General features: G+C 46.9%; 1 protein-coding gene across 2 annotated transcripts; it reads left to right on the forward strand.

The window, feature by feature from the left end:
• Positions 1 to 206,007: 206,007 nt before the first annotated feature.
• OGA (O-GlcNAcase) lies at positions 206,008 to 754,357 on the forward strand. Of its 2 annotated transcripts, XM_086922657.1 has the most exons (16): positions 206,008 to 206,821; positions 278,936 to 278,987; positions 304,548 to 304,645; positions 345,668 to 345,798; positions 346,287 to 346,458; positions 356,704 to 356,802; positions 377,519 to 377,803; positions 430,305 to 430,463; positions 484,359 to 484,969; positions 582,358 to 582,532; positions 585,623 to 585,708; positions 586,545 to 586,649; positions 629,989 to 630,077; positions 698,324 to 698,516; positions 730,513 to 730,672; positions 752,346 to 754,357. In XM_086922657.1, exons 1-16 carry the CDS (start codon positions 206,656 to 206,658, stop codon positions 752,480 to 752,482), a joined length of 2,718 nt encoding a protein of 905 aa, XP_086778783.1. In that variant the 5' UTR covers positions 206,008 to 206,655; the 3' UTR covers positions 752,483 to 754,357. The 2 variants fall into 2 exon arrangements, with proteins under 2 accessions (XP_086778783.1, XP_086778784.1); XM_086922658.1 differs by lacking the exons at positions 730,513 to 730,672; positions 752,346 to 754,357 and adding an exon at positions 729,388 to 729,596.
• The last annotated feature ends 399,076 nt before the right edge of the window (positions 754,358 to 1,153,433 follow it).

Raw genomic sequence — 1,153,433 nt, forward strand, 5'->3', positions numbered from 1 at the left:
TTTAGCACTGCTGGGAGGCGGGGGGCGGCAGCAGGGAGAGCGGACCGGAAGTGGGATAATGGTCTTGCAGGGACTCCTGGGCAATGGAGTCCCCTGCACGCTCGCAGCCCCGCTGTCCGCACTCACCCAGTGGCCTGCTCACAGTCCCTCGCCAGGTGTCCCAAAATCCAGAGAGCGAAGCGGCACCCGCGGAGCGGGTGCGGCGAGTTGTGGTGACAGATGCTGGATAAGCCGCCCTCCGTCGGTAAGGTCAATTTCCAAAGTGCCTCCGTGCGCTGAAGTGCGTCCCGCTGCTAGGGTGGTTTCAAGAGCTTTTAGCACTGCTGGGAGGCGGGGGGCGGCAGCAGGGAGAGCGGACCGGAAGTGGGATAATGGTCTTGCAGGGACTCCTGGGCAATGGAGTCCCCTGCACGCTCGCAGCCCCGCTGTCCGCACTCACCCAGTGGCCTGCTCACAGTCCCTCGCCAGGTGTCCCAAGGTCCAGAGGGGCGAGTTGTGGTGACAGATGCTGGATAAGCCGCCCTCCGTCGGTAAGGTCAATTTCCAAAGTGCCTCCGTGCGCTGAAGTGCGTCCCGCTGCTAGGGTGGTTTCAAGAGCTTTTAGCACTGCTGGGAGGCGGGGGGCGGCAGCAGGGAGAGCGGACCGGAAGTGGGATAATGGTCTTGCAGGGACTCCTGGGCAATGGAGTCCCCTGCACGCTCGCAGCCCCGCTGTCCGCACTCACCCAGTGGCCTGCTCACAGTCCCTCGCCAGGTGTCCCAAGGTCCAGAGGGGCGAGTTGTGGTGACAGATGCTGGATAAGCCGCCCTCCGTCGGTAAGGTCAATTTCCAAAGTGCCTCCGTGCACTGAAGTGCGTCCCGCTGCTAGGGTGGTTTCAAGAGCTTTTAGCACTGCTGGGAGGCGGGGGGCGGCAGCAGGGAGAGCGGACCGGAAGTGGGATAATGGTCTTGCAGGGACTCCTGGGCAATGGAGTCCCCTGCACGCTCGCAGCCCCGCTGTCCGCACTCACCCAGTGGCCTGCTCACAGTCCCTCACCAGGTGTCCCAAGGTCCAGAGGGGCGAGTTGTGGTGACAGATGCTGGATAAGCCGCCCTCCGTCGGTAAGGTCAATTTCCAAAGTGCCTCCGTGCGCTGAAGTGCGTCCCGCTGCTAGGGTGGTTTCAAGAGCTTTTAGCACTGCTGGGAGGCGGGGGCGGCAGCAGGGAGAGCGGACCGGAAGTGGGATAATGGTCTTGCAGGGACTCCTGGGCAATGGAGTCCCCTGCACGCTCGCAGCCCCGCTGTCCGCACTCACCCAGTGGCCTGCTCACAGTCCCTCGCCAGGTGTCCCAAGGTCCAGAGGGGCGAGTTGTGGTGACAGATGCTGGATAAGCCGCCCTCCGTCGGTAAGGTCAATTTCCAAAGTGCCTCCGTGCGCTGAAGTGCGTCCCCAAGCAATTTGAAATAAGGACCCAGCTCATACAGGGGTGCAGATCATCAGACCTGAGAAATCGTATTTTACACCAACCTGGCATCTTGCTGTACGAGATACTGATTTTGGGACGCTCGCATGAGCTAGAGGATGTCAGGGCAAGGGAGATGGAGTTGGCACTAGCACAACGCTGGGTGGAGCCATATCAGTCACATCCCGTAGCAGTCAAGGAGGAACGGTGGACACAGTCAGAAATGGGGAGCATGAGTCAGAGGTTACCCCAGTGCCCGCCAGGGGAGACGTGGTTGCAACAACTGTGGGATGGAGCCTCACCCACAGAGAGGTTGTCCGGCATACCGGATGTCCTATCTGAAGTATGGCATGAATGGCCACTTCGCCAAAACAATTAGGACACGTTTGTAATATCCTTCACCGGCAGGAGCAACAAGAGGAAAAGGCCCCCACCGTTGTGCCATATAACAATTGGCGACAACCAAGTAACTACGCTCATTGACACAGGGGTATCGGTAAACGTCCTGGAAGCGACCGACTACAGCCAACTCAGCCCTTAACCACAGTTGATGCCCACAGGACGAAAATCTTCACATACGGCACGGACACCCCATTCCTCTGCAAGGGGTGATTGAGGTAGAGGTCTGGCATGGCGAGATCAAAGCAAAGACCAAGTTTCAAGTGACCAAGGGACATTACTGGATTTCCATTCGGTGGAGGACCTAGGGTTGGTCATGTTTGTGGGCCAGGTCCACCAGTCTCACGCAGCAGACATCATGGCGGAGTTCCCTACGCTGTTTGAAGGATTGGGGTGCCTCAAAGGAGTGAAGGTAAAGTTGCACATCGACAACACAGTCAAGCTGGTAGCACTGCACCACAGAAGGGTGCCATTCCACCTGCGACTGTTGTTGGAAGCGGAATTGGACAAGCTTGAGAAGTCCGGCATTATCAAAAAGTTGTCGGGACCGATGCCATAGGTTTCTCCTTTGGTCATCGCCCCCAAGCCGAAACAGCCTGGAGCGATCAGGTTATGTGTGGACATGCGCCTCCCAACAAGGCCATCAAGAGGGAGAGACACATCACCCCAACCATCCATGAAATCATAGCGGACATCAACAGGAAGAGGTGGTTCTCGAAGGTGGACCTTAACTCTGGCTACAACCAGTTGGTATTTGAAGAGGCCAGCCGTTACATTACAACGTTTTCTATCCACGTGGTGCTGCACAGATTCAAACGTCTGATCTTTGGAGTGTCATCAGTGGCCGAAGTTTTCCAAGATGGCATTCGCAAGGCCCTCTCAGGGTTGATTGGAGTGATCAATGACCTGTTGATATAATTCCAAACATTGGAAAAGCATCATGAAAGGCTGCGGGCAACACTAAAGAGGATGGCGAACAAGGTTTGACCCTGCATAAAGATAAGTGCAAGTTTTACTCAACAGAAGTGAATTTGTGGGGATATAAAGTTTCGAAAGATGACCTCCATGGAGACCCCGCAAAAGTAGAAGCAATCCGGGCAGCATCCATTCCTCAAAATCCCACAGAAATTAGGAGGTTTCTGGGGATGGCAAACTATTGCTGTAGATTCATCCCACACCTGGCGACCATCGTGGAGCCACTGAGGGCCCTCACAAAGAATGACACAAAATGGGCATGGACAAGTGCGGCAGCCCAAGCTTTTCAAGAGGTAAAAGGAGCTCTTCTGAAAGGAGCAACTGTGGCACATTCCAAACCAGGGAGCCCCACAGAGCTCATTGTGGATGCCAGTCCGGTGGGACTTGGAGCCATACTGCTACAACAAACAGATCAGCAGGAATGGGTACCCATTGCCTATGCCAGCAAGGCACTGACAGCCATCGATACATGATACGCTCAAGTTGAGAGAGAGGCACTGGCGATCAGGTGGGCTTGCCAACATTTTGATATCTATCTATGTGGGCACAAGTTCAGAGTGTTCATGGACCGCAAACGGTTGGTGCCACTGTTCGGAGGAACAGTGAGAAATGGCACCCATGGATTGAACGATGGGCCGTCCAGCTCCAGCAATATGACTTTGAGGTGACGTACCAGTCGGGAGTCAACAATCCGGCTGACTATCTCTCATGGCATCCCGTGGCGGCAGACCCTCAAGGTCAGCGGGAAGAAGACGTAGGAGCTGAGAGCTTCGTAAAACTTATAAAGAAACTGGTGTGTCCTTGGGTGCTGTTGCTGGAGGAACTGGTGGAAGCTACCAGGGAAGAGAGCTGTTTGACAGATGTCAAGGAGGCTCTGTGAGGACACAACTGGAGGAACTTCCTGGACGGGGTAAGAAAAATGACAGATGAAGAAAGAGAGACAAGAACGTATCTATGGAGATGCCGGATGAGCTTAGTGAGAACGAACAAGGCCTGATCTTAAGAGGAACACAGATTGTGGTGCCCCAGAAACTGTGGAGAAGTACAGCGGAGTTAGCACCCCAAGGTCACCTAGGAATAGTGAAGACCAAGGCCAGACTGAGAACCTAGGTGTGGTTCCCGGGGGTCGACAGAATGATTGAGGAAATAGTCAGAGGGTGCCACTTGTGTTTGATAACGGGTGGTGAACCTCCGGTGCATCCGATTATAACCGAAGAAGCCAGCACCTGGCCGTGGATGGCAATCAGCATGGATTTCGGCAAGTTTCTGGATTGGCGCGCCACACTGGTGATGATGGACAACTACTCAAAGTTCCCAATACTGGAAGCGGTGTCATCCGACTCGTCCACAGCTTTTGAGCACATCAAACCAGTCATGGAAAAGACTTTTGCCATGTTAGGATTGCCGGAAGAAGTCTGGACGGACAATGGGCCGCCATTCCAGGGAGAGGAGTTCAGAGAATTCTTGCACCATCGCACCATTAGGCATAGAAAAGTGACCCTGCAATGGCCTCAAGGTAATGGGGAAGTCGAACAGTTTATGCGGACCCTCCATAAGACACTGCTGAGAATTGGGGTAGACCATCAGGTCGAGATGGAAGCCTCATAGCACGACTGAGTGTTCCCCAAGCGAGCTCATGATGAGAAGAGCTGTGAGAGATGTGGTACCGGTGAGCGACCGGTGGACTCCAATAACAATGAACACCGACGTGGCCCGCGCCAAAAGGAGGATGAACAATGAGAGAGCCAGCCGTCGACGGAGAACACAAAAGGGGAGCCTGGAATTGGGAGACCGTGTGGTTATAAAGAACCGTTATCCGGGCTGGAAATTCAGAACACCATTTGAACGAGACATTTGGACTGTCATTGGCGTGGGAGGGACCATGGTCACAGCCAGGCAAGGAAGTCGACAACTATCGAGAAATGTGTAATGGTTCAAGAAAGTATTATCCCCGGAAAGAGAGATGGAAAGTGAAGGTCCAGGAACATTGTGGGTGGAGCCCCGGACAGAAACTGAGAGCAGTCAAGAGAAGAGATGGAGATGGGATCTCCTGAAGCTGAAGAAGAGAGGGAGCAGGGCGGAGAATCAATGATATAGGAAGAGGAAGCGAGGGTGTATCGCAGCGAGAACACCCTTATCGCTAAGAGAAAATCCCCAACCAAGCCAGAGACTCAGATACTATGTCTGCTAAGATATGCAAGCTGTCAAGCAGACTCTTGATTAATTGTTATTGTTTTCATGTTTTTATTTTTGTCTCCTCATTAAAGATTAGGAGGGATATAGTGAGCCATCCAGCCACTGCAGGACAATGAATCCACTTCAGCCTTCCCGCCCGGGCGCGGACCGGAGGCTATAGATAAAAGGGGTGACAACCGCTCATGGTTGTCGTCACCCACCACAGTTACCAAGTGTGTGTGTACCATTATTTCCCTAGAATAGGCCCAGTACTCTGCCCTTCCCCCTTTGCTTGTACCCGACTAACGCGTCCTCTACAATTAGCTGGTTCTTCCAGCGTGTACGTATAACGTTTGTGATATAGCTGGACGATTGTAGTAGCCTAACACTTGTGCGATTAGGCTTATTTTGAGAGACTATAATTTTTTTAATATTTCCAAATTTTTCGCTAACTAAATAGCAGATTGGAGGCAACCATTATTTAGGTACAGAGCAGGAATATCATCGTAAAAATATCGACTAACCTAAATATCGCTGCAAAAATATCTACAGGAAGAAATATCGATGACAAAAATATCGTCTGACCAGAATATCGACAGACAGGTAAGTAATATCGTTAACATTAATATAGTTGTAATAAATATTGTTTACAAAAACATAGTTTACAATAATATCATTTTTTAAATAATTATAAGTAATGTAGTGTTTTCAATGAATATTTGTAGTCAAAGTAGTATTTTTAGTAGTATATTATTATTTAATAATGTATTTTCAGTTGAATTTAGTATTAATAGTTCCGTAGCGGGTTGTGGGTTTATAGGGGAGTAGGGTGGGAAGTAATTTAAATATAATGAAATAATACATTAATTAATGTTTTAAATGAATATAAATAGTGTAATAAATATTAGTTAATTAATTTCAATTAGTTAATTGAATAATGATTATGTAATTAATTATGTTAATTTTTTAATTAATTTTAGATGTGTGTACAGGATTTTTTTAGTGAAAATGTTTTTGGGTAAAGGGGTATTTTTAGGGTTCAGGGTCAGTTTTCAGTTTTTGGGTAAATGGGTATTTTTAGGGTTCAGGGTCTGTTTTCAGTTTTTGGGTAAAGGTGTATTTTTAGGGTTCAGGGTCAGTTTTCAGTTCTTGGGTAAAGGGGTATTTTTTGGGTTCAGGGTCAGTTTTCAGTTTTTGGGTAAAGGGGTATTTTTAGGGTTCAGGGTCAGTTTTGGGTTTTTGGGTAAAGGTTTTTTTTAATTATATGTATGTATTATTGTTGTTATATAAAGTAATGTGTAAAATCAATTTATATGTCCACATTTATTAAGTTTGTAATTAAAAAGTGTAGTAATTTTTTTTGAAATAGTTAAAAAATAAAAGTAATGTAATGTATTTTGTTAATAGTACTTATATTTATTTATTATTTAATGTAATTTTAATTATTTTAAAAAGTCGATATTTTTTACATCTATATTAATTACAACGATATTTTGGAGTCGATATTTATGTACTTACCTGTTTAAGTATAGGGTGTCGATATTTTTGTAAACGATATTTTTACAACGATATTTATGTCAGCTATATTTTTGTAATCGATATTTTAACACCCTACCATTATTTATTTTATCCTTTATAGCACCAAAAAGTGTATTGAGCGTGAGAGGCACTTTATTACTCACACCACATGTCTAGCAAGGATACCAAAATAGTGCTAAACTAGGTGGATTCTGGCAACCAAAATGTAAGCGCCAATTAATATTGTAAATTGCTTTGCATTTCTGTGGGGTTGAGTGAGTTCATACACATGCTGAACAGACCCCACAACATCAAATTAGAGAGGAAGGTAACAGCACAGTTGAAAGTCTATTAAAATGGAAATAACATATTATACATAACATAATATATACCATTATTTCACTGGGAATGCCGTGAATGCTACAAAATATGTCGATTTGTTGGGTCATCTATAATTGTGTCAGTTTCTATTAAAAAAACAAGGTATAAGAAAAGACAATATGAAAAAAAAATCAATATTAAGAGGAAAGATGTCTCACTTAACCTTCTAATTAGTCATACTTTTAAAAATATCTGCATACTTTATAAACTAATGAGTTTTTTAAATAAATATTTGCGTTTTAAGAAACCTTTAAAATTACTGTCTCATTTCGCTCTCACCGCTGCTGGTGCCAATGTGTAATTCGATTCAACACATGTCGCTCTATTCTAAGTTTTAACTATGCACGACAATCAATTTCCAAAGATGTCTTTGTACAAATATCTTGTTAAATGCTGTGTCATGTTCCGGTATTATCTTTAATTTATTTCCATGACATAGGGGGTGCGGGAGCACCCCTAATTCCAGAACCTATGTCCACAAGCAGTGCCTGAAGCACTGAACTGCCCCACACCACATTCAACAGCTCATACTGAATAACAGAATACTGTTTCTCTATGTCAGTTAACACTGTAGAATCAAATGCAGTCTAGAGGCTCATCTTCTTGGGATCGAAGTGCCCCCAAACTATAGCCCCTGGCATGCAGTCACAGTAAACATTTATCTTAAAATCAACTCTACTTTGCCTATGTCTTAAAAGGACTCTGAGCAGTGATGGTGTTGGCGTTCTAATATGTACTGGGATGAGTTCTTTATTTTTAGATATTTGTGTAAGTGGCTGTGCACAACGTTATATGTTGTCCAATATCTACTCAATTAAACCGTGCTCCTTGGGCTCACTCCCCACTCAGGAGTGTGTCTTGAATCAATGGTAGTAGCACCGACACAAATCTGTAGGTGTCCCTTTGGGCACAGGTGATGAAATGCTGCTGTGGCGCAGCTCCTAATTTCTTTCAATAAAGTTCATTCCAAATCCTTCGAATTGTACTTCATAATGGAAATTATTTGAGTATTCACATTGTAGTCAATCATTCCTCATTAGACATAAATGTGTTACTTCCAACTTAATATGTCCAATTCCAAATGCATTTATTAATTAATCCCAATGCATTTCGGCATAAGCCTTCATCAGGGGTAATCTGTCAAAAAATACACAATTTGTATTATTGCCAGTCTACCTGACACTAGAAACATTATCCAATTCACCCAAATATATGTTACTAACAAAAGCGTTATATTAAACTAAATGGCTAAATGGCTATACACTGTATCGTGATACATTACATTCAATTCTATCCATCTTGCATTTAACTGGTGTGTGAACACATAACTACACAATGTAACGAAAGGTTAGTTCCTATTGACTCATTCCGTTTTAATGCTATGGCAACTTTAGAGCAAATAACATTGTTATAATGTAATATACCTTTACGCATCTGTACTGGCACGCTTACTGACGCCTACTCTACGGGTTACCCTTCTGAACTCTCGTCCGTGTGCACTCGTATGCATGTTACTAAAATGTTTAACCCGCTGGAAGCTCCATTTGGATACCTTGTCGTGTTTCCTACGTTCTAAAGTGTTTGAGCAACATGCTGTATCGGCTTCTTGAATCAACAGTAGTCAGCGTTCATAATGCTGTGAGCTTATCGGGTTCCCACGCTTAGTTATGCAAAGCATTTCATTGCGTGCAGGTTTAAAAAGTACCACTTATGGCGGATAATTTTAAACTAAGCCATTCATCATGATCTTACGAGCTCACTCCGTATAATTTTCCGATAACATGTGTGCATAAATTTGCGTAACGCTTACCGGTGCAGGATTGGTCCCGGTTCCTCAGGCTTCCGCCATTATGGTTACCACGAGTGTTTCCACGGCGTGTGAAGTTTATAAAAGTAGGCGTGTGTATCTAATAGCCTCACAGTTAAAGGGATATCGCTAATCACGTGACAAAGTGCCACGCACTACTAATTCTACCTGCTGTTTAAAGGAACTTGGTGCTATGTGTCGCGCGCAGGTATTAATAAAGTTGGATTGAAAACTCGCTCTTTTGTCATGTTCACAATGCATATAGTTAAGTGAAACCTAATCTGGAAAAGCTATACCAACAGCCTAGTATACTGCACATATAAATCATAGCGTTATTCATTAACATCCAAACAATATTTACAAATAACATCCAAATTCTGTGCGGTCATTGAGCCCATGTGGTTTTAAAGTCTGTAAAAAATAAATCCAGTGATTTTCGCGCTGTAAAAGAACCTTCTTATTGTCTCTGTCCTCACTTCTAATGACCATTTCCAAAACACAAGCCTTGATTTGGCTGATTTGATGGTTAGCTTCTATGAAGTGTGCGGCTACTACAGATTACATTGCCTTGGTCCTTATGTTACTTTTATGTTCATTTAGCCTGATTTTCAATTTCCTTTCAGTTTATCCTATATATAACTTGCCACATGGGCATTTAATCATATATATGATATTTGTTGTGTCGCATGTAGCATTCACGTGTAGCTGAATATTGTTCCCCCTCATGGGGTGTGCGATGCTGTTGCCCTGCTGGATGTTGTTACAGTTATTACAGTTCCAACATGGGACTGTACCTTTGAAAATCTCTCCTTGAACATTTTTGATTATTTCTCCAATGTTCTTCGCCCTGCTGAATGCAAATACCGGGATCTCGTGGAAAATGTTATTGAAATCAGGTTCTACTTGTAATAAGGACCAATGTTTCTTTATAATCCCTTTACATTTTTGACTTACTGTAGAGAATTTACTCACACATGTGGGTCTGGAGTCTTTCGGCCACATGCATCATCCCGGCCTTTTGCAAATTCCAAATTGCGAAAAATAGGGAATCGCAATTTGGAATTCGCAAAATGGGATGCATGTATATTTTCGCAAATTATTTGCGATTCGGTAAAAATCGCAATTTTTACCAAATCGCATATATTATGCGAATTCCAAAGTGCGAATTCGCAATTCCCATGGATTCCTATGGGCCAAAAGGCCCGTAGGGATCAATGGGAAGGCTTTAACAAATTGCGATTTTCTTTTTGAAAATCGCAATTTGTTAATGCATTGCAAGGGTGCAGCACCCCAGAAATGTAATTTGAAGTGCATGTTTCACACACACATGTCCTAAAGACATGTGTGTCTGAAACATGAACGTTTAAAAAATGCATTTTTGAGCTTTTTCAAAACTTTTCGCAAATTACCACGAGGTTCAACCTCGTGGTAATTTGCACCTCCTAATTGCTAATTCGCAATTAGAAAAACAATCATGCATTGCTTTAAAGGAATCGCAAATTTGCGATTCCTTAAAAGCAATCGCATTTTTGGAAATCGCTAGAAATAGCGCATTTCACAAAAATGCATGATGCATCCCAAAAACGTATTTAGGAAGTGCAAACGGCCGATTTTACCGATTGGCACCGTTTGCACTTACTAAATAGGTTGATGCATGTGGGGGTTAGTGTCTTTTAGGCGCTTTCAATAAATGTTCCCTTTCTTTTAACTTCACTCGTTCACTGGCTTGTTCTAAGATGTGTGTAGGGTATCCTCTCTGTATGAACCTTTGTTGCATTTTTGTGCTTGGTTCTTGTATTCCTCTGGGTCTGAGACAATCCTTTTAACCTGCAACGATTGCGAATATAGTAGGTGCTGCCTTAGCGTTTGCGGGTGGAAACTCTGGTAGGATAACATGTTATTGCGATCTGTGGGCTTCATAAACAGAGTAGTTTCAAAGTTAGATCCGATTCTCTTGATTGTGACTAAGGTAGACTGGTAATAATGGAAATTGTGTATTATTTTGACAGATTACCCCCTGATGAAGGCTTATGCCGAAATGCATTGGGATTAATTAATAAATTCTTTATTTTTAGGACATTGCTCAAGAAAGTTTGTAGGCTTTAGGCAGAATGAAGTGTTGGGTGTTAAAGCTTCTTAGGTTTCTCGTCTGATCTGTCGTTGTTAGTTTTGAGGTGAGGTTAGCTGGTTTTCCAGGGTGAAGGGCTTTGTGAGTAAGACAAGTAGTTCTGAAGCTGCAGTGAGCTTCAATCAGTGTTGGGGGTCATTTGGTCATATTTTATTATTCCTGTGACCATTCTGGCTGCTGTATTAAGAGTGGTTTTAAGGGCTGCAAGGTGGGATTTAGCTGTGCCTGTGCCACAGAAATTCTGTGAGCGGGTTGAACTCGGCTCATTGCACTGCCTGCGTTGATTGTTAGCACCGAGAGCTTGTTCCACACTATAACATCAGCGCAAACTGTACCACTTGGTGCACCTGAGGGGGCTGCTTCTTTCTGCCACACAGTTATATTTTCTACTTGAGCAGCAGCTTTCTCAACATGAGCGATCGCGACCTGCCGCGAGCACCCAAATTAAAAAATATCACTGGGAGGAATTCTAGAGTCCGAAAATTGGTTCAGTATGTAGTGCTGCACTGTGCATGTATGAACTACATTGTCGCGTTCTAATCTAGGACCCCGATCAATACTGTGACCTTATGCCCCTATACGGCTATAATCCATTTATTCCCCTATAATGGCATAAACGATCAAGAGTGATATTTCAGAAACTCGTCTCTGGCCTAACACGATCAGAGCCACATTTCAGAATCGCTTCCTCTGCAGCTCATTAGAGCAAATGACACAGCAGAAGCCACTATCTAAGATTCCTAAATTACACTCCGAGTTCTTCAGCAAGATAAAACTCAGCAACCTGGGAAAACCCTGCTTGCTATGTTTTGATTAGTAATAGAACTCTAATGAGCACTGAGAGACGATCACTTCCTAGTGACATCTTTATTGACGTCTTATGTCCAAAAACTTACGTCAAACAAGGCACCTTTCAGGTATAAATATTACCAACGTTGCCTTAAGCTAACGCTGCCTCAACGACATCGATGATAGCGATGGTGTGGTGAACACAGGAGCAGATCAGCTGTCCCCTGCAGAGCCCAGCAGATGCAAGCTGCCCACGGACGCTGCCCCACCTCCTCCTTGATGCGCTGAGAGAGACGCTGTCTTTTCTCTTGCCGAGAAAATCCAGCTCCAGCGTTTCCAGCCCACTCTTGCGAGTGACTGGGATATCGAGTCCTGGAAGGAGATACAAGACCTCCAACATTCTATTCCAGAGGTATGGTGTTGACTAAACCCTCAGAGAGAATTCTTGAAGCAAACCTTGGCAATACCAACTTAACTAAAACTGCTACTTACTTACTCCCTCCCAAGTATTAGGCTTAGGTCAGGTACACTGGGGTAGGCGTAGTTAGAAGCACCAGTTGAGTACGTTAGCTAAATGTATATATGAATGTATATATTTTATTCATTTTAACCATTGTATGGCTAAGAAACCATATCAATGCTTTTACAGTATTATTTCGCAATCCTCATTTTACTGTACGCACTTTTTATAATAACTAGTCTTGCAATTGTGGCAATTCATTTCTCTTGCATGAGAAGAAAGACTGTTCAATAAATGATACCTTTTTATTGAAAACGCCCGTCTCGCTATTCTCTGCATCTTGGTGAAAGTAATCTGCACAACTGACTGAGTAAAATAACTGTCTATTGTTTCACACGACTCTAGAGATTGACTCTTATTCTAAGGAGCAAAGTTGTCATGTTTATGCGGTTGTTGGAAAACTGAATCCCTTCTTGTCTGTACCAGGGAAGCTGATCACTTCCTATTCAGTCAAGAAAGTTTCCAGTGACCTCTGAGCTAGTTGGTAACAAACCCAATTAAGTTTAGCATAGTCAGTAGAGACCTGGAAGACCGCACTTCTACGTCCATACTATTGTTTATGTTATTCCAATGCGCAGGGCCTATTGGGAAAATAGGAACTACACTACATGGCGCCCAACGTTTGGCAAGGCGATAAAACTAACGCAAGACGTTAGAGTAACTCAGTCGTGCATTTTTCACACAGACCCCTTTCTCCCGTAAATACTCCAATAGACGTCTGGAGTGGGTGAAAGGTTAAAATCCGCCCGAACTTAGTAGGAAGAGATTCCTATGTAAAGCTCTGGTTTATTCAACGTTGAAGGATACAGTGTTCCAAAATATTGTGCACCTAATCTTTGTCTCCTTGGAGACCTGCTCTGCAAAAACCTTTCTGATAATAAAAATGTCAGACACTGAAAACGGAACCGCTGGACCAGCAGTAAATGCGACTCAGCAGGGTCCCGATGAAATTAATGAACCAGGTGCAATAATCATCCCGGTCAACATAAGAAAATCTATAACGTCAAAACTTATAGAAAATGGACTGACCACACAAGGTGGCACAGTCGTCTTCGTGATAGAGGCACACGAATATCGGCAGACAGAGGTATTCTATTCATGGATAAAATTTCCAGCGGCAAACGCTGCAACACACGAGTTCCACTATTACAAAATAGGGGATCCACCGGAAGAGTACGCTCCTTTCGAGGAGATCGAAATCCCATTAAAATTCCAAGAGCACCTGCTCTGGTTTAAAGGCGCCCTAAAACATAATGATCATATTACCAGGCTCGGTCCACTAGGTAGACCAGGAGCAACGTGGCCGGTTCTAGCCAGCTACACGCCACATCCGGACATTGATAAAATGTCAAGTGAAGAACTCTTAGTTAAAATAAGAGAATTAACAAAGGCATATAGAGAGTTAGTTCAATTGACAATGGAGGATAAAACGATCTGCCAGAAGTTGAAGGAAACAGATATAACAGATCAACCAATTGAGCTTGCCAGAATTATAGAAAAATGTTATGAAGAACTAGGTAGAGACAGCTTGGGTGGAAAACCAGTAAAGCCCAAACTGCTCGAAAATCCTGAACAATTATTTATTAAAAATAATTCAAACACTCCTAAAAAGAGTTGGGATGGAAATAAACAATCCACTCCTAAGGAAAAAGTTTTCCAGTACAGAGGAAGGTCTCCTCGACGGAGGGAAAGAACTCCGACTCGAGAACACCAGTCTCCCCAGAGGGAGCCCTCTGAGAAAAGATACAACCTTAGAAATAGAGATAATTTGAAGAAGCCTGATAGATATCAAAGTATTGATACACGTCCCTCTCGATCTTTTTCGCAGAAATCGGAAAGAAGAGGACAGTCAGACCCAGGAGAGCACACCAAGTCCAAAGACAAGGAACCTGCTCAAAGTAAAAAATCTCAATTTCCAAGAAAGAAGGTAGCCAGTATTAGAGTAATCGAACATGCCGAGAATACTGAGGACACAGTTGAAAAACGGGGAGTGGGCACAGACAATGCTAGACAGTGCAGTAGAAATCACCATAGCTCGCAAGATTCTGATGAGTCATCTGGAGACAGTGGACACGAATGAATACATTCAAGTAGAAACTGCTGACACTAGAGTTAGCGAGCCCCATAAGATATACGAAATAACCCTGCATATAGAGGGTGATAAGACTAGGAAACTAAGGGGTCTATTTTGGGATAAACTCTCAAAAGGCTATGGCATTCTGTTAGCTGAAAAAGATTGGCCCCCAGAGTTTGTCAGGGAGTGCCCTCGTGGCAAAGAAATGATTATGCCTGCCTTCTCGAATCACATTCCGATTCACACTAAATATACATATGCAAGGAAATGGGCAGTGGCCCAGGCACCAGCATTATATAAAAATCATGTAGGATGGGATGAGGACTCTCCTCCTCACAAAATCCAGTTAAAAAGTCAACCGACTGCACAAAGGCAGTATCCCATTAAGCAAGAAGCTAAAAAACAAGTCAGGGAGATTTTAGATCAACTTGAATACCAGGGGGTGATTGAAACATGCACCTCTCAAATGAACAATCCTTTGTTTCCTGTCTCCAAACCAGACAATTCATATCATCTAGTTTTGGATTACAGACACCTTAACGCATGTTGCAAAACATTTGCAGTACAAAATTTGCATAGTGCTGCACTAATGAATAACATAGTTAGGAAAAAATATAAAACAACAGTAGACATATCAAATGGTTTCTTTTGTCAAAATATTGCACCAGAAAGCAGATACTTGAACGCTTTCTCAGTAATGGGGTCACAGAAAAATTTCTGTAGGCTCCCACAGGGATTCAAGAACAGCCCAGGACTATTCTCAGCCAGAGAAACGGAGTTACTACAAATGTATGAGGATGAGGCATTATCTTATGTAGATGATATCTATCTCACAGACTACGACTTGGAGACTCACTTGAAAAGAGTGAACACCATTATACTTGGGTTCGCAGCAGAGGGTTACAAATTCAACTTTAAAAAGTCTCGAATTGCCCATCTGACAGTATTATTTTTAGGATACGAATTATCAAGTGAAGGAAAAAGCCTAGCGGACAACTTCTTAGAGAAGTGCGCTGTACTCCAAGCACCAAAAACGCTCAAGAATTTACAATCGATTCTAGGCTTCCTGAATTTCGGTAGAACTTACATTCTAAATTATGCGGAGAGGGTTAAACCTCTCTACAAACTAATTAAACCTGATTTTAAAACACTCACTTGGACTCAAAAACACACAGACATTTTGAGATCACTGCAAACAGACATGTTAGCAAAAACAAAATTAGATACATGTGATAACACATGCGATCTTGTAATCAAAGTAATCCCAGGAAGATGCGGATTCACGTACCTGACCTCTAATGAGGGAGAAAAGGTACCAATAGCTTACAAATCACACTTGTACACACAAGTAGAAAAAACATTCAGTCCCACAGAAAAAAACGTGAAAGCAGTAGAAACTGCATTAACGAATGAACGAGAACTAGCACATGGTAGAAGGATCAATATCCTCACAGCGGAATCCGCCTTTGAGGCGCCTTTTCAGCACAGTAAACCTGCCTACAGTGTCACTGGATCCGAAATGGATACAGTGTGTAGATTCTCTTGGAGCGGAAGATGTGAAATACTATTTCGCCCCGCAATTCGAAAAACTGAATGATTTGACTTATGAAGAAGAATATCCTCTGCCAATCGAACTTCTGCCTCTCCAACAATACTCCTGTATAATCTATACAGATAGATTTGTACAGCATTTCAATGTAGAGAACAAATCCTACGATGCAGCCTGCGCGATTGTTAAAGGTCGCTGGCTGTGCGGTAAATTCAGACAGAAAATAACAAAAACTGAATCAGTGAGAAACTGTTCGGCTCAGAGAGCTGAAATCAGATCTTTAAAGATGGCGTTTGAAAATGCAGAACGTGAATTCCCGACACTAATCGTGTGCGATTCGCATTTTTGCGTCAACTCTTACAATAATAAGTTGCAGAGCTGGATTCAAAATGATTACAAAGATGACACAGGCGCCACAATCAAGCATAAAATGCTTTGGAAACAGGTAGTTCTTTTACAGAAAGAACTACAAAAGACTCACGTGATACACCCTCTGAGTCATCAACGTGATGGCGTTCACGTTGCAGGGAATTCATTGGCTAATACAGCCAAAGCGGAAGCACCTAAACCGGCTTCCGTAGCCACAAAAAAGCGTTCAGAAAAATACATAGACGGGGAAACCATGCTGGCAGTAAAAACGTCCGTAAAAGGCGACTGTGCAGTACTACCCGTGAACTATCCACTCAATTATGCATACGTAATTGATGCAAACTCCGTTCCTTTTGCTCGAATCCCTGGAGTGGGGGATAGGGTAATTCCAAACACGAACCGGAGAGGTTTCCTCACACAGGAAGCACATATGGGGTTGGGTCTGAGACACCAAACAATCAGGGACTCTCTGAAAGAATTAAAATCAGAGTAATGGTGGCCGGGAATGAGCGTAGATATTCATGATTTTGCAAAAAACTGTGAAGACTGCAACAGAGATCGCAGTGGAGAACCGGCCAGCGTAGTGTCAGGAACCCTAATAGAAAGCATAAGGCGATCTATACGCGCAATCAAGCAAGAGAAACGCGTCCCATTGTATATCATTAAGACAAAATCCACTTAAAAAATGTGGCCCCAGCGCTCGGCTGACACCAGAACGGTTATAAAAGATCTGCGAGTCTTTATCGGCACATACGCAATTGCCATGTTCCATTGTAACCAGGGTCCTGTTTTCAGCTCTCGAGCTTATAAGGAGGCCATGGCCAGCATGGGCGTTGGCTTGCGATACTCTTGTCCATCACACCCCGAAGGGAACAGTGTGGTAGAAAGAAAAAACCGGGACATAAAGCAATTTATAACAGCGAAGGTATTAGGTTCGGGTGATGGGTGGGTCAAACATTTAATAAGTGTCCAGTTAAGTCTGAACAATTTGCCAAGAAATTCTCTAAAAGGTTTCAGCCCATATGAACTATTGTTCGGAACTAGAATGTACATTCAGGACTTAGATAGTCAGGTATCAGTGGTAGAAGATAAGAATAAAGACTTTGACATCAAAGACCGTTTGGCTGTTTTACAGGACTTGAATGAAACAAGAAAATCCTTAAGGAACATAAAGTTAAAGCAACAGCCAGCTACCACTGACGAGGCACCACCAGCCCCAGCAAGGCCTGTCTGGATTCCAAAGATTGGGGATCTAGTCAGAGAAAAAATAGCGGTGAAGAAGGAATTTGGGCCTTCTTACAGAAAAGCAGTACCTGTCTTGGCAATCAACAGAACAAGATCAGTAGTACTACCGCCCCTTGCGGGTAAAAAGGAGAACAGAGTTGTATCAATCAATCTGGTAAAACCACAAGCGTGTGGCCTATAATCAACAGTAGGCCCAGTGGACTCCCGAGAAACAACAGAATACCCAAACTTGCAACAATCCAAGAGGTTCAAACTGAAAGACTAATCACATTTGATAAGCCTGCAGTGCACAGAGAGGGACTATGCAATAATGCCATGGAACTTGTGCCACTTGGAACACAGATTGAAACAGTTCCTCAAGAAACACCAGTCTACAATGACGTGGCACCAGAAAGTGCTACCGAAAGACAAAGCGAGAGAACAATTCCAACAATGGACAGAACTGCCTCTGGCTACTTCATCAACTGCGATAACTTTTCTGAGGATCAAAGCAACCCCGAAGGGATGCCAGAAACAAAGACTTTCAAAGAAAAGGCAATAGAACTCTTTCATCAAATCAAAGAAGTATATCTGGATGCACCATTGATTGAGCATTGGATTATTTCAGGGGTATTTATACTCCTACTATGCCTAATTTTAGTTTTAATTTTAGGAAAGTTTATTACAATTCAATGGACACAGCAAGTCAGAACATCAACTTAGTCCTAAAACCACACAGATCATCCCACGTGAAGAAAAGAGAACTGTCAACAGTAAATGTCACAGCCATTCCAATACCCGGCGGGGTAGTATGGGACAAAACTGACTATGAAATATATGGTCCGGTCGAAATCCTGAAATATCCTCATCAGTTCAAGGTTTCCTAAAGTGACTTTGTAAAACCAAGTACATTTTCTGATGATTGGGATTTTGAAAGTATTAATAATATGATGTCTGATTTAGTGTTGTCAGCAAGATTTACAGATCATGATTATTTACAAGGTTCGTCTAGTTATGAACAGATGTACTGCTTCTCACATTATGGAGATCATTACTTGCATAAATCTGCACAACCTAGAAATGTTTTTAAATATAACCCATGGGAACATTATGCAACTCCACCTAAAAGCAGTTCTAAAACATTCTATGAGAAATTTCAGTACTTCTCAGGGTTTAACACCAGTGATGCAGAAACGTTTTATTATAAACTGTTAGATAAAACAGGATTGAAAACTATGCTGACAAATACTAAATTGATATATTCAGAAGCATTTTATGAAAAAATGATGACATTTGGTTTTGATTATTGGAAAAATAACATTGAAACAAAAACAATCGGGGGTACAAAAGATTGGCAGGTACAAGGCATAGAAACATTATTTCGAGCCTGCATGATCCCAGAACAAATAATGTTCTTAAATGCCACAATTCACCAAACAACCTGTCTTGGCCTAGCTAAGATTAAAGACCTTAACAAACCGTCTATTCCAAAGCCAATACCTGATAATGCAACTACAGATATTGAAATAGACGTATCTAAAATTTTACATCTAAAAAGAACACATCCTGATTGGAAAAAGTGGTTAATCTGACCTATTGACACAAACAACTGTCAAGATAGATTCCTGAATAAAACACAGGGGTTAACAATGACCAGACCAGACCCTATATACTCCCAGAGACAACATCCAGGGATAGTAACAACATACAGTGTAGGGAAACTGTGCCTCGAATGGCTAGAATCATCCACACTGGCAGAAATTAAGCAACACTTATCTTTACTTAAAGATGGTGCTGATTTGCGCGATTTCATTCTGGGACCACGCAAACAGCGTCAAAAACGTTTCATAGCGACCAGTATATATGCGGCTTAAAACGAGGCTTGGAAAGTCGCACAAATTGAAACAGCTGAAAAAATACGAGAAATTGATCGTATTCATTTGGAAAAATCACTTTCTGTAGTGGACAATGGGTTAATGACTCTGTCCTCCAGAATATATTCACTGGACAGTATTGTATCATCTGCCATAGATATAATAGACAAAGACTTGCTAATGTTACAGCATGGCCAGTCACAATTGCGTTCTATTGTACAGTTAGGCTGGACACTGCAAAATCTTCGTTCAGGCTATGTGCCTTGGCGTTTAATCAACACAACGTCATTGTTTTCCATCTTTAACCTTACTGATAAACAAATCAGCTTGGCACAGAAAGGAGCAGACTATACAATCCTGAGCATCGAAAAACTTGAGAGATTACCTTTGACAATGTCAGAAAGTCCTGTCATTGAATGGATAATACACGGGATTATCACTATTCCGATAACAACTTTCCGATTTAAAAAATGCCTTGAATACATACCTACTGGCCAGTATGAACGATTGGGTAAAGGATACATTAAGTCAGCATGGAAATTACCATTCACACACACATGCTATAGTGACAGCAACAAAAATGTATTTCTTAGTGGTGAAAACTGCAAACATTCACTAAGCGGTATACTTTTGTGCCAAGGTATTAATTTACACGGAGCCTGTGAAGGAAATTCTAACAACCTTTCATGCCACCAATATGTCACACCTGCAGCACAGATAGAGCCTTTCTTTAAGCAGCTCTCGAACGGGAGTTACATTCTAATAACGGATCACAGCTGTTGTGGCCTTTTGCCAGGGAAAGCATATCTCGTAAGCGTAACTTCCATGGTCAAATGCTGTATGCAAGCATTGTTTCCAAACGGCCCTGGAGACACTGAGACTCCCATATGGCCTTGTTTGAACGTCTCTTCTATACGAATTGATACTTTAAGCAGAATGAAGTCTGTGCTTTTGCAGACAACAGTGCCCATCACGTCATCAAAAGAGACGTATGATCTCCTAGTTGCAAGGACAACATCAGAGATTCATGACCTTTTATCAATAAATTGCCCCGTGCATTTCACAGAAATGCTTAGCCAAATTCTTAACATGTCTAGTGCCATAGGCATCCCAGGCGTATTTAAGACAATTTTTACGGGACTGTTAACACCATTCAAAGCAATTCTAGGAATCATTCCTAATTTTGTCCATTCAGTCTTTGGCGGCATACCCCTGATTTGGGGACTTGTAGCAGGCATTTTATTTTTGACCCTCCTGCTCCGATATGGCAAGCCAAAACTCAGACATGACTCGGACAAGGATGGAAGAAACGATCCTAGCAATACGCTACCGGGACCGAATAACTAGAGTCCTTGGATTGGCCAGGCTGAGAGATCTGAACATGACCTGGTTTCTTTCATTCAGACCTATATGGCAGACCTGCATCTTACCTGTGTGTATGCTATGCGGAGATGAGTGCGTGTTGGACATCTGTCTTGCACTTCCATCAGCAGTACCAATGGATGTCGATACTTTGCTAAGTCCTATAACGGCTCACGCATTGTGTTGTCCCTAGCGGCTACCTATCCTGATGACGGCATTCGTTGAGACTCTTGTGCTACGACTAGGTGGTGACAGTGGAGCAGGAAATAAAAGCAACATCACCCAGGTACGACCTTCTGTGAGCATTGCTGATCCAGACTTTGATGATAGCAATCATTCTCACACCTGCCAAGTTACAGCACTATCGAACTTGGTCGAACTGTCACCTGATTTTGTAGACCAATTTTTTGAGAGCCTGTCTGATATGATGTTCTCCCCTGAACAGAAACAATAATTTTGAAAAGCATTCCGACACACAGCGTTCCCATGAACTCTGAATTCGGCCTTAAGTTTTGATCAACAAAAACTGCTGAAAAGCGTTGGAACTCTATTCCCCCGTTCACCCAAAAAAATGTTTATTTTTTTAATTGAACACTTTTTAAAAATATTTACCTTTTTCTGGCATGAAATTCTTTGCTTAAAGTAGACCTATTCATAAAGAACAGAACTTCTATTTTTAGGTAATTCTAGAAACATAATAACTTTACACCAGCCTCTAGCACATGTTACAGCAATGCATTTATATGTGATGAAATTATCTCGCCCTTCTTTTCTGTATAAAGAGATATTTCATGTGTAATTTTTTCGCAAAATCGTTCATTGATTACATATGCTATAATTTTGAATGATTTCTATGCTTAAAGACGTACAGTACAAATAATTCCATGTATTTCAAATACGCCATTTCAAATGCAAATATGTATTTTGGGGTGGGTAATGTTACACATGCATCTTTTTGCTATAGTTTTTAGTAATTTGATGGACATAAATTCGTGGAGTGGGAGTCGCGTTCTAATCTAGGACCCCGATCAATACTGTGACCCTATACGGCTATAATCCATTTATTCCCCTATAATGGCATAAACGATCAAGAGTGATATTTCAGAAACTCGTCTCTAGCCTAACACGATCAGAGCCACATTTCAGAATCGCTTCCTCTGCAGCTCATTAGAGCAAATGACACAGCAGAAGCCACTATCTAAGATTCCTAAATTACACTCCAAGTTCTTCAACAAGATAAAACTCAGCAACCTGGGAAAACCCCGCTTGCTATGTTTTGATTAGTAATAGAACTCTAATGAGCACTGAGAGACGATCACTTCCTAGTGACATCTTTATTAACGGCTTATGTCCAAAAACTTACGTCAAACAAGGCACCTTTCAGGTATAAATATTACCAACGTTGCCTTAAGCAAACGCTGCCTCAACGACATCGATGATAGCGATGGTGTGGTAAACACAGGAGCAGATCAGCTGTCCCCTGCAGAGCCCAGCAAATGCAAGCTGCCCACGGACGCTGCCCCTCCTCCTCCTTGACGCGCTGAGAGAGACGCTGTCTTTTCTCTTGCCGAGAAAATCCAGCTCTGGCGTTTCCATCCCACTCTTGCGAGTGACTGGGATATCGAGTCCTGGAAGGAGATACAAGACCTCCAACATTCTATTCCAGAGGTATGGTGTTGACTAAACCCTTAGAGAGAATTCTTGAACCAAACCTTGGCCAAACCAACTTAACTAAAACTGCTACTTACTTACTCCCTCCCAAGTATTAGGCTTAGGTCAGGTACACTGGGGTAGGCGTAGTTAGAAGCACCAGTTGAGTACGTTAGCTAAATGTATATATGAATGTATATATTTTATTCATTTTAACCATTGTATGGCTAAGAAACCATATCAATGCTTTTACAGTATTATTTCGCAATCCTCATTTTACTGTGCACACTTTTTATAATAACTAGTCTTGCAATTGTGGCAATTCATTTCTCTTGCATGAGAAGAAAGACTGTTCAATAAATAATACCTTTTTATTGAAAACGCCCGTCTCTCTATTCTCTGCATCTTGGTGAAAGTAATCTGCACAACTGACTGAGTAAAATAACTGTCTATTGTTTCACACGACTCTAGAGATTGGCTCTTATTCTAAGGAGCAAAGTTGTCATGTTTATGCGGTTGTTGGAAAACTGAATCCCTTCTTGTCTGTACCAGGGAAGCTGATCACTTCCTATTCAGTCAGGAAAGTTTCCAGTGACCTCTGAGCTAGCTGGTAACAAACCCAATTAAGTTTAGCATAGTCAGTAGAGACCTGGAAGACCGCACTTGTACGTCCATACTATTGTTTATGTTATTCCGATGCACAGGGCCTATTGGCAAAATAGGAACTACACTACAACGTGTGCTGGATGCATTTGTGCCTGTGAGTGGTGCAGTGCATAAAGGATTGCATTCTGTGCAGTGTGTGTTTGTTACTTCTATGTGCTGGGTGTAGTAGTGAATGTGAACCATATAATATATGGAAGACTCTGGATTCTATTTTGGGAGACCCAGAGATGCACAGAGAATTATAAGGAGAGTAGGTAGAGGAATCTCCCTAGACAGATTTGTGAATTGCTGCATTCCTGTAAGCTGGGTGGGACAAACTGGAGAAAGGGAGATCCTGGTTCTCAGTGCACTTCAATGTATGCTCTTTCATTTAGAAAGTGGCATAAAGAAGGGGCCTGGGCACATCTTAGAAAGGAGGTGGGACTGAGAAGAGAATCATAAAGAGTAGGGCTGAGGCCTGGGGGTAACATATTGATGCACATATCACTGTGGTTGACACCAAGGTCTGAACCTCCAGTCATGTTCATGGCCTGTGTTGTGGGGCCTTTTGATGTGATTTGTAGTTGCCTCTGCTGTGCCAGACTGCTTTCAGGAGGAAGAGAACAGAGGAGTAGGCACCTCAAAGAGAAGAAGACCCCCAACTTAAACTGCAAAGACTCTGGCTTTAAATCTCATTTGATGTCAGGAACTGGACTATAAGAAGGGTTAATTGAAACCTAAAACATTCTCAACTGTCAAGCAGCCTGTCGGGCTGTGCAAGGAGAAGAAACTTCGCAAGACATCTATCTACCTGTGACCAGGACTGTGGGCTAAAAGCCTGCTAACCTCCCAGCTGGGTGAGGGGACAGGGAACCCAGACCACAAGCCCAGGAGCATGGAGCACAAGTGCCTGTCTGCTCGGCAAGACCAGTGTGCCATGTGAGGAAGAGAAGAGCATTGGAGGGAGAGAGGTCCAGAGGGGAATCCTAGTGAGGGAATCCCTAGAGTGAGGTGTGAGGAGAAGGCTGCTGCACCAATAGGGTTGTTGTCTGTGTGCAGGGGAAGTCGTGACCTTCATATTCCAGAGGAAGCCCACCGTGAAGTGAGTCGTGATGGTTGCTGGATGAACGTGTCACCACCCATGTGCAGTTTATGTCAGTGATTCTGTGGGACCACCGTGAAGAGTTCTGCCATGCTGAACAGGCTGTAGCTTTGTGCAGTGATAATGGGCAGTAGTATGTGAGTGGTGTTAAACCTGCAACCCTGTATGCCAGCCAGGGCCATTGTGAAGAGATCCATTGTGCCAAGTAGACCAGAGCCAGTGTGCAGTGAAGGGATGGTGATCCCATATGCCAGAGGGGGATACTGAGACCAAGCAAGAAGTTTGAGCTTGTCGAGATCGTCATTGGAGATCCCTCCTGAGAACCCTTGGCTTTCTCCACCAGCACAATCACTGAGAGTCAAGTGCTGAAGGGGTACTCGGCCCAGTTGCTCAGGACTCATAGTAGGTTGGGCCTCTGGACAGAAGGAGTTTAAGACCTCAAACCCCATGGTTGGGCCCACTAACCCCTGCTTGCCCTGTAGAATCTAAAAGGAGTTCTGGCAAACCAAATCTTGAAAAAGAATCTGGAGACCCTGAATTTACTGTGCAATTCAGTTCTAGTTCAGTGTTTCGATGATCTGTTGATGGCATCTATGTCACAAGAAGCATGCAAACAGGATAAAATTGCTCTGTTGAGTCATCTGGCTAGGATCAGATATAATGAGGCAGAATTACAAAAAATCTCACGCAATGCAGTGCAGCAGGCATAAATGCTGTGCTGCATTGCAAGAGAAGAAGAGAGCAGGAGAGTGCCATATTTACAGAAATATGGCACTCTCCTCCCCTCTTCCTAGCCCCGGCACCACCTGCCAGATTACGAGTTTTCTCATGTCTGGCAGGTTGTTTTTGTTGGTCCCACAGTGGTGCCTCTGAAAATGGGCACAGCAATGGCAACATCAAAAACAGTTCCTGCATGGCATGGGCTGTAAAGTCCTTGCCATGCAGGAACTGGAGTGCATGCACACAGGTGGCACATGTTGTGCCTCCTGCATGCACCCCCATGCACAGGGGCAGCAGTGGGTCCTGGTCGTGTTTTCCAGTTTTAAACAAGTTTAGCGCTGGAAAGTAAATTAGTAAAAAAAGATTTTCTGCCATTTTGCATCACATGTGACGCAAACATGGCACTAAACTTAGTAAATAGAGCCCAAAATGTTCTCCAGTAAGTTACAAAACTACCAGAAAGAAGTCCTGTATTTAGGACATCATATTGAGAAAGGGGCGAGGAAGGTATCTCAGGAGAGAATATCTGCAATTCTGAAAATGAACCCTCCAGCTACGCCTCCAAATAGGCATGACATCAAAGGCAAACCACTTGCAGAGCCTGATTAGGTACTGTTTGTAGATGGCTCTTATTTAAGAGATGACATAGGGAATCTGAGAGCTGCTTACAGTGTTTGCACCTTAGAGGGTGTAGTAGAAGCCTCCTATTTGCATGATGTGACCTCTGCTCAAGTGGCCACTCCTAAGCTCCTAAGCAGCTTGCTGTGCTTCTGACCAATAGAGAGTTACCGTTTACACAGTTGTTTTTTTAACTTTCTTTATTAATTTGTTCTTTCAATCCGCATATCACGTTCATGTACAGAAACAACTACAAGACACTTCTACCTCAGCCGAGGTAGTGAACCAGCCCAGCATTAAACTCAGGAATTCAGTCCAATGTGCAGTCCTTTGGGCATTGTTCAAGCCTTCACAGATAACTTTATTGCTTGGCATCGCTTCACCTTATCTTTGCTCTAACAAACCTAATCCTCACCCCCCAAGTCTCCCCAACCCCCCCTCTAACTCCTTGAACACCCGATGCGGCAGTTCGAAGAAGGAACCTTGCATCGCGAATAGACATCGAGGCAGGACCACCAAGTTTGAGTGTGATCCAGAAGGCAATACTGCCCTGGGGACCCCGCACTATTCGCCCCATATTGTGTTGGTAAAAGGTGGGCTCATCCCTGCCTATCCATATCCCCATGTAATGTAGCGTATCCGTCACCCACGGAAGTCCCAAGTCCGGGAGCAGGGCTCCGTCCCAGTCGTTCACTAACCCAATCACGTACAATTGCGACTTTGCTCTATTAATATAAAGCCCGGAAGCTCAGCAAATTGAGTCTGCGCCTCCATTAGTGACGGTAACGACCGAGCCGGCCGCTGCAGGTATATCAGGGCATCATCGGCATACAGAGACACAATGTGTTCTATGCCACCCACCCGGATTCCCTGACTTTTAGAGAGCCCCCCAAAGATCACATGCCAGTGGCTCCATTGCCAGGGCGAAGAGCAGGCGGGAAAGCGGGCACCCATGTCTCGTCCATCTCTCGATAGGCAGTGTGTCCGATACGTACTGACCTGTGCGAACCCTCGCCACCGGCCACCCATATAGTAGTTTAACCCAAATAACAAATCCCTCCCCTAGACCCAATTTTAGGAGCACCTGCCACAAATAGTCCCACCGGATCGAGACAAGCGTTTGTTCGATATCAAGAAAAGCTAGTGTGCACTGCTGGGAACTACCCTCCAAGGATTGCATAACATGCTCGAGGCGGCGGATATTCCGTAATGTATTCCTGCCTGGTTACCGTTTACACAGTTAGTATGGCTTTAATGTAGTCCACAACTTTGAGCAGTTGTGGTCACAAAGAGGGTTTATGATGTCTACTGGTTCCCCAAACAGTAATGGGAAGTATGTTATAGGACTCGCAATAGCAGTCGAGAAATGTACAGTATCGGCGAGCAGAAATATTTTGTCACTGTCTGAAATCGGTGTGCTGACGAATTTCCCAGATATTGTGCTCATAGGTCTGTGTCTTAAATGAAGAGTAGTTAAGTAAATCTGAAAGTAAGACTGCCATGAACATGTTGTTGACCATTGCTGATACGTGAGAGGAGGTTAAGAGATTACAGGAAGCAACACCAGACAACGAGCAGCATGGGTGGGTCAAAGCGGGTTGTGTGAATAATGAGGATGAAATTTGAGTTTCTGGAGCTGGAGGGCCTGTCCTGTAAGACAGTTTGTTGTACCCTATGGTAAGACACTTTCATGGTCCCACACACCCAGGGAGGGAAGCGATGGAGTCCTTGTTTAAGCAGGATTGGTTTAACCCGCATTTGATGGTACGAACATTTGCCATCTGTGCATGACTTGCCAATAGTTCAATGTCAGAAAACAGCAGTGACACTGAGTCATATAGGGAGATCCGCGCAATTGCATGTAGTTACATTTCACTGAGAGGCTTTGATATGTTTTAGTTGTGGTGTGCATCTTCTCCCAATGGGTGGAAGCGTACCTGACTAAAAGGAATGACAGTCTCACTGTAGCCAAATTATTGTTGCTTGAATTAATTCCATGTTTGGATTTCTAATTTCTCTTGAGTCAGACTCTTGAAACTCATTTCAACAATAAGGTCCAGAAAATGCTGTGTGTAGTCTTATCAGTCGAGCAGAGTCTGCAATGTAGTTACTGGCCTGAAGTTTTATGGACCTTTGAATAAATTAAAGGCACGCTGAAATCCTGCCTTGACAAAGTTTGTACGTCTGCATCCCTTAAGTGGCTGGATGCTTTACCTCTGGTGTTAGTGAGTCTACAAAATTCCCCTAATCAGAGGAAAGGATTGTCGCCACATGATATTCTGATGGGGAGAGCCATGAGGCGCCTGCTGTGCCTGCTAATGTGATTGTGAATATTTCAGATGATATGATTCTCTACTACTGCAATGGACTGACTGAGATGGTATGTTCTGTTTCTCGCCAGGTCAAAGCAGCAACTACCCTTCCAAACTAGGAGCAATACCATGACATGAGTGCTGGAGACTGCGTCCTGGTGAAGAAGCATGTCAGGAAGTTGGGTCTGGAATATTGTTGCTGTGGCCCCTTCCTGGTCATCCTGGTCACCAACACTGCAGTCAACTGTGGCGGACTGCATGACTGGGTGAATGCCTCCCACACTCAAGGAGTATGCCACAGTAGTGAGGAAGTGGTGTCAAAGGCAACTGGTTTATGGGGTTGAGCTTCTGACTGCCCCAAAGCAGCAGAGGAGGGAGGAAGAGTGAACCCAGGTGTCTCAATTGCCAAAGAATCAAGAAGTGCCTCAAAGTCAAGCCCAAACAAGTGCTGTGCCTGTGGTGAATGAGTCAAGAGAAACCACAGTAAACCAACCCAATGAAGTAGTGAATCGAAGATCCGAACCAGAAGAAGGACAGAGTACTGTGACCAGTAGAAACTATGAAAAAGCAGATTGTGAGCGACTGAGAGTAAATGTATCCGAGGAACGCATTCCATAGACTGGCACTGAAGAAAAAGAGCAACGCAAACAGAGTGACAGGCATTTGACTCATTCCCAGATATACAAGCTGTAAACCTGAGAATGCGTAAAAAGCCTTTGCCTCCCCAGCCGTGGCGTAAGGGTTGTTTTGTGAGGGAAGGTGTCCCTTTCCCCACAAAAACAACCCGATTTCAGCGCCGACACCATTGCACCATGATGCAAGGGAGCCTTCATTGGTGCATGGCACCCATTTTTGTGCCAGCGCTGTGGAAGAGGACAGGAAGGAGCTGTTTCCTTATAGATACAGTGTATCCTTCCCTTTTCTTTTGATGCAGGGCAGCGCAGCAGGAAGGCTTGCAGCACTGCCCTACTCCAAAATAGTTTGCTCTATATAAAACTTTATAAATAAATAAATAAATAGTAAATGAGTCCCTTAGTTTTCATGATGTCTAGTGCTATACGTATGTGACACAGCCTTTTTTGTGAGTTCCTCCATCAGAACCCTTGCTGCCAAAGAAGGATCTTGTACACCCTCCCATTGTAATCTCTGGCAACACAGTTGTGTCGAATAAAAAAGTACCTATATTGCTCAGTGCCAGCAAGCTGAAAATCCTCCCACAGAGCCACCCTGTTATTTATTTTTAATATAGATTTGATATATTCCATGTTACGTAAAACAATATGCATTTCAGAGTAACACGTAAGCACTTATTTTGTGTAGAATTGAAAGTCCCTGGTGTGGTGTCCACATGTTATGTTATGTTATGTAAAAGTATTTGTAAAGCGCAACTTCCACCAAACGGTTTCTTGGCGCTGTGAGCGTGTGGAGACAGATCGGAGGGGGACTTAGTTGTGTACTTTGCGGAACAGATGGATTTTAAGAAGGGACCTAAAGTGGGGGTAGGAAGCAGTAAGCCTAAATTCTAAAGGGAGTGCATTCCAAAAGGAAGGGGCCAGGAAGGAGAATCTGAGCCCACCATGTTTCTTATGCCTGAAAGCAGGGATATTGAGTAGGGCAAGATGAGAAGAATGGAGATTGCGGGAGGGAACATAATGATGAAGAAGAGAAGAGATGAAAAGGGGACCAAGGCCAGCTAGGGCTTTGAAGATAATACAGAGCAATTTGAAATAGCAGCGTTCTGCTACCGGGAGCCAATGGAGGGTCTTCAGGAGGGGGCGTACATGCTGATGTCTGGGCTGATGGAAAATTAGCCGTGCCGCTTGATTCTGAACCAGCTGTAGGCAGTTCAATTGATAGGAGGGAATGCCGGCTTAAAGAGAATTGGCGTAATCAATTCTAGAGATGACCAACGCCAAAAGGGTCAAGGTGAGGGCAGAGGTGGTAAGGAAACGCGCGATTTTTCGAATTTTGCGTAGATGAAAAAAACTAAAGGAAACCACAGCATTGATCTGGGGTTTCATCGAGAGATTGTTGTTGATGATCACCTAAAGACTTTTTGCAGAGTTTGTGGGGAGGGGGGAAGGCCTAAACTTGTTGGCCAAAAATGGGGCCTCCAGGGGTTAGGGGCACCCCCGATAAGAACCAGTTCGGTCTTATCAAGGTTAAGTTTAAGGTGGTTTGCCCCCATCCAGTCACTGATGTGGCATAGGGTAGACTGGAAATCATAAACAGATTGGTCTGAGGGGTTAATGTCATAGATCAGCTGAATGTCATCCGCATAATTGAATGCGGTGACATTGCTGTTTCGTAGGGACTGGATAAGGGGGGTCAGGTATAAATTAAAAAGGAGGGGGGAGAGAGAGGAGCCCTGTGGGACACCACATGTCATCCCAACTTTCTCCGCAGAGAACTGGGAGAGACGAACGGCCTGGTAACGGTTACTCAAAAAGGAGCGAACCCAGTTGAGGGCCGATCCCTGGATGCCGGCCTCCCTGACACGGTCGATCAAGATCTTATGGTCAACCGTGTCAAAGGCGGCCGACAAATCCAGGAGTACCAAGGCCTGACTGATGTTAGAGTCGGCTCCCCTCCGCAGCTCCTCCATCACTGAGAGAATGACCGACTCAGTGGAGTGGGCGGGTCTAAAGCCCGCCTGTTGGGAATCGAGGAACTGTGAGCGCTCAATGAAGAGGCTCAGGGAGTTCGTGACGTGGGACTCAATGATTTTGCTGAGATAGGGGAGTAAAGAAATAGGGCGAAAGTTACTCATGACTGAGGGATCTGCGTTGGCTTTTTTGAGGATAGGTACCACCTCTGCGATTTTAAAAGAGCTGGGAACCAGGCCCCGTTTGAGGGAGTCATTCAACAGTGTCAGGGGAAGAGAAAGGCAGGCGGAGAAGGCCTCGCGTAAAACATGAGGAGGGCAGCAATCGGTGGGGGAACCAGAGGACACTTTATTCAGAAGGATCAAAAACTCATCCTCTGTGATCGGGGGAATCTGAGTGATCACTTGGGGATTGGGGGTACATAGGGTGACGGCGGGAGGGAGGGGGTCGACAGTGGCAGAGGGGTAGATGCTATGTTTAATTTTTGTTATTTTATCAATAAAGAACTGATTTAGGGAGTCGCAGAGCTCCTGGGAGGGGAGGGGTCTAATGGTTACCCTGTCTGGGTGGGATAACTCCTCAACAATAGAGAAGATGTCTTTAGCTTTATAGGCAGAATCAACAATCTTCTTTGAAAAATAGGCAGTTTTTGCTTGCAGGATGGCTAATTTGTACTCTTTGAGCAGGGACATGAATGCCGACTTATTGTCAGCGGCATAATCACGGCGCCAACACCGCTCAGCTTGTCTGAGTCTGAGCTTCTTCTCTTTAAGTTCTTCAGAGAACCATCTTTGTGCGTCGTGGGGATGCTTGAGTCTAACCTGTCTGAAAGGGGCTACGATGTCACAAGCTGAATCAAGCCAGCGATTTAGGCAGGAGGCCTGGGCGTCTAAGGAGTCACAGTCAGGGGGGGGGAGAGGCTTTGATCAAGGATATGAATTTGCTAAGGTCAGCTTTATTCCAATTCCTGGCTGAAAGGTTGGTCTCAGGTGTCCGAGTGATGTTTGACCCAATAGTCAAAGAAAAAGTAATGATGAAATGGTCCGACCAAAGGCAGGGGAGGATACAGGGAGTGGAGATATCTAGGTTGATAGTCCATACCTGGTCCAGTTTATGGCCTTTTACATGGGTGGCCGATTTGATATGTTGGGAGCAGTTAATGCCTGTCAGAAGATCAGTAAAGGCCAGTGAGCACGCACTCTCTTTGTCATCGGAGGGCCAGTAGTTGAAATCTCCCAAAATTAAAACTTTGGAGTTGTTGATGACCAATTGGGAGAGCATTTCACCAAACCTGGATGGGAAGTTGGGCATGTACTGGGGGGGCCGGTAGACCAAAACGAAAATAAGTGGTACCGCTGGAGATTCAAGTTTGAGGATAAGGCAATCAACCGAGCTAATATCATCCGCAGCCAATGAGGAAAAGCGGATGGGGTGCTTGATGATAGCTGCCACCCCACCACCCGGTTTGCCTGAGACCCTGTTAGCCTGGAGAATGTAATAGCCTGGCGGGGTCGCAGCAAGAATATCCGGGGAGGATTCCTCATTGAGCCATGTCTCGGTGATGAATAGTAGGTCGGGTTTGTCAGAGTCCAGAAGTTGAAATATTTCCAGCTGGTGCATGGGTAGGGAGCGAGTATTCAAATAACATACAGTAAGCTCAGAGTTAACAGTCATTTTGGTGGAAGTGGGGGAGGGGGAGGGGACCGGGCACGGCGGGGTATTTGGAAGGGGATCCATGGCCAGGGGAGAAGCGACCTCAGGGAAAACCTGTCTCGGGCAGAGCAGCCCCAATTAGTTGAGTTTGGACTGAATGATGGTACTGAGGGGGCCAGTGAGCCTGCAGAAGGGTCAAATCGTGGGCCGAATACCTGGTAGAGAGGGCAGAGTGGAGTGCCCCTTGCCCCGGTCGGCCGCGGACGGGCGCAGATGGGCTTTCCTTTGACACGCCTTTGGCGCGCCGCCGGCGCGCCCGCTGCGCCTTCGGGGGACAATGATCATTTTATGGGTGGAGAGGAGGGCGGGAGGCAGCCACGATTAGAGCTCTACCCCTGCCTTCTCCCAAAATGGTGTCCGCCCTTGGCTCGACCCAGCACCAGATCTGCCGAGCGAGGGATAAAGTTAAGGTAAGAGCAGGACGATGGACGAAGTTAGGGCAAATACAATGAATGTCCTCGATTTTTAAAATTATAAAGCAATCGTGCACAAGTTACATCAGAGCTAAAAGGCTGCACAGCGCTAGTAAAATCAGCGTTTACACACACACAGCCCACGGCTTCCGCCTCAGGGGTGACACACACGTAATCTGACATGACAATTGGTTGCTCATTTTTACTATTCTTGCAGAATCTGTTTGTTTTCTGGTGCAAGAGAACCATGTCAAAAGTGTCTTGTCCCTTGTCCAGTGCTGTATGTCATTATGGCATGTTGTTTATTGGAACAGTGATAGGCTCTGTTAGGATAAATATTCCCTACGAAGTGCCCCTTGCTCAGGCTAAAACACTACTTTTGGTTGGTGGAAGCCAGTTTTAGCAAGCAGAGACAGGCCTTTTCTCCTCACCCTCATTGGGGGCGGAGGGGGAGGAGGAAGATGTGCCTGCTGGCTCTCCCTGGTAACTTTATATAGTACATCAGCACTGGACCCCCTTCATACCGAGTATATGTTGCATATGCATGTGAGCATGTTGGGATGTGTGAGGATTGACACCCAGCTCGTTGTATCCCCTCTATGTATGAAGCTCCTCTGTATGTAGGCTGCTCCATAAGGTTGGTGATTGGCAGAAGCTGCTGTCTCCCTTTTCCTGCATGTTCCCCCATGCTACTCCTTTTGCTCCCCTTCCCTTTAAAGAAACTGTAAAGCCTAGTCCATTGACTAGCTTTCAAAAGAAATTCCCATTGAAGACCTTTCAGCTCTGGCTGAAACTCCAAACCGGTTTCAATAAGCCAAGAGATGACCTGAGAAATAGCAACTCTAAGACAAACGCTGGTTGACCTGGCCAAATGGTGCATGCTTCTAAGAAAGCAAGGGCTCCGAGGCCCCACCCCTGCATTCTGTGCTTTTTGCTGTGAGAAGAATCTGCCTATCTGGTAGAGACAAGATGCAAGGAGGCTTTTGCATCCCTAAATGATTGCCATGGAGACGTGGCTCTCTGAAAAAGTAATGCGCTGTGTAACCATTGGTGTTCCTAATGGTTTGCGGCGAACTTTAAGTCTCCTTGGACATTTGAAAATGTCAACTTTCCTTAAGACTGGATAAATGCAGGACTATTTAGCTTATCCAAGATTCGCCTTTTGACTCACTGAAGTTCTGCACAACAGTTTAGTGAAAGTATGGGAACAGACACAGAAAGCTTGATATCCTGTGCACATTCTACTGTGAGAAGCTTTGTGTTGCCAAGTGTCAACAAGAGATGATATTCACCTGCTATAAGTTTTGCGCTCTGCACCGCAAAGATGGCATGTAACCCAGCAAGAGGCTCTGTATGAGGTGGTCGGATGCTGTTGCGAGCATAAAATGCAGCAAGCACAAGGCCAGTGTGTGATTCTGCAAGAGGCACCCCAAGAGGTGCCCCTACTTTCCCCTGTTTTCCCCTCTAGATGTGATACCAAGTATGACCGTACAAGTGGCATCCATGTGGTTGCCCTTCACACTGGTAGACCCAGTGCACAGTGGCCAAGAGCTGGACCTGTGAGCAGGCACCCAGGAAAGTGATGGCCTCAAGCTGCAAAGAAGACGTTGTCTCCCCCTATATGCCTGCAATCATCCTCTAGGCCAGCATGGCTCTGATTTTAGATATCTTTGCTGAAGAAATTTTAGCACAGTCCATTCATCAAAAGCGTGTACAGTCACACAGCCACTGGTTGTCTGACACCACTCAGGAGCATTGTCCTAAGCTGAAAAGTTATGTGTTGGTATTAAAGCACCCCACTTCTTCTGACCTGGGATGGCCTGGAACATCACAGAGACCTTGAAACCCATCCAGTATCCCCGTGGCTCTGAACTCACACAAAAGACTTTGGACAGCATGACACCCACTCACCCTGGTGCACCAGTAGAGATGAAGGGAAAGCGCCTGGTTAATCCTGGGATAAGTTTGTATAAATGGAACCCTGATGCCCAACGAATCTAACACCAACCACTCTGCCACCTTAGCACAGAAGGTGGTAGGCTTGTAGTTTCGGAGAATTCTGAAAGTAACTTGAGGCCAGATATGCAACGCAATTTGCAACCTGTATTTTTGCGACCAGTGTAGTATTTTTCAGACCCATCTATGTCATAATCAGTTTGTTCACAAAATATAGATTTTTTGCAATGCACTATGATTTGCAGCTATGATACTGATGGCGGCCTGCTGTGGTCAACAGACCACCATGTCTGTGATTGCTCTAAAATAAAGCAAACTTTTTTTTTTTAAATGCAGCCTGTTGACCTTAAAGGAAAATGGAAGGCATTTTTAAGTAATGAAAAGTTTAAGTCACTTTTTTAATGAGTAGGCAGTGCTCCATGGGGCCACTGTATATTCCTAAATATTGTTTTGTCTCAACATGCACAAAAGGGATGAGGTCCCTTGGGGAACTCCTCCCATTTGCAAATGGGTTACTACTACATTTTGGTATTTGGTAAAATATTAACATTCTGCAACCAGATTTAGGTGGCAAAATATTAATGCATCCCATCTGGAATTGGTATTTGGAAGGGACACCCTAAACACGCCCCTTTCAAATACAGATTCCGCATTTAGACGCAATACCAAACAGCAATTCAGTAACATGTTACCAAATCGCAATTGAGTTTTTTACATGCCAAATGGACTTTTTGCTGTAGCAAACACTCCAATTTTGTGAATCGAAGCTTTTGCGACTGCAGAATGCCTTTATACATATGGCCCTTGACAATAAAAGTTTTATTTATTTTAGAATACAGTATAACTCTAATGGATAATCAATTTATTTTTACATCTACTGCCTGAACTACATATTCTACCCCCTCACAAACCTCCAAGAGTACCCATTGACTTGACTGTTCGAGACCCTCGGAATATGAAAGCCTACAATGGAGGCCTTGGCATTTTCAGAGAACTTGCAGTAAGTAGTGTCTATGTTTTGTAGTTCCCGGGACAACAGCAATACTTACTACACGAATTCCCTAACTGTCCCAAAATTGCGCAGATTGAAGAAATGAACTGGCATAGTGAAAATGGTTTCCTTGTAAAATCTGCCAGAGGGAAGGTGTTTTTCTTTCACTTTATCAGTGATTGAAATGTCGAAGTGCGGAAGCTAGCTGTTTGCAGCTTCAAAAAAAGCTGCCAATGAACAAAGATGTTGGCACAGTAGTCAGATTCCACAATTGTAAATCTGTTTATTTATTTACACACCAGTATACTAATGTAATTTTCCTGGCGACTCACTATGAGAAAACTGATTTATATACGTTTTTTTTAGCAGATTATTTTTGTAAACATGTTGCATTCATCCAAATTTCGAAGTACTATTGTGTTTCTATTGGACTGGATCAGTCCATTCGCTGAATGTTGAACATTCACTGCAGATTTTTTGTTGATTGGCACATGCCGGAGCAGTCATCGCCATGGCAACAGTGGGGGCCGATAAAAAGAGGCAGAGGAATGCATCTCTAAGCAACAGTATGTTGGAGAGAGCAGAGCTGCAGGTTTTTTTCGTCAAATGAAGCACATCGCAGCCGGATTTTCGGGTACTGTGGTAACAGTTATTCATGCTTGCTTTCAAAATACTTGGGTACTGGAGTGGATGTACTGTACTCGGAAAAGACGGTAGCCATGATACACTTGTCATCCTTCTATCTCCTCAAAATCTAAGAGGACGTCTGTTAAATAACTACCACAATACGATGAAGCAAACAACACCATTCAATTAACCACCCATTTGAAAATAAATATTAGTTGAAGGACAGCATTTAACCAAAAAAGAAAGGTACCAATTGGGTGCTCGCTGGCATAGAATTTTGGATAAAACAAAGGTTTTGGTGGAAATTAACAGTTTATACATACATGCCTAAATTGTAAACACCTGCGAGGGAGATTTAGAGAAATGAAATACTGACTGTCCCTCCATTCAAAAAGAATGGAATGGTGGTTCCTACTTTGTTCAGACCTTCAAAAACGGGAACCCAGTGCCAGCTCGAAGATGGAGCAATAAAAATCACTGTCAATTCTAGAAAGCATTGAACACTGGGCCCCGGATTTATCATATATTCACGATAAGCAGCAAAACACTTTCCTGCGCTGTGTGAAATGGAAAGGGCAGTGATGTGCCATATTTAATGGCACATTGCTGTCCTTTCCTTGCACTGGCGCACAATGTGCTGCCATGCGCCAATGCAGGCACCCCTGCACAGTGTTTAATTTGAGCCGGTGGTTTCCAGTGCTTGGCACCTGCACTAAATTGTCAACACCAGCACATGTGACAAATTGCCACATGGTGGCACTGATTGACTAATTTAGAGATGTGCACAAAAACACGTATTTATTAATTCAATATAAAAAATTCCTATTTGTAAAGCGCAAACATATCATCCCTCGGCAACTCTGGGCATTAGCTTGCCTCATCTTCACTAACGGCCCCACAAGACCGCCGGGGATGCCTGGTCTCACCCTGGAGATACCCATTAAGGGACCATCTCTCAGGGAAGCCAGGAAGGGTTTCGCAGCGGTCGAAGCGCCTTGGGACCCTCCGGGTAAGTAGTGCGCTATATAAATGCCTATACATTACATTACATTACATTAAGGGTTTCAAGGTGCTGGGTCTGTTAAGGAGATTAAGTGAGCTATTGCCCAGAGTCACATGATACTGAGCTGCGCTGCCACCGGGGATCAAACCGTGAGCCCTGTGCTCTGGAATCAGCTGCTCTGGCCACTGTGCCACACCTCTCCTCTCAATATACTATAAAAACAGCTAATACCTGCTGCCCAAGCCATCCTTATAGCTTAGGGGACCTGGAATACTCTGAATTGTCATACTTGCAGGAGCATGATGACAAGTAGTTGTGTTGGGACTGTCACTGGCAGCGCTGGCAGGAGCAAACTGTGGTGCAAGTTGTAGAGGCCACCTGACCAGGACCCTAGCACATGTTTTGTTTTACAAATTAAGCACTGCTCTTGTATCATACTGCAAGTGTGCCTGCATTGTTGGCAAGATTGTTTTAATGCAGGAAGGGACTTTTCAGTGGCATTTTCCTCTTTCTATTGTGTGCTGTGGAATACAGTACACGTAGAAAGAAGAGAACATTAGGAGAAATGTCAATATTAGTTCTAATTACGACTCCCATGGGCAGGCGTAGCATTTTGACGCATTCCCAGGTCTACTACTAATGTGAAATCTGGGAATACTGCAAAATCCATGGGTGGATGTGTGGGAACACCCACACTCCACCCATGGAAGGCCACCCTGTGGCAGAGTAACGCAAGGCAGCAATTTGTGCTGCCATGCGTTACTTCAGATTTATAAAAGCCTTGCAGGGCCACGCAGGGTGGACTAGCGTGGCTTGATATATCTGACTTTAATTTGAGCCTGGTGCAAGGGCGAAGCAATACTATGATAAATATGGGTCTTGGCTCTCCTCCCTTTGTAAATAGAAGATGCACACCAGAGCTTCAAGTGGGATTTAAAAAGTTGGGGGTCTCTAAAAGGGGTGTAGTGTATGTAATTAAGGGCATGCTTAAACATATAAGTCTGAGTTTACTGTTAGGGCATCTAGATATATAATACAACAACTGGCATACACCTAAAACCAACCATGACTATTGCCTTTGTCTGTGTTTTTTAGCGGGGTAGATATTTTCGAGAGGGCGGTTTTTGGGGTTGTGACACCCCCAAATAAATGTATTCTTGGCCTGGTAGTTAGTTAAGGGGTCTGGGAGTCGGGTCTGTTATACCTGTGTCAGGGTTCCTCGCCATGCACCAAGAATAAGAGACAGAAGAGTGACCTTTGATGTGAAACAGTAGAGAGAGGTACGGAGATAAATATCTGGTAGCTGGATTTCAAAATGTGAAATCAGATAACCTGGAATCAATATAACTTCTCCGCTTAGCCAACAGGGCTTGTGTGATCCTAGGCAGTTTCTTTCACAGAGCCTCTTTTTTCCTCATCACATATTAGAGCACTTTTAAGTATCTGAATTCAGAATGTGCGCTGTACAAACACCTCTTAAGGGTGTTTCTTTTAGACTATAATGTTCCTTTGTCTATCATAAGAATTTAAGCCACGTTTAGGGTTAGCATGACTTCTGACTTGCATCTTAGTTCACAAATGGCATTCTAAAAGGAGGGTGAGAACTTCATGTTACTAAGTGTATGTTTATAAACTTTTAATAAATGTCTATCTATGCAGTGATATAATCTCAGGACCGATGGCGAAATTCTTCAGCATGTTAAACAAATACACTTTTTTGAATTTTTAAAACACTGTATGATATTTTTACATTTTTTTTGTTGCACAATATACATGGCAAATATTTTAAAAGTTTGGGTCATGCATTGACTATTAGAGCAAGCCAGACCCATGGCTCAGCTCTGGCTGGACTCACCCTATTATTAATTTGCTAGCGTGTCGACCTCTATTTGCAATTAGGACTCAGTACATGGGGTCCGTAAGTCACTTTATAAAATGATTTGTTAAATATGAGGATTGAAAACATTGAGCTCTACATGCACCAATTTGACAGTTCTACCATCAAGGCCTCTAATAGGGGAGACAAAGAAGAGTGTGGGTAGTGAACATACATTTAAAATATGTGATCTCAGGGAAGGGATTCTAGTTTGTTGTATTGTACATGGCTGTGGTCATGGGTTCATAGGGGCAACTACCTGGCCCAAGTGGGAAGGGCAGGGGCATAACTTCAGAAGGGTGTTGGAGGTGTGGCATCCGCCAAAAGAATTCTTCATGGTTTGGTAGTTGGATCTGGGGGTTCGGAATCGGGTTTGCTATGTCTGTGTTGATTTTTCTTGTCGGTCTCATTTTGCTAAGAGCTTTTAACTTCTTTCTTTTTTGGAGCAGAAACTTCTAGTGAGGGGTTTATCAAAAAAATAGTAAATCTGCATCCATAAAAGTGTGTAGTAATGATGGTCAGGTAGCCGATGTGTAGTTGTATCTCATTTATTCAGTCAATTCAATTCATGAAGCTTTATTCGGAACATGTAAAATGACCATAAAAGCACATATTAAAAATACATGAATCAACAATTTATAAGAAGAATGTCATGGAATATGGACCAAGTACATTAAAATATCATGCCTTTTCGCACACTGATAGACTTGTTTAAAAACACAGCAGTATAAAAACAGATATCAGCGGATTTCATATTAAAAATAAGTTATTCAGTCTTAGTTGCAGGTTGGTAATCCATGTTCAGCAGCGCCACAAGGAGCAGCCTGACTGCTACTCAGCCCATAATCCCAATACCACCCCTCACCTCACAGGCACCCAAACATTCTATTCATCATCACCACTCCAACATTCCACGCAGCACATTCACACTGGCTGAGCAGCTAGGGCCACGGCAACAGGGGAGAAGCATAAATACATATAAAAGATACTACATATCCTCCCCCTTTATATACACAAAAAATAAAAATGCAAAATGGAATAAAGTATTAACAAGAAGAAACATGAAAAGAGAAATTACATCAAACTATGCAAATGCCATATTGAATCAAGCATTAACCTGAAGAACCATAATGAAGTATTAAGAAAAATAAAGTTTGAAAATGCATAGATAAATATACAAAATATCACACATCCTCCCCATTTATAAAATTCATAACATATAGCAGAAGAAACAGCACTTTCTTTAATACCAAACATTGCTAGACAGTAGACCAAGGAAGAACCCCATCAGTCCAACTTCAGCATACAAGATAACAACACAATCGCACCTATTATCACCACCAACCACACCAACTGGCCAGACAAGCATGAGAGGTGGCACAACACAGTACAACAAGAGCTAACAGTGGGGACAACTAACACACACAAAAAAACTGTATTAAGAATACTAATTCAACAAAAACACGTCAAAACATAGAAGTAATGGGTGAAGTACACCCGGCCAAACGTACCCAAACAAGGGCAAGTAGAGTTACATGTAACAATAGGTGACATTCACACCCAACGATCATCTTTCAAGTAAGGACATGTGGCGAACACTGTAGTAATGGGCGACTACCACCTATACAGCCACTCATTATGCAAGGGCAGCAAACAAAACGTGCAGTACAGGTTGACTCATACACCATCTAGTCATCCCCCATGTAAGGGGATGAAATGTAAAGCGTAATGATAGGTGACTAGCAACCCATCCAAACATCTCTCCGAAAGGCAATGTAACCAACTGTGTAGACATGGGTGACTTTTAACCATATACATCCCTCGAGTAAGGGCCTGTAACATAACCTGTAGAAATTAAACTTTCACCCAGTTAGAGATCCCTCAATATAAGGGTCTTTAATGTAAACTGTAGAAATGGGACTTGCAACCATTTACACATCCCTCATATAAGGGACATGTAGTAAACAATGTTTAAATGGGTAAATACCACCCATACAATAATCCCTCGAGTAAGGGCAAGAAATATAACATGAGAAAGTGTAGAAATACATCCTACCACAAAGTTGGGACACTCTGGACCTGACAAACCAGAAACAAATTTCCCAGACCAGAAATAGAATATTGCCACAGCATTATAGAAAAGACATCAATGCAGGGGAAACTTGCGCACCATAGGAATAACACCTACAACCTAAAATATGTAACCACAGTACCTCAGAAGCGTCACTAACGCAACAATAATTGCGTACCGGAGAAGCATAAATACATATACAAGATACTACAAAGTGTTCCTTGAATGGGTACAAATGTACAACTTTTTGGAATTTACAAACATTTGCAATAGTGGACTTGGAAAGCTGCGCCAATCTCAGGTTTCCAGGCATTCTATTGGTAACGAAAATCCCAAAAGGTAATGGAGTGAATGCATCCAAATAGGCTAGCCAGTGGCAATCGCCCAGGAAAGCATTCCATTATTAGTTGTTTAAGGTAAATCAGTAACAACAACTTTGTTGTAAATAATTGATATTGAAAATATTTCAATTCTAAAATTGTAAGATGTAGGAAAATGGAGTATTATGTAGTGAGGCTGGCTACGCTTTACTATGCAATACACTCACAATATCTCAAATAGGTTTTTATTGACTAATATATACCTAGCTCAGTCCTGGTAGTAGTGCGGCACAGACCAGTCAGGTTTTACTAGAGGAACATGTGCATTTTGGAGTAACAACATGGACGATAAGTAATTGACATAACTCAAAATAAATCTGACAACAATTTTAAAAAATGAAGCAGATTTTATATAAATGTAGACACCAAAACATAGACAATCAAATGAGTACAACCGAAGCTATGAATTGTAGAAGGAAAAATAAAATGTTTACGTTGCGGTCAATGGAGAATCACAATAGTGAACATGGGGGCATATGTCCAATAAACTGGTGGAGCGTGGGTCGGCTCCAAAATTGCTAACGCCGAACTCCAACAGTTAAAAAAAAAGGGGGATGAGCCATATTAACAATGATATGGGCGGCGCACCCCTGTGTTTCCCCTAGAGCTGTCACTGAATGAAGCTGCCTCACGCCAGCGCCACACATCCTTGCACAATTTTTTTTTTTCAAAAGCTGATAGGGAGTCTTAAAATGCATCTGCATATTTTCAGAATTCAATACATTAAACTTAAAGCAGTTCTCATATATGATATCACGCAATCACAACTCATTATTTAGGTTTTTGTTTAACTCTAAACAATATAAAAAGAACTTCAGAGAGCTCACAAAATACTTAAATACCAATGTTTTTATTTTAATTCTGAACAAATGAAGAAGGTTGGTTTTGTGAACCAATTTGAAGAAATCATTACAAAGGGTGTAGGTATGAGCAGCAAACTCTTAAAGACTTGTCCTCTCCTGAGGTAAGGCATCTGCCATACAGCCTGCTAAAATAAAGGCCCAATATATTTTCCAAAATCCTTTTTCACACTATACTCCCACTAGAAACCGCCAGTCAGCATCATCACTGTTCTTTCAGCTGTCAGATACTGGTAAGTACTAGCAACCAAAGATTTTAGAAAAAAAGAGTCTTTTGAAGCAAAGTCTCCTTCTGATTATTTTTTTTTTTTTTTATGTTTAAGAAATTTTTATTAAGCATTAAAAAGTGATACAAGAAACATGTCATGAAAAATTAGGAAAAAGTACATATGAATATAATAATAATTAAAAGACATCAATCTATAGGAATTTATATAGAGAAAAGAAAGGTATGAAAAGATAGAAAGGAGAAAAGAAGAAAGGAAAGGAGTGTAAAGGAAAAAAGAAAAGGAGGAAAGCAGAAGACAGGGAAAGAGAAGAGGAGAGAGAGAGGGGAAAAAGGAAGTAGAAATAAGGGATCATGAGGGACAAGGAGCACGCGGTAAGGGAGAAGGATTGGAAGAGAGATAGGAAGTAAAGGGAAGCCATAATAAGTCAGATTTAATTTTCAAAGGAATAGAGGTAGAAGAGGCTATAGAAATTCTATGTTCGTCACATATATAATTCCACCATGTGTGGACCGAGAGTTTCGAATTATCTTTCCAACACGATAAAATAACTTTAAATGCAAGTGCAATAAAAAGGTCTAACAACTTAGCAGAAGAGGGTGTATCAATATCAATATCATCAGATAAAGAACCTAAAAATATGTGTATAAAAGACAATTGTGAAGAAAGAGATAACATTTTCATACATATATTCCAAACATCAGTCCAAAAAGATAAAACTGGGGAACAATGGTAAAGTTGGTGATGTAGAGTACCAGGAACTTTGGAACAGGACCAACATAAAGGAGAGGAGGTTGGAGAAAATTTATGTATAGTAACCGGGGTAATAACAACTCTGTGGTAAATAAAAAGTAAGGATTGGGTAATGCGTGCAGCAACAGAAACTTTGAAAAGTCTAGACCATAAACGATCCCACAATGCAGTGTCAAAAGAGACATCAAGATCAGTTTCCCAAGCAGTCGCTACTGTAGACTTAGATCGAGCAGAACAATTAGATAGTAAAAGTGAATATACAAGAGCAGCTTTAGGTTGTTGGGTAGAAAAGAGAGGGTAAAGTGGAGTGACGGGAGTGAAAGAGGAAAAAGAAGCAGAGGAAGAAGATAAAGAGGATAAGTGAGATTGAATAGCAGAGATTATAATAGAATATTCAGCAAGAAAAGAAGAGGGTAAGTTAAATCTAGTTTGTAAATCTACAAAAGAAAGAAGAGTAGAGTCAAGAAAAAATTGATGTACAAACATTATATCCTTTTCTTTCCAGTGTTTAAAGTAGAATGATTTACCTTTATATCTAAGAAATTTGTTGTACCAAACTACAGATGATAAAAAACATTGTAGAGGGGAAAGGGAAGAGGAAAAAATATTTTGTAAGGTAGATTGGCAGTATTTCAGAATAGGATATTTGGATATAAAGGTACAATTTGACATGAAAGGAACATGTTGAAATGAGAAATCTTTTAAAAAAGAGCGTTCCAGGAGCACCCACTTAGGAACAGGAGTATCAAGGAAATCATATGCCAAGGAGAAGGATTGTTTGATAAGGAAGGCAGAATGATAAGAGCCAAAATCAGGGAAACGAACACCACCTTCATTTTTAGGACGAACCAGCTTATGTAACCCAATGCGGGGATGTTTATTATTCCACAAAAATTTTGTGCATATAGAATTGATACGAGAAAAATAGGATTTAGGGATTTTGAAGGGGAGCATAGAGACTGTATATAAAACATGAGGGGTAATCATCATTTTGATGGTGTCTAATCTACCCCACCAAGAAAGAAATAGGGGAGACCAAATCTGCAGAAGGGATTGAATTTTCTTAATTAACGAGTCAAAAGTTATTTTAAGGGTATCTTTTAGGGAGGAAGAAAACCATATGCCGAGGTACTTAATTTTAGAAGGACACCATGCAAAGTCAGTATTATTAAACATATATTGAAAACACAAAGAGTTAAGGGGAAGCACTTCTGTTTTGGATAAATTGAGCTTATAACCTGATATTGAGGAATATAACTGAACTTCATCTAAAAAGGGTGGGAGGGATGATTCGGGATTGGACATGTAGATGAGGACATCATCAGCGTACGCTGAGAGTTTAGTTTCGACAGAGGAGAATTTTAAACCAGTAATATGGGGGTTGGAACGAATACGTTGTAAAAAGGGTTCAAGGCATAAGATAAACAATAAAGGAGAAAGGGACAGCCTTGTCTTGTGCCTCTTGTTAAAGAAAAGAATCTGGAAAATTGATTGTTAACAAAAATGCTGGCACGAGGGGAGGAATAAAGGAGTTTGACTAACGCTATAAAATTTGGACCAAAACCAAACCAAGAAAGGGTTCGAAACATGTACTGCCAATTAATACGATCAAAAGCTTTTTCAGCATCTAGGGATAGGGCTGCTAATGGGGTTTTGACATTTTTACTGTGAGAGAGGACATTGGAAAAAAGACGGGCATTATCTGCAGCAAGTCTGCCCTTAACAAACCCCACCTGGTCTGTGTTGATTAAGCGAGGGATAATGGAATCAAGGCGAGAGGCAAGAATTTTAGCAAAAATTTTACAGTCATAATTAATTAAGGATATGGGGCGGAAATTTTTACATTGGGAATGATCCTTATCGGGTTTCGGGATGATGACAATGAGGGCATCCAAAAATGACCCAGAGGCCTTAGCCTAAAAAATAAAAGAATTAAATAATTGAAGGAGTTTGGGAGCAAAAAAAGAATGAAAGGAGGAGTAAAATTCAATTGGTAGGCCATCAGGACCAGGAGCTTTTGATTTCTTAAGGGAATGAATAGCTGAGGTAATCTCTTGAAGAGTAATTTCACGTTCTAGGTGTGAAAATTCAACAGGAAGGGCTGGGGGGGAGGGAAGGCCTTCAAAAAAAGTTGTTAAGTTAGCGTCAGAAGGATGAGTGTCATCTGTATATAAGGCTTGATAGTAGTTGTGAAAAACTTCAGCAATGTCTTCATCAGAGGTGACCAGCTTGTTGAGTGAGTCATTAAAAATTGGACCGACAGCTTTGCGTTCAGATTTGATTTTCAAGTAATTGGCCAACATTTTACCTGCTTTGTTCTGACCCCCATGATATTTAGATTTTATTTTAAGGAGGGTATGACAAGCTTCATTAGTTATAATTTTATTAAGATCTGTTTTGGCATGAATCAAGTCCTGAAGGGCAGATGGGGATTTGGAAGAGAAATAAGTATGTTCAAGTGTTTTAATATGTTTAAGTTGGTCTTCATATTTTTGCTTGTTAAGCTTCTTTTTGGCAGAAACATAGGAAATCGTAAAAGCACGAAAAGAAGCCTTAAAAGCATCCCAAGTATTAGGAATGGAGGTATCAGCAGGGTCATTTAAGGAAAAATATTCATTAAAAAACTCAGTACATTTTTTCATAAAAGTGGCATCAGATAAAAGAAAAGAGTTAAATTTCCAACGACTAAAATTAGAGGGACTAATGGATAGATCCAGGGTAGTATAAACTGGTGCATGATCAGAAATAAAAATAGAGCCAATAACAGATTTTTGAAGGGAGGGAAGAAGAGACTTACTAATCATAATATAATCAATCCTTGAACGTGTATGGTGGACATTAGAAAAAAAAGTATATTCCAGTAAATCAGGATTACACACTTTCCACGAGTCATGTAGAGGACGAGAGGCAATGGCAGATTGAAAAGCCTTATGGGTTTTATCAGGTTGAAATTTACTCGAAGACAAGCGATCTGAAAAAGGGTCCAACCATTGGTTAAAATCACCAGCAACGATAAAGTTAGGACAGTCAATGGATGCAATAAGCAATTTAATGTCTTTCCAAAATTTGGGGTCTGGACGAACAGGGCCATAAATATTCAATAGGACCATCGTCTTGTTGTGAATAACAACCTTTGCCATTGCCCAACGACCTTCATCATCATTTTGAGAGGAGATAATTTGTGCATTTAAAGCCTTGTGAAATAATATAGCGACCCCTCCTTTTTTGTTGACCGCAGGAGAAAACACAACCTGACCCACCCATTGTCTCTTTAGTTTAAGGGAGTCAATGTCCGAGCAATGAGTTTCCTGAAGAAAGACAACCTGTGAATGAAATTTGGTTAAGTGAGACAATACCTTCTGACGCTTGACAGGATGACCAAGACCACGAACATTCCAAGAGACAAAATTACACATGTCGGAAGGAGGGAAGAATGGGCGAAGAGTTGAGGCAACACACAGCAAGGAGATCACTACATAAGGGAAGACAAAAAATAACAGTTAAACCTTGGAGTAGGAGAACGCTCATTTCAAGAAGGGAAAGAAGAGTCAAGCAGCAAGAAAAGAAGAAACGGAGAAGTAAAGAAAACAGCAGAGGGAGCTTGAGAAGAAGGAAGCGAGGAAAGAGAGAGAAGAGAAAGACAGAGGAAAGATACATAAAGAAGGAGATAGAATTAGAGAACAGGGCAAGGCACAAAGGCTTGACCTGAGAAGAGAGCAGTAACCAAAACATGTGAGACGCGGGTACACCAGAGAGAGGACATGACCCACGAGCAAACCAGATACGGACATATGAGAGAAGATAAGCACAAGGATGTGAGAAAAGAGTCAAAAACAAAATAGAAAAGGGAGATAAGTTAAGAGAAATTAGATGGAGTGGAGTAGTAATTTAGAAAAGGAAAAACATTGAAAGACGAAAAGGCATTAGCTGGCAGTGTCCATGGTGGAAGGTGAGACACTCATCAAAAAGTCTCGAAGTTTCTGGGGGTCATCATAAGACTTGGTACGCCCATTGTGTGTGATCTTGCAGAAGCAGGGATGAAGAATTCCATACTGAATGTTGAGTTGTCTCATCGTGGGACGAAGGTTCAGGAATTCCTTACGTCTAGCATTGGTGGCAGAAGAGAGGTCTTGGGAAATGAAGATGTTGTGACCAGACCACTGGAGACGACGTTTGGCCCTGGCGGCTTTCAGAACAGCCATGAGCTCTGTGAACTCCAAGAATAACATGATGATTCCACGTGGTTTGGTTGCGTTTGAATTGAGACGACCAAGACGATGCGCTCTCTGGATATTGAGAGGATGAGTCGATGGGGAGAGTTCCAAAAGTTCCTGAAGAAGTTTCCTCATAAAAGAGACCATATCGGACCCCTCCAAATTTTCCGGAACACCATAAACGCGTAGGTTGTTGCGTCTATTTCTATTTTCCAAATCTTCGGTGTGTAATTTGAGTTTGTGGATTTCTTGTTCCAAAAGTGGAATTCGAGTTGAGAGATCTTGGACATCGCTGACACGTTGTTCTAAGTTCAAAACCTTATTTTCCATAACCACCCAGCGCTCCTCGATCTGCTGAAGTTTAGCGTTGGTAGCAGTCATAAAGGGTTGGAGACCACGCACCTCCTCAAGGATGGAGTCCAGAACAGGATTAGTTGAAGAGTTAATGGGGGAGGGTGGGTCATTTTTTGGTCTTTTAGGTTTTGTTCCTGTTTGCGATAACTTCGGCGAAGTAGAGACATTTGCCATGATGCAGGATGACAAAAGGGAGCTATGCCCAATAACGCTGTAGAATATGAAGTAGAATGTGGATGCCCAAATGTGATAGGAGCACACCCTGTGGCAAAAAATGGGATACTGAGGAAAAGAAAGGAGTTGTCCAGTGACACACTATTAATCAGTGCGAGGATGAGGTGACAGCCACACGAGGACAAACAAGAGGCATCCACTAAATCAAAGTCTTGACACTATGATAGACCAACAAGGCAGTATGGAATGTCAGATTAGAGGGAAGAAAGCGCCAAAACATTCACAGGTAAGTATAGATAGTGCATTAAGGCAATGGAGGAGACCGATGGTCATTAGAGGTCAGAAGAACAAGAAACTTGAAGTAGCGTTGAGGTATCCATCACATTCCTTGAGCATATCAATAGTAGAAAGCTAGGCATCCAGAGGCACAAAATGGCGGTCGTTCCACCACATAAAAAGAACTGCGCATTTAACTTGAAAGCGGGAACATCCTCAAAAGTGAAAAAAAAAAGAGTCCACAGCAACTCATCAAAGTCGTAGGATCATACGTGGTAACAGAGCCAAGCTAGCGCCAGAGCGAAAGGGGAGAGAGCAGTAACAGCGCTGATAGAACATACGAACCGGCGGCATACAAAATGGCGGCCGTTCGTAGTGCGAAGTGAAGAGATAATTACCATCGAAATTAGTCCTTGAAAATGCACTCTTGTCGGTCGGGAAAGCGCTGCATAATGGAGCCCCCACCTTCCGACACTGAAATCTGGTAAGAAAAACCGTCCGAAAGGCGGTTTGACGATTTCTCACGGCATCCGCGGGTTGTCCGAGACGGAGCTCACGGGAGAGACGTCCTCTATCGCCGGCGCGCAAGCCACGCCCCCTGATTATTTATTTAATGTGATTTTCTATAGCACGAACATTACCCAAAGGTGTCAGAGCACTTTATAAAAGAACCAGTTGCGATACATAAGGACTTAGGATTACATGAGTTACATAAAAGATACAAACAGGAAATTAATTTGCAAATGTACAAGTTGTAAAGTCACACAGGGAAGAGATACAAATAGAAAAAATTGCAAATGTACAAGTTGTAAAGTCACTCAAGGAAGAGATACAAATGGATAAACTCTAAGAATCACATAGGAATGGTAGTGAGTACAAAGGTCTACTACATATACTAGTGGTTAGAGTTAATACTAGGACTTCAGAGGGAGTTCCCAAATGGTTTATTAGACTTGGAAAACAAACCCAGGCAGCATCCTCGCAGCTGCTCCAAACCCCACTCTATTTCAAACCACAACATTTTTAATTGGAAAAGGTACTACCCACCAAATTCCAATGGGAAGGATGATATAATAAATTCCCAGTTACCACACACCTCCCACTTTTACAAAACCCCATAAAAATGCATCACTTAGTCTGCAATACATACATTCCTGATCTTTTCCTTCGCTTTATTCCCTTTGCATTCACTTTGAAAACGATCTTTCTAATCACAGTTTCTACATTCATCTTTCAAAGAGGGATATTCCCTGTAAAAGGCCAAATGGCGCTTACTCTCACATCTAAAGCATTTCTTTTGGACACCTGCTTTCTTCTCCTGAGTACTACATTTCTGGTTGACAACATAATGTCTTGTTAAACATCTTTCCTATAACACCCACACATACTTTTTTTTTAGCTATAATCAAGAACTCTTCCAATGTTGGTTCATCCTTCTGCCCTCACTCGTCTCTAAATTTAGCAATGTTACATCCCAACATGAATTGTTCCCTAATTCTTTCTTCCACCATTCCCAAAAACTTACAGGATGAAGCAAGTTTTCTCAATTCTGTGATGTAGTCCTCTTCTGATTCCCCATTCCTCTGTACTTTTTCCAAATAGCTAATATGGTGCTAAATAATAGCAAATAGTGATTATCAAGTTTTCTAATGCACAGCTCATATTCTTTCAGACTGATAACATCACTATTGGAAACATCAGGAAGATGGTCGAAGACATCTTGCTCTTGGGACTTAAACAACCCAACAACAAACCTTTGCGAATACTTTCTTCCACTTGCTCCACTTTATGTTAGGCTCTCCTGGCAAAGATTTTTTAAAACGATGGCGGCGTGACATTTTGTATTGTACCAGAAATACCACTCAACTCACAAAAACAGCATAAAATAGTCAACCTGCACCGACACTCAACAAATGTGTCTGAGTTTCTGCCTCAAAAAAAAACTCACACACCTAGATGTCACAGATATGGTGTGCCCATCACTCCGTCATTAATGTAAGGACACATCTTTTCTTCTTCCTTCCCTCAATTTTTCCAGTTGTGCCTAATACTGTGATTCAGACAATCCTTGTTCAGCTTATGCTCTCTTCCCACCAGCAGCAATGAACAGTATGCCCCCAAGGTTACACAATGCAAATGTCACACTTCCTTGACATAGTAATGGAAATCCTTGCAAACATCCAAAATGGAGGAAGTAGACATCGCACACCATCACTTTCTATTTACAATAGAGCTTGTTTTTATCTCTGAATGGCATAACTATCCACACGCACGGCGATGCGCACTGCCAAGAATGTAGGCTTGAGAGCTTTTCCACCGGAGGCAGCAGCTGCAGTGCAAGAAAGGCGCACAGTAGGTGACTGTATCCTTCACTTTCGACAGCTGCTGCACAAGGAGAGCGTGTGGTCCAGTGCAGTATTCTTGGCTGCACATGGACTCTTGGCCGCACGTGAACTTTGCAGCATAAGTGGACAAACAGCTAACAGACAACTCCCCCTTAAATATTCAAATAAATAGAGGGATATTTACAATTGTACTTCACTATAACTCTGAACAACATTCACATCCATCACAGCCTCGTTACATACCCCTCCACAGTGGCTGGCCCCTCATGACCATGTTCCATAGTCATTATTTTCAGTCATATTATCCAATCACAACGACCGTCACAGTTACTAACCAGATACACTCAGCTCTTGTGATACTTGCTCAGAGTCCGCATTACATGGTCACTTCTTGCTCTCAGTCACCCTTACTTAAGTTACTTTTCAACGCCTGATTTTGAAGATGCAGGGGCAGCAATGATATATGGAATAAAGTACCTTCTGATGTACCTTCTAATGTTATTGTAAGTCACTCAGGAGTTCCATGACAATATTTCACACAAGGCTAAAGGCTGAGATACTTTATAAGGTTATGGAACTCCAATGAAACTTTCAATATCATTATCTTTTTCCTATATTCCTTAAAATACATGGTCACACCACCACTGTTCCCACAAACCACTTTAATCCTCAGAGCGTAGCTTTTTCCTGTGAAAGAGAGAGCATGTTTGCATGCAAATGTGAAAAATAAAATAGAATCTCCAGTGCAAAATAAAACACATCGAAAAAGCTGTTCAATATAAAAATTTAAGATAATAGAATCAATTTAATTCAAGCCATTAAAAAAAAGCAGCATTAGTTCAGAATGTGTAGAAACATGCATAAAGATTCTAACTTTTCCATAATTACCTAGAGAGTGCAAAAAATTAAGTTTTGCGATATTTATCTCTTTTCTGCTTGTCACTTTACAGCTGGAAAAACATAACAGACAGAAAAAGCAATGTTTTCTTTTCGTTCTTCAAACAGCTGTTTCAGTTATGCTCCATGACCTGACCCGCCTTTTATCTCAGCTGCTGGCTCTATCAGTAGGCATTGTGACACCAGAAGTCAACTGTAAAAGTTATTATAGTTGAGTCTTGACGTAATTTCTTTATTACAGGTGACTGGGTATGTCACAAGTTGCCTATTACAACAAAATTAGAGATGGGTTTTATATAGAGATTGCAGAATTCTGTGTATTTGTTTTTAGTTTAAAATGCTTTATTTGTCATACATATAACAAACAACTACAGCATGTATAAGCATTTAAATATCTGACAGAGCAATTTCAGTTTGAAATACAAAAGGGTAATATGCCATAATCTAGATAACATGATAATTCTTAAGTATATAGATTAAAATAAGGAACTATTTAAGCATAACACCTAAAAAGAAAAAAATGATAAATTGAAAAGATGTATGTAATAAATTGCATTTAATTATTATTATTATTTTTCCAAAAAACAGGTTTCCAACCACATAATATAACAAACCATATAATATAAGGAAATACACTACAATAAGAATTATGGAGATAAAATTAAAAAAATGGAAAAAATGTGTCAAGCAACGTAAAACGAAGCCTATGTATGGAGGCTTAAATACATCACGCTTTATATATATGGTGTTGACAGGAACATTGTTAGATAGGAAGGAAGTCAAAGGTAACCAAAGTAAATTTCTCTTAATAGACAATTGAATGTTTGTATATAAGCAGTTTCCAATCTATAGTTATGACAGATAAAGTTACACCAATGAAGATAAGTGATATTGACATGGTCTTCAAATTAGAAGTAATACCTTGAAACGCACCAGCCAACCGGCGAACCACTAGTCTACCTTTAGAGCCATCTATAGACCAAATATGAGAAAAACTACCAAAGAATATGTTCAGTATGCCAAAAGGTACATCAGTAATATAGATTTGTGTAATATCATGCCATATAGCTTCCAAAATACAGAAATGATATGACAGTAAAAGAATATGCGTATAAAATCTCCACCACCAGAATGGCAAGAACAGAAGAAATCAGCAGTGGAAACCTTGATAAGAATAAAGAACGAGGAGTAAAGAAATAACTTGTTACAAAAAAGAAATGTCTGGGTGGTGATAGCAGAGCGAGACAGAGTAGATTTTGAGCCATACTGTAATCCGTGAGGAGACAGGTATTGGAATCACAAAGATTTTATATAAAAAGAGGCTTTTGTCTCTTTGGAGAAATCACAAATGTGGGCAGGGTCTAGTAAACTAGTCAGAAATTCTTAATGAGGGTCTATGATAGTAAGCCTAAAAATATCTACCAACTAGCCATATTTAGTCTGGAAAGAACTAGGAACATTGAATGTGTTATGAAGCTCGGCAAAAGTCATAAAATGATTATTTGAAAATAAATATGAAACATTAGTGATACCTTTAGATATCGAACTGTACCATTTCAATACTTTTTGATCAATTGTAATATTAGTATTATGCCAGAGAGGGGAAAGTAGTAACAGATGTTGAGGTAAAAATGTGCGAGAGAGAAAGGACTATGTCAACAAACCAGAGGAGATTTAAAGTGAAGAGAAGAGGAGACTTGGGTTTGTGAGCTATTAGTGCATAACCCATAAAAGAAGAAGGACAAATGTAGGAAAGCTTAAGTCTGTGCCAGACAGAGGGAGATAAAGAGGGAAGTGATGCCAAGGATGGTCACATCTGTTTCAGGACAAAGGCTGTGTGATATTGAGCAAAATATGGACACCGCTGTTATCTTTAGGTTCTTTACATTTAAACAGTTTTCTTATTCCAGCATAATTTAGATAATGCGCTATCAATGGATCAAAAAAAGGTTTGTTGGTGTAAGTGTAAATTAGTAATGGGTAAAATCATAATTTTTACGGTATCTGATATGCCCCATCATGATAAATAACATTGGCAGGGCCAATAAGTCGCGGCAATCCGAGAGCTATTGCCTTTAGTAATGTCAATGGAATTTATTCATAGTTTATTTTGTTGATTAAAACATCTTTTATGTGCTCCACGTTGCTAGGAAGAGTGTTGAATCAACCTCATTATAAAACACAAAGTCTGTGAAAATAAATCAATTGGGCAATTAGAACTTTACTAAAGGCTTTGACAGCCCTTTTTGATGATGCTGAACTACATCATAAAACGCCATTCTTTTCTTGGTGCTGTTTAGTGGGGCAAAAAGAAAAGGCTAGATAATGAAGCTGCTGTTGGATGTAACATCATTCTGTAGGCCCATGAATGCACCATTGTGTGTGTGCGCATTAATACAGAATGACAATGGCACCTTTTTTTTTAGTAACCGAGCTAAGATGGTGGGTGCCACTTAGAACAAACATGTTTCCACTAACAACAATTTGCTAGAAAAAAGGGGTGCTTAATTTGTCATTCTCTCACACATCTCACATAATTTAAAAAAAACTTGTCCAAAACATAATGTTCTTTTTATGCAACACTAAAACCGTATAAACGTTTTGTAATAAGAGTGCAACCGTAACGGTTTTTATTAACTTCAGTATGATGAACCGCTGAGTCAGCCCACTTGGGGCTCTAATAAGTCAAAGTCAACAATCTTACTAGGGGTAACATGATAAAAATAGTTATTATTATCCAGGGCAATGGGACTCACTTGAAATCACTTTGGAAAGATGAAAGGTTGATGTAGCCCTGTCAGAAGTTGAACTTGTGACCTAATGGTTAAAAACAAAGACCTTGGCAGTGACCGCTTAAATTACAAAGCTGGACACCCAGCAGAGATAAAGATGTTTCTGTAGCAGTGGCACTCACCCACCATTTCACCAGTTCAGCTCAACAGTGCAATTAAGCACATGGCACAAGAAGATGCATGTTTAGGGCTCGGGCTCTGCGTACACTGGCAGCAGTGTCGCGCAGCCCAGAGTCCTAATCCCGGCGTTTTGAAAATGGACCTTGGATTTCACAACGCTCGTGCGTGTGGATTTCCAAGGTCCAATTTCATTAGCCTTCGGGTGCGTGCTGTTTTTAAACAGAACAAGCAATAGGCCATAGGCGGTCGTGTAGCTCCGCCTATGGCCTATTGGTGTCTGTTACGCGCACCAGAGGCCATATGTTTTGAATTATCGCGGCTTGACAGACGCGATAATTCAAAACATATGCTCACAGTGGTGCGCGCGCACCACTGCGGGCTTTTACTAAAACAAGCTGACGCGTTTCCAGTTGGGTTCCATTGCGAGTCCAGTGTCCACTACATGACAGCTGCTTCTGTCGCCTTAGCGATCCCGGCACAAGTAGCTCATTATCCTATTCTTCATAGTGCTCACAGCCGGCAGCGTCAGGATAGCTCATGGGTCGTGGGATGGGAGAATGAGCGGCTTGCGCAGTAGCCACAGTTTTGATCATGGCGGCTTTAGCGCAGGTGGCGCCCGGTGCGACTATCATTTTTGGCACTCTCCCATGTTACCTCCTTCTAAGATACCCTCACTACCGCCAGACAAAAGTGCCCCTCATCTGCACCGGTCGCACTGCCTTAAAGCGGGCCCTCATTTTAGCGAATTGGGGTACATGGGACTAGAGGCACTATTTTCCCAAATAGAACATCTCTCGCAGACGTTTGATAGAAAACAAAACATTTCAAATAGAGCACTCAAGAAAAGAAATCGTTGGCAATGAAGAGGTCCCAAATGTGTTTATTTTGTTTAGTAACAGTATCCAAATGGCGCGGTCGCTGCCAGATGCAAGCAGTGCTTAATTATTTACAACAAAAGATGTGAAAGATAATTTAAATATTTCTGTCATTACTGGCAGGACGTTGTCGCCCTTCTGTCAGCTTCAGTTACTGCCCCTCCCCAAGGAGGTGCCAGTTCGGAGCAGATGTGTGCGCCTCGGGCCCTTTGTGAACCCCGACCAGCCTGCCGCTTCAAAGCCCCCCGGAGCCCCCGTCGGCTTCACCCTGGAGCCTGTGTCACTTCTCACGGCGACGCCAACACACACTTCGTATCCTTCCGCCACTCTCCGGTGCTGCTGCGGTCTCCAAACTTCACTCCGCGGGGCAGCATGTATTGCCCCCTAGAGGACTGGGGTTACCTGTGAGAAGACTAAAGCATGCAACAGGAATGCGCAGCACAACAAAGAGTATACATAAGGTAAAGAGAGGTCTCTGCAGGGTTTTTGGATCAGAAAGGTATGGGTAAAAGGGGGCTTTTATAAAGCCAATAAGTGAACTTTTGTGCTGGAGGAGAAACAATAGAAGTGACGTATTTATTCGACGTGACCGACAGCAGGGAGTGTAAAACCCGCCTTGTTTGACTTCTTCGCGACCGGCCGCCTTAAGGGCATGGGGCAGTAGGGCGTGGCTGCCGCTGGTGCAGCTGGTGCAGTGGCGCCGGGCCCAGAGGGCAGCGGTATTTACCACCCCAACAGAAGTCAGATGGCACACGCCAGGCCATCCCTCTGGCATCCTTTGTACGCTACGGCCATCTACATATTGTAGGAATCATATTTGATGTATGCAAACTTACTTTGTAGGTGTCCACACGTACCGTGTTCTTAAAGGAACAAAACTGCGCAGTCTACTCCGTCTCTCGCAGTCAGTACTGTAAATCACAGGTGTTACTACAGCCCACTTTAAGGTTGTTGGTTATCGGCCTCGGAAAGATAAAGAGCGCTGAGGGGAGCTTTTGAATTCCTCACTCAGATCACAGGAGATGCCAGTGGCTAGTGTGTAGAGTTTTGAATTACAGATTTTCAGTATAGAAAAAAAGTATTAGCTTCCTAAAATTGCGATTATTACGCAGGGCGTTTTGTGTAGTGCGCATTCACCTTAGGGAACAGCTGTGTGCCTGTTTCTATGCGATTGCACTTTCTGAACACACAGTTAGCTCAGAATTCCTCACCGCAGCACAGCGCGGAAAAAGAAGCCACTGTTTTGGGGGAGGACACAGGTTATCTTGTTGAATCAATGCGCAGCTGCACCGTATAGAAGCACGCAATACGGTCTCTGGTCCCTCCCCTCGTCTTCAGATACTTCTGTGCAACACGAGTAGTCGGAAACAATTTGAATATTGCGTTTTAGTCCAGTTGCTCTTCATTCTGTGTGGTTATTCTAGGTGTAGAAACAATAATACTTTTTAGGGCTCTGACTCTGCGTACACTGCGCAGCAGTATCGCGCAGCCCAGAGTCCTAATCCCATCATTTTGAAATGGACCTTGGATTCCACAACTGCTCTTTGGAAAATGCAGACTGAGAGGCCTATCCTGGCCTTCTTCCACACGCTTCAACCTGCTGCACGCCACACACTTTTACAAGACACACACTGCTACATGCCACACACTGCTGCACTCCACACACTGCTGCATGCCACACACTGCTGCACGCTGCACGCTACACACTGCTGCACGCCACACAATGCTGCACGCCTCACACTGCTGCACGCCTCACACTGCTGCATGCCTCACACTGCTGCACGTCACACACTGCTACACGCCACACACTGCTGCGCGCCACACACTGCTGCGCGCCACACACTGCTGCGCGCCACACACTGCTGCGTGCCACACACTGCTGCACGTCACACACTGCTGCATGCCACACACTGCTGCTCGCCACACACTGCTGCACGCCACACACTGCTGCACGCCATACACTGCTGCACGCTGCATGCCACACACTGCTGCACGCCACACACTGCAGCACTCTGCACGCCACACACTGTTGCACGCCACACACTGCTGCACCCCTCACACTGTTGCACGCCTCACACTGCTGCACGCCACACACTGCTGCAAGCCACACACTGCTGCATGCCACACACTGCTGCACGCCACACACTGCTGCACGCCTCACACTGCTGCACGCCACACACTGCTGCACGCCACACACTGCTGCACGCCATACATGCTGCACTCATGCTGTCACGAAAGTGACAGCATGAGTGACAGCAAAGGGAGAGTGACAGCATGAGTGACAGCAGAGTGACAGTGACAGCAGAGTGAGAGTGATGGCAGAGTGAGAGAGACAGCAGAGTGAGAGTGACAGTATGAGTGACAGCAGAGTGAGAGTGACAGCATGAGGGACAGCAGAGTGAGAGTGACAGCAGAGTGAGAGTGACAGCATGAGTGACAGCAGAGTGAGAGTGACAGCAGAGTGAGAGTGACAGCATGAGTGACAGCAGAGTGAGAGTGACAGCATGAGTGACAGCAGAGTGAGAGTGACAGCAGAGTGACAGCAGTGAGAGTGACAGCATGAGTGACAGCAGAGTGAGAGTGACAGCAGAGTGAGAGTGACAGCAGAATGAGAGTGACAGCAAAGTGAGAGTGACAGCATGAGAGACAGCAGAGTGAGCCATCAGTGCACACATCAATTGTTAAAGCATCCACAATTATTTATTTATTTCACTTATAGAGCACGCTATCACCTCAAGAGGCATCCTGGCGCTGGCAGACTCGAGGAAAAAAGGAGGGCAGCTATTTACAGGCTAAGGATTAGGGAAAGAGGGGAAAAAGTTAGGTTTTTAACTGCCTTCTAAAGGCAAGAAGGCCGGTGACCTGCCTAAGTTCAATGGGCAGAGAGTTCCAGAGCTTGGTCGCAGCCACACTGAATGATCTACCTCCTGCTCTGGATCTCCTAAACCTCGGTACGGTCACCACCCTGGCCGAGGAGGAGCGTAGATTACGGACCGGCACATGCCTAGAAAACTTCCTTTGTAGACAGGCCGGGCCCAACCCGTGGAGGACTTTAAAGGTCAGACAGAGGGACTTGAATATCATCCTCTGCCTCACTGGGAGCTAGTGCAACTGAGCCAGAGCCCCAGAGGAGGAAGATCTCGTTGGCCACCCTAAGGCTAATTTAGCAGCTGCAGACTGGAGTCTCTGGAGTCTATCCATAAGGTAACTAGGGGACTCCAGCAGCAAGGCATTGCAGTAGTCTAACATACTGAGCACGGTGCAACGCACCACCTCTATCCGAGCAGGGGGCGGTAACAGGGGCAAGATTTTTCTCAGGAGGCGAATGATGGTAATGCAGCTAGCTGCCACCTTTGAGACCTGCGCCTCCAGGGAGAGATCACTGTTAAACATCACACCCAGATTCCGAACTACCTTCAAAGGCTGACATTGAAAGTCCACATCAATTGAAGCACTCCACTTATAACAGCTACAAATAGCTCAAATGATTAGTTTGAAGAGAAAAAATATCCAAAATTATCCCAAGATTTGTCTTCTTTTATTCCTTCTTCCAATCCCAAACCAACGCGTTTCGCCGAAGTTATTGAACACCTATCGGCTTCATGAGAGCTGGAAATAATACAAAATGTTTCTGTCTTAGCATTACATACATATTTCCCAAAAATATTTTTTATAAAAATAAAGAAATAGAGCCCCATATGGCCCATGGAAAACCTGTGCTCCTTAGAATTTCAATCATATAGTTACAACATGCACATATCTCTTGGTAATTACATCAGAGCCTGATATTTGCAAGACATCTTAGTCCAAGTGAAATATATATTCCCAATAAAGAAACACAACAGTGACTCGAAATTGATCGCTAGTCAAATCATGCAAAAGAAAAGGTGAACAGCCTCATTGTGAGATTGCTTAGCGATTCTACTTATACCCCAGAACTGAGATTTTTATTTCAATATTGATTTACCTTATCTTCATATAATCCTTGCCTAAAGGGAGAAACATTCCCTTACTTTTAAGTTTCAGCATGAGGCAAAGACTTCCGATCACATTACGTGATATTCCCAAATTTCAGTTCTCAAATAACTGAAGTTTCCTACCTCATATCCTGGGGAGGATGCTTTATAAATTATTTGCTGCTAAACTCAGGTTGGAGTCAATTAGTTCCCTTCTGTCCGTTATTTCTAAAAAATATAATACATAGCTACGTTTAAAAGCATTGTATTTTCCATCCGTTGCAATAGCCTATTCTAAAGAGCCACAATGGAATATCAATCTAACGTGACTATTCTCACCTGAAATTATAGTTTATTTATCTTCTAGGTCACGTTGCCTGTTCCTATTTGAAAATTATTTTCTTATCTTGTTTGGTTGCCTGAAATTAAAAATCACCATTAGGTCACCGTCCCATCCTTAGCCATTATATCTACATACCCGTGGCTCCACCAATACAACCTTTATAATCGTACCTTAATTATCGGCATTACTCCATATCCCCTAGTTTTCACTCCGCTGCCCTCAGATCCTGCACCTCTCCCTGTTAAATATAAACGCGTATTTTATCTCTATTTAATCCGCAGTTTAACGCATCCTATTTGAAAAGCCTCATGCTGCTCCGTTGACTTCGAACACTCACCTCTCACGCTGTGTTGGCGTCCCGTGTACAGGCAACATAACCAACTCTTCCTGGTTCCGTTATATTCCTTAGTTCAATTTGCTTTAGAGATAGAGAGCGGACTCACCACTCACGTGTTGTTTGATCGCCATCTTTGAAAAGGATTTGTTCGTATTCCATATAGATATTGCTACAGACTCTAAATGTTTCAACACTATCCGAGTAATGTCTGTTTATCATAGCTTTCTCTAAAATAACCTCTGGAATAATTGCCACAAGCCCTCTATTACAAACACTTAAAGAGCGAACTTTTCACTCGCATTTACTCGGTCGCCATCTTAGAATGGAGTTAATTCTATCGTATTCAAAACAAATGTTACCTACCTCCAACAATTTAGCGCTTATCAGAACTTTAATTTTAATTTTAATAACTTCCCGTATATTAGCCACCATTTAATAGTTTTTATCCCCCTGATCACCATATTGGGATTGATGTTAACCACTTGACTATCCCATCACATTGACCATGTTTGCGAACATCACTTATATTGGCCTCTTAATCCCCCAGAATGAATTCTAGTTCCCAATCATAATTCAGACCATCTTCTACAGCTAGCAAAACCATGATCCATTTTGCCTCTTGCCGTCTTAATTTCAGTTCTCTGTTTCGCCCTCGAGGATCACTATACACATGATCTATTCCATAGAATTTAAAGCTCTTACTCTGATCCTGCTTATCACATGTATTCAAATGTTCTGCTATTGGATACCGCATATCATTGTTTTTCACAGCTCTCAGGTGTTCACTCATTCTATCCTTTAACATGCGAATGGTGCTGCCAACATAAATCTTGAAACATTTACATTCTATAATATAAATCACATACTTGGTACTACATGTCAAATTCATCCTTATTTCATATCTCTTTCCATTTGGTATCTGAAATTGCTTCGTCTTATCTTTAGCATGTTTACACATGCCACAGTGACCACATTTATAGAACCCTTTCGAGTGTTTATCCAACCAGGTTTCTGTACGATCATTCATTGGATAACTTGGACTCAGTAGGGTGCCTAAAGTCTGGTCCCTCCTGTAAGTTATCTGAGGTCTTCCCCCCACATATTTACTCAGTGTTTTGTCCATTCTTAATACATCCCAATGCTTGAACATAATCTGATGTAATAGCTTACTTATCGGGGTATAATGTGTAATTAGTCTCACTGGTTGCTCTTCTTTCACATCCTTCCTTTTAGGGTTCAATGTCATATTTCTTTCTACATTCATTACCCTTTGTTTTGCTAGACACACATTGCGTTTATCATAACCTCTTCTGATAAATCTCCTTTCCATGTCTTCAATACAGTCATTAAATTGCTGAACTTCACTGCAGTTTTGCCTTGCTCTTAACATTTCACCAAATGGAATAGCCTTAATCTGGTTATGTGGGTGAGAACTCTTCGCATGTAAAATCGTATTACACGAAGTTGGCTTACGATACAACCTACTCTCTATGCAGTCATTTTTTATGTACAATTCCACATCTAAAAATATAATGCTAGTTGTGCTGTCATTGGTGGTGAATCTTATATTCATATTGTTGCTATTGAGGTACTCATAAAATTCGTTTAGAGACTGCTTAGACCCAGTCCATATCATAATGCAGTCATCAATGAACCTTCCCCAAAATAGGATAGATCCAGTCCATTTGCTTGCCCCTGGGCCCCAAACAACCTTTTCCTCCAGCCACCCCATGAAGATGTTTGCATAGGCCGGAGAAAATTTAGAGCCCATGGCCACACCTTGTTTTTGTTTAAACCACTCTTTTTTGAAAAGAAAGTAATTGTTTTCCAAAATCAATTCAGTCATTGCCAGAATCATTTGTGTGTGTTGCCAATGACTGGCCGGTTTCTTAGAGGAAAAGTGGTCCAAAGCTTTCAGTCCTAGTTCATTCTTTATACTCGTATATAACGAGTTTACATCTAGGGTTACTAACGTCATCCCTGATTCCCATTTTATATCCCCCAGAATATTAAGGATATGTCTTGTATCTTTTATGAAAGATGGGAGGTTGATCATAATCGGTTGGAGAAAGACATCCACAAACTGTGAAAGTCTCTCTGTTGGTCCTCCTATGCCAGATACTATTGGCCTCCCTGGTGGAAATGGATATTTGAAGCTGTTATAAGTGGAGTGCTTCAATTGATGTGGACTTTCAATGTATGCCTAATCGTTTGATTATGCAGGGAGAGGTTGGGTGTTTTTTCTCCCCTATTGTGAGCACCCAGAGAAAACTCATAAAGCGGAAATATAATTGTGTATTGCTTCTTGAGCACTTTCATTACTCCTAGAACACCCAAGGTTATAGTTACCTTCACAGGCTGGACCAGTGGAGAAAAGTCCTTTGGCCAGAAGTTGCTAGGTAGAAGAGATTGTATCCTGGGCCTTGGGCAGTATAACACCTCGGTCTTCCCTGTGTTAAATTGCAACGAGTTGGCTTTCAACCATTCCGCAGTGGCTCGCATGCAGTTGTGGAATTCCTCCAAGGAGGTAGAATCATTTCCCTCCAAGGACAGAATCAGCTGAGTGTCATCAGCGTAGTTGACAATTTCGATCTTAAAATGTTTGATGACCGCTATTAAGAGCTTCATATAGATGTTGAAAAGTATTGGGCTAACTGCCGAGCCTTGAGGGACACCTTTCGAGATGGTAGAGAAGGCGGATTGGAAGGGAGGAAGGGACACAGCTTGTTCCCTACCCCGGAGGAAGGACTCAAACCACCCAAGGGCACTCCATGCAACACCTTCCTCTCTCAGCCTGTCCAGCAAAATGTCATGGTTCACCGGATCGAAGGCGGCAGAGGCAAGATGGCGTCCACGCGAGCGGACGTGTAAGCTGACCTCTCCAGCCTTTCCAACCGTCCCGCAGGAAGATTGAGAGAGAAGCTGTGTTTTCTCGGATGGCAGTCAGAGCGGGATGAAAAAAAAAGGGTGGAACTGATGAACTGAGGTTATATCGGCGTTTTATGAAAACTTGAAAATTTAAGACTTTTGAAAGTTGAGGGGAATTTACCGGCAGTGAGCAACCTCGTAACCGACGCGCAAGGAAGGTAACAAGAGAACGCTACACACCTGTATCCCGTATCCTCTGAAACGACTTTGCTTGCTCCAACGAACACAGTGAAGTCCCTGTCGATGCTGGGAATCTTTTTGGCGCTCGTGGCTTACTTTCTCAAGTACCGACGTGCTTGGTGGACAGCCACTCGAACTGTTGGCGGTGGGCTTCGCAGGCTGAGTAACATTGTTACGCAGGAGCTGGATAGAAGGAGCAACAGGCAAAACATGCCTCCGAAGGGAACCCGAGGAAAACAGCGCGTACAAGAAACGACTGGTGTTGGCACTGGCGGTGGAAACGAGCAGGAGGCGGGAGACAAAGTTGCAAAGTAATACCTGTGATATTTGCGGCTGCTGAAGAAAAGCGAAAGGGAAAGAATGTAACTCTGCATGTTTAAATTTCTGCTGATAGTACGGCGAGCACGCTTGAGACTGATTTTTTTGACTGAAGTCTCGAATGAGGGGGTTGAAAAGCAGACAAACACCAAGTTTTTACAGGAGAGTGTTTTAACATTGTTTGTAGCGCAAATAGCAAATGGGATTGAAGCAGTAACTCACCAAAATGAAACTATGCTTACCCCAGCGTCAGTATCAGCGCGAAGACACAGCCTGTTGAATGATAATTTACAGAATGATTTAGGCTTACAGGAGCAACAGCAACATTCAGGTATGCAGTTAGATATGCAACCACAATCTCTATTGCAGCCGCTTTCACAGCCAACCCCACAGACTCAATTAAAACAGCCGATGTCTATTGATGGAGAATCAGCAGATTTCTACTCCCTCTCTGAGGGCTCAGTCTCAGCAGCTTCTTCGTGTGACGATTTAACGGCGCAATATTCGAGGCAAATGTGTATGGCTGAGGAAAGCGATTTTGATCAAGATGAGTCTGGCAATTTCATAGAAGACAGCCCAAAAACAATATGTGAAGGGAGAGAATTAAGCTTAGAGGAAGGGGCTGTAGGTGGCATGATTCATCTAAACAATACCCAGAGTGGAGGTAATTTACCCACTGAGGAAGATATAACCTTGACCACGATTTATTAAACTATTCTATCCCATATGGATAAGACAGAGCAAGAGAGTCAGAGAATACAAAATTCTTGCCGCAAATTACAGACTTCAATACGCCGTCTAGCAAAATCACAGGCAGACTTTGGGGATAGATTTACTGAAGTTGAGACAAGGATTTCTAATATTGAGGATGAACATATTCAACAAAAGGCCGCAACTGAAATATTGAGTGCTGACAAAGAGGATATACAATGGAAAATGGCGGATTATGAGAATCGGGCTCGCCGCAATAATCTGAGACTGTTGCAGATACCAGAAGGGAAAGAGGGACAGGACCCACTGAAATTTATTGTAGAACTGTTTAAATATGCGTTTCCAGAGATTACAAAATGGGACTGGGAGAGAGAAATTGAGCGGGCACATAGATTTCCGTTTAATATTCGAATGCGACCAGGGGCAACGGAATCTAGACCTAGGCCCTTTCTTATTTCGTTTAATAGCTTTCTTGCTAGGGAAGATGTATTTATGAGTACTCGACCAGATAGAAAGAGAAAGGGGGAAGGTTTTGAATTTTTTGCGGCACCTGATTTTTGCAAGTACACAGTGGAGAATCGCTGGCAATTGCGCCAGCTAACTACCCAGTTCCAGAATAAGGGTGCCACAAGCATACATTATCAATCCGGCTAAATTGAAGGTTACATTTAAAGAGAGCACTCGATTCTTTACTAATGTGGCAAAAGCAAAAGAGTATCTACAGGGTATATAGGTCAGACAGCTTAGATAAGCTCAGATAAGATGTACACTTTATTTAGTGCCAATGGCATTTGTGTTTCGACTTCTCTCTCTTTATTGTTTAGTCTTGGACTTAAGTTGTGATTTGTACTCCTGTGGGAGACGGTTGGGGGCTGGGGCAGCTTTTCATCTACAGGACGATGAGTCCCAACGCCTCGGTAAGGGGGGGTGATGGGGTGTCTGGGTAGGGGAGAGGTCCAAGTGAGTGGGAGGAGGGGGGAATGGGGAGAGTTGGGGGGAAAAGGGGGAAGAAACCACGGTCAGGGCAAGATGAAACACAAAAAAAAATGTGTTCGAGAGAAATGATAGAGATATAATATTCGTTCAGATAGTTGTGTTAAGTAACAATGTCCCGTAATATTAAAATGTGTTCTTTGAATGTGTCGGGCCTCAATAATCTGAATAAAAGGAAAAGGTTAGCGCTAGAAAGTCGGTATATACAACCAGATATTATCTGTCTGCAGGAAACTCATCTATCTTTGAAAAATAGGTTGTTAGTAGCGGATTTGGGATACTCACTTATATGTGCCTCACAACAAACTGGTATGACCCGGGGTGTAATGATACTCTCGAAACCACGATTATGTACAACAGTACAGAGTTTAACGGATAAATGGGGGAGATGGGTTATTGCGGAATTAAAGATAAACAATTTTTATTTTACCTTATGTTCAGTGTATGGATCAAACCTGGATGAACCAGAGGTTTTTGAGCAACTGAAAATTGAGCTAGCATCTTGGGGTATGCCATTGATACTCTGTGGCGACATGAACATTAATTTGAATACAGCGGAATTAACTGGAGATCCGGTAAAATATAAAGGCCGTAAACCCCGGGTGTTTAAAGCTTGTTGTAATCTGACAACTGATCATGGTTTAGTCGATGTTTGGAGTAAGCTTAACCCTTCTCTACCCGGGTATACTTACTACTCATTCCCCCATAAAAAAATGGTTCGATTAGATTATTTTTTTATTCCCTCAGCGCTACTCACTGGTACCAATATACAATTATTTCCAAGAGTAACATCTGATCACGCCCCTATTATGATAGAAATACCGGATTTAAAAATGTAGTGTGCATGTAGAACATTTTCTTTTGATAGAAAACCCTGTTTAGATGACCAATTTAAAATTCATATGTCTAATTGGATAACGGAATGTATTTATTTTAATCTGCACTCAACCAGTATTGATATAATATGGGAGTCGTTTAAGGCATGTTTCAGAGGAGAGGTAACGAGCTATGGAAACTATAACCAGAAAAAGTTAAGGGCTGAAATAGCTAATCTTTATAATCTTCTTAAGGGTGTGGAAGAGAATTTAACAAAGGAGATTCAAGAAGGTGTTAATCAAGGGAATATAGCTGTAGCTGAGGATGTAGTAGCACACGCCCGAGCTAGGATCTCTGGGATATGGAGTAAGGAGAACGCAAAAAAATATATAACATATAAGCGACATACCCATGAATATGGAGAGGCAATTGGGCGATCTTTGGCCCTACGTTTAAAGATGAAGGAAACAGCAAGATCTATTGTTAATTTAAAGGATCAGCATGGTAATTTGCATCAAGATCCAGATAAAATTTTGGATATTCTGCATCATTTTTATGGAGCACTATATACACAGCAGAAAACAGTTGGGGCAGATCCAGTAGTAGATTTAGGGGATTTTGCACAGTTATCTGAAAGTGATAAGGAGTGACTGGATAGTCCGATTACTATGGAAGAACTAGAGCAGGCTATTAAAAAACTAGCAAATGGGAAGGCCGCAGGCCCAGATTACGTTCCGGGAGAAATCTATAAACTTTTCTTTGATCAAATAAAGTATATTATGCTCAACACTTTTATATTAGCACAAAGGGGTAAAGCACCAAAGTCATGGGACGAAGCCACCATTGTTGTCTTTAGCAAGAAAGGCAAACCCCTTGAATTACTGGGTTCATACCGTCCGATCTCCCTTCTAAATTGTGATAGTAAGGTGTACTCAAAAATTCTTGCGAATCGGATCTCTAAAGTAAAATCACACCGTTGGTTTCTCTTTATCAACAAGGATTTATTCCAAATAGAGGCACTGTCACACATATAAATAAAGTTATAACTTTATTTGATATTGCCCAAGTAGAAAAGCGAGAATTAGCACTCATCTTGCTAGACGCTGGGAAAGCGTTTGATCGGGTAGAATGGAAATATTTATGGGATATTATGGAGAGAGCAGGTTTTGGTAAGAATTTCTTAACAGCAATACAGGTGCTTTATACTGCTCCAAGTGCAAGAATAGCAGCCATGGGTAGGAAATCAGCATTGATCAAAATTACAAGAGGAACTAGGCAAGGATGCCCGTGTTCTCCGCTGCTCTTTGCCTTATTTATCAATCCTTTTTTAAACAAGCTATCCAATAACCCTCATATTAAACCAATTATTGTTCAAAATATCGCACATACAGTATTCGCTTATGCGGATGATGTAGCGGTGGTGACGGTAAATCCGACAGAGGCACTTGTGGAGATTGAGCAACTAGCCGAGGAATTTGGTTCTGTATCAGGAAACAAATTAAACTCATCGAAAACGCAAATATTGTGCACAGGTAACATTCATCTTAATGATCCTAGAGTGGTTTCGGAAGCAACCTACTTAGGTATTTGTAGAGGGGGCGAGGGTGGAGAAGTAAGGGCACGGAGACTAGACCTCGGTATATAGGGCTTTATTTTTATAAAGGTCTTCTTTTTTCGTTGTGACAGTCTTTCTCTATACAGTATCGCTGGGTTGACTCCTCTGGTGTTGGTTGGGGTCCGCCTACTCTCCTGCTTGGGGTCTGCAATGGTCTGCTCCGCCTCGGTTACGCCACTGTAGGACATGCGAGAGTGAAAAATGGCACCAATTAAAACCTGTCCTTCTTTCACTACTGTTTCCCAGGGGCAGATCCGGGTTGTGAAAAGGAGCACCGTGCAATGTGTAAGCTACAAACTGTATGCGTGGTGGGGAGACAGTGAGGAGAGGGTGTCTGGAAAGGGGAAGTAGGTACAGGATAGGGAGGGGAGCACTTGGCGTTTATACAAAGCGCGATTTCTCTACAGTACTGGTCCACGCGATTTCTTGTCTACTGAGGAGCACCTCCCCTCCTTCCCAGCCAGCTTGTTACGCGCTGCCGTACCTGGGAGAGCCACACTCCCCTGTGAGTGTGGCTGGGCGACTCGTGGTGTCGTTGGCCTCCTGGCTCTGGATCTTCCTCTGCTGGCACCTCGTCTCGACCGTCTTCCACGTCTTCTTCCCGGTACACTTGAACTCCGAATCCTTTGCTCGTCTCTCCCGTTCCTTTCCACTCCAAACTCGCTCGTTCGGTGATGTCACACGCCGGATTCCTGATTTCCGCCTTCTTAACCAATCCCGCAGTGTATACGTCATTTAGAGGTGTGGTTTCTTCCTCGACAGATGCCCAGTTAAAGGAGCCGTACTGAGGTCCGAGCACTTCGTCTTTCCAAAACGACTGGGAGTCCGACCTCCACTCGTCCTGATGTGAAGTAAAAGAGGAAGGGGCATCCAGGTCAGTGACCCACCAGTCTATCATAGGGATCTTCCTCCCACTTGGCCGGTCCTCCCCACTACAGTATTATAATAAAGACAACTATGAAAGATATTGTGGACGTAAATTGGGCTTCTACATTGAGGCATGTTAAACAATTACTAGATAGATGGGGACGGTTACAACTAACAATAATTGGACAAGGGAACATCATTAAAATGAACATTCTATCTAAAATTCTATATTTGTATAGAGCCATACTGTTGGACATTCCTTTAAATTATATACAACAACTACAATCTGTATGTGCGAGATTTCTCTGGGCTCCTGGGAAATCTCGACGGGCTATGAGGTTTATGACACTTCCATTTGAAAGAGGCGGGCTATTCCTGATTTTCTGCTATATTTTTATGTATGCTTTTTGCAAAGAATGGGCCTAATATCAACAGGGGATAAGGTAGTGGATCCAGCTGAAGCACCATCTATATTCTATTTGTTGTTAGGAACACAAGCTACTGGCAGGTTATTTAAAGAACTTGAAGGCAACTATTACAAGAGAACACGTTTTAAAGTTTTAGAAGCAGCTTTCAGAGTATGGAGGGCGGTATCTACAATGATAAAAGTAGACAAGGTGACTTATTATACACCACTTAATGCAGACAAAATATTGCCTTCAGTGTTCTGGGACCGGGTGGCTTGCGATTGGTCGCATCATGGCGTAAGCCTAATGGGGGATTTGTTTGACTCAAACGGATTTATGCTAAATTTTTACGATCTAGTTACAAAATATCAATTGACTAGAGCTTCCTTCTTCAAATATCTTTAAGTGCGGGATTTTATAGTTAGGAAACATATTCAACCTATGCCTATTCCTATAGTTGAAGCCATCAGACTTCGTAAAAGAATTGTTTTTTTTTATACGATCTGTTGATGGACTATCGAACAGATGATCTTCAAAAACACAATGCATATTGGAAGGCTCGATTGGGGGAACCAGGGCTGTGTATAGTGGAGGCGATTTTGATGTCCAAAGAAGCTTTTTTGTCCGCTAATCTAAAGGCTCAGTTTTTTAAGACTGTATTTAGACTGTATTATACTACAGAGCGGATGATGAAATGGGGCCCACAATATGATGGTAAATGTTTTCGATGTGGCAATGACTCTGCTGATAGTACCCACATATTTTTCAGTTGTAATAGATTGTATCACTTTTTGAGTAATATAAAGAAGTTTCTTACTCATGTCACTCATACTACTGTGAAGATTTCCCCCGCACTTATGTTATTGGGTACTGGACAAAATGTGGATAATGGTACTGCTCTATATAAATTTAGATATTTGTTATTTGTGGCTATGACTGCAGCTCACGTATGTATAGCATCAGAATGGCTGCAAAAGGAACCTCCAACTTTTGAATTTTGGCGAGCCAAGTTATATAACTTGTATGAACTGGAATGGAGTCTTTATGCTTTAAAGGGGGCAAAAAAACGGAGATTTGGTCGATTAATTTGGGGGGTAATCAATGAACATTTAGAATCTTGATATAATGAATTTGGTTCTCTCATAAAATGTGCTACTGTGAATTTTTTAGGCTATTTTCTTTATCATGATAATTCTTGTGTTTGTATGTGTCGGTTACTTGTTCTGACTGTGGAATAAAAAAATTTTTTTTTTTTAAAGATTTTGAAAAGTATTGGGTTAACTGCCGAGCCTTGAGGATTGCCATGCGAGATGGTAGAGAAGGCGGATTGGAAAGGAGGAAGGGACACAGCTTGTTCCCTACCCTGGAGGAAGGATTCAAACCACTCAAGGGCACTCCCTGCAACTCCTACCTCTCTTAGCCTGTCCAGCAAAATGTCATGGTTCACCGTATCGAAGGCGGCAGACAGGTCAAGTAGGATCAAAACCCCTGCCTGTCCCCTGTCTGCCTGCCAACGTAGCTCATCCAGCACGGTCACAAGGTCCGTCTCGGTGCCATGAGCTGGACGGAAGCCAAATTGAACATCCTCCAGGAGCTTGTGCTGTTCAAGATGTTTGGAGAGGGTGCCTGCCACCACCCACTCTACAATTTTTGCTGGATAGAGTAGGAGCGAGATAGGCCTAAAGTTCTTAAGGCAGTCTGGGTCAAGGGAGGGCTTTTTCAGCAATGGGGTCACCACCGCTTGTTTCCACTGAGGTGGAACCATTCCCGTAGCAAGTGACTGGTTACACACCAGCCGAAGCGTAGGGAAGAGCTCAAGCTCGTACTCCGTAAAGATTTTTAGTGGGAGCGGGCCAAGCGGAGACCCAGATGTTATACCAAAGGCCACTTCCCTGCACTCTTCTGCAGGCAGCTGTGCAAATTCTGCAAGGGGCTCAACTCCTCCCAATTCATTCACAGCCCCGGGAGTCGACAGGCTGCCCCAGTCAGCTTTTACCAAAGATTGTTGCTGCTCCACCCCCAGGTCATCAATGATCAATTTGATTTTGTCCTGGAAGAACCTAGCTAGGTTCTCACAGAGTTCCTGAGAGGGGGGAATTCATTCTTGGCACACTCTGGACTGGTAAGATTATTCAGGATATTGAAAATGCTGCAAGAGCTGTTCGGGGCATCGAGAATCACCCTCGAGAAGTATTCTACCTTAGCTCCGTGAATCTCCTTCTTGTAGTCCCCCCGCTTAGCTTTCCAAGCCAGCCTGTCTCTGTCCAGGTACGCAAGCCTCCACCTTCTCTCTGCTTGTTTACATTCCAATCTCAATTTTTTGAGGCTGTCTGTAAACCAGGGTGCAGAGGGTCTCCCCCTGCTCGTATGATGTTTGAAAGGAGCAGAGGTGTCCAGCACCGAGATAATCTTCGAGCAGAGGGCAGCGTAATTCACCTCAGCCTGTAAGGCGGGGGCAAAGCAATCCTCAACCATGAACGTGGGTGACGCATCTTTTTTCCGAGCAAGGGACTTCCAGTCCCTGCTGACATACTCCCTTGCTTGTTAACTAATTAAATATTGTAGCAATCGCATTATGGTGCACTTTACTTTTAAACATATTCATCTAAAGCGCAGCATGCCACCATTGCTACAATTCCAATCCAACCCACATAAATCCACTACACACCACATGCATACACTCCATAACACATGGCTAAAAGACATTGCCATTTACAATGCCATTAGCTCTAACTCAAATAAATCCGAGACCTATTGCATTTCCAAAGCTTGTTTTATTCTGTGCCTACCTATCACAGGCTCAACAGTAATTTAGTTGAAGATAAACTTATCTTTTATATTTTTGTTTGCTAATAGGGTCAATCCACAGCTGTCACTACCTATGATAGATTACTCTTATTAAAACACAAGCATTGACAGCACCAATGTCTCCCTTACAGTTTGCCTTGCCTCTTTATCAGCTGCTGAGTTAATCTGTGGACTTGAGGATGGACCAGTGCTGAATGCAAATATGAGTTAATGTTTAGATGAACGGTTTAATGAGTGCTAGTATGAGTGACTGTATGAGTGAGGTGCAGTGGGTGCTTGGACTCAATGAACAGGAAGTAAAACAAAAGCATTTATTAGGGTTACAGCCATGTTACTCTTGGTCGCCCCGCCGCACCTTCCCTTTCTCTCGGGAATTGAGGAATTCCAGAAATGTGAACTCTAGGCTCTAAAATTATATTTGAGAGGAGACCAGTAAATCTTCACCGTGGACGACTCTCAGGGAGCTGAAGCAGGAAGAATGCTAACCAGCGTCTAAATGCTTCAGTGACACTACCTTTGTTACCAGCACTAGACAGCATGCATGAAACATGATTATGCTGGCAGGTGGCGCACACCGTATGGAGTGGTTTCATTCATTTCCACGTGCTATTTACTTTCCGAAGATGAAGGTGGACATACGTGACCCAATCACTTACACTGTGTTTTCACGAACAATGTCACTAAAACAAATAACTTTATTTTTTAAATCTAGCGCTATATACCTTTTTCTGTCCCTACGCACTATAAATAACAGATAATACTATTACCCAATACACAGCTCTCCAGTCACCAAGCTCAGAAGGATGGAAGGCTGAGTCTTCCTTCCAGGGAGTCTAACTCGAAACATTAATATTACCTCATTTTGTATGCAGCGAGCGTTCAAATCGCTGTGCTATTACAGTGCGCAGAAAGCCTACTCATTTTTAAAGAAATGTAAGACCAGGCTACTGATCCCCTGCTACAGATAAAGCCTGCAACGGGGCTCTTCACATTCAGATCCAAGTGCATCAGTTAGCCAAAATCTCCTTGTGAGCCTTGAAAAAACCAGCCCTTTAAACAATAGCTTTCAGGCACCACTGTTTTCTGGCTTTCATTAAAATTCTGAGACCAAGGTCAAATCGAATCAGCAAAAAGTCATTTTCACAGGCGGGTCCCACTAGACTGCTAAGGCTGTGCCTGAACCAGGCCTCATTATTCAGTATTGCTTGCCTCTGCAGAACTCTGAACTACGTTATGAGATGCAGAGACTCAGCGCCGTAGCCTTGGATCGCAGATAACATGTACCCATCTGGCAGGTGGTAGTTCATCCTACTGTGCATCTTTGTTCATGTTCGGCCCAGGCCGGTAATTATCCATTGTTGGCGTGGTTGGAGGCTTCACAGGAGAAATGATGCCTCACTACATACTGTTGGTGGGTCAGGTCAGTCCCTCGGCAGACATCTTGGGATGCAGGTTAGATTGGAATCCTCTGCAGAGTACTGCTAATAAATGTATGTTTGTATTCTTTACTGCCTGACCTACTCTTCATTACTGGGAAGGCATAGCAGGTGATTGAAAGTAAGCCGGGTGGCCCCTAAGGGCCACTTCCTTCAGTTGCCGCCCGAACAGGGACCCAGCAAGGTGACCCCACTCAGCTGAAAAATGGGTTGCAGGGTCGGGGTTGCGTCCAGTTGGTCAGGCAGAACGGTGTACCCCACACGATCGAGCTTGGTTCTCGCAGCTGCCCCGCCCGTCTGATCGGGCGACTCCTCGTCTAGTGGTCACCGGCTTGGTTCCTGAGAAGGCGGAACCTTGGTGTTGACCGTTTGGCCCGAACAGTCGGCAGTGGAGAATAATTTGACTCAACCTGAGTGCACCAGGTGAGTGATTTGATTCTTGGAAAAATGGTGCCATGCTTGAACGGCACGAGCATGCGGGCTGTGACTTGATACAGTTTTCTAACTGTTTGGTGCAGTTCTTAGGCTGCTTTGCTTGAATGGCACAAGCCAATGGGCTGTGTCTTGGTATGTTCTTTTGGGCTGTCTTGGTTTGAACTTTGTGGGTTTGCGGACCCTTTTTTGAAAGACACAGAGGGGCTGATTCTGATGCGGGTTGGAAATGCTTCCCGACTGAATCGGGTTGGAAATGGTTTCCAACCCACTCGGATCGGGACCGTCCGACCGACGGAGTACAATGCATCTGGATGCTTACTGATACGATTTGGTTGGACTTCCATTGACTTCAATGGGAGCATATGTTCCTAACCGCACATTAATTGGGCCCTGGGTTGTTACCGATCCAATTTGGAAGGAGCAAATGCCATTAGGAGGCCTTCCTAACTGCATCAGAATCAGGCCCTATGTGGGAAAGCTTTCCAACCCGCATCAGAATCTGGCCCAGAGTGTTTGTGAACAACCTGCCAGGCCAACTGGTAATTTGGTCTTTTCTTGAAAAGGTCTGGGGCTAGAGCCTGTCTTCTTGAACTTTGTGCCATCTCCGGACTACAGTGGGCAGTTTTTGAACCATTATGGTTTTGTTCTTGAACAATTTTTCTCCCGTCTATTTTTTTCTTTTATTATTTTCGTTGGTGTTATACTTGTCATTTGGGAACAGCATATGTGTCTTATATTAAGATGCCTTGTTTAAATAAGTTAGGATGTTTTGGATGTTGATTTTGTTCTACTGATGCTCAATTGGAAGAGAGCCAGCCTGCGCTTCCGGAGGGTTCTCCAAATTTCTACGTATACATCAAGCATGGTATTGGCCCTATTATGGTTAGCACGTTGTGGCATAACTATACAAGGGACAAGGCTGAGCTGCAATGGCCACTTACTGGTTCGTTTGAGGAACAAAAATTCAATTTCTTGCAGGATAAATTGTTCGCTAAAAAGAGCAGGCAGTCGATGTTTGATTCTCTAAGAGTATGGGAGAAAGAAGCAAAGCAGTGGCGTGTGAGACCAGAGAAAGAGGCCTGGAAGAGACAGAAGCAAACTATAACACAGAAAGCAGTGGCCTATGAAAGGGAAAAGATAGAGAAGGGCATAGAATGTGCAGATAGAAAGTTCGGGTTACAGACTGATAAATGTTATGTTATGCGCTGAGATGCCTAAGGGTGGTCACGCGCTTTATAAATCCCACAAACATAAACATAAACATAAACTAGAGAAGAAGGTGATGATTTTGTTGAAGAGCTATTGGATTCTCGCCCCCCACCTCCTTTTGCCCCTGAATGAATATATCCGACAGTTCCGACATCCCAGTCTTCGGCCCTAGTGCCGCCCTCACTAGTGTTTCTGTTTCTAGCACTATTGCCTGCGCCCGGCCCCACTTGATTCTTCTCTACCCGCGTCAGCCACAGGGGTAGAAGCCATTAGCTCTCCTGTCCTGTGCATTGGTTCCGTCTCAACTGCTACACTCCCTTTCACCCCTACCACATTGTCTCCCTACATTATGGTACCTGTCTCTGCATCTTCTCTTTCCCCTTGGGTGTGACACCTCTAACTTTCGTTATGAACAAGAGACTGAGGGAAGGTGTACGGGAAACACTCTTGGTCCCCCAGGTAAGATAGTATAAACAACAAAAGAGTGTAACTACTTTATAAGAAGAAAGGGAGCATGGAAAAATCTTACTAGATTTTTATCAAAAGTCCCCACTCACCAACCTAGTTGGTGACATGCTTCATCATCGGGCCCCACCGGGAGAGGCCGAGTGCCTCCCCTGTGTGCTTCAATGCCAGAACTACTGTGGAGCTGGTTTTTTGGATGTGATGGTTGATGACGTTGGGAGGAGAAATGCATTCGCAGACCAGACAGCTAAGGAGACTGCTCGATCAAAGATGAAAAAGATGTTTTTGGCAGGTCCCGATAGGGTTGGTCTCAGACAATGGAATGTTCGAGGACACATTGGACAATGTCAGGGAAATTCAGGGTGAGGCGACCTTAGATGAATTTGCAATGTGGGAGGAGAGCACAAGGCGTTTGGAAGAGGATGGGTGCTGGCTGACTTGTCTGGGAAACAGAGATGGTTGCTGCCTAATTCGTATGTCCTCCCTGTTGTTACCATGGCCCATGGCCCAGGGCATATTAGTGCCAAAGGAATATGCAAGCTGCTGGACTAAGTATGGGAGAACGATAATATCTATAAGGTAGCCACACACCTAGTGAAGCATTGTATCATTTGTTTGAAGCATAATCCTGGGAAAGGTACTCCTACACCCGCTGGTAACTTTGCACTGCCTTCCTTCCCTTTCAAGGTTCTCCAGATGGATTTCATCAAAATGGAACAAGTTAACAAATTGAAGTATGTACTAGTAGTGATTTGCGCATTTAGTAAATGGATTGAGGCTTACCCAACTAAAGAGAATACAGCTATGGCGATGGCAAAGGCACTCTTCAAAGAGTTCTTCCCACACTATGGATTGCCACGTGCGATTTGGAGTGACAACGGAGTCATTGAATTGGTGTGCAAAGGCTTGCATTTTTTTTTGTACCACTTTTGGCCGCCAAAAGTGTGGCAGGGTATGCTCAGACGTGAGTCCCTTGCTCACTTTGCCACTGGATTCAAGCAAGCCGGGCTGAAGACGGCTGGAATGCCAGAAACCGGTCCTCGGAAGCTTGTTTCCGGTCCAGGGAAGACATGGCTTGGCAGTTCGGGCTGGACTGTTCCCATGAGGCACAGGGTCAGACTGATTTGCATATAGCCATGTCTGAACTGGGGTGGCAGAGTGGGCTAAAGAATGGTGATGGATTAAACCCAGATCTTTTGACTGGGTGTGAGTGTTTGATTGATTCAGATGCTCCGTCCATCACCACCCCCTTTTGTAAGGCTTGCATATTAAGCAGAAGTTTCATGCAGCGAACCACCCCCAGTCAGCAGGCCTGGTTGAGAAGTACAATGGTACTCTCAGATTGAAGTCAGTGAAGATCCAAGAAAGCACAGGACTGTGATGGCCAGATGCGTTGCCCTTGGCTTTATTATCTACCAGTGGACAGCACATTCTAAAACAGTATTGTCACTGTATGAGGTGGTCTAAGGACACCACGCTAATGTCTGGGGCGTTCCAAGACCCAAGCGCTTTTCCGAGATAACTCTGTTGATTATCTGTATGAATTGTCCAAAGATCTTCGTTCTCTTCACCAACAGATTCCCGCCATGCTGCAACCAGTACCAGAGGGGCCCAGGCATCAGACACAGCCTGGGGATTTTGTTCTTGTCAAGAACTTTCAACTGAAAAACTGCTTGGGGTCGTGGTGGAATGGACCCCTCCTCGTCCTTCTCGCCACCCACACAGCAGTGAAGCTTGAAGGCAGAAAGCACTGGGTTCATGGATTGCATGTCAAACAGATACCTCCACCACTTCCGTATGAAGGCATCGCTGATCATGCTTCGTTCCCTTTTCTGACACCCGATTGAGGTGGGCACAGATGGACGAAGAAAGTGACGCTGCCTTGTTTGAGGTAATCCCACCAGAGATAAGGGCTGCCTCGGATAACCCCATTTCTAATACACCAGAAACTGAGTCTGAGTTTCTGCCCCTGTTAGTTGATGAAACAGTGCATGGAATAAGAAGGTACAACCTGCGGCCCAAAAGAAGGATGGTGCACCAGCCGAACAGTCCAGGAGTTTGGGAAGGACTTGAGCTTAGGGTGAAGGTGCTATGTCTATGGTGCCTGCCTTTGATTAAAGTGAACAGCACTGGTGCACTGCCCTGGACACTGGACAGGATTGTTGAGGCTACTTGCCCAGGAGAGAGGGTGCCCTATCCTGAAAGAACAGGATTTGTTTTCTGCAAGGGCTGCGATCACACAGCTCAACCGTGAGAGTGTTTCATAGCACCGTTGTTGATGAACAATAGGAACCTACCAGCAAGGCTCTAAACGGATTCAGGGTGATTTGTGCCCCTCCCCCTGGTACGGTTGTAGCAATAGTGGCTCCACCCTGTGACTTTTTCCTTGTGACACTTATACGTTGCCCTTGGAATTTTATAAATGTATCCCTTTGGTTGATGAAGAGGAGCAGCCCTTTGCGGCTCCGCGTCCCACTTCAGATGGGCATGTTTGGTCCTCTTGGTCCACTAAGAGTAAAATAGTGTTTATTGCAATAATTTTGCTTTCCCTGATATTTGTATTTGAGGTGCTGTTCCTCCTAGAAGAAAAATATCCTGTACATGCTTGGATAAGTACTACGCCAGCCCCTCCTGAACATATTTTTGGTACCTTAGCACCTCACAAAGAAGAACATCGGAAGTCCTATGAGGACAATGTTTTTATTCAGACGTTGGACCAAACGGATGCTGCTTAAAATACGACTAAATGTTGGCTGTGTGGTTTGTAACCTTCTGTCACACATCGAAAAGTGAGAACTTGCTTCCTATGCCCTTATCCTATGTTAATAGTTGTGAGGGTGGTTCACCTTACTTAGTATGATCCGCTCGTTCTCTCAGGTTGACTCCTTGGAACAAAGAGGAACAAAGAGGCACCAGTCCCTGTTCCATGATAATGAATGTGTATTCTCATATAGGGCCCCACCCGGTGTTTCCCCTGTGGTTTGATCAGGTATACTTGAGTTCTTGCCTCAGAGCAGCAGATCGAGGTAAAAAGACAAACAGAACAGAGATGGACAGAGACAGGTTCTCGCTGTTCAGTGTATCAGAATATTACCAATCCTTTCAAGCCCGCAATGTCACCGAGGATAAGCCATACCCATGGCAGTGGTAGATGTACTGGCTCCTTTTGCATTTAAGGGGCAGGAGACATAGAGTTGGGGGAAAGTAGGTGCAACACCACTTCCATATTGAGGCTGCCCAAAAGTCTGCCCCTTGAACCCGCTACTTAATGTTTATTTTGTTTGTGATGCTCGTGGATATGTGTGGCTCCCTGAGGGATGGTCCGGGCGGTGCTACCTTTCCTACCTCCTTCCCCCAGTTTATATAGCTTCTCCCAACTACCACAAAACTCATCGCCTACAGCGTAGAGGTGTCCTAGCCAACCAATTTAAAAGGATGATTAGTACAGACGATATAGACCAGACTGACACGACCTTGCAACAGTTTACTGATGCAATCAAAGGTATTCTACCCTTCTGGGGCCCTATGGCCAATAGCCTCAATATTAGACGACTCCCCTCGGCAGTGGAGGGGGTTATCAACATGACGGCAGGAATACCAACAAACATTACAGTAGTGCTTCAGGCTACGAGACTCATTGCTCTTCAAAATCGGATGCTTTTGGACATCATTCTCGCAGATAGGGGTGGAGCTTGTCGCGTTATCGGTAGCAGCTGCGGTGTCTAGATTCCTGATCACGCCCACTATGTATATTCTACCATACAGAAGCTCCACAAGCTTGCATCTGCTATTCATCAAGATAAGGGGTCTGTTGACTTCATGGGGTTGGAAGATACTACTGGTCTTAATAGCTATCGCAGGGGTCATCTTCCAGCATGTTGCACCTATTGTGTGAGTAAGCTCACCCCTACCCTAAAATTGTCAGGATGTGCTAATAAGGTCTCTACTATGATGATGCAGAATATCCAGGGTATAATGCTCATCGACAAAGGCATCTTCGAATATTAAGTGGATTTTGATACTCGTGTGCTACTGTAGTCTTCCCTATGACTTGAACGATTATGCAATTCCCCCCTCTCCACTTAGACTTGTAAAGACCCCACCGGATAGCCTAATAAAGCATTTCGCCACCCATGCTAAAAGGAAGGTCTGTTAGGTTTGAAAATTCCATCCCTGCAATGCATTAGTTTTATGTTATATTAGGTTAGCAGTGTGTGGCTAAATGTACGCCATTTGTATTCACGTTATGCAACCCACTGAGTTATTCCCGTAAAGAGAAAAGCTTCAGTTAGTGAGTGTGAGTCCATTTTGTATTTTGTAATCCCTACTAGACTGCTTAGGCTGTGCCCGAACCAGGCCTCATTATTCAGTATTGCTTGCCTCAGCAGAACACTGTACTTCGCTATTATTTTATCTTCTGTTCAAGGCTAACTTATTAATGAATAGGCCATTCTGCCCTCGCATACCTATTTGAGTGTATAGTTCTGCTCCCATGTTAGGAGATGCTGAGACTCAGCTCCGTAGCCTTGGACCGCAGATAACATGTACCTATCTGGCAGGTGGTAGTTCATCCTACTGTGCATCTTTGTTCATGTTCGACCCAGGCCAGTAATTTTCCATTGAGGGCGTGGCTGGAGACTTGAAGGGAGGAATGATGCAGACTGTTGGGGGTTCAGTCCCTTGGCAGACATCTTAGGATGCAGGTCAGATTGCACTCCTCTGTAGAGTACTGCTAATAAATGTATGTTTTGATTCTCTATTGTCTAACTGACTATTTCTGGGGAGGCAAAGCAGGTGGTTGTAAGTAACACGGGTGGCCCCTATGAGCTCCTTCATTCACAAGTAATCTAGATAAAATGTTAGGGTTTGTACACAGCAAAGAGCATGTCCCCTCTCATTGCACTAGTGGTCTCTGTAATAGCTCTCTTTAAACATACTACTGAAAGCCTTTCTTGTTATCTCAGCCCCTCCCTAAGACTTCTGTGTATGTTGCTCAATGTATTCACAAGTTTGGACATTGCTGTCTTGTTTGCACATTGGACCTTGCTTTTACCAAGGCTTATTTAGAAAACATTGGACCTTGCTTTTACCAAGGCTTATTTAGAACACTCCTCCCTAGGCCATGTGTTACTTCAACTCATTAGCATAATAACTGAAGCTCTGCACACCTGCTTGTGAGAACCACACCCAGTTCTTCGAACCACACCCAGCTCTTCGAACCACACCCAGCCCTGTCTATAAAAGGCAGTCCCTGAGCCTCACCCAGTGCTTGTGCTCGTCTACCTCCCACTTACCTGAGAACAGATCCTTCGCGCTGGCACTCCTGCTCTCTCCAGACCTTCATTGACTTCAACAGGCGCGGCTTCTGGCTCTTCCTTCTTCTGGTTTCCGACTGCTTCTTGCCTCAGCCCCTCTTCTGTCCACTGCAATCGACCGGCAAAAGAGAAAGAGGTCAAGGTTAGACTGATCAGTATCCGTTTTCAGCAACAAGTAAGTGCAAAACCTTTTATTACCTGAAAGAACATTATTGGCGATTTCTGGATTCATGTAAAGACAATTTGGAACAAGATATCTCCCACGAACTTTGTGGTTCAAACCCTTTGTTACAAGAATACTTTGTGGAACTTCGTGAAATAAACATTGTTTTACATGGAACTTTTTTAAGAATCGAACAGAGGAAACTATTGACAGCAAGGCAAACAGTAAATCAAGGACTTGCATAAATTACCTGCTGTATTTTGATGTAAAAGTACAGTATTTGTTTTATAAAAAGTCTGGAAATGTGTGAAAAGTGAGTTTGCTATTAAGAATTTAGGCTTTAGTTATATTAAGGTGAATGTTAGACGTTGGTAATTCTGATAATGATATTCGTTTGATTTTACAGAAGTTTTACAGTAATAGAAAGCACATCCCAGAACAGTAACACATGCCAAACCTGGAAGCTTGAGACCAGGATCCAAGAGGTATTTTTAGAAGAGAATTTCTAATAAGATTAAGGTTTAGTCAGGAACACATTTAGGGATAGGTTGCACTTATCTGTTCTTTGTTTAATTAGGCACCAGTTTCTACAGAAGTCAGAGAGGGCCGCAGATTTTAGCAGCTCTTCTACAGTGGAAACGCAAGAACGGTGTCTTCTCTCTTTTTTTATTTTATCCACTTCCCCCCTTCCCTTGAGCTTCTGGTTCTTAGTGCACTGTTTTAAAACTAGTGTGCTGGAACAAGCAGTTTCAGGGTGGGGTTGGACTGTCTTCAACCTCTATCAAAACTGAACAGAAACTCAGGTGAGCTGGGCTTTGACATAAAATTAGGATGATTCCAAATGTTGAAAGTGCTGAGTCTCACTCTAATGCATGGATAATGCCTGCTGATCCCTTGGGCTAAGGAATAATTGCTCTTCCGTTACCTCAGAAATATTCCATTACTGAGCCAAGGGTTTCCAAACTCCCGCCCAGACCTGAGCACGCTGCATTCCACTAGCAAACGCATGCATCCAAAACAAGCAACAAAGCAAGGGGGGGATGGCACATGGAACAGGTGCCCTGAGATAACAGCGGCTGTCATTTGATCTAGGTCTGTGAGTGCTGAGCAAGTGCGATGAGATAAGAACAAGATTTACAGGGCTGTCAGAGCTGGGAGTGACTGAAAACACAGAGCGCTCATGTTAAGTGCTCAAAACCAACAAAAAAAAGTAGTTCCTAAAGCAGATCCTAAAATAAAAGAGATACTAGTAGTCACTGTTCCCTGTCGCACCTCTGTTCTCCCGAGTGCGCGGTGTGTGAAGCACGCACTCACAACACATCCCGGGAGAGCGTTCCTGTGCCGAAAGGCAGAAAATGCTTATGCACCTGCTCCCTTTCTTTTGTAACTACAGAGTGGCTGCGGGGCTCATTGTGGGCCTTTTGAAAGTATTTATGTTAATCACAGCGCCCATCAAGAGCTACATTTAACATAAATACTTTCAAAAGTCAAACAATTAGCCCCACAGATGTGCTCTATTTAGAAAAGAAATGCAGCAAGTCTACAAACACGAAGTGTGCTTTCAAAATCATCTGAAAGCACATGTTCGTGCTTTTAAAATTGATGCATTTCTTTTCAAAATAGAGCGTGGCTGTGGGTCTGATTGTTTGCCTTTTGAGAGTATTTATGTTAAATGCAGCCCTTGATGGGTGCTGTGATTAACATAAATACTTTCAAAGGCACACAATCTGCCCGCAGCTATGCGTTAGTCGTAAAAGAAAGGCAGCAAGTTTAAAAGCACAACGTGTGCTTTCAGGTGATCCTGAAAGAACATGTTGTGCTTTAAAACTTGCTGCAATGCCCATAGGGCTAAAAGCTCTTCAGCCCCACCCCTCCCTTTTTGCGTCTCAGCCCGGGCTGCTGCAGCTCGAGCTGGGCAGTGTCTGGAGTCTTTACTCCGGAACGCCCAAGTTCTTCACAGGTCTTTAAAGACTATTTGCATATTTACATACCTGGTTACAGAGGCTTAGTTTTTTTTCTAGCTCCAGTGCCCCTTGGCCCCCACTCTGCCCATTCCTTACATTTGTATTTAACTTTTAAGGCTGTAGTGTGACAATGCATTTCATGAAAAGGAATATAAAGTAGGATTGTCAAAAGAAAAATACCAGTCATGTGTTGTTTAAAGAACCTGCAAACACCTCGACTTGATCCTAAATAGGGAAATAAATAAAAAAGCACGTATTCATTTGTAATGTGACTTTTCTGTCTTTGTTCCTTTTAATTATCAGTCATGGATCATTCAGGCAGCCACAGAACACAAATAAAAGTGCTTTCTAGTTATATTTGCTGTTCGAAGTATGCACAGATAAGTGATGATAATACTGCTTTAGGTGACTGCTTATTTTTGCACCGCATGGGACATCAAAATAATGAGCTGGCAACCCTAATCATCTGACTGGAATTTTGTTGTAGGATCGGCACATTATTTATTTCCTTCACCCTCAATCCCTGATTACTGCCATATTAGCAATAGTTTAACTTATATATGAAACCTTACGCCGCTGTCAATAACAAGCTGAGTTACTTCAAGTGTCTGGGAATACACCCTGCATTCAGACAACTCCCTCCTCATTCTCGCCCTTCACTTTCCAGCTAACCTGCACTCACAGTGATCACATTGTACTCACACTGATCACCATGCACTCACACCATTCACTCGCTCACCATACACTCACAGTGATCACTCTGCACTCACAATACACTTTTGGTGTTCACGCTGTACCTCACCCTGCAGTCACACAAGCGGAATACTCACCCTGCACTCATAGAATACTTCACTCCCCTGTCACCCTCACTGCTCAATCTGCAATCCCTCTCAAACAAGCCTATCACTAACCATGCATTCAGTTGTCCCAATCTGCACTTACATCTGCACCCAAATTCATATGGTTACCTCCCTCACCCTGCAGTCACTCCTCCTACCCTACCCTCACACTGTTGCATCGCTCACCGTGCACTCACATGGGCACTCCTGCCACCCACAAAGTACAGAGGGTTAATGTGCCAGCTACAAAGAATGTGTACCATACAGATCACAGAACTGAGTGTGAGTAAACTAGGAACAGAGCTATTAAAAAATGTAATGTTTGTCATAAAGGTGCGATAGAGAGATGAGGTACATTGTTAGTGAATGGTAGTGAGGGAATTCATGGTGAAAGAGGAAATGGGGGATGGGGCACTAAAAGCAGACTGATGAACAGTGTGCGACCAGTGTAGGGCCAGCCCTGGCTGGGCGTGTTAACCCCTCCCCCCCGAAGTTCGGATCTAGTTGCTCCGCTGATCACAGCATCGGTCCTGGGCTGCATTTAACATAAATTCTTTCAAAAGATAAACCATCAGCCCGCATTTAGAAAAGAAAAAAGAAAAACAGCAGGTTTTAAATAGTGTGAATTCAACCCAAAAGTATTGGATCAATTTACATGATTTATTTATTTATGTTTTTTATATGCATTGGGAGATTAATTGATTTGCCGAGAGTCACAGGATGTTAATCTGATCCGAGACTCAAAAACCATCTCCTAAATTGGCAGCTCGAGCATTAAGCCACAACCTCTACCATAAGAGCGGAAGCATTTTCTGTATTATAACAAATTTATGTAATAAACAACCATTGACAAAGCCAATAGTCTTGGCTTCTTGTAGGTGTAATGTTACTTGTATTATACACCTGGATGCAATTACAGAAGAAGCAAAATATCAGTCGGGTTGCACACTATGCTAAGCACAGATTTTTAGCTTAATTGCTTTTAAGCCATGCCCTTAATTGCATCGGTCACACCCCTTTGAGAGACCCCCTAGTTCTTTCATCCCACTTAAAGTCCTGGTCTACACATGGGGTCGGGTTCTTGGCGCACATAGCCTTGTTTGCAGCTCACAGAGACCTTTCTCTGCTGCACATAGAGGAAAATTAGAGAGAACATTGCTAGTAGTTGATCCCTGCATTCGGGGAGGGATAAACATAGGAAGAGGCATGACTCATGCATGCCATAAACAAATGGGGAGAAAGACTAGGACAGTAGTGATGGAGCCAGGGAAGCTTGTGGGTTGGTTGACGCCCACAAGGTATATACAACATGTCTCTTTGAGACAGTAGATGCTCTGTCTAGAGCCGAAACCTAAAAAAAGACTAGACCATAAATCTGATAGGAGGGAAGGTCTAGATTTTACATTCTTTAAGTTCTTAAGTATAGGATCTGAATGTTTGGTGGCATAAGTTATACTAAGACATTTAATAGTGCCACATTTCCTTAGAAAACTAGACTCCTTAAACATGTCTTTAAGACAAAATTTTGGAGCAGCAACACCTCTGATGCATCAATATTTAATTTATATCCAGATACTAAGGAACCTAAGATACTAACAGGAAAGTCGTTTTAAAAAAGGCAGGAATGGAGATTTGACGTTTAGAAATATAATAAAATGTCATCAGCGTATTCTGTAAAATTGATTTCCGAGTGTTAAGACTGATATCCAGAAATAGATCAACGAATGGTTTCTAAAAAAGGTACTAAGGACAATATGGAGTGGAGATAAGGGACATCCTTGTTTTGTACCTCTTTTAAGAAGGAAATAGCAAGATTGTAGGCCATTAGCAAAAACCGACGTGGAGGGGGAGTCACATAAAAGCCAAACAAACTATCGGAATGTTGTACCAAAACCATGCCATTTTAATGATTGAGTGGTACAAAAGGGGGTAGTGATGGACGGAGCATCTGAATCAATCAAACACTCACACCCAGACCGATCTCCCTCATTAGCGCGGGGGCAAAGGTCCTGGCTAAACTACTGGCGAATCGCCTCCTTCAGGTGCTTCCCTCCCTAATCCATGACGACCAGTCCGGCTTTCTCCCAGGTCGCAACACGGCATTAAATCTTCGGAGCGAGCATAATGTTATGAGCCGCCGATCCATCATACAACAAGATGCGGCCATCTTATCCCTTGATGCCACAATGGCATTCGACTCAAGCGAATGGCATTACCTCTTTGAGGTCTTGCGCCGATTTGGTTTCGGGCCATTCTTCATTAGCTGGGTGCGGCTCCTGTACACAGACCTATTGGGTCAAGTCTGAGTCAATAACCACACGTCGCGTCAGTTCCGTCTCCACAGGGGTACCAGACAAGGCTGCCCCTTGTCTCTGTTGTTGTTTGCCCTTACCCTCGAACCCCTAGCCCACTGGGTCCGCACAGATGTCTCCATCAGAGGCCTCTGCTGGAATGACGACATAACTGACAAAATGTCTCTGTATGCTGACGACATTCTGATCTACTTGTCTTCCCCCCGATCCTCTATAAACAGTTTATTTCACGTCCTTACCAATTTAGGGAAGTACTCAGGGTATACGATTAACTGAACTAAATCTACACAATACATGTTACAAGGCCCCCAGCCCCGCTTGCCCATGGGTTTCCATTGCGGTGGCTACTGACGGTTTTACGTACCTTGGTATCTTTGTTACGCCAGATCCTAAGTTATTCCATGACCGCAATTTATTGGGCCCCTTGCGCAGACTCCACAGTGATGTCGCCCACTAGCGGTCCCTTCCGCTGTCCCTTACCGGTAGAGCAGCATTGTTCAAAATGTTGGCGCTCCCGCGCTTCCTGTATGTACTCCACAACTGCCCCTTCTTAGTCCCAGACTCCTATTTACGCACTGTAGAGAGTGAGATCCGTCTTTTGCTATGGGACGGTGGGGCTTCCCGTATTGCTCTCTGTAAACTTTTTCACGGTTGGTATGATGGAGGCATTGTTTTACCCAATCTCCGCCTCTATTATTGGGCGTCGCAGTTGGTGGCTGTCAACCACTGGAGTCATGGGTCCCCCCTAAATCTGGCCTTTCTCCTAGACAGATGTCAGACCGGGCGGGAAGGGTATCTGGGGGCCCTCTTCATTAAACCAGCTAGGAATAGATATGTCGGACACATGGCACACACGGTTGCAATATGGCATAGGGCCAACAAAACTTTGGGTTGGAATGATAAGATTACTAACACAACACCCCTGTGGTCATCACAGCGTCTGGGTTCCCTTTGTTTCCTCCAGGGATTCGACAAATGGGACACTATAGGGATCTCAGAGGTGGGGGGCCTAATTCATAAGGGTAAACTACTGACGTTTGGTGAGCTTCAGACCAAATACTCCCTTGCACCTTCAGAAATTTTCCGATACATGCAAATCAAACATGCCATTCTGGCCGCCATCCCGGACCTTACCTCCATACCGGCTACCTCTCCCCTAGAAGACAGGTTATTGTCGGAACCCCTCCCTCAGAAGGCCATCTCCTATACCTATCCCAAGCTTTGTAACAATCTCCCTGATCCGTTCCAGTCACTGCGGACTAAGTGGAAGGTAGACTTAGGTCCCTTAGAGGAAGAGGACTGGCGTTCAGCCCTAATGTCCCCTAGAGAGTCGGCTATCTGCCATAAGTTTAGATTGATCCAATTAAAGGTTCTACATAGGGCATACATGTCCGCTCTTACCCTGGCCAAACTTGGGAGGCGTCCTGATGCATTGTGCCTGCGGGGTGTTGTCTCACTGGCACCTTCTTTCATATCCTTTGGGATTGCCCAACAGTGCAACAGTTCTGGTGTGGGGCAATTCGTAAAATGAGTAGTTCCTTGGGAAAGCCTCTTTTATCAACACCCAGGGAATGTGTCCTTAACATATGGGGGGCTAATGATTTGAACGACCAGGAGTTGCAGTGGGCTGCGCTTGGTTTTCTGCTGGCTAAACGCTCCATTGCAATGAAGTGGGACTCCAGGGACAGACCATTGGTGGTGGGCTGGGTGGCTGAAATGGACCGCTGCATGATTGCTGAGAAGACTGTTTATAAAGTTAGGGGTTGCCCTAAGAAGTGGGGCGCGAAATGGGGGCACTGGAACAGATACCGTGGAGAATTGTGCAAATCGCCTACTTCCGAGCTGGCAATGTCACGCGATGGACCCATTGCTCGAATGTTGCGCTAATGTATAAACTGCCTGCTCTTTGTACTGCTCTGCATGTATGCCCTTGATTGTGATTGACTTTCTGACTCTGCTTTCTTTATTCAATAAAATCTTATGTTAAAAAAAAACTCACACCCAGTCAACAGATCTGGGTTTAATCCATCACCGTTCTTTAGCCGACTCTGCCACCCCAGTTCAGACATGGCCATATGCAAATCAGTCTGACCCTGTGCCTCATGGGAACAGTCCAGCCCGAACTACCAAGCCATGCCTTCCCTGGACCGGAAACAACCTTCCTAGGACCGTTTTCTGGCATTACAGCCGCTTCAGCCAGGCTTGCTTGAATCCAGTGGCAAAGTGAGCAAGGGACTCACGTCTGAGCATACCCTGCCAACGTATGGCGAACAAAGCGGTACAAAAGGGGGTGGTGATGGACGGAGCATCTGAACCAATCAAACACTCACATCCAGTCAACAGATCTGGGTTTAATCCATCACCGTTCTTTAGCCCACTCTGCCACCCCAGTTCAGACATGGCCATATGCAAATCAGTGTGACCCTGTGCCTCATGGGAACAGTCCAGTCCGAACCGCCAAGCCATGCCTTCCCTGGACCGGAAACAAGCCTCCTAGGACCGATTTCTGGCATTACAGTCGTCTTCAGCCAGGCTTGCTTGAATCCAGTGGCAAAGTGAGCAAGGGACTCACGTCTGAGCATACCCTGCCAACTTATGGCGAACAAAGCGGTACAAAAGGGGGTGGTGATGGACGGAGCATCTAAACCAATCAAACACTCACACCCAGTCAACAGATCTGGGTTTAATCTATCACCGTTCTTTAGCCCACTCTGCCACCCCAGTTCAGACATGGCCATATGCAAATCAGTCTGACCCTGTGCCTCATGGGAACAGTCCAGCCCGAACTGCCAAGCCATGCCTTCCCTGGACCGGAAACAAGCTTCCTAGGACCGGTTTCTGGCATTACAGCCATCTTCAGCCAGGCTTGCTTGAATCCAGTGGCAAAGTGAGCAAGGGACTCACGTCTGAGCATACCCTGCCAAATTATGGCGAACAAATCGGTACAAAAGGGGGTGGTGATGGAGGGAGCATCTGAACCAATCAAACACTCACACCCAGTCAACAGATCTGGGTTTAATCCATCACCGTTCTTTAGCCCACTCTGCCACCCCAGTTCAGACATGGCCATGTGGAAATCAGTCTGACCCTGTGCCTCATGGGAACAGTCCAGCCCGAACTGCCAAGCCATGCCTTCACTGGACCAGAAACAAGCTTCCTAGGACCGGTTTCTGGCATTACAGCCGTCTTCAGCCAGGCTTGCTTGAATCCAGTGGCACAGCGAGCAAGGGACTCACGTCTGAGCATACCCTGCCAACTTATGGCGAACAAAGCGGTACAAAAGGGGGTGGTGATGGACGGAGCATCTGAACCAATCAAACACTCAAACTCAGTCAACAGATCTGGGTTTAATCCATCACCGTTCTTTAGCCCACTCTACCACCCCAGTTCAGACATGGCCATATGCAAATCAGTCTGACCCTGTGCCTCATGGGAACAGTACAGCCCGAACTGCCAAGCCATGCCTTCCCTGGACCGGAAACAAGCTTCCTAGGACCAAGCCAAACAAACTATAGGAATGTTGTACCAAAACCATGCCATTTTAATGATTGAAACATAAATTCCGAATTTAGTCTATTAAAGGCTTTCTTCGACATCTAAAGAAACTGCAGTCATTGGGGTTTTACGTTTGGAGGCTCGATGAAGGATATTTAGGAAAGTTCCAGAGTTGTCAGTTATATTACGACTCTTAACAAAACCAGTTTGTTCAGATCCAACAAGATACAAAATAAAATAATTAATACAAAGGGCTAAAATCTTACCACACATTTTGCAATCAGAATTTATAAGGGAAATCGGTCTATAGTTCTTACAATCAGTAAACTTCTTAAACAGATCATGGCTTCTGTACAGAAGCCAACTACACTACTAATTGTGAGAAAGTGCTGGAATAATAATGAGTGCATAGGTAGTAACAGTTTGGAAAATTTGAAATAAAATTCAGCCATGAGGCCATCAGGACCAGGTGCCTTGTCTTTGTGAAGTTTGGGCATTGCATTTAGATGCTCACCATTAGAGCTGTCCTGTTCCACATGGGAGAAGTCTCCTATGGTATATATGGTTATTAAAAAATGTATCCAGTGTAACTTCATTAGAGGATGAGTCGTATACATAGAGTTGAGAATAGAAGTCTATAAAACAAGTCAAAATATTACAATCTTTACATAATGTTTGCAATTCGCATCATGAGTGAGATCTATTTCAAATTTTTGTTTTTTAACTTTTAAATAGTTTGACAGTAGCTTACCTGCTCTATTAGAACCTTCATAATAATGTGAATTAATGCGCAATAAGGTGTTGAACGGAGGTTCTAGTGAACAGTAACTTTGCTTGAGTAAGGCGGTTTACAGTATCTTTACGATTTGTAGAATAATACTCATGTTCCAATTTTTAGGTTTCGCCCTCGGCGTAGCACCTGCGAAGCAGGTGCTCCGCCCAGGGCGAAATCTTATGATCCTACACTATGGGGCTTAGTCCCGCCTCTGTCTTCCATTGGCTAGCTCCATAAATGGAGGCTAGCCATTGGAAGAGATTGGCTGTTAATCACGCTTTCCCAGTGAAAACGCGATTCGGGGGCGTTTCTTGGTCTTTTTTTAAGTCCCGCCCCTTTTGTCGTCATGTCTTTCTGGGCTCCGCCCCACTCCCGCATTTTGTTTAACACTGTAAACGGTTACGGTGTTCCCGCCCCTTTTGTCGTCATGTCTTTCTGGGCTCCGCCCCACTCCCGCATCTTGTTTAACACTGTAAACGGTGACGGTGTTCGGCTGCAGCTCCTGGCTCAGCCATGTGATGGCCTCGGCGATAAGCTGGCTGAGCTCACAGGGTGCAGGTAGTGTCGGTCGGGTGGGGCGGGGCGGGCGGGGGACGGAGGAAGTGTTTCCTGCACCCGAGCACGCACACAGCTTGCAGCCCAGAGTTTACTTTGGGGCCGGTGACCATTGAGTGCAGATGGCATTGCTGGACCCTGCCCGTCGCACCGCAGACTGCACCCACCTCCCCCTTCCAGGACTCAGCAGTTTGAGGCCCATGAGAGCCAGCCAGGCACGGTGCTCCGAGCACGCACCTTGTACTAGTAGAACCTGCTCTCCTGTCAAGCGCACTCCTCTGGCTCCGCCCCTGTGTACTAGCCAGCCGGGCGGCAGCCCTGTGCACAGTCATCAAGGTGCTGCAGCCCGGGAAAGACCTCTGCGCGCGCCTGGCCTCAGCTGCCACGGGAGGACCTCGACACACCTCCGGCCGCCGCTGCCCAGGAAGAGCCCCGTGCGCCCCTGGAGGGACCTGCGCACAGCGCGCGCCTCAGCCACGGGCATCGGAACACCCCTGGCTGCAGTCCACGATACCTGTTACCCCAGAAGACAACGGAGCACCTCCTGTTGCACTGAAGTGCGCTGAAACCATCGTCTGCCGCGAGACTCTTCTAATTCCGACCTCCTGCCAAGCTAGGCTGCTGAGGACACCCTGCAAACCCCCTTTCTCTGGGTACTTCGGACCCCCAGCATGCCTCTGGTCTACCTCGTGGAGGCCCGCCCCTTCCTGCTGCTGTTTTCAATCAGTTCCTGCCCACGATTCCTCCATCTCAGGGGGAACCGAGAGATCCCCCTCGCACGCCTGTCTGGAATTGAAACCACATTCCTCAAGATTTCGGGATTGTTTTCCCACTCCAAATTCCTTTTCTTTTTAGGAGGGAAAACTAAAAGAGGGGAGTGGCTGCCTCGGGATGCTGGGGGCTCTGCTGGGAACACTTGACCCGTAGATCGCTGAGCCCTCGTTGCACCTCTTCTAGGTTATTAAGAAACGCGACAACATACTTTATTGAGCACTGACTAGAAGATTTGCTTGCATCATTGGATTATTTTTGATTTCTGTTTTTTTGTGCCACCCTCGCCGTCGAGTCGCTATAACGAATTAATCGAAGATGTTCCAGTTCGAATCGGGACCGTTGGATGTTCCCCGGACGCCCTCCTGTCTCCTGCCGCCTTCGTCAATGCAGAGCAGTATGCCAACGTCCTAGAGGGCCGCTTCAAGCAGCTGCAAGGTACGGCGTATGTTGATGATGGGTATACCAATAATGTATGATTAAATAAGGCAAGCTCACTTGACATACACTGCACTGAGGGCCAATGCGCCCTAAAGATGCTTTGGGGGCATGAAGCACAGTCTCCTCACTTTAGGGACTAATAATTAGTTATTTCAAGGCGATCCTAGGCGGCCAAGGCGTTTTAACAAAGCTGAAGGGATTTGCATATGTACTGATTTTCAAAGGGTAGACTCACGCCGCCACTGCTAATAGTTGCATACAGTGCTTGCTGTTGAATATTTTCATTTCGTTGTTCTGCAGTTACATTTTAGTGCTGTTAACCAGCTGACTGATTTTATGGATTGTGCGCAAAATGAATTACTTGTGAAAGAATGAAAGTTTGAGTGCACGCCACCCGTATACGCGACATAGATCACGATACCAACTGCATTACTTCACTGATATAACTTGTTGCATTGCTTTTAGAATACATGACTTCATGTTACACACAGACATTTGCAACGGATCCACTAATCCTTTTAGCTAGCTTATCTGCTGCTAACGTTTCCCAGATCTACACATTCCGCCACCTTACTCATTTTGTATATATTGTGTTTGTATTGAGTACTTCCCAAAATCCCTACGTATAAGCAAATAAGCAAAGCATTTGGTTGTGTCTCAGTTTACTGAAGGTAGTTTTCGCTGCACCAGCTTGAACACCGTGTGTAACGTGTTCCTTCTTTCATAGGGTTGACTCCCCAGGAGGGTCTTGCTAAGAGCTCAAAGTGCATCATCCTTTTACTTATAATTGATTATTAGCTCAAGATCACATACTTAAAGGGAAAAGCTGGCATTGAAGGCCAGAGCTGGCAGTAAACATATACGTTGACCATCCCCGCCACTCTTATCCCACAATGCATGCTACTCAATACTATCTGTGTGTTTAACAAACCACGCCCCATTTAGTGCACCGTGATCCCACGAGGTTAAATACAAATTGGATGCAGCTTAGAGACTGGCGACCAGAACAATGCATTATTCAACCAATAATTCCATTGGGAGGCCTAAGAATCTTACCTTCTCTGCACCAGAGAAAAGTCTGTGTGTTGTGGGGGAGAATAGAGAGACCTTCAAATTCAGACGAGAAAACAACAGTTTCTGGATTTTCATTGTATGCAATAAGAGCTGACAGCTATGGGTCATGTTTGAGACTTTGGTGGCATTTTATATATATTTATATTGTATTACAGAAAATATATATTTTATTACAGAAAAGTGAGTGTATGCAGCAGAAGTGAATGAAATGTAAAAAGGCCTGAGCTAAATACAGTGAACTGAATTCATTTGTTTTTTTAGGACGTTTCTAAAGCACGGATATGTCACCTAACCATTGGGAGCAAGATCGTTTTATATTTTTTTTAAATCCGCTTTCACATAATTATCTTTCTGAAGGTTGAACCAGCTTGTCTGAGTGACATTTGAATCTTTGAAATCATTTTGTGAGCTTCTGTTTTTTTGTGGGGGGGGGCACCCTTGGGTAGACCAGATTATAATAGTCCAACCATGGCCATTGGTTTGCATGACTGAGAGATGTAACTTTAGCTTTGAGAATTGTGGGTATCTGCCACTGATTACATTTAATTTACGGAGCAAGCAAAATATGTGTTGCAGCAATGATTCACAGACTTCTTTATTTCTTTTTATTTTGTTGGATGTGGAGGTTGGGATCCCAATATTTTCAGCCATTAAAGAAGCATGCTTGTTGAATACTGCTTTTGATCCATTCAGACAGAGAGCATTTATTTAATTCAACGGAATTTGTGGTATAGGCATTCTCTGGTATTTAACTTTAAGAACTATTGTTTAGTTAGATATGGATTTTGGTCTCCCCTCCGAATCCTTTTGAAAATGCACTTAATTATGCTATAGTATGTGCTCCACTTGGAACATGTCGGTATAGAGCAGTAGGGGGTCAGACTGAGGCTCTGCATGTCACCCTTTGTTTTGATGAATCTTCCAAGGCGATATGCACTTGCTTGCTTTGTGTGAGGAGGAAGTAGGGATTACATTGAATGGGAAATGTCGGAGAGCCTCTTTCATCAGTTGAATATTTTCTAAAGGATTTTGTAGTATAGTGTCATACGTTGTAGAAAGATCAAGGAGTATGAGAACTGCTGGCTTCCCTTTGTGTAGAGAGTGGTATGGAAGCCACATTCTTTAAATCCTTAGTCGGGTCCAGTTCACATGACACAATTTTAAATTGATCGCGGGAAGAAGTTGTTAAAAGGTGCAAAAATGTAATTTCTAATAAAGGGATGTGTCAAGCATTACTCGAGAGGTGTAAATGCACTTCGAGGCGGCGAGAACACTCCCCTGCATGAACACAAACTAATCATGCTAGTTAACACGGAACTTTCGACACTTTAATGTTCAGTTAGCAACAACTGCAAATAATATGATGATCGACACTTGGGAACCCCAATGCACCACTTCGCGTTACTGAAAGCCGTGGAGAGAAACTAGCTCCTCTGCACTGTGCACAAATAATATATACTACTCAAGGGCGTCAGTGTAAACCTGGGCGATGCTGAATGAGAGAAAAACTCATTGCAGTGCTGCTCTCACAGTTTGAAAAGGAGAGATAACACAGACCTGGCTGTTTGACTGAACAGATCCCCACGCAGCAGCTAGCAGCAACTCCAGCGCCTTGAGACCCTCGCGGGTGATTTGACGCGCTTTATGAATGACTGATTGATTGTTAAGTAGCAGGACTGTCTATCAAGCCCTTCTGATTATTAGTGCGGCTGTTGCACGTGTTTCCACGTCTTCCCTCTGTACTCTGTAAGAAAGCATTTAAAATAAAATAAAATACAACAAATCCCTTCAGTTAGCAGGTATTCTGGTGCAAGTATGCCAGAAACAACTTACATACCCACCACCTAGTGTAGACTCCGATGGGGTTAGCAGCTCAATTATAAAGCCACAGGTAAGTGAGACTGCTAACAGGCACCCCTCGAAAAGCACCCAATCCGAATGTTTTAAAATTGTATTTAATGAGTCAGACGAGCAGCTATTGCTTAAATCTGCTAGAAAGCCGACGTCTCATTTCCCTGTTAACAGTGGGTCTGCATGTTGGACCCACCTGTATTCTATTTCTGGTGTCTCCCTAAAATTCCAAAGACGTCCTCCATGCTCCATAAAACCAACTTCTAAAGCATTCGTTCATTGATATGTAATGTTAACTCCGGTATTACAACTCAACTTTCCCTTTTCACCTTTTTAGGTTTCGCCTGTCGAAAGCTGCGCAAGCAGCGTTTCGCGCAGGCAAAATCTTTTGTTTAGAGTATGTGAGTGTAGTCCCGCCCCTCTGTTCTATTGGCTACCTCCATAAATGGAGGCTAGCCATTGGAACAGAGATCTGTCCGTCAAAGCCGGAGCAGATTCGTGGGCAAGGGAGTTCAAGGGAGTGCAGAGTGCTAGGGAGTGCAGAGTGCAAGCAGAGTGCAAGCAGAGTGCTAGGGAGTGCAGAGTGCAAGCAGAGTGCTAGGGAGTGCAGAGTGCAAGCAGAGTGCTAGGGAGTGCAGAGTGCAAGCAGAGTGCTAGGGAGTGCAGAGTGACTAGGGAGTGCAGAGTGACTAGGGAGTGCAGAGTGCTAGGGAGTGCAGAGTGACTAGAGAGGGCTAGGGAGTGCTAGGGAGTACAGAGTGACTAGGGAGTGCTATGGAGTGCTAGGGACTGCAGAGTGACTGCAGAGATGAAGCTAATGACAATGTAAATGACAATGCCATTTATTTATCTGTTTTCAAACCAACACATAAATATAAATTTTGTCATTTACAATGCCAATAGCTCTAACTTTCCAAAGGCGAAACCATTGCATTGTAAATGCTTGTTTTATTTGATATACCATAATAGAGGATTTGTGGGCAGCAGTCTTTTTTTACTACATATTTTATAATATACCCTCTTGCACTAGCTTTAAAAGAATCCCAAACAAAATGAAATTGAGAATTAGGAGTAATGTTGATGTCAAAAAATGTTGTTCATGAAATGTTGAAAAGCTCTAAAATACCATCTATTAGTACAAGTTGGGAGAGTAAATGTATTCAAATCAACTTTGACGAAGGTATGATAAGAAATCAAGCTAGCACCTATCTCTGCATTCAGTAAATTCTGTGTGAGCTTTTTATCTAAAAAAGATATAGTCTATGCAAGATTTAGAATGATGAGATGGGGAATAAACAGAGTATTCCAATAAATAATGGTTATAAATGTGCAAGGCATCCACAAGACCTCAATTAGCAATCGTGTGCTGGAAGGATTTTGCATTTTATTGGGGATCTACTTAAATGAGGACCTTCTGTCTAGAATGGGACCTAGCAATTGATTGCAATCTCCACCTGTAACAATATTAGTGTTTGTCCAAGACATAAATCTGGTTGACATACAAACCCCAAATTGGGTGTCCACCCCAGTTGGCCCATAAATATTAAGAAAGGCATATGAAGTATCAATGATCTTAGTATCTAGATACAACCAACGTCCAATATCATCGCAATCTTGCACTATAATATTAACCGTTAAACAATTGTGGAAGAAAATAATAACACCATTCTTATTTTGCGATGCTGGGGAAGAATAAACAGAGTCCACCCATCCTTTTCTTAAAAAGGCAGCCTCCTTTTTAGAGAGGTCAGTCTTCTGTAGGAAAGCTATGTTACCTTTTAGTTTTTAAGGATGAGTAAGAATTCTCTGTCATTTAACTGGGCTCTTAAGGCCCTTGACATTCCAGGAAACAATTCTATGAGTATTCATAAAAAACAATAAAGATTATATTACAGAATAATACATCCAAGCATAAAAGTGATCCAACAAAAGGAAACAATAAAAGAATAAATGCATTATGATAAAACGGGCAAATGTTATATACAAGAAACAGTTGGAGAAGGGGAAAAAGGAGAAAACATAAGACAATATAATAGGGTATACTAATAAACCCTACCTGATAAAAAAGAAGTACTGTGAGAAGTCTGGAAGATTTAAACCATAGAAATGTAAGAAAGAAGACAAAGTGAATTGAAAATGGGGAGTAGGGAGACACCATGTGGTAGGGCCAATCCAAAAAGAGAAAAGAAAAGGATAGAAAGATGGATTCCGAACCCTAAGAAAAAAATGGGGAGAAAAGATAAGAAACAAAAAGTAAAAACGTTAAGTAACTGAACAATGAAATGGTAGAAGCAAATAAATAAATCAATACTTTACATATTGGGATCCAAAAGGAAGAAAAGTGAGACTAATCTAAATCATAAAAAACATCAAGAGGAAGATGATTTCACATAGGATAGTTTACAACAAATCAGTAGACCACAGCAGTTGTTAAGGAAACACAGGCAGGCAATGCATTTTGACATAACTAACAAATAACATGTGAAATAGAGTAAGGGATACAAGTTAGAACAAAGAAATCGGGATGGTTAAAAAACATATGTAACAGATATAATACTATAGACTATTATTAAGCTATGAGATACTCAGAATAACATGTGTTAGTAACAGAAAACCATTCAAATAGTGTTGATTTCCATTGCATCTCCTTTTTGAAGTTGAACAAAGTTTCTAAGTTGAGCTGGAAAGTCAAAGATGGAAGTCTTGTCTTTATATGTGACCTTAAATAGACACCGAGGTAATCATCCAAATCTAGCATTCATGGCTCATACGGAGGGATGTAGATCCAGAAATTCCTTTCAACAGATGGTAGTAGCTCCTGAGACATCCTGAGTGAAGAAAACCTTTTATCTGGACCACAACATGTGCTTCTGCTGTTTGGCAGCTGAAATGAGCTTTCTAAGATCAGTAAAGTGTGTAAAAAGAATTATAATATCTCTGGACTTAAACTCGAAACCTGAAGATGAAGGTTTGGGGCCAAGACGATATGCTGTCTGAATATTGAGAGGGATACCATCAGATAAACCAATAAGTTACGATATTGCATTATTCAGGAAAAATCATGTCTCCTCCCTCAAAGCATTCTGGTATGCAATTAAATTAAAAAATGATTGCATTTGTTACCGTTTTCTAAGTCTTCTGTTTGAAATGAAATTAAATGTAATAAAATTATGATTTCTAAAGTGCACTACTACCCACAGGTGTCTAGGCACTGACTACCAAAACAGGGTGGGTCCGATTAGAGAATAACTACAGCCAAAGTGAAGCAAGAAAAGTGGAAAAACATAATGAATTAGTGGTTGAATAACCAAGTGTTAAGAGCTTTCCGAAACGTGTATATATTTTTTGAAGTTCTGAGTGTTAGTGGCATTGTATTCCAGATTGGTTTTTGAGATGATTAATTTCCTTAGCTATGCCTGTGACGGTTGTTAAAACAACTTGCTCTTCATTAATTTTAACCTAAAGAACCGAAACCCAAGACTCAAGGGTAGACTATCTATTCTTTTGTCTCTGAAGAGTGGAATTATATCCATGACAAAGGATTTCATTTGTTTAACCTCCTCAATTAAGTCCTCCACAGTAAGCGGCAGAGGAGAGTTGGTAGGTAAGGCAGGGTCTTTTTCCAGTTGGTTGCTGCTGCCCTCCAATCCATCCTTACAGGACTGTTGAGGGTTGGAGGCTTCTTTTGTAGGTTTTGATAAGGAAGACATCATGCCACCACCCTCAGCCACAGTAGAAATTCATTCACTGTTATGGGACAGATATGAGACTCTGGAAACACTTGTTGAGGAAAAAGTATGACTATGAAACCCCCGATCCTTCTCATGAAAGGTAAAAACACTGTAGATAGTGAGGAGGCTGAGCAAAATGTCTCTTTAAAGTTATAAATTATTCACTTCAGGTGCCACATGGGAAAGAACAGTTAAATAGACCAACTATTCTGTTCCAAATTAAATGTTAGGGAAATAATGTTTATAGAGTGGGTGCTGCTTTATTTACAGCCTATTATTTGTCAGACATAAAGTATGACGCAGCGCAATATGCGCAAGTGCCATATATTCTTACAAGGAGGGAGTGACTGGCAAGCACAAAAAATGGCTGGCGGGAGTTCAAAGGAGGGAAATGTGTGGTATTTGCAAAATAGTACCAAAAAGGCTAAAAAAAAAAAATCACCCGGCCAGTATCCGATAGCTTAGCCACCTCTGCCTTTTGTTCAAAGGCTGTAATTTAGCATGACCATTGCAAGAATGGGTTAACCCAATACAGTTCGTGGACCTGGGTGATCGGTAATATCAAAAACAATGGTCCAAACCAAAAAGTTTTGAATCAACAAATGATGTACTCACAGTTAATCATTTTACATTATTAGATGAGCCTTAGAATTAATCCGCTCTATGGAGTCAATTGGTAATGTATTTACCAAGGCAATGCAACTACCTGACACAAAAACCAAAATTATTCAAAAAAGGGGGAGTTTAATTAATTACTCCATCACAAAAGGTTATTTATATACATTTGTACATGTTTTAAATACTAACGGTGAAAAGGGAAGAGCAAACTGCTTCTAAGAAGGTGCAAGAAAAAGTAGTGATTTTTGAGAAAGGGTGCAATTCTCAAAGAAAAAGTGACATAGAAATTAAACAATTACAATTAATTAAATCAAAGCTGTTACAAAATCCAGCTTATTCAGCAAAAGGCCACTGTTGATTTTCACTAATTTATCATTTATACAGTCTTAAATAGCATGTATAATGTAATTCCTGATAAATGGTGGTCCAATTTGCATATAAAGAAGCGTCGACGTTTCGACCCGTCTTTTGGTTCAGGGGTAACTGGGGGCCTCGACCTGTGGGTCTTCCTCAGGACATATATGGCACAACCTTCAAACCGTAGATTTTCAAAAGCATCTACCCACGGGATTCTAATGGGCGGCCTCGGTCCTCCTACTTCAGGATGGACAATATGAATTGTTGACCGTAATTTACCCACCACCCAAAATTAGGAAGTGACCGCGTGTCGCTATCTGTCCTAGATATTCCAATTTAGGCAGTTGTTGATACAGACACAATTCGCAAACAGACACCGTTTGTCGCTTGTATATTCCCAGCGGCCACTGCTCAAGGGGGTATTTCTGACTCGGGCGGTTTTGTAGTGATTCGGGCAATGTTCCCAACAGGACACCAAATATCGCTTTCCAAGTTGCGCGTCCACTGCTTGCCAGGACCACTGTGGAGCCGCAGCCACAGCTGGATCCTACACAGTGGTCCTGGCAAGCAGTGGACGCGCAACTTGGAAAGCGATATTTGGTGTCCTTTGGGAACATTGCCCGAATCACTCCAAAACCGCCCGAGTCAGAAATACCCCCTTGAGCGGTGGCCGCTGGGAATATACAAGCGACAAACGGTGTCTGTTTGTGAATTGTGTCTGTATCAACAACTGCCTAAATTGGAATATCTAGGACAGATAGCGACACACGGTCACTCCCTAATTTTGGGTGGTGGGTAAATTACGGTCAACAATTCATATCGTCCATCCTGAAGTAGGAGAACCGAGGCCACCCATTAGAATCCCGTGGGTAGATGCTTTTGAAAATCTACGGTTTGAAGGTTGTGCCATATATGTCCTGAGGAAGACCCACAGGTCGAGGCCCCCAGTTACCCCTGAACCAAAAGATGGGTCGAAATGTCGACGCTTCTTTATATGCAAATTGGACCACCATTTATCAGGAATTACATTATACATGCTATTTAAGACTGTATAAATGATAAATTAGTGAAAATTAACAGTGGCCTTTTGCTGAATAAGCTGGATTTTGTAACAGCTTTGATTTAATTAATTGTAATTGTTTAATTTCTATGTCACTTTTTCTTTGAGGCTTGCACCCTTTCTCAAAAATCACTACTTTTTCTTCTTTTTCTTGCACCTTCTTAGAAGCAGTTTGCTCTTCCCTTTTTACCGTTAGTATTTAAAACATGTACAAATGTATATAAATAACCTTCACACCGGTGAAACAAATAAATCACTCTTTTGACACCGAGGATCTTAACCCAAACGGTAACAAACCGATAGAAAACATCTCTGAGATATTACTTAGCTCAGTCGATCTGCAAACTGAATCTCACAATCAAAAATCTGATCACAAAATAGACATGGATATATCATTGGACACATTTCTGCCAAATAACATGAACTCTACTAACATGGCGACACCTGTCTCAAAATCTTTACATACCTTACAGGAAATACTCGAATCTGCCCTTTCCTTCTTAGGTAACATCTTAGAAAATTCAGATCAAACCTTGGATGTTCAAATTGGCATTCTGAAATTTCTGGTAGAAGAAAAGAGGAAAAAAGAACATATTGAAATAACACGAAGTATACAGTCTCAAGAGGAAAGAAAAGATCTCTCTGAATTGCTCCTTTCTACAAAAACTCCAACTCCTGAAACTCAAGACAAATGTGATAACAGTACTCAAACCACCGAGCAAAAATCTATACATCTACTTAACACTAGGATCCAGAAAAATTCCAACGGGGATCAAATATACTCTCTGAAGAAACTGTTTAGAGAGGAACCTTCATTGCCAACCAAAGAGTATCCGATCTTCTCGATTAAGAATACCAAAATGATAAAAGATACCGTTGAAGGGAACAAAATAACTACCTTAGTATCTGTATCAGATGAGACTGGAAATGAAAAATCTTATCAAAAGAAAAGTAACAAAAGATCAAAAAGAAAAATGAGCAATAGGAGGCCACTAAGAAGAATCCATAAAAAGAAAAACAAAAAGATCAGATTTGAAAACGCAAACACTGACCAGAATAATGAGGAAGGATCTCTGGAAAAGGTAACAATTAAACAATCTATGGTAGAGGAGGAAAATGAAATCATAAACATATTGCCCACAAAGCATCTGAATCATAAAGCACCTGAATATGTACCCCTTAGAAATAGCATTGATCAAACAAATAGAGAAAGCAAAACTAATAAGTTGCAACCCCACGGCGACGATCAACCATTGACGAAATATCTGCAATTTGAAGAACTCTTTCCCACGGATGATCTATCGTTAAATCGAGAAAGGGTAATCAATTTGTTGCAACAAATTCATACACTACAATCCATCACCAGTAAAGAAATAGATTTAGTCACATTTCCTGAAAAAGAAAATCAAAAAATCGCGAAAGTAGCCTTCTGGTCAACTGTTGTTCCCAGGATCATTGTAAGAGAAAAAGAAACATTGCATAAATATGGATACGATGTTATCGAAATATTTCCATCAAAGAACACCATATTCAAATCAACTGGTCCTCAAAATATTATTATCAACACCCACACAAACAATTGGACTACAAACATCACTGATCACGCTGAACTGGAGCGAACTAGCTCTAGGAAGGATATTCTGAAAATTCAGGTAAATAATGGTCAAAGAAATGTATGGACCCAAAATCTTGAAGCAAAAGAGGCCAGCAAAACAACAGAATCTTGGGCCTGGATATCAGAGACCTTAAACAGCAACAAACAAGTACAACGATTGCAATGCACTGTTTAACAGTAACTTAAAGATTACCTCGTGGAATATGGCCGGAAAGTTACCCAACAAAATGACTATAGCGCTGAAAGATAACCCCGACATTCTAGCCATCCAGGAAACATGGGCAATAAATTCATTCAAACAGAAGGGTTACTTTGTTTACGATATCCCAGCTATAACAACTAGCAGAGGTCACGCCAAGGGAGGCTTGGCTATTCTTTTAAGCGAAGAACATCAATGGTCTCAAGAAATAATCGACTCCAAATCTAACAACTTTCAATGTATCAAGATCATAACAAAAACAAATACTTCTGATAAAAAAAAAGCCCTCTTGTTTTTCAATATGTACAATCCTCCAGGCACATCACAAGATGCATCTTTTATAGAAACCATAGATCTAATATCCAAAATAATCGAAGAACGAGCAAATACTTCGTACTTAATTGTGGGTGATGTGAACGGGAAACTCTCCAATACTGAAATTGGCAAATGGGCAAAAATATATGAAGATGAACTAATTGATTTACCCATTCCAATATTCCCGAAAGGAAAAGTTGCCAATAAAAGAGGGAAAATGTTATTAGCTTCACTCCCAAATATAAACGGTTTAATCCTGAATGGTAACGTAGAAGGCGACAGACCTGCATCTGACACAAGGCGGGGAAATGGATCCTCTTCTATTATCGACTACCTAATATGCAGCATAGAGATATCGGACACATTCCATTGCCTGAAAGTAAATTTTACAGAAGAAAGCGACCATGCGCTCTTATGCCTAAACACTGGTTGGTCGCTAAAAGCAGCTCCGTCTAACCCAATTATGTACCTTAAGGGAAAAATTGAAATTGATAATAAGCAGAGACGAATCTTTTGGAACTCAGGGACACTAGACTATATAAATGGAAAGATTCTACAAAATAACATTTTAACTAAAATACACTCTGAAGATCAAATAATAAACTTCGAATGTATTATGACAATTCTTAAAAGATTTCTTCTTGATGGGGAGAAACCACGCAAAAACAAAGTCTATAATAACTCTAATGAAAATATACACAGGAGGAAATTAAATAAACTTATACGAGGGCAATTTCTAGATTACTCACCTGTTATACAGCAAGAGATAAACAAGTTAAAAAATCAACTCAGAAGGGAGAAAATAAGCAAAAAAAGAATGCAACAAGATAAAAATTGGGTGGACATTCAAGAGGCGGCGAAACAGTACAATCAAAGAAAATACTGGTCTCTGATAGCCAAAATAACTGGAAGTAAAAAGAAATTATCTGCCATACCAGTACCACCCCAAGAATGGAAAGACTATTTAACTGATCTTTATAAAGCGAACCCAACTGAGACCGACAGTAATGTTGCTGAAACTCATCTGGAAAGCAACTTAATAGAAAAAAGTACAGCACATTCTATTGAAATTCATATTAGAAATGCCAGGAACACATCAGCGTCAGGCCCTGACCTGATACCGATTAAAGTTCTGCAGTCTAACCCTAAGGAATGGAGTCTGATGTTAACATCACTTTTTAACCTTATCTTTTGTACTAGGAGAATTCCTAAATCGTGGCAAGGAAGTACAATAATCCCTATATACAAAAAAGGGAATCGAAATGTTGCTAGTAATTATCGCCAGATCGCATTAATGGACGCGACAGGTAAAATATTCGCAGCAGAGGTACTGGACAGATTAAAAGCCTGGTGCTTCTCGAATGGAATAATACCGAAGTTTCAGGCTGGCTTTCGTCCTAATCACTCGGTAACAGACAACATCTCCGTACTTCAGACTATCCTCGATAAATACGTTGGGATTAAATCACAATCAGTGTATGCTGCCTTTATAGATTATTCCACAGCGTTTGATCGCGTGGATAGACCAACGCTGTGGAAAAAACTGAGAAGACTGGGGATCTCTGAAAATTTGTTGCAAATCATAATCCAATTACATACGAATACCTGGTCCCAGGTACAAATGGGAAGTGAAAAAGGTCTGACGAAATCAATGAATACGTCGAATGGTCTTAAACAAGGATGTCTTCTTGCACCAATTCTTTTTTCACTGTATCTAAGTGACCTACCATCATATTTACAAAAATGCTCGAGCCTGCCACCGAAGATTTCCCTTCAGAGCATACACGCGCTACTTTACGCAGACGATATAGTTATGTTAGACCTCACTCCTTTTGGTCTCCAAAATTTATTGGATTCTTTAAATATTTATTCAAAGGATCATTTTTTAATCCCTAATCTAACAAAAACAAAAGTAGTGGCGTTTTCTGGCCGGAAAAAAAGCGCTAAATATCATTGGAACCTTGACGGGAAAAGAGTAGAGGAAGTAGATGAGTACACCTACCTTGGCAGGATCTTCACTAAGAACTTACAAAATTTTAAACACATAAACAATTTAAAGAAAAAATCTGAAATCCATGCCGGGGCACTCTCTAGAATGTATACTGCCACAGGAAGTAGGCACTTCTCCTCACTACTCAAGGTGTATAAAGTAAAAATACCCTCGGTCTTGTCTTATGCAACTGAACATTTACCTACAAAACAATGGTCCTTTATGGACATTACTGAAGGAAAGATCTTGAAAAGATTACTAAAGGTTTCTACATCCACATCTGTACAGGCTCTGAGATTGGAATTTGCTCTGACAAGCTCATATGCAACAGCTATCGCAAACGTTATTCGATGGGCGTACAACATTCTGCACGCAAAGGAAGGAACGCTAAGATTTTTGTTAAAGACTGAGATATTTAAAACAGATTCTCGGCAACTGATCTTCTCTAAGAACATGTCTGAAGCATTTAAAATAGCGAACCTGACCGAAAATATTTTGTCATCATGGACAAAACCCCAGTTAAAACTTTTCTTGAAATGCTCTATTCCAAGATTAAGTTATGATCTTGACCTTATGCATTGTAGTAAGTTATCCACGTACAAAACTTACATAGAGTCGTTGGAATATAAGCAATTACGGCCATACCTGGGGCTTTCCCTTTCACATGGAGCAAGAAGGTCCATAACTATGTTGCGCCTAGGCATTCTCCCAGTCTCCACTGTTACATCTAAATGGTCTCCGGGAGATTCCCCTATCTGTAAACTCTGTTTTGGTGGTGATCAAGATATTGTGCATATTTTATTTGTTTGTCCTCATGCAACTGTAGTTAAAGCACGCGCAAGATACCTTAAGCCGATATACCAGAAATGCAATATTACAACAGTAAAAATTAAATATATAAATAACCTTTTGTGATGGAGTAATTCATTAAACTCCCCCTTTTTTGAATAATTTTGGTTTTTGTGTCAGGTAGTTGCATTGCTTTGGTAAATTCATTACCGATTGACTCCATAGAGCGGATTAATTCTAAGGCTCATATAATAATGTAAAATGATTAACTGTGAGTACATCATTTGTTGATTCAAAACTTTTTGGTTTGGACCATTGTAATTTAGCATGAGTCCGGTTGGAGAATCCATGCACGGCTGGATGAGTCCAGACTACAATTAGAGGGTGGCCATCTTGCCAGTGCCCAAATCGCACTCCCCTGAATCACATATATTATAATTCACAGAGGCTCTTTTATACAGGATTTGCAAAATCCCATGCATTATAATTTTATCCTGTGAAAAGTGAATAACACTAACCTCCTTTGTTCATAGCAGTCTTTATGGAATCTGGAAAGGACACAGCTTTGGTATTATGTGTTCATGTGAAATATGCAGATACAATATCAAAAGAAAATATATCAAAATAAGAGAATATGTGGATCTACTTTCTGAGAAACTGGCTTCTTTGACGATGACCCACAGTTCAGTCGAGAAAGGTGAAAAGATTTTCTGAAGGTTTCTTGGTCCACCTTCCATAATCAGGCTGGAGTAGTGAGGCTATGCCCAGAGAAAATGTATGCAGTGTTTTGTACAGCAGCACAACAAAATAATACAGTTAAGAAATAAAGACCTTAAAGATCCACCCTGAAATTCAGGGCTTCTTTCACAGTAAAGGACCCTTTTCAGCACTAGCTTGGAGCAGGAATCAATGCACCACTCTGGAAGCACACAATCTGCTACTTTTTTACTTTTCACCATCTGCAACCCTCATCTGCATGGAAGCAACAATGTGACCACAGTCACTATCTTTATCCCTTAAGACACCTCTTCTATGACTCAAACCTCAAGGTTGCCTTTCTGACTCTGGGCTCTTCTGGCTCCACCCTTCTTCCCCCTTCATCTGCCTCCTTTGTGCTGTGCTGTGCTCCGCCAGACCAAATATAGGTGCAGGAAATGTATTTCCATTCAATTTAAAATTTCCAGTACAATATTTGAAATATTCCATTGGTATTTAGGCATTGCATGGGTCTTCTTTCAAGATCAGCATGCAAGGACATCTGAAAATGGGGATGCATCTGTCATCTTAAAATGGATGGCTGGTCCAACCTTGTGTTTGCCAGCATAACTATCACCAATGGCAGAGTGGACGATAGCTCTTATGATAGGATATGATATGAAACTTATATTGTGTGCCACTACTCCAGGGAGTGTCCTGCGTAGTGCAAGCTGAAAACCAGAGAGAAAGCATGCTCAGTTTAATGAGAACAAACAGGTTTTCAGTTTCTTTTTAAACAACCATGGATTGCTTGTAGCGTGTAATTCCAGGGGGAGCTGTTTCCACGCCGCCTCCCCCTTCCCCCCCCCAAAAAAGTAAGTGATGTGCCTCCAGATCTCTGTCTGCGGATCCTGGGGGTACTTGCCAGAGGTTTATTGGAAGTTCGAAGTTGTCTTGGTGGGTTGTATATGCTAAATCTGGTACTCAAGCAGATAGGCCCTTTGCCATAAAGGGATGCATGAACCAGAACCAAAGGCTTAAATGTCTCTCTCTTCCTAATGGGCAGCCAATGGTGATCCCGAAGATGCGGCCTGATGCACGTCCTCTTTGGGAGATTGAGCAGGAGTCGTACTGCTGCATTCTGGATCACAGGAAGTTTGTCCTGGAGATATTCTGGTAGTCCTGCCTACAAAGCTTTGCCATAGTCCATGTGGGACGTGATCAATGCTTGAATGACTTATTTTCTTAGCATGGAATGATAAGAGAGGCAGACATTTCTTCAGAGATCTTATGATCCCAAAGCAGGCTCCAACCAACCTATTGATTTTGGGACCAAAATGACAGGATTTTATCAAACCAAATATAGGTGTCTCCAGCCACATACAGAAATCCAGACCCTTATTCCAAGCCCAGACAGTAGGCTTTTCAGGTATACCGGTTGTGAGCCCCATTTCCAAGCCACTGACCTGACCATTGGTCCTTTTACTGTGGATTTGCCCTTATTATTGACATCGAATTGTGGAGAAAAAGTGATGGGTCTGGATTTGTTGAAGAAGTTGCATGCAACTATTTTGTGCTCCCCGGACGGTGTCTCCATGACCATAGGACCTAATGTAGTGAGTGCCAAGCAGTGTTTGTCGAAGGATGAGCCCCTTCCCATTGAGTTTAAGGATGTGCCAACGACATTATGGGCCACAGGTGATACGAGCGTAGGGCTGTTGCGGATACCCCGGCCTCCATCAGAGTTAAGGACAATGCTGTTCTGCCCCGTCCTCCCCAGCACAAAATACTGCAAGCGGGGGACCAGGCGCTATTATGGACTATACAGGATCTGATCATGTCTGGGGTTGTGGAGGAGATAGCTGTGGATGTGTGCAATAGCCCTATTCTTCCCATTCTTAAGAGGGCACCATCGGGTTCCTCGGATGACCACCAGGATGTCTATCGGTTTGTGATTGACCTGCGTGAGGTGAATAAAATAGTGATCCCTCAGTTCCCAGTTGTCCCTGAAATCCCTTCTCTTTTGACTATGATCCCTTCCTCTGCCAAATAATTTGATGTAATTTATTTGAAGAACGCTTTCTTTAGCATTCCAATACACCCAGACAGTAGGTATCTTTTTGGCTTTGCCCTTGCCAGCAGAAGCTTCAGATTCTGTCGGGCTCCTCAGGGCTATACTGAAAGCCCCAGCGTTTACAGCCAAGCTCTAAAAAGTCAATTGGACTCCCTTGTCCTTCCCAAAGGTAACATATTATTGCAGTATGTGGTCGATCTCTTGATCGCTTCCGATACGGAAGATGGTTGCAAAGATGCTACGGTTAAATTGTTGTTACAATTGGTCAACAATGGACATAAGGTGTCCCGTTTGAAATTTCAATTGTGTCGGCAGGAGGTCACCTATTTAGGTCACTACTTTCAAAGGAGGTAAAGAGACTAACACCCAAGCGCATTGGTGCTATTACTAAAATGCACATCCCTAAGACACAACGGGATGTGCTCTCTTTCGTAGGGATTACCTCGTTTTGTCACCACTGGATACCTAACTTTTCCTTAATAACGAAGCTGCTACTACACTGAACAACTAAAGATGTGCCTGAACCCTTGCCTTGGGCGCATGAATGTCAGTATGCTTTTGTACAGCTATATATAGCACTTTGCTCTGCAACTGTGCTTGGCACACCCGACTATCAGAAGCCGATAATGCAGCATGTACACAGGACGGCTGGCTGCACGAACTCTGTCTTCACACAAACCTTTGGATGTAAGCAAAGGCTGTGTACGTATTTTGCTGTTTTGCTTCACCCCATCGCTAGAGCGCTCCCGAGCTGTCTAAGAGCGGTCGTGGCCCTGGCCGTCTCTCTCTCTGACAATCGGCAGGCCTCGTCCTTGATACGGACCTCCAAGTCATAGTACTGCATGCTGTGGACACACTATTGAACAGAACAAAGATGCAGCACCTTACCAGTGCATGTCTGACTTGCTATGAGCTGACCCTATTTGCATCAAACATCACCATCAAAAGATGTGCCACCCTGAACCCAGCCACGTTACTACCCCTCCCTTCGGACAGTGAGGAAATAGACGTACACGATTGTGTTTTCCGTACCGGAGAGTAGATGAAGGACGGTTAGACCTGACTAATGTTCTCCTGCCTGAGCACCAAGGGGAGCTATTTGTCGATGGCTCTTGTTGCAAATTACCGGATGGTACAACAACTGCGGCATATGCCATACCTACCCTACACACAGTAATTAAGACATCACGAGTTCCCTATTAATCAGCCCAGGCTGCAGAGTTAGTGTCTCTTCAAGCATGCGAGTTGAGTGAGGGACTGGCTGTCAATAAATATACTGACAGCCAGTATGCGTTTGGGGTGGCTCATAATTTTGGGCGGCTCTGGGCGGAGAGGGAGTTTTTGACTTCCCATGGAATGAAAATACAGATTGGCCCAATAATACACAGACTTTTGTCAGCCCTGGCACTTCCCAAGAAGTTAGCAATAGTAAAGTGCACTGCCCACAAGGCTATTACTGATGATGTTGGTAGGGGAAATGGGTTTGCAGATCAGACAGCTAAGGAGGCAGCCCGAACTAAGATGAAAAGGATGTTTGTGGCAGGTTCCGATAGGTGGCTACCAGAGTGTGCGATGTTGAGGATACACTGGAATTTTTTTTTCAGAAATCCAAAGTGGGGCAACAATTGAGGAGTTAGCAATATGACAGGAAAGTACAGCTGATTCGGATGAGGATGGGTGTTGGACTGACAAATCAGGGAAGAGGAGATGGTTGCTACCAGACGCATATGTCCTTCCTGTGGCCACTATGGCCCACGGGTCAGCCCACATTAGTGCAAAGCGGATTTGCAAACTGTTAGATCCTGTATGGCGGAACGACAAAATTCCCAAAGTTGCTGTCCGTCTGGTGAAGTACTGTATGGTCTGCCTGATGCACAACCCAGGAAAGGGCACCCCTATCCCTGCAGGATTTGTTTGGGCAATGCTATGTAGCGGCTGCCCCTCAGGGGCGCCAGGGAATCAACCCACTACCTCCTTCTGCCACTACCGCTCGGCATGTTACAGCTTTTACATGAAAACAAACAATCTCACGGATCGTTTGTTTGCATGTAAAATCTGATATATTACCTTGCCAGAGGAAGAGAGCTCCAATAGCTGTACTGCACATATGTGTCAGGTAGACAATCTTACAGTCCAGCCTCAAACAGACACAATACATTTCTGACATGCTGCACTAGCTTCATGCAATACAACATGTCAGATAATGGCGCTTCAGAGCTTGCCAATCATACACCCACTTACCCTATCAGAAGCAGGCATAGAGAAAAAAGGTCTACATCAGTACCTTCAACCATATTCCAGCTTCTGATTGGGTGGAAGCTCATTATTCTGGCTCTGGTATGCTGTAGACGGACAGAAAGTTGGAAATCTTGGGCCTTCCCCGTCTAAGTTTTTGTGTTTAGTGTGTTTGCCTGTGTGCTGGGGAGTGTAAGTGTATATCTGTGTGACTGACTTTGATTATGTGTCAGTGAATGTATGTCTGTTTGTAAGCCTGAGCCACTGTTAAGTATATGCATGTGTGTGTGATCTGAAAGCCTGGCCCAGGGGCTGGCAGGGCCCAAGGCCAAGTGCTGGGTTTCTAGGGGCCTCACCACTTCCATAATTCACCCGCCTCCACCGGCACTGCTGTGCAAGACTAGAATGGCATAAGGGACATTTTCCGAGTACTAACAATGCTGTTTAAGAAAGAGAAAAATCTGGAAAGAAAGGGCCATGATGAGATTATGAAACCCCCCAGCCACATTTGAAAATAAGGATATAAATACAGGGCTGTAGCCAGAGGGGGGCATTTGGGGGCCGGGCCAGCCCATATTAACCTGTGGCCACCCCAAATGACCAAGGCAGCCTGCACAGTATTTATCAAAAACTCACTTTAAACCCAGTTTATCTCAACAGACCGCATTCACATTTGAATGAATATACTAATTGGAAAAAATGCTGCAGTTCAGTAGGTGAACAAGCAATAAAAATGTCCTTTTCTTTTTGTTACATTTGCTGCAAGTTCAAAGACAGAGTTTAAATGTCAGGCTATAGCTTCTGACAAATTGCTTCTTATTCTTTTAAACATGGAGATGTTTACTTCTTTGTCTGACAGTCTCGCTGGGGTACAGGCAGGGCCACTTGAATAATACAGCAAGAGAGAACCAACATATACAATGTTGACTGAATTATGCGGTGAGAAAACACAAATTATGCGACTTATTATAACACATTTTCTGATGGTATTACGTCATTACTTTTTCATTTTTACACGTTAGTACTGTCTTGGCAAAAGTTTCACTTCATTAGTTCCAAGTCCAACTTCCAAATGCAACAGCAATAAGTAACTGAAAGGTGTCAAGACACCCTTTGTGAAAGACCTTCTACTGCACAGCAGCACATGTTGCAGCATTTAAGTAACTTTTGAACTGTTCATCAAAAACACATTTTTGGTTAAAATATGCAGATTATGCAGCAGACATTGGGTTAAGTGGAAAATGCAGTAAATTAATAATTATGCTGAAAACGCGGCTGCAGCAGAATTTCATAATTCCAGTGGACTTGCATACAGGGAGTGTGAAAAGAAAGATTGAAGGATGTCAATTTGTTTCTAATACACAAGAATGTAAATACATGTAAATAAACCGTATGAATATTTGAACATATATCAGCTGTTATGAAAGCACAAATTAAGCACATTTTGTTTTGTAATACTGAAGTGTAACAGAAACAAAGATTTCAATAGGACCAAAACAAATCTTGGTGTTGCACAAATGATAAATATTGTATTGTATTGCAGCTTTTGTAAAGGGCTTACTACCCCTATGTATGGCAATGAAGCGTTTACGTATATGGCAGCAAGGTATGTCATTTAGGCTGGTGTGTGTTTTGAAGGGTATTGTCTTTATTTTGTGAACCATTGTGGGAATTATTCCCATGTGTCTTGACCACTGATGTGCAGTTATCTTATTATGGGACGCAGAGCTTCGTAGTGTGCTGGATGATGCGGTGTGAGAGACAGATGCATAGTTTTTTTTAATAATCTTTATTCGTTTTACACCCAGCACAACATACAGCTTTAAATACATCATAATAAAGTACAAAATATAGTACAGACAGATGCATAGTTTACGAATTTTAAGTACACTGGAAGATTTGAACAGCCCTGCAGGTCCCTTTATGGTATTTCTTGTGATTAATGCCTGCTTAGATAGTTACTGTACTGTGTTGTCCAATCAGACATTTTGTGCATAGTTTGTGCCTGAGCTGGCATGTTTGTAGGGAGAGAGAACTGAAAAGATCTGCTGGGATGTGCACTGTTACTATTATCGCCTATCTTAGTTGCCAAATACTCATCCACCTAGAGTATCAAACTCCCGGATATCCCCAGATGATCCAGGTGATCCAGGTACCACTTTAAACCAAAGACACCAGAGCACGCCACATAGTAGTTACTTTTAACCTACGTGCATTCAGCACTATTCCCATATGTCTCCAACGTTTTCTAATAGAGATTCTGAAAATTATATCACAACAAAAAAAGTCCCAAATTAATGATTTTAGCTGTGGAGTTAATCCAAATTCGAATTTTTATTTCCTTATACAAAACAGCAGCCGATGCGTTTCGCCCTCCTGAGCTCCCTCAAGTCTCGCTATTCTAGTAATGTTAATGTTATGTCTCCAATTTGACCATAACGCTTAAGATATTAACCTCACAAATACAGTATTCAAAGATCATTGACACTAAAATCTCACAGTACTTTCCTGATGTCTTAGATCTCAAAGTAAGGTCCCAAACGTAATACGTGCAATGTATGTCGTCTCTTCCAGTTTTGCTACCTCGAAGAATACTGGAATATTATCACTAGGCCACTGGATCGCAAGCTCTTCCACCAGTTTAGGATCGGTGTGTCAAGAAGTGTACCTGAATTCCTGTGATTCCGTGGGAGCAAGCGACTTGAAGGGTTGGCGTGTTTTCTGGTAGATTATTTCCCAACTCCCATACACCCCTGGACCCAGAGAACTCTAAATCCAGGAATGAGGGGGAAAGGGGAAGTGGACAGAAAAAACAAGAGAGACTGCCACACAGGTTTCTTCTTCAACTCGCCTAGCAGATGAGTTGCACCTAGAATAGTTAGCAGAGGATTAATACAGTTCCCATAGACTTGGTTTGAACATTTACCATCTACCTCCTGCCCTAAAACATACCTGTCTCTGTGTGGAATTTTGCCCCTCTCTTATGGTCAGTGTAATATCCAAACTAGGAATTGACATAGAAGAACTGAATCCTGCGCTGAAGGGAAAGTTCTGCCTTGAGGAGTTTTGATAAGATGGTATCTAGCAGTATTCCACGTATGCATACATTACAATACCCCTACATACATGCCGCTGCCAGTCTCTTGTAAATACTCCTAGACTGCTGATAAAGGCGAACTCAGTTCCTGGATGAACAGCCCTTAACTTGCAGGAGGATGACAGTCTCTACGAACGGTTCACAAAGTCTTATTCACAAGTAAGCTTGCTTCGTTGTTGGCTGAGTTGCAAGCGTGAAAACAACTGGTGAAGCAGAATTCTTACCTGTATATTAAGCACAGCTACGGGTACTGGAAGACGAGCCCAAATGGTGCTGACTAACCCCGGCTCTGGACCTCTTCAAAGGAATGACGCTCTTGCTTCAGAGCGACGCAAGACTTCAAGGAATGAAACCCCCAAAATTATTCAACTGGAGACTGCACACGAACGGAATGATAGTTGCGAGGAAAACAAGAAGATACCTCGAGGGATACTACAACTTAATTATCTCCAAGAGCGCAAAACACGCACTCACTGGAAACACGTCTAAACGCCAGAGAATTACAGTTGAAGTGCGCTGCGTGTAAGCCTTGAGCGCATGAAATGGCGGACTGAATTTAACTAGAGCACTAACCCTAAACTGTAACGGAACAAGCAGGAAGAGTACTGGAGCACCTAACAAGATCGGAATTGAGCCAATCTCTGTCTCCAGCTCCATAAAGAGAGTGGGGTAAAAGGTGTTTTGGAACCCTTATATTTCAGACCAGGGAGGGTAGACCTACCCGAATTGGACCAGCACCTGACAGTACCCCCCACCAAAACCCCCTCTCTAGGCTTCTGAGGGTGTGTCTTATGAAATTCTGATACTAATCTTGGAGCATGTATGTTTCTGCTTGGTTCCCAAGATCGATCCTCTGGGCCATATCCTTTCCAGTCCACCAAATAGTACAGACAGTTCTTTCTCCATCGAGAGTCCAAAATTCTCTTTACCTCGAATTCTTCTGCTGATTGAACTTGAACTGAAACTGGAGGGAGTTCTTGTCTGAAATTAGGTGGATTTCGTTTGATCAAAGAAACATGAAAGTGGGATGGATTCTCATGGATTTAGGTAGCACAATCTTGACTGGATTTACCATTCTCTCTACTGGAAACGGGCCCACAAATCTTGGTTGGAATTTTCTGTTCCCACTCATTCTCATGTGACGAGTGGAAATCCAGACCAAATCCCCAGGCTCAAAAGTCGGACTCTCACTGCGTTTTTTATCAGCCTGTCTCTTATACTCTGATTTGGCCTTAGAGAGGTTGGCAGTGACTGACTGATAGGTCTTTTGCAAATTCTGAATCACTTCTTCGGCAGCTGGAACCTCAACCTCCACCCTTCCCGCTAACATGTTTGGATGACGACCTGTATTTAGGAAGAAAGGAGAGAAACCTGTGGCCGAGTGGATGGAATTGTTATAAGCAAACTCCGCCGTACTCAGATAAGACGGCCATTCCCCTTCCTGAACCATGAGGTACAAACGGAGGTATTGCTCCAAATCCTGATTTACTCTTTCCGTCTGTCCATCTGTTTCTGGATGGAAGCTGGTGGACAGGCGAGAATCAATTCCTAACCCCTTTAAGAAGGCTTTCCAAAATCGTGAAATAAATTGTGGACCTCGATCAGAAATGACCACCCCAGGAATACCATGCAGTCTGACAATGTGTTGAACAAACAGTGTGGCTAGTTGAGGGGCAGTTGGTTGGTTCTTTAGAAGGATGAAATGACTCATTTTAGTAAACTGATCCACCACCACCCAAATCACTGAGTAACCCTGACTAGATGGTAAATCCACAATAAAATCCATGGAAATGGTGTGCCACGGGGATGGGGCTACAGGTAAGGGCATAAGTAGACCTTGTGGGGACTGTCTAACACTTTTGCCCTTAACACACTGTTCACAAGTGGCGACATGCTGCCTCACTTGAGCGTCCATACCCGGCCAGATAAAATTCCTCTTCACCAAATCTAAGGTCTTAAAGGCTCCCTTGTGACCTGCCAACGGATGATCATGAAACTGACGAATAGCCTCCTTCCGTAAGTCTTCACTTGGAACAAACAGCTTTCCTTGAAACTTCTCGATCTGGACCTTCCATTTTCCAATTCACAAATTCTTCTTTATGAAAGTCTATTCGGATTCGGTTCCCCAAATCATCTTCAACTACTGTAGCCAAAATCTTTTCCTGCGGAATGATGTGGCCCTCCGCCTTATCCTCAACTTCACTCCCTAAGCCAAGACGAGATAGAGCATCTGCTTTTCCATTTGCTGGTCCAGGTTTATAAGTCAGAACAAAATCATAATCTGCAAAGAATAGGGACCACCTCAATTGACCTGGAGTGAGGGTTCTGGCAGACTTTAAAAATTGCAAATTGCGATGGTCTGAAAACACTGTGATGACATGTCTTGCTCTAAACAAATAATGCCTCCAAACCTGAAAGGCATCCTTTACTGCCAATAGTTCCTTGTCCGCAATCGAGTAATTGATTTCAGCTGGAGACAACTTGCGAGAGTGATAGGCTACAGGATGAAGTTGCCCAGTATCTTTCTGTCGCTGTGAAAGAATTCCTCCAATAGCCAAATTGGAAGCGTCTGCTTCAATGAAAAAAGGCTCCTTCAAATTTGGATGTTGCAATACTGGGGCTGAGACAAAAGCCTCTTTTAAACATTGAAAGGCCTCTTCAGTTTCTTTTCCCCAGACAAACCGCTCATTCTTCTTCAATAAACGAGTGATGGGACTAACCTTTTCAGAGAAGTTCTGGATGAATCGTCTATAAAAATTGTCGAAACCCAAGAAACTTTGTATCTCTTTAATAGACCTGGGAGCTGGCCAGGATTTTATTGCTTGCAACTTGGTGTCATCCATTGAGACTCCTTCAGGGGAGAGTATGAAATCCAAAAATTCCACTCTAGAAGAATGAAAAACACATTTTTCCAATTTTACATACAGTTGTGTTCCAATAATCGCCTCAAAATGGCTCGAACATGTTTCACATGCTCCTCCAAGCTGTTGGAAAAGATGAGGATGTTGTCGATATAAACAACTGCAAAACGATCAAGGAACTCCCTGAGGACATCATTCACAAAGTGTTGAAACGCGGCGGGAGCGTTGCATAACCCAAAGGGCATCACTTGGTATTCGAACAACCCCAGCCGCGTTCGAAATGCCGTCTTCCACTCCTCTCCTTCGGCCATACGCACCAAATGATAGGCCCCCCTCAAGTCCAATTTGGTATAGAAACTTGCATCCTTAACCTGATCTAGGAGCTCAGAGATGAGGGGTAACGGATAGCGATTTTTCTTGGTCACCTGGTTTAAAGCTCGATAATCGATGCAAGTTCTTAAAGATCCATCCTTCTTTGGAATAAAGAAAAGAGGAGATGACACAGGAGACTGTGAAGGCCGAATAAAATCACAAGCCAGACTTTTCTCAATGTAGTCCTTCAAATGCAGATTCTCAGGTTCAGATAGAGCATATATCCGGCTGCAAGGCAAGGAGGCTCTTGGTTCGTGTTCAATTCTACAATCATACTCCGTATGAGGAGGCAATTTTTTGGCTTCTTTCTCATTAAAAACTTCAATTAAATCTTGATATTCCTCAGGAACTTCTGGGACATCCACCATACAAATCATCTGGATTTGATCGGCAAAACTTGAAGACATAGTTGGCTGCGGAATGCTGGACTGCGTATGAAAGCAATGTTCTTCACAAAACTTAGAATTCATCTCAACTGTTCGTTTTGCCCAATCAATTTGTGGATTGTGCTCCGTTAGCCAGGGTAAGCCCAAGATTAATTGAAACTGGGGCGCATCTATTAAATTGAAATTGATGTTACTTCACTGTTCTCCGGGGCCCAGCACAGTGATAACTTCGGTATCAAAGAGGATAGGACCTGAGGATAAACTGGTGCTGTCCACAGCACGGACAGGTTCCGGTTTCACCTTTCTTTCAAACTGGATGCCCATAGACCTGGCAAACTGAATATCACAGAAATTCCCAGTCGCTCCAGAATCCACCATCACCGAGACATCTTCCAATCTGGCCTCTCCGAATGAAATTTTACAAGATAGAATCAAATGAGGAGCTGCCGATTGTAAAGTATTTGCCAAAGATTGAGGTTTTGGAGTTGTCTCTTGAGCTGCTCCCACCAGTGCAACTCCGTCTACTGGTGGAGCTTGTCTTTTACCCATGGATTGGACTTGGGTCTCTTCGGGCATTCTTTCAAAAAATGACCAGACTGGCCACAATACATACAGAGTTTGCCCAAACGCCGCTTTTCTCTCTCCTCCTTGGAGAGAGGACCTCGAACTGTACCAATCTGCATTGGTTCTTCTGTTAAATTCCCTTCATTGCTCCTGAGTGACTCGGAACGTACTCGATCGAAGCTAGGCGGTAATGGTTTGATTTCCTTACGTCTTTTACTGCGTCTTTCAGATTGTCTCTGATCAATCTGGAGTACAAGGTCAATGAGCTCAGAAACATCCGTTGGTCTCTTCGGAATTTGAGCTAAGCCGTCTTTGAGCTTATCCTTTAGCCCTCTATAAAAAATTGCTGCTCTTTTTTCCGCTGGCCATTTGGTTTCCACGATCAACTTATTGTACTGCGCCAAATAAGCAACCAATTCTTTATTCCCCTGTTTCAAATCCAATAACTCATTGTCCGTAGACTGGGAGATTGTTCGACGATCAAAGATGCGTAAGAATTCAGCCTTAAAATCCTCAAACTTATACAGCACTGGATCATTAGAGGAGACCAGAGGCATGGACCACGCAGCAGCATCGCCACTCAAGTAAGACAGCATGAACGCCACCTTGGATTGATCCTCCTTAAAACAAAATGGGTTTGCAAAGGAAGTGCAACGAGCACTGAGTCAAAAAGATCTGTGCCTTATAGGGATCACCCAGAAACCTTTCCGGAGGAGCAAGAGGGATAGTAGGGGACATAGCATGTACTACTTGAGTTGTCAAAGCCGAAGAGAAAGAGGGTGACGGAGAAAAGGTTGGAGATTTGAGTCCCCCAAAATTAGGACTAGGACTTACGGACAGCTCATCTATTCTCTGTCTCAAATAGCTGGCTTCTTGATTAGATTTCCTAACCTCTTCCTGAGTGTCACTTAATTCTTCTGTAACCCTTCCAAAATGGTAGCCAACGCCTTTACATCAAACCCCTCAGCCATTTTGCCCAGACGGAAGGCAATTGAGGGCACTTCAATCTGTCAAGAAGTGTACCTGAATTCCTGTGATTCCGTGGGAGCAAGCGACTTGAAGGGTTGGCGTGTTTTCTGGTAGATTATTTCCCAACTCCCATACACCCCTGGACCCAGAGAACTCTAAATCCAGGAATGAGGGGGAAAGGGGAAGTGGACAGAAAAAACAAGAGAGACTGCCACACAGGTTTCTTCTTCAACTCGCCTAGCAGATGAGTTGCACCTAAAACAGTTAGCAGAGGATTAATACAGTTCCCATAGACTTGGTTTGAACATTTACCATCTACCTCCTGCCCTTAAACATACCTGTCTCTGTGTGGAATTTTGCCCCTCTCTTATGGTCAGTGTAATATCCAAACTAGGAATTGACATAGAAGAACTGAATCCTGCGCTGAAGGGAAAGTTCTGCCTGAGGAGTTTTGATAAGATGGTATCTAGCAGTATTCAACGTATGCATACATTACAATACCCCTATATACATGCCGCTGCCAGTCTCTTGTAAATACTCCTAGACTGCTGATAAAGGCGAACTCAGTTCCTGGATGAACAGCCCTTAACTTGCAGGAGGATGACAGTCTCTACGAATGGTTTACAAAGTCTTATTCACAAGTAAGCTTGCTTCGTTGTTGGCTGAGTTGCAAGCGTGAAAACAACTGGTAAAGCAGAATTCTTACCCGTATATTAAGCACAACTACGGGTACTGGAAGACAAGCCCAAATGGTGCTGACTAACCCCGGCTCTGGACCTCTTCAAAGGAATGACGCTCTTGCTTCAGAGCGATGCAGGACTTCAAGGAATGAAACCCCCAAAATTATTCAACTGGAGACTGCACACGAACAGAATGATAGTTGCGAGGAAAATAAGAAGATACCTCGAGGGATACTACAACTTAATTATCTCCAAGAGCGCAAAACACGCACTCACTGGAAACACCTCTAAATGCCAGAGAATTACAGTTGAAGTGCCCTGTGTGTAAGACGCGAGCGCATGAAATGGCGGACTGAAATTAACTAGAGCGCTAACCCTAAACTGTAACGGAACAAGCAGGAAGAGTACTGGAGCACCTAACGAGATCGGAATTGAGCCAATCTCTGTCTCCAGCTCCATAAAGAGAGTGGGGTAAAAGGTGTTTTGGAACCCTTATATTTCAGACCAGGGAGGGTAGACCTACCTGAATTGGACCAGGACCTGACACGGTGCGCTTCCACTTCCTGACCTAACGAAGTCTTGGACCAATAATGGCAATGGTCAATGCCCATATTGCAAAGAGTTGACAGAAACAGTAGAACACCTTTTTTTCGTCTGCCCTGTGTACCATGCGCCAAGACAGAAGTGGCTACGCCCAGTTTGCAGGTCTCTGGGTACACGATTGGCGAGAATAGCCAGTAGAATTTTGAAGTCTGACACTTCGTCATTGGTGGTAACTGGGCTTGGATCTTGCGGTCCAGGTTGATTAACTCCCAATTGTCTACTTCCCAACCTACTTGATTTGTTAGTTAGAGTTGTGGGTCTTAAACCAGAGGAAAAAAAATGAAAAATACCTAAAAAAAGTGCTGTCAGTATTTAAGTGACAATGGGCCCGATTCACAGAATGAATTTAATACTCAATCCTAAACTTACTACTGTTTTGGTATTCACAGATTGCACTTACTACTTTTGGTATTCAGAGAATGAACTTACTACTTTTGGCATTCACAGAATGCACTTACTACTTTTGGTATTCACAGAATGAACTTACTCATTTCGGTATTCACAGAAGTTAGGACTCCTAACTTTAGGACTCCTAAATGCCTTCTGTGAATACCGAAAGTCTTAAAATTAGGATTTTTCTCAATTTAGTAGTAGTAAAGTTAGGACTACTAACTTTAGGACTCCTAAATGCCTTCTGTGAATACCGAAAGTCTTAAAATTAGGATTTTTCTCAATTTAGTAGTAGTAAAGTTAGGACCACTAACTTTAGGACTCCAAAATGCCTTCTGTGAATATCGAAAGTCCTAAAATTACGATTTTTCTCAATTTAGTAGTAGTAAAGTTAGGACTCCTAACTTTACTACTACTAAATTGAGAAAAATCGTTTCGAAGGTATCGGATTGTTGAAGCCCACCTGCTGACTGGGAAGAATGTGCACGATGGGGAGGAAGCCTTTCCTCTCAACGAGCCTGATGCACCGTCATATGGGCCCTTGTGTTATAGACTCCCGGAGGCATGGTGTATGCGTTGTGGGGACTTGAGGGGTCCTTTGTTTCAAAATTCATCAGGACAGTGGCAGTGTTCTTTTGTCCCCGAGTGCCCTCCAGCCATTTTGTGTTGGCACCCTATCCAGCTTCGCCTAGGACCAGAAAAGATGCATTCTGGGACTTTTGGTCTACTGCAACTTGGTGGACCAGCTTCATAAGGGCGCACCTATCGATTGTGAGCTCTGGTGTAGGGATGTAACCAATCAGCTGTGAGCAGGACTAATTTGAACGGGGATGGGACACGCCTCCTGAAACACTCACCTGGCACTGAAGAAGGCAATCTCGCCAAAATGCATTTGCCTCATGGTTTTAATAAAGTTGCCTCCGTCACGTTCCCCCGTTGTGGCTTCTACTCTTTTCCTGGAAGGAGATTGTTTCTGCATATATATATATCCTTGTTTCCATAGGAAAATACGTTTTTTGTTTTGCCAATAACATTGGCTCTGTTTGAGGAATCTTCAGGAAATTTTCTAGATTAGTACAACGCTCAGTTCAGCCTCTGTATTGAAAGTTCCTGGGTAATTCGTCAAATCAGGGGCCGCGAAAAGGAGGGGTGGCCAAAACACTTTTTCCCATGCAATTTCCAATAGGGACTTTGAAAAAGACTAAAGTCCGAACCGCTGGACGGAATTACACCACATTTGGCGGAAAGGTAGCTCTTGGTCCAGAAAGGGACCTTTTTGTTTTTTGGTGTAAATATGTTAAGTAATTTTGGTAATATTAAATGAAAAATAAATTTGTATATCTAGATGCACGGACCCTCCATGAATCTTATCGAGCCCAAGCAGAGATCTTATTGGCTGCCAACACTTTAACCAGAAAGTGTTGGCAGCTATCTTGGGACTAGGACTCAGCTGAGTCCCAAACAAAAATGTAACATAAAGAGAAGAGGGCAGGATAGGAATACCCTGACCCCCCCAAGGACTGTCAGTGGGGTCCCAAATTTATTTTCTCCAAATGTTTGCATGGAAAATCGGAAAGATATGTGATATCCAGTGAAACATTAAAACAAAAACCATCACGGTCTCTTGCACTTGTTTAAATATTGGCCCCTGGGATGGCCAGGTCCCGGGGCAAGCGTAAATGAAACGAAAGGGGCACTTGCGGCCCCCCTCCCCAAGGGCACTTTAAGCCCGGGACCACCACCTTCCTAGAGTTTATCTAAAACAATAATGGGAGGGGGGGTGCGCTGCCCCCCTTCTTTGGCCTTTAAAGGCCCTGGAGAGCACCACCTCCCTGGGGCAGGCTAATATAAAAGAAGGGGGCCTTCATGGACCCCCCTTCAAAGTTTAAAATTGCCCCGGGTACCACCACCTCCCTGGGGCATAAGACTGGAAAGTAGGGGGCCCCACCTCCCCAGGGCATCGGTTAAATCATAGTGGTAGAGGGGCCGCACAACCCCCCCCCCCCCCCTCTGGGGCCGTTATCTGCCACAGGAACCACCACTTCCACAGGGCTGGCCCTGTGCAACCTTAAGAAGGAGGGCTGTGTGGTATTCCAATTAAACTTTTGCAGTTGCTTAGTATATATGTTTAACACTATTAAACTCTTAGAAAACACTTAAACTCAGTGGATGATTTCATCAGCAATGTCATTTAAGATGTCATCAGTGAGGTCAGTAACCATGTCATAAGTGATGTAATATGTGAGGTCATAAGGAGTGCGTTGTGGGGGCATACATTATAGTTAGCTCAGGTAACTATAACCGCTGAATTGCTCTGGCTTTATATGAGTGAAATGTGAGCCTAACTATAACTTCTTTGTAACCTTTCGTTTTTTCAGTCAATATATATATGAGGGACCTGCAGTTTTAGACTACATTGGGTCCTACAATTGACGCAAAGTGTGTTACAGATCTCTGCAGTTAATCCATGCCTGTTCATTTAGTGATTGAAGGAAGACAAGGGGAACCCAGTAAATGGCTCGGGACCATGCGATCCTGGCAGATTCAGCTTGTGACCGGCGTATGCAGAGTATCCACACACTTCCCGCGGACCAGTCATCATTCTGGCCGTCCCGCCAACACGGCGCCATCAACCACGCCGGACGAATGCATCCTACCTTAAAAAGAAACTAATCCGAGATTGTTCTTCCTGCAGTTCACGACCCTCACGGCGCATGTACTACGGCTGTAACCGGAACCAAATTCTCACCTGATCCTATCTGGAATCCTAGAAGCCCACAACTACAAAATACAAGTCAGCCTTCCTAAAAGGTGCTTCTCTCACGAGGACGCACATTAACCAGTTAATCACCCGCAATGCAATTAATGCGTGTAGAAAATCGTGGCGCCGGTACATTGTATGCATAACTCCGGTGCACCATTCAGAAACCTGTAAAGTATTCTAAAGTGACGCCATGACTGAATAAGGAACCCCGGTACCTGCACTGAGCCCCCAAGCTTCGCCTCAAATATTGCCCCGTATCTAAGGGACAATTGACAAATGGACAACGCTCGGCGGTCCCATTATTCAGGCCACTCCATTTGAAGAGATTTTTTCCAGACCATAACTTGGCGTTTAAAAAGCTCTATTCAGGCAAATTTATTTTCATGTCCTGAAGATGATCCCTCTATAACAGAGCTTGGGATCGAAACGTTGACTCCTTGTAGAGTAATTCATACATGTGATCCTATTGTATTATTGTTTGTATGAGTAACTCCAGGATACACTGTCAATGTAAATCCATATCAGTGACCTGCAAGCTCACCATGTTTGCCTGATATTTCTTTCACCTACTTTCCCTTCTTCCCCACGTACGGCACAGGACTGTGCCCTGCCATAACCCTACTGTTTTGGGTTATGTGTTGTATTTCTAAAATCCAACAATCTATCAAATCAATAAACATTCCTTGCCCGGCTGGACAAGGAATTGAGAACTATATAGTAGCCCATTGTGGTCTATACAGTATTTTTGTCTTTTCTTATCACTATATGCTAAGGACCACTTGTTACTTTGATAAATGTTCATTTAGTGATGTCTGGATTGTTGGTGGTACAGTACTGGTTATAAACAACCCTCGTAGAAGATATGTCTTAAGTGAACGCAAGAGGTGCAAGTAACAGGTGCCTGTTGACCACTGAGTGTTATGGTATTAGTATTAGTGTGGGCCAGATATGTTATATGTATAATTACATAACTATATAATACACCAGTGAACCATTAACTCCTTAACTTACCTGCCTATCAAAAGTAGTTTCCTGGAGGGGTTGTTTCCAATCTATGGATTGTAAGCTGAAGAGTGAGCTTGAGGCTGTGACAGCCTTTCAGGGTTCTGTTGTCTTAATGTGTGGTGGTAGAGTTGTCTTGGAAATAGCCATGTTTTCAACTGTCTACTGAAGTAAATGATCCTGAATGATTCAAACGCTGACTACTAGTAAGATTCAGAGCTTGGCAGCTTGCATTGAGAAAGCAGTGTCTTCTGTGGATTTCTTATTATAATGTGGTATGTTGATAAGTGGTGCAAGTCTGAAGCGTGATGCCCTGTTTTGTTTGCATTACTTTAATTTAGCTTACAGTTATAGAGGGCCTTTCCCTTGGAGGCTCTGTTGACAACTATATAAGGTAACTTGAACATTGCCCTTATTGCTTTAGGTAGCCAGCGGAGTGATTGCAAGACTGGGTTCTTCATTTATTTATGACGCAAAGGAAGTCATCACCTTTTAAATTATAGAATTCTTCCAGACCATTCATTTTTAAAATAGTTTGGGTGTCATCTTCATAGGTGTAACAGGTGAGGTTGAATGATGTAATCAAGTTTGGTTAGGGGGTTAGGTTGATGCTGAATACCTAAGGGGACATGATGGAACCCTTGAGACTCCACTATGTTATGCATGAGGACCTGATGTAAAAGGTGGTACCAACACCAGATCTAGGTCACAGCTGAGATACAAATAATTCAATGGCCATTAGCTAAACTCCATCTCACCTTTCACATATGGTATGTCAAGAATTTGCTGTATGAAAAGATTGCAGAACCGTTCACAAAATTGAGGCTTCACAGGAAATTGAGACATGTTGTTCTTAAGCTAGCAAGTTTCATGACCATTCCTATTCCTGATACATAAGTGGTTGTCTCTACCTACCAGCCATTAAGAAGCACGTCGGTGAGTTAGAAGCTTCTGTTGTAGTAAGGTTTATAGGTCCATTGTCGACAATTGCTAAATTAGCATGAGCTTCGCTGCCATGAACCTGCTGTTGCGCACAACACTTCGAGCATCTATTTCGCAATACTTATTTATGCCCATTTAACACATGAGAACTGTCTGCTTTGCAGGTTCTTTGCTGTGCTCTAAGGTTTAGTCTGCACATGATGTTCAAGGTTAAACAACAATGCCCCATGTTATTCTGTTCTGATCTGTCCTTTAATGTTGCAAACACAAGCTGTTTTAACACACACGGAGAGAAGACCCGTGTTTGTCCTGCGATGTGAACATTGCATCTAGGCCATGAGGTATGGGGGTCTGCTGACAAAGCCCAGAGGTCTGTTTTGTAATAAACTCTATTTTTTTTCGCGGGGAGGGTGGTTAGGTCGTTTCGTCCTATTCCATTGTTTTCTATAACATGACTTTCCCGTTTGTGTTCTATGGAATTGTAACTGAGTAAAATATGTTTATGCATTCTGCTGCTAGTATTTATACTGCACCATAGGGTTAGTTGAATTAAACATTTTAAACTATACTGCGTCTCTGATTACTTGAATTGCGAACAAGTATGAGTGGCTGAGCGAAAGAGTGTCTGGCTCCCGCGATTCCCAAGATAGGGTTACATGTTCTGAGTTGTCTAATCATTAGTAGCTTTGTTGTAGACGGAGAACGAATGAGACACTATAGCTAGTCGGTAAGGGATTTTGGGTACGGATGTAGTAGTTTGGTACACCACCTATTTACTGAGGTCCTGTTTTCCTGTGCATAGTTCTGTGTATGAGCAGAATCCCAGCAACACTGTCTTTCCTGACTGCTCTGGTGGCTCCTGCGAGCAAATAATTGAAGTTGGAAGCTTCTGACCTTCCAGTCTGATCTGGTGGCTCCTCTGATCCAAAGGCATGCACCTCCTTATCTAGTCTCGTAATGACTCTTCTTGTTTTATTCTACTCGCATGTCTTCTTTCTTCCTTTCTTGCACTGCTCTTTTGTTACAATGCAATTGTAGGGTCCTAATACCTGCCTCTATTATGTCACTATGTACCTGTTGTTATTTGTATATATTGCTGATTTTCTCTCACAATTGTCTACCTTATGTGTTTTGCAACTCATCTGTAAAGCGCTCCGATACCCTCCAGGGTCATGTTCGCACTCTATAAAACTTTTAAAATAAAATGTCCATAGTGCTTTGATTAAGCCATTTTGGCTAGTGACTAGTCACCACAAGTCAGGTACAACTGAAATTTGACTGGCATTACTTCTGCCCACAGTATTTCTTGGGTCACAGACCTGTTGTAAAATATAACCTGGTGAGATATTTATTTTGTTTGCAGAAGCCTGATAGTTTGTTAGGTTAATGTCCAGGCTGCAGAGGGCTGCAAGTACCCTAACTAGCAGTAGTGTGAATCTGAAATCACTCAACCTAGCCTGCCATGTCACAAAGGGCTGCTATAACAGACTATTGTTAGTTAAATGTCTAGATAACCCTGCTGCTAGAGGCAACATGCTGAGGATCCATCTCCTTGAACCAAATATTGTGGAAACTATAATCACAGCCTCCGAGGCTGAAAACATTTGTATTATAATTGACCTCTTTAGACATCCCTACAGAACATTGTCTAACACTTTCTGATTTTTATATATTAGAATTTAAGATACGTGTAGTATTAATCTGTTTTTTTTAAATGCATTGACACATTTGAAATTCTGCTTTACCTTGATGAAATTTATGGTCATAGCAAATAAATTGCTGTTATGAGGTCCTATGTAATTAATATCCTAAATATGGGTGGTAGGAATTTAATGTATCCTCACAGATTCTGGACTTTTCCTTCACAGAAATATGAGGAAGATCTGTTATTGAACCAACGTTTGGTGTTTGCAAGGCATTCTGAGTAAGAAAAGATATAGGGATCCATGCAAGTCAAACCACCCCAGACTACCCTAGTTGTTTTGCTTTCAGACATGTCTGGGCCTGGTAGGTTTCCCTGGGTACCAACCGAACCCTGACCTAAATACTGCAGCTAGTCACATTGCCAGAATGGGTCACTTTGCAAGGCAAAATCTTGATGTTTCCTTCTGTCTTAGGGGGCTTAGGGAGCCTTTCCTTATGAGGGTGATAGACCAGTCACAAAAGTGGGGTATTACTGTTATCGACAGAAGTGTAGGAATGCTGTGTGGTAGGACATGTGTAGATCCGCACAGATTCCATTAGTGTGGTCTGCATGTGCTTTCTTTTTGCAGTGCAATGTCAGAACACACAGCGTGCTGCGCAATACTCCAAAACAAAATATCGAACTCAGGACTTGTGGAAAGCCTTCCCTTCGCGTCCCAACTTTGATTTTGTAAAACAAAATTATTCTGGTGCATTTATCAGAAACATTTTCTTTTCCAGTACTGTGGACTACCAGTTGAAGTCCACCAAACTGTAAAGGTACAATGGGGGACATCAACAGGTTGTCGACTGTCCTAAAACAGTTAAACCCACCAAATCCATGCAGCCTGATGTCCTGCCCAACAAGAAATGACAACAAAGCTGCAGGGATCTGATGGCCTTATTAGGCTAACTTCTTTGTTGTACAGGGCCCCTAAGGGTGGCACAATATGTGCTGCCGCCTTAGGGGTCTTCTCTGGTCAACATGCCCTGAGTACCTAGGGTACCATTTACTAGGGGCTGATAGGTGGCCAGAGATGCCAATTGGGTTTTGTTTCAATACAGCTTTAGGGAAGGAACACAGGCCCTGGGTACCTGGTTGGCAGGAGCCCAGGGCACACTCAGTCAAAGCACATCAGCAGTTCAGCAAAAAGTGGGGGCATTTCAATGCAAGAAAGATGGCACTTTCTCACACTCACCATTAAAAATATTTCTGATTTGAATGAGTATCCTGGATGTAGTTTTAAGGTTCACATTCACTAAATTCACCTATCCTCCCCAACAAACCCACTCTGCTCTAATTAAGCGGGCTGCTCTAGAGATTTGAGGAGCACCAACGCTCTCATTCTCGTACCGCCCATGGCCAACAAGAAATCTACCCACTCACGCTCTTTCTCTGGTAATTCCCCTACCATCTGGAAGGCACTCCCCAAAAATCTGTGTTGCAACCCCATATAATTCAGCTTCAAAAAAGATCTCAGGCGACATCTCCTCCTCAAATACTGGGGTCTTTGATCTCTCCACCTTCTAAGTTTTCACACCCTGCCCATTATGGTGCTATGTTGCTCATCGCATTATACCTGACCTACTAACCCCGTCCCTCTCTCCTACATTTTCCCCCATTCCCCTCCCTCCCGCTCTCCATCCCCCTTCTACCTGCTCTCATAGATTCCCTGCATACTCCTACATACTATCTCCTCGCCCTTCTCCCGCCCCCAATCTACCCTTCCCCCTTACCTCCCCCCACTTCCCCTGGACAACCCTGCTTGTATAGTTTGCTCAATCCCTGGTTTTGGACTATATGCTACTTCTTATCTCCTTGTCTAGATATTTATTGCTCTTCACGTCTTGCTTGTTTATTTTGCTCTTCATTTTTTGTACGATTGTAATGTAGTTATCGCACCTTGTCTATACCGCCATCCCTGTAATGCGCTCCGATACCCTTGGGTCTAGCCAGCGCTATATAAAATTGTTTAAATAAATAAATAAAAATAAACAGCACACCTAGGAGTCACTCCGCCCCTAGGTGGGAACCCGATGGTGAAGCATGCCGCCAACTAGGTTGGTGGGTGAGGGTTCTTTAAAAAACCTAATAGGTTTTCCTTCTGTGAGACTACTCAATACCAACAGGTTTCTAGATAATTAATAAACTTTTGAGGTTGTTCTTTTTGTTTGGTGAAATTTAAAACATATACATTATCCTTTTCAATTCATGCTATAACATGGTCACACAAGTAAATAACTAAATGCAGTTTATAAAATATATACAATATTTCATACACATAAGTCTAAAAACAATATAAAATGGACTTAAACAAAGACTGAACCCCACCAGTAGACAAATGCGCTAAATAATTATGAACTGTTTATGGGCCCTATAACACTTTCATGCATGAAACAGAATCTGAATTGTTGACTTATTACAAATATCTAAAAAGGATAAAAACTTACGGTGTATTGGAGCAGTTATAAAAAAAAAAGGCATAAAAACAGAACATACTTAACAATGCAATTTCTCAGTGCAACCACAGTATATTAAATGATATGGGGCCAGATGTAGGTCGCCAATTACTGGTCGGTAACGGCCGATTTCGGCCGTTGCCGACCGGTAATTGGTTTTTGAGATGTAGGGGGCCCGAATTTTACCGAATCTGTAAATTTACCGATTCGGTAAATTTACAGATTCGGTAAAATACCGACTCAGTATATTTACCGAATCTGTAATTCCAGACGTAGCTGGCACTTCAAAGAGTGCCACAGGCCCTTTAGGAGTCGGTATTTACCACCCAATCCTAATGGGTGGTAAAATACCGAATTCCAGTGTACATGCACATCTGTGCATGTACACCTATGCCATGTGACACACAGACATGCCCTTAGGGCATGTATGTGTGCCACATGGCACACAAGCCTGCAATTGGGGTGCTACAGGGTCTCAAAGTGACACCCCGTTCCCCCTCGTACAGAATCGGTAATTGTGAAAGAAAAATTACCTACATCTGCCTACTTCCAATTTACCTACTCTTAAATACCGAATCGGTATGATTCGGTATTTAAGAGTAGGTAAATCGGAATTACCTACATCGGGCCCATGGTGTGCTAATGGGCTAACGGCGTCCTTGCTGGCTGTTATAATCAGAATTGCAGCTTTGGTTATAGTATATTGCATTATGGGAGTAGGAGTCTTCCTCATATCTGGGGCAGATGTTTGATGGTAGATCATGTGACTAATTAAGCAGCACGTGGGTGGGAATGTTTGGTTAAAAAACAGGACGGTTGAATGAGGGAGGAAACACTTTTTGGAACGAGTAATGGAGATGGACGAGTTAAACAGTTCATGCAGGTATGTTGAGGGTTGTGGATGCAGCGATAGGAAAATGAACATGATTTTACAGTTTGTGTGGGGTGTGCGTTTAAAAACCGGGTGACATGAAGAGGCTATGAGAAGAGGGATGTTTAGCGCGGGTCTCAGAATGGGATTTAGTGAGGTGAGGAGGAAGGGTAAACAAAACCAAGATGAAATGGGGGAGTGTGGGTGATGACAGGATACATGAATGAAGGTGGTGGGAGTTACAGAGAATAATGAATGTTAGATAAGAATGATAGGATGGAGAAGTAAAGAGCGTGAAAGTTTCAGTGTTCCGACCCCACTCACCTGATTACACAGGCACTACGGAAGCGAAGATGGTCCGAATCCTCCCCAATTGTGCCTTAACCCCCACTGGCGATATCCAATAATAATCACCCGAGTGGGCAACGCACATGGGGAAGAACAGGTGTACTGTCAGATATTCAGAGTAATACTGGTATCTCCATACCAGGAACATACTGCAGCAAGCAAAGAAAAAAAGAGATAGCAAATTAGCACAAAGAAAAAGAACCGCCACTAAAGTATGTTATGCAAAATTCTATCACCCGATATACCCCTTCCCCTGTACCTTCCACATACCAGAATAAAAAGTGGAAGTCGTTCTGCACGCAGTCGTGAGGTGCTTAGAGGAATAGAGGCAAAAGGGACGGAAAAAGCATCCACAATCAGATAGTACTATAATACCAGGTTCTTCCAAATTGCGGGACATAAAAGGAACACTTCCACTATATATGTGTCCAAAAAACCCGCTAACAAAATGTCCTACAGAATCCTTTCCCAGTGCACTGGAAAAAAGAACAAAAGGGGTCATGAAGAAAATATCTTGCCTAGAATCCACTAGAGTCCACTGCTTGTTATTAAGTCCTCCTAGATGACTCCTGTTATATCCAATAGATCCAGAGGAGGACAAGATTACTCCATCAAAAGTCTGCACCAGCCGGTAACAGACAAGTCCTTTGTAGTAAAAGAGAGTCCCCACATAAACCAAACAGGAGTCCAAAAAGGAAAGAACAATCCAGCAGGAAGCAGAGTACAAAATCCAATCCAGCAGGATGCCAGGATAACCAACGCCAAAGTGCTTCCTGGTCCGAAAACCGGAAGAGAACCCAAGCAAGGAAGGGAGGGAGCAGAGGCCTTAAATAGCACCCTAGGCCCTGCCCACCCTCCTATCACTAGGCCAAGAACAAAATAAAATGCTTGCCCACCTATCCAGTAGCAGGATATAATTCCCGCCAAAAGAGGTGCCGCCTCCATCTCCCACCGGCAAGGTAAACCCACCCATTGCTGCTCGCATTTGTCCCCGCCCGCAGTGATCCCGCCTATGAGTTCCTACCCGTAATGCTAACCCGCCCGTGAAGTCCCGCCGGCAAAGCTGACGCGCCCACAGTACATCCTGCCCGCCATGTGTCCTGCCCGCCATGTGTCCCTCCCGTAATGAATCCCGCCCGCAATGAATCCCACCCGTAATGTGTCCCGCCCGTAATGTGTCCCGCCCGTAATGTGTCCCGGGGATCCCGCCTACAATACCTGCCCACAGAAGAGGAAACGGGAAAGAGAGAGGAGAAGAGGATCACACAACGCTCAGACCGCAACATTTAGCAACATGAATTGTTAGTTGGTAAAGGGTTTTTAGGCTGGGAACAGGGAAGGTGTGAACTTGGGGTATGTTGCCTAATTTTGCATGCCTTACATTGTTTACATGGCCAGGATCCTTCTTTTTGTAGCCAGGTGGTGGTTGTTGTTGCCTTGAAATGGCTGTACGCACTGCCATTTCAAAGCAACAACAACCACCACCTGGCTACAAAAAGAAGGATTCTGGCCATGTAAACAATGTAAGGCATGCAAAATTGCAACCCACATGAAGAACTATCTATCAGTCAGGGCACCACATGGAAAATTAGGCAACATCTTACATGTAAAAGCAATTACGTCATTTACATGGTGGAATGTCCCTGCAAATTGCGTTATATAGGGAGCACCATCTTTGAGGTCAAGAAACGTATACTTGAACATATCCGAGCCACCACACATAAGGACAGCTCCAACACAATCTCAAAACACATGGAAAAAGAACATGAAAGTTGGTGGGAATGTCTATAATATTGGGCCCTCGAACAAGTACCATCTTCAGAAAGAGGAGGTGACCGAGAAAGAATCATGCGCCAGAAAGAATCGAAACATATAATAACCTTCAGAACATTAGATCCAAGAGGTCTTAACCAGAACAAGGAACTCTATGTACATCTGTGAGAACACGAAATTAGATTAACAACATCTCCGAGGTAAAACATCACTGTATGAAACAACATCAAGAACAGGAACCCCCCAGAACTGGAACATTGTGGACTAATACCAAAAGAAATGTTTTATACAAGTTAAGAATAGGCTCACTAGAGAGCATGAAAATGAATCTGAAATTGACACTCTAAATGTAAAATGATGATAAAACATGCAAATGGAGAAATTTCGCCTCCATCACAGTTAAAGAAATGATTTACTGGTTTTAATACACAACACAGAGATAAGCACTCACAAATCACTATACACTTGTTTATGTATAAACTACACTAACCACAATGAACCTTTCACTAAAAACAGGAAGTAACTGTTTCTTGTAGAAATAAAAGAGAATCTTCTCTGTTTGTAATTATCCCGTGATCAAGGTCAAAGCTGTTGACCGAAAAGCGTAGGGCATGGCATGACAAAAAGAAAATAAAATTGCCTAATTCTTCCTGAAAGAAACGAGAGAGTGTGTCCTTCTTTGTGTCAAACTGACATGTTAATGAAAATAAACAAACCGGCTTGGCTCTGCCGGTAAAGGAACGCACCGCCCTTGATTGAAGTTCGCTGGCGTCAAAACTCTGGGCTGACAAACTTTGGAATTACTTGGACGCAAGGCAGCCGCCACTCGAAAACTGTCCCGAGATACTCGCAAGCCTACCGGAATGAGAGACGACAGATCGACTACCCGGGCAAGCGGGAAACTGATCCTGAAACCGGTGAACACGAAGACTCCAACCGGGAGGGCTGGCGATGACACGGAGCACCGGAATCAGGTAAGGAGCACCGCGCAACCCAGGGTCTTGCCTCTATTGATAGTGCAAAACAAAACGAGTACGGGCAAAAGTGGCAATACTGGGCTTCAGGATTACACGCATCAGCGCATAATCATCTCTCACAAATACGGTAGCAGCAGCCGCTGGTTACAACTTTGAAAAGGATTGCAGGTCTGAAAAACATAAGTAGCTACTGAACGCATTAACATCGGAATAAACGTAGGAAGGGACTCATTTCTTCAAAGGCTCAACAAAAAAAAAGGATACATAGAGAGGATTGCTGCCATGGAACAAAGAGAGGCAAAAAGAAATGCAGAAATGCACGGATTTTTCACTTCTGGCGCTCCAACTTCACAATAACCAGAGAGGGGTCAAATAAATCCTCAAGATAATATTAAAGAGACATTAAGATATTGGGAAAGACTCTCAAAAAGAGAAATAAATAAATGGTAGGAACTGCTAACCTTAAAGAAATATGTAGAGTTGAAAAGGATTCCGAGAGGCCTCCGCCTCATGCTAATGCCTAGCCACCAGGATACAGGCGGAGAACTGTTGCAGGAATGGGGAGAACACTTACTAGACTCTTCCATGGGACTGATTTTAATATTATTAAAACATCTTGAAAAAACGTTAAAGGATATTAGAAAGAAACTCAAGGAAAAGGAAGAGGAGATAGATAAGATGACTTTACAAGAAGATATGGTAAAGTTAAAATTTGATATCCTCAAAACTTGGAGAAACACGAAGACAGAGTCAAACAACGCAAGAAACAGAAATTCCAAGGGGACAAACAAGATTTTGAAGAAGGGCGTATTTTTACCTTTGGAAGACAATATGAAACCCGTAAAAACAAACTAAGATTGGAACTGTCAAGCAAAGAATCTTCAAGCTTTGAGTCTCTAGCAAGTGTGGAAACAAGTGATGGCGAAAACACTCCGGCAGTAGCATCTGAATTGAGAAAAAAGACCGATTTTTTTACAGAAATGCGATTGGCTTTAGAACAACAACAAAAAGCCAGTCAAAGAGGTGGAATCAAGAGAGGCAGGGAGCGTGGAACTCGAGGAAATCAAGAAGAGGCAAGAGGGGCAGGGGAAGCACCCAAACGGACACTTGGACAAAGGACCGACTGAGACAGCTGAAAAAGCAATAACGCTGGGATCAGAAGAACTTAATGTAATCAATCTCTCTTCCAAAACCCTAACTGACATAGAAAAACATGTTCCTAAAAAAAGGTCTGAATTTCTGCCCCACAGCTCACTTGGATATTGCAGAGACCAGAATCGATCTGTATAAATATACTAGAAAAATCAAACTGGCCAAAATATACAAAGATAAAGAAAAAAGACAACAATCAGCAAACAAAACACCAGCCGGCAAAGGCCTACTGACAGAAGATCTTCAAGGCCTGGAAACTCTAATAACGATGGGAGCAGAAACATCCTCGCAGGAAAGTGAGGCCATTCTGGAACTAGAACGGATACGAGTACCTGCTGGTGCTGGAGAAAGTGGATTGAAACCAAAATCACTATTCTATCCAAGCTTACCACCGGGCAATAAAGTGGACATGTTCCACGAGGCTGTGACAGAAGATCTTTACAAAATGAAATTCAACACTCCAAAGCAAAATCTTTCAAAAGCGGAAAGAACAGCACTATTTGATCTCCAACAGGATACCAACATAGAAATTAAACACGCGGACAAAGGCGGTAATATTGTAATCCTGGATAAAAGTGACTACTTAGCAGAAGCTAATAGACAACTAAAGAATATTTGAACAAATGGTCAGAAAAAGGTCTAATCAACTCAGAAGAGAGGAAATATCTGACAGTCAACCATCCAACTGTGGCAACATTTTACTGTCTCCCAAAAATACATAAGAGCAAAGTAAACCCCCCCCCCGGAGACCTATAGTGCCTGCAAATGGATCAATCTTGGAACCCATTTCAAACTATATTGACCAATTCTTGGTACCTCTGGTAAGAGATCTCAGTTCCTATCTCAGAGTCACTACGGATCTATTACAAAAACTGGAGTAAGTGACGTGGCAACCCACCTTCAAATTAGTCACAATGGATGTGATATCTTTGTATTCAAACATTGAACATTCAATTGGACTTCAGGCATGTGAATATTTCCTGGGCAAGAGAAGTATTGAATACTTTGAATACAATTCCATGCTAATGGAAATGATAACATTATGCCTAGAAAGTACTTGTATTCAACAAACAAATGTATAAGCAAAGAAAGGGGTGTGCCATGGGTTTTTCCTTTTTGCCAAATTATGCTAATTTGACCATGGGGTGGTTCGAAAAGAAGGTGGCATGGACCTCGGAGAATGATGACTTCCTGGAGAAAACAGTCCTTTGGCTTCGTTTCATCGACAATCTCCTAATAATCTGGGATGACACTAAAATAGAATTCAAAAACTATTTTTCAAAACTAAATAACAACATAACAAAACTACAATTCACATTTGAGATTAGTGCCAAACAAGTAACTTTCCTCGATACAAATGTGTATATGAAAGATAACAAACTTCATACCACACTGCATCGTAAAAAAACATCAACAAATGCAATACTACATGGGGAAAGTTTCCACCAAGAATCCCTAAAATGGAGTATCCCCTACGGGGAACTGTTACGGGTAAGGAGGAATTGTTCAGCCGATGAGGAATTCGTAAAACATAGTCAACAAATGACTGAACGATTCAAAAAACGAAAATACCCAAGGAAGGTGATTGAAAAAAGTCTCCAAAAAGTCACACATCTAAACAGAAAAGATTTGTTGAAAAAGATCCCCACAAAACTAAAACATTGAAATGGAATTACAACAATTTCACAGACCGACACTGATGTGGCTAGACTAGGGGGAATAGCAACAATAAAAGTGGCGATACTTCACCGACTCTGGCTTCTGTTTCAAGCTCTACCCCTACAGATAGTGCCGAAATATCTCACAAATGTACAGAGCACATGTTCCAATTTTATGGGAGAGGAGATGAGGAGCCTGTTCAAATCTGTAGTAAATCTCTGAAAAACAGGAGGCATGCAGTTTTGAGATAGCACTTTAACACCATTGCATCTGAGAATTTTCCTTCAGTGGTCTAATGCTGACATAGAAAGACACTACTGCTTTGTAGATCATTCTCTAACAGAGAGAACACTGTGGGAAGTGATGTGGCTGAACTGAAACACAGGCAGGAACATGAGCGGAATTTCCGGATCACCCAGGCCTCCCTGGAAATTTGGGACTGGCGAAGCTTGAAGTTGGGGCTGACTAATTTTCTCTCTCCCTACAAGCCACTTTGGAGAAACCTGAGGTTTATTTTATCCAAAGAAACTGGAGACTTATTTACTAAAGGGGAAATAAGGTTGTCAAACCAGGTCAAAGGAGATGATGGGCGATGGAGAAGGACAGATACAGATATAGGCAGGTACGACCACCTCGATGAGGAAAGCAGTGCGTAGCTCTTTACATCATTTCAAAAGCTACTTCGTTATGTATTAGATGTTTGTTATCTTATGTTATGTTATCAGTGTTTTTATAGTGCGCTCGTCACCTGTGAGGTCATCCAGGTGCTCTGTAGCAAGTGTGTGAGACCAGCCCTGGGGGCTTACTCGAAAAGCCAGGTCTTCAGCTTCTTGCAAGAGTCAAGAAGAAAGGAGGAGGCCCTGATGCATTGTGTGAGTTCGTTCCAGGTTTTTTGGGCCATGTATACGAAGGTGCAGACCCTTGCTATGTCACTTCTGTATGTGTGATGTGTCTGATCGTGAGAGACCGGCAGAGCAGAGGTGTCTGGAAGGTTGGTGGAAGTAAATGTGGCTGGTCAGGTGGGCAGAGCCAGTGTTGTGGAAAGCTTTGTAGGTGTGAGTGAGGAGTTCAAAGTTTGCATGCTTGTGTATCAGGAGCCAGTTAAGTACCCTGAGGTGTGGTGTAATGTGGGCTCAGTGTAGGATGTTGAGGACTAGTCTTGCTAACATTTCACATTTACTATCTAGGATCTCTAAAATCCTACTTGTTGGACAATTGTTCCAGAGGGAAACCTATCAAGAGAAGTGGGAAACAGAATTGGGCCAAAAAGATAGTGATGCGCAATGGAAAATAACACACTACAACAATTTAAGGGGAATCACACAATCTCAGAGATGCGGGGAAGCAATTACATTTCTCTTACAATGAAACTGGACCCCACACAGCCTTAATGCATTTAACAGATGCAGGATGGAATACTGGTGGAGGGGCTATAATCAAGTGGGCCTAATTCAATGTTTATTGTCTAAGGTTTTTGAAGCTAGAAAACTGACCACAGGTTTAGATAATCCTAAATTTCTAAATATCATTCTCTTGGGTTAGATGCCCGATGTGAAGTTGAGTTCCAAGAAAGGAACTCATTGCTTATTAAACTATTGGTGTTAGTAGCCAAGGAGGCATTCTTAGCGAAGGGGGAAAAGACTGTAATCACACACATCCAAGAACGGTACCACGAGTTATGGTGTATAGTGCTCTACTTAGAACAGAGGAGGTAGTCACATCTCTGAGGGATTATTTCTTAAAATCTGTTGAGAAGCTATGTACCCAAGAACTTTGAGACTATAAGAAGACTGTGAGTTAGAGCACACTGAAGGTGGATTGAAGAGACAGATGCAGTCTAAATAGCAGGAAACCAAAAGTATTTTTTCATTCATGTGCCAATTGTTAGGAGTAGAGGGGGTGGGAAGAGGAGAGGTCAGTATATTCTTGTGAATAGCGTGCTATTAGACATGGAAAACCAATAAAACATATTGAACCTTAAAAAGTAATATATTTTATACTTTGGGTGTAGAGGAATACGTTATTACGTTCATGAATATCCAACAATGTAATCCATTTTGACCTTTATGGGATCCTGAATATCACAGACATGTATTTAATGGCATACTCTGCAGTCTATAAAAGTACTATGACAGCACCTTTAGTTGGAGAATACTGTCATGCCTTATGAAAATCCAGTCAGAGATCTTTGCTGTGGCGGACTACATTTCCTATGGGTGCTAAAATAAAAACACTTTTTTCTTACTCCCCTCCCTTAACTTTTTTCCCCTGGGTGTTGCTGTTCAAAACTTGGTATGCTAGAACTAAGCTGGATATACTAAGCTAATGTCAAATGTTGCATAGATGCATTAACTGGTGAAAAAGGTATTAGAATAACAATATGGGCCTTTTAATAGAAAGTGATGGGAGGATCAATATTCTGCATAAGAAGGACAGTGGACAAAAACAACCACTTGTTTATTATTCATGGCAAAAATTGAAGAGCATATATTTCTCGTCGCTGTAGAGCCTGACACTGCAATAATCATTGGAGCATTTCCAAAGTAACTTTCGTTATCAGTCCTACTCTGTACTACTGACTGATCTCTCTTCTGTCCTTCTGGGTTCTATAAGGATCTGAAATTTCAGAAACTCGTTAATTGTTTTTAAATTTTTTACAGTCTGGTCTTGTGAAAACATTTGGTTTTATATCAATTATTTTATCAAGACTAAGAATAAAAGCCAATACACTTTTAGAATCCACACATTTGTACAGCAAGGCCTCTAAGTATATCTCTCACCATCAAACTTGTGTAGAAGAATTTTTGACATCACAATGAATAGATCTTATGCCTATAAACTTCAAATAGAACATGTTCTGTTCAAATCAAATCAAATCAGGGATATTTATTGAGCGCACATATCATCCAAAGGTCTCATGGCGCTGATGGACAACTCTGACTTTCTGGCTAGAGAGAAGATCTTGTTGGTTTAATGATCGAACAGCCATGTTTTTAACTACCTATGGAAGCAGTTTTGATCAGCGACAATGCGTAGGGGGGGGGGGGGGAATTGGGGAATTAGTTCCAGAGGGTGGGCGCCAAGAAGGAAAATTATTTTCCGCCATTTTTGGCAGTACGGACTTGGAGAGGGGTGAGGAGAAACTTATTACTGGACCTTAATTGCCTGTGACGCTGGTACCAGCTGAGTCTGTTTGCCAAGTAGCTGGGGCACCTACCGTACATAATCTTGTGTGCCAGGCAGAGAGTTTTAAAACTGGTTCTCTTCCTTACAGGAAGTCAGTGAAGGAGTTTTCAGCTTGGTGCTGGGGGGTGATCTAGACGGGAGATTCAACACCAGCCTGGCCACGGTATTTTGTAGCATCTGTAGCCTGGACAGCAGATCTTCATTTATTGGTGTCAGCAAGGCATTCCCATAATCCATCCGGCTGATGATCAGTCCCTGTACTAGAGGTTTCCTAGCTTCTATCGGGATCCATTTAAAGATTTTGCGCAAGCTGCGCAAGATGCCAAAGCAGGTGCCTATCGTTTGGTTAACCTGGTTCTTCATTGATAGTTGGTCATCAATTAGAATACCAAGATTACGCACTGCCTGCCGAGGAATTGGACAGGGGGCCAGTTTGGGAGGCCAGCAGTCTTTTGACCAGTGCTCAAGTACCTTCCCAAAGATTATCACCTCGGTCTTCTTACCGTTAAGTTGCAGATGGTTAGTGCTCATTCAACTGTCAATGTGCAACATGCAGTTAATAAAACGTGTTTTTGAGTCCCTGGGATCATGACCAAGGGTGATCAGAATATGACACTACATCAAATTCATATGATCTGATCACCCTAGCCAGTGGTGTTACATAGAGATTGAAGAGTGTTGGGCTCAAAATAGAGCCCTGAGGTACTCCCATCCTTACTGGTCGACTGCATGAAACCACATTACCGATCTGGACTGCGGTGGCTCGATCGGTTAAATAACTCTTGAGCCACTTCAAAGCCCTCCCTCTGACGAATCACTGACACAATATCGACGGAAAAAATATCGACCTACAAAAAAATCGTAGACAAGAATATCGACAGCCTATCTACAACATGGTAAGTACAAAAATATTGAAACCAAAATATAGATGTTAAAAATATCGTAATTAAAAATATAGGTTTTTTTAACCCCTTGCATGCGGCCGCGATTCTGCGCCTGTGCGGCAAAATCGCGAGCGGGCGGGTTTATGACGGCCCCCAGCTGTCATCAGCACACGAGCGCCGTAGTGCATGACGGATGGGGGCCGTCATCAGCATGCAAGGGGGTAAATAAAAAAAGTGTAAAATAAAGTAAATAATAGTTATAAACCAAATAAACATAGTTAAAAATATGTAATAATGTTTAAAATTAATACATTTTACATACACAATAATATAACATTAATTAAACATATACATAACAATTATAATATATACTTACTTAATAAGTTTTAATAATTATTTTAATAACTTATAAATTATTTAAAGGATTATAAATTACAAATACATCTACACACATAAAATAATAACATAAATAAAAAGTAAATAATTCTATTTAATTAAATTATAATTTAATTATATTTAATACATTGAAAAAATTAAATATACTTTCAATATTTTTACAATTAATAATATACTACATTATCAACAATAATAATAAAAATATTAAATAGCTAAATAAATAAAACTACAATTCAAAGTCCCAAAAAAACTACAGTAATGATAACATTGGATAGTGTAACACTTAAAATTACTATTCCAACTTCAGAAAATGCAACAGTAGGGAAAATGTTGGATAGCGTGCGGGTAAAAATTACTATTCCAACTCCAGAGGGTGCTACAGTAGGGAAAGCTTTGGATAGCGTAGGGGTTAGAATTACTATTCCAACTCCAGAGAGGGCTACAGTAGGGAAAGCGTTGGATAGCGTAGGGACAAAAAATTAATATTCCAACTCCAGAGAGGGCAACAGTAGGGAAAGCATTGGATAGCGTAGGGGTAAAAATTACTATTCCAACTCCAGAGAGGGCAACAGTAGGGAAAGCATTGGATAGCGTAGGGGTAAAAATTACTATTCCAACTCCAGAGGGTGCAACAGTAGGGAAAGGGTTGGATAGAGTAGGGGTAAAAATTTATATTCCAACTTCAGAGAGGGCAACAGTAGGGAAAGCATTGGATAGCGTAGGGGTAAAAATTACTATTCCAACTCCAGAGGGTGCAACAGTAGGGAAAACGTTGTATAGCGTAGAATTTAAATATAACATACTTATAAATAATTTTTGTATATAAAATAATAAATAATTTAAAAAAATTATAACTACATCATTTACAAATACCCATTAATAATTATTAAAAATATAATTAAAATTGAATAATTAATTAACAATAAATTAACAATACATACCAATAAATATTAATTATTAAATATTAGTCACCAAATAATAAACCTTAAACAATAACATATCTTTCATTAAAAAAATATTAATTATTTAAAATTAATTCACAATTAAAAAATATTAAACAATAAAATTATTTTTCATACCAAATAATACTTTTTATGAAACATTGATTACCAATTAAAATATTTTCCAATTAATACAAATTACAAATTAATTACCAATTAGGAATAGTAATTGCCAATGAACAAAATTAATTACCAATTAAAAAAATAATTACTAATTAAAAATTGTTTGCCAATCAAAAACATTAATTACCAATTAAAAAAAATTATCAATTAAAATAATTGATTGCCAATTAATTAAAAAGAAAGTAATTATCCATACCAATAAATAAACATAAATCATTAATTAATTACAATTAAATTACCTCCCACCCAATTCCCCTATAAACCCACAACCTGCTACAGAAATTAACACAAAAATTATTAAAAATTAATTTATGATTCCTAAAAACTAATAATTAATTTAGTATATTTAAATTACTTCCCACCCTATTCCCCTATAAACCCACAACCTGCACAGGTACTAAAACATAAAATTTACTTAAAAATAACATTATTAATATATAAAAGTAATACACATATAATTTAAAACAAGTAAAATACTTAACAAAAAAAATATTACACATACATAATAAAATACGTAACAATAATACAACTATCGATATTATTAACTTTGATATTACTTACATAGATATAAAAAACCCGATATTACTTACCTTAGGGTCGATATTCTGTCCAACGATATTCTTGACCTCGATATTCTGTACCTTAGATATTTCCAACTCAATATTTTTGTAGGTCGATATTTCAAACTCGATATTTAGACTGTGCCCCCCCTCTGACACCAACCTCCCAGAGCTGTTCCAGAATACTGTGGGAGATGGTGTTGAAGGCAGCCGACAGATCTAGCAGTACATGGATAGATGATTGTCCCTTATCCAGTGCCAGTCTGATATTGTCCACTGCTTCCACCAGCGCTGTTTCAGTGCTTTGCGCAGCCCTAAAACCCGACTGTGATGGATCCAATAGGCCATTACTTTCAAGATGGATTACAAGTTGTCTGTTGATTAAAGACTCAAGCACCTTCTCAAAATAGGGTAGTAGCGAAATTGGCCGATAGTTGGTCAGAATTTTAGGGTCTGCAGAAGTTTTTTTTAGGATTGGCCTGACTCTAGCAGCCTTCCATATCCAGGAACCATTGATTGTAACAGTGATCTATTAAATAGGTCAGTAAGGTTATCAAGAAGCAAAAGGGCAATGGTGGAGAGGAAGCGGGCGGCATCGGGTCCACTGGTGAGCCATATTTGATTTTCGACATGACCATTGCCACATCCTCTGAATTAAACTGGGAAACTGGGAAAAATCTACCAGTAGAGGAAGAGGGCTAGTAGAATTGATAACGTCCTCTTCCAGAGTGTTTAAAGATTTGGATGACGGAAAAGAGGAATGGATTACAGAAATCTTGTCCTCAAAAAAGTCAGAAAGGGAGTCCATCCAGTCCTGTGAGACAGGTGCACCAGTCTGGACAGGGATAGTCGAAAATTGTTTTGGGATTTTATAAAGTTCCTTATTGGAATTGGCTGCCTTTTCAATCTGATGTTTGGTTTGGCTGATATTTGCCATATAGCAACGATGGATACATTTATATTTGTCATGATTCCTCAGCTTTTTATTTTTCCGTCATTTCCGTTCTGTAATCCTGCATAACAGTTTTTCTGTTTTTAGATGTTCATTAAACCAAGGTGCAGATCTAAGTTTGAGTGTAACCTTAGTGAGGGGGCAACCTTGTTTAATGTTGTACTTATTGCATCCTCGGAGGAGGTGGCTGCTTGATCTATAATGACCATGTGGCCTGTGAGAGGAGGCTCTCCCAGAGGAAACTTAAAGTATGCCGAGAAGGAAGAGTGAGTAACTTTCCACCAACACCTTCTCCATAAAGTTTCCTTACAAATCTCATTTTTGATAATGTGCACTGAGATGGTAAATTTCAATAGACCCTGATCTGTCTACAAGAGTGGAAGCGAAGGTTCAACCAAGATGTCTTTGGAGTTGGAAAACAAAAGGTCCAAAGTATGTCCCGCGAAGTGTGTGGAGCCAGTCGCCATTTGGACTAACCCCAGAGTACCCATACTAGTGATCAATTTATTGGTGTCTGGGTCTGATAGAATTTCTGAATGGTGATTAAAATCTCCTATTAAAAGGAAATTCTCTGTAGCAAGGACATGAGGGGCGATTATCTCAAGCAGAATATGTGCAAAATGCTTTCTCGGCCCAGGAAGTCTGTATACTAAGGCTCCTCTCCAGGGGCCCTTGCATAGCCCATCTATTCTAAAAATACAGAGTTCCAGTTCCTGTGAGCTCACAGATTCTAAAGGGGTGATTTCCAGGCCTGCAACTGTGGCTATGGGAATACCTCCACCTCTTCTAGCATTCCTATCTACTCTGGTTATGTTATATTGGGAAGGGAAGGCGTTTACCACATCAAAGGAAGCATGTTCGTGGAGCCAAGATTCCGTTATCAAACAGATGTCCGGCCTTTCCATGTCCAGAATGCTCCATGTTGCAATGGCATGCTTTGGAATAGAGCGGACGTTTAAATAGATACCCTTTAACAGTTTGGAATAGTTGGTATTTTCCAAGTCAGAAATTGCTATAAAATCACATGAAGAAGCAAAGTTTCTTAAACTAAGATTCCCTGATGTACTGGCGTTTCCTATATCACCCGGTATAGTTGGTTTTCCCCTGATTATTGTTTAAGGTTTTGAGCTCTTCACTAGAGTAGTACAATGTTGCCATGGCTTGCCACTCACCGTTTCACCGCGGAAAAGCAGAGCCAGACCGGAAAACGGGCAGGGGTCCTGGTGCTGGCCTTGGTCTGGCGAGGACTGCCGCAGACGGGCTTGCCTTTAGCACGCCTGGCGCGCCGCTGTGCGCCTCCGCTCCCTTCCTCGCCTTATGTAGGCCTGGGGGATATCGTGAAAAGACTAGCACGCTGACCTCAATTCCGGTCATGCGCGGGAAAATTCAGCCAGAGGAAGTTCGCCCTTCCGCACAATCGGCACAAGCCGAGGTGGACCGAGGGCAGCAGGTAGGAGAAAGTAAAGAGAGTGTTGTACACAATATGACACGAGCAGAAATAATAAAAGTAACAATACAATTTTACATAAAAGTTATTTTTAAAACTTTTCAAAAACCGTCCAGAGCGATTAATTATTAGATATAAGGCAAATGTGGCATGAAGATATCTAATGAGCGTACCCTAATGCCGGGGCTCGGCAGAGAGTCCACAGCGCGTCCGCGACCTTCCTCGCCTTATGTAGACCTGGAGGATATTGTGAAAAGACAAGCACGCTGACCTCAATTCCGGACATGCGTGGGAAAATTCAGCCAGAGGAAGTTTGCCCTTCCATGCAACTGGCACAAGCCCTGACGGACCGAGGGCAGCTGGCAGCAGGTAGGAGTAAGTATAGAGAGTGTTGTACACAATACGACACAAGCAGAAATAATAAAAGTAACAATACAATTTTACATAAAACTTAATTTTAAATGTTTTTAAAAACTGTCCAGAGCGATTAATTATTAGACATAAGGCAAATGTGGCATAAAGATATCTAATGAGCGCTCCCTAATTCCGGGGCCCGGCAGAGTTAGGCACTTTGCAAAAAGACCGGTTTCAGGGTATGTCATCCTTTTCAGCCAGGCTAGCTTCTTTAGTACCTATTTATTTTAATATTTGCTACACACCTTTTTATGTTATGTCTTGAACATGATCTGCTTCTATTCCATTACTAGGTGATTCCGCTAATATTCGAACCAGTAACTCAGGTCCAAAACCAGACTTCTGTAGCATCACATCACCTTTATATTCTCTTGAAATCTTCATTTGGGTGTTGATGTTTTATTTCTGTGCTGTTACAAACACAGTGACAACTCCAGTTCAGATTTTTCCATTTCCATCATTTTTCCCTTTCAAGTTCTACTATTTTCATTCATTGCCTTATTCAGACTTTTGTATTTCTTTCATAGAAAGTATGAAATTTGAAAACATGTGGCAATGTTAGAAATATTTGCACCATATGCACCTGCCTTATCATTATGGTAATCAAGTTGACACATTTTGTCATCATGATTGTTTCTCTTATTGCTGGTTTAGTGTCTGCTAGCTCCATTATTGTTCTCAAAACATATGATGATCGATTATCAGATTTCATTGAAACCCAGGTAATGGAACATATTTTAGAGAGGGACTTCGCACCAGGTCTTCCGAGGCAGAGGTCACGCCAATTTGCAGCATCAACTTTAGACAGAAGCGACAGCAAGAAGAAGTGACCTTCAGCAGTTCACTGTTTATGTTCCAGCCTCAAAGAAACTGCAATAGGAAATAGCTAGCTTGCTATTTCATACCAAAAACACAGATATGCTGTGTGAACCATCTCTGAAACAATATTGACGTAATACCAATGGGGCTGATTAGGATGATGGAGCACCCTATCGTAAACGGGCCTGCCCAACAGGATGTATGTGGTCCCGACAGAGGCATTACGGTGGGACCGTCACTACGGCGGTTGCTATGCCTATCTTTTGCATTGCGGCGGGTGTTGCAATGCATAAAGGGGATACATTAGATACGTGTCAGGCACCATGCACCATGCAGTGCCTGCCACATGTTGCAGGGATATGTAGGGGGGGCACCTATTAGGGCAAGGGGGCCCGCTACAAGCCCCCAAAAGACTTGCCTTTTCATGGTGGGATACCCGCTATGAAATGGCGTGCAGAAAGGGACATCATAATCCCTACGGCGGTTGTCTGCCGGTCGGTCTATCCGACCGTCAACCATCCGCCGGCCATGGCAATACGGCAGGCAGATTACATGGTTACAATGGCAGTGGGGCCGCCACAGATTGGCTGTCGGTGGCAGTCCCAACGTCATCGTAATCGTCCCCAATGTTAGAGTTTTTGTTGCTGTTTTCATTGTGTGCGATTACCAATCAAATTGTATCCACTAGTTAGAATTTCATAAAAAACATTTTATTGTATATGATCCATTTATTTGTGCTATATTTGAGCGTGCTATTCATTAACCAAAGAGGTTTTGGAGTTCCAATGTATTTCTGAATTCCTCTTGTGTGACTGACTGTTAACAGGAAACACCTCCTAAGCAGTATTGCTCAGGGTGTTGCGTCTGACTGCAGTCCAACTGGATTTCTACTTCATATTGGCACATTGACTAAGTTCTTGTGCCAGGGGGGTGGGAAATCTAACTCCTGCAACTCAAGGGGGCGGGGAACCCCTAGAGAACATATCAGTGCCAGTCTGCTTAACACTGACCTCCCTTTGCTATATACTCCTCAGTTAAAATGTTAGGACTGTCTGATTGCCCTGAAAATGGGTTGGTTTAAAAAAATATTTGAACTTAGAAGGTCAAGAACTGGTTAACTGCATAACATATGCTGTAGAGCACTTTGGAGCTATGCCCATTTTCTACATAGCCAGTTCGGCTTAGTGGTGACGAGGTCCAACACCATATTTAACAACTCCAGTCAGTCCTGACCTTTTACACAGTATTCTTTGCATTCTAAAATCTGTATGCGTGGTTATAATAACCAAGAAACTTGATGTTGGCTTAAATGTTGGGTCTGACTGAAGGTTCGACACATGACATGCAGTCACTTGACAGCTATGCTCAGTCTTTAGACAACAATGGAAAGAATAGCCTGCAAAGGTTTCAAAGTGGCTAGGCTTTTCATTTCCTACATTGTCCCTGTGACCATATTTCAGATGACTTTCAGCTTGATAGAGAACATACCCAGGTCTACCTCAAGCTGAAAGAGGGATCAGAACCCCACTATTAACTCTCAAATTGCCCAAAGGAGGTCCAGGATTGGATGCAAATTAACATGCCCTATCTTAATGGCCGGAAGAGTTTCAGCTCTTGGTTCCTGTGAGCCCCTCACTTCTTGTTTTCTTATAAACTCACTCTACTAGGAGTCCACCAGGATCAGTGAAAGATAAGATAAGATAAGATAATTTTTATTGCACAATTAATTAAAATCATTGCAATGAGACCGACTATTTTTATAATAAAACAATATGAAATGCAGTCCGGTATTTCATAATGCGTACCGCCAGCTGCACTGATTCGCCTTTTATGCACTCGACTAAGGCAGCTTGACATGTCATTACATTTAAAGAGCACCAAATGGGGCGAAGCCAGTATATTCTCAGTGTGCGGAGTTTCTTGCAGATGCACAAAATATGGATTAAAGATTCCTCTACTGCTCCGCATGCTCGGCACTGAGTGGCAACTGTTTCTTTCTACCCTCGCCCATGTTTGTAAGCCAACAATGGGATCAATCCGAAGTGCAATTTCATTAATTGGTGTTTCAATATTGGTTTTAAAAGGGTGGACAAGTAGTGTGGCAAAGACCCACTATTGTAAAGTTTTGATGCCCAGCTTCCATGACTTTGGTTTTTTGTGGTTTGCATATCATTGTCGGCCGACAGAAGCTTCGCCTGTTTTGTTAAAAGTTACGCTGTCGCTGATATGGGTATGGGAGCTGCCCAAATTTCCCTTGTTTCCAGTGCCTCAACACATTGAGCTAGAAATTCACACCAGGTGGACCCTCTGGTGTTTATCATTGACCAGATGTTTTTCTTTAGTGTATTGCCCCAGGCTTGTTTTGCTTTTAAATAGTAGGTTATGTATCTGGCTTTCAGGATCCATTTTTTGGATAAGAGGTTGAATTCCTTGCGTATTCGCGCATGTGAGGTGGCGGTTGGTAGAAAGAAGACTTTATGGAAGCAGGTTTACTGGGCTCTGTCCAGCCATGTTGTCATCTTATCTTTGAAGGCTATTGCTCAATGGGCTACAGATGGTAAGAATTATGCCCCTATTAATCGGATTAAGGGTGTGAGATCAGGAGATTTTATGGCTTTCCTTACTCTACAAAAAATGCCCTCCAAAGATTGAGCCGTTCCTTGCATTGCTGTAATGTGGACGGAGGGTCGACCTTTGTGATCGTTCCACACAGCAAGGTACTTGTAGGAGGTGACTATCTCAACTGATTTACCTTTAATGTTCCATGCACCTTTCCTTTTTAGTTGTCTTGAGATTATCATTGCCTTTGTTTTTGCCGCTTTTATTTTTAAATTGTTCTCTCTGCAGTATAGAGACAATGCTGTTAATAGCTGCTGTAGTCCAATCAGGGTTTGATCGAGCAATATTGTATCGTCCACATATTAGAGTGATTGAATTGGGGGCGTGGCTTGGGCGCTGATGGAGCAGGCGGCGTGAGCCGATAGCTCCGCGCCCGATCCCGGCTATTATCCTGAAACAGCATCCTGCCGGTACCTCAAGGTAACGGAGCTTGGATCGGAAATCCAGGGGCATACTCTGAGCCCAAAACTGTGGCAGACGGAGGCTCTGCAGAGCTGTATGAGCGCCTTGAAGTGCCGGAGAATCTGAGGAGAGACCCGCAAAATGGCGGCGGCCATCGACTGCTCGGACTAATCAAAGCCGAGAGCCCCGCTGCTGGATTGATGCGGGAACAGAGATTACGGCTGCCGAGAGCGCGGAGGGGAATGCAGTCTGCAGATGTGCTCCTGTAACTGGCGAAAGTGGTGAGGCGGGCTGGAGGAAGCAGACTCGGACCAGCTGAGAAGGGACCTGCTTAGCACGTTAATATGGCGGCCGTTGCGAAGAACATATAGGGAGCGCTGCACATCGGACCCGGTGACCGGAGGGTCGACGGCTGGACTCTGACGCCCGTGAAAGTTGGGCGCCGACGTGCTGCACCTACCCGGCGGTGGCGTTGAGGACTCCAGGACTCGTGCGGATAGGCGTAGCTTGCGGGGTGGATACTGGGAATCACTGATTGGAAACTGTGAGATGGGCCCCGGTGTCCTGCGGGCAGTGGAGGTGCACGGAAAGTAAGGAGGGAGCCCTGAGGACGGAGAACAGCTGGCGGGCGTGTTCCCTTTGTGGCCCTGGTGAGTGTGGGGCTGCGGACCTGCGCTTGGTGCTGCAGAGGCGGGGGCGGGGCAGGCCTGCGGTGCTGCACGGAGAGAGGGCGCGGGGACGCGGCTGCAGGCATAGGGATGGCTGGGTCCGGAACTAAGGGGAACGCTGACCCGAACTGCCAACCTGAGCCTGATCATTGCGGGGAACCCCGGAAGAACGCAGCCACGGGAGTGTTGGGGGAGCTTCTCCTTTTCAAACTGCTAGCGCCCCAGGTCCATTGGGATTGCAAGTACTCTGGCAGCGCAAAAGTAGATTACTGACACGAGGCACTGTGAACGGATTGGCGGCTAGAGTGCTCCCGGTGCGAGACACGATTCTTGTGACCGACAAACACGAAGCAAGGAGCGGGGGCAAATACGTGCTTTTGGGGATCCCTTGCCCCTGAAGGGGGTCTGTGGTGAGGTAGTGCACGGTGCTAATTACTGTGTGGGCGGCCGGAGTGGGGCGGTGGGCCCCTGCTGTGCGCGAACAAATATCCAAGGATATCATCTGAGGAAATATTGCTCCTGCGATAGCCGGGGAAGCACTGAGAGCGGTGATTTGGAGAGGATGGCATTTTTCTGTAGAACAGTAGACGCTCTGTCACTCATAATGAAGCCCAAAGGTGGGGGAGTGGACGCGGTGGGGCAGGCAGACGCCCAGGATCACGGGGATGATGCTGAGAGCACGGTGTCTGAAAGGAGGCTGAACAAACGATTAGATAAAATCCTAGAGGCCATCACAGCGACGAAGGACTCCTTGCACAACGACATCACGCAGGTCGTGACGGGGCTGGGACTCCTGAGGGCTGACCACTCGAAGTTGGTGGACAGGGTAAAAGAAACTGAATTGGTGGTTCAAGACTTGAAGCCGGCGGTAGTGACAATAGAACGTAAGATGGAGGATGCGTTGCAACGACTGGCGATGCTGGAGAAAAAGGCTGAGGATGCTGAAAGTAGAAATCCGCGCAACAATGTAAGAGTGGTCGGCCTGCCGGAAAAAATCAAGGGTACGGACATGATAACTTATCTAGAGAATTGGTTCAGGACGCAGGTTGCCCCGGAGGGTCTCTCCACCTTTTTCACGCTCGAGAGGGCGCACAGAGTCCCGGCCAAGCCGCCCTTGCCGGGCCGCCCACCCCGACCTGTTGTGGCTAGAGTCCTTCACTACAAGGATAGAGATCTCTTGATTCAGAATGCGCGGGCAGTGGGACCTTTTAAAGTGGAGAATGGCACAGTCACGATCTTCCCGGACTACACACAGGAGATACAGAGGCGCAGAGCCTCGTATTTATCAATCAAAAAAGAGCTCAGAGATGAGGGGATCCAGTATTCACTGTTATTTCCTGCCAAGTTACGAATCATCATGGATGGCACGACACAGTTCTTCCTGACGCCTGAGGAAGCTTGGTCCTGGCTTGAATCCTACAGGGCAGGCACAGATCGTAGTGGCAAGGGAGACAGAGGACAGCCTAAACCGCCGAGGATGCACCAGTCGCAACATATCCGTAAGAGGAACAAGAATCAACAGGCCCTACAGCTTGCACAATTGTCCGCGGACAAGCAGGATGCACTAGCGGCAACGGCGCGATAACGGGGTCACAGAAGGAGGACTCGGTCAGGGGGTCAGACTCAGAGGACGACAGAAGACACTCGGGCATTGAATTATCGGATGTCGACAGCGCCAAGGGACCGGATGTAACACAGAGAACGGCGGGCGATCTGTAGACTGTATGGCCTTCTAGGCGAATCTCTGCTCATGGACTGAAATCAGAGGAGCTGGAGTACCTGATAATCTGTATGAACATTATAAATGTACCATGCTACAAAGCGGGATTGTGGGGCGGGACACTGGGGCGGGTGCTGCCGCCTGTCGGGGTCAAGCCAAGCTCCTATTGCCCTTAAGGCGACCTGTAGTGGCTACTGCAGGATAGTCTTGTGTGTATTGTTGTGATAGTTTGGATGGGGACTGATACATTGCTATTAGGTCCTGTTCTGGGGGGGTGGTTCATGGGGGTTCTATGGGGTGTTCAAAGGGTGGGAGTTAGCAGTTATGGTGTGGGCTGGCTGGGTTTGGAGGAGGGGGCGTTGAGGGGAAATGGCAATGGGGACATTACCTGAATTGAAATGTATCACATGGAACGTACGCGGGTTGCATACAATGTCCAGGCGTCATAAGGTGCATGCATATTTGGTGCGACGTGGGATTCAGATTGCACTGCTCCAGGAGACACATCTTAACAAACAAGAATGTATTGCGTTACAAAAGAGATGGCGGGGCAAGGTGTTTGGTACAGCCTATTCGGCATTTGCTAGAGGGGTCTTGATATGGGTAAGAGCGGGGATTCCCTTCCAGGTCACGAGTCAGGCTATTGACCCAGATGGCAGATATGTGGCGGTAGAGGGGAGACTATATGGCAGGGAGGTGGTGCTCTGCAGTGTTTATGCCCGAGCATAGATCAGTCCCGATTCTTCGACACACTATCCAGCACATTAGCGCATTATTTGGCGGGGCCAATAATATTGGGGGGAGTCTTTAATTCGATTACTGATACCACACTAGATAGATCGCACCCACCACTAGTTGAGTCCCCGGTACGCAGAGTAGCCAGACATAGAGTGGACTGGCAGGACAGATGGGGGCTGATCGACATATGGAGAGGACACCACCCTGGGGAAAGGGACTATTCTTTCTTTTCCGCAATCCATGAATTGCACGTTAGAATTGATACGATCTTATGCGACTGCTCGATAGCTCCTTTGTCGACACACTCAGAATACTTGGCTAGGACCATTTCTGATCACAACCCCCAACTGATTTCCATTCAATGGCAGCAGGTGAGGACCGCGATCCCTAATTGGAGATTGAATCCAGAAACGCTAGAAGACCAGGTTTTTAGTTCTAATATTCGGGAGGGGGACGAACACTATTTCACTGTAAATAAAGGGACGGCGTCTACAAGAGGTATAGAATGGGATGCTTTCAAGGTGGTGATGAGGGGGATATGCATTAGCAAGCAATCTGGGGAAAGGACTGTGGTTCTGGCGGAGGTCAAGAAAGCAGAGGAGGCGTTGAGGGACAAAGAGAAGCAGAGGCCAGGACACAAGGAATTGCAGGCGCAGCTCTTAGAAGCTAAGGAATTAGTGGCGACAGAGACGGAAAGGTTGCGGTGCTATGATTACAGGCAATACACGGCGATGGTGCATGCTGAGGGGGACAAGGTAGGCACGGTGCTAGCAAGACTGGCGAACCTGGTTTCAAGGGGATGCCCGGTTCTGAGTGTGCGAATAGAAACGGGAGAGACGGTCTATTCCCAAACAGTGATCCTCTCACGCTTCTTGGATTATTATACAACCCTTTATCGGAGCCACCTGATAGCAGAGGTAGAGGACATAGAGAAATACCTGGCAGGGATTCAGTTCCCACAGCTGGAGGAGGAAGATGCTGAGAGCCTGGGTCACGCTATCACACTGGCTGAGGTTAGGGGAGCAATTACGCAGATGGCGAGAAACAAGACACCGGGTGTGGACGGACTCCCGATAGAATTCCATGTCAAGTATATTAACATTCTGGCGCCCCAACTGCAGGAGGTCTATAACGAGGCGGTGGAGCAGGGCCACCTACCCGGGTCCATGAGGGAGGCGCTGGTCGTCCCCCTGCTGAAACCTGGGAGAGAGAGCACTGATGTGACCTCTTACAGACCGCTGTCCATGCTGACGGTGGACTATAAAATTCTGAGCCGCATATTGGCCACAAGACTGCTGCCACATATGACGGCACTAGTCCATGAGGACCAAAATGGGTTTATTCCCACTAGGAATACATCGGCTAATATCCGCCGCCTCATAAGAGTATTAGGGAGCGATCTGAGCGTGGATGAGATGCCAGCCGTGTTGTCCGTAGACATAGAAAAGGCGTTTGACAGCCTGGAATGGGAGTACTTGGACAGGGTACTGGAGAAGTTTGGCCTAGGTCCTCAGTTTCGAAGATGGACGAAAGTCCTATACTCCTCGGCTACCGCCACGGTGCGTTTGGGTTCAGTAATATCGGCAGAATATCCGGTAAAAAGGGGAACGAGACAGGGATGTTCACTTTCACCTCTATTATTTGCACTGGTAATTGAGCCTTTGGCTATTCTGGCTAGGTCGGGGACGGCATACGGGGGCATCATGTGCGGAGGAGATCAGCAATTTATCTCATTGTATGCAGACGATCTATTGCTGTTCATAGAGGACGCATCTGTGGCGCTGCGGGAGCGGTAGATATGCTTGCAGAATTTGGGACGCTATTAGAGTTAACTGGAACAAAACGTGTATCTTCCCAGTGAGAGCGGAAATGCCCCAAACACTACTGATCGCAGATATGATATGGGAGCGGTCATGCTTCACCTACTTAGGAGTACGGAGCTATCATGGTGCCGATGACATGTTGGAAGGGAATATAGGATGCTGCATTAGAGCCCTGAGGGGCCCGCATGGCGTTTAGGGCCACCCTCCCACTTTCTGTGGTTGGAAGAGTGGCGTTGCTCAAAATGGTAGCCTTACCGCGACTGCTCTATTATTTCCGAACGCTGCCACTGTGGATTCCGCCCAGGTTCTTTAGGGAACTGCTATCGCTCACCATTGACTTTCTATGGGGGCGCGGGAGACGACGGGTGGCGCTGGACAAGCTGCGGAGGCCAAAATCGGAAGGAAGTATGGCGGTTCCTGATTTCGAACTCTACTATCTGGCAGCGCAGCTGCAGGTCCTTACACAGAATGTCGCAAAAGAGTTTAGGGGCCCTAATCAGAATCAGGGGGCAGGGATACCAAGGCATGTCCTGTCATACATCGTCATGCAGCAGCAACTTGATGTGAGGGACTTGACCTTGGAGGAAAAAACTCTGAGGTTATGCTGGAATAAAAGCCAAAAGAGGGCAGGAGTGGCACGCCCATATGCACCTGAGATACCTATGGGCATGCTGACAGCGTTGCCACATAGGGGGGATTGGTCCCCCCTCATGGAATGGGAGGAGATGGGGCTGCAAATGATTGGTGACCTATATGCTGACGGCAAATTGTTGCCATTTTGAGCAGTGCAGGATCAGTTCGGTCTTCCGGATGGAGGTTTCCTTTTGCATATGGCCGTGACATCGGCGATAAGGAAACACTGGAAGAATGGGCAGTTGGAGCCACCGACCACGATGGTCTGCCAATATGTGGTAATGGCGGCGGGAACGGTTAAGGCGGTCACTTGCTTGCATTCTAGAATGCTTCACGAAGGACTAGAACCCCTCACGGCCTTAAAACAAAAATGGGAGGAGAGTGTGGGGAAGCCCATACCGGACACGACATGGGGGCAGATCCTAAGAAGGACGTGGAAGGGGTGCAGGAACGCTCGATTTCAACAGGTGCATTTCTTTGTAGTGCACAGAGCCTACCTTACCCCAGGGAGGATTAGGAGGTATTTCCATGTGGAGGATGCGAAGTGTCCTAGGTGCTTGCTGCCTGAGGTGGAGTTGGATCATATGTTATGGTCCTGCCCGAAACTGGGGTCGTATTGGTCTGAGGTGGGGGCGGTGCTGAACGGAGTAACTGATAGACAGGTGGACTGCGACATGGCGACCTGTCTCTTGCTCTGGTTCCCTCACACGAAGACAACAAAAGTTACTAGTAAATTTATTGATCTAGGTCTTACTTTAGCCCAGAGGGAAATCGACAGATGGGCCATCTAGTAGGCGATGGGCTACCGAATTTCATAAATGGGCCCGTAGTGAAAGTGCTGTAAGAATTAGGCAGGCATCTCGTACGGCTAATGTGAAAAGTTTGGAAATGGCACGGGCATGGGAGGGACTGGTACAAACACTGAGCGACTCCCAGGCTAGCGAGGGGGACTAGGGTATGAGAATCTTGCCCGGTACTCCATGTAATATACTGATAGATGAGCATTGCTCCTTCGGCGCTTGTCCAACCGGAATGGCCCTGCATGCCCACACCAGCAGTAGTTGGGGGGGGGCAGTTAGGGGTCGTCCTGCCGATGATACAGGAGATGACTAACTACTTAGGGGCCCATTAGGATGTCGGGCGGAATGCCTCCGCCATGGTAGCGGTGGCCACCGCCACTCTGGCGGAGGCAATCCGCCCGACATCCTTCCCTGCATTCCCCCCCGCCATATTACGATGGCGGAGGGGACCGCAGCGGTGAGGAAGACCGCCCGCCTATTTTCCGCCCCGGTCGCATAGCGGCCGGGGCGGAAAAGGGAGAACATGGTGGCGGTGTCTATCAGACACCGCCAGCCATATTAGAATAGGCATTTGTCAATGCCTTTCCGTGGCGGCAATGCCGCCACGGAAAGGCATGCGGTGTTCACTCTGGGGGGCCCCTGTGGGCCCCCAGAGTGACGGCTAAAGGGGGGTGGCACACGGGGGATACCTGTGGTACCCCCCTGCATTTGCATAATCGCAGCGGCAGGCACCGCGCGGTGCCTGCCGCTTCGATTATGCAAATTCTTGCATTTGTTTTTAACATTGTGGCGGGCGGTGCAGTGAGCACCGCCGGCCACAATGTTAATTTGAGGAATGCGCCCGCCACTGTGGCGGGCGCATCCTAATGCCAATGTCGGGACCCCCGCCCTTTAGGCGGGCGGTCCCGATCTCCGTTAGGGTGGCGGGCGGACTGTTTCCGCCCGCCATCCTAATGGACCCCTAAGTGCCTAGGGTGAGGACATTTGAATGGAGTGTCTATGTACAGAGTTCCCCTGATTCAGGATCGGCATACTGAGATTGGCATTTAGATGACACACGTGGGAGGATATTCGTTGGTGGGAGAGGGTTACTGCAGTATGATGGCAATGTTATCCACAACTGTCATTTGTGCGATGGGACAAGTTATTTGTTGGGGTTAGGGGTTGAGTAGAAATAGAAAAGCAGATCCTAGACCACCTGCCGAGCAGATGTCATTGTTTCCTTTGTTATATTATTTTTCAATGCCTCCTAGCGATCGCCGCCCAGCCTCCGGGATGTGGGCTAAATGGCTGTGTAATGTTTCCTTTGCGACCTGCGTATGATATCTGTAGGGGGCGGGAGAGTCTGGCCAAACGATTGTATATGCTCTGAATCTGTAATAAAAATACAATTAAAAAATAAATAAAAAATTAGAGTGATTGAATTTTGGCATTGGCTAAATTAGGAGTAAAAACTTGTGCATCCGCCAGCCATTCGGGTGGATCGGAAGTATAGACTAAAAATCATTGGGGCCAATAAGCATCCTTGCTTTAGGCCTTTATTAGTTTGTATTTTTGTTGGTGGTGGACCATGCTGTGGTGACTCTTACCTTGACCCAGGTATCTGAATATAGAGCAATCAGAGCTGTTAAAAGCCTGTTATCAAAGCCCCAATATTTTTATTTTGTCAACAGTCGCTGGTGGGACACGCTGTAGAAGGCCGTTTGGAAATTGATGTATGCAAGATACAAGGCCCTGCCTTTTATTCCAATGTTGTCTCAATCAAGTAGGACATTCAAATCAGGTTGTCTTCGATGTGTGATCCCTTTTGGAACCCCGTTTGCGTGTGATAGAGAAGTATACGCACTTCGGCCCTCTTCTTCGGCACTCCTCTCCTTTGAACAAATGCGATTGCTCTGTGAAATCACTTTTCAGAGTCCATCTACTGTGAAAAAGACACTTTGCTGATATGGAGAATTTCTGAAGACATACTCCATGCCTCACAAGGGATGTCGCTTTGCGAAGGCTTTAGAAAATTTGATACACTGCGCATCAGGACTCTGAAAAGTGATTTCACAGCGCGATCGCATTTGTTCAAAGGAGAAGAGTTTTGGGATTGTTTGACTACAATTTCTCTGTGAGAAGCAACAGTATAAGGTGTCTAGTTACTTTAGAATTTGAGAGCTGTATTTTGTGACTACCTTTTGAGAAGTGGCAGATCCTCAGTCAGTCTATATAATACGACTGTCTGTATCGCAATAGACGATAGTGGAACTGTATTTACAATGGTATCTTTTGTCCCTTGGTGGAGGGGCTCTTGTGAGGGCTCTATATCTGGCAGGTCCTGAGGAAGGTGGCATTCCATCATCTTGCAGCCACCGAAACGCGTCGACCACTGCCTTGATAACATCCTGCTATATGCAGTTGTTGTATTTGGTCATTCCAATTACTTTGTCACTCTGTAGTTGAGTTCCCCAGATATGTTATGGATGTGAAGGTCTGTCTGGGTTTGTGTGAGTATGGTTTGAATGATGGTGTGTGAATTTGGTTTGTATTTCTCTACTTGGGTCTATAGTATCTATTTTGTATTTATAGCCTTTTTTCTTTTGTGATTATTGATGAATTTATAATTGATGTTGATGTAAACAAAAATCTATTTTAAAAAAGTACAATGATGAAAACATTTTTGATAAAAGAAAGGAAATAAAGTTGTATATTTTTGTAATTGTTGGAGTATTTGTTTATTGATTAAATAAGTTGTTTTGGGTGCTCACATTATGTATTTGGATTAATTTGTGTATAATAATTTGAGGTCTAGAGGGAGATCACTTTCTTGTCTTGTTAACTTCAGTGCAAACCAGCCTACTTGATCCTGGTGCTGCCACCCCACTTCCCTTATTCAGTGAGTTGAGTGTCCCGGCGATGGTAGCACCCCACAGGCACATCTGCGTTGATCGCCTTACAAATTATTTCTTTCAGGAGAAAGCTGGCATGTGCCAAGATATTCAAAAAAGTTAGACACCCTATTGAGACAGCCTGATCCTCTGCTACATACAGAGACACAATTCATCTTGGAGCAGTTGTGTTTGCTTGGGTTTAGAAACGGATCTGGATCAAGCTGATTTGGATATAACCAATATCATCAATTTCCTGGCTTTCTTAGCTTCAGAGGGATCATCGAACAGAACCATCAATGCTTACAGATCGGCAATCTCTGCTCACCATATTCCAATAAACAGTCCTGTTGGAGATTATCTACTGATTTCTAAATTATTAAACAGCATTAGGTTTTTAGCTGCTCCTCGACCCAGGTATTCAGCCCTATTGAACGTTTGTGTAGTGTTAAAATTACTCCAGCCTTGGCCTAATAATTCCAGTTTATCCAGAAAACAGTTGTCAGCCAAATTGACTTTACTTCGTTGTATTTCTCCTGCAAATGTGTCTCTTAAATTTGAGCACAAGAGTTAACAGGTAGGTTCTCCATTTCAGAAGACTTTTCCTTTGTGATTTCCAAATGAACAAAATCCGTAACTAAACTAATCTCTTTTTCAGCTTTGCCTGTAAACTAGAAATTATTTGTGGTCCACTGTCTGAAGGAGTACGAAAGAATAACTTCTCCCTTCAGGAATTGTCCATCCGAACAACTTCCTATCTCATTGCTACATCCTTATGCACTGGTTTTGTGCCCTTCTTTGGCCCAGATGGATACTGGCAGGAGCAGGTATTGACACTTCTATTTTGGGCACCCACTCAGTTAGTGGTGCCATGGCATTCAAGTCTTTCTCTATAGGGGCACAACTGGAAGGCCTTATCCGAACAGCAGATTGGCCATCCCGCTCAACGTTCAATGAATTATAACATAAATCAGTAAGTATTCCTTTTTTGTTAGTAGTGAATAAGCTTTCAACGTACATAATCAGAAGTCTCCGGTCCTGACACAGAACTAAAAATTGTATAACATTAGCGACAAAGAATGTTCAGTTCCGTTAAGAACACAGAGGAGAGGATTAACCCATCTGATTTCTTGGTGGACAGTTTCTGTGCCTGTTGTATGCTTGTTTATTATGATTACCAGTTAGGAAATGCTGTAATGTGTAAATAGATATGCTTTTTTTAAATGTATATCAACATATTAAGTCTAACCTTGGTGGAAGGGTTTTCTATTATGAACGTAGTCCTCACTCCATTTTCTCTCTGTTTCAGACCAGTAATCTTCATTACCCTTATTCCATCTTGTCCTCAACACAGTCATTATAAATGAGAAGATGTCACCTCACACAAAGAACGGAGCAGCAGGAACTTGAAAGCTAGCCCCACCCACCCCACCTGGGTGCCATAAAAGGGGTTGGCACACCTGGTTCCTCTGTATAAATATCCAAGCCCCTTTTTCAGTGACTGAAAGAAGGGAGGGTGGGAGGATTGTAATGACTGAGACAGGGATGTGGAATTTCTATAGCCTGACGTCTAGGACATAGTGTTCGGGTTCAAGGGCAAAAAGTTTCCATGTGTATTTTGTCCTTGGGACAAGTAGGCCCAACCCCCTACATCACAACCCTTTGACTGCCAGTTTACAGTACCACATTATGGATCAGGGAAAGGTATTGCCTGCAGTTAAGGTAATATTTGTGTCCATGTGTTAAGGCTGGTCCAACTTGTATTTATAGTTCATTAATGCAAAACCTTTATTATTAGGGTGAGTGATCTAAGAACATACTGTAAGCTCAGGCTGTACTATTGATGGTGGTTCCAGTATAAAAATGTGTTCACATGTTTTCAATGTTTAGCAATAGTATCCTGCTCCCAGAATGCTCTCTGATTAAATGCAAATATATGCAGAAGCTTGAAAGCAAGATTGATTATTCTTTGCTTTCAAAATAAAATGTTCACAAAAAAATGCAAAAACATTTAGCTAAACTACTGTAACATTTTAGCAGCATCATTTCGAAAAATGTGTTGATGTATGCTAGTATTTCCCAAAAATATTTATAATGGAAAATCAGTGTGACCAGTTTTAATAAGATTATGGGAAACATAAAAATAAACGAGCATTGCTAAAGCGAATAGGTTTGAAATTGTTGGTCAGCCTTTTGGTTTTGTCAATGCATGACTTGTTCTGGCATGTTTTTTTGTAAAACCTCATTGGTGTGGGGGCTGCTGGGACCTCATCATTATAACAAACATTTGCAAAAGCAAAACTTGTTTTGGTCTCAAAAAGCACACATTGCCACAGTAGTTCCTGCCACTGAACAAAACGACTGTGTTGATAATGCTCCTTTTGAAAGAACAGAATGCTGTCACTCATAGTGAAGCTAGCCGATAGAAAGAGAATTTTAATAAACACAAAATGTCATGGCTAACGCCAGACCTATTTAGGGGCCCAATTATTAAATAAAATCGCAAAAGTGCACTCATGTCCTTGCAGTAAGTCCAGATATACGACTTTCGTGAATTAACAAGACTTTACAGAAGCAGGCCAAGAAATAGTACTCCTAGAATATATCTGTGAACTGCATTTTATCATGAGCAAATATGCAGGTGTAGATTTGCTCATGCGAAAATCTGAGTGTTTGCAAGTTCACTTTCCCTCCAACCACTTTTTTCCCAACCCTAAAAAAAGTTTTATGTCGGCCATTGTCAGGAGTAAATTTCCAACCTTTCTCAGTATGGGAAAAGATTAGAGAAGAGTTGGTGAAAACCCTTAAACATGCAAGTTAGTAGGATTGCACAGACTCAAGAGGGCATTCCAACCCTGGAACTGTTCTTTACGTTCAGCCCCTAGTATGTAGATCTGCTGAAACGTGGCAACATACAGGATTTGCTAGTATTCAAACCCTACTATGTAAGGAGCCCTGGCATTATTAGAGAGGCAATTTTGGAGCTCCTATATAATGAGATTGCTGACATGTGTCACTGCATTACATGGCACAAAAGGGACCAGTGGATTTTGTTACAGGACAAGTAGATTTAAGGAGCAACCTGCACCATGGACAAGTACATATGTTATTAAATTCCACACCCCTTTTGAGAACAGGATAAGATGGACTAAGAGTAATGAAGATTACTGGTGAGTAAATAGAGCATTACCCCTAAGTCCCTCATCCTTGTCCCAGTCATGACAAGTGAGGTATACCAAAGCTGAAGTCGCTTGGCCACATAATGAACCATAGCAAAACAAAGCACAGATTTGAAAATGCAACACACAAAATTGGAAATAGAGAAAAAACAAATAACCATCAAAGGTGTACAGTTTTAACACTCATAATGCTGAATTCACCACAATAGCACCCAATTGTAACTGCCAGTCTTAAACGGAATTCAGATGATAGTGTCTCCCAAAAGTGTGTTCTGAAGACCAAGTGGCCACTCTACAGATTTCCTGGATTGTTAATCCCTCAAATTCTACCCAGGAAGTAGCTATCCCTGAGTAGATTGTAGATCTCCCTTAGATAAGAAGACCTGAAACAAGTGCAATGCCAAAAGGATAGTAGTAGATATTAGACTTCTGCTTAGAGTGAGAGTGGTTGCCTTCTTACTCCTTTCAGACAGTCTAAAAATCACACACAAGTAATCAGACTTTCTGTAATGCTGTGATGTGCCAATCTAAATCAAAAGAGCTTGTTTAACATCAAGAGTATTCAACAACTGTTCCTCTGAATTAGAATGAGATGACTTTAGGCACAAGAGTTGGATCAGGTCCTCATACAACCCCATCATCCATAAATCAAAGGTAAGGAAGAGTACATCTCCAGGCCCCTAATTCTCCAACTCTATGACCTTAGGTAATGACAACTAATAAAGCAGACTTTAAAGGGAGAATCTTCAAGTCCACACTCTCCACAGGCTCAAATGGGTGAAATGAAAGTGTAAGGCCCTTAATACAGTAGGAACATTGCAGGTTGGAGAGATAGGATTCCTTCCAAAACAAAACTCTTAAATAGTCTAGAAACGTAAGAGTTAATCAAAGATTATAGTTTTGAAAATTACGTAGAGGCTTTAATAGCAAACAACAATATATAATACACCTCCCTCTAGACCTCAATTTTTTTACTATGTGAACTAAATCTTAATGGGTTATACATACATTTTGTGAAACATCATGGATAGAACACCATCTTATTATTCAAAAGTTATGTTTATTCACTTGATATTTGTGCTTATTTTCATTGATAGTATCAAAACGAAAAGAAAAGAATTTAATCTAAAAAGACATACATATTCATATAAATCTTTTTTTTCACACAATCATTCTTTTTTAACATTTTCTACATGAACCAACAATTTCATATAATTATGTACATGTTCAATTTAATGCTCTTCACTGGACCCCTATAATGATACCATACACTCTTATCAGATTTACATTCACACTCAATCAAACCAATCAAACTAACAAACAACCCCAAGGCACATACACATTTTGATCAGAAGGGGACATAGATGTTATGGGTCTCTATGACCGTGTCGTGGGCTGAGCGCATACAACGAGGTTGACGCATGTTTCGGTGTAATAAGCCTGAAGTAGACCACCTTCTTCAGGACCTTCCCAAATCATGTGTTTTACACCTAGTAGTAGGGGTACCTAAAATAATTAAACAATATGTTTCAATAACCCATACAGCCCCAATTCATTTAACATTGATTGGACCAAAATCTCATCTCAAAAAAGAAAGAAAAAGGACAAGTTGTGAACAATGTATTTAAAGGAATATTGAAGAAAATAGAAAAAAATTGAAAAAATTATTAAAAAAACGTAGGGTGCAATACTCTTCCTTTCCTAGTTACTGGAAGATTCATCATAATTTATAGGCTATCTACGCCACCAAGATTTAAAAGAAATGGTGCAAAGAACATAGAAGTGCAAAAAGGTTTAATACCAACCCATTCATTGAGATTCAAGAATTGAAATAGAAAGATCAAGTGTAACACATCCAAATGAAACTGCATGACAGATGAGAATTCACAAGCAGGTGCAGAGAGATTACGAGAGGAGCACCATGTGTCAAAAGAGATCCAGTGTATTGAGTAAGCCTTAATTATGGAAGGCTTCCTAGAACTATGAATAACCTCCACCAGAGAAGAGGAAAGATCTTTTACAAAGATGATGGACTTTTTAACTCCCAAAGCGACAGTGTGAGTTGAGGTTGAACAGGGAACAGAGAAGGTTTGAGTGGAGAAAGGAATCTCGGAAGTACCCAAGGAGGCAGAGCTGCCAGGTATTTGAGGAGAGGAAACCTAGATCTCCAAGGTCAGTATTGAACCACCAGGATGAGGTCTCCTCCCTCCAACAGGACTTGTGGAGAACTTTTTAGATCAATGGAATAGGGCTAGAGCAGACTTCCCGACAATTTGATCACCAAAGTGTCCTCTATTTAGATCCCATCCTCCAGGGGCCTGGAGCAGACTGTGCAAAGACAAACATTGCTCTTTGGTGCAAATAGATCCGTGTTTGCACACCCTAAATGTTTGCAAATTCTTTGAAAGGTCACCCTATATAAAGTCATATTTTTAAATGAAGGAAATGTCTTGCTCAAAGTATCCACTGCAAGATTGTCTATTCCTCTGATATAGACTACTGATAAGTTCAATAAGTTCTTCTCTGCCCACAAACTCAACTGGACTATTAGTTTGAGGATCCTGGAACAAGTGCTTTCTTGATGATGAATGTAGGAAACTGTGACTCTAAAGTCTGTTTTTATTAGAAGATTTCTTTGTACCATACTGTGATTAAAATATTTTACTGCCCTGAAGATTGTCATAAGCTCTCTTCAATACGAAGATCTCTGACTTTTCAGGAGAGACCATTTGAATTGACATGACTTATCTTGAAAGGTTGTTCCCCATTGCAAAGCACCGGACGCACTTGATAGAACAAACCCGGTAACTGACACAGTAAGCTCACTGTTGCTGAATTGGGAGCGCCAGGGAAAGGGCTCCTTGGAAATCCTGATACCTTTACACTGCGCTTGCTTGTCAAAGTACTACCTGTTAAAGTACTGCATTTGAGAACTCTCTCGTTCATTTTTAAGTAATATCGCCAGTTTAATGTGCACAATTGTTTTTAAAGAAGTTACATTTTTAACCTCACAGCACCAATTAACCACTTACCTCTCACTTAGTTGGGCGTCTCCCCGTTCCCCCACAGATTGTTCCGATTGTGCGGAGGGAGACCGGAAGTGACGTGTGGATCACAGCCCTAGGTCAGCAGTCTAGCTGCCTGCTGTATAAAGCACATGGGTAGACCGGCGCGCAGCAGACGCGTGCAGTGGCATGCCCGTCTGTGCCTGGACGTCGCCAGGAGCCAGAACCCCTGCTGGTCCCTCTAGAGACCAGGTAATCAGCCCGGTCAAACACCTTACCTGTACTAGCCGAGACCTACTAAAAATCAGGGACAATCGATACTGGTGTGATTTGCAAGTAATTAGTCACTGCTCCACCTCAATTGTAGCATAACATTTGGCTACCAGAGTAGGCTACCATCTCAACGTAAAAAGCAACACCACAAATCTTCTTACTGTAAATGGCCCTTCGCATCAGCCTAACATTAAACAACCATGTCTAGCTCATGCTACCAAGAAAACTGGCAGCTTCCATGCAAATGTCAGATCGCTTCCCAAGCACGCCATTAATATATGGGACATGCTTTCCTCTTCCCTCCCCGACATCGGGTTTCTGAAGGAAACATGGCTTAAGCCCATTTCAAATCCAGCGATAGCACATATCACATCCAGAAACTCGATAGACCACTAAAACAGGGGGTGAGGTAGCGATCATCTATAAAGATCCAATAAAAGTCACTATTTTAGATCAACTAAGCAGTGACAATATAGAAATTCTTGTTTTTAGAATCGATCTACATGGGCAACTTAGTTGAAAAGGTGCCCTTGTATACCATCCTCCGGGACCACTCCTCGATTCCGTCACCAAGCTCAAGGACCTAATCTCTCCATATGTCATTGCATCTAAAAGCTTCCTGCTCCTCGGAGACCTAATATATACATAGCGAAAACCCCAACGATCGTGACGCTTCCGCTCTCCTGACAGAGCTTGAGACTCTTGAATTGATCAAAATAACAATGAACCAACTCAAACAGCAGGGCACACACTAGATCTAGTCCTCACAAATTCGCCTAACATCCTCTGTGGAACAACGTACCCTCTTACATGGTCAGACCACTCTAAAATTGAATTCTGCATTACTGGACCTAAAGAGCAGAATATTCGGAGGTGTCAAATCCTAAAGAAAAATAGACAGGGGCATAAACTGACCTCCACTCTATTCAAATACACTTTTGTTGCACCACAGTACACCAATTAAGACAATGTTGAATCTCGCCTCGGAAACTTCCAGGAAAATATAATATCCACAATAAATATGCTGATGCCCTTGAAATCACAGTGGGCGACCCCTAAACGACCTCAGACACCTTGGTATACTACTAACCGTAGGACCGAAAAAAGCCAATGCAAGAAATTAGAACGACATTGGCGGCGCACACACGATCACCACGACAGTGAAAGGTTTAAATTTGCCCTCTCTAAATACCACAGCAACTTGAAAAAAGAAAGAAAAATGCATATAGCTAACCTACTTGATCAGGCAGATAACTCCTCCAAAGCGCTATTCCAGATCCTCAACACATTCATCAACCCGAAAGCATGTAATACCAAAGAGGAACCCTCCCAGACACTATGCGACAACATTGCTAGCCACCTCACCTCCAAAATTGACAATATCTACAATAAGGTGACAGGAGCCAAAGGCACCCAATTAAGCGATAATCACAAGCTTCCCTCTACCTTGCCCAGCCTGCATAGATTAGAGGAATTTCCTCTGCTTTCCCCCGAAGAAACTAAAATCCTATTAAAAATTACTAAATCTGGCTCTCCTGCAGACCTGATACCAGCCAAAACGTCCACCCTACTAGCAAACCAACTCGCAGGCCCTATCTGCTCCATCTTAAATAGCTCTCTAAAGGAAGGCAAGCTCCCTGAGGAATGGAAAGCAGCTCAGATCCTACCTATCAGGAAAAAGGCCAGACTCCCCCCTAATGATGTTACTAACTACCGACCCATTTCTCTACTGCTGTTACAAAGTAAATTGCTAGAGAAACATATAAATAAACACTTGACCAGTTTCCTAGAATCCTCCAATAGCCTCGATCCAGCACAGTCAGGATTCCATCCCAGACACAATATGGAATCTGCACTTGTGACAGTTACAGACAACATCAGAATGCTAGCAGACAGAGGTCAGGCCGTACTTCTCATACTGCTTGACCTGTCTGCTGCATTCTATACCATCTCTCACCAGATCTTGCTAGAAAGGCTCAGAGACATAGGCATTGAGGGGATGGCATTAAAATGGATGACAATTTCCTAGCTGAAAGAACGCAAACTGTTAACCTTGGCCCTTTCAGATCACAAACTACCAATGTCACCAAGGGGGTACCCCAGGGCTCTTGTTTGAGCCCAACCCTATTCAATATTTATGTTACACCACTTGCAAACTTAATAAGAAACTTAGGGTTTGTCCCAATCTCATATGCCGATGACACAACTGATTCTCTCATTCGATAAGAACAACACAAGCATTCAGGCCACCTTTTTGGAGGGCATGAGAACCATCACTGACTGGATGAGCAGCAACTTCCTCCAGATGAATGCTGAGAAAACAGAAATCATGCTTTTCAGAGAAGCTGTAACAAGATGGTCTCCCAAGTGGTGGCCAGGAGAATTGGGACCTGCACCCTTCCCCAAACTTGTGGTAAAGAACTTAGGGGTAAAAATCGATCAGAAATTAAACCTCGACAGACTTGATCGCCAAGGCCTGCTTCCATGCACTAGGTCTACTTCGCAGAGTCTTCCCCTTACTTCCGCTATCCACAAGGAAAACTTTGATCCAAGGATTGGTCACGAGCTGTCTGGACAACTGTAATGCTCTGTTGATCTCCGCTAAGTAATCTTACCTAAACAGACTACAAGTAGTGCAGAACACAGCAGCCCGATTGGTGACCAATGCTCTCCCCAGAACACCCTCACTCTCCCAACTCCGCAAATTGCACTGGCTGCCAATTCGGAAAAGGATTAAATTCAAGATCTGCTGTATGGTATACAAAGCCTTGAACAACCTAGGACCTAACTACATCGCAGATAAATTGACCCGATACATCCCATCCAGGACCCTCCGCTCTGGGTCCGAAGATCTTCTTCTTGTGCCTCGCATAAAACAAACCCGGCTGGGAGGCACATCCTTCTCTTATGTCGCTCCATCCCTCTGGAACCAGCTCCCCATCCATATTCAACTCTCCTCCAACTACTTATCCTTCAGAAAGCAATCATAAACCTCACTGTTTCAACACCGGGCTTAGTTGTCTAGGGCCGTCATAGCGCTTTATATACCCCGGTTGGAGTGATTCAAGCGCTTTACAAATGATATAAATAATGAATAAATAAGGATAACATGTCGATCTTGAAAAATACTGATGTCCTTAAAGAGGTTTCCAGTGTTCAACCACCAACTCAGACTGTCCTTGTCTTAATCTCCTGAGTTATTGGAACCAACTTGCCTAGGGGATCCAATACTGAAAACCAGTAGCTGTTGGGATATCAAAGGAGAGGCTGAAGGTGTAACCTCGCCCACCGAACTGTATGCACTGAGGCTGCCATGTGACCCTGAACCTTGAACAACAGACTGGTCAGAGCTTGCTCCCACTACAACAAATCTCATAGAACAGACTGAAGGCGGTTGATTCCCGGGTGAAATAGCTTTGTTAGATTTGTTCGAAATTGAGCTCCTATATATATGAGATCCTCAGTAGAAGTCAGGTGACAGTTAGGAATGTTGACAAGAAGTCCTAGTTGAGTCAAAGTTGATTTGGCCTGCTCCAAAATGTACAGTACCTGAGTTGTTGATGGAGCACGAATCAACCTGTTGTTCAAGTATGGGAAAAGTGGGATCCCCAACAAATGAAGATGTACCGCCACTGAAGCCATCACTCTCGTGAATACAGTTGGTGCTGGTTTCAGCCCAAAAGGAAGGACTTTGAACTGCCAATGATGACACTGTACTGCAAACCTGAAATATTTGTTAAGAAGCTTGCAATTGATATGTGAATATATGCCTCCATGAGGTCCAATGTAATGAGAAAGGTATTTGGAGGCATTAATGGGAATATCCTCTGCAAAGTCTCCATCTTAAACTTGATATTCTTGATGAAAAAGTTGAGCATCTTCTGGGCTATCACAAGACAGTAGCCCCTCATGACATTGGGACTAGGAACACAATAGAGTACATTCCCTGACCCCTTAAGTGTCTGAGGACTGGAATAACTACTTTGTACTCTGAAGATCTAGGACTCTCTTCAGCAAGGCTTCTTTCCTGGTTGCATTTCAAGGCAGAGGAGTATGAGTGGCTTCCGTAGGCATTGGGTTCAAGCAGAAGTATATTTTGTACCCCTTGGAGACCATCTGACAACCCCATCTATCTGACAAAATGTCTTGCCACTGAGAGACGAACTGCAGGATGCATCCTCCAACTTGTAAAGGAGATTCCATTGTCCCTTCATAGTCAGGCCTAGTTTGGCCTTTGACACTAGTGGTGTGCTTCTGCTTTCTGAGAGACTGAAGGAGGACTTTGCATAGAACCTCAGAGTGCTTTTGGTTCGGCTGTCTCCTTGAGGGTTGACACAAGGAATTTCTTGATTTTAATGATCTGAAACTCCTCAAGGGTTGAAATGAGGGTGAATGCTTCCTCTCTTTAGAAATACGATGGAGATTATCCACCTCCGCACCAAATAGTCTAGAACGCTCAACATGCATCTTGAGAGCAGTTGATCTTTGGGCAGCATCAGTTTTCTAATCTTTTAGATGCAGGTTCCTTCTAGCAGCGCACACCCATCTTCTTTGCTGATACTCAATAGTGACGTCGAACAGCCTTGATACAATGAGCTTGACAATGATTGATCTCACCTGATTTCTACTTGTCGTAGCTGACATTGCATTTTGGTTTTGTGGGCATGGCGAGAGTGCTTCTGGAACAATCTCGGGTCAACTTACGTGCTTCTTGCTTTGGTTATTTTTCATAGCCAAGGCTGATTTATTTTGGGCTGTTCCTGCTCCCCTTTCAGCATCTTGTCGATCTGTTCCTTCTTTTTCTCTCAGAGCCATCAGCATTTTCTCAAAGCTGTGGATTTCTCTCAACATGCGCCTTCTAAACACTCTGAATTGCATGGCTTCTTTGTCAGTGAAATCATCTAATTTGCACTGTTTAATGAGTGTATCAAGTCTTTCAACAAATGTGTACATTGTTTCACCAACCGGCTGTTGTGCTTGGTTGAGGATAAACCTTTCATAGTCGACATTGGGTTGAACTTGGCCTCCAATGCTTCTTTAACTTCCGGTATGATTTTGCATTAGTCTGTGAAACTTTCTTTAGCACTTCTTTCACTCCATCGCCTGCAAGGTTTTTCAAGTATTTGATTATCTTCTTTTCATCTTCTTCTAGTGCATCTATGAAGTCACTGAATGTTTTGATCCATGCTGCCCACCTGGCACCAATGTTTTGCTTCTTAGAAGTGTTGAAGGGCAGTGGTAGCTTCAGGAACACAGCTGCATTGCATTTCGTGCTCTCTTTTTATGCCATTGGCAACATGTACAGTTCAGCCAGTTTTTGCTGTACCCGGTGCCTTCTACAACTTCTGCATTCAGAACACTTGTACTTGAACTTGGATTACCACGCCGGATTTGAGGTCGTACAATGCTCCACTTGTTTTTGACTGTGAGTAAATTCTATGTTTCTCATAAGTGGTTGTCAATGCTGTTATCTTTAGGCTTCGTTTGAGTAATTGATCCGTATTCTGGTGTAATGCATTGTTTCCGTCGACTGCTTTGCCAGGTGTTTTGGTGGGCATTTTGAATGTGCTCTTCATCATACTGTTGCAAACTCTCAGGGAGACCAGCCTTGTTTTCTTCAGGGACCATATACCCTACTTGTTGCCAGATGTAGAGTCTTCCCCAGCCCTGCAGCATGTGAATGAAATACACCACAATGTGGCTGGTGTCAGATACGTTTTTATTCCACATCATACACTCACACACTGCGTATTATCTCATACTCAACATTAACCACACCCTAACACCTCCCTGCATGTGACGTTGTTCCTGTTCCACGAGGGTCCTAGTGCTTATAACATCAATATGCTACACCATATCCTCATTCTGATTTTGTAGGCAACAAACAGGTACAGGAAGGCCAGCCCCTTGTATGGCACACAGGTGGTGTGTGTGGGGATGGCTTTCTGGATCCTCCTGCTTTGTTCCTGTTGTGAGGTAACATCACCACACTTGAAAATGACTAGGACAAAGACAATGGAAGTGGGGGTAGTGAGATTTTTTTTGAGGTGTTTACTCAGAAGAAGACCTTGCAGCAAGAAGAGATATTTTACATTTAACAATACTGTTTGTATGACCAACTACATCCTGATTGCTCAAGGATGTTCGTTGTAGTATTGCTATTGTGACTTAGCTGGCACGCTGGACTTGTGGGTAGGAATTAGTGAGCAGGGGGTTTATGGTGCCACCCACTTACTGTGCACTGTAATGGTAAGACCCCGTGGCCACGTGGGTCATCATTAATAAATATTGGGAGTGCCAGGGCATGGTCAGGAGAACCTGCCTATGCTGAATTCCAAGAAAATGCACCACTGCCTCCGAGTGTTTCTTTACAGACCTGATAGCAACGTTAGACTTGCACCGGAGACACATATATCACAGGGTACCTGCACCACACCACCAAGGGGCTCCGGATACAACACTGGTGATGATGGTGTCATGTTTCTGGACCCTGGTGTGCAGTGCCGACTGCGTGCTCTCTCTGTGCGCATGCAATGTACAACTTGTGGGTAAACTCACCGCGCGTTGCACGTTTGCAGTGATCGGAGCACCCCTGATCAGTGTGTGCAGCGGTGCGCGAGTGTCCCAGGTCTCACTGCTACTCCACGTGGGCATGGTGTGTCTCTCTGTATCAATGTGTTTGGCCTGCCATTGACGCCCGGCCGAGAGCAGTAAATCAAGGTGGGAGCAGCCTCTGCTGGCCAGTCCTAATAATCTGCTTTTATTACTGGGGGATGGAGACAAATTTAAATTGCACTATCATTACAAGCCTGCCTATGCCTTGATGAGCCACATGGGAAAAGGCCTCCATCACATGCTTTAACTGCTGCTGATTCTGCTGAAATATACAGTCCCCTCTGCCCCAGGAAAGTTTAACAGGCCATTGGTTATAGCTTCTCAAAGTAGTAACTGCCAACAAATGACGTTCTTCAAGTCTTAGAGCCATGGTTAGCATACCGTCCGTTGAGCCATTCATAATTGAAGGTGCCACGTCGGCACAAGTATCCAGATAGAGGACTAGGTCAAGAGAGTGCTGCTGTTCTTGGAAAATGCACAGAAAGGGGCAATGATTCTACATTTGGGAGACAAGAATATTAATAGAATCTCCAAGACAATCATGGAGGCTACCCCCAATACGCACCTCACCCTCACTACGGCTCTTAATGTCTGTTTCAAGCCGATGGTGAATAAACACAATGAAAGGTTCGTATTTCGCCAAGCCAGGCAGCAGGCAGAAGAATCTATTGACACTTTCCACACGTGGTTGAAGGAGTTGGCCTGAACGTGTAGCTTCATCGATGAAAATGAAGAGATAAAGGGCAAAATAATTCAAGGTGTGCGACAGCAAACGTCCGTGAACACATTCTCGAAGAATCCGGAAAATCTCTATCTGACGCCTTAACGATAAGCTTACCAAAAGAACTCTCTAAGGCCCGCACTTTCCACATGGAAGCTGCTTTGAACAAACCAATAAAAGACAAGCATTGGCAAAGCTAATAGTCTCGCTAATGCGAGATCCATTGGCTTAGTCAATGTCTTTTAGTCATATAATACAGCAGCGCTAGCTTCAGTGCAGCATAACTGAAAATAAAAAAAGCGCTATAATGTGGCTAACTGGCTGTGTCATAAAGTGATTTTACATTACTTTCAGCCATTTGCAACACAGCTAAAAAACATTAGCAAAATCAATAAATCTCGCATAGGCAAGACCTATTAGCTTTGCCAATGCTTGTTTAATTATACCACCTGCCATGGTAGCTTGCTATGCGTCCACAATGTGCTTCGGCGCCTTGCTGGTGGTACAAAACGCTACATAAAATCAACTAAAATAAAATAGTTTTTTGTATGTGTAGCACAAACCCTTTACACAGACATTTACTGCTGTGACACTTTGGGTTTAAAATTGGGAAATACTGGGTCTGGGGCCGGTTGTTTCCTACATTCTCTATCAGTGAAGACTTTTTTCACAATTTCTTGCCAGGCATGGGTGTGCACACATATTAGGCATTGTTTTCTTTCCACTTGTCATGAGAAGGAAGCGTGCCATCAGCAAGCATATATTCCACCCGGCCACCCAGGTGAAGCAATTTATCATGTTTCCTTCACGTCCAAAGTTTGTACAGTTCTGTTATTGTTGCCTGGCCTGCATCCAGGGCCTTAAACAAGACCCCAAACTGCACACCATAATACACCATGAATGGATGAATCTTCTCATTTGTCAGCCTATTGTGTGCCCCGTGCACAGGGCCCGATAGTCTTTAGTCGCAGGGAAAGGGTGCATGAAGCCAGACACATTATTCCCCGCATCTGCTCAAAGAAAAGCTTTCTTACTGAGATTTTTATTACCTTCTCCAAGGCTTTCTAACTGAAGCAAAGCCAGTTGTGCTGTCTATTTTCAGATTGGCGTGCCTGATTTATAAGATTTATAAGAGTACTTTGGGGCAGTGTCAAACGGATTCTGGGAGTTGTAGTTTGGTCTCCACAACGGAACCAAATGGGATAATATTATAATTCACAAAGATTAACGTTTAATATATACATCGAACGGCCGCCTTGAAGGCAGGTTGGGGCTGTGGCAATGAGTTTATGGTGGCTCCTGCAGGCAAAACGCTGTGTGAGTGAACATTACAGATAGGAACGTGACCCACGAGGAATGCAGCTGCCACCCTGCGCGCCACTGCTCGCTCCCGTCCCGTGAGCAAAACACCGTGGGAGTAAACATTACAAAAGAGGTGGGCATACATCCCCCTTTAGCTATTTGCGTGCTTTCAATATTGAAAGACACATGCAAAAGCCAACCCAATGCATGGGGGGAGTCAGACCCACACAGAGCAGTTACAAGAAGCCTCGCAGAGCAGTGCATGCGTGCTGCGCTAGGCTCAACCTAAGAAAACCAGTCAACATTGTTGCACCGACACCCAGCACAAACACATTCAGGAAAGGTGATGCGACCCCCAAAACATGCGCTATTGTGTAGGACCAACCCACCTTCCTACAGATTGCCCAGAGGGAAGAAGTGTGCTGGGTGTGGAAAGCTCAACCATTTCATGTAGGTTTGTCGATCAGGAAAAGGGTGCACCCTGCGCACTACTGTGAATGCTGTCCCTGAAGTACAAGAGCGAGGCAGTGACATGGACAGCGAAGAACACACCATTCACTCCATCTTTACCTTCGGTGCAGCACCCCAAGCAACACGTTGTCTGCCTCTGTGCCAAATACTAGTTGGAACTCAACCAACACTAGCAGTTGTGGACACAGGGGGGTCTATTAACATAATGCCCTCCATGGCTTATTATCCCATGCAGCCAACCAAACGTCTACACCAAGCTGTGATTAAAGTATTCGCCTACGGCCAGGACAAACCACTCGTCATGCGAGGAAAGTTCCAAACGACCATAGCATCTCAGTCAGTGAACATGCAAATCTAAGTTGCAGAAAAAGGCTATGGCATGCTACTAGGGTGCCGAGCTGTGGAAGCTCTTGGGATTGTGGCATTTGCTTTTGGAGTATATCAAGAGGCCATAACCCACATCATGGAAAAATACACAACAGTGTTCGAGGGCATTGGATGCCTGGTGGCCCACTAGCTCCCCACATTGCTTTTCATTTGAGACCCCAATGTGAAAAGGAGCCAGAAAAAAAGTTGAGGCCTCTGGCATAATTGAGAAGGGTGTCTCAAATTGTGGGGGCCAGGAAGCCCAAACAGCCTGGTGAGGTGCGAATATGTGTAGATATACGCCCGTTCAATGTTGCCATCAAGAGGCAGAGACATCAACTCCCCTGATAGATGACCTGATTGGGAAACTAAGCAGGACCTGCTGATTCTCCAAACTGGACTTACATTCTGGCGATCACCAGCTCGCCCTCACGGTAGAATACTGCAACATCACGACCTATTCAACTCTCGTAGGTCTGCGGCGTTACAGGTCGCTGAATCTCTGCATGGAGCACTGCTGAAGTATTCCAAAATGTCATACACGAGCTCCTAGCTGACCTCCCGGGTGTCGTCAATGTCAGCGATTACATCTTAATACATGCCAGGACCATACCAGAACACAACCTGAGGCTAAGGAAACTGCTTCAAAAGATTCTGGATTCTAGCCTCACCCTGCATTGCAGCAAGTGCGAGTTCCTGGAGCAGAAACGTCACTTTTTGGGATATATGTTCTTGTCGGAGGGAGTGGCTTCTGACCCCTAACAAGGTAGGGACATCAAGGAAGCACCCCCCCCCCCCCCGGCAACAGTGACGGATATGCGCAGTTTCTTAGGTATGGTCAGTTACAGTGGTTGATTTATCAAAGACCTCACGACTTTAATGCAACAACTCAGAGATCTTACAGTCCCCTCATCCTTGGAGGAAGAACAGGCTTTTCAAGCAACCACAGATGCCCTATCAGCCAATACGACACTGGTCCATTTTGATCCCTGGAAAGAAAACCACAATAGCAGTAGACACAGGCCAAAAGGCCTGGGTGCTGTGTTGATGCAACGACGAGCAGAAGAAGAATGGACCACAATAACTTTTGCGAGCCGATCTCACATAATTACAGAAGAGTTATTCTCAGATTAAGACGGAGGCAATAGCCTGGGGGTGTTGCCACTTCCATCTACATGTCTATGGCAATCCAGTCACGGTCACTACCAACCACAAGCCCCTTTAACCATTGTTCAACGGAACAGCATTAAAGCTGCCCCCGCGGATTGGGAAACTTCAGGAATATAACTATCAAGTGGAGTACCGTTCTGGATCCCACCACCCGGCAGACTACCTGTCTCTGCACCTTCAATCCGCAATGCCAGATGAAGAGGTGGATGAAATAGAGGAAAACCCGAAGGAAGTAAGTGGCCAACCTGTCTCGTCCTCTTCCGCTCTCCATGGAAGCAATTTGACAGGCCACTACCCAAGACGAGTGCCTCTAGAAAGCACTAGAAGCAGTGAAGAACAATCAGTAGCCTGTGTTACAGAAGCAGTGTGGCCAGCTCACCCCCGAAGCCAGACGCATAATGGAGAGCCTCAATCATGTTTTTCAGGAATTGAGCGCGGACATCCATGGCTGCCTCCTGAGGGGACATTGTCTAATCATCCCCACTAGCCTCACTGATCTGTAATTCAGTTCGCAAATGCAAGAAATCAAGATTTGGTCAAGACCAAGTGTTGATTACAACCAATGTTTGGGTCCCCTTCATGGATGACCAGGTCGAAGCGCTGGTAAGGTTTTGCACCTGTTGCCAAGCTTCAGGTGAAGCCAGGCCTCTACCTCCTGTGGTGATGGAAAAGAGACCACAACAGCCTTGGGTGTTCGCCAGTCTTAATTTTGGGAGCCTCCCTAACAGAAGACACACCATGGCCATGACAGATGATTAGTCTAAATACCCTGAAGTGGAAATCCTCTCCTCTCTAAGTGCAAATGAAGTGATGCCCAAAATTGAGAAGATCCTGGCTACCCCTTGCCTGATAAAAGAACTAAGGACAGATAATGGCCCACCTTTTTAAGGACAAGAAGTAGCATCATATCTGAAATAGCTTGACATTTCTCACGAAAGGATCAGCCCCTGCTGGCCCAAGCTAACAGGGAGGTGGAGAGATTCATGAGAACCTTAAACGAAGTCATTTGGATTGCCTCTGCCAGCCAGCAAGCTCCTGGATTGGCCAACTACTCATTCCTATGCCAAACTCCACACTATACTTCAGAGTGGGCTACTGGACATCTCTCCATAGGTCGAGTAGTCATGGATGCAATCCACCAACACCATATCTGGGTCCCTCGCCCTATTCATGACCATTGGGTGCATGATAAAAGAATGAAGGTCAATGACAGAGCTAGCCAACGCTGGTGTGCAAAAGTGTCCACTCTTAAAGCTGGAGATTTAGTACTCATCAAGGATCGGAATCCAGGAAGCAAGTTCAGACTACTCTTTGAACACCGTCCTTGGACAATTGTCCACTTGCAAGGAACCAAGGTCACTGCTTGTTGTGGGACAGAATAATTCACCCTGAACATATCAGTGTTCAAGAGGTTCTACCCCAGCAACAATCCTTCCATGGATGTGACTGATAACGACTTTCAGATGGACACACTATTAAGTCCGGAAGCATTGCCCCCTCTTTGTTGGGATCAGCTGATGGTGGGCCTGGCCCTGCTTTTTCTGTGGTGGGCAGTAAAGTAAGCCTGAAAGGAAGTACATCTCATGGAGCCATGGTCAGGTAAGAGATGCTTTATTCAGGCCAGTGTCAGCAGCTCCCCGGCAGCAACTGCCCAACTTAGAACACTCATGTGGAAACTCCAATGAACGCTCCAAGATAGAATGGAGCACGATGGAAACACGAGCTGGGAGGACAGTACCCAACACCCCCCCCCCCTTCCTTCATAACAAAAAATAAAGAAAGCAGAATTAAGGGAAGCAAGAAAACCGAGAAAAGAGTAGGTAAGAAGGAGACAAAGAAAGAAACAAGTTCATAACACTCTATCTTAAAATAACAATATTTGCAACAGAATAGTTATGACATTACATATAAATCATAACATTTTATAATAAAGAAGTGAAAACAGCAAAACACAAAATTACCACATCTTGTAATCTTGAAATTTAGCAGGAATAGATCTGACCCTGGAAGAGATTTCCCTCGGAGGAATAGGATCAAAACGAGGAACACTTCTTTTACCAATGCTGGTAGAGGTGGAATCAAGAGAAGTATTGACCCCAAACCGCTTGTTGACACAATCGGTCATGGAACCTGGCACAATAGAAATAGTATTTTTGTTCCAAACCTTCCCATCATCCAACACAACAACACTGTCCTTCACAATAGACACTCTCTTGGGAGATGAAAATCGCGACAACCCCTTACGGAGAAAGCCAGGTTTTTTTATCCTTACCCAATCACCCACCTTCACTTTGGAAGGAGACAAAACAGCTGGTCTAGTATCATACTTTCCCTGAACAGAAGCCCTGACATCAGCTACTACAGATGAACACTTGGCATCCACAACCTTCCTTGACATCCATTCTTTGTTTAATTTGGAACCCGCAACCCTTCCACGCAACAAATTGAAAGGAGCAACACCAGTAGAAACATGTGGAGTAGTCCTCACAGCCGACAACATATCACTAATCGCCCAACGCCAATGCAACCCCTTCACCAAGGCAAGCTGAAGATGTTCCTTAACAACACGGTTGAAACGATCAACCAAACCATTGCTGCGGAGGTGATAGAGTGACGTAAGGATATGTTTAATCCCAGCTTCTTTGAAACACAACATTTCAGCCGAAACCAGCTGCGTACCATTGTCAGACACAATTTCCTCAGGGAAAAAAACCCTCCCTTGAGAAAACATCCTGTAAAACCTTTATGACAACAGATGAGCTAATAGAGTCCACAAACCGAACCTCAGGCCACTTGGTCATGTAATCAATTAACACCAGAACATACTTAGGAGAGGTTCCTATAAGACCAAACGGTCCAGCAATGTCCAACGCTAACTTGGACCAGGGAACGCGCTTCACAACAATAGGTACAACTGGCGAAGGAGGAGTAACCTGAGATTTTTCGCTGATGATGCACTCACAACAATCACGAACAAAATGCTCAACATCCTTGTCGAAAGAAGGCCACCAAAAATCTTGCCTCACTCTGCGTTTCATAGATCGAATACCCGGATGACCTTTGTGAGCCAAGCACAGAATCCTTTTCCAAATAGAAGAAGGGACTACCAATAACCCCCCCTTCTCAATATACCATCCACAAGAGATAACTCATCCATAACCCTCCTATAAGGAACTAGCTCAGGACGACAATCCTTGTCACACCGCCACACTTTACACATGAGGTCGATAACCTTCTTCATATCAGTATCTAAGGTAATGCCTTCCAACCACTCATTTTCGGAGAGAGCACAACCCACAATGTCATTCAAGGAACCCACAGCGCAAACCACCTCTAAATCATCACACAAAAAACTGTCATCATTGTTCGGAAGAGGAAGTCTGGACAAACAATCAGCGACTAGATTCTTCGCCCCAGCCACATCCTCGAGTTGATATTGAAATTCCTGCAACCTAAATTGCCATTTGGAGATGCGTGGGGTAGCCCTGCCCCCAATCTTGGTCATGAATAAATCAACTAAAGGCTTGTGGTCAGTTCTTAAAATGAATTTGTTACCCAGGAGAAAATTCTTGAAATGCAGAACACCCCACCACATTGCCAAAGCTTCTTTCTCTATGGTGGAATACGTCCCTTCAGTACCCCTCAAAGTTCTGGAAGCAAAAGCAATGGTTTCTTCACGACCATCACCCCTTCTCTGCATGAGAACAGCACCCAAGCCCACATTGCTGGCATCTCTGGATAAAATGCATAAATCGTTAATATTAAACAGTTTCAAAGGGAGAGCACAAAAAATGTATTGCTTAATAGTATCAAAATTACTACTACAATCATCGTCCCAAATAAATTTAACATTTTTCTTAAGTAAATTCCGCATGGCAGCAGTCTTAGTAGAAAAGTTCTTGACAAATTTGGAGTAGTACTCCACCAAACCCAGGTATGAACGCAGCTGATCTTTGTTCACAGAAGCAGGAGCACTCTGAATGGCATCAATGATCTTAAATTTGGGCTCAACACCATTGTGGGAAATATGGTGGCCAAGATAGTCTACTCCGTCTTGAAGAAACTTGCACTTATCCTCCCTAAGAGTTAGACCACTGGACCTTAAGATGCTCAGAACCAACTTCACTCATTCATCGTGCTCAAGTTCAGTCTTACCGTGAATCAAGATGTCGTCTTGGAAAAAAAACGACGCCGGAAATATCTTTAAACAAATTGGTTATCAGTCTCTGAAAAACAGCCGATGCTGAAGCCAATCCGAATGGCATACGAACATAACGATATGCACCATCCGGGGTAACAAAAGGCGTGAGATGTCTAGAGTCTTTGCACAACTCAATCTGGTGATAGGCAGATGAAATGTCGAGAGAAGTGAAAAACGTAGCACCTTCAAGAGTAGCCAACATCTTATTAATGTTTGGAAGTGGTTGACGATCGATCCAGATGTTTGCATTGAGATCGCGCAAATCAACACACATTCTCAGGCATTTATCAGATTTGCGTGTCAAAACTATGGGGGCGAGCCACTCAGAACTCTCAATTGGCTCGATTACCCCTGCAGCACATAGTCAAAGTAAACTCAAAGGCACTTTACGTACCTTGTGGGCAACAGGTTTGGCATTCTCTTTTAGAATTATATGATGCTGGACCCCTTTGAGCTTACCCAGATCTCCATTAAATACTTCCAGAAACATCTGTGTCCACTTATTATTAGACACTTGAGAAACAGTCTGAGTTTTAGATGTTGCAGAAGAGGAATTGTAAAATTCACATAAGGCACTGCGGGACACCACCATATCAGGATGATTGGGATTGAGGATGATATTCAAATCACCTTGCTCGTCCCACCCTAACAAATTAGCGCCTTCTTTAACCACAAATACTACACCTGTAGTATGATCAGAATTGAAATTCAATTCAGCAGTACATTTACCAAGCACTTCTACTTTTTTCCCGCCATATGCAAAAATCTTAATATTGCAGGATTCCAAAAGCACACCAGAAATTTTACTAAAGTCTGCGAGGTTTAACAAGGTAAATGGGGACCCAGAATCTGCCAAAAATTTACAACATACCCCATTTACAGTTAAATGGCAAGAAGGAGATTTCCTTTTCCGGAGGCCAGATAAAGAAGACAATTTGACAACACCAGCCTCGTGGGAAGAAGAGGACAACATCAATAAATAATAGCATTCTTCATCAGATTCTTCAGAAATGGTTTTCACAGTTTGAACAGGCCTCTTTGTAGAAGCAGCTTTACACATTCTAGAGTAGTGGCCCTTGTTCCCACATTTGTAACAGGTTTGGTTGACGGTAAAACAGAATTTGGCAGAGCCAAGATGTGACCTACTGCCACATCGAAAACACACAAGTTCGTTTTGCACTGGTCTAGTTTTGGATGGAGCACTAGATATGGTAGAACGAGTAGCAGTACTCATGGGTACATTGGGTTTGGGTTTAGGGGGGGTTTGGAGTTGAAAAGTTTCACTTCCGCAGTTGAAGAAGTTGAACTAATTTCCTTAACACAGAATTGAGAATGCTCAATGCTTTTAGCTAGAGTGAGAGTGGTCTCTAAATCAGGGTCACCAGAAGCAAGTAGTTTTTCTTGAATCTTTTTGTTGCAAGTTGTTTCAATTAGTTCATTGCGTATAATTTTGTCTCTAAATTCCCATTAATTGCAGTTAATGGCAAGTATACGAAGGGCTGCCACAAAATCATCAATAGATTCCCCTGGATTTTGCGCATGTTGCAGAAACTTATGGCGCTCACGTACAACATTCCTTTTCAGAGAAAATCTCTTATCAAGGGTTTTTATCAAAGAGGCTGTCATGCCTGCCGTGTACATGGGAGCGGTGCACTTGCCAAAAGCTAGATTTATAGGTGGTAGCCCGTTCAAACGTTCCGTACTTCGGCCTGTTAAATGACGTGGTTGGCACTGGTTGGCAAATCCAGTGATATGAGTCAGGGCGCATGCGTAGTTACCACGCATGCACGGAGGTATAGCGTTTCAGTTCTTAAACCCGCCCCGGACCTGAAGGAAGTGCTTCGCGTTTAGCCAGTTTGATTTCCCTACTTGTTCCGGGTTCACATCGGCGTCCGAGGAGCTAGTTGTTCGTGCCGGTTGGAGTTCGTCTCTCGAGGCGGTTGTGGGTTCGTCATTGTGCGTGTAAGTTCTGAGGAGCGGCTTGCTTCCAGAATCTTTGTTCTGCTTTAGTTTGTTTTTCGTTTCTTTGTTTTACCGCAGATGATATATGCGGTATGCTGTAGAGTTGGATTTCCGACTTTCCTAGTTTGTGCAGGAGGTTTTACTGTGGTTGGAGTGGTTCTACAGGTTGATAGAATCAACGTTCATGGTAATCGGTTTTGGAGATATTCACAGAGCGCTTACATGGTTTTATTGGTGAGTGCTTCTTCTAAAAGAGATATTCTATGTAGGGCATAGAGCACGCTTTTCATATGGTGTTATTTTATGTTTAGATCACAAATACATGTACAAAGCTTATCCAGTCAAGTTACAGAGTTCCAGACAACTTCCTTGCTTTCTTTCTCATTTTTCCCCGTATTCCACAAGGTAACATAGAGTTCGTGACAATCACTACATTGAGGTTATTTAGGGAAGGAATAGTTTTCACTTACTTTTCTTATGTCTTACTGCAGAGCCATTACAGAAGATAAGAACATCCTCTGAGTGGAAGAAGACTGTGGAGTACCATTCCTTTTCTCCCCTTCCTACCCTTGTTTTGTTCCCCTGTGTTCTCCTTGGTGACTTTTCGGGTGTTAGCGTTCATTCCTGGCACCCGGGAGGTGACGGGTGGGAAGGCAGGGTGTAAAGCTTCGTGACTCCAGGACACTTCTGAGACAAAGAAGGTGCGTGCATGACAGAGGCATAGTCATCGATCAGAAGAGAATCGCCGTTATCACCACCACTAACCACAGTGCTGATGATTTCAAGTGTCAAAGTCTTCAAAATGTTTCTACCTTCGGTGCCAAGATTATAAATCAAAAGAGCTTTTTTCTTCTTAGAAGTGAAAGTGTCACCATCAATAGCTTCTAAGTATGCCTCAAAAGTATCTTACCACTGTTCCCATGGTACAGGTGGTGTGCCAGCTGCTTGCTAAAAGGGAGGAGGTGCCACAACACGATCCATGTGCGTGGGTGAGTTGCTGCCCCAGAAATTCACAAATAAAACACACACAAAAAATGTAAAAGTGTCTATAGTATGACTACTTATGCATGAAGATGTTTCATGAACAGTAATTGCACACTACACATGTAGAGAAAATAAAAATGGACCACGAAATCCAAACTGAGCGCATCAGCAAAGTGAAGGTATATACAGGAACTGTGCGCGTTTAAAGATTAAAGCTGTGCGCATCAGAGATAAAAGACAAAACAGACATGCAAGGAGAGGCTGTGCGCATCAGTGAAATCCAGACTAGCGTTGTGCGCCGGTAAAAATTAAGGCTGTGCGCATCAGCGATGAAGGCAAAGCAGAGCGCATATAGTGAGAAGCTGTGCGCATCAGCGAAATCCGGCCAAGCGTTGCTAAGGCAAACAAAGAAATCAAAATGGCCACACGCAACGTGGAACATTGCGTTTTCGACGTCAGACAAGTCAGGCAGGATCCGCGTAGTGCAATGACGCGAGAGCAGAGCAACGGCTCGATTGTGTGCAGGGGAAAGAAAACAGTACCTTGGGAGAAGCTGTGAGGAATCCAATGAATTTCCAGAAGACAGCAGGCATCCGGAACACAACCAGCAGGTACCGGGAACCACTTCAGTGAAAGAGAGTGGCCACATGTCGAGCAATCACTGAGAGCTGGAAGATGCTGAGAAGACCGGCTGGAGACAGGATTACCACTCACAGGATCATCTTCACGAATGGGGAGGCTGAAAACTGGAACAAATTGTCGCCACTGAAAGGAAGTACATCTCATGGAGCCATGGTCAGGTAAGAGATGCTTTATTCAGTCCAGTGTCCGCAGCTCCAACTTAGAACACTCATGTGGAAACTCCAATGAACGCTCCAAGATAGAATGGAGCATGAGGGAACACACGAGCTGGGAGGACAGGACCCAACATCTCTCCATAGGTCGAGTAGTCATGGATGCAATCCCCCAACACCATATCTGGGTCGCTCACACTATTCACGACCATTGGGTGCATGAGAAAAGAATGAAGGTCAATGACAGAGCTAGCCAACGCTGGTGTGCAAAAGTGTCCACTCTTAAAGCTGGAGATTTAGTACTCATCAAGGATTGGACCCCAGGAAGCAAGTTCAGACTACTCTTTGAACACCTTCCTTGGAACATTGTCCACTTGCAAGGAACCAAGGTAACTGCTTGTCGTGGGACAGAATTCACCCTGAACATATCAGTGTTCAAGAGGTTCTACCCCAGCAACAATCCTTCCATGGATGTGACTGATAACGATTTTCAGATGGACACACTATTAAGTCCGGAAGCATTGCCCTCTCTTTGTTGGGATCAGCTGATGGTGGGCCTGGCCCTGCTTCTTCTGTGGTGGGCAGCAAAGTAAGCCACGAGGCTAGCCATCTCGAACAACATGATACAAAGGGAAGGGGTCCCAGACACAAAGCAAATGATTCAAAAATATTTCATAATATATAATTAATTCAAAGAGCAAAGCTATTGGATGCAAAAAAGTTTAATTCAGATTTGCATGTACATCCTACCAGTGGTTGAAACTCATAATACATTTTTTCAAAGCATGGCAAATTGCATTAAATGTGTGTGCCCACATTCACAACAGGAAGGGGTGAAGTGAGGGGAGTGTCAAGGATAGGAAAGGGTAGGGGATAGTCTGATTCATTCAGTGTCAAGTCTTATTCACAGTTTTAAGACCAAATTCATGTGGTCCCTTTAGCCAAAGGCCACAACATAAAGGCTCACAAAGAGTCCAAAATACAACTAATAAACAAAACCAAACTCCGCTTGCGCCTTTAAGGTCCTGCTTGGGGTAGGAGTTGGTCGTGTAGTCTACATTTCGACCCAATTGGTTAGTAGGAGATTGGTCCTTACGGGGTGGGTCTTCTTCAGGACAAAGAAGTTGTGGGTGGGCAAACCTCCTAAGGGGGTAGTTAGAAGGAAATCAATTAGTACTGACCCATCCTGTTTAAATAATACAAGGAGGGCAGAGTGTTAGGAGAACAGTGTATCAGTTAAAAACGTGTTGTCAACTTGCGTCAAAGGACACAATATTCAAAGTATGATAAAGACTACATAAGTTCTGCTAATAGCTCACCTAGCGCGACAGGTGAAAAGGCGCTGGGTCAAGAGAGTTACACGGATCAAATTGTTGGTTTGGAACTGTGGACATTAAAGAGAAGGCTTATTGGTATACAAAGGAATATATATTGTTTACACTGTGAGTTCTTCTGAAAAAATATTATATAAGGACTAACAAATGCCCTATTAGGTCATTCATTGTTACTTATCAGGAGTAAGAAGTAGTGACTCATTCCCATACCATCTAAGAACCCTGTGGTTGTCATTGATAACAGGAAACACTCAGTAAAATGGCACCTTGTTGGAAATTAGATACACAGTACACAACTAATTACATATGTGTGCTCATTGTCCTAGGTCTCGCCCATGCGGGATAAGGAGTTATGCTAAAATGATCGAGGATAGTCCTGAGACGTGGTTGAGTCCATGCGGGGAAACGATTATAGCTACTAATTCCTGGCCTCAGTAACAAGCATACCTCATATATCTTTAGTTTCCCAGATCATCTGGCCAATTAAGAGAATTATTCTTAGTCGGTTGTCGAGTCCGTCACCTTTTAATGGGGAGAGGGAGATTAGCATTTGTAGCATACTACCTAGTCTCTCAAAAAATAGAGGATAAATAGTTAAAAAAAGGCTTACCGCTAATTTTTCAATTGGCTAGCATATAGGGTGAACTCTATGCATAAAACATCATTGTCCAATAGTCTTGTAATTCAAGACACTTCTAGGTGCTTACGTGGATCGTATTACCAGGTTATAATTAGTTAGGAAAACCTTTGTTTGTGCCTGTGTATCGGAGATACAAAAAGGGAAACATATTTGGTAGTTAATGCCACTAGTCCAAAAAGCCAGTTAGGAAGGAATTATGGTTCGGTTATTTTTACTGACATACCTCTGATAGTCGGAAGGTTCTAAACGCATCTACCATGAAATTGATGGATTACATGGCGTACCTTTGAAAATAAAGAAAAGGGCATTTTTGGGATGTTGGAGTCGTATTTGGATGCCGTTTCGTAGGGGTTACTGCCCTAGAGTTGGGGAAGCTTACCTTCCAAGTCGCCAACTTTACTCGAGGAAGGCTGGATCTGAGGTATATAATACAGCTCCCTGTAAAGTCGTAAAGAGCCCGTTAGTGCGAATAGCTACCCATTTTCTACCGCGCATTACGAGTTAACAGCATGGCTAGAAGGCAGCAACAGATTACCTTATTTCCTAGCGAGTCTATCTGGAATAATATCCTCTGAGTTTGAGATGATTCACGATCAGCGGTAAACCAAGTTACCGCGTTTACTTCCTGGTTGTTTTATTTTATTACATGCGACAATCGGACATTCTGATGGAACGACTTATCGAGAGGGGCTACCCCAAGAGGCTAATTAAAGGCTCCAGGAAGAGGGCTTGGTTTTGCCACCGAGAAACACTCTTAGAACCTTCCCTGCGGATCCGTCAATCAGAAGAACAAATGATCTGCGTTACCACATTCTCAACCAAGAGCAATTCCATAAAAAAGATTATAAACAAACATTGGGGCCTGATTGCAGACGATTTGGGGATTGCCAACCTGCCTATGCATGCCTTTCAAAAGGCAAGGAATGTGAAAGACTATGTAGTCTCATCGTTTTTAGAGTGCCCACCGGAACCAACCTTGGCCACATGCTGGAAACAACCACCTATAGTTGGACATTATAGATGCAGGAATTGTAAGGCTTGCCCTTCTGCCATTCAATCTAAAGACTTTGTTTTCAAAAATCATCGGCACACACACAAGTCACACGAATTGCAACACCAGAAATGTGATCTATGGCATCATTTGCCCATGTGATCTCATTTATGTAGGCCAGACTCAGCAGAGTGTGAAAGCAAGATTCCTCTCACACTGTAGTCGAATTAGATGTAGGGTACCTGGTGCACCTCTTGTCGAACATTGCACCACACAAAACCACATGCCGGAAACATTGAAATGGGTGGTTTTGGAACATGTAACACTGGGCCCTAGAGGTGGAGACTTATCCAGCATTCTTAATGTGAGGGAGTTGAAGTGGATCCATATCTTCAATTCTGTTGTAGATGGTTTAAATGAATCAGAGAGTAGTTTCGCTCAACTGGCGAATCTTTGATTTCCGTCTCCAAGACTACATAATTAGTCAATCCAAGTGTACCTGAATGTATTCTCCAACAATAATCAGATTCCTGACCCATTTTTCCAACCCAGGACGATGTGGTTAACATTTTGTATGATTTATCAGTGAAAATGGTTTCACCTCTGTTTGTACAATGATACTGTGAATATGAGCTGTCGGAGTTTACACTATCCTACGAGACAAGTGCACTCTACTATCGTGATAAGATGAATGCCTAAATGCCGAGATAAGTGCACTCTGCTATCGTGAAATGATGAATGTCTAGTTTTTAACTCCAGAAGAAAAGTTATAATTTTCGCTATTTAATTTAAATTCTTTCCGAATGGTAGGGTTTCTACTATCCTGTGAGATAAGTGCACCCTATGCTGTAGATACGACATGCACTTGCTAATACTGTGATTTGTTTGGTGCGAATTGCTTAGATATTTATTCTGGGTAAAATATTACCTGGTACACTAAATGGGTATAATATTACATTTGTTGCCGTGAACACGCTTATTAGGGTAACCTGGCGCGTAAACTGGATGGTGTAACTATATTTTAATGTTTTTGTTGAAAGTGTAATATGATCGGACTCATCCATTAGTCCAAACCAAGGAATAGGTCTTTAAACGCTTCTGCGTTTAAGATCATGTTTAAATTAATTTATATTTACTAACCCGAAACTATACCAATATTAACAGAGGCATTAACATTATTATTGAACCCTCCCGGAGCAACATGTACGGAATGAGTTGAGTCTTTCTTCCCTTTCCTCTAAAAAGCTGGGTCAGTTGCCCCGCCCCTTTAAAAACAACCAGGAAGTAAACGCGGTAACTTGGTTTACCACTGATCGTGAATCATCTCAAACTCGGAGGATATTATTCCAGATAGACTCGCTAGGAAATAAGGTAATCTGTTGCTGCCTTCTAGCCATGCTGTTAACTCGTAATGCGCGGTAGAAAATGGGTAGCTTCTCGCACTAACGGGCTCTTTACGACTTTACAGGGAGCTGTATTATATACCTCAGATCCAGCCTTCCTCGAGTAAAGTTGGCGACATGGAAGGTAAGCTTCCCCAACTCTAGGGCAGTAACCCCTACGAAACGGCATCCAAATACGACTCCAACATCCCAAAAATGCCCTTTTCTTTATTTTCAAAGGTACGCCATGTAATCCATCAATTTCATGGTAGATGCGTTTAGAACCTTCCGACTATCAGAGGTATGTCAGTAAAAATAACCGAACCATAATTACTTCCTAACTGGCTTTTTGGACTAGTGGCATTAACTACCAAATATGTTTCCCTTTTTGTATCTCCGATACACAGGCACAAACAAAGGTTTTTTCTAACTAATTATAACCTGGTAATACGATCCACGTAAGCACCTAGAAGTGTCTTGAATTACAAGACTATTGGACAATGATGTTTTATGCATAGAGTTCACCCTATATGCTAGCCAATTGAAAAATTAGCGGTAAGCCTTTTTTTAACTATTTATCCTCTATTTTTTGAGAGACTAGGTAGTATGCTACAAATGCTAATCTCCCTCTCCCTATTAAAAGGTGACGGACTCGACAACCGACTAAGAATAATTCTCTTAATTGGCCAGATGATCTGGGAAACTAAAGATATATGAGGTATGCTTGTTACTGAGGCCAGGAATTAGTAGCTATAATCGTTTCCCCGCATGGACTCAACCACGTCTCAGGACTATCCTCGATCATTTTAGCATAACTCCTTATCCCGCATGGGCGAGACCTAGGACAATGAGCACACATATGTAATTAGTTGTGTACTGTGTATCTAATTTCCAACAAGGTGCCATTTTACTGAGTGTTTCCTGTTATCAATGACAACCACAGGGTTCTTAGATGGTATGGGAATGAGTCACTACTTCTTACTCCTGATAAGTAACAATGAATGACCTAATAGGGCATTTGTTAGTCCTTATATATATTATATTTTTTCAGAAGAACTCACAGTGTAAACAATATATATTCCTTTGTATACCAATAAACCTTCTCTTTAATGTCCACAGTTCCAAACCAACAATTTGATCCGTGTAACTCTCTTGACCCAGCGCCTTTTCACCTGTCGCGCTAGGTGAGCTATTAGCAGAACTTATGTAGTCTTTATCATACTATGAATATTGTGTCCTTTGACGCAAGTTGACAACACTTGTTTAACTGATACACTGTTCTCCTAACACTCTGCCCTCCTTGTATTATTTAAACAGGATGGGTCAGTACTAATTGATTTCCTTCTAACTACCCCCTTAGGAGGTTTGCCCACCCACAACTTCTTTGTCCTGAAGAAGACCCACCCCGTAAGGACCAATCTCCTACTAACCAATTGGGTCGAAACGTAGACTACATGACCACGACCAACTCCTACCCCAAGCAGGACCTTAACGGCGCAAGCGGAGTTTGGTTTTGTTTATTAGTTGTATTTTGGACTCTTTGTGAGCCTTTATGTTGTGGCCTTTGGCTAAAGGGACCACATGAATTTGGTCTTAAAACTGTGAATAAGACTTGACACTGAATGAATCAGACTATCCCCTACCCTTTCCTATCCTTGACACTCCCCTCACTTCACCCCTTCCTGTTGTGAATGTGGGCACACACATTTAATGCAATTTGCCATGCTTTGAAAAAATGTATTATGAGTTTCAACCACTGGTAGGATGTACATGCAAATCTGAATTAAACTTTTTTGCATCCAATAGCTTTGCTCTTTGAATTAATTATATATTATGAAATATTTTTGAATCATTTGCTTTGTGTCTGGGACCCCTTCCCTTTGTATCATAAATTACCCAGGTCCCTTTGACTCTAGTGGGTTTAACCCTGTTTTCCACAACATAATCTGTACAGGCGCATGCGTGTGAGGTTACGCTTCCTCCCTTTTTGGAGGCTCATACGTGTTGTCATACAATAATTTTGAATTTCCTATAAACCCTTTATGATTTATCAATATGGTAGATAAGGAAATACTCACATATACAGAAGACTACATAGATCAATTATTGCATGATCCGGCCAATAATTTTCTGTCAGTTGGTACACCCATTATCGACATTACCCTCAATGACAAAATCTCCCAGCTAGAGAGATTAGAGAAAAAACTGATTCGTACAAAATTACATGGTCATTTTCTCGCACAGTGTCTCCAAAACAACATCATACCTTCAGGACTACAAGTCAGAGTTGAACCTGCCATCTTTGTAGACATTCCCAATTTCCGTGAAGGGTTCAGTTTTGTTGCGAATAATTGTTCCCGACACTGGATGGTGTTGGGAATTGAGACCGTGGCGGAACAAGTCCTGGCCTTGAATAAACAGATAGCTGAGTTGAAGGCAAGCATTACAGGTGATAGTACCCTTACCAATTCCAAAGAGGCACTAACGAAACTTGTCGCTACCCTTCAAGACTTTGAAACCACCACCATCAAGAAGAAGCTTGACAAACTAGCCAGAGACCTCAAGTTCTATGATAAAAAGAAAACGTATCCCTACCTCTCAGACGACTATTTCCGACAGGACCAACAGGGACGTTTCACAAATCGGGGCTACAGAGGCGGGAGATCTAGAGGTCGCTTTACAACATTTTCAGATTCCTCCTACAGTTCGGGAGAAGACTCTGAACAACCTAGCACCAGCAACTCTTACGACTACCAGGATACATACCGCCCGCAATACCAATCGAATTCTTTTTTAGAGCAGGGGACATGGCGACCACCCCGGGGACGAGGCAACAACTGGAACCGAGGGACAGGACGGGGACAACAAGGCCCCCCGATGCAGTGGGACAACGATGGCGGCAGAGGTCGCGGAACGAAATAGGTTCGATTTCAACCAGAGGAACACGGGGAACGCTCGACCAGGCGCAAGAACTACAGGTGGTAAAATCAACTGACTCACCAATCATCAATCTGTCATCTCAACAACTCAATGACGATGAGCTCAGGGTTCTGAGCAGAGGTTTGTCATTTGTCCCAACAACTCCTCCAAACTGTTTCAATACACTAATGGAACTTTCCAAATTCTTCTGGAAAATCAGTTTGAGATTTTTCTTCAAGAATAGACCACCACCTAGGAATAGATCTGTGACTGGACTTAGGGTACCATCCACATTTGTACCTGCAACTAACACAATGAGCCATCGAATACTGGCTTATGAAAGCATAATTACAGAAGAAGTCAAGAAGATCCTGAGCGAAAAAAGCTATGTAAAATACAATATTCGAAAGACCGAAAAAACAGCCCTGGAAACTTTAAAATCCAATCATGATGTGGTGGTGAAGCCGGCCGACAAGGGTGGGGCCATCATAATCCAGGATGTATCGAAGTACAAAGAGGAGATCTGGCGCCAACTAAATGATGGCATTAGCTATAAAAGACTGACATCCGACCCTACAAAGGACTTGGCGGCAGAGATTCAGAGGGTGACACAGGATGGAGTCCAACAAGGGTTCCTGACAGATCACGAATACCAGTACCTCAACCAGAGTCATCCCCGCATACCAACTATATATACCTTACCCAAGGTACATAAAGACCTACACAATCCCCCGGGACGACCCATCGTCTCCGGGTGTGGATTCATTCTTGAGCCACTATGCCGGTACGTGGACTTCTTTCTCAAACCTCTAGCAGAGGCCACTTCTACCTATTTGAGAGATACAACGCATACCATCACTTTGGTAGATGGTAAACCATTCAATCCGGATGATGAACTACTAGTAACCAGTGACATTGTGTCGCTCTATACTAGTATCCCACAGGAGGAGGCCCTAATGGTAGCCACTCTAGCCCTTGAAAGTCGAGAAGCTCCGGTACAAGTACCCACCTCATTCATAATTCTCCTGTTGAAGATTGCCATGATGAGGAATTTCTTTATGTTTCAAAATGTATTTTATTTACAAACAAAGGGCGTGACAATGGGGGCAGCTTTTGCCCCAGACCTGGCGATTCTGTTTATGGCTTTCTACGAAAAGACTTTTGTCATGTGCGATCTCAACCCATTCAGGCACCAAATACTACTTTGGGTGCGTTATATTGATGATGTGCTGATGATCTGGAAGGGCAATAACAACGAATTGGAACACTTCCATTCCTGGTTGAACCTACAATCTTCTGACATTAAATTCACGATGCAAGCCAGCAATAAGAAGATTGATTTCCTGGACATCACAATAATAGCAGACGAAGGCACATTGCACACCACCCTATTTAGAAAACCAGCGGAACGTAACTCCTTATTGCAGTATTCAAGCCACTACCCACGGAGTCTTCGTGACAACTTGCCCTATGGTCAGTTTCTTCGCGTTCGAAGGAACTGCAGTAAGAAAGAAGATTACATGCGACAATCGGACATTCTGATGGAACGACTTATCGAGAGGGGCTACCCCAAGAGGCTAATTAAACGCTCCAGGAAGAGGGCTTGGTTTTGCCACCGAGAAACACTCCTAGAACCTTCCCTGCGGATCCGTCAATCAGAAGAACAAATGATCTGCGCTACCACATTCTCAACCAAGAGCAATTCCATAAAAAAGATTATAAACAAACATTGGGGCCTGATTGCAGACGATTTGGGGATTGCCAACCTGCCTATGCATGCCTTTAAAAAGGCAAGGAATGTGAAAGACTATGTAGTCTCATCGTTTTTAGAGTGCCCACCGGAACCAACCTTGGCCACATGCTGGAAACAACCATCTATAGTTGGACATTATAGATGCGGGAACTGTAAGGCTTGCCCTTCTGCCATTCAATCTAAAGACGTTGTTTTCAAAAATCATCGGCACACACACAAAAGTCACACGAATTGCAACACCAGAAATGTGATCTATGGCATCATTTGCCCATGTGATCTCATTTATGTAGGCCAGACTCAGCAGTGTGTGAAAGCAAGATTCCTCTCACAATGTAGTCGAATTAGATGTAGGGTACCTGGTGCACCTCTTGTCGAACATTGCACCACACAAAACCACATGCCGGAAACATTGAAATGGGTGGTTTTGGAACATGTAACACTGGGCCCTAGAGGTGGAGACTTATCCAGCATTCTTAATGTGAGGGAGTTGAAGTGGATCCATATCTTCAATTCTGTTGTAGATGGTTTAAATGAATCAGAGAGTAGTTTCGCTCAACTGGCGAATCTTTGATTTCCGTCTCCAAGACTACATAATTAGTCAATCCAAGTGTACCTGAATGTATTCTCCAACAATAATCAGATTCCTGACCCATTTTTCCAACCCAGGACGATGTGGTTAACATTTTGTATGATTTATCAGTGAAAATGGTTTCACCTCTGTTTGTACAATGATACTGTGAATATAAGCTGTCGGAGTTTACACTATCCTACGAGACAAGTGCACTCTACTATCGTGATAAGATGAATGCCTAAATGCCGAGATAAGTGCACTCTGCTATTGTGAAATGATGAATGTCTAGTTTTTAACTCCAGAAGAAAAGTTATAATTTTGGCTATTTAATTTAAATTCTTTCCGAATGGTAGGGTTTCTACTATCCTGTGAGATAAGTGCACCCTATGCTGTAGATACGACATGCACTTGCTAATACTGTGATTTGTTTGGTGCGAATTGCTTAGATATTTATTCTGGGTAAAATATTACCTGGTACACTAAATGGGTATAATATTACATTTGTTGCAGTGAACATGCTTATTAGGGTAACCTGGCGCGTAAACTTGATGGTGTAACTATATTTTAATGTTTTTGTTGAAAGTGTAATATGATCGGACTCATCCATTAGTCCAAACCAAGGAATAGGTCTTTAAACGCTTCTGCGTTTAAGATCATGTTTAAATTAATTTATATTTACTAACCCGAAACTATACCAATATTAACAGAGGCATTAACATTATTATTGAACCCTCCCGGAGCAACATGTACGGAATGAGTTGAGTCTTTCTTCCCTTTCCTCTAAAAAGCCGGGTCAGTTGCCCCGCCCCTTTAAAAACAACCAGGAAGTAAACGCGGTAACTTGGTTTACCACTGATCGTGAATCATCTCAAACTCAGAGGATATTATTCCAGATAGACTCGCTAGGAAATAAGGTAATCTGTTGCTGCCTTCTAGCCATGCTGTTAACTCGTAATGCGCGGTAGAAAATGGGTAGCTTCTCGCACTAACGGGCTCTTTACGACTTTACAGGGAGCTGTATTATATACCTCAGATCCAGCATTCCTCGAGTAAAGTTGGCGACTTGGAAGGTAAGCTTCCCCAACTCTAGGGCAGTAACCCCTACGAAACGGCATCCAAATACGACTCCAACATCCCAAAAATGCCCTTTTCTTTATTTTCAAAGGTACGCCATGTAATCCATCAATTTCATGGTAGATGCGTTTAGAACCTTCCGACTATCAGAGGTATGTCAGTAAAAATAACCGAACCATAATTCCTTCTTAACTGGCTTTTTGGACTAGTGGCATTAACTACCAAATATGTTTCCCTTTTTGTATCTCCGATACACAGGCACAAACAAAGGTTTTCCTAACTAATTATAACCTGGTAATACGATCCACGTAAGCACCTAGAAGTGTCTTGAATTACAAGACTATTGGACAATGATGTTTTATGCATTGAGTTCACCCTATATGCTAGCCAATTGAAAAATTAGCGGTAAGCCTTTTTTTAACTATTTATCCTCTATTTTTTGAGAGACTAGGTAGTATGCTACAAATGCTAATCTCCCTCTCCCCATTAAAAGGTGACGGACTCGACAACCGACTAAGAATAATTCTCTTAATTGGCCAGATGATCTGGGTTAACTAAAGATATATGAGGTATGCTTGTTACTGAGGCCAGGAATTAGTAGCTATAATCGTTTCCCCGCATGGACTCAACCACGTCTCAGGACTATCCTCGATCATTTTAGCATAACTCCTTATCCCGCATGGGCGAGACCTAGGACAATGAGCACACATATGCAATTAGTTGTGTACTGTGTATCTAATTTCCAACAAGGTGCCATTTTACTGAGTGTTTCCTGTTATCAATGACAACCACAGGGTTCTTAGATGGTATGGGAATGAGTCACTACTTCTTACTCCTGATAAGTAACAATGAATGACCTAATAGGGCATTTGTTAGCCCTTATATATATTATATTTTTTCAGAAGAACTCACAGTGTAAACAATATATATTCCTTTGTATACCAATAAGCCTTCTCTTTAATGTCCACAGTTCCAAACCAACAATTTGATCCGTGTAACTCTCTTGACCCAGCGCCTTTTCACCTGTCGCGCTAGGTGAGCTATTAGCAGAACTTATGTAGTCTTTATCATACTATGAATATTGTGTCCTTTGACGCAAGTTGACAACACGTTTTTTTTTTTGTTGAAAATTCTTTATTGTCAGGAGTTTAGAAGAGATATTCATATCGGCATTTTGTAGCTGCAGCGACATAACAGTATTATGATCCCCCGGTGGGGAAAGGATTTAACACAGATTGTATCAACATTTATCATTTCCATGTAAGGCCCAGTAGTTAAGAAGTGAATAAACAGACATATGTATCACAAGGCCCAATTTCACCCCTTCTCCTTAACGCCCATCCCGCCCATACTTTTTCGATTCAGTAGGCTGACTTCCCCCATACATGGTATTAGCGGGGACATATAAGAATAAAGAAAACAAGTCTAAAAAACCCAACAACGGTCATCATTTTACCAATACTTGTGTACGTTCATATATACTATCCCACAGGCTTACACATTCAGCATTCCGTCTGCAGTAGCGGTGCATGCCCTCCGCCTCCCGGCCCCTCCCCTGTTTATGCTAGCACATCCATAGCCACTAGTCCTCATCTTCCTCCGATTCTGAGTCCTCACCCTCCGGCAATGCCTCACATGGGTCATCCCTATATGCGTTCCATGGCAACCATACTCGATTCCATTTGCGGGGGCAGGCTCTCAATACATACACTGCTCTCTCCTTTACCATGAGAAGGTCCATGTTTCCTATCCACCCTGCCACCGTCGGCAGTTCTGGAGCGCCCCACCTCTGTGCAATGTCTCGTTTGGCCACTGTCACTGCTAGGGTGACCCACAGTTGTCCATACCTGTTTAAGTCCGTAGGGTCCCAAATGTTCAACAGGCATTTACGAGGTTCCGGTAGGACAGAAACATTGATGGCCTGAGAGACTGTGCGCATAATCTGACGCCATAGTTCCCTGATTTGTGGACATTCCCATAACGTGTGTAGGAGAGTTCCCTCCTCCCCGCATCCCCTGAGGCAGTATGGGTGTGGTGCTCTCTGTATTTTGTGGAGTAATGTGCGAGTGTAGTAGGTGCGGTGTAGCACCTTGAGCTGCACCAGGCGGAATCTGGCTGATATGCCCACTTCCCTCGGCGAGGCCAATGCCTCATTCCACTCCGTTTCATCCATGTCGCCCAGTTCGTCCACCCATTTCTCTTTAAGTTTGTGTGTGGGATCTGGCATGTTGTTAATCAATTTTTTGTACGTGAGTGAGGTCGCTTTTTGCTCCATGAATTCAGTGAGCAGCCTATCCTCAAGTGGCGATGATTCTGGGAGTGTGGTGTCTGGTGGGATCGCTTGCAGTAATGCATGCCGGATTTGTACATAGCGGTACGTTTCAGTGGGCCCCAGGCCGTATTGTTGCTGGAGGTGCTGGAAGGGAATAACCGTGCCCTTGTCCCAGAGGTCCCCCACTACCGAGATCCCTATGTCGTCCCACCTCGCAAATCCCTTACAGGTCCGTAGGTTACCCAGTGTTTTAGTGTCCCACAGCGGTGTTAGCCTGGTGATTTTACCCTTCCACCCTAGGCGTGATTGTGCCGTATGCCAGATTGTCGCTGTGTGGAATGTTGGGCCTAGCAGGGTCTTTACCTGCGGGTAGTTGTACAGCACCGAGAGCATGCCATCAGTCCCCAGTTGCGACCAGTCCGCCTTGTATGCGGGGTCGTCCCGTGAAACGTGAATCCAATGATTAATAACTTTAAGCTGTGACGCCCAGTAATATAGTTGGAGATTGGGTAATGCAATACCCCCCTCGTACCAGCTCTTCACCAGTTTTGCCTGCGCTATTCGCGCCGGACCATTACTCCACAACAGGTTGGAGACCAATGCCGCTACCCGTCTAAAATACTGTGGGTTAACCACATAAGGGGAGTTTTCTAGCACATACAGAAATCTCGGGAGAGCCATCATTTTATAGAGCGCAGCGCGCCCTAGGAGGGTCAGCGGCAGCGTCGCCCAGTATTGGACATCAGCACGCAATCTTTGCAGAGGTGGCTGCAGGTTTTCGATATAAAACTGTTTAGAGTCCTTCGTCACATAAATACCTAAGTACTTAAAGGAGGAGGTGGTTACTGTGAGAGGACAGTTAGCCGGCAGCACCGGAGCCGGGCCAGTAAGGACATAGAGTATAGACTTGGACCAGTTCAGGGTATATCCCGAGGCCCTGCCGTGTTCATCGCAGATTGCCAATAGGGCGGGGACCCCCTCAGTTGGGCCGGTCATGTATACTAACATGTCGTTGGCGTACAATGAGACTTTGTCCTCCCACCCGTCGCTCCAAGTGATTCCCCGAAACAACGGCGTCGATCTAAGTAGGATTGCCAGTGGCTCCAGTACTATCGCAAACAACAGGGGCGACAGCGGGCACCCCTGTCTAGTTCCCCTCCCCAGTGGAAAGGTCGAGGATATACGTCCATTTGCAACCACCTGTGCCATCGGTTGGGCGTAGAGCAGTCGCACCCATGCCATATATTGGGGCCCGAAGCCCATGCGGGTTAGGACAGCAAAAAGGTATTCCCACTCTACCAAATCAAATGCCATTTTAGCATCTAGGGAAAGTATCACAGCCTGCTCCGTAAGAAGATGCGCCTTCGCCAGTACCCCATGGACCCTCCGTAGATTTAGCGCTGTGCTTCTGTGTGGCATAAAGCCTGATTGGTCAGGGTGTATTAGGGTACTCAGATGTTTGGTTAGGCGACTGGCCAGGAGCTTCGCCAGGACCTTTGCCTCTGCGTTGAGCAGTGAGATGGGTCGGTACGAGGCACTGTCTGTTGGTGGCTTGGTTGGTTTGGGGATGGCCACAATGGTGGCCGTGCGTTGATCGAGTGGAAGCAGCGCCTTTTTTGCGCTGTCGTTATACATGTCTAAGAGGGGCTTGGCCAGCACAGAGTCCATCGTCCTATACCACTCCACAGGAATTCCGTTTGGGCCTAGGGCTTTGCCTGACTGCAGCGCCTGTATTGCCAACTGGACCTCTCCCTCTGTCAGGTCTGCATCAAGTTCCTGCTGTGCTTCAGGTGTGAGTACGGGGACAGGGATGTGACCAAGTGATTCTGTGGCCTCCCGCTCAGTGACTGGTCGTGTCGGTGTGTAGATCCCCTGGAAGTGGCGAGCTAGAGTCTGGATTATTTGTTCCAGGTGAGTTTGCAGCACGCCGGTCGCATCGTAGAGCCCGTGTATCCCCTTGTTACCGCCACCTCGTTTGTCCAGCCATGCCAGCATCTTCCCCGCCTTATCGCCCACATCATAGATTCTGTGCGCCGTGTTCGCGAGGTGTCCTTTGGTGATCACAGTGAGGTGTGCCTGGTGCTGCTGCTGACGGAGCTGTAGTTCATGAAGCGTCTCAGGGGTGGGGTCTGCCATATGCGCAGTATTCGCCGTGTGTAATGCTAATTCCAAATTGGCCAATGTAGCCCTAGACTCCCTTTTATGCCCAGTAATGGCAGATATGGACGCCCCTCTGAGGACCGTCTTGTAAGCCTCCCACAGAACTGAGGGTGAGGTGACCGACCCTGTGTTCTCAGTGAAATAGTGTGTGGTGGTTAACTTGAGTTTTTTCCTAATGGTAGGGACCTGCAGATAATTGGGATAGATCGGGTACAGCCTAGCCCGTTTACAATCTTTGGTAGAAATGTGAAGGGAGACCGGGGAGTGATCGGAGATTCCTCGTGGTAGGATATCAATACTATCCACAGAGCTCAGTCCAACCCCTAGAAAGAAGAAGTAGTCAATACGTGAGAGGCTGTTGTGGGGTGCAGAGTAGTGTGTGTATTGCTGCGCTGTAGGGTTCAGGTGACGCCAGATGTCTGTGAGGCCCATAGCTGACAAGAATCCCGGAAGTGTGGCAGACCCTCTTTGGCGATCCCGCTGGGGAAAGGTGTCTAGTAGGGGGTCTGTGATGGCATTGAAGTCACCCCCCAGGATCATGTCCCCCTCTGGGAGATCAATAAGGAATCGGCTAAGTGCCGGCAAGGCTGTAGCATGCAGTGCTGGGGGGATGTATACAGATATCACATTCAAGGCCCTCCCCTCCCACTGGCCTGAGAGTGCTGCGAACCGTCCCTGATCATCTGTCTTGTGGCCAGTGACTAAGAAGGGGGAATTGTTTCTGAGGAGTATCCCGGTGCCCCTGGAACCTGAGGTAAACTCGGAGTGTACTGCCATGGTGTACCCACGCCTGTTCAGAGCCTTACAGGTGGTCCCTGCCAGATGTGTTTCTTGCAGCAGCACTAGGTCTGATCGATTAAGTTTAACAGTTTGCAGCACCAGACCCCGTTTAATTTTGTCCCCCAACCCCCTGACATTCCATGTAAGGAGCTTCAGTGGGGGCACCATTGTCGTTACAGGGGTACCCAATGCGGGTGTAGCTCGATCATGTCGTGCCATTTGAGTGTATGAGCCGTGTTCTCTATGTGCAGCAGGATAAGGACGCCAGATCGCGGAGGCGGCGCATGCCGCCCATAGCGAGTAGTGTTCCCGTGCCTTGTAAGATTGCAATGATGATGACCATAAAACTTAACTTTAACTTGAATCTCGTAACTCCCATCCCTCCACCCCCTCCCTGCTCCCCTGCACCACGGACGAAGTCCCGCCCGCATCCCCAACTTGGCAGAGTGCTTTTGTCCCCCCCCTATCTAGTCTTACTTGCTTGTGGGGTTGGTGAGTCCCCTACAGGCTCCGGCCAAAACCCGCCCTACTCAGTGCCATCGGCCCAAGGTCCCAAGGGCTGTGTCCAGATCTTGGTGCTTCCAGTGTAGCCATTCAGCCCCTGCTAGGCTGACCTGAATCAAACGGGTCCCTCTCGAGATCGGATTCCAGGCCCCCGGCCGCGCCCTGCTCAGTGGCCGGGCTGGCCGCACGGTGTTCCGGTGTCTTCTCATTACGGCGGTCCTGGCGGTCTTTATGTGGGCGGTGAGGCTTGCCCGCCGGTCTCCAGCCGTCCAGCCATTCTCGTGCCACCTCAGGATTGTCGAAGAACCATGTCCTCCCCTCGGCCACAATCCGCAGTTTGGCGGGGAAGAGCATTGAATAGGGTAGTTCCCTGTCTCGCAGCGTCTTCTTGACTTCATTGAAGGATTTTCGACGCCTGGCCACCTCGGCCGTGTAGTCTGGGAAGAACGCCAGCGTGGAGTTCAAGATTTTCACCGGCGGCGCCACCCTGGCCGCCTGCAAAATGGCGTCCCTGTCCCTAAAGTTGAAGAGCCTGGCCAGCACCGGTCGCGGCGCGGCCCCTGGTTTGGGCGTACCCCCCGGGACCCGATGAGCCCTCTCGATGGAGAAGAAGGCGGACAGGCCTTTAGGTTGCAGTTTGGTCTTAATGAGGTCTTCGATGTACAGGTCCATGGCCCCCTTCCCCTCCGATTCCGGAAGGCCTAGGATACGGACGTTATTTCTTCTCGAGCGTCCTTCCTGGTCATCCAGTTTTTCTTGTAGTTGTTTAGTGGTCCTTTCTAGTCGCTCCATCGCCACCTGAAGGTCTGAAGTGTCTTCAATGAGGGATTTTGTGACCACCTCCACTTGCGACACCCTCTCCGACATTTTCTTAAAATCCGCTCGTAGCAGGTTCACCTCAGTGGAGATGGTGCCTACCGTCGCCTGGACGTCTGTGAGAGTTCTCATTATGGCTTCCAGTGTGACTTTTCCAGTGCCATTGGCGTCAGAGGAGGCACCGGCGGAGTGCCGTCCAGGTCCCTGTGAGTGGCCGTTCTGGGCATAGGCAAATTTATCAAGCTTTGCCTGCGTCGTTGTCATGCTCCTCGTGTTTTTGCCCGTCATGTTGGCTTGCTTGGGTTGACAGTGTCCGGTCCTTCAATTGTTCCCGGCCCGGCCACCCACCGTGTAGGCCTTCCCCTTGGTGGTCGCCGTCTAAGCAGTCGGTAAAGGAGCGGGAGCCTCAGGGCCCAGGTCGATCCCGGCCTGAAGTGTAGCCTTATTGTGGCTGCCGTTGGAGTCAGCAGAAGGGTTCTCGCGGTGCTGGTGGCGGCGTGTGCATCTCTCGCATACCGTACTGTTTCCCCGCTCCACGTGGGTCGCGCCGCCGCCTTCTAGGGCTGCAATGGGTAGCCGGAGACTGGCGCCACTACGGTGTATTCGGCCCTTCTGCCCCACGGTGGTCCGGAGTAATGTTCAGTGCTGTGGGGGGACTGCGTCGACCCAGGCGTCCTACCTTGCCGTATTTGTCTGGGCGTCCGCCCGGTAGCGCAGATCCAGGACTGCTTCGACGTTGTGCGGGGCCTCGCTCGCCCTTGATATCTTTGAAGTCTTGGCTCAGGGGGACCGGAGGTCGCTCCCAAGTGCAGCGTTATGAGAGCGCTGTGGTGGAACTGGGCGCCAGGCGGGGAGGAGCGGGCGCCGGCCGAGGCTGACTTCTTCCGGCCGGGCAAGGTGCGCTTCCGGTCGGCCTGTCTCCGTACTTTAGGCCGGTGCTGCTGAGTTGTCGTAGGCCTCGTCTCGCTGTCGGCGGATGGAGCACTTCCCGGCGTCGGATTTGCGCCGAGAGCGGCTCGTTGTGCGCCGCTCGGTTCCCGGAGCCGATTTCACCCCTTCAGGCAGGTCAGTATACGGATGTGCATGCGGATTATTGCGCGGGCCGGATTGCCTTGCGGAGCTCCCGAGTTAAGCTGCCGCCATGTTCGGCAGTTGGCCACGCCCCCGACAACACGTTTTTAACTGATACACTGTTCTCCTAACACTCTGCCCTCCTTGTATTATTTAAACAGGATGGGTCAGTACTAATTGATTTCCTTCTAACTACCCCCTTAGGAGGTTTGCCCACCCACAACGTCTTTGTCCTGAAGAAGACCCACCCCGTAAGGACCAATCTCCTACTAACCAATTGGGTCGAAACTTAGACTACACGACCACGACCAACTCCTACCCCAAGCAGGACCTTAACGGCGCAAGCGGAGTTTGGTTTTGTTTATTAGTTGTATTTTGGACTCTTTGTGAGCCTTTATGCTGTGGCCTTTGGCTAAAGGGACCACATGAATTTGGTCTTAAAACTGTGAATAAGACTTGACACTGAATGAATCAGACTATCCTCTACCCTTTCCTATCCTTGACACTCCCCTCACTTCACCCCTTCCTGTTGTGAATGTGGGCACACACATTTAATGCAATTTGCCATGCTTTGAAAAAATTTATTATGAGTTTCAACCACTGGTAGGATGTACATGCAAATCTGAATTAAACTTTTTTGCATCCAATAGCTTTGCTCTTTGAATTAATTATATATTATGAAATATTTTTGAATCATTTGCTTTGTGTCTGGGACCCCTTCCCTTTGTATCATAAATTACCCAGGTCCCTTTGACTCTAGTGGGTTTAACCCTGTTTTCCACAACACATCTCGAACAACATGGCAGTTGCACCACGCACACCAGGTCTGAACGCCAGGGTAACCCAGTGCCATCCTCGAGGCTGAAGGATCACCTGGTGTCCAGGGATGATGAGTTTTGGACCGTAGTTTTATTTCACATGTCAACTAGGTACATGCCTATGCTACTGGTCTGTGTCCCATCATGATATCATCAGACTAGTTGGTACGTTTCTGTTGTTTCAGTGTTTTATTTGGGGGGGGGTGCGTAGTGTCGCTCAAGTGACGTAACTGGAGCGCAGGACTTCTGGGCAAAGATTAGTGAGCAGGGGGTTTATGTTGCCACTCTGTTATGTTGAAATGAAGAGTCAGATGAAGCTTAGATGAAGTTTATTCCAATAAAGAGAAGCACCACCGGTTACAGGACTGGAGGCTCCGGCTGGCACTGCATAACTGTCAGTCTTGATTCCAGGACCGATCATATGTTCTAATGTGGAACATAATGATCGTGCCTGGAATCAACACTCAAACAACAACAATGGCTTGTGCATGCAAGCACGAGGAAATTGTACACAACACAAACATAACACATCATCCCCCTTTACTAAACAATAAAAAACAGTAAACTAGTTAACAAATTTGTTCTTGATGGAAGCAACAAAATCAGACATCCAAGAAGGTTTTTTCCTAATACGTTTCCCGAGTTCACTATTGTTACTAGCAATTTCAGGAACAATTGTATTATCAGTTCTGGCAGTAGAACATTCAGGATTTGTAAAAGGACATTCAACAGTGTGAGTGTGATCAAAAGATGTAACAGAATCACTATCATCCAGACAATTATTAAGTCTAGCCCCTTTTCACACTTAAAATAGACACTTTTGTCACCTTTAAGAACTGCAATTCTGTTTAAATTCCATACTTTATTATTGTCAAGTCTGACAGAATTCTTAAGAACTTCTACAATCTCAAATGGACCCATACATTGGCTTTCAACTTTCCTCACCTTCCAAGGTTTCTTCACTTTGACAAACATGCCAACTTTTACAATGGGATCACAAGCAGATCCCTTCTTTTTATCATATCTATCTTTATTGATGGCATGATTCTGAATCAAATTTTCTTTGACCTTCACAAGATCAATATTAGATAAGGTAGAAGGAGCTAACCACACAGTATTACATTTCGTTCTAGGTATCCTACCTCTCATAATCTCAATAGGAGAAAACCCAGTCATAGCATTAGTCGAAGTCCTATACATCCAAACTGCTTTCTTAATTTGTAATTCCCATTTTTCATTGTTTACTCCTCCAATTTGGACTGCAATCTTGAGGACTCTGTTGAAACGCTCAATAACGCCATTACCACTGGGGTTGTACAAAGAGGTGGTAGCATGAACTATGCCAACTCTCTTAAAATATGCTTTTGCTTTATTGGACAAGAACTGCACCCCATTGTCAGTGATCAGCCGCACTGGTAAACCTTCCTCAGTAAATACTTTATCCAGGAATACCAAAACATTGTCAGTATCTACTTTATCACCAATCTTGACTATAGGCCATTTTGAAAATACATCAATAGCCGCCAAAATGTATTTTGAATTTGGACCAATTGGTCCCATAATATCCATGGCGATGGTGTGCCAAGGATCATCAGGGATAACATGCACACCTAAATTAGTTTTAAGGGTAACTAAAGTTTTGTCAGCATTTGCACAAGTAACGCAGTCCCTGACAAAGCGTTCAATGTAGATGTCCATACCTGGCCACCAAAAGAAAAGTTTAACTTTTTGCTTTGTTCTAACAATGCCAGCATGTCCACCATGAGCATGAGAAACAATTTGGTGTCTAAGTTTACTTGGAGGAATGGCTCTGTCACATCTCTTGAGTATATTATTAACTAACGAAAGTGCATTTCTTATCTCCCAAAAACATCTGAGATCAGAACCAATGTATTTCTTTTGTGGCCACCCTTCAGAGATATATTTAGTAAAGGATCCTTTTTAAGTTCATCACACCAATCCATTTGATTAATGGGTGGAGCATCCTCATCATGAACTAGAGCAACATGAAAGTTATCCCAATCATTGTGTACATTCTCCTTGAGAGGTAACGGCATTCTGGATAGGAAGTCTGCAGTTACATTTTCCTTTCCAGGAACATAAACCACAGAATAAATAAAATCTTGCAGACGCATGGACATACGTGCTATACGAGCTGATGCTTTTAACATACCTTCAGTGGTTAACAACCGTACAAAAGGTTTATGGTCACTTTTGACTAAACACTTCTTACCCCAAACGAATACTCTAAAATGCTTGAGTGCCCACACTACTGCTAAAGTTTCCCTCTCTATAGTAGAATACTTTTCTTTAGCAGGTATAAGCGCTCTTGAAGCATGGGCTATAATACGTTCTTTACCAGAGTCAGTTTTCTGAGCAAGAACTGCTCCTAACCCTTTCGAGCTTGCATCTGTAGTAACAATACATGGAAGTAAAGTGTCAAAACTCGAAAGGGGAGTAGCTGCACAAATGGCATTCTTAACGTCCCCAAACTCATTCTCACATTCTTTAGACCAACAAAATTTGTTCTTATTCTTGATTAATTGTCTGATATGAAACACACGACATTAAAAATGAGATACATATTTTGAATAAAATTCCGTAAGCCCTAAAAAAGATCCCATCCTCGTTGCCAATTTGTTATGTTGAAATGAAGAGTCAGATGAAGTTTAGATGAAGTTTATTCCAATAAAGAGAAGCACCACCGGTTACAGGACTGGAGGCTCCGGCTGGCACTGCATAACTGTCAGTCTTGATTCCAGGACCGATCTAATGTGGAACATAATGATCGTGCCAGGAATCAACACTCAGACAACAACAATGGCTCGTGCATGCAAGCACGAGGAAATTGTTCATAACACAAACATAACACACTCCCTTACTCTGCACCATATTGGTAAGACCATGTGGTCATTGATAATAAATACTGAGAGTGGCAGGGTGTAGTCAGCAGAACCTGCCTGCGTCGAAAACCAAGCAAATGCACCACTGCATCCGAGTGTTTCTTTGCAGCCCTTGCTGCCCGGCAGACACATATATCGCAGGGTCCCTGCACCACAGCATCCCGGAGACCATGACACAAAAGTTCATGATAGGACATGTAGTTTATTCTTATATTCGAATTATGGATGTTGTCGTTTTTCTGCTACTACATCTTGGTAATATGTGTTTTGTTTGCAAGGCTACAACTTTATCAAAAATAATACTAGATTGCATAATCCACACCTTCCCGAAAAGGAAAGTGGTTTAACGGGGCAGGGCGTCCGACTTTGAAGCTAGGGAACCAGGTTCGAGTCTGGCGGTAAGGCTCAAACATCTTGCGATTCTTAGACAAAACACGGGACTAGGCTAACCAGTCACACGTGAAATATGGAAACTATCGCTACCTAAACTCCTTACAATAAATTCCGCAGGCTAAAGATTAACTACACATTCTCTTCTAATATGCAGTCAATAGTTCTTTTTTTATATTCTTTTTTTCTTTTTGAGTTTATAGGGGCATTGGTGGTGTAATGGTGGTTACGATTTGAGAGATGGGACACGTGATGCTGGAACTTTTGCAGCCTGGAACCCACGCCGTAATTACTGGCTGGCACTGCCACGGTCTTCATCCTGCAGGAATCTGCCAATCAGGCCGGACACCTTCTCCGGCTCGTTCAGGTGCACGAAGTGGTTGCCCTGTACCACCTCCAGCTGATATCTCTCTTTCAGACTTGACTTGAACCCCTGCACAGGGTTACTCCATTGGGCTGCCCTAGTGGTTCGCTCTTCTATACTTGCAAACATCCCGTCACTGGCTAGAATAGTTAGGATGCTTGCTTGGAATTCCTTCATTAAACCCAGACATTGATCCAAAGTGAAGTTCGGGATGAGTTGCCTAGAGACGTTAATATCCCGACTGAACATGACCCCTCCTGGCAGCACCATGGTGCCTCGCATATACTAATTCAATACTACAGCACGGTCCCTTTAAGAGTTATTGAGAGCTGTGCCCTTAGTAATAGAACATAAACATCCGATCGCGCACGCGCGCTTGGAACATCCGGGCAGCAGCCCTTTTTGGTGTGGTAAATCTATCGATACGACCCGCCCCAAAGCCCTTAGAAACGGGTGGATTGCGGACACCCAACATGGCCGTTGCGCTAAAACAGTAGAAAGCGCCAAACGCGCATGCGGGTTACGAAGTAAACACTCCACGACATTATGACAACCGAGCCGCGTCCTTCCTATACGTATGTTACAGTTATCCGACTTGTTGAAAACGAAACCAAAAATTATGTCCGAAGCAAAAAAGCAAAACGTATCTATAAGCCTCTGTCTCTTTTCTTTTCTTCGCCGTGGCCCGGATGCTGAGTGCACCGGTTTGATCCGGTTCCTCACGCATGCGCAGGGACAATAAACAGGAAGAGCAGGGAGGCGGCGCAGAGTTTGCAACGGGGAGCGAAAGGGGACTCAATTATAGAGGACGACGCAGCACCGAGCTGTCACCCAAATCAGATCTGTCTGTCAAACAGAGCCCCTCTCAGTACATGTCACCGTAACCGGGGCCTGCACTGCACACAAAGGAAGCACGTCTCCGGGGACAGTCAGCGCCGCCACCTCCTTTCGGCTAAGCGGGGACGAGGTGCGCGCTGTGTCCCTGCCTGAGGCCCCTACGACGCTTTGTATTTCCTCTCCCAATTCCCGTCGCCTCTCTCACCATGGTGCAGAAGGAGAAGCCGCAGTCTGGAGGCGAGGAATCAGAGCTACCAGCCAGCCCGTGTACTGCTGCCCCGCCGGCCATGGTTCATCCCCCGGAGACTGTCGGGGAGGAGACCGAGGCAGAGACTACAGGCTCCCGCAAGTTCCTGTGCGGCGTAGTCGAAGGTGAGCAGATGTACGGGGAGCAACCCCCGTTGTGGGTAGGAGGGAAAAGAGTTGACTGTGATGACCCTTGTTGATATGTCCACCGTCTCAAATGTTTAGCTAAGCCATTGCCATTAAGCCTGTGCAAGCTTTGTCTGTGCAAATTGTTTTTATTATTCAGATTTGTCGTTTTAGACCTTCGGTTACGTAAGGTTTTAGAAGGGCTGATTACTCATTTGGACCTTTTCAATGCCCCGAGGACAAACGATTAGGTTGAAACCATGTTGAAGGAGTGGTAATTGGCGAAGCGCTGTATAAAGCATTGATATTTTGCGAGATCTGCGGCGAAGGGCCTATCTTTAAATATAGTGATTATGATCAGCGCAGTCCAACTACCCTTCTTTACTTTGTTCTGCCACTACCTTTATTATTGCATTCTGGCAATCTTTGAGACTCAAACCCCCTTGTTTGGTCTTTACCGGGGACGTAAGATTGTGCTGCTGAATCGGCATGCTCTTTCGACTGCCACCCAAACCCAGCCACGTAACTGCATTTTTTGCACGCGTCACCACGGTGCCTCGTATACTCTGTTCTAAATTAAACGAGTGTATGGAAACAAATAGACCTTCGCTGGTATCGAGGTAGCTTAAATTCTAGCACGTTCTTTTGACATTTTATGAGATTTGAGATGAAGTAACTTTTCCAATGTAAGTAACCTGCGTCTGATAAATAGATTAACTCAATTGCTAATATATATTAATATAATCTAGTGCAAATTGGAGTGCACATGAACCTCTACCTTCCAAAATACATAATGGTAAACTGTGATCAAGAGTCGCAAAAAGGGAGTGGCGACTCCTGAACGCTGTATATCACCAAGTAGAGCCAGGCAGCTGTTTAAAAAGCTGTGAGTAACAAAACAAAGTTTAGTGCTTGGTGCACATGTATGGTTATGGATTTTGTATATTTGAAACACATCAGAAAACAATTTTGGGCGTTCTAATCCCAGAACTTTTTTGCCAAGAGTTGTTTTAAAATCTTCCTTTGATGTCTAAACAATTTTTACTGAATATGACAACAGTATATTCTCACATGCACAATATTGTTGGCCAAACTGAAACATTCAGAAGAGTGGCCCCAATCTATAATAGAATATTTAGACCGGTACACAACAGATTCTTTTAAGAGCTATTGTGTTTTGTGCTTTTTAGGTTTCGCTGGGGGGCGGAGCCGTCAGGCTCCTCCTCCAGAGAAATCTGTAGTTTCTAGTATGGGTGACTTGAACACGCCTCTCTGCTTCATTGGCTAGCTCCATAAATGGAGGCTAGCCATTGGAACAGAGAGGCGTCCCTCAATGCCGGACCAGACACGGGGGCGTTCCCGAGATTCTTTGGCTTTTGCCGACGTCACCCGACGCCGGGAACGCCCCCGAGTCTGGTCCGGCCGGGCCGTGCTTGCTGCTGTCCTGCCTTGTGTCCCTCCTCCCGCCGTCCCCACGTTTCCCGCCTCCCTCCCGCCGTCCGTTCCTCTCGTGTCCTTTCCCGCCCCCCTCCCGCCCCCTGTGTCCTCTCCCGCCCCCTCCCGCCGTCCGTTCCTCTCCCGCCCCCCCCCCTGTCCTCGTAGGTGCTTGTTACTTTTCTATTGGTTTCATTGTGCGGCCGATCTCCGCCAGAGGAAGTCCAGGTGAGTGCTGGCCGTTCCCGCCCCCCCTCCCGCTGTCCGTGTGCCTCCCCGCCCCCCCTCCTGCTGTCCGTGTGCTTTCCCACCCCCCCTCCCACTGTCAGTGTGCTTTCCCGCCCCCCCTCCCACTGTCTGTGTAGCGCTGTATTGTTGCTGCCTCTGTGTGCCGTAAGAAAGAGCAGCGAACGAGTTTACGTGATAGAGCGGGAGGATTGCTTAGCGCTGCATTGTAGTCCACCAGGCGCTGTAAAAGACAGGAGAGGAGACTGGTCGACCTTACTCTCTCCGTCTGGCAAGAATACGTGCCTTCCTCTTTCCCATCCCTTTTCTGGGTGCCTCTTCTAAACCGGTGTGCAGAGCACTGCTGGCCCCGCTCCCGGCTCCGAGCGCTAGAAACACTATCAATACACAGGCCGTACAAATGTATGTGGGAACAGGACGTGGATCTTCTCAGACACAAAGGTGCTTCTATTAAGCAGCATTTAAAATACATATTTAACACTCCGTGGTTTAGCAGCGCTCTCTGCGTGTACAGACACTAGAGACCCGGAACAGACCCGCCTGGGAAAAATAGCAGCATTTAAAATACATATTTAACACTCCGTGGTTTAGCAGCGCTCTCTGCGTGTACAGACACTAGAGACCCGGAACAGACCCGCCTGGGAAAAATACACGAAGCAAATGGTTCTATAAAATAATCATGCGTTCCCCCCATATGAGCTGCGATTCTGAACACTTTCATCGATTTTATTGGGTTTGGAGGAGGGGCCAAATGGTCTATATGGCTCAGAGTCCATATAGACCACTCGCATCCACTTCCAAGAGACCCGTGATGAGCAGGCGCCTCGCAGCCAACCTCGGAGGCTGCCTCGAGTGCAGGCGCTCGGGGTTCCTCCCGGGAGTTGGCGGGGTGGTGCTGTCGGCCCCTGGCCCTCTGCCTCTATCTAGGCAGCTACTAGATGCTTCTCACATGCCCAAGTGCACAGTGTCCATACGAGGATGCGCTGGCCTGCCTCCCTGAGGGTGCGGGACGCAGGGTGGCAGACGCGGGTGTCTGTCAGTGTCAGCATTTGAACCGTCAGTGACTTTTTTCTGACGTGGTATCGGTGATCAATTTTCAAAACACACTCGCACCCTCCCCTGTGGTTTGGTGGGATTTGAGGCGTGACATACGAATGCTGTGCTCATGCCAACTTCATCGTCTGTAACAAAACGGGGCGGGGTAATGCCCATCCCCCACTTAGTTCACCATTTTTGCTCTGAGCCTCGATGCGTGATGCTACCTCTGGTAGCTGCCACTGCCCATGTTTTCTATATTCCGTATTATTTTAGTATTTCAGAATGTTTACAGTGCTTCGAAGCCATCCGAAAGATGTGACTAGAAGCATGTTGGCGCTAAACCCCACCTAAATAAAACACGAGCACCCTGCTATGGTGCCCCAGATTTCACCTGGTGGCGCTTGATGGCAGAGCAGCTTAGGTACACTTCCGCCAAGGATGCCCGAAGGGGTCTCCAAGGGACATCAGATATCTTGTTTATTCTGACACAGCTACCACTTGCAAGGCGTCCAGGACCCGCGTGACCTAAGCTCCCCTGCCTGTCCCAATTAAGCAACAATTCCAATGCCAAAGGCAACTGTGCCGTTTGCATACAGCGCCCCACCCTTGCGTTCCTGCCTCTTTCTAGGCGCTCCCATATATTTAAATGAATCTACTGAGGCATGCACCAATTAAGTGCCCAGGATGACACAATTAGGCCAAGTGGGAAAGCTGCGACCGCTTTCCCTTGGGTGCTTCATCGCTTGATCTCAGCTCCTAGAAACCTAACACCAATCTTCAAAATGTTTGTGTGCCATTTTCAGACACTTTTCTCCTTTCTGGTGCCACTGCTCAGGGTCAGCTCTTCCTGAAAGAAGGCTAACAGCGACTGGGTCAGGGCAATGTGAAAACCAGTGGTGGTGGGGGCGGGCAAAGACAGTCATTGTAGTAAATGCACGTTTGAGATGTTGCTGCCATTACATTCTGTATTAGGCCCTACATTATAATAAGACACTAAATGAAAGATAACTTTAGGCATTATGAGGTTGCATTATATGTTCCTGTTTTTCTATTTATATTTTTTGTACATGCATTTATTTCCTTAACATGCATGCATACATCAGAGGAACGGACGTACACACTTGAATAATCTAAATGTTACCTTTATGTTACAGAGGGGAGTGCTTCCTAAAAGCTTCCATTGTAGTGACGCCCTACAAAATATATTGTTATTTTCTATAAAACAGAATTAGATGTTCTGGGTGGACCAAATAAACCGCTATACGTCCTTATCTATACCTTATGCATTGTATTGTAAACAAGCGGTGTATTAGATGAACTGATTCCTGTATTACTATCTGGAAAAGTCATCTAGCAACAACACTACATGGAGGCTGGAAGGCATTTCACCATCACACTGTTTATCACTGGCGGGTGAGGGCGGGAAAGCACAACTCGGACGCTGAGCCGCTTTCCAAGGCCGACCTTGTCCTTAACCGTGTCAGTGATTGACTTATTCTTCAGTGTGATTCTGCAAATGCCAGAAGTTGTAAGGCCCCTATTTCATACGCATGACGTCATCCCTGCAAATAGCGGTATTTAAACCCCCAAAAGAACGTTTTATTGTTAATTACTCATAACAATTATTTTCCATTTTTGGGGGGGGTCCTACAATGCCATCTCATAGTCCTATGACAATAAAGAACAAGGCCGCGATTGACCTTGTCTCTAATATCCCATATGCAATTATAGGTCCATAATGCCTGAAATGTTCGCTTCACCCCCTCTTATTTCGTTGTCACTAACTGCGTCTCTTTTTCGGAGTCTGGCTCGCACTTTCGCGCTCTCTCTCCCACTCACTTTATATCTGTATCCACCGTATATATTTCTGACTACCATTCTCCCCAAAACAATGCATTTCCATTTCACAGTACATTTCTTTCCATCTTTTTCTTCCTCACACACACACATATTTTTCCTCTCGCGCTCTTCCTCTCTCTCTCTCTCTCTCTCTCTCTCTCTCTCTCTCTCTCTCTTTCTCTCTCTCATTCTCTGATTCCCTCTCTTACACACGGACATCATTTCTCTCTCTCTCTCTCTCTCTCTATCTATCTCTCTCTCTCTCTCTCTCTCTCTCTCTGATTCCCTCTCTTACACACGGACTTCATTTCTCTCTCTCTCTCTCACTCACACTTTCTGTTTGTTTGAACATCTCACCATACTCGCTCTGACTCGGACTCGGTCACTTTGAAGGTCTCCACTGTCTTCTTCTCAGTTCTCTCTCCCCTCCCCTGTTCTCACTCTATGGTTTTCACTCTCTCTCTTTGTCATGGTCTCCGTACATATGTACTCACATAAACACACGCAGACATTCACATACAAACACCTGTATACATGCATGTATAGTCAACCCTATCAGAGAGTCCTGGGCTCATTTTTAGGTTTCGCCTGGGGCCGGAGCTCCTAGCTCCGCCCAGGAGAAATCTAATGTCCCTACAGTGTGGAGCTTAGTCCCGCCCTCTGTTCCATTGGCTAGCTCCATAAATGGAGGCTAGCCATTGGAACAGAGATCTGTCCGTCATGGCCGGACCAGACTCGTGGGCGTTCCTGCATTTTTTTCCCTCTCCACCCTTTTTGCATCGTCATCAAGGCCGTGGGCGGGGTTTATTTTTTTTTTTAGTCAGTTTCGTTTGGTCATTGTGCGGCCGATCTCCGCCAGAGGAAGTCCCGCTGTCCGTGTGCCTCCCCGCCCCCCCTCCCGCTGTCCGTGTGCCTCCCCGCCCCCCTCCCGCTGTCCGTGTGCTTTCCCGCCCCCCCTCCCGCTGTCCGTGTCTGCATCGACCCCGAGAAGGAGCAGAGAAGCGGCTGGCAAGTGGGATCCCGAGCGGAGGACCGGAGCAGCCAACATGACTGGAAGGTGGGAATCCTCAACCCCCAGCCCTAATATAACTTACGACTTATCCCCTACTTCTCTAGCAAACACATAGCCCACCACATGATCATCTCCTCGTGCACCGTAAGCATCGACTGAGGATTTTTATTGGAAACCGTGCTTGCCCGCCACACCCCGCAGATCATCACCCGGCATCGCTAGGACAATGACTAACTATTTTAAAAGAACTAGCCCCATCCTCTGCCTCGTACCCCCAGGCAAAACCTGCCCACCAGATCCTGTAGAAACAGTGTCCATGCAAACACCAGCAGACATACATTCCCGTAAATTGCCTTAAAACACAATCCTGCGGCCAGATCTTTTAAACAAACACCTCACCAACTTATGATCTAAGAACACCTTGCAAGAAATAAATAGTCCCAGACCAACCGGCATGACTATGAGAAACAATATCTTAAATAGCCCTGGCAGAAACAGTACATTGATCAGCCCCTACCAATGACTCCCATCCTCCCAACACTAAGGCCCACGACTACTAAAGGCAAAAACCTCAGCTGCCAGACCACCTCCATCTCTTCGGAAACAATCCCCCCGAATAACAGACACTATCATACTTCTAGAGCTATACTTACGGCCACTTGTGCCAGTAACAGCGCTCAGATCCAACCTTTACCGTAAACAAATTCCAATCACTATCAACATCATGATAGGGACCTTCTGGATACAGTTCGAATGATATCTGAATGACCGCATTATAAATGAGTGATGAAGTGGATTATGACAACTCCAGTGAGTCTTGACGTTGTAGCCAAACACCCTTTGCACTCTAAGACTTGCACTAATGCATTATCATTTGTATTTCGCAATTACTAGCCCTGCCTATATGGGCAGTATGCTACATCTTCTAAGGTGTGGGGCTGGAAGGGTGTTGTCTTACTTTTGATTCTATGTTTGTAGTGTTTTTATGTAGCATACGATGACCACCAACATGTGGCTATCATGTTATGGGATGCAGCACTTGCTAGTGTGAATGGGGGAAGCAGTGTAGGTAGGCATGCAGTTTATCGTTTCCAGTAAGCTGCCAGCTTTGGTCAGTGCTGCAAGTTTCATTAGAGTACTTCCTATAGTGGTTACTGCATATAGTTGTTGTGAGATGTCAAGTAGCAGCCCTCACAGTATTTTGTTATTTGGGACATGCTGCAGTAGACTAAATTAGTCGTCCGGTGGCATATCTCATTAGTTTTTCCTGTTAAGTTGATGATTGGTTGTTTATTTGTATGTTGCTGTGGACCTGCACATTATTGGGTGCCAAACATGACCTGTAGCAGTACTGTCTTCCGAAAGCGTGAGAGGATCGAGCAGTACTAGTGAATTACTATGAAGCCTGTTTGAGCTGCGTGCCTGCTGGGTGAGAGCAAGAAGAGTTGTTTGTGAATTTATATTCCTGTATAATACCCCAGTTAGACACAAGTCAGCCCTTCATAACTTATCTGGACATAGAACGTTGTTTGCTTGGTAAGGCTGTTCTATATGTATGAACTGTAGATTGTACTTAAAGGAGCGATTACTGTTCCAGGTTCTAGCTCAGAGTCATTGTATAGTGTAGTTATGTTGCAAGCAGCTGTTTCCCCTCCCTCCAAAATGTTAAGGCTCCGAATCTTGGCTGATAGTGAGCTCTAGAGCTTGGCGTTATGAACATTGCTTATCTATCTAGTTGTGAATAACCAGTGGAGAGCTTCCAGGACTGATGTCCTATATTCTCAAGGGTGGAGGGGGAGACGTAGTCTTGCAACACCATTTTGAATTAGTTACATTTACATATGATGTAGCTGGGGAGCAGAGGATGGGCTGTTTTCATAGTTGAGCTTGGAGATTACGAGTGTGAGGATAGATTGTAGTTTAATTACTTTGGGACAGATGCACAACCTTTTTTTTGCGGTCGCAAATGGGAAATTGGCCCGTTTGCGACCGCAAAATAGGAAAATAGGCCTGTGCAATGTACAAACCCTGTTTTGCGAATCTGCAACATTACAGACTCGCAAAATAGGGTTTGCCACTCGCTATTATGAAGGGATATACAAGGCTGAGAGAGCTGTGTGGTCTGAGAGAGCTGTTGGCAATGTAAATAACAATGCCATTTATTTATAAGTCAAAAAAAAAAAGAAATGTCATGAGCAATGCCAATAGCTCTAACTTTTCCAAAGGCGAAACCATTGCATTGTAAATGCTTGTTTTTTATGCAGTGAATCATGAACATGGAAGATACATGTATTCTTTACCAAAGCCAATACAGTTGTTCTTATCCTGCCTCAACCTTGTAGTGGACCATAGTGGCCACTTTTGTTTTGATATGAGTGTTATATCACGTGTAGCCTTCCGTTCTGCACAGGTGAATTATGTAAGTAATCAAGTATCCCTTGCCATATATTGTACAGATATTCGAAGTCACTGAGGAGTTCCATGGCTGTCTAGAGCAAATGTCATCAATCTGTGGGGAGTGACCCCCAGGGGGGCCCCGGAGTCTTGGGAAGGGGGTCGCGCACTTCCAGGCCTAACTTCTGCCTGGAATACAAAACATGCTCTTCATTTTGGAAAAAGTCACCTGCGATCATTAAAATGCTTCAGCTGAAGTTAATTGATTGTCATGTGCTGTAAAACGGAAAAGGCCCGGCAGACAGGTAAAACAATCCTTCCAATAAGCCTTCATGCCAGTGTGCCTTTCTTGCCTGAATGCAATGCCAATGTACATTAGGAGTTAATCTGCAAACGTAAAGGAGTGGTTCTGGCTTTAATTGCTAGAATCACTTCAAGCATTGTGATGGCAAAGATGTATTTTTTGTGTGGTGGTTAGCAATTGGGCTCTGAAGTGTGTGCTTTTAATGATAACTGTATTTATAGAGCGCTTAGTACCCCTGAGGAGATGTTGAAGGGACAGTTATGCAAAAAAACCAAAATGTATTAATTATGGTCTGATATTACACAAATTTACATTTTGGCAGCTCAATTTTATCTAAAACTCTTCGCACATTTTGTAGGAGTCTATCTTGTAGTGTTTGTAATGTAAGTATAAAATAATATCTTAAACATTCACAGTGCTTTCTGTCACAGGCTGTGACCTCATAACACTGAAAATACACAAGTCACTATTTGCCACTGCACCAACCAAATGTAATTCTGTGGCTCTTTGGTTACAGACAGACCTATGCAGTGCATTAAATAGGTTTTATAATGCATTCTATAGTGCGTTTCCCACTGAGTAACAACTTAAAAAAATATTTTTACTTTTAGCTACTTATAATTTTATATGTAGCTACCTGATGGTATAAGTCCTAAAACAAAATATATTGCGGCTGATTTATGAGAGGCTTACCCCGCCTGGAGTGTTAGTTTTTTTTACGCTTAGGCGGCACAAGCATCAGTATCATTTCTGAGGTGAGACAGTCACCCTGTGTGACCTTCTAGATATGGAGTAAGACTAAACAGTGCAAGTCGCTGCGTTGCCTTAATCTATGTCAAGATGGCGTTCCATAGGCGTTGCGGTGGGTGTTCCCACACAACACCCATGGATTTTTGCCTCTGACCCAGATTTACAAAACACTTAAACCTGGGGCAGTGCCAAATCCTTACGCCTCCCCACAGCAGGCGTAACGAGGAGAAATGTTTTAATTTCTCCTCGTTTTTAGGTCGAGCCTGTCAATGCGCTTGCGCATTGAGATGCTCGACATATTGGGGTTTAACCACCAGTGGCGATTTGATGCTGTGCCCGTGATAAAGCGCGTGCACCCATCAAAGCCACCAGCCTCCCTCCCACAGCTTCCCCCTGCGTGCGCTCTGCCTCAGGCATTTCTCCTCCCCTAATTATTCACGGCCGTCCGTCCGTACTTTCACTTTGACGGCCTCTCGTTAATTAACTCCTTTCCTGGGCAACAAGTCTCTTTTGATTAGTTTCATTACTTACTGAGTGCTGTGTGAGGATATAAGAACATGACGTGATTTTCCGTGTTCGATCTTGGTTCGCCGTTGCATTGGCATATAACTAGTTGGCCCAATTTAAACAAGACTTTTTCTTACATATAGTATTTAAAAAAAAAAAAAATCAGTGTCGTTACCAAGTGCAGGCTAAAACTCCAACAACATACTGACTTACAACTAATTCATTTCTAGTGGCAACAAGTTTCGTTCGAATGGTTTCATTGCTCATTAGTCCATGTAACAATATTTTGACCAGAGAAATGTAGCGGTCATGTAATCTAGTCTTGCGTTTTCGACATTACAATATGGCCCTTACTGTTCAGACCATTTCCTTGCCAAGCACTGAATGCGGGTATTAGAACATGATGCGACTTTCCGTGTTCGATTTTTGTTCTTTGTTGTACTGGCATAGAATTAGTTGGCCAAAACAAACCACCCTAAAAAAAGATTTTCCACTACATTTAGCAATTGGAATTTACCAAGCGTTTGTTGAAGTCTGCGTTTGTTAGTTCCTGGTTTGCTTACAGGGCCTCTTTAAACTCAGTTATTTGCTCTCTTAAACATTTTTCCTTAATTCTGTGACTCTGATGCACCCTAGTGGCTATACTCAGATATGTCGCATAGCTCGGAAAATATCTCTGCGCTCTGTTCAAATATACTGATAATCAGAAAGACTACCTCCGCATACTTAGTTATACTCTATGCGGTCAGGATGACATCAAGTTGTTGCAAATTCAGAAAACTGAACCAGAGAACAAATAAAGCGCAAGCAAGTTCTTTTTGTGCAGTCTCCGCCAAAATGTTGTCATCCTAGGAATGGTAATGGAGGCGTCTATTGGCTCTGGCGGAATGTCGGGCCATTTTAAAGAAGTTAAGCAGTTTTTCCGCCTTTCATCTTGTGAATCCCCTCGAGGTACCCCTGCCAATCGTTCTTCATTGGGTTCTTTAATTAATAGTGCTATCGAATAACAAAACATCTTTCTCTGACATAAAACCAAGAACACCTTGAAGTCAAAGACTTTCTCGACAGAGCAAAAGAGACCACTTTTCAGCGGTTTCGGAAACTATTTTTATTATCACTACAGAGGAATATGCCCTTGATATGTTTGTCAACCATCACCCTTATAATGCGAGTAGAAATATTTAGGAAGGCCTCTGCTGAACACGATTGTTGATTCAGTATTTTATTTCGGATCGTTTATTTAATTTCTAAATTGCGTTCACAACAAAATCATGTCATAAAACAATGAAAGTGCAGTGTCTTCTCGTCTCCAGTTTCACCACCATCGACTGGCCCCGAAAAATAATACTGACACATTTCTGAGTATTATATCATCATGCTGTCACCAGCGCTAAAGTAAGTAATATTTTGTGCTGACTGGGAATAGCCAAATGGCCCCACAATAGCGTCAGCCGCCACAAGAATTCAGGAAGGTTGACCCTAACTACCCCCAATACGCCTCCTTCTTATGGCATAGCCACAGTTTAAGTTATAATATTCCATTAACTCTGCAGGCACCGCCCTGATTTCGTGTATCCGACCGCATAGATGTGTTCTAGAGTCCTACATCCTATGTAGGGCTCTGAGCTAAGTCTAAAGCTAGCCTTATTCTCCACATCTTGCGGGCGCATTAATACCTCTTGTTATTATTTGATCCCATTAGTGATGTGCAACTTGGATACGATGGCACAGCGAGCGTTTTATCTCCATGGTCACGAGTCCGATGTCTGCCGCCATCAGGCCTGCTTACAGACAGGATATATATATATATATATATATATATATATTGTACAGAAGAGGCCATTAAAAAAATCTTTTCCAGTATCTTCATTCCTCCGTCTGTATTCCTATCTCGAAAGTTTCTACCTTTCACGCGCTATGCAGGTCACCATTTGGCAGCAGGCGGCCGCTAGGGCTTTCATCCCTATCACTCCCCCCTCTCCTACTTCCCCTCCCACCTCCCAAACAGCAACGAGCTGTGAAGACTTGAAGGGAATCCGCTCCCCGTTATATGCTTCACGCTTGTTTTCGTTGGTTTTCAGCTCAGCCCGACTCCAGCGCATGCTCAGTGACACAAAATGGTTTCACTTGTTTTAACTTTTATATCCAGATAATTTCATAAATCCATGAAAAAATAAATCGCTGTGGCACTCACAAGCTTATCTTTGTGTATTCATTTGCTCTGGACTGAAAGTATTACTGGCCTCACAACTCTATAAAGTTGTTTTTATTTCAGTGAACGTGAAAATGCAGCGAGCAGCAGCCAGGGTTTGGCCGCGTGGGGGCTCGGAGTATCCCAAGCAGCAGTAATTCCAACTAATCTGCCAGAAATAAAAACAACAAACGATACTTTAATCCAGGCTCCTGTTTGCAAATGATTGTGAGAGGTCTCAGGGTTTAGCTGCCTCACCTAATCCTACAGCATGTTACATTCCCAGGTTGGGCATACACGGCCTTCTGTGCAGGGCTGGTTGAAACATGGCTTCCATACCCTGTCTGCCACTGAGCAGAAAGAACTGAAGGGGGGCGTGACAGCACGTGACAGCTACCACTGGTCATAGCAGCAAAAAACAAAGATGGATTCCATACTCCTGCACGTGTCTGCTCTCTTTCTATACCTGCACTAAAAACTGAAGGGGGAATCTTACTGCACGTGCTTGCTCGCACTCTTGATAAACGGGAAATATCTAATCGGGGGAATTTCGCTCAAATATATATGTATGTTAGCAGTCTACACTAGAAGTTAAAAAAAAAATAGACACCCCAGAGCAGCGGTGAACAGCATGAAATAGGACTGCACATGTCTGCTGCCACCTTACAGCATCACTCAGCACCACCACAGCACCACTCAGGGGCACCACAACACCACTCAGGGGCACCACAACATCACTATGCTCTACCACAGCATCACTGAACACCACAGCATCACTCGTCGCCACCACATCACTCCGCGCCATCACAGCATCAATCTGTGCAACCATTCAACAACAACTGGTTCAAATATGTTCTCTCAATGTTTCAAGCTTTATTACAAATGTCACAAAAATATGTCAATATTTCACTTCTGTTCTTAGATTTTCGTCACAATCAAAAACTCTGAACATAATCTTCACAAAAGTTATTTACAAAAGTTTAAACTATTGCCATTACAAATTAAATTATTTAAGTATTAATTATTTAAAAAAAAATTAAAAGCCATTGTTATTTGTAATATCAATACATCTAAGTCACGTAAATACAAAACATGTTGCATTACAAATGCTATAGGTGTCACATTTGCGAAAGTTATAACTATTGGCATTGTAAATGACAAATCTATTAATTTAGCTATTTGGAAAAAACAACACATAAATAAAACAAATGTCATTTATAAGACCAATAGCTCAAACTTTCCTAATGCGAGACCTATTGCATTTCCAATGCTTGTTTCCTTTTTCTATGTGTGCTGCATTCTGCAGCATACATAGAAAGAGGAAAACCCTCTCAGGATTTTTTGTGTGCAGGAAGGTGCCCCTTCCTGCATGTTAGACATAGCATCATTGGCATGAGTCTACCTTCCATTTTGACGGATTGCCTCCTCTGTTTTGATATGTTTTTTGTTGGTTATATGCTTTGGCCACTGTGCCACTGCTATTCAGTGCCACAGTGCAAGTGCTCCCTATGTTAAATTGGTGTACTAATTAGTGACTCCATGATTGGGTTATTTGATTTACTTGTCAGACCCTAGTACAGTGCACTATGTGTGCCCAGGGCTTGTAAATCAAATGCTGCTGGTGGGCTTGCAGCACTGGTTGTACCACCCACAGAAGCAGCTTGTAAAGTGTGTCTCAGGCCTGCCATTGCAAGGCCAGTGTGCAGTTTGTACTGCCATGTCGACTTGACCAAGTGCACCCACTTGCCAGTCCCTAAACCTTCTCTTTGCTTCATATCAAACACCCCTATGGTAGGCCCAAGGGCAGGGTGCAATGTAAGTATAAGGTAGGACATGCTCTGGTGTGTGTAGCATGTCCTAATAGTGAAAACTGCAAGTTTGTTGCAGGATGAGCACAATATTTATTTCCTCCACCCTCAATTCCCCGGACCCTGAATAATGCCATAAAAGCAATAGTTTAACTTGTATCTGAAACCCTATGCCAAGCCTCAGTAACATGCTTAGTAACTTCAACTGTGTCTGGGAATGCACTCTGCATTCAGACAACTCACTCCTCATTCTCACCCTTCACTTTCCCTCACCCTGCACTCACAGGGATCACAATGTACTCACACTGATCACTATGCACTCAACCAACCCGCTCACCCTGCACTCACAGTGACCACACTGCACTTATGCCACTCACCATGAACTTACACCGTTCTCCCACCACTTACCCTGCGGTCACATGTGCATACCGCGCACTCTGCACTCACAATGCTCTTGCGCTGTTCACCCTGCAGTCACACAGGTTCACCCTGTACCTCACCCTGCAGTCACACGAGCACACTACTCGCCCTGCTCATGCAACACTTAACTTCACTTACCTGTCCCTCTCACGTGTTCGATCAGTGTTAGGGCAAGCCCTGGCTGGGAGTCTTAGTCATAACCCCTGCAAAGCTCTGGTCTAGTTGCGCACCATGTTGCTTCCCACATCTGAAGCGCTGCAAGACAACAGTTGTATCCTTCCTGAAGATTCTGTTCGCTGGCGGGTAGGAGTGAAGAGCTTTTGTATTTTTTTTTTTTATTAAAGCCTCTATCATTTCTCCTTCGTCCCACTACTAGTGGTAACGTTGGATGTTTCAAGGAGGTGCGGATTTGACATTAATGCCATTGGCCCTCACTTTGGTTCTGGGGACCCGGGTTCGAGTCCTGGTATCGGCTCAACATCTTGTGATCATGGGCAAAATCACTTAATTTACCAGTGACTTACGAAAAATGAATTTGATTGGATTAAAGTTGCTGGTGCTTGTTTAACATGTTCCAATCCCTGGAGCTGAGTCCACAAGCCTAGTATAACAAATACTGTGAAGTATGCCTACCATCTGTCCTCACTTCTTTCGTAGACCAAATTTAAATGTTTTCTTGTGCAGCTATTTCTGAAGCTTTGGAAGGCGATCTTCTTTATAAGCCAACTATGCAAACAAATTGGCTCTTGATGCTGTTAGAGAATAAAGATGTAAATATTCTCTTAATCACTTATATCACGTGTACGATGTAAGTGTCCCCTTGGCCTTCTTAGAAGACTGTGGCTGGCCTCCTACTGAAATGGCAACACCTGGCCATACTCCACATAAATCATGAATTTTTCAGTTGTGTCAGAAAGCATGTTTTGTGGAACATTCTTTTTCTGATATCTTGTTTAGGGGCAAGGATGTGGCACAACAGCCAGAGCTGATGACTGTAGAGCTGGGAAACGAGGTTCAATTCTTGATGGCTGCTCAACATCCTCTGATTCTGGGAAAGTCACTTAATCTCCCTGTGCTTAGAAAAAATTAATGTGTGCTTGTGTAATGGAAAATATGCTCCTGTAAACGCTCCAATACCTTTGGGTCATGTTTGCGCTATATAAACCTGCAAAAAATATATTAAAACATTTTGTGAGCACTCCCGTTTCCAGGCACCGCTCAAGACTGGTAGTGGATGGAGCACAACCTAAGGAGGGCAGAAGAAAGAATCCATCCACACATTGTCTCTGTGGAGAAAAATATGCACTCCCACACGTGTGTTTTGGGAGTTTTTTTGCTAATCTATCCTAAATGTAGTGTTTTATGTGAAAAATAAAGCACCAATGTAATTTTTTGTGCATTTTTTTTTCTTGGAGACTTTTTTCATTTGAACTTTAGAATAAGTACACGCCTTACTTTATTTAATATTATTTGCCCTATATGACCTGGGCTCTGCAGGGGGTAATGGCCATCAATGATGCGGAGTACCAGCTTCCAGAACAATTTTTTGTCGGGTGATGGTGGTGGCGGTGGGGGGACTCAACATGTAAAAAGGTTTAGATGGAGGGGCTCGGCCGACAAAAGTTTGAAGACCTCTGCGCTAAGGTCAATAGCCCAGTGGCTACTGACCTAGAGTCCCCTAAAACGCCCCCTAAATACTGTATTTTGGGGCAGCCCTGAACCAGGAAGACCGATTCCCGCAACCTATGAAGGACAAAAAAAAGACACCCAGCAGAGGAGACTACAGAGAAGAACTGACTTGGCCCCAGCCCTACCGGCCCGTCTTCAGGATCCAGCCATCCTGCACCAAAAGTCGCCTTGTCCTGCAGCCAGCGACCTCCAGAACCCCTAGGACAGAGCTTTCCAAACTCTGTGTCGCAACACAGTACTGTGTAGCCTGCTAATAGTGGGTGTGTCGCAGGATGACAGCGGTACTGCGATCTTCCTACTCCAGACGTAGGTGGAGAAAGGAGGAGACTGTTAGGCGATCATGTGCGCGCAGCACATGTGCAGTTTCGGGATGAGGAGGAAACAGCGGGTGTTCAATTTTCTGAGGTAGGGCACAGTGCGCGCTTTTCTGCCTGTGTTATCTGTGTTTCAGATAACACAGCTGGCCGCAGCCTCAGCTGATCCGACCAAGGCGGATAATTGCCGCTAAGGTCACTGGCGGCCAGCTGCTTGACTTAGCAGAGCTGCCCGGGCCGACTCGTGAAAAGTCACCGACGCGCCACACCACGCTGTTGCAGCTGGCTAGCACTGACGATCTACGCCTGCCACTTCACTTCAAGTACTTGTCATAACTTCTACTATTTTCGTTATAAATAAAACAAAATAAATGCTAATAATGTTGAGCAAATAAATCTTTTTAATGTTGTGTCGGAGTGCGTTATCTCGTTAAGGCCATTTGGGGAACTTTAATCTCGGCTCCCGGCTCCGGCGCTGCACGGGAGCCTGGATTGGCGGTTCCCCAGTGGCCCGGGGGCTGTTGTCGGCACCCACAGGAATCGGAAGGTGCAGGACACCTGCGGGGCTGCTCCGATCGCCCCTGGTGCCGCGGTAGCTAGATCTGGAGGAGATGCGAGTAGAGGACGGCCGTGGGCAAAATGGCGGCCGGAGCGGAGGACTTCAACTATCTATGAGAGGTACGCTGACGGGCTGACGGGCGCAATCTGAGGAACGCAGGGGCTGCCACTATCTGAAGATAGTATCCGGGGGCCTATCTAGCGGCAAAACACCGGGGGTGGCCACGGCTAGAATCTGCCTTCCCCCGCCTGCCTGACCCTAAAATGGCGGCCCGATGTGACTCCCAGCTAACGTTCGGCGCCTTTGCTTGCTTTGCTGGACTATCTGGCCCCAGCGCTTGCTGCCTCTCCCTGGGGCGACTCCGCAGGCTCTCTCTGTGGCTCTTGCCTGCGGGGGTGAGCCCTCTTCATGGATCCCTTGGCGGTGACCCTCGCCTGCATCTGCCTTTGCGGTCTGCCACCCGACGACAACATCCCGGGAGGTAGGATCGCTGGCTGTTCGCTGTTTCCGCCCGCAACAGACGGGCCTGGGCCCGAGGCCAGAAAAGTGCCCCTCCCCACCCCCCCTCACTGACCACGCTGCTTCGCGCAAACGGTGCCTGACTCCAAGAAGGCGCCCTTGGGGACTCTCTTCCGATGACCGGCGAACACAGGCTCCAGGGACACGAACGCATGCCAGGGGAAACCTTTGCTTCTAACTTTGTTGCCTTCCATCTCTGCCAGGGCGCCGGGGGTCTTTCTCCCCTGACCCTCCTCTGGTCTCCGGATTGAACTCCCCTGCCCAGCTCCTCTTGAACTATGAGGCTGTGACTTTGCTGCGGACTGCCTGTCCCCCCCTGGACCTGCTGGCTACGCCAGCCCTCTTCTGAACCTTCGGACTTGGACCTTCGCGCGCCCCGCCATTATCTCTATATGACGTGCCTCTTCTACTAACGTTTTTCTTCCACCATTTTAGTGACCTCTCACTGTCCTTTTGACTTTCCTACTGTCTCTCTTATTGCCTCTGACCAGTATAGGCCTAGAGTATATCCATTTATATCTCCTCCTCTTGTGATTCTATCTCTTGTACATTTGCAATTTTTTTTCTTTTCTATTTGCACCTTTTGTAACGCGTGTAATCCTAAGTCAGCTGAAATTCCAGGAGCCTAGTCCCGACAGCTCGACGACTTTCGGAGGGCTGGATGAGGTCCCCCGCTACACGGCGGAGGAGGGCACTGGACATCGAATGCTGGCTTATGTAAAGCGCTCTGATAACCTAAACGGTTCAAGATCCTGAAATGTGCAACGTAACTGATTCTATGTAAACTGTTGTGACAACATGTAACGGAACTGGTGCTATGTAAAGCGCTCTGATAACCTTATCGGTTCAAGTTCGCGCTATAGAAAACTCTAAAAAAAAAAAAAAATAAGCTCACACAAACCCCATGAAGGGAATGCCCGACATTAAGTAAACTACAGAATTGGGGTGGATAACACACACAGCGAGTCAGTCGCGGCATCACTGTGCGCTGCAAAGATCCTAATACGCTACGCTGACGACACCCAGTTAGTGTTTAAACTAACTCCAGAGAGTAGAGAACTGGCAACCAATTTCTCGAACTGCATGTCAGCGATAGCTACCTGGATGAATAACAACTGTCTCCGTTTGAATGGAGACAAGACAGAGGTTCTGGGAGTAGGAAGAGATGTCTCTGTATGGTCTCACTCTTGGTGGCCCAGGGAACTAGGTGAGCTCCCTATTCCAGTGGAGTCGGCGAAAAATCTAGGCGTCATGCTGGACTCTGACCTCTCTGGTAAAACCCATGTAAATAAAGTGACAGGCAAATGCTTCGGCATACTAAAAGTGCTTCGCAAGGTACTCGACCTCCTTCCCACTGAAGCCAGGAAAACCATAGTTCACGCTTTAATAACACCTCATCTGGACTATGGGAATGCCCTCCTGTTAGGCCTTAACCAGAAGGGTCTGCACCAACTACAATGTGTACAGAACTCAGAAGCTCGGTTAGTGCTTGGTCTCCCAAGAAAAACTTCCACCAAAGCCGCGCTATCCAAACTCCATTGGCTCCCTGTTAAAGAAAGAATCATATTTAAAACTCTCTGCTATGCCCACCGTATTGCCCAGAACAGAGGCCTGACTACCTGAAAAGTCTTATCACCATCCACCGCCCGATGAGAGATCTAAGATCGTCAGGTACGATGCTATTCAAAACTCCGCGTATCACAAGAGCCAAAATGGGAGGAAGATCTTTCCGTTACTTGGCCACAAAACACTGGAACGCACTCCCGCTCCATTTGCGGATGGAACCTTCCGAAATGAGATTTAGGGCAAAATTAAAAACTCACCTGTTCCCCATAAAGTAAAGCTCTGGTTGACCTCCCCGTCACCTCTCCTCTGGATTGTTTTGTACTAGCAGTTAGCGCGGGGATACACAGTTTTGTGCAGCCAGGCGCTTAATAAATGTCTTATTATTATTGGGAGGTAAACGGAACCTGAACTGCCAAGGTGGCTTGCAGTCTGCTTGCCTTGCAGTCGCTACCTGCAAAAGAATCAATGTAAGTGCCAGTCATGGGAGCGTGTGTGTGTGTGCTTATGTGACCCAGCAAAAATACATGCTGAATATTAGATTAAACCACAAATATGCCAAAATAAGTGATAATGGTGATTTACAAAATGACAAGAACATTGATGCAAACATTAAGAAATGCCATGAGTCTGCCTGAAATTATGAAAATGTCACACGTGGCAATCTGAAAACTTCTTAGCTATGAACACGTTTCCTAGCACTTTCAGGCGCTAAGGCTCTATGCAGCATATGTATAAAGATTAGAACATGTACACGTGAATGCAGCTTGTAATACTGCTTGAAAAAGGATCCACTTGGGCATTATCTACCAGTCCCCCCCCCCCACCCAGCCCCCAACTGCATTAATATGTTCTCTTCATTTTCAAATTAGATTTTTTAAAAGTTTCTTTAGTGCAGCCTATAAGTGTGTCAGACTGCTAAACATGAGACGCCGGTATTAGTTTATACAGAGAGAGCTGTGCTGTGTTTTTCCCAGCTGTCATTTGAGGTGTTCCTCAGAAAGTTTGGTGACAGAAGAAATTACGACTCATCTAAATTCCTAAAATGAGCATCTATTGATTTGGAGCAGTACTTGTCAATACCCTGAAGGAATTTTGCATTCAGTGTATCTGCTTTAGAAAGTGCATTGGATAAATAAAAACAAGCACACACCTGCATGATACAGTACGACGTGGTTATAAAATAGAGTGCAAAATCTTCTAGGTAAAAACAATTAGCTGTCCACGTCCAATCAGCGAAGTTCTAAAAACGATTGTGTAAATTTTTAGAATGGTGCAAAGTTCTATATATAAGAAGCAGTGAAAAAAGGTTTCTGTCAAAAAACAATTCTCTTCCTTGTCATCTTTTTCCACGCTAAGAAATGCAGTCCTGCATTGGAAATTAACCCTGCAATCCCAAAAGCTTTGAAAGGCCCTGGCTGGCAGCAGGACTCTTTCATGCGTTGGGCCAGTTTGTTGTCATCCTCAGCAATGCTCTGTTAGATGGCTTGGCAAGCTACCCAGGCATTGTTGTTCACGACTGAGCGTCGAGTCACAACACATGGGTGCAGAAAAACTACACTAAATTTAGAGGGCAGGACGTGAGAGTTTGGTCTCCAATTAATCTAGCAACAACAAAACATTAGTTTCACCTCGATTGAAAGCACCTGAAAGGATTTTGCTAGAGCGCTTGTGAAACAGCACTTGTCACATATTTCTATAGATTTGTCTTTAAAATGGAACATTCTTACATTAAAAAATAGGTACATTGAAGTTACCTTTACAGTGGTGCGACTAGGGGGGGCGCGGTCTGCCCCAGGCAGCACTCTTTTTGGGGGCAGCCACCTAAATGAAGCCCACAAAACTGTGGTTTACGCCTTGCGCCTACTCTTGCCTTTTAGACATAGGTTGTGCCCTAGAAGTCGATGTTCATGCTTTATTTTTTCATATATTTTATTTTTACTTGTGAAGTTTGCCATTGTCGTATATAAAAGGAGGCAGAAGTTGATGCACAATTTGAGTTTCTGATACAGATATGTGGTACCTCTGGCTATTTTATTGTTTGATAATCAATATTCTCGGCCAGGCAGGCTGCGTTTTGCCACTTCAATTCTGCATGATGTCTGCTACATTTCTCCAAGATTTGTTATTTTTAAGAGGAGGTCTTTCTTCAAATTCATAGTGGTCTTGCCCCAGCTATATCCCTTCTTCCAATGCAGACATTCAGAAAATGCCACTATTATAACTCTTATTCCGTTTCAGACATTTACTGTTGGGATTTGGGAAGTTGATGCACAAACCTTTGTGATCTTTCTGACCCAGACTCATCACTTTCTCCGTATTATTTTGGGTGGAGTTTTATATAGCGCAAACTAGACCTGAAGGTATCGGAGCTCTTTGTTCCACTGCACGTAACTGGTGCTCATGTAGTCAGCTATGCTTAATACAAGTTTCCAGACGTTTCTTCGAATTGAGGCTGCAACAGACCTCTTTGCTTCCTTATATTTAGAAACAAGAAGGATGTAATGTGTCTGGATTACATTATATCCCCAAAGAGAAAATTACATCACAGAATAAGACTTTTTATTGGAAAGAAGCGCTATGACTTATGAAGAATGTGGTATTCAACTGAACATAATGCTCTATAGTAGTGTTCAGTTACTCTGTCACTCACTGGACATTGTTACCGGTTTCCCACAAGAGGCTGGTCCATGGTTAATCAGGAAAATTCATAGCACTTTATCCTGCTTCACTGAGAAATCTCACTACTAGGAACTTGGGGTGAAGTCAGGTTTTCAGGACATTCTTGGTGCAGTGTCTTTCTTTGACTGAAAACATCAGTCAGAATTACAGCAAGTTTGACTCGCCGTTCCGTACTTCCAAAACATTGGTAACTATATTGCCTGTATTTTACAGCACTTATAAACTGCCTTATGCAAAATGTAGTGCTTTATTTAAGGCATAAGTTCTCTTTTTCTCTTCAGTCTGCCCTATTTTTAATTTTTGAATTCTTCTATTTTTGCACAACATTACCTGCAAGGTCATGAACATATTCCACACCACCTGCATTTGCTGTTGGTGGGTTCTTCAGTAGCTTGCACTGCATAATAAAGGCAGAAAGATGGAATTAAAATGTTTGCATTTGCTATTGTTGGCAAAAAGAAGAGTTACATTTACCTGGGTGGGCCTAGTCTCGACGTTTGGGAGAGGGATGTGTGTGAGTAGGTAGGCAGTGGCGGAGGAAGTACGCCTCCGTAAAATGTAGACATGATGATAAAGTGGAAGATGATCTGCAGGTTTGTGGTGTGCTGTCTTTGTTAGAACAGATTCACAATTGCTTTATTAACCTTCCTGCTTTCTCAAATTTGTTTGAAAATGCACCATTTGCCCACTATTTTTTCAAAATATTCTCGAGGGGAGAACACCCCGAACGCTCCTTAGGTGTTTCAAGCTCACTCGCATTACCGTGTCACTAAAGCAGGAATGTCGAAAAAGTGTGTCACCAACATGAAATGTTTGGAAAGCTGTGCCCTAGGAGGATTGACTGCCTTTAACAAAGACCAGATCTCCTGTGAACAGCAGCTCTATTAAAAAAAAAAAAAACCTCCGACCTGGAGAAGAGAACCTGAGGTGCACCTAGTCCACCTACGCCCCGAGCCCTCCAACTTACCTGCTCAGCTGTTTGTTCCTCCTGGAAGTCTTCCTGGACCAAGCCTGCAGCCAAAATTGGCAACTTACATTGAAAACAGGGCACCAACGCCAAAACAGCACCCTGCACCAGCCGCCCCATCGGGTGTACTTTGGGTGCTAACTCGGATCGCCCTTAGCCTAACACCAGGAGCTTTGCTCTCACAACCCTGTGGCCTGCTCGTATGCAGCCACAGACCAGAGCCCCCCTATCCCCCATTGGATAACATTGGGCTTTAGCTCTCTGCACCTGGCTGCTCTAGTCCCTTTGAGGTTTCTTTGAGAGTTCATCCCCGACCCTGGGGGAACCCTAGTTCTAACCCTCCTAATACCAATCCAACAAATAAGTACTTACTTGCAAACAGTTAATTTCATTTTCCTTCATAGGTATACATTGGCTGCTTTTTCTTGAAAATTGTTCTTAGTTTAGAGTTGGTTTGCATGGAAGATTGTAAAACTGCATATGTACAAAAAGTTAACTACTTACTTTTTGTCTAGGAGATGTCTCTGTGATAGCTAGACATATCGCACTTATTAGCGAAAGTTATCTCAAAAGTAATCTCACAAGTAACATACATAGTAATCTGCAAAGTAACTGAAAAGTAAATCTGATTATTGATTTACCTGTAATTCATCTAACTGCATTTGATCCTCCATTCAACTGTATATCATTGCATACGATTTTGCAAAGTATTATTTCACTTACTTGCACCAGGTTTGGCTTGGTTCGTTCAAATAAAGTAATTAAATAATATATATTTTTTTAAATAAACAGATTGTCTGATTACAGTCTTTGAGTGTGTGACAACATTTGCTGCCCGAGTGTGTACAACAAATGTTTAACACTACCCTCTGATAAAGCCTTACTGCTCGCCCATGCTACCACAAATCGAGAGTAAGGTACTATCTACTTTTACCTCTGCCTTCCTTTGGGGTTCCACTGGACTCTGTGCACACTATACCTCATTTTGGTATAGTATATACAGAGCCATCTTAGTATCACACAAATGTAAATGTTTGGGACTTGTAAAGCGCACTATTGCCCGGGAGCGTCCTGGCGCTGAAGACCGCTGGGGAACCCGTCCTGGCTTTCCCTGTGAGATGGTCCCTTCTGGGTATCTCCAAGGTGAAACCAGGCATCCCCGGCGTCTGTGGGGGGCCGTTGTAGAGATGAGGCAAGCTTAATGCCCAGAGTTGCAGAGTGTGATCCCTGGTTAGAGTAGGCACCAAGGCGAGAATTATCGAGTCAGTTGACCCTGTTCCGCAACCCTGCCGCGTCGGGAATTGAACCCTGGTCCCGGGCCGTTCTCTGCTTCCGGGTCTGCCGCCTCTAACCAGTGAGCCACACCACTACACAAGTCTAAGCTCTGTCCCTCGTCCAACATCGGACTGCAAAGGAGCCTGCTAAAAGCTCCTAACAGTTGATGTGTAATGATTGTACTTGAGGAGACCGTGACCCTCCTGTGTAAAAATCGCCACATCGAGCGCCCCAACCGGACCTGCTGGCGCCTGATTCTATGACTAGGTTCGGAACGGAACCGAAGATCGCTCTTCCATTCCATGCCTCCATGTGAGAGCCTATATAACAAAATGAAGGAGTATCACCAAAGATAAGGCTGGACAGCCAATAATGGTGGAATGAGACACTAGTGTAAAAGAAGAAGTCCTCCTTTGTTTTTAAGGAACCCCTCACTCACCGACCTGGTCGGTGACATGCTTCATCATCGGGGCCACCTTGACAGCCGAGTGCCGCCAAGGTGTGCTGCGACACCTGAAATACAGTGGAGCGGGTATGTGGGTGATGGATGTGAAAAAAGAAAAAAGTCAGTGAGTTAAAAATTGTCCTGGTATGACTTATCCAAACATTATTTATTCTAAGACTACTGGACAATATTAAAAACAGTGTATGATACAATAAAGGCTTTAATAGGACCTAGTGTATCTGTGGTATGTGTTGGGTCTACATGTTTCAAACCAAAATGGGAGTTACCGGTTTTTCTTCAGGACCAAAATGATGTAAAAGGAGTTGGGTGGTCAGGGTACACTAACACCCTGCCATACCTGCAACCCTTTCATATCCATGTGAGAGCCACCATGAAACTTATTCTCTCACCTCGTCCGTGAGGTCGACAGTCTAGGAGTACGCGAGGCCCTTTCGGAGAAGGGTCGCATTGAGTCGCTGCAGGGCCCGAAAACTAGAAACCATCTAAAATTCATAGTCCAGTGAGAATGAAGGCGATCCGATCACACTGACAACAGTAGTGACAGCAAGAACTCTTCCACATTCACCATAAGAACATAAAATGGCCAGAACCCACCACATTCACAGCAAACACCAAAAGACGTAAATAAGAATTATGTTATTTACCCTGTAAGCATCTGTTCTTGCCACGTAGTTCTGTAGATTCACACACTCTGTACATCTGTCCATGTGCCCACAAGCGGCCCCTCCCTGAAGAAGTGCCACAAGGCAAAGCGACTCATCCCCTGGCAACAGTACGCATTGGCCTCGACTACACTGCCAGACCGTTTTCCTGCAAGAGAGTGAGAATAGAGAATAAGTGAGTTGAAGTACAGAGATGTCCATGAAACTAAAATATAGATTAGGACTGTAACAGCTATAGATGTCCGGGGAGGAGGGTGGGCTCATGTGAATCTACTGCACTGCATGCCAAGAACAGATGCTTACAGTGTAAGTAATTTCATCTGTTCACGGCAGGTGTGGCTGTAGATGCACATACTTTGCATAGACTGTATAGCAGTGCCCTCGAAAAAGCGGTGGCTAACCAGTGTTATTGCACCTATTGAAGTGAGGTCTACATATACCATTTAATTTACAGGTTCCAATCCTAGTGAAATAGCGTCTCCCACTAGTGGCAGCATAAGCTCAAATTCAGCAGCATTCTGTGGTTAAAAAGTGAAAGCTTGAAAAGCTTAAAGTGAACATTTATTTCTAGAAATGCATCCGTGTCTCACCTAAAACCTCCTCCAACCCCGAACATGTGTGCCCCAAAACCAGATATGAGAATTGTGGCTGTAGGATATGTCCAGGACTAGTGTGAATTCTCAGCTGACCCTAGAATGGAGAATCCCCTCATGTACTGTTCACATATTTTCGAAGTCTTGACTAAGGACTCTACAAGGACTTCAGCTGGAGGGCAAGGCCTCCTTGTGTGTGGTTTTTATGATTACAAGGCCCTCTTGCATTTCTTTTTATGATTGCATTTTGTGGGGTGAGAAATGGTAAAAGAAAGACTGACCTGTTGATTTTTATTTTTTGTTAAATTAAATTTTTTTATAATCACTTATTTAAAACTGCATTGTTTGAATTAGTAAATTATACACAAGATTACATTTAGGGGTGATTTTTTGAAAAAGATGATAGATCTTCTAGATAGATATGGTCACTCTAATAAAGCCAATAGGCCCACTTTTTAGGTTTTGTGCCTAGCGTTGCAGTGCACATCATTGCTCGAGCAGCGAGAGACCTCTAAGAGGGGGTTTGAAAACGGCCCTAGGAATCGCACACGCTCGTGCTTATGCTTTTCATTTTGGGCCAGGCTATTGGCCTTTGCGTGCGTCTTTTTATAAAAGACAGTACACAATTGGCCAAAGGCGAGCGCATTGCTCCGCCCACGGCCTTTTGGTGTCTATTACGCGTACCGGCCTCCATGTGGTTTCAATTATCGTGCCCAGACACGGAAGCGATAATTGAAACCACATGGCTTGCTGTGACGCACGCGCACCGCTCATTATTAGAAAGAATCTGATAGAACAAAATGCTGTTCTAAGAAACAGATGATGTCTGGCAGCTGAGCATCAGACTTTGGAACCAGGTGTCACGGGAAAGTGGGCAAATCTGCAACCTCTCTGTGCCAAAAAATGTAAATATGTGAAATACCTTTGTTTAATATGTGCTCACTAGTACAATCGTGTGAAGCTGTAGATTCACCAGTTGATGCACGCCGTCTCGTTTCTTTTCTCGTAATGTGCAGATAAACTCCATTACTATTTTAACACCCTGGCTGCTGTGGTTATTTTTCCCCTGTGCTGAAAAATTCAGGATGTCATATATTCATGACGAGCTCAGCTCGTCATCAGCACACGACCACCGTGGCTGATGACGAGCTGAGCTCGTCATCAGCATAGAAGGGGTTAAAAAATAACTGTGCCCTTCTTGGAGCATGAACACACAGGTGAATTATTCTCGTCACACATGTTAATGTTTAATCAGAGTGAAGCCGTGCTGTGCTGTGAGGCTGCCAGCCGCTGCGCGGGAAAGCCATGTTCTAGAGTAGCATTGCTGTAGCTATGCGCGTAGATTGACAGCAGAGGGCGACAAGCTACCGCACAGACCAGCAAGGTCACCAGCCTGCCAACCGAGGTAAGCCAGTGTGCACAGCTCACAAGAGGCGGTAAGGATGTCTGCCACACTGCTAACACAGTCTCGAAAGCTGTGCTTTCGTACACCGACGGTGCTGCCCTGCCTCCTTAGCACAGCCTTCCAGACGTTCCGGTGATAAGAACTATTTCTAGAGTGCGTGGAAGAGTGAAGGGAGCTGGTCGTAAGCACTTCTATTGGTGTTGAGTTTTAGTGCTGTGTGAGGGGAAAAGCCATAACTGACGTTGATGTGCACAACACGGTGCACTGAGCTCCTGACATCAATAACAGAGGCACAGGTGTGCACAGCACTGTACACTCTGCTCCCTACATCAATAACAGGGACACAGGTGTGCAAAACACTGAGTACACAGCTCCTGACGTCAATGACCAGGACACAGGTTTGCACAGCACTGTGCACTCTGCTCCCGACCTCAATAACAGGTGCACAGGTGTGCACCGCACCGTGCACACAGCTTCTGACATCAATACCGGGAAGATGTGTGTAAATCAATGTGCACACAACTGCTTACATCAATAAGCGGGACACAGGTGTGCACAGCTCTGTACACACCGCTCCTGTCATCAATAGCAGGGACACAGGTGTGCACAGCACTGTGCACACAAGGTCTGACATCATTGAGCGGGACACCGGTGTGCACAGCATCGTACACACGGCTCCTGTCATCAATAGCAGGGACACAGGTATGCACAGCACTGTGCACACAACGTCTGACACAAATGAGCGGGACACAGGTGTGCACAGCACTGTACACACAGCTCCTGTCATCAATAGCAGGGACACAGGCATGCACAGCACTGTGCACACAACATCTGACATCAATAAACGGGACACAGGTGTGCACAGCTCTGTGCACACACAAGCCCAGTTCTATATATATTTATTTAACTGTGCTTTTAGTTTCATGGCGTCCGTGCGCCTTTGTTTACATGTGGCTAACCAAATTTACTTTAACAAAGTATTTTTTGTTTTGTAAAACGACCCATGCCGCGCTTTCAAATTAATGGCTTTAATAAAAGTTTTGTGAAGAGCTGCTCTTCATGTGAACGCTCGCTCCCTGGGCTGTAACTGCCGCCTCCTCCCCCCTGCTTGTTTCAGTTACAGTCCAACTTTCTGCATCAGGACACTGTTCCCCCTCACTTCCCCATCTGGGCCATTTGTGTTGTGTGCTTTTTTTTTTTTTTTTTTTTTTTTTTTTACCAGGCGCGGTATCCGCTTCATGGCGTTCACATGTTTTTAGGTCGAAGCCTGCGTTGCAGCGCATGCGCTGCTGCAGGGAAGAGTTCTTGTAAACAAGAAGGGGCATGAAACCACGCCCCTTCTGCCATTGGCCGCCTCGCGAAATGGAGGCCTGCCATTGGACAATGCCCCTGTGTGGATGATTTGTCCGCTATACTCCCTCCTTTTCAGTACTCTGTGACCTGACTTCTGGTGTCACAAGCCAATTTCCAGAAACATTGCTATGGCAACCATGAGGCCGGTCACGGAGTCCTGGAGTGGAGGGATTCATTAGCTGTTCCCGTCCCCTTTTTAGGTTTTTGCCTGCAAGTGCGCACGTAGTGCGCATGCGCTAAAAAACCTTATGAGTCTTATGTGGGATCGATGACCCGCCCCCGGCTCCCATTGGCTAGCTCCATAAATGGAGGCTAGCCTTTGGGAGCCGGATCTGTCCGTCAAGGCCGGACCAGATTCGGGGGCGTTTCCGCGTTTTCTTCCCTGTGCGTGGTTCCGTTCGTCTTGGAGGCGGCCTCTCCTCTACCAGGCCGGATTACACTGCTGCAGCCGTCTGAGTTGGTAAATGTGCGGTGGGCGGAGTTTCGTTTGGGTTTGTTTTCGAGTCCATGCCGACCGCCGCCGGAAGAAGTCCAGGTGAGTGTTATTTTATTCATTGCCTTCCCGCCCCCCCTCCCGCTGTCCGTGTGTTCCCGTCCCCCCCCCCTTCCCGCTGTCCGTGTGTGCCCGTTCCCGCCTACCCCCCCTCCCGGTTTCCGTCATTGTACCTCTCCTCGCTTCACTGTGTTTCCATTGCGTGACCTTTAAGTGGCCCTGGGGCACAAGCAGGGGCCTACTAGAGTGCTTTTCTATCGGAATGCACTGTGCGGTCCCCCGGGGGTACAAGCAGGCATCCCCTTCGGCGTGCCTCTCTTGCTGGGAAGCGCGCGTGCCGAGGGGTTTCCCAGAGACCGGAGTGTTTCCCAACTTAAAGCTCGCACTGCACGGATGGTGCGCGCTGAGTCCTCGAGGCCGCCTGCTCACATCACTGGCGCATTGGGCTAAAGGTATATTATGTTTCATTGTATGTGCTTTCAGATTGCGTTGCTCGTTCCCAACTGCCGGTGTCCGGGACACCGCCCTGGTAACTTCCTTTTTTTTGTGCAAGGCATTTACACTGTAAGTATTCCAGATACCCTAATGATTTGGCAAGGAGAAAGAAAAAAACCTCTAGAACATGATGTTTGGATGACTTCAAATGATCTCTTGTGTTCGTTTCTGTGGAATCACCGAGGCTTGATGAACACGAAGTGAATCTGATGCATAAACGCAGCTTCTACCTTGATTCTGATGAGTGCCAGATGTGGGGCGCATGTGATGTGTGTGTCTTTGTGATCAGGCAGAATCCATTGCTGTTTTTAACCTACCGTAGCGCTGTCATGTGGATTGCCCCCACTCAAGGGCTGCTGCTACGTGGTTTGACTGCAAGGGGCTGGATCTTTTCAAAGGTGGGGTGCTTTGGTGGTGCTGGAGGCAGCAATAGGGTGAGAGAAAGGTGGGGGTCGGGCTCATTAAAAGCTGCATCTCAGAATATACACTCAGAAAGAAAAACAGCAAAGCGCACACTGCAAAAATAAAAATCATGCAAAGCACCAAGTGCTTGTTCTCACACTGGAAAAGCACCAAGTGCTTGTTCTCACACTGGAACAAAAGCAGTGATTTAATTCACTTTTAAAATAGATAGGATGTCGGGTGGGCTAGATTTCTTCTTTTATTTCACTGGATGCACAGTTTTTTAGTGGCTGGTGTCTTTCTACGGACTTTGCCTTGCATTCTTAACAAAGTTAGGCAAAATGGATCATTTGCAGGCCTGGCGAATTAACATTATTACGTGTCTGTTGATTCGATCTTGAATGTAGAGCAACATTTATTTGAAAATGTTACTTTAAGAAAAGGTAACTCCTCAGACATCTTTAGGCAGTAGTGCTTCATTCAAATAAGCACACACACTACTATCGAAGTGACAGATTTTGTATGTACATGTCCTCCATTTACACTCACGATTACAAAAAGTTTCTTTGCGTGAATTGCTTCGAATAAGTCAGAAGCGGCCCATGGTCTTCCGGTGAGGTTGTCAGACATCCCAGACTGAGAATGAAGAGAAACGGAAACACAACTTCTCTAATGCACCCCAGGTGTGTGAATGTGTGAGAGCCGCCCATGGTAAATGGACGACCAGAGCTGTAAATACTGATGGGAACCAGGAGATGGTATAACAGAAGCACATTACGAACGTTGGCTTCTAATCCTGGTTACAGAATCAAAACTGGTAGAATGTGATGGTCGTAAAGTGCACTTACGCACCGGCCTCCAAGGCAGAACGGCGGCATTCACACATTCAAGATCAGGGGTGGGTTTCTAGGCGTTCTTTTGTGTGGCAACCTGAAAAAGTATTTTACACCCACAAACTTACTCCTGTCAAAGCAGGGAAAAGTTCATTTTCATAGTGTGGCAGCCTGATTTACACCCACAAACCTACTCCTGTCAAAGGCAGGGACACCCCCATTTTTAGGTCTCGCCTGTCGATGCGCATGCGCATCGAGCAAGCGAGACTATGGGGGCTCATCGACTCTTTATCTAACTTGCAAGGAATCGTGGCGATTCCTTGCAGTGCCCGTGACTTTTAAGCTCAATGCGCATGCGCATTGAGCTTAAAAGCGCGTGCACATGGCCCCAGCCGCCTGCCTTGCCTACTCTCCCGCCCCCTCACTTCTTGATTGCACGGCCGCTAGGCCGTGCCTCCCCTACTCCTCCTACTCTCCTCCCGTCTGTTCCCGCACTCCTCCCACACCCCCGCTCCGCCCCCTCACTCTCTCTGCCCGCCCGCTCTCCACTCTATCAGGCAGCCCTGCTGCTTAACACCCTCTCCCCCGCTCCGCCCCCTCCCCGCCTTCTTTACGCTACCGTGGCTACCAATAAACTGAACTTCACTTCCGGTTTTTCAAACACAATGCTGATTAAGGTATGTGTTGTACATAAATTAAGTAGGCAGCATGCTCATTCAGGTTTCATTTTTTTTATCATCCACGGGTGCATTTCACCCGTCCGCCTACTTTAATCTGCAACATGATGGCGAAAAGCTCTAATGTCCTGTTGTCTTTGCCAATGCTTCTTCAGATTGGCAAGCCTTCTCCCCCATGGGTGTGATGTTTTACTCTCATCATCATAGCCCGTCTGCTTTCGAAGGCTGGTGTCCGGTGTCGTGACGTCACAGCCGCGCATTCACAGACGCTCTCTCACATTTTCCGCTCTCTAATGACTGCTGTGACGCAGCCCGCCCGGGGGTGGATTCATCTCATTAACATGTTCTGTGTTCGCCATTAAACGCATTCTTCGGACGCGCCTGCAGTCTCCAGGGAAGGCGCATTCTTTCTCCGGTGTCAGATTCTCGGAGCCGGCCTGGCCCTTTAAACCAGCAGGAGTCCCGTCACCTGGGCCCGCTGTCCAAAGGCGCCATTGAACGATTCATAATCTATTGGTAATTTGGGGCAGGTCGTGGTGTTTTTACCCTCGCTGATTGCCCAACTTGTTTCTTGGCGGGCAGATTTTAAAGATATCCGTTATTAAGAATGGAGTCGGTGCATTTAATGGACGCACGCCTGCTCTGGGGCCTCGGGGCTTATGTATGTCCCAGCTGGGTGTGGCGGCTGCCTTTAGGCAGAACTGCCCTCCCCACATGCCACATATTGTTATATCAAGTTGGGGGAATAATGATAATTACTATATTTGGGGTAAATTGAAGTCACACTGGCGTAATTCGTCTCATTTCTGGAATTTCGCATTATGCTTGTTTCCCGGATATTCGAAATGACGCCACAGCACCATGTCATGTAGTTACGCTACCTTTGAAGAAAAAGTTATAGGGGGCGGGAACCAAGAAAATCACCAGCACACAAGCGGTTGTTGTCTGTGTCACCCTCACTCACCCTCACCCCCTCACCCCCTCACTCACCCTCACTCACCCTCAACCCCTCACTCACCCTCAACCCCTCACTCACCCTCACTCACCCTCACTCACCCTCACTCACCCTCACTCACCCTCACTCACCCTCACTCACCCTCACTCACCCTCACTCACCCTCACTCACCCTCACTCACCCTCACTCACTCACTCACCCTCACTCACCCTCACTCACCCTCAACCCCTCACTCACCCTCTCACCCTAACTCACACTCACCCTCACTCACCCTCTCACCCTCACTCACCCTCACTCACTCTCACTCACCCTCCCCCTCACTCCCCCTCACTCACCCTCACTCACCCTCAACCCCTCACTCACCCTCACTCACCCTCACTCACCCTCACTCACCCTCACTCACCCTCACTCACCCTCACTCACCCTCACTCACCCTCACTCACCCTCACTCACCCTCACTCACCCTCCCCCTCACTCCCCCTCACTCACCCTCACTCACCCTCAACCCCTCACTCACCCTCACTCACCCTCACTCACCCTCACTCACCCTCACTCACCCTCACTCACCCTCACTCACCCTCACTCACCCTCACTCACCCTCACTCACCCTCACTCACCCTCACTCACCCTCACTCACCCTCACTCACCCTCACTCACCCTCACTCACCCTCACTCACCCTCACTCACCCTCACTCACCCTCACTCACCCTCACTCACCCTCACTCACCCTCACTCACTCACCCTCACTCACTCACCCTCACTCACCCTCACTCACCCTCACTCACCCTCAACCCCTCACCCTCAACCCCTCACCCTCACCTACCCTCAACCCCTCACCCTAACTCACACTCACCCTCACTCACCCTCACCCACCCTCAACCCCTCACCCTAACTCACACTCACTCTCACTCACCCTCAACCCCTCACTCACACTCACTCTCACTCACACTCACTCTCACTCACCCTCACTCACACTCACCCTCACCCTCACTCTCACTCACCCTCACTCACACTCACCCTCACCCTCACTCACACTCACCCTCACCCTCACTCTCACTCACCCTCACTCACCCTCACTCACCCTCACCCTCACTCACCCTCACTCACCCTCACTCACCCTCACTCACCCTCACCCTCACTCACCCTCACTCACCCTCACTCACCCTCACTCACCCTCACTCACCCTCACTCACCCTCACTCACCCTCACTCACCCTCACTCACCCTCACTCACCCTCAACCCCTCACCCTCACTCACCCTCACTCACCCTCACTCACCCTCAACCCCTCACCCTCACACAGTGCAATAGGTCTCGGAGCATTTGAGTTAGAGCTTTTAGAATTGTTTATGGCTTTTTTTATTTGTAATTCTTTAGCATTGGCTACAGGAAACAAAAATGCTAAAGATTTACAAAAAAAAACCATAAACAATTCTAAAAGCACTAACTCTAATGCTGCGAGACCTATTGCATTTCCAATGCTTGTTTTTTTTTGCAGAGTTTTATATAGCGCGAACTAGACCCGAACCGAATCAGGTATCGGAGCGCTTTTCATAGCACCAGTTACGTTACATGAGGACACACATTCATTTTTGTTAGGCACGGGGAGATTAAGTGATTTGCCCAGAATCACAGGATGTTTGGCGTTGTTACCGAAACTCAAACCCAGGTCCGTTGGGAGGGGGCACGCAGATATTTAATAAAGGAAATAGCCCCTGGCCTCACGTGTCTCATCTCCAGATGCAAAGCACAGACCAGAATCAGGCAGCCGGCACTGTACTGACTGAGCCTTTCCAGCACGGTGTGTTAAATAAAATGAACCTACCTACTACACTGTAACTGGGGGTACTGGCAGGGACCGCATGAGCATGTGAGGTGCAATAGGTGTGCGCTGGTAAGACCGTAACTCCATGTCAGTGGAGGCGGGAGCCTGGCACCCCGCCCCCCGCTTTATAGTGCTATCAGCAGTCCGGTCTCTGCGTAAGCAAACCAAGTATTTCACATCACTTTGTGCGCTCAGCAGAGAAGCCAAAGAGATAATGAGCAAATAGTCAGAACCCTTTTACAGTCCGGAATATTTCATACGCTCAGCAACAAGGCCAAAAGGTGTGCTGTTTTAACATTAAGCACCTAATGTTTATTAACTGCGAAACGTTTTAGCCACTCACGATTGTGTGCCTGGTCAGTATTACGCCCTATCACGTTTGTGAATGTGTATATATTTTGCAATGTGACCTATGTACTAATAGATATTTATTACTGTGTTTGGTACTGTGTACAGACAGAAATGAAGCTGAAACTTGAGGACATATAATAACAGTGTTGCATTTCTGGTCTGCTTGTTTTCTGGCTTAATTGTAGCTCCACAAACCCTTTCATATCTCATCTGCTTTTCCCATCCTCTCACTCATTGTGTTTGTGTTTAGAATTTGTATTTGGCATCCTATCCCTGACGAGGCCCTGAAGTGCTTGCAAGTGAGAGGCTCCTCCATTTGTTGAGCATTGTTAGTAGAGTGTAGGTTTACTGTGTAGCTTACATGGGATGCATTCTGTGTTGTGTGTATGGTGATAGAGGCGTGCTGCAATCATATGGCAGCAAAATTGTGGCTCCACTTATGCATGGAGTGAAGCTGAAGTGTGAGGGAGAGATAGTAATGTGATGTCCTCTTGTGTTTTTCACATTGTTCTTAGAGATCTTTTTACTGACGTTTGCAGAAACATTATATTTCAAGTTCCATATTTTCCTAGACCCCTCTCCCTCCACAAAAGATCACAGGGTTGATACAGTGATCAGTTATCCAGTATTTGTTTATGCATAATACAGTCTCATTAGACTTGGTGCATTTGTTTTCCTCCTTACTAGGAATTGTTCATTTGTCTCTCCTGTTCAGTCAATTTCTGCGTCACAAAAATGTAACAAATGTTCATATTTTTATGAGCTGCCCCTGCCCTTATTCATTGGAAGATGAAGAACCCTGCACATATCTAAACTTACCGTACATGTTTCAATTTCTACGGGCGGATACACTTCGCCAGGCCTGTGTGATATGTCACTTTACTAGGACTAATGCTAGTTGGGATTCAACCATTACAACGCGGTCTTTACACCTCGCTACCAGGACGGGCCTGGGGCCCCGCTGGTAGCGAACTGTGGGAGAACCAAGACCCCCGTGATAGCAGTACTTAGCGGATTACGGCGAGCGGGAGGGGCACTCCACACAGCAGTTGTGACTGCTCCCCATAACATTTGTAATATGGGCAATTCAAGTCACCAAGGAGCATTGTGACCTTCTAGGGGAAAGAGTCCGAAAGCGGGTTACTTAAAAAGGTCTTGGAACTACAGGTGTCTTGCAATATCATTTTAATGTATAGTTGGGAAAGAATATATTCTTTATAATGAACAGTTGCAGAATAACTCTCTCCAAAGCTGTATGGAACTCTGAGGGCCTGATGTACATTGCCAGACAGTGTGTGGGGCTTGCAGTGTGTGTGGGGCTTGCAGTGTGTGTGGGGGCTTGCAGTGTGTGTGGGGGCTTGCAGTGTGTGTGGGGGCTTGCAGTGTGTGTGGGGGCTTGCAGTGTGTGTGGGGGCTTGCAGTGTGTGGGGGGGCTTGCAGTGTGTGTGGGGGGCTCTCAGTGTGTGTGGGGGGCTCTCAGTGTGGGGAGGGGCTCTCAGTGTGTGGGGGGGGGCTCTCAGTGTGTGGGGGGGGCTCTCAGTGTGTGGGGGGGGCTCTCAGTGTGTGGGGGGCCTCGCAGTGTGTGGGGGGCTCGCAGTGTGTGGGGCGGCTCACAGTGTGTGGGGGGCTCTGTGTGGGTGGGCTTTGTGTGGGTGTGTGTTTGGGGGGCTCTTTGTGGGTGTGTGTGTGGGGGGCTCTGTGTGTGTGTGTGGGGGGGCCTCTGAGTGTGTGTTGGGGGGGCTCTCTGTGGGTGTTTGTGTGTCATTTGCGAGAGATAAAGCTAGTGGCATTGTAAATGACAATGCCATTTATTTATGTTAAAAAAAACATAAATAAAAATAATGTCAAGTGCAATGCCAATAGCTCAAACTTTAACAAAGGCAAAACCATTGCATTGTAAATGCTTGGTTTTTTTTTTTGAGTGCGTTTTTCGTCATTGTTGCCTCGTTCTCCTGGCTGGAAGGAGGCATTGCAGTGGTTGTATATACATACATCCCTTTAGGAGTTAGAGGATGGACCCTCCTTGTTTATAAAGTACTGATAGCAATGATATCTTAAGATATTGGGTACTGAGAAGAAAATAAATACAAAGTGTGAGGTAATGAATGAGCAATTAAGCAAAGAGACCGACCCTTCGTGCGAGAGTCGATTTGGCTATTGTCCGACTCGCTAGATAGCTGTGTAGTGGGGCAGATACATACAGTCAGCTGCGTGGGGAGGGCTTGAGGACGATAAAGAGTTCAAGGGAGGAGCCTCGGATATCAAATACAAGCCTTCATTAGAACCTATCTGTACATCACATTGATTCGTTACGACCGACGACCGTTTGTAAACAGCAGAAAGAGCAAAGGTAAGGATACCAAATGCGCATGAAGGATTACTCTACCTATGAGGAAAGTTTTTTTCTGCACATGACCTGCCCACAGCTGCTTCATTTTGGATGAAAGATCACGTGATATTGTAACTGTGATTGTGATCCTATGGTGATCGTAAGCGAGCTGAAGGCGGGTAAGAGACAGAGCGAGGGGCGCGCAGGGATGGCGGTAGAACGGGGCTTGTAGAGCAGCCAGAGTTAAAAGTGCTGGAGTTGTAGGGGATAGACATTTGGTTGACGTTCCGCACCAGACGCTAATAGGAGTATCTCCCTTTGCAGTGGAGAGTGTACCTAGTGAGCAACTTTAAAAGCATCTGTGTATCCAGTGTCTCAAACCAGTGCCTGCTGTGGCAGAGTTTAGTTATTTTGTAGTTTACATTCACCAAGTAGAATTGTTTTTTTGGCTTGTTGCAGTATTCAGTAAGCAATCAGCAGAAAATATTGTAATGAAGTTTACAAAAGTAAACGTATTGTTGAAACTGGCATCTGTGTTTTGTTTCATGAATTAATGCGTCAGTTCAGTTGAGCGCTGCAGCCACTGGTATTTTATAGTCCATATCAACGCCCCATCACTTTCTGTGTGTTAACCCCTTCCACACTCATGACGAGCTGGGCTCGTCATGGCGTAGCCTCCTCGCACGCTGATGCCGAGCCCAGCTCGTCATGAATAATGGACTTTCAAAGAATTCAGCACCGGAGGAAATTATCAATAGCAGTGATGGTGTTAATTAAGCTTTGCCAGTGTTCATACCAACATCATCCCTGCCGTTGTGTGGTGGTCTTCTCTGTGCCTAGAGCCCAGCTGCCAGCAGGTCAGGATGCCTTACGTTTCCGGTCTGCACCACACCTGGTGCTCACGCGTCGGCACTGCAGTACTTATGGTGGGCCTGGTTACAGTGCACACAGTGCTACTACGCACAGGTGACCAGTGCTATTGCGGCACACGCGCCTGCACGTGCAGTTCTTGTGGTGAGAGCCTGTGGCCTTTTTACACTGCATTTAGATATCAAAAAGATGTGAATAGGGAGCTACCCTTTCTGACAGGAAAAGGATTGGGTCAACAATCTTATAAAAAAACAAAGCTATGATTCACAAAACTCAGAGTAGGAGCTTTGTTTTTTTATAAGCTTTTTACACTGCACACTTCGTTTCAGCGCACAGGTGACCGGGGCTATTGCATCACAGGCGTCTGAACGTGCAGTACTTGTAATGGGGACTGCAGGTCTGGTTACAGTACATACAGCGCTTCACTCTGTTTAGAGTAGGCGCGGTGCACGCAGCGTGCACAGTGCTTAATTTGTAAAAACCATAAGTGTCATGAGGCCACTGCAGATTTCACCAACTATTGCCCCTGCCAGCGCTGCCAATAAAAGCACTAGCACAACTGTGTGAAGAGCAGCTGCTGTTTGTGTGTTTTTATTGACAACTCCTGTTTCTTCCATTGAGATGAAATACCGCCAGTGCATAGGTCCCTTCATTTTGTGACAAACTATGTCTGCTTTAAGGTGAAGTTGCTGTCCGTTCAGTATTCTGAGGTGCTTTCATCTGTGCCCGTCGGGGTGTTTGCTCTTTGACCTGATATATCTAAAGCGCCCTTTCTGTTGGTATAGATGGCGAGGTTCATTGCATTTTTTAAGCTATTCGTTTTGGCAATAACAATGCCTTGTTTTTATTTTTTAAAACTCAAAACTTAAATAGAAGGCATTGCCAATATCTCAAAATCGTGTGAATCCGAGACCTATTGCTTTGCAAATACTTGTTTTTCCATACTGGGGCAGCCCTCCCCCACCCTTAATCTGTCCTCCGCCTCTGCAGTACACACGCCTCTACCGCTTGCAGCAGTAACGTTTTCCAATCTTGTGCAGCTAGGAACAAAAGGGAGCGGCCTCCAGTTGTCGTAACATCCTGTATTTCATTTACATACTTGTAATTTATTGTCAATGTGTGCATATGATTTAAAGTGCTCCCACACCTTGCATTGAGGCAAGCAGCATTATCAAGTAAAACAAGCATTGGCATAGCCAATAGGTCTTGCCTATGGGACCTTACAAGTATTTAGTTATGCAGCACAGTATCCTTACTGCAACAACATTAACTGTTGCATGGCTAAACACTTATTAGGTCTCAAAGGCAAGACCTTACTGGTGACTTGTGTATATATAGAATGAGCTCCTGAATGATTGATTGCTTCACTTCCCCATAACCTGTAGTTTGTGAAACGGTGTTTGCTGGCAAGTATAGCTTTTGTGATTGGTGGCAGCTATAATAAAAGCAGCAAATTAAAAATTCATGATATTTGCCTCTATATCTTCAGTAAAATTAGGATTTTGCTTCACTTCTCTAGGTCGGAAAACTGCATATTTCTTATGCAACTATTATCTGATGTATCCCTCCATACTGGGCTAAGCGTATCAAACGTAATTTCTGCTTACTGCTGATCATCTAACTATCTCACATGTGAAACCTGATTCAGGAGAAAGAATCTTGCTGCCTTGACCCAAATATGTGGCACTGTTGCATTGACTACACCAGCAACGTTCATTGTGCAACTTACAAAATCTGTACGGATATACATTGGCCAAATGCAAAGGTAGGTAAAATGATCATTTTAACTTGCAAGCTGAAAGTAAAAATGGGGATCTTGGTAGAAAAAAGCATTGAAAACTTCCCAGAATTTAGCTGAAAACTACTCACATATTATGTGAAAAACGCGATTCGCCCAATTATGCGTATTGTATAAAGAAAAGATTATGCCTTTTTGTCTAGCACTGTAAAAAGGAACACCGGAGTGAGAGTGAAGTAGTGTAGAAGCGGAGTTCATGATCATCGCTAGAAAAAGCGGGCAATCAAAAAGCAACATTTCAACATACTTCCTCAGTTCTCTCAGAAAAACTGGGGCATGCATTCAATTAAGAAAAAGTGTGCCCAACACACAAGTTTGTCCTAGCAAATCCTGGAAAGATCGTTACCCTATATAACCGGTGTGACTGTAGCCAGGCAACGGAACTCGTGACCTGCAAATCATTGCATATGTCAGAAGCAAGCATTCAGCTCACTAAGCCAATCTGCCCACATCTATACTTCAAGTGTACACACGTTTGCCCCAACGAACCCCGAAAAGCAATATTTCCTCTGACCAACTTGGTCTATATTACAGTTAAGGCACATTGTCCCTGTTTGCTCCCTACTACTGACAAGGCACTTCCCTAAGGACAACCACAAACTTTGCACTTCCTTGGGGGTAGAATTTTACTGAAAGATGAACAAGCTGTTTGAAGCAGCCATTCCGCCTTTCACAGTACAGGTGACACCCGGCCTGAATTTTCAAGGGCACACATACCCCTACATGAGGATGTCTGGGGTGTCCATGAGTGTACCTCCTAACAGAATCTTTTCTTTTGTGTCTTTGTCCAGAATATAGTGCAGGCACAGACACAAAAAAAGTATTTTCCTCATTTGCTTTGGTCATGACCCCATGAAGATGAATGAGTGCCCTCTTAAAACAGTGTGGGCGCAACACTTGCCCTGTTGCCATCAAGTCAGTGTCACATGTTGGTGTAAAATGGTACTCCACCAGTGGAAAGTTATGAAACCTGCCTCGGGAGTGTTGTATTTCGTCACATGTAATACTTAAATGATAGGTGCAGGGCCGGATAGAGCAGTGGTGGTGCCCAGTGCTATGATCTTGGTTGTGGCCCCTATAGCCTCCTGCTCTTCCCCCACTGCCACCCTCCAATGGTGCCCCTCATCTCTCCATAGCCCCCTTTCATGTTTATTTAATTTCTTTTATGTGGCTACTCCTCCAATTGTGTAGTGTCTGAGTACTTTGCATCCGACACACATACACATACAGAGACAATGAATCATACAAGGGTATAAAGCATTGAATGGAAAATATCATTCTAAGATAATGAGTCACATACCATCCTTACTGGTCTGTATTATATGGTAAGACTGCTTCCTCTGGAGAAACACAAACTCAAGATTTGCAATGCAACAGAATCTATGGTCTTCTGCACTAAAAGAAGATGTGTAAGTCAAAGTCAAAGTCAAAAGAAACTTTATTCGATTGAATTTACAATCATAAAAGTACATATATAAATATTTACAACATTTTGTTTTTGTATAGGAATGTGCATATAAACAAGAATTGGCTGTTAAGTACAATAAAACATCGGCTTAATCGTAAAATGAGTCGGCTTTACGATGGTACCCAAAATGACAACAGTATAAAAATAAATATTTACTGTGCAGAGGCCGCAAGTTGGGTGCGAATTTTCATACAAGCTTTTAAAAAATAAGCGACTGATTTTGCAACAAAAGGGGAGTCTAAGCATTGTAATGCCAGAAGGGCAGGTCTGCATCTTCTCAGTCCTAATAGTCTAAGCAAAGGGACCAACCAACGTTTGCGAGGAATTTCATAAAAAATACAAAATAAAATTACATGTAGTGTAGACTGAGGAGAACAATCGTCACAGGGACATTTGATCAATTCGCGCGACCAGTCAGAGGGCACAGGAAATGAGACAAGACGATAAAAAGAGTCAAACCTAAATCGGGTTAAAACATATCTATCATAATTTGACAAATAAAAAGACAGATAAGGTTGCAGGCCATATGAGGGTTGGATCATCATTAGATGGATAGTCGACTGTTTGCCAATTTCAGAGCACAAGCGCAAATCACTCAAATGCGAGACACATAAGTTCTTTAAAGACTTTCTTGATATGGTCGTGAGTGACGTGGGATTTGTGAAAAACTCTGGACAGTTCAAGTCATTCAGAAAATTAAAAACGTACAATAGCCAAGGAATCTTTTTCCAATGGGTCAGAGTCAGACAGTCTGTTATTAGCGACCGGGTTAGGAGACATTGCTCCTTGGTCCATATACGGTGCCAAAGGAGAATCGGTTGGTACCTAATGTCAGATAGGTAGTCCCAACCGAGCTCTGTATGGCTACCGTAATTAGAGGCACTTCGAAGGAGAGCTAATACGTATTTCAAAAAGTCATTTTCTATTACTTGGAGCTCGTTGGCAGGAGCGTAGCCCCATACACCTGCTCCGTAGGTTGCCACACTCATGCATTTGGCTTGATAGATTTGTAATATTACTGCCGGAGCGGGCTTGCCCAACTTCCTTGAGAATGAGGTCAGTGCTGATGTTGTGCGCTGAAGCTGCAGTTTCCTGCTGGAGATAGCAGGTTTCCATGACATTTGGTGATCAATGAGGATTCCTAAATACGGGTAGTTCCTAGCGCTATCTAACCTGGTGTTCTCAATGTAAATAGGTTTGCATTTCTGGGCTTTCTTGCCAATATGCATGACAAAAGTCTTGGATTTGTTGACTTTAAGACCAAGAGAAAGCATGTAATGGCAATACTTGTCACGTTGCAACTGGAGCTGATTAGGTGTCCTTGCTAAAATTACCGAGTCATCGGCATAAAGCAGTGCTGGAATCGGGCGGGCATTTATGCAGGGGAGGTCCTTGTTCCCTATCAACATCGCTTGTTCCAACCCATTAGTATAAATGTTAAATAAAAATGGAGCAAGGACGCACCCCTGTCTAACTCCTTTTGTAATTCTAAATGAGTCCGTTAGCTCTCCGTTGATGCCATACCTCACACAGGCTTTGGCATCCGAGTAAAGCTCTCGGAGAAACTTCAGGATTGGGGGATCTACTCCCAGTTTACTAAGGATCTCCCATCGCTTGGAGTGGATTACGCAGTCAAATGCGGAACTTAGATCCACATAGACCAGGTAAAGATTGCCACCTTTAGCCCAGGCGTATTTCCCCATAAGTAAAGTGAGATTGAGAGCCTGTTCCACCGTACCCAGTCCCTCTTGGAACCCAAACTGGAGGTCTGTAATGATCTTATTCTCCTTTGCCCAATCCTGGAGGCGTTCCAGGATGAGTCTCCCAGCGACCTTACCCAGCGAGTCCAAGAGGGAAATTGGTCGGTAGCAAGCTGGGTTATCTCGGTCTCCCTTTTTAAATATAGGGAGAAGCACAGAGGTAGACCAGGAATCGATTAAGCCGACCTGAGAGGCTGCGGACATGACTTGGGTGACTATTGGGGACCATAGTTCAAGGTTATTTACAAAGATGTCTAGTGGAACCCCATCAGGGCCGGGAGCTTTCCCGGTCTTGGAGGACGTTAATGCTGTGTTCACGTCTCCAAGGTCGAAGTGAATGTCAATTGGGTAGATGTTATCACTGATGGAGAGGGCCTCCCCAGGTGTAATGTCGTCGGTAGTTGGTGTGGGATCCCCAAATATCTGAGAGAAATGGGTTACCCATTTTTCGGCGGGTACCGCCACGTCTAAATGAGAGGAAGCGGCGTCCTCTGCCAAGAATGGGGATTTGACTGTTCGCCAAAATAGCCTACTGTCCTTGGTTTTTATGCTCTCATGGAGTTGGGCCCAAAGATTGTTTTTTATTTCCCGTTTACGGGCTTTTAGGGCCAATTTATATTGTCTTCTTAGAAGTGAGATTAGGGCTGTATCCCTGTCTTGGCTATGAAGGGCTCGTTTAAGTGCACTATGGGCCCTACGACAAACGGAGTCAAACCACCCCCGACTGTCTTTATCTTTCTTCTTGTTGTGGTGGCGGGTAAGCTCCTGCCGCATAGTTACTAGGATCTTAGCGAAACTAGACAGGATCAGCTGAGGGGATGAGGTCACCTCTAAACAGGTGTATATTTGGGGGAGGGATTGTTGGATGATCCTTTCAGTGACCTCTTTGGGGTTGATCTTAGACCACTTTACTGTATAGCCGTTAGTTTTACCCATTTCCAGGGATTGCTGTGTTAGGAGGCTGGACTTAGTACGAGATGAGGAAGCAGTAGTAAGAGTAATGGTAATACTGTTGGGAAAATGGTCGCTAGAGGGGTCTGTGCCAGTGGAAAAGTTTTTCAATCTGGTTCCTAGAATCTGCGAGCACAAAATAAAGTCGATCGTGGACAACAATCCTCTTCCGTGGAATGTTGGCTTAAAGTCGACAACAGGAGTCACAAGTTCATTCGCAAATTCAAGTTCCAGTGAAAATAAACAGGCATTAAAAGCTGACCCTAGGCTAGAATGGATGAAATGGGTAATGGGGGAGTCATGCTCATCTTGTAGGCCACATAAACCTTTGTTGTAGTTACTACATAGGTAAACATTAAAGTCCCCACCCCACACAAAATAACATTGTGACTGTGCATTTTTAACTTTCTGTTCATGCAGAAATAAAATGATTTCCGTCAATGACTTTACACAGTCAGCAGGTGGCACGTTATTATACATGTTAATGAAATAATAAATAGAACTTTTATCAGTAAGTAACTTAAGGATTTGAAAAATTGGGGACACTGGGGATACTTCGATCATAGCGAATGGTATTTGATTGGAAACGTAGATAGCGAGGCCACCCTTGTGTCTTCCTTGAACAGATGGAATAGCAGACATATGAAAGGTTTTGAAGCCCTGGATATGAATCGGCTCGGTAACCCAGGTTTCCTGGAGGCAGACTATGTTATGCCTATTAACCAGGTCGATCCAAGACTGAAGATGTATTTTAGATCTAAGGCCTGCTACGTTCCAATACATGATTTGAAAGATCCCTGGTTGAAGGTAAAAGGGGGTATGAGGTCGGCGGGTTATCAGGGGGTGTTAGATCACAGGTATGAGGGGACGGGATAAGGGAAGAGGCAGGGTTATTTGAAAGACAAGGAGGTGTAGATGTACTATTTCGTTGTCTTTTGTGTGATTCCTCAGAAGCAATAGAAAGAACGGGGCTGAGAACACAAACCTGTGAAGATGGCAAATGTGAGGATAAATTTGGCTGGGAAGTAAGAGTCTCAATACCAACACCGGGCGGTGTGGACTGATTGGGCGTTGCCACCCAATTTTTTCTGGAAGAGTGAGTAATATGGGTCTGGGTACTAATTATATCTTGGGTATTGTCGGAGGGGACTGATGGTCAGTCAACCATGTGCAAACATTCGTATCTGTTGGATAATGGTGGTCCTCTCCAGTTGGAAAAATGTCCAGAGGCAGAGTTGGAGAAGCCATAGCCTGCCCAGTGACCGTGGTCTCTATTCCCATCCCAATTGCCCACTCTCGTCCAACTCCAGGGAGGACCAGTGTTGTGACGAGGAGCCGGGGGGTAGAAATATGACAGGTTATGGGTGGCTATCCCTTCAACGGAAGTGCGGTCACCCCAGGAGCAGATGTGCTCAACCGTATTAGGGTCGTCAAAGTTCACTATGATGCAGTCACCCTGGATGTTTTTGGGCACAGTGCCGAGCCATGGCACTCTGCGAACGGTGGTAACTCTGTTGTCCAAAAAAGTTGGTAGAGGTCTATTATTGGACAACCAGTATATAACTTTATTTTTTAGTGACCAAATTGGCTCGTCTTGATTGGGGGGGGAGTTCCGGAACACCTGTCATGATTACCACATAGGGGGATGCCTCAGGTGGAAGATGTACGGGACGGCCCCCTCTCTTTCGGTTTCTCGGGACGTTGTTAAATCCAACCGGTTGTTGCTTAGGGAGAGGAGGGGCCGGAGTGGGAAGGGAAGGCAGAGGTAGGGATTTTTGTTGTTTGGGCAGCTGATCATTTGGAATAGTCGAAGGTTGGGTTGGTAGAGGCTTGGGTGGCTTCGGTGGGGCTTGGGGCTTAGGCTGAGCTGATGATGGCTGTTTTTGGATAGGTTTCTGCGGGGCCTTTTGGTTAGTGTTAGTATTGGGTAGAGTCGTTTTTGCCAATCCGGGCTTACTGGTTTTGGTGTTACTTGGAAGGGATTTCCCTTGGGCTAAATTGGGATTTTTTGTACTACCCTTACTTAAATCAAGAGCTGAGGACAATTGGGTTAGTTGGGCTAATTGAGATTGGACCTGGTGCAGTGCCTTTTCGATGGGGTTTAAATCTGACTTGAATAGTTCACCTATTTTGCTGAGCAATAGACTATCATTACCGCAGGTGTTGGTCGTTAAATAACCATTATCGTCCAAACTACTGTCACTGTCGTAGCTACTGGAGCTGCTAAGATTTAGGTTGTCAACAGTAAGAATCGTTGCAGGTGCTAGCGCAGGAGAGAGTGGTTGGTGGGGAGTTAAAACAAGATTTGTGGGTTGGGAGGGGAGATGCGTAGTAAAAGAGGTTATAGGGGTAGTCCTAGATGGAGAAGTAGCGATGTGCTGTAAGTTAGCAGTTTTCCTTCTCTTAGACTTTCTTTTGGGAATGGCACCTTCGCGTATACCCCTATCTTTAGCTGGGGAGGGGACAGGGTCACTGTGAGTAGCAAATATAAGTGGGGATTTTTCAAGTGACAGGTGAGATTCTGACAAATTCAAAGTTGCCGAGAGGTCCACCGTACTAGGGACAGTGTGTACCTCTGCGTGCACTGTCACTGGCAAGGGTAATTCTACTGGACGTTGAGGAGTTACTGCGGTGGCCAGTAAGCCCATAGAAGAACGTCTCGCAATAGCCAGGTCCTGGGATACCCTGCTCGATGGCATCGTTGGCCTTAGTAATAAATTGGTCTATCGGACCGATGACCTCGGCAGCGGCCAGGGCCTGTTTTTTGACAGTGTTTCTAGTATTTCTAGGAGACATGTTGAACGATAACTGATGCCTCGCTACTGTTGGTGGAATTAAGAAAAGCAAGTTCAGGGATATAAAGATGAATACTGTTACAGCAGTAATAACAGGAGAATAGAAAAACCAACCAGAAATAAAGTGGCCCAGTCCAGGCTTGAACGGGCTTAAACGGGCCCGCCCTTGGCCCGGGCTTCGCCCCGCGCTGCGGGAGGGACTGAGCTAGTTCTTATGTCGTGCTGGGGGGGCGTGGCCACCGGGGGAAGAGGCACCAGCTGTGAGGGCTAGAGGCTGCTGGTCCTCGCAGTCCCCCGGTGTAGTCAGCGGTAGTTTTTACTGGGTCAAGCGCACGCTGGGAGCGTGCCGAGTGTCCGCCGAATGCGGAACTGCTCCCACCAGCAGCGCGACTTGCCAAATGTGCCCCTGTAGACTGAAGGGTCCTCCGTGAGCAGCAGAAAACTCTCCTCGGCAAATGTCTCTGGCAACAAGGAGCAAGTGAGCGGCACCACAAGGAGCAAGTTGTATGTAACAGGCACTTTAACCCTCTTTAGTACCTTATGATGTGTCACAACTGCAACTACACAACACTCTGGTCTCTCCAGAAAACACGTTAATCACCAGCATTTCCTTGACATTTGTATTAACTTGTTCATGCATAAAGAACCCAGCAGCAGATTGAAGTCTGTAAGTTATTTTAAAATACAGCATCTCTCGGCTTGGCGCCAGGTGCGGTGGCACAGGGCACACCACCCTAAAGCCGGCACTGGATACGTTATTCACCTCCCTAAAAACATACCGCCAGCTTGAGGCAGAACGCTTTAAGTGAAACTCCTGTTTTCCACCCAATTAAGTCCCCCTCTAGATAAGTGAATGTAATATTCACAGATATGCATTTGTAATCCTATGATCTCCTGTATTATACGGATCGTTATCGTGTCACAGTGCATTTTTTTTAACCTAAAAGTGCCTTTTGTTCGTGTAAAATTGTGACACCATGTCACGTCCTCGGGCGGGTGTCGTCTTCGTTCTTCTGCACAAAGAACGGTGACCGTAAACTTGTCAAGGCCGTCAGTCGTATGTTCCCAATCCGCTGCCATTACCTCACTTGGTCCTTTCATTCCTCATGGCGTCACTCCAAGTGCCTACAGCGAGACACCAGCTCTTGGCGGGGTGATTGGACCCCTGAGTGCTGGGAATGGGACCACCCCCTGCTTGAGGAAAGCACCACACGGCCCTCAGCGTGGAAGCTGTTACTGTTGATTAATGGTCCCGGCCGCTGTCAGTGTACACTTCTTCATGCCCATAGCATTCCAGACATTGAGAATTGTCATGCTCTTTTTCAACATAAACACAAGCATTGGTCGCGCGGCCGTGAAAGTGACACAGCAGCGCGGGTGCGGAAGAGTAAGTGAAAGTGATCGCATTCACATGGTTGCTGCGCGCGTGCACGCAAGCTTAAGGCCACCAAAAGCCTGTGGTGACACTTTCAAAAGCCGCTTGCTAAATGTCTTGCAGATCAGCGCATGCGCTGGCTCAGCGAGACCTAAAAAAACAAATCACTAAGTGCTATTTAAATTGTTGTTTGTGTAATTACTCAAACACAAACGTTAAACTTAGAGCTGTTGGCATTAAAAATGACAATGTTTTTTACTTTTGTTTTTTGATACCAATGGCAATAGCACTATGCAAATATAATTACTGCACTGCAAAAAAAAGTAAAAAACATTGTCATTTTCAACACCAACAGCTCTAACTTTAACATGCGAGACCTATTGCATTGCAAATGCTTGTTGTATTTTGGTGTTTATTACTCTTTGACAAAATCGGTAAGTGTACCTGCTTGCGACAATGTGCTGCGGACATTAGGGCGCTTGCGGGGGGTTGGGCGCAGGTTCTGACCACAGGTGAGGCCCTTCAACCAAATTCTTGCTGTGCATGGGAATGGACAACTTTCTTTGTTTTAAAAAAAAAAAAAAAATTTTTAAACGTATTTAAAAAAGCATAGGTAAAGGGACCTTGTAATATGTTGTTACATTTATAAAAAAAATACCTTAGAAATTCTCTAGAAAAAAAACAAAGGTTAAAGAGCTGTTATAGTTGAAAATGTCAGTAAAAACATACTGTATTAACCACCAGAAGAGTTTAGTCTTATCCATCATAACTATTCACTGACTGCAGTTGTTAGTGTAATGATTTGTCGAGGAGTCTGCCCATGCAAATTAGCTTCAGCTTGCTTTGTGGAAATTGATGGTCAAGTTAATTGCTAATTTGTTAATGAGTCGTTTTTGGGATAGTAATATTTTGACAAACAATTGCCATTCCATGTTACAACAAGCATTGTAAATGCAATAGGTCTCGCATTAGGAAAGTTTGAGCTATTGGTCTTATAAATGACATTTTTTTTATTTATTTGTTGTTGTTAAAATAGCTAAATTAATAGCTTTGTCATTTACAATGCCAATAGTTATAACTTTCCCAAATCTGACATCTATAGCATTTGTAATGCAACATGTTTTGTATTTACATGACTTAGATGTATTGATATTACAAATAACAATGGCTTTTATTTATTTTTTTAATTAATTAAAAAAATTATTTAATTTGTAATGGCAATAGCTTAAACTTCTGTAAATAACTTTTGTGAAGATTATAATCAGTGTTTTTTAATGTGACGAAAATCAAAGAACAGAAGTGAAATATTAACATCTTTTTGTGATTTGTAATAAAGCTTGAAAACAGCTTGAAACATTGAAAGAACATATTTGAACCAGTGATGGTGTGGTGGTGCTGAGTGATGCTGTGGTTGCGCTGAGTGATGCAGTGGTTGCGCTGAGTGATGCAGTGGTTGCGCTGAGTGATGCAGTGGTTGCGCTGAGTGATGCAGTGGTTGCGCTGAGTGATGCAGTGGTTGCGCTGAGTGATGCTGTGGTTGCGCTGAGTGATGCTGTGGTTGCGCTGGGTGATGCTGTGGTTGCGCTGGGTGATGCTGTGGTTGCGCTGGGTGATGCTGGGGTTGCGCTGGGTGATGCTGGGGTGGCGCTGGGTGATGCTGGGGTGGCGCTGGGGTGGCGCTGGGTGATGCTGGGGTGGCGCTGGGTGATGCTGGGGTGGCGCTGGGTGATGTTGGGGTGGCGCTGGGTGATGTTGGGGTGGCGCTGGGTGATGTTGGGGTGGCGCTGGGTGATGCTGGGGTGGCGCTGGGTGATGCTGGGGTGGCGCTGGGTGATGATGTGGTGATGCTGAGTGATGATGTGGTGATGCTGTGGTGGTGTGGTAGAAATGTTTACAAAAGTCTGCCTAAACTACCAGAAGGTGGGGAGGATGGAGTTGAAGCAAATTTAACGATTTTCTTCAGAAGGCCCAAACATAAAGATGAGAAAGAAGATGGCTATATATCCAATACGTGCAAATTTGGAAAATTGTGCCACTTCGTTATCTATGTCCAGTTTGTAAAATTCACAAATCACCCAAGCATTTAGAAATAATTGGCCCACGGTCCTGATTTACAAGTGGCTACGGACCATGCAATGGGGAATTAAGCACACTACTGATTGTGTAAAAGGAGACCTCAACTTCAGACAAGGTGTGTGAAGTCAGAGAGCTTAAGAAATGTGAGGAATGCAGTGTGAGAAGTTGGCCTGGTATATAATGCTCACTAATTCTAGTGATCACTTTGTACCATGCCAAGCAACCCTTATGATGATTGGTTGTAATTCAACCTTGTAGACCAGTTATCCTAGTGGTAACGTGGACAAAGCAGTCTTAGGCTAAACTCTGAAAGGCATGTGAAGCCAGCTGTTATACCATACACAACCCCCTTGAATACCAAATGAAAGGGACACCACACAGATATATATTGAAAATATATATTGATTTATTAACTATAAAATCCCCTGGACTCTTTATGAGCACAGAAGCACAAGCGTTAAATCACAAGACAGTTTAAAATACACAAAGGTTGCACAATATGGATGAGCCCTAGGGGCCACCTAAACCATATACTAAGAAAGTGGTATAAGAGATACCAATAGGAAAGGGAACAGGCCTAGGGCCTTGGGAATCGCTGGAGCTATTCGAGGCTAGCAATGATTAAGTCGGGAAAGGCCCACGGGACTCGGGTGCAGTGTTCAAAGTGCACGCACTTTCCAAAGCAAAGTCTATGATGCGTAAAAGTTACACAAAGTTAGTTTGAGGGCACTTCCGTTGAACCTAGAGGAACAAAACTTAAGACACAGACCCTAGAGGTGTGTACCAGTGTAGGGACACCGGCGTTGCAATGTTACCTCACCCACAGGAAGTGGGTGCACAGGGTCGAAGTGGCGTCGGGTTTTGACACGCAGGTTCTTGGCGCTTGAAGCTGAAGATGCTGCAGGCGATGTGAAGGAGAAGTGTCCGGTGGATCCAAGGGTGGATCTGAAGTGGTGAAGACCTGAAAGCAGAGGGGACAATGTTCAAAGTCACTGACCAGTGACCACCGTGGAACCAGATTGGAACCAGGCAAAGTCGGGTGCAAACAGGTGATGAGGTGTTGCTTCTCTCTGCAGCCACGTGGACACGAAGAGGTCAAGGACGTCCAGGAGTCGATCACGAGCTGTCCCTCGAAGGCTCTAGCTGATGGCGGTGTCGGCAACTCGATTGAAGCAAACAAGCCTTGGCTAATGCAAGCCACGGGGAAAGTGAAAAAGGCTTATTACTCGGACCAGCAAGGTCAGAGCGGGTACTCCTTTCTACAGGAGCGAGGGCAGGTCTGGAGCAACCAGACCCACAGTGTAAATTGTAGGTTTCGTCACCAAGATGGCCGCTGATCACGTGACAAGCGGCCGGGATGGCGAGTCGAGTGGCACAAAGCAAAAGGGCCCCACGCAGATCGTGGAGATGCTGGAGGGCTGATCTTTGGTGCAAATGCTGCTCGGTTGTGGAGCTTCTTAAACCCCAAAGCACAGAGTCGAGGGTGCCTCGGGTGCTGCGCAGTCAGCGTCTCAAGGGTCTTTCAAGATGTCCGCTCCCACGTCTCTCGGTGCCTCCACGGGTCCCTTCTTTGCAGGGATTGTGGATCGGGCTGTGAGAAGTCTGGGAAGCTGGGTCTTGTCAGGCTCTGCACTCTGGCTCCGGCGGGAGGCGGCGGCAAAGCAGACGTCGAGGTGCTGGGTGATGCCTGTGTTCACAGGGTGGCCCCTCCTAGGCCACAAGGGAGATTCTCTTCAGTCTTCTGTGCAGCAGAATGTCGAAGTCCAGTCTTCTTCTTGTTTAAAGTTGATTTCAGGATGATCTGCTGTGCAATGGCACTGCTCCCACTCTTATTCCCAATCTGAGGGGTGGATCACCTACTAGGTCCCTCCTCTGGGTGGGACCAGGAAGGGGAGTGGTTACACCCCCTCTCCTTTGTCCAGCTCCTCGCCAGGACTGGGGCTGGAAAGCCCCAGAACCGGTTTGGGCTGGCTTATGCACAGGGACACCTTGTGTGCCCCAGGCATGTCTCAATCTATTCAGCCCTGTCCTACCCAATACACAAAACCCTGTCTGGGGTGGTGCTCGCACCTCCCCAGGCAGGAAACCCTTTGTCCAGGCCCTCCTCGCTGGAAGGACTCCCAGCAGCAGGAGGTCAGACATGTGTCTGTGGTGGCAGCATCCATTTTGTGATGCTGAGGCTCTGGTTAACTTTAACCGGGGTTAAGGCTACACACATGTCGTATCCCTCTAGAAGGGTGGAATGCTATCCCCGTCGACAGAACTGTCGAGGGGATAGTATTCCAATTCGTATGACACCTTACTCGACATGTTTTGATAAAGCCAAACCAAAGATAGCATATAACCGCGAGGATTATAATGCACTTAAGAGTATATGGTATGGCAATATCCCGGAACAGCTTAGGGAGTGGTTCCCGACAGCTGCAGACAGGCTCAGCTCACGCTAGAGCACCATCTCACATATTTCCAAGCACTCTGCCTCCAGGATTGATGAGGCCTTCCATAGGAGTGGCTGATAGGAACATATGTGTCCAGTTTAGGGTTAGATATAGGGATACTATATCTAAGCAAGAGGTGATTACACCAACTTACCCCAGCTGAGTGATCAGCCAGTTGTGTCAAATATGGAGGCCAGGCCAGGGGTGGCACAATTCATGCTGCAGCCCCTGGTAGGCCTTGGCTACACCTATGCCCTGGGTACCTATGGTACACTGTTACAGGGGCCTATAAGGTGAACCAATTCCAATTGTGTTATGCACCTAAGGTACATGGAGTCCATTTTAAGGAGAGAGCAATCAGCCTGGGGCCCTGAATAGCAGGATCCCAGGCCAACTAAGTCAAAAACCAGCTAAACACCAGGCAAAAAGTTTGGGGGTAACCATAGTCAGATATCCACCTTCCTACATGCAGTATGGTCGAAGAAGTTATAGCTGCTAAATACTAACAAAACCGTGCTACTGATGAGCAGTAGTGGGCATACAGTGAACAATCTCAGCTCTCAAACTAGGAATACCTTCTGCAGCAAACATATTAAAGAGTCATCTTGCCACAGTGAAGGGGGGGGGGGGGGCAATATTGTTAATGCAGTTGAATTTTTAGAAGAGAACACCACATTTAAGAATTCAGATTGGTGACAATGACAATTTAAACTTGCCTAGTTGCAAAATCACATTGGTTTAAGGCCTTTTGTTCACCTCTTCTGCTATTAGTTTGCATAGGTGTCATGTACACTCTCCGTTCATCCATGACTTTTTATAGCGAGGGGCAGCCCACTTCAGCTCCCCAGACAGTGCTAACAAGCCCCTTGCTTGCTGCTCATTTAACTTGAAGTGTGCCGCATCCCTTTGTGGCCATTGGCTCAGAATCAGGTGACCATTATCCTTATTGTGTTGTCCATGGCCTGCTGGAACTTTAACCCCTTCACTGCGGGGCCAATTTCCCCGCGGTGCGGGGGGGAGGGGGGCCGCGCACGGCGCCGCTGTGCTCATGACGAGCCCAGGCTCGTCATGCAGCACGGTGCTCGTGTGCTCATGACGAGCCTGGGCTCGTCATGAACCCGCCCGCGCAATGGAACGCTCAGCACAGCGGGGGAATTAGCCCCGCGTGTGAGCGTTCCACGGCTCATGACGAGCCCAGGCTCGTCATGAGCACACGAGCACCGTGCTGCATGACGAGCCTGGGCTCGTCATGAGCACTGAAGGGGTTAAAACATAGTTGCATTATTTACATTACCATTGCAAAATGGTCACTTGTTATGTTTATTTTTATTTGCTGTTGGTGATTTTTTATTCTTCTATTTATCTTGTATATGTTGTTTGTGTATTTTTTTATTGTGGTTGCGTAAGTGGGTGGATGCAAGAATGAGGCAGTGCACGAACGCATAAGTGACAAACCTATTAATGACGCAAAAGGCACTTTTAATTCATTTGCCAGACATGTTAGCATGCTATTGCATGTTGGAATTTGAGCTAATATGTCCACTAACCACCAATTTCCCCCACACCTTTGTGATCCTCTCGACCTACCAATGGTAATCAGCCGTTTTCCATGACTAGCAGTGCTGTTGTGGTACACAAGATCAAAGCGATCTAGAAATGGAAATAAACTGGCTAAAAAGCATGAACCCATGTCTTGGAGATCGACACACGGTGAAACACTGCTTCTCATAATGGATTGTAAATCATGAGATGTCAGCTACACCTGTCTTAATTGTGTACAGTATTTGAGCTAATTACAGATTACTAGTAGCCTGTTCAGTCTAGGTCTATTACTGATTGAGCAGTGCATTGTTTATGTTGAGTCGTAGAATTCTGTTGTTCGGTCATTGATCTGCTGACTGAAAGTCAATCACTGTCTGAAACAAGCTTCTATGATTATTCTTATCATGCAGGGAGCAGAAACAGTACAATTTATTGATCCCACCAAGGTGGCAAGCAAATAGGAATATGTATCTTAAATAACCTTCTTGACCCCATTTTGAAGTTTCCTCCCTAGGACCAAGGCACAACCTGGAAGCTAGTTGCACACTTTTTTTTTATTACTACAGTTTGAAACGGGCTCAATTGAAGATCTGATGATTCTAGATACACTCCTAGCTTAGATATTCCAAATGAAAAAAGTTGCATTCTGCTATGCTTATTCTGTAGTGAGCATAGCCCACCAACATTTCCCCTTAAGTACAGGTGGCACTGATCGTCTGAGCATTGGGGACTTCTCCAGCTTGTGGCTGTTTCAATGGAGGATCCACTGACCGATCCTAATACCTGGGTCGGCGCTGCTTCCATTCTCCTCTTTTGACCTCCAATGTCTTTCCCACCTTCCTCCCTTTTTTCTCTCTCTCCTATCCCAAAACATTTTCCCAATCCGAACTCCTACTTCTACAATCTGCATTAAATGCTCTGCTCTAAATATGTTGATTGCTCTAACTGTTACCTCTAATAAATATATGTTCGAGGCATATGAGCTGCAGATTACACACTATGCATAGATGGCCACCTAGTGTTGGGCCCGGATGTTTGCAGTTTGTTTTGTTGTAGAAAAGTCTTTGAAAATCACGGGATAGGTGACTCCTCCTTTGGATGATACTGCGCATGGGCATCCGCTCCATCCCCATATTGTTTTTTCCTCCACCAGGCTCGGATGTGTTTCCAGCGCTCCGTGTTTGAACCGATTTCCTTCGGCGCGCAATCCTCACCAACTTACAGAAATTAAGTTTTGAACGCTTTTCCAGTCGACGCTACTCTTCAACACCGAAAACTTCGATTCCGGTCGTCGTCGACAGCCTTCGGGCCTAACTAGTCCTCAACTACAGCTCATGGAAAGGACTCCATTTAAAAAAGTGTCCTCAATGTGGGTCGAAGTTTCCCCACACCGACCTTCATGAAGTGTGTAACCTTTGCCTCTCCCCGGAGAACAAGGCCAAAGACTGTTCCGATTGTGCCTCTTTCTGCTCCAAAAAGACTATCCGGGACCGTAGAGCGAGGAGAACAATGGCTCAATCTTCAGCTTCAAATCTGGACGGCATCTTTAAAGAAGCCGTCAACGTTCCAGAAAAACACAACATCGACAGCAATTCCGAGGCAGAAGACTCCGAAGTCGAGGACCTCGCTCAAGCACAGCGGGTCGTAAGTAAGACAGTCTACCCCGACCCTTCCTCGACACACCCAAAGAAGGCCCTGGTCACACCCTCGCCCTCAGGCTCAGGGGCACACTGGCACACTGACACACTGCTTCTACTGCCCCACCTTCGGGCCCGGCTAAGAAGCTAACTTAGCCTTCAGGTGACTTGGGCTCAAGTTGGTCTTGGCACGGTGCCGGCGCACACGTACCGGCACCGAAAAAGACAACTTAACCAGCTACGCCGACGTCCAAACCATCGGCGCTGAAACATACTACTACTCCTTCGGCACCGAAACCCAGGTCGGAACCAAGCAAACCCGCTTCGGATTCGAAAAAACCACCGGAAGCGAAGAAACCATCGGATCCAAAAAATAATCCGGAGCCGAAAAAATCCTTGGAACCGTAAAAAGCTTCAGAGCCGAAAAAGACTCCTGCTTCTCCGGTTAAAGACATTGCCAGAAAACCAAAACAAACTACTTTGGTGCCGAAACCTTCCTCCGCACCAAAAGATCGGCCTCCTGCAGAGGACTTACTTTATCCAGACCCTGATCAAAAGACTCTAGCTAATGATCCAATCACTGGACAGCTAATTTTGGCTTCAAAAAAGCGACCACTGGACACACCAGCTCCAGCCCTGCATTCAAAGAAGGACATGGCGACCTCTCCCTTAACACCGTCGGTGCGGTGCAGATTTACCCTGTGCGCTGACAATCATTGATTCCCATTGCTCATGACGAGCTCAGCTCGTCATGAGCATCGAAGGGGTTAAGACTGCCTTCCCCTTCTCTTTCACCTGTACCATCTCCACATCCTCCCATACCACACTCCCCAGCATCCTCTATCATACCAGACGATGACAACAGGGATGATAGCTCTGATGATATGGGGGGTCACCTACCTGATCCAGCTACTCCTACAGCATCACCTGACCCGTGGGATGATTATAACACCCCAGATGTCCCAAATGTCCCTCAGGATGACATATACCCCTCAAGGATTTCCCCACCAGAAGACACTATGGGTTTCAATCAATTAATTCACAGGGCTGCACAATATCATGGGGTAGATATGCACACAGACACTGTAGATGAAGACTTCTTAATGGATACCTTCGATAATGCACAAAGGTCCTCATCCATTTTACCAATGCTTAAAGGAGTGATTAAGCATGCTCCTGAAGTCTTCAAGACCCAGTCAGAACTCGGGTCATTAACCCTCGCATAGAGAAAAAATATAAAGCTGCTCCCTCAGACCCAGCATATATTAAAGGTCCAGTTCCACTAGACTCACTTGTAGTTTCCAATGCACGCAAGAGAGCAAACTCACAAACATCAGGTGAGGCTCCACCACCAGATAAAGAGTCTAAGCTACTTGACGCATCAGGGAAAAGTACGGCGCCTCAAGCAGCAAACTTGTGGCGTATTGCCAATACAAAGACATTATTGGCCAGATATGACAGGGCACATTATGACAAATTAGCATCATTAATGTAACACCTCCCTGATAAGTACAAGGATAGAGCAAATTAGCTTATCCAAGAGGGGAAAAACATTACAAACACCTCTATCCGGTGTGCACTGGATGCAGCAGATACTGCCTCTAGGGCAGTTAACACCAGCGTCTTATTACGTAGATATGCCTGGCTACCCATATCAGGGTTCAAACCTGAAGTACAAAGTGCCATTCTTAATCAACCCTTTGATGAGCAACACCTATTCGGACCTAACATAGATGTATCACTTGAAAAAATGAAAAAGGATACAGATACCGCCAAATCTATGGGAGCCCTGTAGTTGCAGGCTCCCAGACATTCATTTCGTCGCTCATCCTATCGAGGTGCCACCAGGGGATACTCTTCAGACACAGCTTCTACCTCATACAAAGCCCCTACACAGTCCACTTACAGCAAGGGCTACCAAAGGGGGGTTACAGGGGTAACAAAAACAAAGGCAGAGGTAAAAATAACAACTCTTGCTCTGCCTCTACCCCTGCCCAATGACTCCCTTCCCATTCCACTCCTGTCGGGGGAAGACTTCAACAATACCTGCCAGCTTATGAAAACATCACATCAGACAGGTGGGTGCTCCAAATAATTCAGCCAGGTTTCTGTCTAGAACTAAAATCCAACCCCCAAACATACCACCCAAGCAGCGTCTAATGCAGGGGTCTTCAATCTGTGGGGCGCAACCCCCAAGGGGGGCGTGGAGTCGTGGAAAGGGGGTCGCGCATTCCCGTCGCACTTCTGCCTGAATCTAGAATACAAAACGTTTACTCTTCGTTTTGGATTCTGAACAGTGCATGTCATGGACTTCTCTGATTGGAGGACGTTGTAAAAGAATACAACGTCATTGACGACTGTCCTCCACTCAGAGAAATTGCAGGATGCACTGCACACCAGGAAATGCCGGGAACTGGGGCCTTACATATGCACCTTTGGAGTGCGGAAGGCTCTGGAGCAGTGGTTCGTAAAGGTGCAAGCTGAAGGGTGCTGATCGGCCTTATTTTAATTTATACTGGGATTCTGTCTGGATGCCTCTGAGCCGGTACTGCACGGCAGTACTTATGTCCCTTCTTGTTTGGGACCAGCCCCAGAGCTTTTTGCTGCCCATGTCCCCTTTTCATTTTTGCCATGGATGATTGAGCTGTGCCTTATTTAGATGCTGAACAGCGTACACAACTATGCCTTGATGACATGCTCATAAGGTAAAAGCCAGCACATTGATTAATAAAAACTCAGCTCTTCGGCCGAGCTGCGGCAGTGAGGCGAGGAGCCAAACTCCCGGGTTGCTGACAGGAGGCTGAGATAGTAATTAGGGACAAGAGCTCGTAGGTTAAATGGACACGCTGAGAATAGAAACTGGAGTACGGAGTTCTGCCGGAGAGAGATGGGAGGGATGGCGGGGAGGCAGGGGCCTGCTGGAAGTGGTAACATAACCTAACGTGGGCTTGAGCCTTGCACTTTCCTAAAACAATAATTAAAGATAATTTGGTCTCTTGGGACGGGCGAATTGTCTGTGTTTGTATATCCTAACTGTCACCATGTATCCTTGTTGCGTTAATGTAGGTAAACTCCTTTAACAGATGTTGGATTCATGCAATAAGTATGATAATGTTTGCGCCTATGCCTTCACAATGAAGTTTTTGGGTGTCTGACGTCCTGTTGCTTTCGACACCAACATGAAATAAAGTACCCTTCTGGAAGTAGGCTTGAGGCCAAATACTTATAGGAGTAACTTTTAATAAACGGAACTTTAAAAAAAATTAAAATGTTTGCAGGGGGCTTACTGACACTGGCTTGATGATTTAGGCGCCATAAATATGGAGTGTTGTCATCAACAGCTGGTGTGGCAACCTCGTGTGAGTGCCTGGGATCTAAAAGGTTAGCCAACGCCGCACTGCTAGATTTTTCGGCACGCCCATGCACAAATTTCTATTAACACTGATGCCCTTTGCCACCCATAAGACTAAGCAGCACCTAGGGAAGTGGGCAGCCTTTGCTTCCCCCATCTACTGAAGGCTTAAAGGGTATGTATTTAAATAGACAGTAGTCTGTTTGCCTTTGTATACATGAACAAGCATTGGCATAGCCAATAGGTCTCGTCTTTGGGACCTTATGTGTTTAGCCAGAGATAGAGAGTGAGTGCGAGAGAGAGAGATAATGAGCGAGAGTGTGTGAGTGCTTGTGTGTGCGTGTGTGTGAGGGAGAGAGAGATTGAAGAAGCGAGAGAGAGGAGGGGTGGAAGAGGGGAACAGATAGTGCGTGATACGAAGAGAATGACCACAGGAGGGATGAAAAGAAATAGAGATGAGTATCTGGATGATGGCTAGGCAGAGAAAGCGAGATGGCAGAAGACTAGATACAGAGATAAAAAAGGAGCACAAAACAGACAAGGGGAAATGGTGATAGAATGAGTGTAAAGAGATAAACAGGCGCAGAGAAAGAAGAAGAAAAAGTGTGACAGAGGAAGTGCTAAAGGGAGATAAATTAATATATATGAAAGGGGAAATTAGTAGAAAAGACATGAAAACGAGCACCCATAATTCGGCTAGAAGCCTGGTGGCCCTTCAGACGCAACACAACCTTCCCATGGGAGCGTCACAATCCCACTGTGCTCCGCAAGTAAATGGATATAGTGTGAGGGAAGCATGATGTGCATTAAATAGGGCATTTGTCCTGAGATGACTCAGTGGCAATTGCATTTTGAGAAGTGTATACTGATTTATAGTTCCAAACCCAATAATGGATTTAAAGTGTAATATCTCGAGAACTGTATGTTGTAGAAACCAACCAGAGACATCATGTGTTGTGTGCACTCAGACTCGAGCTCTCAGAGAGCTAGGGGGGTGCCTTTTACTTTCTTTCCAAGGCAGGGTTGGGGCAGTGCGACTGTCATGCAGGCTCCAGGTGCTCTGCCCCCTTTTGAACTGGCGCTGCCACCAAGCTGGGTCTGGTGGCTTAGTGGACTATTGCATCCACTGTAGGGGCCTGTGTTCGACCTCATGGTCACAGGTTCAAATCCCGGCAAGTCCACTTGGCCTTTCATCCACCTGAGGTCGATAAAATGAGTACCATTGAGTTTGGTAACAATAAACATCTGTTATTCAGCGCCTTGAGACCCTAGCTTGGGTGATAGGTGCGCTTTACAAATACACATGTTATGTTATATTATGCAGCTGACAGAAAGGCAATGTGCTTGGTGGGGGCCTGGGAGAGCGGGGGCTTGGAGGGTGCATAACATTGATGGGATGAAGGGGAAGAGCATGGACAGATAATTCACGTGTGTGATTATTAGGTATTGAGAGACAGGGTCAGGCATACTTTAACTGACAAAGAAGGGAGGGGTGGGAGGAAAGAGGCATGTGTGAACTGTTTAACTCTGCACAAGACCTAAGGGACTTTACAAAGGTTGACTAGACATCTTTCTGTTGTTTATTGCTGTATTTTGTTTATAAACTGTTACTGATGAGGTGAAAATGTTGCCCAGTGTCACTGTGGGTAAAACATTTCAGAATAATGATGCAGTAGTATCCCAAAATATGCGTATCACATAGCATTATTTACATTTTCTTACCACACAATTTTGTCGACCCTGCTGCATAATTTGGTCCTCCCTTGCCTCATAATTTTAGTAGCCCTTCCTATAGGGCAGTCTGTTAGTGCCCACAGGGGTGGCCAGTCAGGTCAGTGTGTGTGCTTTGTTTTGCTGCTTGCTGGCCTGTTTTACAGTCTGTGGACAGTTTTTACTCTTAATTTCTGCGCTATTACCACAAATATTGTCTGCAGGACGCAGAAGTGCATGTAGTCTATCATAGCTTGCAAAATACCTCTAAAGTTCGGCCTTTACAAGTTTAAAACTGTGGCATAATTCGGTCCTCACTTGCCTCATAATTCCAGTAACCCTGCTTTTTTAGAGATTTTTGGTTTGAAATGTGTAGTAAGCCTGTGACTCCAACCTTGAGTCATCCAAAAACCTTTAATATGCTAAACACCGTTTAATAATATTTCCCCACCATAAAAATGATTTACCATGGGAACTGGAGGCGTTTGTGGTTGTCGGTGATGAGAAGTACCAAATTCTAGAATTTTTTTTCAGGAGGGGGTCCTTACGCCTGGGAATTTTGACAGGGGGGTCTCGGGGTCCAAAAGTTTGAAGACCTCTGGTCTAATGTCACAAGAACATTTAACACTGCTAAGACAGGAGGTAATATCCCTCCTGCAGAAAAATGCAATAGAAATAGTTCCAGCGCATCAGAAAAACAAAGGAGTATACTCCCTATTTTTCCTAATACCAAGATGGACAGATGTCTTGAGACCCATCCTAGACCTCAGACCTTTAAACATTTATATACAGTCAGATCATTTTAATTTGGTCACTCTCCAACAAGTCCTTCCACTTCTGGTACTAAACGACTACCTTGTCACTCTAGATCTCAAGGACGCCTACTTCCATATTCCCATCCACACAGCGCACAGAAAATATCTCAGATTTGTGCTAGACGGGCAGCACTACCAGTTCAAAATGCTCCCATTCGGAGTCACAACAGCGCCAAGGGTTTTTACCAAATGCCTAGTAGTAGTAGCGGCACATGTAAGAAGGCCACATATTCATGTCTTCCCATAGCTAGACGACTGTCTCATAAAAGCCAGCTCATATTGCCAGTGTGTACAACACACTCACGCTATTATTCAACTGCTATACGACTTGGGATTCATAGTAAATCGCACCAAATCGCATCTGCAACCCTCCCACATACAACAGTATCTCGGCGCTACAATAAACACCCAACTAACACTAGCTTATCCCTCTCCAGCCAGGATAAAAAGTATACAAAGTCTCCTAACAAAATAAACTGCAACACTCGCTACCAGCCCGAGTGTTCATGCAGCTCATAGGAATGATGGCATCTTGCATATTTGTAGTACCTCACGCAAGACTGCAAATGTGTCCACTTCAAGAGTGCCTAGCACACCAATGGCACCAGGCTCATGGTCCACTAACAGACCTAGTGTTGGTAGACGGTCTGACTCCTCGTTCTCTGCAATGGTGGAATACCAAAACCTTTCCAAAGGGCGACCGTTTCTACAGCCAGTTCCTCAAATAGTCATGACAGCGGACGCACCGCTCTCCGACTGCGGAGCTCACCTACTGCATCACACCATGCGAAGCAGGTGGACACCGCAACAGAAGTTACTCCACATCAATCATCTGGAGTTGCTAGTTGTGTTTCTAGCCCTAAAAGCATTTCAAATTCAAGTGTCTGGCAAAGCTGTTTTAGTCCGAACAGACAACATGACAGCTATGTACTACATAAACAAACAAGGGGGAACACACTCTCTGCAGCTCTCAGCTAGCACAGCAGATATGGAGAAGGGCTATACCACTAAAGATCTTCCTCTTAGCCCAACACGTCCCAGGAGTACAAAACACTATGGCTGATCTGCTAAGCCGACAAACACAGCAGATCCACGAGTGGGAACTTCATCCGCAAGTTCTTCATCCGTTCTTTCAAATGTGGGGACAACCTCAGATAGACCTCTTTGCCACCCACGAAAACGCAAAATGCCCAAACTTTGCCGCCAGATACCCACACCCATTGTTCAAAGGCAATGCGATATGGATGAACTGGTCAAAACTATTTGCGTATGCTTTTCCTCCTCTCCCACTACTACCGTTAGTGGTACGCAAACTAAAACAACATTCCCCGACGCTCATTCTAGTCGCTCCAACTTGGGCCAGACAACCGCGGTACACCACGCTGTTGCAGATGTCTGTAGGACCACTCCAAAAACTAAACCGATCTCCACGCCTAATGACACAGAACCATGGAGAGATTAGACACCCGGACCCAGCTCAGATCAAACTCTATGACCTCAGGAGCCAGATGTGTTGGTTACCTCAACCTTCCTCTAGAATGTATGAACGTTCTCAAAGAAACTAGACGTCTCACTACTAGAGCATGTTCTGCTGCTAAGTGGAAACGGTTTGTCATATACTGCCAAAACAACCAAATAAATCCTTTAGACGTGTCTAATCAACACATAATAGGATATCTATTACACCTTCAAAAGTGTAATTTAGCCTATACATCTATCAGACTACACCTCACTGCCATTGCAGCATACTTACAAAATAGACAACATCTATCTCTTTTTAGAGTACCAGCTATAAAAGCTTTCATGGAAGGACTCAAAAGAATAATTCCTCCCAGAACGGCACCTGCACCAGTGTGAAACTTAAACATTGTTCTCACAAGATTAATGGGACATCCCTTTGAAATATTACATAAATGTGAATTACAATTCCTAACTTGGAAAGTAGCTTTTCTAGTAGCAATTACTTCTCTCAGAAGGGTTAGTGAACTACAAGCATTTACCATTCAAGAACCTTTTCTGCAAATGCATCATTTTTTTTGGGAAAATCTTTTTATTAGCAGTATAAGTAAGAACATATACATTAATTTCATTACAATTATAGTTTCTATATTCTGTGTTCTCTCCATTTCGATGCGTTAATCAAACATTTTCATTTTTTGTGACCCCAACTATTTCAAATATACGCCTCCCATCATTGCCCCCCCGGCACTCAAGATTAGCCTCATTCGTCATTTATGGTACAGTTTAGCATAGCTTTATTCTCTATTATTATCCTAGCACAAACCTGTAGAGGACTATATACAGTGTAATACATATGTGATCTCCATTTTGGCACCTAGAACTGCTCTCTCTCAACGGAGCACGGGATGGCATCAATTATAGGGGGAGCTCCACATACTACCAGCATGTCGCTCTACACCCTATCCATCGGCAGGTGATAAATTAGAGGCAGTGTCACCACCTGCCTCGAAGGCCCCCAGTGTAGCATTCCAATCCAAAGCGCTGCAATGTCGTACCCTCTGCTTTCCCCCCAACGCACTACCTCTGCTCTCCACACCTCTGGATCTGGCGGTCTAGCCGACTTCCATTTCATTGTTATGGTACGTTTGGCAAGCAGTAGGGCTAGCTCAGTAAAACGCGTAGCTACGCTTTTTTCCGCTCTACAGGTCCCAGTCCCAGTATGGTATACTCTAAAGTGGCGTAAGGCTTGGAAGGAGCCAGTTTAAGTAGAGCCTCATGGACCGTCTTCCAATAGTACCCCAGTTTCGGGCAATTCCATAACATATGTATCAGTTGCGCATCGTCGGCGCCGCATCGGGGGCATGTGTCAGTTGTGTTAGGGAACATTGCATGTAAGCGGTGGGGTGTTAGGCACGCCCTGTGCAGAATCATAAGTTAAATGAATTTAAATTTCGGGTTCCTCAACACTTTCTTCGGGAATTTGAGGATTCGTTCCCACTCCTTGTCTCTAACTGTCCTCCCTATATCACCTTCCCATTTGTCTCGCAAAGGCCGTAGCGAGGTTGCCCTCCCCATTCTTATACCATTCGTTATCCATTTCATTAGGTGACTGCCCAACCCCATGAGGTATTGCATTGTGAGCAGCGGGTTTGTGGGTGCTTCTTCTCCGTTTGGTGTCCATGTCTGTGTTGTATAACGACGCACCCCGGCGTGTGAGAGAAATATTCCTCCCGGGGTATGATGTGTTCCGCGAAAGTCCTCAAAAGCCATAATCCGGCCATCCGCAAATAGATCCCCCACCTGAGTCACCCCCGCATCGTGCCATGTACTGAGTATCTGATTGGAAAGCGGTCCCGTCCCCACCGGTATTCCTAATAGTGGGATCGTGGGGGCATAAGAGGACGCAGGGGTCGTGTATTTCACCGCTCTCCTCTAGCAGCTAATCGCGGGTGGAAGTAGGGGAGGCGTCGACTTGGGTATCTCCGCCCTTGGTAGTAACAGGGTGTGAACGTTCCCCCTCGTCCAGTCCACCTCTGACATGCCGATCTCATGCAAGTTGCGTCCCGCTAGCCAGTAGGCAAGCCACTGCAGTTGACAAGCATAGCTGTATGCCTGCAAGTCCGGTACCCCCATACTGCCCGCCGCAGTGGGAAGTTGCAATTTAGTCAAGCTACTTCTGCAAATGCATCATAACAAAGTTGTTCTTCGTACTAATCCAAAATTCCTTCCTAAAGTCATTTCACCATTCCATCTAAATCAATCAGTTGAGCTGCCTGTATTTTTCTCGCAGCCTCAAACAGTCGCAGAAAGAGCTCTACACACCTTAGATGTCAAAAGAGCATTACTGTACTATATCGAAAGGACACAAACTTTTCGTAAAACAAAACAACTTTTTGTGTTCTTTTCACCGCCACACAAAGGCAACCCCATATCAAAATCCGGGATCGCCAGGTGGATTTTTTAAATGTATACAAATATGTTACCACAAAGCCAAACGTACATTAACAATTTCTCCAAAAGCCCATTCTACAAGGAAAATAGGGGCTTCAATGGCATTATTAGGGAACATTCCCCTAGATGGTATATGCAAAGCAGCTACATGGCTCACACCGCACACATTCACAAAGCATTACTGTGTAGATGTGCAAAGTAAACAACAAGCTACTGTGGGCCAGGATGTACTAAAAACACGGTTTCAAACAACTGCAACAGATACTGGTGTGGATACTGCTATACAATCTATGCATAGTGTGTAATCTGCAGCTCATATGCCTCGAGCGGAAAATGCTACTTACCAGTATGTATCTGTTCTTGGTATGTAGAGCTGCAGAGTTACACACGCCCACCCGCCTCCCCGGCTACCCTTGTATGTTCCAGTATTATCTTAATCAGATACAAATCACATGTACATCACTACCTCTTGTACAGCTCCATCACTTCCCTAATGGCGAACTGGGGATGGAGCTGATGCCCATGCGCAGTATCATCCAAAGGAGGAGTCACCTATCCTGTGACTTCCCAAGACTTTTCTACAACAAAACAAACTGCAAACATCCGGGCCCAACACTAGTTGGCCATCTATGCATAGTGTGTAACTCTGCAGCTCTACATTCCAAGAACAGATGCATACTGGTAAGTAGCATTTTCCTTCCATTGTTTGTTCACTAATAATCTAATACACATTAGATGCAGTTCTAGCTCTAGGCACTCTATTTCTTGATAATTTAGAGTTTTTTTTTTTTATTTTACATTTTGGAAAGATACCACCAATGGAATGAGAAATTTAATTTATTTATCAGAGATTTGTGTTACGGCATATTCAATGAATGACATGAAATGTTAATAATGTAGATGGGTCCTTATGACTGCCTAGATGGTCTAGCCGTCTTGGCCCTGAAACAGTTGTACACTGTTTATATTGGAGGGTGAGGATACATTACATCTGTCACAAGACCACTCGAACAGATGTATTGTATATATCGTTTCCCAATTTAGAGTTGCCATACTTCATCTGCAGTTCATGTCTTCATTTCTTACCAATCAACCAATCAAGAGTTTTTTGAAATGTGTATAGATCATGATCTCTTTATGAGTTTGTGAATTAATATGTGGAGATATACGTAGAATAGTTGCACCACTATTAGTCTCTACTTGCTCTGAATAACATTTTTTTGTGATCGAGCTAGTTTTAAGTAGATCATTCTATAGCAGGAAATGATTTCTTAACTACACCCCCTGTGTGGTTGGTGTTTATGTGTGTGTGTGTGTGTGTGTGTGTTCGTGTGTGTTCTCTCTTCCCCAATCATTTAGAAGGCAAACATTTTGAAGTCTTTCATACATGTATTCACTCACTTAGTCATGGCTTGGACTGTACATTTGTTATGTTCCACAGGTCATGGTTTGGCATCCCCTTCATTCCTTTTTAAATCAATTAAGTAAGCTCTGTTAGTAGGGTAACTAAACTGTTGTTTCTCCAAGCCCATTTGGAGGCGAGGGCACCAAGGGATTTTTGGGACGGAGGGGATTCAGCTGGCTTCCCAAAACTTTTAACTGCTTGCCCATCTACCACAGAGCTTTCAGTTACAATGATGGTCACCTCTTCCTGTTTCGAGATGGGCAGGCATACCCTTTTTTGCTCTACCCATGACAGCCATGCAAAACCAGGAGGTGCCAGGAAGGAAAATCAATGGCCCCAAGCATAGGAAGAAAGCTTTCTGTGCTTCAGAGCCATTGTTACTTTGTTTAGCATGAGCAAACACCTGCTTTGGGTGATTGCTCATGAAGAAAAAAAGGCTACGAAATTATTTGGGCAAAGCGAAAAAAATTGCATTAGGCCAGGGGTTATAGGCGTGTCAAAGAGAAAGAAACACACATACACTGACTCTGTTGTTCAATAATTGTATTGAGAATTAATTTGGTAAATGAATACTCAAAATTCACACACATAAGAAAGTATTTACAATTGTGTAAAGTGTCTCAAGTGAAAATATGAACCTTAGCAATATGTGACTTTGTGAGACAATATGTACAAGGTTTCAAAAAACTTTTGTTTCCAAAAGCGACTAAAACTCCATATTTTTCAAATACATAGCCCCTATACAATGATAGAGTGCAATTTCAATGGTTCGCTTTTTTTCAAGTGTCTACGGCGTTTCGACCCTAATATGGGTGTAGGGTCTCTTCAGGACCTACAGTGTTAGGGACATCTAAGGAAAGCAAAAGAATATGTGTTTAGAATCTAAATTGGCCCATGTGCCGGCACAATTGCTGTATTAAAAATTGTACTTCAGGTTACTTGGATTTGGAATTGCTGAGGTATTTGTGGGGTGTGTGAAAACCCGTGTGAAAGTGAAAAGAAAGTACTCACTAGGAAACCCAGCCGGGTTCTGTGCAAGATGATAAATAAAATGCATATTTAGACAAGGTGGGGGGGTTATTAAAAAGGCCGTTTTATAGAGGAAACACGCTTGTAGGATGTTAAAAACCTTTTGTCACCTACCCCTAATGAGGGCGTGGGTCTAGCAATTCTATTTAAGTAAGCTCAATGGCTGCTCTGTGCTTCACGACTTCAATTCCTATGGGAGAGTGAAAAATGTACGAGGGCGCTCAGTGTTGTATTAGGCATGATTTGCATTATAAGGATAGCTCGTTGGCTTAACATCAAATCTTACCAGCAGTGGCTGATATCTTGGATTTGCGGGTGCTCCCTGGTAGTGTATCTCAGCAATTTGAGTCGATTTCTGTGAATTTAAATCCGTATCAGTAATTAAGATCGGTTCCGAGAGAGCGTGTAAAGGTAGAATATCTCAAGTGGTATTAAAATGCCCTCCATCGACCTTTACAATTAAGATGGGGTCCTTCATACCTTCAATTTGGATCAAGATGATAGGACCGCTTCCGTCAGTCCTCCATGATGCAATGACCCCGACCGAGATTACTCGGTCTGTATTTAAGCCGTCTCTCAGTTCCAGTTAAAACTGGAGGCACCGGCAGCATGCACGGTGACAGCCGCGTTGTACTGATGACAGGGGGCGTGTTACGTAATACGCTGTCTTCGAGGTGTTGGGGAAAACAACTGCTATTAGCCAGGTTATTTAGTGAACTAATTATGCATGTGTGAAAAGATAAATAATACATCTTAATGAAAAAAGGGGAGAAAAAAAGTAAGGAAGAAAGACTTCCATAACATTTTGAAGATGCCTACTTTCAATTCGGGTTGCTAGTGTTGTATTCGCGGAATCTACCAGTGTGCAGGCATCTCAACCATCTTATCCTCAAAGACTGCCTAGCTCTGGCGAAAGCAGAGGAAATCCCATGGCTGGCATACGTTAGAGCGGCGTGTGTCAGACTGGGTCGACCTGAATTATATACAGCCCCAGAGGGAATTAAGAAAGAGGACGTGGTTTGGATCAAACACAACTTTAGAACACTGCTGGAGGCAGAGAGGGAGGAAGAGGAGCTTAAAAAAAGGGGTGCAAGAAGTATTTATCTTTTACAGACGTCCACTTTAATAGAACCTTATTTAAAGATTGTTACGAATCCTTTCCACCGTTTTTTGTTGATTAGATTTAGGTTTAATTTAATACACCTTACTTTGGTTTTTTTTCCCCACTGGGCTAAACCCGAAGATTCTGCACCTTGCTCCTGTGATAATTTTTCCACACAAGATACACTTAATTTAATTCTGTTCTGTGAAAAGTTTTCTGTGGCTCGCAAAAAATTTCTACTCTCAATACTACGAGAAACAGGCTTCTTGCAAGTAAGACCAGCCCTCCTATACTTGCAACTTTTGAGTAGTGTGCATACCATTTTCAGTGTAGCAAGTTTCCTGGTGGCTGCAGTGAGGATTAATAGAAAAAGCATGAACACCTGTTTACTTTAAAGCACAGTAGGAGGAGTAGGGGGAATTCAGTGATAAATTATGAAAACAACAGTTGCACTTCCGTTTAAATTGCATTTGTTTTTAATGTGGTGTTACAAAGTTTGACATTTGCACAAATCATGAATTGTAAATATTGTGTATATATATATGAACTTCTGCAAAATCTTGCACAATTTTTATTTGTACATAGTATTGTTTTAAATTGCAGCTCCCTTAGTGGTGCTATAAAGCTCATTATATGCACAAATCATGAATTGTAAATATTGTCTATATGTAGGAACAGCTGTTAAAACTTTGCACACCTATCTATTTGTATACTACATCCTGGATTTTTATTGCAACTTGTATGTATGTTTGCTGCTGCTTTTTTATGATTTTAATTAACCGAAATAAAGACTTTTGACTGACTGACATATCAAGGTCACCTGATGCACAAATAAAAAAACCACAACCAATTGCTAATAGTGATGCACATGTTAGTCTCAATTAAGGAAAAAAAAAACAACCTTCATCCCCTCTTCCTTCCACCCTACACCCCTTCATGTAGCCTATGCTCGTCCCCAACTAGCAGTGTGCCTGTCGCCCCAACTATTATCTACAACTAACTAAAAGTAGAAAATAGAAGGAGGACCCAAACAAACCCGCCAACACCCCCCCTTCCCCCGCACCACCACTGCTACGCTGTTCAGGTACGACTAAAATGGTTTCTTACTAATGCGGCAAATCAGGGGCACAGCCTCCCCACCCCGTCAATAACATGCTATTGTAATGCCCAACAAACACCATGATGTACTGGTCTATTGTTCGTCGGCTTCGCTCCGGTCTCTACTCTCCGCCACCGTCACGTGTTTGCTGTCCATCCAGTCTGCCGCCACCTCGGGGTTGTCGAAGAACCAGGCCTTGCCGTTGAGCTCCACCTGGAGCCGGGTCGGAAACATCATAGCATATTTTAGTCCTTTGTCCCTCAATTTCTTCTTCACCGATAAGAAGCCCTGACGTTGCTTTTGCACCTGCTGGGTAAAATCCGGGAAGAATGAGAGAGTAGCATTCTCGAATTTCAAAGGGGGCCCGGCTCGAGCCGCCTGCAAAATCACGTCTCGGTCACGAAAGTTCAGGACCCTGGCTATCATAGGTCTGGGAGGCGCCCCCGGGCGAGGCCTGCCACCGGGGACACTGTGCGCATATTTGACCGTAAAAAATTACTAAAGCCTTTAGGTTTGAGATGATTGAGGACAATATTTTCAACAAAGAGGTCCGGCGTTTGCCCCTCAGATTTCACGGGCACCCCAAGAATGCGGACGTTGTTGTGCCTGGCCCTGCCCTCATAGTCATCCAGCTTTTGATCTACGAGGACGCTTGAGGCCTTGAGATCACGTACTTCTTATTGTTGCAAGTTCACATCATCAATCAAGCTGGCAGTCTTGAGCTCTAGAGTTTTCACCTCTTCGTTGGCCTTTGTGAGATCCGCTTGCATCAACCCCATCTCGATCGTGACCGTGTCCAACTTATTGTCCAAGGTTTCCATTTTCTGGCCCAAAGTTGCTTGGTCCCCATTAATAGCCACCATTCGATCTGTCAGCGTTGGCTCCGTGAGGATGTGGCTCTGCTGTGATGCAAGTATAAGTTGGAGCCCGTGATTGATTGAAATGGAGGGGGGAGGGAGAGTGGCGGGGTGGAGGAGCAGCGTAAATATATACAAGAATGAAAGCAGAACCAGCGCGGCAGCATGAAAGAGAGCCTTGCTGATAAAAATGCCTCATACAGCAGCACAACCCCCCTCTGACTGAGGGGGAGTGAAAGCAGAGACGGTGGGGTGGAGGAGCGTAGGAATCGCACAACAAAAACTAGCCAGCTGCTCAAAAGTCTCCAATTACAAAGGAATGCTACAGCGTGAAAAACACATGGCACACTGCCCTTCAATTAAAGGAAGTGCGAGCAGAGCGAACTAACTGTAGTTGGGCACCGCTGTATCGGGACTACAAGGAAGTTAGCAAATGACCAACAGCCAAGAGAAAGGGAGATAACAACAACACACAAGTAAGCCAATAGGAAGCGGAAAAACAGATTACATGAAGTTTAAGCCAACATACAGATTACTTTGGGTCTCGCTGAGACAGCACACGCGCTGCCAAGGCGAGACCTCAAAATAGCAGAATAAATGAGCAGCATGAGCTACTTACTGCTCCGCTAAGGATCACCATATAATGCCCTACAAGGGCTTATTGTTTATATTTTTTTAAGCTTGGTTTTGTCCCTAGACTAGAGAGGGTACACTGAGTCCTTTATTTATGTTTTTGGGGACCGCAGGGAGTGCATCAGCCTCCCAGCAACATCAAATCTATGACCACAGTAAGGGCTTACCCATTATTTTTTATAGCACTGCTAGCTGGAACTCATTGCTCATCCGCTGGAGGGCAAGGCCTCCTTGTGGGTCGTTTTATTTATGATTACAAGGCCCTCTTGTGCTTGTTTTTATGATTGCATTTTGTGGGCTGAGAAATGTTAAAAGAAAAACTCTGACATGTTGATTTGATTAAAACTTTTTTGAACATCTTATTTCTTAACACTTTTATTTAACATTGCATTTTGTGAATTATACAGTTGATTACAATTAGTGGTGATTTTTTCAGAAAGATGATAGATCTTCAACAGAGATATATCTATATCAAGATGTGTGTATGTAATTTATACTTTTTTTAATATTTTGGTGTTTTACTCTTTGACAAAATCAGTAAGTCTGTGTGTTTGCGGCTGGGCCCTGCGAGAACAAATGTACACTGCGCATGACTGAAAGCCATGTGCTGCGGACATAAGGGCACCTTCGGTGGGCTTGACGCAGGGTCTAGCCACATGCCAGGCCCTTCTTCCAAATGCAAGCAATGGACATCCTTGTTTAAAAAACCTTTAAATGCATTGAAAAAAAGAAAAGGTAAAGGGACTACGTAGTTAGGAATTGTATAATATGTTAAGATAGATTTTAAAGAAAAAACGTAGAAATTCTCTGGGAAAAAAATACAAATGTTAAAGAGCTGTTGTAGTTAGGTAAAAATGTCAGTAAAAACATACAGTTTTAAATGAACAAAGCCTCTGAAATTCACCAGTTTATCTGAATTAACTTGTTCTCTGAAGTATCTATAACTCATGACTATGCCATGCACTGATAATGATGGTAACTTCTGAAATGATATGATTGATGACAAGGTTGTAGGGGGTGTGTGGCACCAGCTTTTCAAAACTACATCTGCTGGTTTTGCTGAAGGTTATTTTATTCAATAATATGGTCGTTTTTTTTTGCACAGGTCCGTAGTTTGATAGTAACAGCATTTATTTTTTCAGGATTCTATGGAAGACCTTGGATTATGGAGCAGAGGAAGGAGCTTTTCAGAAGGTTTGTGTTTTCTTTTGCTCTTCGATGAGAAGAGAGACTTAATGTTAATTTACTCTGAGAAAAAAGTCTTGTTCACCACCTGGACATCACCAGCCAATGTGATATGCGTTTCTATGTTTTAGAAAAACCGTAGCAGAGCAAAGTCATTAAATTGTGAAATCTAAATAAAACACCTGCAACAAACCATAACTTATTTGTGAGCAAGGACATCACTGTTACAGCAGGAGAGCTGAAAACTGTTTCTAGTATCCCCTGGAATATATCCCAACAAACCATAACTTATTTGTGAGCAAGGACATCACTGTTACAGCAGGAGAGCTGAAAACTGTTTCTAGTATCCCCTGGAATATATCCCTTAATGTCTGTTGTGCTATGTATCGAATTGCTGTAGTCTGATTCGATTAATGGGCACTCTGTGCAGTTTCTACCCCATTTTCCTGAAATAATTCTTCACTAGCCTTGTGAGGTAGTCCTAATTTCTCCACATATGCCACGCGTCTGGTTTGGATCTGGTCAGTTATGGCAAATATTCCTCCTTTTCATTACAGTGCAAAATGTCCATTAATCATCAAATTAGGTTTAGTGGAGCTGCTCTCGTCCACATTACGGTCACACTCCTCTTTTATTACAGTCACACACTGTATCTTTGCATGGAGACCTGCCATTTTAAGTCCAGCCTAGGCAGCGTGCTTGCGATGTCGTCATAATCAAAATTCCTTTGTTTCGTAATCAGTCACTTGCATAAAAAGTACATAATTATAAACCATTTTATCATACACAGATCATGTCATAAAAGTTACTTTCCATCTTAAAAATGGTAAAACCAAGTCTAATTAGAAAATCTGATTCCATATTAAAGATTGTAAAATGTTATCCACTTTGGCTTTTCTCTAATAGACCAGGAGTCAACTGAGTTCTCCTCCGCCTTAAGGCTGACCACAAAAATGACACTGCAATTGCACACAAACTGGTCTTTAAGCATTTGTATAAAGTAAAGTGCTACCCAACATTGTCTATTTCCGTACAAGAGGTAAAATATATTTTTTCCTAGACTCCATAAAATTTACAAAAGAAAACCAGATGCAAATCTGATTGTGGGGATGAACCGACACATGGGCTTATAGATAAGTCTTGTAATGAGTGCCTATTGCCCAGGTGCCAGAACATCAAGGGTATATAATTTAAGCAGAATCTTAATAATATAAAACGGTGTTGTAAGTTGGAAACCTGTACCAAGTAGGAATGATTATCCTGAGGGTTGATTGGTTAAGGTTCCCTGAGGGTTTCAGATGATGGGCGTCCCTTCTGTGCCGAATGGCTTTGAGGCAGAAGTTATTCTTCAGTTTGGCTTTGGAAAGCAGCCTCCAGCTAGTTGGATTTTTATAAAGTTTACAAAGACCCAGTGCCCCTAAGGTGATTTTTACGTAATGCAACCATTTAATTTGATCAACATGATCCAATTTTAGGTAATCACTCTGGATGTTTTGTATTAATTTTAGTCTCTCGCCTCCAAATAGAGTGGCACAATGTAAGTGGTGCTAAACGTATGATGTCACAAATAAATGAGTACCCCAATACACTGTGGCAGCTATAATTTGAGCATGACCGCGGGAGGGAGAGTAATATTTTATATAAACCATCCTCGATACACTGTATGGTATGAACATCTGTCATTGCCCAGATACCTGCTCCATATGTGGCCACTGATACTGCTTTGGCCTTCAAAACCTTCAGGATTTCTGGGATTGGTTTAGACCTCAATTGTTTTAGTAAAGCTGAAGCTGGCCATTATAATCTATTCAAAAGATAAACCTCTATTTGCTACCATGCTGTATGGTGTTAACTTTTCATCAAAACAGATCCCCAGATAAGGGACGGTATGGACAACCGCCAATCTGCGTGCTTCTATATGAAATGATAGATGTTTCTTTAGCCTCTGTCCTGCCACTAGTATTAGTGTTTTTTATTTGCCTCATTGACTTTAAGGTCCATTTGTTTCATTAAATTAGTATAGGCATTGATCAGGGTCTGCAGTGCCTTTTCCTTTATTGCAAATCAAACCACATCATCTGTGTATAGAAGGATGGGAAGAGGGGGCGGCTTTTATGTGTGGGATGTCCGTTGTAGACACCAACGGTGTGGCCCTCACTCCATTAGTATAGAGCGAGAACAGGAAAGGAGAGAGAACGCAACACTGGCTAACCCCCTCGGGATTTTAAATGGCCTCATGCATACCCCTTCCTACCGTACCGGAAAGTAGCCATGTATATCTGACTGATGAAGACTATTATGGGTTCCTCTATGCCCATTGTTTCCATAACAGTCCATAATTCGGGATGTGACATGCAGTCAAAGACTGCTGAGAGGCTCATGAAGGCCAGATAGATGTTTCCCTTCTTAGCTATTGTGCATTTGGCCATGACCAGGCTTAAATTTAGGCACTGATCAATGGTCCCTCTACCTCTTTTGAAACTGTAATGCACTGGAATTCATAGTTTACGGTCCTCCCCCCAATCCTCTAGCCTGTTTAACAATAGTCAGCCCATTAATTTAACTGTCCAATCTAACAGTGAAAGGTGCCTATAATCACAGTGCAAGCTTTTATCTCTCTCTTTATAGATGGGAATTAATATGCTCTTCTTCCAGGATTCTGGGGGACCCACTTTGGCTATGGTGTTAAAAGTATTTGTCAGGAGGGGATACCATATGTCTTGATGGGCCAGAAATACACCTATCGGCACCCCTTTAGGCCATGGGGCCTTAGCAGGGGCGGACTGCGTTAATCCAAGTTTCCCCTATTCTGTGATAAACCAGTGGTAAAATATTAATCATGGATCCCTGATCCGGCATCTGGGGGACCTCTTTGATTAGTTCAAATATTTCACTAAAATGATGCACCCAGGCTTCCTGTCCAACATGGAGTTCTAGCATTAATGCTTGGTCTTCAGCAAGGAAGGGGGCATTAATCTCTTTCAGAAGGTCTGACTATTATTCGTTTCTGCTGCTGCTGTAAGTGCGTCCCATGCATTCTCTCTTAAGGTTTGGATTCTGATGTTACGTGCTTCTTTATTGCTTGCGCAGGTTCTGACTGCTTTCAAGTCTCTTGGGGTAACCCTAAGTGCGGCATGTAAATTTTTAAGGGAGCGAGTTCATGCAGCTTCAAACCAACTTGGGGAAGATACCTGGTTGTGATGTGTGGAGCGCATCAATTTTGTTTTTATACAGTCCAGTATACCGGCGAAAGCCTTCAGTAGCTGTGTTGGCTCAGTATTATTGTTTAAACAGAGAAACATTTCAGTATTAATCTCAGCCAATATCTGCAGGAAGAATTCCTCTTTATCAATTTTCTCTCACTTAAGAGTATAACCATTCATTCTCGCAATTACCTGTTTTGGCGCCTTAGTTGCATGCTTGTTGGGCCCATCCCATTTAATGGAGCCTGTCAGGAATGCATGGTCACTAAAGTTTGCGAAAGTTATATCTCTGTGTATGAACAGATTACTGAATCCCTTGAGGCCGCTATATAATCTAAGGTGGAACCATTAACATGGTCCCCAAAAGTTTTTACCATTCGCCCTGTATCAGGGTTGCTCTTATTTAATATAGGTAAGTTTTGAATTATTAATAATCTATTAAACGTGTTCCTGTGCTGGTTATGAGAAAAGTGGGGAGGGCAATTCCAGTCTTCAAAGTCCTTGTGGAGTAATATATGGAAAAAAAGGGGGAGCATCTAGAAATCTAAGCACTTTAGGAATAAAAGTGTTGGTGACCAAGGTTTATAAGCCACCACTTGCTCTCCCCGCCCATGTGGGCCGCACCATTGTTTAAAAGTAACGGTATCCATCTAAAAATATGGTTTCTGTGGCCCAAGTTTCCTGTAAACGTACTATGTCATGTTTATCCACAGTACCCCCGCAAATCTGTGTTCCCCAATTTCTGCCTTAATCCTGCCATATTCAATGCCCTGAACTTTACCCTCAAGGTATCGAGGGTTTTAATCCCATTCTTCATTTGAGGCAAGAGTCATTTTGGGTCCGTTCCCTCCCAGCTAAGGGGGTACCACACAGTCAATGACACTATTCCAGGTCTCATAAGGGGGCTAAGCGATTATGTGAATTCTGAAAGTTTAAATAGTAACATTGGGCCCTGTTATAATGATTATTTTTACTTTCAGGGATGGTTAGATGCCTCTGCCCTATCTCCATGTCCCATTGTCTTATAGGTCTATAGAAAAAACTTGGGGAGAGCGGTAATCTGTGATCCAATGTGAGTTGTCATAGGTAGCGTTCTCAATAATTCTCCTTATCCAGTATTGGAGTATCTTTCATAGATTCACATGCTTAGAATCATCCCCGCCGACGAGGTGGGAGTCTCGCGGTACAATAAAACATAAACATTATAGTTATAATAACATTACACAATATGCTACTATGGACAGCAAAGTCACTACATTAGCCTATCTTAGTCCTTTTGCAAAAAGAACCAAACCTGGAACACAGCCAATCAGGCTGCAGCACTCTCTTAGAACCTTCCACAGAGAGGCAAATCCTCAGATTTTCTACCACACCTCGTGTGACAGGGAGTCTCCCTGAGCTCTGCTCAGTTTTTTCCTTAACTTTGGCTTCTTTGTGAGAAATTATGTCCGATTCTTCAAAGAAAAGCTTGTTCTTGCCTTCTTCTTCATGTGGATAGAAGAGATTGCACTTTGAGGGTCCACATAAAGAATGTATTTACTGCCTTTACCCAGCTCACAAGGTCAAGGATTGCAGGATCTGTAGAACCTTTCCTGCCAAGACCTTGAAGGACAGAGAAGGAAGACTTTTGGTTTGGTTGGAGAAGTTGAAGGCTTCAACTGACGTGGTATCTGGAGATGAAGGTAGAGTGAGTCCCCAGGCGTCAACCCCTTTGGCCAAGAAGAGGGATAGATCTGGAGATCCACCTGAGAGACAGAGTAAGCCCCTGAAGAAATCTCAATCTGAGACTGGTCATTGTTCCTCAAAAAAAGATACGTCCTCCTTTTTCTAAGTTTCTCTGAAAACTGCCTCAAAATCCCTTTCTGAGCCTCCGTTGACGTTGAAAACTGCTCCGTCGACAATGAAATCTCCTCAGAAGGTGAGTGATTCGTCAGCGGCGACGAAGAGAACTCAGTCGGCGAGTATTTCTTCGCCGTCGGAGATGCCTATCTCGTCGACGCCTACTTCGACGTCGCTCCCATTGACGAAGATTCATCTTTCGTCGACTAGTACACCATCAACGATGTTACAGATTACGTTGACGACTCCACCGTCGACGATACTATCATCAAGGAGCCCACCCGTCGAAGATGATAGTACTCTCGTCAACATATTCGACGATGGTTTTTCCGTCGACGACCTCAATGATTTCAACTTCGTCGGTATCCTAAATAAAGGCGATTTCAACGGATACTGACTCGCCGTCCATGTATATTTCATCAACCCTGATGCGTAAAAGGCCTACATCTCTACAAATTACGCCAGTTTTGACCTCTAAAATGTCATCTTCAAGGCAATTCTATCAGGATGTGTCACACATCTCACCTTTACCTCCTAGTCACTATCTGGAGGATTCAGATGATGAAGGCCCTTTTGGTCGAGCACATGACCCTTCTCGGCTCCGAATAAAATATCAAGAAGATGAAGACTAGGAGGAATACTATAAACCCTGCGAATCTTTAAGAGGCCCTCCGGGATCTTTTCAACAAGAACCTATGGTTCAAATGCCTGCTGCTTTGATGCAAGATCTCACAGCAATGTTTAGAGACTATAATACACGCTTTCCACTGTTATCTGTTCCGGAACAAAGCCCTGCACCTACAGCTTTGCAGGTTCTGACTCCTGCTGCCCCTGCCTCAGTACCTCGGGTAGCTCTGCCTAATCATTTCCTTCAGGATGATGATGATGGTGATACGGTGGCTGAAGAAGGAGAAATACCAAACTCACCCACGACTGCGGATGAATGGGATGAATATTTAATTCCAACGCCAGCCTCGCCAGTCCCCCAAGCTGTTGACGCCCCTCCTGGAGATATAGGAGGTTTTCATGCTATCATGTAAGGGGCAGCTACTAGATTCCATCTGCCAATACCGGTACAGAAAACTGAGTTTTTTTATGATGTTAAGGATCAGAGCAGAAAATAGGTTCGTTCAATTCCGATTATAGGTCACATTTGGGAAGAATGGGCGAAGATAATGAAAACTTACTTCTCAATTCCGGCGATTCTCCCTAAAATTGACAAGAAATATAAGGCGCCAGATGATGCTCCTGCCTGCCTTTCTGGGGACCCTAGACCTGATTCCGTCATCTCACAGGCGGCCCAACGGAAATCTCGAAATCCATCTTTCCCAATAACTGCTCCACCAGACAAGGATGGTAGGTGCCTTGACAACATTGGTTAATGCTTTACCACCATGGCGGGCGCTACAGTTAGTGCCACAAATTCTTTAGCGATTTTTGGCAGATACGACCAACAATTATGGTCAGACATTTTACCTTATCTTTAGTATCTGCCCGAAGATAAAAAGCAGGAAGCGAGGAAAATACTTCTGGAGGGCGAAAGGGCTGCTTCAGAGATTATCGATCTCTCTCTCCAAGGAAATGGCTTCTTTGGGTTTTCGCCAACTTGCTGGAGCAGCGACCCTTTGACGTCAGGGTTTACTGAAGTCTACTAACTTTCGCCCAGAGGTCCAAACAAAGAATCTGGATATGCCCTTTGATGGAGACCTAATATTTGGCAAGCACATAGATTATGCATTGCAGGAAATCAAAAAATATACGGATAAGCTAGGGCATTGGGTACCTTGCAGTATAGAAAACGCAGTTTCGGGGAGAAGAGGCAGAGGCTCATATTTCTTTCGTGAAGGATATAAAAAATACCTACAACAAGGTGGTCACGGTAGATATGGATACCATCAGCAGCAACAACAGCAGCCCTATAGGAATCCCCCAGCGGCTGCTTACAGACAACAAGGCAGAAGACGCCAACCTCAAGGCAGAGACTCTGCTAGAAAACAGTGACAATCTTGTAACACCTGCACCAGATATGCCACAAGTATACAAAATTCCAAATATATCCAAGCGTATCGAAAATTGGGAGAAAATAACCACAGACAAATGGGTTCTGGATATTATCAAATTTGGTCACACCCTGGAGTTTATCAATTCCCCCCTCCTCATCCACCTCTGAAGAAAAACCCACTGCATCTTGCTGTGCTCAGAAAGAAAAAAAACATGCTTTTGAAGGGAGCGATAGAGAAAGTGCCTCGTTCTCAAGTGGGGAAGGGATTTTAGTCTCGCTTTTTTCTCATAAGAAAAAAGTCTGGCAATAGAGACCAATCTTGGATCTAAGAAAACTGAACAAATACCTTCAGAAAGTCATTCCGCATGGTGACACTACAGGAAATCCTTCAGCTTTTGGATCATGCGGACTTCATGACAACGTTGGATCTCCAGGATGCGTACTTCCACATCCCAATCCGTCCCTAACACCGAAAATTCCTAAGATTTACTGTGGCAGGTTTACATTTCAAATTCAAAGTCCTCCAATTTGGCCTATGCTCAGCTCCAAGAGTCTTTACCAAATTCCTCGCTCTAGTAGCAGCTCATCTCAGGCTACTGGGCATCCAATTATCCCCGTATTTGGATGATTGGCTAATAAAGGCTCCTTCTTTTCATCGGGCTTCTCATGCAACAGCAAAATCCCTTCAGGTTTTTCGTTCTCTAGGACTATCTCTGAATGTCCAAAAGTCAGTCCTCTATCCTTCCCAAATGATCCAATTTCTAGGAGCAATGCTGGATTCCATTCGAGACATAGCATTCTTGTCCAAATAAAGGCAATCTCGCCTTATTTCTCTGGCATCAGACCTCCTAAAAAGAAAGTTCGCTTCTGTGTGGATGATCAAGTCGTTTCTGAGAATACTGTCATCAGTGATTCTGCTAGTGCCTCATACCCGACTGAAAATGAGACCAATTCAAGAGGAGCTGGACAGTCAGTGGCTCCAAATCTCAGGGTCTTTCCATGACATAGTTCAAGTAACTCCAGAGAAACTCTTTCCTGGTGGAGGCTTTCCAAAAATGCCTCAGTCGGACTCACCTTTCAAACTGTAGTACCGGATTTCTTCCTCACAACAGATGCCTCCCTAGAGCTGTGGGGTGCACATCTTCAGGATCTCTGCAGCAATGGCAAAGATGCACATCAATTTCCTGGAGCTTCGAGCCATTTTCCTGGCACTTCAGTCTTTTCTTCCAATACTTCAAGGATCAACGGTTCTGATCAGAACCGACAACACCACTTGCATGCATTATCTAAACAAGCAAGGGGGTACCCGGTCTCACATTCTGTCTCTAAAGGCTCAAAGCCTTTGGGAGTGGCTTCTTTCGCACAACATAACGATCAAGGTGGAACATCTTCCAGGAATCCACAACACCCTGGCCGACACTCTAAGCAGGACGTCGAAATCCTGTCACGAATGGGAGCTGGATCAAACCGTTCTAGAGAATGTATTTCAGAAGTGGGGCAAGCCAAATCTGGATCTCTTTTCCTCCAGGAACAATCAGAAGTGCCCATTCTGTGCAAGTTGGAAACCGGAGAAGGGCTCTTGGGGGAACGCCTTCATGCTGAGATGGACGGGGATTTTTGCTTGCGCGTTCCCTCCCTTTCCGCTGATTCCAAGACTTCTACGCAAGATCAAGACAGAACCATGCTGCATGATTCTAATTGCACCGAAATGACCACGTCCGCACTGGTTCACAGAGCTTCTCCTTCTGTCAGAGCGCAAACCATTCCGTCTTCCAACAATACCAAACCTGTTGACAATGAGCAAAGGCCAGATTCTTCATCCTCGTCCAGCTCAGCTGCAACTTCATGCATGGTTTCTGGTTTCACGGAGTTCAAGGAGATGAATCTACCTCGAGACTGCAGAGACATTCTGTCTAGAGTTAGAGCTCCTTTTACGTTGAGGACTTATGAGTTAAAATGGAAAAGATTTTGTGGCTGGTGCAGAAACAGGAATATTCATCCTCTGAAATGTCCTCTGGATAAGATTCTGCCTTATCTATTGTCATTATCTAAATCTGGTCTCATGTTTGCTTCTGTTAAACTGCATCTAGTGGCCATTTCTAACTACAGACGATCCTCAGGGGCGGCATCCCTTTTTTCCAATCGTCTCATTAAGTAGTTTCTGAAGGGGCTTTTCAGAACTTTTCCTCCCAGTAAGGCTCCTCCTCCGGAATGGAGACTGAATCTAGTACTGCAGCAGCTAATGAAGCATCCATTTGAACCCATTCACAAAGCAGAGTTAAAATATTTCTCATGGAAAACAGCTCTCCTATTGGCACTCACCTCTTCTCGAAGAGTAAGTGAAATGCAGGCATTCATTATAAGACAACCGTATTTGAAATTTACCAATGACTATGTCCTTTTAAGAACTAATCTCACGTTCATACCCAAGGTTCCTTTTTTTCCATTTCAACGAGCTTGTTATATTACAATGTTTCTAACCTAATCCGTCTTCCTCAGCGGAAAAATCCTTGCATACCTTGGATGTCAAAAGATGCTTGAAGTTCTACATTTTGCGTACTGTTTCCTTCAGAAAATCCGACCAGTTATTTATTTCTTATGGTGGTCAAAGGCCAGGAAAGCAGTAACGAAGTCCACTATCTCAAGGTGGATTGCATCCACTATCCAATTCTGCAATTGCAAGGCTGGACATCCGTTATCTAACAAACCTAAGGCTCACTCTACTAGGGCAATATCCACATCTACTGCACTTTTTGCCGGTGTGTCACTGGAAAAGATTTGCTGTGCTGGAACCTGTAAAAGTGTGCACACATTTACACTGCATTATACACTGCATTATTGCCTGGATCTAGCAACAGAGGCTGCGTCAGCAGTTGGCCATGCAGTATTCCAAAACCTTTTTAAATAAGGTAAGCCTCTATATTAAGAGGATATGAGATTTGCGATTGATAGGCTCATTATTGCATATAATTTAGTGCATATGTTTATGAATTGCCCTTTATCAGAGTGGAAATATGGCTGTATTATTGTTTTACATGGTATCTATTATGTTTTCTTATGATGCCCACCATCTACTATACATCCAAGTATTGTTTAATGCTAGCTATTCTGATTCTAAGCATGTGAATATATGAAAGATACCCCAATACTGGATGAGAAAATGAGTCGCTTACCTGTAACTCCAGTTATCCAGTATTGGTATCTTTCAGATTCACATGCGACCCACCCTCCTCCCCGGAGAGGCTTATCTTATAATAATGGTATACTTACTGCCACTTGTGCTGCGAAAATCTGAGGGTTTCCCTCTCTAAGAGGGTGCTGAAGCCTGATTGGCTGTGTTCCAAGTTTGGTTCTTTTTGCAAAAGGACTAAGATAGGCTAATGTAGTGACTTTTTTTTATCCATAGTAGCCTATTGTGTAATGTTATTATGACTTTTTAAAAAAATTTTTTTTATTGTATTTAGTGTTTTCTATAGCGCGAACATGACCCTGCAAATGGTATTGCAGCGCTTTACAGAAGTATTTCAATATTAGAACCTCATAAATTGCAAATCACAAACTCTTTACAACAGTACACTTCAGGGAAGCGTATAAACCTATATAACGAACAACTATTGATTGGTATCAAAGTGCATTAAATCACACCACCCCATGTGCTACATATATACCCGCACATGCGTGGGAAGTGGAAGGCTGGCGGATGACTGGAAGCAAACATGGAAAGTTTGTAGCCATAATATACGTTTTATTGTACCACGAGACTCTTACCTCGTCAGCGGTGATTATTCTAAGCCTGTGAATCTATGAAAGATACCAATACTGGATAACTGAAGTTACAGATAAGTAACTCATTTTCTACTGTTGTAGGATCATTAAAGTTCACTGCAATGCAATTCCTGCCTATGGTTTTTGGAGCATGGCCCACCCAGTCAACTCTTCTAGCCATTATGATATTTTTGCTACAGTTCTGAGGTCACTTTGAGTTTTTGTTGAACCAGTGGAGGACTTTAGCCATGAGATGTCATGTAGATTCCCTTTGGGCGTCTTCTGATACGGGTATATTTGCCAGAGTTAAAACATATGGGCAAGCCTCTGTAGGGAGGTGTAATTTACGCCTGTTTTCACCTGCTAATGGCGGTTTGACAGGCCTTACCTCCCTTGGGCCCTGAACAGTCATGCTTATACTTACATCTGGTCTCAGCTGTTCACGGGTGCCTCTTCCTATATTTCTTCATTTGGCTATCCATGGGCAAAGTGGTGGGATAATTGTGTTTGAAACCTCGACTTAGAATCTTGGGTGATAGTATCTCTGGGGTGGGTCGTTATTGCCCCGCCTTCCCCCTTCCTCCTTTTGCTGCTGGGTGCACCTTGGACATATATCCCGGGATGATTTTACTGGGGCCCTGTTCTTGTCCACTGATTACTCACTATTCCTTTCTATTGTGTATTTGGCCATCTAAACTACATCTGATTTTTAAAATTATTTTTTAACAGATCCTCTAGGCCTTTTTCTATTTCAATCAATCTGCATATTATCGGCTGCAAAATGTCAGTAAATATGTGCTCCAACCTTTGGCATATGTCCTAATTAGTGCTGTGAGGTATATCAGTGATGCATGTGTTGATGTTTTGCATCCCTTATCCCCGATTCAGGGATGCTAGGCTTCTTTCCTCTCTGTGCTTTTTTTTATTTCTTACACCTCCCAGTGTTCTTTTTACTGGTGGCTCTGAGGGAGTTGTGTGTCCTGACTCGTGGGTTGGGGTGTATTGTGTGTTCATGCTAATGCAGGGGTTACCCGTTACCCGCCAGGCCTTCGCCTCCCCCAAGTCCCGCAATATCCGTAAGATCAGTCATATAAAGGCCCGTGCTTTCACTGGGGCAAGTTCTTAGCACTAATGGCGAGAGATTTTGTTCCATTTGTTTCGATAGTACATTTTGCGCTTTTGAATGTGGTGACGCTGCCCCAGGGAGTGATGGAAATTGTAGTCCGTTTAAACACCTAGACCCCCCCTGCCCCCCTGTTCCCCCCTAGTGTGGTCCAGTTGGTTTGGGTCACCCCAGCAAAGTGAAGTTCTAGCAGGTGAAAATCTGGTTATGCAGCGTTGTCTTCAAGACCAGATGTATACACTATATGGGCTTTAGCCGTGTCCCCGCTGCCAATTGGTTAAAGTGTGTCATTCCGAAAAGCTTTCTTCTCTAAGGTTTCTTGTAGTTATAAGTCCTACCTTCTTGTGTTTGCTCCTCTCCTACAGTATTGGCCTGTTACATGTCCCCCATCTCTTTTGTTTATTTCTGGTTTGTTGGCTCATTCTCCAGTATTGAATCTTTCATAGATTTACATGCTTGTATCTTTCCCATCGTCATGGTGGGAGTCTCACAGTAACCGAATGATCACAGCAGTATCAGAGTTAGAACTGCATAGAAAATCACATAAGGAACCATAATATTTGGTAGCCAAACCTCATCATTATTTGGTCCAAAACTAAGCCAATCTGCTGCCAGCCCTGACATCACACTCCCCAGCAGAGCCATCATACCTCAGATTTCCAACCGCCTTCATATGAGGAGAGCAACTGAAAGTCTCTTTCTACTGGATTTAAGGTACTGTTACTTATTTTGCCTACTATTGCTGAAAGCTCTAAAAAGAGGCTTTCAGGCCCAGCAGATCCTGTGGAAAACCTAGACTATATTCTGAGGATCCACATAAGGAATGTTTGTATTGCCTCCACCCTAAACATGTGCCAAAGGACTGCAAGCACTGTAGAACCTTTTCGGCAAAAACCTTGAGAGACAGGGAGGCACATTTATTATTATGGCTTCAAAAGAAGAAGGCCACTTCAGATTCAGACTCTGAGGAAGAGGTTAATACTCAATCTTCCAAGAAGATGAAGTCTTTTGCTACTGAGGAAAAAATAGATCCAAAAAAGCAAAAGACCAAAGAAAAAGAAGCCTCTTCATCTTCTCTGCCTCAAACTCCCTTAAAAAATCATCTGTATCAAGGGAGGTGTCTTCTGCTCCTTCTTCTAAAGTAGGAGTGTCACCGACTTTGACTCCTGTGAAAACTACTACCACTTCGTCGACGATTACGATATGAACAACAGCACCATTTGCGTCGATGACTTTGTCAGCAGTAACTTATTTAGTCATCGATGGGAACATCGTCGACGGGAACATCGTCGACGACATCTTTTAAGTCCCTGAAGGCAAAGTCATCAATAACTCTGAAGTCCTTTCCGCCGTTGACAGGCTCGTCGACAGCGAAGAAATCTACACATTTTACAAGCTGGACTAAGATTTCACCGCTGCCACCATCAAATCTGCTGGAGTTGCAGTTAGAGGATGCGGAATTGGGAGTGGCTTATAGTCCTTCCCAGCTTCAGATAAAAGGTCAGGACACTGACGATGACGAGTTCCAGGAAGTTCAAGAGGTGTTTTCTTTCCAGGATCGCCCAGTGACTGAATCAAAGAGACCTGAATTATTTCAGCAGTCATATGCTTATGAGGAGGAGGAAGAAGTACAGCATGAGGTGAGAGAGAGGAGTCTGTCTCCATGCCAATTTCTCTTGTGACAGATCTACGTCATATAATTAACGACTACTATCGTCGTTTTCCCGAAGCTAACACTACTGCCTCAAAGCTTGCAGCAAGTCCAGCTCCAGCTCAAACTCCACCTCCACCTTCAATTCAAAAGATTAGATCTCCTCCAATTATTACGATTAGAGATGATTTGACGGACAGTGACGGAGATCAACTGGAAGAAGGAGAACTATTCAGGAAAGTCCAGTTGGTATAAAATGGGAGGAATATATTATTCCTACTATGCCTTCTCCAGCAAATTCTCCTCCTCAGGATATTGGAGGATTCCATGATATTATGGAAAAGGCCTCAAAGATTTGAACTCCCGCTTCCAGTTCAAGAAGCAGAATGTTTTCTTTCCGATTTCAAAGAGGAGTCAAGAAAATCTATCCAAGAAATCCCAATTATAGAGTTCATTTGGGAAGAAGAATTGAAACTTATGAAAAATCCGGACTCGGTTGCAGCCTAGGTGCCTAGGATAGAGAAAAAGTATCGGGCACCAGAATCCTCTCCAGCATGTTTAATTGGGCATCCACGGCCAGAGTCAGTGGTAATGCAGGCCGCACAACGCAATTCAAAAAATCCAGTCTCAACATCTGCAGCCCCTCCAGACAAGGAGGGAAGACGAATGGATGGTGCGGGGAAGCACTTTGCCGTGATGGCAGCAGCCTCCATTAGAGCTGCAAATGCTTTAGCCCCTCCTCATTAGATACAATGGGCAAATTTGGTCATATATAGCTCCATTGTTGTCCCATCTGCCGGAGGATAAAAAGGAAGAGGCAGGATGGATCCAGAGCGGCATCTGAATCTATAGATATAGCAATGGAAATGTCTTCTATTTCATTTAGTCAAATGACAACGGCGGTAGCACTACGAAGACAGGGATGGCTTAAAGCCACTTCGTTTCGACCAGAAGTCCAACCGAAATAATTGACATGCTATTCGAGGTAGAAAATCTCTTCAGAAAGCACATCGATGAGGCACTTCAAGGCATCAAAGCTGACACTGATACGGCGCGAGCGTTGGGCTCTCTACAACAGGGCAGACTTCAGTCCTTTAAGAAAGACCGGGTCTAGAGGACAGTATAATCAATCAAAGACCCGCATACCAATCTGGCAGATATCAACCTTACAAACAGCAGGGGTTTCACCAGTTTTCAAGTGGCCAGAAATTTCAGTCCTCAAATACCTCTTATCAGCAGGCAAAGGGAAAGACTACGGCGAGAGGTAAATCTCAACAGCCTAATAGAAGACAGTGACTTCAACAAAGCGCCCGCCACTTGTTCAAGCTTCAAAAAGCATTACCTTACTCTATTTTATCAAGAATTGATGTCAATAACAGACAGATGGGAACTGGACATAATTCAACAGGGCCATACCCTGTAATTTATACAGAAGCCTCCAAATCAACCTCCGATTCTCAGAAAGCAACATCACCTGTCCGCACTCAAGGTGGAAATTGTATGTCTCTTGCAAAAAGAGGCAACAGAGGAAGTGCCACTTCATCAACGAGGGAAAAGCTTTTATTCGCATTTCTTTCTAATAAAGAAAAAACACACAGGAAATGGAGACATGTAATGGACCTGAGAAGTTTGAACAAATTCATCAAAAATATCTTTTCGTATGCTATCCCTGCAAGAAATACTCCTTCTTCTCTGCACAGGAGACTACATGGCATCCCTGGACCTCTTAGATGCTTATTTTCACATCCCGATCCATATAAATCACAGAAAATTTCTGAGCTTCATGGTGGCTGGGTGCCACTACCAATTCAAAGTCTTACCATTCGGTCTGAAGTCAGCCCTAAGGGTTTTTACAAAGTGTATGGCGCCAGTGGCAGCTCACTTAAGACTTCAAGGTCACCAAACCTTCCCATATTTAGATGATTGGCTCATAAAAGGCACTTCGTTTCAGGAAACCCAGAACTCTCTACAATGTTGAATGAATATCTTCAGTAGTCTGGGTCTGAGAGTCAATCTAGAAAAGTTATTTCTCATCCCATCTCAGCCTCTTCAATTTCTGGGAGCCATGCTCCGCACAAGGGAAGCGAAAGCTTATCCTTCGGAGGAATGTGTTCAGAAAATAATAAATCTAGCATCAAATCAACAAACAAGAAAGTACACTTTGGTGAGAATCTACAAGTCATTATTGGGGATGATGTCTTCTGGTATCCCCTTACTTCCCAATTGCAGACTGCACATGAGGCCTCTTCAAGAGCTTCTGGACAAACAATGGATTCAATCTCAAGGATCCTTCGAAGATTGAGTGACAATCTCTCCTCTGATAAAAAAGGCCCTGTCATGGTGGAAAATCAGAAAACCTTTAACAAGAGGTCTGCTCTTCGAACCTCAACAGTTATGTTATGATGACAGACGCATCTCTTCAAGATTTGGGAGCACATCTCCAAGACCTCGAAATTCAGGGTCATTGGTCAGAATGTGAAGCTCATCTTCACATCAACCTTTTGGAGCTAAAGGCGGTGTTCTTGGCATTACAGGCATTTCTACCCAGAATCGGAGGTTCCACAGTACTGGTCAGGACAGACAGTACAACGACCATGTTTTACCTACTGAAACAAGGTGGTACAAAGTCAAAACTTCTCTCAAAACAAGCGCAAGAGATTTGGAGGTGGTTACTACTCCACAACATCTCGCTGCAAGTTCAACACATTCCGGGTGTGGACAACATAAGAGCAGATACCCTCAGCAGATCAACAAGTGTTTCTCACGAGTGGGAATTAGATCAAGGTCAACTTCTCTAAGTCTTTCGCCTATGGGGAACCCTATCACTGGATCTGTTCGCGAACGTTCACAACTCAAAATGCAAACATTTCGCAAGCAGATTTAATCAGAAAGGATTGTGGGGCAATGCACTTCAAATGTGCTGGACAGTGATGTTCGCATTTGCATTCCCTCGATTCCCTCTGATATCGAGTGATACGGAAAATGAAATCAGAACTGTGCCACTTAATCCTCATAGCGCCAGCATGGCAGAGACCAGCTTGGTTCTCATATCTCCTCAATCGGTCTGTGACACCCAGGATTCAATTCCCATTGTCACAGAACCCGATCTCCATGAACGAAGGTCAGATTCTTCATCCAAATTTGAAATCGCTCAATTTGTCAGCATGGAACCTCACAAGCATGAATTCCAATCTTGAAATATTTCTCAGGAATGCCGAGATATTCTCTTACGATCCCGGGCAATTTCTACGAACAAGACTTAAACGGCTAAATGGAAGAGATTTTTTCAATGGTGCGCATCTCAAGGTCTTCGTCCCTTAAATATCTCTTCAGAACAAATTCAGCCATATCTTTTGCATTTGGCTAAAGCGGGTCTTTCACATGCATCTATAAAAGTACATTTGGCAGCTATCTCAAGATATAGAAGGGGTCCTAACCATCCATCTCTCTGGTCTCAAAGTGTGATGAAAGAATTTCTCAAAGGACTTTTCAGGGTGTTTCCCCCGGTTCACCGTCCAACAGTCTCTTGGCAGCTTAATACGGTTCTTGCACATCTCATGAAACCACCCTATGAATCAGTACATAAAGCAGATTTACAGTTTTTCATTGAAAACAGCCTTGCTATTAGCTCTCACTTCAGCAAGGAGAGTCAGCGAAATTCAGGCTTTCTCGATTTCAAAACCTTTTCTCCAATTCAGACCAGATAAGGTTATCTTGAGAACAAATCCGAAGTTCATTCCTAAGGTTCCCTCCATATTTCATCTCACCGAGCCTGTGGTATTACCTACATTATTTAGAGATCCTTCATCGTCTGCGGAAAGAGTTCTACATTCCCTGGACATCAAACGGTGTTTGAAGTTCTACATTGACAGAACAAAGTAGTTCAGGAAAACAAACAAACTTTTTGTGGCTTTTTCTAGACCAAGAAAAGTTTTGGCACTGTCCAGATATAGTATTTCTAGATGGATTTCTTCGGCTATCTCTTTGTGTCATGACAAAGCTGGTAAACCTCTACAATCCAGAGTACATGCGCATTCCACCAGAAAGATTGCAACTTCTACGGTCCTATTTGCAGGAGTGTCTGTCAGACATTTGCAGGGCAGCGATGTGGAAAAATGTGCACACTTTTACTTGACATTATTGTCTAGACGCAGCATGGCGAGATGATGCAGCAGTGGGACAAGCAGTTCTACGCCATTTGTTTAATTAAGGTATTAGTAAACAAATATATATTTAATTATATATATATTAATGCTTATGTTCTTGCATTATTTGTTTACTGTCTTGTCATAGGCATGCTGTGTTTCAAATCTTTGCAATCATTCTAATCTTATGGTTGTTAATATAAAAAAAATAGGGGCAGAGCCCACAGAGGATGTGAGGTTCCATCCTGAGCAACGCATCTTGTCACAAGTACTGCTCGCTATTCTGATACAAGCATGTGAATCTATGAAAGATTCAATACTGGAGAAAAAACTTGTTACTTACCTGAACACTATGGTTCTCCAGTATTATCTTTCATAGCTTCACATGCGGCCCGCCCACCTCCCCATTACTCAGGTAGACCTCTTATCTCTAGATATATCCTTGGCTCTCACTTGGGGCTGGAAATCTGAGGTATGATGGCTCTGCTGGGGAGTGTGATGTCAGGGCTGGCAGCTGATTGCCTGAGTTTTGGACCAAATAATGATGAGGTTTGGCTACCAAATATTATGGTTCCTTATGGGATTTTCTATGCAGTTTTTACTCTATGATACTGCTGTGGTCATTTGTTACCGTGAGACTCCCACCATGACGACGGCGAAGATACAAGCATGTGAATCTATGAAAAATAACACTAGAGAACCATAGTGTACAGGTAAGTAACTTGTTTTTTCTGTGTTTTCCTTGTTGACCCGATTCTGTACGCTTTCATGAAGGGATTGGCTGCAGCCGTTTCCCTATAGGACTCTACTTCAGCAGTCACAGGTGCACAGCGATAAACACAACACATTCTGTTAGAGCAGCATCGTATATACTCTACTTCCCCAGCAACCCAGCCCGCCACTTGAACAACCTCGTAACACTCGATGTGTTTGTGGATGTACATGAGGACAAAAAAGGATTTGTTTCCAACTTAAATATGCACCCGTCGATGTAAGCATTTTTTCCTCTCTCAGTATTCAGTAAGAAAAAATGTGCGTGCAATTTCTGTGCTTCTGATTTCTTCACCTCCCACTTCCTCAAAAGAGACCTATACCCTGATCTCCAACTTGATGACTGTTGGAACGTGGTTGACCTGTCTAGTGGAAATGGATGCAATTGCCAGAATCTACATCCCCCCTTCTCGGACCCCCCCCACCGCGTCTCCCCCATCGCTCCAACAGAGGTGCTGAGGATGCCCGGAAAGGGGCACAGCACCTTTAACTGAACATTACTGAAAGTTATCTATAGCGGTAGTTGGTTTACTGGGGCGTTACTTTTGAATTGCAGCTCCTTATGTTCCTAGGTCCATGCGGGAGTGATCATCCAGTCAAATGGTTTTGCTTTGCATATGGGGCTTGTAGTCCTTCCCTTTACTGACATGTGGAACTTGGACAACATATTGGTGAGGTCACATACACATTGTTGCCTCATAAAGTGGCCCAGGCCAACCCCTCAGAAGAAGTGGATGACCTGATTGGAACAGCCGGATCACAGTACTTCTGGTGCGAGGGTTCATTCCAAGGAAATCTGCACTTTTCAAAACATCATGAATAAATAAGTGCTGTCTTGACAGGGCCCGCCCGCACACTGCGGCATTCGGCTGAAATGGCTCTCCACATCCTGCAGGAATAAAGGTGCAGTATTAAGTAGTTTGCCCACAATATAATGCAACACTGGCCTCAATAAGTATCTTAGTATTTCCCACGCTTAGTTGTTAAAAACACTTGAAAGGTCCACAATGGCGACGAGGTTTATTTAATTATTTAATTATTTATGGACCCACTGTGTTGCTGAGCGTCTTTTAACCTACTACGATTTCATTTTAAAACAAGAAACGGACCTACGGTGTGATTCTCTTCTGCTGCAATCAGATGAGAGCTGTTGACGCTGCTTTCTTGTGATCCACAAGGTACAGTCCTTCCCTTAAATTTAAAGGATTTCGAGTCGCTGTCATTGAAGCGTCTCTACGGCAGTTGATCTGCTCGCGCTCCTGTGTGCCTCCAGTGTGATGACGTCTGTGATTTACAACAGACTCCTGGAACGCACTACTCGTCTGAAACGCAGCGCTTGATAGCACGCAACGTCACGGCCATTTTGAGACTGTTTTTCTTTCTTATGAAACGCATTGCTCATCTGGAACGCAGCGTAGCACGCAACATTGCGGCCATTTTCGCAGTGCTTTTCAGACGGTCAGCTGTTTTGTGATCACAACATCGGCAATCTTCGAGCAGCGTAACGGCGCTTTACTCACAACGTCTTTCAAGCGGCAACTTGTGGTTTATCATCATTTTCACGGAGTTTTACTTGCGAATTCAGTGATTCGCTCACTTTTATTTAAAACAAATATTTTCTTAAGTATACATTTTGAGAAGTTGAAGTGTGGTAAGCTGGATATTTTCTTCAATCCTTTGTTTACTTCAGTGATGTGCACACTTGGTTATTTTTAGAAGTGCATGTTGCAGTCCTATTCTACTGTGATTTGCACACAATTTGAAAATCTTTTTCTTCCTTCTCATTCACATTGTTCTGCACACGTTTTAAAAGTATGAGTTTTTTTTATTTTAGTCTTTGCTATGGCTACATCTCAGATTTGCAATCAACCCTCCATCTTTTTGGTAATTCCTGGAAAACCGAAATTAAGGTGGAAGAAATGGATTGAGACTTTTGATAACTATATTGTTGCCATTGATGGTACTGGGTTTTCTGCTGCAAGGAAAAAGGCTATTCTTTTCAGTTATTTAGGCACAGCTGCTATTGAAATTTTCAAAAACCTTATACTCATTGCGCCACCAATTGAGGGTGGTGATGGATGGAATGTTTTTGTTGAAGCTGTTGCTAGACTTGAGAAACGGTTTGAGGAGGAACCTAATGTCATGATTGAAAGGCGTTCTTTTCATAAGAGGAAACAATCCGCGGACGAATCTGTTGAAGATTATGTAGCAGCTTTGAGGGTTTTAGCTGCAAACTGCGATTTTGGTGCCTATGTTGATACAGCATTAAGGGATCAGTTTGTGTTTAATTGTGCAGCTAAAAAAGTACAAGAACGACTCTTAACTTGTCGTAATCCTACCCTGGCAGAAGTAATTGATTTGGCCAAAGGGATTGAAAGATCAATTGAGTCATCTAAGGTCATTGCTGCTAACGAAAACAAGAATACTAATGACACCTCTGTTTGTGCTGTTCAAATGCGTAGTAAGAGTAATTTTCAAACCAGTAGAGTTTTAAGTTGTTTTAGGTGTGGCTCTAAAGCACATTTGGCGAACTGTCCAGATTGTCCTGCACTTAAAAAAAAAAAAGTGTACTAAATGTGGTAAAATTGGCCATCTTACAGCTTCATGTAGGATTCAAAGGAAGGGTGGCAAGTCTAGTTCTGCTCTTAGTAATGTTTTCTTATGTTGATGATGATTTGGAGAATTTAGTCATTACTATTTATGATGATTCCTTTGATAGTCACATAAATAGTATTTCTCTTCCATTTAAAGCTCCTTTAGGGATAGTTCATATTGGTAAGATTGCCTTTGAAGCTATGGCTGACTCTGGTTCGCCTGTGACTATCTTATCTGATGTGTTTTTTTATGAAAAATGGAGAGGTGTCAAACTTGCTAAATCCGATATTAATCCCAAAGCTTTTGGTAATTTTGACATCAAAATGTTAGGTTTCTTTGAAGATTCGTTAAAATTTGAGACCTGTGTCATTTTTACCAAAATCTATGTTGCAACTGATGGAAAAAATATTTTTGGGTGGTATGATCTTGGTAAGCCGGGCATTAATTTATGCCCAGGATCAGATCGTCCAATTCTGTTGAGAGAAATGCCTGTTAATAATGTTTCTTTGGAATATCCTCTTTCTTCCATTCTGAATAAGTACAAGAATGTTTTTGAAGATGTTGTGGGTGAGGTCAAAGGTTTTTCGCACAGGATTAAACTTAAAAAAGGAGCTTTACCCGTACAACATAACGTTTGTATGGTACCTTTGGGTGTAAGGGACAAGCTCAAATCACAGTTGGATGGTCTCTGTTCTCAAGGTATCATAGAACCTACTGATAGCTCAGAATGGGGTTCGGCTATCGTTATTGCTCTTAAGAAGAATCAAGAATTAGACTGTGTGTAGATCTTCGATCTCTCAATAAAAACATTGTAGTGGAAACTTATCCTTTGCCTAGAATACAAGAAATGTTGGCTGCTGTCAATGGAGCGAATTTTTTTTCTCCAATATTGACTTGAAGGCAGACTACCATCAGGTTACTCTGGATCAGGATTCTAAAGATCTGACGGCGTTTATAACTCCGTTTGGGTTATTTAGATTCTTGAGGATGCCTTTTGGCCTGGCATTTGCTGCCAGTGTTTTCCAGAAGTTAATTGAAAGTTTGTTTAGTGGTGTTAAAGGTGTCCAGTCTTTTCAAGACGACATTTTAATCTTTGCTAAGTCTATTGATGAGCATAATGTTACTTTGGAAAAAGTTTTAAAGATCCTAAGCAGCAAGGGCATGACGGTGAGCAAGGAAAAATATAAGTTCCTAGTTAAAGAAATTGACTATTTAGGTCATAAAATTACTCGGGGAAGGGATTTTTCCTAAAAAAGATATCATTAGCAACCTTGAAAATGCCAGCAAGCCTCAGGACAAGGATGCTTTACGCTCTTTTCTTGGGTTAAGTGAATACTATGCGAAATTTGTGAAAGGTTATGCTTTAGTTGTTGAACCTCTCAGACAACTGTTAAAGAAAGGTTCAAGGTTTGTTTGGACTGATGTCCATGATTCAGCTTTTCAGGGTGTCATTAAGCTTATCGCTAGTGCTCCGGGTCTTAAAACTTTTGATCCTGAAGGGAAGTCTTTTGTAACTGTGGATGCAAGCACGGTTGGTTTGGGGGCTGTTTTCACGCAGATGGTTAATGGCAAGGAGAGAGTTATTTTGTTTATCTCAAGAGCGATTATAGGTGCAGAGGTTCATTATAGCACAATCGAGGCTTTAGCCTGTGTGTGGGCTGTGGAGAAGTTGAAGAATTTTTTATGGGGTAGGCCTTTTGTTTTGGTGACTGACCAAAAGCCGTTGGTCTATATGATGGATGGCGTGAGGAGTGGTAGAGCATCTTCCAGGCTGGTTCGGTTAATACGGAGACTGCAGGAGTTTAACTTTGAGATTCAGCATATTCCAGGTGGAAAGAATTTTTCTGCAGACTGTTTATCTAGGTTACCCCCACTGGGTGATTCCTGTGATGAAGTCACTGATCAGCATGAGTGTGTTGTGGCTGCTTTGGATGCTGTTGAGTCAAGCAGTTTTGGCATTGATGAGAATGAATGGAATGATCATGTGCTAAAGATAATTTGTTAGCTAAGGTCAAGTCTTATGTTGTTAATGGATGGCCCTCTGTTAAAAATGTTGAATCATCGTTGAGAAGTTTTGCACAAGTGGCGAATGAGTTATCTATTGAAAATGGAATTTAGTTGAGGAATGATTTGTTTGTTCCACCCGGCAGTCTCCGAGAGAAGATTATCAAATTAGCTCATTCAGGGCATCCTGGTGTTTCAGGTACAAAGAGGTTACTTAAGTGTCATTATTGGTGGCCTGGTTTGGATACCTCTGTTGAGAAGTTTATCAATAACTGTGCGGTGTGCGTTAGGTCTGACAAACACTGGAAGGTGTCTACTGAACCTCTGTCAATTTTTGAAGCTCCTTCAGGTCCGTGGGAAAAGCTCTCTATCGACTTTTCAAGACCTTATGATTGTCTTGGCAGAGAAAATAGATTTTTAATTGTTCTCATTGATGATTTTTCCAAATTGTTACATTATTCTTTTATGGAGCATCCTAGTACTGATGTGGTTATTAGTTTCCTGGACAATGTTTTCACGATTGAAGGGGCACCTGTTTCCATTAGGTCTGACAATGGTGTTCAATTCATTTCAAACAAAATGGAAATGTTTCTTAAAAAGTTTGGTGTGTCTACTAAGAGGGCCCCTCTTTATAGTCCACGTTCCAATGGTCAGGTTGAAAGGGCCAACAGATTTTTTAAAGAGGGGATCCAAGCTGCTTTGGAGAACAATTTGAATGTTTTTGACTTTTTGAAAGACAAAATTTGGAGTTACCATCTGACTCCCAACTCTTGTACTGGGGTTTCTCCTTTTTGTCTTATGAGAGGCAGAGATGCTAGATCTTTATTTTTGCCTCAAATAAGAAACAAAAGCAATTTGACAGAGAGTTTTGAGTCTTCTATTTCTAAAGCTAGAGATAACATCACTTCTGCACGGATGTCTGGAAAGTCCTATCATGATGATTTTCATCATTGTAAGAGCAAGGTTGTAAATATTGGTGATTGGGTTAGGATTGTTAGTCCTTCTCACACACCCAAGGGGTACGTCTAAGTTCAGTAAGCCCTTTTTAGTGGAACAAGTTTCTGATTCCACTGTTTTTGTCAAGGGCAGAGGGTGGCGGAGTAAAAGTTCTGTGGTTGTTCTAAAACCTGGGCAAGAATTTTCTTTTGATAAAAGGGAAGATGGTGAAGATGTCTGGTTTGATGATACCTGTTCTGGTCCTGTACGCAAGGAACAGTTAGATTGTTCTGGTGATGGTCTTGGTTCTACTTTTTGTTCAGAGTCTGATCCTATTTTGGGTCCTCCTGTTTCTGTTTCTGATGGTGATGCTGGTACTAGTTCTTCTGTTCCAGGTTCACATGTTTCTCTTAAAAGATGTTTTAAGTTGCCTATGAGATTTGATGATTATGTTCTGGATTAATCTTTCTTTGTTTTGTTTTGTTGTTTTGTTTTTTATTTTTGTTTTATCTGTGGAAAAGATACATGTGGTAATATCCTTCTGTTCTTTCCCGCATAGTCCTGATGTCACTTTTGGAATTGTAATATGTATTTAAGAATGTTACTCATGTAATGCAGAATGTTGTTGTGGACCTGTGTTCTAGATCAGAGAAGCGGTTGGAGCTGATCTGATCTAGACGCGTTGGCTTGTGCTCCAGTGGGTCCTTGGATTTAACTTAAATAAATCCTAATTTAAACTTATATTGCCTCCTCCGCTCTTCACACACAATTTCTTTTTTAAAAGTCTCTTCCTGTTTGATTTACTTTTGGCCAATCACTCTCCAGGCGAGCACTTTAGCAGTCCGCCCCTGCTGCCCCCTCCCTCACTCCCTCCCTCCTTCCCTCCCTCCTCCCCTCCCTCCTCCTTGGTAGGTAAAAGACATCGGCGTTTACAGTGGCAAAAGCTATAACTTAAAAAGATGCGTGACTTTTTGCATTTCCAGTGCTTGTTTGTTCAAGTGCGTTCACAGATTTATTCCTTTTCATGCTGTTGTCTGGCTATAGTAGCACTATGTGATCACTGTTACACTTTAGACTAAAATGTGAGATGTAATTGCGGTTATATTGCTGCCTCTAGCTGTTTTACGATTATATTTTGATCCTAAACAAATGTGGTTTGAATTGTTTAAAAGCATTCTTTCTAGCACTATCCGATTCTTCTTGCAACCACCCATTTCCAGAACTGAATCTGGCGGGAGAGTACCAAAGTTGATTATTAAAGGCTGCACCTATGTAGGTTCAACATTGGAAGTTTGTTTTACAATTGTTTGTATAATATGCAAACTTTGGTGCCTGGAATAGGATTTAGCTAAGTTTCTATAATGCTCCAGCTTGTATCCCAATTCCCAAGCACTAACTTTACTCTCTGTGCATACAAGCTATCTGCTGTTTGACCATTATATCCTCCCCAATGTCTTTGCCCGATTGTGAATTTCCTGAATTCACTTTTACAATGTTTCTCCTTAAATTCTTACTGTTTACATTTTTATCCGTAGGCTTCAGAAATGGGGACTGAATACTTACCTGTATGCTCCAAAGGATGATTACAAGCACAGGATGTTCTGGAGAGAAATGTACTCCGTGGAAGAAGCTGGTACTTTTTAGTTTTGTTTTTCCACTCGGGTCATTGTATAGATTATTACTGTGCAGATCAGTGATGCTATTTCTTTGAATACAATGCTCCTGTTCACGGACTGAGCTTGTCTGTAAATACATTTTTGTGGATGATATCTACAGCAGTTTAATAGCCCCTCTGTACTAATAATCACTGTAGCTTGATGTTTACCCAATCAACATCTGAAGAGTCATACATATTAATTTAACTCAAATAATCCAACATTGACAAATCTGATATATCTGGATTATTGCTGAAAGTGCTTGGATGCTTTCAATTATGGAGTCACTTATCCATCCATGGACTCATCCATGCTTCCTTACACTCGTGCATCTTTTATCCACCCAATGTACTCCTGCTTCTGTTCACCATTTGGCCAATCACAATGCCATCCAAATCCACCAATCTGTGAAATGGCGCTTTTTAAAATTTCAGTTGGACATTTTAGCTTAGCAGCTAGCGTGAGTGCTACTGATAGTGTTTCACTGAGGGTTGTGAGTGCTGTCAGTAGGATGTGACTGCTAATCCATGAGAAGATGTATTAGTGCTTCTGGTAGTATGCAACTGCTAGTTTGTACGGGAAAAAAGATGGTTACAGTGGTGCGACACTGCTGCTCTCCGATAGGATAATGTGTGTGCAGTAGTCTAAGGGATGCGAGTCTTTCTGGAATATGTTAATGCTTTTTCAATAGGTCTGGGATAATGTGAGGCTAATTCCTGTTGACTTTTCTCTCCGGTTATAGCTAAAGATATGGTGGTTGAGTTATAATCTTGAAGCATTACTTCATAAGTGGTTCATAAGCAGCGTTGTTTTCCTTCTCTTGTGAGCTTCATTGGCTTTTCAACGCTGCAGCTATGTACTTTTGAATACCCTTTCCCAGTGACCACTGCCAGGCTGCCCCACCGATTGTGACCCTAAATTATGTACATGACCTTTGAGGTTTGCTTTCTTTATCAAGCACAAGTTACACAAGTGAATAGTCTTTGTCCCATTAACCCTCGTAGATTGGTATTCACGCTCTAGCCTCACGTAAACAACTTCAAAGTGGTGTCTCGAAACTGACTGAGGCTTGTCCTAGTGCACCATCCCAAACACACTAATGCTACCCTGCATGCGTGCTCAGTGTGCATGTAAAGCAGGGGCCTTCATGTGCAGGGCGCTTGTGTGGAATGTTGAGCATGACTTAGAACCTGGTTTGATGCCATGAAGAATTACATACTGTGCATTTTCTGAAGAACACCTACTTGTGCATGCACCAAAGATCACCTTACTCACTCACTAAGTAAACTGGCGCAGCTTAGATGGGACACATGGTTGTCATCCCATTCTGGATTTGAAGGGCAGCAGGCCTGGGGAAGTGCAGCTGCAGTCAATAGAATACATACCTTAATCTTTAGTGTGGAAGGGGCAGGGAGCTCATTGGAGCTGGAGCATGCACTGCTTTCCAGCCAAGTCAAATGCTGCTGCTTTTTAGGTCGAGCTCGACCTGCATTCAATGCGAAGCATTGATTGCTGTGTCTGCTCGGAACCTATTGTCAGCCGTTTCTAGGAATGAAGACACGAGTCAGACGCGCGCTTTTGCAGTCTCAGTTTTGACCGCGGGAGCGCGCTTCTGAGCCGCGCTTGCGCAGACGAACTCACAGCCCCTGCTTTCGCTTCGCTCGCATGCATTAACGGCGCACACACACAGCCAGCCCCCACCCCTCTGCATGCACACACACACACACACACACGCTACCGCCCCCACCCCCCTGCACACACACACACGTACGCATACACACGCCGCCGCCCTCTGCCCCCCCCTTACCCTCCCCCCACACACACACGGTGGTTGGGTGACACGGGCAGCTGCCCTCTGCCAGGCTCACATTGAGCGAGAGGGAAGGGCTTTGCTTATCCTTACCGGGGCTCTTCAGATTGTAGCAGGCTTCCATGGCTTCGGCTGCTGCTCTCACGGATGCTCGTGGTGTGCCGGGTTCATGTCGGTGTTCCGCCGCCCCAGCTTTAGCCCTGACGTGGCACCAAGTTCGTGGCCCTGCCCCGGTGCTCACACTAACGCTGCAAGCTGCGGCGCCCGGGGAGGTGACGTCAGCTCCAGCCGCTGACTGTGTCCTTCAGTGCAGTGCCGACATAGAAAAGGGACTGGTGCGGCGGAGAAAGTGCAAGCGAAACTGCAGGAAGGGTAGGCGGAGGTCTCGAGTGCGCAGACACTCAGGGCATCTTATGAGTAGGCTTCCTCTTCAAGTACCGTTCATCATTGAATTGAAAAAAGAAAACAGATTTTTATTATGCATCTGGCTTCAGGTAATCGCTTCTGGCTGCGCTGTCATATTTGTAATTGACATTCGAATATGTTTGCCGCTTTAGTAAGTAAGTACCCATAATATTTTTATAATAGGGATATGAAGGGCTTTTTGGTAATGTTTCAAGGTATGTGACGTATACGCAGAGAAATCACATACTTGTTTTTTTATCTGTCTCAGTGTGACTGTGTGTGCGCTAGGGCCTGGCCAGTGATTTATGCCATTGTTAGAGAAATTAAGTTTGTTGGCATTCTGTTGCCCTATTTTCTCCATCCTAGCACAGTAGCAATATTTGTGGCTTGCTGGGGCCAACTATGTAAGCCCCTCCCTGTGCGTGTGGTACCGCAGTAGGGTGAGCAGGTGTCCCGGATTCGCCGGGGCAGTCCCTGTTTTTCAACCGCTGGTTTGGGTCACGTCCCGGTCTTTAGAGAGGGCCAACTCAAAACAGTGAGAGCCGCTTTTTTAGGTGTTCCAAATCGGCGCTAGTTCGTAGCTGTTACTAGTAAGCAATTTAATTAATCGGTATGATGCTGGTTTTGAAAATTACATTTTATTTAATTTCTTAGTGCTTTTTCTGTGTGTTTGTGTTGTTGAGGGTTGTCCTTCTTTGCCACTTCCTTGATGTACAATTCTAGTCCTTCCTCTGTGTTTTTGAAATGTCCCGGTTTTTCAGTCGCATGATCTGGCCACCCTCTGTGGTAGGCATCCCCGACCAGAGGCTTCCTATTGGTTCTGGTCGGGTTCATTGCAGAGGTGGGCGGGGAGTCGTGGGTGTGGTCGGCCCGCAGGAGCAGGGTTGATGCATTCCTACAGGTTAGTAAACATTGATGTGATGTTTGGTGCCACAACAATTTATCTTAAGGGGACCAGGTGCGTACCCATTCATATTAGTGCAACAGGAGCAGTGGCACCGGGGTCTGTCGATACTGGGGACAAGGCACTACACCACAGTTATGGTTGCATTTTACAACTGAACCAAGGCACCCTTGCTACGCCCCGACCCAGCACTGAAAGGAACATTAAACATATAATTAGAATGTAACCAGGTAACCTATAGGTTACACATGCATCTCTGCAGTTGGTTCCTCAACCCATTGAGCGGTCTCCCTTAGAACAGAAAGTGTGAGCTCAGTTGCAGGTTATATTCTGGGATAGCAGCCTGCTAAATAAAGTGATAAGTCGATCATACCTTAAGCTGTGTAGCAAGCACATTACCCCTTGGGCTCCAAGTCATCGTTCCAATAATACATGGAGAGTTCTGTAAACCAGATAAAGCCTCGATATTTCCTGGATATGATCAGATAATGGCTAAGCCAATGTATACACTTTTAAACATATGCTCCACACCTTTTACAAGGACAGTCATTAGCCAGACGCTCCAGTGAGCTATTTACGTAGCACTAGATAATCTACATGAGAGTTAAGAAAGAAACAGATCTCTTTATTAATCAGACATGGAAGAATAGTTGGGACGAGCAACAAACGGAGCAATATCCTTTGAAGCCATGCACAGACTCTCACACTCTTACAGTCTCTCACACTCTCACTGACACACACTAACTCTCACTCACACCACTGACTCACTCGCACCACTGACTCACTCGCACCACCGACTCACTCACACCACCGACTCACTCACACCACCGACTCACTCACACCACCGACTCACTCACACCACCGACTCACTCACACCACCGACTCACTCACACCACCGACTCTCTCTCACTCTCTCACTCTCTCACTCTCTCACTCTCTCACTCTCTCACTCTCTCACTCTCTCACTCTCTCACTCTCTCACTCTCTCACTCTCTCACTCTCAACACATATTGTATTACAAATGTAATACGTGTCACATTTGCGAAAGTTTAAGCTATTGGCATTGTAAATGACAATGCTATTAATGTATCTATTTTCAAAACCAACACATAAATAAAAAAGTGTCATTTACAATGCCAATAGCTCAAACCTTCCTAATGCGAGACCTATTGCATTGCAAATGCTTGTTACATTTGGATGCAGTGCTGCCTTAGTAGTGGGGGATCTTAATGTATCATGATATACTGTACCAGTACTGCTGCTGCTGGCTCAACCGGTGTGATGCACTTTGGCTGGCTTTGCAGCAAGGACTGGCAATTGTGACTCTAGGGTAAATGGACAGTGGAGTTGCCTTAATCTAAGGTACCTTACTGCCCAGGCCGATATAGTTTTAATAGTTAAATCATTATATATGTATATGTTCATATGTATATTTGTATGAAATCGTGTGTGTCTACAATTATTATTTATTTGCAATTAAAGGATTGATAATTACACAATGAACATAATCTTGCACCTTCTGAACTATGCCCAAGGATGCATCTCGAGTCATTGAGGAAAATGTAGGATAAACGTTTTCATAAGGCCTTATTTAAAGAAAAATCAAACTATCACTCTAGTTCTTGAACCAGTTGGCTCCCCATTGACGGTAAGCTCCATCTTGATTGCGATGAGGCATGAATGGCACAAGAAAGTGCACTGCTCTTTTCACCATCGCAAGGAGAGGAGAGCAAAGCAGGACTTAATCTACCTCTCATTAGAACCAGTGCTTCAAACTCCAGGTGAGCTAAACAGTACCAAAAGCCTCTTATGTGCAGGGAGATCCATTAGTTCTTTACTCCATGAGTCCTTTGTCTGCTCTGTAGTAAGTGGTTGTGGCATTTTTGATGTCCAATTATGCATTTGTGACACTTTGGCCTAGCTTCTGTCCCAACTCCCCTTTTTTTGATTTTGACTTGTTCAAAACAGTCTACAAGTCTGTTTTGAAGCCAATTATGGTTGGTTTGTCTAGAAATATGGGGCAGTCTTTTATTTCAGTCTGTCATCTGAGCCACCAGAATGAGAATGGTTTTAATGTGAGGACCTCTTAACAATGAGTATCCTTATGCTCTTAAGGTTTCCAGAAGGCGTGTGTTTAGGAGTATGCTGGATGTTTACAGCTGTGATTTTAAATGATTTAGCTTTTCCTAATACTCCCACCAGGAATGCTTTATCCAGATGAGTAGTAAGAGTTTTTCTCAGTTAAATTCTAATACTAGCACGCTTGAGGCTGTGTAGGACTCTTGGGGATTGGCCACATCACCGGAGCTGAACTGACAACCTCAGTTGGTTCCTTATTTAGCTGTTATTATGAGGGCAGCCGAGGCCTTAGATATACATTTATATGCGTTCTGTTTTTGCAGAAAGTCTTGCTGGGAAGTACTTTATGGTTGCAGTCCCACCTTTTCATGAGGCGCTGATCGATTAAGTAAAAAATCCATTGTCTAACCCACATTCTGTACGACGGAAGCTGCGTATAGAGTAAATAACACCCTGCTTCTTCTGAATAGCTAATGCTTGTTCTTTCATCCACTCCTTGAGTCTGATGCATGCTTCGCCCTCTGGGCCTAGTTCGAATATGATCCTGTTTAATCCGATGAAGAGTTTGAAAAACGTCTAAGCTTTGGAGGGCCAATATTTGTGCCTGGCCCATTGTTAATCTCTCAGCATCTGCCCAAGAGATGCAGGGTAGCAATCATATTGAAATGATCCTTCCCATCTACAGTGATCCAGACCTAGCCAGATTATGGGAAAGATGTGCATTTGACATACAGAGGATGGGCACAGGGATAGTCTGTGTAGAAACCATCTGTGCCTGAATGGTAACAAGACAGCCTTTCTTCTCCACCTCAACAGAGTCACCGCTGGACTCCGCATTGTACACGCGATCCAGGGAGGAGATGGGAATCTGCCCTCGGGCGCAGTTATGGTCCAAAAAGGTCAGATCGTTCAAGTCGATAATAAGGACAGGGCAATTTCTGGAAGACCTTGACCTCTTGGACATATGTAGTCTCCTGCGTCCCCTAACCAAGAAAATTCCTTTTTTTCCGGCTGCCAATGGCACTGTCATGACTAGATTTCACACCCATTTACTGCCATAGCTCAAGTCTAGACTGTAGTATTCTGGAGACGATCATGGCCAGACTGTGTAGGCATTAACAGAAATCTCCGCAAACTAAAAATGAAATCCTGGTGCCTCAATATCTTCAACTATAAAATGCCCTGGGAGAAGGTGCATTGTTACCTATCTGAAGGAAAACAAGGGTTCAGTGAAATCAGCACAAATCTTATGGGTAGCAGCCAAAGCTACTCTCAAAGATCAAGTGATGAAGGTTCTGCATTGCCCAACAAATGAAGGGCTTAACAGTAGACCACTGTAGAGCATGATATTAAATCACTCGCAGGAAAATAACCCCTAACCAAGAATAGAAATAAGTTGGAAGGTGCAAAAATCGATCTGAATGATCTTTTTTTTACCAACAAGGCAGAATGTTTGGTTTAGAAACTTTATAGCGCAGCACTATGAGTAGGGAGACCAGGCGGGCAACTTCTAGCCTCACAACAACTGAGACAAATATAGGCAATGAAGGCTTTTCCAAGGTTAAAAAGCATTGGCAAAGTAAATAGGTTTCGCCAATGCAAGAGCCATGGGCTTTGCGAATGTGTTTTAGCCATGTTGTACACCACCGTGGCTGCTGTTCAGCATGGCTAAAAGTTAGTGGCATGGAGGAGAGTGGAGTGGGGTGTCATAGAGAGAATGACGTAGAGTATTGTAGAGGGGAGTGGCAGAGTATTGTGTATTGGAAGGACATAGCTTGGAGGCACGCAGAGTGGCATACACTGGAGTTGCATGGATTAGAGTGGACTGGTATAGAGTGCATAGGTGTAGAGTGTTGCAGAGTATAGTAACAGATTGTAGTGGCGTGGTGCAGAGTAGAGTACCATTGAGTGCAGCAGCATAGAGTTTTTAATTCCTACATCACGTACTTCCTCTGCTTCTTGAGCAATGCCCATTTAATGCTGAATTTTGGCATATGCTACACAAGCGTTAAATCTTGGTGGCATCTTTAACTGGCGCATTCCTGTTTCAGGGTTATGTTGGCATGAACTTAGTTGCTTTGACACATAAATTCCGCTCCTGCAGTCTAAGCTGGGTAAGTGGTGTTGAAATCTTTGCTCGTATGAAAATATTATTTAATTGTTATATGCGCCCAAACATAGTATTAATTAGGACGGGGTAATTATCTACCTAGGAGTCATTGTTGCTATTCATCCGTATCGTTGCCATTCATCAATATCGTCCAATGTTTCTCATCCATCCACTTCTTACCGTCTTTCCATTTTGTAGGCAAGTACATTACCCATGTCTATATGGTAAACTGCATTAACAATGCGGTCTAAACCACGTATGCCACTACAACGCAAGCGTTCCCACGCTTTACTTTGCCACGCATGTTCCTTTACCACACATGCCTTTACAATGTAAATTATTGTGAAGACATATGTGGTAAAGGCAGTCGCGCTCTAGATTCAGAGCGGATGGGCAGGGGGTGGGAGGTGTTGTACACTTCCTGCTCGGATGATAATGGAAGGAACAGTTTGGTGAGTAGTTGTTTTCTGTTTTCAGGACTGGAGTCCCAGTACTTTTTAGGGCTCGGGCTGTGTTTTAGGGCTCAGGGTAGGGGGCGCTTTTAGAACGGGCAGTTTTAGGGCTCAGGGTGCTGGCTGGGGTGATGTTAGGGCTGGGTAGTTTTTAGGGCTGGTGGCCAGTTTCATGGTGGGATGGCTGGGGTATTTTTAGGGCTGGGGTCGGGGTCGTTTTCAGGGGACTGAAACTCTTTGTAGGTCTCACCTACTGATAGCTATGATATGGAGTACCCATTGTTGACAAAACAGTGGTACGGAGTGAGTTTTGGGTCATCTCTTTTACTCATGACTGGGTTATTGTCCATCTCAGTTGGATGTTCCTGATTTCCCCACCCCTAAAGTATAGCTCATTTACCATAGTTGTGATTGGATGAGTTGTATCCATCTACTGTTGACATGAGGGAACAGTTTTTATCATCTTGTCATTTAGCATTTCTTTCCCGTCTGCTTCACCCCAGCCCACTGCTCATCTCTGGCTCCCAAATTTCACTATTTAAAATAAATAATGTTTTCTTGATAATTGGCGCATAAGGGCCAGCAGCTTTACACTGCTACCATACCATTATTTTCCCTTGTTTCATGTTGCTTTCCACCTGTGCTTCATAAATGACAAAACATTTTAAATGATTACTGGGCACGCACCGCAGCGGCTGGCCACTACCAGCTGCTCACTTATCTTATTTGTGCAGCAGCGACTGCATGAATTTAAAAGAATATTTTTTTTTAATAGTTTTCAATCTGTTATATTGTGACCATGATGGCACATACAAAGCTTTAGAAACATTTTGTTAAAAAGATGCAATAAGACAGATTAAGATGCATATTACGGAATAAAAATTAGACTTGAAAGAAGGTATACTAAAACAGCTGACATTCTAAAAGGCAGAAGCTAGCTTAATCAGTATTTATGTAACTAAGGGGGGGGGGCAAATAACTCTGTAAGACCTCGGGTAATTGCTCTTTACAAACCATACAAAAGGTGACCCACGAGGGAGGGATTGTAGATATTATTGTGTCACCAATAGTATAATATTTACTGTTGGACTGTTACAGTCCCTTTACTTAAATTCTAATGACAAAAGAACTACCCCGGATAACTGCAACTCTGGTTTTTATTCCTATATTTTTTTCTCTACTACAAATATTCAACCAATGCAGAATTTATACACTCTTTCCTCATGTGCTTTTTCAAAGACAAAATGATGGCCCATGTAATCTTTTGTATGCTGAGTCCATCTCCTAGGTCGTCCACATGTGTGTACAATTATCACCCAATCTAATGTCCAAGACCTATATAGCGTTCTCCTCGATTGGGGTTTTTCATAATTATTCTTTTCCATCTCTTGTGGACCCTTTTTTTCGAAAAAGAAGTCTACGCGTTTCGGCCTTATGAGTCTCTGGCCTCCTCTGGACTATACAAGGCGAGTTTTACCTTTCTGTAATCAAGTAAACCACTCCTTGCTGAGCTAGCTTCCAGCAGCGTTTCCCACAGTTAACGTCCTCATTTGATAGGGTCAAGTCCATGAAGCTGAGGTGGATGGTTTCATGCCTAGCAACCTTATACTTGATGATCAAATATATGTTAAAGCATTGGACCGTCGATCTACCCTGCCTGAATCCATATTGTACATCAGAAATGATATTGTGCTCATCTGCCTGGCTCATCAGCCTATCAAGCACCACCATGCCCGTGTCCTTTACCACTGTATTGATCAGAGAAATAGGACGGTCCAGCCCTGGTGCTTTATCACATGATAGGGCCTGAATATCTTTCGTCAGTTCCTCTAGTGGAAAAACAATGTCTCGTCGTCCAGAAAATGATGCATCCAGTGTGACACACCCTCTGACTCGCCATTAAAGATCTCCTCAAAGTTTGCCACCAGCCAAAACAGGGCGCTATCCCCACTTCACAGTCTAGATCCTCTCATGCTCTTTCTTTCAGCCTGGCCCTAAAGGGAGCAAGTTTCATTTTATAGATCTTGCGACCAGCACTAATAGTGCCCTTATCGCTGGAGACCATTTTAAGAACCGCCTTCAATTTAGATTAAGCCTTGATGAAATTACTATCAAACCATTTAATCTCACAGGGCGTTTCTAACCTTGTGGGTGGAGGTGGGGGGGGCTCAGTAATGTGTACACATTCTGTGAGATGCCCTCAAAGGCACTGCTATTTGACTAATTTGGTGCATCGAAGTCCAAACAAGTGAGAAAGTTACATTTACATTCAGAAAAAAGAATTTTTGAACTGGGTGGGTTCAGCTTGAGACCGTTTGACAGGCTTCCTCTGCTCTTCGTGAAAGAACACACCTGGTGTTGTATGTGAGTGTCTGATGCCCCTCCCTATCTCACGCACACCCTGCGAAAGGCGTTTGTGGTCACGAAAGATGAACGTTAAAATTACAAATGAGGGGGAACAGGGAGACTGATACAAAAAAAATCAAGTACAGAGGCGCACCATCCGCCACTAAAGTTGGGTAGAGCCCTAGGATTGGCAGCACTAAGAAGTCGCATTATAGAAATTAATACGACTGACACAAAGCCATGTATTGTTACTTTCAGTCCTTACAGCAGCAGTGACCCCAGCCAAGGTCCTTTATACTACTACACAGGTTCAAAGAAACTTAAGATAATCAGACCACCGCTAGCCCACCTCACCTCAGTTGCCACAGCTGCCACAAACAAGGTTTTACAGCCTTCTAGGAAGAAGTTATTTGATTCTTCCCACGTTTTCTGGAAGCAAATTATCTCGTACTGTCTGACAAACTAAACCAGTTAGGATTATTGAATTTAGCTGACAACCCTGCTCTGTTCCAGGTAACAGGCAAGGCTGATTAGATTTAATGGTCAAGACATCAGGAGGGGCCATGGCAGAGACTGTAGCACCCGGTGAAGCTACGCCAATTTGACCAGATAAGGGCTCGGCAAGTCAGTCACAGGAATCCTTATTGCTTAGTGGGGCGAATCTTTTCACAGTCCTCACGATCTGGGCATCAGGCAAGACGGGTGACTACCTGTCCCAACAAGCTACTGCCTGCCTCGTAGAAAAAGCCTAGAGGGAAGAGAGGGCCAAGAGGTTAGTTAGTTGATTTCGATAATATGCAAGAGTTTATGGTGGTCAAAACATGGGCAGCAATGGAGGGTTTATTAATTTTTTTATCACAAAGTCTCCTGCATATCCCTTCACATCTTGCCCTATCCAACTGGCCCTTCTTACCATAGTGATAGATGTAGAAAGTTGGCTCTATATATACTATACGAAAGTAAGGCACAGTGTGCACAGTCCAGTGGATCCCCAGAGGTATAGCAGTGGCAAAATGAGATAATCGCTAATAGCTCCATTTGTGGTAGTGTGGGTGGGTGAGCAGTTATGTTTGTGTGTTAAGCATTTATTGTATTAACTCTGACAAGAACTGATGGTAAACACTCATAGACTGACTACAGACCAATTATGTAAGTAGTCAAGTCAAGTCAAGGATTCTTTATTCGATGATTAAAAATCACCATAAAAGCACATACATATATACAATGATTAAAAAGATTTCATTAAATCTATATCAGAATCCTAATTATAATAATTTCTTATACATGTAACAAAAAAGGAAAAGGGGAAGGACACTTTAAAAATATAATAACATTTTTGGGAATCATTCCTCGCCTCTGGTTACCCTTAGTCGGACCGCCACTTTAATAAAATTAATTATACAACACAATGTTAAAGGATCAGATGCTTTCTGTAAATAGGTTAAGGCCTCTCGTGCATGTTTCAAATTGGCTTGTTTTAAAATGTTCACTAAAAATCTGCGCCTTGGCATTGAGTAAAAAGGACACAAGCGTACAAAGTGAAGGGAATCCTGCGGAGACCTATTGCGCAGCCGCAGGTTCCTTTCTGCTCGATTGTAGTTAAAAACCCTACTGGTGATGCCAATAAATACGGTAGTAAATTAAGTCTAAAACGGCACATCAGAAATCTGTCCTGAGCATTATGCATGAGGTACAAATATGGCTCCATTCCCTCGGTGCTCTTAACCAGGTTATGAGCCCTCACAGTCTTTTTGGACCCTTCAACCTCAGCTCTCTGTAATGCTTTTTGGGCTAAAAAAGCTTTTTTTACTATAGCTTTGTGCTGGGATACAATTAATACCGGGTCAGTAAATAGGTTCCTGTAACCAAGAGCCTCTAGGGTACTCTTTACATAATTGAGCCATGGGATTCTCATACATTTGTCTCTTCCTAAGCAATCATTTAAAATTTCCCTGCTCAGAGACGCCTCGGGTTTAGCCCAAATCTTTAACCAGGCCACTATTGGTCTAAGTTTTACCAGATCTTCTAAATAAAGCCTCCCTAGTTCCCTATGTGCTATGAAGCCAGCGGTGCTTGGGGGGACTTTCAAGATGGTTCTTAGGTATTTGTTTTCTTCCCGCTGTAATTTCGCAATGTTGGCAAAGCCCCATACCTCTGCCCCATAGATCACTTTGGAGCAGCATATGGAGCTATACAGGTTCATCACCTGTTCTGGACACCATCTACCTACCCTCCTACCATAACTTGCAATGGCACCATTAGTAGCAATCCTTTTGCAACAGCGCTCCTCAACCAGGGAGTTAAATTGTAAGGACCCATCAAAGATTAGACCTAGATAGGAAAATGTTTTGACCTCTTCTATTTTGTGGCTTCCTATCATATACGTGAATTTGGTACATGGTTTATTACCAGCCAACAACACATATGATTTACCCAGATTGACAAAAAGATCTAGAGAGCCCATAAACTTGACAAATCCATCGATCAAAATCTGTAGGCTCCTGGGCGTGCTTGCAAGCAGGACCGCGTCATCTGCGTAGAGTAGAACGGGGATATGACGCGACCCCACCGTTGGACAATCTGTCCCCAAATTTAACAAGAACTGCTCCAAGTTATTTATATAGAGTGAAAATAAAAATGGGGCTAGAATGCAGCCTTGCCGTACCCCACTCTTACAAGGAAATGAATTGGTCAACCCACCCTCCCTTTTGAAACGAACTTTTGCAGAGGTGTCACTGGGGAGTTTCCTTAAAATGTTGATTAGGCCAACCTCAATCCCCATAAGGGACATCATAACCCAGAGTTTCTCCCTATTCACGTGATCGAATGCCGCTGCCAAGTCCATGAACCCCATATAGATGGCTTCATTGCTGGCCATGGTGTATTTGGCAGTCAGCATATAGAGGTTCAAACATTGGTCACAGGTGGACCTCCCCGTCCTGAATCCATACTGAGTGTCCGAAAAGATGTTGTTTTCCTCGGTCCACTCGGACAGTTGGTTGAGGATCCCCCTTCCCAGGAGTTTGGCAGACACATCAATCAAGGAAATCGGGCGATAACACTGGGGATCGTCCCTATTGCCCTTCTTAAAAATAGGGACGATTATGGCCTTTGACCATGACTGCGGCAAATCACAGGTAATGGCAGTATTTATGACTCTAGTCATTATGGGGGCCCACAGTTCTACACAGCTCAGAAACAAATCAGGGGGGATCCCGTCCGGGCCAGGGTCTTTACTTTTCGTCAGGCCCTCTATTCCAACAGTGATCTCCTTAATGGAAAAAACTACTGGTGTACCCTGGTGTGAGCTCCCTGCGTACTCTTCAATTATTCCTGGCTCGTGATTATACAGCCCCTTATAGTTAGAAACCAACTGATCTGGTAGGATATTTGATCCTATCTCCGGGGCATTGCTTTCCTGGAAAGTTGGTTGATTAATGACATGCTTGACTTGTCGGCGGCTTTCGACACCGTTCCTCATGAGGTCCTCCTTGCAAGACTCTGGGAGTGTGGCCTTCGCGGAACGGTGTGGAATTGGCTAAAATCTTTTCTGGCCGACCGCCGACAAACGATCTGGGCGCCTCCCTTTTCCGCTGATATAGCTCCGCTAGAGGTGGGAGTCCCGCAGGGCTCCATTCTCAGCCCTATGCTGTTTAACATCTTTATTTACAACAAGGGGTGGTGAGGGACAGAGTCTCTGAATTAAGCAGAAAGCTCTCACCCAGTCAAGAGATCAGGGCTAGATCCAACACCGTTTTTTAGCTCACTGCACCATCCCAGTTTCAGAACCTGGCTGTATGCAAATTAGTCTGTTCCCGTCCCAGTGCATGATGGGAACAGGGCAAACCAAACTACAAAAGCCAATTCTTACACTGGGAAGGAAACAAGCTCCCCTGATCTTTGGACTGGGTAAGAGTGGTCTGTTTAACTCAGACACTCTGTTCATCACCACCCCCTTTTTAGGTTTCGCTGGGGGACGGAGCCGTTAGGCTCCTCCTCCAGAGAAATCTATTGAGTACAGTAAGCACTCTGGAACACGCCCCCCCGTCCCATTCGCTAGCTCCATAAATGGAGCCTAGCCATTGGACGAGGGGCCTGTCCATCAATGCCGAACCAGACACGGGGGCGTTCCCGAGATTCTTTGGCTTTTGCCGACGTCACGCGACGCCGGGAACGCCCCCGAGTCTCCTCCGGCCGGGCCGTGCTTGCTGCTGTCCTGGGCATCGTGAGTGTTTTTCCCCGGCACGTTTCCCGCCTCCCTCCCGCCGTTCGTGTTCTCTCCCGCCCCCCTCACGCCCCCTGTGTCCTCTCCCGCCCCCTCCCGCCGTCCGTTCCTCTCCCGCCCCCCCCCCCCCCCGTGTCCTCGTAGGTGCTGCCGCCATTTTTAAAAAAAAATTTTTAATCATCTGCCGGGGCTTTAGAGGGACGCTGTTCTCTGCTTCGTCACAGGCATGCTGAAAAGTCACTGCTCAGTGACGGCGTGTGGTGCTGTGGAAAGAATGTACTGCTCGCACGACGAGCACGGCGTTTTTTTTGTTCGAGCTGGGAGCAGTGTGGAATGGATTGTGACTGTTTTCGCCAGCTGTTTTCGAAAGGAGACACGCGGCTCCGGTGTCATTTCATTAATCCATTTTGATTCCGCCGAAGCTACCGGAACAAGTTGAAGATTGCCTTTCAGGACAGCACGGGACCGCTTACGAACACAATTTACCTACAAAATCAGCCTTGCGTACTGCATTTCAGAGCTCGATCTCCCCACCGCGTCCCGAGCCTTGCCCCCTCTGCGTCACAGCACGAGGAAAGGTGACGCTGCCCTTCAGGCCCCTCTCTGCAAACTTGTTGTACTTGGGACTTCATCTGCATTCAGCAGCGTTTTTACTCCACGTGTGCGTCACTCTGCTACTGCATGGCAATGAAGCAGCCACACCGGAGGCTAAAGCTCTTCTTCTGCCGCCTGTGAGGGTGACGAGGCATTCCCACCACACCAAGCGGGAGCCCCTGCCGCCGCCGCTCTGGCTGCCAGAAGCATCATGTTGAGCCTCCAGGATTCTCTGTTTTTTGAGATGAGCATAAAGTCTTTGCTCAAGTCCTGGAGCAAGCCACGAACCCTGTGGGAGGCACTAGGACCCAGGGCCTGCTCGATCCCCGCCCGGGGGTTTCTTCAGCCGGCCGGCCAATCCTAGCGCGGCCGGCCGGAAGTGCTTCTCACTGGTGAGTGGTACGGCCGCCATCCTTTCCTTCCTTACCCACCTCTTCAGGGTGCCTCCTGTAAGCATCTCCCAACAGCATAATGTTCATCACCACGCCTGTGCAAGCTGCACGCTGAGATACCAAGGTCGTGCGCCGGAGAGGGCCATTGTCTCCGAGCTACCGAGAAGGGGCCGGTCTCCCTAAGGGGGTGTACCATCTGCCGATATTTTCCTTTTTTTAGGCTTTCTTTGTTGTCCTTTGTAGCGCCCGAAGCGTGTTCAAGTTCAGTGTTGCTCGCTCGTGCATCCACCTTCTGACACCACTTCATTGTGACCTTGGGCCTCCTCTAGAGTTCCCCAGCGCAAACCACAAGGGCGAAGAGGACGTAAAACAACGAAGGAGGAGTTCAGAAGTTGGTAAAACAAGGAAGAAGTAAGGCGTTCAGAAGTAGTACCATAAACCACAGTCTCTCCTTGGATTATGAAGTGAGTGGATATTTACACCACAGATTTTACATTATGAAAATGCCTACGCAGGCGTAAGAGGGCTCCAGTTAGCCTTGTTGATCTGAGAGACGACACAAAGATTCCTAGCCCTGGGCAGGGAGCCCACACTCCATAGTGCTGTGGTTGTGCACAAAGGGAATGACTTGTGCTTTGGCATGCTTAATTAGGTAGGTTCCTACGTATCGTAGTTTACCTACCTCTACCATGGCCTCCTCACGTGGGGAGGGTGGGAACGGCCGTTGTGTGTTTTCATTCTTTTAAAGGCATCTGCAGATATTAAAAGCGCTGGGGAAATACCAGGGCCGCATAAATAGCCAGGGCCTCGGGCCAGATCTTTCCAGAAGTCCCAGAGGAGCGGGCAAGAGCCAATCGGAAGAGCCGGTTCCAAAGCCTGTTGCTGCACCAAGTAGTGCCTGTGTTTGCTTTTCCGCGTTCTAGGGCGGCTGGAGGGCGCCCCTCCGAGCTCTCGCGATAACAGCACACACATTATAATTGATGAATGTGATGCCGGTTTGGGAGCTTTCTGTAAATTGTGTAGTTTGGATGTAAGCCAGTTTTGTGGTTTTTCAGTAATGTTGGGTAGTGTTGCGGGACTGTGATGTTGTCCAGCACACCGCTTGTACAGTGCTGACACCCAGGCACTGCCCTGCCAAAGCACCGCATCCCTGATCAGCAGCGCCCTCTGCTACCCCGGCAGTGGGCCCTGCATACAGCTCTTCAGATGCACCTCAATGTGGCCCGTGGCAGTGGATGTTGGCCCAGTACCGGTACTCACATGCAGCTCCCCCGCTGGCCAGCACAGCACTCACTCCTGTACTGTGCGAGCCTGGAGCTCTGACAACGCACTCGAATCCGGCCCCCCTGAGCTCCCTGATGTTCCAGTACTGGGACTCCCACGCAGCTCTGCCAGTGCACCTCAGTCCTGACCTTGTCAAAGGAGTAGGACCCGCACATTGCTGTTTCCTTGCACCACCCTTTGCTGGCGAAGTAATGTGTCCCAAACAGCTCTGTTAGTGCCTCTCAGACCAGCCCAAGCGCCGCGACTGCTCCAGTACTGGGACCCACACACTGCTCTGCTGAGATACCCACTCCTGAGCTGCAATGCCTCTGCCTTTCCAGGACTCGGACCCGCACGTTGCTTTGCCAAGGTTTATTTGTGTGGTCGAGAGTTGTCCAATAATAACGCCCACGAAGAGCAGACAGGAGCCTCTCGAAACGCTGCTGTCCTGGCCTATCATCAAGTTGGGATGTCAGATGGACCAACAGCAGCAACCAGGGCAACAGAATCCACATCCAAAAGTAAACATGTAAGAAGACACGTGCACATAAGGAACACCTGCATATGAATAATACAAAGCCCCAATATATCTCCCTTTCTTAACAAAACAAGAGAGTGAGAATACATACACCATAAGATAAGAAATGTTCAAACCAAGCTGTAAAAACAAAAGCGATACAGTGAAAAAGGAGAATACACAGTATCACCTAATACAAATAATAATTGTATTTTACAGGCAACACAGTTATCCTTCTAGTACCATTGCCAGTGGAATCAGAAGTAGAAGAATTAGTTCCATTAGTGTTAAGATCACTGATTCTTCATCCTCATCACTCGCTTCCTGGTAACTTGACTCTGTGTGAGTTTGAGATGAATTCATATAATTTACAGTGACACATTCAGGAATTTGAATATCAGGCTGATACATGGAATGTGTGGTAACACTGCCAGAAGTAAAGTCTTTTACCTCTACACCTACATCCCATGTAATACAACTACTTCTCTCACTATCATAAACAAGCGTCTTTTTCTCTGTTAACTCCTTCTGAATGGTTTGGTACTCACAACCGCTCCTTTTATTCAACATCCACAATTTTTAAGCAAAACAGCAGAACGTGTGACTCTTACAATTTGAGTAGGATGAGATGCTAAAACTTACAAGAGCAGGCGGCACAGATAACTTATCAGCAGTAATAATAAAAACAGCTATTCCCCTTGGAACAACTTGCTCCACCTGCTTTTTCAAACAAATTCTCCTGAAAAGAGCTTCCGAGATTGCTGGAAGGGGCAGTCACTCGAATCTGGGGTACACCTCCTCCACCTCTGGCCAAGTTCGACCCCCCGCCCCACGTATGGAGCTCTCCCTTCATTGTTTACCTCCTCTCTTTCATCACTTCTCCCTTACCCTCCCTCTATTTCATGCTAGAGGCTTCATGCGAGCCTCAGCTGGTGAAACTCTGCTTCTGTGCCACCCCTGACCTCTGTGTGGGGCTCTTTGCGTGTGTGTGGGGCTCTTTGCGTGTGTGTGGGGCTCTTTGTGTGTGTGTGGGGGGGGGGGCTCTTGCGTGTGTGGGGGGGCTCTTGCGTATGTGTGTGGGGGGCTCTTGCGTGTGTGTGTGGGGGGCTCTTGCGTGTGTGTGTGGGGGGCTCTTGCGTGTGTGTGGGGGGCTCTTGCGTGTGTGTGTGGGGGGCTCTGTGTGGTGTGTGTGGGGGGCTCTTGTGTGGTGTGTGTGGGGGGCTCTTGTGTGGTGTGTGTGGGGGGCTCTTGTGTGTGTGTGTGGGGTGCTCTTGTGTGGTGTGTGTGGGGGGCTCTTGTGTGGGTGTGTGTGTGCAAATGCAATACGTCTTGCATTTGCGACAGAGTAAGCTATTGGCATTGTAAATGAGAATGCCATTTATTTATCTGTTTTCAAAACCAACACATAAATAAAAAGTTTGCCATTTACAATGCCAATAGCTCAAACTTTTCCGAAGGCGAAACCGTTGCATTGTAAATGCTTGTTGTAAATCGTTTTTGGCCACTATAGGTGTGGCAGGGTATACTCAGACATGAGTCCCTTTCTCACTGCTCCATCAGGATTCAAGCAAGCCGGGCCGAAGAAGGCTGAAATGCCAGAAACCGGTCCCCGGTAGCTTGTCTCCTTTCTGGTGAAGAATTGGCTTGGTAGTTTAGTCTGCCCTGTTCCCATGATGCACTGGTCCAGGGACAGACTGATTTGCATATAGCCAGGTTCTGAGCTGGGATGGGGCAGTGAGATAAATAACGGTGATGGATCAAGCCCTGATCTTTGGACTGGGTAAGAGTGGTCTGTTTAACTCAGACACTCTGTTCATCACCACCCCCTTTTTGTAAATCGTTTTTGGCCACTATAGGTGTGGCAGGGTATACTCAGACATGAGTCCCTTTCTCACTGCTCCATCAGGATTCAAGCAAGCCGGGCCGAAGAAGGCTGAAATGCCAGAAACCGGTCCCCGGTAGCTTGTCTCCTTTCTGGTGAAGAATTGGCTTGGTAGTTTAGTCTGCCCTGTTCCCATGATGCACTGGGCCAGGGACAGACTGATTTGCATATAGCCAGGTTCTGAGCTGGGATGGGGCAGTGAGATAAATAACGGTGATGGATCAAGCCCTGATCTTTGGACTGGGTAAGAGTGGTCTGTTTAACTCAGACACTCTGTTCATCACCACCCCCTTTTTGTAAATCGTTTAACATCTTTATGGCCCCTCTGGCGGAAGTCGCGGAATCATTTGGCGCCCAGATCGTGTCATATGCTGATGACACCCAACTCCTGTTCACATGTGATAGGGGTGGGTTTTTCAATGGCAGACAGATCAGGGACTGCCTTGGTGCGGTGTTTGAGTGGTTTAGATGTCATGGCTTAAAATGCAACTCAGACAAGTCAGAGCTTCTCTTTTTCGGTTGCGCCCCTGAACCCGATTGGAAATCTTGGTGGCCACAAGATATGTTTCCTCCTGATAAGGTCTCTTTTAAGGCCAAGAATTTGGGAGTGATAGTAGATTGTGAACTATCCTTTAGACCTGACATCCTGTCTCTTGTTGGGAAATGCTTCGGCATTTTACGGATGTTGAGGAAATTTCTTCCTCTACTTTCACTTAACCACAGGAAAACAGTTGTTCAGGCATTGATTGGTTCACGACTGGACTACACAAACGCTCTCTTTTTGGGTCTTCCGAAATATCTTATGACCCGTTTGCAAGTTGTCCAGAATTCGGCAGCCCGTACCATCTTTGGACTCCCGAGGAGAGCTGGTGCCACTGCCTTATTGAACACTCTACATTGGCTACCCATCTCCAAGCGAATTACTTTCAAATGCCTGACTGTGGCCTTTAAGGCCCTTCATGGTATTGGCCCCAAGTATATTGGGAAACGTCTTTCCCGGTATGCACCGAGCAGGACCCTCAGGTCATCTGGTCTGTCTATGATGACTGTTCCTGTAATTCGTCGCGCACGATTGGGAGGTCGGTCTTTCCGCTATTTAACACCTAAAGTTTGGAACAACCTACCACTGTCCTTGAGACAGGCTCCCTGTCTTCTTGCCTTTAGAAAGGACCTGAAAACATGGCTTTTTATGAAATAGACCCTTTTCATTCTCTGCTTTTTTCTGTTGTGTGATTGTCGTTTTTATGCTGTTATTCTTTGCTAAAGCGCCGGGATGCTCCCCGGAGTAGCCGTGTGCTATAAAAGAAATAAAGTAACATAACATAACATTCTCCAGAACCCGGACATATCCCTGTTTTCCCCCCGCTTCTTAGGTCTGCCCACGCTTCCCCCTGTAGAGCTAATTTCCTCCTCTTGGTCTCCCTCCTATATTTGTTCCTGCACATAGCAATTTGTAGGCTATCCCTTGGTTTATTTTTGAGGCTGCTTTTAAGCTCCCTTAAGGCCTTTGAGCAATCTCGATCAAACCATCATGGGTTACAATGGTTCCTTATGGGCGCGCTAGTTTTTAATAGGCCATCTATAAGCTCAGCGATCTGGCCAAATGCTTCAAGCAACCGAGGATCTTGTACACCCATATCTAAACAATCATCCATGGGAGATTTTCCAGAGTCCATCAAGGATTTATAGAAGGTTTCCCCATCTATTTTGGACCACCTCAATCTCCTACCCTGATCCGTTACCTTCTCAATAACTGTGCCTTGGTGTCTCGTTCTTGGACCCCCCAGATACAGCAACCCCAATACAAGGGGATTATGGTCACTAAAAGTGCTCCATTCTATCCCTACGCTGATAATTCTATTTATTAAAAGTCTAGAAACTAGGATGTAGTCCATAAAAGAGGAGCATCCTCTACCCTTAAATGTTGGTGGTAAACTACCATCCCTCTGCTCACCCATCATGTTAATAGTGTTCTCTAGGTCGTAGTTGAGAAGGAGTTTACTAAAAGCCAAACCTTCCGGCGTATGGGAAAAATGCGGCCCTTTCTCTACAGGGCAATGGGACCATTCTGCATCTATTGTAACCAATGCCGAGCATAGGTGGCAATTAAAGTCTCCCATGACCAGTAAAGCAGGTACCTGTGCTGCTTTCCTAGCCATAATTTCCTGACCCAATCTGTCGTCCAGTTCTCCTACAAATGAGGTGTGGTCTCCCCCTACCCGTTATTGTAAATGTTAAAAACTGTTAGTCTTAGCCCCTTCCCCTTAAAGCGTACTGCTTGAATAGCGTGTGAGCTCCAATCCATAGTGGACCAGCTGCCCGGGAGGTTTAAATCTACATATATGGATAGTCCTCCCATGGCTCTCCCCGCTCTCAATTTTTGCGCCGGGACGAAAAAACATTTGTACCCCTGGATGTGAAAGGTACTATTATCAAGGGCCCATGTCTCCTGTAGGCTAATTATATGAAAGTCACTAATATAGTTACGCCACTCTTTATTATTGAATTTGGCTGCCAGACCCGCTATGTTCCAGGAAATGGCTCTTATTACATCATAAGCTTGCCCTGTTCCCCCACTGGGCCCAATTCGTTCCACAGTTTCCACATGACCGGGTTCCAACCCATTTCCTCCTGTTTTAGGATCAGTAACTGTGATCCTAGTCTCAGTTACCTCTGCCCCCCAAGCCCTACTGGGTGAAATTTGCTGTACCAACGGGCTTTGCTGCCCAGGTTCCACTGTTAAACCCCCTATGTTTACAACACCTGGACATGCCTCCCCCCATGTACTGATATTTCCATCCATATGTCAGTCGTTGGCATCCAGTGAGCTCAGCACCCCAAATCTATTGCTTGTCGCAATTAAATCAAAATAGGGAACTGTATCCCAACTGGCCTGACCTTCGGGTGTTAATACCAAGGTTCCGAGGAGGATAGAAAAAACCCAGCGGAAGAACATTTACACAATCGCTATGTATGAATGCTGATCCCGCCTGCCTTAAAATGTCATTGACCAATCTAGGCGATCTAAAACTCACCACAACATAATCTCCCTCCATACTTTTTTTAGACTTGCCCACCCACGGTACCCTTCTCACCATCTTAAAATTGTTATACAAGTGAACACCCAGGGCAGTTTTTACAGAAAGGAAGTGAAGGGCTTTATTTTTTAGTGTAGTCCAATGTTCTTCACGACCTTCCTGGTTTTTTGGGACATTTGCCAGGATGACTGAATATGGGCAAGCCTCCGGTGGAAGATGCAAGGAGAAATTTTTTTTAGTTACTTGTTTTAGTGGGCTTAGTCTCCCTGTAGGCCCCCCGTGGCCCTTGTGTTACCGCCTCCCTGGGACCAGCAGTTAGGGGAATTGTGATAGGTGCCGCAACTTGGGGGATGTCCTGGGGTAAGGAAGTTATCATGGAATCCACCAAGTTATTTACCCTAGTAGTGATAGTATTCAGAGAATCGGCCGCCATTAAGTCTCTCTCCAGTGGTGGACTTTTATGATCTACAAGATGTTTTTCAATGGCATTTAATCTAACATCAATTAGCTCAAGTTTTTTCATTAATGGCGAAATAAGTGACCTGAGCGTTTCATCCATAAATCTCATTAACTCAATGTTACACCCCTGGTTAACTCCTACTTCTTGTCCCAACTGCTCCTTTCTAACCGGGGTTCTGCCTTTAGACGCAGTGACCTTCTTTTGCTGTCCCCCCAACTCCGATGAGGAGTTTAATTTCCTGGGTTGTTTGGCTTGTTGCGGACTACCTTTGGGGGCATTACTCGCCTTTCTTTTGCCTTACTAACAGATGAATGGAGGAGATGGGGCTGAGCCGATAGATAAACTATCGACCAATACTGAACCATTCACAGCTTGTGGGTGACATTCAGGGGTAGCTAAAACAATGGAGCTGTTTATTAACTCTGTAACTACTAGGGGGTACAATGTGACAAGGTGGGTCCAGTGAGCGCCTTCTCTCCACTAATTCAATTTCCTTTGCTACTGCGCTTTCCGCTAACTTGAGGAAGGCGTCCAGAGTACCAACCCTCCCCAAGCCGGAGCCAGAACATGATTTGGGGTTAGATTTATTCATGATGTTACAATGTTATACCTCAGATGAGTGGTAACAGATTTTATGCCAGAATTTAGCTAGTGAAAGGCCCGATTTTAATAGTACCAAACAATGTATGCGACCCGCCTTAATAAAGTCTTACTATAGTCTCTGATTGGAGATCTGCCTTGGATGAAAAGGGCAGGGCCCGTCCCGGCCTCTTCCGGCCCCGGACGGCCACAGACGGCCCGCCCTCTGCCCGGCGACCTCCCGCGCGCGTCGCGAGAAATAGTACGTAATTTTTATGCGCCTCCGGGCACCGCCTGCAGGTGTGCGCCGTCGGCCGCAAAGCCACTTGGGGGTTGTCGACCCCCCCCCTGGCGGCGGAGGGGGACCCAGGCCGATGTCAGGAGCCCGCTTAGGAAGAACAGAGAACCGTCGTTTCATAAGCCAAAAGGTAATGCTGCCAAGTGAATACTGCAAAGTTTTTGAAATGATTCCCCCAATTATGTAAGTATAAAAAAAGTACACTTCTATTATTTCTAGAACCATGCAGGACTTGACACAGGTAGGTAAACTATACTTTCAAGGGCAAGGCTGTGCATAGAAATGCAATTGTAGAATAAATTAGAATCATTATAGGTGTTTATTGGCTTTCAAAACAGTTTTGAATACATTGAGATTACTTTTGTGTTACTTTAACTACTTGATGTGTTATTCCTAGATATCACACTATGGGTCCTACAGTACAAAGGTAAGTAAAAATAAAACTTACTTTGGGTTCAGTACAAAAGTCTAGTCAATACAGAAGATTGTCCTCCGAGTGCATGTCCTCTGAATGCATTTCACATTTAACCCACACTGGTGTCAGTGTGGGTTTAATATGCTGAGAGGGTTGCTACCAAACTTCCCAGATTTCAGTAAAGCCATTATGGAGCTGTGAAGTTTGTAATGACCAACTCCCAGACCTTATACTCTTTAGGGCTTTACTGCACTTACAATGTCTAAGAATGGACTTTGATACTGTAGGGGTACAGTGCTCATGGAACTGTACCCTCACCTGTGGTCTAGTGCACCCTGCTAGAGGGTTGACCTACCTAGTCCACAGTTGGTGTTTGTGGCATGGCACACAGGGATGTGTGCCTTGTCAACTATTAACATTTCTCTACACCAAAACACGCAGTCTGCAATGGCTGTGTGTGGGTTTTAAGGTGCAGGGCCTCTAAGGGTGGCACAGTAGGTGCTGCAGCCCTTCAAGGCCGTCCCTGGTCACAGGGACCTTGGTACCCATTGTACCTTTTACTAGGGGCTTTCCTATGGCCAAGGATGTGCCAATTCTGGTTACAAAGGTACAGTTTGGGGGAAGGAACACAGGTGCTGGGGGCCTGGTGGTTAGCAGGACACACACACACACACACACTCACACATATGCATCCCCGTTTGAGTGATCGTTTGTTTCTCCAGCGCAGCATCTTATTTGTAAGCTCTTCAAAGGATTCCAAGACCAGTTTCAGCAAAGGTGGCACATTCCCCAGGATCACTGGAGTATTAACCGAACCACAGGGGTCGGTGTGTGTAGCGCTGGGTATATTGGGAGAAGGGACCAATCTAATGCTGCTCGTCTACTCTGGTTGAAGAGCCTATTTCTCCTCAAGTGAAAGCCTTTCACAAATTGGGGTCAGGCAATCATTCAAGGACTCGCTAAGCCTTTTCATTGAGGCATCAGGCAAAGTGTACTCTGAGGAAGGGAGTGACTCAGAATACTCCATTTGCGCGCCCACATTTGTGCAACAAAACCCACACTAAGGAGCAGGGCCCCTTTTCCTGACAGGACTGTGGCCTGTTTGCACAGATTCAGCTATCATGTCTGGTGAGGAGCCCACACTTTCAGGGAGACCAGTTGATGCCAGGGGCAGCAAGCAGGGAATCCTCCGTGAGGGTCTACACTTTTGGGTTGTGTGAAACTCTTGGAGTGAGATCTACTGACCAATGTGTAGGATGAACAGGAATAGACTGGAGTCCATCTTCCAATAGAGATGAGCATTGTTCTACAAGTTTGATTTCCTTAGCCACTACCCCCACAACACGTGCTAAATAACCATCAAAGTTGGAGGAGTGTTGGACCACAAGAGGAGACATTGGCTTCAGGGTGGGCACCTCTCTTTTACTAATACTTTTGTTGGATCAAGTTACAAATGGGGCCAGGTGATGCAGTCTCTTCCAAGGCAGTTACCGAAGTATCACCCCCTGTGAGGCTAATGATGACTTCGAAATACACTGGGAGCTGTTAATCCAGGGGTGGCCTTTGACAATCCAGTGCCAGTTCAGGCAAGGGCTTCAGGAGATGGAGAGGCGCTATAACAGGCGCACCAATTGTGGCGTTCACAACAGGGCAGGCTAAAAGTAAAAGATAATTTCTCACTGCACAAGACCACAAATATTATGATGAGCAGTGCTCTCCTGATCCAGAGGGCGGGCCCTTGCGGACTTGAGCCAGCCCTGGGGAAGCATCCTTTGCCACTGTGGCAGTCGTGGGGTCCGCGCTCGCCGAGAATGGGGCAATGGCGGCAGCGCAGATCCTATGATGTGGCATTGGGTGTTGGCTGCGAACGTCATGGCGAGCTGAGGGAGACGAATGGGCAGGGTCGACCTGCTGCACTGACTCAACTGCTCTCAGGAGGACTGACTGCCACTTCATTGTGCTAGGGCCCGGCTGCTAAGCTACCATCCCAACAAGCTTGGAGGACATCACCAGCTCGGGGGTCCCTCGAGGCCCAAGATCACCACCTGTGAGTGCAGCAGCACCCTGAAGGCTGGGCTGAAAGCAAAAATCCCAGTAATGGCGATAAGATTATGCAGTGTAAATATGTAATATATATTTGTCCAACCCCAATCTTTTCAACTTTTCTTAAAATGTAACCTTGAGTGAATATGTAACTCTAATCACTAGTATCTGTAGTAGACGTATGTACTTAGTACCACTCTTATGTGAATTTATAGTTTATCTGTTCGTATCTTTTATGCAATTCATGTACTCTGAAATCCTTATGTAATGTAACAGGTTCCATTGTAAAGCGCTCTGACACCTTCTGGTGAAGTTTGTGCTATATAAAAACTCATAATTTTGCAGCGTGAATCTTTCTGGATTCACTATGCTGTGCATTATTCCGCGATCTGGTGGTTGGGTCCGGATTCGTAGTCCTTTTTTTTTTTCTCTTTTTTTTTTGTAGCCCAGGTGGGCGTCGACGTCCCACCATTTGGTGCACCTTTGTGACGTCGGCACGCTTCCTGCGGAAGCTCCCACCCTTGGGCGCCATCTTCAGATTCTTTTTTCCGCCGTTGGGTCTGGATCGTCTCATGAAGCTCCGGAGAAGTTTCAGGAGAAAAGAAGGAAATACACCAAGTTTTTGAGGAAAAAGGACCGAGGGAAGTCGGAGAAGAAGACCTCCTAGAGCCAGAACGAAGGAAGAGGAAAAATCCTCGTGGTACTCGACGGCCAAGGAGAAAGCGCGCGCAGGGGGCCCCCTGAGCGAGCACATGGACAACACCCCATTCAAGTTCTGCCGTAATTGCCACCACAAGTACGCGCAGAAGGACCAGCATCCGGTCTGCAACCTCTGCCTGCCGATCGACCACTCCAGCGAGGATTGCAACGCCTGTTCAATCTTCACGCCGAAGACTCTGAGAGTTCGAGAGAGACAGAGGGTGGCCCACCACACGATGCAAGGGAAAGGGACCACGCCGAGCCTCTACCAGCTGGGTGCCTCCTCCGACGAAGGGGAGAACATCGCCGAGGGACCAGATGACTTCACGGTCGTAGAGACCGATGTGAGACCTTAAAAAAAGGTAGGAGAGTCTACGACCCCGAAAACCCAGACAGGGCCGAAAAAGCCTGAGGGAGAACCCCGAAAAGCAGAGGCTAAGTCCTCGAAAGGAGAGCCGGCGACGAAAGTTTAGACGTCCGAAGCCGCATCCTCCGAAAGGCCCAGCGGATCCTTCGAAAAGGACTCCCAGATGGCAAAGACCAGCGAAAAGCAAAGGTCGTCGAAGCAGGCCCTCGAGAAGGGACCCTCGAGCGAGAAGACGCTCAGAACGGCCTCGACGTCGAAGGTACCGTCGAAGAGTCCTGCCGAAAAGCTCGACGCCGAGCAAGCGGCAGAGATGGAGAAAAAGAGAAGAAGGCTCGAGGCCGAAATGGAGAGTATGCTCCAGAGGAAGAGAGCCTTTGAGGAAACAATGAAGAACTATACGATTCCCTCGAAGACCTACTCGACTCCCTCGAAGACCGCTGCGACCGCCGAAGAGGTAGAGGTGCAGGAGGACTTCGAAGCCGAGGAGCCGCCGAAAACTCCAAACCCCGCAGATGAGGGAGAAGAGGAGGATTTCTACCGCTCGGAAGGAGAATACCTCCGCGAGAGCTACTACTCAGAATCCTCGGCGTCGCTAGAGGAAGAATGGCAGGATCTCGAGGCCGATAACCCCGAGGAACCTGTGGAGACATACCCTTCGAGGCCTTCGCCCCCAGACGACATCGGGGCTTACTATGAGGTCGTTAAGAAGGCTGCAGCAGTCTACAATGTGAAGTTGGAGGAGGAACAGACAAAAGCTGACTTCCTGCTAGAGACTTTGCCCCCCTCACAGACGAAAAGCAGCTTCCTGCCCATGCTGAAGAGCGTCACGGCCCAAGGGACTGAAGCCTTCAAGGAACCGGCCACATGCAGGTCAGTGACCCCGAGGACGGAGAAGAAATACAAGTTCTCCTCCGAGGACCCCCCTTATATCCAGGGCACCGTGGCAGCTGACTCCATAATCGCGGTAACGGCCAGAAGAAGGGCCAACGTGCCAACCACATCTGGGCCACCACCTGATAAGGAAAGCAGGAGGATGGACCTCACTGGAAGGAAAATTGAAAGAAATGCCGCTATGCATTGGAGGATGGCAAACTCCAATGCACTCCTGAATAGACACCAATATCAGCACTGGGATGAGATGAGCCAGTTGCTGAAACACATGCCTGAGGAGTACAGGCAGAGGGCAGCCCACCTCGTGGAGGGGGGAAAGGACATAGCAAACGCATGCCTGAAGACAGCCCTAGATGGGGCAGAAACATCTAGCAGGCTGATGGCCATAGGCATCACTGAGAGAAGGCAAGCCTGGCTCAGAATATCAGGCTTCAAGGCAGAAGTGCAAAATAACATCCTGAACACCCCCTTCAACGGGGAGACGTTGTTCGGGGCATCAGTAGATGACAAACTGGCTCAGCTGAAGGACAATGAGACAGCCAAATCGATGGGAGCCCTACAATTCAGGGGGATGCGGAGAGGCACCCCCACAAGGAGACCAAATAGTAGAGGGGGAAACCAGCAATCACATTCGCACCACCATGGTCAACAGAGTGACAACCAATGGCACCAGGGTCAACAGAGGCAGAATTGGAACTCCCAGAATAGGGGCCAGTCCTTTAGAGGGAGAGGAAACGGACGGGGCCAGAGACGGAGAGGTGGTGATCAACCCCCCCAAAAGTGACTCCGTGAAGAAGGAGGCGCTCACCCACCCAAAGCCTCAGGGGGAGAGCACCAACAGCTAAGGGGAGGCTCACACGGACACGGCTCAAGAGAACACACAACACCAGTAGGGGGAAGGTTGAGATTTTTTCTACACGAATGGAGAAAAATAACCACAGACAAGTGGATACTAAACATTATACAGCACGGATACTGCATAGAGTTGGAAAAATATCCACCAAGCAGAAAGCCAAAGAGAAGGGGTCACAAGGGCAAAGAACTGCAGTTGCTCCAAGAGGAAGCTCAAGAACTGCTCCTCAAAGAGGCCATAGAACAAGTCCCGCACAGAGAACGGAACAAGGGGGTGTACTCAAACTACTTCCTAGTACCAAAGGCGGACGAAAGCCTAAGACCCATCTTGGACCTACGCTTCCTGAACACCTACGTAAAAACTCAAAAGTTCAAGATGACTTCCCTGCAAGAGGTCATCCCACAAATAAGGCCCGGGGACTACTTGTCCACGATAGACCTAAAAGACGCATACCTGCACATCCCCAGGAACAGGAAACACAAACACATGTTAAGATTCAAGGTGAACAAAGACCACTACCAGTTCACAACCCGGGCTTTCGGGCTCAAGTCAGCGCCAAGGGTCTTTACCAAATGCCTCGCGGCGGTGGCCGCACACCTACTAAGGGAGGGTATACACGTGTACCCCTACCTGGACGACTGGCTCGTGAAAGCAAGCTCTTACACGAGGTGCAAAGCCCACGCAGAACAGGTCACAAGAACGCTCACGAACCTGGGCTTCTCCATTCACTGGAGGAAGTGCTCCATGGACCCAGAACAAGTGAAAATCTTCCTGGGAGCCCTGATCAACACGGTCGAATGCAGAGTGACACCCAGCGAGAAGAGAACACTCAGCCTGCTGAGGGAGAAACGTCACTACCAGAAGGGGCAAGTTCTGACAGTGAGGACGGTGAGCAAGATCTTGGGGATGATGGCGTCATGCATCCACCTGGTCCCCAATGTTCGGCTAAAGATGAGACCACTACAGGAGTGGCTGCAACAGCAATGGTCACAAGCAGAAGGAAGTTGGGAAGATCTAGTAGTTGTTACGCACAATGTGCAGGAGGAGATGAAATGGTGGACGAAGGAGAATATAACGATGGGGAAGCCTCTTAAAGCCACCAGACCCAACTGTGACCATCACCACAGACGCATCCCAGAAAGGATGGGGCGCACATATGAACAGGCTCAGAGTGAGGGGTCTGTGGAACCCAGGAGATGCGGTCAAGCACATCAACTACCTGGAACTGAAAACAGTGTTGCTGGCCCTCAAGGCCTTCCAAAAGCACCTTTACAACAAAAGGGTGATGATACAGACAGACAACACCACAACGATGTTTTACATCAACAAGCAAGGGGGGACTCAGTCATTCCCTCTGTCGAGCTTGGCTCAAGAAATATGGAGATGGGCGATCCCACTCAGGATAGACCTGCTTGCCATACACCTGCCAGGGAAGGACAATGTGGAAGCGGATTGGCTCAGCAGGCAAGCATCGGTGTCCCACGAATGGGAACTGAACAACCAAGAGACAGAGAACCTGTTCAGGAGGTGGGGCACACCAACAATAGACCTGTTTGCAACATGCCAGAATGCAAAATGCCAACACTTTGCATCGAGGGAACAGGAACCAATGTCCCATGGGAATGCCCTATGGATAAGCTGGTCAAAGAAATTTGCCTACGCTTTTCCACCGACGCCACTGATCCCCAGAGTCCTGAACAAGTGCAGGTCGAGCAACATGACTCTCATCCTGGTGGCTCCCCAATGGGCGAGGCAGACTTGGTACTCTCAGGTAATATGGAGATGTCGCAGGGCAGAGCACACAAGTTCCCAAAAAGAAGAGACCTTCTCTCCATGGAAGGGGGACAAGTTCTACACCCAGAACCAGAAAGCCTCTGCCTGTCAGCGTGGCTCCTGAGGACTTAGAGTTCGCACATCTAAAACTACCAGAGAGCACACTTCGGGTGCTGAGAGAAGCAAGGAGACCCAGCACGCGGAAGTGCTATGGGGAGAAATGGAAGAGGTTCACGCAGTGGTGCCATAGGAAAAACCTGGAGAGAAAACTGACTACAGAGTCTACAGTACTCAGATACCTCACGCACCTGATCAAAGCCAAACTAAGGTCGTCCTCGCTGAGGGTTCACCTGGCAGCGATTGTGGCATACACAAGAGGAGAAACAGGGAGAAGTTTCTTCACTTCCAGAGTAGTGAAAAGGTTCTTGGAAGGAGCGAAGAGAATAGCGCCACCCAAGAGGATGCCGCCGCCGGCATGGAACTTGAACGTGGTACTGACGGAACTCATGAAGCCACCGTTTGAACCCATCCATAAAGCGTCACTACAAATGCTGACAATGAAGACAGCCTTTCTAGTAGCAATAATATCGCTACGCAGAGTGAGCGAGCTACAAGCTTTGACGCTGCAAGAGCCGTACATACAAATACACAGTGACAGGGTCGTGATGAGGACAGACCCGCATTTCATGCCCGAGGTAGTATCTAAATTCCACATGAACCAAAGTATCCAGATTCCTAGCTTCTTCCAGAAGCCCACGTCAAACGCGGAAAGGGCGCTCCACACTCTGGATGCAAGGCGGGCAGTAATGCACTATATAGAAAGGACGAAAGAACACAGGAAGACAAAACAATTCTTTGTGTCCTTCGCAAGGAGTCTCCTGGGTAGACCAGTGACTAAGAACACCATAGCAAGATGGATTGCCAAAACAATACAGCTCTGCCACATGCAAGCTGGTGAAGAGCTCACGGAGGGGCCACGAGCCCACTCAACCAGAAAGAAAGGGGCAACGATCGCCTTCCTGGCAAACACGCCCATCCAAGACATATGCCTGGCGGCAACATGGGCTTCAGTGCACACTTTCACTAAACACTATTGCGTAGATGTGCAGATGAACAAGGAAGCACAAGTGGGCCAAAGAGTGCTTCAACATATCTTTAACAACCAACGCTCATCTTCCACCCAGCCGCCACACGAGTGACAAAACCGCTACAAAATCTATGCACAGCATAGTGAATCCAGAAAGATTCACGTTGCAAAACGAATAGTTTCTTACCTGTCGGTGTAGTTTTGCAGCTTGAAGATCTTTCTGGATTCACTAGCGAACCCACCCACCTCCGCCAGAAAGATGAGGCTGGAGAAGGTGGAAGGACATGGAGCAAGATAGGAACGTTTAACAAAGACATATATACGTGAAGAAGTTTACGTTGAAGGAAAGTTTAATACACATAGCCATGGATTCACCACAAAGGAGAAAAGAAAAAAGAATCCGAAGATGGCGCCCAAGGGTGGGAGCTTCCGCAGGAAGCGTGCCGATGTCACGAAGGTGCACCAAATGGTGGGACGTCGACGCCCACCTGGGCTACAAAAAAAAAAAAAAAGAGAGAAAAAAGACTACGAATCCGGACCCAACCACCAGATCGCGGAATAATGCACAGCATAGTGAATCCAGAAAGATCTTCAAGCTGCAAAACTACACCGACAGGTAAGAAACTATTCGATACCAACGCCTACCTGCTGGAAGGTGGGCAGGGGCTGAAGATCCTGTTGCAGAGCTCCGGTGGGTGGCCCTGCCCAGCCTGTTCCGGCCGTAGAGGGGCCTGGTCTTAGCAAGGTGTTCAGCCGGGCGCGATTCAGGACACCGCCGGCGCTTTAAATTAGGCCTGGCTCTTCCTGATTGCAGGAAAGGCTGGGGGATGAAGCCTCACCCCAGCAGGCAGGAGAACCACAGTTACGAGCTCCTGTGATGCTCGACTGCTGTTAATTAGGTCCGACCCCTCATGATTACAGATATTGCTGGGGTACCAAGCCCTAACCCAGCGAGAAGTCTGTGTGGGCAAGGAAACCGCCTTTACAGGCTCCCACATGTATTCCCCCCCCTCTCTAAAATAGATGATTGCCAAGAGGAACAGTAAATTCACTGGTGGCCATCTTGAAATGGTTTTTGGAAAAGAAACGCTTCCAGTATTTACACCCATGCTTGTGTATGCATTGGAATGCTGTGACTGTAATTTCAAAATAGTTTTTCTTTTTTCCAATTGTAATGCAAAAGAAGAATTAGCTAAAGGGCTACCTTGGAAATCACCTTTTAATAGCCGGGCTTATTGGCTTTGCCATTGCTTCTTACAGTTAAGGACATCTGCTTTGATATCTGAATCCTAGACCGAAAAGACAACCCAACCCTCTCACATCCATAAGAATCTACTTAAAATACCTGTGTGTGCCATTATTATCACCTTTAAGCCGCTTGCTTTAAACAATTACTTTTCTCAACATGCTACTTGGTATTGTGATTTTATTATTTGGTTGATAATATCAAGCAGAAATAAACATTTGTTCATTAACTTGTTTTATGCTTGTAAAACGGTGTTTGAGGCATGTGGGCTGCTGAATTCATATCTTGTGCATAGATCGCCGCCAAGTGTTGGGTCCGGATGATTGCACCTTGTTGTCCTGGAAGAGTCTTCGAAGTATCACGAGATAGGTGACTCCTCCCCTGGACTAAAGTGCGCATGGGCATCTTCTCCATCCTCAGATGGTGTTTTTCTGCCATTGGGTTCGGATGTTATTCCTCTACTCCAACTTCGGAACCGAAACTAAACTTCTTTAAAAGGCCAAAAGGCTTTCGACGGTATTGTTCTCGCTCGGTACTTCTTGACTCAAACAAACTTTCCATCTTGATCCTGTCGTCGACGCGGGCCGTTGGGCCTTTCGACGCCACGTGGGCCTGCTGTCGATGGAAAGGAGCCCATTCTAAAGGTGCCCACAATGACACTCCAAATTCCTGCATACTGACAAACATACAGTATGCAACAAGTGCTTATCACTGGAGTACAACGAAGAAAATTGCCCAGCTTGTGCCCAATTCCATTCGAAGAAGACCATCCGGATTCGACAGGCCGCTAGGCAAGAGATGCAGCGACCGGCACGGAACCGGAGAACATCCTCGAGGATGAACACAACCTCCCAGAAGCGGCAGACTCTGATCTAGAGATCATCACCGTCGAGGACCAGTCGGACTCCGATGACCATATCCCGCCGGGGCAAACCGTGAGTACACAGCCCCCAACGCCGCTTATCCCGAAACCGAAGGCTCCGGTCGAAGCATCGCCTAAAGGCCTTAGCCGAGATCGACAAGCTCCTTCAGAAGCCCCGCCTTCCGGTTCGGCTCCAAAGCCAAAAACAAAGCCTTCCGATAGCCCAGGTCCAAATAATGTTCCCTCCAAGAAGGTTGTCGAACCCAAAAGGGTCGTCGAGCCAAAGGTCGTCGAGCCGAAGAAGGTGGTCGAACCAAAGGTCGCCCAACCAAAAAAGGTTATTGAGTCAAAGGCTATCTAGCCGAAGAAAAGCCTCGAACCAAAGCGGGTCGTCGATCCAAAAGGAACACACGACCCAAAGAAGGCCGTCGATCCTTAAGAGTGTGGATCAACAAAAACAGGATCACACCACAAAACCCGTCGAACCGAAAAGTCGAGTCGTCAAAAAACATTGAGCCAAAGAAAGCCGTCAAACATAAAAAGCGTATCGAACCAAAAGCTCCTGTTGATCCGAAACAGGTCGTCGACCCAAACCAAGACGGCGAGCCGAAAAAGACTGCTAAACCAACAAAAGACATCGAAGGTTACCCACCCCAAAGCAACAGTCGACGAAAAAGACTCCACAACCAAATGCCCTTGAGCCAAAAAGTCACAAACCAGTCAGTAAGCCAAAAACATCGGCGCCAAAGACTCGGACAGTGGAAGAAGAACTCTTCCATCCCGATCCGGAATCAGAGGAACAATCTAAACTGTATATAAACCCTGAGACTGGCAAAGTTACAGTTTATTACCAGAAAAAGAGACCATTGGACACACACTCCTTCCCCTGTTCCTCCGAAGAAAAAGGACTTCGGGACTTCGCCCTCTAGGCCTTTTACTCCTCCTCCTTTCTATCCCAATATGCCTTTTGTGCCCTACTCTCCTACACATTCAGACTATAATGATGAGGATAACATGGGGGAAGATCCTCATGATTTTAATGAACCATAGGATCCACATCCACAGGATGACACATGTGGAGAGGTGTGGCTCACTGGTTAGAGGCGGCAGACCCGAGTGCAGAGAACGGCCCGGGACCAGGGTTCGATTCCCGACGCGGCAGGGTCTTGGACCAGGATCAGCGGACTGATAATTCTCGCATCGGTGCCTACTCCGACCAGGGAGCACACTCGGCAACTCTGGGCATTAGCTTGCCTCATCTCCACAACGGCCCCACACAAACGCCGGGGATGCCTGGTTTCACCTTGGAGACCCCCAGGAGGGACTATCTCACAGGGAAAGCCAGGACGGGTTCCCCAGCGGTCTATAGCGCTACGAGGCCTCCGGGTAGCAGTGCGCTTTACAAGACACAACAATTTACAATTTACACATGGGAGGATCAGAATGATCCATATGACACACAACCCATCCCTGACACCTCCCCATACCCTACAAAGCCGTTGCCTACAGACGACACCATTGTGTTTAACCAACTGCTAGATAGGGCAGCAAAATACCACAAGGTTGACATTCACACTGACCCAATAGAAGAAGATATTCTATTTGACACTTTTCCTAACTCTGAGAAAAATGTCAGGACACTTTCTATGCTGAAACAGGTACTAAAACACGCGCCAGATATATTCAAAGATCCAGCCAGAGAACGTGTACTCAATCCCAGGATTAAAAAGAAATATGAGGCGGCCCCTACAGACCGTTCTTACATTAAAGGCCAGTTACCTTTAGACTCACTGGTAGTAGCAAACGCTCGCGAAAGAGCTAACTCGCAAACAGGAGATGCTCCACCTCCTGACAAGGAGTGTAAGATATTGGAAGCCTCAGGCAAAAGCGTGGTCTCACAGGCTTCTAATTCATGGAGGATTGCAAACACACAGGCTCTACTAGCTCGCTACGATAGAGCACACTATGACCAGCTTGAAGGTTTACTGCAACACCTGCCAGAACCTTACAAAGCTCAGGCTAACAACCTCATACAAGAAGGCAAATTTATTACCAATGCTTCCATTAAATGTGCGCTTGACGCAGCCGACACAGCAGCCAGGTCCATTAATACTAGCGTATTACTACGCAGACACGCGTGGCTACGCATCTCTGGTTTTAAGAATGAGGTGCAATCCACCATCCTCAACCAACCAGTTAATCTAGACTTCCTGTTTGGCCCTGCAGTAGATACCATTTTAGATAAAATGAAAAAAGATACCGAAACGGCTAAATCTATGGGCGCACTGCAGTTTCAACAACACAGAAGTTCCTTTCGTCGCTCCTCATACAGAGGCACCGCACGAGGCAACACTTCAGACTTCCTCTACATATAAAAGCAACACCCAAAGTTCCTTTAACAAAGGCTCCCAACAGGGGAGGTTATAGGGGCAATAATAACAAGGGCAGAGGACGTGCCGGCAATAACACCAGAGCCTCCACTGCCGCCAAACAGTGACTTCATCACACTCCCTCCAGACCATCTAACACCAGTCGGAGGCAGAGTCAAACAATTCCTACCAGTCTGGAACGCAATTACCACAGACATGTGGGTGAGACAAATTATCCAGTATGGTTATTGCCTGGAACTCACTTCTACTCCACCCAACATACCACACAAACATCGCCTATGTCCAAAGAACACATCACCCTGTTACAACAAGAGGTGAAATCCATGCTAGAAAAGGGGGCCATAGAGCCAGTCCCTTTTCAACACCAAGGGACAGGAGTATACTCCCTATACTTCCTTATTCCCAAAAAGAACGGGTCCCTCAGACCAATATTGGACCTCATACCGCTGAACCAATACATACTCTCAGAGCACTTCCATATGATCACTCTACAACAAGTACTCCCGTTACTCCAGCAAGGCGACTTCCTAGCAACATTAGACCTGAAGGATGCATATTTTCACATGCCTATACATCCAGCTCATAGGAAAATACCTCAGGTTCACAATAGAAGGTCAACATTATCAGTTCAAGGTTCTCCCCTTCGGGGTAACCACAGCCCCAAGAGTATTCACAAAATGTTTAGCGGTAGTAGCTGCACACCTCATAAGGCAACACATCCACGTGTTTCCATACCTGGACGATTGGCTCATAAAAGCAAACTTTTACGCGCAGTGTGCAAACCATAAGTCTCAGACAAATATATGACGTAATCCCGCATACCATCAGTCCGCATACCATCAGTCCGCAAAAATGATCCCGCATATACTATTAGGCCGCAAAATAAAAGAACGAAAACTTTTAGAACGAATATGCCTTTAGCACGCATGCCTTTACAACGAAAAGGCATGCATGTTAAAGGTATACTCTTTGTAAAGGTAAGTAAAAGTATGTTACACTACCCTACACTCTAATATAATACCCAGCACGACCCCCCAACACTACCATAAAGCACTTTACTTCCCTACACAAACACTACAACAGTACCTTAATACACTACCCCCAGCAGGACCCTGTACAAACACTACAATACTACACTAAACCACTACACCCCGTAAACCCTAAAACACTACCCCCAGCATGACCCTACACTACAACACTATCCAAACCCTAAACCACTACACCCCAGCATGACCCTACACTACAACACTATCCTAAACCCTAAAACACTACCCCTGCATGACCCTACACTACACTACCCAAAACCCTAAAACACTACACCCCAGCATGACCCTACACTACGCAAACACTACAACACTACCCTAAACCCTAAAACACTACCCCCAGCATGACCCTACACTACGCAAACACTACAACACTACCCTAAACCCTAAAACACTACCCCCAGCATGACCCTACACTACGCAAACACTACCCTAAACCCTAAAACACTACCCCCAGCAGGACCCTACACTGCGCAAACACTACAACACTACCCTAAAACACTACCACCAGCATAACCCTTCACTACACAAACACTACAACACTACCCTAAACCCTAAAACACTACCCCCAGCATGACCCTACACTACACAAACACTACAACACTACCCTAAACCCTAAAACACTACCCCCAGCATGACCCTACACTACAACACTACCCTAAACCCTAAAACACTACCCCCAGCATGACCCTACACTACGCAAACACTACAACACAACCCTAAACCCTATAACACTACCCCCAGCATGACCCTACACTAAACAACCACCACAACTCTACACTACACTAACACAACACTACACTACACAATCACTAACCCACGAAAAAATTAACCCAAACCCACTTACCTCTCTTGTCATCGTGGTTTTCACAACGCAAATGCATTTACCATACATGCCTTTAAAACGTAATTCAATGTAAAGGCATGCGTGATAAATGCACATGCGTTTTGAAAAAATGCGGGATAATGGTATGCCAGGTCAATGACCTTGCGGGATAATGGTATGCGGACTGAAAGTCCGCGGGATAAAAAATGCGGGAGAATGGCTGCAAATCGTCTCAGACACTCCAGCTGCTACACAGCCTGGGTTTTTCCATAAACTACCCAAAATCGCATCTACAGCCCTCCCACATACAGCAATATCTGGGAGCTACAATAGATACCTCAGTAGCAAAGGCATCCAAATTCAGCCAGGATAGCCAACATGCAGACTCTCATTCAAAGATTTCAGCCACAACACTCTTTGCCAGCTCGAGTGTTCATGCAGCTCATAGGCATGATGGGCTCCTTCATATTCATTGTCCCTCATGCCCGACTCCAAATGCATCCACTGCAAGAATGCCTAGCACGGCAGTGGAACCAAGCTCAAGGACCGCTGAAGGACCTAATGTTGGTAGACATTCGCGCTTACAACTCTCTGCAGTGGTGGAACCCACAAAACCTTTCCAAGGGGCTACTGTTCCAAGAGCCGGTTCCACAACTAGTACTAACAGCGAACGCATCACTGGCAGGTTGGGGAGCCCACTTACTTCAATACACAGTCCAAGGGCTCTGTACAATCAAAAAAAGAAACTGCACATCAACCAACTAGAGTTGCTAGCAAAATTTCTGGCACTAAAAGCCTTCCAGAAATACTTGTACAACAAGGCTGTGTTGATCCGGACGGACAACATGACAGCATTTATACTACATCCAGAAACAAGGAGGGACACACTCTCCACAGCTGTCCCATTTAGCACAGAGCATATGTAGGTGGACAATTCCAAGAAACATTTTTCTACTAGCAGAACGCCTGCCAGGGAAAGACAATCAAGTAGCGGATCTGCTAAGCAGACCCAGCCAACAGCTACACGAATGGGAGATTCACCCCCAAGTTCTCCAACCATTCTTCCAGAAATTGGGGCACCCAGAGAGAGATCTGTTTGCCACAAACAAACTCAAAATTCCAGTACTTTGCCGACAGGTTCCCACATCCGTTGTCTCAGGGCATTGCGATATGGATGAACTGGTCAGGCAGATTTGCGTATACTTTTCCACCAGCTCCTCTGATTCCGCTGGTGGCACGCAAACTACGTCAGCAGTCACTCACAATGATCCTGGTTGCTCCCACATGGGCAAGACAGCCATGGTACACAACATTCCTGGAACTTTCAGTAGTTCCCCATCAAAGACTGCGCCTCTCGCCCCATCTTTTAACTCCGAACCATGGAGAAATCAAACACCCAGATCCCAATCAGATGAACCTAGCGATCTGGCTCCTGAGGTCTTAGAGTTCGGATACCTTAACTTACCGCCTGATTGCATGAACATTATCAAGGAGGCAAGACGGCCAACTACTGGAGCATGCTATGCAGCTAAATGGAAAAGATTTTGTAATTTATTGCAACAATAACCAAATCCATCCATTAGATGCTTCCATCCAAAACATTATCTGTTACCTCTTGCATCTTCAAAGATGCAATCTAGCATACTCTTCTATAAGGCTACATCTTGCTGCTATAGCAGCATATCTCCAGAACAGGCAACACCTTTCCCTGTTTAGGGTACCACCAATCAAGGCTTTTATGGAGGGTCTTAAAAGGATAATCCCTCCAAAGCACCCACCTTCACCAGTCTGGAACTTAAATTTGGTACTTACCAGACTTATGGGACCTCCTTTCGAACCTTTCCACTCATGTGAATTGCAATTTCTAACGTGGAAGGTGGCATTCCTGATTGCCATTACCTCCCTCAGGCGAGTAAGTGAGCTTCAGGCGCTAACAATTCAAGAACCCTTCATGCAAGTACATGCGAATAGGGTAGTACTTAGGACCAACCCTAAGTTTAAGCCAAAAGTCATATCCACTTTCCATATCAATCAATAAATGAAACTGCCAGTTTTCTTCCAAAACCCACAGTCAGTTGCCGAAAGAGCCCTACACACACTGGATGTAAGGAGAGCTCTGCTATACTATGTTTACCGGACTAAATAATTTCAGAAAACAAAGCAACTGTTTGTTGCTTTTTCACCGCAACATAAAGGTAATCCCATCTCAAAATCAGGAATATCCATATGGATAGTTAAATGCATTCAGATATGCTATCAAAAAGCTAAATACACTCTAACAGTTCCCCCAAGAGCACACTCTACGTGTAAAATGGGCGCATCCATGGCTTTCTTAGGGAATATTCCCCTTGAAGACATATGTAGGGAAGCTACATGGTCTACCATACACACTTTCACTAAACACTATTGTGTAGATGTGCAATCAAAGCAGCAAGCTGCTGTAGGCCAGGCTGTCCTTAAAACTCTTTTTCAGACTGCTTCAGCTGGTGCAGGTGACCACCGCTAGAGGAGATACTGCTATACAGTCTATGCATAAGATATGAATTCAGCAGCCCACATGCCTCGAACGGAATATGCTACATACCAGTATGCATCTGTTCTTGGCATGTAGGGCTGCTGACATTCATATCGCCCACCCTCCACCCCGGTGCCTGTTGCAGCTGCAGTATTCTCTTTTGCATGGCCATCTCTTAATTTGCTATACTCCATCTCTGCCACAATGGCGAAAAACAATCCGAGGATGAAGATGCCCATGCGCACTGTAGTCCAGGGGAGGAGTCCCCTATCTCGTGATACTTCGAAGACTCGTCCAGGACAACAAGGTGCAATCATCCGGACCCAACACTAGACGGCGATCTATGCACAAGATATGAATGTCAGCAGCCCTACATGCCAAGAACAGATGCATACTGGTAAGTAGCATATTCCTTTACTTTTATGGTATGGTGGACAGTGAGTTCTGGTTGAGTTCTGTTGTCTGTTAACGGTGCTGTTTGCAGTTAAATGCTGGCAGTGTAGAACGTTTCCCTCGGCACATGCCTGTTCACGTTGCGGTCAGCCAGGTGTTTATTACATTGTTCAAATAACCCTGTTTAACAAACACTTCAATGCATGTAACTAACAACAAGTTTTTGTGGTTGTTGGTTTTCAGAGCAACTTATAACGTTAATCTCAGCAGCTCATGAATTTGGCATTGAGTTCATATATGCTATCTCACCTGGACTTGACATCACTTTCTCCAATCCAAAAGAAGTATCCACATTAAAGCGCAAACTTGACCAGGTAATTTATGTTTCCCTTTGTGCTACTTGTATGCTTTTCAGCGTTTTACCTTGTAGGATTGCCATTGTTTGGAATTTAAGAATCTGAACGAAATTATTTTCTTGTATCTGCATTTGTGTCTAGATTAATATAATTAATAATAATAATAATAATTGATATTCTCTTGTGCTGATGGATCTTTGCAAATCGGTTTCTGGAAATGTGGTAGATTTGCTGAGCTATACATTTTTTGTTTATTTGAAGCTGGGGCATGGCAAACAGTGTTATTTTCTGGAAGCGCTGGGATGCCTATTGGTAACCAGGCGCTATACAAAACTCAGAATAATAATAATAATAATACATGTGGTACAGATCTTATCATGCCTGTTATCTCTAGAATATTATCCTGTTTAACTTTTTTTGCCATGCGCAGGTTACAGATAAGGTAAGGTGATTGGTATTTTATTAAGTTGGTTACAATTATTTTTGTGTATTTCTCACCACTTCAGGTTACCCAGTTTGGTTGTCGGTCTTTTGCATTGCTGTTTGACGATATTGATCACAACATGTGTCCGGCAGACAAAGAGGTGTTCAGCTCCTTTGCTCATGCTCAGCTCTCAATCACAAATGAAATTTTTCAGTACTTGGGAGAACCAGAAACCTTTCTGTTTTGCCCAACAGGTAAAGTTGCATTATTTGTTCCAAGCTGTTAGTAAAATAAGAGTTTAGGTCTGCTTACAAATGAACATTGTTTTATATGTAACAGAATTGTGCTCTTAATTATCTGTTAGAATTTTTTTTTATTCTCTTTCTGTTACACTATAAATGTCTTGCCCTTTCTCCCTTTCCTTATGTGTGGGTATTGTGCCTACTAGAAACAGATACTGCTTAAAGTACATCACTTTTCCTCTTGGGCTACTCCTGCTGCCGTACAAGGCAATGCAGAGTATTTACCATTTATGGGCGTGCACCTTTGGTAGTTATTTTTTTTTCTACCCATGTCGGTGGAGCAGAATTGCCTTCTCTTGTGAGTCACGATTGCCTCCGTTTTTTTTCTTACAAATGTTGATTTTGTCAGTTTAGCCATCTCTTGGTTGGCTCAGCAATCACCTGCCAACATTTTTAAGCCATGTGCGTTGTGCAACAGACTGTGTTGAGCAACTGACTTGCATTCCATCTAGGTTTCTTTTTCAGCGGACAGTCTTCAAAGACTTACCTGTGTTTTCTGACTGTCAGCAGAAAATCCTTGTGAAATGGTCTAGTTATCTATACTTAAGTAAACCGGTCATTCTTCACCCGGAAGAAGAGTCCAGGACCAGCAAAAGGGCTCAAAAGCTAGACATACTGAGACCGCTAAGCACTGTGTCAAATGACAACCCCCCCCCCATCCCCCATAGTGAGAGAACCTTATTGCAGAGTTATTTTCCCCCATTTACTAATAGCTTGTTATCGCTGGCTCTAGCTGTTAACATCTGTGGGAAAGTGGATTTCTGTTGCAGTAACCTCCCCCCACTTTTTGCCACACTGATGCACTTTTCCTTGGTGTGCTCTGGGTCCCTGCCAGTCTGGTTCCCTGCCAGTCTGGTTCCCTGGGCCTGTGCTCTTCCGCCAAAAACTAACCCAATTGGCATCACTGGCCACTGGTCAGCCCCTGGTAAATGGTACTCCAGGTACCCAGGGCACTGTGACAAGGGAAGACCTCTAACGGCTGCAGCACTAATTGTGCCACCCTTCGAGACCCTGTACCCTGACACTCGCACTCGGACTTGGCAGGCTGCGTCTCTTGGTGCAAAACAAAGTGAAAAGTGGACATGCCACACATCCCTGTGTGCCATACCCTCAAAACACTGCCCTGGCATATACCAGTCACACCTCAAGCTGGATGCCTCATGCCAGTGGTGAGGGTACAGGTGCATGAGCCCTGTACCCCTCCAGTACCCAGGTCCATTCCTGGGCAAGTGCTGTTCTGCCATTAAGAGTATTTGGTGCTGGGAGTTTGTCATTACTAACTCCACAGCACCGTAATGGCTGCACTGAAGACTGGGAAGTTTAGTTTCAAACTTCTCAGCACATTAAACCCACACTGATGCCAGTGTGGAATTTAATGTAAGATGCACAACAGAGGGCATCTTAGAGATGCCCCCTGAAACTCGACCCACTCCTAGTGACTTGACTGAGTGGCTGCCTAGGCTGCCACCAGCAGACATGTTTCTGGACCCCTGGGTCGAGAGCTTGCTGCTCTCGGGGGCCTGAAACAATGCCCATCCTGGGACGAGGTGCCAAGCCTCCTCCCCCAGGATAGGCATGGTTTTCGAAGGAGAAGCTTCAAAGGCATACCGCTTTTGTGAGCCTTTCCAGGCCACTTGCTGTACTCAGCAACTGGCCCCCACTGGTCCTACCTCCCACGGGAAAAACAAAGTGAGGAAGAGAGGTGTGCCCGCCTCTGCCAACTCCACCCCTAAGGGTGGGAGGCGCGAAGTGAAGCTCAACCTTGAGTCCCCGCCATCTTGAGGATGGGGGGGGACCCACCCAACCAGGGACAGGCTCCTGCCCCCTCCCACTGGAGAGTGGCAGAATAGGGGGTGTACCCACCCCAGGAAAGGGACCCATTGGTCCCTGCCCTTTACTTACCTGTACCGCCCCTTAATATTTAGGGGCACCCTGAATCTACCTTCCTCAGATCCAGCCACAGCGAGAAAAGAAGGACGAGAAGCTGTGCAGAGCTAACAAGAGGACGACGCCCACTGACTTGGCCCCAGCCCTACAGGCCTGTCTCCCCTTGAACCTGCTCCTGCAAAATCCCGGCGAGGCCAACAGCCAGCAACCTCAAAAACCCCAGAGGACCTGCCTGCATTTACTCCCCAAGCTGTTTCTCCCGTGAACACCGGACATGTTTGAACTGCAGCTTTTTGTGCCAGCCAGAAACCGTGAATCCAGCACACTGCACCCGCCGTGCCCGGCCTGTGTTTGCGAGGACAAACACCACGAGGAGGTCCCCCTGGCGATCCTGACCTGAGATCCGACGAGCCCTGACCTGCCTCCAGACGACGCCTGGAGCCTCAATCCAGAGGAGCCCCCCCCTACCGCGACCAGAGCAGGTAATAAAATCCGATGTCCAAAGGCACCCCTGCACCTGATTTCCCACGGCCTTGTGTGTCCATCCCAGCGGTGCTTAACCAACCCTCAACATCCCAACTTACCCCTCAAAATGGTGGTCGCACCTTGAAGATCCTCGTCCCCGAGCCTGCAGTGTTTCTTTGTCCCGGAGAATCTCCATTGAAATCAACAGGGCACCCGGCTTCAAAACAGATCCTGCACCCGTCTGCCCTAGCGCCGCTGAGGGTGCCTCTTTGGTGCTAACTTGGTCCCCAACATGCCCTGAGCTTAACCCTAGGAGCTTTGCTCCCACAACCCGCTGGCCTGCTAGCCAGCCGCCACCTACTGGTGTCCTCCTATCCCCCATTGGACAGCATTGGGCCTCAACACTCTGCACCCGGCCGCCCGAGTGCTGCTGAGTGTGCAACAACAGTGCTTCACTGACCCTGGGTGACCCCTGAGTCTAACCCTAGAAACCTAACTCAAAAGACCGATTACTTACCTTGAACCCGATAACTCATTTTTTTTCCTTATAGGATAACATTGACACTTTTTCTCCCAAAACGTTTCTAAGTGTCGACTTTTGAAACTTGCAAATATTCCTTACAAATCAGCTGAATAACCAAAACGCATTTTCTCAACAGTTTTCAGGAAATGTCCCAGTGCTGAATCCAGGATCTAGCATTGAGTTAGAAAAAGTAACGATAACCTAACTTACCTGCTAAGTGAATTACCTCCCATAGGATAACATTGAGGATTCTTTGTGAAAAAGTTTGTGTCAACTTTTGAAATACAATCTTATTCCTTAAAAATTGTACCTTTAACCAAAACACATTTACTCATCTGTTTTCAGGAAATGTCCCAGGACTGAATCAAGAATACAGTCCTGTGTTAGCAAAAGTAATCTGAAAAGAAATTAACTGCATTTTACTTAAAAAGCCCATTCAATTGAATGTCCTATACCTGCATTGTGTTGCAAACTGCTTTCTTAAAACTGTAACCAAAACCAGTATGTTACACTGCTATTTTGAACTGTGTTCATACAAGTAATTTACTACTGAACAGTATTGTTATACTTACCTGCACCAGGCTTGCTTGGTTCTAGAACTAAAACAACAGTATAGTTTTGTATACAAAACAATTGGCCTAGAGTTCAGTTCTTGTGTGTGAGACCATTTGCTGACTGTGTACATCAAATGCTTTACACTGTCCTCCGATACTGCCTTCCTGCTCGACCAAGCTACCACTTTAGAGAGTAAGGTTCTATCTAACTTTAGCCTCTGCCAAACCTTTGGAGACCCTTGGACTCTAAACACACTGTACCTCACTTTGGTGCAGTATATATATTGAGCCACTTTCTTACAACATCCCAGTAAAAGCAGTGTTTATCACTCTGGACACTGGGGCTCTTTCCCAAACCCTCTCATTCTGCAGAGACCCGCTTGGATCCAGTTCCACTTCCTTTGAGGGCACTAGGTTTCTGCACAGCCACCGCATTTCAGGATCAAGTAATTATTTTAGGTGTGAAAGGTTTTTATGTTTTAGTTTTGTAAACTACTTTATTACTATATTTTGGTAACTAGGGTAGCCTTACCACTACCAGTCATTACTGGTCACCATCATAGAAATCAGAAGCAAAGCATAGAATAAAGTCCACTTCCTGGAGTTCATAAGGAGACCGTTCCAACCTACTTATAACAAAGGACCTAGTCCAACATTTTACCACAATTTGCTCCATTTTTTTCATGCTTCTTTGGGCTGCCTCTAGTTTCTTAAAATACTTTCTTATCTTGCTGCAAACACCAATCTACTTCCTTGCGCATGTGAGACAGCGAGGTGGGAGGCTTCCATCTGAAGACTAGGTCCCGGTTTGCAACCATGAGGTCCACCCCAATCAGCACTTTGTCAGCACTCGTGCCTCCCATCCCCTTCAAGATTCCCAGCGAATAATTTTCGGTTAGACCTCCACCTCCTCCCCCACTTTTTCATGGATGTGGACTCCTTAAACATGGGGGAGGGGAGGGGGGTGCCTTATGTGCTTGAGACGGCTGGGGGAGGGGGGTAAGATAAGCATAGTGGAGATGGTATGTTTGTAGTAGTTGCAATATGAAGGAATTTGTAATGATACAAGGGGTAATTTGGGCGTCTTGTCAATAGTCATCCTCCAGTTGTTCCACCCGGTCCTCAAATTGAGTCTGCAGTTGTGTAAATGTATAGGGAGCACTAATGATTAAGGAACAGTACATTTGTGAGATTCCCCCTTTCGATAGTGCACTCATCAGGATTTTGGCTTCCAGTGTACTATATTTGGGGAGCGCCGTGCTTGACAAGATGTGCCATCAATGCATGTCGCATCTGAAGAAAATTATTGACTGCAATTCCTGAAAGGACTGGATGTGGGTGCCAGACCAGATGTCCCCCAGAAAGGAAATACCTATTGTGTCCCATTGAGTAAAGCCTTGCAGGCCAACCAACTCATGCAACCACCTCACCATCCACGAGGAGGTGTGCAGAGCGAGTTTGGAGTCCCAACCTGTGTGCTGCCTGCCAGCTGTGAGAAACCATTCTGTTCACCTCTTGTATATTCTTAGGTATTTGGGTACCATAGAGCTTTTGCAAAACGGCGTCAAAACTCTGCGAGGTCAGTTCCACTCTATATGCTGTGTCCATCCAACATCTGTTGAACCATTTGTTTATGACTGGGATCTGGGATGCTAAATAGTAGAGGTACAGGTTGACCATACCCAAACCTCCATCATATGGCGTCTGCTGGCATTTAGTAAGAGCCAATCTCTGCATGAATTTGTGTCACAAGTGGAGCTCAGGCCTCCTGTGCACGATTCCGCCCATACTTCTCCGGCCACAAGTTATTCTTGTGGCTTCGGATTGGACAAGGAGAGTTTGGCATCCTGAGCTTCTGGATATGAGATCTATTCTCGGTTCAGGCTGCCCCATTGGGACGATTTTCTGTTGCGGCAGCAGGGGAGGATTCTCCACCCAAACCTGTCCACTCTCCGCCTCCTTGTGTGGAGATGAAGTGACTGCAGTTGACAGCTTTTGACCTTCCTACCGAAGTCTGTAAAGTTATTCTGGCAGCCAGTCTTCTCTCCACGAAATCGGTATATGCCTGCCGATCTAACTTGTTTTGTAAATATTGTACAAAATGGTCTATTGACCCTCTTATCTGCTTCTCTGGCAGATATTGTCTTGTTTATTCTGACCTTGGCCCAGCAGGGCTCTGCTTTGGGCACATTGAAGGACCACCTTTCGGTCCGCTCTGCTTTTCTTCGGCTGCTAGATCAGCCGTCTCTTTTTAAGTCCCCTCTGGTGCATAGGTTTTTAAAGGGGTTAACCCATTTGTTTCCTCCTTCTCCTTTTCTTATGCCACAGTGGGACCTTAATTTGTTCCTTACTTGATATGCGCACTTTGAGCTGCTACACTACTTCTCTCTACGGTTCATCACTATCAAAACAGCTTTGTTTGGTGGCAGTCACCTCTGCGAGGAAGGTTAGCGAACTACAGGCACTGTCTTCACCGGCTCCTTACCTCACAGTCTTTCCAGACAAAGTGATACTGAGAACTAGGGCATCCTTTTTGCCGAAGGTTTTACCTCCCTTCCATTTGGGAAAGTTTGTTACTCTACCCACTTTCAATGCACTTCCGCACCTTTCCAAGGAAGAGGAGTGTCTCCACCATCTGGACCCAAATAGATCGTTACCGTTCTACCTTGATCGCACTAAAGAGTTCCTGGTGGATGACCAACTCTTTATAGGGTACATGGGAGCAAAGAACGGGCGTGCTGCTCATAAGAGGACCATTTCTCATTGGGTTATCCTCTGTATAAAAATCTGTTACGCCTTGGCAAAGATGAAGCCTCCTGAAGGCCTTCGTGCCCATTCCACCAAGGTGAAAGCAGCCACCACAGCCCTACAGCCTGGAGTACCTATTTCTGATATCTACTACGTGGGCATCTCTGTACACGTTCGCCAGACTCTATTGCCTGGATTCACAAGATCACCGGGAGGGCCTCTTTGGCTACTCTCTTACAGGATTATCTGATTTAAAGCTTTTCTTCAGTCCCACCTCTGGGTAAGGTTTTTCTTGGATACCTGTTCAAAGGTAAGGAATCTGCGGTTAGATGTCTCTATCAGATGGACAAGTTACTTACCTTCGGTAACGCCTTATTTGGTAAAGACATAGGACAAGATGTACAACACAAAATTGCATGCGCCAACGGGTTTGCGACCCGTTTGCACATGCAAAATGGCCCTGTGCCATTTAACAATTCCTAAATAGCGAGTCGCAATTCATTTGCGACTCGTTCTTTCGGAATTGCGAGTCGCTATTAGGAAGGGTCGTTCCCTTCCTAATAACTTCCGCAATCCAATGTATGAATGTTTTGTGACTGCAATTGCGGTCGCAAAACACTCGCAAATTACCACCCTCTTCAAGAGGGTGGTAATGCAGTCGCAATTTGGAAGGGGTTCCCAGGGGACCCCTTCCACTTTGTGACTGTCTCCGAAAATATTTTTTAAGGGCAGGCAGTGGTCACAGGGACCACAACCTCCCTTTAAAAAAATGAAGCAATGTTTATTATTATTTTTAAACTCATCTAGTTTTCCTTTAAGGAAAACGGGCTGCATTAAAAAAAAAAATTTTTTTTTTTTTAAACTGCTTTTATTTAAAAGCAGTCCCAGACATGGTGGTCTGCTGAGCCCAGCAGGCCACAATACCTGTGAGGGCCTGTCATTCCCAGTGGGCTCGCAAATTGCGAGAGGCTCATTAATATTAATGAGCCTCGCAATTTATGACCCCATTTGCAATCGCAAACAGTGTGTTCCACACTGTTGTACATGGCATATTGAGCCTCGCAAATTGCGAGTCTCAAAAGACTCGAAATTTGCGAGGCGCAATTTTTCATGTTGTACATCTGGCCTTTAATCTTTGCTGCAGATTCCTTACCGACTCACCCATCCTCCCCGCACTGCCGAATTCTCTTTTAGTATCAGGGCTGTTCCCCTTCAGGGCACTAGCTTCTTTTTAACACACCATTGTCAGTCGCTTCATGGCTCTGCGCTTCTGGTGTGGAAAGCCGCAAAAAAATACTCACCTCAGCACGCCAGAGTTGACAACGCGGACGTCACGACATCGATAACATCACACAGTGTCCACTGACAATACCGTTGCGCAGAAGTACTGCTAAGAAATCTTCTGGATCCATCCAGCCTGACACCTGGTAGTTCAAAGGTAAGGAATCAGCGGCTAGGTCAATTCTCTAGCCGCTGACCTTTTTTTGTCTACTTTCATTACGCCATCCACCTTGGAGAGGTACTACTTTGGTGTCTGTTTTAAAGGTGAGGAATCTGAAGTTAGAAGTATGTTTAGAGCAACAGGTTAACTACCTTCAGTAATGCTTTTTCTGATGGATAGTCTGTTTTACACATATTCCTCATTGCCATTCCACCTACCAGTTCTGTGGAGTGAATACATTTTCGTATCAAAAAAAGCCCCAAATTATAGACCTGCAAATTGGAACTGTACTCTTAAGTCTGATTGTGTTGAAAGGGCAGTACAAAAGGGGGTGGTGATGGATGGAGCATCTGAATCAAACACTCACACCCAGTCAAAAGATCTGGGTTTAATCCATCACCGTTCTTTAGCCCACTCCGCCACCCCAGTTCAGACATGGCTATATGCAAATCAGTCTGACCCTATGCCTCATGGGAACAGTCCAGCCCGAACTGCCAAGCCATGTCTTCCCTGGACCGGAAACAAGGTTCCGAGGACTGGTTTCTCGCATTCCAGCCGTCTTCAGCTCGGCTTGCTTGAATCCAGTGGCAAAGTGAGCAAGGGACTCATGTCTGAGCATACCCTGCCAGGGATGGCATTGTGCAGAGGTGGCTCCTATATGCAGCTCTTCATCACTTCCAGGGTTGAGTAAGGTCGCTAGGGAGCTGGGTGATGCCACCTAACCGCACAAAGGAGTGCTGCTATGAGATATTCTGGATCCAGTCTCGCACAAGAGACATTATTTGTTGATTCAAATACTGGCTTTGCGTCTTGGTTTCTTTTAGAGATTCCAGTCTGGCCTACACTGCCTTCCCAAAAACTAGACGTAGTGCAAGTGCTACAGTACCTAAGATTTAAATGCGCACACAAAAAAATTCTGTTTGCTAGCTAATCTCTTTGAAGGTGTGTCAGATAAAAAAAAAAAAAGACGGAAAGAACATGGCCTGCATACCTTCAAGGTGCTGTGGAAAATGAAACTGATATCTAATATGTTGGATTGGTTTAAAATAAATGATTATGGCTTTAAAAGAAAGTTTTTGCTGTCAGTCATCATGACCTATTTCAAAATAGTCCTTCCAACACCGGAAGACAAGCGATGTACAACTATATATAAAAAAAAACTAAACAATCATGGAGCTAAGCAGTTTCATCTTGCTTAGCTATTAGCCTTCCAATAAAGGCCAATGAACCACACACCCTTTTATTTTAGACTCAGTTCTCTGTCATTCTTAATTTTCATGGGTCTTAACGTGAACATGGTGGATTTGAGTAAACTTCAGTTTCACTTCATTTTGGGAGCATCATTTTGTAAAAAACACAATTATCACTTTTCAGCTTTTACAAATGCCTTTTACAGATGAAACGTTGGTCATTGTATGATGCTTTGTCAAAGCAATGCAAACTAAATCAAAGTAAATTTGTATGCTTTTTTGTACCAAACATTACTTAAAGGGGTTAAGTGAATAAATTAAAATTAAAATACAGATCATTTGTCTCTTTTAAAATGCCACATATCTCTCTCAAAGAGAGCAAACTCTTGCAAAAATGGCTGCAAATCTGCCTGTTTACTTTAAAAGGAGAATATCAGAGTACTTCAAGCAAATACCTCATTTTTTCTGCCATGCTGTATAGCATCATGGTTTCCATGCAGCATGGCTAAAAAAGAAGCAATGATGTGGGCACGTGTCCTCTTCTAGGCACTCACATACATCCAGCACGGATGCATGTAGCTACAAAAAGACATTTCCATTAAAAAAAATGTAGTGCAGCAGTGATGCAATATATATATATATTTTTTCCAAAGAGCCGCTTAAGTGGATTGCGGAGTGGCTGGGGGCCAGAATGAGCAACAGCATGAGGGACACAACACAGGCATGGGGATGCAGAAACGTGGATGTGGAAGAATCATCTGAGCAGATAGAGCAAGGGGAAGACAAGAACACTAGGGAGACAGCTGGAAAACACACCATCTCTGATGGATTGCATTCTCTAAGTCGAGTAGAGGAAGCATAGAAGCCAGCCACTCATAGGTGATAAAGAGGTTATACTCTATGGATTTGGTATTACACAAGATGGACAGGCTGAAACGTGGTGAACCATCCAATAGAAATGAAAGCAAGTACAGAAGAGTGATTTTAAAGCCAACTAACGGTAAGCAGTTTGGGCGGGAAAGGGCGGCTGCAAGCCCCTCTATGTACTAGGTAAGCCCACATTGTCAGTCACATTTGACAGCCAAATGGCTTGCGATGTTGGGTAGACTCTACCTGAAAATAAATTGGTAAACAGTAGGATGTTTAGAGGAAATAGGAAGGTATGGAGGGTCGGAGGGCTACCTCAAGTGGCATGGCTTTTTCAGCTGTTTTATTCTTTGGTGGTTCTTGTGTCCATGGGGTGTACGACATGTGTTTATTGGATTTTCTTATTTAATTTGGTAGTTGCCCTTTCAAATTCTTGCAGCACATTTTTGATGTTTCAACTGCTGTCATGTCTTATGACTTATACAATTGTTATATTGAAGCACCATCATTATTTTTCCTCAGAATATTGTGGAACTTTCTGTTTTCCAAATCCTGCTCAGTCTCCCTATCTACGGACTGTAGGTGAAAAGCTGCTTCCTGGTATTCAGGTGTTGTGGACAGGTATGTTTTAATTTTTATAAATATCAAATTGAATTGTGCGATTTGTCATTTTTGCCACTTGACAGCAATGCACTTGTGTGGCACATTGAGCGCAAGTTCGAGATTCCACAAAATGAGTTTTTAGGTCGAGCCTTAGCAGCACATGCGCTGCTCTGCGAGGCTTGCTGTATTAGAGTATGGACTTAAAGCCCCACCCACTCTACGCCCATATTTTTAATTGGCTTGTCATTGTTCTTCGGAAACACTGACTTCTGATTCGTTAATAGGCTTGTTAGTCACTCCTTAGTACTGCCTTGCTTCATTTGTAACGTCCAATGAGGATTGTCCCTTTTAGTTCTGTTACACAGTTTGTCTTATGTAGTTTGCAAGCACCATTTTCTTTAATGCGTTTCTCCTACTGCTAGCACAACATGCTTTTCCTGCAACATTCAGCGCGCCATGCACGCTTTCACTTTCCAAGCAGCCCGGGACAATGGCGGCCGCTACTTTTCAATGAAATAGGTCGCACATTTACAAGAGTTTGAGCTATTGGCATTTTAATTGACAATGCCTTTTATGTATGTGTTAATTATCAAAACATAAATAAAAGGCATTGTCATTTATAATGCCAATATCATAAAATCTCACAAATGTGAAACCTATTGCATTGCAAATGCTTGTTTTTAAAATAAGTATTTCCCTCCAGTCTGCTAGTTTTAATTTGTATCCTAGCATTGTTATTGTTGTTGCTAAGGGTGCCCTAAATCTGTTTTTAAGAAAAAAATCTACTGTGCTAGCTTTTATTTATTTTTTGTTTTTTTTTGTTTTTTGCTACATAGATCTCGATCTGATTCAAATCTTGTCCAAACTTCTGTCCAGTAACTTGTGTGTAAAAGTTCACTTGTTTTTCTCTTGGTTTAAAATTGTGGACATCGGCAGTTGGCATGACGAGACTCCCCAGTGCCCTCAGTTGGTGCTTTACAAAATCCGTTCTTCAGCGCTATCTGGTTTTGTTTTGCTGGAGAGCAGCACAACCTTTTCATTTGAAAGAAAAAAGTACTGTTAGCTTAATTTTCTGGTTCATGGAAAGCGTTCAGGGTTAAATAGGGTAAATTGTACAAAATAAATGGTTTGTGACTTGTGTACCTATAGATGCACATGCTGTGCATACTCCTGCCATCTAGTGTTGGACTCAAATGTGTGCGACTTGTTTTGTAGGTCTCAGATAGCGTTGCAGCGCATGTGCTGCTCGCTCGGCGAGATATATAGTGAGAGAGTAGATTTGAGAAGGGGACTTGAAGCCCCGCCCCCTCATTTTCATTGGCAGACGTCACCGTTTATGCTAAACTGTGGCCTGCCATTGGAAATGAGTGTTCGAGGCATGTGGGCTGCTGAATTCATATCTGTGCATAGATCGCCGCCTAGTGTTGGGTCCGGATGATTGCACATTGTTGTCCTGGAAGAGTCTTCGAAGTATCACGAGATAGGTGGCTCCTCCCCTGGACTACAGTGCGCATGGTCATCGACTCCATCCTCAGATTGTTTTTTTCCGCCATTGGGTTCGGATGTGTTCGGTTCCCTCTTGTCGGAAGCGATAGTTCTTAACTTCACTTTGCTTGAGACCAAAAGGTCTTTAGGACTTGCGTCGGTATTGTCTTTCGTTCGGGTTCGTAACTTCTCGGCTCCGAACTGACATTGTTCTTCCGCGTGCTTTCGGCGCGGAGGGGCCTAGTCGATGCTCCAGACTCTTCATCCATCATGGAACGAAGTCCATTCAAACGATGCCCGGTGTGTGCCTCGAAGTACCCACATATCGATGTACACCCGGTGTGTAACAAGTGCTTGTCACCGGACCATGACGAGGCCAAGTGTATGGCCTGTTCCAGGTTCCGGTCCAAGAAAACGCTCAAGCTCCGTCGAGCTGCGCGCCTGGAGGCCCAGCAATCTGCCCCACCGCCTACGGACATCTTATTTATTTATTTATTTATTTCTAGAGTTTTCTATAGCGCGAACTTGAACCGATTAGGTTATCAGAGCGCTTTACATAGCACAGGTTTCGTTACATGTTAACACAGCAGTTTACATAGAATCAGTTACGTTGCACATGTCAGTAACTTGAACCGAATAGGTTATCAAAGCGCTTTAAATAAGACAGCATTCGATGTCCAGTGCCCTCCTCCGCCGTGTAGCGGGGGACCACTTCAAGCCCTCCGAAGTCGTCGAGCTGTCGGGACTAGGCTCCTGGAATGTCCAGTGCCCTCCTCCACCGTGTAGCGGGGGACCTCTTCCAGCCCTTCGAAATCGTCGACCTGTCGGGACTAGGCTCCTGGAATTTCAGCTGTCCCTTTACAACTACTTTGTTTGAAGTCATGACGGAGGTCTCCGATGCTGGGGATGTCAAGGACGACGATATCCAGGAGATCACGGAATCTAACCCCGAAACGGAGGTCGAGGACGACTACGACGCAGAGGCCGAGGATTTCGATGAAGTCGTCGAGGAGGTAGGGGACGACGACGGGGCCCTTGCCACCGTAGAGGATAGCTCGGACGAGGAGCTTCCTCAGACTGACTCCGAGGCCGTCCAGATTCATATGGCCCAGGTCGAGGGATCGCCTTCGGGCCTTACCCGAGACCTTGATGTACGGTCCACGGCTCCGCCTTCCGGCCCGGCCACGGATACAGAATCACTTCCGGTACCTCCAAAACTGCAAGTGAAACCTACGGTCTCGACGCCAGATATATCGAAACCGAAAGTGCAGATCGCGCTGGTCGGGTCAAACTTCGGAGGCCTCGGCGCCGAAGAAATCGAAAATGGCTGTCGAGCCGAAGAGCCAAGCCAAAATGGCCGACCCAAAGGCTACTACATCGAAGCCGAAGGTTAAGGGGTCCGACGCAGCCGCATCGGCGCCGAAGACGGTCGACGCCGGCAAGGGTCGACTCGATGGCAAAAAAACGGTCGACGACCCCAAAAGGTCCACTCTCGACCCGAAGAAGCGGCAGGACGATCCGAAGTCCCTCTCTGCCTCGCCGAGTGCGTCGACTCCGAAGGGTGCATCGTCGGTCTCCGCTCCAAACCCAGCCGCTAAAGACTCTTGTCGAACCGGCGCGTCCATCCGCCTCGTTCACTAAGAAGGTTACGGAGTCCCTACAACGAATCAGGGAAGGGGCCGCAGCAGTCGAGCCGAAGAACCCTGTGCCGCCCAAGCCTCTGGAGAAACCGGCGAAGGCGCCTACGCCGATCCTTTTCACCTTGCCGCCTAAGACGGCGCCGAAGGCTTTCGCGGCTAAACCGAGGGCCGGCGTGCCCGAGAAGGTGTCTTCGACGCCGAAACAGTCGTTGGTGGTCCCCGGCCCACGGCAACGACCACTTGCAGAGGAGGATGTCAGGAGCATTTCATCGACGCCAACACGGGCAGACTTTCCCTCCTGAAGAGAAAAATCACCCCTGAACCACAATTGGAGTCATACAAGATTCCACTCAAAAGGAAAATGGACTCTGCTGGTACTTCTGCCTTGATAGAGCCCATTTCGCCACAGGCTCACGAACTCTCGCCCACTCATTCCAATGTCGAGGCAGGTGAAGGCGACGACAAGGATGAGTACAGCTATCCCATCTACACAGACCCAGAGGATGTGACTGAACCATGGTCTGCTGGTGGCGATCCTGGGGACCCGCATTCTGGACAGGAGCCTCAGCTTTTCTCAGCCAAAACTTCCCCCACTGAGGACTCTGCGGCCTTTAATGCCCTCATTGAGAGGGCAGCAGCCAATCACAACGTCCAGCTCCATGCTGACCCAGTGGACGTCGACTTCCTCTTTGACACCTTTTCGGTCTCTGAAAAGACTGTAAAGACTCTGCCAATGCTGAAGGGTGTTTTGAAGCACGCGGCTGAGGTGTTCAAGGATCCCACCCGGGCGAGGGTCATCAACCCGAGAATCGACAAGAAGTACAGGGCGGCGCCCACTGATCCAACTTATATTAAGGGACAGTTGCCTCTGGATTCCCTGGTTGTCTCCAATGCCCGCAAAAGAGCCAACTCACGGACTACGGGTGATGCTCCTCCCCCAGACAAGGAATCAAAAGTCTTTGAGGCTTCAGGGAAGAGGGTGGCAGCGCAGGCAGCCAATATGTGGCGCATATCCAACACGCAGGCGCTACTGGCGCGTTATGACAGGGCACACTATGATACTCTAGAGACCCTTTTACAGCATTTGCCCGATCAATATAAGGAAGCAGCAGAAATGTTAATACAGGAGGGGAAGCTTATCTCCAATGCTTCCATAAAGTGCGCACTAGATGTGGCTGACACCGCCGCACGCGCTATTAACACTAGCGTTATGCTTCATAGACATGCATGGCTAAGGATATCTGAGTTCAAGCCGGACATTCAAACTACCATCTTGAACCAACCGGTCAACCCAGATCACCTGTTTGGCCCTGAGGTTGATACCACCCTTGAAAAGATGAAGAAGGACACCGACACCGCAAAATCTATGGGTGCCTTGCAATCCCAGCAGTTTCGGAGTGGGTCCTTCGTCGCTCCAATACTAGGGGCACCTCAAGGGGTCAATTCTCGCAGTCAGCGCAGTTCTACAAAAGCAACACCCAAACTTCTTATACCAACAAGGGTCGAGGTGGTTACCGCGGCAACAACACCAAGGGCAGAGGACGTGGCAACAACAGCTCCAGGTCCTCCACCGCCAACAAACAGTGACGGCTTGTCACTGCCCCCCGACCACGCAACACCGGTCGGGGGGAGACTCCAGCAGTTCCTGCCTGTGTGGAAGTCCATCACCATGGACAGGTGGGTCAGGACACTTGTCCAATTCGGTTATTGTCTGGAGCTCACATCCACTCCACCCAACATACCCCCAAGGCACCGTCCTATGTCCGGCGAGCACTTGCACTTATTGCAGCAGGAGGTCACAGTCATGCTGCAAGAAGGGGCAATAGAGCTCGTGCCCTTGCAGGAAAGGGGTACGGGAGTTTACTCCCTGTACTTTCTTATTCCATAGAAGGACGGATCCCTCAGGCCCATCCTGGATCTCAGGCCCCTCAACTTTTACATCCTATCAGAGCATTTCCACATGCTCACACTGCAGCAGGTTCTCTCACTGCTTCAACAGTGGGACTTCCTGGCAACTCTGGACCTGAAGGATGCGTACTTCCACATTCCACTACATCCTTCACACAGAAAATACCTCAGGTTCACCATACAAGACCAGCACTACCAGTTCAAGGTTTTGCCTTTTGGGGTCACCACAGCACCCAGGGTTTTCACAAAGTGCCTGGCGACGGTGGCGGCACATCTCAGACGTCAAAACATTCACATCTACCCCTATCTGGACGACTGGCTCATTCAGGCGAAGTCGGCCCAGCAGTGTGCCGACCACGTGTCCCACACCATTCACCTTCTGCACGATCTGGGTTTCTCACTGAATTATCCAAAATCCCATCTCCAGCCCGCCCACATACGGCAGTATCTGGGTGCGACTATAAATACTCTGGCGGCCACAGCACAGCCGAATTCAGTGAGAGTCAACAGCATTCAGTCGCTGATCCAAAGATTCAGACCTCAACACTCGCTTCCAGCGAGAGTGTTCATGCAGTTAATAGGCATGATGGCCTCCTGCATCTCCATTGTCCCGCACGCAAGACTACATATGCGTCCGCTTCAGGAGTGCTTGGCATGTCAGTGGACTCAGGCTCACAACCAGTTGAAAGACCTAGTGTTGGTGAGCGGTTGGGCGTACAACTCTCTACATTGGTGGAATCCACTAAACCTTTGCAAGGGCCGACCGTTTCAGGAGCCTGTGCCACAGATTATCCTGACAACGGACGATTCTCTCCAGGGATGGGGAGCGCATGTACTCAAATACACTGTGCAGGCACTATGGACGCAGCAACAGGGGAAGATGCACATCAATGTTCTGGAACTGATGGCAATCTTCATGGCACTAAAGGCCTTCAAAGTGCATCTATGCAACAAGGTCGTGTTGATCCGGACGGACAACATGACGGCGATGTACTACATTCAGAAGCATGGAGGCACACACTCTCCGCAGCTGTCTCATCTGGCTCAGAGCATGTGGAAGTGGGCCATTCAGAGGAACATCTTCCTCATGGCGGAGCATCTCCCAGGCAAAGACAATCAGATGGCGGACCTGCTCAGCAGGCACAGCCACCAAATGCACGAGTGGGAGATACATCCATCAGTACTCCAGCCATACTTCCAAAGGTGGGGTCATTCAGAGATCGACCTGTTCGCCACTCAGGAGAACGCAAAATGCCAAAGCTTCGCCGCCAGATTCCCACACCCACTGTCGCAGGGCAATGCGATATAGATGAACTGGTCAGGCAAATTTGCGTACGCTCTTCCCCCCAGCACCACTGATACCGCTGGTGGCACGCAAACTCAGGCAACACTCGATGACTCTCATCCTGGTTGCTCCAACATGGGCTCGTCAACCATGGTACACCACGTTTCTGGAACTGTCCGTGGTACCACATCAGAGGCTACGTCTCACACCCAGCCTTCTGACGCAGAGCCATGGCGACATTCAGCACCCAGATCCGCAACAGCTCAACCTGGCGATCTGGCTCCTGAAGTCCTAGAGTTTGGCTACCTAAACTTACCTCCCAATTGCATGGACATCATTCGGGAGGCAAGGAAGCCTACTACTAGAGCCTGCTTCGCGGCAAAATGGAAGCGGTTTGCCATTTATTGTGCAAACCACAACATTAACCCGCTTGATGCTTCCATTCAAGACATCATCTGTTACCTGTTCCATCTGTACAAGTGTAATCTTGCCTATACTTCCATTCGCATTCATCTGTCTGCGATGGCCGCGTATCTCCAAAATAGACAACACCTTTCGCTCTTCAAGGTGCCTGCCATCAAAGCTTTTTTGGAAGGCCTCAAACGAGTCATTCCGCCACGGACTCCACCAGCTCCTGAGTGGAACCTCAATGTGGTTCTTACCAGACTGATGGGTCCTCCCTTTGAACCACTGCATTCCTGCGAGATTCAGTTCTTGACGTGGAAAGTGGCTTTCCTCGTAGCAATTACATCGCTACGGAGGGTCAGTGAATTGCAAGCCCTCACAATCCAAGAGCCTTTTATCCAAATTCATTCCAACAGGGTGTAATGTAATGTAATGTATAGGCATTTATATAGCGCACTACTTACCCGGAGGGTCCCAAGGCGCTTCGACCGCTGCGAAACCCTTCCTGGCTTCCCTGAGAGATGGTCCCTTAACCCCTTCGAAGCGGCCGCTTTTTTTCCCGTGTGCGGCCGCCGGCCGGGCCATGACGAACCCCAGCCGTCATCAGCACACGAGCACCGTAGTGCATGATGGCTGGGGTTCGTCACCAGCATGGAAGGGGTTAATGGGTATCTCCAGGGTGAGACCAAGCATCCCCGGCGGTCTGGTGGGGCCGTTAGTGAAGATGAGGCAAGCTAATGCCCAGAGTTGCCGAGTGTGATCGCTGATCAGAGTGGGCACCGAGGCGAGAGAATTATCGAGTCCGCTGACCCTGGTCCAGAAACCTGCCGCGCCAGGAATCGAACCCTGGTCCCGGGCCGTCCTCTGCTCTCGGGTCTGCCGCCTCTAACCAGTGAGCCACACTACTCCGCACTCCGCACTCCGCACTAATCCTAAATTCCTGCCCAAGGTTGTGTCTCAGTTCCACATCAACCAAACAATCGAATTACCTGTTTTCTTTCAAAATCCTGAGTCACTGGCGGAGCGGTTGCTCCACACCCTTGACGTTAAGCGGGCCCTATTGTATTACATTGATAGGACCAAGGATTTTAGAAAGACTAAACAACTCTTTGTCGCCTTTGCGCCACACCACAAAGGTAACCCTATTTCCAAGGCTGGTATTGCTAGGTGGATCGTTAAATGTATCAAGATCTGCTATGCAAAAGCAAAACGCACTCTTACCATTCCAACAAGAGCCCACTCCACCAGGAAGTTGGGGGCCTCTATGGCTTTCCTTGTAAACATTCCCTTAGAGGACATATGTAGAGCAGCAACATGGTCTACCACACACACATTTACTAAACATTACTGTGTTGATGTGCACTCCAAACAGCAGGCAGCTGTAGGGCAGGCTGTTCTCAAGACACTTTTCCAAACTGCTGCAGCTGGCACGGGCGGCCGCCGTTAATGGAGGGACTGCTATGTATTCTATGCACAGATATGAATTCAGCAGCCCACATGCCTCGAACTGAATATGCTACTTACTAGTATGCATCTGTTCTTGGCATGTAGGGCTGCTGACATTCATATCGCCCGCCCTCCTCCCCGGCGCCTGTAGCAGCTGCAGTATTCACATATATACTCATGGCATGGTCATCATTCACTGAGTTTCACTCCATCTTGGCCACAATGGCTAAAAACAATCTGAGGATGGAGTCGATGCCCATGCGCACTGTAGTCCAGGGGAGGAGCCACCTATCTCGTGATACTTCGAAGACTCTTCCAGGACAACAATGTGCAATCATCTGGACCCAACACTAGGCGGCGATCTATGCACAGATATGAATTTCAGCAGCCCTACATGCCAAGAACAGATGCATACTAGTAAGTAGCATATTCATTTTTTTGTTGACGCCCTTTTCGTCCGGCCGTTCCGTACAGGGTCGTCTGCTTTGCGGCTGTCTCAAAGCAATTTCTTATCTTTAGGGGGCGTGTAGTGGCGGATCATGTTTCCGCTTCACAGGGGCCGCGTCACAGCACAGCACAACACAACATCCTCAGAAGGCAGAACCGTAGCAACAAGGTCAGTGAACGTAGGGCTTTCTGTTAAATCTCGTCCGTCTTATCTCGGTGTGTATCTGGATGCCGCCCCCTGCTGCCCGAGAGCCTCCCTCTCTCCAGACGCTCTTCCTCCGCTTCACCCAGGGGTCTCTGGCTCCCCGCTGCCTCCCCTGCTCGAACTGTGGTCTGTGACAGCCGAGCTGCTGTACTCTCAGTGAGCTGTCAGATGCGTGGAAGACTTTTGCTGAGAGCATGGTGGGGAGAGCAGAGGGAGTGGTGAAGGAGGGGCAGACAGACAGCCCTCGCGAGTTTCATGCCGAGCGCGTTTCCCTTAGCTCGGCTCTCCCACGCACCCGTCCAGCACCCCTCCAATAATGACTGGGCGCCGGGTGGAAGATCTCGCGTGTGTCTGATGAAGTGCACGCGCATTCAGGCCATCGCCAACAGCGGTTGTAGAGAGCAGTGATCCTTCCCAGAAGGCAACGACAGGGAATGGCCCTAGCTCGTCACCATAAGTCAGAGGGCTTCTCATTCCCTCCCCCCACACACTTCCTCATCCCATTAGACACTGAGGCTGGAGATCAGCAGTGCCCAGAGATCCTGAAGAGGGCTATTTCACTTATTAAAAACTCAGACTGCTTGCATCGATGGATGAATGGATGGATTGGCGAACGAAAGAAAGGCTGAATGTGTGGGCGAGTGCAACAGCTATATGGATGAATGATTGAACTAGTGAATGGACGAACATGTCAATGGCAATGGGTGGACGACCGAGCGGCAATTAGTGAATCGGTACATGAATGAATGAACAACAATGGGTTAATGCCTGGATGCGTGTAGAAACGCAGCAATGATTTGACGGCTTGATGTAGAAATGAATGCCAAGCGATGGACCATGTTAGCGCTGTAGTTCTTCCTTACATCACATTTCACGTTTACTTAATCATGCATTTTCCCCAGTTTTTTTCCAGGATGATGTTTTTTGTTGTTGTTTGTTTTATGACCAGCATGTACTGTTGTATAGTGCCTACTGAGTTAATGTCGTGCCTTAGTTCAGGTTGTAAGAGCCACGACTGAGAGCAGTGCTTTAAATGGGCCGGTACAGTCTGGTACTGAATACCAGCACGTTTTTATTCTGAGAGGGAGAGGACCGGCACTTCTCAAGAGTGACGTGATACTTTTAATTGTAGAGCATTGGCACTTCTCAGAAAGTTGCTAAGCTATTGGCATTGCAAAAGATAATGCCTTTTATTTACGTTTAAAAAAAAAAAAGCCATGGCTATTTACAATGTCAATAGCTCAAGCTAAAGTAAAATGCGAGACCTATTACTTTGCAAATGCTTGTCTTAGAAGTCTTTTCGGCCATGAGATATAGTGACTACACTTATTGCCGGTAACTGGCATGAGAATCTGCTCCATTGTTAGATTGTTTTTTCGCCGTCGTCTGGTTCAGATGTGTCCCTTGGAATTCCGGTTCGACGCCGTGCGGTGTTCTCTTCAGGTCTGCTCAGATCCCTTTTACTTGTTGGAAGAATTATACGTATATCTCGTGTCGGTTCCAATCATCACATAGCTGCTTGCTTCTAACAGCTGCGCCTCCCAGTACGGTCTTCATCGATTCCTTGACACCAGAGAATGTACCCATAATGGAAAGAACTCCATTACGCTACCGCCTGAAGTGGTGAACAAAGTACCAGAGGACATCAGGTGTGTAACTTAATCTGTCCCCAGACCACTAGGATGCCTCGCCTTCCAGAACAAGAAAACCCTTTGGTACCGTCAGTACTGTCACATCTGCTTTGATGGCTCACCACTGATCGGACGATACTCCGGACATGTTTGGAGATCAGAGAGCGTGAGCGGCAGCCAGAAGCTTCCGGTGCCGAGGCACAAGTGATGGTGATTGAGGAAAGTTCCAGCTCCGAAATCAAAGCAAACAAGCCTCCAGCTGCATAGTGCCCAACCTCAAAGCCGCCAGCAGTGAGTACTACCATAATGCCTTCCTTGACACCACTGAGAAGCTGAGCATCTCCCTCAAGGGGGTCGAGCCTCAAGCCCATAAGTTAGTCATTAGGCCTCCAGTCCGCCCCTGCCGCAAGTCCATGGTTGGCTCCGAATTGTCGATTAAGACCAATGCACACCCAGCTCTCAGCATTGAATCCTGTCTCAAAGCAACGATCTTCAGCTCCAGCCTCAAAGACTCATATTAAGCCATCCTGGAAGTCTAAGTCTTTGAAGCTGAAATCGGGCTCTGTGCTGGCAAGCCAAATGACATCCTCTTCTCTGAGAAAGCAGACGTCCAGGGCAGCATCTTCTATTTCTTCCGAGGATTACATCAACATGCATCCCTAGGCCTTATGGAAGTCCCTTAAACTCCTTGCCATTTGAAGTGCAACTGTCACTCCACCCAGGTCGTGAGAAAAGGTCTGAGGATCGGTCGTTGAGCCCAAAATCATAAATGTTATCAGTCGTTGGGCCATTCGGCTAAGTTGTTCAAGAAAAAGAACAAGAAGATCGAAGAGGTCTTCAGACGAGACAAGGGAGCGTCGTCATTTAAGGCCACGCTCCGTGGTTGTGCCTGGGCTGGCTCCATTCCTCCACAACTTTCTGGGAGCCGCAGTGGCCCTGTTGCACTTCGCGAGTTCTGAGGCCATGCGCCTCCTATTTGAGCTGCCCATCCCACCGGAGCGCGCCTTGAGCCCTGCAGGTTCGGGAGGTGTTCCTACTGGTTCCCTACCGACAGGTGTGCCCCCGGTGCCAGTTGGGCCCCTTTGATCCACAGATGGATCCTGACTGGCACCGGTCGTACCATCTTGCCCTTCCCCTACGTCGATCCTGATGCCAACCCGCCTGGCGCTGTCTTCCCCATTTCGATCACACTCTGACAGACTCTGACATGGAGCCAGTGGGGCATCATCGAGCACTGACTGAAGCCATGCCTTCCTGAGCCTGAGCCCTATTCCTATGGGCACAGACCCACCTACACACAGACCAGACACACACAGCCCCCCCCACACACACACACACACAGACCCCCCCCCACACACACAGACCCCCCCCCCCCACACACACAGACCCCCCCCCACACACACAGACCCCCCACACACACACACCCCACACACACACACACACACACCCCTCCCACACACACCCCTCCCACACACACACAGACCCCTCCCACACACACACACAGACCCCCCACACACAGACCATGAGTTATGGTATGGCACCCCTTGCCAAAGCACTCTCTCTCTCCCCTTTTTGGGGAAGGATCCAATGTGTAGGCCTTGGATCCTCTGAGAGAGTCCACTGCGTAAAGGGAGCCTCTCGCAACAGAGATAGGGAAGTGATACCACTTCCCCAGGGATCACAGCTTACTGGACTTTGGACGTTGCCATGACTCGTCTACCTGTTTGTGTCCCAGTTCACCCTTCCCCTCCTCTTCCCATGCTGTGTCTCTCACCCTCCCCTCCTCTTTCCCGCCTTCATTACCTGTCTACTTCCCCTGCTCCAACCCCCCCTCCCCATAATCTCTCACCTTGCCTGCTATTTCCCTTACGTATTTGTGCTTATTGTTTATCTCTACCTTACAAGTAATTATGTTGCCATGCTCTAAGAACTATGTAACCTTTGTATCGATGTAACCTGTAACTATGATCTGATGTTCATGTAAAGCTCTCTGATGCCTCCGGGTCTAGCCAGCGCTATATACAACTTTAAATAAATGAGTCACCCTGCTACATAATGGATTCCCTAAAACCTATGGTTTTTGGTATCAAACACCTCATATTAATACACCCACACTGATTGCAGTGATGGATTTATTAATCGTGCACTCAGAGGGTACCTTAGAGGTACTCCCTGAACCCACTAGTCCTACCACCACAGACTAGTTTCTGACCCCCTAGGAGGTGCGAGCTCCACTCTCAGAGGACACAAAACCGTGCCTGCTCTGCCCGGATGTGTTTGCGCCTCCTCCAAGCAGGATGACTGGTGATCTGCATATCCCTACAAGAGGCTTCAAAGGCCTCTGCTGCCTGTGACAGCCAACCCAAGGCTTCCCCATATGGGAAATGCCACCCTCTGCCCTGGGCCCATCTGGCACGAGGACATACAGGAAAATTCGATATGCAGGAATTGTGTTGCACTGTCAGGCTGGACAAACTTCTAGGGTGAACATTCTATAGTGAACATGAAGTTAGACATTCCATCATCTTGTGTGTGGTGGAATTAGAAATTTGGGACAGGGTGATGCCCATTTTGCAAAGGGAGTAGTCCTCTAGGGGGTGTAGTAACACCAGGGGTACGTAGCCCATTGGCTACTCACACTCTTTAACACCCCTAAATTTAGTGTTTATGGAACCCCATGATACCAGGACTTCAGATTTGAGGGTCCAAAAGAAGTAGTGAACTGAAGTTTGCTGACCCGAGAAGAAGGGAGCATGACTGACTTGGTCCCAAGCCTTCCTTTTTTACCCGATACTTGTGGAGAAAGAAGGCTTGTCCTGCTGCTGTCCAGGCTCCTAGGAAACCCAAAGGGCTGCCAGTGCTTCACAAATCGTCAGAGAACTCCCTTGGAGTAGAGGAGCTACTCCCCTGCAGCCACATGCACCAAAAGAAGCTAGGTCTGGTTCTCCGTCGTGGTGCTAACTGGGAATACCGATGCAGCCGCTCAGGTCACCATAATCCTACAGGTCCGATTCATCCTTCCTCCAGATGTGGTGACGCCAGAACCAAATGGAGCTGCACAGTACCAAATGGAGCCGCACAGTACCATTACCTGTGGTACCGGACCCCTTGCCTGAGCCAAGGCTTGTTGTGTACAGTTCAGACACCAAAACCAAAGAAAACCGATCTACAGGCCAAGGGACTTCAGGGACATTGAGACCCACATTGTGAGTGGCCCAGCTGGCCTCTTTGCCCCTTTTCAGCAGAAACAAAGACCAAGAGTGAGCCTCTCTGACCGCTGCTACCCGACACTTCAAACTACCACTACACTCACGCACCATAGCCAAGGTCCGAGAGAGGCGACAGTGCCACAGAGCTCCCGAGACCGTAAGGCTGATCCCACCCTTGGGTTTGCCAAGACTGGACTTCTAGTTGTCGCCTGCGGCCTCTTTCTGCAAACCCCGGCCAACTGCAAGTGACTCCAGCACTCATCCAGGTGCCAAAAAACACCACTGCACCAAGTCCCACAGCCCAAGGAGAAGTGGGCTAATGGTGTACCTATGTGTCTGAGCATCACAAGGGTTGAGCCCCCTGTGGGTTCCCCTGCACTGGTCCCCCAGTCCCAGCTTGTGGCCTCTTTCTAACTGGACCGTTCCCACTAAAGTGAAGGGGACACCCGACGCCGTAACAAACATCTGCACCCGAATGCCCCAGAGCCTCTTGAGGTTACATGTTGATGTGGCTTTGGACCTTGCCCCATACTCACTTTAAGTCCAGTAGAACAGTCCTGTAAGTTGCTGTTAAGTGGCCAAATGCAGTACATGTTTTTTCCAAATGGCATAATATTACAGATCCCAAAAATTGCACTGTCACCTTTTAATAACTAAAACTTCATCATTCTAAATTCTGATAGATACATCTGCCGTGTGGATTCCTCACCTTGTGAATATCCCCCTTGCGTCAGCAACGTTCGGAAAATTTTCTTCTTAGCACGCCGTCGTGGGCGACGTCACAGGAGCACGGCATCGCGCGTGACTCCGTCTGACGTCACCGACCCCATATTAGGCCCACGCCGGCGTGATGACGTCAGTTCCCTTTTTTCCGCGTCTCCGACGCTAACGGTTTTCGGGATCTTCAGCGATACCAAGTATCTTTCTGACCTATATTTGTCACTGTTTCTCTCTTGCGACTTTGTTCTTCTCCGGACATGTCGTCGAGGAAAACAGGCTTTAAGCCATGCAGGTCTTGTGCCCGCATGATGTCTATCACTGACCCGCATAAGGATTGTTTGTGGTGTCTTGGATCGGGCCACGACGTCAAGAACTGCGAGTCCTGTTTCAAGATGAATCCGAAGGCGCTTCGGGAGCGTGAAGCAAAGTTGCTCTTGGCGAAGGTGAAAAAGGACTCTGGGCGACTTTCGAGATCTAAGTCACGGAGATCGAAGTCGAAGCAGAGGTCTCGGTCGAGGTCGAGATCGGCGTCGAGGTCCAGAGCGGGTTCGAGGTCTGGAGACGACTCGAGGTCCAAGGCGAAGGCGAAGTCGAAGTCCAGAGAAAGGTCTAGGTCTAGATCTAAGTCGGCTTCCGGGCATGCTTCAAGCTCTTCGAGGAGAAAACATAAGAGGAGGAAGCACAGTTCGAGACATCATTCGGGGAAGGATTCCTCTGACTCGAAGAGAAAGTCTCACAAACACCGTAAGGACTTTGTTTCTCCTTCACCTGCTTTGTCAAGAGTGGGTTCTCCGGCGCCGGAGCCGGAGCCGGAGCCGGGCCCGGAGCCGGTTTCCTCGGAGCATGAAGAAGAGGAGGTGACTCAAGAACCGGCTTCGGCGGAGACTCCTGTGAATCCAGAAGGTCAGGGTGAGGATGTGTCGGGTCGGCCTCCATTGCAACATCCGGTAGGTCCGTACCCTTCCTTCCCTGGTCCTGGGCAGGATCCCTCGCATTTTCTCAATGCGATGTTTGGAGTTTATTCTAGGGCGATGTACCCCGCTGGAGCGCCTGGTGGCCCCATGGGTCCATTATCGTACAACCTGGGTATTCCTCAGTCGTATGCCCCTGCTCCATTTTTGCCTTTCATGCCGGCGCCTGTTTCACCTTGGCTCGGTACGGCTCCACCGAGGTCCTCGACTCCGCATGCGGCTTCGCCGACTCCGGATCGACCTCGCAGTCGAGATCGAGGTGCCACTCCTGTTCTTGACTCTCGTCCTCCTGCTTCGGTTCCTCGAGCGACGTCGGAACCGGCTCCGTCGGAGTCGTTACCGGATCCGTCGACTTCGATTCGAATGGAGTGGTCGAGGCGAAGAGCTCAGCGTCTTCTCGAGCAAAAGGATGATGAGAGTTCAGATGTGGAGGAAGGCGAGCTTCCTGATCATGGTGATGACTTCGAAGAGCTTCGGGATGCTAGTGGTCTGGAACTCTCTCCCGAGTGGGGTCTGCCTTCGACTTCTGATGCACCATCAAGGGACGTGGCTCCTTATCACGTGGTTATTAGGAAGGCTGCTGAGCTTAACTTAAAGCTGCCCACAGTGGAGTACAAGCCCAACATTCTCACGGAAGTCCTGCATTCTCCATCCTCAATTGTGGAGCCTACTTTGCCGTTTACTGATGCCTTGTCAGATCCAATTAAGGAAATTTGGAAGAGGCCGTTGTCTGCTCCTGCAGTTTCAAGGGTTGTTGCAAGGCGCTATAGGGTGGCTCCTGATGACCCTGCATTTCTTTCTACGCATCCGTCTCCGGAAAGTCTTGTGGTTCAGGCGGCTTGTTCTAATAGGGCGGCAGGCTCCTTCCCTCAAGTGCCTGCTGACAAAGAGTCTAAGAAAGTGGATCAGGCTGCTAAGAAGACTTTCTCTTCTGGGAGCATGGCTCTAAAGTCGTCAAATGCCACTTGCCTTTTAGGTAGATATGTGCACGCGCTGATGGACTCAGTGAAGCAGTTGTCTCCAAAACTTCCTGAGGAGGATAGAAAGAACTTTAATGAAGTCATCTCTGACACTCAGGCTGCGGCCCGCATGGTCATCCAAAGCGGCATGGACACTGTGGATTCAGTTGCCAGAATTATGGGCTCATCCATTGCAACTAGGAGAGCCGCATGGTTAAAGTCATCTGATTTCTCAGCGGATGTACAATCTACTTTGTTGGACTTACCCTTTGAAGGATCTGGCCTTTTTGGTAAGAAGGCAGATGTGGCCTTGGAAAGGTTTAAAGACAGCCGTGCCACTGCGAGATCGTTGGGTCTGCAGATGAGAGGGTCTGCAGCTAGAAAATTCAAGGGTTTTGGTAAATCTTCTTTTCGTCCCTTCAAGCAGGGCCAACAACAGCAGCAGCAGCAGAACCCTCTATATAAGTCCTATAGAGGTAGACAGAGGGGTCGTGGTCGTGGACGTCAAGTCTCCTCTTCCTCCACTTCCTCCAATAATGCCCAAACCCCACCCGCATCAGCAAAGCAGCCCTAGATCCACCATTCTGGATCATGTAGGGACAGTAGGGGGTCGGCTTACTCACTTTCTACGAGATTGGGAATCGGTTACATCAGATCTTTGGGTTCTCAATCTCGTAGAGAATGGGTATGCACTTCCTTTTCAGGAGTTCCCTCCCAATTACCCTCCTTGCCAAGGTTATTGCTCGGAGGACCACCTGCTTCTCCTGCAGGAGGAAGTCCTGGCTCTGTTTCGAAAGGGAGCGATAGAGGTGGTTCCAGAGCAGGAGAGGGGTCAAGGGTGCTACTCCCGGTATTTCTTGATTCCCAAGAAGGATGGCAGGCTTCGGCCTATCCTGGATCTCAGGATTTTGAACCTCTATCTCAAACAGGAGAAGTTCAAAATGCTCACCCTTGCTCAGGTTCTTCTGGCGCTGATGGAAGAAGACTGGATGGTGTCGATCGACTTGCAGGATGCGTATTTTCATATCCCAATCCTGAAGTCGCACAGGAAGTATCTCCGTTTTACGGTGGGGTCGCAGCACTATCAGTTTGCGGTCCTCCCGTTTGGACTTACTACTGCGCCTCGAGTTTTCACCAAGGTGATGGCAGTGGTGGCGGCGCATCTCAGGAGGTCAGGGATTCCTGTATTCCCTTATCTAGACGACTGGCTGATCAAAGCAGAGTCGCCGGAGATGGTGCTCCATCATCTGCAGGAGACAACTCAGTTGTTACACAGGTTGGGTTTTTCGATAAACGTACCCAAATCTCACCTGGTGCCCTCCCAGCGCAACCTGTTCATAGGTGCGGTACTGGACACTTCTGTATGTCGTGCATTCCCTCCACCTCAAAGGATTCGCGACATACAGGAAATGATTCCTTTGTTTTACCCTGGAGCGGTCGTTCCAGTCCTGAAGGTCCTTCGTCTGCTCGGTCTGATGGCTTCTTGCATTCTGTTGGTCAGTCATGCACGCTGGCACATGAGGGCGCTCCAGTGGTGCCTCCGCAGGCAGTGGTATCAGCACAACGGGGATCTCAGGGAGTCTGTGAGGATCTCCAGAGAAACTGCAGCGGACCTGTCCTGGTGGGGCGTGGAAGGCAATCTGTCACAGGGAAAGCCTTTTCAGCTACCTCCATCAGTGGCCACAGTGATATCGGATGCATCCACTCTCGGGTGGGGTGCTCATCTGGGAGACCTGGAGGTCAAGGGTCTTTGGTCTCCGGAGGAAAGGTTGTTTCACATCAACCTTCTGGAATTGAGGGCGATACGTTTGGCGCTCAAGGCCTTCCTCCCTTCCCTTCGCGGTCGTTCGGTCCAGGTCCTAACGGACAACACGACCGCGATGTGGTACATCAACAAGCAGGGAGGAGTAGGGTCGCGGTGTCTCTGCAGAGAGGCTCTGCGTCTCTGGTCCTGGGTTCAGGACCATCAGATTTGTCTGGTGGCAAATCATCTGGCCGGGGTTCTGAACGTGCGTGCGGACAGTCTCAGTCGGCAGTTTTCTGCCGACCACGAGTGGAGGCTTCACCCGGAGGTTGTTCGCAACATCTTTCGGATGTGGGGGACTCCTCGGGTGGATCTTTTCGCCACTCGCGAGAATGCTCACTGCCCTTCATTCTGCAGTCTCCAGTATCCGATGCAAGGAGCATTGGGGGACGCGTTTCAGTTGAGTTGGGGAGATCGACTCCTTTACGCGTTTCCCCCCATACCTTTGATTCCTCGGGTTCTGAGGAAGATTCGTCAAGACCGGGCCCAAGTCATTTTGGTCGCCCCGGATTGGCCGAGAAGGGTGTGGTATTCGGACCTACTCCACCTATCCTCTCACCAGCCGCTCCGTCTCCCTCACAGGGCAGACCTCCTCTCTCAGTTGGAGGGGCAGGTTCTACACCCCCACCTCCAGACATTACACCTTCATGCCTGGAGAGTGAACGGGGCAACTTGAGTTCTTTTTCTCTCCCACACGAGGTGGTGGATGTCATTCTCTCTGCCAGGCGTGACACCACTAAGTCCATTTACTCCTATAGGTGGACAAAATTTGTTTCTTGGTGCAGGGAGAGGGATATTGACCCTTTGAGGGCTCATTTGTCTAATATTTTACAGTTTGCCCTTTATCTGGCGCGGCAAGGTTTGGCTGTGTCCACGGTCAAGGGCTATCTTTCGGCCTTATCGGCATTTCTATGTTTGCCGGATCAGCCTTCTCTCTTTAAGTCTCCGGTGGTTGTGAGATTCTTGAGGGGTCTTGTGAATATGTTTCCTCCAACCCCTTTTATTATTCCTCATTGGGATTTGAATCTTGTGCTGACCTTTTTAATGGGTTCTCCCTTCGAACCCTTGCACAAGTGTCCATTGAGGCTTCTCTCTTTTAAAACTATTTTCCTCGTTGCAATCACCTCGGCAAGGAGGGTAAGTGAGCTTCAAGCTCTAAGTTCCAAACCCCCGTTCCTGACCATTCATGCAGAAAGGATGGTTCTTAGGACCAGGGCTGCTTTTCTGCCTAAGGTGGTGACTCCTTTCCATCTTGGGCAGTCCATTACCCTTCCTACCTTCTATCCTCCCCCTCACCCGTCTAAGGAGGAAGAGAGACTGCATCGCCTGGACCCTAAGCGGGCGGTGTCCTTCTATCTGGACAGGACTAAGGACTTCCGGATGGACGACCAGCTGTTTGTTGGCTTTGCTGGCTGCAAGAAGGGCAGAGCGGTGCACAAGCGCACTCTTTCCAGATGGATAATCCTGTGCATCAAGATCTGCTACTCCCTTGCGGGTAAGGACCCTCCTGAGGGTATTAGAGCTCATTCAACTAGAGCAAAGTCTGCAACATCTGCTTTGTCTAGGGGTGTGCCTGTTGAGGATATTTGCAGGGCCGCGACTTGGGCCTCCCTCCACACTTTCGCGAAGCATTACTGCTTAGATACCGAGGTGAGGAGGGATGGCCACTTCGCGCGTTCTGTCCTCCAAGACTTCCTGGTGTAGCAGAGTGGACACCCTCCTCCGGGAGTGGGGACTGCTGTGGGAATCTATTCACAAGGTGAGGAATCCACACGGCAGATGTATCTATCAGAAGAACAAGTTACTTACCTTCGGTAACGCTTTTTCTGGTAGATACTATATCTGCCTGTGGATTCCTCACTGACCCACCCGCCTCCCCGTTTGTCTACTCTGCTATACCTGGTCTTTCTGTATATATGATTATAATACTGTTGTATTGATTTGGTTCTATTTGTACTGTGTACATTGTATATTTGCATATTTGCTATCGTTGGTCCGTCCGTGTGCCTCGAAGGCACGGAAAAAAGGGCGGAACTGACGTCATCACGCCGGCGTGGGCCTAATATGGGGTCGGTGACGTCAGACGGAGACGTGCGCGATGCCGTGCTCCTGTGACGTCGCCCACGACGGCGTGCTACGAAGAAAATTTTCCGAACGTTGCTGACGCAAGGGGGATATTCACAAGGTGAGGAATCCACAGGCAGATATAGTATCTACCAGAAAAAGCGTTACCGAAGGTAAGTAACTTGTTCAGTACGTACTTGATTCCGATCATGGTATCTAAATTCATATAAAAGTATGTGTTATTTTCATAAATTGTCAAATTTCTTTATTGAATGTGTCTCACTTACTGCCTTTGTGTGCAATACATGCTTAGCACTACCCTCTAATATGCTGAACTGCTCGCCCACACTACCAAAAAAGAGAGCATTTGGGATTTCATTTGTGCCTCTGTAAACCAATCAGGTTTTGCCTACACTCTTTACACAGTGTGCTTCATTTTGGATGACAATTTAAAGAGCCAGCTACCTACAGTTGACACTTTTTGACTTATTAGAATTGGGAATGATGCCTTTCAAAATATGCTTGATTTTAAATGTGCTTCACTATTTCCTTCAGGTCCAAAGGTTGTATCTAAAGACATCCCAGTGGAATCAATTGAAGAAGTTTCGAAAATTCTTAAGAGGGCTCCAGTTATCTGGGATAATATTCATGCTAACGATTATGATCAAAAGAGACTTTTTCTTGGACCATACAAAGGACGCTCAACAGAACTCATTCCTAGGCTAATGGGAGTTCTGACAAACCCCAACTGTGAATTTGAAGCAAACTATGTTGCTATTCATACTTTGGCAACCTGGTACAAATCTAACATGAATGGAGTGCGAAAAGATGTGGTAATGGGTAAGCAAATTTGTAAAACATAATACCGGTTTTCTCTGAACAGTATGCATAATTTTTTTTCTCTGTTTAAATAGGGTCAACTTCATACTAAAAGTATAACCTTGTCGCTCTTCCAGCACAGAGGGCACATTAAAACTGAAACTCACATGGGAGCAACATTTTCCAAGAGCATTGCATTAAATATTTTAAACAGCATTACATTAATATATATCAGTGTGACATTAGAATAAAGTAAAAAGGCTATTTCTGTATATATTAAATACATAGACTTAGTACTACAACTGTGGCATAAAATAGCCTGAAGAAATTAACTTCTGTCTAATTTCAAGCAAATAGTGAGTATCCACATGGAACATTTAATTATTAGCTGACATACATAAGAGTGCAGTTGGGTAATTGACAGGAAGATCCATCTTTATCATTTTATGTGCAATTCAGTTTCTCAAATGTTGATAGCTTTATTATTTCCATGATCCAAACATCAATTCACATTGCAGAAGCAGAACTTGTCATTCGTTCAGCAGTCTTTCAGATCTTGAAAGGCATTCATCATTTCTACCAGCACTAGCATGCATATTAAGGGATCTGCTCGGAAAATATCCTTTTTCACAAAAGCTGGGCCTTGAGCTTTATTCAGTTTCTGAATCTCAGGACCTATCCAACCTACTCATCTCTCCTTCTTACATCTATTTCTTGCGTTAGTTCTTTTTTGGTGGTCATCAGGAACAGAATTGCCTCCATTAGAAAGATTTGTAGAATGACCTAGCCACACAGTCTGCTCTGTCTGATTTAAATGTGGCTACCAATTTTTTGGTGCTAAGAACTACTCCTTTCCAAACTATCTTGATATTTTCTGTGTTGTGTACCTTAGATAGATCTTTCCAATAACCCTTTTAAAGGTTATTCTGTATATCAACCGCTTTATCACCTTTCTTCTTTTCTGAATCTCTGAGCTTGTTCAAACCATTCTACTTCTGTTAAGCTAAGAATTTTTTTGTCTTAACTTTAAGGTAATTGCCAAGCCAGTGCTTACTAGTTGCTCTTAATAGAAATCTGTCTAGAACCTACAAGGACCCTAGCGCAGCTTGTTAGAAGAATCTGTGTCAAGGGGTTAATCCACTCCCATCCTACATCAAGAGGGATTACCCTCACTTGCTCTGTCCCTGGAGGGTGCCTGTACTCCCTACAGCTTCATTTTGGCCTGAGGACAGTCTTCCGGTCACACAGTGGGAGCCTGGTAGTCTTCAAGGGAGGAAGTACCCCAATTCCGGGACAGTTGAAATTATCTGTCAAGCCTTGTGGTTCCAGAAATTGTGCCTTACAAACACGTGGTCAGACCAGTTACCAGAAACTACTGTTGCTTTGGGGCCTCATTTAAGCGTATCAGTCTGGTGGATATCTTTTGACAACATTTAAATCTTGGCTGTGACCATGGGGTGCTGGTCCACTGCACCCAAAGAACCTATTGTCCTTACCGTATCAATATTCATCCAGTCCATTTGGACTCTTAACTGGTCTCTCGTCTCCGATAGCTGGACCATGCACCTTCATTCAGGCACTAATGACTGACTAATGTCAAGGAAACAAGAGGTGCAGTCAAAATCATTTGTGGTGGACAGCCTATTGTTTGGTGGTTGGTTAATTGAAACTAGAAATTTCAGGATCTTTAGATGTAACCATTTTATTCCATTTGCACTGACTAATTTGTTCTGTAGTTCCTATAAAACGTATACAGGATCTGCGAGTTTAGACAACATACACTTGGTGGCCAGCCTGATTCCAGACACCCCCACCGGGTATGTTGGCCTTTATACCTGCTAGCTCACAGTGCCACTAGAAACTCCTCTTACCAAGGAGACACGAGTTCTTGGCAACTATCGAACATGACCACCCTGATCCCTCAGGACCGTGGAAACGGTGTACTACTTTTCGCTCAGTCACTCGTGCTCACTAGATCTCAGAGAAAGACACAGAAGAAACTGTAGGGATGTTTTTCCATAAGTATTTGACCAGTCGTCATTCTTGTTTAAAATAAATGTGCTGTAACGATCATCAGACAGTGGCAGATATAAATGACTAAAAGCACTAAGAACGTAAAAGGATGGTAGATTTCTACCATTCTGATATGATCATGAATACAGGCAAGTATATAGAATACAAGACAATAGAATGCGTAAGCCAAGAATCCCTCTAGGATAAAATCAACCCCCATTACCTGAAGTGAGTGGTTGGACACCCCGCAAGGGATGTCAGACCACTGCGAGCTGGAGAATCTGCATGCAGGGTGCTTCAGCGTCTTGCGTCATTGTGTTGGCATGGAAGTCCCGATCCCCTCTGTTTGTTTCAGCAAGATGTGATGTTTTTATACCCAAAGGTCTTCCCGGTGGTTTAACCTTGCTGTGTCAGTGTTGGACCTAGGATAACGTCGGGAATGAAGGTTATACATACTATTTATGGAGGGGATGAGCCCTGCTGAGTTTCCAAGAATCCTCATGCATAATGTATGAGGCTGCTACTAGGGAAAGCCTGCGTTCTGTTTGCAGTGTTGTATCTAGGTAAGAGGTCAGTCCCCAAGAACCGTTGTTGTGTGTAATGTATGGGAGAATATAGGTATTGTTACCTGAGCCTATATAGGGGTACCTATATGGAATTACAGTAGTTTAGTTCTGCACTACTTTTATTTACCAAAGGTGGCTAGATCAAAGTAGAGCCTTGAATTCCATTTTCCTCTGTCCATATCCCATCAAAATGCCCCCTTTATTTCTTCATTGAATTGAAAGCTTTTGGAAAGACCCAAGATGAAGCAAAAGCAACCCTGATAGAATAACGTTGGCTAGGAGACGCCATCTTAAAATGATTTCTCAAGGCTGCACAACCAAGTTAAAATGTTTGCATTTGACTTTGGCCCAGATGGTGCTAGGACCTCCTGGTTCTCTTTGTGACATATATTTGTTTACTAATTTACTTGCCTGCTTAAATAAATGTCTTCTTCTAGGTGAAAGCACGGACAGGACAGTCAAGTTACTATGTGTTATTATATGCTACATTCTTAGTTTCTAAGCTCCTTTTCCTCCTAGAGTAAGCCTTGATTACTGCTCCTTATTCTACTGAGAGAGAGAAATTCAACACACGGTTATTGGCCATTCCAGTTAGAGTATTTTGGGGCGGATTTCCAGTGCATTGTATGATACAGCTATGCAGCCCTTGGTAAAACTGAGCTTTTCACCAGCCCTGAATGCTCTACAGTCATGTACGCCCACTGAAGGTACTGCAGTTATTCTGACATAGTACAAATGCTAGGATCTGATGTTCGATGGACAGTCTTCTTTTATTGTGCCTTTGTAGCTGGGCTATGAAAATGTGAAAGTGAATCAAAGGTCTTTAAATCTACTGTCTGCCTTTGTAAAGGAAGCAAGGCCCGGACGTGAGGTCACTAGTCAAGTGTTTATGGTTTAGCTACAGCCGCTCTCCTTCTTTTTCGTGAAGTCATCCCCTTTGAGATGATCTTGTCTGGGGCCATTTCACTGCATGCACCAGCCAAAATTGGTCACAGGAACGACTGCCAGGATTATCACGCCTTAAAGATGCACCCCAGGGATTGAAGGAACAGAGTATAAACTCAAAGGGAGCAACCTCTGATTGACCAGTTCTGGCTCTTTCAGCCAGTACTTGCTTCATTCTGACTGATAAGGTCCTGTGCACCAACCCTAGGAGCAAAAACACTGATAAGCAGGAGTGTACCCACTGTGAGGTTCACCTCCAGACTGTGCCCAAGACTGGCAAAGAATGTTTGATTGGTAAACTACACGACCTGTGTAGAGAAGAAGTGACTTTCTGCTTCTTACATGAAATACTGAAGGGCCCCTGCCAGGAATTTGAGACCTGATCTACCAATGACAAACAAAGTCCGGCTGACTTGAAGGACCTTCTCAGAGAACATCTTGATGGACTAAGACGGCCACAAATCTAAAGCTCGCTCCAGTAGGCTTCCCAGAAGCCATCAACACCAACTAGGTTGAAGAGCGACTCCATCACATTCATGATTAGCAAAGGGTTTGCTTTCTCTGTCCATTTAGAAGAATCTAGAGTTTTGCAGCATGAATCTTTTCTGGATTCACTATGTTGAGCATTATTCCGCCATCTAGTGGTTGGTTCCGGATTTGTAGTATTTCTTCTCTTCTTTTTTTTTTTCCGTGGCCTGGTGTGCGTCTACATACCACCATTTGGTGTCCTTCTGTGACGTCGACATGCTTTCTCCGGAAGCTCACACCTTTGTTCGCCATCTTCAGATTCTTTTTTTCCACCGTTGGGTCTGGATCGAGACTGAAATCAACGAAAAATATCAGGGAAGGAAAACAACTTTATCAACACACCTGCCTTTGTTATGTTATGTTATGTTATGTTATTTATTCTTTTGTATAGCGCACGGCTACTCAAAAAGAGTGTCCCGGCGCTTTTTGGAAAAGAAAGGCTGCAACACAATAACATAACACCATTAAAAAAGAAGGAGAAAGGCAGAACGAGCAAATACACAAAAGAAACGGGCTACTGGGTAAACAGCCAGGTTTTAAGGCCTTTTCTAAAGGCAAGTAGACTAGTAGCTCCCCGCAAAGTGAGTGGCAGAGAATTCCACAGCTGTGGTGCCAGTAGTCCAAAAGAGCGTCCTCCCAGGCGAGCTCTCTTCACACGTGGGACAGCCGCCAAGAGCAGGGATTCCGACCTCAAAGAGCGCGTCGGATGATAGAAGGCCAGTCACTTTTGAAGGTACTTTGCTCCCACAGCGTGGAGGGCCTTATAGGCCAGAATCGGAGCCTTAAGGGCAATCCGCTTCCGGATTGGGAGCCAATGCAGGGTTTTATACAGGCCCGACGCACTGGCCCGTCTATTTAAACCAAAAATTGCTCTCGCGGCAGCGTTCTGCACCACTTGGAGCCGCTGCAGCAGATATTCTGGCAGGCCCAGGTAAAGAATGTTAGAATAATCTAACCTGGACCCGATGAGAGCCTGCACTGTCAGTTTCCTATGCTCCTCCGATAGCAGGGGCAGGAACCTCCGCAGCATCCTAAGGATGCCGAAACAAGTGCCCGACACCCCAAGGATCTGGGATTTCATCGTTAGTCCCTTATCCATCTTGACCCCCAGGTTCTTAGCAATTAGGGAGGAGCAAGACGGAGGAAACATATTAATGGGCCACCAGGTCTGCCAATCTGGCTCTGTGTCACACCCAAAGAAGAGTACCTCGGATTTGTCGGAATTGCACTTGAGGCTGTTCAGTTGGAACCATTGGAAAACAGCCCCAAGGCAATCCCGGATACTCTCCCCGTCAAAGTCTCCTCCTCTCTTACACGAGAAGAGGAGCTGGGTGTCGTCGGCATAGGATACGATCTGGGCCCCATGCGACTCCGCCAACGCCGCCAACGGGGTCATGAAGATGTTAAAAAGTGTCGGGCTCAGAATCGAGCCCTGTGGGACCCCGACTCCCAAAGGCGGCATAACAGCGGAATCTGGCGCGGCCCAGACCGTTTGCCGGCGGCCGGCTAGAAAGGAAGAAAACCAGTCGAGCACCGTCCCCCGTAGACCTATCTCATAAAGTCTTACGAGAAGACCATCATGGGGGACGGTGTCGAAAGCCGCCGACAAGTCCAGCATCACCAGCATGGCTTTGCCCCCAGAGTCCAGAACCCCTTTAATGGTTTCTGAGACCTCGAGAAGCGCAGTCTCCGTGCTGAGATGAGGACGAAAACCCGACTGGGTGGCATGCAGGATCTCATTGGTCTCAAGAAAATTGGAAAGCACCACTTGAACGTGCTTTTCCACAATCTTTGTGAGAGCCGGCAACAGAGAGATGGGCCTATAGTTGACCGGGGCCTTTGGATCAAGGCCTGGCTTCTTAAGCAATGGTATCACCATCGCCTGCTTCCAGGCTTGCGGGACCACTCCCTGGCTCAGCGAAAGATTCAATAGCGGGTTTGCCAGCGGATTGATCACCTCCGCAACTTTGAGGCTGTGAACAGGGACGCAGAGAGGAGGAAAAACACAAACTTAAACGTCCTATGGAGAATGTGCTTACAGGGGGCTTTCTGGGCGCTGTAATGGACAAGACACCATTCTAGTTATGAGACAATTGCCACCCCAAGAACGCACATAAGGATCAGCATCCGGTCTGTAAAGTTTGCCTGTCGCTCGACCACCGAAGCGAAGATTGCAACGCGTGCTCCACGTTCACCCCGAAGGCTTTTAGGGTGAGCGAGAGGCAGAGAAGAACTAATTATAGCATGCAGGGTCAAGGACCACTACCGTCGCTTCGAGACCTGAGCCCCTCAAGCGAGGAAACTTCGCCGAAGGCGAGGAGGACGCACACATTCAAGACATCAAAGAGAACTCCAAAAGAGGTAAGGGAAACAGCGTCCCCTAGACAGTCAACCGTCCCACGAAAGAGTGACTAAGTCTTCGAAAACAGCCTTTGCGTCGAACATTCGACGGCCGCAAGTGCGTCCTAGGACAAATAGTCCGTCGGTTCCTTTGACAAAGACTCGATAAAACAAAGTCTTCGAAGAGTAGTCAGAAGAAGGACTCCTTGATGTCGAAAAAAGCAGGGGTGAAACAAGCTTCGACTTGGATGTCGACAAGCACTAAGAGAAGGCTTGAAGATCTCGACACCGTAGCACAGGCATCAGAGAAAAAAGAGGCCTCGCTAGGAACCAAACACCCTAGGGCAGAGCCTGACTCTCAGAGGGTAGCGTTGCAGAGCAGTCTGAGGCTTACTCAAGGGAGGTGGTGTGGGCTAGTAATCGCCATTTGCAGGTGCGCAAAAATACCACTCAATAATTGATTGTCCAGTCTGTACTTTGCTTTATAAAAGTAAGAGTGCATTTATTAAACACACACACCACTCAATACTATTCTCCAATTTACAAATATACATAAGCTGATGGAATTACTTAGTGACTTTGCATAACATCTCCTCCCCTCCTGTGGGGGTTGGGGTCTAGTACCACCACTCCCATGTATGCACATCATCTTGCCCCCAATGCAGTGAATTGGTCTTAACCTGGAGCGAGGGCCCTGCGCACTGGCACCATCCCAGTGGCGACCCCCCCCCCCCCCCCCCCGATTACCTCAACAAGCATTAAACGGGCTACACCGGCCTTGGTGACACAGGACCCTGACTGAGCATCTCCTACTGACCATACAGTATGCACCTCTACATCCTAAGGGCTAATAGTTTGGGGTCTTCACCTGAGCCTTTTTTGGGTGTGTCGAGGAAGGGTTGGGGTCGACTGTCTTACTTACGGCCCGTTGAGCTGGAGTAACTTCTTCAACATCTGAATCTTCTGCCTCCAAGATTTTGTCATCAACGCCATGTTGTTCTGAGACGTCAACGCCCTCCTCAAAGATGTCGTCCGGAATTGGAGCTGAAGATCGAGCCATCGTTCTCCTGGCTCTTCGGTCCCGGATCGTCTTTTTGAAGCGGAAAGAGGCACAGGCGGAACAGTCTTTAGCCTCGTGCTCCGGGGAGAGGCAGAGGTTACACACCTCATGAAGGTTCTGTGTGGGGAAACTTCGACCCACAGTGAGGACACTTTTTAAATGGCGTCCTTTCCATGAGCTGGAGTCAAGGTCTAGTTAGGCCCGAAGGCCGTTGTCGACGACCAGAATCGAAATTCTCAATGTGGAGAAGTAGTGTCGACTGGTAAAAGCGTTCAAAACTAGATTGTAAAAGCCGGTGAGGATTGCGCGCTGAAGGAAATCTGTTCTAACACGGAGTGCTGGAAACACATCCGAGCCCGGTGGAGGAAAAAAACAATCTGGGGATGGAGCCGATGCCCATGCGCAGTATCATCCAAAGGAGGAGTCACCTATCCCGTGATTTCCAAAGACTTTTCTACAACAAAACAAACTGCAAACATGGGGGCCCAACACTAGGTGGCCATCTATGCATAGTGTGTAACTCTGCAGCTATACATTCCAAGAGCAGATGCATACTGGTAAATAGCATTTTCCTTTCCTTAAGCACACTTTAGAATGACAGTTCTCAGTACATTTGGATATCATTAAAAATGCATTGCAATTACAGCCCCTAAAGGCATCACAGATAATCACAGTATTAAGTTGTAAATACTGTCAGACACTCTAGCAAGAGTGTATAGCCACTTAAATCTACTGTGCTTATGACATCACCTTACAAACTGTGAAATTCATTCCCTCCAAAAGAAATAACCATTAGTATATGCATTTCAATGTCATTACACCATTTCACCTCCAGGGGATGCCCTTCTCGTGACATCTCCAACTCAGCCCTTTAATCTTTGATGCACTTCTCCATGAACCCCCAGCTGTAGAACAAAAGGTTCGAGGCATGTGGGCTGCTGAATTCATATCTGTGCATAGATCGCCGCCTAGTGTTGGGTCCGGATGATTGCACATTGTTGTCCTGGAAGAGTCTTCGAAGTATCACGAGATAGGTGGCTCCTCCCCTGGACTACAGTGCGCATGGGCATCGACTCCATCCCCAGATTGTTTTTTTCCGCCATTGGGTTCGGATGTGTTTCGGTTCCCTTTGTCGGAATCGATAGTTGTTAAACTTACTTGCTCGAGACCAAAAGGTCTTTAGGACTTGCGTCGGTATTGTCTATCGTTCGGGTTCGTTATTTCCTCGGCTCCGAACCGACACTGCCCTTCCGCGTGCTCGGCGCGGACGGGCCTACTCGACGCTCCAACCTCTTCCATCATGGAACGAAGTCCATTTAAACGTTGCCCGGTGTGTGCCTCGAAGTATCCGCATATCGATGTACACCCGGTGTGCAATAAGTGTTTGTCGCCGGACCACGACAAGGCCAAGTGTATGGCCAGCTCCAAGTTCCGGTCCAAGAAAACACTCAAGCTCCGCCGAGCTGCGCGCCTGGAGGCCCAACGATCGGCACCACCTCCTACAGACATCTTCGACGCGGAGGATGTCGGGGACGACACTATCCAGGAGATCACTGAGTCTAACCCGTCGTCGGAGGTAGAGGACGACTATGACGTGGAAGACTAGGATTTCGATGAAGTCGTCGAGGAGGTAGGGGACGACGACGGGGCCCTTGCCACCGTAGAGGATAGCTCGGATGAAGAGCTTCCTCAGACTGCCTCCGGGGCCAGCCAACATTATAAGGCCCAGGCCGAGGGATCGCCTTCGGGCCTTACCCAAAGCCTTGATGCCCGTCCCACGGCTCCGCCTTCGGGCCCGGCCACGGACATTGATACGGCGCCACTTACGGTACAGCCAAAACCGAAAGTGAAACCAACGGTCTCGACGCCAGACGTATCGAAAACGAAAGCGCAAATCAAGCTGGTCGGGTCAAAGACTTCGGAGGCCTCGGCGCCGAAGAAATCCAAGATGGCCGTCGAGCTCAAGAGCCACGCCAAAATGGCCGACACGAAGGCTACTGTATCGAAGCCGAAGGTTAAAGGGACCGACGCAGCTGCATCGGCACCGAAGACGGTCGACGCACATAAGAGTCGACTCGATCCCAAGAAGGTCGACGACCATAAGAAGTCCACTCTCGACCCGAAGAAGCGGCAGGACGACCCCAGGTCCCTCTCTGCCCCGCTTCCACTCGACAAGGCCAAGGGGGCAACGGCGTCGACTCCGAAGAGCGCGTCATGAGTCGCCACCTCGAAACCAGCTTCAAAAGACTCTCTCGAGACGGTGCGTCCCTCCGCCTCGTTCACTAAGAAGGTTACGGAGTCCCTTCAACGCATTAGAGACGGGCCGCAGCAGTCGAGCCAAAGGACCCTGTGCCGCCCAAGCCTCTAGAAAAACCGACGCCTATTCTGTTCACTTTGTCACCAAAAACGGCGCCGAAAGCTTTCACAGCAAAACCGGGGGCCGGAGTGCCCGTGAAGGTGTCTTCGATGCCGAAGCCATTGTTAGTGGTCCCAAGCCCACGGCAACGACCGCTGGCTGAAGAGGAGCGTCAGGAAGTTATCGACGCCAACACGGGCAAGCTCTCTCTCCTTAAAAGAAAGATCACCCCTGAACCACTTTTGGAGCATTACCAAATTCCACTCAAGAAAAAGATGGACTCTGCTGGTGCCTCTGCCTCTATGGAGCCCGTGTCACCACAAACACAAGAACTTTCACCCTCTCATTCCCATGTAGAGGAGGGCGACGGCGACGACCAGGATGAGTATGGCTATCCCGTCTACTCAGACCCGGAGGATGTGACTGAGCCATGGTCTGCTGGTGGCGATCCTGGGGACCAGCATTCTGGACAAGAGCCTCAGCTTTTTTCAGCCAAGACTTCCCCAACAGAGGACTCTGCAGCTTTCAATGCCCTTATTGAGAGGGCGGCAGCCAATCACAACGTCTATCTCCATTCTGACCCAGTGGACGTCGACTTCCTCTTTGACACCTTTTCAGTCTCTGAAAAAACTGTAAAGACTTTGCCAATGCTAAAAGGGGTGTTGAAACATGCGGCAGAAGTCTTCAAGGAGCCCACCCGGGCAAGAGTCATCAACCCACGTATTGACAAGAAATACAAGGCAGCGCCCACTGATCCTACTTATATCAAGGGACAGTTACCTCTGGATTCCCTTGTTGTCTCCAATGCACGCAAACGAGCCAACTCACAAACGACGGGTGATGCTCCTCCCCCAGACAAGGAATCAAAAGTATTTGAGGCTTCTGGGAAAAGGGTGGCTGCGCAGGCAGCCAACATATGGCGCATATCCAACACACAGGCGCTACTAGCGCGTTATGACGGGGCACACTATGATACTCTAGAGACCCTTTTACAGCACTTGCCCGATCAATATAAGGAAGCAGCAGAGATGTTGATACAGGAGGGGAAGCTTATCACCAATGCTTCAATTAAGTGCGCTCTGGACGTGGCTGACACCGCCTCGCGAGCAATTAACACTAGCGTTCTACTCCGTAGACATGCATGGCTGAGGATATCCGGGTTCAAGCCAGACATTCAAACTACCATCTTGAACCAGACGGTCAACCCAGACCACCTGTTTGGCCCCTAGGTGGATACCACTCTCGAGAAGATGAAAAAGGACACCGACACTGCGAAGTCTATGGGTGCCTTGCAGTTTCGGGGTGGTTCCTTTCGTCGCTCCAATAATAGAGGCACCTCAAGGGGTCAACTTTCACAGTCAACGCAATTCTACAAAAGCAACACCCAAACTTCTTATACCAACAAAGGTCGGGTGGATACCGTGGCAACAACGTCAAAGGCAGAGGACGTGGAAATGATAGCTCCAGGTCCTCCACCGCCAACAAACAGTGACGCCTTGTCACTGCCCCCCGACCACGAAACACCGGTCGGGGGGAGACTCCAGCAGTTCCTGCCCATGTGGAAGTCCATCACCACGGACAGGTGGGTCAGAACTCTTATCCAATATGGTTATTGTCTGGAGCTCACGTGCACTCCACCCAACATACCCCCAAAAAACCGTCCTATGTCCGGCGAGCACTTGCACTTGTTGCAGGAAGAAGTCAACGTCATGCTGCAAAAAGGGGCAATAGAGCTCGTGCCCCTGCAGGAAAAAGGTACGGAAGTTTACTCCCTGTACTTTCTCATTCCAAAGAAGGACGGATCCCTCAGGCCCATCCTAGACCTCCGGCCGCTCAATTTTTACATTCTATCAGAACATTTCCATATGCTCACGCTGCAGCAGGTTCTCCCACTGCTTCAGCAGGGGGACTTCCTAGCAACTCTGGACCTGAAGGATGCGTACTTCCACATTCCACTACATCCTTCACACCGAAAATACCTCAGGTTCACCATCCAAAACCAGCACTACCAATTCAAGGTTTTGCCTTTTGGGGTCACCACGGCGCCCAGGGTTTTCACAAAGTGCCTAGCGACTGTGGCGGCGCATCTAAGACGTCAAAATATCCACGTCTACCCCTATCCGGACAACTGGCTCATTCAAGCGAAGTCGGCCCAGCAATGCGCCAACCACGTGTCCCACACCATTCACCTTCTGCACGATCTGGGTTCTCACTGAATTACCCAAAATCCCATCTCCAGCCCGCCCACATACGGCAGTATCTGGGTGCTACCATAAACACTCTGGCGGCCACAGCACAGCCAAATTCAGTGAGAGTCAACAGCATTCAGTCGCTGATCCAGAAATTCAGACCGCAACACTCGCTTCCAGCAAGAGTGTTCATGCAGTTGATAGGCATGATGGCCTCCTGCATCTCCATCGTCCCGCACGCGAGACTACATATGCGTCCGCTTCAGGAGTGCTTAGCACGTCAGTGGACTCAGGCTCACGGGCAGTTGAAAGACCTAGTGTTGGTGAGCGGTCGGGCATACAACTCTCTGCATTGGTGGAATCCACAAAACCTTTGCAAGGGCCGACCGTTCCAAGAGCCTGTGCCACAGATTATCCTGACAACGGACGCTTCTCTCCAGGGATGGGGAGCGCTTGTACTCAAATACACTGTGCAGGGACTATGGACACAACAGCAAGGGAAGATGCACATCAATGTACTGGAACTGATGGCGATCTTCATGGCCTTAAAGGCATTCAAAGTACATCTGCGCAACAAGGTCGTGTTGATCCGGTCGGACAGCATGACGGCCATGTACTACATTCAGAAGCAGGGAGGAACACACTCTCCACAGCTGTCTCATCTGGCTCAGAGCATGTGGAAGTGGGCCATTCAGAGGAACATTTTCCTCATGGCGGAGCATCTCCCAGGCAAGGACAATCAGATGGCGGACCTGCTCAGCAGGCACAGCCACCAAATGCACGAGTGGGAGATACATCCATCAGTACTCCAACCGTACTTCCAAAGGTGGGGTCATCCATGTGAGAAGGTGGCCTGATATGCAGTGCTCACTATTCTAGTGAACACTATGTATCAGTCCAGCAACCCTTATTGATGATTGGTTGTAAGTCAACCTTATAGACCAGCTATCCTAGTAGCATGGATACGAGCAGTCTAAGGCTAAAGACTCGAGAGGGCGTGTTAAGCCAGCTGTTTACCACACATATACCCCTTGAATACCAAGTGAAAGGACACCACACAAGTGTTATGAAAATAAACAGTTATTTATTTAAAGATCACAACAGCCCTGTACTCTTTATGAGGACAGGGTACTAAGCACAAACCAAAACTCTTACAAAAATACTTAAGTTAGCACAGTATATACAAATGCCCGAGGGGCACGGAAAACCATATACTCTGAAAGTGGAATGCGAAATTCCTAGCAGGTAAGTACAGTACTAATAGCTTTTGGAATCGCTAGGACTTGACTAGGGAATCGTTAGATTACGTCTAAGAGGCCTAGGGGACTCGGGTGCAGTGTGTGCACTCTCACGCGAGATGCGGGACAAAAGTCTATGGTAGCTAGGAAATAGAAAGTTAGTGTTCTCGGGCGAACCCGACCTGGTAGGGAGAAAACGAAAGTAGATTCTGACCCTTGGATAGTGAGGCTATGCTGGGGCACCGAAATGCCGAAGTTACCTAGCCCAGGGGCTGCAGCTGCATAGGTCTGAAAAGACGTCGGGAATCCTCGTAGACGGACCAGGAGCCGGAAGAAAAGATGCTGGCCGGTGACCAGTGAAGAAAGTTCAGTCGGATCCAAGCCTGGATCTTGAAGATAGATGACACCTGAAAGCAGAGGGGACCAAGTTCGAGACTACTAGCCAGTAGTCAGTGGGCACCAGGAGGGCACCGGATGGTAGCCACCTCGACAAGGTGAGTGGGTGACGCTTGACTCGAAGATCTCACGGACCAGGAGGCGTTGTCGGCGACCAGGATGGAGGATCGAGCTGTCCCACGAAGATAGAAGCTGTCGGCGTCGCTGGACCCAGGATTGGGCAACAAAGCCTTGGCAAATTCAAGCCCACGCGGTGGACCTAAAATGGCGTCTGGAGTGGACCAGGAGGGTCCGGGGTGCCTCTCTTGAAGAAGGAAGCAAGGGCCAGCCTGGAGCAACCAGACCAGCAGAAGAGTTGTCGTCGGGCGTCGTTCAGAAGGCCACAAGCCAGCCGGCTAGTAGCCAAACAACGCGGTGCACAGCAAACAGCAGAAGGGCCCCACGCAGATCGTGGAGATGCAGGGAGGCTGACCTTGGGTGCTGGAGCTGCGCAGGGTCGGGGCTTCTCGGACCCCAAAGCACTCACCAGTGGAGGACACGGTGGGCTTGCAGTAAAGATGTCGTGCAGTCTTGGCGATCGTCGGTCCCTCGAGGTCTCGTCGCACTCACGGTTCTCAGCTTGGCTGTAGAGGTGAGTAGAGGTCAGAGGTGCCAGGGAAGCCGGGTCTCGTCGAGCTGGGTCGTCGGATTCGTGATGAAGGACTTGCAGCAGACCGCAGTGTTCTTTAGGATGGTGCCTGCGGATGCAGGGTGACTACTCCTTAGCCACAAGGGAGAATCTTGAAGAAGAAATCGTGAAGTCCTTTCGAAGAAAGTGGTATCTTGATTCCAAAGATGATCTAATTTGAACAGGGGGCCCGCTCCTATCTTTATACTAAAAAAGGGGGCTGACCCGGTGACTAGGTCCTGCCTATGGGTGGGACCAGGAGGGGGGTGGTTACACCCCTCTCCCCTGCCGGACTTCCCCAGGCCAGGGGCTGGTGTGCCCCTGGAACTGGTTCTGACTGGCCTATGCGTAGTGAGCACCGGGGTGCCACTCAGCAGTCACCTTCCTGAAAAGCCCTGCCTACCCAGGATACACAAAACCATGTCTGGGACGGTGCTAGCACCGCCCCGGACAGGAAACCCTTTGTCCAGGCCTCCCTCGCTGGAAGGACTCCCAGCAGCAGGAGGTCAGACTCGTGTCTGTGGTGGCAGCATCCATTTTGTGGAGCTGAGGCTTCAGTTAACTTTAACCGGGGTTCACAGTTACATACATGTCGTGTCCCTCTAGAAGGGTGGAATGCTAACCCCGTCGCCAGAATTGGCGAGGGGTTAGTATTCCAATTCGTATGACACCTTACTCGACATGTTTTGATAAAGCAATACCAAAGTTAGCATTTAACCGCGAGGATTATAATGCACTTAAGAGTATATGGTATGCGATATCATGGAACAGCTATTAGGACTTGGTTCCGCAAGCTGCAGACAGGCTCAGCTCATGCCAGAGCACCATCTCACACGATTCCAAGCACTCTGCCTTCAGGATTGTCAAGGCCTGCCATAGGAGTGACTGATAGGAATCTGTGTGTCCATTTTAGGGTTAGGTATAGGTATACTACACCTACAGCAAAGGGTGATTACACGACTTTGCCCCAGCTGTCATGCAGCCAGTTGTGTCAAATTTAGGAGGCCAGCCAGGGGTGGCATAATACATGCTGCAGCCCCTGGCAGCCCTGGGTACACCTATGCCCTGAGTTACAGGGTCTGATAAGGTGGCCCAGTACCAATTGGAAATGTACCTAGGGTACATGGAATCCATTTTAAAGAGAGAGCAGTAGGCCTGGGGTCCTGATTGGCAGGGTCCCAGGTCGACTATGTCCAAAACCAGCTAAAACACAGGGCAAAAAGTTGGGGGCAACCATAGTCAGGATGTACCTTCCTACACAACCCCCCCCCAAACGAAAGGAGATAAGGCTATCCTTGCCCAGGTAAGCCTCTATTACCTAAGTGGCCATATAAGGAAGGACCAGCTCTGGCTTGGTTTCCCCCTGTGTCATGGTCCACTAGGCAACCCCTCACCCTAAGGGTATCTGAGGGTCTCCACCATAGGGAATCTCTGTTTCTGGTGTGTCTTGGGAAAGAAGAAGGCTGATGCTGGGTTGGAGTACTGAAGTGAGGCTCCTCTACCTTTGGGCTCAACTTCCTCCAATCACCATCCATCATGTGTGCCTTTCTTTCTTTAGCTGAGATGCACTGAGCTCTCAGGGTCAGCCTCTGGCTACCTAAAGCTGGAGGCTGAGTCCCTCTGTTTGGCTTACTGGAGGTACAGGTCAGGTCTGGGGTTTTTAGGCCCCATGTTTGGCTGTGCCCACCAGTGTCCAGCTGTGGGAGTTCCCTAACTACTTTTAAGGGGGATCCCTCAGGAGTCTGTTCTATTTTCACTTGGCTAGGTTTACCAGCTTCAGTGATCCTAATCTGTTGATTAAGGGGTTCTTTTGGACAGGGGGCCCTTTTGGGTCCACCACTGGCCTCCCTGACCTCCACAGCCCTGGGCTGACTGAGGCAGGGTAGAGAGGTGCAGGTTACCTGCTCCAGACTGGGTCCCACCTGGGAAGGGTCCACTGCCATCAGGGGCTCTGCCAGGCTAGGCCTGACTACCTCTGGGGCAGTTCCTTCAACAGGGGTAGAGTCAGTTCCCTGAGGAGGCTGGCTCTCACCTAGTGTCTGGGAGGGGGAAGACTCTTCTTCCTCCTCAATGCTCTCTGTTTGAGTGGAGTGATCCATTGTTTCAGGCTTCACAACCTCACTATCTGTTTGAGTAGAGGCTGAGACCATTTCAACCTTTTCAGGAGGGCACTCAGTCTGTGTTTGGGCTGTGACTGTCACAGCCCTCCTATCCTGTTCTGGAAAGTCTGTCTGAGCCTGGGCAGTGGCTACCACTGCCCTTCCAACCTTTTCAGGGAGGAATGGTGCTTGGACTGGGGCTGTATCTATTACTGCCCCACTAACCTGTCTGGATAGGCCTATCATTCTGGAGTGAGTTTCTTGCTCCACCTCAGCCCATGCTGAGAGTTCCAGGTCATTCCCCAGTAAGCAATCTACAGGTAGGTTATCTGTCACTGCCACTCTCATGGGCCCTGTGACATTACCCCAACTGAGCTTGACTACTGCCATGGGATGCCTTCTCTTCACTCCATGAATGTCTGTCACCTGATAAGTAAAACCAGGGGTCAGTTGAGCAGAGGGGACCAGATGGTCACTCACCATGGTGAGGCTGGCCCCTGTGTCTCTGAATGCCTCAACTTTCTGACCATTCACTAAAACTTCTTGTCTATACTTGCCCAAAATGTGGGGTCCAGTAGTGAAGTTGGCAAACCCCATGCCAGTCTCACAGACAAGAGTGTGGTCAGGGAACCTGGCTAAGCCATAGTCCTCCTGATTGCCCAAAGTAATGCCCACCACATTCTTGGGGGCACTCCCACCACCTGGGGGATTACCACTAGTGGTAACAGGAGGTTTAGGAGTATTACCTGGGGGCATATTTCCCTTATTACCATTTTTAGGGCAACTGGCATCACTTTTGTAATGACCCACCTGTTTACAGGTATGGCAATAAGGTTTCTTCTGTTCTGAAGGAGTGTTCTGGGACCCACCACCCTTGTTGGAATTTTGGGGCCCTTGGGAAGTCTTCTCTGTGGATTTATCCCCACCCTTCTCTTGAGGCTTGGTTGATTCCTTTTTCTGGTCACCACCCTGGTTTTTAGGCCTAACCCTGGTTCTGACCCATTTGTCTGCCCTCTTACCCAATTCCTGTGGAGAGGTCAACTCAGAGTCTACCAGGTGCTGATGTAATAGCTGGTTCTGACAATTACTTAAGATTTGCTCCCTCATAATTAGATTATACAATCCTTTAAAATCAGTAACCTTACTACCCAGTAGCCAGCCTTCAAAAGCCTTAGTGGCACAATCAACAAAGTCAGTCCAATCTTGAGACTGAGTTTTCTGGGTGTCTCTGAACAGCATCCTGTATTGTTCAGTGGTTAAACCAAACCCATCAACCAGTACATTCTTCAAGACTTGGTAATTGTTAGCATCCTCCACCCTTGTGGTGAGGAGCTTATCTCTACCTTTACCATCAAAGGAGAGCCACAAGATAGCTGCCCACTGACTTTGGGGAACACCCTGCACAGTGCAGGCTCTCTCCAAAGCAGTAATCCATTTGTGGATGTCATCCCCTTCCCTAAAGGGGGGCACTATCTTATTCAGGTGCTTTTTATCAAAACTCCTTTCCCTATTGCTAGGTTTATTGCTGCCACCAGTGGGAACTAGCCCACATAATTCTTGCTCTCTAGCAAGGGCAAGTCTCTCTTTGGCCAGGGCAAGTTCTTCCCTTTCAATCCTCAGTTTGACTGCCCTTTCTTCAGCTTCATACACTCTCCTCTTAGGGGAAGACATTCCTCTGTGAGAAGAGTTGAGAGAGCCATTGGTTCGAAAGGATCTGCTAGAGCCTCTGGATAGAGACCTAACTCGTCCATTCCCAATGTTAAGCTGACCTGAGAGTGGGCCCAGGAGTCCCCCAGTACCAAGCTCATGTCTGCTTAAGTTGGACCTGGTTAGTCTATTGACTTCTACCTGTCCCTTATCTGCCTCATCCCCTGATAACTCATCCTCATCCTCAGCAACATCTGCCTCAAGGAGGGGATGGATATCAAAGGGACCCTGTAAGGAGGGCAAACTTCCATCTGGATTAGAAGGGTCTGGGTTACCAGCCCTACTGGCATCATAAGCCTCTAGGAGACCAATCAGAAAGGAAGTGGTGGGGTTAGACCCCTGTTTTAGTTTCCTGAGAGTACACACTTGTCTCATCTCATGGAAGCTAAGAGCAGTATATTTTGAAGGGATGACCTGTGGAGGGTCAACTGACACAAGGGGAGACTCAGTGTTTCCTCCTGTGACCGACATACTGCTTCTAGTGTGGTGTAAGTGATGCACCTACCTACACTATGTGTTACCTACTGGTCCCTTGCTAGAGTTGTAGCCAAGGTGTGCTAAGCCTTGAGGAGCTACAACAGCTGGTTCAGTAGAACTCAGAGTATTCTAAGCTTGATTATATGTACTAACAGTACTTATGTGATCTTTCAACAAGATATTCTTAGGATACGTGTGGTAAAACAACAGCAAGCTCAAATCCCAACCGCTGCTCACCAATGTGAGAAGGTGGCCTGATATGCAGTGCTCACTATTCTAGTGAACACTATGTATCAGTCCAGCAACCCTTATTGATGATTGGTTGTAAGTCAACCTTATAGACCAGCTATCCTAGTAGCATGGATACGAGCAGTCTAAGGCTAAAGACTCGAGAGGGCGTGTTAAGCCAGCTGTTTACCACACATATACCCCTTGAATACCAAGTGAAAGGACACCACACAAGTGTTATGAAAATAAACAGTTATTTATTTAAAGATCACAACAGCCCTGTACTCTTTATGAGGACAGGGTACTAAGCACAAACCAAAACTCTTACAAAAATACTTAAGTTAGCACAGTATATACAAATGCCCGAGGGGCACGGAAAACCATATACTCTGAAAGTGGAATGCGAAATTCCTAGCAGGTAAGTACAGTACTAATAGCTTTTGGAATCGCTAGGACTTGACTAGGGAATCGTTAGATTACGTCTAAGAGGCCTAGGGGACTCGGGTGCAGTGTGTGCACTCTCACGCGAGATGCGGGACAAAAGTCTATGGTAGCTAGGAAATAGAAAGTTAGTGTTCTCGGGCGAACCCGACCTGGTAGGGAGAAAACGAAAGTAGATTCTGACCCTTGGATAGTGAGGCTATGCTGGGGCACCGAAATGCCGAAGTTACCTAGCCCAGGGGCTGCAGCTGCATAGGTCTGAAAAGACGTCGGGAATCCTCGTAGACGGACCAGGAGCCGGAAGAAAAGATGCTGGCCGGTGACCAGTGAAGAAAGTTCAGTCGGATCCAAGCCTGGATCTTGAAGATAGATGACACCTGAAAGCAGAGGGGACCAAGTTCGAGACTACTAGCCAGTAGTCAGTGGGCACCAGGAGGGCACCGGATGGTAGCCACCTCGACAAGGTGAGTGGGTGACGCTTGACTCGAAGATCTCACGGACCAGGAGGCGTTGTCGGCGACCAGGATGGAGGATCGAGCTGTCCCACGAAGATAGAAGCTGTCGGCGTCGCTGGACCCAGGATTGGGCAACAAAGCCTTGGCAAATTCAAGCCCACGCGGTGGACCTAAAATGGCGTCTGGAGTGGACCAGGAGGGTCCGGGGTGCCTCTCTTGAAGAAGGAAGCAAGGGCCAGCCTGGAGCAACCAGACCAGCAGAAGAGTTGTCGTCGGGCGTCGTTCAGAAGGCCACAAGCCAGCCGGCTAGTAGCCAAACAACGCGGTGCACAGCAAACAGCAGAAGGGCCCCACGCAGATCGTGGAGATGCAGGGAGGCTGACCTTGGGTGCTGGAGCTGCGCAGGGTCGGGGCTTCTCGGACCCCAAAGCACTCACCAGTGGAGGACACGGTGGGCTTGCAGTAAAGATGTCGTGCAGTCTTGGCGATCGTCGGTCCCTCGAGGTCTCGTCGCACTCACGGTTCTCAGCTTGGCTGTAGAGGTGAGTAGAGGTCAGAGGTGCCAGGGAAGCCGGGTCTCGTCGAGCTGGGTCGTCGGATTCGTGATGAAGGACTTGCAGCAGACCGCAGTGTTCTTTAGGATGGTGCCTGCGGATGCAGGGTGACTACTCCTTAGCCACAAGGGAGAATCTTGAAGAAGAAATCGTGAAGTCCTTTCGAAGAAAGTGGTATCTTGATTCCAAAGATGATCTAATTTGAACAGGGGGCCCGCTCCTATCTTTATACTAAAAAAGGGGGCTGACCCGGTGACTAGGTCCTGCCTATGGGTGGGACCAGGAGGGGGGTGGTTACACCCCTCTCCCCTGCCGGACTTCCCCAGGCCAGGGGCTGGTGTGCCCCTGGAACTGGTTCTGACTGGCCTATGCGTAGTGAGCACCGGGGTGCCACTCAGCAGTCACCTTCCTGAAAAGCCCTGCCTACCCAGGATACACAAAACCATGTCTGGGACGGTGCTAGCACCGCCCCGGACAGGAAACCCTTTGTCCAGGCCTCCCTCGCTGGAAGGACTCCCAGCAGCAGGAGGTCAGACTCGTGTCTGTGGTGGCAGCATCCATTTTGTGGAGCTGAGGCTTCAGTTAACTTTAACCGGGGTTCACAGTTACATACATGTCGTGTCCCTCTAGAAGGGTGGAATGCTAACCCCGTCGCCAGAATTGGCGAGGGGTTAGTATTCCAATTCGTATGACACCTTACTCGACATGTTTTGATAAAGCAATACCAAAGTTAGCATTTAACCGCGAGGATTATAATGCACTTAAGAGTATATGGTATGCGATATCATGGAACAGCTATTAGGACTTGGTTCCGCAAGCTGCAGACAGGCTCAGCTCATGCCAGAGCACCATCTCACACGATTCCAAGCACTCTGCCTTCAGGATTGTCAAGGCCTGCCATAGGAGTGACTGATAGGAATCTGTGTGTCCATTTTAGGGTTAGGTATAGGTATACTACACCTACAGCAAAGGGTGATTACACGACTTTGCCCCAGCTGTCATGCAGCCAGTTGTGTCAAATTTAGGAGGCCAGCCAGGGGTGGCATAATACATGCTGCAGCCCCTGGCAGCCCTGGGTACACCTATGCCCTGAGTTACAGGGTCTGATAAGGTGGCCCAGTACCAATTGGAAATGTACCTAGGGTACATGGAATCCATTTTAAAGAGAGAGCAGTAGGCCTGGGGTCCTGATTGGCAGGGTCCCAGGTCGACTATGTCCAAAACCAGCTAAAACACAGGGCAAAAAGTTGGGGGCAACCATAGTCAGGATGTACCTTCCTACAATCCAGAGATAGACCTGTTCGCCACAAGGGAGAACGCAAAATGCCAAAGCTTCGCCGCCAGGTTCCCACACCCACAGTCGCAGGGCAATGCGATATGGATGAACTGGTCAGGCAGATTTGCGTACGTTTTTCCCCCAGCACCTCTGATTCCGCTGGTGGCACGCAAACTCAGGCAGCACTCGATGACTCTCATCCTGGTTGCTCCAACTTGGGCTCGCCAACCATGGTACACCACGTTTCTGGAACTGTCCGTGGTACTGCATCAAAGGCTGCATCTCACACCCAGCCTTCTGACGCAGAGCCATGGCGACATTCAGCACCCAGACCCGCAACAGCTCAACCTGGCGATCTGGCTCCTGAAGTCTTAGAGTTTGGCTGCCTCAACCTTCCTCCCAATTGCATGGACATCATTCGGGAGGCTAGGAAGCCCACTACTAGAGCCTGTTATGCGGCGAAATGGAAGTGGTTTGTCATCTATTGCGCAAATCACAACATTGATCCGCTAGATGCTTCTATTCAGAACATCACCTGTTACCTGTTCCATCTATACAAGTGTAATCTGGCATATACTTCCATTCGCATTCACCTGTCTGCGATGGTCGCATACCTCCAAAATAGACAGCACCTTTCACTTTTCAAGGTGCCTGCCATCAAAGCATTTCTAGAAGGCCTCAAAAGAGTCATTCCGCCACGGACTCAACCAGCTCCTGAATGGAACCTCAATGTGGTTCTTACAAGACTGATGGGTCCTCCCTTTGAGCCACTACATTCCTGCGAAGTTCAATTCTTAACATGGAAAGTGGCTTTCCTTGTAGCAATTACATCGCTATGGAGGGTTAGTGAACTGCAGGCCCTCACAATCCAAGAGCCTTTCTTCCAAGTTCATGCCAACAGGGTAGTGCTCCGCACTAACCCAAAATTTCTACCCAAGGTTGTGTCTCAGTTCCACATCAACCAAACCATTGAGTTGCCGGTTTTCTTTCAAAATCCAGAGTCACTGGCGGAGCGGATGCTCCACACCCTTGACGTTAAACGGGCCCTACTGTATTACATTGATAGGACCAAGGATTTTAGGAAAACTAACCAGCTTTTTGTTGCCTTTGCACCACATCACAAAGGTAACCCTATGTCCAAGGCTAATATTGCTAGGTGGATCGTGAAATGTATTCAAATCTGCTATGCAAAGGCAAAACGCACTCTTAGCATTCTACCAAGAGCCCACTCCACCAGAAAGTTGGGGCCTCTATGGCTTTCCTTGGAAACATTCCCTTAGAGGACATATGTAGAGCAGCCACATGGTCTACCACACACACATTTACCAAGCATTACTGTGTAGACGTGCACTCCAAACAGCAGGCAGCTGTAGGACTGGCTGTTCTCAAGACACTTTTCCAAACTGCTGCAGCTGGCACGGGCGGCCGCCGCTAATGGGGGGACTGCTATGTATTCTATGCACAGAAATTCAGCAGCCCACATGCCTCGAACTGCAAATGCTACTTACCAGTATGCATCTGTTCTTGGCATGTAGGGCTGCTGACATTCATATCGCCCGCCCTCCTCCCCGGCGCCTGTAGCAGCTGCAGTATTTACATATATACTCATGGCATGGTCATCATTCACTGAGTTTCACTCCATCTTGGCCACAATGGCTAAAAACAATCTGGGGATGGAGTCGATGCCCATGCGCACTGTAGTCCAGGGGAGGAGCCACCTATCTCGTGATACTTCGAAGACTCTTCCAGGACAACAATGTGCAATCATCCGGACCCAACACTAGGCGGCGATCTTTGCACAGATATGAATGTCAGCAGCCCTACATGCCAAGAACAGATGCATACTGGTAAGTAGCATTTGCATTCCAGCCTAGGCGGTGATGCAATCTTCGCCGAGCGTTGAGGGGTTATTCTTTTGAAAGCCTCAAGAAACTTAGGGTGGGACTTAGCTTTGTGCTGGGGGAGAGACTGCGCTTGTCCAGCTGCTCCCCCCAGCACATATTCACACTCCAGGGTGACCCCTCTCCTCTGGGGGCCACCAAAACACCAAAAACGATCCATTTCCCCATGCCTTGCAGGGCATTATGGGGCGCTTCAGCTCCTGCTGCTGCATAATCGATGAGCGGCTCTCCCGCTGTGCCGGGGAGAGCTCCGCTGCCGCTTCGCCGCTTTCAATGCCTCGGTGGGGGGCTCGGTCCCACCCGGAACCCCAGGTGAGCACATGCGGTTCGGAAAGCCCACCCCCGGCCGCTCCTCCTCTTTTCTGGGGCCCGGTCCCATCCGGGCCCCTCGCACCACTGACGGTCTTCCCTTGGGGCCTCGTCCACCTGGGATCCCCACTTTCCTACTTCGTTGGAGGCCAGCCTGGGGAGCCCACCCCCAGCTGCCCCGGCAGGCTCCCCGCGTGGCCAGCACTCTTCCGTGCTGCCGCGGGAGCCGGCTGATCCCTTCTGGTCCGCCCGCTCGGGCGGGCAGACGCGAGGACTCCAGCAGTTCCTCGCGGTACTCTGGGGAGTGTGGCGGCACTCCCCTGGCCTCCTCTTCTTCACTGGGGCCCGGTGATGTGGTCCCGGGACCCTCTCCCGTCTTCTTTGCAGGGGGCGCGACGGCGTCTCCCGCCCCCGCCTTCTCGTTGGGGCTTGGAGTTGGGGTCCCGGGCCCCGCCTCCTTTTCACCGGGGGCCAGGGTGGGCTCCTGGCCCCCGTAGGGTGAACCTTCCAAGGGGAGCGCAACGGCGCTCCCCGGCTTTGCTTCGGGCCCCTTGACCCATTTTCGCACGGGGGAGGGGGGGGAGGTCGCGACGACGCTCCCCCGCGTCCCTCCGCATCTCTTCACGGGGAGCGCAACGGCGCTCCCTAGCCTCAGGTTCAGTGGGGGCCAGGGTGGGCTCCTGGCACCCCGTGGGGGCATCTTCACAGGGTGCTCGACGGCGCACCCCGGCTTTACTTCTTTTAGGGGCAGCACCCGGGACCTGACCCACCCTGGGGGCATCTCTGAGCCCAGTGGCGGAGCCCCACGTGCTTCGTCGTCTGTCTTCTTAGGGGTCAAAGGTCGCCTACCTTCTGGGGGCCATATCAGCCCCTGGGGGTCCGATCTGCCCCATTTTCGTGTCTTCTCGCTCCTGATTGCACCCCCCAGCCACTGGGAGAACTCTCATTCGTCCTCCACGTCTCCAAGAGGGTGCATTCTGCAGGGAGAGGTCTTCACTGGCTCCTTGTGCCTCTCTTCTCCCTGCGCAGAGGCCTCTTCTTCTGCGCCCCGGTACTGGGTGCTTCTTCTGGCGCTGTTAGGGGCCTGGGGGGCAGTCAGGCTCTCTCTCCTTCCAACTGCCCATTGCACCAGGCTCCAGTACCTTTCACCTCAGCAGATCATACCCCAGAGAGAGCTATTATTCCTGTGCTAGTACTTTTAAAAGTTGAGTAGGGGGTTGGCAGGAAGTCTTTGTGTGTCCTATCAAACTGCGACACATCACTTCCCTGCCCCTGCTCCCTCCTTCTTGTCCAGCCTCTGGGTTTGTTCAGAATGGTATTGTCCAGTGTCTCTGGCCACATGGCCTCTGAAACCCAACTCCTTCCCCCCTCACTGCCTTCCCTCCTTGGTGCAAACTGGTGCCTGGCACCCAGTGACAGCAGTTGATGGATTGGCTTTTAGCTCCACCTATCTTTTCTCCTTGGAGGGAAGATCTTGACTCTGGGAAGAAAGGTCATTAATCTAACTTGCCATGGCCAGACCCCAGCCAGGGACTCAGAGAAATATGACATTTCTGGGCGACCCAAAAGCAGTACAAATATGACTTTGGACTCTGCAGAATACTCATTTTCACATCTGCTACACTGGACATTAGTGCGTGTCTGGAATCTGTAGGCTTTGTGGATGTCATTTTAGCCATCGACTCCCATAGGTAAATAATGAAGTGAAAACACAGTAAGACACACTGACTTTCCCTGGCATGTTCCTTTCCATGTCACCACCCAATTCTGCATAAGTCCTGCCACACCATTCACTCTGTAGCTGCTCCTGGACTGCGCACGATAGGAATTTCCCCTGCGCTGACCCTACATGTGTGCACATGCATGTACACCCGTGTCTGCATGTAACCAGCACGGTGTCCCATACTCCAGCTGCTGCGCAGCTGCCTAGTCAAAGTTAAAGACAGTGTTCCTAGCCTTAAAAGTCTTTCAGAAGGAGCTTTACGGGAAGGGGGTGTTGATTCAGACAGACCATACAACTATGATGTTTTACATCAACAAACAAGGGGGAACACCATCATTAGCACTATCAACCCTAGCCCAAGAACTATAGAGATGGGCCACTCCAAGGAACTTAGACTTACTAGCAATACATCTGCCAGGAAAGGACAATGTAGAAGCAGACAGGCTGGGCAGACAAGCATCAGCATCCCACGAATGGGAGATGAATCAAATCAGAAATCCTGAAGATATTAAAAAAAATGGGGTCCTCCGCAAATCCACCTATTTGCAACATCCCAAAATGCAAAAAGCCAACACTTCGCATCCAGACGTGCGCACAGTCCCTAGGGAATGCACTATGGATAGACTGATTGATTGATTGATTGATTAATTTATTGTTTGGTTACTCAAAACCATTACATTAAAACCCAAGTACAAAAATGACAAAAGTTAAAAAAAGAACAGATGAATCATCTTCTTTGAAGCAAGTCTATATAATTAAGACCTGGATGCTGGTAAGCTGAAAGGGATAGTCTGGTCAGGGACATTTGCTTAAGCTTTTCCCCCGATACCACTGCTACACAGGGTACTCAACAAGTGTAAGATCAGCCACATGACCCTGATCCTCATAGCACCACAGTTGGCCAGACAAACCTGGTACTCGCAGATAATGGAAATGACACCAGGAGCGATGCACTAGTTCCCCAACAGAAAGGACCTCTTAACAATGCAAAACGAAAAGGCGCAGAACCAGAGAGAATAAGCCTGGCAGCATGGCTCATAAGGACTTTGAATTTTCTCAACTCAAACTACCAGAGAGCACTATGGCAGTACTCGGAGAGGCAAGAAAACCTACAACAAGGAAGTGCTACACAGTAAAATGGAAAAGATTCTCCCATTGGTGTTGTAAAGAAAAGCTTTCAAGGAAGATCACAAGGGAATCAACAGCACCAAAATATTTAACATATTTACTACAAAATAAACTAAGGTACGCATCTATAAGGGTACACTTGACAGCAATTGTAGCGTACACAAGGTGAGAAACAGGGAAGAGTTTCTTCACATCCCATGTGGTCAAAAGATTCCTAGGCGGAGGAAAGAGGATAGCACCTCCAGAGAGAGTGCCGCCACCATCATGGAACCTCAACGTGGTACTAGCGCAAATGATGAAGGCCCCATTCGAACCAATGCACAAGGCAACATTACAAATGCTCACACTAAAAACATTGTTTTTAGTGGCAATTACATCACTACGTAGAGTAAGTGAATTACGGGCTCTAACACTACAAGAGCCCTACTTCCAACTACATAATGACAGAATCGTCATGAGAACAGATCCTCATTTAATGCCAAAGGTGGTATCAAAGTTCCACGTGAACCAGACGAGACAAATACAAAGTTTTTTCCAAAGCCCAAATACACAAGCAGAACATTGCACACCCTGGATCCCAGAAGGGCCGTCATGTACTACATAGAAAGAACCAAGGACTGCAGAAAAACAAAACAGTTCTTTGTTTCATTTGCGAACAGTTTTCTTGGATGACCAGTCACAAAGAATACCATTGCAAGATGGATTGCACAAGCCATACAGTTGTGCCACAAACAGTCTTGTCAAGCTTTACAAGGAACACTGCACTGCCATTCAACAAAGAAGGGAGCAACAGTGGCTTTCCTAGCAAACACACCTATTCAAGATATCTGCTAAGCAGCAACATGGTCTTCAGTGCACACGTTTGCGAAACACTACTGCGTGGATATTCAGATGAATAAGGAAGCACAAATAGGACAAAAGGTCTTACAACATGGGTACTCACAAACTTTCTCTCGGGGCCAAATTTACAGTGTGGTTTGTGGCCGAGGACCGCACCTGCAGGGGCGGGGTCAGCGGGTAGGGGCTAGAGTACAAATAAAAATTGTGACCCTGAGGTCGAACACAGGCCCCTGTAGTGGACCCATTAGACCACTGAGCCACCATACCCAGCATACACGCACGTCTGTCTCTGTGTGTCTTTCTGTGTGTGTGTGTGTCTGTCTCTGTTTGTGTATCTGTCTCTGTGTGTGTGTGTGTCTGTGTGCGTGTCTGTCTCTGTTTGTGTATCTGTCTCTGTTTGTGTATCTGTCTCTGTTTGTGTATCTGTCGCTGTGTGTCTCTGTCGCTGTGTGTGTCTCTGTCGCTGTGTGTGTCTCTGTCGCTGTGTGTGTCTGTGTGTGTCTCTCTGTGTGTGTGTTTGTGTGTCTCTGTGTCTGTGTGTGTTTCTCTGTCTCTGTACTTCTATCTCCGTGGGTGGAGTAGAGGCTTTGGGAGAAGAAGACCTTGTTGGCAACATGAAACAGGATGCTTCCCAAAAGGCCCTTTAAAAGTCAGCAGACTTTTAAAGGGCCTTCTGGTAAGCTTCCGACTGTGCCATGTGTGAGTTCACAGGGGCCTGCAGTAAACACAGAAGATGGTTGCAGGAGCATAGGTAGTGAATACGTATTTAATACGTATTCACTACATATGCTGCTGCGGTCATCTTCTTTGTTTCCCGTCTGCCTGACTAGAAATGAAAAAAAAAAACGGCATGGCAAGGTCCCAATGAAGGCCTGCCGGGTCGCTGGCGGCCCGCGGGCTGTGCTAGGAGTACCACAATCTTACAACATATATTCACAAACCAACGCTCATCTTCCACCCCGCCACCAAAAGACTAGCAAACCGCTATAAAGTTTATGCACAGCATAGTGAATCCAGAAAAGATTCACGCTGCAAAACGTATACTTTCTTTCCTGTCGGTGTAGTTTTGCAGCTTGAAGAATTTTCGGGATTCACTAGCGAACCCACCCACCTCTGCCAAAAAGATGAGGCAGAAATAAAGGAAACTAGAACGAACAAGGGAAAAAACAAAAAAAAGAATCAGAAGAGAGCGACCAAAGGGGGGAGCTTCCAGAGGAAGCATGTCGATGTCACAGAAGGACACCAAATAGTGGTATGTCGACACCCACCAGGCCACGAAAAAAAAGTGATAAAATACTACTATTCCGGACCCAACCACTAGATGGCGGAATAATGCACAGCATAGTGACTCCAGAAAATTCTTCAAGCTGCAAAACTACACCGACAGGTAAGAAAGTATACGTTCAACCATTCACCTAGAGTCCCCTGGGGTCCCATCTTCACTGCTACAGGTGGTCAGGTAACCCTGCTTCCAGAGCATTTTTTGTTCCCTTCCTTGATATAACTTTCGCAGATATGCAGTGTTTATAGCTCCAGTTATTGCCCCTATTTTAGGGCAATAGATACCTGAATGCAGGATGTTCCTTGTCCCTCCTACTGGAAAATGGTAGCTTTAACTAATGGTTCTGATGTACAACATCCCCCCTCCACCCCCCCACCCCCACCCCCTTGTGATAATCTTTTAAAAAGACCTCAAGGGTTAACTGCCGCCACAGCCCGTAGCGATCCCCAAAACAATACTCAGTGGCTATTGGACTTTTTATTTTAGTGACTTGATTATGCAGTCAACATTCATAGGATCCAGGATACTGGGTCACCTCTCTGGACCCCTGAGTGACCACTTATAAACATTGTTGGCACTTTGTACTTTTAGTATTATTCTGGCTTTTCAGGGATCATAGAACATGCTACGGGTGAATTCCTGGTATTCTTTTAACAATTTGTAGTTTTTAGTATTTTGGGCAAAGGGCTGGACAAACCAGTACAGTTTTGTAACCATGTATTTTGCTTGGATACTAGAAACTAGGAGTGGGCGGAACCCAGAATTTTACTCTACGGAATTCCGTGGAGTTACATTAAAAACTGCGAGATTGCGCAGAATGTCAGCACGGCAAGCTGATTTTCTTTTTTTTAATCACCGGGATCTTGTTTCCTGCTGTAAAATAAGAGCAAACGGCACTGCACGCCTCGCCAGAGGGCACTGCTGCTTTCTGCCCATGGAGTGTTTTTTTTTTCTTTCTTCTAGAGTGGCAGCATTGTAGCCACGAACAGTAGCGAACTGCGGTGACCGCCCGCATTGAGAACTGTCAGGGCTTGTACTAATGGCTAATTTTTCTCACTCACCAACTTATCGGTGGTATGCCATACGTGAGAAGAAATCTGCCATGTTGCGGTCGCGGAGTTGTTTTGGAACTCAACTCTGTGAACTCTGCTGGCAGAGCAGTGTTAACCATCAACCCTTCTGGGTTTGTAAGTGACCGAGACGACAGATGGAACATAGTGATGCTCACCACCACAGATCTGTTGGCCATCCTCGTAAAGCCTTTGCTCTGTGCTAGAATATATTATTTACTTATCAATCAACTTTGGCAATTCTAATTTAACTTTCATTACCACTACTGATTTCTTGTGTGAACCTCAACCTTATACAGTTATCAAAACTAGACCTTCTTTCCCTATTTGAGAACTAGACTGTAAAAGAAAGACCATTCTGTAGTTCTGGGTGACATCCAGTTTACCATCCTCTCCAAAGTAAAGTTAATAGGACCCACATAACAATAAAAATGTATATATTTTTTTAACCTTAGTCCGATTCCTCAAATTATCTTGTAAGAATCTAGTTTTTTGCCGCAAAGGGCGAGAATTTTGGAGTTGTTCAAATGCAATACTAAAACGAAAAACTTGGAAGAGCTATCAAACTGTGGAAGGACACATGTTTACAGGCAAAAAGTGGAGCAGGAACTGAAAAGGGCTGAGAGGTGCTGTGTAGGCAGCACACCTGCTCATGTATTGACTCATGAGAGTCTTTCCCAAAGCATGATCAGTCACCATGGCTTACTTTACAATTTAAATGTTGGAGTACTTAATGGCTGTTTCTGGTACCACTTAGCACTTTAGTGAATTGTTTTATTTGTAGTTAAAATGTGTGAGATTTGTAGGTTTATGTGCGTAATGTGTATGCATATCATAGTTCTGGTAACATTTGGAATATATAACCTCTGAAATGTTATGTTTTTTGCAGCAGCTGTTGCCAACCATGAATATTGCACAAATCTTGTGTGTATGTTTAACAGTATGTGTATTATGTTCATGAAAACATTGGTTTACAAAGATCACCTGAACCTGACATGGCAGTTTTTGTTTGGGTGCAGTTATCATGAAAAACATCAATTGCACACAGAAAATTCAATACTAGATTATCTACCATTTCCTTTTAAACCAGTTAATTAGAAACTGTGGTATTAGTGCATACATTTTTGCTTTGTTAAGAAGAACATATTTCTGTACAAGTGATTTTTAGATGCCCAGATTGCCACAGGAACATGTATGGCTTTTTAAAATCTTTATTTGGTGAGAATGTTAATTATTCAGTGGTCTGTTAAGAATCTGGGAGCTACTTGTTGGTGTTCACAATTAATCATCATCATCATCCTCATCATTCTTACAAACTTGCACAGATGGCAATCAAAAAGGCATTTGGTCTCCCCTAAGATGAAAAATTCTATGGTAGGACCTGGAGTCGAGGATTATGCTGTCCTTTCTTCAATTTATTGTCCAGCAGCCATGTTAAGTGAAGAAACTGAATTTCATAAAAAATCAGTCCAATAGCCGAACAGGGGCCGTCATGCAGTATAAGCTGCCTGGTCTGTTGCCCTCTTTCTTCTCTGCTTGCAGCTGTGCCAGTTTAGTGTTGGACTCAGGTCCATTTTGCTTTCTTTGATGATTGTTGTTTGCTTTATTTAGGCTTTTCCTTAGATGGAGGTGCTCCCATCTCGATTTAAAGCAGCTGCGGGAACACCTCGCCCGTCTTTAGTGTTGTTTTGGGTGATCACCCTCGGCAGAGGGTTGCTGGGGCCTCAGTGCATGATGGTCCGCCTGCTGCTAGAGGGCACGCATTGTTCCGCAACGCAACATTCTGTCTCAGACTGCTGTCGTTGAGTGTTCGTCAGTTTCCCATTTCGCCGTGTGCCTCATTCTTTGGCAAGCTTGACAGTTTCATGGCTCCTCCTGCCTGGAGCTTGAATACCCTGCGGGGTATGACCTTCCAGGAGTGGTTACTCCTGTTGTTGTGGCAGGCAGATGGTGACGCTAGTAAAGCCCATTTTGCTTCTTTCTTTGGTCTGCCTAGCCCTCTACTGCGGTGAAGGAAGCTGACTCTGTATATACGATACCAAAGTGAGGTATAGTGTGCACAGAGTCCAGTGGAACCCCAAAGGTAGGCAGAGGTAAAGTTAGAAGGCACCTCGCTCTCTATTTCTGGTAGTGTTGTCAAGCTGTAAGGCAGTATCAGAGGACAGTGTTTAGCATTTGTTGCACACACTACTTCAGTAAATAAATTCTCACTCCAAGACTGAACTTCAGGCCAATTGTTTTTGTATAAAAAATATTCTTTTAGTTATTTATTTCCTACAATCAAACAAGCCTGGCACAGGTAAGTGATGAGTACGTTGCAGTAAATATATTGAGATACAGTATGTATTGAAATGGTATATGCACTTTGTTTTGACTTACAGTATTGTTGCAGAGAAATGCAATGCTTTGTAAATACAATGCATAGACTTGAATGGGCTTTTCCTATTCAGTGTAGTATACCTGGATACTACCCTGGGACATTTCCTCCAAATAGGTAAGTAAAAGCTTTTTTGTTAAACTGTACAAAATCTTAAGAATTTCTTTAGGTTTTCAAACTCTACACTTTTTTTCCAAGAAAAAGAGTCCTTGTTATCCAATTGAGAAAAATATTGTTATCGGTTTTGAGGTAAGTATTTGGTAGTGGGAGTTGAGGTTCTGGGGTGTAGACTCGGGGGTCCCCCAGGGTCAGGGATGCACTCTTGTTACACCCTCCGCAGCACTAGGGCGGCTGGGTGCTGAGTGCTGAGGCCCAATGTTATCCAAATGGGGGCCTCCAGTTGGTGGCTGCTGACGAGGAGGCCAATTGGTTGTGGGAGTAAAGCTCCTAGACTTTAGCTCGGGGTGAATAGGGAAACCAAGTAGCACCAAAGGTGCACCCTCAGTGGGCCTAGGGCGGCCGGGTGCAGGGTGCTGTGTTGACGTTGGACACCCTGTTTGCAATGGGGTACCTCTGGTTTGCTAATGCACTACAGGCTTGGGGACGAAGGTCTTCTGGGTGTGACCACCACTTCGCGAGGTAAGTTGGGATGTTGTGGGTTTGTTAGGCACAGTCAGTTTGGCCACCCAAGGCCATGTGGTGTCTGGTGCATGGGTGCCTTTTAAGGTCGGATCTTCTTACCAGCTCCTGGTAGCGGTTGGGGGGGACCTTCTGGATTTAGGCTGCAGGCGTCGGCTGGAGTTTTGAGGCAGGTCCGGGGTCGCCGGATCTCCGGTCAGGATCTCTGGGAGAACCACCTCATGGTGTTTGCCCACTTGAGCTCAAACCGTGGACGGCAGATGCATAGTGGTGCAGATTCGCGGTTTCTGGCCTGAGCCAGAGGTTGGAGATGAACAAATCCGGTGTTCACGGGAGACAGTCTTTGTGGTTGAAAGCAGTGGGTCCTCCGGAGTTTTCGAGGTTGCTGGCTGCAGGACACACCGGGATTTCGCAGGAGCAGGTTTGAGGTGGAGACAGGCCGTTCATGCTGGGCCAAGTCAGTGGGCGTCTGTCTCTTGTTAGCTTTGGCACGCTGTTCGGTCCTTCTTCTTTTCTTGTAGTTTCTTTTGTTCTGCGGAAGTAAGGTTCAGGGGTGCCCTAAGTACTTGATATAGGGTGTTACAGGTAGGTAAAAAGGTTGGGACCATTGGGTCCCTTCCCTGGGGTGGGTACACCCCCTATTATGCCACCCTCCAGTGGGAGGGGTGCATTAGCCTTCCCCTGGTTGGCTGAGTCCCCCCCCATCTGCAAGATGGCGGGGACTGAGAGTTGTGCTTCACCTCGCCTCCCCCACCTGAGAGATGTAGTTGGCAGAGGTGGACACACCTCTCTTCCTCACTTGTTTTTCCGTCCGGTTCTCCAACCCAAAGTGGGAGTCAGAACCAGTGGAGACCAGTTGCTGAGAGCAGCAAGTGGCCTGGTGAAGCTCACAAAGGCGGCAAGCCTTTGAAGCTTCCCCTCCGTGAGCCCTGCCCATCTTGGGGGAGGAGGCTTGGCACCTCATCCCAGGATATGCATTGTTTCAGGCCCCAGAGACCAGCAGGCTCTCCACCCAGGGGTCCAGAAACATGTCTGGTGGTGTCAGCTGAAAGCAGCCACTCACCCTGACACTAGTGGTAGGTTAGGTTTCAGGGGGCATTTCTAAGATGCCCTCTGTGTGCGTTTTTCATTAAATCCCACACTGGCAAGTTTGATAACAAATTTCTCAGTTTTCAGTGTAGCCATTCTGGGGCTGTGGAGTTTGTAATGACAAACTCCCAGCACCATATATTCTTAATGGCAGCACTGCACCTAAAATGCCCAAGAATGGACTTAGACACTTTAGGGGTACAGGGCTCATGCACCTGTACCCTCACCACTGGTGCACTATACCAGCCCCATAATGGCTACACTGCAAACTGAGAAATTTGTTACCAAACTTGCCAGTGTGGGATGTAACCCAGCTAGAGGGGTGACTGATCTATGCCAGGGCAGTGAGTTGTAGGCATGACACACAGATGTGTCATGTTGACTCTTCACTGTGTTCTGCACCAAAACACGCAGCCTGCCAAGACAGTGTGTGAGTATAATGGTACAGGAACACTCAAAGGGTGGCACAATAAGTGCTGCACTCCTTACAGGCCTTCTCTGGTCACAGTGCTCTGGGTACCTGTGGTACCATTTACCAGGGGCTGACCTGTGGCTAGAGATGCCAATGGGGTTTAGGCTTCAACGCATCTTTAGGGAAAGAACATAGGCCCTGGGTACCTGATTAGCAGGAGCCCAGGGCACACTCCATCAAAGCACATCAGCAATTCAGCAAACACGTGGGGGCAATCATGCAGAAAGAGGGCACTTTCTCACATGTGGGGCCTAGTGAGTGTCACGGCTCCTCATGGAGCCTCTAAAAATCTACTTATATCCCCAATTATAGACTTTCTTAGTCTGGTGCATATTGGTCTCTCTATTAGCATTATTACACCTGACTTTCAGGTTTGACTGCAGGCAGCTACATTGGTCATGGGGTTTCCTCCCCTTTCTATTAATACCCGGTGGGTGGCAACTGCGATTTTCTTCTATCTACCTGTACCTGCCCAGAAGTCTGTTGGAATATGAAGAGTATCATCATGAGGAGGAAGGCGTGGGATACTGTAGGAAGCTGGGATTCTGTTGCAGTAACCCCTCCCCCTCTTTTTCCCAGCCTACTGATGCACGTTGACTTGATGTGCCCTAGGTCCTTGCCAACCAGGTTCCCAGGGCTTGTGTCCTTTACCAAAACTGTACCTTGTACCCCCAATGAGCACTTCTCTGGCCACATGTCAGTCCCTTCTAAAAGGGACCAAGGGCACTGTGGCCAGGGAAGGACTACAAGAGCTGAAGCATCTATTGTTCCAGCCTTAAAGTCCCTGTACAAATGCAGCCTGCAAAAAGTGTGTGTGTATATGTGTGTGTGTGTGTGTGTATGTGTGTATATCTCTATCTCTCTCTCTCTCTATATCTATATATCTATAAATCTATATATCTATATATATTTTTTTTCATCAGATCATTGAACAACAATGATCTGAACCTGAAATTCACCAGTACGATTAGTGAAAGTAGCGTATGTTATCTTGACTTAGAAGTATTTGTGGAAAATAGCAATCTTCACACCAGACTCTATAGGAAACCCACGGCAGGCAATGCCATGTTACATGTGGCTAGCCACCATCCCAGGAGACTAATCAAGAACGTACCTTACGGTGAATATCTGCGCCTCAAAAGGAACTGCTCAGCGGAAACAGATTTTAGAGATGCCCAAAGAGATGCTAGCAAAAGATTCCAGGCTAGGGGCTACTCTAAAGATGTATTAAAACAGGCAACCGTGAAGGCAGAAACCATCAACAGGAGGGATCTCATGTTGGTGAAGGAGGCACAGAATGAGAGTGATCAGGTTAGAATGATCACCACATTTAACATCAAATCAGGTGTTCTTGTCCATGCCTTTAAGAAAAACTGGCATATATTAAAAACAGATAACATCTTGAAAAACCATCTTTCTGATAGACCCATGATTACCTATCGGAGATGCCAGTCCCTATCAGATCATCTGATACATAGTCATTTCTCCCCCCCAACTGAAACCCGACTACTAACAGGATCAAAGGCTTCTTCCCATGCTTGCGCTGCAAAGCCTGCAAGTATAGCAAGAAAGTAAAAGAATACCCAGGAAGATCTGGAGAGGATAAACCTTACAGGGTGATCACAAAACATCTGAACTGCAACTCTGAATTCACAGTATATTGTCTGGAGTGCCCGTGCAAAAAGCGTTACATAGGCAGTACCATCAAACCCACGAAACTGAGAATCCTGGAGCATATGAGCGCTATCGCGAATAATGACAAGACCTATCTGGTAGCCAGTCATTTTGCTGAATTCCATCAAAGCAACAGGGACTTACTCAGTTATTATTGCATAGACCAAATCACACGGTCAGAACGTGGTGGAGACAGGGAAAAAGCACTCCGCATCACAGAGTCTATGTACATTATGGACCTTAAGACAATGATACCGTGGGGCCCAAATAATGACGCAGAAATGTGGGTACACCTATGAGACCTAACTGGGAACAGCCCTGAGTGCACTAACTGTTTAGGTAGAGACTGTCCTTGTTGCTATACTTGCATGACCCCATGGTTAAGCCTTGGAAATATGTAAACATCTGTATCATAGAAACTTTGGATTCAAGCTCATACAGGGCCTCACAACTAAAAGGAACTAGATTTGTGAAGTCTTTGTGTAGATAAACTATGTCTAAAATTAGGGGATACACCCCTACATAACGAACTATATGAATCCTAATGAACACAATCTCAAAATAGATAAATATGAATTGATACAGCACAGTGAAATATATACATAAAATGAGTGTGCACAAATAATGTAATGTTTGTTGTTGTCAACGATTTTAATTTTGCACTTGAGCACTTTAGCTTCGCTGTTTTAACCGCATCGATGCTGCGGCGATTTTCGCGCTGTGCAGCAATTTTTTAATTACCGCGTTACATGACGAGCTCAGCTCGTCATCAGCACACGGCACCCGTGGGTGATGACGAGCTGAGCTCGTCATCAGCATCGAAAGGGTTAACCAATGTAAAATCCTTGTAATACTACACTATAAGATGGCCGCCACTTCCATTGTAATTTACCATCTTCTAAGTTGATGAAATGAAAAAGTGCGGTGGGTTTAAAAATGGCGATCGTATGTTTGCACAAACTGACACTGACTAAGCTCTTTAGCGAAACGCGTCTGTCGGGGGTGAAGGGGGTTTGGAAAAATAAATAGACTTTAAACATCTTTACACCGGAGTGCTTGCCGTTTCTTTCGACCAAATTGGTTGGATCGTGTGGCTGTGTGTGTATATATGTATATGTATGTATATATGTATGTATTTATATATATATATATATATATATATATATCCTACTGGCGGTCGCCAGTATGTAGTTATAATTAGGATTTTTTTCAATGTTAAATCTCAAAATTCTATTTGGAATAACTTTGGCGCCGGTTGACGAATGTGCCTGAAAATGTCCTCAAAATGGCCTCGTCGAGCTCTGGTCCTTCCCTGAAAGTTTGGGGGGGGGATGCGTCAAGCGGGGGCCGAGATAAAATGGGGGTCCCAAAACGCGTTTTTCCCATGTTAATTTCCATAGGGCGGTCGACCTCACTTTTAGCCCGAACGGCTGAATGGATTTCCACCAAACTTGGCAAAATTGTAGGGACTGGTAGCCCGATGTGCCTTTGCTATGTCTCAAGATATGTGTTCCAGTGGATTTTGAGTAATTTAGGTTCAAAAAAATATATATATCTATGGCAGCGCCCCGGTACGCGCTCCGGGCGCGCCACGCGAATTGCGCACAGAAAGCTGATTGGCTCTCGGGTGTCTGTAAACATTCGAAACAGTGCGGAGAGGCCGCCATCTTGTGTCTCGGTAGGATCAAGACACGAGAGGTGGAAAAAAAAGGGGGAAATGACCATAAGGGGGCAGGGATAGACCCCCCTAGGTTTGATGTGGGGGCCATAAAAGGGCCCAGCGGGCCCCCCCCCCCCCAAAAAAAATGTCTTTGATTTGCGTGGGGGGAGCTCCCAGTATGCGCACCGGGAAGCGGACCGGGGAGCGTACCATGTGGAAAAATGAATAATAGTTTTTAAAAAATGTAGCCTTTTTTTGAAATTGGAGGTAGTTCTAAAAACTGTTTTTTTTCTTCTTTTTGTTGTTTTATATTTAATGTTTTTTTAACCATTTTGTACTTTTTTTGGGTTTTCAGAACACTTTTATATTGTTTTTGTATTTTTTGAGGGGAGAAACAAAAAAACAGGGAATTGAAAATGGCTCAACTGGAGCGAAAGAAAATAAATAATTAGGGTTGATTGGGGCATTTGTGGTTGTCCCCAGCAAGGACGATGAGCTTTACGCTCTGTTCTCCGTAGGAGATGGTCTTCCCACAATATTCACATGTGATTCTGAAATCTGCAAATCGGGGCTGAATGCACGGCATCGTCTCACTTTCCTCTGGTGCAGACGCAGTGGGTTGCTTCCTTTTTGAGCTGGTTCTTGTTGATTGGGGAGGGTTACTGGCCAGTTCCCTCATCTCTGCAGCAGAATAGTTTATAGAATGCTTGCGCTGCATGTGGCGGATCATCGTGTGATTTCCGAAGGAATATTTTTTATTAGGGTTCCCCCTAGAAAGTTCCATGTCACAGATCAGGCAAGTCACCATGGCTGCATTTACCTTTTTCTTCCCCTGTGGAACCGAAAAAAACTCCCAAATAATGTGTGGTTTGGGCTGGTATGGGGTATTTTGTTCTTGGAGAAATGTTCTCCTCCCTTCTTCCTCCTCCTCCTCCTCTTCCTCCTATTGTGGACCACCAATGAAATCTTGTGGTGGTCCTTTTGGTTGTTGTGGTGGTGCAGATGCACCAGCTGCTGCTGCTACTGAAGCCATTATAAAGATCAAAATGGTACAGAGAGGTACAAGCAGGTCTTCCTCAGTCAAAGTCAGAAGAAGGAAAAAAGGTGGGGTCTTTCATCAGAAGGAAAAAAAAAATGTTTGCAACCAATGAAAAGTGTTATTTTCAGGTCACATGACCAGTGGCTTCATTATTATGAAACCAAAACTGTTATGAACCAATGAAAAGTGTTATTTTCAGGTCACATGACCCGACGCGCTTACGCTACGCGTCCCGGGGCGCGCCCGGGGGCGCACTCCGGGTCGCGTAGCGTAAGCGCGTCGGAAGTTTACGCTGCACGATCGTATTCGCACGAGTGCTTCCGGGTGCGCTTACGCCGTGCGTTTCATGCAGACGCGGCTATGCGATAAGTCACGATCATGTTTTCGTTCGCGATAATGGCGCTTACGGGATGCTAACCGGTGCGCGCTTCATATAATTACGCTTTCCGGTGCGCGCCCCAAAATTGTAGGGACTGGTAGCCCGTTGTGCCTTTGCTATGTCTCAAGATATATGCTCAAGTGGTTTTAACGAAAGTTAACTATGAAAAAATATATATTGGGCTACATTGGGTTTTATATATGTTAGAGCCCAATGTAGCCAAATGTAGCCCAAAGATGGCCACCATAGACAAAAAAACTAATGTAGCCAAAATATTAGCCAGATGTAGCCCAAATATAGCCCAATGACAGAATGTCCCAGAGTGTTCTAAAGAACAACTAGTACGCTAAAAGTCTTACTTATAAACTGAGATTTATAGTTAGGAATTAGCATTAAAAAAACCTTTGTAATTCACTGAAAAAACCATAGGTTTCACACCAGTTATAGTTAGGAATTTCCATTTAAAAAAACCTAATAAATTCACTGAAAAAACCATAGGTTTCACACCAGTTATAGTTAGCTGGAAATTTTACTTACCTAAAACCATTGAAATTCCCACGTTATAGTTAGTTGGACTCACTATAACTTGCGCGTGCAATGCACTGCTGATGACGTCTCATATTACATCACTCATGACATGGTCATTGACATCGCTCATGACATCACTGATGACACCATCCTTGTGACATAGTGACAGACCTCCTTTCACTGTAATGTAACACTTGAAACACATATTCAAAAATAGAAACTACATTTTTATAAAAAAATGAGATACCCATATCAGTTACAACAACCAATTCAGTAATTCAACTATCTATATACACATCCACTCATTCACCAACAGTTCTATATAGTCAATCATACATATACTCACTCATCATATGTAGTGAGACACCTTTACATCCGTTAACACACCGACAGCCATCCAAAAGTTACTTACACACATACTCACAGATGCAAATAAACTATTGAACATCCATTTATTTGCATATAGAGCAATACACCCACTACCACCTTACTTCTATTGAAAATTACACATTTATTCTCTTAAACAATCACTTTTCGAAACACATACTTATTTAAACAGGAACTCTTACAATCTCTTACTCTCACATATACTCACTTATATGCATCAATATTCACATATTCTAGATTAAAACATATGTAGTTACTGTTTAAAACACTAGTGAGACAGTCATTTACTCACTAACATACACATATACACACTATTCAACCATGCAGTCCTGCACATATGTAGTCTTCAAAATACATACAAAAAAAGAGTCAGTCACTCATGCATCAATGTTGTAAGTAATTCCAACACTAAACCATACACTCATACTGATACTAATAAAACATCTAATTATCCATGTACATACACATGTACCTACTCACCAACCCATGCAGCTACTTATACACAAAGTGAAACAATAATACATATATTTAAAAATGTAAACATTACTCACTAATAATTATTTTTCAGAAAGACACACATTCACTGGATGGTGTCATCAGTGATGTCATGAGTGATGTCACTGACCATGTCATGAGTGATTTAATATGTGACGTCATCCGCAGTGCATTGCACACGCAAGTTATAGTGAGTCCAACTAACTATAACGTGGGAATTTCAATGGTTTTATGTCAGTAAAATTTCCAGCTAACTATAACTGGTGTGAAACCTATGGTTTTTTCAGTGAAAAAATATATATATATATATATCGTGAACTCCGTATCGCTCCAGCACACGCTGCTTCACCAGCCAGCAAACAGGACACCGGACACGGACCTCGAGGTGTTACAAACTTTTATTAGGCAGAAAGTTGTCACAGACGTTTCGGCTCAACGGAGCCTTGTTCACATGACAACGATTGAACTTCCGGGTACACCTTTTAAAGTGCTAGTACGTGATAAAATTAACATCACCTGTGCAAAAACGCGTGTAAACATAGAAGAAACACTTGGCGTAGCACCCAACAATGACACATAATTCTTTAAAATAGATGTAAAATACATTAGAAAAAGCATGTGAAATTCGCTAAAATAATATGTTCATTACAGATTAAAATCCATTAGAAATCATTGTAAAATACATGTTTTAAAATTCATGACTTAAATGAAGAGTCCTAGTGCATGATTGGTTAGGATAAGATAAATGGGACCGCCATTTAGATAATGAACACGGTTTCTAAAACATTTATAAATATTAGAACAGTTCTATAAAAACCTCATTATTATGTTTCTGGCCTTCATGCCAGCTCACTCTGTATGTTTCCAAGTTGAGACTCAGCCCAAGGGACAGCGGATAAGTAACTATAAAGCGCTGCGTGCTTACTCTATAAAGTGCATACCGTGCTAAAGTGCATCATCAATATATGTGCAAATCCAGCATTACTGTGCAATTGTGCATACTAATCAGTCCCTGGGTCCACAATCAATATTTCTAAACCTAACAGATTAAGAATGGATGGTCCAAAGCGGTCCTCTAAATCCTAATTACATCCAAGTTCGACCTAGAATGTTGTTCACTCCCCAAATTTGGGACGGACTCCATATTCATTTAAAAATACAATCACAATTCAAACATATTTTGTAGCGATTCAAGCATAAGGGTGCCACAAATGCCATGTCTTAGTATTTAGTGCAGAAAGTAAATAAATGTGAGGTTGGTCTAAATGACCCTTAACCCAACCCTAAATAATAACCAAAACCACAACTGTTAGGAAATCTGTTGTATACATCTCCTTGTAAATTCCTAACAAGTTAAAACCAGTGCACAGTGAAAATAATAATCAAAAGTTGATGATCCAATCTAAGCAGCTTTACGAGTTATATCAATAAATAATGATGGGTGTGTGTTCGCAGCCCCCTCGAGGTCCACCCAAGCCATCGCCCAGCCGGGCGATTGACGAGGATATTACTCACGGGGGTGAGACCACACACCCCAATCATGTGTTATTAGAGCAAGCAAGTGTGGAGTTCCTCTGTCACGTTAAGTCCATTAGGCACCTTTGTGTTAAGCAGAAGAATATACTTAGTTTCAAGTTTCCTGAGCCTGGCATCCCTATCACCACACCTTCTGTTATTAATGACCGCATCAATAACCCAGTACCTGAGACTGCTATTATTGCTTTGGTGAAAGTCTCTGAAGTGGCGCGCCACTGGGTAAGTACTGTCCACATTGGTTATTGCGCGCAAGTGCTGTAGAATGCGTTTGTGGATAGCATTCTTCGTGCTGCCCACATACTGCAATCCACAAGGGCAACGCAAAACATAAATGGCGTATTCTGTCTTGCATGTTAAAACTTGGGTTATCGCATGGTTTATCCCAGTAAATCCATCCTTAAATGTTTTAGTGTTTTCACCATGTGTGCAAGCTTTGCAAACCTTGCAATTATAAAAACCTTTGTTCTTCTGCCACCATTCTGTTTTGGTGAAGGGATCCGGATTGGTTTTGACAATATGATCCCTTAGGGAGGAGGCCCTGCTAAAGGTTAACGAAACTTGCTTAGGCAGGCCACTGCCTATCACGTTGTCTTTAAGCACTATAGGCCAGTGCTTGTATATATATATATTATACATTTTTTTTGTTGTGTTGCAGGCTGCGTTTTTTGGTGCAGAACAGAATGAAGAGCCGACATGGCACACGTCCCTGTGTGCCATGCCTACAACTCGCTGTCCTGGCATAGCTTAGCCACCCCTCTAGCTAGGTTCACTATACCAGGGGTGAGGACACAGGTACATGAGCCCTGCACCCCTACAGTGTCTGAACCAATTCTTAGACATTGTAAGTGCAGTATTGCCATTAAGAGTATATGGTGATGGGTATCAAACTTCACAGCACATTAAACTCACACTGATGCCAGTGTGGGATTTAATGAAAAATGCACTCTGACAGTATCTTAGAGATGCAGCTTGAAAAACGTCCTGCCTCTGGACCCCTGGGGTGGTGAGCCTTCGCTCCCTGAGCCCAGAACCAAAGCCTTTCCTGGATGCAGATGGTCACACCTCACCCAGGCCAGGAAGAGCCTCTGTCAGGGGAGCTACAAAGGCCTTGCTGCCTTTGTAATGCAACCCCCAGCCTTTCCTGCTAACAGTAGCAGGCCGCCTTCCCATCTCCCCTCCTTTTCGGCGGGAAGTGAGGCAGTAAAAATTAGAGATGCCCAGATTGTGTGCCCACCTCTGCCAACTCCACCCCTCAGGTAGGGGAGGCGAGGTGAAGCACACTTTTCAGTGCCCGCCATGTTGCAGATGGCAGGCACTCTCCAATCAGGATTAGGGATTGTGCCCACGCCCTCACGTGGGGTGAGCACACCAAGGGTGTAGTCACCCTAAGATCAGTAGCCCATTAGCTACTGACCTCGATACACCTAAAACGCCCGCTAAATACAGTATTTAGGGGGAAACTCTGAACCAAGAAGATAGATTCCTGCAACCTACGAAGAAGAAGGACGAAAGAAGAACTCCAGCAGAGGAGACTGCAGAGAAGAACTGACTAGGCCCCAGCCCCACCGGCCCGTATGGAGTATCCAGAGATCCTGCACCAAAAGTCGCCTTACCTTGCAGCCAGCAACCTCCAGAACCACTGAGAGGACTGACTGCCTTCAACATAGACCGGATCTCCTGTGAACAGCAGCTCTGTTCAAAAGAAACTCCCAAGACAGACTCCGAGCCTGCTGAGGACAAAGAAACCCTACGCCTGGTACCACCACTGCATCGAATGCCTAGAGCCCTGTATGCATGTGGACCAACAGTTCCAGCGAGGTCCCCCAGCACTCCACAGTCCGAGTCCACTGTGGGTTGATCCCACCAGGACTCCCCGAAGTCGCCTGCAGCCTCTGCACTGAAACCTTCCCCAACCGTGAGTGACCCTGTAAGGTGAAATCCAATCTCAAAAGACACCCCGGCTTCCAGCCACCCTGTGCACTGGAGAGGAGAACCCGAGGTGCACCTACATCCCGAGCCGTCCAACTTACCTGCCTAGTTGTTGGTTCCTCCCAGAAGTCTTCCTGGACCAAGCCTGCAGCCAAAATCCCAAACAGGCAACTCCCATTGAAAACAGGGCACCTGATGCCAAAACTGCACCCGGCCGCCCCTGTGCTTCTTGGGTGCACCTTTTGTGCTAAACCGGTTCCCCTTTGCCCTGAGTTTAAGTCCAGTAGCTTTGCTCCCACAACCTTGTGTCCTGCTCGTGAGAAGCCACCATTTGGAGGCCCCCTGTCCCCCATTGGATAACAGTGGGTCTCAGCACTCTGCATCCAGCCGCTCTAGAGCCACTGGGGGGATTATGAGAGTGCATCCTCGACCCTGGGTGAACCCTGGTTCTAACCTAAGAATACCAACTCCCATAAATAAGTACTTGCCAGCAAACTGTTAAATTAATTTCCTTCAGTAGGATTGCATTGACTGTTTTTCCTTGAAAATTGTGGAGTTGGTTTGTATGAAACATTGAAAAACTGCAAGTGTACTACAAGTCAGTTACTTACCTTTTGTCAAAGAAATGTCTTGGTGTGATATCTAGGTTTATCACACTGATTAGCAAAAGTAATCTAAAAAGTAACATGCACAGTAATCTGTAAAGTAACTGAAAAGTAATTTTGAACTATTGCCTTACCTGTAATTGAACCAACTGCTTAAGTATTGCAAAGCATTATTTTACTTACCTGCACCAGGCCTGGTTTGGTTCTAGAAATAAATACATAATATTTTTATGCAAACAAATTGGTCTGAGTTCATCCTTTGAGTGTGTTACAATATTTGTTGCTTGAGTTTGTACAACAAATACTTAACGCTACTGTCTGACAAAGCATTACTGCTCGCCTGCACTACCACAAATAGAGAGGAAGGCTCTATCTACTTTGACCAATGCCTACCTTTGGGGCTCCACTGGATTCTGTGCACACTATATCTCATTTTGGTATAGTATATTCAGATCCAGCTTCCTACAAATGCTTCCCGGTCACAGATGATTCCTGCGACGCGGTGGACGCCTCCATAATTCAAGCGGTTCCAGACACAATAGCCCCTCATGAGAAGGGAATCATGGCGATTGCGCAAAGGTGCCTACAACCCCTCACTCTGAGGAAAGAACTTCATGGCCTTTGTCCCCCAGAACCTTCAGAGCAAGCCTCTGCCTCCCACGCTGAGAATCCTTGCAAATGTCAGCAAACTCCCGGACATCACCAGCCCACTTGTTTTGCTGTTCACCCTATGTGGGAAGGGTATGCCCAGACGTTGGTCCCGTGCTCACTACGCAACTGGAGTCAAGCTATCCTGGCTGAAGACGGCCGATAGCCAGAAACCGGTCCTAGGATGCTTGATTCGGGTCCAGGGAAGACCTGGCTTGGCAGTTCGGGCTGGACTGTTCCCATGAGGCACAGGGTCAAGGCTGATTTGCATATGGCCATATGTGAACTGGGGTGGCTTGGTGAGCAAAATAATGATGGATTAAACCCAGATCTGTGACTGGGGTGAATGTTTTGCCATTGTGCAACATTCCGTCCATAATCTTGTTTGTTTTTCTTATCGAGAGATGAGGCAGACCTCCTCTTGTAGGCTTGAATGGATGGCACCATTAAGAGGTACTGTTAAGCCTGGTCTCAATGGATTGGTGTCTGCAAGTGCGTCTGGTCCCATGGGGGCGGACATTGTGCACATTGTGAATTTTTTGGCCTCTTCAGCAGCAGGAGTCATGGCCTACAGATTGGTTAATACATTTAGATCCTTGGTTTCTGCGGTCCCTGTAACTATCGCAGATACCCCAGAGGGTGAACCGCCTCCGGTGTGCAAGGTGCTTCTCGGTATTAGGCTTTCCTTGCCTCCAGAACCCAAATACTTAGTCCTCTGGGATGTGAATAAGGTCTTATCCTCCTGGGCAAGTAACAGATACCTCTTACGGAACAAGTTACGTCACGTTAACCATTCTGCTGTCCTTTTCTCCTGCAGGAGTGTGTCAGATGTTACCTTCTACATAGCCAGAACAACCAAATGTAATTCTTGAGTGATTTCCTACCCACCCTTTTTGGAGGTGCCTAAACTGTACATATTCAGATGTATGAAGGCATATGAGAGTATGACCGCAAAGCTTCATCCTTGCGGGGAGAAGCAACTTTTAATTGTTTTGCAAAAGCCTTTCTGAGCAGTCTCCTCACTGACCGTAGCTAGATGGGTACAGTGGATGATGCTGTAAGTGGGAATTGACACCGATATGTTTAATGCGCACTCCGCTCTGGAAGCAATGTCTTTCAAAGCATTTTTTCTAGGAGCCCACTTGGAGTATATTTTGAATGCGACGGACTAGTCTTCGGATTCGACCTTCAAAACTTTTTATTTCAAACCAGTCTCCTCCATTGCGGCTCTGGTAGTGGAGAAAATTTGAACTATCTTAAGCCGCGCCTCCGGGTCTTGCCAAAGAATGAAAAATGTTCTAGCTATTGTAACAACGTTTCAATTCTATGAAGGCCTCAGAGGCAAGGTTTAACCCACCCTCTCATAAGTGATGGCCCACCCAGGTTCTTGGATTTAGTATGAGCATAATTGGTGGCTAATTTGCAAGCAATCAGGTCAGACACCTGGGTGCTACACACAATACAGGGGTTCCATATAGAGTTCTACGGGTCCCTATTTGAGTCGACCCCTCTCTCTGGGCAGGAGGCCTCGCTGATTCAGCAGGAGGTCCAGGGACTTCTGGCGAGAGAAGCAATTTGTCACTCTTAACTCCATCCCTCAGGTTTTATAAGCATTCTGTTTTTGGTCCAGGAGCAGGATGGCAGTAAGCTCCCCGTGATCAATCTCTGGGAATTCATTGAGTTACTGGTGTGTCCCCACTTCAAGATGGAGGTTATTTACCTCCTCCGAGACCTACTGCGACCCAATGACTGTAAGGCCTGGTTGGACCTAAAAGATGCCTATCTCACAGTGCCCATTTTTCTACTGCACAGGCGCTTCCTCCAATTCCAGTGGCCGGGACAAACTTTCAAGTTCACCTCTCTACCTTTTGGCCTGTCATCAACCAATTGGTGTTTCACTCCGGTCCTGAAACCAGTTATAGAGAGTTTTAGGGCATCCAGTATACCTGGATGATATGCTTTTGATGGACCAATGCCCAAAGGCACTATCTTAACACCTACAGATGGCAGTAAATCTGCTGCAGTCCCTGGGGTTTGTCATAAATCAAGCAAAGTTCTTTCTGGGGTTTAATGGATTCAGGAGCGACTACCCTGAGTCTTCCTTCGAGGAAAAATAGCAAAAATCAAACACGAAGGCAGGAGGACTCTGGTGAAACAAAGGGCCTTTCTCAGCCAGATCGGCAGTGTGGTAGGCTTGGTTTCATAATCAATCCAGGCCATTTTTGAGGGACCTCTCCACTTTCATGCCTTAGAACGTCTAAAAGCGTCTCCTGTTCGCCGCCAGGGTCTCACATGCTCCCAGTTTATTTCCCTGTCTGAGAAGTCCAAGTAAGAGCTTAAGTGGTGGCTATCCCACATGGAGGCCTGGAATAGGCGTGCCATTTTTGACTACCAACTGGATCTGGTCAGCTAATTCAACGCCAGCAGTTCAGGATGGGGGATTTGCTTTGGGTAATTCACCCCAGGCAGAGTATGGTCCGCTGAGGAACAATCCTTTCACATCAACTGCCTGGAATTGATGGCTGGTTCCTTTGCGGTCAAATGTTGGACCAGGGACTGGGTACAGTGTTGCGCATCTTGCTAAAAATGGACAATGTGGCGGCGGTCCGCTACATCAAGCATCTAGCAGGCACTCTGTCGAAGGCTGTCTCCAACCTGGCCAAGGACTTTTGGGAGTATTGCCTCGAACACCATGATTTGGTGATGGCGGAACACCTATAATGCTCTGCTAACCAAGTAGCGAATTGGTGCTCTTGACATCTCCGGGATTACATCCTGTGGCAACTTCTTCCAGCAATGTTTCAGGCTGTTTCTTTCATCTGTGGACCATTCACTATCAACCTCCAGCTTCCCCGGTACTTCAGCTTGAGTCCGGACCCTAGTACAGTGGTGACCAATGCATTTCTTAAGGATCGGTCTCTGGAGCAGAGTAATGGCTTTCCCCCGTTTGCCATGATCATGCGCTTGACTGCCCAAGTGCACAGGCAGAAGGTGGATGTAGTGTTGTTCACCCCGCTGTGGATGTCGCAAGTGTGGTTTCCAGTTCTGATGGAACTTTTTTGGGCTTCTCCACTCAGTCTACACCAGTCTCCTCTTCTTGTCGCCCATCCCTCGGGGAATCCTCAGCATCTGGTGATGAACTTCAAACTTCAACTCATGGCGTAGAGGATTACAGGGCAAGATGGCAAGTCCCCGGCTTATCGAGAGATAAGGCAGACCTCCTCTCGTAGGCTTGAATGGATAGCACCTTTAAGAGGTACTGTTCAGCCTGGTCTCAATGGATTGGTGTCTGCAAATGCCTCTGGTCCCATGGGGCAGACATTGTTCACATCCTGAATTTTTTGGCCTCTTCAGTGGCAGGAGTCATGGCCTACAGATCGGTTAATACGTTTAGATCTTCTGTTTCCACGGGCCCTGTAACGATCGCAGATACCCTCTGCAAGGTGCTTCCCGGTATTAGGCTTTCCTAGCCTCCAGAACCCACATACTTAGTCCTCTGGGACGTGAATAAGGTCTTATCCTCATGGCCAAGTAACAGATGCCTCTTACAGAACCAGTTACCATCACTTTAACCATTCTGCTGTTCCTTTTCTCCTGCAGGAGTGTGTCAGATGTTACTTTCTACATAGCCAGAACAACCAAATGTAATTCTTGAGTGATTTCCTACCCCCCCTTTTTGGAGGTGCCGAAACTGTGCATATTCAGATGTATCAAGGCAAATGAGAGTATGACCGCGAAGCTTCGTCATTGCGGGGAGAAGCAACTTTTAATTGTTTTGCAAAAGCCTTTCTGAGCAGTCTCATCACTGACCTTCGCTAGATAGGTGCAGTGGATGATGCAGTAAGTGAGAATTGACACCAGGATGTTTGGTGCGCACTCTGCTCGGGGAGCAATGGCCGTCAAAAGCTTTTTTTCTAGGAGCCCACTTGGAGTATATTTTGAATGGGGCAGACTGGTCTTCGGATTCGACCTTTGAAACATTTTATTTCAAACCAGTCTCCTCCATTGCAGCTCTGGTAGTGGACAAGATTTTAACTATCATACTCCGCTCCTCCGGGTCTTGCCAAAGAATAAAACATTTTCTAGCTATTGTAACAAAGTTTCAATTCTATTAAGGCCTCAAAGGCAAGGATTAACCCACCCTCTCATAAGTGATGGCCCACCCTGGTTCTTGGATTTAGTATGAGCATAAGTAAGTGTTTTCAGATATCCTTAAGATGATTTCTGCTGTATGGTATAGTTCTCACTTGATTCCTGGTCAAGTGTGCTCAGTTATTGGATTCCTTTCTTACGATCAGCGAGTTGCCACGTTGGTGATGACACCCTTGGACGGTAAGCCTAGGACTCACACCTCTTCATATAGGCCAATTTCCCTGTTGAAAGCCAATCTGAAAATCCTCGCCAAAGTACTGGCAAATCGTTTGATACCAGTAATCTGCAACCTCTTCCACCCTGACAAGTCGGGCTTTCTGCCCCACCACTATACTGCATTAAATCTGCGGCGCGTACATGACGTTCTGGGCAGACTCGACACCATCAGAGGCGGCGGTCGCTGTCTTATTGGACGCCACAATGGCATTCGATACACTTGACGGGTCCTATCTCTTTGCGGTCCATCCAAGTTGGGCTTTGGCCTGGTCTTCATTGGCTGGGTGTGTCTTTTATTTTCGGAACCCCTGACGCAAGTGGTAGTTGACAACAAACAGTCCGGGACCTTTGGCCTCAGCCGGGGACCCGCCAACGGTGCTTTTTGCCCTGTTCCTGGTGCCGCTGGCGGCATGGATCCGCTGCACTCACTCAATTCGAGGGCTCAAATGGACGGAGGACTGGGAGGATCGCATTTCCCTTTGTGCGGATGACATCCTCAGTTTTTTGGCCTCCAAGGTCCTCCATACAGATGGTCCTCGATATCTTTACTGTCTTTGTGAGGTACTCGGGTTACAGAATAAACTGGAGCAAGTCCCTACTATAAGTCCTTAACGAGGATCCTCCACCTTTGCCCAGTGACTGCCCGATGCAGGTGGCGAGCAGGAGATTTTGATACTTGGGCATATTTATCGCTGCTGACCCAACGCTTTGTTATGGGCGTAAACTACTCTCCCCCCCCCCCCCCCCCCCTTGATGAGACTTAAACGTGACATCAAGGTGTGGCGAGAACTCCAGCTCTCGCTCCTGGGAAGGACGGCATTATTCAAAATGATGGCATTGCCCCGTTTCTTGTACACCCTGCAGAGTTCTATTGATCTGGTCCCGACCAGTTATTTTAAAGAAATAGAAGCCCTGCAGAGAAATTTGCTGTGGGAGGGCAGGCCTCGATTAGCACACCAAAAGCTGATCTTGGGTTGGTGTGAAGGAGGTATTGGTTTACTGGACATACGGAGGTACTATTGGGCAGCGCATCTGGCGGCTATCAATCATTGTGCATATAAACCTGTGGATGACCCAGCCAACAGGATGGATAAATGGTTGCTTCCTGGTGGCACATACCATAGAGCGCTATATTCCAGACCTAGCCGATATCGACTTGCGGACCCCACCAAACACTCTGTGGCTGTGTGGCACACGGTGAGCAAAAGCCTTGGGTGGGATGGGAAACTCTCTCTGGAAACCCTCCTATGGGATTTGGAGAAGGTGGGCACACTCTGTACCACCAAGGGATTTGACAAATGGGATCTTATCGGGCTCTCAATCATTGGAGACCTGTCGAAGGGGGGGGGCGAATGTTGTCGTTTGCAGCATATCCACGACCTTGTGGACTCTACAAGTCAGACATGCACTACAATCCAACATTACTGCCGGAAGCCTCGCCGTTAGAGCCCAGACTACTGAATGGCTATTTACCAGATAGGGCCATATCATTGACGTACAAGAAGATAGTCAACAACACACCTGACCCCCTGGCAGTGCTGAAACAGTGATCTGAAAGCGATGGGCTTGGGATAGACTATGAGGAATGGCAGGAGGACCCGGCCTCTCATAAGGAAGTGGCCTTCTCTTCTAGATTGCGTCTTGTGCAGTTAATTATCCTACATCGGATTTATATCTATGGTCCAACACTGGTTAAAATGGGTAGGATGAGGATGAATGAGGGTGGTTGTCGGCGTGATTGTGGACAGATTGGCTCCTTTATGCATATAATCTGGGCGTGTCCCCTCATTCAGTCTTAATGGTACTTGAGTGTATGAGTCAGGGGTAGTCACACTTCCGGAGGCAAAGCGGTGCCTCTTGAATGTATTGGAGCCCACAGACCTCAACAGCAGAGATAAATTGTGGGTTACTTTGGGCCAGATGGTAGTCAAACGAAACATAGCACAGTCATGGAGGGCGAGGGAACCACCCAGGGTGATCTCCTGGAAAAAAGACATGGACTGGTGCCTGTTTAGAGAAAAAACTGTATATACTTCCCATGGCTGCCCCAGGAAATGGTTATCTTTCTTGTACAAATGGAACAACTATCGAGGGGGTATTTGTGCTCACCCCCTGGATCCTGACACTGATGACCAACTTACTCCTGAAATCCTACTGTAATGCTCTGTAATATGTATGGTTTTACCCGTGATCACTACAAGATTCAAAACTGATATATCTGCATTTTTCAATGGTGTGTACTGTCGACATTGTTGGACATTATTAAAAAGATTTACAACAAAAAAATGTGTGCTCAGTTATTGAATCCATGGTATGATCTTTACTGTATTCTATGGTTGTCACATTTGCTTGCTGGAATTTTGGTTATTGACATTGGAAATTGTTTCCGAATTCACCATTGCTCTCTCAATATTACAGGAACAGATTATTTGAAACAAGAATAAGGAACTTCCACTGTCTGCTTGGTCGCATGAAGAAAGAGGGCAACAGACACGTGACAGTCCCAAATTGTATATTGGACTTATTTTTTATGAACTTCAGGTTCTTCCCTGGGGGTAATGGGAAATGAAGTTTTTTGTTTATTGTTGCGGTTACTGGTTAATATGGCTGCTGCTCAATAAAATGAAGAAATAACAGTATAATCTTTGCCTCTGAGTCCTTTATAGAATTAAACATTTCTGTTGCGATAGCTAGGAATTTTTTCATCCATTTCATTGAGATTGTCATGGTCAAGCGTTCACCATAACTAGTCAGTTTCTCTGGTTTTAGTTTTTGAAGCTTAACCATAAAGTCCTTAAACAAATGCATTCCATAGAGTTGATATTTTGTTCCTTTTTGTGGCTTTGGCATCTATTTGACTGTGTTTATTGTAAGTTTTTTGAAGATTGTTATATTTTTTTTTTATTAAGCTGACACAGAAGACTCTACTGTATCGATTCAAATTAAATTGGAAAATGAAGGGAGTGATGAAGATATTGAAACCGATATTTTGTATAGCCCTCAGATGGCCTTGAAGTTGGCACTTACAGACTGGCTCCAAGAGTTTGGGGTATCCCATCAATACAGCAGTAAGATTATTTTTCCTGCAGTGTCCTTTGTTTTCTCAGTCTAGCACTTGTCAGTTCATCTCTTTTTTAGTAAACTGTGCTATTATCAAACACATTTGAATAATTGGTAAATGATTGTTAACTTTTTATAAGAACATTGGTGCATATGCACTAAATTGATTAGTCTATAAGAAATTGTGGCACAACAGATAAGTAGAGTTATGTTATGTTATGTTATATTTATTTTTTTATATAGCGCACGGCTACTCAAAAAGTGTCCCGGCGCTTTTCATAATGAGACCTACAGCAGAATAACACAACACAGTGATAAAAGCATAATGGAAAGCAGAACAGAAAAAGAAAGAAAACAGCCTAGAGGGCAAACAGCCAGGTTTTAAGGCCCTTCCTGAATGCAAGTAAACTAGTAGCTCCGCTAACTAATGTTTCTGAAAGAATCCATCTTTCTTCTCCCAGCCCCTTTCTATGTCTACTAGTTGTAGGAAGCTGGCTCTGTGTTCGAGGCATGTGGGCTGCTGAATTCATATCTGTGCATAGATCGCCGCCTAGTATTGGGTCCGGATGATTGCACATTGTTGTCCTGGAAGAGTCTTCGAAGTATCACGAGATAGGTGGCTCCTCCTCTGGACTACAGTGCGCATGGGCATCCCCTCCATCCTCAGATTGTTTTTTTCCGCCATTGGGTTCGGATGTTTCTATCTTAGCTCAAGTTAGGAAAACTTTCTACAAAGCCAAAAGACTTTCGACAGCGTCGTATCGTTTCGTTCGGTTCCGATAACTTTGCTTCGAGCGGACATCGAGGAATCAGATGGGTTTTTTCTACACTCGACCCGATCTTCGATCTACGATAGAAAGAAGCCCATTCAAGAGGTGTCCACTTTGCAATGCAAAATACCCGCACATCGATGTCCACCCGGTGTGCAACAAGTGCCTGTCCCCGGATCACAACGAAGCCAACTGTATGGCCTGTGCCTGGTTCAGGTCGAAGAAAACTCTTCGGATATGACGTGCGGCTCGATTGGAGTCGCAGAGATCAGCGCCTAATCCAGGCAACATCTTCGGGACCGAAGACGAAGAGGTCATTGATCTGGAGGATCGGGAAGAACACTCGGATCCTGTTTCGGAGCATGACTCAGAGTATGACGCCGAAGATGAAGAGATGTTGGAAGAAGAAAACGTCGTTGATAAGGTAGGAGACGACGCAGAGGCCCTTGGGGCCTTAGAAGATCGCCCAGGCGAAGAGCTAGGCCCAACCGTCGATACGGGGGCCGACGATGAAGCACTCGATAAGGCTCAGGTCGAGGGATCGCCACAAGGCCTTACCCAAGATCTATCGAATCGTTCTACAGCCCCGCATAAAGGCCTGGCTACGAACATATATAAAGAGCCATCGGTATCGGAAAAGCCAGCATTGCTATCAAAAACGAAACCAAAAGTGCAGCTGACTCTGGTCTGTTCCAAGGCCTCAGACCCCTCGGAGCCGAAGAAACAGAAGAAGGCCATCGATGCCAAGAAGTTCCAAAAGGTCATCGACCCGAATGTTGGGGCACCGAAGACGTTGGTCAAGGCTGTCGAACCGACTAAGTCGGCGCCGAAGAGAGTCGACACAGGCAAGAGGCTCAAACTGACAGAGGGGGTCGGTCCTTGGACAAGGCCCGAGACCACGACAAAGACTGGCTCCAAGGACCCTGTCGAGTCGACACAGCCAACCCCATTCGTATCTTAACAGGTGTCGGAGTCACTCCAACGCATCAAAGAAAAGGCTACGACGGTCGGACCAAAGAAGGCCACAACCCCGAAATTGGTCGGAAAAATTCAGACCGCATCGACACCAATCAAATTCGGGTTGCCACCGATGGTGCGACCGAAGATGTTCGAACCAAAAAAGGGTATCGGAGCCATTAAAGGAGTGTTGATGGGACAAAGGGCTACAGAAGAGCCTGAAGAACAGGAGTAGAGGCAGTTAATCAACTCAGACACTGGTAGACTATCCATGTATAAGAGGAAAATTATACCAGAAACACCCATGAAGTCATATAAGATTCCATTAAAGAAGAAGAGGGATTCATCCACATCACCAGTTCTTGTGGAACCTCTGCAATCCAATGGACAAGAACCTCAGTCTTTTTCACCCACATACTCCGATGTGGATGCAGGGGATGACGAAAATGAGTATGCCACTTATCATGTGGACACTGATCCCGACGATCAGGACCAACCATGGGCAGACCCAGCTGAACCAGGGGATCCACAGAATGCCCCTGACACACATACTTACAATGTAAAAACATCTCCTACTGAGGACACTACTGGCTTTAACGCTCTTATTGAAAGAGCGGCAGGTAACCATGATGTGCAACTACATGATGACCCTATTGAGGAAGATTTTCTGGTCGACACCTTTTCCACTTCAGAAAGAAACGTCAAGACTCTACCCATGCTGAGAGGGGTCCTTAAGCATGCTGATGACATTTTTAAGAAGACCACCAGAGCAAGGGTATTAAACCCAAGAATTGAAAAGAAATATAGACCCGCACCTGTGGACCCTACTTATTTAAAAGGACAGTTCCCATTGGACTCATTAGTTGTTTCTAATGCACGTAAAAGAGCAAACTCCCAGACTACAGTTGATGCTCCTCCTCCTGACAAGGAGTCAAAAGTACTGGAAACTTCAGGAAAAAGGGGGGCAGCGCAGGCAGCTAACATCTGGCGCATTGCCAACACTCAGGCACTCTTAGCCAGATATGACAGGGCCCATTATGATACCCTTGAGACACTGTTGCAACACCTACCAGATCAGTACAAGGAGGGAGCAGAGCTGCTAATCCAAGAAGGAAAGCTTATAACCAATGCTTCCATCGAGTGCGCGCTAGACGCAGCTGACTGCAGCCAGAGCCATTAACACTAGCGTTATGTTAAAGAGACATGCCTGGTTAAGAATCTCGGGATTCAAACCAGAAATACAAACTACTATCCTCAATCAGCCAGTTAACCCGGACTACTTATTTTGACCTGAGGTTGACACCACCCTTGAAAAAATTAAAAAAGACACAGACTGCAAAGTCTATGGGGGCTCTGCAGTCACAGCAGTTTCGGGGTGGCTCCTTTCGTCGCTCCAATAATAGAGGACCTTCAAGAGGCCAAAGCACACAGTATAATAAAGGAGGTACACAGACCACCTACAATAAACACAGCAGAGGTGGATATCGTGGAAACAACATCAAGGGCAGGGGAAGAGGAAACAACAATTCCTGATCCTCTGCCAATAACAAACAGTGACGCCCTGTCACTGCCCCCCGACCATATAACACCTGTCGGGGGGAGACTGCAACAGTTCCTGCCGGTCTGGAAATCCATCACCACAGACAGGTCGGTGAGAGACACTGTCTAGAGCTGACATCCACTCCACCCTACATACCACCAAGACACCGTCCTATGTCTGCAGAGCACTTCCACTTATTGCAGCAGGAGGTCGTCAGCATGCTGCAAAAAGGAGCCATAGAGCTCGTGCCTGTAGAAGACCAAGGCTCAGGGGTGTACTCTCTGTATTTCTTAATACCCAAAAAGGACGGGTCTCTCAGACCCATACTGGACCTCAGGCCTCTAAAAGGATACATTCTGTTAGAGCATTTTCATATGCTCACCTTACAGCAGGTTCTACCGTTACTCAGTCTGGGAGACTTCCTCGCAACACTAGATCTGCAAGATGCGTATTTCCATATACCAATACACCCATCACACAAAAAGTATCTCAGGTTCACTATTCAAGATCAACATTATCAGTTCAAAGTCCTCCCTTTCGGAGTAACAACAGCACCCAGGGTGTTCACAAAGTGCCTGGCGACAGTAGCAGCACACCTAAGGAGACAGCACATACATGTCTACCCTTATCTGGACGACTGGCTTTTTCAAGCAAAGACGGCCCAGCAGTGTGCCAGTCACATGTCCCACACCATTCATCTTCTTCACAGTCTGGGATTCTCGCTGAATTATCCAAAGTCACATCTTCAGCCCGCACACGTGCGACAGTACCTGGGCGCGACAATAGACACTCTGGCAGCCAAAGCTCAGACAAATTCAGTGAGGATCAACAGCATGCAATTGCTAATACAAAAATTCAGACCCCAACACTCGCTTCCAGCAAGAGTGTTCATGCAGTTGATAGGCATGATGGCCTCCTGCATCTTCAGAGTCCCGCATGCAAGACAACATATGCGCCCGCTTCAGGAGTGCTTAGCACGTCGGTGGAATCAGGCTCAAGGACAATTGAAAGACCTAGTGTTGGTGAGCGGTCGGGCATACAACTCTCTGCATTGGTGGAACCCACAAAACCTTTGCAAAGGCCGACCGTTCCAAGAGCCTGTACCACAGATAATACGGACGATGGACGCATCTCTCCAAGGATTGGGAGCTCATGTACTCCATTACACAGGACAGGGACTATGGACGACACAGCAGGTGAAAATGCACATCAACCTTCTGGAATTAATGGCGATCTTCATGGCAATGAAAGCTTTCAAAGTACACCTGTGCAACAAGGTCGTGTTGATCCAGACGGACAACATGACTGCCATGTACTACATACAGAAGCAGGGAGGAAGACACTCTCCACAGTTGTCTCATCTGGCTCAGAGCATGTGTAAGTGGGCCATTCAGAGGAACATCTTCCTCATGGCGGAACACCTCACAGGCAAGGACAACTAGATAGCGGATCTGCTCAGCAGACACAGCCACCAGATGCACGAGTGGGAGATACATCCATCAGTACTCCAACCGTACTTCCAGCAGTTGGGTCATCCAGAGATAGACCTATTCGCCACAAAGGAAAACGCAAAATGCCGAAGCTTCGCCGCCAGGTTCCCACATCCGCAGTCACAGGGCAATGCGATATGGATGAACTGGTCAGGCAGATTTGCGTACGCTTTTCCCCCAGCACCACTGATACCGCTGGTGGCACGCAAACTAAGGCAACACTCGATGACACTCATCCTAGTTGCTCCAATGTGGGCACGCCAGCCATGGTACACCACGCTAGTAGAACTTTCCGTGGTCCCGCATCAAAGACTGCGGCTAACACCCAGACTTTTAACGCAGAGCCATGGCGAAATTCAGCACCCAGATCCGCAACAGCTCAACCTGGCGATCTGGCTCCTGAAGTCTTAGAATTTGGCTACCTCAACTTGCCGCTGGAATGTATGAATATCATCAAGGAGGCAAGAAGACCCACGACCAGAGCATGTTATGCGGCTACATGGAAACGGTTTGTCATATATTGTAACAATAATGACATTAACCCACTGGATGCATCGATTCAAAACATTATCTGTTATTTGTTGCACTTATACAGATGTAATCTAGCATTCAGTTCCATTCGTATACATTTATCCGCAATAGCAGCTTATCTTCAGAACAAGCAGCACCTCTCACTCTTCAGAGTGCTTGCCATTAAAGCTTTTCTGGAGGGACTCAAAAGAGTGATACCTCCCAGACACCCACCTTCACCAGTCTTTAACCTGAATGTGGTCCTCACCAGACTGATGGGACCACCTTTTGACCCTCTACACTCTTGTGAGATTCAATTTCTGACCTGGAAAGTTGCTTTCCTAGTAGCCATTGCCTCACTAAGAAGAGTTTGTGAGCTCCAGGCACTAACCATTCAAGAGCCATTCATACAGGTCCACGCAAATAGAGTTGTACTACGCACCAACCCTACATTCATGCCTAAGGTGATTTCGCATTCCACATGAACCAAACCATAGAACTGCCAGTTTTCTATCCTAATCCAGAAAATGTCGCAGAGAGATCTCTACACACATTGGATGTCAAGAGGGCTCTTATGTACTATATAGACAGAACAAAGGATTTCAGGAAAACAAAACAACTGTTTGTTGCCTTTTCTCCACAGCACAAAGGCAACCCCATTTCCAAAGCAGGAATAGCCAGATGGATCGTAAGTGTATACAAATTTGCTATGAAAAGGCTAAACGCACGCTAACGATTCCTCCAAGAGCTCACTCCACACGTAAGTTAGGAGCATCCATGGCTTTCCTGGGGAATATTCCTTTAGAACAGATATGTAGAGCAGCCACATGGTCCACTATACATACATTTACAAAACACTACTGCGTAGGTGTACATTCAAAACAGCAGGCAGCTGTAGGACAGGCTGTTCTCAAAACTCTTTTTCAGACTGCTGCAGCTGGCACGGGCAGCCGCCGCTAACAAGAGGGACTGCTATGTAATCTATGCACAGATATGAATTCACCAGCCCACATGCCTCGAACCGAATATGCTACTTACCAGTATGCATCTGTTCTTGGCATGTAGGGCTGCTGACATTCATATCGCCCACCCTCCTCCCCGGCGCCTGTAGCATTCAGAATTACTATGTAGCATGGACATCACTCACTGTATTACACTCCATCTCTGCCACAATGGCGAAAAACAATCTGAGGATGGAGGGCATGCCCATGCACACTGTAGTCCAGAGGAGGAGCCACCTATCTCGTGATACTTCGAAGACTCTTCCAGGACAACAATGTGCAATCATTCGGACCCAACACTAGGCGGCGATCTATGCACAGATATGAATGTCAGCAGCCCTACATGCCAAGAACAGATGCATACTGGTAAGTAGCATATTCGATATACTATATCAAATTACGGTATAGTGTGTACAGAATGCAGTGGATCCACCAAGGCGTACAGATGTAAAAAGTAGATAATACCTTACTCTCCATTTATGGTAGTGTGGGCGGGCAGTAAGTCTTTATCAGATGGTTGTATTAAGCATTTATTGTACAGTCAGGCAAGAAATTGTCACACTCAAAGACTGAACCCTTGCCAATTGTTTGTACCAAACATATGTATTTGTTGTATTTTATTTATAGCACCAAGCAGGACTTGGTACAATTAAATATGATGGTACTTTTCTAGACAGATTGTTAAAAAGCAAGCTGGATGAATAATGATTTTTCTTATAGGTTTGTAAAAACGTGCAAATACAGTTGTAATTACTTTTGGATTACTTTTCAAGATTACTTTTTCGTTATTACTTTTTGTACTCCTTATGATATGCCTATATATCGCGCTAGGGCATTTCCTGGATAAAAGGTAAGTAAAACCGTTTTTCTCAAAACACAGTTCCTTAGGTTTTCATACAATTTTCAACTCCACACTTGAAACATTTTCCACAGAAAAACAGTCAGTGCAGTCCTATAGAAGAAAATTAGGTTATCATAAAGGTGAGTGAATCGGTCTTAGGAGTTGAGTTTCTGGGGTTAGAACCAGAGTTCCCCCCAGGATCAAAGATGGACTCAAAGAGCACCCTCGCCTGCACTCTGGTTGGTGGCTGCTCACGGGCACGCCACTTGGATGTGAGAGCAAAGCTCCTACGGTTTAGCTCGAGGCAAACGGGGATCCAAGGTAGCATACAAGGTGCACCCTCAACGGCACAGTGGTGGCCAGGTGCAGAGTGCTGATTTGGCGTCTGGTGCCCTGTTTTCAATGGGAGTTGCCGGATTTGGATTTTAGCTTCAGGCTTGGTCCAGGAAGTCTTCCGGGAAAAACCAACAGCTAGACTGGTAAGTTGAAGGGCTCGGGGAAGTAGGTGCACCTCAGGTCCTCCTCTGCAGGCCCCAGGGCAGCTGGATGCAGGGGTGCCTTTCGAGATCGGATTTCACTTTACTGGGCCACTCGAGGTTGGGGGGGGGGGGTGTTATTTCATGATTTGTGGGGATTTGAACTAACTTGAAGGGGGTGGGGAGGGTCAACCCGCCGTGGACATGGACTCTGTAGTGCTGGAGGACCGGTGAGCCCACGTGGGCCATAGGCCACGGGCGCAGTGGTGGTTACAGGCTTTGGGTTTCTTTGTCTTCAGCAGCTCCAGAGTTTTTTTTGGTGATTCTTTAGAGCAGAGCTGCTGTACACAGGAGATCCGGTCTTAGTTCCAGGCAGTCAGTCCTAAATGTCGCTGGCTGCACGACAAGGCGACTCCTGGCGCTGGATCTCTGTAAACTGCATATGGGCAAGTAGGGCTTGGGCCACGTCAGTTCTTCTCTGCAGTCTCCTCTGCTATGCGTCTTCTTTCATCCTTATTCTTTATAGGTTGCGGCAGTCTGCCTTCTGGGTTCAGGGCTGCCCCCTAAATACTGTGTTTATTGGGCATTTTAGGAGTTTCCAGGTATGTAGCTATTGGGCTACTGACCCTAGGGTGACTGCACCCTTGGTGGGCTCACCCCTCCCCCACATGGGGGAGAGGGCACAATCCCTAACACTGATTGGAAGGTGACTGCCATCTGCAAGATGGCGGGCACTGAAAAGTGGGCTTCACCTCACCTCACCTCCCCACCTGAGGGGTGTGGTTGGCAGAGATGGGGACACCTTAAGGCTGTTCTAATTTTTCCCTCCTGTCTTCCCACAGAAAAGGTTGTGAGACAGGAAGTGAGCCTGCTCCTGATAGCAGGAGGGGTTGGGGGACGCGTCACAGAGGCGGCAAGGCCTTTGAAGGTCCCTTCCCACAGATGTCTCTTCTGGGGGAGGTGTGAACCAGTAAAGGCTTTGTTTCTGGTCCCGGGGAGCAAAAGCTCCAACCCCAGGGGCCAAAAGAAGAAAACTTCCGTAACGGTTATACCAGGCGACTGGTAGCACAGTGGCGACTGGACTTCTACTTCTAGCTCGAGAAGAATGTGAGGGGCTAGGACTACCTCACAAAGCCAGTGGACCTCTGAGTAGCCCCAGGAAGACCCCCTCCCATCAACCGCACAGCATCTTCTGCATCCCGTATTGCTTGCATCAGGACCACTCTAATAGGTCAGTGGCTAGGGACCACTGACACTGAAACAGGACTGGAGACTGCTTTTCGAGAGGAGGTAACTGTTTTGGTGGACCTTGATGGTTCCCGGACTGGCTCCCTGCCAGAGTTGGCGCCTCAAGAAACTCTTAAGTAACCGCATTCCTACTTACCCAAGATTTTCTTTGAAAAGGTTTTAAATGTCAAATGTGTTGAATTTGCCAATACTTATAAGTGATTAAGTGAAAAGTTGTGATTGACTGTACATCATAAAATCTGTATCTCTGGGCCCCTCTGGCGGATCTTTTTTGTATTGGTATTTTAAAAAAAAATCATTAAAAAATAATTAAATCTATTTTTATAAATTGGTGTTGAATTTCTTGAGTGTCTTGTTCTTTCCTCTTCAACTGATTTAATACTGTTTCAATGCTTTACACGTGTTCCTGTGTGTAAGCCTGACTACAAAGAGTCACTGCTACCAAAGGTTAAGCTAAGGTTTAAAAAACACGAAACCCAACTGGTCCTAAAGGGGCTGGCAGTGTATCACCCAGTGAGGTCACACAACCATACCATATAATACACCTAATTTCCTCACAGGTTGGAATACATTCTAAATTTTGTGAAGTGTTTTTCTTTTAAAGAGAGACATATCTCCTTTGATCTTGTGGAGTCATGGTCAGTAACCTAGCAACAACTCTGCTCATCTCCTTCTGAACTCAATAGTGAAGGACTGCATTGCTAAACATTGGTTCTAGGAGTACTGGTCCTCAGGAAAAGAAGGAAGCAGAGCAGGAAGAAAAAGAAAGATATTGGTGAAATTGATATGCTTGAGTCATATGAGCTGCAGATTACTCACTGTGCATAGAACGCCACCTAGTGTTGGGCCTGGATGTTTGCACTTGTTTTTGTCCTGAAAAGTTCTTTGGAAGTCACAAGATAGGTGACTCCTACTTTGGATCACATTGCGCATGGGCATCTGCTCCATCCTCAGATTGTTTTTTTCTGCCATCTGGCTTGGATGTGTTTCCTATGCTCAGCCCTTCACTCCTTGATGCACTTCTCCATACACCTTCAGCTGTAGAACAAAAGTTCCAGCCCAGAAGGTGTTAAATGCTGGCTGCGCCCTTGAGGGGTTATTCTTGTCAGTCCCCATGTGACTTAGGGAGGAACTTCTCTACGTGCTGGGGGAGGGGGGGTGAGACTGCGCTTCTCCAGCAGCTCCCCCTGCACCTTTGCACACATATGAGGGTAACCCCCTCCTCTGGGGCCCACTAAGCACTATCAAAAACTATCAATTTCCATTTGCCTGTCAAGGCATTGTGGGGCGCTTCGTGCTCCTCTTCATGAATATTATAGCAGCAGCTCTCCCGCGGCGTCTGGAAGAGCCGCGATGTGGGCCTCTGGCTGTGTCACCCCTCGTTGGAGGGTCTGGTCCCTCTCTGACCCCCAGGTGAGTCCTGCGGCTCGGGGAGCCCACCCCCGGCCGCTCATGTGCATTTTTGGGGGCCCGGTAACACCCGGGCCTCTTGCCGCATCCTCCGCTTTTCCGGGGCCCCGGTCTCACCCCTGCCGGCTCCCTCCTTGGCCAGCACCCTCGCGTGCAACCCTGGAAGCCGGCACTGCAGTTCTGGTCTGCCCGCTCCGGCAGGCAGACACGGAGGCCAGCGCGTGTCCCGCTGGCCTCTGGAGTGCAGCGGCACTCCCCCCTCCTCCTCCTTTACTTCGGGGCCAGGGGATGGGATCCGGGTCCCCCGGACTCCTTCAGGGGGTGGGGGTGCGACGGCGCTCCCGTCCATTAAGCCACTTCAAGGCCCTGAGATGGGGACCTTGGCACCTCCTCCTTGTAACTGCGCTCCCCGGTGGCTTTTTGTCGGCGGGGGCTTGGGTGATCTCTGAGATGGGGTCCCGGGCCCCCTTTGGGCAGATTTTCGCAGGGTGTGCGATGGTGCACTTCGGCAGGGCCCTGGGATGGGATCCCGGTCACCTTTGGTCACCTTCGACTATTCTTTGAGGGCAGCCCCCAGGACCTGACCCACCTAGGGGGCATCTCTGAGACTTTGTACTTCGTCGTCGGTCTTCTTAGGGGGTCAAAGGTCACTTACCTTCTGGGTGCCATATCTCAGCCCCGGGGGAGTCTGATCTTCCCCATTTTGCGTCTTCTTGCTCCTGCTGGCGCCCCAGCCACTGGGAGCACTCCTTCGTCCTCTGGGCCTCGCAGAGGGGATATTCAGCAGGGAGCTGCCTTCACTGGTTTTCTGCGCCAGCCTTTCGGCTGTCTCTCTCCCTGTGTCTCTCTTCTGCTTGTGCAGAGGCCCCTGCTTCTGTGCACTGGTCCTGGACTTTTCTCCTGGCGTCGTTCAGGGCCCTGGGGGTAGTCAGGGGGTTCCTCCTTCCAACTGCCCATTGCCCGGCTCCAGCACCTTCTGCATCAGCAGACCACACTCCAGAGAGAACTTCTCTTCCTGTGCAAGCACTTTTTAAAAGTATAGTATGGGGCTGGCAGGAAGTCTCTCTTTGTCCTATCAAACACCGACACATCACTTCCCTGCCCCCTACTTCTTGTACAGCCTCTGGGTTTGTTCAAAATGGCGTTGTCCAGGGTCTCTGGCCACATGGTCTCTGAAAAAGCCCCTCCCCCCGACCCCTCGCTGCCTTCACTCCTTGGTGCAGCCTGGTGCCTGGCACCCAGTGATAGCTGCTGATGGATGAGCCTGTAGCCCACCCATCTTCTCTTCGTGGAGAGGAAGCCTTAGCTTTTGGAAGACAGGTTATCAATCCATTCTGCCGAGTTACAGACTCCGAGAAATGCGACATATCTGGATGACCCAAAAGCAGTACAAATATTACTTTGGACTCTGCAGAATACTTCCTCTCACATCCGCCACAGTGGACTTTAGTGCGTGTCTGGAATCTGTAGGCCGTATGAAAGTTAATCTAGCCCAGGGCTCCACCTCCTCATAGGGGAATAATGAAGTGAAAAACAGTAAAACACACTGACTTTCCCTGGCATGTTCCTTCCCAGTGCATAAATCCTATTGCATGTCACCAGCCAATTCTGCATAAGTCCTGCCACACCATTCACTCTTTAGCTGCTCCTGGACTGCGCAAGCTAGGAATCTCCCCTGCGCAACCCCTACACATGTGCACACACATGTACACCTGTGTCTGCATGTAACCAGCCCGGTGTCCCTTGGTCAAACCAGGGGGACACCAGTAAAATCCCCATGCAGTCTCTTTCATGCTGAGTTCACTGTGGGTGAGTCCCAACTTATGAGGCTCCCCCACAGTAAAACCTCAACAATTAGGTGCTCAAAAAGCAAAAAATCCTGGCAGCCTTGAGTGTCAGAACCACCTTCTAACACAGGGTGACTTAGCGGCACTCCGGTGACTCTCCCTGGTCCAGCAGACTCCGGTGCAACCTTTGGAGCACTGGGTCTTGATCCTTTAGGCTGCCCAGTGGCGAGGAGCAACGATCCAGAGATTTTGTCTACTAAGTCGCCAGACAGGCTACCTCGAATTTGTTCGCGCTGTGCTGCGGACAGGCCAGCCAACTGAGCCTTGGAGTCTCTTTTCTGTGGCTGTGCTCAAGAGGCGACTCCTACATGAACATGATACCGCATACACAGTCCTTTCCTTTGTTAGCCCCAGTTTGCTGTAGGTGCAGTAAAATTTCCGTGCAGCCTTTTTGCTGGGTCCTTGGTACAGCAGGTTAGTCATTTTTCGGTCCTCTTCTCCAGTCCACAAGATCCGAGCACCGGGGCACACTTTTTATGCCAATAAAATGCCCACAGGGGAAGTCATGGTCAATATTCAATGGGAACACAGGTTCTTGATGACTACTTACTATTAAGTGGGGCATCTAGCTATCCCACAAGACTCCTTTCTGCCCACTTCCAACATGGCAGAATCCCTCTCTCAGCATGCAGAGCTCCTTGTCCCAATCCTGAGGTGTAGCTACCAGGGGGACTACCCTCCCCTGAAAAAAACAGTGTGACAATTGTTAGACTGGCACTTTGGAAAGAGGATGGCTATCTGCCTTAATATTGGAGCAGCCCCTCTCCCATTGCCATTCAAAGGCGGCTTCCTTTCCCAAAGCTCCCCTTTTTCGCAACACCTGTGTGGCTTCCTAGCCAGGAAAGACAACACCGCTCTCCCACTCAGGCTTCCATTGTGTCCTTTCCTGGGAGTCGTTCATGTCTCATCAAGAGGGCAGAAGGCTTTCTATGAGACAGTTCTTGTGAATTATTTTTACATCGCCAGACTGGATATTTCAGGACATTAAAAGAGCAGTATACAGTATAAAAATCTACAACTTACAGTTTATAATGTAAAAAAGCCATAGGCCTGAAACAGTACAGTATGTATAGTAACACATCCACCTCATTTGAAAGAACCCAAACTTCAGCCAATGAGGTAGAATCTTAAGCACTCCTACTTCCCCAAGAGGCCTCCATAGTTAAGATTTCTACCTCACTTTGTGTGGGAGGGAGTCCCCTGCCAGAACTCTGCTTCAACCTTCTAGTGAACCTGAAATTGTTTCCGTTTTGGTTTACGCTGGATTTGAACTAGCCCTTTCTTCAGCTCTTCTGTACTCTGAGTTTTTTTGAGGAAAGATCTTTTTTCAACTTCTCTACCAGGTAGATCTTTTGGTCAGACAAGCGACTGACAAAGAGAATAGATCTCGTTTGAAAACGTCTGTTCAAGGCATATGGGCCGCAGATCACACACTAGTGCATAGATCGCCATCTGGTGGTGGGCCCGGATGAGTACACTTTGTTGTTGTCCTGGAAGAGTCTTTGTATGGTAGATGACTCCTCCTCTGGAGCATAGTGCGCATGGGCATCGACTCCATCTTCAATTTGTTTTTTTCCGCCATCGGGCTCGGCTGTATTTGTCGCTCGGTCTCGTTAACGATCTCCATTCGACGCCCATTCCTTGATTTCTACCACCGGTATCATTTTCGATTGCGCTCTCCTTCATACTCGCTTCGAAAAATCCTGCACTTCTCGATTCCGGTGATCGTCGGGGCTGTTGGGCCCAACTGCACAGTGGGCCTTCGGCTCATGGGAAGAACACCCTTCAAGAAGTGCCCTCGTGTGGACACCTATTTCCCCACACTGATCTACATGAGGTGTGCAATCTGTGCTTGTCCCCAGAGCAAGAGAGTCGAGATTGCCAGGCCTGCGCTTCGTTCCGGTCCAAGAAAAAACTATCAGGGACCGTCGAGCTCGAAGAGTCATTGCGCAGTCCTCTTCATCGACCCCAGATCTCATCATAGACTAAACTCCAGTGAATCTAGAGTCCGAAGAACTATCAGGAAGACGTCGTTTCTGAAGCAGAGTATTCAGCTTCCGGAGCCGAAGAATAAGCAGACGATGACTATCCCATTCCAGCTGGTCAACAGGTCGTGAGTACAGACATCGACCCTGCTCACACCCCCATACTGGGACAGGCTTCGGGTTCCACCTCCACCTTCTGGTCCTGGTGCACACCGACCACAAACATTTGACGCCCGCCTTCGGGTCCGGCAACGAAAAATACCAAAAAGCCTCTAGGCGACTCAGGCTCGAGACAGCCTGTCGGTCCTGAGAAACAAAAAGTCCTTTAACCAAAACTAACTCCGGCACCGAAGCAAACCTCAGTACCCAAATCGGTAGAGCCGAAAACAAGCTCTGTACCAAAACCAATTTCCACACCGAAAACTATCGAACCGAAAAAACCTCCTGTACCGAAACCAATCCAACCAAAAACCACTTTGACACAGAAACACACTTCGGCACCCTAAGTCGCAACCCGAAACACAGTTCAGAACCAATAACTCCGGATCCGAAAACATCCGATACGAAAAAAAACACATGAGCCGACGAAAGCTTCTGACCACAAGTCTTCATAACCAAAATCTGCTCCAAAGACTCTAATAGACGCTGCTAAACCTTCAAAACAACTCGGCGCCAAGCAAGATAAGTTGGTGCTGAAAAAGGATGCTTCTACAGAACAGCTTTTCCATCCAGATCCAAAACAAAAGACTTCTCTTATTCATCCAAAGACTGGACATGTCATTACTGTGCCTGCTAAAAGAAAACAGGACCCCCCCCACACCTCCAGTCCCTCTCAAAAAACATGCTCAAGCTTCTCCTATCATGGTACCTTCACCACAGGTACCAGACTTTGACATTTTCCCTGCACATTCACCATTCATCCCACACAGCCCTGCACCAGCAGATGATGATGAGGAGGATGATTACTCAGGGGGATAGAAGATGAGCAACCCCTAGATGAGCCAGAAAATCATGGACCATCAGATGATCCTTGGGAATATTATAATGCACCAGATGCACCAGATCTACCACAAGATGACGCATACCCTTCTAGGCCATCTCCTCCAGATGACACTATAGGGCTCACACAGCTCATTCATAGGGCAGCAACTTTTCATGGGGTCGATCTACACACTGATCCAGTGGAGGACGACTTGCTTATGGACACATTATTACCATCACATAAAACCACAACTATTTTTCCAATGCTTAAAGGGGTTGTGAAACACGCACCTGAGGTATTTAAAGACCCCGTCAGGGCCAGGGTAATTAATCCCAGGTCAGAGAAAAAGTACAAAGCCACTCCAACTGACCCAGGCTATATCAAAGGCCAGCTACCATTAGACTCATTAGTGGTCTCAAATGCCAGGAAAAGATCTAATTCACAGACATCAGGGGATGCTCCACCCCCCGATAAAGAGTCCAAACTTTTGGATGCTTCAGGCAAAAGCATGACATCTCAGGGGCCAACGTCTGGAAAATTTGCCAACACCCAAGCTCTCTTGGTAAGGTATGATAAGGCTCACAACGATGAGCTTGAAACCCTTATGCAACATTTGCCAGACAAATATAAGACCAGGGCTTCTGACTTAATACAAGAGGGTAAGGTAATCACTAATTCTTCCATCCGTTGCCCTTTGGATGCTGCTGATACAGCCTCAAGGGCAATAAATACTGGCATACTGTTATGTAGGCATGCCTGGCCGCGCATTTCTGGTTTCAAACCAGAGGTAGAAACCAGTGTTCTTAATCTACCTTTTGACCTGCAACATCTTTTTGGTCCTAATTTTATACTTCACTAGAAAAAATGAAGAAAGATACGAACACTTCAAAGTCCATGGGAGCTTTACAAACTCAGACTCCCAGATCGTCCTTTTGTCGCTCCTCTAACAGGGGTGCCTCCAGAAACTTTCCAAAGTATACCGTCTCCTCTTCTTACAAAGGTCCCACCCAATCCTCTCCTAATAGAGGTTATTACAAAGGATGATACAGAGGTAACAACATTAAAGGCAGAGGTAACGACACCCATACTGCCTCCACTCCCAAACAGTGACTTCCCTCCCCTTTCTCCAGACCATTCCACTCCTGTCGGTGGGAGATTACATCAATTCCTACCTGTCTGGAATTCCATCACAACAGACAGGTGGGTGAGACAAATAGTTCAGTCAGTCAGGTTATTGCCTGGAGCTCACTTCCACTCCTCCAGCAATACCACCCAGACAGCGTCCCATGTCACAAGAGCATCTCACACTCCTAAAACAAGAAGTGGCCATTCTATTTCAGAAAAATGCAATAGAGCCAGTTACAGTACACTATCAACACAAAGGAGTGTACTCCCTATATTTCCTTATTCCCAAAAAGGACGGCTCCCTCAGACCTATATTAGACCTGAGACCCGTAAATCTTTACATACAGTCCGACCACTTCCATATGGTCACATTACAGCAGGTCCTTCCTCTGTTAAAACAAGGCAACCTCCTTGCTACCCAAGATCTCAAGTACGCATACTTCCACATTCCCATCCATCAAGCTCACAGAAAATACCTGCGATTTGTAGTAGACGGTCACCATTACCAATTCAAAGTCCTACCTTTCGGAGTAACTACAGCACCTCGAGTTTTCACAAAGTGTCTTGCCGTAGTAGCAGCAAACTTGAGAAGGGAGAACATCCATATCTTCCCATATCTTCCCATATCTTGACGACTGGCTAATAAAAGCCAAGTCATACCACCAGTGCGTGCAGCACACCCACTAGACCATTCACCTGTTACACAAGCTCGGGTTCACTATAAACCAGACAAAGTCACATCTCCAACCATCCCTGTCTCAACAGTATCTAGGTGCCATAATAGATACCTCCAAAGCACTTTCATCCCCAATCCAGCAAGTATACATAGTAGGCAAGCTCTCATACAAAAATTCCAACCGCAACACTCACTACTAGTTTGAGTGTTCATGCAACTAATTGGAATGATGGCGTCTTGCATCTTCGTAGTACCGCACGCAAGACTCCAAATGCGCCCCCTGCAAGAGTGCTTAGCAAGCCAATGGAACCAGGCTCAAGGTCAATTAACAGATCTGGTGGCGGTGGTGGTCGGCCAGACCCATCGCGCTCTGCAGTGGTGGAACACCAAAAACCTTTCCAAAGGACGGCCGTTCATAAAGCCAGTTCCACAAGTAGTGCTAACCACGTATGCATCCCTCACCGGCTGGGGAGCTCATTTGGCACAGTACAGGGCAGGTGGACACTGCAGCAAAAGCTACTCCACATAAACCATCTGGAGTTGCTAGCCATTTTTCTAGCTCTAAAATCTTCCCAACATTACCTATCAAGCAAAGCTGTGTTAGTCCGCAACGACAATATGACAGCCATGTACTATATCCAAAAACAGGGAGGAACACACTCCTTACAGCTCTCCCAGGTGGCGCAGAGCATATGGAGGTGGGCTATTCCTCAAAAACTTTTCCTATTGGCAGAACATCTACCAGGAGTTCACAATCGGGTTGCGGAACAGATTCACAAGTGGGTACTTCATCCGCAAGTTCTTCAACTTTTCAACAGTGAGGACAGCCAGAAATCGATCTGTTCGCCACACACCTCAACTCCAAATGTCCAAGCTTCGCCGCAAGGTATCCACACCCATTGTTCAAAGGCAAAGCAATATGGATTAGTTGGTCAGACAAATTTGCGTACGATTTCCCGCCTCTCCCGCTCATTCCTTTAGTAGTGCGCAAGCTGCAGCAACACTCCCTCACATTGATTCTCATTGCACCAACCTGGGCAAGGCAAGCTTGGTACACCACACTACTGGACTCAGGGGTACCACATCAGAAACTAAAACTCTTTCCACACCTTCTAGCACAGAACCATGGAGAGATCATGCACCCAGATCCCATGCAGCTCAACCTAACGATTTGGCTCCTGAGGTCTTAGAATTTGGATATCTCAATCTCCCACCTGTTTGCATGAATGTTATCAAAGGAGCTAGATGTCCCTCCACTAGGGCATGCTATGCAGCCAAGTGGGAAAGGTTTGTTATATATTGCACCAATAACATTAACCCACTGGATGTTTTCATCCAAAATATCATATGCTACTTGCTACATCTACAAAGATGCAATTTAGCATATTCCTCAATCAGGTTACATCTTACTGCTATAGCAGCTTACCTTCAAAACAGACCGCATCTGCCATTATTCAGAGTTCCTGCCATCAAAGCCTTCATGGAAGGGCTCAAAATAATAATTCCGCCCAGGGTACCGCCCTCCCCTGTATGGAATCTAAACCTTGTTCTCACTAGGCTAATGGGTCCTCCATTTGAACCCTTGCATAAGTGTGACTTGAAATTTCTTTCATGGAAGGTTGCTTTTTTAATTGCTATTACTTCACTCAGAAGAGTAAGTGAGATCCAAGCATTAACAATTCAAGAAGCAGATCAGAGCCCAGGAGAGCCGCCACCGGGACCGTTTCTACGGCAGTTTATCAGCTTCAGACAATCATCCTTTTCTGCTAGAAGTATTGCTGCGCCGTTTTGAATATCTCCAACTAAATTATAAGATATTTTTCACCATTGGCAGCTCCACAAATATTATATAGAAGATTATTACTTTCCGCGTCCTGGCTATCCTTTATCCATTTGAATTCACTAAGTGCTGCTCTCGCTCTGAAGCCGTCCCATCCACACTGGCCTAGCAGCATATTGATCCATCCGAACTTCAACCACCATGATTAAACCTACCAGCATTCTATGTTGTGCTGATTAACTCTACAGATCCCTGCAGACCTAGGAATTCTGTGGCCTACATAAATACTTTCCTGACTAAGGCGTCTTCATACGCCGAAATGCGCGTCGAAGAAATAGACATTAGCTCAGCCAAAACCTTTTTACTGGATTTACTACATTCATATGGTTTTTTTATCTGATGATTATTTTAATGTACTGTATGATTTACATATTATTGTGATTCATGACCGATTTTTATATGTATTTTTTATAAGATATCTATGTCAATAATTAGAATAAAAATATTTTCCTGTACATGTTCCTGTTAGTTTGTAATTTTTCTATTATGCTATTGTTGATCGTTATGTATACTGTCTAGGATGATACCCACATATTAACAATTCAAGAACCATTCTTGCAACTCCATCACAACAAGGTGGTCCTAAAGACAAATTCCAAATTCCTCCCAGAAGCCATTTCACCATTCCATCTCAATCAGTCTATTGAGTTGCCTGTATTCTTTTCCCAACCTCAAACAGTTGCTGAAAGAGCTCTCCATACATTAGATGTCAAAAGAGCTCTACTCTACTATATTGATAGGACAAAGCTATTTTGTAAAACAAAACAGCTTTTTGTGTCCTTTTCTCCTCCACATAAAGGTAATCCCATCTCAAAAACTGGGATTGCAAGGTGGATTGTTAAATGCATTCAAATTTGCTACCAAAAAGCAACACATTCCACCTAGGGCTCATTCCACCTGTAAACTAGGGGCATCTATGGCATTTTTAGGAAACATTCCCTTAGATATCTGCAAAGCAGCCACATGGTCTACACCGCATATATTCACAAAGCACTACTGTGTAGATGTGTAGGCAAAACAACAAGCTGCTGTGGGCCAGGCTGCACTCAAAACACTATTCCAAACCACTGCAACAGATACTGGTACTCGCCGCTAAGGGAAAGAACTGCTATGTAATCAATGCACTAGTGTGTGATCTGCAGCCCATATGCCTCGAACGGAAAATGCTACTTACCATTATGCATCTGTTCTTGGCATGTAGGGCTGCAGATTCACACACACCCACCCGCCTCCCCAGCTGCCTCTATCTGTTCCAGTATTATCTTAATTAGATACACCATACATGGACATCTTCCTGTTCTCAGACAACTCCATCATTTTCCCTAATGGCGAAAAACAATCTGAAGATGGAGTCGATGCCCATGCTTACTATGCTCCAGAGGAGTCATCTACCATACAAAGACTCTTCCAGGACAACAACAAAGTGTGATCATCCGGGCCCACCACCAGATGGCGATCTATGCACTAGTGTGTGAATCTGCAGCCCTACATGCCAAGAACAGATGCATACTGGTAAGTAGCATTTTACTTATCTTAAGGCAGCAAGAAGATTTACATTGATGTCCTACAGTCTTCGTATTTGTCTTTATCCTAAACATAAGTCAGTGGATTGCAAGATCTTTAAGTCTTTCTCCACTAAGGCTCTTAAGGACACAGAAGGGAGGTCGGCATTATTTCTTTAGAATAACGAGAATGTTCCTCCCTCTAAAGGCGATATCCCCTCTTCAGGGGATGATTCTGTGAGAAGTGACTACCCCACAAGCACTTCCATGAGGGCAACACACCAGAGGAGACTTTTACAATTTTGTGAGCATGATCAATTTGGTACAGCGCTTGCAGCCACCTGCTTTGCTGACATACCTAAGTGCTCCAGAGAATTACTTGTGACAAAAAGGAAGCCTTGTTGACAAGACAGTCGATGTCAAAGTCTTTAACCCCATCGTCGACAACAAGACTGTCAACGTCCGGGCACCAACGACCACACGGTCAAGCATACCATTGACGGCGACACTCTTGGTGTTAAGCATGCCGTCAACGGCATCAGCATTGGGAACCAAGGAGTCATTGAAAACAACTGAGAAAATATTTTTTCACCTTTTCAGGGTCACTAATCTCCATTCAATGCAATTATTGTAGTCAGACTAGGAAGAAGAGGCTAGTGATTATGCCTCACTGACGGCTTACAGGCCAACTCAATTGGATGCAAGATATGTCCCAGATTTTGAAGAGGACGCAATGGATGATGAGACCTACAGTGAAAATGTGTGTCAGCAGGAGTACAAGTATGAACGTGCTCAAATGGGTTTAAGAGAGACACCACATCTGGCACTCTAGACATTCTAGAGAGCTAGATGTGGTGCAAGTGCCAATGGCCTTCTTATCAACGTTGCAACAAATTATGGACACTTTTACTAAGTTAATACCATAGCAACCAACTAATAATCCTAGCATGGGCTTGCCTGCTGCTCCCATCCTCCTGCCTCCTTAACCTGCTTATTTACCAGTTACACCTCCTAGGCATCCATCACTGCTACCTCCTCCAAAGAGACTCGGTCCATGGAGAAGACATGGATGATGTTTACTCTAATGGTGCTACCTAATCTGATGTGGGAGGAGAGGAATGTGAACTACAGACAGATGGTGATGGAAGCGATGGTAATGACTGAGATTTTATTGTCCCTAGTGGAAACAGTGAGGAATTCCACAAGTGACTGCAATTTTCATTTGTATCCATAAAATTCAACCGACCAATGGCCACTGTAGATAAGCCGTGTTTTCTTTATGATTTTAAATAGCAACCTTGGAAATAAATTAAATACAAGCACCGGATTCAGCTCCAGCTTGCCTGGTCATACTAAACCGGATTCAGTAATTGCTTCAGTGGCCCAAACAAGAACCAAGGCACCAATAGCTCAGTCATCTAATCTGCCAAACAAGGATAGCAAATGTATTAACAATGAGGACTGGAGATTTTCCTCTATGGCAACAACGTCAATTAAGACAGCCTCTAGGTGATTATGATTGCTAAATGTGGCATGCCATAGCTCCATTACTGGATCTTATTCATGAGGATAAGAGGGAAATGGGGGGAGATATCCTAAGGGAACAAGATCCAATCTTCTTTCAATATTGACGCTGCAATGGACGTTACAAATACAGGTTTTTGGCTAGTTGGCAGGAGGGTTTGAGCTAAGGAGGCAAGGCTGGTTAAAATCCACAGACTTGCGTACTGATGTCCAATTTAAATGTAAAAGTATACATGACTGATGGAATAACTCTTTTTGGTAAACATGTTTTTGAAGCTTTTACAAGGCACTAAAACTGACACTAATACAGCAGAGGCATTGGGGCTGTTGCAGTATCACTGATTTGGGACATCTACTTTCTTGGCTCACGAAGATCACAAAGTTTCAAAGCAGGATTCAACCAGTATGGAGGCCAAGGACGCCATTATTATCCTCCAAGACAGTTTCAATAGGATTATCCATTAATCACAATAAAAGGCAAACGTACGGTCGGTCTGCAGGAACAAATAGGTTCTTCACACGTGTCAACCAATGATAATCAGAAGAGAGCCTGGGTCCCTGCCTGTTTCCTCCTGTTACTGTCTGCTCCTTAGTAGTTTGGGGTGTGGGGCATTAAAGGGGGGGGGCTTTTTTGCTCACCGCATGTAAGAAAATAACATCAGACAAGTGGGTGTAATGTTACTTAAATATAATTTATAAAGCGTAGCTCATGCAGAGGGCGTCTTGGTGCTATAGAAGTCTAATCAAGGGCAACAGAAGGAGCCACTGCGGTTGAGCGGGAGGCAGAGATGCTTTATCCATCCTGAGTAAAAAGCCTAGTCTTAAGGCCTTTCGGAAACTGAGTCGTGAAGGAGCTGTCTTTAAGGTTAATGGCAATTTATTCCAGAGCGTTGCAGTGATCCTGTAAATACTCCATCCCCCCTCACCCCTTTTTGAATGGGGGGGGACCACCATGTTCCTGGCAGAGCCTGAGCGTAATGTTCTTGCTGTCATTTCAGTTTTCTTTTAAACTGGTCTGGCCCTAGTCTGTGTAAAGATTTAAATGCCAGATAGAGGGCTTTGAACTTACATCGTTGTCTAACCGGCAGCCAATGTAGTTGTCTGATGGCTTCTCTCGCTGATTTGTATTTTGGAATTTTACAAATTATCCAGTAAGGCCTTATGTTGGATTTAATTTAGAGACCCCTGTTTTGTCCACCAAAAAAGGGGCATCACCTTCATTTGGAGGAGCTGTAAATGGAAATATTTGAAAGAAACAAGTAGTGATAGATTACTTACCTTAGAATTACCTCCAGGCGTCAGACTGGATCTGAAAAGTTTTCTACAGCAGTACCCCTGCGCATCGGTGGGCGTCGTCGTGCGGCTCCGCGTGGGTCGTTGGCGTCGCCGCCGAAGTGACGCCGCTGGAGCGACTGAGACGCGCCCACGCACGCTGACGTCATTTCTTTATTTTTCTGCGCCAGCAAGCGCAGATCCGGGAAGAGCAAGTAACCCCCAGTCACTTTTTGACTGTGTTTTTCGAGGCCTTTCTATCTCCATTCTTTCTAGGCTATCAACTCCTGGTGTCGTAGGTATGCCCGGCTTCAAGAACTGCGGGGACTGTCACCGCATGATGTCAGTGACGGACCTGCACCGCGCGTGTCTCTACTGCCTGAGGCGTGACCACGACTCTAAGTCGTGCTCCGACTGCCTGGCTATGGTGCTGAAGACTTTGCGGGAGCGGTCCCGAAAGTTGCTAGCAGTCCGGCAGTCTGCTCCGCACCGCTCAAGGTCCCCTTCCCGAGGGAGGACGAGGGACTGGTCACGGAGCTGTCACCATCGTTCGTCTGGATCGAAGTCTTCGCACTCTGGGTCAGGTAGGTCGAAGCATTCCAAAAAGAAGGTGAATAAGCGTTGTCGCTCCTCAACTCCCCCTAGCTGCTGTGGGTGGTGCCACCCCCACGGCTCTGGCACAGCCTGCTACGTCGCCGCCGGCCTACCCGCCCTTCCTGGGTCCATCGTCGACGCCTGCTCAGGTGCAATAGTTTCTTGCTGCCGTGGCCCGACTCTTTGCGTCTTCGGGCCCACTGTGGGTCCTGTCCTTCCATCGCCGCCGACTTTCGCCCCGGTGCCGCCAGGACCCCCTGGGATTTGGGCAAAGACCCCTGTTGACCTCATAACACCTCCACCGCTGTCGCCCGGTGCTACAGCCGACGTCGACCCCCGGTTTCAGCCCGGACACTGCGCTGGAATCGATGCCGATGGGGGCCTTTTTACCCCTTTGTCCGTCCTCCTTATTTTCAGCCTGTTTTGCAGACTTCAGAGGAAGGGGAGGACTGGGAGGGGTCGATGACCCTTTCACACAACAGTGCAGTTATGATCCGGACTGGGCAGAGGATTGGGGGATGCCAGTTATCTTGACACCTCACCTGACCATGGAATGCTGTCTCCTCCTTCCGTGGCTAAGGAGGAGGGAGCAAGTTGCGCAGTGGTGTTGTGTAGGGCGGCCTAAGCCCTTCACCTCAAACTCCCTACAGTGGCCGTCGGGACTAACCTCCTGACAGAAGTGCTTCAGCCGGCGGCTACCTCTGCGGAGCCCCTGCTGCCTTCAAGAGGCACTTTTTGACACTCTTTTGGGCACCTGGTCCCGGCCCAACACAGGGGCTCTTGTGGACAGGAAGTGGCTGACACCATTGCCCGGCTCTGGGTGACTCCCTCTTTCTCTCCCAACACCCCACTCCTGAGAGCCTGGTTGTCCAAGCCCCAGCTTCCCACAGCATGTTCCCTTCCGCCTCTCTGGATAGGGAATCCATGAAGCTGGAGCAGCTTGGCAAGAAGCTGTTTTCATCTGCCAGCTTAGTGCTGCGGTCGGTAAACACCGCATGCCTCTTGGGCCGTTATTCCCACTCTGTGTGGGACACAGTTGTGCAGGTGCTACCTTACTGTCCGGAGGAGGCCCATACAGTATTCTCACAGGCTATTGCAGCTGGGTCGCAGCTAAGTTCACCATCCGTTTTGGGCTTGATACCACCGACACGCTGGGCAGGGCAATTTCCACAGTGGTGGCGCTTCAGCGCCACGCCTGGCTGTGGACAACTGGCATCTCAGGGAATGTCCACAACATGCCCTTTGATGGCATTCCCCTCTTTGGTAATAAGACAGAGATGCGTTGGAGCGCTTTAAGGACTCCTGGGCTACGTCCAAGTCCTTGGGCCTGACAGCCACTCGGCCTGCTCCGCCTTCTGCTTTTCATCCTTTTGTGGCCACTGAAGAGGTGCCCCAACATGTTCCAGATCCACAGGCCTGCGCAGCAACATCATCAGGGCGGCCGCGGACATTGGAACAGTCGAGGCGGTTCTGGGGGCCAGCGGGCGGGTCAGTTCACCTCCACCCGCAGCATCCACTGCAAAGCCTTCCTAGTATGGAATTTCAGGCCCATCAAACGCCAGTGGGCCTCAGAATAATCCATTATCTCCCCCACTGGCGCAACATCACCTCGGACAAGTGGGTGCTGTAAATTGTCCGAAGGGGCTACTCCCCTCCCCTTCAAGACCACCCCTCCAGCCATGCCACCTCAGTACCACTGCATGTCGGGGGACCATCTTGCGATTCTTCAGCAGGAAGTCATGTTCCTCTTGGCCAATGGGGCCAATCGAGCGCGTTACTGGGCAAGAAGTAGGTTGTGGTTGTTATTCCTGCTACTTTCTGGTCCCCAAGAAGGACAAGGGCCTGCGTCCTATATTGGACCTCAGGAATGTCTGCTCTCGACCCTGGAGACTGGATGGTAGCGTTGGACTTGCAGTACGCATATTTCCACATCCCCGTCCAGCCGGCCCACCGGCCTTACCTGCGGTTCACGGTAGGCCACAAGCATTTTTTATTTATTTTGCTCCCCTTCGGCCTTACCAGCGCCCCCGGGTGTTCAGGAAAGTGGTTGCGGTGGTCTTAGCTCATCTGCGCAGATCAGGGGTTCTAGTCTTCCCCTATATCGATGACTGGTTGTTGAACGCGGGCTCGCCCCAGGTAGTCTTCTCCCACCTTCAGACTACGACCGACCGACCTGCTTTTGTTGGGGTTTTCCATCAACGTACCGAAGTCGCACCCGATTCTCTCTCAGCATCTCCACTTCATCGGAGCGGTTCTGGACTCGGCGCAGTTTCGGGTTTATCCTCCCGAACAGCTTCCGATCTTTCAGCCTCTATCCCAGGTTTCAGTGATGACCCTCCGGCTACTGGGCATGATGGCCTCCTGCATCCTACTAGTGGATCATGCCAGATGGCATATGCAGGCTCTGCAGTGGGACCTGAACTTCCAGTGGGCACAGCATCAGGGCAACCTGTCCGATCACGTCCAGATCTCGGAGGGCACTGCACAACAATTGCAGTTGTGGCTCACGAATCGTGATTGGGGCAATGGCAGATCCCTCTCCCTTCCCCAACCAGAACACACAGTTGTGACGGACGTGTCCCTTCTGGGATGGGGTGGCCACCTGGGAGAGGCGGAGATCAGAGGACTCTGGTCTCCGGTAAAGTTCTGGCCCCATATCAACCTCCAGAGCTTTCGGCGATCCGGTTTGCACTGAAGGCATTCCTTCCCTCTGTCAAGGGAAGAGTAGTGCAGGTGTTAACGGACAACACCACCGCCATGTGGTACTGCAACAAACAGGTTGGGGTGGGGTCGTGGACCCTCTGTCAGGAGGCTCTGCGCCTCTGAACATGACTGGAACATCAGGGCATTTTCCTGGTGGTTCAACACCTGGCAGGTTCTCTGAAAGCCAGGACGGACAAACTCAGCCGCCGGAGCATGATGGATCACGAATGGCGCCTGAACTCGGACGTGGCGCAATGTCTCTTTAGGCAGTGGGGAGAGCCTTGGTTAGATCTATTCGCCACCGACTAGAACGCTCAATGTCATCAGTTCTGCGCGTTGGAATTTCCAAGGCTGCACTCGCTAAGCGTCGCTTTTCGCCACGAGTGGAGTTGCAGTCTACTATACGCCTTTCCGCCTATACCACTTCTACCCAGAGTGCTGAAGAAGATCAAGTGCAAACGGGCCCAAGTTATTCTAGTGCTCCAGACTGGGCTCGAAGAGTATGGTATCCCGAGGTACTCAGCATGGACATCGATTCCCCGATCCGACTGCCTCTTCAGGAGGATCTTCTGTCGCAGCAACAGTGGACGGTCTTCCACCCGAACCTGTGCAACCTCCACCCCCTTGCTTGGAGATTGAGCGTCGGCAGTTGACGTCTTATGACCTGCTGTCAGAATATCTAAAACCACAGGTGTCATTCCCTCAGGAACAGATTACCTTACCCTAGCTCCCACCAGCCAAAGCCTGTGACAGGAGATAACGTTACTGTCACAAAATTCAGCCCGGGGGAAAGGGGAAGGGGAAGTGGAAGACATAAACAAGAGAGACTGGCCTCTGGACACTGGCTCCTCTTCTGGAGTTATGAAAAGGATAGCTGTAATTAAAAAGGCACAACAGTTAACTCCTTTAACCTATACTATTCTCTCTAAGGTGATCTTCTTCTAACTATGAGATAATTTACCTGTGTCTTAAATGAGGCTAGCTTCTCTCTATTCTGTTTTAGACTGAAGGGTGTATGTAAAATCTGATTGACAAGCAGAGCCGGCACAATTACAGTTTTGAATTTTTTTGTCACATAAGACCTTTCTTAAACTGAAATCCTTCGTAGTTAGGTGAGTGAATTGGAGGAGCTTCCTATGAGTCTTGCTTGGTATCGCTGTTTGCTAAATAGAGCTCCTGAATATCTTTGTTAATTAATAGTTCAATTCTCTGATGCCTTCACATGAATAGCTCTCCTCAAGGTGAATCGCTAATTCTGTCTCAGTCTCTGAAAGCCTGCACTGACTACATCCAATAGTGAGCTTTCTTGTAAGATTGAACCAATCTTTTCGTAACTCTTGAAATGCCTTGCACTGCAAGTCAAGATATCCACCAAAACGAACACTCTTACTTGAATGTTGGAGTTGTTCTCTTGACAGAAGACACTCCCCAGACGATCTGCTCCTTAACTTCTCTTCAAAAATCTGAGGCTGAAAACACGTAGCTTCCTCCGGCTCTGCTGAGTTAATAATTTTCTGTTGAGGAAAGGTGAGCCGGTTAAGAGACACTTTCTCAAACTCTAAAATGGACAAAAACCTGTTACTTCCCTCTTGGTTTTAAACTGGCAGCAACATTCTTTTTCCACACAAATTCGAAGTCTGACACGAAGCGCTAGCATGAAAAGCTTCTGTCAGTGGTGAAATTTCAGTTGAAGTGTGCTGCGCTATAGTCGCGCATGCGTAATTGCTGTTCACACAGGTCTAGGGAAAACAACTAGACCGCGCACCACAACTAGCAGTGGAAGCGATCCAGTCTTGTCCCAAAATGGCGAAGCGTTTTAGTTCCTGTATTAACAGGCGAAGAGAGGCTCTCCATCCAGGATTCAGTCTCCTCCAACGTGGATATCTCCTGGCAGGTAATTTACGAAAAACTGCAGCACATTTCTTGTTGCAAGCACAAGAGTCATTAGAAGGGTTCCTGACAGTACCCCCCACCAACAAACATCCCCCCAACCTGGATTTCGTTGAGTTGGCTTGATGAAATTCTCGAATGAGTCGTGGAGCATGAACATTATTATGAGGCTCCCACGATCTTTCTTCTGGTCCAAAGTTCTTCCAGTCAATCAGATAATACAACCTACCCTTTCTGAGAGTTGAATCTAAAATCTTATGTATTTCGAATTCTTCTGCAGAGTCAACTAGAAGTGGCTTGGGTACAGAACGAGTTCTTAAATTAGGTGGCCTTTTCTTTAATAGCGAGACATGAAATGTTGGATGAACCTTAAGGTAGCAGGTAAATGAATCTTGACAGTTACAGGATTTAACTTCTTTTCAACCTTGAAGGGGCCAATAAATCGAGGCTGAAATTTGCGATTTTCTTTTAATGTAAGATTTTTTGTAGACAACCATACTTTATCTCCTGGACTTACTCTTCTTTTCTTATCTGCATGAACCTTGTAAGAAGTCTTTGGCTTATCTAGATTTTCTTTAACTCGTGCTATGGAGGTTTGTACTTCTGACACAAATTCTTCTACAGCTGGACAGGACTTTCTTCCTTTTCTAAAATTAAACTTGGGTGCCTACCATAGTTTAACCCCTTGCATGCTGATGACGGCCGTGAGCCGTCATAGCACACCGTGCTCGTGTGCTGATGACGGCTCCCGGCCGCCATGACCGCACCCGCGATCGGAATGTGCCGCACAGGCGCAGAATCGCGACAGCATGCAAGGGGTTTAATAAAAAGAAGTGTTTCCTGTGGAAGAGTGTTTTGAATTGTTATAGGTGAATCATGCTGCCCAAAGTAACTCTGACCACTCTAATTTTTGATCTAGTAGATAGTCTAAGGCACTGTTCTAATTCTTGGTTGACTCTCTGTTTGACTGGCTGTTTCTGATGAAAGCTAGTGGAATAGCGGGCATCTATCCCTAACTTTTTTGTGAAGGCTCTCCAAAAATGTGAAACAAATTGTGTGCCTCGGTCAGAAATTAAAACCTTGGGAACCCCATGTAATTGGACGATGTGCTGGGAAAACAACTGAGCTAATTAAGAAGCATTAGTAATCTTTTTTTAGTGGGACAAAATGTGCCATCTAGGAGAACATCTACCATGACTAAAATGGTATTAAATCCTTGACTTGGGGGAAGATCCATAGAGACTGTGTGCCACGGATGTGGTGGGGTGGGTAAAGGTATTAATTGCCCTTGTAGAGCTTTTCGATCTGACTTTCCTCTAAAACATCTCTCACAAGTGGTCACAAGTTACCGTATCTGGGATCTCATTTCTGGCCACCAAAAAGTTCTGATCTGAAAGAGACACGTTAGTGATAGATTCCTTACCTTAGAATATCCCCAGGCGTCAGACTGGATCCGGAAAATTTTGCGTAGCAGTACCCTTGCACGTTGGTAGGCGTCGTCTGCGGCTCCGCGTCCGTCGTCGGCGTCGTGGGCTCCGTGATGACGTCGTCGGAGTATATAGACGCAGACGCCGCCTCCGCGTGCTGACGTCAGTTCTTCTTTTTTCCGCGCCAGCCAGCGCAGATCTGGAAAAAGCAGTTCCCTAGTCATTTTTTGACTAACTTTTTGGATCTTTTGATCTATTTCAAAGTCTTCACGACTCCGACGGTGCCGTTAGGGATGCCCGGCTTCAAGCACTGCGACGGGTGCGAACGCCTCATGTCGATTACGGATCCGCACCGCCTGTGCCTGACGTGTTTGGGCGTCGACCATGATGACGAGGCCTGTTCCGACTGTCGGGCCCTCTCGAGGAAGGCCAGGCGGGAGCGGTCCCGCAGGCGACTCGAGATCCGCCAGTCGGCCCCGCGCCATGTGAGGTCCCGGTCCCACGGGAGGTCGAGGGACAGGTCGCGGGGGCGGAGCCATCACAGCTCCGGGAGTCGGCGCCACTCCTCCGGGTCCAAGTCGTCAGAAGCATAAGAAGTCGAAGAGACATCATCGCTCTTCCGACTCCCCCCCGACGCTCGCGCGATGCGGCCGGGGGTTCGGGTGACACCGCCCACGCGGCTCCTCGTGAGTCGCGGGCGCCGTGTTCGGCTCCATACCCCCCGGTCCCTGGGCTGAACGCGACGCCGGAGGAGATAGAGCGCTTCCTCATGGCCATGAGGTCCCTTTCTTCTCCGACGGGTTCCGCGGCGCCTACGGGCCCAGCGAACCCGTCAGGGGGCCCTAGTGGGTCGGGGGCTGCGACCCCGACGCCGTCGGGTGCTTCGGCCCCGACGCCACCGGCGTCTTCGGCGCCGCAGGGCTCCACGATCCCGACGCTGCCCTTGGGCTCGGCGCCGCAGGGTTCTGCGGTCCCGGCGTCGTCGGTGCCTTCGGGCCCGACGCCGCAGGGTACCGTTCGGCCCTCGTCGGGCGTTGGATCGTCCCCGGTGGACCTTACGACCCCCCCGGGGTCGGTCCGTGTGGTGTCCCCTCCGGCGTCGACCTCGGCCGACGCCGTCCCCACTGCCTCCTCTGTATGGGTTCCGGCGTCGGGACGGAGCCTGTCGGCGCCGATCTCGACGCCGGTCGGGGAGTTCCATCCCTATGACCCATCCTCATTCGATTACGACCCTGAGTCTCAGGAGATGGGGGAAGAGGAGGATTGGGAGGGGTCTGAGGACCCTCTGACAAGGGAATGTCAGTCTAACATGGACTGGACAGGAGACCTTGGGGAGGCCAGTGGCCTGGACACCTCTCCAGACCCTGGATTCGTCTCTCCTCCTTCCGTGGCTTCGGAGGAGGGCGCGACATATAGTGTGGTGTTGATGAGGGCTGCTAAGGCGTTGGGCCTTGAGCTCCCCGTCGCGGCCGTGAGGACTAACCTCCTCACTGAGGTCCTTAAGCCGCAGTCATGCTCCATGGAGCCTATGCTGCCGTTTAATGAGGCCTTGTCGGACGTTCTTTTGGGCACTTGGTCCAGGCCCGCTACAGGTTCGCCTGTAGATAGGAACGTGGCCAGACGCCACCGCCCGGCCCCGGGCGACCCATGTTTCCTGTCCACCCACCCCACCCCCGAGAGCCTGGTTATCCAGGCCTCTAACTCCCAGACCGCCTTCCCGACGGCTCCCCCTGACCGGGAATCCAAGAGGTACGAGGCCTTTGGCAAAAAGGTGTTCTCGTCCCTTAGCTTGGGACTGCGGTCTTCCAACACCGCATGCCTCTTGGGCCGTTACACCCATTCTATATGGGAAACGGTGGCGGAAGTGCTGCCAGAGTGTCCGTTGGAGGTACGGGCCAAACTCGGCCAAGCCCTAGTGGAGGGCCGGGACGCAGCGAAGTATTCGATCAGGTGCGGACTGGATACAACTGACTCGCTGGGCAGGGCGATGGCTACGACGGTGGCGATTCGACGCCACGCCTGTCTCAGATCCGCCAACTTCTCGGCTGATGTCCAGAATACACTCATGGACATGCCGTTCGATGGCCGTCGCCTCTTTGGCGACAAGGCAGACCACGCGCTTGAGCGCTTTAAGGACTCCAGGGCTACGGCCAAGTCCTTGGGCCTCTCGGCCCCGCGCCAGCAAGTGGGTGCCTTTCGCTCCTTTCGTGGCCAAGGAAGGGGCGTCCCCACACGTGCCACCAGCCACTCGCCGCAAACTGTCGTCCAGCGCGGCGGCGGCCGTGGAAACCGCCGTGGAGGCGGTCGGGGAGGCAAGCGGAGCCAGTCCACACCTGCCCCCGCAGCATCCGCCTCTAAACCCTCCTAGTCCGTGCTTTTCGGCCCATGTGACGCCAGTGGGGGGCAGGGTTCGCCATCACCACTCTCACTGGCGCACAGTCACTTCGGACAGGTGGGTGCTGCAGATCGTCCGAAGGGGCTACTCCCTCCCCTTCGAGACGACCCCTCAAGCCATGCCACCGCAACACCACCGCGTATCGGGGGATCATTTGCGGCTCCTGCAGGAGGAAGTTTCGGCCCTCTTGGCCAAGGGGGCCATCGAGCGCGTTCCTGGGCCAGAAGTAGGACGTGGTTGCTACTCCCACTACTTCCTGGTACCCAACGCGTCCCAGCCGTACAAAACACTATGGCAGACCTGCTAAGTCGACAAACACTGCAGATCCACGAGTGGGAACTTCATCCGTTCTTTTAAATGTGGGGACAACCTCAGATAGACCTCTGTGCCACCCACAAACACAAAATGCCCAAGCTTTGCCGCCAGATACCCACACCCATTGTCCAAAGACAATGCAATATGGATGAACTGGTCAAGACTATTTGCGTACGCTTTTCCTCCTTCCCCACTACTTCCGTTAGTGGTATGCAAACTACAACAACATTCCCTAACGCTCATTCTAGTCGCTCCAACTTGGGCCAGACAACCGTGGTACACCACGCTGTTGCAGACGTCTGTAGTACCACACCAAAAACTAAACCTATCTCCACGCCTATTAACACAGAACCATGGAGAGATCAGACACCCGGACCCAGCTCAGCTCAACCTAGCGATCTGGCTCCTGAGGTCATAGTTTGGTTACCTCAGCCTTCCTCTGGAATGTATGAACATTATCAAAGATTAATGGGACATCCCTTTGAACCAATACATAAATGTGAATTGCAATTCCTAACCTGGAAAGTAGCTTTCCTAGTAGCAATTACTTCTCTCAGAAGGGTTAGTGAACTACAAGCATTTACCATTCAAGAACCTTTTCTGCAAATGCATCATAACAAAGTTGTTCTTCGTACTATTCCAAAATTCCTTCCTAAAGCCATTTCACCATTCCATCTAAATCAATCAGTTGAGCTGCCCGTATTTTTCTCGCAGCCTCAAACAGTCGCAGAAAGAGCTCTACACACCTTAGATGTCAAAAGAGCATTACTGTACTATATAGAAAGGACACAAACTTTTTGTAAAACAAAACAACTTTTTGTGTCCTTTTCACCACAACATAAAGGCAACCCCATATCAAAATCAGGGATTGCTAGGTGGATTGTTAAATGCATACAAATATGCCACCAGAAAGCCAAACGTACGTTAACAATTCCTCCTAAAGCCCATTCAACAAGAAAGATAGGGGCTTCAATGGCATTATTGGGGAACATTCCCCTAGATAATATATGCAGAGCAGCTACATGGCTTACACTGCACACATTCACAAAGCATTACTGTGTAAACAAGCCACTGTGGGCCAGGCTGTACTAAAAACACTGTTTCAAACAACTGCAACAGATACTGGTGGTCGCCGTTAGGTGTGGGTGCTGCTATACAATCTATGGATAGTGTGTTATCTGCAGCTCATATGCCTCGAATGGAAAATGCTACTTACCAGTATGCATCTGTTCTTGTCATGTAGACCTGCAGAGTTACACACGTCCACCCGCCTCCCCGGCTACCTTTATCTGTTCCAGTATTATCTTAATTAGATACAAATCACATGGACATCACTACCTCTTGTACAGCTCCATCACTTCCCTAATGGCGAAAAACAATCTGGGGATGGAGCCGATGCCCAAGCGCAGTATCATCCAAAGGAGTAGTCACCTATCCCATGACTTCCAAAGACTTTTCTACAACAAAACAAACTGCAAACATCCGTGTCCAACACTAGGTGGCCATCTATGCATAGTGTGTAACTCTGTAGCTCTACATGCCAAGAACAGATGCATACTGGTAAGTAGCATTTTCCTTCCTCTAATTCCCCTGTCTTATGAATTCCTTTGTGTCCCGCAAGTAAATTGTCATGACTCAATTTCAGAGCCTTTTCATGCAATTTGGTTGTTGGAAGATATAGACGATTATCCTTGTAATGTAAGTCATCTTTGATTTCTCCACCTTCCTCCTTCTGAACCCATTCAGCCATTTCAACAACCGGCATGGCCTTTTTAATCTCTACTGAAAATTCTGAAGAGTTGATAGTTGATATAATCTTTTCTTCTGGAATGATTGCTTCCTCCTCTCTTCAAGAGCTTTGTGAATCTGAGTTGATTCTAGAGAGTGCATCCGCTTTGACGTTAATTGTTCCTGGCCGGAAAGTGATCACGAAATCGAAACCAGCGAAAAACATAGTCCATCTTAATTGACGAGCAGTCAAAGTAAGGGCTGATTCGAGAAATTGTAAATTCCGATGGTCAGTAAACACTGTGACTTTATGTTTGGCTCCCAACAAATAGTGATGCCACTCTCCGAAAGCACATTTCACCGCCAACAACTCTTTATCGGCTATGGAGTAGTTACATTCAGGGGCAATTAACTTCCTGGAATAGTACGCCACTGGATGCAATTGACCAGTTTGTGGATGATGTTGAGAAAGTATTCCCCCTACGGCTACGTCCGAGGCATCTGCTTCAACATAGAATGAATCTTCAGTTTTTTGATGCAACAAGATTGGGGCCTGAGTAAATGATTTCTTCAGAAATCGAAAGGCTTCTTCACATTCTGCGTCCCAGCTAAACTTGGCTCCTTTTTTCAGCAATTTTGTATTAGGAGCTACTTTGTGGGAGAAGTCGGGAATAAACCTTCTGTAAAAATTTGAAAACCCAATAAAACTTTGCGTCTCTTTTACGTTTCTTGGAGAAGGCCATTCTTGCACCGCTCTGACTTTCGCTGAATCCATGCTAACTCCTTCTGGAGACAATACATAGCCCAAAAGTGTTACCCTTTTTACATGAAATGCGCATTTCTCCAATTTTACATATAGATGATTCTCTGACAGTCTTGTCATAATGGCTCTCACATGCACAGGGTGCTCCTCCTCACTGTCCGAAAAGATCAAAATGTCGTCTATGTATACAACTGCTACTCTGTCCAAAAATTCGCCTAGGACATCATTCACAAAATGCTGAAAGGCTGCAGGCGCATTACACAATCCATATGGCATGACTTGGTATTCTAATAAACCATACCGGGTTCGAAACGCCGTCTTCCATTCATCACCTGGGGCCACTCTGATTAAATGATACGCTCCCCTTATCCAATTTAGTATAAACCTTGGCATTTTTAACTTGGTCCAATAATACAGATATCAATGGAAGCGGGTAGCGATTCTTGACCGTCACTTGGTTCAGGGCCTTATAATCAATGCAAGCGCGAAGATCTCCATCTCGTTTAGGAATGAAAAACAAAGGAGAGGAATCAGGGGACTGGGAAGGGCGTATGAATATGTTAGCTAAATATTTGTCCAAATAATCCTTCAGGAATTGGTTTTCAGTTTCTGTAAGTGCGTAGATGCGACTACAGGGCAGAACTGCTCCTAGTTCAATTTCAATCTTACAATCATAGGGGCGACGTGGTTGTAATTTCTCCACTTCCTGCTTATTAAAAACTGGGGACAAGTCCTCATACTCTGAGGGAATTTCTTTGGTGTCTCCAAAACAAATCTGAGCGGGGTGATGACAAACTAAATTCCGCACTGGTGAGTCTGTAGCTGATCTGGATTGTTCACAAAACAATTTTCCTTACAAAAGTCCATAACCACAGTTCTTTTACTCCAATCGATTCTTGGGTTATGTTCAGTTAACCACGGAAGGCCCAAAATTAACTGAAACTGAGGCGCATCAATTAAATTAAATGTAATCAATTCTGAATGACCTTCTAGACCAGTTAACTGAATCAACTCAGTTTCGTGAGTGATCGGACCAGAAGACAAATTGATTCCATCTACAGCACGAACTGCCTCCATGAGCTGCTTTTCCACAAATTCAATTTCAATCTGTCGAGCATACTTGATGGCACAAAAGTTTCCAGTGGCCCCAGAATCAATCATAACTGAAACCTTCCTAATCTCTTTATCACAAAACTTCACCGTAAAGGAAACCACCAGATGTGGAGCCGCAGATTGCAAGGTGTTTACTAATTGCTGTGGTTTTGGAGTTGACTTCGTTGTTGCTTCCACCTGTGCAACCCCGTTTACAGGTGAAGCCGTCCTTTTCCCTGATGAGAAGTCCTAGGCCTTTTTGGGCACTCTTTTACAAAATGTCCTGCCAGTCCACAATACAAGCAAAGTTGAGCACTTCTGCGACGCTCCTTTTCTTCTTTGGTTAAAGGCCCTCTAACTGAACCAATCTGCATGGGTTCTTCTGTGGAAACCCCTTCTGAACTCTTCTGACCTTTTATCTTCATTCTATCAAAACTAGGAGGTGGGGGACAATAATCTTTTTATCTTCTCACTGCGACGCTCATACTGGCGATGGTCGAGTTGTAAAACTAAATCTATAAGCTTTGAAATTTCAGTGGGTCTTTGTGGAATCTGCGCCAAGACATCTTTGAGCTCAACTCTCAACCCTCTATAAAAAAATGGCACCCCTTTTTTCTTCGGGCCAATTCGTCTCCACTGCTAGCTTGTTGAAATGTGCTATATATCCAACCAAATCACGATTTCCCTGCTTGAGCTCTAGCAATTCATTGTCTGTTGCTTGAGAGGCAGCGCGACAATTGAATATCTGTGAGAACTCCACTTTAAAGGCCTCAAAATTACATAAGATAGGATCATTTTTGGTGACCAGAGACATTGACCAAGCTGCAGCATCACCATTTAGATACAACAAAACAAATGCCACCTTCACCTGGTCTTCTGCAAAGATATTTGGATGGCATAAAAAGTGCAATGAACACTGCGTCATAAAAATTTGAGCCTTGTTCGGGTCTCCGCCATATCTCTCCGGAGGAGCCAAAGGGATAATTGAGGAAATGGCGTGAATAACTTTAGTTGAGATGTCTGATGAGGAGAGGTTACTAGATGAAGACGACGCTCCCTTGAACACCGAGCTAGCTGCTATAAAATCATCTAACCTTTGTTTATTTTGAAGGGACTCTTGACTGAATCTCCTAACCTTCTCTCAAAGATTTGTTTTCTGCTAAAGAGGTATTCAATTGTTCCTGCATACTATTTAAAATATTGGTTAAGGACTTTAAATCTATTCCTTCTGCCATACTGTCCAGGAGGGAATCTGTTATCCTCAGTTAAGAGGCTGGCACTTCAATCTGTTAGAATATCTAAAACCACAGGTGCGATTCCCTCAGGAACAGATGACCTTACCCCTTCTCCCACCAGCCAAAGCCTGCGACAGGAGATAATGCTACTGTCACAAAATTCAGCCCGGGGGAAAGGGGGAAGTGGAAGACAAAAACAAGAGACTGGCCTCTGGACACCGGCTCCTCTTCTGGAATTATGAAAAGGATATATGTAATTAAAAAGGCACAACAGTTAACTCCTCTAACCTATACTATTCTCTCTAAGGATACTTATCTTCGTCTATGACCTCAATTACCTGTTTCTTATAATAGGCTAGCTTCTCTCTAATCTGTTTTGGTCTGAAGGGTTTATGTAAAATCTGATTGACCAGCAGAACCCGCCCCCAAATTATTCTGTCACTTAAGACCTTTCTTAAACTGAAATCCTTTGTAGTTGTTGAGTGAATTAGAGGAGCTTCCTATGAGTCTTGCTTGGTATTTGCTGTTTGCTAAATAGAGCTCCTGAATATCTTTAATTAATAGTTCAATTCTCTGATGCCTTCACATGAATAGCTCTCCTCAAGGTGAAGCGCTAATTCTGTCTCAGTCTCTGAAAGCCTGCACTGACTGTATCCAATAGTGAGCTTTCTTGTAAGATTTAAACAGATTTTTCGCAACTCTGGTAATGCCTGGTAATCAACCAAAAAGAAACACGCTTACTTGAATGTTGGAGTTCTTCTCTTAACAGAAGAACTCCAGACGATCTGCTCCTTAACTTCTCTTCAATAATCTGAGGCTGAAAACACGTAGCTTCCTCTGGCTCTGCCGAGTTAATCGTTTTCTGTTGAGGAAACGTGAGCAGGTTAAGAGACACTTTCTCAAACTATAAAACGGACAAAAACCTGTTACTTCCTTCTTGGTTTTAAACTGGCAGCAACGATCTTTTTCCACACAAATTCTAAGTCTGACACAAAGCGCTAGCACGAAAAGCTTCTGTCAGTGGTGAAATTTCGGTTGAAGTGCGTTGCGCGATAGTCGCGCATGCGCAATTGCGGTTCACACAGTTCTAGGGAAAACAACTAGACCACGCACCACAACTAGCAGTGGAAGCGGTCCAGTCTTGTCCCAAAATGGCGGGGCGTTTTAGTTCCTGTATTAACAGGCGAAGAGAGGCTCTCCATCCAGGATTCAGTCTCCTCCAACATAGATATCTCCTGACAGGTAATTTAAGAAAAACTACACCGCATTTCTGGTGGCAAGCACAAGAGTCATTAAAAGGGTTCCTGACACCTTCCTCCCGAAGTTTGTGATTTGATATTGGCAGTCAGGCGTCCGTCCACTAAGACGGTATAGGCCTGTAGTTGGAATACATTTGTGGCATGGTGAACAGCAAAAGCTGTGAATCCCCTTTCTGCCCCTCTTTTAAGAGGTCCTCCTATTCTTCCTTTCTTTGGCCCAGCAGGGCTCTGCTCTGGGCACGATCAAGGGCTATCTCTCGTCCATTTCTGCCTGTTTACAGCTTCCAGATCACTTAATAATCACAGATGGGAATGGACACTTGTATCTACAATAACCATTGGTTATATGTTGACAACCCTGTGCCACCAAGCAAAAAAATCTAGCAAAAAATTTAAAAACAGTGTTGCACCAAAACCAAATTTATTATAAAGAAGATGCACACTGCAAATTAAAAAGGGGAAAGTGACTTTCCAGGGGCAGAGTCAGCACAAGCAGAAATTGCAACTAACACGAGGCAAACGCCTTGTGTGTGGCGACTCTTGGGCCCGCCTGATGCGGAGAGATATCCTGTAATTTAAGGAATCTGAGTGTGAAATTTTCATACTTCCATTTGAACACTACACTAATAGTGTGAGTATTCAATTTTGTTTGTTTGTTTTGTCCTGACGAAAGCTCTACAGACCCGCTGGGCCCAATAGAGCTGAAACATGTCGACCTATTGATAGTTATATGGTAATCCTGTAACTCGATTACCCAATATATCACTATTTCCCCTTTTTAATTTGCAGTGTGCATCTTCTTTATAATAAATTTGGTTTTGGTTTTGGTGCAACACTGTTTATACATTTTTTGCTAGATTTTTTTGCTTGGTGGCACTGCACTCCAACTCTCATTATCTCTGGACACTTCTACTCTTTCCAGAGGTTGCCTCGGGTGAGGCTGGCATATAGCACGTCATTTGTCAACCCGATGAATATGCCATGACGCCAGAGAAGGGGCGGATAAAAGATAAACCGCACGTTTAACATCTCAGCGTCTATGAGGGTTGTCAACATATAACCAATGGTTATTGTAGATACAAGTGTCCATTCCCATCTGTGATTATTGAGGAACCTATTCAGGGGAACTGAATGGACGCAAATTCCTCTTCCCTTCCATGATCAGAAACTGCTTCCAGATCAGCCTTGCCTTTTCAAGTCCCCTGTTGTAAATAGATTATTAAATGGCATTACTCATCTTTTCCCTCCTGTTCCTTTCATAATGCCTCAGTGGGACTTGAACCTGGTTCTGGCGTATCTGATGTGTGCTCCCTTTGAGCCACTTCACAACTGTCCTCTTAGTCTTCTTACTTTAAAGACAGCTTTTCTGGCGGCTATCACCTCTGCCAGAAGAGTGAGTGAGCTCCAGGCTCTTTCTTCTAAACCTCCTTTTCTCTCTGTCCATCCGTACAAATGTGTTCTAAGGACTCATCCATCTTTTCTGCCAAAGGTTATCACTGCCTTAAACATTGGGCAGACCATAACTTTGCCCACCTTCTTTCCGTATCCTTCAAAAGAGGAAGAGAGGCTGGACCTGCTCCTGAACGGTCGCTCCCTCCCTCCCTCGCTGGTCTCACGCACTGTGGACGCCGCAGATCGAATTTGGGTGACTAGCGCTGTACTTTGTGGTGACGCTGTGTTAACATTGTGCTTTGCGCTGTGCCTGTATGCCTAGACTGCATTATTAGCCCTTAAGCGCCCGTTTTATTTAGCGCTGTGCCTGTGTGCTTACACGCCCGATTTTATTTAGCGCTGTGCCTGTGTGCTTACACGCCCGATTTTAATTAGCGCTGTACTTTGCTGACGCTGTGTTTGTTATCCGACCTGCTGGTCCATTTGCTGCCCCTGCCTCACTTTCACTATCACCCTCCATTTTGCTGGTTGCAGTTTCCTGGCCCGCCCCTCCTCCCCGCTACCGCCTCCCAGCTGCTGCCCCTCCCACCCTCCGCCCCCTCCACCATCCATTTATGGCCAATGTCCCCACGCGCAGCGTCCACGCGCTACGGCCACGCCGAAGGTGCCCCAAAGGTAAGCCCGTCTACGCCCGTCCGCGCCTGGCCCGCGCCCAGCGCCAGACCCCCTGCCCCCCGCGCCGCCCAGCCCTCCCGCATTACCTACGATGCCGCCACCCTCCTAGCCCTTAACCCCGGCCGCGCCCCCAACTGCGTCCAAGCCGCCCCTGGACACACCCATGGACCTTTCTCCTGCTACTCCTGCAAATTCAGCGGCACCGACAACATCTCCGCCACGACTACACCACAGATCCCCGACCCCAACCACCTACAATGCATCCTTCTCAACACCCGATCGGTGCACAGGCACGCCATTGACCTATGGAACCTACTAGACACCTTCTCTCCAGACGTCGCCTTCCTTACGGAAACATGGATGAATGCTTCCTCCGCTCCAGACATCACCATTGCCATCCCTGAAGACTATAAGATCACTCGCAAAGACCGTACCAGCCACACAGGAGGAGGAATCGCTATCGTCCATAAGAAATCAATCCGCATCTCAACCAGCTCTGACGCCAACCTCGCCAACTCCGAACACCTTCACTTCCAGATCCACATCGACCCCAAAACCACACTCAGAGGCACTCTCCTCTACAGACCACCAGGACCCCGCGCAAAATTCAGTGAAGACATCACGGACTTCATCTCTCCACACGCGCTCCCCTCCAAAGACTATATTCTTCTGGGAGACCTCAACTTTCACCTTGAAAAGATAAACGACCACAACACCGCCACCCTCGTGGACAACCTCGCCAACCTCGGACTTCAACAACTAGTCACTTCCCCCACCCACATCGCAGGTCACACACTCGACCCCATCTTCACTTCCAGCAATCATGTCTCCTTCAGCCACACTACGGATCTCCTCTGGACTGACCACAGCTGCGTCCACTTCACCTACAACAAGCCGAAACCCATCAACCACTCCCAACCTACCCTGCAAAGAAACTGGAACAAAATCACCACGGACCAAATCTCCGCATCGCTCCTTCGAAACTCCCCAGCCCTCTCCTCTAACGCCAACGAAGCCGCCGCCAACCTCACCCTATGGCTATCCAACACCGCCGACACCTTAGCACCACTGAAAAAACGTCAAAGCAAACCTGGCAGCAAGAAGGCCTCATGGTTCAACGATGATCTTAAGAAATCCAAGAAACTCTGCCGCTCCCTTGAAAAAGCCTGGAAAAAAGACCCAACCACCAGCACAAAAGCGCCACCCGCACTCACCACCAACTGATCCGAAAAGCCAAGAAAACAGCATTCAAGGATCGACTTGACAACAACGCCCACAACAGCAAGGAACTTTTCAACATCGTCAAGGAATTTTCCAACCCCTCGGCCAACTCCAACGACATCACCCCCTCTCAAACCCTCTGCGACTCCCTAGCCTCTTTTTTCCACAACAAGATTGCAGACATCCACAACAGCTTTGACAACCAACCCGGAAACCAACCCACCCTACCATCTGCTGACCATCTTCCCCCCGTAAACACCCTCGACGCCTGGAACCCAATCTCCACTGAGGACACCATCCGCCTGATGAATTCCATCCACTCTGGATCCCCCACAGACCCATGCCCTCACCACATCTTCAACAAAGCAGACTCCGTCATAGCACCTCACCTCCGAGACGTCATCAACTGCTCCTTCAACTCCGCTACCTTCCCAGAAGACTGGAAACACGCTGAACTCACCGCCCTTCTGAAAAAACCAACAGCGGACCCCACCGAACTAAAAAATTACCGCCCCATCTCGCTTCTTCCATTCACGGCCAAAGTCATCGAGAAAGCCGTCAACAACCAGCTCGCCGCCTTCCTCGAAGCCAACAAATCCCTCGACCCCTCACAATCTGGCTTCCGAGCCAAACACAGCACTGAGACCGCCCTCATCGCAGCAACAGACGACATTCGAACTCTACTGGACAATGGAGACACAGTCGCCCTCATCCTCCTCGACCTCTCTGCAGCATTCGACACAGTCTGCCACAGCACCCTTCTACAACGCCTCAATAACATCGGAATCCAAGGAAAAGCACTCGAATGGATCATCTCGTTCCTCACCGGAAGAACCCAGAGAGTCCGCCTTCCTCCATTCAAGTCCGAGGCCTCTGAAGTCATCTGCGGCGTACCTCAAGGATCCTCACTCAGTCCCACCCTCTTCAACGTATACATGAGCCCCCTCGCGGCCATCGCCCGCCAACACAACCTCAACATCATCTCTTACGCGGATGACACTCAACTGATCCTTTCTCTCACCAATGACCCCGGCACCGCCAAAACTAACCTACACGAAGGAATGAAAAAAGTCGCCGAATGGATGAAACAAAGCCGTCTGAAACTGAACTCAGACAAAACTGAAGTCCTCATCTTAGGTACATCCCCCTCTGCTTGGGACGACTCCTGGTGGCCGGAAGCCCTCGGAAAAGCACCCATCCCGACAGACCACGCACGGAACCTTGGCGTCATCCTGGACTCCTCACTCTCAATGAACAGACAAGTCAGCGCCGTATCCTCTTCCTGCTTCAACATTCTTCGCATGCTCAGAAAAACATTCCGCTGGATCCCCTCCGAAACAAGGAAAACAGTCACCCACGCTCTGGTCACAAGCCGACTGGACTACGGAAACACCCTCTACGCAGGTACCACCGCTAAACTCCAGAAGAAACTCCAACGAATCCAAAACGCCTCAGCCAGGATCATATTAGACATCCCACGCAACGAACACATCTCTGGTCACCTTAAAGACCTCCACTGGCTTCCCGTCAATAAGAGGATCACTTTCCGACTGCTTACCCACGCACACAAATCACTCTACGACATCGGACCAGACTGCCTCAACTCTCGACTGTCCTTCTACACCCCCTCCCGCCAACTACGTTCTTCCAGCCAAGCCCTCGCCACTGTACCTCGCATCAACAAGACCACCATGGGAGGCAGATCCTTTTCATACCTGGCTGCTAAAACATGGAACTCACTCCCCGCTTACCTTCGCCTCACACAGAACCACCTAGCGTTCAGAAAGCAGCTTAAAACGTGGATATTTGACAAATAATCCTCCTCCCCTTCCTAAGCGCCTTGAAACCCTCTGGGTATGTAGTGCGCTATACAAATTATATGACTTGACTTGACCGGCTGGACCCAAAACGTGCACTCTCATTCTACCTCAACTGCACACAACAGTTCCAGGTGGAAGACCAGCTCTTTGTTGGCTACGTGGATGCCAAGAAAGGTTGTGCTGTGCACAAGCGGATCATCTCTTGGTGGGTCGGTCTGCGCATTACGGCTTGTTATTCTTTGGCTAAAAAGGAGCCGCTGGTGGGGCTACGCGCCCATTCTACCAGGGCGACGGCAGCCACTACTGCTTTGGGACTGGCAGTTCACTTGCATGACATCGGTCAGGCAGCTACGTGGACCTCGTTGCACACGTTTACCAAACATTACTACCGGGACAGCCAAGTCCTGAAAGACTGCTTCTTTGGCCGTCCTGTTCTCCAGGACTTCCTGGTGTGATCTTGGTTCGCAGACCCACCACCTGGGTTGGTATTGCTGGGGTATCTATTCTAAGGTAAGGGATCTATCCCTGCATGTTTCTTTCAGATGCACAAGTTACTTACCTTCGGTAACGATATATCTGTAAGAAACATTAGTAGTGATAGATTCCTGACAGCCCCACACATCTGCGAACTGATTTCTAGGGTTAGGGACATCCCTTTCAGGACCCTAGTTTCATGGCACCAGTGGTTAGTTTCTTGCATGGCTCAGCGTTTCTGCGCAGAAGGATTTGTACGGAACTAAAGTCAGTGCGTGTGGGCGCGTCTATGTAGCTCCAGCGACATCATCTCGGCGACTACGCCAATGGCGCACGCGGAGCCGCACGCCGACGCCTAGTGTCGCGCAGGGTTACTGCTGACGAAAACTTTCCGGATCCAGTCTGACTCTTGGGGGTAATTCTAAGGTAAGGAATATATCACTACTAATGTTTCTTACAGATATATTGTTACCGAAGGTAAGTAACTTGTGCTTTTATGCTGCTTTCCAAGGGAGCCATAGAAAGTGTTCCTAAATTCCAAAGGAATCAAAGTTTCTATTCCACGTTCTTCCTAATAAAAAGAAGACCAGTTCATAGAGGCTAAATTGGATATCCGAGAGCTGAACAAGATTCTAAAGAAAGTCATTTCAGATTCTTTCTCTGTAAGAGGTCTTCATGATGATAGAGGAAGGGGATTTTTCGACCTTTGAGATGCTTACTTCATCATACCCATACATCCAAAACACAGGAAGTTCCTTTGATTGTCTTTGATATCTTTCTTATCTTTCCTATTGACTCTTCTCCTCTCTCTTGCTCTAATTTCCAAACCACCATGCTCTCCATCTATGAGTGGATGAACTTCAGCCAGCTGAAGCTCAATCCTAGCAAGACAGAGCTGGTCCTGATCGGCGGGCCCTCACACCCTTGGACTCCCAACTTCTGGCCCCCTTCCCTCGGCCCCCCCCCCTGCCCAGTTGACTCCGTGAAGAGCCTAGGTGTTATCATCTCCAGTGACCTCTCGATGCAGCCGCACATTAATGCTGTTACCTCGGCCTGCTTCTTCCATCTTCGCAGGATCGGGAAGATCCGAAGGTACCTATCTCCAGAGGCTCTTATTCTTGTCATCTTGGCCCTGGTTACCTCACGTTTAGACTATGCCAACTGTCTATACGTGGGGATTCCAGCATACCATCTTCAACGGCTTCAACTGGTGCAAAACCAGGCAGCCAGACTAATTTTCCAGCAACCCAAACATCAACATGTCACCCCGTTGTTAAAAACCCTGCACTGGCTCCCGGTTGCGCAACGATGCATCTTCAAACTTGGTTGCACTATTTTCAAATCTATTTTTGTCTCTGCTCCCGCTTTTATTTCTTGTTGCCTACACCTTTATGTTCCCCCCCGACACCTTAGATCCTCTGCCCACAACCTGTTGGTCATTCCCAGGTTCAGACGCAAGAAGCACGGTGGTGCTGGCTTCTCTTTCCTTGCCCCATCCACTTGGAACTCCCTTCCCCTCCCAATTCGGCTCACTCCTGATTACCCCACTTTCCGTAAATCTCTGAAAACCCACTTGTTCCGTCTTGCTCACGGCTAGTCGCCTACACTCCCTGTGTCCTATTCCATGGTCCTGGGCGCCAAGAAACCAATTGGTGTATGTGCGCGGTATTAAAAAGTTTTAACATAACATTGTCAGAAGTAGGTCAGCACTACCAATTCGAGACGCTCCCTTCTGGCCTCAAATCGGCACCAAGAATATTTACCAAATGTATCACTCCAGTTGCTGATTTTCATAGGAGAGAAGGGCACCAGGTGTTTCCATACCTTGACTACGGAAAAGAACGTGAGAACACGACCCTCTGCCCCAATATAATTTGAAAAGGTGCTGGTAACTCGCCAATAAAAAAAACATGGTAATACAAACTCGGTGTTCTCCCAAATTTACTATAAACACATGAATTAGAAAAATACATATATTTTTCTTAATATTATTTAGTGCGTAGAATGCACGAAGACAGGAAAGTCAATATCAAAAAGTCAATAATGGTAATATACATCATAAGTCACACACCTACTCATTCTATCTATCACGCAGCCACATACTCAAACATCCCAACATAAGACAGTGCATGGTCCATAAGGTCACAACAATTCTTCTCGCATGATATCAAAAAGTAATCCCCAGAAAGTGTACACAAAATGTCCAATATCATAAAGACCGCACAGATGTACAGAAGGAATAATCAATTTTTCACTTTTCATGCAATTTATTTCAATTTGGGATGGAAAATCAAGTACGGACCACAAGCAGCTTCAGTGAGATGAGTGCTTTATTGTTCAGAGGATCTCCACTGCATGACTCGTTTCGACTGGTCACATACTGGTGTTTCTTAAATAGTGCTATACAAATGACCACTCCTCTAATGATAATAGACATGGTAAACATACAATCAGTCGCCACTGAGCATTTAAAAAATATACGCGTAAGTACAATGAAATGCATAAAATGGTGGGCACACATAATACAATTCAGTGTAATTAAAGTCCTTGTCGTAAAGCCAAGGGGCCAATATTAAATAGGACACAATTTGCAGAAGATTCATAACCTCATAGTTATTGCAGAAATTGTAATCCATGCAAGACCAACCATAAGGAGTAGTGGGTGCATGAAAAAAAAGTGCAAATGCAGAGTAAAGTGCTGTGCATGACACATAAGAAATAGCTATTTTAACATCATAGCTTCAATGAGACCGGTTGGGGGCAACTGGTTACTTCTTTACCTGTGAATGTATAGGCTGCAAATCTATATCATATCATAGTTTGCGGAGTATAACTAAACACCAAGTGGGAGATGCTAAGAACGGGCAATCATAATATAATGCTTGTGCAACTAAGCCTAGTTACACCGTTGTTCATATATATGTATGTGTGTGTATATATGTGTATATATATACATATATATATATATATACAAAAACTACTAATAAGGAGTCTAGGGTTAAATCCAGCATCGAGAAGGTGTGCAAATACGCTGATAAAGTGCCAAGTGATGGCAGCATATTTTGTAGGAAGGAGTGCACAGTTAAATCCAGCACTGAGAAGGTGTTCAAATGCGCAGATAAAGTGCCGGGTGGTAGCAGCATATTAAACAGTTGGTGAAGCATGAGTACCATCAATATAAACATGAATAAAATATAAATATGTATATGTATACAACCAATATAGATGATATCCAATAGCCTCCATAACATCCAACTAAAAACCAAGCTTCTAAAATAATGTAAAACCAGTTAAAATCAGAATTATTGGCTAAAACAGGGGTAGATAACAAGGTCGCAATAGTCTGATAAAAGAAGCCCCCTGGATAAAATATATACACGCTTCATTCTTCCATTTCAATACAGTATAGGAGGACTGTGATCACGGCCAATCAAAACAGGTTAATACAACGATCTCTGGGTGAATACTTGCAATAGATAAAGAACCTTTTACAAAAAAATGTGCAAGTCTTCACCCGTATTTAACCCATTGGGTATCTTGGTATCAAGTGTCAAGATGTAATGTGACTAACTGGCGCAGCCTCCTTTCTCTGTTTCCCCCTCTGGGTAGCTTAGGGACAGAATCAATAACAAAATAGGTGAGATCTTTTAAGTTATAGTTGGGTACCAGATTAAAATGTCGGGCAAAAGGGTAGTTGTGGTCCGTGTTGACGATGGCACGCAAATGTTGCAGGATGTGGTTAAATACCTGCAACTTGGTGCTCCCCATGTATTAAAGATGACCGATACATTCGAGTAGGCAAACCGAGAAATCTGTGCGGCATGTGTACCGGCCCTTGATTTTAACAGGTTCTGGATCAAATGCATCAGTATATTCTTGTTTGTTAATACCGAATTTGCAAGCTCTGCAAGTATTGCATTTGTAAAAACCTGTTCTTAGCAATAGCCTGGTGGTGGGTGTCGTCATGACCTCAGGACTAGTTCTCACTAAGGTGTCTCATCGAGGGAGCACTTCTGAATGTGATGGAGGAAGAGTCTGCAAGAATGTGCGCAAGAGTCAAGTCAGTTTTGACAATATGCCAATTGTTAAGTATGATCTTCCTTACTTGATATTCCTGATCACTGAATGTGGTTGAGTCTTACCGTGTTTTGATCAGCTGGATTGGCAGTTATTGTTGCCGACTCAGTTTGACTAGTTATAACTGGTGGCGACTCATTAGTGTTGGCCTTAGATAGAGCTGTAACTAAGTCCTTACTGTTGTATCCTCTCTGTAAGAATCTTTGAAATGCTTCTGCTTGGCATATTTTGCGATCTGCTTTAGTGCTACAGATTCATTTCATTCTGATATATATATATATATATATATATATATATATATATATATATATATATATATATATATATATATATATATATATATATATATTTTCATTCATTCATCCTGACAGGGTAAACAAACAGGCACTGACTGAGATATTTGGCACAGAAAGCAATTTATTCCAACAAAGGTCAGACGCGTTTCGGCGGCAAGACCGCCTTGTTCACTGCATAAAGTGCTCTGCCATTTACAACTTAAATACGTGTTGAAGATTCTCCCATTGTTTCCATGGCAACCAGACCCAACCATAGACCTAGAGGATAATCTACGGCTGTGTACAATGACAATGCAAAATAAATCAGGAATTATATACAAACGTTTTTGTAACCAACGAAAATAACGCACACTAGTTGAGTTCTATACAGCACTCAAAATTATCTCATAAGTGAAAGAATATGAAAACTGTGTAATGTCACTATATCCAGACTTGCAAACTGATTTGATATCGCTTTGTACGGCACAAGGAATCGAGTGCCATGGACGTTTGGGGGAAAATATCTACAATCGCAGAAAGGCAGATGGCTCTGAGGCCAGGTCTGGTCAAATGATGGGAGGTCTGCAAACAAAGGAATACCTTTAACTTTTACCCAAGGATATAAACTGGACAACAGAATAAAAAGACAAGGAAAAAGTCTTTGTGAAGGGTGAGAGGTAAACTAAAAGGAAAGGACCTCAGTGGGGAGGCCCTGAATCAGGGAAGTACTCGTTAACGGATAAATATCCTGATAATCAATGGCGCGGGGAGCACAATTGCAGAAGCAGCGATATATAGGAGTTTAGAGTGGAGAATATGCCTATGAACGGATCAAGCTCTGTAGATGGCCCATAAAATCTAAATATTCCAAAACTGCACGTAGATGCACGTTATAAAGTGACAGAAATAAATCTAGGCAACCTTTATATCCAAAAAGCGATCAAGCAGGATCCCGCTAATCTGTAAAGCCGGAAGTGAAAATATGTTGGATAAAAACCTGGGGTCCCCAAGTCTGCGGTATCACAAAGTGCATCGAAATAACCACAATGTAGTTAGAACAAAACTAGGACATTGTAAACTAAGGTCTCAGATGCTAAAAATGCAGACATTGATTGCGGGCTTACATGTGGCTATTCCCTCATTCTGCTAGCATTCGTCGGGGTCTGGGACGGTGTGTACGTCCTCGCCCCAGTAGAGACTGGTGGTAGAGGGATATTAGAGGTGTGTCCGAGTGGGGATTTAAATACACCAAAAAACGCCTAAGAGCCGGGTCCAGGTGGAGCAGGGAGAAACAAAGAAAGTCCTGCTCCCTGTGTGCGACTCGGAGAGAAGGGTGCTGCTTAATCGGTAAAGGTGAGAAGCAGTGTGTGCCATCTTGGAAGAGGAAAATCCACAACCCAGCATGGCCCGTGGAAAAGAAATTTAATTAAATTTCATGAAAAGTGAAAAATGGTATATTCTGTACATCTGTGCGGTCTTTTATATTGAAAATTTTGTGTACACTTTCTGGGGAAGACTGTTTGATATCATGCGAGAAGCATGTTGTGACCTTATGGACCCTGCACTGTTTTATGTTGGGATGTTTGAGGTTGTGCGAGTATGTGGCTGTGTATTAGATAAATAGTATGAGTGGGTGTGTGACATATGACTTTTTGATATTGGCTTTCATGTAATGCATTCTACATACTAAATAATATTAATAAAAATTGTCTTATTCTAATTCATGTGTATGTATTACATTTGGGAGAACACTGAATTTGTAGGACCATGTTTTTCTTATTGGTGACTTACTAGCACCTGTTAAAGTTATATTGGGGCAGAGGGTCGTGTTCTCTTGTTCTTGTCAGTAGCCTTATTCCCCTGCTCCCTCTGCCAGCTACCAGTCCCAGGGGCCCCCTTCTGTGGGAGTGGTATTTTGTACCCATACCTGGACGACTGGTTAGTCAAAGGACTATCTAGGGGAAAGAAAAACCTTCCACAAATGCTTGCATCAGTCTCTCTGGAGATAAGGTCTCACTTTGAACAGGGAGAAATCATCGTTGGTACACAAACAAAGAACCAATTTCTTGCAGCAATACTCAACACTCAGTTGGGGAAATCCCTTCCATCGGCAGAAAGTGTGAAAGTTTGACGATGTCAGACTATTGCTGGAAAGCAATCAATCAATCAATATGAGGCAATATAATATTGATGGGTATGATTTCATCATGTATAGGTCTCATTCAGTTTTCCAGGATTCGTGGAGAGACCAGTTCACCAAGATTTGCAATGGGAGCAGGTGCAAAGATCACAGGAAGATATGGTCCGTGTCCCAAGGCACTTGAAACAAGCTCTCTTCTGGTGGAGAATTCCAGAAAACTTGAATGCAGGTCTTTCTTTTCTGAAGATAATCGAGAGGTTATTACTCACCACTATGCGTCCATGGAGGAATGAGAAGCTCACCTGTAAAAGCTTTCTCCTAGAGGCCTTTGGTCCGATGCAAAGAAACAGCTTCACATCAAAGTGAATGCGTTCCTCCCCAGATTTGCAAGTCAGTCGGTCCTAATCCCAACAGACAACCCAACATCAATGTTCTACATAGCTAAGCAGGGAGGGACACGGTTCAAGATCTTTTCAGAAGACACTCCGTTGTTGTGGAACTTGGCCATTTCTCACAGAATAGATATTGCTGTGGCACATCTGCCAGGCTAAAAATAACTCGTGAATGGGGAGAGAAGATGAGATTCATTCAGCTTCCATACGTGTTGATAAAGATCAAAAGGGAATTAATCAAATGTCTTACGTTGCCAGTCTATTGAAAGTGTTCAAAGGCCCTCATTCACTCTAACTTGTTAGTAGCTGTATATCTTGGTTCTCTTCTTTAAGTAGTTAGGCGAGTGGTTTCATCAATGGGTCCTTTTCCGCCTGAATTTCCTGTTCTCCAGGCGGTCTGTTTTACTCCACCTGAAGAGAGACCATCTGGTTAGTGACAGCCGTGATTAATACATGAAAATTTGTGGAAAACAAATGAAGGTAAAATCACCTCCATTTCTGTATATAATGTTTTATTGTTAGGAAGGGGTAAGGTTAAAATCTACAGTAGGCGCTAGTGTCTTGGCTGAGTGGCTGCTTGCTAGCTGCCACCACCAAAAAACTTTATGGACACCTGAGTCGAGAGCTAGCCACTCTCTGGGTCCTAAAACAAACATCCTGGGACGAGGGTCCATGAAGGGGAAGCTTCAAAGGCTTGTCGCCTTTGTGAGCTACCCCAGCCATTTGCTGCTCCCAGCAGCTGGCCCCCACTGGTTCTGACCACCAATTTGGGTGGGAGAATCGGCAGGAAAAGCAAGTTAGGAGGAGAGGGATGCCCACCTTTGCCAACCCTACCCCTCAGGTTGGGGAGGCGAGCTGAAGTACAACTCTGTCCCCACCATCTTGAAGATGGGGAGACCCAGCCAACCAGAGTGAGGCTTATGCCCCCCTCCCACTGGAGGGTGGCATAATAGGATATGTACCCACTCCATGGAAGGGACCCATTGGTCCCAACTTGTACCTACCTGTAACGCCCCTAAGTTTAGTATTTTGGGGCAATCCTGGACCTTGCCTCCTCAGACAAGAAGAAACCAGAACAAGAAAGACCGAAGAGCTGTGCTGAAGAAAAGGACACCAACGGACTTGGCCCCATCCCAACCGGCCTGTCCCGACTTTGACCGACCACAGCAAAACCCTGCTGTGTCCTGCATCTAGCAGCCCCCAAAAACCTGGCGGACCTGCCCTGCCTTTCCAAACCAGACTTTGTGTCCCATTGAGCACCGGATTTACTCACCCACAGACTCTGGGTCCAGCCGGATCCATCAGTCTGCACCCGACGCCCATGGCCCGTGTTTGAGTGGCCCAACACCCCGAAGAGGTCTCCTTGACCATCCTTATCTGAGATCCAGCAACCTCTGACCTGCCCCAAGCCTCCAGCCGGCGCTTGCAGCCTCAATCCGCAGGGTCCCCACCGACCGCGACCAGGAGCTGGTAAGAAAACCGATGCCAAAAGACGGCCCTGCACCCGACACCCCACTGCCTTGAGTGGCTCAACCGAGAGTGTCCAGGCAACCCTCCGCATTCCACCTTATCTCTCCAAGTGGTGGTCACCTCCAGAAGGCCTTCGTCCCCGAGACTGCAGTACTTTTGCAAACCAGAGAATCCCTGTTGAAAGTAACAGGGCACCAGACGCCAAACCTGCACCCGGCCGCCCTAGTGTCGCTGTGGGTGCACCTTTGGTCCTAATCCAGATCCCCCTTTGGCCTGAGTTTAAGTCCAGGAGCTTTGCTCCCTCCACCTTGTGTCTTGCTCGTGAGCAGCCACCAACCGGAGGCCCCCTATTCCCCCTTTGGATAACATTGGAGCTCAGCACTCTGAACCCTAGAATACCAACTCCAAAACCTAAGTATTTGCCGATAAACCACTAACACTGCTTTCTCCCATAGTACTGCATTGACTGCTTTTCTGTGAAAAATCCTGGTGTGATATCTAGGCATATCAGACTGATTAGCAAAAGTAACTTAAAAAGTAATCCAAGAAGTAACATACACAGTAATCTACAAAGTGACTGAAAAGTTACTTTGACTGGTGACTTGCCTGTAAATCAACCAACTGTAATTAACCTGCATTCCATTGTAATTCACTACATAAATCTTGCAAAGTATTTTTATACATACCTGTACCAGGCCTTGCTTGGTTTAAGAAAATAAAATGCAACTAAATAATATTTTTATACAAACAAAGTGGTCTGAGATCAGTCTTTGATTGTGTGAAATCATTTCTTGCCCGAATGTATTATCTACTTTTACCTCTGCCTACCTTTGGGGTTCCACTGGACTCTGTACACACTAAACCTTACTTTGGTTATAGTATATACAGATCCACCTTCCTCCAAATACGTTCTTTTCTTTTGCGTAGAAGTACTATTTTTAATATATATTACTGTCATTTTGCGTTTTTCCTTGTCAGTAGGATTTTAATGTTTTTGTATTGTGTATACATAGTGTGCATTTGGTATCCTTTTAATTTTTTTTCATTTGCTTTTGCATTTTCTGTCTAAAAACAGTTTTGCAGACTTACGCTTTTTTGTTTTAATTTTTAACCACAGCTGTGCTTTAGCTGGGAGTTTTAAAATCAATTTCCAAAGTTTTTTTGAACCTGTTAATGTTCTAACCAAGCATTACTTCATTTGAACCTTGTTTTTTTTATGAATCATCTCTTATTGATATGTATATATAATTTGTGTGTATGTATATGTGTGTGTGTGTGTATATATGTATGTATGTATGTATATATGTATATATATATATATACACACACATTCTCTCTCTCTCTCTCTCATGCAAAACATAACGTTTATTCTTGCATAGAGGAGAGTCTGGGCAATCATTCTTGATGGTAAGAGGAAACTTCTTCGATCTCTATCTCTGGTCTTGGTTTACAGCCTTAAACAGTTCACTCAAAAATAGCCACAAGTTCCACTAAGTGGTCTGCAATCTCACTATCTTGAGCCTATTGATTTACTTAACATAATAACTAATAGTTTCTCTTTGTTAAACAGGTAGGCAAGTAGCCCACAGTGGAGCTAAGACTCGTGTTTCCTGTGGCGCAGCCATAGTCTCTCCACCAACCTTAAATGCAGCAACCACTGTGACAACAGTTTATCAGCAGCCAATTATGAGCCAAGGAGCTTCAGGGACAGTGGATCCTCTCTTACCTTCTAAGGAAGAAGAGAAAAAGCAGTTAGATGAAGAACCAATGGACATGGTTGTAGAAAAACAGGAAGATGGGGACAAGACCCTTAATCGTACATTAACTGAGACTCTGGAATCCAAATCATCTGAAGAGTTGAAACCAATGGATACTGATAAAGAGAGCATATCTGAGTCAAAGTCCCCTGAAACATCGATGCAAGATGACTCTGGGAGTGACATTGCACCTATGCAGACTGATGAGCAAATTAACAAAGAAACATTTGTGCCTGGTCCAAACGAGAAGCCTCTCTACAAAGCGGAGATAGTGACTCTGGAGGATCTACAGTTGCTTGCTGACTTGTTTTATCTTCCTTATGAACATGGGCCTAAAGGGGCACAGATGTTGAAAGAATTCCAGTGGCTGCGAGCAAACAGTAGTGTTGTCAGTGTTAATTGTTCTGGAAAAGATTCTGACAAAGTAAGTGTTCTATCATTTTCATTTTATCCAATGGTGAGTCATTAGGTGTACAAACGCTTACTGACTTACTTATGTACCAATATTCAACATTTAATTTGTTTGCAGATTTCCATTCCTTGACTGTTTATGCAGGTTTTTACAATGATTAGAGTATTTAGGTCATGCAGCTCTTTTTTGTTGTTTTGTCTTTTCTACCAGTGTTTTACCCTTCTTTCCTCCCTATCTTCATGCTTCTTCACCGCCTCGCTGCCTGCACTTGCTTTCCCCACCTGCACGTGACTTCCCCTCCTCCCTGTCCCTTTTGGCCACACTGTCTTGCCATTCCTTCCTATATTCACAACTTTTCACCCCTACCCAACTGCCTGTGGCCACCTTTCTACCTAATCTGCTTCTGGCTTCCTTCCCCTTCTTCTCTGGCACCCCATTAGTGCCTAATATACAAAAAAGGGGTCTCAGGGATTGCCTAAAGTCCAATACGGATTCAATCCCCCTAGTTCCAGTAATCACAAAATGTAATATAATTCGTGGACCTGAAAACCGTACCTCGAAAACCAAGTATAGAGGCACTAACAGCCCGAAGTGCTGATATGTAAAAGGTAGAGCAAGGAAAGCAGAGAGAAACAGAGAAAATGTGCTCAAGAACCACCTAAGGGTGGCTGGTGTCCCATCAATACACAATCCTGTTCCCAGTGTCATCATCTGGGATTCCAAACAACTTTCTCCCTTCCTCTTTGTTCACAGAGGGGAACAGGGAGAATAAGTTGTGTCCTTCTGTGCGGTTCTCACAAAAGGAAAGATAAATGCAGAAGAACTATTACTTTTTGTATTTGTAATTAGGATAATTCTAGAATGCAGTGCAAGAACGGTGAAAAAGATGTGATTTAAAAAGGATAAACAGAGATGAGATATTACCCTTTCTAGTACTTTTCCTAACAATCTCTAGTGTATTTTCCTGCTAAAAACAGTGTGAAGGTGAAAAGAGAGGAAACAGTTCACTGTTTCAAGTGTCAATATGTTTCTGCCATTAGGATAATTCTCCCTGGCTTTCTTCAGGACCTAAACAAAACGTTGTCACTGCAAAAACACGAAGAATCATACATACAGTACAGATTCTGTTGTCAGTATTCTTCTCCTCGATAAAAGCATGATGTATTACTGCATCTAGGAAAAATAATAAATGAACATTCAATATCTCTGTATCTCCTAGCTTTCCAACGTCATCAAACCTAGCAAAAATTGGCGAGAAATTCCAAAAAAAAGCTTACCATTGCTTCTCAAGGGATAAGCCTCACCTCTCTCGGCACCAGCTCAAGTTATTTTTAGAGGCCCCGCTCTGTGGGATACAAAAATCCAACAACACCAGTTTGTGGAAAAGACATATATATGTATAATCATAACTGTGTATTATATGCCAGAAAGCAATCCAATTTGAGGTAAAAACCGAGAAACCGAGCAAACTGTTAAAAACTCCTTGTCACAATCAAAGCAGAGTATGTACCTAGCAGCCAAACGTAAAATTGAGCACAAAAAGTCTTGACACTAGGTCGATTTTCTGTTTGAAAATTAATTATTGGTCTTGGTCTGGTGTTATGGTAACCTGTCTTAGATTCGAATAAAGAAAGAGACTACCCCATGTATGAGCCATATGCGACTGATATCTGGGGTCCATCGATCAATGTCTAATTATCATGAGACTGCTACCTAGTGCTTCATGTCATGTACAACAATGCTTATTTTTAAGGTCAACAGACATTATCGTGTTAAAAACACTACTAAACATTGGGGTATTCAGTTAGGTCATGCGAAAGGTAGATGATAACCCGTTTACAGTACCGCTTAATACAAGTTACAACCGCAGGTGTCACAATCAAAGGCAAGAGCCAAGAGGCTTCGTCTTGCAATAAGTACTTCAAAAATGCACACTACTAGAAATGGGATGGCTAACTTGTAAACAGGCGAAAATAATCGTAATCACAAATGTTCGTACATTCACACCCATATCGTGCATGTAAACGGCGTCATTTTAACGAACCACCGAACCGCGGAAGTCCCACCGAGAAATAAGGTGCAGTGTCCAAGAGATTTAAAAATTATCGTTTCAAAAAACGAAAGTCAGTGTGAAATCAAATGACTTCCCCTCGTCGTCTTTGTGATCCTTATTGTAGTCAGAAAGAGGCGATAGTGCGTGTATAAGTGTTGCCCCAGAGTATCATTTTAGGCTAATGTCAAAACATTTGCGAACAAAACTGCACCTAGCAACATTTATATCTAGTATGAAAAGGTGCTAATATGTAGCAGAATTTTGCCTTCTTTCTTACGAGTTTTCACAGTTACCAAAACCCCACCTTATAATTGCCGTTTTTCTCACACATGCAAATGTCAGAACTACAAGCTAAGAACGAACATCTGAAAGAAACAGGTTAGTATAAGATTCCTTACCGTAGAATATCCCCAGGCGTCAGACTGGATCCGGAAACTTTTGCGTAGCAGTACCCTTGCGCGTCGGCAGGCGTCTTCTGCGGGTCCGTTGCCGCCGTGATGACGTCGGAGTACTTAGACGCCGCCCTTGCGCGCTGATGTCAGTTATTCTTTCTTCCGCGCCAGCAAGCGCCGATCTGGAAAAAGTAGTACCCTAGTCAATTTTTGACTAACTATTTCGATCCCTTTTGATAATTTTTCTCGAAGTCTATCGACTCGACGGTGCCGGTAGGGATGCCCGGTTTCAAACCCTGCGTCGACTGCAACCGACTGATGTCGGTTACCGACCCCAATCGCCGGTGCCTTCACTGTCTGGGCCCCGACCACCACGACGACAAGTCCTGCTCCAACGCTAGACGGGAGCGGTCCCGCAAGCGACTCGAGCTCCGGCAGTCGGCCCCGCGCCGCTCGAGGTCCCGGTCTGCGAGGAGGTCGAGGGACCGGTCGCGGGGTCGGAGTCATCATAGCTCCGCGAGTCGTCACCAGTCTTCGGGCTCGAAGTCCTCAGGTAAGAGGCACAAGAAGTCGAAGAGGGCGTCATCGCTCTTCTGACCCCCCCCCCCCCCCCCAACCCCGAACGCTCGCATGACGTGACCGGGGTTTCGGGCGACTCTGCCCCAGCGACTCCGCCGGAGCCACAGGCGTCACGGTCTGCTCCATACCCGCCGGTCCCTGGGCAGGACGCGACGCCGGAGGAAATCGAGGCGTTCCTCTCGCCCATGAGATCACTCACTCCTCCGTCGGGTTCCGCGGTGCCTTCGGGCCAAACGGCCCGACTGGGTCCCCATGCGGGCCGGGTGCTTCTGCCCCGGTGCCGTCGGGTGCTTCGGCCCCTGTGCCGTCTGCGACTTCAGTCCTGACGTCGCAGGGTCCCGCTGGACCGGATCCGGGCTGTCGCCGGTCGACCATGCGACCTCGCCGGCCCCCAGGGTGTCGCCTCCGGTGCCGTCCCAGGACGACGCCGTCTCCAATCGCACCCTTGATTCGGGGCCGACGTCCGAGCGGCGCCGCTCGGCGCTGTATTAGACTCCGCTTGGAGATTTTTATTTCTATGACCCGGCCCCATCCTTTACACCGGAGTACCAAGTGATGGATGACGAGGGGGATTGGGAGGGATCCGAGGACCCTCTGGCACGTGAGTGCCAGTCTACTCAGGACTGGACAGGTGAGCTTGGGGATGCCAGTGGTCTGGACACTTCGCCCGACACTGGTTTTGTCTCCCCTCCTACCGTGGCTACGGAGGAGGGGGCTGCCTATAGTGTGGTGCTGACGCGGGCTGCCAAGGCCTTGGGCCTTGAGCTACCCGTTGCGGCCGTGAGGACTAACCTCCTCATTGAGGTCCTTAAACCGCAGGCAAGCTCGGCTGAGCCTCTGCTGCCGTTTAATGAGGCCTTGTCGGACGTTCTTCTGGGCACTTGGTCCAGCCCGCTACAGGTTCGCCTGTAGATATGAAAGTGGCCAGGCGCCGGTTCCTGGCGACCCTTGCTTCCTGTCCACCCCCCCCACCCCCGAGAGCCTGGTCATCAAGGCCTCCAACTCCCAGACCGCATTCCCGTCTGCACCCCCGATGGGGAATCCAAGAGGTCTGAACAGTATGGTAAAAAGATGTTCTCCTTAATTAGTTTGGGGTTGCGGTCAGTCAACACCGCGTGCCTCTTGGACCGTTACACCCACTCTCTATGGAACACGTTCGCGGACGTGCTGCTACAAAGTCCGGAGGGGGTCCGGAGTAAACTCGCCCAAGCCCTTGCGGAGGGTCTAGATGCAGCGCGGTATTCCATCCGGTGTGGATGGGATACCACGGACTCCCTGGACTCCCTGGGCAGAGCGATGGCAACGACGGTGGCGATTCGACGCCATGCCTGGTTGAGGTCCGCCAACTTTTCGGCAGATGTCCAAAATACTCTTATGGACATGCCGTTTGATGGCCGTCGCCTCTTTGGCGACAAGGCAGACCATGCGCTTGAGCGTTTTAAGGACTCCAGGGCTACGGCCAACTCCTTGGGCCTCTCGGCCCCACGCCAGCAAACGGTCGCCTTTCGCTCCTTTCGTGGCCAAGGAAGGGGCGCCCCATCCAGCGCGGTGGCGGACGTGGAGACGGCCATGGCGGCGGTCTGAGACAACGGTGAGGCCAGTCCACACCTGCCCCTGCAGCATCCGCCTCAAAACCCTCCTAGTCCGAGCTTTCAGGCCCATGTGACGCCAGTGGGGGGCAGGGTTCGCCATCACCACCACCACTGGCGCACTGTCACATCGGACAAGTGGGTGCTGCAAATCGTCCGAAGGGGCTACTCACTCCCCGTCGAGGCGACCCCTCCTACCATGCCACCGCAGTACCACCGCGTGTCGGGGGAATCACTTGATACTTCTACAGGAGGAAGTTACGGCCCTCTTGGCCAAGGGGGCCATCAAGCGCGTTCCTGGGCCAGAAGTAGGGTGTGGTTGTTACTCCCACTGTTTTCTGGTACCCAAGAAGGGCAAAGGGGGCCTACGCCCTATCTTGGACCTGCGGAACGTCAACGGCTTCCTCCGGAAGGAGAAAATTCAAGATGCTGACTTTGTCTCGGGTCTTAGCTGCCCTGGACCCGTGAGACTGGATGGTAGCGTTGGACTTGCTGGACGCTTATTTCCACATCCCCGTCCTGCCGGCGCTACCTGCGGTTCACAGTAGGCCATGAGCACTTTCAGTTTACCGTGCTCCCCTTCGGCCTTACCAGCGCCCCACGGGTGTTCACGAAAGTGATGGCGGTAGTCGCAGCTCATCTGCGCATGTTAGGGGTTTCGGTCTTCACCTACCTCGACGACTGGTTGTTGAAGGCGGGCTCGCCCCAGACCGTCGTCAGCCACCTCCAAACTACGGCAGATCTCCTGCACCTGCTGGGGTTTTCCATCAATGTGCCGAAGTCACACCTGTGCCCCTCTCAGAAGCTCCTCTTCATCGGAGCTGTTCTCGACTCGGCGCAGTTTCGGGTTTATCCTCCCGAACAGCGGGTTCGGGATATTCAGGCTCTGATTCCGATCTTTCAGCCGTTATCCCGAGTCTCGGTCAGGTTGACTCTGCGGCTTCTGGGGCTGATGGCCTCCTGCATCCTTCTGGTGCATTACACCAGGTGGCGGATGTGGGCTCTGCAGTGGGACCTGAAGTTTGTGGGCCCAGCATCAGGGCAACTTGTCCGACCATGTCTTGATCTCGGAGTGCACTGCAAGACAGTTGCAGTGGTGGCTCAAGGACAGCGATTGGGTCAGCGGCAGATCCCTCTTCCCTACCCCAACCGGAGCAAGTAGTTTTGGCGGACGCGTCCCTCCAGGGCTGGGGGGGCCACATGGGGGAGGCGGAGATCAGAGGCCTCTGGTCTCCGGCGGAGTCCCGGCTCCATATCAACCTTCTGGAGCTGCGGGCGATCCGGCTTGCACTGAAGGCATTCCTCCCCTCAGTCCGGGGGAGTGTAGTGCAGGTGTTCACGGACAACACCACCGCCATGTGGTACTCCAACAAACAGGGTGGTGTGGGGTTGTGGACCCTATGCCAGGAGTCTCTGCACCTCTGGCAGTGGCTGGAACATCAGGGCGTGACCCTGGTGGTTCAACACCTGGCAGGTTCCCTGAATGCCAGGGCGGACAAACTCAGCCGTCGGTGCATGATGGATCACGAATGGCGTCTGAACTCTGACTTGGTGCAAGGCCTCTTTCAGCAGTGGGGAGAGCCTTGATTAGATCTATTCGCCACAGAAGAGAACGCGCAATGTCATCAGTTCTGCGCGTTGGAATTTCCAAGGCGGCACTCGCTCGGAGATGCTTTCGTCGCGAGTGGAGCTGCTGTCTGTTGTACGTCTTTCCGCCTATACCACTTCTGCCCAGAGTGCTGAAGAAGATCAGGCGCGACCAGGCCCAAGTCATTCTGGTGACTCCGGACTGGGCACGAAGATACTGGTAACCTGAGCTACTCGGCATGTCTGTCGATCCCCCGATTAGTCTGCCTCTTCAGGAGGACCTTCTGTCGCAGCAGCAGGGGACGGTCCTCCACCCAAACCTGTCCAGTCTCCACCTCCATGCTTGGAGATTGAGCGGCGACAGTTGAGGCCATTTGACTTGCCTCCTGAAGTTTGTAATGTGATTCTGACAGCCAGGTGTCCCTCCACAAAGTCGGTATATGCCTGCAGGTGGAACAGATTTGTGGCATGGTGCACAGCAAAGGCTGTGGATCCACTCTCTGCCCCTCTTTCTGAGGTTCTCCTCTTCCTTCTTTCTCTTGCCCAGAACGGCTCTGCTCTGGGCACCATCAAGGGCTACCTTTCTGCCCTTTCTGCTTTCTTGAGGCTACCTGATCAGCCTTCTTTGTTAAACTCCCCGATTGTAAGTAGGTTCTTGAAGGGCATCACTCATATGTTCCCCCCTGTTCCTTTCGTGATGCCTCAGTGGGACTTGAACCTTGATCTGACCTACCTGATGTGCGCTCCTTTTGAGCCACTTCATATCTGTCCTCTCTGTCTTCTTACGCTTAAGACTGCTTTCCTGGTTGCCATCACCTCTGCCAGGAGAGTGAGTGAGCTCCAGGCTCTTTCCTCTAAACCCCCTTTCCTTTCTGTCCATCCGGACAAAGTTGTGTTGCGGACAAGACCCTCTTTCCTGCCCAAGGTAGTCACAGCCTTCCACATCGGGCAGTCCATCACTTTGCCCACCTTCTTTCCGCCTCCGCATCCCTCTAAAAGGGAAGAGCGGCTCCACCGTCTAGACCCAAAACGTGCGCTCTCATTCTATCTGGATCGCACACGCCAGTTCCGGGTGGGTGACCAACTCTTTGTTGGTTACATGAGCGCTAAGGAGGGACTGGCGGTGTACAAACTGACCATCTCTCTGTGGGTCGTCTTGTGCATCAAGGCATGCTACTCTTTGGCTAAGAAGGAGCCTCCTGTTGGGCTGAGGGCCCATTCCACTCGGGCCATGGCGGCTACTACTGCCCTGGGTCGGGGAGTCCCCTTGCAGGACATCTGTCAGGCAGCTACGTGGGCCTTGCAGCACACGTTCGCAAGATACTACTGCCTGGACAGCCAAGTCCGGAGGGATGGCTTCTTTGGCCGTTCCGTCCTCCTGGACTTACTGGTGTGATTATTGGTTCGCAGACCCACCACCGGGGTTGATATTGCTGGGGTATCTATTCTAAGGTAAAGAATCTAATACTAACCTGTTTCTTTCAGATGCACAAGTTACTTACCTTCGGTAACGATATATCTGTAAGAAACAGTAGTTAGTATTAGATACCTTACCGACTCACCCATCCTCCCCGTTCTGCGAACGGATATTTAGGGTTAAGGTCATCCCCTTTCAGGGCCCTAGTTTCATGGCACCAGTGTTGGTTTTTATCATCGATCTGCGTTTCTGGTGCGGAAAAGCTGTGTATAAGATCTGACATCAGTGCGCGAGGGCAGCATCTAAGCGCTCCGACGTCATCACGGCGCCGACGACTGACACGGAGCCGCAGACGACGCCTGCCGACGCGCAAGGGTACTGCTACGCAAACGTTCCGGGTCCAGTCTGACGCCTGGGGATATTCTAAGGTAAGGAATCTAATACGAACTACTGTTTCTTACAGATATATTGTTTCCGAAGGTAAGTAACTTGTACATTAGTGCCTCCCTTGACCCCTCCCTTTCCTTACCTTCCCACCTCCTTTGCATCCTTTCCCACCTCCTTTGCATCCTTTCCCACCTCCTCTACCTGTGGTTTCTTTTCCTCTCCAAATCCTTCCATCTCTGTAAGGGAACTAGTTCTACCACAAAGTAAACAAAATTTTTAGGTTCGGCTTGATGGCGCTGTCTATTGGTGACCATGTTTTTAACAGAGAAAGTATTAGGGAACCACTACTAAGTAAGGTGCTTATACTTCACCCACATGTTGGTACCCTTGAGAGACACTGCACAGTATAAGGAGTCAGTCTATTTTCCAAAGTTTGGTTGACTTCAGGAGCCGAGAGCACAAGCGGGGAGAGCCGGTGCGGGTCTGTACCTTTGAGCCGAGAAAGCAGGAGAGAAAGGGTCTGACCCTGGTCGGCATGGGACGGGCATAACGACTCACCACCCCGACCGCCTAACCGTCAAATAACATCTAACCTGCTGCCACAGTCAATGGTGGATGCCAGACACCAGCACCAGAGCGTGATGGTAGACAGCCAGGCCAGGCTTCTGGGGTGACAACCCGCCACAAACAGAAGCAGCCAGCATTAGGCTGGTGTGGCTTATTAGCGGCCGGGTGGGCCCCCTTGCTGCCCGCGGTCGCTTCCCTTCTCTTCGCCTCATCTTATCACTGCAGCACCATCGCGCCCATGCCTTATCGCCTGCCATAGCGTTTCTCTAAGCCCTGCCACACAGCCCCTGCTGCATTGAGGCAGCAAAAACTGACAGACCTGACAACTGCATCTAGCGGATTCCAGGGCCAGTCTCCTGCACCCGCAGGAATTCGATAAACGGCAGACCCTGGTGTGCACTCCTTTCGGGGACGCAAGGAGGCTGCAGGTGCGGCTAAGTGCTGAACGGCCTGGTGGTGCGGCGCAGGCAACCAGTTGACACCCACTTAGGGGAGCCTGGGCACACACCACTCCACACACTTCACCTCACCACAAGCAGTTCCGGCCCTGTCCACCCGCCGGACTGGCTGCCCCAGCTCTAAGCATCTCCAACCAGCCCTGGGAGACCTCGAGTGGTCCCATCCATCAGAGGCAGAAGGCCTAGGAGGAACAGGAGCAACCAGGGAGACAAGGCAGGAAACCCAGAGGGACAGTCTATCCTGGAAGCCCAGCACCGTTGCTCCGCAGCACCAGCACTGGTGTGCACGTAAACCCAGTCACTCCCTCTTAAACCTCCGCAGGGACCCCAGGGGCTGCATCAGCGCCGTTACCTATCTCACCCAAAAGAAAAATACCGCCTCAGAGGAAGGGCACCATTCTGTGAGTAGACCTCTCTCCAGCTGTCATACCGTCAGGGCTGGAGACACACACTCCATCCATCCTCTCTCCACGCCAGGTGACCAAGAAGTTCAGTCATCACAGGGGCTGACCACTGAATATTTCGGCAAGGTCGCACTTCAGGGAAGCCCACATTCACCCTCCCCACCCCAATCAAACCTACTGGCACCAGACAAGGCCACAAGCTCCTCATATAGACCTCCAGCCAGGGCCATCACTCGACACGCCTTGCCCCATTCAAACCAACAGGCTGTTTTGGGGTATCCCGAGGCTCCTCAACAGCCTCATACCACCCCTGAAAAACGAACTCTGATCCAGGACAACGTAACAGGAACCCTAGGCATTAAAAGAGGCAATTTTTCTCCCTGCTTGGGAGGGTCGTTGAAAATCACAACAAGCAGACAAAAGTTATGCTTGTTAACATCAGCAATAGCCCAGGTGCACACACATGCAATCAGCCCCTTTTCTCCTTAAAGTCCCCAGAAGAGACTGAAGGGACCCTCATCTAGACAGCAACTTACCCTAGTCAACTTACACCCAGACAGAGGAAAAGGAGGGTAAACACCCCAGAGCTAATGAATCTATCTGATAAGTTCTTAGCCACATTGCAAGCCAGCATCGAAGCCTCACTCACCCAAACACTGGGACTTTGCAGGAAGCTCCGTATTAGCCCCAGCAGAATGGCACAAGCAGATATGGAAGTCTCATCTTAGGCTCTTTGAGCCTCTCCTCAGTTTCACTGACCTCTCTACACATTAAGCAAGATACCATCACCAGCGCACTTCTATGGCAATCACAGAAGATGGAACTCCAGATTGACCTAATCCAAACTATGGCCACAACCTTAGCTAATCTGGGCTCCAGGTTTACCTCCATGGAGAAATGCACTGGGACAATCGAAAGCCAATAAAATATGCCCATGCTCCCCATTGCTCAACAAACTTTTGTCTCTTCCAGTATGACTAAGCTCGCTCATCTTCTGCGTCAAGAACAACACTTACCGGGCCAGGAATCCCACAAAAAACCCACAACAAGAGGATATCTTCTGCTTCGACGCCTATCAATAAAAACAGTGCCACTCTAGCATTTCCTAGGGGAGCCACTCCCACCCCAAATAAGGAGCCTGACCCTGCTACAAAAAAGTGAACGTACCCCGCCAGCCAGAAGCATCTTCCCAGGAAACATAGGCGCAGAAACACTGACTCACAATCGCAGCAGCAGTCCCACTGCCCGAAGCCTAATGAAGGAAGACTAACAAGCTCCAAAAAGGGACCCCCTAATCCCCCGCCCCCGAACAAAACCAACGTCCCCTAGAAGCGAAAAAAGAAACAAAAAAACAGTCTAAAAAGCAATGTCTCGAAAAATTGAGATCCTGGTTCTTAGGGTCAGGGGTCACCAAGAAGTCAGACCAGGAACAGGGGTCTCCAAAGCATTTCCCAAACTTCAGCTTGAATCTGAAATCAAAGACAGAGGGCACAGATTACAAAGGAGTTACTGCCCAAAAAAATACCTCCTCCTCAAAAAAATTTTTAATTTAGCAAGAGGCCCTCAACGCACCTGCCCTGGAACATAGGGCTGCAGAACCTCCTACATTCATCTCCATGGCAAGTTTACCATACAATCAATTTACAGCATCCACAGCCCACACAAAGGACCAACGAGCCCATTAAACCAGACACCAATTCACAGGCTTCAGCGGTTTCCCTGCCACAGCAATGGCACCTAAAAACAAACAACAATACTAACACAGAGACCCCACACATAGTATCAAACAACGGGGCTCCTGGTTCTGACACCCCGATTCCTCCTAGCAGCATTCAAAACGCCCCCTGGGTTAATTTGCTATCGTCCAATTACTACGCTCCGGCGGGAAGCCACTTGAACACAACTGATATGCCCCAACCAACCCTATTAGCGAAATTTCAAGCCCTGGTGCATGACTGCCAAAGACAGATCGGGTAGAACTGTTTCCCATTAGATATCAGACCCCAACTCCCCCAACCTCTGCCGGTCCCACAACTCCTATCTTTAGGACCAGGCGAGCCTCCTAGCCCAAGCACCCTGGAACGGCAAGAACTGGTTTTCATTCCGCACTACACCCTTAAGGGTTTGCACAACATCCTCAACAGGAACAATTTACTGCGCCTATTTAAAGACTCCCTTGCCGGAGATAACCTCCTCCAACTTAACATCTGTGAAATTTGCTCTAATTCCTGACAAAGGGACTTCTGACTCCACCACTACCACATGGCCAAGAATGATCTTAAAGGATTGCCTACTTGGTGAAGCAAGAACCTCCGAGGGCTGGGGCATCAAGCTTCTGACACCTCACCCGCAGAAACATCTGCACATGCTGCTACAGAAGGCCAAAGCAAGGCCTCACAAGACCGTGCTGAGGTGGACTTGGGGAACCACCCACGACTGGCTACCTAGTACTTCAAAAGTCGAAAATACCATCAAAGTCTCATGCGCCAACAACCAACGACTGGTGAGTTGCACAACAATACCAACAAGTGGTGCCTGTCGGGCAACCCCCACCAAGGGACCACAGAGATCTGCTCCTAACTGGAACCCCCAAGGTCGACCCCACGTTTACCCTTCACAGACATGCTTCAAACTCACAATCACTTCCCGGACCAGGACGGGGCTCAGGTCAACCTGTGCTGACCTATTTGAACAAAATCAATATTATCTCTCTACATGAGACTGCCTCTAAATCCATCAGTTTTATTTAGCTATTACATGCTTTTCAAACAGCTAAACGCAGAAATCATTTTGGGCGTCTATCAGGGGGCCTCTCAATATTTATCAAACACTTCTGCAAGATTAAGGCTGTACCCCATAACTGTAATTTCCCAGCCTGGCAAGTAGCTCTACTTTCCGGGTGCTCTACCAACACAAAAGACTTCACCTACTTCTAATAAATTGCTATCACAACTTAAACTGTCTGCCACCAAACACCTTTATGATAGTCTGAAAGACCTCCTGCTAGAATTCGCCACACTGGAAACCTAGGTTTGTGGGAGACTTCAACATCGGGGGACTTTGTAGCACCTACAACTCCGCTCATAAAAAAAAGGAAACTATGAATACTCTACTGTCTAACTAAAATACATGTTCAGCTGAACAAATCTTTCAGTTACAGGATCCCCACTCTCAATTCCCCACTACATTCAAAGGTATCTCAACCAGAGACTACTACTTCCTGTCGACTCTATTGGGGTACCACCTGGTTAAACTGGAGATCCCTGATTGCACTGAAAGCAGCCACAATCCCCTGACTAGAACACTCGAGCTACATGCCCCAACGGTTCCAGCATCAGAGAAGTGGGGCAATCTTCACACTCTGAAGCTCACACACTAGTCAGGAGAATCAAATGGCGAGCATCAGGCACCCCCTAGGTGGGCAAGTGGCTGGAAGACTTAAACTTGGAATTTAACAATCCCCCTAGGGAAATCTTATCGCAGATGGGACGATTTAATAACGAAGCTACGAGACTACCTGGTGGGACCTGGTGCCTTACAGCAGCACACCAAGAACCTGCTCGAAAGCCATTCAGCAGGGGCATTGTCATTGCAAAAAGAGCAGTAAGGAGGGCAATCTGTGCTCATAAACTAAATACCACTGCACTCTTCGCTAAAAACATTGTCAACTTATGCAAATCGCACAAAAAACTACTTGGGAAGCAAAGAAGCACACTCAGGAAAATGAAAGCTAAAAATAGATCAAATGTTACAAGTGAAAAACCTGGCCAACTTCTAGAACTACATCAACAAATTTTCGTGGTCCCAGAAGAATCCGAGGTGCGACACGTCAAAACACAATACAGTAGTTTGCCTTCAGGCATTAGCGAAGCTTTTAGCTGGGGGACAAAAGATTCCATGCCTTGGGAAACTCAAGCCCAGGTCACACCGGCCCAGGTCCGCAAATATTTAAAACGTTTGAAAATGACAGAACTCCAAGCCCCAATTGCTTTCAGCAAGCATATTTAACTGTGCCCAGGAGGAATGGGCCAAAGTGTTCACTCCCCTTTTGAATCAAGTCTGCAACACAGCACAGATCCTGGACTAATGGAGAAGCTCCACCCGATGCCTAATTTTAAAAAAAGGAGACACGACCATTTCTTCTACCTACTCATAGCCCTGTTGGACCTAGAGGCCAAAGTCTATGCTCTGTCACTTTCACTTCTTAAATTACTAGAAGAATGGGTTGCAGAAAATAACATCTTACTCTACTTCCAAACTGGGTTTTGCGCGGCAGCCTCTGCAGTCGGCAACGTTACAGCACTTGCCATCTTGAGTCACCTAACAATCCAAAAAAGCCAACCTCCTCTCTACTGCTGTTTTATCGACTATAGTGCCGCTTTCAATAAGGTAGTCCGCAACACCCTTTGGAAAAAACGAAACATCTGGGGGGGTACCCTGGCAGCTGCTCGGAGCCACTGTCTCCCTGCAATCAAACACATTGGTACAGGTGGCCCCACCACCGTAAACTCAAAAATTGCAACCTACTATGGCCTGAAGCAAGGATGTGTCCTCGGGCCCCTTCCTTTACAACCTGTACACATCTGACCTGAAAGATACCTGGAGCCCAGCTGCATGCTTCCACCACAACCGGGCCACTCAAAGCTGCACGTTTTACAATATGCTGACAATATTTTAATAATGGACCACACCAAAATTGGATTCAAACATGCCTTGAGCAAGCTGCAGGAATACAATGATGCCTTGAGCTGGCTTAAATCCTTCCTGGAAGGGCGCACCCAACAAGTTTGGTTTCCTCTGTTCTTCTCCTCACCTCAGGAGGTGACCACAGGGGTCCCTGAGTCTCCTACTCTTTAATTAATATGTCACTGCTCTGATCTATTTAGCTGAAGAGCTGGGAGCCAAAATTATAGCTTATGCTGACGACACTCGGCTACTGTTTGCCTGGGGAAAATCTGACTGCTCCTGGCTACTGGCCCAAAATTGCCTCGCTGCAGTCTTTCAATGGCTTTCCTCAGCACAGCTCAGGTGTAATGAGGGTAAGTCTGAAATTCTTCTCTATGGGACCTTTCCTTCCCAGTTCAGAGAAACTCGATGGCCAGCGGATTTTCCTTTGCCAGCCGCAACGGGGCAACCCGCAAAAAATCTGGGAGTCTGGCTCGAGGAGAATCTTTCCTTATCCACCCAGATTAAGAAGCTAGCGGGGAACTGCTTTGGGCCTCTTAAATCCCTTAAGAAATTCCTCCCTCTTCTTCCCACAGCAGCCAAGGAAACAGTGACCAGGGCCTTGATTCTTTTGCGGCTTGATTATGCGAATGCTTTGTACGCCGGCCAGCTGGGTTATCTTATTAATAAATTAGAGGTTGTTCAAAATGCCGCGGCTAAACTGGTCTTTAATATCCTGATTAGAAGCAGTGTTAGACAGCACTTGCGATCCCTTCACTGACTACCTGTGGCTAACCGAGTCAAATTGAAAGTCCAGGTCCATCAGGCATTGAACGACTGCGGTCCCTCCTATCTATGGAAGAGGTTCCGGTTCTATGTCCCTGCCAGTCATCTTCTGAGTTCCTGGCTCATACTCCTCGCTTCCGTCTCACCATAGTGGGAGGCAGCTCACTAGCTGTCAGAGCCAGCTCAGCCTGGAATTCACTCATTTTGGCTCTTTGCAGTATTCAAGACTTCTGTCAATTTAAAAAAATAATTGAAGACCTATTTTTTTAATTTAAACTAATCTTCACGTGTCTGTGCTTGCCTTCCCTTTCTCCAGGCTCGCCCCGGGACACTCTTCGGTATATCTGTGCACTCTACAAGTGCAAATAATACATAACTCTCTTAAAATCAACCAAGACATGGCCAAGGTCCTAATCTTTTGGCCACTGTAGAAAAAAGAAACTCCTAACCTGGATTGGGGAGCTGCCACTATCAAAACACTACTAAGTACAACTACCTGGTGCATGGTTTATTGAGTCCTCAAGACCCTCCGTCCACCTAGCCGCCTTGAAAAAGAAAGCTGGAGCCATTAAATACAGCCTAATCTGTCTCAGTAAGACATTAAACAGTGCCTCAGCTGCTCCCATAATAAAAGGTTATGGAAGCCCCTCTCCCGGCTCTACACTAAGATGGCAGGCCTTCCTAGAGACTTGTGCGGCAAGCCTAGACGACATTCAATGCTGTGCCTATAAGCTAGTATTCCAACTCCCCAGATGCATACAAAAGGCTAGATTACGGCTGGAGCTGGGCCTTCCAAAACAGTTGCTCACCTGCGAGGCTGACACCCTGAAATTCTACACGAGGGTCCTAAAAGCTCCATAAAACACTCTTAAAGCTTGCCTAAAAGAAATAGAGAGCCGAGGGAATCCCTGGCACAGACACATTTAAAAAAGCTGCAATCTCACTACAAATCAAAGGCACTGTGCTAAAATGGAATGTTATTCCCTAAACAGCCTGGAAAAGCGCCATCAAAGCAGCTGAAACTAACCTCACAGCTGCTGGATTCCCGTTCCTTAAACTCCTCAACTATCTTATCCCCCCTCAACGATTCCGATCAACCGAGGAAGTCACAACCGTACCTCTTAGACGGCCTAAACATTCCGGTCCGTAGAGAACTTGTTTATGTGCCTGCTAGGCCTCCAAGTGGCTGATTTCAACCAATGGGCTCCACTGGGTAAGGAGGGTGCCTGCAGACTGTGCAGCCACAAGACCAAGTCAATCCACCTTTTCTGCTGTTCTCCCACGCTTGATGCCCACAGAAGATCTCTCATTAAACCACTTAATCTAACAAGCATTTACAATGCAATGGTTTCGCCTTTGGAAAAGTTAGAGCTATTGGCATTGTAAATGACAAAATTTGTATATATGTGTTGGTTTTGAAACAGATAAATAAATGGCATTGTCATTTACATTGCCATTAGCTTAATGTCTCGCAAATGTGAGACCTATTGTACCCTATGGACGAGCTCAGCAGACAGCAATTACTACCACACAAACACACCCAGAGCCAGCCACACACACACACACCCAGAGCCAGCCACACACACACACACCCAGAGCCAGCCACACACACACACACACACCCAGAGCCAGCCACACACACACACCCAGAGCCAGCCACACACACACACACACCCAGAGCCACACACACACACACACACCCAGAGCCACACACACACCCAGAGCCACACACACACACACCCAGAGCCACACACACACACACACCCAGAGCCACACACACACCCAGAGCCACACACCCAGAGCCACACATACACACCCAGAGCCACACACCCAGAGCCACACATACACACCCAGAGCCACACACACACACACACACACACACACACACACCCAGAGCCACACACACCCACACCCAGAGCCACGCACACACACACCCAGAGCCACACACACACACACACACACCCAGAGCCAAACACACCCACCCAGAGCCACACACACACTCCGGGGGCAGGGAAGCAAGCACAGCGAGGGGGCAGGGAAGCAAGCACAGCAAGGGGTTTTAGGCTATGTAAGATACATTATAGGGTATCTTTTCCTCAACACAGTATCTAGAAACATGACTTGCCCCTGTGTCACTGTGATGAAGTTTCCACACAAAGCACAAGTCACTTAATACTGTTTTGCCCCTTATACACGGATTATAGGCAAGATTATTTAATTTCTGTTTCAAAGAATTCTAATTCAAGAATGCATAGAGGACTTGACCTTCTTAAAGAAACTTTCTACCCATGAGATATACTAAATTTGATAAGAAACGTCCCTGAACTAAGGAAATATATGAAATGCTGGCATTATGAGTAACATTTGTAATTAAGAATTTTTTTACCTTGGTATAGTGCTGGTGATGTAATCGGTTGGAGTTTGAGTTTTAGAAAATAACAAAATATTGTCGAATTGGTGCATTATGAGACCCAGTCCAATTTTTAGTAAAATGTGAACGAATTTAAATGCTTACTAAACAAGCAGCAGGCAACGGAGGCAGACGCAAAACCGGAGCACAAGCAGCAGGCAACAGAGGCAGATGCAAACCCAGAGCACAAGCAGCAGGCAACAGAGGCAGACGCAAAACCGGAGCACAAGCAGCAGGCAACAGAGGCAGACGCAAAACTGGAGCACAAGCAGCAGGCAACAGAGGCACACGCAAAACCAGAGCACAAGCAGCAGGCAACAGAGGCACACGGAAAACGGGATGTAGTTTCCGTGATGACCTGGAGTGAGGTGGTCACCCTATATAGGACTGTGGGGGTTTTCCTTTGGCTGACATTTTGTTTTGGTGACCCTCTGGCACAGCCACTTGACATGCATCGAATTTTAGACTGCTGGAAGCCATTTGATTAAAATGTGTCGTCTTGTCGGGGTCAGTCTTCGGCATGGGCGAGCTGGGCCCAGGCCGCCAATATTCAGAGGGACTTAATGTCATGCAGACAGCAGCTCGACCATCCCAGTTAGTCTCAATCCGGTCCCTTTAAAGACTTTGTGATCAGCCCTTAATGTACATCAGTGTAATTCATAGCACCCCATCAAGACTCTACACTCCTCCCACCTCCTGAGGTCACATCACACCGACCACACACACATTTTCTTTCGTACCCAGGGCGCTGTCCGGGTCAATCCGATTTAGGGCCGGCCCGAGTCTTGTGAAAGAGAAGTCCTTGGTGTCAGTGGTTTATATTGAATTAAAAAATGTAGGTACTCGCTCTTTAGAGTACCTGTTTGCTTTTACGTCATAGTGTATATGTTTGTTTCTGGGAAGTGCAAGTACTCTCCCATTAAATGTATTGCAGCCGTGCCAAGAAGTGCAGGTACTCTCCCTTTCAAATTAGAGAAGTGCAGGGGTTCAGTACCGGACAGTTTTAAGCACTAATTGGCGTACTGGTCCAGTGACAGTCTACGCAGAGATGTTTTAAGGCATAGGCAAAGTGAGCGATTGCCTAGGACCCCACCTTCTAAAGGCCCTCTGGAAAGTGAACCTTCGCTCTGTCTCATCTCTAGACATAGCTCACTTGCTCTCTCTTTGCCCCAGGTCATGTTAAGGATCTTTGTAGTCACTAAGAAGACGTATTTTACCTGTTCTTGTTTGATCACGTTTCTGAAAGTTTTTTTGTTATATCATGTCAACCTGAATTAGAAGAAAATAGTAAAAAAGAAATCACAGCTTTTGGGAAAAGGGGCCCCAAAATATGTGTTGTCTGGGGCGGGCCACAAAAATCCTTAAGATGACACTGAGTCTCATTGGTCAGAATAGCTGACCACTGGGGAAGAAAGGCGCACGTTGAAGTGGAGAGCTCAATGTCCTTGAGTGCTGTGTCTGCAGGAGGCTCTAACTGAGGAAGGACCAACTCAGACAGCCCGAAAAGGAGTCGATGGACTCCGTGGGCGGATAGAGAGCAGGACAGAGACGAAAGGGGAACACCTGGGTAAACGGGAAGGAGTGGTGGGCAAACGGACAGACAGGAGTGCGGGGAGATCGAGTGAATCATAGCTGGATGATGGGCGAGCTGAAGAACTGGCATACGAATTTGAATGAAGGGTTAATGGACAGGAGGACAAGCAGAAGGGTCAGATAGGTGTGAAGGATGAACAAACCGGGTGGCAAGCAGGGTTGGACAGATAGGAAGAAGGGATGGTCGGAGACAGGTGGACAACCGGAAGAGACATGTGGACAGGATGGGCATACAAGCAGATGAACTGGTTGAAGAATGGGCCGACGGACAATAATAACGCCCGGGTGGATACCCTGGCAGACAGATGGACAGAACAGATGGATGGGTACTTAACTTGGCTAAAGCCTCTGCCTGCGCCGGACTGAGATCGCCCACTCTCCCACTCATGGTGTCAAAGACTGAGGGCCCTCGTGGCTGTCAGTGATACGGCTCAGTCGTGCTGTAACTCTGATCTTTTCTCACTTTGTGTATATCTTTTTCTGCTTCCTCACCTCTCCTTCCTTCTCTCGACTCTTTGTCTCTCGCGCAGAAACACTCTCTTGAGCATCCAAACCGCACCCTCGCACCGGCCCTGCCAATCCCCTCAGTGCCCCGCCAATCCCCTCAGTGCCCCGCCACTCCCCTGTTCTCCTCACGTCTCTCTTCTTGTACCTTCTGCAGTCTTTGCTCTCTCAGAGACCCGTCTGTTCCGGTGTTTTGTCTCTTCCTGCAGCTTTCCCTTCCCCTGAGCCCCGGTGTTGTGTAATAATTCTTGGTACCCCAGGGGAAATGCGTCTTCTCTGCGCTGTGCTGTTTTCGGAGCGCTTTCTTATTGGACAACTTGGGCGTCTATTCTGTAGCCCGAAACCTCAAGGAGAAGGCATCGCTCCCCGCCTCGTAGGGGCAACGAGAAGCAGCTGCGCTCGGAGCACTACTACTGCTAGAAAGCAACTGCAACCTTTTTACCCAGAACATAACAAACCCCTTCAGTGAAGGTCTCTGTGAGGCGCTGCACGGGATCGGTTTGTTCACCTTCCCATCAGCTCTTATAACGGGTAACGACAGCCTGTCTGGAGATGCCGAGAAATACAGACATCTTTTAAACTGCCGTAAACTAATTGCGTGTTATGCACCTTAAATTGTCTGACTAAAGACCAGACCCAGGCCCGAAAACAACGCTTTAATGCGGCAAATACACAGTTAGGGGCGGGGCTCAGCACAAAAGCGTTGAGAGATGTCTATTATTTCATTATTTTGCCACTTGTAGTTCCTTAGCTTGCAACAGCTTGCAGCAAAATGTACAAATCCAAATGTGCTGGTTCCTGAGCTCCCATCCCCCACTGTGGCAGCCGCGAGGGCTCAGTCACGGATAGTGTGTAATGTCGAGGTGGACAGCAGCGGAATGGCTGATTCATGGGATGTCTAGACATCAAACAAAAGAAAGCTACCACATGCAAACAGCAGCAGCCACCCTGACACTGCGTCTTCTTCACATGTCTGGTGGCTGAGGCTTTTCCGGAGCATACCCGGTTCCCGGAGCAGTTTTACTCAGATAATAATCTAAAGCCCATATTTTTGAAACACTTGGACTGTGCCATCTCTTTCACGGGAAGGTGAGAGGGTCGTCGTTTCACGCACTGACTTCTCATTGAAGAGGGAGAACTTCAAAGCCATTTCAGACACACTGCTGACGTCATTCCATTCTCCCCTACTACGCACGGACAGCGGGAGGGGGGTGGGTTAACGGACTGCGGGAGGGGGGGCGGGTGAAAGGGCTCACGGACAGCGGGAGGGGGGGGTGGCGGGTGAACGGGCTCTGGTCCGGTGTAAACTGCGGGGTTCCCAACATCCAAGAGCCCCAGGGCGGAGGCACAGGGCGAGGAGAACCGCGGGGAGGGCTGCCATGGTTGGTTTCCTGGGTTCTCTGTACGGACCGGCGCTGCTCTCTGCCTCCTGTCCTGTCTCTACGGCCCCTGCTCCAGACTGCTCTTAAAACCGTGGCTGCGGGCTCTTTCCTGCCTGTGAGTCACTGCAGCGGGGCCTGGGAGGAGTCTGCCGAAAGTCACCAAGCTCCCTCTAACTCCGTGACAGAGGAGAGCTGCGGGCGGAGAGAGGTGGGGGGAGCGGGACAGAGGAGAGCTGCTGGCGGGGAAAGGACAGCGGGAGGGGGGCGGGAACACGAACGGCGGGACGGGGGGGCAGGAACGGGCACACGCGTGTAGGCCAGTGCAGGAAACCGGGATACCTCCCCATACGTAAACTTACAAAGTGAAAACACCTTTATAACCAAAATGCTCCTTACCTGATTGCCTCGTGGGAACTCGAATCTTGCAGCCAACTCCAACAACAAGCACTTGTAAAAAGAAGAAAACAGGCCGACTCAAAAATAAAAAAATAACACCCACCCACCACCGCGATGACGATCAGAAGTGGGTGGAGAGGGAAAAAATCGCGGGAACGCCCCCGAATCTGGTCCGGCCTTGACGGACAGATCCGGCTCCCAATGGCTAGCCTCCATTTATGGAGCTAGCCAATGGGAGCCGGGGGACGTTCCTGAAGCCCATATTGTACACAATAGATTTCGCCTGCGCCGAAAAGCTGCGCAGAGCGCAGCCTTCAGCGGGCGAAAACTAAAAATGGACAGCTACGCATGCCTGGAAGCATCAGCACTGTGCTTCTCCCACACTGACACAAACCCTGGCGAGGTGTGGCAAATACGTCAAGACGCTTAAAGTTCTACTTCGACCCCCAACCTCTTTGTGCTCTCCCCTTCCCCAAGCCCCCTCACCGACAGGTATACCAACTCCAGCACTTTGCACTTTATCTGCTTTACTCACGGTCCAAGAAAGACCAGGACGCCGTTGGATGTTCAGACTTTTAAACACAACCCGTATGACGACCGTCCGTCCCATTTACTGCACAGCCTTACTTGTCATGGCTAACATTGGTGCTCATACAGGGGCCATTTTTCTTTTCCTTTTAAAAATTGTTTATTGTAAAATTATGGTCTTAAGTTACTAAAACAATAAAGATGTTGGTTCATTCTTGAGTACAATATGTTATTGGCCTGACAGTGTGTGCATGTGCCGAAAAAGTGCTTACGGCAAAGTTGGTTATGATGAGAAACTAATTATCAAGGTTATTAATATGAAATGCTTAGTTTTACAAAGGAAGTAGGACTAATTGTCAGATGCACATCACAGATTGCTGCTGTCTGTAAGTATTTTGGTTTTGCCGCTCTCCTCTGACAAGCCCTGAGGTTAGAAGATTTGCATTTTGATGATCCTATATAGGCACTCTTAGAGGGTTGTATATTGTGTTGCACATTGTAATTGTGTTTATATGATACATTTTATGACTGCATTTCTGATCATCTGCCTTGGGCGAAAGCCTATTCTTAAAACAGTAGGTCTGAGTTGATTAAAATGATAGGCCAGTCGTGAAGGCTATAGGGTTTTCAGCAGGGGATGTTGGGTCTGAATCCAAAGTCTGATCTATTTATTATGAAAAGTTATAACAAATACAATAGTTCTGACTTCTATATTGGGAAAACCCAATGTTAAAATTAATTTGCCTTGAAGGGTGTATTGGCATTGGGTTGTTTTAAAGCATGAAGAAAGGTGTTTTGTTAAATGGAATTTCACAGGTTGTCATTGTCAAGGGATTTGGTGTCAGTTGCCCATACTGACAAACCCTAGGGACAGAAGAATTACTCTCTGAGAATCCTTGTTCGGCCTTCTTAAAAGGGGTTGTATATTTTGGTAACTGTAATTCTGTACATACCTGTAATTGAATGACACTTTGCCTAATGATGGTCTCGCAGAAACGTCTGTGCAATACACTAGGCCTCAGTTTAACATGACCAACCAATGATAAAGGCTCTTTGTTTCATTGGGAACGGTTGTATCAGATACTGTAATTGTTTTATTTTTATTTATTTAATTTGAGATGTGTAAAGGCGGAGTGCTACCCTAAAAGCTGGTGTCCTGGTGCTGAGAAGATATTGCAAAAAGGAGGAAACTCAGTTCTGCTGAAATAGCCATGTTTTGAGATGGGAGAAAAGTTGGCCAATTTGCAGAGTACTGTAACCAAAGGCAGCGCTGTGGAATGTAAAGCACATGCTAGACACTAATGTTTCAGCTTCTTATTAACCCCTTGGCTGTTGAAGATTTACCTGTCCGAGTGCTTAGCAGTTTGATTTGCTTTTTAGGGTACTGGGGAGTGCTGTGCAGGAAAGCGTGTCTTTTTGTTTGTTTTTGTGCTAAGATCACCATCTTCCTAGCTTTCAGGACAGACTAGGTAGTACATTTTTACTACATTTCGGGGTTTCAACATACTTGTTTGGAGGAAACGGCAGTTAAAATCATGGGTGGACATGGAAAGCTATACATTTCAATCAGTTTATTAAGCAGGATTTATAAAGCGCATCTAATCACCAGTGAGGGTATCCAGGCGCATTGCTTAAAAACAGACATGATTTCAAAGTCAGCAAGGGGTTATTTGTGTAGCCTACTCAGTTTTACCACAGAAGCTAATCGCTGAAATCGAAAATAATAATTAAAAAACTAAAAATACATTGCAGCAATTCATATTGTAGGAAGATAATGAATAAATAATGTAGGGAATCTACGCAGTTTCAAAATGTTCCTTCGATATTGAGTTTAAGAATAGTGGTTATCAGTAAAGTGCCTAATTTAGGGTGACCCATGCTAATAAGTAATTTGGTGGGTATTGTGCAAAATGTGTCCTTTCTTGCACACTGGCTTACATTTGGAAACCAAAACAGGAGAGAAATGCAGTTGATAACTAATGTTCTACTGTTCTATTTTCACGCACTTCTCCCTATAAATTTGGTCTGGGCATAGCGTTTGTGACAGTTGAAGCATCTAAAGGCCTCATGGAGACATCAAAATTTCGTCTTGAAAATTGATCCTATTTGTCAATGACGGTAGCAGTATCATTTGGGGTCAGGATCGGCCTCCACCCATTGAAATCTACTAAATGCAGTAATTTCTAAAAACTAGACACCTAGGACAGTTCAAAGTGATGTGACTTTCATGGATCTCACAACTTTTTCTTACCCAGAATGACCACCCAACCTTAAAGATTGGTTGAAATAACACTTTGTTTGAGTTGTGTGCTGTAGATGCACATGCTTTGCATACTCCTGCCATCTAGTGTTGGGTCCTGATGTTTGCAAGTTGTTTTTCTTCGAAGAAGTCTTTCCTAGTCAAGAGGTAAGGTGACTCCTCCTTTCGGTGATAGGATCTGCAAAATTCCTGAGGCCCAGGGTTCCCACACTTCTTCCAGTAAAAAGGGAACCTCATTTTTGTGGCTGGGCTTAGTGCCTGCAACCAAAGCACATCAAACCAAGTACCATGCAGATTCAATATGTTGTTCGAATAGTCCTTGGTTTGTCCTTTTGTGGTTTGGACGCTAGGTTCAGCCACCCCAGTGGGGTGCCTTTTTTATCAGTAGTGTGTAAATGCAGGGTGGTAGGATATTTGTGGATACCATTTGCGACACCAGCACGTAAGCTTGAATAGCTTGAGCTCCAGGTGCCAGGAGCCGATCCAGCTTAGTTTCTCAACACCATGATGGTATCTTTAGGAAGGTAGCGGTTCCCTCTTGTCGCCTTCAGACCCGTAGGGTCTGTTCAGGTCTTCTTATGAATTTCTGCAGGCATTTTGACTTCAGCACCATAAGAACCCACCGTCCCAGAGAATGCCTCCCACTCCTTCTGGTTTTACCCTAGGAACAGGACCTTTGCTGGTGAGGCACCTACCTGCTTCACTGCTGATGGTTACCCTGGTGCTGATCCAGACATTACACACACCACCTACTTTACCACACAAGATAATCTCTTACAATCAAAGCTGTTCTCCTCAGATTCCGAAGGGAAGCCCGAGGCAAGCACAGTAGGCCAGGCACAAGGAGCTCCTGCAAGCAGAGTCAGTACCATACCAATGCTCCTTGCAAGCTATGGACGAGCATTCCTGGTCAGACTTGGACCTTCTACATATACCAGGCCCTGTAGAACATAACAATAGCAGGTATGCTGTAAGCTTACTGGTGCTTCCAACTTTAGACACCACTTCTATGCTGCCCCAGAAGTTGCATTTTTTTCATGCATGGATGTAGAGGTGACCAAAGTCCTAGACTGCCATTTGAACACAGTAGAAACCAAGGCAAATATTTTAACTGAGATTCATGATGCCCTACTTGAGCGCATCAAGGTGGCTTGGAACAAGCCCACTTTAGCTTGAAAAACCTTAAGTGCATTGCCAGATACAGTTCTGTGCTGGAAAACCTATTTTTCACCAGTAAGACTGGTTGGCCGGCTGCAAAACACAAAGTTTACTACAGTCCCTCCAGATAGGGAATTGAAACAAGCATTTACAATGCAATAGGTCTCGCAATGACGTTATACTTGCAGCGTGTATCTTTCTGGATTCACTACGCTGTGCAGTATTCCGCGGTCTAGTGGTTGGGTCCTGAATCGTAGTGTTTTTTTTTTTGTTTGTTTCTTAGCCCAGGTGGGCGTCAACGTCCCACCATTTGCTGTCCTTCCTGTGACGTCGGCACGAATCCCACCTTTGGGTGCCATCTTCAGATTCTTTTTTCCTCCGTTTAGTCTGGATTGTCACCGATAAGTTCCAGAGTTTTTGGAGAAAAGGAGAGGAAAAAGACAGAAAACCACCGAAAAAGTTGGAGAATACATCTCGCAATCAAGACCACTGACCCGGGACGACTAAGAAGGAGGAGAATATCGAAAACTTCGACGTCCAACGGAGAATGCGCATACAGGGGTCCCCTGAGCGCAGGAATGGACAAAAAGCCCTTTAAATTCTGCCGTAATTGCCACCACAAATACGCGCAGAAGGACCAGCATCCGGTTTGCAACCTCTGCCTGCCGACCACGAGAGCAAGGATTGCAATGCCTGCTCGGTTTTTATCCCAAAGACACTCAGGATAAGAGAGAGAGAGGAGAGCCAACTACAATATGCAAGGCCAAGGTCAACCTCCGTCGCTCCGCGACTTGGGCCTCTCCAGTGGGGAAGAGGACAACATCGCCAAGGGACCAGATGACAACACTGTTGTAGAGACCGATACGAAAACCACAAAGGAGGTAAGCGAAACGTCGACCCCTAAGACCCCGACAGACTCTCGAAAATCGGAGTCTGAGTCTCGAAAGGCGCACTGGCGCCGAAACATTCAATGGACGCAGCTGCATCCAGGGACAAACAGCCCAGCGGATCCTTCGAAAAGGACTCCCAGTCGGCGAAAACCCGCTGAACAGGCCGCCGAGATGGAGAGAAAAAAGAGAAGGCTCGAGACCGAAATGGACAGTATCCTGCAAAGGAAAAAGGAATTAGACGAACGAATGAAACGGTTCACCATCCCGTCCAAGCCGGCGTCTATCGTCTAGGTCGAAGAGGAGTTCGACGCCGAAGAGCTACCGAAACTCCAGAGCCCCAGGAACACCAAGACGAAGAGGGCCTATACTATTATGAGGGAGAGGGCGAGGAAGACCAGCAAACAAGTTTAGGTCTGCATCCTCGGTGGCGCAGTGCCTGGATTGGCAGGACCTCTACGCCGATAGCCCGGAAGAGGCCGTAGAAATTTATCCTTCGAGGCCTTTCCCACCTGATGACAATGGTATCTACAATATGGTCATCAGAAATGCGGCAGCAGCATATGGGGTGAAACTGGAGGAAGAGAAACAAAAAGCCTGCTTCCTCTTAGAGACCCTGCTCCCCACTCAAACTAGGAGTCAATTACTCTCCATGCTCCCAAGTGTCCTGGACCAGGGAAGGGAAGCTTTCAAAAAACCATCCAGCTGCAGGTCTGTCACCCCTAGGACAGAGAAGAAGTGTAAACATTCCTCTAAGGACCCACCATGCATCCAGGGATCAGTCAGGGCTGACTCCATCATTGCAGCAACAGCCAGAAAGACGGCCAACATTACCACAAACTCCAGGCCCACCTCCAGACAAGGAAAGTAAGAGGATAGACCTCACTGGAAGAAAAATAGAGAGGAATGCAGCAATCCACTGGTGCATTGCCAACTCTAATGCCCTACTCAACAGGCATACGTACCAGCATTGGGAGGAGGTTGGACAGCTACTCAAACACCTCCCTGAACAATACCAACAGAGAGCAAACTCATGCCTCAAATCAGCCCTGGATGCGGCAGACACATTCAGCAGGCTCATGATAATTGGGGTTAACAGAAAGAAGGCATGCCTGGCTGAGGATCTCCGGTTTCAAGCCGGAAGTCCAGAATAATATTCTTTACACACCCTTCAATGGAGAAACACTGTTCGGAGTGCAAGTAGATGCGAAACTGATGCAGCTCAAGAAGGAAAATGAATCTGCAAGGTGCATGGGGGGTGTTGCAGTTCAGAGGAATGAGAAGGGGCACCCCGACACGGAGACCAAACGGAAGAGGGGGAAACCAGCCGGGAACATCACTTCAGACATTCCAGCAGAACTACCAGGGCAACAGCCAACTGGCAATACCAGCCCAGGGGCCAGTCCTTTCGTGGGCGGACACCTCTAGGGGAGGGGCACAACAAAATAAGCAAAAAAGTTTTACACACACTCAAATCAGGGATCAACGTAATACCAGTAGGAGGCAGACTAAAATGCTTCTTCCAGGAGTGGAAGAAAATACCAAACAGACAAAGTCCCTCCAGATAGGGAATTGAAACAAGCATTTACAATGCAATAGGTCTCGCAATGACATTATTTTGAGCTATTGACATTGTAAATGGCAATGCCTCTAAATAAATTAAAAGGCATGTTATTTACAATACCAAAAGCAGCACCTATTGCATTGCATAGCACAGTGTCCGTAAAGACTGTGCCGCGCTTTTTAAAGTAAAAAAAAAAAAACTGGAATCTCTGGCAAAGGCAACATGTAAATGTTAAGGGCATTGACCATCGCCATTTCTCAAGTAGACTTCCAAGCATATTTGTCAGTGCCAACTTGCGTTATCTTATGTCGATGTTCTTCACTTTTACCATCTATTACTAAGTAACTTACCCACCTGACAACTGCTGCAATTGTCCTTTAAGCCTAACCCAACAAACACTTACACATAACATATCCCAGCATATTCCAGCAATATATACCTCAAGACTGCAAGGTCCCCTGCATCCACAGGTCAAGCGTACCAGGGCACCTGCACGACTACCAGGGCCCCTTTTACCCACAAGTCATGATTGTAAGGACTCATTTACCCACAAGTCACAGACAGCCTGTGCCCCTGCCACGCAAAACACGACTGACAGGTTCTCTGTACCCCGCCTGCCAGGTCAGCAACACCCGTGCCCAGGCCACCCCCACCACTCCCTCATGTCACTTACTGCCAGGGCAGCTGCATGGCGGGCACCCCCTGCCTCTGGAAGGCACCGTCCACGAACATGCTATTTTTACAGAGGCAGGAAGGTAGAAGTGCGGCTTATGTAAGAAGAGCTGCAGGTGGCGGCGAGAGATAAAGCTCAAGTGGCCTATATTCACGTCCACTAAGCCCTGCGAAGAGTTGTGGCCTACAGTGACAGCCGGCTGCCACAGGAGAAACCAGACCGCGACCCTTCAGGTGAGCCAGGACTGGACCCTCACACTCCCTGCCCGAGCTACGCATGGGGCTGAGCGTGCAGAGCCAGCAGGGCCCGCGCTCCAGTGTCCCGTCCCACCCCCCACCGGCCTCGGCCATGCTCGGTGCTGGGGAAGTGGCGGCTCTGCTGTTACTGGCGGCTCTGCTGTTACTGGCGGCTCTGCTGTTACTGGCGGCTCTGCTGTTACTGGCGGCTCTGCTGTTACTGGCGGCTCTGCTGTTACTGGCGGCTCTGCTGTTGCTGCCGGCTCTGCTGTTGCTGCCGAGTCCCCTGGGCGGACGAAGCCAGGAAGGGGAGGCAGCGGCCCAGCCGTGTCAGATGGGAGGAGGCCGGACCCGGCACTGCTCGTCTGCAGCAGGCAGCAAAAACCAGGCCTGGATCCTGGCACGGGGATGTGGAGCCTCCTCCGCACACCCTAACAGAAACAGCACATGCACAGGAGGTTACTGGGCACAGACTAGGCACCAAGTCATGCGCCATGTTCTAAAAAGTGTAAACACTCGAGCTGCAGCAAAGCCAAAAAAGGCCTATTTGATAATAAAGCAACACAGACACAGGAAAAAGAGGCATTGGCAAATCCAATAGGCCGGGCTCTGGCAACCTTGCATTGTTTTTTAAATTTATATGTTGTTAAATGCAACATTGCAGTCTTGCACATAAAAATGTCCCTTGTGAGAGGCAAGGTTCCATGACGGTTTGCTAGGAAATTGAAAGAGCGCCAATGCTGTTGTGCGTGCCTAACTACATGATCCGGCAGTACACTCCTGAAGATAAGAAAGTGCTTTGTGACAGCCAAAAGGCAGACGATCCTGTCCAGATAGGCCGGACGAAAAGGGGAAAGGGCGGCAACAAAAAACCTCCTTTCCAATGGCAGGCCACCGTTTAGCATAAACAGTGACGCCAGCCAATGAAAAGAGTGGCGGGGCTTTAATCTCCTTTTGAAATCTCCTCATTAACAGTATGTCTTGCCGAGAGAGCAGCGCATGTGCGCTGCAACGCTAGCCGAGACGTAAAAACTGGGCAGTTTTGGCCTCTAGCTTGATCCTTAGGTCAGTGAAGGCAAGCTATTAGCTTAGCTGAATAAATGAATGATGTGCTTATAAAGCGCACTGCCCCTCCCAAGGTAACAGGTATGACTGACTACATAGCACGCAGTGACCTGCAAGGGGTGTAGATCAGAGTATTTGCGAGTAGCACAATGCATTGGGGATCCCAAAGCTCCATGTCATGAAAAGCTTTCTAAAGATGGCTTCGGATTTAGTGATTTTCAACTGCCTGGTTTGATAGTTTATTTATCTATTTATATATTTATAAAGTTCCAAGACTTTGTACCAAGGACTGCAAAGGATTTACCACCCTGCGTTTTTAGTCTAAACGTCTGAGGCTTAAGTAGATTGGCATGTGATGACCTCCGTATCTATGATGTTGTGTAATGAGTGAATCTGGAAATTGGATATTTTGGCCCTAGTACTCTATAAGCTCTAAAAGTGAATGCAATGATTTTAAAGAAGACCCGTTTATGCACAGGCAGCCAGTGCAGAGCTTCTAGAGCTGCTGATGCCAAGGATTGTCTGGGGAGTTTCAATACCAATCTGGCAGCAGTGTGTTGTACCACCTGTAGTTTCTGAAAGATTGTTTTAATGAACATGCATACACACTATTGCAGTAATCCAGTCTGGACGGTATTAAAGCAAAGTCCACTGTCTTTCTTCCCGCTAATGGGAGGTAGTCAAAGAGCTTTTCAAGGGGTTTTATTGGACTAAAACACTTTCTTGCCACTGCAAGTGCTTGTGGACTGAATGACAGAGGTGTCAAATTTTACTTCATGTTTTTCTACAACCTTGACCATAGTTGGTGGGGGAGTGGATTTGGACCACTGTAGGGCAGTAGGATCTGCGTTCATGGTCACCCCCACTTTTTAGGTTTTGCCTAGCCAATGCGTACGAAGTACGCAAGCGCTAGGAAAAACTTAATGATATCTGTGTGTGGGCACTGGAACGTCCCCAGTCTCCCATTGGCTAGCTCCATAAATGGAGGCTAGCCATTGGGAGACGGCTCTGTCCGTCAATCCCGGACCAGATTCGGGGGCGTTCCCGAGAATTTTTGGCTTTTCGGTACGTCATGCGGCGGTGGGCGGGGTTTGTCGTACAGGTTTGTTTTGGTCCTTCTGCGGCCGTCCGCCGCCGCCGGAGGATGTCCAGGTGAGTGCTTGTTTTTGCTTCCCGCCGTCCATTCCCGCCCCCCTTCCCCTGTCTGTGTGCTACAAAACCTTCCCGACCATTCTGCCTTCCCGCCGTCCATTCCCGCCCCCCCTCCCGCTGTCCGTGTGCGACAAAACCTTTCCGACCATTCCCGCCCCCCCTCCCTCCCGCTGTCCGTGTGCTACAAAACCTTTACGACCATTCTGCCTTCCCGCCGTCCATTGCCGCCCCCCTCCCGCTGTCCGTGTGCTACAAAACCTTTCCGACCATTCTGTCGTTTCAAGTCGATTCCCTCGATCCAGCTGCTGCACATGAAATAGTCTCCTTTGCTGGTTATCGGTCTGAAGTTCTAAATGGCCATTAAACCTACTTTATCTGACGTTCTAGCTGTAAACATGCTGTGCAGTATCGTACTTTGCACCAGACTGCAAACTTGTGTTTGTGTGTGTCACTGATGAATTTGTTCTCTGTGACACCGACTTAGATGCTTGCAGAGATGGTCCTAGCGCCACTCATCCCTCCACGCTGGCACTCATCACAATGTCAAGAGAAGAGCCCTTAACGTGGTTGTAGGTGGTAGGCAGGAAATGAGAATGTAGGAGGGTCAAAGGGCTAGTAGAGGGTATGTGGGGGCCAGAGGCGTCTCAATTCTGTGCCAACAATCAACACGCTCTACAATATCAAATGTATAGCCTGTGTTGCCACTCTTAACAAAAAGACGTAACGGAAATTAAGTCCGAAGTAGAACTTGTACGATTTCTCCTTTGTCAGCCCACGGTAGTAGCAGTGACGTCACTTGGGGGGTGCGGACCGCACCGGGTGACACCAGCACATGGGGTGACACCAATACGCTGTGTTGTCCAATGTCCAACTTTGCAGCCTCGCCTCTGCCAGGTGTACCGAGGCTTTAACAGCGAGCAGCTGGACCACGTGTACCAGAATGCACCTGTGATATGTGAAGCTGTTGCTGCCTCAGAGGTCCTGGTGCTGGGCAACAGAGGAGGGAAGATAGACAGACGCAACGTGGACTCCTACTGAGCCTAGAGCAACGTGGGACGGGGCACAGGAGGACAGACAGACAGAGGGCTGACCTCTTACTGAATCTCCCCAGCACGGAGGAGAAGCCGGCCCGGCGGCCGGTAACGCCCCAGTGAAGCTCAGCAGGCAGAGAGAGGGGGAAGACGGCGATCCGCAGGGGTCAAAACTCCTGCTGGCGCTAAGAGCAGCCATGGTAGGGCAGGCGGGTGAAGCGCGGACAGACTGATGCAGTCAACTGAACTCCCTCCACGCACTGGAATTTACCGGAGCATCTGTGCCTAGTCGAGCTCCCTCTGCTGCTCCAGGAAGAGCAGGTGAGTGTCTGTTGTTACTGCTGAGGTGTGTAATGTTCTGCTGAGTGTCTGTGATCCTGTCTTGAACCCTACGCAGCCTCCTTTACTCCGTACAGTATCAGGAACACAAGGGTGTAATTATGGTAGTATGCTGACGTTTGTGAATAACCGGTTGCTACTGATGTCGGCAGCCTTGAGGTGCTTGGATGATACTAAGGTGGGTGTAGTGTTGGTACTTACATAGCAGAATCCAAGCAGGGTCCTGCATGAGGGCTGGCAGTAGTACAGTGCGAAGATGGGTGGGTGTGATGGAACATCAGATGCATTCGCTACAATCTGCGTTTGCATCAATATTTTCTTAAGGTCGGTCCTGGCAGTGTGTGTTTTGAGTACTTGGGGAGAGGGGGCGTAATCTCCTAACGCATGTGACCCCGCCCTGGTTAATTTGTAAAGCAAAGTGTGTGGAGAGAAGATGGCCACGTGTGTCTCTTGGGCTGCTGCGTCCAGTTGGCAGAGGGGGTGGGGGAGATCCCCCTGCCTTCAACTCACGTTTAATGCCTCCTCAACACAACCAAGTGCGTCTAAAGAGGCGACAAGTGTGTGCATGCGGGTTAGATGCCCACTATTATATGCGGCGGTGCCAGTGAACCTTTTTAGCCTGTAGCATTTTCGCATTTAAATATTGACACAGTGCGATGTTAAAAGCGAAACTACAAGTCCCAACATGCAAAGTTCTGTTGACTAACATATCAGGATTGACGAAAGTTATCACACATGGACACTTTTTGACCATGTTTCCTTCTGTCTTCCTTTGGGTCATTATAGTCCCTCTTTTCTCTAAAACTCATACATTTAAGGAATAAAAGCTCAAAGAGGGTGGAGAAGTCCGAATCGTTGAAACCTGGCTTTAGACACATGGAAGCAAACGACCCGAGAGGCAAGAAAATTAGGCAGGAAAGCTCTTACAGAAATGCTAAAAGAAACATTTAGCAAATATTTTCCCAGTACTTGTATACATACGCCATTAATGTACTTTCTCTGTATGCTTGAAGACAACCGCACACTGAGCCATTTCTTCTAAACTCTGTAAAATAAGTGCAACTTTCTGTGATTGAAACAAATAACGTTTTGTCTAATGGAATTATCCCTTTCCAAGTTCCGCAACAGCCCAATTTTGGAGGAAAGATCTATATTACAAAAAATGTATGCAGCGGGGTCAATGCGCCTCGAGTGAAGGAAACAGGAAATCTTCATGTGAGGCTGGGCTGCTGATTATTTTTCTGCAGCACGAATACTGTCGAGTCCTTCCGTGGCGCTTGCAATGTTAGTCAACTTAATTGAATTTGAAGTTTAACCAACTATAAAACTGGCCATACATACAGTTTGCTGCTCTTTAGAATTGTATTACGTAAAGCAAGTACCTTTGATCAGATATGCAAGAGTAGCATGTTTACGGAATTAATAACTTTTTGTTCGGGTGATATATTTTCATAACCTGACCATTTATATTTTACTTTGGAGGACATTGTGTGAACGTTCTATTTTTCTCTGGTGAAGGATTTTGTGCATTTTTAAAACTCAAATGAGGCCGAACAAATTATGATAATTCTCGCCTTTAGTACTCTTTAAAGAAAAACTTCGGCATAATAATCCAATCTGTGCATTTTAAGATAATACATCTTCAGCTGCTGTGTTTTTACCGGCGCCCGGTTGAATTTTTAGGTAAATTGACAAAAGGAATGTAACGCCCATATCCTGTTGAAAAAGGCGCAATATATTAAGGAACCGGTTGCTTCCGATTTTGCGTTCTTCACGCACCCTGCAGTATGTGAATATAAATTAATCACACCATTGTATTTGGGCCCCCTCCTGTCCCCATACGTTTTTTTACATTTGCAATGCAGTGGGTGTGCCCTCGACCACCTAGGGTATTTTCTTTATCAAGAAGTTGCCTCTTTCCTTTGTTGTGCCGAAATGGTTGTGTTTGGAGGTCCATTAGCTGGGAAAATGGGAGAGCGCTTCCGCCGGTTTGTACTTAGCATGAAACAGCCTTATCTTTGGGGCAAGCAAGATTGCATCATAGTCCTCCACAGGCCGACTTTAGCCTGGGTCCCTTACCCCGGCACTGATGGATTCTCAAAAGTTATAATATGCAGGAAAACATATAATGACATTTCCTAGGAGGAAGCAAATATTGGTTAGGCACGTACACCTGAAAACATTGAAAACATATGGTTAATCCCTATCTATCATATTTACCTAGATCAGGGTTCGGGAAGAACTTCAGACATGGGAACGCTCCGGTATGGGGACCAGATTCCGGGAAGGGTATGTCTACACGGGACACCACCTGGGACTGCTACTGGGACAGGACAGGGGGGCTCTGTGTGGGTGTGGGTGGGGGGGCTCTGTGTGGGGGGGGGGGTCTCTGTGTGACTGTGTGTGGGGGGGCTCTGTGTGGCTGTGTGTGTAGGGGGGGCTCTGTGTGTGTGGGGGGGCTCTGTGTGTGTGGGGGGGCTCTCTGTGGGTGTTTGTGTGTGGCATTTGCGAGAGATTAAGCTATTGGCATTGTAAATGACAATGCCATTTATTTATGTTAAAAAAAAACATAAATAAAAATGTCAAGAGCAATGCCAGTAGCTCTAACTTTAACAAAGGCAAAACCATTGCATTGTAAATGCTTGTTGCTGGTGTCATTATGTTTTACTGACTAGTCTGACTGGTATCCTGCTAATCAGGACCCCAGTCTCTTTGCTTCTTCCCTAAATTGAACATGGTGAGTACTTGGGTAGACCCCACATTGGCTACTGATGTAACCATGTAAGACCCTAGTATATGGTACCAATGTATCCAGGGCATAGGTACACCGGGGCATTTATTATGCCACCCTTGGGAGAACACACTAATTGTGCCTACAGGCCTGCCATTGCAGCCTGTGTTAGCTGGTGCTGGCACTACTTACAACCGATATAGGATTCCTTATATCTGAGGTCACTGCGCTTAAAACCTATGTCACCCCTAAGGCAGGCCTTTCAATCTACAAGGCACTGTGCTTGGTTATAAGTATTAGGGTGCCCCTGTATGAGCAGGACACCCCTACAACCCACGGAGTCCATTCTCCCGAGTTGTAAGTGCATTAGCCATTATGATACATAGAGTGGCCCTGCGTCATTACGTGATGGCTATCTCTAAACTGGCTGCAACAAACCCTGTCTTGTTTGGTATCAAACATGTTGGAATCATACCCCAAGATCTGATTCCATGCACTGTAAAACTCCTCCGGGAGGCCCTCGGTGCTCCCAGTACCAGTCTTTTAGACACGGACAGCAAACTATGGCTGCTGCCGACCAGAGACACGATTCTGCCCTCCTGCTACTAAGCCAAACTCGCAGGGCAAGGCAGGATAATAGGTTTCCTGATACAGGGAGGTGTGACCATCTCCCAGACAGGACTTAATGTATTTGGACAGGGTAGGGGCGCTTGCCTGCGCCCCTAGTCTGCTTTGAAGGGCACATTTGGTGCCCTCCTTGCATACTCCAGTTGAAACCTGTTCAGCGAGTGTTAGAAAGTGCCCTCTTTCTGCATGGTTGCCCCCATGTTTTGCTGAACTGCTGATGTACTGTGCCCGTGCTCCTGCTGCCAATCGGGTACCCAGGGCCTATGTTCCTTCCCTAAAACTGCCTTTAAGACCAAACCCAATTGGGACTCTATGGTCACAGGTCAGTCCCTGGTAAATGGCACCACCGGTACCCAGGGCACTGTAACCAGGGAAGGCCTCTAAGGGCGGCAGCACTTATTGTGCCACCCTTAGATGCCCTGTACCTTTACTCTCACACAATGCCTTTGCAGTCTGCATGTTTTGGTGCAGAACAAAGTGAAGAGTCGACATGGCACACATCCCTGTGTGCCATGCCTACAACCCACTGCCCTGGAATTGATGAGACACCCCTCTAGCTGGGTGCACTGTACCAATGGTGAGGGTGCAGGGCCATGATCCCTGTATGTAGGAAGCTGGCTCTGTATATACTATACCAAAGTGAGGTCTAGTGTGCACAGTCCAGTGAATCCCAAAAAGTAGGCAGAAATAAATTAGATAGCAACTCGCTCTCGATTTGTGGTAGTGTGGTCGAGCAGTAAGGCTTTATCACACGACAATGTTAAGCATTTGTTGTACACACTCAGTCAGCAAATAAATTCACACACTCAAAGACTGAACTTCAGACCAATTGTTTATGTATTAAAATATTCTTTTAGTTATTTTATTTTCTAGAACCAAGCAAGTCTGGCACAGCTAAGCAATAAATACTTTTCAGTAGTAATGCAGTTGGTAGACCGTTTGAATTGTAAATGTACTTTGATTACAGTAGTGTTACTGATTATGCAGTGCTTTTCAGAATACAGCACATGTAGTTTGGATAGGATTTTTAGTTTAATATCATGTAAGTTACTTTTCAGATTACTCTTACACAGTGCAGTATACCTGGATACTGCACTGGGAAATTTCCTGTAAACAGGTAAGTAAAAGTATTTTGGTTATTTAATTACAGTTTTAAAGGATTTCCTAGATTTTCCAACTCCACACTTGGAAACATTTCATAGAAAAACAGTCTATGTTATCCTATGGCGGAAAATAGTGTCATCGGTTAACAGGTAAGTACTTTGTTGTCGGAGTTGGTATTCTGGTGTTAGACTCCAGGGTCAAGGATGCACTCTTGTTGCACCCTCACTGGCACTAGGGCGGCCGGGTACAGAATGCTCACGCCCAATGTTATCCAATGGGGGATAGGGGGACTCCAGTTGGTGGCTGCTGAGGAGCACGCCACTGGGTTGTGGGAGCAAAGCTCCAAGACTTAAGCTCAGGGCAAATGGGGGGGTTTAGGCCAGCACAAAAGATGCACCCTCAGCGGCACTGGGGCGGCAGAGTGCAGAGTGCTGTTTTGGCTTTGGGTGCCCTGTAGTTTTCAGTGGGGATTCTCCGGTTTGCAAAAGCACTGTAGGCTCGGGTACAAATGTCTTCTGGGTGTGACCACCCCTTGGAGAGATAAGTTGGGATGTTGGGGGTTGGTTAGGCACCGTCTGTTGGGCCAGCCAAGGCCGTGGGGCAACCGGTGCAGGGGTGCCTTTTAGGGTCGAATCTTATTACCAGCTCTTGGGGGAACCGTCAGCTGGAGGTTTGAGGCGGGTCAGGGGCCGCTGGATATCGGGTCAAGATCACCGGGGAGACCTCCTCTTGGTGTTGGGCCAGTCGGAACCGGGTCGTGGGCGTCTGGTGCAGAGTGGTGCAAAATTGCGGATCCTTGCGGAGCTGGAGTCTGTTGTTTGAACAAATCCGGTGTTCACTGGAGACAGAGTCTTTGGGATTGAAGGCAGTCAGGTCCTCTGTGTTTCTCGAGGTTGCTGGCTTCGGGGCACACCAGGATTTCGCTGAAGCAGGTTCGAGGTGGGAACAGGCCCGTAGGGCTGGGGCCAAGTCACTGGGCGTCTTCCTCTTATTAGCTTTGGCACAGCTGTTCGGTCCTTCTTTTCTTCTTCTGGTGTCTTGTCTGATGAAGCGAGGTTCAGGGTGCCCCTAAATACTAGATTTAGGGGCGTTACAGGTAGGTAAAAGGTTGGGACGAATGGGTCCCTTCCCTGGGGTGGGTACACCCTCTATCATGCCACCCTCCAGTGGGAGGGGGGCATAAGCCTTTCCCTGGTTGGCTGGGTCCCCCCAACAGAAAGATGGTGGGGACTAGGAGTTGTGCTTCACCTCGCCTCCCCCACCTGACGGGTGTAATTTGCAGACGTGGGCACACCAATCGTCCTCGCTTGATTTTCCCGCTGGTTCTCCCGCCCCAAGTAGGGGTCAGAACCAGTGGGGGACCAAGCCTTTGAAGCTTCCCCTTCGTGGTTCCTGCCGTTCCTGGGGGAGAAGGCCTGCTACCTCGTCCCAGGATGTGCATTGTTTCAGGCCCCCAAGGGTAGCAGGCTCTCAACCCAGGAGTCCAGAAACATGTCTGGTGGGGGTTGCTGAGAGCAGCCACTCAGCATGGACACTAGTGGTAGGTCATTTTTTCATTAAATCCCACACTGGCATCATTGTGGGTTTAATGTGCTGAGCAGTTTGATACCAAACTTTTAAGTTTTCAGTGTAGCCGTTCTAGTGCTGTGGAGTTCGTAATGACAAACTCGCAGAACCATATACTCTTAATGGCAGCACTGCACTTACAATGTCTAAGAATGGACTTAGACACTGTAGGGGTACAGGGTTCATTCACATGTACCCTCACCACTGGTCTAGGGCACCCAACTAGAGGGGTGACTGATCTATGCCAGGGCAGTGGGTTGTAGGCATGTCACACATGATGTGTGCCATGCCGACTCTTCACTTTGTTCTGCACCAAGACACACAGCCTGCATTGGACCTCTAAGGGTGGCACAATAAGTGCCCTGGGTACCTGTGGTACGATTTACCAGTGGCTGACCTGTGGCCAGAGATGCCAGTTTGGTTTTGTTTTTAATGCAGGTTTAGGGAAAGAACATAGGACCTGGGCATCTGATTGGCAGGAGGCCAGGGCACACTCAGTCAAAGCACGTCAGCAAAAAGTTACAGCTACTATGCAGGAAAAAGGGCACTTTGTCAACCCCCCCCCCCCCCCCCCCCAAAAAAAAAGAAAGAGGATTAGACTAACCTTTCCCTAGAGAGTCTTCATTTTCTAAGTGGAAGAACCTGGAAAGTCCATCTGCATTGGCATGGGCAATCCCAGGTCGGTGTTCCACTTCAAGGTCCATTCCCTGTAGGGAGATGGACCACCTCAACAGTTTAGGGTTTTCACCTTTCAACTGCAATAGCCATCTGAGAGTTCTGTGATCAGTTTGAACTAGGAAGTGAATACCGAACAAGGTCTCAGCTACTTCAGGGACCAAATCACAGCAAAGGCCTCCCTCTCAATGGCACTCCAACGCTGCTCCCTGTGGAGAATCCTTCTGCCTATAAAAGCAACAGGTTGATTTTCGCCTTCATCATTGGTTTGAGGCCAACTCTTTTATATATTGATTTATCCTTCCTTGATATACAAGTTACTTGAAAACATGCTATATCAGGTTTTAACTTGAGCAACTCTCGATAGACAACTTTTGCATAACTTAAGATTTGAGCCCTTTAACATTGTGTTATAATGCTAATATGATGCACAGCCATAGCAATAACTAGTTTTGAAAAATCTACTTGATAGCCTTGATAATTGCTAGTTATTTCATACATTTTCCCAGCATACCACTTATTTTGTAGTGTTATAAAATCTGCAGCACTTATTCTCCAGTATTAGGGGTGTCTTTCATAGATTCACATGCTTGAATATTCCCCGTCGTCGAAGTGGGAGTCCCACGGTAAATAAAATAGCAATAATGCTAAATATATATAATATATATGTACATATAATACATGATAAAGAATAGGAAACATAATAGAAACCTCAAAAAACTATTCCTACATAGGAAAGCATGGTAAAGAGAAAAAACTACTTGTAACACATTAGTGTCATTATGTTAGTCCAAATTACAGCCAATCCGGCGTCAGCACCCTCTAGAACCTTCTCCTCAGAAGCTCAAGCCCTCAGATTTTCTACCGCACGTCGTGTGAAGTCTCCCTGAGCTCTACTCAGTTTTCACCTCTACTCATCTAAGTTCCAGTGTTTTTCACAACATGTCAAGTAAGAAGTCTTTATTTAGACCTTGCTCTTCTTGTGGGAAGCTGCGCCTTTTTGAAAAGGACCCCCACCAGAAGTGTATATACTGTTTATACCCTGATCATGAGGCTAGCAGCTGCAAGTTCTGTAGAACTATCTCTACAAAGACTCTGAAGGACAGAGAAGGCCCCCTTCTCCTTTGGCTTCAAAGTCTAAAAGACAAGGATTCAGCCCTCTCAGACGCAGAAAGTTTTCATTCTGGACTTTCTTCAGCAGCATCCAAGCGTGGTAGTTTACAGTATGTTCCATCTCCTTTCCTCAAGAAGATGAAGTTGGCCTTGCCTCTAGCTTCTGTGGCGTTTTCAGCCACCCCTACCACCTTTACGCCCACGAGACTTGGCTCTCAGGCGTCTTCTGCTGCCTCTCGAGGTGTTTCCACGCCTCTCAAAGTTCCACCGTCGACGGGAGCGTCGACGAGCGCTCCGACGACGAGAACGGCATTTGCTACATCCTCGACGACGACGCTGACTTCTACCTCAGCTTTTTCTTCGTCGACGACGGTCTCGTCGACAGCATCCACGTCGATGAGGGTTGCCTTGCCTTCCAAGCCAGTTCCGTCGACGATTCCCATTTCCTCGTCGACAAAGAAGAAAGAATCCTCGTCGACGAAAGCCTCCAAGAAGTCGTCGACGGCGACTCCGTCGACCAAGATCTCGTCGACGAAGATACCGTCGACCAAGGACTCATCGACGAAGACACCGTCGACCAAAGCCTCGTCGACGAAGACTCCGTCTACGGAGGCTACACTGGCGTCGACGATTGCTTCGTCGACGGCCTCATCTACAGCTGATCGACCGTCAACATTGACCCCGACGACGATTCCGTTGACGGCCGTACCGTCGACTATGATTTCTCCAAAACTATCTTCGTCGACGAGCAAGCCAGTATCGTCGGCGTTATCGACCACGGCACCGTCAACGGCGGCACCACTTTCCTTTGCCTCGTTGCCGTTAGTGCCTTTGAAGACTTCAGAATCTTCTCATCGTCGCGACAAGGTTCCGTGTCACCAGCTCTCTGATCCAGAGCTGCAACCACCTTCTCCAATGTTTGCCACTTCTTCTGAGCCTGACACTGACTCAGAACAAGAAGGGGATACCTTTTGGAGGGGCACAAAGTCCATCTGACTTAATAATTAAGTGTCAGGACTCGGATTCTGACGAAGGTGACGGTGATCAACAGTCTCAATCTGAGGAACAGCTGGTCCAAGTCCCTATGGCTACCATTCCTTTAACTCTGATCTCAAATCTCCAATATATGCTGGATGATTACAACCGCCGTTTCCCAGCTACGCCACAGAGTACACCAGCACCATCTCCGGCTACCGTGGCACTGCCTCCACCTTCTCGGTCGCCTGTGTTACTTCGTCTCCGGTTCAGACGTCTATTAGGATCCATACAACAGTTTATCCACAGGATGCGGATGATGAGGCGGTCCCGGAGCGTGAGGACGGAGAAGTCCCAGACAATTCGGATGAAGCAGGCGACCCGGACATGGCGGATTGGGATGATTATCAGGCACAGACGCCCTCACCTCAGCCGGGGAACTCTGGAGATTCACCTCCTGTGGATATCGCCAGTTTCCATCTTTTAATGGATAAAGCAGCCCTGTGCTTTAAATTACCAATATCACAACCTGAGGAGGACTGTTTCCTTTATGATTTTAAAGACAAACCTTATAAACAAACCCACACGATTCCTATCATCGTTTTTGTTTGGAAGGAATGAAGCTCATGACTGCTCCAAACTCCTTACCTGCACAGATACCGCGCCTTGAGAAAAAGTACAAGGCCCCAATTGGGTCTCCGGCTTGTCTGCTTTCTCACCCCAAACCAGACTCGGTAGTGACTCAGGCCGCACAGCGTCGAGCCCGGAACCCAGCGGCTCCTATCACAGCCCCTCCGGATAGAGAGGGTCGACGTCTGGATGCTATTGGCCGCAAGTTCTCAACAATGGCTTCCACATCTGTCCGGGCAGCCAATGCCTTAGCCATCTTGGGACGCTATGACAGACAAATGTGGTCAGACATTTCAGATCTCATAGAACTCATACCTGATGCCTCCAAGGCTGACGCTCTACAGATCCTTCGAGATGGACAGAGAACGTCAGAGGAAATTATAGACTGCGCAGTCGATGTAGCTAATACAGGATTCCGTCTGCTTGCAAGTGCGGCTGCACTCCGACGACAAGGTTGGCTAAAGTCCACATCCTTCCGGCAGGAAGTCCAATCCAGAATACTGGACATGCCCTATGATGGGGAATCACTATGCGGATCCCATATTGATGACGCCCTGGAGTCCATTAAGAGACACCGATACGGCAAAGTCTTTGGGCACGTTACAATTTCGGAAGCAGTCCTTTCGAGGTGCGCGCGGACGCTGCACTTCCAACGTTCGAGGTGGGCAGCAATACTGCTCATACAATCAGAGCGGCCAGCGTTAACCGCCCAATCAACAATCTCGCCAGCAGCCCTCCAGGCCTTACAGAGAAAAGTCTTTTTACCGGGGATCCAACTCTAAACGCCAATGACTTTTCCCACTATCAAAATGTTGGAGGTCGAATCTCTGTTTTATTCTCAGTGGTCCTCGATCACCTCGGACCGCTGGGTTTTGGACATTGTACGACGGGGTCCTACCCTAGAGTTTGTAGAGATTCCTCCGTGTACTCCACCTCGTGGCCCGCCTCCTCCACACCTCGAGGAGCTTTTCCATCAGGTTCGTCTTCTTGTGTTAAAAGGTGCAGTCGAAGTGGTCCCGAAACATCAAAGAGGAGAGGGGTTTTACTCTCCATTCTTCCTCATACTCAAGAAGACTGGAGATTGGCGACCCATTCTGGATCTGAGGGCTCTCAACCAGTTCCTAAAGTCCCAATCGTTCCGCATGCTGACGTTACAGGAAATCCTTCGTCTTCTATCCAGCGAGGATTTCATGACCACCATAGACCTCCAAGACGCATACTTTCATGTCCCTATTATCCAACAACATCGCCAGTACCTGCGTTTCAGGGTGGGACCAATGCACTTTCAGTTCAAAGTTCTGCCCTTCGGGCTGCGATCAGCTCCTCGTGTGTTCACGAAGGTACTGGCCCCTGTGGTGGCTCACCTGCGTCTACAAGGCGTTCAAATCTTTCCATATTTGGACGATTGCCTTCTAAAGTCTCAATCCCACCATCAGCTACATCAGGACACTCCCCTTTGCCAGCAGGTGTTTCAGTCCCTGGGGTTGACCATCAACGTCGAAAAGTCACAGTTTGCACCTCTGCAGACCAGATCCTTCTTGGGAGCGATCCTAGATACGAAGCTCTCAAAAGCGTTCGTCTCCAACGAACGACGTCACAAGATCCTTCGTCTGGTCTCCCTCATTCGGAGAAAACAGTCCGTTTCTGTTCGAACGTTAAAGTCATTCTTGGGAATGGCTTCATCTTGCATCGCACTGATCCCAAATTGCAGGTTGCGCGCCCGTCCCATTCAGGAAGAACTGGACTTACAGTGGCATCAGGTCTCCGGGTCCTTCAACGACCTTGTCGCAGTGACGACCCGCATGAGAAAGAGCTTGCTTTGGTGGGTACAACCTACAAATCTGGAAATGGGAACGTCCTTTCTCGTTCACGCACCAGATCTCACGCTCCTCTCCAGGGCCTATTCATCAAGGGCAAGTGGACTCCGCCCCAGCGCAAGTGGCATATCAACAGGCTGGAGTTGATGGCGATCTTCCTAGCGCTCAAGTCGTTCCTCCCAGTAGTTCACGGGGAGTCAGTGCTGATCCAAACGGACAATACCACCAGTATGCACTACGTGAACAAACAGGGAGGGACCAAGTCTCCTCATCTGTCTCACTTGGCCCAGTCGATCTGGGATTGGGCTGTCCACCACCAGATCACCTTGACAGCCGTCCACCTTCTGGGCGTGTCCAACATTTTGGCGGACTCTCTGAGCAGGTCCACTTCCTCAACGCACGAATGAGAACTGCACCAGCCAACTCTAGATCTTGTCTTTCACCAGTGGGGTCACCCAGATCTAGACCTCTTTGCAACACCGGAGAATCGGAAATGCCAGTCTTATGCAAGTTGGCATCCCCACCCCGGGTCGTGCGGGAATGCCCTTTTGATAGACTGGTGCGATCTATTCGCTTACGCTTTTCCGCCGATTCCATTAATACCGCGGGTGCTGTGGAAGATGCGGAGACAGCCTTGCCACATCCTGTTGATCGCTCCTCATTGGCCCAGGCAGGCATGGTTTTCCGAACTGCTTCTGTTGTCCCAATGCGAGCCCATTCCTCTGCGCCCTCGTCCAGACCTACTATCAATGGACAGAGGCCTAGTGTGCCATCCGGACCCCTCCACGCTACAATTGTGGGCATGGAACCTGAGTACCTTGAATTCGCGGATTTGAACTTATCTCAGGAATGCAGAGACATACTGGCTCAAGCTAGGGCTCCGTCTACCATCAAGACTTATAAACTCAAGTGGAAGAGATTCAGCCATTGGTGTGTTTCAGCCAATGTCCATCCCATCCATTCCACTCCAGAGCAGCTTCTTCCATTCTTCTTAAGCCTTGCTCAGTAAGGACTCTCTCATTCTACCCTGAGAGTTTTCTTAGCTGCTATATCTCGCTTCAGACATGATGGCTCTTCTTCCCTCTGCTCGTCCAGAATCATAAGACAATCCTTCAAAGGACTTTTTCGCAAGTTCCCACCTGTTCGGCACCCTCCTCCTTCTTGGCACCTCAATGTTGTGCTATCCCAACTTATGAAGTCACCATTTTGAACCTATCCATAAAACGGATATCAAATTCCTCACCTGGAAGGTTGCGCTTCTTTTGGCTTTGACCTCGTCGCGTGAGTGACCTGCACACTTTCACTATCAAGCCTCCTTACCTTCGGTTCAAGCTTAACGGAGTGGCGCTCCGCACCAACCCCTCTTTCCTACCTAAAGTACCGACAGACTTTCATTTGAATGAGCCTGTGTTCCTGAGACCCTAAGTCTCCGGCGGAGCAGCGATTGCACTCTTTGGACATCAAACGATGCCTTAAATTTTATATTGCCAGAACTGCCTCCTTCCGCAAGTCTGACCAGCTGTTAATTGCCTACGGACGACTGCGTAAGGGACATCCAGTTTCCAAGCCAACTATTGCTCGATGGCTTTCCTCAGCCATTGCCTTCTGCCACCAACAAGCTGGTAAACCATTGCAGTCTTCTGTGAGGGCTCATTCTACGAGGGCGATGTCTTCATCCACCGCCTTGTTTGCTGGTGTGCCTCTTCATCAGATTTGCCGTGCAGCGACATGGTCCAGCAGGCACACTATCACCAAGCATTACTGTTTGGATGCCATCAATGAAGCGGATACCGCAGTGGGACAAGCAGTGCTTCACCATCTGTTTCATTAAGGTGAGCCTCTGTTCCCCCTCCTTGATGTTTTACTGTGATTGCTATGATGTGTAACATGACTGTATTATCCTGGTACTGTCTTGGTTTCTTCCATATATTTACGTAGCAATCTCAGTTTTTGGAGGTTACTGCTTTCTATTCTATTCAAGCATGTGAATCTATGGAAGACACCCCTAATACTGGAGAAGAACAATTGTTACTTACCTGTAAACAGGTGGTTCTCCAGTATTGGTGTCTTTCATAGATTCACTTGCGACTCACCCTCCTCCCCTCAGAGGCTCTCTTCTCCTCATGCGGTCTTTGTTACTTGTGCTACGAAAATCTGAGGGCTTGAGCTTCTGAGGAGAAGGTTCTAGAGGGTGCTGACGCCTGATTGGCTGTAATTTGGACTAACATAATGACACTAATGTGTTACAAGTAGTTTTTTCTCTTTACCATGCTTTCCTATGTAGGAATAGTTTTTTGAGGTTTCTATTATGTTTCCTATTCTTTATCATTTATTATATGTTCATATATATTATATATATTTATATATATTTAGCATTATTGCTATTTTATTTACCGTGGGACTCCCACTTCGACGACGGGGAATATTCAAGCATGTGAATCTATGAAAGACACCAATACTGGAGAACCACCTGTTTACAGGTAAGTAACAATTGTTCTTTTGTAGTGTTAGAAACTCGCCACTCTGAACATTAACTTTTTGTAAACACCTGAACACCAGCACGTTCTCCCATGCCACACCCCATTGCCTTGGTTCCACTACCCGTCCAACCCATCTCGCCTATCCCCACAGTCCAACCCACTTGGCTCATTGCCCCTCCTCCTTTGCCTTGATAAATGTGAGAAGGCACATCCTAAGAAAAACATAGCAGCTGCTCAACATTCTCCACCCACTGCACCATCCTAGGCGAGGGAGAGCAAAGAAAACCAAGTGGTCTCTATTCTCTAAATGTAGTTTGTTGCCTTTGTGGCCAGTAGCAACTGTGATATTCAGTTGATCGTTACTTGAACAGTGTCGCAGCCCTCAGGAACCCCTCTTGTATGAATGTCTGACCGTCTAGACCAAGTCTCAAGGTCCTTGTACTTTTTAGATTATGTTTTAATTTGGGTCTAGGCGGGCAGTATCTAGCTTTGGCTGTTCTTCAAGACTGGAGACACGCCTACCCATAATTTTCTTAGTTAAATAGCTAGATGAGTACAGTGAATGAGTTCTGTCTGATTCTGGCGGTATTTCCAAAACTATACCAGCCTGATCGGCCTGCCCAGCTGAGACCTAATCAATAGGGACTGGAAGGAACACTAGGGGCTTTGGCCTTAGAGGCTGGATACCAACGTGTTCTTGAGTGTTAACATCAGCACCTTTACCAATGGGGTAAAACGGTTTGAGCATGATATTTGTGTCCAGCTAGGCTCAGTATGGCCAGTTGTCTTAAGCATTTAGCATGCATAGTCTAGCTAATGCCTTATGGCAGTGGTTTGTAGAGTTGTAGACTGAGCATCGGATTAACTGTACCTTTTCTGTGGGCCCCTATTGTTTAGCGTCGGTTGTCCCACAAGGTCATTACAGTTTGAATTATTTGAAAGGTCTGAAAGCTGTTGACTATGTTGTCAAGATAAGTGCTTGACTTGGGGTGGGGGGCGCTGCAAAGAATCCCCCCCCCCCCCTGTGTACTCACTAGGTGTCTTCTATAATACTTAGAAATTGAACTGGAAGCCTAGGGGATCTTTGGGAACCGTAGATTCAGTGGGATTGCATATAACAATTGCTGCAGGGTCTTTTCCACCGGGCCTGATTTGGTAATCATCCCCCTCATAGAGTAGTGTTGAGGATTCCATTGTAGCTGATATCTGAATGTCATGATTCTCCCCGGTCTCATCAACCATAATTGGGAGATTAAGCTTGGCCACACCATCCCTTCTCGGAGCCTGTAATATGGACTCTACAAGCAGGGGAATCATTGTCTGAACTATTATGTTCTTGCAACTGTGTGTTAGACTGTTTATTTGGTAATTTAGGACAAATAACTGCCCGAGATAGTTGTATGGCAAAGGCTGCTCAGAAAATGCCCAATGGGATAGTCTTCCCTCAGACTTGCCTTCTTCATACTGCTCCAGTCTCTGCCGCAAGGGCCCCACTGATCACCTCATCCAAGTCCAAATGCTGTTAGACCTTGCTTCATCCCAGCTGTAAGGTCTGTAACGGAACTACTATTTACCGGGCATTATCCTTGTAAATTGTGTCAATGGGGGTCAGGGGACCTCGGACAGCATGCCACCTCCAGACTGTGCTCCCTTCTGCCATGTTTTTTCTCAACTATGTGCCTCATATAGCAGTAGCTCTACACTAAACTGGTTTTGTCCTCTTCTCAGCTACCATGACATAAGATGCAAATGTATTGGTGGCTGGGAGGAACGGGTAAACACTACCACAGTATCATCAATATAAATACAAAACATTGGACAAAAAATACACATACTTAGGAGAAGGGAAAGCCACCAGTTCTTCTACAAAAGGAGGTCCAAAATTTGAATATAGTCTCTGAGCACTCAGCAAACCACTCTTGAGGTTGTGGTATCAGTAGTTATCCAGTATTGGGGGTATCTTTCATAGATTCAGGCATGCGAATCTATGAAAGATACCAATACTGGATAACTGCAGTTACAGGTAAGTAACGCATTCCTTTTGTTCTTTATTTTCATATATTGTAAAGCACACTTCACCCTTGCCAACACGTGTTTTATCTTTGCTGAATTATTGCAGCAGACTTCTACAGGGCTAGAACTGTAAATAATACATTGTATAAGGAATGAGTGCTCAAATGAGTAGATCCCATCACCTGGGTAAGGGACCCTAAGTATATCACATGCCTGAAAATTTAGCGTGCAAGATCACAAGTCATTTTGCTAGAGTGTATGAGAGCAGCTATAGAGAACAGAGGTTACCAATAAACCCTTATTGCCCCTTTACTAAATTGTAGGTGACTTCTGTAGGATGCTGGCTCTGTATATACTATACTAAAATGAGGTCTAGTATGCACAGGGTTGAGTGGAACCCCAAAGGTAGGCAGAGGTAAAAGTAGATGGCACCTTACTCTCTATTTGTGGTAGTGTGGGCGAGCAGAAAGGCTTTATCAGAGGGTAGTGTTGAGCATTTGTTGTACACATTCAGGCAGCAAATGATGTCACAACTCAAAGACTGAACTCAGACAGTTATTTTATTTCTAGAACTAAGCCAAGCCTAGTGCAGGTAAGTGAAGTAAACTTTGCAATACTTATGCAAATAATTACAGTTGAATGCAGGTTCAAATGCAGTTGATTGTTTTACAAGTAAGTCAATATTTCGAAATTACTCACCCAGGGTCTGAGGATGCACTCTTTCAAGACCCTCAGCGGCACTAGGGCGGCCGGGTGCAGAGTGCTGAGGCCCAAAGTTATCCAGTGTGAAATAGGGGGCCTCCGCCTGGTGGCTGCTCACAACCAGGCCACAAGGTTGTGGGAGCAAAGCTCCTGGTGTTAGGCTCAGGACAAAGGGGGATCCGATTTAGCACACAAGGTGCAGCAGCGCAGGGGCGGCTGGGTGCTGTTTTTGCGTTGGGTGTCCTGTTGTCAATTGGAGTTGCCGGTTTGGGATTTGGCTGCAGGCCCGGTCCAGGAAGACTTACATAAGGAACCAACAGCTGGGAAGTTAAGTTGGAGGGCTCAGTGACGTAGGTGCACCTTGGGGTCTAGAAACATCTCTTGTGGTGGCAGGCGGGGTGTGTACCAGTCAGGGAACCCAGCAGAGGCTGGTCGTTTTTCAGGGGGCACCTCCAAGATGCCCTCAAGTGAATTTTTCATTAAATCCCACACTGGCATCATTGTGGGTTTAATGTACTGAGAAGTTTGATACCAAACTTCCAGGTTTTCAGTAAAGCTATTATGGTGCTGTGGAGTTCATAATGACAAGCACCATATACTCTTAATGGCATTACTGCACTTACAATGTCTAATAATGGACTTAGACACTGTAGCGGTTCAGGGCTCCTTCACCTGTACCCCGACCACTGGTATAGGGTGCCGCACCAGCTAGAGGGGTGACTGATCTATGCCAGGGCAGCGAGTTGTAGGCAAGGCACACAGGGATGTGTGCCATGTCGACTCTTCACTTTGTTCTGCACCAAGACACGCAGCCTGCAAAGGCAGTGTATCAGTGTAATGGTATAGGGCCTCCAAGGGTGGCACAATAAGTGCTGCAGCCCTTGGAGGCATTCCCTGGCCACATTGCCCAAGTTAGAACTTTTCATTGTAACGGGGCAAAGGTCACAAGGGTGAAGGTTTTTACATACCTGGGGGTTCTGTTCGACGACAGATGCTCCTGGGCTCCCCAGCTCATATCTAAAAAAAACACTGTGGGGAGATCATAGTCAGCCCTACTTAGTTTCGCACGGCGATTGGGAGGCAAGCCCTGTGAAGCCATTCTTGCCATATATAGGGCGAAATGCTTGGCCATTGCGACATATGGCGCAGCTATTTAGGGGTACAAGCAAGCAGTAGAGGTACAGGAGGCTGGAAATACATGTTTTCACTCTCTTGTCCATCCCCCAATCCACCCCAACTTTTGCCATCCATCAGGAGCTGGGGATGGGATATGTGTCTGATTTGGTGAGTTTGGCCCCGCTGGTTTGTTGGATAAAAACTTGGCTGAACCCTGAACTTACGTTGAATCACCAGATTTTAAGGGATTGTGTCGCCTTAGACAAAGCTAGTGAAATACAGTGGCTGTCGTATTAAGGCAATGTTTTTTAAACTCGGGCGTCCAGACATTTATTACGTCCCAGAAGGAATTATGAAAGCGGACATAAAGTGGGTTAAAACACATTTCTTGAGCTTAATGGGGCAGGAACGGGAGGGCGAGGAAATAAAAAAACCTCTGGTTAGGGCACATTATTTATTAATCTTATCTCCATCTATAGAGCCTTACTTAAGAATCGTGACAAAGCCCTTCCACCGCTGGTTACTGACTAGATTTCGTTTCAACCTGATTCATTTCTCATTGGGCAACTTTCCAGGTTGGAGTAAACCAGAGGACTCAGCCCGTGTAATTGTGTCAGTTGCTCAATTCAGGACACTACGCACTTTATATCATTCTGTGATTTTTATACTGACATCAGAAAGAAGTTTTTAATTCCACTTCTGAGAGGCAAGGGTTTTTTACAGGTCAAACCAGCCTTATTGTATATTCAATTATTGGATAATCCCTGGAATATTTTTTATCTTGCTAGTTTTCTTGTAGCTGCTGTACGTATTAGGAAAAAAAAGATTCCCAGCGATGATTGAATTATGAATTTTACCGGAAACCTAAAATATTATGAAATTGTTCTATCTGAGATATTTCTCTTATTTTAAAATGTATTTTTATTTTTTTGGTTTCACCCAAATGTATTTTATTGTTGTGTGTCTTGTATGTGTACTTTTATGATTTTAATTAATCGAATAAAGTGGTTTTGACTGACTGACTGCCACACTGCCATTGGTACCCATGTTACCTTTTACAAGAGACTGACGTGGCCAGAGAGGGGCCAATGGGCGGTATAAGGTACAGCTTTGGGAAAGAACACAGGCCCTGGAAACCTGATTGGCAGGAACCCAGTGCACATAAACTCAAAGTGCATAAGTTGTATGGCAAAAAGTGGAGGGGTTACTGCAACAGTAACCCAGCTTTCTACAACGTCTACAAATAAGCACCTCATATCATGTGCCCAAGTATCTCACCCTATTCATGCACTGAAGCGTGCATCACCCAAGTGTTACCACACAGTGTCACACTGGACTCACCTTGTCCAGTCAAAATATAATCAACATAAAATCCAGCTTACCATGAGAACTATTTTCTAAAACAACAAAAACACAAATAGATAATATTTCATTTATCTGTTCACTGTCCATTCATAAGAACTTTCATTGTATAGTATCTCATACCTACCACATGACCGGTAAGTATATGTACAGTCTGTGTGAGTCCACTCGAGCAAAGGTACAGCATGACCTCATATCAGTATAAATGTAGCTTTTATGTCTGTAAGAAAGCACAGAAGTATTTGATTTGAGAAACATAAGTAACCTCCATTATTACTTACATTATTCAGTCATTTGTGTATATTCAGGGTTCTACAGTCACAGCTATCTAGGCCTAAACTCAAATCTAGTCTCTCTCCAAAAGTTATCATATCGAGTACAGCCATATTTCCTTCCATAATTCAGTCCATTATAAACCAGTAATTTGATGGACGGCACACGCTTCTACTGTTAAGACCTGATGTCTCCGTCTGGATTACAGCTGTGTGTGAAGCAAGGCTAAACCATGCAGCACACACTTGCCTTATTTCCGCAAATTAATATGCATATATTTAGTCAATTTAAGTCTATCCTATGTTTAGCCAAAATCTGATGATGCACCTCGTGTCACCTTCTACATAGCAGCCGCATTTTAAACGGCAGCTGAAATGTGCAGCACTCGCTCCTGTTGTAGCTAACCGGGACATAAGTGTCCTAGACTAATCTTCCCCGATTGAATATTCGCGTTCCGAACAAGCGCCATCTTGAAATTCCTTTTTAAACTATACAAAGTGCAAGCAATACGCTATGAAATATCTCCTCTACCAGACCATCGTTATTCAGTACCTAACTTGGCGGCCATCTTACAGTATCAACACAGCGTCACATACTAAATTTCTTCACATTGTTTTCTTATATCTGAAGCTAAGATTCAGAATATTGCATCTTATTAGTATATCGCTGATGACCAATTTTGCAGCGTGAATCCTTTTCTGGATTCACATGCTGTGCATTATTCTGCCATCTACAATAGTCTTTGTGTTTTTCTTTTTCTTCTTGGAGTCGCCGACCACCATTTGATGCCGGGGACGTCCCTTGCGTGATGTCAGACAGCGCCCAGAAGGTTATTGTATGTGGTAGCCATCTTCAGATTCTTTTTCCTCCGTTGGGACTGGAAGCAAGAGGGGACACTCCTACGTTTTCAGGAAAATCCCTGAAAAGAACTAAAGATTTCGAATAGAAAACCAGCATCGAACATCGACCTCTAAACTGGAGAACTCAACTACACCCCGAGAACGACTTCTCCAATACCGAAGACATCAAGGTTCGACAAATGGCGAGGTAGGGGCCATAGAAAATACCCCTTTCAAATTCTGCCCCGAGTGCCACTACCAATTCGCTCAGCGCGATCCACACGACGTGTGCAACCTCTGCCTGCCCAGGGACCACAAGGACTTTGAGGCCTGCTCAGTGTAACTGCCGAAAACCCACAGGACATGCCGAAAGCAGGGAGAGGCCCACTACGTAACAATGTCCCAGGCACCGAAGAAGCCTTCACTGAAGGACCTAAGCGCCTCCAGCCATGAGGAAGACCAAGGAGTTCAAATAGAATTGATGCAAGAAGGATCAGATGTAAAAATTCTGGAGGCAGACTCCAAAAAACCCATGCCCACAATAGATGACAAAGGACACAGAGAAGAAGGCTAAGGTAAGACACCACAGATAGCCGTCTGGACCGGTAGGCCACGATAATAACGCACAGTCTGAAACCGTCCCGAGGCCAAAGAAAAAGGCGTCAGAAGGCCAGCCAAGAACCACATTATGGTTTTTCTGTTAACATTTCTTTTTATATATCGTATTTTATCACATTTGATCAAATCAATATTTGATTATTTACTTTACATTGAAGGAGTAAAAAATATTTTGCTCAATTTGGGTGTTACATACATCAAATAGGTAAAGTGAGTACACCATAACAAACTAATAGGCAAGTATCTCCATATTTGCAGAGAGAAGTGGCTAGACAATAGTCACTTTACATTGTATAATCCACATTATCTGTTATTATGGTAGACATTCAGATTAGCATATATCAAATATTAATTTATGTTAATCCTGTAACAAACTTCGTTCTAACTGAATCCAATCAAAGACAATTCAATACTGTAATGCCTCACATCTCCCATCTTATTCTCCAAGGAAATAATGCTGCTCATGATGAATATTCCCGCATCTACAACTTTTAAACGTACGATCCAAAGAGCCTCTTGTCATCTCAGATGCAATTCACGATTTCCTCCCATTTTTATTTCGTGGCACCATTTCTAGGCCATACATTTGAAAACATATGTGTTTTTTTCCTGCAGAGTGAAAGTAAAAAATATGTAAGGCAAAGGGGCATTTCGGGTCCCCTTGTTTCACTGTTCTGAAATGTTCCATCACCCTTTTTTTGAGCATTCTCTCTGTGCTGTCCACATAAATCTGGTCATATTTACGTACCAGGGCGTAAACCACATACCGTGTAGGACAGTTTATATCTGAAAGAGACACGTTAGTGATAGATTCCTTAACTTAGAATATCCCCAGGCGTCAGACTGGATCCGGAAATGTTTGCGTAGCAATACCCCTGCGCGTCGGTAGGCGTCGTCCGCGGCTCCGCGTCCGTCGTCGGCGTCGTTAGCGCCGGAATTACGTCGTCGGAGTACTTAGACGCCGCCCATTCACACTGACGTCAGTTCTTCTTTTTTCCGCGCCAGCTAGCGCAAATCCGGAGAAGCTCTACCCCTAGTCCTTTTTTTACTGAACTTTTTGATCTTTTTGATCATTTCTTTCCTTGAGTCTTCGACTCTATCGGTGCCGGTAGGGTTACCCGGTTTCAAACCATGGTCGAAGTGCGACCGACTGTCGGTTACGGACCCCCATCGCCGGTGCCTGAAGTGTTTAGGACTCGGCCACGACGACCGCACCTGTTCCTACTGCCGGGCCCTGACGTCTAAGGCTAGGCGGGAGCGGTCCCGCAAGCTACTTTAGCTCCGGCAGTCGGACCCGCGCCGTTCCAGGTCCTGATCCCACGGGAGGTCGAGGGACCAGTTGCGGGGTCCGAGTCATCGCATCTCCGGGAGTGGACATCGGTCGTCCGGATCCAAGTCCACAGGTAAGAGGCATGAGAGGTCGGAGAGGCGCCATCGTTCCTCCGACCCAGCCCGACGCTCGCACGATGTGACCAGGGATTCGGGCGACACCGCCCACGCGGCTCCGAGGGAGTCTCAAGCGTCACCGCCTGCCCCACATCTTGGGTCCCTGGGCATGGCGCGACGCCGGAGGAGATCGAGCGGTATGTCATGGCCATGAGGTCCCTCCCTCTTCAGTCGGGTTCAGTGGCGCCTCCGGGCCCAACGGTCCTGGCTGGAGGCCCTAGCGGGTCGGGTGCTTCGGCCCCGGCGACTTCGGTCCCGGCGCCGCAGGACCTCACCGGATCCGCTTCCGGATCCGGGTCGTCGCCGGTCGACCTCACGACATCACCGGCGCCGGCCCCACGGGTGTCGCCCCCAGCGCCCACTGTGGACGCCATCCCCAATGTTCCCTTCGGTCCAACTCTGGCGGCGGAACGGCGCCGCTGGGCCCCGCTTCAAACGGCCTTTGGAGATTTTTATTTCCATGAGGAGGCCCAGTCTGTTAATCCTGTTTTACAGGAGACGGGTGACGAGGGAGATTGGGAGGGGTCCGAGGACCCTCTGGCACTGGAATGCCAGTCTCAACAGGACTGGACATATGAGCTTGGGGAGGCCAGTGGTATTGACACTTCGCCAGACACTGGATTTGTCTCCCCTCCAACCGTGGCTTCGGAGGAGGGGTCTACTTACAGTGTAGTGTTGACGAGGGCGGCCAAGGCCTTAAACCTTGAGCTCCCCGTCGTGGCCGTGAGGACTAACCTCCTCACTGAGTTCCTCAAACCGCAGTCAAGCTCCAGCGAGCCTCTGCTGCCGTTCAATGAGGCCTTGGGTGACGTTCTTGTGGGCACTTGGTCCAAGCCCGCCACTGGTCCGCCTGTGGATAGGAACGTGGTCAGACGCTACTGCCCGGCCCCGGGCGACCCTTGCTTTTTGTCCACCCATCCCACCCCCAAGAGCCTGGTTATCCAGGCCTCCACTTCCCAGACGACATTCCCGTTGGCTCCGTCCAATCAGGAATCCAAGAGATATGAACAGTTCGGGAAGAAAGTGTTCTCGTCCCAAAGCTTAGGGCTGCGGTCTGTCAACACCGCCTGTCTCTTGGGCCGCTACACCCATACCCTGTGGGACGCGGTCGCGGACGTGCTGCCACAATGTCCGGAGGAGGTCCAGGCTAAACTCGCCCAAACCCTTGTGGAGGGCCAAGATGCAGCGCGATATTCCATCCGGTGTGGGCTGGATACCACAGACTCACTGGGCAGGGCGACGGCAACGACAGTGGCGGTTCAACACCACGCCTGGTTGAGGTCCGCCAACTTTTAGGCCGATGTCCAGGCCACACTTCTGGACATGCCATTAGATGGCCGTCGCCTCTTTGGCGACAAGGCAGACCATGCGCTTGAGCGTTTTAAGGACTCCAGGGCTACGGCCAAGTCGTTGGGCCTCTCGGCCACACGCCAGCAATCGGGTGCCTTTCGCTCCTTTTGTGGCCAAGGAAGGGGCGCCCCCACACGTGCTGCCAGCCACGCACCGCAGAATGTTCAACAGCGCGGTGGCGGCCGTGGACACCGCCGTGGCGGCAGTCGGGGACAACGGCGACACCAGTCCACACCTTCCTCCACAGCACCTGCCTCAAAACCTTCCGAGTTTTCAGGCCCATGTGACGCCTGTGGGAGGCAGGGTTCGCCATCACCTCTCCCACTGGCGCACTGTCACGTCGGACAGGTGGGTGCTGCAGATCGTCCGAAGGGGCTACTTCCTCCCCTTCGAGGCGACCCCTCCAGCCATGCCACCTCAATTCCACCGCGTGTCGGGGGATCACTTGCAACTTCTGCAAGAGGAAGTCACGACCCTCTTGGCCAAGGGGGCCATCGAGCGCGTTCCTGGGCCAGAAGTAGGGTGTGGTTGTTACTCCCACTACTTTCTGGTACCCAAGAAGGGCAAAGGGGGCCTACGCCCTATCTTGGACCTAGGGAACGTCAACGGCTTCCTCCGGAAGGAGAAGTTCAAGATGCTGACTTTGGCTCAGGTCTTAGCTGCCCTGGACCCTGGAGACTGGCTGGTAGCGTTGGACTTGCAGGACGCTTATTTTCACATCCCAGTCCTGCCGGCCCACCGGCGTTACCTGCGGTTCACGGTAGGCCACAAGCACTTTCAGTTTACTGTGCTCCCCTTCGGCCTTACCAGCGCCCACGATTGTGATGGCGGTGGTCGCAGCTCATCTGCGCAGGTTAGGGGTGTCAGTCTTCCCCTACCTAGACGACTGGTTGTTGAAGGCGGGTTCGCCCCAGACAGTCGTCAGCCACCTCCAGACTACGGCCGACCTCCTGTACTTGCTGGGGTTCTCCATCAACGTGCCGAAGTCGCACCTGTGTCCCTCTCAGAAGCTCCTCTTCATCGGAGCGGTTCTCGACTCGGCGCAGTTTCGGGTTTACCCACCCGAACAGCGGGTTTGGGATATACAGGCTCTGATTCCAATCTTTCAGCCTTTATCCCGAGTCTCGGTCAGGTTGACGCTGCGGCTTCTGGGGCTGATGGCCTCCTGCATCCTTCTGGTGCATCACGCCCGGTGGCGGATGCGGGCTCTGCAGTGGGACCTGAAGTTTCAGTGGGCCCAGCATCAGGGCAACTTGTCCGATCATGTCTTGATGTTGGAGGGCACTGCGAAACAACTGCAGTGGTGGCTCACGGACCGCGATTGGGTCAATGGCAGATCCCTCTCCCTACCTCACCCGGAGCACGTAGTTGTGACGGACTCGTCCCTCCTGCGCTGGATAGGCCACATGGGATAGGCGGAGATCAGAGGCCTCTGGTCTCCGGCGGAGTCCCAGCTCCATATCAACCTTTTGGAGCTGCGGGCGATCCGACTAGCACTGAAGGCATTCCTCCCCTCTGTCCGGGGGAGTGTATGTAAATGTAAATGTATTTGAGCTTATATAGCGCACAGCTACCCACAAAGGGTTTCCCGGCGCTTGCTTAGGGAACCCGTCCTGGTATTCCCCTGTGAGATAACCCCGGCAGGGTATCCACAAGGTGAAAGCCAGGCATCCCACCGCGAGGGGCCGTTGTGGAGATTAAGCAAGCTATTGCCCAGAGTCGCAGAGTGTGAACCCGTGAGTTGAGAAGGCACCGGAGCGAGAATTATCGAGTCCGTGGAATTTTTGAGCCCAAGACCCGCCGAGGCGGGGAATTGAACCCTGGTCCAGGGCCGATCTCAGCTTCCGGGTCTGCCGCCTCTAACCCCTGAGCCACACTTCTCCACAGTGCAGTGCAGGTGTTCACGGACAACACCACCGCCATGTGGTACTGCAACAAACAGGGCGGGTGGGGTTGTGTACCCTATGCCAGGAGGCTCTGCGCCTCTTGCAGTGGCTGGAACATCAGGGCGTGACCCTGGTGGTTCAACACCCGGCAGGCTCTTTGAATGCCAGGGAGGACGAACTCAGCCGTCGGTGCATGATGGATCACGAATGGCGTCTGAACCCTGACGTGGCGCAAGGCCTCTTTCAGCAATGTGGAGAGCCTTGGTTAGATCTATTGGCCACAGAAGAGAACGCGCAATGTCATCAGTTCTGCGCGTTGGAATTTCCAAGGCGGCACTCGCTCGAAGACGCTTTTCGTCGCGAGTGGAGTTGCGGTCTATTGTACGCCTTTCCGCCTATACCACTTCTGCCCAGAGTGCTGAAGATCAGGCGCAACCGAGCTCAGGTTATTCTTGCGGCTCCGGACTGGGCACGAAGATACTGGTATCCCGAGCTACTCAGCATGTCAGTCGATCCCCCGATTCGTCTGCCTCTTCGGGAGGACCTTCTGTCACAGCAGCAGGGGACGGTTCTGCACCCGAACCGGTCCCATCTCCACCTACAAGCTTGTAGATTGAGCGGCGGCAGTTGAGGCCATTTGACTTGCCTCCCGAAGTCTGTGATATCATTCTGGCAGCCAGGCGTCCCTCCACAAAGTCGGTATACGCCTGCAGGTGGAACAGATTTGTGGTATGGTGCACAGCAAAGGCTGTGGACCCACTCTCTGCACCGCTTTCTGAGGTTCTCCTCTTTCTTCTTTCTCTTGCCCAGCAGGGCTCTGCTCTGGGCACTCTCAAGGGGTACCTTTCTGCCCTTTCCGTCTTCTTACGGCTACCTGATTAGCCTTCCTTATTCAAGTCCCCATTGTAAATAGGTTTTTGAAGAGCATCACACACATGTTCTCTCCTGTTCCCTTCGTGATGCCCCAGTGGGACTTGAATCTTGTACTTACTTATCTAATATGTGCTCCCTTTGAGCCGCTCCATAACTGTCCTCTCCGTCTTCTTACTTTGAAGACTGCTTACCTGGTGGCCTTCACCTCTTCCAGGAGGGTGAGTGAGCTCCAGGCTCTTTCTTCTACACCTCCTTTTCTCTGTCCATCCGAACAAGTTTATGTTGCGGACGAGACCCTCTTTCCTGCCCAAGGTTGTCACGGCCTTCCACATTGGGCAGTCCATTACCTTGCCCACCTTCTTTCCGCCTCCGCATCCCTCGAAAGGTGAAGAGAGGCTCCACAGTCTGGACCCAAAATGTGCGCTCTTTTACTATCTGGATCGCACACGCCAGTTCCGGGTGGATGACCAACTCTTTGTTGGTTACGTGGGCGCTAAGAAGGGAAAGGCGGTGCACAAGAGGACCATCTCGCAGTGGATCATCTTGTGTATCCAGGCATGTTACTCCATGGCCAAAAAGGAGCCCCCTGCTGGATTGCGGGCTCATTCTACTCGGGCCACGTCGACTGCCACTGCCCTGGGCCGAGGAGTGCCCTTGCAGGACATTTTCCAGGCAGCTACGTGGGCCTCGCTGCACACGTTTGCAAGACACTACTGCCTGGACAGCCAAGTCCGGAGGGATGGCTTCTTTGGCCGTTTCGTCCTCCAGGACTTTCTGGTGTGATTATTGGTTCGCAGACCCACCATCGGGGTTGTTATTGCTGGGGTATCTATTCTAAGGTAAGGAATCTATCATGAACGTATCTCTTTCAGATGCACAAGTTACTACTTGTGTAACGATATATCTGTAAGAGACATTAGTTAGTGACGACCCACCCATCCTCCCCGTTCTGCGAACCGATATCTAGGGTTAAGGTCACCCCCTTTCAGCGCCCTAGTTTCATGGCAACAGTGTTGGTTCTATCATGGCTCTGCGTATCTGGCGCGGAAAAGCTGTGTATCAGAACTGACGTCAGCGCGCATGGGCGGCGTCTAAGTACTCGGACGACGTCATTCCGGCGCTAACGACGACGGTTGCAGAGCCGCGGACGACGCCTACAGACGCTATGGGGTATTGCTACGCAAAAAATTTCGGATTCAGTCTGACGCCTGGGGATATTCTAAGGTAAGGAATCTGGCGGTACCATTTGTCAGCAAATAGAAAAACCTTATTATCCAATTTTAACTATGTCATTGTCAAAATAATTTATGAATATTCAAGTAATTCAATAGGTCTATTGTTCAAATAGTGTGACATAGCTAGCATACCAAATTCTGGTAATATGGTAGTGTATAAGGACACCACGTCTAGTGTTACCAATATCATATTGTCTTCCCAACATATGTCATTCAACATGTTCAAAACCTGTTTTGTGTCTCTAATCAAATACTGGAGATTGATACCACAGGCTGAAAAAACATATCAATACATAGAGATAGTATTTCAGTAGGACCACCTATACCGTATACAATGGGCAACCTTGTCCGTTTTAGGCAAAGTGTATTTACCGGGAAATTTAGAATTATCAATCTTCAAAATTCGATATTCCTCATATGACAGGAGTCCATCATACCAATTCTTAATTTCTCTGTTTGAGCTAGCAGTTATATGTGGAATAGTATTCGTATCCAGAGCCGTACAACAGGCAATATTATTTAGTTGTGAGTAGACCTCGTTATTGTAATCTATTTATTCATCAGAACTATATAGCCTCCCCTTGTCTGCTTCTCGTATTATCGAAGCATCATCTTTCTGCAATTGTTTTCCTCGCTCCTTTTTTTTTTTTAGATTATTTGTTGGCCATCAAATCAAGGAGATTGGGTGTCCATTTGGATTTGAGTATCAACCCATTATCTTTACTAAGACCAATCTATATGCCTAGATCCATAACCATGTTCCTAACAGTGGAGACTCCTTCTTTTGTTAAAGAAAGAAGTGTGGTAATATCTATCACATCTTGTGTAGATTGATCGCTAGAGAAAGGTGGAATGCTCTCTAGTTTTTGAGGAATGTGAGTGGCAAAGTATTTTTGGAGATTCAGTTTCTGCACAAATTTGTAAATATCCATTTTAACCACATCAAAAATCCAAATTTACAGAGGGACAAAAACCAAGACCTTAAGTACTTTATTCATGTTTGACGGAAGCATTTCATTTGATAAATTGACAACTTCAACATCCAATATCTCACTTTCTCTTTTCAAGAGATCTATTTCTTCCTGTTTCAGGATCTTGTTTGCATCCCAGTTCTTTCTCTGGGTTGGTCTCTTACGGTTGTTCCCTCTGCTAGTCTTTCTGTGTATATAGTATGGGCATTCAAATTCAGATTGCCTCATTTTATACTTTGGAGTTCTTCTAAAAAACTATTTCTTCTACTGTCTGTCCCTCTCCTTGGTGAGGGATGCTCCCACTATCACTCAATGGGGCGCTTGAAGAGTGGTTACTAATGTTATATGTTGGAATCCCTGTCTCCCCAGTTAGTTTCTTACCAACTAGATGGTCACATTTTCTTGAAACGTAAAGACTCTTCCTCCCAGGTAGTTATTCTCATTTCTTTAATTTTCTTGCCTTACGTATTTTGATCTTATCCTTGTGTTTCTGAAATAAGCTCTTAAGGATTTCATCGTTTTTTTTGTAGTTCCGGCAAGTTCATCTGTTGGATTTCTGTTTCTAGATCACTTATCTCTTCTTGTAATTTTGTCACCTTCCTCTCCACATTAATAATAAGGATCTCTATCAAATTCATTGAGTTGTTAATCAGCTCTTATCCATCTCAAGAGGAGATCTTCCTCAAGGTTATCATAGGTAGGAAATATTTAGGACCTCAGTCCTCTAGGTATTCTATTCAATTTAATATATTACCAGCTAGCGTTACATACTGGCTCGACCATAAGATTTGTAACTGACATAGCAAATATTCTTTGACATCAGCCATACAAAGACATAGTAATGGAAATATAGCATGTCCACACACCACAATACCAGGGGATCAAAGATGACCAATAAATCACAAAATAAGTTAACACCAGAATGCCCCTTAACCTCTGCAAACGCAGCTCACAGTAATCATGCATGGTTCTTTTGAAATGGTTCAGTTACTCACCCAATGACATTAAAGTAACTGATTTTACACAGCAATATCTAAGAGTAGTCCCAAATGACTGGTAAACCAGTGCTGATTGTAAAAGACAACACAAATTGTGGATTGCATCCTGAATCAGGAGGTGCGAAAACGGACTGTACACAGATTTCCGGTATGGATGTCCAACATATCACAGAGAATCCAATACTTACAAATGCTGAAAGATGAGAAAAGCTGATCAGCTAAACAACTCAAGAGGAAATAGCTATAAAAACAGTTGAAACGTGCTACTAGTGGATTGTTTTATTCCGAGATAGGTCTGCTCGTCCGCGTACTTACTAGCAATCAATGAAAATAAAATCTGCAAAGATTTTACACCTCGAAATACAAATACACAAGAGGGACCATTGGGGGAGGTGTTTTTGGTCAGCTGGAATGAAGGAGTTCTACAATATAATCGATCTCATTGCCCCATCTTTGTGTGGCAGAGCAGGTAATCTGAACGCCTTAAATCCTGCCCCACCATTGCCACACTCTCAGAATTTATTCCAAGACACTCAAGGATTGTCAGGCTCTTCCATCACCAGCCCTATTTGTTTTGCCTAGCACTCCGGTACCTGATGTCATAGAATATGAAAACCTTAATATTTCACAGGCATGCAAAAAACATATGTCCCACTCTAGGGCAGGATATATTCTACTCCAGGGCAGGATATACTAATCCTTATTTTTGTTTTTGGAATAGATTGAGGTGCCCCTTCCACCAGACTGCTGGTTGTCATTCTATTACTAGTGACACTCAAAGAGCTGCCTTTCCTCCACATCAGAATTGCATTGTGAGTCACTTAGAGTTCATAGACTGCAGTTGGTCTGTCACAGGAAGAAGCTGTGCCTGTAATTTTTGGGCAAAGCCCTTTAAAGGTAACCAGCAGCTTGGAATATGACTGTTGACTCCAGATTGTTAACACTACACCAGTACACTCTTGGAAACTTTGATTTCTTATTTGGAAAAATGTCTCTATGTGGGTGCAAAGTCAGACAAGAAATCAGGTAGGTGGTCGTGAAAAAAAGAATTTCAACGACGAAAGACTTAAATTTCTTGCTTCCCACACATTTACTGCTTAATACTCTGTACGTTAACCGCATAAATTAATCCAGTTCTGAATAGCATTATTTTTTATGATTTTCTTGCATTGGTATCTTTTTTAGATTACTTGTGATTCTCTTGCTTCATTCTTGAGTTGGTATAATAAAGTAATTGACATGGTAATTGAACTGCATGCAGTGGTTGAGCATTATGGGTGAAGAAAAGCTCTTCTGACTGTAGAAAATAGCCTAATCTATAACTTCTGAAAACGAAATGTGATCTTTTCTGGCGGATTTTCAGCCCTACGTCTCAGTATTTAGTAAACACCTGACTCTGTAAAGGATTCCAATGATGGCATGTCACAGTTTACAGATGAATAGCCTAATTTCACTCACCAGTGTGACTCTTGTGAAGGTAGTTCTAAGTCCACCTTCCTGCAGGTGACCACTCTGCCTACCTCACTCTCTTCATATCTTGTAGCTTGAACCGTGATGGAAGTAATCAAGTATGAAAGCTGCAGATGCATAAAGAAGAGGCAGTAACCAGTGCTATAAAATTAACCATTGTGTTGCTGGCCATTAATGTCCTCTGACATTCTGGTTCTTCGACACCCTGTAAGTCAGAAGGAGCATGAATTTACCACTTACCAAATAAGAGTCACTATGGTGAGTAACTTAGTTTCCTGATCACCAAGCATATTGTCACATAAGCTTTTCTATTTAAAACTTGACATATATCTTGGCATCTAGATGAATCTGCTAAAATATAGTTCATCATCAAGTGTCTGATTTTATTGTTTTGCATTAGAAGAGCCCATCCCGTAAATGTTTCTATTGACATTATTTTGTGTTTCCTATCCATGTTGGCTATTCAGGCTGACTTGTTCCCTCAAGTTAGTTTTTGGTGTGTTTTATCCGAATAATAGTTTTTATGAGCAGTGGCTTGCTATCTTTCCAGTGGAAAGTGAAGCACAATTAATATAATAAATAATATATATTTGCCTCCTAACCTGTATTGTGATGCTAATTTAGAAGAATGACTGTTCTTGGTTAATACGATTTGTAAAAGGGTCAATAATTTTAAGTGGATATTTTAATGGGAGACTTTGGGTAGCAGACCAATCATAACGTGAATGAGATTACCCATTATTCCACTTCTAGTGGGGGTAGATACAGTGATTAATAGCTTTAAAACATTGAAGAGATTCCATTTGCAAAATTTGCTTTAATTGCTGTAAATGGATACGTTTTGACGCCCTGGCGAAATGTAATCATACTGCCTTTTAATTTTTTGACATTCGATGTTTGTGCTTTTGTGTCCTCTCTATTGTGGGGGGAAAAGTAATGAGGGATTTTTTAAAGTGATAGTCTCGTCCATAAGCTTAGTTTAGTACACAAGTTAAATTAAGAATGGACATTCAAGAAACGTACAGTATCTAATGCTGAATTTATTACTGGGAATGTAGACTGGAAAGTCCAGTTTCCTCTCATAGGTGAGAATTTTGTTTGTTGGCAGATTATCCCATGTAGAACTGCTGCCAGTTCTAACTACTGGCCGAAGAGGAACAGGAAGAACTTTTATCTATTCCGGAATCGGACTCCGAGATGGAAGATGACATACCGCAAGGTCAAGGTCCCGTGACTACCGAACACCTCTTGCCCCAGAATCCATATCAGACCAATCAAAAGGCTTTGGTTTCAGCCCTGCATTTGGGACTTGGTCGACACCGCGAAGATGTTTCTGACGGCCTGCCTTCTGGCTCAGTACCGAAACACTTCGCTAAGCCTTCCGTCTTGGGATCGAGTCGGCCGATGTCGGGCACCGAGCCGAAACATTCAGGCTCGAAGCTGAAAATTGCTTTGGAGCTGAAACCATTGACACTGAAATCAAAGACTGCTTCGGAACCCAATTTATTCCGGGCCAAAAATTAATTCCACCCAGGCACTGAAGTTCTCTGTGCTGAAACCTAAAAATTATCCTCCAAAGCTGCAGGATCCTATTTTCGACATCCCTTCACCCAAATCGGACCCAAAACAAAGGGAACTTTATATTAATCCAGATACAGGACATCGTCTTACTAAACCGCTTCAGAAGCACAAACCTGAGTCAGAGGACACACATTATCACATTCCTTTGAAAAGATAGAATGTCTGTACTAACCCTTCTCCTCCTCCTCCACCACGTTCCCCCTCCTCCACCTTCCCCACCCTTAGAACCTTTACTTAATACACCAACTAACTCTTCACCACCACAACCTGATGACGATAATGGTGGGGATAATATCCCTGGAACGACTACAACACTGATTCGCCCACAGACCATGGCCCAGACCTTTACCCTGCAAATCCTTCCCCTCCTGACGACAATGTAGGATATCTAGAATTACTTGCTAGAGCTGCATAATATCATGGGGTACAATTACACATGGAATCCCCAGAGGAAGTAAAGGTCTAGTCAGACTCTCCCTATGCCAAAAGGCATGAGGAGACATGCCGATGATATATTCAAAGACCCTGTTCGTACTACCCCAGAATAGACAAAAAATATAAGCCTGCTCCGTCTCATCCAGCTTTTATAAAGGGCTGTTACCAGTAGACTCTTTGGTTGTCTCTAATGCTCGTAAACGGGCCAATTCACAACTTCGGGGGATGCCCCCCTCCAGACAAAGAGTCAAAATTTTTAGACGCCTCTGGTGAAAGTGTAGCCGCCCTAGCAGCAAATCATTGGTGCATTGTCAACACCAGGCCCTACTAGCCAGGTATGCTAGAACACACTGGGATGAAATGAAACAATTGCTCCAATATCTCCCAGATGAGCACAAGGCTAAAGCTCAAGATTTAGTGCAAGAAGGAAAGCTCATCTCCTTGTCCTCTATTAGGTGTGCTCTACATGCTGCTGATACAGCAGCTAGGAGATCAAAACTAGTGTGCTACTAAGGAGGCACGCATGGTTGAGGATTTCTGGCTTTAAATCCGAAGTCCCGCAATTAATTTAAAATACTCCATTTGTCAAAGAGCATCTCTTCGGGCCCGAAGTAGATAAGTCATTTGAGAAAATAAAGAAAGATACCGAAGTGGCCAAGTCAGTGGGAGCCCTAAAGTCTCCTTCTTATCGTGGCTCCTTTCTCCACTCCTTCGATCGCGTGGGGTCTAGGTCCACATCCTCAGACAATACTGCTGCCTCGTACAAAGGCAACAATCAAGCCTCCTTCTCAAGAGGCTTCTTTATAGGAGGATACAGAGGTAACAATGGCAAAGGTAGGGGCAAAGGTTCCACACCACGTAATTCCGCCTCCCCTAACAAGCAGTGACTTGCCTACACCTCCCCCGATCATTTAACACTGGTTGGGAGACTTCTTCTACAATTCCTTCTCATTTGGCAATCTATAACCACAGACAAATGGGTGTCAGGAATTATCCAACATGGTTATTGCCTGGAGCTTATCAAAAATCCTCCAAAAATCCCACCCGCTCTCACAAAATGTCACCAGAACAATTACACCTGCTCAATCAGGAAGTCGAGTCTCTCTTGCTGAAAGGAGCCATAGAGCCTGTGCCGTTACAAGATCAAGGGTCAGGCGTGTACACCCTGTATTTTCTAATTCCCACAAAGGACATCTCCTTAAGACCGATTCTAGACCTCAGTACATACTGTCAGAGAATTTCCATATAGTTGCACTTCAACAGGTGCTCCCACTTCTACAGCAGGGCGACTTTGTCTACTGCTTAAAGGACGCTTATTTCCACATTCCAATTCATCCCGCTCATCGCAAAGACCTCAGATTCAAGATAGCCTTCCTGGGAGTCACCACTGCTCCCAGGATATTTACCAAATGCCTGGCAATAGTCGCAGCTCATCTGAGAAGACAAGCACATCCAGGTCTTCCCATACCTGGATGACTGACTTATCAAAAGTGTCTCCAGCACACTCCAGCCACAATCCACTTATTACATCCAACTAGGGTTTACAGTGTATGTGTTCAAGTCTCATCTACAGCCTTCCAACACACAAACCTATCTGGGAGCCACCTTAGACACTCAAAGAGCTCTAGCCTCTCCCAATAAAGCCAGAATTTTCAGTATTCAGTCCCTTCTCACTCAGTTTCAGCTCAACCAATCATTACTAGCAAGAGTGTTCATGCAACTACTAGGAATGATGGCGTCTTGCATCATAATTCTTCTCCATGCAAGACTTCACATGCGTCCCCTTCAAGAATGCCTAGCACTTCAGTGCAATCAGTCGCAGTGTCAGTTGACCGCTCTAGTGTTAGTAGATGGCCGCACCCATCGCTCACTGCAGTGGTGGAATCCACAAAATGTATCCAAAGGGCAGCCTTTCATCGACCCTGTTCCACGGACCGTATAAACACCAGACACATCGCCCACTGCTTGGGGTGCCCACCTTCACAATCACACAATCCAAGGGTTGTGGAGTCTAAAGTACAAGAGTCTCCATTTAAATCGCCTAGAGCTACTAGCAGTATTTCTAGCGCTCAGAACTTTTCCAATTCACCTCATAGGTAAAGCTGTCCTAGTCCACACAGACAACATGACAGCTATGTATTATATACAGAAACAGGGGGGACAAAGTCTCTCCAACTGTCACGCCTAGCACAAGCTATTTGGAAATGGGCTATACACCACAAGATTTATCTCCTGGCAGAAAATGTCCCCGTAGTGAATGATCAGATAGCAGACTTTCTCAGGAGACGAAGACAGCAAATCCATGAGTGGAAACTTCATCCCCAAATTGTCATCCCCTACATTCAGGAACAGGGATTTTGTCACATAGACCTGTTCGCTAGAGCTCAAAGTGCACAAGCTTCGCCTCCTACGGATGGACTGGTCAGGGATATCTGCCAGTGCTTTTCCTCCTCTTCCACTCATTACATAAGGGGTTCGGAAACTCAACCAAGCGTCCCGGACACTAACCATAGTTGCTCCCACATGGGCACGTCAACCTTGGTTCACAACCCTATTGGAACTCTCAGTAGTTCCTCTTCAGCAGAAACAATGTCTTACACCCAATCTTCTCACACAGAGCCATGGAGCCATAAGACATCCAGACCCCAATCAACGCGATCTGGCTCCTGAAGTCTTAGAGTTTGGCTATCTTAATCTACCAGACTGCATGTATATTATCAAAGAGGCTTGACGTTCTAACACAAGAGCCTGCTATGCAGCAAAGTAGAAACGGTTTGTGATATACTGTATACCACATCAACCCGCTTGATTCTTCTGTACAAAACATTGTTATTTGTTACAACTACAACGTTCCAATTTAGCGTACACTGCCATACACTTATGTTAGACCTGGCACCATTGGCGTGGGTCTCCCTTCCATTTTTGTTGTTGCCTCATGTATTTTTGCTGGTGTTGTATGCTTCGGGCACTGTGCCACTGCTATTCAGTGCCACAGTGCAAGTGCCTCCCTATTGTAAATTGATGTATTAATCAGTGGTTCCATGTTTGGCTATTTGGTTTACTTGTCAGACCCTAGTCTAGTGCACTGAGTGTGCCCAGGGCGTGTAAATCCAGATGCTGCTGGTGGGCCTGCAGCACTGGTTGGTCCACCCACAGAAGCAGCCTTGTAAAATGTGTCTAAGGTCTGCCATTGCAGAGCATGCATGGAGTCTGGTACTGTCATGCTGACTGGGCAAGTACACCCACTAGCCAGTCCCTAAACCTTCCCTTTTCTTCATATCCGTTACCCCTATGATAGGCCTACGGACAGGGTGCATTGTAAGTATAAGGTAGGATAAGCCATGATGTGTGTGGCATGTCCTAATAGGGAATTACAGCCATTTTCGTATTTCACTATTGCAAGTCTACCAGTTCTCCATAGGCCAGAATGGGCTGTTAGAGTTATTACATTTTATAATCCTGTCTCTGAGAACATGGTAGAAATTAGAGTTTAGTATGCCTGGACTCAGAATAATAAAATGCATCTTTTAGTGAAGTTGGTTTTAGTATTCTGTGTTTGCAAATACCACTTTTAGAAAGTTGGTATTTGCTTGTCTAACAATTCAAACCTGCCTCTGCTAGGTTGTGTATTCCTATGTCTGGTTTTGTGAGTGACCGGGATGGGGAATTCCAGGAAACAGGCTGAGTCACCCGGTGGTGAATAGAGAGATCTGCATCTAGATGGGAGGGAGGAGTTGCCCCTGAACCTTGAATAGGGCTGTGCCTGCCTTCCACAATGCTGGCTCCACCCCCTGGGGAGCAGCTGATGTTTCTGCCCTGCACACCGAAAGAAGAGAAGGAGCTTGTAAACAAAGTGCTCCTCTGATGTTTCTGCCCTGCACTGTGAAAGGAAAGGAGAAGTCTGGTAAACAGAGTGCTTCAGAACTGGTTTGGACTGGGCAAAGGCCCCTCAGAGAACAAATAATTTTGGGGTATAAATATTGGGACCCTGATCCCAAGAAATTAGATCACTTTGGACTACAAGAAGAAACAGTTATTGAGGGGAGGAACCTGAAGAAACTGAGGAGAGACTATTCCCAAGCTAAAGTGCTGCTTGGGGGATTGGCCTGCAGTGGTTGCCTTACTGCCAAAGGAAGGAGAAAGGAACTTTGTGTACTTTGCTTTCAACTTGTGAAGGATCTCCATTGGCTTGGAGAAGAGCTTGCCTCCTGCTGAAGTCTCAGGGACAACAGACTTCAACCCCCAGCTCCCCAGAGTTCTTTGGAAGTGCCTGCTGCTGTTTTGGGCCTTCTGAGGAACTGCGTGTCGCAAGGAGCTCGAAGCGCGACTCAACGAGAAGATGCGTGACGCTGTCGCTGTGCCTGCTGTCGCAACTCCGAAAGAGGGTGTCGCCGCTGGAACTGTCGCACTGCACCGCATCGGAGAGAAGCGTGCCGCAACAAAGAGGAATCGTGTCGCTGCTGCTGCCGTCGCAACTCCGAAGGAGGTGTAGCGGGAATTCCGTTCTCCTACAGAACTGTGCATAGAGATTTGGAACCTCAGTGAATTAGGATGGCCCAAAACTCACCTCAGTACCCAAAATCGCCTTACCGAGCTAGCTACAGTCTCAATGTTTAGACAAACCAGAACATGAACTTAGATTACCTCCGGTATCGTGGAACACATGAACACTCTTTCGCTATATAATCATTTCAAACCAGAACGTGGAGTAAATGAGGACACGTGCATATTTGAAATATTTATTTACTAATGCAGGGTTCTCAAACGCAGTATCTTATATAATACAAGCAAACATATTCTAAGCAACAAAGTTATCAGCACAGTTACCAGTCCATGAAAGACGAATGGTGACAGCATACTAAGATGCTGTAATGAATAAGAATTAACAATACCTAATTCTCACCCTCCCTATTTAGCATAGTATATTTATATCTATGAAGGTCTCATTTGGGTTTTAGCAGGGCGGGCCCATACGTCAAAATCTCAGTGGCAGAGGATCACATCATCTTCCACCAGCTCTCTGCATGCGAAGCACCATCAAGTGTGTGTTGTGTGTTTTCAGCACAACAGTATAAAACCCGCTTATAGCCAGATTTTGGCAGCAGCATGCGTGTTATGTCTATGGAGGTGCGAAGATCAGACCTCACAACAACACTGTGTCGAGTTATCCTTGGAGCCTACAGCACTCACTGTGCAGACAGTGTACCAAGCAAAACTGATATCAGAGCAATAACATATTATTTCTCAAGTAAATCACGAAGCTCTTCTGGGTTGAAAGCTAAAACAACAATTATGTGTTGTGTGCAAAATGAAGCAAAAGGAAAAATGGCGTTTAAATATTTAATAAGCTCATGCTAACTTAACACAGTATATAGAAACGAAATAGCTATATGACACCCCCTCCCCCAATGATCTGAGCACGATCAAAAATTAAGGTAAGGTAAAACCAGAACAGGGGCATATCATGAAAGCAGAGTTCAATAATAATGAGCTAAGCTAATTTTCAAAAGCAGATATGATGGCCTTACAGCGGCCAAATAAAAAGGTCTAAACTTATAAAAACAAGGCCCACTTTCGTACAAGTCAATAGGCCTGGGGTGTAGAAAAAGAATTGTTTGTAAGCAATAAGCACCCCCCAAAAAAAATGCAATCAGGAACGTGCTAATAGCAAAAGTCTCGAAGGCTTCTCAGGATAGGACTGAATATGCAAAATATGCAGCTACAGCCTCCAACATGAAATCATGGTCATCATCCGAAAACAGTTCAGCCATCCAATTAAGTAGTGGGAAAGAACATACGTGCTCCTCCAGCACTGGATCCTCTAGCATCATCAGAGGACAACTCGGTGGGTTCTCAAGAAAGCTCTGTGTCAAGAACTCATGCGCTGCTGCGAGTATGTCCCAATGACCCATTAGTCCATGCATCGCTGTCAAGGCCATAATCCTTTTGCCAGAACAAACCAACTCGTGAGCAACTACAGGGCTCATCAGATGATTAAAAACGACGTCAGGAGACACCGTCATGCAGAGACACAAATCAAGGGCCCAGTCGAAATCGCAGCTCAGGCAATGAAACACAAGCTGGACACATGTGAAATAGGAAAACCGAAACGATAATCCAAATGCCGTGCTTAAAGTCGCAAGCGGCGTGGTGCCATAGTAATGAAGCATCCGGTTGCGAAACAGTGGCAGGAGGGGCTCTGCGGCTTCTAACGCAGGACGGGCATCCATGTTTAATAAAACAAAATATCACCAAAGCGCCTGCAGCCAATGCTAGCAATAGAGGGAAGCCACCAAACAGGCTTGAAAATATAGAATGAAAGAAGGCAGGGATGACTCCAAATATTTTCTCGAATGAAGTCATGAGACCACTGCTAACTATTTTTAAAAAGTGAGCAAGGCCAGAAGTGGAGGAGGCATTAAAGATTTGATGAACCAGCTTGCTGAAATGTAACGGCAAATCAGTATTTAAAAGCGCCGGCCCTCTGTGCGCGTGTTAGCCATGTGAAGGACGAATGTTTCTCGGGCTGAACTCAGGGCCACCTCTTTTTGAGACAAAAGGGCTCTTATTCTGCTCATACCATTGAACTCTGCCTTCAAGGTTGGGATGAGTGGCCAGATGGAAACATCTGAATTCCCATGCGTAGGAGGATACAGAAAGTTTTTGCAACAGACCACACGTTATGATACAGTTACCACATAAGCGATACTTTTAATGAACCCAGAACATTCTTCGTTATTCAACAGTAAATAACTACCGTTCGCCAATAATGTGAAAGTCAGAACAATTGCGGGAACTGGAGTGCCTTTCAAAACACACGGTCTAAATTAGGCCGGTCCTGATTACAGGAACCATGTAACTGGATGTGCCTGCATATCAATGAATGGTCAGGGGACTCTGTGCATTCTTCCCCATTAAGATATACTTCTTTCTCGTCTTTCAGGCACCTATAAGTGAATGGAAGCGACCATGCCTCATGTAGTAATGAGCTACCTAACGGTTCAGATCTCCCTATCGCAATATATTGCATACAATTAGTAAACTTGTACAAGGCAAAAGGTAATGTGATTAACCCGTGGATAAGCCACGTAGCAGCAGTGGCCTCAGCCACAGAGAGTGGTAAAGATTCCAACCTCTCAATATGTAATATGGAAAAGGAAGCATCACGCATCGAAAGTAGGCGTTGTTTGTCTGTTAAATTAAATGGGGCAAAGAGGGAGGACACGTTCATGTAATTCCAAGGCACCCTACCAGCCTTAAGCGTCTGCAAGGTCCACGCAAACTGCATAATAGAACGCAATTGATTTTGACCATGGTATAACACAGACACTTCATCATGTACAATATCAACAACAGAAGATACAATATTATTCAACGTGTAAATGCGGGAAGAAAGCATGTTAATACTGTTATCGTCAACTGCAAGCACCTTTTCCAAATTAGCTTGATCAATTGCTCTAAGGCGCCTAGCCGCCTCAATCTGCGACAGTTTCCAGATCTCATTGTAGACGGCATAAATCCATCTTTTAGATCTACCCTTAGCCGGGCCTTTAATGAAATCATTTAAATCCACATCATCAGTTAGCTTGGATAGATGTAATTTAACTGCAGCTAATGTAGAATGTTGTAGCCAATTCTGACACAATTTGCCCACTGAGTAAGTTGTGACAGAATGGTCCGTATCAAAACGGGGATCAGGCCTGACTTGTGTAAAACCTACAGTTAAACCCAGAAAGCGACGCTGGCAAGAATCAGAGCTTCTATGCCACATCAGCCAACCCTTCGGATCCAAACTGGATACATTAAAGGATGAATTGTGCAATAGTGTTTGCAATTCACGAATGGAAAGCTTTGTAAAATTATTCCAACCGGAATATTCTTCCAATTCGGGGATAGTAGGTGTATTTAATTTTTTAGAAGTAGCCAATCCAAAGCATGTTGTCTGGGAAATAGTAGAATTTAAAAACAACCTATGATTTGGGATGAGACATGCACAGTGCAAAGCCTAATTGCCTTGTACCTGCCAATTTTTAGTACCACAAACCGATTTAAGGTCAATGGTTTCCTTCCATAGCTCGTAGCCCTCTACAGCTAACTAGAAAGGACTTCGAATACAGTAATTTAGTATTGGTAAGTCTAACTTTGGACATGGACTTGTGTCACTTTAAAATAAAAGGACCCAGGACTTGATTGATTAAAGTCGGTAAAATAAGTGTACTTTTTCAAAAATGTACTGGAGCTGCCTTGCAATGGTGCTGGGCAATGTTCCCACTGTGTGTAATTTACAGTACCCCTTCTGGAACTCGTTTTATGCAGAAAATGATTACCATAATGTTGGAATCAAAACAATTCACCATAATTAGCAGACTCTAAATATAAATCTTCAGCATCAAAGGCAGCATAATATTTCAAATCGGAGAATAATGACTCTACGGCCTGAATATCCTAATCATCAGAACGTTTGTTTTGTTTCACCACATCCCCCAATGTTCACTCTGAGGACATTAGGGACATTAACCACTTCAGTAGGGCCATGTATTTGAAATCTAACTGCATCCCACACAATCCCATCAAGAACAGGCCAAGCAGTGATGTTAACAAAATTTAAGTCTCTCTTCAGTCTGTGTGCTGTATGTGACGAGGAATGTGGGGCCAAAGTTCCATTAAGATGCCGAATGCAAGTTCTTTCCTCGACATAGTGTCCATCGATGAGACGGAAAAAATAAAACACAAAACCAATTGACATAAAAAGGTAAACTGAAAAAAGTACCTGCCAATTATATGTCCAAGGGGGAATCAAAAAATGTTTCTTAAATAAAGAGGCATAAATTGCACAACGTGAGGGTTTTTTCGAAGTCACTGAAACCGAGTCAAAGGAGAACCTGGATTCTGTGGCCAAACGTGTTTGTAAATCGGGCATTGATAAATCAACTGGATAGGCGTAATCTAGGTCATCATTGTTATTAACGGGAAAAGTATTTAATAAAGGATTGGAAACAGCAGGCATCTCGAGGGCCACTTCTGGCTCAGCATTAGAAGTAGTGGCCAAAACAGAATTTCTCGCAATCGAAGGACAGGAGACTGCCGGTGTCATGCTATGAAGAATTGGCCACCCTGTGTATCTTGACATTGTCAATAGAGATAAACCTGTTTTCCTTATGACCTGGAAGTGGTGGTAAAATGACTGTTCTTGTGCCCTTCACTCCAAGAACGGGAACCGGTGCTCGATAGGAAGGACCAAATTCTTTCTTGTTATCGATCTTCTCTCGAACCAGTTCTCCAACTTTGGGTAGCCAGCCAACTACTGGGATCTGCAACGCATCATCCGATGTGGAGGGCAAATGTTCCTTTGCAAGACTGTCTCTGGTCCTTTGAAGATCCTGTAAAACATTGCAGTGTTCATCTATGTCAAAGGCCGTGGCTCGGGCCACGCAGTCTAGACCGTCGAGGTCAGGGACATACATCTTGATACCAAAGAGCATTTTGTACGGGGTCCGCCCACCCAGAGACTTTCTAGGGAGATTATTAAGTGCACGCTGCACGCCATTGAGATGGGCCAACCAGTTTCTGCCAGTGCCTATAACTCGTGCTGTCAAAGATTGCTTTAAGTCATGGTTCATTCGCTCCACTACACTATTACCCTCAGGTCTGTATGGAGACGAAAACTTGACTTGGACCCCCAACGAAATCATAGCATCCCTATACGCCTTAGAGGCGAAAGCCGGACCCTAATCCGAATGGAAGGTACCACAGGCGAAAATCCCTACAAAGACATGCAAATCTCTTATGACAGTCCGTGAATCAGCGCTGCGATGGGGCCATACCCACACAAAGCGTGTGCATGAATCAACTGCTACTAAGATGTACTTATACGCAGTATCAGAAGAAAAAGGACCGCAGTGATCTAAATAAACGCAACCCAGTGGTTTATTAGATATGTACAGCTGTGTCTGAGGCGGACGCGCAGCAGTTGAAGGCTTAATCTGCTGGCAAATGTCACATTGAAGGACATAATCGCGCGTCTGTTTGTACTGCCCCTGCCACCAGAACCGTTGTTGTAGCTGGGTTACAGTGGCTGAGACGCCCGCATGCGCAGACGCCACACCTTCATGCGCCGCTGTAAATAATTTAGCTCTGCGATCCAAGTTGGGAATCAACCGTTCCCCAACATCAGGAATTTTCACATAAGGAACCTTATGGGGACTTAAGTGGTATGTGTACTTCGAAGGGAATCTCGTAGGATATTTACTTCCCTTCTCAGTGGCAGCTACAGCCGCCAAGATGTCATCATCTATTTTACTTTTGGACCGTGTAACTGCTGCAACTAAATATGTCGATACTGCAGATTTCGCCGCTTCATCAGCAAGCGAGTTACCGACAGCGTGAACTCCAACACCTTGATGGCCAAGAGTATGAATCACAAACACAACTGGCAACTGCTCTTTAAGCTCAGCCACTCGGACCCAGATCATCTTATGTTTTATTGTGCTACCCTTGGAATCACGAAAGTAATTCTGAATCCAAAAGAACAAGTTCTCATTGTAAGACTGGACACAGTAGTAAGAATCACTTACGATAAGTGTTGTTACACCAGAATCAGCGTACTCCAATGCAAGCATCAGAGCACGAAGTTCTGCTAATTGTGTGGTGCAGTCCCCTAGTGTCTGCGTGTGCACGACCCTGGACTTGAACTCATCGTTCACCATGGCACCGACCACAATAGCGCAAGCGGAAACGTAGGCATGTTTAGAGCCATGCGCAACCTGCGCCGAACCATCAGTGTAAATGATGCAATGGAAATCCTCCACGGGTCGCATTGCTAAAGGAGCCGGATGAACAAATTCATACTGTAAGTACTCCTGCGATCGTAATGAGGCGTCAAAAATAAACGTGACATCCTGGGATGTCAAGGATGCAGCCCATTGAATCCACCGAGGGTGCAAAGCTTTGGAATTTGGTACACTGGCTTTCGTGACTGCCTCCAAGGCAGGACACGTGGTAACAACCAACATGCGCTTTCCCTGTGACAGGGCACGTTCCTTAAGAATTGCCATCTGCACAGCCGTCAAAACTTTCTCCACAGTGGAAAAGCGGAATGTAAGCAATAGGTACTGTGTCTCCTTCATTAAAAGTCAGGTACGTGAAACCCACCGTCCCAGGGATAATTCTTATCACCAGGTTGGTCTGATTATCACGAGTCGGCAAGAATTTAGAAGCGAGCAGATCAGCTTGCAAAGACTGCAGAATAGCTGAATGTTCAGGCAGCCAGCAAGATTTGGAAAAATATGGTTGTATTAAAGCATACAAAGGCTTGATACGCTGGGCATATTCCGGAATGTATGTCCTTCCGAAATTCAAGAAGCCCAGTAAAGATTGAAGTTTTTTCAGTGTAGTCGGAGCGCGCAACTGTGCACATTTCTCCGGGAAGTGAGGAGCCAAACCTTTTCCTTCATTGTTGAGCTCGTAGCACAGAAACAACACTGTGTACTCTGCAATGTGCGATTTTGCAAAGTTAAATTTGTAACCCAAGTTTGCAAAGGTACAAATTATTCAGTTTACTCGACACAGATGCTCCCAAAGTTCGTCGTCTGTGAGATATATGTCATCCACATGCGAACAAGCATCCGGGTCGATTCTCTCCAAATGAGACTAAGCGGGCAGTAAAAATCCCAGGACAATTTTATAGCCCATAGGCAAACGGCGAAATTGTTTGTGACACCGCCGCAAGTAAAGGAGGTCCATTGGGAACTTAGACCATCCAATCTATGGGCATAAAAACCATTGGAAATGTCAAGCGTGGTTTTAAACCGCTTACGCACAAGACTATTCACTAGGGCAGAGCCGTGAGTATTCTGTACTGCACAGTTACGGCAATGCGAGTTTAAATGCCGTTAATCCAATACCACACGATACGAACCGTCTGGCTTGTTCACAGTAAAAAGAGGGTTATTCATCGGTGACACACATGTTTCAATTACACCTTGATATTCCAATTGTTCAAGGATTGCCGTGACTGAAGCCTTTGCTTCTCGCCGTATAGGATATTGAAGTTGAGGTTGCGGGTGAGACTGTAAAGGAATCTCGTGGCATGGGGACAATTTATCCCAACCACATTGATTGCGGTACACAGCCGGCGCCAGAGCCCACTCCTCTGCAAAATGCAGCGCATCCTCTTTCGAGACTGTGTTCGCGAAACTGGGGAGGATTACCTCCTCCCCTCGCGGAGCTGCGAGAACAAAAGGTGGGGGCCAGTCAGCCTTCGAAAGCAAAATATCATACGTAGACGAAAGATTTTCCCAAGATACCCCTTTAATGGTTCGCTGTGTGTCACCTTCGATCAACAGGACAATTTCAAAAAGTCTATCAGGGGGAGCAACTCTTGTATCAGCTGTTTCGATCACAACATAAGTATCAGTCGCTGTCACCTTCAGTAGTGGACGCAGGGCCTCTCTCACTATGGTAATCTCCGCCGCGCTGTCCAGCAAGGTCAGAGCCCACGTCAGATTCCGATGCCGCGTTCTCACTATCTGTGGCATATCGATGCTCTGTTAAGGCCGCTACTTTCTTCTTGGCAAACTGCGGTCTCTTCGGCGTAGAGCCTTCCTGCCTGTCTGCACCGTTTTTCGGGCGGGGCTGGTCACGTCCTTGTTGGCCACCCCGACCCCTGCCGCCCCCTCCACCACCGGTAGTCGGACCGATGAGTCCTGAAAGGAACGAGGAGAGCGTTGTTGAGAAGCCTGAAAATGATCAGGAGATTTAATCATCGTGCAAGTCATAAACACGTTCAGATTGCGCAGGTAACAGTGACGCATGACGAGAAACCTGTGTTTGTTGTTGCTGTTGCTTTCCCTGTTTCTGTTTTTTAGGCCAATTCTGTTTCTTGGACTTGGGCTGAACTTCCGTTTCCGAAGTCTGTCCCTGGGGCTGCTTTTTCTCCTTAACAGAAAAAGGCTTAAGACCCTTACTATTGCGACCCACAGTCTTTTATAAGCCGCCACAATAATTTTTGCTAACTGACTGGGTTTCTCGGCATCAGGAAGCGCCGCCAAAGCGTTTGCAACCTGAAAGTTCACTGCATCCCCCTTGACATTAGCAAGAATGAGATCGCAAACCACATCAAAGGTGCCACACAGGCGCATACCCAACTCAACCGCAGACTCCGGTCCGTGAACACGTTTAAGGACCGTAGGCAGCACTTCCATAGACGGAGTGCCGTAGCACCTCTCATAGACCGCTGCAAAAGTCTTACCCCAGATCTCATAGTCAACAAGTTCAGGGGCCAAATCTTTCGGTAAACAAAGCGTTAGAATCAGGTGTTTTTCACCAGGAGTCGTATTAGGAAATACAGCTTCCAGCTGGTCAAATTTCTCGGCAAGCCAGAAAGGAAAATCATCCTTATCCTGGGGTTTCTTGCCAATTACGGCATTGACCATGACGGGACTGAGTTTCAAACCACCCTGTCCGGCCGGAAGTGCCGCACCCCCCTGTGCTCCACCCAGAAGATTACGGCCCATGTAATGCAGTAAGGCTCTAATCACTGCAATTGCGACTACATGTAGTCGTAGAAGTTCAGCCAAGTTACAATTGCCGTGTAGTGGATGAGGAGTAAATCCTGCCAAAACAGGCCAACTAGCACCTGGAATGAACAAAGGACCCAACCTCGGAGCGGTCAAAGAATGGGGTAGGGCGCCACCAAACCAAACTCGATGCTGCCAAACGTCAATAGGAACTTCCTGTGCCCTGTACGGAGTATACTCATTAGGTACAGCCGTGGGAGTGTACGTGTGGAACACATTAGAATTCGCGTCCACCTCCGGAAATGTCACCCACGAATAAAACAGTTCGTAAGGGTAAGCAGCATCCGCACTCACCACCATGATCACAGCCAAGCCTTCTAAAGGCACATTGTACATCCGCAAATGATCTCGCACATCAATGCGACTATGCTGCGGAATGTCCACGGCAGCCATGACAGCACAGGAAATATGAAAAACAAAGTAAACTTTGTAGCACAACTGGGTAGTAATTCAAGGAAACCGTTTTAGAAAGATTCAAGCTTGAAAAGACCAATTTTAAAAATAGGTAGGTTTGTTCCGACACCACCGTTTTCCGTAAATGACAGTGAAGGGGTTAAGGATTGAATGATATACTACTCGAGTGTCATGATATAAGGCCAACAACGTATGGGCGCCATGTAGCTGGAATTCCGTTCTCCTACAGAACTGTGCATAGAGATTTGGAACCTCAGTGAATTAGGATGGCCCAAAACTCACCTCAGTACCCAAAATCCCCTTACCGAGCTAGCTACAGTGTCTCATTGGTCATAACAAACTCCCAATGTTTAGACAAACCAGAACATGAACTTAGATTACCTCAGGTATCGTGGAACACATGAACACTCTTTCGCTATATAATCATTTCAATCCGGAACGTGGAGTAAATGAGGACACATGCACATTTGAAATATTTACTTACTAATGCCGGGTTCTCAAACGCAGTATCTTATATAATACATGCAAACATATTATAAGCAACAAAGTTATCAGCATAGTTACTAGTCCATAAAAGGCGAATGGTGACAGCATACTAAGATGCTGTAATGAATAGGAATTAACAATACCTAATTCTCACCCTCCCTATTTAGCATAGTATATTTATATCTATGAAGGTCTCATTTGGGTTTTAGCAGGGCGGGCCCATACCTCAAAATCTCAGTGGCAGAGGATCACATCATCTTCCACCAGCTCTCTGCATGCGTAGCACCATCAAGTGTGTGTCATGTGTTTTCAGCACAACAGTATAAAACCCGCTTAGAGCCAGATTTTGGCAGCAGCATGCGTGTTATGTCTATGGAGGTGCGAAGATCAGACCTCACAACAACACTGTGTCAAGTTATCCTTGGAGCCGTAAGCACTCACTGTGCAGACAGTGTACCAAGCAGAACTGATATCAGAGCAATAACATATTATTTCTCAAGTAAATCACGAAGCTCTTCTGGGTTGAAAGCTAAAACAACAATTATGTGTTGTGTGCAAAATGAAGCAAAAGGAAAAATGGCGTTTAAACATTTAATAAGCTCATGCTAATTTAACACAGTATATAGAAACGAAATAGCTATATGACAGAGTATGTTGCCGCTGTAGTTGTCGCACTGCACCGCATCAGGAGAAGAATCTCGCAACTAGGTCTGAGCGTGTTGCCGTCGCTGTACCTGCTGTCGCAACTCCGTAGGAGGGTGTAGCCGCTGGAACTGTCGCATTGCACTGCATTGACCAAGAGCACCTCGCATCCCCGAGAAGCGTGCCACCGTCGGAGCTGCTGCCGTCGATCTTGGATGACGCCGCATCGGGCGGAAGCTTCACGCATTGTGGGAGAAGAGCTTTGCCGCTGGGTCCACGCATCGAACCAAGAACTTCTCGCATCCCCGAGAAGCGTGCTGCATCTGGAAGATCTTCATGTCTTTATTTCTTTGTATCTGAACTTTGCCGCATTTCCCATCGCTGCGACATTGCTTGTCGTGGAAGCGCAACACAACTTAAGGTACATTGACGCAGAGTGTCGCATCTAAGAACTGAACTAAGCTTAAATCTACCATCTTAAAGTAATCATAGTGTGTATTTTTGTTGTTTATGGTCTTGTGGTAACTATATAAAGTCTACTTATTTTTTATATAAAACCTGTGTGGTGTCCATTTGTAGTGTTGTCACTGGGTTACTGTATGTGGTCACAACTGCTTAACCTACAACGCCTCTGAAGGTAAGCCCTTCTGCTCGTGCCAAGCTACCAAGGGGGTGAGCAGGGGTAATTTTAAGAGTGTAATCCCCTTATCCTGACTAGAGGAGAGTGTCCCTATTTGTCACAAATACCTACCGGTGCCAACTAGAGGCCCCCAAATGTAACAGCTTACACCTGGTGGCAATAGCTGCTTACCTCCAGAGCAGACATCTATCTCTTTTTCGAGTGCCTGTTATCAAAGCCTTTATTGAGGGACTCAAAAGAGTCATTCCCCTGAGATGTCCACCTGCTCCATTATGGAATCTCAATATTGTTCCCACCAGACTAATGGGTCCACCCTTTAAGCCATTGCACAAATTTGAACTGCAATTTCTCACATGGAAAGCTGCTTTCCTCTTTGCTATCACATCACTCAGAAGAGTGGGCAAGCTTTAGGCATTCACTATAGAAGAACCTTTTTTACAAATGCACCAAAATAATGTGGTTCTTCGGACTAATACTAAATTCCTTCATGAAGTTATTTATGCTATATATATCAATATATCTGTTGAGTTACTCGTGTGAAGAGAGCCTTGCTTTATTACATAGAAAGGACAAAACCTTTATGTAACACTAATAAACTTTTTGTCGCTTTTGCTCAACCACACTAAGGCAATCCCATATCAAAAACAGGTATTGCAAGGTGGCTAGTGAAGTGCATTCAAATATGCTATGCAAATGCAAAACAGACGTTAACAGTTCCCCCTAGAGCACACACTACACGTAAACTGGGGTCTTCTAAGGCATTCTTAGGAAATATCTCCATAGATGACTTATGCAAAGCTGCAGCGTGTCTACACCTCACACATTCACAAAACACTATTGTGTAGATGTGTTAGCAAGACAACAACCTAGATTGGGACAGGCCATTTTAAGTACACTATTTCAGACCACTGCAAGAGATACAGGTTAGCCACCGCTATGGGGGATAACTGCTATATTGTCTATGCATAGCATATGATCTACAGCTCATATGCCTCGAACGGAAAATGCGACTTACCCAGTATGCATCTGTTCTTGGCATATAGAGCTATAGAGTCATATGCGCCCACCCCTTTCCCGGGTACCTTTACCTGTTGAAGTAACATCTGCATTCATGTACATCTCCTTTTACTACTCTTACTAACTCCATTAGCACCCTCTGCGGGAAAACAGTCTAACAATGGAGTCGAAGCCCATGCACACTATCACCGAAAGGAGGAGTCACCTACCTCGTGACTGGAAAGGCTTCTTCGAAGCAAAATAAATTGCTTGCAGTCACAAGGTAGATGACACCTCCTTTCGGCAATAGCGCATGGACATCGACTCCATTGTTAGAATGCTTTTTCCGCCATCGAGTTCGGATGTGAATTGTTGCGGTTCGGCACCGTTTCTTCGGAGCCCCTTCGACGCCCAATCCACTACCCTCAACGGTATTGTTGGGGATCGCGTTTCCCATTCTCCGTGTATCGTTTGCTATCAAACATTAAATCTGAACATTCTTGGAAGGCCGTTGGGTCTACCTGTGCCGAAATTGGTAGCAGCTGACTCCATTCAAGTTATGTCCAGGGTGTCAGTCTATGTCTAAGTTCCCGTGCACCGACTTGCACGAATTGTGCAACCTTTGCCTATCCCCGGAACACGACAAGAAAGACTGTGACGCATGTCAGTCCTTTCGGTTGAAGAAAACACAGGCCTGAGCAATGTTTCTTTTGGCCAGCATGAACCCAAAGTGACCCACTGTGTTTGATGTGTGTTCAAGTGCGTCGGTCTCCATATGTTCAGTAGACATCTACGTACTTCAGGGTGAATAACAATTGTGAGTACTGCCCCCATTACTTTATGTATCTCCCTCCAGTATGACTGAATGTGTGTGCACTCCCATATGATGTGAATAAAGGTACCTATTTGCTCACACCGTCTGCGACAGTCTACTGGTCCCGCTCTTCCCATATGGACCAGTTGGGGTTCAGTCGTATATATCCTGTGCAGGATTTTAAACTATACTAGCCTTAGTCGTGCTGTAATTGCTACCACCTAGGGGGAGATATCGCCTCCTGCCATTCCTCATCATCCATTTCTATGCCATCCGCCACCCATATGTGCCGTAATACGGAGAGAGGATCTTCCATATTCTATATTAGTTTGTTATAAATTAATGAGATGGTCTTCTCCGGCAGGTGGCCATCCAGTATCCTTTCCTCCAACGGGGATGTCTCGGGGAGGGGGGAGCCCTTTGGAAGGTGTGAGTGTAGGGCATGGTGTACCTGAGTGTAACGAAAAGCCTCAGAGTCTGCAAGCTTGTGCTGTCTTTGGAGAGCTGCAAATGTTTTCACTCCTCCCTTCTCCCATCTATCCTTAATTTGCGAAATACCGATCATGTTCCATTTATCAAATCCCTTCGAATTCCATAGATTACCTAATTGTGCAGACTCCCACAGGGGGGTAGCCAACGTCATTTTATTTTCCCATCCTAGGGATCTGTTTGCAGCATGCCATACACTCACTGAATGGCCAGTGGGGCCCGTCAAGTGAGGCCGGACAGGTTTTGAGTAGAGTGATCCATTATAATTACCTCCCGGAAAAAGACACCTATCGATGCGGTAGCCGGGATAGTCAGGCCTACTGTAGGTGCCATGATTGATAGCAGCCATATGTGCAGCCCAGTAATATTTTTTTTTTATCAGGGAGGCTAACTCCATCATACGATTTGAATGTAGGTTTACCTAGGGCTATACGTGGCGTTCCATTCCACAATAATTCTCTCTGGAGGCTTTCAATTTCTTTAAAATATGTGAAGGGAACAGGGTCGAGTGAATTTTGAAGGGCTTAGAGGAAGCGGGGGAGGGACATCATTTTAAAAAGAGCAGCCTTACCCAGGAGAGAGAGAGGGGAAGAGATTTCCAACTGGTTGTGTCCCGTTTTAACTGTAATATTGGGGGAAGCAAGTTTTTTCCGTATCGACGTGCGGGGTCTAAGGCGAGAAATATCACTAAGTATGTGAATCCTGTGGCACTTATCTGGATCGGACAGTTAACGGGGTTAGGCAGGTAAGCCCCCCTGGCCCCTGGAGGGAAATCCAAATTATTATTTGGGAAAAAGGATAGCATCACAAGCAGCTAACAATTGGTGCATTGCCAATGCCCAAGCATTATTGGCAAGGTATGATCGAGCTCATTATGATGATCTCGAAAAGCTCCTTGAATTCCTTCCAGAAGAGCATAAAACTAAAGCGAGTGACCTTAATTAAGAAGGTAAACTAATACCTCTATCAGGTGTGCGTTAGATCAGGCAGATACAGCAGATCGGGCAGTAAACACTAGTGTGTTACTCCGTAGACATGCTTGGTTAAGAGTTTTAGGATTAAAGCCTGACATACAAGCCTCTATTCTTAATCAACCTTTTGATAAAGAACATCTTTTTAGCCCAGCTGTAGATGTATCAGTAGAAAAGATGAAAAAAGATACCCAAGTTGCTAAATCAATGGGAGCCTTGCAATCACCTTCTAACGGGTTCTTTTTGTCGCTCATTCTACAGGGGCGGGTCCAAAACTGTATCTGCAGAGAATCGCTCCTCCTTTTACAAGGGCAACAATCAACCACCCTCTTCAAGAGTGTTTTTTCGAGGAGGATATAGAGGAAAAAATGGCAAGGGAAGGGGCAGAGGCAATTCAACATGACCCTCCCCTGCAAACAACAAGCAGTGACTTATTTCCCATACCCCTGATCATTCCACTCCTGTCAGGGTACGCCTCTCACAATTTATACCCATTTGGAATATGATTACATAAGACAAATGGGTTCTACAAATGATTCAATATGGTTATTGCCTGGAGCTTTCAAGCACTCCACCAAATATGCTTCCAAGGTCGCAGCTCATGTCATATCTCACCCTTCTAAAGCAAGAGGTTCTTTCTCTGTTGCAAAAGGGGACAATAGAACCAGTCCCTTTGCAATATCAAGGAAAAGGAGTATACTCCCTTTCCTTCCTAATTCCCAAAAAGGACGGCTCTCTCAGGCCTATATTGGACCTTAGAGAACTACATTTATACATTCAGTATGGCCAGTTCCATATGGTCACACTCCAACAAGTACTTCCTCCCCTTCAACAAGGCGACTTTCTATCCACTCTGGATTTAAAGGACGCTTATTTTCATGTTCCAATACATCCTGCCCCACCACAAATACCTCTGGTTAGTGGTAGCAGACCAACATTATAATTTCAAAGTCCTTCCCTTCGGAGTGACAACTGCTCCCAGGGTTTTCACAAAATGTTTGGCAGTGCTCGCCCCCATCCCCCAAGAAGACAACAGGTTCACGTCTTCCCATACTTGGATGACTGGCTCGTAAAGGCCAGTTCACACAACAGCTGTCTGCGCCACACACAGAAAACTGTGCAACTCCTTCACCAACTGGGATTTACTGTAAACCAGACCGAATCCCATCTCCAACCATCCATGTCTCAAGACTATCTAGGACCTACTATAGACTCACAAAGAGCTCTAGCATACCCAACTCAAGCCAGAATCAGGAACATTCAAAACCTACTGTCTCAGTTCCAGCCTCAACACTCTCTACCAACTCCACTGTTCATGCAGTTACTGGGAATGATGGCATCTTGGATTTTCATAGTTCCCTAAGCAAGACTTCAGATGCGTCCCCTACAGGAATGCTTAGCACGTCAGTGGAACCAGCCTCAAGGTCCGTTATAAGATCTAGTGTTGGTAGACAGCCACACCCATCACTCACTGCAGTTGTGGAACACAAAACCTTTTACAAGGGCTGCCCTTCAGCAATCTGTTTCCACAGATGGTACTAACAGCAGACGCATCACTGACAGGTTGGGGAGAGCATCTTCAAACCCACACAATCCAAGGCATGTGGCGCTCCCAACAAAAACAGCTTCTATAAACCATCTAGAACTACTAGCGATTTTTCTGGCGTTGAAAGCATTTCAAATTCAACAAGTACACAAGACTGTACTAATACGTAACAGACAACATGACAGCCATGTACTACATTAAAAAAAAGTGGGGGACACACTCCCTCCAACTTTTCCACCTAGCACAGGACATCTGGAGATGGGCCGTTCGCCACAAAATCTATCTCCTAGCAGAACACCTCCCAGGAGTGAACAATCAGATGGCAGATCTGCTAAGTCATCAGACACAACAAATCCACAAATGGGAACTGCATCCTCAAGTTCTCCTCCCATTCTTTAAAATGTGGGGCTTCCCAAACATAGACCTGTTCGCCAATCATCTAAACGCAAAATGCCCAAACTTCGCGTCCAGGTATCCGCACCCATTGTCCAAAGGCAGTGCACTATGAATGAACTGGTCATATATTTGCTTACGCTTTTCCGCTTCTCCCACTCATTCCATTAGTGGTTTGGGAACTCAAACAAGCATCCCTGACACTAATCCTAGTTGCTCCCACATGGGCACATCAACCGTGGTTCACAACTCTAATGGAACTCTCTGTAGTTCTGCATCAAAAACTACGTCTTACACCCAATCTCCTCACACAAAGCCATGGAGACATAAGACACCCAGACCCCAGTCAGCTCAATATGGCACCTGAAGTCCTAGAGTTTGGCTATCTTAATCTACCTCCAGACTGTATGAACATTATCAAAGAAACTAGACGTCCCACCACAAGAGCGTTCTATGCAGCAAAGTGGAAGCGGTGTGTGATTTACTGTAATAACTACATCAACCCGCTGGATGCTTCTGTTAAAAACATTATATGCTATTTGTTGCATCTACAACATTCCAATTTAGCATACACATATTCATACGTTTATATCTAGCTGCTGTAGCCACATATCCCCAAAATAGATATCTATCTCTTTTTAGAGTACCTGTCAGTAAAGCGTTTATGGAGGTACTCGAGTCATTTCCCCGAGAAGTCTACCTGCTCTAGTGTGGAATCTCAACATTGTTCTCACCAGATTATTGGGTCCACCCTTTGAGCCATTGCACAGATGTGAACTGCAATTTCTCACATGAAAGTGGCTTTTACTAGTGGCTATTAAATCACTGAAAAGAGTGGGTGAACTTCAAGCATTAACCATAGAAGAACTTTTTTACAAATGCATCAAAACAAAGTGGTTCTTCGGACCAATCACAAATTCCTCCTGCTTTTCATATCAAGCAATCTGTTGAGTTGCCTGTGTTCTTCCCTCAACCAGATTCGGTAGCAGACTGTGCACTACACACATTAAATGTGAAAAGAGCATTGCTATTTTACATTGAAAGGACAAAACCTTTCCCAGTTGTTTGTTGCTTGTGCTCCACCTCACAAGGGCAATCCTATATCAAAATCAGGTATTGCAAGATGGATAGTCCAGTTCATTCAAATATGCTATGCAAAGGCTAAACGAAAATTACCAGTTCCCCCTAGAGCACACACTACACGCAAACGAGGGGCTTCTATGACATTCCTAGGAAATATACTCATAGATGATATATGGAAAGCTGCAACACCTCACATATTCACAAAACATTATTCTGTGGATGTATTGGCAGCACAGCAAGCTAGAGTAGGCCAAGCAGTTTTAAATACACTATTTCAGACTACTGCAACAGCTACAGGTTAGCCACAGCTTTGGGAGATAACTGCTATGTAGTCTATGCAAAAGCATATGATCTACAGCTCGTATGCCTCAAATGGAAAATGCTACTTACCAACGATGGATTTAGGCCCAGATCTCTGTACTGGGATGAATGTATGACATTGTTCTGCATTCTGTCCATCACCTGTGGTTTTTGCACTTACCAAGTATGCAGCTGTAGAATCAGATGTGCCCACCCGCCTCCCCGGTAATCTATACCTGCTGCAGTAACATCTTACTTAGATGCATGCATTCATGGACACCTCCCTCTTAATACTCTTACTTACTCCATTATCACCCTCTGAGGGAAAATGATCTAACAATAGAGTAGATGCACATGCACACTATTGCCGAAAGGAGGAGTCCCCTACCTCGTGATTGGAAAAACTTCTTCAAAGAAAAACAAAGTGCAAACATCCGGACCCAACACCGGATGGTGATCTATGCAAAAGCTTATGATTCCACAGTTCTATCTTCCAAGGACAGATGCATACTGGGTAAGTAGCATTTTCCATTTATGGGCAGATAGGGTGGTCCAAATAGCAGCATACAATTTGAAGCTCCTGTGGGATTTAAAAAAAAGTTTTTGGGGAGAGGGGGTTTGAGAATTGCAGGCCCACCCTCAGGCAATAACACTTAGCCATCCAATTGCAGTATGCGGTGCCAGGGTTCCTCGTGTCTGACCTGGTAACATTGCTGATCCGAGGTCTGATTTCTGACAGAATTAATGTTGCTATCATTGCTAATTGAAACACAAAGAGCTGATCATCCAACACATCTTGAGACATGCTTGATGTGTAGCTGAAGCCTGCACTTGCAACCTATAATATTCTGGGGAGCCACACTAATCAGCAAATGTCAATAGCGGCTACTATGTTCAAGTTAAAGTTCAGTAATTTGTATAGCGCACTACTCACCCAGAGGGTCTCAAGGCGCTTGGGGGAGGGTGGGTGCATTACTTATCGAATAGCCAGGTTTTTAGCTGCTTTCTAAAGGAGAGGTGGTTCTGTGTAAGGCAGAGGTGAGTGGGGAGAGAATTCCAGGTTTTGGCCGCTAAGTAGGAGAAAGAACTTCCTCCTATGGTGGATCTATTGATGCGCGGAATTGCGGCGAGGGCTTGATTGGATGAACGTAGTTGGCGGGTGGGTGTGTAGAAGGACAGTCGTTTGTTGAGGCATTCGGGTCCTAGGTCGTAGAGGGCCTTGTGTGCGAGGGTGAGGAGACGGTACGTTACTCTCTTATTGACGGGAAGCCAGTGGAGATCTTTCAGGTGACCGGAAATGTGGGCTTGACGGGGATGTCCAGTATGAGTCTGGCTGAGGCGCTTTGGATGCGTTGGAGATTTTTCTGTAGTTTGGCTGTGGTTCCGGCGTAAAGGGTGTTTCCATAATCTAGTCTGCTCGTGACTAGTGCGTGGGTGACTGTTTTTCTTGTTTCGGTGGGGATCCAGCGGAAGATTTTTTTGAGCATGCGTAGGATGTTGAAGCATGATGATGAAACGGCGTTGACTTGTCTGGTCATCGAGAGGGAGGAGTCTAGGATGAAGCCCAGGTTCCGTGCGTGATCTGTAGGTATGGGTGCTGTGCCCAGAGCCGGTGGCCACCATGAGTCGTCCCATGCAGAGGGGGGCGATCCTAAGATGAGGACTTCCGTTTTGTCCGAGTTTAGTTTTAAACGGCTGTTCTTCATCCATTCGGCTACTTCTTTCATTCCTTCGTGTAGATTGGTTTTGGCGGTGTTGGGGTCTTTGGTGAGGGAGAGGATTAGCTGGGTGTGGTCAGTGAGGAAATGATGTTGAAGTCGTGTTGTCGCGCAATGGTTGCGAGGGGACTCATGTACATGTTGAAGAGGGTGGGACTGAGTGATGATCCTTGTGGTACGCCGCAGATGACTTCGGTGGCCTCTGATTTGAATGGGGGGAGGCGGACTCTCTGTGTTCTTCCGGTGAGGAAAGAGATGATGATGAGCAGACCCACACCCTGAATGTACCCAAAATGTATGACAAGGGTAGGTTTGTGGGATTTAGGAACTGATGTGAGAGTTTGGTTTTAGGGATGTGCACTTTCTAACATACTACTATAGTGACTAAATTCATATACATCTGGCTTGGATGTCTCGGTTAGTTAGAGGTTAATCTACTAAATGGGATTATACACCGCAGCTTTGGTGGCAGACCAGCCTCCACAGTATACAACGGTGTGGAACAACGAATGGGACAAGGTATTGTCTACACAAAGGTTAGTAAGCAGAAACTCTAAATTCAATTTGGTAGAACTACAAAGTAATGCACAGGGTAGATTTCACTCCACAATCACTCCATAAATTTAACCTGGAGATAGATCACAAATGTCCTTATTGAACCAGAACACCATTGATAACACCATAATATGCATAACAACATTTGTCTTTATTTGGTGGTCCTGTTGACTAATATTTTCTAACCCCATCACTGTGGCTCAGCTTGGAGCAGACTGAAAGAAAAGCAAATTGACCAAAAGATTCAGACATCTAGACCTGGTGTTGGTGAAAATGTGTATCTCCGTGTCATGAAATTCTAGCACAAGACCTAGTGTGAACGAACAGAAGAAAGATCTACAGAAGTTGTTTAAGGTGGACAGTGACATCATTGAAGCACTGCGGACAACTGAAGGGAATGGTGAGAGGGTAAATGTGTGGTTTCTTTCACAGACTATGCTGTAACTCACATACAGATTTCCACCATATGAGTGCTGCAGGATGAATCACTTGGGAGCTTATATGGTGCTTTGAGTAGGGAAGTATGAAAATGCAAAACATTAATTTGGAAACTACTCAAGAGGATTTTATAATTCCATTGTAATGGAATTTAGTCCCCTGAATGTTGTTTGTAATAACATTTGACACTTATATATGCATTGTGGACTTAGCCTTTGGCTGTGCCTGTGGATCACTGTTTGTACTTGATTAAACTGGGATTTGTTGTGTAATATTAACTGTTAAGAAAGAATAACAAAATATGATTGAAAAAGTCTTCCCATAGCCTTTGCGGACAAGGCTAAAAAGCCATCCTGGACACCACAAATTTAGTCAAATTCAGGCCCATTACCAACTGTGGTAGCCCAGATCCATCCCAGAGAGATTACAAATGTCTCTCTCCATTCCAGACTGGTTTCTTCCCTTGCTATGGCGCAGAAAGCTCTTGGATTGACTGTTGAGATGATTAGCTCGGTTTAGCTGATAATGGGGTAGGGATGATACTTCTTGGTTATACTGGACACGTCTGTGACTTTTGATGCAGTAGAGTATTCAGTCTTACATAGTTGTGTACACACACTCACTCACTCTCTTCTGAATGCCTCTGATAATCTGTCTAAGCATCATTTTAAGATATTCAACATAAAGGTGGACCACGAGATAGCCTTCTCGCAACATGCAAACCTCTTTGTTTGAAAATAAAGCATGCCGTTCCCTTTCAAAATCAATACAGTTAAAGCAAATTAACAAAAGGTAAAGCCACATAGTGGGAACTAATACATAAGCAGCATCCCTCTGCCCCTAACTTCCGATTCCTAGTGTATCTCAATGCATTTCAAAACTGTTGTACATTTGGCATTTATGGATTAATAAAAAAGGTGTCAGTTTACCATAATGTTGCAGATGAGCCACAAGTCACCATCTTTTGGATGGGTTACTTTCATTTTGTGAGACTGAGTGTGAGAAAGTACCCTCTTTCTTGCATGGTATGCCCCCACTTTTTGCTGAATTGCTGATGTGCTTTAAATGAGTGTGCCCTGGGCTCCTGCCAATCAGGTACCCAGGGCCTGTGTTCCTTCCCTAAAACTGCATTGAAGTCTAAACCCAATTGGCATCTCTGCCCACATGTCAGCCCCTGTTAAATGGTACCCTAGGTATCCAGGGCACTGTTACCAGAGAAGGCCTCTAAGGGCTGCAGCACTTATTGTGTCACCCTTAGAGGCCCTGTGCCCTGACACACACACACACACTGCCTTGGCAGGTTGCATGTCTTGGTGCAGAACAAAACAAAGAGTCGACATGGCACACATCCCTGTGTGCCATGCCCACAAAACACTGCCCTGGCATACATCAGTGACTCCTCTATCTGGGTGCCCTATGCCAGTGATGACGGTCCAGGTGCATGAGCCCTGTACCCCTACAGTACCCAGGTCCATTCCTGGGCACTGTAAATGCAGTGCTGCCATTAAGAGTATATGGTGCTGGGAGGTTGTCATCACGAATTCCACAGCACCATAATGGCCACACTGACTGAAAACTGAGAGGTTAGGTATCAAACTTCTTGGCACATTAAACCCACACTGATGCCAGTGTGGGATTTAATGTAAAATTCACGACAGAGGGCATCTTAGAGATGCTCCTGAAACTCGACCAACTCCCAGTCACCTGACTGAGTGGCTGCTGAAGCTGCCACCCCCAGACAGGTTTCTGGATCCCTTGGTCGAGAGCTTGCCACTCTCGGGGGCCTGAAACTAAGCACATCCTGGGACAAGGTGCCAAGCCTCCTCCCCCAGAGTGGGCAGGGTTCATGAAGGGGAAGCTTCAAAGGCATTTTGCCTTTGTGAGCCTCTCCAGACCACTTGCTGTACATTTAGGCGGGAGACCAGAAGCGAAAAACAAAGTGAGGAAGGGAGGTGTGTCCACCTCTGCCAACTCCACCCCTAGGATGGGGGACTCCAGGTGAAGCACAACCTTGAGCCCCCGCCATCTTGAGGGTGGGGGGACCCAGCCAACCAGGGACAGGCTCTTGCCCCCCTCCCACTGGAGAGTGGCAGAAAAGGGGGTGTACCCACCCCAGGGAAGGCACCCATTGGTCCCTGACGTTTACCTACATGTGACGCCCCTAAATTTGGTATTTAGAGGCACCCTGAACCTTCCTTCCTTAGATCCCGCTTCCGAAACTACAAGAAGAAAGAAGACCTGCCGTGCAGCTGCTAACAAGAGGATGCCTTCAACTGATTTGGCCCCAGCCGTACCAGCCTGTCGCCCCTCGAACCTGCTCCTGCTAAACACTGGCGTCTCCCATGGTCAGCAACCTCAAAAACCCCGGAGGACCTGACTGGCTTGCTCAAGTAAAGACTGGGACTGCCACGAGCAGTGGTTCTGCTCAAACATCTACAGCTCGTGGTGCCAATCAGGAACCGCAAATCCAGCACGCTCTGCACCCGCCGAGCATGGCCCGTGCCTGAGTGAACAAAGACCACAAGGATGTCCCCCCGGCGACTGTGACCAAGAATCCAGCACCCAAGGACTCCCCTCGACACTCCTGACGACACCTGCAGCCTCAACACCAGCCCCCCACCCCCTACCGCGACCATCAGAGGGTAAGATTTCCTGACTCCTAAAGACACACCTGTGCCCAACCTACAGCTTCCCAACTTACCCCTCAAAGTGGTGGTCGCACCCGAAGAATCTCCGTCCCGAGCCTGCAGCCTTTGTTCATCTCTCAGCTTTCCCATTGAAATCCATTGGGTGCCAGACGGCCCAAAAACACCATGCACCCAGCCGTCCCAGTGTCACTGGGAGTGCACCAACTGTTCTGTTCGACTAACCCACTTGCCCTGAGCAAGTGACCAGGAGCTCCGTTTCCACAGCCGTGTGGCCTACCTGCTAGCAGCCACCAACCCAAGGCCCCCTCCCCGTCATAGGCTAACATTGGGCCTACTCTTTCTGCACCCGGCTGCCCCGGTGCCGCTGAAGGTGTATCTACAGTACCAACCTGAACCTGGGAGATACCCGAGTCTTACCCAAGAACCTTAACTCTCCCAGTCGAGTACTTACCTGAAAGCCGATAACTTACATTTTCTCCATAGGGTAATACCAGTGACTGGATTTCACTTGGAAATTCTTCTAAGTGTCTAGTTTTGAAACTTTTAAATATTCACTAAAAATCAACCGATCAACGAAATTACCTGCTACCAGGAGAGATCCCAGTGCTGGATCTTAGTACCCAGCACTGACTAGAAAAAGTGATTATAACTGATTTTCCAATAACCTGATTTTTCTCCATAGGATAACATTGCCTGTTTTTTACCAGAAATTCTTTTAAGTGTCGATTTTTGCAACATACAAATATTCCTTTAAAATCGTCTTTTTAACAAAAACGATTTTCTTCAAACGTTTTCAGGAGATGCACAAGGGCTGAATCCAGGATCCAGCCCTGAGTAAGAAAAACGTTTGTAAAGTAAATGATATTACAGTTTGCTTAAAATTCCCATTGAGCTCAATGGTATAATTGTGTTAAGTTTGTGTTGCATATTGCAATCACGGTATCTATTGCATTCAAAAGTCTATTGCTCATTGAAAGTATTCAACTGTGGTATCTCATTCTGAGAAAGTTGTTTTTTTTACCAACCTGTGATTCTAAAATAAAACAATAATATATTTTTATATACAAAGCAATTGGCCTAGAGTTCAGTTCTTGTGTGTGAGACCATTTGCTGACTGAGTGTGTACATCAAATGCTTTACACTGTCCTCTGATACTGCCTTTATACTCGACCAAGCTACCACTTTAGAGAGTAAGGTTCTATCTAACTTTAACCTCTGCCAAACCTCTGGGGACTGCTAGGCTCTGTACACACTGTACCTTACTTTGGTACAGTATATACAGAGCCACTTTCTTACACTGAGACCTTGCCAATGAAAGCTACCCTACAAACTCCTACAGTTACTTCCCTATTGAATAGAAAATACAGCAACATAAGCACCAGGTAATGCATATCATTATGGTAGAAGTCATTTAAACCGGATTCAGTATCCTGTGTAGGTGCTGTAATTTACCGCCCCGGAGCCTCATCAGTAATGAGCTCTTATTGCATATGCAAATTACTCTTTTTCTGCGCTCAATTCAGTGGGTAAAGTGTACTGTAATTCGAAGCTCACAGCAGTTAGAAGTTAGAGACTTGGGTACACTATTAACTTTTTAGTTTCACTTAACATCAGTATAAAGGCAGCCTTTGACTTCAGTAAATATAAAGGATTTCAATAACCAGCAATGAGCGAGGTTCAACAAAAATAGCTACAGCAGGCCAGAAGGTGATGGCATCTTCTGAGGCTGAAATATTACCTCAAACTCTGTGCCCCTTAATATTATGTGGGCTTGGCTCAGGTCATTTTTGCGATATTCAACAGAGCTTGGGTCTTTTGTCAATAGATCACTTTTCTCTTATAAAATTATCTGAAAAGGGTGGGGTGATAAAAGGATAAAGATGTGAGTATTTGGACCCAGCTCTCATCCTGGATCGATCATGGGTACCACTTTAATACCAAGGTGCAAACTCCATTGAGGTACTGCTTTCTTTCTTCTCTGAGAGGTTAAAATGCAGTTCTTCCAGGGAGAATCTAGGGATCTTTTTGACAAGCGGGAGTTTCCAGAGTATGTTTCACGGAAATCCTAGAACCACTAACTGTATAGGGGCTGCCATATCTCTAAGGACGTGACTTCTGAACACCCTAGAGGTCCTTTAGATCAGTTCTCCCCATGGCATTCCAACAATCTCCATCCGTCTGAGTTCTACCCCCGAGATAGGATGCTTCCTTTTGAGCAGAGGACAGCCACAGAAACAGCTGTTGAACTGTCACAGACACAGTACGCTCCCCTATAGTGACAGAATACCAGTCTGCCTCCGCTCGCTACATGCTCAGGTCATTAATAGCCGATCTGCAGCATAGGAATGATTATAAAGTTTTAGTTACAGTGTAGTAAGAAGCTATTTTGGCAGAAAATCTATGCAGATTACCTTATCCCAGTAAACAGATTTTGGTGTAGTGACCAAGGACGAAAGAAATGCAGGTTTTCTCATCAACAGTAAAATTAAAACAATCTGTAGAGGAACCACCAATCTGTGCAGTACCACACTGTAGCCTATACAAACACCATTCGCCCTGCTTCCAGTTGTCTTGTTCATTTACATCAAAAACTACGCTTGGCTCACACATGAAACATATCCACACTTGCCAAAATTCACAGCTACACTAAAACTCTTCTACATGAGATATCATACCTGTCATTTAGTTCCTAAAATTACTCCCAAGTGACACAAAATGTCTGTACAACAGTCTTTCAAACGTAAAAGGCCACATACTTATAAATGTTGAAATGGATACCTCTAAAAACTGACCAGCAGTGTGTAGTATAGGTTGATGCTCACCCTCCACCCAAACCAATAGAGGCTAAGCTGTACTTGAAAAAAACAGGAGATCAATAACCTCGAGCCACCTCCATTGGATTTGCAGGATGTCTAGTCCAGTGAAGGTAAAACAAGGTTGGCCAAAGATCTCTTAATGCCTGGGTATCCGTTTTTTCCGAGCCATGCTAGGTCATCTATACCTTAAATTTATTTTGTCTCCTGCATTCCACGACCCCATCCACAATCTTTTCTCCGAAAATGTTTTCTCTGCCGATGGTTTCCTTTTTGCACAATCCATTTAAGCTTCAGGGTTGCCTCTTCAGATCCAATTTTACACATTGCTTACTTTACAAGACTATTAACACATAGACATCGTGAATATGCACAATCTAAAATCCTCTTTTTAACTCCGCCAGAAAGCAAAACCTTTCTTTTGTTAATCTTCATTTTGATGCTGCAGTTCACTATTGGCTTTCCAAAACCTCATCCTTGGTGGGTGCAGGGTGCTCTCAAACGTAATGAACATTATTTCTTTGATCATCTCTGACTGAGGGTAGCACTAGTTCTTCAGTTTATCAGCTACTGCTATAGAGTAGAATTTTCGTCAGACCAAGCTAGTTTTAGTGACAAGGTGCTTCTCTGTTATTGACTGCAGCTTGTGTTTTGTCCCCAGTTGAGAAATCTGTGACAATTGGGATCTCCTCACTACTGGCAGTGGGCAGTGCTTGCTTCCCTCCATTGGCACACCCTCCAACAATCCCCAGGCGCATGGATGGTGCTGGAATAGTTGAGCATGCTGGCACTGCAAGCTGTACAGCTCGTGCTTGTATGAGCAGGCATACTGCACGCTTTTTTTCATACTACTATGCTAAAAAAGCTCAATTAAAAGTTGTTTTTTTAAAGCTGTACGCCACTGGTCTGTGTGAACTTTTCTCCTGAAGAACAAATTGCCTCTGCTATCTCTTACCAGTTAATTGCTCTTGGGCCAGTTTTGTTGCTATTCCTGGGTCAGCATTTTGCCTGTTAATCACTTCCTTGGTGTGCTGTCAGCCTCTCTCGCTCGCTGGCCTTGCCTTGGCGCATCTTTCCTTGAAGCACTCTTTCCTTCACTCGTGTTCTGTACCTCCATGACCACCTCCATTTCCCCTCTCCCGATCATCTCCTTTTCACTTTCCCTTCAATTCTCGCTATTTCTCTCGCATGCTGTATCCACAGAACATAGGCTTTTCCGGACCTTGTTTCCTTTGATGCGGGAAAGGAAAATCGGGCGCTAGATCAGCCTATCTCCTCCTGCCTGCCATCAGTTAATTTTTGATTGTCACAGGCCTGCCTGGTGTATAGGAAGAGAGCATACACCAACTTAAGCCTTCCACACATCAGGTGCCTCTCTTCTAATGTACTGTAATGGAAGTTCCTAATCAATGTCCCCATTTCCCAACTTTGAGAGTCAGTGGTTGCAATCGCTGATAATGGGGTGGCTTCTTACATGCCATTATGGACATGGTGCTGCGTCATGTTGCTCAACACCTATGGAAAGAGTTATGTTTTCAACAAAGCTTTGTTTCAACTGTGACCGTGACTTTCATTTCAATTTTCACTGTGGCTTTTGTTTCAACTGTCAAACACTTTTGTTTCATATATTGTCAATCATAAAGATGAATTTGTTTGTTACGTGGTGATAAGTATTTTATTGATGATTCATGTTCATTAATTGAAGGTTCATCTCCGTTTTGTTTTAGAACTGTGGTGTGGAATTAATTAAATTAAATCCCATCATTATACATGAAATCCTTTTAAATAAGGTGTCCCTCCGGTCAACCAATGAATTTCTCTGCTTTATATTTAATGCTTCCTTTAGTATCACAGCATACAGTTATGTTTATTTGCTTATTTTCAGTAATCTAATCAGTAACATGCTTGTATTTTCTTTTTTTGTTCAAGATTGAGGAATGGAGATCCAGGGCAACTCAATTTGAAGCCATGTGTGGAGTGGTGATGACCATGTTTACTCGACTTTCAAATTGTCCAAACAGGACAATTCTTTATGATCTATATTCATATGTCTGGGATATAAAGAGTATTATTTCAATGGTGAAGTCGTTTGTTCAGTGGTTAGGTATGTGCTCTATGGACTGTTCAAACTTTCAAATTGATGCCTTTTTTTTCTTTTTCTTTTCACCATTCTTTTAATTTATTAGCCCTAGGACAATAAAAGCTATTTACAAAGAGAACATGGGGTTCAGTAGTAATTTTTAAGTTTCCATTCCTTTATTTTTGACACAAATAGTGATACTAACCCTCGGCTTTAATGTAATTTGTCAAAGGATATCTTCTATTTTAGTAAATGCATGTACTTTGGAGGCAAGTGAGTAAAATTCTGGGTCTGTTTTCACCACTTGCCATAATCTGATCTGTTAAATCATGAGAAGTATATTTTCCTTAAATCTAAATGGAAAGTCATAAACATAGTTTTCTACCCTATGAAATTCTCTAGACATATAAGGTATACATTTTGTGTCTAAAGCTTTTCATTGTTTCCTATGGCTAATGAAGCCAAAATAAATTTCACCAACTTTAAAACATTTTCGAAACATTTTTAAAATTGTGACTGAATGTTTAATGGGCTGTTCTAAATCCCTACATCATTACTTTTAAAGCATTAGTAACAAAGCACTACTACGCCAGTTCTCTGCTGCTTTCTGTGTTTTAACTGAATGTGTAGTTTTCTTAAATAATTGTGAATATATGGTCCAAGCCAAAGGCCTTTCTCTGAGCTCGTTGAGTCTGCAATTTTTGCAAAGGGGTTTTCTGATGCAACTAGTGTGTTTTCCTAAATGGAAAATGTGCGATAGGGAAGAAAACCTACGGTTAGCCTATAAGGTAATCCATGGCATTCTCTAAACTGCATTACTTCATTTTCTTATTTGTGGAATGACCACAGTTCTATGTGCGGTGCTTCTCTAAATCCGAAGTGGAAAATCACCGTGGTGTACGATCTAGGTAACAACAGTAACTCTATTTCAATTCCAAGTCGCAACTGAGCTTTAAAGCTCATAATGTGGATTGAAGGTACATAGCAGGCAGCGAGTCTGGTGGGGAAACAAATGTGCTTTTTGTATTGTAACGGTAACTCCATTAACAGTGGCTAACCAGTGCACAAACTCTTGGTGTTAATATCTTACATGGCACTGCGTACATTTTACTTAATCCTGTTTCATTATCACACAATAAATAACTTACACAATGTGCTAGGAAGACATTGGTAGTCAAATGAGTGGATTTTATTTCCATTAATATTGGAAGTTATGGCATAACTTGTCAGATGTGAATGCAAAGTCTAAGCTTAATAATTTTAATTTTCATGATACCGTACTTAAATGATTTTCATAAGGACCTAAAGCTGCAGTGCATGTCACTTAAAAGTGGCTATGTGTTTGGTCCAGTTTCTGTCACTTCACTTTACATTTTCAGAATAAGTAATCGTAATTTCCTTGCATCATGTTAACATATCAGTTTATATTGGATCACATTATTTTACACACCTGAAAAAGTAACTTAATTTTTGCAGTCGGTATGGTGTTGGGTATTGTGCAAATGGCCCTCCTACTGTTGGCACTCCTGTTTTTTGTCTGTTCAGTCCATTTAACATTCAGTCACAATGCTCGAACATTGTACGAATACAGTTGCTTACTAATGACTTCTATTGTGTCTTCCTCATTGTGTACAGATGGGAGAATCCTCAGTACAAGATTCTTCTGCTAATGGATGGACTGCGTCAGATGTACACAGCGTGCTGCCGTGATTAATAATATAAATTAAAGGTTTTGTTTGTTAGGTAGTTGAGATAGATGAAGTGAAGTCACATTTGCGCAGCGTCAAAGGCAATACAGGGCTTTAACCATTTTCATTTTCAGAGCACTTGATCGGTGCCATGATTTACAGCAGTTGCTGGAACCTAGTTATGGCATGATCTCATAAGTAGATATTTTCAAGCTCTTCCGAGTTTGTGGGCCCTTATAAACATTTAACCCGTGATCCACTAAAAGGTAAACGTTAAATTGTAAATTTTCAAGTTATTGATATATTTTGAACTATCTTTTGCAAGCAATAGTTTTCATTATGCATTCAAAAACTTGGAATACTTTGAGATTGTGTCTAACTATGATGACAGCATTTACTATTTATGCAATTTGCACACTTTCAAGAGTTGCAATGCGCGCGCGATACTATGCGCTCTCTAGCCTATCAGAAAAGTAAGTGGGCAAGCTCTATTGTTAGGACACAAGTGCTTTCCCTTTAACAGAGAGAGTCAAAATTGTTAAAAGAGAAAATTATTATACCTGATATCCTATCAAAGAGACAGACCTCAAATAAAGGGAGCCGGTAATTAAATGACCTAGTACGTGGCTACTGGCTCCCGACGCATCATATTACTATTCTAATTTCTTAAATTGTGTAACTGACTTATTTGAGATTTTAGTATTTGTAACGTACAATACTAATACATATCATTCAATTTAAAAGAAAAAAAGCATTCTAGAATATTCACTAATTTGCTTTCAGCATATGGAGCATTAAACTGCTCATTTGGTTAGATATCTCCCTGTATATTCTTGCCAAATCCCTTATTCCTCGGTTCTAATGCTTGTACTGATCGTCGAACGTGATCATTCTTCCAGGGTTTATAAACTCATTTTAGTGAGCAATAATTCTTTTAAAGTACTGTACAAAGCACTTGAATGAAAGGACTCTATTTACTTTCATCAAATGATAAGATTCATGCCCAACTTAATTTTCTGATAGGATAACATGTGACTTCAGAAAGGAAGGATTCTCCCAGGGGTTTATTATAATGCTGAAGTTAAAATAGAAGGTGCATTTGGAATTGTTACTTCACGTACACATTTCCAACTCCTCTGCATGGTATTTTACGAAAGCAGTTTATGCTCTGTTTTGTTACCCAACGATGCTGTAGCCCAATGCAAACTATGTGGTAGGAAATAGCTGCATTTAAAAAAAATTCTAACACATTGGTTTTTATATTCTTTAGCATGTTCAGGAAATACGTTCAGGGCCCACGTTTATTAGAGCCCTGAACAATTGGATTATAGTTTAGAGCTTACGATGTATGAGTTTGTTGGACATTTCAGACCTTTCAGAAAACCCCCTTTTCGTAACATTCTCCGCTTGGATCTGATCTCAACAGGGTGTCGTAGTCAATCTTCAGCACAGTTCTTAAGCGGAGACCAGGAACCCTGGGCATTTAGAGGTGGTCTAGCAGGAGAGTTCCAGGTATCAATAAAAATTCACAACTGAATGGCATTTTATTTTGTTACGTGAAAACATTCATTTGTTACTGAGTAAGGGTTTGAAAGGCTTGGTCTGCTGAAGGTTTTCTGGTTCAAAAATATCTAAATTGTGCAAATTAACTTGTGGAAAATTAACTTTTTTCAGAATGAGGAGAAGATGCTCTTCCTAAGCGCTAGTAAATAATTTCAGCGTTATTTGCACATTTCATTAATTTTGTGTTGCAGGGCGCCTAGCATCTTGACTTGCGTTAGTAACTGCGCGCATGCTTGGCAGACGAAATTCTATGAACATTAAAAAAAGGGGCATTAAGTTAAAAAGGTTAAACAATAAATGATATTTTGTAATGACAAACTTACTAGTCAATATCAACTTCATAAAGTTCCTCTGTAGTCAATTTGAAGCTGTTCATGGATTTTCAGTTGCTGTACTTTTCCTTTTTTCACAGGTGCGAGCTGCGGGTTGTGTGCGTTAATGCAATTTATTGTTGGACTGACATATCTCCTCTTACTAGTTAACCCTCTTCAGACCAAACCTCTCCTCCTGAATATGCGTTTTTGTCTTATGCAGTTGGTGTGTGAAGTTAAATTATATGTTACAATATTAGATGAAACATTTCATATTTGATAGGGACAATCTTTAAGTCCATGGATATGCATATTAAAATAAGAGATTAATTGAAAAATAATACAGTATGATATTTGCATTTTCAAAGAATACCTAATAATCTTCCAGTGTACCAACGGTAACTAATGATTATTTAGAAAAGTTTATATATAATTCCTAGTTGTATGCTGAATTTGCGTTTCTATTTTTCACAGCGTTTGCTGCCAATTGAGGGAGCAAATGACCTGTTTTTTCAGCCGCCTCCCTTGACACCAACATCCAAGGTTTACACAATAAGACCCTACTATCCTAAAGATGAGGTAGGCTGCTCATCCACTCGTACTTTGGTTTTCGGGACAAACCATTTATACAAGTCCCTGGAAGCTTATTGTAATGCATCTGTTAGACATTGCTTTCCGTAAAATATAGAAATTAATCCAGGAATGTAAAATCATTTGAATTAGTACCCGTCAAAGATGTGACATGTAATATAATGTATCTACAGTTTAATCAGAGTTCATGCAAAAGATTGCAGTTCGCAAGATAATGGGTGGTTGTAAATGGGATCTTTGGACTTTTAAGTCTGATAAGTATGTTCCTTCTCATTTCTAGGGTGCTTAATCTTTTTCTGTGTACATCGACGATGTATCCTGTTCTCTAGTATTAGGGGTGTTTTTCATAGATTCACATGGTTGAATAATTCCCCGTCTTAAGTGGGAATCCCACGGTACATAACATAGTAGTAGGAAGCATATATACATAAATATATACATAATATATACATATATACACATAAAATAATATTCCATAATATGTATATTCTTTTCCAAAAATAAAGTCTTGAAGTACCATAGAACAAAATAGGCCCATAGAAAGCATTGATGGAGAGTTCACTTTAGTAACATATCAATGTCATTATAATAGCCCACTTTCCAGCCAATCAGGCTGTAGCACCCTCTAGAACCTTCTCCTCAGAACGTCAAGCCCTCAGATTTTCTACCGCACGTCGTGTGAAGGGAGTCTCCCTGAGCTCTGCTCAGTTTTTTCCTCAGCTTCAAACCTTCAAGTATCTACAACAAAAATCTTTATTCAGGCCCTGCTCAGCCTGTGGAAAACTTTGTCTTTTCTCTGAGGACCCTCATAAAAAATGCATATTTTGCTTGTACCCGGACCATGGCGTGAGGAGTTGTAAATTTTGTAGGACATTTTTAAATAAGACCTTGAAAGATAGAGAGGCCCGTCTCCTTCTGTGGCTACAGAAGTTGAAGACCTCAGACAGTCCTGTGTCTGATTTAGAGAGTGTGTATTCTCGCCAGTCTATGACCTCTCTTAAGCGTGGGTCTGAGTCTGATGTTCCTTTTCCTTTCCTTAAGAAAAAGAAGCTCGTGGGCGCTTCAAAGTCAGTCTCCCCACGGTATCTGCCGGCCTCTACGCCTACGGGACTTAGTTCTCTGGCGTCGCAGATCCATCCTGTGCCCTCGTCCTCAAAAATGAGCGCCAGCTCATCGACGAGCTCTACGACGGGCACGTCGACGATGACTAGATCCGTCGACGTCATGCTGACGACGACAACATCTTGATCCATGTTGACGACGACTGCTTTGTCGACGCTGGCCCAGGAGGCCCGGTCTTGCTTCCGTATCAAGATCTCTTCGACGGCGAAGAAACCGGTCTCGTCGACGACAGTCAAAACGCCATTCGTCGACGAAGGCTTCGTCGATGCGTCACTCATCGTCTATGCCTTCAACTTCATCGACGGCCTCCATCCCGTCGACGGTAGCTTCATCGACGTCACAAATTTCGTCGACGGCATCAACGTCGACGGCAGCATCAACGACGACTAAAACGATGATCTCGTTGAAGACATTGCCATTATCGTTGACAACAAAGAAGTCTACTGCAAAGCTCTCGACGACGACCGCGTCAACCGCCTTGTCGACGGAACAGTCTACAGCGAAATTTTCACTGGCAACTGCAACCAGCTTCACAGTTGTCACAGCTACTACTCTCAAGCGTCCAGTTCCTTTGGATTTGAGCCCATTGCAACATCGCACAGGTCCACTGCCTCAACTATTTGCATCTGATGATGAGGGTGATTCAGATGGCTACTATGTGGACGATAACTTTAGGGCTGCCACTAGCCCGTCGGAGTTACAGATTAAATATCAGAACTATGATGACGATGAGGAGCAAGAATTGCATATCTCGGCTCCAGAAGATTCGCATGATGTTGACCAGGATGTTCCTATGGCACAGTTGCCCCTGTCCTTGATCTCTAATCTGCAACACATGCTCGATGACTACAATAGTCGTTTCCCACCTTCCACGCCGGCTTCTCCGCCGCCCGCATCCACACAGCCGTCTGGTTCTTTTGCACCAGTCCAATCACCTATTCCACAGCATACAATTCAGGTGGATACTGGAAATAATACGGACACAGACCCAGATGATGACACTGCAATGGGAGATTGGGACAATTACCAGGCGCAGACTCCGTCGCCTCCACCTACTTCTCCTCTGTCGTCGCCTCCAGCTGACATTGGGGGTTTCCATCTTTTGATGTCAAGGGCTGCCAAACGCTTCCACTTGCCGATGGAAGTCAGACAAGGTGACTGCTTCCTCTATGATTTTAAAGACCAGCCATTGAAGCAGGTGCATTCCATCCCTATCATAGACTTCATATGGAAAGAAGGACTTAAATTGATAGAACTGCCCAATTCTGTGCCGGCTGTACTTCCACGTATCGACAAAAAGTATAGGGCTCCTGTGGATTCGCCTGCCTGTTTAGTTTCCCAGCCCAAACCAGATTCTGTAATTACTCAGGCTGCTCAAAAGAGGTCACGGATTCCTTCATCTTCCTTAACATCACCACCGGACCTGGAGTGTCGCCGTCTAGACACCATTGGAATAAAATTCAACAATGGCTGCAACCACTGTACGGGCTGCCAATTCCTTGGCCATCCTCGGACGTTACGACCGACAAATGTGGTCGGAAATTGCTGCATTGGTTGACCTCATCCCTGAAGCATCCAGGGCTGAAGCGCAAAAGATCGTGCAACAGGGTGAGAAGATTTCCTTTAAATTATCGACTGTTCGGTTGATATTTCCTCGACTGGCTTCCGGCAGTAAGCTGGCGCTGCAGTTTTACGGAGACAAGGCTGGCTCAAGTCTACGTCTTTTCGGCCGGAGGTGCAAGCGAAGATACTTGATTTACCATTCGATGGTGAGTCCCTCTTCGGTAAACATGTGGACGACGCCTTGGAATCTATTAAAAAAGACAAGGACACTGCTCGCGCCCTCGGTTCTTTGCAATACCGGAAGAGGCCATTTCGTGGAGCACGTGGTAGAGGTACATCCTCTAATTTTCGTGGCTCCTCCCAATACCGCACCTACAGTGACAACAGGCAGCGTTATTCAAACCATTCGCAGTCTCGACAGACCGACTCCATACCATACAGGCGGAAAACCACTTACAGAGGTGGTAACTCCTCCAATAAGAAATTACTTTCGCAACTTCAAGTCTTTTCCCACTCTGCAAATTGGAGGTCGAATCTCCCAAAGATTTTTAGATTGGTCAGCAATAACTTCCGAACGTTGGGTTTTGGAGGTCATCCAAAGAGGCCATGCTCTGGAATTAATCAAGTTCCCACCCAACCGCCCGCCATCTGGTCCCCTCCTCCAAAACAACTAAAGGAACTGTTTGCACAAGCTGCAGTTATGATTCAGAAAGGTGCAGTAGAAGTTGTTCCTCGAAATCAACAGGGGATGGGCTTTTATTCCCGCTTTTTTCTTATCAGGAAAAAGGCGGAGAATGGCGCCCGATTTTAGACCTTGGAGCCCTCAACAAATTTGTCCAAGACATTTCGCATGCTGACCTTGCTGGAAATCTTACAGTTCCTGAATCCAGAAGAATTCCTTTCTACAATCGACCTCCGGGATGCATACTTCCATGTGCCAATCCATCAAAGACACAGAAAGCACCTCCGTTTCACAGTGGGATCAAAGCACTAACAATTCAAAGTTCTATCTTTTGGAATTTGTTCCGCGCCGAGGGTCTTCACAAAGATCATGGCCCCGGTTGCGGCTTATGTACGCCTATAAGGCATACAAATCTACTCTTACTTGGACGACTGCTTAATAAAGGCACCAACCTTCCAAGCAGCAAATCAACACACTCAGACTTGCCTTTCCCTCTTCCAAAGCTTGGGTCTTTCCATCAACCGCGAAAAGTCACATGTCCATCCCTCACAACAAAGAGTCTTTCTGGGAGCGTTGATAGATACACGTCTAGCGAAAGTGTTTGTATCGCAAGAAAGCCTAGATTGCATCATCAAACTGGTGGCTCTTTTACGCTCAAGGAGATCAGTTTCTGCCCGGATATTAAAATCCTTTCTGGGCATGACGTCGTCCTGCATAGCACTGATTCCCAATTGCAGGTTGCACTTGCGAGTCCTTCAAGAAGAATTTGACAAGCAATGGCAGTAAGTCTCAGGGTCGTTCAACGACAAAGTCTTCCTGACCCCTCGCATCCAGGGCGCATTGGAATGGTGGGCTCACCTTCCAAACATCACAACAGGGTGTCTGTTCCAAGAGCCGGCCACAACGCTTACCCTTACAACGGACGCTTCCTTAGAGGGTTGGGGTGCACACCTCGAGGAGATATCAATCAAGGGCAAATGGACAGTCGACCAGCGCAAGTGGCACATCAATCGTCTGGAGCTCCTGGCTATCTTTCTCGCCCTAAAATCGTTTCGACTATTGGTGGAAGGAAAGTCTTTGTTGGTGTGTACAGACAACACCACCAGTATGCACTACCTCAACAAGCAAGGGGGGGTACAAGATCTCTCCTGCTCTCCAAACAGGCACAACAGATCTGGAAGTGGGCAATACAACATCGTGTTCACTTGACCGCAGTTCATGTCCCGGGCATTTCCAACGCCCTTGCAGACTCTCTCAGCAGATCGACCACAGACAACCACGAGTGGGAACTCCATCAGTCAACTCTGGAGTACGTATTTCGCAGGTGGGGGGCGCCCGGATATGGATCTGTTTGCGACTCCTGTCAACCGCAAATGCCCACGCAACGCAAGTTGGCATCCCCACAAAGGATCAAGCGGGAATGCTTTTTCGATCAACTGGTCGAACAAATTCATGTACGCTTTTCCGCCGATCCCTCTTGTACCTCACCTTCTGCGCAGAATGAGGTTTCAACCATGTCCCATCCTGCTGATTGCACCCAGGTGGCCACGTCGACCGTGGTTCACATATCTACTTCTTCTTTCTCAGTGCGATCCGATCCCTCTTCATCCTCTGCCTCACCTTCTCGCTATGACTCCGGGTCAGATTTGCCATCCAGACCCGGCATCTCTTCAGCTTCACGCTTGGAATCTGAACACCATGAGTTCGCCCACCTGAATCTTGATCCGGACTGCAGAAAGGTCTGCTCAAGCACTTGCTTCTTCAACCATTAAGACCTATAAATTAAAGTGGAAACGGTTTTGTCTGGTGCCATTCGGTAAACATTGATCCTATGCTCGCTACTCCTGAGCAGATCTTGCCTTTCTTCCTCCATTTGGCAAAATCAGGACTTTCACATTCCTCCCTCAAGGTTTTCCTGGCGGCACTTTCCCATTTTCGACATGATCGATCTACGTCTCTGTACTCCCCTCGGATCATTCGCCAGTTCTTTAAAGGTCTGTTCCGGATGTTTCCACCTATCCGGCGTCCTCCACCGGCTTGGCGTCTGAATCTGGTCCTAGCCCAACTTCTCCAACCTCATTTTGAACCTATTCACTCAGCGGAATTGAAATTCCTTACTTGGAAGATTTCCCTCCTTCTCGCACTTACGTCATCTAGGAGAGTTAGTGACATCCACGCTTTTACCATACAGCCGCCCTTTCTCCAATTCTCTAAGGACGCTGTTACTCTTCGTACAAACCCTAAGTTTATTCTGAAGGTTCCATCGGACTTCCACCTTAATGAACCGGTCATTCTCAAGTTTTTTTTCTCTTATCCTCAGTCTCCAGCTGAGCGTACTCTTCATTCCCTTGACCTGAACCGGTGCCTCAAATTCTACATCCAACGCACTGCATAATTTCAAAAGTCTGACCAACTCTTCGTAGCCTATGGAAGGATGCGTAAGGGTCATCCGGTCACTAAGCAAACAATCACTCGTTGGATTTCTTGTGCCATCTCCTTCTGCCATCAACGAGCTGGCAAGCCTCTTTCAGCTTCCGTACGAGCACACTTGACGAGAGCAGTTGCTTCCTCTACTGCCCTGTTTGCTGGAGTGCCTCTTCATCAGATCTGCAGGGCGGCAACGTGGTCCAGTAGGCACACATTTAAGAGGCACTACTGTCTGGAGACAGTCAACGCTGCGGACACTGCTGTGGGTCAAGCGGTGCTTCGAAACCTCTTCAAATAAGGTGAGCGTCTGTTGCTTCCCGCCTCCTATCATAAACGTTTTTTTCTTATGGATATGCAATGTTGCCTGTGTATGTCTATGCGATGCAACTTTCTTTATTGCCTTTTAGGATTCTTATTGTGGCGTACTGCTTTTTACTCTTATTCAAGCATGTGAATCTATGAAAGACACCCCTAATACTGGAGAAGAGCAGAAGTTTCTTACCTGTAAACTGTGGTTCTCCAGTATTGGTGTCTTTCATAGATTCACATGCGACCCACCCTTCCTCCCCTCAGAGGCTCTCTTCTCCTTATGCACTCTTGGTCACTCCTGTGCTACGAAAATCTGAGGGCTTGAGCTTCTAAGGAGAAGGTTCTAGAGGGTGCTACAGCCTGATTGGCTGGAAAGTGGACTATTATAATGACATTGATATGTTACTAAAGTGAACTCTCCATCAATGCTTTCTATGGGCCTATTTTGTTCTATGGTACTTCAAGACTTTATTTTTGGAAAAGAATATAAATATTATGGAATATTATTTTACGTGTATATATGTATATATTATGTATATATTTATGTATATATACTTCTTACTACTATGGTATGTACCGTGGGACTCCCACTTCGACGACGGGGAATTATTCAAGCATGTGAATCTATGAAAGACACCAATACTGGAGAACCACAGTTTTCAGGTAAGTAAGTTCTGTTCTTTTTTTATTTAGATCGCACTTGACAGTTGTCGCCAGACCTTATGTGAGCAACATAAAAAGAGCTTTAAGAAGCACTTGTGAGAGTTGGGCTTGAGCTGTGCCCACAGATTGACTACCTTGAGTGCAATATTATCAGACAGGAGTTGTCTAGTTCCATGAAAGAAAGGTGGCTTGTTGCACTCATATTAGCATCTGAAAGGTTGTCACTCAATTGCTGTGGCTTCAGTGTTTCTGCCTATGACCTGGGGGTATGTTGGACATAGAGTAGATTTTTTTTAAACTTGACAGTGAGTCAGTCGGTCAGTTGGTTGGGATGGGCTTCCTTTGGTGCTTCTGCTGTAGTGAGGGTCTCCTCTCGTCACCAAATAATCCGTCCAAGGGCGGGTTGCTCCACACTCCCCAGAAGCAGAGAGGAGGAGAACCGCCAATCAAGTGCATGTTGCCACTGAGCATAGGAAAACATCAGGCTTTGACCATCAGCAGGAGTGGGGAGGTCTGAGGCTCCTTGTTAATTTTGCCACATGCCTCTTTAACAAGTGAAGAAAGCAACCGCTTCTAAAATTCTGTTATAACGTGTGACCCACCCAAGGCTTCCGGAAAAGTTTGCAGGGCCATCTTATTTGAGTGTGAGCAGGCATGGTGCAAGTAAAAAAAAAAAAGGTTTGGGGAAAATGGACTCCTGCGTGCACTCATTAAGATTGCTTCACACAAGCATGTGCTTGGGCAACTTGGTCTTCTGGTGTTGCTCCCACATAGACCGTTTTCTCTTGCTATGCACCCTGCTGCCCGCCCGGGCCTTTATCTCTGCTAGGAATCTGTCACCTTGCTTCTGCCTCCATTAACGTCAGTATCTCTCCTTCTGCTTTAGGATTATAATATTCTTGTAGCTGGTGCATGAAATGCTTCACTTGCACAAAAACGCAAAAATGTGACAGTTTCTTTTAATTTCATTTGTTTATATAGTCTCTTTGTTTGTGCCAGCATTCTATACACATAATTGGATAAAACATTTTTGATGTTGATGCTGTTGGATGAAAGTATTAGATGTCATGTTCATTCTTTTCCATGATGCTGCCAGTATAATGAGCCATCAAGCTCTGATTTGGTTTAGCACCTTTGCACTTCCAGAGACAACTGCTTTTACACTCAGTTTTTTGTCCTTCTTGTTTAGCACAGAGAGGTCATCTGTTGAAGGGAGGCTTAGCCATCACTTATGCTGCTCAATTTGACTTGAGTGCCCTGCATTATCCCAGTGACTCTCATTCTAAATAGCTTTAATTTTTTTTTACAAAGGAGAAGTGTTAGTCTGTGTGCACGGTGTGGAGATGAGAACATGACTGTGTGTGGTCACATTAGTGTGGCATGCCTGTGTGAGTGCAATGTGAGTGTTATGCATCTGCAGCTGGAGGGCTGTATCTGTATTGGTGCTGGACAGCAGTTGTGTCTGTGTAAGTGTATGATGAATAGCGTGTCTGTTTCAGTGTAAAGTGAGCATTGCTAATTTTTTTAGTGCAGGATGAAAGTATCCATTTGTGAATCCATGGTGAAGTGTATCACTGGGACTTTACAATGAGGTGTGTGTGTCTGTCTTTCTCTCTTTCATTCATTCTTTCTTTCTGTCTTTCTTTCTCTTTCTTTCTTGAAGAGATATACTCAGTCTTCAATATCTCTATTGATATTAGATATTCCCACAAGAGTAATAGAAATCAGCCTTGCTGTAGTAGAGGATACCAGTCCTCAACAGCTCTGGTGTACCTTGAGCATTCGCAGTAGTTGGAACTCCTCTTACCTCAATCATGAAGAAGCCGGGTTGGAGAAAACATCATGAGGTACTTTTAAGTGCATCAGCACATCGCCGATGATGGAAAACTTTACATTGCACAAAAATGTGTGCACCTTGAACGTAAGAGAAAAATGCTCCAGAGATTCCACAGATAACATCAAGCAAACTCTTTTCCTGAACTTACCGGTTCGAGAGGTTTCCGCACTTGTGAACAGAACATATTAAACAAAAGTTCCAAACAGACAGAACACAAAAGGTCTGTGTTACCTGCATCTAGTAGGTTCAAAAGAACAATATTGTAGTTTTCTAACTGCATATTCCTTGTCTTTTGAATACTTCCCGGGGTGTCATAGTGGATGTGGAAACTTATGAGCAGTACCTATTTGCACTGACATATAGTGCATGTGGCTCCGCTATGACCTTGTTTGGCTCTTGAAATGGCATGTATAGGCAGTTTATGTGCCACTCCTGCACACTGAAATCGGTTCTTTTCTTTCTGCGCCACCTTGCACTTCTAGTCTTTTTGAGGCCTATTTACCTGAAATGTATACAATGTGTAAGGGGAATGTCGCCTCCCAAAACAAAAGATTTTAAACCTTGTAAGGAATGTCTCAAACAAATATCTGACAGATCCACATCAGGTTTTTTACGCCAAGCAAGTGAGCTTCATGAATGCACAAAACAAAAACTTTACCTGCAAAATCAGAGCCGGTGGTGATAACTAAGCCACAGTTTTAGCATGAGATCATCTGGCATTTGCATGTCAATCAAGCCATACAACTACTACTTTATTTCCGACAGCCACAATCTCAGACTGAATGGGTCCGTCACAGACGTCAGAAGGGCAATCCTGTATTACCTACAGGAAACAAAAATAATCCGGAAAGGAAACACATTTTTCATCTCTTTTGACCCGACTACCAATAGTTTGCGAGTCACTAATGGAACCGGTGCAAGATTGACTGCCCAAACAGTTAAAAAATGTTACAAGACAGCAGGAGTGATGCTGGAAGAAAAACAAAAACCTCCCTTCACAATGGAAGAAAAGGAGCAACGCTCACTCGTTTATGGTGTCCATAAACGTCTGCATGTCGACCACATGGCAGCCGTCACAACTGTACTAAGCATTACTGTGGACTTACAAGCTAACAAAGGCAGAAGTGAGGCAAAAATGTGCAGACACCTGTTTGCAAATATAAACTCTTTTCAACCTATCTTCCCTGGGGGAGGTGAATACAGCTTCTGAATCAATACACATCATGGGAATCCAGAAAAGATTCACCTGGCAAACCGAATTGGTTGCTTACATGTAGAAGTAGTTTTGCAGCTTGAAGAAATGTCTTGATTCACATGTGGGTCTAGCCCCCTCCCTGGAAAAAAACAAGAATTTGCAACCGGCGGAGTTGCGTTAACTTACAGACCAAGAGGTAGTCTAATCTGTAAGAGGGTTGCTAAAGGGCAATAAGCTGAGGGGATTACAGGGTGTATGTCAGACATCATCAAAGAAGGGATATAGCACATAATGTTGAATAACTCAATAGCCACCAAAATAAGACCCTGAGACAATTATGTACGCAACTACTAGATGGAGTGAAGTAAAACAGCTACAAAACCACTCCTACAGATAAGTAACCATTTCAAAACAAACCCTTTTTTCCCCCTCCCAAACATAATAGACCTGCTTTTATAGAGGATGGTTGTGTCCTCTACCCCCATCCTCAGATGCTTAGTCTTCATGCTTTCAGATGAGTGGTGCAAATTGATTTTCCTTGCTCAGAAAAGCTTTGCATCACTACAGCGAATAGGTGTTTGTCTGCCCTTTCCACCCTTATGTGCCTGCCTGATAACCTACCTTTTTTCTGGTAGCCGTTAGTTCTACGATTCTTGAAATGCCTGTTGTGCAGATTCCATCCCACACCTTATATTCATCAGTTGAATTTAAATTTAGTGCTAAAACTTTGTCATAGTATCTGTGTTTAAGACCATTTTCAGTTTGACTGCCCCCTCTTAAATCTATGGAAAGGTGGATCATCGAGTTACAGGCCCCATCAGCCAGCAGTTTTACCCATTCAAGCTGATGCTTCATACCTGCTCAGGGTTTCTGCCACAAATGTTCTTCCTTCGTATTGTCCAATCCATAACCCATCTGTCTTTCTCACTTCTCCTCACCCTCGCCAAACCTCTCTTTATTGCAAGAGGAGATGTTAAATGATTTGCCCCTGTCATAGAATGAGTTACTGCATTGACTGTACAAAGGAAAGCACTAGATTAATCTGTTTTCCTGGGCTTCTGTGGAGCTAAAAAAGGCAAAACCCTTACTAATGGTTCATTTCATGTTGGATTACCCTTTGTATTAAGATTGGTTACGTCTTCCCCACGAGCAAACCTTCGGCTGCCATTCCTGCGCACCCCATGAGGCCCATGGCAGCTTCTACTGTTCCTAACAGGGGTGTCCCAGTATTTAATATTTGCAGTATGGAAGACTATTCGTTTTCATTGCATATCTTTGCCAAACTTTACTGTCTGATAGGTCAGGTACTTGGTGACTGATATTTCGCCAGGACTGTGTTGGATAACTTTCTTGGGAAATCTGCACATTCCAATCCTGGGGGTATTGCTTTGGGACTCATACGACTAGAAATCTGTGGGAAGAAGGATCAACCAGAAGAACAAGTTTCTTACCTTTGTTAATGAGATTTCTAGTGGATACTATATTTTTCTACAGACTCCATCTTCCCATTCTGAGAAAGACCTCTTTCTAATGACATCCAAAGGTATGTGAGGTTTCGGCTGCTATTGTTTTGGTAAATACGCTCTCTTGGTCCCTTCCAGCATGCCTCAGTTGGATGCAGAAAAAACTCACAATTGAGTCCATTGCATCAGACTCCCCTGTATATAATCAGGTGTCTTAACATTCTATGCAGAGGGAGCCGTGACTAGTCATGTGGCACCACCTGGTGGAGCGGGATGACCATTGCCGGAGTGAAAAGGTTTCTGGATCCAGTCTGGCACCTGGAGGCTATTCTTCAAGGTGAGCAATCTGCAGCACAGTTTAGTATAGACCATAAATATCATTTCATGAGGATGTGACTTTATGTTGACCCCTGCATCCTTTTCAATTATTTTCCTGTGCCCCAACTTCCCTTCTCTAAAGTCTTGGAATTCCTTGTCTTCAGCCGATTGACCTAAATTTAACGTCATTTCCCACAGGCCAAAACCTATTAACCCACTACAAATAGGTTTTTAGCCCTGTACTACACTGAAATTGGAGCTCTGTCTAATCTCAATTCTTCAACCCACCAACAATCCATTTTTATACTTTTAGAACATTTCCATTTGGTGCCCAAAGATTGAGTCCCTTGCCTTCTGCTTTTTTGTCTATAGTATATCTCTCAGTAGCATCAATTCCTCCTTAGTCTTCTGTATTAGCTCTATGCCACTGATACCCAAATATTTTTCTGCTTTCCGACATTTTCCCTGTCCACTGAGATCAAATTTTTACTATGTCATAACCATTCAGCACTTGATGGTGTTAGACTCTTTAAAGCTGAATTCTTCTAAGACACAAATGATCTATTTCCATGCTAAAACTGTACCCACATCTCGGACACAAATTTGATTCTCATCAACTAGAAATGTAGGCATTACATTCAACCCCACTATAAGCCTAGCATCCTATGTAACAATCACAGCTGCTGCCGCCAGATTTCAACTGCTAGCCGTCTGCAGAATCTGCCTTAACTGCCCTTCTATACTGCTAAAACCTAGACGTCCACACTAGTCTTAAACAGGTTTTCTCAAACTTTTATTTTCCCCAATGGAGAGGATAATTGATTTGGCCACGCAGGCCCTGGACTCCCTTCCCATACACACTCTTACTTTGCATTATTGTAACCAGGTTGTGGGAGTTATCTGCCAAAAATAGAACCTTCTATAATATACTTTCAAAACTATGACTAGATCTGCTTCTAACTACCTAACCACAAAACTATTGCATACTCTCCCACCTGCAGTCCCTCCTGAGGTAATCATATGTTTGAGGCATGTGGGCTGCTGAATTCATATCTGTGCATAGATCGCCGCCTAGTGTTGAGTCCGAATGATTGCACCTTGTTTTCCTGGAAGAGTCTTCGAAGTATCACGAGATCGGTGATACCTCCCCTGGATTACAGTGCGCATGGGCATCTTCTCCATCCTCAGATTGTTTTTTTCCGCCATTGGCTTCGGATGTTATTTCTATACTCCAACTTCGGAATCAAAACTAAACTTTTCTAGAGGCCAAAAGGCCTTCGACTTGGACAGTATTGTTCTCGCTCGGTACTTCTTGACTCGATCAAGCTTTCCATCCCGATCCGGTCGTCGACGCAGGCCGTTGGGCCTTTTCGACGCCACGTGGGCCTGCTGTCGATGAAAAGGAGCCCGTTCAAAAGGTGCCCACAATGCCACCAAGTTCCTGCATACTGACAAACACACATTATGCAATAAGTGTCTTATCACCAGACCACAAGGAAGAAACCTGCCCAGCCTGTGCCCAATTCCGGTCGAAGAAAACCATCCGGATTCGACGGGCCGCTAGGCAAGAGATGCAGCGACAGGCATCGGAACCAGACAACATCTTCGAGGAAGAACAAGATCTTCCAGAAGCGCAAGATTCGGATCTAGAGATCATCCCCGTCGAGGACTACTCTGACTCAGATGACGAAATCCCACCGGGGTAAATCATGAGTACACTTCCCCCTACACCGATTACCCTGTTACCGAAGGCTCCGGTCGAGGCATCGCCTAAAGGCCTTAGCCAAGATCCAAAACATCATTCAGCAGCCCCGCCGTCTGGCTCTGCTCAGAAAACAAATATTAAACCTTCAGAGACCCCAGGTCCAAGTAACGTTATCCCAAAGAAGGTTCGAGAACCTAAAGAGGTCATCGACCCGAAGGGCGCCAAATCGAAGAAGGCCGTACAGCCTAAGAGCGTCGACCTGAAGAAGGCGGTCGAGCCAAAGGGCGCCGAACCAAAGAAGGCCGTCGAGCCAAGAAGCGCCGAACCAAAGAAGGCTGTCGAGCCAAAGAAGGCTGTCGAGCCAAAGAAGGCTGTTGAGCCAAAGAAGGCTGTCGAGCCAAAGAAGGCTGTCGAGCCAAAGAAGGCTGTCGAGCCAAAGAAGGCTGTCGAGCCAAAGAAGGCTGTCGAGCCAAAGAAGGCTGTCGAGCCAAAGAAGGCTGTCGAGCCAAAGAAGGCTGTCGAGCCAAAGAAGGCTGTCGAGCCAAAGAAGGCTGTCGAGCCAAAGAAGGCTGTCGAGCCAAAGAAGGCTGTCGAGCCAAAGAAGGCTGTTGTGCCAAAGAAGGCAGTCGAGCCAAAGAAGGCCGCCGACCCGAAGGGCGCCGAGCCAAAGAAGGCTGCTGCGCCGAAGGTCGTCGAACCGAAGAAGGTCGTCGACACAAAGAGCTTGTGCCGAAGCCTGTGGTCCAGCCACAGAAGGTTATCGAACCAAAGAAAGGCATCAAACCAAAACAAGTGCTCCAACAACGCCAGTCGATCCGAAAAAAGTCATCGACAAGACAGTCAACCTAAAAAACCTGTCGAGCACAGAAAGTATGTCGAACCTAAAGATCCGGTCGATCCGCAATCACTCGTCGACCCGAATAAAGAGGCCGAGCCGAGAAAGAGCAATAACGCGCAGAAAGTCGTCGAACCAAGAAAGGTTATTGACCCGAAGGCAATAGTTGATCCAAAAAAGACTAAGCCAAAGAAGTCAAAGACACAGCCACGGACAGTGGAAGAAGAACTCTTCCATCCAGATCCATCAGAAGATCAGGCAAAAATTTATATAAACCCTGAGACTGGTAAAGTCAAAATCCTACACAGGAAGAAGACGCCATTGGACACGGACTCTCATTCCCCCACTCCTCTAAAGAAGAAGAAGGATTTTTAGACTTCTACCTCCAGACCCTTCATTCCTTTCTATCCTACTATGCCCACTACGCCTTTTGCTCCTTATTCTCCTACGCACTCTGGGGACAATTAGGGTGACACAGGGGAAGATCCTCAACATGATTATTACTATCCAGAGCATCCTAACCCTCAAGATGAACCATGGGGGGAGCCAACTGATCCATATGACACGCATCCCATCCCTGACACCTCCTCATACCCAACAAGGCCGTCACCTACTGACGACACCATTGTCTTTAACCAGCTAATAGATAGGGCAACGCAGTACCACAACGTAGACATGCACAATGACCCTATACACGAAGATTTTTTATTTGATACATTCCCTACTTCAGAAAAAATTATAAGAACACTTCCTATGTTAAAAAGGGTATTAAAACATGCACCAGATATCTTTAAAGATACAGCCAGGGAACGCGTAATCAATCCCAGGAATGATAAGAAATATAGAGCCGCCCCTACAGACCATACTTATATTAGAGGTCATTTACCATTAGATTCACTAGTAGTGGCTAATGCACGCAAAAGGGCCAACTCACAGACAACAGGAGAAGCTCCGCCTCCTGATAAGGAGTCCAAAATACTAGAGGCCTCGGGTAAAAGGGTAGCATCACAGGCCTCCAATTCATGGAGAATTGCAAATACACAAGCTCTACTACCTTGTTACGACAGAGCACACTATGACCAGCTTGAAAGTTTAATGCAACACCTGCCCGAGCCTTTCAAAGCCCAAGCTAATGACCTCATACAGGAGGGGAAATTTATTACAAATGCCTCCATTAAATGTGCATTTGATGCAGCTGACACTGCAGCCAGGTCCATTAACACTAGCGTCTTACTACGAAGACATGCATGGCTACGTATTTCTGGCTTTAAGAACGAGGTGCAATACACCATTCTTAACCTACCAGTCAATCAAGACCTCCTTTTTGGCCCTGCAGTTGACACCATTTTAGACTAAATAAAAAAGGATACAGAAACTGCAAAATCAATGGTCGCATTGCAGTTTCAACAACAGAGGTTCCTTTCGACGCTCCTCATACAGAGCAGCTACACCGGGCAATACTTCACAAACCTCGACAACATACAAAAGCAACACCCAAAGTTCCTTTAACAAGAACTCCAACAGAGGAGGTTATAGGGGCAACATTAATAAGGGAAGAGGACGTGGAGGCAATAACACCAGAGCCTCCACTGCCGCAAAACAGTGACTTCATCCCACTACCTTGAGACCATTTAACACCGGTCGGAGGCAGAATCCAACAATTCCTACCAGTCTGGAACGCAATTACCACAGACAGGTGGGTGAGACAAATTATCCAGTATGGTTATTGCCTAGAACTCACTTCTACTCCACCAAACATACCACCCAGACACCGTCCCATGTCCAAAGAACACATCACCCTGCTACAACAAAGTTGAAATACCTGCTGGAAAAGGGGCCATAGAGCCAGTCCCTTTCCAACATCAAGGGACAGGAGTATACTCACTATACTTCCTTATTCCCAAGAAGGACTGTTCCCTCAGACCAATTTTGGACCTCAGTCCCCTAAATCATTACATACTGTCTGAGCACTTCCATGTGATCACACTACAGCAAGTGCTCCCGTTGCTACAGCAAGGAGACTTCCTAGCAACATTGGACCTCAAAGATGCGTATTTCCACATACCCACCCATCCATCTAGCTCACAGAAAATACCTCAGGTTCACAATAGAAGGTCAACACTACCAATTCTAGGTTCTCCCCTTCGGGGTAACCACGGCTCCAAGAGTGTTTACAAAATGCTTAGCGACAGTAGGTGCACATCTCAGGAGGCAACACATCCATGTGTTCCCATACCTAGACGATTGGCTAATACAAGCAAAATCGTACAAACAGTATCTACAAAACACTTCTCAGACACTTCAGCTGCTACACAGCCTAGGTTTCTCAATAAACGACCCGAAATCGCATCTACAACCATCCCACACACAATATTTGGGAGCTACGATAGATACCTCAGTGGCAAAGGCATATCCAAACTCAGCAAGGATAGCAAACATGCAGATGCTCACTTGCAATTTTCTGCCACAACACTCGTTGCCAGCTCGGGTCTTCATGCAACTCATAGGCATGATGGCCTCCTGCATATTCATTTTCCCCCATGCCCGACTTCAAATGCGTCCATTGCTAGAATGACTAGCACGGCAGTGGAACCAAGCTCAAGGACAACTAAAAGACCTAGTGTTGGTAGGCAGTCGCAAATACAACTCTCTGCCGTGGTAGAACCCACAAAACCTTTCCAAGGGGCGACTGTTTCAAGAGCAAGTTCCCCAACTAGTACTAGCAGCAGACGCATCACTGACAGGTTGGGGAGCCCACCTACTTCAATACACAGTACAAGGGCTCAAACAAAAGAAACTGCATATCAACCAACTAGAGTTGTTAGCAATATTCCTAGCCCTGAAAGCATTCCAAAAATACTTGTACAGCAAGACTGTGTTGATCCGTACGGACAACTTGACAGCCATGTACTACATCCATAAACAGGGAGGAACACACTCTCCACAGCTGTCCCCCTTGGCACAGAGCATATTGAAGTGGGCAATTCCCAAAAACATCTTTCTCCTGGCAGAACACCTCTCAGGAAAAGACAATCAAATAGCAAATCTGCTCAGCAGACACAGCCAACAACTACACGAATGGGAGATTCACCCCCAAGTTCTCCAGCCATTCTTCAAAAAGTGGGGTCACCCAGAGATAGACCTGTTTGCCACAGAAGAAAATTCAAAATGCCAGTACTTTGCCTTCAGGTTCCCACATCCGTTGTCACAGGGCAATGCGATATGGATGAACTGGTCAGGCAGATTTGCGTACGCTTTTCCCCCAGCACCACTGAATCCGCTGGTGGCACGCAAGCTACGGCAACAGTCACTCACAATGATCCTAGTTGCTCCCACATGGGCGAGACAGCCATGGTACACAACGTTCCTGGAGCTTTCAGTAGTTCCTCATCAAAGGCCTACGCCTCGCACCCCATCTTCTAACTCAGAACCATGGAGAAATCAGACACACAGATCCCAATCAGATGAACCTAGCGATCTGGCTCCTGAAGTCTTAGAATTTGAATACCTTAACTTGCCTCCAGACTGCATGAATATCATTAGGGAGGCAAGGAGACCAACTACTAGAGCATGCTATGCAGCCAAATGGCAGAGATTTGTTATTTACTGCAACAATAACCAAATCAACCCATTAGATGCTTCCATACAAAATATTATATGCTACCTACTGCATCTTCAAAGATGCAACCTAGCATACTCTTCTATAAGACTACACCTCGCTGCTATAGCAGCATATCTCCAAAACAGACAGCACCTTTCACTGTTTCGGGTACCAGCAATCAAGGCTTTTATGGAGGGTCTCAAAAGGGTGATTCCTCCAAGACACCCACCTTCACCAGTCTGGAACCTATATGTAGTACTCACCAAACTCATGGGGCCATCTTTCGAACCTCTACACTCATGCAAATTGCAATTCTTAACATGGAAGGTGGCATTCTTGATTGCCATTACTGCACTCAGGCGAGTTAGTGAAAGGCAGGCACTAACAAATCATGTACCCTTCATGCAGAACCATGCTAACAAGGTAGTACTTAGAACAAACCCTAAGTTCATGCCAAAGGTCATATCCACTTTCCATATTATTCAATCAATAGAACTGCCAGAGTTCTTCCAAAATCCACAGTCGGTAGCTGAAAGAGCCCTACACACACTAGATGTAAAGTCCCCCCAAGAGCGCACACTACACGCAAAATGGGGGCATCCATGGCTTTCCTAGGGAATATTCCTCTTGAAGACCTATGTAGAGCAGCCACATGGACTACCATACACACTTTCACAAAACACTACTGTGTAAACGTGCAAGCAAAGCTGCTGTAGGCCATGCTGTCCTCAAAACTCTTTCAAACTGCTGCAGCTGGCACATGTAACCACCGCTAGAGGAGGTACTGCTATACAGTCTATGCACAGATATGAATTCAGCAGCCCACATACCTCGAACGGAATATGCTACTTATCAGTATGCATCTGTTCTTGGCATGTTGGGCTGCTGACATTCATATCGCCCGCCCTCCTCCCCGGTGCCTGTTGCAGCTGCAGCATTGTCTTTTGCATGGCCATCTCTTACTTTACTATCTCCATGTCTGCCACAATGGCGAAAAACAATCTAAGGATGGAGAAGATGCCCATGCGCACTGTAGTCCATGGGAGGAGTCCCCTATCTCTTGATACTTCGAAGACTCTTCCAGGACAACTAGGTGCAATCATCCGGACCCAACACTAGGCAGTGATCTATGCACAGATATGAATTGTAGCATCCCTACATGCCAAGAACAGATGCATACTGGTAAGTAGCATATTCCTCTTCTAGTGATACACAAACCTTGTGACCTCAAGGTTTAGTCTTTAAACTTGCTTAGACCTTATCACTGGACTTCTGACCCAGTTGACCTGCTCTCCATCTCCTCTCTGCCACCTTAATACTGCTCTAAAAATAAACTGTCACAAATAAGGAGAATTTGACAAATCCTTTATTACAATTCCTCTTTGTACACCTCCCTTTGACCCTGCTGCCTTGTCTCTGATAAACCTGTTCCCATTTAAATTCACTTTTGAGACTTAATCTGTATATCATTATGCAATGTGTGTAAAGTCTTGCATTGCCACGCACAGACCCCAGTATACCTTCCATCCTGTTTGCTGTCCAGCCAACTGTTTATTTTTTAGCTGTGCACCATAAAATCATTGCTATGTAGAACAGTTGTTGCTTAAATGCTTTTGGTGCTGTTCTTCTGGTGTATAAATAGTCTCGCATAAGTGCTGACTAAAAAAACAGTCCGGGTAATGAGCAAGGTACCTCCTAATAGTTATTTTCCTGTTTGATAGAGATATGATCCCACAAAGAGCACAAAAAAGAAACGAAATAAGGACAATACATTTCAACTCCCTTGGACCTAGTCACTGAAACTCAAACCGCACTTTATTGCAGTTCTTCCTTTTGCTCCTGCTGCTTTGTCTCTGCTTTATCCTGGCAATAATAAAAAGGAATCAGTTTGGCTGATTGTTGCGCGCTAAATGTCCCTTATGTAGCTGGTAATATTTTGTCCCCCAGCTCCTAGAAAAGTGCTATTATGTCTCAATAGGTTTCTCATGTTCACCTCTATGCAGGGTACAACCATGCTTGTTCATGAGGGCCTTCTCGAACAAAAGGGTTATAACTCCAAAGTGCGGCTCTAAGGTCAGAATCAGCACCCAAAATGCATATCTCCTTTTGAGAGTTGACTACAGTCCTCTCGCGTGGCTGAGACTGGCATTGGTGGCAACATTGGTTCTAGTGGGAGGAACAAGCCAATTGTAGGTTGAGCCTTCCAGACAGCTCAAGTTGTCTAGTTGCAAACTACCTAATATATGCATATAAGAGTTTACGGATGCTTAGAGCTTGCCCATTGCTCACGATTTGTTGTCTTTATTGTCTTATTTGCTTGCTTCGTATTCAGTGTCTTCGCTTGTCCATTTTGTGTTTGTTCCTCCCCTGGATCATAGCGTCTTTGCCATTTCTAGGATTGGCTGGCTACTATCCTTTGACTGCTCACTTTTTTTTGTTGGCCATTTTACAGCTCTCTCCCTAGTGTACTTCCATCCACCGCCTCCACGTGCTCCATGTTGCTGTCTCTGCTTCCTTATGCTGCAAGCACTATCTACCGCCATTGTCTAACCCAGGGTCCCAGGGTGGTGTGGAGTGCAAAAAAACGATGGATTTGGGCCCAGATCTTTGGACTGGGGTGAATGTGTGACATTGATCCACATTCGGTCCATCACTTGTTTTGTTTGCAAGCACTATCTAGTACTTCTCCCCTGCCAAACTCCCTGCCTCCTCCACAAGCTGTGTTGCTTTAACATTTCTGTGATTCAGGGATCGTGCATCTTTTGCTTTCCTCCTCGCTCTCCCCCATTGTCACCTACAACCCCTTTAGGTATCGCCTGCACAGCGCTTGTACTGTGCTTGTGAACTGTTTTTTATTAAATACATCTTAAAAGGGGCTTGCATCCCACTCCCTTACTTTCAGTACTTTTCATGCGTTCCTATGTTTGCCTCTTACTCTTCCTCCATTTCTATTGGCTGTAGTACACAGTTTACCTGTCCTCGTGTTGTTCCTCTCGTGTGCTTCCCTTATCGGTTTCCCGCTGTCGAAGTACTGGTTCCATGCGCTTTTCAGGAACTATTTTTAAAAGGCCTTTGTCGATGGCATTTTCTACTTTTACTATTTGATTATCTTTACAACCATAAACACTCAGCTATCATCATTGTTTACATTGTAGCAATATAAGCATAAGCAGCTTTTAATGAACCAAAAAATATTTTTAGCCCTCTGGTTTTAGCATTGTGTGAGAATTGCAGTTTGTTGAATTCACTAGTGCATGTATTTTACTGATTGTTCAAAGTCATTTTAAAAAGGCGTAGAAGAGACCTTTATATGTTTGTGCGTGATATTAGCTAGCGCAGTCTAATTTTCTATGATACTTTGCTTGTGTACATAAGGATACAATATTTGACCATTCATTTGTGCTGCTGGAGTCACATTACATGTGGAGCTCTGGATCGTATTGTTGAGTTTGTACATCAACGCAACATGATTTTAAGCAATACGCAGAGCAAAGCGCCCGTGCGCCTCTTCATTGAGACGTGTTATGTTAATGCATTGTGATTCCTTAAAAATGCACATCCTACATTTTATTAAGACACTTAACATTAAAGTGCTCTGTATTTCGGAATTTGAGTCTCACCAAAGTGACACTGCAGATTTCTGAACTGCATTGACGTTGCTTGTTCGTTCGCACAGTAAAATGTAAATGCACCTTTCTAGAGAGACGTGGTACCTTCTCCAATTTGAAATATTAAACATGTTGTGCATCATAGATCCTACTGTTGGCCCAACAAGCGCCCAGGCAACTTTTATCAATGCAGTATTATCATATTACCATGACTCCTCATCAGTTTTCTCATTTAATACATAGTATTACCTTTTTTCTAGGTGTTCTTAGACGTGGTATACTTCAACGTTGGGCATTATAGTGACTTGTTCACCTCAGAACCGTGCTTAGATATGCATATGCGACTGCTTGTCTTTTTTTATATATATTAAAGTATCTTCTGTCCAAGACCATCTTCATGCGTCGCGTTTTTTAAAATGTAGTGTTCGAGGCATATGAGCTGCAGATCGTACACTATGCATTAGATCGCCACCTGGTATTGGGCTCGGATGATTGCAGGTTGTTCTCTTCTTAGAGAAGTCTTTGTAGTCACGATATAGGTGACTCCTCCCTTGGACAATACTGCGCATGGGCATCGGCTCCATCCTTAGATAGTTTTTTTCCGCCAGTGGGTTCGGATGAAAGTTTCTCCGCTCCGGCTAGAAAAACTTTTCCAGCAACTTTGAAGCGCAAAAACTTCATACAAACAATATCGACGTCGACTATACAACTTTCGACGCCATCACCTCGATTCTGGTTCATCGACGCGGGCCTCTGGGCCCATCTACGCCATGCGGCCTACACCACATGGAAAGAACTCCGTTCAAGAAATGCCCGAAATGCCAGGCAAAATTCCCGCATAGCGATCATCCCGAGGTTTGCAACCTCTATCTATCGCCGGATCACAACGAGTCGACCTGCACAGCTTGTGCGTCCTTCCGATCAAAGAAGGCTATCCGGGATCGGAGGGCCCATCGGCACGCGATGAGATCAGCCCCAGCACCAGAGAATATCTTCGATGACTTGGTTCCGCTCGTTCCAGAAGAAGATTCGCCGGATCTCCAGATCATTTCAGAGGCAGAGGACTCGGACGACTCGATTCCATCACGTCAACCCGTGAGTACCTCTGCCCCTGCACCGCATACACTGCCCAAGCCAAAGGCGCAGTCGAGACCAAGTGCTCCCTCCTAAAGACCAGACTTCAAGCTCGGCTCAGAGGAAGACAACTACGCCTTCAGGTGCTTCGGCACCGAGCAAACCACACGTGCTGATTCCACCACCTCCATCGGCACCGAAATGCAAGGATCCTTCGGCACCGAAACCAAAAGACTCTTCGGCACCGAAACCGAAAGATTCTTCGACGCCAAAAGCGAAAGACCCTTCGGCACCGAAATCAAAAGATCCTTCGGCACCGCAGACTAAAGTGGTACCGAAAGAAGCTCTGGCTCCGAAGCCATCAACTAACACAGCTAAAGATGGAAAGTCAGGGGCTGACGCCTCAAAGCCGGTGAGGCCACCTTCCACTCCGAAGACTCCCGCTCCGGTGACAACACCCGCAAAGCCTGATTCCCAAGTTCCTAAGCCCTCGGACATGCCTACCAAGCCGAAAGCAACACCTTCGGCACCAAGAACTCTGCCACAGGACGCTGTAACACCTCCCAAGGCAAAACGACAAAAACAACCTCTGTCGGAACCGAAAAAATTGACGCCGAAGAAGGTTGAAGAGGACGAATTGTTCAAACCAGATCCTAAACAAAAGAGAATCTACATAAACCCAAAGACTGGACATGTAGGTGCTATACCTCATAAAAAGAGACCAGCAGAAACACCACCTACACCTGTGGTTCCTGCCAAGGACTGTGCAACTTCCCCAATGCACCCTCCCTCTCCTGTATCTCCTTCCTCTCCTATCCCTTCTTACATGAGGAGTATGACTTAGGTGGTGGGGAGGATCCACATGCATACTCAAATACATATCCTTTAGATGAGGATATCTATACTTTTCCACCACATAATGTGCCCAATGTCCCTGATCCACAGCTATATCCATCAAAGCCTTCTCCTCCAGAGGACAGCATTGGCTTTAGTCACCTTTTACACAGACCTGCTACCTACCACAATGTTACAATGCGTTCTGATGACATTGAGGAAGATTTTCTGTTAGATACCTTTGAGCCATCACACAGATCTACCCAAATTCTTCCCATGATCAAAAGAGTCATTAAGCACGCTCCAGAAATATTCAAAGATCCTGTACGCGCTAGGGTACTGAATCCAAGAATAGAAAAGAAATGTAGGCCTGCACCCTCTGATCCAACCTATATTAAGGGACATCCTTCTCTAGACTCTTTAGTGGTGTCCAATGCAAGAAATAGAGCGAATTCACAGACTTCTGGTGAAAAGCCCGCACCTGACACGGAATCCAAAGTTATTGATGCGTCAGGTAAAAGGATAGCTGCACAAGCTACAAATATATGGCGCATTGCGAATACACAAGCCCTTCTCTCACGTTATGACAGGGCTCATTACGACCAATTAGAGACACTACTACAGCACCTTCCAGATCAATATAAAGATCAGGCAACTGAGCTCATTCAAGAAGGCAAATTAATTTCAAATGCCTCAATAAAATGTGCACTAGATGTCGCAGACACAGCTGCTAGGGCTGTAAATACTAGCGTAATACTCAGAAGACATGCATGGCTGCGCATTTCCGGGTTCAAACAAGAGGTGCAAACCGCAATTTTGAACCAGCCTTTTAACCAAAACCTGTTATTTGGTCCAGAAGTAGACACTACACTGGAGAAAATGAAAAAAGACAGGGACACGGCAAAGTCAATGGGAGCTCTACAGTCCACACAGACTAGAGGTTCTTTTTGTCGCTCCTTTTATAGAGGAGGCTTCAAGCAAACTGGAGCAGACACAGCATCTTTCAAGACGCAAACACAAACATCCTCTAACAAAGGCTATTTTAGAGGAGGATACAGAGGCAATAATGACAAGGGAAGAGGTCGCGGTAACAACAACAATCGCTCCTCCTCCACAACTAAACAGAGACTTCCCTCTGCTCCCCCAACAGCATTCCACTCCTGTGGGGGGCAGATTAACACAGTTCCTGCTTGTCTGGAACTCCATCACAACGGACAGGTGGGTGAGACGGATTATCCAACATGGCTACTGCCTAGAACTTACAGTAACCCCCCTAGCCCCCCCCCCCCCCTCCCCCCAAAACTTACCACCCAGGCAGCGTCCTATGTCTACAGACCACCTGACTCTGCTTCAACCGGAAGTCATAGCACTTCTACAAAAATATGCTATTCAACTAGTCCCATTAGAGGAACAGGGGACGGGGGTTTACACACTGTAGTTTCTAATTCCCAAAAAGGACGGAACACTGAGACCAATTCTCGACCTCCGGCCCCTCAACCATTATATACAATCAGATCATTTTCATGTGATCACTCTGCAACAAGTGCTCCCACTATTGCAATAAGGCGATTTCCTTTCAACGCTAGACCTGAAGGACGCCTATTTTCACATCCCAATACATCCTGCTCACAGGAAGTACCTACGGTTTGTAATACAAGGACAGCACTATCAGTTCAAAGTCCTTCCATTTGGTGTCACAACAGCTCCACGGGTGTTCACAAAGTGCTTAGCAGTAGTAGCAGCACATCTCAGAACACAACAGATACACGTCTTCCCTTACCTGGACGATTGGCTTATAAAAGCCAAATCCTTCTACCAATGTGTACAACACACTCCGCAGACAATTCAACTGTTGCACGACTTAGGGTTTACGATCAACTACACAAAGTCGCACCTAGAGCCTTCGCACGTGCATCAGTATCTAGGAGCTACTATAAACACATCTACAGATCTAGCGTATCCCAGTCCAGCCAGGATACAGAGCTTTCAAACCTTAGTCTCAACTTTTCAACACCAACAGTCTCTCCAAGCAAGAGTGTTCATGAGATTGATAGGCATGATGGCATCTTGCATCTTCATAGTGCCACATGCAAGACTGCAAATGCGTCCATTACAAGAATGTCTGGCACAACAGTGGAATCAGGCTCAAGGTCAGCTCACAGACCTGATGTTGGTAGACAGCTGTACGCATCGCTCTCTGCAATGGTGGAACACCAAAAACTTGACAAGAGGACGGCCGTTCCTCAAGCCTGTTCCACAAATAGTGCTCACAACAGACTCATCCCTCACAGGATGGGGAGCCCATCTTACACCACACTACTCAAGGTCAATGGAACAACCAACAAAAGCTGTTACATATCAACCATCTAGAGTTGCTAGCGATATTCTTAGCACTCAAAACATTTCAATTTTAAGTACAAAACAAAGCTGTCTTAATCCCGACGCGCAATATGACAGCAATGTACTATATACAAAAACAGGGGGGGACACACTCTGCAACTGTCCCAGCTCGCACAGAACATTTGGAGATGAGCCATTCCTCAAAACATATATCTGTTAGCGGAACACCTTCCAGGCGTTCACAATCAGATAGCGGATCTGTTAAGTCTGCAGTCGCAACAGATTCCTGAATGGGAACAACATCCACAAGTTCTTCAACCATTCTTCCAACAGTGGGGGCACCCACACATAGACCTGTTTGTCACCCATGAAAATGCAAAATGCCCAACCTTCGCCGCCAGGTTCCCACACCCACGGTCAGAGGGCAATGCAATAAGGATGAACTGGTCAGGCAGATTTGCGTACGCTTTTCCGCCTCTCCCCCTCATTCCACTAGTGGTGCGCAAGCTCAAACAGTCTCTCAAGCTCATTCTGATAGCTCCCACATGGGCACGCCAGCCGTGGTTCACCACACTACTAGATCTCTCTCTGGTTCCACATCAAAAGTTACAGCTCACACCCTCGCTGTTAACAAAGAACCATGGAGAAATCAGACACCCAGACCCGAACCAACTGAATTTGGCGATCTGGCTCCTGAAGTCTTAGTTTGGTTATCTTAACCTACCACCAGACTGCATGACTATCATTAAAGAGGCTAGGAAACCCACTACTAGAGCGTGTTATGCCGCCAAATGGAAAAGATTTGCAATATATTGCAAACATAATCACATTGATCCACTGGATGCTTCCATCCAAAATATCATTTGTTACCTTTTATATCTACAAAGGTCTAATCTGGCATACTCTTACATATGCCTACATCTTGCAGCAATTGCAGCCTATTTACAAAACAGACAACACCGATCTCTTTTTAGGGTCCCTGCAATCAAAGCATTTATGGAAGGATTAAAAAGAATAATCCCTCCCAGGCTGCCACCTTCCCCAGTATGGAACCTAAATCTTGTCCTTACGAGACTCATGGGACCTCCTTTTGAGCCTCTGTATACATGTGAACTGCAATTTCTCACATGGAAAACTGCTTTCCTTGTTGCCATCACCTCTCTCAGAAGAGTAAGTGAAATATAATCGTTCACTATACAAGAACCATTCTTTCAAATGCATAATAATAAAGTGGTTCTCAGGTCTAATCCAAAGTTTCTTCCAAAGGTTATCGCACCTTTTCACCTAAACCAATTTGTAAAGTTACCTGTGTTTTTCCAAAACCCAGACTCTGTAGCAGAAAGGGCCTTACACACGTTGAATGTTAAAAGAGCTCTGCTATACTACATAGATAGAACTAAATCCTTTAGAAAGACAAGACAAAACAATTGTTTGTATCTTTCTCTCCTCCACACAAAGGCAACCCTATCTCTAAGGATTGGATTCCCAGGTGGATTGTTAAGTGTATTACAAATATGCTATCAAAAAGCTAAACACACACTAACAGTTCCTCCTAGAGCACACTCCACTCGCAAGCTAGGAGCCTCTATGGCTTTCTGAGGAAATATACCATTAGAGGACATTTGCAAGGCAGCAACATGGTCTACACCACACACCTTCACTAAACACTATTGTGTTGATGTGCAAGCCAAGCAGCAAGCTGCAGTAGGCCAGGCTGTCCTTGAAACACTATTTCAGACTACTGCAATGGATAAAAGCGACCAACGCTAGAGGAGACACTGCTGCACAATCGATGCATAGTGTACGATCTGCAGCTCATATGCCTCGAACGGAAAATCCTACTTACCAGTATGCATCTATTCTTGGCATGTAGAGCTGCAGAGTCGTACACGCCCTCCTGCCTCCCCGGACTTGTATCCATTCCAGTTCTCATCTTACTTAGATGCACACGCATGGACATCCTTTTTTTCTTGCTGTATCTCTACTAACTCCATCATTTCCCATCATGGCGAAAAACAATCTAAGGATGGAGCCGATGCCCATGCGCAGCATTGTCCAAGGGAGGAGTCACCTATATTGTGACTACAAAGACTTCTCCCAAGAAGACCACAACCTGCAATCATCCAAGCCCAACACTAGGTGGCGATCTAATGCATAGTGTCCGGCTCTGCAGCTTCACATGCCAAGAACAGATTTATACTGGTAAGTAGCATTTTCCTTTTTTAAACATATTGCTACATTGGCGTTTCAGAACCGCGTACACAGAAGCAGTCAAGTGATTTGTACATTTTTGCTTTTTCTTTAAGTTTTAATTTAGGCAATGCATTTAGATTCACATCATGGACGACAACTGTTGAGTCACTGACAGAACCTTTGTCACTGTATTACAATAGTTCAATGGCCATGTAATTCATTTACATCCTCATGTATACCATCAAACATACAGCATATGCCCAAAAACATGCATAATTGATTTATATAATCAGACTTTTATGCCACAGCACTTGAGAGGTTATCATGATAATCACAATGATGTGAATATATATATTCCTTTTTTGATAATACTAATGACCCTGATCATGTGCCTGATGTTCAGTGTACTTTAATTACAGTTCAAGAGTGTTGATTGATGACGTTAATCATTCAGTGAACAGCGGATGAAATATGATCTAAATCCCTGCTTGGGTCAGATGGCGGTGCGTTAAGGGGATGCCATTCCTAAGTTGGGAGGGTGCTACAAGTTCAGTTGATTCTTGTTTCAGGTCCATTTGCGTGCCCTCTCCAATATGGCGACTGCTTTCTTCCCCTGTTTTGGCTGTCAGTTGTTTGGCTGTTGGCTTGATATGCTGCACGCTCTCTTTCTTAACATACATGTGCTCCCATCTATTTTTGCTTTTTATTCCTCTGCAACCAGTTGCAAGTGTCTCACTTCATTAAGCATGTATATATGCACATGTATATGTGTATATGTACTGTGGAAATAAAGAATTCTTCTATGAATGAAAACCGACTTTGAAGAATCCTACTTTCAATTAACAAACTATAACAAACACTTACAATATGACTCATGGTAAAGATAATGCATGGACGGACTGGCATTGAACCTTAACCGCTCGCTGCAACACCCCGTGAGTGCCTTCTTCTACTGTGCCTCCTACACGCTCGGTCCAACTGACCGGTCTCCATGCTCACTGATTCTCTCTCCCCCGCCCCCGTTTCTTTCCCCAGCGACATTACATTTCAGAGCGCGACCTGTGCAATTATTGAGGATATCGCCATTGCACTGTACTTACATGGGTTGGGCATATTACCCCCCAGCATCCAGGTACGCTTCTTCACTTTGCTGTATGCTGATCTCTTTCTGGGCCATCCGACCTCCTGCCACCCAACTCCCCCTGTTTATTCTAGTCTGTTGTTCATAGGTTCTTCACCCGACTGGGACCACTTTTTATCATCGTGGCCTCCTCTCCTCCTAGAGTTTCAATAAATGACTTTGCACAACTGCTAATCAAGCAAACTTAAAACCAAAAAAATTGTAATAATCAAAGACGAAACAGAATGCACTTATCAATGCATGTTTTTTTGTGTGGCGGGCAAATTACTATGGCCCCTCCAGACCAAAAAAAAGGCCTTTTGTAATCCTCCTTAATTAATTATTTAAATGGTCATACCTTCTTACTTTTGCCCATGCTGTACATTGGGCTTTGGCAAAGCCAATAAGTCCCTCCCTAAGGTGAGGCCCATTGACCTTACCAATTCTTATTGCATGTTGCCTTTTGGGTAAAGATGATCTCTGGCATCTCATGCTAAAATTTCTCCCTAGTTTCTGCAACCTGGCTCTTCAATTCCTTTAGGTGGGATATTGATGGAGAGTGTATGACACTCTTTATTTATAAGACAGGATCAGCATGGGGATTGTGTTTTGTTTTAAGCAACGGGTACAGGAATCAATACATGGGAGGTTGCAGACTCTTCCCCCAGAAATGCTTGCTATAGCTGAACTCTGGTGACTGGCTTGCATGGGTAAAATATGTTTTCTTTTCTGACTTGTGAGTGACCACTGGTATTTTCCTGCATCTTCTCACAGTAGTGTGGGAACGAGATGTGGTGTCCTTCCCTTTGAAATTCAGCCTCTTTTCTCATGTCAGGCACTTCCAGCTCACACTCCAATTTTCTGCTAATTTTGAGTTGAAGAGGCTGTAGCTGAACCAGTCTGGGACTAATTCATAAAATTCAGGCACTACCAGAAGGCGTGCAGGATTGGACATAAAAGGCTGCATTCCCTCCTGTTTCCCCTTCGGGAAGGACCAGGATCACCTGACCCAGATATTTTCAGACTGGGATCAGTGGGTATGGTATATGAACTTGCGGAGTCTGAACACCCATTCACCCCATACATCTCCATCTGACTCTCAGTCATTCAACGTCCGAGCCAATCCTGCAACCTTTTCCACCAGAATCAGTTTCCAGGGCCGTCTGCCACTCCTAAACAGATCTAATAGTTCCATGAGGATGTGCTCCGAGACCTAAAAAAAAAAATGTTTTAACCTTGCCGACTCCCTTGCCTGTGCCTGCGGTCCCCACAGAGCCGAGAGGTTCTCCACTTGGTTTTCTGTTGGTGAGATTGCCCTCAACGCTGCCTGGACCCTCTTGAGCCGCCTGTGGGGCCGCCTCCGACTACATTCTTGACTCTCCCTCCTGCGCCATAGCCCACACTGGTTCCCGCTGCTACAACTCAGACTTAATCAATGCCGTAAGAAAAGGCTCCAATTGTCCTTTCTGATGCAAAGTCAACACTGTTCAGACCTTTACTGAGGCAGTGCTTGGCCCTTGTAGAGCGCTTGCTTCCTACACTAGATCTGCCCCGTACTAAAGTGTTGCATTCCTGTTCTGAATGGATTTGGACAATGAATATGATGCGTGTGATGAGTTTTGCCAATATATCACTAGGAGAATTAGTATGATGACCTGCAGGATGCTAGGGGCCTTTATAACTCCTGTGAGTACTTGGCTCCTCTCACCCTCTGGTATTTAACCTGCAGGATGACTATTTCCATATACCAGTCCTGCAGGCCAAGCAGCACTACTGCTTTTCTGGACAGGAGCATTTTCAGTTTGCAATGCTCCCCTTTAATCTCACCAGTGCCCTTCGGGTGTCTACGAAAGTGTTGGCAGTTTCGGCAGCACACTGAAGGTCAGGAGGGTGAGTCTTCCTCTAGCTTGCTAATCAGCTAGTGAAGGTGGGCTTGCCTCAGACAATCCTCAACCATCCCCAGACTATGGCAAAATTACTGTTTTTTTTAGGGTTCACCATCAACATGCCAAAGGCACACATGACTCCTCCTCGGATGCCCCCTTTCCTCAGAGCCATTCTGGACATGGCTCTGTTCTGTGCCCTTTCCCCCAGTAAAGATAGTCCAGAACGTTCAGGTGACAATCTAGCTCTTTTACCCTCCCTTCTAGATTCAAGAGAGGTCTACTCTGAGGCTGCTGGGATTGATTGTATCCTGCTCTTCGAACACGCCAGGTGACACATGCTTGCTCTACAGTAGGATTTGGTGTCTCTGTGATCTCAATATCAGGGTGACCTTTCCGACCACCTGGGATTTTGAAGGAGACTTCACCAGTGTAAATTTTTTGAATAGTAGACTTTGATAGGGTCAGCGTTAGACACATCTCTCTTGCCCACCCAGAGCTGACAGTGGTGACCCATGCATTCCTTCTTGGTTGCTGTCCCCATCTGAAAGAGTTGGAGATCAAAGGGCTCTGGCTCCATATCATATTATGGAGCTGAGGGCCATCAGCTTGGCATTGAAAGCCTTCTTTCCATTCATCAAGAGGAGGCTGTTGCAGGTGCTCCCGGACAATACCACTGCCAAGTGGTACTGCAACAAGGAGGATAGGGTGGGCTCACTGACCATGGTCGAGGAAGCATCTTGAATTTACTGGACCTTCAAGGAATTTCCTTGGTGGTGAACCACCTTGCAGGATCGTTCAATTGCAGGGCGGACAAACTCGGCCATCCACGCTTACTGGGTCAGAGTGCTAGTTACACCCGGAGGTGGCACAAGGACTCTTTCACTAATGGGGAGAACCATGGCTCGATCTGTCCTCATGCAGTGTCAACACTTTTGCTCGTTGGAGTTTCCAAGGCGTCTCTTGCTTGGAGACATGTTCCACCTCGATTGGAACTTGGGACTACAGTATGCCTTTCCATTGATACTACTATTGCCCCAAGTACTCAAGAAGATCAGTACCAACCAGGCATATGTCGTCTTAGTGGCCCTGGACTGGGTATGGAGAGTATGATATCCAGAAGTCCCTGGCTTGAGCATCTGTTCTCTGACCAGGCTGCTCTTCCGGGAGGATCTGCTGTTGCAGCATCAGGACTGTGTTCTACACTGGGCCTTCAAAATCTTCAGGTTCATGCTTGGTGATTCAACAGCAAAAGCTGAACACCTTCCACCTTCCTACAGCCAGGTGTCCTATGATAAACTGTATATGCCTGTCGTTGGGAAAAATTGTTGCTCTGGGCACAGCAAATTGTTACTTTCGGTTTCTTTAGCTTTTTTGAGGTTGCCGGATCAGCCCTCATTGTTTCAGTCATATGTGCTTTTTTTACAGGTTTACAATATTTGTGTCCTCCCTCTCCCTTTGTCATGCCACAGTGAAACCTCAACTTGATTCTTACGTTTCTGATGTACACTTCCTTCAGCTGCTTCACAGTTGCTTGTAGTGGTTTCTCACGATCAAGACTGTTCCTCATCACATAATATCAGCGTGCTGTATGAGCGAGATTCACTCTCTCTATGTCCACTTCCTGTACACCATCTTCTTCCTAGACAAGCTAGTTATGCGGATAAGGGCATCTTTCCTGCCTACAGTTGTGATGCCGTTCCACATCAGTGAGAACATCATCTTGCTCGCATTCTATACCCTGCCTTACCCCTGTAAGAAAGAGGAGAGGCTCTATTGTTTGAACCCCAAGAGAGGGCTGAACATTTACATAAAACATACCAAGAACACCAGGTAGACCATCATCTTTGTTGGGTTCTCTGCTGCGAAAAAGGGCAAGGCTGTATAGAAGAGAACAATCGCTCACTAGATCCTGCTCTGCATCAGGATCTGCAACGCACTGGCTTAAAAGCAGCTTCCCTAAGGAGTGCATGCTCATTCTGCCGGAGCCAAAACTGCTACCCCTGTTGGGCGCATCGAGTCCCTGTCCTGGACATTTGCCAAGCAGCTATGTGGGCATTCATAGGTTCACGGAGTACTATTGTCTGGATAGCCCAGTTCTTTAAAAGGGAATTTTGCCTTTGTCCTGCAGTACTTTCTGGTTTGAATCCATCCACAGACCTATCTTCAAACAGGTATAGCTTTGCTTTCTATTCAGAAGATGAGGCATCTGCTTCTAGAAGTCTCTGTCAGAAGAACAAGTAACTTACCTTCAGTAAAGCTCTTTCTGGTGGAGACTCCCATCTATCTGCAGATTCCTCACTGATCCTCCCCGTTCTGTGGATGGACTCAATCCATTTATAAGATTACAATCTTCACACTTGTCGCACCACTTTGCTTTTGAGGCTCTGTGTCTGAGGGCATGGACATTCTCAAAAGCAGCCAACGTTAACGCGGAGGAGTGGTGCCTATATAAGCTCCGCACATCTTTTCTGGAGTCAGTGCTGATCTGCATGGCCCCACTTACTGGCACGCAGAAGTGCTGCTGAAAAATGTACAGATCCAGTCTGACACCTGGAGTATATTCAAAGTGGGAGGAATCAGTAGCTATGTAGGGTCCCTACCAGGAAGAGCGTTACAGAAGGTAAGTAACATATTTTCCAAGGCATGTGTGCTGTAGATACACATGCTTTGCATACTCCTGCCATCTAGTATTGGGTCAGGATGTTTACAAGTTGTTTTTCTTCGAAGAAGTCTTTCCTAGTCAAGAAGTAAGGTGACTCCTCCTTTCGGTGGGCAATGACTCAACGTCGAAAAACTTCCGCAGGGACAGGGTGACGTGAGTACAGAAGACCCCCATCAACCCACTCACAAAAAATCTGATCCTTCGTCACCACCTCTGCCTTCTGGCCAAGGTCTGCACTGAGACAACATTTCCGACGCCCCACCTTTCGGCTCGGCTCTGAAACACCCAGTCAAACCTTCCGGCTTGGGATTGAGTTCACACAAGCCCTTTGTAATCCAGCTCGGAGCCAAACTCATCCGCGCTGAAAAATAAACCGCCCTCAGCGCCTACATCTTTCGCACCCAAAGGCCAGTCCATATCGGCACCGAAAACGCTGGTGCCGAAACCGAAAGTTGTCCCTTTGGATCAAAATTAAGTCATTGTTCCACTGAATATGAATATCAAACAGAAGGCACATTATATTAACCCAGAAGCTGGTCATATTCATACCAAGCTGCCTCAGAAACACAAGCTTCCTGATGAGGACAGTCCTTACAAGATCCCTTCACAAAAGAAGACTGTTGGTACCAGCCCCTTTTATCTACCACCAGCATCCCTTCAACCACCCTCTTCTCCGACTTCAAATGCTTTGCACATCACACCTCTGGATTCTCCACAATCTCGCCATGACGGTGATGATATTGATGAGGGAGGCACGCATTTACCAGTAGATCCATGGAGTGTTTCTACAATTGACCCTCTATTAGACAATGATCCACACCTTTACCCTGCCAAGCCATCTCCACCTGATGACAATGCATCTTATCAGAAACTCCTTGCCAGGGTTGCAGAATACCATGGGGTGGTACTACATAAGGAATTCTTAGAGAAGGATTTTTTGTTTGAAACATTAGGATCTACACACAGGTCGACACAAACACGCCCTATGCTTAAAGGTATGATGAGACAGGCTGACAACATTTTTAAAGATCCTGTGCAAGCATGCATCTGGACTCCCAGAGTCGACAAAAAATATAAAGCCTCCCCAACAGATACCGTATTTATTAAGGGCCAGCTGCCACTAGACTCACTGGTAGTGTCCAATGGTCGCAAACAAGGTAATTCTCAAACATATAGGGACGCTCCTCCCCGACGAAGAATCCAAACTAATTGATGCCTCTGGTAAACGCATAGCTGCTCAAGGTTCCAATCACTGGCGCATTACAAACACGCAATACCTTATAGCCAGAAATGACAGTGCACACTCCCAGAAGAGCATAAAGCAAAAGCGCAAGATTTAGTAAATGAAGAAAAGCTAATTTCCAATTCTTCAATAAGATGTGCTCTAAATGCTGCTGATACGGCAGCTAGAGAGGTCAACACTAGCAACTTACTCAGGAGACATGCTTGGTTAAGGATTTCCAGATTTAACCCCGAAGTCCAGCAATTTATTTTAAATACAACATTTGACAAAAAACATCTCTTTGGTCCAGAGGTTGATCAGGCGCTTCCGAAAATGAAAAAGGACACCGAAGTCCATGGGAGCGCTCCAGTCTCCTTCAAACAGAGGCTCCTTTTGTCACTCCTTTTACTGAGCAGGGTCATAAACCACACCCTCGGACCAGAATACCTCCTCTTACAAAGGTAATACCCCGTCCTCTTCCTCAAAAGGATTTTTTAGAGGAGGATATAGAGGAAACCACTCTAAAGGCTGGCACCACACCCGGTAACTGTCCATCCCCTAATAAGCAGTGTCTTCCCCACGCTTCCCTCCAACCATATCACACCTGTCAGAGGAACACTTCAACAGTTTCTCCTCATTTGGCAATCTAGAACAACCAACAAATGCGTGATCGGAATTCTCCAGCATGGTTATTGCCTGGAGCTTACCACCAATCCTCCAAACATTTTGCCTCGCTCCCAGAAATTGTCTCCAGACTACTTGCAGTTGTTCGAACAGGAAGTGCAATCTCTTATTAAAACGAGCTATAGAACCAGTTGCAGTACAGTACCAAGGTTCAGGGGTTTATTCTCTCTATTTTCTGATTACCAAGAAGGCCCGGTCCTTAAGACCTATTCTGGATCTCAGCGAGTTAAACCAATATATATTGTCGGAGCACTTTCATATGGTAACACTTCAACAGGTACTTCTGCTTTTACAGAAGTGAGATTGTATGACTACTCTAGACTTTAGACACGTATTTTCATGTTCTAATTCATCCAGATCATCGCACAATACCTCATGTTTGTGATAGCAGGCAAATATTACCAATTCAAAGTACTCCAGTTTGGAGTGACTACTGTTATTGTTATTATTTTGATTTTGTAAGGCGCACAGCTACCCTAGGGTTTCCCGCGCCACCTGAAAAGAGCCAAGAGCAATAAGGAAGGAGATCTACTTGTTAAATAGCCAAGTTTTTATACCCCTCCAAATTTTCTCATAAGAAAGTACATTTCGGAGACCTATAGAAAGGGAGTTCTATAAAGAAGGACCCAGATGCGAAAAAGAGTGATCGCCCATACGCACAAGTCTCATCCTAGGAACAATAAACTTGGCCTGAGTGGCTGAGCGGAGCACACGGGATGGTACGTAGGTTTAAACAAGAGTCTTCAGGTAGGGAGGTGCTTTTCCAGATTTTATCTTAAAGATAAAACTCAGTGCTTTAATTTTAATGCGGCTCTCAGTCCTGAGCCAATGGAGGTCTGAAGTAATCCAGAGATGGAAGCAGTTTTAGGAATCTTACAAAGCAGTCTCGCAGCAGCATTCTGTGCTAACTGGAGCTTGCGTAACACATTCTTGGTGGCACCCAAGTATAAAAAATGTTACTGTAGTCCCGTCTGGAGGTAATGAGAGCCTGGACCACAGTACGTTGGGTAGAAGGAGGCAGCATTCATAAGAGTTTTTTTTTATATAGCCATCTAAGGATTGTGAAGCAAGTCGAGGCTACTCTCACTGCTTGCTGCTCCATGGATAGTTGGTTGTCAATTAAGACGCCCAAATTTTGGACTTGATGTTTAGGCTGAGGTAGAGTACCCATTTCAGTGGGCCAATGCTGGGAGCCCTACAGATCTTTATTTTTGCCCACAATCGGCACTTCTGTTTTCTCACCATTGAGTTTTAACAGGTTGGTATCCATCCAACCTGCAATATTCCTTAAGCCGGCATGAAGTAGGGAGGGTTTAGATGGCCCATCAGCAGAGAGGGAGAATACAATCTGGGTCTAATCGCGTATGAAGAAAGGGACAGCCCAGCTTCCTCTGCAATCCTCACCATTGGCCTAACATAGATGTTAAATTGTAAGGGGCTGGGGATAGAGCCTTGGGGGACCCCATAAGGTGAGTTGTGAGACTCAGAGCACGCTGTCTGCAAAAAGAACTGAAACTTACGATTCATCAGGAAGTCTGCAAGCCACTTGAGTGCCCTGTCAGTGACCCCCAGTAGTTGCAGAGCCTGCAATAACACGGTGTGCGAGACAGTGCCAAAAGCGGCACTTAGGTCTAGAAGTACAAGTGCCACCGTGCCGCCCGCATCACCTTGCAGACGTACCATTTCTGTGACCCCAAGCAAAGCGGTTTCAGTAGAGAAGCCCGACTGGAAAACATGAAGGAAATTTTGGGAGTTCACAAAAGTCAAGTTTGTCAGCATGTTTAAAAGACAGATCTGCCTGTACGGGCCCCTCGTTTGCAAAATGATGGCAATTCCCAGATTGCTGCGAGGCATTAATCGGCGTAGATTCCTGGAATGAGCCATGTATTTTTTCAACTTTACTCAAAAAAAATGTGGCAAGCTCCTCACTTTGTGAAGCACTCAAATCAGGAGAAGAAGGTAGGCAATCAGCTACATGCTTGAATAGTTATTCTGTGCTCTGGACACAACTGATGTCACATAATCTGTGTGTGCAATCTTGCAAAGTGTGCGATAGTCCCTTAAAGCTTTTTTATAAGTTAGGTTTAGCCTCTGGTGCATACGTCTTTCGCCAATGCCTCTCAATATTTTACATTTACTTTTTTCTATTTTAAGTTTCTCTGTAAACCAAGGGTCTGGTGGACGGTGGTTATTTGCCTTAGTGGCAGATAAAGGGAGGCAAACCTCAACAGAGTTAGAAATCCAACTTTGGACAGCAACAACATCGTCTGCAAATCAAAGGCCGACTATAGGGGCAGTTTTAGATAGCATGTTGTTCAACACGTCCGAGTTCAGTTTTCCCCAATTCCTAGATTTAGCTGTAAGGCCAGAGACCGTAGGGGACGGATTGAGTAAATCATCTGAGATTTGAAAGCCAACTGAGAAGTGGTAGGACCACAATACAGGTAGAGCTGGGGAGCAGTAAATATTGTGAAGATTAGAAAAGATGGGGTCATGTAGATGGCCAGCCACATGAGTAGGCCCCGAATTACAGAGCAACATATTCACCGCAGCAAATCTGAGGTAAGTGCAGCCCTGGCTACACAGGTTGGGTCTGCAAAATGCAAATTTAAGTCTCCAAAAATGGTAAAAATTGTAGCGTCTACGAGGTATGGGATAACTTGATCTGGAAGTGACGCGGCGCAGGCCCAGGTGGCCTATAAACCAGATTTCCTGAAAATGTAAATTGGGGGTTAAAAAAAGGCTAAAAAGAGAGGCCTCACAACCCTGGAAGGGTAAAGTATCAAGTTTACAGGTAAAATAATTTTTTAAATGATGGCTACACCTCCCCCAATTTTGATTCCAATTCCCCTGTCTCTTCTAACAATAGCATAGTTAGGGGGAAGAGCAACTGCTATGTCGGGCCAGAGCTTCCATGAAGCCAACTTTCGGTAAGGTAAAAGGCATCTGGTTGCTTGTTAATCAAAGATCCAGAATATCTAACTTATGCTTTGCAAGTGAACGACAATTTATGGTAAAAAAGGAGTACTTTTTCTCCATTTCCTTGCGGTAGCTGACTGAAAGATTCCCCTGAGATTTGGCAGTTGCCAGACTATGACCTTCATTAGACTTAAATACAAACCTGCAACAGGGACAAATTGAGGCCATAGATCCAGGATTAAATAGCAAACAGTCAAGGAGTGGCATACTCTTAAGTTCCTTTAACTGGGATGGAGAGTAGCTATAAGTACTCCAGCGGTCCTGGCCCCTTGTCCCGATCGGGCGCAGACGGGCGTGCCTTAGTCGCGTCCGTCCTGCATCCGTCTCTTGGCCATTAAATACTCAAATGGCAGGGCAGCAAAAGACTAGAGCGCTAACCGACCAGAAGCGTGGCTCAAAATTGACCGCCCCATTACAGTGAAATACGTGAAAAAAGGAGTTTAACACACCGAACAAGACAGAAAAAACAAACCAATACAGTTTTAAAACCAATCAATAAACCTGCTCCCAGAGTATTTACCAAATGCCTGGCGGTAGTCGCAGCTCATCTCGAAAGACAACATATTCACGTCTTCCCCTACCTAGACGACTGGTTCATCAAAGCCAGCACTTACCATAACTTTCTACGACACACTCAGACCGCAATACACCTTCTTTATCAACTGGGCTTTATGGTCAATTCACAGAAATCTCACCTGCATCCTTCATAGATGCAATCTTACCTAGGGGCCAGTCTATACATTTTCAAAGCTCTAGCCTCTCCCAATGTATCCAGAATTCACAACATTCAGTCTGATACTACAATTTCAATCCAACCAATCATTATCAGCCGGAATGAACATGCAACTGCTGGGAATGATGGCATCCTGCATTACAATTGTACTCCATGCAAGACTCCACATGCGTCCCCTATAAGAGTGCTTAGCACGTCATTGAAATCAGTCGCAGGGTCAATAAACCGATCTAGTGTTGGTAGATGGCCACACCTATCGCTGTCTTTAGTGGTGGAACCCACAAATTGTATCAAAAGGACAACCTTTCATCGACCCTATTCCACAGATCCGGCTCAAAGCAGATGCATCTCTGACAGGATGGAGTGTCCATCTCCAAGATTACACAATACAAGGCAAGTGGAGCAACAAGCACAAAAGTCTCCACATCTACTATCTAGAGCTTCTAGTAGTCGTTCTAGCCCTCAAAGCTTTTCAGACTCGCCTAATAGGCAAAGCTGTCCTAGTCAGGACAGACAACATGACAGCAATGTACTATGTACAAAAACGGGGGAGGGGACACTCTCCAACTGTCACGCCTCTCTCAAGCTACTTGGAATTGGGTAATCCATCACAATATGTATCTTATGGCAGAACAGCTTCCAGGGGTAAACAGTCAAATTGCCGACCTCCTCAGCAGAAAGTCAGCAAATTCATAAGTCTGAACTTCATCCCCAAGTTCTCCTTCCATACTTCCAACAATGGGGATTCCCACAAATAGACCTGTTCGCCACAGTCGACAACGCAAAATGCCCAAACGTCACCTCCAGGTTCCCACACTCCAAGGCAATGCCTAATGGATGAACTGGTCAGGGATATTTGCCTACGCTTTTCCGCCTCTCTCACATATTCCATTTCTGCTTTGGAGGCTCAGGCAAACATCCATTCCCTCACACTGATTCTAGTAGCTCCCACATGGTTCCTTCAACCATGGTACACCACCCTGTTGGAGCCGTCAGTAGTTCCACATCAAAAGCTGCATCTCCCCTCCAGGTTCTTCACTCAGAACCATGGAGAAATAAGGCATCCAAATCCCACAGAACTAAACCGAGCAATCTGGCCCCTGAAGTCATAGAATTTGGTTATTTAAGTCTAACACCAGATTGTATGACTAGTCTGAAAGGAGCAAGAAAGCCTACTACCAGAGAATGTTATGCAGCAAAGTGGAAAAGAATTGTTGTCTATTGTAATAACAAGAAAATAGATCCTCTAGATGCTTCTGTACAAAACATTATATGTACCTGTTGCATTTACAGCAAACTGGACTAGCTTATACATCTATTTGTTTGTACCTTGCAGCGGTAGCTGTGTGTTTGCAGAACAGGCAGCATTTATCCCTATTCAAAGTTCTAGTAATCAGAGCCTCCATGGAAGTCTTGAAAAGGGTAATACCACAAAGAATTCCCCCTGCACCAGCGTGGAATCTTAAGTGTCCTTACAAGGCTTATGGGTCCACCTTTTGAACCTTTGCATAATTGTCCTTTACAGTTTCTTTCATGGAAGGTTGCTTTCCTCAGTGCAATGACTTCATTGAGGAGAGTTGGTGCGCTACAAGCATTAACCGTAGAGGAACCCTTCTTTCAACTCCATAAAGACACAGTAGTTCTTCGCACCAATCCCAAATTCCTTCCCAAAGTAATTTCTGCTTTTCATATTAACCAATCAGTTGAGTTGCCTATGTTGTTTCCTCAACCTTATTTAGTAGCAGAACGAGCTCTTCACACACTTGATGTCAAGAGCCTTATTGTATTGCACAGAAAAGAGCAAAGATTTTCGCAAAACAACTGTTTGTTTCATTTGCTCCACCTCACAAAGGAAATCCCATCTATAAACCTAGCATTTCAAGATGGATTTTTAAAGGCATTCAAACATGCTATGCAAAAGCTAAAATAACTTTATCCATACCCCCAGAGAGCATTCCACTTGCAAAATAAGGGGCTACTATGGCCTTTTTAGGTAACATTCCTCTTGCTGCCATATTTAAGGCAGCTACATGGTGTACATCACACACATTCACCACACTGTTGTGTAGATGTGTTAGGACGCCAACAAGCTAATATAGGCCAGGCAGTACTTGAAAACACTGTTTCAAACAACTGCAACATCAACAGGTTAGCAACCACTTTGGGAGTATACTGCTTTGTAGTCAATGCAAAGCATGTGTATCTAGAGCACACATGCCTCGAACGAATTATGTTAATTACCCAGTAAGCATCTGCTCTTGGCTTGTAGATTCACATTCGCCCACCCGGGCACCTATAGTTGTTGCAGTTTTTGATTATACATTCTTATGCATGGACATCTCTATACTGCACTTACTCCATTCTTACCCTCTTGCGGGAAAACAATCTAACAATGTAGTCAATGCCCATGCACACTATCACCGAAAGGAGGAGTCACCTTACCTCCTAATTAGGAAAGACTTCTTCGAAGAAGAAAAACTTTCAAACATCCAGATCCAACACTAGATGGCAGGAGTATGCAAAACATGTGAATCTACAGCTCTACATGCAAGAGCAGATGCTTACTGGGTAAGTAACATAATCCTTTTATAGTGCTTTCTATTTAAGTCACCAGTTTCAATGCAATTCTTGAGGTTTACATATGTTTCCTCACGCTTCTTTTGTTATGCCGCAGTTTGACTTTAATTTGGCTCGTAAACCTTCTTGATGTGCATTCCTTTGGAACTTATGACCAGCTGTTCTTTGAGGCTACTGACCGTTAAGACTTTCTGCTTCATTGCGACTACTTCAACTCACCATGTTGGTGAACTTCAAGTACTATTAATGCTATTACCATACAGCGCCTTCTTTCCACTCAAGTTGGTGCTTAAGATTGTGGAATCTCTTCTGCCTAAAGTAGTAAGCCCTTCCATGAGGTGTAGTCAGTCATGCTATATTTCCTCTCACTGCCACCTCCATCTAAGGAGTAGGTGAGCCTTCACTGGTTAGATCCCAATAGAAACCCTAATTTTTACATTGATTGGACTAAGGAGCCCTAGGTGGTTGACCAGACCTTTGTTGGTTTCTGCGGTGTTAACAATGGCGAGGCAGTCCAGAGCCAGACCGTGTCTGTTTTCCATTGTTCTTTGCATAAAAAAAGTTGTGCCTTGGCTAACAGGAACCTCATCAGGGCCTTCAGCCTCATTCTCCAATAGCTAAGTCCTCCTTATCCAGGGGCAGTCCAGTGTTGAACATCTACGAAGCTACATGAGTGTCTGTCCACACCTTTTCGAGGCATTACTGCGTTGAAATCTCTCAGGCTTACAGGGAGAGTCATTTTGCCTACTCTGTCCACCAGGATTTCCTGGTTTTAAGTCGCACCTCGGATCACTTCACTTTTTAGGATATACTGGTTTTGTATCTATTCAAAGGGTGAGGGATATGCGATTGTAAGCAACTGTTTGCCTCATGGATACTTCCCTTTGGTAGCTCTTTTATCTGGTGGATACTCTTACCTAATGGCACATTTCTCACCTTCTTTCCCCCCACTTCCATGGGGCAGAATTCTAGATGCTAATAAGGTTTCATGATGTATTTTGCACCCAGTACCAATGTTCAATCTGTTACTGCCACTCCACATCTAAGGGTGTGTAATGCTTTGTGGTCAACTGACTTTAGCACGTGGAATGGCACATATAAAGAGTTCCATGCCCTCACTTCCAAAGGGAGGACGAGTCCAAAGCAGAGTCCAATTGCCCCATCCATTTGTTTGCCAAGAGCAATTATAGGAAAAGGTTTCTGACTCCAACATGATGTTTAGGGGAATTTAGAAGGTGAGGAATCGGCTGTTAGAGTTTCAACAAGAAAGCATTACTGAAGGTAAGTAACTTGTTCATCTCAGCTGAATGCAAGTTTGATCTGCAGTTGTTACTCTAAGGGGTCCTATTGAATGTACAACAAAAGTAATTTGCCTTGCTGTGATCTTTGTTCAAATAACAAAGCTTTAATTCTTTCAAGTCTGTAAAGGTGTTATTTGTGCCACTTCACTGAATGATTTGTATGCCAATTAGTGTTTCAAATTAATTACTATTTTTTGTTTTATTGGGTCATGCTTAACATAGTTGCATGATAATGTCTCTTTAGTTTTGGTTGCATACAAAACTTAAATACTTACTATAAAGTATAGTCTTATGTACACTACCTTTGTGTGAACATACTCCAGTGTGAGAATGCTGCGTACATTGTGAACTGGAAACCATACTAACTAAACTCAATAATTTGTGCCTATTGTAGGCCTCTGTGTACAAAATCTGCAGAGAAATGTATGATGATGCGATGGAAGACTTACCTTTTGAAAGCCAGCCTGATCTGATTGGTGATCGGTAAGTACTTTTATCTGACTTTTCTAAGACATTCTATACTCCATGAATGAGGAGTAAACCTAATGTGCCTACACAGTTTTATGTTGTGAAATGCCTATTTTATTTCAATACTTTCAATCAGATTTCGTAACCTTGTACTGATCTAAGGCTGGATCATTTTAACAGTCGCTTTATCTGCGACTGAAATCCTATGTGTTTATTTGTAAACTCCCATTTTGCCACCTTTTCTCTGACTTTTGCAAGTGTCCTTTTTGTGTCAATTTTTAGGCAGCAGGGGCTTCTCCTGGGAACCCTCAAAGAGCAGTTTAAAGTTGGCCAAATATTGCCTCAAACATCTTGCATTGAAGGAATACTTAGATGCCATGTCCTGGTCATTAATTTAGCTCAAACAATTTTGTTTAAATAGGTCATATTGCAGATAAAGGCCACTTAATGATTAGGTGTCCCACAGAAAACGAATCCAAAACATTTCCTCACCCTAGCATGTTCTTAACTATAATGAAGGTTACAGTTCTGCTAATAGCTTTCACAGGGAGCTTCAGAGATTTGCATCATAGTGGATGGAGGGTGGTTAGAACTTGTATCCACAGCATGAATGGCTTTTAGTTGATTGTGCAGGCACCAGCCCCATGTCACAGGCTTTTGATCAGTAAATGTACACTTTCTATTTGCAAAAAAACATTTTGAATGTATGCATTATTTGTCTCTACTTTATTAATTTGACAGATGGCTTGATCTTCCATTATTATTGCTGCTGGAAAGATAGCTATAGATCAGCAGCCTTTTATGACCTTGTTGGCTTGTCTACAAGACTAGCACAGATGCTATTTATCTGTAGAGTACAAACTCCAGGAAAAGAGCCCTGTTCATTTATCAACAAACGTTTCTTTGAATTCTTAAACTGTAAATGATCTCATATAGTGTTTGGGATCCTGTTACACATTTTAAATTGTAGCATGCAAATTTTGGGTACACATTTTTTTTTAAACACACATGCCTATCAAGGTATATTTTTCTGCCTCAACATTAACTTGGAAATTGTGAATTGCTTCTTACATGGAGAATGTTGTTGACTCTGATTTCAAATATTACAGGGGATGCTTTGTCTGAGCAGACCTTGAAGTGTCAATAGACCAGTTAATTTTTCCATTCCATTTAACAAGTATGCCCTAAACACAGTGCTACCAGTTGTGGACTCTAGATGTATTGCAGATACAAATATTCAGCTAATTTCAGAATGTTTTTTTACCTTTGCCACTATTTTCCTCCACTTTTAATCTGACAGTAGGGTGTGTCTTATGGTAACTGTGACTGACTGCTCTTCTGTCACTATGGCAGCTGGTAGGGGATGGTTACTTTTAAAATGATGTTTGTAAATACCATCTAGCACCAAATTAAGAGAGAAACCTGACTTCAATCCAGGACGTTGGTAGGAAACCTTGAAAACAAGTTGCCAAAATAGCATTTTATAGCCCTGTTACATACATTTGCTAAATAGCCTAAGTTTTGAATGGGCATACAAGACTTTATGTATGGTATGACTATCCCCAAGAATATTGGGTGTTCACTCTCCCCAGTAAAAGCTTTAGAAAATACTTAATATTTCAGCTCAGTTTCCCAAGTACATCCCTGAAAACCTATTGTAGATTAGGGCAGCTCAGAAATTGTTCAAATGGCCTATCATTTTTTATTGCTTCTACTCTTCACTTTTACATTTGTTTGACACCCTGCCTCTTTCAAGTAGATTTTCAGTCCTATAATAGGATTGAGCATCTCTTTGAATGGTACAAGGTGGGAAAATACAATTTTTGCTAAGTCTTGATATTTGGTTATAGAAATCAGAGCTGTAGATTTTATAGGCTCACCTATCAGTGCTATTGTTAATGAGACTTACAAAATCGGACAGCAGGCAGGATACACAACTCATATAGGCTAGGGTGTTGAACATTAGCTGTGAAGATTAACGTGTGGCTGCTGATGCCCGTCTAAACACTGTGATGCCCCTGAGTGCAAGAAAACTGACCTGGTGGGTAGAGAGGTGGGGGAAATAACCTGATAATGGGATACAGTCTCCCTACTCCATCATAACCTCATAATAAGGTATCCCACACCTGTATACCTCCTTGCCTACTTATAGACCTAGTGGTTTGTTCTCTCGAAGACTACCAGTCTTTGTTTTTAAGACCCGCACCTAATTTTAGTGCCATGCTTACACATCTGGTCTCATCTTTGGCTGCGACCTCCTCCTCTTTAAATGCTTTGACGCATTCTATTGCAGATTTTTCTCTCAAACACCCCCATTTTACCGTATTGGGAGATTTTAACCTCCACATTGATAATCCTTCTTGCTCACAAGCCTCTTCCCTGCTAGAAACTTTACATGGACTCACCCTGCCCCAATTAGTTATAGGCCCGACCCACATAGCAGGCCATACACTTGACCTCCTCTTTTCCAACCATCTTGGCATCTCCACCCTTCCCCCGACTCCCATGACCTGGACTGATCACTTTCTTATTCCATTTACCATCACGGCCCCTTCCCCTCCTTCCCCCACCCCTCTTAACAGTCAGAGGTCGTAAATGGGCCAAAGTTACCTGTGATTCCTTGGAAGCCCACCTTCATTTTCAACTCAATCAGCTAGAAGATCTCGGCACAGAGACGATTAGATTTAATTCGACCCTCCTCGCCGCTCTTGACTCTGTTCCCCCTCTTGTTCCACTTACTTCTTCCAGATCACGTCCCTCTGCCCCTGGTTTTCCCCTCTGCTTCGTGAGGAAAAAAGCAAGTGTAAGCAGTTGGACCGCAAATGGAGACAGGATTATGACCCTCTAGCCAAGCTGGCCTATAAATCGGCCCGGAACCATTTTCACAAATTGAAACGTTCCTCAATGAGAGCTTACTTTTCCACTCTCATTCAACAGGCGCATAACTCCTCCAAAACTCTTTTCTCCATCGTGAAAGACTTTGTAAACCCCCCGGCCTCGAAATCCCAATGTATCCCCACTCAAGATCTGTGTAATGGACTCTCGGATTACTTTCAGGAGAAAATAGTCAAACTCTCCTCCTCCTTTGCTACGGCTCCTCCTAACCTCCTTGAAGACATTTCAGGCTCTATCCCCTGTTCTTACAACTGCTTTAGTGAGCTGACCCCGGACCTAGCGCTGTCTCTGCTACATAACGTAAAGTCTGGTTCCCCTCTGGACCCAGTCCCGGCTAAAGTCATGGGCATTCTTGCCCCTATTCTAGTAAATCCGTTTCTCTCCATCTGGAATACCTCCCTGTCTTGCGGCCAGTTCCCCTCAGTGTGGAAGCAGGCCAGGCTAATCCCCATACTGAAAAAAACCTGGTGCTGACCCCCTGCAATTTAGCAACTATCGGCCCATATCGCTCTTGCCCAAACCTGCCAAGATTCTGGAGAAGGTGGTGCATAAACAGTTGGCGCAGTATCTAGAATCAAACCAGCTTCTACACGACTCCCAGTCCGGTTTTAGAACCGGCTACAGCACTGAGACGGCGCTGGTAGAAGACTCTGAGATCATCAGGGAATCAGTGGATAGGGGCGAGGAGGCCATGTTGGTCCTCCTCGACCTATCCGCTGCATTTGATACTGTATCCCATAATATACTTGCCACCCGTTTACAACAGCTAGGGGTAGGTGGGACAGTGTTGGCCTGGACTAAATCTTTTCTGTCCAGTCGATCTCAGAGGGTTACGATGCACCCATTTGAATCTGAGGATAAACCTCTCCTGTGCGGAGTGCCCCAGGGTTCTGCCTTGAGCCCTTTATTGTTTAATGCCTATGTGGCCCCTCTTGCCAAGGTAGTTGAGTCTTGGGGTGTCAGGGTGGTCTCTTATGCTGACGATACTCAGCTTGTTTTCTCCTTTAGAGACCGCTCTGACTCCCTCTTCTCCAACTTTAGAAACTGCCTTGGCAATATTTGCACCTGGATGTCAGCCAATCACCTTGCCCTCAACACCGACAAAACGGAGGTTCTTTTTTTCAGCAAGAAATCTCCCCCCCCTGCAATTCTTTGGTGGCCTACCGTTTTGAATCCTCCCCCCTCTCCTGTACAAGCGGCCCGCAACCTTGGCTTCACCTTTGACAACACTTTGTCTGGAAGTGTCCAAGTCAACAAAGTGGTAAGGGCTTGTTTTTCCAAATTGCGGATGATCAGGAAAAGTTTCCCCTACCTCCCTCAATCATCTCGCAAAACAGTTATCCAGGCACTCATTACCACCCATCTAGACTATGCTAATAGTCTATATGCAGGTGCCCCCCTATACCTAATTGACCGTCTGCAAATTGTCCAGAACGCTGCAGCTCGGCTCATTGGTAATATCCCTGCCCGTACCTCGGTCCGAGCCTACCGGGATGAGCTTCACTGGCTTCCTATAGCCCGACGCATTGATTTTAAAATACTGACCCTGACATTTCGAGCAATCCATGGAATCCGCCCACTCTATCTGAGAAAACGTCTCAAGATCTCCTCTTCAGTTAGACACCTGAGATCCAACAGTTTGCGTCTACTGGTGGTGCCAAGATTTAGGCTTTCTCGTAGTGGCGGCAGATCTTTCACCGTCACTGCTGCCAAGCTCTGGAACAGCCTTCCTCTTGACCTCAGGTTCTCTGATTCCGAGCCAGCCTTTCGACGCAAACTCAAGACCTGGTTGTTCACTAATCATTAGGTCTGCAGCATTCTCAGGTCTTCAGTATTTCCTTTCCCTTAGTGGGATGTATTCTTGGTTACTCTCTATGGGGACTCTCATGTAATCTTAGCGCCGGGACACCTCCGCCGGAGGTAGCCGTGCGCTCTACAAGCTTCTAAATAATAAAAAATAAATCTTCATCCCTGTAAACCTAGATGGGCTCAACCATATTCAACAGAGCACTTAAGAGATTTTGGGATGAGGATGCTTGAAACAAAAGTACCTTTGAGGCCCCTAGAGTACCTTTAACATTGGGTGTCCTATGGCATGATTAAAAAGTTAAAGGGGTCTTTGAGTCAAAATATTTCAGCTTGTATTATCGGCCTCCTTGGGTCCTAGGCTTAAATCAGGACTTCGTAATGCTCTGCTATCACTTATTGCTGTGTTGTGTCCCTACCAGTCCAGGGATACCACAAGGACAACAGTCATATTAACACTTAGAACATGCAGGCTTATTTTGCCTTCAGTACAATGCACATGTTAGTGCCTGAAAAGAAAACATGTTACGTTGGTAGCCGGGTACCAAATGGTACATCATTCGCTATCAGTTCATCACCATTGCAACACTGTTTTCACACAGGTGTGCCCGACAGCAAGGAAGGTTGACACATTCTACACATATGATCTCATGAATGTGAATGTCCGAGATAGTGCAGTCACTGCATTATTGAATTGTCAAAAATGTCAATGACCAAGTCCCCCATGTATTTGATCACACTTAATTCACTGCTCTGCGGTCAGGGGAGTCATGAGTAGGATAACGTCAAATAGAAAGGCATGCCTCTCACCCTTGTATCTCTCAGAGTACAGTCTGTATAGAAATTACAGGGAACATGTCCCTGTAGTTTCATTCTGTGTATAGTATAAATGTAAGAGAAATCTGTATACATCGTTATTCAAAACTCCAAGGAGCAGTCTTGGAAAAAGGCTTATTGCCTGTATTGAGTGATCTGATCGAGACTACTAGCCGCAGAATCCTTAACGTAGAATTATCCCCAGGCCTGAGACTGGATCCAGAATTTTTTTTGCCCTTACGTTGTCCATGTATGCCACATCAGCGAGGTCTCATAAGTCCCATCCCGCCTCCGTCAGTTTTTTCTTTTTCCACGTGCAAAGCGGATCCAGATCGTGCTCTTGGTCTGTTTCGGGCCCTTCCCTTTCGCTTGTTGCTTGTGTGTGGGAACAGTGCGAATGCCTTCGGGCTTTAAGACGTGCTCGTCTTGTGCGCACCAGATGTCTGCGACGGATCCTCACTGTGAGAAGTTGGCCCGATATGCAGCGTTCGCTATTCTAGCGACCACTATGCATCGGTCCAAACGACCCTTATGGTGATTGGTTGTAAGTCAACCTTAGACCAGCTATCCTAGTAGCTTGGATACGAGTAGTCTTCGGGCTAAACTCTAGAGGGCGTGTTAACCCATGTTATACCATCACATACCCCTTGAACACCAAGTGAAAGGACACCACACAAGTGTTATGAAAATAAACAGTATATTTATTAGAATCACAACAGCCCTGTACTCTTTATGAGGACAGGGTACTAAGCACAGAACAAAACTCTTAGGAAAATACTTCAAGTGCACAATTAAAACAAATGCCCGAGGGCACGGAACGTTTAGTGGTCTCGGGCGGACCCGATAAGGCAAGTCTGAAGCGAGGGACTCGGGACCCTAAAGTAAGGAGGCTATGCAGGCACCGAAATGCATAAGTTACCTAGCCACGAGGGCTGCGGCTGCACAAGTCTTACAGGCGTCGGGGGTCTTCGCTGACGAGCCAGGAGCCGGAAGAAAAGGAGTTGCTGGCCGGCGACCAGTTATGAATAGTTCGTAGAGATCCAAGCCTGGATCAGTGATCGTTGATACCTGAAAGCAGAGGGGACCAAGTTCGTACTACTAGCCAGTAGTCAGAGGGTACCAGGAAGGCACCGGATGGCCGTCACCTCGACTAGGTGAGTGGGCGACGCTAGGCTCTGCAGTCTCACAGACCAGGAGGCGTTGTCGGCGACCAGGATGGAGGTGCGAGCTGTCCCACGAAGGTTGATGCTGTCGGCGTCGCTGGGCCCAGGATTGGGGCAACAAGCCTTGGCAGATTTCAGGGCCACGTGGTGGGCCTAAAATGGCGTCTTGAGGGGACCAGGAGGGTCCGGGGTGCTTCTCTCAAAGAAGGAAGCAAAGGCTAGTCTGGAGCAACCAGACCAGCAGCGTTGGTTGTCGGATGTCGTCAAAGAAGGGCACAAGCCAGCGGCTAGTGACCAGACAACGTGCTGAGCAGCGAGCAGAAGGGCCCCACGCAGATCGTGGAGATGCTGGGAGACTGCACTTCGGTGCTGGAGCTGCTCAGGGTCGGGGCTTCTCGGACCCCAGAGCACTCACCAGAGAATTGCTTCGATGGTCGTGCTGATTAAGAAAGCGTGCAGGTTTTGATGATGGCCGGTCCCTCGAGGTCTCGTCGCACCCACAGATCTCAGCTGAGCTGACGACGTGGGTAGAGGTCAGAGGTGCCAGGGAAGCCGGTTCTCGTCGAGCTGGGCCGTCGGATCCTTGAGGAAGGACTTGCAGCAAACCGCAGAGTTCTTAGATGGTGCCCGCTGGTGCAGGGTGACTACTCCTTAGCCACAAGGGAGAAATCTTGAGAAGAGTCTCGAAGTCCTTTCGTAGAAAGTATTCTTGATTCAAAGATGATGTAATTTGGAAGGGTCCCCGCTCCGGCCTTTATCCTAAAGAAAGGGGTGGGTACATGACTAGGTCCTGCCCTAGGGGTGGGACCAGGAAGGGGGGTAGTTACACCCCTCTCCCCCTGCTGGACTTTCCTCTTGTCAGGGGCTGCGCGCCCCTGGAACTGGTTCTAGCCGGCAGATGCGTAGTGAGCACCGGGGTGCCACTCCGCAGTCACCTTCTTGCAAAGCCCTACCTACCCAGAATACACAAACCCTGTCTGGGACGGTGCGAACACCGCCCTTGACAGGAAACCCTTTGTCCGAGCTCTCCTCGCTGGAAGGACTCCCAGCAGCAGGAGGTCAGACTCGTGTCTGTGGTGGCAGCATCCATTTTGTGGAGCTGAGGCTTCAGTTAACTTTAACCGGGGTTCACAGTTACGTACATGTCGTGTCCCTCTAGAAGGGCGGAATGCTAACCTCGTCGCCAGAATTGGTGAGGGGGCAGCATCCCGATTCGTATGACAGCTTACTCGACATGTCTTGATAACGCGATACCGAAGTTACCGATATGATACGCGTTATCATGGAACAGCCATTGGGTCTTGGTTCCGCAAGCTGCAACCGGGCTCGGCTCGTGCCAGAGCCCAATTCACGCGGTTCCACGCACTCTGCCTTCAGGATTGTCAAGGCCTGCCATAGGAGTGACTGATAGGAACTCGGGTGTCCATTTTAAGGTTAGGTATAGGGATACTATACCTACAGCAACGGGCGAGTACGCCACGTTGCCCCAGCTGTCGTGCAGCCAGTTGTGTCAGATTTAGATGGCCATCCAGGGGTGGCATAATACATGCTTCAGCCCCTGGTAGGCCCTGGGTACACCGATGCCCTGAGTTACAGGGTCTGATAAGGTGGCCCAGTTCCAATTGGAAATGTACCTAAGGTACATGGAATCCATTTTAGAGAGAGAGCAGGAGGCCGGGGGTCCTGATTGGCAGGGCCCCAGGTCAACTAAGTCGGAAAACCAGCAAAACACCAGGCAAAAAGTCGGGGGTAACCATAGTCGGGTATCTACCTTCCTACACTCACCCCATCTGCCGGAGAACACCACAACTCCACGGATAGTGAGGCGTGCCAGCAGATGAAACCGAAGTCCCGGCTGGAGGGCCGGATTAAACTTCTTTCAGCCCGCATGTCCAGGTCGGCATCATCAACACGCCTGACCCCTGCAGAGAGTTTCAGGAATCGCTGCCTCCTTCTTCGACCTCGTCCTTCTCCCAGGCCGCAAGAGCGTCGCTCACCTGTCAGTAAGTGTCGCATTTTGTCCCCTACGGCTGGTTCCCGGCCTGTTGGGGGCGCAGGCTCACCACAGGTGGCGTGTCCCCGCTTGTTGTCCCCCTATCCGCTGTTTCCCGGTGTGGGGGCGTCTAGAGCTCAGATGGAGACCTATGCGGTGGCCATGCAGGCCTCGCTGGCTTCTCCTCCTCCTTCCCCTCCTGGGACGTCAGCGGATCCCCTGCCGTGGTCAGGGCGGAACCAGCTCCGACTGGCTCGGAACCAGGTTCGGAGGATGTGGTGCCGTTGGGGTACGGCCCTTTGGGGGTCCCTCCTTCGGACCACGGTGCCTCTGCTTCGATACAAACCCCTGCGAGAGTCCATGTGGTGTCGCGGGAGGTAGCCGGGGCTCGGGTCGCATCCCGCATCCCCGAGTCCTCCATGGCCCTCCTGACAGGTATTGACCTCGTCCGAGATGACGCTGCTTAGGCGACGCCGGCGGCTGGCCATGGCGGGGCCACAGGGGCTGGCGGAGGGCCCTTCTCGTCCCGTCATGGGCCGAGGCTGGTGAAGGACCCCTTGTCCCTCCTCGGGTCCCTCTCTCCCCTCCACGCAGGCGGCTGCCTCGTTGGATGTCGGGTCGACGTCTTTCCGGCGCTGTTCCTTCGCCACCCCGGCTCCGGCCCAGCCCCGGTCTTCTGCGCTGTGGCGGATGTCGTTCCGGTATCTCCCCTGGCGTCGGACGCCGATGTCGTGCCTCCGATTGCGGACTCTACGGTGCCAGGCCGACGTCTGGTCGTTGACTCGTCTTCGGACGCCTTCTGTTCCTGAGATTAGGCCTTCTGTTGTTCTTATTGGCTGATTGGCAAGCCGTCTGCGGGTTCTCCGCAGGTCTTTTCTGTTTTTCCTCTGCTGCAGAAAGTTTTTCTTAAGAGGGTTCCCATGTCTTGGGACATAACATTCCCTATGTGGGGTTCTGGTAGCTATTATATAGCTCTCTCATGTGCTGGGGAGGTGTGGTCGCCTTCGGGCCTCTGCTCTCCAGTATGTCGCAGGTGCGTTCCTCTTGCTGATAGTTTTGGAATGGCTGAAGCTGCGCCCCGGGCTGTCCTTCTCCGGGGGCACTGCGTTACTAGCCTGGTCTGGCCTGTTATCTGCCGCCTTGCGTAATAGCTCTGCCTGGTTCAGTTTATTTTGTGTTTGGGTCGTGTGTGCGGACTTCTCCCTTGGGGTGTGTCCTGGGCCTTCTTGGCCTTCCTGGCCTCTGTCTTCGGCTGGCGTTTGGCTTGTCCTGGGTGCACCGTTCCGTGCTGTTGTCTGCAGTGGGCTGTGCCTGTGGTGCCGACCTGCTGTTCTTTTGCATCACTGTGCCTTCTGGCAATTTAGCGGGACAGTCGTCCTTGCCTTGTCCGCCGCTTTAGGCTGGGGTGTGTTCGACCCTCTTCCAGTGGGCCCTGCCTTCAGTTCTCTCTCTCCTCCCTGGGGTTGCAGTGGTTCTGGAGTTTCTTGAGTTTCTTGTGCCTCCTTGGGTGCTGTCTGTCCCTGGGTGTGGGGCATTTTCCCCTGGGTGACCTCGGGCTACCAGTCTGCTCCGCCTGCCTTGTTGCTGAAGGCGCCGTTCTGTTTTGTCCATTGCCTTCCAGCTGTGATAGGCTTGGCTGCCCTCTTCACTAGGTGTTCCCGGCGGGGGGGGGGGGGGAAATCAATAACCCTTCATGGTTATTGATTGGGGTTGTAGTCCTGCTACATGTTATACCATTTTTTTCATATGTTCTTTGACTCTAGGGGGGGCTGTTTCCGTACTGGCAGGGTTGCTGATCAGGGCGGTGATCTGTTCTTTATTCTTTTACCTGCCCCTAAGTGCTGCAGTGTCTGGCACTGCCCCTTGTGGTGGTGTTCCTCACCATTCCGTTCTATGTTTCTGCTCTTTCGGGCACTGTTCCTATACTGCCACAGTTTTGTCTGATGGCTCTGCGTTGTGGCGCGGAAAAGTTTTCTGAAGAAAACTGACGTAGGTGTGCCGGGGTGGGACAGTCTCATGCCTGGGGATAATTCTACTTTAAGGAATCTGCGGCTAGAATCGTCTCTACCATATAAATACTTACCGAAGGTAAGTAACTCGTACAATAGTTGCCAAATAATACTTTCTCTCTTAAGAGTATTGTGTTGCCGCTACACCTACTTGGGCTGCACTGTCTTCCTGTCTCGAACATATGTTGATTTAAATTGGAGGTGATTCCCTTTTAGATCGTGGTAGAGAGTGGCTTGGCAACCTTCTCTTCTGGTCAAGAGTATTAACTAGAAGAGAACAACTTTGCAGACCTGCTCAGCAGGACCTATAACATGTCTATGAGTAGTACTACACTTACAGGTTCTTCAAAAGTACTTTCATCGTTGGGGAGCCCCTGACCATCGACCTGTTCGCCCCATAAAAAATGGCCGAACTTCGCCTCCATGTACCCACACCCTTTGTCTATGAGCATTGAACTATTTTGTGACTGATCAAGGATATTTGCATTATTTTTATTTTCTTCCCCTCCCCGTCCCATGCATAGCGATGAAGGGGCGGTAGGTGTCCATGACCCTCATTATAAGCTCCAACCTGGGAATGACAACCCTTGTAACCCAGTGCTCCTGGAGAAGTCTACTCCTACTCACTCAGCATTAGGGCCAGCTTGGACACTGAAATGCCATGCAGCTGAACCTTTGTATCTGGCACCTGAGGTCCTAGAGTTTGTGAACTCGAACTTCCAGAGGAGTGCATGCTTATTCTGCAAGAGTTGTGCAAACCCACTACAAGTGGAAAAGATTCATGCGGTACTGTATCTCCAGGTACGTTTAAGGGCGCTGTACAAAAGTTTGTCTGCTACATCCTACCCCTATACAAAGCAGCCTTTTCACACATCTATGCATTTAAACCTAACTTAAGTTGTACTGTATTTACAGAGCAGCAAACACTTGTGACTTTTTAAGGTCTCAGTCATTAAGGCCCTCACGGAGGGTCTTGAAAGGGTAATACCTCCCTAAACTCCTATGCCCTCGCAAATGGTCCTCCCATATCTCATGGGTCCACACTTAGAGTATTTACGCTAATGCGATCTACTATTCTTGTCCTGGAAGGTGGCTTTTTTAGTCCCAGTCACCTCCCTTAGATGCACTAGTGAGCTTGATGCTTTTATACTACAAAATTACTATGCTAGTCCCATCAACCTACTTTAGTTGACCAGGATGTCCTAAGTGCACTGTTACAAACCTCTGCATAAGCTGCTTGCTAGTCACTACTTTGGGAAGTACTACTTTACAGTCTGTGTATAGCATATGTATTTACTGCCATGCCTGCTTCGATTTTATTTTATTTACTCTGTAACCATCTGTAGGGAAGTGCCCCTTGTTACATGGTTTCCCCCTAATGTTTTGACAAATATCTGATACTAACTTGACTGTGTAGCGTGGGTTCCTGCCAATCAGGTTCCCAGGGCCTGTGTTCTTTCACAAAACTGTACCTTTGTCTCCACAATTGGCAAACCTCTGGGCCACCTGTAAGTCCCTTGTAAAAGGTACCCCTGGTACCAAGGGCCTTGTGGCGATAGAGGGCCTCTGAGAGCAGCAGTATGTATAATGCCACCCTCCGAGACCCCCTCACCTGAACATTCACAAACTACCACTGCAGGCTGCATGTTCTGGTGCAGACTAAACCGAAGAGTTGACATAGCACTCATCCCAGGTTGCCATGCCTCCCAAACTTGCTTGTGGCATGGGAAAATCACCAGGCCTTACATCCCTAAAGGCAGGGTGCACCATACTGCAGTTGAGGGCATAGCTTTGTGAGCATTGTGCCCCTACAGTGTCTGTACCATTCACAGGCATTGTAAGTGCAGTTAAGCCATTTTGAGTATAGGGGCTGGGAGTTTCATTACCAACCCCACAGCAACAGATTGGCTCCACTCAACACTGGGAAGTTTGGTATGAAACTTCTCAGTACATTAAACCCACACTGAGGCCAGTGTGGGATTTAATGTAAAATGCACTCGGAGGGCATCTTAGAGATGCCCCCTGATAAATGACCAGCCCTGGTGTGGCTCCTGACTGGCTACCAGCCATCTGCAACAACCAGACCGGTTTCTTGACCCCTGGGTAGAGAAGGTACGTGTACCCACCTTTGCCAATCCCACTCCTCATGTGTGAGACGCGAAGTAAAGCACACATCTCAGTCCCCACCATCTTGAAGATGAGGCGACTCACCAAATCAGGAAGATTCCTATGCCCCTCTCCCATTGAAGGGTGGCATAATAAGGGGGAAGGCACCCCAGGGAAGGAACCCATTGGTCCAGACTTGCACAACCCTCTAACGCCCCTAAATCTAATATTTAGGGGCACCCCTGAACCTTGCCCTCTTCAGATTCGACGATCAAGGAAGAAGGACCGAAGAGCCATGCTGCAGTGAAGAAGACTACTGAATTAGTCCCAGCCCAACAGGCCTGTCTCTCCTCCAGCGCGATCTTGCTTCCCAAAATCAGTGTGGCCTGCAGCCAGCAACCTCAAGGACCCCAGAGGACCTGTGCTGCCTTCAACAAAGACTCCAAGCTCCTGTGGACATCGGATTTATCCAGCAAAGAAACCAACACCAGTCTCCAGATCCAGGTGGATCCACAACACTGCACTACTCCGCACCGGACACCCACGGCCTGAGTTGAAATGATCCACTTACCCCAAGATGTCTCCCCGGCGATCCTGACCTAGTCTGCTCCGGTGGCTGACCTCTCTGTGCAACCCCTGTCCAAAGGATCCCTCTGACCATGACCGGATCCAGCTAAGAAAACCTGACACCAAGCGGTACTCTGCATCCTCCGCCGCTGACTTTTGGGAGCCCAGCTGATGGTCCCCAGGTGTCCCCCAGCTATCCAACTTACCTGTCCAGCTGGTGGTTGCCTTCGTCTGGGCTCCTGATCCTAGCCTGCAGCATTTCTTCCCGACCGGCGTTCTTTATTGGTTACATTGGGAGCCCAAATCCTATTTTGCAACCAGCTGCCAGTGTGCCGCTGAACGCAGGTACCTACCTATGACCGGTGCTCTTTCAAGTGCCCCCTGTCTCCATAGCACTGTATTGGGCCCAACCTCTTCTTTGACCTCTGCACCCGGCCGCCCCTGTGCAGCTGAGGGTGCACTCTCCGTACCTACCGGACTCTTGTCCAGTGTAAGTGCTACCAGCCAGAGACTGAACTCCAAAACCGTTTACTTACTTGCAAACTTAACACTTAGTTTCTCCATAGGATTGTATGGTGGGTTTTTCTATGAAAGTGTTGTTTACCCTGTCTTGAACTGCAACAAAGTAACTTAGTGTTTTCAAAAGAGTTAACCCGATTACTGATGTACCGTGATGCCTAGACTGTTATTAGTTTGCTTCACTCCAAACTAGATCAGTAACTTAAAAGTAATTAGAAAGTAATCTAAAGTAAATATAAGTATTCCAAAGAGCTTACAGTCTATTTTCACTAATGCAAAGTAACGTGTATGCTTCTACAAAACCAGTACACACTATATCTTGAAAAGTATATTGCATTGAAAATATCACTTACCTGCTACTGAGCATATCTTGGTTCAAGTAATGAAAATAACAAAGTAACAATTTTTTATACAATCAATTGGTCTGAATTCTATCTTTAAGTGTGTGACCTCATATCTTGCCTGAGTGTATACAACAAATGTGTAACACTGCCCTCTGATAAGCCAGACTGCTCAACCACACTACCACAAAAGATAGTTAGGTATTATCTACTTTAGCTGCTGCTATACCTTTGGGGAGCCACTGGACTCTGTGCACATTATACCTCACTGTGGAATAGTATGTGCAGAGCCAGCTTCCTACACAATCTTTGTAGTGTGTAACCATTGGTTCATGCGCATACCCTCTTCTCTAGAAGTTAATGATAACAAATGTTGCTTTCTCTAACTAAGTCTTCAACTGTGCACTCCACTTACTCACCTTGTCAGCTCAGCAGAAAACAATTTGAGATTGGATCCTGTGTACTTGTGCATTGTGGACCAAGGGTGGAGTCACAACAGGTCTACTGACTCCGTCTAAAAAGAAAAGCAAGTTGCAATATCTGGGCACAACACTAAATAGCAGGAACATGCTGAGCATGTGAATCTACCGCACCACAAGCTACCAACAGTTTGTTACAGGGTAACATTTTCCATATCGGCTTCTCACGTGTATTTTGTTGAATGATTTTTATTTTCATGGGAAAATCAACTAGTTTGCCTGAGATTTCTATTTTTTCCAGTAGATAAATGCTCAACCATCCATTTCTCAATTTAATCAGCTTTAGTAAAGGATGAAGGCAACAGCAAACAGTTGCTGGTCTGCCAATGATTTGTCTAGTTGAGTAGATTCTTTATTTGCTTAAATTAAAGGCACTGAAGATATAATAGTTGTTTATGCATAATTTCTGGAATCCGGCTGTGTGTTTTGCTCAAGTCTGTTAACCCTTGAGATTTTTCAAGGCAGTATAATAAGGTTCATATTTTTGTATTCTGTCTAATTAATTTGTCCTGTAGTTGTGGAAACGTTGCCACTGTGGATCATTTATTGTGTCTGTGTTCCTTAAGCGACATGGTTATAGATAACACATTAACTAGTGTTGTTACTTCTCCACTGTCTGATTTTCATCAATAGACATAAACGCTACAATAATTCCCTGGTATGTGCATGGATACCACAGCATTTGTTGTGATCAGATAGGGTGTACATTTCAATTTGTCCATATGATGTACAGTGCCCTTCAGGAGCCTATCAAAAGGCAAGATTTTTCGAAAGATTGGACTACTAAACTCCAACAAGACTTAGCTCTACTACATTGCAGCATTTAACTAGAAAATGCGTAGTAGCTGTCTAACACTGAGAGATAAACACAGCTGATAGGCTTAAATTAAGGAAACTTAATGAAAACCTGTTGTCCCCTTAAGAGTCTAGGCGTTTCCACTACCCATGATGCCTTGTACTGGTAGTTTTCTCAGAGTCCAGTATTTTTTCCGGCGCATGTGAGAATTATCCCAGGACCCTATGGAGGATTTGCATATCTTCTATTTTACTCAACATTTTTAAACATCTACCTGATTTTTCTTTTCTGCATATTTTTTTTCTGTCAAAATTTCTGTCTTGTCGGTGAAAGTTGATGGCTTCTAATTCACACATGGTGTTTGTAATTTGCTAAGAAAAACCAAAGGAAATGATGGACGGAGCGTTGACAATACAAACACTCACACCCAGTCAAAGGATCTGGGTTTAATCCATCACCGTTCTTTAGCCCACGCTGCCACCCCAGTTCAGACATGGCTATATGCAAATCAGTCGGACCCTGTGCCTCATGGGAACAGTCCAGCCCAAACTGCCAAGCCATGCATTCCCTGGACCGGAAACAAGCTACCGAGGACCGGTTTCTGGCATTTCAGCCTTCTTCAGCCCGGCTTGCTTGAATCCAGTGGCAAAGTGAGCAAGGTACTCACGTCTGAGCATACCCTGCCAACTTATGGCGAACAAAGAAAAACCAAAGGAAATGATGAACTGAGCGTTGACAATACAAGCACTCACCCCCAGTCAACTGATCTGGGTTTAATCCATCACCGTTCTTTAGCTAACTCTGCCACCCCAGTTCAGACATGGCCATATGCAAATCAGTCTGACCCTGTGCCTCGTGGGAACAATCCAGCCCGAACTGCCAAGCCATGCCTTCCCTGGACCGGAAACAAGCTACCGAGGACCGGTTTCTCCGAGGGATGTCCCCAACTAATGATGTCAAAAGAAATGTGAGAGAGGGCAAAGGAATCGACAGCTGGCGAATCCCCAGATCTGAAGACAAGGGTGCTTACTAGAATAGATGCTGAAAAAGGGTGCTGTAAGTCCAGGGGTAGAAGAGACCTCACAGCTGAAATTACAGCGATCCTGCAGAAAAAAGAGCGATTTCGATGAATCCGATCCAGACATTCAGATTCCATCAAATCCATCAGGGGAGCTAAGCCAGGAAGAGGCAGAACATGTTGAGCTCGTCCGTCCACCACACCAGAGTCACAAGCAGAAGAGCAAGAGATGTTCTTTGAGGAGATATTCCTGGACAGCCACGGCAGAGTGTAGAACCATTGGCAAGTCCTCGATGTCAATTCATCTGAGGAGGTCAACTCCTACCCTTCGAGGTCATGCCCTCCAGGTGACATTCCCATGTATGTCATGTTGGTTAAGAGGGCAGCAGACAAGTATGGTTTCTAGCTTGCAGAGAAGGCACATAACCTTGTTTCTTTTTGAAACTCCTTTAACCCCACAATGCAATAGCCAATACCTCCAGTGTTTTAGAACAGTGAAGAGATGCCTAGAGAGAACAGTCAGCTTTCAAGGTCTAACCCCGAGGGTTGGTTATAAATATTAATACACTTCCAAAGACTTCTTGTACATCACAGGGCACTCCAGTGGCTGATTCTTTCTTCATTATGTCTACAAGAAATCAAGACATTGCATCCATATCCACCAGCCCGCTCCCAGAGAAAGAAAGAGTGGAAATGTTGGGGTGGAAAGAAGAGCAGTAACATAGTGAAGGATTGTTATCTGCTTGGTTCTCCTGAATGTGTGTGGCCACCAGCATTAGGAATAAGTGAGAGAGCTACTGAAACACCTCCCAGAGCTGTTTCAGAGAGGAGCAACCTTGCTTGTGGAAGATTGGAAGACCATTGCCAACACATGCCTGAATCTGTACTAGACACCACAGATATGGCCAGCAGCCAGATAGTCATGGGGAAAACCCTAAGGAAGTAAGCCTGGCTATATGCTTCAGGCTTCAAAAGTGAGGTGCTAGCGAGAATCTTCAACCGCCTCTTCACTGTAGAACTGTTCGGCTCAGCAGTAGATGGCAAGCTAAAGCAGTGAAAAAAAGAACAACACGGCTAAAGCCATGGGGACGCTGCAGTTTCGAGGAAAGCTACAAAGAAGAGTAATTGGAAGGAAACCTACCACCACACAAGCAATCAGCAGGCAACTATGCAACAGTTGCAGTTCAAAGCAACTCAGTACCATCCCTTTCTGGGAAGAGACCAACTCCGGAGAAGCAAACTCCTCAAACAAGTGACTCCGCAGATCAGCCGGTTCACCACAAAACAACAATCATGGGACAAACTGAGATCCTTCCACAAACAAATGGGTTCCCATCATCTTTCAGCACAGTTATTGCACATAACCTTTAAAGATACAACCAAGGTTTAAGCCAAAGAAAAGATAAAACGCTACAAAAAAATTGCGAGGTCTTCAATGCGAAGTGCAGGATATCTTACAAAAATGGTTAATAGAAAGAGTATCCCCAGCAGAGATCATCCAGCATATTTCCTAGTCCGAAAAGCAGAAAATCTTTGCGATCAGTTCTGGGCTTCTGCTTCCAAAACAATTTCGTTAAAAAAACATAAATCAAAATGACAATACTCCAGGAGGCCATCCTGTGCCTGTGGGGAATAGACTAACATTTATCATAGTCTATAGAATAACTATTGGCCTAAGTGATGCTTACTTGCAAATCCCTATGAACCACAAGCGTTACATTTATTTCGTCATAAATAAAAACCACTGCAAGTTAAGGGTGTTTCCCTTTGAGATCAAGGCAGCACCCAGCGTGTTTACAAACTGCCTTGCTGCAGTAGCAGCATACTTTAGAAGAAAAGGGATACATGTGTGCCCCTACCTAAATCACTGGCTGGTGAAGGTAATGCTATTCTCCCAGTGCAAATGAAGCATCAAGACACTCGTGGATACCCTTCACAAACAAGAGTTCACGATAAACCTAAAAAAGTCGCTAACACACCTGGACTGAAAATTTCTCTAGGGTCAAGAATCAACACAGTGTAGCCAAGAGCTTTTCCCACATTCAAGTGGATTCAAAGAATCGAGAACAGGCTCACTGCTACACCAAACACTAGGTTCGAGGCATGTGGGCTGCTGAATTCCTATCTGTGCATAGATCGCCGCCTATTGTTGGGTCCGGATGATTGCACATTGTTGTCCTGGAAGAGTCTTCGAAGTATCACAAGATAGGTGGCTCCTCCCTTGGACTACAGTGCGCATGGGCATCCTCTCCATGCTCAGATTGTGTTTTTTCCGCCATTGGGTTCGGATGCACTTTGAAGCACTCCAAGTTTGGAAAACTTTTAAAAAGGCCTTCGGTTTCGTCGGTATTGTTTGCGATCGGTACCAATAACATCCTTTGACTTTACTTTACACTCCAGTCGTCGAATTGGGCCGCTAGGCCTTCTCGACGCCACGTGGACCGACGGTCAATGGAACGAAGTCCATTCAAGTACTGCCCGCAGTGCAACTCGAAGTTCCCGCACACCGATAAACATCCAGTGTGCAACAAATGCTTGTCTCCAGATCACAATGAAGACAGCTGCCTAGCTTGTGCCCAGTTCCGATCCAAGAAGACGATCCGGAATCGACGGGCGCAAAGGCAAGAAATGCAGAGGTCGGCACCAGAGCCCGACAATATCTTTGACGACGAAGAAGAGCTGGTTGATGCCGAAGACTCTGAGCAAGAGAAATATCAATTCTCCGAGCACGACTCCGAATATTACATCGACGAAGAAGAAATAGTCTGTCGAAGAATACGACCAAGATATCGTAGCTGTCGAGGACGACTCCGATGGCGACGAGGGGCGAACTGTGAGTACACCGCCCCATATAGACACTACACAATTATCAGAGACTCAAGTCGAGGCATCGCCAACAGACCTTAGCCAAGACCAATTTACTGGTTCTACAGCCCCGCCATTCCGCCCGGCTAAGAACATACAGAAATAGCCATCTGAGACACGTTTTGAAAGGCCAAGCCCATCGAAACCGAAACTTATCGACACGATCGTCTTCGGACCGAACATCGTCGAACCAAAGGTGATCAAGCCAAAGGGCGCCGACCCGAGGGCTACCGTCCCATCAACACCTTCGAAGCCAAAGCCCGTCGAATCGATATCTAAGCCAAAGGCCATCGAATCGTCATCGAAGCCAAAGCACGTCGACTCGAGCAAATCGGGTTAGACGGTCGAAAAAGGGCGTCGACTAACAAAAACGGCCTACGCCCAAAACGGTCATCGAACCGAAACAGAAACCAAAAGTAGACCACCCCAAATCGGTCGAACCGAAAACTATTGATCCGAAAAGGGGCATCGAGCCAAAACAAACCACTCCTGACGCAACTGTAAAACCTAAACAGGTTACCGAACCGACGAAAGCGCTCGGTCCAAAAACAGTGGTAAAGCTACTTAAAGACGCCGGACTGACAAAACCAGTCGGCAAACCTCAAAAAACAATCCAGGCACCAAAAGCAGTCGAACCAAATAAAGGTATCGAACCGAAAAAGGACAAACCAAAAACTACGGCGCCAAAGCAAATAACTGTGGAAGAGGAGATCATCCATCCAGACCCATCCACAGAAGATCAGTCAAAGCTATATATTGACCCAAATACTAGGAAGGTGACTGTTTATACAAGGGAAAAAAAGACCTTTGCCAAGTGAAGGCTTGTCAAAAATTCCTCTCAAAAAGAAAAGACTGTGCTACCTCTCCTATTCTTTTCCAACCTATCTCTCCAGCTATGCCTGCTACTCCATACACACCACACTCGCCTGCACGCTCGGACTACAACCTAGATGAGGATCAGGATGCAGAGGGGGGTTTTGGAGATATACAAAACCCATATGTAGACCCCAATACACAACCATGGGGGGATGGAGGTGAGCCAGACAATGAGGGGGCTCTACCCATTACAGACCCTACTGTATACCCAGCTAAGCCATCACCCACAGAAGACACAGTGGCTTTTAACGCATTAATAGACCTACCATAATGTAGACATGCATTCTGATGCTATAGAAGAGGACTTTCTATTTGACACACTGGCAACATCAGAAAGATGTGTCAAAAGACTCCCCATGTTAAAGGGCGTCCTGAAGCACGCAAATGACATTTTCAAAGACACCGCTAGGGCACGTGTCATCAATCCTAGAATAGAAAAGAAGTATAGGGCTGCACCAGTAGACTCTACATACATCAGGGGACAACTGCCTTTAGATTCATTGGTGGTATCCAAAGCACGAAAGCGTGCAAATTCACCGACAACTGGTGAGGCTCCTCCTCCTGACAAGGAGTCGATGATTTTAGAAACATCAGGCAAAAGAGTAGCAGCTCAAACAGCAAACTCATGGAGAATAGCCAATACACAGGCCTTGCTAGCCAGGTATGACAGGGCACACTATGACACTCTAGAAGGGCTTCTTCAACATTTACCCGAGCCTTACAAACAGCAGGCAGATGAACTTATACAAGAGGGAAAGCTCATCACCAACGCCTCCATTAAGTGTGCTCTACATGCGGCTGATACAGCTGCCAGATCTATTAACACAAGCGTGCTGCTTAGAAGGCATGCATGGCTCCGCATATCCGGATTCAAAAATGAAGTTCAGGCCACAATTCTGAACCAGCCTATGAATCCAGATTTTTTGTTTGGTCCAGCAGTTGATTCAATTCTGGACAAAATGAAAAAGGACAACGAAAGAGCAAAGTCCATGGGAGCCCTTCAGTCCCAACCACACAGAGGCTCCTTTCATCGCTCCAGTTATAGAGGTATGGCGCGAGGTAACACATCGCAGCAATCCTCCGCTTACAAAACTAATACGCAATCCACATACAATAAGAACACTAACAGAGGTGGATACAGAGGAAATAACACAAAGGGCAGGGGTCGTGGAGGCAATGCCAATAGATCCTCCACTAACACCAAACAGTGACTTCTTGCCACTACCCCCAGACCATATAACACCGGTCGGGGAAAGACTACAACAATTCCTGCCAGTCTGATTAAACATCACTACAGACAGGTGGGTAAGGCAAATTATCCAGCATGGCTATTGCCTAGAACTCAGGTCAACACCACCCAACATACCACCCGTACACCGTCCAATGTCGCAGGAACATATAACATTACTGCAGCAAGAGGTCATCAGTATGCTACAAAAGGGGGCCATAGAACCAGTCCCACTACAACATCAGGGAACAGGAGTATACTCACTATACTTCCTCATTCCGAAAAAGGACGGTTCGCTCGGACCAATATTAGACCTCAGGCCCCTCAACATGTACATTTTGTCAGAGCATTTTCATATGCTCACTCTACAACAAGTCTTCCCGCTTCTTGAACAGGGAGACTTCTTAGCAACTCTAGACCTCAAGGACGCATACTTTCATATACCAATACACCCTGCTCACAGAAAGTATCTGAGGTTTACAATTCAAGGACAGCACTACCAGTTCAAAGTCCTACCATTCGGTGTAACAACAGCTCCACGGGTATTCACCAAATGCCTGGCAACAGTGGTGGCACATCTCAGAAGACAAAACTTTCATGTGTACCCCTATCTGTACCCCTATCTGGACGATTGGCTAATACACGCGCCATCAGCCCAGCAATGTGCCAGCCACATGTCAAAAACCATTCATCCCCTGCACAGCCTGGGATTTTCGCTAAACTACCCAAAATCCCACCTGCAACCCTCCCACGTACAACAGTACCTGGGAGCAACAATAAATACACAAGGAGCAAAGGCATATCCCAACGCAGCGCGAATAAACTGAATGCAAACCTTAATCCAAAGGTTCAGACCCCAACACTCATTGCCAGCTCGAGTGTTTATGCAATTCATAGGCATGATGGCCTCATGCATATTCATAGTCCCCCATGCCAGGATGCATATGCGTTCGCTTCAAGAGTGCCTGGCAAGGCAGTGGAACCAGGCTCAAGGGCAATTAAAAGACCTAGTGTTGGTGACCAGTCGAGCATACAACTCTCTGCATTTGTGGAATCCACAAAACCTTTGCAAAGGACGACTGTTCCAAGAGCCTGTCCACAAATAGTGATGACAGCGGACGCATCCCTGCAAGGCTGGGGTGCTCATGTCCTGCATTACACAGTTCAGGGACTATGGACTATGCAACAGAAAAAAATGCACATCAACCTTCTGGAGTTGATGGCAATCTTTCTAGCACTAAAAGCATTCAAAAAACACTTATGCAACAAGACGCCCCTGTTAAGAAAGCGCACCAAAGGAGAAGTTCATACCGGGGTAAGTCGACATAAATACTCTGTTCTACAGGGTGCCAGGGGTGCAGAATTTTCTAAAACTGAGCAACAGAACAGGCAACTGCTAGGCCCAATGGAAAACTGAACGAATATCGGGGCGTGGAACACCGGACGAGGCACAGTATAAGTCCTTTCCTGGAACATCGCCGGTGCTAAAGAAATCTTAAATAATGAACGGAAAATGGTCACTTGGGCCGTCTATGACATCATCGCCCTGCAGGAAACATGACTGATAGAGCCAATTGACGTTCCAGGCAGAATCAGTTATCATGTCAGTGCAACTCGCACTCAGCAGTATGGTCGAGCGAAGGGTTGGTCTGTCGGTCTACATAAACACCGCATTAAAGATCAAGGCCTCCCAACTGGCCTCTTCCACAGCAGATATGCAAATAATCAAAATAGAGGGGTTATCCAAGGCTGGCATCAGAACCATAATTCTAATAAACATATACGCCCATCCCAAAATGAAGGTAAAAAAGGAGCTATTCAAATGCATTAACAATGTAATATCTGGCTTCCGTCTTGATCAACCAACATGGGAGATAATTCTCACGGGCGATTTCAACGCCAACCTTATTCAGCTCCCAGAAGAGGAGGACAATATCATTGCTGCGAACGAATTCTGGGCGGTTGAAACACAGGAGATCCTGCCCTCCAAGAAGATCGACCAAGTGGGAAGACACCTGATGTGGGCCCTGGAAAATCACGGATTGCGAGGACTCAATGGGAGAATCACACAGGATAAACCCCCTTCTAACACCTATATAGGCCCCTCCATAAGTTCAACTTTGGATTATACCATTGTCTCGCTCCCTCTGCTGGGGTTAATTAAAAACTTCCAAATTCAGCTGATAGTGACCATCTAATGCAACGCATCGAAATTAACCTGGCACCACCCAAACATTTAAAAGCCCGATCATTAGCCGGGGAATTATCAACAATCAACTTGAAAAGAATAAGGTGGACGAGTAAATCAATATCGCAAATAGCACAGGAGGCAAGGCACTTACTGCAAACAATAACCAACGATAATGAACTGTGTGCAGAAACATGGACAGCCTTTTTAAACAAATTACCAAAGACCGGAGCTAACCTAGGCAAGAATCTCAACCAAAAGACACACGGTAAGCCCAGTAAGATCATACTGTCCTTAAGAAGGCGCCTGCGGCAGTTAATGAGTCAATCAAAGGGTCATGGTACAAAATCATGCATTTGGCAAACAATCCGATCTGCAAGGAAATAATACAAGAAACAAATGAGGACTGGAAGAAAAAAAACAGTTACCGACTTCTGGACCAAACTGCTATATAATATAAAGAAATTTTTCACCAAAGCATTCTGGTCACAGGTAAATGCTTTAATTAGACCAGCACAAACAGTAAACACGACCTGTGTTACGGAACAGGCATGGGTCAAACATTTATTTGATACATTTTCAGTAAGCTCTCAGTTGTCGCCCACAACAGCTCACAACTCATTAAACGCAGTGAACTCAAAGACTCCCGTCTTGGCACAATTAAACAGTCTGAGCAGCTATCAGCAATGTAAAGACAAAACATCCAGTTCACATGCAGAAATAGAAACACTACAAATAATTAAGAGAAGCAGGCAAGATAGCCTGGGGGACACCATTCGGTCCTGGAGCACTATCTACATTGAGGACCCCCAATATTGGGCGTGCAAATTAAACAACTTATTTAAATCAATAAGTAATACAAGACGGCTCCCAGAAAGCTGTAGAGGGGCGATAATAAACCCTATCTATAAAGGAGGAGACCGCAAAAACCCAGCCAATTACCGTCTGATAGCACTTATCGACGCCGAAGCAAAATACTATGCGTCCCTGGTGTTGATTGACCTTATAAAATGGTCTGACGATAATAAGATGATTCCGGTAAACCAGACAGGGTTTCGCAGGGGCATCGGCACCATGGCCAATGCCATGGCAAGAAGTTTAATCGCCGAGCATGCAAAACCATCAAGCATTGTACTCCTGCTTTGTCGACTTCAAGGCGGCCTTTGACCGAGTCAGCCGTCAACTACTCTGGTCCAAATTAAAGCAACAAGGCCTGCCGGATACAATTCTAAATCCTATAATAGATTTATACACAGACACCTGGATGCAGGTAAAGATTGCCAATGGGCAACGGCTAACACGCAAGATCAGTAAGCATAACAGATTGAAACAAGGCTGCGCACTGGCCCCCCATGTCTTTAATCTGTTTATGGCAGACTTAACCACAAGGCTGGATGGGATTAACACCCACCCACTGCGGCTAGGAACCCTACGGCTAACACATCCCTCCTATGCCGATGACGTGGTGCTTCTCAGTCAGACAAAATTAGGTCTGCAAAGCCTCCTGCACGAACTGGCTGAATACACAAGGCTGAACCTTCTTGAAATAAATACTCAAAAAACAAAGATCATGATAATAACTCGCCTACGCAAAGCACAACCACCTTTTTGTCCTAGATAGCAAGAAACTGGAAGTAGTGGATAGCTATAAGTACTTGGGAATACAATTGGACAGACGCCTTAACTTCTCCCAGCACTTCGACGTCATCGAAAATCAGGGAATTGCCCTGTTACACGCATTCAACAGTATCTCCAAGCAGCTAAAAGGCCCCCTGTTTAATCCACTTCTGACAGTCATCAAAGCCAAACTACTCCCTACCATAGCCTATGGCAGTGTGTTACATCATGGGAAAAGTGCACAGCTTCTAGACAAAATTCTATAAGCGGGTATTCAGTTTACCGGGTAATGCTTCTCCGCCACAGGTCCGACTTGAGTTTGGTCTACAATTTCAAGAACTACAAATAAAATACGAGACCATTAAGTTCTGGTACAACATCTGGCTGCACAGCGAAACAGAAATCAACTCTGCCACGTGGGAGGCCATGCATAATAGTCCCAATTCTCAGTACACCAAGTTTCTAAAATTCTCATCACAACGGAACTTGCTTCGTTATGGCAAACCAAACTCCTGGTATCTTCATTCAAGCAAGTAGTCAAAAAGGCGGCAAACAGGCATTCGCTGATCAACGACAAGTCAATCCTCAGTCACCGTTCGCATGCCTGGATGATAATTCAATCGTATAGCACGTCCAAACCCGCAGCCTATCTCGGATTCCCCTTTTCATCATATCTCAAACTGAAATACCTCAGCTTAAGGATGGGTAACTTGCCAATAAATGCAGATCAACCGGATTGGAGGCAATCAGACTCCAAGGAGTGTGAATTATGCGGGCCGCAAAACAAGACCTCATCCACTTATTTTGCATCTGTCCTGCACTGGACCAGGAACGTCGGCACTGGTTAAAGGCGAAGTATAATGAACATGGAATACGCACCTGCCGCTCAGCTATTATACAAGTCCTGTGCACAACAGACCCACAATTAATCTGCAGATCAGTTAAGTTTGTTTTGGAGTTCGAAAACAGAAGAGGTGTCGCGGCAAAGAGCCGTTAAAAATCCTGACCATGTGTTACATAAAGAACCCATAAGAACTCTGTACTTGCAACCATGTAAGAAGTTCACGTTGTAACATAAAGAACTAATAAGAACTCTGTAACAGCAATCATCCAAGAAGCCGTATTGCCATCCTCTCCCTGTCGAAAGACTCAGATAAACACGCAGTAGATTGAACTAAACTTTCCTCAATCTTGAGATAAGTAGAATTGCATCTGCCGTTTTTCACTAGTTAAGGGATTTACCCAAATTGAGACTAAGTTTGTGAAAAAAGGGCATTCTCCGAATAGAACTAACACAATATCGGATAATGTAGTTCAATATATATTTCCCTAACATGTAACATATATTTTATCCATGTTTTTAAATTTGAATCTCGCACGCATATTGACCAATTTTATATGATGTACTTTTTACTTTTGTAATGGTTTTAATTAACTACACAATAAAAGTCTGACTCTAAAAAAAAAAGACTGTGCTGATCCGGACGGACAACATGACAGCGATGTATTGTATCCAGAAACAAGAAGGGACACACTCACCACAGCTGTCGCATCTAGCTCAAAGCATGTGTAAATGGGCCATTCAAAGGAACATGTTTCTTATGGCAGAACACCTCCCAGGCAAAGACAATCAGATGGCCGACCTGCTCAGCAGGCACAGTCAACAGATGCACGAATGGGAGATTCACCCCGATGTGCTCCAACCATTCTTCCAGAAATGGGGACAACCAGAGATAGATCTGTTTGACACAAGCGAAAACGCAAAATGCCAACACTTTGCCGCCAGGTTCTCACATCTGCAGTCGCAGGACAATGCGATATGGATGAACTGGTCAGGCAAATTTGCGTACGCTTTTCCTTCAGCTTCACTAATACCGCTAGTGGCACGCAAAATGCGCCAACATTCACTGATGCTTATCCTACTTGCTCCCACATAGGCGAGACAACTATGGTACACAACGTTCCAAGAACTGTCAGTAGTGCCTCATCAAAGACTGCGATTAACACCCACTCTTCTAACTCAGAACCGTGGCGAAATCCAACACCCAGACCCGCAACAGCTGAACCTGGCGATCTGGCTCCTGAGATCCTAGAGTTTGGATACCTGAACTTGCCTCCAGACTGCATGAATATTATCAAAGAGACAAGAAGACCCACTACCAGGGCATGTTATGCAGCAAAGTGGAAACGATTAGTCATTTACTGCAGAAACGACATAAACCCATTCGACGCTTAAACACAAAACATCATTTGCTACCTTTTGCACCTACAACGTTGCAACTTAGCCTGCTCATCCATCAGGATACATCTAGCTGCGTTAGCAGCATATCTCCAAAACAGGCAACACCTTTCACTATTTAGAGTGCCAGAAATTAAAGCATTCATGGAGGGACTTAAACGAGTAATTCCCCCAAGGCACCCACCTTCACCAGTCTGGAATTTAAACATCGTTCTAACCAGACTTATGGGACCACCTTTTGAACCACTACACTCATGCGAACTACAATTTCTTACTTGGAAGGTGGCTATCCTTGTTGCCATTACTTCACTTAGAAGAGTTAGTGAGCTGCAAGCGCTAACTATTCAGGAGCCATTCATTCAATACATGCAAATAGGGTAGTTCTCAGAACCAACCCAAAATTCATGCCAAAAGTGGTATCCCAGTTCCATATCAACCAAACAATAGACCTGCTGGTGTTCTTTCAAAACTCACAGACAGTTGCTGAAAGGGCCTTGCATACTCTAGACGTCAAAAGAGCTCTACTATATTACATAGATAAAACTAAAGCATTTCGGAAAACAAAACAGTTGTTTGTTGCTTTCTCACCACAACACAAAGGCAACCTTATTTCTAAATCGGGGATAGCCAGATGGATCGTTAAGTGCATTCAGATATGTTACTTAAAGGCAAAACGCACCTTAACAGTTCCCCCTAGGGCACATTCTACACGCAAACTAGGGGCATCCATGGCTTTCCTGGGAAACATTCCTTTACACGAAATTTGTAGAGCAGCCACATGGACAACCATACATACATGTTCGAGGCATGTGGCGCTGAATTCATATCTGTGCATAGATCGCCGCCTAGTGTTGGGTCCGGATGATTGCACATTGTTGTCCTGGAAGAGTCTTCGAAGTATCACGAGATAGGTGGCTCCTCCCCTGGACTACAGTGCGCATGGGCATCCTCTCCATCTTCAGATTGTTTTTTTTCCGCCAGTGGGTTCGGATGTACTTTCTTAACTCAAGTTCGGAATCAGTATAAAACACTTTGCGCAAGGCCAAAAGGCCTTCGGGGCGTCGGTATTGTCTCGTTCGGTGCCTATACTTCATCCAGTTCTTTGAACAGGACGTCGAAGGCCGTTTTGCGTTTTCGACACCAAAGGCCCCGACTACGACTAAGTTGGAACGGAGCCTGTTCAAGAGATGCCCCGTCTGCAACTCAAAATACCCTCACATTGATGTGCACCCAGTGTGCAATAAATGTTTATCCGCGGACCACGACGAGGTTAGCTGTATGGCCTGTTCCAAGTTCCGGTCCAAGAAAACGCTTTGACGCGCCGCACGACAGTCTGCGCAGAAAGTGGCGCCTGACCCGGAGAACATCTTCGAGGCCGATGACGAAGAAGGCGTCGATGAAGAGGATCCTGACCAGCAGTCGGACCCTGCGTCGGAGCAAGACTCTAACTTCGGTGTGGACGACGATGAAGACTACGTCCATGATGACGTCGTCTAGGTAGGAGACGACGCAGAGACCATCGGAGCCGTCGATGACGACTCGAGCGATGAGCAAGGCCCACCCGCAGTCGCGGGGCCTAATATTGACACTGTGCTCTCTAAGGCTCAGGTCGAGGCATCGCCGGAAGGCCTTAGCCGAGATCTTCCTCCACATTCTATAGCCCCGCGTCAAGGCCCGGCTAAGAATGCTTCTAAGGAGCCATTGGTCGATCCAACAAAACCGAAACCAACAGAGGCGAAGACGAAACCGAAACTGTTGAAGACAGTCCTCGGATCGACACCCTCGGACTCCTCGGCGCCAGTCAAGTCTAAAAGCGTCATCGACCCTTCGGGGTCACAAGGGGGCGTTGGCCCCAAGAGCGGGGCGCCGAAGCCAGTCTCTACGGTCAAGCACGTCACTCTGACGCCATCGACGTCCAAACATGGCAACACTGCCAAAGGACTCCAGGCTAAAAAGACTGTCGAACCGACGCTTGCAGCCTCCAAGCCACTGTTGAGCAAGGCCCTCGAGTCGAAGTCAAAACCCGACCCGAAGGAGCATATTGCGTCGAAGCCCAAGGCCGTACCTGCTGCGCACCATGAGCTCGAGTTGACGCATGGCCGCAGGCATGCGGGTGATCCACCGAAGCAGATCGGATCGAAGACGACGTCAATCTCAAAGAAGGTCGGTTCGTCTCCGGTGCTTCCTCCACCAATTAAATACGGACTGCCCCCGACCGCTCGACCCAAAGCGTTCGAGCCACAAAAAAGCACCGAAACGTCCAAGAAGGTGTCGGGCCCTTCCAGGTCTCAGTCCATTCCAGAGGAGGTTATGTTCCAGGCACCCTCGTATGACAATCAGTCGAAGCTCTTCATCGACTCGGATTCTGGCAGGCTCACCATTCACAAACGGAAAATCGCTCCAGAACACCCTTTAGAGGCATACAAAATCCCTCTCAAAAAGAAAAGGGATTCAGCCACCTCACCTGTTCTCTTTGAACCTGTGGAGTCATATACACAACACTATGCCTATTTTCCCACACGCAGCGATGAGGATGTGGGAGAGGGTTACAATCAGGTTGAATTTACTTATCATGCTGACGCAGATCAGGAGGACCTCAACCCAGGACAGACCCTGTTGACCCTGATGAGCCACATACTACGCCTGATACTCAGTCCTATAATGTCAAGACCTCGCCTACTGAAGACACAGCAGCGTTTAACGCTTTAATTGAACGGGCGGCCATTAACCATGACGTGGAAATGCACGCTGACCCAGTGGAGGAGGACTTTCTGTTCGATACTTTCTCCAGCTCAGAAAGATCGGTAAAGACATTGCCTATGCTAAAGGGTGTCCTTAAACATGCTACTGACATTTTCAAGGAGACCACAAGGGCAAGGGTTGTGAACCCAAGGATTGAAAGAAAATATTGGCCTGCGCCTGTGGACCCTACGTACATCAAGGGCCAGTTCCCATTGGACTCCCTAGTAGTGGCTAATGCTCGCAAAAGAGCAAACTCTCAAACAAGTGGTGATGCTCCACCTCCGGACAAAGAATACAAAATCTTGGAAGCTTCTGGCAAACGTGTAGCAGCTCAAGCGGCTAATATTTGGAGGATCTCAAATACGCAGGCCCTATTAGCCAGATATGATAGGGCTCATTACGACACGTTAGAGCAGCTATTACAACACCTGCCTGATGCTTATAAGGAGGGAGCAGAAATGCTCATACAGGAAGGAAAGTTAATTTCAAATGCATCCATCAAGTGTGCCCTTGATGCAGCAGACACAGCAGCTAGGGCCATCAACACTAGTGTAATGCGGAGACGTCATGCCTGGCTCCGCATCTCTGGTTTCAAACCAGAGATCCAAACAACTTTGCTCAATCAGCCAGTTAACCCTGACTTTCTTTTTGGTCCTGATGTAGACACGACCCTTGAAAAAATAAGAAAAGGCACTGAGATGGCAAAATCCATGGGGGCTCTGCAGTCACAGCAGTACAGGGGCAGTTCCTTTCGTCGCTCCGGTAACAGGGGAGCCTCTAGAGGTCAAGCATTGCAGCAAGCCCGATACAACAAGGGCAGCACGCAGACCACCTACAACAAGAATAACAGGAGGTGGATATCGTGGGAACAGCACCAAAGACAGAGGACGTGGAAATAACAATGCCAGATCCTCCAACACCAATAAACAGTGACGCCTTGACACTGCCCCCAGACCATATAACACCGGTCGGGGGAAGACTCCAGCAGTTCCTGCCAGTCTGGGAAGGCATTACCACGGACAGGTGGGTGAGACAACTTATCCAATGCGGCTATTGTCTGGAACTAACCTCCACTCCTCCCAACATACCCCCAAGGCAACGTCCTATGTCCGCAGAGCACATGCACTTATTGCAGCAAGAGGTAATCTGCATGCTGCAAAAAGGGGCCATAGAACTCGTGCCTTTAGAACAGCAAGGTACAGGGGTGTACTCACTGTACTTCTTGAACCCAAAAAAGGGCGGTTCCCTACGGCCCATTCTAGACCTCAGACCCCTGAACCAGTACATCCTGTCAGAACATTTTCACATGTTAACTTTACAGCAAGTTCTACCATTGCTCAGGCAGGGGGACTTCCTGGCAACCCTAGACCTGAAGGACGCCTATTTTCACATTCCCATTCACCCTGGTAACAGGAAGTATCTCAAGTTCACCGTCAACAACCAGCATTACCAGGTTCGAGGCATGTGGGCTGCTGAATTCATATCTGTGCATAGATCGCCGCCTAGTGTTTGGTCCGGATGATTGCACATTGTTGTCCTGGAAGAGTCTTCGAAGTATCACGAGATAGGTGGCTCCTCCCCTGGACTACAGTGCGCATGGGCATCGCCTCCATCCCCAGATTGTTTCCGCCATTGGGTTCGGATGTGTTTCGGTTCCCTCTGTCGGAATCGATAGTTGTTTAACTTTTCTTACTTGAGACCAAAAGGTCTTTAGGATTCGCGTCGGTATTGTCCATCGTTCGGTTTGTTTCTTTCTCAGCTCAGAACACTTGCTGCCCTTCCGCGTGCTCTCGGCGCGGACGGGCCTACTCGACGCTCCAGACTACTTAACATGGAACGGACTCCGTTTAAGAGGTGCCCGGTGTGCACCTCAAAGTATTCACACCTCGACGTGCACCCTGTGTGCAACAAGTGTTTGTCGCCGGACCACGATGAGGCCAGGTGTATGGCCTGCTCCAAGTTCCGGTGTAAGAAGACTCTCAAAATTCGTCGGGGCCGCTAGACTTCAGGCCCAGTTATCGGCGCCCCCGCCGGACAACATCTTCGAGGAAGACGTTGAGGACGACACCGTTTTACAAGTTTCAGACTCCAGCCCGGCGTCAGAGGATGAACACTACGACGCGGGGGACGAGGAGTTTGAGGAAGTCGTCGGAGAGGTAGGGGACGACGACAGGGTCATTGCCACCGCGGAGGATAGCTCAGAGGAGGAGCATCCTCAGTCTGACTCAGGGGTCAATCCCCATTATACGGCCCAGGTCGAGGGATCGCCTTCGGGCCTTACCCAAGACCTCAGTACTCGTTCCACGGCCCCGCCTCCGGGCCCGGCCACGGACATTGGTGATGCGCCACTCCCGGTGAAGAAACCGAAAGTGAAGCCGTCAGGGTCCACACCAACGGTATCGAAACCGAAAGTGAAAGTCGCACTGGTGGGACAGAAGGCTCCTGAGGCCTCAGCGCCTAAAAGGTCCAAAATGGCCGCCGACACCAAGAGCCAAGCCAAGATGGCCGACCCGAAGACCCCGGTGTCGAAGACGACCGACGCGGCCGCGCCGGCGCCGAAGATGGTAGAGGTCGATGACCCGAAAAAAGCCTCGAAGAAGCGTCAAGACGACCCCAAAGCTTTGGCTGCGCCGATTCCGGGCGTCGAGGCCAAGGGTGGTGATGTGTCGGCTCCGAAGAACGTGCCTTTGATCGCCAACCCTACTCCGGCCTCGGGGGAATCGCTCGGGGCGGGACAGCCCTCCCCGTCCTTAACCAAAAAGGTCACGGAATCCCTTCAACGCATTCGGAAGGACGCATTAGCTCCCGAACCGAAGAATGTGGTGCCGAAGCCTCCACGGAAACCGGTAAAGGCGCAGACGCCGATCCGCTTCACGCTGCCGCCGAAGACGACGCCGAAGGCTTTCGCTCCTGGACATGGGGCCGGGGTGCCCTTGAAGCTGGTGTCGACGCCTAAAGCGTCATTGGTAGTGTCGAAGCCTCGGCTCCAGCCACTCGCGGACGAAGAGCGTCGAGAGGTTGTCATCGACGCCAACACAGGCAAACTCTCCTTAAGAGGAAGATCACCCCGGAGCCAGTGTTAGAGCATTTTCGCATTCCACTCAAAAAGAAGTTGGACTCTGCGGGTACTTCTGCCCCTATAGAGCCTGCATCTCCACAAAATCTAGGACTCTCACCAACTCATTCCAACGCTGGGGAAGGTGATGTGGATGAGGAGGACGAGTACAATTATCCAGCGTACTCGGATCCAGAGGAGGTCAATGAGCCATGGTCTGCTGGAGGCGACCCTGAGGACCCTCAGTCAGGACCTGAGCCGCAGCTCTTTGCTGCAAAAACTTCTCCAACAGAGGACTCTGCAGCCTTCAACGCCCTAATTGAGAGAGCTGCGGCCAATCATGATGTCGACCTCCATGCGGATCCAGTGGATGTCGATTTTCTGTTTGACACTTTCTCAGTGGCTGAAAAGTCAGTCAAGACATTGCCCATGCTCAAGGGAGTGCTGAAGCACGCGCCAGAGGTCTTCAGGGAGCCCACTCGGGCGCGAGTCATCAATCCTCGTATTGACAAAAAATACAAGGCAGCGCCCACTGATCCAACGTACATCAAGGGACACTTGCCACTGGATTCTTTGGTTGTATCCAACGCACGCAAGCGGGCAAACTCGCAGACCACGGGTGATGCTCCTCCCCCAGACAAAGAATCAAAAATCTTTGAAGCCTCAGGAAAGCGTATTGCTGCGCAGGCAGCTAATATTTGGCGCATTTCAAACACTCAAGCCCTACTCGCACGCTACGATAGGGCACATTATGACACCCTAGAAACACTTCTACAGCATTTACCTGATCAGTACAAAGAGGCAGCAGAAATGTTAATTCAGGAGGGGAAGCTAATCACTAATGCTTCCATTAAGTGTGCACTGGACGTGGCTGATACCGCCTCCAGGTCTATAAACACTAGCGTGTTACTGCGTAGGCATGCATGGCTTAGGATATCAGGCTTCAAACCAGACGTTCAGACAACCATCTTAAATCAAACAGGACCACCTGTTTGGCCCTGAAGTGGATGCAACCCTTGAAAAAATGAAAAAAGACACGGACACTGCCAAGTCTATGGGGGCTCTCCAGTCCCAGCAGTTTCGGGGTGGTTCCTTTCGCCGCTCCAATAACAGGGGCACCTCAAGGGGTCAGGCATCGCAATCCACACAGTACTATAAGAGCAACACCCAGACCTCATACACCAACAAGGGTAGAGGTGGTTACAGGGGCAACAACGTCAAAGGCAGGGGACGTGGAAACAACAGCTCCAGGTCCTCCACCACCAACAAACAGTGACGCCTTGTCACTGCCCCCCGACCACACAACACCGGTCGGGGGGAGACTCCAGCAGTTCCTGCCCGCGTGGAAATCCATTACCACGGACAGGTGGGTCAAATCTCTTATCCAGTACGGTTACTGTCTGGAACTTACTTCCACTCCACCAAACATACCTCCAAAAAACCGTCCTATGTCCGGCGAGCACTTGCACTTGTTGCAGCAGGAGGTCATAGTCATGCTGCAAAAAGGGGCAATAGAGCTCGTGCCACTGCAAGAAAGGGGAACAGGAGTTTACTCTCTGTACTTTCTAATCCCGAAAAAGGACGGATCACTCAGGCCCATCCTGGACCTCAGGCCCCTCAACTGGTACATTCTGTCGGAGCACTTCCATATGCTCACGTTGCAGCAGGTTCTCCCTCTGCTTCAGCAAGGGGACTTCCTAGCCACGCTGGATCTCAAGGATGCATACTTTCACATTCCCCTGCATCCTTCACACAGGAAGTACCTCAGATTCACAATTCAGGACCAGCACTACCAGTTCAGGGTTCTGCCTTTCGGGGTCACCACGGCGCCAAGAGTTTTTACAAAGTGCCTGGCGACTGTGGCGGCGCATCTACGACGCCAGCACATCCACGTTTATCCCTATCTGGACGACTGGCTCATTCAGGCAAAGTCAGAACAGCAGTGCGCCGACCACGTGTCCCGCACCATTCATCTCCTGCACGATCTGGGATTCTCGCTGAATTACCCAAAATCCCATCTCCAACCCGCCCATATACGGCAGTATCTGGGCGCGACAATAGGCACTCTGGCAGCCACTGCGCAGCCGTCTTCAGTGAGAATCGCCAGTATCCAGACGCTGATCCAACGATTCAGACCTCAGCACTCGCTTCCAGCGAAGGTGTTCATGCAGTTGATAGGCATGATGGCCTCCTGCATCTCCATCGTCCCGCACGCGAGGTTACATATGCGTCCGCTCCAGGAGTGCTTAGCACGTCAGTGGACTCAGGCTCACGGGCAACTAACAGACCTAGTGTTGGTGAGCGGTCGGGCGTACAACTCTCTGCATTGGTGGAATCCACAAAACCTTTGCAAGGGCCGACCGTTCCAAGAGCCTGTGCCACAGATTATCCTGACGGACGCTTCTCTCCAGGGATGGGGAGCTCATGTACTCCACTACACAGTGCAGGGACTATGGACACTACAGCAGAGGAAGATGCACATCAATGTGTTGGAACTGATGGCGATCTTCATGGCCTTGAAGGCATTCAAAGTACATCTGTGCAACAAGGTCGTGTTGATCCGGACGGACAACATGACGGCCATGTACTACATCCAGAAGCAGGGAGGCACACACTCTCCGCAGCTGTCTCATCTGGCTCAGAGCATGTGGAAGTGGGCCATTCAGAGGAACATCTTCCTCATGGCGGAGCATCTCCCAGGCAAGGACAATCAGATGGCGGACCTGCTCAGCAGGCACAGCCACCAAATGCACGAGTGGGAGATACATCCATCAGTACTCCAACCGTACTTCCAAAGGTGGGGTCATCCAGAGATAGACCTGTTCGCCACAAGGGAGAACGCAAAATGCCAAAGCTTCGCCGCCAGGTTCCCACACCCGCAATCGCAGGGCAATGCGATGTGGATGAACTGGTCAGGCAGATTTGCGTACGCTTTTCCCCCAGCACCTCTGATACCGCTGGTGGCACGCAAGCTCAGGCAGCACTCGATGACTCTCATCCTGGTTGCTCCAACGTGGGCTCCCCAACCATGGTACACCACGTTTCTGGAACTTTCCGTGGTACCGCATCAAAGGCTTCATCTCACACCCAGCCTTCTGACGCAGAGCCATGGCGACATTCAGCACCCAGATCCGCAACAGCTCAACCTGGCGATCTGGCTCCTGAAGTCCTAGAATTTGGCTACCTCAATCTTCCCCCCGATTGCATGGACATAATTCGGGAGGCAAGAAAGCCCACTACTAGAGCATGTTATGCGGCTAAATGGAAGCGGTTTGTCATTTATTGTGCAAACCACGACATTAACCCGCTGGATGCTTCCATTCAGAACATCATATGTTACCTGTTCCATCTGTACCAATGCAATTTGGCGTATTCTTCCATCCGCATTCACCTGTCTGCGATGGCCGCATACCTCCAGAATAGTTAACACCTATCACTTTTCAAGGTTCCTGCTATCAAGGCATTTCTGGAAGGACTCAAAAGGGTCATTCCACCACGGACACCACCAGCTCCAGAATGGAACCTCAATGTGGTTCTTACAAGGCTGATGGGTCCTCCTTTCGAGCCACTACACTCTTGTGAGCTTCAGTTTCTGACTTGGAAGGTAGCTTTCTTAGTAGCAATTACATCCCTACGGAGGGTCAGTGAGTTGCAGGCCCTCACCATCCAAGAACCTTTTTTCCAAGTCCATGCGAACAGGGTGGTGCTCCGCACTAACTCTAAATTTCTACCCAAGGTTGTATCTCAATTCCACATAAACCAGACAATTGAGTTGCCAGTGTTTTTTCAAAACCCTGAGTCGCTGGCAGGGCGGATGCTCCACACCCTTGACGTTAAAAGAGCCCTGATGTACTACATTGACAGGACAAAAGATTTTCGAAAGACTAAGCAGCTTTTCGTTGCCTTTGCATCACACCACAAGGGTGACGCTATTTCCAAAGCTGGTATTGCTAGGTGGATCGTGAAATGTATTCAGATCTGTTACGCTAAGGCTAAACGCACTCTTACAATTCCACCAAGAGCCCACTCCACTAGAAAGTTGGGGGCCTCTATGGCTTTCCTTGGGAACATTCCCTTAGAGGATATATGTAGAGCAGCCACATGGTCTACCACACATACATTTACTAAACATTACTGTGTAGACGTGCACTCTAAACAGCAGGCAGCTGTAGGGCAGGCTGTTCTCAAGACACTTTTCCAAACTGCTGCAGCTGGCACGGGCGGCCGCCGCTAATGGAGGGACTGCTATGTATTCTATGCACAGATATGAATTCAGCAGCCCACATGCCTCGAACTGCAAATGCTACTTACCAGTATGCATCTGTTCTTGGCATGTAGGGCTGCTGACATTCATATCGCCCGCCCTCCTCCCCGGCGCCTGTAGCAGCTGCAGTATTCATATTTCTTTATGCTCATAGCATGGGCATCACTCACATAGTTCACTCCATCTCGGCCAATGGCTAAAAACAATCTGGGGATGGAGGCGATGCCCATGGGCACTGTAGTCCAGGGGAGGAGCCACCTATCTCGTGATACTTCGAAGACTCTTCCAGGACAACAATGTGCAATCATCCGGACCCAACACTAGGCGGCGATCTATGCACAGATATGAATGTCAGCAGCCCTACATGCCAAGAACAGATGCATACTGGTAAGTAGCATTTGCATTCAAGGTCCTGCCTTTCGGGGTCACTACTGCGCCCAGGGTGTTCACCAAGTGCTTTGCGACAGTGGCTGCGCACCTTCGGAGACAACACATCCATGTCTGTCCTTATCTGGACAACTGGCTTGTCCAAGCGAAGTCAGCCCAGCAGTGTGCCAGCCACATGTCCCGCACAATTCACCTCCTACACAGCCTAGGATTTTCACTAACCTACCCAAAATCACACATTCAACCCGCACATGTGCAACAGTACCTAGGTGCGACAAATACTCTGACAGCAACAGCGCAACCCAACGCTGCCTGAGTCAACAGCATGCAATTGCTGATTCAGAAGTTCAAACCCCAGCACTCACTCCCAGCGCAGGTATTTATGCAGCTGATAGGTATGATGGCCTCCTGCATCTTCATAGTCCCGCACGCGAGGCTACCCATGCGTCCCCTTCAAGAGTGCTTAGCACGACAATGGAACCAGGCTCATGGACATCTGAAAGACCTAGTGTTGGTGACCGGTCGTGCATACAACTCTCTGCATTGGTGGAACACACAAAACCTTAGCAGGGGACGACCGTTCCAAAGCCTGTCCCACAAATAGTGCTGACAGCGGACGCATCTCTCCAGGGCTGGGGAGCGCATGTCCTCCATTATACCGTGCAGGGACTATGGACGACGCAGCAGCAAGGGATGCATATCAACCTGTTCGAGCTGATGGCAATCTTCACGGCATTGAAGGCATTCAAGTTGCATTTGTGCGACAATCCAGACGTACAACATGACTGCCATGTATTACATCCAGAAGCAGGGAGGCACACACTCTCCACAATTGTCCCATCTAGCCCAGAGCATGTGGAAGTGGGCGATTCAGAGGAACATGTTCCTCTGGCGGAACATCTCCCGGGCAAAGACAACCAGATGGCGGACCTGCTCAGCAGGCACAGCCATCAGATGCACGAGTGGGAGATACACCCCTCGGTGCTCCAACCATATTTCCAGCAGTTGGGTCATCCAGAGATAGACCTATTCGCCACACAGGAAAACGCAAAATGCCAAACCTTCGCCGCCAGGTTCCCACACCTGCAGTCTCAGGGCAATGTGATATGGATGAACTGGTCAGGCAGATTTGCGTACGCTTTTCCTCCAGCACCGCTCATCCCGCTAGTGGCACGCAAACTGCGACAACACTCCATGACACTCATCCTGGTTGCTCAAACGTGGGCAAGGCAGGCGTGGTACACCACGCTCCTAGAACTTTCAGTGGTGCCTCACCAACGTCTGCGCCTCACTCCCAGTCTCCTCACTCAGAGCCATGGCGACATTCAGCACCCAGATCCGCAACAGTTGAGCCTTGCGATATGGCTCCTGAGGTCATAGAGTTTGGCTACCTCAACTTACCCCTGACTGTATGAACATCATCAAGGAGGCAAGGAGACCTACTACCGGGGCATGCTATGCGGCCAAATGGAAGCGATTTGTCATTTACTGTTCCAATAATGACATAAATCCGCTGGATGCGTCCACGCAAAACATTATCTGTTATTTGCTACATCTATACAGATGCAATCTGGCATACAGTTCCATCAGGATACATTTGGCCGCAATGGCAGCTTATCTTCAAAACAGACAGCATCTTTCTCTTTTCAGGGTGCCAGCCATTAAAGCTTTTATGGAGGGGCTCAAAAGAGTCATTCCTCCCAGACACCCTCCTTCACCTGTCTGGAATCTAAACGTGGTTCTCACCAGATTAATGGGACCACCCTTTGAACCTCTTCACTCTTGCGAGATACAGTTTCTAACATGGAAAGTGATTTTAAGAAAAGAACAGACGTCCGGAGCCGGTGGACAGTGAGGATGGTGTCTTATTTTAGTGTTGGACAAATGGGCATCACCATTATAGACTATGATAATTATCAATACACGAGGGGCATGAATACCATGGAAAAGGCAAAAATTACACTTATTGAAAAGGCAAAAGGTACACACTTATATAATTGTTTGTCCCTATCAGGAAAATTACGTATATGCTAGTTTGTAGAGTAGACACGGGAAAGTGACAGATTCTTAAAAAGTTGATTCAGTTATCTTGAACCACTACTGTGCATCTGGTTACAACATTACGACAAGTATTAAACAGGTTTTTTGATTAAACGCATATCACCACATGTGTTTGGTAACAGTATATACATTTTATTACACTTTACAAAATATTAAAAAACACTTAAACATTTAGCAATAAACATGATCATCACAATGTCTTGAATAAAATATCACAGAATCAAAAGGTTGACGCGGCGTTTCGGCTTTCTCTAGTACACCTTCATCAGGACTGATTCTAGACAATTAAAATCATAAAACACAAAGTTACCAAACAGATAATAGTGTCTGTTACATTATTCATCTGTCTATTGTTGCATTTCGTCATCCCGGTGTAAAATACTCTACTACTTATCTTGATCTACACACATATCTATTGAATTACACTGCACATTGTGTGTCTCTTTTAAACAAATCGCATGATCTTCTTCTTGACAGGTATTATTAGTACATATATACTACCCTCTCTTTTGCCTTCCCCTTGGACATGTGTACATCCATCATGGTATCCCCATATTTCCATCACCGAAAAATTGTACCTCCTGTGATTGAATGCGTACCTTGTTAATCCAAATGGATTTATTATCCACGTGGATGGAACTAGTTGGTTCCACGGGGAGTCCTTTTTTAGAAAATTTGGACCGCTGGTGGATTTGGCTTTGCTAGTGGTTATTCGCAAAGTTGCTCTGTCTCTAAATAAAGACATACAGATACCCAAAAAATTTTTTTATATACATGATAATTTTCATGTTTGGGCTGCATACAGTCATGGATCTCTTTAGTACATACCATAATCGTGGGTTAATTCAATTTCCACTGCTTAGAGATCGTCTTATTTTAGAATATGGTAGGGGACTTGATACCCTCCTTCTATGCCTGTGGATATAAGAGCACGAATGTGCAGGCTTGTTTTTAATTGTTCCTACCCTATTTTTACTAGTAGACAACATACCTTAATAAGGCTATATTCCTGCCGTGTTTTAGCTGCCAGGAGGAGCCACCGTTTTATATAGTCGATCGTCTGGCACTGTTCTCCCTATGGAATTAATATTAATATTGTTGGATATATCGCCTAACTTTCTTATTGCGCTCTCTTAATTTTATTATAAATTTCACTGTGATAGCACTCACCGTGGGAGCCGGAGTGCTGGTTGCAAAAAAACCAAAACCTCTTTCAATTAGGTAAGGATGTGTGCCACACACGATAAATGTTTCGTGATTCTCCTCTTCTGTTTGATGATCTCTGTAGGGGATTGCGTACCAAAAGTTATATTCCTATTTTTAGATACACTTACTATTGTTTATATTTAAATCTAAATATATGTTCTCTTCTTTACAATGGTGTAATTAGGGCATATAACTCTTTTGCATGTGGCTCTATTATAAGATTTCCTTTAACTCGATTTTTTGTCAATTACTGTAAGGGGCCAACAAAGCCCAAGCTGTTTAAATAGATGTTCAGTCTCTATATTTACTCTAATCTATACCGGAGGGGTCTGCGCTATGATCATTTCACTCACCAATATTGTTGCAATCGGCCTCCCTGCTCCTTCCTTCCTGGCACCCCGTCCTTGTTCTCACCGCCCGGCGTTCTCTGGAAATGAACGAACCGTGACGTCTGGCAGCCTAAATAGTAAATGCCAGTTGATTGGGCGCCCAATTGCCGCTGTTTTGATTGGTTGTGATGTCTCTATGTTGTAGCGGTAGCTATGGCGACCGCCGAGTTAGCGAGCTCACTCCGATTGGCTGAATTTCTTTTTAGGGCAAAGCCTATTTGTTTAAAGCGGAAGGGCGCGTTACTATGGTAACGCTGCCGCTCTATTTCCCTGCGGTTACAGCTCTTGTTACGGGCAAAGAATGTAGTTTTTTGGGGGATGAACTGCATAGCGGTTTTGCTCATAGGACGCGTTATTTTTGGGCGCCCAATTACCGATGTTTTGATTGGCTGTGATGTCTCTATGTTGTAGCGGTAGCTACGGCGATCGCCGTTTTAGCAAGCTCGCTCCGATTGGCTGAATTTCTTGTTAGGGCCAATCCTATTGGTTAGAACCAACATGGAAAGTGGCCTTTCTAGTGGCAATCACATCGCTAAGAAGAGTTAGTGAGCTTCAAGCACTAACAATTCAAGAGCCTTTCATGCAGGTTCATGCTAATAGGGTAGTGCTGCATACCAACCCTACATTCATGCCTAAGGTGGTGTCGCAGTTCCACAGTAACCAAACCATAGAGCTACCCGTTTTCTTCCCAAATCCGGATTCAGTGGCAGAACGAGCACTGCACACTTTAGATGTTAAAAGAGCTCTCCTGTATTACGTTGACAGGACAAAGGATTTCAGGAAGACTAAGCAACTGTTTGTTGCCTTCTCCCCACAACACAAAGGCAACCCCATTTCTAAATCAGGTATAGCCAGATGGATTGTTAAGTGCATACAGATATGTTACCAAAAAGCTAAACGCACATTAACAGTTTCCCCAAGAGCGCATTCCACAGGCAAGTTAGGGGCATCCATGGCTTTCCTAGGTAACATTCCCCTAGAGGATATATGTAGAGCAGCCACATGGACCACCATACATACATTTACCAAACACTACTGCGTAGATGTACACTCCAAACAGCAAGCTGCTGTAGGACAGGCTGTTCTCAAAACCCTTTTTCAGACTGCTGCAGCTGGCAAGAGCAACCACAGCTAAGGAGGTAACTGCTATTTATTCTATGCACAGATATGAATTCAGCAGCCCACATGCCTCGAACGGAATATGCTACTTACCAGTATGCATCTGTTCTTGGCATGTAGGGCTGCTGACATTCATATCGCCCGTCCTCCTCCCCGGTGTCTGTTGCAGCTGTAGCACTCAGTATCATTCTCAGGCATGGTCATCACTTACTGTATTACACTCCATCTCTGCCACAATGGTGAAAAACAACAATCTGAAGATGGAGAGGATGCCCATGCGCACTGTAGTCCAGGGGAGGAGCCACCTATCTCGTGATACTTCGAAGACTCTTCCAGGACAACAATGTGCAATCATCCGGACCCAACACTAGGCGGCGATCTATGCACAGATATGATTGTCAGCAGCCCTACATGCCAAGAACAGATGCATACTGGTAAGTAGCATATTCCTTACCAAACACTACTGTGTAGATGTACATTCCAAACAGCAAGCTGCTGTAGGACAGGCTGTTCTCAAAACTCTTTCAGACTGCTGCAGCTGGCACAGGCAGCCACCGCTAGGGGAGATACTGCTATACATTCTATGCACAGATATGAATTCAGCCGTCCACATGCCTTGAACGGAATTTGCTACTTACCAGTATGCATCTGTTCTTGGCATGTAGGGCTGCTGACATTCATATCGCCCACCCGCCTCCCCGGTGCCTGTCGCAGCTGCAGCATTCACTCTTTGCATGGACATCCCTTACTGTACTATACTCCATCTCTGCCACAATGGCGAAAAACAATCTGAGCATGGAGAGGATCCCCATCGCACTGTAGTCCAAGGGAGGACCACCTATCTCGTGATACTTTGTAGACTCTTCCAGGACAACAATGTGCAATCATCCGGACCCAACACTAGGCGGCTTTCTATGCACAGACATGAATGTCAGCAGCCCTACATGCCAAGAACAGATGCATACAGGTAAGTAGCATATTTCTTTCCGTCAGTGAAGACCTTGGGGAAAATGTTGGTCCTGATGATCTCCTGCATACCACTGATTCCCACCATAAGACTGCTTATGAAACTAATTAAGGAATGGATCCAAAATCATTGGTCACAGGCAACTGGGAGTTAGGAGATTCTAGTTGTTGTAACAGTCTAGGCACAAAAAGAGATGACATGGTGGAGCGTGAACAACATAACAGTGGGCAGAGCTTTCTTTCAACCAACTCCAACATTGACAATTACCACGAATGCATCCCAACACAGCTAGGAAACGCACAAAGAGAGTTCAACATCAGAAGGCTAAGGAAAGCAGGCCAAACTAACTAGCACATAAAAGTCCGGGAGCTCTAACCCTAAAGGCCTTCCAAAGGCAAGTATAGGGAATGACAGTGCTAGTCCAAACCGACAACACAACCACAATGTTCTACCTCAACAAAAACAGCAGGGAAAGATATATGTTATCAAAGCTAGCCCAGAAGATGAGGAGATGGGTCAGTCAGAGAAGAATAACTTGATAGCAGTAACTGTGATGCGCAGAAAATGTAGAAGCAGACATATTAAGCAAACTGGAATCCTTATTGCACAAGTGGGAAAAAATCAACACTTAATTCTGAAGGTGTTCTAATAGTGGAGTACTCCAGAAGTCAATCTGTTTGCAACCCCTGAAAATGCAAAATGCCAAAACTTTGCATCCAGACACCCACACCACATCTCCCTAGAGCGTGTCCTTTCAATAGACTGTTAAAAAAAATTGAGTAGGCCTTTCCTCCAATTCCACTCATACCGCTAGTGATAAACAAGTGCAGTCATAAATTATATTGATCTTAATTGTCCCACAACGGAAAAGACTGGTGTGGTTCTAGTGAAAATGGTGCAAATGAAATATAAAAAGGCTACCAGCAACACATGACCTGCTCTCCGTGCAGGGAGGCACGATCCATCACCTGGACCCCAACAATCTGAGTCTAGCTGTCTGACTCTTGAAGATATAGAGTTTGGGCGCCTATACCTCCCAAAGCAATACATGGACATCCTCTTCGGGATGCTCAAAGACCAAGTTCAAGAAAATGCTATCCTGAAAAATGGAAGCCTCCTGTGGTGCAGAGAAGGGTAACTGTTCCACCACCGGACACAAGATACCTCCGTGGTCAGGTACCCAATATACCTCTTAGACAACAGTTTAAACTATGCTTAGCTAAAAGTTCACTTGGCAGCAATAGTAGCCTACACACAAGGACATATAGAGAGAAGCTGCTTCATGACACCAGTTATCAAAAGGTTTCTAGATGGACCAAATAGTAGCTCCACCCAGAACGCCATGGACGCCCATGTGGAACCACAACTTGCTGCTGACACAACTAAGGAACCATTTGAACAGCTCCACAGGGCAGAACAAAGGTTCTTAACCTTAAAGACTGCTGTTCCAGTTGCTTTCACATTGCTATGCAGAGTGAGCAAGTTGAAAGCACTAACCACCCAGGAGCTTTATCTGCCAATACACAAAAACAGATAGTCATGCACAACAGTCCACATTTCCTAGCCAAAGGTTATATCACATTCCACATGAATCAAACAATTCAGGTATCAGGTTTCTTCTAACAACCAAAAACGCATGCCAAAAAAGCCTTGCATATGGTGGATTTGCATAATGCAGTAATGTACTACATAGAAAGGACGAAGAAAGGAAGCAAGTTCTATGTATCATTTGCAAATTCAAACAGAGGCTCACCAGTGATGAAAGGCACAACTGCAAGATGGATATTTCAAACAATCCATATATGCACCCAAAAGGCAGGCCTGCATCTAGAGGCAAGATCCCACAGCACCTTCCACAAGTAGCAAAAGGGAGCCACACTTGCCTTTCTAGCAAACGTTCCAATGAATTATATATGTACAGCAGCCACTTGGTCATTTGTTCACACCTTCACCTTCAAGTTAACAGGGAGAGACGGGTGACACTAACACCACTTGTGGAAAGTGCCATCTTTCTTGCATGGTATGCCCCCACTGTTTGCTGAATTGCTGATATACTTTGACTGAGTGTGCCCTGGGCTCCTGCCAATCAGGTGCCCAGGGCCTGTGTTTCTTTCCTAAAACTGTGTTGAAGCCTAAACCCAATTGGCATCTCTGGCCACATGTCAGCCCCTGGTAAATGGTACCCTGGGTACCCAGGGCCCTGTGACCAGAGAAGGCCCCTAAGGGCTGCAGCACTTATTGTGCCATCCTAGGGATCCTGTACCCTGACACACACACACACACACTGCCTTTGCAGGCTGAGTGTCCTGGTGGAGAACAAAACAAAGAGTCGACATGTCAATTTAATGTACAATGCACGACAGAGGGCAACTTAGAGCTGCCCCCTAAAACTAACCCACAACCTGTGTCCTGACTGAGAGGCTGCCTAGGCTGCCACCCAGCAGACATGTTGCTGGGCCCCTGGCAGCAGACATGTTGCTGGACCCCTGGGTAGAGAGCCATCCGCTCTTGTGGGGCTGTAACAATGCACATCCATTGGTGAGGTGCTAGGCCTCCGCCCCCAGGATGGGCCGGGGTAGTTTCAAAGGCATGCCGCCTTTGTAGGCTTCTCCAGGCCACTTGCTGTACTCAGCAACTGGCCCCCACCGGTTCTGACCCCCACTCGGGCGGGAAAACCTAAGTGACGAAAGGGGTGTGCCAGCCTCTGCCAACCCCACCCCTCAGGTGGGGGAGGCGAGGTAAAGCACAACTCCGGGATCTCGCCATCTTGAAAATGGGGAGCCCTACCCAATCAGAGACAGCCACCTGCCCCCCTCCCACAGTTGAGAGTGACAGCATAGGTGGTGTACTCACCCCAGGGAAGGGACACATTGGTCCCTGAGCTTCCAATACCTGTAACGCCCCTAAAATTAGTATTTAGGGGCACCATGAACCTTCTTTCCTCAGATCATGTTTCCGAAACAAGAAGAAGAACAAGAAGAAAGAAGACCTGTCGTGCAGCTGCTAACAAGAGGACAACACCAACTGACTTGTCCCCAGCCCTACAGGCCTGTCGAACGTGCTCCGGCTATATCCCGGCGTCTCTTGTGGTCATCAACCTCAAAAACCCTGGATGTCTGACTGCCTTGCTCATCCAAAGAATGGGACTCCCACGAGCAGTGGTTCTGCTCAAACAGCAACAACTCCTGGTGCCAGCCAGGAACCGCGAATCCAGCACACTCTGCACCTGCCGAGCCGGGCCTGTGCCTGAGTGAACAAAGACCACGAATCCAGCACCCAAGGACGCTCCTGATGCCTGCATCCTCACAACCAGGGACCCCTCCAACCGCGGCCAGCTGAGGTTAAGATTTCCTAACACCAAAAGGCACCCCTGCGCCCCACTGCCCCCTGTGCTCTACTCCTGGGTGGCTACCTAACCTACAGCTTCCCAACTTACCTCTCGAAGTTGTGGTCGCACTTGAAGAACCTCCGTCCCCGAACTTGCAGCCTTTGTTCGTCTTGCAGCTTTCCCATTGAAATACATTGGGCGCTCGAAGGCCCAAAAGCACCCTGCACCCAGCCGCACTGGGAGTGCCGCATCTGTCCTATTCTACTTCCCCACTTACCCTGTGTAAGTGACCAGGAGCCCAGCTCCCACAGCTGTGTGGCTTGTCTGCTAGCAGCCACCAACCAAAGGCATGTATAGGCTAACATTGGGCCCACTTACTCTCCACCAGGCTGCCGCTGAGGGTGTAACAACTGTACCTACCTGACCCTGGGAGACCCCTGAGTCTTACCCCAGAAGCTTAACTCTGCCAGTCGAGTACTTACCCAAAGACCGATAACTTGATTTTCTCCATAGGGTAGCATTGGCTGGTTTTCCTTTAGAAATTCTGTCTAGTTTTGCAACGTTGAAATCAGGAGAGACCCTAGTGCTGGATCTTTGTGCCCAGCACTGACCCTCAACAGTAATTACAACTGTCATTTTCCAATAACCTGATTTTCTCCCATAGGATAACATTGCCTGGTTTTTGCCAGACATTCTTCTAAGTGTCGATTTTTAAAGCATACAAATATTCCCTAAAAATCGCCTGTGTAACAAAAAGGATTTCTTTCAACTGTTTACAGGAAATGCACCAGGGCTGAATCCAGGATCCAGCCCTGAGTAAGAAAAACATTTAAGTGATTTTATTGCATTTACTTAAAACTTCCCATTGAGCTCAATGTTATTATTGTATTAAGTTTATGTTGCATATTGCAACAACTGTATCTATTCCATTCAAAAGTCTATTGCTATTTGAAAGTATTCAATTGCAACAGCTCTAAAGTGACTCTAAAAAGAGGGGCTGATGCAGAAGAATATCAAATCCCTTTAAAGAAAAGATTTGTTGAAACTAACCCTTCCCCTCCTCCTCTTCCTCCATCTATTTTTCCTTCATCACCACCTTTACCTCAGCTTCAACCAATTTCACCTGAACATTTACCACCACATACACCTGAAAACCAGGATGATGGGCATGATGATCAGGATAGGGATGATGATCAGCCATTACAAGTCCCATGGGATTATTATAACACCAATTCTCCTACAGGTAATGATCCTGACCTGTGCCCTACTAAACCCTCTCCACCAGATGATAGTGTACGCTACATTGAGTTACTGGGTACAGCTGCCAACTACTGTGGGGTGCAGCTACATAAGGAGTCATTAGAAGAGGATTTCCTCTTTGAAACCCTCAGTACCACACAGAAGTCATCACATACACTAACCATGCTTAAAGGGATGGTCAGGCATGTAGATGACCTTTTTAATGACCCAGTCAGAGCTCGTATTCTTACCCCTAGAGTGGACTAGAAGTACAAGCCAGCACCATCGGACTCAGTATATATAAAGGGACAATTGCCACTAGACTCCATGGTTGTGTCCAATGCAAGAAAAAGAGCCAACTCCCTGACAACAGGAGAGGCTCCACCTCCTGATAAGGAATCAAAACTAATTGACGCTTCTGGGAAAAGGGTAGCTTCTAAAGTAGCCAATTTCTGGTGCGCCTCCAACACTCAGGCACTGTTAGCGCGATACGACCATGCCCACTGGGATAAAATGGAACAACTGATCCAATATGCACCCTTGGAACACAAATCAAAAGCACAAGATGTGGTTCACGAAGGGCAACTTATTGCAAACAATCAAATAAGATACTCTCTAGATGCTGCAGACACTTCTGCTAGAGCTATAATCACTAGTGTCCTTTTAAGGAGGCATGCCTGGCTCCGTTTTATCTGGTTTTAAACCTGCGGTACAAACCTCCATTTTAAATACCCCGTTCGATAAGGAATATGTATTTGGCCCAGTGGTGGATTCTTTTCTTGAGAAAATGAAGAAAGATACTGAGGTAGCCAAATCTATGGGAGCCCTTCATTCTACACAGGGTCATGCTTCCTTTCGACGCTCCTTTTACCGAGGAGATTCCTAGAATACCTAATCAGAAACCACCTCCACCTATAAGGGCAATACCTACCCTCTTCATCTAGGGGTTATTTCAAGGGAGGTTACTGGGGTAACAACGGTAATGGCAGGGGCCGTGGTTCAAACACACGCACCTCCCCCACCAACACAAAGCAGTAACTTGCCTCCACTTCCCCCCGACCACTCAACACCTGTTGAGGAGAAAATGTCAGATTTTCAACCAATCTGGCTATCAAGAACAGACAATTGGGTACTCCAAATTATCCGTTCTGGTTACTGCCTGAAGTTTATCAACACACCTCGAAATATTCCACTAAAGCCCCACAAACTATCACCAGACCATCTATACCTCCTCAAACAAGAGGTACAGTCTCTACTTCTAAAAGGGGCTGTAGAGCTTGTGCCGCCCCAACATCACAGGTTGGGCGTTAACTCCTTTTATTTCCCAATTCCCAAAAAAAGACTGTTCTCTCAGACCAATTTTAGATCTCAGAGAACTCAACCAGTAAATTCAGTCAGACCATTCCCACATGGTGACACTTCAACAGGTACTTCCTCTACTACAGAAAGGCGACTTTCTATCTACTCTAGATCTAGAAGTCGCCTACTTTAATATACCAGTTCATCCTGCTCATCACAAATTCCTCAGGTTTGTTGTAACAGGTCAACACTATTAAGTTCAGGGTACTCTCATTCGGTGTCCCCACCGCCCCCCAGAGACTTCAAAAAGCGTCTCGCTGTTGTAGCTGCTCGCCTCAGGAAACAAAGCATCCATGTCTTCCTGTACTTAGACGACTGGCTCATCAAAGCCAACACGTACCGACAATGTCTGCAGCACACTTTCAGGACAATTTGGTTACTGCATCAACTAAGGTTCACAATCAGTGTGCCAAAGTCACATCTCCAACCAACCAATACAAAGAACTATCTAGGAGCCACAATAGATACTCAAACTCTTGCTTTTCCCAGATCAGCCAGAATTCGAAATATTCAGCCCTTAGTTCTCCGATTTAAGTCCAACCATTGGATTCCTGCTCGAACTTACATGCAGCTACTGGGAATGATGTCATTCTGCATCATGATCGTTCCCCATGCCAGACTCCACATTTGCCCACTTCAAGAATGCTTAGCCAGTCACTGGAACAGGTCACAATGTCTATTGACCTATCTAGTGTTGGTAAGCGGCTGTACTCATCGCTCTCTGCAGTGGTGGAACACATAAAATGTATCGAAAGGACGGACGTTCATAGAACCGGTTCCACAGATAGTACTGACATCGGGCGTGTCCCCCACTGGCTGGGGAGCTCATCTACAACAGCACACAGTGCAAGGCTTTGGAGCCAACAGAAGTTGCTCCACATCAATCACCTAGAGCTGCTTGCAATATTCCTAGTACTAAAGGTGTTTCAAACTCACCTAGAGTGCAAAGCTGTCCTAATTCGTACAGACAACATGACAGCCATGTATTACATACAAAAACTAGGGGACACACACTCTCTCCAACTGTCCCACATAACCCAAGACATCTGGAGGTGGGCCATTCACCACAAACTTTATCGCCTAGCGTAACACCTTCCAGGAGTCAAAAACCAGATTGAAGACCTCCTCAGCAGGCAGAGACAGCAAATACACGAATGGGAACTCCACCCTCAGGTCCTCCTTCCATACTTTCAATTTTGGGGAGTCCCTCACATAGACTCTTTGTCTAGGCCTATCTGCCCCTCTGCCTCCCTTTCTGCTTGTATCTGTTAGCGCCAAGACGCTGCAGCATTTGTGCGCTCTATAAATATTTCAGTCTGTCAGTCAGTCATAGACCTGTTTGCCACATACCAAAACGCAAAATGCCCAAACTTTGCGTCCAGGTATCCACACCCATTGTCCAAAGGCAATGCACTATGGATGAATAGGTCAGGGATATTTGCTTACGTTTTTCCACCTCTCCCACTCATTACATAAGTGGTTCGGAAACTCAACCAAAGATCCCTGACACAGATCCTAGTTGCTCCCACATTGGCACATCAACCTTGGTTCACAACCCTATCGGAACTCTCAGTAGTTCCTCACAAGCAGAAACTACTTCTCACACCCAGTCTTCTCACACAGAGCCATGGAGTCATAAGACATCCAGACCAGAGTCAACTCAATATGGCGATGTGGCTTCTGAAGTTTTAGAGTTCCGCTATCTTAATCTACCGTCAGACTGCATGAATATTATCAAAGAGACTAGACGTCCTACCACAAGAGCCTGCTATGCAGCAAAGTGGAAACGGTTTGTGATATACTGTAATAACCACATCAACCCACTTGATGCTTCTGTACAAAACATTGTTATTTGTTGCATCTAAAACGTTCCAATTTAGCTTACACTTCCATACGCTTACATCCTGCGGCAGTAGCTGCATACCTCCAGAACAGACATCTGCTATCCCTTTTTAGATTGACTGTTATCAAAGCCTTTATGGAGGGACTCAGTCATTCCCCGAGACGTCCACCTACTCCAGTATGGAATCTCAATATTGTTTCCACCAGACTAATGGGTCCACCCTTTGAGCCATTGCACAAATGTGAACTGCAATTTCTCACATGGAAAGCTGCTTTCCTCGTTGCCATCACATCACTCAGAAGAGTGGGTGAGCTTCAGGCATTCACTATAGAAGAACCCTGTTCGAGGCATATGAGCTGCAGATCTTACACTTAGCAATAGATCGCCACCTGGTGTTGGACTCGGATGATTGCAGGTTGTTGTCTTCTTGGAAGAAGTCTTTGTAGTCACGAGATAGGTGACTCCTCCCTCGGACAATACTGCGCATAGTCATCGACTCCATCCTCAGATTGTTTTTTACGCCACTGGGTTCGGATGAAAGTTTTCTGCTCTGGCTAGAAAAGGCTTTTCTGCATTTTCTAAGCGAGAAACTTTAAACAAAGTTTTTTCGACATCGAATAGACTTTTTTACATCACCAGCTACATTCCGGTGCGTCGACGCGGGCCGTTAGGCCCATCGGCGCCGTGCGGCCTACGCCTCATGGACAGAACTCCATTCAAGAGATGCCCGGTATGTCGAGCAAAATTCCCTCATAGCGACCATCACGAGGTTTGCAACCTCTGTCTCTCGCCAGAACACGACGAGTCGACCTGCACAGCCTGTGCCTCCTTCCGATCGAAGAAGACCATCCAGGATCTGAGGGCCCGTTGACCCGATAGGAGGAGATCAGCACCAGCACCGGAGGCCATCTTTGAGGAGGAGATCGTCGAAGAAGACGTCTCCGAGGAAGAATATCCAATCGAAGATGTCTCCGAGGATGAGGCTCCACTCGGCGCAGAGGAGGACTCGCCTGATCTCCAGATTATATCGGGGGCAGAGGATTCGGACGATTCGATTCCATCTCGACAACCCGTGAGTACATCTGCCCCCGTGAACAGCCACCAACCAGGGGCCCCTATCCCTCATTGCATAACATTGGGTCTCAGCGATCTGCACCCGGCCGCCCTACTGCAGCTGAGGTTGCTTTGAGAGTGCACCCTCCACCCTGGGGGAACCCTAGTTCTAATCCCTGAAAACCAGCTCTCAAACCTAAGGACTTATAGTTAAGTCAATAACATTGTTTTCTCCCATAGGACTACATTAAACTGTTTTCTTGTGAAAAGGGTGGAGTTGTTTTGTATGAGTCTCTAACTGCAAATCTACAAAAACTGACTTACTTACCTTTCCTCTAGGAATTCTTCCAGTGTGATATCTAGGCATATCACACTGGGTAGAAAATCACTCCAAAAGTAATCTGTCAAGTAACTTGAAAAGTAACTTAAACTGCTTTACAAACAAATGACTTAGCTTTAACCAATCGAAATTGCTTCAGCTGCATTCAGACTGTATTTACCTGCATTATTCTTGTAAAGTGTTATTCTACTTACCTGTACCGGGACTGTTCCTCTTTTATTTTCCTGCAGGTCTTTCTTTCTGGACCCGCTGTCCTTAGTTACCAAATTTCTTTGGGCAGGCAAACTAGGGTAGCCCAAAAATGTACCTTATCAGTGTATGACGGTGCACTGAAGTAACCAACCTCAGGGTTTGTTACTGGTTGGCCCAAATGGTCCAGTTAGGAGACAGATTATTTGGGGACAGACACAACTCTGCATCTGATACAAATCTAGCTGCAGATTCTTTACTTTAGAATTCTCTACAGGCACCAGACTGAATCCGGAATTTCTTTTCAGCAGTACTCTTGCACGTCGGTAGAGGGCGTTTCGCGACTCCGTACCGACTTCATCCACGTACGCAACATCACCAGAGTCCATATAAGACCCTCTGCTTTGTGATGACGTCCGTTTGTTCTGTGACTATTTACCGCACCAAAAACGCGGATCCATCATAGATGCTGGCTGTAGAAATAGAAACCCACAAACAATGTTCATAAATTTCTGGCCCTAATGGGTTAGCACCCACACAAAAATGGAATATAAGGGATCAATGTAGAGGAGGCTACGAACCACGTGCAAGGCGGAACATCAGATTTCACGCATCAAGTTTATTTTTATGGAGAGCCAGAAGTAATTTGGAACTGTATCATTAAACACTGGACTATACCTTGAAGTTTGATTTACACACTGATGCACTGAAATTTTGTTAGTGTTAAAAAAAAACGCGCATTACGAGACTTTGATTCTGGTGATGTTTTGCACAATTATGATGCAACCTGGGAGTTGTAGTGTGAGAAGGAGTTTGGAGCAATTAGAGTATTAGAGTATTACAGGTGATGATTCATGTCGCGCAAGAGGGAGGGTCCAGTTGGGAGATGGGGTGGCAGTTGGGTTTAAAGATCAGGTGTGGTTGAAATGCCGGGATACACTTGTTTTGACGAAGAGAGATGGAAGGATGTTTGTTACAGGTACGTGAGGAGGGTTTGAGATGATGAATAGAAAGTATGAATGAATGAAAGCAATGAGGTCGATATGTATGGTAAATTTCGTTATGACTATGCACATTTAGGATGTGAAAGGCCTTATCAGGCGGGTGTGAGGTTAGTGAAAAAAAACGATCAGTATGAAATAACGTGAGGTGCACGATTGGAAAGGCAAAGAGTTAGGGCGGGAAGCTTGTTTGGGACTATCTAGAAGCATAGTAGGATTCGGGATGAGTGTCTTGTATAGAGCGATTTACGGCAACAAGCATGCGGGCTTAAGACTCGAAAGGAGGGGAGAGAACAGAGGACGGTCAGAGTTATGAGTTAAGAGGCGATGTGATGAACGCATAGGATAATCAATAATAATTAAACCAGAATCAAACTTATAAGCGTAAGCTAATTACGAGAGGAACCGCATAAGTTTCTAGTCAGAGCATCGTGCGTTATTAAACTGTTTGACAATTGTTTTAGATGTGTTAAATTGATAAATTATGTAAATCTCGTGAGTACAGTGGTGCATTGTATGTTAATGCCTGTTTAATTAATTGTCCAGTTACCCCTAACGAAGGGCCCATGGAGGCCCGAAATGCATTGGGTTTGCAATAAACTGCTTATGATGAAATTTGCTTCAATACATATTCTTGATAGAAGAGGTTCGGATGGCCTCATCATGAATATGAGAAACATAGGAAATTGGCATTTCCTTTCATGCGGACTTAAAATGGATAATAAAATGAAAAATATGGAGTAAAAAGGTTTAAAACGGCGGATTATAATTAACAATAACTGCACATGCAGCAGCTACTGTGCCATGTGCAGGGGCACTATTCAGTGTTCCAGCCTTGTGTAGAAATAGTGTGCCATAAAAGATAAATATCTATTTTAACAATTATGAATTATGGCGCATGGGTAGAATTCTACGGTAGGGAATCTGCGGCTAGACTATTTCTCTACCAGATGAGGCGTTAGTTTGTTACTTATTCTTTAAGATCTGAAAGAGTCTATTAGTTATAGATTCCTTACCTTAAGAATTACCCCATGGCGTCCGACTGGATACAGAGAATTTTTTCCTCCACAGTACCCCTGCTCTTCGGTAGGTGGCATTGGTCATCTGCATCGTGGTCGCCGGCATGACGTTGCGGTGTCTACTTAGACGCTGCCCTGTGCACTGACGTCAGTTCTTTTTCTGCGCCAGCCTAGCGCAGATCCGGAGAGAGCTTGCGCCTTAGTCACTTTTTGACTAGACTTTTTTTTTACTTTTGTGACTTCTTTTTCGAGTCTTCGACTCCTGGTGCACGAGGGATGACCCATCGTGCTGGCTTCAAGCCCTGTGAGGTCTGTCACAAACTGATATCTATGACTGACCCGCACCGCGTGTGCCTCTGGTGCCTGGAACTAGACCAAGACCCAACGTCGTGCTCCGACTGTCAGGCCATGAATCCGAAGGCTTTGCGGGAGCTGTTCCCAAAGCTTCTGGAGGCTCGGTAGTCTGCTCCTCATCGTTCCCAGACTCGCTCGAGGGGAAGGTCTCGAGACCGGTTATGGAGCCACCACACCATGTCCAAGTCTTCTTACTCCTCGGGTAAGTTGAAGCACAAGAAGGAGGCGAAGAAGCATTGTCGCTCTTCACCTTCTCCCCGTCGGTCGGCCGACGCAACTCTGGATCCGGGGCGTCATTGCTCTAAGTCTCAGTCTCAGGGAAAACTCCGCTCCTCCACCCACCCCCACCCACCCCCCCCTGTTGAAAAAGGTACAGGCAGAAGACCTTTTCCGAAGTCGCCCGGCATTAGCCGCCTCTATACCCACTCAAGTTTACCAAACAAAGAGGCAGGCGCTGGAGACTGGAAGGCAGGAAACAGAAGTTTTATTCTCTCCGGAGGAGAAACACATCAGTTCGGACAGCAAGTATCGTCACGAGGTGCTCTAACCGCATCTCTGAGGCCTGGCCTCTTATACACAAGTTTATGATCTTTATTGCATGTAACACATTCTTGCAATGCTTTGAAGTATGAAAGGACATCCTCGGAATCTCCCCTTCAGGCCCGTTCCCACACACATTTACAGTTGAAGTCCCCACCCCGGTCACAACAGGTGATGATTATCGCGCAGCTGGACATTCCGCCGATTCACGGAATGTGCGGGGTTGATCGGATCTCATAGGGTGGGGGCTTTGATCAATTCGAGGGTCCTTAAATGGGGGAAGCTTCCTACTGTACGGGGGGGGTGCCAATAAACAGTATCCGCAGGGTCAGGTGGCGGTCTGGGAACGAGGAAGACAAACGGGCACACAGGAAGAGGGGGTTTGTATCAAAGGACCTGGGACCATGAAAGGGATGAAGGGAAGTGTCGCGCTGGGAACAGGATAGGATTCCGAGGCAGAGCCGCGCAGATGGGGGGTGACCAGTGCGTGGGGGGTGCTTGTGAGGGCGAAGAGCCGTGCTGGGGGTCAGTGGCGTGCAGAGGGTGGTTCTGACCAAGGTACCTAAAATGGCGGGTGTGCACGACAAAAAGTGTGGCATCGGGAGAGAAGGCAAGATGGCGCAGATAATGTTTACCAAACCGTATTAATTTTCCACAGTCCTCCCTTTAACATTCCTAAGACATCTTGCTGGCCTATTTCCTACCATGTCTACTGTGGCAGTCATAAGTAAAGAAGTAGGAACCCAGGTGAAGGAGCTGTGCATAAACATTACATTTAAAATCTTTCATTTTAGGAGGCGGGCCCATCGTTGAGCTCGTTGCAGGAAAGTCATAGTAATGCAATATCGGACAAAAAGGATTCTGTAGTGAGAGCGTTGGGTACATTTCATAGATGCTTATAGTCATTCGGAATATGAACTGATAGGTTATTACATATGTAAGTTCATTTCGTACTCGGTTGGAGCGTAATCAATACAATGGTAGCTGGGAGAGAAATGAGATGTAGTAAAAACGATAATCAGGGGTGTCATTGTTCGAAGAGGAGGGGTGTTGCTTTTTCCAGTGTCTTATTGTCGTGGACCATTATTAGTGAGTTCTCAGCATTCTTTGTCGTCTTCTGTTGGCACTGTTGAGCACCGGCGGTGGAGCTATGCGTCCAGCTCTATTCCAGGTCCTGCGTTGCAGGGCATGACCTTTTCTTCGTTTTTCCGGTCAAAAAAAGGTCCTTTTTCGCCCTGTGTCCTAACTATTCTTTCACGGGTACCTTAGACAGGGCACCCAAGTTTCATTTTAGTTCGCAACAAAACCCTATTCTATCCGATTGCAGTTTTTCTTTTTCGAGTCGATTGTCAAAGAGTTCAGGTGGAAGAAGGGGGTGTGTGAGCGGTCCTTATGGTAGGTCGGAGGAAGAGGGGATGGAGCAGGGCCAGATCGGGAACAGACCAGGGGGACGGAAAATTTCAGGTAGGCGGGCCCATGACCGGGCTCAGAGGGTAGGGACTTTCCGGCACATGTTGATCATCGAGTAGGGGCATCAGGTCAGCCCTTTCCTTTCATTTTGTCGGAAACAGTGCCTCGTCCTGCGACTCCTTACTGTTGCGGTCCCGCCTTGGCCAAAGTCGCAGATGATCCACGATCTGCAGTCAGGCCGCGTGCTCCCACATCCGGTCTCTCTCTCCTCCGACAGTGGTACCCTTAAATGAGTTTGGAAAGACAGTCTTTAGAGAATTGGCATAGGAAGGTAATCACATAAGTCTATTTCTCTCCCAACTCCAAGCAACTGGGGAAACATCCGTTACATTGGGGATTACAACCAACGTATAGATAATTGATGAAAGGTTTGCTGGATTTCCTACAACTTTCCTTTGTACCTATTTCTTTGGCGTTTGTTGGTTTTACATTCATTGTCGTGGTACGAGGTCTGATACCTATTCATTGCATTTGTTTATTACAGTCACGTCAGTTCTTCTGGCAGAGACCCGCTTTTCTAGTACGAGTCTTACAAAGCTATAACGTCCTTCAGGGCTTTGTATTTTACGAAAAAGTGCAACGTGCTATCACCATGGTCTGATAGGTATCTTTCTGAGGAATGAACATAGGCTAAACAATTTTCCATTATATCAATGCATCCTATCTTTCAGCTAAACATTTTACTCTCAACAGGGTTTACTGCAACAATTTCTTCATTTCAATCTAATCTTAACTTCGCAAACATCATTCTAATTTCTACATAGTCTCTTACAACCTGGCTACTTCATAAAAACGGGGGGGGGCTTGCGATAACTATTCGACTCATCCTTGGGGTGATCGGGGTCTTATGAAAAACAACTAGGAACATAGCAAACTGGGGTGAGGGACTATCGTCTTGCTTTGAGTCGCAAGGGCGTTATCTAGCAGAAGGCTACAGTTCAGTTGGTAAGCGTTCAGGGACATTTCTCAAATTCTAAATTTTGTAGCTTGTTCATCAACAAATCATTTCTAGGAACAACGGCTGGCCTGGGTCAGCCGTAAGTCGACCCATCTCTTACAACCAGGGGTGAGCCACATTTTTCAAACTCTCGTCCGGGGCAGCTGATACAAAACTGGGGGCGTTCTGGGAAGACTGGGATGCTTCGATCACTTTTACTGTTTGGACATTGAGACAATTCGGGACGGGGAAGGTCGCGTTACCTGAGGCATTTTATCATAGAAGCCACTGACATGTAGTTCCCTGATTACGGGTCAGATTAGGGAACCTCAGTCGTCTTACCTGTCCTTTCCTTTTTGGCCAATTTAGGTTACATCAATATTTAGCAGAAAGGAGAGGTAGTAACATGGTATCAATGTGATTTTATTTAGGACAAATTTGTTCAAATACTTGCGGTATTTGGAGCCAATTGGGTGGTGCACCAGGGATGGGGGTTCGCCAATTAGGTGCCAGTCGTTAGGAAGAGTGGGAGTGTGGAAGAGAGAGAGAGAGAGAGAGAGATGTGCAACAATAGGCTAAACAGTACACATGCAACATGGAGAGTGGCCGTGTACTAAGGTAGGCCATTCAGCGCATTACACAACATGAGACATTACAGATCTGTGTTAGAATTTAGAAAGCATGCAGTTTGGGACGGACGAGCATTAGGCCGGGTACAGAGGGACATGCATTGAGTAAGAAGCACCATTGTGCCGCACTTCTCGCACTCTTGGTCCTTTGCCTAGTTAAGTCAATGTTTCAGTCGCACAGAAAACATTTTCTCATAGTTTCAGACATACGTGACATGTGCTCATTCACGCAACACGGGTTAGGGGTGATCGCGTCTCATCATATCATACAACTATTGGCTCTTTCGTTACAAGAGTAGTTTGTGGGCGTCTTTACGTGCCACCTTGCAGCGTGAGTCCGCTTCATGTATCAGACATGGCGTGGCTTCAGATCTTCACTATACCTCAGTCGGGATTCCAATGTAACCTGTAGAGGGAGGAAAAGAGGGGAAGGGAGGGGGACAACATTCGAGCATATCACATGTACGGGCACGAAAGTCCTTTACTTACCACCTACTCGTCTTACCTCCTCGGGATATAATCCCTGAGGTCTTGGTTTCCGAAGCCAGGGGGCGGGCAGTGTGGTAAGGATGGCAAGAGATAGGTTGTTCATGAGGGAGACGGTCCGAGTGTGGCATTATAGGTCGTGTGTAGGGAAACGTTAAAAATCAGAGGCGCTTAGTGCGAGGTATCTAGTTTGTAGATGTATCTAGCTATCGGGATCCTTAAATCATTCCCAATGCTGTGATGTCCTAAGGCCTATCGGCTCTTCGGCCAACCCTGTTCCCTAGTACCTTTGAGTACCATACCTTTATAACATTTTATCATTTACACCGCTTCACTTTACCCGTTCTCAGAAGTCGAGGTCCTTCTTCATGCGTTTGTTCCTGGGTCAGTCGCACATTTGGAGGCAACGTATCGTGCCTTAGATTCGATCATTAATCCGGGGCTGAGCAACCATTTTCTAATAACCTTAAAAAGAGAACAAAACAGATCGCACAGAAAAAAAACCCTCCCGCTGATCCCACATTTACAAAAGTATGCGATACCTGTTCATAGTTTGAAAAACCTTTATTTACACGATTTGATCAGCATGTAAATATGACAGTGCAATCGTATTTGGCCGGACACGGCGTTGGTTGAAGCACGTACAGTAGGGGGCTATTTTGCAGCATTAAAAAAACATTTAAAAAGGGTTTGTTTTGTTATTTGCAGGAAACTAAAAACGTCTATCAATAATTGAGGGATCAGGGGGCATTCGTTTCATAATTGGAAGCATAGTTAGACTAGTTGCAATCAAATTTCCTAGATGCATACCGTGGGCGTGTGTCATAAGCGACGTTATGTATCAGTTACAATAATATCATAATAAATCGTACATTGAAACCAACATTTTAACGGGATCCTTTTACATGTTCGCCAAGTGAACCCTCCCCCTTTTTCGTCAAGTGTACAAAGGATCATATACATACCTCAGAACATCAAGTCTTATTAGCTAAAAAACACCACGAGGTGTTCGTTAGTTCCTATTGCCACCGGCGCCATTTTGGGCGAGGCCGGGTTAGTCCGGAAGTAGCATCAGGGACAAAATGTTTCCAACAACCGGCGGTTGGACCAGAGTCCTTTTCGGCAGTTCAAAACTTGTGCTAACAGAAGGGGCAGGCAATGTGGACCGTCAATCAAAAAGGGGAGGGAGGCAAAATCTCCCCTACCGGGTCACGTTGAGGTTCAGCCAGAACTTGTTCGAGTGATCAAGGCAGTTGCTCCCCACCGGAAGCCTGTAGGGGTCGAGGGCTCCTGGGACTCTTGTAGAATCTTCAAAGCTGTGGGGATGTTGTCGGAGGTGGGGGCTCGTGCCCAGGTGGGCAAGCGTCCGAGTTACGTTACTGGTCAAAGTTACTCTAGCGGCCTACACTCGACTTCCAGGGGGCCCAGACGCCATTTTGAGACTCCGCAGCAGTCGCCCTTCGTCGTGTCTGCAAGAGTGGATGAGACTTCTTGGGGCGAAAAATGGAACACCGTGCCGTAGGAGCAGGACATTCGGCTCGGGGCGCTAGGGTGTAGCTGTGGCGCCTCCACCTGGGGAGGCGAGGGAGGCTCGTTCGCGCCGCCTCCCTCTCCCAGTGCACCCCACGCCGTCCATTTGCGCGGGTATACATGATGGCCACCCCACATCCCGTGCTCCACAAGTACACTTGAGGGCCATCATATGTCTCGTGCTGCGCAAGTAGGGTTGCTGGCCATTCTTTGTCCTGTGCTGCGCAAGTATGTCCGTCGCCCGGCTGGAGGATTTCGGCGCCGGGCTGGGAAACCTCCACCTGGGGAGGCGAGGGAGGCTCGTTCGCGCCGCCTCCCTCTCCCAGCCCACCCTGCACCAATTTTTCAGTGGAGGTATTTGTGATGGCCGGACCAGGAGATACGAGGGAGGGGGTCATCTGCATTCGCCCCCTCCCTACTCGTGGCCCGGGGAACGCCGCCCCAGGAAGAAGAGGATGGGGAAGGCCATTTCATGCCGGGCCCGCAGTGCCTCCTGGACATCCCACCGGCGACCTCTTCGATCGACGGCTGTCAGCAGGACCCCGCCCCACACGTGCTGTGTGTTTCACCTTCCGGATGGGCGTGACCGGTGACCTGCTGCATTTCGGGAATTTCCGGAGTGGGGGTAGGTATTTTTGTTTTTTGTTCATTGGGCGTGGTAGGAGGCGGGACAGGCATGCCTGGGTAATGGGGGGTGCCCACAAGAACAGTTTTCCTGAACGGGGGGGTTGTCTATGCAGGCCGGTAATTGCTTTTGTCCACAAAGTGGGGGAGGCAACAGAGAGTAATCAGTCCCATTGCACTCGAAGTCTGAGTTTATTAATGGAATGTATACTAGTCTGTCCGAAATTACTCTGTGTGTTGTTCCTGTATGTTATCCGAATGGGTGGCTTTTGTGTTCGGGAACAGTAGCAGTAGTACGGGGTTCGTCACCGGGTGACCTAGAGCTTGCCTGGGTTTCCCGTCTTAGCGTTGTTCGACCTATGAGAACTCAAACATGTCTCTGAAATCTGTCTGGCGAAATCTGTGCCATCGGGCGTAATCAAACGTGGTGGTTCTATCTGGCCTGTCCGTGTCAGTCTGATTCATCTTTGTCTCACGCCTTTTCCCTTTCTGCCGGCCTGTTATTTCTGTCGGCCCTCTGCTCTTACCCGTGTTCAGTAAAGTTGGGCATTGGGCTTTCCAGTGCCCGGAATATTTACAAAAAGCACATTGATTTTGTCCTAAGTCTGTTCGTCCTGCGCGTAATGTCGGGGGATTACGTTCGGGTCGTCGTGTCTTGGGGTTGTCCTGTCGGTACATCCCTTTACACCGTTCCCTTCCTGGGTTTACTCCTTGGAACCGTGTCGCCGCTATCCCTTCCTTTGGCCTATCAGATGCTTGGAAGGTTGTCTGTCGCGTTTCTTTACCTACTCTGACTTCGTCTCTTTCTTTTCGTTGCATTGCTTCTTTGCGCCACATACCGAGACTGTCGAGCATAATAGGCGTTGTCTTACTACTACAAAGGGCTATTTCTAACGTTTCTATTTTATCAAGGTCGAAGGATCCTATCAGTGGCCACTGTTTCTCTTGATTTTCTTTGGTATACTTGTGCCATAGCTTAGTATAAGCTATGGTAACTAATCCATACTTTGTGAACATGTCTTTATTAGGGGTGCCTTCCAGCGGAGCTAGATGGTCCACCTCTAATAAACGGTCCGGGTTGAACCAGCTACCAATCAGTGAGGAGAAGATAGACATGACGGATCACAATGGGGACAAAAGTCAGCACTGCCTATCCTATCACTGCGTGCAAAGACTAGACAGAATATTTCTATTCTACGTTGTTTGCAGGCAGTGAATACCTCATGAGCCAATATCAAACAGTCAATGTTCGGTCAATCAAACAATCAGTGGGGAGAATAAGTAGGCCCGCAAAGGTCTGCGTCACCTACCCTTTCACTATCTGCAAAGAGGGAATCTGTTCTTTCCTGTTTGCAGACAGAGAATCTCCAGAAAACAATCCGCGAACAGGAGTTCGGGTTCAATCAATTAATCAGTGTGGGAGAGGGAAATCTCCCGAAAACAATCCACGAACCGTAGTTCGGGTTCAAACAATCAATCAGTGGGGGAGAAAGATAGGCACGACGGCTGCGTTACCTATCCTTCACTGCTCGCAAAGAGAGAGAGCCGGTTGTTTCTCCGTTTGCAGACAGCGAATCTCCAAACAAATCAACAAAGAGTAATACTAGTATTTTCCAAACAATCAAACAATCATTTCGCAATTCGTCGTGTTTACACGACCTTACCCGGACCGCATGGACAGTTTCTTGTCTTCCAAATCCAGCGCCCGATCGTCCTCTTTTCTTCGTCTTCCTCGCGGCACTCCTGATGGTTCCCAGTCAGGACCGTAGATCACTCGAGAGAGAGGTCTGTTCGGAACCAGTGAAGTTCGGATGATCGGCTGCCAGACGAGGGTCTATTGGGCAGGAGCTCTCCCGATCGTTGCAGTCGTTCACTCTGTCGTCAGGACCTCTCCCACTGGATCCACGTGTCGCTGATGGGCCCCACGTTTGGGACGCCAATTGTTGAAAAAGGTACAGGCAGAAGACCTTTTCCGAAGTTGCCCGGCGTTAGCCGCCTCTATACCCACTCAAGTTTACCAAACAAAGAGGCAGGCGCTGGAGACTGGAAGGCAGGAAACAGAAGTTTTATTCTCTCCGGAGGAGAAACACATCAGTTCGGACAGCAAGTATCGTCACGAGGTGCTCTAACCGCATCTCTGAGGCCTGGCCTCTTATACACAAGTTTATGATCTTTATTGCATGTAACACATTCTTGCAATGCTTTGAAGTATGAAAGGACATCCTCGGAATCTCCCCTTCAGGCCCGTTCCCACACACATTTACAGTTGAAGTCCCCACCCAGGTCACAACAGGTGATGATTATCGCGCAGCTGGACATTCCGCCGATTCACGGAATGTGCGGGGTTGATCGGATCTCATAGGGTGGGGGCTTTGATCAATTCGAGGGTCCTTAAATGGGGGAAGCTTCCTACTGTACGGGGGGGGCAATAAACAGTATCCGCAGGGTCAGGTGGCGGTCTGGGAACGAGGAAGACAAACGGGCACACAGGAAGAGGGGGTTTGTATCAAAGGACCTGGGACCATGAAAGGGATGAAGGGAAGTGTCGCGCTGGGAACAGGATAGGATTCCGAGGCAGAGCCGCGCAGATGGGGAGGGTTTATGGCCCATGCATGAGAGAGCGGGGGGTGACCAGTGCGTGGGGGGTGCTTGTGAGGGCGAAGAGCCGTGCTGGGGGTCAGTGGCGTGCAGAGGGTGGTTCTGACCAAGGTACCTAAAATGGCGGGTGTGCACGACAAAAAGTGTGGCATCGGGAGAGAAGGCAAGATGGCGCAGATAATGTTTACCAAACCGTATTAATTTACCAACCCGCCCCCCCCCCCCGGTTTCTGGGAGCCGGAGCGTCTCCTGCCCAGCTTTGTATGTTCTATGAAACTTTGGGCAGCCTGACTCAGCTGGCACGCCCTCAGACCCTGCAGAGTCGGTCAGGGCCCTAGGCCTTCGATGCCGGTGGCTCTGGCACCGAAGGGCATCCGTGGAACCAGGCCTGGATCCGGATCGTCAACAGATGACCTTACTACACCTTCCCCGGCGCCGATCCCGGTGACGGCGCCTCCGGCATCCGCCATGCCTCCTGCTGACGCCGTCCCCATCCTCATCCCCAGATGGACCCAGAGCCAGACCAACGTCTAATCCGATGCCGGAGGGTACTTTTGTTCCCTTGTTAATACCAGGTGCTCTTTATCACCCTGAAGGTGCTGATGAGGATTGGGAGGGGTCGCTGGACCCTTTGGCAGACCAGCTGGAAGAAACGGACTGGAGAGAGGAATTTGGTGATGCCAGTGGTCTGGACACTTCACCAGATCTTGGCATGCTTTCTTCCCCTACCATGGCTACGGAGGAGGGAGCATCCTATGCTGTGGTGGTGCGTAGGGCAGCTTAGGCCTTGGGCCTGGAGCTCCCTACAGTGGCAGGCAGGACTAATCTCATGACGGATGTGCTTCAACCTGCTGCAACTTCCTCTGAACCCCTCTTGCCCTTCAATGAAACCCTCACCGACGTCCTTCTGTTCACTTGGTCCAAGTCCAGCACAGGGGCTCCTGTGGAACGGACGATTGCCCGCCTCCACCTCCTGGCCCTCCGCAAACCCATTTTCATCACCCAACACCCTTCCCCCGAGAGCTTGGTGGTCCAAGCTTCTTCTTCAAAGGACACATTCCCTTCTGCTCCTCCAGATAGGGAATCCAAGAAGTTGGGTCTTTTTGGGAAGCAAGTGTTCCAAGGCGGCAATAGCTTGTGACTCTTTTAGTCGTGAGTAGAATTGTGGCCTCCTGTACGCTTTTCCGCCTGTACCACTTCTGCCCAGAGTGCTGAAGAAGATGAAGCGTGACCGGGCCCAAGTCATTCTTGTGGCACCGGACTTGGCACAAAGAGTCTGGTACCCCGAGCTCCTGAGCATGGCTATCGATCCGCCGATCAGACTGCCCATTCGGGAGGATCTTCTGTCGCAGCAGCAGGGGACGGTTCTCCACCCGAACCTGTCCAGCCTCCACCTCCTTGCGTGGAGATTGAGAGGTGACAGTTGACTGCTCATGACCTTCCACCCGAAGTCTGTAATGCCATCTTGGCAGCCAGGCATCCCTCCACTAAGACGATATACGCCTGTCGATAGAACAAGTTTGTGGCTTGGTGCACAGCAAAGGCTGTGGATCCTCTTCTTGCCCCTCTTTCCGTGATTGTTTTTTTCCTTCTCTCTTTGGCCAAGCAGGGCTCGCCTCTGGGCACTCTTAAAGGCTATCTGGCAGCCGTTTCTGCTTTTCTTCGGCTACCAGATCAGCCCTCTACGTTCAAGTCCCCTATTGTAAGTAGGTTCTTTAAAGGCATTATTCATCTCTTTCCTACATCTCCTTCCTTTCATAATGCATCAGTGGGATTTGACCCTTTTTTTTTTTTTAACTTACCTTATGTGTGCTCCCTTCGAGCCTCTTCACAACTATCCTCTTAGGATTCTCATGCTGAAGACTGCTTTTCTCGTTGGCATCACCTCCGCTAGTGAGCTTCAAGCTCTTTCTTTGAAGCCCCCCTTTCATCTCAGTGCATCCAGACAAAAGTGGTGCTTCAAACGAGAACCTTATTCGTACCTGAAGTTGTCACTCTCTTGCACATCGGACAGACTATCACTCAGCCCACCTTTTTCCCGTTTCTGCACCCTTCCAAGGAGGAGGAGAGACTCCACTGTCCGGACCCGAAACGAGCGCTATCTTTCTACCTTGACCGCACAAAGGATTTCCGGGTGGACGATCAACTCTGTGTTAGTTATGTGGGTGCCAAGAAAGGTCGGGCTGTGCAAAAGCATACCATATCTAGATGGGTCGTCCTTTGTCCAAAGATTTGTTACGATTTAGCTAGAAAGGAACCTCCAGTGGGGCTGCAAGCTCATGCCACTAGAGCTACGGCAGCAACTGCTGCTTTGGAACGTGGAGTCCCACTCATTGACATCTCCCAGGCAGCCACGTGGGCTTCTATGTACACATTCACTAGACATTACTGCCTGGATAGTCCCGTCCGGAGGGATGGCTACTTTGCCCGTTCTGTTTTCAAGGACTTTCTGGTGTGAACTTGGTTTACAGTCCTTCCTCTAGGTTTTGGTATTGCTGGGGTATCTTTTCTAAGGTAAAGAATCTATGACTAAAATTCTTTCAGATGAATAAGTTATCACCTTTGATAACGATGACATATATTAGTTATAGATTCCTTACCGCCCCAACCGTCCTTTCCGCTCTGCGAACTAATTTCTAGGGACTCTTGTAGTGCCGTAGTGTGGCACACCAGTGGTCAGTGTCTTTCATGGCTCTGCTCTGCTAGCGTGGATAGTCGTGTCAGAACTGACGTCAGCACTCAGTGGCGGGGACTAAGTAGACACTGCAACGTCATCCCGGTGACCACGGCGACTGACACGGAGTAGTCTGACTCCACCTACTGATGCGCAGGGGTACTGCTGAGAAAACACTTCTCCGGATCCAGTCTGCCGTTTGTGGGTAATTCTAAGGCAAGGATTCTATATCTAATATATGTATCTTACAGATACATCTTTACCAAAGGTAAGTAACGTATTCGTTCGAGCTGGACACCCTTGAAATATGAGGGACTCTAACCTGCTCTACAGTGGCACCCCCTCACTGTCACTTAGCACAAGTGTTCCTGATCCTGTGCTTGTGAGATCCTCTGAAGCACAGTAAATGGTTGAACAAACTTAACTTACCAGACCTCAACCAAATTTAACAAGACTTCAGATGATCCAGAACCAGGCTGCTTAGAGCAGTTAAAACATCTCAATATACCTCTGGCAAACCTATCCTGTTGAAGCTCCATTGGCTTCCTATACAAAAGAGGACCCGTTTCATATTGCTGTCTGGTTGTCAAATGTTTATCATTCTGCACCAAATTGTCTCAAAAATAGATTTAATCTGTACAAAATACACACATTGCCTTCATTCCTCACAATCATATCTTCTGTTATTCCCTCACTTTAGCAAATGTTGCAATTATGTTTCTATTATAGCATCCAAATCATGAAATAAACTCTAGCCTGAGCTGTGATTGATACCTTCACACTTTTCTTTAGGGAGAAGACTTAAAACCTACCTATTATGATCCTCCAAAAATCTTTTTACATTAAAGGGCCTTAAGCACCGAGTGGCCTTTGGGTGTATACCATGTGCAGCAGCTCCTTTTCTTTATCATCTCAAAAGTGTTGCATAACAATATGTATAATATGTGGAACACAGTTGTGCAAGGAAACTCACTGTAAATGGGAAACTAAGAAAAAGAACAACCCTTATGATTTTGTAAATTTTGTCTCTATCCTCATTTAGGTTTGTATTCACTGTTGCTGGAGAGATCATTAACCGGTTGTACAAAAGTTGTGTTTTCCCCCCAAAAAATGCAGCATCTTTGCATTGACACCCAAGTCATGTGTTCTTGGATATGATAGTATTGTTCCTTTCAAGTTGTTTTAATGAAAAGTTATTCATTGCTGTGCTTAAGTGTGGCATCATTGATAGCATAATAGTTGTTTGTATGAAAACAGCAGTAAAACTTGCTGATAGTCTACCGCCTTATGATCTTTAATCATACTTTGGACTTAATGCTTTCACATTTTCTTTGCAGGTTGGTGGGAGGTCTTCTTTCTCTTAGTCTAGATTACTGCTTTGTTCTTGAAGATGAGGATGGCATTTGTGGTTATGCAGTAGGAACGGTTGACGTTGCACCCTTCATAAAAAAATGTAAACATTCATGGATCCCTTTCATGCAAGAGAAATACTCCAAACCGAATAATGACAAAGATCTCTCTGAAGCAGAGGTGAGTCTTTTCAAACTGGTGAAGCTAAAGCCAGATCTTTGCATAAGTGTTTTGTTGGATAATAGTTAACATTTTATTAGATAATGGGTAACCTATCTGGTTGCAAAATAGGAAAGGCAACCTGTGCAACAAACACGTTCTTTTGAGGTCTGTTTCAGGGCTCACCACAGATTGATCCAAGAATGCTGAATGCATTGTGCTAAAATCACTTCAACAAATATTCCTTTAGTGGGTTAAAACAGCAGTACATTGTTGTTTTCCCTCTTGAATGTGTTGAAGGTGTTCGCTCATTGGAAATATATTTGTTTCATAAAGACATGCACTTATGACCTCTAATGCATAACCCTTGCTGGTGATTCGGTAGATTATAGTACAAACGCTAGTATAATCTCAGATATGTATAGGTCGTGTTGGTGAAACCAAGATTCTCATGCAGATTAATTAGGCAATACTGCCATGTAAACGATTATTTAAGGGTTTATTGATTTTAATATTTTTTCTTTTTACTGCGATTTGTTGGTTCATGGAACATGTTGTGTGCGTAAATCTGTAAATCAGAATCCAACTTTGCACATGCTGCCTCTTAAATTATTATGGGAGCACTCCGTCTAGCTTGTAGATTGTGAAATCTGTTGTCCTACATTAAAGTTATAATTGATCCACATGATTGCATTATTACCTTCATGACAGGCTGTGAATTCCTGATAGAAATGTGGGAAACACCCATAGATTGCAAACATTTCATGAAGCATTGTATACCAACCATCCACCTGATTGTTGGGCTTCTGGCACATAGCTAATCGGGCCAGATGACTTTGAACTCCACTCCTGTGACGAACCATCCTAGTTCTGATTTTCTGTCACACGCAGAGTAAAAGGAAATTAATTCATTTGAGCTCTGCTCTTTTACAGGTTCACAAGGTCTTTACTCTGTTAAATTCAGATAACAGTTCCCAACTCTCAGTTGTGGTGTTCAGAGGTTCTGGTTCTTTAAACGTTTCTAACCCATATGGCTGACTCAAATATGAAAGACCAAACATAATTTTGAATTTAATCCCCCTCAGAGTGGTGGGGATTAAACATGTATGTAGCATGTGCACATGCTCTTCATGCACCTAAAATTTAATGATGAGCTCAGACACTTGCAGCTTGTTTTTCTTCGAAGACCTTTTTTAAGTCACAAGACCTATTTTCACTCAATTAGTCCACAATGCACCAGGAAAAAGACTTCACCTCAGATGTGTTTTTCTTCTGCCATTTGGTTCTGACAGAGTCTGGATTTAGCGCCCTAGTCCTGTCTCCGAGCAGCACGATCAGCCATATTGTCCACTAAAGCATCCCCAGTCCAAGGTAGAGTACCTCTTTCGACGGCGTAGGGCATCAAGCCCAAGTTTTAGACTGAAAAAGCATCGACCTTCTGGCCTGGGTCTATTGACAAACCTCACTCGAACCAGAGTGCCTACTTTGACGCAGAGCAACCCTACACCTAAGGTTGCTGAGCCACGCTGCCTGTCGACGCCCCCTAGGTCCAAGGAGTTGGAATAGCCATCTTCGGTGTCCGCATGATGTCAAAAGGCCTTACTAAATCAGCCATGACACTGGCAGTGAAAGAAGATCCAACAGCCTTGGGGAATTGATCCAGTTATAGGTGCCAGAAAAAAATATTCACCCACCTCTCAATTTTGAAGAACTTTGCTAATCCTCCAGGTCTTAAGCCCACAAACATCTCCTTCGTATCCTCCGGAGACGGATTAGCCTATGAGGAGGAGCTGTAAGCATCAAATGCACCTCTTAGCGGAACATTTGCCAGGGACTGACAAATACTTTGCCCTACAACAACAAATCTGAGAATGGAAACTGAACTTAAAAGTCCACAATGCCAGTGGGGCACTCCCTGCCTTCGACCTTTTTGCCTTCCTAGATGTTTACGTCAGCTCTGGTCCTGTCTGTCCTAGAACACTGGATAGTGGAGTTGGACATGCATAACAACTATTTCCATATTCCCGTACTGTAGGCCCACACGTGCTACCTGCAGTTTGCGGTGGGCCAGGAGCATTTTCCATTTGCAGTGCTCCCTTTTCTCCTCACCTGTGTCCCTCCGTTCACAAAGTGATGGCGGTGGTCATTTCACACTTTTGGAGGTCAAGGTTACAACTTTTCCCCCTACCTCAACAACTGGATGCTGAAGGCCACCTCGCCTCAGGCAGTCAGCAACAACTTCCAGACTACAGCAATCATCCTTACATCGTTGGGTTTCACGATTAATGTGCCAAAGTCACACCTGGCTCTTTCCCAGATGCTTGAGTTCATCAGAGCTATTTTAGATAGGGTGCAGTTTCGGCCATTCCCCAGAGTGGAGAGTCCAGGAAATTCAAGCTATTATTGCAATGTTTCAGCCTCGATTCTGAATCTCGGTGAGGGATGACTCTGATGCTCCTGGGAGTTTTTCCATCTTGCAAGCCATACAAACCAGGTTGCAAATGTAGGCTCTACATTGGGACCTCAAATCCCAGTGGGCAAAGCAAAATTGGAATCTGTCAGGTTCTATCTGGATTTAGGAGGCGACTGCAAAAGACACACATTTGTGGCTTCTAGACCAAGACGAAGACATTGGCAGACCCGTCTCCATAGCCCATCCAGAGCTGACCATCGACACAGCTGCATCACTGCTGCGTTGCGCAGGCCACCTGGGAGAGGTTGATATCGGAATTCTCTGGTCTCCTTTAGAGACTCAACTCACATCAATTTATTGGAGTTGTGGGCGATTCGCTTGCCATTGAAGGCCTTCCTGCTAACCATCAGAGGAAGGTTGATGTAACTGCTCCCTCCTAACAACACAGCTATGTGACACTGTAGCAAGCAGGCAAGGGTGGGGACTTGGGACCTGTGTAGGAAGGCTCTGCCCCGCTGGAAGTGGCTAAACAGTCAAGGAACTGATCAGTTGATGAACCACCTGGTGGGATCTCTAAATGCCAGGCTAGATTAACTTCACTGCTGACGCTTAGTGGATCACGAATGACAGTTGCACATGAGGGTGGCATAGGTTGTCGTACAGCAACGGAGATAACCCTCGCTCAGTCTTTTTGCCACTGCTGAGAATGCACAATATCACCACTTTTGGGCGTTGGAGCTTCCAAGGCAGCTCTCTCTCTGACACGCCTTCCATCTAGAGGGGTGCCCGCCACTGCCTCTCCTGTCAAGAGTTCTGAAGATCAGGAGTGACTGTGCCAAAGGTCTCAAATTAAGCCAGGAGTGTGTGGTACACGGAACTCCTCGGCGTGGGCATTGGTCCTCTGATCAAGCTGCTGCTTCTCGCAGCAGTATGGCAGGGTTGTGCACCCTGACCTGCGCAATTCCTGAAGATTAAGTGGCAACAGGTGACATCCTTCCACTTTCCTACTGAAGTCCTTAATATAATCTTGGAAGTGATGTTCCCTTACACAAAACTGTGTACACTAGTTGTTCGGACAGATTCGTGGTTTGGTGTGATACCCAACAAATTGACCTATTGCAAGCAAAGTTGTCTGGAGATTAGTTGCTTTTTCTGTCCTGGCCTGACAAAGACTTGCTTTGGACACTGTTCAAGGCTCCCTATAGTTAATTATGTTCTTTCTGCGGTTAGACCAGCCCTGTTTGTTTAAATCACCTATTGTGAGATTTTTGAAAGGTTTGCAAAATATATTTCCACCAAAATCATTTGTGATGCCTCAATGGCACTCAAACTTAGTTCTTACTTTGTTGATGTGCACCCCTTTTGAGACACAGTACAGTTATCCATTGAAATGTTAAAGACTGGCATTCTCGACGCCATAACATCGGCTAGATCGAGCTGCAGACTTTTTCTGTCTATCCAACCTATACAATATTCTTTCCGGATAAGTTGGTGTGGAAGACCTTCGCTTTCTACTGATAGTGGTCACTTCATTTCGTGTTGGGCAGGTGATCACCCTTTCAGCATTCTTTGCTCCTCCTTATACCCTTTGAGGAAGAGAAACTCCATTGTTAAAACCATAATAGGGCTCTAAGCTTTAATACTGATCACGCCTAAGAATATCGGGTGGATGATTAGCTGTTCCTATGGTTTTCTGGGACAACGAAAGGTCGGACAGTGCAAAAGCAGATAATCTTTAGATTGATTGTTCTCTGCATAAAGATCTGCTATGCGATGGCTAAGAAGCAGCCCCCAGAAGGCTTACAGGTTCAATCTACTAGGGTAAAGCTGGTATAACGGCATCAGCATGCTAAGTGCCTGTCCTGGAGATTTGTCAGGCAGCTATGTTAGCTTCTGAACACGCATTCACAAAGCAATACTGTCCCAACAGTCTAGTCTGTCAAGCAGGCCCGGCTCCAGGAATTTTTATTTGGGTGGGCCAAGGGTGCACTTGGGTGGGCCACTGTGGGCTCGATATGTCCCATATATGTCTGGGCAGGCCTGCTCAGGGCCCTCCTTTATCTCTTATTAGTCTCACAAGGCCCAGTAAAACGCACTCTTTTCCAAATCTCTTTCTAAATATTATCACTCTCAAAAACATTTTTTTCCATGTAATGTTCCTTTGATGAGCAGAGGAGGTTTCTGAGGTGGGAGTATCAGGCAAATGACACTTCTCGGGCTCCCTCTGTGCGAGCCTTCAGGGAGAATCCCTCCTCATTACTACCTCCACCTGACCCCGGACTCTGCAACACACTCACTCCCTTACAGGCTTGATTATTCACTACTCCTCTCCAGTGCACCTTATCTCACAGCTGACCTTGGGTACCTGCCTCATATCAGGCACCATCAGGCTCCACTTTCATTTTTCCCGGTGAAAACATTAGTAAAATCACCTTCAAACGTAAAACATTGACTATAGCAGTAAATATAATTAGCACGCACTTTAAAGTATGTTCTACAGTAGCCCTTACAAAACAGAAAGGCCATGACAGGGCTGGCTTTAGCGCTAGTGCGAAAGTCTTTTTTTGCGCCCCACCAATGACCTTAAGTAAATAAGTAAGTAAGTAATTAATTTATTCTGTAGTTTATAAAAACCATTACAAAATTAAAATACGTCATTTAAAATTAATCAGTTTACGTGCTTGATTGAAACTTTAAATCAGTATCAAGTTCATGTATAATTCGAGGTTATTTCTTGGCTCTGTACATAAAATGTTCTTTTATGCTCAAACTTCTTAATAAATTTGACTGTTCTACAGATCAATTGTGGGTCCGCTGTACACAGGACATATATTATAGCAGAGCGGCAAGTACGTATTCCGTGCTCATTAAACTTGGCCTTTAACCAGCTCCGACGTTCCTGATCCAAAGCCGGACAGATGCAAATCAAGTGCATAAAGTCTTGTTTTCTGGCACCACATAGGTCACACTCCTTGGTGCCTGGGGTCCTCCAGTCCGGTTGTTCAGCGTTGGTTGGAAAGCTGCCCATCCTTATACTAAGATATTTTAATTTGATGTATAATGTAAAGGCAAGCCCTAGATAGGCCACTGGTTTCGGCTTGTTGTATGATTTAAGTATCATCCAGGCATGTGAGCGGTGGCTAAGGATTGACTTATCATTATTCATAGAGTGACTGTTTGCCGCCTTTTTAGCTACCAACTTGAAAGACGATACAGATAGCTTGGTGTCCCACCAATGACCTCTTTCTTCGTAAATACCTTTACTACCACCTTTCAACAGTGCCCCTCATCCCTCCATGCCCCCCCCTATTGACCTCCTCCTCAGATTCCCTCACTGCCACCCTCTACCAGTGCCCCTCATCTCACTAGTCCCTCCCTCAATTACATCCTCCTTGGATTCCCTCACTATCACCCTCCACCATTGCCCCTCATCTTTCCATAGCCCCTCCCACTAACTCCTCCTTGGATTCCCTCGCTGTCACCCTCCAACAGTGCTCCATATCTCTCAGTAGCCCCCCCCCCCCCCCTTGACCTCTTCCTTGGATTCCCTCACTACCACCCTCCACCAGTGCCCCTCATCTCTCCGTAGCCCCTCCCCCCTGATCTCTTCCTCTGATTCCCTCAGTGCCACCCTCCACCATTGCCCCTCATCTCTCCGTAGCCCCCCTCCCATGACCACCTCCTCGAATACCCTCACTACCACCCTCCACCAGTGCCCTTTATCTCTCCATATCCCCTCCCACTACCTCCTCCTCGGATTCCCTCACTACCACCCTCCACCAGTGCCCCTCATCTTTACGTAGCCTCTCTCTCATATGCATTTCATGTGTTGTATAGCGCTACTCATATCAGTGTAAGGTGTCACAGTACTTTACACCACGCACACATTATACAGAGACATTGAATCATACAAGTATGTAAATCAGTCTTTAGGGATTGTCGCATAAGCCAATGAGGATTACAAGATGCAGTAATCACATGTCATCCATACTGGTGGGCAGTATGTTTTAAGAGGGTTTGGTCTGGGGAAACACAACCTCAGGATTTAAAGAGTATTCCATAGGGGCCAGCTTTAATGATAAAAATGTATATCTTCCCACAAATACTCATTTTAGCAACATTAGAATAATGAAAGACTGAGTAAGTTCTAACTAGATCACAAACAAAAAAAGCAAAGTTCTAACTATACCATTCATGTTTGTATGCAGCTCTTTGGTGACAGTTCATTGGTCACTGTCCAATGGTAGGATTGTAACTTCTGAACTGCTAGTAACACAAGGATCTCTGCGACAAAGGCAGTAACCCACTGAGCTTTCACATAAAATACAGTTCATCTGCATTTAAAAACTACTAACAGATAAATGATTGCTCTCCAGCAGGATCATTAATCACCAGCGTTATCTGGGCATTTTGTATTATCTTATTGTTGTCCTGCATCGGCCATGATAATGATAAAAACTGTTTACATGAAGCAATCACGAAGTATGTGTCCTGCTGGGCCTGCGCAGAAAAACAAATAGTAACACATTCTCTTACCTACTCCATAAAACAAACTTTGTGTCACAGCCTGATGTGATAAGCAGCTGCAGGGGTCAGGAAAGGTAAATAAGAATAAACAAACTTCTTTTCTCCTGCACTGCATAGAAAAAGAAATATCCACGCAGCAGAACAGTAGGCAAAGGTTACCCATGTCAAAGACAGGATTTGTCGCCTTTGCCATGTGTAGATGAAGGGGTGAAAAAATAAAGCATCGTTAAAATGTAAATGGTTTTTTAAAGACCTGTGAAGTACTCGGTTGGAGCTCAGATAATCTCAAAAACTGTGTGTGTGTGCGCGCGCCCTGGAAGCTGTCCCAGCCCGGGCACACACACACACAGCCCTTTGAGCCCAATGCCGTTGTGCGCCTGCCTTCAAGCCCTCACTGCGAGGGCCAAGGCTCCTGTTTGGGTGGGCCAGGCTCATGTTTGGGTGGGCCTGGCCCACCCGCTAGAACCGGGCCTGCTGTCAAGAAGGGCATTTTGCCCACTCGGACCTGCAGGACATTTTGATCTGAGCCAGTTCACAGACCAACTACCTTGCAAACTACTGCTGTATTTGGTCGCAAGCTGAGAAATCAGCTGTTTGAAGTATCTATCAAAACAACACATTACTTCCCTTCTGTAACCATGTTTCAGGTGGACACTCTAACTGCAGATTCCTCATTGATCCTTCAGCCTAACCAATCTCTTAACTGGACTTGTTTTCCATCTTAAAAAGACCCAATCTAAAGATCTGCACAGTGGCCATGCAAATCTGCTGATGGGCTCTATATTTGAGGTGGTGAGCAACGTAAGAAAGCAATTAATGTCAGCACACATGGGTGGCGCTTATATGTGGCTCCTCATCACTTTCGTAGTGGAACAAAGTCTTCACATCTGAAAGAGACACGTTAGTGATAGATTCCTTACCTTAGAATATCCCCAGGCGTCAGACTGGATCCGGAAATTTTTGCGTAGCAATACCCCTGCGCGCTGGTAGGCGTCGTCTGCGGCTCCGCGTCCGTCGTCGGCGTCGTGAGCGCCGGGATGACGTCATCGGAGTATATAGACGGCGCCCATGCGCGCTGACGTCAGTTCTTCTTTTTTCCGCGCCAGCTAGCGCAGATCCGGAAGAAGCTCTACCCCCAGTCACTTTTTGACTGAATACTTTTTTGATCTTTTTGATCCTCTACTTAGTCGATTAACTCGACTATCGGTGCCAGGGATGCCCGGGTTCAAGCCTTGCTCGAAGTGCGGCCGACTCATGTCGGTCACGGACCCCCATCGCCGGTGCCTGAAGTGCTTAGGCCTCGACCACGACGATCGAACCTGTGACGACTGCCGGGCCCTGACGTCGAAGGCTAGGCGGGAGCGGTCCCGCAAGCGTCTCGAGCTGAGGCAGTCGGCCCCGCGCCGCTCCAGGTCCCGGTCCCGGTCCCACGGGAGGTCGAGGGACAGGTCGCGAGGTCGGAGTCATCGACGCTCCGGGAGTGGTCACCGATCGTCTGGATCCAAGTCCTCAGGTAAGAGGCATGAGAGGTCGGAGCGACACCATCGGTCCTCCGACCCGCCCCGTCGCTCGCTCGATGCGACCGGGGGTTCGGGCGACACCGCCCACGCGGCTCCGCGGGAGTCGCAAGCGTCGCCGCCTGCCCCACACCTTCGGGTCCCTGGGCACGGCGCGTCGCAGGAGGAGGTCGAGAGGTACCTCATGGCCATGAGGGCCCTCCCTCCTCAGTCGGTTCCCGTGGCGCCTTCGGGCCGATCGGCTCCGTCTGGAGGTCCTTCCGGGTCGGGCGCTTCGGCCCCGACGACGTCGGGTGCTTCGGCCCCGGCGCCGCTGGCGACTTCGGTCCCGGCGCCGCGCGACCTCGCTGGATCCGGCTCCGGATCCGGGACCCCGCCGGTCGACCTTACGACCTCACCGGCGCCGTCCCTTCAGGTGTCGTCCCCGGCAGCCGTAGTGGTTGCCGACCCCAATGCTTCCTACGGTCCGCCTCAGGCGTCGGAGGGGCGCCGCTGGGCGCCGATTCCGTCGGCCGTCGGAGAATTCTATCTCCACGAGGAGGCCCTGGCTGTTGATCCTGGTCTCCAGGAGCTGGGTGACGAGGAGCAGTGGGAGGGGTCCGAGGACCCTCTGGCACGTGATTGCCAGTCTCATCAGGACTGGACATATGAGCTTGGGGAGGCCAGTGGTATTGACACATCGCCAGACACTGGATTTACGTCGCCCCCGACTGTGGCTTCGGAGGCGGGTTCTGCTTACAGTGTAGTGTTGACGAAGGCAGCTAAGGCCCTACACCTTGAGCTCCCCGTCGCGGCCGTGAGGACTAATCTCCTCACTGAGGTACTCAAACAGCAGTCCGGCTCCGCGGAGCCCCTTCTGCCGTTCAATGAGGCCTTGTGTGACGTTCTGCTGGGCACTTGGTCCAAGCCCGCCACAGGTCCCCCTGTGGATAGGAACGTGGCCAGACGCTACCGCCCGGCACCGGGCGACCCTTGCTTTTTGTCCACCCACCCCACCCCCGAGAGCCTGGTCATCCAGGCCTCCAACTCCCAGTCCGCATTCCCGTCGGCCCCGCCCGACAGGGAATCCAAGAGATTTGAGCAGTTCGGGAAGAAGGTCTTCTCGTCTGTGAGCCTAGGGCTCCGGTCAGTGAACACCAACTGTCTCTTGGGCCGCTACACCCACACTCTGTGGGACACGGTTGCGGAGGTGCTGCCACAATGCTCTGAGGAGGTCAGGGCTAAACTCAGCCAAACCCTTGCGGACGGCCGAGATGCGGCACGCTTTTCCATCCGGTGTGGGCTGGATACCACGGACTCACTGGGCAGGGCGATGGCAACGACGGTGGCGGTTCGACGCCACGCCTGGTTGAGGTCCGCCAATTTCTCGGCCGATGTCCAGGCCACTCTCCTGGACATGCCGTTTGATGGCCGTCGCCTCTTCGGCGACAAGGCAGACCATGCGCTGGAACGTTTTAAGGACTCCAGGGCCACGGCCAAGTCCTTGGGCCTTGCGGCCCCACGCCAGCAATCGGGTGCCTTTCGCTCCTTTCGTGGCCACGGAAGGGGCGCCCCACCACGGACCGTCAGCCACGCGCCGCAGAATGTTCAGCAACGCGGTGGCGGCCGTGGGAACCGCCGTGGCGGTGGTCGGGGCCAGCGGCGAGGCCAGTCCACACCTCCCTCAGCAGCCCCCGCCTCAAAACCTTCCTAGTCCGAGTTTTCAGGCCCATGTGACGCCTGTGGGAGGCAGGGTTCGCCATCACCTCTCCCACTGGCATACAGTCACTTCGGACAGGTGGGTGCTGCAAATTGTCCGAAGGGGTTTCTCCCTCCCCTTCGAGTCTTCCCCTCCATCCATGCCACCTCAATGCCACCGTGTGTCGGGGGATCACTTGCGACTTCTGCAAGAGGAAGTTTCGGCCCTCTTGGCCAAGAGGGCCATCGAGCGCGTTCCTGGGCCAGAAGTAGGACGTGGCTGTTACTCCCACTACTTTCTGGTACCCAAGAAGGGCAAAGGGGGCCTACGCCCTATCTTGGATCTGCGGAACGTCAACGGCTTCCTCCGTACGGAGAAGTTCAAGATGCTCACTTTGGCTCAGGTCCTGGCTGCCCTGGACCCAGGAGACTGGATGGTAGCGTTGGACTTGCAGGACGCCTATTTCCACATCCCCGTCCTGCCGGCCCACCGGCGTTACCTACGGTTCACGGTAGGCCACGAGCACTTTCAGTTTACCGTGCTCCCCTTCGGCCTTACCAGCGCCCCACGGGTGTTCACGAAGGTGATGGCGGTGGTCGCAGCCCATCTGCGCAGGCAAGGGGTGTCAGTCTTCCCCTACCTCGACGACTGGTTGTTGAAGGCGGGCTCGCCCCAGACAGTCGTCAGCCACCTCCAGACTACGGCCGACCTCCTGCACTTGCTGGGGTTCTCCATCAATGTGCCGAAGTCACACCTGTGTCCCTCTCAGAAGCTCCTTTTCATCGGAGCGGTTCTCGACTCGGCGCAGTTTCGGGTTTACCCACCCGAGCAGCGGGTTCGGGATATTCAGGCTCTGATTCCTATCTTCGAGCCGTTATCCCGGGTCTCGGTCAGGTTGACGCTGCGGCTTCTGGGACTGATGGCCTCCTGCATCCTTCTGGTGCGTCACGCCAGGTGGCGGATGCGGGCTCTGCAGTGGGACCTGAAGTTTCAGTGGGCCCAGCATCAGGGCAACCTGTCCGATCATGTCCTGATCTCGGAGGGCACTGCGAGACAGCTGCAGTGGTGGCTCACGGACCGCGACTGGGTCAGTGGCAGACCCCTCTCTCTACCCCAGCCGGAGCACGTAGTTGTGACGGACGCGTCCCTCCAGGGCTGGGGAGGCCACATGGGAGAGGCGGAGATCAGAGGCCTCTGGTCTCCGGCGGAGTCCCGGCTCCACATCAACCTTCTGGAGCTGCGGGCGATTCGTCTTGCACTGAAGGCATTCCTCCCCTCTGTCAGGGGGAGCGTGGTGCAAGTGTTCACCGACAACACCACCGCCATGTGGTACTGCAACAAACAGGGCGGTGTGGGGTCGTGGACCCTTTGCCAGGAGGCTCTGCGCCTCTGGCAGTGGCTGGAACGTCAGGGCGTGACTCTGGTGGTTCAACACCTGGCAGGTTCTCTGAATGCCAGGGCGGACGAACTCAGCCGCCGGTGCATGATGGATCACGAATGGCGTCTGAACTCGGACGTGGCGCAAGGTCTCTTTCGACAGTGGGGAGAGCCTTGGTTAGATCTATTCGCCACAGAAGAGAACGCGCAATGTCAGCAGTTCTGCGCGTTGGAGTTTCCAAGGCGGCACTCGCTCGGAGACGCTTTTCGTCGCGAGTGGAGCTGCGGCCTGTTGTACGCCTTTCCGCCTATACCACTTCTGCCCAGAGTGCTGAAGAAGATCAAGCGCGACCGGGCCCAAGTTATCCTTGTGGCTCCGGACTGGGCTCGAAGATACTGGTATCCCGAGCTACTCAGCATGTCAGTCGATCCCCCGATTCGTCTGCCTCTTCGGGAGGACCTTCTGTCGCAGCAGCAGGGGACGGTCCTGCACCCGAACCTGTCCAGTCTCCACCTACAAGCTTGGAGATTGAGCGGCGGCAGTTGAGGCCATTTGACTTGCCTCCCGAAGTCTGTGACATCATTCTGGCAGCCAGGCGTCCCTCCACAAAGTCGGTATACGCCTGCCGGTGGAATAGATTTGTGGCATGGTGCGCAGCAAAGGCTGTGGATCCCCTCTCTGCACCCCTTTCGGAAGTGCTGCTCTTTCTTCTCTCCCTTGCCCAGCAGGGCTCTGCTCTGGGCACTCTTAAAGGGTACCTCTCTGCTCTTTCAGCCTTCTTGAGGCTACCAGATCAGCCTTCTTTGTTCAAGTCCCCTATAGTGAGTAGATTTCTGAAGGGCATCACACACATGTTCCCTCCTGTTCCCTTCGTGATGCCCCAGTGGGACTTGAACCTTGTCCTCACCTATCTGATGTGTGCTCCCTTTGAGCCACTTCATAACTGTCCTCTTCGCCTCCTTACGCTGAAGACGGCCTTCCTGGTTGCCATCACCTCTGCCAGGAGGGTGAGTGAGCTCCAGGCTCTTTCTTCTTCTCCGCCTTTCCTGTCTGTTCATCCTGATAGGGTGGTGTTGCGTACACGACCTTCCTTTCTGCCCAAGGTTGTCACGGCCTTCCACATCGGGCAGTCCATCACCTTGCCCACCTTCTTTCCGCCTCCGCATCCCTCGGAAGAGGAAGAGAGGCTCCACCGTCTGGATCCAAAACGTGCGCTCTCCTACTACCTGGACCGCACTCGCCAATTCCGGGTGGATGACCAACTCTTCGTTGGTTACGTGGGCGCGAAGAAGGGAAAGGCTGTACACAAGAGGACCATCTCCAGGTGGATCATCTTGTGCATCCAAGCATGCTACTCCATGGCGAGGAAGGAGCCCCCGGCTGGATTGCGGGCTCACTCCACTCGGGCCACGGCAACGACAACTGCCCTGGGCCGCGGTGTCCCCCTGCAGGACATCTGTCAGGCAGCCACGTGGGCCTCGCTGCACACGTTCGCAAGACACTACTGCCTGGACAGTCAAGTCCGGAGGGATGGCTTCTTTGGCCGTTCCGTCCTCCAGGACTTTCTGGTGTGATATTGGTTCGCAGACCCACCACCGGGGTTGGTATTGCTGGGGTATCTATTCTAAGGTAAGGAATCTATCACTAACGTGTCTCTTTCAGATGCACAAGTTACTACTTGTGTAACGATATATCTGTAAGAGACATTAGTTAGTGATAGATTCCTTACCGCCCTCCCATCCTCCCCGTTCTGCGAACCGATATTTAGGGTTAAGGTCATCCCCTTTCAGGGCCCTAGTTTCAATGGCACCAGTGTTAGTTCTATCATGGCTCTGCGTATCTGGCGCGGAAAAGCTGTGTTATCAGAACTGACGTCAGCGCGCATGGGCGCCGTCTATATACTCCGATGACGTCATCCCGGCGCTCACGACGCCGACGACGGACGCGGAGCCGCAGACGACGCCTACCAGCGCGCAGGGGTATTGCTACGCAAAAATTTCCGGATCCAGTCTGACGCCTGGGGATATTCTAAGGTAAGGAATCTATCACTAACTAATGTCTCTTACAGATATATCGTTACACAAGTAGTAACTTGTGCAACACCACCTACCTGCTTTAAAGATTACAGATCCAGTATGATGCCTTGGCAGTATACTTAGGGTGAGTCTTCAGTTAGATTATCCATCAGAAAGATAGTTACCAATGGTAAGTAGCTTGTTCTGTAGGCACAGCAAGGTAGCCTCGTTTTAGTGCCCATTACTGCACAAAAACAAATTCGTGAATTGCAAGCCCTTAGTGTGGAGGAACCATTCATTCTGGTTCTCAGAGATTGGGTGGTCCTCAGGACAAATGGCAAATACCCATCAAAGATGGTTTCCCCATTTCATGTTAGCCAGACTGCTGAGCTTCCATCGTTCTTCCTGTATCCAGACACTAAAGTGGAAAGGGCTTTACATACCTTAAATATTAATAAGGCATTTGTCTATTAAATCAGTAGAATAAAATTTATCCGTAAGACGAAACAACTTTTTGTAGCTTTTGTTAAGCTCCTCACTGAAAATACACTTTATCTCGTAGGGGATTACCATGTATAGACATAAGCGATTAATAGTCCTGCCCATCTGCGGAGACCCCGGAGCACTTTATCCAATATACTTTCTTAAGTGAGAGAGTTCGCCTTTCTTCGGGAAGGCCTTGAAAAGTCACTTAAAGTCATAGTGCAGCCTAGGAGTAGGCTACCATGGTCAGGGTTCTTCATCTTGGAATGGCCAAAGAAGAGGCTGTAATTACATATGTTCTGAGTATCTATTTTTTTTTAAAGGCACAGAAAAAGAATCTTCATTAACCCTTTTGCTATGAGAAGACATATATGAAGAAGTGTAGGGCCATGTAGCCCATGGGCTACTTTCAAATGTCATTTCCACACAGTAAATAGCATGAGTTTTCAGGGCATATGAACCTACAGCACTACACAGTATGGTTACATAGGAAGTATCGTTTTTAGGTCTCGCTGAAGCAATGCGTAAGCATTGTTTTAGACGAGATTCTAGTAAGCTGCTTTCAAAAGTCTACCCACTGCGGATCGCATACAGTTCATGTGAGGTAGGCGCTTTCACAGGAATTTGCACCCCCTACCCCTCCCACAAAGCAAGACAAACACTTCAAAGGAATCCGCTCGGGCTACAGCTGCTGGCTACAGCTTACAGTGCATGTGCTCATGCGCGGGCTTGAGCAGAGGTGGTATCAGGCATTCCTCATGCTCATTAAGGCTCCTGTGCTCTTGCATTCCCCCCTCCCTTTTAGCCCATCCCTTTGAAGTCTGCTCGCATTTCCCTCCGCCCCCCTTCTGGGTCCTTGGCTCCTCGCATTCCCCCCTCCCTTCTCGCACAGCCCTTTGATGCTCTGCTGTAGATGTTAGTTCTTTCAGACAGAGAAGACACTCACTTTACGCAGTCTCCTCCCATCGCTGGCATTTTCACATTCTTCTCGAGTCTTGCTGTGCAGGCCCCCCTTTTATTGAGATGATGGTTTGTTTTTCCACTCCTCCGGCAATATCACTCCTAGCGATGTTTGCTTCTCTGGCTACTGCCCATTGATACGCATTTGCAGACACCACAATAACGTGGGACATCCAGTGTAACACACCATGAAACGTTCCAAATATATATGCATCGAACAAGTGACTGAAATCCCCTTGGGTTGCTGTTGCGTTTTCAGACCACCGCTCGGCTGACCACATTAGTTCTTTCAGACAGAGCAGACACTCACTTTACCCAGTCTCCGCCCATCGCTGGCATTTTCACATTCTTCTCGAGTGTTGCTGTGCAGGCCCCCCTTTTATTGCTAGGATGGTTTGTTTTCCCACTCCTCCTGCAATATCACTCCTAACGATGTTTGCTTTTCTGGCTACTGCCTATAAATACGAGTTTGCAGACACCACAATAACGTGGGACATCCAGTGTAACACACCATGAAACGTTCCAAATACATATGCACCGAACAAGTGACTGAAATAGTGTTTTTAAGTTATTTAATTAAGTTGAATCAAGTTAACACGTGCAGGTCAGTGCCTTTTTGAGTGAATTATGCAGTGTCCCTGACCTAGATTCATTGATTAGTATGTGTTGATTGAATCCATATATTCATATTTAAATACCCTTTTCTTAAACATTAATGACCTAATTATTCTGTAATTGTGTACTATGCTTCATCTCAGGGTTTGTAAGGCACTCAATTCTCATTTTATATTTGCTGTGAAAGCATCATAATGCACCAAGATGTAGGCCTCTATACATTGATTCAGGGGCATCACCTTTCCCTACCACGGGAAGGATATCAACTGGTTATCACTCTTTATACATGTATGTATCATTCTAAGTGGGCTGATATGCTTGCCTAATAAATGCGCATACTTCTGCAGGGTGCAATTTACCATTTTTGGTTTGTAAGGATCGGGATTTCTTTGACCTTGGGTGTCTTTTTTTTATGTTTAGTTTGTTTGGTTTCATTGGCCTAGGACCCCCACAATCTGTTGCAAAAGTTGTACTGTCCAATTTTCCTCTTATTTGCATCTGCCTTTAAGGGCTCCAAGCAACTACCTGGGCGGCTCACCCCTGGTACCCTTAATTTTTGCGTACTGCCTACCTCTGGGTGAGACCCTACGCAATTTCCTGGACCCGTACACACACGTGCTTCCTCCACCCTATCTTTCTCTCTCCCTTTCTCTCCTCCTCCACCCTCTCTAGCTCTCTCTCTACCTCTCTCTCTCTCTCTCTCTCTCTCTCTCTATCTCTCTCTCTCTCTCTCTCTCTCTCTCTCTCTCTCTCTCTCTCTCTCTCTCTCTCTCTCTCTCTCCAACCTCTCTAGCTCTCTCCCTATATATCTCTCCCTCCCTCTCTACCTCTCTACACTTCTCTCTATACCTCTCTACACCTCTCCTCTCTACACCTCTCTTCACACCTCTCTCCTCTCTACACTCCTCTACACCTCTCCTCACCTCTCTCCACTCTTCTCTACACCTCTCTCCTCCCTACACGCCTCTCTACACCCGAAACACTTCTCTACACCCCTCTCTCTACACCCCTCTCTACCCGCCTCTCTCTCTCTACCCACCTCTCTCTCGGTCTCCCTACACACACATCTCTCTCTGTCTCTACACACCTCTCTCTAGCTCTCTACACGTCTGTTGGACCCCGGAGACTCTTCAATGCAATACAACTTTAGCCAACTTCTTAATAACATTGAGAGGTCGTATAGCGAACAACAAAAAGTGAACTTCTGACTGGTTATTGCATAGTGTGCGTTACTCAGAACATACCTCTGTTGCATCCATTTTATAATTGCTGTGTGGGTCCCTGCAAAACTGTGACTGGCATGGTGCACAAAGCTCTTTGCGGCTGTTGTGATACTTCATCACCTTCTCCATTCCTCACCCTGCATGCCTTAGAAAATTGGTGCCACTGTGTGTTTTTTCCCTAAACCATAATAATCCAAACATTCTGGCCAAAATGCATGTAAATGAGACCCAGGCGAAATGTTGTTTACCCTGGCGTAATCTCGTGTCATTGCTGGCATGTTGCGTAATGCTTGTTAGGCAAAATGCCTGAGATTCCTCAACGTTGCACAACTGAAATGTACGGGTAAAAATACCAATGCAGGAGTGTGGCCCAACACAAATTAACAGAACACGAGTTGATGCACGATTGTGCAGCATTATTCTTGCGCAAAATGCAACCTCATGCCCAAATGGATGCAAAAACTAATTTCACACCTATCATAGGGACACATTCCCACTAAAAAATATTGCAAAATGCCGACTGGCATTCCATGTAATTTTGTGTAACTCGTTGGTAATTTTGTGTAATTTCCGCAAAGCAAAATATGCAACTCTCACCCAGGCCTATTGTGAATCTAGGTAACCGCAATGAGAATATGGCATATTTAAGGTGTTTCCCTTGCCATTTAGAGAAAAGCTTTTCATTAGCCGAGAGCTTTTAATTGTACAAAAATTATTTCTATAGCATGCTCACTTGTAGGGGCTTTCAGCAAGCCCTCTTCATCCATTGGTCTGTTACTGTGTCGGTCACATTTTCTTCCACCCACTACAGCATGAGGCCATCGGTCAGCCAACTTATAACTTTGGCTAACTTCATTATATGTGGCTGCAGTCTGCCCTTTCACAAGGAGCACACACAGTGTAGTTCCTTTCAGTGTCGAGGACTGCTGTGGCAATGAATGCCTTTTGAGTCCCAAAAATAGTTAGCCAGTGTTTTCTTTTAAATTCACGAGGGCCCAGTAGCTTTCCCAACAGAACCAAACAAGCATTGACAAAGTCAGAAGTCTGGCAGCCAACGCCAGACTTTGTCAATGCTTGTTTTTCTACTGGTAGAGTGCTTTGTCTCTGTTTTCCTTTTAATTGTGTTGTTTTTGTGACTCTTGGCTCCCGTTGGTCAAACTACTTCTGCATCTGCGTGATGTGTTTGCGAATCTGTGGCAACACTGAACGCCACAGCATCACTCCACGCAACAGCATCACTCAACGCCACAGCATCACTCAACGCCGCAGCATCACTCAACGCCGCAGCATCACTCAACGCCGCAGCACCACTCAACGCCGCAGCACCACTCAACGCCGCAGCACCACTCAACGCCGCAGCACCACTCAACGCCGCAGCACCACTCAACGCCGCAGCACCACTCAACGCCGCAGCACCACTCAACGCCGCAGCACCACTCAACGCCGCAGCACCACTCAACGCCGCAGCACCACTCAACGCCGCAGCACCACTCAACGCCGCAGCACCACTGAGCGCCGCAGCGTCACTCAGCACCACTGAGCGCCGCAGCATCACTCAGCACCACTGAACGCCGCAGCATCACTCAGCACCACTGAACGCCGCAGCATCTCTCAGCACCACTGAACGCCACAGCATCACTCTGTGCAACCATTCAACAACTGGTTCAAATATGTCCTCTCAATGTTTCAAGCTTTATTACAAATGTCACAAAAAGATGTTAAAATTTCACTTCTGTTCTTGGATTTTTCGTCACAATAAAATAAACTGAACATAATCTTTACAAAAGTTATTTACAAAAGTTTAAGCTATTGCCATTATAAATTACAATAACTTTTATTTAAGTATTAATTACTAAAAAAAATTAAGCCATTGTTATTTGTAATATCAATACATCTAAGTCACGTAAATACAACACATATTGCTTTACAAATGCTATAGGTGTCACGTTTGCGAAAGTTAAAACTATTGGCATTGTAAATTACAAAGCTATTCATTTTGCTATTTTCAAAACCAACACATAAATAAAAAATGTGTAATTTACAATACCAATGGCTCAAACTTTCCTGATTCGAGACCTATTGCATTGCAAATGCTTGTTTGTATTGCTAATAACTTTGTTGCTGTTAGACACATCTCCATGAAACTCAAGTGTTACTTCTTGACAAGTTTGCACATGAAAAGTTTTGGGGTGATTAGTCTAGTGGGGGGGAGCCAAGAAAACAGAAGGGAGTCCCAAAGCAGGTTTTCCCCATATGAACCTCAAACACAGCTACAGTCCAAACCGCTGAATGGATTCGCACCATTTTTGGCAGAAAGCTAGCTCTTGGTCTAGAAAGAGTGCTTTTCATATTTTGGTGTAAATCCGTTCAGTAGTTTTGGAGAAATTAAGGTTAAAAAACTCTATATATTTTTCACCCTGCGGAGAATCTGTGGACCCATCAGATCTCGAGATGAGACACCACATCAACCAGGAAATGGTGGCAGCCATCTTAGGACTCAGTCCCGAGTCCTAAGGAAAAAAAATGACATAGGGGAGCATGGTACAGCTGACCTGACCCCCTAGCCCAGGTGGGTGTGTATGTGCTATTAAAAAGGGGAGAGGGCACGTGTCCCGGGGACCCTATCCCCCATGCCGAAATGTAAATTAAAGGGGAAGGGAGTCGCACAGCCCTCCTCCTTGGGCCTTTAAAGGCTCCTTGGCTTGCTCAGTGACTGAGCACTGGGGATCCCACCCCGGGGACACAGTTTAACTGCCCACACTACCCTGGGCAGGGAAGCATATGTCTGCTTGTACCTGGTGGGAGCATTTTTACATCTCCCGCCAAATCGGAGCAAACATGAGTCTTCTCCCAGCCAGCAGGAGATCTAAAAATGCTCCACATTCCTGCGGGCGGGGTAACAAAACACATTGCTCCTGCCCTGAGGGGGAATGCATCAAGCAGGTGTTTCCTCAAGACGGAAGGAATGCTGGCTTCCCCACCATGTGTGGAGCCCATTGCAGCCACAGGGGGTCCCCAGCTTGTTGGTTAGTGGGTGCCTAGGATGGGCACCAGGGTACCCAACCATAATAAAGATATGGGCATGGGTCTTCAGGGCCTGATGAGGCTCAGGAAGGGGAGTCCCCAGCGGCCCCACTCTCTCTCTCTCTTTTAAATTGAATTTGGCTCTGGGGTCCTTGGGCCTTTAAATGCTCAGGGCGCGGGGCTGCCTGCCCCCCTTTCCTTTTTTGTTAAATTTGGCCCTGGGAATTGGGCTCGGGGAGAGGGGGAGCGTGCAGAGTCCTCATTCTACTTCAAAGGCACCTACACCTCAGCCTCACGCCTCAAAGAAGTCTGTTTCGGAGCTAAAGTAGAGTCTGAAGAGCCAACACACCGAGCTTCAAAGTAGACACCACAGCCACATCCAGCTCCTATTTCGGTGACTTGAAAGGGCTCTATATTTGAGAGACTCAATGTTCTCATGGTTGAGACGCAGAAAAACTGTTAAAATGTCCAGACAATGGCAAAATCCTTACTAAGCTTTTGGCTCCAGGACTTAGCTTTTCCCAGTGTCTCACCTTCAAAGAAGATCCACATTTCCCTCCTCTTGCACTTACTGCCTCCTTTATCACTTGCCTCCTTCTCTATCGCTTGCCTCCTTCTCTACCACCACCATGCCTTAAGAAAGTCAGTCATATGGCTACCAGTCCCCCTTAATTTCCACCACTACCTTCCACGCCTCTTCCACCACCTCCTCTACTACCACACTACAGGACACAGAGTGGTGCAGGGACCCAACTTTCCTTAGGGCCCAAAGGAAGAGCCCTTTGGTCCACGTGGGGAAGGGAGGATCCTTGGGAAGACTACATGGTTGACCCGTATGACCCAGACCTTGACACGTATCTGACAAAGACATCCCCACCTACGATACCATGGTATATCATGCTAGATTAAGCAAGCAGCTGAACATCTCCTGGGCCAACTGCATACAGTAGAGGATAAGGAGCATTTCCTTCTGGGACCCATATCCAAACCGAGAAGTCCCTCCGTTATCTTCCCATGCTTATTTGCTTGCTCATATCCACAGCAGACATTGTCAAAGACTCAGTCAAGGATAGGGTAGTAACCCCTGCATCGAGACAACATGCAAATAGCGCTACAAGATCCAGCTTACTTTAGAGGGGCTAATATCCCAGACTTACTGGTGGTGCATACATCCCATAAGAGAGCCTCTACTTAGGCTACGGGTAATGCTTCTCCCCAGATAAGGAATCAAAGATTAATGCTGCAGGGAAGAGTAGCTTTTGAGGTGGCCACTCATTGAAAGATTGCAAATTCGACCGGCCTCGCCATGGAAAAGCTCATCAAGCACCTGCCAGAGAGATCACCACAAGAGGGAAGAATTTGTTGCAGAGGGAAAAACTATCCGCAGCACAAATTGAAAGTGTCCCCGATACGGCGTACACAGCAACTATTGTCATTAAGACCAGCCTGTTAATCCGTAGCCTTGCTTGGCTAATTGTGTTGGGACTTTGGCCAGAAGAGCAACAGCACCACCTAAATTTACCCTTTGATGGGGCACCATCTTTTAATTCCACAAGTAGATCAAATGCTTGAAAAGATTAACAAGTCGATGGGTGCCTCACAGTCCCCCACCCAAAGCCTGCTTATTGTGAACAGTACACCAATGGAGGCAACACAGGTGCTCCACACAGAGTCCCCCTTCCAACCATACCAATCCCCATTTCATAACCCTCAACAGAGTAAGTCCTGTCATAGGTGTGCCTACAGAGTTAATGGTAAAGGCGTCCTAATAAGGGCTCCTCAACTACAAAGCAGTGCCTGCCTTTCCCACTCACTGATCACTTTACAACTGCTGGGGGAAGGATAATCAATTTTCTGTCCCACTGGGATAAAATACATTGAACTGGGGTCATCTCCATTGTGTAGGAAGGGTACTGCCTTGAATTTCACATACACCCTTCATACATTCACCATGCCCCCGCCCCTGCCATTTTGTACTGAGTTCACATCATCTTCAGATCCTTGAGGAAGAGGCGCAGGCTCTCTGAACAATGGGTGCACCATGGAGCCAGTTCCCTTACACTACCAGTGTCTGGGGTTTACTCTGTATTTCTTTATTCCCTTAAAGGATGTCAGACTTCAGCCGATCTTCAATCTCCCAACTGTTGAACAGGTTCATCCCCTCCGAACACTTTCAAATGCTCATTCTGCAAGGCGTCATTCTGTTGCTGTAACCAGGTGACATGGCTGTGTTAAATTCAACAGAAGCGTACTTTCACATCCAGCACCCCATCAATACCTTTGCTTTCTGATAAATAGAAAACACTACCAATTCAAAGTTCTCTCCTTCAGGGTTACTAAAGCTACAGGACATTTATAAATTGTCTGGCAGCCCATCTGCACAGGCATGCCATTCCATATTTCTGTACCTAGACGACTGGCTGATTAAGAGCAGCAGCAGAGAACAATGTCTAGCACACACTCCAATAGCAGTGTCACTGCTGAAAAAACTGGGCTTCACCATCAATTCCATAAGTCACATCCACAAACCAGACGATTCAGCCCGTCCAAGGGTTAGTGCTCTGTGCAGGGACAGATGAGGCTTTGCCAAACAAGCAGAAGGTGATGGCGTTCTATCTGATTATACTTTTTTCAGACACACCATCCCATCACTGTTCACACTGTAATAAAACAGTTAGGAATTATTGCTGTTTGCATGCAGTTGTCCCACATGCCAGGGTGAGCATGCAACCATTACAGTAATGTCTATCATACCAATAAATACAAACAGAATGGCTATGTGAGGATCTAATGTTGGTAATGACAAGGGCCCAACATTCTCCTCACAGGTGGAACAGCAACACTTTTTTACTTTGTAATGCATCATGGATCAACTGGTCAGGGTATTAGCTTACACTTTTCTGCCTCTGTCCCTCGTCCCAAAAGTCGTCAGAAAGATGAGACGGGCGTCCATGATGCTAATCCTATTTGCACCAACACTTTTCACCTATTTGCAAGACAACCCTGATACTCCGTGCTTCTAGAAATGTCAGTCAACCCTCACAAAAATCTCTCAGTATGTCCAGTCCGCCTCACCCAGAATTAGGGTCGGGCAAGACTAGGGGGACCAGATTTGGAGCAGCAAAATTCTGGACCGGCCTGAAGTAGAAGTAATACTAAAGGCTGACTGTGATGAAGGTATATGTCTGGCCTGTCCTGTTTTTTTGCGTACCCTTCTAAGTGTGCGAGAGGGTGTGGGTGGGCTGGGTGGGTCTGGGGTGTGTGTATTTTACGTTTGGTCGTGTTGGTAAATATATATATATATATATATATATATTTATTTTTGCACACCAAGTGCACGGCACTCAGGATTTGGATATGTCACTCTTTTATTTATTTAAACTTCATGCTCGGACCGACGCGTTTCAGCCTAGCTTAGGCTTTGTTCACGGTGTGTGTATATATATATATATATATATATATATATATATATATATATATCAAAAATGTAAAGGTTAAAGTAACATTTTGAACCAAAATATAAAACCGAAATTCACCAATCTGAAAGAGACTATTATTATGAGATTCCTTACCTTAGAATTACCCCAGTCATTAGACTGGGTCTGGAGAAATTGTTTTGGAGCAGTACCCTTGCGCGTCTGTAGGTGGCGTCAGTCAACTCCGCGTTCGGCGTAGTGATAGCCAGGATGACATTGTGGTATCTACTTAGATGCTGCCCCTGCGCACAGATGTCAGTTCTTTCCATGCCAGCCAGCGCAGATCTGGAGAGAGGATTACCTTAGTCACTTTTTGACTAGCATTTTTCGATTTTCTGTCGGCATCATTTTCGAGTCGTGGGACTCTGGTGCACAGATATGTCACGTCAGCGGACCGGCTTCAAACCTTGTGACTCCTGTCACAAATTGATATTGGTTACGGAACTGCACCTTGTGTGCCTGTAGTGCCGGGAGCACGACCATGACCCGAAGTTGTGCTCCAACTGTCGGGCCATGATTCCGAATTCTTTGCGGGAGAAGTCCCGAAAGCTTCTGGAGGCCCGGCAGTCCGCTCTGTGCTGCTCGAGGCCCTGGTCGAGAGGGAGGTCATGGGACCGGTCGCGGAGCCACCCCAACACTCTTGTTTGAAGTCTTCGGGTAAGTCGAAGCACAAAAAGAAGGCGAAGAAGCACCGTCGCTCTTTGCGTGCTCCCCGTCCGTCTGGGGATGCGGAAGGTAGTCGTCCTTCGGCTCCGCTCGCTCAGCCTACTGGGTCTGCTCCGAGCTTCCCTCCCTTTACGGGAGCTGGAGTGACCCCTGCCCAACTTCGTAGTTTTTACGAAGCCCTCCACTTCATCTTTGGGCAGTCCAACTCCGCCGGCGCGCCTTCAGGCCCTGCAGACTCGGCTGGGTGTTCTAGGCCTTCGATGCCGGCGGCTTCGGACCCCGGCGCCGCAGGGATCAAGACCTGGATCCGGATCGGTGGCGGTCGACCTTACGACGCCTCCTCCCGCGCTGAATCCATTGACGACACCTCTACCCCCTCTGACGCTGGTTGTCCCCAGTCGGCGTAGACTACGGCCTCCTCCTCGACTTTGACACAGAGCCGAAATGGCATCGACCGAAACTGGTACCAGCGCCGACTGGTTCTTTTGTACCAGTGTTCTACCCTGGTGTTCCTTATCGCCCTGAGTGGCAACCAGAGGAGGGTGAGGAGGACTGTGAGGGGTCTGTTGACCCTTTGGCAGACCAGTTAGATGAACCGGACTGGAGAGAGGAGTTGGGTGAGGCCAGTGGTCTGTACAACTCCCCAAACCTTGGCATGCTTTCTCCCCCTATTGTGGCGACGGAGGAGGGAGCCTCTTACGCTGTGGTGTTGCGTAGGGCGTATGAGGCCTTGAACCTTGAGTTTCCTACGGTGACTGTCAGGACCAACCTCCTGACCAAGGTGCTTCAACCGGCAGCAGCCTCTTCAGAGCCCCTCCTGCCGTTCAATGAGACCTTCATGGACATCCTTCTGGGCACTTGGTCCAAGCCCAGCACAGGGGCACCTGTGGATAGAATGATTGCCCAACACCACCGCCCACCCCCGGGCGACCCCAGTTTGTTCTCCCAACACCCCACCCCTGAGAGCTTGGTGGTCCAAGCCTCGACTTCCGAAGACGCTTTCCCTACTGCTCCCCCAGATAGGGAATCCAAGAAGCTGGATCATCTTGGAAACATGATATTTTCTTCCGCCAGCTTAGGACTGCGGTCAGTGAACACCACATGCCTCTTGGGCAGTTACACCCACTCGGGTGGAGGCCCGGTCTGTTCTCTCCTGTGCAGTTGCTGACGGTAGATATCCCGCGAAGTTCGCCATACGATGTGGGCTGGACACCGCTGACTTGCTAGGCAGGACGATTTTAACGGCAGTAGCCCTGAGACGCTACGCCTGGCTGAAGTCCCTTGGCTTTTCGGGCGATGTCCAATTGACTCTTTTGGACATGCCCTTTGATGGCTGAGGCTTGTTTGGTGACAAAGCGGACAACGCGCTCTAGCGCTTTAAGGATCCTAGGGCTACGGCCAGATCCTTGGGCATCGCTACAACCTCTCACCCGCGCAGTCTGCTTTTTGCCCCTTTTGTGGCTAAGGAAGGGGTGCCCTACCACATTCCACCCAGAGCCACAGGCCTGCGCAAGCTGCCCAGCCTGTGCGCGGCCGGGGACGTGAGACCCAGAATTATGAATTATGGGTCTGGGGCCAGTTGGCGGGTCAGTCCACCAGCGCCCCCAAACCTTCCTAGTCCAACTTTTCAGGGCTATCATTTGCCAGTGGGCAGCAGGATTCACCATCACCTCCCCCACTGGCAGAGCATCACGTCGGACAGGGGGTTTTGCAGATAGTCCTTAGGGGCTGCTCCCTCCCCTTCGAGAATACCCCTCCCTCCATGCCACCCACACCATCGCATGTCAGAGGAACATTTGGTCCTTCTAAGTCAGGAAGTTACGGCTCTCATGTCCAAGGGAGCTATTGAGCGAGTCCATGTGCCAGAAGTAGGTTGTGGTTGTTATTCCCACACCTTCCTGGTATCCAAGAAGGACAAAGGCATGCGTCCTGCAGGATCTCGGGGATGTCAACCGCTTCCTCCAGAAGGAAAAGTTCAAAATATTGACATTAGCTCAGGTTGTGTCTGCCCTGGAGACTGGATGGTAGCGTTGGACTTGCAGGACTCCTCTTTTCACATCCCCTACCTTCCTCCCACCAGCATTACCTATGGTTCACGGTAGGCCACAAGCATTTTCAGTTTACCGTGCTCCCCTTCTGGCCTTACCAGCCCCCCTCTGGTGTTCACGAAATTGATGGCAGTGGTCGCAGCTCATCTGTGCAGATCAGGTGTTCCAGTCTTCCCCTATTTCGACGACTGGCTGTTGAAGACTAGTTCACCTCAGGCTGTCGTGTCCCACCTCCAGACTATGGTGGACCTCCTACATTCACTGAGGTTCACTATCAATGTGCCGAAGTCACGCCTGATTCCCTTTCTGAAGCTCCTTTTCATCAGGGGGGTTCTGGGTACAGCGTAGTTGCGGGTTTATCCTCCTGAACAGCGATTCCGGGGTATTCAGGCTATGATTCCGATCTTTCAGCCTCTATCCCGGGTTTCGGTCAGAATGACCCTGAGGCTGCAGGGCCGCATGGCCTCCTGCTGGTGGATCATGCCAGGTGGCATATGTGGGCTCTGCAGTGGGATCTGAAGTTCCAGTGGGCACAGCATCAGGGGAATCTTTCAGATTGCATCTACATCTCGGAGGTCACTGCACACCAATTGCAGTGGTGGCTAACAAACCAGGATTTGGTCAACGGCAGATCCCTCTCCCTTCCCCAACCCGAGTTCACATTGGTGACAGATGCATCACTTCTGGGGGTGGGGAGGCCACATGGGGGAGGCGGAAATCAGAGGCCTCTGGTGTCCGGCGGAGTCTGGGCTCCACATCAACCTTGTGGAGCTCCGAGCGATTTGTCTTGCACTGAAGGCATTCCTTCCTCTGTTCGGGGAAGAGTAGTGCAGGTGTTCATGGACAACACAAGCGCCATGTGGTACTGCAACAAACAGGGCCGGTGGGGTCGTGGACCGTATGTCAAGATGCTCTTTGCCTTTGGACATGGCTAGAACACCAGGGCATGTCCCTGGTGGTTCAACACCTTGCAGGTTCCCTGAACGCCAGGGCGGGCAAACTCAGCCACAGGTGCATGATGGATCACAAATAGCGTCTTCACTCACAGGTGGTGCAAGTTCTCTTTTAGCAGTGGGGAGAGCCTTCGTTAGATCAGTTTGCCACCGAAGAGAACACCCAATGTTGGTAGTGCCACACGTTGGAAGTCTGTAATGGAATCTTGGCTGCCAGGCGTCCCTCTACTAAAACGGTATAGGTCTGTAAATGGAACAAATATGTGGCATGGTGCACAGCAAAGGCTGGATCCCCTTTCTGCCCCTCTAGCAGTGGTTCTCCTCTTCATTCTTTCTTTGGCCCAGCAGGGCTCTGCTATGGGCCCCCTCAAAGGCTATCTTTCACCCTTTCTTCGGCTTCCTGGTCAGCCTTCTCTTTTCAAGATCCCTATTGTAAGTAGATTTCTTAAGGGCATTATTCACCTCTTCCCCCCTATTCCTTTCGTAGTGCCCCAGTGGTACTTGAATCTGGTTCTAACGTACCTTGTGTGCTCTTTTCGAGCAATTACATAATTGTCCTCTCAGACTGTTGATTCTCAAGACTGCTTTTCTGGTTGCCATCACCTCTGCTCGCAGGGTGAGAGTGCTTCAGGCACTTTCTTCTAAGCCTCCTTGTTTTGATGTTCATCCAGACTAAGATGTCCTTCGAACTTGTCCTTCTTTTCTTCCAAAAGTGGTTACCTCTTTCCACATAGGACAGACCATCACTTTACCCTCCTTCCCGCCCGCACCCTTCCAAGGAGGAAGAGAGACTCCACTGTCTGGATCCAAACCATGCGCTGTCTTTTTATCTGGATCACACAAAACAATTCCGGGTGGATGATCAACTCTTCGTTGGCTATCTGAGCGCCAAGAAAGGTCGGGTTGTGCAAAAACATACCATCTCTGGAAGGGTCGTCCTTTGCATTAAAATGTTATTCCTTGGCGAAAAAGGAGCTTCCGGTAGGACTGCGCTTCCACTCCACCAGGGCGACTGTAGCCACTTCTGCTTTGGGACGTGGAGTCCCCCTCGGTGACATCTGCCAGGCAGTCACCTGGGCATCCCTGCACACGTTCACAAAACACTACTGCCTGAACAGCCAAGGCCAGAGAGACTGCTTCTTTGGCTGTTCAGTTCTCCCAAACTTTCTGCTGTGAACTTGGTTTGCAGACTCACCTCCGGGGTTGGTGTTGCTGGGGTATCTATTCTAAGGTAAGGAATCTATAACTATTAGTCTCGTTCAGATGAACAAGTTACTTACCATCGGTAACGATATATCTGTTAGAGACATGTATAGATTCCTTACCGCCCACCCATCCTCCCACTTTTGCTTACTGACTTCTAGAGTAAGGGACTCCCTTTCAGGGCCCTAGTTTTGTGCACCGGTGGCCTGTGTCTTGCATGGCTCTGTGCTTCTGGAGTGGAATGTTGTGTAAAGAACTGACGTCCGCGCGCAGGGGCAGCGTCTAAGTAGATACTGCGACTTCATCGCAGCGATCACAACACTGACGAACGCAGAGTCGACCAACGCCACCTACCAACGTGCAAGGGTACTGCTATGAAAACCTTTTCCGGATCCAGTCTGACGCCTGGGTGTAATTCTAACGTAAGGAATCTAGAACTAATATAGGTCTCTTACAGATATATTGTTACCAAAGGTAAGTAACTTATTCGTTAGCTAGCAGAGCTAACTATAACTTGCACCCCTGCCATGCACTGCTCATGACCTCTCATATGACATCGCTGATGATATCATCCGATGAGTGTGATAGTTTGTTTTATAATTTACATAGTGGCTGGCAGCTACAATATTACATTTCTTGCTATTTTTTTAGAGTCTGTGTCCAGCTAATGGGTGTAAGTGTTTACAAAACACATGTGCTCCTAATGCATCATAGGTGTGTAGACTTATTTAACAAGTTAAAAATCTTTGTATTGTAGAGTAACTCTGGGTGCAGGTGACATCTTCCACACAGGGCACAGATTCTACGTACAGCATACTAAGAATTGTAAGCAACCATGAGTAATTAGACAGAATTGTCTCAGCATGATAGTTCCTACTTAGCCTCATAACGGCTATGGAACGTCCAGCTCCAGTGCTGGACGTTCCATTGCAGCTATGAGGTTCGAACGTTCAACGGCCGACGGCAGCACTCCTGAGGTAGTGGTGCCGTCGGCCGCCGAAAGTTCAAAGCACTTAAGAGGTTAACATAGAAGACTGTGTGCACCAGGTACTAACTAATGTATATCTGCTTGTTTTGCTTCGTAAGATGAAAGCTACAGTTAGTTTGATCTTTGGCACCTTCAGACCTAGGTTATTTTGAGTGAATAGTCGCTCTTTGGACATGTTTTCCATAGAGTGTACACTGTGGTTAGTAGATACTTTTTAATACTCAGTGGTGCATTTCTCATTAGTTTACCTGCAAACGGTGTGGTACAGTGTAAACTCTCTCCATAGAGTAAACATGGTACTACCTTTTCAATTCATATCCTCTTCATTTTTCGATGTAGATTCCGTGACTGTAAGTAATTTGATACAGGAAAGAGTGTCCTTATTAGGGCATTAGTTATGTAACAGGACTTGAGAACTTGGTTTTCCCTGAACAGTTGTATACAGATTAAACACTGTGTGCAGGATAGGTTACCCTTTCATCTGTGGTTCATAGTCATCATGAACTCGCTACCCATGAAGTGTATGGTATAGGGTCAATGTTAGAAATAACACAAGATTGCTTTACCTAAGCGTGTTGTATGTATGATAGCAGGAAAGACGCTTCATAATATTCTGAGCTTTTTTGCACTACTTTGATATCTCTAACGGTATACCTGTTAAAAGAGCAATGTGTAGAAAAAAAGTTTGGCTTATGTCATCAGTGATGTCGTCAATGACATCATTTGATATGTCATCATTAATTTTTATAAATGATGTCATAGAACATGTCATGAATTATATCATATGTGAGGTCATAAGCAGTGCATGGTGGGGGCGAAAGTTATAGTTAGTTCTGCTAACTATAACTGGTGAATTTCGGTGTTTTTTCCTTTTTTTTTTGTAGTTTAGAACATTAATGTCACTGACAAATTCACATAACTATAACATTACTTTAAACCTTTGTTTTTTCAGTGAATTTCTAGTCCTTTTAATGTAATGTTAAATTACCATACGTAAATGCAACTGGGGGTTGGCTGCAGAGCCTGCCCTGCAACCAATCCCCCACATGCAGTCAATCCCACACATGAAGCCAACCATCCTCAAGCCTTGTTAGGCCCTGGGGACCTCATCCCTCAGGGACATACTTGTATCTAAAAAATAGCTCTGATGGGTGCACCTATCCCCCAGGGTCATGTATTTTATTTTTTAAGAGAGGGGTGGCCCGTGCGTCCCTCTTCCTGAGCAGTTATCCGCCCTGGTGACCCCATCCACTGGAGACGCTAATTTAGATAAAGGGGAAGAATGATGCATGCCCCCCTCCACCCCTTCCAGAGCTTTGTTAGGACCTAAGGATCCCAGTCTCCAGGGTCACTCTTTAACTAAAGGGCAGGGCCCCCTCTCTGGTCTGATGTTGGCCCTGGGGCCCCCATGGGGAGCACTTTCCACGGGACTCCTACAAGGAGGAGGGGTTTTACAGTGAGCCAAGTATGTCTCGCCCACAATGAGCATCTCCTAATGTTGCTCCCTCCGGGCAGGCACAATCTTTCGATCTGTTTCCCTACCTGCTGTTGTTTGTTAGTGTTGAGGTATTTATTATTCAGGCATTATGTTAACGCTGTGCTGTGGCTGCAGCTGCATTTTTGTTGAACAATTGTCACTCTTCCACCATTTTGAGAGTACTGGTGTGTTTAGTTGATGTATAAAATTGATATAAGTGTAGGAATAAAAGTGTTATTCTCTTTCAGCAGGGGGTGAAGCTGCAGACTGAATCAGGTGATGCCTGGCTCCTACTTGACTCAGTAGACTTTATCATTATTGTTTTAATTGGATTTTACTTTCCCTCGTACTGTCTTCTAAGAGAAGGTAGCTTGCACTCAAACACAGGAGTTGCTGGGCAGCAGTCAGGTTTTTTAAACCCTTTTTAACCCTGCCCACCGCCCGCATATGCGCGCGCTCACTCACTCACTCACTCACTCACTCACTCTCAAAACCTCCCTCCTCTTTTAATTCTCTTGATAGTCACGCTACTTGAGCACTGCACATGTTAGTCTTCCTGCTGTCCATTCCCTCTCAGTCATGGCAGCCTTTAAATGTGTCTGCTGTTGCATGAATGTGCCGAAGGCAAGCCTCCGCACCTGTCCACACCCTGCGCCATCCCCTCTGGCCTTGCACACCCTGCTGCCGTCCCTGCTATAACCTACACTTCCAAGCACATTTTAGCCCTACATGCAGCAAGCTAGTATTCTACTACCATCTATCCTGCCATGTGCACCTTGTGTACTCTGCCAGGCTACTATTTTGACCCCTGATGACTCTTATTCACCCCAATCAGTCCATCATTCTATTTACGCCATCCATCTTTTAACAGTCAAATTCTACACACTTCTACTTTGGCTTGTACCTAGTCACACAATTCCAGGGCTTTAATACGCATATGACACTGCTTGCTTGATGTCATGCTATGGAAACTGCCTTTTGTAGTTAATGTAATTAAACTGTCTTAGGTACTTCAGTAGTATTAAATCATGACATTGTTGCAATTTACCAAGTTTGGCTTGCATTTTTGGGGGTCTCACTTGTCCACCGTATTCCGTATACTAGCTTATCTTTGTTCAGCTTGACTATCAATTTAGCATATTTTTTAGATTGACATGAAATGGCAAAACGCCGACCCAAATAATAAATGTAAAACATCTGTGGTTTCCAAATGCATCCTAGTGATGTCTTTGCACGCTTTTCTGTCCTCTTGTAAGGGTGTGAAAGCTTCATCACATTGCAAAATACAACTATAAATTAACACATAAATGTAATGCAAAACATATGTATGTAATTTGTGTATTTTACTTAGTTGTATGTTATTTCTTGTTTAGAAAATAATGTTGAGTTTCCATGAAGAACAAGAAGTGTTGCCAGATTCTTTTCTAGCAAACTTTCCATCCTTAATCAAAGTGGATATTCACAAAAAAGTTACAGATCCAAGTGTAGCCAAAGGAATGATGGCATGTCTCCTTTCATCTCTGAAAGCCAATGGTAAGTTTCCTAAAGCAGGGTAATATTTTGATTTGCTTTATTGTGAACAGTAGAGTTACAGTAGAAAACCGATATGTAACTTGATTGCATGTATGTCATTTTGAAAAGCATCCCACTTAACATCTTCATTTAAAAAAAATCCTTTTGTTGCATATTAAATGCTATACACACGCCTGTCTTAGTGGTCAGTTTGGAATATAGAAACGCATTTGTTCGAGGCATGTCTGCTGTAGATACACATGCTTTGCTTACTCCTGCCATCTAGTGTTGGGTCCGGATGTTTGCAAGTTGTTTTTCTTCGAAAAATTCTTTCCAGTCACTACGTAAAGTGACTCCTTCTTTCGGTCATAGTGCGCATGGGTATCGAGTCCAATTGTTGGATTGTTTTTTCTGCCATCGGTGTGGACGTGTATTGCTGCACTCCTGTTCGAAACCGTTCGTTGGATTCCTCTCGGTGTGCAATCCACTGCCCACTACTGTAGTGTTTCGTACGTTTTCCCCATTTCCCAGCATTTCGATTTGGTCGATGAAAACTCCAATTTCGATAAAGTTTTGTGGGTGGCCTTTAGACCTAACCGTGTTGGTCCAGCTCTTCATCAATGGAGCGGACTCCGACTCGCACCAGGTGTGTAACTTGTGCTTGTCTCCAGAGCACAAAGAAGACTGTGACGCGTGCAAATCATTCTACATGCCAAGAACAGATGCTTACTGGGTAAGTAACATTATGTTTCTTTGAAGTCGTTGTCTCCATAATTTACAATGCATAAGTGCACAGACTCCATCTCTGATTTTGTTTTTGTGTCATTGTGTTCAGAGCTGTAGTTTAGTTCTGTATGATGGCATGTTACGACATGGGGAAGAAAACTTGGGTGTAAGCTTTTTGTGATGGAGCACATTTGCTGCTAAAAGTATATACAGTTCTTGATGTATTGTTAAAAACTACCACCACAGTATGTTGAGATTGCAATAAAATAAAAGGAGTCTGTTAAGGAAAATACAACATTTTGCCTGTGCCCCCAGCACCTTTTGAAGTTGGCACAGTATGATCAGCATCATATCCATAGTTGGTGCCTTCCACAAGACCACAACGGAGCCAATTATTTGGCATGTCAGAAATGGGAAAATAAGTGTCTAAATCGTTGGTAGGTTCTCTAAGCTGTTATGGAGAGGTCAGTTACAAGTGAAGTAGCCTTATGATGTATGAGGAATTTGAATCTAATACTGAAATGGGAAAACTATATAGCCCTTTCAGCATAACGTATTTATACGAAAGGGATAAAGACCAACCACATTTAGAATAGGGATAGCCTGATCCTGTATTTATTTTAAAGGTTTTATATAGCGCTGGCTAGACCCGGAGGTATCGGAGCGCTTTACATGAGCATCAGATCATAGTTACAGGTTACATCGTTACAAAGGTTACACAGTTATTAGAACATGGCAACAAGGTTACTTGTAAGGTCAAGATAAACAATAAGCACAAATACGTAAGGGGACAAGCAAGCAAGGGGAAATATTCAGGGTAGGGGGAAGGAGCTTGGGAAGTAGACAGGTAATGAATGCGGGAAAGAGGAGGACAGGGTGAAGGACACCGCGTGGAAAGAGGAGAGGAAGGGCGACTGGGACACAAACCGGTAGACGAGTCAAAGCAACGTCCAAAGTCCGGTAAGCTGTGATCCCAGGGGAAGTGGTATCACTTCCCTATCTCAGTTGCGGGAGGCTCCCTTTCAGCAGTGGACTCTCTCAGAGGGGCCTCTGAGACTCCAAGGCCTACATACTGGATCCTTCCCCAGAAAGGAGGGAGTGCTTTGGCAAGGGGTGCCATATCATACCTCCGCTGTGAGTGGCTTCCTTGGCGCAGTGGACTCTCAGCGGGTTCGCTGAGACTCCAGAGTATAAATATTGGATCTTTCCCCAACAAGGGGAGAAGGAGTGCTTAGTCAAAGGGCACAAAGGACAGGGGGCTAGGTAGATTAGCAAGAAAGGTGGGAGAATTCAGGGGCAAGGGGATAGGAGCTAGGGAGGTAGACAGAGAGAGAAAGAGTACTAAGTGGGAACAAATTAAATTAATGAGATATATAGCGCTGGCTAGACCCTAGAAAAGAGGACTGCTTTCCTAGAATATTGACTCCAAGGTACCAGACAACTGTGACCAAAAGGTCGACTCTGAATCCTTAATAGGCCTCAAAAGCCAAAGTTCTTATTTAGAGGATCAGCCACAAACAGTTCTCTTCTACTTAGGAATGTGAACTCCAAAAGGATTCTTGAGATGAAAGGCAGCTTGGCCTTGAAAGCAAGATCATCCCGACAACAGCCGTAGATGCCTTTTTGAAGCCTCTGGCAACCACTTGGCTTTAAAAAGATGCATTGATGCCATGTGATTCTTGTAACTAAGAGAAATATAAAGACTAAACTCCCATCAACTGGGGTAGAGGAGTCACAAGAGTCTAGGCAAAAGAGAATGGTTACTGAACCTGATACAAGACGTAATACAGCAAAAGTTACACCACTATATAAGCAATAATTGCAACCACAGAACTAAGTTAAAAGAAAATTGGCTGCTTTAAAGCAACTGCACCATAGTTAAAGATGAACAAACATAAATTGTTGAAGCCTGACTTAAACGAAAAACAGGTTTTAGAGGATGCTGCACCTCATTCCCCATCTGTAACTCCTCAGTATCCCTATTTACAGATGGAAAAGCCCAAACTGGTCAGGAGACCTTGCATGGGACACAATACATAATGGACTCTGATACCAAAGAACAATTAGAACATTATCTAGTCAAGGCATGTCAGCTTGATGTAACATCTTTGAACCACAGTCAGACTAGGGGCAGCTATCAAGTATGGGGTAAATGGCTATGCCAAAGGAGGAAGATGTCCTTATATTTTCCTGAAATTTTATCATACATACATACATGTTACAGAATGTCTTAAAAAGTACACTTGGTAACTGTAAAACCCAGTGAGACTAGAATAGTAGTGGCCCAAGTGCAGAGAAAACAAGCATTTGCAATGCAATAGGTCTCACATTTGCGAGAGTTTGTAATACACAAAGCATTTTATTTATGTTTTAAAAACCAACACATAAATAAGACATTGTCATTTACAATGCCAATAGCTCAAACTCTCTCAATTGCGAGATATATTGCATTGCAAATGCTTTTTTTATATATATATATATATATATATATATCCAAACAGCTTGGCGTTAGTGTTGCTAAATAAAAGCACTTGAATTAAGCTAATCTGGGCCTCGACTCTCTGTCCACAATCAAAGACGGTAAACTTTTGGATATATATATATATATATATATATATATAGTGTGGTGCAGTCTTTTCAGGAGAAGACATTGATATGCATATCCTGTTCTTTATTTGCACGGGGCTGCAAGTTAAGTGGGCAAAACGATTGTACACTGACAAGCGCAGTGAGACCGTAATCACTCAACGCAGTGAGACTGCAAACACTCTTAACACAGTCAGACAAGCCAAAAGGCGTTTATGGAAAACCTACAGGACCAGACAGGAGTAATAATCCCAACAGGGCCAACTCATCGGTTCATTCTCTCAATATCAGCCACTAAAATGCCATTGCCATCTGAGATCCTAACATTTTAGCTCCAAGAAACATCAACAAGGTAGCACAAAGGGTTACACAAGAGGGTATTAATTCTGCTTACCACGTGCCTCACCAACCTTCCACCACATATTACAAATACGTGACGGTCATATTACGCTAACATAACTCTTCACAGATAGAACCTAAATACTTAATGAATTATGCAGTGCAGCCTGGGGAGCGTTGCCCCTGGTGCCCAGTGACGTGGTGGGATAGTGACATGACCAGATGGATAGGCACCAGGCCCTCTCTCGACGCACTGTAATGCCAATCCACACGGGATCGATGGGGCCGGCGTGCGCCATTTCATGCGTCCTGTAGGCACCCACTGGTTGTTGACAGGCGAGGGCAGGCCTTGGTATCCTGAGGCGAAGCGTCGATATATAGGTGTCACTGCATAATAACACGCAGGCAAGCAGTCCATCAACATTTGTAACAGTGTTCAGTGGGTTAACATGTCCGCAAGAGCTTGTGATTTTTTCCAGCACGTGTCTTGAGGGTTAACCAAACAAAGACAGTCTGGGCTGGACCACACGGACAGAATCTGAGGCAGCAGAGGCGAGTTGGAGGCATCTGGGGTCTGTGGGAATTTCGGCCAGTAACATACACACAGACCCCTTCCTCTCACTGCTGTCACTTGCTGTCAGGCGCTTGTGTTATTGAACTTGGAAGGATAAAAGGCTGGGGCGACTTTGAATCCCCATAGGCCCAGCAGCCATCTTTGACCATCCAAGCTATCTTACGACTAAGACAGTTGTTCAGATAATAACATTTAATTCATTAGAGACACTGAAACACATCAGATTCAAAATAAAATGAAAATACAAAAAGCTTAGTCCAGCGGCAAATATATGTAATAAATAAGCCATTAAAACCACACTTATGTGCTAGTCTAAGTGGACCTCCCCCCTGATGTTCGTATATAAAATAAAAAGTATGCTTTCTGGGTAACGTCCTATGCTTGCACCAAGTTTGATGTAGATCCGTTTGGCAGTTTTTGTCCTGTCTTTAAGCAATCATTTCTGTGGGACCAAAAAAAATGGACATTTTACACTTTTTTACCACTCCATAACTATTTTCCCTTTGTACATCTTGCCATGCTGAAATTTAACCTGCAGAGTTAACTGGCAAACTTCATAGCAATCCGCCCAGGAAGTCATAAGCTGCAAGCCAATCCAAAAATGCATTAGGTAGGTAGATAGATATATAGATAGATATAGTGTGTTCATCAGTGCTGTCTCCATTCTTGTAATTTCCCCTCTCTTGCATGGTCATTGACCACAGCCAGCAAGTTTTTCTGACAGCCTGCCCTTCTCGTTCAGACCAGGAAAAAAAGAAACCAGTATTACAGCTTCATATATGATTCCCTGCATCATAACTCACCGTCATAGCTGGATATATCATGGAAATGAAAAGTTAAAGGAAAAAAGAAGTGCTCAAATTAGAAATTCTAAAGTTAAAGAAACAGAAGAAAACACCCCTTTTAGTGGCTACATGTGAATCTGGGGAGCCAGCACCCCGAATACTAACGTCAAGGACATGAAAGAGTGCTTACTCGACAGTGCGCTCGGCGCTAAGTAGAGAATTCTCTCATCTTGAATGCGCCTTACCTCACCAGAAGACTCTTTGCTAGGTTTAGTTACATACTCTGAGTTACTCAGTTGTAAAGCACGACTATGAAAAGCTTGAGACGTTTAGCACCTGTTTCCACTCTATTGTGACCTTCCAGATGCGTTGGGGTTTTAAAGGGCACTGATTTTGCCTGCAATTATTTCAAATCTGCGTACAGTTCAGCTGTTGACCTTGCCACACATTAGTTTAAAATAATTCTGTTTATATTTCTTTATAGATATTAAACGACAACGACGCAGCTGCGTTGCATAATAAAGAAACATTGGGCTTCTGGAATACATTAATTTTCCCCATTAACTCTCCCTCTTTGTTTGTCAAATGCTGGGATCTATGCTTTTCGTACAGGACAAGGGTCATCCGATTGAACAAATTGAGGCGAGCGAGGGAATAATATAATTGGTATGATTCAAGTTGATTGTAAAACATAATCCTCAGCCATAGATTGTAAAGCAGCCTGGGAGCCTGGAAGCACGTGTATTCTGTGATCACAACTTTTTTAGCATGAGTCTGGTAGCAGTTGATGAAAAAAAAATACTTATTAAATGATTCTTGAGAAAACGTCTACTTAAAAGATCAGAGCAGATGATAATATTTGGATAATGCGGGTACCCCGCCCCCCCACCAGCCACAGTTCTGCTTACAGGATGTGGCACCGGAGGGGGTAGTCTTTCCTTTTGGGGTGCAGCTGCAGCACTTTTGCGTGTGTCCTGTATTTACCACAAACACCACCCTCTCTCGTAGTATAATAGAAATAACAGGAATGGAAAATATACATTCCCAGGTCTTCTGTCCGGCTTTGTTGAGCAGTGCACCCCGTACCCACACGCCCATTACTCAGTACTAAGCAGGCAGTACCTGCGGTGGGGGCTGTCGCTCCGGGCCGGAGGATGCTCCTCTCTGGATGCCTCTTGACAGCTTTATTGCACCACTGAGTTTGATGCTGAAGCCCCCCACGCTCAGACCGGACCCCCAGGGTTGTTAATCGCGAATGCTGCATGGAGAGTGCTGAGCTGGGCACCAGCGCTCAGAGGCGAGGGGGCGGAGGGGGTCGGAGCGCTCCGCCTGAATGCCTCTCTGGCAGTCTTGCTCCACGGACGGGACTCAGTGCTGAAGGCCTCCCGCTTAGATCGGACGTTCATGGTCCCAGCGCCCGGTGAAGGCTCCTTGGTGTGGGCGTGGAAGTGTGGCAGCGCCCATAGCAGAGGACCCGTTCTGGCAGAAGGGGAGTACCCTGGGGGTTCTATGACAAGGTGAGTTCGGCCCTGAAGCGCCCTCTCACCCCTACACCTAGTTTGTTCATTCCCCAGCGCCTTGTGAATAGCATTCGCGAAGGCGCTAGTTTCGGATACAGCCGGCCGCTCCCACAGCCTGTGCCGGCTGTCATTACTAATTTAAGGAGCACATGTGTTCATCACAGCCTAGTTCGACTAGGAAACTACACGCGTCGCAGCCTTGGTTAGAGATGAAAAAACATCTCCGATGAGAGAGAACATAGAGGCCAGCCCGACTTTACCCAAGATTTAAATCTGAGGATCATTCTGGTGTTTATAGAACACAGGAATCGCACATGACATGCTATTACAGAGATTGCAAATATAGCCACTTGGACAGATTCTTTGGTGGGCAGACTGCCGGGTGATACACGGATTGGCAGAAAGACAAATAAAACAAGCGCTCGCCATCTGTTTTCATTCAGCCCTGTGTTTTCGGGGCTGAGGGAAAACAAATGGTACCCACAAAGATAAGAAATACCTTTACAACAGAAAGAAAGCAGGCGAGCCAGTCCGGGTGGACTGGAACAAAAAGCCAAAGGGAGGCAACCCAGAAAGCTCATGTTCGAGGCATGTGGCTGCTGAATTCATATCATAGATCGCCACCTAGTGTTGGGTCCAGATGATTGCACCTTGTTGTCTTAGAAGAGTCTTTGAAGTATCACAAGATAGGGGACTCCTCCCCTGGACTACAGTGCGTATGGGCATCTTCTCCATCTTCGGATTGTTTTTTTCCGCCATTGGGTTCGGATGAACTTAGACAGCTCCAGCTTCGGTACCGAAGTTTTCCAACTTTCTAGGCCAAAACCCTCTACATTTGTCAGTATTGTTTCTGCTCGGTATCCCTCAACTCGACAACACTTTCACTTCTCTCCAGTCGTCGATGCGGGCCGATGGGCCTTTTCGACCCCACATGGGCCTCCTGCTGATGGAAAGGACCCCGTTTAAAAGATACCCACAGTGCGGATCCAAATTTCCACACAGTGATAAGCATAGAGTATGCAACAGGTGCCTATCTCCGGAGCACAACGAAGAAAACTGTCCAGCTTGTGCTCAATTCCGGTCAAAGAAGACTATGCGGAACCGAAGAGCTGCTCAACAAGAGATGCAGCACCAGGCACCAGAACCGGATAACATATTCGAAGATGAACATGATCTTCCAGAGGCGGAGGGCTCAGACGACCTGGAGATAGTCACCGTAGAGGACCAGTCGGACTCCGATGACCAGATCACACCGGGGCAAACTGTGAGTACCAAAGTCCCTACCCCGCCTCCACCTCCACCGAAGGCTCCGGTCAAAGCATCGCCTAAAAGCCTTAGCCGCGACTGAAAAACACCTCTTCAGAAGCCCCGCCTTCTGGATCGGCTCCGAAGACCACCCCCAAGCCCTCTGGTTCCTCGGGACCGAGCAAAATATCGAGACCGAAAGAAGTCGTCGAGCACAAAAAGGCAGTCGACTCAAAACCAGCAGCAGAGCTGAGAACAGGCGTCGAGCCGAAGAAGGCCGTCGAGCCGAAGAAGGCCGTCGAGCCGAAGAAGGCCGTCGAGCCGAAGAAGGCCGTCGAGCCGAAGAAGGCCGTCGAGCCGAAGAAGGCTGCCCCTCATACAAGAGACGTCCAGCCTAAAAAGACACTCGACTCTAACAGATCAGTCGAGCCGAAAAAAGCTCCACACAAGCAGGCGACCGATCCAAAATCCTCTGCGCCGAAGCCACGGACAGTGGAAGAAGATTTTCATCCAGATCCAGTGTACCCAGAACACCACAGACTATATATAGACCCTGATACAGGACCTATATCGGTCTACAAGACAAACAAGAGAAGACTGGACACTGAAGCCCCTTCTCCTGTTCCTCCTAAGAAAAATTACTTTGGCACATCTTCTTCAAGACCTTACACACCTCCTCCTTTCACCCCTAACATGCCTTATGTTCCATATTCTCCTTCACCTACACATTATGATGAGGAAGAAGACATGGGGGGAGATCCTCAGGATTATTCTACACAACCTGACGATCCAGGAAACCACGATGACACATGGAGTGACCATAATGATACTGATGACATATATGATACACAACCCATTCTTGATCTCTCTCCAGACCCCACAAAGCCATCTCTTACTGACAACACTGTTGCTTTTAACCAACTAGTGGACAGAGCAGCTCAGTTTCATGGTGTTCACATGCACACTGACCCTATAGAGGAGGATTTTCTATTAACACCTTCCCAACATCAGAGAAGAGTGTACGTATACTCCCTATCCTAAAAGGAGTACCAAAGCACGCACCAGACATCTTTAAAGACCCTGTCCTCAATCCAAGAATTGAAAAAAGTATAAACCGGCCCCTACAGACCCATCTTACATCAGGACTCCGCTACCACTAGATTCCCTAGTTGTATCTAATGCTAGGAAAAGAGCAAATTCACAGACAACAGGTGATGCTCCCCCTCCTGACAAGGAGTCAAACATTTTAGAAGCCTCAGTGAAAAGAGTGGCCTCTCAGGCAGCAAGCACCTGGAGGATTGCCAATACCCAAGCTCTCCTAGCACGCTAAGACAGAGCACACTACGACGAACTGGAGGTATTATTACAACACCTACCAGAACCCCATAAGTCTAAAGCAAATGACCTAATACAGGAAGGGAAATTAATCACTAACGCATCCATAAAATGCGCTCTTGATGTAGCTGACACAGCCGCTAGGTCTGTCAATACTAGTGTATTGCTACGCCGGCACGCCTGGCTCCGCATTTCAGGATTCAAAAATGAAGTGCAGTCTACCATACTCAATCAACCTATAAACCAGGATTTCTTATTTGGCCCTGCGGTGGATACCATCTTGGAAAAGATGAGAAAAGATACTGACACCACTAAGTCCATGGGGGCACTTCAATTTCAACAGTCTAGGAGCTCTTTTCGTCGCTCCTCCTTTCGAAACTCGGGTAGAGGCAACACATCTCAAACTTCATCATCATTCAAAAGCCCTGCACAAGGCACCTTTAATAGAGGCTCCAATAGAGGAGGTTATAGAGGGAACAATAACGGGGGCAGAAGACGTGGTAATAATAACACCGAGCCTCCACCGCCACCAAACAGTGACTTCTTAACACTCCCTCTAGACCACTTAACACCAGTCGGAGGTAGAGTAACACAATTCCTACCAGTCTGGAACGCTATCACTACAGACAGGTGGGTGAGACAAATTATCCAGTATGGTTACTGCCTGGAACTCATTTCTACTCCACCCAACATACCACTCAAGCACCGTCCAATGTCAAGGAAACACATCACGCTGTTACAACAGGAGGTGCTATCCATGCTCGAAAAGGGCGCCATAGAGCCAGTCCCATTGCAACATCAAGGGACAGGGGTATACTCTCTATACTTCCTCATTCCCAAGAAAGACGGCTCCCTCAGATCAACATTAGACCTCAGACCCAATACATACTCTCAGATCATTTCCATATGATCACTCTACAACAGGTACTCCCACTTCTCCAGCAAGGCGACTTTCTCGCCACATTAGACCTCAAGGATGCATACTTTCACATTTCTATAAAACCAGCTCACAGGAAATACCTCAGGTTCACAATAGAGGGTCAGCACTATCAGTTCAAAGTTCTCCCCTTCGAAGTAACTACAGCACCAAGGGTTTTTACAAAATGCCTAGCAGTAGTAGCAGCACACCTCAGGAGGAAACACATCCATGTGTTTCCTTACCTCGACGATTGGCTCATAAAAGCCAACTCATACACACAGTGTGCCAGCCATACCTCACAGACAATCCAGCTACTGCACAGTCTAGGTTTTTCAATAAATTACCCAAAATCACATCTACAACCCTCCCACATACAGTAATATCTGGGAGCAACAATAGACACCTCCATAGCAAAGGCATATCCAAATTCAGCCAGGATAGCCAGCATTCAATCTATTATTCAAAAATTTCTGCCACAACACTCCCTGCCAGCTCGAGTGTTCATGCAGCTTATAGGCATGATGGCCTCCTGCATTTTCATCGTCCCTCATGCTCCGCTTCAAATGCGCCTCTTACAGGAATGCCTAGCACGCCAGTGGAACCAAGCTCAAGGACAACTAAAGACCTAGTGTTGGTAGACAGTCGCACTTACCACTCTCTGCAGTGGTGGAACCCACAACCTTTTCAAGGGTTCCACAGGTAGTACTAACAGCGGACGCATCACTGACAGTTTGGGGAGCCCATCTCCTTCAATATACAGTCCAAGGTCTCTGGACAGTCAAACAAAAGACACTACGTATCAATCACTTAGACTTACTGGCACTATTCCTAGCAATGAAAGTCTTTCAAAAATACTTGCACAACAAGGCTGTACTAATGCGAACGGACAACATGACAGCCATGTACTACATCCAAAAACAGGGGGGTGGACACACTCTCTGCCACTATCTCACCTACCACAGAGCATATGGAAGTGGGCAATTCTACAAAACATCTATCTCCTGGCAGAACACCTCCCAGGAATAGACCACCAGATAGCAGACCTACCAAGCCGACACAGTCAGCAAGTACACGAATGGGAGATTCATCCTCAAGTTCTCCAGCCATTCTTCCAAAAGTGGGGACATCCAGACATAGATTGGTTTACCACAAACGAAAACTCAAAATGCCCGTCCTTCGCTGCCAGGTTCCCACACCCGTTGTCACAAGGCAATGCGATATGGATGAACTGGTCATGTAGATTTGCGTACGCTTTTCCACCAACCCCACTGATCCCATTAGTGGCACGCAAACTAAGACAACAATCACTCACAATGATACTGGTTGCTCCCACATGGGCAAGACAGCCATGGTACACAACGCTCCTAGAACTCTCAGTGGTTACTCACCAAAGACTGCGCCTCTCGCCACAACTGCTAACACAGAACCATGGAGAAATCAGACACCCAGATCCCAATCAGATGAACCTAGCGATCTGGCTGCTGAGGTCTTAGAGTTCGGATATCTTAACTTGCCTCTAGACTGCATGAACATTATCAAGGAAGCAAGGCGTCCCACTACCAGAGCATGCTACGCAGCTAAATGGAAAAGATTTGTAATTTATTGTAATAATAACCAAATCAATCCATTGGATGCCTCTATCCAGAATTTAATCTGTTACCTTTTGCATCTTCAGAGATGTAACCTAGCATACTCATCCATAAGGCTACACCTTGCTGCTATAGCAGCATATCTTCAAAACAGACATGTGTCCCTATGCAGAATCCAACCTATCAAAGCTTTTATGGAGGGACTTAAAAGAGTTATTCCTCCAAGGCATCCACCTTCTCCAGTCTGGAACTTAAACTTAGTACTTACCAGACTCATGGGACCACCCTTCGAACCACTTCATTTATGTGAACTACAATTCTTAACATGGAAGGTGGCATTCTTAATTGCTATTCCCTCCCTCAGGCGAGTGAGTGAGCTACAGGCACTAACCATTCAGGAACCCTTCATGCAAATACACCACAATAAAGTAGGGCTTCATACAAACCCTAAATTTATGCCAAAAGTCATATCCACTTTTCACATCAATCAGTCCATAGAGTTGCCAGTTTTCTTTCAAAACCCGCAATCCGTGGCTGAGACAGCTCTAGACACACTAGAAGATAAAAGAGCTCTATTATGTTGCATTGATAGAACAAAGTCATTCAGAAAGACAAAGCAACTATTTGTAGCTTTTTCACCAAAACATAAGGACAATCCCATTTCCAAGTCAGAAATAGCCAGATGGATAGTTAAATGCATTCAAATATGCTATCAAAAGGCAAAGCACACTTTAACAGTTCCCCTAAAAGCACACTCCACGCGTAAAATGGGGGCATCCATGGCTTTCCTAGGAAACATTCTCTTAGAAGACATATGTAAGGCAGCTACATGGTCTACCATACACACTTTTACTAAACACTACTGTGTTGAGGTGCAAGCTAAGCAACAAGCTACTGTGGGCCACGCTGTCCTTAAAACTTTTTCAAATGACTGCAGCTGGTACGGCCGACCACCGCTAGAGGAGAAATTGCTATAGTCTATGCTAAGATATGAATTCAGCAGCCCACATGCCTCGAACGGCAAATGCTACTTACCAGTATGCATCTGTTCTTGGCATGTAGGGCTGCTGACATTCATATACCCACCCTCCTCCCCGGTGCCTGTCACAGCTGCATAGTTATCTTCCTTACATACATTTACATGATCATCTCTTACTTTCCTATCCTCCATCTTGCCAAAATGACGAAAAACAATCTGAAGATGAAGATGCCCATGCGCACTGTAGTCCAGGGGAGGAGTCACCTATCTCGTGTTACTTCGAAGACTCTTCCAAGACAACAAGGTGCAATCATCCGGACCCAACACTAGGTGGCTATCTAATGCTAAGATATGAATGTCAGCAGCCCTACATGCCAAGAACAGATGCATACTGGTAAGTAGCTTTTGCCTTCCAATGGCAGGCCACTGTTCAGCACAAATGGTGACGCCAGCCAATGGAAATGAGGGGCGGGGCTTAAAGCCCCCTTCTGAAATCTCCATCACAAGAGGTCTCACAGAGCTTTGCGTTGAAACGCTACACGCGAGACCTAAAAAGCTACACTACCAACGCATTTACATCAGGAGGTATGTTTATCTGATTACTTGGATACACTGCACCAAAAAGCTTTTGCTTGTAGGGCAGTTATGGTGAATACCAATAGCAATAAATGAGAGATTTTCTACATTATGTGCCGGGTGTGGATAGAAAAAAGGCTGCAGAGATGGTGGCAGAAGAGAAAACTATTTCTAATACCGACATTTGTGATCCTGTAGATATTGTCTGTAGACCAACTAATACCAAAAACTAATAATCTATGAGTATGGCTGGTTCACACTGCAACATTGGGGCATTGTAACACCAAAGAACTTTCTATAAACTACAAGACAGGTGTCCTTCTCCCTAATGAGCCACATCATAGCCATTAAACTGTCCAACTGACCGCAGTCACAGCAGCAATTTCTCTAAACTCAGCCTTTTCAAAGTGCCAATTTCTGTGTCTCATCCAGAGCTTGTGGGAGGTAATTCCAAAGCCAGGGATCTTCTGGTATCAAGCAGTAACTCAATGTTCGAGGCATGTGTGCTGTAGTTACACATGCTTGGCATACTCCTGCCATCTAGTGTTGGGTACGGATGTTTGCAAGTTGTTTTTCTTCAAAGAAGTCTTTCCTAGTCACGAGGTAAGGTGACTCCTCCTTACGGTGATAGTGCGCATGGTCATAGACTCCATTATTAGATCGTTTTTTTCCGCCATGGGGTTCAGCTGTGTATTGCTGCGCTCCGGTTCGAAACCGTTCTTCGGGTTCCCCTCGACACGCAATCCTCTCTACCCTCGGCGGTATTGTTTTGGACACGTTTCCCACTTCTCAGCGTGTCGTTTAGAACAACGGAATCTACTTATCGATCGGAAAGCTTTATGGACGGCCTTCGGGCCTAACTGCGTCGGGTCAGTTCTCCGCCGATGGAACGGACACCATTCAAATCTACTCTCAGTGCCATGCGAAGTATCCGCGTTCCGATTTACACAGGGTGTGTAACCCTGCTTGTCTCTAGAATACAAGGAAGAAGACTGCAACGTTTGCAGATTGTTTCGATCGAAGAAAACTCTTCGAGATCGTTGGTCTCAACTTCAAGAGATGCAGCGCCAGAGCATCGGAGACATGCCGTACATCTTCGGTGAAGTTTCCCTTCAAGAAGACGTTGAGGCATCAGCGGCAGAGGAAGAAGAAGCCTCCTCTGCGCAGGTCTTGGAGCTAGAGCTAGATCTCGACGCCGAAAAACTGCCGCAGGGACAACATTACGTGAGTACGGAAGACCCCTTGCCCCTTCAATTTACTCCCAAAAAGCACAAGGCTTCGGTCAGCACCGAGACAATGTTTCTGATGCCCCGCCTCCGAAACAGCCAGTCAAGCCTTCCGGCTCAGTACCAAGTCAGCAAAAGTCCTTGTTGAAACCAAATCCCACCGGTTCCAAACAGAAATCAGTCTTGGAGCCAAAATCCTCCATGCCGAAAGCCAAGCAGCCTATGGAGCCAAAATCTTCTGTACAGAAAGGCCACCCCACGCCGGCAACGAAAATGTCGGCGCCAAAACTGAAAGATGTCACTTCAGATCCGAATTTAGACATTGTCCCACCGAAAACGGATCTCAAGCAAAAGAGACTGTATATTATTCCCGGGACGGGTCATATTCATACCAAGCTGACTCAGAAACCTAAGCTTCCTGATGAGGACACCGCCTAGAAAAATCCCTTTAAAGAAGAAATCTGTTGCTACCAGTCCTTTTCATCTACTACCATCCTCTTCTCCACCGCCTCCTTCTCCACCTGCAAATCACACCTGAGGATTCTCCACAATCTCACCATGACTTTAATGATGCTGATGATGAGGGGAACACATTTTCCTCTAGATCCATGAACTGAATATACAATTGATCCTCCAGCAGATAATGGCCCAGACCTTTACGCAGCCAAGTCTTCTCCTCCAGACCACAATGTATCCCACCAGGAACTCATTGCCAGGGCTGCACAATATCTTGGAGTGACACTGCAGAAAGAATCATTAGAATGAAATCTTTTTTTTGAGACTTTAGGATCCACACATAGGTCATCACAAACACGTCCTATGCTTAAGGGCATGATGAGACACGCTGATGACATGTTTAAGGACCCAGTACAAGCACGCAAATTGGGTTTACAAAGTTGAAGGCCTCCCCAACAGACCTAGTATTTATCAAGGGCCAGTTGCCATTAGATTCACAGGTAGTGTCTAATGCTCTTAAACGGGCTAATTTCCAAACATAAGTGGATGCTTCCCTACCAGATAAGGAGTCTTAAGTTAATACACGCCTCTGGAGAGTGCACAGCTGCTCAAGCTACAAATCAATGGTGCATTGCACATAGACAAGGCCTTTGGGGGTGTGGGGGTGTCCCGACCTCAGGACACCCCCACGCCGCACGGCCCTCCAGCTGTAGGCACCCCCTCGCTGCTGCTCGCTCTATCCTTCCGCCGCTGCCCCATCTGTGCCTCACTGTATCTCGTTTGTATTTCCCCCATCTGTGCCTCATTGTATTCATTTGTATTTCCCCCATCTGCGCCTTACTGTCTTTCATTTGTATTTCCCCCATTTGTACCTCATTGTTTCGTTAGTATTTCCCCCATCTGTGCCTCATTGTATTTCATTTGCATTTCCCCCTTCTGTGCCTTCATTGTACTCCGTTTTTACCTCCCCCATCTGTACCTTCATCCATGTTTCACAGTAGTGTTGGACTCGTAGTGCTCTCTGCGATTCTGCCGTTTTTTCCCCTGTTGTGACCGCTTCCTGCCGCTGCTCCCTCGCGGCCACGCCCCCTTTAATTTCTGTGTCCCCGTTGGCCGCCCAGCTCCCGCCTCCCAGCTGCTCCTCCCTCCCACTTCGCCTTATATGGAGCCCGCACGTACGCGCAGGGGTCACTCGCAGCGGGTGCGCCAAAGGCAAGCCCGTCTGCGCCTGGACTGCGCCCAGCGCCAGGACCCCTGGTCCACATCAATGCCAACCCTCCCGACGGACCTACGACGCGCCACCCTCCACTCGCTCAATGCCGACCGACATGCCGCCTGCTACCGAGCCACCCCGAAACGCACCCATGGACCCTTCACCTGCCAAGCCTGCAAGTTCACCTGCCTCCGGACCTGTTCCGCACCAGACAAGCCGAAAACCAGCAGCAACCACCTCAAGTGCATCTTGATTAACACCCGCTCCGTCCACAGGCACGCCGTCGAACTCTGGAACCTGCTCGACACCACATCACCGGACGTCGCCTTCCTCACAGAAACCTGGATGAACGCTTCCTCAGCGCCTGACATCGCTATCGCCATCCCGGACGGGTACAAGATCACCAGGAGGGACCGCGTCAAACAGACCGGAGGAGGCATCGCCATCGTACACAAGAACACCATCCGCATCACGACCAACTCCGATGACACCCTCACCGCCGCCGAACACCTCCACTTCCAGATACACACCGACCCCAAGACGACCCTCAGAGGCACCCTCATCTGCAGACCCCCGGGTCCACGCACACGATTCAGCGAAGACATCGCAGACTTCATCAGCCCGCACGCCCTCCGCTGACTACATCCTCCTAGGGTACTTCAACTTCCACCTGGAGAACAACAACGACACCACCAACAACACCACACCCTGCTGGACAACCTCGCCAACCTCGGACTCAAGCAACTGGTGAACACACCCACCCACTACGCCGGCAACACGCTGGACCCAGTCTTCTCCTCCAGCAAGCACATCTCCTTCAGCCACTCCACCGGACTTCATTGGACGGACCACAGCTGCATCCACTTCAGTTTCAGAAGAACCACGACCCACCACCCACAACAGGTTCCTCGTAGAAGCTGGAACAAGATCCCCGCCGACCAGCTCACCACCTCCCTCAGCCAGAACCCTCCCGCCAGCACAACAGATCCCCAACGAAGCAGCCAGCAATCTCACACAGTGGATCACCATCTGCGCAGACAACCTCGCACCACTAAAGACCCCTCCCAGCAGACCCGGCAGCAAGAAAGCCTCCTGGTTCACCGACTAACTCAAGAACTCCAAGAAGAACTGCCGTACCCTCGAGAGAGCCTGGAGCAACAACCAGACCAGACAACATGACTGCCCTCAAGCACTCCACCCGCAAACACCACCAGCTGATCCGCACCACCAAGAAGACAGCATTCAAGGAACGACTGGACAACAACGCCCACAACAGAAAGGAACTCTTCAGCATCAGCAAAGAGCTCTCCAACCCCAGTGCCAGAAACAACGACATCACTCCCTCGCAAGACCTCTGCGACTCACTCGCCTCGTTCTTTCACAGCAAGATCGCCGACATACACAACAGCTTTGGCGCACAGACCACGCACCCAACCACCGAGCCAACGCCCCCCACCACCACCCTCCGTGCAGTAGGAGTCTCTTATGAAGTGGGGTGCTCCCTTCTTGAGATGACTGTTAAAGGCACTTGGCCTCTTAAGTACCAATGGTTTCATATCAACTGCCAGGAGTTGCTAGACATCAGACCAGCCCTCAGAGCTATTTACAGACTCATTCGGGGCAAGACAGTCCTAATAAAGATGCACAACATGACAGTCATGTACTACATCCAGAAGCACAGGGGCAACAATCCCCCAGCTCTCCGCAGTAGCTCAGGAAATATGGTTCTGGGCAACCCACAATAACTTTCACCTGTAGTCTGAGCATTTGCCAGAACTAGAGACTGGCTTGTGGACCTGGAGGGGAATCTTCACCTCCCAAGCCCTTCACAAGTACTTTCAGCATGTAGTACCTGGTCCATAGATCTCATCGCTACTTCAGAAATGCAAAATGGCAAAATGTGCATTCCGGTTTCCTAACCTACAGTCCATGAACAATGCACTATGAATGAACGGGTCAGGGATATCTGCCTAAGCTTTTCAGTCACTCCCCCTCATCTTGTACGTAGTGAGGAAGATTATTGTATCCTGACCCTTATCCTAATAGCAGACCTAGTATTCAGTGCTCCTGGAGATGTCAGTCAGTTCCCCTCTAGAGCTTCTGATCATACTGGACCTTCTCACTCCGCATCATGGCCAGCTCAGCCATCCACATACCAGACAGCAGAACCTTGCGATCCGGCGCCTGAGCATATTGAGCTGCCAGTCTTTTTCGCACAGCCAGAATCTGTAACGGAGAGAGCCCTTAACACTCTTCAATGTTAAGAGGGTGCTCCTGTATTATAGTGACAGAACTAAACCTTTTAGAAAGTCCAAGCAACTTTTTTTAGGCTTGTGCAAACTCCACGGCGGTCATGCCATCTATACAGCCAGCATTGGGAGATGGATAGTTCAGTGCATCCACGCTTGCTGTGTGAAGCCCAAGCGCACAGTCCTTTTGTCCCATTTTGCCACCTCTACTCACAAGGGGGCCATCCTAGCCTTTGTTAGCAGTATCCCTTAAACGTTGCTTGTCAACAAGTGATATTTGGACAAAGTGTTCTGTGAATACTCTCAGACATCGCTTTCACCTGCTTTCTAGGTATCGCTTCGGCAAGGGACTGCTTTATATTCTGCGCAGCAATAGTAACAATTGATGGACAGAATGCTGTACAAAGTCAAACCTTAACCAGTACAGAGATCTGGGCCTAAATCCATTGTTGTTTTGCTCCCCATGCCATTCCAGTTCAGACCCAGCCATATGCAAATCAGTCTTGACCCTGTTCCCCATGGGAACAGTCCAGTCCGAAGTGCCAAGCCAGGTCCTCCCTGGACTGGAAACAAGCATCCTAGCACCTGTTCCAGGCTTTCACCCCTCTTCAGTCAGGATAGCTGGACTCTAGTGGCATGGAGAGCACGGGACCCATGTCTGGGCATACCCGTCCCACTCGGGGTGACAAATGCAAAAACAATTGATGAACAGGATGCAGAACAATGTCATGCATTCACCCGAGTACAGAGATCTGTACCTAAATCCATAGTTTGTTTTTTTTGCACACCATGCCATTCCAGTTTGAACCCAGCCATATGCAAATCAGTCTTGACCCTCTGCCCCATGAATGGGAACAGTCCAGCACGAACTGCCAAGCCAAGTTCTTCCTGGACTGGAAAAAAGCATCATAGGACCGGTTTCAGGGTTTCACCCTTTTTCAGCCAGGATAGCTTGATTCTAGTGACTATATATGAATTATGCCAACGCTGAAGAATTAGAGTTACAGGGAGGTAACTAATTTCTTCTAGTAAAGTGCATCTTTTACTCTTGAGCTAGTGTCTTGGTGCTGAGAGTACTACTTGTTTAACATGTTTGGCATCAAAGAATAGTTGTGGCCATTTTGACAAATAAGCTTCTGAAAAGAATATTGTTTTAAATTCAGACCAATGGATAGGTGATCCTCAATCAGTCTGACGCGCTAAAGGCTAGAACTCTTAATGTGAGCATTCAGATTCAGAAAGAGCCACCCACCATAGTTTATACTGAAAATAGAAGTACCACTAACCTGTTTTGGCCTCCAATGATTCCGAACCTTGGTGGGGAATGCCTTTGTGAACCTAGCAATTATTTTAACATGGAGTTTTAAACCTAATGCATTCCAGTACAGGCAACCGGTCAGTTGCTCAATATCCTAGTGTAAGATTTTTAAGTCTTTTTCTAGATTTTTTTTAGTCCACCCCAGAGGATCTCTGTAATTATTGCTTGTACCTTGTGAAGAAAGCTCATGTATCAAGTACATAAGAATTTCTCAGCACAAATGGAGACGTGCTTCGCATTAGCAAAGAGTTGTTCGATTTAATGAGGAAAAATAAATTCCCATTGAATGTAACAGTTTCATCTGAGGTGTTAAAAAAGCAAGGATGATTGTGACTTATAAGATTCGGGTGAACCTATCAATATTTGGCATTAGGTAAGACCGTGCAAGGTAAAGAAAGCTTGATGGTATGCCTGCAGATTTGCGTGTACTCTAATAACTATTGCACAGCTTTTACTTTCACTTTATTTTTATTATTTAACATAGTGCTGTTTTTCCCCACGTTTTTATTGAGATTTTAAAATATATCGGCTTGAGCCACTAGTTGAGTGACTTTTACATTATATCTCAAACCCTTAAGGGTCTGCAGGGACTATACAGTTGTGCAAGTGATTTTGTGCCAAACAGCAAACATTAATAGGATAGTGAGACATAAACATCAAGGCATTTGATAACAAATAATTTTCTGGAATATTGCGGAAAAGGGGTCACTTCCGATCTGTGATAAACCCTCAACAAACACGCACCGGGTTGTTGTTGCTGAAGAAAATTAAGGTGTTGTTAAATAACCGGAGGGAAGTGGCCTCCTTGATGTCACAGGGTTAGGAAGCACTGGTAGATGTGGGGGCATCTGTAAGGAGGCAAAGGAAGAAGTGGATAGAGTAGGAGAATGCATTACAGGGTGTTTGAGGGTAATCACTTACTTAGCAAGAGTCCATCCAGTCCATTAGCTTAATCTATAAAGTACATGGCGTGGGTTAAAGGAGGTCTACTATCGTCTTCAAATCTAGCACTAGGGAGTCCCATAGGGCTGCAGTTGATTTTCGACGTAGACCAAACCCTCTACCATGTAGAGGGAACTGTTCTCCTATGCTTCTGCCCTGAAGATTGAGTCAGCCTTCCTTGTAGCCTGTTAGGGGGTAGGTGAGCAGATTTCCAGCGTATAGTACTGTTTGGACAGGAGCAACAACTGATCCGAGAATTTCGTTGTGACCTTAGCCTTAGGATACATGCCTAACAGTCAGGCACCTATGGTGGTCAGTTTCAGTTTCCTGGTCACTATTGAGAGTGTGGTCTGTACTATGATGCAGAACACAAGGGAAGGGGCAGCCCCAGATAACATGGTGGAAATCTGCAGCAGAGTGATGGCCCTTAGCGCATTACAAGCGTGCCCCAGTGTATATGCAGCCGATTTCCTGTCATGAGGTACGCATGCCCTATCATTACATTCACCTGTATAAAGAGGAAGCGGGCATTTCTAGAGACTTTTCGTGGATATTCTGTCCCCTCCCATTCTTTGTCATTATAAGCCTGCTGAGAGATTCCCCCCAGGATTCCCCAAGTAGTTGTATTGAAAATGTGTTGTGTTATTGCTCTAAGGATCATAGGTCACAAGTCGGCGCCCCTTCCCATGATGTGTAAAATTTACAATAGTGTGTTGGTGGGGGTACACTCAGGGTTCTCGTTCTAGTGTCGTCAAAAAGATCCCCTTATCCTAGCATATAGCAAGAATTGGCCTAGTGGCAGATTGTATATGCCATGCAGCGTGGGAAACTAACTACAGGAGCCTCTGCACCCTCTGCAGAGGGGCACGGCCAGAGCAAATGGACAGGCAGTGTCGGTAGAAATAAAGAGGCCAGGTGCATCATGTAAACTTAACGCTGGTTATTTTTGCTACTTATGGGGAGTGTGGTAAAGCAGTATTTTTATATGTGCCCCTTGGTAGCATCTGATAGTGTATTGCCATGTTGTAGTACGTTTTGTACGTTCGGCTAATAGATATTATTCAAACAACATCTCTGCTGAAGAGTTTTTACATTATTTTGCTTTTTCCTTCTGCAGGGTCTCGTGGTGCCTTTTGTGAAGTGCGACCGGATGATAAAAGAATTCTAGATTTTTACAGCAAGTTGGGTTGTTTTGAAATAGCTAAAATGGAAGGATTTCCTAAAGATATCATCATTCTTGGAAGAACTCTCTGACAACGTTTGAAAAAAGTGAATTCAACCCAATAAAGAGACGTTTTTTGTCGGTTATCTAAGTCGCTTATTGTGCATGATGGAACAACCTGTTTAGGTGATTGTGAAAAACCACCTGCACATTCTTTTACTTAAGATGTGGACACTGGTAAATTTAAGTGAAGTCTTACACATGTTGTGTGATGCCACAGATTGCGCTCTAAACATCACATCTTGTAAATGGTTGTTGAAGGAATGGATACATACTTAATGTTAATACATTGCCTTGTTATGCACATGTAAAAATTGAACTGTTCTTCGTTTTCATTGTGTATGTGAATGGACCCAGTCACATACCATGCAAAATGTTTTGTTGTGAAAGCCAGAACATATGATACGCAAGAATGGAACTGTATATCAGCAAGTCAAGAACAATGTATATTGGTAGATGGTCAAAATAGACTTGAAAAGATCAATATTTCACGATTGGTTTCTAGGGACAGATGTGCACTTGCCTGTGGCAAAAGCCACACTGACTTTTTTGTAAATTTCAGTGTATATAAATCTGTATGCTGATTAACTTGTGTTTACTGTTTATGTATATTTTATTTCTTTTTAAGGCCAGGTTAGCAATCTTTTAAATAATGTATAGCCACCAAGTGGAATCTGCCTTTAGTCTCCATTCCTCTGCATTGTGTTTTCACATGCCTTACTCGGTTCCTAACGATATGGGGGTTTCTCTTTGATTTCATTTGTGAAAGATTATAACCACTAATCGTTTAATTATGTTTATGCCAAAATGTTTTAAGACTGTCATGTTCTCATCCCGGGATTGCAGTTAACTGTTGTATTCTCTTTAAAATACTGTAGAAAAAGTCAAAATATTCTTTCTTTGTGATATTATTTTGGATGTTAACAAGTATGTTGAAACCATAGTTTGAAGCACAGGTTAACTGAGGATATGTTCTCAATCCATTTGTGCACTACACTGTCACTTTATAGGTCAAGCTGAACACTTTCTTTTAGGAACCATTCCTTTAAGGAATCCTCAAATTCATTTTATTGTGAAATGTAAACCTGGATTTCAGTTATTTCCTATCCGCGTATAAAACATTGTACATAACCTCCTTGGAGTGATATTTAAATTAACTAGATTTTTTTAGTTGTTAAATTTCACCCTCTCGAGTTTTAGGCAATGGGAAAGGAGAAAAAAAACACAATAGTGTTCAGTCTCATTTCAGAAGCAACCTTTGTCACAAAGTGGTACCAAACGGTACCTTGCTATTCCATAAATAACAATTACATAAATGTAAATAACTGTTGTATGATGTCAAACTAGAATGTCTCTAAGCACTTTCTTTTCTAAATTGTAGAATGTAAAACTTTACAATTAAGTCAGCATTGCAGTCGCATGTTTTTACCCCATCCATATTCCTGCTCGCTTTTCGTTTGAGAAAATCATTCTATACTATATGTTGGGTTAGTTGACCTGAGTATGCTTACTTTTATACTGCTTTCTAAGTGCATGTGCCCTGGCAGTTTGCGATTTTCTCATGCTTCCCTTTATACCAAAGTACATTTATAAGTTCTGGCTGCAAAGCAGCATTCAGCGGGACACCTGTGGCCTTATCTTGGTAGAAAATTGCTACAGTCAAGTAGTCCTATGAATTTATCTAGTGTCTTTACTAAACGTTCAACTTATGTTGAAAGATAAAGCAGGCCAACACTTTGATCGCTATCTTGAAATCTTTTTCATGATGTCACTTACATTTAGAAAGACTGGAGTGAAACTTCGTTAATCTGTTTTTAGATCAACTAAGTTATTTGTAGGAGAACACGGAGTCAACAGACTGTATTTCAAAACAATGCAACAGTATAATAAAACTTAACTGAATACTAGCACTGTCCTGTCATTATATGCCCCTAGTATTTTCTCTTCATAGTTTTGTATGTGCAAACGACCCCTGGCTTTAACAGTAACAGAGTGTTCTTGGGATTGTTTTATTAAAAAATAAATTGGAGATTCTCCTAGCTGTGACTCGTTACTATTCTTAACCCACGGCTCCCTGCCACCTAGTGGCAAACATTGAAACCGTTTCTCGAAGTTGCTACGACCAAACTTTTGAACGACCCAACTGGTCATCCTTGACCTCATTTACTGCCTCATGTCCTCTTTTTTCACTTAAGTACATAACATCGCCATCTCCCTTTTCTAGTGTTCAATGTGGTATGGAATCAGCAACCCTATACTATTCTATTTTGGTTTCTTTGGCTCATGCAGTTTATGCTAAAACACTGCATTTCAGCCATGCACAAAGTGCCACAAGCAGTTTTTTGCAGCCAACATGCATCCTTCTGTGTATTTTCATGGCAAACAACTATCTTGTAGTGCATGCCGTCACTTAGTGTGTGACCCCTGACCTAAGTTCTCTACATTTCCCCTTGATGTGTGCATAGTGAAGGGAAACACCATGCAGAGGGAGTTATTTTATGTTACTTTAAGGTGGTAAGTATTGGCACTCAAAAACCTGGGTATGGTACCAAGCACCTCTTAAATTCTGTGAAGCAAATCATCCTATAGGGTTCGAGGTCACGCACTCGCTCCAAACTTCATTATAACTCCGGAGTCTCCAGCGAGAACAAACTAGTAAATATATCATCTTTCCCACTGTAACAGATGATTTGCTGCAGCTAGGACCGGTTGTTAAGGTCCTGGAAAAGGGTGTTCACTTCCAAGCCTCTAATCTTTCCTTAGAGGACACATTCACTTTTTCCCACTCTGTAGGAATATCTGGGTGAGCCCAATTTTTTTCCCTTCTGTGTGCATACATTGTAGCCTCTCTTTGCACATTAGGACTAAACCTCTCTTGGGTACAGTGGCACTAGTGTGTTGCACTGGCTGAGCACTCCTCTGTCTTGATGCCATTTACTGCCTCAAGACTTACCCAGCTGCTGTTGGTTAACAGAGTACTTCATGGAGTCAAGTAAATATCTTCTTGCAAGTACCCTTCATTGAAGTCACCAACAGACTAGACCTATTTACTTGGACTGCTCTCCAGCAGCAGCTAGTTTGTACTGCTGGAAGTCGTTGAGGGGTGGCTTTTGGGGGGGGGGGGGGGGGGGGTCACCAATCTGGTGAGCACAGACCACGCGGAAATACATAAGACTTAACTTTTTCAGGGCTCTGCCTCCACCAATGTATGGTTTTGTAGATACTATAAGAAGAAGAGTTGAGGTGCAAGTTGCAACCAAGCTCAACTCACCTGCTGTACTGACTGGCTAAGATGGGAGAAACACCACCTTTTTGGACCAAGGTGTATGTGAGCCACATCCCTCCCTAACCCACACAAGACCCTGAAGGGGTTGTGACTGTTCTTGCCATGCCTTCACTCTAACCCCTATCCAGGAAAAGAACTATGGACAATAAATATCTGATACAAATAAGTAAACCGACTAAGTCACTGGGTATCCTGCGCCTACGTTGGTAACTACATCATATGTGAATAGAAAGGCATTTTCTAATTCCTGGTCTCACTCCAACAGGATAATAGCAGTGGTCATGGTGAGCTAAGGAATGTCATCAACATAAGTAGTATCCTCCCTTATAAACCAGTGTGATAAGGAGATAGAGGTACACCTATTCTTCGCCGCACTTAGAGGTGGGAAAAGAGGAAGAAAGGTTTTTTTAATCTATATAATCCTTACCCACTATAGTAGTGGCATGCTTCATCATTTAGTTCACCCTGACTCCTAAACGTCGGATGGGCTCAGCCATATTCTGGGGAGCTCTTGGAGAAGTATTGATTTTTTTTCTTGGGGGTTAGATGATGTTAGATATAAGAATTCCTCATTTACCCCAAGGTATCCTTTATTTGCAGGTTGAGTGAAAATAGTTAAAAACTATGAAAAAGGGGCAATCAGGATATTGTGGTCCCTCTTTCCACCTTCTCTGCGTCCTATTCTCCCCTTCACTGTGGTGTCCCGCAAGGTTCGGCACTATCCCCTCTTCTCTTTAATTTATATCTCCAACCACTGCTTGCCACCCTCCGCAACTTCCCGGTCACAATTTACAATTATGCTGACGATCTGCAGTTAATTTTCCCTGTTGATTCCCTCCCCATCTCCTGCACCAACTTCCAGTCCACTATGCTAACCATAGCTGAGTGGATGTACCACAGTCACTTAAAGCTAAACCCCACCAAAACTGAGCTCGTCTTGGTGGGTGGCCCCAATCACCCATGGAACGCCTCCTTTTGGCCTACATCTCTGGGGACGGCACCAACTCCCGTAAGCTCTGTCAAAAGCCTGGGGGTGACCATCTCTCAAGATCTCTCTATGAGACCCCACATCAACGCGGTAACCTCTGCCTGCTTCTTCCATCTCAGGCGAATTCGCAAGATCAATAGGTTTCTGAACAAAGAAGCCCTGACCCAAGTAGTCATTGCCCTCATCACCTCCAGGCTTGACTACGCCAACATCTTGTACGCAGGAATTCCCGCATGTCACCTTCACCGACTTCAGTTGGTGCAGAACCAAGCCGCCCGCTTGATTTTCTGCCAGCCCAGACACCACCACGTCACCCCCCTACTCCGCAGTCTACATTGGCTTCCTGTCTCAAAACGGTGTATTTTTAAACTGGCATGTACCACCTTTAAGGCCCTAGAAGACTCAGCCCCTAAGTTCATTTCATCAGCACTGTCCCGTCATATTCCTGCCAGAGCTCTGCGTTCTGCATCTCTGAATCTACTCGAGGTCCCCAGATTTAAAAGAAAAAGGCACGGAGGCCTGAGCTTCTCTGTTCTGGCTCCCACTACTTGGAACTCCCTACCCCTATCTCTCCGTCTCTGTTCTAAGTACGATAGCTTCCGTACTCTTCTAAAAACTCTGCTCTTTCAAGCTGCATATGATTAATCCCCTCCCTGGATCACCGCTGTCTTTATCAAGAGCGCCAAGAAACCGATGGTGATAGTGCGCTGTATAAATATTTTTAATAGAATGACCCTAAACTAAAAATGCTGACATGTTTCTGCCCTATTCTATTGGCCTACACAGCTTCTGGGCATTTGTCAGGGCAATACTAGAGAAAAGTGCCCCAGTGACGCAACCCTCAGGTAGAGCGGTCGAATGACTAGGTTTGATGAGGGTTGGTAACCATATGATGCTAGTTTGACTGCAGGGCCTACTGATAAATATAATTTATTTAGAGTTGGGGTACTTCCAAAACACAGCAAGTACACTTATCCTCCTTTTTCATGCTTAAGTCTATCTTTAGCATTCCACCCATCCGCCTTTAAAATCTGCTGGGTTACGTCACTGGTGAACTTTTCTCTAGTATTGCCCAAGCCTCATGATCCCTGAATCTTGCTCCATATGTCTCCATTTGAGGAATATGGCAACAGCCTCCATAAGCGAGGTAGATGTGACTGGACAACTTGTGATGAAATATCAAACTAAGACGTGTGGTCTCGTGTAGTTCCTCTATATCCTATACAGGCTCTGTGCGTTTGAATAACATAAACTTGTGGGTTTGGTGGTAGACTGGTTCCATGCACCCCCACCGGTTATGTTAGTCTGTGTTGCATAAGCTAGCTCACAGTGCCACTAGAGTTTCTTGTTATCGGGGAGAGAATAGTTTACTACAACTCAGAACATGACAACCCTGATCCCCCAGAATCGTGGAAACAATGTACTACTTTTCGCTCAGTCACTCGTGCTCATTTAGTTTGTCTCAGAGATACACAGTCTAGGCGTTTCAATATAGTTTATTGAACAGTTGTTATTCTAGTGTAGAATAGATTTGCTGTAGCAACCATTAGACAGTAGCAGAGATATATGATGAGCAGTTATATGAAAGTAAAGGGATGGTACTGTACTACAATCTTACAGTAATCATGAATATATAAGTACATAAAACACATAACAGTGCGTACTCCTACGATGTCTCTCTGAATATATGTATCTGAAAGAGAATCGTTAGTGATAGATTCCTTACCTTAGAATATCCCCAGGCGTCAGACTGGATCTGGAAACTTTTACGTAGCAGTACCCTTGCGCGTCGGTAGGCGTCGTCTGCGGCTCCGCGTCCGTCGTGGGCGCCGTGATGACGTCGTCGGAGTACTTAGACGCCGTCTCCGCGTGCTGACGTCAGTTCTTTTTTCCGCGCCAGCCAGCGCAGATCTGGAAAAAGCAGTAACCCAGTCAATTTTTGACTAACTTTTTTTAGATCAATTTTGATCCTTCTCGAAGTCTTGCGACTCCGAACGGTGCCTAGGGATGCCTGGTTTCAAGCACTGTGAAGATAGCGACCGCACGATGTCGGTCACGGATCCTCACCACCTGTGCCTAACTTGTCTCGGCGTCGACAAGGCCTGCTCCGACTGCCGGGCCCTCTCTTCGAAAGCCAGGCGGGAGCGGTCCCGCAGGCGACTCGAACTCCGGCAGTCGGCCCCACGCCGCGTGAGGTCCCGGTCCCACGGGAGGTTGCGGGACAGGTTGCGGGACAGGTTGCGGGACAGGTTGCGGGACAGGTTGCGGGACAGGTTGCGGGACAGGTTGTGGGGACGGAGCCACAAAGCTCCGGGAGTCTGCACCACTCCTCCGGGTCAAAGTCGTCGTCAGGTAAGAAGCACAAGAAGTCGAAGAGGCTTCATCGTTTTTCTGACTCCCCCGACGCTCGCGGGACGCGGCCGGGGGTTCGGGTGACACCGCCCACGCGGCTGCTTCGGAGTCTTGGGCGTCGCGTCCCGCCCCACACCCTCCGGTCCCTGGGCGAGACGCGACGCCGGAGGAGATTGAGCGCTTCCTCATGGCCATGAGGTCCCTTTCTCCTTCGACGGGCTCCGCGGCGCCTCCGGCCCAGCGGATCCGTCTGGGGCCGTCAGGTGCTTTGGCCCTGGCGCCTTCGGGCCCGGCGCCGCAGGGCCCCACGGTCCCGACACCGCCAGCGCCTTCGGGCCCGGCGCCGCGGGACACCGCTGGACCTTCCTTGGGCTCTGGATCGTCACCGGTGGACCTTACGACCCCCCCCCCCCGTGGCGTCGGTCCATCAGGTGTCGCCTCCGGCGCCGTCCTCTGGCGGTGCCGCCCCAGATTCCTCCTTTGTTCTGGTTCCGACGTCGGAGCGGCGCCGCATCCGACGCCGTTTGGAGATTTCCACTTCTACGAACCGGCCCCATTGATGGACAACCCTGAGTATCAGGAGATCGGTGATGAGGAGGATTGGGAGGGGTCTGAAGACCCTCTGACCAGGGAGTGTCAGTCTCAAGAGGACTGGGCAGGAGACCTTGGGGAGGCCAGTGGCCTGGACACCTCTCCAGACACTTGTTTTGTCTCTCCTCCTACCGTGGCTTCGGAGGAGGGGGCAACCTATAGTGTGGTGTTGACGAGGGCTGCCAAGGGCTGCCGTGAGGACTAACCTCCTCACTGAGGTCCTTAAACCGCAGTCCAGCTCGGCCGAGCCTCTGCTGCCCTTTAATGAGGCCTTGACCGACGTTCTTTTGGGCACCTGGTCCAAGCCCGCTACGGGTTCGCCCGTAGATAGGAACGTGGCCAGACGCCACCGCCCGGCCCCGGGCGACCCATGTTTCTTGTCCTCCCACCCCACCCCAGAGAGTCTGGTCATCCAGGCCTCAAATTCCCAGACCGCATTCCCGACGGCTCCGCCGGACAGGGAATACAAGAGGTATGAGAATTATGGAAAGAAAATATTCTCCTCCCTTAGTTTGGGACTGCGGTCTTCCGACACTGCATGCCTCTTGGGGCGCTACACCCACTCTCTGTGGGAGACGGTGGCGGAAGTGCTGCCAGAGTGTCCGTTGGAGGTACGGGCCAAACTCGGCCTAGCCCTTGTGGAGGGCCGAGATGCAGCCAAGTATTCTATCCGGTGTGGGCTGGATACCACCGACTCGCTGGGCAGAGCAATGGCAACGACGGTGGCGGTGAGATGCCACGCCTGGTTGAGGTCCGCCAATTGTTCGGCAGATGTCCAGAACACTCTGATGGACATGCCGTTCGATGGCCGTCGCCTTTTTGGCGACAAGGCAGACCACGCGCTTGAGCGCTTTAAGGACTCCAGGGCTACGGCCAAGTCCTTGGGCCTCTCGGCCCCGCGCCAGCAAACGGCTGCCTTTCGCTCCTTTCGTGGCCACGGAAGGGACGTCCCCACACGTGCCGCCAGCCACTCGCCGCAAACTAACATCTAGCGCGGTGGCGGCCGTGGAAACCGCCGTGGAGGCGGTCGGGGACAACGGCGAGGTCAGTCCACACCTTCCCCCGCAGCATCCGCCTCTAAACCCTCCTAGTCCGTGCTTTTCGGCCCATGTGACGCCAGTGGGGGGCAGGGTTCGCCATCACCACTCTCACTGGCGCACTGTCACTTCAGACAGGTGGGTGCTGCAGATCGTCCGGAGGGGCTACTCCCTCCCCTTCGAGACGACTCCTCAAGCCATGCCACCGCAACACCACCGCGTATCGGGGCATCACTTGCTGCTTCTGCAGGAGGAAGTTTCGGCCCTCTTGGCCAAGGGGGCCATCGAGCCCGTTCCTGGGCCAGAAGTAGGACGTGGTTGCTACTCCCACTGCTTTCTGGTACCCAAGAAGGGCAAAGGGGGCCTACGCCCTATCTTGGACCTAAGAAACGTCAACGGCTTCCTCCGGAAGGAGAAGTTCAAAATGCTGACTCTGGCTCAGGTCTCAGCTGCCCTGGACCCAGGAGACTGGATGGTAGCGTTCGACTTGCAGGATGCGTACTTCCACATCCCCGTCCTGCCGGCCCACCGGCGTTACCTGCGGTTCACGGTAGGCCACGAGCACTTTCAGTTTACCGGTCTCCCCTTCGGCCTTACCAGCGCCCCACGGGTGTTCACGAAAGTGATGGCGGTGGTCGCAGCTCATCTGCGCAGGTTAGGGGTGTCAGTCTTCCCCTACCTCGATGACTGGTTGTTGAAGGCGGGCTCGCCCCAGACAGTCGTCAACCACCTCCAGACTACAGCAGACCTCTTGCACCAGCTGGGGTTCTCCATCAATGTGCCGAAGTCACACCTGTGTCCCTCTCAGAAGCTCCTTTTCATTGGAGCGGTTCTCGACTCGGCGCAGTTTCAGGTTTACCCACCCGAGCAGCGGGTTCGGGATATACAGGCTTTGATTCCAATCTTCCAGCCTTTATCCCGAGTTTTGGTTAGGTTGACGCTGCGGCTTCTGGGGCTGATGGCTTCCTGCATCCTTCTGGTGCATCAAGCCCGGTGGCGGATGCTGGCTCTGCAGTGGGACCTGAAGTTTCAGTGGGCCCAGCATCAGGGCAACCTGTCCGACCATGTCCTGATCTCGGAGGGCACTGCGAGACAGCTGCAGTGGTGGCTCACGGACCGCGATTGGGTCAGCGGCAGATCCCTCTCCCTTCCCCAACCGGAGCACGTAGTTGTGACGGAAGCGTCCCTCCAGGGCTGGGGAGGCCACATGGGGGAGGCGGAGATCAGAGGCCTCTGGTCTCCGGCAGAGTCCCGGCTCCATATCAACCTTTTGGAGCTGCGGGCGATTCGTCTAGCACTGAAGGCATTCCTCCCCTCTGTCCGAGGGAGTGTAGTGCAGGTGTTCACGGACAACACCACCGCCATGTGGTACTGCAACAAACAGGGCGGGGAAGCTCTGCGCCTCTGGCAATAGCTGGAACATCAGGGCGTGACTCTGGTGGTTCAACACCTTGCCGGTTCTCTGAACGCCAGGGCGGACGAAATCAGCCGCCGGTGCATGATGGATCACGAATGGCGTCTGAACTCGGACGTGGCGCAAGGTCTCTTTCAGCAGTGAGGAGAGCCTTGGTTAGATCTATTCGCCACCGAAGAGAACGCGCAGTTCTGTGCGTTGGAATTTCCAAGGCGGCACTCACTCGGAGACTCTTTTCGTCGCGAGTGGAGTTGCGGTCTGTTGTACACCTTTCCGCCTATACCACTTCTGCCCAGAGTGCTGAAGAAGATCAGGCGCGACCGGGCACAAGTCATCATTGTGGCTCCGGACTGGGCACGAAGGTACTGGTATCCCGAGCTACTCAGTATGTCAGTCGATCCCAGGTTCGTCTGCCTCTTCAGGAGGACCTTCTGTCGCAGCAGCAGGGGACGGTCCTCCACCCGAACCTGTCCAGTCTCCACCTCCATGCTTGGAGATTGAGCGGCGACAGTTGAGGCCATTTGACTTGCCTCCAGAAGTTTGCAACATCATTCTGGCAGCCAGGCGTCCCTCCACAAAGTCGGTATATGCCTGCAGGTGGAACAGATTTGTGGCATGGTGCACAGCAAAGGCTGTGGATCCCCTTAATGCCCCTCTTTCTGAGGTTCTCCTCTTTCTTCTTTCTCTTGCCCAGCAGGGCACTGCTCTGGGCACTATCAAGGGCTGTGTATAACAAAGGAGAGAGTAAGGGAGGATTGCACAGTCTATGTGTGGTGGGAACTCCTGGTCCCCTAAGGTAGAGTTAAAGAACAAACAACAAAAACTATCAAGGGCTACCTTTCTGCTCTTTCAGCCTTTCTGAGGCTGCCTGATCAACCTTCTTTGTTCAAGTCCCCTATCGTTAATCGATTCCTGAAAGGCATCACACATACGTTCCCTTCGTGAGGCCTCAGTGGGACTTGAACCTGGTTCTTACGTTTCTGATGTGCGCTCCCTTTGAGCCACTTCACAACTGTCCTCTTCGCCTTCTCACTTTGAAGACTGCCTTCCTGGTAGCCATCACCTCTGCCAGGAGAGTGAGTGAGCTCCAGGCTCTATCTTGTAAACCTCCTTTCCTTTCAGTCCATCCGGACAAGGTTGTGTTACGGACAAGGTCCTCTTTCCTACCCAAGGTAGTCATGGCGTGCCATATTGGGCAATCTATCACCTTGCCCACCTTCTTTTCGCCTCCCCATCCCTCGAGAGAGGAAGAGAGGCTCCACCGTCTGGACCCAAAACGTGAGCTCTCATTCTATTTGGATCGCACACGCCAGTTCCGGGTGGATGACCAACTCTTCGTTGGTTACGTGGGCGCTAAGAAAGGGAAAGCGGTGCACAAGCGGACCATCTCGCGGTGGATCATCTTGTGTATCGAGGCGTGTTACTCCTTGGCTAAGAAGGAGGGCTCATTCCACTCGAGCCACAGCGACTACAACTGCCTTGGGCCGAGGTGTGCCCTTGCAGGACATTTGCCAGGCGGCTACGTGGGCCTCGCTGCACACGTTTGCAAGACACTATTGCCTGGACAGTCAAGTCCGGAGGGATGGCTTTCTGGTGTGATTATTGGTTCGCAGACCCACCACCACGGGGTTGGTATTGCTGGGGTATCTATTCTAAGGTAAGGAATCTATCACTAACGTGTCTCTTTCAGATGCACAAGTTACTACTTGTGTAACGATATATCTGTAAGAGCCATTAGTTAGTGGTAGATTCCTTACCGACCCACCCATCCTCCCCGTTCTGCGAACCGATATCTAGGGTTAAGGTCATCCCCTTTCAGGGCCCTAGTTTCATGGCACCAGTGTTGGTTTTTGGCATAGCTCTGCCTTTCTGGCGCGGAAAAGCCGTGTCTAAGAACTGACGTCAGCACGCGGAGGCGGCGTCTAAGTACTCCGACGTCATCACGGCGCCCACGACGACAGACGCGGAGCCGCAGACGACGCCTACCGACGCGCAAGGGTACTGCTACGCAAAAGTTTTCGGATCCAGTCTGACGCCTGGGGATATTCTAAGGTAAGGAATCTATCACTAACTAATGTTTCTTACAGATATATCGTTACACAAGTAGTAACTTGTGCACCTAAATGTACCTAGCATTGGTGTCGGTGTTATGCGCTATGCCAAGAATCCCTCTAAGATCTAGTCAACTCCATTACCTGAGTAAGGAGAGAATATAGGACCCCGTCCTGGTCTCTCATTGGAGACCCCACGAGGGATATTAGACCACTGCTAGATGGAGCGTCTGCATGCAGGAACCTCAGCGTCTCTACTCAGTGTGTCAGTCGGGAAGTCACGTCTCCTCTGTCTAAGCAAGATATGATACCCACAGGTCTTCACAGGGTTCCTACCTTGCTGTGTTACTGTGTCGGCCTAAAGGATGAAGTCAGGCTTGAACTTTAACATAGATATTATACAGATGTTCATCCTGCTGTGCTTCCAAGAAGCCTCATGCATGTGTGAGTATCGAACCAGGGAGAAACCCTTGTTCTGAATGCAGTGTTGTATCTTGGTAAAAGGTCAGTCCCTATGAACCGTTATGTATGAAATGTAGGGAAGGATATAGGTGAAAGGTTGCAGTGTTTACCTGCTCCTCTATTGGGTACCTATATGGAATAAAACGCCCACTCCTTCCGACTATATGTAACCTATAAGTGTACTACCATTCTTACTAGATATTGGTATGCACTAAGAAAAACATTTATTCAGTTTAAAATGTTAACTTCTAAAAAGATTTAAAAACGTAAAAGGAAAAAAGAAAGATTTTGCAGGCACTAGCTCTAAAAAGTGTCTGTTTATAGTCCGAACTGCTATAAGTATTAGAAAGCCATTTATGCCCAATAAATGAAAAGGAATGTCAATTTTGTATCTGAGTTCCAAATTGGGTTTGTTATAAAAGGACACATTTCTTCCAGCACATGACGAGCCAAAATGAGTCCATTGTTTGTGTCCTGGATGGTAGACGCAACATTTTTGTTGCTTGCTTCTGCAGTAGACTGCCTTTTAACACCTCGCAGAGTACGTCAATTGAGCACAGATGATCTTCCGCGCTGTCGGCAGCCAGTGCTGGGGCAGCCTGTGCGCCGTCCTAAGCTTGGGTGCCAGTGGAGGAGCCGGTGTTCATACCAACAGGTGTAGTTACAGCCTGTGGTGGCTCAAGGAATGCTGCCAACAACATAGGGATACACTTTAGAACCTGGGCCGTTATTGGGTCCAGTAGAGCAGTCACGTCCGTCCGGTTGCGCACATGATGGGAGTATCAAACAGAGGTCTAACACGCATTCTTCTCCGCAAAACAGGCATCGGAGGACAGGTAAGATGCAGTCCTTCCAGACTGGTCGAAATGACAGGAACCAAGATGCACTCAGTTCTCTCAGGCGAAACGTGCCTAGGTATTGTACCATTCGGTCACGGTATTTCTGCTCCAGGAGTGGTTTTTCAATCTCCTTGGTGACTGGGACTTCTATTACGTAGCAGATAGAATACAATCAGGATACCTGCTATTAGAGAAACAGGATCAGCAGAAGTCCTCCAAAGATGCTTCCGAATACGGAGTGTATGAAGTTTGGAATAACTCCAAGTACCGTCTGAAAGGTGCTTAGAAGTCCAGAACCTATGGTCTTAAATAGGTGAAAAATGCCAGTTGTATCAGACATGTTAGAGATACAATTTACAATTTCTACGAAATGGAAAGGGCAGTTTGTATTAATAAGAGTCTGTATCTTAGCTAAAGACCTTGCAATCTCAAGTTCAATAGTCTCTCGAGCAGAGGTTAAGGGCACAGACTTCTGTAAAAGCATGGCTTTCATTCTGCCTATAGTATCAAACCGTATTAAAGAAGCATTCAGTGAAGGCCATAACGGCCCCTTCCCTGTCTGTATGTGTCGGGGGAAACAATACTTACATACATCAAGTAACCCTGGAGCTCACGGTTACCAGCTATGCGATGCCCGGGAGCATTCCGCAGCAGCCTTGACTGTTCAGCATCAAGTAACTCCCATTCGAAAGTAGCCCAAATGCTGGAGTAATCACTGCAGCTGGGGCACCCCTCAGATGACAGGACAAGTTTGCCACCAAACCATTACAAGCCCTGTGCAGTAGAATGTCCTGATGTGTGAGCAATCCACTTAAAGCACTCTCACAGTTTGTACCCCTGAGAACACTTCTCGATCCCCACTAAGGCATTGAAATCTGTATGGTAATTCATTTGATTCCTTCATGTATTCCTTACCCATTTTTTTCATATTTCCTTGCCTGCCTTTGTTCAAGGCAATATTGAATTTGGAAAGTAGTGACCGGTAGAGTTATATGGCCATGGACTAGCCATTCTATGTGCTGTGATTCTGCCACAGTAAATGGTAATCTATCCAGTTTTTCGATACGCAGCATTGTATATTTTGCTCCCCTTTGTGCCATTTCTCTCTGTTTATCTGTTAGATTGTATTCAGAAAACAGAGACGTCTTTGTTTATAAAATGCCACGGCACATAGCCTGCACGCAAAGATTGCAGCATCCAGCTCAATAACATAATGGAACGTAACTGAGATTGCCCGTTTTGTAATAGGGACAAATCTTGTTCCATTATGTCTATCGCAGTGCTGCCTAAAGAATATATCCTGGAGGTCAATGTTAACCCATTGTCTGCCACTGCTAGAGATTTCTTCAAGTTTATACAGTCTATTTGCCGTATTCTCTCTGCGGCCTCTTGTTGGGATATTTTTACAAAGTTCATTATAGACCGCGTAAATGCCAGCATATATGAAACGTTTCTGAAGTTGGTTCCTGGGACCTAGTAATAAAAATCCCTAAGATCCATGTCCTGTGTGAGTAAGGATAAGTGCTGTTTCACTTATCTGAGTGTTGAGGTTTCTAGCCAATTAAGGAGCAACTTCCCAACACTGTAGGATGCCACTACACCTGGATGTTGTCTTTGTACTGGGGTGAGTGTGTGACATTGATCCACATTCGGTCCATCACCTGTTGTGTTTGCATTTTCCGCCCTAAGTGCGCTGGGGATGCCCAGACGTGGGTCCCAGGCACTCCACACCACTGGAGTCAAGCTAGCCGGGCTGATGAGAGGTGTTACCTCGAAACCGGTCCGGTCCTCGGATGCTTGATTCCGTTCTGGGAAGGACATGGCTTTTGTAGTTCGGACTGGACTGTTCCCATGGGGCACAGGGTCAGAGCTGATTTGCATATCGCCATTGTCTAACCCAGGGTGGTGTGGAGTGCAAAAAAATGATGGATTTGGGCCCAGATCTTTGGACTGGGGTGAGTGTGTGACATTGATCCACATTCGGTCCATCACCTGTTGTGTTTGCATTTGTCTTTGTACATAGCACAGATCTGGCCTCTGGATACTGAACCCTTCAATCCTACCCAAGAATCTAGATTGACAGCTAATGATATCTGTGGGCCAAATCAACCATTTCCTCAAATCGGGGTCTGATCTGTTGTATTTTTTGATGTCATCTAATGTAACCCCTTTTTGTGATGTTTCATTCCCCTCGGCTACTGATGGTGTTGCATCCAAGGTGTGTTCAAGTCCTTGTTTTTAGGTTTTGCCTCGCCGAAAGCTGCGCAGCAGACTTTCGCGCAGGGCGAAATCTTATGTCTAGACATGTGTGCTCATGTCCCGCCCCTCTGTTCCATTGGCTAGCTCCATAAATGGAGGCTAGCCATTGGAACAGACATCTGTCCGTCATTGCCGGAGCAGATTCGTGGGCGTTCCCGCGATTTTTACTCATCCTGCCCCTTTGCGATCGTCATGCGGCTGTGGGCGGGTGTTTTTTTTTTTTAATACGTTTGTTTTGGTCATTTCTTTTAAGATGGTGCCCGGTGGAGAGTGATTTCAGCCCCTGTCCCGCTCCCCGTCCACGCATGCGAAGAGCCCGGGATGCACCGTTGACTACATGACGTCGAGGCAAAAATGCGGTCCGAATGTTTTCTGAGAGTGGAAGTGACCTTTTACTTCATTGTGATAATCAAGTTGGCAATATAGAATTTTTCTTTTAATAGCGTATAGAGACCCCCCCCATGACTTCCTGGAGCCGGGCCTGGTATGACCAGGGCGGTGACATGCCGCAGGGCTCTGTGCCAAAGAGACAAACACATTCAAAACACCTCAAACATCCTCTCCTTTTGTGGGAGCAGTCTGTGCTTGCTGCTGGAGACTTCTGCAAAGCCCCCGCCCCCCCTAGGCTGTGTCACTGTCTGTTTGTACCATTCTGGCGCTCAGAACAACAACCACTTGTGCGTAAAATGAAAAAAAAAGTCCACCGGCCCCCGTGCCATGCATTCCTCGCCTCTTACTGAGTACTCTTAAAATAAACTGTCCCTGGCACCGCTCCCGGATGTACATTGAAGCGCTCGAGCTTAGCTGGCTGGTCCATAGCGCCTCGAGGCGCGAGAAGCGCTAGAGCCCCCCATACACTCACTGGGCCTCTCTGGAGCGGCGTGGGCACAGCCTGGCAGCACCCGAGGGCGCAGCTCTGGAAAGGATGCCCCACCAGCGGCTCCCTCGGCGATATTTATAAATGATATGATGATGCACCACCCCCCCCCCTGCCTCCGGACGGATCGTTTACACGTGCCCCCCCTGCCCATGCCCGTGAACAGCCGTCCAAGAACACGGACACGTGCACGCGGATGTCTTGCCCCCACCCCCCCCCCCCCGCCCGCTCACAAAACTCCCTACAACTCTTACACACATGCTTCCTATACACAGCCCAGCGCCCGCCTGGTGCACAAGGGTCGGGCTGGCACTTGTGCAACAGTTAAAACATTGAGAGGGCATTGGAACGCTGCCGTGGGGGGGGGGGGGGGCTCGCCACAAACTTTAGGGAAATTCACCCCGCCGAGCTCTAAACCAAGCCCTGAGTCACTGAGGTGTGGGGGAGGGGGGGGATTCCTTCCACATTCCTGGGAGCCTGGGGCGCCGCGTGCTGCAGGTTTCTCACTATTAATCACCACTTTCTTACTTAGGAAATATTCAGACATTTAATGTCTCCAAAAGAAAGAATTAATCCCTTCTCTTGGTGGAGGGCGGGAAAGGAACCCTCTAATCTGATTCGGGTGCTGAGGAGGAAAATGTTTTCCCAGTGATACAAATACAGCAAACAAGCATTGGCAAAGCCAATCGTTCTTACTTTACCGGTGCTGTACAGACAAAGAGTTGGCTTTGCCACTGCTGGGGACGATCGCGGTATTTTGAACGCTCCGGTAACTTTACTGAGGACAGAATTATGCATCACGAGCAGAGAAACCAATGAAACCTACTGTGAGTTGTTACATTAACATATTCCATTAGTACAAAGCCATATACAAGCCGGTTAAACTGTAACTAGGGACGTTTTTGTATGTGTGGCTCTGGGTGGGTGGGTGGGTGTGTGTGGCTCTGGGGGTGGGTGTGTGGGTGTGTGTGGCTCTGGGGGTGTGTGTATGTGTGTGTGTGGCTCTGGTTGTGTGGGTGTGTTTGTGGCTCTGGGTGTGTGGCTCTGGGTGTGTGTGTGTGTGGGGGGGGCTCTGGGTGTGTGTGTGGCTCTGGGTGGGTGGGTGTGTGTGTGGCTGTGGGTGTGTGTGTGGCTCTGGGTGGGAGGCTCTGGGTGTGTGTGTGGCTCTGGGTGTGTGTGTGTGTGTGGCTCTGGGTGTGTGTGTGTGGCACTGGATGTGTGTGTGTGTGGCTCTGGGTGTGTGTGTGTGGCTGGCTCTGGGTGTGTGTGTGTGTGTGTGGCTGGCTCTGGGTGTGTGTGTGGCTGGCTCTGGGTGTGTGTGTGTGGCTGGCTCTGGGTGTGTGTGTGTGTGTGTGGCTGGCTCTGGGTGTGTGTGTGTGTGTGTGGTAGTAATTGCTCTCTGCTGAGCTCATCCGTAGAGTACAATAGGTCTCACATTTGCAAAAGATAAAGCTAATGGCAATGTAAATAACAATACCATTTATTTATCTGTTTTCAAAACCAACACATAAATACGAATTGTGTCATTTACAATGCCAATAGTTCAAAATTTCCCAAAGACGAAACCATTGTATTGTAAATGCTTGTTGGCTAGGCCAAGGCAAGATGTCTGTTGCACTGTCTCATTCAAAAACATTATTTGTTGAGTGATAAGGCACGCTCTGAATCAGGCTTCTATTCCCTGAACCTGCCATTCTCTAGTACCCCAGACCGATTTTAACTCTATGGTGTCTTTCCATAAGTCGTAACATTGTTCAGGCAACTGGGCAATAAAGGATGCAGAGTAAATCTGTTTGGCGTTTGTCAACATATTTTTCTGTGCGGATATTTGTGCAACCTTATAATAATAGGAAGCAGGGTCAGACATATTGAACCCTGAAAAAAATGGAAACTTTAGTGCAAATGTTTTTGACCTGCCTTGTGGCGGTGTTGGACAATGTTCCCACTGGTGGTATGTGAACACATTTCTAGGTTTAGCAGATTTATGAAAACATTATGACCATAATGATGATAAAAGTACATCGATTCATAATCTGCTGAGCTCTCCGATGTTTCACTATTAGAAAATGAAGCAGATTTTTGTAAATCAGACATGTTATTCACACTTTCAAAATCCCAAGCGTCTGAAAATGTACTTGAGGTAATGATATCACTCAATGATATTTTAAATAAATGGAATTTTTTAAAGTTCAGTGCGGCCGAGTATGTTGAAATCAACCTTGTCCCAAACTATACCATCCGGTACAGGAACTGCTGTAATGTTCACTAACGACAAATCTTTCTTCTCGATGAGATGATAGATGAGGTTTCAAAATTATATTCACCTGGGCTGCAGAGCTTTGCCAAATGTATTGTCCACTAATGAGCATGTTAAAAACCATCACTAGCGGTACAAAAGGGGGTGGTGATGGACGGAGCATCTGAACCAATCAAACACTCACACCCAGTCACCAGTTCTGGGTTTAATCCATCACCATTCTTAAGCCCACTCTGCCACCCCAGTTCAGATATGGCCATATGCAAATCAGTCTGACCCTGTGCCTCATGGGAACAGTCCAGCCCGAACTGCCAAGCCATGCCTTCCCTGGATCAGATTCAAGCTTCTTAGGACCGGTTTCTGGCATTACAGCCGTCTTCAGCCAGGCTTGCTTGAATCCAGTGGCAAAGTGAGCAAGGGACTCACGTCTGAACATACCCTGCCAACTTATGGCGAACAAAGTGGTACAAAAGGGGGTGGTGATGGACGGAGCATCTGAACCAATCAAACACTCACACCCAGTCAACAGATCCGGGTTTAATCCATCACCGTTCTTTAGCCCACTCTGCCACCCCAGTTCAAACATGGCCATCTTCTCGATGAGATGATCGATGAGGTTTCAAAATTATATTCACCTTCTGGGCTGCAGAGCTTTGCCAAATGTATTGTCCACTAATGAACATGTTAAAAACCATCACTAAGCTTAACCAGAAAAGAAAGAAAAGAATCCCGGAAGATAACCATAGTTCTACCCATGGTGATCCCAGGTAAGTCTTTCTAAGAAAGTTCAAAAAGTCTTTAACTTGCTGCTTGCGTGATTCTTGGGCTGGTGTTGTTTCAGGTTCACTTGGATCCAAAGAAAAAATATATGAAGTAGTCCGAAGCAGTTCGATCGATTGTTGAAATTGCTTCAGGATTTGTTGAAATCGTATTTTGCTCTTTTCGATGCATGTTGACGTAGACGTCTGTATTTGATCTAATTGCAACTTGAGTGTTATTTTGAGTTTCATTTTGACGTTGAAATTCAGATTCAAGGGGAACGAGTTCCATAGCATTGTTGCATAATCCTTCATTCTGTATAGGTGACTCTTGGAACGTGAGGAGTCTATCTGAAAAACACGTAGTGCTAGATTCCTAACCTTTGAATTACCCCTAGTTGTGAGACTGGATCCAGAAAGTTTTCGTCAGCAGTGCCCCTGCGCGTTTGTAGGCGCCGGTATGCCGTTGCGGGAGCTACTTGGATTCGCCCACCTGTGCTGACGTCAGTTCTTTATTGTTCTGCACCATCAAGCTCAGATCCGGGAAGAGCTAGTACCCCCCCATCACTTTTGACTGAGTTTTTCGAGTCCTTTTGTCTAATTTTTTCTAGGCGATCGACTACTGGTGTCGTAGGGAAGCCCGGCTTCAAGAACTGTGGGGACTGTAACCGCATAATGTCAGTGACAGACCCACAACGCATGTGTGTCTATTGGATGGGGTGGGACCACGACCCCAAGTTGTGCCCAGACTACAGGGCCATGGCGCCGAAAACTTTGTGAGAGCGGTCCCGAAAGTTGCTGGAAGGTCGGCTCCGCACCGCTCAAGGTCCCGGTCCCGAGGGAGGTCGAGGGACCAGTCGCGGAGCAGTCACCTTCATTCTTATGGATCTAAGTCTTCGCACTCTGGATCAGGTAAGTCGAAGCATTCCAAAAAGAAGTCGAAGAAGCATTGTTGCTCTTCGACTTCCCCATGCCAGTCGCAGCTGATGGTGCTTGCGGAGCCTGGGTCATCGCCGCCAGCCTGCCCACCTTTTCCAGGTTTGTCGGCAACGCCTGCTCAGATGCAAGAGTTTCTTGCTGCCGTGGCCGACTCTTTGGGCCGTCTGGCCCGACTGGCACACCTACGGGCCCCAAGGACCCGACTGGTGGTCCTGTTCTTTCATGACCGGCGGCTCCAGCTTCGCCGGCGGCCCCTGCGCCGCAGGACCCCCTGGGATCCGGATCGGACCCCGGTTGACCTAATACCACCTCCACCGGCGCCGACGTCCCCGGCACCACCAACACAGACGTCGCCCACTCCTTGTCCCAAGGTTCAGCCCTGAACCAGATTCGGTGCCGGATCGGTGCAGTCCGGTGCCGATTCCGACACCGATGTGTCCCTTTTTGCCCTATGTTCGTCCTCCGTATTGTCAGCCTGTTCCACAGACCTTGGAGGAAGGGGAGGACTGGGAGGGTTCTGAGGACCCTGTGGCACAGGATTGTGCTTATGGCCCAGACTGGGCAGAGGGCCAGCGGTCTTGAGACCTCACCTTACCTTGGCATACTGTCTCATACCGTGGCTACGGAGGAGGGAGCCAGCTACGCAATGGTGTTGCGTAGGGCACCTCATACTCCCTACTGTGGCCGTCAGGACTAACCTCCTGACAGAAGTGCTCCAGCTGGCGGCAACCTCTTCAGAGCCCTTGCTGCCCTTTAATGAAGCGCGGTCTAGCGTTCTTTTGGGCACCTGGTCCAGGCCCAACACAGGGGCTCCTGTGGACAGGAATGTGGCCCGATGCCATCGTCCGGCTCCAGGCGACCCCATCTTTCTGTCCCAACAAGCCACCCCTGAGAGCTTGATTGTCCAAGCCTCTACTCACCAGAGCGCGTTCCCTTCCGTCCCTCCGGATAGGGAATCCAAGAAGCTGGAGCAGCTTGGCAAGAAGATGTTTTCATCTGCCAGCTTAGGGCTGCGGACGGTGAACACTGCATGCCTCTTGGGCCGTTCTTCCCACTCTCTGTGGGACACGGTTGTGCAAGTGCTGCCTAACTGTCCGGTGAAGGCCCAGACAGTCCTCTCCCAAGCTAGAGAGACGCAGCTAAGTTCACCATATGTTGTGGGCTAGACATTGCCGACTCACAGGGCAGATCTATTTTCACGACGGTGGCGCTTAGGCACCACGCCTGGCTGAGAACCACTGGCTTCTCAGGGGATGTCCAGAACAATCTGATGGACATGCCCTTTGATGGCATTCGCCTCTGTGGCAATAAAGCAGACTGTGCGTTGGAGCGCTTTAAGGACTCCCGAACTACGGCCAAGTCCTTGGGCCTGTCGGCCACTCTGCCTCCTTTGCCTTCTGCTTTTCGCTCCTTTCATGGCCATGGAAGGGGTGCCCCACCACATTCGCAGAGCCACAGGACACCGCAACAGTAACACCAGCGTGGCCGCAGATGTGGGAACTGTCAAGGCGGTTCAGGGGGCCAGCGGGGGGGTCAGTCCATCTCCACCCCCGCAGGATCCACTGCAAAGCCTTCCTAGTGCGCTATTTCAGGCCCATCAAACGCCACTGGGGGCAGAATTCGCCATCATCTCCCCCACTGGCGCAACATCACCTCGGACAAGTGGGTGCTGCAAATTGTCCGAAGGGGATGCTCCCTCCCCTCCAGCATGCCACCTCAGTAACACCGCATTTCGGGGGATCACTTGGCACTTCTCCAGCAGGAAGTTGCTTCCCTCTTGGCCAAGGCGGCCATTGAGCGCATTCCGAGGCCAGAAGTAGGTCGTAGTTGCTACTCCCACTACTTTCTGGTTCCAAAGAAGGACAAGGGCCTGCCTCTTATCTTGGACCTTCAGAACGTCAATCGCTTTCAAGATGCTCTCACTTGCTCAGGTCTTGTCTGCTCTAGACCGGCAAGACCGGATGGTAGCGTTGGACTTGGAGGACACTTTTCATATCCCTGTCCTGCCGGCCCATTGGCGTTACCTGCGGTTCACAGTAGGCCACGGGCACTTTCAGTTCTCTGTGCTCCCCTTTGGCCTTACCAGCACCCCTCGGGTGTTCACGAAGGTGATGGTGGTGGTCGCTGCTTATCTTCGCAAATCGGGGGTTTCAGTATTTCCCTATCTCGACGAATGGTTGTTGAAGGTGGGCTCGCCCCAGGCAGTCATCTCCCACCTCTAGACGACGGCCGACCTGCATTTTTTGGGGTTTCCAACAACGTGCTGAAGTTACACCTGATTCCCTCACAGTAGCTCCTCTTCATCGGAGGCGTTCTGGAATCTGCGCAGTTTAGAGTTTATCCTCCCGAACAGCGAGTCCGGGATATTCAGGTTATGTTTCCGATCTTTTAGCCTCTATCCCGGGTTTAGTCAGGATGACCCTCCGGCTACTGGGTCTGATGGCCTCCTGCAACCTGCTCGTGGATTATGCCAGGTGGCATATGCGGGCTTTGCAGTGGCACCTGAAGTTCCAGTGGGCACAGCATCAAGGCAATCTGTCTGGTCACGTCCAGATCTCGCAGGGCACTGCTCGACAATTGCAGTGGTGGCTCACGAATCGCGATTGGGTCAATGGCAGATCCCTCTCCCTTCCCCAACCGGAACACACAGTTGTGACGGACGTGTTCCTTTCTGTGATGGGGCGGCTATATGGAAGAGGTGGAGATCAGAGGCCTCTGGTCTCCGGCGGAGTCCCACCTCCATATCAACCTTATGGAGCTTCGGGTGATCTGACTTGCACTAAAGGGTTTCCTTCCCTCTGTCGTTGGGAGAGTAGTGCAGGTGTTCACAGACAACACCACCACCATGTGGTATTGCAACAAACAGGGCGGGGTAGGGTTGTGGACCCTATGTCAGGAGGCTCTGCGCCTCTGGACATGGCTGGAACATCAGGGCATATCCATGGTGGTTCAACATCTGACAGGTTCTGTGAATGCCATGGTGGACGAACTCAGCCATCTGTGCATATAGGATCACTAATGGCGTCTGCACCCGGACGTGGCGCAAGGTCTCTTTCGGCAGTGAGGACAGACTTGGTTAGATCGCCACCGAAGAGAATGTGCAATGTCATCAGTACTGCGCGTTGGAATTTCCAAGGCGGCATTTGCTAGGCGACCCTTTTCGACGCGAGTGGAGTTGTGGTCTACTATACACATCTCCACCTATACCACTTCTATCCAGAGTGCTGAAGAAGATCAAGCACGACCGGGCCCAAGTTATTCTTGTGACTCTGGACTGGGCTCTAAGACTATGGTATCCCGAGCTACTCAGCATGGCGATCGATCCCTCGCTCAGCCTGCCTCTTCGGGCGGATCTTCTGTCGCAGCAGCAGGTGAGGGTTCCCCACCCAAACTTGTCCAGCCTCCACCTCCTTGCGTGGAGATTGTGCGGCGGCAGTTGAAGTCTTTCGACCTGTCTCCCGAAGTCTGTAATGTTATCTTGGCAGCCAGGCGTCCCTTCACTAAAACAGTATACGCCTGCAGGTGGAATACATTTGTGGCATGGTGCACAGCAAAGGCTGTGGATCCTCTTTCTGCCCCTCTTTCAGAGGTCCTTCTATTTCTCCTCTCTTTGGCCCAGCAGGGCTCTGCTATGGGCACTATCAAGGGCTATCTCTCTGCCATTTCAGCCTTCTTATGGCTTCCAGATCAGCCTTCCCTTTTCAAGTCCCCCCGTTGTAAATAGATTCTTGAAGGGCATTACTTATCTTATCCCTCCTGTTCCTTTTGAAATGCCTCAGTGGGACTTGAACCTAGTTCTAACCTATCTGATGTGTGCTCCTTTTGATCCAATTCACAACTATCCTCTTCGTCTTCTCACTTTAAAGACTGCTTTCCTAGTTGCCATCACCTCTGCCAGAAGAGTGAGTGAGCTCCAGGCTCTTTCTTCTAACCTCCTTTTCTCTCTGTCTATCCGGACAAAGTTGTTCTAAGGACTCGTCCCTCTTCTCTGCCAAAGGTGGTCACTGCCTTTAACATCTGGCAGACCATCACTTTGCCCACCCTCTAAAGAGGAAGAGAGGCTCCACCGACTGGACCCAAAACATGCGCTCTCATTCTACCTTAACCGCACACAACAGTTCCGGGTGGATGATCAGCTCTTTGTTGGCTACGTGGGTGCTAAGAAAGGTCGGGCCATGCACAAGCAGACCATCTCTCGGTGAGTCATTCTGTGCATAAAGGCTTGTTATTCTTTGGCTAAAAAGGAGCCTCCAGTGTGCCTACGCGCCCATTCTACCAGGGCGACAGCAGCCACTACTGCTTTGGGACGGGGAGTTCCCTTGCAAGACATCTGTCAGGCAGCTACATGGGCCTTGCTGCAAACGTTTACCAAGCATTACTGCCTGGACAGCCATGTCCGGAGAGACCGCTTCTTTGGCTGTTCTCCAAGACTTTCTGGTGTGATCTTGGTTCCCAGACCCACCACCGGGGTTGGTATTGCTGGTTTATCTATTCTAAGTTAAGGAATCTATCACTACGTGTTTCTTTCAGATGCACAACTTGCTTAACTTCGGTAACGATATATCTATACGAAACATTAGTAGTGATAGATTCCTTACCGCCCCACCCATCCTCCCTGTTCTGCGAACTGATTTCTAGGGTTAAGGACATCCCTTTCATGGCCCTAGTTTCATGGCACCAGTGGTCAGTTTCTTGCATGGCTCTGCGTTCCTGGTGCGGAAAGTTGTGTACAGAACTGACGTCAACGCACGTGGGCGCGTCTAAGTAGTGCCAGCTATTTCATCCCGGCTCCAACGACTCACGCGGAGCCGCATGACTACGCCTACTGCACGCAGGGGTACTGCTGACGAAAACTTTCTGGATCCAGTCTGACGGCTGGGGGTAATTCTAAGGTAAGGAATCTATCACTACTTATGTTTCTTACAGATATATTGTTATCAAAGGTAAGTAACTTGTGTTTCAGTTTGAACTTCTTGAATAGTAGCGAGAGGAGGGCGTCTGCTACTTTAGAGTGCACAAGGCCTATTGCTTAGTATCGGCCACATAGTGTGGTTTGATTAGGTCAATTGAGACAAATCTTTTCTCTTTTTTTCCGGCAAGAGGCGGTAGAAGTAAAGTTCTTGTTCCTTCAATTGCTAGGACCGGTATAGGCTTTCTGTAGGATGGCCCAAATTATTTCTTGTCTGCTATTTTCTCTCTGACCAGATCCCCGGCTTTTGGGATCCAGGCAGGTCTTACCGTGACTGATTTGACTTCCCCAGTGGCGGTCTGCTTCATGTGGACGTTACCTAGTTGTGTCCTGGATTCATTTTAGATCCTGTAAAATAGCTAAACGTTCATGGATGTCAAAATGCTTTCCATCCACCACTGCACAATCAAGATCAGGTACCCACATTCTTGTCCCAAATAGGACCTCATATGGAGTGAACCCCTTCCTAGAGAACTTCTTTGCATATTAAGAGCCCGCTGGACTCCATAAAAATGTTTTACCCAGCTTTTGCCCGTGCCGAATACTCTAGCTGTTAAAGACTGCTTTAAGTCTTGTTTTTTTCTCTCCACTATCGAATTTCCCTCAGGATGATACGGAGATGAGTACTGCAATGCTACACCCAAACTTCCCATGGCCTCCTTGTAAGCCCTAGAGCTAAACGCTGGGCCCTGATCAGAATGTAATGTACCAATTGTGTATGTCTCTATGAAGACTCGCAAATCTTTTATAACAGTTTGAGCGTCATCTGTGTGCTGGGGCCACACCCATAGGAATCTCGAGCAGGAGTACACTGCTACCCTTACTTTGTAAGGGGCCTCAGTGGTTCAGATAAACACATGCAAATGGACAGTCCAGATGCTGTTCAATAATGGGATCTGTGCTGGACGTTCCACGGCGGACCCTCTGTTTTGTTGACAGATGTCGCACTTTAAGACAAAGTCTTTGGTCTGCTTGGTTAACCTTGGCCACCAGTAGAGTTGTTTCAGAAAGGAAACAGTCTCTGAAACGCCAGCATGCGTAGAACCTATCCCTTTGTGTGCTGCTAGGATTAAACCTAACCTACGATCCATGTTTGGAATTACTCTATCCCCCCACTCCAGGAATCTGAGCAAATGGAATGTTAGTGGCATCTAACTTGTAGGGGTGCTTGAGTGGAAATCTTGTTGGTACTTGTTAGACCCGTCTGCTTCTGAGAGTCCCCTCACCACTATGATTTCTTTTGTTCCCCCGTACCTCCCAAAATTAGCTTTTTTTTTTGTCTGCCAGGACTTTTTATGTGCTGTTTCATGGGGCTAGATGTTCCTTGAGGCCCAGTTGCTCACAAGGTTTTTGGCACCTATTTACAAGGTGCCTGGCGGAACCTGTGGCATTACAAACTGGGGTTGTCAACCTGTATGAGTGGCCCTAAAATGGTGGACACCCTTTTCCCTCATGTGAGTGACTCCCATTGGAGCCTCCCTGAACTCTGGCCTTTTGAGGTTTTGGCGCCATTTGTTTGACGCACTTTCCTGATAGGAATCCCTTTGTTTTCCTCAGATACACAAAATGGCTGCTCTAGAGCCCCAGTACGGTGGTTGCTAGTGACCAAGATATACCTCAAAAGTGCCAAGGCATTGTCACAGCCAGAGAAGGTTCTAGAACCTTCTGGCTCGTGCCAGCACCCCAGGGCACTGGCTATAAAAGGCCCAGTCCCTGGCGGCCATTTTAAGAAAGAAGAAAAGAAGAAGGAGATTCCAGACTTGACACCTGCCCGGTTGACCCCCTGAGGTGGCTGGTAGCGTAGGCAGTAGAGTAGCAAAGGTTGCTGGCGTTCCAGTCAGCTGCGTGAGTGGTGACCTTGCGCCTGCCCAGCAAGTGCCTCATTGCCCCAAAGACTGTGGCCATACTTGTAGTGCCTCCCCGCCCCCCCCGGTGGTGATATTGTGACTGATACTGCGTGTCGCACGGCGAGAGCAAGTTCGCCGCGACTGCGATCTTCAGAAGTGCCCCCTTCACGACAGGCGCCTCCAGGGGGGAGCTCGGACGCCTCCGAGCCCCACCGCCGCAGAGCGCTTCCAGTGCGGACTGAAGGTGAGGTGGTGCACCGGGGCGGGGAAAGGACGGCCTTCATTGGGCGAGACTAGCGTCTCTGCCCCTTCCCCAGTGAGCCGGAAGCTGTAGCTGTGGGCGGGATCCACCCCGTATGGGAAGTCGGAGGGAGGACCGTGGAGCCCCTGAAAACCCTGTCGCTGGCATGAAAAGTGCTGTGTCCTGACTGAATTGCTTACCGATTGCAGCCGATGCGAGGTGGGCCCGTTTCTTCAGGTGGGGGTGCAGCGTTGTGAAGGAACTGTGAACCGGCATTCATTTGACTGAGCGCGAAGGTTGTGTGACCCCTCCGGCAGCCCGTTCGTCAGTCTAAAGACTTTGAACTGGTGCCGCCTGTGTGCTAGCGGTGTCAAAGCCTGTAGGCGCGCATAGATTCCACCGGCAAGCAGAGATCTCATCCCGGTGGCAGCGAGTGCAAATGATGCATTCACTGTGTTTCCTTGCCTTTTAGATACACGCGCATTACTCCCTGAGTGAACCCTAAAGAGTCTAAAGCTTATTTTGTGCCTAGGGAAGCCCGTACTCATTATCCTGGAAACCAATGTGAACTGTAAGAGTTATCTTTCCAAGCTGAACCGTATTGCAAGTGTAACCTTCCTAAAGCATTTAATTGGTGGCAGCGATACCAGAATGAACATGTGGTTATTTATTTAAATGAACCAGTATTTATTCTGCTATATAAAAGTGATATTTATTTGTGATATTTATTCCTGATATTTATTCCATTTATCTTGCTATTTATTCCTGAAGATCTATTTACAGTAGTTATTTCAGTAACTGAATCCCAGAGATTTGTGACTAAAGAAATGTGAATGTGCTTTCCCAACTGAACCCTATTTACAACAGAGAACTTTTACATAAAGGAATCGTATTTTTCTACAGCAGTGGTGTGGTGTCCTTCTTTTTGGTGTGACTGCGCAGGGAGTTATTATTGGGTCAGAGCCGGCTTAACACTAAAGCCTTCACTTGCCTTGTCACTTGAGCCAAGCTACCCCCCTTTGTGCTGGGCTTGCCCATCGCAGGTCCAACAGTACTGCACTGCTTTTTTTGCTTGAAGCAATAACAGCCACCATAATCTCACTGTCTAGTCTCGTTTCAGAGCGAGTGATTGCAGCTACGGAAGCTGTACGTACAACCCCCTTCGCGGCTTCATCAGCCAATGAATTCCTTTCAACGTGAACGCCATCACGCTGATGACTCAGTGTATGTATCAAGTGAGTCCTTGGTATTTCGGATTTCAACTCCACTACCTGTCCCATAGCATTTTATGCTTAATTGTGCCACCTTTTGCATCTTTGAACCCGTTTTGAACCCAGTATTGCAAGTATTCATTATATGACTGCATACAGTAAAAGGAATCAAAATTAGTGTGGGGAGTTCTCGACCTGTATTTACAAGTGCCAGTGCTTTTAACTCTGCCAACTGTGCCGTGCAGTCTCCTAGAGATTGCGTTTTAGTGCAACTCGGATGGGACTTTCCATCCTGCATGCGACCTTTAACGATGGCACATGCCGCGCTATATTGTTGCTTACTTCCTATGGCCGGTTGAGCAGATCCGTCAGTGTAAATGATATATCTGAAAGAGACACGTTCGTAATAGATTCCTTACCTTAGAATATCCCCAGACGTCAGACTGGATCCGGAAATTTTTGCGTAGCAATACCCCTGCACGTCGGTAGGCGTCGTCCCCGTGTCCGCGTCCGTCGTCGGCGTCGTTAGCGCCAGAATGACGTCGTCGGAGTACTTAGACGCCGCCCATGCGCGCTGACGTCTGTTCTTCTTTTTTCCTCGCCAGCTAGCTCAGATCCGGAGAAGCTCTACCCCTAGTAATTTTTTGACTGAACTTTTTGATCTTTTTGATCATTTCTTTCCTCGAGTCTTCGACTCTATCGGTGCTGGTAGGGATGCCCGGGTTCAAACCCTGTTCCAAGTGCGACCGACTGATGTCGGTTACGGACCCCCATCGCCGGTGCCTGAAGTGTTTAGGCCTCGACCACGACGACCGCACCTGCTCTGACTGCCGGGTCCTGACGTCTAAGGCTAGGCGAGAGCGGTCCCGCAAGCAACTCGAGCTCCGTCAGTCGGCCCCACGCCGTTCCAGGTCCCGGTCCCACGGGAGGTCGAGGGACCGGTCGCGGGGTCGGAGTCATCGCAGCTCCGGGAGTGGACATCGGTCGTCCGGATCCAAGTCCTCAGGTAAGAGGCATGAGAGGTCGGAGAGGCGTCATCGTTCCTCCGACCCACCCCGACGCTCGCACAATGCGGCCGGGGGTTCGGGCGACACCGCCCACGCGGCTCCGAGGGAGTCGCAAGCGTCGCCGCCTGCCCCACACCTTCGGGTCCCTCGGCACGGCGCGACGCCCGAGGAGATCGAGCGGTACCTCATGGCCATGAGGTCTCTCCCTCCTCAGTCTGGTTCCGTGGCGCCTCCGGGCCCAACGAACCCAGCTGGAGGCCCTAGCGGGTCGGGTGCTTCGGCCCCGACGCCGCTGGTGACTTCGGTCCCGGCGCCGCAGGACCTCACCGGATTCGCTTCCGGATCCGGGTCGTCGCCGGTCGACCTCACAACCTCACCGGCGCCGGCCCCCACGTGAGTCGCCCCCGGCGCCCACTATGGACGCCGTCCCCAATGTTCCCTTCGGTCCAACTCTGGCGCCGCTGGGCGCCGCTTCCGACGGCCTTTGGAGATTTTTATTTCCATGAGAAGGCCCCGTCTGTTAATCCTGTTTTACAGAAGACGGTGTACGAGGGAGATTGGGAGGGGTCTGAGGACCCTCTGGCACTGGAATGCCAGTCTCAACAGGACTGGACATATGAGCTTGGGGAGGCCAGTGGTATTGACACTTCGCCAGACACTGGATTTGTCTCCCCTTCAACCGTGGCTTCGGAGGAGGGGTCTACTTACAGTGTAGTGTTGACGAGGGCGGCCAAGGCTTTAAACCTTGAGCTCCCCGTCGCGGCCGTGAGGACTAACCTCCTCACTGAGGTCCTCAAACCGCAGTCAAGCTCCAGCGAGCTTCTGCTGCCGTTCAATGAGGCCTTGTGTGACGCTCTTGTGGGCACTTGGTCCAAGCCCGCCACTGGTCCGCCTGTGGATAAGAACATGGCCAGACGCTACCGCCCGGCCCCGGGCGACCTTTGCTTTTTGTCCACCCATCCCACCCCGAGAGACTGGTTATACAGGCCTCCACTTCCCAGACCGCATTCCCGTCGTCTCCGCCCAATCGGGAATCCAAGAGATATGAACAGTTCGGGAAGAAAGTGTTCCCATCCCTAAGCTTAGGGCTGCGGTCTGTCAACACCGCCTGTCTCTTGGGCCGCTATACCCACACCCTGTGGGACACGGTCGCGGACGTGCTGCCACAATGTCCGGAGGAGGTCCGGGCTAAACTCGCCCAAACCCTTGTGGAGGGCCGAGATGCTGCGTGATATTCCATCCGGTGTGGGCTGGATACCACAGACTCACTGGGCAGGGCGATGGGAACGACAGTGTCGGTACGACGCCACGCCTGGTTGAGGTCGGCCAACTTTTTGGCCGATGTCCAGGCCACACTTCTGGACATGCCGCTCGATGGCCGTCGCATCTTTGGCGACAAGGCAGACCATGCGCTTGAGCGTTTTAAGGACTCCAGGGCTACGGCCAAGTCCTTGGGCCTCTCGGCCACACGCCAGCAATCGGGTGCCTTTCGCTCCTTTCGTGGCCAAGGAAGGGGCGCCCCAACACGTGCTGCCAGCCACGCACCGCAGAATGTTCAACAGCGCGGTGGCGGCCGTGGAAACCGCCGTGGCGGCGGTCGGGGACAACGGCGAGGCCAGTCCACACCTCCCTCCACAGCACCTGCCTCAAAACCTTCCTAGTCCGAGTTTTCAAGCCCATGTGACGCCTGTGGGAGGCAGGGTTTGCCATCACCTCTCCCACTGGCGCACTGTCACGCGGACAGGTGGGTGCTGCAGATCGTCCGAAGGGGCTACTCCCTCCCCTTCGAGGCGACCCCTCCAGCCATGCCACTGTAATTCCACCGCGTGTCGGGGGATCACTTGCAACTTCTGCAAGAGGAAGTCACGGCCCTCTTGGCCAAGGGGGCCATCGAGCGCGTTCCTGGGCCAGAAGTAGGGTGTGGTTGTTACTCCCACTACTTTCTGGTACCCAAGAAGGGCAAAGGGGGCCTACGCCCTATCTTGGACCTACGGAACGTCAACGGCTTCCTCCGGAAGGAGGATTTCAAGATGCTGACTTTGGCTCAGGTCTTACCTGCCCTGGACCCTGGAGACTGGCTGGTAGAGTTGGACTTGCAGGACGCTTATTTTCACATCCCCGTCCTACCTGCACTGGGGTGAATGTATGACATTGTTCTACATTCTGGCCATCAACTGTGTTTTTTGCAATTTTCACCGGCGTTATCTACGGTTCACGGTAGGCCACGAGCACTTTCAGTGTACTGTGCTCCCCTTCGGCCTTACCAGCACCCCACCCCACGGGTGTTCACGAAGGTGATGGCGGTGGTCGCAGCTCATCTGAGCAGGTTAGGGGTGTCAGTCTTCCCCCTACCTCGACGACTGGTTGTTGAAGGCGGGTTCGCCCCAGACAGTCGTCAGCCACCACCAGACTACGGCCGACCTCCTGCACTTGCTGGGGTTCTCCATCAACGTGCCGAAGTCGCACCTGTGTCCCTCTCAGAAGCTCCTCTTCTTCAGAGCGGTTCTCGACTCGGCGTAGTTTCGGGTTTACCCACCCGAACAGCGGGTTCGGGATATACAGGCTCTGATTCCAATCTTTCAGCCTTTATCCCAAGTCTCGGTCAGGTTGACACTGTGGCTTCTGGGGCTGATGGCCTCCTGCATCCTTCTGGTGCATCACACCCGGTGACGGATGCGGGCTCAGCAGTGAGACCTGAAGTTTCAGTGGGCACAGCATCAGGCCAACTTGTCCGATCATGTCTTGATCTCGGAGGGCACTGCAAAACAACTGCAGTGGTGGCTCAAGGACCGCGATTGGGTCAATGGCAGATCCCTCTCCCTACCTCACCCGGAGCACGTAGTTGTGACGGACGCGTCCCTCCTGGGCTGGGGAGGCCACATGGGAGAGGCGGAGATCAGAGGCCTCTGGTCTCCGGCAGAGTCCCGGCTCCATATCAACGTTTTGGCGCTGCGGGCGATCCGACTAGCACTGAAGGCATTCCTCCCCTCTGTCCGGGGGAGTGTAGTGCAGGTGTTCACTGACAACACCACCACCATGTGGTACTGCAACAAACAGGGCGGGGTGGGGCCGTGGACCCTATGCCAGGAGGCTCTGCGCCTCTGGCAGTGGCTGGAACATCAGGGCGTGACCCTGGTGGTTCAACACCTGGCTGGCTCTCAGAATGCCAGGCTCTCAGAATGCCAGGGCGGACGAACTCAGCTGTCGGTGCATGATGGATCACGAATGGCGTCTGAACTCGGACGTGGCGCAAGGCCTCTCTCAGCAATGGGGAGAGCCTTGGTTAGATCTATTCGCCACAGAAGTGAACGCACAATGTCATTAGTTTTGCACGTTGGAATTTCCAAGGCGGCACTCGCTCGGAGACGCTTTTCATCGCGAGTGGAGTTGCGGTCTATTGTACGCCTTTCCGCCTATACCACTTCTGCCCAGAGTGCTGAAGATCAGGCGCGACCGGGCGCAGGTTATTCTTGTGGCTCCGGACTGGGCACGAAGATACTGGTATCCCGAGCTACTCAGCATGTCAGTCGATCCCCCGATTCGTCTGCCTCTTCGGGAGGACCTTCTGTCGCAGCAGCAGGGGACGGTTCTGCACCCGAACCTGTCCAGTCTCCACCTACAAGCTTGGAGATTGAGCAGCAGCAGTTGAGACCATTTGACTTGCCTCCCGAAGTCTGTGATATCATTCTGGCAGCCAGGCGTCCCTCCACAAAGTAGGTATACGCCTGCAGGTGGAACAGATTTGTGGCATGGTGCATAGCAAAGGCTGTGGACCCATTCTCTGCACCCCTTTCTGAGGTTCTCCTCTTTCTTCTTTCTCTTGCCCAGCAGGGCTCTGCTCTGGGCACTCTCAAGGGGTACCTTTCTGCCTTCTTACGGCTACCTGATCAGCCTTCCTTATTCAAGCCCCCCCATTGTAAATAGGTTTTTGAAGGGCATCACACACATGTTCCCTCCTGTTCCCTTCGTGATGCCCCAGTACGACTTGAATCTTGTACTTACTTACCTAATGTGTGCTCCCTCTGAACCGCTCCATAACTGTCCTCTCCATCTTCTTACTTTGAAGACTGCTTCCCTGGTGGCCATCACCACTGCCAGGAGGGTGAGTGAGCTCCAGGCTCTTTCTTCTACACCTCCTTCCCTCTCTGTCCATGCGGACAAGGTTGTGATGCGGACGAGACCCTCTTTCCTGCCCAAGGTTGTCACGGCCTTCCACATTGGGCAGTCCATTTCCTTGCCCACCTTCTTTCCGCCTCCGCATCCCTCGAAAGAGGAAGAGAGGCTCCACCGTCTGGACCCAAAATGTGCGCTCTCTTACTATCTGGATCGCACACGCCAGTTCCGGGTGGATGACCAACTCTTTGTTGGTTACATGGGCGCTAAGAAGGTAAAGGCGGTGCACAAGAGAACCATCTCGCGGTGGATCATTTTGTGTATCCAGGCATGTTACTCCATGGCCAAAAAGGAGCCCCCTGCTGGATTGCGGGCTCATTCTACTCGGGCCACGACGACTACCACTGCCCTGGGCCGAGGAGTGCCCTTGCAGGACATTTGCCAGGCAGCTACGTGGGCCTCGCTGCACACGTTTGCAAGACACTACTGCCTGGACAGCCAAGTCTGGAGGGATGGCTTCTTTGGCCGTTCCGTCCTCCATGACTTTCTGGTTTGATTATTGGTTCGCAGACCCACCACCGGGGTTGGTATTGCTGGGGTATCTATTCTAAGGTAAGGAATCTATCACTAACGTGTCTTATTTCAGATGCACAAGTTACTACTTGTGTAATGATATATCTGTAAGAGACGTTAGTTAGTGATAGATTCCTTACCGACCCACCCATCCTCCCCGTTCTGCGAACCGATATCTAGGGTTAAGGGCACCCCCTTTCAGGGCCCTAGTTTCTTGGCACCAGTGTTGGTTCTATCATGGCTCTGCGTATCTGGCGCGGAAAAGCTTTGTATCAGAACTGACGTCAGCGCGCATAGGCGGCGTCTAAGTCCTCGACGACGTCATTCCGGCGCGAACGACGCCGCCGACAGACGTGGAGCCGCGGACGACGCCTACCGACGCACAGGGGTATTGCTACGCAAAAATTCCCGGAGTCAGTCTGACGCCTGGGGATATTCTAAGGTAAGGAATCTATCACTAACGAATGTCTTTTACAGATATATCGTTACACAAGTAGTAACTTGTGCATTCATAGTGATCCAGAGGCATTATTTCATTAGGTAGAGGATACTCTTGTTTGTATTGCAGGAATTCTTGTGTCTTTAAATTTGGGTTGCAACTGTATACTACATCTGTTGCAGTGAGACAATTAGCCCATTGTTTCCATCTTGGATGTAAGGCTTTAGCGTTAGGAATGCTTGCCTTTGTCGCAGCCTCTAAGGCTGGAACCGGAGTCACTACTATTATTTGGTTTCCCTGAGCCAGTGCTCTTTTTCTTACAGTCTGTACCACTGTCAGAATCTTTTCAGTAGATGCAAAGTGCATCTCAGCATTTGTGTACAAATGTGACTTGTATGCAATTGGTAGTGTTTCACCTTCATTATATGTTAGATAGGTGTACCCAGATTGACCAGGTGGCGTACGTTTACGCGTGTTTGTAGGACTTTGAGGTGGTCTATGTGTGACTTTTTTTCAAGTGAAATTTGTAGCGCTCAGATGCGAATCCTAAAATTATGGTATTCACCCTGTTCAAGTGGTCCTCTAGATCATCGTCCAACAGATAAATACCATCCACAATGCCTCTTCATCCAATTTTTGTAGTAACTCAGTTACTCCGGCTGAAAACAAACCTGGGCTGTTCTTATACCCCTGGGGGAGTTGCTGAAATTGCCACTGGGACCCTAGCACTGAGAATACTGTTGAATACCTGCTTTCAGGCTCCATATTTTGGCAGAAAAATCCATTTAAGATATCAAGTGTTGTTTTGTAGTTTTTCCGCACAATGTTATTCATTAATGCGGCACTGTGTGCATTTTGGACTGCGAATGTCTTAGTGCAAGTGTTTAAATGTCTGTAATCTAAAACTAGATGTGTATTGTCTGGTTTTATGACTGGAAACAAAGGTTTGTTCATTTGATCCAAGATCTCCCTGTCCTGGTTTTTAGCTTCTTGTTTTATTGGATACTGCCTCTGTGCAGTAGGATTGTTTTTTATAGGAATTATGTGGTGGGTTGAAGCCTCATCCCATCCAACATGGTTTTTATATAATGCTGGAGCTTGGGCTACCACCCACTCCCGTGCATATATTTATTGCCTTTTGCCTGGGAATATGATCGGAGAATGCCGGTAGAATTACTGTTTCTCCCTTAGGGCTAACCATGACGAATGCTGGCAGCCATGCTTGTTTAGCTAACAAAATGTCATAGCCAAACGTAAGGTTTTCCCAAGAGGCCTCTCACTTTCTTACACTTGTCCCCCTCCATCTGGAGCGTTATTTCATATACTTTATGTGGGATACTTACTAGTATCAGGTGTTTCTACTGTGATACAATCATTCAAGTCCGCTATCACCAGAAATTCCATCAGGTTCTGGTGAGCTATTGTTACCTCTGCCGCACTGTCTAGCATTGTCAGAGCCCATTCTCCGTTCAGTAGTTGAGTCCTCAGAATTCTGGACATGTCTGATTTTTAGACCCGCAACCTTCTTCTCTTTGAACTGTGGCTTTTGTTTTGGCTTCTCTTCTTTTTTGGAAGTATATTCTGGAGTGTGTCACTTGTCTCTGGACTTTGTACGTTCTTCTTGTCTGTGTTCTGACCATCCTTTCCTCTCTGAGTTTTTCGAGGATCCCTGAAAAGAACGAGCGGAACGTGTATCAGTATCCTCATACCAGTCCAGTTTCCTAATTTTACCCCTATTCCTTAGATTATACCTCTTTTCAGAGGGCTCCTGTGGAGGAGATCTACCTCAGGACTGAGATCTGTTTCCCCTAAATGTTTGTTGTTTTTTATTGTCCGACTTCTTTTTAGAAGAAGCAGGCGTCTGCTTGGAAGTATCCTTTTCAGGACTACCCATTAGCTGTGGTTTTAATGCTTTCCCACCCAAACTGTCTCTGCCTAGTTCTGCATACATAGTTTCAATAATTTTTGGTAGTTCTTGCTCCTGTTCTAAAGGGCTGAACTCCCTTAGGCGTTGACGGATAGCCACTGATTCTGCTTCCCCTTTTATATTAGCTAAAATTGCCTGCTGATACCTGGGCATAGTATCCTAGTAACTTCATCCTTAAGTTCAGAGCAGGCTCCGCTCCTTACTCATTCTGTATTTGTCTTAATACATAGGCTATCACCGCTAATGAGGGAATACCATGAGCCCTGGTATAAATGGCAGCAAAGACTGTACCCCAAGTGGTACAATCTTCTAATTGTGGTGTTATCCCCATGGGCTAGCAGATTTTTAGCATTGTGTTTTTCATACGGGTAGAATTCGGAAATACTGCCTCTATCTGTGTTATTTTCTGAGCTACCCGGAATGGCATTTGTTTGCGTTTTTTGGGCATTTTGCCCATCACTTCGTGTAATGTTTGTGGTGTAATTTTAGTTGCTGTACTCTGGATTGAGTACCATTTGTTGCAACTGTTGTTGGTTGGACTGTGAAAGTCCTCATAAAGAATTGCGTCCTGTTTCTATAGATTTTAATTATATATTTGTGTTGTATGAGTAAGTCTGCTTCTGGCATTGTTTTAATGTCAAGATGTGGTGTGTAGGCCGCTTGTATCGGCCATGTTGCCCCTTCTCCTCCAACTGGGCCTAATCTTACTCTTCTTCTTATGTGGGGTAGGGTGCCTTTATACTAGTATAAGTTTTCCCGGTACGTGAGTGGAATCTCTGTCCTCGGACAGCCCATATTCCACTGATGCATCTGTGTTCTTGCATCTGCTGCTGAGAATGTAACCCACAAATAAAATACCTCTGTTTAGTTTGATTTATGTGCCTCAATCATGAATACTACTAAGCCATCCCTGGCTGATGAACTATTCTCTAGCAGTCTCAGGGTGACCGTATTTCTGAATTTTGGTGCAATTTTTATTGCGTTTGCATCTTCTTCTCTGGCTGAGACATGTAGATCTACTTCTGCGTTATGTCATTCCTCAATCATTTTTGTAAAGAAGAAGTTTGTCCAAGGGAACTAAGGTTAGGTTTTTATGCACAATTTTATGAACTATGTGTCCTTCAAGCTTGATTAACCAACAGCTAGTAGGATTTTTCACTTACTCAGCTGTGGCGAGGTGTCGTTACGCACATGGAGACCAGAGACGTTTTTAGGGTTTAGAGAGGATTTATTTGTATAAGAGGTAACAGTCTACTATTTTTAAGTCTCTGCTTCTTTCTTTTCAAGGCTGGTGAGGGTTTTCAGTCTTTCAAGCTTCCTTCATCTTCTCTTTCTCGTCAGGGAAACATAGTGGTGTGGAGGTCCCAAACATTAAGCCATATACAAAAGTAAAGGAAAAAAAGAAAGGTTTTAGGATTTTGTCCTCTCTTTGCTACAGTGTTTTGTTGTGAAAAGGGGTTAGGGGAGTGCATCCGTTCCGTCACCACGTGGTATCTAATGTTTGCATCACATTAGCACTGGCTTTTAAGCACCATTAATCCGCCTCCCCTACCCCACAGTGGAGCCCTCTAGGAGCGGTCCGTCTTAGTGAACCACCCGTGTACCCTGCCACGTACCTCCGGGAGCCACTCAACCCCATGTGCACGGCTGGCAGGCTCGTAGTGCCGGAAGGGGTCTGGCTCCCTCTTTGGCAGCAGGCACTCCGGTTCCGTCCTTGGAAGCCGCTCGCGCCGATATCTCCAGTTTCGCATTGTCCCGGCCGGATCCACTGCTCCCAACTCCAGTCATCCCACGTCGAGGGTCCAATTCGGCTAAAGGGAAGGAGGTGTGTCTTTTCTGGTGTCTTCGGTGTCCTCTAGGTGTTCTCTCCCATAAGCTGCCTCTTCCTCGTTCTCTGGCCATTCATCAAATATCCCTGCGTTGGAGGAATCCGCCCCTTGGCAATCACGTGATTCGCCCACATGGGACATGACGTCATCGGGTATGTAGTCATTGTTAAAGGGACCGTTTCTTTCCTGGAACTGCAAATCTCCCGGGGACTGCAAGCAAAGAACAGGGTAGACGTAAGGGGGCAATTGTGAGTCTTCCTCGTCATAAAACGGGCTGGGTAAAGGTAAAGCATGACACAGAGTTTGTGCCCACCCACTCCAGACGTCTCTGGTATTTTGTGAGTAGGGTGTCTCTGTGAATAACATGACTGAACTACTCTGATTCTACTGTTAAATAAGTACCCTAACAGCGTTGGGGGCCATGTCGTGTAGTTCCTATATAGCCTATAGACTATCTGCGCGTTCGGATAACATAAACTGTGGGTTTGGTGGAAGACTGGTTCCGCGCACCCCCACTGGATATGTAAGCCTATTGTGCATAAGCTAGCTCACAGTGCCACTAGAGTCTCCTCTTATCGGGGAGAGAATAGTTTCTGGCAACCTCAGAACATGACAACCCTGATCCCCCAGGATCGTGGAAACAATGCACTACTTTTCGCTCAGTCACTCGTGCTCACTTAGTTTGTCTCAGAGATACACAGAATAAACAGACTGGGCATTTCTAAAGAGTTTATTGAACAGTTGTTATTCTAGTGTAGAATAGATTTGTTGTAACAACCATTAGACAGTAGCGGAGATATATGATCAGTACTACGAAAGTAAAGGGATGGTACAGTTCTACCATCCTGCAGCAATCGTGAATATATTAGAGTACATAAAACACATGATTAGAAAGTACGTACTCCTATGATGTCTTCCTGACTAGATGTACCTTGCATTGGTGTAGGTATTATGCGTTATGTCAAGAGTTCCGCTAGGATCTAGTCAACCCCATTACCTGAGTAAGGAGAGAATATAGTACCCCGTCCTGGTCTCAAGTTGGACACCCCGCGAGGGATGTTAGACCACTGCTAGATGGAGCGTCTGCATGCAGGATCCTCCGCGTTTCTGGTCAGTGTGTCAGCCGAGAAGTCATATGGCCGAGATACCCGCCACCCCCTCTCAACACAATCCCCAAGAATGGGAATACGGAAACAGTGCTGAACTTTTGGAAGGCGGGAGGGAGTTACCCTCCCGGCCGTATTTATTAAAATATGAAACAAAATTAAAACATTAAAATAACAGTTTCATATCATGTACAATTTCATTTCCACATTACGATGTTTTGGCTGACCTTAACACATTTCTAATACAAAGGTTCTCCTAGCCGATACTAACATCCTACAAATGCATTTTCAAATTGAAATTGTACATCCTAACGTTAAGGGCCAACGGCAAGGTCGTAACCGGTGTCAGATCCCCAAACCAGAACTCCCCCCTCACTTGTGAGGGGCGGCCGCACAGAGGACTGTACCTCATGTGCACATACCAATTTCCCTTGTCTTGACGGGGGCCCCAATTAACTCGACGCCATCTTAATGGTCGTCCGAGGACTCGTGTGAGGTGTCTAGAAGGTAGCGTAGACCCCCCCCTCCCCACCCCACACAACTTACCACATCTGCCGTCGCAGATGTCCTGGCCCCGGGAAATTCCCAGGAGGGGCCCGTAGCCCCTCCTATCCAGGGAGGGGCCTTGACCCCCTTCCCTTTCCTTTCGGCGTCCCATCCTTAGAAGGGACTGCCTCCCCGTTGAGGGGCCAATGGCCACCTCCCCCCGGGCGCTCCCATCCGTAATGGGTGACGCCCCCCCTAGGGATCTTCCAATTACTGCTCACCGATCATGACCTTACAGCCCGACCAAATAATAAATACGACAAACTAATTACTAAAGAGGCTAATTACTAAAGAGGAGAAAGACAATAAGACATTCACAGTATGAACTGTTCTAAAACATCACTGATCAACTCTGGTGCAACTACTTTTATTCGATAAAGCATACTGTAAAGAATTATCCACTTTATTGCATACTGAATCACAACTTTATTCAGAACAACCTGTAAGAAAATTAATTACCACGTCAAATGACTTTATTTCAAAAACAACTTGCTGTCCTCAGGGGCTGGTGGGTGGGTCAAAATTGGCTCTTCGTTCCGTCTCGAGCTCACGTGCAGCGGGGAGATGCAGCTTCAGAGCACAGGAACAAGAGGATGCTTCCTTGGCTTGTCGCTCCTTTTATCCTTCTTCGGGCAGGCGTAAACCCGCCTCCACTCGCCTCCGGGGGCGTGGCTGGCGGCTTCAGTGTCTAGGACAACCCACTCTTGGGCGGGAAAAAGCGCGCCCCGGCTACGCCGCTTTGGGCATACCAGCCGAGACTCGCCTCCCGCCCAAGATGGCTTCCCGGGGGGGGGTCGGGGCACTCCACCATACGTTCGGGGGGGACCGAGTGGTCGCCCCTTTCCATATGGCCGAGATACCCGCCACCCCCTCTCAACACAATCCCCAAGAATGGGAATACGGAAACAGTGCTGAACTTTTGGAAGGCGGGAGGGAGTTACCCTCCCGGCCGTATTTATTAAAATATGAAACAAAATTAAAACATTAAAATAACAGTTTCATATCATGTACAATTTCATTTCCACATTACGATGTTTTGGCTGACCTTAACACATTTCTAATACAAAGGTTCTCCTAGCCGATACTAACATCCTACAAATGCATTTTCAAATTGAAATTGTACATCCTAACGTTAAGGGCCAACGGCAAGGTCGTAACCGGTGTCAGATCCCCAAACCAGAACTCCCCCCTCACTTGTGAGGGGCGGCCGCACAGAGGACTGTACCTCATGTGCACATACCAATTTCCCTTGTCTTGACGGGGGCCCCAATTAACTCGACGCCATCTTAATGGTCGTCCGAGGACTCGTGTGAGGTGTCTAGAAGGTAGCGTAGACCCCCCTCCCCACCCCACACAACTTACCACATCTGCCGTCGCAGATGTCCTGGCCCCGGGAAATTCCCAGGAGGGGCCCGTAGCCCCTCCTATCCAGGGAGGGGCCTTGACCGCCTTCCCTTTCCTTTCGGCGTCCCATCCTTAGAAGGGACTGCCTCCCCGTTGAGGGGCCAATGGCCACCTCCCCCCGGGCGCTCCCATCCGTAATGGGTGACGCCCCCCCCTAGGGATCTTCCAATTACTGCTCACCGATCATGACCTTACCGCCACAGGCCGGATAGTTGACCGGCTATCCGGACCCCCCACAAAAAACTCCTACCTAAAGGTCATGCTGTAAACTCTTTAACCAGGCTACGAGGTCTCCTATGAGTAAAGAATTCCCCACCCGGGACAAATGGACCCCATCTTCTAGATACATATGGTCCCCCCTGATACATCCATGAGGAATCGAATGCAATGTACTTGTACGGAACAGTCTACCAAGCTTGTTATTTACTTTCCTCACAGAATGATTTACAGCAGCCACCGAAATAGCCCCCCGCCACACTTTCCGTGGAATCATATGGGACCATGCAATCGTGCACCCTGGAACCCTTCTCGCCAACCAACTTACTGTGGATAGTATCGCCTCGAGAAGTAGTCGTCTACCAGTGGTCACCAAATCATTGCCCCCAAGATGCACTATGATTATAGCTGGCGGTGACCTTGTCCGCCCTAACAAACCCTCCATAAAAGTTTGAAACTGGTCAATACAGAGCCCGCCCCTTCCGTAGAAGGTCACCCTGTACCCGTATTCCCCAGCCATGTGAATCATGTCACCTGCTTTGAATACGTCTGTGGCACGCCTCACGTATGAGTGGCCCACGACCCACACCACTTTTTCCTCAGCCGGTGATCTTTGACCGCTGGTTCCCAGGTGTCGGGTCGACTGCACAGTCCGCCCCGCCTCGTAAGCTTGCGAAACTGTAAACCAAACAAAAACAAGAAGCGTGAGTACATGATATCAGCTTCACAACATGTGCAACCGCACATACCTTTTGTAACAATTCGAGGACCAACGCCCCAACTGTTTTACTTTTTCCACACTCAGACCCCTGGCTGTAGCCTCTGTAGCAGCCCCTATCCGGAAGGAATGGGTCCCAAACTCGCCCGGGTTCAAGCCCGCGGCCGAAATTGCCATAGCAAGCACCCGCTGGAACTGAAACCTCGTCAGTGGGGTGGCATCAGCGTGTCTCAGCAAGGTCCCCCCCCATGATGCCGCCCTCTGCGCCAAATATTCCTCAACGCATGCCACAGGGCACATGGGAGATCCGGGAATCCGCTGGACTACTACACTGTCCCCGATCGCACCCTGATCGGTCTTGGACCTGGCAAACGAGACAATCAACGTCTCCCCCTTAACTTGAATGTGCTCTCGGCACAGTCCACCCCCCGTATCCTGCTTGTTCTTCGCCACCAGTTCGCTTACCCGCATAGCCCCATGGAATGCTAATGCAAAAGCGGCCCGGAATAACACTGTTTCTGAATGAGATGAACATGTCGCAGGGAGTACGGACAGTAACAGGGCCAACCTTTCCAGACCTATCGGGTGCCTTTCATCTACTCTGCGACCCTCAAGGCGTTGCCACCCACGCAGCGCTTTCTGTACTACAAAAGACGCAGTGGGGTCCTGGATACCATGAGCCCGTGCCATAAAGGAAATGGCGGCCCGATGCCTCTGGGCCGTAGCTACCGATATGCCTGCCTGATGTAATGACAGCAAAAACTTTAAGACATACTCTTCCTGGCCCCAAAGCTCCCCCCTAGCAGAACCCAAAAAGGACCCATAGGAACGGAACGCCCCTTCATATGCCTTCCTTGTCCTGGGTGCTAAACTCTCTCCCACGAGGTTTTGTAGTTCGGGGCACCGAGAGACGAGAGAGCTTCGGGAAATGGTGCCGCCACCGGGTCCGCTGTGGGCAGAAAACCCCAGAAGGCCTGCATACGGAAACGAGAAAGCGCATCAGCAGCCTGATTCAGCACCCCTGGCACATGTCTTGCCCTAAAGAGCACGTTCAATTGCATACATAGTAAGACGATTTCCTTAAGCAACCTCAGAATCCATTTGCATCGTGCTGCCTGACTATTGATACACTCAACCACGGTCATGTTATCAGACCAGAACACCACAGAGTGATCCCGAAACCCCTCAGGCCATGTTTTCAAGGCCACCAGAATAGGGAACAGTTCGAGAAAAGCGATGTTACCTGTGAGCCCACTCTCGTGCCACCATGACGGCCATGTTTGAGCTGACCAGTGATTACCAAATATGGCGCCAAAGCCTATACTCCCCGCCGAATCTGTCCACAACCCCAACTCCTCGGAGGACACCGCCGGTTTGTTCCAGACAACCCGACCATTGAAATCCGCCAGGAATGCCAACCAGATGCGCATGTCCTGGCGAATCTCTGCCGAGAGCCTCGTGCGGTGGTGCCCCTCTTTAAGACCGACCATGGCTTGTGCAATCGAGCGGGAAAAAGGGCGGGCCATTGGCATCACTCTAAGGGCAAAATTCAATTGACCCACAGTCTGCCGCAGTTGATGCAAATTTACCTTAGTCTCGCTAATACATGTTTCAAGCGAGGCCCTGAATTTCATTACCTTTTCTTTGGGCAACCGGAAGCAACCCTCTTCGGAATCGAGCTCTATTCCAAGAAACTCGAGTGAAGTAGATGGCCCCACAGTCTTACCTGGCGCCAATGGCACACCAAACTGACTCATCAGACCACAAAATTCATTTAAAGCCTGTGCACATTCTGGGTCCCCGGCTGCCCCCAGGAACAGAAAATCGTCAAGATAATGCATAACATGCTGAAACCCCGTCATTCTTGTGAATGCCCATTGCAGAAAACTACTGAATTTCTCAAAATATGCACAAGATATGGAGCATCCCATTGGCATACATTTATCCATGTAATAGCGTCCCTGAAACATGAAACCCAGGAGACGCTGATCGCCTGGGTGTACCGGGAGCAACCGGAACGCTGACTCGATGTCTGACTTGGCCATCAGCGCTCCGGGCCCCAGGCGATTCAACATGGCGACGGCATCATCGAAAGATGCGTACCGCACCGAACAAACTTCCGGGTCTATCGCATCGTTCACCGAAAGACCTCTCGGGGCTGACAAGTTATGTATCAATCTAAACTCACCCGGGTCCTTCTTGGGGACCACTCCCAAGGGTGAACAAACAAAATTAGCAACTGGTGGCTTGTCAAATGGTCCAGCAACCCGACCCCGGGTCACCTCCTTCCCAATCTTTGCTTGTACCACCGCCGTATTCTGCAGGACCGACAGTTGGTTCCTACACTGTGCTTTACCCTAAAAATTCCCCACCGGGATGCGGAAACCATACGAAAAACCGTCTCGCAACACCCCAGCGGAGACATGATCCGGGTATTCATTGAGCCAAGGAATCATTGCCATGGTATCAACCGGGGTAGGTAAAGGCGCCCCTCGGACTATTTCAGACCTGTTTGGCGCTTCCCCTACTTCCGTTATCACCCGTTTTGGCTCTGCACATGGTCTCGGGATGCGAGGACTGTCCACACCCCCCACATTCGTGCCTAAACTTGCATGACCCCTGGGGCCTTGTACACTTTCCCCTGTTAAAATTCCAGCAGACCCCTTTTTTACCTGTATTGCCATTCGACCTTGAATGGTGCTCATTACTCGATCCCGCCCGAAAGGGCGGCCCTGATGAGTGGCGGGAAAACTCGCCCCCATTCCCCCCCAACAATGGCGCCTTTGTCATGCCTGATTTCTCCATTTTTTGCCAGGAAATGGAGTCGTAACAATCCCACGTCAGAGATGTGTCGAACTCCTTGGCCTTACGAAAAATATTATCATAACAAAACCACTGATTGCCCTCATATGTCTGAGAAAACTCCATAATACGTGTCTGGTACACAGGTAACTCGGCCAACAGTTCAGGCCTCCGTTCCCCCATAATTGCAGTGAATATCCCAAACGCTCTGCCCCAATTACCTATCGTTTCATCAACTCTGAAAGCGGTCATCTTGGCGCGCCAAACACTCGGTGCAGAAACTCTTTTTGCATTTTCACATGCTCAATCTCGTAATGATCAGTTAATAAAGAAAACATGTTTATATATTTCTCAGCCCATATCCTTTCTTTGATTTCCATCGGAATATGCTAAGCCACTTTCTCCCTTCTCGAGGGTACTGACCCCTCCCCCGCAATCGGCAATAGCTGCTTACCTGAACCGGAAGCTGTGACCGTAGTCGCTGCCGAACTCATGCCCGCTGCGGGTTGTCCCACTGGAGCCTGCGAGGGAACAAAAGGACATGGTGCCTTTGCAGCTTCTCTTGATTGCCGCAACTGCTTCATTACTGCCCTGGCGTCATCTGCCGTTGCCCCCTCACTCTCTTTCCCCAACCATGCTGCCAACTGTGCAGCCAAATCGGGAGGCATATCCTCCCCGTTCACTGGGGTAACAACCACGGGAATTCGTTGTCCCTCGTTCGGGACCGGGATCGGCGCCTCAGTCGGTGCATCAGGGTGCGCCGGCGGCGTCTCGGGAACCGGGGCCTCTCCCCCAGCTGCTCCCCTCTTGGCCCTTCTACCTCTCCCGTTAGGGACTACTCCCGGCAATGCTGGTCCAACGACTCGCTTGGGGCCTCCTACACCGTTCATTGCCGCCATCTGTTTCTTCATCTCGGCCATGTCCTTCATGAGCATGCGGAGCATCTGATCGGTACCGACCCGCTTTCCGACCTTCTTGCCCGGCATTGTCCAACTCTGATTCTCTGAAAGAACAAAGACAAAATTAAAACGCTCAAAATTGGCTCTTCGTTCCGTCTCGAGCTCACGTGCAGCGGGGAGGTGCAGCTTCAGAGCACAGGAACAAGAGGATGCTTCCTTGGCTTGTCGCTCCTTTTATCCTTCTTCGGGCGGGCGTAAACCCGCCTCCACTCGCCTCCGGGGGCGTGGCTGGCGGCTTCAGTGTCTAGGACAACCCACTCTTGGGCGGGAAAAAGCGCGCCCCGGCTACGCCGCTTTGGGCATACCAGCCGAGACTCGCCTCCCGCCCAAGATGGCTTCCCGGGGGGGGTCGGGGCACTCCACCATACGTTCGGGGGGACCTAGTGGTCGCCCCTTTCCAGTCTCCTCTGTCTATCTAAGCCAGTTATAATGTTTATATACCCATAGGTCTTGCCAGGGGTCCTACCTTGTTGTGTTGGCCTAAAGGATGACGTTGGGCTTGAACTTTAACATAGATATTGTACAGGAGGTGTGAGTCCTGCTGTGCTTCCAAGAAGCCTCATGCATGTGTGAGTATCGAACCAGGGAGAAACCCTTGTTCTGAATGCAGTGTTGTATCTTGGTAAAAGGTCAGTCCCTATGAACCGTTATGTATGAAATGTAGGGAAGGATATAGGTGAAAGGTTGCAGTGTTTACCTACGCCTATATATGGCACATATATCGAATATAACAGTGGAGGTAAGCATTTCACTCATGACATCACATAAAGGCAGCACTTCTTCCTACAAGTTGGGAGGGAGTCCTCCTTCATGGTATGTTTTTTTATAGATTTCGATATCTAGAACTCTGTTATTTCACAAGCTGCCTCCGCAACACTTCCTGGGGTTTAGGTGCTGGCATGAGTTTTGAAAGTTTCTTGCTTGTCTAAGAACTGGTGCAGCGAGGGTGCCATGGGTCCTATGCAAACCAGAAAAATCCACCAATCTCTCTCCCAATACCCCTCACACGCACACCATATGGATAGTAAAAGCTGAAGCAGCTTAAGCTGAATAGCCTACCGGTTGATTAGCCGCAAATCCTGATTGATTGAAGCAGGGCACAGCGAGCCCCTCGCATCCTTAATCCCTGATAACATGACCTGTACAAAACTATGGATGACAAAAAAAATAATCTGTAAATAACTGCAATGCCGATGAGAAAAGACAGCACCTATTGATCCCTGGGATTTCAAAGAAATAATTGCGCAGGACCGTAAATTCATTTATGCAGGTAGAGGAGTGAGACTATCCCTGGTATCAAGTCCCAGCAACCAATGCAATTGTTCTGATTCCTTCCGAGAAAATGTGAGACCGCAGCCGATGGACACGGACTGTCATCTACCCAATAGACTTACATTCAGGGTGGTGCCTCAGGAGGTCACATGCCGTGCTACGGCTTGCATGTGACTTAATGAAATCTTCCATTTCCCCCCTCTTCTGTACATTACGCAGAATTAGATTTAGAAACCCATTGACAGCGCAGTTCTTACACCCCATTCAATCAGTGGTTTCAGATTTCTTGTAGGCTTGTTGGATACCAAGATTATCAATTGAAAAATGTGAGCAGCCTAATTTTATAGGCAGACTAGGGATACTTGATCACCCAAATTAATGGACTGTGCAGCTGTTTTATGTTAATGATCGGCTTTGTTACAACAGATTTGCCTCTGAAGTAAGACATTCAAGACCTGCATGATTTGCGTGCTGTTTTGTACGGCTCACCCATTCCTCATGCTATGCCATCCGTCACTAGAACCCCACTATTATGCTGGGCAGCAACCCTTAAAAATATATGGCATGGCAAACTTACTAATAAAACTCGACTATGACTTGGAGTGTGGCTGCCTTGAAAGGCTTTCATCTATGGCACCACATTGCCAACTCCAAGTTAAGTGATGTGTGGGCAATGCAGCACATTTTTATTTCATTATTTGAAGTTTTTTATATAGCATAGCCTATTACCCCACAAATGATGTCTGAGCACTTTAGAAGGGCAATAGGGATTACACAATATTTCTATTTTTAGATATATAGAGGCACAAATTTATGATGGACTACTAACCGCAGATGCCTCACCTATTGAATTTTTCAAGTACCTCTGTGCACTGGTAGGGTAGGTGATGTCTTTTGGCTCTGCACTGATGCGGTTCTGCTCCGTAAATGACGTGCAGAGCCTATACTGCCACCACTCTCACGTGCTGACATCAGTTGTCCATGCCTCCAGACGCAGAGTCCCAAAAGCAATTGGTGTACCAAGTGTGCAGGTTCCTACACTTGGGATCTTAAACACGGATTTAGTCGAACCACAGAACTGGAAAGATGGAGGGTCGGTGAGGAATTTGCAGCTAGTCTCTCTACCAAGAAAATGTGATGCCCAAGGAAAGTAATGTTTGTCTGATAGTGACTTCTAGCCACAGATTCCTCACTTTTTGTACTTATTTGGAGGTGTATCTGTGGATGGACTCAAACTAGAAAGTCCTGCATGAAAGAGTGGGCAAAATGCCCCTAGGCAGACTTGACTGTCTGATAATACTTTTTGAACATAGTGAGGGATGCCCACTTCTCTAGTATTGAATTTTTCAAATATGATTGAATGTTCCCCGTCATTCTGGTAAGAGTACCACTGTACATAATTAAGCAGTACTAAAAGGAGTACATTAACAGCATTGTGAAAGCCATTGAATTTGTTTACCAATTCTTATACTAAAAGACCCAAACTTCAGCCAATGAGATAACGGTCCTTTGACCACTGCAGAGCCACCATATCGCAGATGTCTAATCGCATGTCGTGTGAGGAGTCACCCTGAGCTCTGCTCAGTTCTTCCTACTAGTGAACTTTTGGCCCTGCTCTGTTCCTCTTAGGAATGAAGAAATTCAGCTTAAGGTACTGTGTATTTGCTTCATTTCAAAATGTCAGAAGGATCTCAAAAGATATTATTCAGATCTTGTGGAAAGGCAAGGCTGTTCTCAGAGTATCCTCATAAAGACTGTTTATATTTATTACATCCCATCCATATTCTGAGGAATTGTAAATATTGCAGAACTTTTTCTGCCAGGCCTCTGAAAGACAGAGGGCAGATTATTATTATGGTTGCAGAAGAAAAAGTCCAGATCTGAATCTCGCTCCGATAATAAGGAAACCTCAACTCTCTCTACTCCTAAGCGAAAGCATGAGGCTTCTTCCTCATCACAAGCCGAATCTAAAAAGTTAAAGGCAAGCTGTAGGAGAGTAGGGTCTGCAATCCTATGATCACCCAGATTTTTTTTGCTTTTGTTTCACTGGTTTACGACTTCCTCTGGCTGTGGGCCTGCCAATCAGACCCACAGCCTGGCTGTTCTCTTTCTAAATTACCTCATGTACCCTAGGTGCATCTACCAATTGGTACTGGGCCACCTTATCAGACCCTGTAACTCAGGGCATAGGTGTACCCAGGGCTGCCAGGGGCTGCAGCACGTATTGTGCCACCCCTGGCTGGCCTCCTAAATTTGACACAACTGGCTGCATGACAGCTGGGGCAAAGTCGTGTAATCACCCTTTGCTGTAGGTGTAGTATACCTATACCTAACCCTAAAATGGACACACAGATTCCTATCAGTCACTCCTATGGCAGGCCTTGACAATCCTGAAGGCAGAGTGCTTGGAATCGTGTGAGATGGTGCTCTGGCATGAGCTGAGCCTGTCTGCAGCTTGCGGAATCAAGTCCTAATAGCTGTTCCATGATATCGCATACCATATACTCTTAAGTGCATTATAATCCTCGCGGTTAAATGCTATCTTTGGTATTGCTTTATCAAAACATGTCGAGTAAGGTGTCATACGAATTGGAATACTAACCCCTCGCCAATTCTGGCGACGGGGTTAGCATTCCACCCTTCTAGAGGGACACGACATGTATGTAACTGTGAACCCCGGTTAAAGTTAACTGAAGCCTCAGCTCCACAAAATGGATGCTGCCACCACAGACACGAGTCTGACCCCCTGCAGCTGGGAGTCCTTCCAGCGAGGGGAGCCTGGACAAAGGGTTTCCTGTCAGGGGCGGTGCTAGCACCGTCCCAGACATGGTTTTGTGTATCCTGGGTAGGCAGGGCTTTACAGGAAGGTGACTGCTGAGTGGCACCCCGGTGCTCACTACGCATAGGCCGGTCTGAACCAGTTCCAGGGGCACACCAGCCCCTGGCCTGGGGAAGTCCGGCATGGCTGAGGGGTGTAACCACCCCCCACCTAGTCCCACCCATAGGCAGGACCTAGTCACCGGGTCAGCCCCCTTTTTTAGTATAAAGATGGGAGCGGGCCCCCTGTTAAAATTAGATCATCTTTGGAATCAAGATACCACTTTCTTCGAAAGGACTTCACGATTTCTTCTTCAAGATTCTCCCTTGTGGCTAAGGAGTAGTCACCCTGCATCCGCAGGCACCATCCTAAAGAACACTGCGGTCTGCTGCAAGTCCTTCATCACGAATCCGACGACCCAGCTCGACGAGACCCGGCTTCCCTGGCACCTCTGACCTCTACTCACCTCTACAGCCCAGCTGAGAACCGTGAGTGCGACGAGACCTCAAGGGACCGACGATCGCCAAGACTGCACGACATCTTTACTGCAAGCCCACCGTGTCCTCCACTGGTGAGTGCTTTGGGGTCCGAGAAGCCCCGACCCTGCGCAGCTCCAGCACCCAAGATCAGCCCCCCTGCATCTCCACGATCTGCGTGGGGCCCTTCTGCTGTTTGCTGTGCACCGCGTTGTTTGGCTACTAGCCGGCTGGCTTGTGGCCCTCTGAACGACGCCCAACGACTTCACGACTGCTGGTCTGGTTGCTCCAGGCTGGCCTTTGCTTCCTTCTTCAAGAGAGGCACCCCGGACCCTCCTGGTCCACTCCAGACGCCATTTTAGGTCCACCGCGTGGGCTTGAATTTGCCAAGGCTTTGTTGCCCAATCCTGGGTCCAGCGACGCCGACAGCTTCTATCTTCGTGGGACAGCTCGATCCTCCATCCTGGTCGCCGACAACGCCTCCTGGTCCGTGAGATCTTCGAGTCAAGCGTCACCCACTCACCTAGTCGAGGTGGCTACCATCCGGTGCCCTCCTGGTGCCCACTGACTACTGGCTAGTAGTCTCGAACTTGGTCCCCTCTGCTTTCAGGTGTCATCTATCTTCAAGATCCAGGCTTGGATCCGACTGAACTTTCTTCACTGGTCACCGGCCAGCATCTTTTCTTCCGGCTCCTGGTCCGTCTACGAGGATTCCCGACGTCTTTTCAGACCTATGCAGCTGCAGCCCCTGGGCTAGGTAACTTCGGCATTTCGGTGCCCCAGCATAGCCTCACTATCCAAGGGTCAGAATCTACTTTCGTTTTCTCCCTACCAGGTCGGGTTCGCCCGAGAACACTAACTTTCTAATTCCTAGCTACCATAGGCTTTTGTCCCGCATCTCGCGTGAGAGTGCACACACTGCACCCGAGTCCCCTAGGCCTCCTAGACATAATCTAACGATTCCCTAGTCAAGTCCTAGCGATTCCAAAAGCTATTAGTACTGTACTTACCTGCTAGGAATTTCGCATTCCACTTTCAGAGTATATGGTTTTCCGTGCCCCTCGGGCATTTGTATATACTGTGCTAACTTAAGTATTTTTGTAAGAGTTTTGGTTTGTGCTTAGTACCCTGTCCTCATAAAGAGTACAGGGCTGTTGTGATCTTTAAATAAATAACTGTTTATTTTCATAACACTTGTGTGGTGTCCTTTCACTTGGTATTCAAGGGGTATATGTGTGGTAAACAGCTGGCTTAACGCGCCCTCTCGAGTCTTTAGCCTTAGACTGCTCGTATCCACGCTACTAGGATAGCTGGTCTATAAGGTTGACTTACAACCAATCATCAATAAGGGTTGCTGGACTGATACATAGTGTTCACTAGAATAGTGAGCACTGCATATCAGGCCACCTTCTCACATTGGTGAGCAGCGGTTGGGATTTGAGCTTGCTGTTGTTTTACCACACGTATCCTAAGAATATCTTGTTGAAAGATCACATAAGTACTGTTAGGTACACATAACTAAAGCTTAGAATACTCTGAGTTCTACTGAACCAGCTGTTGTAGCTCCTCAAGGCTTAGCACACCTTGGCTGCAACTCTTAGCAAGGGATCAGTAGGTAAACACATAGTGTAGGTAGGTGCATCACTTACACCACACTAGAAACAGTATGTCGGACAAAGGAGGAAACACTGAGGTTCCCCTTGTGTCAGTTGACCCTCCACAGGTCATCCCTTCAAGATATACTGCGCTTAGCTTCCATGAGTTACGACAAGTGTGTACCTCTAGGAAGATTAAGCAGGGGTCTAACCCCACAACTGCCTTTCTGATTGGTCTCTTAGAGACTCATGATGCAAGGAGGGCTGGTAACCCAGACCCTTCTAATTCAGATGGCAACATGCCCTCCTTACAGGGTCCCTTTGATGCCCAGGACCATCCTCTTCAGGAAGCAGATGATGCTGATGATGAGGATGATGATTTGGTATCAGGGGATGAGGCAGAAAAGGAACAGGTAGAAGTCAGCAGACTAACCAGGTCCAACTTAAGCAGACATGAGATGGGCACTAGGGGACCCTTGGGGCCACTCTCAGGTCAGCTTAACATTGGGAATGGACGAGATAGATCTCTATCAAGAGGCTCTATCAGATCCCTTCATACCAATGGCTCTCAACGTTCCTCTCAAAGGGGAATGACATCTCCCCAGAGGAGAATGTATGAAGCTAAGGAAAAGGCAGCCAATCTGAGGATTGAAAGGGAAGAACTTGCCCTGGCCAAAGAGAGGCTTGCCTTTGCTAGAGAGCAACAATTGAGTGGGACAGTCCCCACTGGTGGCAGCATTGTACCTAGCAATAGGGAAAGGAGTTTTGATACAAAACACCTTGGTAAGATAGTGCCCCCCTTTAAACAAGGGGATGACATCCACAAATGGATTACTGCTTTGGAGAGGGCCTGCACTGTGCAAGGTGTTCCCCCAAGTCAGTGGGCAGCTATCTTGTGGCTCTCCTTTGAGGGTAAAGGAAGAGACAAGCTCCTCACCACAAGGGTGGAGGATGCTAATGATTACCAAGTCTTGAAAAATGCACTGGTTGATGGGTTTGGCCTAACCACTGAGCAGTACAGGGTGCTGTTCAGGGATACCCAGAAAACTCAGTCTCAAGATTGGGCTGACTTTGTAGATTGTGCCACTAAGGCTTTTGAGGGCTGGTTGCTGGGCAGTAAGGTTACTGATTATAAAGGATTGTACAATTTGATGATGAGAGAGCAAATTTTAAACAATTGTCAGAACCAGTTGTTGCATCAGCATCTTGTTGACTCAGATCTGACCTCTCCCCAAGAATTGGGAAAGAAGGCAGACAGATGGGTTAGAACAAGAGTTAAACAGAACCAGGGCCAGAATCAAGGTGGTCAGAAGAAAGCAGACCAGAAGGGTAAGGATTCGAAAGGGGAACAAAATGACCAGAAGTCTTCGACAGGTCCCCAACAACCCAAAGAGGGTGGGGGTCAGGCTCCCCAAAAGAAGAAAGAAGGCCAATCTAAAAGGTGGTGCCAATACTGCAAAAGTAAAACTCACTGGTTTAGTGAGTGCACCAAGAAAGGAGGAGGGCAGACTCCTGCCACTGCAGCCCCTAAGGCACCTGTGCCCCCTAGTACAGCCAGCAGTGGTAGTGCACCTCCCAAGGGTTTAGTAGGGTTAACCCTGGGTTCTGAGGGGAGTGACAACTTAGTTGGCACCCTCACTCAGGCTGTCCTTGTCAGTACAGGGGATATGGATATGTCCCCTGACATAAGTCCCAATACTTTGGGCAAATACAGACAGACACCTTTTATTAATGGAAAAATGGCTCAGGCCTATAGGGACACTTGTGCCAGTGTCACAATGGTGACACCTAGCTTTGTGGACCCTGGACAGATCATGCCAGGTACAGAATTCCTGGTGACCAATGCAAGCAATGTCACTACCAATCATAGTATGGCAATTGTAGCTTTCTCCTGGGGAGGGGTAACTGGCCAAAAGAAGGTTGTAGTTAGTTCAGACCTCCCAGTGGATTGTTTGTTGGGCAATGATTTGGAGTCATCACAATGGTCAGAAGTGGAGCAGAGGACTCATCTGGAAATGTTAGGTTTGCCAGCACATGTGTTTGCTGTGACTAGGTCACAGGCCAGAAGATGCCCCACTGAACAGGTGCTGGATCCTGGAACAATGGACCAGACACCTTCCAAGAAAAAGAGCAGTAGGGTTAAGGCTGTGCCTTCCCCCTTGCCCCAGGTTGTGGATCAAGTCTCAGAGGAGGCTGACCTGCAGGAATTGAGGGAAACTGAGCCTAGAGAGTTTGAACTTGATCAAGTTGAATTCTTGGGTTCAGGGGGACCCTCAAGGGAAGACCTGGGGAAGGACCAGTTAGGCTGCCCTTCTCTTGAACCCCTCAGACAGCAGGCTGCTGCTGAGGCTGCTGGGAACGCCACAGGTACCCACAAGGTATACTGGGAAGATGGACTCCTGTACACTGAGTCAAGAGACCCCAAGCCTGGCATGACCAGGAGGCTGGTTGTACCCTTGTCTCAGAGAGGTTTCCTACTTACCTTGGCCCATGAGATTCCCTTAGCAGGACACTTAGGCCAGACAAAGACTTGGGACAGGCTTGTCTCACACTTTCACTGGCCTCACATGAATGAGGATACCAAGGAGTTTTGTCGCTCCTGTGTCACTTGCCAAGCCAGTGGTAAGTCAGGTGGCACAACAAAGGCCCCCCTTATACCAATGCCTGTGGTGGGGGTGCCCTTTGAAAGAGTGGGGATTGACATTGTTGGTCCAATGGAACCCCAGACAGCATCAGGGCACAAGTTTATACTGGTGGTAGTGGATCATGCCACCAGGTATCCTGAAGCTATTCCACTTAGGACCACCACAGCCCCTGTGGTGGCAAGGGCCCTAGTTGGAGTGTTCTCCAGAGTGGGCTTCCCTAAGGAGGTTGTCTCTGACAGAGGTGCAAACTTCATGTCAAGCTATTTAACTGCTATGTGGAAGGAGTGTGGTGTCAATTACAAATTCACTACACCCTATCACCCACAATGCAATGGGCTTGTTGAAAGGTTCAACAGGACCCTAAAAGGGATGATTCATGGACTACCTGAAACACTCAGGCGTAGATGGGATGTCCTGATGCCCTGCCTTCTGTTTGCTTACAGAGAGGTCCCACAAAAGGGGGTTGGCTACAGCCCTTTTGAACTTTTGTATGGGCATCCTGTGAGAGGCCCCTTGTGTTTGGTGAAGGAAGGATGGGAGAGACCTCTCAAAAAGCCTGCAACCAACATAATGGACTATGTACTTGGTCTCCGCTCCAGGATGGCTGAGTATATGGAGAAGGCATCAGAAAACCTTAAGGCCAGTCAAGAACTTCAAAAAGCTTGGCATGACCAAAAGGCTGTCCTGACTGTTTATCAGCCTGGACAGAAGGTGTGGGTGCTGGAGCCAGTGGCCCCAGCAGCACTCAAAGACAAATGGTCTGGGCCCCACACAATCCTTGAGCAAAAGGGAGAGGTCACCTACCTGGTGGACCTTGGAACTCCCAGGAGTCCCCATAGGGTACTCCATGTCAACAGGCTCAAAGCATATGTCGACAGGAAGGACATGAGCTTGCTCATGGCCATAGATGAGGGACAGGAGGAAGAGAGTGACCCTCTCCCAGACCTGCTCACTCAGAATCCTGATGATGGGTCAGTAGATGGTGTTGTCTTTTGTGGCAGCCTCTCTGAACATCAGCAGAAAGACTGTAAACAGGTTCTTCAGTCTTTCAGACGTATGTTCTCTCTGACACCCAGTCAGACCAATTGGTGCACCCATGAGGTTGACACTGGTGACAGCCTGCCAGTCAAGAGTAAAATCTACAGGCAGCCTGATCATGTTAGAGACTGCATAAAAACTGAAGTGCAGAAAATGTTGGAATTGGGAGTCATTGAACCCTCAGATAGCCCTTGGGCTAGTCCAGTAGTTCTAGTGCCAAAGCCTCACACCCAAGATGGTAAGAGAGAGATGAGGTTTTGCGTAGACTACAGGGGTCTCAATGCAGTCACTAAGACTGATGCCCATCCAATACCAAGGGCAGATGAACTTATAGATAGATTGGCTTCTGCCAACTACTTAAGTACATTTGACTTAACAGCTGGGTATTGGCAAATCAGGTTAGCTGAGGATGCCAAGCCCAAAACAGCATTTTCAACCCCTGGTGGGCATTATCAATTTGTGGTAATGCCCTTTGGTCTGAAAAATGCACCTGCCACCTTCCAAAGGTTGGTGAATCAAGTCCTTACTGGGCTGGATGACTTCTGTGCAGCATATCTAGATGATATTGCTGTCTTTAGCTCCACCTGGGAGGATCACCTGGTCCACCTGAGGAAAGTGTTAGAGGCTCTGCAAGCAGCAGGCCTCACTATCAAGGCCACCAAGTGCCAGATAGGGCAGACACAGGTTGTATACCTGGGCCACCTTGTAGGTGGAGGCCAGGTTCAGCCACTGGAGAGCAAAATACAGTCAATCAGGGACTGGGCTCCTCCAACCACCCAGACTCAGGTTCGAGCTTTCTTGGGCCTGACTGGATACTACAGAAAATTTGTCAGGAACTATGGTTCCATTGTGACACCATTAAATGAACTGACAAGTAAAAAAATGCCAAAAAAGGTTCAGTGGACAGCAGGCTGTCAAAAAGCATTCGATGACCTAAAGCAGGCCATGTGCACAGCACCTATCCTTAAGAGTCCAGACTACTCCAAACCATTCATTGTCCAAACAGATGCTTCTGAGTTGGGTGTGGGAGCTGTTCTTTCTCAACTGAATTTTGATGGTCAGGATCAGCCCATTGCTTTTATAAGCAGAAGGCTGACCCCCAGAGAGAAGAATTGGTCAGCTATTGAGAGGGAGGCCTTTGCTGTGGTTTGGGCCCTGAAGAAGCTGAGGCCATACTTGTTTGGCACTCACTTCAAGATTCAGACCGACCATAAGCCCCTCTTGTGGCTAAATCAGATGAAGGGTGAAAACCCCAAACTGCTTAGGTGGTCCATTTCCCTACAGGGGATGGACTTTACAGTGGAACATAGACCTGGTACTGATCATGGCAATGCCGATGGGCTCTCCAGATATTTCCACTTAGAACAAGAAGACTCACCTGGTCAAGGTTAGCTTATTGTCCCAAAGTTTGGGGGGGGGTCATGTAGGAGAGTAGGGTCTGCAATCCTATGATCACCCAGATTTTTTTTGCTTTTGTTTCACTGGTTTACGACTTCCTCTGGCTGTGGGCCTGCCAATCAGACCCACAGCCTGGCTGTTCTCTTTCTAAATTACCTCATGTACCCTAGGTGCATCTACCAATTGGTACTGGGCCACCTTATCAGACCCTGTAACTCAGGGCATAGGTGTACCCAGGGCTGCCAGGGGCTGCAGCACGTATTGTGCCACCCCTGGCTGGCCTCCTAAATTTGACACAACTGGCTGCATGACAGCTGGGGCAAAGTCGTGTAATCACCCTTTGCTGTAGGTGTAGTATACCTATACCTAACCCTAAAATGGACACACAGATTCCTATCAGTCACTCCTATGGCAGGCCTTGACAATCCTGAAGGCAGAGTGCTTGGAATCGTGTGAGATGGTGCTCTGGCATGAGCTGAGCCTGTCTGCAGCTTGCGGAATCAAGTCCTAATAGCTGTTCCATGATATCGCATACCATATACTCTTAAGTGCATTATAATCCTCGCGGTTAAATGCTATCTTTGGTATTGCTTTATCAAAACATGTCGAGTAAGGTGTCATACGAATTGGAATACTAACCCCTCGCCAATTCTGGCGACGGGGTTAGCATTCCACCCTTCTAGAGGGACACGACATGTATGTAACTGTGAACCCCGGTTAAAGTTAACTGAAGCCTCAGCTCCACAAAATGGATGCTGCCACCACAGACACGAGTCTGACCCCCTGCAGCTGGGAGTCCTTCCAGCGAGGGGAGCCTGGACAAAGGGTTTCCTGTCAGGGGCGGTGCTAGCACCGTCCCAGACATGGTTTTGTGTATCCTGGGTAGGCAGGGCTTTACAGGAAGGTGACTGCTGAGTGGCACCCCGGTGCTCACTACGCATAGGCCGGTCTGAACCAGTTCCAGGGGCACACCAGCCCCTGGCCTGGGGAAGTCCGGCATGGCTGAGGGGTGTAACCACCCCCCACCTAGTCCCACCCATAGGCAGGACCTAGTCACCGGGTCAGCCCCCTTTTTTAGTATAAAGATGGGAGCGGGCCCCCTGTTAAAATTAGATCATCTTTGGAATCAAGATACCACTTTCTTCGAAAGGACTTCACGATTTCTTCTTCAAGATTCTCCCTTGTGGCTAAGGAGTAGTCACCCTGCATCCGCAGGCACCATCCTAAAGAACACTGCGGTCTGCTGCAAGTCCTTCATCACGAATCCGACGACCCAGCTCGACGAGACCCGGCTTCCCTGGCACCTCTGACCTCTACTCACCTCTACAGCCCAGCTGAGAACCGTGAGTGCGACGAGACCTCAAGGGACCGACGATCGCCAAGACTGCACGACATCTTTACTGCAAGCCCACCGTGTCCTCCACTGGTGAGTGCTTTGGGGTCCGAGAAGCCCCGACCCTGCGCAGCTCCAGCACCCAAGATCAGCCCCCCTGCATCTCCACGATCTGCGTGGGGCCCTTCTGCTGTTTGCTGTGCACCGCGTTGTTTGGCTACTAGCCGGCTGGCTTGTGGCCCTCTGAACGACGCCCAACGACTTCACGACTGCTGGTCTGGTTGCTCCAGGCTGGCCTTTGCTTCCTTCTTCAAGAGAGGCACCCCGGACCCTCCTGGTCCACTCCAGACGCCATTTTAGGTCCACCGCGTGGGCTTGAATTTGCCAAGGCTTTGTTGCCCAATCCTGGGTCCAGCGACGCCGACAGCTTCTATCTTCGTGGGACAGCTCGATCCTCCATCCTGGTCGCCGACAACGCCTCCTGGTCCGTGAGATCTTCGAGTCAAGCGTCACCCACTCACCTAGTCGAGGTGGCTACCATCCGGTGCCCTCCTGGTGCCCACTGACTACTGGCTAGTAGTCTCGAACTTGGTCCCCTCTGCTTTCAGGTGTCATCTATCTTCAAGATCCAGGCTTGGATCCGACTGAACTTTCTTCACTGGTCACCGGCCAGCATCTTTTCTTCCGGCTCCTGGTCCGTCTACGAGGATTCCCGACGTCTTTTCAGACCTATGCAGCTGCAGCCCCTGGGCTAGGTAACTTCGGCATTTCGGTGCCCCAGCATAGCCTCACTATCCAAGGGTCAGAATCTACTTTCGTTTTCTCCCTACCAGGTCGGGTTCGCCCGAGAACACTAACTTTCTAATTCCTAGCTACCATAGGCTTTTGTCCCGCATCTCGCGTGAGAGTGCACACACTGCACCCGAGTCCCCTAGGCCTCCTAGACATAATCTAACGATTCCCTAGTCAAGTCCTAGCGATTCCAAAAGCTATTAGTACTGTACTTACCTGCTAGGAATTTCGCATTCCACTTTCAGAGTATATGGTTTTCCGTGCCCCTCGGGCATTTGTATATACTGTGCTAACTTAAGTATTTTTGTAAGAGTTTTGGTTTGTGCTTAGTACCCTGTCCTCATAAAGAGTACAGGGCTGTTGTGATCTTTAAATAAATAACTGTTTATTTTCATAACACTTGTGTGGTGTCCTTTCACTTGGTATTCAAGGGGTATATGTGTGGTAAACAGCTGGCTTAACGCGCCCTCTCGAGTCTTTAGCCTTAGACTGCTCGTATCCACGCTACTAGGATAGCTGGTCTATAAGGTTGACTTACAACCAATCATCAATAAGGGTTGCTGGACTGATACATAGTGTTCACTAGAATAGTGAGCACTGCATATCAGGCCACCTTCTCACACAAGCAAAGCATCTGATAAAGCAGCCTCTAAGGAGCCATCTACTAGCTCTGGTCACAAGAGATCAACTTCTGCGCCTCATAGTCCTCACAATTCTGCGTCAGCGAATAGGACTCCATCGACGGACCCATCAATGACAGCTCAGTCGACGACTGCAGGAAAATTTAAATCACTGTCAACAGATACAGTTAGTTCTATGATGACAGTGACGACAGCTTCGCTGACGAGAGGTGTGACGACAATGACCTCGTCGACTGCTTCCCTGACGACCACCACTCCGTCGATGACTGTATTCAAATCCCCAATGTCAATGCATGGGTCGACAACAATGGTTACAATAAAGAGTATCTCTTCGACTATGTCGTCGACGGAACAGAAGAAAGACACATCTGAAAGAGACACGTTAGTGATAGATTCCTTACCTTAGATTCCTTACCTTAGAATATCCCCAGGCGTCAGACTGGATCCGAAAAATGTTTGCGTAGCAACACCCCTGCGCGCCGGCAGGCGTCGTCCGCGGCTCCGCGTCCGTCGTCGCCATCGTTAGCGCCGGAATGACGTCGTCGGAGTACTTAGACGCCGCCCATGCGCGCTGACGTCAGTTCTTCTTTTTTCCACGCCAGCTAGCGCAGATCCGGAGAAGCTCTACCCCTTAGTCTTTTTTGACTAAACTTTTAGATCTTTTTGATAATTTTTTTGCTTGAGTCTTCGACTCCTACGGTGCCGGTAGGGATGCCTGGGTTTAAACCCTATTCCAGGTGCGACCGACTGATGTCGGTTACCGACCCCCATCGCCGGTGCCTCAAGTGTTTAGGCCTCGACCACGACAACCGCACCTGCTCCGACTGCGGGGCCCTGACATCTAAGGCTAGGCGAGAGCGGTCTCGCAAGCGACTGGAGCTCCGGCAGTCGGCCCGCGCCGCTCCAGGTCCCGGTTCCGGTCCCACGGGAGGTCGAGTGACAGGTCGCGGGGTCGGAGCCCTCACAGCTCCGGGAGTGGACATCGGTCGTCGGGATCCAAGTCCTCAGGTAAGAGGCAAAAGAGGTCGGATAGACATCATCATTCATCCGACCCACGCCGACGCTCGCACGATGCGGCCGGGGGTTCGGGTGACACCACCCGTGGGTCTCCGCCGGAGCCGCTGCATCGCCGTCTGCCCCACACCTTCGGGTCCCTGAGCAAGACGCGACGCCTGAGGAGGTCGAGTGGTACCTCATGGCCAAGGGGTCCCTCCCTCCTCAGCCGGGTCCCGTGGCGCCTTCGGGCCCAACGGCCCCGGCTGGAGGGCCTAGCGTGTCGGGCGCTTCGGCTCAGACGCCGTCGGGTGCTTCGGTCCCGGCGCCGCAGGCCCTCTCTGGATCCGCTTCCGGATCCGGGTCGTCGCCGGTCGACCTCACGACCTCGCCGACGCTGGTGTCACCCCCGGTGCCTGCTATGGGCGCTGTCCCCAATCCTACCCCCGGTCCGGTACTGGTGCCGGAGCGGCGCCGATGGGCGCTGCTACCGACGGCTTTTGGAGATTTCTATTTCCATGAACAAGACCCATCTGTTTAACCTGTGCTACAGGAGATGGGTGACAAGGGTGATTGGGAGGGGTCTGAGGATCCTCTGGCACGGGAGTGCCAGTCACCGCAGGACGGGACATATGAGCTTGGGGAGGCCAGTGGCATTGACACTTCGCCAGACACTGGATTTGTCTCCCCTCCCACCGTGGCTACGGAGGAGGGGGCAGCTTATAGTGTAGTGTTGACACAGGCAGCCAAAGCCCTAAACCTTGAACTCCCTGTCGCGGCTGTGAGGACTAACCTCCTCACAGAGGTCCTTAAACCGCAGGCAAGCTCCAGTGAGCCTCTGCTGCTGTTTAATGAGGCCTTGTGTGACGTTCTTGTGGGCACTTGGTCCAAGCCCGCCACAGGCCCGCCTGTGGATAGGAACGTGGCCAGATGCTACCGCCCGGCCCCGGGCGACCCTTGCTCAACCCACCCCACCCCGAGAGCCGGGTCATCCAGGCCTCCACTTCCCAGACCGCATTCCCGACGACTCCGCCAGATCGGGAATCCAAGAGGTACGAACAGTTTGGGAAGAAGGTGTTCTCGTCCCTCAGTTTGGGACTGCGGTCAGTTAATACCGCATGCCTCTTGGGCCGCTATACCCACACCCTGTGGGACGCGGTCGCGGACGTGCTGCCACAGTGTCCGGAGGAGGTCCAGGCAAAACTCGCCCAAACCCTTGCGGAGGGTCGAGATGCAGCACGGTATTCCATCCAGTGTGGGCTGGATACCACGGACTCACTGGGCAGGGCGATGGCAACGACAGTGGCGGTTCGACGCCACGCCTGGTTGAGGTCCGCCAACTTTTCGGCCGATGTCCAGGCCACTCTGCTGGACATGCTGTTTGATGGCCGTCGCCCCTTTGGCGACAAGGCAGACCATGCGCTTGAGCGATTTAAGGACTCCAGGGCTACGGCCAAGTCCTTGGGCCTCTCGGCCCCTCGCCAGCAAACGGGTGCCTTTTGCTCCTTTCGTGGCCAAGGAAGGGGCGCCCCCACACGTGCTGCCAGCCACGCGCCGCAGAATGTCCAACAGCGCGTTGGCGGCCGTGGAAACCGCCGTGGCGGCGGTCGGGGACAATGGCGCGGCCAGTCCACACCTTCCCCCGCAGCACCTGCCTCAAAACCCTCCTAGTCGATGCTTTCAGGCCCATGTGACGCCAGTGGGGGGGAGGGTTCGCCATCACCTCTTCCACTGGCGCACAGTCACGTCGGACAGGTGGGTGCTGCAAATTGTCTGAAGGGGCTACTCCCTCTCCTTCGAGGCGAACCCTCCAGCCATGCCACCGCAATTCCACCGCGTGTCGGGGGATCACTTGTAACTTCTGCAAGAGGAAGTCACGGCCCTCTTGGCCAAGGGGGCCATCGAGCACGTTCCTGGGCCAGAAGTAGGGTGTGGTTGTTACTCCCACTACTTTCTGGTACCCAAGAAGGGCAAAGGGGGCCTACGCCCTATCTTGGACCTACGGAACGTCAACGGCTTCCTCCGGAAGGAGAAGTTCAAGATGCTGACTCTGGCTCAGGTCTTAGCTGCCCTGGACCCAGGAGACTGGATGGTAGCGTTGGACTTGCAGGATGCCTATTTTCACATCCCCGTCCTGCCGGCCCACCGGCGTTACCTCAGGTTCACGGTAGACGATGAGCACTTTCAATTTACTGTGCTCCCATTCGGCCTTACCAGCGCCCCACGGGTGTTCACCAAAGTGATGGCGGTGGTCGCAGCCCATCTGCGCAGGTTAGGGGTTTCAGTCTTCCCCTACCTCGACGACTGGTTGTTGAAGGCGGGCTCGCCCCAGACAGTCGTCAGCCACCTCCAGACTACGGCCGATCTCCTGCATCTGCTGGGGTTCTCCATAAACGTGCCGAAGTCACACCTGTGTCCCTCTCAGAAGCTCCTCTTCATCGGAGCGGTTCTGGACTCGGCGCAGTTTTAGGTTTATCCACCCAAACAGCGGGTTCGGGATATTCAGGCTCTGATTCCGATCTTTCAGCCTTTATCCCGGGTCTCGGTCAGGTTGACGCTGCGGCTTCTGGGACTGATGGCCTCCTGCATCCTTCTGGTGCATCACGCCCGGTGGTGGATGCGGGCTTTGCAGTGGGACCTGAAGTTTCAGTGGGCCCAGCATCAGGGCAACTTGTCCGACCATGTCCTGATCTCGGAGGGCACTGCAAAATAGCTGCAGTGGTGGCTCACGGACCGCGAATGGGTCATTGGCAGATCCCTCTCCCTACCCCACCTGGAGCATGTAGTTGTGACGGACGCGTCCCTCCAGGGCTGGGGAGGCCACATGGGAGAGGCGGAGATCAGAGGCCTCTGGTCTCCGGCGGAGTCCCGGCTCCATATCAACCTTTTGGAGCTGCGGGGGATTCATCTTGCACTGAAGGCATTCCTCCCCTCTGTCCGGGAGAGTGTAGTGCAGGTGTTCACGGACAACACCACCGCCATGTGGTACTGCAACAAACAGGGCGGGGTGGGGTCGTGGACCCTATGCCAGGAGGCTCTGCGCCTCTGGCAGTGGCTGGAACATCATGGCGTGACTCTGGTGGTTCAACACCTGGCAGGTTCCCTGAACGCCAGGGCGGGCGAACTCAGCCGACGGTGCATGATGGATCACAAATGGCGTCTGAACTCGGACGTGGCGCAAGGCCTCTTTCAGCAGCGGTGAGAGCCTTGGTTAGATCTATTTGCCACAGAAGAGAATGCACAATGTCATCAGTTCTGCGCGTTGGAGTTTCCAAGGCGGCTCTCGCTCGGGGACGCTTATCGTCGCGAGTGGAGTTGCGGTCTATTGTACGCCTTTCCGTCTATACCACTTCTGCCCAGAGTGCTGAAGAAGATCAGGCGCAACCAGGCCCAGGTTATCCTTGTGGCTCCGGACTGGGCATGAAGATACTGGTATCCCGAGCTACTCAGCATGTCAGTCGATCCCCCGATTCATCTGCCTCTTCGGGAGGACCTTCTGTCGCAGCAGCAGGGGACGGTCCTCCACCCAAACCTGTCCAGTCTCCACCTACAAGCTTGGAGATTGGGCGGCGACAGGTGAGGCCATTTGACTTGCCTCCCGAAGTCTGTAATGTCATTCTGGCAGTCAGGGGTCCCTCCACAAAGTCGGTATACGCCTGCAGGTGGAACAGATTTGTGGCATGGTGCACAGAAAAGGCTGTCGATCCTCTCTCTGCCCCTCTCTCTGAGGTTCTTCTCTTCCTTCTTTCTCTTGCCCAGCAGTGCTCTGTGGGACACTGGGGTGTAACATTGATTTGTAATAATACAGATTAAACAACGAGGTTCTAGCATATAACAACTAAAAAATATCTAGATCTACATATAGTAAATAATCACCAGATAAAAGAAAGATCGGTTACCAGATCCAAAATGGCGACCGCGAGTGAAGTCCGTTTCAATAAACCGGGCTCACGAAAATGCCCCATGTAACAAGGTAATAGTAAACCTTAAGGTTAAATGCGCAAATTAGGAAATAAACACAACAACAAAAAGGAGATTACAATTTAGATAAAGCCCATTCGAAATAAGAATGACGTTCACGAGATGATCAACGACCAGAAATCTAGCCCATGTAAATAGGATCGGATGATTAAAAATCATTGAAAATAGTAAATTTTGGGCAGAAGGTAAGCAATATAGACTTAATAGTCGGGCAGGAACCACAAATGTAAATAAATGGACACATTACAAGATGGCAGCCCTAGAATCCAAATCAAACTAATTAGCTAATAACAAAGAGACTCCAGGTGGAAAGAATGAACCAATTAACAAAGGTATATTAACTGGAGACAGGATGTGTGGAAACTAGATGCAAAATATCCTGAGGAGAGGAAGGCGCCACGCAGTTCAGCTACCACTGTCAAGTAAGTAGGACAAAAAGAGGGGGCTCTACTTAGAAAGGGAATAGGCACAATATAATTTTCCCTATTCTTTTATCTATTTGTATTCCTAGAGTTGTCAGCTAAATTTAAAAAAGCTCTAACTGAGACATTGCAGAATCTAAGGAATGGGACAGATACAGAGAGTGAACTAAACAGAAAGTAACTCCTTGTCTAACCAGAGAGGTAAGATTATCACTGTAAACACAAGATATAGTACTAGGTGTACAAGAATGACCTAGATTAAAAACATGAATTGTCTCTTAGATAAAGCAGCTATAAAGACAGAAGGATAAGAAAAGGTAGCTTCCAGAGGCGTTCTTCCCACCACGCAAAGGGATATGAAAAGAGGACCGGTAAGAACTGAGAATAGCAATATGTCTGACTGATGCAAGGAAAAGTGTAGTATTACATAAGTACGTCTTTTACCAATTAGGATTGAAGTGGGTCCCTTCCATATAAACAGAGTGAAAACCCGAAATAACCAACATATAAGGTAAAAACCAGAACCATAGGTTTTCTTATGAATAACCACATAAGTTAGAACCATAATCAAATGGAAAAGTTTTTTTGTTCTAGCACAAAACAAAGATACAGTGTAAAGAGCGGATAGAAACAAGCTCATAGACATCAGATCCAGGACATTAAATCACCTGGGTAAGTCAACATGTGGGGGGGACTGCAGAGATAACAAGGCAAATAGTCCTTGATGTTAATTAAATAAACATCCAACATGTATCTAGAGTGTAAAACTATTATACATGTCCTCGATATAAATTCTTAAGAGAATATGCAGAAAACTAGAGATGCATTAGAACAATATAAATGAACTTTGGATTCTAATGTGTGAGGGTTACCAAATATTAGGGCAAAATTGAATAGATGTAGCAAATGAAGTGCATTTGATGTTATAATGGAATGGGACCTAATGAAATGTACTGTGATCTTTGTAGATGTGACAATACAGGGAACGAGTCCTGAAGAAGGTGCAAGAATAAAACAAAGGGCACCGAAACGCCGCGTCGACAGTTTGTTCCTTTATCATTGTTTGACCAATAAATGTGATGTTTTAATATGTTGATGTAGACAGTGCTATAATAGCATTTTTTTAACCTTATAACTCTTTTTAACATTTGAGTGTATATTTTTTTGCAAAAACTGAAAGTGTATTTCTTGTTGTTTCATATAACATGTTCAATGTTACTATGAATTTTTAACTTTTATCAAATAAATGAAGGATATTTTACATAAACTTTTGTCCGTGTACATGAGGTTTCTATAGTACTTGTGGGTCCAACAGATTGTGTTAGTTGTAAATTTGGTAACCCGTACAATACTGCAAATCCCTTGTTGTCCAATGAAAACGTCCCCCTAGGGATGTACTTTACTCAAGATTTACTAAATCCAGGAGAAGGAGTTCTGTATTTTGTATGTAACTTGTGCTTTACCGCTGGAAACTGCATGGCTCACATCGGAATTGACTTCCTTGAGCAAGGTATCGCTGCTTCTTCTGTCATACCTTCTGGATTTGAAATAGTCTGCAGAGGAGGGCCTGCTTGGACCAGGTTATAGCCCTTCACAATTAAGAGTGAAGTGTCAGGACACTGACAACGAAGAGGAGTATCAAGGGGAAACCTTCAAGTATATGGAGACAGACATTTCTTTAAATATCGTCCTCTGCCTAAGCTGCACTGATATGATTCTTTCCAGTAACACTAGGACTATGAGAATATGCCACCTTCACAAGGTGACACCATAGCATTGACAATCTCACTTGTCATGGATCTCACATGCTTGATGACTATTATAAATGTTTTCCTGCATCACACAGTTGCTCCACTCCAGGATGACATGAAAGGCAGCATGAAACTCCACTTCCTGATTTTTTTGAACCTCCTACAGCACAAGAGAGTATGGTTGCCTCTCTGGTCATAACCATTAGAGATGATTGTATTATATATTATATTGAAAGCGATACGGAAGAGCAACCGGAGGAAGGAGAGTTGGTTCAAGACACAGGCACTGCAGGTAGGGAGTGGGATGTCTACAATGCGCCAGCCTCTCTGTCTCCTGCCCCTTTCCCTGCCAGTTTTCCGCCAGAGGACATTGGAGGGCATGGTCCCATGAGTTATTGGAACAAGTGTCTAAAAGACATGTTTGATATCCGCCTAATATTTAGGCTCAAAAGTGGCCTCATGAGCTAAGCGAGGACTGGATTCAACTGCCAGGGAACTGCTGGACGCTTTACCGGTGGAAACACCCTGAAAAGGCCTTTCATTATTTTCTTTATAACTCTGGAAGACCAAAGCGATATTTCTCCAGGCTTTCTTCTGTATCTAGAGATTGCAGCTAAGTGTACTCTAATAGAGGAGTGCACCAATCCTGATCTAGCCAAGTGAAGTAAATATGACAATAGCCGACCTGGAGTGGATTGGAAAGGGTGCAGACAGTTGTTGACACACGAGTGAGAGAATCTCTTCCATTTTGCTACATAAGTTTTATTTGATGTAAAAACTCTTTGATGTTCTAGAATGGATCTATATTGTTGCGGAATTCAGGGATTTGTAATCCTGGTCATGAGGTGCCAAGTGGATAAATTGAGAGACTTTATATGCGGGTGTACTATTGGCACTTCGTTCATGGATATCAGATTGCGGATCGGTGGGATGCGAATGTGCCGGGACATCGACATCTTCAAAGCGCCGAGAACCAAAATTGCAGAGGCAATTAGAATCAGATGGCATGGCTCTGACTTCATCTTGCGTGATAATCTTGAGATGAGAGGGAACGGGTGAAATAAATATGCAAACATCCCTGTCCATCGTAGCTGTACAGCATTTCTTGTTCAGTGCTGCAAAAAGGTCCAATTTTGGGTTACCTCATCTTTTGAAGACCCAGGACAGCTGTACTTGATTTAATTCCCATTCGTGGCATTGGCTGTTGGACCTGCTTAAAGAATCTGCCCAAGTGTTGCGTATGCCGGGGACATGCTCCACTTGAAGTGAGATGTTGTACTTCAGCAGCCACTGTCACATCTCCTGAGCCAATAGTATTTGTGATCTTGTTCCTCCTTGCTTGGCCTGGTAAAATAGTGGTAGTGTTGTCCGTTCTTACTAGAACATGAGAACCACAAATCCTAGGGAGAAATGCCTGTAATCCTAGAAACACCGCCTTCAAATCCAGAAGGTTGATATGCATTTGTGCCTCTTGTATGGTCCATTGTCCATGAATTTCTAGTTCCTGAAGAGTGAAACACCCATCCGTGAAGGGATGCACCCTTAGTCATAATGTAACTGAGGCATTGCGCCTCGAAAGAGAGGCCTGGTGATAAAGCTCGCTGCATTCCCAACCATGACAGGACTTCTTTTATTACCTGGGTGATGATGATGAGATAGTGGAACGAGCTGTGAGCCTGGATCCACTGGGCATCCAGTTGTTTCTGAAGTGGCCTCGTATTGTATTGTAATTGCATTTGTATAGTGCTTACTACCCCTGAAGAGGCGTCAAAGCGCTTTTTCGACGAGTAGCACGTTACTCCGGGACCCATAGAGGATTAGTGTTAAATTAGTATAGTGAAACATGCAAGTACATTTTTAAGTGGTGGATATGTTGGTCAGTTATTTGGATTCGGACGGATAGCAGAAGGATAGAAGAGGAAAGAAGCTCTGTATTTATATAGCGCTTCTAACCCCTGATGGAGTGTTGAAGTGCTTTTTTTGGCGAGTAGCACGCTACTCCGGAAACCCATAAAGGATTAGTGGTGAATTAGTATGGTGAAATATGAAAGTAATTTGAGTGGTGGATATGTTAGTCAGTTATTTGGAGTAAGAAGGATAGGAGAGGGATAGAGGGCAAAGAAAGATTTGCATTCATATAGCGCCTGTTACTCCTGATGGGGTGTTGAAGCGCTTTTCTGGTGAGTAGCAGGCTGTTCCGGAACCCATAAAGTATTAGTGTTGAAAATTAGTATAGTGAAATATGAAGTAATTTGAGTGGTGGATATGTTAGTCAGTTATTTGGATTGAGAAGGGTTGAGGAGGGGTAAAAAAGGAAAAAAGGTTTGCATTTATATAGCGCTTGTAACACTGATGAGGTGTTGGAAAGGCTTTGTTGGCGAGTAGCACGCCACTCTGGAACCCATTAAGGATTAGTGGTGAATTTGTTTAGTGGAATATGGAATTTGAGAAGACAACATGCTAGTCTGTTATTTTGATTGAAAAGGATAGTGGAGAGATAAAAGAGTGAAGGATTTTCTTTTTAGGTCATAGCAGTAGGAGGAGGCTTTTGGATGAGTAAAAAGGGTTTTTGGAGGGGAAGAGATGAGAGAAGAGTTTAGAAAGGTTTCTTTGGGGATCAGTATCAGAAAAGAGGTGTCTGATGATGCAAGGAGGGGTAGAGTAGGAGAGAGTCAAGAAAGGGTTATTTTGGGAAACAGTATTGGTATGGGGTTTGGAATAAATGAGAGAGTGGGTGTAGAGGATATAATGATAGATGCATAGGGTGAGAGATAGGGTAGTGAATTGGAAAGAGTAGTAGAAGTTTGAGATGAGTCAGAAAGTTGGGCTAGAAGATATATTGAGAGAAGTATAGGCTGAGAAATAGGGTAGTGCATTGCAAATGCCAAATTAGAAGAAAGTGTTGAATATATAGATCTATAAGTATATAGATGCATAAAGGAGGGAGGATATATGCAGATTAAAGATATTAATAGAGGTAGCGGATGAGAAATAGGGTAGTGCATTGGATATGCTTTTTCAGGAGGAAAGGAACATACACACAGATCCAAGTACATGGAGGTCCATAGATGCACAATGTAGACCGAAGATGATTTTTTCTTTTGTTTTTATAACAACATAATTATTGTACATGTTTATACAAAGCAATACACAAAGATAGGCACATATCTATAGTGGAGATAAATGCTTATATATGGAGGGACAAATACATTGGGTGGGCATTAATGAATGGGGCAATGGGCAGCATTCCTGGCCCTGGTCCTGACCAGTCTCGAATAGGCTCAAACAGGCACTCACCCTTGTCCTCTCCACCCTTAACAGGCTCAAACAGTCACTCACCCTTTTTTTCTCCACCCTCCAGGCTCGAACAGGTACTCACACTTGTCCTCTCCACCCTTGTCCTCGACGCCCTAAGCCTTGGTCGTTTATAGCCCTAGAAGTCAGGTGACCCCTTCAGCGAATGGGAACCCTAGCCCTATCCAATCACAGCACTAGTCCTAAATTCTAGAACCAATAGGAGTCGAGGACCTTACAGCTAATCTTAGCCCTAGTCCAAGCACCCAATCAGTTTAAAAAACCCTAATCTCTACGTCCAATAGAGACCCTAGCCCTACCAGTAGTCTCAACCCTAGTCCAAGCAACCAATGGCACAGGAAGCCCTAGTCCCTACTTCCAATAGAAAGCCTAACCCTACTCTTAGTCCCACACCTAGTCCAGCAACCAATCACACCAGAAGCCCTAATATCTACTTCCAATTAAAAGCCTAGCCCTAATCCCAACAACCAATAACTCAGGAAGCCATGGTCCCTACTTACAATAAAAATCCTAACCCTAGCTCTAGTCCCAACCCTACATTGATTGAATCACAGACCCAGAAACCACTCAGAACCCTCAAATACCCAACCAATGAGGACACCAACCCTAATCCAACAGAAACATCAGATACAACCACCAATCAGTGTACACATGTACCAAACAATATCAGACTATATAAGGTTCCAGCTACCTCAGACAAGGTTTGCTGGCCAGCGAGTTGGAAGCTGCTCCTCTATTCAGAAATCTCCTAGGAGGCAGACAGGCTCAATCCACACTTTGCACTTCTGCATGGTAAGGCCCCAACAAACTTGTCCTCTAACAACACTATTTGTATAAAACTTTACTCCCTCTCCTGGCCAAAAAAACGAAGTGTGCAGTCCCTATTAAACACATTTTAAACAGCTTACAACAGATTACTGCTGTCTCATGGGGAAGGGGGGGGGCTAGTTTCACTGACTTCTTAACACAAAATTGTCGCTGGGGGTGCACTGCTTAACATACAGGTCTTAGCACAGAGCAAAGGAGACATTTGGAGGGAAAAACTGATAGTCAGGGGAATGAGAAGGCCTCTCCAATCAGAGGAAGGCCTCACCAAACAGATGCAGGCAATGAATGTTCCACTTCCTGTTGACTTGTCATGGAGGATGAATGCTTGAACTCTACCGGGATTCCTGGGTCAGCAGCTGCTTTCCTCCCCTGAGCCGCGTGTGTTGCTGTGCCTGGGCGGGGTACTGCACCGGGTCACAGCATGAGGAAGCTATCCCAGAGGTGTGCTGCAGAGTTCAAGAGCCCGTGTTGGGCGCTGATCGGGCCGGTCGCATTGTTGTGTGTCATCCGGGCGAGCCGTGAACTGACCGCTGCTGTGTGAGCTCCTTACTCCCGACCTGGGAGGCGCTGATCGACTATGCCGAAGGGAAGTGTGCTAGAGGCTGTTGGGTGAAGAGCTGTTCTTGAAATGCCTGGCGGCCGTGGAGACGCCCCGCACACATCGCTTCTGCTAAGGAGGGATACCTGTTTCTTGCTGTCACTGACTCTCGAGCGGCAGAGGGAATTAAGGAGAGCACCCTGTTTCAGCCTAGGTGAGCCGGTGATTGCGGTCCTTGAACACTGTTTGATGGTGAAGAGCTAGATTTTGACATTCTTTGAAATGAAAGTAATCCTCAGCTCAGGTCTGGATTGCAGTAGGAACGCTGCTTTGAGTGCCGCTGCTGCCTGCTGTCTGTGCCTGTGCTGAGGGGACTCCAAGACCCACAAGCGAACTGTCTACCAGGAGCCCACTTTCCAGTCACTCTGTCATGCCGCTGCCATACTGTTGCTGCTGAACAGGCACCGCCACTGGGGACACCAAGTGCTGCTAGCGACCCAGGGACTACATCCCCCAACATCCTTTGTGGTGCGCACGCAGCCTACAGCGTTGCACACGCCAGGAGCTGCTTAAGAGGGGCCAAGGCTCCTGCAGCGCCTGGGCCAAAGGCGGACCCATCTGTGCCAGGATGTGGCAGGGCTGGGCCATCTCCCAGACATCTTGGCGCTAAGGCAATCCCAGAGTTGGACACAGGGTGGACAAACAAAATACTATTTTTGGCACTTCGTGTTTAAGTGTAAACTGAGAGCAGAAGGAGTAAGCGCAAGTCATGGGCTCTCTGGTGGGTGGTGGGGTTACGGGGACTCTGGATGCCTTTTTGATTAGAGCGGAATCGCTGTTGGTTCATCAGATTCAGCTCACAGAAAAAAGACTTTTCCTGGACACCATTGTGGCTCAAAAACGCTCGTCTATGGGCGGTTTAGCTATGACTAAATCTCCTAATGATGGGGACCATTCATGCTCTGCCATACTTGGCGGTAACAACAATATGGAAAGAGCCATATCCATCCTCTCACCACCCTTGTCATCACCCCCGTTGCAAGAATTTACAGAGGCACAGACTGTTTGTGGTAGCCTTCTACCGAACATTGTAGGGGATATTGATTCAAGCTCCTCGTTAGGGCAGGGGGCTGGGGCCACAGCGCTGATCAAACGGACCACAAGTAATGTAACCATATCAAATTTAGGCGGGGAGGATTTTACCTGTTCAAAAAGGGGCTCCAAACCTGTTAGCAGCACAAAGTTCTTAGATAGCGACGAGCCGCCAGCAAAGCGAACCAGGGGTGTGGTGCCTTCTAAATTAAAACAAAAACAGAAACAAAAGCCCAGACCAGAGACCCAAGTATTTAGGCCCCTTAATACAGCAGGTTGTGTAGATAATCAAACATCCTATAATGGTAAAGGTGCTAGTGCGGAGCTGGGGGCTGATCTTGAGTACTGGAAAAGAGTGGAAACGTTGTTAACTGCTATTTTGGGGCTCTTACTAGGCAAACTAAGGTCAATAGAGGAAAAATTGTCGTTATTCATGGCCCAAATTAGCGCACCCGCTAATGAGGCTATCCGGTGTGTATCTAGCCCTCGTGGGGAACTGGAAGTCCCCAAATCACCAGTCTCACCAGCCACAGTGGAAAAGGGTGGGGGGGAACGGGTTCAACGAACAGTCCACTGGCACACAGGATGGGGGGTGTAGAGTGCCATACCCAGTTGCCTTGGGAGGAAATAGAAATAGCACAAGTATCACCCCCAGGGGACATAGGAACCTGAGGGCGGGGACCACAGGCAACATTTCAGTTCAACAAACAGCCCCACTAAAACAGGGTGTAGAGCCACTACAATTCAACATTTTAGGGAGTTGTCAATTCAAAGTGTCCGGGGTACCACAGTTCTGCCGGTTTTAGATCTACCCCCTGCCTCATGTCCATACACAGTGGTTTTGACGGGCATCCCGGCCTGTACGAATGATGGAGAAGAATCCACCTTAAAGTTGATTAACAAGGCAGCACACTTGTTGTGTTGGAATGCAGGCTTCAATATTATCGACCATAGGTACATCCTGATGGCTAGAAGGGTGTCTTGGATTGGCAGTTCCAGGAAAGTTTTTGCAGGGGACTGCGTGATTGTGAATTTAAGGTACTCCGAGCTCGCGCGCCAGTTGCTTACTCAGAGTAAGGTGCTCTATCAAGATGAGGGGGGCTCAAGTATCAAAAAGCTCCCACTGGTCTTCTTTTACAGGCACATGATGAACCTGAGTAATAAGCATGAACACAGGGGGCATTTGATGGGACCGCGTAGGGGAGGCCTCATAGTCCCGACACATAACTCTTATGCCCCCCTCAGTAATGCTAGAGATTTAAACAATATTGATTGACTGGGTTTGCCTGGGGCAGTTACGGGTGTTTATGCCCATGTAAACAAAGTAATCGCTATAGATTCGGGAGGGACAGAAGTGTCAAGCACAATTGGGAAAGCTGTAAATCCAACTACCTCCGATTATCCAGTAGCCCGAACGCAAGAGCTTAACCAGCTAAATATGGAAGTCCACGGGCCCCAAATTCACCTGACATTGGCTAGCTCAGATAGATAAAATGAGAGAGATTTTAAAATAGTTTCCTGGAACATAGCAGGTTTATCTGCCAAATTCAAGAATGAAGATTGGTTATTTTATATAAGGAAATTTCAAATGATCTGTTTACATGAAACATGGGAAGTAGAGATTAGCACCTTCCAGTTAGAGGGTTATAAAACCTACTTTGTACCGGCACACAAGGCAATATCAGGGAGAGCAAGGGGAGGATTGGTCATATATGTTGATCTTAGGATACAGTAAGTTGGGTTTGTGAGGAGCACTCCTTTGTAAACCTTATTTGAATTGTAATCAACTGGTGCCGCGATTATTGAGGATAGTCACTCCTAGTGGTTGATATATGGTTATGATGGGTTGTGGTGCCCACCTAATCGTGCACTGTTCACTTGGTGCTCCGCACCTTGTGCTTTTAAGTTTTTTATGTATACACTGTAAACCAACTCTTTTTCATGTATTATCAATTTAACATTTAATCATGTTTTTCATTGTCAACATTTCATATAGTTATTCATTGTATTCATAACGACATGCATTTGAAATCAATCTTTGGCCCATATCACATAAATTCCAATACATTTCAACATTGTTCAAAAATTATATCAACAATTTTCGCGGTTGAGCCCAATGCATTTCGGCACCATTTTGGCGCCTTCATCAGGGGCAGTTCTGAAAAAGTAAAAATACATGGTGTAAGAGTTGAATCTTGCATTTTAATTGGGGGTTCACGTGAGTTTTTGACGTGTGGGTTCGCATACCTGAATATATCTGTTGTGTGACGTGTATGTTCGAGGATCCGCCTCTATCGACACAAGTCTGTCAAAATGAAATACAAACTCTGTTTTAGACCGCTTGAACCTTAGTAGCTAAAACCTCAATGACCGCTCATAGATTGACAACATACCTCGTGATCTTTGCCGTTGTACTCTGAAACAACAAATGTGAACAACCTTAAATCCTGCTATAATCTCCAATAGTCACTGAGTAAATCAAAAAAATCACCACTCCGTACCTTATCTTCTCTTTAACTGGCGTCTAAAAAACCGAAACAAAAATAATAATAAGTTGCCATCGAGCTAACGGCTAGTTTAGTTATATTCGCTATGGCTCACCATGATGCCAATGTTGCTCGTACCTGTAAATCCTACGTTCTCTCCTTGAACAATCACCATCCCGCATATACTTTCGTGTCTACTCCGCTCTGGGTTCACTAGTTATATTAACTCCGCGAACTCCGTGGAAGTTGCGTAGTTGGAAAGTAAAGATAAAAAACAGACTATACGCGTTGCTCATGATCAAAAGCGGTTCAGAACTGACGCCATATTCAAATGGTAAAAATTACCCCTCATAGGTACGACCATTAACGTTACCTACTCAATATCCTGGGGAGCGTAGAACGATAACCAAATCTTCATACTGCCACACTATCTTGTTCTTCGTGTGTGTTTGTTTAACTATCGCTTGTGTACGGGTGCCTACCTACTCCACACCGACTTTGAGTGATGTTTAGCAAATGTGTTCGGCCATGTTGGAATGTCGTTAGTGCCAGCATCAGATTTGTTTGGTGATTTCTTACATGTTGCAAACAGAATACAAAAAGACCTTAATCTATACATTTTTTACAAATGATTATGTACATTGTTGTCTAGCAGTACTATTCAATTGTTCTTATACATTTGAGTCCATTCTGTACTTGTATCTACGTTCAGTATGCTTGTAATTAATTAGACCTATTAACTAAAGGTAACAAGCTAAATCATATTTGTCATTAAGGCCTGTGGGTACCATGGTATTAAGGTATTTAATCCAAAACAACTCTCGCTGTAGCAATTTCTGATGGTTGTTAATCCCTGGCTTTATGTGTACTTGTTCTAGGACTAAGAATCTGAGCTGTGAGATGCTATGTTTCTCTTGTCTCCAGTGTTGTCCTAGTGGTGAACTTAGATTTTCATTGCGAATCCGGCTTTTATGTTCTGTGATTCTAACTTTTATTTTCCTCTCCGTTTTGCCAATGTACATTTTACCACACGGGCATTTGATGCCGTACACAACGTTCTGTGCATTACAGTCACTGGTGTGTTTTAATTGTATCTGTTTTCCTGAGGTTGGGTGCGTACAAAAATTGCCAGTTATCACATTGTTGCAATTTATGATAGATAAAATGAGAGAGATTTTAAAATAGTTTCCTGGAACATAGCAGGTTTATCTGCCAAATTCAAGAATGAAGATTGGTTATTTTATATAAGGAAATTTCAAATTATCTGTTTACATGAAACATGGGAAGTAGAGATTAGCACCTTTCATTTAGAGGGTTATAAAACCTACTTTGTACCAGCACACAAGGCAATATCAGGGAGAGCAAGGGGAGGATTGGTCATATATGTTGATCTCAGGATACAGGGCAGATGGACTGACTTGGATTGGGACTCAGATATTACGTAGGGGCTTAGGTTTTATATTAAGGGTCACAAGTTAATCTTCACTAATTTTTATAATGCAATGTCACCGGGTCAGAGTACTGTAAGCGTGGATGAGCTGGATAGTAGGCCCACTCACATACAGGAGCGAGGGGCGTTGGCTACTTTAATTGCCACCTGTGTCCAAATTTGAAAGTTAATTGTGGCGATTGGTCATTGTGTACACTGGAAGAGGGCCTGCATATGAAACACACGAAGGAGGGAGGACACTATGTAAGTTATTAAATACGCGCACCCTCACACATACCATGGATCTGGTTGAAGTTGGAAAGGACAAAAATGATCCACCCCACATTCAAAGGTAGAAGATGTGTTTCATTCATTGATTTCATTTTTGTTTCCGTAGCACTAAAAATCTGGGTCTCGGGTTTTAGAATTTGTTTGAGTATTTTCAGTGACCATAATCCGCTTGTCATGTCCCTTGTGGAGTTAAACCTTTGTAAGAAACCATCTAGTGTGGGGGTGGTGGTATGTGCCACAGATCAAGGTAGAAGGCTGCGATGGCCACAGGCTGATGGTTAAGTTTTTTACAGAGCACTATTGAAAGATGGTGAACAGGTCAATGCGAACTGTTTAGACCCGAATATGGAGTGGGTCGAACTAGTCAGGGCCTTTGAGGGTGTCGCTAAACCTATTGACGGTTTGCTCAGAACTACATCCCACAGAGCTTGATCAGACGGCCCAAGGTGGTTTGACTAACAGTGTTCTCGTGCTTTGAGAGAGCTGAAAGTCACTCTAAAATCTTCCCCAAGAGATAAGGATAGGGTGACCCTTTGTGGGACAAACTATAAGTAGGCCATTAAAGGCCGTAAAACTAAATTACAACAGCAAACCTGGGAGGATTTGAGGGAGGCAATGGAGTTAAAGGATACACCCGCATTTTGGAAAGTCATAAACAACCCTTGTTTCCAAGAGGCAAATAAACCCAGGTTAGCTAACAATATCTTGCCTGGGCAATGGCATGAGCATTTTTATTGGCTCTATAATCACTGCTCAGTTGAGGCTCAGTCGGAGGATGATAGGGGAGAGCGGAATAGCCCCCTGATAAGTTTCTCTTTGGGTGAGATTAAGGTAGGGATTGAAGGATTGACCCGAAACAAGTCCCTGGGTCCCGATTGGATTCCACCCGACCTTTTTTTGAGTAAGGTAGATCTCTGGGCGCCCATTTTGACTAGTTATTAATGCAGAAGTAGATACAGTTATGCCGCAATCCTGGTCCACAGCCATGATTGTTCCCATTTAAAAAAAAAGGTAACAAGGATAGCCCACTTTGTTATCGACCAATTTCCCTAATTGACGTGTCAGCAAAGGCTTTAGGGAGTGTTATCCTCAGCCGGCTAATGGACTGGGCTGAGGATCAGCACATCATAACTGACACCCAATTTGTCTTTAGGCAAGGGAAGTCAACCAACGACCAATGTCTCAACTTATATCTACTTGTAGCCAAGTACACTATTGCCAGCTAAGGGAATGGGTGCCTGGCATTTATGGACTTGACGGCGGCTTTTGACCGAGGGAAATTATGGGCAATCATGGGTGACCTTGGCGTGGATCCTGGACTTATTAATATTTTAAAATCTTTGCACTTGAATACCACTATCAATGTGAGATATAATCAGAAGGGAAGCACCACAGAACCCCTTTTATGCTCAAGTGGGGTCAGACAGGGTTGCATTCGAGCCCCATTTTTGTTTACATTGTACATAAATATGGATCAGGCACTTAGCATTTTAAACAAACTTTCTTCTTTGTGTTTGTCACCATATGCAAGATCTTGTGAACGCGTTCTGCCGTAGGGGAAGTCTTTGCTATCTTGGTGTCCAGAACACCCCCAAGAAACACCAGCGATTGAATCAGTTTTTCTCCCCGGGCTCGGCGGCCATCTGGGGAAACCTAATAAACCCACACATTTCTGAAAACTAGTCACCCAGGGAAGTCCAGGGAGATATGACTTGCATGGATTCCTCAATGTTTTCCTACCCAGAATCCCCTGCAAACCTCAAATTATGCTGAAAAAAACCCACATTTTCCACATATTTTTATGTGGGATCACTGTGCCTGCACAAATGTCCCACCACACAGCGTTCCCTTCAGTCTCCTGAGTAAAATTATACCTCACTTGTGTGGGTGTCCAATGCAGAATTTGCTACAAACCAGTTTTTTTTTAATGTAGCGCTTAGAATTTGCTGTGCTATACCCTTAATCCCAATGTTTTTGGCTCTTCCCAGTCACAGGCCCTTGCCCCACCCAAACAAGTTAGGTATCATTTTACTCGGGAGACTGAGGGGGGAATGCTGTGTGAATGAATGAATGAATGAATGAATGAATGAATGAATGAAATGTGATTTGTAAAGCGCGAACTTAGCCCAACGGGCATCAAGGCGCAGTGTGGTAGGACATTTGTGCAGACACTGTGACTCCACAGAAAAATATGTGGGAAATGTGTTTTTTTCAGCCAAATTTGAGGTTTGCAGGGGATTCTGGCTAGGAAAATGTTGGGGGATCCACGCAAGCCATGTGTGGGTTTGGTAGGTTACCCTACATGGCCGCAGTTGATTAATACATTTTTCGTCTGACGCTACTTTGGTCCTCCACACAAGTGAGGTATCATTTTTCTAGGGAGACCAAGGGGAATGCTGGGTAGTAGGAAATGTGTGTCTGCACAGTGACCTACATTTAACCACACAGAAATGTGAGGAAAATGTGACTTTGTATGTAAATTTGAGGTTTGCGCGCGATTCTGTGTAAGAAAACGCTGGGGGATCCATGCAAGCCAATACACCAGCCAAGAATCAGTACATGCACACCACCATCCACACGCACACCACCAGCCAAGCACCATCAACGCACACCACCAGCTAAGCACCATCCACACACACCGCCAGCCAAGCGCCCCTACGTATAAATAAAACAACAAAATCTCTGACTCCTGGTGGGCTTTCTGCCCCCCCCCCCACCCTGGCAGGGCAAAATAGGCACTGTTGCAAAAAGGCTGTGGCAATTTATTTTTGGGGGGTGGTAGTGGCATCGGCATGCCCATTTTGGGCAGCCCCCACCTCTATGTGTAAAAAATAAAAAACAATCCCGAGGCCGTAGATCAGGGGCTATTGCCTCATCTGCCTTCGGGGGTGTGTGTGTGGGGGGGGGGGGGGGGGGGGGGGCAGAAAGACTGTTGAATTTTGAGGGGAGGCATGGGCATGCCCATTTTGGGCAGCCGCACCCCTAAGTTAAATAAAAAAAGAACTCCCTGGTGTCCAGAGGGCTTTCTGCACCCAGGAAGGTAGATTGGGGCGACTGCCTCATCTGCCCCCTGGGCGGCAGAAAGACTGTCATTTTGCGGGGTGAGTGGGGGCATTGGCATGCCCATCTTGGGCAGCCCCCACCCCTCATTGCAGTGAAAACAAAATCCCTGGTATCTGGTGGGCAGAAAGACCAGAATTGTGTGGGTGGGAGGGGTTGGAGCATTGGCATGCCCATCTTGGGCAGCCCCCACACCTAAATGTAATGGGAAAAAGAAACTGGGGTCTAGAGGGCTTTCATCTTCCAGGGGTGCAGATTGGGGGCTACTGCCCCATCTGCCCTCCAGAGGGGGTAGAAAGACTAATTTTGCAATGGGTGGTGTGGGGGCATTGGCATGTTCATATTGGGCACACCCACACCTAATTCATATTGCCAAAAAAATCCCTGCTATCTAGTGGGCTTTCTGCCCCCCCTCCCCCCAGGGGGCCAGAAAGACGAAATTCACCCAAATGAATATGGGGGGAGCAAAGGCCCTTGCCCAAGGGGCCGCTCCCCCTTCCTTGGTGCCTAGTGAGTTGATCTCTGCTTGAGGATCGCCCTCCTGGTGTGATCCCTTAGCAAGGATCCACTGGGGAGGGGTACCATTGGAAAGGGGAGATTTTCCCCTTCCTAACGATACCTCTCCTGACTTTCTACATGCTCAGGGGGCTGAAATAGCCCCCTGAGCACGTAGAAAGCGAACCTGAAATAAGCCTCTCTGCTCATTTCAGTTTTGGTTTCACTGAAATGACGTCAGCGCGACTAGTGTCGCTGATCGTTATTTCAGGAAAACCAAACAAACAACCTTGTGAGCTGGGGAAGCTCTTTCCCAGCTCCTGAGGCTGCCCCCATTTACTCCAAGTGAGTCCTCCCTTTACAGCATGTCTCTGAATCCTGCTACTCCATATCCAAGCAGGAGGATTATCTACAATTGCTTCCTCCAGAATAACCAACAAATTGTTAGGTGCACACATTGAGTATAGCTCCATTGTTTCCAGCGACTTACATCAGTCCCGATTTTTACGTTGCATTCTGGGACTTGAAGTATGGGTGTTTTAATGGATTAACATGGCTTCAGGTTCCAGAATGAAGAGATTTATGAAGTATCAAATCTCGGCGCAGCAGAAGGAGCAGCAGCTAAAGACAAATTTTACAGCACATGCAAGTTTTTCTCGTTTAAAGCCCGTCCTTCCCAATGCAAGCAAAATGTTTCCCATTTAGTCTTGCTGTCGATGTTCACGCAAGCTGGTGATTTAAACAAAGCTTCCTGCACCTAAAAGTTGTGGAGAAGAGAAAGGCTCCTCTCAAAAAATAAAGGGAACTACACTTCAACTCAATATAATACCGGCTGCTTCTCTCAAGAAAAGTACTCACACATACTGTGGGCCCGCTCAAAGTGCCACGGGTGCTGCCATTGCAATAAGCATGAGGATGATGTGTGGGTATCCATGCAGCCTACCTCAAGTGTCTGTCTTTGTAGCCAAGCTCATGAAATGTATAGGATGCTCTGGGAGTGCACGACTTGGGCAGTTTATAACTGCCTTACGTGCACTTCTCCAACCTCTTTTCTGGTGTCGGCTGTGCTCGATCTGTTAAAGTGGGCAGGCGCCAAGGTATCGGTTATTGGTGCGGAAGTACAGAGGTGCACATGACATGCGCATTCACCCTAAAACCAGCTTCAGAAAATCAAATGGGCAACATTGCAAGGTTCTGCAGGGCTGCGTAACTGCACCACCACTTCTGTGGATTAAAACTGGCCTCCTGGGGACCATAACTGGCCTCCAAGGGTCCAGCCTCCCGGGGGTTTGCCCACTTGCCCAGCTGGCCAGTCCAGCCATGGTTTCAGATGAGCATGTGTTCCTTTATTATGTGGCCATCTGGTGTTTTGTTCTCGGTTTGTAAGAAACTCCAGAAGATTTTAGCAAAAATGAAAACTAATCAGCAGCTCATCAAAATTCTTAATTGGATTTCTAAAGGAGCTATTTCAACTCTGTCCCCACTTTACTGTCTAGGTCTGCTCCGCCCAGCTTCAGGAAGGTCAGCAATACACTTCAATCTACTGGGAAAAAACCTCTCCTCCATCTTGTGCATCGGAACAGACAATCGAGTTCCAAAGTGGACCCCACAGCCCTCCATTATTCTGACTCATTCATACATGTAATGCATTTTGTACACAGACCACATACACAAACATGCACAACATACTCTTGGGATGTTAACGCTAGGATCTGGTTACCGCGTAGAACCAACATTTTACAAGAGTGGGACAGTAGGACTCTACTTCAGTGACGCAGATAAAAAGGTCTGGTCAACTCTGGATTCACAAACACAGTATGATGCCATCATCACCCTACATGGGGAACCCCATTAAAGCGACAGTAGTTCACTGTCAGAAAAATGAAAGCAAATTTGGTGCATCCTTCTATGTCACAGGACAGGTTCAGGACCTCACTCGTGTCAAGGGACAAGCCTTGGCCTCTGAGCACACACTAGAGCAGTGTGAGGCTAGAGCCAAAATCAAGAACCAGGATACCAGGTACTTGCGGTTGTGCACTCAAGGCAGGGAAATAAGGCTACACAATGCAGGTGATAATTCTGAGCCAATACTCATTCACTTACATAGCAATATCCTGTGTGACAATGTGCCAAGAAAATGTCTCCTTTGAAGGCTACATGCTTCAAACCATGCTGCACCTGCAGGAAACAGATGCCGGTCAGGGACCAATATTACAACTATCTTTGGTGTCTTACGTCCAAGCAGGATTTAAAGATATGCGGTGAAGGCTCCCTGATGCAGCCAAAGGCAATGAGGAAACAGGAAGCAAATTTATACATCATCCAACATTAGAAGCAGGGCAAGTTCTGCTCTTTGTTGCAGGTCCATTTCCACTCCAGGTCTCGGTCTCTGGATACGTCTAAGAGGAAGTTACAGGACAGATACTGGCACAAACACAAGAAGTGCAGATGGAAGACCTCCACCCATTGTTCCTTCTTCAGGGGGATTTAACACTGTAGGCACTGAAAAGGTCTGGCCCAAGCCATTCATCCAGCTCTGGACCCATTCCACAGCTAAAACCCGACCTGCCTGAATTTACCAGATTACGCAGCAGGTAGATGCTGTCAAAGAGGCGATGCTTCAGCCCTTCCTAGCTAGGTCCCATTGGAAAGCGTTTAGACCAGATGGATCTGGCTTGGCCCCCAGTTGAACTTCTGTCAGTGGGTCCTTCCCCAGTACAGACTGACCTCGTAAGGCCTAAATCCAGTCCACCAATGGCACGGTCCGGCGCCTCTACTCCGATGCTGAAGCCGCACAGGTTCTGGCGAGTCCGGTGATGGTTTCAGATCTGACCTATACATCAATCTTAGATCTGGAGCCAAGTTCAGTTACAGCTTAACCAGTGCCTTGGCCTTTTTATGAGATTACTAAGGCTCAGCCCAATGTGCCTTTTCCTCTGCAAACACAACCAGGAGGAAGTGGACAACATGATACCCTACCTTACTGAATCTATCCTGTACCCAGAGCAAAAAGGAGACAGAGGTCTTGAAGATGAGACCTCATCAGACTCTGAGCTGAACACCCCTCTGGGTCACCATCTAGAAATGTGCCTCCTATTCCTTAATAGTCCATAGAAGGGCCACAGAGGTGTTGGTTATCCAGTATTGGGGTATCTTTCATAGATTCAAATGCTTGAATTATTTCCCATCGTCGAAGTGGGAGTCCCACAGTATCATAGTAAGCAGTAATACTTGTTTGATAATGGCAATAGAAGACCCTTTTATAGCCTATCTAGGCCCTTTAAAAAAAAAAAGAACCAAACTTGACATATAGCCAATCCGGTGAAAGCACCCTCTAGAACACTTCAGACAGAGGCTCAAACCCTCAAATGTTCTATCGCACGTTGTGTGAAGGGAGTCTCTCTGAGCTCTGCTCAGTTTTCTTCATAGTTTTCTGTATTTGGTATATCTTTACCATGTCTGCCTCTTCAAAAACAGGCCTCTTCAGATCCTGCTCATCCTGTGGGAAAAAGAGACTTCATGTGAATGATCCACATAAAGACTGCTTGTACTGCCTTTACCCTCAACACCAGTTGAAGGAGTGCAAGTTTTGTCGCACTTTCCTACAAAGACTCTACTGGACAGAGAAGGATGTCTAATATGGCTGAAAAAGTCAAAAGCCCAGACATCCAGCAATTCTGATGAAGACAGCGACTCCTCTCATGCCACCTAAAAAAGGTCAAGATCCTCTGACCATGGGGCTGCTGACAGTCTTAAAGAAAGATCCCCTTAAAAAGGAGAAATTACAGCTTGTTTCCACAGGGGCGGCCTCATCCCATCCTTGTACTTTTTCTGACAAGAAAATAGAAAGTCAGAGGTCTCCTTTCTCAGAGCCATCGCTATCAAAATGGCAAAAATTGTTGACTCCATCAACCCTGACAGTCTTACGATGAAGAGGACGACGACATGTACATCCTCACCTGTTCTTCGTTTGGTCTGCAGTAGGAGCTTCGGACTGTGAGCACGCAGGAGCTGCTCTTCATATAATCTCCTTTGCTAACTGCTCGCGGTACCCGCTCCGCGGGTCCCGCTTCGCCTTGGGTGTTTCCAGCGCTGCTGAAAGGGCGCTGTGACTTTGAAGACCGCCTACAACTGAGCCTCTGTGGTGTGGTGTGTGCAGGGCTGCGAGCGTGGTCAGGCGTGGACTTCAAGTCCCAGGAGCGCCTGACACTCGGCATCACCAGCAGCTGACCCGCTCTCCCTGCTGGCTCCTCCCCCACCTCAGCGCGGCTATAATCCAGCTTGTCAGTTCCTCTGGCTGTTTCCTCACCTGTTCTTCGTTTGGTCTGCAGTAGGAGCTTCGGACTGTGAGCACGCAGGAGCTGCTCTTCATATAATCTCCTTTGCTAACTGCTCGCGGTACCCGCTCCGCGGGTCCCGCTTCGCCTTGGGTGTTTCCAGCGCTGCTGAAAGGGCGCTGTGACTTTGAAGACCGCCTACAACTGAGCCTCTGTGGTGTGGTGTGTGCAGGGCTGCGAGCGTGGTCAGGCGTGGACTTCAAGTCCCAGGAGCGCCTGACACTCGGCATCACCAGCAGCTGACCCGCTCTCCCTGCTGGCTCCTCCCCCACCTCAGCGCGGCTATAATCCAGCTTGTCAGTTCCTCTGGCTGTTTCCTCACCTGTTCTTCGTTTGGTCTGCAGTAGGAGCTTCGGACTGTGAGCACGCAGGAGCTGCTCTTCATATAATCTCCTTTGCTAACTGCTCGCGGTACCCGCTCCGCGGGTCCCGCTTCGCCTTGGGTGTTTCCAGCGCTGCTGAAAGGGCGCTGTGACTTTGAAGACCGCCTACAACTGAGCCTCTGTGGTGTGGTGTGTGCAGGGCTGCGAGCGTGGTCAGGCGTGGACTTCAAGTCCCAGGAGCGCCTGACACTCGGCATCACCAGCAGCTGACCCGCTCTCCCTGCTGGCTCCTCCCCCACCTCAGCGCGGCTATAATCCAGCTTGTCAGTTCCTCTGGCTGTTTCCTCACCTGTTCTTCGTTTGGTCTGCAGTAGGAGCTTCGGACTGTGAGCACGCAGGAGCTGCTCTTCATATAATCTCCTTTGCTAACTGCTCGCGGTACCCGCTCCGCGGGTCCCGCTTCGCCTTGGGTGTTTCCAGCGCTGCTGAAAGGGCGCTGTGACTTTGAAGACCGCCTACAACTGAGCCTCTGTGGTGTGGTGTGTGCAGGGCTGCGAGCGTGGTCAGGCGTGGACTTCAAGTCCCAGGAGCGCCTGACACTCGGCATCACCAGCAGCTGACCCGCTCTCCCTGCTGGCTCCTCCCCCACCTCAGCGCGGCTATAATCCAGCTTGTCAGTTCCTCTGGCTGTTTCCTCACCTGTTCTTCGTTTGGTCTGCAGTAGGAGCTTCGGACTGTGAGCACGCAGGAGCTGCTCTTCATATAATCTCCTTTGCTAACTGCTCGCGGTACCCGCTCCGCGGGTCCCGCTTCGCCTTGGGTGTTTCCAGCGCTGCTGAAAGGGCGCTGTGACTTTGAAGACCGCCTACAACTGAGCCTCTGTGGTGTGGTGTGTGCAGGGCTGCGAGCGTGGTCAGGCGTGGACTTCAAGTCCCAGGAGCGCCTGACACTCGGCATCACCAGCAGCTGACCCGCTCTCCCTGCTGGCTCCTCCCCCACCTCAGCGCGGCTATAATCCAGCTTGTCAGTTCCTCTGGCTGTTTCCTCACCTGTTCTTCGTTTGGTCTGCAGTAGGAGCTTCGGACTGTGAGCACGCAGGAGCTGCTCTTCATATAATCTCCTTTGCTAACTGCTCGCGGTACCCGCTCCGCGGGTCCCGCTTCGCCTTGGGTGTTTCCAGCGCTGCTGAAAGGGCGCTGTGACTTTGAAGACCGCCTACAACTGAGCCTCTGTGGTGTGGTGTGTGCAGGGCTGCGAGCGTGGTCAGGCGTGGACTTCAAGTCCCAGGAGCGCCTGACACTCGGCATCACCAGCAGCTGACCCGCTCTCCCTGCTGGCTCCTCCCCCACCTCAGCGCGGCTATAATCCAGCTTGTCAGTTCCTCTGGCTGTTTCCTCACCTGTTCTTCGTTTGGTCTGCAGTAGGAGCTTCGGACTGTGAGCACGCAGGAGCTGCTCTTCATATAATCTCCTTTGCTAACTGCTCGCGGTACCCGCTCCGCGGGTCCCGCTTCGCCTTGGGTGTTTCCAGCGCTGCTGAAAGGGCGCTGTGACTTTGAAGACCGCCTACAACTGAGCCTCTGTGGTGTGGTGTGTGCAGGGCTGCGAGCGTGGTCAGGCGTGGACTTCAAGTCCCAGGAGCGCCTGACACTCGGCATCACCAGCAGCTGACCCGCTCTCCCTGCTGGCTCCTCCCCCACCTCAGCGCGGCTATAATCCAGCTTGTCAGTTCCTCTGGCTGTTTCCTCACCTGTTCTTCGTTTGGTCTGCAGTAGGAGCTTCGGACTGTGAGCACGCAGGAGCTGCTCTTCATATAATCTCCTTTGCTAACTGCTCGCGGTACCCGCTCCGCGGGTCCCGCTTCGCCTTGGGTGTTTCCAGCGCTGCTGAAAGGGCGCTGTGACTTTGAAGACCGCCTACAACTGAGCCTCTGTGGTGTGGTGTGTGCAGGGCTGCGAGCGTGGTCAGGCGTGGACTTCAAGTCCCAGGAGCGCCTGACACTCGGCATCACCAGCAGCTGACCCGCTCTCCCTGCTGGCTCCTCCCCCACCTCAGCGCGGCTATAATCCAGCTTGTCAGTTCCTCTGGCTGTTTCCTCACCTGTTCTTCGTTTGGTCTGCAGTAGGAGCTTCGGACTGTGAGCACGCAGGAGCTGCTCTTCATATAATCTCCTTTGCTAACTGCTCGCGGTACCCGCTCCGCGGGTCCCGCTTCGCCTTGGGTGTTTCCAGCGCTGCTGAAAGGGCGCTGTGACTTTGAAGACCGCCTACAACTGAGCCTCTGTGGTGTGGTGTGTGCAGGGCTGCGAGCGTGGTCAGGCGTGGACTTCAAGTCCCAGGAGCGCCTGACACTCGGCATCACCAGCAGCTGACCCGCTCTCCCTGCTGGCTCCTCCCCCACCTCAGCGCGGCTATAATCCAGCTTGTCAGTTCCTCTGGCTGTTTCCTCACCTGTTCTTCGTTTGGTCTGCAGTAGGAGCTTCGGACTGTGAGCACGCAGGAGCTGCTCTTCATATAATCTCCTTTGCTAACTGCTCGCGGTACCCGCTCCGCGGGTCCCGCTTCGCCTTGGGTGTTTCCAGCGCTGCTGAAAGGGCGCTGTGACTTTGAAGACCGCCTACAACTGAGCCTCTGTGGTGTGGTGTGTGCAGGGCTGCGAGCGTGGTCAGGCGTGGACTTCAAGTCCCAGGAGCGCCTGACACTCGGCATCACCAGCAGCTGACCCGCTCTCCCTGCTGGCTCCTCCCCCACCTCAGCGCGGCTATAATCCAGCTTGTCAGTTCCTCTGGCTGTTTCCTCACCTGTTCTTCGTTTGGTCTGCAGTAGGAGCTTCGGACTGTGAGCACGCAGGAGCTGCTCTTCATATAATCTCCTTTGCTAACTGCTCGCGGTACCCGCTCCGCGGGTCCCGCTTCGCCTTGGGTGTTTCCAGCGCTGCTGAAAGGGCGCTGTGACTTTGAAGACCGCCTACAACTGAGCCTCTGTGGTGTGGTGTGTGCAGGGCTGCGAGCATGGTCAGGCGTGGACTTCAAGTCCCAGGAGCGCCTGACACTCGGCATCACCAGCAGCTGACCCGCTCTCCCTGCTGGCTCCTCCCCCACCTCAGCGCGGCTATAATCCAGCTTGTCAGTTCCTCTGGCTGTTTCCTCACCTGTTCTTCGTTTGGTCTGCAGTAGGAGCTTCGGACTGTGAGCACGCAGGAGCTGCTCTTCATATAATCTCCTTTGCTAACTGCTCGCGGTACCCGCTCCGCGGGTCCCGCTTCGCCTTGGGTGTTTCCAGCGCTGCTGAAAGGGCGCTGTGACTTTGAAGACCGCCTACAACTGAGCCTCTGTGGTGTGGTGTGTGCAGGGCTGCGAGCGTGGTCAGGCGTGGACTTCAAGTCCCAGGAGCGCCTGACACTCGGCATCACCAGCAGCTGACCCGCTCTCCCTGCTGGCTCCTCCCCCACCTCAGCGCGGCTATAATCCAGCTTGTCAGTTCCTCTGGCTGTTTCCTCACCTGTTCTTCGTTTGGTCTGCAGTAGGAGCTTCGGACTGTGAGCACGCAGGAGCTGCTCTTCATATAATCTCCTTTGCTAACTGCTCGCGGTACCCGCTCCGCGGGTCCCGCTTCGCCTTGGGTGTTTCCAGCGCTGCTGAAAGGGCGCTGTGACTTTGAAGACCGCCTACAACTGAGCCTCTGTGGTGTGGTGTGTGCAGGGCTGCGAGCGTGGTCAGGCGTGGACTTCAAGTCCCAGGAGCGCCTGACACTCGGCATCACCAGCAGCTGACCCGCTCTCCCTGCTGGCTCCTCCCCCACCTCAGCGCGGCTATAATCCAGCTTGTCAGTTCCTCTGGCTGTTTCCTCACCTGTTCTTCGTTTGGTCTGCAGTAGGAGCTTCGGACTGTGAGCACGCAGGAGCTGCTCTTCATATAATCTCCTTTGCTAACTGCTCGCGGTACCCGCTCCGCGGGTCCCGCTTCGCCTTGGGTGTTTCCAGCGCTGCTGAAAGGGCGCTGTGACTTTGAAGACCGCCTACAACTGAGCCTCTGTGGTGTGGTGTGTGCAGGGCTGCGAGCGTGGTCAGGCGTGGACTTCAAGTCCCAGGAGCGCCTGACACTCGGCATCACCAGCAGCTGACCCGCTCTCCCTGCTGGCTCCTCCCCCACCTCAGCGCGGCTATAATCCAGCTTGTCAGTTCCTCTGGCTGTTTCCTCACCTGTTCTTCGTTTGGTCTGCAGTAGGAGCTTCGGACTGTGAGCACGCAGGAGCTGCTCTTCATATAATCTCCTTTGCTAACTGCTCGCGGTACCCGCTCCGCGGGTCCCGCTTCGCCTTGGGTGTTTCCAGCGCTGCTGAAAGGGCGCTGTGACTTTGAAGACCGCCTACAACTGAGCCTCTGTGGTGTGGTGTGTGCAGGGCTGCGAGCGTGGTCAGGCGTGGACTTCAAGTCCCAGGAGCGCCTGACACTCGGCATCACCAGCAGCTGACCCGCTCTCCCTGCTGGCTCCTCCCCCACCTCAGCGCGGCTATAATCCAGCTTGTCAGTTCCTCTGGCTGTTTCCTCACCTGTTCTTCGTTTGGTCTGCAGTAGGAGCTTCGGACTGTGAGCACGCAGGAGCTGCTCTTCATATAATCTCCTTTGCTAACTGCTCGCGGTACCCGCTCCGCGGGTCCCGCTTCGCCTTGGGTGTTTCCAGCGCTGCTGAAAGGGCGCTGTGACTTTGAAGACCGCCTACAACTGAGCCTCTGTGGTGTGGTGTGTGCAGGGCTGCGAGCGTGGTCAGGCGTGGACTTCAAGTCCCAGGAGCGCCTGACACTCGGCATCACCAGCAGCTGACCCGCTCTCCCTGCTGGCTCCTCCCCCACCTCAGCGCGGCTATAATTCTCCTCAATTACACCGCAACGCGGGAGCGCGCGGGAGCGCGCCGGGAGAAGCCCGGGACAAGGGCGGGACCGTCTGTGGCCGTCAGAGGCCGAAGGAGGCTGGGCTGGGCCCTCTCCCTTGGTTCTCCAGTTTTAATTTAAACTGTTTGTTGCATCCATAGGCAGATTTTGTATTTTAACGCTCCTTCAATTTGGTATTGTATTTTACAATCGCTATTCTCTTAACTTTCCTCCCTTTTTTAATATAGTCTCATGACGGCTAAAAAATTACGCTCTGGACGAGTGATTGTGGGGAGATCTGGGTCTAAAACTAAATCAAATCCCCTACGAAACAAAATAGCGTCTACTATGCAATTGAAGGGTCAATGCCAGCTTTTTAATCTTTGGGATAAAGGGAAAGACAAACCCACTGATTCACAGTCCACGACCGAAACTCCAGGTTTCAATGTCGCGGTGCCTGTTAATGGGGTCATTGATGTTTCCTCTAGTTTAAGCTTGGTGGCCAGTCAATCTCTGCCAATTTCAGTCAGTTCGGAAGAACTAAGGGGTTCACCTTCGTCACTAAATAATGTACATCTGAATCAGAATAGTCACCTTAATTCTTCGGGCAATATGCCCGCAAAATCTGAAGATAATGCTCCTTCCACAGCTACATTAAGGGATGCACCTAAACTTTCATTGAATACTGATTTTCTACCTGCTTCGTCAGTTACATCCCCTGTAGTAGGGAATGAATTCACTCTGCCTGATATTGATTTAACAGCTCATAGGGCGCGGGTGGAATTGGTTCAGGGGAACTCTAAAGGTGTGCCTTTGGAGGAAGTTATAACGATTTCAAGTACTGGTCCCCTAAGTAGCACTCCTTCTAATAAATTAGATTTCTCCCTCCCACAATTAAATCTTACAACCTGCTCAGGTCCAGTGTTGAACAATTTAGCTGAGGGTTCCCCAAATATTAACGGGAGGCTAATTTCTAACTCCTTGTCCTCTTTGGAATCTATCCTGTCTTCGATCTTAAGATTGCTGGAAAAGTTTGTGGGAGGTTCGGAATGTATTTTTGATACCGTAACACAGATTTTGCAAGTTCTCCTGTTAAACAAAAACGAGTTAGTATCAGATCCTCTTATTCCAGTGGCTTCTCTGTTGATGCCTCAGAAAATAAGCGCTCCTTCCTCTTCAGTAGATTTGGATTTAGCGCCTTCTTCTCCCTTGATAGAAAGTCAAAAGGAAAGGCAGCCCATAGTACTTACAGCTATATCTAAACCCCCCAAAGTGGTTTCGGCTGGCGCTAATTGTATAGCCCCACTTAGTGATAAGATAGAGGTAATAGCAACTCCCCCTCTTAATTCTAAATCCGATTTGCCTTCCCTCTTTCCGATATTTTCCATGCCATTAAATAAGGAAGAGGAAATTTCTAAAGGAAAAACGGGATTGATGGGAAATACGAGTCCCCAGAAATATAAAAAGATTAGAATGAAGAAGAGGAAACCTGTCCGTAGGTTTGCCAAAAAAAGACAGAGGAAACTTCTTTTTGATAAAAATGTGGAAGTAAATATAGATGATTCTCCGCAGGTGGAGCAGTCTCTCACCCCCAAGGTTGAATTTAGGGTGGTATCGCCCAAGGATGACACCCCCTCCTCTGATCTAGGACCAGTAAATTTAACTAATCCTTTTCTTCCTAAGGTTTTTCTCCCATCCACTAATCCCTTTTCCTATTGTAAGGTTAATCCAGGTTCTTGCCAAGTTTTATCTAAGGTTACCTCTCCATTTGCTATTCCGCCCCTGTCTAATTTAAATCCTACAGCAACACCCTTTCAGGCTCCATCTTTAACGACAGTTGTCCTCCCAAAAGAAAAAACAATTGTAGATACGTTATATCTTGATTTTTCTCCCCTTTTTGAACCAGATTTAATTTTGAATAGATCTGCCCTATTGATCTGTTTTAAAGAGATCGAAAGCTTGAAATTAGTTCAAACCTCCGATTTAGATCTTGTACTTCTCCTTAATTCTTATGCGGGGAAACCTTTAAGATCAACAAGGGTGAAATTCTATTCAAAAGTTGTGTTAAACCTGGTTTTACAATGGGCTGAGGAATTACAAATTAGAGGGATAGATGTGATGCCCCACTTTGGGGAAAAACGTATTTTAAATAATGTTGCTAATCCCTCATTATCATTTTCCTCCAATTCAGATGTGCGATTGTCAGATTGGTCTAATCTTGGTTCTGAGAACCTAAAAGTTTGTGTGGCTAGAAATGAAAGGCTGGTTTCTTACAAAAACCCTCCCCTTAAGCAAACGGTGAAGGATGACCAATCCAAATGGAGTTGGCTTCCTGGAGTCCTTGCGAGTAAATCTGCTCCCCGTTCCATTCAGGATTCAAATTTTTAACAGGGAGCTGAAATTTATCTCATGGAACACTGCCGGATTCAAAGATTATAAGGAGAAATTGGGTTTCCTTCATGCTCAAAAGGCAGATATAATCTGCTTGCAAGAAACCTGGGTCGATGGAAGTTTCGTTTTGGATAAAGATTATTTTGTTTTGGATTTTAACGCAACCAGCACTAGAAGAGGTCATGCTAAGGGAGGATTAGCATGCTTATTATCTAATAGATTGCAATGGAACTATTCACACTATTTGGATCCAGGAAAACTGTTTCAAGCAATAACTCTGAAAGATGTATTTGAAGATTGCCCGAATAGATTGCTGATTGTGGTAAACATTTATATTCCCCCCAACTGTTGTTTCAATAATGGTTTAAAAACTTTATTCACTTTTTTAACTAAAGTCTTGGAGATCTCACCAACTCCGCATGTGTTAATGTTTGGGGACTTAAATTGTAATGTATCTAACTGCGGGTTGGAGTTGTTTAGAAATATCCCATTGGAAGAGTCTCTGAATATACCTTCAGCCCAGTTTCCCCCCAACATAAAAACTAACAAAAGAGGTAAACTTATTTTAGATGGTTTACTTAAAGCGGATTGTTTAATTGTAAATGGGAGGCTTCCGTCTGATATCCCGGCAGCTTTTACTCGTAAATCTAATAAGGGAAAATCTATTATTGATTTTATCATGATAGATTATGCCGGTTTTCACCTATTAAAGGATATGAAGGTCATTGAATCGAATCTTAGTGACCATAATGTATTGACCCTTTCTGTTTCCATTAGTCTTCAGAAAGTGGTTCCATGGAGGCTGGATATAGATTCTGTGAATTTTGATTCCAGCTCAGGGAAATGTTTTTGGAACCTCAGTACTGTGGAAAACCTAGCGCCTCTTTTGTGTGTTACTGTCGAGAATCTTCCTCTCTGGGAGGGGAGAGAGATGTTTTGTTTTGTTAATTTTTTAGATTCTGTAACCGCTTGTGCAAAGGAGAAATCAGGTGTGAAACAGTCCTTTGTTGCCCCTTACCCTTTGCGGGCTATAAATAGAGAAATAAATAAAGTTGTAAGGGGGCAATTTTTATGTTTTACCCAAGAAGCTAAGTCTAAGTTGTCTATCCTGAAAAGAAGGAGAGTTAGGCTTAAGGCTCGTTTAAAACGCTCTAAGGAAGACGCCCTCTGGATTCAATTGAGGGAAGCTTCTTTTAACCACCAAACTAAGACCTTTTGGACCTTAATTGGCAAAGGCTGCGGTACTAGAGCCAGTCCTACGCCCATTGCCATTGAGGAACAGGTGTGGGTTCACTATATTGAGAAGTTGTACAGTAATAATAATTCTCATGGTATTAATGTTGAATTCGATAATGCTGCTGTTACACTTGACTGTCCAACAGAAAAGGAAATTGAATGTGCCATTAAGAATATGCGTTCCTCTGGTGCGATGGGTCCTGATAAAATCCCAATTTTAGTATTAAAAAACCAGAGTGAACTTTGGAGTAAAATACTCTTCCCAGTGTTTAAATTCTGTTTTTTAAGTGGAACAGTCCCCCCCTCCTGGAAAGGAAGCATCATTGTCCCTTTGTATAAAAAAGGGGCAAGAGATCTACCACAAAATTATCGCCAAATTGCCTTGCTTGACGCCATTGGTAAGGTGTTTGCAAAATGTGTGCTTTCTTTAATTAACGATTGGGTATCTGAACATAATATCCTTCCCCTGGAGCAAACAGGTTTCAGACAAAATCATGGAACCTTAGATAACCTGACCGCATTGCAAGTCATCAATGAAAAATATGTGAAAGTTCGGGGTGGTCAGGTATACGGCGCCTTTATTGACTTCTCCACCGCTTTTGACAAAGTAGATAGAAATTTGCTGTGGAGAAAGTTAGTTAACCTTGGTATGCCTGCTTCCCTTATTAAGTTAATTCGTGCCCTATATTCTGACACTTGGTGCAGAGTTTTACTTGGAGGTGATCGCGGCGTATCCAAATTAATTCCAACATTTAATGGGTTGAAGCAAGGTTGCCTTTTGGCTCCGTTGCTATTTTCATTATATACTGTTGATTTACCCATCACTCTTTCTGCCTGCGCCGGTATTGCCCCATCCTTGGGGGGTGTGCCAATTGCATGCCTTATGTATGCAGACGACATCCTAATTTTGGATCTCACCCCAAAGGGCCTAAATAATCGGTTGCATGCACTTTTTGAATATGCTGAAAGTCATTTTTTATCAATAAATACGGCAAAAAGCAAGGTGATTTGTTTTTCTGGTAGAAAGAAGCCTAAATGTTCTAACTTTCCATGGGTTGTGGGGGGGGAAAAACTAGAATGTGTGAAATCTTATACCTTTTTAGGTAAAATTGTCACTCACAATCTAAGTGACAAATCACACATAGACAATAATTCCCGGAAGGCTATTTCTCAGGGAAAGAGCTTAGTTTCCCTATATAAAGCCACAGGAAGAAGGCATTTTTCTATTCTCTTAGATGTTTTTAGAGCGAAAGTTCCAGCCTCCCTGTTATATGGAATTGAATTAGTTGATCTAAAAAAATGGAGTTTTCTAAACTCTGCGGAAGGAAAAATTCTTCGGAGTTTAATGTCTGTAGGCACCGCAAACTCGACTGCTTCCTTGCGACAGGAATTGGGTTTACGTAGCAGCAGGGTTCAAGGTCTTGCTAGTATCATACGCTGGGTAGTAGCTTTATCTAAAGGTGAACCCAATACCTTAAGAGACCTTATAAAAAATGAATTACTAGGTTCTTTTAATGACTTCTCATCAATTGTAAAAAACTTTAGACTTGCTGTGTTACAATTGAAATTGAATGAGGAGACTTTATTTTTACTGTCCTCTCATCAATTAAAAACAGTTTTGAAGTCAGCCTCTTGGGAATTGGGGTTTTGCCTTGATAGAGACTTCTGTCTAGCGAAAAAAGGTTGTACGCCTGTTATTGAATCTTATACCCTGCGGAAAGCACAACCATATATGTACTGGAACATCTCCCATGGCGTGAGACGCCTGGTGTACTTATTAAGACATAATTTGCTTCCGCTAAAAGTTTTACAAGCCAGCTGGTTTGGTTGTTCGGCACGCTGTGATCTTTGCCAATTACATGATCAGGATCTAGATCACGTGATGTTCGTTTGCCCTACACTGATGCCTTGCAGGCGTAGATGGTTAAGATCAATCTGCCTACAACTTAACATATTATCAGCGTCTTCGTTTAAGGCAGCCCTGATTAACCCTCCTAATGAAATGTTTGTTTTTAAACTGTACAACTTTTTTAAATGTTTTTTGGACCTGTATTAAGATATCTCATGTGATTGTGATGAAAATATCTTTTTTTCTTTTTTTAAGTATTTGTGTTTTGTATGTATATGCTGTTTTATGTGGACCTCATAAAGAGTTCCTTATCATAATAAATAAACTTTGAAACTTTGATGTACATCAACATCATTGTCCAAAACGTCATTGCCCTAAGCAATGGCAATGACTCCTGCCGTCACTGCAGTGGTTACAGCACAGTTGACGGAAGCTCGATCATCTAAGTCACAGTTGACAAAAGCGACATCCACAGACACCCAGCTAGCGCCAAAGTCATCGGCGAAAGCACCATCCACAGAGACATCGCCGTTGGTATCGCTGACTGATACACTGTCAAAACCTGCATCATCGCGACAAAGACATCGGCGACAGATTTACCATTGGCACCCTCAATGTCCTAGGAGATACTTAACTTACCATCGACGAGAACATAAAAACTGCAGAGGAGACAATTCAATCGTCTTCTACATCAGTACAGAAGCAAGCCCTGGTGTCGATGTCTCAACTCTCATCGTAGATGGCAACGTTGATGAGAGAAAAAATTACAAAAAACTATTCTAATTCCAAGAATAAAATCTCCAAGCAGGATATCTCCTCTTTTGCCTAGCCATTTGCTAGATATACAAGACTCTGATAAAGAGGGGTGTTTTGGGGATGTGTACAGTCCTTCTGAAATCAGTGTAAGGTGTCAGGATGATGATTCTGATTATTATTATTATTAATTTAAGATTTATAATGCGCGTTATCACCCAGGGGTCTCCAAGCGCTTGTCAGAAGGGACACACGAATTGGGAAGATGTGAAAGGGGTCGTTAGGACAACCATGACCACTATTCATCATATTATAGTCCTCCTAGGCATTATTATGCACATTATAACTATCAACAGCCCAAGAGAGATAAGGTACTCATGCTCACCTAATTATTTAATGAATTACAGGCTGTGCTGCAGAATTATAAGACTATTTTCTGATAAGCAACAGGAACAAACACCAGCACCTACCTAGCCTGTTTCACTGGCTGCACCAGAAAATCTGGCAGCTATCATACCGATAATGTCGCCCACACCTAATGTGCCACCCCCAAGAGATGACCATTCCTCCTCTGGGGACGAACGTGAGAAAGGCGACATTCAGAAACACCAAACACTAGCAGATGAATGGGAGGACTATTTGATTCCTGCGCCATCTCCTCCCCAGCCTCACCCAGCAGATTTTTCCCCGGAGGACACTGGGGGCTTTAATAACTTTTTTAGTTCAAGAAAAGCTTTATTAATCATAAAATAAGGTATCAATACACAATAAGGCAAAGGGATTGAGGGAAAGAAGGGGGGAAGGGAAACAAAGAAAAAATAATCAGAATGTGCTTACAGGAAATCAAATAATAAAATATGTATCATGGGCAATGGGAATACAAATAAGGGGTACAGTAGATATACATCAGAAACAGGTGCAAATGAGGACAAAGCAGATAATAATGCAGAAAGAAATACAGGAAATGAAAAGGGTATCAGGGGGGTTGGGAACCTCCTGCTGAGCAGGTTGTGGGCAAAAAGAACGAGTCACACAATTATCCAAATACATTGTAACAGGGAACCATAGGTCTGCACGCTTGGTTGCCAATTGGGCAGGAAAAACAAAAGCAGTATCAAGCCTATGATTATGGCAAACATTATACCACCATGCTTTAAAATAAATGTCAGAAGAAGTCTTCCAATTAACAGTAATCTGCTGGAACGCAACAGCCAAAAGCAAATCAACAATGCGAACATGTAGCATGGTCCCCTCCCAACAGGGAGAAAGGCTCCCTAGGAAAATAGGGGTGTGAGATAAGGGAATACATGTATGAAAAATTACATTAATTTGAGCCCAAACCTGCAACCAAAAAACATGTACATGTTTACAAAGAAAGAGCATATGAAAGAGAGTAGCGTGAGGTGCAGAGCAGGACCAGCAAGTATCTGAGACAGTAGAGAATCTTCTGTTAAGGGTGAAAGGGGTAAGGAGTAACCTGTTGTAAATGAAAAATAAGGATTGCGTCAAGGACGCTGCCCTAGATGTTTTGCGAACCTTTGTCCATATCCTGTCCCACAGGGATATTGGCCAGGACACAGCAAGGTCCTGTTCCCATTGCTCCTCCACCTTAGACTTAGGTCTAGTAGAGGTATGAGCAAGGAGATGCTTGTAAATAATAGAAGTTTTAGGAGTAGTGTGCAGGAGAGAATGAAGTTGAAAGGTAGGGTCAGGAGGAGTAGAGGAGGGTGATGCCTGCATGAGCCGTGTGTAGACCTCCATGACCGCTGTTTTAAGTAGAAGGTGTTTGGGGGCAAAGGATGAGGGTAAATCAAAGGAGGAACAAAGAGTGTGAAAAGGTAGAAAGGTAGAATGTGAGAACAACTGTGAGATCCAGAGCAATCCTCTGGTCCGCCAGGATTTCCAGTAAAAGGGTCTATTATGAATTAAAAGATATTTGTTATGCCAAATGGTAGACAAGAGAAAATCAGCAATAGTCATAGGGGGAGGAGGACTAGAAGCTAAGAGGAGCTTGACAGTAAATTTATGGATGGGAGTAGGAATCGAGGAGGGTTTACGGGAGAAAGAGATATACTCGGTGAAAGAAAATGGAGAAAGGAAAAGGCGTTCAACTTTAGTCTACAGAGGGCAGGGGGAGATGGGATCTTGGAGCCAAAAGGAAGCTTGGCGTAACAAAAAGGCCTTTTGAAAGGCAGGAAAGTCCGGAAAATTGACTCCACCTTCAGAGGCAGGGCGAATTAGTCTGGCAAGGGACATTCTGGGTTTCTTGTTATGCCACAGGATAGAGGATAAGATCGAATTAATTTTCTTAAAGAATTTGGTTGGGATAGCAACAGGGTTATTGGAAATGGTATAGAGGATTATAGGAGACAACATCATCTTAATGGTGTCGAGGCGACCCCACCAAAACAGATATAAAGGATGCCATCGAGCAGTAAGGTCAGAAAGTTTCTGAGAGCATTTGGTCATACAAAGGGAAATGGTGTCTGAGATGGAGGGAGTGATGTGCAAGCCTAAATATTTATTATGAGAGGGACTCCGGTGAAATTGGAAGTACTAAAGTCAGGTTTAAAGGTAAGCTTCGTCAGGGGCAAAATCTCACACTTGTCATTGTTGAGCTTATAGCCAGAAATTAAGGAATAATTTCGCACTTCTTCCAGGAAAGCGGGAATGGAGTCTGTGGGATTAGAGATGAAGAGCAAAATATCATCCGCATAGGCAGCAAGTTTAATGGAAGAGTCCGCAGTTTGAAAGCCATGAATGTTGGGATTTTGGCGAAGCTTGGACAGAAAGGGCTCTAAAGCGAGATTGAAAAGGAAAGGTGAAAGGAGACACCCTTGGCGTACACCTCTACCAAGGTCAAAATAAGAGGAGATCTGACCATTCGCAAAGACCGCGGCTCGTGGGCGAGAGTATAACAATGAGACTAAGGAAATGAATTTAGGACCAAAGCCAAACCATCCGAGAGTATGAAAAAGATAAGGCCATTCGACCCTATCAAACGCCTTCTCGGCATCTAAGGCAATTGCTGAAAGGGGAGTTTGAAGGTGGGAAGATTTTGACAATATGTTAAATAAAAGTCTGGTATTGTCAGTAATGTATCGACCCTTGACAAAACCCGACTGCTCTTCGCCTAAGAGATCGGGAAGTAAATGGTCCAATCATATCGCCAATGCCTTAGCAAAAAGTTTGTAGTCAATATTGACAAGGGAAATGGGTCTGTAATTTTTGCAATGCTTCACATCTTTTCCCTCTTTAGGTATTAAACAAATATGTGCATCAGAGAAGGTGCCTGAGGAATTACCTAAATCAACAAAGGTGGTGAGGAGAAAATGTAGCTTTGGGAGTAACAATTTTGAAAAGTGGAGATAGAATTCAACGGTAAAACCATCTGGTCCAGGGGCTTTATTAAGTTTGAGGCGTTGGAGTGCTGTAATCAATTCCTTCTGTGAAATGTCATTCTCCAAAGAGGAAAGGTCGAGAGGAAAGTGTGCAGGCTTTTGGATATTAGAGAAAAAACGTTGGAGGGAATGGAGTGAGGGTTGGGTTTCAGAGGTGTATAAGGTTTTGTAGAAATGTGAGAATTCAGTAAGAATATCGGCATCTTTATACTGTAAGGTAGAATTGGTGTCATAAATAGATTCAATGTTCAATCGGTTGTGCTTGACCTTCAAATAAATGGCAAGAATTTTCCCAGCTTTGTTTCTCCCACCATAAAACCTAGCACTAGACTTTAGCAAATACAGGGAGGCATCTTCCGTGGATTTTTCATTGAATTTTATCTTGGCAGCGACAAGGGCTGTCAGACTATCGTTTGAATGGGAGGTGAAGTAGACATGTTCCAATCTCTTAATGTCACAAAGGAGCTTTTTAGTGTATAGGCGGGCAGACCTGCGTTTCTTCACAACATATCCAATGATAAATACGCGAGCTGCTGCCTTGAAAGCATCCCAAATGGTGTGTTTAGGAAGGGAAGGGGTATCATTGAACATGAAATATTCATCAAAAAAGGCAGTGAAGGAAGCAGTAAATTTGGGATCCAGGAGGAGGATGTTGTTGAAGCGCCATCTTTTGGGCCCATCCGTCTTGGAAAGAACGTCAACGCTGATGACAACAGGGGCATGGTCCGAGAGTAGAATTGGACCAATTTCAGCAGCGTGAGTGTTTGAGCAAGAGTATGAGATACAAAAATATAGTCAATTCGCGACTGGGATCGGTGAGAAGGGGAGTAAAAAGAAAACTCCCGCGAGGATGGGTTGCATAGCTACCAGGAATCGACGAGCTTATGTTGGGAAATGGCTTGAGTGAAAAGCTTGTGTGATTTATTGGTGACATAAGTGGCATCGGAATTCCTATCAATAAAGGGATCTAGAGGATGATTGCAATCTCCAGCTAAGATAAAATGGTCATCCATAAATAGGGTGATACATTGAGAAAACTCAGCCCAAAAAAGAGGTTCACCATTAGTGGGAGCATAGACATTAAGAAGGGAGATTGGAACACCTCTAAGCGATAGTCTGACATGTGTCCATCTGCCATTAGCATATGAATCTTGGGAAACAATTGTAAGAGGGAGAGATCTACGACATAAAATTGCTACACCATTACATTTGCCATCACCTTGTGAATAAAAAACCTCACCCACCCAGCCTCTCTTAAGTTTTGCTGATTCTACGTCGGAGAGGTGGGTTTCTTGGAGGAATGCAATATCGACATTCAATTTGGCAAGATGTGGCAAGTCGGGGATAGTGCCCAACGACTGGAAGAAGGCTATTGTGAAGCCTCTGATGAAAAAGCTGAACAAATCTCCTACAGATCTCACCAACATGCGCCCCATTTCATTACTACCTGTCCTAGGTAAGATCACAGAACAATTAGTACACGGGGAGCTAAAAGCATTTGTAGAGACCCACAACATCTTGCATCCCCAACAGTCGGGGTTTCGCTCCGGTCATTCCACCGAAACAGCCTTGATAGAACTGTCTGATTCCATCAAGTTCTTGCAGGATGAAGGAAAGCCGGCCGTCCTCATCCTGCTTGACCTCACAGCAGCGTTCGACACTATCTCTCACGTCATTCTGATTAATAGAATGCGTGAGATTGGCGTGACAGACACTGTTCTGGCATGGGTAAAATCTTTCCTGTCTAACAGGTCCCAGACTGTGTCTTTGGGTCCCTATCTGTCCAGCGAAAAACCTATTACATCAGGGGTGCCTCAGGGGTCCATATTAAGCCCCCTTTTCTTCAACATCTATATGGCTCCCCTCCTCGCTGTGATAGAATCTCACGGGATCCTCGCCACGTCATATGCCGACGACACACAACTTGTCGTCGCCATTGATAAAAAGTGTATGGACGCAGACCTGCGTTTTCGCAATTGCCTCTCTGACGTTTTTCAGTGGCTGAATAATAACCACTTGAGATGCAACAGTGCGAAGACAGAAATTATACCACTGGGTAAAGATCTATCCTTCTGCCCGAAAGATTGGTGGCCCACAAGATCAGAGGCCCCACCCAGAGCTGTTTCCTCCGCACGGAACCTGGGCGTGCAATTTGACTCATCCCTTTCTTTCGATGACCATGTCAGGATCACTGCTGGACGCTGTTTTGGACTTATCAAGTCCTTAAAGAAGTTCTTTGACTTCCTCCCCATTGCCGCTAGGAAATCAGTCGCGGTAGCCTTAATACTCTCCCGACTCGGTTATTGTAACGGCTTAATGGCTGGAGTGAAGAAGTCCACCCTCAGGAAGTTACAGAGTATATAACATGCCGCCGCTAGACTGGTCCTGAAACTTCCTAGAAGGTCATCAGCTTCAGCAGCACTAAACTCCCTTCATTGGTTATCACTTCATAAAAGAATCCTTTTTAAACTTTTACTTACTGTCTTTAAATCCTTGAAAAACACAGGTCCTCACTACCTTGCTAAACGTTTCACACACTACAATCCCACACGATGTCTGAGATCCTCTGGGACCAATCTCACCACGATCCCAAGGTTTAAGTACATGACCAGGGGCGGGAAATCCTTCACCGTTCTGGCAGCGAGGGCATGGAACAATCTACCCGTTAATCTTAGACTAATCGAAAAGGAGAGTCTTTTTAGAAAACTCCTTAAGACCTGGGTATACCAACAACCAGACATCTCTGTTCTGGCAGCCATTTAGATACAGATTTTCGCCACGTATCACCCATCACACACAAGCATGCTCAGCGCCAAGATGCTCCTTCCGGAGCGAAAGTTTGCGCTCTACAAATACTCATCAATATCAAAAAATATTTTAAAAAATGCGTTGGCGCTTAATTAGAGAGTTAATACCCTTAACATTCCACGATACTACGTTCAATGACTTATTAATAACAGTATTGCAGGAAATATATCATAAAGAAACAACAATGGTCCCTGGCAAGGAGACAAATGAAAGCAGAATAAATATAGACTCAGTCAGTTCTATATTGCTGAAGACATGCCCAGCCGGGCAGTGGTCCTCAAAATTTATATTTAGATCAAAATATGTAAAAAACAGTAACACCTTCAGCAATTCACACAAGGGGGGCACAAGCCTGTACCCAGCCACACGAATATACAAACAAGGACATACATAAAGGGCTTGCAAGGCAAAAACAGTCTCTGCAAAATTCCAATTTTACAGAGACTGACATGCCCGGCTGGGCATGTCTTCAGCAATATAGAACTGACTGAGTCTATATTTATTCTGCTTTCATTTGTCTCCTTGCCAGGGACCATTGTTGTTTCTTTATAATTGAACTCCCCGAGGTCCCTCGCTGATACTAATTGGGATCCCCTTGTTGTTTAAATAGATAGGGAAATATATCATAAGCACAATTAAGATAAAAAGTCATGAATAAGGAAGAACAGAGAGGAAAGATATAAGAACGAGAAGATAAATGTACGGTAGAGATTGGGCAAAGGAAAAGAAAGAGGAGATCAGTGAGAATGGTAGAGAATGCAAGGAAAGAGAAGAAAGTGGAAAGTAAAAATAGTTGTAAGGAGGTCAGATGGAGGAGAAAGAAGACATGAAAAGAAATACAACCTGAAAAAAGAAGATTATCATCATTGTACACATAAGGAAACGGGAACACAGGAGGAAGGGTATAAGACAAAAACAAAAAACAAAAAAGGGACTGAAAACCAGAAGGAAACATACCTACAAAAGAAGAAAACGAGAAGAAGTCGAGGGAGGAAGGGGCCATGTAGGTAAGGCAGCACAACCAAGATCAGCTGGGCGGGGAACCGGGGAGACATCATCAGACAAGGGAGGGTTCCTGCGGAGACAAAGAGGGGAAAAACGAGAATGAGTTACGAACATTGGTCAATAAAGAGACCATGAAACAAACAGCAATAATGCAACGCAAGGGAGGAAGCAGTCAAGCAAGTGAAAAACGCCAGAAGAGAGAAACTATGGCGAAAAAACGAGAGCAATACAAAGACAAGCAAAACTACAGATCAGCCAGGACAAGAGGAGGAAGGTCCAGAGGCGTCCATGGCGGTGGTCTGATGTGCATTAATGAAACTCTGCAGTCGCACCGGGTCTTCGTAGGCAGTCGTTTTGTTGTTGTAGGTAACTTTAAACAAACAAGGATGGTACAGGCCATAGCGAGCACCCATGGAACGAAGGGCCTCTCTCATACCCAGGAAAGCCTTCCTACGATTCGCAGTTGCCTTGGCATAGTCCTGAGCGAAGAACAAAGGAGAGCCAGACCATGCTAATTTGGGGAGAGCCTTAGCAGCTGCTAGAACTTTCAAAAGATCGGTGTACTCCAGAAAGTAGAGAATGACGCCTCTTGGTCGTTGTGACACGGACATAGACGTCGGTAGACGGCCAAGATGATGAGCACGCTGAATGTTGAGAGACGTGCCTTCTGGTAAATGAAGCAACTTGGGGAGGAAAGATTTGAAGAAAGCAAGCGGGTCCGAGCCTTCAAGACCTTCCACCAAGCCATAAATGCGAAGGTTATTCCACCTGCCTCTGTTTTCTAATTCCTCCACTTGCTTCTGAAGAGCGCCCACCTGCGAGGTTAAATGTGAAACTATGGTGTGAGTTTCCTGAAAAGATGCGACGGATTATTCAACCGAGGAGACCCTCGTCTCGATTTGTGACCAATTGTCTGTAAGAACTTGAAGCTTGGCATTGGTTTCCTCCATGAAAGGGCGTAATGTCCCAATTTTCCTCAAGAAAAGGGCGAAATGATCTTATCTCTTCCAGCATAAGTTCCATAGAGACAGGTGCTGATTGCTTGAGTGGCGAAGGGGGATCCTTTTTCGGTCGTTTAACAGTGTTTTTTCCTGATGCTGGCTGGGAAGAATCCATGGCTGCGTCCGAGCCAGATGAGGCAAGAGAGTCTTCTAACTAAGAGAGAGCGGAGAAGACTTTAGAATTTTTCACAAAGGCCACCTTTGTAGGCGTTTTGGAAGGTAGGCGCGACATAGATTTGAGCCGTCCCATAAGAAGCAGCTGGAAAAGAACGGGCACACAACGTGCTGTTGCAGCGTGAAAAGACGGATAAAGCCACCAGGGAACGTAAGGATAGTGAAAGAGGCCTCTGAAGAGAAAAGGAAGGCACTGTTGGTGACAAGAGAGGTCACATGAAGGAATGTCCAGTGTTAGGTGCTAACCATGAACTGCATGAATGAAGGGAATAAGCATGGAGGATAGCAGGCACGACTGCAATCAAGAAGTGGAGCAGTGAAGCCAATGGAAGCCTAAAACAACAACTGGTCATATAAGAGTCAACAAAGGTAGAAGTATAGGCGCAGACATGGTGAAAGGAAGCCAAAAGTGTGAATAGGAAAAAATCGCAGATGTGTAACAGGCCACACAAGGAGGACATCTGAGCCGGCTGAAGCAGAAACAGACAGGGCTCCCAGGACTAAGGGCACTGCACAAATAATATCCAAGTAAAGGCGCAGCAGCGTGTAGAGAGCCAGCAGGGGCAGAGAGGATCACCAGAGAGCCATAACCTGCAGGCAAATGGGAAACACGTATACACAGTTGCCATCCAGTTAAGGGGTGCCCAAGGATATACACCAGGTATGAGGAAGAGTCTCTGGAAATATTCAAAGTGACTGCTATGCCAATGCGTAAGCAATTATGTAGGCGACAAGCAACCTGCCGCCCCTACATTGCATTAGAATGATGTCAGAAAACAGTTACATCGATCAGGATGGAGCATAGTGTGAGGCAGTGTGAGGACCCATTCGAAGCCAAAAGCAGCGGGGAAAGTGCAGTCACATTCCGACATGAAGAGCATAGTGCGCCGGAGTGTTCAAAATGGCGGCCGCGCTGGGGACAAAGGCGGTACACTCACTTGCAAGGCGCTTCTTCCGAGAGGCTTCAAGGGGCTCCAAACATCTCACGGGCAGCGAAGGTCGTCCGATACCAGTACAGCCGCCAAACAGAGGATATCAAGCGAGACGCGCTCGCCTCTACGAGAGGAGCGCACCGCGTCAGGTCGCGTAAAATGGCGGCCGCAACCAGCAGAGTGACCTCAGGTGCAGGGCGTTGAATTCCGCCGCCTCCGGTGAATGCGAGAGTGTCTCAGGGGCCTGTTCTGACCTGGTTTTTTTGGCTCTATTTCTCAGTGATGGTGACTTTAAGCTTGCTACCATCCTAGATCCCTATTCTTAGCTTGTTTTGGTTTTTTTGTGTCTCTTTTCAGACCTAGAAGCATAAACTAGAGGATAGCCGCTTATATGATGATAGATCCCTTATTCCTGACTCTAATCCATCTATTGCCTATTGGCTTTGACATAATTATGTGTCCTTTCATCATCCTACCTATAGTAGAGGGTGGATCCTGTAGTCCTGACTTTATATTACATATTGGTATGGTTTGTGTATGTACTCTGATAGAGTTAAGTGTCTATTTCATCCTTTTCGGGCCTACAAGGCCCAGAACCAGAGAGACTCCATTTTGCTTTCTGCCCCTGCAGACTGAGATGCTTGCAGGGTAAAGGTGATGTTTTAGTTATGAGGTGTTGTTCGCTAGGGGAAAACCAGCGGAGACCGGTTCTTATCGAAAAGAATGTGTTTGTCTCTTGGGCCCAGACGTAACATGCAGATGGCCACTGCAGGCTGCGCAGGGAGCCTCGGAGCTGGCACAGGAATTCGGTGGGAGGAGGCTACTGGCTGGAACTTTCCACTAGGGGAGAGCATTCCATATTAGCGAAGTGCAGTAGAGGCGGAGAGTCAGTCAGTGAGTTGGAACCAGAGAAAGCAGTCAGTCGGTTCTTGGGATGGTTCAAGTCAGTGAGTTGGAACCAGAGAGAGCAGTCAGTTGGTTGCTGGAGTTGTCAGAAGCAGTTGTGATCAGATGATGTTTGGAGCTGAAGAAAGCAGTCAGAAGCAGTTACTTATCAGAAGGAGTTGTGATCAGTTGGAGCAGGCAGTTAAAAGCTGGACTCTGGAATGATGCCTTTTGGAAGAGACTGAAGTTATATCGTGGATTAGTCTGTGGGAGCAGCTGGAGTGAGTTGGACATTGGAGCTGGGATAATCAGACAGAGTGAAGAAGCTAGTGGAGAGAACGGTTATCAGAGCGGCAGAAACTATATCATTAGACTGAAGTTGGAAGGTGAAGACAGTTCGTGGGGGAGAGGAATCCAGTGCAGAGCGATCAGCGCAGATGTGTGTCCAAGAATGCAGGGGAGAATCTGAGATGAGCCAAGGCACAGACGAGAGAGGAACCCAGATGACAGCTAGAACAAGACTTCATACTAATCAGGTGATATCTGTCCTGTTATATTAGTGCCTGTGAGAAGGTGGCCTGATATGCAGTGCTCACTATTCTAGTGAACACTATGTATCAGTCCAGCAACCCTTATTGATGATTGGTTGTAAGTCAACCTTATAGACCAGCTATCCTAGTAGCGTGGATACGAGCAGTCTAAGGCTAAAGACTCGAGAGGGCGTGTTAAGCCAGCTGTTATACCACACATATACCCCTTGAATACCAAGTGAAAGGACACCACACAAGTGTTATGAAAATAAACAGTGTATTTATTAAAATCACAACAGCCCTGTACTCTTTATGAGGACAGGGTACTAAGCACAAAACAAAACTCTTACGAAAATACTTAAGTTAGCACAGTATATACAAATGCCCGAGGGGCACGGAAAACCATATACTCTGAAAGTGGAATGCGAAATTACTAGCAGGTAAGTACAGTACTAATAGGCTTTGGAATCGCTAGGTCTTGACTATAGAATCTTCAGATTACTTACAGGAGGCCTAGGGGACTCGGGTGCAGAGTGTGCACTCTCACGCGTGATGCGGGACAAAGTCTATGGTAGCTAGATTTCACAGAGTTAGTGTTCTCGGGCGAACCCGACCTGGTAGGAGGAAAACGAAAGTGGATTCTGACCCTTGGATAGTGAGGCTATGCTGGGGCACCGAAATGCCGAAGTTACCTAGCCCAGGGGCTGCAGCTGCATAGGTCTCAAAAGACGTCGGGAATCCTCGTAGACGGACCAGGAGCCTGGAAGAAAGATGCTGGCAGGCGACCAGTGAAGAGGGTTCGAAGTGATCCAAGCCTGGATCTTGAAGATAGATGACACCTGAAAGCAGAGGGGACCAAGTTCGAGACTACTAGCCAGTAGTCAGGTGGCACCAGGAGGGCACCGGATGGTAGTCACCTCGACTAGGTGAGTGGGTGACGCTGTGCTCGCAGATCTCACGGACCAGGAGGCGTTGTCGGCGACCAGGATGGAGGAGCGAGCTGTCCCACGATGGATGAAGCTGTCGGCGTCGCTGGACCCAGGATTGGGCAACAAAGCCTTGGCAAATTCAAGCCCACGCGGTGGACTCAAAATGGCGTCTGGAGTGGACCAGGAGGGTCCGGGGTACCTCTCTTGAAGAAGGAAACAAGGACCAGTCTGGAGCAACCAGACCAGCAACAGTGATGTCGTCGGGCGTCGTGAAGAAGGCCACAAGCCAGCCGGCTAGTAGCCAAACAACGCGGTGAGCAGGCAAAAGCAGAAGGGCCCCACGCAGATCGTGGAGATGCTGGAGGGCTGATCTTCAGTGCTGGAGCTGCTCAGGGTGGGGGCTTCTCGGACCCCAAAGCACTCACCAGTGGAGCACACAGTGGGCTTGTTGCAAAGAAGTCGTGCAGTCTTGGCGATCGTTGGTCCCTCGAGGTCTCGTCGCACTCACGGTTCTCAGCTTGGCTGTAGAGGTGAGTAGAGGTCAGAGGTGCCAGGGAAGCCGGGTCTCGTTGAGCTGGGCAGTCGGATTCCGGAGGAAGGACTTGCAGCAGACCGCAGTGTTCTTAGGATGGTGCCCGCTTGATGCAGGGTGACTACTCCTTAGCCACAAGGGAGAATCTTGAAGAAGAAATCTTGATGTCCTTTCGCAGAAAGTCGTGTCTTGATTCCAAAGATGATCTAATTTTAACAGGGGGCCCGCTCCTATCTTTATACTAAAAAAAGGGGGCTGACCCGGTGACTAGGTCCTGCCTATGGGTGGGACTAGGAGGGGGGTGGTTACACCCCTCTCCCATGCCGGACTTTCCCCAGGCCAGGGGCTGGTGTGCCCCTGGAACTGGTTCTGACCGGCCTACGCGTAGTGAGCACCGGGGTGCCACTCAGCAGTCACCTTCCTGTAAAGCCCTGCCTACCCAGGATACACAAAACCCTGTCTGGGACGGTGCTAGCACCGCCCTCGACAGGAAACCCTTTGTCCAGGCTCCCCTCGCTGGAAGGACTCCCAGCTGCAGGGGGTCAGACTCGTGTCTGTGGTGGCAGCATCCATTTTGTGGAGCTGAGGCTTCGTTTAACTTGAACCGGGGTTCACAGTTACATACATGTTGTGTCCCTCTAGAAGGGTGGAATGCTAACCCCGTCGCCAGAATTGGCGAGGGGTTAGTATTCCAATTCGTATGACACCTTACTCGACATGTTTTGATAAAGCAATACCAAAGATAGCATTTAACCGCGAGGATTATAATGCACTTAAGAGTATATGGTATGCGATATCATGGAACAGCTATTAGGACTTGGTTCCGCAAGCTGCAGACAGGCTCAGCTCATGCCAGAGCACCATCTCACACGATTCCAAGCACTCTGCCTTCAGGATTGTCAAGGCCTGCCATAGGAGTGACTGATAGGAATCTGTGTGTCCATTTTTAGGGTTAGATATAGGTATACTATATCTACAGCAAAGGGTGATTACACGACTTTGCCCCAGCTGTCATGCAGCCAGTTGTGTCAAATTTAGGAGGCCAGCCAGGGGTGGCATAATACATGCTTCAGCCCCTGGTAGGCCCTGGGTACACCTATGCCCTGAGTTACAGGGTCTGATAAGGTGGCCCAGTACCAATTGGAAATGTACCTAAGGTACATGGAATCCATTTTACAGAGAGAGCAGTAGGCCTGGGGTCCTGATTGGCAGGGTCCCAGGTCGACTATGTCAATAACCAGCTAAAACACAGGGCAAAAAGTTGGGGGCAACCATAGTCAGGAGGTACCTTCCTACACAACCCCCCCCCCCCCAAACGAAAGGAGATAAGGCTATCCTTGTCCAGGTAAGCCTCTATTACCTAAGTGGCCATATAAGGAAGGACCAGCTCTGGCTTGGTTTCCCCCTGTGTCATGGTCCACTAGGCAACCCCTCACCCTAAGGGTATCTGAGGGTCTCCACCATAGGGAATCTCTGTCTCTGGTGTGTCTTGGGAAAGTAAAAGGCTGATGCTGGGATGGAGTACTGAAGTGAGGCTCCTCTACCTTTGGGCTCAACTTCCTCCAATCACCATCCATCGTGTGTGCCTTTCTTTCTTTAGCTGAGATGCACTGAGCTCTCAGGGTCAGCCTCTGGCTACCTAAAGCTGGAGGCTGAGTCCCTCTGTTTGGCTTACTGGAGGGACAGGTCAGGTCTGGGGTTTTAAGGCCCCATGTTTGGCTGTGCCCAACAGTGTCCAGCTGTGGGAGGTCCCTAACTACTTTTAAGGGGGATCCCTCAGGAGTCTGATTTATTTTCACTTGGCTAGGTTTACCAGCTTCAGTGATCCTAATCTGTTGATTAAGGAGTTCTTTTGGACAGGGGGCCCTTTGGGGTCCACCACTGGCCTCCCTGAACTCTTCAGCCCTGGGCTGACTGAGGCAGGGTAGAGAGGGGCAGGTTACCTGCTCCAGACCGGGTCCCACCTTGGAAGGGTCCACTGACATCAGGGGCTCTGCCAGGCTAGGCCTGACTACCTCTGGGGCAGTTCCTTCACAAGGGGTCAGATCAGTTCCCTGAGGAGGCTGATCCTTGCCTAAAGTCTGGTGGGAGGGAGATCTCTCTTCCTCCTCAATACTCTCTGTCTGAGTGGAGTGATCCATAGTTTCAGGCTTCACAACACTGTTATCTGTCTGAGTAGAGGCTGAGACCGTTACAGCCCTGCCAACCTTTTCAGGAGGGCACTCAGTTTGTGTTTGGGCTGTGACTGTCACAGCCCTCCTATCCTGTTCAGGAAAGTCTGTCTGAGCCTGGGCAGTGGCTACCACTGCTCTTCCAACCTTTTCAGGGAGGAATGGTGCTTGGACTGGGGCTGTAGCTATTACTGCCCCACTAACCTTTCTGGGTGGGCCTATCATTCTGGAGTGAGTGTCTTGCTCCACCTCAGCCCTTGCTGAGATTTCCAGGTCATTCCCCAGTAAGCAATCTACAGGTAGGGTGTCTGTCACTGCCACTCTCATGGGCCCTGTGACATTACCCCAACTGAGCTCGACTACTGCCATGGGATGCCTTCTCTTCACTCCATGAACGTCTGTCACCTGGTAAAGGAAACCAGGGGTCAGTTGAGCAGAGGGGACCAGATGGTCAATCACCATGGTGATACTGGCCCCTGTGTCTCTGAATGCCTCAACTTTCTGACCATTGACTAGGAGCTCTTGTCTATACTTTCCCAAAATGTGGGGTCCAGTAGTGAAGTTGGCAAACCCCATGCCAGTCTCACAGACAAGAGTGTGGTCAGGGGACCTGGCTAGGCCATAGTCCTCCTGATTTTCCAAAGTAATGCCCACCACATTCTTGGGGGCACTCCCACCACCTGGGGGATTACCACTAGTGGTAACAGGAGGTCTGGGAGTATTACTGGGGGGTATGTTTTCCTTATTGCTATTTTTAGGGCACTTGGCATCACTTTTGTAATGGCCCACCTGTTTACAGGTATGGCAATAAGGTTTCTTCTGTTCTGAAGGAGTGTTCTGGGACCCACCACCCTTGTTGGAGTTTTGGGGCCCTTGGGAAGTCTTCTCTGTGGATTTATCCCCACCCTTCTCTTGAGGCTTGGTTGATTCCTTCTTTTGGTCACCACCCTGGTTCTTAGGCCTGACCCTGGTTCTGACCCATTTGTCTGCCCTCTTACCCAATTCCTGTGGAGAGGTCAGATCAGAGTCTACCAGGTGCTGGTGTAATAACTGGTTCTGACAATTACTTAAGATTTGCTCCCTCATAATTAGATTGTACAATCCTTTAAAATCAGTAACCTTACTACCCAGTAGCCAGCCTTCAAAAGCCTTAGTGGCACAATCAACAAAGTCAGTCCAATCCTGAGACTGAGTTTTCTGGGTGTCTCTGAACAGCATCCTGTACTGCTCAGTGGTTAAACCAAACCCATCAACCAGTGTATTCTTCAGGACTTGGTAATTGTTAGCATCCTCAACTCTTGTAGTGAGGAGCTTATCTCTACCTTTACCTTCAAAGGAGAGCCACAAGATAGCTGCCCACTGACTTTGGGAAACACCCTGCACAGTGCAGGCCCTCTCCAAAGCAGTTATCCATTTGTGGATGTCATCCCCTTGTTTAAAGGGGGGCACTATCTTATTCAGGTGCTTTGTATCAAAACTCCTTTCCCTATTGCTAGGTATTTTGCTGCCACCAGTGGGGACTACCCCACTTAACTGTTGCTCTCTAGCAAAGGCAAGCCTCTCTTTGGCCAGGGCAAGTTCTTCCCTTTCAATCCTCAGATTGGCTGCCCTTTCTTTAGCTTCATACACTCTCCTCTGAGGGGAAGTCATCCTCCTCACAGCAGAGTTCTGAGAGCCATTGGTTTGAATGGATCTGCCAGAGCCTCTTGATAGAGACCTAACTCGTCCATTCCCAATGTTAAGCTGGCCTGAGAGGGGTCCCAGGGCTCTCCTAGTACCATTCTCATGCCTGCTTAAGTTGTCCCTAGTTAGCTGACTAACTACTTCTGGGCCTTTGTCTGCCTCATCCCCAGATGTCTCCTGATCATCATCCTCCTCACCTGAGAGATGGATGAGATCTGGGTCACCCCTGGTTCCTTCTAGGGCTGGCATGTCCCCTTCTGGATGGGAAGAGCTAAGAGCTTTCTCAGCCTTTCTAGCATCATAAGTCTCTAAGAGACCAATCAGAAATGGGATGGTGGGGTTAGACCCCTGTTTTAGCTTCCTGGAGGTACACACTTGTCTCATCTCCTGGAAGCTAAGGGCTGCATATCTAGAAGAGGCCTGTGGAGGGTCCTCAACCACCAGAGGGGTCTCAGTAGACTCTCCGAGGTTAGACATGCTTCTAGTGTGGTGTAAGTGATGCACCTACCTACACTATGTGTTTGCCTACTGATCCCTTGCTAAGAGTTGCAGCCAAGGTGTGCTAAGCCTTGAGGAGCTGCAACAGCTGGTTCAGTAGAACTCAGAGTATTCTAAGCTAAGTTATATGTACCTGAAGTACTTATGTGATCTTTCAACAAGATATTCTTAGGATACGTGTGGTAAAACAACAGCAAGCTCAAATCCCAACCGCTGCTCACCAATGTGAGAAGGTGGCCTGATATGCAGTGCTCACTATTCTAGTGAACACTATGTATCAGTCCAGCAACCCTTATTGATGATTGGTTGTAAGTCAACCTTATAGACCAGCTATCCTAGTAGCGTGGATACGAGCAGTCTAAGGCTAAAGACTCGAGAGGGCGTGTTAAGCCAGCTGTTATACCACACATATACCCCTTGAATACCAAGTGAAAGGACACCACACAAGTGTTATGAAAATAAACAGTGTATTTATTAAAATCACAACAGCCCTGTACTCTTTATGAGGACAGGGTACTAAGCACAAAACAAAACTCTTACGAAAATACTTAAGTTAGCACAGTATATACAAATGCCCGAGGGGCACGGAAAACCATATACTCTGAAAGTGGAATGCAAAATTACTAGCAGGTAAGTACAGTACTAATAGGCTTTGGAATCGCTAGGTCTTGACTATAGAATCTTCAGATTACTTACAGGAGGCCTAGGGGACTCGGGTGCAGAGTGTGCACTCTCACGCGTGATGCGGGACAAAGTCTACGGTAGCTAGATTTCACAGAGTTAGTGTTCTCGGGCGAACCCGACCTGGTAGGAGGAAAACGAAAGTGGATTCTGACCCTTGGATAGTGAGGCTATGCTGGGGCACCGAAATGCCGAAGTAACCTAGCCCAGGGGCTGCAGCTGCATAGGTCTCAAAAGACGTCGGGAATCCTCGTAGACGGACCAGGAGCCTGGAAGAAAGATGCTGGCAGGCGACCAGTGAAGAGGGTTCGAAGTGATCCAAGCCTGGATCTTGAAGATAGATGACACCTGAAAGCAGAGGGGACCAAGTTCGAGACTACTAGCCAGTAGTCAGGTGGCACCAGGAGGGCACCGGATGGTAGTCACCTCGACTAGGTGAGTGGGTGACGCTGTGCTCGCAGATCTCACGGACCAGGAGGCGTTGTCGGCGACCAGGATGGAGGAGCGAGCTGTCCCACGATGGATGAAGCTGTCGGCGTCGCTGGACCCAGGATTGGGCAACAAAGCCTTGGCAAATTCAAGCCCACGCGGTGAACTCAAAATGGCGTCTGGAGTGGACCAGGAGGGTCCGGGGTGCCTCTCTTGAAGAAGGAAGCAAGGGCCAGTCTGGAGCAACCAGACCAGCAACAGTGATGTCGTCGGGCGTCGTGAAAAAGGCCACAAGCCAGCCGGCTAGTAGCCAAACAACGCGGTGAGCAGGCAAAAGCAGAAGGGCCCCACGCAGATCGTGGAGATGCTGGAGGGCTGATCTTCGGTGCTGGAGCTGCTCAGGGTGGGGGCTTCTCAGACCCCAAAGCACTCACCAGTGGAGCACACGGTGGGCTTGTTGCAAAGAAGTCGTGCAGTCTTGGCAATCGTCGGTCCCTCGAGGTCTCGTCGCACTCACGGTTCTCAGCTTGGCTGTAGAGGTGAGTAGAGGTCAGAGGTGCCAGGGAAGCCGGGTCTCGTTGAGCTGGGCAGTCGGATTCCGGAGGAAGGACTTGCAGCAGACCGCAGTGTTCTTAGGATGGTGCCCGCTTGATGCAGGGTGACTACTCCTTAGCCACAAGGGAGAATCTTGAAGAAGAAATCTTGATGTCCTTTCGCAGAAAGTCGTGTCTTGATTCCAAAGATGATCTAATTTTAACAGGGGGCCCGCTCCTATCTTTATACTAAAAAAGGGGGCTGACCCGGTGACTAGGTCCTGCCTATGGGTGGGACTAGGAGGGGGGTGGTTACACCCCTCTCCCATGCCGGACTTTCCCCAGGCCAGGGGCTGGTGTGCCCCTGGAACTGGTTCTGACCGGCCTATGCGTAGTGAGCACCGGGATGCCACTCAGCAGTCACCTTCCTGTAAAGCCCTGCCTACCCAGGATACACAAAACCCTGTCTGGGACGGTGCTAGCACCGCCCTCGACAGGAAACCCTTTGTCCAGGCTCCCCTCGCTGGAAGGACTCCCAGCTGCAGGGGGTCAGACTCGTGTCTGTGGTGGCAGCATCCATTTTGTGGAGCTGAGGCTTCGTTTAACTTTAACCGGGGTTCACAGTTACATACATGTCGTGTCCCTCTAGAAGGGTGGAATGCTAACCCCGTCTCCAGAATTGGCGAGGGGTTAGTATTCCAATTCGTATGACACCTTACTCGACATGTTTTGATAAAGCTATACCAAAGATAGCATTTAACCGCGAGGATTATAATGCACTTAAGAGTATATGGTATGCGATATCATGGAACAGCTATTAGGACTTCGTTCCGCAAGCTGCAGACAGGCTCAGCTCATGCCAGAGCACCATCTCACACGATTCCAAGCACTCTGCCTTCAGGATTGTCAAGGCCTGCCATAGGAGTGACTGATAGGAATCTGTGTGTCCATTTTTAGGGTTAGATATAGGTATACTATATCTACAGCAAAGGGTGATTACACGACTTTGCCCCAGCTGTCATGCAGCCAGTTGTGTCAAATTTAGGAGGCCAGCCAGGGGTGGCATAATACATGCTTCAGCCCCTGGTAGGCCCTGGGTACACCTATGCCCTGAGTTACAGGGTCTGATAAGGTGGCCAATACCAATTGGAAATGTACCTAAGGTACATGGAATCCATTTTACAGAGAGAGCAGTAGGCCTGGGGTCCTGATTGGCAGGGTCCCAGGTCGACTATGTCAATAACCAGCTAAAACACAGGGCAAAAAGTTGGAGGTAACCATAGTCAGGAGGTACCTTCCTACACAACCCCCCCCCCCCCCCCCCAACGAAAGGAGATAAGGCTATCCTTGTCCAGGTAAGCCTCTATTACCTAAGTGGCCATATAAGGAAGGACCAGCTCTGGCTTGGTTTCCCCCTGTGTCATGGTCCACTAGGCAACCCCTCACCCTAAGGGTATCTGAGGGTCTCCACCATAGGGAATCTCTGTCTCTGGTGTGTCTTGGGAAAGTAAAAGGCTGATGCTGGGATGGAGTACTGAAGTGAGGCTCCTCTACCTTTGGGCTCAACTTCCTCCAATCACCATCCATCATGTGTGCCTTTCTTTCTTTAGCTGAGATGCACTGAGCTCTCAGGGTCAGCCTCTGGCTACCTAAAGCTGGAGGCTGAGTCCCTCTGTTTGGCTTACTGGAGGGACAGGTCAGGTCTGGGGTTTTAAGGCCCCATGTTTGGCTGTGCCCAACAGTGTCCAGCTGTGGGAGGTCCCTAACTACTTTTAAGGGGGATCCCTCAGGAGTCTGATTTATTTTCACTTGGCTAGGTTTACCAGCTTCAGTGATCCTAATCTGTTGATTAAGGCGTTCTTTTGGACAGGGGGCCCTTTGGGGTCCACCACTGGCCTCCCTGACCTCTTCAGCCCTGGGCTGACTGAGGCAGGGTAGAGAGGGGCAGGTTACCTGCTCCAGACCGGGTCCCACCTTGGAAGGGTCCACTGACATCAGGGGCTTTGCCAGGCTAGGCCTGACTACCTCTGGGGCAGTTCCTTCACAAGGGGTCAGATCAGTTCCCCGAGGAGGCTGATCCTTGCCTAAAGTCTGGTGGGAGGGAGATCTCTCTTCCTCCTCAATACTCTCTGTCTGAGTGGAGTGATCCATAGTTTCAGGCTTCACAACACTGTTATCTGTCTGAGTAGAGGCTGAGACCATTACAGCCTTGCCAACCTTTTCAGGAGGGCACTCAGTTTGTGTTTGGGCTGTGACTGTCACAGCCCTCCTATCCTGTTCAGGAAAGTCTGTCTGAGCCTGGGCAGTGGCTACCACTGCTCTTCCAACCTTTTCAGGGAGGAATGGTGCTTGGACTGGGGCTGTAGCTATTACTGCCCCACTAACCTTTCTGGGTAGGCCTATCATTCTGGAGTGAGTTTCTTGTTCCACCTCAGCCCTTGCTGAGATTTCCAGGTCATTCCCCAGTAAGCAATCTACAGGTAGGGTGTCTGTCACTGCCACTCTCATGGGCCCTGTGACATTACCCCAACTGAGCTCGACTACTGCCATGGGATGCCTTCTCTTCACTCCATGAACGTCTGTCACCTGGTAAAGGAAACCAGGGGTCAGTTGAGCAGAGGGGACCAGATGGTCAATCACCATGGTGATACTGGCCCCTGTGTCTCTGAATGCCTCAACTTTCTGACCATTGACTAGGAGCTCCTGTCTATACTTTCCCAAAATGTGGGGTCCAGTAGTGAAGTTGGCAAACCCCATGCCAGTCTCACAGACAAGAGTGTGGTCAGGGGACCTGGCTAGGTCATAGTCCTCCTGATTTCCCAAAGTAATGCCCACCACATTCTTGGGGGCACTCCCACCACCTGGGGGATTACCACTAGTGGTAACAGGAGGTCTGGGAGTATTGTAGCAGGGTTTCCGTTCTCCCACAGAACTGTGCATAGAGATCTAGAACCTCAGTGAGTTAGGATGATCCAAAACTCATCTCAGTGTCAGAAATCCCCTTACCTAGCTAGCTACAGTGTCTCATGGATCATTATGAAATGATCCATGTCTTAGACAAACCAGAACATGATCTTTAGAATACCTCAGGAATCGTGGAACACATGAACACTCTTTCGTTATATAATCATTTCAAACCAAAAACTGAGAGTCAAAGAACACACGTGCAAGTTTGAAATATTTATTATTCAATGCAAAGTTCTCAAACGCAGTATCTTGTATAATACCAAAATGCAGATTATAAAAATCAGCGTTAACAGCATAGTCACTAATCCATAGTAAGCAAAAGGTGCTAGCATGTTACAATGCAAAATCTATAGAAATCTATATCACCTATATTTCGCGCACCCTATTTAGCATATTATTTTATATCTAAGAAGGTCTCATTCGGGCTTTAGCAGGGCGGACCCATACCTCTAAATGTCAGTAGGAGTAGATCACATCAACAGCTACCAGCTCTCTTCATGCGCAGCACCAAGTGTTTTCGTTCATTCCCTGTAACTCTATCTTAAACCCGCGTAGAGCCCAAAATGTTGGCATCAACATTATTTGTGTTATGTCTAATGTGGTGCGAGGATCAGGCCTCCCAGCAACCTTGTGTTAGGTTATTCCTAGAGTGTGCAGCTCTCAGTGTGCAGACAATTGTACCAAGTGTACCAGGCAAAGCTGATAGCATAGTAATAACATATTATTCTCAAATAAATCACATCACCGCTTCTAGGTTGAAAGCGACAACAACAAGTAGGTGTCGTGTGCAAAACTGAAGCCGAAGGAAAAATGGCTGTTTAAACATGTAATACACTCATGCTAACTTAACGCAATATATGTAACGAAGTATCCATATGACACCCCCCCATTGATCCGAGCACCGTCAAACATAAGGGAAAAGGCAATACTAAATCAGATACATAAAAATGAAAGCAAAGTTCAATAATCTTGAGCTAAAATAAGCTAAAAAATATGTATGAATGAATATGTATGAATGCCTACAGTGGCCTCAAATGTAAAAATAAAAACAAAACTTTCGAACCAAAAGTTATTCGTCAGGTCTCAAAAATATGAAATGTAGGACCAGGTTGCATTAGTTTAAATGTCTGTAAGAGAAAAAAACAAGGCACTTATCCGATATCCAAAGTCATGTGCCACATGGACGTTATTTTCAGCGACATCACATGATTGAACTCTCCATCATTTGAGCACAGTTCATCCTTCCAATCCAGCAAGGGGAAAGTCACATTCCATAACAAAGCAATCCTCCCAGGCATGTCACGATTGGACAGTATATGCAAAGTAAGTTGCAACAGCCTCCAGTATGAAATCACTGCCATCATCCGAAAATAGTTCAGCAATCCAATTCAGCAATGGGAAAGAACATACGTGCTCCTCCAGCATCGGATCCTCCTGTAACGTCAGAGGACAACTCGGTGGGTTCACCAGAACGCTGTGTGTCAGAAAGGCATGCGCCGCTGCAGAGATCTCCCATTGGCCCAGTACTCCATTTATCGCTGCCAAGGCCATAACTCTTTCGCCAGAACAAATCAGCTCGTGAGCCACCACAGGACGCATTAGCTGATCAAAATCGACGTCAGGAGCAGTCCTCAAGCATAGGCACAAATCAATGGCCCAATCGAACTCGCAGCTCAGGCAGTGAAACACAGGTTGAACACACGTGAAGTCGGTGAACCGAAATGACAATCTATAAGCCGTGCTTAATGCTGCAAGCGGCAATGTTCCATAGTAATTGAGCATCCGATTACGGCACAGTGTCAGGAGGCGTTGAACGGCTTCTTGCGCAGGATGGGCATCCATGTTTTATGAAGAAAAACACCAACAAAATGCCAGCGGCTACAGCCAGTAAAACAGGTAGTCCACCAAACAAACTCGAAAAAATAGAGTGGAAAACGTGGGAATGATACCAAAAACTTTTTCAAATGTAGTCACGAGGCCACTGCTAACCAATTTAAAAAAATGTGCAAGCCCAGTCGTGGAAGATGCATTAAAGATCTGGTGTACCAGCTCACAGAAATGAAACGGCAAATCAGTATTTAAAAGCGCCTGCACCTCTGTGCGTGTGTTAGCTATGTGAAGGACATAATTTTCCCGGGCCGAACTCAGGGTCACTTGTTTTTGAGACAAAAGGGCCCTTATTCTGCTTAAACCATTGAACTTCGCTTCCAAGGTTGGAATCCGTGGCCAGATGGAGACATCTGAAGACCCATGCGTGGGTGGGTATAGAACATTCTTGCAACACACCACACGCTCTGATACAGTTACCACATAAGCCACACCAATTAATAACCCACAACATACTTCGTTGTTTAAAAGCAAATAACTACCATTAGTCAATAATGTAAATGTGGGAACTACTGCTGGAACTGGCGTGCCTTTCAAAACACATGCTAAATTTGGCCGGTCCTGATTACAAGAACCGTGTAACTGAATGTGTCTGCATATTAATGAATGGTCAGGTGACTGTGTGCATTCCTCACCATTAAGATTCACTTCTTTCCCATCCTTCAGACATCTGTATGTGTATGGTAATGACCATGCCTCATGGAGGAATGCATTGCCTAGTGGTTCATATCGTCCTATAGCAATATACCGCATACAATTAGTAAATTTGTATAAGAGAAATGGTAATGTAATTAATCCATGAATAAGCCACGTGGCAGTAGTCGTTTCAGCAACAGAGAAGGGTAAGGATTCTAGTTTTTCAATATGTAACATAGAAAATGACGCATCACGCATTGAAAGCATGCGTTGCTTTTCAGTCAGATTAAAAGGGGCGAAAAGGGACGAAACGTTCAATGAGTTCCAGGGAACTCGACCAGCCTTAAGTGTCTGTAGGGTCCATGCAAACTGCATTACAGAACGTAATTGATTCTGACCATGGTATAACGTGGACACTTCATCATGTACAATATCAACAACAGAAGAAACAATATTATCCAACGTGTAAATCCTGGAAGAAAGCATGTTAATACTGTTATCGACCACTGCAAGCACCTTTTCCAAATTTGCTTGATCAATAGCTCTCAGGCGTTTAGCTGCCTCAATCTGTGAAAATTTCCAAATTTCATTGTACACAGCATAAAGCCAGCGTTTAGATCTACCCCTAGCCGGGCCTTTTATAAAATCATTTAGCTCTATGTTCTCATTCAACTGGGACAGATGCAGTTTAACTGCAGCCAAAGTGGAATGTTGTAACCAGTTCTGACACAATTTGCCTACTGAATAAGTAGTAACAGTGTGATCTGTTTCAAACCTGGGATCTGGCCTGATGTCTTTAAAACCTTCAGACAAACCCAAAAAACGACGTTGGCAAGAATCAGAGCTTCTTTGCCACAAAAGCCACCCCTCTGGATCAAAACTGGAAATATTAAAGGAGGAATTGTGCAAAAGTGCTTGTATACCACTGATGGACAATGTAGTGAAATTACTCCAACCTGAATATTCTTCCAAATCAGGGATGGTAGGTGTATTTATTTTTTTAGATGTAGCCAATCCAAAGCATGTTGTTTGGGAAATAGTAGAATTTAAAAACAACATGTGATTCGGGATGAGACATGCACGATGCAAAGCCTCAGTGCCTTGTACCTGCCAATCTTTGGTACCCCAAACCGATTTAAGGTCAATAGCCTCCTTCCATAACTCATAGCCATCTATAACTAACCTGTCTAGAAAGGACTTTGAATACAGCAATTTTGTATCGGTAAGTCTAACTTTGGACATGAATTTCTGTTTCACTTTAAAATAAAACGACTCAGGATTTGATTGATTAAAATCTGTAAAATAAGAGAATTTCCCCAGAAATGTACTTGAGCTCCCCTGTAAAGGAGCAGGACAATGTTCCCACTGTGTGTAGTTCACAGGAACCCTCCTGGAACTTGTTTTGTGTAAGAAATGATTCCCATAATGTTGATAACAAAACAAATCACCATAATTGACAGAATCTAAGTACAAATCCTCAGCATCAAAGGCCGCATAATATTTCAAATCCGAGATCAATTCTTCTACGGCCTGAAGATCCCAATCATCAGAACGAATATCTTGCTTAATCACATCTCCCATGTTTACTCTAAGCACATTAGGAACATTAATAACTTCTGTGGGGCCATGTATCTGAAACCTAACCGCATCCCACACAATCCCATCAAGGACAGGCCAAGCAGTAATCTCTACTGTATTTAAGTCTCTTTTTAGTCTGTGTGCTGAATGTGAGGAGGAAAGAGGGGCCAATGTTCCATAAGGTACCGAATTCCTGTTCTTTCTTTCACATAATGGCCATCGATCAGGCGGAAAAAATAAAACACAAAACCAATTGACATAAAAAGATAAAATGAAAATAGTATCAGCCAAACGTATGTCCAAGGTGGAATTAGAAAATGTTTTTTAAACAACGTGGCATATTTTGCAATAGTCGATGGTTTCTTTGAAAGTTCCGAATCAGAGTCAAAAGAGAATCTGGATTGGTTAGCCAAACGAGCTTGTAAATCGGACATAGATAAATCAGCAGGATCTGCATAGGTCAATTCATCAATGTTAGTAACAGGAATAGTATTTAATAAAGGACTGGATATGGCAGGCATCTCGAGGGACACCTCCTGTTCTGCACTAGATGTAATAGCCAGCACAGAGTGCCTCACCATGGAAGGACAGGATACAGCCGGTGTCATGCTATGAAGAATCGGCCACCCTGTGTGTCTTGACATTGTCAATAGAAATAAATCTGTTTTCTTTACGACCTGGAAGTGGTGGTAAAATGACTGTTCTTGTGCCCTTCACTCCAAGTACTCGAACCGGTGCACGATACGAGGGACCAAACTCTTTCTTGTTATCGATCTTCTCTCGAACCAGTTCTCCAACTTGGGGCAGCCAGCCAACTACCGGGATCTGCAACGCATCATCCGACGTGGAGGGCAAGTGTTCCTTAGCAAGACTGTCTCTGGTCTTTTGTAGATCCTGTAAAACATTGCAATGTTCATCTACGTCAAAGGCCGCGGCCTGGGCCTGGCAGTCTGCACCATCGAGGTCAGGGACGTACATCTTGATACCAAAGAGCATTTCGTATGGGGTCCGCCCACCCAGAGACCTTCTAGGGAGATTATTAAGCGCACGCTGCACGCCATAGAGGTGGGTCAGCCAGTTTCTACCAGTGCCTATAACTCGGGCTGTCAAAGATTGCTTTAAGTCGCGGTTCATTCGTTCTACTACACTATTGCCCTCAGGCCTGTAGGGACTTGAAAACTTGACTTGGACTCCCAACGAAACCATAGCATCCTTATACGCCTTAGAGGCGAAAGCCGGACCCTGGTCCGAATGGAAAGTACCACAGGCAAAGATTCCCACAAAGACACGCAAATCCTTAATGACAGTCCGCGAATCAGCGCTTCGATGCGGCCATACCCACACAAAGCGTGTGCATGAGTCAACTGCTACTAAGATGTATTTATACGCAGTATCAGAAGAAAAAGGACCGCAGTGATCCAAATAAACGCAACCAAGCGGTTTATTAGAGACGTACAACTGTGTCTGAGGCGGACGCGCAGCAGTAGAAGGCTTAATCTGCTGGCAAATGTCACACATAAGGACATAATCGCGCGTCTGTTTGTACAGTCCCCGCCACCAGAACCTTTGTTGTAGCTGAGTTACAGTGGCTGAGACGCCCGCATGCGCAGACGCCACACCTTCATGAGCCGCTGTAATCAGAGAAGCCCTGCGATCCGAGTTGGGAACTAGACGTTCGCCAACTTCAGGAATTTTCACATAAGGAACCTTATCGGGACTTAAGTGGTATGTGTACTTCGAAGGGAACCCCGCAGGATATTTACCTCCCTTCTCCGTGGCAGCAACAGCCGCCAAGATGTCATCATCTATTTTGCTTTTGGACCTTGTGACTGCTGCAACTAAGTATTTTGATACCGCAGACTTCGCTGCCTCATCAGCAAGCGAATTTCCAACAGCGTGGACCCCCACGCGCTGGTGGCCGAGAGTATGAATCACAAACACGAGCGGCAGTTTCTCTTTAAGTTCCGCCACTCGGACCCAGATCATTTTATGTTTTATTGTGCTACCTTTGGAATCACGAAAATCATTCTGAATCCAAAAAAACAAGTTCTCATTGTAAGACTGGACACAGTAGTAAGAATCACTTACGATTAAAGTCGTCACACTTGGATCAGCGTACTCCAATGCGAGCATTAGAGCACGAAGCTCTGCTAATTGTGCGGTGCAGTCCCCTAGCGTTTGCGTGTGCACGACACTGGACTTGAACTCATCGTTCACCATGGCACCGACCACAATGGCGCAAGCGGAAACGTAGGCATGTTTAGAGCCATGCGCAACCTGCGCCGAACCATCAGTGTAAATGATACAATGGAAATCCTCCAACGGCCGCATCGCTAAAGGAGCAGGATGAACAAACTCATACTGTAAATACTCCTGCGACCGTAAAGCGGCGTCAAAAATAAACGTGACATCCTGGGATGTCAAGGATGTAGCCCACTGAATCCACCGAGGGTGCAAAGCTTTAGAATTCGGTACACTGGCTTTCGTGACCGCCTCCAAGGCAGGACACGGGGTAACAACCAACATGCGCTTTCCCTGCGACAGGGCACGTTCCTTAAGAATTGCCATCTGCACAGCCGTTAAAACTTTCTCCACAGTGGAAAAACGCAGTTCAGCCGAAGTGTACAAGTGTGATTTGTAAGCAATAGGTACAGTATCTCCTTCATTAAAAGTCAGGTACGTGAAACCCACCGCCCCAGGGATAATTCTTATCACCAGGTTGGTTTGGTTATCACGAGTCTGTAAGTAGTCAGAAGTGAGCAAATCAGCCTGCAAAGACTGCAGAATGGCTGAATGCTCAGGCAGCCAGCATGATTTGGAAAAAGAAGGTTGTATCAAGGCATACAAAGGCTTGATACGCTGGGCATATTCCGGAATGTAAGTCCTCCCGAAATTTAAAAAACCCAGCAAAGACTGTAATTTTTTCAGCGTTGTCGGAGAGCGCAACTGCGCGCACTTCTCCAGGAACTGAGGAGCCAACCCCTTTCCTTCGTGGTTAAGTTCATAACCCAGAAACAACACTGTGTACTCCGCAATGTGTGATTTTGCAAAGTTAAACTTGTAACCCATGTCTGCAAAGTTACAAATTATGCTGTTCACTCGACACAGATGCTCCCAAAGTTCGTCGTCTGTGAGATAAATGTCATCCACATAAGAACAAGCAACTGGATCGAAGCTCTCCAAAAGAGAGACTATGCGGGCGGAAAACACTCCAGGACTATTCTTATAGCCCATTGGGAGTCGTTTAAACATTTTTTGTACGCCGCCGCACGTAAAACTGGTCCACTGGGAACTTAGACCATCTAATCTGTGTGCATAAAAACCATTGGAAATGTCAAGCGTGGTTTTGAACCGTTTACGCTCAAGACTATTCACTAGGGCAGAGCCGTGAGTATTCTGTACTGCACAGTTACGGCAATGCGAGTTCAAATGCCGGTAATCCAAAACCAGACGATATGAGCCGTCCGGCTTGTTCACAGTAAAAAGGGGATTATTCATTGGTGACACACACGTTTCAATTACACCTTGATATTCCAATTGTTCAAGGATAGCCGCGACAGAAGCTTTAGCTTCACGCCGTATGGGATACTGAGGTTGTGGCTGCGGCTGTGACCTTAAAGGAATCTCATGGCTAGGGGACAATTTATCCCAGCCACACTGATTTCGGTACACAGCCGGCGCAAGCGCCAGAGCCCACTCTTCTGCAAAATGCAGCGCTTCCACTCTCGACACAGTGTGCGCGAAACTGGGGAGGATCACCTCCTCCCCTCGCGGAGCTGCGAGAACAAAAGGTGGGGGCCAGTCAGCCTCCGAAAGCAAAATGTCATACGTAGACGAAAGATTTTCCCAAAATACCCCTTTTACAGTTCGCTGCATGTCACCTTCAATTAACAGGACAATTTCAAAAAGTCGTTCAGGGGGAGCAACATGTGTATCAGCCGTTTCAATCACAACATAAGTGTCAGTCGCTGTCACCTTCAACAGTGGACGGAGGGCCTCTCTCACTATGGTAATCTCCGCCGCGCTGTCCAGCAAGGTCAGAGCCCACGTCAGATTCCGAAGCCGCGTTCTCACTATCTGGGGCATATCGATGCGCCGTTAAGGCTGCGACCTTCTTCTTGGCAAACTGCGGTATCTTGGGCGTAGAGTCGTCCCGCTGATCCCCTTCACTTCGCGTGCGGGGCTGACCACGTCCTTGCTGGCCACCCCGGCCCCTGCCGCCCCCTCCACCACCGGTTGACGGAGCCGATGAGTCCTGAAAGGAACGAGGAGAGCGTTGGTCAGAAGCCTGAAATCTTTCAGGCGATTTAATCGTCGCGCGATCGCGCAAATCATAAACTCGATCTGACTGCGCAGGTTGTGAAGGCGCCGGACTAGAAACCTGTGTCTGCTGTTGTTGTTGCTTACCCTGATTCTGCTTTTTTGGCCAATTTTGTTTTTTGGACTTGGGTTGTCCACCCGTTTCCGAAGACTGTCCCTGGGGCTGCTTCTTCTCTTTTTCAGAAAAAGCCTTTAAACCCTTAGAAGTGCGGCCAACCATTTTATAAGCCGCCACAATAATTCTTGCTAGCTGACGGGGTTTCTCGGCATCGGGAATTAACGCCAGAGCATTGGCCACCTGAAAGTTCACTGCATCCCCCTTGACATTCGCAAGGATAAGACCGCAAACTGTCTCAAACGAGCCGCTCAGGCGCATACCTAATTCAACCGCCGACTCCGGTCCGTGATCATCCTGAACACGTTTAAGGACCGCAGAGAGGTTTGACACAGACGGGGTGCCATAGCACCTCGAGTAAACCGCTGCAAAAGTCTTACCCCATGTTTCACAGTCAGCAAGTTCAGGGGCTAAATCTTTCGGTAAACTGAGCGTAAGAATCCGGTGTTTTTCACCCGGAGTCGTATTAGGAAACACAGCCTCCAGCTGGTCGAATTTCTCGGCAAGCCAGTAAGGAAAATCATCCTTATCCTGGGGCTTCTTGCCCGTAACGGAATTCACCAAGACAGGACTGATTTTCAAACCAGCCTGTTCTGCTCGAAGCTGCGCACCTGCGGGGGCTGCGCCATGAACATTACGACCAATGTAATGAACAAGCGCCCTAATCACTCCAACCGCGACTTCATGAAGACGCCGCAGGTCAGCTACACTACAAGTAGCGCGATTAGGGTGAGGAGTAAATCCACCCAAAGCGGGCCAATTTGTGCCCGGAATGGACAAAGGACCTAACCTCGGAGCCGTTAAAGAATGGGGTAGGGCGCCACTAAACCAAACTCCGTGCTGCCAAGCATCGATAGGTACTTCCAGTGCCCTGTACGGAGCATAAGCCGCCGGTACAGCCGAGGCAGTGTATGAATGGAAGACACCCGAATTAGCGTCCACTTCCGAAAATGTCACCCAGGAATAAAACAATTCGTACGGGTACGCATGTTCCGCACTCACCACTAGAACCACAGCCAAGCCCTCCACAGGGACATTATATGCCCGCAAGTGGTCGCGAACCGCGACGCGGCTATGCTGCAGTATGTCCACGGCCATGGTAGCACAGGAAGAGAAAAAAGACAAAGAACACTTTGTAGCACAACTGGGTAGTGATTCAAAGAAACCGTTTTTAGAAGAAATCAAGCTTGAAAAGACCTATTTAAAAAATAGGTAGGTTTTTCCGACACCACCGTTTACCGGAAACGGGAATGAAGGTGTCAAGGTTTGAATGATATACTACTCGAGTGTCATGATATAAGGCCAACAACGTACGGGCGCCATGTAGCAGGGTTTCCGTTCTCCCACAGAACTGTGCATAGAGATCTGGAACCTCAGTGAGTTAGGATGATCCAAAACTCATCTCAGTGTCAGAAATCCCCTTACCTAGCTAGCTACAGTGTCTCATGGATCATTATGAAATGATCCATGTCTTAGACAAACCAGAACATGATCTTTAGAATACCTCAGGAATCGTGGAACACATGAACACTCTTTCGTTATATAATCATTTCAAACCAAAAACTGAGAGTCAAAGAACACACGTGCAAGTTTGAAATATTTATTATTCAATGCAAAGTTCTCAAACGCAGTATCTTGTATAATACCAAAATGCAGATTATAAAAATCAGCGTTAACAGCATAGTCACTAATCCATAGTAAGCAAAAGGTGATAGCATGTTACAATGCAAAATCTATAGAAATCTATATCACCTATATTTCGCGCACCCTATTTAGCATATTATTTTATATCTAAGAAGGTCTCATTCGGGCTTTAGCAGGGCGGACCCATACCTCTAAATGTCAGTAGGAGTAGATCACATCAACAGCTACCAGCTCTCTTCATGCGCAGCACCAAGTGTTTTCGTTCATTCCCTGTAACTCTATCTTAAACCCGCGTAGAGCCCAAAATGTTGGCATCAACATTATTTGTGTTATGTCTAATGTGGTGCGAGGATCAGGCCTCCCAGCAACCTTGTGTTAGGTTATTCCTAGAGTGTGCAGCTCTCAGTGTGCAGACAATTGTACCAAGTGTACCAGGCAAAGCTGATAGCATAGTAATAACATATTATTCTCAAATAAATCACATCACCGCTTCTAGGTTGAAAGCGACAACAACAAGTAGGTGTCGTGTGCAAAACTGAAGCCGAAGGAAAAATGGCTGTTTAAACATGTAATACACTCATGCTAACTTAACGCAATATATGTAACGAAGTATCCATATGACAGTATGTTTTCCTTATTGCTATTTTTAGGGCACTTGGCATCACTTTTGTAATGGCCCACCTGTTTACAGGTATGGCAATAAGGTTTCTTCTGTTCTGAAGGAGTGTTCTGGGACCCACCACCCTTGTTGGAGTTTTGGGGCCCTTGGGAAGTCTTCTCTGTGGATTTATCCCCACCCTTCTCTTGAGGCTTGGTTGATTCCTTCTTTTGGTCACCACCCTGGTTCTTAGGCCTGACCCTGGTTCTGACCCATTTGTCTGCCCTCTTACCCAATTCCTGTGGAGAGGTCAGATCAGAGTCTACCAGGTGCTGGTGTAATAACTGGTTCTGACAATTACTTAAGATTTGCTCCCTCATAATTAGATTGTACAATCCTTTAAAATCAGTAACCTTACTACCCAGTAGCCAGCCTTCAAAAGCCTTAGTGGCACAATCAACAAAGTCAGTCCAATCCTGAGACTGAGTTTTCTGGGTGTCTCTGAACAGCATCCTGTACTGCTCAGTGGTTAAACCAAACCCATCAACCAGTGTATTCTTCAGGACTTGGTAATTGTTAGCATCCTCAACTCTTGTAGTGAGGAGCTTATCTCTACCTTTACCTTCAAAGGAGAGCCACAAGATAGCTGCCCACTGACTTTGGGGAACACCCTGCACAGTGCAGGCCCTCTCCAAAGCAGTTATCCATTTGTGGATGTCATCCCCTTGTTTAAAGGGGGGCACTATCTTATTCAGGTGCTTTGTATCAAAACTCCTTTCCCTATTGCTAGGTATTTTGCTGCCACCAGTGGGGACTACCCCACTTAACTGTTGCTCTCTAGCAAAGGCAAGCCTCTCTTTGGCCAGGGCAAGTTCTTCCCTTTCAATCCTCAGATTGGCTGCCCTTTCTTTAGCTTCATACACTCTCCTCTGAGGGGAAGTCATCCTCCTCACAGCAGAGTTCTGAGAGCCATTGGTTTGAATGGATCTGCCAGAGCCTCTTGATAGAGACCTAACTCGTCCATTCCCAATGTTAAGCTGGCCTGAGAGGGGTCCCAGGGGCTCTCCTAGTACCATTCTCATGCCTGCTTAAGTTGTCCATAGTTAGCTGACTAACTACTTCTGGGCCTTTGTCTGCCTCATCCCCAGATGTCTCCTGATCATCATCCTCCTCACCTGAGAGATGGATGAGATCTGGGTCACCCCTGGTTCCTTCTAGGGCTGGCATGTCCCCTTCTGGATGGGAAGAGCTACGAGCTTTCTCAGCCTTTCTAGCATCATAAGTCTCTAAGAGACCAATCAGAAATGGGATGGTGGGGTTAGACCCCTGTTTTAGCTTCCTGGAGGTACACACTTGTCTCATCTCCTGGAAGCTAAGGGCTGCATATCTAGAAGAGGCCTGTGGAGAGTCCTCAACCACCAGAGGGGTCTCAGTAGACTCTCCGAGGTTAGACATGCTTCTAGTGTGGTGTACGTGATGCACCTACCTACACTATGTGTTTGCCTACTGATCCCTTGCTAAGAGTTGCAGCCAAGGTGTGCTAAGCCTTGAGGAGCTGCAACAGCTGGTTCAGTAGAACTCAGAGTATTCTAAGCTAAGTTATATGTACCTGAAGTACTTATGTGATCGTTCAACAAGATATTCTTAGGATACGTGTGGTAAAACAACAGCAAGCTCAAATCCCAACCGCTGCTCACCAATGTGAGAAGGTGGCCTGATATGCAGTGCTCACTATTCTAGTGAACACTATGTATCAGTCCAGCAACCCTTATTGATGATTGGTTGTAAGTCAACCTTATAGACCAGCTATCCTAGTAGCGTGGATACGAGCAGTCTAAGGCTAAAGACTCGAGAGGGCGTGTTAAGCCAGCTGTTATACCACACATATACCCCTTGAATACCAAGTGAAAGGACACCACACAAGTGTTATGAAAATAAACAGTGTATTTATTAAAATCACAACAGCCCTGTACTCTTTATGAGGACAGGGTACTAAGCACAAAACAAAACTCTTACGAAAATACTTAAGTTAGCACAGTATATACAAATGCCCGAGGGGCACGGAAAACCATATACTCTGAAAGTGGAATGCGAAATTACTAGCAGGTAAGTACAGTACTAATAGGCTTTGGAATCGCTAGGTCTTGACTATAGAATCTTCAGATTACTTACAGGAGGCCTAGGGGACTCGGGTGCAGAGTGTGCACTCTCACGCGTGATGCGGGACAAAGTCTATGGTAGCTAGATTTCACAGAGTTAGTGTTCTCGGGCGAACCCGACCTGGTAGGAGGAAAACGAAAGTGGATTCTGACCCTTGGATAGTGAGGCTATGCTGGGGCACCGAAATGCCGAAGTTACCTAGCCCAGGGGCTGCAGCTGCATAGGTCTCAAAAGACGTCGGGAATCCTCGTAGACGGACCAGGAGCCTGGAAGAAAGATGCTGGCAGGCGACCAATGAAGAGGGTTCGAAGTGATCCAAGCCTGGATCTTGAAGATAGATGACACCTGAAAGCAGAGGGGACCAAGTTCGAGACTACTAGCCAGTAGTCAGGTGGCACCAGGAGGGCACCGGATGGTAGTCACCTCGACTAGGTGAGTGGGTGACGCTGTGCTCGCAGATCTCACGGACCAGGAGGCGTTGTCGGCGACCAGGATGGAGGAGCGAGCTGTCCCACGATGGATGAAGCTGTCGGCGTCGCTGGACCCAGGATTGGGCAACAAAGCCTTGGCAAATTCAAGCCCACGCGGTGGACTCAAAATGGCATCTGGAGTGGACCAGGAGGGTCCGGGTGCCTCTCTTGAAGAAGGAAGCAAGGGCCAGTCTGGAGCAACCAGACCAGCAACAGTGATGTTGTCGGGTGTCGTGAAGAAGGCCACAAGCCAGCCGGCTAGTAGCCAAACAACGCGGTGAGCAGGCAAAAGCAGAAGGGCCCCACGCAGATCGTGGAGATGCTGGAGGGCTGATCTTCGGTGCTGGAGCTGCTCAGGGTGGGGGCTTCTCGGACCCCAAAGCACTCACCAGTGGAGCACACGGTGGGCTTGTTGCAAAGAAGTCGTGCAGTCTTGGCGATCGTCGGTCCCTCGAGGTCTCGTCGCACTCACGGTTCTCAGCTTGGCTGTAGAGGTGAGTAGAGGTCAGAGGTGCCAGGGAAGCCGGGTCTCTTCGAGCTGGGCAGTCGGATTACGGAGGAAGGACTTGCAGCAGACCGCAGTGTTCTTAGGATGGTGCCCGCTTGATGCAGGGTGACTACTCCTTAGCCACAAGGGAGAATCTTGAAGAAGAAATCTTGATGTCCTTTCGCAGAAATTCGTGTCTTGATTCCAAAGATGATCTAATTTTAACAGGGGGCCCGCTCCTATCTTTATACTAAAAAAGGGGGCTGACCCGGTGACTAGGTCCTGCCTATGGGTGGGACTAGGAGGGGGGTGGTTACACCCCTCTCCCATGCCGGACTTTCCCCAGGCCAGGGGCTGGTGTGCCCCTGGAACTGGTTCTGACCGGCCTATGCGTAGTGAGCACCGGGGTGCCACTCAGCAGTCACCTTCCTGTAAAGCCCTGCCTACCCAGGATACACAAAACCCTGTCTGGGATGGTGCTAGCACCGCCCTCGACAGGAAACCCTTTGTCCAGGCTCCCCTCGCTGGAAGGACTCCCAGCTGCAGGGGGTCAGACTCGTGTCTGTGGTGGCAGCATCCATTTTGTGGAGCTGAGGCTTCGTTTAACTTTAACCGGGGTTCACAGTTACATACATGTCGTGTCCCTCTAGAAGGGTGGAATGCTAACCCCGTCGCCAGAATTGGCGAGGGGTTAGTATTCCAATTCGTATGACACCTTACTCGACATGTTTTGATAAAGCAATACCAAAGATAGCATTTAACCGCGAGGATTATAATGCACTTAAGAGTATATGGTATGCGATATCATGGAACAGCTATTAGGACTTGGTTCCGCAAGCTGCAGACAGGCTCAGCTCATGCCAGAGCACCATCTCACACGATTCCAAGCACTCTGCCTTCAGGATTGTCAAGGCCTGCCATAGGAGTGACTGATAGGAATCTGTGTGTCCATTTTTAGGGTTAGATATAGGTATACTATATCTACAGCAAAGGGTGATTACACGACTTTGCCCCAGCTGTCATGCAGCCAGTTGTGTCAAATTTAGGAGGCCAGCCAGGGGTGGCATAATACATGCTTCAGCCCCTGGTAGGCCCTGGGTACACCTATGCCCTGAGTTACAGGGTCTGATAAGGTGGCCCAGTACCAATTGGAAATGTACCTAAGGTACATGGAATCCATTTTACAGAGAGAGCAGTAGGCCTGGGGTCCTGATTGGCAGGGTCCCAGGTCGACTATGTCAATAACCAGCTAAAACACAGGGCAAAAAGTTGGGGGCAACCATAGTCAGGAGGTACCTTCCTACAGTGCCCATATATATTAACCTTGTCTTTTATTTCCTAGGTTAGATTCCCTACACTGAGTAATCCTTTTTCTTTCAGAGGTGTGCAGTCTGTTATAATTCATTCCCTTTTTAGCTATCTACAGTCCTTGTCAGTTACATGTGGATGTGTTATAGTAATAAAGCTTTCCATTATAATAAAGAGACCCCGCAGATCTGTGTATGTGTCTATTCCCCTTTTACTTTTCAGGCTATGCCTAGATTGCTAGTTATTGTGATGTTGTAACAATAAAGGAACCCCAGTTCTTAGTGAACAACTGTGCAGGCGTCGTTATTCATAATAAGGTTAACCTTTCTTCTAGTCAGATGCTGTTATGTGAACGGATGCATCTCCCGTCCAGGTAAATGGTAACTGAGCAAGGGAGTAGAGGAGCACTTGTATTTGATAATAACCTTTGCATATTGTGATTTGGTCATTCTTGTGTACCACATAAAATATATGAGACATCCCCAGTAGATATTAGAAAAACTTCCCAACAGAGAGAGAGAGAGCAAAAGGTATTCATAGGAAAGTGATTGTCGTTGTGTAGCAGCGGTTACGAGAGCATTGACGGTTGTCAATGTGTATACGCACAGGTTTGTAGCTTGCGAGAGCACCAGGAGGATCTGGTGTGTAACTAGAGTATTGACGGTTGTCAATGTGTATACCCACAGGATTGTGGCTTGCGAGAGCACCAGGAGGATCTGGTGTGTAACGAGAGCACTGATTGTGGTCAGTGTGTATACCCACAGGATTGTGGCTTGTGTATGTATGAAATAATGAGAGCACTGATTGTGGTCAGTGTGTATACCCACAGGATTGTGGCTTGTGTAAATAATGAGAGCACTGATTGTGGTCAGTGTGTATACCCACAGGATTGTGGCTTGTGTATGTATGAAATAATGAGAGCACTGGGAGGACACAGTGCATCTACCCACAGGATTGTGGCTTGCGCGAGCACTGATTGTGGTCAGTGTGTAATGGTAAGTTATCGGAACTGCCCCCTTCACTATGAGTAGGAGGGTAGCATAGTCTGGGTCTGAGTTGCAGCGAGACTATAAGGTATGAGTGTGGTGTGGAATAGTCAGTGAGTATTCCTTGTAATCCCTATAGATTTAGTGGTGTTTTTGATGATATGAGCTTGTATGTTGCTAATTCCCCATCCTCAGGTAGGTACCCAGGTGCCTGGATAAATGGGTCCTGAGGAGGGAGATGGTTACGTTTCGGCTGGATTGGTGGTGTTCTAGTCTGATTCTATCTGGTCCGAAAATCCGGGTGTCACAGGGCCTCAGAGCATCGTAGAGGTATTCTGACGTCGAACCATAGCCTCCAATGCGGTAACCGGGGATTCTGAACAGCAAGTCTCCCGGAGCCGGGGCAGAGCCTCACTCAGGCGCCGCCATTACCCACGGGCGCCAAGCCACGCCCCCCGGGGCTTTAATAACTTAATGGACAGAGCTGTGGCAAGATTCCGTCTCCCCATGTCCATCAAGCAATTTGATTGTTTCCTGCATGATTTTAAGGAGGAGGCTAGAAAGTCTGTGAGAGCAATTCCAATCATTGATTGGGATGAAGGTATAAAAACAATGAGGAATCCAGCAAAGATTGCCCCCGTACCACCTCACCCTGATAAAAAATACAAGGCCACAAATGATTCTCCAGACTGCCTTCTTAGCCACCCCAAGCCAGATTTTGTTAACTCGCAAGTTAATGTTCAAAGGCGTTCTAAAAATTCGTCCACTCCTGGGGGTGGAGATTGATGCAGTGGTCGACTGCAGCGGAGTAAGAGGCCGCCAAACACCGTGCTGCGTCTCAGTACGTGCGGCATCGTGAACTCGAACGGCCCGGTCCACTCTAGACTCGGGACCCAGACCGGGGAAGATTAAGTTTGAAGTGCAACGGCGCTTGTGGTGTTGCTGGGGGCGAATAGCGGGAGCAGGGGACTGATGCTGTAGCGCAGGGGGCCCTTGTCTGCAGGGCCCTGCGGCAGCGGAGCGCGCAGCTGCGCCCATCCTCTCCTCTTCCAACGTGACCGGTGCGGCTGGAGCCGTGATCTGCACAGGGGCCCCCCTGCAGTGAAGTAAAGAGGCAGAACAAAGGACCGCACACAGGGATGCGGGAGGTGGCTTCAATGATCATCTGTTGCTCAGAAGGCTGTGTCACCGTGCAGAGGACGAGGGAGACGCCATTTTACCCGCGTCCAGGAGGGCTACAATATTCAGCCTGCACGAGTGCCTTAAAGGGTCGGATGCACAGTACTGCATGACTGTTCCTGCAGTACCTGTATTTCAGATGAGTGGATCTGGCACAGAAACCCCAGCCCACAAAATTTAGGCTACCTGAGCGGAGATGGACCAGGGTGAATCCGCATCCTTACAAGGAGCTTTGGGGGTTTGTCCTACACTACAGGACTTAGCGTTAGCCCTTTCCTTGATTCAGGGTTAAGCGAGGGATTTGCGGCAGGAGAATCACGCTTTACAGGTAGAGCTTAATGCTTATGGGTCTAAGGAGGTGCCTGGGGAAGGGATCTGAGGGGGGCTCCTAAATCACAGGTGCCTTTAGTTCAACCAGCTGCTTTTCATTGTTATCATGTTTCTAGTGCTTCTGGGGGATGCCCTGTTTCGCTTACTGTTAATACTCCAATTCCGGTACTCATGACTGTCCCTGGGAGGTTCTCAGGGGACAGCAATAAATACGGTGTATTCATGAACTAATGGCATCTACACTTTATGTGTAGACCTGCAGCCTTTCCCGATGATGCCGCCAAAGTGGCTTTTGTTGTGTCTTATCTGGCTGGTACTGCTGCCATGTGGTCGGTTCATTTAGTGGATAATGATGAACCTATTTTGTACAACTTTCTGACCTTCAAGGAGGAGATGCGCCGTCTGTTTGCAAAACATATTTTTTTTTGCGGCGAGTGTCGCAGAGATGCCTAAATTGAGACAAGGGAAACATGATTTATTGTTTTTTATCACTACATTCAATCGGTTGATGTCTGAGACACATTGGCCTGCAGCAGAGAGGACTTCGCTCTTTTATCAAGGTCTCTGTCAGGAGTTAAAAGATGTCTTGTCTCAGGTGGTGGATCACCCTGATGATTGTACGGAGTTCATTGATCTAGTGGTCAAATTGAATCACAGATTAATGGATCAACGGGGCGAGAGAAATCAGATGCCTGTTCACCGGTTATATACTGGTCGAGGTGACCAAAAGGATGAGGTTGGGGATAAAACGCAACTGAACCAATGCAGATAGGAGGAATACGTGGTCCTTTATCAAAGGAGGAAAAGGACATGCGTTGCATACATTAAATCTGCCTGTATTGTGGAAAGAGCTGGCATTACGTGCGCGAATGTCCTGGTAAACCATCTGTTGTGCCTGGTAAGAAATTTGTGGCATTTGTTTGGTCTGGGAGGACAATGGACTGTTCGGAATCATTAAGGGATATGAATACCTATGATGTGCCTGGATTAGTATCTCGTATGCCACGCCATTTTACAGTCACTGTCACCTTGGTGGTTACCAATAGCAAGAGAAACACTTTTCCTGTCCTGCTAGATTCAGGGGCAACGGGTAATGTTATGGATATTCAGTTAGCTTGACATCCCTTGCATTCTGAAAAAACAGCCAGTACCGGTTTGGGCGATTGATGATACTGATCTGTCGTCGGGGTTGATCACAAAGCAGACAGTACCTATTGCTCTGATCTGTGATAACGGTCATTCTGAAACCGTGTGTTTCGATCTTATCGATTCCCCTACATTTGGTATTATTCTAGGGGTTCCATGGTTGCAGATACACAACCCAAGGATAGATCGGGCCAGACGTACAGTGACCTTGGATTCCATACATTGCTTGCAATGTTGTTATCAGGAGGCAACAGATTGGGTGTCTCCTTTGGCTTGTGCTAGGGGTTGTTCTACTGCGATGTCTTGTATTCCCTCTCAGTACCTGGAGTGTGTTGATGTATTTGATGAGGTTAAGTCACGTGTTTTGCCACCACACCGTGACTTTGATTGTCGCATAGACTTGGTTCCAGGGGCTGTTTTGCCCTGTAGCAGGATTTATGCTTTGTACGAACCAGAAACTCAGCATTTGCATGAATATCTGGAGGATATGTTGGCTGCTGGTTTGATTCGACCCTCCTCCTCTCCGATGTCATCTCAACTCTTTTTCGTACCTGAAGAAGGGGTGGGATTTGCGCAACTGTATTGACTACAGGGGGTTAAACAAGGTGACAATCAACAACAAATATCCCCTTCCTTTGATATCGGTCTTATTGGACCAATTGAGACATGCCACTATATTCACTAAATTATACCTACGAGGGGCATACCATCTCATTCGTATTCGCAGAGGAGATAAGTGAAAGACCGCTTTCTGCACAAAGTTCTTTTGTACGAGTATTGCGGTATGCCTTTCGGTCTGTGCATTGCTCCCACAGCATTTCAGTTTTTAATCAATGAGGTGTTGCGAGATCTATTGGATATTAGTGTCATCGTGTATATTGATGACATTTTGGTGTTCTCTAGGAATGCCCTAGATTATGATTTTCACGTGACTCAGGTCCTGCAGAAACTACGGGACAATCATTTGTTTGTGAAAATGGAGTAATATACGTTCCGGACTCCTCGAGTGGAGTTTCTAGGTTTTGTCATTGCCGCAGATGGTATCCAAATGGTTCCCAAAATGATGGAGGCTATAACCACTTGACCGGTTCCGACATGTGTTAGGGATGTGAAGGTCCTGTTAGGTTTTGCCAATTTCTATCGGCGATTTATATCTAATTTTTCCGATATAGTCACTCCTACCACATCTCTGCTAAGAAAGGGGGTTGCTTTTCAATGGACTCCAACTGCTCAGTTGGCATTCCAGACCTTGGTGGAGGCCTTCACCTCTGCTCCTGTCTTGAAACATCCAGACCCAGCAGTCCCATTATTTGTGGAAGCAGATGCCTCACAATATGCTGAGGGTGCGGTTCTGTCTCAGCGGGATAACAATACCGGACATTTGCACCCCCTGGCTTACTATTCTACAAAGCTACTACTGGCTGAACAAAATTACACCATGGCCGAAAGAGAATTACTGGCTATTAAGTTGGCCTTCCAGGAATGTAGACACCATCTGTGGGGGGCTCGGCATCCGGTTACAATATATACCGATCATAAGTTGAGTTTTTTCTTTCTGTTCGAGCTTTGACACTGTGGCAGATGAGATGGGTGATTTTTTTTAATGAGTTTGATCTCACCATCACATATAGGCCTGCGGCCCAGCAAGCAAAATCGGATGTTTTGTCCTGCATACATGTGACCTTGGTATGTGATACTATTCCTGAGGGTGATAGGTATATGATACCCATAGATAAGATAATAGGTTGCTGCTCCTTTGATGAATTTTTGGGCGAGATAAAGGGATTGTTATCTTCTGTTGATATGACGCCTTGGTTGTCCGACATCTCTTTCCAAGTAAAGGATGGGGTGTTATATCATGGTTCTCAGTTGTTTATACCTTAGAGACAGGATTGTCAATTGGTGTCACTCTTCTTCCCTAATGGGCCGCCCTGAATGACTAAGACACGAGACATTTGTCTTTGTTGGTTTTGGTGGAAAACAATATTCCATGATGTGTGGATTCCGTGTAGGGTTTTAGAGTGTACAAGAAAATGTGGTGCCTGTGCTGGTAGCGGTAAATATGGGTAAAGATACAAGATAAGAACGGTGCAACACGGTCAGAGGAGACCCAAAAAACCTCTGTAAGGGTTGGCAAGGGCCCAATCAAATAGATACAAGACAAGTCCTGTGCACACGTTATAATGAGTAGATCATACATGTTTTTTTTATAAGCAAAAGTTTCTTTAGGGAGCGCAAACTTATAAGTAATGAGACAAGGTAGACACATGTGAATAGTTTCTTTCAGATGTATTGGGCCTTCCTGTTCTGGAAGGATGACATCAAGACAAAAAACAACAACCAGCCGACACGTGTTTCGTCAAGCGAGCCAGTTAGCTTGTGACTCTTCAGGGCTGTGGGTGGTGTGTGTGTAAACGGTTTAGCTTATTAAAAAACCTGTATGATCTACTCATTATAACGTGTGCACAGGACTTGTGTTGTATCTATTTGCTTATAAAAAACCTGTATGATTTACTCATTATAACATGTGCACAGGACTTGTGTTGTAATATTCCATGATGTGTAGGTGTTTGTGTCCTCTTGTCCATTATGTACTATTAATGAAGCCTTGCACTCCCTTCCTGTAGGTTGTTTACATCCGTTGCCGGTTCCCCCGGCCCCTTGGCATACAATATCATGGATTTTGTTACGGATTTGCCGAAGTAAGGGGGATACACCACTATTTTGGTGATTGTTTACTTGTTCACCAAAACCGCTCATTTAATTCCTTTACCCAAGGTACCTACTGCTAAGGAGTTGGCTGAGGTATTCATAGCACAGGTTTTACGTTTGCATGGTGTACTTACTGCCATTGTTGCTGACAGAGGGGCGCAGTTTATGTCCCATTTTTGGAGAGAGTTGTGAGCGTCGCTAAAAATGGAACTCTGTTTGTCCTCGGCCTACCATCTGTAGAGTGACGGACAAACGGAGTGCACAAATCAGACGATGGAAAATTATGTTTGTTGTTTTCTTACCTCTCTTACTGGCAGTTGGGTGTAGGTTCTTCCCGTTGCTGAGTTTGCTTACAATAACAGCCTTCATTCAGCTTTGGGTGTTTCCCCGTTTTTTTTGTTCAATGGGTTTTCATCCTTGGGTTATGCCCAATTAGCCTTCTTGTAGAGTTCCCGTTGCGGACTCTTTGAGTCGCGAACTGATGGCAAAATGGGGTGCGGCCCGGGAAAATGTTTTGGCTACCAAGTTGGGTATGAAAGCCAAGGTGGATAAGCATTGTCTTATGGCTCTCGTTAAAGTCCCAGGGGATAAGGTGTGCCTGGCTTCCAAGAATTAACATTTGGGAGGCCCACGTAAATTTCAACCTCGCTTTGTGGGTCCCTTTGGTGGTCAATCTGGTTGCCATGGAGCTAGACTTGCCTGATGACTATCGCTTTCACCCTGTATTTCATACCTCCCTACTGAAACCTTATGCTTCCACCACGGTGGCCTTGCCGTCTCCTCCCCCTTTATTGGTTGATGGGTGTGAGGAGTTCAAGGTACATGCCATTCTTGACTCAAGGAGATGGCGGGCCGTTTATTTTACATGGTGGATTGGAAAGGTTATGCCCCTAAGGAGCATACTTGGGAGCAGGCTGATATTGCCCATGCTCCTCGTTTGGTGTGCTTGTTTTCTCTCCGCCACCCTGCCAAGCCTCGCCCTGTCGGGGGGTCTTTTGAGGGGGTACTGTTGCAGCCTGATTATTCTTACCTGTCCCAGGTGCTTGGGTTGCGCTGTTTGTGTGCTGATTCTTTTCTTTTGCTTTCCGTACACTGCAGCATTTCCCTTTGTTTGATCTGCGCAACTGCTGTTGGTGTGGAGGGTGGTATAGGGAGTATAAGAGAATCCCCTCCCTCTAGCCCTCCACGCTTGGATTATCTTCCGGTTCGTGACTTGGAAGGAATTTGGATGCCAACGCTGTTTTTGGATATTCACGCTGTACGGATTGGATTACTTGTTATTTGGGGCTCCAGACAGCAATCGGTTCCGGCTGGAACGCATCGATTTCTTTTTCCTTCATCTGGAGTCCTGGTATCACGATTAACGACCTTGGTGATAGTTGAAGATACAAGGTGCCTTTTTTTATTGACCTAATTTCCTGTGAATCTTGTTTTCTTTTTCTTGCCGTCCCAGAGCACTGGACGGTCGTTAGGTAAAATGATTACCCCCTTGGTATTTGGAGCCATACTCTTGGACCGTAGGTGGGGTTTTTGTGCCTTCGTGCTTTTTCCCGCAAATCACACACTACTTATGGGAACCCTTATTTGAATTGGAGCAGTTTGTAACTGATTCAGAGAACTCCAAAATTATGTTACGGAAGCAGACTTCCTGGTGTCCTTGGAGACCAGTCCCCATCAGGAGGGGGTGAGCTGGGGTTTTTTCTTGGATTGCTATAATTGCTGCATTGTATTGCTTGGTATTTTGGGTCTTTGTTTATTGATGATTGTTATTTCTTTCTCTGCAGCGTAACCCTTTGGGGTCCATTGGTGCGCCTGACTGTTGGGACTGTCCCAAGAGTAACAGACCTGTGTTACCACTGCTATAGTTGTTTTCTTTTCCTTCCTACCTTTCCCCAGTGGGTTGTCCGCTCATGCTGTAGTTTTGGTGGGCACGGAGGGTCAATTTACGGGGTGGGTGAATGGGATTATCTTTGTTCCTGCAGTACCTGTATTTCAGGTGAGTGGAGCTGGCACACTTCTCAACCAGACCTGCTGACTGGTGGTGGTTTGTAGCATGTAATTTCTGCTTGATGTGCAGACCGTCGCACACCAGATGGTTAACTTTTTCATAGAAATGACTTCCGTTGTCACTCCAAATCAAATTGGGCAAACCAAAACACGGAAAGAACTCCTTCTGGAGTGCCCTCACTGTCTCCATGGCTCTGTTCTCTTTAGTGGAGTAAGCCTCAATCCAATTACTGAATGCAGAAACAACTACTAACAAATTTTTCAGATTGTTGCCCCGTTCCCTTTTGATGAAATCCATCTGGAGAACCTCGAAAGGGAAAGAAGGTGGTGCAAAGTTACCAGGGGGTGTAGGGGTGCCTTTTCCAGGATTATACATCATGCATATCATATAGTACTTTACTAACTGAGCAGAAACTTTGGGGATGTTGCTGCTCTACCATAGAGGATCTAGCAGTTTGCAAATGCCCTTCGCACTAATGTGAGCTGGCCCGTGCACCATAGTGACCACAGGGTGGACATATGCATCTGGTAACAGCCATCTCTGTTTTCCTGACTTATCCTGACTTAAGCGTGCTGTGCTTTCCTGGCATACTGCTAACTCCTCAGTCGTTGCCTCACTTTGAAGTTCTTTCACATTATCTAAAGTATCCTCAAACAGGGCGGCCTCGGGTACCCACCTGGCAGGACCCACTACAAACATCTTTTTCATCTTTGTTTGAGCTGTCTCTTTAGCTGTCTGGTCTGCAAATGCATTTCCTCTTCCCACATTATCAGTAATTGCCTTGTTGTCACTGGACATTACTATAGCCAATTTCTTAGTATGTGCCAACGCGGACAGAAGCCTATGTATAAGAAGGCCAATGCTGAATGCATGTCCTATTTGATGTAAGTAACTCTCTCTCAGCCCATAGCCACCCAAAATTATGGGCGACCCCGAAGGCGTACTGGCTGTCAGTATAAATATTAACAGCCAGTCCCTCACTCAATTCACAAGCTCTAATAAGGGTGACTAACTCAGCTGCCTGGGCGGACTGATAAGGATCTTGTGATGTCTCAACTACAGTATGCAGTCTAGTAAGCGCATATGCCACAGTGGGGGTGCCATCTGGTAATTTGAAACAAGAGCCATCAACATATAGTTAGCCTTGGGGCTCAGATAAGGGAACATCAGGTCAGGTCTACCTGTCCTTTCTTCTCCTCCTCTGTCCGAAAACAAAGATGTATGTCTTTTTCTTCACTCTCAGAAGGGAGGGGTAGTCACGTGGCAGGGTTTAGAGTGGCACTTCTTTTTATCGTAATATGCGGGGCAGGGAGAGTTTGCTTATAACGGGTCAGACGTGCACTGGTAAGGTGCTGCGACTTGGTCTTATTCAAAAGGGTGTCCACAGCATGAGGCACCATGACTGTGCGGTGAGTATCAGGTACGAGCCCAGCCCATTGCCTTATAGAGTTGGCCACAGCTGCGACCGCTCTTAGACAGCACGGGAGGGCTCTGACGACTGGATTAAGCAAAGTAGAAAAATAACCACATGGCTGTTGCTTACCTCCAAAGGCCTATGTTAAAATAGAAAGCGCACAACCAGCCATCTCATGTACATACAACATGAACGGCTTCCCATAATCAGGAGTGCCAAGCACAGGAGCAGGTCATAGCGCAACTTTTAATTGCTCAAAAGACTGATGACATTCAGGCATCCAAGGAAGAGGCTCATGCACATCTTAGTTGTTAGTGCAAGCAAACACTTTATTAGTAATGAATAATTAGGGATCCAATGTCAACAGTAGGAAGTGATGCTAATAAAGGTGCGTTTATCTCTCTGAGTTTTTGGGATGGGCATTTTAACGATGGCTCTAATGGGCTCAGGAGTCAATCTACTACCCTCCTTCAACAGTAGGTGACCTGTCAACAATATTGAAATTTAGAAAGGGACCCTAAAGCTTCTGCCAATTCGTGTAAAACCAAACAAATGGCGGCTATCAGGATGAATTGGGATACTAAAGAAGCCATGTTTCAAATCAATGATGGAGAAGAATTTGACAGAGGAAGGAATCATTGTTAGAAGGCAGCAGTGTCAGGGACCACTGGGAACTGAGGGGCCACTATTTTGTTAACTGCGCAAAAATCAATCACAAAACGATCAACATCTGGTTGCGCGGTCATCGGGGGAGTCTGGGGATACCTTTTGTAGAATAGGAAGAGTAGGACTGTTACACACATTCGCTGCTGCCTCCTCAACTACCCCCGACTCAATCAGATTTTGTGTAATGCGTAACAAAGCATGCTCCCCGCTTGAGGAAGTTTGTACTGGAGAATACGGGGCAAAATGGTGTTGTTCTTAACCTTAATGGAAATTGGGGGAATTTGCAATAGTTCCACATCCATATCACCTGTAGCCCACAAAGTAGGCAGCACAGCTTTAAACTCAGCAGGAAGGGGTGCATCTTTGGACAGGCACTACTTCGACCTTATCACATTTGGTCCCTTCGTCATGTAAAAACATTTCCGGGGAGCAAACATTTTTTATGCAACTTTTTAAATAAATCTAGGCCCATTACATTTTCTCCACAATTGGAAGTCAATAGAAATTGCAAATCCACAGTAAAAGTGGTCAATGCAAGGGCAAGGGGTTTGGAAATGGGGCTTACAAACAGTACACATGAAAATCCTACTGAAACAGAGCTATTCATTGCACCTGTATCCACCTGTATCCACCAAGAATTTCTTAACTGAGCCTTGCAAATCCACAGTGACATAAGTAATGCGCTGCTTTACAAGGATCTGGACTGGTTCCTCAACCTGCCTCTGGCTGTCCTAGCTATCGCACACAACAGTCTCCTCATCCAGATCATAATCATCATGGTAATACTGTCTCCCTCGGAGGTCATCAAAAAAATTCTGGTCTGTGCGACTCTGTGGTGTCCTATCCTCCCCGAACCCTATCTTGATCACTTTCTTCACGACCCCGTCAACGAGAACCCCATCCTCTGGGGGCCTCAACTTTCTGTAATAAGACCAGACACTTGCTACACCTGTGCCCCTCCTCTTTGCAGTGCGCCCACTGATTCCGCCCAACTGGTGCAGTGTCCCTGCTAGTATGAGGAAGCTGCCGGGCCGGACCAGCACCACGTCCCCTTTCATTCCCCCCAGACGCCTGCTGCAACAACACCTTCGTCTTCAACTCCTTGTGCTTCTTCTCTACCTTTTTCCTTCTCCTCGTTCTCCCTGTGTTCATAATACTTAATATAACAGAGGGAGAGGATGTCGTCCAAGTGCTCTCCGAAGCCTGCAAACGAGATGCTATCTCAGGAAGCAAATTCATCACAAATCTATTAACAAACAATCGAACACCTCCTTCCATTGACAGGTCCTGCCCACTAAAATCCCAAAAGGCACCCTCAAACCGGGTGAAGAAGTCCGACACACTCTCATCTTTCTTCTGACAACATGCTGTTAACTGATCCCAATCTACCCTTCTCGGTGGAATGAGAGAATCTGCTCCCAGGTACCACCCAATTCCACAACGTGGTTCTGCGTGTACAACTTCCTCCAAATGTCAACGGGCACCAGCAGACCAAAGAACAGTTTAATGTCTGCAAGCGTCATTACAGTTGATGAATCTTCCTCAGTCAATTCCTTATAATATGCAGTTGGATTTTTCCTGGGGTCAGGTAACTGGGTGTTAAGGGACAAAACCTCACTCCTTTTCCACGGAGTATCGACCCATTGTTCTTGGAAACGGGCCTCCACTCTCTGTCTAATAACACAATTCTGCTGATCTCATAGCTCCAGTAGTTCAGGGTGATATATGGGGTGAACTTCCCCCATCAGAAACTGGGACTCTGTCTTCAGGCTTTTCTCAAACAGCCTACCTCGATAAGCTAAGAGTGTAGCAACATTATCGAAGACCTCCTCAGGCACCATACCAGCAGCATACCAGCAGCATACACATTGTCCCTCATATCAAACATAATCTGAAGCGCTGCAGCATTTAAGCACTGTTCCCACAGTCCAATCAGTGTAGCAGACATGTGCTTAAGGGCATGCTGCTGCATGAATGGCTCATACACTTTCATCATACTCCACACATCTTCCGTACTATCAATCAATCAATCATAGCATTTGTAAAGTGCACTACATACCTGTGGGGGTTTCAAGGTGCTAGGGGGTGGGAAGCAGCTACTCTTCGAAGAACCAGGACTTGAGAAGTCTTCTGAAGGTCAGAAGGTCTGTCGTAAGCAGATGGGGAGGGTGTTCCATGTCTTGGCAGTGAGGTGGGAGAATGATCTGCCGCCGGCGGTCACTCTTTGGATGCGGGGGACGGTGGCAAGGGCGCAGTCTGCGGAGCGGAGCTGGTGGGTGATGGGGGGTAGAGGCTGAGTCAGCTGTTGAGGTACGCTGGTCCGGTGTTGTGGAGTGCCTTGTGTGCATGAGTGAGGAGTTTGAAGGTTATCCTCTTGTTGACAGGGAGCCAGTGCAGGTCTCTTAGGTGGGGTGTGATGTGGTTGCAGCGAGGGATGTCGAGGATCAGGTGTGTGGAGGCGTTCTGGATGCGTTGGAGCCATTTCAGGAGTTTTGCCGGGGCTCCTGCGTAGAGTGCGTTTCCGTAGTCCAGTCTGCTGCTGACGAGGGCCTGGGTGACAGTCCTTCTTGTTTCGGTGGGGATCCACTTGAAGATCCTGCGACGCATGCGGAGGGTGTTGAAGCAGGAGGAGGGGTAGGAGACAGCGTTGACCTGCTTCGTCATGGAGAGGGTAGAGTCGAGGATGACCCCTAGGTTGCGTGCGTGGTCAGTGGGTGTTCGGAGTGTTCCAAGTGCAGTCGACTACCAGGAGTCATCCCAGGCCAAAGGGGTGGATCCGAGGATGAGGACCTCTGTCTTGTCCGAATTCAGTTTCAGTCGGCTGTTCCTCATCCAGTTGGCAACGGCCTTCATTCCTTCTTGGAGGTTGGTTTTGGTGGTGTGGGGGTTCTTGGTAAGGGAGAGGATCAGCTGGGTGGCGGCGTAGGAGATGATGTTGAGGTCATGCCGTTGTGCGACGTGGGCGAGCGGTTCCATGTAGACTTTGAACAACGTTAGGCTGAGGGATGAGCCTTGGGGTACGCTGCAGATGATCCCGGTGGCTTCGGAGCGGAACGGGGGAGGCGGACGCTCTGTGTTCTGCCGGAGAGGGCCTTCTCTTGGATTCCAGCATCAAAGAGGCATGTTTGTAGTGTGCAAAGGCAGACGGTGTCGAAGGCATCTGACAGGTCCAGGAGGATGAGGGCCGTGGTTTCTCCGTTGTCTAGAAGGGTCCTGATGTCATGGGTGGCTGCGATGAGGGCAGTTTCTGTACTGTGGTTGCTGCGGAACCTGGACTGGGACAGGTCCAGGATGCTGTTCTCCTTGAGGAAGCTGGTTAGTTGTTTGTTGATGGCCTTTTCGATGACCTTTGCAAGGAACAGGACCAGGGAGATGGGTCGGAAGTTCTTCAGGTCCTTGGGGTCTGCTGTTGTGTGCGTTGATGTCTAGGTATTTTTTTAAGGAGGTCCTTTTGACGGATCTGATGAGGTGGTGGTGTCTGCAGGTGGCGTTCTTGTGGGCTGTGTAGCTTTCCGGAGTTCTTTCACGGATCCAATTTTTGGGGAGTTTTCGGCAGGTTTGCTTGGAGGTCTGGAGGTCTTCGGTGAACCAGCTGGCTTTCTTGTTTGTGTGGGTGTTGGAGGGCTTCTTAAGTGGGGCGAGGTTGTATGCGCAGTCGTTGATCCACAGTCTCCTGGGGGTGACGAGCCCACTGAGCTGCCTGATTGGCCACCGCCTTTTTTTCTTCATCTCCCACATCCGATCGTATTAGTCGCTCCCTAGCAGTTGCCCAGTCCCCCACTCCCCGGACAGGTGTCCAGCTACCCAGTACTGTTGGGGAATGAAGGACAAGGGAAGGAGTAGTGACAGAAGGGACAGGCACTAAAGTCATCGATGGCTGTGTCGTGGGGGTTAGGGTTGGGGAGAGAAGTGACGCTGACACAATAGGCAAAGCAGGGAGAATAACTGTTTTTGCAGGTGCAGAACGCGAAGCCACAGAAACTGCAGGAAGCGCGGCGGCCAAAGCAGCTGTGTCAACAACAGAAGAAATAGAAGCTCCAGGGGCAGAAGAGACAGACAACTGAGGTTGCGGTACCGCAGGGTATATTCTCTGCGGGTTTAGGGAGGCGGAGGCTGGGTGTCTAACAACTCCTCCACAAATGCATAATTTTCTTCTCGAACCATATAAGACTTTTCACATTGCAATTGAAACCTCCTATCAGCACACTCTATCCCCTTTTCAGTCCTCTCTTTATCATACACACAGCTTTCTGAGTCACTGTCTGCATCCTTCCCTTTCAGGCCTCCTTTTCTGTTTTCATTTGTCTGTTTAGCTTCCTTTTGCCAAGTTCTGTAGAAATCAAACATTGACTGCCTACTTCTCTTTGCAGACAAATTATCCTGCAGGAAATTATGCTTTTGTTCATCAAAGGTGCCTGTCCGTGGCCACTGCAACTTGGCATTGTCCCTCGTATATTTGTGCCATAATGTACTAAACATAATAGGGCCAAGGCTGTGTTTCACATACATCTCAAAGTTTGGCATGCCTTCCGGAGGTGCAGGCTGACTCTCTTCCAATCGAGCATCAGCATAACAAGAACAACAATTCACACAACAGAGTTTACTCAAGCAGGGCATTTTTCCAAACGAAACGTTCACTATTTATGCTGAACATATATTTGCAAATATCTTACCAAAGTTGGTCCTCAGACCTCACCAAATCGAAATCAAAATGGTACCATGTTCATTAAGAACCCAAACAAAATTCAAGTGCTTGTCCAAAAACGATCCTCAGACCGTACCAAACACAAACCAAAGTGGTGACATAGCCACAAACAAAACCGAAGCAAACTCACCTGGTGCACAAAGGTCAAAGGAAGTTATTATCCACTGCCGACTTTTCGGACCAAACGGTCAGATCCAAAGGTTTCATCTTTCAGGACCCCAGTCGGGAGACCACTGGGCGAGGCATCGCCCGATCAGACAGACGGGGCAGCTGCGAGTACTAGACTCTCTCATGCAGGGATCCCTGATCCACCCATCTGACCTGACGTGACCCCGTCCTCCCCACCTGACCGTGGGCGAGGATGGGTCACCTGATGGAGTTCCTGTTCGGGCGCCAACTGAAGAAAGTGACCTGATTAGGGTCACTCAGGTCATTCAAGACCACCTCTCAGCCTTCCATACAAGGTCAGACAGTAGAGAATACAAACCAAAGTTATTTATTAGTAATACACTTGAGTCTAATCTGACCAGCCTCCTCAGAATTCTATAGAGGGACTGACCCCCGTCCACACAGTAGCACAAAATATACATTTCCAACATCTCTAAAGACCCGCCCGGACTGGAATTTTCCAGCCTGGGCACTAATGATCAAAGACAAAGACAAAGCCAAGCTGTCATCTTGAGACCAGGTACATGCGATCGTAGTTTTAAGGTTCCTCTGCCCGTGCCCGTCTCTCTGAGAGTGGGAGTAGGGCTTACCTAGAAGGAAAAGCATGCAGAGACAGAACGATCTATTCATTAGTGTAGTGAAGCTCAGCCTTGAATAAGATAAAGAGAACAATCGAGGCTGATTTCTGTTGAGGCAAACATAACGTGACAGAAGCTTATTTTCGATCATAGTACAAAATGGTGGCTGTATACAAATTGGTGCCGCAAATGCTAACTTAACTCGCACAATGCTAAAAGGAGTCCGTTAGACGCATTCTTAGTACACCACCTGGATACCAGCTAGCTCACAGTGCTTCTATGAACTCCTCTTACCAAGGAGAGAATAGTTCTAGGCAACTATTATTATTATTATTATTACACACATTTGTAAGGCGCACGCATCATCCCCAAGGGGATCTCTTGGCGCCCGAAAGGAGGTCAGATGGAACAGACTTGCTTAGAATAACCATGTCTTAAGCATCTTCTTAAATTGTGGCAGGTTGTGGCAGGAACGGATTTGTTCTGAAATCTCGTTCCAGTGTTTGGGGTCAGATAGGAAAAAGCGCAGCCACCCATTTTGACTTTCCTGATCTTCTGGCCGCGAAGCAGGCACCAGTTACTGGATCCCAGACACCGTCCCGGTTGGTATTGTCCTATTTTGTTCGTCCGGTAAACCGGCCCCAAACCATGCAGGGATTTAAGAAACATGAACAGCAGCTTGAACAGGGCTCGTTTCCTGACAGGGAGCCAATGGAGTTGACGTACGAGAGGCAGGGAGGGAGCTAATGCAGACTTATTGAGGGCAAGCCCCACCGCTGTATTCTGTGCTACCTGCAATCTAGATAGCGAACTTCCCTAATTCCTACCAACAAAGCATTTCCATAGTCAAGACGACTAACTAAAAGTGACTGGATGAGGGTCTTTATAGCGTTTAGAGAGATCCAGGGGAAGATCTTTTTCAGCATCCGCATGGTCCCAAAGCAGGTGCCTGTAAGAGTTTTCACCTGTTCTTCCATGGAAAGCTTGTTGTCGATTCTTATTCCTAGGTTCTTGGCCCATCCTTTCGGGCAAGTTGCTTCTCCTAATTCTGGTGGCCACCACTCTGCGGTCCACAATTTGTCTTCCTTGCCAAACAGCAGTATCTCGGTTTTGGAAGAATTCAGTTATAGGAAGTTCTTCCTCATCCAACTTACAATGTCAGTCATGCAATTTAGAAACTTGGCTTTTATCACTTCAGGGTAATTTTCTATGTTTATAATCAGCTGCGTATCATCAGCAAAGGATATGGTTTCAAACCCATGGTTTCTGACGATGGAGGCTAAGAGGGCTACATATAGCTTGAACATTATTGGACTCAACATAGAGCCCTGTTTAACCCCCTTGTCAACTGCAGCCGTATGAGACACAAAAGAGTCCAACTAGACGCATTGTGTTCTGTCGGACAAATATTTCTGGATCCATTTAAACGCCAGACCTCTGACACCAATCTCTCGGAGCCTATTCAATAGGATATGTGAGAGATGGTGTCAAAGGGTGCTGACAGATCTAACAACACCAGCACAGCTGGTGTATCCCTGTCAAGTGACATTCTTAGCGTATCAGTAACCTCCAGTAGGGCTGCCTCAGTGCTATGGGATGCCTGGAAACTGGACTGCGAAGGGTCCAAAATCTTACTCTGTTCAAAATAGCGGGACAACTGTCGATTGATTAGAGTCTCCATCACCTTAGAACAGCAGGGGAGAAGAGAGATTGGCCTGTAGTTCTGTACATCAGAAGAATCCGCCAGGGCTTTCTTGAGCAGGGGCTTAATACGCGCGGTCTTCAATTTCCGTGGAAATGTGACAGTTGCTAGAGAAATATTACAGATGTCAGCGAGAATATCCTCTAAGACCAGGCTTAGCTCAGACATAATTGCCAGAGGGACTGGGTCCAGGATAGAGCCCGATTTAGTCTGCAATAATAGGGCACCCACCTGCTCACCGGTAATGGTAGAAAAACAGTTGAAACTCTAGGAGCAGGGGGTTTCCTGGAAAGGGGCACTGTCATCATCATCCTCCACAGACCCGAAAGAACGATATATTATGTTGGTAAAGTGGGTCGCAAGGATATCACATAATTCCTGTGTGGGAGGATGGAGTGGGTTATTCTCCCTTGGGAAAATGAACTCCTTCAAGATAGCAAAGAGCATGACAACCCTGTCCCATCAGGGATCGTGGAAACAGTACAGTACTTTTCGCTCAGTCACTCGTGCTCACTTTGTCTCAGAAAGATACACAGAATAAACAGTGGGGACGTTTTCAATAAGCATTTATTGAACCAGCGTCATACTAGTGTACAACAGGTGTGCTGAATCAACCATAAGACAGAAACAAATATAAATGATTACAAGCACCAGCAGAGTAAATGGATGGTAGATTTCTACCATAGTGCTAAAACCAATGACTATATGCAAGCATATACATAGATGACAGCAATAATGCGTACTCCTATGATGCAACCCTAACTAGATGTACCTAAGTGTATCTAGCATTTATGTAGGTGTAGAGCCAGGAATCCCCCTAGGATGAAGCCAACCCCATTACCTGAAGTGAGAAACTGTGGGACTCCATCTTGGTCTCGAGATGGACACCCCACGAGGAATGTCAGTTCACTGCGAGCACGAGTGTCTGCATGCAGGAACCTCAGTGTCTCGCGTCAGTGTGTCAGCATGGAAGTCTTTCTCCTCTGCCTTCCCTGGCAAAGATATGGTGTATATATATCCAACAGGTACCCTCAGGGGATTCTACATTGCTGTATCATGTTGGCAGAGGATGACGGAAGGGATGACACCTATACATAGCTATTATGCAGAAGATGGTAATCCTGCTGTGATTGTGAGAATCCGCATGCATAATTAATGAGGCTAGTTTTGGGGGGAAACCACCTAACATTCATGCAGCGCTTTAACTAGATAAAAGGTCAGTATCAAAACCCATTATGTAGTGCAATCGTACTATAAATGTAGGTGAAGGGTTAGGTGACTACTCAAGTCTATATTGTGGTACCCTGTGAAACATATACAAATCAATGTGGACTAGCTAGTTAAGGGGGGGGGGGAACTTTGACTGACTCAGGTACGTCAAGCAATAATAGATAAGGAAAAAAGCAATGTTTTCCTTATAAAGCCCTCACCCACCGACCTAGTCGGTGGCATGCTTCATCATCGGGCCCACCACAGTGGCACCGAATGTGCCCCGGGTGTGCTACAACGCCAGGAGACTGCGGAGCTGGTATATTGCTGAGTGTGCAGTGAAGGAGTGAGATAAGTGAAATTTAAAATGCTATACAGGAGGTCCCAGCACCCGAGGGTTAACAATATTTAATAGACTGGGCCTCAGTTAGCAGGTTAAAAAGGCAAGAGGACGTTAAAGGAGTGTTATGATGACCTCCGGCGTCCAGTGTGGTCTACATGTTTCAGCCAGTGCCTTTTAATTCTAAGCTGGCTTTCCTCAGGACCAAAGAGAAATGTGATAAAGTGCAAATTAATAATAAACTTAACTTAAGTGTGTGTCTTTTTCTGACGATGTGTTGCGCACCCTAAGGCGCTATGACTGTTAGAGGGGGATTCCCCTCAAGCTTTTTCTGTTATTTCTCAGTAAAAAGCCTCATGGGTCGCCTGGCAGAGAAAGAGACCGAGTAGTTCGGTCTGGTTCCTCCTTGGACCTATTCGTCCTTCCGTGGCAACCCTAACTAGATGTACCTAAGTGTATCTAGCATTTATGTAGGTGTAGAGCCAGGAATCCCCCTAGGATGAAGCCAACCCCATTACCTGAAGTGAGAAACTGTGGGACTCCATCTTGGTCTCGAGATGGACACCCCACGAGGAATGTCAGTTCACTGCGAGCACGAGTGTCTGCATGCAGGAACCTCAGTGTCTCGCGTCAGTGTGTCAGCATGGAAGTCTTTCTCCTCTGCCTTCCCTGGCTAAGATATGGTGTATATATATCCAAAAGGTACCCTCAGGGGATTCTACATTGCTGTATCATGTTGGCAGAGGATGACGGAAGGGATGACACCTATACATAGCTATTATGCAGAAGATGGTAATCCTGCTGTGATTGTGAGAATCCGCATGCATAATTAATGAGGCTAGTTTTGGGGGGAAACCACCTAACATTCATGCAGCGCTTTAACTAGATAAAAGGTCAGTATCAAAACCCATTATGTAGTGCAATCGTACTATAAATGTAGGTGAAGGGTTAGGTGACTACTCAAGTCTATATTGTGGTACCCTGTGAAACATAACAGTACAAGTCTTACTGCTTACCATGGTACCGTGGGACTCCCACTAAGACGACGGGGAATGATTCAAGTGTAGTGTAGTTCCTATATTCCCAATAGGCTCTGCGCATTGGAATAACATAAACGGTAGTTTAGACGTAGGACTGAGGTCGACTAGGTCTCTAAAGAATATGTCAGACTTAATTAGGTATGCCAGCTAGCTCAGAGGTCACTAGAAACTTTCTCGAATGAACAGGGGGGAGTTAACTTCCCTGATTAGACAAGAAGAGATTAGCTTCTGACAACCGCATAAACATGACAACTTTGCTCCCTCCAGAATAAGGAGTATATCTCCAGAGTCGTGTGAAAACAATAGATAGCTATTTCACTCAGTCAATCGTGCATACTTAGTTTCACCAGAGTGCAGAGAAATAGAGAGATGGGCTTTTTCAATAAAAGGTGTTATTTATTGAGCAGTCTTCTTTCTCATGCAAGAGAAGTGAATTGCCACAATTGCAATACTTATCATAAAGTAAAGTGCGTACAGTAAAAGGAGCATTATGAAATAATACTGTAAAAGCATTGATATGGTTTCTGAGCCGTATGATACTTAAAACGGATAAAATATATACAATACATACAAAGATAAAAGTTTGACTAAATATACTCAACTGGTGCTTCTAAATTACGCCTACCCCGGTGTACCTAACCTAAGCCTAGTACGTGGGAAGGAGTAAGGGAGTTGCAGTTTAAGTTAAGTTAGTTTTGCCAAGAATCTGAATCAAGAATTCTCTAAGGATCTAATCAGCTCCGTACCTTGGTTTTAGAATGAAGGAGGTCTTGTATCTCGTTCTCAGGACTCGATCTCCCAGTGACCCGCAAGGGTGACTGGAAACACTGGAGCTGGATTTTCTCGGCAGGAGAAAAGACAGATTCTTTCTCAGTGCGTCAAATGGTACACACGGCACGCCCGGACTGGACCGGTAAGATCCGCGCTAAACTAACAATCGACCATTTAACATTTACAGATGGTTCCCGCGGACTTCCTTTATCCCTTGTATGACCCAGAGGCCCATTAGAGCCTTAAAAAACGTATGTTAACCCCTGTTGTACGTCTGTCTCTTGTGTATGTATTACCTATAGGCACTGAACTAATTACGGGCCTTTGTGTATATATGTATATAGTTTGTCTTTCCGCACTCGAGCTCCTCAATTTCAGGAAAACACAAGGGTTAAGCGGTGCATGAGGCTATCCATGTTATGGCCGGGATGCCCGTCACCCCCTCCCAACACAATCCCTCCCCAAGGATGGGAAGTCGGACGCAGGCTTGAACTTTTGGAAGGCGGGAGGGAGTCACCCTCCCGGCCGTATTTATTAAAATATGAAACAAAATTTAAAACGTTAAATAAAAGTTTCATAATCATGTACAATTTTACATTTATTACATTTCGATGAAGACATGTTCTTTGGCTAACCTTAACAGATCTCTAATACAAAGGTTTCCTAGCCGAGTCTAACATCCTGCAAATGCATACATTCTAAATTAAAATTGTACATCCTAGCATTAAGGGCCAACGGCAAGGTCTTAACCGGTGTCAGATCCCTACTACCAAAACTCTCGCCCTCACGGTGTGAGTGGCGCATGCGCAGAGGACTCTACCCTCATTGCCAACTGTAATTTCCCTTGTCGTGGTGGGGGCCCCCTTTCCACTCGACGCCATCTTAACGGTCGTCCGAGTTCCCGTGTGAGGTATCGGTAGGAAGGACAGCGTGGACTCCCCCCATCCCCACACTCTCTATCCGCCGTCGCGGATATACGCCCCCCGGGAAATTAGTAGGAGGGGCATATAGCCGCCTCCTCCCCTGGGAGGGGCCTATGGCCGTCTCCCCTTAGGCGACCCATCCTTAGTAGGTGCCGCCTCCCCGTGGGAGGGGCCAATGGCCGCCTCCCCCCGGGCGCTCCCATCCATTCTGGGTGGTGCCCCCCTCTAGGGACCTTGAAATTACTGCTCACCGATCATGACCTTACCACCCGACCAAAAAATAAATACGACAGTTGTTCACCTACTAAGGAAGGAAAAATTCAGCATGCCTAATTGTATCACGATTGTTTACTTCTAAAAGAAAAACAGTACCTACAGACAGAATTCACATCCTCAATCTAAACATTCCTTTACTTTTCTACAAAGGAAAAAAGGGGCCTAACTCCGCAACTTTATTATAAAACAAACATCGCCATAAGGGGCTGGTGGGTGGGTCAAAATTGCTGCTTGTTCCGTCGAGTGCTCACGAGCAACGAGTGGGTGCAGCCTTCAGAGCGCAGGAACAAGAGGACGCTTCTTCGGATTCCCGCTCAATTTATTCTTCTGCGGGAGGGCGTGTACCCTCCTCCGGTACGCCTACTGGGTGTGGTCATTGGTGTAGGTGTCTAGGACAACGCCTCCTGGGCGGGAAAAGGCGCGCCCCGGCTACGCCGCTTCGGGCATACCAGCCGAGACACGCCCCCCGCCCAAAATGGTTTCCCGGGAGGATCGGGGCACCCAACCATACGTTCGGGGGGACCGAGTGGTCGCCCCTTTCCATATGGCCGGGATGCCCGTCACCCCCTCCCAACACAATCCCTCCCCAAGGATGGGAAGTCGGACGCAGGCTTGAACTTTTGGAAGGCAGGAGGGAGTCACCCTCCCGGCCGTATTTATTAAAATATGAAACAAAATTTAAAACGTTAAATAAAAGTTTCATAATCATGTACAATTTTACATTTATTACATTTCGATGAAGACATGTTCTTTGGCTAACCTTAACAGATCTCTAATACAAAGGTTTCCTAGCCGAGTCTAACATCCTGCAAATGCATACATTCTAAATTAAAATTGTACATCCTAGCATTAAGGGCCAACGGCAAGGTCTTAACCGGTGTCAGATCCCTACTACCAAAACTCTCGCCCTCACGGTGTGAGTGGCGCATGCGCAGAGGACTCTACCCTCATTGCCAACTGTAATTTCCCTTGTCATGGTGGGGGCCCCCTTTCCACTCGACGCCATCTTAACGGTCGTCCGAGTTCCCGTGTGAGGTATCTGTAGGAAGGACAGCGTGGACTCCCCCCCATCCACACACTCTCTATCCGCCGTCGCGGATATCCGGCCCCCGGGAAATTAGTAGGAGGGGCATATAGCCGCCTCCTCCCCTGGGAGGGGCCTATGGCCGTCTCCCCTTAGGCGACCCATCCTTAGTGGGTGCCGCCTCCCCATGGGAGGGGCCAATGGCCGCTTCCCCCCGGGCGCTCCCATCCATTGTGGGTGGCGCCCCCCTCTAGGGACCCTGAAATTACTGCTCACCGATCATGACCTTACCGCCACAGGCCGGATAGTTGACCGACTATCCGGCCCCCCCAACTCCTCCTAAAGGTCATGCTTCCTCAAACCCCTTAGCCATGCTACGAAGTCTCCTATGAGTAAATCATTCTCCTCCCGGGACAAGTGAACCCCATCATTCAGATACATGTGATCACCCCGAATACACCCATGAGGAATGCTATGCAACTGCGCAGAGCGAAACAATCTACCAATTTTATTATTCACCCTCTTTACTGAATGGTTCAGTGCTGACACCGAAAGGCCCCCCGCCATACCTTCCTAGGAATCATGTGGGACCAGGCAATCGTGCACCCCGGGATTCTTTTCGCCAACCAGCTAACAGCAGACAAAACTTGTTCCAACAATACTCGTCTACCCAGCGCCACCAAGTCATTGCCCCCCAGGTGTACTATGACTACAGATGGCGGTGACCTTTGCCGCCCTAAGAGACCCTCAACAAATGACTCGAATTGGTCAAAACAGAGCCCGCCCTTCCCATGGAAGGCCACTTTGTACCCGTATTCCCCAGCTGCGCGATTCGCGTCACCTGCTTTGAATACGTCCCCGGTGCGCCTCACATATGAGTGGCCCACGACCCATACCACTCTTTCTCCAGTCGGTGATCCTTGACCGCTGGTCTCCTGGTGCTGAGTCGACTGCAAATTCCGCCCCGCATGACAGGCTCGCGAAACTGTAATCCAAACAAAAGACAAGAAGCGTGAGTGCATGTCAATTGACGTTACAACATGTGCAATCGCACATACCTTTTGAAGCAATTCGAGGACCATCGTCCCAATCCTTTTACTTCCACCGCACTCTGACCCCTGGCTGTAGCCTCAGTAGCAGCCCCTATCCTAAAGGAGTGGGTCCCAAAATCGCACGGGTCCATGCCCGCGGCAGCGATTGTCAGTGCTAGCACCCTCTGGAACTGAAACCTCGTCAGTGGGGTGCCATCCTTGTGCCTCAGCAAACTCCCCCCCATGTAGCCGCCCTTAGTGCCAAGTATTCCTCTATACACTTTATTGGGCACGTGGGGGATCCTCGCGCGCGCTGCACGACAACACTATCTCCCATAGCCCCCTGGTCGGTCTTGGACCTGGCTATCGAGACTACCATCGAATCACCCCTAATTTGGACGTGATCCCTGCACAAGCCTCCCTCAACGTCTTTCTTATTTCTTGCGACCAGTTCGCTCACCCGCATAGCCCCATGGAATGCCAGTGCGAAAGCTGCCCGGAACAGAACAGCCTCAAAATGGGAGGAGCACGTCTCATCCAGCTTTGCTAAAAGCAGAGACAATCTGTGTAAGCCAATAGGGCGTCTCACATCTTGCTTGCGACCCTCGAGGCGCTGCCAGCCGCGAAGGGCCTTCTTAACCAAAAAGGAATCCGTTGGGTCTCTTATGCCATGCACCTGGGCCATGAATGAAATGGCCGCCCTATGCCTACTGGCCGTTGCCGCTGATCGGCCTTCTCTGTGCAGCGCTACCAGGAACCCCAGGAAGGATTCCTCCTGACCCCAGCTCTGACTCCCTGTTGGACCCAAAAATGTGCAATAGGAACGAAACGCTCCTTCGTATGCCTTCCTTGTCCTGGGGGCTAAGCTTGCTGCCACGAGGTCTTGTAGTCCGGGGCACCGATTAGCCATAGTGCTTCGGGGAATGGTGCCGCCACTAGGTCCGCTGTAGGCAGATAACCCCTGAACGCCTGCATATGTGAACGAGAGAGTGCATCAGCTGCATGGTTCAGTACGCCTGGCACATGTTTTGCCCTAAACTGTACATTCAGTCTCATGCAAAGCAGCACAACTTCCTTCAACAATCTCAAGATCCATTTGCAGCGCGCTGCCTGTTGGTTAATGCATTCGACCACAGTCATATTATCCGACCAAAACACCACTGCGCGGTCCCTGAAGTCGTCAGGCCATGCCATCAGAGCAACCCAAATGGGGAATAACTCCAAGAACCCAATGTTACCTGTGAGACCGCTGGAGTGCCACCAGGCCGGCCATGTTTGAGCTGACCATCGATTACCTAAGATGGCGGCAAATCCCACGCTCCCGGCCGAGTCAGTCCACAGACCTAGTTCATCTGACGATACTGGCGGCTTGTTCCACACGACTCGACCGTTGAAGTCCGCCAGAAATGCCAACCAAATGCGCATATCCTGGCGAACCTCTGCCGACAGTCTCGTACGGTGGTGCCCCTCTTTGAGACTGACCATAGCTTGTGCAATAGAGCGTGAGAAGGGGCGGGCCATAGGTATTACCTTCAAAGCAAAGTTAAGCTGACCCACTGTTTGCTGTAACTGGTGCAGGGTCACCTTCTCTTTACCCAGGCATTGCATCAAGGAAGCCCTAAACTTGGCCACCTTTTCCAATGGTAAACGGAAATATCCCTCCACAGAATCGAGCTCAATTCCCAGAAACTCCAGTGAAGTAGATGGTCCAACCGTCTTACCTGGTGCCAGTGGGACTCCAAACTCCCTCATGAGGATGCAGAAGTCGTGCAGCGCCTGCGCACATCTCGTGTCGCCGGCTGCTCCCAAGAACAGGAAGTCATCGAGATAGTGCATAACATGCCTATGCCCTGTGGCCTCGGTGAATGCCCACTCTAAAAAACAACTGAACATTTCAAAATAGGCACAAGAAATGGAGCAACCCATAGGCATGCATTTATCCATGTAATAACTTCCCTGAAATGCAAAACCTAGCAAGTGCTGATCCTGTGGGTGTACCGGGAGCAACCGGAACGCCGATTCGATATCTGATTTCGCCATCAGCGCCCCGGGGCCCAGGCCATTCAACATGGCCACGGCTTCATCGAACGATGCGTACCGTACCGAACAGACTTCTGGGTCAATAGCCTCGTTCACCGAGGAACCCCTTGGAGCAGACAGATTATGGATAAGTCTAAACTCCCCTGGGTCTTTCTTCGGGACAACCCCTAACGGGGAACAGATGAAATCTGCCACCGGTGGGCGATGAAAGGGCCCTGCCACTCGCCCTAAGCTGACTTCCTTTGCAATTTTACTCTCTACCACACTTGCATTATGTTGCGCCGATAACTGTTTTTTACAAAATGAGTTCCCTCGAAAATCCCCCGCCGGGATGTGGAAGCCGTGCAAGAATCCCTTCCTCAACACCCCAGCGGAGACATAATCAGGGTATTTGTTTAACCAAGGAGTCATAGCCATGAGATCAACGGGTGTAGGCAATTGGTCACAACGTACAACCTTACTCCTGCTTGGACCCTCCCTTTCCTCCCGCCCCGTTATTTTTCGATCTACATGAACTCTCTGGGTGTGAGGAATTCCCACAGCCCGCACACACATGCTTGAATCTACATGTTCCTTGCGGTCTGTTACAGTTGCCTCGATTGAAGCCCCAACAGACCCCCCGCTTGCCGCCATTCCCGCCGGTTTTCGGCTGGTGATCGATACCGGCGCCTGCTCGAAAGGGCACCACGGGCTTTTGGCGGAAGGCCCCAGACCCACTCCCGCCCGGCGAGGATGTCCCTACCGCCCCTGGCAGGAGCTGCTTATGCCATGAGACCGAGTCGAGGCAGTCCCATGTCAGAGAGGCATCATATTCTTTCGCTTTTCGGAATTTCATGTCATAACCTTTCCATTCCTCTCCCTCATACATTGCATAAAAATCCATAATACGAGTTTGATAGCAAGACAGTTCAGTTAACACCTCGGGTTTACGTTCCCCCATAACTGCAGTAAAGATTGCAAAGGCCTTCGCCCAATTCGTTATCGTTTCATCAACCCTGAATTCCGCCATCTTGGCGCGCCACACGCTCGGGTGCCACAAATCTTTCTGGGTTTTAGCATACTCCATCTCGCGATGGTCAGTTAATAATGAAAACATATTGATATACTTGTCTCCCCATATTAACTCTTTTGTGGCCACAGGGATGTGCTGTGCCACCCTCTCCCGCCTTGAGGGTAATGAGCCCTCCCCCGCCACTGGCAAAGTGAGCTTACCCGGTTCGGTCGTTGTTCCCGCCGTTTTATCGAGACCAACTGCAGGTCCTACCGGTGTCACCTGTGGGGGAACAAGAGGAAGATTCGCCTTTGCGGCATCTCGCGACTGCCGTAATTGCTGGATTAGTAGCTTGGCCTCTTCGGCCGTGTCTCCGGGCGCTTTGGCACCCCCAGCCTTTGTATTGAGCCATGCGGCCAACTGGGTGGCCAATTCAGGAGGCATATCTTCATCGTTAGCGGGGGTAATTACTACCGGGATCGGTTGACCCGCGTCTGGGATTGGTACCGGGATGTCTGCCGGTGTGACAGGGGTGGCCGGGGGTACCTCTGGGACCGTAACTTCTGGGACCGGAACCTCCCCTGAAACCGCCCTCCTCTTGACCCGCTTTCCTCTACCCTCGGGGACGATTCCCGGCAAGGCCGGGCCTATTACCTTCTTAGGGTTACCAGGATTGCTCAGTGCAGCCAGTTGTTGCTTGACCTCCGCCAAACCTCGACCGATCGATGGGACTTGACCGAGTTTCCGCTCCATGCCCGCCATCCGGTTCACCAACATGCGTAGCACTTTATCCGTCTCGGAACCCTTTCCTGCTTTCTTGCCAGGCATGGCTTCGATTATCCGCTCCTAGGCGATCAACGAGGTCCTGGACTCTTCACCTTCGAGTAACTGAAAGAGAAACACAAGAATTACAAGTTCTCAAAATTGCTGCTTGTTCCGTCGAGGGCTCACGAGCAACGAGTGGGTGCAGCCTTCAGAGCGCAGGAACAAGAGGATGCTTCTTCGGATTCCCGCTCAATTTATTCTTCTGCGGGAGGGCGTGTACCCTCCTCCGTTACGCCTACTGGGCGTGGTCATCGGTGTAGGTGTCTAGGACAACCCCTCCTGGGCGGGAAAAGGCACGCCCCGGCTACGCCGCTTCGGGCATACCAGCCGAGACACGCCCCCGGCCCAAAATGGTTTCCCGGGAGGATCGGGGCACCCAACCATACGTTCGGGGGGACCGAGTGGTCGCCCCTTTCCAAAAACGGTGTCTTTTAACCCCTTCGGCGCTCATGACGAGCTCAGGTCGTCATGAGTTACGGTTCTCGTACGCTCATGATGAGCTGAGCTCGTCATGTAACGCGGGTTTTTTAAAAAGCCAGCGCGCAGCGGGAAAAGCCGCAGCGCATGGTGTTAACATATATTCCTTTCTAGGAACATCCCGCTCGTATTCACGAGTGCCACATAACGGAGCAAATATGCACATTTACCGGCTCATCTAGTTTACAGTGAAATAGGAAGAGACCTGGCAGATGTCTAGGGTCTGCACTTTAACACTGTTCTTTTTTCCTACAGATACGCCACTGAATTACAGAAGAGTCGTATGTATAAATATTATTAGTACATGCTCATTGGTAGGCATACTATTCACTTTTTGGAGTGGTACTCGCAGGGCTGGACCCTGTGACGTCCTGAAGAAGAGCTGAGGGGTACAGCTCGAAACTAGTTGGCTTTCTTCTAGGGTCCCGGTTTCATATTTGAACCAGCTCACCAAGAGAACAACCCCATTTTTAATATATCTACTAGGAGCATGAATAAAGTCTTTTCCGCCCACTAGTATGATATTTTTAACTCACACCACTCCACTCACTTCCCTTTTCACATGACATCACACATAGTCCTCAATTAAAAGTGCTCCTACGTAGTGGCGCAAGTCGCAGCACGCCTCAACCCGCAGAGGGTTGGGAAGCCCCTATGATGAAGCATGTCACCGTGAGGAAACTCCGGTGAGTGAGGGGACTAAAGAAAAAGGATATCCCCCCTTTTCTTTTGTGTGAGCCACATCCAATGTTGACAGTGACTCATTGTTACAGCTAGGCTCTTTGATCCGATATTTCGGATTTTTTTTGACTTGTACTTTGATGTGGAGGGCAAACCTAGCTGCTTTTTCCTCTACCTCCCCCCCCCCCCCTTATATTTGAAATTCGCTCTCTTGCACGTTCAGTGGGAGGGTCCTCTGTAGCATAGCAGTGTGATACCTTAGTCGAACAGCAAAATACTGAACACTGAACTGGGGTGACTTGGTGAGCAAAATAACAATGGATTAAACCCAGATCTGTGACTGGGGGTGAATGTTTTGCCATTGTGCAACATTCCGTCCATCATCTTGTGTGTTTTGCTGTTCACTCTCTGTGGGAAGGGTATGCCCAGACGTGGGTCCCTTGCTCACTAAGCCACTGGAGTCAAGCTATCCTGGCTGAAGATGGCTGATAGCCAGAAACTGGTCCTAGGATGCTTGATTCCGGTTCAGGAAAGACATGGCTTGGCAGTTCGGGCTGGACTGTTCCCATGAGGCACAGGGTCAAGACTGATTTGCATATGGCCATGTCTGAACTGGGGTGACTTGGTGAGCAAAATAACGATGGATTAAACCCAGATCTGTGACTGGGTGTGAATGTTTTGCCATTGTGCAACATTCCGTCTATCATCTTGTGTGTTTTGCTGTATACCTTAGTCGAAGGCAGCTCTTGCTTCTCTGAACAGTGAGCAGGATTCTCTTGTGAAAAATGCTGGAGTCTCTTTCTGTGAATATTTTCTTGAGGGTAGCTGGTGTGTGTCGAATCCCGTAGAGTATAATGCTGTGTATCCCCTGTTTGTGGCCGAGACTGATTTTACTGACAGTCAGTAGCATCAGCATGCCGCCCAAGGCGATGGGGCGACCCATCGTTCAGCACCTCTTCCTGCAGTTAGTAGGACGCTGTTTGTTGTACTGCTGAGCAACGTTTCTTACTTCTTCTTTAGTGGCATAGTCGGTTGGCTCGGGGTGCTGCTCAGTATAATTCGATCCTTAATCATTGTTTTCTTCTTGGCTGTGTGGTGACGAGATTCCCTGCTCGGTGCCGATTTGTAAGGATAGCCGCTTGTGTCCTGTTGCTCTAATGTGTAATCGTTTCTCAGTGGCTCTCCCGACCCGTGGGTATGTTGTGACGGCCACTGTCCCTCTTGCCTGTGCATAGAAAGATGTCCAGGTGCATGCATCCCTCCTATCCTCTCATGGCTCTGCTGTTTGGGCTCAATCTCCCCGATGTCAGTCTCTCCGCATCTCCTCCTCTTGCAGCCGGATGCCCTCATCAGCTCGCTGGTGCTGAACAGGGTGTTACTGTAAAAGGCTTTGCCGGGTCCCACCTGAGCTCGCAGCAGATACGCCAGGTAGAGGTCAGGCTCATGAACGGACACAGTGATTTGCCAGGGCTGTACACAGAGCTCCGGGCAGCGGCACTGGGGACCGCGTACCAGCCGCTCGCCATCTATGCTTTCCAGGGGAATCCCCTTGAAAAGAATGACCATAACCGAGCTTATAAGTGTTTAGTTATCCAGCATAATATCCTTTGGTGCAACAACATCAAGTGTTGCATGGCTAAACACTTATAAGGTCCCAAAGGTGAGACCTATTGGCTATGCCAATGCTTGTTTTTTTATTCTTTCCAGCACCAGAAGTTTGAGATTTACTGTAAAAGCTTGATCTGGGTCGAACCACAAAAGCAAACCTTCCACACGTCAGTTCTTTTCTGTGAGTGTGAATTGAAAATTCCACGTCAAAGCCAAAATGAGAACAAGAATACTATGCGCAAACTGTACAATTATGCTCGAATTAAATAAAAGAAGCAATAAAATACAAAGAACTTTTAAAAGGCCGTAACGTTCACCTCAATTCAGTGCCCATATTAAGCAAAACACCTTTACAGAACATTGTTTTGATTGTTCCACTCCTCCCTCACCTCCCTAAGACCACCAGTGTCATACTAATATTGTTTTAAAAATCTGCCAGAGGGGGCGTGGCCAAGATGGCGGCTTGAACGGACGGCAATCTCTGTGGCTCCCCGTCTCAATTCCCATTACTGCACTTTATACTGCGGTTTAATCCCCCCCTAGCACCACACAATCTGTCCGTCTTGCGAGGGCACCCTACAACTGCTCCGGTGAGCCCAGGTCCTGTCCAGTGCGATCTCCGTACTCCCTCCAAGCGGTGTGACACTCGCTGCCTAGGGCAATCACAATGGCGGCTGACCCCGCTGAGTAACAGCGGCCGGCTGTGCTCCCTGCTGTCAACCGAGCCTATCCACATCGCATCGCCGGCCGTGCTCCCGGCCCACCTGCTTGAAGCCGGAGACCCGCGACAGCTGCAGTGGGGAGAGCACCCGCCGATGCGTCACCCCCGGCGGTGAGAAGCGGAACCCGCAGGGAGGAGCAGCACTCGAGACCCCGGCTCCGGACCTCTACGGGAGCCGTGGCAGAATGCCTTCACCGAGCCAGCACTACACGGGGTCCCTGGCGGCTCCTGGAGGGCCCGAGGAGGCAACAGGCTCAAGCCCACACGGAGGTGAGGAGGACGGCTCGGGGCTGGTGGGAGCGGAGAGCTCGGGGGTGCGATCGAACCCCCAGCGAAGGGCCCAGCAAGGCCCACAGACCGCAGAGACAACGAGGAGCGCACGCTTGACGACAGGGCTACTGAGAGGCGAGGCGGGAGGCAGAGAGTGGAGGGGTCCCCACAAACCTCCACCGGGCGACCAAAGAGGTGGAACTAGGGGGCCCTGTGCGCCATAGTGAGGGAACTGCCCTTGACACAGTGACCGCTTGCCTCAGTGGGCACAAACAGCTCCTCACAGACTCCTCGTGGCAGGGCCCTGGGGCTATCACCACCATATAACCTTGCCCGACCACCAACACCCTCTGGCCTGCAGATAGTTGGACACACGAAGCGGGGGAAGCCGGATCTCCGTACCGGCAGCTTCACGCCAGGACCACTCATCAACGGCCATTGAGATCAGGAGATCGGAGACCTTGCCCTTGACCGGCGCCGTCACCAACCACGAAACCGGGGACAACTGAGTTGGAGGACACACACGCGCAATTCTGCCCTAAGGGCCTCGACGGGCAGGGCCACTGATCTGACAGAAGCGCAGTGGACAGCATGGTGGGTCTCAGGAAGAAAGGGGAGCGCACGCTTCCAGAGATGCTCGCGAAAGGCAACGCCAAACACGACAAAGGGCCACCCTCCCCCGAGGTCCCCAAATCGCGACCGACGCCCGCCGAAGATAATGTGCCAATCATTAAATCTTTCCTGGAGTCCTTGTTTAACTCCCTTAGAGACGACTTCAAAGCCCTGAAGCAGGAGGTGGCCAGAGAGGTTAGGGAGCTTAGGAGAGATGTGGAGGGCCTGGGACAGCTCGTGGTCGCCATCGAGGAAGCCGATCAAACGAGAAGCAAAGAGGTCGAGCAACTTCAGCAGTAGGTCCTACGGCTCAAAAATCAACAGGTGGACCTCCAGGCCCATGCGGAGGACTTAGAAAATCGGTCCCGCCGTAATAACATACGCGTCCAGGGGTCCCCTCAAAAAGCAGTAGGGACGGACGTCACTGGCTACTTACAAGATCTTTTCCGTGCGATACTGGGAGAACCCTCCGACTTCGTCATTAGGATAGACAGGGCGCACAGAGTGGGGCTCCCCAGGCGCTCATCTGCCCCGCCACCTGACATTTTAGCTTTCCTCCCTGATTTTCCGCTCAAAGAAAGAATTCTCAGAGAAGCTCGGCGGAACCAACCCTTTCAGTTCCGCGGCCACCCCAGCGCCCTATATCAGGGCCTTTCTGCTATCACTCTCCAGAAGAGGAAGGCATTCAGAGTGGCTATGGACTTTCTGCATCAACAAGAGGTCCCCTACTCCTGGCGACACCCGTTCTGTCTGATCTTCAAGTGGAATGAGGCCTTACAGCAGCTGCTTTCCCTCAAGGACACCTGCACACTACTGGCCATTGAAATGGTAGACAACGCATCGCAAATGGGGCCCTCCCGGGGGCACTCCCGGGGAGGCTGGCAAACGGTGAGCCGAAGACGATCCTCGGACCTACGCTCCAAGCCTGAAGCCCACGTCATCTCACAGGACATTTTAGAATTGGCCAAAGAGACATCGTCCTCTGATTGACTTCTCTGATTGGGGGGGAGTATCACAGCATTGTTGCATACTAAGCAGGGGGGCGGGGCCACGGAGGCCGCCATTGGACATCACCCCAATAGGTATTGTTACCACAGACCTGTGTTGGATTGACAGGACTGGAACACTGTGTCCACAAAGTTGGGAAGTTGGGATCCGGGTGGAGGGAAGTGGGGGACTGGTCATTGGGACCTGGGGTTTGTTGGCGTTGGGGATGGAGGGGAGGAGGGAGTTGCAGTAAGGAGTTTGAGGGGTGGAGCGGGAGGGGGAGCAGGAGGGGGGGAACGGGCGGGGAAGGAGGGATGTCCAATGCTCTCCCTTTTTTTGTCTTTTTGCTCAAGTTCTCATTTCCACCCGCGTCGATGGGCGCCACCTGGGGACTTTCCGTCCCCCTACGCGCCAGTGGTCAACTGACCAATACCACAGCCGAGCTTTACTGATTCACACAATATGACGCCCACCACCCTAAAGGTACTGGCCCTTAATGTGCGGGGTCTTAATAACCCAGTTAAGAGAAGGGCGGTCCTGTCCTACATAGATAGCACACAGGCGGACATCTGTCTACTCCAGGAGACACACCTGCTGGCCCGAGACTGCCACAGACTCCGCTCTCGCAAATTCCCTGGTCAATACTTCTCCTCTAGCCATACTAAAACAGCAGGAGTAGCATTCCTGGTGGCGCGCCACTTCAAGGGGGAAGTCCTCCATAAGAGTGCGGAAATGCGGGGTAGTCTACTGGCATACTGAGTCACTCTAGGCAGCCTCACATTCACGATTGGCTCCTTGTACTGCCCTAACAAGGGAAAGGACCGGTTTGTCCACTCAGCTCTCACTGACATCACTACCACACCAGATATACATATCATACTGGGAGGGGACATGAATATGGTTTTTGACACAGTCCTGGACAGATCAGGACAGCGCTCCCACCAGGCAGGGACACTCTCCCCCTCTTGCTTAGAGAGACTGACAGAGCTCGACCTACATGATCTGTGGCGCCTAAACCACCCACGGGAGAAGGTATACTCCTACTACTCCAACGCACACAAAACATATGCACGATTGGACTATCTTTTAACCACAAGTCCAGTATGCGCCCTCGCGACATCCACTGACATTGGGGTCATTTCACTGTCAGATCACGCCCCGGTCACCACTACACTAACCCTGCCACCTACATCACATCCCCCCAGGGTGTGGAGACTTCGAGACACTCTACTACACAAGAAGGACGTGGTTACACACATACAGACCACCATCCAAGACTATCTGACCCATAATGCCAACTCAGACACCACCCTCGCGACTCAATGGGCTGCCGTGAAAGCAGTGCTCCGGGGAGAGTTTATCGCCCTTTCCCCCGCGGAGAACCGGGCAAGGCAAATTAAACGGGACGAGCTTAATCAAAGAGTGCACGAACTGGAACAAATGCACCAACGGACGGGGGCCCCCCGAATATGGAAACAACTCAAGGTGGCACGGCAGCTTCTAACGGCTCTAGATATGGATCCCGCTGAATATGCCGTGCTGCGCCTCAAACACACCTATTACACGGGGTGGACAGATGCAGCCGCTTGCTAGCCAACCGACTGCGGGTAGCACAACAACAATGGAATGTCAAAGAGATATCCCGGCCGGACGGATCCACAGCACTGGGGGACACGCAAATAGCAGAGGCCTTCCGCAACTTCTATTCCGATTTGTACTCTGGTGACCCCCCGAATGTAATGGCAGCTGCACATTACTTAGACACGGTCGCGCTCCCTTCCCTCGCCCCGTTACAAACGAAATATCTAGAGAGGGCGATCCGAATTGAGGAAGTGGTTGCCGCTATTGCTCGGCTCAAAATAGGGAAAGCGCCTGGCCCGGACGGCTTTTCCGCCATTTTTTATAAAACCTTTTGCACCACGCTGGCCCCCCTCCTCACCCGCCTTTTTAACACCTCTGCTGAACCTGGGGCCATCCCACCGGATCTCCTCCAGGCGTTCCTCTCGGTCATCCCGAAGCCGGGAAAAAAACAGAACCAAATGTGGGGCCTACAGGCCTATATCGCTCCTTAATGTCGACCTTAAACTTTATACCGGCATACTGGCGGCACGGCTAGCCCCTTATCTCCCGGGCCTCATCGACCCGAATCAAGCCGGTTTCATTCCCAAACGGCAGACAGTAGACAACACCAAACGGGTGGTCCATTTGATTGAAAAAGCCTCCCGCATACCGGGGGAACGAATGATGTTGGCAGTCAATGCCGAGAAAGCATTCGACCAAGTACACTGGCCCTATCTAGAACTAGTTCTGGCCAATGTCGGGATCGGGAAAAGTTCCGTACCCTGATCTTTAACTGTTACAAATCCGCCACTGCAGTAGTGCGAGTTAATGGCTATAGCTCGACCAGTTTTAAGATTGAAAGAGGGACGAGGCAGGGGTGCCCGTTGTCGCCCCTGCTCTTCGCCTTATACATGGAGCCACTCGCTCAAAGAATACGACAAAATCGGGAGGCCACCGGCATAAAGTTTGTCGGCGACGTGCATACCATTAGTCTTTATGCTGATGACATACTGATCTCCCTAGAGCATCCGCGCACCGCTCTGCCGGCCTGCATCGTCGAGCTCGACTCCTTCGTGGCGGTGGCGGAATTCAAAATGAACGTGGACAAATCCACAGCATTGGACTTGTCTCTCTCCGCCTCTACCAAGGCCTTCCTGCAGGGTCTCCTCCCCATTCAGTGGGCGACTGACACCGTCCCCTATTTAGGGATTCAGCTGGCCCCGACACTCGCCGGAATGACGACGGCGAACTATGCTATCCTCCACAAATGGATCCGAGAGGAACTGAGCCGCTGGAAACATCTCCCTCTCTCCTGGTTGGGAAGAATAGCCGCGGTCAAAATGACCATCTTGCCACAGGCCCTCTATTTTTTCCGAGCCTTGCCACTACGACCACCCACCGGTTGGATTAGACAGACACAGGCAGACTTAGCCCAGTTTATCTGGCAGGGCCGGAAGCCACGAATGAAGAGGGCGATCACCATGATGGCGCCAGAAGCCGGAGGGCTAGGCATCCCAGATCTGCATAAATATTACCAGGTGGCGCAACTTTGTTACCTGGTCGAGTGGAGCCGATGGGAGTCTGGGAAACACTGGCTTCTCCAGGACCAGGCGGTGGCGGGGAGTCCTCTACAAGAGGTCCCCTTTCTCCCGAAGCCACATAGACCCGCAAACCTTTACGCTTCCTACGTAACTCGGGTCCCGTTGGAAGTCTGGGATACAACCAACAGCTCTCAGGAGCTGACTACCTTTCCCTCCCCGCTGACGCCACTGGTGGACAACCCAGACTTTACCCCAGGTATGGAGAAGGGAGCCTTTGCGCATTGGCGCCCTGCGGGCTGCCGGTTCTTATATCACGTATACGATCCAGCCTGAGTGCTCCCCTTTCCATTCTTTAAGCAGGAATACTGCGCTCCTGAGGTCCGAACGCATGCGCTACCTCCAGATAAGGCACTGGGCGCTTCAGTCGCAGGTGCCGGAGACCGCGGACAGACGCCTTACACCATATGAGCGGTGGCTGGTAACGCGCACCTCTGATGCCAAACTTATCTCTGACATTTACAAGATGGTCCAAACACCACCCACACATGTCCACAACCTGGGTCGGGAGCGCTGGTAGAGGGAGCTGGGCAGGGCTCTCAGTCCCAAAGAGTGGAAAGGGATCTCTTACAGGGCACGTCTTTCTGCGTATCACATGGGGCTCACTGAAACCTTCACGAAAGTCTCGACATACTGGTACTACACTCCGGAACAGTTGCATGAGATGGGCCACTCCAAGGACAAGCGCTGCTGGAGAGGCTGCAACCAAATTGGTAACCTAGTACACTTGCTATGGGAATGCCATCACCTCCAATCCTATTGGACGCACATACTTGATGAAGTGGACACCCATTTCAAAACTAACATACCACGCTTTCGAGCATACGTCCTGTTGGGACTCCCTAATGCGTTGACGTATCCTCTGCGTTCTCGCAGAATGCGTCAAATAGCTATTGCATTCGGGTCAGCACTGCAAAACATTCTCATACACTGGCGCACAGCCACGGTCCCCTCTACCACTGGTTGGCTCCACCGGCTGTGGCACGTGTTAGGTATGGAGAAGCTATCCCTCACACTTGCCGGGGATAGAGAACAATTTGAAGAACTTTGGCAGTCATTCCGGTCTCTGCTGCTTAGCGAATTCACAGAAACTACATGCCCACGCTATCTCAGACTACTGCGCCTTACCGCGCCAGCGGCCACAGAACTGTGAGACTCACGATACTGACTTGATCTCACCGGCTCGGAAACACAACCTTCCGAGAAAAGACTTGAGCACTGGACGAGGGGAGGGAGGGGGAGGGGATTGAGGGGGGAGGGGAAGGGGCCTGAGGGTGGGGGGATTTTTTCTTGGGAAGTTACTGTAATTGATGTTGTTTACAGCTACCTTTTTCCAGACAGGTCGGACTTTGCTAACACTGCTAGGGCCCCTTGGCCCCTTTTTGATCCTTCTACCGAGCCCAATGGGCTGACCTGTGTAATGCTTGTGAACCATGTATCTTGCTGCACTGTTTTCCAATAAAAAGATTTCAACCTAAAAATCTGCCAGAGCAATTCGGATGAAATAACCAAAACTGATAAATCTGCTTCTGGATGGCGTTTATTTTACACTCCATTGCCTTCCACCACATAAGCTGTACAGAGATTTTGTATGCAGGACACGTTTTACATTGTACCCGTAATCCAATTTTCTTTAGTTTTGTTTGTTAAGCTATAACTTTCTTGTGTTCATTATTCCAGGGTAATAATGGGTAGCTAACATTTAGGTTTAGTTAGGAAGGTGATAATAAACAGGATTCAATTGTTTAATAAATATGTCTGCAGTGTTATTGAATCCTGTCATCAGAGTCTCAGCGAAAGAATAACAATAACAGTATCTGGAGCTCACGTCAGCTCAAGGACAGTGATGCTCAGGATCTAAATATGCCAATCAAATGTGGGTGCTGTGGCTAATACCCTGATGTTTGGTATCTTAATCTGGAATTTGGAAACTACGTGGTATCCATGACGCTTATTGTGTGCAGCGGTTTCTTTCTACGGAAACCCACTCTGTATGCATTTCTTTATCAGAATACCCCTAAGCAATATATATGTTTGGAGTCTGGGTTTATTCCCCCCCCAAAAAAAAAAATCCCACACGAGCCCTCCCCCGCCCCCCAAGAAACAGTAGAATACAAACGAGAATTATGTGTAGATAACAAAGCAACAGAATATGTCCGCAATGCAACACTTCACGACATGCTGCAACGTTGTTCATTTTTGACTTGCCGTCCTTGATTTCAATGTAACTTTCGTTTTCTCTCCTGCGTTGCTACAAACCTTGTTTGTGAATTCCCATATTAAGGACAATGCAATTTTGGCACACACTAAATAGCACGGTAGGGGGCGGAGGGTGGGGCGCGCGCAGCCTCCTCATGCTTGGAGAGGAAGGTGAAGTCCCCGGGGCTCAGTCAGACAGGGATGCTTACGGTGATGGTGATCTCGATCTTGGTAGCCGGCATGCTGGTGATCCCCGGGTCGAAGTCCCTTATGAATGCCATACTGTCCCTACCTGGGCTCTGGGCACGGGGCTCCCCCGTGCAGGCTGGTCCGCGGGCGGGGCAGGGGTCTAATTATTTAGCATTTTGGTGTCACCCCATGTGATGGTGTAACCCGGTGCGGTCCGCACCCCCTACACCCCCTAGTGGCGCCACTGCAGTCACCCCTCTAGCTGGGTGCCCTATACCAGTGGTGAGCATGTGCATGAGCCCTGTACCCCTACAGTGTCTAAGTCCAATCTTAGATATTTTAAGTGCAGTGCTACCATTAAGAGTATAATGGCTACACTGAAAACTGAGAAGTTTGGTATCAAACTTCTCCGCACATTAAACCCACACTGATGCCAGTGTGGGATTTAATGAAAAATGCACACAGAGGGCATCTTAGAGATGCCCCCTGAAAAACGACCTACTACTAGTGTCTAGGCTGAGGGGCTGCTTTCAGCTGCCACCACCAGACATGTTTCTGGACCCCTGGGTCGAGAGCCTGCTGCGTTCGGGGGCATCAAACAATTCACATCCTGGGGCGAGGTGAAAAGCCTCCTTCCCAAGTTGGCCAGGGTCCACAAAGGGGAAGCTTCAATGGCTTGCCGCCTTGGTGAGCTTCCCCAGGCCACTTGCTGCTTTAAGCAACTGGTCCCCACTGGTTCTGACCCCCACTTTTGGTGGGAGAACCGGTGGGAAAAACAAGTGAGGAAGAGAGGTGTGCCCATCTCGGCCAATGCCACCCCTCAGGTGGGGGAGACAAGGTGAAGTACCACTCTCAGTCTCCGCCATCTTGCAGATGGAGGGACCAAGCCAACCAGGGAAAGGCTTATGCCCCCCTCCCACTGGAGGGTGGCATAATAGGGGTGTAACCTCTCCAGGGAAGGTACATCATTGGTCCCAACCTTTTACCTATCTGTAACGCCCCTAAATCTAGTATTTAGGGGCACCCCTGAAACTTGCTTCCGCAGACAAGAAACTACAAGAAGAAAAGAAGAAGAAGGGAACGAACAGCCATGCTGAACCTAACAAGAGGAGGATGCCCACTGACTTTGCCCCAACCCCACCTGCCTGTACCCACCTCGAACCTGCTGCAGCGTAATTTCAGTGTGACCTGCAGCCAGCAACCTAGAGAAAGTCGGAGGACCTGCTTGCCTTCAATCCCACAGACTCTGTCTCCCATGAACACCGGATTTGTTCAAACAATAGACTTCAGCTCCACAAGGATCTGCATGTTTGCACCACTCAGTACCCGATGCCCACAGCCCGAGTTTGAGTGGCCCAACATCAAGAGGAGGTCTCCCCGGCGATCCTGACCCAAGATCTGGCAACCCCTGACCTGCCTTCAGACTGCAGCCTCAAATCGGAAGGTCCTCCTAACCGCAACCAGGAGCTGGTAAGAAGATCTGACCCTAAAAGGCACCCATGCACCTGATGCCCTATGGCCTTGGTGTAGCGACCGTATTTTCAGACCAAGTTATCAGCTTATCGATTATAACACACCCAGCCGCCACGTACCACCACCCTTCCCAGTACCTACAAGCAGTATATCTAAATTACGTACCTGGGAATGGGGAAATCCACACTACTATGAAGTAGTGTGGCTCACTGGTTAGAGGCGGCAGACCCGAGAGCAGAGGACGGCCCGGGACCAGGGTTCGATTCCCGACGCGGCAGGTTTCTGGACCAGGGTCAGCGGACTCGATAATTCTCTCGCCTCGGTGCCTACTCTGATCAGCGATCACACTCGGCAACTCTGGGCACTAGCTTGCCTCATCTTCACTAACGGCCCCATCAGACCACCGGGGATGCCTGGTCTCACCCTGGAGATACCCATTAAGGGACCATCTCTCAGGGAAGCCAGGAAGGGTTTCCCAGCGGTCGAAGCGCGGGGACACGCCGGTGCGCGTAAAAACCCAGCGCTATATAAATGCCTCTATTCTATTCTATTCTATATCCTATAGTTACCTCACAGCGCTGGCCACATTTCTGGTTCTGCAATTGCTATAACGTCTCTCAACAATCTCATTAACGCCCGATCACAGACGATCTCACTAACGCCCACTGGTGGACGATCTCACTAACGCCAATCACTATTGACGATCTCACTAACGCCAATCACTATTGGCGATCTCATTAATGCCCAGTCACGGACGATCTCATTAACACCAATCACTATTGGTGATCTCATTAACGCCCAGTCACGGACGATCTCACTAACGCCAATCACTATTGGCGATCTCTTTGATACCTACCATTTGAGGATCTGATGAGAGCCAATTTCCCTAACACATGGAATAGGGGCCTTACCTTCCCAGGCAGAAACTATTAGGTCCAATTATTCCCACTGGAAGTTATTTCCTGTCATGAGTAACATATTCTTCTGTCATCAGTTACCTGTAAGAAGGGAATCGCCCATCCTTCTATACATCAGCACCTCGCTAAAAATAAAGGTTAATCCTGTCATAGAAACAACATTCAAGTGCAACTGCTAATCATTGGGGTCTCTTTATTATATAATGATGATATGACAAGACAAAGAAAACATTGCAATAATATAGTAGGAAATTATTGGTGCAAGTGGGAACCTAAACATAACCTAGGAAGCAAAAAGGAATGAATGATTATACATTGCAAACTATCTAGGAATGCCTCACCATGGTCTCACGCATTCCGGCCTCAGCAGCTGAGCTGGTCCCTCTCTCTCTCTCGCTTCGGTTCTTTCAGGACTCTGCTCTGCAATCACAGGTACACGTCTGCACCGCTATGCCTCATCAAAGCTGCCACAACTTCAGGCCACATGAACCCTCTCCGATCTCTTCATCAGCACCAGTCCAAGATGACAACCTGACAGCCACTACTGCTGACTTCAACCTCTGAACGGAGCAACTGACTTCGAACTGCTCCCAAGACTGGCTGTCCAATTACTCGCTCACTGCTCTGCTGCTCTTCGATAATATGGGAGGCCCTCTGCTCATGGAAATTTCCAGCCAGCAACCTGCCTCCCACCGAATTCCTGTACAAAGCCCCGCGCTCCCGACGCACCCACAGTGGCCATCTTCTGTTGCGTCTAGAACCCGGGGAATAAGCACATTCCTTCGATAAGGGCCAGTCCTCACCGGTTTCAAAATAGTGAACAACAAGCTGAAACTAAAACATTACCCCTGACCTACAAGCGCCTCAGACAGCCGAGGCAGAAAGAAAAGATGGCTGCTCTCTAGTTTAGGCCTCTAGGCCCGAAAAGAGATAAAAGGGACATGGCATCATGTCCAAGTACATAGGTAAACCTTGTAAATAGGTAAAATTAAGTCGGAAATAAAGAACTCATAATCATATACTGAGATGGTGGTGGACAATGGTCACCACCAGTCCAAATGATAAAAATTATCCTGTCGGTACATACCACCCTTGACCCTTGTCCACTAACATCGAAAGTAAAGGCAAAAAGAAACTCAAACAGAACGCAAGTCAGCGGAAGAATAATAAGAAACAAAACTAACAGACCTAGACATAACTCGTGGATGAAACATATGGAAGAAGGATGGTACACACTGAATACAACAACAAATAGCAACTAAAAAGCAAACAACCAACAAAATACCACCTAATATTTGGCGGAGGGAATGTAAGTCAGGATACCACTTAAAAAGCGAATCAAACCACCCTTGATCTAAATTTTGTCTGACCTCTCGGGTTAAATCATGGAGTCTATTGATATGGGACTGAATGGATTTGGAATGATCTGACAAATTAAAGCAACAAAGGCTCTCGAAATCTGAGCAGCCGTGGTCCTGTTTCAACAAAAGATAATCAATAGCAGCCCTATTCTGCAAAATAGCACGGCGCTCGCCTTGAGCATCCAATAAAAGATCAGATAGAATAGCGGAAGTACTATTAAGGGATTTCACCATCCAACAAGCAAGCTTGCTTATAGCTCTGGAATTATATATGGACAATCCAGGAATACCTACAATAGAAGCAGCTAAAGTAATACATTCAGACTTAGCCATTAAGTATAAGGACGAATCACAATCATTTGTTAATAATGGGACATTGCGCACAGTGCGAGAAAGCACATTTGGATTTGAAGAAAAAATTAATAAACTTAGTCGTGTTAAAGCACATGGGCCACCAGAAATGTTCGCTGGGATATAGGACCATGAAATGTTGCCACATGAAAATAGCCATACAGGGGGTAGCAATACAGTACGATAATGGCTAGCAGTCACTATAAGACGTTTACAAATCATATTATTTTGGACAGAAGTACAAGTAGCAGGACTTCTGGTGACGCATAAATTCTTTACATGGGGAGAAAATGAGGAAATATTATTAACCCCTCCCATGCTCGTGACGGAACCGTTCCGTCACAAGCCTCGGGTGGGCTGTGCTGGTGACGGAACGGTTCCGTCACGGCCCTCTTGCTGCGCCTGCGCGGCGCGAATTCCGCGCCTGCGCTAACGTTCTGTAGCGCGGGCGGGCCGTGACGGAACCGTTCCGTCACAAGCACAGCTCACACGCGTGCCGTGACGGAGTGGTACCGTCATGAGCACGGGACCACCGCGCGGCCCCCCCACCTCCCCCACCCCCTTAGCACTGCGGCAGAATAGCCGCCGCAGTGAAGGAGTTAAGTCGAATTTGAGCACATTTGCCAATTAAAGTAGGGTTGCACGTCATCATATAACATACATCACCTTCCATGATGTTGTAAGTGGAAATCGTGAAAGTTGATGGGGATTCCAGTTCAGTCAGAACAGTGCATGAAGCGCAAAAATCATAAGCAGAAAAGTCTGATTTTATGAATTTGGGATGGGTTTCAGACACATTGAAAAATTTAAGCAGGAGGAGGTAGATGTCGGTATAGCCACAAGGCATGTAGTAAGAATGTCAGTAACAGACTGCATAGAATTTAAGCAAAAGTGTGTCGAGTTAGACACAGAATGTGCCAAACGTATCCAAAAATTATATGTAGGGTCCCACGATGCAGAAAAACGACGTTCTCGATCCAGACAATCAATCCGGTTCCATGGGCATCCCGACCTCCCAGCGAAGCAAGCCAAAAGGAGTCCAACGACGACACATCTGGCAGCAGCAATCCATACAGTGATCTAAGAAAAAGAATCAAAAACAGGCATTATTCATTCTCACAAAATAACATTTGTCAGCGGGAACTACGTCCCACCTTTCTTGACCTGGCCTCATCACTAAAATGGTATTGTCTGATCCTGTCGCAATAATTTCGGCCTGTTCAGAGGGATTATGTATGTATGTATGTATGTATTGTACACTTGTATAGCGCAAGCTGTCACCCAAAGGGTATCCTGGCGCTTTGACTCCACTAAACCAGGTACGCAGTCACCAATTACGCTGTTCTCCAAAAAAGGTAGGTCTTCAAACCTTTTTTAACAGTGGAAAAATCCCTCGAACTCCGCAAAGAAAGGGGATGGGAGTTCTAGAGTTTTGCGGCTGAGTATCTGAAGGAGCGGCCACCCATTCACAATCTCCTAACTCTCGGAACTATCGCCAGACATGCCGAGGAAGAGCGTAACAGTCTTGCTGAGCGGTACCACAAAAAAAGTTTCTGCAGCAAGACAGGTCCTTGGTCATGCAATGCCTTAAAGGCCAGGCAAGATGCTTTAAAACAAATTCGTTGCTGAACAGGTAGCCAATGAAGGTCTTTTAGCGCCAGGGAAGAAGAAGCTGCGCGTGACCTAGATAGTGCAAGCTACGCTGCCATGTTTTGAATGCGCTGCAGCCTACTAATCAGACTGCTAGGTGCGCCCAAAAATAAAGCATTACAATAATCAATCCTACTTAGGAGGATACCACGTACCACCTCTGGCCTAGCCTGCACTGGAAGCATGGGAAGAATTTTACGCAAAGTGTGTAATAGCAGCATACAAGTGGAAATGGTCTTGTTAACAAAGCCATCCATCTGCAGATTGGGACTAAACATGAATTTACGAGCTGAATCCGCCACCACTGTGCCCATAGAGGACGATGGCCAAAAATCAGCCGGTAGAGGGCGCGGGGTAAGATCAGATGAACAATACAATACCTCAGTCTTTGATGACCTGAGATGAATAAAGGTACATGGGCAGCAATTGGCTGAAGACATGAGCAGCCCGAACTAGCGAGTCCACTCAGAATGGTGGCAATCTTGTCCTCAAATGCGTCAGCCAGAGTGTCGCAAAGGGACTGTGAATCCGGAATATTGTTTGCCGCACATGTCGGCTTAGAAAGATCGTTAACTATTTTAAACAGGGTCTGTGATTTGTTAGACGCCTGTAATAGCATATCCTCTAGATATTTCGCTATTAGGCGGCTGTACCCATACTCTGGCTCCTGGGTTATCGATTGAACCGACCCCTTTTTGACCACGCAAAGTCAATAATGTTGGAGCAGTGCCTTTCTGTATCACACCACTAAAACAGGCATAATGACCAATTGGGCAACTCGATCTTTTCTCCGGACAGTTAAATCAGAGTCACCACTGTTCAACAGGATCACCTTGATCTCACCCTGATAATCACTGTCAATGACACCTCCGAGCACCTGGATACCTTTTAAGGCCAAACCAGATCTTGGGGCAATTAATCCAAGGTGTTCTGTCGGGATTTGAACCCCAATGCCCGTTTCCACAATAGTGATGTCTCTCATTTTCAGGACAAAGTCCTTCAGTGCATGTAAATCTAAACCTGCAGATCCCGGGGTAGCTCTGCATGGAGCCAAAGCTCCACGGGTAATCTCCCAATATGACACAGTGCTTTTGCATGAATTTGGTTTAGCATCCATAACAGGAGGAAATAAGCGCATCAATGGTGAATTAGAATACAAATAAGGACGATTATTCAGAATCAATAAGGCTTCAGACAAATGATCTCTCCAGTTCTTTAAGGTCCCGTCTGACCACTTGCGTAACTGGTCTTTTAAGAGACCATTCATTCTTTCTATCAAACCCGTAGCCTGTGGGGAATAGGATATATGAAACACCCATTCAATGTTATGTTCTGCACAATATTCTTGCATCAATCTCCCTTTGAAATGTGAAGCATTATCGGACTGCACCTGAAGTGGAGAGCCATAGTACAAAGTCAAAAGAGAACAGGGAGTTAAAGAAGGAGGTGGGGTGGAAGAGAGCAGCAGATCAGAACAGGAGAAGAGAAGAGAACAGGGAGTTAGAGAAGGAGGCAGGGTGGAAGAGAGCAGCAGATCAGCACAAGAGAAGAGAACAGGGAGTTAGAGAAGGAGGTGGGTGGAAGAGAGGGACAGATCAGCACAGCAGAAGAGAAAAGGGGGTTAAAGAAGGAGGTGGGGTGGAAGAGAGCAGCAGATCAGCACAGGAGAAGAGAAGATAACAGGAAGTTAGAGAAGGAGGTGAGGTGGAAGAGAGCAAGCAGCAGATTAGCACAGTAGAAGAGAACAGGGAGTTAAAGAAGGAGGTGGGGTGGAAGAGAGCAGCAGAGCAGAACAGCACAGGAGAAGAGAACAGGTAGGTAGAGAAGGAGGTGGGGTGGAAGAGAACAGCAGATTAGCACGAGAGAAGAAAACAGGTAGGTAAAGAAGGAGGTGGGTGGATGAGTGCAGCAGATCAGCACATGAGAAGAGAACAGGTAGTTAAAGAAGGAGGCGGTGGAAGAGAGCAGCATATCAGCACAGGAGAAGAGAAGAGAACAGGGAGTTAAAGAAGGAGGCAGAGTGGAAGAGAGCAGCAGATCAGCAGAGGGAGAAGAGAAGAGAACAGGGAGTTAGAGAAGGAGGTGGGTGGAAGAGAGGAGCAGATCAGCACAACAGAAGAGAACAGGGAGTTAGAGAAGTAGGTGGGTGGAAGAGAGCAGCATAACAGCACAGCAGAAGAGAACATGGAGTTAAAGAAGGAGGCGGGTGGAAGAGAGCAGCAGATCAGCACAGGAGAAGAGAACAGGTAGTTAAAGAAGGAGGTGGGTGGATGAGCGCAGCAGATCAGCACATGAGAAGAGAACAGGGAGTTAAAGAAGGAGGCGGGGTGGAAGACAGCAGCAGATTAGCACAGGAGAAGAAAACAGTGAGTTAAAGAAGGAGGCGGGTGGAAGAGAGCAGCATATCAGCACAGGAGAAGAGAAGAGAACAGGGAGTTAGAGAAGGAGGCAGAGTGGAAGAGAGCAGCAGATCAGCACGGGAGAAGAGAAGAGAACAGGGAGTTAGAGAAGGAGGTGGGTGGAAGAGAGGAGCAGATCAGCACAGCAGAAGAGAACAGGGAGTTAAAGAAGGAGGTGGGGTGGAAGAGAGCAGCAGATTACCACAGGAAAAGAGAACAGGGAGTTAAAGATAGAGGCGGGGTGGAAGAGAGCAGCAGATCAGCAGAGGGAGAAAAAAAGAGAACAGGGAGTTAGAGAAGGAGATGGGTGGAAGAGAGCAGCAGATCAGCACAGCAGAAGAGAACAGGGAGTTAAAGAAAGAGGTGGGGTGGAAGAGAGCAGCAGATTAGCACAGGAGAAGAGAACAGGGAGTTAAAGAAGGAGGCGGGGTGGAAGAGAGCAGCAGATCAGCAGAGGGAGAAAAAAAGAGAACAGGGAGTTAGAGAAGGAGGTGGGTGGAAGAGAGCAGCAGATCAGCACAGCAGAAGGAGAACATGGAGTTAAAGAAAGAGGTGGGGTGGAAGAGAGCAGCAGATTAGCACAGGAGAAGAGAACAGGGAGTTAAAGAAGGAGGTGGGGTGGAAGAGAGCAGCAGAGCAGAACAGCACAGGAGAAGAGAACAGGTAGGTAGAGAAGGAGGTGGGGTGGAAGAGAACAGCAGATTAGCACGAGAGAAGAAAACAGGTAGGTAAAGAAGGAGGTGGGTGGATGAGTGCAGCAGATCAGCACATGAGAAGAGAACAGGTAGTTAAAGAAGGAGGCGGTGGAAGAGAGCAGCATATCAGCACAGGAGAAGAGAAGAGAACAGGGAGTTAAAGAAGGAGGCAGAGTGGAAGAGAGCAGCAGATCAGCAGAGGGAGAAGAGAAGAGAACAGGGAGTTAGAGAAGGAGGTGGGTGGAAGAGAGGAGCAGATCAGCACAACAGAAGAGAACAGGGAGTTAGAGAAGTAGGTGGGTGGAAGAGAGCAGCATAACAGCACAGCAGAAGAGAACATGGAGTTAAAGAAGGAGGCGGGTGGAAGAGAGCAGCAGATCAGCACAGGAGAAGAGAACAGGTAGTTAAAGAAGGAGGTGGGTGGATGAGCGCAGCAGATCAGCACATGAGAAGAGAACAGGGAGTTAAAGAAGGAGGCGGGGTGGAAGACAGCAGCAGATTAGCACAGGAGAAGAAAACAGTGAGTTAAAGAAGGAGGCGGGTGGAAGAGAGCAGCATATCAGCACAGGAGAAGAGAAGAGAACAGGGAGTTAGAGAAGGAGGCAGAGTGGAAGAGAGCAGCAGATCAGCACGGGAGAAGAGAAGAGAACAGGGAGTTAGAGAAGGAGGTGGGTGGAAGAGAGGAGCAGATCAGCACAGCAGAAGAGAACAGGGAGTTAAAGAAGGAGGTGGGGTGGAAGAGAGCAGCAGATTACCACAGGAAAAGAGAACAGGGAGTTAAAGATAGAGGCGGGGTGGAAGAGAGCAGCAGATCAGCAGAGGGAGAAAAAAAGAGAACAGGGAGTTAGAGAAGGAGATGGGTGGAAGAGAGCAGCAGATCAGCACAGCAGAAGAGAACAGGGAGTTAAAGAAAGAGGTGGGGTGGAAGAGAGCAGCAGATTAGCACAGGAGAAGAGAACAGGGAGTTAAAGAAGGAGGCGGGGTGGAAGAGAGCAGCAGATCAGCAGAGGGAGAAAAAAAGAGAACAGGGAGTTAGAGAAGGAGGTGGGTGGAAGAGAGCAGCAGATCAGCACAGCAGAAGGAGAACATGGAGTTAAAGAAAGAGGTGGGGTGGAAGAGAGCAGCAGATTAGCACAGGAGAAGAGAACAGGGAGTTAAAGAAGGAGGTGGGGTGGAAGAGAGCAGCAGACAGCACGGGAGAAGAGAACAGGGAGGCAGAGAAGGAGGTGGGTTGAAGAGAGCAGCAGATCAGCTCTGGAGAAGAGAACAGGGAGTTAGAGAAGTAGGTGGGTGGAAGAGAGCAGCATAACAGCACAGCAGAAGAGAACATGGAGTTAAAGAAGGAGGCGGGTGGAAGAGAGCAGCAGATCAGCACAGGAGAAGAGAACAGGTAGTTAAAGAAGGAGGTGGGTGGATGAGCGCAGCAGATCAGCACATGAGAAGAGAACAGGGAGTTAAAGAAGGAGGCGGGGTGGAAGACAACAGCAGATTAGCACAGGAGAAGAAAACAGTGAGTTAAAGAAGGAGGCGGGTGGAAGAGAACAGCATATCAGCACAGGAGAAGAGAAGAGAACAGGGAGTTAGAGAAGGAGGTGGAGTGGAAGAGAGCAGCAGATCAGCACGGGAAAAGAGAAGAGAACAGGGAGTTAGAGAAGGAGGTGGGTGGAAGAGAGGAGCAGATCAGCACAGCAGAAGAGAACAGGGAGTTAAAGAAGGAGGTGGGGTCGAAGAGAGCAGCAGATTAGCACAGGAAAAGAGAACAGGGAGTTAGAGAAGGCGGCGAGGTGGAAGAGAGCAGCAGATCAGCAGAGGGAAAAAAAAGAGAACAGGGAGTTAGAGAAGGAGGTGGGGGGAAGAGAGCAGCAGATCAGCACAGCAGAAGAGAACAGGGAGTTAAAGAAGGAGGTGGGGTGGAAGAGAGCAGCAGATTAGCACAGGAGAAGAGAACAGGGAGTTAAAGAAGGAGGTGGGGTGGAAGAGAGCAGCAGACAGCACGGGAGAAGAGAACAGGGAGGCAGAGAAGGAGGCGGGTTGAAGAGAGCAGCAGATCAGCTCTGGAGAAGAGAACAGGGAGTTAGAGACGTAGGTGGGTGGAAGAGAGCAGCATAACAGCACAGCAGAAGAGAACATGGAGTTAAAGAAGGAGGCGGGTGGAAGAGAGCAGCAGATCAGCACAGGAGAAGAGAACAGGTAGTTAAAGAAGGAGGTGGGTGGATGAGCACAGCAGATCAGCACATGAGAAGAGAACAGGGAGTTAAAGAAGAAGGCGGGGTGGAAGACAACAGCAGATTAGCACAGGAGAAGAAAACAGTGAGTTAAAGAAGGAGGCGGGGTGGAAGAGAGCAGCATATCAGCACAGGAGAAGAGAAGAGAACAGGGAGTTAGAGAAGGAGGCAGAGTGGAAGAGAGCAGCAGATCAGCACGGGAGAAAAGAAGAGAACAGGGAGTTAAAGAAGGAGGTGGGGTGGAAGAGAGCAGCAGATTAGCACAGGAGAAGAGAACAGGAAGTTAAAGAAGGAGGTGAGGTGGAAGAGAGCAGCAGACAGCACGGGAGAATAGGAACAGGGAGGCAGAGCAGGAGGCGGGTTGAAGAGAGCAGCAGATCAGCTCTGGAGAAGAGAACTGGGAGTTAAAGAAGGAGGTGGGTGGAAGAGAACAGCAGATTAGCACAGGAGAAAAGAACAGGGAGTTAAAGAAGGAGGCGGGTGGAAGAGAGCAGCAGATCAGCTCTGGAGAAGAGAACTGGGAGTTAAAGAAGGAGGTGGGTGGAAGAGAACAGCATATTAGCACAGGAGAAGAGAACAGGGAGTTAAAGAAGGAGGCGGGATGGAAGACAACAGCAGATCAGCACAGGAGAAGAGAAGAGAACATAGAATTAATGTCCTGCCTGGAGCATGGGACATAAACATATGCTAGAGCATTTGGCGCACTGCCAGGTGGTGGCGGTATTTCCCGTAGGGGTATGCTAAGCGATGGAACTTCTGTTCTGCTGGCTGCGGTGGTGCAGTAGGAAAGGGTCTGGGGTACATTAATCACTGCACAAGTGTGTATTAACTGTTTCCATTGTTGCAATTTGTTTACCGCATATCTAAGCGTGTCCTGCAGCTTAGACTACCCCCATGTTATTAAATCTGAGTCTGTGAACCGGAACTTCCCTACTTCCCAGTCATATTGTGCTGGTAGTGGGGTATGGTTACCCGTGGATGTCTGGGTATTGGCTTGCTTAGCAAATGCCAAATGAGCTTTGGGTGCCTTGTTCATTACCTCTGCTCGTGCTAAGGACAACGTTTTTTCTACATACCTTCTACTCTGTGTTTGTATAAAGGAGTCCACTGTGAGTGAGCCATCAATGAGCCATTGTAGTAGTGTTTGACAATTTAAAGATTCGCTCTTCAGCATCAATTTTGGTGAATTTGGAGTGGATGCGGAAGCGCGTCCCACCATGCTGCCTCGTCCTTTGCTCTCCGGAGCTGACTCTATTTCTGCCAAACATTGCTCTAAAGTCGAAATGTCGTGTTCTGTGCAGTGGACATATTTAAATGCATCCCATATTAGTGAATGCCACTTTGCCACTGGATTCAAGCAAGCCGGGCTGAAGAAGGCTGCAATGCCAGAAACCGGTCCTCGGAAGCTTGTTTCCGGTCCAGGGAAGACATGGCTTGGCAGTTCGGGCTGGACTGTTCCCATGAGGCACAGGGTCAGACTGATTTGCATATAGCCATGTCTGAACTGGGGTGGCAGAGTGGGCTAAAGAACGGTGATGGATTAAACCCAGATCTTTTGACTGGGTGTGAGTGTTTGATTGGTTCAGATGCTCCGTCCATCACCACCCCCTTTTGTACCGCTTTTGGTCGCCATAAGTGTGGCAGGGTATGCTCAGACGTGAGTCCCTTGCTCACGTTGCCACTGGATTCAAGCAAGCCGGGCTGAAGAAGGCTGCAATGCCAGAAACCGGTCCTCGGAAGCTTGTTTCCGGTCCAGGGAAGACATGGCTTGGCAGTTCAGGCTGGACTGTTCCCATGAGTCACAGGGTCAGACTGATTTGCATATAGCCATGTCTGAACTGGGGTGGCAGCGTGGGCTAAAGAACGGTGATGGATTAAACCCAGATCTTTTGACTGGGTGTGAGTGTTTGATTGGTTCAGATGCTCCGTCCATCACACCCCCTTTTGTACCACTTTTGGCCACCATAAGTCTGGCAAGGTATGCTCAGACGTGAATACCTTGCTCACGTTGCCACTGGATTCAAGCAAGCCGGGCTGAAGAAGGCTGCAATGCCAGAAACCGGTCCTCGGAAGCTTGTTTCCGGTCCAGGGAAAACATGGTCTGGCAGTTCGGGCTGGACTGTTCCCATGAGGCACAGGGTCAGACTGATTTGCATATAGCCATGTCTGCACTGGGGTGGCAGAGTGGGCTAAAGAACGGTGATGGATTAAACCCGGATCTTTTGACTGGGTGTGAGTGTTTGATTAGTTCAGATGCTCCGTCCATCACCCCCCCCCCTTTTGCACCACTTTTGGCCGCCATATGTGTGGCAGGGTATGCTCAGACATGAGTCCCTTGCTCACGTTGCCACTGGATTCAAGCAAGCCGGGCTGAAGAAGGCTGCAATGCCAGAAACCGGTCCTTGGAAGCTTGTTTCCAGTCCAGGGAAGACATGGCTTGGCAGTTCGGGCTGGCCTTTCCCATGAGGCACAGTGTCAGACTGATTTGCATATAGCCATGTCTGAACTGGGGTGGCAGTGTGGGCTAAAGAACGGTGATGGATTAAACCCAGATCCTTTGACTGGGTGTGAGTGTGTGATTAGTTCAGATGCTCCGTCCATCACACCCCCTTTTGTACCGCTTTTGGCCGCCATAAGTGTGGCAGGGTATGCTCAGACGTGAGTCCCTTGCTCATGTTGCCACTAAATTCAAGCAAGCTGGGCTGCAGAAGGCTGCAAAGCCAGAAACCGGTCCTCGGAAGCTTGTTTCCGGTCCAGGGAAGACATGGCTTGGCAGTTCCGCTGGACTGTTCCCATGAGGCACAGGGTCAGACTGATTTGCATATAGCCATGTCTGAACTGGGGTGGCAGAGTGGGCTAAAGAACGGTGATGGATTAAACCCATATCTTTTGACTGGGTGTGAGTGTTTGATTGGTTCAGATGCTCCGTCCATCACCACTAAGCATTGGCAAATTTTGCGAATCTCGCGTTCGTGAATTTTGCGAATTTGCGAACTCGCAATCCACAAAATCCACAAATTCTCGCGAATTTGGGGATTTCTTTTTTTTTGTGTTCGCGCGGGTTTCTGCCAGGTCGCGAGGGTTTTTGTGCAATTTCGCAAACGCGAACTTACCTGTCGGGTCGCAAGTTTTGCGAACTTGTTGTTTCTACGTGTCCAGCCTGTTTGGGACACTCTTCTTCATCACTGCCACCCTCTGTCACCATAGCTACTCTCTGGTTCACCCATGCCACCCTCTGGCTCACCCATGCCACCCTCTGTTTCATCACAGCACCCTCTGGTTGTCCAGTGTACATTATTGTGGCAAAGCAATGCACACCTTCCCTGCCTCAAGTGACCTGAATTAATTTGGGGCTGAATAATGTGTCACAGAACATTTTTTTAGCTGGCACCTGCTTCCTTAGTGCTTCCTGATTAGTGATCTTTTGCACTTGCTAAGTGCTTTCATTGTTGCAAAATTAGTTACAACACCTGCCCTGCCCCAACTGACAATAATGAATTAGGGGCTGATTAATGTGTCACTGGATTTGAACTTCCAGCCTGGCTCCTGCTTGTCTCCCTTAGCTGTAATTCAGGACCTTTGTGGCATATGTGTAACTATTCTGAGGGTCAGAGCAGGGTCACATAATAGTTGCAAGTAGGCAACTGAACTCTGGAGGGGCCCCTCAGGAAGCACTACAGGAAATGGCTACTAATGATGAGCTTGAACTTTTGAACCTGGTAAGTAGTTTCAGTTTTGCTAAGATCGTATTTCTGCAATTTAGTGCTTATTCGCGGGGCGCAAAGTTGAACTGGGAAGCCGCGAACTCACGCGAACAGTGCGAGCAAGCCAAAAAATCCGCTGCTCGCGGATTTGCGGATTTTGCGGGAAATTCGCGAATCTCGCGGATTGCGAATTTACCGAAAATCCGCAAAATCCGCGAGCGGAACGGATTTTCCGCCCATACTTAATCACCACCCCCTTTTGTACCGCTTTTGGCCACCATAAGTGTGGCAGGGTATGCTCAGACGTGAGTCCCTTGCTCACGTTGCCACTGGATTCAAGCAAGCCGGGCTGAAGAAGGCTGCAACGCCATAAACCGGTCCTCGGAAGCTTGTTTCCGGTCCAGGGAAGACATGGCTTGGCAGTTCGGGCTGGACTGTTCCCATGAGGCACAGGGTCAGACTGATTTGCATATAGCCATGTCTGAACTGGGGTGGCAGAGTGGGCTAAGGAACGGTGATGGATTAAACCCAGATTTTTTGACTGGGTGTGAGTGTTTGATTGGTTCAGATGCTCCGTCCATCACCACCCCCTTTTGTACCGCTTTTGGCCGCCATAAGTGTGGCAGGGTATGCTCAGACGTGAGTCCCTTGCTCACGTTGCCACTGGATTCAAGCAAGCTGGGCTGAAGAAGGCTGCAATGCCAGAAACTGTACCTCGGAAGCTTGTTTACGGTCCAGGGAAGACATGGCTTGGCAGTTCGGGTTGGACTGTTCCCATGAGGCTCAGGGTCAGACTGATTTGCATATAGCCATGTCTGAACTGGGATGGCAGAGTGGGCTAAAGAACGGTGATGGATTAAACCCAGATCTTTGGACTGGGTGTGAGTGTTTGATTGGTTCAGATGCTCCGTCCATCACCACCCCCTTTTGTACCGCTTTTGGCCGCCGTAAGTGTGGCAGGGTATGCTCAGACGTGAGTCCCTTGCTCACGTTGCCACTGGGTTCAAGCAAGCCGGGCTGAAGATGGCTGCAATGCCAGAAACCGGTCCTCGGAAGCTTGTTTCCGGTCCAGGGAAGACATGGCTTGGCAGTTCCGGCTGGACTGTTCCCATGAGGCACAGGGTCAGACTGATTTGCATATAGCCATGTCTGAACTGGGGTGGCAGAGTGGGCTAAAGAACGGTGATGGATTAAACCCAGATCTTTTGACTGGGTGTGAGTGTTTGATTGGTTCAGATGCTCCGTCCATCACCAGCCCTTTTGTACCGCTTTTGGCCGCCATAAGTGTGGCAGAGTATGCTCAGACGTGAGTCCCTTGCTCATTTTGCCCTGGATTCAATAAAGCGGGGCTGAAGAAGGCTGCAATGCCAGAAACCGGTCCTCGGAAGCTTGTTTCCGGTCCAGGGAAGACATGGCTTGGCAGTTCCGGCTGGACTGTTCCCATGAGGCACAGGGTCAGACTGATTCGCATATAGCCATGTCTGAACTGGGGTGGCAGAGTGGGCTAAAGAACGGCGATGGATTAAACCCAGATCTTTTGACTGGGTGTGAGTTTGATTGGTTCAGATGCTCCGTCCATCACCAGACCTTTTGTACCGCTTTTGGCTGCCATAAGTGTGGCAGGGTATGCTCAGACGTGAGTCCCTTGCTCACGTTGCCACTGGATTCAAGCAAACCGGGCTGAAGAAGGCTGCAATGCCAGAAACCGGTCCTCGGAAGCTTGTTTCCGGTCCAGGGAAGACATGGGTTGGCAGTTCGGGCTGGACTGTTCCCATGAGGCACAGGGTCAGACTGATTTGCATATAGTCATGTCTGAACTGGGGTGGCAGAGTTGGCTAAAGAACGGTGATGGATTAAACCCAGATCTTTTGACTGGGTGTGAGTGTTTGATTGGTTCAGATGCTCCGTCCATCACCACCCACTGTTGTACCACACTGTATACTAAGTCAGATAAGGCTGTATTACGTGTGTGTGTGTGGGGGTCAACATGTGTTTTGTTGGGTGGCACTTGGGGGCAGCCTCTCCCTGGCTATGCACATGTTCTTGGGGACAGAATCCTTTGTGTGTTGTGCACATGACCACTGTGATGCGCACCTGGTCAGTTCAGAGCATGTGGCATGGTCACATCTCCTGTGTTCATATGTGTATGTCATGTCACATACCACACGAGTCATCGGTGGGATGACATGTACATCACAGAGTGACCCTTTGCTGCAATTGTGATGTACATACAATACATACAGTCTGTGTGCATGTTGTGTTTCAGATGTCTGAGATTCCATGTGCCCATTGGTAGACAGTCTCCACATCCATGTGGTGTGTGCATCAACATTGATGGTGTTTGTGTGTGTGTGTGTCTCACATGTCCTCCAGAGACAACAGGGGCCACTACCTGTGGGAGTCATTGTTGTTTATTGGCATGTCCATGATACACCATGTCATGTCAGTGTCCATGTGCCAATCCAGGGTCCATGGGAATCAACCTTCTGAAGAGCTGTGATGCCTGGGACACATCTGTCCTCACTTGTTACTGTGGTGTGTGTTTGATCCGTGGCCACAGTATATAGGTTATGTGACACAGCCTGGTGATTTGCCATGGCACAACATTGAACTTGTTGTGTACACATGTTGAACTGAGATGTTAGATGATTGGCATGTTGATGACATATGTGTCCATACACAACGGCACACACACCAAGTACTTGTGTGTTGAGTATGGTGAATGCCAAAGAGGTGTGGGGATTGACAATTTTTCTTAGCTCACCTATGTGCTGCAGGGAACTAGCTGTCCATAGACCGTTCCCTGACCTTGCAGCCATGGTGGAACGTGACTGCATCTGACGCTACCGCTTCACCAGGCCGCTCATTGAGGAATTGGTGGTGTGACTGGACGCACATTTACAACCTGTCCAGACATACCGTGCAACGCTGACCCCCAAGGTGAAGGTCATGGCAGCTCCACACTTCTTTGCCACCGGTACCTTTCAACACACTGTGGCGTCTGCTGGTGGGATGTCACAGACCATGTTCAGCCGTGTGCTACGAGATGTGTTGGAGGCAATGTTCCTTTATTTGAACTACTGCATCTATTTCCCTAACCCACGGCAACTTCCTGACATCAAGAGTGGCTTCTGTGCCCTGGGGAGGATGCCACATGTCATTGGCTCCATTGATGGGACACATGTGGCTTTGGTTCCACCACAGGCACATGAGCAGACATACAGGAAACATTTCCACTCAATCAATGCTCTGGTGGTATGTCTGTCGGATATGGCCATTTAATATGTGTGTGTCCGTTTCCCTGGGTCTGCACACGATGCCTACGTAATGAGGATTAGTCGTATCTGATGCTGATGACACAGATGCAGAACCAACGTGCCTGGCTTGTCGGTGTGTGCTGACGTTTTACCATTGTATGTGTTGTGCAATGTTGTATTCCACCCTCTCTCTGTACTCATCTAATGTGCAATTGTCAGTCTGTAGGTGACTCTGGATATCCCAACATGCCGTGATTGCTGACACCACTCAGGAACCCTGTGACACCAGCCGAGATGCGCTACAATGAGGCACATGGTCGGACCGGAAGAGTGATCGAGCGGACATTTGGACTCCTGAAAAGCCGCTTCAGATGCCTGAACAAAACAGGAGGAGCTCTCCCATATGACCCTGAAAAGGTGTGCAAAATCATCATCGTCTGCTGCATGCTACACAACCTGGCAGTGCGGGAGAAATTGCCTCTCATCAGGGAGGACGATGACCAACATCTGTCACCTTTGGAGGATCCTGGCCTGGGCCACGATGCTAGTGATGATGATGAGGACGGTGATGTCCGCACACAGCTCATCAACAACTTATTTAGCTGAATGTAAATGTACAGGGATGTTATGTCACTGTCTTGAATTTGCTATATATGTGTTGGTGGTACTCTGTTGCTGTTTTACTGTGGCTATGTGCTACTTGACTGGATGCATGCAGTGATGTGTCCTTACAGGTTGCCTGTACTCCCCAACAGTGTTGACAAGCTTTCTTGGTTTTGTGTGTATATCTTGTGACAGATTTTGGGAATGTGTATTGCAGTTCTACCTTTGTCTTCTGTGCTTTTGACTGTGTCTCATGTCTGTCCTTCACAGGGTTCTTTGGCTGTGGTTTGTTCAACTCTGACCCCCGGCACACAGATTCTACTTCCAGGGTGAAAGTAGTTGTTTCACTACAAGTGATGTGCCCTACACCCCTGGACTTCATGTCTTCAAGACTTGGTGACTGTGTGGCCATTGCCATGTGGGTTTGCCCTGCATTTGTTGAGTAGTTAACCTGTTGCACAAGTGTAATACACTGTTGCTACACTTTGTGATGTGGTTGTTTTTCTCCACACATCTGGCTGGCATTTGCTTACTGCACATGTGGGCTACTTACCACTGACTCTGGATAGGTGTGGTGTGTGTGCGTCCAACTGTATTTCTTGGCAACATCAGTGTGGGAGATGGGTCAGATGGGCATGGTGTGTATGTGTTGACCTAGTGGTGCCCTAGTGGAATGTCTCCCTCATATGTGTCACATCATCCTTACCCACATGATGGAGTTTACATTGCTGTAGCAGTTAGCAAGCACAGTGTCATTTAGCATATAATCTTCTCCATGACAAAAGCCACATTGGAATCACAACAGAGGCAAGTATTGTGTATTTGTGAGTTTATTAGCATGCATGTGTGAGTAAAGTGCACAGGATGGTGGGTGCTGTACAATGTGTTGGAATCCAAAATTCACAGATGAGTAGGAAGTGTTGGTAGATGAAATGTCCAGAGTAAAGTTCACAGTCATCTGATGCATCAGACAACTGAAACCCTCCAGGTCATGTGGGAGAGTTGAGTAGCATTCGACAAGGTGAACAGTTTGCACACAAAGGAAAAGTTCCAGAACAGGTGTTGGGTTCCTGGGGGATGTGCATGGTGATCTTTGTCTCACTTGCCCTTCTTTGGACAACCCCTCTTGTTCCTGGGGGGACCCTCAAGTGCAGTGTGCTACTGCAGCACCAGATGTTGTGGGCACACAGGGAGGTGTGGACATGTTGGTGGTAATCTGGCGGAGGCATGTCAAAATGTCCCTATGCACCCCTGTCAGTTCTTCCAATGTGTCCCACTTGGACTCTATGCGAGACATGTGTGTCTCCAAGCGGGCATGATGGGCAGCCTGCTGCTGTTGTATGTCCCTGAGGATCCCCACAACCTGGCTGACCTCTGTGGTGGTAACCTGGAACGGTACCGGTTGGGGTCATCATGCAGTTCAGTCCCCTCTGCAAGGCATGGCCTCTGTCCACCACCCCTAGCCACATGGTCCAGACCTGCAGTGGCACGCACAGATGACCCTGTGCCCCCCTGGGAGTCGGTCCGGTTGTTGATGTCTGTTGCTTCCCGGGTGGGCTGGGTCCCTGTGCTGGTGAAATCCTGTGTCCGTGGTCTGTCTGTGTCATCAGTGGTGGTGTGTATGTTGCCAGATCTTAGAGGGGTGGGTGCAGATGATGGTCTTGCTGGTGCTGCAGGACGACTCACACCGGAGGTGGCAGGTCCTTCTTCATCCGAAGAGGACAGAGACTGTTTCACACCAGGGAGCTGATGTTCCACCGGAGCCTGGAACTGGGACTCTTCTTCATTGGCTGATATGTCCTCAGCATCAGCTGTGTTGGGAAGAGACACACAATGTATGTTAGGTATATACAGGCATCCCTGGTTCATACACATGACAGTTGTGACTGTTCGTCGGGGTGCATGCCTGGGCATTGCATTGTCCTATGTTGTCACAGACAGAGGTTGATGTAGTTAAAGCACATTGTCCTGCCAACCTGAAACATTTCAATTTGCATGTGGAAGTGTGTGCATGCCCAGCTCATATATTGATTGACTGTACATGGCCATTGCTACTCAAGTCCCATCACGTGCCTACCACAGGTGTGTCATCCCTGTCGATTTTAGTCCTTTAAAGGTGACATACGCGCAATTCCACTTCAGATATGTTTCTGGATTGGGACATGTGTGTTGTCAGTGCTAGCAAGTCTTTGTGCGTCCCAATGGTGTGTGTGAACAACATGGTCATAGTCCAGTATGCCCGAGATCTCTTTTGTGGATCTATGTTGGTGTCTGCGTTACTAGTTCACGTTGCATTTGAAATGGGTTGTGATGTTGCCGTAGCTAATGATGTGTTTTCTGAGTTTAGTACGTGCAGGCCAGATTTATCCGGTCACTGACCTCCATGGGGATTGGGATTGGGCACAGTAGCGCTCTAACTTTTCTATGTACATGGGAGTGTGGGAAGGGGTGTGTGTGTAGCAATTTTGCTGCTGTGAGGAGCATGTCTCCTCCAATGCAGTCCAGGTTGGTCCTTGTGTCTACAGTGTCTATGACAGTGAGTGGTGTGTTTAATGCAGTATGCATACGTCGCAGAATGATGTAGGGGTGGAATTCAGCTCAGTACAGCACCTTGTGTGAACGACACCATGCTACAGTGTCAGCTATATTATTGTGTCCATTCCATTCACTGTCAGGTGACCCCTGCCAATGATGTCTGTGCGTTCCAGTGTGTTTTGTGCTTTGTAATCTGTCAGATTTTCCACAGTTGTCATGTGCAGAACACACCTTCACAGCCAGGCCAGGAGGCCCCCAGGACACTGCATCCCCAGACCGTGTTTGTTGAAATACAGTTGCAATGGCTGTGAGTGTGTACGTGTTTGGGTTGGCCAGTGCAAGTGGGTGATTTGCTGGCACAGCTTTACTCATGGCCATGTGTCAGCCATCTTACCAGCCCATTATGTTTGGGAGTGACTTGTCCCACTTGTGCAATGTGTGTTTAGCTGAGACGTTGTGTGAATAGAGAGTTGTTTTGTTTTTTGTCTGAAATACTGACCTCTTTCTCCCCCAGGCCAGTTCTCCCACCATGAAGTATCCCACCCTTGCAGTGTGTATGTTGACTCTCAGGATGTCAGTCAGTGGTGTCCTGTAGTTTATGTGTACCCAGTTCACAACAGGACCATGTGCTCCCCACAGCAAAGCCTAGTGTGAGACATCTTGTAAGCGGCTTTTCACTACCTGTGAGGTGTGCATGGTTCAGGGTGAGCTTGTTGGCCCATGTTGAAGGGGGGGATATTGTCCTGTGACTCTAACTCCCACCATGCTCTTGGCTACATCCCCGTCCCAGCATGCCCAGCCTTCCTTCCTGTTATTATTATTATTATTATTATTATTATTATTATTATTATTATTATTATTATATTAATTGTATAGAGCACGCAGCTACCCGGAGGTTTCCCGGCACTAAACCAACAAGGGAGTAGTGCCTGCCGAAATAGTTTATTGATTGAATAACCAAGTTTTTAGATCCCTGCGGAACTTTAGGTAATTAGGTTCAATCCGAAGGGGTAGAGGGAGAGAGTTCCACAGGGATGGGGCCAGAAAAGCAAAAGAACGACCACCCATTCTGGCTCTCCTAATCCTCGGAATCTGGAGTTTGTGTAGATTGGATGAACGAAGAGTGCGGGAGGGAGAGTACAGATGAATCAAAGATCTCAGATATTGAGGGGCCTTGCCAGTATTAATTCTGTGTATAAAACAGAGTGCCTTAAATTTACAGCGACTATCAATCCAAAGCCAATGAAGGCTACGGCGGGAAGGGGAGGTAGAAGACTTGTAGGGTAGTTTACATAGCAGACGGACTGCCATGTTCTGAACCGTCTGCAATTTACGGATTACCTCTTTGCCGGCCCCCAGAAAAAGAACATTACCATAGTCCAGGCGAGATGTTATTAGCGCCTGGACTACGGTTTTCTGGGTGTCCAAAGGAAGCATCCATGTGATTTTCTTCAACCCTTTGAGAATAGTTGTGCAAGTGGAAGAGACTCTAATAACATGTTGCCTCATGGACAACTGGTCATCAAAAATGATGCCCAAGTTGCGAGCTGTTTTAGATGGGTTAGGAGGGATGCCCATTTGAGCAGGCCAATGAGAGGGTCCCCATAAGGCGGTGTTGTTGCCAAACAGAAGAAGTTCTGTTTTCCCTCCGTTCAATTTTAACTTGTTGTCATGCATCCAGGAGGCAATGTTGTTGAGACCATAGCAGAGGGAGGATGTAGTGGAGTGATGGCTGGTGGAGAGTGAGAAGATGATCTGTGTGTCATCTGCATATGAATATATGGAGAGCCCCGCTTGCTCCGCAATAGTAGCCAAGGGTCTGACATACAAATTGAAGAGAAGGGGGCTCAAGATGGAACCTTGGGGAACACCGTATGCTGAATTGTGGATTTTGGACGCAGAAGTAGCCGAGAAGACTTGGAACGTCTGATCAGACAAAAAGCTGGTAAGCCATCCAAGGGCAGAATGAGTGATGCCAGAAGACTTGAGGATGTTAACCAGAGTGGGGTGGGAGACCGTACCGAATGCGGCACTTAAATCTAGTAGAATAAGTGCCACGGTCTCCCCTCTGTCCACCAGATGACGAATGGTTTCAGAGACTCCTAAAAGAGTGGATTCTGTAGAAAAACCCGAGCGAAAGCCAGATTGTGAATGATGTAAAATATAACGAGATTCAATGTAGTTGGTGAGATGTTTATTTACGTGCTTTTCCAGAATCTTAGAATAGACTGGAAGAAGCGAAATTGGACGGAAATTGGCAGGGTTATTTGGATCTGCATTGGCCTTTTTCAGCAACGGTATAACCATTGCATGTTTCCAAGAATTGGGGACCGCAGCCTCCCTGAGTGACGTAGTCAATAACTCCAAGATGAGCTTAAGAGAGGAGGAGTCTAGGGTTAGCAGAATTTGGGGAGGGATGGGATGGGATCCAAAGGGGAACCGGATTTAATACTTCTAACTATGTTGTGTAAAGTAGAAAGGGTCAAGGTGTCCCACGCAGTAATATCCGATTCCGCCGACTGATGATTGCACGGAGTGGTAGATATGATAAGCTCAGGGGGAAATGGGGGGACGTTAGGGGGACCAAAGTCACCATATATATTCTCAATTTTAGAAACAAAAAAGTCTGCTAAGGAGTCGCATTGTGCTTCATCCAAACAAGAGGCCTTAGGTTGACAAGTGGCACCAGAGAGTTCCTGCACAACCTTAAACACGGCTTTGGGATGATTTTGGCCATTTAGAATAGATGAGTTAACATATTCAGTTCTGGCTATCTTGAAAAGGGAATTATATTTTGTTAAAGCAGCTTTATATTGCAATTTAATGTGAGGGTCGTAGTCAGAGCGCCACTTCCGCTCGAGGTGTTAACAGCTGTTTTTTTTCCTTTTTTAGAAGGTCATTGAACCATGGTGCAGGGGGGTGATGTACATTAAATATATGCTTTCGATGTGGAAGACAAGTATTAACAGCAGAAGTAAACCAGTGGTGAATGACGTCCACTTGATCAAGGCTACTAACCTCAGTAAGAGGCATAGAGTTTAACAAAACGGAATTAAATTTGTTGGAATCAAGATTCTTCCAATTGCGGGTCACTCTAGGTGTAGAAGCCGTTGCAAGGGAGTTGAAAGATTGGTCAACCGTAATGGAGAATTCTACAATAAAGTGGTCAGACCACGGGACAGGTAAGGGAGACTTACACATTACTGCTTCTAGATTGGAGAAAATTGGGTCGAGCAAATTACCAGCCTTATGAGTGTGGCCCGAATTATGCAGGGTAATGTTCATGGCTGCTAGATCAGACAACAAATTGGTACTGATAGGGCAGGTTTTATCATTAAAGTGAACATTAAGATCGCCAACAATTAAAACAGTTAGTCGCATTCAATAGTAGAGGAGCTAAATGCTCTGGAAGAGATAAAGCCCAAGAACTGGCAGTGCCAGGGGGGGGGCGGTAAATCAGGGCACCTGTAAGGGTGAAATTGGGGGATAGAAGTATCTTAAACAGCCCAGCCTCACAATTAGGAAAACAATATCCTCCCACTTACAGGAGAAGGCTCTTTTAAAAATAATAGCTATTCCTCCACCCTCCTTACCCCTTCTGTTACTACCCCTATAGGTGTAACTATCAGGAAGAGCAGCTGCGATATCTGGACCCGAATGGTCCTTCAACCAAGTCTGCGTAAGAAATAGGGCGTCAGGTTGGGAGGAGCTCAAAAGATCAAAAACGTCTCTACTGTGTTTTGGGAGAGACCTGCAATTTAACCTGATAAAGTTAAATGTGTGGGAAAGGGGCTCCTGAATAGGTTTTCGTACGAAATTGGATGCAGAGATATCTAATGTTGAGGGAAGCGAAGAGAGTGTCAGTGAACAATCAGGGCACGTCAGAAGGGCTTGCTGTGGGCACATAGGAGTATCATACGAGCATTGGGGTGGCCTAAGGGTCAAGAGTGTATTTTTGGAATAGGTTATCCTTAATGTTGGACACGTCGAGACAGAAGAACTGGCCCTTGGCCGCGTACAGTCGCGGACGGGCGCAGACGGGCAGGTCTCTGGCACGACTCCGGCGCGCCACCGCTGCGCGTGTCCGCTGCACGTCGGCCAGCACATCGGTTAAGTAGGGAGGCGGCGGTAGGACTGTTGACTCTGCTGCCCTGAGTGAGTGTGCCTGTGCAGACAAGATGGCTGACAGTGGTGTCCTTGTGTTGTTTGGATACAGGTCACTCAAATGGCCATGTGCCCCCAACAGCAGAGCCCAGTGTGAGACATATTCTAAGTGGCTTTTCACTCCCTGTGAGGTGTGCATGGTTCAGGGTGAGCTTGCTGGCCCATGGGGGGGAGGGGTATTGTGCTGTGACTCCACCAACTCCCATCATGCTCTTGGCTACACCCCCTTCCCAGCATGCTCGGCCTTCCTTCCTGCTGACTCTGCTTTCCTGTGAGTGAGTGTGCCTGTGCAGACAAGATGGCTGACAGTGGTGTCCTGGTGTTTGTTTGGATTTAGGTCACTCAAATGGCCATATGCTCCCCACAGCAGAGCCCAGTGTGAGACATCTTGTAAGTGGCCTTTCACTCCCTGTGAGATGTGCATGATTCAGGGTGAGCTTGCTGGCCCATGGGGGGCGGGGGGTATTGTGCTGTGACTCCAACTCCCATCATGCTCTTGGCTACACCCCCTTCCCAGCATGCTCGGCCTTCCTTCCTGTTGACTCTGCTTCACTGTGAGTGAGTGTGCCTCTGCAGACAAGATGGCTGACAGTGGTGTCCTGGTGTTTGTTTGGATACAAGTTGTGAGAAGGTGGCCTGATATGCAGTGGTCACTATTCTAGTGCCCACTATGTATCAGTCCAGCAACCCTTATTGATGATTGGTTGTAAGTCAACCTTATAGACCAGCTATCCTAGTAGCATGGATACGAGCAGTCTAAGGCTAAAGACTCGAGAGGGCGTGTTAAGCCAGCTGTTTACCACACATATACCCCTTGAATACCCAGTGAAAGGACACCACACAAGTGTTATGAAAATAAACAGTTATTTATTTAAAGATCACAACAGCCCTGTACTCTTTATGAGGACAGGGTACTAAGCACAAACCAAAACTCTTACAAAAATACTTAAGTTAGCACAGTATATACAAATGCCCGAGGGGCACGGAAAACCATATACTCTGAAAGTGGAATGCGAAATTACTAGCAGGTAAGTACAGTACTAATAGGCTTTGGAATCGCTAGGACTTGACTATAGAATCGTTAGATTACTTCTAGGAGACCCAGGGGACTCGGGTGCAGTGTGTGCACTCTCACGCGAGATGCGGGACAAAGTCTATGGTAGCTAGAAATTGCAAAGTTAGTGTTCTCGGGCGAACCCGACCTGGTAGGGAGAAAACGAAAGTGGATCCTGACCCTTGGATAGTGAGGCTATGCTGGGGCACCGAAATGCCGAAGTTACCTAGCCCAGGGGCTGCAGCTGCATAGGTCTGAAAAGACGTCGGGAATCCTCGTAGACGGACCAGGAGCCGGAAGAAAAGATGCTGGCCGGTGACCAGTGAAGAAAGTTCAGTCGGATCCAAGCCTGGATCTTGAAGATAGATGACACCTGAAAGCAGAGGGGACCAAGTTCGAGACTACTAGCCAGTAGTCAGTGGGCACCAGGAGGGCACCGGATGGTAGCCACCTCGACTAGGTGAGTGGGTGACGCTTGACTCGAAGATCTCACGGACCAGGAGGCGTTGTCGGCGACCAGGATGGAGGATCGAGCTGTCCCACGAAGATAGAAGCTGTCGGCGTCGCTGGACCCAGGATTGGGCAACAAAGCCTTGGCAAATTCAAGCCCACGCGGTGGACCTAAAATGGCGTCTGGAGTGGACCAGGAGGGTCCGGGGTGCCTCTCTTGAAGAAGGAAGCAAAGGCCAGCCTGGATCAACCAGACCAGCAGTCGTGAAGTCGTTGGGCGTCGTTCAGAAGGCCACAAGCCAGCCGGCTAGTAGCCAAACAACGCGGTGCACAGCAAACAGCAGAAGGGCCCCACGCCGATCGTGGAGATGCAGGGGGGCTGATCTTGGGTGCTGGAGCTGCGCAGGGTCGGGGCTTCTCGGACCCCAAAGCACTCACCAGTGGAGGACACGGTGGGCTTGCAGTAAAGATGTCGTGCAGTCTTGGCGATCGTCGGTCCCTTGAGGTCTCGTCGCACTCACGGTTCTCAGCTGGGCTGTAGAGGTGAGTAGAGGTCAGAGGTGCCAGGGAAGCCGGGTCTCGTCGAGCTGGGTCGTCGGATTCGTGATGAAGGACTTGTAGCAGACCGCAGTGTTCTTTAGGATGGTGCCTGCGGATGCAGGGTGACTACTCCTTAGCCACAAGGGAGAATCTTGAAGAAGAAATCGTGAAGTCCTTTCGAAGAAAGTGGTATCTTGATTCCAAAGATGATCTAATTTTAACAGGGGGCCCGCTCCCATCTTTATACTAAAAAAGGGGGCTGACCCGGTGACTAGGTCCTGCCTATGGGTGGGACTAGGTGGGGGGTGGTTACACCCCTCAGCCATGCCGGACTTCCCCAGGCCAGGGGCTGGTGTGCCCCTGGAACTGGTTCAGACCGGCCTATGCGTAGTGAGCACCGGGGTGCCACTCAGCAGTCACCTTCCTGTAAAGCCCTGCCTACCCAGGATACACAAAACCATGTCTGGGACGGTGCTAGCACCGCCCCTGACAGGAAACCCTTTGTCCAGGCTCCCCTCGCTGGAAGGACTCCCAGCTGTAGGGGGTCAGACTCGTGTCTGTGGTGGCAGCATCCATTTTGTGGAGCTGAGGCTTCAGTTAACTTTAACCGGGGTTCACAGTTACATACATGTCGTGTCCCTCTAGAAGGGTGGAATGCTAACCCCGTCGCCAGAATTGGCGAGGGGTTAGTATTCCAATTCGTATGACACCTTACTCGACATGTTTTGATAAAGCAATACCAAAGATAGCATTTAACCGCGAGGATTATAATGCACTTAAGAGTATATGGTATGCGATATCATGGAACAGCTATTAGGACTTGATTCCGCAAGCTGCAGACAGGCTCAGCTCATGCCAGAGCACCATCTCACACGATTCCAAGCACTCTGCCTTCAGGATTGTCAAGGCCTGCCATAGGAGTGACTGATAGGAATCTGTGTGTCCATTTTAGGGTTAGGTATAGGTATACTACACCTACAGCAAAGGGTGATTACACGACTTTGCCCCAGCTGTCATGCAGCCAGTTGTGTCAAATTTAGGAGGCCAGCCAGGGGTGGCACAATACGTGCTGCAGCCCCTGGCAGCCCTGGGTACACCTATGCCCTGAGTTACAGGGTCTGATAAGGTGGCCCAGTACCAATTGGTAGATGCACCTAGGGTACATGAGGTAATTTAGAAAGAGAACAGCCAGGCTGTGGGTCTGATTGGCAGGCCCACAGCCAGAGAAAGTCGTAAACCAGTGAAACAAAAGCAAAAAAATCTGGGTGATCATAGGATTGCAGACCCTACTCTCCTACATGACCCCCCCCCAAACTTTGGGACAATAAGCTAACCTTGACCAGGTGAGTCTTCTTGTTCTAAGTGGAAATATCTGGAGAGCCCATCGGCATTGCCATGATCAGTACCAGGTCTATGTTCCACTGTAAAGTCCATCCCCTGTAGGGAAATGGACCACCTAAGCAGTTTGGGGTTTTCACCCTTCATCTGATTTAGCCACAAGAGGGGCTTATGGTCGGTCTGAATCTTGAAGTGAGTGCCAAACAAGTATGGCCTCAGCTTCTTCAGGGCCCAAACCACAGCAAAGGCCTCCCTCTCAATAGCTGACCAATTCTTCTCTCTGGGGGTCAGCCTTCTGCTTATAAAAGCAATGGGCTGATCCTGACCATCAAAATTCAGTTGAGAAAGAACAGCTCCCACACCCAACTCAGAAGCATCTGTTTGGACAATGAATGGTTTGGAGTAGTCTGGACTCTTAAGGATAGGTGCTGTGCACATGGCCTGCTTTAGGTCATCGAATGCTTTTTGACAGCCTGCTGTCCACTGAACCTTTTTTGGCATTTTCTTACTTGTCAGTTCATTTAATGGTGTCACAATGGAACCATAGTTCCTGACAAATTTTCTGTAGTATCCAGTCAGGCCCAAGAAAGCTCGAACCTGAGTCTGGGTGGTTGGAGGAGCCCAGTCCCTGATTGACTGTATTTTGCTCTCCAGTGGCTGAACCTGGCCTCCACCTACAAGGTGGCCCAGGTATACAACCTGTGTCTGCCCTATCTGGCACTTGGTGGCCTTGATAGTGAGGCCTGCTGCTTGCAGAGCCTCTAACACTTTCCTCAGGTGGACCAGGTGATCCTCCCAGGTGGAGCTAAAGACAGCAATATCATCTAGATATGCTGCACAGAAGTCATCCAGCCCAGTAAGGACTTGATTCACCAACCTTTGGAAGGTGGCAGGTGCATTTTTCAGACCAAAGGGCATTACCACAAATTGATAATGCCCACCAGGGGTTGAAAATGCTGTTTTGGGTTTGGCATCCTCAGCTAACCTGATTTGCCAATACCCAGCTGTTAAGTCAAATGTACTTAAGTAGTTGGCAGAAGCCAATCTATCTATAAGTTCATCTGCCCTTGGTATTGGATGGGCATCAGTCTTAGTGACTGCATTGAGACCCCTGTAGTCTACGCAAAACCTCATCTCTCTCTTACCATCTTGGGTGTGAGGCTTTGGCACTAGAACTACTGGACTAGCCCAAGGGCTATCTGAGGGTTCAATGACTCCCAATTCCAACATTTTCTGCACTTCAGTTTTTATGCAGTCTCTAACATGATCAGGCTGCCTGTAGATTTTACTCTTGACTGGCAGGCTGTCACCAGTGTCAACCTCATGGGTACACCAATTGGTCTGACTGGGTGTCAGAGAGAACATATGTCTGAAAGACTGAAGAACCTGTTTACAGTCTTTCTGCTGATGTTCAGAGAGGCTGCCACAAAAGACAACACCATCTACTGACCCATCATCAGGATTCTGAGTGAGCAGGTCTGGGAGAGGGTCACTCTCTTCCTCCTGTCCCTCATCTATGGCCATGAGCAAGCTCATGTCCTTCCTGTCGACATATGCTTTGAGCCTGTTGACATGGAGTACCCTGTGGGGACTCCTGGGAGTTCCAAGGTCCACCAGGTAGGTGACCTCTCCCTTTTGCTCAAGAATTGTGTGGGGCCCAGACCATTTGTCTTTGAGTGCTGCTGGGGCCACTGGCTCCAGCACCCACACCTTCTGTCCAGGCTGATAAACAGTCAGGACAGCCTTTTGGTCATGCCAAGCTTTTTGAAGTTCTTGACTGGCCTTAAGGTTTTCTGATGCCTTCTCCATATACTCAGCCATCCTGGAGCGGAGACCAAGTACATAGTCCATTATGTTGGTTGCAGGCTTTTTGAGAGGTCTCTCCCATCCTTCCTTCACCAAACACAAGGGGCCTCTCACAGGATGCCCATACAAAAGTTCAAAAGGGCTGTAGCCAACCCCCTTTTGTGGGACCTCTCTGTAAGCAAACAGAAGGCAGGGCATCAGGACATCCCATCTACGCCTGAGTGTTTCAGGTAGTCCATGAATCATCCCTTTTAGGGTCCTGTTGAACCTTTCAACAAGCCCATTGCATTGTGGGTGATAGGGTGTAGTGAATTTGTAATTGACACCACACTCCTTCCACATAGCAGTTAAATAGCTTGACATGAAGTTTGCACCTCTGTCAGAGACAACCTCCTTAGGGAAGCCCACTCTGGAGAACACTCCAACTAGGGCCCTTGCCACCACAGGGGCTGTGGTGGTCCTAAGTGGAATAGCTTCAGGATACCTGGTGGCATGATCCACTACCACCAGTATAAACTTGTGCCCTGATGCTGTCTGGGGTTCCATTGGACCAACAATGTCAATCCCCACTCTTTCAAAGGGCACCCCCACCACAGGCATTGGTATAAGGGGGGCCTTTGTTGTGCCACCTGACTTACCACTGGCTTGGCAAGTGACACAGGAGCGACAAAACTCCTTGGTATCCTCATTCATGTGAGGCCAGTGAAAGTGTGAGACAAGCCTGTCCCAAGTCTTTGTCTGGCCTAAGTGTCCTGCTAAGGGAATCTCATGGGCCAAGGTAAGTAGGAAACCTCTCTGAGACAAGGGTACAACCAGCCTCCTGGTCATGCCAGGCTTGGGGTCTCTTGACTCAGTGTACAGGAGTCCATCTTCCCAGTATACCTTGTGGGTACCTGTGGCGTTCCCAGCAGCCTCAGCAGCAGCCTGCTGTCTGAGGGGTTCAAGAGAAGGGCAGCCTAACTGGTCCTTCCCCAGGTCTTCCCTTGAGGGTCCCCCTGAACCCAAGAATTCAACTTGATCAAGTTCAAACTCTCTAGGCTCAGTTTCCCTCAATTCCTGCAGGTCAGCCTCCTCTGAGACTTGATCCACAACCTGGGGCAAGGGGGAAGGCACAGCCTTAACCCTACTGCTCTTTTTCTTGGAAGGTGTCTGGTCCATTGTTCCAGGATCCAGCACCTGTTCAGTGGGGCATCTTCTGGCCTGTGACCTAGTCACAGCAAACACATGTGCTGGCAAACCTAACATTTCCAGATGAGTCCTCTGCTCCACTTCTGACCATTGTGATGACTCCAAATCATTGCCCAACAAACAATCCACTGGGAGGTCTGAACTAACTACAACCTTCTTTTGGCCAGTTACCCCTCCCCAGGAGAAAGCTACAATTGCCATACTATGATTGGTAGTGACATTGCTTGCATTGGTCACCAGGAATTCTGTACCTGGCATGATCTGTCCAGGGTCCACAAAGCTAGGTGTCACCATTGTGACACTGGCACAAGTGTCCCTATAGGCCTGAGCCATTTTTCCATTAATAAAAGGTGTCTGTCTGTATTTGCCCAAAGTATTGGGACTTATGTCAGGGGACATATCCATATCCCCTGTACTGACAAGGACAGCCTGAGTGAGGGTGCCAACTAAGTTGTCACTCCCCTCAGAACCCAGGGTTAACCCTACTAAACCCTTGGGAGGTGCACTACCACTGCTGGCTGTACTAGGGGGCACAGGTGCCTTAGGGGCTGCAGTGGCAGGAGTCTGCCCTCCTCCTTTCTTGGTGCACTCACTAAACCAGTGAGTTTTACTTTTGCAGTATTGGCACCACCTTTTAGATTGGCCTTCTTTCTTCTTTTGGGGAGCCTGACCCCCACCCTCTTTGGGTTGTTGGGGACCTGTCGAAGACTTCTGGTCATTTTGTTCCCCTTTCGAATCCTTACCCTTCTGGTCTGCTTTCTTCTGACCACCTTGATTCTGGCCCTGGTTCTGTTTAACTCTTGTTCTAACCCATCTGTCTGCCTTCTTTCCCAATTCTTGGGGAGAGGTCAGATCTGAGTCAACAAGATGCTGATGCAACAACTGGTTCTGACAATTGTTTAAAATTTGCTCTCTCATCATCAAATTGTACAATCCTTTATAATCAGTAACCTTACTGCCCAGCAACCAGCCCTCAAAAGCCTTAGTGGCACAATCTACAAAGTCAGCCCAATCTTGAGACTGAGTTTTCTGGGTATCCCTGAACAGCACCCTGTACTGCTCAGTGGTTAGGCCAAACCCATCAACCAGTGCATTTTTCAAGACTTGGTAATCATTAGCATCCTCCACCCTTGTGGTGAGGAGCTTGTCTCTTCCTTTACCCTCAAAGGAGAGCCACAAGATAGCTGCCCACTGACTTGGGGGAACACCTTGCACAGTGCAGGCCCTCTCCAAAGCAGTAATCCATTTGTGGATGTCATCCCCTTGTTTAAAGGGGGGCACTATCTTACCAAGGTGTTTTGTATCAAAACTCCTTTCCCTATTGCTAGGTACAATGCTGCCACCAGTGGGGACTGTCCCACTCAATTGTTGCTCTCTAGCAAAGGCAAGCCTCTCTTTGGCCAGGGCAAGTTCTTCCCTTTCAATCCTCAGATTGGCTGCCTTTTCCTTAGCTTCATACATTCTCCTCTGGGGAGATGTCATTCCCCTTTGAGAGGAACGTTGAGAGCCATTGGTATGAAGGGATCTGATAGAGCCTCTTGATAGAGATCTATCTCGTCCATTCCCAATGTTAAGCTGACCTGAGAGTGGCCCCAAGGGTCCCCTAGTGCCCATCTCATGTCTGCTTAAGTTGGACCTGGTTAGTCTGCTGACTTCTACCTGTTCCTTTTCTGCCTCATCCCCTGATACCAAATCATCATCCTCATCATCAGCATCATCTGCTTCCTGAAGAGGATGGTCCTGGGCATCAAAGGGACCCTGTAAGGAGGGCATGTTGCCATCTGAATTAGAAGGGTCTGGGTTACCAGCCCTCCTTGCATCATGAGTCTCTAAGAGACCAATCAGAAAGGCAGTTGTGGGGTTAGACCCCTGCTTAATCTTCCTAGAGGTACACACTTGTCGTAACTCATGGAAGCTAAGCGCAGTATATCTTGAAGAGATGACCTGTGGAGGGTCAACTGACACAAGGGGAACCTCAGTGTTTCCTCCTTTGTCCGACATACTGTTTCTAGTGTGGTGTAAGTGATGCACCTACCTACACTATGTGTTTACCTACTGATCCCTTGCTAAGAGTTGCAGCCAAGGTGTGCTAAGCCTTGAGGAGCTACAACAGCTGGTTCAGTAGAACTCAGAGTATTCTAAGCTTTAGTTATGTGTACCTAACAGTACTTATGTGATCTTTCAACAAGATATTCTTAGGATACGTGTGGTAAAACAACAGCAAGCTCAAATCCCAACCGCTGCTCACCAATGTGAGAAGGTGGCCTGATATGCAGTGGTCACTATTCTAGTGCCCACTATGTATCAGTCCAGCAACCCTTATTGATGATTGGTTGTAAGTCAACCTTATAGACCAGCTATCCTAGTAGCATGGATACGAGCAGTCTAAGGCTAAAGACTCGAGAGGGCGTGTTAAGCCAGCTGTTTACCACACATATACCCCTTGAATACCCAGTGAAAGGACACCACACAAGTGTTATGAAAATAAACAGTTATTTATTTAAAGATCACAACAGCCCTGTACTCTTTATGAGGACAGGGTACTAAGCACAAACCAAAACTCTTACAAAAATACTTAAGTTAGCACAGTATATACAAATGCCCGAGGGGCACGGAAAACCATATACTCTGAAAGTGGAATGCGAAATTACTAGCAGGTAAGTACAGTACTAATAGGCTTTGGAATCGCTAGGACTTGACTATAGAATCGTTAGATTACTTCTAGGAGACCCAGGGGACTCGGGTGCAGTGTGTGCACTCTCACGCGAGATGCGGGACAAAGTCTATGGTAGCTAGAAATTGCAAAGTTAGTGTTCTCGGGCGAACCCGACCTGGTAGGGAGAAAACGAAAGTGGATCCTGACCCTTGGATAGTGAGGCTATGCTGGGGCACCGAAATGCCGAAGTTACCTAGCCCAGGGGCTGCAGCTGCATAGGTCTGAAAAGACGTCGGGAATCCTCGTAGACGGACCAGGAGCCGGAAGAAAAGATGCTGGCCGGTGACCAGTGAAGAAAGTTCAGTCGGATCCAAGCCTGGATCTTGAAGATAGATGACACCTGAAAGCAGAGGGGACCAAGTTCGAGACTACTAGCCAGTAGTCAGTGGGCACCAGGAGGGCACCGGATGGTAGCCACCTCGACTAGGTGAGTGGGTGACGCTTGACTCGAAGATCTCACGGACCAGGAGGCGTTGTCGGCGACCAGGATGGAGGATCGAGCTGTCCCACGAAGATAGAAGCTGTCGGCGTCGCTGGACCCAGGATTGGGCAACAAAGCCTTGGCAAATTCAAGCCCACGCGGTGGACCTAAAATGGCGTCTGGAGTGGACCAGGAGGGTCCGGGGTGCCTCTCTTGAAGAAGGAAGCAAAGGCCAGCCTGGATCAACCAGACCAGCAGTCGTGAAGTCGTTGGGCGTCGTTCAGAAGGCCACAAGCCAGCCGGCTAGTAGCCAAACAACGCGGTGCACAGCAAACAGCAGAAGGGCCCCACGCCGATCGTGGAGATGCAGGGGGGCTGATCTTGGGTGCTGGAGCTGCGCAGGGTCGGGGCTTCTCGGACCCCAAAGCACTCACCAGTGGAGGACACGGTGGGCTTGCAGTAAAGATGTCGTGCAGTCTTGGCGATCGTCGGTCCCTTGAGGTCTCGTCGCACTCACGGTTCTCAGCTGGGCTGTAGAGGTGAGTAGAGGTCAGAGGTGCCAGGGAAGCCGGGTCTCGTCGAGCTGGGTCGTCGGATTCGTGATGAAGGACTTGTAGCAGACCGCAGTGTTCTTTAGGATGGTGCCTGCGGATGCAGGGTGACTACTCCTTAGCCACAAGGGAGAATCTTGAAGAAGAAATCGTGAAGTCCTTTCGAAGAAAGTGGTATCTTGATTCCAAAGATGATCTAATTTTAACAGGGGGCCCGCTCCCATCTTTATACTAAAAAAGGGGGCTGACCCGGTGACTAGGTCCTGCCTATGGGTGGGACTAGGTGGGGGGTGGTTACACCCCTCAGCCATGCCGGACTTCCCCAGGCCAGGGGCTGGTGTGCCCCTGGAACTGGTTCAGACCGGCCTATGCGTAGTGAGCACCGGGGTGCCACTCAGCAGTCACCTTCCTGTAAAGCCCTGCCTACCCAGGATACACAAAACCATGTCTGGGACGGTGCTAGCACCGCCCCTGACAGGAAACCCTTTGTCCAGGCTCCCCTCGCTGGAAGGACTCCCAGCTGTAGGGGGTCAGACTCGTGTCTGTGGTGGCAGCATCCATTTTGTGGAGCTGAGGCTTCAGTTAACTTTAACCGGGGTTCACAGTTACATACATGTCGTGTCCCTCTAGAAGGGTGGAATGCTAACCCCGTCGCCAGAATTGGCGAGGGGTTAGTATTCCAATTCGTATGACACCTTACTCGACATGTTTTGATAAAGCAATACCAAAGATAGCATTTAACCGCGAGGATTATAATGCACTTAAGAGTATATGGTATGCGATATCATGGAACAGCTATTAGGACTTGATTCCGCAAGCTGCAGACAGGCTCAGCTCATGCCAGAGCACCATCTCACACGATTCCAAGCACTCTGCCTTCAGGATTGTCAAGGCCTGCCATAGGAGTGACTGATAGGAATCTGTGTGTCCATTTTAGGGTTAGGTATAGGTATACTACACCTACAGCAAAGGGTGATTACACGACTTTGCCCCAGCTGTCATGCAGCCAGTTGTGTCAAATTTAGGAGGCCAGCCAGGGGTGGCACAATACGTGCTGCAGCCCCTGGCAGCCCTGGGTACACCTATGCCCTGAGTTACAGGGTCTGATAAGGTGGCCCAGTACCAATTGGTAGATGCACCTAGGGTACATGAGGTAATTTAGAAAGAGAACAGCCAGGCTGTGGGTCTGATTGGCAGGCCCACAGCCAGAGAAAGTCGTAAACCAGTGAAACAAAAGCAAAAAAATCTGGGTGATCATAGGATTGCAGACCCTACTCTCCTACACAAGTCACTCAAATGGCCATGTGCTCCTCACAGCAGAAGCCAGTGCGGCAGATCTTTGTGGGCTATTTCAATAGAGTGTGAGGCAATGCATTTTCCTAGGTGAGTTGTGTGGAGTTTGTGTTAAGGGGTGTGTGACAAAACCTGCTGGGAAGTATGGTCAGAGCTGCCATTCCTCCTTTCCACCCAGTCAGATATCCCACCATGAAACATGCTTCCATTGCAAGGAGGGCAAGTTGTCTTACAGGATGTCAGGCAGTGCTGCCCTGCTGTTTGTTTGACCACAACTCCCAGCAGGGGCTGATCCTCCACACAGCAGTCCCCAGTGTGAGTCATCTTGTGAGTTCTTTTCCACTCCCTGTGATGTGAGCATGGTTCTGAGTGTTGATGATGGGCCAATTGAGTGGGGGTGCATTTACTGTCACTACAACTCCCATCTTGTTTTTGGCTACATTCACTTCTCCAGAATTCCCACATTTCCTTCCTTGCAGTCAGCTTCCATGTGGTGTGGTGTGTTGGTGGTGGCAAATTGCCTGACAGTGTTTGTTAGTTGGATTACTGCCACTGCCTTGCTCTATTTGTAGTTAGGTGTGTACATGTCCTGATACAGTTATATAATACTATGTGATGGCAGGTTTGGTGTTTGTCTGATTGGCATACACATCTAGGGATGATTCTCTTGTTGTTAGTGTGGGTTTGCTAACGGTGCATGGTTTGGATGTCCCCTTGCCAGTGATGTGTGTGAATTGGCAAACAATTTTGAGTATATAGGTTGTGTACTCACCAGGCTCTGGGATGTCTGATAGTCCATGTACGCTCTCTGGTGGTAGGATGGCCCACACCTTCTCCTCTCAGGACCGGAAGTATACTTGTTTGGCAGGAGGGCCTCGGCCGGTGCGATTAGCCAACTCGTGGTCCTTGTGGATGAGGTTCTTGACCTTCCTGTGCACATCATACCACCTGTTCTGGATGTCGTCCTTTGTGCGCAACATTGGTGCTTGGGCATTCACCTTGTCGACGATCCTCTCCCACATCTTGGTTTTCTGAGACATGGGGGTCTGTTGTACCAATGTACCAAACAACTGTGGCTCTGCTCTGATGATTTCATCTACCAGCACTTCCAACTCACTGTCTGTGAACTTTGGATTCTTCTTTGGGGGCATGGTGATGGGTGGTGGTGGGAATTGATGTGTGTGTGTGCAAGTGAGGGTAAGTGAGTGTGAGTTTTTGTGTGTGTTTGTGAGTGCTTTTATAGAGGTGCAAATGGTGTATGAGTTGTGGGTGTGTCTGTGGTTGGTGTCTGCTGTTTTATGCTGGACAGTCTGTGGGAGTTGCAAAGGATCATGGTAGGGAATTTGTGGCATTTATATGGGTGGAGTTGTGGGAGTGTCTTTGTCCCACATTTTTTTTTTGTATTTATTGACTTTGGGATTGCTTGTTTGGTCCTTTTTTGAGTTTTTTCATTTGTGTTTAGTAGTCATGAAGGAGATGTTTTAGCGACCGTGACAGATGCTCCTGTTGGCTCGTGCGGGCTTCTCCGGGTCGTTCACGCTGACTTTCTGATGCTTTTCATGTATGGCATACATTTCGGTCGCGGGGGACTCGGTTGCTTTGGCTCCCCGTTTTCTGTGTGAATCGGTCGTGCGGTTTGTGCTCCTTGTGATTCGGTCGCGTTTCACACGCGTTACATCATACTGCGCGTCGGATTTCGCGTGTACGTGTCGGTCTTGTTTCCCCACAGGTACGTGTCGGTCAGTGTGAATCCCGTCATTTTTCCGTCTGGATCGCTCGTTTACGTACGGTTCGGTCGTACGACTTACCTCCGTCCGGCTCGGTTGTAAATCTCTGACTTTGCATCGTACTACACGTGTTGTACGGTGCCGGACGGTGTCGGTCGGTCTGAATACCTGGTCCGAGTCGGACGGAACGTTTTCTGCCTGGAATCGGCCCCTTTGTGTCTTCCTGTTTTCAAACACCAGTTGAGAAACCATGGAAGTGACGTATGTAAAACCTTTGGCTATGATAGGGGGAAAGCTCACATCTGTATGTTAATGACACACGTTTGTTTAATGACTGCATAGGGCTGCTGCCCCAGTCCTCCAGTCCTAAACATAGCACAAAATACACTGCTCAAAAATGAGAGAATAAAAACTGCCGATGCCTGGTAAGCGTCCCACCTGCTCTGGCAGGGGATGGGAAAAGGGTTAGGCATTGCAGAACCTTTGAAAACTCGCACATAGTCAGAGTTTTACAGCCTTTATTGAACACCAGCATTCCCAGCCTGTGGGCACTTGGTAATGTACGCAAGCAGAAAGTTCGTGTAAGTGTGCTTGTGTCGTGGAAAAGGTGACCGGATCACCCCCGATCCCATAGGGTGCAACGTAATCAGCTTCTCAGACCCGAATGCCAGGGGTTCGTGGACAGTTGAGCCGAAAGGAGGAAGGCTTGAGTAACCTTTTCTGTTTGAAACAAATGGAAATCTTCTGAGAGCGCAGGTTCAAAGCAGCATTGTGTTTCTGTTGGGAGTGTTGCACACTTCCCTGGTCACGCGAGCCTGCGCGAGTCTGGAGAGATCCCACGCATCGGCTACTTGCTGGTATAGATCCTATGCATTCTGTATATATTAATGTAGATGGTGTAGATTTCAGTTGTTTTCTGTGTGTTGGTTGTACAGGATATTTGAATACGTAGAACGATGCCAGAAATTGTGTACACGTTAGTGGAAGGTATGTTATTTACATGTATTACGGTACTGGGTGCATGCACCATACATTATCTGCATGTGTGGGATATGAATATATATATCTCATACATGAGTGTGAGGTGTCGCTCAAATATATGTGCTAGAAGTACAGTCTCCATACTATATCTACATGCTAGAGCGAGATGCATGGATCCTCCCATGAATTAATTACTTTACTATTGGAAGAACAGTTAGTTAGATGGGATTACACCTCCCATTAGCCATGCTTGGAGGCCACAGGCCAGTTCCTTTGGGGTACTGGGGGGTCCCTCCAGTCCAGCCCATGCTCAGCCTCTCCTGTGCTTCACACCTCCGGCACAACTCTCAGCAGCTGGCAGGAGGGCATCGCTCCTCCCGTCTCACAGCCTAAATCACCAGTGGTGCCTCCTGCTACGAGGAGGCAATACTGCCGGCTCTGACGAGCAAGCACAACAGCGTGCCAAAAACACACCAGGTGAGACAAAGCCAAAACATGCCCAAACTACAAAAAGAAAGGAACAGGATATACAAGTGCAACCAAATGTACAAATATAACTTTGACTGAGCAAACAGGAGTATGCACTGGCGTCGGAAGAAAACTCCTACCGACTCCAAATCAGGACATTTATCACTGTGCTTTACCATTCGCTATCTAGTTGAATTATTTTTTTACACTATCAGTTTTTCTTTTTTCACTATTTTTAGCCATTGGCACCTCTTGGCTCCTCTTGGTCCTCTCTTATTTGTTCTGTCCAAACTGTTTTTTCCCCGGGGCTGAACAATTATTTTCGTTGTTGCTCTCCGAGGTTTAATTTTCCAAAAGGTTCTTTTCTGCATGTAATCAATAGCATAGGGACTATGCTTTCTAGGCGCTATATTTCTCAGTCAACATAAGGTTTCTCTGTCACTGCCTTACCTGCTTTTCAAAAGCATGAACCGGATGTGTTACTTCTCCCACAACCCGCATGGTAAATTCCTCCACCTGCCCACCTCACTGAAGTCTTCACTTGGCGCCCCATAGATGGCCAAAGCCATTTCATACCTATAGAGTTCCGTTCGGTATGGCAGGGGAGAGTGCAGGTTCAAAGCAGCATTGCGTTTCTCTTTGGAGTGTTGCACACTTAACTACATGCTAGAGCGAGATGCATGGATCCTCCCATGCATTAATTACTTTACTGGTGGAAGAACAGTTAGTGAGAGGGGATCACACCTCCTATTAGCCATGCTTAGAGTCCACAGGGTGCTTTGGGGCACTGGGGGGGTCCCTCCAGCCCATGCTCAGCCTCCCCTGTGCATCACACCTCCCGGCACAACTCTCAGCAGGTGGCGGAAGGGCATCGCTCCTCCCGTCTCACGGCCGAAACCACCAGTACTGCCTCGGCTAAGAGCAGGCAATACTGCCGGCTCTGACGAGCAAGCACAACAGCGTGTCAAAAACGACTCCAAATCGGGGCATGTATTTCTTTGCTTTAACATTCGCTATCTAGTTTAATCTTTTTTTACATTATCAGTTGTGCTTTTTTCTCTATTTAAGCCGTTGGCACCCCCTGACTCCTCTTTGTCCTGCTGTTATTTGTTGTCTCCAAACTGGTTTTTCCCCGGGGCTGGACATAATTGTTCGTTGTTTATCTATGAGGTTTAATTTTCCAAAATGTTATTTTCTGCATGTAATCAATAGCATAGGGACTATGCTTTCTAGGCGCTATAGTTCTTAGTCAACATAAGCCCTGTCTCAGTTCCCACCTGCACGCGAGTCCATCTGAATATTGAACAGGGGGCTACAAGAAGCATTCTAGGAGGAATGCTAACTTATTCTGAAGACGCCAGTAGTTTATTACACGCAAAATCAGATTTACTCAAATTCAACATCGACTATTATGTCTGCCCTGCACATCTGGACAAGGGAACTCTGGATCGGGCACCTCCTGAGATGCTGATCACAATAAACGTATACAATAGGCCTCCATATAGGTCGATGCCTTCATAGCCACAAACATCCAGGGCCCTATGCATTTCCCTATTCACAAAGGAGGGTCGGAGAAACGGAAGGAGCGTCGGATAAACCGAGAAAGGGTCGGATAAACCGAGAGAGGGTCGGAGATAGCGAGAGAGGGTCGGAGAAACCGAGGGAGGGTCGGAGAAACCGAGGGAGGGTCGGAGATAGCGAGAGAGGGTCGGAGAAACCGAGGGAGGGTCGGAGATAGCGAGAGAGGGTCGGAGATAGCGAGAGAGGGTCGGAGACAGCGAGAGAGGGTCGGAAATAGCGAGAGAGGGTCGGAGACAGCGAGAGAGAGTCGGAGACAGCGAGAGAGAGTCGGAGATAGCGAGAGAGGGTCGGAGATAGCGAGAGAGGGTCGGAGATAGCGAGAGAGGGTCGGAGACAGCGAGAGAGGGTCGGAAAAACCGAGAGAGGGTCGGAGACAGCGAGAGAGGGTCGAAGACAGCGAGAGAGAGACGGAGATAGCGAGAGAAGGTCGGAGAAACCGAGAGAGGGTCGGAGATAGCGAGAGAGGGTCGGAGAAACCGAGGGAGGGTCGGAGAAACCGAGGGAGGGTCGGAGATAGCGAGAGAGGGTCGGATAAACCGAGAAAGGGTCGGATAAACCGAGAGAGGGTCGGAAATAGCGAGAGAGGGTCGGAGACAGCGAGAGAGAGTCGGAGATAGCGAGAGAAGGTCGGAGAAACCGAGAGAGGGTCGGAGATAGCGAGAGAGGGGGGTCGGAGATAGCGAGAGAGGGGGGTCGGAGATAGCGAGAGAGGGTCGGAGACAGCGAGAGAGAGTCGGAGATAGCGAGAGAAGGTCGGAGAAACCGAGAGAGCGTGGGATAAACCGAGAAAGGGTCGGATAAACCGAGAGAGGGTCGGAGGGTCGGGGAAACCGAGGGAGGGTCGGAGATAGCGAGAGGGTCTGAGATAGCGAGAGAGGGTCGGAGATAGCGAGAGAGGGTCGGTTTTTACCGAGAGAGGGTCGGAGATAGCGAGAGAGGGTCGGAGACAGCGAGAGAGAGTCGGAGACAGCGAGAGAAGGTCGGAGAAACCGAGAGAGGGTCGGAGATAACGAGAGAGGGTCGGAGACAGCGAGAGAGAGTCGGAGAAACCGAGGTGAATGAGAGGCTGCCCCGGGACACCAAAGGTTGGCAGGGGAGTGCGAGATATTACTGGCACACGTGACCGGTATTAAGGAGGGGCGCACCGTGACACGGGAGATGTGAGGAACGGTGTTTGATTACGTGTGGCAGGGATCGGCTAGCCATAAATGAGGGGGCGCCTTTATTATACGCGATTAGGGATTGGGACCCCCATGCACGGGGTGTCATTTATTATTTTATTTTGCGTTTGTAATTAGCGCGGACTTCGACCCGAGGGCGTCAGAGCGCTTCACAGGCAGGGTGTGATGAGAAACCCCAGATGATATTTGCATCCTTCCCATGTCCGTATGCTGTGCCCGGTAAAGAGCTTTCTTGTCCATGTACCTCCTTCAGTTATAGTCACCAGGAATTGAAGTTTCTTTGTAAAAAAAAAAAAAAACTGCTTATGTGAAATATGGTAAAAGCGAACGTTTAACAAGGCTCCTTTCGCTCTTCTAGCAAGTTAGTCGTTACAATTTTCATTTGCAGCAGTTCACAAAGGCTTCTCCCCCGGGAATCGCTTCACATTAATAACAGTGCGGTTCCCTTTTTGGAATGGGTTTAAATTGTTTTTAATATGATCGTGTGGGTCCTTCCGGTCATTGTTTACAGTGAGAGGGTCAGAGCGCTTCCCAAACGAACAGAAATTTAGTAATCAACAATTTACAAAAGCAGACGATAAGTTACATGAAGTAAAAGTGACAATGGTGAGCAATACAAATTCCACGAGGTAGCGCCGAGGTCTTTTGATGGGGCAGAAATGTCAATGAGTTAGAGCGCAGTGCTAATAACTCCAAGGTCACGGGTTCGGATCCCGTGCTGATAACTGTTCCCCTTACCCGTTGCTTCTGCTTTGCGATCAAGGGGGCACTTTTATTACGTATGTGGTTGTCGGATATCATGTTGAGCCTTTTCGAATGATGTGGTTAGCAGTGCTGGCTTCTACTTCTGCCTGTTTTATTGTTTTATGTTTTAATATCCTTTTTAATGTCCTCACTTGATAATTTCACGTACAATTCAGGGGTAAGCGCAGGAAGCTGCCAGTCGGATACACGTCGGTGTCAGCATCACGCCTTTCCATGCCATTGGCCCCGCATTGGACAGTGCGATACTCGACCAGACCAGGGTTATGCTGCACTAGCCTGGTGCTTCATGCCTTCCCATGCGTGGAGGCTATTTACTATCAGGGGCAACCTTGCGGTTGCTCCCCTTCTGAGTGCAAGTAGGCATCGCCCTATGGGCAGGCAGTGGTCAAAAGTTTCTTGACCACTTTTCCATGAAGCGCAATTTACTAATCAAGCATTTGCAATGCAATAGGTCTTGCATTAGGTTAGTGTGAGCTATTGTTATGACGCAATTTTCCCTTGGTGGTTTTGTTTAGGGAGTAACTGGAAGGGCAATCGGGGCTGTTATATGTTACATATAAGGTTGCACTAACATGCGTGTACTTTCAGGATGGTACGTGTACAGCTGGCGAGGACTGGCGGTGAGGAAGCTGAAATACGGTGGCATGATGCCGGAAGCTGAAGGAGCACGATAGATTAAAGAGCTCAATTTAAAGAATGGGGGGACGTTGTGACAATTTCTTTTATTTTTCAGGATGCAAAGTAATCATCGCTAAGGACGAGGAAGCGGCACAGGTGGCAATTGGTGGGCCAGAGACAGGTATATGGCGAAGGACCAGTCTTTGGTGTGGACACAGAGGGGGGGCGCATACACACAGAAAGGGAGAGGCAACACGTCGGTGTGTTGTCTAGTAAATTGTCACTTACAAGTGTGCCAACTAACATTACCTATTTCCCTCCACAGCCCCTTCTCGCTCTCCCTCGCTGATTTCCTCCGAATTTTCATTCCGCCTTGTAAGATGAGAAGGGAGAATGGACAGCCAAAGTTTCCCTCCCCTCTTTCAAGAATATACCCAGGTGGAGTACTCGTTGCCGAGCACCTCCCAGGACTCAGTATGTGCAGACTTTATGGAGATGGCAAAGCTCAAGGGCCTTGCTTGTGCATAGAATTTGATGAACGCGCCAGAGGATTCTGGTTTCCCGGCTGAATCCCCATCTTCTGATACCCAGAACAGTACCGATGCGCTCCCTCCAGGCCCAAACGGGTCTGAAAGCCCACTGTTAGGGTTTCCCCCCGGGAATCTTTGCCACTGACACGAAGCAAATCAGTGGCGAAACCCTGTGAGGTTCCGTCACAAGGGGCAAGTGCTACGCCACCGCCCCCGGTCCTTTCTAAGGACAACCAGGCTGCCCAAGGTAATTTTGCTACCAGAGACGATCCGACCATAATATTGGACACTTTGAACAATTTTGGAGTTGGAGTGACCATTGCACAAGAACATTGCAGGTCTACCCGGGGGAATTGGGCCTTGCATGAGGTTATGGGTGCATGAACTCTTAACAACTTGAAGCTGAACTCTTGGGGAGCGAGAATAGATTTAATCTCTCAGTTAAACGTGGAATGACTAACCCAAGCTTCATTCTAGAGGCCCGCCGCCGAGTAGACAGTGTAGTGAATGGAAGCTTGCTGCAGGCCCTGCAGTTCTATTTCGCTTGGCGTTGGAGCACGGACTTTGTCCGAATGGGGGTCAGAACGCTTCTCAAGGGGGACAGAACAGTCACTCCCATAGGTGTTCTCAGTACATAACTACACGAAGTTACAAGACGCAAGTTGCAAGTTGCAACAAGAGCTGATAGTAGAAGATGCTTGTACTGGGCATTACAGGAGGAGAAGGGGTCTTGGGTGCCACTTACATTAGCATATATAGTACAAGTGAGGTACATTCTAGGCGGTCAGTCTAACGTAATAATCAAACGTTATTTAAGCATTGGGGCAACTCGTGCACACCCGGATCTAAACAGACTGTGAGAGGTAGCAAGCTGTGTGTTACCAGAAGTTGGTGACGGGCGCATGCAGCATCAGAGGATCTTCTCGGTTAGAGGGATAATACTACTTGAATGGGCAGCCTCTCTAGGCATCAGAACACTTGGGTAGACACCTTCAGAGCCAAGGACAGGAGTGTTTCGTTTATGAATGGACTTCCTTCAATTAATAAGGGAGGTCATCTTTAATTGTGGAAGGGTGCAGGTAATGCTAACTAATTAGTGCTCGGAACCCCAACTGGCCTGGGTAGCGTGTGGGCATTGAGGGCCATGTCTCATTGCAGAGAATGCAGATGGTGGATCAGGGGGGGACTTTTAGTCAATGTTTTCTGTCTCCAATGCAGGAACCGCGCACGAGAACAGCCCCACCAACATGGGGGGCCACCTGAATTATCAACAGGTTTAAGGATCATAGCACACTGGGGGCAGTGTGTTAGGGTCTGGGATTCCCATGTTCTCCCCAGTTGTCATTACTATCCGGGGTGTGGGACGCGTGCTGGTTTCACTCATGGAAGTAATACATGGATAATAATGGGAGCTGGGACTTATTAGGCAGCCCTGTGCAGTTATTGTTTAACAACTTTAGGCAACAACCAAACAGTATCAAAGTCTTATTCTCCAGTCGGGCTACAGCTCATAGGTGACTGGACAAGTAACCTCATGGGAAGATGGTAGACGACTGGGCGGGTCCTCATGGTGGGGTACATGGAGGACTTCTCTTAAAATCTCCGGTCTCACGGGGCCAGGCAGTTCTGACTGACTGGGGAATGTTGTGATATTCTGCTCCATTTGAGCGACGTAGTCTCATTCACGAACAGGCACTCTTACGCCCAAAGTGTCGTGCGCAGGTTACTGCCTTACACAGGCACACTCCAAGCTATGGCTTGCGGGTCTGAGGGGCGCAATCCTGTCATTGGGTCTCCCTCATCTTCTAGGATGTGTACTAGCAAGAAAGTGTTTTCCTAGTCCCTCAATGTCACTCATTATGCACTGTAATATGGAAATGTCACACATAGCAGTTTGACGCATTCAGCTCTGCAGGGGGTGGCTAGTTCGTGGTTCGCTATGCGAGACAGCTTTATCTGTGGCTTTTTCATCTTGGGCAAATAAGCAACCGACTGTGGTAGTGGAGTGCTTCTTTTGTAAATTACAGGGAGGCAATTGGCATAACGTCTATATACCAAGCAATATTCAGCACTTTACCTGAACAAGCTGGATAGCCCTGCAGATCAGTGGGCCGGTGTAAGCCTCACATTAACTGCTGCATCCTGGCCTACGCTGAGACTCACATAGTTGTACCACAGCATTGCCAGTTTTCTCTACTCTGGCCCATTGGCACTATGGGGATGCATTATCAGGTTGCACAGAACTTTGGGCCTACATTAGCCACTCACATACCTCCTCCAGTATGATTCCACTAAGACCTCTCAGCTCTGCATCCACTTTGGATCAGGCTGATACGGTATGCCTCTAACTTGTATTTCATGGGACTCATGTTGGCACCTAGTTGGCCATGTAAGCGTTTGGTTTGGCTGATTAGAGGAGGGCCCGTGGCTAGGTGTTCGGGTAAGCTTTCACCTTGATAGTATCTACTTGGTGTTTTCAGGTGCTAAAGTAAGGATTCCTTTGACAGTGCGCTCATGCCAGTAAGTAAGAGCGAGGAAGGATTAATTCTCTTAGTTGCACAACTTATATATACCGTTGTATAGGCGACTTGTTACAAGCTTCATAGGGTACATCGAAGGCCAGGCACAGGGGGACGTCTTGTTCAAGTGTTAAACATGAAGAGATCCTCTACACAGTGTTGTAAGCTAACTCCAGAACGCAGTTCGCAGGCATAGATGAGAGGTGAGGGTCTTACAATTAGGTTCCCTTGGGTTTGAAAGTATGTGTCTTTCCAGTGAGGCTGAACAGGCGAGGAGTTGGTTAGCCTCCAGTAGGGTCGGCGTCATGGGAGTGAGCCGACTGGCGTGACCTGGATGGTGAAGATGTCCCCAGTATGCATAAGTAAGGGTGTGAGGCCATATGCTAGACAGGGGACACCAGGCCAGTGGCCGTGGTGTCGTTTACCTGATAGAGGCTTGTTTGTTGCTGGTCAGCCAGCGGTATAGAATAGGTGAGACTGAGGGATGGCGTACTAGATGGACACCTACAAAGCACAGTGGGCAGTTAGTTGTGAAGTTCATGGACATCACTGTCACAGTTCCCTGTCTGAAGGGCGGCAGAAGTGAGAAGGAAGTTTGGTTGCGCGCCAGCTTGGCGGGGCGGAGGAAGAGAGCAGACTTGTCCTTGCCTGAGCCGAGGGAGGCCGGTGATTGCAATTGCAGGGCAATAGGTCCTTGGGGCAAAGGAGAGGTGGATAGTGTTGCCCAACAACTTGGGAGTGGCCTGAAGCAGAGGAGAACTTGTTTCATCAGGCTTGGGTTGCTACTGGCCAAATGCACTGTGTGCTTTGATGTAGACAGGGTTCATTTACCCGAAGTTGATATGGCGATCTTTGGTTGGTATAGCGGAAGACACTAGGAGCAGCAGGTTGTGCTAATAGGAAGCTGGTTGGTGGGGGGACTCTGGGGCGGCGGCGGCCACACCCAGAGCCTTGACGGAGTTACAGGGCGATCCAATGCAGAAAGGTAGAGAGGGGTACCCTCTACAGGAGCACCGGTGGGTGCGAGAGCAGAATTATCCTCCAGGGAGATCCACGCTGTGATGGATCCTGGAGGACCGACGGCGCCCCGTTAGTCCTGCGGGCGGTTGTAGACTTGAGCAACCGGGGGTTGCCAACGCTCCGCCCCCCCGAGGGGGATTGGCCTGAGTAAGGGGCGGAATAGAGGTCTGCCGAGGGGAGGGGTTAGACCTTCCCTCAAAACTGACAGCGCCCCCTGCGGTTAACACCCTGGGGGTTATGGCTCATCAGGTGGGCGGGTCGCGAGGGGCAGCCTGCTCTTGGATCGCCCGTAAGATAACCCAACATGTTGGCATAATGTATGTGCTAATAAAGCTGCAACAACTTTCTCCAACAACTTGTGTCGTGTCGGTTATTGGTGGAGGGGTATGTTGTATGAAGCAAGGTCTGGGTCTGGGCCGATATTGGCACTATGAGAGGCTGCCCCGGGACACCAAAGGTGGCCACCTACGAGGGCGGCCACCCTTAGTGCCATAGGATGGCACAGACCCTGAGCGATCTAGTGGTTGGGGGGACCAGTGGTCCCCCTGTGATGTCACTTCCGGTCGGGGGGGGGAGGGGTTGTAGGGCTATATAGCCTGGGGGCGAGGGTCAAGCGCCCTCTTTGTCCTGGCTGCTGCTCGCGTGACCCTCGCCCTCCCCTGCCCTGACCTCGAGCGGGTGCTGCCCGTTGCTTTTTTCCCTCCCATCCGCTTACCCTGCTTTCGGGCAGTAAGTGGGGGGGGTTTGCAATTAAAATTACTGTCTTTTGTGTTGCAGGCGGAGTTACAGGGCGATCCAATGCAGAAAGGTACAGAGGGGTACCCTCTACAGGAGCACCGGTGGGTGCGAGAGCAGAATTATCCTCCAGGGAGATCCACGCTGTGATGGATCCTGGAGGACCGACGGTGCCCCGTTAGTCCTGCGGGCGGTTGTAGACCTGAGCAACCGGGGGTTGCCAACGCTCCGCCCCCCGAGGGGGGGGGGCCTGAGTAAGAGGCGGAATAGAGGTCCGCCGAGGGGAGGGGTTAGACCTTCCCTCAAAACTGACAACGCCCCCTGCGGTTAACACCCCGGGGGGTTATGGCTCATCAGGTGGGCGGGTCGCGAGGGGCGGCCTGCTCTTGGATCGACCGTAAGATAACCCAACATGTTGGCATAATGTATGTGCTAATAAAGCTGCAACAACTTTCTCCATCAACTTGTGTCGTGTCGGTTATTGGTGGAGGGGTATGTTGTATGAAGCAAGGTCTGGGTCTGGGTCGATATTGGCACTAAGATAGGGCCTGTTCATTTTGTCGTTGATGCCTTCCCGTCCTGCTACTTGCAGTTTGATTTTTCCATTACAAATGCAGAAGTGTCACAATGCAAGTAAAGACCATGACACAACAAGCCTTGGCAGGACCAGCTTGGCTGTACAGAGAACTAATTTCACATATTTGAGTCTAACATATAGAGGGGGGTGGATCACGATTAAAAAATAACAAGCATTTGCAATGCAATAGGTCTCGCATTAGGAAAGTTTGAGCTATTGGTATTGTAAATGACATTTTTTTATTTATGTGTTGGTTTTGAAAATAGCGAAATTAATAGCTTTGTCATTTACAATGCCAATATTTTTAACTTTTGCAAATGTGACACCTATAGCATAGCACCTATAGCGTGATGAATGTCCAGATATACCTTTTGCATCCAGAAAGATTTGCAGTTTAGTAAACTAGCTATTGTGAATTCGTTTAAAAAAAGAAAATGACACCAATTTTATTTTGATGGCATACCTATGCCTGTGATAGATGCACAGTTAGTTAGAGAGTCAGTGAGAGTTATTTAGTCAGTTAGTTTGTGAGAGAGTAATTCAGTTAGTTAGTGGGTGAGAGAGCTAATTAGTTAGTGAGAGAGAGAGCTAGTTTGTTAGTGAGAGAGAGTTAGTCAGTTAGTTAGCGTGAAAGTTAGTTAGTGAGTGAGAATGATAAAGTTAGTTAGTGAAAGAGAGTTAGTTAGCGAGAGAGTTAGTGAGAGAGAGAGAGTTAGTGAGTGAGAGAGAGAGTCAGTTAGTGTGAGAGAGAGCGAGATAGGGAACGTTTACCAATAGACTATACCTAACACTGTTTTCTTAGTAAACCCACTGTGTAAACCTTCATGGTAACATTGAACGACAGTTCCTCAGCCAGTCACGATATAATAGGTCACATAAACACCTTTCATCCCTTAGGAAACAGTCCTTAATTAAAATATAGACACAATGAAAGGCAAATATACATTAAGGAAAAACATAACATGGTGCTGAAACGTTTGTTAAACATAATACATTGTTAGCGGAACCCTAATTATAACAAGTTGGCCAGAGGCTGAAAACGCACACAAAAAAAACCTTTTGGAAGACAAGTGGATATTAACAGATTTGTGCAAAATCACATTGGGGCGACCCACAACGTGACTTGAGCATGTGTCCCCAACTTTCAGCTTAGCAGCTCAAGCCATTGCGCCACACCCTTGTGGTTTAGGGATATTGCCTACCGTTGAGTTGTGTGCATATGCTCTTTTTGTACGCTTCTGTTGCAGAAAGCCCTATGTCAAGTAAAGTGAAATGTAGTAACTCGTCGTTTTGGCAGTGAAAAAAGCAGAGAGACGAGATAAATAGGATGTGCGCAAGATCACAGATTTGTGTAGCGGATACACACCTACCGATCCTGAAGGGCACAATCCCGTAAATAAATAGGAATCCAAGATATTTGCAACTCGCAAACTCTTTTTCACCATTGTATACGCTTCATTAATAATTTAGCGTTTAGTGTAGGTTAGTTTACAGTGTAAAATAGCTTACATAAGCACCTCGCATCCCTTGGCTAACAGTCCCCAATTTAAATACAGACACAATGAAATGCAAATACACGCCCAGGAAAGACATAACAAGATAGTGCATAAACGTTTAGGAAATATAAGTAAGCGTGTTTGGAAACGCTAATTATAAACCGTTAACCCCAGAAATATGTGCGCATGAAGCAGATACCGGGTTAAAGCAAAGCTGACTGTAACTTTTATGATTCATACACTTGTTTAAGCATTAGAGCAATACTATTGTGTTACGATAACATGCCCTCATAAAATAAATAAAAACTTCAGAAGTGAAGCGCCCGGCGTATCTCACGCAACTGGGCGCTGAGATCTGTACACCGCTAAAGAAGGATAGGCATGTAGCTATAACAAGCATAGTGATTAAAAGCGAGCCATAGTAACAAACATTTTTAAATATAAAAAAAAGCATTCAAAAGGGAAAGCGAGTGGTAGACGAACAAACGGAAAAGAAAAAGAACATAGAAGAAATCCACGGCAACAAAAGCATTTGGGAAAATATAGACATATTGAAAGGCAAATATACGTTACGGAAAAACATAACAACATATTATTATTATTATGTTTCTTATATAGCACAGAATCGACCCCCAAAGGGGTATCTCCGCGCTTGCCTTGGGAACCCGTCCTGGCTTTTCCCTGTGAGATAGCCCCTACAGGGCATCCCCAAGGTGAAAGCCAGGCATCCTGCCGCGGGGGGGGGGGGGGCGTTGTGGAGATTAAGCAAGCTTAATGCCCAGAGTTGCAGAGTGTGAACCCATGATTAGGTCAGGCACCGAAGCGAGAATTATCGAGTCCATGGACATTTGAGCTCAAGACCCTGCCGCGTCGGGAATTGAACCCTGGTCCCGGGTCTGACCTCTGCTTCAGGGTCTGCCTGCTCTAACCAGTGAGCCACACTTCTCCACATGGTGCCTAAACAATTGTTAAAAATAGTAAATTGTTAGCGGAAATGCTAATTATAACCAGTAGGCCACAGGCTGAAAACACACGAAAAAATGTCCTTTTGGAAGGCACGTGGATATTAACTGAGTTGTGCAAAATTACATTGGGGCGACCCACGACGTGACTTGAGCATGTGTCCCTAACTTTCCGCTTAGCAGCTCAAGCCATTACGCAACACCCTTGTTGTTTAGGGATATTTCCTATCGTTGAGTTGTGTGCATATGCTGTTTGTGTACGCTTCTGTTGCAGAAAGGCCTTATGTAAAGTAAAGTGAAAAAGGATGAGAAAAAGTTAACGGGGAGCATGGGGAAGTAGCAATAAAGGGGGCTACGAGCAGATATGGGGTGAGTGGAATCAAAAGGGACGGGACGTTAGAGGACGTGGTAGAGATGAGAGCAGGCAAAGAGACGTAGTGGAACGTACGCCAAGACAAATAAAGACCAGACTCGAGAGAAGAAACAGAGATAAACAAAACAAGCACTGACAACCAACAATGTACAGTGGCAAAGATTCCATTCAGCGTACAACCAGCTCACAAGCACAGTCAGTCAACACTGAGTAGTGACAGTCTACAGAGTACACAACCTACTCACATACACGGATAGCCAACAATGTGCTGTAGAACATAGTCCAGACAGCCTACAGCCACACTCACTGACAGCCAACTAAGTGCAGTGACAGTGTAGACAGCTCCACAGCATGCTCACACACATAGACAGCAAACTATATGCAGTGACCCCCATCCCAGACAGCTCTCAGCCTGCTCACACGCATTGACAGCCAACCATGTGCGATAAAGCATAGTCCAGACAGCCCACAGTGCACTCACATGCACGGACAGCCAATAATGTACTTTGGCACACAGTGTACACAGCCCACAGCCTGCTCCAAAGCACAGACACCCAACCATGTGCAACGAAACACAGTCCAGACAGCATGCTCACACTCACGGACAGCCAACAATGTGCAGTGACGCACAGTGTACACAGCCAGCAGGCTGCTCATACGCAAGGGTAGCCAAATATGTGCTATGTTTTATATAGCGCTGGCTAGACCCTGCTGGCTTTACATATACGGTAAGCATTTTTAAATAGTTAAATCAGTTACATTTTACACAGTGATATAAAATAAACACTAATGCTTAATAAGTAACTTCAGTCAGACGATGACGCCCCCCCCCTCCCGTGGATAACTCAATATAAGACAACAGACGCTTAGCGCCAAGAAGCATTTCCCACGCCACGTGGTGCAATTTAGAAACGTGGATAAAAACGTGTCCACCATTTAGTAAGCAGACTTTTGTCCCGATGAGTGTAGAATATTTTATGAAATAACGTGCCACGCATGTCCTAGGACGTACACACACCCTATGCCAACCTTCCATTCTTCACAAGTCAGTCTGCGCCTTGGAGAATCAATCCCCTGGCATGCCATTGATGGCCGGAGGGGGCATCATGGGATGTGGGATGAAAGAGCGGTACAGCTGAGTGTTTCTAGTGCCCACAGTGATCACCTGCTGTCACTTCAATGCCACCCGTGCACACCAACTCTAGCCATAAACAGGCTATAAGCAGTCTGTCCTTTGGTTGCGATGCCACCACACACCACCGTGTGCCCCTCTCCACTTCAGATTGGCAGCGGTGTGGGGCACAGCGCCTTGTCTCTGTGACCCTGCACGGTGCAGCTGTCGTGTGGTTGGGCGGGTCGTGTGGTTAGGCGAGTCGTGGGACAGTAAGCCGTGTAGCTGTGCGGAAGGGCAGGGCGGGAGTGTAGCGCTGTTGCACTGTGACTGTGCAAGGTGCAGCTGCTGTGCTGATGCTGGGGTACTGTGCCCAGGCCTCAGGACAGTACGAGCCTCTACTATGCAGAGGAACAGTGCGGCCCGGGATATAGAGCCCTAGCTGTGTGACTGCGCAGTGTGCAGCTGCAGTGTGGACTGTAAGCGACTGTGATACAGTACCCTGGCTATGGGATAGCTGGGGTGTGGTTGCGTGACTCTGCAAAGCACACCTGATGTGAACTAACGGCCAGAGCTGCCGATTTTGGCGCTGGGGGACCTGGTTCGAGTCTCGGCTTCCCCTCAGCTTCCTGTGCTGCTGGGCAAATCACTTAAACTCACTGTGCCTAACAAAAATGAATGTGTGCTTGTGGAACGTAATTGGTGCTCGGGACCTTGAGTGTGAGTGTGATGGTGAGCGTGAGCCTGGGCTCTGAGGTGCATGTGACTAAATGCTCGACACTGCCGTTGCACGTTAAAAGCCCTGACAACCGTCCTCGCGACTCAATCCGAACAAAGACGGGGACAGGGCATTTGTCCAGAGCTGATTGGCTTATGTCCACGAGGGCGACCCGCCTTGAAGAACGGACTGCGCACTGGCGCTTGGGGGCTCACGTGGCCTGCAGCTGTGCCTCCGGAAGAATGCTGCGGACACACTGACCCCGAGGCATAGGCTTGGGTCACGACACTGCCCAGGAAGAGGGACCAGGAAGCGATAATTTCATTAGCACGTGCACGCCAAGCACCACATGTCTCAGTGCGGCGGAGCGAAGCTGGCAATTGTGTGAAAGGGTGTGGTGAGAGGAGGACATCCACTCTGGAAATGTACAGCGTGCAGGCTGTGAAAGTATAGTCAACATTGCGCCATTTTGATGTGCTTAGAGTGCCCCTGTTACACCCCCCACCCTAAGCGCAAAACTTTAAGTAGAATTTTACAACAGCTAAAAAAAAACAAGCAACTCTGACAAAGGCACACCAAGTAACAAACGGGCCAGCGAGGCAATGCGAGAGAGAAGGCAGGCGCTGGAGAGGGAGGGGGTGGGCTGCCCATATGGAGAGGGAGGGGGGTGGGCTGCCTGCTGGGCTGGGCTGCCTCTAATGATCGAATGCGAGTCACGGAAGGCAGGCGCTGGGGAAGGAGGGGGTGGGCAACTCGAGCTACCATATGGCTGGGAGAACCTTGTGTGAGGGAGGCTGGGCTGGCTGGGCTGCCTTTGATGATGGAATACGAGCTCGAGCACGAGAGGCTTGTGGTCACGTGATTCACGTGAACTGTTGGAAATCCTCATCGTAAAAAGTCCGTTTTGTGGATCGGTGGCAATAGGTCTCTCTGCGAGACCTATAAACAGCATTCCTTAGTGGTTTCCGCCACTTTGTGTCTCCCTGTTTTCAAGCACCAGTTGAGAAGCCAAGGAAGTGACGTGCATGAAACCTTTGGCATCACATCCGTGTGTTAATGACACACGTTTGTTTAATGACTGCTCAGTGCTGCTGCTCCAGTCCTCCATTCCCAAACACAGCACAAAATGCACTGCTAAACAAGCATTTGCAATGCAATAGGTCTCGCAATAGGAAAGTTTGAGCTATTGGTCTTGTAAATGACAAATTTTGTATGTATGTGTTGGTTTTGAAAATAGCGAAATTAATAGCTATGTCATTTACAATGCCAATACTTTTAACGTTTGCAAATGTGACACCTATAGCATTTGTAATGCAACATGTTTTGTATTTACGTGACTTAGATGTATTGATATTACAAATAACAATGGCTTTTATTTTTTAAAAATAATTAATACTTAAATAAAAGTTATTGTAATTTATAATGGCAATAGCTCAAACTTTAGTAAATAACTTTTGTGAAGATTATGTTCAGTGTATTTTATTGTGGCGAGAATCCAAGAGCAGAAGTGAAATATCAACATCTTTTTGTGACATTTGTAATAAAGCTTGAAACATTGAGAGAACATATTTGAACCAGTTGTTGTTGAATAGTTGCACAGATTGATGATGTGGCGTTCAGTGATGCTGTAGTATCGCATAGTGATGTTGTGGTGCCCCTGAGTGATGCTGTGGTAGTGCGATAGATTGATACAGTGAGGGCGATAGATAGATAGATAGATAGATAGATAGATAGATAGATAGAGTGAGGGCGATAGATAGATAGAAAGATAGATAGAGTGAGGGCGATAGATAGGTAGATAGAGTGAGGGCGATAGATAGGTAGATAGGTAGATAGATTGATAGAGTGAGGGCGATAGATAGAGTGAGGGAGATAGATAGATAGATAGAGTGAGGGCGATAGATAGATAGAGGGAGGGCGATAGATAGATAGATATATAGATAGAGTGAGTGAGAGCGATAGATAGATAGATAGATAGATAGAGAGTGAGGGCGATAGATAGATAGATAGATAGATAGATAGATAGATAGATAGATAGATAGATAGATAGATAGAGTGAGTGAGGGCGATAGATAGATAGATAGAGTGAGGGCAATAGATAGATAGATAGATAGATAGATAGAGTGAGGGTGATAGATAGATAGATAGATAGATAGATAGATAGATAGATAGATAGATAGATAGATAGATAGATAGATAGAGTGAGGGCGATAGATAGATAGAGTGAGGGCGATAGATAGATGTTTGTGGTTGTGTGTGTGTGGTTGTGTGTGTGTGTGGTTGTGTGTGGTTGTATGTGTGTGTGGTTGTGTGTGATTGTGTGTGTGTGGTTGTGTGTGCGATTGTGTGTGTGGTGTGGTTGTGTGTGTTTGTGTGGTTGTGTGTGTATGGTTGTATGTGTGTGTGTGCGTGGTTGTATGCATGTGTGTGTGCGGTTAGAGAAGGATGCATGTGGAACAGAGCATCAGATCAGCAGAAGAGAACAGGGAGTTAAAGAAGGAGGCGGGTGGTAAAGAGCAGCAGATCAGCACAGGAGAAGAGAACAGGGAGTTAGAGAAAGGGGTGGGTGGAAGAGAGCAGCAGATCAGCACGGAAGAAGAACAGGGAGTTGGAGAAGGGGGCGGGGTGGAAAAGATCAGCAAATCAGCACAGGAGAAAGGAACAGGGAGTTAAAGAAGGAGGCGGGGTGGAAGAGAACAGCAGATCGGCACAGGAGAAGAGAACAGGGAGTTAGAGAAAGAGGCGGGTGGAAGAGAACAGCAGATTAGCACAGGAGAAGAGAACAGGGAGTTAAAGAAGGAGGTGGGTGGAAGAGAGGAGCAGATCAGCACAGCAGAAGACAACAGGGAGTTAAAGAAGGAGGTGGGTTGGAAGAGAGCAGCAGATTAGCACAGGAAAAGAAAACAGTGAGTTAAAGAAGGAGGCGGGGTGGAAGAGAGCAGCAGATCAGCACAGGAGAAGAGAAGAGAACAGGGAGCTAGAGAAGGAGGCGGTGGAAGAGAGCAGCAGATCAGTACGGGAGAAGAGAAGAGAACAGGGAGTTAAAGAAGGAGGCGGGGTGGAAGAGAGCGCAGATCAGCACAGGAGAAGATAACTGGGGGTTAAAGAAGGAGGTGGGTGGAAGAGAAGAGCAGATCGGCACAGGAGAAGAGAACAAGGAGTTAAAGAAGGAGGCGGTGGAAGAGAGCAGCAGATCAGCACAGCAAAAGAGAACAGGGAGTTAAAGAAGGAGGTGGGGTGGAAGAGAGCAGCAGATCAGAACAGGAGATGAGAAGAGAACAGGGAGTTAGAGAAGGAGGCAGGGTGGAAGAGAGCAGCAGATCAGCACGAGAGAAGAGAACATGGAGCTAGAGAAGGAGGTGGGTGGAAGAGAGGGACAGATCAGCACAGCAGAAGAGAAAAGGGAGTTAAAGAAGGAGGTGGGGTGGAAGAGAGCAGCAGATCAGCAGAAGTTAACAGGGAGTTAAAGAAGGAGGCGGGGTGGAAGAGAGCAACAGATCAGCACAGGAGAAGAGAACAGGGAGTTAAAGAAGGAGGTGGGGTGGAAGAGAGCAGCAGAAAAGCACAGGAGAAGAGAACAGGGAGGTAGAGAAGGAGGTGGGGTGGAAGAGAACAGCAGATCAGCATGAGAGAAGAGAACAGGTAGTTAAAGAAGGAGGTGGGTGGATGAGCGCAGCAGATCAGCACATGAGAAGAGAACAGGGAGTTAAAGAAGGAGGCGGGATGGAAGACAACAGCAGATTAGCACAGGAGAAGAAAACGGTGAGTTAAAGAAGGAGGCGGGGTGGAAGAGAGCAGCATATCAGCACAGGAGAAGAGAAGAGAACAGGGAGTTAGAGAAGGAGGCAGAGTGTAAGAGAGCAGCAGATCAGCATGGGAGAAGAGAAGAGAACAGGGAGTTAGAGAAGGAGGTGGGTGGAAGAGAGGATCAGATCAGCACAGCAGAAGAGAACAGGGAGTTAAAGAAGGAGGTGGGGTGGAAGAGAGCAGCAGATTAGCACAGGAAAAGAGAACAGGGAGTTAGAGAAGGCGGCGAGGTGGAAGAGAGCAGCAGATCAGCAGAAGAGAACAGGGAGTTAAAAAAGGAGGCGGGTGGAAGAGAGCAGCAGATCAGCAGAGGGAGAAAAGAAGAGAACAGGGAGTTAGAGAAGGAGGTGGGTGGAAGAGAGCAGCAGATCAGCACAGCAGAAGAGAACAGGGAGTTAAAGAAGGAGGTGGGGTGGAAGAGAGCAGCAGATTAGCACAGGAGAAGAGAACAGGGAGTTAAAGAAGGAGGTGGGGTGGAAGAGAGCAGCAGACAGCACGGGAGAAGAGAAAAGGGAGGCAGAGAAGGAGGCGGGTTGAAGAGAGCAGCTGATCAGCTCTGGAGAAGAGAACAGGGAGTTAGAGAAGTAGGTGGGTGGAAGAGAGCAGCATAACAGCACAGCAGAAGAGAACATGGAGTTAAAGAAGGAGGCGGGTGGAAGAGAGCAGCAGATCAGCACAGGAGAAGAGAACAGGAAGTGAAAGAAGGAGGCGGGGTGGAAGGGAGCAGCAGATCAGCACAGGAGAAGAGAACAGGGAGTTAGAGAAGGAGGCAGGGTGGAAGAGAGCAGCAGATCAGCACGGGAGAAGAGAAGAGAACAGATAATAATAATAATACTTTATTTGATTTAAAAAAAAATCATAAAAGGGTGGACTTACCACCATGCAAGCGGTATGTACATCATAAAAACAACACAGAATAAAGTTTGAGTCGAGTTAGAAATTAATAACATGCTCTGCAAAAGTGGCAGAAAAAAAGGTCTAAGAAGAGAAGAAAAAAGTATAAAAGAATAATGGTTATTCAAACAAGAGGCTCGTTATTATTAACTCATGATGCACAAAAACAACCATTGGAAAAAAAGGAAGGAAAAGTCTGTGGTCTGCCAAAGCCTGTCCTATTGTCCAGGGACCTCTTTGGATGGTGCCCTTTTTTCCAGCTCTATGGCGGCAAGGTTCAAAAATGTTATGGTTTTACATGATTGTTCTATCCAAGAACTGCTTAGGCATCTTATCACCGCCGCCCTGCAAGTTCTCACCTGGGCTTCTCTTAACCCCTTCCACGCTGATGACGAGCTGGGCTCGTCATGGTGTAGCCTCCTCGCACGCTGATGACGAGCCCAGCTCGTCATGTAACATGGGTTTTTTAAAATCTCAGCATAGGTGCTGAATTCAAATAGCGCGCATGAGGTTAAGGGAGATCGAAGAAGCGTTTTTCTTAGATTTTGGAGTGCCGGGCATATACATATGAGGTGCAGTAAAGACTCTGCCCCGTTGCCGCAAAGGCGGCAATTGGGAGTTGCCCACTGCCGTAGCCATTTGGGAGTGAGGTCTTTGGACGAGAAGCAACCCAACCGTAGAAGGCTTAGTTTCCTTTTATAGTGGTCCCTGAAGCATTCTTTCAAATAATCCTGTGGTTTTAGATGGGTATATGACGGCAAAACGATCCAGGCATGGCTTTTGCCAGCCACTGCTGCTTTGTCCATGAATAGTGATGATTGTTTGACTGCTTTCTTGATTATAAGTTTGAAGGCAGATTATGTCATGGGCAGACGCCAAGATTCATCTAGTTTTAATGCCTCCAACGCTTGCCTCAAGATCTTGTATATTGAGTCTGGCTGCCCGGCCTGTTTTTCGACTTCTAACCAGCAAAGGTGGGCCAGGGATTCGTCTTTTGCCTCCCTCATAAGCCAATAATATTTGACGAGTGCTCCTTGTCTTGCTGGAAGCTGGTTAGTGAGACCGAACTCCAAACGGATTTGGGCTTGCGAAATGTGTCTCGGGATTGAGAAAAGAGTTTTGAACAGCCTAGATTGGGCGAGATTTAACTCTGTAGCGTCCCGGGTTGCCAGTAGTTCGGAGCCGTATGTCTATGATGGCAAAGAAGAGAACGGGGAGTTAGAGAAGGAGGTGTGTGGAAGAGAGGGAGGGCGATAGATAGAGGGAGGGAGGGTGATAGAGTGGGGCGATAGATAGAGGGAGGGCGATAGATAGATAGAGGGAGAGCGATAGATAGACAGAGGGAGGGCGATAGATAGATAGAGGGAGGGTGATTGATAGAGTGAGGGAGGGCGATAGATAGAGTGAGGGAGGGCGATAGATAGAGTGAGGGCGGTAGAGTGGTAGAGTGAGGGCGGTAGAGTGAGGGCGGTAGAGTGAGGGCGGTAGAGTGAGGCAGGTAGAGTGAGGCCGTGAGGGCGGTAGAGTGAGGGTGTGAGGGCAGTAGAGTGAGGGCATGAGGGCAATATAGTGGTAGAGTGAGGGCAGTAAAGTGAGGGCGTGTGGGTGTTAGAGTGAGGGCGGTAGAGTGGTAGAGTGAGGGCAGTAGAGTGAGGGCATGAGGACGGTAGAGTGGAAGAGTGAGGGCGGTAGACAGGTAGAATGAGGGCGGTAGAGTGGTAGAGTGAGGGTGGTAGAATGAGGGCAGTAGAGTGGTAGAATGAGGGGGTAGAGTGGTAGAATGAGGGCGGTAGAGTGAGGGCGTGAGGGCAGTAGAGTGGTAGAGTGGTAGAGTGAGGGCGCTGTAGCTTCTTGGGGAAGACTTTGTATCCCTTTAGTGCTAAGTGGCAGAGGACCGCAATGGTGTTCTTTACGCAAGCCTCCCTCGAAGGCGAGGCCAATAACAAATCGTCAATATACTGGATAAGTGTGGATCCCTCCTTAAGTACCAGGGAGTCTAAATCCGTTTTTAAGGCATGTGCGAAAATGGAAGGTGACTCTGTATAGCCCTGTATGAGCCTCGTCCAACAAAATTCCTTCTGTCTGAAACTAAAGGAGAAGAAATGTTGGCTTTCAGGGTGCAAGGGAATGGTAAAGAAGGCGCAGCTAAGATCCATCACTGTGAAGGTGGTGGCTGTCACTGGGATGTTGGATAATATTGTTGCTGGGTTTGGGACCACCGGAAAAGAGGGCAACACTATTTTGTTCAATTCTCTCAGATCCTGTGTGAATCTATAGACAGGGGCCCCATACGGGCCCTTTGTAGCTTTTTTCACCGGGAGTATGGGTGTGTTACATTGACTGTATTGAATCTCTCTTAGAATTCCTTGCTTCAAGAGGTCCTGTATGACTGGTGCGATGCCTTCCTCCCCCTCTTTGGAAATCTTGTATTGTGGTTACTCTTGGGAGAATTGCTCCTGGCTTTAGTTTTATCTGTACTGGTGGGTAGTTTAATACCCGCCCTACGTTATTGGCACTGCTGGCCCAGACTTCAGGCGGCACACCGTGGCGTAGTTCTGGCAGTATTGTAGGGTCAGTGCATGTCATGAAGGCTTGTAACATGAGGCCATTGGTCTTGCTCTCTAGAAAGACCCCTGTTGGTGAACAGTGTATGGTGCATTGCAATTTGCATAACAAATCTCTACCCAGCAAATTCACGGGGCAAAATCTGCTAAGGATAAACTGATGGTAAACTGTTATCGTACCTACTACAAACTGTAGTGGCTCAGTAAGGAATTCTGTAATGGGTTGTCCGGTCATGCCTACTGCGGTTACCGTAATCCTAGAAAGTGGAGCCTCAGGCGTTGTTAGTGCCTTCAGCATTGATCTTTGAGCCTCCGTATCAATAAGGAATGGAACAACCCTACCCAATATTTTTCCCTCTACATAGGGTCCGGATTGATCCACTGCTATTGCTGGGGCTATTACCCAGTTTCCTACTTTCAGGTACCCCTAGAATGAGTTTGGAGGCGGTGGTTCGGGCCAGTCATTGTCTACCGGTTTCCACCCCTCCCCTCCTGCCCACTGTTGCTGGTGTTGAGGCTTGTGTCCCTGTTGCGCATTGTTCCGGTACCCTGTGGGACGAGTGTAATTGGTGTGCTGGTGTCGGCCCTCCTGCCCGCTGTTCTGTGTGTATCTATTGTCCTCATTCCCTTTCTTCAATATTGGGCAATATGCTTTCCAATGGTTGGGGTCCTTACAATAGAAACATGTTGTTCCTTGTGGTGGCAGGGAGGCTGATCTGCGGGGTAAGGAAGGTGTCCTACTGTTCTGTTGCCTTCCTGCGCCTTGTGCCCCCCCCTCTGCTCCTTTCCCTCCCTCTCACTTTTTCTTTCTTTAAATTTTCTGTCTCCATTACCTGCGCACTAGACTGAAAATCTGAGCAGTACCTGGCTGCTGCCAACTCCTTTTCTATTGGCTCTTGCTGCCAGCAGACAAATTAAGTTTGTAAGTGTGTTTTGATAGGTTGTGTGAGACCTTGTACAAATGTGGTTACCAGGGCCGTCATCGCATCCCCATAGGGTTTTTCAATCCACTGTTCTGCCTATATACTTGCAGGAGGCGGTCAAAGTATGTATTCACACTTTTGTCCTTCTCCTGTTTAGTACTCGTGATCTTACTCCAATCAACCCTATCTTCCGGTACCTTCTCCTTCAAATGTTCTACCACTTTCATGTATAATTCATCTATTGCTGGACCTGGCATCCTGCCCTTGCCCCTCTGTGGCTCCACGTCTGGCCACCCAACCTTCCTTTTACAGTCTTCCCAAAGGTCCTTTAGGACAATTATATTAAACAATGTGTCCAAATGCCTTCATAATAATACACCCAATGCAGCCATCAGCTTTAATTCTTTGTACCACTTCTGTGGCTCATCCCTAAGCTTGGGAAAGTCTTTAGTAAACCAATTAATGTCCTGCCTGGAGCTTGGGACATAAACATATGCTAGAGCATTTGGCGCACTGCCAGGTGGTGGCGGTATTTCCCGTAGGGACATGCTAAGCGATGGAACTTCTGTTGTGGTGGCTGCGGTGGTGCAGTAGGAAAGAGTCTGAGCTACATTGATCACTGCACAAGTGTGTATTAACTGTTTCCATTGTTGCAATTTGTCTACCCCATATCTAAGTGTGTCCTGCAACTTAGACTCCCCCGTGTTATAAAATCTGAGTCTTTGAATCCGAACTTCCCTACTTCCCAGTCATATTGTGCTGGTAGTGGGGTATGGTTACCCGTGGATGTCTGGGTATTGGCTTGCTTAGCAAATGCCAAATGAGCTTGGGGTGCCTTGTTCATTACCTCTGCTCGTGCTAAGGACAACGTTTTTCTACATACCTTATACTCTGTGTTTGTATAAAGGAGTCCACTGTGAGTGAGCCCTCAATGAGCCGTTGTAGTAGTGTTTGACAATTTAAAGATTCGCTCTTCAGCATCAATTTTGGTGAATTTGGAGTGGATGCGGAAGTGCGTCCCACCATGCTGCCTCGTCTTTTGCTCTCCGGAGCTCACTCTATTTCTGCCAAAACTTTGCTCTAAAGTCGAAATGTCGTGTTCTGTGCAGTGGACATATTTAAATGCATCCCATATTAGTGAATGCCACTGTGATTGTCTGAATGATCCATCCTGTGATTTATCTTCAAATAATTGATGCCACTGTCTGTCAATTAATTTAGGAATTTTAACCTTTTTCTGAACACATTCTTTTAGACTGTTATGTTTCTTATCGTTGTACTCTGCAGCTGCTTGGACAGCCGTTTCCTTCATCACTTTCAGAGAAACTAGGTCTTGGACAGCGTCCAATTCCAGTCTCGTAACCTTATCTTTGAGCGCTCTGTGAACAAAAGTTACTGCTGCCTCCCGCTCCTCGGGAGTTAGCTCAGTGTGTTCTGGCTCAGGCGCAGGCAGCGGTGAATTGCATCCCAAGCACCCCAAGAGAATATCTTCTAGGAGTTGGTCCTCCACCCCTGCATCACCCTCTACCTTCTTTTCTTCTGTAATGGGATCGCATGGGAACACATGAGTTTTTTCTTCAATTGCCCTCCAGTTATGCCTGTAATACCCCTTTCTTAATCTCCATTATCTCACTGTGGACCTTTGACTTGACCACGTTGGTTGAACGCATGTCACTGAGAACCCAATTCCAATTATAAAACGCTTCCCATTCGACTCCCCTAACCTTCTTTCCCTTTAAATTCAACATTTGGCGCAAATATGATAATTTTGCCATGTCGTTTGTGCCATTACATGGGAACTGCAGGTCTGAGTTTTTAGATGTGAGATCGTGCCATTTGTGTACATAATTGAGCTTAAGCCTCTTTTTTAACCCACAATATAGGCAGGTGAGTTCTTGGGTGGGGCCGGCTGAGCTGTATTTAAATTCTTTTCACTATTGCTGTTCCCCATTGTTGAGTTCTGTGTAGTGCAGCAGCTGGTCCTAAACGCCTCACAAATCACTGTTTAAATATACCAGACAGATGGGTTGTAGGGTGGACTACAAGACGGTAACAGTTAATATAATAGGTTGGCAAAAATACTTCATATATATTTCAGCCACATACCAGTATTTGCAAGAGAGCAAAAAGAAAGCCATCAATCAGTCACGCCAACAGGTCACTTGATCCAATTCACCAAAGCTTTTTCACAAGGAAGGAAGAAGCCAGATCCCGGTTGTTGTTGAGCCTTGATGGCTCGTGAAATAAGTAAGATAGGAAAAGAGACCCTGACTGTGGCTGTGCCACAGGGTCCCAACATCCAAAAATTGAGCAAGAGTAATGAATTGCTTCATACAGCTCAAACAATCACATACAACACTTAGGACAAGTTCTGGGGTTCCTACGCGGCAGCACTGTAGAAAAAAACCTATGTGCTGAGAATTTGTGTGGGTCTGCTGTACTAATCCCAAAAGAGTAAGAGGAGTGACAGGATTTTTTTTTGCCTTGGTATTTTACAGGAATGCACATTAATAAAACTTTACATCCAGTCCCTTGTAGAGGCAAGAGAGTATTAGGGGTGGCGTACTAGTTGGTAATGTTGGTAAAGGGATGTATCAGGTAGAGTTCCTTTATCAGATCTCGGTCAAGTAACGTTCTAATGCCCAGAGTAAACTAATAAGCTGACAAAGGAAATTCTCAGAACCTGACACCAGTTGAAAACACACCACATACCTAACAGTATTTGGCCACTACATAGGCCAAGCACATCACAAGAACACAATAGAAAAATGCAATGAAACCTACAATGATTGAGAAAAGAAATACCGGTGCACCAAGCGTCACACACCCCTCTTCGTGCCGAGAAGGACCCCAAGGCACAAACCTAGAACCACCCTAGCGCCTAGAAGGATATTTCCAGGGGGAGGGTGGAGGTGGAACCCAGTCAGGGCGATGGGCGCTAGCCAAAGAGCCAGCGTTCCTCATAAATGCCCAGAGCTGAGGCCGGCGGCGCGGAGGCGAAAGCGCTGGACCCAGATCAGAGCTAATGAGAACAAACAAACCTATTATCGAAAAACACACAGTAAAAAACAGAATCCGACAGCCTACCTGGCCACCCATATCACGATACCTAACAGGCACAAACACTGTGTCCCATTCTGGGGAGCATAACCGCCACACCCTAAAACAGGGGGCAACCTGCTGCCACCCATAGGGGAGCCAAAACCGCCACATCCCAACAAAGATGGGCTAACTGCTACAACCCAATACCGGAGGATGTAAATCCCCCCCAGCGTACTCACCGGGCCCCGTCCCCTCTGTCAGAGCGTACAGCATAGGGGGCTGGATGCCTACCACCACCCCCAATCATAGGGGGCTGGATACCTATCACTACCAGCATTGTCCACACCATAGGGGGCTGGATGCCTACCACTAACAGCATTGTCCACCCCATGGTGGGTGGATGCCTATCACTACCAGCATTGTCCACCCCATAGGGGGCTAGATGCGCATCTACCAGCATTGTCCACCCCATAGGGGACTGGATGCCTACCACTACCAGCATTGTCCACCCCATAGGGGGCTGGATGCCTATCACTACCAGCATTGTGCATCCCATGGTGGGTGGATGCCTATCACTACCAGCATTGTCCACCCCGTATGGAGCTGGATGCCTACCACCACCCCCAAATCATAGGGGGTTGGATGCCTACCACTACTAGCAGTCCCCACACACAAGTTGTGTAATGCTTAACACTACCACCCTCCTCCCACAGTTTAAAATAAAGCATCACCCCCATCATGCCATAAGTCTATTACTTGTGTCAAAATGCCCACGACATTGCATCTGACAGGGCACATACAATGTGAATCACATCACATGTGTGAGTCAAACGTTGGCTGTGGGATTCACAATTCAAACATAACATGCACACTGTGTTAATGGGGTCTAAGCCCCCCATCATCACAGTGAGCAAAAGGTAAGTGTGGGTTTCAAAACTACAGCAGTCCAAGATTACTGTGGTAATGGGGTCTAAGCCCCCCATCATCACAGTGAGCAAAAGGCAAGTGTTGCAATGTAAATGATGCAACAGGCAAACATCATGAATGAATACTGGTACCAATACCACAATCATGTGTGTGGCAAAGTAGTAGTTGTGTCCCATACTGACACAGCAGTGGTCAGGCAAAGGTTGCACTGCAACAAACACCATCTTCCATTTGCACCAAAGCATTGCACCTGGGGGCTCACAATGTGTACAATAGGACAAACTCCCACACCATGGCAGCAATGGGACATATCAAACAGGAGGAATGTGCACACTGATGAGGCAAGAGTCCCATGGACAGTAGGGAAGAACTTACAAACAACATACACCCAATAGCACACAAAACACATACCAATTCAGTGCTGCGTATGCACAAATACAGCCAGGCAGCTCCACACACACACTGCATATCAAACACCACGTGTGTGTGCGTAACTACCCACAGGATAGTACAGATCACAGCCGACCAGCTCACCGCTTCCCTGAGCCAGCACCCTCCCGCCAGCTCAGTGAACCCCATCCAGGCCGCCGACAACCTCTCGAAGTGGATCAGCAACTGCGCGGACGAACTCGCCCCACTGAGGACCCCGCCCAGCAGACCCGGCAGCAAGAAGGCCCCATGGTTCACCGACGAACTCATGAGCTCCAAGAAGAACTGCCGAGCCCTCGAGAAAGCCTGGAGAAGGGAACCAACACCGGACAACATGACCACCCTCAAGCTTGCCACCCGGAAGCACCACCAACTGATCCGCACCACCAAGAAAACTGCATTCAAGGACCGGCTGGACAACAACGCACACAACTGCAAGGAACTCTTCAACATCGTGAAAGAGCTCTCCAACCCCAACGCCGGAAACAACGACATCACCCCATCGCAAGACCTCTGCAACTCCCTCGCCTCCTACTTCCACAACAAGATCGCGGACATACACAACAGCTTCAGCACTCAACCGACGCACGCCACGACCGAACCACCGCCCCCCACCACCACCCTCCGCGCCTGGACTCCGATCAGCACCGAAGACACCGTCCGCATGATGAACTCCATCCACTCCGGATCTCCAACCGACCCCTGCCCTCACCACGTCTTCAACAAGGCCAACGCTGTCATCGCACCCCACCTGCGGGACATCATCAACACCTCCTTCGACACCGCCACCTTCCCGGAGAGCTGGAAGCATGCCGAACTCAGCGCCCTACTCAAGAAACCTACAGCGGACCCCACTGAACTCAAGAATTACCGCCCACCTCGCTCCTCCCGTTTCCAGCCAAAGTCATCGAGAAGACCGTCAACAAACAGCTGGCCGCCTTCCTCGAGACGAATGGATCCCTCGACCGCTCACAGTCTGGCTTCCGAGCCAACCACAGTACCGAGACCGCCCTCATCGCTGCCACCGATGACATCCGAGCCCTGATGGACAACGGGGAAACAGCGGCCCTCATCCTCCTAGACCTCTCCGCGGCATTCGACACTGTCTGCCACCGCACCCTAGTGCAGCGCCTCAGCAACGTCGGAATCCAGGAGAAGGCACTGGAATGGATCATCTCCTTCCTCGACGGAAGAACACAGAGAGTCCGGCTACCACTGTACAAGTCAGAGGCCACCGAAGTCATCTGCGGCGTCCCTCAAGGATCCTCGCTGAGCCCCACCCTCTTCAACGTCTACATGAGCCCCCTCGCGGCCATCGGACGCCAACACAACCTCAACATCATCTCCTACGCTGACGACACCCAGCTGATCCTCTCCCTGACCAACGACCCCGCCGCCGCCAGAGCCAACCTTCACGAAGGGATGAAAAACGTAGCCGAGTGGATGACGACCAGCTGCCTGAAACTGAACTCAGACAAGACGGAAGTCCTCATCCTGGGCTCCTCGCCCTCCGCCTGGGACCACTCCTGGTGGCCCCCCGCCCTGGGCACCGCACCCAAACCGACAGACCACGCACGCAACCTGGGCTTCATCCTGGACTCCTCCCTCGCCATGGCCAGACAAGTCAACGCCGTCTCCTCGTCGTGCTTCAACATCCTGCGCAGCTACGGAAGATCTTCCAGTGGATCCCCACCGAGACCAGGAAGACGGTCACCCAGGCCCTCGTCACCAGCCGACTGGACTACGGCAACGCCCTCTACGCCGGAACCACCGTCAAGCTCCAGAAGAGACTCCAGCGGATCCAGAACACCTCAGCCAGACTCATCCTCGACATCCCACGACACAGCCACATCTCCGGACATCTGAGAGACCTGCATTGGCTCCCCGTCAACAAAAGAATCACCTTCCGTCTCCTCACCCACGCACACAAAGCCCTACACGATCAAGGCCCGAGCTACCTCAATAACCGCATCAACTTCTACAGTCCCAAGCGCCATCTCCGATCAGCCAGTCACGCCCTCGGCGCCGTCCCCCGCATCCGAAGAACGACAACAGGAGGAAGGTCCTTCTCCTACCTGGCCGCCAAGACCTGGAACTCCCTCCCGACCGACCTGCGCCTGACCCAAGACCACCTCTCCTTCAGGAAGAAGCTCAAGACCTGGCTGTTCGAGCAGTAGCAGCACCCCCCCCCCCAAGCGCCTTGAGACCCTCCGGGTAAGTAGTGCGCTCTACAAATGTCTTGATTGATTGATGAGGGGGCTGGACTCCAATGACACAGATCCCCATATAGTGCCCTGAACAAGTAAACATCACCTGGGCACCCCTTTGTGGTCAATCATGCATTCTAAGATGAGTGGGATATGTAAGAATACTGTGACACAAGCTGGGCGGAACAGCAATCAACACACCAAGAGACACAACCACCACAGCACTTCCCTCATGAAACCCACAATTTGCTGACACTATCATGCATGCTAATTCCTCAGTGATGAGAAATGGAGATGTGGCACATACTGTGTAGCACGGTCACTTATGCACACAGGTACATGGACATTACCTGAAATGTACCAAAATACCTGAAATCCCAGACACAGTCCCACACCAATCAATAACACAAGGAGACCCATGATGAAAACATGCTGACACCTCACAACATTGCATCACTGAACCGGACGAGTGAGAGCAGTCACACACACAGATACGTGTCACAATGACTGAAAGATAGCACATTGCCACAACACCCAGATGGAAGTACCACAAAAGGGACTTGTAGACCCCTGAATGTGTCCCACATGTGTTTGCCCACATCCCAGGACATCTCAACAAAAACGCAGAGTGATTAACCCTGATGATCAGCAGTTTGCCATGCACCCACATCTAAGACAACCCGGGGCGGAGATGTTAAATTAACAATGGACAACTCATCAAGCACCACAAACTGGGACATCTGATGGGAACACAGGCTGTGTAGGAAAATGGAAGTGAACACACACACACATGCTCACACAACACACACCATGGGCTCAGACAATGCCACAGAATGGCACACTCCCATTAGGTGACTATAATCCAGTGGAATGTCAACTGTGCCAAATGTTGTCTCTGTAGGGCTCGGTCATGTCAGCATAAAACGTGGTCAGTGAGCCAACAATAACACCACAATGAAGGCTCTGGTCACATCAGATTGGGAACGGGAGTGGCTATTATGTCACATGCACATACTCAGCACACATGTACGGCAAATTGCACTGATGACACAGTTGACTACTGTCGTGTTCTTGTGGGTGGCAATGGACACATCAAACACAGGACAAAGGTTGGTGAGTACAATCCTCTTTATTGCATGTACAGGAGCGGTCATCTGCACATCTGTCCTCTAGTCCGTCCTAGTTCTGAATGCCCTTTCCTGTCCCCTAACCGGATGTGGTGTCCGGTGACCTGGTCACCTCCCTCATGACCCACAGGGTCCTAACGTCCTCCTGTCCTGTTGCCCTATCTGTCGGGTCACGACATCTCCGCCTTTGTTGCAAACAAATGTTCGTGGTACAGTTCTATTGATCAATTCTGCCCCATCACCCTTTACCGCATTGACTCATTGTTGTGGTGAGAGAGGGGGAGAGAGAGAGAGAGAGAGAGAGAGAGAGAGAGAGAGAGAGAGAGAGAGAGAGAGAGAGAGAGAGAGAGAGAGAGAGAGAGAGAGAGAGAGTGTCCAGGTGTCGTGATTGACTCGTCTCTCTACTTTCTAACTCCTATGTTTTATCGCTTAGTCTCTCTGTCTCCTTGCATTCTTTTTTGGTCGCTGTTCTCTGCCATCGTCTTTTTCTTTTGTTTGTTCGTTGTCCTCCTTCTGCTCTCTGCGTGCCAGCCTCCATCTTTCCACTTCTAGCTCCTTGTCGCGCGTCCGATGTCCTGGGCCAGCTGGCGCTATCTCTGTTGGCTCCACTCTTTCTACGGCCGCCCTTTGTTTTGTGTGATCTTTCAGTCATTCTTTTTCATGCCCTTCCTCTTTCTCTGGTCCCTGCTTCTTCTCTTTGCTTGCCTTCGGTGCGTTGTTCATTTTCTTTTTTGTCATATGTCATAGTTATGAGACCCATTGTTTGGGCGGTGTTGTTGCTTAGCAGGCATGGTCCTGGAACGTCGCCTTTCAGCACATGTATGTCTTCTTTGTTCTTTTTGTCTTTATATTTCAGTTCCCTTGTGAACTTTCCCAAGTTTGTTATCTCTTTCTTTGACCCCCAGGTGAAGATCTTCACCTTGGAAGCTCTCAGTGTCGGCTTTGATTCCATTTTCTCGTATTCTGATGCACACATGACATTGCATGTTGCACCACCGTCCAGTACGAACTCCGCTTCATGTTCTCCTACTTCTATCTTTGCCAAGTCCGTCTTTTCCTGGGTGCTTCTGCCTGTTCGAGTTGTTGTCTCTCCTTTTCTGTCTTCCCCACTCAGTTCTATGTGAACCTCCGACATGTGGTATAGTCGTTCCACTTTCTCTTCTTCCTCATCTTCTCCTGATCCTCGCAATGAACTTCTTCTTTCTCTGTCGACATATCTGACGTGTCCTGTAGTCGACTCTTGTTGTCTTCCAGTTGTTCTCCTGTCATCTCTGAATTGTCCGCCTTGGCACATACTGGCGTAGTGATTTCTCCCGTTACATCTTTTGCACGTCTGGCCAAAAGCTGGGCACGGACCTTGGTGTGGAAATTCCATCCCACACTTGTAGCATGTTTCTTCATGTTGTCTCCTCCCTGTTTGTTCTCTCTGGTCGTTCCTCCACCGGCCTGTGCGATATTTGTTCGTCACATAGTGTGCGTTTTCTATTTCAACGTTCTTCCCTCTTTCAATTTCCTTGGCATGTGCCGTTGCTCTCGCCTCTGCTCTTGCCAGAGACAGGATGTTCTCCAATGAGATCGGTTCTTTGAGGATCCTTTCCCTGAATCCTGTGTCGCGACAGCCTTCAATGATCCGTAACCTTATTGCTTGTTCGTTGTCAAACTTGTCGAACTCACAATGTGTCACTAATTTTCTCAGCCTTGTCGCAAAGTCATCCAGCGTCTCATCCACTTGTTGACACGCAATAGTGAATGTATATCGTTCGAAGTCAATGTTCCTTTGTGGGTCAAATTTGGCCGTTAGGCATTTCTTTAATGTCTCATATGTCTTGGTTTCTTCGGTTGGCAGTGTCACTAGAAGTTCTTCGATGTCATCCCCTGCTAAGTTCAGCAGTAACCCTAGTCTCTTTCCTTCGGTTATGTCTGTTGCTTCCATGTATCTTTCGAACCGCCTGATCCACTTCTCGCACCTTATTCCTGTTTGTGGCTCCGATAAGTTGAACGGCAGTGGCCTCCTGTATTGTGCGCTGGGCTTTGGGTCTGCCATCCTTCCCTTCTTGCCTTATCTGTTCTTTCCTCTTTCTGTTCTTTCGCTCCTTTGTGCGTTATTCTATGTTTCCTTTGCTCTTTGTCTTTTCTTCTTTTCTTTCTTTTTTTTTTGTATCGTCTCTTTTCTCTTTCCTTTCTTCCTTTTTCTTTATCTTCTTTTGCTTTGTCTTTTTCTCTTTATTCTTTCACTCTTTCTTTTCTTTCTTTTATTATTTCTTGTCTTTCTGTTAGTATTTTCTTTTTCTCTTTTTGATTTCTGTCCAGCCTTTATTTACTGTCTTTTTTTTAGCTTTGCCTGTGCTTTGTTTCTTCTTTCTTTTTCAAATTCGGCACTTTTCCATTGCTCACAATCTTTTTCTGACTTTAAAATGGCCGCCGAGTCGTCCTGGCTTCCTATTGGCTTATTTGCCTGACTTCAAGATGGCCGCAGATAGTCTTGCGAGACTTTGCAGCCAATCCAATTGTTTCCTGACTCTAAAATGGCCGCCGGTGCTTTCCCGCTTGCTGATTGGCCCTCGCGCCTGACTCTAAAATGGCCGCCGAGACTCTCGCGAGAGCTCGTGCCAGGTCCTTTAAACTTCGCGCTTCTTTACGCGGCGCTTACCGGGGCAATTGTGTTTTCTTTTTTTGCAGTGGTCGGGGTGGGCTCCCGCGTCGCTGCGCTTCTTTGTCTCCGTGAATGCTCGTCCTTTTTATAACTTCTCCTCGTCTTTTCGGTGCACTCCCAACGCTCCTTGAATCCACGGGCATGCAGATGGGTGATCCCGCCTCTCGTCGCCAGTTGTCGTGTTCTTGTAGGTGGCAGTGGACACATCAAACACTGGACAAAGGTTGGTGAGTACAATCCTCTTTATTGCATGTACAGGAGCGGTCATCTGCACATCTGTCCTCTAGTCCGTCCTAGTTCTGAATGCCCTTTCCTGTCCCCTAACCGGATGTGGTGTCCGGTGACCTGGTCACCTCCCTCATGACCCACAGGGTCCTAACGTCCTCCTGTCCTGTTGCCCTATCTGTCGCCTGTCTGTCGGATCACGACAACTACTATACCATTGATGCGCACACCTGCATGTCCACTGGATCCCCCTCAGATTGTTACATAGGATGACATGGATACGAACCAGAATAAAACGCAAATCACACAGAACACACGGAGTACATTACATCAACACGTCAGTTTCTTCTTCTGAAAAACACTATTACTACTGCAAGTACGTGATACTCGTCATCAACATCATGTATATCAAAAGGAAAACCACAAGATGACAAAAATAAACTTTAATCAGCAATTCAGGAAAACAAACGTGCAGTCCTGAAAATACAAAGGCCAATGGCCAGTCCATTAGTAAAGTCCAAACAGGGGGACATGGGACAAGTTGCCACACATTGCATGCCTGCACTGCTACGGCCAGGGGACATCTCCCCTTGGAGGGGCACACATAGGGGCAGGCCAGGCACTGCAGGGAAAAGGTTCAGGGGATAGCAGAATAAGTCAGGGTAGGGGTGGTGGGAGCAGGGGGCTCACTGGCAACTGCAGTGGAGGTGTCTGACACAGTGGGCCCAGTAACCACTGCCGGGCACAAGTCAGGTGTGGTCGACGCAGGCATCACTCTAGGGCATGACTCAGATGTGGTGGGTGCTGACCCCACTGCAGTGGGCTGGTCAGACGGGGGTGTTGCGGCCTCCACTGTAGTGGAAGGGGGCACCGATGAGCTGGGTAGGACAGAGGGGGGGTACGGTCTCCACACCAGTGGCACAAACAGGCTGAGCGTCTGGGGTGGGTGTGAATGTGCATGTGCTAGGGGGGAGGGGCAGCTGATTTTGGGAATGCGGTATGTGTTTGTGTGGGAACCTGGGGCAGGGTATGGCGGGGGAACCTGTGGAGTGGTGGGCTGGAGTATGGAGACTGTGTGGTGGAGCTACGTGGTGGTGGTGGGGTCTTGCTCCTCCTGCTATGGGTGGACTAGGGAGTGGGGGTCTTAGTCTGCCTGGGCCTGGTGGAGGGGGTCAGGGTGTGAAGGGCAGTCCTCTCTGTGCTTGCTGACTGTTTCTTCCCCTTGTGAGTCTTATCTGATGGCCAGCGGGGAAGAGGCCAAGGTCAAAGAGAAAGAGCTGCTTGGAGGTGAGGTTTGCAGGTGAGGCAAGGGAAGGGGTTTTGGAGGGAGAGGTATCTGAGGACTGAGGAGTGCTTGTGGAAGCCTGTGTGTGTGTCTGCTCCCCATCCCCTGTGAGTGAGGTATCAGTCCCCTGACTGTGCTTGCATGTACGTTTTAATTGTGGCTTGCGTGTCTGTGTGGTGCCTGTGGTGGTGCGTGTTTATGCTGGGGTGTGTGTGCTTGTGGCAGGTAGGGTAGTGGGGATTGAGGATGTGGCAGAGGTAGGAGGGGTGAGGGACTGTTGTAGGAGGGACACTGCTGCCGTCAGTGAGGAGTCCATGGACTGGTTGGCCCGCTGTAGGGCAGACATGCTAGAAGAGATCCCCTCCATGAACGACACCAGTTGTGTCAACAGACTGGTGTGTGCATGGAGGACACTCAGCATTGATGTCTGCTCTACATGGATCTGTTTAAGCAAGTCCACAGACTCCACACTCAGGGCAGCAGGGGAGACTTGGTCCCTGACATGGGACCCTCCACGGACCTCTGGCATTGGAGCAGATGGGAGGGTGGTGATGGTGGCGGGGGCAGATCTTCTTGATGGTGTCTGCTGACTGCTGGCACCGCCTTCACAAGGGATTCATCCTCCGATGAGCTGTGTTCCTCAGCTGAGGTGGATGGCTCTGAGGTCTCATTGTAGTGGCTCCCCTCACCCTCCGTGCCACTGTGCTCCTCCGAATCCTCGGCGGATGGCCCAGTCTGGCTCTGCTGCTCCTCCTGGTCCGTGGAACTGTCTCCCCCCGTGGCTTTAGATGTATCTGTAAGTAAGCAGGAGAAACAGATCCCTATCACTCAACTGTATTGACCTGACACACCGCAGTAAGTAGAGCACATCTCGGAGCAAGTCTTCACATCATTTGCCAATGGTGCAAACACCTATGTGAACAAGACACTGGACGGTCTGCCACTCAATTACTCCCCTTATTTAACTCCTATCCATGGAGACATCAATCTGGCGCATGTTGTATGCCACCAATCATTTGTGCACATATGCACCACATAGACCATTGTTGGACATCCAAGATAACACATTGAAGTGTGTCACTCCACACACATGCCATCCCCTGCCAATGACTCAGTACATGTGTCAGGAAAAGGGATGGGCAGAGTCTGTCGATATGCGGGATATGCTTCCATCACCAGACACAATGATGTTCTCATGTCCTGATAGTCAATGCGACAATTGGGTACATGCAGGACAGCTGACACTACTGCCGGATCAGACGTTTGCAAGTTGAATGCCATGGCACAGGCCTGTCTGGTTCAAGTTCAAGTTCAGGAATTTGTATAGCGCGCTGCTCACCCAGAGGGTCTCAAGGCGCTAGAGGGAGGGGTACGTTATTTGTCGAAAAGCCAGGTTTTCAGTTCTTTTCTGAAGGAAATGTGGTTCTGATTAAGGCGGAGCTGGGTGGGGAGTGAGTTCCAGGTCTTGGCAGCTAGGAAGGAGAAGGATCTGCCACCCATGGTGCGTTTTCGGATGCGCGGGACTGCGGCGAGGGCTTGATTGGATGATCTTAGTTGGCGGGTGGGATTGTAGAAGGACAGTCGATTGTTGAGGCATTCGGGTCCTAGATTATAAAGGGCCTTGTGTGCGTGGGTGAGAAGGCGGAAAGTAATTCTTTTGTTGACGGGAAGCCAGTGGAGGTCTTTTAGGTGTACGGTGATGTGCTCTAGACGCGGGATGTCTAATATGAGTCTCGCTGACGCGTTTTGGATGCGCTGGAGTTTTTTCTGTAATTTTGTTGTAATTCCGGCGTAGAGTGTGTTGCCGTAATCTAGTCGACTCGTGACCAGTGCATGGGTGACAGTCTTTCTTGTCTCGAGGGGGATCCAGCGGAAGATCTTTTTGAGAATGCGAAGGACGTTGAAGCAGGAGGATGAGACGGCGTTGACTTGTCGGGACATTGAGAGAGAGGAGTCTAGAATGAAGCCAAGGTTACGTGCATGGTCTGTGGGTGTGGGTGCTGTGCCCAGAGCGGAAGGCCACCAGGAGTCGTCCCAGGCTGAGGGGGAGGATCCTAGGATGAGCACCTCCGTTTTGTCTGAGTTGAGTTTTAGGCGGCTCTGTTTCATCCATTCGGCTACTTCTTTCATGCCTTCGTGAAGATTGGTTTTGGCGGTGTTGGGGTCTTTGGTGAGGGAGAGGATTAGCTGGGTGTCGTCGGCGTAAGAGATGATGTTGAGGTTGTGATGACGCGCGATAGAGGCAAGAGGACTCATGTAGACGTTGAAGAGGGTGGGACTGAGTGAGGATCCTTGAGGTACGCCGCAGATGACTTCGGTGGCCTCTGAGTAGAATGGGGGAAGTCGGACTCTCTGAGTTCTCCCAGCTAGGAACGAGATGATCCAGTCCAAGGCTTTTCCTTGTATGCCGATGTTGCTGAGGCGTTGTATAAGGGTGCTGTGGCAGACTGTGTCGAAAGCGGCGGATAGGTCGAGTAGGATGAGGGCCACTGTTTCTCCGTTGTCCAGGAGTGTTCGGATGTCGTCGGTCGCTGCAATGAGGGCGGCTCCGGTGCTGTGTTTGGCCCGAAATCCGGATTGAGATTGATCAAGGGAGTTGTTGGATTCAAGGAAGGCGGCGAGTTGGCTGTTGACGGCTTTCTCGATGACTTTGGCCGGGAAAGGGAGGAGGGATATGGGTCGGTAGTTTTTCAGTTCTGAGGGATCTGCTGTGGGTTTTTTCAGAAGGGCGCTGAGTTCGGCGTGTTTCCAGATTTTTGGAAAGGTGGCAGAGTTAAAAGAGCAATTGATGACATCGCGGAGTTGGGGTGCGATGATGGAGTTAGCTTTGTTGAAGTTGTGGTGGGGACAGGGGTCAGAGGGTGAGCCAGAGTGGATTGAGTTCATGAGGTGAATGGTGTCTTCAGTGGTGATTGGGTTCCAGGCGCTGAGGTTGTTGGTTGGAGGAGTGGGATCTGAAGGGGGTGGGGCGGGTTGATCACTGGGAGTATTCTTGAAGCTGTTGTGGATGTCAGCAATTTTGTTGTAGAAGAAGGAGGATAGCGCATCGCATAGGTCTTGGGAGGGAGTGATGTCGTTGGATGCTGCGGTGGGGTTAGTGAGTTCTTTGACGATATTGAAGAGTTCCTTGCTGTTGTGAGAATTGTTGTCGAGACGATCCTTGAATGCTGATTTCTTGGCGGATCGAATCAGTTGGTGGTGTTTGCGGGTGGCTGTCTTGAGGGAGGCCATGTTGTCTGAGGTTGGGTTTTTTCTCCAATTCTTCTCCATGGTGCGGCATAGCTTCTTGGATTTTTTAAGTTCATCATTGAACCAGGGAGCCTTTTTGTTGGCTGATTCCAGCTGGGGCTTTTTCACGGGAGCTAATTCGTCCGCACTGTGGGTAATCCATTGCCTGAGGTTGGTGGCCGCTTGGTTTGGGTCCGTTGCTAGGGTGGGAGGGTTTTGGTTGAGTGATGTGAGGAGTTGGTCAGTGGTGATTTTGTTCCAGTTTCTTCGGGGAATGGGTTGTGGACGGTTGTGGGTCAGGGTGGTTATGTAGCTGAAGTGAACACAGCTGTGATCAGTCCAGCGGAGAGCTGTAGTGCGATCGAAGGAGATGTGCTTGCTGGAGGTGAAGATAGGGTTGAGTGTGTGTCCGGCTGTGTGAGTGGGGGTGTCAACAAGTTGTTTGAGTCCGAGATTGGCCAGGTTGTCCAGAAGGGTGGTGGTGTTGCTGTCGAGTGTGTTTTCAAGGTGGTAGTTGAGGTCTCCTAGAAGAATGTAGTTCTCGGAGGCGAGGGCATGTGGGCTGACGAAGTCAGTGATGTCATCGCTGAATTGAGTGCGGGTACCTGGGGGCCTGTAGATGAGGGTGCCTCTAAGGGTGGTTCTGGGGTCGGTGTGGATCTGAAAGTGGAGATGTTCGGCGTTTGCAAGATTGTCCTCAGAGCTGGTTGTGATTTTGATGGTATTTCTGTGGACGATGGCGATGCCTCCACCAGTTTGATTGGTGCGGTCTTTTCGAATAATCTTGTAAGCGTCCGGTATGGCGATGGCGATGTCGGGAGCAGAGGAAGCGTTCATCCATGTTTCAGTGAGGAAGGCGATGTCAGGTGACGCAGTGTCGATTAGGTCCCAGAGTTCTGTTGCATGTCTGTGGACCGAGCGGGTGTTTAGTAGGATGCAGTTCAGGCGGTTGGGTTCGGAGCTGTGAGAGGAGGAAGTGGGTTTGGTGAGGGTCCTGAGGCAGTTGAACTTGCAGGAGAGGCAGACAAAAGGGCCGTGGGTACCTCCTGGGGTAGCTTCGCAGCATTGTGCTGCGCGTCCGGGGTTGAGGGCGAGGAGAGTAGCGGCATCATAAGTGACTCTAGAGGATAGGGAGACGTGAGGGCCAGGGGGTCTGGCGCTGGGCGCGGTCCAGGCGCGGACGGGCGTAGACGGGCTTACCTTTGGCGCACCTTCGGCGCGGCCGTAGCGCGTGGACGCTGCACGTTGGTGCATCTGCCTTAAATGGAGAGTGGAGGGGGGCGGAGCGTGGGAGGGGCAGCTGGGAGGCGGGAGCTGGGAGGAGACACAGGCTCACAGAGGTAAACAAACACTCCACAAAATGACAGCCCAGTACCTGAAACGAAACTGGGGCACAGCCGGAGTGTGAGATAAGGTACAGAAATAATTTAAACACTGTGCAGGCACTTTTTACCTTCCCCGCAATGCAAGGCCAATGTACAGAAATTATGAAAGGCAAGCAAACGATATCAGGCGCTAAATACGCTCTATCAGGGCAAGCAGGCAGCAGGCAAAAAATCAATGTGAACGATACCAGGCGCTGCGTGCACTTCGAGGCGCTAAATCAGGGCAATCAGGCAGCAGGGAGCAAAGCGTCTGTTAGCACTTTGGAACAATGAAAGGTCTTTGTGGAATACAAGCTCTGTAGATGACAAGTGCACATGTTCACCCTTTGCCACCCACATCATGAGGACTCAGATTATCACACATTAAAGAAATGAGACTTTACAGTGACTGAAAACAAGAATCCTTACACATGTGCACTTCACAGTCTGATGAGACTCAACAAAAACAGCCTGCACCGCAATGTTGCATACACCTATGTATGAAACAATATGCCGAACCTATAGACCCATCTCAGATGGCTGCCCACCTCAAACTGTTAAAACCCCTCCAGCTGTCCACTTAGCGAGGCCACACCCCAATAACACAGAGCCCGACACATGAAGGCACTTTTCACAATGCCCAATATGTAAGCTGACACATGGGAGTGGGAGAACATAGAGCATTCGCTGGCAGGAGTAGGCATTACTGTCCTTGTGCATGTGCAACATGGTATTACCCTGAACACTAGGCAGGTGGCTATGCATGTGTTACACATATGATGTACAACCGTCAGAGGTTCCAACATTGGTCTCTCTTGCATCATGGGTGTGTGGCAAATACCTCACACATGTGGTGAGTCAAAGCAGCATTAGAAACACGTGTCAAAGGCACACACTGAGTACATGTCAGATTACAGACATTGCGTGAGCAATTGTTCCACCCATTAAGACAACAACAAAGTTGCTGTAACGGATGCTGGCCCAAAATTCTACCTCAGGTAACTAAAAGTACGCAGTACCCAAGTGACCTTAGTCACAGACTATTTGGGCTACACCTGTGAATGAGATGAGGATGGGGCATGACACAAGTGAGGGACATGAGTCCTGGACTACAAGACAGACGTACTGTGGAAGTGTAACCAGGCTAAATGAGTGCAAAGAGCATGTGAGACATAGTTCCCTGACAAGGACAGCACTTACCCCCTCCTTGCTGCTGTCTGGCCTTCAGCTGCCCATCCAGGTAAGGGAAGACCACCGTCAGAATCCGGAGCATTTGGTGGGTCATGGTCCGGTGTCCGCCCCTCCTGCGAGGAGGCGACAGCTTCAGCTGGACCCTTGCGATCCAGATACGAAGGTCCTACCACCTCTTCTGGCAGTTGCGCATCCGGCGTTTGTAGACCCCCACAGATCTGACTGTCCGGGCGATGGTCAACCAGATTTCCTGCTTCTGGTGGGCATCAACTTGTAAGTATGACAAAGTGAAAAGGCCATAAGTACACATGCAACACATTGGTGCATTACACAGTTTGATTTACAGATCTCTATCACAGAGGCCTATGATGGACACAGGTAGTGCAACTATAGCTATGAACAGTTGTCCAGAAAATACAACATGGAAACATTGCCTGGGAAGACAAAGATGCACTGTGACTGCACTGTACCTGTTCAGTGCATGTTACTACACACTTTGGGGGTGGAAACTACTCAGTGAGCATGCTAGCCACTGGTGTACACACTGCTAGTACTGGTAGTCAGACAACATGCACAATTAGGAAGGCAGTAGACTGCACACTCTTCTGCTCCCATGGCTTCCCATACAGTTTGCTGTACTGTGGAAGGACCCCGTCCAGCAGGGCCTGGTTCTCCTCCTCTGTGAAGGCTGGGGCCCTTTCCAGAGTACGTGCCATTGCAGTAGCCAGAGGATGCAGAGACAGCAGCAGTGGTAGCAGAGAATTGCAGATCTGTAGCATGTAGTGCAGGCAAGTGAGCTCTCAGGGTACCAGACTGCCTTATATCTGTGCTTCAGAGGCACGCTCTGTCCCATGCATTCAAAGTGATAGGTACAACGTGTTTGCATCTTATGATTTTGCCCAATCCCTTTAACTGCACGACTCTTACACGCCTTCCGCATCGTTCAAATGTTAAAAATCATTACAACATTGAGTTTGCAACATTGTTGTATTGAGCCAACTGTATTTGATGCACACGATCAGTTTAGTTTTAGTTCAAAATACGCGTCTATCTCCATGACAGTCAATAGGCAGTGCGTGTGCACGGTTCGGTCCACTGCTGCACGGTGCGCACTTTAAAAACAACACGCACACATCTCCATAATCTTCGATAGGCAGTACTTGCGCACGGCTCGGTCCACTGCTGTATGGCACGCATTGTGAAAAACAACACATACCCGTCACCATAATCTTCAATAGGCAGTCCGTGTGCACGGCTCAGTCCACTGCTGTACGGCGCGCATTTTGAAAAACAGCCCGGCTTGCTTGAATCCAGTGGCAAAGTGAGCAAGGGACTCACGTCTGAGCATACCCTGCCACACTTATGGCGGCCAAAAGCGGCCAAAAGTGGTACAAAAGGGGGTGGTGATGCTCACGTTGCCACTGGATTCAAGCAAGCCGGGCTGAAGAAGGCTGCAATGCCAGAAACAGGTCCTCGGAAGCTTGTTTCGGGTCCAGGGAAGACATGGCTTGGCAGTTCGGGCTGGACTGTTCCCATGAGGCACAGGGTCAGAGCGATTTGCATATAGCCATGTCTGAAATGGGGTGGCAGAGTGGGCTAAAGAACGGTGATGGATTAAACCCAGATCTTTTGACTGGGTGTAAGTGTTTGATTGGTTCAGATGCTCCGTCCATCACCACCCCATTTTGTACCGCTTTTGGCTGCCATAAGTGTGGCAGGGTATGCTCAGACGTGAGTCCCTTGCTCACGTTGCCACTGGATTCAAGCAAGCTGGGCTGAAGAAGGCTGCAATGCCAGAAACCGGTCCTTGGAAGCATGTTTCCGGTCCAGGGAAGACATGGCTTGGCAGTTGGGGCTGGACTGTTCCCATGAGGCACAGGGTCAGACTGATTTGCATATAGCCATGTCTGAACTGGGATTGCAGAGTGGGCTAAAAAACGGTGATGGATTAAACCCAGATCTTTTGACTGGGTGTGAGTGTTTGATTGCTTCAGATGCTCAGTCCATGACCACCCCCTTTTGTACCGCTTTTGGCCGCCATAAGTGTGGCAGGGTATGCTCAGACGTGAGTCCCTTGCTCACGTTGCCACTGGATTCAAGCAAGCCGGGCTGAAGATGGCTGCAATGCCAGAAACCGGTCCTCGGAAGCTTGTTTTCGGTCCAGGGAAGACATGGCTGGGCAGTTCCGGCTGGACTGTTCCCATGAGGCACAGGGTCAGACTGATTTGCATATAGCCATGTCTGAACTGGGGTGGCAGAGTGGGCTAAAGAACGGTGATGGATTAAACCCAGATCTTTTGACTGGGTGTGAGTGTTTGATTGGTTCAGATGCTCCGTCCATCACCACCCCTTTTGTACCGCTTTTGGCCGCCATAAGTGTGGCAGAGTATGCTCAGACGTGAGTCCCTTGCTCACGGTGCCACTGGATTCAAGCAAGCCGGGCTGAAGAAGGCTGCAATGCCAGAAACCGGTCCTCGGAAGCTTGTTTCCGGTCCAGGGAAGACATGGCATGGTAGTTCGGGCTGGACTGTTCCCATGAGGCACAGGGTCAGACTGATTTGCATATAGCCATGTCTGAACTAGGGTGGCAGAGTGGGCTAAAGAACGGTGATGGATTAAACCCGGATCTTTTGACTGGGTGTGAGTGTTTGATTGGTTCAGATGCTCCGTCAATCACCACTCCCTTTTGTACCGCTTTTGGCCGCCATAAGTGTGGCAGGGTATGCTCAGACGTGAGTCCCTTGCTCACGGTGCCACTGGATTCAAGCAAGCCGGGCTGAAGAAGGCTGCAATGCCAGAAACCGGTCCTCGGAAGCTTGTTTCCAGTCCAGGGAAGACATGGCTCGGCAGTTGGGGCTGGACTGTTCCCATGAGGCACAGGGTCAGACTGATTTGCATATAGCCATGTCTGAACTGGGGTGGCAGAGTGGGCTAAAGAACAGTGATGGATTAAACCCAGATCTTTTGACTGGTTGTGAGTGTTTGATTGGTTCATATGCTCCGTCCATCACCATCCCCTTTTTTACCACACTGTATACTAAGTCAGATAAGGCTGCATTACCTGTGTGTGTGTCAACATGTGGTTTGTTGGGTGGCACTTGGGGGCAGCCTCTCCCTGGCTATGCACGTGTTCATGGGGACAGAATCCTTTGTGTGTTGTGCACATGACCACTGTGATGTGCACCTGGTCAGTTCAGAGCATGTGGCATAGTCACATCTCCTGTGTTCATATGTGTATGTCATGTCACATACCACACGAGTCATCGGTGGGATGACATGTACATCACAGAGTGACCCTTTGCCGCAATTGTGATGTACATACAGTACATACAGTCTGTGTGCATGTTGTGTTTCAGATATCTGAGATTCCATGTGCCCATTGGTAGACAGTCTCCACATCCATGTGGTGTGTGCATCAACATTGATGGAGTTTGTGTGTGTGTGTGTCTCACATGTCCTGCAGAGACAACAGCGGCCACTACCTGTGGGAGTCATTGTCGTTTATTGGCATGTCCATGATACACCATGTCATGTCAGTGTCCATGTGTCAATCCAGGGTCCATGTGAATCTACCTTCTGAAAGCTGTGATGCCAGGCACACATCTGTCCTCACTTGTTACTGTGGTGTGTGCTTGATCCGTGGCCACAGTATATAGGTTATGTGACACAGCCTGGTGATTTGCCATGGCACAACATTGAACTTGTTGTGTACACATGTTGAACTGAGATGTTAGATGATGGGCACGTTGATGACATATGTGTCCATACACAACGGCACACACACCAAGTACTTGTGGGTTGAGTATGGTGAATGCCACAGAGGTGTGGGGAATGACAATTTTTCTTTGCTCACCTATGTGCTGCAGGGAACTAGCTGTCCATAGACCGTTCCCTGACCTTGCAGCCATGGTGGAACGTGACTGCGTCTGACGCTACCGCTTCACCAGGCCGCTCATTGAGGAATTGGTGGTGTGGTTGGACCCACATTTGCAACCTGTCCAGACATACCCTACAGCGCTGACCCCCAAGGTGAAGGTCATGGCAGCTCTACACTTCTTTGCCACCGGTACCTTTCAACACACTGTGGCGTCTGCTGGTGGGATGTCACAGACCATGTTCAGCCGTGTGCTACGAGATGTGTTGGAGGCAATGTTCCTTTATTTGAACTACTGCATCTATTTCCCTAACCCACGGCAACTTCCTGACATCAAGAGTGGCTTCTGTGCCCTGGGGAGGATGCCACATGTCATTGGCTCCATTGATGGGACACCTGTGGCTTTGGTTCCACCACAGGCACATGAGCAGACATACAGGAAACATTTCCACTCAATCAATGCTCTGGTGGTATGTCTGTCGGATATGACCATTTAATATGTGTGTGTCCATTTCCCTGGATCTGCACACGATGCCTACGTAATGAGGAGTAGTCGTATCTGATGCTGATGACACAGATGCAGAACCAACGTGCCTGGCTTGTCGGTGTGTGCTGACGTTTTACCATTGTATGTGTTGTGCAATGTTGTATTCCACCCTCTCTCTGTACTCATCTAATGTGCAATTGTCTGTCTGTAGGTGACTCTGGATATCCCAACATGCCGTGGTTGCTGACACCACTCAGGAACCCTGTGACACCAGCCGAGATGCGCTACAATGAGGCACATGGTTGGACCGGAAGAGTGATCGAGCGGACATTTGGAATCCTGAAAAGCCGCTTCAGATGCCTGGACAAAACAGGAGGAGCCCTCTCATATGACCCTGAAAAGGTGTGCAAAATCATCCTAGTCTGCTGCATGCTACACAACCTGACAGTGCGGGAGAAATTGCCTCTCATCTGGGAGGACGATGACCAACATCCGCCACCTGTGGAGGATCCTGGCCTGGGCCACGATGCTAGTGATGATGATGAGGAGGGTGATGTCCGCACACAGCTCATCAACAACTTCTTCAGCTGAATGTAAATGTACAGGGATGTTATGTCACTGTCTTGACTTTGCCCGATATGTGTTGGTGGTGCTCTGTTGCTGTTTTACTGTGGCTATGTGCTATTTGACTGGATGCATGCAGTGCTGTGTCCTTACAGGTTGCCTGTACTCCCCAACAGTGTTGACAAGCTTTCTTGGTTTTGTGTGTATATCTTGTGACAGATTTTGGGCATGTGTATTGCAGTTCTACCTTTGTCTTCTGTGCTTTTGACTGTGTCTCATGTCTGTCCTTCACAGGGTTCTTTGGCTGTAGTTTGTTCAACTCTGACCCCGACACACAGATTCTACTTCCAGGGTGAAAGTAGTTGTTGGACAGGCCACGTGAAAGGCTTGCTCCCTCCCCGCACGACCAGGCCCGAGCCTGGCTCTTCAGGTGTTACACGCAACAACCACCCGTTTCCCGTCTCATATGGGACCCCTGCCCCTGGACATCTCCCCCTCATGGGCCCGATTCCCTACCGGCCCTCTCGCCCGGCCTGGGCGCCATCTTGGACACAGCACCACGAGGCCGCGTGGCCTCCGAGCGACCCTAACCTTGGGCCTGGCCAGGCCCCGACATCCCGGCACCACCATCCACCCAGGAGGTGAGCGGACTACTTGGCAGGTCAATGGGAGAAAGAGGTGTCGATGGCTCTCCCCCGCCAGGTGCCGATCGCCCCAGCTCCCCGAGGCGCTGGCTCCACCCCCCTGCTGGGTGTCTGGACTCCCTCATCCCGGACCTCCCGACCTCCAAGTGCGAGGGTCCGGACATCAAAGGGCGCCAGACCTATAACTGGGGCAGCTCCAGAGCAGGAAGGCAGTTGTATCCTGGAGTCGAGAGACGCAGTGAAGAACTCATCCTTGACGGACTACTGGCGCTGCCGTAGCCCTGCCTTGCGAACTATCGACCTGCCTGCTGGCGCTGCCGCAACCTTCTGAAACCTTCATCGTTGTCGGGACCTGCTGGCGTGGCCGCGGACCGTTTGTAACCACCACCTTCATCGGGACCTGCTGGCTCCGCCGCGGACCGTCGCTACCTTCAACCATCCCGGGACCTGCTGGCTCCGCCGCGGCCCGATCATCTAGAACGCCGAGCTCGAGGATTGTGAGCTATTCCATCTACCAGATTGGTAACGAGACTGTCCCGCTACCCTTTTCCCAACCAAGAGACTAGCATAGAGGGGACCCCTGAGTCCAGACCTCCTTGTACCATTTCACCGTACTTGAAGAATTGCTTATAAAGTAACGTTGAACCTTATCCTTGTGTGGTGTACATCTGTGGGGGGGAAGTTACTTGTCTGTACGATCGCTGGAGACGGCTCTCCCCGGAGACCTCTCCCCTTGTCCTCGGCCGACCCTCCCGGTCCGTCTAACATTGGTGGCCCGCGGCGCGATCCGAATCGACGCGTAATCGTACAGAGAGTAGCTCACCCCACGACAAAACCACAATGTCAACCAAAGAAAGCGGATCCACCGAGAAATTCCAGATGGAGAAATTGGAAGAATACAGCCATCGTGAGTTGAAACAATTCTGCATGGAACTAGGTATCGCTACCATCGGTCTGAGTACTAAAGACGATTTCAAGCACGCCATTGAGTCATGGGCAGAAACCGGGGCCGTCAGACCCCCAGACCAAAATGTCGCAGCAGCAGAGAAAAACACCACGGCTCCCGAGGAGCAAAGAACGAGTCTCTCGCAAGATGAGATCCAAGAGCGAGAAAGAAACCGACTACACGAGCTAGAAATGGCCCGGCTCAAAATGGATGGCGAACTCAAATTAGCCGAACAAAAACTGAACCTGGAACACCTGCGGCTCCGAGAAGAACGGGAAGAGAAACAGAGACAAAGAGAGCTCGAAGAGAAGAGACTGGCGTATGAGCACGAGCGCAAACTAGCGGAAATAGACTTACGCAAGCAGAACAAAGAATTAGGGGTGCCTGAGCAACCGCGCACCCCGGGGGCCACAGAAAAGAAGGTACACATCCCCAAGGATGTCGTTCGAGAATATTTCCGAGATGACGACATACAGCAGTGGTTCAAGGCCTATGAGATCGCTATGACCTCCGACTGGATCGATCGCAGTGACTGGGGAGCCGGTCTATGGGGAAGGTTCGTCAATGAGGGCCGCGATGCCCTGCTGCAGCTTCCCGACCATCTGATGACCTCCTATGACCACATGAAAGCTACCCTCCTCACCCGCTATGGGCTCACACCCGAGATGTACCGCCAGAGGTTCCGAGACTGCACCCGGATCCCGGGTACAACTTGGGTGGAATACGTGAACTATTTCAGCCGAGCCTTCGAGGGTTGGATCAAGGGAAGCAACGTAACGACCTACGAGCAACTCTTCAATCTCATGGTATGGGAGCATCTATCAAACAACTGCTTTGTCGAGCTCAGGCAGCACCTCCTCGACAGTAAATTGACTGATCCGCGGCAGCTCGCCGCCGAGGCTGACCGGTGGGAAATTACCCGAGTGGGCCGAAATGGGTCACATGAACCGACCCGGAACAACCACGGTCAGCACCGTCCCCGAGGAGGAGGAGGGGGCCAGGGACGAGGAAGAGACAACGCCCCGGCCGCTCCCGCTACCAGCACCCCACCCCCGGCCAACCCGGGCAACACCCCGGCGCGGCCGGGATACAGAGCCAATGTCACATGTCACCGATGCCAGCGGGTCGGCCACTACGCAAACGACCCGAATTGTCCACAGAGCCAGACTCCGAGACCCCGCCAGATGGCTGCCGCCGCCCTGGGGGAAGAACAAATCTCCGAAGAGCACGAGGAATGTGAGCAAGAACACCAAGAATGGGAACCCGCCGCCATGGTTCTAGCGTGCCTAGGGGGAAAAGACATGGTCCCGCGGGTCCCCCTACCCGCCAACACCCGGAAGTACAGTCAGTGGGTGAACATTAATGGACGCCGAGCCGAAGCCCTACGTGACACCGGGGCCAGTGTAACGGCCGTCCGCTGTCACCTGGTGACCCCAGAACAGATCCTGCCGAACGTTCTCTGCCCTGTCCGTTCAGCCGACAATTCGGAGAGTCTATGTCGGATGGCCTGCGTCCCCTTCGAGTGGGGAGGAGTCTCCGGCATGTTGAAAGTGACGGTCCGAGATGATGCCCCCGTAGACTGTCTCCTGGGAAATGATCTTGAGAGTTCCCCGTGGGCCACCGTAGAGAGGAGAGAGCACCTGGGGATGTTGGGCATCCCGGACTGGGCGTGCGTAACCACCCGGTCCATGGCTGCCCGTGCCACCCCCCGACCCGAAGAACATGAATGGCCGGCACCTCCTCCCCCGGTCGCTCCAGTAGAAGACACCGACCGTGCCGTCCTCCCAGAGCAAACTCCCGAGGGGCTCGTTCAGCCTCAGGACCTTCCCGGCCTGGCTCAGTGGCGTCAGGAGGGGGGGCCCACCCAGGAACAGTTTCGCCACGAGCAGAAGACCTGTCCCTCCCTCGAGGGACTCCGCCAACAAGCCCTCGCCCAGAGTGCAGGGGATACCTCCGGAACCCACTGGGTCTATTGGGACAATGACCTGTTGTACAGCGAACAGAGAATCGCAGAGTTAGGGGCCAGTCGAGTGCTAGTGGTGCCCCTACGCTTTAGAGACTTCTTGCTAAACCTGGCCCACGATGTCCCCCTGGCTGGCCACCTGGGTCAGGACAAAACCTACAGTCGCCTGGTGACCCACTTTTTATGGCCCAAGATGAGGAACGACGTACTCCAGCACTGCCGGTCCTGCCCCACGTGCCAGGCCAGCGGGAAGAGCGGCCACAAGCTTAAAGCACCTCTGCAACCTTTCCCGGTGGTCACCACCCCGTTCGAGAGGGTGGGGATAGACATTGTGGGGCCCCTGGACCCCCGTACAGCACAAGGGCATCGGTTCATCCTGGTACTGGTGGACCACGCCACTCGCTACCCCGAGGCTGTTCCCCTGCGAACTGTGACAGCCCCGGTAGTCGGCCGGGCCTTGATGGGGATCTTCTCCCGGGTGGGCTTCCCCCGAGAAGTCATCAGCGACCGGGGCACAAACTTTATTTCAAAATACATGAAGTCCCTCTGGCAACAGTGTGGGGTCACCTACAGATTCACGACCCCCTATCACCCTCAAGGGAACGGACTGGTTGAGCGGTTCAACCGCACGCTCAAAGGGATGATTGGGGCGTTGGAAGAGCCCCTCCGTCGCCAGTGGGATGTGCTACTGCCGTGCCTCCTCTTTGCCTACCGAGAAGTCCCCCAGAAGTCCCTCGGCTTCAGCCCGTTCGAACTCTTGTATGGACACCCTGTGCGCGGGCCGCTCAGCCTAGTCAAAGAAGGCTGGGAAATGCCCCCTCTAAAGAACCCTCCAGATGTTTTCAAGTACCTCCTAACCCTCCGCAACCAGACCAGACGGTTCCGAGAGATGGCAAAAGCAAACTTGGAGGCCAGTCAGGAAGACATGAAACGGTGGTACGATCAAAATGCCTCCTCCATCGAATTTGAACCCGGCCAACAAGTGTGGGTAATGTCTCCCACCGAACCATGCGCCCTGCAAGACAAATGGACGGGGCCCTTCAAAGTAGTCGAGCGCAAGAACCCCGTCACCTATCTCATCGATATGGAATCTTCACGGAACCCTCTCCGGGTCCTCCACGCCAATAGACTGAAATCCCACTTTGTGCGCTCAGAGCTCAGCCTCCTGATGGCAACAGACAGCGGAGCCGAGGAGGACTCCGAACCACTTCCTGACCTCCTACGGACTCGGGAGAAGGACGGCTCCGTGGACGGGGTCCGACTCTCGGAGGCCCTCACCCCGGAACAGCGCCAAGGCTGCCGAGACCTCCTGCTGCAGTTCACCACCCTGTTCTCCCTCACCCCAGGGGTCACCCCCTGGTGCTTACACGACGGGGACACTGGAGAGAGTCCCCCTGTCCGCCATCGGGCCTACCGCGTACCAGATCGGGTACGGGCCTGCATCCAAGAGGAGGTGGCCAAGATGCTCACGCTCGGGGTCATCGAGCCCTCAGACAGCCCCTGGGCCAGCCCAGTGGTACTGGTCCCCAAAACGGCCGCCCCCGGCACCACACCTGAGCTCCGGTTCTGCGTCGACTACCGGGGCTTGAATGCGGTCACCAGAACAGACGCACACCCCATTCCCCGAGCAGATGAACTAATCGACCGCCTGGGGGCTGCCCGCTACCTCAGCATCTTCGACCTGACAGCGGGCTACTGGCAGATCGGTCTCACACCCCGGGCCCAAGAACGATCTGCCTTCTCCACCCCTGATGGCCACTACCACTTCAAGGTCATGCCATTCGGCATGAAGAATGTCCCAGCAACATTTCAGCGGCTAGTAAACCAGGTCCTTGCGGGACTCGAAGAATTCAGCGCCGCCTACCTGGACGATATCGCTGTGTACAGCCGCCACTGGTCCGACCACCTCCACCACCTCCGAGAGGTGCTACAGGCCCTCCAACGAGCCGGCCTCACGATCAAGGCCAGCAAATGCCAAATTGGCCAGGGGTCCGTGACCTATCTCGGGCACCAGGTGGGAAGCGGTCTGGTGGCCCCTCTGCAACTCAAGATCGCTGCCATCCAGGCTTGGCAGCCCCCCATCACCCAGACCGAGGTCCGCGCCTTCTTGGGACTCACAGGCTACTACCGGCGGTTCGTGAGGGACTATGGCAGCATTGTGGGGCCCCTCACGGAACTCACATCCAAAAACCAACCAAAGAAGGTCAACTGGACCCCCGACTGTCAAGCGGCCTTCGAGAAGCTGAAGGCCGCCATGTGCTCCGCCCCTGTGCTCCAGGCCCCCGACTACAGTCAGGAATTTATCGTCCAAACGGACGCCTCCGACCACGGCATTGGGGCCGTCCTTTCCCAGCTGAACCCCGAAGGACTTGACCAGCCAGTGGCTTTCATCAGCAGACGGCTCCTGGCCAGAGAACAATGCTGGAGCACCATCGAGAGGGAGGCCTTCGCCGTGGTGTGGGCCCTCAAAAAGCTCCGGCCTTATCTCTTCGGCACCCACTTCCGGGTACAGACCGATCATCGGCCCCTGCAGTGGCTAATGCAGATGCGGGGGGAAAACCCGAAACTCTTGCGTTGGTCCATCTCCCTGCAGGGGATGGACTTCACTGTGGAACATCGACCCGGGCAAGACCACGCCAACGCAGATGGCCTGTCACGCTTTTTCCGCCTCGACGAAGAGAGTCCCCAAGAGGATGGGTGACTCTCCCCGCCTTCAGCTGGGGGGGACGCATGTTGGACAGGCCACGTGAAAGGCTTGCTCCCTCCCCGCACGACCAGGCCCGAGCCTGGCTCTTCAGGTGTTACACGCAACAACCACCCGTTTCCCGTCTCATATGGGACCCCTGCCCCTGGACATCTCCCCCCCATGGGCCCGATTCCCTACCGGCCCTCTCGCCCGGCCTGGGCGCCATCTTGGACACAGCACCACGAGGCCGCGTGGCCTCCGAGCGACCCTAACCTTGGGCCTGGCCAGGCCCCGACATCCCGGCACCACCATCCATCCAGGAGGTGAGCGGACTACTTGGCAGGTCAATGGGAGAAAGAGGTGTCGATGGCTCTCCCCCGCCAGGTGCCGATCGCCCCAGCTCCCCGAGGCGCTGGCTCCACCCCCCTCCTGGGTGTCTGGACTCCCTCATCCCGGACCTCCCGACCTCCAAGTGCGAGGGTCCGGACATCAAAGGGCGCCAGACCTATAACTGGGGCAGCTCCAGAGCAGGAAGGCAGTTGTATCCTGGAGTCGAGAGACGCAGTGAAGAACTCATCCTTGACGGACTACTGGCGCTGCCGTAGCCCTGCCTTGCGAACTATCGACCTGCCTGCTGGCGCTGCCGCAACCTTCTGAAACCTTCATCGTCGTCGGGACCTGCTGGCGTGGCCGCGGACCGTTTGTAACCACCACCTTCATCGGGACCTGCTGGCTCCGCCGCGGACCGTCGCTACCTTCAACCATCCCGGGACCTGCTGGCTCCGCCGCGGCCCGATCATCTAGAACGCCGAGCTCGAGGATTGTGAGCTATTCCATCTACCAGATTGGTAACGAGACTGTCCCGCTACCCTTTTCCCAACCAAGAGACTAGCATAGAGGGGACCCCTGAGTCCAGACCTCCTTGTACCATTTCACCGTACTTGAAGAATTGCACGTTGAACCTTATCCTTGTGTGGTGTACATCTGTGGGGGGGAAGTTACTTGTCTGTACGATCGCTGGAGACGGCTCTCCCCGGAGACCTCTCCCCTTGTCCTCGGCCGACCTTCCCGGTCCGTCTAACAGTAGTTGTTTCACTACAAGTGATGTGCCCTATACCCCTGGACTTCATGTCTTCAAGACTTGGTGACTGTGTGGCCATTTCCATGTGGGTTTGCCCTGCATTTGTTGAGTAGTCAACATGTTGCACAAGTGTAATAAACTGTTGCTACACTTTGTGATGTGGTTGTTTTTCTCCACACATCTGGCTGGCATTTGCTTACTGCACCTGTGGGTTACTTACCACTGACTTCGGATAGGTGTGGTGTGTGTGCGTCCAACTGTATTTCCTGGCAACATCAGTGCAGGAGATGGGTCAGATGGGCATGGTGTGTATGTGTTGACCTAGTGGTGCCCTAGTGGAATGTCTCCCTCATATGTGTCACATCATCCTTACCCACATGATGAAGTTTACATTGCTGTAGCAGTTAGCATGCACAGTGTCATTTAGCATATAATCTTCTCCATGACAAAAGCTACATTGGAATGACAACAGAGGCAAGTATTGTGTATTTGTGAGTTTATTAGCATGCATGTGTGAGTAAAGTGCACGGGATGGTGGGTGCTGTACAATGGGTTGGAATCTAAAGTTCACAGATGAGTAGGAAGTGTTGGTAGATGAAATGTCCAGAGTAAAGTTCACAGTCATCTGATACATCAGACAACTGAAACCCTCCAGGTCATGTGGGAGAGTTGAGTAGCATTCGACAAGGTGAACAGTTTGCACACAAATGAAAAGTTCCAGAACAGGCGTTGGGTTCCTGGGGGATGTGCATGGCGATCTTTGTCACACTTGCCCTTCTTTGGACAACCCCTCTTCTTCCTGGGGGGACTCTCAAGTGCAGTGTGCTGCTGTACAGAGGACTCTCCGCCAGAGTCATCCTTTCTCCCTGTGGCAGTTGCAGATGTTGCAGCACCAGATGTTGTGGGCACACAGGGAGGTGTGGACATGTTGGTGGTAATCTGGCGGAGGCATGTCAAAATGTCCCTATGCACCCCTGTCAGTTCTTCCAATGTGTCCCACTTGGACTCTATGCGAGACATATGTGTCTCCAAGCGGGCATGATGGGCAGCCTGCTGCTGTTGTATGTCCCTGAGGATCACCACAACCTGGCTGACCTCTGGGGTGGTAACCTGGAACCGTACCGGTTGGGGGTCATCATGCAGTTCAGTCCCCTCTGCAAGGCATGACATCTGCCTACCACCCCTAGCCACATGGTCCAGACCTGCAGTGGCACGCACAGATGACCCTGTGCCCTCCTGGGAGTCGGTCCGGTTGTTGATGTCTGTTGCTTCCCGGGTGGGCTGGGTCCCTGTGCTGGTGAAATCCTGTGTCCGTGGTCTGTCTGTGTCATCAGTGGTGGTGTGTCTGTTGCCAGATCTTGGAGGGCTGGGTGCAGATGATGGTCTTGCTGGTGCTGCAGGACGACTCACACCGGAGGTGCCAGGTCCTTCTTCATCCAAAGAGGACAGAGACTGTTTCACACCAGGGAGCTGATGTTCCACCCGAGCCTGGGACTGGGACTCTTCTTCATTAGCTGATATGTCCTCATCCCTGGTTCATACACATGACAGTTGTGACTGTACGTCAGGGTGCATGCCTGGGCATTGCATTGTCCTATGTTGTCACAGACAGAGGTTGATGTAGTTAAAGCACATTGTCCTGCCAACCTGAAACATTTCAATTTGCATGTGGAGGTGTGTGCATGCCCAGCTCATATATTGATTGACTGTACATGGCCATTGCTACTCAGGGCCCATCACGTACCTACCACAGGTGTGTCATCCCTATCAATATTAGTCCTTTAACTGTGACATACGCGCAATTCCACTTCAGATATGTTTCTGGATTGGGGCATGTGTGTTGTCAGTGCTACCAAGTCTTTGTGCGTCCCATCGGTGTGTGGGAACAACATGGTCATAGTCCAGTATGCCCGAGATCTCTTTTGTGGATCTATGTTGGTGTCTGCGTTACTAGTTCACGTTGCATTTGAAATGGGTTGTGATGTTGCCGTAGCTAATGATGTGTTTGCTGAGTTTAGTACGAGCAGGCTAGATTTATCCGGTCACTGTCCTCCATGGGGATTGGGATTGGGCACAGTAGCGCTCTGACTTTTCCATGTACATGGGAGTGTGGGCCGTCGTGTGTGTGTAGCATGTCTCCTCCAATGCAGTTCAGGTTGGTCCTTGTGTCTACAGTGTCCATGACAGTGAGTGGTGTGTTTAATGCAGTATGCATACGTCGCAGAACGATGTAGGGGTGGAATTCAGCTCAGTACAGCACCTTGTGTGAAGGACACCATGCTACAGTGTCAGCTATATCATTGTGTCCATTCCATTCACTGGCAGGTGACCCCTGCCAATGATGTCTGTGCGTTCCAGTGTGTTTTGTGCTATGTAGTCTGTCAGATTTTCCACAGTTGTCATGTGCAGAACACACCTTCACAGCCAGGCCAGGAGGCCCCCAGGACACTGCATCCCCAGACCGTGTTGGTTGAAATACAGTTGCAATGGCTGTGAGTGTGTTCGTGTTTGGGTTGGCCAGTGCAAGTGGGTGATTTGCTGGCACATCTTTACTCATGGCCATGTGTCAGCCATCTTACCAGCCCATTATGTTTGGGAGTGACTTGTCCCACTTGTGCAATGTGTGTTTAGCTGAGACTTTGTGTGAATAGAGAGTTTGTTTGTTTTTTGTCTGAAATCCTGACCTCTTTCTCCCCCCAGGCCAGTTCTCCCACCATGAAACATCCCACCCTTGCAGTGTGTATGTTGGCTCTCAGGATGTTAGTCAGTGGTGCCCTGTAGTTTATTTGTACTCAGTTCACAACAGGACCATGTGCTCCCCACAGCAGAGCCTAGTGTGAGACATCTTGTAAGTGGCTTTTCACTACCTGTGAGGTGTGCATGGTTCAGGGTGAGCTTGCTGGCCCATGTGGAAGGGGGGATATTGTGCTGTGACTCCAACTCCCACCATGCTCTTGGTTACATCCCCTTCCCAGCATGCCCAGCCTTCCTTCCTGTTATTATTATTATTATTATATTTAATTTTATAGAGCGCGCAGCTACCCGGAGGTTTCCCGGCACTAAACCAACAAGGGAGGTGTGCCTGCCGAAATAGTTTATTGATTGAATAACCAAGTTTTTAGATCCCTGCGGAACTTTAGGTAATTAGGTTCAATCCGAAGGGGTAGAGGGAGAGAGTTCCACAGGGATGGGGCCAGAAAAGCAAAAGAACGACCACCCATTCTGGCTCTCCTAATCCTGGGAATCTGGAGTTTGTGTTGATTGGATGAACGAAGAGTGCGGGAGGGAGAGTACAGATGAATCGAAGATCTCAGATATTGAGGGGCCTTGCCAGTATTAATTCTGTGTATAAAACAGAGTGCCTTAAATTTACAGCGACTATCAATGCAAAGCCAATGAAGGCTACGGCGGGAAGGGGAGGTAGAAGACTTGTAGGGTAGTTTACATAGCAGACGGACTGCCATGTTCTGAACCGTCTGCAATTTACGGATTACCTTTTTGCCCGCCCCCAGAAAAAGAACATTACCATAGTCCAGGCGAGATGTTATTAGCGCCTGGATTACGGTTTTCTGGGTGTCCAAAGGAAGCATCCATGTGATTTTCTTCAACCCTTTGAGAATAGTTGTGCAAGTGGAAGAGACTCTAACAACATGTTGCCCCATGGACAACTGGTCATCAAAAATGATGCCCAAGTTGCGAGCTGTTTTAGATGGGTTAGGAGGGGTGCCCATTTGAGCAGGCCAATGAGAGGGTCCCCATAAGGCGGTGTTGTTACTAAACAGAGAAAGTTCTGTTTTCCCTCCGTTCAATTGTAACTTGTTGTCATGCATCCAGGAGGCAATGTTGTTGAGACCATAGCAGAGGGAGGATGTAGTGGAGTGATGGATGGTGGAGAGTGAGAAGATGATCTGTGTGTCATCTGCATATGAATATATGGAGAGCCCCGCTTGCGACGCAATAGTATCCAAGGGTCTGACATACAAATTGAAGAGAAGGGGGCTCAAGATGGAACCTTGGGGAACACCGTATGCTGAATTGTGGATTTTGGATGCAGAAGTAGCCGAGAAGATTTGAAACGTCCGATCAGACAAAAAGCTGGTAAGCCATCCAAGGGCAGAATGAGTGATGCCAGAAGTATTGAGGATGTTAACGAGAGTGGGGTGGGAGACCGTACCGAATGCAGCACTTAAATCTAGTAGAATAAGTGCCACGGTCTCCCCTCTGTCCACCAGATGACGAATGGTTTCAGAGACTCCTAAAAGAGTAGATTCTGTAGAAAAACCCGAGCGAAAGCCAGATTGTGAATGATGTAAAATATTACGAGATTCAATGTAGTTGGTGAGTTGTTTATTTACGTGCTTTTCCAGAATCTTAGAATAGACTGGAAGAAGCAAATTTGGACGGAAATTGGCGGGGTTATTTGGATCTGCATTGGCCTTTTTCAGCAACGGTATAACCATTGCGTGTTTCCAAGAATTGGGGACCGCGGCCTCCCTGAGTGTCGTATTCAATAACTCCAATTTGAGCTTAAGAGAGGAGGAGTCTAGGGTTAGCAGAATTTGGGGAGGGATGGGATCCAAAGGGGAACTGGATTTAATACTTTTAACTATGTTGTGTAAAGTAGAAAGGGTCAAGGGGTCCCAGGCAGTAATATCCGATTCCGCCGACTGATGATCGCACGGAGTGGTAGATATGATAAGCTCAGGGGGAAATGGGGGGACGTTAGGGGGACCAAAGTCACCATATATATATTTTCAATTTTAGAAACAAAAAAGTCTGCTAAGGAGTCGCATTGTGCTTCATCCAAACAAGGGGCCTTAGGTTGACAAGTGGCACCAGAGAGTTCCTGCACAACCTTAAACAAGGCTTTGGGACGATTTTGGGCATTTAGAATAGATGAGTTAACATATTCAGTTCTGGCTATCTTGCAAAGGGAATGATATTTTGTTAAAGCAGCTTTATATTGCAATTTAATGTGAGGGTCGTAGTCAGAGCGCCACTTCCGCTCGAGGTGTTAACAGCTGTTTTTTTCCTTTTTTAGAAGGTCATTAAAACATGGTGCAGGGGGGTGATGTACATTAAATGTCTGCTTTCGAAGTGGAAGACAAGTATTAACAGCAGAAGTAAACCAGTGGTGAATGACGTCCTCTTGATCAAGGCTACTAACCTCAGTAAGAGGCATAGAGTTTAACAAAACTGAATTAAATTTGTTGGAATCAAGATTCTTCCAATTGCGGGTCACTCTAGGTGTAGAAGCCGTTGCAAGGGAGTTGAAAGATTGGTAAATCGTAATGGAGAATTCTACAATAAAGTGGTCAGACCACGGGACAGGTAAGGGAGACTTACACATTACTGCTTCTAGATTGGAGAAAATTGGGTCGAGCAAATTACCAGCCTTATGAGTGTGGCCCGAATTATGCAGGGTAATTTTAATGGCTGCTAGATCAGACAACAAATTGGTACTGATAGGGCAGGTTTTATCATTAAAGTGAACATTAAGATCGCCAACAATTAAAAAGTTAGTCGCATTCAATAGTAGAGGAGCTAAGGGCCAGATGTAGGTAGCCCTTTACCGATCGGAATCGGCCGAAAATACCGATTTTCGTCCGTTTCCAATCGGTAAAGGGCTAGGGAGATGTAGGTGCACCTATTCGGTAATTTTACCGAATCGTTATTATTACTGAATCGGTAAGAAGTACCGATTCGGTAATATTTACCGATTCGGTAAAATTACCGAAAATGCTATGTGGGTAGCCAATTTTCCATTGGCACATGGCTTACAGAATCGGTATTTTACCATGGAATACAAATCCATGGTAAAATACCGATTCCTGTGTACATGCACATCTGTGCATGTACACATGTGCCATGTGACAGACAGACGTGCCCTTAGGGCATGTCTGTGTGCCATATTGCACACATGCCCGTTTTGGGGGTGCTAGAGGGTGTCAAAGTGATACCCCCTGCACCCTTGTGAATTCATTAATTACCGATTCGGTAAATACCGAATCGGTAATGCCTAATCATTCCTATGGGCTTCAAAGCCCATAGGAATGAATGGGCATTACCGATTCGGTATTTACCGAATCGGTAATTAATGAATTCTTAAGGATTCGGTAACGAATCCAGATGTTGGGACCTACATCCCATTTACCGATTTTGAAATACCGAATCGGTAAAATTCGGTATTTCAAAATCGGTAAATGGGATTTACCTACATCGGGCCCTAAATGCTTTGGAAGAGATGAAGCCCAAGAACTGGCAGGGCCAGGGGGGCGCTAAATCAGGGCACATGTAAGGGTGAAATTGGGGGATAGAAGTATCTTAAACAGCCCAGCCTCACAATTAGGAATAATAATATCCTCCCACTTACAAGAGAAGGCTCTTTTAAAAATAATAGCTATTCCTCCACCCTCCTTACCCCTTCTGTTACTACCCGTATAGGTGTACCTATCAGGAAGAGCACCTGCGATATCTGGACCCGAATGGTCCGTCAACCAAGTCTCCGTAAGAAATAGGGAGTCAGGTTGGGAGGAGCTCAAAAGATCAAAAACGTCTCTACTGTGTTTTGGGAGAGACCTGCAATTTAAACTGATAAAGTTAAATGTGTGGGAAGGGGGCTCCTGAATAGGTTTTCGTAAGAAATTGGATGCAGAGATATCTAACGTTGAGGGAAGCGAAGAGAGTGTCAGCGAACAATCAGGGCACGTCAGAAGGGCTTGCTGTGGGCACAGAGGAGTATCATACTAGCATTGGGGTGGCCTAAGGGTCAAGAGTGTATTTTTGGAATAGGTGATCCTTAATGTTGGACACGTCGAGACAGAAGAACTGGCCGTTGGCCGCGTACAGTCGCGGACGGGCGCAGACGGGCAGGACTCTGGCACGACTCCGGCGCGCCACCGTCGCCCCGCTGCGCGCGTCCGCCAGCACATCGGTTAAGTAGGGAGGCGGCGGTAGGACTGTTGACTCTGCTTCCCTGTGAGTGAGTGTGCCTGTACAGACAAGATGGCTGACAGTGGTGTCCTGGTCTTGTTTGGATACAGGTCACTCAAATGGCCATGTGCTCCCAACAGCAGAGCCCAGTGTGAGACATATTCTAAGTGGCTTTTCACTCCCTGTGAGGTGTGCATGGTTCAGGGTGAGCTTGCTGGCCCATAGGGGGGAGGGGTAATGTGCTGTGACTCCAACTCCCATCATGCTGTTGGCTACACCCCCTTCCCAGCATGCCCGGCCTTCCTTCCGGTTGACTTTGCTTCCTTGTGAGTGAGTGTGCCTGTGCAGACAAGATGGTTGACAGTGGCGTCCTGTTGTTTATTTGGATACAGGTCACTCAAATGGCCATGTGCTCCCCACAGCAGAGCCCAGTGTGAGACATCTTGTAAGTGGCTTTTCACTCCCTGTGAGGTGTGCATGGTTCAGGGTGAGCTTGCTGGTCCACGTGGAGGGGGGATATTGTGCTGTGACTCCAACTCCCATCATGCTCTTGGCTACATCCCCTTCCAGCATGCCCGGCCTTCCTTCCTGCTGACTCTGCTTTCCTGTGAGTGAGTGTGCCTGTGCAGACAAGATGGATGACAGTGGTGTCCTGGTGTTTGTTTGGATTTAGGTCACTCAAATGGCCATGTGCTCCCCACAGCAGAGCCCAGTGTGAGACATCTTGTAAGTGGCCTTTCACTCCCTGTGAGGTGTGCTTCCTTGTGAGTGAGTGTGCCTGTGCAGACAAGATGGTTGACAGTGGCGTCCCGTTGTTTATTTGGATACAGGTCACTCAAATGGCCATGTGCTCCCCACAGCAGAGCCCAGTGTGAGACATCTTGTAAGTGGCTTTTCACTCCCTGTGAGGTGTGCATGATTCAGGGTGAGCTTGCTGGCCCATTGGGGGGGTATTGTGCTGTGACTCCAACTCCCATCATGCTCTTGGCTACACCCCCTTCCCAGCATGCTCGGCCTTACTTCCTGTTGACTCTGCTTCCCTGTGAGTGAGTGAGCCTGTGCAGACAAGATGGCTGACAGTGGTGTCCTGGTGTTTGTTTGGATACAAGTCACTCAAATGGCCATGTGCTCCCCACAGCAGAAGCCAGTGTGGTAGATCTTTGTGGGCTATTTCAATAAAGTGTGAGGCAATGCATTTTCCTAGGTGAGTTGTGTGGAGTTTGTGTTAAGGGGTGTGTGTCAAAACCTGCTTAGACAGGAACAGACTGATTTGCATGTAGCCAGGTTCTGAGCTGGGATGGTGCAGTGAGCTAAAAAACGGTGATGGATTAAGCCCTGACCTCTTGACTGGGTAGGAGTATTCTGCATCATTCAGAAACTCTGTCCTTTTCCAAAATCAAGTATGGTCAGAGCAGCCATTCCTCCTTTCCACCCAGTCAGATATCCCACCATGAAACATGCTTCCATTGCAAGGAGGGCAAGTTGTCTTTCAGGATGTCAGGCAGTACTGCCCTGCTGTTTGTTTGACCACAACTCCCAGCAGGGGCTGATCCTCCACACAGCAGTCCCCAGTGTTAGTCATCTTGTGAGTTCTTTTCCACTCCCTGTGATGTGAGCATGGTTCTGAGTGTTGATGATCGGCCAATTGAGTGGAGGTGCATTTTCTGTCACTACAACTCCCATCTTGTTTTTGGCTACATTCACTTCCCCAGCATTCCCACATTTCCTTCCTTGCAGTCAGCTTCCATGTGGTGTGGTGTGTTGGTGGTGGCAAATTGCCTGACAGTGTTTGTTAGTTGGATTACTGCCACTGCCTTGCTCTATTTGTAGTTAGGTGTGTACATGTCCTGATACAGTTATATATTACTATGTGATGGCAGGTTTGGTGTTTGTCTGACTGGCATACACATCTAGGGATGATTCTCTTGTTGTTAGTGCGGGTTTGCTAACGGTGCATGGTTTGGATGTCCACTTGTGTAATGGCCGGATTTTCTGATTAGATGGGATCAGCCCCTAGGGGCCCCTCCAACCCAGCCAGAACGTAACCACATCCCTCCTCAAGACCATCTATCCAGGCACCTGGGTACCTACCTGAGGATGGGGAACTCGCAATATACAAGCTCATATCATCAGAAACACCACTAAATCTATAGGGATACTAAGAATACTCACTGATTACTAAGGACATCTATGCCCTACACTACACTCACACCTTATAGTCTCGCGGCCACTCAGACCCAGACTAATCTACCCCAGGGCAGATATGACACACAATCCGGTGCGTCTACACATGGGCCTGCAGAACCCAATGCTCTCTTTTCCAAACGGTTTACAATCCGGCAAACCTACACGCCAGTAATCCCCCCTGGCGCTCTCACTTACACAAGCCACAATCCTGTGGGTATACACGCTGGTAATCCACCCCAGCGCTCTCACTAACGCCGCATATCAACGACGACCACATTCCTATGAGCACCTTCAGTTATATGTTGGGAAGTCTCTCTCTCTCTCTCTCTCTATTCACTAAGGGCTTGCTACTACAATATTAGGAGTTAGCCAATTAATATAATGTACCTCTTATTCTTGGCATCAAAGGTCCACTCGCTCCCTATTTATGTGATCACCACTTACCTGATTGGGGTTACTCATCCATTCATTTAAACAATAACCACCTAGGAGATACATTTACCTGGATTGAACAAGAATACAAGGCACCTTTCAGTTTACTACAAACTGGGGGTTTTATTATAACAATATAAACACCTACACCGACAAAGACTATAGATAGAACACACCGCTGAAAGGGAAAAGATTAGCAATACAATAGCTTAGGGAATAAAGACAAGATTAAGATGCAAGTGTAAAGTAAACTAATGTGACAGAATCAATATCACCTGATTAGTGTGAAGTCTTGTTCTAGCTGTCATCTGGGTTCCTCTCTCGTCTGTGCCTTGGCTCATCTCAGACTCTCTCTCTCTCTCCTGCACTCTTGGATACACCTCTGCGCTGATCACTTTGCACTGGACTCCTCTCCCCCACAGACTGTCTCCACTTTCCAGATTCAATCTAATGGTTTCTGCCGCTCTGATGCTTTTCATTCCACTAGCTTGTTCACTCTATTTTGACTGTCTCTGCGCCAATGTCCAATTAACTCCAGCTGCTCCCACAGGTTAGTCCACGATCTCTCCTCCGTCTCTTCTAAAAGGCATTACTTCAGACTCCAGCTATTCACACCTCCTCCTGATAGGTAACTGCTTCTGACTGCTTCCTTCAGTTCCAGCTCACTGACTGTCTGTTTGTATTCTCTCTGTTCCAAGCATGTCCTGTCTCTTCTCCTTTTGCAATTCCACTCCTCCGACTCTACCAACACTCTCTGCTCCTTCAATTCAAGTCAGCTCTCTCTAGCTTGAACCCTCTCCGCTCTGCCAACTCCACTCGACTGCTTACCACTCCTCCACCTCAACACGACTGCTTGGCTCCGCCACCTCCACTCGACTCCCTGACTCCGCCTCTGCACTTCACTGATATAGAATGCTGTTTCCTCATGGAAAGTTCCAGCCAGCAGCTTCCTCCCACCAATCCCATGCACCAGGCTCCTTGCGCTAGACGCTCCCACAGTGACCAGTCTGCTTGTTTCGTCTAGAGACCTGAGCCCGGGAACAATTCCTGATTAGATTCAGCTCTGGCCGGTTCTCTCCGGTTTGCTTAGGGCGAACAACAGCTTTAACTATAAACTTTACCTTTACTCTAAAAAGCCTCTCAGCTCCCTCAAGATGGAGTCCCTCTAGTTCTAGGCCTGTAGGCCTGAAAGGGATGAAATACCCCTTAGCTCTGTCAGAATACCTACATAAACCATACCAATGTGTCAAGTATGTCAAAGCCAATAGGCAATAGACAGGTTAGAGTCAAGAATAAGGGATCTATCATCATATTAAGCAGCTATCCTCTTCTAGGTCTGGAAGAAAGGGCTTAAAAGGGCCAACACAAGCTAAGAATACCTATCCTAGATGTGAGCAAGATTAAGATCTATATCACTGCTAAATAGAGCCAAAAACCCTGCCATTACAACTTGCCAGTGATGTGTGTGTATTGGCAAACAATTTTGAGTATATAGGTTGTGTACTCACCAGGCTCTGGGATGTCTGATAGTCCATGTACGCTCCCTGGTGGTAGGATGGCCGCACCTTCTCCTCCCAGGACCGGAAGTATACTTGTTTGGCAGGAGGGCCTCTGCCGGTGCGATTAGCCAACTCTTGGTCCTTGTGGATGAGGTCCTTGACCCTCCTGTGCACATCATACCACATGTTCTGGATGTCGTCCTTTGTGTGCAACATTGGTGCTTGAGCATTCACCTTGTCGACGATCCTCTTCCACATCTTGGTTTTCTGGGACATGGGGGTCTGTTATACCAATGTACCAAACAACTGATTTCATCTACCAGCACTTCCAACTCACTGTCTGTGAACTTTGGATTCTTCTTTGGGGGCATGGTGATGGTGGTGGTGGGAATTGATGTGTGTGTGTGCAAGTGAGGGTAAGTGAGTGTGAGTTTTTGTGTGTGTTTGTGAGTGCTTTTAGAGAGGTGCAAATGGTGTATGAGTTGTGGGTGTGTCTGTGGTTGGTGTCTGCTGTTTTATGCTGGACAGTCTGTGGAAGTTGCAAAGGATCATGGTAGGGAATTTGTGGCCTTTATATGGGTGGAGTTGTGGGAGTGTCTTTGTCCCACATTTTTTTTGTATTTATTGACTTTGGGATTGCTTGTTTGGTACTTTTTTTTGAGTTTTTTCATTTGTGTTTTGTAGTCATGAAGGAAACGTTTTAGCGACTGTGACAGACGCTCCTGTTGGCTTGTGCGGACTTCTCCGGGTCATTCACGCTGACTTTCTGATGCTTTTCATGTGCGGCATACATTTCGGTCGCGGGGGACTCGGTTGCTTCGGCTCCCCGTTTTCTGTGTGAATCGGTCGTGCTGTTTGTGCTTCGTGTGATTGGGTCGCGTTTCACGCGCGTTACATCATACTGCGCGTCGGATTTCGCGTGTACGTGTCGGTCTTGTTTCCCCACAGGTACGTGTCGGTCAGTGCGAATCCCGTCATTTTTCCGTCTGGATCGCTCGTTTACGTACGGTTCGGTCGTACGGCTTACCTCCGTCCGGCTCGGTTGTAAATCTCTGACTTTGCATCTTACTACACGTGTTGTACGGTGCCGGACGGTGTCGGTCGGTCTGAATACCTGGTCCGAGTCGGACGGAACGTTTTCTACCCGGAATCGGCCCCTTTGTGTCTTCCTGTTTTCGAACACCAGTTGAGAAACCATGGAAGTGACGTATGTAAAACCTTTGGCGGGTCCTTTTGATGATTGGCCTTTGGAAAATCTTATTGTCTCCCCAATTGGTGTGGTACCTAAAAAAGAGCCTGGGCAATTTCGTTTGATTCAACATTTGTCATGGCCGGAGGGCTCATCAGTTAACGATTTCACTGATGGTGAGGCCGCTTCCGTGTCTTATTCTTCAGTGGATGTGGCCATGGCCCTGGTTCTATCTGCCGGCACTGGTGCGGCAATGGCAAAGTGTGACATCAAATCTGCATTTCGTTTATTGCCTGTACATCCTGAGGATTGGGATCTTTTGGGGATTCAATTTCAAGGAAAGTGGTATGTTGATAAGGCTCTTCCAATGGGTTGTTCCATATCCTGTGCGCTATTTGAGACCTTTAGCACATTTCTCCAATGGTTTTTCACGGACATGTCAGGACACCAGCTTGTGACCCACTACCTGGATGATTTCTTTTTTGTAGGCGCTCCCAATTCCTCAGCATGCCAGAATGCTTTGCGAACATTTCAAACTCTGATGGAATTTTTAGGTGTGCCCTTGGCACCCGAAAAGACAATGGGCCCCTGCGCGACCATGTCTTTTTAGGGGATCGAAATTGATTCTACTGTTATGGAGGCACGCTTACCAGTGGATAAAAAAGCAAAAATGTTGGATCTCTTACATGTGATGTTGAACAAGGCAAAGGTGACAGTGAAGGAAGTTCAGGTGCTGCTGGGCCATCTTAATTTTGCTTGTAGGGTTGTCAGGGCGGGTCGAACTTTTTGCAGGCGTTTGGGTAGAGCTCTGTCTGGTCAGTTTTTACCTCACCATCACGTCCGCTTGTCAGCAGGTGTTAAGGAGGATCTGCGGATGTGGGTAGCCTTTTTACACTCTTTCAATGGCATTCCTCTGTACAGAGAAGAGAATTGGATTTGGGACGTCCAAATTTTTTCAGATGCTGCAGGCAGTGATGGTTTCGGTCTTTACTGGCAGGGCAGATGGTGTGCTGAACCGTGGCCTGCTGCGTGGAAGAACGGAGGCAGGAGTATTGCCTTCCTTGAGCTTTTCCCTGTGGTGGTGGCATTGACTCTGTGGGGTCAGGAGCTTGCTCACAAAAAAGTGCTGTTTCGAATTGATAATAAGGCTGTAGTGGACATTATCAATCGACAGTCGGCCAGGGATACTCACATCTTGAAGCTCTTGCGAGTCTTTGTGTTGGGGTGCTTGATGTATGACATCAGTTTTAAGGCCTTACACATTCCTAGGGTGGACAATGACATTGCGGATGCTTTGTCTCGTTCATAGTGGGAGAGATTCCATGGGCTAGCCTCGGAAGCGGACAGGACGCCGACCCGCATGCCGGAACATCTGTGGACTGTAGGCGAGACAGGGTTTTGCAGTTGGTGGTAGGTTCGCTTGCAGTTTCCACTAGGACAGCGTATGAATTGGCCTGGAAAGAGTTTTTAGAATCTGGGGCCGACTGGCGCGCTCCGGGCTGGAGACGATCTGAAGATGTGGTACAGTTCATTCTTCATTTGATAGACAGGGGTCTGACACGTGTGACGATTGCTGGAAAATTGGCTGGTATTGCGTTCATGGGCAAATTACTGTGGGGCTATTCTCCTTCGGCAGGGGAGGTGGGTAAGCGCATGCTGGAAGGTTGGTCTAGGGAGAGGGGTAGGGAACATATGGTTCGCCGACCTTTGTCTTGACAGACGTTAGCCCGAGTTTTGCAGGTTTTGCCCTCAGTTTGTTTGAATGAGTTTGAGGTTTGTCTGTTTTCTACTCTTATGGTTTGGATGTTTTTTGGTGCTTTCAGAGTTTCTGAGTTACTGGGTTCGAAAGTTACTCTTGGGGTGGGGTGGGAGAATGTTCGATTTTTGGAAACGGGGTTGCACGTCTGGTTGGCTCGGGCAAAAACTGATCAACACAGCAAAGGGAGGGGCATTTGGCTGGAAGCTTCTTCCCCTTCTGAGACGTGTCCTTTGAGGTGGGCCAGGCGTTTGCGGAACTGTTCGGGGGCCGCCTTTGAGGGCCCTGTTTTCCGACATGTGGATGGTTCCAGGGTGACTGAGTACCAACTGCGCATGGTTTTGCGTAAAGCGCTGCGATTCATGGGCTTGGATGAGACACAGTATGGTACGCATTCCTTCAGGATTGGGGCAGCAACAGAAGCTCATAACAGGGGTTGGTCGCAGCAAGACATTATGTCTTTGGGGCGTTGGTCCTCCAACTGTTTTAGGCGCTATGTGCGTACTGATCCTGTTGTGGCGCCTGCGGATGATACTTTTTCTTGAGTTTGATGCTGCTTTTCTTTTTCAGGTTCAGTGGCCGGCCCCCGTTCTACTGTCATGACGATCTGGATAGTGGGACATTCCTTCATTAGGCGCGCGGAAGATCAAGCTATAAGAAGCTATTTTGGTTCCACTCTTGGTTTTCAATCTCGTCTTTTTAATGTTGTATGGAAGGGGAAGGGAGGTATGATCTGGAGGGAGCTTATCCCGGCCTTGAATTCTTGGTTGGTGGGAGGTGTTTGTCCTGACGTGTTGCTCTTGCACCTTGGGGAGAATGACCTTTGTGGGGTGAAGGGAGTGGTTTTATTGAGAGCAATGAAGAAGGATCTTTCTCTTATTCGTCAACAATGGGCGGGTTGCCATGTTTTGTGGACAGAATTGGTCCCTAGAAGAACCTGGAGGGGTGCGATCAAACCTAGGGCGGTTGATAAGGCGCGACGGAAGTTGAATCTGGAGGTTTCCCGTTTTTGTAGAGATCTGGGTTTTGGGCGGGTGTCCCATAAGGACATCCGGTATGACAATGTGGAATTCTTTCGCGGCGATGGTGTTCACTTATCTCGTATAGGGATGGATTTATATCTATTGGAATTGCGAGAGGTGCTCTCCAGGTGTTTGAAGATTCAAAATTTCTTGGGTTGAGGTTCTGGTTCCTTGGTTGGTCGGTTTTGGGGGGCAGAAAGAGAGGAGGGTAATTCCTTTCCCCCTCTTTTCTGGGTGGCGGAAATTGGGCGTTCTTGGTCAGCTGGGACATGAAGGTTGTTGGGTTTTTGATAAAGTTGGGCTATGGCTGGAAAGTTTAAATAGTTGTTTCGTGGGGTGGTTACAAGGTTTTGGGCAATGTAAGTTGTTGGTGGGTAAATTTTGCAATGTGATGTTTTGCGGTGGGTTGGGATGATATTTAAATGATTATCAGGTTTTGGTATTGTTTGAATTGTAATTATGTTGTGCTGGGTGGGGGCGGGGTTTGTGACGTGTTAGGGGCGGGCCTGACGTTTGGGGTTGTAAGGTAACATCTTATTTAGTGAGGACTAGTTTTGTGAGGCGGTTGCCAGGTTTGTATTGTTGTAAATATGCACCTGTTTCAATAAAAGCGGCCTTTTGCACACTTTCAATTTGGTCTGGTGTCTGCTCACCCCCCCTCACCCCTCCCTCCCAAGGGGGGCTTGGGGGGGGGCAGCCGACCGTAGGGAGGTCCCCACCCCCGGGCTGATTGGGAGGGGCTAGTGGGGGGGGGTTGCGTCAGAGCGCCAGCCTTGGGCTGGTTTTGGGCTGGTTTTGGGCTCCCTCGGTTCCTACTGAGGGAGCCCAGCTATATAATCCCCTGGCCCCGCCTCCCGGCCACCATTTTAGGTTGAATGACCTGGTGGCCGGGAGTTCATAGTTAATTTGAAAATTTTCCCCCCCTCCCTCCCTATTCTCGGTTAGCTCTTTCTCTTATTTTCCCCGGGTTTTTATTTATTTATTTATTTATTTATTTTCGTTATTTATTTGTTCTATCTCCATAATTTTAGGGTCTTTTGTCGGAACAGGTGGATATGGGGTAACTCAACATGTTGTTCATTGTCGCTTGGAACAGGTGCCGTGCGGAAATTGGGCGTTCTTGGTCAGCTGGGACATGAAGGTTGTTGGGTTTTTGATAAAGTTGGGCTATGGCTGGAAAGTTTAAATAGTTGTTTCGTGGGGTGGTTACAAGGTTTTGGGCAATGTAAGTTGTTGGTGGGTAAATTTTGCAATGTGATGTTTTGCGGTGGGTTGGGATGATATTTAAATGATTATCAGGTTTTGGTATTGTTTGAATTGTAATTATGTTGTGCTGGGTGGGGGCGGGGTTTGTGACGTGTTAGGGGCGGGCCTGACGTTTGGGGTTGTAAGGTAACATCTTATTTAGTGAGGACTAGTTTTGTGAGGCGGTTGCCAGGTTTGTATTGTTGTAAATATGCACCTGTTTCAATAAAAGCGGCCTTTTGCACACTTTCAATTTGGTCTGGTGTCTGCTCACCCCCCCTCACCCCTCCCTCCCAATAAGAATACAAAATGCCCAGATAACGCTGGTGATCAATAATCCTGCTGGAGAGCGATCATTTGTCTGTTAGTAGCTTTCAAATGCAGATGAACTGTATTTTATGTGGATAGCTCCAGGGCTTTGAGTGGGATGAAAAAACTGGGGGTTCTTTCAAAGGGGCGTGGCCAATGTAATTGAGGACGTGGCTTAAAAACAGTACGTTAAAAATCTGTGTTTAACAGTGTGCGTCCCGACTTGTATTTTGCTGTTTCTGTCATTGCATCCAGGTGTTTGATACAACAAGTAACATCATACCTACAAGTCAGGACTATTGGCTTTGTCAATGGTTGTTAGGTGCATAAGATAAATAGCAGCAACTATGGCTTGTATATAATTGCAAAAGCTTCCACTTAAAGCACTCGTGACATCAAAACAATGTTGCTGCTCCTGAGTTTCAAAAAGAGAAGGGGAATCCAATTTAAAGGATTTCCCTTCCCCCTACAACGCTCACCTGGCATGACGTCATGCCGTAACATTCCACTTGTGAAACGGATCTCTATTGGGCTCTGTTTTGTGCTCTGGCACGTTTTTCCGGACTGCAGTGACTGCTATCACTGCAGTTCGGAAAAAAACGGACTACCTGTGACCAGCGCACAAAACAGAGCCCGATAGAGACCCGCTTCGAGGCCCCTTTAAAAAAACTGCCGGGGCTCAGACCTAGTGAGACCCGGCCCACTTAAAGCCCTGGATAGCTCAGTGGTTTACTGCCTTTGTCACAGAGATCCTTGTGTTACTTGCAGTTCAGAAGTTACAATCCTAACATAGGACAGTAACAAATGAACTGTCATCTAAGAGCTGCATACAAACATGAATGGTATAGTTAGAACTTCACTTTTTTGGTTTTGTGATATAGTTAGAACTTCCCCAGTCTTTCATTATTTTAATGTTGTTAAAATGAGTATGTTTGGGCAGATATACATTTTTATCAGTAAAGCTGACCCCCATGGAATACTCTTTAAATTTTAAGGTTGTGTTTCTCCAGACCAAATCCTCTTAAAATATCCCGCCCACCAGTATGGATGACATGTGATTCATACACCTTGTAATCCTCATTGGCTTATGTGACATTCCCTATAGACTGATTTACATACTTGTATGATTCATTGTATCTGTATAATGTGTGCGTTGTGTAAAGTACTGACACACACTACACTGATATGAGTAGCGCTATGCGACAAATGAAACGCATATGAGAGACGGGCTACATAAAGATAAGGGGCACTATTGGAGGGTGGCAGTGAAGGAATCTGAGGAGGAGGTAGTGGGAGGGGCTATGGAGCGATGAGGGGCACTGGTGGAGGGTGGCATTGAAGGAATCCGAGGAGGTCAATAGGGGGAGGGGCTGTGGGGAGATGAGGGGCACTTGTGGCGTGTGGCTTTGAGGGAATCAGAGGAGGAGGTCAATAGAGGGGGCATTGGGAGATGAGGGGCACTGTTGGAAGGTGGGAGTAAAGGTATTTACGGAGAAAGAGGTTATTGGCGCAGCCCCAAGAAAGACTTTTGCATCAGCGCTGAAGCCAGCCTTTCTGTTTTTGTTTATTTAATTAGAAGTAGGGTCATAAGGGCTACTGTGGAAAATACTTTAAAGTGCATGCTAATTATATTTACTGCTATATTCAATGTTTTAAGTTTGAAGGTGATTTTCCTAATGTTTTTACCGGGAAAAATTAAAGTGGAGCCCGATAGTGCCTGATATGGGGCTGGGACCCAAGGTCAGCTGTGCGATGAGGTGCACTGGAGAGGAGTAGGGGATAATCAAGCCTGTAAGGGAGTGCTTTGCAGAGTCCGGGGTCAGGTGGAGGGAGTAATGAAGAGGGATTCTCCCTGAAGGCTCGCACAGAGGGACCCCGTGAAGTGTCACTTGCCTGATACTCCCACCTCAGAAATCTCCTCTTCCCATCAAAGGGACATTACGTGGAAAAAACACTTTTTGAGAGTGATCACATTTAGAAAGAGATTTGGGAAAGAGTGCGTTTTACTGGGCCTTGTAAGACTAAGAAGAGATAAAGGAGGGCTCTGAAACAGGCCTGCCCTGACAAATATGCGAAAAATCGAGCTCGCAGTGGCCCACCCAAATGCACCCTTGGCCCACCCAAATAAAAATTCCTAGAACCGGGCCTGAAGCACAACAGCGTCGTGTCAAAAACACACCAGATGAGACAAAGCCAAAACATGCCCAAACTACAAAAAGAAAGGAACAGGATAAACAAGTGCAACCCAATGTACAAATATAACTTTGACTGCGCAAACAGGAGTATGCACTGGCGTCGGAAGAAAACTCCTACCGACTCCAAATCAGGACATTTATCTCTGTGCTTTACCATTCGCTATCTAGTTGAATTATTTTTTTACACTATCAGTTTTGCTTTTTTCACTATTTTTAGCCATTGGCACCTCTTGGCTCCTCTTGGTCCTCTCTTATTTGTTCTGTCCAAACTGTTTTTTTTTCCGGGGCTGAACAATTATTTTCGTTGTTGCTCTCCGAGGTTTAATTTTGCAAAAGGTTCTTTTCTGCATGTAATCAATAGCATAGGGACTATGCTTTCTAGGCGCTATAGTTCTCAGTCAACATAAGGTTTCTCTGTCACTGCCTTACCTGCTTTTCAAAAGCATGAACCGGATGTGTTACTTCTCCCACAGCCCGCATGGTAAATTCCTCCACCTGCCCACCTCACTGAAGTCTTCACTTGGCGCCCCATAGATGGCCAAAGCCATTTCATACCTATAGAGTTCCGTTCGGTATGGCAGGGGAGAGTGCAGGTTCAAAGCAGCATTGCGTTTCTCTTTGGAGTGTTGCACACTTAACTACATGCTAGAGGAGATGCATGGATCCTCCCATGCATTAATACTTTACTGGTGGAAGAACAGTTAGTGAGAGGGGATCACACCTCCTATTAGCCATGCTTAGAGTCCACAGTCCTCCAGCCCATGCTCAGCCTCCCCTGTGCATCACACCTCCCGGCACAACTCTCAGCAGGTGGCGAAAGGGCATCGCTCCTCCAGTCTCACGGCCGAAACCACCAGTACTGCCTCGGCTAAGAGCAGGCAATACTGCCGGTGTTGTGTAATATGTGGTATCCCCACGATATCCTGTATCCCCTGCGCTTCGGCTATTTTCGGAAATGAAACTCAGCCCGGGCAGGTTCAGACAGAAGTAGCTGATCGCTGCTCGGGCTGAGTGCAGGGATACACGATTCAACAGGAAGCCAAACTCGGCTCTGGCAATAAATCACCAGAAACGTTTACACGAAGAGAGACAGACAGAAATAAATAGAATGAACCGTAATGGAAATGGCAATTAATTTAATAAACGTGAAAGCAAAGAAACTATTACTGAAGCACATCGAATCGCAACGAAATAACATGAGGGGAAGAGAATACAAACTGGCAGAGGTTCAAATAAGGGGAAAAATAATATCAAAACGAGCGAAAGATTAAAGGGTAAAGGTTAAAAAAAAGGCAATAAAAAAAGCAAAGTATTACAATACGGAAAGAAAGTGTTTTGATTTTCATACAATGAATATGTCAGAAGGTGTTAATGACAAACATATAACGTGCACAATAAGTTAAATAACAGTGCATGTTTAGTTTGACTCATACAACATACGTGGCATTTTACCAGCTGCTCTATCTTTTTGTGTCCATGCTAATTAAACAAGCATTGGCAACACAATCGGTCTCATACTTTTGTGAAAGTTAGAGCTAATGGCGTTGTAAATGGCAATGTTTTTTCTTATTTTTTAGGATGATCCTGGGCAGAGCATGCGCTTCTCTGTGGCATGATGTATTGGAGCATGGAATAGAAGCCCCGCCCACTCTCCTCTCATATTTGCCATTAGCTTGTGTCATTGTCCTTCGTATTGGCTTGTGTCATTGTCCTTCGTAAATGGTGGCTTCTGATTCGTTATTAGGTTTGTAGTCCCTCCTTAGTACCGCCTTGTCTTCATTTGTAACCTCCCATGAGGACTGGCCCTTTTACTTCAGTTGTTACACGCTACGTCTTTTTTAGTCTGTAAGCTCTATTTTCTTTAATGAGTTTCTCCTACGTCAGGCACAACACGCTTTCCTGCTACATTCAGTGCGCCATGCATGTTTTCGCTTTCCGAGCAGCCAGGGATAATGGCGACCGCTTCTTTGAATAGGTCTCGCATTTACAAGAGTTTGAACTATTGCCATTGTAAATGACAATGCCTTTTATTTATGTGTTAATTAGCAAAACAGATAGATAAAGTTATTGTCATTTACAATGCCATCAGCTTAAACTCTAGCTAATGCGACACCTACTGCATTGCAAATGCTTGTCATACATGGTTCCTGGTGCACACTGGTGGCACACATTCTGATGTTTGATTCTCACCTTGCTGGTTTTCTAACCCAGATACTTTCGTACCCTCGTGTCTCAGGCTACACAGCACACATTCTGGGACTAGTTCCCCTACTGTCTTTGTTCGTACACATATCCTGGTGCATGCTGGTGGCTCACAGCATACATTCTCGTGCCAGCGACCTACATGGCAGGTTTTTGTTCAGGAATTCTGGTTCACACTCATGTCACTCACTGCACAGCACATTCTAATGCTGGTTTTCCACATAGCATGGCAGGTTTTCCTACACAAATCCATGTGCGCGCTTATGTTGCATGCTGCACAGCACACACTAATGCTGGTTTTCCACAGGGGTATTTTTCATGCACTTATTATGGTCCACGCTCGTGTCTCATGTAGCACTGCACACATTTTGATGCTGGTTTTCATACATGGATCCTGGTGCACGCTTGTGTCTCACGCATCACAGCACATTCTAAAGCAGGTTTCTCACAGGGCTGGCTGTCGCGCACAGATCCTGGTGCACACTTGTATCTCACGTTGCACAGCACACACTAATGCTGGTTTTTCACAGGGCCGGTTTTAATGCAAGGGTCCTGGTGAACGCTCATGCCTCGTGCTGCACAGAAAACTCTAATAATAGTTTCCCACATGGCTGGGTTACCCAGACGGAGACTGGTGCATGCTCATGCCTCACGCTGCACAGCACACTCTAATGCTGGTTTCTCACACAGCTGGTTTTCGTGCACAGATCCTGGTGCACGCTCATGCCTCACGCTGCACAGCACACTCTAATGCTAGTTTCCCACATGGCTGGTTTTCGCACATGGATCCTTGTGCACTCTCATGCCTCACGCTACAAAGCACACACTAATGATAGTGTTCATACATGGACCCTGGTGCACGCTCGTGTCTCATGCGGCACAGCACACTCTAATGTTGGTTTTCCATAATGCTGTTTTCAAGGCACAGTTCCTTGTGCACACTTGTGTCTTACGCTGCACAGCACACCTTAATGCTGGTTTCCCATATGGCTGTTTTTCACGCACGGAACCTGGTGCGCGCTTGTGCCTCATGCTGCACAGCACAATCTAATGCTGGTTTTCAAATGAGTTTGTCCTACCGCAGACAGAACAGGCTTTCCTGCAACATTCAGCGCGCCATGGGTGCTTTCACGTTCTAAGCAGCCTGGGACAATGGCGGCTGCTTCTTTGCAAGGGAATAGGGCTCGTATTTACAAGAGTTTGAGCTATTAGCATTGTAAATTACAATATTTTTTATTTATGTGTTAATTACAAAACAGATAAATAAAAGGCATTGTCATTTACAATGCTGATAGCTTAAACTCTCGCAAATGCGAGACCTATTGCATTGCAAATGCTTGTTTTTGTTTGCAGTAGAGTGATCACTTAGAAAAAGAGAGTTAGAGCTATTGGCATTGTAAATGTAAATATTTATGTGTTATAGAGTAAAGTCGTTGTATGTGGTTTGTAGTGGAATTATGTGGCTACCATCCAGGTAATGTGAGCATTTACGAAGCAGAGGTGCAGTTAGGATAGATGGATTGGTGGAATGATGGACAGCTGCATGAGTACATGCATGGATGTCTGGGTGATCAGTTGAATAAAAAGATGGTAGGTGATGCATGGGTAGGAAAGTTACAACTGGTTGGTATGGAAAGAAAAAGATGGATACATATAGAAAATATTTCTACAAAGGAAAGTTTTGTACATTATTGGACCTTTGGTCAAGACTGTATGATATATCAGGCTACATGGTGGCCACGATCTCATTAAACATAAAATCCCATTTACAATTCAGAAGTTGGTGGTGGTTTGGTGCCGTGACCACAAAACTATGCTTCATTGTCAGCTACTTGGATGCCTGCTTAATCTGCAGTCTTCTAACACAGTATTACATTTGGACGCTGGTTTAACCCATTCAAATCTTAAATGCTGTGTTCCATCAAACCTTACAAGAGACAGTTACTAATTATGACTGATGAAGGAAAAGTCTGATGACTCGTCCCATTGATAGAACTTGCATGTGGTGTTCTGCAAGTTGCAAGGACACGTTTACAATGCCCTGTTGATGAACACAATTATGCCACTCTGTGGCATTGGGACTGCCAAATATAGGCCTATATGTAAACTCTCTGGTGCATGTCATACACACAAAAGGCATGCTACATGTTTCCGGAGCCTTGCAACTTGAACCCGTGTGAGGCCAAAGAAGGGATGGCAAGACAGGCACAGCAAGGGCAGCATTGCAGTCTTTTTGTTCTGAGGACTGCAACATTTCCGAGTGAGCCTTCACAGCAGCAGCTTCCCAGTATCTCTGTTGCTTACTCGATTGGAAGACCAAACAAAAGATCTCATATTCCGGGGCTGTATTACAGACGACTGCCCCAGCGCTAATTGTCACTCTGCGCCAGATTATGCTCCCAACGGCCTTACAGAGGATCAGTCTGTGGGGGGGGTGTGGCTGGACACCGATGGAGCAGGGAGCCTGAACCGGAGCTCCTGCGGGTGATCCCCCATCACAGCCCATCCTGCCCGATATAGAGGGGCCCTTCACCTAACAAAGTCATCCCCGGACAGGTAAAGGTCGGGGGAGCAGGCAGGAATTGAAAATCGGGGCGCAACAGCTCACCTTCACTGAGAAATGAGCTGAAGGGAGGTGACGCGGGCTAGCCCAGTTGGCGCTCGCTCTTTGAGCTACGACTCTAAGGGAGCAACTGGCGACTGTCTCCCGCACAATGTGGATTCGAGGGGCGATCTGAGCTGGCGGAGCACTGGATGAGCAGGACTTCGCGGCCTCCGGAACGAAGAGGCGGGACCTGGGCTTAGGCGGAGAGGGAGACGCGGCCGGAGAAAATGACACCGAGGACCTGGGGGCGACCTCCGTTGCGAAGCCCAGGTACCGAACGGATAACCGGCGCCAGTTTGGAGCGGGGGCCGCTGGGACTAATGCACGCGCTGCGGGCTCCAGACAGTGAAGAAGCGAGGAGGGGAGGCAGAGGTGCCCTGAGCCATTGAGGGTCCGTGTGTGGAGTACTGTGGGGCAGCCGACTGTGAGCGGGGGCCCGCCTACCAGAGTCGCAGTGCCCGGGCTACTCAGTGGAGCCGGTGGAACTGGCTGCATATCTGGGAGGCTCCGGGAGGAGACGGCAGTGTCGCTAGTGGAGGGAGCACATCTCCTAAGCCTGGGACTGAGAGGCGGGTCGGACCGCCTCAGCTACGATCACAACCCCCACCATTCAGGTGACTTGACAGATGTAGAGCAGGGGGCTGCTGCCCATGGAGCGGTGAGGAGAGGTGGCAGCGGGAGGTCTAGAGGATATTGGAGTGGCGAGGAGGGCCGGGACACTGTGACTTTGAACTTCTGGTGGAGGTGCTTTCCGACTGCAGCAGGTGACGAGCTGACACCCACACCGATGCGGGCTGAGCGAGGGGAGTAGGCCCAAGAGAGACAGGGACCGGGGTTGGGGGCTTTGCCCGTACTGACATATTGAGCAGCCACATGACCTCAGGCCACATTGATCGAATCCTACTTGCGAGGAGAGTGGGGAACAGGTGCCGGGTTAGGTTGCTCCCTTTTCGGCACTCCTTGCGGCATCGCTTCTGCGCTGCCCCCGTGCATCACATTTGGGCTTCACACCCCATGTGCTTGGACTCGACTGCCCTTGCCGCAGGAGAGGACTATATAAACCCAAAGTGGGTACCCACTGGTGCCTTTACTGATCGGCCTGCTTCCACACCGTTCCAGGTATGGGGAGAGTCAACAAAAGACGTACGTGAGGCGGAGCATTGGCGATCTGCAGGCGAAGACAATTGGGAGTCGTGCCCGCTTTGACCTGATTAGCTTTTATACATTCCACCATGCTTATCTCCGTTAAATCCGGCTCCATCACCTACCCTTGTCCTCCAGCTGTACTTTTACCAGACATTGAACAGGTTGCACCTGTTCTATCTAGCATCTGTAATGCTATGTTTATTTCAGGTATATAGCCCGCAACCTGGAAGAAATTCATTATAAACCTGTTGCTAAACAAACCAAACCTAGATCGATCTGACACTAAGAATTACAGGCCAATAGCCAGCCTGCCCCTCCCTGCCAAATCACTAAGCCTGACACTTTTTAACATATATGTGTCGGACTTAGCCAGAGTCATCAAGGCACACGGGATGGGCCTAACATCGTATGCTAATGATACACAACTGGTGCTGCCTATATACAATGATGGTGGTAAGGTAAGGTAGCAGCCAACTTTCAACAGGGCATGCTGGCCATTAGCAGTTGGATGTCCAGCAATTGTCTTAAGTTGAACTCTGATAAAAACAGAGGTTATGACTTTCGGCAAGTTGTTCCCCATCTGGTCCTTTGCCTGGTGGCCATCCTCACAGGATCCCCCTCCTCTTCCACTCACCAAGGTCAGGAATCTGGGCGTCATATCTGATGACAGGCTGACATTTGCTCCTCATGCTAATTCGGTGGTCTCAGCCTCATTCCATAAACTGCGAATGATCAAAAAGATTCTACAATTTCTTCCCTTTACCGAGGGTAAAACTTTGGTCAGTACACTTGTTATGTCCACCATCGATTACTGTAATGGGCTTCTTGTGAATGCCCAAAACAAGGTAATTCACAAACTACAATCAGTCCAGAACGCAGCGGCCAGAATGCTCTCAGGAACCCCCAAATATAAGCCCATCTCCCATCTCATTCAGAAGTATCATTGGCTCCCTGTGAAAAATCTCATAAAGTTCAAGGCCTTGTGCATTGCGTACAAAGCTTCGTGTAACATTGGACCTCAGTTTTTAATTGAGAAGCTAGCTACTTATATTCCTACTAGAGCCCTTTGCTCCTCTAATGCATTTCTGCTTAGGGTGCCACGTACCAAAACCGCCTCATGGGGCGACAAGCGCTTCATCTTCACCACTGCAAACCTTCCTACCATTAAATATCAGATCCTGACAGTCTTTACTAGCATTCAGGAAAATGACAAAAACCTGGCTGTTTAATCGATAATCCCCTCGGCTTTGGTAGATGCTGCTGTCCTCAGCACCGAGACACACATGGGTATTTGCGCGCTTTATAAGTCTCATAAATAAATAACTAGATAAATATCTAACCCCAGAATGTATTAACAGATATTTTTCAAGGGAGGACGCCCGATGCCCGAGATGTACTACAGTGCGAGCGACGTACATCCACATGATGTGGAGCTGTACTTCTTTAACACATTATTGGCAGGAAGTGACACAGGATATGGCTAGGATCACGAAGAGGGTAATCCCATGCACACATACACATGTACTGCTGAGATGTTTTTCACACACAGCCAAAACTAGGACCACAGACAGGTTCATAGACCTCGCCTTTGTCCTGGCGCAGGGGGAAATCACTTGTAACTGGAAAGACCCGAGAGGCCCCAGTGTGCAATGGTGGAAACGAGAGCTAGTAACGTGGGCATGATTCGAGAGCAGGGTCCTCTTGAGAAATGCGAGGCAAGGTATAGGCAATGAGGAGAGAGCCAGGGCTTGGGAGACGATGATGGACGACATGCAGTGAGACGGACGGGAGTCTGACGCTTCTACTCCTGAGAGACCACCTCAAAAGGAGCATCCCTAGTGACCAAGGCAGGATGAGAGGGCACAGGGGGATCCCGGACAGGGAGGGATATATAATTTACCATCACAGGGGAGGGTACATACAGAACAGGGGGCACCCACGAAGGGCTTCCACAGACGGTCAGACACGAGAGAGGTAACCTTCAGAGCTCTAGGGATACAATGGGGAGACAGCAGTGCGGGGCATCTAGTTAACTGTTTTGGATTGGTTGGGTGTGGGGGGGGACACGAGGCCACCGCAACGTTATTCCCTCAGAAAATGAGAGTAGACAAAGACATATCCATTACAAACTGCAGAGGAATGAAGGATGGGTTGGGGGATATATTGCCAACAGCTATGGCCATAATATTTTTGTATCAGGATATGTGGATGAACAGACTGATAATAAATGCCAATGAAGTGTGTTTAAAAAAACAAAAAAACAGAGGATCAGTCTATAATGCATTGTGATGTTGTTTAAGACTTTGAACTCTGTGGTTATAAGTGTTTGCGTCTGTGCGCATATTGTATTAGTGCACAGACGCAAATGCACAGACATACTCTGGTGCACAGCGACAATTAACGCTGGCGCACTCATCTGTAGTACAGTCCCAGAATGTTTAATGTACTGCTTTTGTTGATGGGATAGGTGAAAGTCCTTATTCTCTCACCAAAAGCCTGACCCATACATTCACTGAAGCACTACGAAGAAGAAATAAGGCTGCGCTGCACTCTGAAAAAACAATAGTCTAGCCTCTTAAATCAGAAGTATAACTATACCCAAAGCACGCTCCAGAAACATTTTGTATGCCTTGCAAAGATGCAGATAACAGTTTCAGGTATTCAGCATGTATTGTATTACAAAACACTCCTGCCAAACTTGTGATGCTGTAACTGCCCAGACACTTTATACAGAAGGGGGGGTTACCCAAAAAGTCACTGGGACCTGGGTGCTATATTATACAAAAAGAGGGGTCCCAGTGGGATGTATCTAAAAGTACACAAAGTATATATCACAAAATACAACAAAATCCATGAGTTTCCTTATACACACTGTTATTTAATCACAATGCATATTTATGCTGTAAACATTCTTTAGAACTCAATCCATTATAAAAAGGTGCCCCAGGGAAAGAGGGAGTAAGAATGAGTGTAAATGTGAGGAAAAGGGATGTGCAGAATCGATCATAGTGCAAAGCAGCGAACAATACACAATAATGATGACAATATATACAAAAATTCTCGATCTGGCTTCAAACCACTGAGCCAGTATTCACAATTGGAGCAACCAATGCCCTAAAATTTATAAACCACCATACTAACGCTAATGTTCAGTAATTTGCATTGTTGGTTGCGTCAGCTGGTGTATAATTGTAGTCGTCGACGTTTCAACCCCTGGACTAACAGGTAGGTATACTTTAACCTTAAAGTGGGGTCTTCATCAGGACAAAGGGGATCCGGGGGGCAAGGAATCTGTGGAATGAGGTGAAATAATTATTACTGATTGCTAAAAAACAGGAGTGTCAAAAAGGTTAAAAATCAAGGATCAATTACCATGGGCAGTTGGGCCGTCCGGCTCTCAACATGGGACAGTAAAACGTCAGAAAAAAGAACCTGGAAAGCAGGGTGAAAGGTTCGCTTTAATTCAGTTTCCGTGATACTCCGCATACAAAAGACCAGGATCTCAGGAGAAACTCACTTGTTAATTAGAGTCTTTAAAATCCTCGTAGAGAATTGATGCCAGCATGGTCATCTCAAAACTGCAGAGGAAAAGCAAAAAGGCATATGATTCGTACCTACCAATTGCACGAGTCAAAGGGGTTTGATCAACATGAATCGCCGATTCACTCACATGTAACTGAAGTTTTTCAGATGGTGATTTAATCCAAAGAGAACGAGTGGAACCATTCCATCAAGGCGTTGAGTCACTGTAGAGGGGTGAGTGCATAGGCATATGGTGATATAGATATATATAAATGACTAGACAAGACACGAGTGAACACTCTGGATAGTTGGTCGGACCGGAAGTCCCGTGCGACTTCCGACCATTTATTTATAGCCTTCTGGCCACGCCTGGCCAGAAGGTGATACAATTTGTGTACGTAGTTCCGGCCGAGGCCGGAGCTACCAACAAATAGAACGCTACATCCCTTCCCAAATTAGTCCTTTGAGACAAATTAGATTAGCACATAAAGTCAGCAAGTCTTTGACTGGGCCTGGGATTTGGTCGGAGGCTGTACTGCCTTCTCCCTCTTACCGGAGTGTTCTCAGGGCAGGCTCTCGCGGATGGCCTCAGCCGTTCAGTGATCCCAGTGGACGGGGTGGATGGCGAATTGCTCAAAGTAACACCTGTTGGTTCACTACTGGTGTCTTGCCTTTCCGGTGTACCTGTCTGACGCTCCGTGTTGGCAGGCGTCGCTGGGATTCGCTTGAACCACGACACGTTTCTTGTTACCTCTTCGCCTTCGCGTCCAGCTGTCACTGCCATGCCTCTGCTTGTCTTGACAATCCATGGCTCGACCTCATATGGTGTTCTGAATTTCCCTCCAGGCCTCCGAGCTCGAATGAGCACACAATCTCCGGGGACCAGCAATCTGTCTTGAGCCCCTCTCTTCTTACTTGCCTTGTCGTTAGTTCTTCTCCTCCTGGTTTGGGTGCACTCTGGATGATATGGTTCAGGCCTCCATTCTTCTGCCATGGGTAGCAAGTCACGCCTGGGGCCTGAGAACATGAGAGCCCATGGCGATCTTTGTGTAGTGCTGTGTGGAGTGCTCCTGTATTCTCGTAGAAAGCTTTGAAGAGCATCTTCAGGATTGGTTCCTTCTACTGCAGATATTCTTAACACCTTATTAATTGTCCTCATGAATCTTTCTACTTCGCCATTAGCTTGAGGCCACTGTGGCGTTATGCGGCGATGATGAATTCCTAGTTTTTGCATAAATTCTTTGAACTCACTTCCCTGGAAGGGGGGTTCATTGTCCGTTTTCAGTTGTTGAGGAATCCCAAACAATGCAAAAGTCTTGCTCACTATAGTTTGAATGTTCGTGAAACTTGTAGGCTGGGCTACCTCCACAATTGGGTACTTCGTATAGCTGTCCACTAGAACCACAGTGACCCTTCAGTCCGGAAAACTGCCAAAGTCTAGGCTAACCCAGGACCACGGTGCTGGTGCGTGTTCCTCAGTGATGATTGGTGCAAGGGCTTCAGTTCTTCCTGTTAGCTGACACGCCCGACAGTTCTTCACTATGGTGTCAACTGCGTCCTCCAAGTTCGGGAACCAGACCTTTTCCCGCATACGGGCCTTCATTCTCCTGGTGCCTTGGTGGCCTTCGTGTGCTAACACTGTCGCTTGTTCCTGCAGGGTCGTCGGAATTATCACTCTTGAGCCTCTTAAGATAAGGCCATTCTCAGCGATGCTGATCTCGTTATGTATCTTCCAGAACTGATTGAGTCGTGCGCGGTCAGCCTCGCTACAGCCATGTACATCTCGCAGGATGCCTTCCCAGGACCCTGTGTGCACCGCATTCTCTACTCTCTTCAGGACAGTGTCGTTGGCATATTGTTCCATGATTTTGTCTGCTGACATTGCTTGGGGGCATGCTCCCTGTAATATCATATTCACAAACTCTTCGGTCTGTCTTTTGGGCTCTTCTTCTTGTGCTTCTTCCTTAGCGAGATGTCGAGATAAGAAGTCTGCCGGGTTCTTAGCTCCTGGCCTGTACACGAGATCCATTTGGTACTGTTGGATTTGGATCGCCCATCTTTCGATTCGTGGTGGCGGATGAGGCGCTGTGCCTTTGAACAGTGGAATCAGTGGTTGGTGATCGGTAACCATTCTGAAGGGGTGTCTGGTTATGTAGAGATGGAAATGGTTGCATGCCCACTTTACTGCTAACGCTTCTCTCTCGATTTGAGAGTATCTCGCCTCAGTGGTGGTGAGGGCCTTGCTCGCGAACGCTAGTGGCGCCCATACTCCTGGTTCCGTTTCCTGGGTGAGGAGTGCTCCCAGTCCAACGGGGCTGGTATCAACCAGTATTTCGGTGGGTCTGGTCGTGTTGAAATAAGCCATGGTCGTTCCATCTAGGAGGGCGTTCTTGATTTTATTGAATGCTTCTTCCTCAACTTCTGTCCATTTCCACGGGCTCTCTTTTTTCGTTAGAGGGCGGAGTGGTTCGGCGATGATTGCTAAGTTCGGTATGAACCTGGTACAGTATTGGGCCATGCCCAGGAAGCTTCTCACTTCTGAGGCTGTGGTCGGCGCTGAGGCATACTTTATGGCTTGTGACTTCCTGGGATCAACTTGAACTCCATCAGAATTGAATACGTAGCCGAAGAATTCTATCGATTTCTGAAAGAATTTGCATTTCTCCTTATGCAGTGTTACTCCATGTTCAGCTAGTCTCTTGAGTGTGGATCTCAGACGCTGGTGATGTTCCTCACTGGTCTTGGAGTGTATCAGGATATCGTCGCTTACATTTAACACTCCTTGTAGGCCAGATAGTATTTCTCGAATTGTATTTTTAAAGATTTCTGCCGCTGAGGATATCCCGAAATTTAGTCTCTTATATCTTCTAAGACCGAGGTGAGTCGAGAAAGTCGTTATGTACCTGCTCTGTTATGTTATGTTATGTTATATGGGACTTTTATAGCGCAACGGCTACTCCAAAGGAGTGTCCCGGCGCTTTGTGCTCCAGACCTAAGAAAGACTGGAAAACATAACAGTAAAAAAGACAGAAGCCAAAAAAGGAGATGCGCACTAACCAGAGAACAGCCAAGTATTTAGACCCTTCCTAAAGGCAAGCAGATTAGATGTGGCCCGCAAGGACAGCGGTAGGGAGTTCCATAGCTGGGGGGCAAGGAATCTGAAGGACCGACCGCCCAGTCGGGCCCTTTTTATACGTGGCACCACCGCCAGAGCCAATGACTCCGATCTTAAGGATCGTGTAGGCCGGTAAAAGTCCAGCCTCTTCTGGAGGTATTTTGCACCATTGGCATGCAGGGCTTTATGGGCTAAGGTCATAGCCTTAAACATTATCCTCTTCCGTATAGGAAGCCAATGGAGGGATAGAAGTAGAAGTAGAAGTAGAAGTAGAAGCTCTCTTCGGCTAGTCGGAGTTGGTGGTATCCAGCGTTGAGGTCCAACTTAGAGAACCATTGGGCTCCGTTCAGATCTGTGAGTATGTCATCTACGGTGGGTGTTATATGTCTTTCTCTCTTTATTGCCTTGTTGGGCATCCGCATGTCTATGCAAATTCGGATCTTCCCTGGTTGACGGGGTTTCTCGGCTATCACCATGGGCGACACCCACGGCGTTGGTCCAGTGACTTTTTCTATGACTCCTTGTTTTTCAAGTTGTGTCAGTTCTTCACGGTGTTTCAGAGCAATTGGCTGGACGGCTTTATCAATGTGTAATTTGATTGGCTGTCGTTTAATTGTGCCCAAACCTTTGAACAGTGACGGGAACACCTGTAATATGTCTTCCGTTTGGAGTGTCTTGACTGCGTTGGCGAACGCGACTAGGTTGAGGTCCTCTGCTGTGTGGCTCCCTACTAGCAGATCTGCTTCTTTGTTGATTACGTGAAATGTGGTTGTTACTTCACGGTCTTCCGCTTTAACTTGTACTTGCATTTTCCCACGCAGAGGGAGTGGAGTCTGGCTGCCGTATGTCATTATCTTGATTTTATAAGGCGTCAACTGTGGTCTCGGGTTAAGGCTTTTGTAGTGCTCTATACCCATCACATTCACTGTTGCACCGGTATCTATGACCCCTGTGACTTCTGACCCATCAATTTGAATTTGGCACTTTGGTTGGGGTCTTCGCTTTCTTTTCAGGTCTTTCGTGAACGATACGAAGTAGCACTCTCCTTCATCGTCAGTGGAGGAGTCATCTAATCGTGCATGGCGATGTTGTCTTGCTGTCATGGATCTTGATTCTTGAGTTTCTTCCAGACTTAATTGCCTGACTGCTCCTGTTACGGTCCGTCTCCCCGCTGTGTTTCTTCCGCCGAATCCTCCTCTGCACCCGCTGGCAAAGTGGTTTGGTGTTCCACATTTCGAACATGTCTTCCCTCTTGCAGGGCACCCATCTTGACTATGCTCATCACGCCCACAGTATCCACAGGATGTTCGTCTCGGGGTTCTGGTCGGCCATCTTCCCGTCCACCTCTACCTGATGTGCGGACGGCGTCAACTCGTTCTGTCTTTACAACGGCACTTGCTTCCGCTTGAGTGGTCATGGCGGCCTCCATTGCTGTCGACCGGACATCAGATAACTCATGTGACCGTGCGAGCATGAGAATCTCGTCAAACGTGATGTTGGGCTTGGCGCAGTATTAGTGTTCTTAGAGTCTTGTTCCGGCACCCTTGAATGATCTGTGCTGTAACTTCTTTAGTGTGATCATCTTCGGCGCATGTGCTCACCAGTTCCCTTAGTCGGGCATGGAAGGCGTCCATCGTCTCACCTTCTCTTTGTTTAGATTGTCTGAACTTAAACCGCTCATAGTGCGGGTTGAGCTGGGGGTCAAAGTGTGCATTGAGTGCTCGTTGGCGGCGTCATAGTCATTAGCGTTGCCGGTATCTGGAAGGTGGGAGAACAGTTTGTAGATTTCAGTGCCCCCAACGTGCAGTAATAGGGAGCGTTTGACTGTGTTATCGGTTTCACGAGTGGCTATGATGTAGTTGTTCAGTTGTACTATCCATACTGCCCACCTCGGTGCTGCTGTGGAAGGTTCAATTAGCTCACTGAACAGCGGGAGAGCCTGAATCTGCGAGTGAGCTGATGGATGTGTTTGTTGAGCTGGAGCTACTGCTTGCTGTTGCACTACTTGTTGCGGCGCTGCCTGCTGTTGTGGCGCTGCCTGCTGTTGGGGCGCTGCTTGCTGTTGTGGCGCTGCTTGCTGTTGTGGCGCTGCTTGCTGGTTCTGGTTACCTGGTGGGTTTGACATTGCCTCTTTGTTGTTTGTCCGCCCCTAGGAAAGTGTTTTCCTCTTATAAAACTTATTTTTTTTCACTTTGGATGTACCAATGCTGTTGGTTCGATGAGTCTCTCGTCTGTTTGTATATTTTTTTTTTCTTTTCCTCTCTGGGGAGACCGATGCAGTCTCAGCGCTTGTGTCGTATGTTTGTCATTTAACAACAATTGAGTTTTGTCCAATGTCATGTTTATTTGTTGATTTAATTAATGTTGATTGTGGTGTAACTTTTATGATCTTCTGGAAATAAGAGAGTTTCCCTTATGAAGTCTTCCAAAACAATGAAAGAAAAAAGAGGGTAAATAAACAACCCTAACCACAAAAGGCATATAGTGTGGTTATTTGTAAATCAAGAAGTTGGATCCCAGGTATTCCACCAGTTTTGCATACATATTACAGCTTTGGCATTGCTGTAATATCTGGTACCATATATAATGGACTCTACCGCCTATGAAATTTGGTATCCCTTGTGTTTCTCGGGTAAGAACTTACAAAGATTCAATTTGATGTGGTCTAATATTGGATGGCTTAGCACAGTATTCGTTTGCCAATAAGCACTCTTCCTTTTTCTGCACAACATCATATATTTTATATACATATACATCATACCAAATATTTGGGCTCAAGCCATGCTGTAATGTCTCGCATCTCCTACGTTCCATGGGTTACCCTTTAGCCATTGACCACTTGAAGTTGCCTTTTATTAGATAGCAGATTACAGTATCTTTTCCCATTGGGTACATCATTCCATAGGAATTGACATCCAGTACGCTTAGGGGATACCAAATATAATAGCCTATGCGGCCTATAATATTTGGTATCCCCAGTGTTTCTCGGGTTAGAATTTACAAGGATTCCGTTGGACATTGCCTTATATTGGCTGGGAGAGCACAGCATTTCTACACCAAATAACATCCTTCCATTTGCTTTGCAAAATCATTTATTAAGGGGATAACAAATAATATGGCTCATGCATTATCATAATATCTTGTATCCCCTATGTTTCATGGGTTACCCTTTAGCCATTGACCAATTGATTGTGCCCTTTATTTGATAGCAGAGTAAAGTATCTTTTCACGTTTTGTACATCATTCCACAAGATTTTACCTCTGGTGCCCTTAGGGGATACCACTTGTAATAGCCTATACAGCCTATAATATTTGGTATCCCCAGCGTTTCTTGGGTTAGAAGTTACCAGGATTCAATTTCACATCGCCTTATGTTGGGTAGTGTAGCACAGTATTTCTATACCAAATGGCAGCCTTCCTTTTGCTTTCCAACATCATTTACTAAGGGGATACCAAATATTATGGGTCACACATTGCCATAATATCTTGTATCCCCTATGTGTCATGGGTTACCCTTAAGCCATTGACCAATTGAATTTGCCTTTTATTTGATAGCAGACTACAGTATCTTTTCAAATTTTGTACATCATTTTACAAGATTTAGCATCCGTACCCTTAGGGGATACCAACTATAATAGCCTATACGACCTATAATATTTGGTATCCCCAGTGTTTCTCAGGTTAGAAGTTACCAGGATTCAATTTGATCTCGCCTTATGTTGGCTGGAGGAGCACAGTATTTCTATACCTAATAGCACCCTTCCTTATGCTTTCCAACATCATTTACTAGAGGGATACCAAATATTATGGCTCATTCTTTGTTGTAATAACTCGTATCCCCGATGTTTCATGTATTACCTTTTGACCCATTGAATATTTGAAATTACTTTTTGTTTGATAGCAGACTACAGTATGTTTTCACATTTTGTACATCATTCCACAAGATTTTGCATCCGTACCCTTAGGGGATACCAACAATAATAGCTTATACGACTTATAATATTTGGTATCCCCAGCATTTCTCTGGTTAGAAGTTACCAGGATTCAATTTGACCTCACCTTATGTTGGATGGAAGAGCACAGTATTTTCATACCAAATAGCACCCTTCCTTTTGCTTTCCAAAATCATTTTCTACGGGGATACCAAGGGCCCGATGTAGGTCACCAAATACCGGTCGGTAACGGCCGAATTCGGCCGTTACCGACCTGTATTTGGTGATTGAGATGTAGGAGGCAATATTTTGCACAATCTGTAAATTTACCGAATCAGTAAATTGACCTATTCTGTAAAATACCGAATTGGTAATGTTACCGATTCGGTAAATTCCAGATGTAGGTAGCACTGTCGATATTTTACCACCCAATCCTATTGGGTGATAAAATACCGAATACAGGTGTACATGCACATCTGTGCATGTACACCTGTGCCATGTGACAGACAGACATGCCCTTAGGGCATGTCTGTGTGCCACATGGCACACATGCCTGTATTTGGGGTGCTAGAGGGTGTCAAAGTGACACCCCCTGCACCCTTGCTCCAATCGATATTTACCGAATCGGTAAATACCGATTCAGTAATGCCCATTGATTCCTATGGGCTTCAATGCCCATAGGAATCAATGGGCATAACCGAATCAGTATTTACAGAATCGGTAAATACCGAATCTTAACGATTCGGTATTTACCGATTCTGAAATACCTACATCCCCCCCCCTCCATTTTAACACTTCTTAAATCCCGAATTGGTATGATTCGGTATTTAAGAAGTGGTAAAAATAAATTACCTACATCGGGCCCTAAATATTATCGCTCACCCATTGCGTAATATATTGTATCCCATATGTTTCATGGGTTACCCTTTAGACTACAGTAACTTTTCATATTTGTACATCATTCTACAAGATTTTGCATCCGTACCTTTAGGTGATACCAAATTTAATAGCATATACAGCTTATAATATTTGGTATCCCCAGTGTTTCTCGGGTTGGAAGTTACCAGGATTCAATTTGACTTTGCCTTTTGTTGCATGGGGGAGCAAAGTGTACTGATACCAAGGAGCACCCTTCCTTTTGCTTTCCAACACCATTTACTATGGGGATACCAACTATTATGGCTCCCGCATTGCTGTAATATCTAGTATCCCATTTGTTTCATGGGTTACCCTTGAGCCATTGAATAGTTGAAAGTGCCTTTTGTTTGATAGCAGACTACAGTATGTTTTCACATTTAGTGCATCATTCCACAAGATTTTGCATCCGTACAATTAGGGGAAGCCAACTATAATAGCCTATACAGCCTATAATATTTGGTATCCCCAGCGTTTCTTGGGTTAGAAGTTACCAGGATTCGATTTCACATCGCCTTATGTTGAGTGGAGGAGCACAGTATTTCTATACCAAATGGCACCCTTCCTTTTGCTTTCCAACATCGTTTACTATGAGGATACCAAATATTATGGCTCACCCATTTTGTAATATACTGTATCCCATATGTTTCATTGGTTACCCTTTAGCCATTGACCAATTGAATTAGCCTTTTATTTGATAGCAGACTACAGTATCTTTTGATATTTGTACATCATTCCACAATATTTTACATCGGTACCTTTAGGTGATACCAAATTCTACGGCATATACAGCCTATAATATTTGGCATCCCCAGTGTTTCTCGGGTTGGAAGTTACCAGGATTCAATTTTTCTTTGCCTTTTGTTGGATGGGGGATCACAGTGTACTGATACCAAGGAGCACCCTTCCTTTTGCTTTCCAACACCATTTACTATGGGATACCAAATATTATGGCTCACGCATTGCTGTAATATCTAGTATCCCATTTGATTCATGGGTTTCCCTTGAGCCATTGAATAGTTGAAAGTGCCTTTTGTATGATAGCAGACTACAGTATGTTTTCAAATTTTGAACATCATTCCACAAGATTTTGCATCCGTACCCGTAGGGGAAACCAACTTTAATAGCCTATACGGCCTATAATATTTGGTATCCCCAGTGTTTCTCGGGTTAGAATTTACTAGGATTCAATTTGACTTTGCCGTATGTTGGATGGGGAGCAGAGTATTCCTATACCAAATAGCACCCTTCCTTTTGCTTTCCAACACCATTTACTATGGGATACCAAATATTATGGCTCATGCATTGCTATAATATCTAGTATCCCATTTGTTTCATGGGTTACCCTTAAGCCATTGACCAATTGAATTTGCCTTTTATTTGATAGCAGACTACAGTATCTTTTCAAATGTTATACATCATTCCACAAGATTTTGCGTCCGTACCCTTAGGGGATACCAACTATAATACCCTATACGACCTATAATATTTGGTATCCCCAGCGTTTCTCGGGTTAGAAGTTATCAGGATTCAATTTGATCTCGCCTTATGTTGGATGGAGGAGCACAGTGTTTTCATACCAAATAGCACCCTTTCTTTTGCTTTCCAAAATCATTTTCTATGGGGATACCAAATATTATGGCTCACCCATTGTGTAATATATTGTATCCCATATGTTTCATGGGTTACCCTTTAGCCATTGCCCAATTGAATTAGCCTTTTATTTGATAGCATACTACAGTATCTTTTCATATTTGTACATCATTCCACAAGATTTTACATCCGTACCTTTAGGTGATACCAAATTTAATAGCATATACAGCCTATAATATTTGGTATCCCCATTGTTTCTTGGGTTGGAAGTTACCAGGATTCAAATTGACTTCGCCTTTTGTTGGATGGGGGAGCTCAGTGTACTGATACGACGGAGCACCCTTCCTTTTGCTTTCCAACACCATTTACTATGGGGATACCAAATATTACGGCCAACGCATTGCTGTAATATCTAGTATCCCATTTATTGCATGGGTTACACTCGAGTCAATGAATAGTTGAAAGTGTCTTTTGTTTGATAGCAGACTACAGTATCTTTTCAAATTTTGTACATCACTCCACAATATTTCGCATCCGTTACCCTTAGGGGATACAAAATATAATAGCCTAAATGGCCTATAATATTTGGTATCCCCAGCGTTTCTCTGGTTAGAAGTTACGAGGATTCAATTTGAGATTGACTTATGTTGGCTCGAGGAGCACAATTTTTCTATACCTAATAGCACCCTTCCTTATGCTTTCCAACATCATTTACTATAGGGATACCATATATTATGGCTCATGCATTGCTGTAATATCTAGTATCCCATTTGTTTCATGGGTTACACTTGAGCCATTGACCAATTGAATTAGCCTTTTATTTGATAGCATACTACAGTATCTTTTCATATTTGTACATCATTCCACGAGATTTTATATCCGTACCTTTAGGTGATACCAAATTTAATAGCATATACAGTCTATAATATTTGGTATCCCCAGTGTTTCTCGGGTTGGAAGTTACCAGGATTCAAATTGACTTCGCCTTTTGTTGGATGGGGGAGCACAGTGTACTGATACCAAGGAGCACCCTTCCTTTTGCTTTCCAACACCATTTACTATGGGGATACCAAATATTACGGCCAAAGCATTGCTGTAATATCTAGTATCCCATTTATTGCATGGGTTACACTTGAGCCATTGAATAGTTGAAAGTGTCTTTTGTTTGATAGCAGACTACAGTATCTTTTCAAATTTTGTACATCACTCCACAATATTTCGCATCCGATACCCTTAGGGGATACAAAATATAATAGCCTAAATGGCCTATAATATTTGGTATCCCCAGCGTTTCTCTGGTTAGAAGTTACCAGGATTCAATTTGACATTGACTTATGTTGGCTGGAGGAGCACAGTTTTTCTATACCTAATAGCACCCTTCCTTATGCTTTCCAACATCATTTACTATAGGGATACCATATATTATGGCTCACGCATTGCTGTAATATCTAGTATCCCATTTGTTTCATCGGTTACACGTGAGCCATTGAATAGTTGAAAGTGTCTTTTGTTTGATAGCAGACTCCAGTATCTTTTCAAATTTTGTACATCACTCCACAATATTTCGCATCCGATACCCTTAGGGGATACAAAATATAATAGCCTAAATGGCCTATAATATTTGGTATCCCCAGCGTTTCTCTGGTTAGAAGTTACCAGGTTTCAATTTGACATTGACTTATGTTGGCTGGAGGAGCACAGTATTTCCATACCTAATAACACCCTTCCTTATGCTTTCCAACATCCTTTACTATAGGGATACCAAATATTATGGCTCATTCTTTGTTGTAATATCTCGTATCCCCGATGTTTCATGTGTTACCTTTTGAGCCATTGAATATTTGAAATTACCTTTTGTTTGATAGCAGACTACAGTATATTTTCACATTTTGTACATCATTCCACAAGATTTTGCATCCGTACCCTTAGTGGATACCAACTATAATAGCTTATACGACTTATAATATTTGGTATCCACAGCGTTTCTCTGGTTAGAAGTTACCAGGATTCAATTTGATCTCGCCTTATGTTGGATGGAGGAGCACAGTATTTTCATACCAAATAGCACCCTTCCTTTTGCTTTCCAAAATCATTTTCTATGGGTATACCAAATATTATGTCTCACCCATTGTGTAATATATTGTATCCCATATGTTTCATGGGTTACCCTTTAGCCATTGACAAATTTAATTAGCCTTTTATTTGATAGCAGACTACAGTAAATCATTCCACAAGATTTTGCATCCGTACCTTTAGGTGATACCAAATTTAATAGCATATACAACCTATAATATTTGGTATCCCCAGTGTTTCTCGGGTTGGAAGTTACCAGGATGCAATTTGACTTCGCCTTTTGTTGGATGGGGAAGCACAGTGTACTGATAGCAAGGCACACCCTTCCTTTTGCTTTCCAACACCATTTACTATGGGGATACCAACTATTATGGCTCCAGCATTGCTGTAATATTTGGTATCCCATTTGTTTCATGGGTTATCCTTGAGCCATTGAATAGTTGAAAGTGCCTTTTGTTTGATAGAAGACTACAGAATGTTTTCACATTTTGTACATCATTCCACAAGATTTTGCATCCGTACCATTAGGGGAAACCAACTATAATAGCCTATACAGCCTATAATAGTTGGTATCCCCAGCGTTTCTTGGGTTAGAAGTTACCAGGATTCAATTTGACATTGACTTATGTTGGCTGGAGGAGCACAGTATTTCCATACCTAATAACACCCTTCCTTATGCTTTCCAACATCCTTTACTATAGGGATACCAAATATTATGGCTCATTCTTTGTTGTAATATCTCGTATCCCCGATGTTTCATGTGTTACCTTTTGAGCCATTGAATATTTGAAATTACCTTTTGTTTGATAGCAGACTACAGTATATTTTCACATTTTGTACATCATTCCACAAGATTTTGCATCCGTACCCTTAGTGGATACCAACTATAATAGCTTATACGACTTATAATATTTGGTATCCACAGCGTTTCTCTGGTTAGAAGTTACCAGGATTCAATTTGATCTCGCCTTATGTTGGATGGAGGAGCACAGTATTTTCATACCAAATAGCACCCTTCCTTTTGCTTTCCAAAATCATTTTCTATGGGTATACCAAATATTATGTCTCACCCATTGTGTAATATATTGTATCCCATATGTTTCATGGGTTACCCTTTAGCCATTGACAAATTTAATTAGCCTTTTATTTGATAGCAGACTACAGTAAATCATTCCACAAGATTTTGCATCCGTACCTTTAGGTGATACCAAATTTAATAGCATATACAACCTATAATATTTGGTATCCCCAGTGTTTCTCGGGTTGGAAGTTACCAGGATGCAATTTGACTTCGCCTTTTTTTGGATGGGGAAGCACAGTGTACTGATAGCAAGGCACACCCTTCCTTTTGCTTTCCAACACCATTTACTATGGGGATACCAACTATTATGGCTCCAGCATTGCTGTAATATTTGGTATCCCATTTGTTTCATGGGTTATCCTTGAGCCATTGAATAGTTGAAAGTGCCTTTTGTTTGATAGAAGACTACAGAATGTTTTCACATTTTGTACATCATTCCACAAGATTTTGCATCTGTACCATTAGGGGAAACCAACTATAATAGCCTATACAGCCTATAATAGTTGGTATCCCCAGCGTTTCTTGGGTTAGAAGTTACCAGGATTCGATTTCACATCGCCTTATGTTGGGTGGAGGAGCACAGTATTTCTATTCCAAATGGCACCCTTCCTTTTGCTTTCCAACATCGTTTACTATGAGTTTACCAAATATTATGGCTCACGCATTGCTTTAATATCTAGTATCCCATTTGTTTCATGGGTTATCCTTGAGCCATTGAATAGTTGAAAGTGCCTTTTGTTTGATAGCAGACTACAGAATGTTTTCACATTTTGTACATCATTCTACAAGATTTTGCATCCGTACCCTTAGGGAATACCAACTATAATAGCCTATACGACCTATAATAATTGGTATCCCCAGCAATTCTCGGGTTAGAAGTTACCAGGATTCGATTTCACATCGCCTTATGTTGGGTGGAGGAGCACAGTATTTCTATTCCAAATGGCACCCTTCCTTTTGCTCTCCAACATCGTTTACTATGAGGATACCAAATATTATGGCTCACGCATTGCTTTAATATCTAGTATCCCATTTGTTTCATGGGTTATCCTTGAGCCATTGAATAGTTGAAAGTGCCTTTTGTTTGATAGCAGACTACAGAATGTTTTCACATTTTGTACATCATTCTACAAGATTTTGCATCTGTACCCTTAGGGAATACCAACTATAATAGCCTATACGACCTATAATATTTGGTATCCCCAGCAATTCTCGGGTTAGAAGTTACCAGGATTCAATTTGACCTCGCCTTATGTTAGATGGAGGAGCACAGTATTTTCATACCAAATAGCACCCTTCCTTTTGCTTTCCAAAATCATTTTCTATGGGGATACCAAATATTATATCTCACCCATTTTGTAATATATTGTATCCCATATGTTTCATTGGTTACCCTTTAGCCATTGACCAATTGAATGAGCCTTTTATTTGATAGCAGACTACAGTATCGTTTCACATTTTGTACATCATTCCACAATATTTTGCATCTGATACCCTTAAGGGATACCAAATATAATAGCCTATAGGGCCTTTAATATTTGGTATCCCCAGCGTTTCTCATGTTAGAAGTTACCAGGATTCAATTTGACATTGACCTATGTTGGCTGGAGGAGCATAGTATTGTTTTACCTAATAGCACCCTATCTTTTGCTTTCCAACATCATTTACTATAGGGATACCAAATATTATGGCTCATTCATTTTTGTAATATCTCGTATCCCCGATGTTTCATGTGTTACCTTTTGAGCCATTGAATAGTTGAAATTACCTCTTGTTTGATAGCAGACTACAGTATGGTTTCATATTTTGTACATCATTCCACAAGATTTTGCATCCGTACCCTTAGGAGATACCAACTATAATAGCCTACACGGCCTATATTATTTGGTATCCCCAGTGTTTCTCGGGTTAGAACTTACCAGGATTAAATTTGACTTTGTCTTATGTTGATTGCGGGAGCAAGGTATTTATATGCCAAACAGCACCCTTCCTTAAGCTTTGCAACATCATTTACTATGGGGATACCATATATTATGGCTCACGCATTGCTGTAATATCTCTTATCTCCTATGCTTAATGGCTAACCCTTGAGCCATTGAACAGTTGAAATTGCCTTTTGTTTGATAGCAAACTATAGTATCTTTTCATATTTTGTATTTAATTCCACAAGATTTTGCCTTCAGTACCCTCAGGGGATACCAACTATAATAGCCTATATGGCCTATAATGTTAGGTATCCACAGTGTTTCTCAGGTTAGAAGTTTCCCGGTTTCAATTTGACTTTGCCTTATGTTGGATGCGGGAGCACAGTATTTCTACAGCAAATAGCACCCTTCCTTTTGCTTTCCAACATCATTTACTAAGAGGATACCAAATATTATGGGTCACGCATTGCCATAATATCTCGTGTCCCCTATGTTTCATGGGTTACCCTTTAGCCATTGACCAATTGAATTTGCATTTTATTTGATAGCAGACTACAGTATCTTTTTACATTTTGTACATCATTCCACAAGATTTTGCATCCGTCCCCTTAGGTTATACCAAATAAAGTAGCCTATATGGCCTATAATATTTTGTATCCCCAGTCTTTCTCGATTTAGAAGTTACCAGGGTTCAATTTGACTTCGCATTATGTTGGATGGGGGAGCACAGTAGTCCTATACTAAAGACCACCCTTCATTTTGCCTTCCAATATCATTTCATAAGGGGATACCAAATATTATGGCTCACGCATTGCTGTAATATCTGGTATCCGCTATGTTTCATGAGTTAACCAGGAGCCATTGAATAGTTGAAATTGCCTTTTGTTTGGTAGCAGACTACAGTATCTTTTCACATTTTGACCATCATTCCACAAAATTTTCCATCCGTACACTTAGGGGATACCAACTATAATAGCCTATATGGCTTAAAATATTTTGTATCGCCAGTGTTTCTCTGGTTAGAAGTTACCAGGATTCAATTTGACTTCGCCTTATGTTATATGCAGTAGCACAGTATTGATAAACTAAATAGCACACTTCATTTTGCTTTCCAACATCATTTACTATGGGGATACCAAATATTATGGCTCATGTATTGCTGTAATATCTCATATCCCCTATGTTTCATGTGTTACCCTTTACCTATTGACCAGTTGAAATTGTCTTTTGTTTGATAGCAGACTACAGTATCTTTTCATATTTTGTACATCATTCCACAAGATTTTTCATCCGTACTCTTAGGGGAAATCAACTATAATAGCGTATACGGCCTATAATATTCGGTATCACCAGTATTTAAGCGGTTGGAAGTTACCAGGATTCAATTTGACTTCACCTTATGTTGGATGCAGGAACACAGTATTTCATTCCCAAATTGCACCATTCCTTTTGCTTTCAAAAGTCATTTACATTGGGGATACCAAATATTGGGTCTCACACATTGCCGTAATATCTTGTATCCCCTATGCTTCATGGATCACCCTTTAGCCATTGACCATAATTTGGTAGCAAACTACAGTATATTTTCACATTTTGTACATCATTCCACAATATTTTGCCTGCGGTACCCTTAGGGGATACACAATATAATAGCCAATACAGCCTATAATATTTGATATCCTCAGCGTTTCTCAGGTTAGAAGTTACCAGGATTCAATTTTATATCGCCTTATGTTGTATGGATGAGCACAGTATATCTATGCAAAATAGCACCCTTCCTTTTGCTTTCCAACATCTTTTTCTATGGGGATACCAAATGTTATGGCTCACGCATCATGTGCACTGTCACAAATAGCAGATACAGAAAGGTGTGGGTTTGCAGTTGGGGGGCCAGAGCTCATCAGGGTCTGGCCGGGCCCCGCTCATAATTCCATCCATAGGTACGACCATGAAACGTCATTTTGGATCCTGCACATCCAGGCAAAACTGACGCTGCCTGCACTGAAGCCATGGACAATGCACACCGAGCCCACAACGCAATGACCTTGACCTTGCCTTTCAACAAAGCCCCGACTTTGCCGCAGCACCTCTGAAGAACTGCTTTTGCATGAGTCTCAGACACCACATCACCGACATCTGTGGTGCACCATCCCAGCGCCTAGGCATTACTGGCCCTGTGTGGCTGTCGACCGGTGCATCGCCCTCAGCCCAGTGGTTCAACTACAACAACACAAATTCGACTCACTGCACTCTTAACATTGACACATCACTGGCACTGAACTGTCTTTGCTAACCAAAGCCTCGAACCCGCAACTGGGGCATCACCTACTTTGCACAGTGCATCACTCCAGAGTGCCAATGCCTCAGTGACCTTGCACTTCCTGCAGAACCGACACATCACCTGCACCTGAAATGCATCCTCTCCATTGAGCATTGCATTGTCCCAAGCATCGACGTATCTGAGGTACTGTCCGAGGGTCTGCATGACTACTGTCTCTGGCCCGTTCTCCATCACGTTCGGACTGAACTTTTGGGTTTGCCCCAGCCAAGCACTACTAGATGGCCCCAGTTGGAGTTCTTGCCCCGGTTACTTACTGGTAGTCTTCATTACTCTGCCTATCGTCTTCCTCACCACATGGGTTACGCAGTGAGCTTCAGCTTCACAATAGAACCCTCCAAGAAATTTTACGCTCTAGTCCTCCCATCCCTCCACAACATGGCCAACCATCTTCACCCTTTCCCCAGTATCAGAGGAGGCATGACCAACCCCACTTCCTGTACAACTACCAATGCAGCAAGCAACCACATGAAACCGATAGTCAAACAGGGAGGGAGGGATGGGAACTCATGCGGCGAGGAAGACTATACTCAGAGTAGTAAAGATTACTGGTAAGTAACTGGGGCATTACCTCCTTGTAAGTTTTCCTCACTGCCTGAGTCACACAGTGAGCATATCCCAAAGCCAAGCAGCTTCATAGTCACCAACAAGAAACTACATGCCAAAGGCTGAGGCAAATACCACAATTTAATCCAAACAGCAAAACAGAGGAAAAAAAACAGACACCCAACAGAAGGAGCGGCAGTCAAGTGCAGGCAGGGCTAGCATGTAGAACAGCCTCAGCAAAACCCCCAGAAGCAGGACCACCCAACACCACACAATAGTGGTACATGAACATGTGTGGAGAGTCCCACGTAGAGGCCCTACAGATATTCACAATAAATACCTCCTAAAAGAGGCCCAGGAGGCAGAAATACCCCAGGTAGACCGACCCTGGATCCAGGCCGGCACCTCCGACCACTGAGAACCATAGGCCAGAAGGATTTTCTGCTTAATCCATCTACTCAGGGTAGAAAGAGAAGGCTTATGACCCGATCTAACTGGGCCAAAAGTGACAGACTATCACACTTGCAAAAAGCCAAAGTCTGCTCCAGATAAACCAACACTGCCGTCCGGACTTCCAGAAGGGAGAGATCAGCTTCCACCTCCAAACTCAGGGACCGGGGAGAAAGTCAGCAGAATGACCTCCCTGAAATGGTTGGCAACTGAGGGGACCTTGGGCAAGAACTTAGGGTCGGGCAAAGGACAGCACAATCCGGCAAGACACGCAAGAAAGGAGGAGACCGCAAAAATGACCCCAACTCTCCAATCTGAGCAGCTGACACAATGGCCATCAGAATCACCACCTTCATGGTCAAGAATTTAATGTCCACAGAACCCACTGGCTTAAAAGGAGCCACCTGAAGGGCCTGTAACACCAACGGGAGATCCCAGGCTGGGGCAGGACAAATCACTCTAGGACGTTGAAGAAAACAACTTCGTATCAACAGGGCCACCAATGGATCCAGCCAATCCAAATGAGGACTGCAGAACGCCCGCAAAGCCGTCAACTGAGCCCGAAATATACAAAGAGCTAGGCCCAACGTAAAGCTATCCAACAGAAAATCCAGCACCCAGGACGGGTCCACTGAACCAGACTCTAGGCCTTTAGAAACACACCACCTAGAAAAGGACCCCCAATGTCGGGAATATGATTGAAGAGTCGCCAGATGTCTGGAACCCTGAAGAAAATCAACCATTTCCTCATCTAGCCATGGAACAAGAGTCTCACCCTCTCAAGATCAAGGCCTGAAGATGGAGCCAACCCACAACCCCCGCAGGAAGACACAAACCCCTCAGCGTATAAGGAAGATTAGGAATCACCCAACACTCCTGAATGGCCAGCTCCCTCAGAAGATTATACAACGAGCAGTGAGCTCAGCCCAGCACAATCAGAAGAACAAATACCTTGCACAGAACCTGGGCAATCAAATGGATCAGCAGAAATGCGTAAAGCAGGATGTCTGGCAACTTAAATGACATCACATCCACCCGTCATGCCTCTGGACAGGGAATAATCATGCAGAAGTGGGGCAGCTGAGCATTGCCCTTGGCCGCAAGCAAGTCCACTGTCGGACACCCAAACTGCGTTTGCAATACACGGAACACCTCCCCAGACAGTGACATCGAAACATAGGGGGAAAACCCTGCTCAGGTTATCTGCCACACAATTTTCTCTCCCTGGGAGATACACTGCCAGCAGAGACAACACAGTGATTTCTGCCCAGGTGAGAATTTCCTGAACCCGGATCCACAGGGACTGAACCCTGCAGCCCCCCTGGTGATTGAGGTAACCCATCACCACCTGACTCTCCATCCAGACCAGAACATGATGCCCCTGAACGGCTGATGCAAACTCCAGATAAGCCATCTGAACTGCCTTCAGCTCCTCCTTGAAGTTGGGTTAGCAACCAGCATGCAGGCGATCCCAGAGACTCTGAACAGACCAGGAATCCAACGTTAACCCCCAGCCCAACTGGCTGGCATCTGTCATCACCTCCCTGGAGGAAGACACCTAAAAAGGAAGACCTCTGGTCAGATTGGATTCCACCACCTACCAACCCAGGGCGATCTGAGGGGACACTACCACTGGCTGATCGTAAGCAGCAGAACAAGGGGACCAATGTGACAGGAGATGGTTTACCAACGGGTACAAATGCAAATGAGCCCACAGCAGTACACTTATTGCTGCTGACATCAAACCCTGCTACCTCAACCACTCATGCACCGGGGCAGAATCCAAGGCAAGCAGACAACCCAGGTCCCTCCTCAAGGTTGCCCTCCTCACGGCCGGCAAAAACACCAGCCCCTTGACCATGTCCAGGTGATCCCTAATAAACACTACCTTCTGGGTGGGAACCAGATGCAACTCTTTGTGGTTGATCAGAAAGCCGTGCCTTTCCAGAATCTCACAGACACTCTGGACTTGAAGAGTCCAATTGGAAAAAAGAAGAGCCAGATATCAGCCAGTCATCATGGTACGGGAATACCCACATTCCCTCCCTATGGATGAGCCCAACCAAGGGAGCCAGGACTTTAATGAAGACCATCAGGGCAGAAGACAAACCAAATGGCAGAGCCTGCAATCTGAAATGCTCTGGCACCACACAAAAGCTGAGGTACTGCTGGAATGCAGGGTGAATGTGCACTTGGAGGTAGGCATCAAGCAGATCCAAAGAAGATAACATGTTGTGTATTGATTTAGATTCAGTATCAATTTCCCGATTCATACCCTTATATAGGTAAATTTCACATTACCCTTATATAGGCAAAGAAATCCAGTCAATATTTAGGCATAGTCCCAAATACAGTCATGGCTACTTACATCCGTTCATCTATGTCACAACAATTTCTTGGAAAACCAGACTCTTAAGCTTTAGGGACTTTCCCTTGCCTGGATATTGATTTTTCCAAGAACTCAGTTATTATGCATGAACATCTATTCTTTAGGGGCTCATTCATGATGTTCATATGCCCGACTTATACGTCAATACCAGCATTTCTAAACACCTTCAAGGTATAAATATACCTTCCCTTCCTATGGCAAAGCACGGTGTGGTTCGGTGCAGTTCGACTACCTACTAGCACGACGAAGTTCGCAAAAGCAAGTATCGAAGGAAGCCAACTCCCCAGCTGACTAGACTGACTAGACGCTGTCATCCTCCTGCTGAGAATCCAGCTCCAGTGTTTCTGACTTCCCTTGCGGGGTGTTGGGAAATCGAGTCCCGGGAAAGAGATACCAACCTCTCTCATTCTAAGGTATGGAGCTAATTAGAACCTTGATGAAACCTTTGGCAATTCTTGGCAAAACTAAACCTAGGATAAACCAGCACCTACTTCTCCCCCCTTACTAGACCTAGGTTAGGTACACTGTTGTAGGCGTATTTTAGAAGCACCAGTTGAGTATTTTAGCCTGTGTTATTTATGTATGTATTTTTATATATATCATAGCAACAGACAATGCTATTGCAGTATTATTTTATATTACTGTTTATGCTGTACACATTATACTTCACACATTGTCTAACAATTGTAGCAGTTCATATCTCTTGCATGAGAAATAAGACTGTTCAATAAACCCCTTTTATTGAAACGCCCGTCTCTCTATTTCTATGCAACTCTTTATAAACGAAGCATGCACGATTGACTTAGTGAAATAGTTATCTATTGTTTCCACGACTCTGAAGATATTGTTCCGGCTCTAAGGGGAAACAAAGTTGTCATGTTTATGCGGTTGTCAGAGACTAATCTCTTCTTGTTCATTCGAGAAAGTTTCTAATGACCTCTGAGTTAGCTGGCACACACAATTAAGTTGAATGTACTCGATAGAGACACACTGACCACAGTCCTATCTCGAATCTCTAGTGTATATTATTCCAATGTGCAGAGCCTATTAGAGATATAGGAACTACACTACAACCACATCCCCCTGAACCAGTAAGGGAAGGATCTCCTGCATAGACAGCATCTTAAACTTAACATGAAGGACAAATAAGTTCACCCTTTTCAAATCCAGCACAGGACGGAAGTCCCCGGAAACCTTCCTTACCAGAAAAAGAATGGAGTAGACCCCTTGACCCCTTTTACAGGCCGGAGCAGGACGAATAGCCCCTTTCTCAAACAGATCCCCAAAACCCACCAAAAGTGCCTCCCGCTTTGGCGGAGGTGATGGTGAGAGAGTGTGGACAAAGAATCCTGGGGGTGGAGAGTTGAAGACAATCGAGTAACTCTTCCTGACAATACGCAAGATCCAGTGGTTGGAGACAGACCTTTCCCAAGTCTCAACGAAGTCAACAATCCCTCGGATAGTCTGGACTTTTCTATGAAAAAAAGGGGCGGGTTTTGGGGCAGTGCCACAACCAACGGCCGTGATGCATGGCCCACACACCCCAGAATTAGCCCACTGTAGCAGTGCTTCCAACCTCCACGATGAGCTTGTTCTGCCGAGCCTTCACCGAAATGCCTAGTAGAATAAGGTAAAAAAAGGGGGGTACAACAAGAGCCCACTTCGCAGGGCCTCCACCCTGGGCGTTAGGGCCAGCTAAGGCATAACCTCACCCTAATTGCCTGAAAATCGTGCTCAGAGATTCTCCAGGTCAGAAAAAAACAGGAAGTGGGGTGGGTTGTGCTTCCTCTTGTACGGTATACAGCGGTTAGCCAGCATTTTTTACAACGCGGTGCTGTTACCACGCTACTTTTACCACGCAAGTCGTTACAACGACTTGCGCTGGAGGGCGCTCCAGGATAGTAAATAGTTTAATTTACTATCCAACTCCTTCCCTAGAGTCCACGGGGACTGGAGTTGGAATAGTAAATTAAAAAATTTACTATCCAGCGCCCCTCCACGCAAGTCGTTGTAATGACTTGCGTGGTAAAAGTAGCGTTGTAACGGTACGCGTTGTAAAAGTACGCGTGGTACCGTCATATATCCCTCTTGTACTGGGTCATGGGTAAACGTGGCCGGCCATGTTGAGGAGGAATGGGAGGACTGGTGCGTAAAATTACTTTGAGGGTTCTGTTACGGAGCTGAAGATCATTGTGTAACTCAGGTGGCGAGAAAGACTTACGAGGAGGTAATGGCTTCTAAGCACTGCATTTTGAGTTAATCTTGAAAACTCTTACCCTGACTGGGACTGTGGTTCCTGCTTGGACAGGGTGCGTACCTCTGCCAACCGGAAACCCCATTTCTAACAGTGTGGAGGTAGCATATTGGCTTCAAGCTGTAATGAAGAACATATTTTAGAGTAAGAATGTGAACAGGTCATCGCCCTGCTTCTCTAGAAGCAGAGTAGAATGTCTGTTTAAAATACTGAGTTACAATACTGTAAGAAATACGGTTATTGTTTGAGGTGGATGAAATGCTACTCAAGCAACAACCAGAATCATTGCCAGCATGAACCACAAAAGTCACTGAATTAACCTGTGCTTAGCCATCTGGTAGCTTGGTGCAAAAGCTTTAAAACTTAGAGTCACTGTGTAAAGTTTTTATGCAGCAAACAGTAATAAAGTGAAAACACAACACAAGAAAAATCCCAAACCAATTTTGAAAAATAAGATACATTTTAATAAATAAAATAACACCAAAACAAAATTAAATCCTATTGGGGCGTGGCTTGGCAGGCCAGCATGGCGGATGTGATCTGAGTGCGCTCCGTCCACCCTCACATTGATCTTTACTATAATATTGCCTCTTCGGCTTTCAACCCGTTCCCTGGGCTGCCCCGCTAACATCTCCTGCTGAGGACTAGCCTAGAGCTGATTTTTGGAGCCGCCGGAGGTTCTCAGGCGGAGGTTTGGTAATCGGCGGCGGCCTGCGTGCGACGCAGCAGTATCCTCAGCCGCGGTATCGCTCGCATTTCCTTGCCGCATTGCCCGGCCACAGTCGCGGCCACAGTGGGGGTGCAGGGCTTGCGATGCGTGGCTCGCCCTGCGACATTGCTGTTCCTTCAGTTCCCAGCCGGGGGAGCGGATTCTGTTGGCAGCCTGCTCCGGTCGCAGTGCTGAGTGGTGGAGAAATTGGGAGTGCGGGATGTGGACGGCTGACTGCCATCTTGGTGCCTCAGCTTCGGCCTGGGCAGCTCCTGGTAGAGAGGGGCCCTCCTAGGACAGCCGGGGTTTCTACTAATCAGGCACCCAGCACATGAGTACCGCCGCACTGCCTGGGAGGGCGGCCCGGCAGCGGCGGGCGCCTCTGGCTCCTTCATCTCCCCCCCTCCTCTCATTCCCCACCATATGTGATCTCTTCAGGGGTAGTACCACCAGGGGTTAGGGGGATGGCGTGCCTCTACCTAGACGACACCGGGAGTGGGACCCCGACCTCCATCGGAATGGCTACATAGTCACCTCCTGGAGGTTTTCTGGCCAGGGTCGGTGGCAGTGATAGGGCACTATGACCAGAGACAAGCCCCACGGTGGCTCTACTAAACAGAGTACCATGGATAAATGCACAGGCTAGGGGGTCCAGCAGCGCTGCCTGGAAGGTCTCAAAATGCTATACCAGATACTGCAGCCCTCATGGCCGCCATTGTGCAATCCAGAGACGCATTGGAAGACAAGATCGGGGTGGTCGGCTCCGATGTAAGGCTCCTATGCCAGGACCTGAGGAATGCGGTAGCCCACATTTCAGAGACAGAGACAAGAATCTCGGGTATGGAAGATGTGGTTGCCACTCTGCAGCAGCAAGTATTGTCACTGGAGACTACCCAATGGGGCCTAGCACTGAGAGTGGAAGATGTGGAGGGGAGGGCACAACTCAACAACCTGCGCTTTGTTGGTTTTCCGCAGGACTGCGAAAAGGGGAATATGGAGCGGTTTCTTATGGACTGGCTCGTGGGCTGGCTCCCTTATCGACTTTGTGGTGGAACGTGCACACAGGACTCTGATGCAGAAGCCCCCCAGTCTGGGTGCCCGCGGCCTGTCATCGCCATGCTCCTCAATTACCACGACAGGGACACCATCCTGAAACAGGCCCGGGCTAAGGAGCTATTGCTGCTCAATAACTCACGCATCTTAATTTTTCCGGACTATACTAAGTTGGTGCAGCAGCTGCGGCAGTCGTTCCTAGCCACCAAGGCCCACATCCATGAACTCAAGCTCCCTTATGCTCTACTTTTTCCGGCCAGGCTGTGTGTAGTATACCGCTCCCGCACCCACTTCTTTGACACACCGGAGGAGGTATTTCACTGGACAGATGAAACTGTGTGGGAGCGTCCTCACTCTCCCTTGGGAAGAGAATCCGACTCCTCTTCAGGTGGGCCTGCCCGGAATCAGCAGGGGCCAAGGGGAAGAAGGGGCCGCTCACAGTCTGCAGGTCCCACGGCCCAGGAGTGGTCCATTTATTGGCCTCTTGTCTCATTGGAGTGATACCAGGATGACCATGCTACCTTCCAAATTCGAGTATTGTTTATAGGCCGAAGGGGCATGTAGGTTGTCCAGTCTCTCCGTGGGGCTCCACAGAAGGAGAGGAGGCCACTAGACAATGGGCTGTGATGTGGGGATCAGTTGGTGGGTGAGGGGTGGGACCTCCTGTTGGGGTCAGGCTGCTCTGCCTGCTGCGATAGGTACTTAATTGTTTTGGAGGTACAGGGTGGGGGGATTTGTGGGGTGTGTTGTTGGGGTTGCTGCACTGTCTACTTGTGTTCTGGACTCTGTTACGTCTTGAAAGATTCTTGCTGCTGCCATGGTACTGTATAGGATCTGCACGGAATAGGAATGTCTATTAGTATACATGAGACCCCTAGTCTTTATCAGGTTCTTAGCTGGAATGTTAGAGGGGCACCAGACAAGATCAAATGGGGGCTATTCTGAAGTCTGCCAAGTGAGCCTACGCAGATATATTATTGTTGCAGGAGACCCAACTCATGGGGACCAAGGCAGTATGCTTTCAGCACTTCGGATTTACACAAGTCTTTCATTCCAGGTTTGTGAGGAGTTCCAGAGGGGTTGCTATTTTAACACACCGTAGAACTGCATACACACATGTTAAGACTTGGGGTGATCTGCAGGGCAGATACTTGTTTGTACAGGGCATGGTAGGGGGTGAGATTTTGGTACTGGGGAGCTTTTATGCCCCCACCTCTTTCCTGGGGGTTGGCGGAAAAGATTCTGACCCTGTGAACAGATATACCCGAGGGCCTTGCGGTGGTGGGAGGGGAATGGAATGGTGTGATGGATGTGGCCAGAGATAGATGGTGGTTGATGTTTATCTGAGGCCCCCCATCTTACTGAACAGTACTCCTTAGTGATGAGTCTTGATTGGGTCGACCCCTGGTGCAGGATGCATGGTAATACGCAGGGCTATATATATCTTTCGGCAGTCCATGGTCCCTTTTCCCACCTAGATTATCTGTTCATCCCATGGGTCTTTGACAGCAGAGTGGCGATGGCGGACATTCTGCCATGGGGACTTCCTGACCACTCTCCAGTGGCACTTACTATACGAGCCGGGGGAGCCTGTGAGCCATTCCGATGGCACCTATCAGTCTTGAAACTTCACAAGGAGGACTACATGGAACGAATGGAAGATGCCCTTGATCAATATATAGCCATTAACTTGAGCTCGGTCTTGGGGGCTCTGACTCTTTGGGAGGCCTTGAAACCCACCATTCGGCGGGTAGATATCTCATTTTGTGCTGCGGCCCAAAGACAGCATAAAGAGGCCCTGGTTCGAGCGGAAGCTACTGTTCTTGAGTTGGAGGTGCACGGCAGGGAGGAGGGTGGGCGGCTGGCTCGACATCGGTTACTGCTAGCGCAGCAGGAATATTCTCATATTCGCTTATATGAGGCTCGACAGGCCTGGCTAACTACCCGTAGTAGGATCTACCAATGGGGTGAGAAATCAAGTAAAATGCTGCACCGATTGTGTCATGGTTCGATTCACCCCCAGGCCGTTCCGGGTGTCGTGGGGTCGGATGGGCTACCAGTGTCAGGCACGTCGGCTATTGCATGCAGTTTTGCAGAGTATTATGCTCAGTTATATGCCCCTACGAAATGCCTCCCAGCGGAAGTCATTGAGCGTTTCTTGGATGATCGCCCACTGAAGTCACTCTCTGATGCAGTTAGGGAAAAATTGGAAGGCCCGCTTACCGAAGAACAACTGGGACGGCCTTGGGTGAACTTAATTTTGGCAAGGCCACAGGCCCTAAAGGCTTTCCCTGTGAATTTAAAAAATATATTTTTTATATATTTTTTGCAGCTGGGACCCCACTACCGAAGGGTGGTGGAGGAGGCCAGGGACTGGGGGTGTCTGCCCAGCGACTGGAAATATGCAGACATAGTAGTTTTTCATAAGCCTGATAGTCCGCCGGAGCACCACGCCTCGTATCGCCCATTCTCCCTCCTGAACTTGGATGCTAAGATATTAGCTAAACCTTTGGCAAACCGCCTCTGCCTACACATAGCCTTACTGGTACACCCGGACCAAGCTGGGTTTATGAAGAACACGCCATAATATCAGGCAGGCTCATGTGGCAGTCTCGACGATCCAGGGATTGGGGGAACGGGCTGCGCTTCTATTGGCGGATATGGACCGGGCGTTTGACATCTTGAGTTTGGTCTATTTATTTGCGCTAATGCGGTGGCTGAATTTCGGACCGCGTTTTTTGTCCTACCTCACCCTCTTGTATACTGACTTAACAGCCTCGGTGCGAGTGCCAGGCTTAGTTTCTCCAGCATTCTCTATTGGTCGGGGCACCAGGCAGGTGTGCCCATTGGCCCCATATCTTTTCGCTTTAGCAATGGAACTCTTGGCTGCTTGGGTTCGGATGGACGTTCAGGTGTCCGCGTTTGAATGGGCGCATGGACTGTCTGATCGCCTTTTATGCTGACGATGTTTTGTTCTTTCTTACCAACCTGGAACGAATGGGCCCTCGGCGGTTGTGTATTATGCAGATCTTCGGTGAAACATCTGGTTTATATATGTACCCTCGGAATTCCACCCTGTGGGTGTTGGGAGGTCAGGCAAGCTTGGTTCTTGGGCGTCGTCTGTACAGGTGGTACAAGGAGGCGTGAAATATTTGGTGGTGTATTTGTCAGAATCTCCCACCACGGCCTGGGAACATAATCTTGCACCTGTATGGAAGCGGGTGCGTGAGGACAGTAAGACCCGGTCCCCCATACCCCTGTCCATCTACGGCCAGTCAGCCATCTTTAAGATGGTGTCACTCCCGCGAGTACTGTATCAATTACAAAATCATCCCTAGCTGATTCCCCCACGGTGGTTCCGCCAGGTGAATTCAGTTCTGGGACTGTTCCTTTGGGGGGTGGGGCAGTGAGGGTGGCAGTCCCGACGTGTTTCCTATCTACATATAGCGGGGGACTGGCAACCTCCGATATTTGGTCCAATAAATGTTGCATTGCATCTACTTGTCTTAAACGAGTGGTGGTATGGAGACAGGGCAGACCTAGCATACACCGTGGAGCGGCGATGCATGGGGGACCAGTCCCTACACGCTATTCTTTACTCTGCTCCATTGAAGCATCTCCTTCTGCCTGTCACGTAGATTGTTTTTCAGATCTGGAGGCAGGCATTGCGGAAGATGGGCTGGTGGAATAGATTGACTAGGGAGACCCCATTATGGCACAACAGCCGTCTCTCCGGGTTTCGCGATTGGGATAACATCGAGATATCTACTCTGGGGGATGGTATTGAAGGCATGGTGTTGAAATCCTTTCAAGACATCCAGACGGCTTTCAGTTCTTTAAATATTTACAATTTTGGCATGCTTTTGCTCCCAGCTTGGAGGGTCTCGACTTGCTGCTGGAGTTTAGCCCGGCTAAGGTTTTTATGGGGGACCTCCTAGACCATAAGATCTCCAAAATCTAACAGTCCCTGGTTACGCGCAGTTCCCCCTCTTTGCAGCGTCTGTGGGAGGCCCGGGAGGGTGATGTGGGCCAGATGGAAGAAGAGGACTGGACAGAAGCTTTGGCTTCCCCTGTGTGGCATGGCTATTGCAGTGCGCCTGCGGCTTATTCAATTTAAATACCTCCACAGGTTTACTTTAGCAGAATTAGGCTCTGGAGGGCAGGCCTGGTGGCTTCCCCGGTGTGTCTTCACTGTGGGCATGAAGAGTGGACCTTGATACATACTATATGTCACTGCACAGCACAAGCACGCTTCTGGAGGGGGGTACTGGCCTGCCTCTCTGAAGTTCTGTGGTGGAGCTGCCTCACTCACCGAAGCTTGTTCTCCTTCATGTGATGGAAGGGATTGGGGGCAACATCTAAAAGTGACATCTCGTGCTCCTGGGCTTTACCTTAGCAAAGAGAGATATAGCTAGAGAAAGGCGGATGTTGCCCCCTCAGTCTCGATTTGGAAAAATGGTCTAGACTTTTGTGTGGGCCTTGAGCTCCCCATTTTTTAGGCTAGAGGGTGCCCTAAGAAGCACTATAAGATCTGGAGGCGCTGGGCAGATTATCGAGGGATGGAGCTGGAGCCGCCACGGGGGGGCCAGAGTTGAGACCATTGGCATCTCCTGTTCCTTGCACTCCCTTATGTGTGGCTCGCAATTCCTCAGTAGAAAATGGTATTGTGATTGTTGAGCTCTTGTGTAAATTGATGGCAGCCTAGGTCAGTAATATGTTGTTCCGGCATAGCGAGACGGTGCGCTGGGGTGTGGGGAAGTTGGTTGTTTGCATGAATTGATTTTTTTTGTATTTCATGTTCTCCTGTCCTTAAATATGCAAAAAGGTCAAAGTACATTTTTTTGTATTTTACATGTGGCAGCTGTCTCTGGGATTCAGAGGTCTGCATTACCTGTACCTGCATTACCTGTGCAATTTTGACAAATAAAATATGTTTAAAATAAAAAAAACCCTATTAATACAACCAGATTCTTTTTAAGATTTCAGTGAAATCTAGCACCTAAAAGACCAACATGCCAACCACGCGTTTCTTGTTGCGTGAGCCCGGGACAAAGTCAAATGTTAAGGTTGACCACAATGGAGCACAAGTCAGATACTCAATGTGGATTAGGCCTGGGTTTGGCTGAACTTCAGACTGAGATTACATTTTGAAGAAAAAGTCCAGGAGAAGGTAGAGTTCACCAGGACAAGGCAGCAAGATGCATCCAAAGAGGAGTTGTCAACACCAGAGAGCACTGGACAAAGTCTCGATAAAGCCATTGACAATGGCAGGAAAAAGCTCTGAGCAGAAGAAGCAAGATGTTTGTCGTAGGAAAGTGCCCTCGTTTTGCATGGTTGCCCCCCTCCCCCCTTTATGCCAATTTTGATGTGCTTTGACCGAGTGCGCTCTGGGTTCCTGCCACCTGATTATTATTATTATTATACTCATTTGTAGGGCGCAGGGAATCATCCCCAGGGGGATCTCTCGGCGCCAGAGAAGAGAACACTAATGAACAGAATAATCCTAAAACATCAATTTCTTGAGCATTTTCTTAAATCGAGACAGATCGGAACAGGCCCGGATCTCCTCAGGGAGACTGTTCCAGTGGCTGGGGGCTAGATGAGAAAAAGCTTGACCACCCACTTTAACCTTGTTTATTCTCCGCGTGCAAAGCAGATTGCGATTACTGGATCTTAACTGACGCACGGGTCGATACAGGGCCAGTTTCTTTTCAAATAGGCTGGGCCATTCCCCTGCAGAGGCTTGAAGACCATACATAGCAGCTTGAAAATGGCTCATTTCCGAATAGGAAGCCAATGTAGTTGGCGTAGGAGAGGTAAAGAAGGGGTGCACGCCGGTTTGCTGAGGGCGAGGCGGGCTGCTGTGTTTTGCACCACCTGTAGTTTTGATAATAAGTCTTCCCTTATTCCAACCAGCAGAGAGTTGCAATAATCCAGTCGACTAACCAAGAGCGACTGAAAGAGGGTTTTTCTTGCTGAAAGTGGAATTCAAGGGAAGTGCTTTCTAAGCATCCGCATTGTTCCGAAACAGGTGCCTGACTACGTCTTCACCTGATCCTCCATTGATAACTTATACAGATACCCAGGGCCTATGTTCTTTCCTTAAAATATAATGTCACCAAACCCAAATGACAGCTCTCTGGCCACATGTGGGTCCCTTGTAAAAGGCACTCAAGGTACCAAGGGCTCTGTGATCAGGGAAAGCCTCTGAGGGCTGCAGCACTTATTGTGCCATATTTAGAGGCCCTGTGCCTTTACACTCTGACACTGCCATTGCAGGCTGCATGTTTTGGTGCAGAGCAAAAGTGAAACGTTGGCATGGCCCACATCCCTGTGAGCCATGCCTACAAACCACGGCCCAGGCAAGCCACCCCTCTAGCTGGGTGCACTGTGCCAGTGGTAAGGGTACGTGGTCATGAGCCCTGTACCCCTACAATGTCCAAGTCCATTCTTGGGCATTGTAAGTGCAGTAATGCCATTAAGTGTATATGGTATGGGAGGTAGTCATTACGAACTCCAAAGCGCCATAATGGCCCTACCGAAAATTGGGAAGTTGGCTATCAAACTTCTCAACATATTAAACCCATACTGATGCCAGTGTAGGATGTAATGAGAAATGCACTCAGAAGGCATCTTAGAGGTGGCCCCTAAAAACAACCTAACTCTAGCGTCCTGGCTGAGTGACTGTTTGTCAGCTGCCACCACCAGACATGTTTCTGGACCCCTGGTTCTAGAGCCTACAACTCTCTGGGTCCTGAAACAAAGCCATCCTGGAAAAAGGTACCAAGCCTCCTACCCCAAAGAACGGCTGGGCCCATGAAGGGGAATCTTCAAAGGCCTGCCGCCTTTGGTAGGCTACCCCAGCCATTTGCTGCTTTCAGCAAATGCCCCCCATCGGTTCTGACCCCCACTCTGTGCGGGAGAGTTGGTGGGAAAACCAAGACAGGAACAGAGGCGTGACCACCTTTGCCAATGCCATCCCTCGGGGGGAGGCGAGGTGAAGCACAACTTTAAGTCCCCGCCATCTTGTAGATGGGGGGGACCCCACCAACCAGAAAGAGGCCTGGGTCCCAGCTCACTGGAGGGTGGCACAATAGAGGTTGTACCCACCCCAAGGAATGGGCCTATTGGCCCGACCTGTCCCTACCAGTAACACCCCAAAATTTAGAAGTTAGGGGCAACCCCAAACTTTGCCTCCTCAGACCAGAGCCAAATAGGAGAAAAGAAGAAGAAGGACCGAAAAGCCATGCAACTAGGAGGACAACTACTGACTTGGCCCCAGCCCTACCGGCCTTTCTCAACCTCAGACTCCTCCAAAAGAACTTTGGTGTGTCCTGCAGTCGGCAGTCCTCAAAAACCCAGAGAACTCACCCTGCCTTCAAATCCTAAAAGGACCTTTGTCAACTGTGAGCATCGGACTTGCTCAAGCCAAGCCAACATTGACTCTGGCAGACTCCGTGGGTCACCGTCACTCTGTACCTGACAACCCGAGCCCGAGCAGGAGTGAATGAAACTCTCAAGGAGGTCCTACCAGTGATCCAAGCCTGGATCATAGTGACACCCGACAATCAAGCTCCTAAAACCAACATGCAGTCGTGAACTGAAGATCTCCCCTCAACCGAAGGCAAAGCAGTCCAGAGGAACCAGCCACAACTGTCCGACTGATTCCGTCATTGAACGAACGAAGCCGGCCCAAAAGCAGCAACTCTTGAGATCTCATTCGCCTACAGCCACTGACCGATTCAGAGGAATCCTTGACCGATGTCTGCAACCACAGCCGGGACTGCATCCTACACCCAGCCGCCTCTGTGCCACTGGTGGTGTAGATCTTGTGTGGGCCATTTTGCTTCCGTGTTGTCCCTAACCCTAGGAGTCCTCGTTTATCCAACTTGGTGGCCTGCTTGCCGCAGTCCACCACTCCCACAGCCATGCTAGCCCATTGGCTAACATATGGACCGGGCACTCTGCACCTGTCGCCTCGGTGCCACTGGTGGGGCAACTTGCTGCCACACTGTGAACCTACTCTTACCCATGGACCCGTAAACCCCAGTTCTGCTATCAGAGAACTAAATAGTTGCTCATGAGTATATTATAAAACTGACACAAATTTGCAGAAACATTAACCATGTTCTTCCTTCCTACAGGAAATTTACCTGCCTGGTATCTTGCGATACCTGACTGAGCAGGAAAAGTAATTACAAAGTAATCCAACTTTATATTGATTCACTGCATTTGTACTGTCATTTGATTGCATATATTTCTACAAAGTATTGCTATACATACCTGTACCAGGCCTGGCTTGGTTCTAGAAAAATAAACCACAACTAAATAATATTTTTATACAAACAAATTGGTCTGAGTTCAGTCCTTGAGTGTGTAAAATCACTCCTTGCCTGAGTGTGTACAATAAATGCTTAACACTACCCTCTGATAAGGCCTTACTGCTCGACAACACAACCACAAATAGAGAGTAAGGTACTATCTACTTTTACCTCTGCCTACCTTTGGGGATCCACTGGACTCTGTGCACACTATACCTCACTTCGGTATAATATATACAGAGCCAGCTTCCTACAGTCGTCATCAATTGGGAGCTGGTCACCATCGAGCCCAGTGAAAATGTTTACCTTCAGACTTAGACAACATTTTGGAAGACCAAAACATCCAGTGTGACAGAGCTACAATCTGTAGCAGAAGAGGGCTCCATGAGGCCAGACACTATCACTGAGAGGTCCTTGTGAGCAGGATTTCCTGCTGCATAGAATAACAAAGCAGGAGCTACTGCACAGTCAGACCAACTGGCAATTTGCCTTGGGTGGATCCACTGTCAGGTAGAACCTAGTCTTCTATCAGTTCTTCTAGAACTTTCAGTGAAACGTCTTAGAAGTCCCACGTTTAGGGCTAGGCAGGAGCAGGACCTCTAATACCACTTCCAAGAGTGCAAGACCTGGAAGACACCATTTGGTGGGGTGGGGATTAACACTCAGTCCAGCAGAGATGAGGTATAGATTTCAAGGTCTCTGGAGATTGTTATGCACCTGTAGCTCACACAGAAGGCTAGCCAACTATCCCTTGCACTCATGTTTGGTGGTCCTGTGTTCATGGAGATGGTCCAGTTCTTCTTCAAGCCTCAAGGTAGGCCTCTAGCAGCAGGGAAGTCCTCTGGGAAGCAAGGTCCTCAAGAAGCAGAGCTGTCCTCTAGTAGCAGCAGTGCAGACCTCCGGAACCAAGGCAGGCCTATAGCAACAGGGTGGCCAACTAGGTGTCCAGGAAGTCCTTCTGAAGTCTTCCACAAGGTCAGAAATGTCCTGAAGAGCTATTCTGGGGGTGCAATATGTATACTTAGTGCCAGCCTTTGAAGTGGGGGAATTTCCCAAGCTACCCCCACATCTGGTTCTGGAAAGTTCTTCGCTTAACCTACCAAGGCTCCCAGAAGTCTGGGGTGAAAAAAGGCCAGTACCAGGTTCCTTCGAGTGTGTGTGCTGGAGACAGCCCTTTGAACTTTATGTGGGCAGGGGACATCTCTGCCCCAGCCATCCTGGCAGGCTGGCCAAGTCTGCCAACACCTAATCCCCTTTTTTCTTACTGAGAGGAATACACAAAGACCAACAGCAAGTAAATCACAGTAATGTGACCAGCCCAGCCAAGTACTACTCATAATGCAGTAGATTAAAGCATTTCAGTGTGGTGGTTCACATCTCCGCACTAAAATGCATTGTCATGCATTTATAGCACCTCCTTATGTTATGTTATGTTAAATGGGTACTTATAAGCGCACAGCTACTCAATAGAGTGTCACAGCTCTGAGGCATAAACAGTTTGCTATGTAGTGTGAGAACCATGGTTATTACTGGAATAGCCAGGTTTCAGTGATTTCCTTAACGCTAGGAGATCTTGTGTCAGACTTAATTCCACCTGTAGATTGTGCCACAGTTGCACCGCCTGAACCTGGAAGGAGCGCCCCCCCCTATCCGCGCTCGGTGGTATTTAGGGCCATGTGCCAACTGAAGTGTTGAGGACCTTAATGTACGGCAAGGGGAGTAGAACTGGACTCTCTTCATGATGTACCCGGCACCTATGCCGTGGAGAGCCTTAAAATCCATGGCCTTAAAATGGATTCTCTTGTGGACTGCGAGCCAGTACATTGATTGCAAACATGTGGACGTCAGTGCTCTTGGGCCGAGCATGAGTATTGCTCTGGCTGCCACATTCTGGGCCACTTGAAGCCTTAACAATAGATACTCCGGCAACCCTAGGTAAAGTATGTTCACGTAGTCCATCCTATAGACTATCATATCTTGGAATACTGTTTTTCTATGAATGATAGGCAGGAGAGGCAGGAACTGCTTTAGCATCTTCAACATGGCAAAGCAAGACCCAACGGCTGCCTGAATCTGGGCCTGCATAGAGAGATTCTCGTACAGCGTCACCCCTAGATTTTTCACTGTTATGACGGAAGTGGAAGGGAGAGACATATCAGCTGGCCCCCAAATACGCCATACACTGCTGGGGGGTGGCCGAAGAAAATGATCTCCGACTTTTCGGGATTACATTTAAACTGATTAGCATGTAGCCAGGAGAACACTTCAGTCAGACAGAAGTTAATCCTATCTCATATAAAATCTGAGTCTTTATCGCAGGTGAAGAGAAGCTGTGTGTCATCTGCATACAACACAATTTTTGCTCCATGTGCCTCGGCCAAAGATGCTTGTGGTGCCATCTATATATTAAAAAGGGTGGGGTTCAACATTGAGCCCTGAGGAACTCCCACCACCAAAGGGCGGGGTCCAAACTATTTGATTGCGGTCTTTTAGAAAGGAATCAAACCAGTTGAGTACCGTACCCCCAAAACCGCATTCCTTTAAGTCTCGCCAGGAGTTGGTCATGGGGGACGGTATCAAAGGCCGCAGATAAGTGCAATAATATCAATCCAGCCTTGCCGCCTTTATCCAAAACTTTCTTTATGGCTTCCGACACTACCAGCAGTGCTGTTTCAGTGCTGAAGTTCACCCTGAAACCAGACTGACTCTGGTGGAGAATTGAATTTGTTTCAACAAAAGTGGTGGTGACCTGGTTCTCGACCTTTTCTAAGGCCTTATAAAAGAAAAGAAGCAAATGTATTTGCCTGTAATTAGAGGCCAAATCTGGGTCCAAAGTTGTTTTTTTTAATAGGGGAATCATTTTTGCCTTTACCACCTATCGGGGACCAGGCCCGACTGCAAAGACAGGTTAAGGATCCGGTTAACCGCAGGATTGATAATCTCCACTATTGATGCTATAATGCTGGCCGGGCATGGGTCAGAGGGAGAGCTGGATTTAAGGCCTTTCATGATTTCTAATGATTTCTCCAAGGGAACCAATAGAAACTGATTCAAAGATGGTTCTCTCACATGAGTTAAGGATAAGTCTGACTCTACACTGTCGCTCAGCGGGAAGGTCTCCTAAATATTTTTAATCTTGTCATGGAAATAAATGGCCAAACTGTCAGTCCATGCCTCAGTAGGGTTGAATGACTTGGCCACCGCTATAGGAGAGGAGAATTCACTGACAATTCTGAAAATGTCCTTATTTTTGTTCTTTGCTAGGTCTTTTTTGAGGAGAAAACTGTTTTTTCTCCTCAAGGACTTGTTTATAGTGGGTCTCCAGCGCTGGAGCTGAGCGCTGCTAAATAAACCACACTGACAGAGTAAAGCCTGTTAGCTGGCAGCAGCATGTCTGCACTGCTTTTGGCAGGCTTGGGGTCTGAGTCAACAACTTGCTCAGCTGCCTACAAAGTATAACATGATATACAACTGACACTCCGGCGCCGCACTTCCGATTAACTCAGGATGTCATGAGCGCCATTGCACAATCGCTACTGCTGAGAAAGCCTTGCAGGGTACACTTTGTGATACCCAGACTTGTAGGCCGCAGTTGCAGCATAGTTTAACTTTGGAAGCCTGACAGCTCAACTGGGAGCCTGCTGCCAGTGCTGTAACTCCTATCGCATTGTATCTCTTGGGCAGTACGAGACCCAGCAGCGTAATGATCACCCAGATTGCCTCCCAGCGTACTTGCGGCTGCTGCTGGAGTGGTGGTCTGGTGCCTTATAACTGCAACCTCGCCCCCAGGTTTGTGATTTTCACAGCTTCAGAGCCTGGCAGCTTTCTGTACTGTCATTCCTTTTATAATTCATATCTCTTCCTTTGATATCAAGGTACAAGGTCCTGTATCTTTCATAAACTACCAATTCCTTTGGGGAATGCTCCCTGATGTAATTGTGATCACTATATTGATACAATACACTGCGGAGGCCTCGGGGTGAGCCCAGAAGAAGAAGGAGCCAGTGAAAGGAGATCCTTGGGAGGGGGAGCAATGCGTTCGACCTCTAATTCTGAATCCACGGTGTAATGTAGCACCTCCTCATTCTGTTGGAGTAGGTACTGCGGGGGCAGAGTGCATTATCCTGCAGCCTAGTCTGGTGCCATTGGATAATCTAGAGAAACACTTGCTCTGCTCTGAGGGGTGAGAACCGCAACTGTGGAGCAATCGATCCCCCGTGGCTGGCTCCACCTGGCCGAAGCTGTCAGCAGAACTCTGGGCCAGTCCGTACGCATGTGTATGCCCCCAACAACAGGATCCCTCTGCAACCCCCAGAAAGGTGAGAGATGCCACAGATGTAGCAAGGGTTGCAAGCAGTAGCACCTATATATAAGGGCAGTGACCTGTCTGTGATGTTATATGTGCAGGAAGGGAGAACGGCGTACTCCAATAACCGGGAGACCTAGTGGGAGATAATTAGGTAATAAGGGGCCATGCACAGGCAATAAGAACATGCTGAGTTAATTCTTTCTTAGAATAAAGCATATGAATGCTTTAAAGAACCAAAGATGTGTCCTCAAAGCTGTGGTGTCAGCAACATGTACAAATGGGCTCTCTCATGAGTACACAATATGCGCAGCATCATGTTTCAATAACGGAATACATTCCATGTCTTCTTGTCTTTAAAACAACTTGTATTTATCATTGCATAATCTGTCGTATCAAACATATTCAGGAAGGTCTGGCTTTTTAGTCAACAGTACAAAGAAAAGTTATACTACATGTCCCAGAATGCAATTTTATATTGGATAAGAAATGTCATAAATGGCAGAAAATGAAACACATTATAAGGCTACTTTTGCAAAGCAGTTCACCTGCCTTGGCACAACTTAATGTTGCTCTATAGCCATCAGCTCAGGTCTAACTCCCTGACCTTCACATGTGTGCATCAAGCTCCCGAAGGTAATCGAAATCAGCAATGCAGCTTTTATTTGTACTTTATGCTGTAGTTCATATTTGCATTTTCCAGAAATTATTTGATCCTACTGATCTGTTCACATCACCAATCCTCCAGTCTGTTAATATAATGATTACACATTTGTTTACCTACAATCAAGTTGCATGGTCACTAACACTCCTCCATTTCTGGTGCCTTCCAGCAGTTTACATATCTTTTTAGAGTTTCTTGTTGCTCAAATGGGTGTCATTTCTTTTTTTTCTTTTTTTCTTTTCAAAACCTTTATTGACAAGTTCAATGCAGTCAAAATACAGTTTGCATCAGATCGGAACGACAAACACAGCACATTTTGAGTCGAATAATGAAAATGTAAAGACGTTCCCAACATTCAAGAGACAAATTCCATGAGGCACTGCCATGGTACCAAAATTAACATGATAATTCCCACCCTAAAGGAGGCGTGGCACAGCCGCAGTGATGGTGACCAGTGCAGCGAACAGGGGAGGCAGAGGGATAGAGGAAGGCAGTTACTGACCAGCACCGCCGGCCGCTGCGGGCGGGGTGCCGGCAGGGAGCACAGGAGAGGCAGCACAGCTCAAAGGATTTCGGGAATGAAGGTATTTCACCAAAGGTCCCCATATGTCAATTGGGCGAGACCTCGCAGGGTGTAAGTCCCAGAATTCCGATAGCAAGATCTGGCATCTTGAGGCGTCCTCAAGCCAGTGAGCGAACCTGGGCGCTTGTCTGTGACCCCAGCACATGGCCACCCTACGCCTAGCCTAGACAAGCAGCATTGCAATCAGGCGGTGAGAAGCATCCGGGCAGAATTTTACAAAGCCCAGCAGACACATTGTAGTGTCAGGCTGCACAGGCACGGAGGTAATCTCAGAGATAGTGGTGCATACCACCTGCCTGAACTCCGACACCTTGGGGTACAGCCATGCTAGATTAGTAAAGTCTGCAGCTGGGGCAGCACAGTGCATGCAACTATCACTGGGTATGAGTCCTAATTTGTGAAGCTGGGCAGGAGTGCGATATAACCTTTGTAAATACTTGAAATTAATGAGATGAAGCCGGTAGCTGGGTGATGGTTTCTTTGTCTGATTGCAGCAGTAGAGCACGTCAGCCTGGGCGATGTCCATGCCCAAGTCCTCGCCCCACGCCATGCGCGCCCATTCTGTGGAGATCGAAGTGGACGACTACATGAAGGCATATCATTTAGTGACTATTTTGTGAGGAGTCGGGATGTGTGCATGAAATCAAGGGCAGGCATCGTGGGTGGAGGCTGGGGAAACGTAGGATGTAACTCCCATATATATAGATCGCAAATGATAGAACAATAGAGTGTCCAGCGGACCAGAAGCGGCGGGAAGAGAATAGAAGGTGTCTCCGAGATATAGATCTGCCAAAGTTGACAGGTCGACAAGTGTGATGCATGTTTAGACATGCCAGATGGCTGAAGAGGGGGAAAGGCAGGATGACGCACGATCGGCATGGCATTAGCCGATAGTAACGGGAAGTTGGAGAGTCGGCATAGTCCGGACCAGGCCCAACACAATGTCTCAACGTGTCTACTTCCGCTTGCGAGCGACTCGCCAGGGAAAATAAGGCCATGGGGGACGGCGAGGGGGACGCGATGTCAGTCTCCACAGCCATGTGCGGTTGATAAGGAGAGGGATGGATCCAGAAATGCAGAAAACTGGCCTGACCGCATAGGGCGTATAGCTTAAAATTAGGAGCACCCATACCCCCTACGGACATAGGAAGAGTGAGAATATCATACGAGACTCTAGGTTGTTTACCGGCCCAGACGAGAGAGATGATCAAAGGACGTAGTTTGCGAAAGAAATTAGCAGTGAGGAGGATAGGGATATTCAAAAAAAGGTAAAGGAATTTCGGCAGAACGACTATCTTAGCAATGGCTATGCAACCAGCAAGAGACAATGGAAGCCGACTCCAATGCGGAATTTTGGATTCCAACCAGTCCACCGCACACCCGAAGTTAGACCTCCAAGGGTCGTCCAAGTCCCTACTCAGCCAGATACCCAGGTAGTGGGTGGGGCCAGAGGCCCAAATAAAGGGAAAGTCTGGCATTAATGGTCTGGTGGCATCTGTAAGGGGAAACAGCACAGACTTGCTCCAATTCACCTGTATGCCAGACAATCCACCAAAGAGTATTATCTCACATACAAGAGGGATAAGATTGTCTTGGGGGTGAACATACAGAGTTATGTAGTCCTCATACATAGAGACCAGGAGGGAGCGGGCCGAAAAACCTATGCCCCTCTGAGTGTGATGCTGCCGGAGTCTGGCCACCAGAGGCTCCATTAGGATGGCGAAGAGATTAGGTGATAGAGGACACCCCTGCCGGGTGCCGCGTTCAATGCAAATGGGATCGGATATCTGCCCATTAATTCAGAGACGAGCTGAGGGGCAAGTATAAAGAAGAGATATCTTTCATATAAACATATTGCTACAACCGATGCGAGGCAGGAGAAAAAATAAAAAGGGCCATTCAAGCATGTCAAACGCCTTAGTGGCATCTAGAAGAGCGGCAACTGCGGGGAGACTAGGATTGATCTGGTGAAGCACCGAGAAAATGGTCCGGAGGTTGTGCGAGGTGGCCCTGCCAGGAATTAAGCCAAACTGGTCAGGGAGAGCAATGAGAGACATAAGTAGTAGAAGGCGAGAAGCAATTAATTTAGAGAAAATTTTATAGTCAGTATTAATAAGAGAGAGGGGGCAATAGAAGTCGCGACAGTCGGCTGGCTTGTCTGGCTTGAGTAACAGCGTTATCATGGCCTCAAGTAGGGACTGAGGAAAGAGTCCATTATCAAAAGAATCCCTGTACATAGATGCCAAATGTGGTTCTAAAAGCGATGCATACGTTTTATAAAAAGAAGCTGGAAGACCATCCAGACCCGGAGCCTTGCCGCCAGGCAAGCTATTTATGGCAGCATGTATCTCCTCCTTAGTGAAAGGCTCATCTAAGAATTTCCGATGATAATCCTCCAGCCATACGAGCGCGATAGTCTCAAAATATTGTTTGAAGGTCTCGCATGAGGGGGGTGGGGCCAGCAGTATAGAGCTGCGAGTAAAAATCCTTGAAACAAGCCTTAATTTCTTCATGAGAGGTGGTTCTAGTGGGACCCCCATCACTAAGAGCCGTAATATACGACGCAGCACGGGAAGGGCGTAAGAGGTTGGCTAAGGTCTTTCCAGGCCGATAGCCCTCCCCAAAGCAACGGGTTCGGGCCTCTCTGCACAGAAAGGAAAGCTCTCTATCAGCCTCTTCCTTTAATTCAGTGTTTTTGTCTTAGAAGTGCGAGGGTCTCAGGCCTGGGGTGTGCAGCCTGAGCGGCATCCAGAGTCCTAATTTCAGTTTCCAACTTTGCCAGAGTGGTACGGATTGAACGGAGGACACCGGCCTGTTTAGAAATACACTTGCCTGGTATTACTGTTTTGAAGCCTTCTAAAGTACGGAAGGAGAGTCTACCGAACCCACATTTAGATTGAAATAATTGGTGATGGCTGTTTGGATCTCATCGCAGAAGACTGTGTCGCGGAGCGCTTTCTTTGGGAGTCATCATGTGAATGCTCGCTGTGGGGAGTGAGGGAGACGAAGACCGATTTGAACTGGTGCATGATTCAAGAAGGTACGCGCAATATGAGTGGCAGAGTTAAGCCAGGTAAGGACATCCGGGGAGGCGAGCCAAAAATCAATGCGTGACCAGCATCCCCGAACCCCCGAGACGCAAGTTCCCTTGCGGGTGTTGGGCCACATATGACGCCAGGCATCATAAAGCGAGTTGTCAGTAAGTATGGACTGAAGTAAAGTGGTAGCACACGGATGGGATGAATGGGGATCAGATCAGTCCATTTCCACTGAAAGAGTAACATTAAACCCCCCCCCCCCAGAGTATAACCGCCGGGCCAAAGGAAGAGATAAGATGCCAAATGTGAGTAAAGAAATCGGGATCGTCTGAGTTAGGGCTGTACACAGCAGCGATCGTCATGGGTTGAGTTAACAAGGAGCCATGCAGAATTACGTATCTACCATCAGGGTCCGTATTTGCCTGAGTAGTTTGCCAGGGGAGACCCCTGCATACCAAAATGAAGACCCCCCCTTGCGTAAGAAGAATAAAACAAGGAATGTGATTCTCCCCAGTAACACGACCGGAGTCTGGAGGCAGATTAAGGCAAGAGGTGCGTCTCCTGTAGGAAACATATGTCTACCCTGTGTTGCTGCAAGTGAGAGTGAATGAGCCTGGCTTTTCGTTGATGGTGTCAGTAATGTCATACTATATCTGAATGAAAAGCGGCGCAGTGCAAGTAGGACAGACATTGTACAGAACTAAATAGTGTGCAGCCGCGCGGGATCACCCACCGACAAGGGAGCAAGGAAGGCGCCCACAGCAAGAGGCAAGGTAAATCGGATACAGTACAGTGAAGCGATCCGACCACACAGAACCAATAAATATTAAACGAAAGGTAACATACCAAAACCCCCCCACCCATCTAATCCTCCCATAATAGCAACTCAAAAAACAATTCCAGATGCTTTTCAAATGTCTCAACCACCACCCCGCAATCCCACCCTAACAGACCAAACAGCAGCATCAAAAAGAACCCAAGCCCCACACCCACTCCTGCCCCCAAATCAGACCCCAGAAGACCCTCCACCTCCACACCCACTCCAACCCCCCAATCAGGCTGAGATACCACCCCTTCCCACCCCAGGAACCCACAACTTGGTGGAGCGGAAACCATAAGGAGAAAGGTAATTATCCTGTGAGGGCATGGCAGAGCTCGGCATACACCCCTGCAGTTAAGCAGGGTGGCCAAGCTACTAGAGCATCAGACAACAATCAGTGATTAGTAAACCTAGAAAGTACAACCAGTCAGTCATTGTTGCTAAGGCGATCATCCCCAGCAGCTGGGAGCTGGATGGAGAGGGGCCTGTTGATTTGTCAAGTTTCTTTGCAAAGGCAAGGGCATCTCTGGGATCCGGGAAAATAAGCGCTTTTGCGCCCTGCCGAACTCTCAACTTTGCTGGGTATGCCAATGAGTAGGAGACCTCGTGATTTTGCTAAATCCGCTTTGCATGAAGGAATTCACATCTGGCAGCCTGAACAGTGAGAGTATAGTCTTGAAAGAAAGAGAGCGTATTGCCTTGATGATTTATTTTGCCCATGTCCCGCACCGCATGGAGAATGGCATCACAGTCTCGGAAATTTTGTATTTTTTCGATGACAGGGTGAGGAGGTAGTCCGGGACCAGGGCATGGCCCAAGGGAGCGGTGTGCGCATTCAACAATAAAAACTGAGGAGAGCACATCACTGAAGAGTTCCTTGATTAGTTGCTCCACGAAGTCCTCCATATGGGCTATGTTGGTGGACTCTGGAAAGCCAGTTATGCGGAATTTACTCCGACCGGAGCGGGCCTTCAAGTCCTCGTTTTTCTACTGGATAAGAGCAAGAATTTTGTCCATCTGTAGCAGCTTCTAATGATACTGCGTGGCTGCATACTCAGCGTCCGAGACTCTGGATTCGACATGGAGGAGACGATTGTCGTGGGAGTCAACACGGGCCTTCACAGAGTCCAGCCGGGCAGAAAGCTGGTCCCGTTGAGTCACTATTCCTGTGACTGTCGATTTGACATCCAACATGATAGCTTTTAGGTCATCATCGCGGGAGGGGGGCGAGTCCATAGTTGCTGCGGGGTCACCACCGTCCAAGCCAGCGCCGTCCTGGCGGGTTGACCTGTGATTTTCGAATGCAATTTGGGCTGTTTGGGGTCGTCCTCCCCCATGGTGGAGGAGTCTCACAGCAGGCGCCACCAAGAGATGAGGGAGCAACAGAGCACCCAAGATGAGCAGAGTTGGCACAAGGAGGACCCCTAACCCAACTCCGAGCACACACAGTGACTGGAACAGAGGGCACCTGGACAGAGGAGAACGGCCTGCAGGGTGGACCTCAGGGTGGCAGCCCAGCCGGGAAGGGCTCCACCGTCGCGACTCTTCAGCGAACAAAAGCCTTGGAGAAAGACAAATGGGCAGGCAGAGAGCAGATGGAAGATTTGAAGGATCCATAGGTCCCCAAGAAGGAAGCACAGTCACCCAGCTCGACAGGGGCCCAGAGATCAAGACGTGCACCACACTGCGCCCAGGCCCTACAGATGAAGTCTCCGCCGAGATGGGCCCAAGAGGTAAGAGGCCATCTCAATGCCAGGAGTTCAAATGCGGCACCTCAGCAGGGGTGTGATGGACCAGTCTCAAGAGGCACCAGAAAGCAGCTCTGCAGCGGTACTGTGGCGATACAAGACCCAGCTAAAAGACAGGCCCCCAGCAGCAGCTTAGGCGCGGGGGCCTAGCACGGCCAACGGCGGGAGCAACACCAATCGCCCGGGACAGAGGCCTAGGGGAGCGGGCACACCCCGCCTCCAATATCAGCAGCAGCAGATGTGGTGGAGTGGGCAGGCCCAGCCACAGGATGTACCCGTCCGGCACAGATTCAGCATGCAGTGTCAGGTCACAGGTTGGGCGTGGGGAGACAGAATAGGCCTCTGTGAGGCTAGGCCCCTGATGTCGTGTGTGGTGGGCGGCGGCGTCACAATCCGCCGAGAGAGGCCGCAGAGGTGAGAGTGGGACCAGAGATCCCCGCACAGCACCGCAGCAGTGGGGCGAGGAGCGCACACAACCCGGGGCAAACACGAATGGGAGGTGCGGGGGGCACGTCACTCGCGTTACCAGGCCCGGGCACTGAGAGCGAGCAGGGGTGGCACCAAGCAGGAGTGAGGGTGGAATATGGCGCCGGAGCACCCTAGGCCCGGGCAAGGCACTTCAGCGCGTGCGCCTCCAGCCCCGCCACAGAGTGCCCCCGGTCGCGGCAACACTCACCGGATGGCAGCGAAAACCCACCATCGACCCTCTGGCTGCACGAAGTCCCAGGCAGCCCCGATGACAGCAGAAGCGAAGTGGTCGGGCCCCCGCAGGCCCATGAGGAGGTGTAATCCCAGCGCCTCAGATGGGCGGCAGCTCCCAGTTCGTGAACGATCTCGGGAGGTGAAAAGAGCTCAAAGCGATGCCGCAGGTGAGGAGAGGATCTAACAGGGTGCACCAATTACAACTATTGAGAAGGCCGTCGTCTGCAGGATTTTAACGGATCTTGGGCTTGGTCTGCAGAGCCCACTTAGAGTGTGGCCATCTTGCAGCCGGCCAAGCCACGCCCCCATTGGTGTCTTTCCTGATATTAATATATGTTTCCCTCATTTTCATTGCTTGATTTTGTTTGTGAGAAAGTGTCACTCATGGTCGTTGAATGTCACTCATAATTACACTGAAATTATGATAATGTCACACATACGCAATCTGAAACCTTGGCGGCTATGCTTGACCCAGGGCACAGGCAGCAGGCCCCAAATGCTCTACCCTTCTGCTCATCTTTGCTCTACCCTGACATTTACTGCCAGAGCTGTCGGCATTGGAACTGAGTAACCAGGTTCAAGTCTCAACACCTGCTTCTAGGCAAATCACTTAACCTACCCATGTCAAAAGAAACGTGACCATGTTAAATGTAAATATTGCTGATATAAAGCACTCCAGTATCTTAGGGGTTGAGTTTGCGTTATATAAAAATTGCAGAAAATTGTACAAAGAGGTCAAAACAAAGCCTTAACATAATAAGGGGACACAATTATACCCATTTAGTGACTGATTTTCACAAAGTGAAACCAGAAACCCTGGATAAATCACGGCTACCCTGCTTACATTTTGTGATCTTAGGCATAGCACTTTCAAATATATGATTTCAGAATACCAGCTGCACAAAAGCCTACTGTGATTGATTTATTAGACCATAATGCTACTTGATAGTGATCTAGGACACAGACAGAGTTCAAATAAAAACTACCCTGCCTCTTATTTTACTAATGGTACTGTCACCAGTTTAAGGGCGGAGAGAATTGGTTCTAAATCTATGTTGAAGGAACAGGGGGGCAGATTTACAATAACTGGCGCATCCGTGCATATCAACAGGGATGCGCCAGTTATTGTGCGCCACGGCTCCGCAGCCATGGATGCACCGCATTTACAAAGAAAGAACGGCACAGATGCATGACGCATATGTGCCGTAAAGGCTGCGCATTGCTGGAGTTGAGTCGCAGCTACAGCAATTCTCTGGGGGTCCCTATCTATACAATGCTGCGTCAAGCCTTACGCCTGCTTCAAGCAGGCGCAGGGTTTTGACGCAGCATGGGCTCAAAAGTGGCTGAGTGAAATCTTTTAGATTTCACTCAGCCACTTTTGGAAGGCGTTCTTGCGCTGGAACCCCTACTTCTGGAACAGGGCTTTGCAACGTGACGCATCTCCCAGGTGCGTCACATTGTAAATACCCCGCAGCATGGCGCATCTTTTGCGCCGTCGCTGCGTCACAAAAGTGACGCAACGGCGACGTAAAAGATGCACACGGGGCTTGTAAATCTCCCCCTATCACTTTTGAAAAGTACCTCTCAGTGCAGCACTGAAATGTGACCTATTAATGTCAAAGCATACAAATGTTAATTCAAATATTTTCAAGGTACAGCTCATGCACAGGCTCTTCTTTCCATATATTATCTTTAAGGTTTTGAGTATGTTTTTTTTATTAAAAAGCCAAAATGTTTTTTTCTCCATTTTTCTGTCATGCATTCTCTCTGTTCTTTTCCAATCTTGAAATTATTCCTTGTTCCCTGTTTAATATTTGCATTATTTCCGTGATTTCCCATTACTGTGAAACTGTCATCTCCCTTTTAATTACGATGAACTCATACTGATTTCATTCCATTTCCTTAAAGTAATGTTTTCGTTTCGTTTTGCACTCGAGCTATCCTGTTATTTTTCTCCTTTGTTTTACAAGTAGTTCATATCTCGAGGGTGTCCGTTCAAATAGTCAGACAGAGGTCACGGCAGAGTAAAGAAATGAAAGAGTTATCTATATATTTACACCCTTTTCGAGTGCCCCAGTAAGCCTGAAAGCTGATAAATATGCATATTACTGACAGCTGCTCGGCTCGGTGCGCAGCTGCTTCTGCCTGCTAGAGCCGAGGCTGCCTTCTCCTGAGGCGGGCGGGGCTGCTTGGGGGCTCGTCCAAAGTGTCCAATAGGCAGGACCTACGGAGTCTGCCGAACCAAGGGGATACACGATCCCGAGGGGATACCACATATTACACAACACCGGCTCTGACGAGCAAGCACAACAGCGTGTCAAAAACGACTCCAAATCGGGGCATGTATTTCTTTGCTTTAACATTCGCTATCTAGTTTAATCTTTTTTTACATTATCAGTTGTGCTTTTTTCTCTATTTAAGCCGTTGGCACCTCCTGACTCCTCTTTGTCCTGCTGTTATTCGTTGTCTCCAAACTTTTTTTTCCCGGGCTGGACATAATTGTTCGTTGTTTATCTATGAGGTTTAATTTTCCAAAATGTTATTTTCTGCATGTAATCAATAGCAGAGGGACTATGCTTTCTAGGCGCTATAGTTCTTAGTCAACATAAGCCCTGTCTCAGTTCCCACCTGCACGCAAGTCGATCTGAATATTGAACAGGGGGCTACAAGAAGCATTCTAGGAGGAATGCTAACTTATTCTGAAGACGCCAGTAATTTATTACACGCAAAATCAGATTTACTCAAATTCAACATTGACTATTATGTCTGCCCTGCACATCTGGACAAGGGAACTCTGGACCGGGCACCTCCTGAGATGCTGATCACAATAAACGTATACAATAGTCCTCCATATAGGTCAATGCCTTCATAGCCACAAACATCCAGGGCCCTATGCATTTCCCTATTCACAAAGGAGGGTCGGAGAAACGGAAGGAGCGTCGGATAAACCGAGAAAGGGTCGGATAAACCGAGAAAGGGTCGGAGATAGCGAGAGAGGGTCGGAGAAACCGAGGGAGGGTCGGAGATAGCGAGAGAGGGTCGGAGACAGCGAGAGAGGGTCGGAAATAGCGAGAGAGGGTCGGAGACAGCGAGAGAGGGTCGGAGACAGCGAGAGAGAGTCGGAGATAGCGAGAGAAGGTCGGAGAAACCGAGAGAGGGTCGGAGATAGCGAGAGAGGGTCGGAGATAGCGAGAGAGGGTCGGAAAAACCGAGAGAGAGTCGGAGACAGCGAGAGAGAGTCGGAGATAGCGAGAGAAGGTCGGAGAAACCGAGAGAGCGTAGGATAAACCGAGAAAGGGTCGGATAAACCGAGAGAGGGTCGGAGATAGCGAGAGAGGGTCGGAGAAACCGAGGGAGGGTCGGAGATAGCGAGAGAGGGTCGGAGACAGCGAGAGAGGGTCGGAAAAACCGAGAGAGGGTCGGAGATAGCGAGAGAGGGTCGGAGACAGCGAGAGAGAGTCGGAGATAGCGAGAGAAGGTCGGAGAAACCGAGAGAGGGTCGGAGATATCGAGAGAGGGTCGGAGAAACCCAGAGAGGGTCAGAGATAGCGAGAGAGGGTCGGAGACAGCGAGAGAGAGTCGGAGATAGCGAGAGGGGGTCGGAGAAACCGAGAGAGGGTCGGAGATAGCGAGAGAGGGTCGGAGACAGCGAGAGAGAGTCGGAGATAGCGAGAGAGGGTCGGAGATAGCGAGAGAGAGTCGGAGATAGCGAGAGAGGGTCGGAGAAACCGAGAGAGGGTCGGAGATAGCGAGAGAGGGTCGGAGACAGCGAGAGAGGGTCGGAGACAGCGAGAGAGAGTCGGAGAAACCGAGGTGAATGAGAGGCTGCCCCGGGACACCAAAGGTCGGCAGGGGAGTGCGAGATATTACTGGCACACGTGACCGGTATTAAGGAGGGGCGCACCGTGACACGGGAGATGTGAGGAACGGTGTTTGATTACGTGTGGCAGGGATCGGCTAGCCATAAATGAGGGGGCGCCTTTATTATACGCGATTAGGAGGGGGCCACAGGGGGAAGCGCTGCAGAGCGTAAAAGGTATCGGGCTGGGAGCCCGTGAACTTTTCAAGCGCTGCTGAGCATACGGATGTGCCGCGTTGCTTCTCCTGTGGCATGGGGGGGGGGGGGGGGGCTGTGCTGAGGGAGGCGAGGCTCGCTGCTGGGGCAGCTGGTGCTAGTTCTCGTACGGGGAGGGGGGCCGGGGTTTCCTGGGGGCCTTGCTTGTTTCGCGAGCGGTCGGGAGGCTCCCCCTCGCCTGTGCTTTTGTTCCGTTCTCGTGCTTGCGGGGCCGTCGGTGCACCGAGCGTACGTGCCCCCCCCCCAATTGCCTCTGCCCGCCACCTTTCGCCTTCCCCTGTTGCTCCATTTGGGAGTCCCGGCCGCTGGCCCTGTTTAGGAGCTGTTCCGCGGCTTGCCTGGGGCGGGGGTCGGGTCTGGTTCGCCTATTCAACCGGTGTTTGGTGAAGCGCGTGGGGTCTTGCTCCCTCTGGCCCGTCCAGGCGCTTGCTTGTGGGTAGGCGTGGGTTGGCTTCCTCGGGCTCGGTTCGGTTGCAGTCCGGGGGGGGGGGGGGGGGGGGGGCGGCTTCGGGATTGGGACCCCCATGCACGGGGTGTTATTTATTATTTTATTTTGCGTTTGTAATTAGCGCGGACTTCGACCCGAGGGCGTCAGAGCGCTTCACAGGCAGGGTGTGATGAGAAACCCCAGATGATATTTGCATCCTTCCCATGTCCGTATGCTGTGCCCGGTAAAGAGCTTTCTTGTCCATGTACCTCCTTCAGTTATAGTCACCAGGAATTGAAGTTTCTTTGTGAAAAAAAAAAAAAAAAACTGCTTATGTGAAATATGGTAAAAGCGAACGTTTAACAAGGCTCCTTTCGCTCTTCTAGCAAGTTACTCGTTACAATTTTCATTTGCAGCAGTTCACAAAGGCTTCTCCCCCGGGAATCGCTTCACATTAAGAACAGTGCGGTTCCCTTTTTGGAATGGGTTTAAATTGTTTTTAATATGATCGTGTGGGTCCTTCCGGTCATTGTTTACAGTAAGAGGGTCAGAGCGCTTCCCAAACGAACAGAAATTTAGTAATCAACAATTTACAAAAGCAGACGATAAGTTACATGAAGTAAAAGTGACAATGGTGAGCAATACAAATTCCACGAGGTAGCGCCGAGGTCTTTTGATGGGGCAGAAATGTCAATGAGTTAGAGCGCAGTGCTAATAACTCCAAGGTCACGGGTTCGGATCCCGTGCTGATAACTGTTCCCCTTACCCGTTGCTTCCAGTGGCGGCTGGTGATATTTGAAAAAGGTGGGGCGTAATACCTGGACCGAATTTCATTGACATACTCCAGGGTGGTGTGACGGCAGTTATCCCTCAGTAAATTTTCTTCTTTAGAAAAAATAAGGCAAAATCATGCATTTTCCTGTACAGTTATCACGAAAAAGCTAAAAGGCGCAATAGGTTCTACAACAGTACATGGATTAGGGGCCAGCACATATTAACGCTAAACTAGAATGAGGGATATTCTCTTTAGTAGAAGTCCTTAGTGCATGTTTCCAAGATGGAAAAAGTTCCCCAACTTAATAGGTGGCAGTTATGAGTAATTATGACCATAGAGGTGTCAAATGATTGGTCACAGTGTGTTTCCTTAAATATTAGTGATTTTAACTTTAAGCCTGCAAATGTATGTTGCAGTCCTATCACTTTTCAGGTCATACTGCGTGCATACTGATTGACTGACAGACCATATACTCTGTATGCCCAGTTATGTGCCAGGAAAAGACTCAATATGTCCAGTTTCTGTCAGTAGAATGTTTTTGCACGCCCACACTAACACATGCGTTCTTTGAATGTAATAATAGTTTTGCTCTTTAGCCATTTACAGGCTTTCCATTTCTAGAGTTTGTGTGCCTGTCACTATCTTTTTAAAACAGCCTGTCTCCTGTCACTGCTTCCATCATCTGCTAGGTCGGCTCAGCATTAATAACTCACAGGTGCAATGCCTTATACTATTTCCATCTCGTTCATGCACAGTCTCACCATGTTTCTATCTACTCCTATCATGCTCTCTTGCCCCCTATTTCTCTCACATCGGCTTTCTTTCTCTCTCCCTCACCCTGCCTCCTACTCCGTCTCTCACCTGTTCTTCGTCTTTCCCTTTCGTTTCGTCCATGCTGCATCAAAGCATTAATGCTACGCATTCAGTAGAATGAATGACAATGTCACACAATACAGGTCTTGAAAGGGTCAAATGCTGCACTCGCTTCTACTGTGACTGATTAATAACGAACTCAAACTCAGCCAAAAATTAGGGATCCAGCACCCCAAAACTGATCAGTACGTGTTCTCTCTCTTTGACAGGATAGGTAAATCCAATGGTTCCTTGGGAAATGTCTCAAATTCTCTGTTCAACATGTGTGTAATAAAGGGAGCAGGCTACACTTTTTTACGAGGCATCAACTAGTTTTCCCACGGGCCAACAAGAAGCGACTGAGACGAGAGGCCCGCAGTGTTCCACTTCAATTAGGAAAGGCAGCAAATAAATAAAGAATGGGTTTTTACACAGTTTCACGCGCTTTTTTTTTCATTTCAGCAATGCCAAGCGATAGAAAATAAGGCAGGAAATGGGGAAAAAAACGCTATTCAATTACATTCAAAGTGGCAAAAAAAGTTAATTTGGGAACAGAATAGTATAAACTTACTTACTGTCCAGAGACTCCGTCGGCCGTCCCGATTCCCGCCGTCCTCACTTTCAAGTCCTGTCCTGAAGCACGTCATCAGGAAGGCGGCGCAGCAGGCAGCCTCCCTCTCCACTGCCTCGTTTTTAATTGGTGCGGCCGGCTGCCCCACCTACGTCATTTTCTCTCTGTATGCTGCTGCTGCAGCATACAGAGAGAAAAGGGAGAGTTACTCGAGGGCAGGGGGAGTGGCTTGGGGGAGTGGCTTTCCCACTGTTGTAAATACTGTCTGTGTGGGCGGCCTCAGGTTGCCCATACAGTCAGTATTACCAACAATGGGCAAGCCACTCCCCCAAGCCACTCCCCCTGCCCTCGAGTACTGTAAACACGGAAGTTCTCCTTTCCTGCCTTGCGAGAAGGCAGAAACAGAAACAATGGTAGTTATATAATATAATAACTAGCATTTGTTCTGCCTTCTCGCACGGCAAGAAAGCAGGGGGGGCGGCGCCCAAACGCCCCCACGGAGAAACCGCCACTGGTTGCTTCTGCTTTGCGATCAAGGGGGCACATTTATTACGTATGTGGTTGTCGGATATCATGTTGAGCCTTTTCGAAAGATGTGGTTAGCAGTGCTGGCTTCTACTTCTGCCTGTTTTATTGTTTTATGTTTTAATATGGCAACATTTATATTTGTTGTGCGTTTTACAGGTACAATCAATTATATGGGATAATGTGACTTGGAAAATGTATGTTTGATGGACGCTCGGACATCTATAATGTAAAGTTGTTTGTAGGGAGTACCAAATTTTAAAGCACTGCTATTAACCTTGAGACTGGGGCACATTTCGCTTTTAATGTTTGTATTTATGTTGAAGCATTTTATAAGTTTATTGACTTGGGCTCTGGGCGGTGCGTCCCCGGCTCCTCGAGTGCATGGGGCATGTATGTGGCACAGCGGCGCGCTCGCCGTGTGGTCATACATTTTAGATTCCTCCTCTGCTCCTCGTTGGCGAGCGGGAGGGGATTCCCACAGGGGATTCCCACCCTGTGCAAAGAGGCGGCCCTCCGCCCATGGCCGTCGACGATCTAGCAGGCTGGAGGGTTCGTTCCTCAGCGCTGCTGTATCCTTTTTAGTGTCCTCACTTGATAATTTCACGTACAATTCAGGGGTAAGCGCAGGAAGCTGCCAGTCGGATACACGTCGGTGTCAGCATCACGCCTTTCCATGCCATTGGCCCCGCATTGGACAGTGCGATACTCGACCAGACCAGGGTTATGCTGCACTAGCCTGGTGCTTCATGCCTTCCCATGCGTGGAGGCTATTTACTATCAGGGGCAACCTTGCGGTTGCTCCCCTTCTGAGTGCAAGTAGGCATCGCCCTATGGGCAGGCAGTGGTCAAAAGTTTCTTGACCACTTTTCCATGAAGCGCAATTTACCGATCAAGCATTTGCAATGCAATAGGTCTTGCATTAGGTTAGTGTGAGCTATTGTTATGACGCAATTTTCCCTTGGTGGTTTTGTTTAGGGAGTAACTGGAAGGGCAATCGGGGCTGTTATATGTGACATATAAGGTTGCACTAACATGCGTGTACTTTCAGGATGGTACGTGTACAGCTGGCGAGGACTGGCGGTGAGGAAGCTGAAATACGGTGGCATGATGCCGGAAGCTGAAGGAGCACGATAGATTAAAGAGCTCAATTTAAAGAATGGGGGGACGTTGTGACAATTTCTTTTATTTTTCAGGATGCAAAGTAATCATCGCTAAGGACGAGGAAGCGGCACAGGTGGCAATTGGTGGGCCAGAGACAGGTATATGGCGAAGGACCAGTCTTTGGTGTGGACACAGAGGGGGGGCGCATACACACAGAAAGGGAGAGGCAACACGTCAGTGTGTTGTCTAGTAAATTGTCACTTACAAGTGTGCCAACTAACATTACCTATTTCCCTCCATAGCCCCTTCTCGCTCTCCCTCGCTGATTTCCTCCGAATTTTCATTCCGCCTTGTAAGATGAGAAGGGAGAATGGACAGCCAAAGTTTCCCTCCCCTCTTTCAAGAATATACCCAGGTGGAGTACTCGTTGCCGAGCACCTCCCAGGACTCAGTATGTGCAGACTTTATGGAGATGGCAAAGCTTAAGGGCCTTGCTTGTGCATAGAATTTGATGAACGCGCCAGAGGATTCTGGTTTCCCGGCTGAATCCCCATCTTCTGATACCCAGAACAGTACCGATGCGCTCCCTCCAGGCCCAAACGGGTCTGAAAGCCCACTGTTAGGGTTTCCCCCCGGGAATCTTTACCACTGACACGAAGCAAATCAGTGGCGAAACCCTGTGAGGTTCCGTCACAAGGGGCAAGTGCTACGCCACCGCCCCCGGTCCTTTCTAAGGACAACCAGGCTGCCCAAGGTAATTTTGCTACCAGAGACGATCCGACCATAATATTGGACACTTTGAACAATTTTGGAGTTGGAGTGACCATTGCACAAGAACATTTCAGGTCTACCCGGGGGAATTGGGCCTTGCATGAGGTTATGGGTGCATGAACTCTTAACAACTTGAAGCTGAACTCTTGGGGAGCGAGAATAGATTTAATCTCTCAGTTAAACGTGGAATGACTAACCCAAGCTTCATTCTAGAGGCCCGCCGCCGAGTAGACAGTGTAGTGAATGGAAGCTTGCTGCAGGCTCTGCAGTTCTATTGCGCTTGGCGTTGGAGCACGGACTTTGTCCGAATGGGGGTCAGAACGCTTCTCAAGGGGGACAGAACAGTCACTCCCATAGGTGTTCTCAGTACATAACTACACGAAGTTACAAGACGCAAGTTGCAAGTTGCAACAAGAGCTGATAGTAGAAGATGCTTGTACTGGGCATTACAGGAGGAGAAGGGGTCTTGGGTGCCACTTACATTAGCATATATAGTACAAGTGAGGTACATTCTAGGCGGTCAGTCTAACGTAATAATCAACCGTTATTTAAGCATTGGGGCAACTCGTGCACACCCGGATCTAAACAGACTGTGAGAGGTAGCAAGCTGTGTGTTACCAGAAGTTGGTGACGGGCGCATGCAGCATCAGAGGATCTTCTCGGTTAGAGGGATAATACTGCTTGAATGGCAGCCTCTCTAGGCATCAGAACACTTGGGTAGACACCTTCAGAGCCAAGGACAGGAGTGTTTCGTTTATGAATGGACTTCCTTCAATTAATAAGGGAGGTCATCTTTAATTGTGGAAGGGTGCAGGTAATGCTAACTAATTAGTGCTCGGAACCCCAACTGGCCTGGGTAGCGTGTGGGCATTGAGGGCCATGTCTCATTGCAGAGAATGCAGATGGTGGATCAGGGGGGGACTTTTAGTCAATGTTTTCTGTCTCCAATGCAGGAACCGCGCACGAGAACAGCCCCACCAACATGGGGGGCCACCTGAATTATCAACAGGTTTAAGGATCATAGCACACTGGGGGCAGTGTGTTAGGGTCTGGGATTCCCATGTTCTCCCCAGTTGTCATTACTATCCGGGGTGTGGGACGCGTGCTGGTTTCACTCATGGAAGTAATACATGGATAATAATGGGAGCTGGGACTTATTAGGCAGCCCTGTGCAGTTATTGTTTAACAACTTTAGGCAACAACCAAACAGTATCAAAGTCTTATTCTCCAGTCGGGCTACAGCTCATAGGTGACTGGACAAGTAACCTCATGGGAAGATGGTAGACGACTGGGCGGGTCCTCATGGTGGGGTACATGGAGGACTTCTCTTAAAATCTCCGGTCTCACGGGGCCAGGCAGTTCTGACTGACTGGGGAAGGTTGTGATATTCTGCTCCATTTGAGCGACGTAGTCTCATTCACGAACAGGCACTCTTACGCCCAAAGTGTCGTGCGTAGGTTACTGCCTTACACAGGCACACTCCAAGCTATGGCTTGCGGGTCTGAGGGGCGCAATCCTGTCATTGGGTCTCCCTCATCTTCTAGGATGTGTACTAGCAAGAAAGTGTTTTCCTAGTCCCTCAATGTCACTCATTATGCACTGTAATATGGAAATGTCACACATAGCAGTTTGACGCATTCAGCTCTGCAGGGGGTGGCTAGTTCGTGGTTCGCTATGCGAGACAGCTTTATCTGTGGCTTTTTCATCTTGGGCAAATAAGCAACCGACTGTGGTAGTGGAGTGCTTCTTTTGTAAATTACAGGGAGGCAATTGGCATAACGTCTATATACCAAGCAATATTCAGCACTTTACCTGAACAAGCTGGATAGCCCTGCAGATCAGTGGGCGGGTGTAAGCCTCACATTAACTGCTGCATCCTGGCCTACGCTGAGACTCACATAGTTGTACCACAGCATTGCCAGTTTTCTCTACTCTGGCCCATTGGCACTATGGGGATGCATTATCAGGTTGCACAGAACTTTGGGCCTACATTAGCCACTCACATACCTCCTCCAGTATGATTCCACTAAGACCTCTCAGCTCTGCATCCACTTTGGATCAGGCTGATACGGTATGCCTCTAACTTGTATTTCATGGGACTCATGTTGGCACATAGTTGGCCATGTAAGCGTTTGGTTTGGCTGATTAGAGGAGGGCCCGTGGCTAGGTGTTCGGGTAAGCTTTCACCTAGATAGTATCTACTTGGTGTTTTCAGGTGCTAAAATAAGGATTCCTTTGACAGTGCGCTCATGCCAGTAAGTAAGAGCGAGGAAGGATTAATTCTCTTAGTTGCACAACTTTTATATACAGTTGTATAGGCGACTTGTTACAAGCTTCATAGGGTACATCGAAGGCCAGGCACAGGGGGACGTCTTGTTCAAGTGTTAAACATGAAGAGATCCTCTACACAGTGTTGTAAGCTAACTCCAGAACGCAGTTCGCAGGCATAGATGAGAGGTGAGGGTCTTACAATTAGGTTCCATTGGGTTTGAAAGTACGTGTCTTTCCAGTGAGGCTGAACAGGCGAGGAGTTGGTTAGCCTCCAGTAGGGTCGGCGTCATGGGAGTGAGCCGACTGGCGTGACCTGGATGGTGAAGATGTCCCCAGTATGCATAAGTAAGGGTGTGAGGCCATATGCTAGACAGGGGACACCAGGCCAGTGGCCGTGGTGTCGTTTACCTGATAGAGGCTTGTTTGTTGCTGGTCAGCCAGCGGTATAGAATAGGTGAGACTGAGGGATGGCGTACTAGATGGACACCTACAAAGCACAGTGGGCAGTTAGTTGTGAAGTTCATGGACATCACTGTCACAGTTCCCTGTCTGAAGGGCGGCAGAAGTGAGAAGGAAGTTTGGTTGCGCGCCAGCTTGGCGGGGCGGAGGAAGAGAGCAGACTTGTCCTTGCCTGAGCCGAGGAAGGCCGGTGATTGCAATTGCAGGGCAATAGGTCCTTGGCGCAAAGGAGAGGTGGATGGTGTTGCCCAACAACTTGGGAGTGGCCTGAAGCAGAGGAGAACTTGTTTCATCAGGCTTGGGTTGCTACTGGCCAAATGCACTGTGTGCTTTGATGTAGACGGGGTTCATTTACCCGAAGTTGATATGGCGATCTTTGGTTGGTATAGCGGAAGACACTAGGAGCAGCAGGTTGTACTAATAGGAAGCTGGTTGGTGGGGGGACTCTGGGGCGGCGGCGGCCACACCCAGAGCCTTGGCGGAGTTACAGGGCGATCCAATGCAGAAAGGTAGAGAGGGGTACCCTCTACAGGAGCACCGGTGGGTGCGAGAGCAGAATTATCCTCCAGGGAGATCCACGCTGTGATGGATCCTGGAGGACCGACGGCGCCCCGTTAGTCCTGCGGGCGGTTGTAGACCTGAGCAACCGGGGGTTGCCAACGCTCCGCCCTCCAAGGGGGGGGGGCCTGAGTAAGAGGCGGAATAGAGGTCCGCCGAGGGGAGGGGTTAGACCTTCCCTCAAAACTGACAACGCCCCCTGCGGTTAACACCCCGGGGGGTTATGGCTCATCAGGTGGGTGGGTCGCAAGGGGCGGCCTGCTCTTGGATCGACCGTAAGATAACCCAACATGTTGGCATAATGTATGTGCTAATAAAGCTGCAACAACTTTCTCCATCAACTTGTGTCGTGTCGGTTATTGGTGGAGGGGTATGTTGTATGAAGCAAGGTCTGGGTCTGGGCCGATATTGGCACTAAGATAGGGCCTGTTCATTATGTCGTTGATGCCTTCCCGTCCTGCTACTTGCAGTTTGATTTTTCCATTACAAATGCAGAAGTGTCACAATGCAAGTAAAGACCATGACACAACAAGCCTTGGCAGGACCAGCTTGGCTGTACAGAGAACTAATTTCACATATTTGAGTCTAACATATAGAGGGGGGTGGATCACGATTAAAAAATAACAAGCATTTGCAATGCAATAGGTCTCGCATTAGGAAAGTTTGAGCTATTGGTATTGTAAATGACATTTTTTTATTTATGTGTTGGTTTTGAAAATAGCGAAATTAATAGTTTGTCATTTACAATGCCAATATTTTTAACTTTTGCAAATGTGACACCTATAGCATAGCACCTATAGCGTGATGAATGTCCAGATATACCTTTTGCATCCAGAAAGATTTGCAGTTTAGTAAACTAGCTATTGTAAAAAAAGAAAATGACACCAATTTTATTTTGATGGCATACCTATGCCTGTGATAGATGCACAGTTAGTTAGAGAGTCAGTGAGAGTTATTTAGTCAGTTAGTTTGTGAGAGAGTAATTCAGTTAGCTAGTGAGTGAGAGAGCTAATTAGTTAGTGAGAGAGAGAGCTAGTTTGTTAGTGAGAGAGAGTTAGTCAGTTAGTTAGCGTGAAAGTTAGTTAGTTAGTGAGTGAGAATGATAAAGTTAGTTAGTGAAAGAGAGTTAGTTAGCGAGAGAGTTAGTGAGAGAGAGAGAGTTAGTGAGTGAGAGAGAGAGTCAGTTAGTGTGAGAGAGAGCGAGATATTGAAAGTTTACCAATAGACTATACCTAACACTGTTTTCTTAGTAAACCCACTGTGTAAACCTTCATGGTAACATTGAACCACAGTTCCTCAGCCAGTCACGATATAATAGGTCACATAAACACCTTGCATCCCTTAGGAAACAGTCCTTAATTAAAATATAGACACAATGAAAGGCAAATATACATTAAGGAAAAACATAACATGGTGCTGAAACGTTTGTGAAACATAATACATTGTTAGCGGAAGTATAACAAGTTGGCCAGAGGCTGAAAACGCACACAAAAAAACCTTTTGGAAGGCACGTGGATATTAACAGATTTGTGCAAAATCACATTGGGGCGACCCACAATGTGACTTGAGCATGTGTCCCCAACTTTTAGCTTAGCAGCTCAAGCCATTGCGCCACACCCTTGTGGTTTAGGGATATTGCCTACTGTTGAGTTGTGTGCATATGCTCTTTTTGTACGCTTCTGTTGCAGAAAGCCCTATGTCAAGTAAAGTGAAATGTAGTAACTCGTCGTTTTGGCAGTGAAAAAAGCAGAGAGACGAGATAAATAGGATGTGCGCAAGATCACAGATTTGTGTAGCGGATACACACCTATCGATCCTGAAGGGCACAATCCCGTAAATAAATAGGAATCCAAGATATTTGCAACTCGCAAACTCTTTTTCACCATTGTATAAGTTTCATTAATAATTTAGCGTTTAGTGTAGGTTAGTTTACAGTGTAAAATAGCTTACATAAGCACCTCGCATCCCTTGGCTAACAGTCCCCAATTTAAATACAGACACAATGAAATGCAAATACACGCCCAGGAAAGACATAACAAGATAGTGCATAAACGTTTAGGAAATATAAGTAAGCGTGTTTGGAAACGCTAATTATAAACCGTTAACCCCAGAAATATGTGCGCATGAAGCAGATACCGGGTTAAAACAAAGCAAAGCTGACTGTAACTTTTATGATTCATACACTTGTTTAAGCATTAGAGCAATACTATTGTGTTACGATAACATGCCCCCATAAAATAAATAAAAACTTCAGAAGTGAAGCGCCCGGCGTATCTCACGCAACTGGGCGCTGAGATCTGTACACCGCTAAAGAAGGATAGGCATGTAGCTATAACAAGCATAGTGATTAAAAGCGAGCCATAGTAACAAACATTTTTAAATATAAAAAAAAGCATTCAAAAGGGAAAGCGAGTGGTAGACGAACAAACGGAAAAGAAAAAGAACACAGAAGAAATCCACGGCAACAAAAGCATTTGGGAAAATATAGACATATTGAAAGGCAAATATACGTTACGGAAAAACATAACAACATATAATTATTATTATGTTTCTTATATAGCACAGAATCGACCCCCGAAGGGGTATCTCCGCGCTTGCCTTGGGAACCCGTCCTGGCTTTTCCCTGTGAGATAGCCCCTACAGGGCATCCCCAAGGTGAAAGCCAGGCATCCTGCCGCGGGGGCCGTTGTGGAGATTAAGCAAGCTTAATGCCCAGAGTTGCAGAGTGTGAACCCATGATTAGGTCAGGCACCGAAGCGAGAATTATCGAGTCCATGGACATTTGAGCTCAAGACCCTGCCGCGTCGGGAATTGAACCCTGGTCCCGGGTCTGACCTCTGCTTCAGGGTCTGCCTGCTCTAACCAGTGAGCCACACTTCTCCACATGGTGCCTAAACAATTGTTAAAAATAGTAAATTGTTAGCGGAAATGCTAATTATAACCAGTAGGCCACAGGTTGAAAACACACGAAAAAATGTCCTTTTGGAAGGCACGTGGATATTAACTGAGTTGTGCAAAATTACATTCGGGTGACCCACGACGTGACTTGAGCATGTGTCCCTAACTTTCCGCTTAGCAGCTCAAGCCATTATGCCACACCCTTGTTGTTTAGGGATATTTCCTATCGTTGAGTTGTGTGCATATGCTGTTTGCGTACGCTTCTGTTGCAGAAAGGCCTTATGTAAAGTAAAGTGAAACAGGATGAGAAAAAGTTAACGGGGAGCATGGGGAAGTAGCAATAAAGGGGGCTACGAGCAGATATGGGGTGAGTGGAATCAAAAGGGACGGGACGTTAGAGGACGTGGTAGTGATGAGAGCAGGCAAAGAGACGTAGTGGAACGTATGCCAAGACAAATAAAGACCAGACTCGAGAGAAGAAACCGAGATAAACAAAACAAGCACTGACAACCAACAATGTACAGTGGCAAAGATTCCATTCAGCGTACAACCAGCTCACAAGCACAGACAGTCAACACTGAGTAGTGACAGTCTACAGAGTACACAACCTACTCACATACACGGATAGCCAACAATGTGCTGTAGAACATAGTCCAGACAGCCTACAGCCACACTCACTGACAGCCAACTACGTGCAGTGACAGTGTAGACAGCTCCACAGCATTCTCACACGCATAGACAGCAAACTATATGCAGTGACCCCCATCCCAGACAGCTCTCAGCCTGCTCACACGCATTGACAGCCAACCATGTGCGATAAAGCATAGTCCAGACAGCCCACAGTGCACTCACATGCACGGGCAGCCAATAATGTACTTTGGCACACAGTGTACACAGCCCACAGCCTGCTCCAAAGCACAGACACCCAACCATGTGCAACGAAACACAGTCCAGACAGCATGCTCACACTCACGGACAGCCAACAATGTGCAGTGACGCACAGTGTACACAGCCAGCAGGCTTCTCATACGCAAGGGTAGCCAAATATGTGCTATGTTTTATATAGCGCTGGCAAGACCCTGCTGGCTTTACATATACGGTAAGCATTTTTAAATAGTTAAATCAGTTACATTTTACACAGTGATATAAAATAAACACTAATGCTTAATAAGTAACTTCAGTCAGACGATGACGCCCCCCCCCCCTCCCGTGGACAACTCAATATAAGACAACAGACGCTTAGCGCCAAGAAGCATTTCCCACGCCACGTGGTGCAATTTAGAAACGTGGATAAAAACGTGTCCACCATTTAGTAAGCAGACTTTTGTCCCGATGAGTGTAGAATATTTTATGAAATAACGTGCCACGCATGTCCTAGGACGCACACACACCCTATGCCAACCTTCCATTCTTCACAAGTCAGTCTGCGCCTTGGAGAATCAATCCCCTGGCATGCCATTGATGGCCAGAGGGGGCATCATGGGATGTGAGATGAAAGAGCGGTACAGCTGAGTGTTTCTAGTGCCCACAGTGATCACCTGCTGTCACTTCAATGCCACCCGTGCACACCAACTCTAGCCATAAACAGGCTATAAGCAGTCTGTCCTTTGGTTGCGATGCCACCACACACCACCGTGTGCCCCTCTCCACTTCAGATTGGCAGCGGTGTGGGGCACAGCGCCTTGTCTCTGTGACCCTGCACGGTGCAGCTGTCGTGTGGTTGGGCGGGTCGTGTGGTTAGGCGAGTCGTGGGACAGTAAGCCGTGTAGCTGTGCGGAAGGGCAGGGCGGGAGTGTAGCGCTGTTGCACTGTGACTGTGCAAGTTGCAGCTGCTGTGCTGATGCTGGGGTACTGTGCCCAGGCCTCAGGACAGTACGAGCTTCTACTATGCAGAGGAACAGTGCGGCCCGGGATATAGAGCCCTAGCTGTGTGACTGCGCAGTGTGCAGCTGCAGTGTGGACTGTAAGCGACTGTGATACAGTACCCTGGCTATGGGATAGCTGGGGTGTGGTTGTGTGACTCTGCAAAGCACACCTGATGTGGCCTAACGGCCAGAGCTGCCGATTTTGGCGCTGGGGGACCTGGTTCGAGTCTCGGCTTCCCCTCAGCTTCCTGTGCTGCTGGGCAAATCACTTAAACTCACTGTGCCTAACAAAAATGAATGTGTGCTTGTGGAACGTAATTGGTGCTCGGGACCTTGAGTGTGAGTGTGATGGTGAGCGTGAGCCTGGGCTCTGAGGTGCATGTGACTAAATGCTCGACACTGCCGTTGCACGTTAAAAGCCCTGACAACCGTCCTCGCGACTCAATCCGAACAAAGACGGGGACAGGGCATTTGTCCAGAGCTGATTGGCTTATGTCTACGAGGGCGACCCGCCTTGAAGAACGGACTGCGCACTGGCGCTTGGGGGCTCACGTGGCCTGCAGCTGTGCCTCCGGAAGAATGCTGCGGACACACTGACCCCGAGGCATAGGCTTGGGTCACGACACTGCCCAGGAAGAGGGACCAGGAAGCGATAATTTCATTAGCACGTGCACGCCAAGCACCACATGTCTCAGTCAGTGGCGGCTGGTGGGATCTGAAAGTAGTGGGGCGTAAAAGTCCAAAACCGGATATTACACAGAACACAACAGTAACACACAGGACATCACACAGAACACAACAATAACACACAGGACCTTACACAGAGCACAACCGTAATACACAGGAAATCACACAAAACACAATAGTAACACAGAACACAACAACAACACACAGGACATCAAACAGAACAACGGTTGGTTGTTGGGAGAATACTTGTCACAACACGCATCACACAATACTGTCAGTAGAATGCTTTTGGAGCAGGCCTAACATCACATATTTTAAACAATAAACTCTTGAAAAGATTTTCAAGGTTGAACTCGGGTTGTGCCGACCCCTGTAATACTTTTATGATGCCGGCGGTGTCCCAGGACTAGTAATGAAAGTCATTATTCCGCCTTCCCAATGTAAACACTTATATCGGTGCTAGGAAGATAAGGGCTATGACAGGAATACAAAGCTGTTTTATCACATGGGGCTGAAGTTTGGAAATGCTTTACTTTTTTTGCGGAAACAAGGAAAATGAAAGCCCCCATTTGCTACACATTGCTGAATTTCTCTGTCGTTTTCCTGAGAACAACAACTTCTACACATCCACTGGGATCTTACCAGTACGTAATGTGTGCACATGTAAACAACATCCTCCCATGAGTAACTCAGGCATTCACAAATTATGAACATTCCAGGCGTTAGTCACAATAACACCTAGAAAACGTTTTAAGAAGTGGCCCCAATGTGAGGTTTAAGATCTAAAGACAGCTTATGGTTGTTGATTAATCACGTTTGCAAATGTTCTAAATGTTCCTTTTCGAGGCTTCACCAGCAGAAGACTGAGATTCACCCTTAACTCTGCTCGTTGACCTGGTCTTGATAGAGGAAAGCTCCATTAAGCATGTGAAGTGGGTTGGAACCAGAAACAAAAAAAAGTGGCCGGAAAGATGGAGCGAGCATCAGTCCTTCCTTCCTCACTTTCTTGGGGGAGGTAGGTAGGTGTGCACTGCCACTGCACGCTTCCATTGGCCAAGTCCCTGACAGCATACAAGTTATTTACACTTCTGCTGGGGGGGCTGCAAAAACACCCCAGGTAGCTGGCTGTCACAACCCCACTGCAGAATGGCAGGCGGCCCCACTCTGACACATCCACTCACCACGCACCCAAAAGGAAATATGTATCTCTGTCATTTATAGAAACAGGCGGGAGCGACGCTGCGCCGTCTTGTTACACAGATGGTGGCAACATTCTCGTAGTTAACTTACAGCCACAGACGCCTGAGGAACCGAGACAAGACACATCTGCCCTCCAAACTGACAATCTTCCAGGCGCTTCTTTTAACTTGAGCAACCTGGAGCATGGTTGAAGACGGTGTAAGAATAAAACCTTGCATGAAAACGAGCACATTTATAATTGTGCCTTAGTTATGTACAGGGACTCGAAATGGCGGGCTGGATGTTTGAGTCACCACAGAACGCTGTCAGTCTGACTAAATTATATCTGCGCATTTGCACTGCAGAACAATTATTGTGAACATTTTAAGCGAGCAAGGGCCCAGATACTGAAGGAATAAAGCGAGCCCTTAAACAGAGATAAGGGTGGAAGTGAAGGGCACAGTTGGATGACGTATTGCGTTTTATATACAGGCTGGAAACCTACCCATGACTCGTCGAAGAAATCCCAACGTTGATTTCGCTGCCTCGGTCTGGAATCATCTTACTTTTTCAGGGGTCAGCTACCAGGCCATGACTGGAAGACACGCATCCTTCGCCTTGTAACAGCTCTGTTTCTAGAGGAAGGGGGAGCGCGTGCCATCACTCTCCTCGTGACTCTGGTGTTCTTGTTGTAGCAGTCCTGTCCACGCCAGGGCGTGGTGACGTCCCAACAGCGTCGGCCAATCACTGACAACATAGAGCAGGGCTAATACTGCCCATAATGAGACCCGGCTCCCCGGGTCTCTGCCTGTATAGTGCAAGGAGAGGAGGAGGAGGGAAGGGGCTACTGCGTGTGTGCGCATGCGAGGGCAAGTCATAAAAATGACTTGTCCTTAATGCGCACACACTGCTGCTGCCCCCTGCCCTCTTTGCCACGCTGCTGCGATCTGCTAGCTCAGCCTGCCACTCACTGCCGCAGGCCCGCCCCCACACCCTTCCGCGATGACGTGACGTCACTATAGTTAGTGACTCCAACCGACCTCAAGGCTCAAAATAAATGCACTATGACTTGGTAATTTGTTTGTATGCAGTGACGGTCGTCCATGGCTAGTGGGGCAACGCCCCAACGCCCCCAATGGACGAACCGCCACTGGTCTCAGTGCGGCGGAGCGAAGCTGGCCATTGTTTGAAAGGGTGTGGTGAGAGGAGGACATCCACTCTGGAAATGTACAGAGTGCAGGCTGTGAAAGTATAGTCAACATTGCGCCATTTTGATGTGCTTAGAGTGCCCCTGTTACACCCCCAACCCTAAGCGCAAAACTTTAAGTAGAATTTTACAACAGCTAAAAAAAAACAAGCAACTCTGACAAAGGCACACCAAGTAACAAACGGGCCAGCGAGGCAATGCGAGAGAGAAGGCAGGCGCTGGAGAGGGAGGGGGTGGGCTGCCCATATGGAGAGGGATGGGGGTGGGCTGCCTGCTGGGCTGGGCTGCCTCTAATGATCGAATGCGAGTCACGGAAGGCAGGCGCTGGGGAAGGAGGGGGTGGGCAACTCGAGCTACCATATGGCTGGGAGAACCTTGTGTGAGGGAGGCTGGGCTGGCTGGGCTGCCTTTGATGATGGAATACGAGCTCGAGCACGAGAGGCTTGTGGTCACGTGATTCACCTGAACTGTTGGAAATCCTCATCGTAAAAAGTCAGTTTTGTGGATCGGTGGCAATAGGTCTCTCTGCGAGACCTATAAACAGCATTCCTTAGTGGTTTCCGCCACTTTGTGTCTCCCTGTTTTCAAGCACCAGTTGAGAAGCCAAGGAAGTGACGTGCATGAAACCTTTGGCATCACATCCGTGTGTTAATGACACACGTTTGTTTAATCAATGTGAACAACAAGGACCCCCTGTTTCAAAACTAGATAGCTAATACAGGGAAATGAGCAATACGTGAAGAAATAACCACATTCGATAATATAACTAGGGAACAAACCAGTATGTAAAGCACACAAATCAATTAGAATTTAAACAAATTAGATTTATTAAAAAAGTTACACTTTCAATTATTTTCTTAAAAACGACATGGTAAATACAGTGTTATTAAAATATGCACAAAAAATACTCCAAAATTATTGGATCAACAAATATGTAAACATTTAAACATACAAAATACATAGAAAGTTCGGTGGCAAACAATAGAAATTATCGACGCGCGTTTCGGCGTTATCAGAACGCCTTCATCAGGAGCCAATTCAATGGGCTATGTAGGAGAAACATGCAGATCAATTCACACACGCCTTACAGAGCACAGATCTGCCGTCCACACCAAGAAACTTAATGCTCCGCTTGTAAAACATTTCCTAGAAGCTCAGCACAAACCTGATGACATCCAATGGAGGGTGCTAGAAAAAATCAAACACGTTTGTTTAATGACTGCTCAGTGCTGCTGCTCCAGTCCTCCATTCCCAAACACAGCACAAAATGCACTGCTAAACAAGCATTTGCAATGCAATAGGTCTCGCAATAGGAAAGTTTGAGCTATTGGTCTTGTAAATGACAAATTTTGTATGTATGTGTTGGTTTTGAAAATAGCGAAATTAATAGCTTTGTCATTTACAATGCCAATACTTTTAACGTTTGCAAATGTGACACCTATAGCATTTGTAATGCAACATGTTTTGTATTTACGTGACTTAGATGTATTGATATTACAAATAACAATGGCTTTTATTTTTTAAAAATAATTAATACTTAAATAAAAGTTATTGTAATTTATAATGGCAATAGCTTAACCTTTAGTAAATAACTTTTGTGAAGATTATGTTCAGTGTATTTTATTGTGGCGAAAATCCAAGAGCAGAAGTGAAATATCAACATCTTTTTGTGACATTTGTAATAAAGCTTTAAACATTGAGAGAACATATTTGAACCAGTTGTTGTTGAATAGTTGCACAGATTGATGATGTGGCGTTCAGTGATGCTGTAGTATCGCATAGTGATGTTGTGGTGCCCCTGAGTGATGCTGTGGTGCCCCTGAGTGATGCTGTGGTAGTGCGATAGATTGATACAGTGAGGGCGATAGATAGATAGATAGATAGATAGATAGATAGAGTGAGGGCGATAGATAGATAGAAAGATAGATAGAGTGAGGGCGATAGATGGGTAGAGTAAGGGCGATAGATAGGTAGATAGGTAGATAGATAGATAGAGTGAGGGCGATAGATAGAGTGAGGGAGATAGATAGATAGATAGAGTGAGGGCGATAGATAGATAGAGGGAGGGTGATAGATAGATAGATATATAGATAGAGTGAGTGAGAGCGATAGATAGATAGATAGATAGAGAGTGAGGGCGATAGATAGATAGATAGATAGATAGATAGATAGATAGATAGATAGATAGATAGATAGATAGAGTGAGGGCGATAGATAGATAGATAGATAGAGTGAGGGCAATAGATAGATAGATAGATAGATAGATAGATAGATAGATAGATAGAGTGAGGGAGATAGATAGATAGATAGATAGATAGATAGATAGATAGATAGATAGATAGATAGATAGATAGATAGATAGATAGATAGAGTGAGGGCGATAGATAGATGTTTGTGGTTGTGTGTGTGTGGTTGTGTGTGTGTGTGGTTGTGTGTGGTTGTGTGTGTGTGTGGTTGTGTGTCTGGTTGTGTGTGATTGTGTGTGTGTGGTTGTGTGTGCGATTGTGTGTGTGGTGTGGTTGTGTGTGTTTGTGTGGTTGTGTGTGTATGGTTGTATGTGTGTGTGTGCGTGGTTGTATGTATGTGTGTGTGCGGTTAGGGAAGGATGCATGTGGAACAGAGCAGCAGATCAGCAGAAGAGAACAGGGAGTTAAAGAAGGAGGCGGGTAGTAAAGAGCAGCAGATCAGCACAGGAGAAGAGAACAGGGAGTTAGAGAATGGGGTGGGTGGAAGAGAGCAGCAGATCAGCACGGAAGAAGAAAACAGGGAGTTGGAGAAGGGGGCGGGGTGGAAAAGATCAGCAAATCAGCACAGGAGAAAGGAACAGGGAGTTAAAGAAGGAGGCGGGGTGGAAGAGAACAGCAGATCGGCACAGGAGAAGAGAACAGGGAGTTAGAGAAAGAGGCGGGTGGAAGAGAACATCAGATTAGCACAGGAGAAGAGAACAGGGAGTTAAAGAAGGAGGTGGGTGGAACAGAGGAGCAGATCAGCACAGCAGAAGACAACAGGGAGTTAAAGAAGGAGGTGGGTTGGAAGAGAGCAGCAGATTAGCACAGGAAAAGAAAACAGTGAGTTAAAGAAGGAGGCGGGGTGGAAGAGAGCAGCAGATCAGCACAGGAGAAGAGAAGAGAACAGGGAGCTAGAGAAGGAGGCGGTGGAACAGAGCAGCAGATCAGTACGGGAGAAGAGAAGAGAACAGGGAGTTAAAGAAGGAGGCGGGGTGGAAGAGAGCCGCAGATCAGCACAGGAGAAGAGAACTGGGGGTTAAAGAAGGAGGTGGGTGGAAGAGAAGAGCAGATCGGCACAGGAGAAGAGAACAGGGAGTTAAAGAAGGAGGCGGTGGAAGAGAGCAGCAGATCAGCACAGCAAAAGAGAACAGGGAGTTAAAGAAGGAGGTGGGGTGGAAGAGAGCAGCAGATCAGAACAGGAGAAGAGAAGAGAACAGGGAGTTAGAGAAGGAGGCGGGGTGGAAGAGAGCAGCAGATTAGCACGAGAGAAGAGAACATGGAGCTAGAGAAGGAGGTGGGTGGAAGAGAGGGACAGATCAGCACAGCAGAAGAGAAAAGGGAGTTAAAGAAGGAGGTGGGGTGGAAGAGAGCAGCAGATCAGCAGAAGTTAACAGGGAGTTAAAGAAGGAGGCGGGGTGGAAGAGAGCAACAAATCAGCACAGGAGAAGAGAACAGGGAGTTAAAGAAGGAGGTGGGGTGGAAGAGAGCAGCAGAAAAGCACAGGAGAAGAGAACAGGGAGGTAGAGAAGGAGGTGGGGTGGAAGAGAACAGCAGATCAGCATGAGAGAAGAGAACAGGTAGTTAAAGAAGGAGGTGGGTGGATGAGCACAGCAGATCAGCACATGAGAAGAGAACAGGGAGTTAAAGAAGGAGGCGGGATGGAAGACAACAGCAGATTAGCACAGGAGAAGAAAACGGTGAGTTAAAGAAGGAGGCGGGGTGGAAGAGAGCAGCATATCAGCACAGGAGAAGAGAAGAGAACAGGGAGTTAGAGAAGGAGGCAGAGTGTAAGAGAGCAGCAGATCAGCACGGGAGAAGAGAAGAGAACAGGGAGTTAGAGAAGGAGGTGGGTGGAAGAGAGGATCAGATCAGCACAGCAGAAGAGAACAGGGAGTTAAAGAAGGAGGTGGGGTGGAAGAGAGCAGCAGATTAGCACAGGAAAAGAGAACAGGGAGTTAGAGAAGGCGGCGAGGTGGAAGAGAGCAGCAGATCAGCAGAAGAGAACAGGGAGTTAAAAAAGGAGGCGGGGTGGAAGAGAGCAGCAGATCAGCAGAGGGAGAAAAGAAGAGAACAGGGAGTTAGAGAAGGAGGTGGGTGGAAGAGAGCAGCAGATCAGCACAGCAGAAGAGAACAGGGAGTTAAAGAAGGAGGTGGGGTGGAAGAGAGCAGCAGATTAGCACAGGAGAAGAGAACAGGGAGTTAAAGAAGGAGGTCGGGTGGAAGAGAGCAGCAGACAGCACGGGAGAAGAGAAAAGGGAGGCAGAGAAGGAGGCGGGTTGAAGAGAGCAGCTGATCAGCTCTGGAGAAGAGAACAGGGAGTTAGAGAAGTAGGTGGGTGGAAGAGAGCAGCATAACAGCACAGCAGAAGAGAACATGGAGTTAAAGAAGGAGGCGGGTGGAAGAGAGCAGCAGATCAGCACAGGAGAAGAGAACAGGGAGTTAAAGAAGGAGGCGGGGTGGAAGGGAGCAGTAGATAAGCACAGGAGAAGAGAACAGGGAGTTAGAGAAGGAGGCAGGGTGGAAGAGAGCAGCAGATCAGCACGGGAGAAGAGAAGAGAACAGATAATAATAATAATACTTTATTTGATTTAAAAAAAAAATCATAAAAGGGTGGACTTACCACCATGCAAGCGGTATTTACATCATAAAAACAACACAGAATAAAGTTTGAGTCGAGTTAGAAATTAATAACATGCTCTGCAAAAGTGGCAGAAAAAAAGGTCTAAGAAGAGAAGAAAAAAGTATAAAAGAATAATGGTTATTCAAACAAGAGGCTCGTTATTATTAACTCATGATGCACAAAAACAACCATTGGAAAAAAAGGAAGGAAAAGTCTGTGGTCTGCCAAAGCCTGTCCTATTGTCCAGGGACCTCTTTGGATGGTGCCCTTTTTTCCAGCTCTATGGCGGCAAGGTTAAAAAATGTTATGGTTTTACATGATTGTTCTATCCAAGAACTGCTTAGGCATCTTATCACCGCCGCCCTGCAAGTTCTCACCTGGGCTTCTCTTAACCCCTTCCACGCTGATGACGAGCTGGGCTCGTCATGGTGTAGCCTCCTCGCACGCTGATGACGAGCCCAGCTCGTCATGTAACATGGGTTTTTTTAAATCTCAGCATAGGTGCTGAATTCAAATAGCGCGCATGAGGTTAAGGGAGATCGAAGAAGCGTTTTTCTTAGATTTTGGAGTGCCGGGCATATACATATGAGGTGCAGTAAAGACTCTGCCCTGTTGCCGCAAAGGCGGCAATTGGGAGTTGCCCACTGCCGTAGCCATTTGGGAGTGAGGTCTTTGGACGAGAAGCAACCCAACCGTAGAAGGCTTAGTTTCCTTTTATAGTGGTCCCTGAAGCATTCTTTCAAATAATCCTGTGGTTTTAGGTGGGTATATGACGGCAAAACGATCCAGGCATGGCTTTTGCCAGCCACTGCTGCTTTGTCCATGAATAGTGATGATTGTTTGACTGCTTTCTTGATTATCAGTTTGAAGGCAGATTATGTCATGGGCAGATGCCAAGATTCATCTAGTTTTAATGCCTCCAACGCTTGCCTCAAGATCTTGTATATTGAGTCTGGCTGCCCGGCCTGTTTTTCGACTTCAAACCAGCAAAGGTGGGCCAGGGATTCGTCTTCTGCCTCCCTCATAAGCCAATAATATTTGACGAGTGCTCCTTGTCTTGCTGGGAGCTGGTTAGTGAGACCGAACTCCAAACGGATTTGGGCTTGCGAAATGTGTCTCGGGATTGAGAAAAGAGTTTTGAACAGCCTAGATTGGGCGAGATTTAACGCTGTAGCGTCCCGGGTTGCCAGTAGTTCGGAGCCGTATGTCTATGATGGCAAAGAAGAGAACGGGGAGTTAGAGAAGGAGGTGTGTGGAAGAGAGGGAGGGCGATAGATAGAGGGAGGGAGGGCGATAGAGTGAGGGCGATAGATAGAGGGAGGGCGATAGATAGATAGAGGGAGGGCGATAGATAGACAGAGGGAGGGCGATAGATAGATAGAGGGAGGGTGATTGATAGAGTGAGGGAGGGCGATAGATAGAGTGAGGGAGGGCGATAGATAGAGTGAGGGCGGTAGAGTGGTAGAGTGAGGGCGGTAGAGTGAGGCCGGTAGAGTGAGGACGGTAGAGTGAGGCCGGTAGAGTGAGGCAGGTAGAGTGAGGGCGTGAGGGCGGTAGAGTGAGGGTGTGAGGGCAGTAGATGGAGGGCATGAGGGCAGTATAGTGGTAGAGTGAGGGCAGTAAAGTGAGGGCGTGTGGGTGTTAGAGTGAGGGCGGTAGAGTGGTTGAGTGAGGGCAGTAGAGTGAGGGCATGAGGACGGTAGAGTGGAAGAGTGAGGGCGGTAGACAGGTAGAATGAGGGCGGTAGAGTGGTAGAGTGAGGGTGGTAGAATGAGGGCAGTAGAGTGGTAGAATGAGGGGGTAGAGTGGTAGAATGAGGGCGGTAGAGTGAGGGCGTGAGGGCAGTAGAGTGGTAGAGTGGTAGAGTGAGGGCGCTGTAGCTTCTTGGGGAAGACTTTGTATCCCTTTAGTGCTAAGTGGCAGAGGACCGCAATGGTGTTCTTTACGCAAGCCTCCCTCGAAGGCGAGGCCAATAACAAATCGTCAATATACTGGATAAGTGTGGATCCCTCCTTAAGTACCAGGGAGTCTAAATCCGTTTTTAAGGCATGTGCGAAAATAGAAGGCGACTCTGTATAGCCCTGTTTGAGCCTCGTCCAACAAAATTCCTTCTGTCTGAAACTAAAGGAGAAGAAATGTTGGCTTTCAGGGTGCAAGGGAATGGTAAAGAAGGCGCAGCTAAGATCCATCACTGTGAAGGTGGTGGCTGTCACTGGGATGTTGGATAATATTGTTGCTGGGTTTGGGACCACCGGAAAAGAGGGCAACACTATTTTGTTCAATTCTCTCAGATCCTGTGTGAATCTATAGACAGGGGCTCCATCCGGGCCCTTTGTAGCTTTTTTCACCAGGAGTAGTGGTGTGTTACATTGACTGTATTGAATCTCTCTTAGAATTCCTTGCTTCAAGAGGTCCTGTATGACTGGTGCGATGCCTTCCTCCCCCTCTTTGGAAATCTTGTATTGTGGTTACTCTTGGGAGAATTGCTCCTGGCTTTAGTTTTATCTGTACTGGTGGGTAGTTTAATACCCGCCCTACGTTATTGGCACTGCTGGCCCAGACTTCAGGCGGCACACCGTGGCGTAGTTCTGGCAGTATTGTAGGGTCAGTGCATGTCATGAAGGCTTGTAAAATGAGGCCATTGGTCTTGCTCTCTAGAAAGACCCCTGTTGGTGAACAGTGTATGGTGCATTGCAATTTGCATAACAAATCTCTACCCAGCAAATTCACGGGGCAAAATCTGCTAAGGATAAACTGATGGTAAACTGTTATCGTACCTACTACAAACTGTAGTGGCTCAGTAAGGAATTCTGTAATGGGTTGTCCGGTCATGCCTACTGCGGTTACCGTAATCCTAGAAAGTGGAGCCTCAGGCGTTGTTAGTGCCTTCAGCATTGATCTTTGAGCCTCTGTATCAATAAGGAATGGAACAACCCTACCCAATATTTTTCCCTCTACATAGGGTCCGGATTGATCCACTGCTATTGCTGGGGCTATTACGCAGTTTACCACTTTCAGGTACCCCTAGAATGAGTTTGGAGGCGGTGGTTCGGGCCAGTCATTGTCTACCGGTTTCCACCCCTCCCCTCCTGTCCACTGTTGCTGGTGTTGAGGCTTGTGTCCCTGTTGCGCATTGTTCCGGTACCCTGTGGGACGAGTGTAATTGGTGTGCTGGTGTCGGCCCTCCTGCCCGCTGTTCTGTGTGTATCTGTTGTCCTCATTCCCTTTCTTCAATATTGGGCAATATGCTTTCCAATGGTTGGGGTCCTTACAATAGAAACATGTTGTTCCTTGTGGTGGCAGGGAGGCTGATCTGCGGGGTAAGGAAGGTGTCCTACTGTTCTGTTGCCTTCCTGCGCCTTGTGCCCCCCCCTCTGCTCCTTTCCCTCCCTCTGTTATTGCTGTAAAATCGTTTTTGTGCTACCATTAGCCTCACTTTTTCTTTCTTTAAATTTTCTGTCTCCATTACCTGCGCACTAGACTGAAAATCTGAGCAGTACCTGGCTGCTGCCAACTCCTTTTCTATTGGCTCTTGCTGCCAGCAGACAAATTAAGTTTGTAAGTGTGTTTTGATAGGTTGTGTGAGACCTTGTACAAATGTGGTTACCAGGGCCGTCATCGCATCCCCATAGGGTTTTTCAATCCACTGTTCTGCCTATATACTTGCAGGAGGCGGTCAAAGTATGTATTCACACTTTTGTCCTTCTCCTGTTTAGTACTCGTGATCTTACTCCAATCAACCCTATCTTCCGGTACCTTCTCCTTCAAATGTTCTACCACTTTCATGTATAATTCATCTATTGCTGGACCTGGCATCCTGCCCTTGCCCCTCTGTGGCTCCACGTCTGGCCACCCAACCTTCCTTTTACAGTCTTCCCAAAGGTCCTTTAGGACAATTATATTAAACAATGTGTCCAAATGCCTTCATAATAATCCACCCAATGCAGCCATCAGCTTTAATTCTTTGTACCACTTCTGTGGCTCATCCCTAAGATTGGGAAAGTCTTTAGTAAACCAATTAATGTCCTGCCTGGAGCTTGGGACATAAACATATGCTAGAGCATTTGGCGCACTGCCAGGTGGTGGCGGTATTTCCCGTAGGGACATGCTAAGCGATGGAACTTCTGTTGTGCTGGCTGTGGTGGTGCAGTAGGAAAGAGTCTGGGCTACATTGATCACTGCACAAGTGTGTATTAACTGTTTCCATTGTTGCAATTTGTCTACCCCATATCTAAGTGTGTCCTGCAACTTAGACTCCCCCATGTTATAAAATCTGAGTCTGTGAATCCGAACTTCCCTACTTCCCAGTCATATTGTGCTGGTAGTGGGGTATGGTTACCCGTGGATGTCTGGGTATTGGCTTGCTTAGCAAATGCCAAATGAGCTTGGGGTGCCTTGTTCATTACCTCAAACCTGTCTCCCAAGATTAACTCATTTACTAGAACTATATTTTTCCTTACTAGGACCTTCTTAGGCCACCCAGAACCATTGTTTCTCTTTAACAATACTTTGACCCCAGGTTTTGACTAAAGGGGTACCCTTGTTTCTCATAACTACTCTACGCGCAGTGGCTACACTGCAAGGGTTCCGCTCATCGAGTGGTATTCATGAATAAATCGTGCACCATAGACACCAACTAAATCGGAGATGTCTATACAAGTAGGTACTACCTACACAGAAGAATATATAGCAAGTAAACTGACCGGGCCATCTCTACTCCAGGGCCCCACTCTAAACACGAGAACAACCACAGACCCAGCCAGTGACAAACTATCTGAGCTCGAGCGTCTGAAGAAAAAACATGTACGGACAGAGCTGCATGCCCGTATGCTAACTGATTATTTAAGATTGAGAAAAGGGGGTGGTGATGAACAGAGTGTCTGAGTTAAACAGACCACTCTTACCCAGTCCAAAGATCAGGGCTTGATCCATCACCGTTATTTATCTCACTGCCCCATCCCAGCTCAGAACCTGGCTATATGCAAATCAGTCTGTCCCTGGCCCAGTGCATCATGGGAACAGGGCAGACTAAACTACCAAGCCAATTCTTCACCAGAAAGGAGACAAGCTACCGGGGACCGGTTTCTGGCATTTCAGCCTTCTTCGGCCCGGCTTGCTTGAATCCTGATGGAGCAGTGAGAAAGGGACTCATGTATGAGTATACCCTGCCACACCTATAGTGGCCAAAAACGATTTAGAAAAGGGGGTGGTGATGAACAGAGTGTCTGAGTTAAACAGACCACTCTTACCCAGTCCAAAGATCAGGGCTTGATCCATCACCGTTATTTATCTCACTGCCCCATCCCAGCTCAGAACCTGGCTATGTGCAAATCAGTCTGTCCCTGGCCCAGTGCATCATGGGAACAGGGCAGACTAAACTACCAAGCCAATTCTTCACCAGAAAGGAGACAAGCTACCGGGGACCGGTTTCTGGCATTTCAGCCTTCTTCGGCCCGGCTTGCTTGAATCCTGATGGAGCAGTGAGAAAGGGACTCATGTCTGAGTATACCCTGCCACACCTATAGTGGCCAAAAACGATTTAGAAAAGGGGGTGGTGATGAACAGAGTGTCTGAGTTAAACAGACCACTCTTACCCAGTCCAAAGATCAGGGCTTGATCCATCACCGTTATTTATCACACTGCCCCATCCCAGCTCAGAACCTGGCTATATGCAAATCAGTCTGTCCCTGGCCCAGTGCATCATGGGAACAGGGCAGACTAAACTACCAAGCCAATTCTTCACCAGAAAGGAGACAAGCTACCGGGGACCGGTTTCTGGCATTTCAGCCTTCTTCGGCCCGGCTTGCTTGAATCCTGATGGAGCAGTGAGAAAGGGACTCATGTCTGAGTATACCCTGCCACACCTATAGTGGCCAAAAACGATTTAGAAAAGGGGGTGGTGATGAACAGAGTGTCTGAGTTAAACAGACCACTCTTACCCAGTCCAAAGATCAGGGCTTGATCCATCACCGTTATTTATCTCACTGCCCCATCCCAGCTCAGAACCTGGCTATATGCAAATCAGTCTGTCCCTGGCCCAGTGCATCATGGGAACAGGGCAGACTAAACTACCAAGCCAATTCTTCACCAGAAAGGAGACAAGCTACCGGGGACCGGTTTCTGGCATTTCAGCCTTCTTCGGCCCGGCTTGCTTGAATCCTGATGGAGCAGTGAGAAAGGGACTCATGTCTGAGTATACCCTGCCACACCTATAGTGGCCAAAAACGATTTAGAAAAGGGGGTGGTGATGATCAGAGTGTCTGAGTTAAACAGACCACTCTTACCCAGTCCAAAGATCAGGGCTTGATCCATCACCGTTATTTATCTCACTGCCCCATCCCATCTCAGAACCTGGCTATATGCAAATCAGTCTGTCCCTGGCCCAGTGCATCATGGGAACAGGGCAGACTAAACTACCAAGCCAATTCTTCACCAGAAAGGAGACAAGCTACCGGGGACCGGTTTCTGGCATTTCAGCCTTCTTCGGCCCGGCTTGCTTGAATCCTGATGGAGCAGTGAGAAAGGGACTCATGTCTGAGTATACCCTGCCACACCTATAGTGGCCAAAAACGATTTAGAAAAGGGGGTGGTGATGAACAGAGTGTCTGAGTTAAACAGACCACTCTTACCCAGTCCAAAGATCAGGGCTTGATCCATCACCGTTATTTATCTCACTGCCCCATCCCAGCTCAGAACCTGGCTATATGCAAATCAGTCTGTCCCTGGCCCAGTGCATCATGGGAACAGGGCAGACTAAACTACCAAGCCAATTCTTCACCAGAAAGGAGACAAGCTACCGGGGACCGGTTTCTGGCATTTCAGCCTTCTTCGGCCCGGCTTGCTTGAATCCTGATGGAGCAGTGAGAAAGGGACTCATGTCTGAGTATACCCTGCCACACCTATAGTGGCCAAAAACGATTTAGAAAAGGGGGTGGTGATGAACAGAGTGTCTGAGTTAAACAGACCACTCTTACCCAGTCCAAAGATCAGGGCTTGATCCATCACCGTTATTTATCTCACTGCCCCATCCCAGCTCAGAACCTGGCTATATGCAAATCAGTCTGTCCCTGGCCCAGTGCATCATGGGAACAGGGCAGACTAAACTAGCAAGCCAATTCTTCACCAGAAAGGAGACAAGCTACCGGGGACCGGTTTCTGGCATTTCAGCCTTCTTCGGCCCGGCTTGCTTGAATCCTGATGGAGCAGTGAGAAAGGGACTCATGTCTGAGTATACCCTGCCACACCTATAGTGGCCAAAAACGATTTAGAAAAGGGGGTGGTGATGAACAGAGTGTCTGAGTTAAACAGACCACTCTTACCCAGTCCAAAGATCAGGGCTTGATCCATCACCGTTATTTATCTCACTGCCCCATCCCAGCTCAGAACCTGGCTATATGCAAATCAGTCTGTCCCTGGCCCAGTGCATCATGGGAACAGGGCAGACTAAACTACCAAGCCAATTCTTCACCAGAAAGGAGACAAGCTACCGGGGACCGGTTTCTGGCATTTCAGCCTTCTTCGGCCCGGCTTGCTTGAATCCTGATGGAGCAGTGAGAAAGGGACTCATGTCTGAGTATACCCTGCCACACCTATAGTGGCCAAAAACGATTTAGAAAAGGGGGTGGTGATGAACAGAGTGTCTGAGTTAAACAGACCACTCTTACCCAGTCCAAAGATCAGGGCTTGATCCATCACCGTTATTTATCTCACTGCCCCATCCCAGCTCAGAACCTGGCTATATGCAAATCAGTCTGTCCCTGGCCCAGTGCATCATGGGAACAGGGCAGACTAAACTACCAAGCCAATTCTTCACCAGAAAGGAGACAAGCTACCGGGGACCGGTTTCTGGCATTTCAGCCTTCTTCAGCCCGGCTTGCTTGAATCCTGATGGAGCAGTGAGAAAGGCTCTCATGTCTGAGTATACCCTGCCACACCTATAGTGGCCAAAAACGATTTAGAAAAGGGGGTGGTGATGAACAGAGTGTCTGAGTTAAACAGACCACTCTTACCCAGTCCAAAGATCAGGGCTTGATCCATCACCGTTATTTATCTCACTGCCCCATCCCAGCTCAGAACCTGGCTATATGCAAATCAGTCTGTCCCTGGCCCAGTGCATCATGGGAACAGGGCAGACTAAACTACCAAGCCAATTCTTCACCAGAAAGGAGACAAGCTACCGGGGACCGGTTTCTGGCATTTCAGCCTTCTTCGGCCCGGCTTGATGTGAGATCCTTGCTCATTGCACCATCAGGATTCAAGCAAACCGAGCCGAAGACGGCTGTAATGCCAGAAACCGGTCCCCGGGAGCTTGTTTCCTTCCCAGTGTAAGAATTGGCTTTTGTAGTTTGGTTTGCCCTGTTCCCATCATGCACTGGGACAGGAACAGACTAATTTGCATACAGCCAGGTTCTGAAACTGGGATGGTGCAGTGAGCTAAAAAACGGTGTTGGATCTAGCCCTGATCTCTTGACGGGGTGAGAGCTTTCTGCTTAATTCAGAGACTCTGTCCCTCACCACCCCTTGTTGTAAATATTTTTGTCCACCCTAAGCGTGGAAGGGTATTCTCAGATGTGAGACCCTTGCTCATTGCACCATCAGGATTCAAGCAAACCGGGCCGAAGACGGCTGTAATGCCAGAAACCGGTCCCCTGGAGCTTGTTTCCTTCCCAGTGTAAGAATTGGCTTTTGTAGTTTGGTTTGCCCTGTTCCCATCATGCACTGGGACAGGAACAGACTAATTTGCATACAGCCAGGTTCTGAAACTGGGATGGTGCAGTGAGCTAAAAAACGGTGTTGGATCTAGCCCTGATCTCTTGACGGGGTGAGAGCTTTCTGCTTAATTCAGAGACTCTGTCCCTCACCACCCCTTGTTGTAAATATTTTTGTCCACCCTAAGCGTGGAAGGGTATTCTCAGATGTGAGACCCTTGCTCATTGCACCATCAGGATTCAAGCAAACCGGGCCGAAGACGGCTGTAATGCCAGAAACCGGTCCCCGGGAGCTTGTTTCCTTCCCAGTGTAAGAATTGGCTTTTGTAGTTTGGTTTGCCCTGTTCCCATCATGCACTGGGACAGGAACAGACTAATTTGCATACAGCCAGGTTCTGAAACTGGGATGGTGCAGTGAGCTAAAAAACGGTGTTGGATCTAGCCCTGATCTCTTGACGGGATGAGAGCTTTCTGCTTAATTCAGAGACTCTGTCCCTCACCACCCCTTGTTGTAAATATTTTTGTCCACCCTAAGCGTGGAAGGGTATTCTCAGATGTGAGACCCTTGCTCATTGCACCATCAGGATTCAAGCAAACCGGGCCGAAGACGGCTGTAATGCCAGAAACCGGTCCCCGGGAGCTTGTTTCCTTCCCAGTGTAAGAATTGGCTTTTGTAGTTTGGTTTGCCCTGTTCCCATCATGCACCTGGACAGGAACAGACTAATTTGCATACAGCCAGGTTCTGAAACTGGGATGGTGCAGTGAGCTAAAAAACGGTGTTGGATCTAGCCCTGATCTCTTGACGGGGTGAGAGCTTTCTGCTTAATTCAGAGACTCTGTCCCTCACCACCCCTTGTTGTAAATATTTTTGTCCACCCTAAGCGTGGAAGGGTATTCTCAGATGTGAGACCCTTGCTCATTGCACCATCAGGATTCAAGCAAACCGGGCCGAAGACGGCTGTAATGCCAGAAACCGGTCCCCGGGAGCTTGTTTCCTTCCCAGTGTAAGAATTGGCTTTTGTAGTTTGGTTTGCCCTGTTCCCATCATGCACTGGGACAGGAACAGACTAATTTGCATACAGCCAGGCTCTGAAACTGGGATGGTGCAGTGAGCTAAAAAACGGTGTTGGATCTAGCCCTGATCTCTTGACGGGGTGAGAGCTTTCTGCTTAATTCAGAGACTCTGTCCCTCACCACCCCTTGTTGTAAATATTTTTGTCCACCCTAAGCGTGGAAGGGTATTCTCAGATGTGAGACCCTTGCTCATTGCACCATCAGGATTCAAGCAAACCGGGCCGAAGACGGCTGTAATGCCGGAAACCGGTCCCCGGGAGCTTGTTTCCTTCCCAGTGTAAGAATTGGCTTTTGTAGTTTGGTTTCCCCTGTTCCCATCATGCACTGGGACAGGAACAGACTAATTTGCATACAGCCAGGTTCTGAAACTGGGATGGTGCAGTGAGCTAAAAAACGGTGTTGGATCTAGCCCTGATCTCTTGACGGGGGTGAGAGCTTTCTGCTTAATTCAGAGACTCTGTCCCTCACCACCCCTTGTTGTAAATATTTTTGTCCACCCTAAGCGTGGAAGGGTATTCTCAGATGTGAGACCCTTGCTCATTGCACCATCAGGATTCAAGCAAACCGGGCCGAAGACGGCTGTAATGCCAGAAACCGGTCCCCGGGAGCTTGTTTCCTTCCCAGTGTAAGAATTGGCTTTTGTAGTTTGGTTTGCCCTGTTCCCATCATGCACTGGGACAGGAACAGACTAATTTGCATACAGCCAGGTTCTGAAACTGGGATGGTGCAGTGAGCTAAAAAACGGTGTTGGATCTAGCCCTGATCTCTTGACGGGGTGAGAGCTTTCTGCTTAATTCAGAGACTCTGTCCCTCACCACCCCTTGTTGTAAACATTTTTGTCCACCCTAAGCGTGAAAGGGTATTCTCAGATGTGAGACCCTTGCTCATTGCACCATCAGGATTCAAGCAAACCGGGCCGAAGACGGCTGTAATGCCAGAAACCGGTCCCCGGGAGCTTGTTTCCTTCCCAGTGTAAGAATTGGCTTTTGTAGTTTGGTTTGCCCTGTTCCCATCATGCACTGGGACAGGAACAGACTAATTTGCATACAGCCAGGTTCTGAAACTGGGATGGTGCAGTGAGCTAAAAAACGGTGTTGGATCTAGCCCTGATCTCTTGACGGGGTGAGAGCTTTCTGCTTAATTCAGAGACTCTGTCCCTCACCACCCCTTGTTGTAAATATTTTTGTCCACCCTAAGCGTGGAAGGGTATTCTCAGATGTGAGACCCTTGCTCATTGCACCATCAGGATTCAAGCAAACCGGGCCGAAGACGGCTGTAATGCCAGAAACCGGTCCCCGGGAGCTTGTTTCCTTCCCAGTGTAAGAATTGGCTTTGGTAGTTTGGTTTGCCCTGTTCCCATCATGCACTGGGACAGGAACAGACTAATTTGCATACAGCCAGGTTCTGAAACTGGGATGGTGCAGTGAGCTAAAAAACGGTGTTGGATCTAGCCCTGATCTCTTGACGGGGTGAGAGCTTTCTGCTTAATTCAGAGACTCTGTCCCTCGCCACCCCTTGTTGTAAATATTTTTGTCCACCCTAAGCGTGGAAGGGTATTCTCAGATGTGAGACCCTTGCTCATTGCACCATCAGGATTCAAGCAAACCGGGCCGAAGACGGCTGTAATGCCAGAAACCGGTCCCCGGGAGCTTGTTTCCTTCCCAGTGTAAGAATTGGCTTTTGTAGTTTGGTTTGCCCTGTTCCCATCATGCACTGGGACAGGAACAGACTAATTTGCATACAGCCAGGTTCTGAAACTGGGATGGTGCAGTGAGCTAAAAAACGGTGTTGGATCTAGCCCTGATCTCTTGACGGGGTGAGAGCTTTCTGCTTAATTCAGAGACTCTGTCCCTCACCACCCCTTGTTGTAAATATTTTTGTCCACCCTAAGCGTGGAAGGGTATTCTCAGATGTGAGACCCTTGCTCATTGCACCATCAGGATTCAAGCAAACCGGGCCGAAGACGGCTGTAATGCCAGAAACCGGTCCCCGGGAGCTTGTTTCCTTCCCAGTGTAAGAATTGGCTTTTGTAGTTTGGTTTGCCCTGTTCCCATCATGCACTGGGACAGGAACAGACTAATTTGCATACAGCCAGGTTCTGAAACTGGGATGGTGCAGTGAGCTAAAAAACGGTGTTGGATCTAGCCCTGATCTCTTGACGGGGTGAGAGCTTTCTGCTTAATTCAGAGACTCTGTCCCTCACCACCCCTTGTTGTAAATATTTTTGTCCACCCTAAGCGTGGAAGGGTATTCTCAGATGTGAGACCCTTGCTCATTGCACCATCAGGATTCAAGCAAACCGGGCCGAAGACGGCTGTAATGCCAGAAACCGGTCCCCGGGAGCTTGTTTCCATCCCAGTGTAAGAATTGGCTTTTGTAGTTTGGTTTGCCCTGTTCCCATCATGCACTGGGACAGGAACAGACTAATTTGCATACAGCCAGGTTCTGAAACTGGGATGGTGCAGTGAGCTAAAAAACGGTGTTGGATCTAGCCCTGATCTCTTGACGGGGGTGAGAGCTTTCTGCTTAATTCAGAGACTCTGTCCCCCACCACCCCTTGTTGTAAATATTTTTGTCCACCCTAAGCGTGGAAGGGTATTCTCAGATGTGAGACCCTTGCTCATTGCACCATCAGGATTCAAGCAAACCGGGCCGAAGACGGCTGTAATGCCAGAAACCGGTCCCCGGGAGCTTGTTTCCTTCCCAGTGTAAGAATTGGCTTTTGTAGTTTGGTTTGCCCTGTTCCCATCATGCACTGGGACAGGAACAGACTAATTTGCATACAGCCAGGTTCTGAAACTGGGATGGTGCAGTGAGCTAAAAAACGGTGTTGGATCTAGCCCTGATCTCTTGACGGGGTGAGAGCTTTCTGCTTAATTCAGAGACTCTGTCCCTCACCACCTCTTGTTGTAAACATTTTTGTCCACCCTAAGCGTGAAAGGGTATTCTCAGATGTGAGACCCTTGCTCATTGCACCATCAGGATTCAAGCAAACCGGGCCGAAGACGGCTGTAATGCCAGAAACCGGTCCCCGGGAGCTTGTTTCCTTCCCAGTGTAAGAATTGGCTTTGGTAGTTTGGTTTGCCCTGTTCCCATCATGCACTGGGACAGGAACAGACTAATTTGCATACAGCCAGGTTCTGAAACTGGGATGGTGCAGTGAGCTAAAAAACGGTGTTGGATCTAGCCCTGATCTCTTGACGGGGTGAGAGCTTTCTGCTTAATTCAGAGACTCTGTCCCTCGCCACCCCTTGTTGTAAATATTTTTGTCCACCCTAAGCGTGGAAGGGTATTCTCAGATGTGAGACCCTTGCTCATTGCACCATCAGGATTCAAGCAAACCGGGCCGAAGACGGCTGTAATGCCAGAAACCGGTCCCCGGGAGCTTGTTTCCTTCCCAGTGTAAGAATTGGCTTTTGTAGTTTGGTTTGCCCTGTTCCCATCATGCACTGGGACAGGAACAGACTAATTTGCATACAGCCAGGTTCTGAAACTGGGATGGTGCAGTGAGCTAAAAAACGGTGTTGGATCTAGCCCTGATCTCTTGACGGGGTGAGAGCTTTCTGCTTAATTCAGAGACTCTGTCCCTCACCACCCCTTGTTGTAAATATTTTTGTCCACCCTAAGCGTGGAAGGGTATTCTCAGATGTGAGACCCTTGCTCATTGCACCATCAGGATTCAAGCAAACCGGGCCGAAGACGGCTGTAATGCCAGAAACCGGTCCCCGGGAGCTTGTTTCCTTCCCAGTGTAAGAATTGGCTTTTGTAGTTTGGTTTGCCCTGTTCCCATCATGCACTGGGACAGGAACAGACTAATTTGCATACAGCCAGGTTCTGAAACTGGGATGGTGCAGTGAGCTAAAAAACGGTGTTGGATCTAGCCCTGATCTCTTGACGGGGTGAGAGCTTTCTGCTTAATTCAGAGACTCTGTCCCTCACCACCCCTTGTTGTAAATATTTTTGTCCACCCTAAGCGTGGAAGGGTATTCTCAGATGTGAGACCCTTGCTCATTGCACCATCAGGATTCAAGCAAACCGGGCCGAAGACGGCTGTAATGCCAGAAACCGGTCCCCGGGAGCTTGTTTCCTTCCCAGTGTAAGAATTGGCTTTTGTAGTTTGGTTTGCCCTGTTCCCATCATGCACTGGGACAGGAACAGACTAATTTGCATACAGCCAGGTTCTGAAACTGGGATGGTGCAGTGAGCTAAAAAACGGTGTTGGATCTAGCCCTGATCTCTTGACGGGGTGAGAGCTTTCTGCTTAATTCAGAGACTCTGTCCCTCACCACCCCTTGTTGTAAACATTTTTGTCCACCCTAAGCGTGAAAGGGTATTCTCAGATGTGAGACCCTTGCTCATTGCACCATCAGGATTCAAGCAAACCGGGCCGAAGACGGCTGTAATGCCAGAAACCGGTCCCCGGGAGCTTGTTTCCTTCCCAGTGTAAGAATTGGCTTTTGTAGTTTGGTTTGCCCTGTTCCCATCATGCACTGGGACAGGAACAGACTAATTTGCATACAGCCAGGTTCTGAAACTGGGATGGTGCAGTGAGCTAAAAAACGGTGTTGGATCTAGCCCTGATCTCTTGACGGGGTGAGAGCTTTCTGCTTAATTCAGAGACTCTGTCCCTCACCACCCCTTGTTGTAAATATTTTTGTCCACCCTAAGCGTGGAAGGGTATTCTCAGATGTGAGACCCTTGCTCATTGCACCATCAGGATTCAAGCAAACCGGGCCGAAGACGGCTGTAATGCCAGAAACCGGTCCCCGGGAGCTTGTTTCCTTCCCAGTGTAAGAATTGGCTTTGGTAGTTTGGTTTGCCCTGTTCCCATCATGCACTGGGACAGGAACAGACTAATTTGCATACAGCCAGGTTCTGAAACTGGGATGGTGCAGTGAGCTAAAAAACGGTGTTGGATCTAGCCCTGATCTCTTGACGGGGTGAGAGCTTTCTGCTTAATTCAGAGACTCTGTCCCTCACCACCCCTTGTTGTAAATATTTTTGTCCACCCTAAGCGTGGAAGGGTATTCTCAGATGTGAGACCCTTGCTCATTGCACCATCAGGATTCAAGCAAACCGGGCCGAAGACGGCTGTAATGCCAGAAACCGGTCCCCGGGAGCTTGTTTCCTTCCCAGTGTAAGAATTGGCTTTTGTAGTTTGGTTTGCCCTGTTCCCATCATGCACTGGGACAGGAACAGACTAATTTGCATACAGCCAGGTTCTGAAACTGGGATGGTGCAGTGAGCTAAAAAACGGTGTTGGATCTAGCCCTGATCTCTTGATGGGGTGAGAGCTTTCTGCTTAATTCAGAGACTCTGTCCCTCACCACCCCTTGTTGTAAATATTTTTGTCTACCCTAAGCGTGGAAGGGTATTCTCAGATGTGAGACCCTTGCTCATTGCACCATCAGGATTCAAGCAAACCGGGCCGAAGACGGCTGTAATGCCAGAAACCGGTCCCCGGGAGCTTGTTTCCTTCCCAGTGTAAGAATTGGCTTTTGTAGTTTGGTTTGCCCTGTTCCCATCATGCACTGGGACAGGAACAGACTAATTTGCATACAGCCAGGTTCTGAAACTGGGATGGTGCAGTGAGCTAAAAACGGTGTTGGATCTAGCCCTGATCTCTTGACGGGGTGAGAGCTTTCTGCTTAATTCAGAGACTCTGTCCCTCACCACCCCTTGTTGTAAATAACTGATTATTTAAGAGCAGAAATTATACCAGTCGGCCTCCAAGTGCGAAACGTCCCTGCCATTTTCATCCAAGACCCAAAATTCAAAGCAGGTTTCGCTCATATCGGCACCACCTGTTCACGCCACTGGATGGTGCTCGGTATTGACACAGCAATAGAACATAGTAAACAGGAACTAGAAGAGATCAAAGCCCTAGAAGAGGCCATAAAAGGTTTAGACACTTTGGCAGACGCAAAAACTTGTCTTGAAAAGATTGAACGAACTATCCAGGATTTTGAAGCTTTTGAAATCCACAAGAAAACAACCAAAGTGACAAAAGATATTAAGAACTATAGCAAAGAAAAAACTTATCTCTACCTCCAGGAAGATTTCTTCTCTGAAAACCACCAGGAACAGCAAAAATTTCCTACAGGTACTTGGGGACGTTTTCGAAACAGAGCCCCCGTAACTTTCTCGGTCTCTTCAGCCGAATCAGACGGCTCTGAGTTACCAGAGGGTCCAAGTACCTCATCCCACGGCAATCCACCACCACCTCCGCATTTTTTAGGCAGGGGTCAACAGAGGAATATAGACCCCCCCAGAGGGAGGGGGAGAGGGAGAGGCAGAACCAAACCGAGGTACAACTTTCCCCCGGGAGAGCGCCAAACCAGGAATCGCTTCTACCAATGGGGCTACCAATATTGAATACTGAAATTTCTCAGCAACCCAATATGCAACCTAATATGGAAACTATACCCATATTTAACCTCTCTAGTCACCAGCTAAACTCTACAGACATTTCCCTGCTAAGTAGAGGACTTTCCTTCATCCCTTCAGAAAAGCCAAACTGGTTTAACATTCAGTCAGAGATTTTTCAGTTTTTTAGAAAAATAAGACTACAAACTTTTTTCAAAGACAGAGAAGCTGCCTTAAAAAATGACACCACAGGGCTACGCCCTAATTCCTCCTTTAACCCAGCAACCAGCATTATGCCTCCCGAATTGATTACTTTTGAACATCTAATCCTCCGCGAACTAGACATTTTGAAGAAAGACTATAGATACACACCATATAATATCAGTAGAGAAGAAAGAAATAGTCTCATTGAACTAAAACTGAACGACACTATTGTGATTAAACCCTGTGACAAGGGCGGTGGGATTGCAATTCAGGATCGTACCGTCTATGAAGCTGAAATTGAGCGTCAAATAAACAATACAACACATTACGAAAAACTGAGGCACAACCCCACAAAAGATATTAGTGAAAAGATCCAACAGATCACTAAGAATGCCTTAGAAGAAGGTTATATCAGTAAGAATGAATATCTGTTCCTAAACAACAAGGAACCCCGCATCCCAGTACTGTATACCCTTCCCAAACTACACAAAGACCTGAGAACACCACCAGGGAGACCTATCCTTTCAGGATGTGGTTCTATTTTAGAACCTCTGGGGAAGTATATTGACTTCTTCATAAAAGACTTGGTAAAAGACACAGCCACATACATCAAAGATACCACACATCTAATAAACCTTATTGAATCCCATCCATATCACCCTGAGTCAGAACTCCTTGTCACCCTTGACATAGAGTCATTATATACGAATATTCCACAACAAAAAGGAATGGATGTAATTCGTAACCATCTCAATAAGCGCCCAGCACCCCATCAAGTCCCCACAGATTTTATTATGAATCTACTTGAGATTGCCCTTACCATGAACTACTTCCTCTTTAAAGATACATACTACAGACAATGCAAGGGGACGTCTATGGGGGCTATTTTTGCCCCCAATTTTGCCATACTCTTTGTAGATGACTTAGAATCCAACATCATTCTAAACACGGGGAACCCGTACCGAGACAACATACTTAGCTGGCGCAGATATATAGATGATGTGCTTATGATTTGGAAAGGGGATGAAGACACCCTAAAAAAATACTGTGAGTGGCTGAACAACAGCCAACCAGATCTAAGATTCACCTTTAATTTTGATAAACATCAGATTGATTATCTAGATGTCACCATCAAGTGTCATGAGGAGGAATTATATACTACACTCTTCAGAAAGCCTACAGAGCATAATACGCTCCTAGAATACCACAGTTCACACCCAAGGGCCCTCCGGGATGGTCTTCCCTACGGCCAATTCCTTAGAATCAGGCGTAATTGTAAATTCAAACAGGATTTCTTCTTAGAGGCTGAAACCCTATGTTCAAAACTGATGAACAGAGGCTACCCCAGAAAACTGGTGAGAAGATCTATGAAGCGAGCTTGGTACGCCCATAGAGAACATCTCCTACAACCAAAAAAGAGAGCAGCGCTTAAAAGAATAACCTGTGTGACAACGTTTGGCACAATTAGTAATAAACTGTGCAAAGCGATTAAGAAACATTGGCCTGTACTATCTCCCCTGGAACTTAACACAGGAATGCCCCTTTTCTCCTTCAAAAGAGGCCGTAATCTAAAAGATCATTTAGTACGAGCAGCTACCATAACCAAAAAAAACACAACAATAGAGACATGTCTAAATCTACCACCTATTGTAGGGCACTACAAATGCAACAACTGCACTGCATGCGAATTCACGGAAAATACTAAGGTGTTTGAATATGAGAACTGTAAACACATATTGAAAACTTTCACTAATTGTAACTCTAAGAATGTTATATATTGTGTTAAATGCCCATGCCAACAACTGTACATTGGCCAAACTACACAGCAGATAAAAACCAGGATTTCGCAACACAGGAGCAGAATTCGCTGCAAGGTGCTATCTGCACCCCTAGTGGAACACTATGTGGAAAAAGGACATTCAGAAAACGAGCTACAGTGGCAAGTGGTTGACCAGCTTTTGCCTAATACCAGAGGAGGAAACCAACAGACAATCTTGAATCGTCTTGAGTGTAAATGGATTTTTCTTTGCAAAAGTATTGAGAAAGGGCTCAACACTCTTGATGAGTGGAACAGCTGTGGCTAATTACCGACTCTTATGAGCATGAAGCACAATGTTTTATAATTTAAAACGAAGATCCTGATGTAATTTGAAATGTATAGCATTCATGTTACAGGCAACTGCAATCACCCACTTGCGCTCTGCTTTTACCTCTCCACTGAGCAGGCGCGTTGCTTAAAGACACTTTACCTCCAGGCATGCGCGTTTGTTAAGCCAATCAGGGTTACGTAAGCGATAACGAGTCAGCGCATGCGTTAAAACCAAACCAGGAAGTAACTGTTGCAGCGCTTCCAGACGCCGTAGCAGTGAAGCAGAGGTAGCTTAGCCACGGACCGCGGCGATCAAGTAAGTGAATGCGCCACCCCGGCCGGTATCCCATGCCTACACATTACGGTTGGCTTGTGACGGGATCGTATTATTTAATCCCTAAATGCCTCCCTTTTGTCTCTTGCAGTTCCCGCCGGAACGTGGGACACCAAATAATACCGGGTATTGTGAACTCCCTTTAAAATCCAGATAGCATAAGCGTGTATCACATGAGATCGTAATTCTAATCCTCACTCCCTTAAATCCTTTTCAGAAAAATAACCCGCTCCCATTCAATACATCTACCTCTGCAATACGAGTAATTGGACCATTATTGGTAACGTTTTTTATCCTTTTATTCTTAATTTTCTTTAATAAAACCCTGTTTCCGAAAAAAAGCCCAAACCTTTGGTTTCATCTTACTTTCAGATTGTGATGAACCTTTTGAGCTAGAACTACCCTAGAAGAATGGATAATTAAATTTCTTGCCAAAATAAAATTGAGTAAGTCACCTAGCTGTAACGCATCATACTCTAATTCCAGTGATTGAATATATGTTTAAATGAATTCTTTCTGATCCTCCTGCTTTAAACAGTTGGACCAAAGGCCTCACAGTATCAACAAGTTGATCGCTGAGTCAGATAATCAATCTATCATCTCGTGCAAAGTAAGCAAGTACGCTCAATACCAAAAAGCGCGTAAATTAAACCTTTACCAAAGCTTTTCTCATTTTAATGTAAATAAAAGCGTGTTACATTCACGGTTCGCCCTATTTCTACATCTATAGAAATGTGCATGAATTATATGCCACTGGGAGCACCATTCACTTCGTTCTTAGAAGCTATGTTTTTGTAAGGCTGTAGTAGTAAAACTTTAATTTAATTCTTTCAGGAAAGCTCACGTCCTGATGATGATCTAAAGTCATGTTAGATCGAAACGCCGTCGACCCTTGCAAGGAAACTCCCCTTCCCTACTGTATATATTTTTTTGGGGAATACCCTTGCTTGTGACACTTTGTATATAGTTTTTTAATATCTCACTCAGTCACTATAAGCACCTTGTCACATGTGTGAGCACCTGAAAAACCGAGAAAACATAATTGTGAAAACATTAATAAAGTCCTTTATATGTTTGTTACCTTACAAACCTGTCTCCCAAGATTAACTCATTTACTAGAACTATATTTTTCCTTACTAGGACCTTCTTAGGCCACCCAGAACCATTGTTTCTCTTTAACAATACTTTGACCCCAGGTTTTGACTAAAGGGGTACCCTTGTTTCTCATAACTACTCTACGCGCAGTGGCTACACTGCAAGAGTTCCGCTCATCGAGTGGTATTCATGAATAAATCGTGCACCATAGACACCAACTAAATCGGAGATGTCTATACAAGTAGGTACTACCTACACAGAAGAATATATAGCAAGTAAACTGACCGGGCCATCTCTACTCCAGGGCCCCACTCTAAACACGAGAACAACCACAGACCCAGCCAGTGACAAACTATCTGAGCTCGAGCGTCTGAAGAAAAAACATGTACGGACAGAGCTGCATGCCCGTATGCTAACTGATTATTTAAGAGCAGAAATTATACCAGTCGGCCTCCAAGTGCGAAACGTCCCTGCCATTTTCATCCAAGACCCAAAATTCAAAGCAGGTTTCGCTCATATCGGCACCACCTGTTCACGCCACTGGATGGTGCTCGGTATTGACACAGCAATAGAACATAGTAAACAGGAACTAGAAGAGATCAAAGCCCTAGAAGAGGCCATAAAAGGTTTAGACACTTTGGCAGACGCAAAAACTTGTCTTGAAAAGATTGAACGAACTATCCAGGATTTTGAAGCTTTTGAAATCCACAAGAAAACAACCAAAGTGACAAAAGATATTAAGAACTATAGCAAAGAAAAAACTTATCCCTACCTCCAGGAAGATTTCTTCTCTGAAAACCACCAGGAACAGCAAAAATTTCCTACAGGTACTTGGGGACGTTTTCGAAACAGAGCCCCCGTAACTTTCTCGGTCTCTTCAGCCGAATCAGACGGCTCTGAGTTACCAGAGGGTCCAAGTACCTCATCCCACGGCAATCCACCACCACCTCCGCATTTTTTAGGCAGGGGTCAACAGAGGAATATAGACCCCCCCAGAGGGAGGGGGAGAGGGAGAGGCAGAACCAAACCGAGGTACAACTTTCCCCCGGGAGAGCGCCAAACCAGGAATCGCTTCTACCAATGGGGCTACCAATATTGAATACTGAAATTTCTCAGCAACCCAATATGCAACCTAATATGGAAACTATACCCATATTTAACCTCTCTAGTCACCAGCTAAACTCTACAGACATTTCCCTGCTAAGTAGAGGACTTTCCTTCGTCCCTTCAGAAAAGCCTAACTGGTTTAACATTCAGTCAGAGATTTTTCAGTTTTTTAGAAAAATAAGACTACAAACTTTTTTCAAAGACAGAGAAGCTGCCTTAAAAAATGACACCACAGGGCTACGCCCTAATTCCTCCTTTAACCCAGCAACCAGCATTATGCCTCCCGAAGTGATTACTTTTGAACATCTAATCCTCCGCGAACTAGACATTTTGAAGAAAGACTACAGATACACACCATATAATATCAGTAGAGAAGAAAGAAATAGTCTCATTGAACTAAAACTGAACGACACTATTGTGATTAAACCCTGTGACAAGGGCGGTGGGATTGCAATTCAGGATCGTACCGTCTATGAAGCTGAAATTGAGCGTCAAATAAACAATACAACACATTACGAAAAACTGAGGCACAACCCCACAAAAGATATTAGTGAAAAGATCCAACAGATCACTAAGAATGCCTTAGAAGAAGGTTATATCAGTAAGAATGAATATCTGTTCCTAAACAACAAGGAACCCCGCATCCCAGTACTGTATACCCTTCCCAAACTACACAAAGACCTGAGAACACCACCAGGGAGACCTATCCTTTCAGGATGTGGTTCTATTTTAGAACCTCTAGGGAAGTATATTGACTTCTTCATAAAAGACTTGGTAAAAGACACAGCCACATACATCAAAGATACCACACATCTAATAAACCTTATTGAATCCCATCCATATCACCCTGAGTCAGAACTCCTTGTCACCCTTGACATAGAGTCATTATATACGAATATTCCACAACAAAAAGGAATGGATGTAATTCGTAACCATCTCAATAAGCGCCCAGCACCCCATCAAGTCCCCACAGATTTTATTATGAATCTACTTGAGATTGCCCTTACCATGAACTACTTCCTCTTTAAAGATACATACTACAGACAATGCAAGGGGACGTCTATGGGGGCTATTTTTGCCCCCAATTTTGCCATACTCTTTGTAGATGACTTAGAATCCAACATCATTCTAAACACGGGCAACCCGTACCGAGACAACATACTTAGCTGGCGCAGATATATAGATGATGTGCTTATGATTTGGAAAGGGGATGAAGACACCCTAAAAAAATACTGTGAGTGGCTGAACAACAGCCAACCAGATCTAAGATTCACCTTTAATTTTGATAAACATCAGATTGATTATCTAGATGTCACCATCAAGTGTCATGAGGAGGAATTATATACTACACTCTTCAGAAAGCCTACAGAGCGTAATACGCTCCTAGAATACCACAGTTCGCACCCAAGGGCCCTCCGGGATGGTCTTCCCTATGGCCAATTCCTTAGAATCAGGCGTAATTGTAAATTCAAACAGGATTTCTTCTTAGAGGCTGAAACCCTATGTTCAAAACTGATGAACAGAGGCTACCCCAGAAAACTGGTGAGAAGATCTATGAAGCGAGCTTGGTACGCCCATAGAGAACATCTCCTACAACCAAAAAAGAGAGCAGCGCTTAAAAGAATAACCTGTGTGACAACGTTTGGCACAATTAGTAATAAACTGTGCAAAGCGATTAAGAAACATTGGCCTGTACTATCTCCCCTGGAACTTAACACAGGAATGCCCCTTTTCTCCTTCAAAAGAGGCCGTAATCTAAAAGATCATTTAGTACGAGCAGCTACCATAACCAAAAAAAACACAACAATAGAGACATGTCTAAATCTACCACCTATTGTAGGGCACTACAAATGCAACAACTGCACTGCATGCGAATTCACGGAAAATACTAAGGTGTTTGAATATGAGAACTGTAAACACATATTGAAAACTTTCACTAATTGTAACTCTAAGAATGTTATATATTGTGTTAAATGCCCATGCCAACAACTGTACATTGGCCAAACTACACAGCAGATAAAAACCAGGATTTCGCAACACAGGAGCAGAATTCGCTGCAAGGTGCTATCTGCACCCCTAGTGGAACACTATGTGGAAAAAGGACATTCAGAAAACGAGCTACAGTGGCAAGTGGTTGACCAGCTTTTGCCTAATACCAGAGGAGGAAACCAACAGACAATCTTGAATCGTCTTGAGTGTAAATGGATTTTTCTTTGCAAAAGTATTGAGAAAGGGCTCAACACTCTTGATGAGTGGAACAGCTGTGGCTAATTACCGACTCTTATGAGCATGAAGCACAATGTTTTATAATTTAAAACGAAGATCCTGATGTAATTTGAAATGTATAGCATTCATGTTACAGGCAACTGCAATCACCCACTTGCGCTCTGCTTTTACCTCTCCACTGAGCAGGCGCGTTGCTTAAAGACACTTTACCTCCAGGCATGCGCGTTTGTTAAGCCAATCAGGGTTACGTAAGCGATAACGAGTCAGCGCATGCGTTAAAACCAAACCAGGAAGTAACTGTTGCAGCGCTTCCAGACGCCGTAGCAGTGAAGCAGAGGTAGCTTAGCCACGGACCGCGGCGATCAAGTAAGTGAATGCGCCACCCCGGCCGGTATCCCATGCCTACACATTACGGTTGGCTTGTGACGGGATCGTATTATTTAATCCCTAAATGCCTCCCTTTTGTCTCTTGCAGTTCCCGCCGGAACGTGGGACACCAAATAATACCGGGTATTGTGAACTCCCTTTAAAATCCAGATAGCATAAGCGTGTATCACATGAGATCGTAATTCTAATCCTCACTCCCTTAAATCCTTTTCAGAAAAATAACCCGCTCCCATTCAATACATCTACCTCTGCAATACGAGTAATTGGACCATTATTGGTAACGTTTTTTATCCTTTTATTCTTAATTTTCTTTAATAAAACCCTGTTTCCGAAAAAAAGCCCAAACCTTTGGTTTCATCTTACTTTCAGATTGTGATGAACCTTTTGAGCTAGAACTACCCTAGAAGAATGGATAATTAAATTTCTTGCCAAAATAAAATTGAGTAAGTCACCTAGCTGTAACGCATCATACTCTAATTCCAGTGATTGAATATATGTTTAAATGAATTCTTTCTGATCCTCCTGCTTTAAACAGTTGGACCAAAGGATCACAGTATCAACAAGTTGATCGCCGAGTCAGATAATCAATCTATCATCTCGTGCAAAGTAAGCAAGTACGCTCAATACCAAAAAGCGCGTAAATTAAACCTTTACCAAAGCTTTTCTCATTTTAATGTAAATAAAAGCGCGTTACATTCACGGTTCGCCCTATTTCTACATCTATAGAAATGTGCATGAATTATATGCCACTGGGAGCACCATTCACTTCGTTCTTAGAAGCTATGTTTTTGTAAGGCTGTAGTAGTAAAACTTTAATTTAATTCTTTCAGGAAAGCTCACGTCCTGATGATGATCTAAAGTCATGTTAGATCGAAACGCCGTCGACCCTTGCAAGGAAACTCCCCTTCCCTACTGTATATATTTTTTTGGGGAATACCCTTGCTTGTGACACTTTGTATATAGTTTTTTAATATCTCACTCAGTCACTATAAGCACCTTGTCACATGTGTGAGCACCTGAAAAACCGAGAAAACATAATTGTGAAAACATTAATAAAGTCCTTTATATGTTTGTTACCTTACAAAACTGTCTCCCAAGATTAACTCATTTACTAGAACTATATTTTTCCTTACTAGGACCTTCTTAGGCCACCCAGAACCATTGTTTCTCTTTAACAATTGTTCATTACCTCTGCTCGTGCTAAGGACAACGTTTTTCTACATACCTTATACTCTGTGTTTGTATAAAGGAGTCCACTGTGAGTGAGCCCTCAATGAGCCGTTGTAGTAGTGTTTGACAATTTAAAGATTCGCTCTTCAGCATCAATTTTGGTGAATTTGGAGTGGATGCGGAAGCGCGTCCCACCATGCTGCCTCGTCTTTTGCTCTCCGGAGCTCACTCTATTTCTGCCAAAACTTTGCTCTAAAGTCGAAATGTCGTGTTCTGTGCAGTGGACATATTTAAATGCATCCCATATTAGTGAATGCCACTGTGATTGTCTGAATGATCCATCCTGTGATTTATCTTCAAATAATTGATGCCACTGTCTGTCACTTAATTTAGGAATTTTAACCTTTTTCTGAACACATTCTTTTAGACTGTTATGTTTCTTATCGTTGTACTCTGCAGCTGCTTGGACAGCCGTTTCCTTCATCACTTTCAGAGAAACCAGGTCTTGGACAGCGTCCAATTCCAGTCTCGTAACCTTATCTTTGAGCGCTCTGTGAACAAAAGTTATTGCTGCCTCCCGCTCCTCGGGAGTTAGCTCAGTGTGTTCTGGCTCAGGCGCAGGCAGCGGTGAATCGCATCCCAAGCACCCCAAGAGAATATCTTCTAGGAGTTGGTCCTCCACCCCTGCATCACCCTCTACCTTCTTTTCTTCTGTAATGGGATCGCATGGGAACACATGAGTTTTTTCTTCAATTGCCCTCCAGTTATGCCTGTAATACCCCTTTCTTAATCTCCATTATCTCACTGTGGACCTTTGACTTGACCACGTTGGTTGAACGCATGTCACTGAGAACCCAATTCCAATTATAAAACGCTTCCCATTCGACTCCCCTAACCTTCTTTCCCTTTAAATTCAACATTTGGCGCAAATATGATAATTTTGCCATGTCGTTTGTGCCATTACATGGGAACTGCAGGTCTGAGTTTTTAGATTTGAGATCGTGACATTTGTGTACATAATTGAGCTTAAGCCTCTTTTGTAACCCACAATATAGGCAGGTGAGTTCTTGGGTGGGGCCGGCTGAGCTGTATTTAAATTCTTTTCACTATTGCTGTTCCCCATTGTTGAGTTGTGTGTAGTGCAGCAGCTGGTCCTAAACGCCTCACAAATCACTGTTTAAATATACCAGACAGATGGGTTGTGGGGTGGACTACAAGACGGTAACAGTTAATATAATAGGTTGGCAAAAATACTTCATATATATTTCAGCCACATACCAGTATTTGCAAGAGAGCAAAAAGAAAGCCATCAATCAGTCACGCCAACAGGTCACTTGATGCCAATTCACCAAAGCTTTTTCACAAGGAAGGAAGAAGCCAGATCCCGGTTGTTGTTGAGCCTTGATGGCTCGTGAAATAAGTAAGATAGGAAAAGAGACCCTGACTGTGGCTGTGCCACAGGGTCCCAACATCCAAAAATAGAGCAAGAGTGGTGAATTGCTTCATACAGCTCAAACAATCACATACAACACTTAGGACAAGTTCTGGGGTTCCTACGCGGCAGCACTGTAGAAAAAAACCTATGTGCTGAGAATTTGTGTGGGTTTGCTGTACTAATCCCAAAAGAGTAAGGGGAGTGACAGAATTTTTTTTGCCTTGGTATTTTACAGGAATGCACATTAATAAAACTTTACATCCAGTCCCTTGTAGAGGCAAGAGAGTATTAGGGGTGGACGTACTAGTTGGTAATGTTGGTAAAGGGATGTATCAGGTAGAGTTCCTTTATCAGATCTCGGTCAAGTAACGTTCTAATGCCCAGAGTAAACTAATAAGCTGACAAAGGAAATTCTCAGAACCTGACACCAGTTGAAAACACACCACATACCTAACAGTATTTGGCCACTACATAGGCCAAGCACATCACAAGAACACAATAGAAAAATGCAATGAAACCTACAATGATTGAGAAAAGAAATACCGGTGCACCAAGCGTCACACCCCCCTCTTCGTGCCGAGAAGGACCCCAAGGCACGAACCTAGAACCACCCTAGCGCCTAGAAGGATATTTCCAGGGGGAGGGTGGAGGCGGAACCCAGTCAGGGCGATGGGCGCTAGCCAAAGAGCCAGCGTTCCTCATAAATGCCCAGAGCTGAGGCCGGCGGCGCGGAGGCGAAAGCGCTGGACCCAGATCAGAGCTAATGAGAACAAACAAACCTATTAGCGAAAAACACACAGTAAAAAACAGAATCCGACAGCCTACCTGGCCACCCATATCACGATACCTAACAGGCACAAACACTGTGTCCCAATCTGGGGAGCAAAACCGCCACACCCTAAAACAGGGGGCAACCTGCTGCCACCCATAGGGGAGCCAAAACCGCCACATCCCAACAAAGATGGGCTAACTGCTACAACCCAATACCGGAGGATGTAAATCCCCCCCAGCGTACTCACCGGGCCCCGTCCCCTCTGTCAGAGCGTACAGCATAGGGGGCTGGATGCCTACCACCACCCCCAATCATAGGGGGCTGGATACCTATCGCTACCAGCATTGTCCACACCATAGGGGCTGGATGCCTACCACTAACAGCATTGTCCACCCCATGGTGGGTGGATGCCTATCACTACCAGCATTGTCCACCCCATAGGGGCTAGATGCGCATCTACCAGCATTGTCCACCCCATAGGGGACTGGATGCCTACCACTGCCAGCATTGTCCACCCCATAGGGGGCTGGATGCCTATCACTACCAGTATTGTGCATCCCATGGTGGGTGGATGCCTATCACTACCAGCATTGTCCACCCCGTAGGGAGCTGGATGCCTACCACCACCCCCAAATCATAGGGGGTTGGATGCCTACCACTACTAGCAGTCCCCACACACAAGTTGTGTAATGCTTAACACTACCACCCTCCTCCCACAGTTTAAAATAAAGCATCACCCCCATCATGCCATAAGTCTATTACTTGTGTCAAAATGCCCACGACATTGCATCTGACAGGGCACATACAATGTGAATCACATCACATGTGTGAGTCAAACGTTGGCTGTGGGATTCACAATTCAAACATAACATGCACACTGTGTTAATGGGGTCTAAGCCCCCCATCATCACAGTGAGCAAAAGGTAAGTGTGGGTTTCAAAACTACAGCAGTCCAAGAGTACTGTGGTAATGGGGTCTAAGCCCCCCATCATCACAGTGAGCAAAAGGCAAGTGTTGCAATGTGAATGATGCAACAGGCAAACATCATGAATGAATACTGGTACCAATACCACAATCATGTGTGTGGTAAAGTAGTAGTTGTGTCCCATACTGACACAGCAGTGGTCAGGCAAAGGTTGCACTGCAACAAACACCATCTTCCATTTGCACCAAAGCATTGCACATGGGGGCTCACAATGTGTACAATAGGACAAACTCCCACACCATGGCAGCAATGGGACATATCAAACAGGAGGAATGTGCACACTGATGAGGCAAGAGTCCCATGGACAGTAGGGAAGAACTTACAAACAACATACACCCAATAGCACACAAAACACATACCAATTCAGTGCTGCGTATGCACAAATACAGCCAGGCAGCTCCACACACACACTGCATATCAAACACCACGTGTGTGTGCGCAACTACCCACAGGATAGTACAGATCACAGCCGACCAGCTCGCCGCTTCCCTGAGCCAGCACCCTCCCGCCAGCTCAGCGAACCCCAGCCAGGCCGCCGACAACCTCTCGAAGTGGATCAGCAACTGCGCGGACGAACTTGCCCCACTGAGGACCCCGCCCAGCAGACCCGGCAGCAAGAAGGCCCCATGGTTCACCGACGAACTCATGAGCTCTCAGAAGAACTGCCGAGCCCTCGAGAAAGCCTGGAGAAGGGAACCAACACCGGACAACATGACCACCCTCAAGCTTGCCACCCGGAAGCACCACCAACTGATCCGCGCCACCAAGAAAACTGCATTCAAGGACCGGCTGGACAACAACGCACACAACTGCAAGGAACTCTTCAACATCGTGAAAGAGCTCTCCAACCCCAACGCCGGAAACAACGACATCACCCCATCGCAAGACCTCTGCAACTCCCTCGCCTCCTACTTCCACAACAAGATCGCGGACATACACAACAGCTTCAGCACTCAACCGACGCACGCCACGACCGAACCACCGCCCCCCGCCACCACCCTCCGCGCCTGGACTCCGATCAGCACCGAAGACACCGTCCGCATGATGAACTCCATCCACTCCGGATCTCCAACCGACCCCTGCCCTCACCACGTCTTCAACAAGGCCGACGCTGTCATCGCACCCCACCTGCGGGACATCATCAACACCTCCTTCGACACCGCCACCTTCCCGGAGAGCTGGAAGCACGCCGAACTCAGCGCCCTACTCAAGAAACCTACAGCGGACCCCACGGAACTCAAGAATTACCGCCCCACCTCGCTCCTCCCGTTTCCAGCCAAAGTCATCGAGAAGACCGTCAACAAACAGCTGGCCGCCTTCCTCGAGACGAATGGATCCCTCGACCGCTCACAGTCTGGCTTCCGAGCCAACCACAGTACCGAGACCGCCCTCATCGCTGCCACCGATGACATCTGAGCCCTGATGGACAACGGGGAAACAGCGGCCCTCATCCTCCTAGACCTCTCTGCGGCATTCGACACTGTCTGCCACCGCACCCTAGTGCTGTTTCACAAGACAAGGGAAACCCAAAAGGAATAAGACTAGGGTCCTTGGGCAGTTATCTATTATACAGAACAGGGGACCCTAGTAATTGAGGATCACACAATGATGGACATATACTAAATAGTATACATGACCTCTGTCCAGCCGGACAGGTGTTTATTTTTCAATTATTGTACTAATTTTTTATATATAAAACATTTATACAAAAAGTGGGCACTACCTGTGACCCACAAACAACAAGACAAAACACGTGACAAAAACAGATATGTGAAAACGCACAAAAGCGGTCTGTACTTGTTATCTGATTTTACAGACTGAGTTTCATTCATAGCAACCCATTGTTGAAAAAATTCAAAAGGTCAAACCAACATATGGAGCATTAAGTCGACGACGTTTCGATGCAATTGAACAATATATGCATCATCATCAGGACAACGAAATAATTTGTCATTTTTGTCTACAGAGCATGTTACAATCACAATGCCTCTTGGTGTGAAATAATCGGATGTTCTTTGCCATGTTTAGGGAATCAGGCGTGGCAACGCATAACTGCTCCGTGGTTGGGCGGAGGAAAATAGTGCTGGATATTACAGCGTTCGCTCGTGGCCGTTCCGGGATTACACCATAGAAATTTGTTCATGCAGCATGATAGCTGGGCAATGGGGTTCTGGCGGAAATCGCGATTTCCGCCAGAACCCCATTGCCCAGCTATCATGCTGCATGAACAAATTTCTATGGTGTAATCCCGGAACGGCCACGAGCGAACGCTGTAATATCCAGCACTATTTTCCTCCGCCCAACCACGGAGCAGTTATGCGTTGCCACGCCTGATTCCCTAAACATGGCAAAGAACATCCGATTATTTCACACCAAGAGGCATTGTGATTGTAACATGCTCTGTAGACAAAAATGACAAATTATTTCGTTGTCCTGATGATGATGCATATATTGTTCAATTGCATCGAAACGTCGTCGACTTAATGCTCCATATGTTGGTTTGACCTTTTGAATTTTTTCAACAATGGGTTGCTATGAATGAAACTCAGTCTGTAAAATCAGATAACAAGTACAGACCGCTTTTGTGCGTTTTCACATATCTGTTTTTGTCACGTGTTTTGTCTTGTTGTTTGTGGGTCACAGGTAGTGCCCACTTTTTGTATAAATGTTTTATATATAAAAAATTAGTACAATAATTGAAAAATAAACACCTGTCCGGCTGGACAGAGGTCATGTATACTATTTAGTATATGTCCATCATTGTGTGATCCTCAATTACTAGGGTCCCCTGTTCTGTATAATACCGCACCCTAGTGCAGCGCCTCAGCAACGTCGGAATCCAGGAGAAGGCACGGGAATGGATCATCTCCTTCCTCGACGGAAGAACACAGAGTCCGGCTACCACCGTACAAGTCAGAGGCCACCGAAGTCATCTGCGGCATCCCTCAAGGATCCTCGCTGAGCCCCACCCTCTTCAACGTCTACATGAGCCCCCTCGCGGCCATCGCACGCCAACACAACCTCAACATCATCTCCTACGCTGACGACACCCAGCTGATCCTCTCCCTGACCAACGACCCCGCCGCCGCCAGAGCCAACCTTCACAAAGGGATGAAAAACGTAGCCGAGTGGATGACGACCAGCTGCCTGAAACTGAACTCAGACAAGACGGAAGTCCTCATCCTGGGCTCCTCGCCCTCCGCCTGGGACGACTCCTGGTGGCCCCCCGCCCTGGGCACCGCACCCAAACCGACAGACCACGCACGCAACCTGGGCTTCATCCTGGACTCCTCCCTCGCCATGACCAGACAAGTCAACGCCGTCTCCTCGTCGTGCTTCAATATCCTGCGCATGCTACAGAAGATCTTCCAGTGGATCCCCACCGAGACCAGGAAGACGGTCACCCAGGCCCTCGTCACCAGCCGACTGGACTACGGCAACGCCCTCTACGCCGGAACCACCGCCAAGCTCCAGAAGAGACTCCAGCGGATCCAGAACACCTCAGCCAGACTCATCCTCGACATCCCACGACACAGCCACATCTCCGGACATCTGAGAGAACTGCATTGGCTCCCCGTCAACAAAAGAATCACCTTCCGTCTCCTCACCCACGCACACAAAGCCCTACACGATCAAGGCCCGAGCTACCTCAACAACCGCATCAACTTCTACGCTCCCAAGCGCCATCTCCGATCAGCCAGTCACGCCCTCGGCGCCGTCCCCCGCATCCGAAGAACGACAACAGGAGGAAGGTCCTTCTCCTACCTGGCCGCCAAGACCTGGAACTCCCTCCCTCCCGACCTGCGCCTGACCCAAGACCACCTCTCCTTCAGGAAGAACCTCAAGACCTGGCTGTTCGAGCAGTAGCAGCACCCCCCCCCCCCCCGAAGCGCCTTGAGACCCTCCGGGTAAGTAGTGCGCTCTACAAATGTACAAATGTCTTGATTGATTGATGAGGGGGCTGGACTCCAATGACACAGATCCCCATATAGTGCCATGAACAAGTAAACATCACCTGGGCACCCCTTTGTGGTCAATCATGCATTCTAAGATGAGTGGGATATGTAAGAATACTGTGACACAAGCTGGGCGGAACAGCAACCAACACACCAAGGACACAACCACCACAGCACTTCCCTCATGAAACCCACAATTTGCTGACACTATCATGCATGCTAATTCCTCAGTGATGAGAAATGGAGATGTGGCACATACTGTGTAGCACTGTCACTTATACACACAGGTACATGGACATTACCTGAAATGTACCAAAATACCTGAAATCCCAGACACAGTCCCACACCAATCAATAACACAAGGAGACCCATGATGAAAACATGCTGACACCTCACAACATTGCATCACTGAACCGGACGAGTGAGAGCAGTCACACACACAGATACGTGTCACAATGACTGAAAGATAACACATTGCCACAACACCCAGATGGAAGTACCACAAAAGGGACTTGTAGACCCCTGAATGTGTCCCACATGTGTTTGCCCACATCCCAGGACATCTCAACAAAAACGCAGAGTGATTAACCCTGATGATCAGCAGTTTGCCATGCACCCACATCTAAGACAACCCGGGGCGGAGATGTTAAATTAACAATGGACAACTCATCAAGCACCACAAACTGGGACTTCTGATGGGAACACAGGCTGTGTAGGAAAATGGAAGTGAACACACACACACATGCTCACACAACACACACCATGGGCTCAGACAATGCCACGGAATGGCACACTCCCATTAGGTGACTATAATCCAGTGGAATGTCAACTGTGCCAAATGTTGTCTCTGTAGGGCTCGGTCATGTCAGCATAAAACGTGGTCAGTGAGCCAACAATAACACCACAATGAAGGCTCTGGTCACATCAGCTTGTGAACGGGAGTGGCTATTATGTCACATGCACATACTCAGCACACATGTACGGCAAGTTGCACTGATGACACAGTTGACTACTGTCGTGTTCTTGTGGGTGGCAATGGACACATCAAACACTGGACAAAGGTTGGTGAGTACAATCCTCTTTATTGCATGTACAGGAGCGGTCATCTGCACATCTGTCCTCTAGTCCGTCCTAGTTCTGAATGCCCTTTCCTGTCCCCTAACCGGATGTGGTGTCCGGTGACCTAGTCACCTCCCTCATGACCCACAGGGTCCTAACGTCCTCCTGTCCTGTTGCCCTATCTGTCGCCTGTCTGTCGGGTCACGACTGTAGGAGAGTAGGGTCTGCAATCCTATGATCACCCAGATTTTTTGCTTTTGTTTCACTGGTTTACGACTTTCTCTGGCTGTGGGCCTGCCAATCAGACCCACAGCCTGGCTGTTCTCTTTCTAAATTACCTCATGTACCCTAGGTGCATCTACCCATTGGTACTGGGCCACCTTATCAGACCCTGTAACTCAGGGCATAGGTGTACCCAGGGCTGCCAGGGGCTGCAGCATGTATTATGCCACCCCTGGCTGGCCTCCTAAATTTGACACAACTGGCTGCATGACAGCTGGGGCAAAGTCGTGTAATCACCCTTTGCTGTAGGTGTAGTATACCTATACCTAACCCTAAAATGGACACACAGATTCCTATCAGTCACTCCTATGGCAGGCCTTGACAATCCTGAAGGCAGAGTGCTTGGAATCGTGTGAGATGGTGCTCTGGCATGAGCTGAGCCTGTCTGCAGCTTGCGGAATCAAGTCCTAATAGCTGTTCCATGATATCGCATACCATATACTCTTAAGTGCATTATAATCCTCGCGGTTAAATGCTATCTTTGGTATTGCTTTATCAAAACATGTCGAGTAAGGTGTCATACGAATTGGAATACTAACCCCTCGCCAATTCTGGCGACGGGGTTAGCATTCCACCCTTCTAGAGGGACACGACATGTATGTAACTGTGAACCCCGGTTAAAGTTAACTGAAGCCTCAGCTCCACAAAATGGATGCTGCCACCACAGACACGAGTCTGACCCCCTGCAGCTGGGAGTCCTTCCAGCGAGGGGAGCCTGGACAAAGGGTTTCCTGTCAGGGGCGGTGCTAGCACCGTCCCAGACATGGTTTTGTGTATCCTGGGTAGGCAGGGCTTTTCAGGAAGGTGACTGCTGAGTGGCACCCCGGTGCTCACTACGCATAGGCCAGTCAGAACCAGTTCCAGGGGCACACCAGCCCCTGGCCTGGGGAAGTCCGGCAGGGGAGAGGGGTGTAACCACCCCCCTCCTGGTCCCACCCATAGGCAGGACCTAGTCACCGGGTCAGCCCCCTTTTTTAGTATAAAGATGGGAGCGGGCCCCCTGTTCAAATTAGATCATCTTTGGAATCAAGATACCACTTTCTTCGAAAGGACTTCACGATTTCTTCTTCAAGATTCTCCCTTGTGGCTAAGGAGTAGTCACCCTGCATCAAGCGGGCACCATCCTAAAGAACACTGCGGTCTGCTGCAAGTCCTTCATCACGAATCCGACGACCCAGCTCGACGAGACCTGGCTTCCCTGGCACCTCTGACCTCTACTCACCTCTACAGCCAAGCTGGGAACCGTGAGTGCGACGAGACCTCAAGGGACCGACGATCGCCAAGACTGCACGACATCTTTACTGCAAGCCCACCGTGTCCTCCACTGGTGAGTGCTTTGGGGTCCGAGAAGCCCCGACCCTGCGCAGCTCCAGCACTCAAGATCAGCCCCCCTGCATCTCCACGATCGGCGTGGGGCCCTTCTGCTGTTTGCTGTGCACCGCGTTGTTTGGCTACTAGCCGGCTGGCTTGTGGCCTTCTGAACGACGCCCAACGACTTCACGACTGCTGGTCTGGTTGCTCCAGGCTGGCCCTTGCTTCCTTGTTCAAGAGAGGCACCCCGGACCCTCCTGGTCCACTCCAGACGCCATTTTAGGTCCACCGCGTGGGCTTGAATTTGCCAAGGCTTTGTTGCCCAATCCTGGGTCCAGCGACGCCGACAGCTTCCATCTTCGTGGGACAGCTCGATCCTCCATCCTGGTCGCCGACAACGCCTCCTGGTCCGTGAGATCTTCGAGTCAAGCGTCACCCACTCACCTAGTCGAGGTGGCTACCATCCGGTGCCCTCCTGGTGCCCACTGACTACTGGCTAGTAGTCTCGAACTTGGTCCCCTCTGCTTTCAGGTGTCATCTAACTTCGAGATCCAGGCTTGGATCCAACTGAACTTTCTTCACTGGTCACCGGCCAGCATCTTTTCTTCCGGCTCCTGGTCCGTCTACGAGGATTCCCGACGTCTTTTCAGACCTATGCAGCTGCAGCCCCTGGGCTAGGTAACTTCGGCATTTCGGTGCCCCAGCATAGCCTCACTATCCAAGGGTCAGAATCTACTTTCGTTTTCTCCCTACCAGGTCGGGTTCGCCCGAGAACACTAACTTTCTAATTCCTAGCTACCATAGACTTTTGTCCCGCATCTCGCGTGAGAGTGCACACACTGCACCCGAGTCCCCTAGGCCTCCTAGAAGTAATCTAACGATTCCCTAGTCAAGTCCTAGCGATTCCAAAAGCTATTAGTACTGTACTTACCTGCTAGTAATTTCGCATTCCACTTTCAGAGTATATGGTTTTCCGTGCCCCTCGGGCATTTGTATATACTGTGCTAACTTAAGTATTTTTGTAAGAGTTTTGGTTTGTGCTTAGTACCCTGTCCTCATAAAGAGTACAGGGCTGTTGTGATCTTTAAATAAATAACTGTTTATTTTCATAACACTTGTGTGGTGTCCTTTCACTTGGTATTCAAGGGGTATATGTGTGGTAAACAGCTGGCTTAACACGCCCTCTCGAGTCTTTAGCCTTAGACTGCTCGTATCCACGCTACTAGGATAGCTGGTCTATAAGGTTGACTTACAACCAATCATCAATAAGGGTTGCTGGACTGATACATAGTGTTCACTAGAATAGTGAGCACTGCATATCAGGCCACCTTCTCACATTGGTGAGCAGCGGTTGGGATTTGAGCTTGCTGTTGTTTTACCACACGTATCCTAAGAATATCTTGCTGAAAGATCACATAAGTACTGTCAGGTACATATAACTTAAGCTTAGAATACTCTGAGTTCTACTGAACCAGCTGTTGTAGCTCCACAAGGCTTAGCACACCTTGGCTACAACTCTAGCAAGGGACCAGTAGGTAACACATAGTGTAGGTAGGTGCATCACTTACACCACACTAGAAGCAGTATGTCGGTCACAGGAGGAAACACTGAGTCTCCCCTTGTGTCAGTTGACCCTCCACAGGTCATCCCTTCAAGATATACTGCGCTTAGCTTCCATGAGTTACGACAAGTATGTACCTCTAGGAAGATTAAGCAGGGGTCTAACCCCACAACTGCTTTTCTGATTGGTCTCTTAGAGACTCATGATGCAAGGAGGGCTGGTAACCCAGACCCTTCTACTTCAGAAGGCAATATGCCCTCCCTACAGGGACCCTTTGATAACCAGGACCATCCACATCAGGAAGCAGATGATGCTGATGATGAGGATGATGACTTGGAATCTAAGGGTGAGGCAGAGCAGGACCAGGTAGAAGTCGTCAGACTAACCAGGACCAACTTAAGCAGACATGAGAGGGACTCTAGGGGAGCCCTGGGGCCACTCTCAGGTCAGCTTAACATTGGGAATGGACGAGTTAGATCTCTGTCAAGAGGCTCTAGCAGATCCATTCATACCAATGGCTCTCAACGTTCCTCTCAGAGGGGAATGACATCTCCCCAGAGGAGAATGTATGTAGCTAAAGAAAAGGCAGCCAATCTGAGGATTGAGAGGGAAGAACTTGCCCTGGCCAAAGAAAGGCTTGCCTTTGCTAGAGAGCAACAATTGAGTGGGACAGTCCCCACTGGTGGCAGCATTGTACCTAGCAATAGGGAAAGGAGTTTTGATACAAAACACCTTGGTAAGATAGTGCCCCCCTTTAAACAAGGGGATGACATCCACAAATGGATTACTGCTTTGGAGAGGGCCTGCACTGTGCAAGGTGTTCCCCCAAGTCAGTGGGCAGCTATCTTGTGGCTCTCCTTTGAGGGTAAAGGAAGAGACAAGCTCCTCACCACAAGGGTGGAGGATGCTAATGATTACCAAGTCTTGAAAAATGCACTGGTTGATGGGTTTGGCCTAACCACTGAGCAGTACAGGGTGCTGTTCAGGGATACCCAGAAAACTCAGTCTCAAGATTGGGCTGACTTTGTAGATTGTGCCACTAAGGCTTTTGAGGGCTGGTTGCTGGGCAGTAAGGTTACTGATTATAAAGGATTGTACAATTTGATGATGAGAGAGCAAATTTTAAACAATTGTCAGAACCAGTTGTTGCATCAGCATCTTGTTGACTCAGATCTGACCTCTCCCCAAGAATTGGGAAAGAAGGCAGACAGATGGGTTAGAACAAGAGTTAAACAGAACCAGGGCCAGAATCAAGGTGGTCAGAAGAAAGCAGACCAGAAGGGTAAAGATTCAAAAGGGGAACAAAATGACCAGAAGTCTTCGACAGGTCCCCAACAACCCAAAGAGGGTGGGGGTCAGGCTCCCCAAAAGAAGAAAGAAGGCCAATCTAAAAGGTGGTGCCAATACTGTAAAAGTAAAACTCACTGGTTTAGTGAGTGCACCAAGAAAGGAGGAGGGCAGACTCCTGCCACTGCAGCCCCTAAGGCACCTGTGCCCCCTAGTACAGCCAGCAGTGGTAGTGCACCTCCCAAGGGTTTAGTAGGGTTAACCCTGGGTTCTGAGGGGAGTGACAACTTAGTTGGCACCCTCACTCAGGCTGTCCTTGTCAGTACAGGGGATATGGATATGTCCCCTGACATAAGTCCCAATACTTTGGGCAAATACAGACAGACACCTTTTATTAATGGAAAAATGGCTCAGGCCTATAGGGACACTTGTGCCAGTGTCACAATGGTGACACCTAGCTTTGTGGACCCTGGACAGATCATGCCAGGTACAGAATTCCTGGTGACCAATGCAAGCAATGTCACTACCAATCATAGTATGGCAATTGTAGCTTTCTCCTGGGGAGGGGTAACTGGCCAAAAGAAGGTTGTAGTTAGTTCAGACCTCCCAGTGGATTGTTTGTTGGGCAATGATTTGGAGTCATCACAATGGTCAGAAGTGGAGCAGAGGACTCATCTGGAAATGTTAGGCTTGCCAGCACATGTGTTTGCTGTGACCAGGTCACAGGCCAGAAAATGCCCCACTGAACAGGTGCTGGATCCTGGAACAATGGACCAGACACCTTCCAAGAAAAAGAGCAGTAGGGTTAAGGCTGTGCCTTCCCCCTTGCCCCAGGTTGTGGATCAAGTCTCAGAGGAGGCTGACCTGCAGGAATTGAGGGAAACTGAGCCTAGAGAGTTTGAACTTGATCAAGTTGAATTCTTGGGTTCAGGGGGACCCTCAAGGGAAGACCTGGGGAAGGACCAGTTAGACTGCCCTTCTCTTGAACCCCTCAGACAGCAGGCTGCTGCTGAGGCTGCTGGGAACGCCACAGGTACCCACAAGGTATACTGGGAAGATGGACTCCTGTACACTGAGTCAAGAGACCCCAAGCCTGGCATGACCAGGAGGCTGGTTGTACCCTTGTCTCAGAGAGGTTTCCTACTTACCTTGGCCCATGAGATTCCCTTAGCAGGTCACTTAGGCCAGACAAAGACTTGGGACAGACTTGTCTCACACTTTCACTGGCCTCACATGAATGAGGATACCAAGGAGTTTTGTCGCTCCTGTGTCACTTGCCAAGCCAGTGGTAAGTCAGGTGGCACAACAAAGGCCCCCCTTATACCAATGCCTGTGGTGGGGGTGCCCTTTGAAAGAGTGGGGATTGACATTGTTGGTCCAATGGAACCCCAGACAGCATCAGGGCACAAGTTTATACTGGTGGTAGTGGATCATGCCACCAGGTATCCTGAAGCTATTCCACTTAGGACCACCACAGCACCTGTGGTGGCAAGGGCCCTAGTTGGAGTGTTCTCCAGAGTGGGCTTCCCTAAGGAGAGTGTCTCTGACAGAGGTGCAAACTTCATGTCAAGCTACTTAACTGCTATGTGGAAGGAGTGTGGTGTCAATTACAAATTCACTACACCCTATCACCCACAATGCAATGGGCTTGTTGAAAGGTTCAACAGGACCCTAAAAGGGATGATTCATGGACTACCTGAAACACTCAGGCGTAGATGGGATGTCCTGATGCCCTGCCTTCTGTTTGCTTAC

Source organism: Lissotriton vulgaris, chromosome 5 (genome assembly GCF_964263255.1).
Source record: "Lissotriton vulgaris chromosome 5, aLisVul1.2, whole genome shotgun sequence".
Taxonomy (NCBI): Eukaryota; Metazoa; Chordata; class Amphibia; order Caudata; family Salamandridae; genus Lissotriton; species Lissotriton vulgaris.

Bases quoted from the DNA above. Each gene is read 5' to 3' on its own strand.
- OGA (XM_086922657.1), top strand. From the start codon at position 206,656: ATGGTGCAGAAGGAGAAGCCGCAGTCTGGAGGCGAGGAATCAGAGCTA. The intron at 430,464-484,358 runs GTAAGATTATTT...TTTGTTAAACAG, and splicing joins GGTATCCCATCAATACAGCA to GTAGGCAAGTAGCCCACAGT. The intron at 586,650-629,988 runs GTAGGCTGCTCA...TGCCTATTGTAG, and splicing joins CCTACTATCCTAAAGATGAG to GCCTCTGTGTACAAAATCTG.